Source organism: Myotis yumanensis, unplaced genomic scaffold, assembly GCF_028538775.1.
Source record: "Myotis yumanensis isolate MYYU_CA2020_CCGP unplaced genomic scaffold, mMyoYum1.0.hap1 SCAF_15, whole genome shotgun sequence".
NCBI classification, from domain to species: Eukaryota; Metazoa; Chordata; class Mammalia; order Chiroptera; family Vespertilionidae; genus Myotis; species Myotis yumanensis.
Window position 1 is genome coordinate 7,270,731 of NW_027223766.1, and position 1,153,433 is coordinate 8,424,163.

A 1,153,433-nucleotide genomic window follows, 5' to 3' on the forward strand; every position below is an offset into this window, starting at 1 on the left:
TAGTTACAGAATTTGCGGGGTCCAGTGCAAAGTGAAAATGAGAGAGCTCTTGTCCAAAAACAATTAAGAATTTCAAGACAGCAGAGCATTGAAACAAGCAGGGAGCCCTTCTAAGCACTACATGGGCCTCTATGCCACTACAAAGAACACACGCCCATAAAAAAGTCGGATGTGTGTGGGGTATGTGTGTGTGTGTGTGTATGGGTGTGTGTGTTTGAATATGTTAAATAGTATGCCTGGAAAATTAAGTCATAGAAACTTCAGGAAAATATCCACAGACAGACCAACAGCTAGCATTCAGATCTCAGACTATCAAGAGCAGTCAGAGGTGGTAAAAATAGTTCAGATAATTAAATTAGAAAATATTTTCAGGTTACCAATAATTGACTATTTTGATGGAAGACTGTAAGACATTTAAAAAGACATTGATTAACCTTCAACAACTATCTCTTTAAGTTGACTTTCATATCTTATTTACATTTTTTCTATTACATTGTACTAATCATTCTGAGAATGTTGTCTTCTTTCTTAGTATTCATGGTTATAATAATTCATGAACTTGGAGTACTGTTGGCTTTTCTGCACAACTCATTGGGGCTACAAGTAAATGGAATAGCAATCATTTCTCTAATCAAAAAACATCAGCATATAAAATTTCACAAGACATTTTATCCTTATCTTATGAAAAATAATGTTCAGCTTATCAAAATATCAGCCATTCATTTAAGATTTCCTTTTGGAATTTTTTACAAATGGTATTAATTCTCTAATAGACAGGGAATTGAAGGAATCATAAGAAAAAATAGATCAGAGATCTTGGGTTTCTTGGTTCCATCCTTTCCTACTTCTACACAAGAACCCAATTTTATCAATTAATACATAAACTAGAAGCCCGATGCATGAAATTCGTGCAAGGGGTTCAGCCCCTGCCCACCGAGGCTTTGTCTGTCTAATTAGCATATTACCTTTTTTTGTTATTATAGATAGACTCTAGCACCTCTCATGCATAATAACTTTTGGTGAGAATGTGCCCACTCTCATGCAACAACAAAAATTCCAAATCCTTTATGAATATGTTCTGAAGAGAGTGAGGAATTTACATCTCTCCTGGAGCTCTGAATAAGTTCACCTCATGCTTCCTCAAAGTTCACTGATGACAAGCCCTTATTATGCCAGGTTTTGTGGTGATTGTGCAAAAAAAAAAAAAAGGAAGATGGATTTCTTCCTGAGGAAATTATTGATAGATGATCTTTTATTTGTCCCTGAAAAGTAAAACAAAAAAGTGCAGGCTGGTGCAAGTTCTGTGCCTCAATGCCACTGTCAGGGATTTTAAGTAAATAAATAACCACCCTAGTGTGCTTGGGCACAGAATTCCCATTTAGGATTTGATCTCCACTGCTCACCTCGCTCTAGGTTCCAGTCACATGGCAACACTCAGCTTTGCCCACCCATTCCCTCTCCTGTTCTCATTGGTCTCCTCCTGTCCATCTGCCCTCACATCCTTTCTCTTCCACCCACGTTCCCATTCACATTTTCTCACTCCACAGCTGTCTCTCACTCTGTCCCTGGGCAGTGCTGTCTGAGTGCTAGATACTGTTCCCAGTGGGAGGGAGTTTGGCTGGGACAGGGGAGAAACAGGCCAGTGTGGCTGGAGCCACGGTCAGAGAGGGGCAGCAGAGCCCAGGTCACCCAGCACCTTAGGCCTGGGACAATGCCAAGGGCCAGAGGACAGTCCCAGAGGGCAGCGAGTGTAAATCAGGTCCCTGCCTCTGTGAGGAAAGGGACCATCCTGGACCGCAGGGTCTTCATGGTGTCCCCACGGACAATCCCAGAGCACACAGGCTGGGTTCGGGTTTGTTCCAGAAGCAGAGCTGACTGGACTTGCCTCTGGATTGGATGCAGGACGTGAGACTAAAAGGAATGAGGGATCCAAGTTTCAGGCTTGAACAACTCTTCTCACTCTTTCATTGTTATTCTCTCCCTCCTCCCCCTTTTCCCTCACACCTTACAGACTGGAATGCTCCTAGCCCCAGGTGAACTGCTCAGAATTCACAGCCTCCTGAGGTCGGCAGGCTGGGGCAAAGGCACACCCACAGGACGCATGGCCCTGTCCCCCTGCTGGCATCAGTTTCTAAGTTTTTTGTAAGAACTTCTAGCACAGAGTTCCACGCATGGACTCTGGAGCCAGAACGGGGCAGGCTTGTGTCCAAGTTCTGTTACCAACTAGCAAAGTGAGTTCTGCCAAGTTACTCAAATTCCCACATCTGTGAAGGGCAGGTAAGACAACCCCCTCATAGAGGATGTTGCATGAGACCACAAGTGCCTAATACTAGTACAGAGCCAGTGACGGACACATAACAGCCCTGATGCTCAGCGTTATTACAACCATTACACTACCCACCTTCACTTAAGCAGGGTTTCTGCAAAATATCAGGAACCAAACTAAAGCAGAATATACCTAAATAGTTCAGGCCTGGAAATAAAACATTAACTCCTCAGTAACAAACGGTCCAAAGGGAAAGTGCGATTTTTTAGCCAATTCAGATAAACGTGAAAGTCACGGTGATTTAACTATGATAGGCTCCACTTCCTCCGCCTAAGTTGGGCTCTGATTTCCCACGGCCACAAAGATACCGCTTCCCAGCGTAGGTGGGCCCACGGGATTCTTTTCCGTGAGGTATCACCTGGGCAGGTGCATGCACACAGACAGCGGAAAGGGGCTGATGAGGGCGATTCCAGGGACTGAGTGAGGGCATGACCCTCTCAACCCTCCTAAGTTCCTTTGATCATGAACTTGGCGTACTGTTAGCTTTTCTGCACAACTCATTGGGGCTATGAGTAAACGGAATGGCAATCATTTCTCTAATCACAGAACACCCCATATAAAGTTTCACAAGACATTGGCGTTGTCCACCACACCCACGTCAGGGGCTGCGACGCCCTCTCCGCGCTCAGCTCGCACCAGCCCAGCTTTCGCCCTACACCTGTGTCGCTTCCGCGGACGCAGTGGCAACCTATGCTTTGCGCGCCCAGTGGCCTCGATCGCGGTGGCCTGACGCTGCCAAGGCGGTGAGAGGTCATCGCCGGGAACCGCTCTTCCTCCGAAGGCCCCCTCGGTCCTCCTGAGGCGCCCTCCTCCGCCCGTGGTCACCCAGGTGCACAGGAAGCACCGGGGGGAGGACGCAGGTGCGCGGGGAAGGGGGGCGCTGGAGGCGCCGGGCGAGGAACCCCAAGCTCGAACCTGCAGACCCAGCGCGAAGTAGAAACTGAAAGTACACTGCGGCGAATCCTACGGAAGTTCTAGGAAAGGCAGAGCCCAGACCGCCGTGGCGTGTGCCGCGCCCCCTGGGATGGATGAAGCAGCGGGCGCGGCGTGGGGCAGACAAACCAGCCGCAGAGACGGCCACCCGGTCCGACTCCCGGCACCGCCGCGCACACCGGGGTCCTGGCAGTGACCATGGCCTGCGAGAGCCCGCTCGAGCTGCAACTGCGGTCATCATGACCACGCCCGCCTCCCGCAGACCATGTTCCATGGTAAGCGCTCCGCTCCCGCGCACTAGTCCGCGCGCCCTGCACGCACGCTGGGGGCTGGGGGCGCGCTGCCGGGCCCCGCGCCCCGGGCGTCCGGGAACAGCTGGGCCTTGCACTTTGGACCCGCCGGGAGCACCGGCTCTCCCACAGGCAGCGGCAGCCGCGCTGGCGTCCCTGGCCCCGAGCCACCGGCACCTGGGGCAGCCGCGCTCGGCAGGCTGTGAGAGCCGTCCCGGACCCGGCGCCGCCTCCGCGCCGTCCATCCGGCGAAGCCGGCCGCGGGGCTCCGTGGGAGCCGGGCTACGTCGGTCCCCAGGTCGGTCTCCAGCCACGCTGCCCTCGGGCCCCTCGCCCAGCTACCCCGGCCGCTCTCGGGGCGCGCCCGACGGCTACTCACGGCGCCGGCATCGGGGAGCGCTGAGCTCCTGCGGCTCCCAGCTCCCTGGAGAAGTGAAAGCGCGGTTCCCACGGGGCGCGCTTTTAAACCCTGGGGGACAGGTCTCTGGAAAGCCCCGTTTTCCTCCCTCGGCGAGGCTGGGAGTTTCCGACTGGGGCTGTACCTTGCGCCTTTTGCCGGGAACCAGGTCCTCCTGCTGGCCCTGGAAGCGGCCAGTTTGGGGTTTCTATTTCTTGCTATTTAGGGGCTCCTTAGTGGCGACAGGATTAAATGAGCAAAATTCTAAATTATAGGCTCTTGCTGAGATCGAATCTATTTTATTTGTGCCAAATGCGGACTTCAAATGGACAAGGGCAGAGGGGGGGAGCTGGGCTCCGTTGGCAGTCATGCGGCCAATGTAAAGAACCCCAAAGTTTGCTGGAAGGAGAAATGGGGCAAAGAGACGCGAGGGGAGTGGATCTGCGGAGGGGAATTGGGATACTTTCTGAGTAAAAGGAGCCGGATGGGGGAGGGCGGGGAATAGGGAGCAGCTTGCTGGTCCGTTTGATGCCTGGTTTGTGCACTTTCCTGGCTCCACCAAGGGGTCAAAAGAGCCCTTTCCCCTCTCGTAGGTATTAAAGAATCAAGAACTGACATCGCCCAGAATTACCAGATCAGTGACAAAATAAAGGGGCAGGGGTCACAGTATAGAAGACAACTGTGGAGGAGATTTATGATGGGCGTCCTCCGGAAGTTCGTGGGGAAATAGGAATTAGGTTATACACTGCCCTGGACGGTTTGGCTCAGTTGGTTGGAGCATCGTCCAGAGCATCAACGGGTCGGGGTTCAATTCCGGTTGAGGGCACGTACACAGGTGGTGGGTTTGATACTTGGTCAAGGTGTGTTCAGGAGGCAACAAATGACTCTCTGTTTCTCTCTATCTCTCTCTCTCAAATCAATTTTTAAAAAAGAACTATTTATATATTTTTTAAAAAATTAGGTCTGTCCCTGTTTTCCTTACACTGCCCACGGGTCTCCTGCAATTTCTCTGTCTGGATCCCTCCTGGTTCTGTCTACTCCTTGCATCACCTGTGACCTGAAGTGAGAGCTAAAGCAAGGAAAGGAAGCCAGGGTGTCCATCATGAACAAGGAGCCTTTATTCCCTGAAATGTATCTATAAGGATCTTGTACCATAAATTGTTATCAGCAAGCAATGCTAGAACTCTAAACTTTGAATAATGACTACAAGTGGCTTTCTGCATATTTTTCAGTAGATTTCACTAGAAGCTTAAGAATAGGGTTACTCTTTATCCTTTTTCTTTGCTACTTCTTTGGAGAGTTGAAGTTATTGAGGACCTACTATGTGGTCCTCAACTGTGCTATCTGAGGACCAAAAAATTGGAATAGTAAAAAAAACAGCAACCTGAGAAAGATTAGGAAACCTGAAAGAGCACCACATCAATGTTGAAACGTCCTAAACAAACATGGAAAAGGCCATTTTGTAGGACTAACTTATATGTCTTATTCACATGTGAGATTTTTTCCCTGGTTTCACCTCTGACACATACCCTGGTGTGCTAACAGCAAGTAAGCAGCGTCCTTCTTCCTGAGATGAGAGGATGATGCGGGGTCCAGAGCTTGGCCAGGAAGTACCTTAGTGAGTCCAGGAGGAGCAAGGTGGGGTGTTGCACATTCCCCTTGACTTCACACCACAGTTTTCCTAGGAAGCAGGTTAGCTTGCTGGCTAAAAGCTGAGTTTCTAGACTCTTCAACCTGACAAACCTGGCTTTGAAACTTGCTTCTTACCAGACACATTATGTACGAGGCAAAAAAGTTTCTTTGGGCTCCAGATTCTTCATCTGCAAAAATATTAATAATTGACATCCTATATAATAAAAGCCTAATATGCTAATTGTCCAGTCATCCGGTCGGCCATTCAACCAATCAAAGTGTAATTTGGTAATGATATGCTAAGGCCGCTCAACTGCTCGCAATGAAGTGCACTGACCACCAGGGGGCAGACACTCCAACCGGTAGGTTAGCTTGCTGCTGGGGTCCGGCTTATCAGGACTGAGTGAGACAGGCCAGACAGATGCTGGAGCCCTCTGGGGGCCTCTCCCTGGCTGGCCAACATCCCATGTCTCTCCCCAGCCCTGATTGTGCACCAGTGGGGTCCCTCGGCCTGGGCTGCACCCTCTCGTAATCTGGGCTGAGGGAACCTTCCCGCCCCCCACCCCAGTGTATGGATTTCATGCACCAGGCCTCTAGTCTACACTAATAAAAGACAAACATGCAAATTGACCATACCTTTGCTATGCCTTAAGTCACGCCCACCAGCCAGTCAGAGCGACTATATGCAAATTAACCCAACCAAGATGGCGGCCGGCAGCCACGGAGCTGGAACAAGCAGGAGGCTTGGTTGCCCCAATGATGGAGGAAGCCAAGCTTCCCGCCTGCCGAGGCCTGCTCTGAGCTCCACTCAAAGCAACAAAGTTTCAATTATAGAAGGTAAATAAACCCCAGATACCTGCTTTCAGCCTGCCATAGCCACGGAGCTGGAGCGAGCAGGAGGCTTGGGTTGCCCCTGGCGATGGAGGAAGCCAAGCTTCCCTCCTGCCCACCCTGGCCGGCTCTGAGCTCCTCTCAAGGCTACAAAGTTTCAATTATAGAAGGTAAATAAATCCCAGAATTAAGAAAAAAAGGAGAGGCTGGGAGCTTCCGTTGCCGGGGGGCGGGGGGGGGGGGGGCGGCCTTGACCAGCCTGAAAACGGCCCTCAGCCCCTCACCCAGACTGGCCACGCACCTCAGTGGGGACCCCCACCCTGAAGGGGGTGTGGCCAGCCTGCAAACAGCCATCAGCCCCTCACCCAGGCTGGCCAGACACCCCAGTGGGGATCCCCACCCTGAAGGGGGTGTGACCAGCCTGCAAACACCCATCAGTCCCTCACCCAGGCTGGCCAGGCACCCCAGCGGGACCCCCACCCTGATCCAGGACACCCTTCAGGGCAAACCAGTCGGCCCCCACCCGTGCACCAGGCTTCTATCCTATATAATAAAAGGATAATATGCAAATTGACCCTAACAACAGAACGACTGGGAATGACTGGTCACTATGACACACACTGACCACCAGGGGCCAGACACTTAATGCAGGAGCTGCCCCCTGGTGGTCAGTGTGCTCCCACAGGGGGAGCTCTGCTCAGCCACAAGCCAGGCTGACAGCTGCCAGTACAGTGGTGGTGGTGGGAGCCTCTCCCGCCTCCTCAGCAGCACTAAGGATGTCCGACTGCAGTTTAGGCCTGCTCCCCGCTGACAAGTGGACATCCCCCGAGGGCTCCCAGGCTGCCAGAGGGATGTCTGACTCCCAGCTTAGGCCCAATCCCCCAGGGAGCGGGCCTAAGCCAGCAGGTGGTCATCCCCTGAGGGGTCCCAGACTGCGAGAAGGCACAGGCCGGGCTGAGGGACACCCCCCCCCCCCACACCCCCGAGTGCACAAATTTTTGTGCACCGGGCCTCTAGTATTAGTATATAATACGTGCCTCATGAAATGGTTGTAAAATATGATATGCAATGTCATAGGTTGACTTCAGAAATGTCTAAATATTTATCATGGGATTTGTGGATAGAATTTACATTCCAGTCTGAATATACTTATAGCAGTTATTAGATTTCTTTATGTGTGCATCATCAAATTCATTTTTGTAACCTTAAAAGCTGATTTCCATACAACGTATGGCTGTTTTCTACTCTTTATTAACATTTTCTTTATTCACCCATTTGCTTGTGCCAATTGATCAGATTACTAGTAAAGTCGTATACACTCATGTCTTCCAGTCCAACCGGTATGTCTTTGGACCATTTTTTTTCAAATTCCCAGTGAAAGCAGGTCTATGCCATGTCCATAATGGACAGTCAATTAACACTTATTGGTCTTAAAGGCTGATGAAAAATTGAATTGGATGGAGTGTAGGAACTAATTTATTTATGTTCACTTTGACCTCATAACTTAAGTAGCTGAGGATTGAATGTATTATTTGGCTTACATTAAAACCATCAAGAATTTTTTAGACAGCCATCATTTTGGTTTAACCAGATTCCCCACTGAAAACAAATTCTCCAGTTTCAATCCCTTCAGGAGATCTAAAGAAAATTCCACAAGCCCCAGCTCGCCTTGCATTATTCCTCATGGTTTATCTTTTCTGTAACCTAATGAAAATGGCAAGATTGGGGGAAGTGTGGGTTTCTGTATAGTCTGAAACAAAATAAGAGTTCTTTTCTTACTGGGACGGTGTTAAAAGCAAGCTCAAACTAGGCGACATTCATATTACTATCTCCATGGTGTGGAGAAAAGACTTCAAGTCCAGACCAAAGTGCAAGTCATGAGGAGCTGTGGGTCCGAAGGCCCGGCTGTGTTTGCAGCATTGTCCAGGAGTCGATTTCAGATCTAAAGAGTTACTGCATCTCGATGGCCAGGTAGAGTATGAGAATTTCGGGTGCTTGAGAATTGTAAGGGACATGGAGGGACCATTTAGTCTAAAGTTTTCGTTTTACAAATCAGGGGAGTGACGCTTAAAAGATGTTCTGTGGTTCATTCAGGCAACAACTCAACATCACACCAAGACAAAAGCCCCATCTCCACTCCGCAAACCCTCACGCTCTGCTTTTTCCTTGTCTGTCTGGGGCTAAATTATTTAACAACAGTGGCAACAAAAGACACTCTTTACTGACAAGTCAAATTATGTTTTAAATTTTGAAATTAGTTGCGATACACAAAAGAAGACTGAATTTTCCACCAGGTCGTATTCGAAAGCATTGATCAGATGCCTTTCAATGAATAAATAGGCTGATGGGAATTGGGAAGCACCAATTACTGAAAGTTGGGGACACAACAGTTGGTGCTCTATGTAGAATATAAAACAACCTCCTTTGAAATAGCATGTATGTATAGCAGTAAAAATGCCTCTTTTCATGCTGGTTCTTCATACTTTATTGCATTTATCTCCCTTAAAGGTCATTTCAAGTTCTGTGCTCTATAACTTTCCCTTTATCATCTACTCCTCCCAGCGTGCACCACGTGGGCATCTGCAAGGTGACAGAGAAAAGGTCATCTCTCTACTATGCAGAGAAGTCTGATTACAAAGTTAGGACCTGTCAATCATTAGTTGATCATGCTTGAGAATCTTCAGCATGAAGGAACAGGAGTAGAAGAAAGCAGCAGAACTGGAGACTATTACCTGGGTTTGCATTCGGACCAGTGTGCTTGCATGTTATCAAAAGATTGTGGCCATTTCTGATCAAATCCTGGTGAGGCAGCAAGGCCAGGTTAAAATCCAGACCTGGCAGTTACTACCTACATTTCAGAAAAAGATGAACTTGCAGAACTCTTTTGGTCTTTGGAACTAGTATGTATATGATACTTAATGCTTGGCACATGGTAGGTATTCAGTGAAAGGTAACTGGTGTCATCTTTATTATTCACCTCCTAAGTGAATTATCGCTTGTCGTGTATATAGATATTTCTTGGCAGAGCAATGAACGGAAGCCATGTCTCATTTTGTTTCTCTTGCCTTGTCAAGAGTCAGTGACATAAGAGGATGAGATTCATGGAGGATTCATGTTTGTTCCCAGATCTGCTGCCCAGCCTACTGCCTGCCTCTATGTGTAAAATATGGGTCATTAATAGCACATAATTTACTGGGGAGTGCTACCGATTCTTATATGATGGACAATGATAGCATGGAGGACAATGTTATTGGAAACTTTTGTGATTTGTCTTTAGGTCTTTGTCACGATATCACTACCTTGTGCTCTTAGGGATGATATTATTTGTCATCTTAATCAGAGAAGGCACAGGTGTGAAATGTCTTGCACTCAGCAAGTGCAGTGGAAGTTCATTTGGGAAATTCACAGGAAAGATGTTGTCAACATAACCCAAGAGTTTCCAGAAAGATGCAGAGGAGATACCCTGACAGGCTTATGAAGAATTAAGTCCCTATATAAGCAAATTTTCATGCCTCAGGGAGCCACAGACTTTCTGTTCAGTCTATTACTATTGCCCCAAATGATTCATTTATAATTTCATTCAGTTTTATTAGATAACTAGAGGACTGGTGCACGAAATTCGTGCAAGAGTAGGCTTTCCACCCCCCGGCTGCCGATACTGGCTTCCCTCTGGCACCCGGGACCTGGGCTTCCCTCACAGCCCCGGCTTCATCCAGAAGGTTGTCTGGAAGGATGTCCGGTCTAATTAGCATATTATGCTTTTATTAATATAGATTCTTTTTTATTAGATAATTGCCCCCAATTAGGAAGGCTTATAAAAGACAGATAGAAATCATTAGTTAACAGGGTGTGAACTTATTTATTGGGCTTTTCTAACATATCAAGAAGCTAAACAGATCAGTGTTTGAAGAGAATAGGGGTTTGGGGTACTTAGAAACAGAAGCTACTGAAAAGATAAGGAGTCTCGAAATATAATGTCAATGTTGCCACAGTTCTGGGAAGAGTAAACCATCACTAAAAAGCAAAAATATAATCACAAAGTCGTAGCGTGGGATCAACCTGTGACGCCACCTCAGGAAGCTGCTGGACGCTTGGACAACCATCGGGTTTCCATACACAGTCACATGCCATAGATCATAAAGTGTCAAAAATGTGTAACTTTTTCACTTGTCCTTAGGTTACCTGTTCACCTATAGCTGCCTTTCCCTGTGGGGATGTTCAACATAAGTTGAAATTGGATAAACTGAATTCATACCCTGGAGTGTTTTCCAGAAGCAAAGAGACCCTGCTGGCACCCACCACTGCTCTGCACTTTCCCAAACAGTAATTGCTCAGTTAAAACAGGAAAGAAACTCAGACACTGAAAGTCTGTCCTGCTTTGGTTGTTACTTGGTATTGAGTTTCAGAGTTCCTCCCACTCTATCCAAAACTAGAGATGCATGTTTACAAGGGTTAGAAATATGTGGCCAGGCTCATTGAAAGGCCACCATCAAATCAGATCACGTGACATAACATTTACTAGCTCGTTCTTATGTACTGTTGTCTTCAGTTTCTTTCAGGTATATCTTTGGAATTCCTCCCCTGATCCTCGTTCTGTTGCCAGTCGCGTCATCTGATTGTGAGATCGAAGGTAAAAGTGGAGAAGAGTACCAGCATGTCATCATGGTCAGCCTCAATGACCTGGTAGGTGCTTCTTCTCACATTCTAACTCATTGGGAAAATGTGATAGATACTGTCGCTATGCAGTTTTATATAGTCAAGCATCCATTTGTAATTATTGAAAGTGAAATAACTAAGGGATGAAATTCAGTGAGCTACTAATTATATATTTTCATAGCTGGCAATCATTACATCCTTTAAAAATAATTCTTTCCTAGACCTTCAGACTCCCACAACTGCCCACGTCAGCCCTTCTGCCCTTCACCATCAAATTTCTCATGAGCATAATGTAACATCACTGTCTGCATTTCCTCACCTCCCATTAACAGCCAGTCTCTGTGGAACCATTATATCAGGAGAGGGAAAATAACAGAACAGAACATTGAAAAGGTATCATGGAGAGAGATACATAGCTATTTTATTTTTATCTGAATATGTGAACATATATACCAGTATAGTATGTATTTTATATAATTTGCTATGAGTAAATTTTTCTATTTACCATGGACAATTTTTTATAATAGATTTTATTTTAGAACAGTTATGAGTTTACAGGAAAGATGAGCAGGAAGTAAAGAATTCCCAGATGCCCATTGTCCCTCTGCACAAGGTTCCCCATTATTTACATCTTGTATTTGTGTGGTACATTTGTTACAATTGATTGAACCAATCTTGATACATTATTATTCATTAAAGCTGATAATTGACATTAGGTTTTGCTCCTTGTGTTGTATATCCCGTGGGTTTTCACACATGCAAAATGTCATGTGTCCACCACTACAGTGTTATACGGGATGGTTCCACTGCCCCTGACATCCCCTGTGCAGCGCTGCTTCGTCCCTCATGCCCTTCTCTTGAACCTAAGGCAACCCCGGAGCTGCTTGCGGTCTCTGTAATTTTGCCTTTCTGGAATGTCCTGTAGTTGGAGTCATGCCCTGTGTAGCTGTTTTAGATTGGATCCTTTCATTAGCAATATGTAGTTAAGGTTCCCCCATGGCTTATTGTGGCTTGATGCCTCATCCATTTTATTGTCGAATAAAATTCCATTGAATGGATGCACCTCCGTTTGTTTTTCTATTCACTGCTAGGACTTATCTTGTTTGCTCCCAATTTTTGGCTCTTATGAATAAACCTTCTATAGACATTCATGTTTAGTGCTTTGTACAGACAGACAAAGTGAGTTTTCAAATCATTTGGGTAAATAGCCAGGAGAGCAATTACTGTATTTTGTAGAAAGACCATGTGGAGCTTTGGGTAGTATAGACATTTTAATAATGTTGATTCTACTAATCCAGAAACATGGTATATTCTCTACTTGTTCCTCTATCTCCCTTTCAACATCCTGTAGTTTTCTAAGTATAAGTCTTTTACCTCCTTGGTTAAATTTATTCCTAAATACCTTAATTTTTTGTTGCAATGGTAAATGGGATTGTTTTTCAGTTTCTCTATCTGAGAGTTCATTATTGGTATGTCATCAATATCTGTGTGTTAATTTTGTATCCTGCTACATTGCCGAATACATTTATTAAATCTAGGCATTTTTTGATGGAGTGTTTAGAGTTTTCTATTTTGCAATATCAAGTCATCTGCAAATAATGAGAGTTTTACTTCCTCCCTTCCAATTTGGCTGCCTTTTATTTCTTCTTCTTGTCTGATCGCTGTGGCTAGGACTTCCAATACTATATTGAATAAGAGTGGTGAAAGCAGACAACCCTGTCTTGTTCCTGTTCTTAGGGAACATGGTTTTCATTTTTGCCCATTGAGTATGATATTGGCTGCAGGTTTGTCATATATGGCCTTTATTATGTTTAGGTATGATCTCTCTATTCCCACTTTGCTGAGAGTTGTATCAAAAAAGGGTGTTGGATTTTGTCGAATACTTTTTCTTCATTAATTGATGTGATCATGTGATTTTTGTCTTCCAATTTGTTTATGTAATGTATCACATTTATTGATTTGTGAATATTGTACCAGCCTTGCATCCTGGAATAAATCCCACTTGGTCGTGGTGTATGATCTTTTTAATGTATTGTTGGATCTGATTTGCTAATATGTTGTTGATGATTTTAGCATCTATGTTCATCAGGGATATTGGCTTATAATTCTCTTTCTTTGTAGTGTCTTTATCTGGTTTTGGAAAATTGGATAATGCTGGCCTCATAAAAGGAACTTGGAAGTGGCCCAGCTATTATGGCTCAGTGGTTGAGCATTGACCTATGAACCAGGAAGTCACAGTTTGATTCCAGTCAGGGCACATGCCCAGAGTGTGGGCTTGATCCCCAGTGTTGTGTGTGCAAGAGGCAGCCGACCAATGATTCCCTCTCATCATTGATGTTTCTATCTCTCTATCTCTCTCCCTTCCTCTCTGAAATCAATAAAAATATATTTTTTTTAAAAAAGATGGAAGTATGAAGCCATCTAACCAGGGAGGTTTTTTATTACTACTTCAATTTCATCTGTTGTGATTGGCCTATTCAAGTTTTCTGATTCTTACTGATTCAGTTTTGGAATATTGTATTTTTCTAGGAATTTGTCCATTTCATCCACATTGTCCAGTTTGTGGGCATCTAGTTGTTAATGGTATTTTCTTACAAACCTTTGTATTTCTATGAATCGGTTGTACTTCACCCATTTCATTTTTTTATTTTGTTTATTTGGATCCTCTCGCTTTGTTTCTTGATGAGTCTGGCTAAAGGTTCATCAATCTTCCTTATCTTTTCAAAGAACCAGCTCTTGGTTTCATTGATCTTTTATATATTTTTTTAGTCTCTACCTTGCAAACCCATCAGGACCTGGTGCTTTCTGCTTTGAAAGGCTTTTAATTATTGATTCTATTCATTTAGTAGACATAGGCCAATTCAGATCATCTACTTCTTCATACATGAATTTTGGTGACACATGATTCTTGAATCTTAAAATACATGTAGGTGTTACCAAAAGCAGCAGAACAGGTTGGAGAGAGGGTCCCTCATCAGGGAGAGGATGGGTCACCTTGAAAAGGAATGTAAATAAGAAGCCAATAGGTTTGGTGTGGTTGGACTGTGGGATGCAAGGTGAGAACCAAGCCCTCACAGGAAGCCCAGACCACTCAGTGCTGTGTCCACCATACAAAGGAGTCTAAGCACCAGGAAACCACGGAGGACTTTAGGGGGAAGGCATTAGATGTCAATGCCATTCTCCTAATGGCTTTTATTGATATTCCTATTACTTGGTAAAGGCTCATTATGTATTAAATATAGAATAGAAATATTTGTCCTTTGTATTCACTGCTGTACCAGGAAGGACTAGAACTCTCAATAAATAATTGATGAATGAATGAATGGAAAATGTAATAACACATCATATTTTGTTTACAACTTTTTGTCTGGCAACCATGTAGATAATTTGTGGGGTAGGATGGGAAGCAAGGAGACAGGAGGAAATACTTCATTAATTTAGGTGAACATTGTTGAAGGGTGTAAACCAAGGTAGTGATTCACAATTTTAGGTACTTCCCAATAAACTGAAAGGTTTTTCAAGATACAAGTTACTGGGACTCACCTCCAGAGATTCCTGTTTTTAAAGAATTTCAATGATGTGTGAGGCCCACTGGATAATTTCATATATGACCCTCCTTATTTGAAAATAATTTATGAATCAAAGGAAAAAATTAGAATAGTCCCCTGATTTTAGTTTAACACCTAAATTCTGCTGCATCAGATCTACAAAGCCAGACCTGTGGGTATGAGCTGATATGGGTTTCCTTATTTGTTTTTCAGTGGTCAGCTCAAACACAGTAACAAAATAGAATAAACTGGACCATAAATTCAATTAGCTTTTTCAATAAATCCTCACCTGAGGATATGTTTTACTGATTTAAGAGAGAGAAGAAGTGGGGGGTGAGGGGAGAGGAGAGAGAGAGAGAAAGAGAAGAGAGAGAGAGAGAGAGAGAGAGAGAGAGAAAAGAAAACAGAGAAGAGTGAGAATAAGAAAGAAGAGAGAAGAGAGAAACATGGATCATTTGTCTCCCAACCAGGGATCGAACCTGCAACCTTTTGGTACAGGGGACAATGCTCAACTTAGTGAGCCACCCGGCCAGGGCAATTAGCTATTATTGTTAAGATACACATTTTATTTTAGAATCCATGATAGAACATTCATTTTCAGGATAAATAAAGCAATCTTCTGCCTCATGGAAAAATATATTTTCACTGGCTCCCTCAGTTAAATTGATTTACTGTGAACCAGCATCGCAGTGCAGTGTGAGGGATCAGAAGACCTAATTTGCTACTAGCTTTGTTCTTAGCAAGCATTGTGATTTTGGATACCTCATCTAACCTCTTTGGATTCTTCAGTCCCTTATAAAATATGGAAATTGAATTATCCCGGAGATCTTTCATAGTGCTCAAATTTTTTGAGACATGCAAAAAAGTCACCTTTTCTTTTCTTCTTTTCTCCTTCTTTCCCTTCCTCTTTTTCTTTTGTCCTGATCATTTCCCTCCTTTCATAAATATTCATCAATCCCCTACTATGTGCAATGCTCTATGTCAAGTTCTTCCAAATAATAATAACAATAATATTATTAAGTGGTCTTCAATGAACATATAATCAAGGACTGAAGTGAAATTTATTCAGAAATAACTATCTTATAAAGCAACAGATAAGCCATACTTGGAAAGAAAAGACTATTCTTTACCCCATTGAATAGTATTGGTATCCTTTGACCATACATGTATGGGTTTATTTCTGGACTCTTCAATTCTATTCTAATATGTTTTTATTGCTATCAACTTGGAGTAAATTTTGAACTCAGGAAGTGAGAGTTTTTCTAGTTTGTTCCTTTTCAAACTTGTTTTGGCTATTTCAGGTCCCGTGCAATTCCATATGGATTTTAGAATCAGCTTGTCAATTTCTAAGAAGAAGTGAGTTGGGATTCTAATAGATTTTGTTGTACCTGTAGATCAATTTGGGGGGTACTGTCTTTTTGATAATGCATAATGATGGTTATGATCTATGAATACAGGATGGTTCTGGTTTTTTTTAGATCTTTAATTTCTTTCAATGAAGTTTTGTAGTTTTCAGACTGTAAGCTTTGAATTTCTTTTGTTAAAATTATTCTTAAGCATTTTATGTGTCTTTGATGCTATTGTAAGTAGGATTGCTTTCTCAATTTTATTTGAAATTTATGATTCTTAACTCTTACTCCTTGCATACTTACCTAAGTTTGTATCTTATTTTCCCATACTAGTCTATAAGTATCTCAAGGACAGTTTGTGTTTGATTCATCTTTGTATCCCACAGAATGCTCAGTGCACCACCTTGCACCTGGTATTTTTCCATATAAACAAAGATATGAATTGTAATAATATATGATAAATAATATATGAATTGTAAATCAACTTCATATGTTAATGAGAACATGGAATTTGTTTCAAATAAGTTAGGAAATCTTTTTTCTAGAACATTTGTTTCTTTGAAAACTTGTCATGAATAAATATCAGGTACTTCTTTGATATCTGGTAGCAACTAGTTTGGGATGTTATACGTTATTTTATTCATAAAAAATTATTTTGCTTAAACATGACTCATATGATTGAATTATGGAACTCTTAGCATAACTGAGTCACCAGAATTGAGGCTGGTTAAAATATGAAGACCGCTAGAGAAGGCCAAACACTTTCTCAGGATGACTCAGTATAATACACATTCATTAAGGGCTGTCCTTTGTTCTAAGTTATGAAAATTAATATCTAATGACTAATAGGTTATAATTAGCTTTTACAATTTCTAATATCTTTAACTCTATCTCTATCTCTATCTCTGTTCTAGAGGCCCTCAGAGATTCAACTTCTGTCTTCACCTCTCACATGAACTTTAGAACCATTTAGTTCAAATATCAATTATAAATCTCTGCCCTGATGTACTGTGGCACATCATACGCAATAGAGAACTAATTATCATCACTTTTATCTTGTTCCTGTTTCTGCATTCTCTGTCTTTGGTAATAGCATCTATATTTGTCCTGTCAATCAATCCTGAAATCCCAGCATTATCCTTGACACCCTTGTTCTTTCATCACCAAATCCTATAGATTAATGTATCATTGCAATGCCTGTATAAGTCATTCACTCTGTTGACTTCCACTGTTATAATCTTAGTTTAGTAGCGCATAGCCTTCCATAGGCCCCTGGGTGATCTCATTACCTCCAGTGTACATCTTCACCAGCATTTGAATTGTTTTTCCAAAATTCAAATCTAATACATAGTCTCTCTCTTTCACTCCTTTTGCAAAACTCTTTAATGCTTTAAAGTCTCTTTATCTTAAGAACATTTTAATGATGTACCTTCTCATCACTCCTGTTCAGCATCATTTGGGTAATCCTAGCTAATTCAGTATTACAAGAAAAGGAAATAAAATATATACAAATGAAATAAAATGTTTTTTGTTTACAGATGACATCATTGTCTTCATAAAAAATACAAAACAATCAACAAAAGAACTCCTGAACCTAATAAGCAATTATAGCAAGGTTGAAGGATACAAGATTAATATACAAAAGACAATTGCTTTTCTATTTTTCCAATTGGCATTTATATTAACATTAAAAAAGAGAAATGCTCAGGTATAAATATAAAAAAATATGTACAATATCTATATGTGAAAACCTACAAAAGAAATCAATGAAGAACTAAATACATAGAGAAATACTCCATGTTCAAGGATAGGAAGACTCAGTATTCAATGCAACTTGATCAATGCAATTCCAATAAAAGTCCAGAAGTTGTTCTATATATATCAACAACCTGATTTTAAAGTTTATGTGGAATGTTAAAAGACCCACAATAGCTTGCATAATATTGAAAAGCACCAGAGTACTGACATGACCCAAACTCAAGTCTTACTATAAAACTAGAGTAATCAAAATAGTATGATATTAGTGAAAGAATAGACAAGTCAATGGAACAGAATAAATAGACCAACAGTAATATAGTCAACTGATCTTTGACAAAGGATCAAAGTCAATTCAATGGACAAAGGACAGTCTTTTCAACAAATAATGCTGGAACAGCTGAACATCCACACAAAAAAAAAATACACCTTTTACCTTTCATAAGAATTGACTCAAAATGGATCCTAGACCTAAACATAAACTACAGAACTCATAGAAAAGAGCATAGTAAAAAGTGATGGAAAAAATATTTTTTAAATGGTTAAAGGCAAATTTTATGTATATATTTATCACAATTTATTTTTTTTATTTTTTTTATATATTTTATTTTATTTTTTACAGAGAGGAAGGGAGAGAGATAGAGAGCTAGAAACATCGATGAGAGAGAAACATCGATCAGCCGCCTCCTGCACATCTCCCACTGGGGATGTGCCCGTAACCCAGGTACATGCCCTTGACCGGAATTGAACCCGGGACCCCTCAGTCCGCAGGCCGACGCTCTATCCACTGAGCCAAGCTGGTTTCGGCTATATTTATCACAATTTAAAAAATTAACATAGTGTAGCAAAAACCATTGAGTCGTGCACTTTAGGTGAATTGGATGTGGATTATATTTCAGTAAAACTACAGTGGGGCCTTGACTTACGAATTTAATTCGTTCAGAGACCGAGCTCATTAAGGAGCTTGTTAAGGAGCTCGTTAACTCAAATTACTCTATCAACTCAATGCAAAAAATCGGCCGAGAGACAGCTGGTATCTCAAAAAACTCGTTAGTCGGGACACTCATAAGTCAAGGCCCCACTGTAGTAAAGAAAAAAAAATCTAAGTGACCTTGGATTTGGTGATAACTTTTTAGCTACAACACCCAGTAATACAATCCATGAAAGAAAAAAATGAGGTTGGACTTCATTAAAATTAAAACTCTGTTACAATAATAAAAAGACAAGCCACCGAATAGGGGGAAATATTTGCAAAAGATATGATAAAGGAATTGCTTTCAAAATATCCAAAGAACTGTTAAAATTCACCAATAACAAAAGAAACAATCCAATTTAAAAATGGGCAAAATACCAGAACAAACACCATACCATTCTATTCAGTGGAATGTAACTGGTGATAAAAAGAAAGGAGCTACCAAGCCACAAAGGACAGAGAGGAATCTAAATGTATATGGTGTGAAAGAATCCAGTCTTAAAGGGCTTATACTGCATGATTCCACCGATGACCTTTCAGAAATGGCAACTGTGGAGCCATTAAAGAGATCAGTGGTTGTCAGGGGTCAGAGAAGGGGGTGGGAGGAGGAAATGGGTGGTGTACAGTGTAAATTTAGAGCAATGAGATTATCTGTGACACTGTAAGGGTGAATACATGACACACACCTGTCAAAACCCAGAGAACTTTACAGCACAGTGAACCCTAATGTAAACAATGAACTTCAGTTATTAAAAATGTAACAATATTGAGTCATGAATTATAACAAAGGCACCACACATTAATGCAAGATAATGGTAGGGGAGACTGTGGATGGACAGATGTTCTTTTTTATGCAAACCTAAAAGTGTGTTAAAAATAGTCTATTTTAAAAAAGGAAAATCTATATACTGGTATATGAAAGCCTAAGCAACTGGCCAACCAGCCAACCATTCAACCGGCTGACAGGTAGCTATGACATACCCTGACCACCAGGGGGCAGACACTCAATGCAGGAGCGGAAACCACAGTCATGGAAACATGGGACAGACTGATGAATCTCAGAGGGAAGCGGGCAGGGGAGAAGGGCAGTAAGATATTAACCGAAGATCTTATATCAGCGGTTCTCAACCTGTGGGTCTCGACCCCTTTGGGGATCGAACAACCCTTTCACAGGGGTCACTTAAGACCATCGGAAAACACATATATAATTACATATTGTTTTTGTGATTAATCACCATGCTTTAATTATGTTCAATTTGTAACAATGAAATTGGGGGTCACCACAACATGAGGAACTGTATTAAAGGGTCGCGGCATTAGGAAGGTTGAGAACCACTGTCTTATATGCATACTAGGGTCCCTAGGCTTGGCCTGCAGGGATCTGGCCAAAACTGGCTCTCCGACATCCCCCGAGGGGTCCCAGATTGCAAGAAGGCACAGGCCAGGCCCAGGGACACCACCAGTGCATGAATCCGTGCACCAGGCCTCTAGTAAAATAATAAGTAACTAATTTTTTAAAAAAGAAGACCAATAGTACCTATTTTAAGACTATATAAATTCTCCACCTCCAACATCCTGTGGTATGGACAATTAGTTGCTAGGGATGAAATAATTACATTTCCATAGATATTTTCCTGGGAAGAATGACATTAAGAACCCAACCTGTTGTTTGGGTTTTTGAGATCCCATGATATTAGATTCTTTCTTTCTAATTTTTCTTTTATTTTAGAGAGGAGGAAGAGAGAGAGAGACCCAGACAGAGATCTGAGGACCCCACCACTGCAGATCTCCTTGGAGACAATGTTGGGCATATAGGAGTGAATTAAATAATTATAATTTTGGTACGTCAGGCCTGTGTATGGTTGGAGCTGGTACAACATCTGGACCAACATAAACATCCGACTATGTTGCATGGGTTTTCTGTGTTGGTAGCTTGTAGCTGCAACAGAAATCAAGAGCAGGAAGAAAAAGCATAAGCCAAAAGCTGTGGATGGATGAAATAGTCCTGTTTTTCCTATGTGGCAAATGGAAGGAAATATCTTCTGTTTGCACTGATTAAACTCTCTATATTCTCACACAATTCACACGCCTGAAAAGAAAGATTTCTGTGGATCTAGCAAGTCAGGATAGAACTAGTTTAATTGGAAAAATTGAAAAGACATGAAATTTGAGTATTCTCAATCTGCTGAGGGGTTCATACCTGCTCTGCAAAGTATGATGATCTCATTACAAAGAAATGATATAATGTAGATTCTAACCTTCATAAGGGACTTTAACAGACCAAGTTAGATGATGACACAGAGAGTCTAATGGTACATGTACCACTGTCATTCATGACTTAAAATGTGCTGCTGGGGTAAGTTGAAAGATGGAAGCACATTAAAATAAACTAAAACCTCGCAAAAGTATCAAATAGAGCATCATGCCATGGCCAGTGTGACTCAGTAGGGTGTCATCCTGTGCGCACCCTCGTTTTGAGTTCGATCCCCAGTTGTGGTGTATACGGGAAGCAACCAATCCATGCTTCTCTCTCTCCTTCTTGCTTCTTCTCTTTCTAAAAATCAATAATAAAAACCAGTTTAAAATAGCACAGCAGACTAAGGAAAAGACACTTCTTTGCACACACACACACAAAAGTCATTGAAAGTGGCAGGCTAAGAATGAAAAAAATCTTTCAAGAACCCGCATGACTGACTAGCATCCTAAAACAACACGCCTCCCAATATAGTAAAATATGATGTCCTGGGCTGAGTGGTGGCGCCCCAGGTGATATGCACATGCACCTGGAAGCTGTGAATGTGACCTGGCGTGGGGGAAGGGTCTTTGCAGATATAATTAAGACTTTTCAGGTGAGAACATACTGGATTGGGTGAGTCCTAAACCCAACAAGTGTCCTTGGAAGTGAAGAGCAGAGAAGAGCAAAGGGCCACGTGAAGGCAGAGGCAGGGGTTGGAGTTCCGCAGCCACAAGCGAAGGGACACTGAGGATTGCCAGCGCCTCCACAGGCCAGGAGAGAGACATGGGTCCCTCTCAGCATTCTGATTTCAGACTCAGCCTCCAGAACTGTGAATGAATAAAGTTTCTGTTGTTTTAAGCAGCCCGGTTTGTGGGAATTTCCTATGGAAGCCATAGAAAACGCATACAGCTGGTGACAAAGATCTCACGAATGCTTTACCTTGGAAATGTCTGCTGGGGAAAAGGGGAGCGATGTGGGCAGATGACCCCCGGAATATCACAGTCCTCCTCCAAAGCAAGGACACGTCACCGTCACCTGGAAGTGACCACTCTCTTCTCCCCAAGGAAGGCCGTTCGCCAAACCCCACAATGGACTTGGGAAAAATAAATTGTTAAACTAAGAGCACAGCCCTTGTTCCCCAACACAACTGACTATGACTGTGCCTGCTTCCCTCCCCCGCCACAGTGCCACCTCCACACCCCAGCCACCGGCCCTGTGTCCCCAGGCTTCATGAGAGCAGAAAGAATAGATAGCACCCTGGCCTCGCTGAGACAGGACAGTGAGGGGGCATGGTCCCCGCAGCTGGAGAGAAACAGAAGAGGCTTTTCTAAGCAGGGACAGCGGGATGAGAGCTGGAGCCAAGCCCAATTGCAGTCTGCGAGTGAAGGAGACCCCCTCAGCCTCCCTTTCCTAGGTGCCTCTCATTAAAGACGGGGCTCACTCAGACCTGCCGGGTTTCTCTTGACTCTGGGCATTTCCCTTTGAGGACAATGGGGTTTCTCCTACCCCCACCCTTTAATAGCTACTTTGTGAGAATTTCTATATTGATAATTTTTAAACTGGTTTTGAACCCAGCTCTGTGTCAGCATTAGATTTGGCAATATTGTAAGTTTTACAGAACTTGCCTTCTTTGCCGGGTGCATATCAAGGTCAATCTCAACCAGGTAACCAAGCAAGATGTGTGGATCTTGTAGAACGTAATGGCAACATGTGTGTGTCAGGCGTTTTCAATGAATGGTGATCGGTTATTAATTCAATGACCATCACTGGTGTTGAGGACTATGAGGTTAGAAGTGCAGTTTGTGGAGATAAAGGGTTTCTGTGCACCGTGAAGGCCACAGATATGTTTTCGTTTGACTGTAAATAATTTATAGTGAACATGCTTAGGTTATGACGCAATGGGCCCTGGGTGAATGTTTAGCCTGAGTGTGCCGCTTGGTTAGCTCTGTGACGATGAATAAATTACTTAAGCTTTTTACACTTTAGTTTCCTTATTTCTAAAAATGGGGATAGTGTAAGGATTAAATGAACTAGTAGACACAAAACTCATGAAACAATGCCTGCAATTTAGTGAGCATTCAAGAAGTGATGATTTTTATGATAATTTTCATGTTGGAAATAATATGTCTGCAATATTACCTCCTAAATTTCCCATTTCACATCCTTAAAAACAAAAGCAAATCAAAACCTATACTATTTTTGAATGGCTATACATTGCTTGATTCGTGAGAGTGAAATTATTTTTAAATGTGAACATATACAAGATGATTTTGCATTTGTAGAACTTAGAAGTAGATCATCAGTAACTGTGGATTTCAGATTTTTATCTGTGAATTTTTCCAAATAAACCCTACCCCAAACTCCAGGGAGGCCTTCGGCCTTGGCCACTCTGCATCACCTGCTGCGCATTTCTCACCGGCCCTGTGAAAACTACCGCTCCAGTTCCCTGCACTCATTTCGCAGACGGGAGATTAAGGAGAGGCTACACCCACAGCACAGTGCCACAGGGAGGTCTCCTGGTCGGGGAATGTTTGGGTCCGAATCCCAGCTTCGACACTTTGGCATGGAGGCGTTGGGCAGTCAATTAACTGCTGTCGGACCTTAAAATTCATTATTCAGAAAATTAGACTTTTCGCTCACATAATCTCAGAGGCCCATTCCTGCTGAAAAGTTATTTAATGCCAATAATGGAAATGTTAGGACACACTTACCCACACCTCTATTTCAATGTTCTTTCCATTGCACAGATGTAGGATTCCAATCTACTTAGAATACACAGAGAATGGATGCCCTGTGGGAAACTTCTGTGGAACTCTCATAACACATTCCTACACACCAAGAGGAAGATGCGCTTACTCTTTCATCTGTGGCACCATCCTGACTACAGGCGCCTGTGTTACCAGGATTCTAACTCTTAGTGTCTTTGTTTGACATGAACATTGATATTTAGGAAAATCTGCCAATTACTGAATCATGCATTTCTGGAATACCATTTCTTATCCCCATGCATATATAACCACACCTTGATTAACACAAGTGAATAAAAAACCGAGTTGTATATCTAGGGTGTGTTGGTGAAGCTGGGAAGGCCTGCCATGAATAGAAATTACATATTCACCACCAGAAAAAGGCCACCAGGTATACAGAACTTTACACAAGCTAAAGAATGGGTTGAACAGCAAGATTTAGTCATCACTTCTGTGGTATCCTCCTTCGTACTCTATTCATAACACTGTAGGTGTTTCTGATGCTTTCTGTGGATTGATCTTTTTTAAATTGAGCCTCATCAGAGAAATTCTACAGATGTCGTTTCACAAGTGGAACTTCACACTCAAAAGTTTTCCTTTCCAGCTTTTCTGCATAAAACGCATTTTGGGGTACTTTTATGATATTATTTTGAAATGCCATATTTGATAATATAGGCATTTCCAATGTTATTTCTAGACTGGTATCCTTTGTTTTATTCCTGGAGTGTTCTCTACAGTAGATGGCCATCAGTTTCAATTGTTAAAGCATTTAACTTTCTGTTTCTGCTACCGTTTGTCCAATGAAGACATGCAACATATAACATGCTATTTGATGAGTGTAAGTTGAATGAGAAACAAATTGACAATAAACTTCATTTGAACGGCTCTACTTAGGCTACTCTTGGTCATAGGAAGGACTGCGGAATTAACAGATTGGCTTTGGTAGTCACAGAGCTTTGATTAATTCATTTACATTTGGAATGGATAGTGCTACTTAGTCACCTTGGAATTTTAGCATAAAATTTAATAGGAAACATGTTTTGGCTATTAAATCACTGTATTCAATATCTCCTGTTTTTTTAAGGTCAGAGCATAATTAATATATGTTTGTTGTCATAGAAAGAATAAGTGCTAATGCCAAGAGACTTTGCCTACTCCCTCCCCCCCCCATTGTTATCCTGAAAAGTGGGGCAGTAGACGAAGGGACGGCAGGAACACAGGGTTTGATAAATAAGGACGTGCTGTCTTAGTCTTTACAAATACATGCTATCTTCTCAAAGCCTGTCCATTGATGATGAATTCTCAGTAACAAAGAAATCCAAACTGCCAGACAGGATAAGCAGAGTTGAGTGCACAAATATCTATATGAAATTTTGTATGTGTTTTCTTTCTCCTGATATTTTGGGGGGAAATTTAGAACATGATTATAAGTTTGGAGTTGATTAATTGATCATTTTTTCACAGTGACTATTCCAAAATCAAGAAGCCTACTTACCTAACTATGTAGATCTCTCCAAATTGGAGTCAGTTCCTTTACTCAGCTGGACTTGCACCAGATATACAGTTCTAAGGAGACAGAAATCTTACAAACCGCCTTCCTTCGGATTCTTCTGTATTTCTCACCTGCTCTATATCTACCTCCTCACATTGTATTTCTCCATAGTTTATGTCTACTCACCCTCTAACTTGACTCTCCAGGCAAAGCAGATAAGCATCATGGTCAGCTATACAGATGAACACTTCCCCAACATGCAGTAATCATCACAAGGCAGAGATGAAACGACGCCACATCCCTGCCCGGCAACCTTCCACAGGTTACCCCTCATTGTCTGTGGAGCGTATGACTGACACCTTCTCTGGGCATTTGGGAAGCAGAGTCTGCCTCCAGTCTGCATTTCTAGCCTGATTACCACTCTGCATTGCCCTGACCCTCCCTACGCAACCCAGCTAGACTACTTGCTATTTCTCAAATGAGCTCACATTTTGTGCCTGTGTACTTTGTTCTGTGTTCTCTCATTTTGGAGTTTTCTTTCTCCCCTGACTCCCCAAATACTCACATGCTCACAGGGGGCCCAGCTGATATTTTATGCCTAAGACCTGTCAAAGGGAATCTTTCCTTTATAGCATTTTATCTTTACTATGAAGGCAGTCATCACTCCATTTTATGCATAAAGTATGAATGTGCACATACATCCCATAAAATTTCTAAGTAGACACACCATGAATAACCAAAGAAAGGGGATTGCAAATCATGTCATGTGGACAGGGTTCAAGATTTAGAAAAGAATATATTTTACCATATTTCTTTTGTCTTGAACTTATCAACTCAACCCTTCTATTAAACTCTGTTGATTGAAATTTTTTAAATCAAATTCACATTATTAAGATGGCAAGCTTGGTATAGTAGAAAAAGCATGGGTTTTGGAACTAGGCGAACCTGTTTGCATGCTTACCATGTGTATCATTCGTTTCCCCACTTGCTCTGTTTGTGAACCTGCTTTGTCTGGGATTCTGAGATATAATGGGGGTGGTGACTATTGCTGTGTGGAGAGAGCTATTTGTTCTTTCAGTCATTCCAGGAAAAGGACATTCCTGGGATAGGTGATGTGACAGATTGTTTTTTTAAGGAAGAGAAGCTCTGTCCTCTCTTTGGAGTTGGAAATAAGTTGCTCTAAATACCTCAGTGAGGAGAGGAGCTGTTTAATGCTCAAGGCACACTTCCTCGGAGCAGGTGAGGACTGGAAGGAGGCAGCCACAGGAAATGGGTGGACCTCATTCTCAGAACGAGGGCTGTTTTCAGAGCAGCCAGGATCCAGGGCAGCGGTTATGAAATCCTCAAGAAGGGATATTAGTACACTCTCGCTTACAAATAACAGAAAACAGAACAAAATGAATGTAAACATTACAGAGAACTTTCTGGCTTATATAACTGAAAGGTCCTGCCGTTGAGTGCTTTTGGTTGTGGTTTAGGACTTCAGTTCTATTTCCTTACAACTACTTTCACTCTGCATTTCTCCGTTGTCACTTGGCTTCAGGCTGTGGCTTTCCAGTAGCAACCAGAGTTTCTTGCTTCTCTCAAATCCAGAAAAATGGCCATTGTCTTGCTTATAACTAATCACCCAAGGACCTGGCTACACTGATTGGATTACCTAGGAAATAGCCCTTATGCCAGGGGAACATCAAGGATCTGATTGCTTTAGACCTTGGTTATTTGAGCCAATTGCTCTGGTAGAGAAGATGGGCTCATCTTTACTGACTTAGTATCTAAGTATTAGACCTCAAAGCCCAACTGAGAGATGGGAGTGGAATTACTCCCATAAAGCACACCTTACTGCTAACTAATGGAGAGGGGAGGACATGTAAGATGAAAGGAACACCACACCGCCCTTTGCGACAGGAATGTTTGGAGTCCCAGTGCCCAGAAAAATGCTTTGGACTTAATAAGGGCTCTGCTCCCTCTCCACAGCCAGAGTGGGGACACGGGTGGCTGTCCCTGGGGAAACAGCTTTACTCAGGAAATGGGTGCTATCATGAAGGTCATCATCTCTAGAGACAGACTTTGACAGCAAGTTCAGCAGATCAACTGGAAGAATTTGATTTTATTGAAGAGCACACATTAGATAATGCCGTGGGGAATTTCAAAAATAAAATGGTGCTTTGAGAGGACTTCATCTCCATCAGGCAGGAAACTAAGACTTTTGAAAACGTGCAATACCTGACTATTTAGTCAGGGGCACTGGCATTTTTCCCCTTAGATTGTCAACTAAAAATATGACAACAGCCAACACAACTATAGCCATCCAGTGTGAATGCCCTTTCTCGAACCATAAATACATGGTCATATAATAGAGTTGCATCTTATTGGTCATCTTGAATAGTAAGGTTGTCTTTCATTGGTTATTTCTTGGTACCAGAAATCCTTATATACAAGGATATGTACCTGATTTTTTTTTTTTAACTGTCACTTTGGAGCAAAAAGGGTAGGTAAGCCCTGGCCGACATGCTCAGTGGTTAGAGCATTGGCCTGGGCACCGAAGGGTCACTATTTAGATTCCTGGTCAAGGGTATGAACTTTGGTTACAGGTTTGATCCACAGCCCCGTTCAGGGCACATGTGGGAGACAACCAGTGGATGTGTCTGGTCTCACATAGATGTTTCTCTCTCTTTCCCCACCCCTCGCCCTCTTTCCCTCCCTCCCATCCTCTCTTCCTCTCTCTCTAAAAAAGCAATAGAAAATAATATCCTCAGGTGAGGGTTTTTTAAATGGGGTAATTACTATTATTATTTTTGTAAGTCAATCAAAATTATACCTATTTTTTGTCAGATATATATATTTTTTGGTGTGCCACAGAATTTTGGTCATTAGTTTATGTGTGCCATGAGATGGAAAAGTTTGTAAATCACTGGCTTGTTAATGTGTGTATAAAAACGAAGAGTGGCCCGGCCAGCATGGCTCAGTGGTTGACCTTTGACCTATGAACCAGGAGGTACCAGTTTGATTCTCGGTCAGAGCACATGCCTGGGACTTGCAGGAGGCAGCCAATCAATGCATCATTCTCATCAATGATGTTTCTATCTCTCTCTCCCTCTCCCTTCTTCTATGAAATCAATAAAAATATTTTTAAATAAAAATAAATAAAAACAAAGAGTGTCCCTGGGCAGGTGGTACAGTTGGTTGGAGCATCATCCTGTACACCAAAAGGTTGTGTGCTTGATTCCCAGTCAGGGCACATACCTAGGTTGTGGGTTCAATCCCCAATTGGGGTGCATATAGGAGGCAACCAATCAATGTTTCTCTCTCACATAGATGTTTCTCTCTCTCTCTCTCTCTCTCTTTCTCTCTCTCTCTCTCTCTCCCTCTCTCTCTCTCTCTCTCCTCTTCTCTGTCTAAAATCAATAAAAACATATCCTCTGGTGAGGATTAAAAAAAATAATAAAGAAGAGCGACTTTATGCCATAACCATTATGGACATACATGTAAAGTCTCCCAAAATGAAAACAAAGACTTAATATAACTACACAACTATAAATGTTATCTTTTTACCCATCTCTATCTCTCTCTGTCTCTCCTCTCTTTCTCCCTATCTCTGTCATGCACACACATATACATACTTATTAGTCTGTGTATTTGTGTATATATACAATTAAGAGAAGGCAATTGAACCACAAACAGAACCCAGAGAGGTAATCTATGAATAATAAATGATTCTGAAGGGAAAGTAACAAATGAAACAAAAGCCAAAATTCCAGAATTGAAGAGAGATATATTTTTTTATTTAAAAAAATTAAGATTGTTGATTATGAGCCAACAATAATAACAAGAGACAAACACTGGGATAAACCAAAGAGAAAATTTTCAAACAAGCATCCTTTCTGGAAGAATAGAAAGGAAGGGTTTCCAATAAAGGAAAATGAAACTGGGCTACTCTCCAAATTTTCACCAGTTTCTACCTCCAGCTGACCATTCTCTACTGAGATTTGTGATAACAAGAATATGAATATACAATCTTAGATCTGAGCAAATTTAATTGAATGTGCAAGAAAAGTAAAGATACACAGAGCTCAGTAAGGATACAAATTCCTTATCTAAAACAATAATGAAAACATGACTCTAAGGTGAGTCCAGCTGAACAACACATTAATAAATAAATGGTGATAAAAACGATTGTTGCCTGGCCAGCAATGCTCAGTAGTTAGAGCATTGGCCCTCAAACCGAAGGGTCCCAGGTTCCATTTTGGTCAAGGCCATGCACCTGAGTTGTAGGCTCCCCACCCTGGTTGGGGTGCTCCTGGGAGGCAACCAATTGCTGTGGCTCTCTCACATCGATGTTTCTCTCCTCTCTTCCTTTCCCCCTTCCTTCCACTCTCTCTAAAAAAAAAGATAAATAAATCAATGGAAAAAATATCCTCCAGTGAGGATTAATTAAACAAACAAAAAAGGACTATTATTAGTGAACTATTTAGTGATGTCTAGATAGTTATCGAAAATATAGGAATAAATCTGTTAGGGTTGCTGAAGGAGGAACACAAGAGGCCAAAAGGGGTAAAGAATTATAAATTTACTAGAGGCCCAGTGCACAAATTTGTGCACGGGTGGGGTCCAGCTGGCCTTCCCCGAATGGGGGTCCATCAGGCTGGGTCAGTGTGGGGGATGGACCATGGGTGGTTGGCCAGCCAGCCCTGCCCCTGATCAGGGTGCTGGGGACCAATCAGGGGTAGGGCCATCCAGGGGGAGGGACCATGGTTGGTTGGCCAGCTAGCCCCTCCCCTGATCAGGGTGTTGGGGGCAGTGTGTGTCATAGCCACCAGTCATTCTGGTCATTCTACCGGTCCAGTCGCTAGGCTTTTATATATGTAGATTAAGTCATCTGGATACCAGATGGGCTGAGCCCCAAAATGGTGTCAGCACCCAAAAAAGGGGAGTCAGAGATTTTTAAAGGACTCTTGGCTGGCTTTTTCTGGGTGGAGAATTATCTGTGCAGGTCTGTGTTCTGGAAAACTCCAGAGGGGAGAGATAATGGTTTTAGCAAGTTGAATATGGTCTAAGCAAGTGGAATGTCCATTGTGAAGTGTCCTAAAGGTCAGTTACCAGGAGAGGGGGTCTCAATTCAATTATTTGATCCGACCTAACAAAACCAATAACATGTTTCACCTAAAAACTAATAATATACAAAGCAAATGGTTACAGAAGGACTGAGAGAAAGTAAATCTGATGATAAATCCCTCTTCTTATATCAAAAGGACCAATAGATATGTTTACTGTTTATTTTGAGAGAGAATGTAATTATACATTTTTGGAAAACACTTCTAAAAGAATTTTCTTTTATATGCTAAAATTTATATGCCAACCAAAATTACAAAACAAATGAAAATGAACAAAAAGAAATAATAATGAATATTTTACACTATGGATTATTTTAAACTATGAAATTAAGGAAGACTAACTGTATAAAATAGGCATTATACTAGATATATACCTGAAATAAAACATCAAAAGTTTTAAAAATTCCTAATATAAAAGGTACAAACTGATCATTAAAAGACAAATAACCTAAGAAGGTGGGTAAGAACAGGCTATGCATATAAAGAAAATGCAAATTGTCACTTAACAGGAAATGATGCTCATCCTTAGCAGTCGTGGAAATGCAAATTTAAACGATAATGGGCCACAAATTATCCTACGTGGGGATTGGAAAAAATTTAAAGGTTGTTGACATCTGGTGCTGGCAAGGATGAGACAAAAACAGGTTCCTTTATTTGTCAGTGGAAGTGTGAATTGTTTTTAAAATAAATATACAATTTTCTTCAGCAAATCTCAATTATGGGAACCAATTCTAAAGAAATACAAGCATTACTATAAAAGAAGGTTATATACATATATGTATACACACAGAGAGAGACACACTCCTATCTTGACAGTAAGTCCTCACTTATGTCAGTGATAGGTTTCTGCAACTGCAGAGAAACAACCTACTAGGAAACTGATTCTATCATAAGCACATTGATATAAACAAGAGTTAAGTGCGTAGGGTATCTCATCAATGTTATGATAAAATTACGTTATACAAGCATCTGCTATACTACCTTGTCTGGGAAAAGTTACCTCTGGGTGGAATGCTGCCTTTCAAAGACATTTAGATGCTTAAGAAATCAGTCCTTGTGCGTGCAAGGCTAATCACAGGTACAGTAATTGATAGCGTGTTAATCTGTTGATTCCCTGCCTGTCTTTGTGAACAATCTTAGGAAGCAAGTCTTAAGAAAGAGTTTAATTTGAAAACTTTGTTTTCAAAGAGATAGGTGTGTTGATAATGTATAAATAATATAGGATATGATATATGTTATAGTATGGATAGTGTTACTATACAGTATATAAATAATGTAATATAAATTACGTATATATAATACATATTACACACATACACATCTCATCTGTGTGTGTGTGTGTGTGTGTGTGTGTGTGTGTATATATATGTATATATGAATATGGGTAGTGCTACTATAATTACTATAATCAAGGGGGAAATATATATGTATGTATTTTGAAGTTTTCATTTTAATGAATTTCAGATTATCAATTACTTATTTCATGAATCGTGCCTGTGGGATTTTATTTTAAAAGCTATCACCATACCAAGGTCATCTAGGTTTTCTCCTGTAACCTTCTATAAACCTTACTGTTTTGAGTTTTAGATTTAGGACTGTGATCCGTTTTAAGTTATTTTTTGTGATGGGTGTAAGGCGTGTGCCTACATTCCTTCTTTTGCAAGTGGATTTCCAGTTGTTCCAGCACCATTTGTTGAAGGGACTATCTTTGCTCCCTTGTATTGCCTTTGCTCCTTTGTCTAAGATCAGTTGACTCTATTTATGTGTGTTTACTTCTGCGCTTCTCTTCTGTTCTATTTTCTATTTGTCTATTCTTTTGCCGTTATCACACAGTCTTGATTATTGGAATTTTACAGTAAGTCTTGAGTTGGGTAGTGTTGGTGCTCTGACTTGAGCTTCTCTTTCAATACCGAGTTGACTATTTTGGATCTTTTGCTTCTCCATGTAAATTTTACAGTCAGTTTACTGATATCCACAAAATAACTTAGTGGGATTTTTATTGAGATTGTGATAAATTTCCAGATAGATTTGGGAGAACTAACTTCTTAACAACATTGTCTTCTTATCCATGAGCATGGAATATTTCTCCATTTATTTAGTTCTCCTTAGATCTTCATCAAGTTTTATAGTTTTCCTCATAAATATCCTGTATACGTTTGGTTAGATTTATATCTAAGTATTTTTGGTGGGGGATGGTGCAATGTTACTGCAAATTGTGTTGTCTTTTTCAGTTCAAATTCCACTTGTTCATTGTTGGTCTGTAGGAAAACAATTAACTTTTTTCTACTAACTTGTATACTGCAACCTTGTTAAAATCATGTATTAGTTCCAGGAGGTTTTTAATTTATTTTTTTAATTCTTTTGGATTGTGCAAATAGCTGATCATGTCATATAGTAAAAAAAAAAAGTCAGTTTTATTTCATCCGTCTTAGTTTGTATACCTTCTATTACCTTCTCTTTTCTTTTCTTTTTCTTTTTTTTAAATTAAATCTTTATTGTTCAGATTATTACAGTTGTTCCTCTTTTTTCCCCCATAGCTCCCCTCCACCCAGTTCCCACCCCACCCTCTGCCCTTACCCCCCTCCCCACTGTCCTCATCCATAGATGTATGATTTTTGTCCAGTCTCTTCCCGCAACCCCCACACTCCTTTCCCCCTGAGAATTGTCAGTCCACTCCCTTTCTATGCCCCTGATTCTATTATATTCCCTTATATATTCTATATACTCCCTTGTAGGTAACTAACTGTTTTTCTCTTGCTGCTTTTAAGATTCTCTCTTTGTCTTTTGCCCTTGGCATTTTAATTATGATGTATCTTGGTGTGGCCCTTTTTGGATTCCTTTTGTTTGGGGTTCTTTGTGCTTCCTGGACTTGTAAGTCTATTTCTTTCACCAGGTAGGGGAAGTTTTCTGTCATTATTTCTTCAAATAGGTTTTCAATATTTTGCTCTCTCTCTTCTTCTGGCACCCCCATAATTCGGATGTTGGTACGCTTAGCTGTCACAGAGGCTCCTTACACTATCTTCATATTTTTGGATTCTTTTTTCTTTTTGTTTTTCTGGTTGGGTGTTTTTTGCTTCTTCATATTTCAAATCTTTGACTTGATTCTTGTGATCCTCTAGTCTGCCGTTGGATCTCTGTATAATATTCTTTATTTCAGTCAGTGTATGCTTAATTTCTAGTTGGTCCTTTTTCATATCCTTGAGGGTCTCACTAGATTTGTTGAGGGTCTCACTAATTTTATTGGCGGTTTCTAGAAAATTCTTGAAAAACCTTATAACCGTGGTTTTGAACTCTATATCCAGTAGTTTGCTTTCTTCCATTTCTGTCATTTGTGATCTGTTTCTTTGTCTCCACATTTTTTATGCTTCCCTGTGTTGATAGAGTGCCTTTCTGTGCTAGGTGTCCTATAGGGCCCAGTGGCTCAGCCTCCCCAATTACTTGAGGTGTACACTCTTAGTGCACCCCTTTGTGGTCTTTGTGCACAGTCTTGTTGTAATTAAGCCTTGATTGTTGTAGGTATCACTGGGAGGAATTGACCACCAGGCCAATTGGCTGTGAGAATCAGCTGTGTCTACGGTGGGAGAACTTCTGTGCTGAAGACACCCTTATGGAGCAAGACTTGCTTCAGTGGGTCCTTGGTGCTCACTGAGTCTGCCCCTTAGTGTATCCCTTAAGGGTATAAGGAGTTTTAATCTGGATGGTCCCACTCTGACCACTGGGTACACTGGCTCTTGGATCTCTAAGGAGGTGCTAATTTAGCCTTTGCCTGAGGCTACCCAGCAGGAGCTACGGAGAGATCTGAAGCTTCCTCTTCTTTGTTTGGGGTTTGGAGGTGCCCAGATGAGGCCCAGCTGTGAAGCGATGCAAGCTGCTATGGGGCCTTGGGCCTTCTTTTGGATGTTCTGGGTCTCTCTGACCCAGCTCCAGTTTGCTAGGTAATTTTAGATTGCAAAGGGCCAGGCCATTCATATGCAAAAGCCTCTGCACACAGCTTGGGTGGGGCGGGGTCTCAGGGAATCAGCAGGGTGGAGCAAACAGCTATGGCTGATCCTCAGCCATGCCCTAAGAGGCCCCAGGTCTCAGTGTCCCATGGTAATCGCTGCAAGCACCTCTGAGAGAAACCGCTCTTGAGTTCTGTCCGATGCCAGACAGTCCAGTTCTCCCCATATGAGTCTGGGTCCCCAGAGACTCACCCAGAACTGGAGTTCAGAGCTGTCGGGAGCTTGTGTCTCCCTCTGGATTGAAAAGACAACCAGGTCATCAGTTGCCAGCCCTTTCCACATGCGCCTCCATACCTCTGCACTTTACTTCCGCACCTCCTCTGAGTCTCAGTGTGCTTTTTTCTTTCCTTCTAGTTGTAGAATTTCCACTCAGCAAGCCTTCCTGTGGTTCTGGATAATGTCTGTTTTGTCTTTTAGTTGTATTTTTGAAGTGGTTGTACGAGGCAGCAATTTCAGGTGTTTACCTATGCCGCCATCTTGGTTTCTCCTACCTTCTCTTTTCTTATTGAGTCAGCCAGGACTTCCCAAACAGTGTTGAAAGCAATGGTGAGAAGGACATCCTTGCCTTGTTCCTGATCTTAGGAAAGTGTTTAAAGCATAATTTTTTGGGGTACAGAATTCTAGGTTGTTAGTTTTCTCTCTCAACACTTTAAACATTTCACTTGGCTCTCTTCTTGCTTGCATGTGTTCTGAGGATCAGTTGGTTATAATTTTTGCTCCTTTATAAGTAAGGTCCCACTGCATATCTTTTTTTCCCCATGAATGTTTCATAATCTCTGATTTTCTAAACTTTGGGTGTGATATGCATACGTATATGATTTAGGGTATTTATCCTACTTGGTAGTCCTTGAGCTTCCTTGTTCTATGGTTTTATGTGTGACATTAATTTGGAGAAAATTTTCAGTTATCATTGCTTCAAATACTGCTTCTGTTTTTTTTTCTTCTTCTCTGATATTTACACTGTGCATATATTACACACTTTTGTAGGTGTCCACAGCTCTTAGCTATTCACTTTTGTTTCTCCCCCAGTATTTTCTTCTCTTTACTTTTCAGTTTTGGAAGTTTCCATTGTCATATTTCAAGTTCAGAGATTCTTTCCTCAGCCATGTTTGTTTAATAAAGAGCCCATTATTCTATTACAGTTTTTTTAATGTGTAGAATTTATTATGCTTCTTTCTTAGCATTCTCACTTCAGTCTTACACATTTTCTATTTTTCTCTTATATTTTCTACTTTCCTTATTTAAGTCCTTGGCATGTTAATCATAGTTGTTGTTTTTTATTAGTTCCCAGAGGTTTTTAATTTATTTATTTTGCTTAATTTGTATACCTTCTGTTTCCCTTTCTTTTCTTAATGAGACAGCCAGGAGTTCAAAAACAGCATCTGATAATTCCAATATCTCTGCCATATCAAACTCTGGTTCTGATAAATGCTCTGTCTCTTCCAATTGTACTTTTATTGCCTTTTCATATGCCTGGTAACTTTTGTTGAAATGTGAACAGGTTGTACTGGGTAAAAAGATGTGTGGTAAATAGGCTTTAGTAAAGGAGTGGGAAGTGTGGGGAGAAGGGAAGCATTTTTTGGTCCCTGAGTAGGTTTTAGTCTTTTGATGAGTCTGTGCCCCTGGGCTGTAACTTGACTAGTGTTTCTCAGTACTTGCCGCCCATAGGTGAGACAGAATGGCTAGAGGGAACTAAGGTGGGTATTTTCCTTAAACAATACAGATTAGGCTGTGATAAAACCCCAGTAGGTTAGGCTCTGGTTATAGTTTCTCTTGAGAGCAGACCTTGTTAAGAAAATAATGCTCAGGAGGGTTTCCAAAATGGTGGTGGAGTAAGTGGAAGCTACACCGCTACTCTCCCAGGACCAAACTGGAAATACAACTAAAATACAGAAAAACAACCTTGAAAAATCAACTAAAGACTAACTGGAGAGAATTCTGATAACTAAGAACGTAAAGTGGAGACTGCATAGAGACTAGTAGGAGTGGCAGAGACACAAGAGGGCTGGCTGGGCTCCTACAGTTAGCAGCTGAAGTTCCAGAGGAATATCTCAGCTGTGTGAGTTGCGGACGGCATCCCCACTGAGAACTCTGGGATCTAAACTCCAAGCTGGGCTCCCCATCTCAAAGCACCAGAACTGAGAAAGGTGCCCATACAACAACTGGCTGTGAAAAGCAGCAGGGTTGCTATCTACCAAGGAAAGAAGGCTGGAAATGCAGGCACCCTCTTAAAGGGCCAATGCACAAAATTTCAAGTGCAGCCACTCTCCTTGGGCTCTGGAAGAGGGAGGGCAGAGTGGACTGGAGCTGCATGAAGAGAGTCCAAGGTTGGGAGCTGTGGGATTTGAGACCAGAGGGCAGCCACCCTGGTTTCCTGTGCTGAATCTTTCCCTCATGCTGCAGAGTTATATCTTTCTCCTGTAGACCTTTGCTATACAGGTGATTTTTGCCTGGGGAGAAGGCAGCTAGCCAACCCTGTTGGAAGACCTCTCACCCCACCCTGTGGTCAATAGCCTGAAGCTAATCCAGACTGAGTGCCAATGGGATTGCAGGCAGAGGCAGATTTCTGGAGGCATTGAGTTTTGCCTGATCTCATCCTGGGCCCACGGCTAAGAAAAGCAGACACTGTTGCACATCTTGGTCCTTTTCAAAGGTTCCCACAGCCCCAGCAGAGGGAGCCACAAGCTGTGGATTGCTGATAGCTTCAAACAGGTATTCAGGGCCAGTCACAAACAGCATCTGACATTGCCCTGCACTAGAGATTGGGAGTCATAGCATATCTACCTAATACAGAGACACTGAACCAAACAGGCAGCCAAAATGCAAAGACAAATAAAAAGCCCCAAATGAAAGAACAAGAGAATTCTCCAGAAGAAGAGATAAAAGAAATAAAGATAAGAAATTTATCAGACATAAATTTCAGAATAATGATGGCAAGGATGCTCAACAGCATGAGAAAAGATGTAGCAATTATGAAAAAAAACAGTTGGAAATAAAGAATGACATAGCATTAATAAGGAACACATTGGAAGAAATGCACAGAAGATTTGAGAAAGCTGAGAATTGGATCAGTGTATTAGAGGACAGGTAGAAAAATATCATTTAATCAGAGAACCAAAAAGAAAAAAAGAGTGAAAAAAAAACAGGAGGACAGCTTAAAGGAGCTGTGGGACAACATGAAACGTAACAATGTTCACATAATAGGCATCCAGAAAGTGAGCAAGGGATAGAGAACATGTTTGAAGAAATAATGGCAGAAAACTTTCCTAACCTGATGAAGGGAAAAGTCACACACATTCATGAGGCACAGAGAGTCCTAAGCAAGAAGAACCCAAACAAGCCCATGCCCAGACACATCATAATTTGAATGCCAAAAATTTAAGACAAAAAAAATTCTTAAAGGCAGAAAGAGAAAAATAATTTGTTACCTACAAAGAAGCTCCCATAAAGCTGTCAGCTAATTTTTCATCAGAAACTCTACAGTCCAGAAGGGAAGTATTCAAGGTAATGAAAAGCAAGAATATAAAACCAAGTTTATATGTCCAACAAGGCTATCGTTCAATATAGATGGTGAAATAAAGATCTTCCAAGAGGGAAAAAAAGGCTAAATAAGTTTATCATTACCAAACCAGCACAGTAAGAAATGCCAAAGGTACTGCTGTAATGAGAATAAGAAATAGAGAAACATAGGCATACAGAATTAAAATGGCAATAAATAAGCACCTATCAATAATAACCTTAAATGTAAATGAATTAAATGCTCCAATCAAAAGACATGGGGTAGCTGAATATATACAAAAACATGACCCAATTATATGCTGTCTACAAGAGACTCACCTCAGAACAAAAGACACACACTATGAGAAAGAAGGGATGGAAAACATTTTCCATGCAAATGGAAATTAAAAAAAAAACAGCTGGGGTGGCAATACTCATATCTGACAAAATAGACTTCAAAATGAAGGCCATAACAAGAGACAATAAAGGTCACTACATAATACTAAAAAGTCTCAATCCAACAAGAGGATATAACCCAGGTAAACATATATGCACCCAATATAGCAGTGACTACATATAAAAATTAAAAATTCAGGAGGACTTTAAGGAAAGATTTACAGCAGTACAATCATAGTAGGAGACTTTACACCCCACTGTCTTCAGTGGATAGATCTTCCAGACAAAAATTAACAAGGAAACAGAGACTCTAAATGACAACCTAGATCAGATGTATTTAATTGACATTTATAGAACATTTCACCCCAAAGCTGCAGAATATACATTCCTCTCTAGTGCACATGGGTCATTCTCAAATATAAACCACATGTTAGGGCACAAGTCTATACAAGTTCAAGAAGGTTAAAATCATATCAAGCATCTTCTCAGATCACAATGTAATAAAATTAGAAATCAACTATAGTAAAAACACTCAGACATATGGAGGCTAAATAGCATTTTATTAAGTAATGAATGGGTTACCAATAAGATCAAGAAAGAAAGCAAAAACTTCCTGGAAACAAATGAAAGTGAACACACAGCAGCCCAAAATCAATGGGACACAGTGAATGCAGTCCTGAGAGGGAAGTTTTAAGAAAAATCCTATATAATAAAGATGTAATATGCAAATGGTCATTACGCCGTGAAGCATAACGACCGATGACCAGATCAGGAGGGTGGGGCAGTGAGCTACAAGCAGGGGGCAGAGAGCTACAGGAGAGCAGCAGCGAGCTACTGGCGCACGGATTCGTGTGCAGGGCTATTAGTTAATAATAAACTACTTAACCCTACAACTTAAAAAATTAGAAATAGAATAATAAGATAAGCCCAGTGTAAGTAGAAGGAAGGAAATACTAAACAGTAGAGGAGAAATAAATGACATGGAGACAAAAAGAAAGAAAAATACAAAAGATCAATGAAACCAAGAGCTGGTTCTTTGAAAAGATAAGCAAGATTGATGAACCCTTAGCCAGACTCATCAAGAAACAAAGAGAGAGCACCCAAATAAATAAGATCAGAAACGAAAGTGTTGAAGTAACAACTAACACTACAGAAATACAAAGGATTGTAAGAAAATACTATTAACAACTAGATGCCAACAACAATGGACAAGTTCCTAGAAAAATTCAATACTGCAAAACTGAATCGGGAAGAGTCAGAAAACGTGAACAGGCCAATCACAACCGATGAAATTGAAGCAGAAAACTCCCAGCAAACAAAAGCCCTGGTCCTTGCCCTAACCCAGTGGTTCTCAACCTTCCTAATGCTGCGACCCTTTAATACAGTTCCTCATGTTGTGGTGACCCCCAACCATAAAATTATTTTCGTTGCTACTTCATAACTGTAATTTTGCTACTATAAACAATATGTAATTATATATGTGTTTTCCGATGGTCTTAGGCAACCCCTGTGAAAGGGTCGTTCGACCCCCAAAGGGGTCGAGACCCACAGGTTGAGAATCCCTGCGGCCTAACCGGTTTTACTCAGTGGATAGAGCGTCAGCCTGCAGACTGAAGGGTCCCAGGTTTGATTCCGGTCAAAGGCATGTACCTTGGTTGCGGGCACATTCCCAGTAGGGGGTGTGCAGGAGGCAGCTGATCGATGTTTCTCTCTCATCGATGTTTCTAACTTTCTATCCCTCTCCCTTCCTCTCTGTAAAAAATCAATAAAAAATATTTTTTTAAAAAAGCCCTGGTCCAGATGGATTCACAGGGGAGTTTTAACAAACATTCAAAGAAGAACTATTACCTATCCTAACCAAACTATCCCAAAAAAAATCCCAGAGGAAGGAACACTTCCAACCTTTTTTTATGAGGCCAGCATTCTCCCAATTCCAAAACCAGATAAAGACACTACAAAGAAAATTACAGGCCAATATCCCTGATGAACATAGATGCTAAAATCCTCAACAAAATATTAGCAAATCAGCTCCAGCAATATACTAAAAAGATCATACACCTTGAGCAGGTGTAATTGATTCCAGGAATGCAAGACAAGTACAATATTCGCAAATTAATAAACATTAAACATCACATAAACAAATTGAAAGACAAAAATCACATTATCATATCAATAGATTTAGAAAAAGCATTCAACAAAATCTAACACCCAATTTTTATAATATATTTTTTATTGTTTTCAGAGAGAGGAAAGGATGGGGAGAGAGAGATAGAAATTTAAATGATGATAGAATAATTGATAAGATGTCTCTTGGTCTCTTGCATGCCCCAAGCTGGGGATCAAGCCCACAACCCAGGCATTAATAAATAAATTGTATATATATATATATATATATATATATATATATATATATATATATTCCTGATGGGGAATTGAACTGTAACCTCCTGATTCAAAGGTCAAAGCTCAACCACTGAGCGATGCCGGCCAAGACCAACACCCTTTTTTTGATAAAAACTTTCAGCAAAGTGGGAATAGAGGGATCATATCTCAACATAATAAAAGCCATATGTAACAAACCTACAGCCAACATCATACTCAATGGGAAAAAACTAAAACCACTTCCCCTAACAGGAACAAGACAGTGATATCTGCTTTCACCACTCTTATTCAACATAGTACTGGAAGTCTTAGCCACAGTGATCACACAAGAAGAAGAAAAAAAAGGCATCTATATTAGAAAGAAGGAAGTAAAACTCTGATTATTCCCAGATGACATGATACTGTACATAGAAAACCCTAAAGACTCCACCAAAAAACTATTGGGTTTAATAAAGAATTTGGCAATGTAGCAGGATACAAAATTAACACCCTGAAATTGATGGCATTTTTACGCACCAATAATGAATTCTCAGAAAGAGGAACTAAACAAGCAGTCCCATTTATCATTGCAAGAAAAAATTAAGATACTTAGGAATAAACTTGAAGAAGTAAAAGACTTATACTCAGAAAACTTCCGGAAGTTGAAGAAAGCGATAGAAGAAGATATAAACAAGTGGAAGAATATACCGTGTTCTTGGATTGGTAGAATTAACATAATTAAAATGACCATACTACCCAAAGCAATCTATAGATTCAATGCAATCCCTATTAAAATACCTATTTCAAAGCAATAGCATATTTCACAGATCTAGAACAAATACTTTAAAAATTTATATGGAAGCCAAAAAGCCCCTGAATAGCTGCAGCAATCTTGAGAAAGAAGAACAAAGTTGGAGGGATCACAATAACAAATATCAAATTTTACTACAAAGCCACCGTAATCAAAACAGTCTGGTACTTTCACAAGAACAGTCAGACAGATCAATGGAACAGAACAGAGACCCCAGAAATTGACCTAAACCATTACTCTCAATTAATATTAGACAAAGGAGGCAAAAGCATACAATGGAGTCAAGACAGTCTCTTCAGTCAATGGTGTTGGGATAATTGGATGTGCAAAAAAATGAAACTAGACCACCAACTTACACCATACACAAGAATAAAATCAACATGGAAAAAAGACTTAAAATGTAAATCTTGATACTATAAAAATCTTAGAAGAAATCATAGGCAGCAAAATCTCAGATATCTCTTGTAGCAGTATGTTTGCTGATACATCTAGGGCAAAGGAAACTAAGAAGGGTATAAACAAATGTGAGTACATCAAAATAAAAAGCGCACAGCAAAAGAAACCATCAACAACATGAAAAGGGAGCCCACTGTATGGAAGAACATACTTGGCAATGATACATCTGATAAAGAGTTAATATCCAAAATATATAAGAAACTCATACAACTTAACAAAAGGAAGACAAACAATCTAATTAAAAACTGGGCAAAGGACCTAAATAGACACTTCTCCAAAGTGGACATACAGATGGCCAAGAGACATATGAAAAATTGCTCAAAGTCACTGATCATTAGAGAGATGCACATCAAAACGACAATGAGATATCACCTCACACCTGTCAGAATGATTATCATCAACAAATGACAAGTGTTGGAGAGAATGTGGAAAAAAGGGAACCCTAGTATACTGCTGGTGGGAATGCAGACTGGTGCAGCCATTATGGAAAACATATGGAGTTTCCTCAAAAAATTAATTATGGAACTGCCATTTGACCCAGTGACCCCACTTTCTAGGAATATATCTTAAGAAACCTGAAACACTAATCAGAAAGAATGTATGCACCCCTGTGTTCATAGCAGCTTTATTTACAACTAGAGGCCCGATGCACAAAAATTCATGCAAGAGTAAGCCTTCCTTCCCCTGGCTGTCGGCACTGGCTTCCCTCTGGCACACAGGACCCAGCTGCTTCCCTCCTCCGGCTGCCTGCAGACACCCGGGACCCAGGCTGGCTTCCCTTGGGCCCCGGCTTTGTCAGGAAGGACATCCAGAATGACATCCAGAAGACATCAGATCTAATTAGCATATTACCATTTTGTTATTATAGGTAGCTAAGATCTGGAAACAGCCCATGTGCCCATCAGTAGATGAGTGGATAAAAAAGCTGTGTTACATTTATACCATGGAATACTATGCAGCAGTTAAAAAAGGATCTCTCCCCCTTTGAGACAGCATGGAGAGACCTGGAGAGTATTGTGCTAAGAGAAATAAGCCTCTCAGAGAAAGACAAGTAACACATGATCTCACTCATATGTGGAATCTAATGAACCAAATAAAATGATGAACAAAATGGATACAGAGACATAGAAGATGGAACAGACTGACAAATCTCAGGGAAGACCGTTAAGGGTGGGTGGGTGAGAAGAGATCAATCAAAAAACATGTATGCATATCCATGGACACAGACAATAGGGGGTGGGCTAGAAGAGGTCAATGGAGGTGAAAAAAGGGGACATGTGAAATACTTTCAACAATAAAGATTTGGAAAAGAAAAAGAACAAAATACTCTGGCATATTTCAGAATGGTTTTCCTCCCCTCCCTCTGCCAGGAGCATAAAGCAATTTTTTCAGATATTCACTGTGAGGAATTCATAAAAATCCTGCAAGTAAAATTCAGAAAAATGCCCCCACCCCTGATAATAGGATCTTCTTAGAGTCTTTAGCTCTCAGACTTGTCCACTCTGAGCTTTCAGCAATTAATTCATCAACTATAGTTGAGGTTTCCCTGCCCCAGCACAGTTTCCCATGAGGTTTTTGCTCCTATACATTGTGATTATTGTATCCACCTGTCTGTCTCTCCAATATTTGGGGCAGCAGTTTGCCCTGTGACCTCACTTTTCTGATGGATATAAGAAGAGTTCCAGATTCTTTAGTCTGTTCAACTTCTTACTAGTTATGATGAAACTAGAGGCCAGGTACATGAAATTCATGCATTTGTGTGGGGGAGCCTTCAGCCCAGCCTGCAGCCAGTCTGGGAGCCCTCAGGAGATGTCCAGTTGACAGCTTAAGCCCGATCCCCATGGGGAGTGGGCCTAAGCCGTCAGTTAGACATCTTCAGCACTGCTGTGGAAGCAGGAGAGGCTCCCACCACCACTGCTGCACTTGCCAGCCGTGAGCGCGGCTTCTGGCTGAGCGGCGCTCCCCCTGTGGGAGCACACTGACCACCAGAGGGCAGCTCCTGCATTGAGCATCTGTCCCCTCGTGGTCAGTGTGCGTCATAGTGACTGGTCATTCTGCAGTTCAGTCAATTTGCACATTAGCCTTTTATAGAATGGTGACTCCTAGGGCACTTATGTGCCAGACTGGAAACAGGAAGTCCTCCAAACAACTCTGTTTTCAAATAATATTTCTTTGGTTTATATAGTATTTAATTAAGTGATATATAAATAAGTATGACTTAGGGTTAAGGAATTGACTTAGTAAATATGTGACTCAAATCATGAGAGTAAAAATAGATGAGTATATTAGAAACTAAACTATTCATTGAGAGTATTTAGTGTGCTATGGGCATTATTTAAGTCAAGAATTTTTACAGAAGGAATAGAGAATTGACAAACCCAGCAAGTTAGTTGAATGGAGATCAACTATGAGAAATTATACATATGTTCATGTGGCTGAACAATAATCCAATCTATTGTAGCATGCCTTCAAAAACTAACCATAAAATCAAAAAGGAACTGCTATGTATTGATACTACTAAAATAAATGAACAAATATAAATTATCAAATGAATACATAAGGAAAATGAAAAATTTAGATAACAGGTTAATTGTCCATGAGAGCAGTAGAAAATGTCAAAATTTTCTCTTAACACTTAGAAACCAAATTAAAAAGAGCTAAAAATAATATAATATCGGATGAAAGATAGAAAAAAAAGAAAGTGAGCTCTCTAGATTTTAGGGGGAGAATGGGGATTAAAATAAAAATCATAAATAAGTGTCCCATTAGGACAGGCGTATGAAAGAAATAATGGAGGAAAATGACACAAAATAGCATGTTTTAAAAATCAAAGACAAATATATAAAAGAAAAAGTGATATACAAAATCCATTGTATACATTATTATTGTTTCTGAAGAAGAAACTGTTACAACAAGAAAAAAATCAAAGATAGACTAAAACTGCTGAAATGAAAGTAGTACTTCAAAAAACTGAAAGGACATGTATTTTAGGAACAGCTGATCTAAAATAATGTTTTTTACTGGAAAATATTGAAGTTCAGAGTCAATGTGATCTTGGCCTTTCCCTTGTGATTTTCCATAGTCATAGTATATATTAATAAATCTTCAAATATGTCAAGATGCCTATAAGAAACTATTATTGGTAAAGAAATTCTACCATTTGTTAGATCAAAAGATGGGTACAGACTTCTTTCCAACTCCTTGGTTCTATCAATCTTAGTCTGTGTCATCCTTCTTATAGGGCTTCAATGAGAGTAGTTTCAGAAAGCAAATGTAACTGTACAGGTATACACTTATGTTTAGTTTATTCAAAAAAGTGCACTGAAGTCAACTAGCCAAGAATAATTGTTACTTCTATAGAAGTCAGCCTTTCCAGTGAATAGTAACATCTGTATATACTAGAGCAAACACTTGGCAAACAAATCAACTGGTATAACATTACCTTTCTGTACCTGCCCCAAATGAGTTTTGTCAAATACACAGGCTTAGGATGACTTCTCAAATATTTATGTGCCATGCCCTCAAGAAATTGGCACTAATTCTGTGTCACATTTTCATACAATATTTTTGGTAAATTGGAAAATAACAGGGATTAGCTGTACATTTGAGTTCTCTTTCTTTTAGAAAAATGGTGTAGCCAAAAAAAATGAATGCGTATTTTATCAAAGAGAAATGTATATGTGACATTCCCCTCCTTTGGACTAAATGGAAGCCAATAAGAAAATGACTTAATAGAAAAGTATTAATTCTCTACTACATTTCAGGAATGTGTATAAGGGCAGCCTGAGGATAGTTATAAAGAATACTAGTAGCCCTGCGCACGAATCCGTGTGCCAGTAGGTCGCTGCCGCCCTCCTGTAACTCCCCCCACCCCCCCGCATAGCTTGTTGCCCTGCCCTCTTCTGTAGCTCTCTGCCTCCCACTTGCTTGCTGCCCTACCCCATCCTGTAGCTCTCTGCCACCCACTTGTAGCCAGTAGGTCACTGCCACCCTCCTGTAGCTCTCTGCCCGCTGCCCCACCCTCCTGTGGTTCCTCCCACTCCCTTCCCCCTCCCCCCTTCATAGCTTGCTGCCCTGACCCTCCTGTAGCTCTCTGCAGCCCGCTTGTATCTCACTGGCCCACCCTCCTGCTGATCTGTGATCTGGTCTTGATGTGCTTGGTCATTACGCCTCAGGGCATAACAGCTAATTAGCATATTCCTCTCTTATTATATAGGACTAGAGGCCCGGTGCACAAAAATTTGTGCACTCGGTGGAGGGGGAGGGGAGTCCCCCAGCCCGGCCTGTGCCCTCTCGCAGTCTGGGACCCCTCGGGAGATAACGACCTGCTGGCTTAGGCCTGCTCCCGGGTGGCAGAGGGCAGGCCCAATCCCTAAGTGCAGCCCCTGGTCAGGCTCAGAGCAGGGCTGATTGGGGAGTTGGGGCGCCACCCCCTGTCATGCACAGAGCAGGGCGGATCGGGAGGTTGTGATGCCACCCTCAGTCATGCTCAGGGTAGGGCCGATTGGGGGGTTGGGGCACTGCCCCCTGTCACACTCAAGGCAGGGTCGATGGGGAGGTTGTGGCGCCACCCCCTGTCACTCACAGAGCAGGGCCAATCAGGGGGTTGGGGTGCTGCCCCCTGTCACTCACAGAGCAGGGCCAATCAGGGGGTTGGGGCGCTGCCCCCTGTCACTCACAGAGCAGGGCCCATCAGGGGGGTTGGGGTTCCGTACCCTGTCACACACAGAGTAGGGCCGATCAGGGGGTTGAGGAGCTCCCCCCTGTCACTCACAGAGTAGGGCTGATAGGGGAGTTGGGGCACCGCCCCCTGTCACATAGAGAGCAGGGCGGATCAAGGGGTTGGGGCGCTGCACCCTGTCACACTCAGGGCAGGGCCAATGGGGAGGTTATGGCTCTACCCTGTCACACGTAGAGCAAGGCCCATGGAGGGGGATTGGGGTGCCACCCTCTATCACCCACAGAGCAGGGCCGATCAGGGGGTTGGGGCACCGCCACTGTCACACTTGGGGCAGGACCGATGGAGAGGTTATGGCTCTACCCTGTCACACACAGAGCAGGGCCCATGGGGGGGGGAGGGGGTTGGGGCCCTGCACCCTGTCACACACAGAGCAGGGCCGATCAGGGGGTTGGTGTGCTGCACCCTGTCAAACACAGAGCCGCAGGGCAATCAGGGGATTGGGGAGCTCCCCCCTATCAGGCACAGAGCAGGGCTGATCAGGGGGTTGGGGCGCCTTTCCCTGTCACACACAGAGCTGCAGGGCGATCAGGGGGTTTGGGCGCTACCCCCTGTCACGTTGATCCCGGTGCCGGGAGGCATATTACCCTTTTACTATATAGAATAGAGGCCTGGTGCACAGGTAGGGGCCGGCTGGTTTGCCCTGAAAGGTGTCCTGGATCAGGGTGGGGGTCCCCACTGGGGTGCCTAGCCAGTCTGGGTGAGGGGCTGAGGGCTGTTTTCTGGAAGCGGGTGACTGAAGCTCCCAACCGCTCCATTTTTTCTTTCTTTTTTTTTTATTCTGGGCCAGCTTTAGCTCTGAGACCTCGCTGCTGAAAACATCGATACAATGTTGCGGCCAGGGCTGACTGGAAGCTGGTTTCTGGGGTTTTGTTTAGCTTCTTATTTGCAACATAGTACATAGTTGCTTAGAGTTGTAGCTCAGAGGCCGGCAAGTCAGGCAGGGAACGTTGGAGTCTGCAGTCCCTGGAGCAAGCAAGCCTCATGTTCGCTTCCAGCTGCCTGGCTGCCAGCCGCCATCTTGGCTGACAGTTAATTTGCATAAGGATATGCTGATTAGCCAATGGGAAGGGTAGCAGTCGTACGCTAATTACCATGTTTCTCTTTTATTAGTGTAGATATGTGTTTGCACTAGAGGTGTCTGCAGTATGACTGGGGTGGTTGGTACTAACAAATCTGTTTGCAAAAACACTTTTCCAAAGATAAGGAAAAGTGATGTAAAAATGTCCAGTGAGTACACCACCGCCATTTATATCAAACTACACAAGAAACTAGGACTGTTTTCTTATCTTTGATTCCCCAGAGGTCTTGGTAGAGGGCCTTGCACATTAGCCCCCAGTAGGTGTTGAATGTTAAGTGAATAATTATGTGCTCAGACACTGATTCCTGAAGGTACAACAGAGAGTATACTCATTTAGGGTTAGGATGAACCCAGAAACCATCTATGCTTTTCACAGGTGACAAGGGTCATGCACTTTCTAAGATGCAGAGATTAGAAGCCCATGACTAAATCCTGAAATTACTCCACTTCTTATTCTGTTTTTCGGTGACAACATACAGGCTAAGTCTGCTTGGAGTCCTGGAGGCTGATAACATAAATGGAGTTTGCCAGACAGACCTAGTCCACACTTGTGCATCAGAGAATCTAAGTCCTTACGAAATTCTTCCTAATCCTGCCACTAAGTTCTTGATTCAAGTCATCCCCACCTTCGAATACCACATTCCTTAGGAAGAAAATATGAGATTGCACCACTCCACCTTCCCACTCCTATATTACAACTAGAGGCCCGGTGCATGAAAATCGTGCACTGGTGAGGGTCCCTCAGCCCAGTCTGCGCCTCTCGCAGTCCGGAACCCCTAGAGGGATGTCTGTCTGCTGGCTTAGGCCCAATCCCTGGGGGCATTGGGCCTAAACCAGCAGACAGACATCCCTCTTGCAGTTCGGGGCTCTCACCATTCAAGACCCCAAGACCCCTCACTCCTTACCGCCCACCTGCAGCAGAGGCAGGAGAGGCTCCTGCCACCACTGCTGTACTCGCAAGCTGTGAACCCAGCTTCTGGCTAAGTGGCACTCCCCCTGTGGGAGCTCACTGACCACCAGGGGGCAGCTCCTGCATTGAGCGTCTGCCCCTAATGGTCAGTGTGAGTCATAGTGACTGGTCATTCTGCCGTTGGGTCGATTTGCATATTAGAGTTTTATTATATAGGCTAGTTACAATACACACAGATGCCATTCCATTGTTTCTTAGCAAATGTCCACCTCAACCATCCCAGACAAGTTGGATTATTAAAAATGCTGCAGAATGACTCTACTCTCACTCTCACTCTCAAGAGTTTTTCCCTTCATTCTAATGAAAATTCCCTTTTTTACTGTTTGATAGTGGCAGGAAATTGGGCCAAATAACCTCTTAAATGCATTGCAACTTTAAGATCTCAAAGTTATAATATTTTCTGTTTATAGTATAACTTCTAAAATAGGTGCTTTTATTTTCCCAAATGAGTCAGATTCTTTCAATGATTTCTGGGGTTAAACTATGGAGTCGGGAGGGAGCTCTGTGTCTGTGGGACTTTGTGTATATACTTGTTTATTCTTCAACTATAGAAACTATTTTCCATGCCTAGTCAGCTAAGCCAAGCTAAAGGTATTTCCCTGAAAATGTACATATAACTACCAAGTATTATAACATTGTTATTTTTATAATTACTCCATATTAGAAAACTCCCCAGTTTAATAATTTGATTTTATATTATTTATTACAGGACAGGATAAGAGAAAATGATAGCAATTGCCTGAATAATGAACCTAACTTTTTTAAAAAGCATTCATGTGATGATGATAAGGTAATGATAATTATTTGGAGTTTGTATGTCATTCGAGCTTGATTACATAGAAGCTTATATGCTTTTGTATCTGTTAGATAATTATATTGATTATATTAATAACTTATTCGTTTGGCTCTAAGCAGGCAGTTCCCATTGATCTATTAAGTTGTGTTGTGGTGTTCTTTTATACTCTTATTTTACAAATAGTCCTGCAGTTATTTGATAAATATGTTTACTTTAGCATTTCATTTTTCACTTATAAAATTCTAGAACAGTTGAATTCAAAGAGATACACATCTCTTATTTCTGAAATCTTTATGAAGGAAAATGCTTGTTAGGGCATAATTTAGTTGTAGGCATTTAGAAATTGTTTTCTTTTAATATTTGCTAATCTTCACACCACTACAACTTCTAGTTGGTGTAAAACTTTCAACAAATGCTCGTGTGATTTTTTTCCACAAAAACCAGTGTGGTATTCAACAGTCTTTTTAAAAAATAATAGCTGAGTTAACCTTATGGCATCTAATAGTCTATAGTCATAAGTTCTTATTTTTAAAATTTCTATAATTACAGTGTGATTTGTTTTAGGTGAATATGACTCTTCATTTTCCTATTACCAGCTACTCATCCATAGCTCAAAATGTACAACATAATAACAATAAGAAAACCACACATACCTTTCATTATCGTTGCTTCCAGAAGACCTCTCTCTTGGTTATCTTGCTTAAACTTAAATAAACTTGTTATGTGTCCACCCACAAGTGGTAAGATCATACATACATTACAGAGAAAGAGAATTTTAAAAGCTAATCATTAAACTGAGTTCCAGGCCCTTCAGGCTGTCAGCTTCTAGGCCACAGTTTCAGTCCAGTTACTTGTCAGTCATGTGATTAACTGGAAAAGAAAGCTGGGTGGAGGTGGGGTATTGCTTAGCAACAGGGTTCTGGCTTTAGGATCCTTAAGAAAGCTTTTCATTTCATAATATTTTATTTGAACCACAGCCCTTCTGATTTTTTTCTGTAATAGGAAGCTACGTTTTTAAAAACTGCTGCTCGCAAGTTGAAGCAATTTCTTAAAATGAATATCCATGAGGAATTCAAGCTCCACTTATCAATAGTTTCACAGGGCACATTAAAACTGTTGAACTGCACCAGGAAGGTAAGCTGAGGACTATTTACTTTAAACAAAAATATAAGCTACTCCCTTTATAGTTTTATTAGAGATATTATCATTCTCTAATGATCCATTATCATAGAAGTCTAAGTGCTTATAACTTAAACTTGAAATACATTTACTCAACTCTGGACGAGGAAAATCGCAACTTGAAAATACCTATTTGTCTCTTGGCTAGGGCAAATCAATAGTTTTAAAAGGGGAGTAAAAGTGAATGCATATTTCATTGCCTTAACAACTTTCAAGGAGGCTAGTGTGATAAGTGGGGTGGAGAAAAGTAAATTTTTGTCACTAAAACCTATTAATATTTTTAATCCACATATGTATAGATTTATAAAAATTCATAGCAAATAAAACAGGTAAAATGTATTTAACAAATATCTTTCTCATTAACACTGGGCATATACACTGAGTGGCCAGATTATTATGACCTCCTGATGTTTGTAGGCAAATTAGCCCTACACTGCATCGTATTGGATATGGAAGCCGAAGGCCTGTTCGAACACCTTTGCTGTCTGCTGTTACCAAGATAAAACGTCTCCAATTGACACAGGAACACAAGGATTGGACAGTCGAGCATTGGAAAAAAGTCACGTGGTCCGATGAATCACGTTTCCAGTTTCATCATGCAGATGGTAGAGTGAGAATTTGGCGGAAACAGCATGAAAGCATGCACCCCACATGCATGAGCACAACCCTTCAAGCTGGTGGGGGCAGTGTTATGGTTTGGGGCATGTTTTCCTGGCATGATTTGGGCCCTTTAATTCATGTGGAACAATGTCTGAATAGCACAACATACCTAAGTATCACTGCTGATCAAGTTCATCCTATCATGTTGATGGCGTATCCCAATGGAGATGGCTTCTTCCAACAAGACAATGCGCCATGCCACAGTGCTTGTATTGTGCCAGAGTTTCAAGAACATGAGGGAGACTTTACCTTGCTTAGGTGGCCACCACAATCACCAGATCTCAATCCAATTGAGCATTTGTGGGACGAAGTTAAAAGAGCCATCAGGCAGCTGGTTCCACAACCATCAAACTCACAGAACTGGACAGTGTTATTCCTCAGGCATGGTGTCAGATTCCTCGCATCACCTTTCAACATCTCGTGGAGTCAATGCCAAGAAGAATCGCCGCAGTATTGAAGGCAAAAGGTGGCCCAACGAAGTACTGATGGGGTGGTCATAATAATCTGGCCACTCAGTGTATATGACCAATAATTTTCTATTTATTTGTTTCAATAATTTTGATAAGTATAGGGCTAATTTTTCCCTACTGCCTGCTAGCGGTTGTTAAGCAAACAAAACAAAACAAAAATGGAAAAGATTATCTTGAGTGTAGAAAGTTTCTTAATCTATAAAATGAAGGGAAAATAATAGTATACATTATAGGCTATTGAAGATTAAATGGCATAACTCATATAAAATGCTTAGGATCAAAAGGTTTCAATAAGTGTTATATTATTATTACAATTAACCTCCTCTTCAGGAATTTTACCAGCTGCCACACAAAGCCAAAAGGTTTCTTATGATTTTTTAAAAGAAAATTTTTAGGACAGAAAAAGGGTTGTGTGTTATTTATTAATACCAGTAGTTGCCCACAGCTCAAGTGGTAAAACTGTGTTTGCGCCCTACTGGTAGTGATAACAAAGGTGACGTAAGTTGAACCAGTTCCCTTATCATGTGTTAGGTACACAATGCCAGCCAGTCTCCTCCTGGTGTCCTGGGTTTGCAAGCTTACTTCCCATTTTGTCCCCTTACTTATGTTAGTCTCTTTTCTATAATTCTGATCTGCCCTGTTCTACATCCTTCAAGGCCACACTCAAGATTCATGAAGACTTCATAGTCTAGCCTACCAGCTCTTAATCCTTATTCATAGTGATATCAAACTACTGTCTAATGCAAGAAAGTCCAATAGGTTCATTGTTGCTTACACATCCAAATGATTAGCAATGCCTGTTGGAAACACCATGTTGTGTATTAGCCTCAAGTCAAGGCTCAACTGAAAAACTGCAGACAAACTAGTGATAACACCTCTTCTCCTAGGAAGGGTAGGGGTTATGGGTATGCTACGTATTTGCAGTTCCTTCTCTCATGTGCTGAGCTTTGCATGGATCACCATGTTCCAAAATCAACTAACTGTCAAGAAGGAAAACACAAATGATTTATTCTTGAAATTTAATAAAATTATGTCACAAAACTAACTAACCTGATACAATCTGCATTTTTCTTAAAATGACAAGGTAAGATTAAATACAGTCAGCTACATTGACTTTTCTTCGTGAGTCAGGTCTGCATGAACTATTGATTATTTCATTTTGCTTCTGATAGATAAAGCACAATAAAATGTATGGTCAGGATTTCACAATTTAATGATGACTTTATTTTCATATTGATTAAAATTCTAGTGTTGTTTGTTACTATACCCTTCTGTATTAGGTTTTTCACTTTATGTATTTATGTATTTATTTATTTATTTATTTATTTAAATTTATCTTTATTGTTGAAAACATCGCAGATGTCCCCCCCCTCATATATTAGTTTTTCATGCCTCACAGCCATTAAGACAGTGCTGGGCATACCTGCAGGATCCAGGGCATTCAGAAGATAATTTCTCTTGTTTCTTCCTTTTCCCTCATCCTCATACAGGCATACCTCGGAGATTTTGTGGGTTTAGTTCCAGACCACCCCAAAAGAGCGAGTCACTGAATTATTTTTTGTTTCCTAGTGTATATAAAAGTCATGTTTACACTACATTGTAGTCTATTAAGTGTGCAATAACATTATGCCTAAAGATGTACATGCCTTAATTTAAAAATACTTTATTGCGAAAAAATGCTAAACATCATCTGAGCCTTTGTGAGTGGTAATCTTTTGCTGCTGGAGGGTCTTGTCTTGATGTTGATAGTTACTGACTGATGGGGGTGTTGCGGTAGGTTGAAGAGGCTGTAGCAATTTCTTAAAATAAGACAACAATGAAGTTTGTCACATCAACCGACTCTTCCTTTCATGAGTGATTCCTCTGTCCCATGTGATGTTGTTTGATAGAATTTTACCCACATAGAGCTTCTTACAAAATTGGAATCAGTCTTCTCAAATCTTGCTGGTGCTTTATCAACTAAGTTTATGTCATATTCTAAGTCCTTTGTTGTCATTTCAACACTCTTCACAGCATCTCCACCAGGAGTAGATTCCATTACTTAACCCTATGGAGCAACTTCTCAGCCATTAAGGCTTTGTCATGAGATGCAGCAATTCAGTCCCATCTTCAGGCTCCACTTCTAATTCTAGTTCTCGCCATTTCCACTGCATATGCAGTTCGCTCCTCCATTGAAGTCTTGAACCCCGAAAAGTCATCCATGAGGGTCAGAAACAACTTCTTCCAAATTCCTGTTAATGTCGATATTTTGACCTTGTCCCATGAGTCATGAATGCTCTTACTGGCATCTGGAATGGCGAATCCTTTTCCAGGTTTTCCATTTACTTTGCCCAGATCCATCAGAGGAATCACTATCTATGGCAGCTACAGCCTTTGACAGGTATTTCTCTTTTATAAAAAATATATTTTATTGATTTTTTACAGAGAGGAAGGGAGAGGGATAAAGAGTTAGAAACATCAATGGGAGAGAAACATCTATCAGCTGCCTCCTGCAGGAACTGGGGATGTGCCCACAACCAAGGTACATGCCCTTGACCGGAATCAAACCTGGGACCCTTCAGTCTGCAGGCCGACCCTCTATCCACTGAGCCAAACCAGTTAGGGCTTGACAGGTATTTCTTAAATAATAAGACTTGCAAGTTGAAATTACCCTTGTTCCATGGACTGCAGAATGGATGTTAACAGGTATGAAAACAACATTAAACTTGTTGTCTAGTTCCATCAGAGCTCTTGGATGGTCAGGTGCGCTGTCCATGAGCAGTAATATTTCAAAGGGAATCTTTTTTCCTGAACAGTAAGTCCTAACAATTGGCTTAAAATATTCAGCAAACCGTGTTGTGAACCGATGTGCTGTCATCCAGGCTTTGTTGCATTTAAAGAACACAGGCAGAGTAGATTGAACATAATTCTTAAGGGCCCTAGGATTTTCAGAATGGAAGCTGAGCACTGGCTTCAACTTAGTCACCAGCTACATTAGCCCCTAACAAGAGAGTCAGCCTTTGAAGCTCTGAAGCCAAGCATTGGCTTTTCCTCTCTAGCTGTGGAAGTCCTAGTTGTCATCTTCTTCCAAATGAGTGTGTTTCATCCACATTGAAATCTGTTGTTTAATGCAGCATCTTCGGTATTTATCTGACCTAGATCTTCTGCATAGCTTGCTGCAGCTTCTACACCAGCATTCGCTGCTTCACCTTGCACTTATGTTATGGAGAGGACTTCTTTCCTTAACCTCATAAACCAACCTCTGCAGCTTCAGACTTTCCTTCTGCAGCCTCCTCACCTCTCAGCCTTCATAGGATTGAAGAGTTAGGGCCTTGCTCTGGATTAGACTCTGGCTTGAGGGAATGTTGTGGCTTGACCCTCTATCCAGACCACCAAAACTTTCTCCAGATCAGCAATAAGGCTGTTTGGCTTTCTTATCATTCATCAGTTGACTGGAGTAAGCACTTTTAGTTTCCTTCAAGGACATTCCTATTGCTTTCACAATTTGGCTAACTTTGGAGCAAGAGGCCTAGCTTTCAACCTATCTTGGCTTTCGACATGCCTTCCTCCGTAAGCTTACTCATTTCTGTCTTTTGATTTAAAGTGAGATATGCAACTCTTCCTTTCACTGAACTCTTAGAGGCCATTGTAGGGTTATTAATTGTGTCTCAGGGAATGAGGAGGCCCAGGGAGAGGGAGTGAGATAGAGGAATGGCTGGTCAGGGCACAGTATTTATCAGTCAAGTTCACCATTTTATACGGGTACAGTTCATGGCGCCCCACAACAATTGCAATAGTAACATCAAAGATCACTGATAACAGATCACCATAACAAATATAATAATGGAAAAGCTTGAAATATTGAGAGAATTACCAAAGTGTGACACAGAGATACAAAGCAAACTAATGTTGGAAAAATGGCGCTGATGCAGGGTGGCCACAAACCTTCAATTTGTAAAATAAAAAAAATAAAAAACACACCATGCAATTATAAGGGGAGTGCAATAAAGTGATGCATAATAAAGCGAGGTATGCCTGTATTCTACTTCTAAATGAAATGAGTATCTGCTAACAACAAATAATTGAAAGTAGATTCTCAAAAAGATTAGATGAGCTGAGAATAATATACAAAAATTAGCAATAACATTAATGGGAGAAGCAATAAAGAATTAATATTCAATGTTGTAAATGTAACTTTGTTTTTAAGGATAAAGAAAAAAAACAACCTTCCCTGGGTGAAGTCCAACCCACTAAGAATTTGGTGAGAATAATTGTATAATTTTCTTTCTTTATCAGTTTTTTATTTAACTTAATTTCTTCATGTTTCTCTCTGAATTTTCTTTTTTATAGTTGGTTTTGAAAATATTTTATAATGTTATTAAAAGTAGCAAGAAGGTACTTCTTTGAAATTGCATCCCTTTAAACTGTTTTTTCTTTTTAAAACACTATTTTATTTTACTTTATATCATTTTTTTATTTTATTGGGTTGACATTGGTCAACATGAACATATAGGTTTCATGGTTTCATGTGTAGGGTTCTATGTTACAAAATTTGAATATGGCACCATGTGCCCACCATCCAAACCACTATTTTAAAATAAAAGAAGCTAGGGGAAATATCAGAGCATTGATTTTTTTAGAAAGCAACAAAATTGAAACCACTAGGTAATAGACAAAACATGAATAAACTATATAGGAGAAAGTAAACTAGAAAACAAGCATATGAAGAAAAAAAGCCATCCTTATTCCTTAGTAAAGAAATAAAAATTTAATATGAGAACCTATTTTATACCTATTTTATTAGTACAGAGTATACAATATATACTATAGGTGTATGTGAATATTCTACATTTATAGATCATCTTTATATTACTTATCCTATATAATAAAAGACTAATATACAAATAGACCAAACAGTGGAATGACCGGTCGCTATGACGCACACTGACCACCAGGGGGCAGACTTTCAATGCAGGAGCTGCACCCTGGTGGTCAGTGCACTCCCACAGGGGGAGCGCCACTCAGCCAGAAGCCAGGCTGACGGCTGGTGAGCACAGCAGTGGTGGCGGGAGCCTCTCCTGTCTCCATGGCAGACAGACATTCCCCCAAGGGGTCCCGGAATGCGAGAGGGCACAGGCCAGGCTGAGGGAACCCCCCTCCAGTGCACGAATGTCAAGCACCGGGCCTCTAGTATTAAATATTTATACTAACAGATACTATTGCACAAAATTATATAGCAATATAAAAATAAATATGAATGAAAAACTCAGGATAATGAAATTTGATTAAACGTTAAATTGATATCAATATTAATTAGGAAAGGACATGTAAAAATGGATGCACCTGGTTCATAAGAGTGATGGGTTCTCCTTTCATATTTCCATTATTGTTAAAATGTCATTTGAGCAATAGATACATGAGAACATGAAAATCCCTTGCTCCTTTTAGAGAAGGGGGCTAGCTTGCTTACCTGGAACTCAGGAAGCCTAGGAATCCCACTTGAACTTGCAGAGTTGAAATGAACACACGAGCAATTTAAACACACTGAGGGCTTCTGGGTAAGAACACATGGGTGGTGGGCACGCAATGCATAATAGAAACATACACTTGAAACCTACATAATCTTATTAACCAATGTCTACCCCAATAAATGTAATTTTAAAAAAAGAAAGGACATGAGAACCACACCAGACAAGAAAAACGGAAAGGTATAGGAGGGAGATACCATCTGTGTTCTTATGATTACAGAAATAAAATGGTTCTTCACTTTTGTCTTTTTAATGAATGTTCACTCTTGGTCTCTGAAGAAAAGTCATGAAATCCTCACATCCATGTATTTCACATCTGCTTGGTCACATAAACTCAAACATGTACCCTTTAAATACATCCTGGGACCCTCACTAAAAAATCTATGAGAAATTCTCCTTCATAATTATCTTTGATATCTGTTGTCTAATATTTTTAATGGATATTTCAAGGCTGTGTGTTAATGTTATTCAACACACACCTAAAACAGACCCGAATCTGTGCCTTAACTAAAAATAGAACAACTGAGCTCAAGACCCAGTCATTATACTTACTTGACATGTGACCATAGGGGCTTATTTACCCTCCTTGCGGCTGTTCCCTCATCTGTGAAAGGAGGCAAAATCAGCAATTTCATAGAGTCAAGTAGATACAATGAAATAATGTGAAGCACAACATCTGACCTATAAAATACCCAATGACTGGTTGTAATCTCAGGGAGGTTCCCTGCCCTGTCCCAGCCCCACTTCCAGGGGCTCACGGGAGTGTCAAGTATCAGCAAAGCTGCTCCCTGCTCATCTCTTCCATGGGAGGTACCTCTTTCTCCGCTTTCCGGAGGCTGTACAGGAAACTAGGATTTTCATCAACAAATGAGAGTTAGCTTATGAGGCAGGTGCAGACCGATGGTTGGGGTGGACCTTGGGGCACATGCTCACTCAGGTAGATCCTTAGTCATCATCTTTGCTAAAATATGCTGCCTGTTTTCAGTGCTAACTATTCCTTCCACACAAAATATGTTCTCCTGTATTACAAAACCTAATTGAGTAATTTACAAGTATCTTTCTCACAAAAGTTTAAATAGCATTCTTGTCCTACTGTTGTAGGCACCAGGCATCGCTCTTTAATGAATTCTAAATCTTAAACCACAACAACCTTGAATTTCCTACATATCATCCCAACTAGAGTTAGAAATCACAGGTTTAAAGTACGATGCAAGATTCTCCTTTCCCATGACACAGAATTTTCAGTAGAACCTAAGATGGTGGAAATTAAAGATTGAATATTTGAAAACATGTATTTGTATAGAAATGTGAACAAACTTTTTTTGCATATTTCTGTAGGAAGAGAAAAAATCTTCAAAGGGACAGAAAAAACAGGATGAAATGTGTTTCCTAATGATACTACTAGAAAAGATTAAAACTTGCTGGAATAAAATTTTGAGCGGCACTAAAGAACATTGAAACGTATGGCGTGACAATATAAAGACGTGAACTTTAGTTGCATCCCTCAAGAATTGATCTGCTCGTGCAATTTTCTGGGGTAGAACGCCTCCCAGAAATTACTGAATGCACCTGGTAAAAATGGGTTAGAGCAATTGAGAAATACATGCTGTGGTACTAGAAGGACACAAACAATGGAACTGAACGCTGCAATCAACGGACTATTTCCTATGTGTGTGCACATGTGTCAGCTGGTGTTAATTTGGGGCTGATTTTTGTAAGACGATCCATATAAGGCAGTGATGGCAAACCTATGACACGCGTGTCAGAGGTGACACGCGAACTCATTTTATTGGTTGATTTTTCTTTGTTAAATGGCATTTAAATATATAAAATAAATATCAAAAATATAAGTCTTTGTTTTACTATGGTTACAAATATCAAAAAATTTCTATATGTGACACGGCACCAGAGTTAAGTTAGGGTTTTTCAAAATGCCGAGCTCAAAAGTTTCGCCATCACTGATGTAAGGTATTAGCTGCAATAATCCTTTTTAGACCTGTTAAAAATGTTCAGGAGACATGTAAAATCTGTGGTGTATATAAAGGTTACAAGGATTAAAAATTAGCTTTGCTTTATTTCTTTATGGCCTACTATGCATCAGTATAATGCAATGAGTGTGGATATTGTCATCTTCTGGCAGAGTTGACAGTGAGGTATGGACAATGCCCAAGGGAACAAGTCATGTATCTTAAAGCAGAAACGTAAAGGAGTCCAAGATGCTTTAAGAGGAGTGTGACTGTGTAGCACATTGCCTCCAGTAGATGGCATAGAAAATGTCCTAAAATGAAAACAAAGAATAATTTCACAAAATAGGAAGTCACCTGTTTTAAGGCTGCTAAGCCATAGTACCGAGTTTCTTCTGTCATTTACGTGTAATAAAACTTGTCTGAATGAGTTTGCAATTTGGGAAGTATATTTTTAAGAGAATAATATATGTTGCCTTTTAATTAATGGAGTGTGTATATTTAATTTTGACACTATATCTGTATATAAAAATATTTTCATACAGTATTACGAACAAATTACTTGCTTTGGATAACATTTCTCCCTTTGATAATAAATGACCTATGTATTAACACTGTCAGATTCACTTAATCTCAACAGAACTTTTTTCCCAGTTTTATTGGGAAATATTTGACATGCATCACTGTATATGTTTAAGGTATCCGATATGATGGTTTGTTTTACATATATTGTGAAATGATTAACACGATAAGTTCAGCTAACATCCATATTCTCATATAATAAAAAGAAAAGAAAGAAAAAAAACTGTTTTCTCTTTATTTTGAGAACTTATAGGACTTACTCTTAACAATTTTCCTGTGTTGCGTACAGCAATGTTAGCTATAGTCATCATGTTGTACATCCCTGGGATTTAGTTATCTTATAACTGGACCTTTGTACCTTTTGACCACCTGCCTCCAGCGTCTCCCTCCCCCTATCCTCTGTGTTTGGTGTCTTTTTTTAAAATACATTTTTATTGATTTCAGAGAGGAAGGGAGAGGGAGAGAGAGAGATAGAAACATCAGTGATGAGAGAATCATTGATCGGCTGACTCCTGCACTGGGGATCAAGTCCACAGCCCGGGCATGTGCCCTTGACCGGAATCGAACAGGGGACCCTTTAGTCCACAGGCTGACACTCTATCGACTGAGCCAAGTCGGCTAGGGCTGTGTCTGGTGTCTTTTAATACAAGCTTTTATGTTTAGGTTCCACATGTGAGATCATACAATATTTGTCTTTCTCTGTCTGACTTATTTAACATAATGTCTTCAAAGTCCATCCATGTTGCCACAAATGGTAGGATTTCCTCATTTTTATGGCTGAATAATTCATCCACTAAAAGACACTTAGATTTTTCCCATGCCTTGGCTATTGTGAACATTGCTGCTATGAATATGGAGGTACAGTTATCATTTTGAGTTAGCGGTTTGGATATATTCCTGGAAGAGGAATTTCTGGATCATATGGTAGTGCTGTTTTTAATTTTTTAAGCTCTTCCATACTGTTTTTCATAGTGGCTGGACCGATTTACAGTCCCACTAACCGTGCACGTGGGGTACCTTTTCTCCACCTCCTCACCGGCATCTGTTACCTCTTGTCTGTTTTATGATGGCCATTCCACAGGCACCAGGTGATATCTCATTGGGATTTAAATTTGCATTTCCCTAATGACTAGTGAGCCAACAGGATTTTTTTAAGGCGAGATTTTTAATATTGCCCTACTATTTGGTCTCTTTCACTGAACACATAACCTTTAATACCTTATTACCAAGAACGTACATGGGGCCAATGATAATACTATTAAACGGGTTCTGCTAAACATTTTTCCATACTTCCAATTATTCCATCAAGAAGTATATATCTTATAAATAAAACTAGAGGCCCAGTGCACAACATTTTTGCACTTGGGGGGGAGGGGTCCCTCAGCCCAGCCTGTGCCCTCTCACAGTCCAGGACCCCTCGGGGGATGTCTGACTGACAGCTTAGTCGGACGTCCTTAGCACTGCCGCAGAGGCAGGAGAGGCTTCCACCACCACCGCTGCGCTCACCAGCCATGAGCCTGGCTTCTGGCTGAGTGGTGGGGAGCACACTGACCACCAGGGGGCAGCTCCTGTGTTGAGCATCTGCCCCCTGGTGGTCAGTGTGCATCATAGGGACCGGTCATTCTGCCGTTCGGTCAATTTGCATATTAAAGTTTTATTATATAGGATTACTAGGTTATGAAGCATGAATATTTTTAAAGCTTTTATATTAAAGTAAACTTAGTCAACTTTTAAAAATGTATTATCAATTTCTATTTCTGTCAGCATATAAGGTCTTTCATCTTCATGCCCGTGGCAGTTTTCAGTTTCTTTATAAGACTGCTGGTTTCATGAATAAAATCAGCACTTTTCTGTGGAGTACACTCAGCACTCCTGGCAACCTCCTATTCCCAGCCTCGTTGCTGCAAATTCACAATAGGATGGAAAGTGAGGTGCCTGGGCAAATAGAGAAAAGGGAGGGGAAAAGGGAAGGGTTATGTGAGATGGAGTGAACTGATGTGTCATCGGTGACTTTTATGCAAAGGCACTTTTTCTGAGTCACCGGGACACTGGAAGTCAACCGCGCTTTGCAGCTCTCGTGGACCCACCACACACGCATCCTTTCCACGGCCACTTGCCTTTCCCTCCGAAGGTGGTTAGTACAGCTCTCGCTCACAGCCCTCCGGTCTCCTCCCGAGCACTGGGACAGGGAAGAAAAACAGAAAATGGAATGGTCGGCTAACTTGTGATAAGAAAGCTGCATTTTCAACACTTCTGCAATATTTTGTTCTTGCTTTTACAATATAGAAAATTCTATTAAAATAAATCCTTGTTTGTCCCAAGTTGTAGTTGTCTGTATATCTATCAACTTCTCCAAATAAATGATCAACTTTAGGACAGAAATTAATCACATCTTATTTCTCTTAATATTTCATAGAAGGAAGACCATATATAACATATTTTAAGTGTATATGAAGCTTTAGTTTTGTGCATGTTACGTTAGGCTAAGCATTTTTACCTCCTATTTAAATTGATGTCACTGTCACATGTTAAAGTTTGGCCAGATGATTGGAAAAAAGGCCTTATTTTAAAGATTTTAAGTGCTGTACAACTAAAATAAAATATTAAATAGAACAAGGAATATTTGGTAATGTGCATGAGTAATACATTAGAGATATATAATTGCTAACAAAATTTAAGGTAAATATTAAATACTTCTATCAATTATAAGCACGCTGGTGCCCAAAATGAGCTAGACTAGGTTTCTAAGAAATCAACAGATGGGTTATGAAATCCAAAAACCTCTCTCTTACAAATCTCTGTAATTCCATGCTCCCCATCCCCACTCAGATATTCATGCCTATGTTGCTGAGGAGCTTTTAAAATAATGGAGGGCTGGTAACATTAGCCTAAAGCACCCCCTGGTGGCAAAATAAAAACCAATCCACATACAGTTTTACAGCCAGGCAAAACTGTATGTAATCAATGAGTATCGACAGTAACATTTAATTGAAAAAAAAAAAGTTAAGTGAGACTAAAAATGAGTGTGGCTATCATTAACTCCGTTTTAATGACTGTCCACTGCCCTATTAAATAATGCAGACAGTTGGAAAATCAGCCTATCTTCTATCTCAGTACTAAAAATATACCTAACCATATAAAATACCTACACCTGCAATGCAAATAGACAGTTCTATCATTTTTTTCATTCCCTGAGCCTCTCTACTCATGGTAACAATATTCACTTCTAGCCTACAGAAAACTGAGTACAAATTAAACATGTCTAATCTGATGTTTTCACGGGAGGTAACTCCTGTTATAATTTTAAGCATGATGGTCTAAATTACTTAGACTCTAAGTAAGTATTCATCACAGATGAATACGTCTGCCATTCAATTGTGTGTTACCTAATTAGAAATACTCAATGTGTTTTAACCTGGACTTCACTAAATGTTTTCAATTGCTAGATTTTATTGGCTATCAAGAGAATGTTTCAATGCCTTAATCTGTGACAAACCTTTAAGGTCAAAAACACTTCAATAAAATAGTAATAATTTCTTTGACAGCTGATGGCACACAAAAATCTGCTCATTTTTAAAACTCTGCATTTTGACTTCAAAGATTTTCTTTGTTTCTTTGTCTTCCTATCTTTCTACCTATGTCTGGCTAAAAGATAAGACATCAATGAAAACCAACTAGCAATTTTTTTGCTTCATGTCTTTATTGAATAGGTGCAAAAATGAAAACTTATTTGTAATAAAACCCATAGAATGAACAGGAGACAACAGCAATTATAATAATCTTATTTTTCAAGCTAATAACTTTAAAAATAATGTGTAAGAAATTTTTATGTTTTAATTTAAGCTTACAATCTTTTAAATTCTACCACACTGGCAAATGCGAAATGTGAAAATAAATAAAAATAAATGATGCATAGATCTAGGAAAATTTTTTAAAAACCAAACTAATGCATGACAAATCAATGTGAAAATGATATATGCAAGTAATATAAAAACGTATTTAAATATTGTCATAACATGTTTCATAATTCATGAAACTCTTTTGACCAACATAACTGAATAAAGACAACCAGAAATAAATTAATAAAAATTCAGGGTTAAAACTCTAATGTAAGTAAAATGACAATTCCCATTACATTAAGTTTATACCCCCTGCCTGAATGAAAAGAACAACTTATGAATAAAATTATAAAGTATAAGCATAAATAAATTTCAGGAAACTGTATAAGCCACGAATTTCTACATTGATCCTTATAGTTTAACAGAATCAAAAACAATAAGCTAGGAACTGCCTATAAAAGATTTGCTTATATATTTATAATAGAGTTGTTAGGCTTGATTCAACAGAAATTACTACTGAATCACTGAATATGGATACACAAGCAAAGAGATTTACTACTACATACTATGCTACACTGAGTGTGACAATGATTACATGATGTATTTTAGCCAAAGTAAAGAAGGATAATTAAATTTTTGTGAATGCTTAATTACATAAGTCAGGTATGCATTAAAGCAATGCATTTTCAGTGGCTTTTATTGTGATGTGAATGGTATTTCAACATGAAAAACTAAAAAGAAAATGTGAGTAGGAAAAATTATTCTCTTAACCTACTCATAACTACATCTAACTATACTTCAAGATACTAAAATTCAAATTCTTTTACCTGCATGCCCTCCACTGATAATTATTACCAAAATTATTACTTATTTGGTGAGGTGGTTTGTTTTAAAATCCACTACAGTAATTTATTCTACATTCCAATGCATAGAAATAAACATGAATTTGAAGAAAATTTTTGCATCTCTTATTAATTACATTTTCAAACTTTGCAAAAATTAAGTAGTAAATTAAAACTATTCCATAGCCCTAGCCAGTTTAGCGCAGTGGATAGAGCCTCAGCCTGTGGACTGAAGGGTCCCAGGTTCAATTCCAGTCAAGGGCACATGCTTCAGATGCAGGCTGCTGGCCCTGGTTGGGGTGTGCAGGAGGCAAACAACCGATGTGTCTCTCACATCAGTGTTTCTGTCTCTTCCCTCTCCCTTTCATTCCCTTAAAAAAAAAAAATCAATGGAAAAATGGGTGAGGATTAAAACATAATAATTAAAAAAAATAATAAAACTACTCATTAGACATTAGGTTATAGAAAAGAAAGAAAAGAACTGAAATTTGAAGATGCAGACACAGAGGTAAAAATTTCAGTTATAACTAGAATACGATTTGTATTTTTAGCCTGTGTCTCCAAAAAGGAAATTGCATAATTACATTTTGAGAGAATGAGTAAAAATATTTAAATTATATCATCATACACTGAGTAAAGGGTAACACAGAACTTATTTTTTCTTTTAAAAAAGTTTTATAAAATTGTTGAAGAGAACTGCAAAATGACCTCACATAACTAATTGCAACTAAAAATATTCTCAATTCCAAGCATCCCATCCAACTATAGTGGATACGTCTGAAAATAGGCACCAATAATAAAATGTTTATTCTGATTTTTTGCTCAAAGTAATGACCATCCTAAAGCTTGAAGGGCTAAGCACTAGAGTTCGAGGATTTGTACAGTATACTTAATGCGTTTTAACAACAACAGAAGAGTAATACCTAAGTTAATGATTCCACTTGAAATCATTTTCCAACAGATGAGTATTTTCTTGACTGGCACAGTTTGGAATAATAGGCATTTATTATATACAGTATATGTACACATATATACACACACACCACACACATTATATAGCAAGGGGATTATGTTCCAAAAATTGCTGGAAAAAAGTGTATCAATTTTAGCACAAAATAACTAGAGGAAGTGCTCTGGCTGGAAGCAGTAACAGTCATCAAACTCTGGACTTCGCTCTTTCATTTGGGATTTTGTTCACAGAACTATTCTTCGAATGCCACATTCACAGCAGAACTTGGCCCATTCCACAGGGTACTTAGTCCCACACTCGTGGCAGAATTTGGGTAAGTGTCCAGAGGAACTTCCTTCAAAGCCTTTCATGTTTCCACCATTGAGTGAAGATATGTAGTCGCCATCTGGCCTGGGAAGTACAGAAAAAAGTTCACATCAGCTGTTCTCAACCCCCATAACTCTTGGAAACAGGGCTAACATTAAGCATGACTAAAAACTTGCTTCATCTCACTTCCAGTTCAGATTAAGAAAACACTCTTATTTCTCTTAATTTATCTTTTTTAGAATTACAGATTTCTTTATTTGAATTATGTATCTGAGGTATCCCATTTGCCAGACAGCGTAAGTTTGATTTTGGAACTCTACTTCCTTTCTGATCTACTCTCTGAAAAACAATCTCATCTCTGAAGAAACATACTTTGTTGTGAATTTTATTACTAACAATAAAGGCTCTAGTCTTTGGAATGCACCCAGCTGTTATTTAATGATGCATGGAAAAGAATAAAACCGTAATTTGACCTTCCTTCTGCTTTTTGCCTTTACATTTCAAAATCTGTATAATCACAATGTCAAGTTTTTATTTTCTTCCTATCTTCTTACATTTTTATTTTATTTTTCAGTTACATTTAACATACAATAATATATTAGTTTCATGTGCACAACATAGTGGTTAGACATTTATGTAATTAATGTAAGTCTACTACCCATCTGACACCATAATTATTACATTACTAGAGGCCCAGTGCACGAAAATTCATTGACTGGGGAGGGGGGAGCCCTCATCCCAGCCTGCCCCCTCTCACAGTTCAGGAGCCCTAAGGGGATATCCTACTGACGGCTTAGGCCTACTCCCCGCGGGGACCGGGCCTAAGCCATAGTCTGGCCTGCCTCTGCGGGAGGCGACCAGGCCCATCAGGAGAAGGCACCACCCCCAGCCTGCCCTCAGCCTTTGCAGCCACCGTGGCTTTGTCCAGAAGGACATCTGGAAGGACGTTCAGCTGTCCGGTCTAATTAGTGTATTATGCTTTTATTATTATAGATTATTGACTACATTCTCTATGCTGTATTTTACATCCCTGCTGCTATCTTTACTAAAGTTACTTTCTCCTTTTCCCTCTCTCTTTCTCATCCTACCTACTCTCTTCAATTAAATAAGGATAGCAGGGTTCTAAATTTGCAATGTGAAATGTTCTGTTTTAGTAATATCAGTTCACAGGAATATATACATTAAATACAATTTCCTGCTTTCATATCCTCTTCTTAATCTTAATCTGATCAGTGCCCAGGAAGTAATTATTTTAGTTCTCTCACTCACTGTTGTTACTGCCTTTTGAAGAGTTTTGTGTCCCAAGCCCTGTATATATGTGGTGTAGGCACTTAAACATAATTGATTAATGTTCTTGAATCAAGGAGTTTTGCTGCTTTTGGAAAACTCTAGCATCCATTTAGGATGGTTTGAAATGGGTAGTTATGGCCATAGTGCAGCTCAGATTTCTTTTCCTTTTTTTTACTGTTGACAGTATTACAGACAGATGTTCCCTACTTACCCCCTAAGCCCCCTCTACCAAATACCCACCCCACCCCAGGCCTACTGTATGTGTCCACTGACTATGCATACATACATATATGTTCTCTGGTTATTTCTTCCCAGTCCCCCTCACTGCCCACTCCTCTGAGATCTATCAGTCAGTTCCATGCATCCTTGTCTCTGGACTTACTTTGTTCATTGATTCCACAAATAAGTGGGATCATGTGATACTTCTCTGTCCCTGATTGACTTAATTTACTTAGCATAATACTTTCCAGGTTGCTCCATGCTGTCATAAAGGGTAAGAGATCCTTTTTTCTTTACAGCTGCATAGTATTCCATGATGTGTATGTACCACAGCTTTTTTATCCACTCATCTGCTGATGGGCACTTGGGCTGTTTACAGATCTTAGCTATCTATATATAAAACCCTAATATGCAAATAGACCGAACGGTGGAACAACTGAACAACCGGTCGATATTACATGTGCTGAACACCAGGGGGGTGTGCACAGAACATGGCAGGCGTCAGCCATGGTGGGATGGTGGAGCAGGTGAATGGGGATGCCAGACCAAGGCGAAGCGCCAGTCACTGTCATAGGGGCGAGCTTCTGGTAGTTACTGAAAATTCTTTGCTCCTGTGCACCACGGTCCCGCCTGGCACTCACACCTGCGGCTGGTGCCGGCCCCGCTTGCACCCACTGCCAGCACTAGAGCCGCCACTTGCACCCTCTGCTGGCGCCCGGCGGTGGCCCCAATCACTTGGCACTGTCAGCAGGTGCGAGTGGTGGCTGCTGGCCCCTATCGCCCCTGAGGGCTTCTCCACCTCCCCCTGCTCCTGAGGGGTGATCGGGACAGCAGCTGCTGCTTGTACCCACTGCTGGCACCGACCCCAATCGCTCCAGGCCATCATTGGGTATGAGAGGGACTGGCGCCGTCAGCACGTGGGAGTGGCAGCAGTGGGAGCAGGGCTGCCAGCAGACAAGGGATCGGGGGCTGTGGTGGGAGGGTCCGGGCAGCGGCACAGAGGTTGGGTCAAGACCTGCCCCTGTGCCCACCGTAGCCTTGCGGCCCACAGTTCAAAGTGCACGAATTTGTGCACTGGGCCCCTAGTTGTAAATAAAGCTGCTATGATCATAGGGGTGCATGTATTCTTTCTGATTGGTGTTTTGGGTTTCTTAGAATATATTCCCAGAAGTGGGATTGCTAGGTCAAATGGTAGTTACATTTTTAACTTTTTTGAGGAAACTCCAAATTGTTTTCCACAGAGGCTGCACCAGTCTGCATTACAACCAGCAGTATATTAGGGTTCCTTTCCCTCCACATTCTCACCAGCACTTGATGTTTGTTGACTTATTGATGGTAGCCATTCTGGCAGGTGTGAGGTGATACCACAGTGTACTTTTAATTGACATCTCTCTGATAAATAGTGACATAGAGCATTTTTTCACAAGTCTATTGGCCAACGGTATGTCCTCATTAGAGAAGTGTATATTCCGGTCCTTTGAATTTTTAAAAAAATATATGTTTATTGATTTCAGAGAGGAAGGGAGAGAGACAGAAACAAAAACATCAGTGACAAGAGAGAATCATTGATCTGTTGCCTCCTGCAGGAGGAGAATTTAAGAGAGCTTTGGGACAACATGAAATGAAACAATGTCCACATAATAGGGGTACCAGAAGGAGAAGAAGCTGAGAAAGGAATAGAAAACCTGCTTGAAGATATAAAGACAGAAAACTTCCCTGACTTGGGGAAGAAAAAGTCACAAAAGTACAAGAAACAGAGCCCCAATAAAGATGAATCCAAAAAGACCTATACCAAGACACATCATAATTAAATTGGCAAATGTAAAAGAGAAAGAAGAATATTAAAGGCTGCATGAGAGGGACAGAAAGTTACCTACAAGAGATCTCCCATTAGACTATCAACTAATTTCTCAACAGAAACATATCAGGCCAGAAGGGAATGGAATGAAGTATACAAAGTGATGAAAAGTAAGGGACTGAATCCAAGACTACTCTATCCAGCAAGGCTATCATTCAAAATTGAAGGTGAAATCAGGAGCTAGACAGACAAAAAAGATTAAGAGAGTTTATTATCACCAAATTAGCAATACAAGGAATGCTAAAGGGACTGTTGTAAAAAGAATAGAAAGAGAAGAAGAAACACAGGCATAAAGAAAAAAATGACAACAAACAAGTACCTATCCTTTATAATAAAAAGTTAATATGCAAATCGACTGAAGCAGAACGGCCAGTCACTATGATGCACATTGACCACCAGAGGGCAGACGCTCAACACAGGAGCTGCCCCCTGGTGGTCAGTGCGCTCCCACAGGGAGAGGGCCACTCAGCCAGAAGCTGGGCTCATGGCTGGCAAATGCAGTGGTGGTGGTGGAAGCCTGTCCCGCCTCCACGGCAGTACTAAGGAGGTCTGACTGACAGCTTAGACCCGCTAGGGAGCAGGCCTAAGCCGTCAGTCAGACATCCCCTGAGGAGTCCTGGACTGCGAGAGGGCGCAGGATGGGCTGAGGGCCCTCCGCCCCCCTCAAGTGCAGAAATTTCATGCACTGGGCCTCTAGTCAATAATAACCATAAATGTAAATAGATTAAATGCTCCAATCAAAACCCATAGGGTAGCTGAATTGATAAGAAAATATGACCCATATATATGCTGTCTACAAGACACACACCTTAGAGCAAAGGACACACACAAACTAAAACTGAAAGGATGGAAAAAATTTTCCATGCTAATGAAAATGAAAAAAAGCTGGGGTAGCAGTACTTATATCTGACAAAATAGACCTCAAAGTGAAGGCCAAAGCAGGAGATAAGGAAGGCCACTTCATAATACTAAATGGATCAATACAACAAGAGGCTATAACTCTGGTACACATATATGCACCAAATATAGAAGCATCTAAATATATTAAAAAAAACTTCTGGAGGCTATCAAGGGAGAGATTGATAGCAATACAATCATAGTAGGGGACTTTAATAGCCCACTGACATCACTGGATAAATCTTCTAGACAAAAATCAATAAGGAAACAGCAATCTAAGTGACACTCTAATTGGATCTAATTGATATCTTCAGAATATTCCACCCCAAAGCTACAAAATACATATTCTTCTCAAGTGCACATGGGACAATTTCAAAGATATACCACATGATAGAACACAAGCTAAATCTCTACAAATTCAAGAAGATTGAATAATATCAAGCATCTTCTCAGACCACAATGGCATGAAATTAGAAATCAGCTACAATAAAAATGCTCAAAAACAATCAAACACATGGAGGCTAAATAGCATGCTATTAAACAATGAATGGGTTGCCAAAGAGATCAAAGAAGAAATAAAAGACACCCTAGAGACAAATGCAAATGAACACACAACAATCCAAAACCCATGGGACACAGTGAAAGCAGTCATGAGAGGGAAGTTTATAACACTACAGGCCAACCTAAAAAACAAAACAAGAAAAACTGGTAATAAGTTATCTAACACTACAACTTAAGGAATTAGAGAGAGAACAACAAGAAAAGACTAGATAAATAGAAGGAAGGAAATAATAAAGACTAGTAAGGAAATAAATGACACAGACACCAAAAAATAATACAAGAGATTAATAAACCAAGAGCTGGTTCTTGGAAAGGATTAATAAGATTCATGAACCTCTAGCCAAACTCACCAGAAAACAGAGAGAGAGGACTCAACTAAACAAAATCAGAAACATAAGAGGTGAAGTAACAACTGACCCCACATAAATACAAAGGATATTAAAATACTATGAATGACTTCATTCCAATAAATAGACAAAATGGACATATTCCTAGAAAACTACCACCTTCCAAAACTCAATCAGGAAGAATCAGAAAACTTGAATAGGCTGATAATTACTAATGAAATTGAAGCAGTAATCAAAAACCTCCCAGCAAACAAAAGCCCTGGTCCAGATGGATTCACAGGGGAGTTTTACCAAAAATTCAAAGAAGAACTAACACCTAGCCTCCTCAAACTATTCAAAAAAATTCCAAGAAGAAGGAACACTCTTGCTATGAGGCCAGCATTACCCTAATGCCAAAATAAGATAAATACATGACAAAGAAATAGAACTACAGGGCAATATCCCTGATGAACACAGACACTAAAATCCTCAATAAAATATTCTCAAATTGGATCCAACAATACATTAAAAAGATCATACAGCAGGCTTGGCTCAGTGGATAGAGCATCAGCCTGCTGACTGAAGGGTGCCAGGTTCGATTCCGACCAAGGGCACATGCCTGGGTTGCAGGCTCAATCCCCAGTAGGGGGTGTGCAGAAGGCAGCCGATCAATGATTCTCTCTCATCATTGATGTTTCTATCTCTCTCTTCTTTTCCCTTCCTCTTTGAAATCAATAAAGAAATACATATTTTAAAAATAAATTAAAATAAGATAAAAAAAATCATACATCATGACCAAGTGGAATATATTCCGGGGATGCAAAGCTGACACAATATTTGCAAATCAATAACTATGATACAGCACATAAGACAACTACAGACTACAAAACAGACTACAAGACAAAAATCATAGATCGCCCTAACCGGTTTGGCTCAGGCGATAGAGCATCAGCCTGTAGACTGAAGAGTCCCAGATTCGATTCCGGTCAAGGGCATGTACCTTGGTTGCAGGCATATCCCCAGTAGGGGATGTTCAGGAGGCAGCTGATCGATGTTTCCTCTCATCGATGTTTCTAACTCTCTATCCCTCTCCCTTCCTCTCTGTAAAAAATCAATAAAATATATTTTTAAAAAATCATAGATCATATAAATTGATGCAGAAAAAGCATTCAAAAAATTCCAACACAAGACTTTTTTATAAAAAGTCTCAGCAAAGTGGGAATACAGGGATTATACTTCAACATAATAAAGGCCACATGACAAACCTACAGAAAACATTATACTTCATGGGCAAAAACTAAAATCATTTCCCCTAAGAACAGGAACAAGACAGGGATGCCCTCTTTCACGAGTCTTGTTCAACATAGTACTAGAAGTCCTGGCCATAGCGATCAGACAAGAAGAAGAAACAAAAGGCATCTAAATTGGAAAGGAGGAAGTACAGCTCTCATTATTCACAGATGACATGGTACTGTAAATAGAAAACCCTAAAGACTCCATCAAAAAACTACTAGATTTAATAAATGAAGTTGGAAACATAGCAGGACACAAAATTAATACCCCAAAATCCATACCATTTTTATATACCACTAGAGGCCCAGTGCATGAAATTCGTACATGGGTTGGGTCCCTAGGCCTGGCCGGCGATCAGGGCCAATCTGTGGAGTGACGGGTGGGACGATCGGGGGACCCCACTAGCACCTACTTTGGCTGTCCTGGGGCCTGTGGGCTGGGGGCAGCTTCTGCGTTGAGCGTCTGCCCTCTGGTGGTCAGTGCACAGCATAGCGACCAATCGTTCCACTGGTCATTCCATCATTTGGTCGATTTGCATATTAGGCTTTTATTATATAGGATTAGTGAACTCTCAGAAAGAGAAAATTTTTTTAAAAATTCTATTTACCATTGCAACAAAAAAATTAAGATACTTAGGAATAAAGTTAGCCAAGAAGGTAGAAGACCTGTACTCCAAAAACTACAGGACGATAGAGAAAGATATAAAGAAATGGAAGAATATACCATGTTCATGGATGAATAGAATCAACATCATTAAAATGTCCGTATTACCCAAAGCAATTTACAGATTCAATGCAATCTCTATTAAAATACCAACAGCATATTTCACAGACCTCGAATAAACACTCCAAAAATTTATATGGAACCAAAAAAGACCCCAAATAGTCACAGCAATCTTGAGAAAGAAGAACAAAGTTGGAGGAATCACAATACCAGATATCAAGTTATACTACAAAGCTACTGTGCTCAAAACAGCCTAGTACTGACACAAAAACAGACATATAAATCAGTGGAACAAAACAAAGAATGCAGAAATCGACCAAGCCACTATGCTCAATTAATATTTGATGAAGAAGGCAAGAGCATACTTTGGAGTAGAGACAGTGTCTTCAAGAAATGGTGTTGGGGAAATTGGACAGGTACATGTAAAAAAATGAAACTAGACCAGGGGTGGGCAGACTTTTTGACTCGAGGGCCACAATGGGTTCTTAAACTGGACCGGAGGGCCGGAACAAAAGCATGGATGGAGTGTTTGTGTGAATTAATATAAATTCAAAGTAAACATCATTACATAAAAGGGTATGGTCTTTTTATTTTTAGTTTTATTCATTTCAAACGGGCCGGATCCGGCCCGCGGGCCGTAGTTTGCCCACGGCTGAACTAGACCATCAACTTACACCATACACAAAAACAAACTTAAAATGGATAAAAAGACTTAAATGTAAGACATGAAACCATAAAAGTCCTCGAAGAAACCATAGGCAACAAAATCTCAGACATCTCTAGTAGCACTCTGGAAAACAGCATGGGCTTTCCTCAAAAAACTAAAAATGGAACTCCCATTTGACCCAGTGATCACACTTCTAGGAATATATCCTAAGAAACCCGAAACACTCATCAGAAAGAATATATGTACCCCTATGTTCATAGCAACACAATTTACAATAGCTAAGATTTGGAAACAGCCTAAGCGCCCATCAGCAGATGAGAGGATAAAAAAACTTTGGTGCATTTACACAATGGAATTCTACACAGCAATAAAAGAGAAAACTCTTACCATTTGCAACAGCATGGATGGACCTGGAGAGTATTATGCTGAACAAAATAAGCCAGTCAGAGAAAGATAAATATCACATGATCTCACTCATATGTGGAATCTAATGAACCAAACAAACTGATGATCAAAAATAGACCCAGAGAAATAGAAGCATGAACATACTTTGAACCTTAGAGGGAAGGTAGGAAAGGGTGGGTAGGTGGGAAGAGATCAACCAATGAACTTGTATTCATATATACATAACCCATGGACACAGACAATGAGGTGGTAAGGGCCTAGTGGGGAGGACTGTAGCAGGCTGGAATAGGTTAATGGGGGGAAAGGAGGAGGACCTATGTAATATTTTCAACAATAAAGATTTAAAAAATAATAACATATTTTTATTGATTTCAGAGAGGAAGAGAGAGGGAGAGGGAGATAGAAACATCAATGATGAGAGAGAATCATTGATTGGCTGCATCCTGCATGCCCCACACTGGGGATTGAGCAAGCAACCCAGGCATGTGCCCTGACCAGGAATTGAACCATGACCTCCTGTTTCATAGGTCAACACTCAATCACTGAGCCATGCTGGCATGACAGTCCATTGAATTTTTTAATTGGTTGTTTGCCTTCCTGGTGTTGAGTTGTATAAATTTTTTATAAATTTTGAAAATTAACTCATCAGCTGTATCATTGGCAAAAATGTTCACTCATACAGTGGGTTCCCTTTTCTTTCTGTTGATGGTTTCTTTTGCTGTGCAGAAGCTACTTAGTTTGACACAGTCCCATCTATATATATAAAAGCCAAAGCGACCGAACAACTGAACAACCCGTCAACCAGTCGCTATGATGGGCACCGACAACCAGGGGGCAGACACTCAATGCAGGAGCTGCCCCCTGGTGGTCATTGCACTTCCACAGTGGGAGTGCCGCTCAGCAAGCTTACCAAGCAGTGGCGGCAGCAGGTGCAGCAGGGAAGGGAAGAGTGGAGTGGCGCGGGCTCCTCCCCGGCAGCCTGCCGCTTCGTGCGCTACTTTGGGTAGTATGGACACTTTAATGATGTTTATTCTTCCTATTCATGAACACAGTATATGCTTCCACTTGTTTGTATCTTCCTCTATTTCTTTTTTCAGTACAGGTCTTTTACCTCCTTAAGTTTATTCCTAGGTATCTTTTTGTTGTTGTTGCAATGGTATATGGAATTGTTTAGTTTCCCTTTCTGAGAGTTCATTATTGATGTATAAAAATGTCATCAATTTCTGGATGTTAATTTTGTATCCTGCTGCTTTGCCAAATTCATTTATCAAACCTAGTAGTTTTTTGGTGGAGTCTTTAAAGTGTTCTACGTACAATATATTTCTATGTATGAATAATGACATAATAATAGTTCCTCCTTTCCAATTTGGATGTCTTTTATTTTTTCTTCTTGTCATATTGCTATGGCTAGGAATTCCAGTACTATATTGTATAGGAGTGATGAAAATGAACATTCCTGTCTTTTTCCCAGTCTTAAGGGAAATACTTTTAGTTTCTGCCCATTGAAAATGATGTTGCCCAAACAGCATGCTCAGTGGTTGAGCATCAACCTATGAAACAGGAGGTCATGGTTCAATTCCCTGGTCAGGGCACATACCCTGGTTGCAGCTCAATCCCCAGTAGGGTATGTGTAGGAGGCAGTTGATCAATGATTCTCTCTCATCACTGATGTTTCTATCTCTCTCTCCCTTTTCTCTCTGAAATCAATAAAAATATATATTTTTAAAAAACTTCTAAGACATTAAAGAAAATGATGTTGGCTGTATGTTTATCAAATATGGCCTTTATTATGTTGAGCTACGATCCCTAAATTCCCAATTTACTGAGTTTTTATCATAAATGGGTGCTGAATTTTGTCCAATGCTTTTTCTGTATCTATGATCATGTGACTGTTATCCTTCATTTGTTTATGTGATCTATCACATTAATTGATTTGTGAATATTGTACCAGCCATGCATCCCCAGGATAAACCCTACTTGGTCATGATTTATGATCTTTTTAATATACTGCTGGATCCTATTTGCTAATATTTTGTTAAGGGTTTTAGCATCTGTGTTCATCAGGGATATTAGCCTGGTAATTTTATTTCTTTGTAGTGTCTTTATCTGGTTTGGGAATTAAAATAATGCTGGCATCATAAACAAAAGCTTGGAAGTCTTCCTTCCTCTTGAATTTTTTGGAGTAGTTTGAGGAAATAGGTGCTAGTTCTTTGAATGTTTGGTAAAACTTGTCTGTGAAGCCATCCGGTTTAGGACTTTTGTTTGCTAGGAGTTTTTTTTATTGTTACTGCTTCAATTTCATTAGTTGTCTACTTAGGTTTTCTGATCCTTCCTGATTTATAGAAGATTGTATGTTTTGAGGAATTTGTACATTTTGTCCAGATTGTACAGTTTGTTGGCATATAGTTGTTCATAGTATTTTCTTAAAATTCTTTGTATTTCTGTGATGTCAGTAGTTACTTTGCCTCTCTCATTTCTGATTTTATTTATTTGGGTCCTCTCTCATTGTTTCTTGATGAGACTGGCTAAAGATTCACCAATCTTGTTTACCTTTTCAATGAACCAGCACTTGGTTTCACTGATCTATTTTATTGTAGGATTTTTTTTTTTTTTTTTTAGTTTCTGTATCATCTATTTCTGCTCTGATATTTATTATTTCCTTCTACTTACTCTGGGCTTTTCTTGTTCTTTTTCTAATTATTTTTTTAATTATAGGATAAGATTGTTTATGGGAGATGTTTCTTGAGGTAGTCCTGTAATGCTATGAACTTCCCTCTCAGGACTACTTTCCCTGTGTCCCATAGATTTTGAGTTATTGTATGTTCATTTTCATTTGTTTCCAAGAACTTTTTTATTTCTTCCTTGAACTCATTGGTAACCCATTCATTGTTTAATACCATGCTATTTAGCTTCCATGTGTTTGAATGTTTTTACTATAGTGATTTGTAGTTTCATGCCATTGTGACCCAAGAAGATACTTAATATGATTTCAATCTTCTTGGACTTGTTGAGACTTATTTTGTGTTCTATCATGTGGTCTATCTTTGAGAATGTTCCATGTGCACTTGAGAAGAATGAATATTCTGTTGCTTTGTAAATATCAATTAATTCCATCTTATCTAGTGCATAGTTTAGTCAGTTTCTTTATTGATTTTTTGTCTGAAAGATCTCTCCTGTGGAGTGTTAAAGTGACTGAATTGCTATCAATCTCTCCTAAGAGTCCTTCAAGAGGTTTTTTTAATGTATTTAGGTGCTCCTATATTGGGTGTATATATGTTTATAAGGGTTATATCCTGTTGTTGGATTGTATTATGTAGTTTCCTTTAGTATTATGTAGTGCCTTTCATTGTCTCTCAATAGAGCCTTTATTTTAAAGTCTATTATCCTATATAATAAAAACGTAGTATGCAAATTGTCCCTTCGACCAGGAGGTCATCCGAGAGTTTGACCAAGGGGCGGGGCTTGCCGGGGGAAGGGAGGGAGGCCCCAGCTGGTGGTGGCGGTGGCAGCAGGCGAAGGCAGCAGGGGAAGGGAGGGAGTACCCGGCCGGCCACCAGCAGCCGCTAGGGACCCTACCAGTGCACTATTTTCATGCACTGGGCCTCTAGTGTTAGATATATAAGTATTGCTACCCCAGCTTCTTTTTTTAATTTCCATTTGCATAAAAAGTTTTTTATCCCTTCATTTTCATTCTGTGTAACTCTTTTGTTCTGAGGTGGGTCTCTTGTGGACAGTATATCTATAGGTTATGTTTTATCAATTCAGCCACCCTATGTCTTTTGGAGTACTTAACCTATTTACATTTATGGTTATTATCAATAGCTACTTATTTATTGCCATTTTTATTCCTCATGCCTATGTACCTCTCTCTATCCCCACCTCTTTCCCTCCAGACCTTCTCCTCTATCTCCTCCTCCTCCTTCTTCCAGCAACCCCTTTAACAGTTCTTGAAATGCTGGTTTGGTGGTAATAAATTTTAGCTTTTTTGGGGGGGAGGCGAAGGAGGAGGTTAGGAAGATCTTTATTTCACCTTTAATTTTGAATGATAGCCATTGTGGATAGACTAGTTTTGGTTTCAGATCCTTGCTTCTCATTACTTTGAATACCTTATGACATTCCTTTCTCACATATAATATTTCTGTTGAGAAATCAGCTGACAACCTAATGTAAAGTCCTTATAAATAACTATCTCTTGCTGCCCTTAAGATTTCTCTCTTTGTCTTTTTTTTTTTTTTTAATATATTTTATTGATTTTTTACAGAGAGAAAGGGAGAGAGATAGAGAGTTAGAAACATCGATGAGAGAGAAACATCGATTAGCTGCCTCCTGCACATCTCCCACCGGGAATGTGCCCGCAACCCAGGCACATGCCCCCGACCGGAATCGAACCTGGGACCTTTCAGTCTGCAGGCCGACGCTCTATCCACTGAGCCAAACCGGTTTTGGCATTCTCTCTTTGTCTTAACGTTTGCCATTTTAATTATGATGTGTCTTGTTGTGGGTCTCTGTGTGCTTTGGAACCTGTGTGGCTTTTACCTTCACCAGGTTCCACTAGTTTTCTGTCATTATTTCTTCTATCCCTTGTTCACTTTCTTTACTCTCTCTGGTTACCCCTAAGATGCGAGTGCTACATTTCATGTTGTCTTAAAGTTCCCATAAACTATCCTTGTGCGTTTTAATTATTTTTTTCTTTTTGCTGCTGATTGTTTTTCCTACCTTGTCTTCTAATTCACTGATTGAATCCTCCAAGTTCTTCAACTTGTTGTTTATTCTTTCCAGTGTATTTTTATTTCAGCTATGTCATTCTTCATTTCCAACTGGTTGTTTTTCATGGTTTCTATGTCCTTTTCCATGTTGTTGAGTATTCTTATAACCATTACTTTGAACTCTTTCTAATAAATTGCTTGCCTCCATTTCATTTAGCACTTTTTCTGGAGATTCCTACTATTCTTTCGTTTGGGGCCTGTTTCTTTGTTTCCCCATTTTTGCTGTTTCTTTGTGTTTGTTTCCATGCATTAAAGACTACTGCTATGATTCACAGTCCTGGTGAGATTTTGCTCTGATGCTGTCCAAATCTGGCCTCTTGGTGTTCCAGTCCAGGGCCTCCCAGAAGGTTCTGCGGTGCAAGTCAATGACAGTCGCTGTCCCTTCCTGGCCCTCAGCAATCTGACTGAAGCATGGCAGGACAGAGCCCCAAGTAGTCCCATGGGCGGAGGCTCCATAGCCCAGAGGCTGGGTCTGCCTCCGGTCTCACACCTTGAATGTCTCTGTTCACAGCTGCTCTCCCTTCCCCCATAGAACTGGTGTCTGTGGGGTATCCTGGACCTGGCCAGGGTGGTTTAAACACACTTGCATTGGGGTTGGTGCCCACAGTCTGTAGGGTGGGGCAGATACTTCCTCTCCTTCCAAGGACTGCACTGGCTGAACTCACCCGGGAGACAGGGTTACAATACCTCGTCTATGCCTGGCTCCCTGGCACCCTGTCCCGCCACACCAAGTAGGAGGGCATAGAATAAAATCAACCCAGCTCGGCACTCCAATCTTTCAGCACATCCAGCCCCCACTGGTTGGGGACTCCACCCATGTTCCTACCAGGCCAAATGTCCAAGTCCTCTGTGCCATCAGACAGCCATAGCCATAGAGGTGCAGAATCCAGGATGGGGAACACCAGGCTGTTTTGCAGGTGGGGGGAGGGTGACTGCCTGTCAGCTCGAGTTGGGCTAGATCAATTCTCTTTCCCACACCACACTGTCCAGCCCTCTTCTGGCTCTCTCCCCAAAGTTCTTCCAGAGAATAAAGGGCTCCTCAGATTCACTTCTGGGTGTACCAATCAGACCCCTCTGCTGGCCCAGGTCTTTGCCACATGGCCCTTCCCACAGACACAGATCTAAGTGGACTTCCCAGGCTGGTGTCGTAACAAAGAAATCACTCTTTGTCTGGGATGGTGCGGTCTGAAATTCCCAGGTAGACTGAATCCCCACTGATTCCCACTGCCTGATGCTACACAGGCTCCCCTTCCCTTCTCTGTTGCTCTGGATTGAGGAATCCCTTCCTGGGGCTGAGACCCCACACTCCCAGGGGCCGGAGGCTCCAAAGCTACACTTTTCCTCAGGCTTCCCTGCCATGCAGGTGCACAAGTTGGCTCACCCTCTATGTGTCTCCTGTCCTTTCTCCACATTCCCTGCCTACAATACTTCAGATCATCTACACTTCAGCTGATTTTCAAGCTGAACACTCTGCAGTTTATCCACAAATCCAGTGTGGGGTTTGGAACAAGTGGATGAAGCCTCCAGCTACTCTGCAGCATCTGAGAATCCCGATCTCTTTTAGTAAATATTGAAATTTTAAATGTTTTCTTTGGCATTGTATTTGTCCCAAGATAATGTCTTTGAATCTATCCTCTAATTCACTTCTCTCTTCCTTCGCTGTGACTTATCTACAATTTAAACCATCTTTTGAGTCTAATTTTTTTCCTCATGTTGAGTTCTATTTAGTTCTTTTGCATAGATGTTCAGTATGTGACAGTATATTGCCATTGTTAATGATTCCAATGCCCTCTCTTATTTCTTTTTTTTTTTTAATTTTGTTTTATTGCTTAAAATATTACAAAGAGTAGTACATATTTACATACTTTAAGCAGACTTATTTTATAAGTCAATGGTTGATGATTTCACTATTTTAAGTAATAGGTACTTATACTTATTAATTTTTTCCTCACTGGTGACTGATTGCTAGTTTGTACAATTTGGAATTTCTCTGTATGTCTTGTAAGTCAGAACTGTGTGCTTATGTTTGTTTACCTGTGAGAACCAGAAAGCCTGGGTAAAGAGCATTTCATACCAGATAATTTGCCTTTGCTTTTACAGGCTCTGAGCTACTAAACCAAACTAAGTTATTTTTCTAGTTAAGAATTTCTTAGAACTTCCTTTATATTTTTGTCCCTGTTTTTGTGAGAGCTAAGTACCTTACTCTTATGGTACCTTTATGTACCTTGCCTTACAATTTTTTGGAATAAGTTGGGATGTCTATTAAAAAATATCTATAATTGAGACAAAGAAAATATCTATAATTGGGACAGATTAGAAAGGGAAGTAGGTGAATAATCACAACCTCAGCGGAGGAGTTTAAATGTATTAAAATGCTGCTGAAAATTACAACAGCAGTGGTTTAAACAGTCTATTATTCACTTTGTGGAGATAAAAATAACCATGTTGCAGTTAAAAACAAAGACATGAAAAACACAAATTAATCCAGTGGAACCAAACAAACTATTCTTCAACATTTATAACAATAATTCTAACTACAAAGTATAGGTCAATATTATTTATGTCCAAACTATTTCTTTAGCATACAAATTAAAAGCCAGATTAAATAAAAAACAAAGGAAAAAAATCAGATTTTCTATCAAAGCCTGGTACATATTTTTGTATATGGTCCTTGGAAAACTACACATTTCATTTTTTATTCTGGTTATTAAAATACCAGGGCTAAACATACCTGGCTATGGAATTCTCACCATATGTTTTTCTCTTGCTTGTAAGGACACCTGAGGCAGGATTTCGTGCCAAACTAGGTGGTGTGGAATTTCGAGGTTTGATGTTAGCGCTAGAAAAGGGAAAAGGTGTCAATGAAACAGTATTGAATAATAATCACTTACTTCTCAAATTACTATTTGTATGATTAGAAAAATAATTAGAAACTGTAGACAGGTTAAGTCAAAAGATTAAAATTCAAATAATTATTTTTAAATAGAAAACAATAGTAGTTAAAACTAAAGATAAGCCAAAGCATTTTGCATTTACTAACATTCTCTTGATGGTATATAAAATCAATTAAAATATGTATATATGCTTTACATGAAATGTTTAAGTTAATCATTCTGAAAATCTTCAAGTTATCTACAGCTTAATATCGACATTTCCCTCAAAATAAAGATGTGGTTTGTTAAATGCCTACAAATAATTTTTAAATAATATGTTAAGCATATGAGATGTGATAAAAAAAAAAAAACAGCTACCCACTTTAAACATTAGCTAGCTATTTTAAAAAGTAATATTCAAAATCTGTTGTGAGGAATATCAACTCAAATAAATGGGTTAATACAATTTTCCCTTTAAAAACTTAATTTCACTAACTACACAGTCTGGGCTATCACTGTCAGTAGTGGGAAAGTTCTGGTGAGGACATCCCTGATTCCCTTTCTGAGACTTCAGGGATCCAAGGAAAATAAGGTGGTCGTATGACAGTTAATGGTGAAAGGACAGATTCTGAGATGCAGATGAATCTGCATTCAAATCCCAACTGCTACAACCAACTCTGTTAAGGTGGTCAACCTCTCGGAGACCAAAATCCCTAATTTGTAAAATAGGACCATCCTCACTTATCTTATAGAATGTTACATGATTTAAATTGCAATTTATATGAGCATTTAGCAATGCTGCTGCTGATAATACTATTATTATTACTATGGCTACTGCTGCTACTACAAATTCACATTTATGCCATGGTGCGTACTATATTTGGTATTGCCATATTTCTAATTATCTTCTTATAAATAAGCTTATTTATATATACCTTACATATAAACTTATTTAATCCTCAGAATACCCCTATGATGTAGGTAGAATTAATAACTGCACTTTACAAATGTGACGAAGAGTGGCTAAGTAACTTACCAAAGTGGCACGGCCAAGTGCATTGCTGAAGTAGCGGCTAGATGTTCAGTAAAGTATTAGTTTCTGCCCCCTCTTTAGAGATTTACTCGAATCTTTTCATTTCAGAGATAAGCAATGTTGTGATTTATAAACAAGCAAAATGCTTTCCAAATTTCCTTTACATAGAAAGTTCTTAAACTTTGGCTAAAATTCTTTTTTGTCTACTTATACAGTAAAGTTGAATAGAATTTCCTAAAATTTCAAATAGCTACCATGAAAATAATGTAGGCAACACATCTACTATTTCTCAAATAACACTATATGCTAAATATGATACATATGTAACTTTAATATTCACAAAAATTTCCAAAGATATTATTCCCATTTTAAAATTAAAGAAACTCATAGGCAGAGAGATTAAATAATTTGCACAATGATTACATGATTAACTTGAATTTAGGTTTTACAAACCTTATGTTTAATATGCAATGCTATCATTCAGGGAGAGGCTGCTTTGAATAGTTACTTTAAATTATTTCTAAACTTCAACAAAAATCATCTTTCACCTTGGTACACAGATGACATCAAATGGCCCTCAAATAGTCACTGCAAGTCCATCTATGAGGTGTATTCTACTCTGCTATTAGATAGCCCCTCTAAGGATGTTGCAGAACTGCTACTGTGACTTTTTAGGAATTTAATTTCTAAAAAAATAATTGCCAATAAATGGCAATTCCTCCAGTTGAAAGTCATAAGAGAAACAGAAAGGACTCATTTCTTATATTTTAGCTCTAGAAATAAGTCTTGTTAGAAATTCTATCACTTCCATACAATGTATGCATAAGATATACAGGTAATACAAATACAACCATGTGCGCGCGCACACACACACACACAATTTCACCATATCAATAATTTACAGTTGTTTTAATAATTAGGAAAAAATAAGATTATAAATAATAGCCGCCATATTAAATGCCGATCACGTAATTTGGTAACATCTTCTAAAAGGCAGAATCTGAATGTTAAGAACCATTCTTAGATTCTGGGAAGAACTATCTTCATCAGCACTTGACACATGTTGCCCAGCCTCACATGGTCGAATCTTCCCACTATATACAGTTCCAGCAGTTATGAAAGAAGGTTTAATTTTGGAATTGCACTTAATCTAGCCTACTGCTAGTCAGTGTTTCTTTTAGATCTGCTTCAGACAGCAGTAGTACAAAGAAAACTGGCTTAGGGCACAGATTCTTCCTTCTAGGGTTTATCATTAACTGCTTAAAAATAATTCAGGGCTGCTGGCTGCTAATATCTTCAAGACATTCTCCATCTTTATTTAATTGTATATCTAAATTTACTACTTTTCATACATGGTAAGAGAATATACAATAGTAGACCTTGGTTTAAAAGTTACCTAAGTGAACTCTAATAACATATTTTTCACCTTTAATAAGTAACTTAATTTATTAGGCCCTAATTTCATAATGTTAAAATGAGAGGGCTAGACCTGTATTGGAGCCCACACTAGTAACCCTTGAAGTCTCACGTGAAAGAGTTCCAAAGTGGCTTTCACATCCTTTTCCTGTTTTACATGGAATTCATAACCATCTAACAAAAAGATTGAGGTCCCTACATGAAATGTTTTCTAAAATCGTTTTTTCAGGCCTTAGCTGGTTTGGCTCAGTGGATAGAGCATCTGTCTGTGGACTGAAGGGTCCTGGGTTCGATTCCAGTCAAGGGCACATGCCTGGTTGCAGGCTCAATCCCCAGTAGAGGGCGTGCAGGAGGCAGCTGATCAATGATTCTCTCTCATTGTTGATGTTTCTATCTCTCTCTCCCTCTCCATTCCTCTCTGAAATCAATAAAAATATATTTTAAAAATAAAGTAATAGAATTGTTTTTTCTGCCTTTTTATATCAATTCATCATCAACTTAACTAAAAGATAATCTAGTAATATATTATATACATGGCATAATATTCCCTATATTCTTCTTTTCAAAAATACTACTCCTACAAAAAAAATAACAATTATTGAAGGTGACTGCTTTTTCAACCTCTAAAAATTAAAATTGAATGGAATAAAATGTATGCTCTAAAAACAGCTTTAGAACAATAGAAATGTTCACCAAAAATCAAGCCGTTTTAAGTCCTAAAAGATTATTTAGCACTTTGTGGCTTAAAAATCATTAAAGTAAGATTTTTTTTTTAAGTATAGGTATGTACAAGTTTATAGTATTCAGTATATAAAGCTTTTAAGGAAATATCTGAAATAGATTAACCAAACTGAGTTACAAATACTTACTTGTAAATGGGTAATAACTCATGTCTTTTGATGGCACTGTCTGATTTTGTGTCACTGCCATACAACCTTTGCACATGTCTTCCAGTTCGAAGTGGAGGGCCTAATTTGTCCATTTTACTATTAAAATATATAAAGGTGTACCCATAAGGAGATTGCTATGTTTGTTTCTTTATATAAATTTTTTTAAAGGCATTATTCTGGTTCATCAGAAATCCAACCCCCAAGCTCTTAGTTATCTGACTGCCAGGTAAGGATTAATGTGACATCTTCAGATAGATCGCACAATGTCCATTAGTAGATATAAAAATTCTGACCATGCAGGTCACCTGGCCAGTTTTGATGACGAGCCAAAGAAATGCCACATTGGTGCACAGCAGGGCAATGAAATTAATGAAGACGCTTAAGACAACAACTGTTTCAAGTAAAATTTGTGAAGTTAGATGGGAACTGAAAGTTATTATTCTAATAAATAAGACAGATCTGATGCTTATTTTTATGGAGCTCCCAAATAATCTCACTTTTTACCTTCCCTAAATTCATAGAACCTTTCTCTTGTTTTCTTCTTTATTATTTTATTTTATCATTTCCCCTGCATTTAAAAATTACAACTATAAACTAAAAAATCAAATAAGTATGCATATCTTTATCCAATTTGACTTTCTAACAAAGAATGACTATTTTAGAAATTTAGCCAGAGAAAAGTAAAAATGAACCTATGTGAAAACAGTGGGTAGCAATTGAAAAATCACATGTGAAAACGTGAAGTGGCCTGGCCAATGTGGCTCTGTGGTTGAGCGTCGACCTATGACCCGGGAGGTCACAGATTGATCCCCAGTAGGAGGCGGCCGATCAATGGTTGTCTCTCATCAATGATGTTTCTATCTCTCTCTTCCTTTCTTAAATAAATATATATTTTTTAAAAAGAAGTAGCCACGCCAGAAGTGTAAAGGATCCCCATCTAGAGGGCAGTAGAGGAATTGCTGGTTTGTAAATAATTCATTGTTTTATATCAACCAAATAACCAAATCGTGTACTATCACCAACCAATATGCATCATCGTAGGGAACAGGGGAAATTAAATTATGAAATTAGGAGAACTACCTTAAAAGCCCACTGAATAACACCTCACTGCTTATTAACTTTGGAATGCTTGTTTGCTCATTCATTCTTTCATATATTCACTGACAGTACAAATCCTGAGCACCTATATGTGTCAGGCACTGTGCTACATTCTGGGGATATCATGGTAAGTAAGAGAGATTTGATGCTTGTTCTTATGGAGTTTCATGTCTAAAAAAAAGAATCTCTTCATTTTTCTAGATTATAAGGGTCTCTAAGGAGAGACAGATTTCATCCATTTTTATGTTCTTTTATATCCTGTACATGGCAGGCATTTTGTTGTAAAGGTTGATATTAATACTCTGCAGGTGGTGATGTTTACATCACTTAAAACATTTTAAAGGTTTTTTTTTTTAAAAAAAAAATGCCTTCATTAAATATATATTAAACAAGATTTCTAAAATATCAGAGATTAATTTTGAAGGTTAATTTTATTTGTGAAAGATAATTGGAAAAGTTACCTATTTGGAATTTAAACTAACAAATCAGAATTTTCTTTGAATTGTTTAACAATGATCAAAACATTAGTGTTCCAACTGTTATTTTAACAAACTGTATCTGAATTTAGAATAAGGAATGAAAGATTTTATTTTCTTTCTCAGAATAAAGTTAATAAAAATTAAAATGTAGAAAAATTTAAATTGCATTTTTAAGTCAGATTCTTTTAATATAAAAACTACTCAGATCTTACATATGATACAACCAAGTTCATTTTCAGAAAGGAGATGTATAGAATCTAATAAAAACCTAGCGTAATTAATGGAAATATTCCTTATATTTCTTATATAAGATAATTGCCAGTATTTTAAGAGCGATCAGTTGGATTGAAGTCTTTCAATTCCTTTTGATAATATCACCACTTTTGCATATATAAGATGATTGCCTAATAGAAATGCAGGTTCTGATAATGATTTATCATGCCATATACCTGTTTTAAATTCAAGTCAATTGATTTATTTATCTACCTATACAAATATATATATATGTATATGTATGTATATACATAAACACACACAATTAAAATGTTACTTAGGCTAAATGTAAGTAAATGTTAGTCTTAAACGAAAAATCATGTAAACTTACATTCTGCTATAATTTGCTACTTTCCACTATGTTCATATCAAGGTATAACCAGACAAAAACTAAATTTATAAATTTCAATAATATAATCAAAATATTACCTACATAAAAATGTATACATATAAATACATTATATGTAATTTACATTTACAATAATTATATATAAATATCCTATCTAATAAAAGAGAAACATGCAAATTGACCGTAACCTCGACACCCTTCCCATGGGCTAATCAGCAGGATATGCAAATTAACTGCCAACCAAGATGGCGGCCGGCAGCCAGGCAGCTGAAGCGAACATGAGGCTTGCTTGCTCCAGTGATGGAGGAAGCCAAGGTTCCCCGCCTGCAGCAGCCCAGCTCTGAGCTCCAGATGCAACAATGTTGCAATTATAGAACCTAAACAAACCCCAGGTACCTGCTTTCAGCCAGCGCGGCCTCAGAGCTTAGAGCGGCCAGTGATGGCAACAGAGTTTCAATTATAGAATCTAAACAAACCCAGATACCTGCTTTCAGCTGGCAACAGCCTCAGAGCTGGAGCCAGCTCTCAGCTCCAGTGACAGCCATAGAAGGTAAATAAATCCCAGAATAAAAAAAGAAAAGAAAAAAGGAGAGGCTGGGAGCTTCAGTCGCCCACCAGCCTGAAAACAGCCCTCAGCCCTCACCCAGACTGGCCAGGCACCCCAGTGGGGACCCCCACCCTGAAGGGGGTATGACCAGCTACAAACAGCCATCATCCCATCATCCAGGTTGGCCAGGCACCCCAGTGGGGACCCCCACCCTGAAGGGGGTATGACCAGCTACAAACAGCCATCATCCCATCATCCAGGTTGGCCAGGCACCCCAGTGGGGACCCTGACCCTGAAGGGGGTGTGACCAGCTGCAAACAGCCATCATCCCCTCATCCAGGCTGGCCAGGTACCCAAGCGGGACCCCCACCCTGATCCGGGACACCCTTCACTGCAAACCAGCCGGCCCCCACCCGTGCACCAGGCCTCTATCTTATATAGTAAAAGGGTAATATGCAAACTGACCCTAACAGCAGAATGACTGGGAATGACTGGTCACTATGACACACACTGACCACCAGGGGGCAGACGTTCAATGCAAAAGCTGCCCTCTGGTGGTCAGGGCGCTCTCACATGGGAGGAGCTCTGCTCAGCCACAAGCCAGGCTGATGGCTGCCATTATAGCGGTGGTGGTGGGAGCCTCTCCTGCCTCCTCAGCAGCGCTAAGGATGTCCGACTGCAGTTTAGGCCTGCTCCCTGCTGGCAAGTGGACATCCCCTGAGGGCTGCCGGGCCAGAGGGATGTCTGATTGCCATCTTAGGCCCAATCCCCCGGGGAGTGGGCCTAAGCCAGCAGGTGGTCATCCCCTGAGGGGTCCCAGACTGTGAGAGGGCACAGGCCGGGCTGAGGGACCTCCCCCCACCCCCCGAGTGCACAAATTTTTGTGCACCGGGCCTCTGGTCTATAATAAAAGCGTAAAATGCTAATTAGACTGGATGTCCTTCCGGACAACCTTCCAGATGAAGCCGGGGCTGCGAGGGAAGCCCAGGTCCCAGGTCCCGGGTGCCAGAGGGAAGCTGGTGCCAGCAGCCAGGGGAAGGAAGGCCTACTCTTGTACAAATTTCATGCATCGGGCCTCTAGTATACATATAAAATCTTATTTACACATATATTTTAAAATACTATGTAATAAAAGTCAATATTGGAGTAATTAATAAATTTTTTAAATATTAGTTTATAAAAGAACTTTCAAATACTTAAATCTTTCCCTAAAGTACCCAGACTTAGGATATAACAGATATTTCTCATATGCCATCTTCATATTTATTTTGGTGTAAACACTTCCGTACTCCTACTCAGTCAAAACTTTTTTATCAAACCTCCTATTTCTGTGCCTCTACCTCCAGTAGCACTGGAGTTGTCAAAGTAGCAACAAGATAAAGGGAATTTGAAAAGAAATAGAAATCTTTGCAAAAGTGATGATATTATCAAAAGGAATTTAAAGACTTCAAACCAACTGATCGCTCTTTGGTGGAAGTTTTCTCTGTCTTTCTTGGTCTTGCAAACCATCAGTTAAGGCAGCAAATAACATGAGTATAGAAACCAGGAAGTCTGTATCTACTACATGTTTTCCCTTGACCTCAAGGGCCTTAGATGTTTCAAGTTATGAAAAAAAATACCTTTGCTGATTTTCATATTGAATTTATACATCATCTATTTCTGAGGTTACTTTGAGAATTAATAAATGTTGGGAAAATACAATGACAAGTCTACTTTATGGTGTATTTTTTAATTATTTACAAAGTTTGAGGAATATAATTTCAATCATCAGCTAGTACCCCATTATGGAACTAACAATCTAAATGTTTTTAGAGTGCTTCAATGCCATTTTTGTTTAAAGGCTCCAATTCAGTAGTGGCAATTATTTTACAGCCAAAGTCTGCAAGAAACTAAGGCAGGAATAAACAAATCCATTCGGCAGTAAAAGCAGTCTTGCTGCTGCTAAGGAAACAAAGGAGGATTTTGAAGCCAACGAAGCACTCCCACGTAGCAGACATTTTGGCAATTTGATCATGTAACAACATAGAATTTCAATCTCATATGACATGTCCTTAAATTGGCATCTAGATTTAGTCAGAGTCAATATGAAAGTATATTTTCAATCCATCATTGTTCTTCCTATTCAACCATCAAAAAGTGTTGGATTAATAAAAGTTTAAAAACAGTTTGGTGTTTGATATATAGAATCCTAATCTATAGCCAAAGTTCCTGGAGAGTACAAATGACTTAAAAAAATAACAGTTCCATCTTTGGGTATAAATGAAGAATACTTAAAAACACCTACCTTCAAATTTTAAGTATCTAATGCCTACAAACATTTACTTATTCTAAGCTTCAAATTATAAATACCTAATGCCTACATTTACTTATTCTAACCTTCAAATTATAAATACCTAATGCCTACAATAACTTATTCTAACATTCAAATTATAAATACCTAATGCCTACAATAACTTATTCTAACATTCAAATTATAAATACCTAATGCTACAATCATTTACTTATTCTAAACAGTGGTCGGCAAACTGCGGCTCACAAGCCACATGCGGCTCTTTGGCCCTTTGAGTGTGGCTCTTCCACAAAATACCGACTTTTGCTCATGGGCCACGAAGTTTCAATCGCACTGTACATGCGCGCCCGCACGTGGTATTTTGTGGAAGAGCCACACTCAAGGGGCCAAAGAGCCGCATGTGACTCACGAGCCGCAGTTTGCCGACCACTGTTCTATGATAAGGAGTGGCTAACTTTTCCTGAAAAGGGTCAGACAGTCAATAAGTTAGGTTTTGCGGGTTAGACTGTCTCTGCCACAAATGCTCCACTGTGCCACCGGAGCAGGAAGGCAGTCACAGGCAATGCAAAATGTACTTAAAAACTAGACATTTATTTCTTACTATTGTCAATATAAAGTATGAAAATCCAAATTCAATTTTTGTATTAAGAAATGTTCCTTACATGCATTCTGTTGTTTCAGGGTAAACTTCTGTTTTGAAATTTGATATTTTAGCTATTGAAAATTATCAGATAAACATCTACTTAAGCTGGTAATTAACCATTAAGAAAACACAATTCTCAAGGCAAGACTGTGAACTCTGTGACAGAATTCAAATGTGGCAATATTTATTTAAAAGCCCTGCATTTCATAATACTTCTCACATTTCTAAAAATTAAAGATAGTCATCTTCTAGATTAGGGAAAAATTTTCTTTGGGTGTATGCTTTGCTTAAAAAAACTGTTAAAATTGGTTGACCCAAAGGTTGTCGAGAAGTTAATTAGCAAACAAAGAATTTGTCTGTGGTTTGATTCCAATATACGCTAAATATTACAGATCATTGGTATGCATAAAAAGCTGAACAGAACAAACTCTGTGTATATACGTAGGCTTAAAATAATTCCAAGTCACTGAAACTATTTTACTAACCTCAAAAGATGCCCAATTTCTGGAACATTTCAGTTAACCAGGTGTCTTAATTCCTTTAACTCTGTCCTTAATCACCTCTGTCACTGGAAATAATAGTTGCCATACAAACTTCATGTATGTATTTCATCAGGACCGGCACCATGATTCTGTGATGTGCCAACAGGTTGACAAATGAGGGATCTAATTTATGAATTCATTACTCTTTTTATTTACTTGTCAAAACTTTATTGTGTGCCTATATGTCAGGCATTATACAATACTTTATAGTTATAACTGCAAGCAATGCACACACACAGAGCTTTGTGATCACAGAGGTTATAATCTAGCACAAACAGATCGTTACCTCAGTAATCCTAAAAAGGAATGAAGCCTGCCACTAAACCGCGGCCATGAATGGTTCTGTGTAATATATGTAATACGGTTATGTTCCAGTTAATATAGTAATATATTAGCCAGAAGCAAACACCACCGCTCTCTTCCCAGTATCTAAAATCACTCCGGTAACATGTAAGTATCATATGTAAATGGACAAATGGAATTTGAATAGTTATGCTTGACAGTTTTATAAGATGTGAGAGAACCAGAAATTTTAACTCTTCATCATATTGTAAGCAGTACATAACATAAAATGTGTGCTCACAATCTTTGCTTGTTAGTAAAAACATTTTCTCCAGGGGATGATGTAAATGTTGATCAGACTTTCTTAGGTCAGTTGTCATGATCTAAGCAGAGTCACAGATGAGGTCCGAGTGAGACAGAAAGGAGAGAGGCACAAATCAAAGTCATAAAGCTATTTAGTAACGAAGTTGGGCCCAGAAGCCTCATTTTCTAATTCAAAGTCAGCGCCCCTTTTGATGTTACCAGCCAGCTTCACTCGCCCTATTTAAGAATACAGGGTGTCAGTGCAACTCACTATTGCCAAATGATTAAATTACCAGCATGATAGGAGAGGTCCTAAAAATACCAGCTTTTAATTCATAATCACACGCAAAGGAAACTATAAATAACACTAGAAACAAAAACTATAAACTAACATGGAAGGTAATTCTTTGTGATATGGTTAGAAAGGCTTTGTAAATTAAAACACATATGGCTATGTCTTTACTTCAGTTATTAAAATAAAATCAGTAGAGAAGCAAGAAAAGAATCCGTTTTAGCACTGGAAGCTGAGAACCTTTTACTTTTCAACCAACTGTTCTACTGATAACCTCTCTCTTTCTTAAGGATAGCCTGTCTCTTCTTTTTGGAAGCACAACAAAAAGAAAAAAAAACATTTAACTAATCAGATGTTGTTGGTTGATTGTTCTTCTTTTTCTCCAAAAGAAATTAAATTCCTTTTAGTTCTTGTACTTTCTACATAATCCAAATTAGGACACAAAAGGCAATTATTCTCATTTTATATTTACCCTAATATACTAGTATATTTCTTACATAAAAACTGAAGTGATAAGCTATATCTGAAAGTAATATGGGCTATATTTCCTATACCAACCTTATCGGCATTTCTAAAGATGTAGACATCAACCTGCATTCTAATGACCACATGGTAATCCTTCATTTTCTGACATCAAAATGGAAGAGAAATTGAGTTTAGTGGACTACCAGGCCTTCTATGAAAATCTCTAGTGTAATCAATAATTCCCCCACAGTAACATAATTATTGAAAGCTTACTTATGCTACTTTACTGAAAACCATGTTTATAAAACTGTAGAAAAATAAAAAGTACTTAATATTAAATAAATGGAAAAGAATCACCCATTTTTACTATTTCAGCATATTTGGTCTTTTTTTGTCCACATCTATTTTTCTATCATAGCAAACATGGCGTTTGTACCCTACATTTCACTCGTGTTATAGCAGAATCAGCTTATTAAGATTTATATATCTGTTTATGGTTGCAAAATATCCCTTTGTAAACTTTCAACATCTGCTCTTCAAACAAAGCTAGACACATTTAGGTGGTTTTATATTTTTTACATTGTAATAAAAACATGAAAAGAGACCAATGTTTAGAGCTAAAGAGACCCTGATCTGTACCCTGCTTCTAACTTTTAACAGTTATGCAGCTTTGAACAAATTACTTTGCTTCTCGGACCCTCTCACGATACAGTAGTAGGGTGATTTTAATAAAAATGTGTGTAAAATGTCTAGCACAGTGCCTGATACATAACGCTTACTAAATCATGGTTACTACAAAAATCTTCAGTATTTCAAATGATTTCCTTAGCTTGATTCCCCGAGTAAAATTATTCAATCAAAAATAGGAATACTTTAAGCCTCTTAATAAATGTTATGCAGACTTCCTTCCAAAGTGAGTAGACTAATTTAGAGCCTCGCCAGCAATGAGTGTGGTCCTGAGCAGCAATATTAATAGACAAGTGAACTTAGAAGAAAATTAAGGTTAATGAAAAAGCCAATTATCTAAACAAAATAAACCTTAGTGTTACTTATACATCTATATGTCACTAATGAATTAGGTTCAATGTTAACCTACCCTACATGAGGGGCCGCTATCCCTTTATGCGAGGGAGATAAGGTCTGAAGTTTGTTTCCCAACGAGCTGCTAACTGAAGGCATTCTACCTGAAGAGACACCTTACAATAAAAAGGTATTAGTTTTAATGAAACTCTGAAAAAGAAATCACATAAATTAGCATCTGACAAGGAAAATAATGGATTACTGGCAATAAATCTAAACTCATTATAAACTAAGAATTATTTTTCTTAAAAAAATAAAATTTCCAGGGAACATCTAGTATCCTTCATTTCTAATTTCCACATTTCTTATAATTTACATACAAATAAAAGTAAACTTCAGTAGTCAATACTGTCTTCTAACCATTAAACATTTGTCTTTTAAGAACAATTATCAAGTTCAGAGCAGTATAGGTTGAAATGAGGGGAAAATAGTCAAAGAATCAAGAAAAGAACTTGGTTGACTATTCTGAACAAATGCTGTATCATTAACAACATCAAGGATAATCACTGAAGCTTAAAAAAGGACTTTAAAACATCTAAAGCAGTGGTTCTCAACCTGTGGGTCTCGACCCCTTTGGGGGTCGAACGACCCTTTCACAGGGGTAGCCTAAGACCATCGGAAAACACATATATAATTACATATTGGTTTTGTGATTGATCACTATGCTTTAATTATGTTCAATTTGTAACAATGAAATTGGGCGTCACCACAACAATAGAAACTGTATTAAAGGGTCGCGGCATTAGGAAGGTTGAGAACCACTGATATAAAGTAAAAGCTACTGAAAGTAACTTTATTTTTACCCTCCCTATCTCGTAACTAATTATAAATCTATTTTAATGATCCGAATACAACACTATCTTCATTTTCTTCTCTACCAACACTATAAATAATAACAGAATGGAAGCGAATTATTTCATGGCTCTCATTACCTACAACAGTTTTGCTGGTGCCACTTGGCTGTGGTAATCGTGAAGATCCCGATGACAGGGTCCCAGGAGAATTGGACTTTTTAAGAGCAGGCGGCTTATACTAAAATAATGAAAATAAATTATTTCATCGTCATTTTTAATTTTAATTGTAAACTTGTTTCACAACTATTATTTTATTCCCTTCAATGAGCAATCCTTTTATTCCTTACTGTTGCCCAAAGTAAGAAAGTGCAGATTAGAAAGTGTCCCCTCAGAAAGAGGTTTCCCAAAATGTTCCTTCTCAAAACTGCTGGACTGAAAGTTTGGCTAAGATGTTCCATTTCTAAAATAAACAAAGAGCAACTTTCCCAGTTCACAGGGGAAAGGCTTAGTGGGAAATATTTCCTCAATGTTAGATTCAAAACACCAAGCAAGTATTAACAGAAAAACTTAGAGGGAGACACCCAATGCTTCTCACTGGGTGGAGCGACTTCTTTTAACGGTCAGGATATAACATGCTCCTGGGTGTGGTTTTATATTTCATATGTACGTATACTCCAGCCACATTTCCCGATCAAAATGCCTAAGATTACACATCAGCCCAGACAGGTTTACAAGAGCCGCCTTCGGGATGCCCCAATGTGAAGGGACAGCCAAGTCTGGCTTCCCGTCCCACCAGACCACATCGGAGGGGTGGGATGTGGGTTAAGAAAGAACAGGGCACATCAGCTTATGTTATTTTTATTTGTGCTCCACTCTCTCAAGGGATATCACTATTAATTTTATTTCACTGTCTCTTGTGATCCAAATTTTGCACATTTACTAAATACAAAAATATCTTATCAACCACCTGATCTGATATAAAGAAATGCACTTGCCCAGGTTTATACTCCAACTTAACAACAGAACGGAAATGAAGACTAAGGCCAGCTCAGTGCCAGCAATGCTTCACTATAAGGTGATTACTGCATTGCGTGTGTACTTGAGCTAGCCTAAGGCAGTAGACTGCTTAGGACTTTTTCTGAAAATGGGTTTTAAACCTGATTTTCAAAAGTCAAATCATATTTTATAATATAGTAGCACTACTAAAATGTTGCTAAACACAAATTTTAAAGTCAAACATTATAACTCTCTGAAATTCAGTATATGACCTTAAAAAAAATCTTGATAAAAGGGTCTCATACACACACACTCAAATACCATGCACATTGGGAACTATTATGCCAGACTCTAAAATTTCTTGAGCACTTGGCAAATAGAAGACCTTCAATAACTATCAGATGAACAAATGACTGGAAGACCTTGGAGATAAGCCTTAGACCAGTGGTTCTCAACCTGTGGGTCTCGACCCCTTTGGGGGTCGAACGACCCTTTCACAGGGATCGCCTAAGACCATCGGAAAACACATATATAATTACATATTGTTTTTGTGATTAATCACTATGCTTTAATTATGTTCAATTTGTAACAATGAAAATACATCCTGCATATCAGATATTTATTTACGATTCATAACAGTAGCAAAATTACGGTTATGAAGTAGCAACAAAAATAATTTTATGGTTGGGGGTCACCACAACATGAGGAACTGTATTAAAAGGTCGCGGCATTAGGAAGGTTGAGAACCACTGCCTTAGGCAGTTTCTTTAAAAACCTGAGAAGTCTTTCTGGTTTGTTTGGGTTTTTTGTTTTTGTTTTTGTTTTGTTTTTTATATATTTTATTGACTTTTTACAGAGAGGAAGGGAGAGGGATAGAAAGTTAGAAAAATCGATGAGAGAGAAACATCGATCAGCTGCCTCCTGCACACTCCCCACCGGGGATGTGCCCGCAACCAAGGTACATGCCCTTGACCAGAATCGAACCTGGGACCCTTGAGTCGGCAGGCTGACGCTCTATCCACTGAACCAAACCGGTTAGGGCTTGTTCGGGTTTTTTTAACTGATTTTTAGAGAGAGAGAGGAAGCAGTGAGAAACATCAATTTGTTGTTCCACTTACTTACGCATTCACTGGTTGATTCATGGATGTGCCTCGACTGGAAATCAAACCTGCAACATTGGCATTTGGGACAACACTCTAACCAACTGAGCAACCTGGCAGGGCTGAGGTGTTTCTGGTTTAAAAGGGCATCTGTGTGCCTCAGCTGGTTGGGCGTTATCCCATGCACCCCGAGGTTGCCGGTTGGATTCCAAGTCAGGGCACATACCTGGGCTGCTGGCTCACTCCCCCAGTAAGGGGCGTACAGGAGGCAGCCAATCGATGTTTCCCTCTCATAAATGTTTCTTTCTCTTCCTCTCCCTTCTTCTCTCTAAAAAGTCAATAAAAATATTTTTTTAAAAAAATAAAAAAATAAAAGGGCATCTGTTCGAATGTCTCCCACTAAAATACCAATGAAGATATTAGAAAAGATTTTAAAATAAATATGGAAAACAACATGTAAAAAAAATTTGTCAAAATACCAGAGACATGTCTACTAAAAACAGGGCCCATAAAACTGAATTAAGAAACAGAATTGGTGATCCCCTCATGAGCTGCATACACGAAGGGGGGCACATTGCATAGTGAGGTCAAGCTTTCAGGTTGAGTACAGGCAGGAAGGGCCTGGTAAAACTACCTATCGAGCACTACAGATTTTTACGTACACTTCAGAATTTATTAACTTAACGGATTAGAAACTGAAAAAGGCAGAATATGCCTTTCAAATGGTGCTTTGCTTTTCTGCTCTCTATATTGGGCCTTCTACAATTTTACTCAATTTTATTGCTTCCTGAGGTCCCTAGAACATAGCCCAACCTTATCTATCTCCTCTAATAGCTCCTGTTACTTTCAACAAGAGTCGGGTTAGTTTCCTTTGTGAATCCTCCTACTACTCTGAGTGCCTTTTGTTTAAAGCATATTCACCTGCCTCTCAGTAGGTTGCTGTTCCCCTGCCCTAGATAATGGGACCCTTTCCTCACTGAGCTGCATTTTATCTATCCCACAACATCTAGCCGGATTCTACCAGCGTCAGAAAGGCTTTCAGGATGACTAGCTATCAACAATTTTGTATAAGTTCATTCAAAAGAACAAAATAATTGTCTTTTAATACAATTATAGTCAATATATTATTTCTTTCATTCATTAAGTATTTGGTAGGTGCTGATTATTTCATGTTTTTTTATGCTGATCACAACTCAAGTAAATTTCCTTAGCAAAATATTTATATTTACGAAGACTTTCTTGAATGGAAAAGCTTGAAGAACATGGAAGACATTAATCCTATATAATAAAAGTCTAATATGCAAATAGACCGAATGACGGAACAACCGGTCACTATAGGATAGTGGAGCAGGTGAGCAGGGATGCCAGACCAAGGCAGGCGCCAGTCGCTGCCAGCACCAGAGCCGCCGCTCACACCCACTGCCAGTGCCTGGTGCCAGTTCCAATCACTTAGCACCATCAGCAGGTGCAAGCGGCGGCTGCCGGCCCTGATGACCCCTGAGGGCTTCTCCACCTCCCCCTGCTCCTGAGGGGCGATCAGGGCAGCAGCTACCACTCGCACCCACTGCTGGCGCCGGCCCCAATTGCTCCACACCATAAGTGGGTTCGAATGGGGCCGGCGCCGTCAGCATGTGGGAGCGGTGGCAGCAGGAGCAGGGCTGCAGGCAGACAAGGGACCGGAGGCCGTGGCAAAAGGGGCCATGCGGGGGCCCAGAGGATGGGCTGAGACCAGACCCTGTGCCTACCACAGCCTCGTGGCCCACAGTTCCTTTCAAGGTGCATGAATTCATGCACTGGGCCGCTAGTTTCTTATAAAATGGCAGAAGGTACTATTTGGAACGATTTTTCAAGTAAGCACTAAAAATGCTCAGGACTGATAATACTGCATGCTGATGAAAATACAGCTGCTAAATATGACAAGGATGCATCTAAACCTCTTTAGAAAAAGTATTGTATTTAGTCTACTAATATACACTCAGTACTTGCTACAGTGTCTGACTCGAACAGGGTATTCAATAAAAACTTGTTGAATGAATAGAAATAAAAAATATGGCCCAGCCGGCGTGGCTCAGTGGCTGAACGTCAACCTATGAACCAGGAGGTCATGGTTCGATTCCAGTCAGGGCACATGCCCGGATTTCAGGCTCAATCCCCAGTGGGGGGTGTGCAGGAGACAGCCGACCCATGATTCTCTCTCATCATTGATGTTTCTCTCTCTCCCTCTCCCTTCCTCTCTGAAATCAATAAAAATATATATTTTTAAAAAGAAAGAAAATATGTGGTTAAACTAAAATGAACATACACAACTGGGCATGGAATTAACACTGATTTAAGGTGAGAAAATCAACTACTTGGATTTCACATTTATCAATCATTTGGAACAAAGTTGTTGCCATATACACATTCTATTGTATTTCCTTTGCTCTGCTGATTATTTTATTCTTGAAACAAAACAAAAAAATCGTATTACAGTCTTAACTGTTTACATGTAAGATATGCGTTTGACGTCTATTTGGGAAATCATTCAAAATGAGTCACTGTTCTTTCCCCACAGTGACAGTAATAATGATGTGCTCTACTTCCAATAATATTAACAAAAATTCAATGAAAAAATTCTCTCAAGAAGACCCCAATTGTAATGAAGTCTTTTAATTCAATATTTTATTTGTAAGTAACAAGAGAAATGGATTTATTACCTGCTAGATTTATAGTACTAAAAAAATTATTTACAAATGAAAGCTTTATAAAAAAAATGAAATTTGCTTGGAAGTATGACATTTTCATACTTCCAATATGCTTAAAGAAAACCAATAGTACTGTAAAAAATCAATTTCATATAACGAAATCATTCTATGGTTAATAGTGTGCCAATGCTTTCACATACATTATTCCATCTGCTTCTCACAATACTCATGGAAATCACCACTGCACAAATGAAGAAATAAAGGCTAAAATTAGCAATTTGGATTTGACCCTACATTCACTCCCTCATGAGCATTACTCATACGTAACATGGAAACATTACTCATACGTAACATGGAAACATTCAGTTCTTACATGATTTTTTTTAAATAATTGATTTTAGAGAAGGAGAAAGGGAGTTGAAGGGGAGAGGGAAGGGGCTGGAGAGGGGGGGAGAGAGAGAAACATTGATTCGTTGCCTCCTGTACATGCCCGGACTAGAGACCGAACCCACAACCTAGGCTTGTGCCCTGACCAGGACTCTAACAAGCCACCTTCCAGTACACAGACCTTCCAGTACACAGACCTTCCAGTACACAGGATGACGCTCCGACAAACTGACCCACACCAGCCAGAGCAACACTTACATGATTTTCAATGAGGAATTGACTGGCATTTTCTTATTCCTCTATCACCTCTGGTTTCCTCTGCATCTGCTTCACCAATTTTTAACTTATTTTCTTACGTATTTCCTAATACCTCTTCAAAATCTGTATACTTACAAGTCTCTACTAACGCAAGTCCATTTCAAATTGATTAATTGTAATTATCTGTTTTCAATTTACCATTCAAATTTATTACTAAATCCCTGAACAGTAATACATAAATTTTAGCAGGTCAGAAAATGATACTTAAATGTTCTATAAAACATAAACATAAAACAGTTAACTTGAAAAAGTCATTTTCTCATTTGTTTGTAGACATGATTAAGTAGCGCACTTCACCTGTGTCCGAGAAGTCGCTTTGCCTTTGGCATCAGTGGAAAATTTGCTTTTATTACTAATACGTGCTGCCTGTTCTTTACAGAAATTTATATGTCTATCAGCTGCATTTTCATTAAATCTCCTCTGGCAATATGGACATTGAATATAATCTAAAGCAAAAAAAAAAAGAAGCAATTAATAACACAATACTTTAAATAGGACATATGAATTATAAGTTTATATGAAGACATAAGCATAAATAATAACATTTAATAAACAAAATCTCTCATTTCCTTATAACCACTCAACCTGACTTATTCAAACTTAGTATAAAAATGTTTAAGCAAAAAGTGTGCTAGTCTATAATAATAAAAGCATATTATGCTAATTAGACCAGACATCCTTTCAGATGTCCTTCCGGACAAAGCCTTGGCGGGCGGGGGCCAAGGCAGAGGTGGCCGCCACGGCGGTGGGGGCCAAAGCCCTTGCATGAATTTCGTGCATCGGGCCTCTGGTATATGATAAAGTCCAATGTTCTCCCAGCTTAGAATCAAATTTGAAGGGGAAAAAAAAGATAAATCCTCGATACAAATATGAAGTGGAGGAAAAATGTTATTTCTTTTTACCTCTTATAATGCCATGTTTTTATCATATATACATATTTTTACGTTAGACTAATTTAGCAGTAATAGCACATTACATTCAAAATATATTTTAAAATTTAGGATCATCTATTAAAATAATGTATTTCAATTTGAGGAAAACTGTCATAAAATAGTTTATCAACTCTGTATTTATTTTCTTTTAGAGGTCCCAACAGATGGAAGAAGTAAAGCAATATATCTCAACATAATTAATTCAGCCCAATGGCATGATTCCATGGTTGAACATCCATTCAAATTTAAGAGCAAATGCTTCCATGATAAAATATTCTAAAATGCAATGTATACTATAAATAAAATTTATTTTAAAATTAAATCTCCAAATTATCCCAAGCTGAACTAAATTTTGTAGTACTATAAAAGATCTCCACTGAAACACTGAAAAGACATGAATGTAAAAATTTAGCGGTGTCAAAAAAAAGTTTACTTTTCTATAGGAGTTTACCTTTAAATTTATACTCATTTGAAGCTCAGAAATTTGTCCTGCTAATTAGTGAGTAGGTCTAAAATTTCTAATAACAAAGAAGTTGTTTTGTCAAAACTAAGAGATTTTAAAATTTCTATAGCAAATCATGCTGAACTACTGAAAGTCTTGCTCTCTTACTTATGTAAACATGAGAAATATAGCTATGTTGAATAAGACGTGATACACAAATTCCTCCAAAACAGAGAAAATTCAACTTCATGGGGAAAATTTAGGGAGAATTAAGAGACCCAAACCTAGTTGGGTCATCCCAGAAACACACCTAACATTAAAGTTAATTACTCTACAACAGAGGCTGGCAAACTAGGGCCCCTAGGCCAAATCCATTCTGCCAGTTGCCTGTTCTGATAAATAAAGTTTTATTAGAAGACAGCTACACCCATTTACTTACATATTGTCTGTGGTTGATTTCTTGTAGTAGGGGCAACAGAGCTGAGTGTTGCCTGCAAAGCCTAAGATATTTACTATCTGGCCCTTATAGAAATAGTTTGCCAACTTCTTTTCTATAATAAAACATTAAAAATGATCATATCTAGATTTTCTAAAGAAATTTATCTTTACAAAGAAATAAATCCAAATCTAGAATACTAACACAATTTTCATGCAGTTAACTTATTACATTAAAATAACTAGCTCTTCAGGCTACTGTAATCATCAATATCAAAATGTCAGCTGTGCTGTTTTAAACCTTTTGGTATCGTAACAACTCAAATGGGGTGGCCAGCATCCTGCCTTGTTTTTGTTTGTTTTTTATAACAATAACAAGCAACTTTTACCCACTCAATGAAAAAATGTAATGCATGAGTTTAGGGCATATTTAGGTATATCGGTTTATATGGTCATTTCCTCACACGAACTGTATATTTTTGAAGCAATATTATGGTTTTCTTCCTTCCCAGATGAGAAGATTCCAAAGAACTAAGCAACATCACTGTGTGAATTTTACTGAATGACTACATTTCAATTCAGAGTGAGCATGATTAAAATATTTCCTGGAATATTAAAATTTAGTAGTTACTACAATAGTTTTAAAAATGATATTATAATGTTTAAATAGAAGTACTGAGATGAAAAGATAATGCATTTCTATGTTCAACACTGATGTATATTAATAAGCCTAAATGCTTGTTATCAACATTACTTTGAGGCAAAACTTTTAAAGATTATGCTTCAACAGGTTCCATTATTACGGATTAAGTTTAATAACAACTTAAAATTTATAAAAATTCTACCAATATGTTATCCCCACATGAGCAGAACTGTCAACAACAGGCATATACCAGGATCGTACGAAGGTGGAGGAGGAGGAGGAAGCTTGCCCCCCTCTTTAAGGGCCTGGTCCAGGCCTTTAGCTGCTCTTATGGTGGCAATGAATTCCTCATGTTTTCTTCTCCAATTAGATGGTTTCTTTGGCGGTTCAGGCTATAAAAAAAACACACAATCAATTTTAGAACATTTTTTTACACTAAACTGAGATAAAACTTGAGGAAATGCCGTATCACTTTAAATATTCTCTTACCAGGAATTCTTAAATGATTTCCTTCCCAAATTTACAATTACAAAAAGAGAACTTAATGCAACTACGTTATATGTAATTTTTGAAATGCAATTTTAATTGTAATAGACACTAAATTGACTTCTCTAGGTGTCACATTGCATTTAAGTTCCCACTAAGATATTTTCTTGTTTTCCATAGTTCCTCCAATTGATTATGTTATCACACTTTTTGGGTTTTAATTGATTAGAGGTAAAAGGTAGTCCTCTCTGTGGTTCTCACTGGCTTTTCTCTTATAATGAGTAAGAGTGAGCATCTTTTCATGTAACTAAGAATCATTAGTATTGCCTTTCTGTGAACTGTTTATATGCCTGGTCAACTTATCTACTAGATGATTCGTCTTTTTTCTTTTTTTTCTTAAACAGTTTCCAGTAACTCTCTAAAGGAGACTAACCCCAACCCTCCCTAATAATCATGTCTGTATTTTTATCCTTTCAAAGAGTCTTCTGATGTGAAGAATTATTTTGTAAATGTAGTTTAATTTACAAATCTTTTCTTTATGATCTCTGGATTTGTAGTTACAGTTAACAAGGCCCAATCTTACCCCAAAGTAAAATGGGAATTCTCCATGTTTCCACCCAGAGCTTTCATGGTTTCATTTAAAATTTTAAATCTCTTACTCATTTGGAATTTATCCTGATGGGTGGTGTGACATATGGATTTCACTTTATTTTGTGTTTGTTAACATAGCTATGTAGCTGTCTCACCATTCTTTATTGACTTTTCTTCCCACTGAACTGGGACAATACTTTTACCATATTCTCTTTTGTATTTGAGCTTATTCTGAACTTTCCCTTTTGTTCCATTATTATGACTATCCTTGTGTCAATACTTGTTTTAAATATTGAGATTTTATGATATTTTAATATCTGGTAGGGTAGCTTACTTCATTCTGCTTCTTTTACTATCTTTTCTGGTTATCCTTGCATGATATTTTTTCATATGAACTTTAAAATTAGCTTGTCTGATTTTTTTAAAAAAGACTATTATAATTGTAAAAATGAAACATTATATTCATAATCAACTTAAGGAACTTAAAATCTTAATATGCTAAGTCTAACTATCCAAGAATATGAGATATATTTCCATTTGAAGAAGTGTTCATTTGTCTTTCAGTAGTATTTTAAATTATTCTTTGTGGAACTCATCCCTCTATTATCTTAAGGTTTATTGCTAAATATTTTATATTTGGTGTTTCTCTTTTATAAAGGGTATTTTCTTCATTTTTATGTTGAAATATAAAACCTAGTAGTTTCTGTATACTAATATTATATTTCATTACTTCACTGATTTCTCTTATTATTGGTAGTAATTTATCAGTTGATTCTTTTGGGTTTTCATCTCTTAATAATGGCAGTTTTCCAGTCCCTACACATCTAATTTCTTGTTATTTTCTATCAGCTAGTACCACACTGGTTAGAGATTAATCTTGTTCCTGACATTAATGGAATTACTTCTAAGTATCTTTCCATTAAACATGATGCTGGCTCTTGTGCTACCAGAGATTTATTTTGTCATATTATTGAAATTTCAACTATTCCTATTATGTCTTTATTTTTTAAATCAAGAATATAAGTTGAATCAACAAAGTCAAAACATGGTTCTTTAAAAACACTAATAAGGCAAAACTAATCAAAGAGAGAGAGAAACAGTGAAAGAGAATCAAATTACCAAGAATGCAAAATAGTACATGATCCAGTTCTTACAAACAAGAGAAAGAAAACATTATAAAAAAAACTTTGTGTTAAAAAATTTGATAGCCCTAACCGGTTTGGCTCAGTGGATAGAGCGTCGGACTGCGGACTGAAGGGTCCCGGGTTCGATTCCAGTCAAGGGCATGTACCTTGGTTGGGGGAACATCCTCGGTGGGGAGTGTGCAGGAGGCAGCTGAATCGATGTTTCTCTCTCATCGTTGTTTCTAACTCTCTCTCCCTCTGTAAAATATCAATAAAATATATTTTAAAAAAAATTTTTGATAATTAAGATGAATTGAACAATATCCTCAGCAAATACTACAAAACAGATACAAGAAACAGAAAATCACAATAGTTTTAAATATTTTTTAAATGAATCTATTATTTTAAAAAATCCACAAAGAAAACTCCTGGCCCAGATGTCTTCCCTACTGAATTCTTGCAGATATTTAAGAAAAATAACATCCAATCTTTTAAAAACTCTTTAAAAATATAGAAAACAAAAGAACAACTTTCTTACTAGTCTTACAAGAGCAAAACTCTGATTAAAAGAATAATTATAGTTCCACTTCTCTCATAAATATATATGTAAAATCTTAACTAAAGATACAAACATTTCCACGTTTGAGATGAGCGACTCTGACGTTTCGCACTTGATACTGAAATGTCTGATCACAACTCCAACGGGCCCCACAGTGAGCATCGCTCACCTACTGGTCAGGCTTGCTGCCCCCTTCTCCCTTTTTCACACAGTGTCTGTATCAGTGCTGAGCTAGTAGTTTTTTATTGCTCGACGTGAGTTAGGGTTTCTTCTGTTCAGCTATTTATAAGAGGTTTTAGGGAGGAGAGGCCCAGGGTAGCCTTCCAGGCTAAACATACCAATAGCTCCCTTCTCTGTTGGCATCAGATACAGATGCAAATAAGGCCTCAAAGTGCGATTAGACATCCCCCTTCTGCTTCTCTAAAACAATGTGGGTCAAGAGGATTCCTGCTGCCAGCCACACTCCCTCACACAGGACACAGCCCTGAGTGGGCGCCGCGCCCTCAGAAAGGGTATTTTCCTTTTCTAGTGCTTTCTCAGAGTCTCTGCCACTAGTGGGGCCTCTTAACACTCTGCTTCTTCTCCCACCTCCTCCCTCCTGGCTTTTGTCCATTTCAGCCAGGCTCATTCCAGTCCCTGGCTACCCAATCCCCTGCAGCTCAGCCCAGTTCCTGCCAGCTGTAGTAAACAGGGATATAAACTTCCTGATATGCCCCTTAGCATCAAGGAGTCACCTGGAAGATGCCAGGTTGCCAGGTTCTGGGCCCTCGGCCCCCCAGCACTTCCTGCACTTCCTTTCTGGGGAGCTTCTCCTGGACCTCAGGTGCTTTGGGCAGTCCTTGCATTTGGTGGTCTATGGATTATACCTGCCTTTACTTTCCCCAAAAATGGATTTTGTATTTGCTTTGCTCCACTCTGCTTGTGATTTTGTAGGATTTCCTTAATACAGATAAAGATACTGAGAATTAAGCTACAATTTTCAAAATCTTCTAACATACTACTTCTCAAACTTTAATATGTGTATGACTCAAACATGGATTGGATTAAAATGCAGGTGCTGAATGAGTATGCATGAGTGGGACCTGAAACTCTGCATTTCTAACAAGTTCCAAAATGGTGCTGATATTATTGCTCTATGGACCACCATTTAAGTAGCAAGAATGTAAACTACTTAATGTAAATCAATGGCTGTACTTGCTTTTTTCTGAAGATTAAATTTTTAAGTATATAAACCCATATGAAAGACATAGGATAAAGATAACACTTAAGAGACTAGAGGCCCAATGCACAAAGACTCATGCAAGAATGGGCCTTCTTCCCCTGGCTGCCGGCACCGCCTTTTCTCCGGCCCGGAGCCCGCCGGCCCAGAGCCGCCTTTCTGCCTTGGTGACAACACAAGCGTTCCGCCTCACCCCAGCCGCTTGGCGCCTGCATATGCAAATTAACCCACCATCTTTGTTGGGTTAATTTGCATACTCACTCCTGATTGGCTAGTGGACATCATGAAGGTATGGTCAATTTGCATCTTTCTCTTTTATTAGTGTAGATTGCCATGGATAAATTTATGTAATCCCTATAATAATCCCATGAGATGGATGCTACAACTCCTATTACCATTTTACAGATAAATAGAAGTATGGATTAAGTAACTCACTCAACACAACATGCTAAATAACAGAACAGGGTTAAAATCAGGCAGTCTAACTCTTGGGCCTTTTTTACACCCACTATGTTATACTGCTCCCAGAGATTTCAGTAGTTTTTCTTCAAAGCTAATCAAAGCGAATACAATCATATATCTGGAAGGTGACTATGAAAAACTTCAAATAATGGTTTACCTTATTCAAAATTCACCAATATTCCCTTGAATAAATAGACAAAAATACAAAAATGAACATTCCATTTTTTCTATTACCCAAATGATTTTATCAGTAAGATTAATTGGCCCACAGGGAAATGTTTTGTTTCATTTTAAATCTTTATTGTTGAAAGTGTTACATAAGTTCCCTTTTTCCCACCCATTGATCCCCTCCAACCTGCTCCCAATCCCCACCCCAGATCTTCACCATCCTATTGTCTGTGTCCATGGTTTATGCATATATGCATACAAAGTCTTTGGTTGATTATCTCCCACCCACCCATCCTCCCCCACCTTCCCTCTGAGATTCCAAAATGTTTTTTGTACCACTGGGAGAAGTTATTACCACTGAAAGCAAGGTTGTTTCAAAGACCTATTCGATGAGATATTCAAATTTTGACTATTTCACTGAAATAATTCTTTAAAACTTTGTCAGACAAAGTATTTATGTGACTTATTCTTAGCAATATAAACTATCACAGTGATATTAAAGAGACATTATCATAGGAGATTCATTGCTTTGATAACAAGAAAGAAAAGAAGCTGTCAATGGCTATGTGAGGACAGTTGAGCAACTGATCAAAGTTTTTCCCAAAAGCATAATAAGATCACAAATACTGACAATCTATCAATCAAAATAATCAATCTCTATTATGCTAACATGTCTATAAATTATACCTTTACCTTTGTATACAGGGATTGCTCTACTGGTAAGAGAGACTTTAACACATTAAAGCATAGCCGAGGTAATTAACAGTGACTTAAAAGGAACATGGAGGTGGGCTTTTAATTATTTCCAGCCTACAGCTAAGCAAGTGACCCTCCAATGTTGAATAGCCTCACTGTAATAGTTGGAGTTGAGAGAGTAGTTTGGCCTCCCTCTTTCCGAAATCTAAAATAAATAAGTTTGTGATCATTTCTAAACTGAGAACACTACACAAAATTTTAGTTATTATTCAATACTAGAGGCCCGATCCACGAAATTCGTGCATTGGGGGAGGGGTGTCCCTCAGCCTGGCCTGTACCCTCTCGCAATCCGGGACCCCTTGGGGAATGTCCAACTACCAGTTTAGGCCCGATACCAGGGATCAGGCCTAAACCAGCAGTCGGACATCCCTCTTGCAATCTGGGACTGCTGGCTCCTAACCACTCACCTGCCTGCCTGTCTGATTGCCCCTAACCACCCTGCCTGCCTGCCTGATTACCCCTAACCATCCTGCCTGCCTGCCTGATCGCCCCTAACCGCTCACCTGCCTGCCTCATCATCCCTAACTGCTCGCCTGCCTACCTGATTGCCCCTGACCACCTCTGCTTCGGCCCCCGCCATAGCGGCTTCATCCAGAAGGTCATTCAGCTATCCAGTCTAATTAGCATATTAAGTTTTTATTATTATAGATTAGTATAACACATAATGATAATTTTTTCAATACATATACATAGCAGCAAGGCTCATACTATTCAAAGGTTATACAATTACCCTAGGTTTAAGAGGTTTTACTGTTGGAATATCAGTTCCTTCAGCTCTTTGTCTGCTTGAATCAAAAGTCTTCCGTTTTTTAGTGGCAGTTTTCTGGCAAATGGGTCCATGTTTTTTCTGTTAAGGTAAAGAAACACAATATATCATTTTCATTTCTACAGAAGGGAAGACTTTGAATTGTCAGTTTAAAAACCTAAGATGAAATAAGCAATAAATAATACATAAATAAATAAGACATACCTTGCTTTGACTAAAATTGTTATAAAGCATATATAATGCATGCTATTAGTTATCTTTCTTACCATAAAAGGTATAGATAAAAACCCTTTCAAAATTTTGAGTTATTTAATATTCTCCCAGGTTCACATTGCTAAGAATAAGGGTAATAATGTCACTAAGTCAAAGCTATTTGAGTGGGGGAAAAGTTATTTTCATCATTAAACACCTAAAAATAAATACTAAAAAAAAAGTGTATGTGGAGAATGCATTTGTATTAGGATTACAAAATTGCTATAATCGAGGTAGTTCAGATTACTAAAGCTAACATGAAATAATAGGACAAAGTGGTCAGATTTGTGTCCCTGTGTCCTTCCTCCACAATTTCCCTTCTGGAACTCACATTTTCTGCCATTCCTTACCCAGGATTTTTCTTGAGCCTTCTAGTGCTCCACTCATACCGATATTTTTCTTAACATGATTGCCAACTCATTCATTCAATTATTCACATATTTATTCATTTTAAGAGCATTACAATAGAAGCTCTGTTAACTGACCTCCAATTAATCTACTGGATAAATAATCCCTCTGCGAAATAAAACATGTGGACTGATGACATCAGTGCATTAAATGCACTTTTTTCCTTTTTATATTTTGATAAACACTAACTGAACAGCTTAAACTGTTCAATAAGAGGAAACCTCCAAACTGGTTGGCTCAGTGTCCTGGAGCCTCTTATATTTTTCAATACACAATTAGTAATCTATTGTTGTACATACTTCTTTTCATTTGACAAACAAGCACTGTAATTATAGCTATTAGAATAAAATCTTTTAAGTATTAAGAAATATGGCTAGCAGGCAACTTAAACGTCTTTCGCATGTCAAAAGTATGTAGTGGTTGTCCCCAAAACTGAGGTATATGCCAGTTGTAGCTGTTACAGTGATCACATCATCTAATTAAATCTACTACATAAATAAATGAGGGCAAAAAAAGAACTTTTTTCCTATGGAAACTCAGGTGAATGCTTTGAAAATGATATGAAAAATAGTGAACTGATTTTTAAGAATCACTGAATTAAGTGTGGGAAAGCCAATTTTATACACACACACACACACACACACATACATACACTTTTTTTTTATTGATTTCAGAGAGGGAGGGGGAGAGAGAGAAACATCAAATGATGAGAGGGAATCACTGATCGGCTGCTTCCTACATGCCCCCCACTGGGGATCGAGCCTGCAACTCAGGCATGTGCCCTTGACGGGAATCGAACCTGGGACCTTTCAGTCCGCAGGCCGAAGCCCTATCCACTGAACCAAACCAGCTAGGGCAGGAAAGCCAATTTTAAAGAATTAAGAAGAGTTGTCATGTAAGAGGAGTCTGTAGTCAGACTGACATTTATGGATCATTAATTCCTCACTTTGCTTAAAAGAAACAAATTAAAAATATTAAGAGGATGAAAAATACTATATGGTAGAATTCTAATCAGACCCATATTCAAAGAAAAGTCTTTATATCAAAATATTAATAGATGTATATTTATATTTGAAAGTACAATAAAATATGTAATGTACATAGGCATTTTTTTCTTATTCTCTATTTAGATGGCTATTTTATAGTAAAATCAGTTAAAATTGCTTTTATTTGTATGTACTAAGTATCTAAAGAATGTGTAATATATTTTAGGTACACTTTTAATTGAAAACAATTTTTCTTTGGACTATTTCAAACGTCCATAACCACTGAGAAAATAGTGTAATGAACTCCCTTTTACTCATCACCCTGCTTCAACAATTACAAACCCTTTAGCTATCTTGTTCCATTTATCCCAGCTTTTTTCTGAAGCCAAACACTGTATCATTCTATACCTTTAAATACATTATTATACATTTCTAAGAGTTTTCTGTTTTATTTTTGTTAATATCCCCACAATGAGAGGAACACTTCAACACTTTAACAGAGAAGTTCTGAAGACCAATCAAACTCTGAAGGGATGAGAAGACATGGAAGGGAGACATGGATGGAACTGCTACTCTTGGACAAAGAACACCAGCCAGTATTTCTTCCAATTATTCCACAGAAGTTGTTTCTAGGAGAGTTGTCCAAAAGTATTGAATGACTACTGATCTATCACATCCCAAAGGAAGAAGGTACTCACTAATGCCACTGGAAAAAATGTTCTTCCACAAATCTTGCAAGGTAATAATTCTCCAACTTGAACACTTCCATTTTCTAAAACAGAAAAGAATTTACTCAATAGTATTGTATGTTCAAATTGTGAAGCTTCCAAGTTTTAATATCTTCTCTTAGCTTCTTATGTGTTATCAGTTCTTGTAAAAAATGTCGTTTCCTTTTAAATAAGCAACATCATCAATTAAAATGAACACCAGACTTAAGAGTTTATCAGTGGTCAACAAGGCCATGCCAAGTCCTGATTTAAAGATTACCAAATTGATATGTCAGAGGTATCTGGTTTACTTTTAACCAAATCAATTTATCATATTCTCTTAATTTATAGGATAGCTCCATTGTAAATTACTCAACTTTAAAATCAAATTTATTTGAAGGTTAATATTACATAGTATTAATCTTCAAAGCATTCAGAAACAACATTGGTGATCAATGAGCTGGTTTCCTGAGATAATCTCAGATAAAAAGAAACTTGTTGCCGAAACCGGTTTGGCTCAGTGGATGGAGCGTCAGCCTGCGGACTGAAGGGTCCCAGGTTCGATTCCGGTCAGAGGCATGTACCTGGGTTGCGGGCACATCCCCAGTGGGAGATGTGTAGGAGGCAGCTGATCGATGTTTCTCTGTCATCGATGTTTCTAACTCTCTATCTCTCTTACTTCCTCTCTGTAAAAAATCAATAAAATATATTTAAAAAAAAAAAAAAAAAGAAACTTGTTCTGTTTAACACCCTATAAAATAGGAAGTATAACGCTTTAAGGCAGTGGTTCTCAACCTTCCTAATGCCACGACCCTTTAATACAGTTCCTCATGTTGTGGTGACCCCCAACAATAAATTATTTTCGTTGCTACTTCATAACTGTAATTTTGCTACTGTTATGAATCATAATGTAAATATCTGATATGCAGGATGTATTTTCATTGTTACAAATTGAACATAATTAAAGCATAGTGATTAATCACAAAAACAATATGTAATTGAACCATAATCCGGGGAGACCAAGATGGCGGCGTAGGTAAACACCGGAGACCGCTGCCGCAAACAACCATTTCAAAAATACAACTAAAAGACTGAACGGACATCACCCAGAACCACAGGAAGGCTGGCTGAAGAGAGACTCTACAACTAGAAGGAAAGAGAACAGCAAATCGAGGCTCAGAGGCGGCGCAGTGTGGAAAATACAAAGGTACCGAGGTGCGCGCGCAAAGCGGGCTGGTGGCTGAGGGCTCGGTTGTCGTTTTCTGTCGGGAGTGAGTCTCAGACTCTGGGCTCCAGATCCGGGCGAGTCTCTAGGGACCCAGACTCAAACGGGAGAAGCGGGATTATCCGGCATCAGTTGGAACCTGAGGGCAACTTTCTCTCCGAGGTTTGCAGCGGCTGCCGGGGTTCTGAGAAGCAGAGCCTCTGGGAACGGGACTGAGCGTGGCCATAACTGCTCCCTCCGCCCGCCCTGTTGATCCCGCCCCGCCCAAACCCTGCGCACAGCCATTTGCCGATCGCCTCAGGCAAAGGCTGGATTAGCGCCTCCCCAGAAGGCAGACGTTTTCCGTACAGCTGATTCCTATAGCCAGCCGGCCTGGGGGTCAAATCCCTCTAGTGTTAACTACAACAATTAAGGCTTGGCTAGAACAAGACTGCGCACAGAGACCACAAGGGGGTGCACCAAGAAAGCATAAAAGATGCGGAGACAAAGAAACATGACAGAAATGGAGGATATGGAGCTAAGAATCGCAATTTTGAGGGCTTGCCATAAATTTGTGCAGAGCCTCACGAAAACTAATGAGACCCTCGATGCTACGATAAAGAAATTAGAAAGTAAGCATACACGGACTGAAATAAAGAATATTATACCCAATAGCAGACCAGAGGAGTACAATAATCAAACCAAAGATTCGACAAAAAACACCCAATTGGAAAAGCAAAATGAAAAAAGAATCCGAAAGTGTGAAGATAGTGTAAGGAGCCTCTGGGACAGCTTTAAGCGGACTAATATCAGAGTCATTGGAGTGCCAGAAGATGAGAGACAGCAAGATATTGAAAACCTATTTCAAGAAATAATGGCAGAAAACTTCCCCCACCTGGAGAAAGAAATGGACTTACAGGTCCAAGAAGCGCAGAGAACCCCAAACAAAAGGAATCCAAAGAGGACCACACCAAGATACATCATCATTAAAATGCCAAGAGCAAAAGACAAAGAGAAAATCTTAAAAGCAGCAAGAGAAAGAGGCTTAATTACCTACAAGGGAATACCCATACGACTGTCAGCTGATTTCTCAACAGAAACTTTGCAGGCCAGAAGGGAATGGCAAGAAATATTCCAAGTGCTGAATACCAAGAACCTACAACCAAGATTACTTTATCCAGCAAAGCTATCATTCAGAATTGAAGGTCAGATAAAGAGCTTCACAGATAAGGAAAAGCTAAAGGAGTTCATCACCGCCAAACCAGTATTATATGAAATGCTGAAAGGTATCCTTTAAGAAGAGGAAGAAGAAGAAAAAGGTAAAGATACAAATTATGAACAACAAACATGCATCTATCAACAAATGAATCTAAGAATCAAGTGAATAAATAACCTGATGTACAGAATGAACTGGTGATTATAATAGAATCAGGGACATAGAAAGGGAATAGACTGACTATTCTTGGGGGAAAAAGGGGTGTGGGAGATGCGGGAAGTGACTGGACAAAAATCATGCACCTATGGATGAACACAGTGGGTGGGGAGTGAGGGTGGAGGGTGGGGTGGGAGCTGGAAGGAGGGGAGTTATGGGGGGAAAAAAGAGGAACAAATGTAATAATCTGAACAATAAAGATTTAATTAAAAAAAAAAAAAAAACAATATGTAATTATACATGTGTTTTCCTATTGTCTTAGGCGACCCCTGTGAAAGGGTCGTTCGACCCCCAAAGGGGTCGCGACCCACAGGTTGAGAACTGCTGCTTTAAGGAAAAGATCACCTACTTACTATGCAAATTAGGCATATTATGTGAATTTTTCATTATTTTATACATATATTAAAATTCAATGGTCAAACAAGTTGAGATATTCTGACCTTACGGGCATAAACTGATTAAGACAGAAGTTGCTGCAACTTGTACTCAATCAAAAATTAATACAGCCCTGGCTGGGTGGCTCAGTTGGTTGGAGTGTTGTCCCATTCCATACACCAAAAGGCTGTGGGTTTGATTACCAGTCAGGGCACGTACCTGGGTTGCAGTTAGATCCCCCATCGGGGCACATGCTGGAGGCAACCAATCGAAGTTTCTCTCACACGTCAATTTTCTCACTCTCTCTCCTTTCCTCTCCCTCTAAAGTCAATTAAAAAAAAACAAAAACATTCCCTCAGGTGAGGATTTAAAAAAATTAATACATATATCATGTACTTTCATGCAACAAATTTTGTTATGAGAATGATAATAGAAACTACATTCTTTGGGATTCTACATAACTGAGTCAATTTGTCATTTTTATTATCTTTCAATATATCAAACCTAAATTTATTTCCATACCTGTAATTTTCTAAAAATTATACTTAAATGTATATCTTTACCATATTTTCTGCTGAATATTTCACTAATTATTACAATTCTTTTATCTACATCTATAAAAGGTTAATATGCTAAGTGTCCATCCAGGTAATGACATAACATAGCAACACCCGGCTTCCTCTCCCTAGCAACTACCCTCCTTGGAGTTTCTTCAGCCCAGGAATATGACTTGCTTTATAGCCAGGTGGAAACATTTTACACTGTAACCAAGTGTCTGTGAAGCATTTTCCCATGCCTCATCTCATTTGATCCTCACAGAAGTCCTGGAGTAGGTAGCTAGGAGTCTCTGCAGAATCCTATTTTCTTTTCATTAGCTGGGAAAACAGAGATTTAAAAAGCTTAGAAACTTGACCCAACTGAAAAGAAGTAAGAAATGGTGGACCTTGAAAATGACTTCAGGTTTTCTCACTGCGCAGAATATAGTCAAACACTGCTGCAATTAAATATTTTACCCTTTGTTCTCCCTGCGTGATCTACAATAATCATCTGCTTAGTGTTGATATTTATTGCTGTTATGCTGACAATTACCTGAAAGAGAAGTTGGGGTGCTTCACTGGGCTGGAAAAAGTTTAGTTAAATCAGAAAGCAGGTCTAATTAAGCAAGTTTATTCTGTATCTATAAAAGGCTAAGTTGACTCGCACATGCACGATGCATATAAAGCTCTCACTGGCCTATTGCACGCATGTGTTTTGATCTGTCATTGTTGATTGTGAATTTGGTTGACACTTCTATTATAGAGAAAGGGTGAATAGCAATATTAAAATATTTCTTCTAATTAATTTCCTTTCAATGTGCACGAATTCATGCACTGGGCCACTAGTCATATGTAAGACAAAGAAGTAACATAAATAAACTCATGCATAAAGTACAATTATGATCTCATATAATTTTTTCTTCATATATTTAGTGGGTTCACAAAAATGAATCAGAAGAATCAAGAGACATTGTTGGGAATACAATCAAACAGCAACAGAGGAACTGGTTTGTTCTCTCTTCTCCTAACAGTCCACTGCCCTATTTTAGTAGTTGATAGTGACTATTTGTCACCTCAGATGGAGGCAATGTCTATGTTGGCAGTTAAGCAGTGGACAATACAAAAGCAAAGCTAAGATCTGCCTGATTTGTCCTTCTCCAATACCAGAAGCCAGGTTATTTAGGGCGAGCAATTCCATTTATCTGGATCACTTAATTCAGGTTGCCAGATAAAATACACTAGGTACATTAAAATAAAAATGTCTTCACAATGATGGTCAAAATGATACCACATGCTGCATAATCTCTTTAGCTTGCTTATTTATAGTTTTCATGTATTCCTTTAAGTTCTAAGTAATCACTTTAAAAATTCATCAACCCTAAATGTTAAAAAGTATCATATATTTTACTTGCTTCAAAGTGCATTTTAGTATCTGCTTGTTGAATAAATGACAAAGCAAAATCTTATAAAAACTAATTCAACTCCTGGGATTAATTCCTACAAATTATCAAACATGTTCAAATTGTCTTTAAAGAAAAAGAAAATTATTATCACTAAGACATTTTTTAAAAAGCATTAAAGAAAAAGAACTTAAAACAATTATCTCAAAAAAGAAAAAAATATAATTACTTCATTCAAAATAAAGATATATAAATTTATAATTTCTTTTATTAGCTGGTCTTAGGGAATAGCCTTTAAGGGATGATTAATCATATAGGCAGCCTCCATTTAATTAGGATATAATACCTATTCAATCTACCTTAAAATTTAAAGAGGATCAACTGAGATGTTACATATAAAAATGCTTCACAACCAATGAAATAAAAAAATACTACTCTCCAGGGCATGCAGGCAAACTCCACTACTCCCTCCTGAATAGCAAAAGCTAGCAGATTTTGCAGCTTATAAAAATACAGTAGAGATAACATTCAGGGGATGATTATTACAGCAAAGAGCAAACAGTGTGCAAGGAAGCACTCAAACTAATGGACAGAACCAAGCATATAAAGTACTTTAATATTCTAAAACACTCAAGAAGCCAACCTCGCCTTACAAAATTGATCCTACACACATTACTGATTCTGTTATGAGTTGCTGTATTTAGCAACTTCAAAACCTGCATGATAATAAGGTTTGAAATGATATCTTTACATAATACTATTATATAGGTGATGTGAAATAATATGCTAACTAAAATAGTTATCAAATTCTAAAATGTATACATTTTAAAACCAGGAGAGAGCATTTTCAAGAGAAAAGAAGTCCTGGAAACGAAGAACAGTGCGGGTCTCTGTGTGGCATGTCTGCCTCTTCACCATCTGAATCCAGCCTTTAAAACTCAACAAGCCTCCCCGCTTTTGAGGCCATGGCATCTGTTATATCAACTTTCTTGATACAACCCTCTGTATTACTTCCAGTTTGACAATCTTTACTGTCTCACAGGATTTCCCTTTTCCAGCTCATCCTAGATTTCAACGTTCACACTTAACCTACTCAACACATAACCTTCACCTCCATTCCACTTCCAGCAAAAGCACCAAGGGTCCTCCTCTGGACTCTCAAAATACACAAGCTCCCTCCAATCACAAACCTTCTACTGCTCTCTAAAACACTCTCCATCTCAGAGTAACTTACATGTTCTTGATAACCTGACTCCGGCTGCATGTCCCTTTCTACCTAGTCTGAACCTGACTAGTCATTTCCACTACTTTGACCAATCATCCTCATATTCTTTGCTCCATAGTCTAATGTTTGGAAAATTCTAGATGAAACAAATGGGTTTTCTTAGAACAGAACTTTCTCAGTCTTAAAAAAAGGATTTAGTATGCTGTTATTTCCCCAACAGAAACCATTTTTTCCCCTCTCCTCCCAGAGATATTGAGGACCAATGTCCAGAGTAGCACATTTCTGGAAACACATTTACTGACTAGTTCCTCCTTACTATCTCTCATTCACTCCCTAACTACACTGCAGGCAAATTTTATTAGGTCTAATCACTGTATTAAAATGGATCCACTTGTTGATTCAACAAGGACATACTTAATGTCTATTCTAACCCATGTTTTTTCCGATCTGAAGCTAAGCAGAGTTTGAGCTGGTCAGTACTTAGACCTCGAGGAGTATCAGGGGTCACAGGCTTTTTTCTGGCACATAATGAGTATTAGTTTCTCCCCTATTGCCCTTTCTTGACAATGTTTAAACCTCTCCAATTTCCCTTCCTGCTCAAACCTATAGCATCTGTTCTGCCCAAGTTTCTTTCTTCATCTCGTTAAATATAGCTTTCCCGGGTGAATGCATCCATTTGCTATCTTTGCTATGCAGATGACTACTAAACTAAAAACTCCAGAGAGATACTTCCAAATACCTATGAGACTTTTCCACCAGATATCCCCAAAGTATTGCACAAATACATCTGGAAAGCCACAAACTCATTACCTCATCTTCCAAACTTGGCCTTCTTCTTGGTTAAAGACATTAATACTACTTCTTAGTCCAAGCTAGAAAGCTGCTTTTGCTTTATCTTTGATTCCTGTTCCCTCTCACATCCAGCAGTCATATCTCATCTTTCCAGCTCAGAAATGTCTTCTAATCTATCATTTTTAATTCCTGCTTTTTTCTTAGTTCAAATTCTCATCATATATGTATTTTCAGCCTCTCCCTTCTCCTACTATCCTCCTGCTATGGTTATCTAGTGGGATTGCCCCCAGTCACTTCTAAGCACCCTGTTATATCTATACTGAACTACTCTTAACACACTCCTGTGGTTTTACCCACCCAATAAACAAGTACTGAGGGGGCCTATGTAGTAGGCACTTCGCTAAACGCTTTATATATATTATGTCATTTAATAATATACGTCAGGCAGATTGGCTTTTAATAACTCCATTTTTTATAGCTGAGGAAACTGAGGTTCAGGTACAAATCATAGAGCTGGAAAGAAACAAAGCTAGGATCCAAGCACAGGCCTCTCCAACACATTGGTTATTAAAATACCTAGCGTCCAACTGAGCACCAAAAAACAATGAATGCCAGCTATGTTAATAAAGGTAAGAATAAGTCAGTAAACTAATATGTGTTTAGACTAGGGAGAAACAAAACAAAAAAGAACTCTGATGAGACAGGATGGCTGCAGATGAAAAGCTTATGAGAGACTGGAACTGTCCTGAGTCTAGAACTACCTCTATTGCCCTTAGATACACCTACTGGTGACAAGATTTAGGTGAAGAGGAAGTAAAGGCTTTGCTCTAATTATCCACACAATTCAAAAGTGCTCAGATATAGTTTATAAAAAAATCATGAGAAAGCATTGGTATTGAAATACATCGGTTTTGAAACACAGTGTTCATAATAGCTCATCTCTTGACACTCCCAGAAACATAAAGGTCCAGGAAAACAAAAAATAATATAAGTGATATAAGATGCACATGCAAAAAAAGTTACAAGAGTACGACAACGAAATTTTTCAGGGGTCCATATATTTTCTGGTTTTACCATCGAGATTAGCCTGATAACTGATTTCAACTAGAAACACTGGTCTAATGCCAACAGTGCAATATTTGCTCAATTACTATGATGTGTTAAGCAAACTCCTAAAATGTTCTACTGGATACAGCAATATAATGCTTATTAGACAACTCCAAGATACTAGACATTAACTTTCAATAGAGCAAAAAAAATTATCTGTCATTGTATCAATATTTATTAAATGAAGACATAGATGAAATTACTGAGTGGTAACCTTAAGACTCAAAGTTTTGATCTTGGCAAAGTGTAACTTAAAAGGGACTGATTTTTTTTAAAAGAAGAAAAAAAAGGCACTGTCCTAACTTCAACAAGACTCTCAGCTTTTATTAGTATAAACCATTTGAAATAATGAGTATTCAATTGTTTTGCCCTATGAAAAGAACAAAAACATCAAATGAGGAGTAAAGAGCAAATAATGTTTAATATGTTGCATCAAACCTGAGCCCATAACATACTATACATATAACATCAGAATTCATGCATTTCTCCACCCATGTAAGTGAGTATTATAATAGGTTTTCATTATATTTTAAAAGCATTCTTAGTAAGATTTCAATAGTAATGTCTTGGCACTGCTAAAATATAAAGTTTGCCCAGCTGGTGTGCTCAGTGATTAAGCATCAACCTATGAACCAGGAGGTCATGGTTTGATTCCCAGTCAGGGCACATGCCTGGGTTTCAGCTCCATCACCAGTGGGAAGCATGCAGGAGGCAGCTGATTAATGATTCTCTCTCATCAATGATGTTTCTATCTCTCTTCCCTCTCCCTTCCCCTCTGAAATCAAAAAAAACATATCTTTAAAAAATGAATATATATATATATATATTTTTTTTTTTTTTCACTAAAATGTAGGCTCAATGAGAGCAGGATTTTGACTTTTTTTTTTTTTTTTTTGGCTTCATCTCAGGGTCTAAAATAGTGCCTATCATAGACACTTATCTAACAAGTATTTATTGACTCTGTCTTAGGTGCTTAGCATATATGTGAAAAATCAAATGAAGATCTTTGCCTGTATTACAAATGTTATTCAACATAAATGTTATTCAAAATAAAAATCTGCAGAGAAACTGTTCTAGGCACTTTTACGTGTATTATGATAACCTTGTGAGAATTCCAGAACCCAAGATCCTACTGTGCTATAATATTACCTACCACCTTTTAACGTTCATTAAAAAAAAAAATCTGCCTCCAGGAGTCCTCTAAACAAAAGTATCTTGAAAGTAAGTATTGTCACTATAATTTTTATTTCATAGAAACTTGAATGATCTGCCCAAAATGACTTAAATAAGCAAAGAACAAGACCTTCATCTGTTATATACTGCAGCTGCCCACAAACAGGCATTTATCAGAATTCTTGGTTCTTATCCTTCAGGTGTTTCCTATGCATCTTCCAATTCCCAGGCTATCCTTCATCAGAAGGATTAACCACAATTTGAAAAGGAATCTTGAAACTGTTGTTGCCAATGCTAGTTGGGTGTTTTCCTCCTTTGTTGTTTTTAGGCAAATGCTATATTACAGAAGATAAAATGGGTAAAAAGAATAGAGGGGGGGGGAAAGGGAAAGAAGTGGAAACAAAGGACAATCCGGAATCATGGTTACAGCACAAAGATAAACCCAAGATAAGGCATCAATGTGGGCTCTTCTGCACGAGTGGAGTCGTCGCGAATAAGCCCCGGACGCCTCCTGGTCATCTATTGTCCCGGCTCTCAAGCTGGCCGGGGCCACTTCCTTGGAAGATGCTCTTGGCATCCTTCCCTGAAGATGCTGTGGAGACGGACAAGCGGTCACCTAGGACCACTGGCCCGGGGAAGTGTCAGCAGCTCGCGGAGGGAGACACACCCAGGGCCCCCGGCAAGCGCCGGCGGTGGCGAGGCTGTGGACACTCGCGGCGGGTCCACTTTGCAAGGAAAATGAAATCGGGCCGGAGGCTGTGATCCCCAGTAGGGCAGCAGGAGTCCGGCAAGCCCAGAAAATGGTCGGAAGGGACTCGCAGGCGTGCGCCAGCGGCAAATCAGGCTCCGGGTGGAAACCTCGGCTGAAGACCACACCAGGGGGGAGCCTGAAGGTCATCAGCCCCACAGCGTCCGGGCTGTCGGCTCCCGCCTGCCCGCCTAGGCCTGCGGAGGCACCAAGGGGTCCGCTCCAGACCTGACCTCGCCTCGTCAGTACCAGCGTCCAGGAACCCGCAACTGTCCCGGGCCCGCTCCAGCGGCCCGGCCCGCACCCCCTCCCCCTCACCTTCCAGTCCCTCCATCGCGCCGCCGCCTCGGGCTCCGGGACACTCCTCGGGCAGCGCCCGCCGCCGCCCAGCTCCCCAGCTCTCGCTGTAGCAACGCGGCCGCGCCTCCCACCCGCTAACATCCCGGGCTCCCATTGGCTGGCACTGGGGGCGGGGCTTAGCGGAGGCGGGGCTTGGGGCGCACCTCCAGCAGCCGCCGCCGCCGAGCTGCTTCCCGCCGGCTGGCGTCCTGGCGATCGGGCCGTAAACCTAACCCCGTGGGGGGCCTTCGCCGCCCAGCTCTGCCTTTGTTCCTCTCCAGCCTCGTTGCCCGCACAACTTGACCTCCTGTTCACACGATCTCGGCACCGCATGGGCTCCGCGGCGCCCGCGCCTCGAGCAGTCCGTGCAGTTCTGTGTTCCCGCCGCCCCCCTGAGGTCTGTTTCAGCCCACAAGCTAACCGGGCGCACGTCCTGCACGTGGCACACTCTCCATTTTCCGCCTTGTGGGCGCAGGGTTTGCCCGGAGAGCATTCCCTAGTCGCTATCGCACAGCCTTCTGAGCTGAGCCACCTCTTCCTCAGGTCCCCTTTTCTGTCCGGAATGCAGAGCTGAGATTTAGGGAGCACCTGAAAGCAGCTCCCTCACCTGCACTTCCTCTCGGCCACCCGGCCCTCCACCTTATCTCCCTTGAGCTCAGGAAGCCTGCTGGCCGCACCACTAATGGGGCAGCACGCACACTAAGTTAAAGGGGCCACTGATTTGCACCTGACGAATGAGGCCTGTGGCTATCGATCATAACCAACTGGGAATGAAGGTGTCGACCCCCTAGAAGGGCTGGGCCTGCCAAAATGGACTCCTTGTGGTTCACTGGGCCCAATTGGAACAATCAGACCTAGCAGGCATAGTTTGCAGAGAGCTCTCCTAAGGTGCATCTTCAACCCTAGCTGCACAGCAGTGTCCTCATATTTGCATCTTCACTGGCCACTCAGAGTGGCTCCGGAAAGACCAATCATGATGTGCAGTTCTGACCAATCAGGACAGTGCTCCCTGGACCAATCAAGCTGCAAATCTAGACTTCATTTGCATAAAAGTGGACCAATTAGGGACCAGGGCGCAGAGCCCACTTTCCAGGGTTTCCACCTGAAGCTGGGATTCCCCGGGAAAGCGCAGAACTGCATTTCCCAATGTGGAGGCTGTGTTTCCCTAGTTTGCACACTGTGCGTGCCAGACTGGGGACACCTGTTGGCACTGGGTTGGTGCAGCTAACTTGTTGACAAAGGGAACTTCAAATCTAGCTAAGACCTTTGCTTAACAGTTTAACACATATCACCAGAACTACATTTCTGAGAAAATTTGATGTGGCAGAGATAAATCATATTGCTTGTTAACTTTAGTATATCTACTGTGAAGTTATGTTTTAATATTATTTTCACAACAAATCGTACATTGATTTTTCTCATTAATCTATTTCATTGGAAATTTTTGACATTACATCTAACTTTGTTTGCTGTGAAAAGTGTGTAACTTACAAATAGTATGGATCTTAAGTAGCCTTTAGGAAGCAAAAGTCCTATTGTACTTGTACATTCAAATGAAAGTATTATAAACACACACTTGAGGGGGACATCGGCTTTTACTGGGAAGGTGCTCTAAGTGCATTTGAATGTGGTCTGGTCCATCTCTTACCTGCAGTCACATAAGGGAAACTTCAGCCATGCCTGTCTAGACTCCTGCTCTTCCCCAGGTCCTGCTCCCATTCTCCTGCTCCTCTGAAATCTGAGATCCTGGCCTTAGTTGGCCAAACCGCAATCATGCTGGCCACTTAACACCCCTCCCTATCCATACCCCCACCCCCAACTTAGTGTGGAAAGGCCCCTTTCTCGGTGCTGCTAAGACAAAGTTAGAATTGGGGGAGTGGTAACCTTAAAATTAGCACTAACGAAGAAAAAAAGCACACATAGAAGAAAAGACAAAGATAAAGAGGCAGTTTACAAATTACAAGTTCTTGGACTGATGTCAAGACAGAGTTTGAATTAGTTGACTCACACCTTATTGGGCATAAAAGCTATAGTAACAACAAAACAATAATAATGATGACAATTTTAAAAATCACATTAGGCATGTTTTACGTCTTTTTCGTATATTTACTTATTTCATCTTAAAAATAGTTCTACAAATAGGCACAGTAAACCCTTGATTTAGCGAACCTCGATTTCACAGACTTTGGATTTCATGGACAACATTTCTGGCCCATATTTCATATGTGAAAATTAACACCCTGTTAATTTTAAAATGCTTTTAAGCAAGATTGCTTATAATTAAATTAACAGGTTGTTTTTGTTATTATTTTGTTATAAATGAACTGTTACTTTGAACAACTTTTAGAAAATATTGCTTATCTACAACCATAGTCTACATTTTTTTTTTTAAATACATTTTATTGATTTTTTACAGAGAGGAAGGGAGAGAGATAGAGAGTTAGAAACATCGATGAGAGAGAAACATCCATCAGCTGCCTCCTGCACATCGCCTACTGGGGATGTGCCTGCAACCCAGGTACATGCCCTTGACCGGAATCGAACCTGGGACCTTTCAGTCCGCAGGCCGACGCTCTATCCACTGAGCCAAACTGGTTTCGGCCATAGTCTACATATTTAAATCCAAGTGTCACTGCTTGTAAACAATGTTCTGGGAATGATTAGTACCTGATCACACTGCATCTGGAGTAGTAATTGGTTCTGCTGTCCCATGGCCTGGCTTTCTGCAGCAGCATTAACCCAAAGGCCAATGTTCCCACATGTGCTAAGCCACACCCCACTCTGTGCATTTGTTTACTCCCAGGGACTGGTGAATGCATGCATTTACTAGACTTATTCACTGTAAATTTAAAATTACTGCAATACATCTAGAAAACTTTGTGAAATTAATCTTTTCATACATACTTAATTTAATTACACAAACATGTGTGCATAAGTGAAAACAGGTAATCTAATTTGTCAAATTTTTAACATTTGCATTTGGAAAACCTACTTTATTATATAACTAGAGGCCCAGTGCACAAAAATTTTTGCACTTGGGGGGGGGGGGCGGCATCCCTCAGCCCAGCCTATGCCCTCTTGCAGTCTGGGACCCCTCGGAGGATGTCCACCTGCTGGCTTAGGCCCGCTCCCTGGGGGATCAGGCCCAAGCTGGCAGTCAGACATCCCTCTGGCAGCCCGGCAGCCCTCGGGGGATGTCCACTTGCCAACAGGGAGCAGACCTAAGCTGCAGTCGGACATCCTTAGTGCTGCTGAGGAGACAGGAGAGGCTTCCGCCACCACCACTGTGCTGGCAGCCATCAGCCTGGCTTGTGGCTGAGCAGAGCTCCCCCTGTGGGAGCGCACTGACCACCAGGGGGCAGCTCCTGCATTGAGCTTCTGCCCCCTGGTGGTCTGTGAGTGTCATAGTGGCCAGTCATTCCCAGTCGTTCTGCTGTTAGGGTCAATTTGCATATTACCCTTTTATTATATAGAATAGAGGCCTGGTGCACGGGTGGGGGCCAACTGGTTTGCCCTGAAGGGTGTCCTGGATCAGGGTGGGGATCCCGCTGGGGTGCCTGGCCAGCCTGGGTGAGGGGCTGATGGCTGTTTTCAGACTGACCAAGCCCCCCGGCGACCGAAGCTCCCAGCCTTTCCTTTTTTTGTTGTTTTTTTTAATTCGCTCCAGCTCCGTGGCCATGGCGACTGGAAGCAGGTATCTGGGGTTTATTTACCTTGTATAATTGAAACTTTGTTGCCTTGAGAGGAGTCAGCAGCCGGCCAGGAAGCTTGGCTTCTTCCATCATTGGGGCAACCAAGTCTCCTGCTTGCTCCAGCTCCGTGGCTACCGGCCGCCATCTTGGTTGGGTCAATTTGCATATAGTCGCTCTGATTGGCTGGTGGGCATGGCTTAAGGCGTAGCAAAAGTACGGTCAATTTGCATGTTTGTCTATTAGGTAAGATGGTCTTTAGGCTTTAACAGACACCCCCTACCTGAATTATTAGTCTGTGATATCAAGGTTTTACTGTAATTTTCATTGTTTTTAGAATGAAAGTCTTCATTTTCTAGATATCTCGGAGAGATTACATTTTTTCGCTGCTGTTTATACTACTGAATGTTAGCTTGTATTTAAACTCTGGTCTGGCTGATTCTACCTTATGACAATTTCATGGGATTCCTCACCTCCTTCCTCATCTTGCATTCTAGCTGCCTTGAATGTAAAGCCAAATGTTCAGATATGCTATTTAGGTACTATTTGGGTAGTCATTACTCCTGTGGATCTTAATTCTCTAAACCATGCCTGCTAATTTCCTTTGCAGGATTGGGCTCCCAGCACTTCAATGCTACAACTACCCTGGCTGCTGCACCTTTTCTCTGGCCTGGATCCTGGGTGCAGAGGACAATATCCTATCTGCTGTCCTGAGTTCCTTCCTCTGCTTCCTACGGGCGTGGTCTGAGAGTCTTTCTCGTCTTAGTGTTTTCTTCTGAGTTTACATCTCCTCTGATTCGTTCCATTTTTCTGATGTATTCATTCAACAAATATTTGTTGAGCACCAATAATGTTTTAGGCCCTTTTGTTACTAGCCAGTTACAAAAATGAATGAAGCTCAGTTTCTTCTCTTATGTTCCTAAGTTCTTTCCTGTTCATATTTTTAGCTGCCAAGTTATCTTTGTAATTGATAATAACATTCCTAGATGAATATGTATTAAAGATCTTCCCACATCCTTCTACAAAAAAAGGAAGCAAAGGTTCAGAGATAGTTACTGACTCAACCCAGATCCCAAGACTAGCAAGTAGCTGAAATAGATATTATAACCTTTTCTTATTATACTAGAGGCCCGATGCACAAAATTCATACAAGGGGTTTGGCCCCCCCGCTGCTGCCATGGCAGCCTCTACCTCTGCCCCCGCCCGCCGCAACTTTGGTCCGGAAGGATGTCCGGAAGGAGGTCCAGGCTAATTGGCGTATTACGCTTTTATTATTATAGATCATTCATCCCACTTTGCCTTCTTTTCCATTCAATCACCATTCCCTGGAGCCAGTCCACATCTTTACTTCACCTTCCAAAGGGCTGAGCAAGCTACATATATCTTCTGTTTCAAAGCTCCAGCCTCCTGTTGTTCTTACACAAAGATCAATTTCCCTTTCAGAGACAACCTTTGGCTCTCATTCAAATTGCGAAACACAGCTAAATGAGATTTTCAATCTCAGTGAGAATCTTATGGAAGTTTATCAACTCTGCTACGTGCTGTGTCTCTTCCTTCCACAGCCTATAGAGGAATAACCCATCACAATTTAGTATGTAAAAATGAGTTCATACATTTAATAATCATAACAAGATGATAATTTTTATCAAAAATAAAAGAAACATATTTCCCTTAAAGGTGGGGAGAATGAGCTGTTTAATAGTGATTGAGGAAGCACCTTGAGTTGGCTCTTAGCTTTATTTTGTAGATTGAAGTAAAAACAAAATTCTTTGAGTGTTCAGGGAAATTTTAGTGATAGTCCTGAAGAAGAAAACAGCAAGAGAAGAAAAAATAGAGGAACCTAAAGCAAAGTTCATCTCCTTCATTGGTTGGAGGGCTACTCCACTCACAGTGTGATAGATGATCCTGTCTTTCTCCAGGAGGAACCCTCGTCCTCCTCAAAACTAATCTCCAGCTGCAAAAGGAGACATTTTATCGGCCTTCAGGTATGATCCCACCCCCCATACCTTGCCACCACAATTCCAAATCTCAACTGAAAATCTATGAATCCAAATACTTACTGAGATCCTCCTATGTACACAACAATGTTCTTCTCTCACAGGAAGCTCCAAATATGTTTCTCTGGTCCCTAGGAAGTTAACAACTAGTAGTGAAAGCCCGGGGAGAAGACATAATAAGGAGCAATAGGGAACAATGTATTTGATATATTATTAAGACTTAGAGCAATTGGTTTCAGAAAGACATTTACATCAGTGGAACAGTTCAAAATGTTTTATAGATATGTAGAACTTAAATTGTGTCTTGAAGGGTGTTATTGGATAGGTATAGATTCCTGAGGATGATAGAATGATGGTCTAAGTCTCCTTAAAAAATAATGCAAGCCTGTCACGTTCTGGGACAGTCAGTAAAGAAACAAGGAGACTATTAATATATTTTTTTGTTTATTTTTTTTCCTGGTTTAAATTACAAAGTGCAAGCATAGTTATATAACTTATAGTTTTTCAATCTCAGATGCAGGTTGTTAAATTAATAATACTTTCTAGGATATAGCACATACATTAACTGTCCATGCAAACACATCTCCTTTTTTTTCATTTCATTACTTTTCCTTTCATCCTTCATTTTAACTCTATTTATCAGCCTCCTCACTACTAGCACCATTATATTGTGTTTAAGCTCTAAGCTCACAGATATATGTGGTTCCTTGAAACATGTATAGTACTATTTTATATATGCATTGCTTTTTAATTTATATACATGACAGTTTTACTACAGCCTTCATTCAGTTTGTATTCTTAAATAAATATTCATTTAGGGATTCACTCATGCTGCTCCATGTAACACTAGCTTATTGTCTCTGAATGCTCGACTGTATTTTACCCACCACATTTTATTTACCTATTTCTGCAGTGATGGGTACTCAGCTGCCTCTACCTGCTACCACAATGAACATCTTTGTGCCTATCCCCTTATGAACCTGGGCTCGAGTTTCTCTGGGATGCATCCCTGGAACGGATTACTGGATCACGTTCGCTTCCAGTAAGTATGCCCAGATGGCTCTCTACAATGGCTGTGCTAGTGTGTACTCCCATCAGCGATGTGCAAGAGGGCCCATCTTCCTGTCTCACCAATAGCTGGCTTACTGCTAATTTTTACCAATCGGTCGAAAGTCAAGAGTTGGGAATCCCTTCATATACTTGCTCATTCAGATTTGGCTTTCAATGAATTGCTTAGTTTTATCCATATTTTATATTAAGATTCTCATCTTTTTTTATGGATTTATACATCTCTTATATGTCCTAGATATTAGCCTCTTGCTAATTGTGATTAAACATTTTTTCCAGTTTGTCAAATGTTTGATCACTTTGTTTATGATGCCTTTCATTGAACAGAAATCCTTAACTTTAATTCTATTGTCCATCAATATATTTTCTTTAAAAATTGTGCATTTGAGTTTTTATTAAAGTTTTCTTCACCTCAAGATAATAAGGGTATTTGCTTACACATTTTCCTATTACTATAGCCAAACTTGATCCTAAGAAAACAGAGACAATTTAGACACAAGCCCAAAATCACAATAAAAATATTTTACTTTTGTTATTGAGTAACTCTAAAAATTCAGATAGATTCCCATGCCCAGACTGTTTGAGAAGTTGTGAATTTTTAGCTTTATTGAGGAAAGCCAAGTACTTTCAGCTGCTCCTTTTCCCACCTGGAGGAAGAGATGCAGAAAAAAAGACAAAATATCAAGAATCCTTCCCCTTTCCCCCCTTTACTCCTTGTTATTAATCATAGCAGCTTCCTGGGGCCTTTTTTAAAATATATTTATATTGATTCCAGAGAGGAAGGGAGAGGGAGAGATAGAAACATCAATGATGAGAGACAATCATTGATCTGCTGCCTCCTGCACCACCACCACCACCACCACCACCACCCAGACACCCCCTGGGGATCAAGCAGGCAACCAACCCCACAACCTAGGCATGTGCCCTGACCAGGAACTGAACCATGACTCCCTGGTTCATAGGTCAAAGCTCAACCATGGACCCACACCAGCCGGGCTTCCCACGCCTTTAAAAGAGTTTCCTTAAAATGTTGTATTGCAAATAAGTATTATATAATGTTAGTGATGTCAGGGTATTTATACTAAGGACAAAGAAAGAAAATTCTCCTATTATAAATCGCCTTAATGAATATCTTCACACTTCTTTACAATTTTAAAGCTTTATGGCTCTGTTTGTAAAAACAATTAAATATTATCCGTTCTGCAGTTACCTTTTAATGGAAATGGCAGTGAGAATTCACCCTATGAACACCTGCTAATTACTAGTATAATTGATTACTTGGTTTTGCCTTATGAACAAACAAGAAAAAGTGGAAAATCAAAGCTCTAATTTTCATTGTAGATACACATGTATTTAGAATTACCTGCCTAGGGCAAAGCCCTGGCCAGGTGGCTCAGTTGGTTGGAGTGTCATCCCACACACCAATAGAATTACCTGCCATTAACTATACAAAAGCCCACTTTTGCAGACCTGTCTTTCCAGAAAAATTCCTTGCTTGCAGTTTTACATTGAAAGTATAAGATTCTAGTTGCTCCCTTCTTACTTAGAATGTATACCAGAATTATAAATTTGGTAAATTGTCAATCTTATCATATGAATCCAACAATTGCTTGCTGTTTCCAATAAACATAGAGTTGCGGAAGCCTATGTACATTTCTGTTTCTTAGCAGCTAACAGACCATCAACAAAACAGAAATAGGAGTCTCCTCTGGCTCTGTTTTCAAACACAATAAAGTTTATATTTCTGTAAGAAAGAGGAATTTCAGATAATAAAATATGAATATTCCTAAGAACTTAGTTTACCTATAATTCAAGAAGCACCAGTTTTCCAAGAATTTGAATACTATGAAAGATTATAGTGGATGTCAGTCAGTCCTTCTTTGAAAATTCAGAGAGCTCTCACCACCTTTGCAGAAGCTGTTATTGTTATTTAGTCATTGATGTTGTCGATTGCATCAATAGCAGGCAGTTATTGCCGTCTCTAATTGCCTTTTCTGGAAGGTGCAACCAGCCTTGGCTAATGAGAATGTTGGCTGATAACCCACAGCTACTCCATTCCCTAAAGAACTGCCCTTCTTATAAACAGTGCTGCCATCCTGAGAGTTGCGGCCTCATCATCAGGAGGGCAGCTCATAGCCAATGACTGACTGACCCCGGGACATGGCAGGCCAGCCTTTGACTCAAGGTGGGCTGACACTTGCCTTTCTTCTCTGCTGCCCTAACCTGCTTCCCTCACTCAGAGGAGCCACCTCTAACAGTCTCTCTCACAAGAAGCCCCCTCTGCAATCTCTGCTTCCAGGGAACGTGACCTAAGCCCACGTTATAGATGCATAGTCATGCCCATCTAATGACCTCGTGCTGCTATCCAAAGCGATTCCAGCCTGTGCCCAGCTGTGCTTGAGTTGATAACAACTACATTGGATAGCATGATTTATTCAGTGCTTTTGAGAATTTCTCTACATTTTCATAGGGCATTGACCGTTTTGAGAAAGTTTAACACTTCGCCAATGATGTTCAAAAAATACTTGCTAAATTACTGAATAGATATGAGTGAATGGTGTGGTATTCACAGTTCTTTTCCGTGGGCAGAGAGGTTTTATTTAACACATATGTCTATGATTAATATGTTACTATGCATACCGTTTCCCATATAGTCTTATGTGGTTGGTTGGCTAAAGGACTTCTGCTGGCCCTTTGCCCTTCAGGCTGTAATTATGTCTCGTTATTTGCAAATTTTTACATAGTTTAGCCCTAGACATTATAAGCATAAAATCCTGTGACCTCAGAGAACTTTAAATCTATTGAACTGAGCAACAACATGTGAAGAATATAATAATACATGACAAATAGCAAATAAATAGCATAATTAAGGGGCAAATGAAAGCTATATGAAATAAGTACTAAATATTCATGATAGAGAGATTATTGGAGACTGAGTTTCTAGGGAAGGACTAATAGAGAAGACTGGGTACAGAGAATGGAAGACCTACTAGTACAGAGTTTTATGATCTAGATAGGATAATAGGATATAAAAAATACTAGGGATACATGTCATACACACAATGCACACAACGCTAGGATGAAGAGTTCAGGTCAAAAGAAGCAGGGGAGTTCTAGGGAAAACTGTTCATGTGGTTTGGAATTGGGGAAGTTTCTTATAGGAAATGGATTTTGTATTTTTTTCTTTTAGAATGTGTACGATTATGACAGGTATTTTAGGTAGGGGGTTGATCTCAGGAGAAATGAAGGTTAAAAAAAGCAGGAATGATAATGGCAAATTCTGAGGACAATGAGAATATGTTGAAGACGGAACACTAATTATGCAAGTGTCTACTGAGCATGTATTACATGTGAAAAATAAAAATTAGGCCCAAGTTACAGAGGATCATGAGTGTTGGGCTTTCAAATTAAAATTTATTTTATAGACAATGGAGGATCTTCAGCCTTGATGATTTGGGGCCGGGTGAGACATTTTTTAAAAGGATAATTTAAGGTGACTCTCTGGTAGAGACAGTGAGCAGGGTGATATTGTGGATGGACATGAAATGACCCAAACCTAGCATGATGATGGTCTGACCTATTGTTGGGGACAGTTTGGTAAATGCAAGTGTGTGGTTTTATCAAACAGCAGGTCCTCAAATAACATTGTTTTATTCAATATCATTTCATTATAATGTTGATGGGAAAACAAAGTCAATTGCCAGCCCAGGCCCTATCTGTGTGGGGTTTGCATGTTCTTCTCACGTCTACATGGGTTTTCTCCACATACCAAGGTGAATTGGATGTCTACATTGTCCTCATCTGTGTGAGTGTGGGGGGGTGTGAGTGTAGGTGTGTGTGAGTGTGGGTGTGTGTGAGTGTGGGGGTGTGAGTGTGGGGGTGTGTGTGTGGGGGTGTGAGTGTGGGAGTGTGAGTATGGGGTGTGTGAGTGTGGGTATGTGTGAGTGTGGGTGTGTGTGAGTGGGGGGGGTGTGAGTGTGGGGGTGTGAGTGTGGGGGTGTGAGTGTGGGTGTATGTGAGTGTGGATGTGTGTGAGTGTGGGTATGTGTGAGTGTGGGTATGTGTGAGTGTGGGGGGGTGTGAGTGTGGGGGTGTGAGTGTGGGTGTATGTGAGTGTGGATGTGTGTGAGTGTGGGTATGTGTGAGTGTGGGGGTATGTGAGTGTGGGGGTGTGTGAGTGTGGGGGTGTGAGTGTGGGTGTGTGTGAGTGTGGGTGTGTGTGAGTGTGGGGGTGTGAGTGTGGGGGTGTGAGTGTGGGAGTGTGAGTATGGGGTGTGTGAGTGTGGGTATGTGTGAGTGTGGGTGTGTGAGTGTGGGGGTGTGAGTGTGGGTGTATGTGAGTGTGGATGTGTGTGAGTGTGGGTGTGTGTGAGTGTGGGGGTGTGAGTGTGGGGGTGTGAGTATGGGGTGTGTGAGTGTGGGTATGTGTGAGTGTGGGTGTGTGTGAGTGTGGATGTGTGTGAGTGTGGGTGTGTGTGAGTGTGGGGGTGTGAGTGTGGGGGTGTGAGTATGGGGTGTGTGAGTGTGGGTATGTGTGAGTGTGGGTGTGTGTGAGTGTGGATGTGTGTGAGTGTGGGTGTGTGTGAGTGGGGGGGTGTGAGTGTGGGGGTGTGAGTGTGGGTGTGTGTGAGTGTGGGGGGGTCTGAGTGTGGGGGTGTGAGTGTGGGTGTATGTAAGTGTGGATGTGTGTGAGTGTGGGTGTGTGTGAGTGTGGGGGTGTGAGTGTGGGCGTGTGTGTGTGTGGGGGTGTAAATATGGGTGTGTATGAGTGTGGGTGTGTGTGGGGTGTGTGTGTGTGAGTGTGGGGGGTGTGAGTGTAGGGGGTGTGAATGTGGGGGGGTGAGTGTGGGGGGGTGAGTGTGGGTGTGTGTGGGGGGGGTGTGAGTGTGGGTGTGTGTGAGTGTGGGAGGGTGTGAGTGTGGGTGTGTGTGTGGGGGGTGTGAGTGTGGGTGTGTGTGAGTGTGGGGGTGTGTGAGTGTGGGGGTGTGTTAGTGTGTGTGAGTGTGGGGGGGTGTGTGTGCGTGTGTAGGGGGGGTATATGTGAGTGTATGGGGGGTGTGAGTGTAGGGGGTGTGAATGTGGGGGGGTGAGTGTGGGGGTGTGTGAGTGTGGGTGTGTGTGAGTGTGGGTGTGTGTGAGTGTGGATGTGTGTGAGTGTGGGGGGGTGTGAGTGTGGGGGTGTGAGTGTGGGTGTATGTGAGTGTGGATGTGTGTGAGTGTGGATGTGTGTGAGTGTGGGGGGGTGTGAGTGTGGGGGTGTGGATGTGTGTGAGTGTGGGTGTGTGTGAGTGTGGGGGTGTGTGAGTGTGGGGGTGTGTGAGTGTGGGTGTGTGTGAGTGTGGGGGGGTGTGAGTGTCGGGGGGTGTGGGGGTGTGAGTGTGGGGGCGTGTGAGTGTGGGTGTGTGTGGAGATGTTTGTGTGAGTGTGGGTGTGTGTGTGGGTATGTATAAGTGTGGAGGTGTCTAAGTGTGGTTATGTGTGAGTGTGGGGGTGTTTGAGTGTGGGGTTGTATGAGTGTGGGGGTGTGTGGGGGGGGTGTGAGTATGGGTGTGTGTGTGAGTGTAGGGGGTGTGAATGTGGGGGGGGGGTGTGAGTGTGTGGGGGGGTATAGTGGCCCTGTAGTGAGAGAAAAGGCATCTTTTCTAGGGTGGGGTCCCACCTTGTGCCCTGAGCTGCTGGGAGAGGCTCTGGCCACCAGTGATCCTGAACTGGAATATGCAGGTTGAAAAAGAATTGTCTTTCTTGTTTTTATTAATCTTTCTTACAAGTAAGTGTATGCATAACACATTTATTTCAATGTTGAATATTAGAAGTGTTTTGGATCTTTATTTAGGAGTTTGGTGATGTGCCTAGTAGGAACTTTACTCCTGTTTATATCAATTAGCCTGTGGTGAAATTGGTTTTATTATATGACGATTCACTTAAAGTCCGTTTTCCAGAACCTATTGACAATGTTAAACTGTATTTGATATTATCATTCTCCAGGACACAAGTACAGTTGACCCTTGTTCAAAGCAGGAATTAGGGGTACCCACCCGTGGGCAGTAGAAAATCTACCTATAACTTAGATTGGCCCTCCCCATACACAGATTCCCATGGTGTGTTGAATCTGCAGATGTGAAACCTATGATAGGGAGGGCCAACTGTGTATTTATTATTTAAAATGTGCATGTAAGTGGATCCACATAGTTAAAACTTGTTGTTCAAGGGTCAACTATATACAAATCGTCCTTTCCCGATACTCCAGTCACCCGTGGGGTGCCCTACATAGAGTATCCATGTGAAAATAGTAGCAACATGTGAAACCAAGTGCCAATATGGGCTGCGATGACATAATACCACAGCCTGGGGGCTCGAACAACAGAAGTGTATTTTCTCCCGGTTCTGGAGGCTGGAGGGCGGAGCTCTGGGTGGCAGTAGAGCCCACTCCTGGTGCTGACACTCCTGGTGCTGGCACTACTGGTGCTGACACTCCTGGTGCTGACACTTCTCGGGGCTGACACAGGGCCAGCTTCTTGCTGTGCTTTTAAGAGGTGGAAAGAGAAAGACCTCCTCTTCTCTTATACAGCCGCCAATCTTACTGGAAGGGAGCCCCACCCCTATGACTTCATTTAACCTTAATTGCCTCCCACAGGCCCTATGTAAATACAGTCACACAGGAAGTTAGGGCTTGGACCTGTGAACTGGGGGGAGGGCACAATCCAGTCCATAGGGACATTGACATAGACATGCTACTGGGTTAAAAAGTGACATACAATGTGTATGGCACTGTAATTTCCAATGACTTCTCACTATGAAACGTCCCCCCAAAAGAGTGTGTGTGCAAAAGATGACATAGGAGGCAGGGTACCCTCCTGTGAGATAACTGCATGAGTCAAAAAGGGTAAAATAAATATTTCAAAGAAGGAATTCGCAGGACTTGTCATGGATCAGATGAGTATTTTCTTCATTTTGTCTTTATGCAAGCACATACTTCCAGGAATATTGAAGGCAGCTTCTAATAACACCATTAAAATATAATCTCGCCCAGTTGGTTGAGAGTCACGGCTTGGATTTCCAGTTAGGTGCACAAGCCCAGGTGGCGGGTTCAGTCCCAGTTGGGATGTGTGAAGGGGACAACTGGTCGATGTTCCTCTCTCATCCTTTTCTCTCTTTGAAAAAAAAAAAAAAATCAATAATAATATTAAAAATATACATATAATCTTACTATGAAAACCACAAATACAGAAATATAATTATAATAAAACCTGCATTTAATAAACCACATTTAATACATGCTCAATAGATATTTGTTGAATAGATATCTGCCATTTTACCCAAACTAGGATAAACTGACCGCAGTGATTGAGGATTAACCATTACTTCGTGGCTTCCTGGCAGTTCCAGCTCCAGCTGAGAAGAGAGAAACTGAGCCACAAAATCTGTCTATGGGATATTAGGAAGTATTCTGACTCTTTGGGAAACTTACTCTTCAAACTGGGCTATAGAACAGTTTACGGTAGAGGATGAGAATTAAAGGCAAATTAGAAAGTTAAGATGATGTGTGGATGGGTAAAAAATTGGAAATTCTAATGTGTAAATTAGGGCAATTGGCAAAGAAGTTTATTTGAAACAAAGATACATATTTGGCAATTTATAATAATGAGAAATTTTTAAAAATGAAAAATAAAGCCAAATAGGTATTTTCAATATTATGGGAGATGTATTTGTTAAAGAAAAACTTGGCCTGACCAGTGTAAGCTCAGTGGTTGAGTGGCAACCTATGAACCAGGAGGTCATGGTTCAATTCCCAGTCAGGGCACATGCCATGTGGGCCTGATCCACAGTAGGGGGGCGTGCAGGAGGCAGCTGATCAATGATTCTCTCTCATCAATGATGTTTCTTTCTCCCTCTCTCTTCCTCTCTGAAATCAATAAAAATATTTTTTTTTAAAAAAAGAAAAGAAAAACTTGGATTGCATTGCTCTTTAGAAATGAATTGTTAAAGCCATGGATTTTACAGACATTTCTGTAGCAAGATATTAAGAACTAAAAGTTTTGATGATTACAAGTCAAACCATTTATATGTGGGAAATTACAGAACAATGATAATGAGTTAATGATCACCAAATTGATGGGTGATCAATTTCACTACATAGGATTCCACATTAAGTGAACAGGCATACATTTCCAAAACAAATGTTGTTTACCATAACAGTCATTGCCTCAGAGTTCTAAGCAAGAATGTCTTAGAACTACAAACAATATTTTCGCTGTTTTATGAAAACAGATAAAAATTAAATGGTGAATGAACAGATTAAAATTTTACGGTAAAAAGATACAGATTAAAATAGATATGACCTTAAGTTTTTGATTGGGAATTATAAATATCCAATAAACCTTTTATTTTCTCCAATAACATTTATGGCAGTACTTTCTCATTCTTCCAAGATTTGTCATTAAATTCCTAACTGAAGCTTGTAGATTCTGTCTTCAGATATATTTTTGCACCCAGAGTTGAAATAATTACTATGGTGCTCATAATTTCTATTTTGACATAGTCAAAAAGTAAACATGATTGGTTTTATATCAGGGTAGATAGCATACACACATGAAATCTAAATGTTAGGGGTTTTATATACCCTTTTTACTATTGTCATTTCCAAAGACAACCTAGTAGTACCAATGAAGCCAAGAAGCTTAAAGTAAAGTAAAATTCATGAGGTTGAAATGATTTATCCTTTACAAATGGACCCTAAAGATGCAAAAATGGAAAGTCTATGTTTTTGTTGGAATCTTGTTTGTTTCCTTTACACAGAGTGGAAGCCGCTTCATCATAAACACTTTAAAGTTCTTCCTCAGAGTCAACAACAGAAATCAATTACAAAATTACCTCTTGTGTTCCAAAGGAATGCTGAGCGCTGTGCTGTGCCCAGTGACCTGTGATGTGTGGCTGAAAATCAGCGTGGTGGCAGCTTTGACATAAACCCGGAACAGAACTGACGCATCTGAGGTCCATCTGTCCTGTGGGACTGTATTTAAACTGAACACTCTTTTCTGTGGCAAGTCTAGCCAGTTCATAGAATTTATATTCTCTTGGTCACATCTGACTCCTGGTCCTGCTGAATTATCAACTTTATCCACATGGTTGGTCTCAGTGACGCTGATGTGGAAGTGAGATTCTTTTATTTAATTCCCTAAATGTCATTCCCATAAACATCTGCATGACTATCCACTTTGTGAAAAGTTATCTTAAGAATAATATGCTGAAATCAGAAATTTTGATCATGATGCTAAAACTAAAATATTAAAGATATACCAGGCCCAGCCAGTGTTGCTCAGCAATTGAGTGTTGATCTATGAACCAGGAGGTCACGGTTCCATTCCCAGTCAGGGCACATGCCGGGGTTGCGGGCTCAATCTCCAGTGCGGGGCATGCAGGAGGCAGCCGATCAATAATTCTCTCTCATCATTGATGTTTCTATCTCTCTTCCTCCCTCTTCCTTCCTCTCATTAAAGTCAATAACAAAAAAAGATTTTTTTAAAAAAATATACAGGAAGTGTCTTCTACAAGCCTCTGCAATTTTTATGTAAAGTAGCTATTAAGATTTGGTTTTAAATAACAATTTTAACAAACTTGCTACACAGTTGAAATTAAAAGCAAATATCAGAGTCAGATCATAAATGAATAGCATTGTTTTAATCGTTGGAAATTTCTATTTTAAATTACATAAATTACACTCCTTTATCTGATTAAAAATATGAAAAGATAAATATCTCCTCTCTATTGCTTTAGATGTATTTCCAGATAGAACTTTCAAAATATCCAAATGATTTGAAGGACTTTTCACATCTCAGTCCAGTAGTTCACTCCCAAACAGTGGTACCACCTGGCCACGAAGTTCACCCTAACTTGTGGAGATGTGCATATAAAATCTAATTAAATCTAATGTCATGTTTTCCAAATAAGAGAGTAAACATGGAACAAAACAGACTAATATGGTAAATTTTAATGTATTTTATGAATCCTAGGACACTAAAAATCTATAGATAGATAAAATTAGATATAAACACCATATTATGGAAATAATAGGATTTAGAAAAACTAAATCAAAAATTGATGTTTCATGCTTTTTTTTTATCAAAAATAATGTTTCATGCTTTTTTCCTCCCTAGGAAAAGAAATATTGAATTCACATTTTTATAGTCCCCATAACTATTTTTATTATAATAATTAGGAGGAGTACAGTTCATAACAAAAGTATCACAGATCACAGCACATACTCTTATAAACATTTAAAAGTTAATTTTAATTAAAAGATTGGTCATTTTTAAGTGTAATGTTTGATGTGACCAACATTCCTAGGTCAGCACAACCAAATGATGGAAAACAATTGGATCACACTGTATATGTCCTACAAAAAAAAGTATATAGTTTAATTTGAATGACTATTCCCAATTAGGAATTCTAGGCTCTATTTTAGCTGAGCCACACTGTATAGGAATTTAGAACCTAACTTTTATAGGTTATCAATACCATTGCCACCATTGCACAATTTTATCCTAATATATAAAGAAATCTTGTGAGGCATGTTAAATTGCACAAGTTTATCTCATTTGTATTCCAGTGATTTCCTTTTCTTCTAGCCATTTTTCCCTACCTAATAATAAATATTCAGTTTTTTGTAGGCAATAAAAGCTGTTATTTACATTTGTCAAAAAGTATAATTTTTTATAATTATATATTAATGATTTTTAAAACCTATCAGTTACTATAAAACTGAATCTATATTTAATAAATTCTGTGTTAATATTGGGTAGCATGAAATCTGCCTTGATAAATTAAAAAGCATATAACTGGTAGCTGTGAATTCCTTTAGAAAAATAAATATTATTTCTTTCTAAAGATGTAATCATATCAGTTCTTAAAACATAGTCATAACTAGATTAATACTTATTATAGTTTAATAGATTTAAGTGTATGTGTGGGATGATGCTAGGTAACTTAGATGAATTTAGGAAAAACAAAGTTATTGCTTGCAGAAATGTCAATTACAGGGTTCCCTCCCCATAGAGCTAAATGAGTTATGTAATACTTTATCCAAAAGTTTCCCATTCCACTGTCTTGTGTTTCATATTGAAATACTTTTACATTTTTACTTTGAGTGCCAATTTTTTACTAGTACTATTTCTTTTTTTTTTAACATATTTTATTGATTTTTTACAGAGAAGAAGGGAGAGGAATAGAGAGTTAGAAACATCGATGAGAGAGATCGACCAGCTGCCTCCTGCACGCCCCCCAGTGGGGATGTGCCCGCAACCAAGGTACATGCCCTTGACTGGAATCGAACCTGGGACCCTTGAGTCCGCAGGCCGACGCTCTATCCACTGAGCCAAACCGGTTCGGCACTAGTACTATTTCTTAATGGAGTATGTTTACCAGGAATCTATTTCAACTATTTTTGTATAGTGTAAATGGAAACATGCACATTTTTAATTCACTTTTGTTTCTCTTCTCCAAATTGTCTTTACTATCCCAGTCCCTCAATTCCCTTTATCATTCCTCGTTTTCTTATTTATTTTATTTTAAAACTTTTGATTAATTCATAATCTCAGAGGGAATAAAAAATTCACTTCTGTTTGCATAAACAATTCATAGTTCACATTTGATCTTTATTCAGATTTAAGGGGATTATAACTGCTTAATCAAATGCCGTAAACAAAATATGAGAGTTACAAGTACTTAAACTTTTTGTGACTAATTTGTATTGGATTCAATTTTGTTCAAACATTTCTAGTAACTTGAAAATCATCAGTAGTACCAAAGAATTAAGTTATAGTAGAACATTTATGCAATGTTCATTTTATCTAAATAATATTAGTAATTAGAGCAAGACATGAAACAGAAATTATGCTTGGTTGCCCCCTGGTGGTGTTTTTTTAGGAATAAACAAGGAGGAGCTGCACTAGAATGAGAACCACAAAAAGAAAATATATCTGTAGTTACACGTAGATGTGAACATGTATGTAAATTATGTGTATGTGAAATGGTTACAGTTATCAGGGCTGTTTGATTACATTAAATCTGCATCGTATCCTAAGATGTCAGTAAATCACTGTAGATATAGAGAATAAGAACCTAAAAAGACTTTCTCAGAAAGTAAACTTAAATTTTACTTTTGGAAGATGAAACATTGAACAGCTGCTCCTGGAAATGCCATAATCTTGCTCTAAACCTACAATTACCATGTTAGAATACGTTTATTTTATTTTTCTTATTATCAATGAATATATTTAGATATTATCTGTTTATATTTTAGTAATATAACTAGAATTGATAGTGTAATTATTTATCGAATCTACTGATTTTACATGTTACTTTCTTATGCATAAATAACTTTTAGTGTCATTTTACACATGTATAAAATTTGAATTTTACACATTTTTCTTATTTTTTAAATTATCTTTATTGTTGAAAGTATTACATATGTCCCCTTCATTTTGTTTTCCCCCTTTGACCCTCTCCACCTCACATCCACCCCTCCCAAGTCTTCACCACCGTGTCCTCTGTGTCCATGGGCGATGCATATATGCATGTAAGTTCCCTGATTACTCTCTCCCCCCATCCCCATCCCCACACCTGCCTTCCCTCTGATATTCATCAGTCTGTTCCATGATTCTAAGTCACTGGGTCTGTTTTGTTCATGAGTATATTTTATTTGGCCACCATTTTCTCCCCTGTAGTCCTGAGACTTGACACTGCTTTATTCACAGCAAGTCCCCTATTATCCTCTCCTGATGTGTTGTCCAGTCTTCTTCAGACCTGTCACCAGTCCCTCATGCTTTCTCTGTGGGCTTCTGCAGAGGGAGGGCAGAGTGGACTAGAGCTGTGTGAGCAGAATCCTGGGGGCCGGGGGTTCTGAGGTTAGAGCTTGGAAGGTAGCCACCCTGGTTTCCTGGGCGGAGTCACTCCCTCACACTGCAGAGGACTCTTTCTCTGGCAGACCTTTCCCATCCAATCTGCTTTCTCCTCAGGGGGAAGCAATTCCACATATTTTCCATCCCATGTTTCTGTTCAAGATATAAAACATGACTAAAATAAATTTTTAGTTTCTGAAAATGAAGTAAAAATCATAGGTTGGAACATGTGTGTACATATTATAATTACTGTTACCGTCGTATCAATGGGTAGTCCTGTAGTCTTACTGAATAAAATTAGGTCAGTAAGTATTAAAAATGTCATGCATATGTATATCTATTACACAGATACATGTACACACATACATACAGCAAGCCTTTGTTAAGAGTTTTTTTCCAGGAGAGAGAATACAGAATTAGACATTATAGTTGCTGCGTTCAGGGAAACTTACCGATTGGAGGATGGATGGATGCACAGAGGACTAAGCACATGCTGACCGAGGGAAGCGGAGGAAGAGATGAGGGCTTTGCTGTGGTGTCTTTTCATAGTATGCTGAAGATTGTCAACGCAAGATGTACCGGTATCTATTACAAAATATGAATTGTTCATGAACAAGAAATAGATTGTGAACTGTATTTCATGTCACTGTCCTATGTGCCAACATTATTGCTCTATTATGTCATGGTTAAGTGTCCTCTAAGGACCGCTTGTTAAGGGGCCCAAGTCTGTTATAGAGACAGAGTGGGGTCACCGAATAGAAGAAATGAAGTAACAGTTGTTTCCTAATATGCACCTGATGCTTATTATACCAAGGGGAGGGGTAACTTTTTAATTCCTGTCTGTGGAGCATGTACAATAATATTTCTAACAAAATGAACTGAATTTTAATGTTCAATAGGCCATTCATTGTTGATAGTTTTTTTAAAAAGAACTGATTTTTTATACATCTTAGCCTTCTTCTAGATTCAGCACTCAAGGCTGCTATGAGGACCAAGTGTAGAGTCGGACTCTCCCCTGCTTCCTGACTTTTAACATACAGATCTTCTCTCGTTTGTAACACACTTATTTTCTTAAAGTTGTCCTTGATATGTCATATTAGCCTAATTTTATCTGCATAATGGTAGGAGCTAAGAAAGTGAACATACCCCATAATTGGCTTAGCAGCCCCCAGTGGATGGCTCTCTCTCTAGTCAAACTGTATAGCCCACAGAACTTGCAAAATGTTTATTCTGTGACAATTTCAGAGCTGTGGGATAGCTACATTCAACCACATTTGAAATCAAAGTAACGGCCTCAGACCTTTAAGATTATTTTATCCCATGTCCTCAAGATAGTAAATCTTTTGAGGTAATTGCAGATAAGAGTTTATTTCCTAGGAGGACCACTCTCTGTGGATTTGTAGCAGCAACTTCACTACTAAACATTATATTGTTCTCAACCATGAGGATGGTGTTTTTTTTTAATTTATGAAATAAATGTGGTCATTTTCAACCAAAATTAGGAAAGAATAATCTGTTATTCTTTGAATTAAGCTGCTTTCCATTTCCAAAGCAAATAGCCTCACAAAATGGGCAAACTGGGACACAAATGGGCCATGTGGTGTCTTGCCTAACAGACAAAGACAACTGCAGGAGAGCCAGAGACAAATTTACGTTCTGTTAAGAATAGCAGGAAGTATTTTGGTTCTCAGCAGCCAGCACCATTTGCGGTTTGTTGGGAACACCAGACAAGTCAGCTCAAGCCTGTGGATTTTGGGGTGAATGGAAACAAGTCCCTTCTGTTCTTTTCTTCGCCGGAATGCTGACGCGAGCAGTCCTTGAAAATTCAGATCATTGTATGGGAGCCAGCCAGAGTTGACCTCGGCACTTAGAAGAAGAAACTATTTCAGTGGTTCAGCAGTGGTCCAGTGTCCCTTTTCATGTTAGCAGAGGGTATATAATCATAGTCAGAGATGTGAGAGTTCCTGGCTTTGTTGCTCTCAAGGTGATGTGAGTAGGTGAGAAATGGTGTTGGTTATATTTCTTCAACCTCGCAAAAGTGGTAGGTGAGAGCAATCAAGAAATACTATTTTTTGTATTAAACTTACAGGATGTAGGTCAAGAAATACTATCTCTTGTGTTAAAATTATAAAATGAATCTTAGATTAAAATTCTTCATACACTTCACTAGTTCATCACAAATTTGAACTGTCCCAGGGTGGTTTGCTCTCTCAAGTGCTGATGGGTTGTATTTCTATTGGCTACCATGAGCACAAATGTGGCCCCGTGAAAAATCAAGTGGAAAATGAAGGCATAATTGATGGTAGGAGGTTATGGTCAATGGTAGTCACTAAGGAGAACTGTGAACTCTAGAATGTTATTAGGGAAAAAGTTGTTTAAATGTTGGTCAGAGGACTGGTGGTAGTGGTAAGAGTGGTCCCTTGAGTTCCATGAATCTATTTGGTTCTGTATGTCCAGTTTTGTTTTATTGTTGTCATATAGGGTAGGTCATTTACCTTTTTCTTTAGTTGTGATAATGCTGCTGTGATAATGTATAAAACAGTGTTTATCTTTTAGAGCTACAAACTAAAATACTTAAAGGTAAAATGATCTGATCTGGGCCTTCCTCACAATAATCCAGTTGGGTTGGGGATTGTGGGCGTGTGAATGACACAAGATTCCCTAAGAATTGATAATGCTGAAGCTGGGTAATGATTGCAAAGGAGTTCATTAGGCTATTTTTTAAGTTGCTACATGTTTAAAATTTTCTTTTAATAAATGTTTAAAGTTAAAATTCATATTAGAGAGCTGTCATGAGTAAATGAATGCTTTGGTAGGCAAATATATTATTTCTTCTCATGAACTCATTGCTTCTACAATTGTTTAAGACGGCATTCTCCTGTGATAACTCAACCCTTTTATAGTCTCAAAACAATAGCAAAAACATTCTGGTACAGTTTAACAAAGAAATTGAAATACAGGTATGTTCATTGAATTGGGTTCAAGTAACTTGTCTGTTATGTGTATTACTTATATTAAAACAGAGGCAAGGTGCATGAAATTTGTGCACTTGTGGGAGGGGGATCCCTCAGTCCAGTCTATGCCCTCTCACAGTCCGAGAGCCCGGGCCTAAGTTATCAGTTAGATATCCTTAGCACTGCAGTGGAGGTGGGAGAGACTCCCACCACCGCCGTTGTTCTCGCCAAATGTGAGCCTGGCTTCTGGCTGAGCAGCGCTCCCCCTATAGGAGTTTACTGACCACCACCGGCCAGCTCCTGTGTTGAGCGTCTGCTTCCTAGTGGTCAGTGTGTGTCATAGTGACTCGTCATTCTGCCATCGGGCTGCAACCGGCTCTCTGACATCCCCTGAGGGGTCCCAGATTGCAAGAGGGTGCAGGCCAGGCCGAGGGAACCCACCAGTGCATGATTAGGGCCCGGGAGAGACATAGGAGGTTGGCTAGCCCGAGGAGGACCACAGGAGGGCTCCAGGGTGTGTCCGGCCGTCTCACTCAATCCTGATAGGCTGGACCCCAGCAGCAAGCTAATCTACTGGTCGGATCATCTGCCCCCTGGTGGTCAGTGCATGCCATAGCGAGCAGTTGGGCAGCCTTAGCATATCATTAGCATATTATGCTCTGATTGGTTGAACGGCCAACTGGACGACTGGACACTTAGCATATTAGGCTTTTATTATATAGGATAATAGCCATTCAATCCTATTCCTCCTTCAGACCAACTATAATCAAAAGAGTATGGTGTGATATGTGGAAGAAATCATAAATATTTCCCATGTTACCAATATTATTTCCCATTGCCAATATTATTTACCAATATTTACAAAAATGCAGGCTAGAAAATAGAAATATAGAAAAGTCTAGAGGCATAGAAAAATATGAAGGTGTTTTTGTTGGTTTTTTATTTTGTTTTTTGGGGGGTTTTCTTGGTAATCCTCACCCAAGGATATTTTTTCATTGATTTTTATGGAGAATGGAAGAGAGAGATTTAATTTCCAATTAAATCCAATGTTGCAATCAAAAGTGATTCAAATACTTAGCCTTGAGTTGATTCATTTAAAAACTTCCAAATTACAGATTTTTACAAATTAATCTTAGCTGCTAAGATTGTATATTGAAATATGTGCTTTCTATTTAAAAATGATTCTGTATCATAAAGTGTTTAAGTATTTAAGTTAAATGTTTATTAGTGATATGGTATACACCATATTTTACTATATTTCTACTGAGGCAACACTTCAAAATCTGTTTCGGAATTTAATCATAGTTTTAAAAATGGCCTCTGCTGAAATAATGATTTTTGACAAAGTTTTCTGCATTTCTAACATGGAGTTTTAGTAGGCATTGCTTAGTTCCTGTCAATGGATGATACTTCCCAAAAGACTGTATTCCCATTGCCAAGTAAAGACACTTAACCAAACAAAGAAGCATCTATTTCTTGGGCCATATCTGACTGACACAGGGACCTAACATCAGGAGGATATATGTGAAGAGCATTCCATTTGGCTAAAGGCAGTAAAGGCAAACTGTACTGTGCCTTCAGACTTTGGGGCTTAAAGGAAGATATTTGTAATAAAGGTATTAGAATCACCAGGCAAACATTTTCATTTTATTAAACTGGTTTTCCTGAGGACTCTCCGGAGATTGTGTGCATATATTTATGACTTACAGGCCAGTTGCGTGAAAGGGGGAAGTGTGCTGTCCCAGTATCCTTGAGCTCTCAGTCGGGGGCCACTGCCGACTTCCTTCCTTCTAGTACCAAGCCGACCTACCACTGCTTTTCAGAGTGAGCAGCTTTCTAAACAAAATCCGGAAATAAAATCTCTTTGCTGTGTTAGAAGAGACACAGGACATCTTTTTATTTTTTAAGAACTGTATATCCACCAGGAGGCTGATATCTTTTACTTATTTACTTATTATTTACCAATATTTACAAAAATGCAGGCTAGAAAATAGAAATATAGAAAAGTCTAGAGGCATAGAAAAATATGAAGGTGTTTTTGTTGTTTTTTTATTTTGTTTTTTGGGGGGTTTTCTTGGTAATCCTCACCCAAGGATATTTTTTCATTGATTTTTATGGAGAATGGAAGAGAGAGGGACAGACAGAGAGAAACATCAATGTGAGAGAAACACATTGATTGGTTACTTCCTGCACATGCCCCGACCAGGGCTCGAGCCAGAGAGGAGCCTGCAACTGAGGTAGTTGCCCTTGACCAGAATCAAACAAAGACCCTTTGGTCCGCAGGTCGATGCTCTATCCACTGAGCCAAACTGGCAAGGGCTGAAGGTGTATTTTTATTTTTCATTTGAGATATATGAAACACTGGATTAATTATTATTAAATTACTTGGTTTTCCTATCAGATTGAGAGATGTGCTTTATTTAACACAGAAATATTTATTCAAGGAAAATTATAGTAAATATTTTATTGACCAGAACATCTATTCGATAAAATTTGCTTAGTATTAAGAGGAAAATGCTTTTTATTTTAAAATTATTATGTTATTTTATTTATTTTTTATTGAATTTATTAGCATAACACTGGTTAACAAAATTATATGGGTTTCAGATGCACAATTACACAACATATCATCTGTATGCTGTATTGTGTATTCACCACTCTCAAGGCAAGTCTCCTTCCCTCACCAGTTATTCTCCTTACAGTCCCTCCCCCACCCCATGTTTTCTGGCTTAGTAAATAGACTGATAAACATGTAACCTCTGTATATGCTGGTTGAAATGATAAGAGTTTGAGGATGATTTTAAAATATATATCTAAATATATATCAATAAGAAAATTCTTTTTTAGTATATATGAAAAAATGTGTGAGTATTATATTAATCATATAAATAATATTGTATGCTGGACATTGATACTTATTTAAAGATGGCTTTCATGAAGCATCTAACTAATGGAAGAGGAGTCTCTTAGTCTAGAAACTAGGATAGGAGGAAAAGTCTATGGATGAAAAGGGGGGATTTTCTGGATAGTGTCTCATCTCCATTTGGAGGATCTTATAATGGGTAGGCCTGGAGCTCCTAGACTGACATTAACTAGATTAAAACTGAGAAACCTTCCTTTGGTCATCCAAACAACCTGTTCTCTCTCTCTCTTTTTCCTCCTTTTGGCCACTTTGGTGTGTACCAGACTCTCCCTGGCCTCAGTTTTACTAAGGGGAACCCAACAGTGAGATTCTGTATGTACTTGAGTCAGAAGACTAAAAAGAAAAAGCGCTCAGAGGTGCCAAGTAAGAGATGACAGAGGAAATCAATGTCATCAAATGACTGAGCCTGTCCAGTGGTCGTCCCTGTCCTTCCAGGGCCAATCCTATTCATTTTGAGAACTTCTATCCCCTTCTACTATCTACTGGCATTGTGGACGTGCAAAGGTAACAGTTGTAAGAAAAAGTTAGAGACAGACTTGAATTTACTCTAAGACAGTCCTGAAGTACTTTCACTCTCTCCTCCTCTTCCTCATTTTACTCCTCAAAATTTGGCTTTTGTACAATAGACTGAAGGAAATGCTCTAAGGATATCATTTACTAGGATTCGACTAAACCAGGTTTTACTACTTTGTGAGCTTCACATCTTGGAGATCATCCCTATGGTGAAACCATTGTGTAGTTCACAAAGTATCTGACAAGTAGAAGGAACTCATTCACATTTGTTCGCAAGTGAATAGATAAAATCTCTGTGCCACTGGGAGGCACCACTAATCAAGAGTTAAGAGCCATATGACTATGCTTTCTGAGTGATCTAAGACTATAAATACACATCTCACATAAGAACACAACAACCGCAGTAATGTTACTAGTCAATATTTATCCCTAGTGCCAGGCACTGAGAACAGTGCTTTACATGTATTAACTAATCTCAACCTTTTCATATTCTCTTACCTACTGTTATTCAACATTCTTAAGAGATATCATTCCTCTTACAGATAGGAAACTGAAACCCAACGTGGTTAAATAAATTTGGCAAAATCATACTTTTATTTAGTAAGGTGTCTGGGTTCTGAGCCTCTGCTCTTAAAAATCAGTCTCTCCTAAATATGTTTTCCAAGTGTTTCCTACAATTATCAATCATTCAGAATTTCACTGAAAAGACAGATGAAAAATCAAGTTGTCTCTCTGACATTTGGGGAACTTACAACAGTTCTGACTTTTGATGCTGGTGACAATGGTGGCACTGAGTAGCCTCTGCCCCTCTCCCATAGTTGAAACGTGACTCAGTGGAATTCTATAGTGATCGAGGTGAAATTACTCTTACCACCAGTATTTTGTATGCATTCTTCCCCTTCACTTTCTCTTAGGCCTCTCTTCCCGCCAATATCCAGGGGTTATTTCCATACTTCTGCCAACTTCGGATTGATCTGAGAAGCTCAGGTATGGCTCTCCTTTCCTTTTTTGTTTTCCCCCTCCTACATAAAGTTAGGTTGTGGCTGAGCAGAGTGAAGAAAGTCCTAGGCAGAGGGATTGAGGGAGAAACACGGAGTTAGGACCGTGGTCGGTGGCTCACGAGCCACATGCGGCTCTTTGGCCCCTCGAGTGTGGCTCTTCCTAAGCCTTAGGTGTACCCTAATTAAGTTAATAACAATATACCTACCTATATAGTTTAAGTTTAAAAAATTTGGCTCTCAAAAGAAATTTCAATCGTTGTACTGTTGATATTTGGCTCTGTTGACTAATGAGTTTGCCGACCACTGGGTTAGGGGATGGAGAATGGAAAGCAATTGAGTGGGTATCCTTGAGGGTTAAAAGGATCATGAAGCGATCAAATGGAGGGAAGTAGTGATATGTAGGAGGGGAGGAATCAAAGGAACTGAAGACGCTCAAGTGGGAAATGAGGAACAAGACAGCCCAGTAGGATGGAGTCGAGGAGACAGCTGTGTTAGGATATTGTCACATTGAACCGTGAAGGGAGAGCACTGATGGCCGTGTTTTCCTTCTTCCAACTGCAAGTGCTGTCTTTGCAGTCAGACTTATTCAAGTATTCTTGTCTAGGCTGTAAGTACAATACGACATTGTTCTGGGAACGGGAGAAAAACATTGTGAAGCAATCGCAATTCCACAAATGGCAGGCTAAATATTGCTTGGTATTTAATACACAGAGGAGTTCTTTATTCCTCAGGACTCATTGTAGCATGGGGCTCAAAGATTCGGTCTACTTTTCTGTCGAACAGGTTGGCCGGAGTTAGGAAATGTTTAAATTGATGATTTTCCCCCTTTGTAATTCAATGAGGGGACATCTGTTGAAGACATCTATTTGAATTTTCTTAGAGTATTTTAAATCACTCACATCTGAGGAAGGTAAATGACCAACAGGAAGAAAAAATGCTATTTCCAACGAATTGAATTTAGAGGATCAGAGGATCAGAGTGGTAATGGGAAGGGCTGAAACAAACGGTTGGGGAATTAAGTACCAAGGAAAAGCTGTAAGCCTGGGATTTATATAAAAGCCTGCTCAGCAGGAAGTTGGAATCTGTGTTACTGACTGTGCAAATTTGTTACTTATTTGATCTGCGGATACTGAGGGAGGTAAAACTCAAGTGAGAAAATTGGTAGATAGTTGAGGGAAGGAGGGAGAAGACCTACTTCCTAGGATCATGCAGCCAAGAAGGAGATGGAGCCAGCTTGGAGGTCCAGGGCTGAATGGAGGTCAGACCTGCATGGACCAGGGGACATGGAGGTTTGAAAGACCTGTGTTTTCTTGAGTAGAGAGCCACTGGAAGACAGATGGATTGGCATGTGTTTATTATTTCTGGGACTATAAGTTGACCTAAGAAACTCGAGAACAGAACTCTGCAGAAGAGCAATCTGCAATGGGTATTAACGTATTAGGTGTCAGTTCTGGGCTGACCTCCAGGGCCTGCTCTGGAAGAACAGATGGGGATCCACCACTTCACCTTGGCAGGGGGTGGTGACTGGAAGAGAACCTGGCAGGGGCTTCAAGGGGTTGGAATATTCTGATTCTACATCTGGATGCTGATGACCCAGGTCTATTCATTTTATGAAAATCCAGAAAACTGCACATTCACGTGCACTTTTAAATACTTATTACACTTCAATGAAGTTTAAAAAACACTGATGCCTGGGCCTTGTTGTATAATAAAATGAAAATCTGTAGAGATGGGGCTCAGTTCTTAAGGGTATGTTTGAAAAGTTTTCCAGGTGATGCTGACAGGCAGCCTGAGTTGAGAATCACTGACAAAGAACTGTACACCCACATGCACACTTTGTACCCCCATCCCCCAAAAGTGAGTCATTTCTCTGCTGAATACTTGGTAACCCAGTTCAATGTGCTAACCAGAGCACGTGAAAGGTAGCTAGCCTGATTTATGTATGAAATAAACACTGGATTTTGAAGAATTGATACTCTCAAATGTGTAATGTTCATATTGATTATATATTCAATGGCAATATTTTATATATACATGGGGTCATTTCACTACTTTCTTTTTATATCAATGTGGCTACTAGAAACCATAAAGTGTCATGTTTGGCTTGCGTTGTGGTTTGATTGGACAGCTCTGGTGTGATGAAAGAGCATGGGAATTGTCACCTGAGAAGGTGGATGTCGGTTTCAGTCCTGGCTTTGCAACTTGCACACCGCAAGGTCTTGGACAAGCGCTTGAGCACCCTGAGCCGTAGCACTTATAAGGGGATACGTGTGCTCATGTTTCAGAGGAATTGTGAGGAATGGGGGTAATATATTCAAGCATCCAAATGTGTTCAGAACCTGACAGTTATTGTTACCCTGAGAAAAGATCAAGGAGTCTTTGACCCCCCTTCCTGTGGAGCTGTATGAAAGATATATATGTTGTCAGCAGGGACGTGTGGTGCCTGTAAAACCGAGGAGTGCGTCTGCGCACCAGTAGCAAGCGTGGGTAAAGGACAGCGGCAGCTGCTTTGACAGGGAGGGTCCTGTGTGCACAAGCTGCCTGCATCTCCACTGCTGCTCACATTCCCTCGGACATTGGGGGTTTTAGCTCCTGGAGTCTTAACCTTGAACTAAGTCCTTGTGTGGCCTTTCATCGCAAAGCCCTTAGCCCATCTTCAAACACTTCTCTCTCACTTTCAGAATTCTTTCATTTCTATGTAAGCTCCTTGGCAGGGACCTCAGGACTTTGCCCGATGCCCATAGTCTTCACCGGGAGTGAGCTCTTGGAGCTGCTCTGCCCACTGTGGCTGGGTTATTGGGCACAGTCTTGAGTCCTCAGTGACCTTCATCAGCTGCCGAGGCTCCCAGATCCTCCTTAGGATCTCAGGTTTCTACACCTCCACCTGCTCCAGCGGTGGACTTAGCACTCATATAGGGTGCTCTAGCCAACTTGCATTATTTGAAAAATATATGACCCCATGTTTTTCTACCTGTGTACCTCAAGTTATGCCATTTTCTTTTTTTTTTTAATATATTTTTTATTTTTTTATTTTTTTTTTTAGGAGGAACTGAAAATTTATGGTTTTAATTGTCCAAAATGTCTTTCAATTAAACCTAATGTTCATTCTTTTTTTTTCAATTATATTTTTTTATTCTTTTTTAAAAAAATATTATAAGTATTACAAAGGGTATTACATATGTGTCCTTCCCCCAAGTTATGCCATTTTCTTAATGCAGAATGTCTAACCTCTGTTTCTTCAATGAAATAAACATCTCATGACATCATTCCAGTGTATCCTTCTCCATGATCGTTCTTGTTGAGCAATATTTCTCTCCCAGAATCTGCATGCCATGTTCCATGTTCATCTGTTATTGCTCATCAGAGTCAGACCTTTATCATATATAAGGTGTCCCAAAAATGTATATACACTTTGAATAATTATTAATTCTAATGGATTAAATCTGAAAAGAACTATACACCAATTGAGCTATCAGAAAAAAGTTTGTATACATTTTTTGGTACATCCTGTATATGTATGTACTTGCCTTACCATTACTATTAAATTAATATACGGTAATAAACCTGAGGGTGTCACATGGCCCTGTCTTTGTATGGAACCACATTCAAAAGTCTCACGTATGCATATATCTCTAAGAATGTTAAAGAAGGTCTAGTTCATACCCTATAAAAATACTCTTTTCTCTCCTCAATTATCTTTGACTATTTTTTTCATTGAAATCTCTTACTTGTCAACCCTCCCAAACTTTCTTTTAGAAACCTCAGGTTCATTGCTTTTCTCACCCTCTAATTTTTTGCCCTTTTATTATGTGAATACAGTTCACTTGCAAAAAAATTTTTGTTTAATCTGCTTGAACAATTACTTCGTTTGTCCTTAATGAAGAACAACTCTGATACTGATTCTTCATAAAAAATCTTTTTCTCTTATCACTCTGACCTGTGTCTAGATCTCTTTTCCCAGTTCTGTGTTACAAAGGCCTGGGAATCATCTGAGTAAAAAGTCAGAATAGTCATATCGTCCTACTCAGTGAAATGTGTACAGTGACTCACAGAAGCCCAAGTGCAAACTTGTGTTCTATTGGGAGAACCTCCATCATGAACTTGAACATTCTTATTTCTTAGTTTCAGAGTCAAAATGCACACAATGCTTCTTTAGTCCTGTTAGATTTCCAGTGTTATTTCCGTTGCCACTATTTTTTTTTTCCTATAGATGCAATATTCAGGACAAAGATTTTCAGGTTCTATACATATATGTTAGTATCCTTTCTTGAATATAGAAAAATACATTTCTTAGTCTCTTCATATTATTTTCCCCATGGATTCCTGCCATTTTGAAGTTCATCATATTCTATCAGAACTCCCATTTCTTTAGGTTATTCAAGTAAATTAGGGTGTATTTCTGTAAAGCATATTCTTAGTAACTCCACTATCCTCTTGTTCAATAACCACAAAAGTCTCCACAATCTTTTTGTCTGGCTAATGTGTTACTTAGGCCAGGGGACTAAGATACAATCTCCTTCTTTTAGCTGTTTTCAAGTCCAGCAAACTGAAGGGAATTCGTACTACCGAATGCTAAGAAATACCTTTATCAGGCTTGCATTGACTGGCTCATTTATTTATACATTATCCTATTGGACATCTCATCAATATAAGTCATATCAAATCTCTGTGTGTATGTGTAAACATGCAGCATACAATTTGAGAATCAAATTTAAAAATAATGACTCTATGGCATATACTATATAAGAGTGATAGAAATCAAGTTGCCTTTCATAGTGCAATATTATACAGTCTTCACTATTTTCAACTATCAACTTTATCTCTGAATTGCATTTTCTCTTAATTTGTGTGTGATTTCTGTCTCGTAGCTATATTGTGAGCTTCAGTTGGACAGGCATTCATTTACAAATATTTATTGAGTATTAATAGACAATGAAGATACAAAGAGCTTATTCTAAGTTGGAGACGCACAGATGTAAACAAATAGATGTGATCTAGCAAATATTAGGGGAGCAAGGAGTATAGAACAGCTAATTTCTTAGGGTGGGGCTTGGGAGTGGGAATATAATTCAGAAAGGCTCCAAAGAAAAAGGTAAAACATATTCTAAAAGGATCAATGAGAATTTTCCAATAAGCATAAAGATGTTATGAACAGGAAAATAGCTAACACAGAGCACAAAGTTACATAAATATAAAATGTGACACATATTAAAAAATTTTGTCTGGCTAAATTGAAGGATTTTTTTAAATAGAGGAGTGAAATCATCACTTATGCATTAGAAAGATACATCTGGTTGCAAGATAGATAGAAAGTGTGCCAAATGAGGTAAGCCCTGACGAGCAGGCCATTGTATTATATTAGCTAAGTGATGATTTAAAAGTTTGAAGTGTAGACAAAAAGAAGTGGGCTGTTTCAAGAAGTAGCTAAGACTTAGAATTGATGGACTGGGGAAAAAAAGTGGAGGAAGAAGAGTTAAGAAAACTCAGAATGTTGAGTTGAGGTTGCTGGGAAAGCAGTGCTGCCGTTATATGAACCCTGTAGCATATGAAGAAACACATATGAAGAATGGCATCGTTTACTGGATTTAGTGTCAGAGTGTTTAATATTAAGATAATTTTGGGAAATCCATGTTGATCTATCCAGTAGGTCAGATGGTCAGAAGTGAGCTTTGGGTTGGAGATGAAGATGTGGATTGATCATGTAAATAGGGTGACCGATGGTGTTGGAGTGGAAGAGGTCATCTGAAGAGTGGGATTGGAGAATAGAAATAAGAATGGAACCCCAGGGAAGGAACCACAGTAGTTAGTGGGGAGGTAGAAAAGGAGGACCTAGTCAAGAAGAGTAGGAAACTGCCCAAGAGAAAGGAACAACAACAAACTTATCTTGGGGCGGGGGAGGGGGGATAGGAAGGCAAATGAAGCATCTCAAAAAAAGGTCCCGTGGTTAACAAAATTACATGCCACAGGGTAGGCTACTAAACGTATATAAACTCTCTAATATATTGGGCCATTGGGATTGCTATGCTTGTTTAGATCTCATTCAGAAACTGGAGTGGGACTGGGGCCAGGAAGTTGGGTGTTTTTGCTTGTACGTGGCTGCTGTTGAGAGGAACTAGTGATGTATCGCTGGCAGTTATCCCAGAGTTTAACAGAACACAGAACTCAAAAACACCAGGGGAGAACGGGCCCATCTTTAGATGCCCGGCATCCCGGTTAGAGCCTGTACACATGGCAACCGCCCCATGAAGAGATGAGCACCGCAAGATCTGAGGCTGTAGCCACCTAACATGGGGAGAATGTGGGCAAAGGGAAAGGACACATCCACATTTGATGGAAGATGTGAGCTTGGAGGAGCAAATGGACTTTTTCTTGGGACATGTAGATAGATTCCTTCCTTAAGAAGACTTTGTTATTTAGCTCTATCCAGTCACGCAGCTATCAATTAAAATGATAAAAATTATTAAATTTTATTCTAGTTGAAGCTTGAGTCCTCTGTACCATCATCTCTTTTTCATTTCCATAGTGGCCAGGACGTCAATGAAAATTACTGAGAGTCTGGGCGTTACCGCAGATGTCGTTCATAATGAGAACATTTTAATTGGAAGTCAAAATGCAGAAAGATGAGAAATAAGGAGGACAAGCATGAAGACAGAACGCACAGGTTACTATTTTGAGAAATACAAGTGGTGAAGGAAAGAGGGGAACTTGAGAACTTGAGTACATATTTGTGGAAAAGGGCAAAGTCAGTGAAGAGTGAAGGATAACTAACAGAACTACTAAGGTCAGAAAGAAAATATGATTTTAAAACCTCAGGTGAGGTTTTAAATCTTAGGCAGGATATGGGATGCGTCCACAGTTAACCAGTTGTAGTCAGATAGTTTTGTTCTTTTTGGCTTAACAATGAGAGCTGGCCAGGATCCCAAATCCCCATGTCCTGGACCAGACAGATGCAAAAATATATACAAGAGAAGAGACACTGGAGCGGGTGCAGACTCGCTGCACGGTTGCAGTTTGCCCCACGGCCCTATGTAGTGTTTTATCCTGTGCCCTCAGTAAGATGAACTGAAAGATCTACAGTTATACCTGCCCTGTTTGGCTCAAGACTTCCCCTGGACTCGGGCTGAGTGATGAGTGATGCTGGCTTTCTCCAGAGTCCATCCCACTTTAGTCTCTGCTCAGTCTTTACTGCCTGCATGTGGGGGAAATGATGAAAAGAGAGCAACAGCAAGATAAAAGAAGTTAAATTCTCTTTGCTCCTCTATGCCAAGACTTTACTTCTAATATAGTAAGGCCCTGGGTGTCTGTGAGCACTGTATTTTAAAGCTTTTCGGTGGAGTGAACAGGGCAGGTGCATCTGGGAAACTTGAACTTCTTCTAGATCTCTGGTTCTCAAGTTGCTGGGAGTGAGGGTGGGAGGAGAGATAGCAAAGTTGCATAGGACCGTGTTCAAGGGAAGAGAGTGTTGTGAGTGAATGAATCCACATGTGAGCTGGTGGAGGAGGGAGTGTTCTAAAAACTTTCAGGAGATTCTGGTAAACACCCGTCTTTCTTCTGTTATTAAATTACTGCCTTCAGATGAGCAAGTAAGAATCACAGGAGTGATGTTGGGGCTTAGGATGTAAGAGTTGGCTCTGGTAGATGATAAATCCAGGCAGCAGGCTCCCTTGGTGGAATGGAGGCAAAAATAATTGCAGTAAAGGCCGGGAAAAGGTGAGGCTGGAATGGGGGTGTGCCCACCACTGGATGGCTGAGGCTTTGTGTTTCTCCTTTATCACCCTCGGCACTTTCTCAAGCACCTGGCGTGCGTGCGTTCAATAAATACTCTTCGTAGGCTGTACGTTTCAGAAAAATGTATTACGTTTAATAGCAATTATGTGAGCATGCAACATTGCTAAATACAAAAGTCATACAAGCTCACAAATGACTTCAGAGGCTGCCACTTGTAATTAAAGTACAATTGAGGGCCTATGGAGACACCATAAATCATAGATCCTTTCCTGTTTTCACTCAATGACTATACATTTTCTCCCTATTACTACAGGTGTCACAAAGCATTGCTATCCGCAGGCAGTTACATTTCTTGACCTTTTATTGCTCCTCTGAAGAGAAATAGCAGTGTCATTCCTGCTCTAAAACGATGCATTTCCACTGGGTCTGAGGAAGACGCGAGGGTAGGACACTGCCATGTGCAGCTCTTGGGGTATTGCCCCCAAATCGAAGGATACCTGTTATCTATTGGTAAAATATGTCAATGAATTATGATAACTACATGCTGGCATAGGAGGCTCACAATCGATAAAAGTTGAATTTAGTAGGTTCACACTTGTTGCAAATGAATCGAAAAACTGAAATTGTCATATTTCTAAGTAAGCCAAATGGGTAGCATGGGACATAAAAAATATGTGACCCATGCTAAATTTATAGACTAAATGCCAGAAAAATAACTTTTGGGAAGTATAACACACACAAAAATAAATGCTAATTGAATTTATTTCTTTAAAAAGTACACTTTCCATGATTTAGACACATCTCTGTCATTACATAGATCACCTTGAGGAAAACAATTCCCCTTCCTGGAACTCGGTTTCCTTTTCTAACATGTGGAGGTCAACTCGCCCATCTCTAAACGTTCCTGCCTGGCTTTGTTTTATGACTGCAGGAGAAAGCTCCTTCTAGACAGACAAAGATAGGTGCAGATCTTAATCTCATCATCTATAGCCTCTTAAGCTTTGAAAAGTTATATCTCATTCCCCCTTATTTTGCTAATCTGTGAAATGGGATAACACTACCTCTTCAATTGAATTGTATGAGGATTAAATGGGAGAATATGTGCTGGGAAGCATGTTGGTTAGTTAATGGGCATTCACTGTGTATTATCAACCAGTGCCTTTGTTTTCTACCCTTTCCTTCTCTCCTTAAAAATGCAGTTCCTTGTGTATTATTGATTTGCACATCAAAGATATTATAATAAAATCTTGAAGATATTGTGAACTTTTGCTGAGTAACATGTGTAAAGGAGATGTATTGGGAAGTGGATTTTTATCTTTCATCTTGGGAATGCCTCTGGGTTTGAATACAGCAGACAAAGTGGCAGTAAGAGGTCAAAATAATTCAAAAGCTCCATATGACTTCACGGTTTAGCACTATTATATATTCAAAGACAGGCAGGACACCACATGCATTAATCATAGTGTATCACATAGGAATATCAACCCTCCATAAATACTCAGCACTAGTCCTACACTTTACAAAATCACACAAAATCAGTGTGGAATCCCACAACTTGAGGGGTGAAGAGAACCTAACCTAGAGTCACAAGAAAACCAGGAGGATAGTAAATGAGGATATTGAAAAGGGGGTTTTATGGGTTGGGTGTTTTAAATGGACTACCAATGACTGTCTAAAATAGCCTCTTTCCCACTTAAGTCCATTCACAGGTAGATTTGTTTGAATTTTAAGAGGACATTTTGGACCCTAATGGTTTAGATAGAAGAAAGTCCTCTGGAAGCTCATTGTTCTATTTTCTGAGTGATTCACACTATTAACATTTTTTCTAGGAATCTATGATTGAGGACCAAACAATACCCATGCCTTTATCCCTCATCTTTGAAAAGTACTGTTAGGGGGTGGGGGTGGGGGGGGTAAGGACAGGCTTAACCTCTCATCCTGCTTGCAAATATAAAGGAAGGCTGAGTTCCTGGTATATCCATAGAGTTACCTGTTGCAATGCTGTTTAGCCCTCTTCATAGGGGACTGTACTGAGACCTCGAGGACAGTTAAGTGGGCTCTTTGTCATAAAAGGTCTCCCTGTTGTCCAGTAACTCATGAGCCAATGGCATATTACTGGGTCCTTATTTATTACCACTGACAAATGACTTCCTAATACTGACCAGAGGGATTACACTGCTCACAGAAACTTTCTAAGTAAGAACCATGATGTCAAAACATAGCTGAGGCCATCAACAGTATTAATGAGGATTTTGTTAGCTTCTAATGATGATAATGATGATTATATCAGAATTCAATTCACCCTAGTTATTAGTAAAAGTTTAGAAACATTAAAAAGTGCATAATAACATCTGGATCTGGTAGGGCTGAGAAAAGACAAGGAAAACACAACATGAGGGCTTTACTTTTGTGATTGGTGTCCACGTAATTGCAAGGAGATCATTTTCTCCATCTTTCTCATCTCCCTGGAGAAAAGCTGTCTTCAATATTTGAACAGTAGCATACAGCATTGTGAGAAAGTTGATTCCATAAGAATATAACATTTCCAGTTGTTAGTATTATCCTGGCTTCTCTTTCCCACCTTCCTCATTCTCCAAAATCCTTATAATTGTAAATAAAAGTATTAGTTGGGAAAAGTTCTGCACTTGGGAATAAAACAAAATTTGCAGATTGAATTCTGGACTGTGCAGACACCAAACAAATTGAATTCAGGTAATATTCACATTAATGGATATTTCCAAATTCTGGCCTCATAAAAGCAAAGGCGTCCTGATAAATCTGTTAGTCTTTGTTGATTCCTCAGCCATGAATCAAGGGAAAAGACTAATTTTAAAAAGAAAGTGTGCTCTATCCTGTATACACCACCACACTATGGAGAAGAAAAGATGGCAGCCCTTATAAAAATGAGTGGTATAAAAATTCACAGTAACATACATTGTTTTTGTTTTTCATGAGCAATCAAAGAAGGGGGCAGTGCCGAGCATCTATATTATACAATACAAAACAGTGTAAGTCACACAGCAGGAACACACGGACACAAGATGCTAAAAACAGTGCTTTCTGGGTAGTTCTCTTACTGGGTGAATACTTGGGCCAGAGACACTTAAACTCTGGGATCAACCAACCCTTTGCAATTAGACACAATTAAATCCTCTGACACTGAGGGGCCATATGCTACGGGGAGAATCATCACGTAGGTTGCTGCTACCGTCTACAAGCATTTCGTCATGTGGTCAAGTGCACGGATCCGTACAAGGTGACATCCAGACACAAGCCACGTGACTTCAGCCATTGCTAAGGACAGAGGTGGAGAAAGGTCTGTCTGCCGCCAGAGCCTCTGCCCCCACGTCCAACGGGACAGCGAGCAGATTCCTGCCGGGCGGCACAGCCATTTCCTTTCTCCCCTTGTCCCTCGTGGACACAAATGCTTTCCAGCCAGGCCCGGAGACCTGAGACATCGTCAGGCCGAGGAAGATCAACGCGGGGTGTTGTTAGCTTTGGGGTTTGGCTGCTTCCCCTTCAGCTTCCCCACTCTGTTCTGTCGAACTCCGCTGTGCATCCTTTTCACCTTCTGTAAGAGACAACGGAACACAGGATGAAGGCAAAATAAAAGCCACCGCTGATGTCTACCCGCTCTCGGCCGAGGCATATCACACTGGAAATTTAAGGAATATTCCCGAAGTCTGAACCCCTCACAGGAAAAGTGTGTTTTCTTGGTAATTAATTATCCATCAAGAAAATAGCTTAAGTGGGCTGGCTAATTCTGGATCTGTGACCTTGGAACAGCCTGGCTCAAAAATAAAACAATAGCTGCATTTTCACAGTGGTTAGTGATCTTGTGCGCCTTTGGTAAGAAACTAGGAAATCTCACACCCAGGTCCTGGCGCTCATTTTTAGAAGGCTTATGGGGGCCAGAAATCACAAGTTCTTTAGGCCGAAATCAGAAGTGGGGAGCAAGCTTCCCTTTTTATTCCTGACTTTCTTAATTTAAGACTTTTTTATGCATTTTACATCATTTAGAGCACTTGATGATAACCCCAGCTGATTTCTCAGCGGTTTCATTACTTTACATTAAAAGCAACCGTGGCAGAGAAAGGACATTATGCCAGCTGGTCAGTCTCTTGTCACACAAGAGGGATGGCGCGGCCTGCCCTTGGAGAACACGCACAGAACTCCAATAAAACCACCCTCCTCGCTGCACCCTCTGCAGCAATTCCAGCTAGTGATGCTGCAAACTCTGAAATTAAACGATGCTTTCTCTCCACATAGGTCACTTCACCTGAGGGCAAGCGGTGGGCAATCCTTTACTCAAAGATACATATATTTGCTTGTGGTAGTTCATTACTAAGCAACCAATATGACTTCATGGACAAAATATTTGGGGATGTTGCAATCATGTAAATTATAACAATGTTTTCTAAGAGTTTGCTATCATAATTCAAATGATTAGAGGTAAGCGGGCTGGTCCATTCTTTAGGTGGGAATGTTGAAAAGTAAATTATCCTGTAGTCTTAAAAAGTACTCACAAAACATCTCACCATATACCATACTTCAGGGAAATTAAAAGTAGTTCTTTTACATTAAAAAGTAATTCCGTTCTAAAGGGGTCCCAAGAACATTATACATCATTCTCATACACTACTTTCCTCATGAAGCAATAACTAAGTGCCCAAGATGTGCAGATGTCCTGGAACTAAGATGTGTAGATTAGCGTGCAACAAGAACTGAATAAAAAGGAGAGGTTCTTAGTAACCAAAGGAATGAAGTCAGATTAAGGCAGGTGCAAGGGAGTAAAATATTTAAAGATGAAACTTGTTGCATAAATACAAGATGAAGAATTTGACCCCCATGGTGTTTGGGACTTCCTACGTGACTTTTCTAGAGTTTCTGGGGACAATTCTCTGGGTTTAGCACAATGCTATAAATGGCTAAATAGGTGATTATTAACAAGTTAAGGTAAACATGGGATAGCAATATTGTTGAGTATAAACTAAAAGAAGCTGAAATACTCAAGAATTACAATTCTTAGCTAGTGATATTTTGTTTGCCAGTATATAGTTGTTATTATTGTAGAGCATTTGAGTGGGAAACCCTGTAAAGAGAAGTCATTGAAAATGGAGTGGGAATAAGAGATCATTCCCTGACTTTTATCCTGTGTTAGACTGTTTATAACTCTATAGACTACTTTTGAAGATGGATTGTCATGCCTTAATCCGACTTGGTGAAATGCTGACATCATTCTATGTTCATAGAGAGATGCATATCAAACAACTCACCTGCCTTGTTAATATCAAGTCCTGCTAATTTCAAGGCTAATTCATTGCTGTTACCACTTGCAGAGGAAACCAGGATATCATGTATTGCATTTCTTCTACCTGTTCTTCCCGAAGCAATAAAATCTGCATATGTAGTTTCCACATCAGTCATTGCTAACAAATATCCACATAGCAGGAACTAAAAAACAAAAACAAAATCACACACACATAAATTAGCAGGTAATATAATGTTGCAAGACACTTGGTAAATTATGGCCCTATAATATGAATGTGAAATAACTGTTTTTGCTTACATGGCCACAAAGGAAGCAATGCTTTGCTTCTGGATCAAGGGTCAGGGAATGTTTTTGTAAATGGCCTGATAGTAAATACTTTAGGCTTTGAGGGACAAATGGTCTCTGTCCCAGCTACTCAACTCTGTGGTTGTGCAAAAGCAGTCGAAGATAAAATGTCAAACAAATACAATAAACGAACTGTATTTACAAAAATAAGCATAGGGCCAGAATTGGTTTGCAAGCCATAGACAGTGGCCACTTGGTTTAGATCATAAAATTCTTCTCTGATGCCATTTTAGTCAGCCTTCAACTCCAGAGAAGAGAACTTGAGGTCAGTTGTATACCAAGGCAAGGGGGTTGGGGAGAGATGGAAGTGTTCCATCCTAGAGGTAGTAAGTAAGCTAGTGCCTCATCTGCAGAAAGTCTAAGAACAATAATAAAACTGAGAAAAATCCAGTTTTCTTTTTATCATCAGCATGAACCAGCAATTCTAAACAATGTCAGGAATCAAATACTGCCCCCAGTGAGGGAGGACAGTTCCCATGTGGCCCCTTGGGAAGCCATTGCTTGAGAGGAATAACAATCCTCCTTGACTGAATCTTTGAAATAAAATTTCAGCTTTACAAAGGAGTCAAAGTGAATTTTCCAGAACAAACTTGGTGATACACATCCTTAATGAAAGACATAATGAAAAGAATGGCAACAAATAAGTACCTATCGATAATAACCTTAAATGTAAGTGGCTTAAATGCGCCAATCAAAAGACATACTGTAGTTTAGTGGTTAAGAAAACATGACCCATATATGTACTGTCTACAAGAGACCCACCTCAGAAAAAGGACTCACAGAGAATGAAAGTGAAGAGATGAAAAAAAAATTCCAGGCAAATGAAAATGAAAAAAAAAGATGGAAAGGCAATACTCATATCTGACAAAATAAACTTTAAAGTGAAAGCCATAATAAGAGATCATGAAGGATACTTCACAATAGTAAAAGGATCGACACAACAAGATAATATAACCCTGGTAAACATATATGCACCCAATACAGGAGTGTCCAAATATATTTAAAATTTTCTGGAGGATTTGAAGGGAGAGATTGACAGCAATACAATAATAGTAGGGGACTTTAATACTCCACTGAAATCACTGGATACATCTAGACAAAAAATAAACAAGGAACCAGTGATCCTAAATGAAACACTAGATCAGATGGAATTAATCAACATTTTCAGAACATTTCACCCTAAAGCTACAGAATATACATTCTTCTCAAGTGCACATGGGATATTTTCAAAGATATTCTACATGTTAGGACATAAAACAAGTTTCTACAAGTTCAAAAAGATTGAAATCATATCAAGCATCTTCTCAGATCATAATGGCATGAAATTAGAAACACTCAGGAGCATTCACACATGGAGGCTAAAGCATGTTATTAAACAATGAATGGGTTACCACAGAGATCAAGAAAGAAAGAAAAAACATCCTGGAAATAAATAAAAATTAACACACAACAACCCAAAATCTACTGGACACAGTGAAAGCAGTTCTGAGAGTTCATAGCATCACAGGCCTACCTCCAAAAAACAAGAAAAACTTTTAATAAGCTACCTAACCCTACAACTTAATGAACTACAAAAAGAACAAAACCCAGAGCTGGTTCATCAAACAAGATTGATGAACCTCTAGGCAGACTCATCAACAAACAAAGACAGAGGACCCAAATAAACAAAATCAGAAATAACACAGGTGAAGTAACAACTGACCTCACAGAAATGCAAAGGATTATAAAAAAAAAATATTGTGAACGACTATACTCCAATAAACTGGACAACCTGGATGAAATGGACATATTCCTAGAAAAATACAATCTTCCAAAATTCAATCAGGAAGAAACAGAAACGGAATAGGCCAATAACTACTGATAAAATTGAAGCAGTAATTAAAAATCTCCCAGCAAACAAAAGCCCTGGTCTGGATGGCTTCACAGGGGAGTTTTACAAAACATTCAAAGAAGAACTAACACCTATCCTCCTCAAACTATTACAAAAAAAAATAAATTCAAGAAGAAGGAATACTTCCAAATTCTTTTTATGAGTCCAGCATTATCCTAATCCAAACCAGATAAAGACATTACTAAGAAAGAAAATTGTAGGCCAATATCCCTGATGAACATAGATGCTAAAATCCTCAACAAAATATTAGCAAATTGGATCCAGCAATACATTAAAAAATCATACACCATGACCAAGTGGGATTTATCCCAGGGATGCAAGGCTGATACAATATTTGCAAACAAATAAATGTGATATATCACATAAATAGATTAGAAGACAAAAATCATGTGATCATATCAATTGATGCAGAAAAAGCATTAGACAAAATCCAACACCTATTTTTGATAAAAAACTCTCAGCAAAGTGGGAATAAAGCAATCATACCTCAACAAAATTAAAGCCATATATGACAAACCTACAGCCAACATCGTACAATGGGCAAAAACTAAAAACATTTCCCCTAAGAACAGGAACAAGACAGGGATGTCCGATTTCACCACCCTTACTCCACATAGTTCTGGAAGTCCTAGCCACAATGAAGAATACATAAAAGGCATCCAAATCGGAAAGGAGGAATTAAAACTATCATTATTCACAGATGACATGATACTGTACATAGAAAACCCTTAAGGCTCCATAAAAAAAGCCACTAGATTTAATAAATGAATTCAACAACATAGCAGGATACAGAATTAACACCCAGAAATCAGTGGCATCTTTATATACCAATAATGAACTCTCAGAATGAGAAACTAAACAAAAATAATAATACCATTTACCATTGCAACAAAAAATAAGATACTTAGAAATAAACTTAACCAAAGAAGTAAAAAGATTTGTTCTCAGAAAACTACAGGATGTTGAGAAAAGAGATAGAAGATATAAACAAGTGGAAGAATATACCATGTTCATGGATTGGTAGAATCAACATCATTAAAATGTCTGTAATAACCAAAGCACTCTAGAGTCAATGCAATTCCTATTAAAATATCAATGGCGCCCTAGCTGATTTAGCTCAGTGGATAGAGCATTGGCCTGCAGACTGAAGGGTCCCAGTTTTGATTCTGGTTTAGGGCACATGCTCAGGTTGTGGGCTTGCTCCCCAGTGGGGGGGCATGCAGGAGGCAGCCAATCAGTGATTCTCTCTCATCATTGATATTTCTATCTATCTCTCTTCCTCTCCCTTCCTCTCTGAAAGCAATAAAAATATTTTTAAAAATAATAAATAAATAAATTACCTTTAATAAAAATAAAATAAATAAAATGAAATATCAACGGCACATTTCACATACCTAGAACAAACTGTCCAAAAATGTATATGGAGATAGTTGCAGCAATCTTTAGAAAGAAGAACAAAGTTGGAGGGATCACAATACCAGATATCAAGTAATACTGCAAAGCCACTGTTCTCAAAACTACCTGGTACTGACACAAGAACAGAACAGAGACCCCAGAAATTGACCCACACCATTATGCTCAATTAATATTTGACAAAGGAGGCAAGAGCATACAATGGACTCAAGACAGTCTCTTTAATAAATGGTGTTGGGAAAACTGAACAGATACATGCAAAAAAAAAAAATGAAACTAGACCACCAACTTACACCATACACAAGAATAAACTCAACATGGATAAAAGATCTAAAAGTGAAACCATAAAAATCTTAGAAGAAACCATAGGCAGCAACCTCTCAGACATCTCTTGTAGCAGTCTGCTGGTAGGAGTGCAGACTGGTGCAGCTACTGTGGAAAAAAGGATGGAGTTTCCTCAAAAAATTAAAAATGTAACTGCCATTTGGCCCAAAAATCCCACTTCTAGGACTATATGGTAAGAAACCCAAAACACCGATTAGAAAGAACGTATGCACCCCTATGTTCATAGCAGCACAAGTGCTCATCAGTAAATGAGCGGGGGGGGGAAAAGCTTTGGTACATTTACAGAATGGAATACTATGCAGCTATATAAAAGAAGGATCTCTTACCCTTTGAGATAACATGGATGGACCTGGAGAATATTGTGCTAAGCAAAATAAGCCAGTCAGAGAAAGATAAGCATCACATGATCTCACTCATATGTGGAATGTAATGAACAAAATAAACTGATGAACAAAATAGACCCAGAGACATAGAAGCATGGAACAGACTGGCAAATCTCAGAAGGAAGGGAAGGGAAAGGTGGAGAGTTGGGGGCAGCAATTAACCAGGGAACTTACATGGATATATGCATAGCCCATGAACACAGACAATAAATTGGTGAAGGCTGGGAGAGGAGTATGTGGGGGGAAGGTGTTCAATAGAAAAACAAAATCAAAAAACAAAGGGGCCATCAGTAATACTTTCAACAAAAAAGAAAATGAAAGACATAATGAAGAAAAATACTTTCAATGTAAAATGAGACACGTGTGCTTGCAAAAATACCAACTGCAAATCTTTCATTTCTTTTTCTATGTTTAAATTTATATCCTTCCCTGGAGGTCAAAAGAGGCATAGATACTAAGGTGAAATAATGAATTTCTGTTGGGTTAACTTGTTTAAACAGAACTTTAAAATAGCACACTTTTCTTCACTCTTATACGTACCAGTTAATTTACTATAGTTTAAGATTAAATACTCATAGCACTAATCAAGAGAAAGGAATATTTTCAAAACATAACAAGTGGGGAGGACGCAAACATAGTGAACCCCATGCGTCATGGACATACCCCCTGTCACTCTGAAATGACTTGATGCCATTAAAGTGCAACTGAGGTTGGCAGCCCATTCCTGCAGGCTGCGTTCTTCTCCCAATGCACATGGAGGGAGCTGCTAATTCAACCTGCAGAAAACTTTATATTTTCTCTTCTTTAAGGGGAAGCTGGAACAGGAGAGCAGGAGGAATAGTATAATACAATTTTGAAATAAGAACTATGTGTTTACTACATGCTTTACTGAGACTGTGCTATGGATAACACCGGTTTCCATTCCCTCGACTATATCCACCATTCTTTTTTGTGGGAATATGATTTAATAGTTGTTATAATTTTATTTAAAATTAGTCCTGGTTCTTCCACTGGGTCATGGAGTGACTTTCAGAAAATCACTCAACCTCATGGCCTTCCATTTTCTCCTAAGGAAAGGGAGACAGCTGGATGGCATGCTCATTATGGCACCTCATGAAGTTGTAAAAGCAATGATCATTCAGTACCTCATTTTTAAAATCTTGAATTTGGAATTCCCCTTCTGTGGCCATAACCACATATTCTTTTTCTTTTCCTCTTACTCCTAGTGAGTTAGTTCCTATCTTTAATTATTTTAACTCTTTTTATTTTAGTTTCCTAGCTCCAGGCTGGATCAATTGCCCAACATCTCATGTAGCTTCTAATTAGCACCAAGAAGTCCCTCTGGCCCTGGCCGGGTGGCTCAGTTGGTTGGAGCATCGTCCCATACACCAAGTTTGCAGGTTCAATTCCTGCTCAGGGCACATACTAGGTTGCGGGTTTGTTCCCTGGTTGTGGCGTGTATGGGAGGCAACCTATTGATATTTTTCTCTCGAATTGTTGCTTTTCTTCCTCCTCCCTTCCCCCCTCTCTAAAAATCAATAAAAATATATCCTTGGGTGAGGATTTAAAAACAGAAGTCCCTCTGTGACCTCAACCTTCCTAAGTCTCACCTGGGAAAACAGCGAGGTGCCTTTCCTCTGATCTTATTACTGGGAAGCTGGTGTTACCAGAAAAAGTCACAAAATTGTGCCAATTGGCTCAACTAGAAACTTGTGACACTATTATTAGTAAACACTCTGAGTTGTTGGGAAATTCTTTTGTTCACCTCTAGTTGACTCTTCCTTATGCTTGTCTTCGTGGGAAGGATTCCAAACCCTTTCTGTCCACACAACCAGACACTACCTGCCTTAAGAGATGACTTAGATCTTCCTTTCCTGAGAAGATACAGGACATCTGTTGCAAATTCTCTTAAATCTCTTCCTCTCTCCAACACATTTCTCCGTGATCACTAGTCTCTCTTTCCTAGACGAACTACCTCTTTCTTTCGGAAGCATGCTGCCAATTCTATTTCCTATCATCTACCATAGCACCTTGCTTCGTCCATTTTTTTTTTTCCTCAGTAGTTTGAGTCTCCTTTCTCCTTTGGATTTCTCCCTAAGTTTATATGCATGTTCATGTCTTCTTTAACTAAAACACTTGGACGAACCATTCAAACAAATACCCTTTCCTCAGCCTTCACTCACCTTTGCACTAACTAATCTTTTTCCTTCATTAAAATTCTCTGAAGGATTCAACTATTTTTATTTTCCGTTTCTTTCAATGAATCTTTATACTTTTTGTATTTCATTGGCCTTTATGTAGTATATTTTATGTAGACTACTTTCTTATAGATCACTGCAGTGATCTTTATTAATATTAGGAACAGCTTAATGTTAACGATTCTTGTGAGGGTTGGTCCTGTTTGAGTTCTCTGCAATGCATGAGGCTGCCAGCTACGTTCTGTTTGCAACTCTCCCCTCGAATATACAGCAAGTAATGAGGCCCATTTACTATTCTAGGAGTCAGACCTATCTGTATTTGAACCTTGACTTTCCATTAACTTGTTCTGTATTCAGTTCTTCAACTATAAATAGTGATAACTATACTTAGTCAAGGTGGCTATGAGAATTTATTTGGATTATGTATCCAAAGAGGCTAACACAATGTTTGGCACATGGTGGGAGGTGCTGATAAAAATACCAACTGTCACTTTCTTAGCTTCCACGATATCTTACTATTCTGGCTCCATCCTATTTGTATTCTTCACATTTCTCTAGGGTCACCTGTTGAAATAAGGGCACATTTTGTAGGAATTAAGGACCAATCCTGACCTTCTTCATTTCCTCACTTGAATAAGTCATCTAATCCCAAGGCATCGAATTCTTCACTATGGCTAATGCAGAAATGTGCAACTTCTACTGAGACTATTCTCACAAGCTCGCACACACCAGGGAAATTGCTGAATAAGTATTTCCACTTGGTTTTGCACAAGCATTTCAAATTCAATAAAGCAAAACAAGACAACAACAAAACACACAAATAGAGAAAACTGGCCTCAGGATACATTATGTTGGAGCATCTTTTACTCATTTCTCTCACTTGATATCCATATTTAATCACTTCCCCAGGTTGTCTTGGTTTTTATTTGATGACTCATATTTACCTTGTGAAAAATAGGAAAAGCTCATACCAGGATTATTGCTATCTGAAAAGAACCCACTTTTGCTGTTTAACTTCAACCACTCAGTTGAATAGAATGAAAGATAATAATGGCGATTGTGAGAAGAGCTAATTCCTATAGACATCCCCTTCCCTTAAGCATTTATGAAATATATTTGCTAGACTTATGTGCACCCAATTTTAAACCTTCAAGGGAACATGGAAACTAAGTCCTGGGTATTCAATTATAGTAGTGATTATAATTATTATAGTTATTATTGTAGGAGTATTTAATTTTTATTACATTTTCTTTCTCCAGGCAATAGACTTAATATTCAGTAAAAAAAAAAAAAAATAACTGACAAATAGCACATGTAGAAATATGAGAATGAAGGAATACAATTATATTTTCATATAAAATATGTAGATGCTGTGAACTCAATATATTTTTTCTCTCTCCATGTTATAATTCTTTTAGTGAATTCTGATTATGTGCTCAAAAACAGTTATTTTTACATGCATGGCAGCTATGTTATTTTTTCTTTGAGTTAATAAATATGTAGACAGAGCTCTTCAGTTACACCACATATGCCACTGTATAACGACCTGGAGTTTTGCTTAGAAATTCTGGGGAAACTGTTGCCAGGTGATGTTTTCTGACAGATATTCACAAAAAAATTATAAAAGTCACCAAAATTCTAATAAATGTCAGCAGCTGGCAGAGGCTTAAAGAGAAGTAATTAGCAAACAGTCTGGCTTTATAAAAATAAGCAAGTCGGAATAAAGCCTGGACAATTTACCAAAAGTGGGCTTTGAATCTTCACTAGCGTTTCCCTGTTTATGTTGCTATAATTAGAATTTTCTAGACATGACAAAACGGTAGTATTAGGTATAAACAAGATAACATGCTGCTATTTTTTTGTATCCAGTTTTACAAAAGAGCCAATTGTACTAATATTTAACGTCTGATTAGAGAGGAGAAAAGACACTTTATTACTTAAGTACTGTATTATTTAAAGGTAGATTAAAATTTAAAGCATAAATCTGTAATATTTATATCTATCTGAAAGTTCAATCAAAATCCACGCCTAAGAAATAAGCTTGCTCTTTCTTCTCCCCCTTAAAAAAGTTCCCCTGCCTCACTCTTTAACAAAAGGAGGTGCGCTGGTAGTCTAAAGAGTCTTCCCTTGTATAAAGGCTTTCTAAACTGAGATTCATGATCCGTGCTGGGCTTTTCCTTGTTTGTAACTTTTACCTTTTGAAATATCATATACACAAAGTACTTAAGAAAATAAACCAGAAGATTTTACTCTAGTAGAATTTACAGATTTAGATAGAGTGCAAGAGGCGAGGGAAGGTATGTACTTACACGTCCTGTATTACACAAATTGAAGAGTTCCACATAGATGTACCCTAGAAGAAGTTGGGCCTGTGAAGCTGCTAAAATGATTTTTATAGTGACATTGAGTCATGAGCCAAATGGTGACTGGATGTCATGCTAATTTTACTCCTGCAAATGGGGACACATGAAATGAGACGCACTGACTTGGAAGAAAGAATGGAGAGAATGCCATCAGCATGCACTGGGGACGTCTTTCTCTCTAATGTGAATGACATGACTTAAGTTTAAAAGAGAAGGAAAAATCTTCCGGTCCCATTATTACAAAAGCAATTCTTTAACGTCCCAACTGTTACTTTATGAAATCACGGGGAATATTAAAAGCCCTTGAGTATATTACTATGTTCTTAGGGCGTGGCCTACATTAGTGTTTCGGAAGTATTTTGACTCAGATTTTCATAACTTTCTAAAAAATTATTGAGAACTCCAGTGAGCTTTTGTTTCTGTGGTTATATCTGCCAATATTTACCACGTGACAAATTGAATTAAATATTTATTAATTACTTAAAATATAGATAATAAACCATTAAATGTTCCCATAAATATTTCTAATAAAATAAAATATATTTTCCAAAGCAAAAAAAAAAAGTGACAAGAATGGCATTGCTTTAAATTTTGTAATTCTCTGGCTTAAATTTGCAAATGTCTGGCTTAATGAAAGACATCTGGTCTCTCAGATCTGCTTCTGCAATCAATCTGTCTCAATCTGTTGTTTTAGTTGAAGTATGTGAAGAAAATCTGGCCTCACACAGATTTTTTTTTTTTTTTGGTAGGAAAAGTGAGGCGAATTGCAATAGCCTTTTGGGATAACTGCAGATTTTTTAAATTTTTGAAATGTGTAATCTAAAGCCATATTAATATGCTTTCCAGATTCTGTTTTATTAAAACCTGTTGTATACCTAGTGCTTTAAATGGCTCTTTTTGCCTACGCATATTTTTAAAAATATCAGGCATTCGTCATTTGGTAAATACTGGTTTCTTGGGTTATATAAAATTTCCAAATTCTATCATATTTCACTATATAGTATTAAATTTATTATTATAGCCAGCTCTCTCATCAAAAAAGTCTTTTAGACGTGAAAAACTAACAAGTCCCCAGGAACAGATAAGTTTTCCAAAATGGTAATTTTTGTCTCAACGCTCAGATTTTTTCACTGGCAACAGATTCAGTTGGATTTTTGGATCCCTTAAAGTGACAGGCTCACTTTGTTCATTTTCAAGAAAACTCCGCCAAATACCCAAATTTGAGAAACCACAGTTTGCCTGTCAGTTGTTCTTTCGTGTAAAAATAGTGATTCATGGGAAAGGTGCTCATTCTGCCGCAGTCAAGCAGTTACTTAGATGGCCATGCCCTTGGTACACGGCAGAAGTGCCTGGGGAGCCCCCAACATCACACAGAATATTAAAAAGACCCACACTTAAAGGGCGAGATTTGACAAAATATTGTTTTTACTGTCCCACCAAGTACATTCTTAGGTAAATTTGCATGTAAAAAAGTATTAACTGTGAGTGTGGGTGGTGAGGAATCCCAGGGCTGCTAGGAGTGTTTGGTGCCACGGATTTGACCAGTGCTGAGGTGCAGCATTTCCCCACCACTTCTGCGCCAGCGGTGCAAATGGCAGACAAGCAAACAAGGCAGACAGCATTGGGGTTACTATGGGAATTCTTTTATACTTGAGAACCTACTGAAGGTGTCTCTGGGAATGACTGAAAGGGCTGGGAGGACATGCAGGAATTCAGGGGCCAAACTTTGAGAACCATTGATGTACATAGTAAGAGGAAGCTATTGATGAACACTATGGACTAGAGGAGGAAACCCTTTTGTAAAGAATGTAAGCAAATAATTAATTCCTAGAATGCTCCAGTGGTAGGCAAACTGCGGCTCAGCAAACCGCGGCTCGCGAGCCACATGCAGCTCTTTGGCCCTTGAGTGTGGCTCTTTCACAAAATACCGGCTCTTCCACAAAATACCGACTTCTGCGCATGGGCCACGAAGTTTCAATCGCACTGTACCAGCGCGCCCGCACATGGTATTTTGTGGAAGAGCCACACTCAAGGGGCCAGAGAGCCGCATGTGGCTCGCGAGCCGCGGTTTGCCGACCACGGCGAAGTAGCAGCTGATCTATTACCATGCTAAGTATTATCCATCTTTTTCTCTTTTATTTTGCTGTCTTAGGATATTACTTGTCTAATTCCATCTTAAAAACAATCTAGTAGCTTATTTCCAAAAGAGCCACTTAATCCCACAAGCCACAGGGTGTCAAACCAAGTCTCAGGAACTCTGGACAGGGTTCCGGGACTTGATACTACTTCAATTCTCTTTTCCCTTGAATTGGTCTATCATCTAGTCACACTTTGGAATGAATGACATCAAGGGAAAAAAATCAAGAACCACAACCCTATTAATAGCAACAAGTTGATTTGAAAATGTCCACACAAGCCTCCTCTGTGAAGGCATAATTATATTCCCCGCAGCGGACCGGCCTTACATGCTCCCATATTGCCCTTTAGAGGAGTTTGGATCATGTTCTAGCAAAACCACACTTAAAAAGGTGACCTCACATACTGAGTTGTATCACAGATACATGCCAACATCTATTAACTAGGTCAAGCCAAATCATGTGTGTGTGTTTATTCTAAATCCACAACATTGACCTTTTATCACAAAACATTGCTAGAATAAAATATGAGAAAAATAGACTGTCTTTTAATGATTTTCACAATGAGCTTTTGACTAATACTATTAGAGATAACATCCCAACTCCTCAGTTGGAGGAAAGTCTCCACCTCTTCCCTGATTGCCACCATGTAGTAAAAATTCTCATTTAAAAAGTTCCAATATTTGATACTATTGATCATTCCTCTCAATTGTATTCCTATTCATCAATTTATTTCTGATGTGATCATTGTGACCCTTATGCCTTTAAATCTGTCATCTATCTATCTATCAATACATGAGCATATTTTCATATTTTTGTAATTTATAACATACCTAGTCAATTATATCATTAATTTCTTCTTCAGAAACTTTCTTTAGCCAAGATTCAAATCCTGTTTTTTCTTTACACAATGCTTAACAAATCAAAACTTCATAATGAGAAATCTAAGCCTGTAAATTTTATGAAGCCAGAGGCACAGCTGTCTTCCTTGAGGAAATAAACAACAGGTGACCTTATAGCTACTCATAAATCCCTTTGCTCATTTCTAGCTATCTCTTTCACCACACTAACAATAGCAATTTTTTATTTTTCTGTGCTTCTTCAGTCTTTTTTCAATTACAGTTCACTTTCACTATTATTCTGTATAAGTTCAGATGTACAGCATAGTGGTTAGACAATCATGTACTTTATAGAATGGTCCCCCTAATATTTCAAGTACCCAACTGGCCCCATAATAGTTATCATGATATTATTGACTACTAGAGGCCCGGTGCACAAAAATTTGTGCACTTGGGGGGGGGGGGGGGTTCCCTCAGCCTGGCCTGTGCCCTCTTGCAGCCTGGGACCCCTTGGGGGATGTCCACCTGCTGGCTTAGGCTCGCTCCCCGGGGGATTGGGCCTAAGCTGGCAGTTAGACATCCCTCTGGCAGCCCAGGAGCCTTCAGGGGATGTCCACTTGCCAGCGGGGACCAGGCCTAAGCTGCAGTCGGACATCCTTAGTGCTGCTGAGGAGGCGGGAGAGGCTCCTGCCATCACTGCTGTGCTGGCAGCTGCCAGCCTGGCTTGTAGCTGAGCAGAGCTCCCCCTGTGGGAGCGCACTGACCACCAGGGGACAGCTCCTGCATTAAGCGTCTGCCCCTTGGTGGTCAGTGTGTGTCATAGTGACCAGTCATTCCCAGTCGCTCTGCTGTTAGGGTCAATTTGCATATTAACCTTTTATTATATGCCTGGTGCATGGGTGGGGGCCGGCTGGTTTGCAGTGAAGGGTGTCCCGGATCAGGGTGGGGGTCCCGCTGGGGTGCCTGGCCACCCTGGGTGAGGGGCTGAGGGCCGTTTTCAGACTAGCCACAACCCCTTCAGGGTGGGGGTCCCTGCTGGAGTACCTAGCCAGCCTGAGTGAGGGGCTGAGGGCCATTTTCAGGTTAGCCACACCCCCTTCAGGGAGAGGGGTCCTGCTGGGGTGCCTGGCCAGCCTGGGTGAGTGACTGATGGCTGTTTGCAGGCTGGCCACAGCCTCTTCGGGGGGGGGGGGGGGGTCCCTGCTGGGGTGCCTGGCCAGCCTGGGTGAGGGGCTGAGGGCTGTTTGCAGGCTGGTCAAGCCCCCCAGCAGGGACCCTCACCCCTTGAGGGTGTGGCCAGCCTGGGTGAGGGGCTGATGGCTGTTTTCAGTCTGCCAAGCCCCCCAGTGGGGACCCTCACCCCATGAGGGTGTGGCCAGCCTGGGTGAGGGGCTGATGGCTGTTTGCAGGCTGGCCACGGCCCCCAGCCATCCAAGCTCCCAGTGGAGGCTGGCTGGAAGCAGGTATCTGGGATTTATTTATCTTCTATAATTGAAACTTTGTTGCCTTTAGCAAAGGCCACAGCCGGCCAGGGCAGGCAGGAAGCTTGGCTTCCTCCATCGCTGGGGCAACCAAGCCCCCTGCTTGCTCCAGCTCTGTGGCTGCCAGCCACCATCTTGGTTAGGTTAATTTGCATATAGCTGCTCTGATTGGCTGGTGGGTGTGGCTTTGGGCATAGTGAAGGTACAGTCAATTTGCATGTTTCTCTTTTATTAGATTAGATACTACCAATGTGGTACTTTACATCCACACGATTATTCTGTAACAACCAACCTGTACTTCTCAATCCCTTCACCTTTTTCAGTTTTATTTATATTTCATTTTCCTACTCTTCACAGAACATCTTGCCTATTGACTTTATGACAAGACTTGTCTTACATGAATTTCATCAATTCCCCTCTATTATCACATCAAAAGGTGTCTTTCTCTCCTCATTCAAAAATCCTTTTGCCCAACATCAACACTGCCTGGTACTAATTCCATCTTCTCTTCCATTGCCGCTCTTCAAGTCTGTCTTGTGTTTTTGCAGTCTCATTTTCCCTACTTCCCCAATGCCTATAAAATTGCTTGCATTTTCCCTGTTGTAAAATAATTCCTTCTTTTAACTTGGTATGTGTGGCATGTTCTTTAATATAATCACCTGTTTATTTTCATTTACTGCCAGACTTACAGGAATAGAGGTGGATGCTGATTGTCCCTATTTCCTCTATATAATTTTACTTTTTTAAAATATATTTTATTGATTTTTTACAGAGAGGAAGGGAGAGGGGTAGACAGTTAGAAACATCCATGAGAGAGAAACATCAGATCAGCTGCCTCCTGCACACTCCCTACTGGGTATATGCCTGCAACCAAGGTACATGCCCTTGATCAGAATCAAACCTGGGACCCTTGAGTCTGCAAGCCAACACTCTATCCACTGAGCCAAACCGGTCAGGGCTATTTTACTTTTAATTCCTTTGCCATTTGACTTTCATAGCTATCAATTTACCATTGTTTTCTCAAAGAAAGACTATTACAGATTAATCACAAAATTCAATAGGTTTTTTACAATAATCATCTATAACAACTGTACACAGCAGTTCACATTGTTACTCCTCTCTTCTTTTTCTTTAATTTAAATTCTTTATTGTTGAAAGTATTACATATGTCTCCTTTTTCCCCCATTGACCTCTCCCTGCCCACTCCCACCTCCCAGCACAGACCCTCACCCCCCTACTCTCTGTGTCCATTGGTTATGCCTAGATGCATGTATACAAGTCCTTTTTTCTCCCTGGTCTGCTACAGATACTGTACTTTCAGTTCCTCCATATATTTCTCATATTTCTTCTTGCTCTTTCCTCCACTTACCTCTTAAAGAATCTTTATTCTCTTCTTTGTTCTTTAAGTTCTGTTTGGTAATTCTTAAGTACCAGCTGTATGTATGTGACTATCAAATCTATAAATTTGTGGCCTGGTAGTTTGAGAGCTTTTACTGCCTAGTGGGTATTCCACCATTGATGTCCTTGAAAACTCACATTTAGTAAGTTCAAAATGGAACTTTTTGTTTTATCTTCACCTGCACCCTCAAAACTATTCATTCCCCTCATACTGAAGTGTATAGTAGCATTATTTTCTCAGGTGCCTAAGATAGATAAATTAGAATTGTCTTCAATTACTCCATCTCACTAATTCCTCACATTCAATCATTTCATAAAACTCATGTTTTAACTCTACCCATTCAATGTGACTTTAGTATTCTTCATTTCCATTCTTTATCTGGTCATTACCTTCGTCATCTCTTTTTTGACTATTGCAACTGTGGGCCAACTACTTACTTACCTAAACCTATTCTTCTCCAATTTACCCTAGTGATAATAATAATGTTTATTACGGTGTTTATTTAATTCGCCACTATGCAATAATTATTTTCATGTTACTTTAATAGGGATGTATTATGTTTTCCTTGAGATCTGGCTCTTTGATTTTGGAGTCCCCTACAATGCTTGGCACAGAATTTTGTATGTTGATGTTACATCTACAAAAATTATTTCATAGATCTGTTTTTAATTATCTTACACAATATCCTTCTTGGTTAAGTACATTTGTCAAGGTTATACCATTGTCAATAGTGAAAGTAAGCCGAGAAAGCAGGTGTCCTTACTTCTACTTAGTTCTTTTTCCTGTCTCGTAAGACTTGTTGTTGTTAATACTTGCCCAAGGATATTTTTTTCATTGATTTTAGGGAGAGTAGGAGAGAGGGGGAAAGACAGAGAGAAACACTGATGTGAGAGAAACACATCAATTGGTTGCCTCTTTCACAAGCCCAGATCAGGGCCCAGGCCAGGGAAGAGCCTGCAACTAAGGTAATTGCCCTTGCCCAGATGAACCAAAACCCTTTGGTCTGCAGGCCAATGCTTTATCCACTGAGCAAACCGGCTAGGGCTCGTAAGAGTTTTAATACAAGGAGATGAAGTGTAATCATTCCCACTAATACACATTTTCGTCTGTATACTCTTAATTTTTTTTTTTTTATTGCTTAAAGCATTACAAAGGGTATTACATATGTGTCCTTTTTCCCCCCCACCCTTGACATGTATACTCTTAATTATAACAACTAATTTTAAAAGATAACAGCAATCAAAAGCACTCTAGAATTCCTAGTAATCTATCCTATTTTCACTTTATTGAGGACTACCTCTTTTTAAGTTTTTTTTTTACAAAATATATACGACTAAAGTAGCAAATTACTGCATGGAATGATTTGTTCTGTCCTTTGTTAGGGCTTTTTACATCATTTATTTAATATTGCAAATAATTTATAAATCATTTATAAACCCTTTGTAGCATCCCTGCTGAGAGTCAATTAGCTGGAGAAGCACCCAGGGTTGTCAAGTGACAAGTAATATTATTTGTACATTACAGATGAAGCAACTAAAGCAGAGAGGGGTTAACCAACTGGACTGTGTCTCACTCAGTCAGTGGTGGTACTGATGTCAGACTGAGAACCTGGGGTTATTCACATCGAAATCACAGAAGCATGAAGAGCCTGAGGCTGGTGCTGTTCGTTGTTATATAATGCAGTACTTTCTAAATCGCTGTCTTATATTCTTCTTTTCTGGCTCTGGGGGAGTCCAAGGAGGAAAGATACTGTTAAAATATATACCTTTTCATTAAACTAAGACTGTTTTTTTTCTACCTCAAATAAATATTTAGCTTTTAAAAGGATGTTTGAACAATGACACATTTCTTCTCAAAATAACTCATTATTAACATTTCCATCTTTAAAATTATAATGAAAAGTCACATCAAGCCGAGTAGTATTTTTTTCTTCTATTCCAAGTTGTAACAATGACCGCAAGAATCATGAAACCGCTTTTGTTTACTAGTGCATTATCCTATGCTAGTGACCCAGCGCACGAAATCACATAAAACCTGGGACCCCGCCCACGCCGTGGGGCTGCCCAAGTCCCAGAGTCCCGCCCTGCAGGGCTGGTGTGCTGCACAATGGCCCCGAGTCCCGGAGTCCCACCCTGCGGCCAGCACCGAAGCACTCCCATGATGCACCTCCTAGTCAAGTCCCCACTGGTGTTCGCGGGGACGCAGCGTCAAGACCCTGCCTACCCACGTGCACCTGCCGCACACACAGCCTCCTGCTGATCGGTTGTTACGGTGAAAGGGCATCATGACAACAGGCTTTTTATATAGAGAGATGATAAAAGGCTAAATTAACTGAATGGCAGAACGACCGGTCACTATGAGATGCACTGACCACCAGGAGGCAGATGCTCAACGCAGGAGCTGCCCCTGGTGGTCAGTGAACTCCCACAGGGGGAGCACCACTCAGCCAAAGCTGGGCTCACTGCTGGTGAGCGCAGAGGCAGTGGCATGGTGGCAGGAGCCTCTCCTGCCTCCAAAGCAGTTCTATGGATGTCTGACTGCCAGCTTAGGAAGGGAGGAGGCCTAAGTCATCAGTTGGACATGCCCTGAGGGCTCCAGGACTGTGAGAGGGTGCAGGCAAGGCTGAGGGATGCGCCCCACCCACCCCCCGACCCCCAAGTGCAGGAATTTCGGTGCACCGAGCCTCTAGTCAATAATAATAACAAAAATACCACATATTTGCCAGATATAACATTAAGAAGTTTATGTGAGTTATATAAGTTCAGTATTGCAACAATTCTATCAAATAGGTACTCTCATTATCTCCATTTTAAAGATGAAATAACAAAGGTTTAGAAGCATTAAGTCTTGAAACCGAGAGATGATTTGACCACTTACTAAACCAGTTGCTATTTTCAATATTTGTTTTCACAGTATATTAAACTTTATTTTATGTTTTTGAGACATTACTCTATAAGGTGATATTTTATTGACATCCCTACAAATTCTGCTTTTTAAAACCACCATCTGATACACATAATATTAATTGACACTACAGGCTCTTCCTTGATTTTTTTACTTGTTCTATAAACACTTTACATTCCAACTCCCGGGTATCTGGTCTTCTTGTCCATGTGACGGCCCTCATCTCAGACACCTCACTGATAGGAAAAGCACACTTCCACGGACCTTGAGTTTGAGAGGGAGTTACAAAATTATTTAACACCAGAAAAAATAATTCTATAGTGTGAAAAACCTGCAAAACTGAGATAGAGAACTACTTAATTAATATTTTATCACTATATTAGTACATCTCATCAACTGCAGGGTCACTCAGCTCTCCTATAGTTAGTTATCTATAAATTATATTGAATCTTTAATTTGGGCACATTTTAATACATTTAATATGTTGTGTGTGGAGCTTCCAAAAGTGCCATTGCCTAGGACAGTGGTCGGCAAACCGTGGCTCGCGAGCCACATGCGGCTCTTTGGCCCCTTGAGTGTGGCTCTTCCACAAAATACCACGTGCGGGCACGCACATACAGTGCGAAGTTGACTTAAAACTTTAAGTAAAGTTTATTAAGTTAATTTTAGGGAACGTTGTGGAGTGAAAGAAGATGTACTGTCGAGAATTGAGAAAGGTATGTTGGGATGGTTTGGACATATAGAGAGGATGAACGAAAGGAGATAGACGAAACAAGTATACAAGACGAGTGTGGATGGGAGAGTTGGAAGGGGTCGACCTCAGCAAACGTACCTCAATCAGATTGAGGACGTTTTTAGCAAAGGCCAGCTTAGGAGTACCCTAATTAAGTGAATAACAATGTACCTACCTATATAGTTTAAGTTTAAAAAAATTGGCTCTCAAAAGACATTTCAATCGTTGTACTGTTGATATTTGGCTCTGTTGACTAATGAGTTTGCCGACCACTGGCCTAGGATGAGGGACATTGAAAGGTGGCCTGCTCACAAGAGTAGAAGTGGGTCAGTGGGAAGCTGTGGCCTGGAGAGTGACCGAACAATGTACACTGGTGAGAGCTATCTGCTATCGGAGAGCCGGGAATCCGTGGCTTACTGGATGGAGAGCAGGAAGGTAGGGGACCTACAATGAGGACCCTGGGATTGCTTCCAAGTTTCTGGCTTGGATGAATGAAGGATGGTACCCTTTGGGGAATGCCAGAGGAACAGTAACAGAGGCAAAAGTCTAAGAATGGCACTTTAACATATCCCAATGCCACGTTTAAAGTAAAAATGGCCTTCTTTTCCTTCCTGAATGAGTAAAAATGCATTCATTAAGCACACACATTCCCACATATGCTAACATCTGCTCTTCTGCAATCAAGTATTTTCTGTGTAGTGTCTAACTAGCTATTCCAATTTCAATAGTGCTTAAACACTCCAATATGCCTCTTTGCAGCCAGAAAGAAAAACAGTTGCTATGACTATGTTTGAACGCATTTTAAATAATGTATAATCTTTGTCACTTTATCTGCTTTGCAATACTAGTTTCCTAAATAGTATTTAATATCTCCCTTTACTAAAAATGTCATTGTTCAGTATTATCATTAACGGTTTTCATCCTTATTATATGTCTGAATGTTAGAATTATTATTAATTGCTGGAGTCCAATCCCAGCGGGTCCAGGGGTCCCCAAAGGTGTGGACGGAGTCGGCGAAGAAGGAATGACACGAAGACAGCCTTCAGTTGATCAGCAGCCTAGTCAGGACCTATAGCCAGGATTTCCAGCCAAAGTTCTGGTTGGAGCTCTGGTTAGGAACTGATGAGGTTCTGATGTTTATTGTCTTGTTACATTCGTATTTATACCAGCCGATTTTAATCCTGTCAATTCTATTACAAAGGTTAGGGCGTTTCTTATCTCCATTCCAGGGAGTAAAGATTATGTAGCTTAACTACCCGCCTGGCACTTAATTAAGGGGTTGTATCCCCTCCCTAACCTCAGGGAAAGATCCCCACCTGGGGAAACAACCTTTCTCCGAGAGGTGACCTTGGTTAAAACACATGGCGCTAAAGAGAGCAAACATATGAAGAACAATATGCTATATATGCCAGGTCCCTTGAAACATATGCTGTGCAGATGTTTCTTTCCTGCAGCGACTGTGTCAAGCAGCAAGGATGGACCGGCTTCCGGCAATTAATCTTTTTATAAAAGTGATGATCTTCAGCACAAAGTTTAATAGCCTTCTTTGAAACTATCACTATATGTTATTTAAAGCATTGTCCATCCATTCACTTTAAATGGGGCTTTCTGACTTTGCAAGCTTTTGAAGTCAGTAGGATAGACTCCAGAGAGAAAGGGAATGCTGAAGAACAGCAGTAGGAATTAAACAAATCTGAGCAACTAAGCATTAATCTAGCCATTAAGAAATATATGCTAATATTTACCTAATACATAATATATAGTTATCTCATTTTAAAATGAGATAATGCACTGAACAAAGTATCTTAAAATATGAATTAAAAGATGTGGTAAAATCATTATATTAGTGAAATTAAAAAATTTTTGTAAAGTGAGGGATTAATAATAAGTACATTTTGATCCAGGAGACAGATTATCTGGAAACATTATGGCATTTTTTACTTTATAAAAATCACTTTACTATCAATATAGATTGTCTCCATTACCAACTCTATTATCAGTACTGGAAATTACCATATGACTATATTTTATTATCAGAAACATTCAACAAACTAAGTACTGAATACTGGTTTTAACAAACAAAAAACAACTTATCTGATGAAGAATTACAATGGATTCAGAAATTAAATATCTCCAAGTGGAAACTTTTCACTGACTGCAGGAAAAACTGCTTGAGTATGAAGATTTTCTATTTTTTTAGTTTGTGCTCCAAATTTCAGGAAAAGGGGCTCTATGCACATTGCAGGGAGTGAGGTAAATACTTAACACATAGGAACCCTTGAATTCATCGTTTCCAAGCAGACAGGTCATGTTCAGCCATCAACAGTGAAAGGTCATAAACTCAGGCAGAGACATTTCGAGAAGGAAGAAGCATGCTTCTACATATTTTTAACAGAAACAGCATTTCACAGTTAGTTACAAAAAGCGAATATTTAAACATTTAATTATGGCTAAAGTTTGCAAATAATGTTATCATCCTCCATAAAGAAGCACGAGGGATGAGGCATAGTGGGAATGCGGTGTTGTGGACAATGAAAGTGAGCAGCTACTGCAATGTGTTCTATGCCACGCTACAGGGATTTCGGAGCCAGATTTGAGTGCCACCATTGTTACTTTCCCTTCGATGTTTGCCATTCGATGCTGGGCAAAATATGGAACTTCCTTGAGTTTCAGTTTTCATGCCTCCAAAATGTGGATTCCCAGACTAAGGAAAATATTTCAAATCTTTCCAAGGTCTAAGAATCACTGGCCTGCGTGTTTTTATGCCCTTTATAGAGGCCAAGTCTTCAGAGAAGACAGCATTTTTCTACAAGCCTTTAGAGCGAGGAAAAGCTATACATAGGAAGTCCATTCAGGTCCGGGGGGGTTCCCAAGTCTGACAGCTATTTATAGCCAGGGGTAGGTCCATCGGGCAGCACATTTGCTGTAACTAATAACTGCCCAGGTTTCTCGCAGTTAAAGGCAAGGTTTTCCTTTCTCTAAGTGCTGATTTAAGAAACCGTTGAAAACAATAATTATTTTAATTTACTTATTGGATTGCAAGGAACGTGATTTTAAAGGTTGCTCAATGAGCACTAGCTAGGAGTCAGGAGCTAACACCTGAGGATATAGTAATGAATGAGATGAATAGGCCCTGATTTTTTTTTTTTTTTATATTTTATTGATTTTTTACAGAGAGGAAGGGAGAGAGATAGAGAGCCAGAAACATCGATGAGAGAGAAACATCGATCAGCTGCCTCCTGCACATCTCCCACTGGGGATGTGCCCGCAACCCAGGCACATGCCCTTGACCGGAATCGAACCTGGGACCTTTCAGTCCGCAGGCCGATGCTCTATCCACCGAGCCAAACCGGTTTTGGCAAATAGGCCCTGATCTTTCTTCTTGGGATATCTTCGTTATTCCCTTTATCTCAAATTGCTAATGAAGATAAAATTGTTGGTGTGGTTTTGACATACATAGGTACGTTAAAACAGACCTCCCCCTTCCCCAGTCCCCTTCTGCTCCCTCCCATGCTGAGAGTAAGACTAGATGTACCCCACACGAAACAAGCCAGTTTCCTCACACCATTAACTGGGCTGCTCCCCACTTAGGAGAGTTGAGGCCATCATGGCACTTAATTTTGATAAGCAGCTAGATCATGGAGATACTTATGAAAATGACTTGTCTCAGGAAAAAATACCAAAAGAGTTAATCTGTTCTCCACATACCTAAACTCTAGGGATTAAACCACAGGCACTGAGATCACCAAGTGTACTGGCAACAATGAGCTAAAAATGGGAAAAAAACATCATACTGTTATTGTAGCCCTTTTCCTCCAAGGTATTCTCTGGTAAACACCACAACCTCCAAGGGACTTGCACACAGTTTCCTTGTAGGGCAGGTTACATACCCATCTTTTCCCAAGCAGACACATCAGGCCCAGCCATCAGCACACTTTATTTAAGGTGGTTGAAGGTGTGATATGAAGTGTTCCTACCTGAATGGAAACCTTCTTGTCCTTAATTCATTGGCTACGCTGGATTTTTTTTTTTTCTTGGATCAGACCTTCAGTCTTCTACCAGAAATCGCTCCTTTGGGAAACCAGGCCTTCCCAGAAATTCAGGAAACTGAAATGGAGACAGCAGGAGAAAGGGGAGTTAATTATACATATAGATCTCAATTTTTAAAGTTTTAAGTTAATGTTCAAGCACACATCTTCTAAATAGCTTACTAATAACTTAAGGGCAATTCACGGTTTGTAAGTCTGAATACTCACAAAGGGAACACATGACCAGAGTCCAGGGGGCATTGGGGCCTTCCAGTCAAGCAAAGACTTCCCAGGTATCCTTTGTTCATTAAGCACAAAGCCAGGACAAAAAGGCAAGTTTTCCAAGTCTTTTTTTTTTTATTATTTACTTCCTTTCTTTAGTTTTCACCTAGATTTTTCAGGAAATTATTAATTTGACTAAACTTAATTATTCATAAAAATAAACAAGGCGAACTTGCAAAGAATATTTCACAGAGATCTTTAATGAACAATATCCATCGCATACATGCACTGTGAGCTTGTCTGTTCAAGGGCTGTCACACACAAAAGTGTGCATGTGCATGTGTGTGTGTGTGCACAGGAGCGCCTGTGGGCCTCTTTTTGTGATGGTGTTGCGGAGAGAGAATAAATCTGTTGACTGCCAATCAGTGATTTAGAAAGCCAGATATTAAGGTAAAGGAAAAGGCTACAACAGGTGAAGCAATAAAGTCCTATGGTTGTGCTTCCAAAGTAATAATCACAGTTTTCTGAGCAACTAAGGGAGCAAGCAGTCTCCTCAAATTATAGTCACACCTGTTCCAGACCATCTGCCCATAAATTCCACACCATCATTCACGGAAAACAAGTGGCAGTGTCTCTTCTTCCCTTTACCCATTGGCCAGTCTCAAATACATTATTTTTCTCTCCAAGGTTATGCTCTTTCCTACCCATTTAGACACATTAGGATCTAGGAGAGACACATCCATGCTCTGTCTTGGTGCTTGTCCCAGTGATGACCCTGAAAGGAGGACTGGACTGGTAGGGGGCCATAAATTGTTTGGGATTATGTGCCTGCATTTCTTGCTGAATATGTAACTGTTCTTTACCTTCATTGATATTGATGTTGGGGGGAAAACTCCATAACTCTGAAAGGATTTGTAACTTCAATTCAAAAAGCAATAATTCCTGGTACCACCTTTTTGGAAGAAACCACTGAATAAATCAGAGCAAATCGTCTTTAGATGCTGAATTTCCTTTCAGTGATTACTCCCTTATAGGACTAATGTGTACTACGGGCATGATTCCACTTCCGAGGGAGGAGATGATCATAAACATTGATTGTTGGCAATGTCTGAAGTACAAGGAAATACTAATGCAAGATGCCAAGACAACTTTAGTTAATGCTTTTATGTTATCAAAGTGACGTATTGTTATTTCGGCCTACAAAGGCATCACTTTGACACATTTCATTCCCACCTTTTCCCAAAACCTCACAATTAAGTAATACCATCATTTCATTATGTTCATCAATTTAAATTGGAGTTTGTTGACACTTGTGATTGCCAATGATACTGGATGCACTTCTACAAATCCCTCCCATGGCAAAATCTGATCTTCCCAGGGGAAACCTGACACAGCAGGGCCTGACAGCCATTACGAGAGACAGCTGTGTAGCCAGATTACCACACATTTCACTTCGAGGCATGACAGAAAGCTGAACAGGCCATGCTCTCCCTGTCTCTGCTGTTCAGAAGTCACTCATTACTTTTCATCAGCCAACTCAGAAATGTTCCATAGATTTAGACTACATAGTATTATTATTTAATGTCTGTAATACGGCTCTAATCCTATCTTATTTTTTATTGGTGCCAAACAAGGAAGTCCTCAGGGGATGTTTGTGCTGAACTCTTAAAAAATAATTAAAATAAGTTATTCAACATGTTTTCCTTTGTGTTTTTATAAACAGAGCAGTTCTTCCTAGGCTGACTCTGGGCACACACAGTTGGCTTTTTTTTTTTTTTTGGATTCTTTACTCATCTGTTCCACCAACTCATGTTTGTTCTACCTTCTCAAAAAGTAGCATTAAATCATTCATCCATGCACTTATTTATTCATTGTTTATTAAATGATTCTTTATTGAGAAACTACATAAGGCAAAGGGAAAAGGCAGAAAACTAATCAAGGTTGCCTCAGAAGTCATGAACTCGGTTAAAATCTTTCCTGATAACAAGTGTTACTCAATTTATTGGAAATTGCATTTCATGATGGAGACTCACCAATTCAGGGAAAACCAAGGCCTAAATCATAATAAACTAATAAAAATACTAGCCATATATTGAGTGTCTGCTTTATACCTGATTCTGTGAAAAAAGTCTCTAAAATCATTAGTAATGCTTTGAGGATTGTCTGACGTCATTGGAAGCTCCCCTTTGCAGATGAAAATAAGAAGGCTGAGTTATTACGTGACTTGCCTAAAGTGAAATGGCCCAGAAATGGCAAGACCAGAATCAGCACCTGGGACTTCATAATGCCAGACTCTGTGCTCTTAGTACAGTGTGTGTGTGTGTGTGTGTGTGTGTCTGTGAGAGAGAGAGAGAGAGAGAGAGAATTAGTTTGATAGAGAACTTCTGAGAAATCCCATCGACCAATAACTTAGAAGCTCCAAACTATGCAAATAACTGTTAACCACATGGCTGAACTAAAGATCTCTCACTTCGGAACTGAGAAAGCAAAAGGCTTCCAGAAGTTGAATCCAAATTTTACTTTTACATAAGGTATTTATTAGAGAAGACCAAAGATAAACTCAATAACGGGAGTGCTCTGAAGAGACAGGAAGCATTCATACCAGCACGGTTCATGCTGTGGGTAACAGGGGACATAGAAATTGGCAGTGCACCTGCAGATTCATTTGTTCTCATTTCTGTGAAGGGAACATTAAATCAATAAACATGAGAAAAGTGGAAGAGAATGGCTAGCAATTTGGGTAGTTTGCTTAATCTCTATACTAAGAAAGATTAAGCAAAAGAAAAAAATCTTTAAATGATATTTTTAAAGCACTTACAAATGCATATGGTCTATTTTATACCAAATAACTTGGAAGTATGAACTGTCAAATCTTCTAATCTTCTTGATGATGGAATCATTGACTTTATTTGAAAGTATGGAGTATAACAATGTAATAATAACAAAGTCTTAAGAAAAGGGTTAGAAAAGAACTCCTTCACTAATCCTCTTAAAAGCAAAATTATAAAATGAAATACTGTATGTTAAAGAGTATTTTGAAACAAATAAAAAACTTCCATTACTGTTACAGAGCTTTTAAATTTTTATTTTGGTTTAATTTTAATAAATATTCACATGTTTGCATAGTTGTCAAAAGGTAAACAGTATTTTAAAATCAGCTTTCTTCATTCTTCATTAAGAATAATTCCATTTGCTATACAGTCTTGTAATTATAATAGGATAATGAGATTTCTAGTAAGTGGATATACTACTTTACTAAAACATTTTTGTGTTGTTGACTATTAAAGGTGGTTCCAATTTTTTGTTATTAGAATTGACATGCCAATGAACACCTTTATTTATATAACAATTTTATAAATAAAAATTATTTATTGGAGTAAGTTTCTAGAGCTAGAATTAATGTGTAATAACTATGAACATTTTTATCTTGCTGGAGATTTCCAAATTACTTTTCAAAAGATCAAACCAAATTATATTGCAAAAAATTTTGCCAACATAAAAAATATATAATTGTTTATTTTGCTAAGCTAAACTGAAACCTCATGTTCCATTTCTTTGAATTTTTATAACTGTTGAAGTTGAACTGCACACATATTATATGTATAGTACTAATTGTATTTTTTCTTGTTCATCATCTATCACTCTTTTCTGCTTTTTTGTAACTTATATCCAGATAGCTGGAGAAAAATCATGAGTCAGGGCAAATTGAAATTCTAATAAATTAATAATTACCAACTTCAAATGAGTTTTCTAGGCTGGAAATACTGTCTGACTTACCAGTAAGCTCCTTCTAATTCTCCTTAATGACTATTTTTTTAAAAGCCTTCCCCACTCTCCTCAAATTTCCCTCTACCCTCTCTACTTCCCTTGCTCTCAGCTGATGAGTTGCCTCATATCTTATTAAGAATATAGAAGCCAGTAAATAGCCCATTGTCCAGTTCATTAATTCATTAGTATTCACACTAATCTTTGTATTCCCTTTTATTGTAAGAGTTCAAGTTAAAAGGCCATTTGCACTACATATGGTAGGTATTCCATTTTCTCTCATGTCCTCTCAGTGGTTCTCAACCTTCTGGCCCTTTAAATACAATTCCTCATGTTGTGACCCAACCATAAAATTATTTTCGTTGCTACTTCATAACTGTAATGTTGCTACTGTTATGAATCGTAATGTAAATATCTGATATGCAGGATGGTCTTAGGCGGCCCCTGTGAAAGGGTCGTTCGACCGCCAAAGGGGTCGCGACCCACAGGTTGAGAACCGCTGCCTCAAGTACTTCACAGCACTGCATTTTCTACAACCCATCTATTCCATATGAATTATTCCCCTCAAAATTCAAACTTATTCTAGACTAGTAACTCCTATTTTAAAAGTATACATATAACATGAAACCCTCCCTTGATTCCTGCCTATCTGCTTTATCCACTTCATGACTGAGCTTCTCAAAATTCTCTTCATCCATCCTTTCCATTTCAAGTCCCATTCACTGTAAGCTGCTCCCATTGGGCTTCTTTCACCTCAACTCCTTTCCCACTGCCCTGAACTATTCCTGGTAAAGTTGCTGGTGATCTCCTTGTCAGCACAGCCTATCAATAGTTTTTGTGTCCTATTTCTAGGCCCTTACTTCTTTAAAAAGCAAACAAAAAAAAAACTATTTGATTTTATGCTTCTATGCTGCTACAGTCTCATAATCTTCTACCAGAATCTATTTAACTGGCTCCCCTTCTTTATTCTGATTTCTAAATATTCTATTAGTTTCATTTATCATCGGTGGTGTATGCAACTACAGGAAGGATTAGTCTCAAATTTTTGGTCTCATCATAGCAATATTAGTCGCAGCAGTCAGTACCTCTGTGAGGCTTACTGTGTGCCAGACACTATTATAGGACACTCTTTTACATATATGAGTTCATGCTCCTCATAAACCTGTGAGATAAGCCTTATTATTATTCCCATAGTGCGAGAGAGGAAACTGAGGCACTGACAGGTTAGGTATCATTTCCCCAAAGTCACGTGATCAGTAATTTGTGATGCCCCTGGCCGAGTTAATGCTGGAACTTTAGAGTAGGCAAGTTAAATAATGTCTTACCAATTGGCCTTAAGTGAGCAAAATTTAATTAACACCTTGTAAAGTAGCAGGAAGCAATGGAACATTCTGTATTGACTGGGAACAAGTAAGTCAAGCATCAATGACTAGGTATAATTGATTCTGATTGAATGAAATTTCTTATTACTCTGTCCTTTTGAAAGAGAAATAGTCTTGCTTTAGTGTTTTACATTTTTCCCTCATTCACATATTTACTCGTTTATTCCACACACATTTCCTGAGCACCTTCTATTACCTGTCTCTGTTGAAAGTCTTGGAAGTTTCAGTGATGAACAAGAAAACACAAAGTCCTTATTCTTAGGCAAATACCCCAGAGAAGAGGGGAGATGAGTAAACATGGAAACAGATTTCACAGAGTGAATGAGATGCAACTGGATAATGGGGGAGAGAGGCACTGAGGAGGCAGGTGTCTGTGGTTAGGATAGTAGTGATGGCATTTTAACCGAGACCTTACTGATCGGAGGGAAATTGGATGAGGTAGAAGAATCAGCAAATGCAAAGCTGTGAGACAACAACAATCCAAGCCTGTTGCATTTGAAGGCTGGAGAAAGGCTCATGTACCCAGAACCAGATGAAGGTCGGGGAAAGACACAGGAAGTGGCCAGTGCACTTGGTGCCTGTAAGCCTTGTTAGGTGGTGTATAGTTGAGTATCTTCATGCTAGATTGATTGCTTTTAAAGATTAGAAGCAGGCCAAGGATATGATCTGATTTTTAAAGATTATCTTGACTGTTGAATCTCCCATAAAAACAAAATAGCTGTGCCTCTATGAAGTGTGGATAATAAATCTTAAGAAGCCCAGCGAGCTCTTAAATAGCTGGTTCACTAATTATCATCATTAGTCTCAACTAGACTGAATTAATATGTGCTTGGTGACCCTGAGGTCCTGGGGCATATTAGATTAGGGAAACCCAACTATTTTAAAATTATTGCTTTGAAAATTTCTCAAACCTGTTGAGGTTCAGGAATATTATTTTATTCCTGGGGGCTAAACGAAAGGGTTACAGTAAGAAAAGAGGACATGATAGGTGGGTTCTTCTCTCTGGTCTCCCTTTCTGTGGGAGAAGTAATGGGTGACAATTGCTTAAATTTCAGAACTAGTTCAATCCTGTAAGTATTTGCTACAAAACTGTGTTAAGAACTGAGCTGAAACTGGGAATGCACAGTCAATAATTAATATTGAGCAGCTATCTATAATAAAAGCCGTAATATGCTTATTAGACCAGACAGCCGAATGATCTTCCAGATGACCTTCCAGACACAGCTGGGGCTGTGAGGCCCGAGCCCCTTGAACAAATAATAAGAGACAAGCACTATTACATTATTTACACACTAACCCTATGGGCTGGGTACATTTATTATCCCATTTTCCAGATGAGAAATCTGATGCTTTTAACAGGCTCAGGTGATTTCTCCAAGGTTGCACAGCTAGTCAGGGGTATAGACAGTATTTGGACTCAGGAGAGCTGATATCAGTGCCAACTCTCTTAAACACCATGCTCCACTGTCTGCCAGGACCCCTGAAGTTCAAGTGTGGAGATAGAGATATGTAAAACTGACTCTGAGACTGCCTGGCACCAACGATCTGCTTGAGAAGGCCTGCGTGTATGTAAGATGCACTTGGGGTAGAGAAGACTGTGAGTGAGGTCACAAAACATGCTGTCTGTACCAAGGGGCAGCAGGAGTGAGGAGGAACTAGCCCAGGGCAGAGGGGCGGGGGGGCTGCCAGCATGATGGGGAGGTCCAAGAGCGATGTATCTCTATTTCTTCATAATTATTAAGTTACGTCTACTCCACAATATCCAAAAGAAGTCGTGGTGTAATGGACAGTCTGTGGATACATCTTAGCTTGAACCATGGCAGATGTCAAAGAGGACAACAGTGGCATCCAAGCAGCTTTATGAGCTGTATAATTTAGGGAAGTCTTCAGAGAACATATTGAAAGCACACTATCTCAGAGGAAAGCAGTTTCACAAAGATCTACCAGCAGAAGCTAGTCCAATCACAGCAATCGGTTAGTGAGATTTGCACTGAAATATCATCACTCATGCTGTGTGTGTTTTTAAAGCATTCTTCTAGATCTAGAAGAAGGCTCGTAGGGTCCATCAATTCGCAAAGCGATGAAGACCGCACTGATGTGGCAGAAAGAGCTTTGCTCTAGAATTGGATCCGTTTAGGTTTTGCTACTTACCCTCTTTCTGCGCATGTTTCCTATCTGCAAACAGGGATAACACTATTACAGAGGATGTGGTTAAACTGAATGACACATGTAAGCGCTATAGCCTTCCAGACCGTAAGGACACGCCCAGTAAATGTCAAGTGATCTGCAAATACTCTGCTTCCTTGAAATGGGTGAAACCTGTTCTCACGTCCTTCTCGCTGTTTCTTAGCCAATGGTCTAAACATCAAGGCAATATTTAGTTAAAAAGTATTCTTGTCCTTTCACTGTCCACTTGTATTTGCAACATATTCTCTTTGATGAACCAGGTGTCAATATTATATTTATCACTTAAGCCATTACTGTTCATATGTTTAAGATAGTTCAATGTGAGCCCTGGCTGGTGTGGCTCAGGTGGTTGGTCGTTGTCCTGTGCACTGAGAGGTTGCTGGTTTGATTTCCAGTCAGGGCACATGCCCAGTTGTAGGCTCGATCCCCAGTAGGGAGTATGCCGGGGCAGCCGATCAATGGTTCTCTTCTCTCGTTGATGTTTCTCTCCCTCTCCCTTCTTTCCTCTCCCTCAAATCAATAAAAACATATTTTTAAAAAGGATATTTCCATGTGAGGTCAATCGTTACACACAGGGACAGCTCTGCTGGCTCTGTGAGGTTTCAATGAGATATAAAATACATGCTAATCAGAATTAACTTTCAAATGAGAGGGCAGCAACGGCTTAAGATGTTGATAGGAATACCTTTCCTTTTTGTACAAATGTTATTTTACTTTGCTTGGGGCGGGGGGGGGGGACTCTAGGGGAAGGTAAGTGTGTTTTATTTAATTAATAATGCATATTTCCAAATACCCTCTTCTGAAAGTGCCAAAGGGAAGCACTGCTTGAAACCCTGGCAGACAATGAAGTATAACCTATAGTTGAAGAGCCTCAGATACCATCTGACAAGAACATTGTGAAGATTGAGTAAGAGCACAAATTAAACTCTCTTGGCACCAATAGCCAAGTACCCCATCTTTTCCCCTTTCATTTCTCTTTTCCCTTTTTCTTCCCACATTTCCTTCCCTGCCCCGAGTTCTCATTGTTTCATGTCCCACAATGCAGAAGTCACTGAAACGCTACCACTCAGTCTCCTATAACTTCTAGCAAAATACACAGAGAAAGCCTAAGAAGTTATTGAGGTAAACAGTGCATTATTAGTTCATTCCAATAACCTGGTTTGTCCAGAAATGTAACTGTTTATTCTTCTTTACTGCTAGCTGCTTGTCACCCATGGGCACACACTGGGTGTGTATCAAACATATTAAATCCTGGAAAATTATCTCTGGTGCTCATCTGGGTTCTATTTATGTACTACAGCCGTCCTAAAACTATATGATTATTATTTCTAGCCCTCTTCTGTTTTAACACCCTCAAAACTTCTAATTAATTGCCATTGCATTCATTCTTCTTTGCTTCCTCTCTGATCATAACAAGTATCATCTGACTCCTAAGTTAAGGAAATGGGCTTTCTGAGTATGAGGAAGGTCAAGGTGGCGGGGGTAGGGGGAGTATAGGATGCATATGGTAAGACAGAGATAGTGGAAACTTTACCAGTAATAAAACGAGTGACATTTGAGTTCATTAGTTAGTAGTCAGGAAAACTTTGTCATGTGTTGCCATTAATTGGCCAACTAGAGTAATTAGGCTCACACGCCATAAAAAAGCAAAGGGTAGAAAATCTATTGTTCCTATAAGCTTCTTCTGCTTGTCATCAGAGCAATTTGCTCCTAGTTTATGCAACAATAACAATTTTAGTGATCAAGTTTAAATATCGCCAGTGTAAGTTATGTGAGCCTACAATACTTTCTTCACAAATTTAGTATTACAGCGATGTAAGTTCCACAGGAAAAATATGAATTAGATAAAGGCAAATTTATGCAAAGTACAATACGGTTTTAAGCTCTGGAAAATTAAAAGAGCTTGCTCACTATCTCTTGGCACACCCCTCGTTGTGTTCAGTCGGCTTTCCTTATCAAGGGCTACTGTGCTATAGAGAAAGCCTCTATCAGCGTCAGAATCATCAGGCAAAGCAAGAAGCTCACTTGCTTAGAATTAGTGCTTTTTCTTCCCTTCTTAGCAAAGGACAGAACATCTGATAAGAACAATAAAATCCAACTTTTGTTTTTTTTAAAGGAAATAGTAAATTAGCCCAGCCAATGTGGCTGAATGGTTGAGTATCAAACTATGGACCAGGAGGTCACAGTTGGATTCCTGGTCAGGGCACATGCCTGGGCTCAATCCCCAGTGGGGGTTGTGCAGGAGGCAGCTGGTCAGTGATTCTCTCTCATCATTGATGTTTCTATTTGTCTCTCCCTCTCCTTTCCTCTCTAAAATCAATTTTAAAAAAATGCTTTTTAAATAGTAAATTAAAGGTTATGGGTTCAAATCCTGGTCAGAGCGTGTGCTTAGGTTGCAAGTTCGATCCCTGGTCTGGTCATGATAGATGTTTTCTCTCTCACACTGAAGTTTCTCTCTCCCTTCCTCTCTCTCTCTGTAAAATCAGTAAACATATCCTCGGGTGTGGACAAAAAAATAGTAACTAAAGGAATGTTAGAAAATTAATTGTTTACTAACTGTGGATAATGGTCAATAACTACTAAATACTGGCCCATGTAAACGAAACAGAGTTTCTAATGTGAAATGCATTCATGCTCAGGAATCGTTTCAAAGCAAATTTTTAGGTACTTGAATAACTTTAAGGAGTAGCAATACCAGTTTGTTTTAGTTTACATAACTGCTAAATATAAAATAATACAATTCAGACTTTTTTACTTTCTCTTATTAACTTTGCATATGAGACCAAGAAAATGGTGCTTTCTGTCATATTTTATTTAGTTTTTGCTCAATGACTACTGTCCAAATCCTTGACAGCCAGTATTTCCTGTTTGTGTCTCTTTGGAACAAATCCCTTGCCTATCATGCCACACAAAGAATCAGCAGCCGTAGGAGGCTTTTCAAGGAAGTCATTGCTATTAATTCATCCCTCAAATGTGACCCAATTTAGCAATGAAATGATGTTGAAGTTCCTAGTTTCTTCTTAGTGCATTAATAACTTGGGTGGGTTTGTCTTTTTTGAGATGACAGCCTGGCATCTACACAAACACACATGAACACACACGTCCTCTTGACATCCACTTTGCATCTGCAGCGCCCACTGAAGTTCCCCTGCCACTCGCCAACACCAACACCACGGCTGCTTTATCCACCTCCTTTTCCCTGTTAGCTGGTTTTGGTTCAGGAAATAGGAAGCAACTTTCGTGTCCTCTTTAGTAAACCTATATCCAATTGATGAACTAAGAAGGAAAGATTTTTTATTTCTGCTTCCTGGAATCTTGAACCATTCATACAATTGCTTCTCTCCAACTCTATGGCTCGCGGGACTAGTCGTATGGGTGGAGATGCAGAACAGTTCTGATGTCTAAAGATGTCTCCCCATCCTACTCACTGATGCTTGACAGCCAACGCTAATCCCTTTATCTCTGAACCTCATCCCACTGAAATCCAAATACCACCACACTTTAAGATCTTAGTCATTTTTCCTCAGCCTGAATGATCCAAAAGCAAGTGCTAATGACGTATAGGAAGGAAGAGAACCGGGGCCTAAGCTTTCTGCAGAGGGCAGTAGGTCACACAGAGGACAGAGGGATAACTAGACTCACAGGGAAAGAAGCTCAAAAGTGGAGCTCGATGAAGCAAGCAAACAGCACCGTTTTGCCCAAGGTCTATTCTACTTAGTTAGAAAGGAAAGGTCTGAGGATGCCTGCTATCCTTGTGTAAAGGTTTGCCTGAGAAGCGTAACATGAATGCCCTGTGCCTCCTGCATATTACAGAATGTGTAATAGGATTCGAGGGGAAGGCCCACACAGATTCCCACGTGGCCTCAGCCATGCACCATTTTAAAGCCTGCCCACTTTGAGCTTCAGAAACTGGAGTGTAGAAATCTGATTCATCTGATTTTAAACTTCTTGTTTCCCAAATCTGAAGCAATCTTTATTTTAAAGCTGGCTCTATGAAAAGACCACACAAAGGCTGTAAAATTGCACGGCCAGTGTTGCTCAATGGTTGAGCACGGATCCACGAACCAGGAGGACATGGTTCAATTCCCAGTCAGGGCACATGCCCCAGGAGGGGGCGCGCAGGAGGCAGCCCATCAATGATTCTCTCTCATCATTGATATTTCTCTCTCTCTCTCTCCCTCTCCTTTCCTCTCTCTGAAATCAATAAAACCATATTTTTAAAAAAGACTGTAAAATTATTCACTGCAAAGAACCTAACACTTACTACTGTAATATATTATGTGCAATTTATTGACTGTTTCTCATAAGTATTTATGTATCCCATAATCTAAAATGTATATATGATTTTGGTGTCAACTATAAAATCCTCTTTTACAAATTCAGTGAAATTCTTTGCTACAAAAATATGTTTCTGCCTTAAGTCATTGTTTCCATATTGGTGGCATCCACATTCCCCAACAGGTTAATTTTCACTCTGCAGAACTTCCAGTAAGCTACTTCCTTAAACCCTGGATAAAATATACAAACTGCAGAGAATTCTCCACTTCTATTCATAATTTTAAAATGTTTGACTAAAAGTGCAAAGTCTCCATCAGTGATTTCTGTAGCTCACTCTCTTCCTAAACCAACTTCCTTCTTCTGTCAATAATACGCTTCTGAATTTAAATATCTGTGATTCTCCTCCAATGTGTTTTCGGGTAAAGAATTCTCCCATTAGCATTCTTAGTAGGAGAAGTGGTATTTCTGTGGGAAGAGGAGCGTTTTCCCTGCTACTTAGCTGCCAGTACTTGAGTATACATCCTCGGATGCATAATCAAAACCCTGGCCTGATATCAATAGTGGGATTAAAGCCCACTTTTCACTTCACTGCGATTAAAATATTTACATCACTTTCTCTTGGTTTTAGAGATGGCATGTACTAGTAGAACCCAGTGCAGATGAGCCCACAATTCTGCCTCTGACTCATGACCTTAGACTCCCTGCTTCCGGCCTCTTTGTAAATGCACCCTCACCTGTTACTGGCGCCAGGTTTTTTCCTGCCGCTAGTTCCCAACAACTCAATATTATGAAGCATGAAGTTATTCCTTCGCTATGTCTATAAGCTATTTCTCTCCCCTCCCCTCAACCCACTCAGGTTCTGCACCTATTTCATTAATATCTGTAACTAGCCCATTGGGTTTGTTTTGTCGGTGGACTGGCTGTTGCCCAAGATTTTGTTGTTGATCTTGTGTGTTTGAGGATGAGCTTTTGGTGATGTTATAAAACTTCTCACGAAAGGGAAAACAGATGTGCTCACATAACCCTCTTCTAAGGACTATACAGACAAGCCAGCTGTTTTAAAACAGAACAGCTTGATAGAAAGCACATTACATCTGCACCTGCCTGTTTCCCGCTTCCAGAACTAACAGTCAGCTCTGCAGCACATCAAACAAAATCAAAAAGAAGCCAGGAATGAAATTTTTCTGCTGGGTACTTGAGCAGTATTAGTATACAGACCTGCTACTTCTAACATTCACCTAGAGATAGTGGCCAAGTAACCAACTCAATAAAACAACCAACTCTTCTGTGTGAAAAAAAAGAATGATGCCAGTGAGAGTGCCGACATGGACATGGAGTATCAGGCCTGGGAAGAAAGTTGGAAGTCTCCATTTAAAAGGAGGAATACACTGTCTACAATGGGTATTGACTTGTTAAACCAGAAACAGGACTAGGACCAGAGCAGGGGCTGCCTGCCTCCCATCCAGTTCCTGAGCTTAGTCTTTGAATTTGTTGAGTGCTTACGTATTACACCAAGAGACCACATGGACTGGAATTGTTTCCATTATCACTAATAGAAGCAAGCCAGTGCTCTTACAGGTATTGTAGTGTAAAATCAGCCCATGTAGTCAAACTCATCAAAAATCAGTTAATCTAGTATTCCCAAAGACACAGAGCTTTGAAGGCTTTTTTTAAAAAAAACAAAAAACAAAAAAAAAACACTGGAAATAGCAATTAGATAGATAATGCATATATATTTCAAATTCAAAAGATAAGAATACAGTTTTTAAGTTTTGAGTTTTTATTTCCCAATTATATATGATGACATCAAAGTAGAACATTTGTAGTTAATCAGATATCCTATATAATAAAGAGGTAATATGCAAATTAACCCTCACACCCTCACAAAATGGCTGTCTACAACCGGGCCGGCAGGGGGGTTAGTGAGGGATGACCAAATGACTGAACAGCAGGCTGTGTGGGGCGACCAGGCCAGCAAATGGGTCATGAGGGGCAACCAGGCTGGGGGGGGAGGCAGTTGGGGGCAACCAGAACATAAGGGGGGGGCAGTTGGGGGCGACCAGGCCAGCAGAAGGGGGCAGTTAGGGGTGATCAGGCCAGCACACAGAGGCAGTGAGGGGCGATCAGGCCAGCGGGGGGGGGCGGGGTGGGGGAGGCAGTTAGGGGCAACCACGCAGGCAGGGGAGGCAGTTAGGAGCGACCAGGAAGGCAGGCAGGTGAGTGATTAGGAGCCAGCAGTCCAGGATTGTGAGAGAAATGTCCAAGGGGTCCTGGATTGGAGAGGGTACAGGCTGGGCTGAGGGGACTACCCTCCCCCCCCCCCCCCCGCATGAATTTCATACACCGGGCCTCTAGTATTTGTAACATTTACTTATTTTTGTAAGTATCTTCCTGTATATGTCTCTAGAATTTTAAAGATAATAAATGGGCATAGAACTATTAGGAATTTCCAAGCCAACCCTGATAAATACTCCTCTTTAAGTGCCCTAAATTATGTAAAAACTAAAAGTCCCATTGTTCTATCTATTCTATGGAAAGTGGTTCAGGTTTAGCCATGAAGTAAGGGTCCACCCTTCTCAGACACTATTCTTAGTGAAAAACTCATTTTCCCAGGATGTGTTGTCTTGTCACAAAGATTTATCTCAAAGAATTGGCTTTTTTAAGGTTTTGATTACTTTCCACCATTGTTCCCATGCATGTTCGTGTTAAGGGTGCCGGATTCTGTTGCCAAGCAACCCTGTAGTCTCCATGGGGCATGATGATGAACTAATGATTATTGTAAATATGCCTGTTTGTATGTGGTTCCTTTAGGAATATTCTTGTGCTTTTGTCGAAGAGGCTTTTGTGTAAGAGGCTGTGTGAGCGGGTTCTCCCGTTCAATTCACAGTTCTTTAGGATGTAAGTGGTAGAATGGGTTTTCCAGGAGAGCTGGAGGAATGCCAACAGTGCCCTGGGAAGCACAGGCCTCACTTCCTCCCAGTAGGTGTTTTGTTTTGGAAAAGGGTAAAGTCAATCAGATGACAAATCAAAGAATTCACCAAAGGATTTCATAGGAATGTAAGGAACAAAATTACTCCTTTAGTTGGCTAGATTCTATTTTATTTCTTCCCACCACAAATTCTTAAGAAAAATTGTCATCCTGTTATTTTGAAAAATAAGTTTCATATAAGCCTAATAGGGGTATTTGAATTTTATCAGGCTTTCAGATAAACTAAATTGTTCATTCAATTCTTCCCACTCTGCTTGCTCTTGTCCCAGACATCCCTCCCCCATTCAGAAATATCCTCCTCCTTTGAACAGTTTCTTTAACCAGAAGGGCTGGCACCAGGGACTTAAGGGGATTACCGGCACATCTCTAGCACGTAGAATTAATAAATAGCATTCCCAAACTGCATCTGAAAAAAACAAAAAGATTGATCTTTGAAGCAATCCTTTTCAGTGATACTGGGATCAAACATACAATGATAATTCATTACAAGAATCACAGAGAATGTCCTAAGTTGTGGAGAAGAGCCCTACTAATGTCACTCAGAGTCCATCCAATGCACAGCTGACGGTGCTGGCAAGAGACAGTGTCTTTGTGGTGATACCACAGTCAAAAGTTTTGGAAGGTACCCCAAAACATCACCTGCCTGCTTATAACATCCTTGTTTCTAGCATTGTATCGAGTTATATATCTTTTGAGAATGATCTCTTCTTAGAGGTATCATCTAATATGCAAAGTTAATATTTTTCCCTTTCTCTAAAACTATTACAATTTAAGTTTAAGGCAGCCCATTTAATGGCTTCATAACTTGTGACCAGAAAGGTGAGGGCTAAATATTGGCTCGCAGTTTATAGCTATATGGCCACTGTAAGGGTCAGCTTCCTTACTTACAAAGTGTGGTTTGCCATGCTTTCCTCCCAGATAAAGGATTAAATCTCGCATGTTAACATGGTGTCTACCGCCCAGCATACATTAAATGTGAGCCCCTTCCCTATCTTCACTGGTGCATGCCACTTCTCATGTTCTAGGATTTACTAGAAAAGTGAGTGCCTTCTAGGAATACCTGGCCTCAGATCAATTCCTTTGCAACCTTCATTTTACCAAACTAAAGGCTCAAAATTCTTTTGTAATTCTCATATTCTTATTTCCCATGTCAGATACCTATCTCTGAGATTTTTTGAATTCAGTTGACCTTAGCCGACATTGATTGAGGTACTATGAGGGGAGGGACATTGCAGTAGGTGCTGAGGTTAAAATGTAAGCAGGATGGCTGTCCTTGTGAAGCTTGTAGACTAGTGTCCAAAAATTGCAATTTGATCTAATAAGTTCTGTGATATTGGCAAGCCTGGGCCACCCTGAGGACACATAAGTGAAATATCTAAATCAGATTCGGGAGGAGGGGAGATTCAGGGGCTTCCTATTCTCCTGGGCTTTTCTCTAGCACTGGCAAGTAGATCTGCACCTGTGTTCCAGGGTTGGGTTGACCAAGATGGCCTTAAACTTCATTCTCCCTGCCAATAAGCCCTGGAACTCCCCTCACTTACAGCATTTACTTTAGAAACCTTGCAGTTGTAAATTCTTTCTCTGCCCCTTTGACATGTCAATCCTCTTCCAGCCTTTAGCCAGTAAGGGATGTCTTTCTAAGAGCCTGGGAGCCATCTTTTTGAAATGCAATCATCAGGGAAGATAGAACTCCCATTCTCTGTGGGAAGGTAAGAGCCCAACTTCAATAAGTGCCAGTAATTATCAAACTCAGGTGGCAGCATCACACTGACCAATCCCCACTCCAAGACTATTTCACTAGCTCACCCCAGGGATGAAACACTCCTCCAGCTTTTGTTTCAGCAGAATTGAGTCCAGTCTCTCTCCCCTCTTGCAATCGTCTTAAATAAACCTTCCGTGGCCTGCTTAATCCTCCTCTTGAACAGGATGCACCCAGGTTTCCTACAAGGGGGAAACTGACTTTTGCCCAGTATTGCTGCCTAGCACTTGGCCAACCTTTGGCATTGCTGGTTAAAATAGGCCCATCATGTCAATGTCTAGAGGGATATGTTTTCAATGACTCTGAACTCTTTCACCAGCAATAAATAAAACCTCAAACTTCATTCAGTATCATGTAATTGTAACTAGAATTATTCTTTCAAAAATATTTTTTTTCTTTTTTTTTCTATATATATTTTAATATATTTTATTGATTTTTTACAGAGAGGAATGGAGAGAGACAGAGAGTTAGAAACATCGATGAGAGAGAAACATCGATCAGCTGCCTCCTGCACATCTCCTACTGGGGATATGCCCACAACCAAGGTACATGCCCCTTACCGGAATCGAACCCAGGACCTCTCAGTCCACAGGCTGACGCTCTATCCACTGAGCCAAACCGGCTTCGGCTCAAAAATATTTCTTTACACTTACACACTCAGTGTGCCTTTCCCTCAAAGAGACTGTGAGTAGGCCAAAGTAGTCACTCTTCCTGGTAAGTGCAGGCTCATTTCTTTTTTTTTTTTTTTTTTTTTTTTGCATTTCAATGATGTCAAGGGTTCAGAATCCTGAACAAACTTGGGAGCTGCTCCTCATATTCACCATCTTTAAGTTACTCAACCAGAACTCTCCCCGCTGTGCTCCCCATGAAGTTCCGTACAGGATGAGCTCAGGCCTCCTGGGTGGTAACAATTAAGAGAAGATTTTGCCTAATTGATGGTTTTAGCTAAAATTGAATTCTAAAAATGGATGGAAATTTCTAAAACATTATAATAAATTATAAATTATCTTCAAGAAAGGCCTGACCGGCTGTACCTGGTGTGGCTCCGTGGATAGAGCATCAGCCTGCAAACTGAAGGGTCCCAGGTTCCATTCCGGCCAAGGGCACATGCCTGGGGGTGTGGGCTCAATCCCCAGTATGGGGGCATGCAGGAGGCAGCCAATCAATGATTCTCTCTCATCATTGATGTTTTCTATCTCTCTCTCTCCTTCTTCCTTCCTCTCTGAAATCAATAAAAATATTTTCTAAAGCCCTAAAGGTAACATTTAATTTTTTTTAAAAATTATCTTTAAGAAAGATGGCATAATAAAACTTTCTAAAGATTGCTGTAGGAATTAAGCTTACATTCAAATTTAATTCTAAGGTAAATAAAAATATTTATTTCATTTTGATACCTTTTTTCATTATAAAATTTATAAACCATAATTTTTCTTCTAACATGCACATCTGCGGTACCAGCTTTTTCCCATTCCAAAAAAAGTTTTAATAACATAAGGACATATCGTACAACATATGGCACCTTATTTTAAAGAAATATGGGAGAGTGATTTTAATTACCTCCTCATGCAACATGGAAATTCATTACTTCAAACTTTCTTGGACAGTTTTTTAAATGGTGCCAGTCATCTAATTCACACAAACAGCCATATACATGCATCTTTCTTTCTGGAGAACAGATTTATATTGATGAAAATAAGTGGTAATCAAGGTTAGTGTGTTAATTTTATGTAGTTGTAATTTAAGATATAGTAGAAATGTGGTTTTAATATAAAATATGTACTTTTTTCAAACATACTTGACACTCAGACAACCATCTCACAGTGCCTACATTTGTCCATTATATGAGGCTTAGAATATACTTTACTACTTCAATGAGTTGAATATGATATTTTATAATTACACCTTTGCTTTTATCATATGTTGTGGATGCAGAGTCTTTGATCAGAAACATATCCCCTGCATTGTAATGTATCATTATTGGAAAATGCAGCCTGGCCAGTGTAGCTCAGTGGTTGAGCATCAACCCATGAATCAAGAGGTCACCAATTTGATTCCCGGTCAGGGCACATGCCAGGGTTGTGAGCTCGACCCCAGTAGGGGCATGCAGAAGGCAGCCAATCGATGTTTCTATCTCTCTCCCCCTCTCCCTTCCTCTCTCTGATATCAATAAAAACATTTTTTAAAAGAAGATGCAATATTCTTTTAATATAAAATTTAACATGACTCTAGGACAGGTTTTTGGCAAAAGAAGGGAATTGCATGTATTTGGCTTCTGCTGGCCAGAGTGTTTCTCCTTGTTAATTATCCCGTCTTTACATGCACTTAACAGTTTACTGCTCTTAAGGAAATCCAGCTTTCTTTGCTCTTATTGTTTCTCCCCACAAAATACTTGGCAAACACAAAGCTATTAGTTCCATATGAACTGCTTGTCTGTATCAAAATTTCTTCACAAGCCCACTTAACCCAGGTACTGAGTCATTTGTCAGGCTCCAAACTAATCAGTTGAAGAGCTAAGTGTGCAAAAAATCCCTAAACACACTAGATTCCAATGAGCTGCATTTTTTATTAACTTCATATCACCTAGAAAGTTCAGACTGGGTCTTTATGTTGAGTTTCTTTAAATAACAATGCTTAAGAGTATACTTTAAATGCAGTTATATTATGAAACTGTGATAAGAAGTGCAATAGGAATATTGGCAAAGAAAGACAGTTAGTCACATGTGCCCCGATTGTTTTCTGATGAAGAGAGCATCTCAACTCTATAATGAGGTTATTAATATATTACATGTTTCTAATAGTAAGTTCTTATCTTTTGAGAGAAAGCATTAAACATTATGTCTTTGCTGTTTAATCCTTTTTAACTTGAGATATACCTTTAGAAATAATACTTTTTTGCTATAATAGTTTGAGAAATTTCAGCTTTTTCATAGCTATTTATCTCAATATTCTTATGAGATAATTATGAAGGCATTTATTAATAATTTTATGAAAACACTTTAATAACAATTTAGTCTTCAAATTTTAGAAAAGAAATAGATCAATTAAGGTACTTATCCTGGTTCAAATTATACAAATGAAAATTCTGAAGTTAAGTACTAGTAAATTGAACAAAATATGTTGTTTAGTAAGTTAAAAAAAATTCTTTCCTCACATTTTAAATCTATTCAGATTAATCTGGAAAATTTCATCAGGAGATTTACTAATATTTAAAGGTAGAGAATTTTTTAAATCCTCACCCAAGGATATGTTTTACTTATATATAAGAGAGAGAGAGAGAGAGAGAGAGAGAGAGAGAGAGAGAGAGAGAGAAGGGCTATATAAATATATAAATCAAGTTAGTGTCAACAACATCCTGGCTAGTTCACCTTGGTCACTTTCCTAAATTTCAAGGTTATTAATTACTCACCTTATCTTTCATCTTCAATTTAGAAAGCCTCAAATTAACAAGAGTTTTCAAAGCAGTAGGGGTTTTACAGAATGATTTTGCTAGATTAATTTGTTCCTCAATTGAAACATAGATGATTAAGATAGATATTAATTTATCATAGAGAAGTCATAAACAGGGTGGGTCAAAAGTAGGTTTACACTTGTGGGTACATGAAACATTGTTTACTTTTTATTATTATTTATTAATTTTGTATTATTTTCAATACAAACAACTCTAAACCTACTTTTGCCCCACCTGTATTTTTCAATGTAAGTCTTCTCTTCTGTGCTCCCTTGGCTATTTGTGTGAAAAATGTAACAAATACTGGTTCAACTATTTTTTTCTGATTCTAATATTTCAGTAGGAGTGATGATTAGATGATGACTAAGTAGACAGAAGTTCCTCAAACATTTTTTAACCCACGAGCACAGTCTTGTATAGGAAGCACCAGCTCAGTAAGTGTTGAATGAATGGACAGATCCAAGTCCCACATTATCATGATGACTGCATTCTTCTTTAAGAATCTGAGGATGAATGTTGTAGTTAAATGCTACAAAATGAAAATAGAATTCAATACTTCCATTTTATTGATAACATGACCACTGTCCGCAGAAGAGGGCTTCAGAAAACATATACAGGTTAGAAAAATACACAGGTCAGAAAAACCAAGATATTTAGGGTAAATATATTTCATTGGTTTGAGAGCTGAGTGAAATAGGTATTATTTGTAAGGACAACCAGGTTCCAGACCCAGTGATATAGCCTTAACTGCATGGGCTTCAAACATGGTCCATGCCTTGTTAATTCTGGCTTATTTCATAATGCTTCTCGATGCTGCCACACCACCCCTTATTGTGAGGTAATAGATGATGTGACTGCATGTGTGTGTGTGTGTGTGTGTGTGTGAGTGTGTGTGTGTGTGTGTGTGTGTGTGTGTATTGATGTTGAATAGGAGACTAGACACACCAAGGCACCAGAGTCAAAGGTTAGTATGAGGTATGAGAAATGTGATACTTTGGGTATATTGCTATTTATGATAAACTCAGAGTTACATAAGTTAACCTCAAACTAAAAAATTATGCTACTTAGAATTTTCTCCTTAAGTGGAATTACTGACAATCTCTTCCTCCTTAGCCATATGGTCCTCTATCTAAGCTGTTTATTGGTGCAAGATAACAAAGTTGTGACCACCAGACTACGCCATCGTCTTGGTGGATTTTCCAAGTGAAGTCATGAAACCACTCATGTTTTAGCATGGCCATAAAATTAGCAGTTTTAGTGTATTAGTTGCTAATTAGACAACAAGGATTTTGGTCGCTATTCAGGAAAACTTCATTGTATATAGAGAATCACAGCATGGCCAGCGGGGTGGACCAGCTTTTGCAAACTATAGTAAGCCTGGCTCATAAAATAACACTAGAGGCATTCTTAATCTAAACTAGAACAGAATGGGGTTAGACACATAAATCCTTGCAGTAAGGTCAGACACTGAACTGATTTGTCACTTAGGCTGGAAATTCAGCTTAACAAATGAGGCACTGAAACTGCTGGAATATGCCCTTTCTGAGAAGAAGTTATAATGATTTCTATTGACACTACTGGTATTTCCACAGGCCTACAGTTGCAAAGACTATATATTGTATCACAGAAGAACACTGAAAACACATAATTGAATCTTTATGAAGAATCAGAAAAAATATATTAAATCTCTCTTGACAAGGCAAACTGAGCTCTTTTATTAAGAATAATCATTATTATCATAATAGAATTAATTATACTACTAATAACATTTTATTAAGTAATCATCAAACACAGTGAAGGCGGGTTGGCATCCCATCAGTGTTATGTCACTAAAAGCTAATCAGTGCACAGAGTGTGCTGAGCCTAGACGATGGATTCTCAACCCTGATCTTAAGATTATGCTAGTTTGTCCCAATTTAACAGTTTATCAAACATATTGTATCTCATCCCTCACTATATCAGAACTATTTCAAAAGGGGTGTTGTTAGTCATCTCCATGAAAAAATCCAAGCCATGCCTTTTCTATGAAATCTTTGGAGGTTGCTATGACAATGGTATTTCTAGCTCAGCCCACAAGTCATATTCTTCAGCTCTTACCCAAAGTAACCTGGGTCTGCTTGCTAGAATTCATCTTCTAAGATTACAAAAGATATTCCCAAAGTTTTCTCCAGAGACAGGGATTGGAAACAGTAGCATTATTAAATGCTGAATTTTAAAAATCAGATTTCTCCTATTTAAAAGTCCTCATGGACTGCTCAGCGAGGCAAAAGTCCATCCCGGACTGCTTAGTGAGGCAAAAGCCAGTGGGACCCCAAGCGCCTGCAGCTGACACCTGCAGGACCAGCTCCCTGGGGAAGGGAGTACAGCTCAGAGCAGGGATAATCAAGGTATGAGACTCAAGGCAGACCCAGCCTCTGTACTAAGGAGTCCCAAACCACTGGACTACTAGGGGATTCAACCTCTGGGACTGCAATCAGGTTGCCCAGGGCCAGAAAGGGACAGTGACTCACATTCACCTAACTAGAGAAGCTCCTAGGAGGCCCAGGATAGACTCCTCAAGGCACCAGATTCAACAACACCAGAGAAAAATCCAGTAAGCCCCACAAATAGCAGACCCAAAGCACCTGTACAACAGCTGACATGGCAACATTGGGATTGAATCTCACTGGCAGCAAGTTCGGAGGGGAGATTCCTCCCATGAACGGGACATCAACAATCAAGTCCCAGTTATAATAGGAGAACCCCAAAAACACACATAAGGGGCATTCCTAGAGCATCCAGCTCAAGTGAACAAAGACTACAACAATGGACCCCTCAAGAAACTTTCTAAATAAGGCCAGCCCACAAAGACTGGGAGGCACAGCAGTTCTATCTAATACATAGGAGCAAATACAAAAAGACAGCTAAAATGGGGAGACAAAGAAACAACCCCCAAATGAGAGAAAAGAGGGAATCTCTAGAAAAAGAACTAAATGAGATGGAGGCAAGCAACCTATCAGACATAGAGTTCAAAGCAATGGTTATGAAAATGCTTAAGGAATTTAGTGCAAATTATAACAGCATGAAAAGAGAAATAGAGGCCAAGAACCAGACAGAAATGAAAAATGATATATTTGACATCAAGAACACACTGGAAGGTATTAACACTACGGTGTCGGATGAATTTCCCGCCAAAATATAAGATGGCGGTTCGCATACGCAGGTAGGTATCTTTGTGAACAGCAAACAAACAAATATTTGGTAATACGCAGTTACAATCGGCCCGAGTTTACACGTTTCCCGCACTCCACCGCAAATCTATATGAACGGAGTTAAGACGGCTCCCGCGGAGTACGCGCAATTCACGCGAGCCGACTTAACTCGTTTCCCGCAATCCAAGTGTTAAAAGTAAATTGGATGAAGTAGAGGATCAAATCAGCGATTTGGAAAACAAGGTAGAAATAAATACCCATTTAGAGCAGCCAATAGAAAAAAGAATTAAAAAGCAGGAAGACAGCTTAAGGGAGCACTAGGACACCATGAAATGTACCAACATCTGCATTATAGGAATACCAGAAGGGAAAGAGAGTGGGCAAGTGACAGAGTACCTGTTTAAAGAAATAATGACAGCCCTGACCGGTTTGGCTCAGTGGATACAGCATCAGTCTGCTGACTGAAGGGTCCTGGGTTCGATTCCAGTTAAGGGCATGTACCTTGGTTGCAGGCGCATCCCCAGTAGGGGGTGTGCAGTGGAAGCTGATCGATATTTCTAACTCCCTATATCTCTCTCTTCCTCTCTGTAAAAAATCGGTAAAATACATTTTAAAAAAAAAGAAGAAAGAATGGCAGAAAATGTCCCCAACCTGGTGAAGAAAAATGTCACATGAGTTCAGGAAGCACAGAAAGTCCCAATCAAGATGAAACCAAAGAGACCCACACAAAGACACATCATAATTAAAATGGCAAATGTTAAAGACAAAGAAAGAATCTTAAAGGCAGCAAGAGAGAGATAGAAAATTACCTACAAAGGAGTATCCATTAGACTGTCAGCTGACTTCTCAATAGAAACACTTCAGGCCAGAAGGGAGTGGCATGAAGTACTCTAAGTAATGAAGAGCAAGGGCCTACATCCAAGACTACTGTGTCCAGTGAGGTTATCATTTATAATTGAAGGTGAAATAAAAAGCTTTCCAGACACACAAAAAAAAAAGCTTAAAGGAATACATTCCCACCAAACCAGCAATACAAAAAATGTTAAAGGTACTGCTTTAAGAAGAAGAAAAGGAGAGAGAGGGAGAGGATCATAGGCATAATAAAGAAAATAAAAATGGAAATAAATAAATACCTATCAATAATAACCGTAAATGTAAATGGATTAAATGCTCCAGTCAAAAGACATAGGATGACTGAATAGATAAGAAAACATCACCCATGTATATGCTGTCTATGAGACCCACCTCAGAACAAAAGATACACACAGACTAAGAGTGAAAGGATAGAAAAATATATTCCATGAAAATGGAAAGGAAAAAAGATGGGATAGCAATACTCATATTAGACAAAATAAACTTCAAAACAAAGTCCATAAAAAGAGACAAAGAAGGCCACTTCATAATACTAAATGGAATGATTCAACTAAGAAAATATAACACTTGTAAAATATATGCACCCAATATAGGAGCACCCAAGTACATTAAAAAAAAACTCTTGATGGACTTCAAGGGAGAGATGTACAGCAATACAGTCATAATAGAGGGCTTTAACACCCCGCTGACATCACTGGATAGATCTTCCAGACAAAAACAAAAACAAGAAAACAGAGGCCTTAAATGATACACTAGATCAGATGGATCTAATCGATATTTACAGAACAACTTCACCACAAAGTAACAGAATATACTTTCTCCTCAAGTGCACATGGGACATTCTCTAAGATAGACCACATGTTAGGGCACAAAACAAGTCTATACAAATTTAAGAAGATTGATATAATACCAAGCATCTTCTCGGATCACAATGGCATGAAGTTAGAAATCAACAGCAATAAAAAAACAACAACTCAAAAACACTCAAATACATGGAGACTAAATAACATGTTATTAAACATTGAATGGTTACCAATGAAATCAAGCAAGAAATTAAAAACTTCCTGGAAACAAATTAAAATGAACACACAACCACCCAAAACCTATGGGACACAGCGAAAGCAGTCCTGAGAGGGAAATTCATAGCACTACAGGCCTACCTCAAGAAACAAGAAAAAGAACTAATAAGCTATCTAACCCTACAACTCAATAAATTAGAAAGAGAACAGAAAAAAAAAAAAGGCCCAGAGGAAGTAGAAAAAAAGAAAATAATAAAGATCAGAGTGGAAATAAATGACATAGAGACTAAAAACAAGTACAAAAGATCAACAAATCCAAGAGCTGGTACTATGAAAAGATAAACAAGAGTGATGAACCCCTAGCTAGACTCATCAAGAAACAGAGAGGATCCAAATAAATAAAACCCGAAATGAAAGAGGCAATATAGCAATGAACACCACAAAAATACAAAGGGTTGTAAGCAAATACTATGAACAACAAACTGGACAACCTAGGTGAAATGGACAAATTTCTAGAAACATACAATCTTCCAAAGCTCAATCAGGAAGAATCAGAAAACCCTAGTAGGTAAATTGAAGCAGTAATTTTAAAACTTCCAGCAAACAAAAGTCCTGGACTGGATGAATTTACCGGTGAATTTTACCAAACATTCAAAGATCTAACACCTATGCTCCTCAAACTATTCCAGAAAATTCAAGAGGAAGGAACACTTCCAAGCTCTTTTTATGAGGCTAGCATTATCCTAATTCCAAAACCAGATGAAGACCATAAAAAGAAAAAAGTTACAGGCTGAATATAGATGCTAAAATCCTCAACAAAATATTAGCAAATCGGATCCAGCAATACATTAAAAAGATGGTACACCATAATCAAGTGGGACTTATTATGGGAATGCAAGGCTGGTACAATATTTGCAAATCAATAAACATGATACATCACATAAACAAACTGAAAGATAAAAAACCACATGATCATTTCAATAGATGCCGAAAAAGCATTCGACAAAATCCAGCACACTTTTTTGATAAAAACTGTCAGTAGAGTGGGAATAGAGGGATCATACCTCAACATAATAAAGGCCTCATATAAAAATCCTACAGCCAACAGCATACTCAATAGGCAAAAACTAAAAGTGTTCCTTAAGAACAGGAACAAGACAAGAATATCTGCTTTTACCACTCTTATCAATAAAGTACTGGAAGTCCTAGCCACAGCAATCAGATAAGATGAGATCAAAGGAATCCAAATTGGAAAGGAGGAAGTAAAACTGTCATTATTCGAAGATGACATGATATTGTACAGAAAACCCTAAACACTCCACCAGAAAACTACTAGACTTAATAAATGAATTTGGCAAGGTAGCAGGATACAAAATCAAGATCCAGAAATCAATGGCATTTTTATACACCAATAATGAACTCTCAGAAATAAAAACTAAAAAAGCAATCCCATTTACCATTGCAACAACAAAATAAGATACCTAGAAATAAACTTAACCAAGAAAGTATAAGACCTGTACTTGGAAAAGATAGGACATTGAAAAAAGAAATAGAGGAAGATACAAACAAATGAAAGTGTATATCAAGTTCATGGACTGGAAGAACTAACATTATTAAAATGTCTATACTACCCAAAGCAATCTATAGATTCAACACAATCCCTATTAAAATACCAAAGGCATACCTCACAGAACTAGAACAAATACTCCAAAAATTTAATATAGAACCAAAAAAGATCCTAAATAGCTGCAGGAATCTTGAGAAAGAAGAATGAAGTAGGAGGGATCACAATACTGGATATCAAACTATACTACAAAGCCATTATAACCAAAACAGCCTGGCACAAGAACAGACATATAGACCAATGGATCAGAATAGAGACTCCAGAAATTGGCCCACACCGATGTCAATGAATATTTGACAAAGGAGGCAAGAACATACAATGGAGTTAAGACAGTCTGCAACAAATGGTGCTGGGAAAACTAGACAGACACATGCAAAAAGATGAAACTAGACCATCAACTTACACCATACACAGGAATAAACTGAAGATGGATGAAAGACTTAAATGTAAGGCATGAAACCTTAGAAATCTTAGAGGAGAACATAGGCAGTAAAATCTGACATCTCACGTATCAATATGTTTATGGATACATCACCTAGGACAAAAGAAACTAAGGAGAAAATAAACAAATGGGACTACATCAAAATAAAAACTTCTGCGCAGCAAAAGAAACCACCATCAAAATGAAAACGGAACTCACTGTATGAGAGAACATATTTGCCAATGATAACATTAGATAAGGGGTTAATATTAAAATATATAAAGTACTTATACAACTCAACAAAAGGAAGACAAAGTCTCTCTTGTTCTTTGAGAATTATTCTCGTTAGTTTTGTGACTGTGACTTGCTTGATCTTCAAACTGGTTATTGTCGTAAGTGTCTATTCTCTTGACTTTTAGAATCAATCCTTATTATGCTTATATCCTCCAGGGCAATTTTCAAAGTGTAGAGCAATGAAGAGTAGCTTATCATGATGAGAAAAAAATAAAGTGAATTGGTGTTCACTTATTCAACATTTACGAGTAGTTGCCATGTGCCAGGCACTCCGTCTTTGTGTTTTTGATGCCAGAAACAGTGAACAATGGACAGAATGGTGTAGAGAACCGGTTAGCCCTGGCTGGTTTGGCTCAGTAGGTAGAGTGTCAGCTTGCGGACTGAGGGGTCAGGGTTCAATTCTTGTCAAGGGCACATGCCCGGGTTGTGGGCTCGATCCCCACTAGGGGGCGTGCAGGAGGCAGCCGATCAATGATTCTCTCATCATTGATGTTTCTATCTCTCCTCCCACTTTCTCTCTGAAATCAATAAAAAAAAAAATATTTTTTTAAAAAGAATGGGTTAACTGAAATCTCTCATGAAATACTTTGCAGAACAGGACACCTGATTTGTGTTTTGACAAAAGCACAGGAGTGTAAAAGACAGCAAAACATTTTTAGGAAAGAACATTCTAGGCAGAAGCATAATGAGCAATGGGGTTCTCAAGAACTGCCGATAGTCAGGAATGACTAGAGTGCAAGATGCCAAGGGTAAAAGTGTGCATCTGCATGTGCCACAGTTCTTCTCATAGGATGACATGGCCTCACTGATGAGGTGACATTTGACCACAGACTTGACGGCACTCTAATCCCCTCAATTATCATGCCCACTATTTTAATATTCTGTTGGTATGAATATGGATTACTTTTCTAGAACATTTCCAGCAGATGAAATTGTAAATGCACGGGCCCTGGGATGGGGTAGTGCTGTGTACTGAAAGCATAGTAGGGAGACGCTGTTGCTGGTTGTGGAAGGAGTGGGGAGAACTGTGGATAAAGTAGAGCTGGTGATGGTGGATGGGGTGCAGATAGTGCTTTTTAGAGTCTCATTAAGTACTTGTTCCCAGGAGGCTCCCCCCTTTAAGGGCCAGGAAGTGGCAGACCCCAGGCAGTAGAGGACAATTACTGGGTATTTTTTAGCTACATTGTTAAGATTAACATTCATGGAGAGAGAGAGTTTGCTACGTTTTTGTAGCTCTTCTTTGCTATATCAGAGTAAATCCAAAGAAATTTTTATGTAGGATTTGTGTGTGTGTTTAATAACAGAGAAGAGAAATCACCATTACTATTTTGAATCCGAGAAAGACTGAAGCAGAGAGGTTAAATGATTCATTAATGGGAACCGGGGCTTAAGAGTGGGAAGAGTGGAAAGTGTTCTGCTGATGCCTGTCTAGGCCAGTCACTCCCTCAGAGGACCATGTACTTTCAATGGGCCCTCGGGGGCAGCAGTGATTACTTTTCCAATAGCTTGGGCAGCTCTGGGAGCAAGATCAGAGAGGGCCTGGCTTCAGCTTTCCATAGCTCTTTCGTTCCAGTTTCCAAATCCCCCAAACATTTCACTTAAGCAGTGGTTCATCAAATGTGTACCAGCAGCAAAAATATGCAGATGTCAAGGTGCAAATCATTATTGTTTTGACCAGCCTTCTGATTCACACTAAAGCTTGAGACCCATTGCTCTCCTGATGAGAGAGAAAGAAAGAGAGAAGAATAAAATCAATGAGAGAGAGCCATAGCTGGTTTGGCTCAGTGGATAGAGTGTTGGCCTGTGGACTGAAGGTTCGATTCTGGTCAAGGGCACATGTCCAGGTTGGGGGCTCGATAACCAATGTGGAGCGTGCAGGAGGCAGCCAATTAATGATCTCTCTCATCACTGAAGAATCTATCTCTCTGTCCCTCTCCCTCCCTCTCTGAAATCAATAAAAAATAAGTTTTAAAAAATCAAGGAGAGAGAATGCCCAGGAAATTATACTGGAAAGTAAATTCAAATAGATTTTTTATTGGGTTTTTAACATGGGGTTTTACAAATGATTGGAAACAACCACAAATTGAAACACGTAGTTACTTTAAGGTCTCTTTAGCAGGAAGCAATCAGATGTCATGGCAGTTCTCCCATGTGCTGTTCTGTGGCTTGTTAAATGGGTCATTTCCTCATAGGGATGACTAAAGAGAATCAACAGAAATGCACTTTATATTTAAACAACACTTTCTGTTCCAAGATGTCAAAATGCTTGACAGGTAGTCAAAATGAAGCTCACTCATTTTTTCCCGACCCTGTGGCAGTAAGTAGTCCACATATACCATCTCTGCTGTTTTCTGGTGATTTCTTGGCAGGGAAAGTTGAATTGCCTTGGCTATGTTTGTTGAATGTCAATGACGGAAAGGAAAAATATTCATTTTGATTCCCATGGGGTTGTAGTTGATGAATTACTCACTGACTTCTATTATTACATCTCAAGAATAGGTAACGATGCTCATCAAGGAAAAGCCCAAAGAACATTCTTGCGCTTTTTCTGATAATACTTGACTTTTGAAAAATCGTCTGGGCCCATGTACATTTAATTATGGGCTTTAAACACTTGAAGACAGAAATGAATTCTGATTGCATAAGAACGTGTGAATAATCCAGAGTAGACGTTAACTATAAGAACAAACTTCTTGTGAAGATACAGAACACATCTGAGATTTGGAATGACTTCCTGATAACCCTGAGTTCAGAGCCGGGGTAAAGGCTAATTTGGGCATGTTACCATTTTCTGAGAATGTACTGAAGGAAGAAGTTGGCCAGGGAGCATGCAAGATTTTCCAGGCTCCAACTGGAGTCTGACTCATCTTCATGGAAGGGGTCAGTGAAAGATGGAAGGCCCATTGCTCTGGTGGTTAAAGCCCACCCTGGTGCATAGAGTGGAAGAGAGAGGAGTCTGAGTTCTAGGCTTCTTTGACCTGCACTCCCTTACCTGCTCTGAATCAGGTAATGGGCAAGAAAGAACGTGGGCACCACTGCTGTGTACCTTTAAATACACAGTGACCCTGGGTAATCCTAAAATGTGGCTGTGTGCTTGTTCAATTAAATCTAACCAATCAGCATAATTCCTCCCTTCTTGCTGAAGCAGCTCTGGTGGAAATGGACAGAGGTGGGCCTGCGGGGAGGAGTACCTCCCTTCTGCTACAGACTCTACATTTTCTTCCAGTTTTCCAATGGTTTAAATCCAATGGTTTAACTTAAAACCTTACTAACATGAATGGGTTTGTTTTGTTTTTAAGAGTTGGTACTAACATTAAATAAGCAGAGAGTGTCAAGGGTGGGGGGGAAAATCTGATAATGATTTTAAGAAATGATAGAATTATCGCTGTGAAAATAACCAAAACTGTTTTTGTTCCAAACACAAGATTGTTATAGCATTTCAATTATGAGAATAATTCAATAGAAATTCACTTGCTGTCTCCAGCCAGTAATATTTCCAGGGACTTTACTTGGGGAAATTTAAAAGTATTTGTTCTGTTGTAATCTCTAGAAGTCCTTAAATTGAACTTCATTGCAAGTTACAATGCACAGTAGTGTCAATAGCTGGCAGAATTCCGACATCTCTCCTGCCTCCCCCTCTTCCTCCTTTTCTCTCCCTCCCCCTCTCTCTTCTCCTTTTCTTTCCACAAAGCAAGTAAACGGGCATAAAACAAACAGGGATCCAGACCCTTATGTTCATTATAGGGGTGAGGAATGTAGACTCTTACAATAACAAACGACCAGTTTTAAATACTATTATCTGCGCCTTACCAGCTGTGTAGCCAGAGGTAATTCACTCAGTCATTCTATGTCGCAGTGTGCCCATCTGTAAAATAGGAAACAGAAGTGCCTGCCTCTTATGGTTGTTGGGGGGAGATGGGGGGAGAACCATTTGGCTTTAGGACAGCATTAACACAGAATGAGCACAGTTCATATTATTTTTCATTTCTCTGAATATGCAAAATGTTTAGCATTTAGATCCATAGTCTCAAAATCTAACATTCATTGATGTGAATAGCTGATTGGCTAAATGGAGAAGAAAATGCTATAGTAATTATTGCCTTGGTTTCTCATTTTATTTTTTTAACTGAAAACCTGAATCACCATTTCCTGGCATTATCTGTCATCAAACAGTCCAAAGCAATAGTACTATTTTGAGAAGGCACTGAATATTTGAAATGAAAATGAAACTAAGAAATAGTAGAAAATCAACTTTTTGATTTTACTAGTCCAAAGTGAAAGGTGATATATGTGAAAAATACAGAAAAGTCATACAAAAAGAACCTCAAATACTTGCATATTTGAAATTCAAATGGCAGACAATGACTAATTCTTAAATCAAGAATCTTCCACTAAAATTAAAAACAGAAACGCTTTCTTTTACTTGCTTTCTTGTAGGAGGTGAAGGAGTGCTCGGTGGGTGTCAGACTATTTTAAAAAGTAGGTAATAGTGGTGATATTTCAGAAGCACAAATATTCTAAGGCAGGTTTCACAAGTAACCTTTTAAATAATTTTATACATAAGAAACTTCATAGAAGTGCCTTATAATTGTCCAATGTAGCTAAAGGAGAGAGTTTTCTGTGAATTTTGGCTATAACCTTTTAAATTGACTAATGGTCAGCTATTCTAATCAGGTTGCAAATTATGCCAGCAATATTCTAGTTTGAAGCAAACTTACTACTTAAGTTAGACTTTGTAAATGTGTGTGTTTGTCTAAATAAAATGATATAATCTCATGAGTGTCAGCATTATGTCAATGTAATCTAGATTGGTATATTACTTAACTTGGGTAAGCCATCAGCATTGTCAATTTTTTTTTATTAAGCAATGCAATCCTTTAGGTAGGAGGCATGGTTTTCTGGAGAAGTTGATAGACACCAGATACACAAACTGAAATATGGTAAAAAAAAAAAAAAAGACAATCTAGATTTTATTTTTAAGCCTAAGAACTTGTTTAATGTGTCCATCTCTATTGTGTTGAGGCAAGTAATTAACATAGATTGTCCTGGTTCAGGCTCCAGTGAAAACCAAAAGCAAATTTGTAACTAGAGGCAGAGCCAGACCTGTTTCCATTCTTGTGATTACCTCTTAGACCTGTCCAGTTCCCATAGCATAGTCCAAGATTTTCAGCTGGTGTGCTGAAAGAATTTTTAAAACACGCAATACTTAACTATTTAGTCAGGGGTACTGACCTCTTTTTCCCTATCAGTGGTTCTCAACCTTTCTAATGCCGCGACCCTTTAATACAGTTCCTCATGTTGTGGTGACCCCCAACCATAAAATTATTCTCGTTGCTACTTCATAACTGTAATTTTGCTCCTGTTATGAATCGTCATGTAAATATCTGATATGCAGGATGTATTTTCATTGTTACCAATTGAACATAATTAAAGCATAGTGATTAATCACAAAAACAATATGTAATTATATATGTGTTTTCCTATTGTCTTAGGCGACCCCTGTGAAAGGGTCGTTCGACCCCCAAAGGGGTCTCGACCCACAGGTTGAGAACCACTGCCTTAGATTGTCTAATAAAAGAAAAAAAATGGCAACGGCCAACACAACATTAGCCGTCTGGTATGAATAAATCAAAATTATACCTAAGTTTTTGTCAGATGGGCACAATTTTATAACTGGTTCATGTGTGCCATGAGCTGAAGAAGGTTGAAAATCGCTGGCACAAGGAAAGATTGGCCAGGGCCAGAAACAGGCCTGGATTCTGCCGCTGCTACTGGTAACGGCATGCATGCGGACGCGGGCAAACTGGGAACCTCACTTTCCCCTCTGCAAAATGAGGGTGACCTTGCTCCACCGGCTTTAGAGTTAGCATGGTCCAGTGAGGTGATAGATATAAAATCGCTTTGAAAAGCATATAGTGTTTTAAAAATAATATTTATTTTAAAATAAATAAATAAAAATATGTATCATTGTGATTTCAGGATCAAGGAAAACTCCCTTTCTTTCAATATATTCAGTATTTTTATGGCCAGCCTTGGTCTTCCAGAAATCTACAAAAAAACTGAACGTTTTAACAACACTCAGCACTGCTTACATGTTAAAACACACATCCAAGCTACACATTTCTTCAACAGCAACACATACACACCCCGATGGATCTGGAAATACAGAGTGAGATCAAAGGACATAAAGGTCACCCTGACTCTCTACATCTTTTTGTTGTTGTTGTTAATCCTCACCAGAGGATATTTTTTTTTCTATTGCTTTTTTCAAAGAGAGTGGAGGTGGGGGAAGGAGGAAGGGAGGGAGGGAGGGAGGGAGGGAGGGAGGGAAGGGAAGGAGAAATATCAATGTGAGAGAGACACATCGACTGGTTGCCTCCAGCACATACCCCAACCAGGGGAGGGAACCCACAATGGAGGTACAGTTACCCTTGACGGGGAATCGAACCCGAGACTCTTCTGTGCATAGGCTGACACTGTAATCACTGAGCCACACCAGCCAGGGCTATGCTACTTGAGTTAACCATGGAGAATTGATTTTTACACATTCTTTGGGTCTTTTTCCTCTATGTATGTGATATTCAAAACCAAGTTGCAAATATGCTTTATTAATTATTTAACCTTCTTCTCTTTTCACTTAACATTTCACAAAAAGGAAATTTTAGTTATTAGTTTCTATTTTGTTTCCTACTCTAAGCATCTTAACATACTTAATTGCAAAGATTACCTGTGAGTTATTATGTAAATGAATGAAGTTAAGCATAGATAACCTTAAAATATTAGAAATTCATAGGCTACAAAGGATATCCCTGCTCCCTCTCTCTAAAAAATCAACAAACTATTTTTAAAAAAGAAATATAAATTACACTTGAGTTTACATAAAAATCTGAACAAATACTATAGAACTATTGGCTAGTCAATATTCTGTTAATAATTTGTAATAGCATATCATGGAGAATGACTGAATATTGATAGTCATCTGTCAGTTATTAAGATCACACTTGTGTATAATGAATTTGCAAAAGTGGAGTATCAAGAATGTCTTATAGTTAAAGGTTGCCTGTCAACTCGCAAGTCATTTCATAGGCTGTGCTCTAAATTATATCATTGTGCTGATATCCAAGAGAAATCTTAGTATGTGATTAATAGGGCAGAAACTCTAAGGCAGCGAGTTTTATCTTTATAATGCATTTATTTAGGATAGCAATTATTAGAAACAAGAATAATAACACCAATTAGTAAGCATTAAATTAATTTTGAAACTATAGTTGTAGTAATTTCAACAGAAGTTAGCATATTTATATACCAAATCAAAATTCCTAAACTAGTATTGCAGTTGATTCAGTTTGTATGAAATATTACATGATACTTCAATAACTTAATAAAATGAAAACAATAAAGAAATAGTATGAATATGCTTGTCTTAGAAAGGATTTAGAGGGACTTTCTGGTAGTATAAGGTAATACATGCTTGTCCCAGCTGGTTTAGTTTAGTAGCTAGAGCACGGTGTAGCCTGAAGGGTCTCTGGTTCTATTCGGGCCAACAACACATATCTCAAGTGGTTGCAAGCTCAATCCACAGCCCTGGTTGGAGCGTGTGCAGGAGGCAACTAATTGATGTGTCTCTCTCACATTGATGTTTCTCTCTCCTTGTCTCTCCCCCTTCCTTCCACTCTCTCTAAAAATCAATGGGAAAATGTCATCAGGTGAGGATTAACATATATATAGTGCACTGGGGGGGGGGGAGGTGTCCCTCAGCCCAGCCTGTGCCCTCTCACAGTCTGGGACCCCTCGGGGGGATGACCACCTGCTGGCTTAGGCCTGCTCCTCGGGGGATTGGGCCTAAAAGTGTATTGGGCTGAAAGTGTATTCTAGAATTAATTTTCAAAACACTGCTTGTATTGTGCTTATATTCCTAATTTTTAAAAAAGAGAGAGAGGTCTGGCCATTAAGCATTTATGATCATAGCACTACTGCTGATCAGTTATGAAGCAGGAACCCGACAATCCCACTCATGACATTTGTTACTGTCCACCTCTGAAACTAAGTTAAAATGAAGCAGAACCAAAAATAGACATCATTAACAAACAACGGCTGCTTTAAAAATCGAGTTAATAGAACACTACCTGTGCTAGGGTGGTGAGGAAGCCTGAAATAAATGCCAGGCCACCTTTGGTTCTCTCACTTGAAAAAAATTATCGTATATTGGGTCTATGTCCTAACTGGAGGCTAGGTAACCACCACGCTCACATTTCTAGTGTTACTATGAAAGTGCATTTTTTAAAAGTACAAACGTAGAAAAGGAACTGGAATATTCCTTAATACAAACAGTTTCCTTCCCCTTTTCTCTGCTCATTCTGCAACAGAAAAAGTGAGAAATGCCTAGGGAACAGATGTGATGATTCACACAGGGACCAGCCTATGCGGAAACACTATTCAAATGAGAGCAGTTCACATCAGGATTCTGTGGGACACTGGGAAATATTAACATGACCTGCAGATATAGAAGAATATTTCTTAGGCATTGCCAAATGTATTCCTCAGAGCAGAAAAGCTATGGAAGGCCAGGACCTGAATGGATAAAGTGTAATCACATAAACAGGGGCATGTTCCAAGCTGAAAGGCAATTATCCCACTCTTCTCCCAGAACTGGATAGTAGATATAGCCCAGTAAGATCAAGTTAAAAAATACACATATATTAGTATACATATATGTACATATATGCACACATATAACATACATAACATGTGTAGCAATCTGAAATAGATACATATTCATGATTTTAAAAATCACTTTGAAATTTAAATTTTTTTAACTTTTGAAAAAGAAACAGGCAGTGAAAAAAAAATGTTTTCTTTGCAAAATCTGACTCTGAAAACAAGGATTTTTTATTGATAATATAATCAAATATTTAAAATAGAAGGAAAATTTTTATGAAATAGACATATATACATGCACATATATGTACATATAGTCACACAGATAGCTGTTTAAATATAATCAATATATAAAACACATAAAATATGTGAATATATTTATATGTGTATACATGTATGTATATGTATATTTAAAACAGGTATTTTCATTGTTTACCACATCTCATCTTAGAATCAGACTATGCCCAAAATCTATGCCTCAAGCCTTCAGTGAATAGATAATGAATTCAGGGTTGAAACAAGAATTAACATTATAGGCTTGGAAATTTAGGATAATTTACTCCTATTAATGATTTGTACTTTTTACTTGAAAGAATAGTTATGTGCACATGAAAGACTTTACCAATCGAAATAAATTATTTCAAATTTGGCTGAAGATTGATCACAAAATTCTCAGTTTTTGACAACTGCAGCTTACGTATTAGGTGTGAGGCAGCTTTTATACTTGTTTCCTTAAACCAAAACATTAAACCAAAAGAGCCCATATCAATAATAAAAATCCATATAAAGAAAAATGTATAAGTATGTGCTTTTCAAGACCAACAGAAATTGTCATCATACTAAAGCATGTGTGCATGCTAATAATGCAGGTTTTATGGGCAGCTGTTTCTGCTACTAAAGTTTCACATTAATTCAAGTTCTATTTTTTATTTCAATTTAAAGGTGAAGTCAATTCAGTAGCACCTAGTAATGAACAAGGGCCTGAATATTATGATGCTTACATGTTCTTTCTAAAATTTTTAAGCTTCAGTAAAAGAGAAAGATAACATCTACCAAAGAGTCCTTTGTATATGATATATTGTGGAGTAACAGATTAATTTCCCTGTTGGACAATTTAATGATATTAACAGTAAGAAACTTCTTCAATAGTTACACAATCAAACATCTATTTGGGTATAAGGCAGATAATCAGCAGGATATTCAAAGTTTTTGTTAGAGGAAGTGTTCACAACTCTTTATAAATCAGTGCTGCCTCTCCAAGAACTTCAACATTGTATTATGAAAAAAAGTCACCTGCTGCTTTTAAGTAAGGGAGCATTCCCATTTTATGTGACTCTCGCTTCTGGAATGAGCACCCTTATTCAACAACCTTAATATCATTTCTGATCATGTCAGTGAGAAGAGTGATTAGACATATGACACAATTCGGAAAGAAAATAAGTTGCAGAATTAAGAGCCAACTGACTTTTCCCGGGCCATCCAATCAACTACTTGCAGAGTTAAAAATAGAAGCCAAGTCCAATTCCCATAGCCGTGGCCAGATCAGAGCCTGACAACAACTGTGGTAGCCTCAGCCTCTCCCCTCCCTGCCATCACCTGCATTTAGACATCTTCCCATGAGGTTGAGTCATTTCAAGGCTTCACTTAACTAGTGTGGAGAGAGACGTAGGAAAACATGTTCATAAACATTTGGTAATGAGATCTGGTTGCAAATTGCCCATGACCAATTAAAACGATAAAAATTGAAAGCATTTATTAACCCTTACTATGCTCCAGATACTACACCAAGGTCTTTTTTATGTTATCTTCAATCTTCACAACACTGTGATGTTCCTGTCTTAAATATCAAGAAACAACTCATGGAAGTAATTTTCCCTAAGTCACAGAACGAGAAAACGGTACAGGCGGGGCTCACACCAGGTGGATGTGAGGCCCAGATTCACCTCCTGAAAGATGTGATTTGGTTATAAATGGTAGCCAACACTTCAAAAGTAAAGAAAAATTAGATAAAAGGAAAGAGAGCTCTAGTGATCAGCATAGTTTGACCTTAATGTTTAGAGCTCTTTGATTGATCTTGAAAATGACCAAAAGTTGTCTAGAGCTCTAAGAAAATTATCACACTGAACCAAAAACATTGACTTTATGGTTAGACACTTCGAGATCAACCCAATCGCTTTGCTTTCATAACATTGTACTGCCATTCTATGCCCTTTTCCATTTTATTTTTTAAGTAGGAATTTAACCACTTAAGTATTGTGCCTGAACAGGATAGTGATTTTTTCCCCTAAATGATGATGACCAAGATGCCGACCCTCCTCCCCTTGCTCAAGAGACTGTTCAGTGTGAGATCATTTTAGTGTCTTATTTAATTTTTGTGGTGAAACAGTGACTTCACGAAGCACTATGGTAATATTACCAGTACACTATCTCAAACCTACGTGCAGGTAGAAACATTTTCAATGGACCATGATTTTGCTTACTCTCTGATGGTATTCTTCACAATAAATGAGGTTGAAAAGACACAGAGATGAGATAACTGCTGATTAATATATTATTAAAATCTATATCTTGATTTTAAATGATCTAAAAGTCCAAATCCGTGATAGTTGAAGAAAGCAGGGTCAGCTATGTTTGCCTGACCTGGGTCCTTGACCTGCGCTTGGTTGAGTAGCTTGAGCTGCTGACAAGCTATATCTCCAACTTTAATATGCATCACCTCTAATTCCCACTTTACCAAAACCTCAGTGGGAAGAGAGTGTGGTTTGGCAAGAAACAGGAGAAAGGATAGTCCCATCTTTAATTCATCCCCACCACACCTATGAAAACAATCACAATGAACTTGCGTAGAATACCAGTTATTTTGTATTGGAAGGCAGCTTTTAATACTAAATGGTATTGATTCATTTTGTTCTTAAACAAATATTTTTTAAAAGCCTATGAATAAAAGCAAGTACAGAACTGACCATTTGTGGTGCAGAAATATTTATGGTCTTGATACGTTACCCTTTTAAAATAACAGTTTACATTTATTGAGGGCTTACCATAGTATATGATACCAACCAGCTCCCTAGACATCTAAACTTTTATAAAACATAGCTAGTGCCTTCTTTGTAATACTGGGTTATTCTCTAATATGGAGATGATATAGGAAATGTGATTTAGATTTCTCTTCTAGAAGATCACCCCATGTCGCAACTAACTTTTATCAGTGGAGAGTCTCAGTAGGTACATATTTATCTATATAAATAAAGCCCTATTATGCAAATAGACCAAACTGCGGAACAACCGAACAACCAGTCGCTATGACGTGCGCAGACCACCAGGGGGCACACATGAAACATGGCAGGCATTGGTAGCAGGCAGCAGAGCACGGAACACAGTGGGCATCACCCACAGCAGGATGGTGCAGTAGATGAGCAGGGACACCAGACCAAGGCAGGGAGCTTGTGGTTACTGAAAATTCTTTGCTCCCACATGCCACTGTCCCAGTAGGCACTTGCACTTGCTGCCGGCGCTGGCCCCATTCACACCAGCTGCCAGCGCCAGCCCCGATCACTCAGCCCCGTCAGTGGGTGCAAGCGGCAGCTGCCAACCCCAATCACCCCTCAGGGCTTCTCCACCTCCCCCTGCTCCTGAGGGGCAATTGGGGTCCGTAGCCACCTCTCGCACCTGCTGCCAGCGATGGCCCCGCTTGCACCCGCAGCTGGCGCCAGAGCCACCACTTGCACTCACTGCTGGCGCCAGCCCCGCTCGCACCCACAGCCAGCGCTGGAGCCGCCGGTCATACCTGCTGCCTGCCGACACAGAGCAATTGGGGCCAGCGCCAGCAGTGGGTGCGAGCAGGGCCAGTGCATCAGTGGGTGTGAGTGGTGGCTGCTGGCCCCCATCGCCCCTGAGGGCTTCTCCACCTCCCCCTGCTCCTGAGGGGCGATCAGGGCAGCAGCCACCGCTCTTACCCGCTGACAGTGCCAACCCTACTCTCACCTGCTGCTGGCTCTGGCACAGATCGTTCCACACCATCAGCGGTGTGGGAGCGGCAGCAGCAGGAACGGGGCTGCTGGCAGACAGGGGACAGGGGGGTGGAGGTGGGGCACCCCACAATGGGAGGGGCCGGGTAGGGGCATGGAGGATGGGCCGAGACCTGCCCCTGTGCCCACCACAGCCTCACAGCCCACAGTTCCTTTCAAGTTGCACGAATTCATGCACCAGGCCCCTAGTTTCTTATAAAACCATTCTGTGCTGATCATTGGGTAATTCTAGTAAGTGTGAGTGGGCTGCAATAGGTCAGAATGCCAGCCCATTTCACTTCAGCTTCTTCCACACATTCAATGACGGCAGTTTCCCCAAAAACAACTCACTTCCTGGAGGGGAGAGATGAGCTTGGGTGAACAATAATTTGTCACAATTTATTTTTAAGGGCAGTGGTTTTATTTTTTAAAATGTGCTAATGCAGCCTTTTCAGAATGAATCCTTCTAAAAATACACCCTTCTTCTGTGTACATACCTTATCATTAAAAACCCATATATATAACTTTACTTTCCTAAAATGTTTACATATTACCATACATAGAAAATATCAAAATCCTTAAATCTTTACAATCTTTAACATTTGATAACCTTTAAGTCTGAATTTGGATTTGGTGAGTCTGACCGATTATTGTTAGTGAACCCATTACCCAATGGGATCAACCACCAATTTAGATTCAACATATTTTCGAATCCTGGCAAGATTAGGTTTGTGAGTGGATAGAGGTGTTAACAGCCTGGTTGTTTCTCACTGCATTTCAATGAGCAGAGGACCTGAGCATGAAAGAGCATGGAGGAGAGTAAGAAATGGCATGACTGGCCCCCCCAGGTTGATGCAGTGCGATTCTGAGCACATTTACTGCAGAAGCACAGAGCAGGTTACGTGGTTGCTACTATTGCAAGGACCAAAACACCAGCACTGCTACCCTGAGGCTCAGAGTCACAGCAGTGCCCTGTTGAAAATGTGGGCTTCTTGTTGCTTATTCAGGCAAAAAATCGGAATGTTTATTGGTTTAACGTCTGCTTTTTAATGAGGGTTTGATGAAACAGCAATAAAGACAAAAGTAAATAATAGGAGAAATGTTTATTAATCGGTCCCTCCAGCCCCATCAAACGAAGAAAAGCCATACCTTACAATACTGTTGTGAGTGTCTGGGGTGTGTTTATGTTCTTGCCACCTTTCAGTTTTAGGGAGCTTTGCCCTTTTAGCTTGTTAATGTCTGATTCGTGTAAAACATGATGCAATCCCCAGCAAGCTCCCTGTTTCTCTTCTGTGGGACAATGCAAATCCTGACAGTCTCCATCTGAGGGTAGTTAAAACTCTTGCCAATTCTGTTTATACCTCAGATCTCCCACTATTGTACAATTTACCTATATAAGACACTCCCATCAGTGGGCTTTAATTATTCTGTTTCAGGATAAGTTAAAAAGAATGCACCGAAGAGAAAGTAAGGGAAATCCAGCAAAGTAAAAGATTTACCATAATGCAGGTTTATATATTTGAACCAAAAAATAGATCAAATTTAAGGTTAGGCTGGATACAAATGAACCATTGCTGGAGCTTAAAAACAAAACAAGCCCTGACCCGTTTGGCTCAGTGGATAGAGCGTCAGCCTGCGGACTGAAGGGTCCCAGGTTTGATTCTGGTCAAGGGCATGTACCTTGGTTTCGGGCACATCCCCAGTAGGGGGTGTGCAGGAGGCAACTGATCGATGTTTCTCTCTCATCGATATTTCGAACTCTCTATCCCTCTCCCTTCCTCTCTGTAAAAAATCAATAAAATTTAAAAAAACTAACTATAGATGTGTCTAGTTTCCTACATTGTTTCTAGAAGCCTCTGCTGACATCTGCAATGCACATGTAATATTTCTGAAATAATGCAATGGATGATTGAGAAACTTGAAATCTGTCAATACTTGTGAGTGGTACATTTTTTCCATGAACTAAAAGTGAAAAAAGTGAGAATATTTCCTTGTTCAATCATGTCAAATAGATTCCCTTATATTACACTCATTCATTTTAAAGATAGAAATGATTACAGATAATACAGAAATACTATCTGTTGAAGAAGTTTAAGATTTTTACTAGAGGCCTCACAGCCCCGGCTTTGTCTGGAACAGTGGTTGGCAAAATCATTAGTCAACAGAGCCAAATATCAACAGTACAACGATTGAAATTTCCTTTGAGAGCCAAATTTTTTAAACTTAAACTATATAGGTAGGCACATTGTTATTAACTTAATTAGGGTACTCCTAAGCTGGCCTTTGCTAAAAAACGTCCTCAATCTGATTGAGGTACGTTCGCTGAGGTAAACCCCTTCCAACTCTCTCATCCACACTTGTCTTGTATACTTGTTTCAGATAGACAAGCATGGATGGGAGAGTTGGAAGGGGTCAATCTCAGCAAGCGTACCTCAAAACAATGTACCTCCCCCGCGCTGCGTCTCCCGTTGCTGGACCAACACCCCCCACTTCTTCTAACGCCACTTCTTCAAAATAGACTCGCCCAGGCCGAAAACTGACTTCTGCGCATGGGCCACGAAGTTTCAATCGCCTGCGCGTGGTATTTTGTGGAAGAGCCACATTCAAGGCGCTAAAGAGTCGCATGTGGCTCGAGAGCCGCGGTTTGCCGACCACTCGTCTGGAAGGACGTGCAGACTAATTAGCATATTACACTTTTATTATTATAGATTGTCACTATACATATTCAAATTACAAATGTGCATAATCTCTGACCCAATCATACCACTCCAAGAATCCAAGAATTTTTCCATCAGAACTAAAAGCACCAATATATAAAGGCATGTACCTCTATGTCCATTACCATTTGAAATCATAAAATAATTTGGAAATTAATAAATGCTTATCATTTGTTTTTGGTCAAATAAAATTATGGTACACCCATGATACACATTATTAGGCATCTGCTAAGGTAATATGGTAGTGTTATATATTAGGTAACATTAATATAATAGAAAGACAGTATGCTGAAAGTGTTTTGTAACTAGATATTATTATATACAGTTTATATACTAGTATAATTAAATCTCGTTCAGCCTTAAAAAATAATGAAATTCTAATACGTGCCACAATATGGATGAACCTTGAGGACATTATGCTAAGTGAAAGAAGTCAGGCATAAAAGGACAAATATTGCATTATTCCACTTATATGAGGAACCTAGAATAGGCGAATTCATAGACATAGAAAATAGAATTTACCGGAGGCTGAGGGGACAGAAGACTGAGAAGTTATTGTTCATTGGGTACAAAGTGTCTATTTGGGGTGAAGTGAAAGTTCTGGAAATGGAGAGTGGAGATGGATTCTCAACTTTGTGAATTACCAGTGAAGACCAGTGAATTACATACTTAAAAATGGTAAAATGTTGTTATTTATATTTTATCACAATAAAAATCTACTATCAAAGTACAGATGTGCCTCATATGAGGCATATTGTGATGAAGCTTCCATAAAATTGCACTCATTTTAGGAACCTCTATGTGCAGTTATTTCATAGTTTGGGGAACATAAAGAAAGCAGCAGCTTACATTGTCCTCGAGTTTTCACTCTCCACTCTCCATCTTTGCTTTTTCTAGATCGATGTGGTTCTTTTCACACCTCTCTGAACACCAGCATTAGCAGGAACCACACAAGCTAGCACTCCTCAAGTATAAGCTCATAATTTTGATGCATTTTTATGCTGGCAATCGTTTTAGAAACTAGCAGGGCTCGACAACCTTGTCATTCTTTCCTTAACTTGGCAAAAGCAAATATACTACTGCAGACAGCGTTACCAAAAAGAAACAGTAACTTTGAGGCAGACACACGTCCATCCTAAGAAACTGAATATATTTCAAAGTAGAACTCACCGCTCAACTGCCAGGGAAGCTCTTCTGCGTATTTGGTGGTGTGGTCATTCTAAGTCCGGGAACTATTTCCCTTTTGTGAAAATGGTTTGGGTAGGAAAAACCTAAATAAGTCACGTGGAATGTGTAACATTCAGAGCTCCTTCTGGGATTCTGTTTTCCTGACTTGAGGTGCTTTGGCTGTTCTCACAGGCACCTGCTTCTTGGTATGTCGGCTGCCTTGGAGCCAGTGCTAGTACAGAGCTCCCTTCGGTCCTAAAGTGGGGAGGACAATAGAATGAGGAGCAGAAATGTCTGGGCTAAGCAAGGACACGGGTGTTGTCAAAGTGAGCCCAGAGTGGATGTCCTCAAACAGTTCTCTAAGGAGGGCTTTGTTGGGGCCTCACACACCCACAATGTATGCAAAATTGTGCTTGATACACCTGCAATGTATGCAGAATTGTGTATGTGTGTGTTTCGAACACCCACAATGTATGCAGAATTCTATGAGTGTGTGTTTCACACACCTGCAAGGTATGGAGAATTCTACGTGTGTGTGTTTGAAGCATATTATTTAAATGTGCACCCCTAGTTAGCAACAGGAACGGGCATTGGGGTCAGCGGCAGGGCTTTGCAGGAAACCCCTAGGACAAGTGGTCAGCACCCCTTATGGAGAGGCTAACTTTAAGGGAATTAGTGGGAAACTAGACAATGCGGTATCACAGTGTCCGATACATATAACTCAGTCATAACTTTTAAACACAAGTATTTAAAAAATAACAAAAAAAATATACACAGTGACCTGGGTGAAGTTACAGGAAACTGGCAATCAAGAGGCTATGAGAACTTTCAAGATAGTATTTTTCTACCCATTCTCAGTAGGGGGCCTGGTTAAATAGGAAGGACCTTTCTTCTTCAGCTTCATTATTCCTACTTTTTTTTCTTTCCCATTTCTCAAAATCTCAAGATAAGCTTCTGGTACTCATGCAGCACCAGAAATGTCTTTGTTCTGAGAGGGAACTGGGACTCCGACGTTTGTACTAAGTTCCTTATAGCGCCCACCGCCCCCAGATTGGATGCTTGGTAGGGGGTTGGAAAGCCTCAGATTGACTCCAGTTCCATCCTGACAAACCTACAGAAGCGCCTCAGTTCACTTAGCATCCACTAGTGCACGTCATCCTATTTTCATTTCTCCATTTCTGAACACCAGGCAATTAACTTCTCCTTTTCCTTGGAGACGGCGAAAGAAAAGAAAATAAAGTCATAAAGCCAGTTTTAGTCATGAAATCATTCGGAGATTTCTTTTCGGGGCTCTGAATTTAGACACTCTCCTCAGAGAATAACCCCTTAAATGCAAGTATCTTTCTCAGTTGCACAGAATTGAAAAATCACATTATCTAACTTGTTCTCTTTCGTCCTGAAAGGCTCCCCCAATCCCTGACTTCTCCCGTACAAAACATAGTGGCTTCTTCTCACTTGTAAGATCACTAGCAGGGATGATGCCAGCTTAAGCAGCAACAGTCCACTAATCTTGAGCCATTTCTTGCCAAAGATTTCAGTTTCTTCCAAAACCAAACAATAGACATTTTTCTTTTCTGTCAGTAGGATGTTCTCATGCACTATTCTTCACCAGAAAGATGCCTCTTAAAATTACAGAAATCTGGGTTGCACTTAAGATCAGTCGCACTCTTCTGTAGCTCACAGGCCTTGGGCTAACTTCTTCAAAATGAATTGTTGTATTAATATTTGTGACCACTTCATGTTCAGAATAATCATTTATATAGTTAAATATTTCAGGATTAGGAGAGAAAGGTGATAAAATAAAGGGTTTTGTTGTTCTTGTTCTTTGTTCCCTCTGCTAGTTGGTGTGCGTGAGTTAAAATTCTAGGATCTTGAAAATGTTATATTTCATACCCAGCCCACATTCAACATATACCAAGAACAACAAGCCCAAAATGAAATGGGCCCTGAGGTGTTGATGATCCCAGGGAACAGTTTGGGGGGGGGGGGGGGCGCCACTTGGTGTGGGATTTGCCCACCCCCTCCACTCCCTCTGCCTCATGTACTGAAGGTGGAGACAAAGAAACCAACTCAAGTCTTTCTAAAGGGTATTTTTTAAAAAAGAGAACGTGTCATCAGAAAAGCAATAATAGTATATAATGGAATTAACATAAATTTTTAGAACCAGTGTATTTTTGTCTAAAAGCAACAGTCAAAAATGAAGGTAAGCAGGGGTAAATGTCTAGCTATAAACCCTGCCCCTCTTTTTCATTGATCTGTTTTAATTTGCTAAAATGAAACTACACGGCAGTTGAGTCAGAATGTCTCTCTCATGTCAAGTTTAAGGATAACAGATCTCCTTTTGAATAGAATTTTGGCACACAGACTCCCCACAGTCTGGCTCCTTGCAACTGTTCTCGTTGGTGGAGTGGCACATGGGGATCCCCGTCACAGCCATCCTCACCATTTCACGGCATATTATTTAAATGTGCGTCCCTAGGTGGCCACGGGGACAGGCATTTGGGCTCAGCGGCAGGGCTTTGCGGGGAACCCCTGGGACAAATGGTCAGCACCCCTTGTGGGGAGGCTAACTTGAAGCTCAGATAACCCGAGGCTCAGACCGGCCAGCTCCACTGGCTTCCTGAGTGCCATGGGGAAGCCTCTCTGGAAACCCCTTTGAGGTCACTGGGGAGCCTGAGGACAAGGCGCTGCTTGTTTTCGGGGGAGGATTTGCCCAAATCCCACAGCTAGATGGCTCTCAACCCACCCGGGCGAAAAAGGCTCCAGGAGTAACAGGACAGGCTGACATTCACATCTCTAACCCCACCCCCACCCCCACCCCATGCCTGTGCACAGGGGCCAGCTGTCTAGGCATGGCCTCCTCTCTCCCCCGCAGATTCTGCTTTCCTGGAAACCCTCCTGGTAGCGTAGGGACGACGGTGGAGGGAGTTGCCGCAAACCAGGCTGGTATTGGGCTAAAAGCAGAATTTCTGATGTCATGTATTTGAGGGAGGGGGACAGGTAGCAAGAGAGCGAATAGGGTAGGGTACCGTCCTTTCTGGGACCTTGACAGCATCAGTCCTGGAACAGAGGTGGTGGGTACGAGCTGGCAAGGCTGGCCTGTGAATGAGCACAGCATCCTCCTCTTCCCCTCCCTCCCCAATCCATGGAATGACTTAGAGAAGGTTGTAAGTGAAGGGAGAAGCGCAGGCAGGTGCTGCTGAACGGCGCTGAACTGCAAATGAGAGAAGTTTCTCCTCTGATGGGAGACTTCCCAAGGGCTCTGTACTGGCGTGGGCGCTGGGCATTGACATCTGCACAGACCCATCTCACAGCTGGGAAGGCAGAGGCCGGAGTCGGGGAGGAGAGGAAGGGTCCTGATGGCTTCCCCAGGCTGATGCCCAGGACCGGCGGCTCCCCAAGCCAGAAAAGACCCAAGTGAAGGCTGCAGGTGCGAGGGTGGAAGTACAACTCCAATTATCGTGCATTTGGAAGCCCCTTCCCTGTGTAAGGAGTCTGGCCCCGACGTGGGCGACGGTGGTTAAGCACACGGCGGCCGTGGACCCCTTTGTCTGCCCCCCAATCTCCTCCCATCTCGGGCTCGGGCTGATTCCCACTGCAACCCCAGCGGCTGCTCCCGTTCCCCAGCAGAGTGCCGCAGAGGCAGTCCCCTCCTCGGGGTTGCAAACCCCAGGATCCGCCGAGCGGAAAGCACTGCTCGGCGTGGCCAAGGCTCCTCGCAGCCGGGCAGCTTACCTTCTCGGGATCCCGTCCGCGCACGTCCCGGCGCCCGCAGCCCGGCCGCAGAGCCTCCGCCCGCCAGCGTGCGGTCACCGGTGCCCGCGGCCCGCACCCCACCTGCCGGCTGCAGCAGCTGCTCGGCGGCCCGCGCGCATGAAGTCATCCTGCCCGGGCGGATCGCCACATTCCGCGCCCGCCGCGGGGGGAGAGGGACCGCCCCCGGCCGCGGGGATGGGCGCCTGGGACGCTCGGCCCACCGCCGCTACCCCTCCGGGGGGTCGGGTTATTTCCTATGAAAATGCTTTTACGGGGGGAGCGTCGCAGGATGGTGGCCCGAGAGAGAAGAGTCGGGGTGACTGTCTCTGCGAAGCGCCTTCCTCCGCGCGCGCCCCTGTCACTCGGGCTGCATGGACAGCTCCATTCCTTCGTGCGGGTTTCCCCACCCTGTTCGTCCTCCCGGTCGGTATTGTTCATTTCGCTGAATTCGAGGCCGGCTTGTGTTTTAAGCTGAACATTCAAAGGATCCGGGATGTTTTAAATTGGCCACCCATTTCTCGAAGCCCCTGGGGCGCGCCCCACCCTCCCCCGGCGCGTACGCACGGCCGGGTCGCTCACGATTGTGGAAGCTGGGACCTCGGGCCCCCTCGCCGACGTCATGGAAGGGAAACTCCCGCCGCAGCGGAGAGCGAGCGGCCAGAGGAAGCAGAGCGGGGTCGCCCCAGGATAGGTGGCTGCTCAGTGGGGCACTTAGGGGACAGATGTTCCCTCTGACTACCCCGTCTCCCCTTCCCCCCTCCCGCCGCTCGGGCTGGCTGCTCTGCTGACAGCTGTAACATTTGGGAAGGAAGGAGCAGAGCCCACATGAACAGATGGCTTTATTCTTTCGTTCCCGACGGATTTAACAGACTTGGCCTTGGGAACAAGAAGAGCGTGCAAGCATATAAGCACTCTCCTTCCCTCGCCCCGCCCCGATCTTTCTCCCACCTCCTTCTCTGCTGACCAGATCAGCAGTTGGGGGTTTAAGGTGGGGGGTGGGGGTGGGGAGCCAAGGATTGCTGTCTGACAGCCAAGCCACGGTTCCTTATCATTGCGAAGACACTCCCTCCGGGGCAGGGAGGGTCCTTGACTCTAGAGTTCGCTCATTGAACTTATCTTGCTTTTGAACCTGTCACCAGGACCAGGCCAGCCTTCAAATGCGGGTTTGACCTGGGACCTGACCCGTGCATTGCACAGGCCAGGAAGCACCTTTGCCCTATAAAGTGTTCCCATCCTAGTTTACCAAATTGGGAGGTAGAGTAGCCAACGGGGTTCCAACAAAACTCAGTAAGGATTCTTGGCCCTAGAATGTATGTTTTATGAAAGTTAGAGCAAGCTAATTCATGTCTCTGAGCCCCACACTCATAACATTAGGCCATTACTGTCAACAAATTAGGGGATTCCTAATTTGTATCTAAGGAGTAGGTGAGATCTGGATGGAAATATGACATCTTTCATTTCACTAACCTCAAACTGAAATTTAGCATTTCCTGTAAATATACATGCAGAGAACAAACCACAATAATATTAAGAACACAGTGGAAGTCACAGATAATTTTTATTGCACTTTTTATAGATGCCTCAGCATATCATTACTCTGGTGTTCAAATCAAACCATCACTACCTTTTTTGTTCTATTTAGTAAACTATATTTTAGAATAGTTTTAGAATTTAATACAGAAAAATTAAGGAGATAGTGTAAAGCTCCCATTCCCACTTTCCTCCATTATTAACACATTGTACTTTTGTTACAACTCATGAACTCGTATTCATACGTTAATGTTAACCAAACTCAGAGCTTTATTCGGATTTTCTTGGGGTTCACCTAATGTCCTTAATTCTGTTCCAGGCTCCCCTCCAGGACACCCCATCCCATTTAATTGTCATGACGCTTTAGGCTTCTCTGGGCTGTGATAATTCCTCAGCCTTTTCTTGTGTTTGATGACCTTAACAGGTTTGAGGAGTACTGGTCAAGTCTCTTGTAGCATACCTCATTACTGTAATCTCTGTCTGATGTTTTTCTCATGATAACTCTGGGTTATGGTTTATTGGGAGAACAACCACAGAGCTAAAGCACCATTTTCATAACAGCCTATTAAAGGGTTACACTATCGACGTGGTTTATGCCTGTTGTTGACCTTGATTGCCTGGCTGAGGTAGCGTCCCAGATTTCTCCCCTGGGAAGTTACTCCTCTGCCCCTTTGGTCTGTACCTGTTGGAAGTAAGTCACTATGTAGAGCCCACACCTAAGGAGTAAAGAGTTATATCCACCTCTATGTGTATGTGCATAAAGTGTTTGGAATTCTTCTGCAGTAGTATTTGTCTATTTTCCCCCCCAAATATTAATTTATTCAATTACTTATGTCAGTATAAACACATGGATATTTATTTTATAGTTTGGGTTTTAATGCAATACTGCATTGTTTCATTGTTCTAAATGTTCCAGCCTTGGCCATTGGAGCTCTTTCTATTGGCTCTTTTGGCATACTCCCTTTGGGGTGTGTGTGTGTGTGTGTGCGTGTGCGCGCTTGTGTGTGAACACTTTTTTACTTTCTGGCACTACAAGATGCTCCAAGTTTTTCTTATATTATTTCCTGCCCCTGTCCTAAAATCAGCCATTTCTTCAAGAAGCCCTAATTCCTTTTATTGAATAGAAACCAAGATTTGGGCTCTATGTGTGCTGATTGCTAATGAGGCATCATTTGTTTCCAGCGGTTCTCAACCTGTGGGTCGCGACCCCTTTGGCGGTCGAACGACCCCTTCACAGGGGTCACCTAAGACCATCCTGCATATCAGATATTTACATGACGATTCATAACAGTAGCAACATTACGGTTATGAAGTAGCAACGAAAATAATTTTATGGTTGGGTCACAACATGAGGAACTGTATTTAAAGGGCCAGAAGGTTGAGAACCACTGGTTAGGCTCTCTTAACGGAGCAAAGAAATATTATATTTACTAACCCATGTATGTGCACACATCTAAAAATGTTTTTATATTTATCTAAATGCGTGCATAATGATTTCTCCAACTCTAATCCATTAATACATGGATCATTGTAGCTTCCACCCTTTGCTTATCTGTGAATTCCTTCTCTAATAGTGAGAAATGTTGTTCCCACCATTCGTCATCCATTTACTTAATTTTCAATTCTAGTCCACATGTATAGAGTTAACCCATTCCCCCGACATCACTATTTTTAAATATAGTAGTTAATAGAGCCACTTGTTATTTAATGAGTTTAAATATTTCATTTAATTCATTTATTTGTAAGTCACAAATTTGCATTTTAAAATTGGTCATTAGGCCCTAACTGGTTTGGCTCAGTGGATAGAGCATTGGCCTGCGGACTGAAGGGTCCCAGGTTTGATTCCTGTCAAGGGCATGTACCTTGGTTGCTGGCACATCCCCAGTAGGGGGTGTGCAGAAGGCAGCTGATCAATGTTTCTCTCTCATCCATGTTTCGAACTCTCTATCCCTCTCCCTTCCTCTCTGTAAAAAATCAATAAAATATATATTTTTTAAAATTGGTCATTAGTTTCCTTTCAAATTCTCTTACTACAGTTTATGAATTTAAAAGTGTTATTTTAAGAAGAGTTACATAGGCTACCCCAGATTATCAAAATGATCAGAGGCAAGTAAAAAGGTTAAGATCCCAACCATTGTGAGTTTATAGTGAGATGGTGTGAAATTGCCTGGTGCCAACAATAGGGGGGGCTCGTGCTTGATAAACGTTATCCTTGCCTATGTGGGCAGGCTTCCATCTCTTTTTAAAAGTTCTAACTAAGTACCTTGGAAGAGAGGATATGCTAAACCTTATGGTTAATAATTTATCGTTTAGCTGGAGGATTAAGTAGATATCAGGTGTTGGAGGTAAAAGGTTCTATGAAGTGAAGGGGATAGAAGATGAGAAGGTGAAGGAAGCGGGAAGACAGATGTCTGAGTTCAGGGCTTTTGTAAGTGAACACATCTGGGCTTGGATTCTTCCATCCCCAGACTGACTTTGTCTCATTTTTGAAGTAAGGACAACAAATACTATTACAAAGCTTTGCCCTTAAGAGTGACAGTGGATGTTTTAGCTTTTTCTTCAATTGGGCTGAGGCCCTGGGGATTATGTGTGGTGACTTGGGACAGTCCCAGACATACCTTAGTGTCCCTCCTGGTGTGGTTTCCATTCTGTAAAGCCAGACTCACTGGAGGCATAGACAGTTTCTCAGGATAACTGAGGCTCCTTCACCCATCAAACGACTCTTGCCGGGGGCGTTTTATATATGGGAGAGAATTAGTGTTGCTGGTGCTGAGAAAAAGACAAAAATGAAGTATGTTAAATGTCAGGAGCTAATTATCTTAGAATCTCTGGGCAGCTATAGTATCATGACTAAAGGCATGAGGGAGCTAGAAAGGAAAAGATAGAGACACGAAAGATGTCTTATAACAACACACAGAGTTGGAGCGTATCTTCTTGGGCCTGGACACACACCAGGATGCCAGATGACTTAATCAGCAGAGGCAGCATGAGGTGAAAGAAATCAATGTCTTACTCTATGGCTTTCCACTGCATGCTCCTTTATAGAAACCAGTCTTTGGCTTGTGACTCTGAGGTCTGTCATGCTTCCTTCCTGACAGTCTGGAATTAGGGATCAATGGCCTAATGAGATCATGAGTCTCAGCAAAGGACCATGTGAAACCCAAGCCAGAGGCCCTGAGTTGTGTGCCTGGAGCTGCCAGCCAGCAGTGGAACCACCCTTTGGGTTAGGAGTCCTTCCAGAAGAGGCTCATTTAAATGCAAATACACTATCAGGAGGGGTAACCAAGTATTGAGCATCTCATTAGAAAGCTATTCACCATCTAGCAGAGATTAGCTTCTCAGATTTATCCTGGACAGGAGCTGTCTGGGTGATTTGGCCCAAGCATATGTCACCAGTGACTGCCAGGCCTCCTCTTCTCATCACTCCTTAGGAGTCTGCTGGAAGCTGGGCACTTGTTCCACTAGGAAAGAGCTGGGCACTTAGTACACTACAGTTAATATTGTTTTATATAATTTTGACTTATGAGAAAGGGTAGGAGGAGAATTTCAATAATAATAGTGTGGTGTGGTGTGTGTGTGTGTGTGTGTGTGTGTGCGTGTGTGTGTGTGTGTGTGTGTGTGTGTGTGTTGGCCTGTTGACTGGGGTTGATTCATTATGCTCTATCAAAATCTTACAATTTTATGACAAATGTATACTCTTTCACTGAGCTCAGAAAATATATCATGTAAAATACATACAAATGCAATTCAGGTACAGCAAGCCTATGGTAATAGAAGTAGAGTTGCATTCAAGTAACTATAGATAGGCTAAGACTTTTCTGCATTAATATGAAAGCACTGATACAAGAAGATACACACTCGAATAAAGATTGGTATTAGGCATTGAATAGTATCAGCAGATATAACAAATCGGACAGTGAAAGAAGGGGAAGTGACTAAAAGCAGAATAGAAACTGTTTCTGTGGTCACTGCTGAGAATTCCCCTTGTTTCAGTAAGGAGTTGACATATATATAACAGATCTACATAACAGAGGTAATATTCTGTAATTGGAACTCCATATTTATTGTGAAATGCTTGGTAAATGGCATATGATACAGTCAATAGTGTGGTGTAGGTGATTCTCAGATAAACTTTTTAATCATCATTATGAAGTCATGAGGTAAAACAATCTATTTAGGTTATACTCAATATTTTTTTTAACCTCAAGTGTTTTAAAGAATCTGACCAGACCAATAAATCTTTTCTGCAGAAAAGCACCCTTTAATGAAAACTTTTCTTTTGAAATGAACAGATTATTAAATAGTATTTATAGAGAATTGTGTCTTTATAATTCTTCATTTTTAATGAAAAAAAAAAAAGAGTACTCAATTGCCCAAATCTAATTTAGGCTAATAAAACAAGGACATTTAAATTTGATTAAAAAATAAGTCGCAATGAACTGTGTTTCGTTGGTATCATTCATTCAGTAGATATTGATGGAGTATTCTAGGCACTGGAGATAGGAGTGAACAAAGAAATCTCTTCCTCATGACTCGTATTGAAACAGGAATTTTAGGGGTAAAATAGGACAGGTTTAGGAAATTTTAGAATTTTGGGAATTAAGGGGACCAGGGAGGAAGCACAGGGCTGCAGAGCAACAGAAGGTATATTTCCATAGAATAGGGGAGCTGAAAAGCTGCAACAGGTACATTTCCATAGAATGAGGGAGCTGGGAACAGCTAAAGGTTTATATTTACAAAATAAAGAGAAGGAAGCCCTTCATCTAGAACAGCAGTTCTCAACCTGTGGGTCGCGACCCCTTTGGGGGTCGAACAACCCTTTCACAGGGGTCGCCTAAGACCATCCAAAAACACATATTGAATATATAATTATATATTGTTTTTGTGATTAATCACTATGCTTTAATTATGTTCAATTTGTAACAATGAAAATACATCCTGCATATCAGATGTTTACATTACGATTCATAACAGTAGCAAAATTACAGTTATGAAGTAGCAACGAAAATAATTTTATGGTTGGGGGTCATCACAACATGAGGAACTGTATTAAAGGGTCGCGGCATTAGGAAGGTTGAGAGCCACTGATCTAGAAGAAGAAGAAAGCCCAAAGGGAATAGGAAACAATAAGGAAGGGGGCAGGGGAGAACCTCACATGTTCGCCCTTTGAGCCCAGGAGTTACTATAGTAACCAGTCCAAGCAAATAGTGACCAATCAGAGGGGATATCAAGGCACAAGGATCTGTAGTCTTTATAAGCCATAGGGAAAAGGCACTCAGTGGGACTCTTCCCCCTCCCCACGTGGGAGCCTGTACTTGTTCTTTAATAAATTTCCACCTTTGCTATACCACCTTCTGTCCCTGGACTCATTCTTCGACTCTGGTGAACAAAGAATCTGGGACATCCTGACCAGTCCAAAAATTCTGCTTCAGTATGTTCCAGTGGAAGGAGATGACCATATGCAGAAATATGGCATGGTAGCCAGTGGAAAGGGCTGTGAAGGAGAGTGTCACAGTGCAGGGTGGGGGCAATTACATAGGACAGTCAAGGGACATCTGAGCAGAAATGTGAAAGGAGCAAACCATATGAGTACAGTGAGAAAGAGGTTTGGCATATTCAGGTAGGTGGGCTTATACTTTATGTGTTCCAGAGGCTGGAAGGTTTGTTTGTAGGGAAATGATCAAAGGGGGAAAGTGTTAGAAGAGGAGGTAAGAAAGGTAGGTGCATTGGTCAAGAGACAGCTTTAGGTGTTTGCATTTGGACATGCTAAGCTTGTAATGCTTGTCAGTCTTAGTAGAGATGTAAACAGACAACTGATATACCAGTCTGAAATTCAGGAGAGAGAGATGGCATGGCTGTAGATGAAATGTGTGAGTCGCCATCATGGTATTTACAATCTTTAAACCAGACCAAGTCACTTTGGAAGTAAGTGGAGGCAGAGAATAGATGATGTTAGAGCACTGAGTCGTGGGCGACTCCATTGTCCAGAGGATCTGACCAAAGGTGTATGAAGAAGTGAGTGGGGAGATGAGAAGAATTGTGTCAGAAGCCAAGTGGAAAGGTGTTAGGAGAAAAGGGAGGGAGTCATTGTTAGTCCTATGTGTCCAGCAGATTAAGATGAAAACTGATAATTTAGTGTAGGATTTGGCACCATAGAGATAATCTTGAAAAGAGTAGTGTCTGTGCAGTGGAGAGGATCAAAATAGGTAAGTGAGAGGAAAGGAAGTGAAAACATCAGGTAGGGCTACCCTTTTTGAATAGTTTTACTCAAGTAAAGAGGAGCCGAGCAATGGGACAGTAATGAGAATGGGATATGGGGACAAAGAAAGGAGTTTTTCCCATTGAAATGGGAGGTATAACATCTTTGCATGCTGATGGGAACATCTAGTAAGAGAGCAAATAATTGATGGTGCAGGAAGTCAGAGACACAAGAGAAGAGAAATCCTTGGTTAGCCAAGAGGGGAGGGACCTGTGCAAAGTCTCTGTATTAAAGAACAAGTACAGGCTCCCACGTGGGGAGGGGGGAGAGTCCCACTGAGTGCCTTTTCCCGATGGCTTATAAAGACTACAGATCCTTGTGCCTTGATATCCCCTCTGATTGGTCACTATTTGCTTGGCCTGACTGACAATGGTATGTTAGGAGCAAGCACACTAAGAACCCCCGGAGCTCGCTCTGTTACACGGGAATCCTGCATGTGTCTTTCAGCTGAATTCCTACCTGCAGTTCTTGACTCTCAAATCAATAACATCATCTGAAGTGAGGGAGGCATTTTTGATAGCCTTTCAGAAATGTATTTTACAAAACCACTTTTTAATTTTAAAGTTGTTAGAATAATAAGTATAACAGAGCTTGCAGTATGTTTTCTAGTGCTTTGTTTATCTCTAGAGACATTGCCTGACTGTTACAGCTGTCTGTCTTTCAGGTGTACTTCCTCGGCATTGAAAATAGGTAAAGCTTCCAGACGAAGCCAGGGCTGCGAGGGAAGCCCGGGTCCAGGTGCCTGCCAGCGGCCAGAGGGAAGCCCAGGTCCGGGTGCCAGAGGGAAGCCGGTGCCGCCAACGGGGATGGGAAAGCTGACAGTCATGCCTGCAGGGCTGATATTTGCATCTATAAGGTGCATGCAGCCAAAGCAGAGGAATCCAAAAAGCAGCTAATGAAACCAGAGCAGCTCGCCATATAGACTTCACCACCGCTTCAATCCAAATATGTTGAAGAGCAGCCTGGTCATTTACAAAATGGACACAGTTCAATTTGGAAAGATGCGTATGTTTATCTGAAGAATCCACCACGAGATTTTCTTCTGAAAATTGGAGTGATTAGCAGGCTTGGTTTCAGCAAGAAAAGGTTCTAGGTTTAAGAAAGTTGCTTATCCATTGGGACTGACTTTAGGAGCAACTGTTTGTTACCCAGTTCAGTTCATAATAGTTGCAAAGGTCACCAGGAAAAAGGCATATGCTACAAGTCATAAAATTTATAAAGCAGTTATATCATTGTAGACAAAAAACAACAAAAAAGAGTCACTTCTTGAACCTAAAGAAAAAATTAAGCTAGAAAGCTCTGCTGAATAGAAATACCTGCAAAAACAGCTCACAACCCAAAGCACTGAGTGGGTTTGCCAACAGAACTCAGATCTGAAATGAAGACAAAAATCAGAATTCACCTCAGGTGCTACAGTTTATGCCTGACCCCAAGCTCATGGATCCTGGGAAGTCCCATCTAGAAGATGTAGATATGTACAGCACTAGAAGCTGAAATAGTCTACGTAGAGAATTACAAGATGTGTGAAGTTCAAAATGATAATAAAACAAATCATGTAATGGGTAATTATGACACATAGAGCATAATTTAAAGCAAATTTATCCCACACATCTTCTAATGTATAGTTTGACCAACCAAGTAAGTGATTAAAACACAAACAGCAAATACAATCCAAACAATTCTATATAATAAAGAGGTAATATGCAAATTAACCCTCACACCCTCACAAGATGGCTGCCTACGACCAGGCTGGCAGGGGGTGTTAGTGAGGGACGACCAAACGACTGAACAGCAGGCTAGGTGAGGCGACCAGGCCGGTTGGAGGGGGGAGGGGGGAGGGGGCTTGAGGGCAACCAGGCCAGCAGAGGGGGACAGTTGGGGGCGACCAGGCCATCAGGGGGAGGCAGTTAGGGATGACCAGGCCGGCAGGGGGAGTGCAGTTGGGGGTGACCAGGCCAGCAGGGGGGGCAGTTAGGAGTGATTAGGCTGGCGGTGGGGCAGTGAGGGGCAACTAGGCCAGCAGGGGGGGCAGTTAGGAGTGATTAGGCTGGCGGGGGGGCAGTGAGGGGCAACTAGGCCAGCAGAGGGGGACAGTTGGGGTGACAAGACCAGCAGGGAGGGCAGTTGGGGGCGATTAGGCTGTCAGGGGAGGCAGTGAGAGGTGACTAGGCTGGTGGGGGGGCAGTTAGGAGTGACCAGGCAGGCAGGGAGGGGGTAGTTGGGGTGACCTGGCCAGCAGGGGGGCACAGTTAGGGGCAGGCAGGCAGGCAGGTGAGCAATTAGGAGCCAGCAATCCAGGATTGTGAGAGGGATGTCCGACTGCCAGCCCAGGAATCGGGCTTAAACTGGCAGTCGGACGTCCCCCAAAGGGTCCTGGATTGGAAAGGGTGCAGGCTGGACCGAGGGGATCCCCCCCCCCCTGCACGAATTTCGTGCACCGGGCCTCTAGTATTAAATGGTTGGTGAAGAGGCAGAGGTAGTAATATTAAGATGCATTTGATGACTTAAGGGTGTTTATAAACAAAAAATAGAGTAAATATGTGAACAATTATGAGACTAAGATCTGAAAAAAATATGTATGTACTTATGCAAACATATATTTGCTTTAGCTTTTTCTCACTATCAATTCCCAACTTGTGACATTAATGTCAGCTAAATTAGAATGGTTTGTGGAAGGATATATTCTCTATCCTTCTCTTTTTTCATTTCCCAGAGCAAGAATAAAATATCTGTATTTTATGACACTTAAAAAAAAGAAAATAGGAATAAAAAGCAAAGACTAAACATCTTATCTTCAAAGAGCTATGGAACACAGTTCTGTTTTTTTCTAATATGGGCCAAATTGTGCTACTGACTCCACTTTCATTTTTTTCCTCCAATGTAACTAGTTTATTGCTTCTAATTTTCCCTTCATTGTGTATGTGAGCCATGGTTGCCCCCTTGTGGATAATTCTGGAACTGTTTGCATGAATTCTTTTTGTTTTAAGTAGGAAAAAAAGACTGAAAATTAAGGTATTGTGGTCAATGGGCATTCTTTTTAAAGAAATGTTGAGACTGACCAAAAAAGGTTGAAATTTCCAGACATTTCACCCTCTTCTATATTAGTTTCAAAATTTGGAATTATGGTAGCAACCACACTTTAAATCTGAAGGAGATGATAGTCAAAGAAGTAAAAAAAATTTGCCATTCTTTTTAAATATGAGGATACAGAATTATAAAAGAAAGCTAGTCTCACCATTATTTAAATAGTAAAACCCTTAATATTTACTGAGAGTGGGGCCAAGGGGCTATATGGCTTTCCTTAAGTTAGTTTAAGTTTACATAAATACAAATAAAGGAAAGCCAGCCATTTGATTGATCTTCACTTGCTACCTATGGAATTACACCAGTTCTGAGAAAATCCAATCTTAAGACTGTGTACACATCCATGAAGCTGACCTTTCTTTAAGGGTTTTCTGTAACATACTAGTAAAAATAACTTCAATGTGCTTAACTAAGCATTTGTGACTGGTTCCTAGGGAGCAGAGTATCTTGTAACAATCATTCCTTCTTCTACTCGTGACTTCATTTATTAAACAAAAACAACTACTGCCCTGACTGGTTTGGCTCAGTGGATAGAGCGTCGGCCTGCAGACTGAAGAGTCCCAGGTTCAATTCCAGTCAAGGGCATGTACCTTGGTTGCAGGCACATCCCCAGTAGGGGGTGTGCAGGAGGCAGCTGATCGATGTTTCTCTCTCATCAATGTTTCTAATTCTCTATCCCTCTCCCTTCCTCTCTGTAAAAAATTAATAAAATATATTTTAAAAAAAAAGAAAATACAAAAACAACTACCAAGCACTTACTGTGTGTGGGGGCCACTGTTTTAGGTTGTGGGACTAAGACCCTTCTTTCCTCAAAAGAGTTGCAATCTGATATAGAGACAAAAATTGCAATAAAGCATTATACATTTCACTGCGGAAGTTTGCTCATGGTGCAAATGCAAGCAACATATTTTAAGTTCATTTCAGAGGAGCAGTTCAGAAAAGCTCCATAAAAGAGAGGACCTGAGATGTCTTGGGAGTCTTTAAACAGAAGAGAAATGGGAACAAAGCAGTCTGGTCTTAGAAAGCTCATGTGCACAGACATGGTCTTGTTCTCATTCACCCATTCTTGGAGGCCTCAAAGGACACCAACTGATAACTTCCTCCTCCTCCTCCTCCTCCTCCTCCTCATCATCATCATCATCATCACCATCATCATCATGTTAACAAGGAAAGAACAAATTTTTATTGCCAGGTAGTAAAATAAATGTTTTCTTCCATATACCTTAGGAGTTCAATATTATAATTATTCTCATTTTACACATACAAAAACGAAGACTCAGCCCTGGCCAATTTTCTCAGTGGTTAGAGTGTCAGCCCCTACACCTAAGGGTTGAGGTTTCAATTCCCAGTCAAGGGCACCTACCTGGGTTGTGGGTTTACTCCACTGGTTGGGGGGGGGGGGGGGGGGGGTGGGAGGCAGCCAGTTGATATGTCTCTCTCACAGGTATGTTTCTCTCTCTCTCCCACCCTTTTCCTTTCTCCCTTCCACTCTTTCTGAAAAAGCAATGGAAAAAATATTCTCAGGTGGGGATAACAAAACAAAAGAGATGGCTCAGACAGAGTAAATAACCAGCTAAAATCTGGGTGTGTGCACTTCCACCTCTATCCCTTAAACCTCTGGGCTTTACTGGCTGGCACGGTTTGCCCATACTAAGAGCTCAAATATTGGTTGTTAAGTACAATAACTTCATAAAAGATAAAGTGAAGTGGTTGACTTTGATGTTTATGATGCTGTTCAATGAATGCACATTAAGTGCCCATAGATGAATAATAAAAGTGAGAAATACTCCAAGAGTAGAGAATAAAAATTTGTGTTATGTATGTCTATTGGGAACAAAGAATCCTTTTGAATGTCTGACTTCTGACTACATAGCAGGAAGTCACACGCATATGTCATTGCTGGGCAGCATCAGGGGAGCCCCTCACCACCCCAACCCCCCAGGCAATGCACAGTAGAGAGAAGTACATGCTGTGATCACTCTTTAAGGTTGAAACAGTTGGGGACTTTTATTTTACAAATCATCTGGTATATGTGAATTATATTAGTCAAATAAGAAATTATTGGTTGGTTGAAAATTTTATGTTTGAATTTTTTACAAATAACAGTAAGCAACTCCTTTCAGGTTTAAAATACCACATTCAACAAATGAGTTACTATGCTGAAGAAAGTAATCAATATAGGAAAGCATTTGGAATCTAAAATATAAGTATCTGGGATGGCGGCGTAGGTAAACACCAGAGACCGCTGCCGCAAACAACCATTTCAAAAATACAACTAAAAGACGGAACGGACATCACCCAGAACCACAGGAAAGCTGGCTGAAGAGAGACTCTACAACTAGAAGGAAAGAGAACAGCAAACTGAGGCTCAGAGGCGGCGCAGTGTGGAAAATACAAAGGTACCGAGGTGCGCGCGCAAAGCGGGCTGGGTTGTCGTTTTCGGTCGGGAGTGAGTCTCAGACTCTGGGCTCCAGATCCGGGCGAGTCTCTAGGGACCCAGACTCAAACGGGAGAAGCGGGATTATCCGGCATCAGTTGGAACCTGAGGGCAGCTTTCTCTCCGAGGTTTGCAGCGGCTGCCGGGGTTCTGAGAAGCAGAGCCTCTGGGAACGGGACTGAGAGCGGCCATAACTGCTCCCTCCGCCCGCCCTGTGGATCCCGCCCCGCCCAAAGCCTGCGCACAGCCATTTGCCGATCGCCTCAGGCAAAGGCTGGATTAGCGCCTCCCCAGAAGGCAGACGTTTTCCACACAGCTGTTTCCTGCAGCCAGTCGGCCTGGTGGTCAAATCCCTCTAGTGTTAACTACAACAATTAAGGCTTGGCTAGAACAAGACTGTGAACAAAGACCACAAGGGGGTGCACCAAGAAAGCATAAAAGATGCGGAGACAAAAAAACATGACAGAAATGGAGGATATGGAGCTAAGAATCGCAATTTTGAGGGCTTGCCATAAATTTGTGCAGAGCCTCACGAAAACTAATGAGACCCTCGATGCTACGATAAAGAAATTAGAAAGTAAGCATACACGGACTGAAATAAAGAATATTATACCCAATAGCAGACCAGAGGAGCACAAGAATCAAACCAAAGATTTGACAAAAAACACCCAACTGGAAAAGCAAAATGAAAAAAGAATCCGAAAGTGTGAAGATAGTGTAAGGAGCCTCTGGGACAGTTTCAAGCGTACCAACATCAGAATAATAGGGGTGCCAGAAGATGAAAGACAGCAAGATATTGAAAACCTATTTCAAGAAATAATGGCAGAAAACTTCCCCCACCTGGTGAAAGAAATGGACTTACAGGTCCAAGAAGCGCAGAGAACCCCAAACAAAAGGAATCCAAAGAGGACCACACCAAGACACATCATCATTAAAATGCCAAGAGCAAAAGACAAAGAGAGAATCTTAAAAGCAGCAAGAGAAAGAGACTCAATTACCTACAAGGGAATACCCATACGACTGTCAGCTGATTTCTCAACAGAAACTTTGCAGGCCAGAAGGGAATGGCAAGAAATATTCAAAGTGCTGAATACCAAGAACCTACAACCAAGATTACTTTATCCAGCAAAGCTATCATTCAGAACTGAAGGTCAGATAAAGAGCTTCACAGACAAGGAAAAGCTAAAGGAGTTCATCACCACTAAACCAGTATTATACAAAATACTGAAAGGTATCCTTTAAGAAGAGGAAGAAGAAAAAGGTAAAGATACAAATTGTGAACAACAAACATGCATCTATCAACAAGTGAATCTAAGAATCAAGTGAATAAATAATCTGATGTACAGAATGAACTGGTGATTATAATGAATCAGGGACATAGAAAGGGAATGGACTGACTATTTTTGGGGGGGTAAGGGGAATGGGAGATTCGGGAAGAGACTGGACAAAAATCGTGCACCTATGGATGAGGACAGTGGGTGGGGAGTGAGGGCGGAGGGTGGGGCGGGAACTGGAAGGAGGGGAGTTATGGGGGGGGAAGAGGAACAAATGTAATCTGAACAATAAAAATTTAATTAAAAAAAATATATATATAAGTATCTGGAGGAACTGGGACTAGATGAGACCAGATAAGACTAGAAGGGAATGAGAAGGTGGCTCTATGAAAATACAGCACATTTTAAATCTACTCGGCTGATTCAGAACAAAAGGAAAGTGATAATTGTCGTGGAGACTTGGCCTCCATGTGCTTACAGTTTGCAAGAATACACACTTGGTCCTGGACTTTTTGTATGTTGTACTTTCATATTCATAAACACATGCATTCATACACAGATATAGTTGGTATTGTTCCTTTAGTCTTTGTTTTCCTTCCCACCATAGCATGAGAATATTAGGAAACAAAATCAAACCAAAAACATGAAGTTTTAAAAATAAATGGGAATAGCATCGTTTCCCTCCAGAACATTCCTCTGCAGTAGTGTTATTATTCATGGCAACACAGGCCAGTTTTTTCCTTGGACATGAAGGCATGGTGAAGGAGTCTCAGTGGAGATGGAATAAGCTTCAAAGACAAGTTCCCCCTCGGCCTTCTGCAGTGTGTGGTAGTGGTCAAGGCATGGAGACAGAATCAGAGATCTGGGTTGAGTCTAAACTTGTTGCCCTCAAGATTTGTGTCTTCAGCAAGTCATTTATCTCTCTAGGTCTCACTTTTTCATTTATAAATGGAGATGTTAAAAGTGTTGATATTCAGGTCAATGAAAAAATGCATGTAAATACTTCATCAGGCACTTTAAAAAGTGATCAGTTAACATTGTCTCTGCGTATAAGCACTTTTTGTTGATTTTCTAATTGTAAAGTATGAAAGTACGTTTTACCTTAAAGGTGAGTTTTAAGATTAATTGTCTAATATTAATTAGGCAATTTAAAAAATGTCTGAACATTATTTGACTTTAATTGCCTATCACAAATATATGCCTTATATTCACTATCATGAATAAAAACCTCTTAGTAAAGATGTTGACTGAGTCACCAAAACATTTTTGTTTGCTGCCTTTCATGGAACCCTAAGTCCTAAGAAGGCTTTTTGATGTAGTGAGGGATCAAAGTTTTATACTGGTTAGGAAGTAAGGCTGTTCCATTTTTATGCTTAAAGATGAACTGTTCCTATTTTCTTCCTAATGTACAATTTTTGAATGGTCTGGAATCAGACAAATTATCCTCTGGGCTGAAAAGGGCCTCCATGCTGATGAAAGGAAAAGACAAAGAAAAGGGAACACTGGATTCGTTGCTCTTTCAAAAGAGAGGCAAGATACTAGAGCTTTCCATAGGGAACCTGAAACACACCTTCCTTTCTGAGATCTGAAAGAAAGAGGTGCCCTACATTTAGATTTCCAGAGTGTAACTTCCATTAAAAGTGACCCCAGCTAATCATCCGAGGAGGAAGAAAAGAGTAAAATAGCTGTGAACAAATCCTTCTGTGGTGTTAATGAAACTGATTCAAATGACTGTCTGTGACTTTAAGAACACCCCTTGGAAAAAGTGGCCCGTTTTTTACAAAAAAAAAAAGAGTAGAGTCCACGTGAGTTATTTTCACAGAGGAGAGCAGCTCTACTAACTGCCTAAATTATACTCATTTAAAGGTCCCGATCAAAGTCTGTCATAATTTTTATAATCTATGCAATTATATAAATGTAGTACATAGTTATATATGTATATAACATCGACAAGAAATCCTATCTACGGTTCTTTGCTAGGCTCTCCGTAGTAAAATGCTGGTCCTTCTTTTCCCAGCTGCTGACTGGTGATAGTTATTTTTAAGTGAAGGGGGAAATTGTGAATACAGTGGAGCCTTGACTTATGAGTTTAATTCGTTCCAAGACCGAACTCGTTAAGGAGCTCGTTAACTCAAATTACTCTATCAACTCAATGCAAAAAATTGGCCAAGAGACAGCTGGTATCTCAAAAAACTCGTTAGTCGGGACACTCATAAGTCAAGGCCCCACTGTATCACAATACTCTTGAGGTGCTTAGGTGAATATGAGAAAATCAAATTTAGGATTATGATTGCTCATTGACTTTCTTCATAAAGTCACTAGCATTACTTACTACTAAAACTCATATTGTCTACTGGGTTCCTATGGCTGTCAACTAGATTATATTAACAATTTTATAACTTTAAGAATTAGAGGTTGCTGCTCTTTCCCCTTATTGGCAACTGTTTATTTTTTTAAATGCTCTAATAAAAATAGTTTTATTTAAATATATGGATGTTTTGAAATTATATTTTGAGTAAATGCCATCAGGTTTGAGGACTGACCTATTTTTTTTTGCCAATTTTGTTAGTGCTGTTTGTTCCAGGTCATCCCCATTGTGTTAAAAAGCATGGACTCTCTCTTCTATTCTTGAGTGTGGACCATTTCCGTGGGATTGATGGGCATTCTCTGAACAACAAGGAGCCTAGGGACCCATTTTTATGAGGAGCATTTCTCATCCCTGTCACTCAGGGCCGGTTGCTCCCTCCTTGAAGCACTTACTATCTATGGCTTCTGTGCCACCACCCTCTTCTGGGTTTTCCCCGAACCATTAATCAATGTATCTCGGCCCCTGTGTTGGACATTCCTCCTCTTCTGGACATAGACCTCTTCTCTCCACCCAGAGGCCCTGCCCTATGTAACCAATGCAGTTTCCTAGGCATAGGAAGTTAAAAAGTGGAACTAGGCTGTGTCTCATGCAAGGCCAGAACCACCGTACTAGTCTTGAAATGTCTACATTGAAATGCTTGTTAGAGATTTTTTTAAAGTCTGTCTTTAGAGACAAGATTATTTGAGTCTGTTCCCTGCAGCCTGGCCTGCTTGCTAACACCGCTGAAGACTCGGGACTGCCCAGGGCTCCTGAAGAGCTCTCTGGGGTGGGCTTTCTCGGGGAGAGATCCTCACTGCTGAGAGCACTGTAGGGAGAGCCACCCTTAACCCTGTGAGCATTGTCACGTCTGGGTGATGCCTGGAACTGATCTTGTCATCTTGCTGCAGCCTAAGGACAAAGTCACCATTGAAGTGGACTATATCAGACAGTGTCAGGCAGGAAAATGGAAGCATTCAGACAGAGGAGGAATTAAAGCAGGAAAGTGGCTACAAAGTCACTAGTAGGGATGAAAGAAAGAAAGGGGCAAGGTTGGGGAGTAAGGGGGAGAAGAGAATGGGAGCACATGTCAGAAGGCTGCGCCCAAGCTTGGGCTGAAACCCTTGACCTTGAACTGGCCAGCCAGCACTTTGCTGAAGGCAGTGCAGGTGCCACAGGGCAAACTCAAGAGCCTGCACTACTGACCTTGCAGCTGAAAACCCCACAAATGCCAGCAGAGCCTGAAATTCTCTGCACGGGCTGCTGTCTTCCCATGGTCCCCACCAGTGTTGCCACTGCATAAGCATCACCAGAAAATCAAAAGCCTTTCTCGTCTTCCCATCTTCCAGTTTCCCACCCGGGTCTCCGTTGACATGGGAACCTTGTCTATGCAGTTGGAAGTTTTGAGACCTTTTGACGTGGAAGTCAATACAGAAGTGAAAGTGGAGCTGCAAGTCAACAGACCAATCAATGTCTGAGTGTCAGCGTGAGCAGATGGGAAGAACTACATTCTCTGCGGGGCACAATCACTCATTATTTTCATCATTCATTCATATACTTATTTATCAAATCACAGGTGTTTGGCCTGGCCAGAGTGGCTCAGGTTGAGCGTTACCTATGAACCAGGAGGTCATGGTTCAATTCTGGATCAGGGCACATGCCTGGGTTGCAGGCTCAATCCCCCCGGGTGGGGTGTGCAGGAGGCAACCGATCAGTGATTCTCTCTCATCATTGATGCTTCTATCTCTCCCTCTTCTTTCCTCTCTGAAATCAATAAAAAAATAAAAAATTTAAAAAAGAATGAGTAACTGTGAATTCCTGTTTCATTAACGGAATGGAACATGAACTCCCATCAGTTGACTACATTAGTCATCTACTTTATGCACATCACATATTTTAACCACCTATCTTTTAAGGTTGGAATGATTATAACCATTGTATGGATGATGAAAATGAGGTTAAACAAGTTTATGCCCCCTCCCCCCCAACAAATGCTTAACAACATGAGCATAATGGATTAAAATGAATGTTTATTCAATTCTCAATAATCATTCTTTTTTTCTGTATCAAAAAAACTCTGCATGATTACATTTGTACAATGGTAAATTTATATGATTTGTATATCATACTTCATATTATGATATATATAATTTATATTATCATACTGGGGTTTTATATTAGGATTGTCTCCTTATATTGACTTGCTTTTTAACTAGTACTAAAACACATTTCTATTCAATATGAAACTATTAAAAGAAAATAAATCTCAGTATTATTGTCGACAAATAATCTTTACCATCTTTCATCTATCTTTTCTTTATTATACTACTAGAGGCCCGGTGCACGAAATTGGTGCAGGGGGGTAGAGGGACCCCTCAGCCCAGACTGCACCCTCTCCAATCCGGGACCCCTTGGGGGATGTCCAACGGCCAGTTTAGGCCTTATCCCCAGGACGTCGGACATCCCTCTCACAATCCGGGACCACTGGCTCCTAACTGCTCACCTGCCTGCCTGCCTGATCACCCCTAACTGCCCCCCCTGCTGGCCTGGTCACCCCCAACTGCCCTGCCCAGCCAGCCTGGTTGCCCTAACTGCACCCCCCGCTGACCTGGTCACCCCTTACTGCCCCCACTGCTGGACTGGTCGCTCCCAACTGCCCCCCCTCTGCTGGACTGGTCGCCCCCAACTGCCCCCCCTCTGCTGGCCTGGTTGCCCCCAACTGCCCCCCCTCTGCTGGCCTGGTTGCCCCTAACTGCCTCCCTGCTGGCCTGGTCGCCCCATGCAGCCTGTTCGGTCGTCCATTCGGTTGCAATGGTCACTTAGGCTTTTGTATATATAGATTTCCTTTATTATACTATTTCTATACATAATTATTTATATAAATATAATATATTTGATTTAATTGTGAATATCTGAATTTAATATTATATTTTCTTTCTACTTATTCAATGGGCAGCCACAATATTGTTCTGATGGATATGTGCTCATATCTTAAACAAGTTGAAAATAAATTTAACCTGATACAGCTTAGTTGTCTTTGTCAAATCAAAATATAAATTTTGCCGAAACCGGTTTGGCTCAGTGGATAGAGCGTTGGCCTGCGGACTGAAGGGTCCCGGGTTCAATTCCGGTCAAGGGCATGTACCTGGGTTGCGGGCACATCCCCAGTAGATGTGCAAGAGGCAGCTGATCGATGTTTCTCTCCCATCGATGTTTCTAACTCTCTATCTCTCTCCTTCCTCTCTGTAAAAAATCAATAAAATATATTTTAAAAAATATATATATATAAATTTTACCAGTAGAGACCAATTCTTACTATGTTTAAAAGTCATCAATAGAGCAGAAAAACATACACTTAGTTGTCAATGAATCCTTCACAGACCACATGCTTTACACCCTGTAGCAATAAGGGAACTCATTACTGTCTTGAAAAATAGATGAATAAAATCTCTTGTTTATTGTTTCTCTGCCAAATTCACTGGACCAGCAAAGTAAAAAACTACAAAGAAGCAGTTGCACAAATCTTGGTTGATTCAAAAAAAAAATAGAGTTTACATTTTTTATTAAACTTCTTATGAAGCCCTTTGATTATTAATAGTTTTATTAAACTTCTTATTAAGCCTTTTGATTATCATAATGTAAATAGTTCTTGATGACCTGTAAAATAGATTTGCAAAATTATATTGTCTCTATTATAAATGAGAGTCTTTTAAAGACACATAGAGGAAAGTATGGTAATATATCTACAAAGATTAAGATATTCAGTAATAGTATGATTTTGCTGATATTGATTTTCCTCAAGTATGTTATAGTTAAAAGATACAATGTATTTAATGTTTAGCTACAACTTTTTTTCAAGGCTAATATTTAAAATGTATATATTTCACAAATATTAAATATATTTCTAGCTGCATAGCTCAGTCGGTTGTGGCGTCATCCCCAGTCAGGGCACATTCAAGAATCAACCAACGAATGCATAAATAAGTGGAACAACAAATTGATGTTTCCCTCTCTCTCTCTCTCTTTCTCTCTCTCTCCCTCTCTCTCTCCCTCCCTTTCTCCCTTTCAAATCAATAAAGAAGAAAAAGAGGAAAACAATGGGAAAAATTAAGGAGACATAGGCACTGAAAAAAAAAATTTTAGTTACATTAGAAATTTCAGTATATAGAGACCTATTGTTATCTATATTTATTTATAGTTTACTGTAAAAGAATAAAAGGTAACCTACATTTGTGAATTTCTTACAAGTTCCATTTTTGGAAGTGTTTAAGAGATTAATCTGATTATAGTTTTTATAATATTATTTCAAAATGAACATCTGCATATTAATGTATTTTAAAAGGAAGAACAGCCCTAGCCAGTTTGGTTCAGTGGATAGAGCATCAGCCTACAGATTGAAGGGTCCCAGGTTCGATTCCGGCCAAGGGCATATGCCCAGGTTGCGGGCTTGATCCCTAGTAGGGGGCGTGCAGGAGGCAGCCAATCAATGATTCTCTCTCATCATTGATGTTTCTATCTCTCTCTCCCTCTCCCTTCCTCTCTGAGGTCAATAAAGATATATTTTAAAAAGAAAGAAAGAAGAAAGAAAGAAAGAAAGAAAGAAAGAAAGAAAGAAAGAAAGAAAGAACAATACTGAACCTTGGAATAATTGTTTTAGTGTCTTGACACCTTTAAGGCTTTGTTATTGTTCAAGTTCTCAGAAACCTAGATGCCTTCCAGCTATTAGGCTGTCAGGCTCCACTGGGTAGGCAGTTCTGTTTGTTGTGCTGTTTGCATCTTTCAAGTATTTCTATGTGATGGTTAATTTGATTGGTCTAAGGATGCTCAGGTAGCTGGTAAAATATTATTTCTGGGTATGTCTGTGAGGCTGTTTTCATCCTTTAAATTGGTAGACAGAGTAGATTGCCCTCACCGTTACAAGTGGGCATAGTACAATCCACCGAGGGCCTGGATAGAACAAAAGAGCAGGGAAAGCATAAATTAGCTCTATTTCTTGAGCTGGGACATTCATTTTCTCCAGCCCTCAGATATTAATGTTCTTGGTTCTCAGGCCTTTGGACTCAGATTGGGACTCACATCCTTGCTTCTCTGGTTCTACGGCCTTCGGTTGGACTGGAGCTAGCCTCCTCCACACTTTTATCCCCCACTCCACATCCCTTCCACCGCCCGCCGCCCCCCCCGCCCCCCCCCCCCCCCCCCCCGCCGCCCCCCGCAGCTTTCCTGGGCCTCTACTTGCAGACTGCAGTTCCTGGGATCCTTCAGCCTCCACAGTCATGTGAGCCAATCCCTTACAAGTCTCTTTATATATCTCTCAACCAATGTTTTATTGGTTCTATTCCCCCAGAGAACCCTGACTAATACTGATTTTGGTGCCAAGAGTGTTTCTAGAAGAACACATTTTAAGGATAAAGTTTTTGAATTGGTTCTGGATTTTCTGGAATTAGCCCTCTAATCTAATTAGATTTAAAGATTCTAATGATTCTATCTCCAGCAGTAAAGAGGGCCCAATAGCCTATGGCTTGAACTGTTTATAGAGATATGCAAAATATCTGCATTGGTTACTCCTCATCAACACTTAGCAAGGAGCTGTGTAACTCCGTATGCAACACTGTTGAACGTTTTGGAGCACTAAGAAATATGACATTGACCCCTCCGGCCTCTGGACAAAGTGATAAAATAACAGGATGAGCTCAGGTATTTGAATTCCCAGCTTGAGCTAGGAGCTTCCCTCCTGGAACCACAGGGCTGACTCTTGAGAAAACCCAGTGCAGGATCTCATCCTGTGATTGGCTGAATTAAAATGCAAGCTGAGCTCCCAGCACCCTAAGGTGACTGTGTTAAAGGGAGGGCATTCATGGGGGGGTGGGAAATGGGGTTCTTTAAGTTGCACTGGGGATGTGTGGGAGGATCCTGCTGAACCTGGGGCCATTGAGTCCTAAATTATGCATCTTCTTTGCAAGGAGGTCTCCTGAACCTCAGGAGTAGGGGCCCTTCCATTTCTGTCTGAGAAGCTCATTCTGCTTTGCCAGAGGAAACAGTCATGGACTCTCCTGAGATAGTTGCTATGAAAACAATGGGGTGATCCTCAAAACCCACCCCCACCACCCCTCTGTGCTTCCAGACCTTTACTAGACTTAAGTCCCACAGGACCCTAAGGTGAGGTAGAAAGTGTGACTCACGAAGTGAGCTACACCCCAAAAGAACTACTTGAGTTTCCTACTTTATACAAACAGAAATCAGTGGAACACCTGTGGGAATGTGGGTAAGGGTAGGGGCCACCTCTGTCTTGCTTCCTGTTCAGTTGTGGTGCTGTCTCCAGCACATAGAAAGTACTCAATTTCTGGAATAATTGAGTGATTGCTAAAAATAAAATAGATTTTTCTTGCTGACATTTTAATATATGTATTATATATCCACATATATATGGCTTTCTTACCTGCTTGCCCAGAAGTGGGGTCTAAAGGGAAGAGGAAGTGGTAGGTCTTTTAAAAGCTGTCAGCAATCAACATCAAAACTGGAGTCAGACTCTTTATTACATCTATTTATTTTTATTATAATTATTTTAGAATCCATGTGTTTTCCTCACTTGACCGACAACACTACAGCTTCTCTGCTTCTGTCTGAATACTAGCTCCAATTTTGATAGGTAGCATGGAATAGGTTCTCAACACTGTCAAATTAATGAATAAAACAACTATGTAATAGCCAGAGGCATACACATTCTAATAGCAGAAATGGCTCTGGAGCAGTTTTAGGGAAGTTATTTCAAGGGTAGGAAATAAGATAATTCCATGGCAAGTGAAGCTTTTTATCATAGAAGTGGAATCTGTTGTGAATGCATGAAAAATGTAACCACCGGCAAGAAACACACACACACACACACACACTGATAGGTTGTTAAAGAGGTTTTTATGGGAGAGGAATCCCAGAGAAGTAAAATGTGGGGGCTTGGAAACTGAAAGACGGAAGATCTGATTCCATTTCTGTCACCAATTGTTTAGCAGAACTAAGTCACTCACTCAATTTCTTGGTTACTGTTTACTTATTTATGAAAGAAAAGGGCCGGAATGAATGAGTTCTGAAATGTGTTGGAATTCTCATTTCCTGTGAAGTCGTCTGACTCCTGGGTTTCCCCCTCACTTATATTGGAAGAAGTAGAAAGGCCTCGCAACATTCAGGGCCAGTAGAAAGGTTTTTGCTGCTTTTAGGTCTAAGTGGTTCTTATCACTGACCCATGTTGAGGCTGCCTCCTGGGGCAGAGAGGCTATGATAGCTGATAAACTTGTCCTGTCTGGGAAGATTTATTACTGCGTATTTTATTGATTTTTCAATTCAGAAAACTCGATAACCCAAGTTATTGCCTACTTAGAATTGGATGAACTAAAAAAAAAAATCACAGATTGAAGAGAGACTGAAAGTAATGTAAAGTTACAATGAAGAAGCCAAAACTTAATGGCAAAGAGACAAGCTTGATTTCAAAAAAGCAAAAAGCAAATGCTTACTTCAAAATTCTCGTCACACTAAAAAAAAAAAGAAATTGAATATATATATATATACACACACACACCCACACATAGATATGTATACGCACAAATTATAAAGTACAGCTCAAAAAAATGTCACAGAATATTATCGGGACCCCAGAAACTTGTTGTGTTTCCTTAAAGTCACTTTGCTCTAAAACATAACTAACGTCTTTGCCAATGCATCTATATTGAAGATCAATTTACCTTCATTAACATAGTTTTAAATTGTTCACTTTTCTAAAAATAATGGCATACTTAGCAGGTCCCTACATTTTCATTTCCTGAATTACCTTATTGAGTTTGTGTTTTATTAGTTTCTCATCCTCACAATCATTTAACGTGATTTGTACAGATTTTACTACCCGGTTCCCCACTCACATCTACAGCATAGTGGAAATTATAAATTTTAGAATCAATAAAAATAAGGCAAATTTCTAGCCTCTGTTTCTGGATCCCAGTACCAAAGACTATCCTCTCGTCCCTGTCTGATATAATCCTTAGTGACCGCAATAGGACACTTTACATTTCCAGAAAGGTGACAGGTTATTTTTTAAGGACCTACTCTTAAAATTAAAACTTAATATGGGAAGACAACACAATAACCTAAAGTCAAGCTTCATTTAATTGGTCTAATTTCTTTGACTTGTTTTATTCAGAGGCACAACCAGTAATTTTTTGATAAGTCATGTGCACATTGCCCTGGCTGCTGTGGCTCAGTTGGCTGGGCGTTGTCCTCTGCATGGAAAGGTTGCCAGTTCGATTCCCAGTCGGGGCATATGCCCAGGCTGAGGGCTCAATCCCTGGTAGGGGTGTACAGGAGGTAGCCAATTAATGTTCTGCTCTCACATCAATGTTCCCCTCTCTCTTCCTTCCTCTATCTCTAAAAAGAAAAGAAAAGAAGAGAAGAGAAGAGAAGAGAAGAGAAGAGAAGAGAAGAGAAGAGAAGTGAGAAGAGAAACACACACACAAACACACACAAAAAAAAAACAATAAAAAAATAATTAAGGGAAAAAAAGGCACATGCATATTGCCAAACCTTATATACAGGCCTGCCACTGGCCACAGGTGAAGGCTCAGAGGTGCACTATGGTGAGGTCCCTCTGAAGCAGTGAGATACAGGAGGGAGGGCAATGCTTAGTTGGCAGTGGTTCTGAAAAATATAATGCAGGTAAAGAAAATAGATTGAAAAGGCAAGAAAAGGAAAGTTCACATCTGGTTCAATTTATCTATGATCCATCACAGAGTGTAGTGACCTTAAAACTCAATAGTATATACAACAGATCTATAGCAGCCCTTCCCTGAGCTCAGAGCAGGGGCTCAGTAAAGAAGACACAATGGTGGGGAATTTCTCTTTGTCCATCGAAGGTTTGCTATTGTCTTGGTGTCTGGAATTCAAGCCCTTACTGCCTATCCTGAGAGCACAGAAAATGTGTGTCTGGAATGTACTAAAGGAAATGGAGAAACAGTGAGGAACAAACAGAAACGGGAGAAATGAGGTTTGGAGGTTACAGTAATGGGTCAGTAGGGAAACAAGGAAATAAGCAAGGACAGCTGAATGACTGTTGCTGTCTTGGGAGAAAATGCGTACACGCTGAAGATCTTGTGGGGCTTTTGCAATTCCAGGGGAAGGAAGCGCTAGAGTCGGGTAGGCCCTGGGAAGTAGCGTGTGTCCTCGCTGTCACCTTAATTCTCAGCTTGCAGGATGAGGACTCTTTAGCAGTGTGGGCTGAAAACTGGTGACACTGGAATTTCTATTCCCCACCCCCAACCTTCCACTGGGAAGATCTATGTGAATAACCATCTGCTCGGGAAAAGGTCTTCGCACGCACCACCATTGCAGGGGAGGGATTACAGCACCCGGTGAATCACAGAAATGAGAAAAGACGCCTTGCAAAGGAAGGGTCCATTCACACCACACACCCATCACCCCTCCCCCAAGCCCCAGCAGCCCAGGAGGAGAGAGACACCCTCCCCTTGGGGGGCCAGTGAAGGGCATGTCAACCTCATTGGGGACCCCAGAGCCAGTCTTTCTAGCACCAGGCTGACTCCCCGCCTTGGGATCCATCAGTTCCACTTCTGGGTATTTATCTGAAGAAAACACTATTTTGAAGATACATTTGCAGCCCAGTGTTCACTGCAGCATTTTTCACCATAGCTAACACATGCAAGCTACCTAAGTGCCACCCATGATGAATGGATGAAGAAAGTGTAATATATTTGTATACACACTGGAATATTTTCCAGCCATAAAAAGAAGGAAATCCTGCCCTTTACACCAGCAGGGATGATCTTGAGAGTATGTGAGGGAAAATAACTCAGACAGAGAAAGATAAATACTACTGTATGATCTCACTTATATGCAGAATCTAAAAAAGCCAAAGTCAGAAAGAAATAGAGAGTATAAAATAGTGGTTGCCAGGGGCTGTGGGTGTGTGGGGGAAATGGGGAGAGGCTGGTCAAAGGGTACAAACTTTCAACTATTAGAGAAATAATTTCTGGGGGGGGTCTAATTACAGCATGGTGACTATAATTAACAGTGCTGTATTACTATATACTTGAAAGTTGTTGAGAGAGTAGATTATAGATGATATGCTAACACACAGCGGTAATAATGTGAGGGGATAAAGGTGAACTAACCCTGTGGTAATCATTTTGCAGTACATATGTGTATCACGTCATCTCTTATTTAAGCTAAGATTTAGGGGTACACATTAGCCAACAAGTACTCTGTCGTGATGTCAATGCTGGTGCGCACTGCTTATCATTACACATACCGACCAACTAAACAGTTTTTACAAAGTATTTACGTCCAGACTCTCCTTCCAGATATTTAATTTTTAAATTTTTAATTTTTTAACACTTAGTTTAGTTTCCCCCCAGATATTTTAAATCAGTTGACCAAGAGTGAGGCCCAAGCAGTTTCCAGCAAGCCACAGACTGTCTGCATCTCAAGAGTGGGTCCGCAAGACAACTGCAGCCACGGGGGAACCTGGATTGACCTGGAATACAAACCAGTCTTTTCTGGGGAAGCTCCAAAGAAATATGATGCCCAGACTTTAGCCAGGAAGAGAGAACTCATTTATCCAAGACCAAGCGGAGATGTCGTGAAAGGTCTGAACTTCTTAGGAGGCTGACCAGGTGCATGTTCAAGAGATAACTCCCATCCTGACAATATGGTCAGGCACAGGCAGCAGGAGACCTGGGAGAAGCCCCAGCAGATCTGTGCCTGCAGGAGATGCGGGGTCTCCAGGCCTGCAGCCCTGAGGGAGAACTTTTAAGTACTTCCGATGTCACAGGTACCATGAAGAGAATTGTACCGGGAAGTGTGGGTGAATCCCTAGGCCCCGCTGGTCCTGGGTCTTTACACACCAGTCCCGAGCCCACCACTGCACAGTTTTTAAACTGGGCAGAGATGATCCCAGGAGCAGGTCTCTGTGGCCCACAGCTTCTCTGCAGACAACCAGTTCCCCGTGGAGATACCCAGAGACAGACTCTGAAAGTGAAAAAAGCAAGAGAGAGACAGGCTGTGGCTTTGAGGCCAGACAGGCTGGCCAGGGAGGCGGAGAGAGGAGCCAAGAAGAATGTTGTAAAAACCGAAGGAAAATTAGGAGAGAGTTGTGCTGAAAAAGTCCAGCAATACGGCTTTGGGGAGTTCACTGAGAACCCCTCAGCATACTTGTTTCCTTTCATGTCAATGCTGTTTCTTGCTCTGGACTCTGATGCTCTGTTGTATCAAAACTGCGTGTTATTAAACTTTTGAAGGATGAAAAAAAATAAAAAAAAGTGAAGCCCAGATTTGAGCATTTTTGAAAAGTCCTTAGAGATTATGTGCGCAACCAGGATCAAGATGTTTTAATTCAGTTTATGAAACTTATATCTTACCCATCATGCTGAAGACGTTGTCTGAATAAACAAGGACCCATCCTGAATTTGAAGGAAAGAAATTGAGGTAGACAATCACTTAGACATAAAATTATGGCAGTATATATATATTTTAGAAAGGAAGGGAGAGGGAGAGAGAGATAGAAACATCAATGATGAGAGAGAATCATTGATTGGCTGTCTCCTGCACATCCTTTACTAGGGATTGAGCCCAAGATCTGGGCATGTGCCCTTGACCAGAATCGAACCCAGGACCTTTCAGTCCACAGGCTGATTCTCTATCTACTCAGCAAACCGGCTAGGGCCAGAAACATTTCTAATATTAAGTAAGCAGTGTATTCATGGTGGCCAAGACATGGAAAGAACCGTGTCCTTCAGGAGAGCATTGGATAAAGATGTGGTACACGTATACTATGGAATATTACTCAGCATAAGAACAGATGAAATACTGCTATTTGTGACAACATGGATGGACTTTGAGAATATTCTGCTAAGTGAAATAAGTCAGAAAAAGCTAAGACCATATGATTTCACTCATATGTGGGATATAAAACTGAGACTCACCGATACAGACAACTGTATGGTAGTTACCAGAAGGAATGGGGTGGGCAGTAGTAAAAGGTAAAGAGAGCCAAATATATGGTGATAGAAGATTATTTAACTTGGGGTGGTGGACACACAATGCAAGATACAGCTCATGTATCATGGAAATGTACACTCAAAACCTATATGATCCTATTAACCAATGTCATCCTAATGAATGTAATAAAAATGTCTCTTCCTATCTCTTCTTTTAATGTTGGCCATCATGAGGGTCCTTTGCTTTTGAATCAGTATGGAAGCATTTATGTTTCAAATGAGGAAGAGATATTCTCATGTACCTAATCAGTTGTTTCTGAAGGCAATTACTATTAGAAAGAACTATACTACATATTACCCGTAAACTGATAACGATTGACATGGTTCAGCTTTAAGGTGGGAAAATGGGATAAAAACTCAAATCTCTCTTACTGCTATTTTATCAGTTTGCATAAAACGAATAATATGAGCCTGGCCAGCGAGCTAAGTGGTTAGCGTCTGCCTATGACCCTGGAGGTTATGGTTCAATTCCTGGTCAGGGTACATGCCCAGGTAGCAGGCCCAATTCCTGGCAGGGGGCAGCCAATCAGTGTTGCGCTCTCCCATGGATGTTTCTGTCTCTCTAAAAATCAGTAAAAAATCTTTTAAAAAATAAAATTGATCACCATCATATTTACAATCATTTACTCTCTTAACATATAGTAAGCCTTGCTAAACAGGCACAGTTTTTCTCAGGTATCTTATGTGCTGTTTATAATTTGAAAGAGAATATGTGAATTTTGGCCTAGAAAGCCATGTTGAGTATTTTGCTGTTTCATTTTTTTGTTTCCTCAATTTTCAGATTTTGAATAGGATTGATGAAAGTTCTATTCAAAAAAAATATGTAAGCATGAGAAAGAGAGAGGGAGACAGATTGAGAGAGAATAAAGTTTCCAAAGCTCCTAGCTGCCAGCTAAGTGTCCCCACCTCGTCGGTGGTCCCGATGCGAACCAGCCAGCTCACAATGGCGCCCTGTAGTAGGGCACTACTTGCCAGTGGCCACTTTTATAACCTCCAAAGAAAAGAGGTGGACCAGTTGGCTGGGTTGGTTCAGCGTGGGCAAAACCATGGATTGGGGGTTGGGGGGTGGAGGTAAGTGGGGACCAGGCAAAGGGAATGACCACAGACGCAAGCATGCAGTGGGGAGTGGAAGGCAGTCTAGAGGCGCAGGGTGGGTAGTCATACTAGCACTTGTCTTTTTTTTTCACACATCATCTACAATAATAGAAGCATAATATGCTAATTAGACCAGATGACCTTGCAGACGACCTTCTGGACGACCTTCTAGATGCCCTCTGGACTAAGCCGCTGCACTGTAGGGGCTGAGGCAGCCATGGCAGTGGTGGGGGCTGAGCCCCTTGCAAGAATTTTGTGCATCAGGCCTCTAGTCTCTATATATAAAGCCTAAGTGATCTGTTGACCTGACAACTGAATGACCGGTCGACCGGTTGCTATGATGCGCACTGACCACTAAGGGGCAGACACTCAAAGCCTCCTGGTGGTCAGTGGGCTCTCACAGCAGGAGTGCAGCTCAGCTAACCGACAGGTGCCAAACGCTGGGCTCACGGCTGGTGCCTCTGCAGAGGCAGGAGCCTCTCCCCATCTGGACTGACTGAGCGTGAGCATGCGGCAGGAGCAATGGGGCAGGATGAGTGGAAGCAGGGTGACGCCAGGCCTGGGCTCGGGCTCCTCCCCGGCCTCCTGCCACTTGGAGCACTACTACATCCCCTGAGGGGTCCTGGATTGCGATAGGGCACAGGCCAGGCTGAGGGACCCGTGCACCAGGCCTCTGGTTTATAAATAACACATAGCAGTACCTGAAACAGAAACTTCTTTCAACAGACATGAAAAATGCAGGTTGCATCACTTTTACAATATTGACTCCTGTGTCCTGTGGAAATGGAGACACACGAATAAGCCATTCCGACCTCTGTGGTCCTGGTTAAACACATGCATTCTCCCCATCCTGGGAGGGTATTAGGTGGACTGAAGTGAAGGAAGGAGGGGTTCCTGGCTGGAGCCACAAACACACTTCTGGTGGCCATGAACCCCGCGGGCGGGCCCGAAAGTCCTGATCAGGATGGACCTGAAGGCCTCCCTCTTATTTTTGCCGCGCCCCCCCCCCCCCCCCGCCCCCAGAACACCCCGCCCAGACAATCCCCAAACTTGGATCCAACAGGAGAAAAGGCAATATGCTCCCCCTCATCGGATATGTCAGAGGCCCCTCCTCTTCTCGGCTGCCAGCCCCAATTCCCCAGCCACAGCTCAACACCATAAAACTTCCTTCCACTACTCCCCTGGCCTCTGGTTTGAGTCTCTGCCAATTGCAAGTGCAGGGCGCCAGGCGGCCCAGTACTGAGGCTTACAATCAAGCAGTAGTTCTCGTTCTCCTGTGGTGACCTTCCTTTCACTTCACACAGGTTGTGTGTGTGTGTGTGTGTGTAGTGTTGGAGGGAAAAGAAATTAAAAACATTCAGAATAATACCCATGCCCAGTGTCATTCACTAACTAGGTTCTTTGGCATTCTCTCTTCCCCTGCTTCCCTCCCTCCCTCACACCCCCACCTCACCCCACCCACCGCACTCCACTCCTCACCACCCCATCCCACCCCACCTCACCCTACTGCCATTCCACAAGAGTGGACATTTATTTTTGTGGATTCTGTGCCTCTACCAGAGCTAGCCTGGCTGTACTTTTTCCAACCCTTTGCCAATGTAAATTCTTTCAGACAGCTTGCATCTTTCTCCTCCTTTCACCTGCTTGATGTATAGAAATGCTTGCAAACTCCTACACAATGGACATATTGTCTTTCATGTTCTTTTATGTTCTTTCTTTTTGGCTAGCGTTTTTGGCTCAATAAAAAGTTTTTCCCCCTATATTTGTATTTATTAATTTAAGAGAGGAAGGGAGGAGAGAGAGATAGAAATATCAACGATGAGAGAGAATCATGCTCACTGGGGATCAAGCCCATAACCCAGGCGTGTGCTCTGACCAGAAATAGAACGGTGACCTCCTGGTTCTTAGGTGGATGCTCAACCCCTGAGCCCCGCAGGCCAGGCTCAATAAAAGCTTTCTTAAAGACTTGCAGCCTAGGGGGTTCAAATGTTTGTTTAACCATCCCTTAAGTATTCATTTTGAATTCGTACCCTACTTCGGGTTTTCATTTTATTTTAATTTAATGTCAAATGATGCCTGACAAAATAGACCACCAATGAGCTTTCTTGGAAAACAACCCTTGGAGGCTGACACCAGCCCAGCAATTCCCCCACCAGGAGCCTGACGGTCAGCGGTGTGGTCCGCTCAGAGTGCGCTCAGAACCCCGAGCCCAGCGAGGAGGCTGGACTGGCCGCACAGCACCCCTTAAGTCGGTACGCACCCTCCCGCCCAGGTTCACAGCCCAGCCGGGAGCCCATTCATGCCCAGAAAACGCGGGGGTGGCAGAGAAACCCGCCCCACACCCGAGTGCTCTCCAATCACAGCGCGCGGTACGACGCACAGGCTGGTTGGGCGGTGCGTCCAGAGAATCCCCGCCCCTCGCCCTCTCGCCAGCCAATTGCGGCGCGCGGTGCGGCGCGCTGTAGCGGGGCGCGGCGCGGCGCGGCGCGGGGAGGCTGGGCGCGGGGCGGCGTGTGCGGAGATGCCTGGCCACCGGGGCTCGCGCGGCCCGAAGGTAAGCCGAGGTCGCCGGGGAACTCCGTGCGCATCCGCTCGGGTTCCTCCCCGGGACTGGCCCGGCCTGGTAGCGGCGAGGCGTGGGTGCGGTGTTGGTGGGGGTCCGGGCAAAGCTGCGGCTCCCGAGGCCGCCCCCTGTCCGAGTGCGGGCTGAGGAAGCCGCACCTCCCGGCGCGGGCGGAGGTCCGGGGAGGGGTTGCGCGGGGCGAGGCAGGGGTCCAGCCAGGGGGGACGGAAGCGAGGCGCTGCACGGTGTTGGGTTTGGAACCAGCTTGTGAGCCACAGTTGCCCTCGCTGGTGTTGGTGGTTCTTTATTTTCCTTTTTTTTGACTCGTGTAACTCACCAAGACAGCGGCGTGTGTACTCGAATGGCTCTGCTGTCGTTTCCACCCGCCCCCCTTATCCCCCAAATCTCTGTTGCCGCACTCTCCATTCTGCCCCTAACTTTTCCCGAATCTTTCTCTTCCTGCTTCTGTGGGACGGGAGTCTGAGGTTCAGTGCGGCCGGGCTGTTATACCCGCGTCTGCCGGGGTCTGGCCACGGGGAACGTGCACAGACAGTATTGCATGGGTGACATTAACATACTGCGCTGGGTGGCACACCAGCTATTGCATGGGTGACATTAACACACTGCGCTGGGTGGCACATCAGCTATTGCATGGGTGACATTAACATACTGCGCTGGGTGGCACACCAGCTATTGCATGGGTGACATTAACACACTGCGCTGGGTGGCACACCAGCTATTGCATCGGTGACATTAACATACTATGCTGGGTGGCACACCAGCTATTGCATGGGTGACATTAACACACTCGCTGGGTGGCACACCAGCTATTGCATGGGTGACATTAACATACTGCTCTGGGTGGCACACCAGCTATTGCATGGGTGACATTTACTGTGCTGGGTGGCACACCAGCTATTGCATCGGTGACATTAACATACTGCGCTGGGTGGCACACCAGCTATTGCAGGGGTGACATTAACATACTATGCTGGGTGGCACACCAGCTATTGCATGGGTGACATTAACACACTGCGCTGGGTGGCACACCAGCTATTGCATGGGTGACATTAACACACTGCGCTGGGTGGCACACCAGCTATTGCATGGGTGACATTAACATACTGCGCTGGGTGGCACACCAGCTATTGCATGGGTGACATTTACTGTGCTGGGTGGCACACCAGCTATTGCATCGGTGACATTAACATACTGCGCTGGGTGGCACACCTGCTATTGCATGGGTGACATTAACATACTGCGCTGGGTGGCACACCAGCTATTGCATGGGTGACATTAACATACTGTGCTGGGTGGCACACCAGCTATTGCATGGGTGACATTTACTGTGCTGGGTGGCACACCAGCTATTGCATGGGTGACATTAACATACTGTGCTGGGTGGCACACCTGCTATTGCATGGGTGACATTAACATACTGTGCTGGGTGGCACACCAGCTATTGCATGGGTGACATTAACATACTGTGCTGGGTGGCACACCAGCGTGCACGGTGCAGCTGAAAATCGCTGCTCTAGGGCAGCTGTGGTTGGAAAGCAGAGGATTTGATGTTTCCTGGGCGGGATCTCTGAAAGAGATATAAATCTCAAGACATCCATGAAACCAGCTTTAGCGGGTTTCCTTTCATGTTACATAGCTTTCACAGTCAAGGGGGGAGCCGAGGAATGCAAAGCCACTGGGAAAAGCCTCGTGGGCATTGGGCTAAGCTGCCCTGGTGTGGCACTGGCGGCTGCATTCATTCACAGCACGTGTTGTAGGGACAAGTCACCCTTGCCCCCCATGCAAGCAAAGCAGAGAGCTAGAACAGTGCAGAGAAAGGGTGACTATTCAGGCACATATGTGAATGCCACTGTGACTTAGATGATGATATTTTTATTTTTAAGGAGAGGTTTTGTTTTCTTGAGTTTGCTGTTCCATTACTATTGCAGTGTATGTAGGTGCTAGCTCGCATTTCAACACTGCAGTAGTTTCTCTTAAGGTTCAAAAATTATGATTTGCTTTTATTTACTATCCTTCTTAATAGGTGTTACTCACACACGAAGGAAAACTCCACATATTTTCACCAGTCTTTGATGGGAGAGGTATTACTGAGGCAATTTGGAGAGAGATCTTAAAAGATGTCAAGTAGCCCAGCCACCATGGCTCAGTGGTTGAGTGTCGATCTGTGAATCAGGAGGTCATGGTTGGATTCCTGGTCAGGGCACTGTTAGGGTTGCTGAAGGAGGAACGCACAAGGCCAGAATGGTGACGGATTACGAATTTATTCCATCATCCACACACCAGGTGACTGAGCCCCAGATGGCTCCAGCACCCCAGTGACAGGAGTCAGCGGTTTTTAAAGGACTTTTGGTGGGCTTCTTCTGGGCAGAGAATTCTCTGTGCAGGTCCGGATTCTGGGAAGTTGGGGAGGGGGGCGGGAGGGGGGGAGATAGGGGGGTCGATAATGGTCTTAGCAAGTGGGATGTGGTCTAAGCAAGTGGAATGTCCATTGTGAAGTGGTCTGAAGGTCAGTTCCCAGGGGAGGGGGTATCGATTCAATTCTTGGACCAGACCTAACAGGCACTTGATGGGGTTGTGGGCTGGATCCCCAGTAGGGGGCTTGCAGGAGGCAACCGATCAATGATTCTCTGTCATCATTGATGTTTCTGTCTCTCCCCCTCTCCCTTCCTTTCTGAAATCAATAAAAATATATTTAAAAACAAAAGATGTCAAGCAAATACAGGTGAATTTTAATACATGTTGTGCATTGACATTTTTAATACAGCAACAGAGTGACTCTTGTATAACAGGAGGAATTATATTAGATTTTGGCTATGGCGACAGGATTTCTTGCTTATTGGCTGAAAAAATAAATGAAAGTCATTAAAACACTATTAACATTATTAACCATGCCTTCCATAATTAAACACCTCATTTAAAAATAGAAGTTACACAATCTAACTCTTACTTCAATTTTGACTTTTAGCACAACACTAGTGGCCCGGTGCACAAAATGCGTGCACATTAAAAGGGAGTTAGAGGAAATATTTTAATATTGCTATTTGCCCTTTCTCTATAATAAAAGTGTCAGAGATGAAAGAAAATTAGTAAAATGCATATGAAAATCTGCCTCCTGTCAAAGTCTGGGGCATGCTGTGGGACCCAGAGTCAAGTCTCTGCCCACCACCTGCACTCGCTTTGAAAATGCAGGAGACCCAGAACCGGCCGACCCCACCCTCATTGGGTGAGACCCAGACCCAGCCAGCCCCACCACCGTCAAGCCCCTCCAGGTGGGGGGTGCAGCCTCGGGTCCCCCGGCCCGGCGCTGGGTGGGGGGGCGCAGCCTCAGGTTCCCCGGCCCGGCAGTGGGGCCGGGGGCATGGCCTGAGGTACCCTGTCAAGCCCCGCCAGATAGGGTTGCGGCTTGAGGTCCCCCAGCCTGGCACCAGGGTGGGAGGTGCGGCCTGAAGTCCCCTGTCAAGCTCTACCAGGCAGGGGGGCGCCACCATGCAGCCTCAGGTGCCTGCGGATTGCTTGTTAAGGCTCGTTAAGGCTCGTTACGGGAACTGGGCCTCCACTGTGGACTACCAGCAGTTCTCTCCTCAGTATTGGGCCCTTTTGGGGGAAGTGGTCCCAGCTGACTGGTTGTTTGCGTACCCAGACTGCCCCACCCCTTCGGATCTTGGTTGGGACCTTGTTCCCACCCCTTTGCAGATTCCGTTCTCAGGTCGCCTGCTCCACTTTGTAGTGAACACCGGTTGTCTTTGTGCACAGGCCCTTCGTTGCTTCTCTCAGCTTCTTGCCTTTCGGATATGATGCCATGCATGAGTTTGGAGGATGGATTGTTTATTCTGACCCATTTGTATTTTGGACTTTGTTGACAAGTTGTAATTGTTGTCTCTGTACTTTTGGTTTTGCTGTCACATTACTCCTTCACATGGGGATTCAGAGACATTTAAAAATATGCCTTCACCATTGCCATTCTGGGTTTCCATGTTGTTAATTGTCAACTTAGTGAAGTTGATTATTTTTTCTTTAAAAATTATCACTACAGAGAAAAAGAAACCGGGATCTTGTGGAATACCCCTCCTTTCCGGGAGAGTGTCCGCCGCAGGCCAGCAGAGCAGGCCTCAGGGCAGTGGGGGCCACTGCCTCCCTCGCAGAAGCATGGCTCAGGTGTGAAGAAGGATTTCAGGATTCTCCTGGGACTCGGGTAAAGTACTAATTCGGGCGAGGGGTGTCCTTTAAGCTGCAAGTTCATTATATAATAAAGTAGGGTTTTCGAATGTGCATGTTAAAAAATTGACAAATTAGTTTACCTGATTTTACTTATGTAGACATGTTTGTTTAATTAAAGTTCGTATGAAAAGTTTAATTTCACAGAAAAGTTTTTTGTACGTATTACTATAATTTTGAATTTATACTGAATAGGTCTAGTAAATGCATGCATTTACCAATCATCACCAGCAAACAAATGCACACGGCTGGGGCATGGCTTAGCACGCCTCAGGACATTGGCTGGCACACGTTAAAACTGCTCCAGAAAGTCACACCACACAACAACAAGCAGTGTACAATGTGGCGTGATCCCATGCTAATCACTCGCCAAGCATTGCTTATAAGTGGTGACTCTTGGATTTAAATATCCTGTATAATAAAACCCTAATGTGCAAATTGACCAAACTGTGGAACAACTGGTCACTGTGATGCACACTGACCATCAGGGGGCAGATGCTCAACGAAGGAGCTGCCCCTGGTGGTCAGTGCGCTCCCACAGGGGGAGTGCCACTCAGCCAGAAGCCAGGCTCTCAGTTGGCGAGCTCAGCAGCGGTGGCGGGAACCTCTCCTGTCTCCGCTGCAGGCGGGCTGTAAGGAGTGAGGGGTCCCGGACTGCAAGAGGGTGCAGGCCAGGCTGAGGCACACCCCCTCCACCCCCCCCAGTGCACAAAATTTTGAGCACCGGTCCTCTAGTGTAGACTGTATTTGTAGATAATGTAGTCTTTATTTGTGTTGGCAAAATTACTATAGTGTTTTTTCCCCCAAATATAGCCTGTTCACTAAAATTTGTTAAAAATAATAGTGAATTAAAAAAACAACAACGGTTAATTTAATTATAAGCAAATGTTGGTTAAAAGCAGTTTGAAATTAACAGGGTGTTTTAAAACAACATCCAGACCGGAAGTTTTGTTCATTAAATACAAATTCTGTTAAATTGAAGACTGCAACCTTGAGGGTTTACTATAGTAAAATTGTTTAGATCTGAGTGTTCAGGCCACTGTACTTTTATTTCTTTGGAGTTCCCTTTCCTATTTTCTTTGAAAATACTGTCATGATATAGTAGGGAACCATATTACATTTTCTTCTCATCCTTGAATTCCTTTAATAGTTATGGCATGTTAGTATTCACCTCTTTATGCCATGCAAAACCTTTATACTTTTTTTTTTATATATGAAGGATACCTACTGAGAATTTTCTGAGAAGAACAGTTTCAGAAGAGCACTGAGTATCCTTTTTACAAGAAGTATAATTATGCAATGCTTATATATTCAGATATATAATGAGATATTCAGGTTATTTTTTGTAAATGTAACTTTGAAATACAATATTATAAACTAAATGTTAGACAGTTTTCTGTTTAGATTCAGGAAAAATATAAAAATACATTTATAAGTATATGAAGAGTATGTACTTTGGGAATAATTATTGGTAAATATAAATAAAGGAAAACAGAGAGGAATATGTTAAGGAGGATGTAGTTAAGGTTTTGAATATTTTACAAAATATTGTTGGTTTTTAGCCCTTGTTACATAAATTACTACATTGTTGTTGTTAATTTTATTTTTATTTTTATCTGCCTACAGACATTAACAGCTGAAAAGAAGACTGTTACAGAGAAGCACCTTGAATTGTTTGCTAGTCCCAAAAAAGGTAATATTTTGTTGATTTCTTGACAGAAAAATATAAGGATAATATATTCTTCCTAGATTTATTTTCTTTCTTTTAAAACATTATTTACATAGTTTGAATAGACTATATATTCATGCTTTAAAAACATCCCAGCAATGTAATCAGGTGTTTTTTGAGAAATCTGTCTTTCACCTTTGTCACTATCTGCCCCATTTGTCCTGCCTCCTATAGGTAATCATTAAAATTTTTTGTGTGCCCTTTCTGGGTTTACTCATTGACAGAGCCCAGTAGGTTAGCTCAGACTCATAGCTCCAAGGTTTTAAACAATGTCTGATTTGTGAAATAAAATTATGACCTACTTCAGGCAATGAAATTCTTTTTTTTTTTTAAATATATTTTATTGGTTTTTTACAGAGAGGAAGGGAGAGGGATAGAGAGTCAGAAACATCGATGAGAGAGAAACACCGATCAGCTGCCTCCTGTACACTCCCCACTGGGGATGTGCCTGCAACCAAGGCACATGCCCTCGACCGGAATCAAACCCGGGACCGGGTCTGCAGGCCGATGCTCTATCCACTGAGCCAAACCGGTTGTGGCGGCAATGAAATTCTTACTTGACAAATTAGTTAGGGAAGGCTTTCAGTTACAAATAGTAGGGAACTATATTAGAGTGTTTGAAGAAATGGGGTTGAATTTATCTTCTGTCACAAGAAGTCCAGGGAGCCAGGCTCTTTCTGAATTCTGTAGCATTAGTGTGGGGTTGTTCTTGTGGTTAAGAGGTAGAAGCTGAATTCTCCAGGCCCAATTCTTGGGGAATAATGTAGGGTCTGAGGATTTTCTCCAAGGGAAATTTTCATCTGGGAAGGAATTCCCTCTCCAGGACCTCCAGGTTTGGCCATAACCTATTACATACAGGCACCTCCCCTAAAGAGACTTCAGTGAAATTAAGGATTTTTAAACATGTATGTTGCTACTCAAATAAAATTGGGGTTTTGTTAGTAAGGAAGAAGAGGGGTTGGGTATCAGGTAGGTCATTGGCTGTGCTGCCACACTCAGTTATACTGTGGGTGGGCAGGGAGAGTGGGGATCTCCTCTGGCCCATGGTATTCTGACTGTCCTGACTGTGATCTTGGGAAAGCAAGCGAAACATGCTGAGCCTTAGTTTCTGCATCTGGAAAATGGGAACAAGAATGTGTGCCTCATTGGATTATTGTGAGCTACAAAAACAAGTGCTTAGCTCAAACGCATCAATGGCAGCAATTGCTATTATGTCTGATGGCCAAATTAATGATATGAAAGTCTGTTCAGAATTCTGCAGAGTGGGAAAACTGAATAAGAGACTAAACACTTTAAGTGATATTATTATTTCATTAAAATTTATGCAAATGAAAATAAAATTTCTCAAATTTCAAAAAATTCCTAAAATTCTATATTATAAAATAAAACTGGCACACATCTTTTTGTAATACCATAATCTTCTATAGGATCTCTAGAATTTAACTTTTCTTGTTAGTGCCAAAGGCTATGATATTCAAAGATCAATTAATTCTGACTTCTAAACTATCATAATATATTTTGTATGGAGAAAATAGTATTTTATAGATGTGGCTTATATCTTTCTGTGAACATTTTAAGTATAGTTAAACTTTGAGAAAGAAATATTAAATAAGCTGCTACCTTTTATCTAATTATAAAAGTATGTTTTATAATGATTTCCCCACATCAGTATATATTTGACTTACTCTGCTATACATTCTATATTGTAGAATACTTAATACATTCTTAAAGGCTTAAAGATCTTTTATCAATATACTAGAGGCCCAGTGCACGAAATTCGTGCACCGGGGGAAAGGGGTGAGGAAGGGGGTGGGTCCCTCAGCCTGGCCTGCACCCTCTCCAATTCGGGACCCTTTGAGGGATGTCTGACTGCCTCTCACAATCTGGGACTGCTGGCTCCTAACTGCTCGCCTGCCTGCCTGCCTGATTGCTCCTAACCACCTCTGCCTGCCTACCTGATCACCCCTAACTGTTCCCCTACCAGCTTGATTGCCCCTGATTGCTCCCCTGCTGGCCTTATCGCTTCTAACCGCCTCTGCCTTGCCTCGTACCTGGGACCCAGGATTCCCTCCTCCGGCTGGTCGCAGGCACCCGGGACCTGGGCTTCCCTCCCTCTGGCAGGCCTTAGGCACCCAGGACCCGGGCCAGCTTCATCCGGGCCGGCCACAGCCACAGGGAACCATGAGCGGGCGGCTTCACCTGAGCCGCAGCCACAGGTGCTGGTGCCTGGCACCGTGGCGGGGGTGGCTTGTCCCTCTCCTGGGCCGCAGCCTGGCTCAGGTGCGGCCGCTGGCACCCGGGACTGCGGGGCGTGCGGTTTGTCCGTGGGGCGGGCTGCTTGTCCCTCTCCCAGGCCGCAGCCTGGCTGGTCCCCATTCTTCTCTTGCTAGCTCATTTGTGCCTGGCTGGTCCCCATTCCTCTCTCCCCAGTGTTGAGTATCTGAGCCGTTACTACGTGATGGTGTGAGGGCATGACAACCATTTGCATATTAGCTCTTTATTATATAGGATAATTACTTTACTTCCAGCATATAAGAAGCTTATTAAAGCAAGAAAGTAGTGATAATTTAACAAAAGAAATTGATAAAACAGACTCAAGGTATTTCTTAGAACTGGCTCATTTTAAAAATAGCATCTAAAGTATTAAAGACAAGCTATTAACAGAAATTTTAGGGTGTGGAAGCAATATTTTTATCAGAGCTGGGGAGTAGAAGTGGGAGAACATACTTTTGCAAAGTGTGCAAAAAAGAAAGACAATGGGAACCAGAGAAAACTAAAACAGTAGGAAGTGAAGAAGATGGGAAGGTGAGAGAAGAAAGCATATGAATATTTACTGACTATTAAATTATGTATAGTGGTTTTACTTATATAAATGTTATAGTTAAATGTCTATAATTCATAGGCTTATGAATTTCATGAATTTGTTATATAATCACATGAATAGTGATAACTTCCTGTCTTAGTCTATTCAGGCTACTAACAACAAAAAAAAACACACCCATAGAACCGGTAGTTTATAAACAGCAGAAATATTATTTCTCATAGTTTGGAGGCTGGAAGTTCAGTGCATTTGGTGTCAGGTAGATACTCACTTCCTGGTACATACACACCATCATGTTGTGTCCTCATATGGCATATATTTAGGATGCAGGAGCTCAAATAAGACTGTCAGCTGATTTCTTAACAGAAACATTTTCAGGCCAGAAGGGATTGACACAAATTATTCAAAGTGGTGAAAAGCAAGGACCTACAACTGAGACTACTGTACCCAGGAAGGCTATCATTTAAAATTGAATGAGAAATAAAGAGCTTTCCTGACAAGAAAAAGCTAAAGGAGCTCATCATCACCAAACCAGTATCATAAGAAATGTTAAAGGGACTTCTTTAAGAAGAAAGAAAAAAGAGAGGAACATATGAATAACAAAATGGCAACAACTGCATATCTGTCCTATATAATAAGAGGCTAATAATGCAAATCGACCGAACGGCGGAATGACCGGTTGCTATGACGCGCACTGACCATCAGGGGGCAGACGCTCAATGCAGGAGCTGCCCCCTGGTGATCAGTGCGCTCCCCCAGGGGCAGCGCCACTCAGCCAGAAGCCAGGCTCATGGCTGACGAGCACAGTGGTGGTGGTGGGAGCCTCTCCCGCCTCCACAGCAGAAATAAGGATGTCCAACTGCTGGAGGGAGCAGGGCCTAAGCTGTCAGTTGGACATCCTCCAAGGGCTCCCGGACTGTGAGAATGTGCAGGCTGGGCTGAGGGACCCTCCTGAGTGCACAAATTTCGTGCACCGGGCCTCTAGTCTATATATTTAAAAGGCTAATATGCAAAGTGTCCCCGCGGAAGTTCGAACAGGAGACTGGGCGTTTGATTGCTTGCTATGACATGTGCTGACCACCAGGGAGCAGCCTGGAATGAAGGAAGGCCCTGGCTAGCAGCCAGGGAAGAGAGGCACCAGCTGGCAGCCAGGAAAGGGAGTCCCTGGCTGGCAGCTGGAAGGCCCCAATTGACCCTGATTGTACACTGGGCCTCTAGTCAATAATAATCACTTTAAATGTAAATGGATTAAGTGCTCCAATCAAAAGACATAGGGTAGCTGAGTGGATAAGAAAACGAGACCCATACATATGCTGTTTACAGCAGACTCACTTCAGATCGAAAGACACATAGACTGAAAACAAAGTGATGGTAAATAATATTTCATGCACATGGTAACAAAAAAATAGAAGCTGGGTTTGAATTTATATAGAAAAAAACACAAAAACCATAAAAAAACATAAAAATGAAGGCTATAATAAGAGACAAAGTAGGACAGTACATAATGATAAAGGAATGTTGAGTATCCATCCAACAAGAGAATATAACCCTTATAAACATTTATGCACCCAACATAGGAGCACCTAAATATATAAAGCAAATATTGGTGGATATAAAGGGAGAGACAGTAATATAGCCATAGTAGGTGACAGTAACATCTCATTGACATCAATGGATAGATTTTCCAGGCAGAAAATCAATCAGGAAACAGCGACCTTAGAGAACACATAGACCAGATGGACTTAATTGATATTTTTAGAATATCTGCCACCCCAAGGCAGCAGAATATACATTCTTTTCAAGTGCACATGGAACATTTTCCAGGATAGACCTTGTTAGACTACAAAACAAGTCTCTATAAAATAAAGATCGAAATCTTCTGATAAGGGGTTAATATCCAAGATTTATAAAGAAGACAGACAACACCATAAAACCCCCCAAAACAGTTAAAAAATGGTCAGAGAACCTGCATAGACACTTCTGCAAAGAAGACATACAGATGGCCAGTAGACAGGAAAAAATGCTCAATGTCATTTAATCATAATCATTTAATGCAGATTAAAACTACAATGAAATATCACCTCATACCTGTCAGAATAGGAATCAATAAATCAACAAACAGCAAGTGTTGGTGAGAATGTGGAGAAAAGAAAACCCTTGTGCACTGTTCATGAGAATGTAAAATAGATGCCACACAGTGCACTATGAAAAAGAGTATGGAAGTTCCTGAAAAAAGTTAAAGGTGAACTACATCATGATCCGGCAATTTCACTTCTGAGTATATATCTAAACCCCCAAACCACAAATTTGAAAGTAAATATATACCCCTGTGTTTTTTGCAGTGTTATTTATAAAAGCGATGATATAGAATCAACCTAAGTCCCTATCAAGAGAAGAGTGAATAAAGTAGATGAGGTACTTACATGCAATGCCCTATTTCTCGTCTATGAAAAAGAATGAAATCCTCTCATTTGCGACAACATGGATGGAGCTAGAAGGTGTTAAGTGAAACAAATCCAACTGAGAAAGACAAATACTATATTATTTCACTTGTATGTGGAGTCAAAGGAGGAAATAAGTGAACAAACAAACAAAACAGAAATGAATACAGTGGTGCAGAGAGAGACAACCTGTTGCTTGCCAGATGGAAGGGGAAATGGGACCCTGGGTGAAAAAGGTGAAGGTATTAGGAAGTACAAGTTGGCAGTAATACAATAGTCATGGGAAATTAAGTACATTGTAGAGTATCTATATATATATAAAAGGCTAATATGCAAATAGACTGGAACCGAACAACCGTTCACTATGACGTGCACTGACCACAAGGGGGCACGCGCGGATCATGGCAGGCATTGGCAGCAGGCGGCAGAGCGCGGAACATGGTGGGCATCAGGTGCGGCCGGATGGTGGAGCAGGTGAGCAGGGGCACCAGACCAAGGCGGGGTGCTGGTCGCTGTCATCAGAGCGAGCCTCTGGTGGTTACTGAAAATTCTTTGCTCCCGCGTGCTGTGGTCTCGCCAGGTGCTCGCACCTGCTGCTGGTGCCAGCCCTGCTTACACCCGCTGCCAGAGCCGCCGCTCGCACCTGCTGCTGGCGCCCAGCGCCAGCTCCAGTCGCTCGGCGCTATCAATGGGTGTGAGCAGCGGCTACTGGCCCCGATCGCCCGTCAGGGCTTCTCCACCTCCCCCTGCTCCTGAGGGGCGATCGGGGCCGGCAGCCACTTCTTGCACCTGTTGCTGGCAATGGCCCCACTCGCACTCGAGCTGGCGCCAGAGCCGCCACTCGCACCTGCTGCTTCTCAATTGCTCCTGAGTTTTTCTCCACGCCCCCCTGCTCCTGAGGGGTGATAGAGGCAACAGCCGCTGCTGGCACCTGCTGACCGCCCCAATCGCTTTGCACTGTCAGCAGGTGTGAGCAGGACCAGCACTGTCAGCATGTGGGAGTGGCGGCAGCGAGAGCAGGGCTGCCCGCAGACGGGACCGGGTGCCACAGCAGGAGGGGCTGTGCAGGGGCATGGAGGATGGGCTAAGACCCACCCCTGTGCCCACCGCAGCCTCGCGGCCCACAGTTCCTTTCAAGATGTATGAATTTATGCACTGGGCCCCTAGTATAGTCAATAATATTGAAGTAAATATATAGGGGGCCAGGTGGGTACCTGAATTATTTGGAGGATCACCTCATCCTATATAATAAAAGACTAATATGCAAATTGTCCCCTCGACCGGGAGTTCGACCAGTGGGTGGGGCTGGCCAACTGCTTGTGGCCCCTCCCCCAGTGGCCCTGCCCCTGATAGCCGCCCCCACACACCCTGATGGGGGGCCAGGCCGACCAACCGCCTGCAGTCCCTCCCTCCAGCCATCCAGCTTGATCAGCCCGATCGGGGCAGGCCAGCAGACCCCACCTATGCATGAATTTGTGCACCAGGCCCCTAGTAAATTATATAATTGTGTAACCACTATTCTGTACACTTAAAACTAATATAGAAAAATATTGAATGTAAACAGTATTTGAAAAATAAAATCTAAAAAAAAAATGTAGGTAGCTCGTCCCTGGCTAAACCCTTGATCCTGTCCCCAAGGCCCCCTATTCTCTGACTCTCCAGTGAGTTGACAGCACCCTTGCCTTGCTCACTTCATTCTGATAACACTTCTAGAGAGCCAAAGCAGCCCCTCCTAGTCTCTCTACTGCAAGCACTTCCCTGTTTCACTGTCCCCAGCTTTAATAAACGTACTCAAAATAAACCGCATTCGTATTTTGAAACCTTTCCTGCATGAAGTCAAAAACCCATGAACCTACATGCTTCAGCCTGCTCCTGGCACAGTCCCCTTAGGTAACATTCTCTGGTAATCCAGATATTTATTTCCTACTCCAAAACAGTCCAGCTGGCTCACTTCTACTACCTCTGTAACTTTCACCTTCGTGGGTTACAAGTGGTGCCATTTTGTCATTAACATCACTGGTAACATAGGGTGGTGCGACTCAGATCACCTTATCACCCTTCTCCGACACATAAAGCCAGTTTCCAATCGTGGTTTTATCAACCAGGACTGACTGGAATGTTGTGATGGAGAGAGTCATGCCGGGACTCTGGATGTCACCAGTCAGCTTTAGGGATTTAAGATTGACTTTGAATCTGACCAGAGCCCCTTGGAGAAATAGCCTGGTACCCTTGGAGAAATAGCCTGGTACCTTGCTTATTCACATGGTCATGGCACTCTTTCCAGGTCGCACTTTGGGAGCCCATGTGCATCACCACCTCCCGAAATGAGACTCGGCAATTGAACTGAACAGACTTATTTTCAGGACAACATAATTGAGTCAGTGAAATATGAAGCAATCTACCAATTTCGATTCTGGAATGATAAAACAATTCCATATCAAGATGATGATGCTTTGGGGATTCCAGCCTTTCCTGCTTTGGAAGAATCAGCTAACAGCCTCTCTGTTCCAGTCTCGGATCCCACTCCCTTGCCCCTTAGCTCAGGCCGAGAGACTTCCATCCCCTACACAGGCAGGGACCACAGCCCTGTCAGGAAGCAGTTAATGGATACACACTGTCCTCCCTTATCACCCCTAAAAGATTTCAGGATGGAAGTCTCTCTGGGGAATGAGACAGACAGCAGCCAGACCAAGTGGAATAAGGAAACTGAGACGTGTCGTTAAATGGCCAAGAAGTTTATAGCCATCTAGTAAATGCAAAGTCCTATTTTCTGTAACCAAAGACTCTTAAGAGAAATGGTTCACACTTCTCCCCAATCAGAGGGTAAAAAGCTTAAAATCACCCTACTCATGAAGATAGGTAGCAGAAATCCAGTTTGTACCATTTGTGCCAAACACACCAATGACAGATGAAGTTAAGGGAATAAATCTCATTTTGGCACATTAGCATAAGTAACTGGGGAAGGAATACAGAGTTTTCTTTATTATCCTCCTACATAATAAAAGGCTAATATTCAAATTGTCCCCACGGGAGGGAGTTCACCTGACCAGGAGTTAGACGTGTGCTGACCACCAGGGGGTGGCGCAGAACATGGCAGGAGTAGGCGATGTGGTGCTGCCTGCCCCGATGGCTCCTGACGAGAGCGGGACTGTGGTGGGATGGTGGAGCAGGTAAGCAGGCAGCGCCAGGCCAAGGTGGGCGTGAGTGGGGGCACCAGTTGCCCCACTGGTCACCATGGTGGGGGACGGGGCCAGTGAGCTGGAGGAGCCAGGCCAAGGCGGGTGTGAGCTGGGGCCTCGATTGCCCCGCAGGTCACCCCACAGATGGCGACCAGTAGTGGTGCTGGGGGGTGCGGCCAGCTAGTGGGTGGCACCAGGACAAGGTGGGTGCGAGTGGGGGCCCCGATCGCCCTGCCAGTCACCCCACCGATTTCCCTGATCACTGGTAAGGCCTAGGGTCCCTACCCATGCACGAATTTTATGCACTGGCCTCTAGTTTATTATAACTGTACTGGAGGCCCAGTGCCCAAAATCATGCATCTTGAAAAGAACTAGGCTGCGAGGCTGCGGTGGGCACAGGGGCGGGTCTCGGTCCATCCTCCGCGCCCCCGCCTAGTCCTTCCCACTGCAGCCCCCGGTCCCCTGTCTGCTCGCAGCCCCGCTCCTGCCACCACCACTCCGATGCACTGACGGCGCCACCCTTGCTCTCACCCGCTGACAGCGTGGAGCAATTGGGGCCAGCGCCAGCAGTGGGTGTGAGCAGGGCCAGCACCATCAGCAGATGCACGGGGGCCACTGCCCTGATCTCCTATCAGGAGCAGGGGGCAGTGGAGAAGCTCTCAGGGGCGATTGGGGCTGGCAGCTGCTGCTCGTATCCACTGACAGTACTGAGCAATTGGGGCTGGTACCGGGCGCGAGCGGCGGCTCCGGTGCCAAGAGTGGGTGCGAGCAGGATTGGCACTGGCAGCAGGTGTGAGCTCTGAGTGGGCCCGCAGCACGTGGGAGCAAAGAATTTTCAGTAACCGCCAGAGGCTCGTCCCAATGACAGTGACCGGCTCCCCACCTTGGTCTGGCGCCCCCGCTCACCTGCTCCACCATCCCGCCGTGGCCAACGCCCACCATATTTCGCGCTCTGCTGCCTGCTGCTGACGCCCGCCATGTTCCACGACCACCCCCTGGTGATTAGTGCACATCACAGTAACCAGTTGTTCGGCTGTTCGGTTGTTCGGTTGTGCGGTTGTTTCTATTTCAGTCTATTTGCATTTTAGGGTTTTATATATATAGATGTTAATTTAGTGTTATTTCAAAATAACAAGTTTAATTGAAAAGAATTGCTGTTAAGTGTTTTAAGCACACTGGTGCTACCAGGGCTCTTAGTATGGCAAAGGAGGCACACAGACACATTTCTATTATACATAAGTTTTGATTTTGTAGTTTCTGATTTGTGTTTTTGTTGTTGTTTAATGAAATACTCTAGGAAGGAAATCATATAATCCATAATTATTTCAAGGTTATTTTTTTTGAATTTGTATTTGTGCTCCAGTCATTTTTCTTGTCTTTTGTAACTTATTTCAATCATTTCTACTTCTTTTTCTTCTTGTAATATGACTTTACTTTAGAGAAGTTTAACCCAGGTTGCACATGGAACAGTAGGCAGGAAGATATGACATGAGACGTTATCCCCGCTAGCATCAGAATTTTGTGCATTTATAACTTCGTCAAAGGAACATGCATTAAATCTCATTCTGATAACTCTATGAGGTGATTGCTTTTTATGTATTTTCTTTTTCTTTAACAGAAACTACCATACCTAAGAGTGCCAGTGGGCTTACAGATATAACTTGGAGCTCCAGTGGAAGTGATCAGTCAGATGAAGGTAACTACTTTATAAGTCAGAGAGAGGGAATGGACATGGTTCTAGAATAGACAGGTTTTGTAATGGGAATATTTTATGTTCTGAATGTGGAGCCAGTGAAGGTAAATTGATAATTTTGTAAGAAATCTAGTTTCTATTAACTGTTGGGTTCAATCTTGGAAAAAAGTTACATTCCTTTTCTAATACTTAGCATTGATTATGTGTGATCTCACTGAGTCCCAACGTCTAGGCTAAGCCCTTTAGAAATATTTTTTTCATTTACTATTTCTCATAATAGCTCTAAGAGATAGGTATTACCACTAGAATTTCTACAGTTAACAACTTAGGCTTGAACATGTGAGAATTGGTTTGGATTCCACTTTGGCATTCTTTAACAGCAAAGCCAGTACTCTCAACTAACTACTTAATGCTACACCCATATTGCCTCCCTGCTAACCTGTTTTGGATAAATACAATGGCAACTAATGTGTGGTGGAAATATAACTACTACTAAGACTGTTCTGATGGCATTTTACATTATATCCTGCTTTTCACAGTTAAAACGGGGTTTCTCATTCTTTGCATGTTGCCAATTGGAGCGAGGGAGTTATTTGTTTGGGACGGGAGCTTTCCTGTGCATTGTGGGTATTTAGCGGCATCTCTGGTTTCTGTCCATTAGGTGACAGCAGCTTTCCCAGGCTCAGTGGCGACAGCCAAGAATGTCTCTAGATGTCAGATGTCCCCTAACGCAGCAGTCGCCAACCTTTCGGACCTCACGGACCACCAGTGGTCCACGAGCCACCGGTTGGCGACCGCTGCCCTAAAGTACAGTTCAACCCCAGTTGGGAACCACAGACTTAAGATTATGGAAATCATGATACTTTCCATATTTGAAAATATATAGCTCTTCTAAGAGTAGATAAAAGTTTTAATGCTTTCAACATAAGCTTTGACTTCTTTTTCACTGTTATTTTGACAGTCCACGTTATTTAGCTACTGAGTCAAGGTTCTGCTTGTATAGACAGCTCCTGCGGAAGCTGACTATGCTCTTTTGGCCACTGTGTATGACATCTTGGTAACTATCATTTGACATTTCAGTAATAGCCAGATAAAGTGGTATTTTAAGGTTATACTTAAACTCAGAATTGCTATTTCAGCCATGTTAAGTGAAACTCATTGTCATATAACTCTTGGTTTGTCTTTATGCATCTCAGAACATAATTTCATCATTAAAAACTGTATGTTTTTATGAATGAATAGTGAGGTATGTGAATGATATCTTAGTAAAACTAGTATTTAAAAAACTGTATCTGTCCTGTTGTATGCAAAGATCTTTTATATTAATACTCAGTAGTTTCCAAAACTGTTAAATAATGGGAGGATGCTTTGAGCTAATTGCTTTAAAATGAGTCAGGAAGTTGTTGACTTCAATAAGTTGACCATTAGCTAACAAGTAAATGATCCCTTGGAGATTGTCTATTCATGTGTATAACTGCTTGATTAGCTTTTTCTTCTCCCCTCTTTTTCTCTTCTCCCTTTCTTCCTTTGTCCTTTTTACCTTTAATTACCATTCATCAAGGTATTGTTTATCTGAGACACTTGGCTGGATATTATGCTATCTTCTTTGATATCTGCTAGATCCTGTGATCTAAGTATCCTTATTTTACAGAAGAAAATTGAACTTAGAGAAGTCAAGTCCCTTGCCCAGAGTCACATCCTATCTGATAAAGAGGGAATATACTAATTGACCCTCACACCATTGCAAAGATGGCAGTGCCCACATCCAATAAGGAGGGAATATGCTAATTGCCCCACCCTCAAAGATGGAGGTGCCCACAGCCAATAAGCAGGGAATATGCTAATTGACTGCCCCATCCTCAAAGATGGCAGCACCCTCAGCCAATAAGAGGGAATATGCTAATTTCCTAGCCCTCAAAGATGACAGCACCCACAGCCAATAAGGAGGGAATATGCTAATTGACTGCCATACCCTCAGAGATGGCAGCGCCCACAGCCACAAGATGGCTGGGAGGGGAGGGCAGTTGGGGGTGACCAGACCTGCAGGGGAGGGCAGTTGGGGGTGACCAGGCCTGCAGGGGAGGGCAGTTAGGGGCGACTGGGCCTGCAGGGAAGGGAGGGCAGTTGGGGGGGACCAGGCCTGCAGGGGAGGGCAGTTAGGGGTGACCTGGCTGGCAGGGGAGGGCAGTTGGGGACAATTGGGCCAGCAGGGGAGCAGTTAGGCGTCAGTCAGGCTGGCAGGGGAGCGGTTAGGGGGCTGTCAGGCTGGTAGGCAGAAGCGTTTAGGGGCAATCAGGCAGGCAGGCGAGTGGTTGGGAGCCAGCAGTCCCGGATTGTGAGAGGGATGTCTGACTGCCGGCCTGATTTTATTATTTATTATTTTGACAATTTTAACTCAGGGTTCTTCTCTGCCCTCTCAATCACAATTCTGGGCCATAAAGCCCAGAGACTCTAATTTAAATAAAATTATTGTGTACATTTGTGCAGTTGGGGGGGATCCCCTCAGCCCAGCCTGCAAGCCCTTTCCAATCTGGGACCCCTTCGGGGATGTCCGACTGCCAGTTTTGGCCCGATCCCAGGGATCGGGCCTAAACTGGCAGTCAGACATCCCTCTCACAATCCTGGTCCGCTGGCTCCTAATCGCTTACCTGCCTGCCTGCCTGGTCACCCCTAACTGCCCCCCTGTGCCAGCCTGATTGCCCCTCACTGCCTCTGTCTGCTGGCCTGGTTGCTCCTAACTGCCCCCCTCCCACCGGCCTGGTCACCCCTTACTATCCCCCTTGCCGGCCTGGTCACCTCTTACTGCACACCCCCCTGCCAGCCTAGTTGCCCCTCATGGCACCCCCACCAGACTGGTCACCCCATGCAGCCTGCTGTTCAGTCATTTGGTCATCCCTCACTAACACCCCTGCTGGCCTGGTTGTAGGTAGCCATCTTGTGAAGGTGTGATGGTCAAGTTGCATATTACCTCTTTATTATATAGGATGGGTCATTTATGCAATGGAATACCATCCTATATAATAAAAGACTAATATGCAAAGCAATTGAATGGCAGAACGACCAGTGGAATGACCCGTCGCTATGACGCGCACTGACCACCACGTGGCAGATGCTCAATGCAGGAGCTGCCCCTAGCCTGCAGGCCCCAGACCAGCCAAGGCTGGTGCCAGCGGGGGCCCCCCTATCGCCTTGCCGGTCGCCCCACAGAGGGAGGCAACCAGCAGTGATGGCAATGGTGGGGGGCCGGGCCAGCAAGCGGGTGGCACTAGGCCTGCCAAGATGGGTGCCAGTGGGGCCCCCCTGATTGCCCCGCTGGTCACCCCACTGATTGGCTGGCCAGGCCTAGGGATCCTACCCATACACAAATTTTATGCATCCAGCCTCTAGTCTTTATATAAAAAGCCTAAACCACCGTTCAACTGGTAGCTATGACGTGCAATGACCACCGGGGGGCAGACACTCAATGCACAGGCATAGAAACGTGGAACAGACTGATGAATATCAGAGACAAGAGGGGAGGGAGGAGGGCAGGAAGAGATTAACCAAAGATCTTATAGGCATACTAGAGGCCTGATGTATGGATTCATGCACCGGTGGGGTCCCTCAGCATGGCCTGCGGGGATCAGGCCGAAAGCGGCAATCCAACATCCCCTGAGGGATCCTGGATTGCAAGAGGGTGCAGGCCAGGCCGACGGACCCTACTGGTGCATGAATCCATTCACTGGACCTCTAGTATTATACAAAGGAATTGGGATGGCTCTCTATTTACTGCTATGGAAAAACCTGCACATCATTTAAGTTAAAAACAGATCATAGTATACCAGAAAGGAGAAAATTGACTATATTTTATTTGCTTTAATGTGCTGGAGAAACCGTAGAAGGATACAGAAACTACTAATAAAAGTAGATACCTGAGAATTGGAGTGGGAATAAGAGTTAGGAGAAACATGATAGCTAGAGAGAAGTATAGGAATATACTTTTCACTGTCTTTTAATCCTTTGCGGTCCAATTTTATTTTTGGAATTCAAACAGTCTGGTCCAAATTAATTGACGGGATTGAATGTTGAACCAGTTTGCGGTCGATGTTGGACCTGCTCCAGCGCCTGGTCTGTCGAGTCAGCCTCCACGTTGGACCGAAAAGGGTTAATATATATTTAAATTAATGAGCAACATGGATCTTTTTTTTAAAAATATATTTTATTGATTTTTTTACAGAGAGGAAGGGAGAAGGATAGAGAGTTAGAAACATCAATGAGAGAGAAACATCGATCAGCTGCCTCCTGCACACCCCCTACTGGTGATGTGTTCGCAACCAAGGTACATGCCCCTGACCGCAATTGAACCTGGGACCTTTCAGTCCGCAGGCCAACACTCTATCCACTCAGCCAAACCGGTTAGGGCCACATGGATCTTTTTTAACTGTTTCGAATAAAAAATAAATTTAAAAAAAGAAAATTGAGTTTAAAGTTGTAGTTAACATATAAAATTGAGTTTAAAATTATTTTCTAGATGAACTGCAGTTTGTTGACTGGGAGAGGGACAGTGACAGGGAAGATACTAATGATGAGAATGAATTTGAAGACAGTGAGAGTGCTGTGGAAGATGGTGAGAGTGCTGTGGAAATATCAGACTGTGCTTCTTGTGCAAGCAGTCATTCTTTGACAAGTGAAGACAGAGTATCTGAGCTTCCTAAGGTAAGAATGAATTGTTGCAAAAATTTTTATTCTATTTATGGCATTTCCTAATTATATCCTTCCTCAAGGGTAGCAACTTTTAACTCCTCGTGGATTCTTTTGCACTTTACCTCTTTATCTCTAAATAACATGCTTGTAATGTATTTCTAAACATAGATAAATATTTTTTATGATAATGTTACATGCAATAAACACCAATTATTCCAGAAAAATGATCTTACATATAATAATATTACATGCAGTAAACATTAATATTTCAAGAATAAGAGGATTTTAAGTATAATAACATTACCAAAACTGTACTAACATAGTATGATATCACAAAAGTTGTAGGTAATATTAAAAATCTGCAAATAACAGGATTACTTATATTCTATAATATTTTTCCCCCTCTGGCTCTATTTTTGTTCATCAGTTTATGTTGTTCATTATATTCCACAAATGAGTGAGATCATGTGATATTTATCTTTCTCTGACTGGCTTACTTTGCTTAGCATGATGCTTTTAAAGTCTATTTTGTTGGATCTGAGTATTGCTACTCTAGTTTTTTTCTTTTCAATTTGCATGGAAAATTTTTTCCCATCCCTTCACTTTCATCCTGTATGTGTCTTTTGTTTTGAGGTGGGTCTCCTATAGACAGCATATAGTTGAGTCTTGTTTTTGTATCCATTCAGCTACCCTACACCTTTTGATTGGAGCATTTATTCCATTTACATTTAGGGTTATTATTGAGAGGTACTTATTTATAGCCATTTTAATTCTGCATGGCTAGGTTTCTCTCTCTGTTTCTTCTTCTCAGCAATCCCTTACAGCAATCCCTTTAGCATTTCTTATAATGCTGGCTTGGTGGTGATGAACTCCTTTAGCCTTTTTTTTGGTCTGGGAAGCTCTTTATTAGACTGTTTATTTTGAATGATAGCCTTGCATTTGGGGGTTGTTTCTTTGTTTCCTCATTATGGTTGTCTGTTTAGGTTTGTAACTATGTATTAGGTGGATCCTCTACATCTCTCAATCTGTAGTGCAGGACAGTGTTAAAGCCTGTTTCTGACTAATTGGATTAGATCCCAGAGTTCTGAGTGGCTCCCCCCACAGCTGAGATACCTCTCCAGGACTTCAGTTGCCATCTGTGACTGTCCGGCCAGCACTTTCGCACCTCCACCCCTCCTATCAGTCTCTATGCGGTCTCCACCTTCGGTCCTTGGGTATCAGGGTTCTCTCCTGTGAGTTTTACATTCATTATTCAGGAAGCCTTTCTGCGTTTCAGTTGTAATTTCAGCTTGTTTCTGGGAGCATGTCCATGCAGCATCCTCCTACTCTGCTGCCATTTTTAATCTTCTTAAAAACATAGATAAATACTGAGTTCTCTTTTCCTCACCCACTTTTCACCACCCACTGAATATTTCCCATCCCTCCATTTTTTAAGAACATATATATCATGTTTTGATTAGATTAATATTAAGCATTACATATTTGTAACAAAGGCAAATATTAATTATGATTACTTTTCCTTCACACCTTTTTATTTTCTTTAGTTAATTATTTTGGGGTTTTGTTTTCCTAGTTTTACTTATCATTAATAAAACTTTAATTTTTTTACCATTGTATTTGTTTTAGTGGAGAATTTTTCCCCCACAACCTTCTCGCTGCTCTAATTTGAACTCAGCAGCCTCTCCGCTTTGTGACCATTACTACGTAGGTCTCCCTTCATGCTCTTTCTTGGAATTCCTTTTATCTCCTCTTATTTGGAGCAACTTAATCCTGGATTCTGTGTATGCCTCTTTCTTGGTTTTCACTCTCATTTTCATTGAGCATATCTTATAGGACCTTTCAAGAAAAGATTTGTGAAAGATAATTTTTTGAGACTTGGCAAATCAGAAGATGCATTTATCACCTTTGATATGTGAGTGAAAATTTATATACAATTTTAGGTTGAAAATAATTTATCTTCATAATTTTGAAGGCTTCATTGTTTTCTATTTCCATAGTTACTGTCAAGAAGCCTGAGTTATTCTCATTCTTTTTCTTTTAAATATTTTTAATGATTTCAGAGAGGAAGGGAGAGGAAGAGAGAGATAGAAACATCAATGATGAGAGAGAATCACTGGACAGCTGCCTCCTGCATGGCCCACACTGGGATCGAGCCTGCAACCTGGGCATGTGTCCTGACCAGGAATAGAACCGTGGTCTCCTAGTTCATAGGTAGATGCTCAACCACAGCCATGCTGGCTGGGCTCAACTACTTTTTAAAAAAATAGTTTTCCTGCCCCTTTACCTCTTATATTTCTTGGTGATAAACTCCTTTAGCCTTTTTTTGTTTGGGAAGCTCTTTATTTCACTATCTATTTTGAATGATAGCCTTGCCAGATACAGTAATCTTGGTTTCAGGTCTTTGCTTTTCATTACCTTGAATACTTTATGCCATTCCCTTCTGGCCCATAGAGTTTCTGATGAAAAATCAGCTGATCGCCTTATGGGAGCTCCTTTGTAGGTAGCAAATTGCTTTTCTCTTGCTGCCTTTAAGAATCTCTCTTTGTCTTTAATTTTTGGCATTTTAATTATGATGTGTCTAGGTGTGGGTCTGTTTAGGTTCTTCTTGCTTGGGACTTTGTGCCTCCTGAACTTGAACTTATGTGACTTTTTACTTCACCAGGTTAGAGAACTTTTCTGCCATTATTTCTTCAAACAGGTTCTCTATCCCTTGCTCACTTTCTTCATCTTCTGTTACTCCTATGATGAAAATATTGTATGTTTCCTGTTGTCCCACAGCTCCCTTAAGTTGTCCTCCTGTTTTTTCTTTTTGGTTCTCTGAGTGATTTTTTTTATAGCGGATGCTATCTTGGCAGCTGCCTCTCAGGAGATTCCAACTGATATACCTGCATACCCTCTGCCCAGGATCGTGTAGTCACATCAGCACTTACTTCCTAATACTTCCTTATATTAATACCTAAAACCATTCTCTTCCATTTATTTGATATTTCAAGTAGGTTGAAAGAAGTAAAGTATGTGCAGTTTTTGTAGACTTGCCTCTATTCGTTGTTTATTGTTTGCCTTTGAATTTCTCAGGCAGAAGCATGCCCTGAGAACATCTCCTGGTAGTGAAGTGGGCATGTGAGCCAGGAAGGAATAGTAGCCAATCAAGGGGTCATTATCAAGCAAGTTACTGTTGTGGGCGCCTGGAGCTTAATACTGCTCTTAGACTCTGTGAGCCATAGAATTATCCCATCAGAGGGGCCCTGAGGCAAAGAAATGGAGGAGCTGGAAGCTGGATAATAGGGCAAGCAAACATCACTGAAGACATAGGGGAGGAGATATGAGTAGGGTGTTGACAGAGTCAGCTACAATGTGTTAATGAGCTATGTACATTAAATAACAGTGGAGGGGGGAAGATTTATACTATACTTAGGAGTTTTGTACCTATTAATTGGCTCTCCAGAAACAAAATCTCTTATATAATTTATAAGGCTATTTTTGCCTCACATACTAGTATGCTTGTAGAAATGAAACATACATATGGTGGGTGGATACTTACTGTACAAGACATGTTCTACTTTAATTCATTGGGAAGCACTGATTATAATTCGGGTCTGTCGTGAATCCCTCGTCCAGGGATGTGATCGATTTGCCTATATATGTGATTCAACCAGTTCCCTGGAGCAAAGGCAATTGCATTCAAAGCACCAGCAGCTAATACACGTGCTTCCTTGTTGTGGGTCACTCTCCTGAGTGCTTTGCTACATACATTAGCGTATTTAAACCTCACAAAAACTCTGTGAGAATGGAGCTGTTTTATCATCCCTTCTTTCCAGATAAGGATTCTGAGGCACAGAAAGATTAAGTAATACCTGTGGTTATAAAGTAGTAAGTGATTGAGCCAGCATTCTAACTCAGACACTCTAGCTTCTGGGGTGTGGTCCTGACCATTTTGTTACAGTGTCATAGTGATTGCAATAACATTAAAACACAGTAACCCTGAGTTCTTACAGTGTGTCAGTACTTTGCTAAGTTCTGATCATGTGAGGTAGATGTGATTATTGTTATAACCCTATTTTATAGATGAGGATATGAAGATACAGTTAATAAATGGCAAAATGAGATTCTAATTCATGTCCCAAATTCTCTTAATTACTTACGTTGTATTCCTTGGAATACAGATTAACTACATACTCAACTACTTGAAAGAAAAGCATGATAGAAATTAAAGACCACAGCAATAAATTGTCTTTGTAATGTTGTCTTTTAGGACATTTAACAAGTGTAGTTGATCACTGATGTGACTTTCCATGTTGGTTAGTATTGCTGTTTGGATTTTCATAATTTATTTTACCATTGTCTTCCAAGACATATTTCTGTAGAGGTCAGCAGATACATAATAGTGAAGTCTCTTTATAACCTACATTTTTCAGGAAGTGTGAAGGAAATGGGAATTAGGTGAGTTGTGTTATGCAGTTCTCATGTACGTTATGTAGTGATTGCAGTGAAATACAGGTGTGACTGAGAGACAGGTAAGCACCTTCCCATGTCACTGAGACCTTAGTAAGCATGCTTTCAAACTGCCTTTGTCCAGTCCCTTCCCTCATGGGTCAGTGGGGGACAGATTTGGAGAGTGTTAAATTAACTAGCAAAGCTGTATAAATGGCATGCCTATATTTTCTAGTTTTTCCTTTACTCCTTTTCTGTTAAATAATAACCAGATTATTACAATGGTATTATTACTAACAGCTACTGTCAGAAATGAGGGCAGGGTGGAGAACTTTGCCCTTAACTGTTTTAGGGCAGTTAATATCAGAAAAGAGCAGTACACCCAGTTGGTGTTACAATAGCTGGAGTTGAAATAATGTCCTGCTAAACAACTTTTCCCTGACATATATACATGCATCATTCAATTCTCACTGTAAGTCAATGAGGTAGTACAGTATTCTCTTTATAGCTATAAGATTTATGTTCTTAACCCTTTGTGGTGCAATTTTATTTTTGGAATTCAAACTGTCTGGTCCAAATTAATTGACGGGATTGAATGTTGAACCGGTTTGCGGTGTCGACCTCAGCCTCGACGTTGGACCTGCTCCTAGCGCCTGGTCTGTCGAGTCAGCCTCCACGTTGGACCGAAAAGAGTTAAAGAGCCCTCATAGTAGAAGAATTTTTAAGTAACAAAACCTTTGTGAAAAATAATACTTGCGTGACTTTGATTGCAATTTGGGGCTTTTGAGATACATAGACATATATTTTTTTGCTTCTTTCAAGAACCTTGAAACTAAATACATGAAATACTTTATACATTTAAATTAGTAATACTGTGTTATGTAATGCTAAGTTCTACTTACTATCCTGTTTCCAAAACTTTTCTCAGTTTAAAAGTTTTATATTATTGCAGGTAATTTTTATACAAAACAGAATTTTATTTTTCTACACCTTAATTGTCATTCCTGGTTTGTTGTTTAAATTTTAAATTGTTGACATACATTCTCTTTGTCTTAGAGTTCCTAGAGCCTCTAGTATCTTTTGTCCCTCATGGGTACAACTTAAGGGAATGTTCCTATGTACATCCAGGAATATTTTCCAAATTCCTTTCCTAAAGCTTGATTGCACAGCATATGTAGATAATACCAGTATGTCTCACCTGGCTTTATCAGCAGTTCCTACCTGACTCTTTTACTCTCCAAGCCCTAGCAACCTTACCCACCCCCTGCTCCCACCCAGGGTCCAGCCTGCTGTCGTGCCAAAATGACACAGGAACTTGTTTCTTGAAGGCAGGTATGCTTAGCTTTAGCTCCCTTTGTAATTTCCCAAGTAGTATTACTGATATGTTTATTGCAACTCTGCTTCTATCTTATCTTTTTATATCTCTCTTTATTCATATTACTAGTGATCTTGAAAAGGATATTTTACATGAAATGTTGTATTTAGGGAAACTGTTATAGAAGTCTAACTATTTGTACTAGAATTTAGCCTATGTAAGGGAGATTTGCCTCCTTTGGGAGGTGTTCCTATATTCTTATTTTCAGATAGAATCATTGGCATCTTAAAGACATGAAAACCCTAGGGCATAGCTTGATAAGTGGAGGAATCATCTGTACAGAGAGGAGGTTCGGGCGTAGAAACAGATGGGACCTCACTGCTTTCCTCTCTATAGAGTTTCTGCCATATATTATCTAGTTACATGGAAACACAAGTTAGTTCTTCTTTCTCATATTTCTGATTTATGCTCTATTGTGTTTTGAAATAAGTCCTGATTTTATATATTAATCTTCACTGGAGGATATGTTTATATTGATTTTTAGAGAGAGAGAAAGAGAGAGAAACATTGATGTGAGAGATAACATTGAGATTAGTTCCCTTTTGAATACACACCCCTCCCACCCACTGCCCCCCCTCCCTCCTCCAGGATAGAAGATGCAACCTAGGTATGTGCCTTGACTGGGAATCAAACCTGTAACCTTTTGGTGCACAGGACATTCCAGCCAAATGAGCCACCTGGCCAGGGCCAGATTTTACATTTTCAAAGCTAGCTTTTGGTATATATTGTAAACTCCCTTTCTTATGACCGCTGGTATTTCATTATTTACTATCTTTAGTGCAGATATCTAATCTACCTTGGCTGATTTTCCTTTCTGCTCTTAGTCTATACTGTGCTAACATAGTCATTGTGGACATATTCGCTGCATGTTCTTAAAGCCAGACTGGTCACATTTTTTACCAGATCTTTCAGAATACATAGGTAATTTGTAAAATAACATTTCTCATTTTTATCTAAGGTTCTGTTGGATTGGACATTGGGGTAAGATATACACACTCCAAGATCATTACCTAGCTGTCTTAACTTTATTGTACTAGTAAATTTATATTATGTCTAATTAAGTGGATGCTATATTATCCATGTTAACTTTTTACCTAGGGAAAATTTTGAAGATTGTTGCCTTGTTTTGTTCATTGTTTAGTTTGGTCTTTGCTTCCCCCCCCCCCCCCCCCCCACCCCTCCAGCTTAAAAATTACTTAATGCTAGTATTTGAGGCTATGGAGTAACTTTACATTGGTTTTTGGTATAAAAATTTGATGACGGTATTAAAATTAAAGAAGCAAAGAAGCAAATAGGAAAATAAAGGTTGTCTTTTTATCTCTACTGTTTTTGGCTCAAGTATTCTGAGAGTTGCATTTTCTTAGTCTGAGCTTTGATTTATCATTTCCAATACTTATCACAGAGGTTGGCATGTGGTAAATACTCACTAGATATTGCAGTGATGGCGAACCTTTTGAGCTCGGCGTGCCAGCATTTTGAAAAACCCTAACTTAACTCTGGTGCCGTGTCACATATAGACATTTTTTGATATTTGCAACCATAGTAAAACAAAGACTTATATTTTTGATACTTATTTTATACTAGAGGCCTGGTGCACAAAAATTTGTGCACTCTGGGGGGGGGGGGGGGGGGGGTTCCTCAGCCCGGCCTTTGCCCTCTCCCAGTCTGGGACCCCTCGGGAGATAACGACCTGCAGGCTTAGGCCTGCTCCCAGGTGGCAGAGGGCAGGTCCAATCCCTAGGTGCAGCCCCTGGTCGGGCTCAGAGCAGGGCTGCTTGGGGGGTTGGGGCACCGCCTCCTGTCACACTCAAGGCAGGGTCGATGGGGAGGTTGCAGCGCCACCCCCTGTCACGCACAGAGCAGGGCCAATCAAGGGGTTGGGGCGCTGCCTTCTATCACCCACAGAGCAGGGCCGATCAGGGGGTTGGGGCGCCGCCACTGTCACACTCAGGGCAGGGCCGATGGGGAGGTTATGGCTCTACCCTGTCACACACAGAGCCGCAGGGCGATCAGGGGGTTTGGGCGCTGCCCCCTGTCACGCTGATCCGGTGCCAGGAGCCCTCGAGGCTCCACTGATCCCGGTGCTGGGAGGCATATTACCCTTTTACTATATAGAATAGAGGCCTGGGGGCCGGCTGGTTTGCCCTGAAGGGTGTCCTGGATCAGGGTGGGGGTCCCCACTGGGGTGCCTGTCTAGCCTGGATGAGGGGATGATGGCTGTTTGCAGCTGGTCACACACCCTTCAGGATGGGGGTCCCCACTGGGGTGCCTGGCCAGTCTGGGTGAGGGGCTGAGGGCTGTCTTAAGGCTGGCGATTGACTGAAGCTCCCAACCGCTCCTTTTATCTTTTTCTTTTTTTTTATTCTGGGCCAGCTTTAGCTCTGGCTCTAGCTCTGAGGCCTCGGCTGCTGAAAGCTGGTATCTGGTTTGTTTGCCGTTCTATAATGGAAACAATGTATAACTCCAGCTCTGAGATCTCTGCGGTTTTGTTTAGCTTCTATATTTGTTACAAAGTTTCAAACTGCCAGCTCAGAGGCCGGCAAGTCAGGCGGGGAACGTTGGAGTCCTCCTTCACTGAAGCAAGCAAGCCGCATGTTCGCTTCCAGCTGCCTGGCTGCCGGCCGCCATCTTGGCTGACAGTTAATTTGCATATACTCACTGATTAGCCAATGAAAAGGGTAGCGGTCGTACGCTAATTACCATGTTTCTCTTTTATTAGTGTAGATATTTAAATGCCATTTAACAAAGAAAAATCAACCAAAAAAATGAGTTCGCGTGTCACCTCTGACACACGTGTCATAGGTTCGCCATCACTGAAATATTGACTGAATCAATGAATTAATGACATGGAAGGAAAAAGAAAATGTAGGACATTTCTTATGTATTTAACCTGTCACAGACACTCTAGTAAGGTCATTTCATGTATATTGTTTGTTTTTTTCTTAATAACAATCCAGTAACTTTGCTGTTATCTCCATCATAAATAATAAAATTTGTATGAAGAAAGGTAAATAAATTATAACAGATAATTTACAGATTTCCTAAGAAGAAACTGAGCTGAAAAGGGTTACTTATCTAAATATTTCACAGTTTGATGGCTGAGATTGGTGGTTCTAAATCTTTTTTTTTTACTCATTTGCCACATATGAAGGATTACATTTAATATAATTTGTGTCATATTCTCAGGGTTATGTGCATTTCTGGTACTAGCTAATAATTCACTCCTGACTTTGCTACTGAGAAAGTGTGATGTGAATCTGCTCTAGTTTCTAAAGGGACAGATGTAAAGCTTGCAACTGTATTATTAATGACTGTATCTTAACATTTTTTTTACTACTGTTAACCACGTCCCACATCATATGGTTGAGGATTGCTTGCTTAAATGAAAGTTTAAATTTGAAAGCAGTATTGTAACATTTGATAAACAACTTTCGTGTGATATATTTGTTCTTTTATTATTAAAAGCAATGTGAAGAAAATTAGGCGAGTTCAGAGAGGAAATTGAGTTGGATTTTGAAAGCTGAGTAATATTTCATAAAATAGGAAAGAGATAGGATGAAAGAGGTATGTTTAAGAATCATTGTAAGCTGGAATACAGGACTCTAGTGTGGAGAAGATCGGAAGTGACAGTATACAGGTGGCTGGGGGCAAAATTGTGAAGGGATGTGAGGATGCTGATTTCAGTGTTTGGTGCACCAAACTCAGGTGGCTCTACAGATCAGGCGGGTAACCTGAATATGTGAAGCCACACTGGTAAAGATAATTTGGAGTGGTAGGGGCTGTGATATGGAGAGAATATGTTCATGTACAAGTAACAATAGTTCTAACCAGTTGTTGCCTTAAAGGAATGTTAGTACAGAGTTATCTAAACTTCTGATTCTCCATGAGAAAGTAGGAATTTAGATTCACATGTGTGGTGCTCCAATTTGTAAAATATACCTGCTACTACATACCTATTAGAATGACCAAAAAACAACAAAAACTTGACAACATTGATTACTGCTGAGAATGAGGAGTAACTGGAAAGCTCAAACATTGCTTTTGGGAATGCAAAATGGAAGGCGGACTCTGGAAAACAGTTTGGTAGTTCTTAGAGAGTTAAGGATTACTGATGATTGGTGTCAGCACCAAAGCTGCAGAAGCCGTCCTTCTTTCTCTTGCCTTTTTAAAACAAGTAACTAGATATTGATTGATTCATGAATAAAAATGCCTCCAGCACCCTAAACAAGGGACGGGGAAGTTTTCTAGTACACCTGTGTATCTGAAAATAAACAAGACTGCAGATCCATCGCAGTGGTTGGCAAACTGCGGCTCGGCAAACCGCGGCTCACGAGCCACATGCGGCTCTTTGGCCCCTTGAGTGTGGCTCTTCCACAAAATACCAGCTTCTGTGCATGGGCCACGAAGTTTCAGTCACACTGTACATATGCGCCCGCACGTGGTGTTTTGTGGAAGAGCCACACTCAAGGGGCCAAAGAGCCGCATGTGGCTCTCGAGCCACTGTTTGCCGAACACGGATCTAAGGGAGTCATGAACAGGCCTCACTCTCAATTGCCCTATTAGGGAAAAACACCTGGTGAGTGTTGACCTGGGCAGATACTCACAGGTGAGAAGAATTCGTAGAAGTTTCATGTTTGAGGGAACATTACAGCACAGCATCTGAGTGGTATAGAGACAAGTTTGGATGCAGAGAGTAGGGACTCTACCCTCCCCCTTCCCCAGTGACACTGCGTGGAGGAAGCTCTCTGGCAACAGCAGTGGTGACCTCCCCCATGAAGTGGAAAACAGTGCGTGCCTGGCTATCCCAGTTGTGCATGGAGTGGCTGGAGAAACACATTTCTCTACATCAGCACCCTGATTTCTGAGGTGTGACCTTCATGACTAGGGGTAGGGAGAAGAGAGGGAAGGAACCACGTTGGAATATCAGAGCACATAAAGGAATGTGGTCCTTGCTGTCTGCTTGAGGACTTCAGCAGGAATTCTGTCCACAGCTCTGTGAAGACTCTGCATGAGGATGTCCCCTCCAAGTCGCAGACTCCCAATGTCCCAAGTGGCATTGCTCCCAATAACCCCGCCCCCCCAACACACACACAATCTGTGGCTGACTCCATTTGTTTACCAGGATCTGTGGGAAAGGAAGAAACCACAAACTTGAGCTACTGACTGCCTTCTGGAAAACAAGAGTTTTCTTGTAGCTAATATGTGAGCTACAAGAGCAGGAGAAAACACAAAGGTTAAGATTTCTGCCACAAGAGGGAGCAAGAAGAGTGGAGCATGATCTGTAATAATACATAATAATCCCTGATCCATGATAATCTAGAAAACCCCGGAGAAGCAACACCTAGGACAGTGATGGTGAACCTTTTGAGCTCGGCATGTCAGCATTTTGAAAAACCCTAACTTAACTCTGGGGCCGTGTCACATATAGAAATTTTTTGATATTTGCAACCATAGTAAAACAAAGACTTATATTTTTGATATTTATTTTATATATTTAAATGCCATTTAACAAAGAAAAACAAATGAGTTTGCGTGTCACCTCTGACACGCGTGTCATAGGTTCGCCATCACTGCCCTTGGAGCTGTTCCCCATCTGAACCAGTAAGTATACTTCAGATGTGAAAGCAGCAATACAAAAATACAAGGAACTTTTAAAAAATCAAGGAAATATGCCATTACCAAAAGATATCAATGATTCTCCAACTGAGCCCAAAGACAGACAGTACTACAGTCTGGCTGATAAAGAATGCAAAATAGCTGTATTGAAGAAATTCAGTGAGCGACAAGAAAACACAGAAAGGCAGTTCAGTGAGATTAAGAAAAACATATATGAACAGAATGAACTCTTTATATAGTAGCAACCATAAAAATGAACCAAGTAGAAATTCTGGAGGAGAAGAAGTCAATGAATGAGATAAAGAATGCAATAAAAACCATTTGTAGTAGAGTAGAGCAGGTGAAAGGTTGAATAAGTGAGTTAGAGAATAAGAATTTATAGTAACACAGAATAGAACAAAGAGAAGGGAATGAAAGTGAGTGAAGAAGCCTATATGACAATGGGACTCATTCAAAAGGGAAACCATCTGAATAATCAGGGTTCCTCAAGGAAAAGAAGAGGAGACGGGGCAGGGAATTAAAGAAAGAATAATAGCTGAAAACTTCCCAAGCTGGGGAGAAGACTTAGACATTCAAGTTCAAGAAATTAAAAGTTAAACCTATCTCAATGCCAAAAGATCTCTCCTGGCTGGTAGAGCTGAGTGTCAATCCATGAATCAAGTGGTCACTGGTTTGATTCCTGGCCAGAGCACATGCCTGGGTTACAGGCTTGATCTCCAGTAAGAGGTGTACTGTAGGAGGCAGTAGATTGATGTTTCTCATCAATGTTTCTATCTCTCTACCCCTCTCCCTTTCTCTCTCTCAAATCAATAAAAAAAAATATTTTTTAAAAAGATCTTCTCCAAGACATATCATAATAAAACTATCAAAAATAAAACATTAGGAGGAATATTAAAGGCAGCCAGGAGATGCAAAAAGAATGGAACCTACAAGGAATCCCTATTAGGCTTTTAGCTGATATCTCAGCAGAAACCCCGCAGCCCCAGAGAGAGTGGAGTGACAAAGTGCTGGAAGATAAAAACTGACTACTGAATACATTATCCTTTAGATATGAAAGAGAAATAAAGACCTTCCCCGACAAATTAAAACTGAGACTTGCCTTGCAAGGAATGCTGAAAGTTCTTCAAGCAGAATCAGAAAGTCACTCATCAACATGAACACATACTAAAGTATACAATCCCCTGATATAGGTGAAAAAGACCGTCAGCTTTAGAAAACTCCAATTCTATTGTAGCATAGCGGTAGAATTGCTAAAAATAACTATAGGTACAATAATTTGTTAACAAATACAGCATAAAAAGCGGTAAATTGTGACATCAAAAATATAAAAGGGAGGAGTAAAAGATTGGAGCCTCTATTGGTGAATTAAGTTGCGATAAGCATAAAATGAGTGTCTTATCTGTGACATGTTTTATGTAAGCCTCATGCTAACCAAAAGCAAAAATCTAGAGTAGATTAATGAAGATTTAAAAAAAGCAGGAACCAAGATGGCGGCGTAGGGAGCGGACCTGTGTGTGCTGCTCTCTCACAGCGTCATTGAAACTATCAACTATGAAGTAAACAACCGCCACTCAGAACCATGGGGAAGTTGGCCCAGTGGGAGATCTACAACTGGAGGAAAAGAAAGAAGCGCAGTGAGACTGAGTGGGAGCTACGGAGGCACCAAAACCAGAGGTACGCAGTCACACGCCACGCGGGCTGCAAATGGATTCTCGGTTTTTTACGAACCCTCGAATCCTCGGGGCGGGTCTCTGAGGCCCCAGATCCCACAGGGAGAGGCGGCCACGGTCTTGCAGTGGTCGGAGAGCGAGGGAAGCTCTGACACGCAGCTGCTCGCCGGCACCGAGGGACAAGAAGTCCTGGTGTCCCGGGGAGGCGAGGGGCGCGGAGACGCTGCCATCGCTATTTCCTCCACGCTGGCGAATCCCTGTGACCCCGCCCTACCCTCAGGGCTGTGCCAGAGGCACAAGAGGGAATGACTGTGCTTTTACAAACTCTCAAATCCACTGAGCTGGTTCGGGCGGGTCTCTGAGGCCCCAGGCCCCAAGGCGAGAGACGGCACGGCCTTCCAGCGGCCAGAAAGCGAGGGAGGCTCTGGCGCTCGGCTGCTCGCCGGCACTGGGGGACGCAAAGTCCTGGAGTCCTGGATAGGCAAGGGGCTGCTGAGTCTCCGCCCCGGCGACTCCCTGTGACCCCGCCCTACGCAATTTACATTTCCATCTGGGCTGTGCCAGACTCACAAGTAGAAAAGCCTTTGCTTCTGCAAACTTTCGAATCCACTGAGCTGGTTCAGGCGGGATCATGAGGCACCAGACCCTACGGGGAGAGGCAGCACGGCCTTGCAGCCATCAGAAAGCGAGGGAGACTCTGTTGCACAGCTGCTCGCCGGCACTGGGGGACACAAAGCCCTGGCAGAGAGTCAAGGGGCCGCGGAGACTCAGCCAGTGCTATTTGCTCCGCCATGGCGACTCCCTGAGTCTCAGCCCTAATCAATTTACATCCCCATCCAAGCTGTGCCAGGTGCACAAAAAGACCCACCTGCGCTTTTGCAGCCTATCCCAACAAATTGCAGACTTCAACTGCTCGCAGCCATGAGAGACACACTCAAGAAGCAGACCCAGGAGAACCAGGATGGCGGCATAAGGAAGAGACCTGTGCGTGCTACCTCACACAACAACATCGAAACTACCAAATATCAGACAAACACCTATCATATAGAACCATGGGAAAGTTGGCCCAGTGGAAGCTCTACAACTGGAAGGAGAGAAAGAACATTGAGACTGAGTAGGATGTGACACCAAGTACAGAGCCCAACCCAACAAACTGCAGATTTCAACTCCTCGCATAGAAAGAAGCGCATTGAGACTGAGTAGGATGTGCAGAGGCACCAAGTACAGAGCCCATCCCAGCAGGCTGCAGATTTCAGCTCCTTGCATCTGGGAGGGACGCAATCGGGGGGCAGAGTCGGGTCCGGGGCCGGCCAGGGCTGGGCCTGACTCCGCCGGCACTGTGGAACTGCTGTACCAGCAAGCGCACAAACATGCCCACTGGTCCCAGTCTCTTGTGGGGCGCTGGGGGACAGCAGACAGGCAGTCTGTGCACTTGGTGGAGGGCAGGAGTGCTGGATGTTCAACCACCAGGAACTCCTGGAGATTTTGTCTAGTGGGGAGCCGCCGGAAGGGGACAGAGGGCCAAACTTCCTGTTTCCCCGGTAAGGCTGGGATGGCCTTGGTGAGGTCGGGATGGCCCCGGTGAGGTTGAAACGGTCCCGGTGTGGTAGGGACGACCCCGGTCAGGTCGAAACGGCCCCGGTGTGGTAGAGACGACCCCGGTGAGGTTGAAACAGCCCCCGTGAGTTAGGGACGACCCCAGTCAGGTCGAAACGGCCCCGGTGTGGTAGGGACAACCCCAGTCAGGTTGAAACAGCCCCGGTGTGGTAGGGACAACCCTGGTCAGGTTGAAACAGCCCCGGTGTGGTAGGGACAACCCCGGTCAGGTTGAAACGGCCTCCGTGAGGTAGGGACGACCCCGGTGAGGTTGAAACGGCCCCCGTGAGGTAGGGACGACCTTGGTCAGGTTGAAACGGCCCCGGTGTGGTAGGGACAACCCCGGTCAGGTTGAAACAGCCCCGGTGTGGTAGGGACAACCCCGGTGAGGTTGAAACGGCCCCCGTGAGGTAGGGACGACCCCAGTCAGGTCGAAACGGCCCCAGTGTGGTAGGGACGACCCCGGTGAGGTTGAAACGGCCCCCGTGAGGTAGGGACGACCCTGGTCAGGTCGAAACGGCCCCAGTGTGGTAGAGACGACCCCGGTGAGGTTGAAACAGCCCCCGTGAGGTAGGGACGACCCCAGTCAGGTCGAAACGGCCCCGGTGTGGTAGGGACGACCCCGGTGAGGTTGAAACGGCCCCCGTGAGGTAGGGACGACCCTGGTCAGGTCGAAACGGCCCCGGTGTGGTAGGGACAACCCCGGTCAGGTTGAAACGGCCCCCGGTGTGGTAGGGACGACCCCGGTGAGGTTGAAACGGCCCCCGTGAGGTAGGGACGACCCTGGTCAGGTCGAAACGGCCCCCGTGAGGTAGGGACGACCTTGGTCAGGTCGAAACGGCCCCGGTGTGGTAGGGACAACCCCGGTCAGGTTGAAACAGCCCCGGTGTGGTAGGGACAACCCCGGTGAGGTTGAAACGGCCCCCGTGAGGTAGGGACGACCCCAGTCAGGTCGAAACGGCCCCAGTGTGGTAGGGACGACCCCGGTGAGGTTGAAACGGCCCCCGTGAGGTAGGGACGACCCTGGTCAGGTCGAAACGGCCCCAGTGTGGTAGAGACGACCCCGGTGAGGTTGAAACAGCCCCCGTGAGGTAGGGACGACCCCAGTCAGGTCGAAACGGCCCCGGTGTGGTAGGGACGACCCCGGTGAGGTTGAAACGGCCCCCATGAGGTAGGGACGACCCTGGTCAGGTCGAAACGGCCCCGGTGTGGTAGGGACAACCCCGGTCAGGTTGAAACGGCCCCCGGTGTGGTAGGGACGACCCCGGTGAGGTTGAAACGGCCCCCGTGAGGTAGGGACGACCCTGGTCAGGTCGAAACGGCCCCGGTGTGGTAGGGACGACCCCGGTGAGGTTGAAACAGCCCCCGTGAGGTAGGGACGACCCCAGTCAGGTCGAAACGGCCCCGGTGTGGTAGGGACGACCCCGGTGAGGTTGAAACAGCCCCCGTGAGGTAGGGACGACCCCAGTCAGGTCGAAACGGCCCCGGTGTGGTAGGAACGACCCCGGTGAGGTTGAAACGGCCCCCGTGAGGTAGGGACGACCCTGGTCAGGTCGAAACGGCCCCGGTGTGGTAGGGACAACCCGGTCAGTTTGAAACGGCCCCCGTGAGGTAGGGACGACCCCGGTGAGGTTGAAACAGCCCCCGTGAGGTAGGGACGACCCTGGTCAGGTCGAAACAGCCCCGGTGTGGTAGGAACGACCCCGGTCAGGTTGAAACAGCCCCGGTGTGGTAGGGACAACCCCGGTGAGGTTGAAACGGCCCCCGTGAGGTAGGGACGACCCCAGTCAGGTCGAAACGGCCCCAGTGTGGTAGGGACGACCCCGGTGAGGTTGAAACGGCCCCCGTGAGGTAGGGACGACCCTGGTCAGGTCGAAACGGCCCCAGTGTGGTAGGGACGACCCCGGTGAGGTTGAAACGGCCCCCGTGAGGTAGGGACGACCCTGGTCAGGTCGAAACGGCCCCAGTGTGGTAGGGACAACCCCGGTCAGGTTGAAACGGGCCCCCGGTGTGGTAGGGACGACCCCGGTGAGGTTGAAACAGCCCCCGTGAGGTAGGGACGACCCCAGTCAGGTCGAAACGGCCCCGGTGTGGTAGGAACGACCCCGGTGAGGTTGAAACGGCCCCCGTGAGGTAGGGACGACCCTGGTCAGGTCGAAACGGCCCCGGTGTGGTAGGGACAACCCCGGTCAGGTTGAAACAGCCCCCGTGAGGTAGGGACGACCCCGGTCAGGTCGAAACGGCCCCGGTGTGGTAGGGACGACCCCGGTGAGGTTGAAACAGCCCCCGTGAGGTAGGGACGACCCTGGTCAGGTCGAAACGGCCCCGGTGTGGTAGGGACGACCCCGGTGAGGTTGAAACAGCCCCGGTGAGGTAGGGACGACCCCAGTCAGGTCGAAACGGCCCCGGTGTGGTAGGGACAACCCCGGTCAGGTTGAAACGGCCCCGGTGTGGTAGGGACAACCCCGGTCAGGTTGAAACGGCCCCGGTGTGGTAGGGACGACCCCGGTGAGGTTGAAACAGCCCCCGTGAGGTAGGGACGACCCGAGTCAGGTCGAAACGGCCCCGGTGTGGTAGGGACGACCCCGGTGAGGTTGAAACGGCCCCCGTGAGGTAGGGACGACCCTGGTCAGGTCGAAACGGCCCCGGTGTGGTAGGGACAACCCCGGTCAGGTTGAAACGGCCCCCGGTGTGGTAGGGACGACCCCGGTGAGGTTGAAACAGCCCCCGTGAGGTAGGGACGACCCCAGTCAGGTCGAAACGGCCCCGGTGTGGTAGGAACGACCCCGGTGAGGTTGAAACGGCCCCCGTGAGGTAGGGACGACCCTGGTCAGGTCGAAACGGCCCCGGTGTGGTAGGGACAACCCCGGTCAGGTTGAAACAGCCCCCGTGAGGTAGGGACGACCCCGGTCAGGTCGAAACGGCCCCGGTGTGGTAGGGACGACCCCGGTGAGGTTGAAACAGCCCCCGTGAGGTAGGGACGACCCTGGTCAGGTCGAAACGGCCCCGGTGTGGTAGGGACGACCCCGGTGAGGTTGAAACAGCCCCGGTGAGGTAGGGACGACCCCAGTCAGGTCGAAACGGCCCCGGTGTGGTAGGGACAACCCCGGTCAGGTTGAAACGGCCCCGGTGTGGTAGGGACAACCCCGGTCAGGTTGAAACGGCCCCGGTGTGGTAGGGACGACCCCGGTGAGGTTGAAACGGCCCCCGTGAGGTAGGGACGACCCCGGTGAGGTTGAAACGGCCCTGGTGAGGCTCAGACGGCCCTGGTGAGGTTGAGACTACTCCAGTGAGGTTGGAACAAATAAAGGGGACCAGTATGGACTGATGAACAGGGGTAGATACAGAAGCAGAGCAACATTGAACAGAATGTTAAACTACAGTGGGAAGCCTGGGGAGGGTTGGGGGGGGGGATTAAGAGACCAACTGAAGGACTTATATGCATGCATATAAGATTAACCAATGGACACAAGACACGGGGCGGGGGGGGGGCGGGGGGTAGGGGCCGGGGGAATGTCAAGGGGGGGAAAAAAGGAGACATATGTAATACTCTTTGTAATACTTTAAGAAATAAAAATTATTAAAATAAAAAAAATAAATAAATAAAAAAAAAAAGCAGGGACAGGGGGGTGTTTGTTTCGAGGGAGACAGAATATACTAAAACCGCGGTTTACAAAGGGAGGCAGAAATAGGGAGGGGGGAATGGCAGTACCAAACAACTCATGCCAAGTCCACTGGCAGTGAGGGTTGTAGGTCCTGGCAAAGCCAGTCATTGAGCAGCCAAGGCCGCTGCCAGGACCTTGGAGCCTCCCTTGGACAGAGAGTGAGGCTGAGGAGGAGAGTGACTTGGACACGTTCCCCCTCTCTCCCCGGTGCCCACAACTGCTGGGGGGCGGCACCCAGATGTGTAGCCATGGATTTGAAGTGGGTTGCCAGAAACAAAGTTCGTGAAGAGCTCTGTGCCGTGCACATGGAATCTCATTAAAACTCAGACTTAGCACTACATGGCTCTGAGTTCTTGGATCAGGAACATGCCAAAGCACCAACAGCCTATCAGAACCGAGACAGCAGGAGAACGGGTACAAAAGAGAGGTTCTAGGACGGGGAATGTGTCTGTGGGATGCGTAGGTCATTAGTAAGGTTGTTTTTAATGTTTTATTAAGATAAATGAAAAGAGACATAAGATGAAGATAAATCAGAATTGTTTATGCAGAAATATGAGCAAAAAATCAGACACTTTGGTATGTTGAATTGATGGGATGATAAAGATTTTTGTCTGACCATTCAGACCTTGTATTTGTAGAAACTGCTAAATATTTCATTTTATGGTGTTTTTATCTGGAACCTTAACAGAATGAAGTTCTTGTGGAACAAATAGCGCACCAAGCTCTTTTAATGCAGCTTATTATGGAAATGGCCAAAAACTGTAATATGGATTCCAGAGGGTGTTTTTATTTATTTTTCCAGAAGGCCAAAAAAGATTCTTTTGAAGCGTTCAAAAATGCACTTGAAGCTTTCAAGTCAAGAGTCAGATTTTATTCCCAAACACCAAGTTTTCACCTATGAAGTACAGAACCATGTTCCTCATTTTGGTGGTGGGTCTATAGGCTATAGTATTTTATCAATACAGCTCTCTTCAGTTTAAATTCAGTAGTACATAAAGATGATGGTTAAGACTGCTGAGTCCAAGTGCTATTTTGTTATAAGAAAGGAATAATAAGATAAAGAATAAGAATGGCTATTTTCTTGCCATATTTATGGGTGCTACACTTTATTTTTGTTTGTTTTTTTATGGGAAAGGAGAAAAGAATGCTGAAACATTTTGTAAAAGTTTTTTATGTGCTGCTAGGTTTTTTTGTTCAACATTGCAAGAAGACAAACTGGACTTTTTTTTTACTTCTAAATTTGCATTTAATCTTATTGTTCTCAGTTTTAGAATCCAAGTATAAAAATCTACACAAATGGAATATGGACATCTGCTCCAGTCTCTGTTTATATAGCTATGTACATACCCTACTCCACAAAATGATTAAAGATAAAAATGTATTTGTAAACAAAACAACAGAAAACAAAATTGTAAAAAAACACAAACCAGAAAGCAAACAGTAAGATAGCAGTAGTAAGGCCTTACATATCAGCAATCACTCTAAATGTAAATAGATTAAATTTACCAGTTAGATGAAGCAGAGTAGCTGGATGGATAAAAAAGAACTATATTTGTTGCCTTCAAGAGATGCATTTCAGCTCTAAAGAAACACACGGGCTCAAAGTGAAGGGATAGAAAAAGATACTCCATGCAAATAGGAATAAAGAGAAAGTTGACTAGTCATCTGTGTATCAGGCAAAACAGGACTATTACATAACAAAAAAGATAACCTAGAAGAAATTGATAAATTCCTAGGAACACACAGCCTACCTAGACTGAATCAGGAAGAAATAGAAAATCTGAATAGACCAATAACAAGTAAGATTCGGTCAATAATAAAAAACTAACCAATCCCCAAAACCCCAGGGCCAGATGGCTTCACTGGTTAATTCAGCCAAATATTAATTAGTGCAGCGGTTCTCAACCTGTGGTTCGAGACCCCTTTGGCGGTCGAACGACCCTTTCACAGGGGTCACCTAAGACCATCCTGCGTATCAGATATTTACGTTACGATTCATAACAGTAGCAACATTACAGTTATGAAGTAGTAACGAAAATAATTTTATGGTTGGGTCACAACATAAGGAACTGTATTTAAAGGACCAGAAGGTTGAGAACCGCTGAATTAGTGTTTGGTAGAATTAGGGCCAAACCTTCTTAAACTCTTGCTAGATTTTGTAGAGGAAGGAATACTTCCACGCACACGAGATCAGCATTACCTTGATACCACGCCAGATAAGGACACTATAAGGAAAAGAAATTATAAACCAGTCTCTCATAAGCATAGATGCAAAAATTCTCAACCAAATATTAAGAAACCAAATTGAAGAACACATTAAAAGGATTATATACCATGAGCAAGTTGGATTTATTCCTGGGATGGAAGGGTGGTTTGACATACACAAATGAGTAAATGTGATACATTACACTAATAGAATGAAGGACAAAAATCACCTGGTCATTTTAATAGTTGAAAAAAAAAACTTTTCACTAAATACAATATTTTTTCATGATGAAAACCCTCAAAAGGAACATACTTCAACATCATAAAGGCTATATACGACAAACCCACAGCTAATATTGTATAGTCAAAAATGGAAAGCTTTTCTTCTAAAATTAGGAAAAAGACAAAACACCCACTGTTACCAATGTTATTCGATGTGATATTGGAAGTCTTAGCTAGAGTAATTAGGCAAGGCAAGAAAATAAAAGGTATCCAAATCGAAATGGAAGAAGTGAAATTCTCATTATTTGCAGATGATAGGATTTTGTATATAGAAATTCACAAAGACTCCATTAAAAAAATTGTAACTGATCAACAAATTCAGTAAAGTTGGTTCAGTAAGGGATATAAAATCAACATACGGAAGTCAGTTGAATTTCTATACACTAATAATAAAACACCTTCAAAAGAAATAAAACCATCTCATTTAAAACAGCATCAAAAACAATAAAAGATGTAGGAATAAATTGAGCCAAGGGAATGAAAGAACTGTACAACAAAAAATGACAGGACTTTGTTCAAAGAAATCAACAAAGGCACAAACAAATGGAAGGATATCGCAAGTTCAGGAATCAGAAAAATTAATATTGTGAAAATGTCAATACTACCCAAAGCCATTTATGGATGCAACACAACCCCTATCAAATGTGTATTGGCATTCTTCACAGAAATAGAAAAAAAAATCCTGAAATTTTGATGAACCACTAGAGATCTCAAATAGTCAAAGCAGTCCTAATATGGAAGAACAAAGCCAGAGGTGCCACACTTCATGATTTCAAACTGTACAGTGATTATATAGTGCTTAAAACACTATATTAGCATAAAAATAGGCAGACACCAATAAAACAGAATAGAAAGCCCAGAAATAAATTCCCACTTATACAGTCAACTAATATTCAACAATGGAGCCAAGAACACCTTTTGGAAAAGGATTGTCTATTTCACAAATGGTGCTGGGGAAAGTGGGTAACCACATGCAAAAACATGAAATTGGACCCATAACTTATGCCACTCACAAAAATGAATGCAGAATGGATCAAAGACCCAATACCATAAAACTTCTTGAAGAAAACATAGGGAAGAAGGTTCTCAACATTGATCCTGGCAATTATTTTTTGGATAAAACAACCTAACATAGAAGTGCTGTTGCTACAGTGGCAATTATATGACAATTTATAAATACTAGAGGCCCAGTGTGCAAAATTGTGCGAGGTACCCTGCCTTGTTCACAGCCCACCCACGCGGTGCTGTTGCCGCGTTTGCTGCCCACCTGCCTGCTGCCCCGCCATGCTCACAGCACCGCCCAGCCGCCCACTGCTGCTTGCCCCGCCCACCTGCCGCCTGCCTTGCTGCGATTGGAGCCTGTGGGCCACGGGGGAGGGACTGAGAGGTGCTCAATGCACCTCATGGTGACCAGTCATTTGGTCTTCCTGGTCATCACAGACACTGGCTTTTTATATATATAGATAGCAAAGTAACGTGTATTTTAAATTTATACAATGTTATATGTTAAATATATTTCAATAAAATAAACATACACACAAGTGTTAAGGACATACTTAACCGTACAATCCAACAGTCTCAATTCTAAGTACTTAGCCAGGTAAACTGAAAATGTAGGTTCTCATAAAAACTTGAGCTTGAGATTTCATAGCAGCCTTGCTCATAGCCTCCCCAAACCGGAATTAACCCAGATGTCCTTCAGCTGTTGAATGGATGTATTCACACAATGAAATACTCTCAGTACATAACAAAAAGAAAACACACTCCATGCCACAATGTGGATAAATCTTAAATTCCTTTTGCTAAGTGAAAGAAGACAGGACCAAGTATGTTACAATTCTGTCATGATGGTAAAACAGTGGTTGACAATGGTTGGGCTACAGGATTAACTACAAAGGGGCGATGTGAGTTTTTAGGATAAGGGAGCTCTGTATTGTGGCAATGGAGACACAACTTTTTGCATTTGTTGCAACGTATAGAACTGTACCCCCAAAGAGTGAATCTTACTCTGTACACATTTAAATAAATCAGGTGGTTGGAGGAACCCAAGTTGGAATACAGAATGTGGTAAACGATACTACTTTATGGAAGGGTTTGAAGAAAAGGTGCTGACTCAAGTAACTGGAAAAGTGGCTGAGGACCGTAAGGCTAAAGAGAAAAACTGTTTCAGCGAATGGTGAGGATGGACTAATGTTATACCAAGGATGGCATTTTGGAGTAGAATAAAAGGAGGATGGCAAAAACGAAAGCAAAAGACTAATACTTTCTCTGAAAAAAATTGTATAGACCAGGGGTGGGCAAACTTTTTGACTCGAGGGCCACAATGGGTTCTTAAACTCGACTGGAGGGCCGGAACAAAAGCATGGATGGAGTGTTTGTGTGAACTAATATAAATTCAAAGTAAACATCATTACACAAAAGGGTACGGTCTTTTTTTTTTTAGTTTTATTCATTTCAAACGGGCCGGATTCAGCCCGGGCTGTAGTTTGCCCACGGCTGGTATAGACTCTTGGCCAAATTCCCTCTTACCTGCCTTCTTGTTTGCATTTTACTTTGCAGATTAATTAACATAACCTGTGTGGCTAGTGATGTAAATTTACTACCTTTTACCTGTTCTTACTGCATTGCCTGAGAGAACTGAGCTGTGGCCCCTGTTTTCCTCCATGGCTTCCTATGGAAGTGAGTCGGTACATTATTTCTGGCTTTACTTGCTGTCTCTAAAATGCCAGCTCAGGGTGTTCTGGAATTTCTCGGGTATATCGTTAGAGGAGGAGGTACAGGAGAATGGCCAGAGCCTGGATTCATTGTATTTGGGGAAGGGTTCCAGTGATTGTTCAGGAAGTATTGAAAGGGACCCAACTGGACTCTATTTGCAGTAAGGATTAATGAAAATTATCTGAAATAAATATACCAAACACTAAAAATCACTTATCATATGTAAGTATCTTTTATCATTACATTTAAAAATGGATTTAAGATGTAAGCTGAGATTTTTTTAGTGTAGATTTCAACACCTTTTTTGTGCTTGTGCCAAGAACACAGTGTTCTGTTAAGTCATTCGGTGACGAAGATTGCTGGCTTCCTGCCAACCAGGGTCAAGCTCATTCGGATAAGTTTCAGTGTGGATTCTGAACAGAGTGGGGAATGCTCCTCTTGTCTGTGTGTTAGGTGGGTCTGGAGAATTAGTTGTTTTAAAAGAAGATTATTGATACTTTTAAGGCTTCACATACAAACAATGCTTTAATACTGATATCACCTTTCTTTCTGTTAACTGACTTTCCATTATTGAGTTGGTGAATTCCCACAGCTCTCCTAACCATGCCAGATGAGTGTATAAGTAGGCACCACATGGCCTCTGCAGTCTCATTTAAGATAGTACTCTGTACTGCTAAAGGAAACACATATTCAGTACTTTTCTCAGTCAGGTATGTAAATTAAAAATTGCAAAATGTGGCTTTAAAGTAAGAAAAACACAGTGTTAGAAGGATATAGACCTATATATACCTGTCTCCATCTTTAAATATTGTATTCATTCCTTTTTTCATTGGAATGAATGGTTCTTTCTTGGTCTCATTTTTCTTTTTTACCATCTTTCTTTCTCAGTCACAGAAATGCATTGACTCTGTTTATTCAAAATGCAGTAAGTACACAGAAAGCTAAGGTTCACACCAGTTTCGCCTGAATATTATACATAAACAACTTTTTCTAAAAAATATTTAATTTGCATATGTGTGAGTGAACAAATGTATCTTACCTTCTAACTAACTAGATGACTAGACCCCCAAGAAATAACCTTTTGTTTCTTATGCAGTGCAGTATGTAACCAAGGTGATTAAGTTTGTGTTCTAATGATGAAGGTTTTAAAAAGGCTTGCCTTAGTGTCTCTTGGAATATGTGATTTAGGCTAATGTCTGGTACTGTTTACTTTTCATGATTAATCACTGTATTTCTTATTCATTTATGCCTTTCTAGAATCTGGCAGGATGCCTTGGTCTTAGCTGCTCAGCATGTTCTTACAACCTGATCAATTAAATGGGTAATAGTCACAGGTCAGATTTCTGGGGATGGAGCATTTAGATCTGTGAACCTGTTTTATATCATAAAAAATAAATAAAACAAATAAATCACAAACATATGTTTTTATAGATGCTTATATAAAAAAGCTATAATGTAAACTTCCTTTGGGGCATTTTTCTCTGTGTTTTACTTTGGCTGGGCTTGAAACAAAGTTTGCATGGAAAAAACTTTTTTTTTAATCCCTTAAATCTTCCTTTGGCAAAAATACTCATTTATTGCACTTCCAAGGACCTCTAAACAATATTACATATTTTTAATATAGATTGAATATGCATGAATTTCTCAGAAAACCTTAGAATGTTAAACGCTGGAAGGAGTATACTTCTGCTTTTCTCTTTCCTCAAGAGGCATATTTTAATTGTTAGTTGAAAGTTGGATTTTGGGTGTTATGTCATCATAGCACTCTCTGCTTCCATAGTGCTCTTTGTCATATCTCCCAGTAATCATTGCCTTATATGCCTTTCTCCCCAACGAGACTGCAGATTTCTTCAGGGCCAGGATTATTATGAATGTGCGAGTGAATGAATGAATGAGTAAAGTAGAGACAACACATGCAGATGGATAGTGGCGGGGATTTTTTAAAAAACTGGTGGCAAAAACTCATCTACTCATGAATTAAATACCTTTATGTATGGTGAAAGCATAATCGAATATAACTAAACATTCAATTGTCATGAAAATAGAACTGGTGAAATTATATTTTTGATTCTATGTTTATTTCCTTAAATTTCTCAACTTTTATCAGACAGTTTGACACCTGTAATGTGGGTGACAGGACAAAGTTAAGGGATCAAAATTGCTGTTGTGGGAGCTTAACTTCAGTGACAGCTTCCTCAGAGTGTCCGTCTGGACTGAAGCTTTCACTTAAGTGGTTGAGAACACTTAACAAAATATGCATCATGATATAATCAAAAATTTCAACTGAGAAAAATCAAGTGGAGAAAGATTCTTTACTAAGAAATGAGTATGTAATAAGCATTCATGATCACATGAATTGGTCATTTGAAAACCTATTACCAGGATTTTATATGATAGTGAAATTTTAATTCGACTGCTCACTAACAAAGCTAATGTGTCCCTTGGGTTGAATATATGGGTATGATCTATATAATGTATATTTTCAGAAAATATTTTAATGAAAAACATTGAACAGACAACACATTTGTAGTGGGCAGAGGCAGGGAGGGGTTGCATATGATACCTAAAGTAAGACCAATAAAGGTTATTAATTATTGCATTATTTTCCACGAGAACAACAGTAAACCTACTTTTATATACATAAAGCCCTAGAAAAGTTTGGATGCTAAACTTCAGTTTTTAGTACAGTAATGACAGCTGCTATTTTGTGGGTTCCTACCTAATACGTGGGAGTGCTACAGAACGCATTTTCTCTTTCAGTTTCCACAGTGACCCTGTTGAAATGGGTATTACTGTCTTTATGTGGCCTATGGATAACTTGTCTGTTTTTCAAATTAAAAACCTGCCCAGCATTATTCCGCTGGTAAAGGGTAGATGAGGACATCGAATGGAATCTTTGAATTAGTTCATAAGAGAAGAAGAATTTTCTTGTATTCTGCTTGTCAGTTTGAGTACTCATGCAAAAAGTTTCAATTCTTGAATAAGTAGGAAATTAAGGACTAGGGGAAAGAGTGTTAATTTATTAACTAGGCTTATAAAGGAACACATTAAACTTTCTGTGCTAGCTTGCTTCTTGTTCATCTTTTCTTAGATTATTCCATCCAAATTTCTGGGCCTGGAGCATTTTGGTATTTGGATCTGAGGGAGAGAAAATGATTTCCCCATATTTCTACTTCTTAACGCCCACTCCCTAGCTACCTGTTAGAACTTGATGTGTTTATCTTGCCTCTGGGAGAGTCTGTTAGCATTCTGATCTGCTCAGTGTATATCTTGTAGTGTTTCAAGATACCCCATTAGGCCAAAGGATATCTACCTGAAAAAAGGACAGAGTGGAGAGGTGTAGGAAGGCTATGGAAGGAGGAAATTTACTTAAGTCAAACCTCTTTTATTTATCTTATTTTTACTTCCTTATTTTGCTTTGGATATGGGTTGCTTTTTAAAAAAAAAAATGTGGTATGATGGAACAAGATAGCATTTATTTTCCTTACCATTAAAATTTCTGGTTCTTTTTATTGAGCTGAAACTTTTATGAGGAAAGCTGAATGAATCTCAAACTAATTTTCATAAATATTTGCTTTAGTTTTTTGTTTTGTTTTTTTACTTATAAGAAAAATTCAAAGTCTAGAATTTGGAGTTCTGAAAAAAAGTGGAAGAGAAAAAATTAAGGAGAAAAGAAGGAAAGGAGATCTCTTCTGTCTTGATCATGTTGTATTTTAAAGCTTCATGCAGGTCAGTAAATTATATTAGAGAGTATTAAATATGCAAATGCTTTTATTCACGATGTCTAAGACATGGAGCAATTGAAGTGTCCCTTGATACATGATTGGATGAAGATGACATTTATACATAGAATACTACTCAGCTATAAGAAAAGATGAAATACTACTATTTGTGACAACATGGATGGATCTTGAGAATATCATGCTAAGTGAAATAAGTCAGACAGAAAAAGACAAGAACCATATATTTCACTCATGTGGGATATAAAACTGAAAGCAACAAACCCAAATAAGATAAATAAACAAAAAGTAATAGATACAAATAAGAGTATGGTGGTTGTTACCAGAGGGAAAGAGGAGTGGGGGAGGTAGTAAAGGGAAAAGGAGTCAAATATAAGGTGATGAAAGGAGATTTGACTTTGGGTGGTGAACACACAACGCAATACACAGATGATATATTATAGAATTGTACACTTGAAACCCATATAACTTTAATCAATGTCACCCAGTATATTTAATAAAATTCTAAAATATAGCCTGGCCAGTGTGGCTTAGAGGTTGAGCATAGGCTTATGAACCAGGAGGTCACATGCCTGGGATTTGGGCTCGATCCTCAGTAGGGGGTGGTCAGGAGGCAGCCAATCAATGATTCTCATTATTGGTGTTTCTATCTCTCCCTTCTTCTCTGAAATCAATAAAAAATAATACGTGTGTGTGTGTGTGTGTGTGTGTGTGAATATATATATACACACACACATATACATATAGTGGAACCTCAGTTCTTGCACTTAATTTGTTCTAGAAGGCTGTTTAAGAAGCGATTTGTTCGAAAATGCAATCATTTTTCCCCATTAGAAATAATGTAAATTGAATTAATCTGTTCCAGACCCCTGTGTTGTTCTCACAACTTTCTTTTTCATCTCGCTAACCTTCTTAGGACCCGTGGTAACTTGCTGTACGTATTTAATAATGAGCAGCAATAGACCTCCTCATGGGGCCACCGACCTGATGCCACATCCAGCCCCTCTGACAGAGGAGGGGTGGGATGGGGCCAGCAGGCCCTGCCAAAGGGGCAGGAGGGCCTTGCACAGGGTGGGTGTGGGTGCTGGGAGTCCCTCTGGGGTGTGGGTGTGGGGAGAAGTCACGGGGAGTGGGGTAAAATAAATAAATAGCAGCAACAGAAGCAAAATAGGAAAATATTCACAGCACAATTTCCTGAGATGTTAACAACATGAGGTTTATCGTAAACCGACTCATATACTCGAACATTGTCTCCTTGTCCCCTGAGAGATGCGTGACTGTCATACAGGTATCAGCATGAAAGGCTGGTCAGGTCAAGAACTGAAGTTTTGTTCGACAACCAAGACATGTTTTCTGTGAACAACTTGGTTGAGAACTGAATTGTTCAAGATGGGAGACGTTCTAGAACTGAGGTTTGAAAACACACACACACACACACACACATCTATCTATCTAGATCAGTGGTTCTCAACCTTTCTAATGCCGCGACCCTTTAATACAGTTCCTCATGTTGTGATGACCTTCAACCATAAAATTATTTTCGTTGCTACTTCATAACTGTGATTTTGCTACTGTTATGAATCGTAATGTAAGTATCTGATATGCAGGATGTATTTTCATTGTCACAAATTGAACATAATTAAAGCATAGTGATTAATCACAAAAACAATATGTAATTATATATGTGTTTTCCGATGGTCTTCGGCAACCCCTGTGAAAGGGTAATTCGATCCCCAAAGGGGTCGTGACCCACAGGTTGAGAACCGCTGATCTAGATAGATATATTTAACTGTAGTTTTAGGGGATTTATGAGTAGTTAGTCATTAAAATACCAGAGGCTTACACATATTTTATTCTGACAGTCTTTGTTCTCTAACCTATTAAGAGTTGCCATCATTATGAAATCCACTAACAGTAAATTGGACTTCGGCAGACCATTTTATTCTTTTAATTTTAAATAAAATATTGAGAATCTATTCAACCCCCTCCACCCACCCCCCCAAATAACTGTATGCCAAAAGTGACAGGTTTACAATGTATACTCACTCCTGAATTTGTGTTATTTTCATATGTGGCAGGAGACAGGACCTAACATAGATTTTCTCAATTTAAAATTAAGACGTGAGGCTAAGCTCTCCCTATACCTACCCCATACTAGTCTTATGAATAGAAAAATGATTAAATAAGTTCACATCTTTTAGTAGTTGTTGCTAAACATGGAATGGCATTCATTGGCTTAGATTGTTTAACAAGAATTTGTTTCTCAGTTCAAGAGCGCTATCTGACCCTTAATATTACGTTAGTGGGAAAAATCTAAAGGTTTTGTTTTCATAGAACATGTTTCTTTTTATGTGTTTCAGTCCTGCCCATGGATATTTACATTGAAGAAGTTAAAATGTAGGATACATATACACCCACAGCCATACACACATATCTTACAGAATTTTCTCTGCAGTGTTAAGTCAGTCACAATAAAATTTCTGTTTAGCTGGAGGTAATTAGAGTTAACATTTTTATATAATTTATTTTCATTTTAAGAAACTAACTATAGTGTGACTGGGATTTCATAGACATATGTGATGAGAATGAGTCATAGAAGTCTCAGACCCTTTTACTTTTACAAATTTTTAGTACATTTCTATTTTATATTATTCACTTTTTTTTTTTTAATATATTTTATTGATTTTTTTACAGAGAGGAAGGGAGAGGGATAGAGAGTCAGAAACATCGATGAGAGAGAGACATCGATCAGCCGCCTCCTGCACACTCCTCACTGGGGATGTGCCCGCAACCAAGGTACATGCCCTTGACTGGAATCGAACCTGGGACCCTTGAGTCCGCAGGCCGACGCTCTATCCACTGAGCCAAACCAGCCCCGGCTTATATTATTCACTCTTCCTCTTCCTCTCCTCTCTCTTCCACTCTCTCTCTAAAAGTCAATAAACAAATATTTAGCACTGGTCATTGTATTGTGATTGTAATAAAAAGCCCCTGTCTTTTAGGGAAAAAAATCTCTGTAGGGCCAAAAATAAAAACAAAAACTTGTCCCCTGGTTGCCACGCTGTATCCTGTGCTTTTAAGGATCAGAATTGTTTTTGGAATTGCAAACAGTAGCTTTGGTGCTGTTCGCATTCATGATAGGTTAAGACTCTGATTCAACCAACATTGATTTAGTGTTTATAGTGATCACATTATTTCACGTATTTGCTTAAATGCTATCGTACTTTTTAATATTAAAAATAAGTGATAATAAAAAAATAAAATAAAAAATAAGCGATAAATGATACTGATGAAACATAAAAATATACAACTGATAAATGTATTAATTACATAAAAGGAGGTACCCAAAATACTAGTATTGTAACCTCGAGTAGGTTCTTAAGCTCTCTGACTTCAGTTTTTCATTCCTAAAATGGAGAGAGTAGTATCTATTACAGTTTGTTGTCAAGTTCAAGTACGACCATGTGAGGATGAAAGTTTTTTGTAAATGGTAAAGTACTGTATGAATTTGTCATGTCAATAAATCATCTACACTAATAAAAGAGAAACATGGTAATTGGCATACGACCGCTACCCTTTTCATTGGCTAATCAGTGAGTATATGCAAATTAACTGTCAGCCAAGATGGCAGCCGGCAGCCAGGCACTGAAGCGAGCATGAGGCTTGCTTGCTGCGGACTCCAACGTTCCCTGCCTCACTTGCAGGCCTCTCAGTTGCAACTCTCAGCAACTATGTACTATGTTGCAAATAAGAAGGTAAACAAAAGCCCAGAAACCAGCTGGACTGAAATCCAGCCGGACCGAAACATTGTATCAATGTTTTCAGCAGCAAGGCCTCAGAGCTAAAGCTGGCCCGGAATAAAAAAAAAAAAAGAAAAGAAAACAAGGAGCGGTTCGGAGCTTCAGTCACTCACTTCAGGAAAACAGCCCTCAGCCCCTCACCCAGACTGGCCAGGCACCCCAGTGGGGACCCCCACCCTGATCCAGGACACCCTTCAGGGCAAACCAGCCAGCCCCCACCTGTGCACCAGGCCTCTATTCTATGTAGTAAAAGGATAATATGCCTCCCAGCACCGAGATCAGCGGAGCAGCGAGGCTCCTGGCACCTGGATCAGTGTGACAGGGGGCAGCGCCCAAACCCCCCCTGATCGCCCTGCGGCTCTGTGTGTGACGGGGGGGGCGGAGGGCACAACCTCCCTATCTGCCCTGCTCTGTTTGTGACAGGGGAAGGCGCCCCAACCCCCTGATCAGCCCTGCTCTGTGCCTGATAGGGGGGAGCTCCCCAATCCCTAATTGCCCTGTGGCTCTGTGTTTGACAGGGTGCAGCACGCCAACCTCCTGATCGGCCCTGCTCTGTGTGTGACAGGGTGCGGCGCCCCAACCCCCCCACCCCCCCCACGGGCCCTGCTCTGTGTGTGAAAGGGTAGAGCCATAACCTCTCCATCGGCCCTGCCCCGAGTGTGACAGTGGTGGCGCCCCAACCCCCTGATCGGTTCTGCTCTGTGGGTGATAGAGGGTGGTGCCCCAACCCCCCTCCATGGGCCTTGCTCTGTGTGTGACAGGGTAGAGCCATAACCTCCCCATTGGCCCTGCCCTGAGTGTGACAGGGTGCAGCGCCCCAACCCCCTGATCCACCCTGCTCTGTGCATGACGGGGCGGCGCCCCAACTCCCCAATCGACCCTGCTCTGAGCCTGACCAGGGGCTGCACTTAGGGATTGGGCCTGCCCTCTGCCACCCGGGAGCAGGCCTAAGCCAGCAGGTTGTTATCTCCCAAGGGGTCCCAAACTGTGAGAGGGCACAGGTCAGGCTGGGAGACCCCCCTACCCCCCTCCAAGTGCACAAATTTTTGTGCACCTGGCCTCTAGTCCTACATAATAAAGAGGTAATATGCAAATTAATCCTCATGCCCTCACAAGATGGCTGAGATGTTAACAACCAGGCCGATAGGGGGGTTAGTGCGGGATGACCAAATGATTGAACAAGCAGGCTGGGTGGGGCGACCAGGCCAGCGGGGGGGGGGGGGGGGGGGGGCAGTTGGGGGTGACCAGGCCAGCAGAGGTGGTCAGTTGGGGCAACCAGGCCAGGGGGGGGGGGGCAGTTAGGGGAGACCAGGCCAGCAGAGGAGGTCAGTTGGGGGTGACCAGGTCGGCAGGGGGACAGTAAGGGGTGATCAGGCCAGTGGGGGGGGGGGCAGTTAGGAGCAACCAGGTCAGCAGGGAGGGGGCAGTTAGGGGCGATCAGGCCGGCACGCAGAGGCAGTGAGGGGCGATCAGGCCGGCAGGGGGACAGTTAGGGGCAACCAGGCAGGCAGGCAGGTGAGCAATTAGGAGCCAGCGGTCCAGGATCGTGAGAGGGATGTCTGACTGCCGGTTTAGGTCCAATCCCCAGGATCGGGCCTAAACCGGCAGTCAGATATCCCCCGAGGGATCCCGGATTGGAGAGGGTGCAGGCTGGGCTGAGGGGACCCCCCTTCCCGTGCACAAATTTCATGCATTGGGCCTCTAATTTTATTAATAATTGAGCTTGGTGTGTAGTGCGTTCCTTCCATCCATCTATTAGTAAGGAGGAAACAAGATGAGCGTACCTTGATCGTGGTTTTTGGATCTGATGAACATACTCTGGATCCCAGAATGGGCCTGCTTACAGTCCCCTGTCCTTATTTGGGGAGGCTGTTATCCCAGGAGAGGTTATAAGTTTGAACTGGATAAGTCTGTGTTAGGCCGACAGGAATCAAAGCTTAATATTCAGATGTGAGTTCTACACAGAGCAGTGATTCTCCAAGGGAGGTTCCTTGGAGAAGGGATCAATCAGAAATAGTAGCACTTCCTGGGAACTTGTTAGAAATGCAAGTTCTTGGGCCTGCTGCAGACCTCCAAATCAAACTCTGGAGGTGGGGCCAAGTCATCCTTGTTTTAATAAGCTCTGCAGGTGATTCTGTGATTTGAGAGTTGTTGAGATAGCGAATGATACTGAGGAGCAGGAATGTCTAGGAGAGTGGCCTTGGAGCTGCATGTTAGGGGCTGATTAGGACCTCAGAGCCCGTGAGCTCAGGTAAGGGCAGGAACACTAGCCTGAGGCCAGGTTTTATTTAATTGCCTTAACATGGTCAGAGAGAGCAGGAATCCTCAGTCATCAGGGACACAGCTGCTCCTAGACTGCCCTTTGGTGCAGTTGCCTAGCCATAAGTGCTACATGCCTCACAGGCTTCTCGACAATCTCAGGTCAAGGTCTTGGAGTAGCCAGAGTGAATTGACGAGCATGTTGGCCGGTGTAGCAGTGTGAGCATAGCTACTAAGCCCAATAGATGTGGAAGTTGAGTGCTGTGGGGGCAGTGCAGGATGAGTGTGTGCATGTGTGTGTGTGCATGTATGTTCACACAGCAGGGCAGGTAGTAGTGCATGCTCCCATGAGGTTGGCATGGTAGAGGCCTGTGGGGCTGTGCCTGAGAGGCTCTGAGGTGAGCTGGCCTGCCTGTCTTGTATGGTGCTGACGATCACTTGTATCATTTTTAAAGACCCAGGGTGATCTTGATGTGCAGTCAAAACCACCCGTTACCATGGGAGTCTGATTGCTAGGTCTTCCTCTGTGCCCTGTGGTCTGCAAGGCTGCCTGGAGCACATCTCACTCTGCATAGTGCAGAGGCTTAACCCCATCACAAGCATTTCCTCCCATTGCTCTTTGACCGCACATCTTTCCATGTCAGTCATATCAGATTTCTACTACTTCTAGAATATACTTTCTGTGTTTCTCTCTCTCTTTTTTTTAAGTGAAATAAATTAGGTATACAAAAATGTAAAGAAAAATTAATATACACCCATAAATCTATACAGCCTGAAAAATAAAACAGTACTGGGAGAATTCAGGCCCTTTCCACCATTTTCGTCTGTGTTCTCTTTTTCTGGCCAGGATCACTCATATGCTAGATTAAAGCTCTTAACAAAATCCTGTTCCACCTTCAGGTTTACATATCCCCTTCTGTCAAGTGATCTGACAAAGCAGTGCGTTTGTGAGGGGTGTGGCTAATTCATGTGGCAAAAATATCTCTGAAGGGATTCAGAGGCATAGAAATGATAGTTGTTGTCGTTTATTTAGGTAGAAGAATATTTCAGATTCTTCCATTTCTTGGTTTCCCTTCTTTTCACATCCACTGCTCCAGCCTCCGGTAGTGAACTCTGAAGGAAGAAGCTACTTTCCATGCTCATGTTTGGAAGCATAATAGACATGTATGTTACTGAAATGATACTTTAAAAGCACAACCACTTTCAGAAGAGCAGAAACATGCCCTGTGCTGCATTTCAGTGTAGGGGTCACAGAGCTCATGTTTAGTCAAGAGGGCTTGGCAGCACCCTGCCAGCTTGCTTTCTAGGCGGTCATTCTCTCTCCTCTCCCTCCCCACCCCCAGTTTCTTGTTTCTTCCCCCTCCCCCTCCCTCTCCCTCCCATCCCGCTTTCTTGCTCTAGTGAGTGAAAGGAAAATCACTCTCTTCCAACAAAGTTCTGCAAGCTATTTTGGGGACATAAAGGAAGACCGCTGATGTGCCTGTAAAGTCTACTGCATTCATTTGAAGTTAGGAATCTGTTTTAAATACACTTGGATCATTGTTTCAAAAGAGAACATGGAGAAGGGGGAATAAGCTCTCTGTGTTCAGTTATTGCCCCTATACTGGTAAAAGTATTATTCTTCAGTTAATCTATAATAATAAAGGCATAATATGCTAATTAGACCGGACAGCTGAATGACCTTCCGGATGTCATTCCAGATGTCCTTCTGGATGAAGCCGCTGTGGCGGGGGCAAGGCAAAGACGGTTAGGGGTGATCAGGTAGGCAGGTGAGCAGTTAGGGGTGATCAGGCAGGTAGGCAGAGTGGTTAGGGGCAATCAGGCAGGCAGGCGAGTGGTTAGGGGTGAGCAGGCAGGAAGGCGAGTGGTTAGGGGTGATCAGGCAGGCAAGCAGAGTGGTTAAGGATGATGAGGCAGGCAGGTGAGCAGTTAAGGGTGATGAGGCAGGCAAGCAGAGGCGGTTAGGGGCAAGATAAGGATAACATCAGGTGGTATTGGTACAGAGGACCTTGAAGCAGATTGTGGGATGAGAGTGAATAGAAAAACCTTTGTGGAGCTTGACCATTCAAGGCTAGGGTGTGTGTGACTGAGAGAGCAGCTCAGCAGAGGCCCAAGGCTGGGACTGGAAAGGTGAGGTGCCTAAATAGCTGATAGTGTGGCATTGTTAGTGGCAGTGTTAGACCTCGGTTCTTGTATTTGGCTGAGAAAGAACTCAGAACCAGGAAGAAGTTTATTTAGCCTTTGGGAAAAAAAAGCCACAAAGGCTAAAGAAGTGAGCCAACTGGGCTGCATGGACTAAAGAAACAAGTTACAGAGGCAGAAGAAGGGCCGTGGGAGCTTAAGAGAAAGCAAGCAAAGGATATTCTCCTACGGAAAGAAGGCAGGGACAGGGCCATTGTGCTCTGGAGAGAGAGCTGGTCCACTGGGTCCTGTGCCTTAAGGATTTTTTAATCTGTTTTCTGAAGAGGTCCCGGGAGGATCTTAATATAATATTCATCAGCTTCCAGATGTAGTCTTTCAGAGTCGTGGTCTCTGCTGATTGGTTGATGCTAGGGTAGGGAGTCATTAGTCTTTGCATTTGGTCCTGATGTCCGCCATGGAGTGGCTTCATCTGGTTTTGCTGCTTTTCTGGGCCTGCAGCTGAAACAACTAAGGCTAGATGTTATCTCTAGTTTGAGGGAAATTATCTCTGTGGTCAGCAAACCTGAGACTTTGTTCCTAAGATTATGCTGATCAAACCCTATTGTCCTGAGGGCTTAATGCTCCAGGGAGTGGTTGTGCAAGGGAGAGATAGGGGTGTGTCAGGGTTCTGGGTGGGGCCAGTTTGAATCAGCTGTCTGTCTCAGTTTCTCCATTCCATTTGTCAGGGAATGTTCCCGACTTCTTACTCTCCTGCCTCAGTGTGGAATTGAATGATGGGGTTTGAAGTATGAGTGTGGGGCCCAGGGAAGAGCTGAGTGTTGGCCTTGAGTGCTGGGGTGAGGAGTTCGGATATCAGTGACCGAGTGCAGTATTGGTGTTTATTGGTAGGCATGTGAGGGATGGGGCTAGTGTGCGCATGGACAGAAAGAAGAAAGTGGCAGGCAGGTCAGGTGAGGACACCAGTTGTTTCTAATGATCCTGTTCTAGACACAAAGTATGCTGGAGAATGAAGAGGAGGGTGAGTTAAGATTTATTGATATTTCAGTTTGATGTCAAAGAGATCATAGAGGTAAAAATAAAATAATCATGCTAAAGCTGAGATTCTGGAGTGCTGACTGCCTGGTGATTCGAGAAAGGGATACCTCTGAAGGTGAATGTCATTAGTTCAGTTGTATCATGTGAGGTTGAGTGAGCTATTCAAATCTAAATGTGTTTTAGTCATTTGTAAAAATGAGTAGATTAAGGATAAAAGGGCGGGAGGCATAAATTTGAGAGTAGTCTGAAATTTTTTGGTTATTGCAATGTCAGGATTGAAAAATAAAATTCTTATATAGAGAAAACCCAAGTGCCCTATTTGTAATTAATGCCATAAAATTCTTTCTTGATGCCAAGTATTATTTTTGCTATCAGAGAAATGTGTGGATGGTCTTTCTCCGTTGCTAGTGGGAGTGGGGTCCTTATATCTCGAGAAAAAGAGTTTTCTGAGACTCGCATGGGAGGATGAGTGATCTTTATTTGTGTGGAATTACATCTCCACGTTTGCAAAGTCACATTTTACTTAATCCAGTCCTGGAAGATGTGCAACTGGGTCTGGTTTAGCATTGTGTGTGGGGCCCACATGGCTCTGGGCCAAGTGGGTGAATGCAGGAATGTGAGAGCTCTGCAAGCCAGGAGTCAAGCCCAAGTAAATAAGAGAGCCTAGAGCAGGGGTGGGCAACCCCTGGCACGCCAGTAACTTTTGCTGGCACGCAAAACCCTCTCTTATAATCTTCCATTTACAGTTTTTTCTTAATATCGACTTTTTTATTTTTCAGATAAATTCAGTGTAGGTGCATCTTAGATAAATAAATAATTTTACATAACAAGTTATCTTAAAGACCATAGACATGGATTGATGAGAGAGGGGAAGAGCAATTTCTATGCCTCTGCCTTAACTCTCCCTGCCTTCCTAGATCCGACCAGTGTTTTGGTTTCATCCATATACGCTTGTGAATCTTTGTTCTCAGTGATGAATTTTGTTAAGTCTCGTAATAGGAGTAGCCTGACGGATGAAAGTAGTAGCTCATGCGTATCTCTGAAGGTCACGAAATATAAACCTGATATAAAATCTGTCATCAGTGACGCAGCAGCAAAAGTCCCACTGATAATATCAAGCGGAGTCATAAAGTTTTCTGTCGGACTATCAGTGTACATGTATACATTAAAAAAATAAATGTATTTTCATCATCATATACTGTGTTTTTGTTGCTGGAATGGATTTTATTATTTCTTCAAGGTTCTTCACGTATGTACACCTTAAGAGATATCAAGTAGGCGTAACATGTTCTCAAAAAATTAGGGTTGGCACGCAGAAGAATTTTGAGTCAGAGATTTTGCTGGTTTTGGCACGCGCTCACAAAAAGGTTGCCCACCCCTGGCCTAGAGTGAGAGTGCCTTTGTTTAGGAGATTAAATATCTCAAATTCCGCGCCTTCGCAGTGGCTACGCCTATTCTGGCCAATGACCTGTTTCTAGATGTGACTGACTGGCAAGAACCTTCCCTATTTCACCTAGACCTTACTGGGCATGGGTTTCTTCTCTCCCTGTCTGGTGGCTTTCTGGGGAATGTTAAAATGCAGCTTCCTGGCAAAGCTGCACAAATGGCATGCCTATACTATTTGACTTTCCCTTTGCTCCTTTCCAGTTACTCATAACTAGGTTAAATTACAGGTATCATTTTGATGCCAAGTTTTTTTGTTTTCTGTATCAATTGTGGTAGATGAAATTCTAAATTGACCCCCAACATCCTTACTCCCTGTTGTACCTGCATAATACCTGAAACTGCCACCGATGGAGTTTATTCCTATGATTAGGTTTTGTTATATAGCACAGTGGACTTTCAGCAGAGTTGACCCTCAATAGGCCTGACCTATCCATATGCCCTTTAAATTTATATCTAGAGTTCAGGGCCTGAGGAAGTCAGAGTTGGAACAAGAGAAGGATTTATGTGCTGTTGCTGGTTTAAAGTTGGAAGGGGTCACAGAGCAAGGAATATGGTGCATGTGGGAGCTCAAAACAGATTCTGTCCAACAGCCAGCAAGGAACTGGAGACCTCAGTCATTAAATCTCAGGAACTGAGTTCTGCCAGCGAGAAGAATGAGCTTATCATCGGATTTTTCTCCAGAGCCTCTAGAGAACTGAGCTCAGCGAATACCTTGATTTCAGCTTTGTGATACCCTGAGCAGAGGATTCAGTTAAAATGTGCAAGCCTTCCAGCCTATGGAACTAGGTATGAGCTATTAAATGAGTATGGCTATAAGCCACTGAGTTTGTGGTATTTGTTACACAGCAATAGAAAACTAATACAAAGTTTGTGAACAGCAAGCAGTTGAAGGGTACAGTAGAGTATCTTTTCATAGCACTTAGTGTACTGTGTTGTAACAGATTATTCGCTTACCATAAGTAGCCTGAATCTTACTTCATGTTGTAGTGGCATCATCAACAGAGTACTTGGTATTCAGCAACTATTTGTTCAGTGAAGGAAGGTAAGGATTTATGAAGTGCTAGTTGGTGAAAAAAAGGCAGCTGAAGAAAAACAGGGAAGGACAGAAGATGCAGATCATAACACAGTAACTCAAAAGCCAAATTAGAAATCGTAGGATGATGGATATTAGTGGTTGTTAACAGAGTCAGGAGTTGAAAAGTCAAAATGAAGATTTTGCCAGGGAAATCCCACTCCTGAGGGCAGATTGTTAAGAGTAAAATAGTGACCATTAAGACAAGATTTGAGTAATGAAAAACAGATCCTGGTGCCTCACATTGTCTTGCAAAAGTTAACATGCTGTGTGTCTTAATATAATGAGAAAAGTGGTTTCCATACACCAAGAAGAATTGTTAATATTCTCCTTTTTGTTTATACCACTGTTAAACATATACAAAGCCTACTATTGACTAAAAACATATATGCAGTACTCGGTTTCCTGTTTAATGGTCGAAAAGGCCTGTTCTGTGAATATTTGTAAGCATTAGGGAAAGAATTCTGGGCATGATAAAAAAATTAAAAAGGTGGGATCATAAATTCCTATTAAGTTTCTAATGTCATTAGATGAAGGTGATAGAAACAACTTCTACCAGAGATTCCTTAGGCCTTATTATGAAAGTTGCATTAAACTAAAAATGATAGCTTGGGCTATATCATGTAATGCCAGAGAACTGACTGATTATGTGTTTTCTTTAACTAGAATATATTTTGTGGGCATGGAAATAAGCAAACTTTAGAAGTTAGCCATTTATTATATAGAGACTTGAAACTTGTTGGGGGATGGATTTGTATATGAATCCATCCCCCATAAAGGACATTGCAGGGCATCATAAAATTAAGACAGATTTGACCACGATTCTATAGGATGTAGGAAGTTACATATGAGTGATAGTGTTTTTTCTCTACCCCTTTAAATTGATGCCACTATTAGATATTTTGCAAAAAAAAAAGGTTTCTGCAAGGAATAGAGGAGAGAGGCAGCCCCTAACGGAAGGACTGTTGACATGATTTGACTTTGGTGTGTGAGCTTCTACCCCAGCCTGCATTGGCAAAGTTTCAAATTTATAATCAGTGCTAACCTAAATACTACTTAATGTTTTAACTATATTTGAGACTATTCAGTATTTCTCAAGTTTTAAGACACCTAATTCTCTCTCTTGACTTCCTCTTCATCTTAGAAACTGCAATTTCCTTTGCAGGAACAACTTCCTGCTGAGTGCCGCTCTCTTCGGCCACTTCTGTATTGGATGCCCTGGGTTTTTACCTAAAGCCATAAATTCATTGCAACATTGGGCCATTTCATCACCCTATGAATTGAGAAAGTCTAGCAGGAAATCACAAGTGGACTGTTCCAGACACAAGCCTCATGTTTCTTGGTTGCTGTGTCATGATAGGCAGTTGGTGTTCATAATGGCAGTTATGAAGAGGACACTTTGTAGAAAAAACTTCTTCTGTAGGGATATATTCGAGTCTAATAATCTGGAGAACAAGGTACATGTAGAAAAAATATTTTCACGATAGTCTGAAAAGGACCCTATCAGCCAGTACTGTTTTTCCTTATGGTCATATTAAGTTCATTAATTTCCAACAGTGACTTTTTTGGTTTGTCTGTTTGTTTTTGTTTTTTAAAATGTTTTGTGTTCTGGTCCCCCGTCACTCCATTTAACAGAATGGAAAGAAATCTCCATTTGTTTTTCCTTCCAGTCTCTCCCGCGTTCTGCTCTGCAAATCTGTTATATACTGCTAAACTCATCTTTTCTGTTCAAGAACAGATATCATGATCATTATTTCCTGAAAAGATGGCTTCCTAGACATAACAATAGGTCAGAACCTATCACGTCAATAGTATCTATAAATTTTTGTTGTCTCCAGGAGGGTCTTTTTATGTGTGTGACATCTAATGCAGACAGAAATCTGTCTGCTCTCCTCGCAAAACAGAAGGAACATTTTGGTTTCCTCCTCTATCAACTGTAGTAGTGGTGCAAAGTGCATGTCCCCTTTGTGGCTGTTTAGATGAAGCAGTTGCCCCTAGGGCTCCCATCATATAAAGGAAAGGTATATTGGGGAACATTATTTTTCTGCTATTGTTTTTTAAGATCACGTAAAGAGAAGTTTTCATAAGAAATATGTTTAGAATTTATTTACTTCATATTCTCCCTTACAGTAAATTTGTTTATGCCAATCTATATTCTTAGAGCCATGCATACATAAACCAATTGAAGCTTTCAAGGCGTTCACAGTCTCAAAGAATGGATAGACAGATATACAAATAGTTGTAGTACATAGAAATTCAATAATAGAAATGGGTACAATATCTGCTGGTGACAAGAAGAAAAGCCCTCTTTAACATCTAGTAGATATATGGTAAAGCAAGTATAGGAAAATATTAAGTGGTAGAATCTAGATAGTGGATATAGGGGTGCTTGCTGTAAAATTCACTCATAATAAAATGTTGGGTGTGAAAAGGAAGTCTTTATAGATGTAGGATGTTTGAACAAAGTCTTCAACACTGAATATGAGTTTGCCAAGTAGGCAAGAAGAAGGAAGGGCATTTTAGGAAAAGAAATAGTGTGTAAAAAGAAAAAACAAAAAAGAAAGAAAAACCAACATTTTGGGAAAAATTTAATAATTTGGTATAGCTGAGTTAGTCTTTTAGGAAAGACTTCTATGGAAGAACAATAGGTACTGCGATTGGAGAATTAAGATCATGAGGGACTTGAATGTCAAACTCTTTGCTTTTTATTTATTCTTACAAAAAATAGGGAGAGTTCTCCCATATTAAATAAAATAAAACTTACATCTTTCTTGACTACACTTACACTGCAGCTTCTGCCTTATCTATTCCCCAGCCTGTGTGAAGCAGAATTCCTCGAGACACATCCTTAACCAGTTAATGCCACGCGTCCAAAACAGAAACCATCCCCACTGTGTCTATAGACGCTAATGGCCTACAAAGGGTTAAGTCTCTACTGTCTCTCTCCCATCTCCAGTCCAACGTCTGCCACTCTCCTCCCATGGGTGCTGCTCTCCAAGGCCACAAACGACCTACAGGCAAACTCTCCGTCTCTATTCTACATGGCTGATCAGCAGCACTGGCACTACTGGTCATGTGTTCCTCCTTAAAAATAGCAATCAGACTTTTTTTTTAAGGGAAGAGAATGAAAATCATGCTGCGTCATGGAACTGTTTTATTTCAATTATAGACCTGTGAGTATTGCTGGGTGAAATCGTGATCAAAGAAGTTTGAAAACTGTGATAACATATGGGTTCAGATGGGCCAGGTTGGAGTCCCAGCCGTCATTATTTTGTACTTGGGAACAAATTACTTAACCTTCTCAGGCTTTCTGTATGAAGTGAGTATAAAAATACCTATCTAGCCCTGACCAGTTTGGCTCAGTGGATAGAGCGTCGGCCTGCAGACTGAAGGGTCCCAGGTTCGATTCCCGTCAAGGGCATGTACCTTGGTTGCGGGCACATACCCAGTGGGGAGTGTGCAGGAGGCAGCTGATTGATGTTTCTCTCTCATCGATGTTTCCAACTCTATTCCTCTCCCTTCCTCTCTGTAAAAAATCAATAAAATATATTTTTAAAAAACCACCTATCTTGTAGGGCTATAGTAACAATTAAAAGGCATCATGAAAATAAAGCCTCTCGTACACAGTAGCTTGCTTAAAAAAAAAAAGCTAGGGAGAACTTACTAAAAACTAGAGGCCTGGTGCATGTATTCATGCACCAGTGGGGTCCCTAGTCTTGGCCTGCGGGGATCGGGCCAAAACCGGCTCTCCAACATCCCCCAAGAGGTCCCGGATTGCAAGAGGGTGCAGGCCAGGCCGAGGGGCCCTGCCAGTGCACGATTGGGGCTGGGGAGGGACCCCAAGAGGGCCCCAGGGCATGTCTGGCTTGTCTCACCCAATCCCGATCAGCCAGACCCCAGCAGCAAGTTAATCTACCAATCAGAGCATCTGCCCCTGGTGGTCAGTGTGTGTCACAGAAACTGGTCGAATGGTTGGACACTTAGCATATTAGGCTTTTATTATATAGGATGGCTAGGTCCTACCGGGTGGTTGGAAATCCTCAGCCTGGAACTCTGGGATGTGGTAGTGACCTTTTTATCCTGACTGCTGGTATCATTTGCCTTCTAGCTCTGCCATACTGACTACATCACAGCTCCTTAAACAGAGCAGGATCTTTATTTCTTCATATTTTTGTCCTGGTTGTTGCCTTTGCTTAGAGTGCCCTCTTCTCAACCTCTGTCCCACTTGTGAAATACCGACTTATTTTCAAGTCACCCATTCTAGGGAGACTTTTTCATCAATGTACCTTGTCCATAACCTTGGCCCTTGTATCCCTATGAATCCTCCCATGCCCCACATATATTCCTTCTATATTGTAACAATGTGTGTGTGTGTGTGTGGTTTTCTGATTTCCCCTTATTCTTTTGGTTGGCATTATTTTCTGGACAGAGCCTGGAATAGTGTGTGGAGAATGCTATGTAAGTAGTGTGGCTTGCTGAGATTATCCCTGTTGTGTGACTCTGGACCACTGTATTTAAATCATTTAATCTTCCTCTGTATCAGTTTATCTAGTTTGTCTTCATTTATCTTTTTTTTTAAAAATATATTTTTATTGATTTCAGAGAGGAAAGGAGAGGGAGAGAGAGACAGAAACATCAGTGATGAGAATCATTGATCGGTTGCCTCCTGCACGCCCCCCACTGGGGATCGAGCCTGCAACCTGGGCATGTGCCCTTGACTGGAATTGAACCTGGGACCCTTCAGTCCACAGGCCGACGCTCTAGCCACTGAGGCAAACCAGAGAGGGCATTGCCTTCATTTATCTTAAAGAAATTTTGTGAGGATTTTTAAAAGGGTTAGGGTTGTCTTCTGGTGTTGAGCTGTATGAGTTCTTCATATATTTTGGAAATTACCCTTTATCAGATGTATCATTGGCAAATATGTTCTCCTATACAATGGGTCCCCTTTTGGTTTTGTTGATGGTTTCTTTTTCTGGGTAGAAGCTTTTTAGTTTGATGTTTTCCCATTTGGTTATTTTAATCTTTCTTCCTCTTGCCCTAATAGTGGTCGGCAAACTGTGGCTCGCAAGCCACATGCGGCTCTTTGGTCCCTTGAGTGTGGCTCTTCCACAAAATACCGACTTCTGCGCATGGGTCATGAAGTTTCAGTCGTACTGTACATGTGCGCCCGCATGTGGTATTTTGTGGAAGAGCCACACTGAAGGGGCCAAAGAGCCGCATGTGGCTCACAAGCCGCAGTTTGCCGACCACAGCCCTAGGAGATGTACCAGCAAAAGTACTGCTATGTGAGATGTGTGGAATTTTACTTGCCAATATGTTCTAGGATTTTTATTATTTTGTGACTTCAGTTTAAGTCTTTAATTCATTTTGAGTTTATTCTTGTGTGTGATGTAAGTTAGTAATCTAGTTTAATTTTTCTGCATGTACCTGTCCAATTTTCCTAGCACCATTTACTGCTCTTGCCTCCTTTGTCAAATATTAATTGACCGTAAAGGCATGCGTTGGTTTCTGGGCTCTCTGTTGTGTTCCATTGGTCTGTATGCCTGTTCTTATACCAGTACCAGCTTGGCCTCTGGCCAATCTGCTCTTCTCCACAGGGCTCAGCGCTGCTTGGTGAACTTTGACCCAGGAGGTTCCTTTTTGAGCCTTGTCATTTCTCTTTTTTCCCTTTCTCTTAAGATGCCTTTGCCATGCTGTTTTTTATTTTCTCCTGGGGCTTTGGACGTTATGTGGTGAAGTGGTGCTTCGTGAACCCACATTGATAGAACTTGAGTTCTGTTGTTCTCATCAGGCTGGAATTTGAGGTTGGAAACATATTTAGTTCAGGAAAGACAAGCCATGTGGTTTGCAGAGGTGTACCCATGGGTGTAGCTTGTTAAACCTGTTTACCTCAGGAAAGATGGGTGTTTTTTTCTTCTTTTCATTGTGTGAGAAAATCTATAGCTTTTGTTTTCCCTCTCTATCTGATTTTCATGAATAAAGTTTCAGTTACAACACGCACACCAAATAGACAGGGAGAGTATATCTCCTGTCAGTAGTTTAAGACTCTCTGTTGCCTAGAATTGTGTTGCTTTTATTGATTTTTAATCCCAATAGAAAATAAAGTTCTGTTAGTAATGGGGAGTCTGAGGTCCTCTTGTGGTCTTGCTGTTCTTTTTCATACAATCTGGGCAGTTCTTGATAAATCGCCAGAGACTAATCCACATATTTAAGGTGTGTGTGTGTGTGTGTGTGTGTGTGTGAGAGAGAGAGAGAGAGAGAGAGAGAGAGAGAGAGAGAGAGATATGATTCCGCTGGAATTTAAAGACTGCATAAATAATTATTTTGGTGTCCTCCCCTCCCACTGCATCCATTGTAGCCAGAGTGATTCTTGATACTTACATAGCAGGCCCTCAATTGATTTGTAAGAAATTTCATTTTAAAACTGGAGTGGAAATGAAAGCATTTGCTAACTGAATTTGCTGGTTTATCAGCCTCTAGCACTCTTTCAATTCCCCTGATTTTTAAGAGCTGTCTTGGTTTTGGTGATTTGACTTGCCACAGCTACCATGGCGTATCTTCTGTAGGATTTTTGCTATTGTCCCCACCTTGCAACTCTTTGGATTTACAAGTTTCTAAGCAGGCAGGGCCTTATAATTCTCATTTTCTTTTCTTAAAATGCTACTGACTGTTCTCATTAGTAGTGTGACTTTCAGAAAGGGAGGTTGAACCCAGAATTAACATGGTGAATTCAGCTTGGCTCTCAGTGATCTCATAAGATTCTCTATAAGGCAAGTCTGGGCCTAGTCGGTATTGGATGGGAAGCCTCAGAGAGCAGAAACCAGTGTGCTGCAGGATGTGGCCTGGCTCTGTGAGTCAGGGCACAGCCAGCACCTGCCCCATGGCAGCAGGTGCATAAGGTGTCTTCACTGAAGCAACCACTCATACCTTCTCGCCTAGGCTTAAACCAAGGTCTTGAGACTTTGGTTTTTGCATGAAATATAAGTCAGGTGAGCTGTTCTTTGTTTTATAATTGGTTATTTCAAGGAATAATTTTAGTTTAGTTACTTTTTTTTACCAGCTGGGTGAAAAAGTATTTAGCTACAAAGGTGTCATTTAAAAATAAGGAAGTGATCATTTATTACTGATACTCCACTGTTGCTCTTTGTGTGACTTATTTATAAATTTTAGAATGAAAAGCTGTAATTTCTGAGAGAGCAGTGATTCATCTGGCTAATTTGTTTCAATTGTTATGGAGGTAGCTTTACCACAGAGGCATTGCAGTTAGACTGACTGGTTTTTTACTTTGTTAGTAGACACAGTTTTTATCTAAGTGGACTCTGCACATATAAACTTTCATACATAGAATTGGGTTAAGATTTGATTTATAGGAAATGGGACTCTTTAATTATTTAAATGCTACATTTACTTACAAAATTCTTTTCTGGACAATCAATTCCCCATTTTTGATGGGTGTGATGATTTATCTTGATGTAAGAGAACGTGTGTGCTCTCTCTGCCCCGATCTGGAGGATTACAGGGTGTGGCAAAGTAGGTTTACAGTTGTGGGTATGCAAAACAGAGTTTATTCTTGTATTATTATTTATGAATTATTGTATTATTTTCCACAGGAACAACTGTAAACCTCTTTTGCCCCACCCTATAGTGTTTGTATTATTGTCTCTTGCTTCCTGTAAACTCTAAACTTTCATTTGTCTGGATTTGTCTGTGTATCTCAAGTATCCACTGTACTTTCCTGCCTTATATGCTTTGTTCTCTCTGTTCTCATCTTCATCTGTTAAGAATTTTCCAATCCTTTGAAACCCAGTAGAGGTTTTATTTCTTCCAGTTGTGTCTGCTAATTTCATATTAGTCAGAAATAAAAGCTTCATTGTTTGCCCATTCAAAACATTTAGTGTGGGCCATATTTATAATATCTCCTTTATTTGATTTCAAGCTCTTTATGGAACTGTGTCTCATTAAATCTTCTATCTTGCATTAGCCTTATACTTAGTGCATACTGTATTAATATTTGTTTAATGGAACATTTTCCCTATTTGAAAATATTTATCAGATAGTTAAGCCTCTTGGTTGCAAGTAACAGAAAACAAATCTACCTAGTTTAAGAGGAAGAGGAAATTTACTGGATTTGTGCTAATGTATTCTGAGGAATCCTAATATATAAAAACCCACGATCCGTAACATCCAAAGCGACCAAAGGCCCGACCGACCAGAAGTCAGTCCTGCAGTCAATGCTGGGTTGCCATGGCGACCCAGCACTGATGGCTGCCAGTGTGGGGATGGTGACCCAGCACTGATTGCTGAGGGGGCTGTGGATCAGGCCCAAAGAGAGGCCTGGAGAGAGAAGCAGGGTCTGATCCGTAGCCTTAATGGCAGCTGTTGATCAGCCCTTGCCTCTCTCTTTCTCTTGGGGCCTGGCTAGCAGCCAAAGCCTCTCTTTCTCTCAGGCCTCTGCTGGGGCTGCTGATCAGCCCGCCTCTCTGATCAAGCCCATTGATAGGCCTGGAGATGCTGACTGGCATAGAAACCGACCCATCAGAACCAAATCTGGGTGAAATGCGAGGAGCCAATAGCTGCCTAGGAGGCGGAGCTTTTGACGCTGATTGGCATAGAAACTGACCAATCAGAACTTAATCTGGGTGAACTACAAAGGTGGGGCCTGAGGTGGGGCCTTAGGAGGGGTTTTAAGGGCAATAGCTGTTTGGTGTAAGGTGAAAGAAAGCGGTTCAATTTTTTAATAACCAGTTTGGCAGTATAGTGCATAGGGCTGGCTATCAGTCCAGATATAGAGATTATGTATTTTTGTCTGCCAAGAGCATCTCCTGATGAAAAAGTTTTCCCTCCCACCCCCATTTAAGCAATCCTATCCTATATAATCTGCCTATACTACTAAAAGGGTAATATGCTAATTAAACCGGGTCAACAGGCCATCTTCCAGACGTCTGACTTCCTTCCAGACAAAGCCATAATGGTGGGGGCCAAGGCAGAGACCGTTAGGGTCTATCAGCCGGCAAGGGAGGGCAGTTGGGGGCGAGATCAGGCTAGCAGGGAAGGGCAATTGGGGGCAACCAGGCCAGCAGGGGTGGGAAGTTGGGGGCAGGATCAGGCCAGCAGGGGAGGGCAGTTAGGGGTGATCAGGCAGGCAGGCAAAGCCAGTTAGGGGCGATCAAGCAGGCAGGCAGAAGGGTTAGGGGCAATCAGGCAGGCAGGCAGGTGAGCAGTTAGGAGCAGCAGAGTCCCAGATTGCGAGGGGGATGTCCGACCACCTGTGGGATCGGGCCTAAACTGGCGGTTGGACATCTCCCATGGGGTCTCCGATTGGAGAGGGTGCAGGCTGGGCTGAGGGACGTGTCTCCCCCCCCCTCCTCCCCCCCGTGCATGAATTTCATACACCAGGCCACCAGTCCTATATAATAAAAGCCTAATACGCTATGTGTCCAGTCGTCCATTCAAACAATCAAAGTATAATATGCTAATGATATGCTAAGGCTGCTCAACCGCTCGCCATGATCTGCACTGACCACAAGGGGGCAGACAGTCAGCTGGTCGACCAGTCGCAATGACGTGCACTGACCACCAGGGGGGCAGACTCCGACTGGTAGGGTAGCTTGCTGCTGGGGTCTGGCGAATCGGGACTGAGTGAGACGGGTCAGACACACCCTGGAGACCTCCCACGGTCCCTTTCTGGCTGGCCAACCTCCTGCATCCCTCCCTGACCCCAATTGTGCACCGGTGGAGTCCCTCGGCCTGGCCTACCGCTCAGGGGATGTTAGAGAGCTGGTTTTGGCCTGATCCCACAGTGGGAGCACCACTCAGCCAGAAGCCGGGCTCACTGAGGCCCACCCACTAATCCTCCCCATTGTCCCTAACTCCTGTCCTAGGCTGAGGAGCCTGGGAAGAGTGGAAGGACCACTCTTCTTCCTTCCACTGGGGCTCAGTCCCATAGATAGAAGCTGGCTCAGGTAGGGTCAGTGGCAGCTGGGGATGGTCACAGCGTGAGTGTCCAGTGTCAGGGATCGAGGAATGTAGCTGGGCCTGAGGCCAGGAATGTGAGGCTGTGGCCTATGGTCCTAAAGTTCTCCTGATGTGGGATTAGGGGGTTGGAAAGTGGGAAGGGCAGAGACAGGGAGTGTGGAGGGGCCCAGTGCTTAGAGTTTGTGGGGGTTCACCCACTTGTCAGTGCCCCTGTACAGGAAGCCCACTCTTATTCAGAAAAATGGCAACAGTGCTGAGGTTGTGAAACGCTGTTCTAGGATGAAATGCAAAACTTTAGGGAACTAAATGAAAAGACATTTCAGAACAAGAAGATGAATTTAAATTTGGAGTTATCAAGTAATATCTAAAGTTTTTAGTGCGAAGGATCTTAATTTTCAAACAAAATTATTCTTTTTTATGGCTTATTGTTAATTTTTATTGAGAAGCTGTGTTATAGGGGAAACATGTGACCACAGGGCTTATTTATGGATTAGCAGCTGCCTACAGTAATTTAGGCATGTAACTGAGATTGTGAAAAGGGTAGAGGAACTAAGCTATTAATTTGAGGTTTTTTTACTTACTTTTTCTTCTTTTAAATGTTCCTAGTAACAGGTGACTACCTAAGCAGTTTTTTCAAAGAGATATGGGGATTGGTGATATCATTTTTAGCTCTTAAAAAAGATGTAACTATAAAATCCTCTAAAAGGCCAAATGTGATCAACCTTCTGTCTTATGTAGATTAGCAAATGGTGAAAATTCTAGTGCTACCCTCCACGCACCAATGCACATGCGTACACATATACCCACAGATAATAATCCTTATATGTACCGTGGCCTCTTCACTCTCTTTAGCCAGGTGCCTATTTCAGTGCCAGTGACACAATCCATGTTGATCCATCAAAATAGAGCCCTTCCCGAGGGACCCCTACTACACTATGAAATTATATTGGCACAGAAGATCCATTTAACTAAATATACAATTTACATTTAGTAAATTTCAAATGTATAGGTATTAAATTAAAAGGGGCTACTAATATACTGAAAAATTAGTGTTGAAGGATGAATTGTTGCTGACAGTAGAACAACATGGGACTGACTTGCAAAACCAAGTGATGGGAAAATAAAATTCATACCAGATTTAAGAATTTAAGTGGGCAAAGACAGAGAACATCACAGAAGAAAGTTTTGATTTCCCTCTCCAGTTAGGCTATGTGATGTGAGTTTCTATTTGTAATCCAGTTTTCAAAATATTATTTTGGTAGTTTAGAAATTTGAGTCGGGGGAAGAAGAAGTATTTTAGGAAATGTTATGAAAAAGAGGCAGTGACTTAATATTCTTATGTAGTTCCTGATGATATTAGCAATTTAAAACCAGTCTCTGGAAAATATTATATTGAATTTGTGCTGGAAAGTCTAGTTTTCATCTTTACCCTTGGAGACTCTTTTGGTAAATTAAGTAGTTTACACATGAAGAAGCAATTTTCTTTGGTTCATAAGAAATATTGAATATTATTTACCTCACATTAAATTTCAAAATTCAAAAAAATTTACCTGTTTTCCAATAGGTGTTAGGTTGTAGTGACTTTCATCAGCCATTTAGGTTGGTGTTACTAGTTCAGTTTTCAAAACTGACTACAGTGGGGCCTTGACTTATGAGTTTAATTTGTTCCAAGACTGAGCTCGTTAACTCAAGTTACTCTATCAACTCAATGCAAAAAAATCGGCTGAGAGACAGCTGGTATCTCAAAAAACTCGTTAGTCGGGACACTCCTAAGTCAAGGCCCCGCTGTATCTGGCACATTTCTGTTAGTCTACTGAAGGAAGTTTGAATATTTGTACCTAATTTGGTGGATTCTATGAGAGAATATCTTGTTTACAGTTGGTTTAATCCCATCTTAACTTTGGTTATATGGCCTGATACTTTGGATTTCATGTCAAAATAGAAGTTTAAGCTACTGTATGTACACAGTTTAAGATACTGTATGTTTAAAGTTATTTACTAATTATAATTTTAAGGGAATAGAATAATAGACATGTATAAATAAGTACTTGAATAAAGAATTCTTCAAATTTAATTGCATATTTCTTAATTTTTTCAGACAAGTTCTACAGAAATTTTGGAGTATTCATCAGATAGTGAAAGCAAAGATAACTCAGAGAATGGCTTCTTCATTGAGTCCGAATCCTCTCACAAACACCCCGTGGAGTTTGGATCAGATGGAGGAAAAGTTGTGGAGAGGCGGGTAATCCCAAGGGTGAAACCTACAGACAGCATTTTGTACACCCCCCAGAAACAGATGAAGTTGCCTAGGACTCCTGAAAAATCAGCAAATAAGAAGCAGCTTTCAAGGTGAAATTACACCTTTTAAAATGTTTTTTAAAGCTTTTCTCTTTCTTTAACAACCCACATATCTAAAAAGGTAATTTAAAAATGCTTACCCGTTTACTTGGGAAGGAAAACTGTGAGAATAGAATTGTAATTTCTATAAGTAATTATGGAAGTCTTAAGTTTTTGAGATGATGTATGGAGTAGCTCACCCAAGCTGAGCATTCCCTTTAGTCATACCCAGCTTAGGTGACTGCTTTCTTTAATGGAGCTTGGCTGTTTGGGTTTATCAAATTTTATTGAGCATCAGTGTTTCAGGTGATGTCTTAGACAATTAAGACAAGTAAATGCCTATTTTCAAGTAATTTATAGTCTACAGAGGGAAATAGAAATACATATGTACTATTCAGATTACTTTAATGAGTATGGTTACGGATATTGACTAGGGAAACACTTGGAAATACAAAGATGCACGAGAGAGCAAAGACTCATGGACAGGAAACGGGCTGGTGTGCATGTCAGAGGTGTACCATTGAGGACATGTTCCAACACTGTGTAATCCATTGTCTCTTTGTGTTTTAAACTAGAACAAAACAATAAAACCAAAAACCCAATGGAAATGAGAAGGCAAGTTTGTGGAAAGCAGTGTTTCAAGGAAAAATGATTTCCAATAGGAAGAATCAGTGTAGCTATGAAGAGCACAGGTTTTGGATCTGTTTAGGATATGTCTGCATCAAGACATGGCAAGAAGGGTGATGCACACTGAGACTCCAGTAATGTTTGTGGGCTAGTAGGAAAGAAGCCAGGGACTAGGGATCCAGGAGTGCCCAGAACTCAAGGAGTGGAGATAGTTTTGTGACTCCTCCGGTAGGAGGAGGGATTCAAGGTAGGAAAGTGGGGAGATTACTGCTAGTAGCTTGAAAGGAATCCAGTGTCTAAAGAGATTTCAGAGTAAAGGAGATACAGATTTAGACAAATGTTCAGGATAATTGCTCTGTCAGTGTCCCAAGAAAGGAAGCAGGGGAGCAAGGCCTGGGGCGGAGAGGCCTGTCTTGAGCATAGGAGTGGAGGGAAGAGTATAAGGATATGACTGAGTCTGGTGGGATAGATGAAGTATGTTGAGTCAGTTCATGCCTGTTTACTATATACTGTATATGTCATTTTACTTATTTATTTGTTTGTTTTTAACATAAAATATGACAGAAGCCCTTATGCTCAGAGTTTGGAAGTTATAGCCTCAAAAGAGAATGGTGATCGTTTGTAGTAGACTCAGGAGAGAACAGGAAAAGAAGCCAATTAAAGTGATTCCAATGTCCTTGTTGAAATCAATTGTGTGCAATTATAGCCAGTGATGTTCCCAATCCCATTAAGGCAGTGGTTCTCAACTTGTGGGTCGCCAGCCTGTGGGTCACGACCCCTTTGGGGATCGAACGACCCTTTCACAGGGGTCGCCTAAGACCATTGGAAAACACATATATAATTACATATTGTTTTTGTGATTAATTGCTATGCTTTAATTATGTTCAATTTGTAACAATGAAAATACATCCTGCATATCAGATGTTTACATTACAATTCATAACAGTTATGAACAATATTACAGTTATGTAGTAGCAACGAAAATAATTTTGTGGTTGGGGGTCACCACAACATGAGGAACTGTATTAAAGGATTGCGGCATTAGGAAGGTTGAGAACCACTGTAATTATATACGTGTTTTCCGATGGTCTTAGGTGACCCCTGTGAAAGGGTTGTTCAACCCCCAAAGGGGTCTCGACCCACAGGTTGGCGACCCACAGGTTGAGAACCGCTGCATTAAGGCCAATACTATGTGGTGAAAGTGGGCATCCCTGTCTTGTTCCTGTTCTTAGGGGAAATGGTTTTAATTTTTGTCCATTGAGTATGATGTTGGCTGTAGGTTTGTTATATATGGCCTTTATTATGTTGAGGTATGATCTCTCCATTCCCACTTTGCTGAAAGTTTTTATCAAAAAACGGTGTTGGATTTTGTCAAATGCTTTTTCTACATAAATTGATATGATCAGGTGATTTTTGTCTTGCAATCTATAAATGTGCTGTATCACATTTATTGATTTGCGGATATTGTACCAGTCTTGTATCCACAGAATAAATCCCACTTGGTCATGGTGTATGATCTTTTTAATGTATTGCTGGATTCGATTTATTAAAATTTTGTTGAGGATTTTAGCATCAATGTTTATCGGGGATATTGGCCTGTATTCTCTTTCTTTGCAGTGTCTTTATCTGGTTTTGGGATTAGGGTAATACTGGTCTCATATAAAGAGCTTGGAAGTGTTCCTTTCTCTTGAATTTTTTGAATAGTTTGAGGAGGATAGGTGGTAGTTATTCTTTGAATGTTTGATAAAGCTCTCCGGTGAAGCCATCTGGATCAGGGCTTTTGTTTGCTAAAAGTTGTTGTGTGTTTTTTAAAATACTGCTTCAATTTTATCAGTAGTTATCACCCTATTCAGGTTTTCTGATTCTTTCTGATTGAGTTTAGAAGATTGTATTTTTCTAGGAATTTGTCTGTTTCATCAAGGTTGTCCAGTTTGTTGGAATAGAATTGTTCATAGTATTTTTTTACGATCCTTTGTATTTCTGTGGGGTCAGTTGTTAACTTCAACTCTTTCTATTCTGATTTTGTTTATTTGGGTCCTTTCTCTTTGTTTCTTGGTCTGGTTTGAGGTTCATCAATCTTGTTTATTCTTTTAAAGAATCAGCTCTTGGTTTTATTGATCTTTTGTATTTTTTTGGTTTCTATGTCATTTATTTCCACTCTGATCTTTATTATTTTCTTCCTTCCACTTACTATGGTCTTCTCTTTTTGCTCCCATTCTAATTCTTTAAGTTGTAGGGTAGATAAGTTATTACAACTTTTTCTTCTTTTTTGAAGTAGGCCTGTAGTACTATGAATTTCCCTCTCAGAATTGCTTTCACTGTGCCCCATAGATTTTTGGATTGTTTTGTTTTCATTGTCATTTGTTTCCATGATGTTTTTTATTTATTCTTTGATCTCTTTGGTAACCCATTCATTGTTTAATAGCATACTATTTAGCTTCCATGTGTTTGATTGTTTTTGAAATTTTTTTTGTAGTTGATTTCTAACTTTATGTCATTGTGATCTGAGAAGATGCTTGATATGATTTCAATCTTCTTGAATTTGTAGAGACTTAGGCTGTGTCCTAACATGTGGTCTGTCTTTGAAAATATCCCATATACACTTGAGAAGAATGTATATTCCGTAGCTTTGGGGTGAAATGTTCTGAAGATGTCAATTAGTTCCATCTGATCTAGTGAGTCGTTTAGAACTGCTTTTTCCTTGTTGATTTTTTTGTCTAGAAGATTTATCCAGTGATGTCAATGGGGTATTAAAGTCCACTACTATGATTATATTGCTGTCGATCTCTCCCTTTATATCTTCCAGAAATTTTTTTATGTATTTGTGTGCTCCTGTATTGGGTGAATATATGTTTAGAGGAGTTATATGCTCTTGTATAGATTCCTTTAGTATTATGAAGTCGCCTTCCTTATCTCTTGTTATGGTATTCACTTTGAGGTCTATTTTTTCAGATATAAGTACTGCTACCCCAACTTTTTTTTCCTCTCCATTTGCTTGACCAATTTCTTTCCATCCCTTCACTTTTAGTCTGTGTGAGTCCTTTGTTCTGAGATGGGTCCCTTATAGGCAGCATATAGATGGGTCATGTTTTCTTATCCATTCAGCTATCCTATATCTTTTGATTGGAGCATTTAAACCATTTACGTTTAAGGTTATTATTGATGGGTACTTGTTTGTTGCAATTTTTATTCATTATGCCTGTGTTTCTCCCTCTCTTTCTATTCCTTCTTTTTACAAAAAGTCACTTTAGGATTTCTTGCATTGCTGGTTTGGTGGTGATAAACTCCTTTAGTCTTTTTTTTTTTTAATCTTTGAAGCTCCTGATTTCACCTTCAATTTTGAATGATAGCCTTGCTGGATAGAGTAGTCTTGGATTCAGTCCCTTTCTTTTCATTACTTTGTATATGTCATGCCACTCTCTTCTGGCTGAATGTGTTTCTGTTGAGAAATCAGTTGATAGTCTAATGCAGCGGTTCTCAACTTGTGGGTCGAGATCACTTTAGGGGTCGAGCAACCCTTTCACAGGGGTCGCCTAAATACATCCTGCATATCAGATATTTACATTATAATTCATAACAGTAGCAAAATTACAGTTATGAAGTAGCTATGAAAATAATTTTATGGTTGGGGGTTACCACAACATGAGGAACTGTATTAAAGGGTCGCAGCATTAGGAAAGTTGAGAACCACTGGTCTAATGGGAGATCCCTTGTAGGTAACTTTCTGTCTTTCTCTTGTAGCCTTTAAGATTCTTTGTCTTTAACGTTTCCTATTTTAATTATGATGTGTCTTGGTGTGAGTCTTTTTGGGTTCATCTTGTTTGGGATTCTCTGTGCTTCCTGGACTTGTGTGACTTTTTTCTTCCCCAAGTCAGGGAAGTTTTCTGTCATTATTTTTTTTTTTAAAAAATATATTTTATTGATTTTTTTACAGAGAGGAAGGGAGAGGGGTAGAGAGTTAGAAACATCAATGAGAGAGAAACATTGATCAGCTGCCTGGGGATGTGCCTGCAACCAAGGCACATGCCCTTGACTGGAATCAAACCTGGGACCCTTCAGTCCGCAGGCCGACGCTCTATCCACTGAGCCAAACCAGTCAGGGCATGTCATTATTTTTTTAAACAGGTTTTCTATTCATTGCTTAGCTTCTTCTTCTTCTGGCACCCCTATTATGCAGATGTTGTTTCGTTTTCATGTTGTCCCAAAGCTCCTTTATACTCCCCTCCTGCTTTTTAATTCTTTTTCCCAATTGCTGCTCTGATTGGGTGTTGTTGTTTTTTACCCTGTCTTCTAACTCGCTGAAATGTTGAAACCCTCCCAGCTGTCCTTTATTATAGCTATGCCATTCTTCATTTCCTCTTGATTTTTATCTATGTTGGTGTATTTCTTATACAGCTGCTTATAATTCTCATTGAGTTGCTTGTAATTCTCAGCCAGATGTTTGAGCATTACTTTGAATTCTTTATCTGATAAATTACTTGCCTCCATTTCATTTAGTTCATTGTCTTTCCTTTGGGAATTGTTTCTTTGTCTCCCCATTTTTGCTGTCCCTTTGTATTTGTTTCTATGTCTTAGATCAAACTACTATGCCACCCAGATTTTGGGGTTAGTCCTATGTAGTAGGTGTTTTGTGGGACCCAGTGGTGTAGTCTCTCAGATCTTCTTAGCTGGGTGTTCTAGGAAAGCCTTCTACTTGAGTTATTTGGGTTCTCCTGATATATTTGGGTCTTGAATTTTATTGTCCTTTCATGAATGGAATCTCCTCACAGGTTGTCTGACTATGTGGCTCACCCCCAACGTCGTTGTGCAAGCTGTTGTGGATGTGTTTGGGTTCCGGGCTCTTGTGGTGGGGATCATCTGCAAGGTCTCACTGGTGTGCAACTTACCTTGTGGTCCCACAGCCCACAGCAGGGGTGGTGTGCGACTCGGTGACTCACCGCAGGGTTCTGAAGACCATGGTGGGGGTGATGTGCAAGTATGCGACTCACTGTGTGGGGTCCCCAAATCCTTCAGGGGGGGTCCCTTGTGAGGTTCTGCTGGTTTGTGGCTCACTGCGTGGGTCTGTGGTGGTGTCCAAGGCCAGTCTGGATGGTGGTGAGGCTCTGCCCCAACCTGCTGCTGTTCCGCCCCTTCAAGATGGCATGGTTTCTGTGTCTTGTTGAGTCTTTTTAAAGCTTTTTCAATTTTGTTTATCTTTTCAACCAGTTGTTGGTTTCATTGACCTTTTCTATTATTTTTTTAGACTCTTTGGGCTTTCTTTGTTGTTCTTTTTCTAGTTCCTTTAAGTGTAAAGTTAGATTGTTGGAGATTTTTCTTGTTTCTAGAAATAGCCCTGTAATTCTATGACTTTCCTTCTTAGAACTACTTTCATTATATCATATAGATTTTGGGTTGTTGTGTTCTCATTTTCATTTGTTTCAAGATATCTTTTGGCTTCTTCCTTGATCTCATTGTTAACCCATTCATTGTTTAATAGCATTTTATTTAATTTCCGTATCTTGAGTTTTTGGTGTGTTTTTCTTAGTTTTTTTCTTTTGGTTAATTTCTAGTTTCATAATAGTATGGTCAGACAAAATGTTTGATATGTTTTCACTCTTCTTAAGTTTATTGAAACCTGTTTTGTGTCCTAATATGTGGTCTATCCTAGAAAATGTTCCCTGTATACTTAAAAAGAATCTTTGGAGTGAGATGCTCTGAAGATATCAATTAAATCCATTTATCTAGTGTGTCATTTAAGGACGTTATTTCTTGTTGATTATCAGCCTGGAACATCTAGTCATTGAGGTTTTAAAATTTTCTACTGTGCCTGTTTTACTGATGTTCTCTTATTAAATGCCCATCAATATATGCTTTATATATTTAGGTGCTCCTCTTTTGGGTACAAAAATATTTTCAAAGGTTATATCCACTTGTTGGATTGTTCCCTTTATCCTTTTGTACTGTCCTTCTTTGTTTCTTAGTATAGGCTTAGTTTAGAAGTCTATTTTGTCAAATATAAGTGTTGCTCCACAGCTTTTTTTTTTTTCATTTTTAGTCTGTGTGGATCTTTCCTTCCAAGATTTGTCTCTTTATCCATTCAGCTACCATATGACTTTTGATTACAGCATTTAAACCATTTACAATTAAAATGATAATTGATAGGTATATATTTATTACCATTTTAGTCTTTTAATTATGTTCATCATTATTCTTCTCCTTTTCCTCCTCCCCCTCCTCCTCCTCTTTCTCCTCCTTTTCTCCTTCTTCACCTTCTCTTTCTCCTTCATCTTTGTCTTGTCTTTTTAATTTTTTCTTCTTTCTTCAACCTTATATCTTTAATAGTGGTTTGGTGGTAAAGAACTTCTTTAGCTTTCTTTTTCTGGGAAGGCATTATTTTTATTTTTTAAATGTGGAACACTTCAGGAATCTACATGTCATCCTTGCTCAGGGGGCATGCTAATCTTTGTCTCTTTCCAGTTTCAGTACACGTGCCCTCAAAGTGAGCACTCTCCTTCCGGTTTAAATTATAGCCTTGCTGGGTATATAGTTCTGGTTGTAGGTTCTTGCTTTTCATCACTTTCAATATTTCAAACCAATTACTTCTGGCCTAAAATGTTTTTGTTGATACAGCATATATATATAGGTCTTGCTCTCTTTTCCTTCTCCCTTCCTCTCTTTGAAATCAATAAAAACATATTTTTAAATAAATAAACCAGTCAGAAATGAAGAATACGGTATCTGAGGAAGCAAGATAATCTTAAAAGAAGCAAGAGGATGAAACACCAATCAGAAAGAATGTATGCACCCCTATGTTCATAGCAGCATAATTTACAATAGCAAAGATCTGGGAACAACCCAAGTGCCCACTAGTAGATGAATGGATAAAAAAGCTGTGGTACATTTATACCATGGAATATTATGCAGCAGTAAAAAAGAATCTCTTACCTTTTGAGACAGCACAGAGGGACCTGGAAAGTATCATGCTAAGTGAAATAAATCATTCAGGGAAAGACAAGTATTACAGGATCACACTCATATGTGGAATCTAAGTAACAAAATAAACTGATGAATGGAGTGGAAACATGGAACAGAGAGCAGAATTATGGAGGGAAGGAGGGTCAAGGTGCATGGGAGGTAATCAACCAAAGACCTTGTATTGCATATATCCATAACCCATGGACATAATCAATAGGATGCTGAAGGCCTGGGGTTGGGGACTGGAGTGGGCAGGAAGCGGCCAATGGGGGGAAAAGAGGGCCATATGTAATACTTTCAACAATAAAGAATTATTTTTTTTAAAAAGCAAGAGAAAAGCAAATAGTTACCTAGAATAAAGCTTCCCCAGTCTTATGGGAAGTTTGTTGTTTTTTTTTGTAGGTAGCTAATTGCTTTCTTCTTGCCTCTTTTAAGATTCTCTCTTTGTCTTTAACTTTTGGCATTTTAATTGTGATGTGTGTTGGTGTTGGCCTCTTTCACTTCATCTTGATTGGGACTCTGCATTTCCTGGATTTGTGTATCATTTTCTTTCACCAGGTTAGGGAAGTTTTCTGTCATTACTTCTTCAAAAAGATTCTTGATCCCTTGCTCTTTCTCACCTCCTTCTGGTAACCCTGTGATGTGGATGTGGTCATGTTTCATGTTTTTTCCAAAGGTACCTTAATCTATCTATCTAGCTATCTATCTTTATTTATTTATTTATTTATTTATTTATATTTTTAATTAATTTATTTTTAAAAATATGTTTATTAATTACAGAGAGGGAGGGAGAGAGATAGAGAGATGGAGACATCAATGATGAGAGAGAATGATTGATTGGCTGCCTCCTGTAAGCCCCCTATCGAGAATCGAGCCTGCAACCCTGGCACATACTCTAACTGGGAATCAAACATGACCTCTTGGATCATAAGTCAACCCTCTACCACTGAGCACACTGGCCAGGATATCCTCATTTTTTAAAATTCATTTTTTATTTTTCTGCTTTGATTGTATGTTTTCTGCTACCTTGTCTTCCAAATCACTGATTCGAACTTCTGCTTTATCCAACCTGCTGTTTGTGTTTTCTAGCATATTCTTCACCGCAGATATTGTATTCTTCATTTCTTATTGCTTCATTTTTGTGGTTTCCATGTCCTTTTTTATGCTTGCTATCTCTGTGTTGAACTTTAACTAATTTCCTTGTATATCATTATAACCATTTTTTCAAACTCTATATCTTGATAAATTCTTTGCTTCCATTTCATTTAGCTCTTTTTTTCTTGGGAATTCCCCTGTTCTTTTAATTGGGGCATGTTTCTTTGTCTCCCTATTTTGGTTACCTGTTTATGTTTGTTTCTATGCATTATGTAGATCTGCTATGGCTCTCACTCTTTATAGGATAGCTTTATATAGTAGATTTACTCTGGGACCCACTGGAACAGTTTTCTTGATCCTTTGAAATGAGTGCTCAAGGAATGTCTCTTGTGTGTGTTATGTGGATCCTTCTGTTGTAATTGAGTCTTGATTGCTATTGGCCAGTTCTGTGGGGTCGACCCTCAGGTTGCTGAGTGTGAGGATTGACCCCAACTACAGTGTATGAGCTGTTTTGTAGATGCTGACCACACGAAGCAGAATTCACCTCAGCAGGGTCTGATGCCTGCCAAGATCTTTCTTTGGTTATGCTGCTTGTGAAGTTAGTTGGATCCTGCTCTGATGTTGTTTGATGCTGGCTACTGGGTTTGTTGATTCTTGGACCTCTTGGTAGGTACTCTGATGCAGGTCAATTTCAGACTCTGACTGTGACTGGCCCTGGGAACCTGTTTGGAGCTACAAAGTAATCCACACTTTGTGGATTACTGTCTCTGCTGTGTCTGGGTGTGCAAACTGCTTTTACCAGCACTTGGCACAGGGACAGGTCAGCAAAAGTCATAAGGCACCCTGACATCTGCCTCCACTTGACAGCTGGGTCAGTCACTGAAAGACCCTCTGGTGTTGCTAGAGTTGAATGAGGTAGTTTCTCAGTGAGTCACCAGAATGATAAAGCTTCAAACTCAGTGTCCGTGCTAGGTCTGAGGCCATTCAGCAAATGTCCCAGGATATATCAAGTCTGGCTTCTACCTGCACAGTGTCCGCTGACCTTTGTAGTGGGCCGGGGGTCTCAGGGTGTTGTCAGAGTGAGGCCAGCAGAGTTTATCAGGCCAAAACAGACCAAGATTTGGCTGCATGAATGGAGGGCTCTGCACTGGTCGGGCATGTGTGGGAAACATGGCCCCCAACCTAGAGCAACACAACTTAATCTGTGCAAGATTCTGCCAGGAGCTTGAGCTCAACAGGACAAGGCTGCCCAGAGTCAGAAGGGTGAGGCCAGTGGATCTCCCATGAGGGGGAAGTGCTGATCATGCTTGAGGGAAGGTAGGAGGACTGGCCCCTGCCCCAGAGCCACACAGCTCAGTCTGTCCGAGCTTCTGCCCAGACCTAGTCAGTGAGAGAGTGGGGCTACCTGGAGCCCAGAACACGGGGCTGTAGGATCTCCCATGAGAGGTAGTCACCAGTCAGATCCAGGGTTAAGTGGAGTAAATGACCTCTGTCCCAAAGCCACACCACTCAGTTACTGACACCCCCTGAGTCGGCCCAGATCTCTATACCCCGGCCCTGGCAGCTGACTCCTCAGCAGGGCATGAGCTTTGCAGCTTGGGGTGATTTGGAGGTTAGAGGGTTGGGTTATTATTTTCCCCCAGGATGATGCCACACAGAAGGAAGGGGTCTGTGGTGTGAGAGAATAACTCAGCACAGAAGTCTTGGCTGCTGTCCGCACTTCTCTCCCCAGAGCCACCAACCCCAGTCCCTGCTCACACATCTCCAGTCTGTCCCACCCTGCCTCCTCCAGAGCCCAGGGTGAGTGCAAATGAGATTTTGTGCGTTGGTCCTTTAGGAGGGTGCCTATGTCTTTTGCAGACTCCCGTCTCTCTCTGGCAGACAGAATCACTGACTTTCACAGCCAGGTATCTGGTGCAATAGGCTGTGGAGCTTGGCCTGAGGTTGAGATCCCATGCTCCTCAGGGAGAACCTTTGCAACTGTCATAACTCACCAGAATCTCAGCCACCGCCTGTGGGAGCGCGGCCAGCCCTTTCCATGTATTGCTCTTTCTACCAGCCTCAATGTGGCTCCTCCTGTAAATCCTTGGTTATAAGACTTCTAGTCAGCTAGTCTTCAGTTGTTATTCAGGTTGACTGTTCTATATTTTATTTGTAATTCCATGTTGGTTTGGGAGGAGGTGAGTGTAACATCCACTTGGTCTGCCTCTGTCTTGGATCTCCTGACATTTTTTTTTTTAATGCTAAGAGATTTTTATTAGAAAGATGATTGTTGAGTAGAAATCATGGTGTTTACATTCTTAAGTTCTGGTGCATCTGATCGGAACTTTCTGCAGGAATTCTCTGGGCAGATTGGAGCAGAGGTATTGTGTGAGGCACCAGTGTAGCCCCTAATGACTAAAACCAAGTGTAAAATGCTGATTCTATCTTAGCGCTCCAGATAATTCCACATGTAGAGGACTGTTCTTCATTTTTTTACCTTTTGCCTTACAGCCCCTACAGTTTATTCATGGGATAGGGGACTTGACTTTAACCATATCCTTTCAGATTATATTTTGTCTTCTTATCTCTTAAGTCATTGGTTTGAAAAAAACATTTGAAAAATAATTATCTAGATCATTGTGCAAAGAATACAATGTTTTGTTTATTATATTAAGAACATCTTTTTAAGTAGTTCTTTTTGAGATAGTAGGTATATCATTGAGGCTAAGTTTGTGAACTCTAGAGTCAGCTGCCTGTTTGTGCATATAGCTCTGCTGCACATCAGATGCCTCATCTTGTGCTGGTGTTTAATACCCAGTGCCTCAGTTTATCATCTGTAGAATGAGGATGACAGTAGTACCTACTTTCATAGTATTGTTTAGAGCAGGAGTATACATGAGTTACTTCACATAAACAGAATTATATGTAGAAGAGTTTACATATATTAGGTAGAGGTAGACATATGTAAAGTAGAGGTCCTTTAGCATGTTTTTATGAGAATTTTTAAAAAATTTAACACACACATTCAGAAATAATTGGTGCTTATAGGAAAACTAGAAACCTGGTGCACAAAAATTTGTGCACTGGCGGGGGAGGGGGGGTCCCTCAGCCCAACCTGTGCCCTCTCACAGTCTGGGACCCCTCGTGAGATAACCACCTGCTGGCTTAGGCTCGCTCCCCTGGTGGCAGATGGCATGCCCAATCCCGCGGTGCCTGCCCCGTCTCCCCCAGTCGCAGATGGCAGTCCTGGGTCCCACGCTGGGTCGCGTGGCGGCTCAGGATCACGCTGCTGCCCGCCCCCCCCCCGCCCCGAGCCGCACATGGCAGGCCCGGATCCCGCGCTGGGGCAGGCGGCGGCTTGGGATCACACTGCTGCCCGTGGCCCTGCCCCGGACTGCACACGGCAGGCCCAGATCCCACGCTGGGGCGGGCAGCAGCTGGGGATCTCACTGCCGCCCGCCCCACCTGTCCCGCCCCGCACACGGCAGGCCCGGATCCTGTGTTAGGGCGGGCGGCGGCTGGGGATATCGATGCTGCCCGCCCCGCCCCACACACGGCGGGCCTGGATCCCACGCTGGGGTGGGCCTGCCGCCTGCCCCAGGTGGGGCAGCGCAGCAGGATCTGCCTGCAGTATGCAAATTTAATGGCCATCTTTGTTGGGTTAATTTGCATATGCTTCTGATTGGCTGATGAGTGTAGCGAAGGTACGGTCAATTAGCATCTTTGTCTTTTATTAGTGTGGGTAAGTGCCTATGGGAAAACAAAGTAGGTAGTAATGATAATATATATAATATATAACGTATTAAAATGATATTTAAATCATTGTAGAAAGAGTATAGGGTGGAAATAGAAATCATTTTTAAAAATTAGTAACACTAATGAATAACATATTTTGAATGCCAGGCAATGTGGTAAGTCCTTTCTGGTTTCAACAACTATTTCCTTATCTGGCTAGTTCTATAATATTGGTGAATTTCATTATCCTCTCTTTCAACTCTGATATATCATGTATGAGGTAGATATTGATATCTGTTCTTTTTACATTGAAGGGATATTATTAAAATAAAATGAGATAATTTAGTGAGATGATCACCAAACTGGTGAACTGGTTCATAATCATATAAGACAAAACATTGATAAATTATGTTGCATGAAGTCATAATAGTAATCTTGATTTGTCTTGAGATCATAGCTGTGTTAAGAACTGCTGACTTCTCTGAATCAAAAAAATATATATAATATATGCTTATATGTATTTGAAAATATATTAATGTATACTTAGTATTAATTGATAGGTAAGGGCTTTTGTGAAGTGCCTGTATGTTCATTGTTACCAGTCATCTGCCTGCAATACATGAAAATTTTCCTGTTTTTGAAATGTTGCTATTCTTGCTATGTGTTTGTGATTAATATTCAATTATCTCTTTTCTCCAAATAATGAGCCCATACCTAAATTCTCTCATAGAAAGTATTACACCTATCAGGTTTTATTAGTGACTACAATTCTGAACCAACTTTACATTTAATTGTTTCCCACTGTCTGCTGAACAGATTATAAGTCCCTCTCTACCCCAATGGCATAGCTCATTGCCTTTTTTGTATCCCTTGCACCTAGCACTTTGCTATGTAGAACAAGAGTAATTGGTACATATTTACGGAATAAGTAAACTAAGAAAGAAGTCAAACTGATCTTAGGGTAGCCCATATTTCTGTGAATCAGAAAACTGAGTTTCCAAGATATCTTTAAGAAGTGGGTTACTGACCTAGGAGGAAAAGAATGTAATGTCAGATAAGTTAAAACTTGAATGTTTTATGTATTTGTCTCTGGTTGGAGGGTAAAAAATGTAGATGTTGCAACAATTCTGGAGCTTTTCTTTCAGGTAAACTTAATATATTGTAATTTATTAAACAGAGGCGGGCTAGCAGAAAGACTACATGGACTGCAGAATCGAGAGAGATCTGCCATTTCCTTGTGGAGACATCAGTGTGTTTCTTACCAAAAGACACTTTCAGGTAAGGATTGCACTGGCATCTGAGATCATGGGTAAAAAAATATGGCATAAAAAATGTGAAATAAATTTGCGTGGTATATATGTTCTTTAAGACCACTGTTTCCTTGTTGAGTTTCTGTCTGGATCTCTCCATTGATGTCTATGGAGTGTTAAAGTCACCTACTATGACTGTATACTGTGACCCTCTCCCTTTATGTGCATCAATATTTGCTTTATATATTTAGGTGCTCCTATGTTGGGTGCATAAGTGTTTATAAGAGTTATATCCTTTTTTTGCATTTATACCTTTATTATTATGTAATTTCTTTATTTATAGCCTTTCTTTTAAAGTCTTTTTTTTAAATAATTATTGCTACCCCAGATTTTTTTTCTTTTGCATTACTATCTTTTTCCTTTTCTTTACTTTGAGTCAGTCTGTGTCTTTTGATCTGATGTAGGTCTCTGTAGACAGTATATGTATGGGTTTTGTTTTCTTATTCATTCAACTACCTTATATCTTTTGATTAGAGCATTTAATTAATTTACATTTAAAGTGATTATTCATAGGTATATAGTTATTGCGATTTTGTTACTTATATTTATGATACCCCCCCCTTATTTCTTAAAATATTTTTTATTGATTTCTTAGAAAGAGAGGAAGGGAGAGGGAGAGAGAGAGAAACATCGATGTGAGAGTGTAACATCGATTGATTGCTTCCTCTGTGCCCCATAACAGGGATTGAGCCCACATCTGGGCATGAGTCCTGATTGCGAATCAAACCATCCACCTTTTGGTGCACAGGATAACACCCTACCAACTGAGCCACACCACTGTGGCTCCCCCTTATTCTTGAAGAAGCCTCTTTAACTATTCTTATAATACTGATTTGGTGGTGATGAACTCCTTTAGCTTTTTCTTGCTTGGGAACATCTTTATTTCTTCTTCAATTATAAATGACTAGAGGCCTGTTGCACGAAGAGATTCGTGCAATAGGCCTTCCCTTCCCCTGGCTGCCGGCACCGGTTTTCCTCCAGCACCCGGGACTTCAGTCTTCGCAGCTCCAGACAGAGCCTTCAGTCTTCACGGCTCCGGACGGAGCCTTCAGTCTTCGCTCAGCCGCTTCGCCCCTAAGTATGCAAATTAACCGCCATCTTTGTTGGGTTAATTTGCATACTCTCTTGATTGGCTGGTGAGCATAGAGGAGGGACAGTTAATTTGCATGTTTGTCTATTATTAGATAAGATTACCTTGCTGGGTAGAATAATCTCAGTTTTAGGTTCTTTTCATCACTTTGAATATTATGTGCCAGTTGGTTGCCTCCGTTATGCGGTTATGTATCCCAACCAGGGATGGAACCCACAACATAAGTATATTCTCTGACCAGGAATCTAACCTGCAACTTTTTGGTGTACAGGGCAACACTCCAACCAACTGACCCACCTGGCCAGGACGGTCCTCATTTTCTTTTTTTCTTGTTTTCTACTTTGATTGCTTATCTTCCCAATTGCTATTTTGATCCTCTGCTTCATCGAATCTGTTGTTGATTCCTTTTAGTGTATTCTTCATTTTAGTTGCTGGTTCTTCTTATGGTTTCTATGTCCTCTTTTATGCTGTTGACTTTCTCACTAATTTTTTGAGCACCTTTAAAACCATTGTTTTGAACTCTGTATCTGGTAGTTTGCCCACTTCCATTTCATTTAGGTTTTTTTTTTTCTGGAGATTTTTATTGTTATTTCATTTGTGACTTTTTAAGTCCCATACTTCAATAATAATAATTTAAAAAAAAAACAAAATGGAAAACAGGGGGGCAGGGAAGAGGCCCCTAAGCGAAGGGCACAGGGAGCCCTGCTCATGCCACCAGGCCTGGCCGCAGAGCCCCTTGGTATTGCTGTTGCTACGAGGTCAGGGGCAGCGATTGTCCTGTGAGAGCCACCTTTCACCTGGATTGAGGACCCTTACTTCTGGGGTGTGCTCAGCTTCTGCATGCCCCAGATCTTGTCCAGCAGGCCAGAGATGAAGGCCTCAGTGGGTTTGATAACAGTCAACCAGCAGCTCCTTGACCCTGGCAGCCCGGGTATCATCACTCTCCATGTCCAGGAGTTTGTCCACATCAATCTCCAGCTCCAGAATCTCCTCTTCCTGGCAGTCGTAGAGGCGAGTGAGCTGTTTCAGGATCCATTCCTCCAGGTTGAGGAGCTTCTGTAACTCCTTGTGGTCATACTTGACCATGACCTTCTCTTGGCACCTCACTGGGCCATCGTTGTCCACGCTCCCCGGGCCCTCGCCTGCAGCATCAGTGGGGGCTCTGAAAGTAGGCGCGGGGCCCTGGGCCACCACCTCCCAGCCCAGGAGCGGGGCGGCCAACACTATGCCCCCCGCGGTGCCGCTGTACGCCATGGCGGCTGCCGAGGCCACTTGTCTGCGTCCAGCCCCTCCCTGCACCGCTGCCTCCTGGACACCCACCTGATGGCTGCGGGCCATTGGCTCGAGTTAGCTGGTGGGCTCAACTCCGCAAGACTGCCGTGAGGGCACCCAGGGCAGCTGCTGCATGCGGCGCCCCGGCCCGGCTTGGCCGTGCCCCACTCCCTCCCGGCCAGTCGGTCCGCCTTTTGTCCCAAGCAGCCACCGCCTGGGGACTTTGTTTTAATCATTGTCTCCCATTTTGGTTGCGTCTCTGTGGGTGTTCATATGTATTAGGTAGATCCGCTATGTCTCTAGTTTTGATATCGTGGCCATATGTACTTTCTGTCCTGTGTGGCCCAGGTGCACTGTCTCCCTTATTCCCTGAGCTGGGTGCTCCAGGAATGTTCCTTGTGTGCATTGTGTGTGCCCTCCTGTTGTAGTTGAACCTTTATTGCTGTTTGCATATTTGTGGGTGTAGCTTACCCTTATGCTGGCTGGTGTGAGGACTGGCCACACCATTATTTATGAGTGCTGTGTGGGAGCTGACCCCACGAAGCAGAATTTGCCCCAGCAGAATCGGGTTCCTGTTGAGTCCTCCCTTTGGGTGTGCTGCCTGTAGAGGTAATCAGGTCCTGCTTTCTTGTGCTCTGAAGTCAGCTGCCCGGTTTGTTGGTTGTGCTGCCTCTTAGAAGGGAGCTTAGTGCAGGTCAATGTCACATGTTTCCTGTGACCACCCCTGGGCAACCTGTTAGGAGCTACAAAGTGATCCACTGGTTGCGGGTGGGAGGGGCTATGATGCATTCTGAGGCCAGCTGCCACCATTACCTGGCTTGGGGCCCAAGGAACTCTGAGCTTTCTGCCAACTGCTGGCGGTCCATTCGGTTCAGCCACTGAAGTAGACTTTGGGCATTACGTGAATTGCATGAGGCAAGAACCCAGGGAGTCACCAGGAAAGGGTGAATGTAGTTGCCACCAAGGCTGGGTCTGAGGCCGCTCAACAGAAGTGTCAGAGTACTTTGAGGCCAGCTGTCACCTGCCAGGGCCTGGGGACCTTTGCATTGTGGTGGGGACTAAGGCATTGTCAGGGGGGAGCCAGTAGAGTTCATCCGGCTAAAACAGATCATGATTTTGCCATGTCGAGGGAGGGCTCTGCACAGGAGCAGTCATACCTGTTGTGTGCGGGAAGGCAGGCCTTGCCCTAAAGCTACTCAACTCTGTTTCTTTCTGTGTGTGTCTCTGGCACCCCTTCCCCCACTCCCACCCCATCCCCCACCCCCCAAGCTTGCTTGATTCTTGGAGAGATTTTTAAGAAACACTGCAATATGGCCCCTAGGCTAGTTGCTACTGGCAGAACTTATACTTGAGTGAGTAGGGTTGGGGGGCCCTCGGAGTTGGAGGGGGGTGGCTAGTGTAGCTCACTAGGCTAATGCTCTGAGGGGATAGTGCTTGGCCCAGGAAAGAAGGCATCCTTGAGTGGTATAGGAGAGGGATTCCTCTAGCCCTTTCCCCGAAGCCACACGGCTGACTCTCTTCCTGCATAACTGGCACCCTCCAAGCCAGTGCCTGTTTCCAGAGTCCAGTATGAGTGCCTGTGAGCCAGTGTGCGTGCACAGTCTTTAACAGGACGCCCGGATTTCCAGCAGCCTTCCTCTCACCAGGGCAGAATCTCTGCTGGCTTTCACAGCCAAGTGTTGTGTGGGCTCTTCTTCCCAGCATGAGGTTGAGACCCTTCACTTCTCTGGGGGCCCTTTGCCGCTGAGAAATTCCTCTATTCTCAGCTGCCCACGTGTGGGTGCAGGGTCAGCTTGTTTCTTGTTTCTGCTCCTCTTACCAGTCTCAACATGGGTTCTTCTCTATATCCTTAGCTATAAGCTTTCTGTTCAGCTAGTTTTCAGGTGGTTCTCCAGGCTGATTGTGCTGTAATGTAGTTGTAGTTTTGATGCGGTAATGGGAGGAGGTGAATGCAACCTCCACCTACTCTGCCATCTTGGACTGAATCCTGCTTTCCTTAAATTACTGTTTTGTTTTAAAATATGATACAAAAGAGAGAGTACAGAAAGCATAGATATGCAGCTTAACAAGTACTTATAAAGCAAGTACCCCTATAACACCAGGTTCAAATAATAGAAATACATTTTCTATTAAGTTTAGTATTTTTTAACTCACTAGGGAAATGCAGTAAATTGGCACATATCCCTTTTTATTTTTTTCGAAGTAATATTTTAATTTGTGTTTTACTTCGTTGTTTATTTCTTTTGTCGACATAAGAACATCCAAACCTGTAGAGACTTTTTATAAGAGTTTATTTGAGCCAAACAGACAACATATGTCAGGGAGCAAGATCTCAAATGCTCCATAGAATAATAATTTTGCTGCTTCTTTTCTGCATTTGTGATTAAGGAATTTTGCATGAGGATGAGAGAAAGCAAGGTGGGGCTCTGATTATAGGATACTTAACAAGGTTGCATATTTTGTTAAGGGTGGCTATACCTTAGAGGGATATTACTTCTGACAAAGGTATGTTAACTCATATGTATAAGAACAATGGAAAGGGCTTCCTTAAATACCTCTCTCTTTTTTAAGAAAAATATTTTTATTGATTTTAGAGAGGAAACGAGAGGGAGAGAAAGATAGAAACATCAATGATGAGAGAGAATCATTGATCGGTTGCCTCCTGCACGCCCCACACTGGGGATTGAGCCCACAACCCAGGCCTGTGCCCTGACCAGAATCGAACTGTGACCTCCTGGTTCATAGGTTGATGCTCAACCACCGAGCCATGCTGGCCGGCCTAAAAACCTCTCTCTTCAGTAAATTATAGACTTGGGACGTGGCTACCACCATGACCTGCCCATTGAGAAATTTATGATCAGATCACCCTGAGAGTTTACATACTATAGAATCTCCCTTTTTTATCCATATTTTCATTCATTCAAAATTCTGATAAGCAACAAATATGGACTTATCACTGATAGAACTAACCCTATCAGAAATTATAATTTAATTCTTTTTGCTTTCTTACTTAAAATAGTAAAACTTTATTCTTTAGAAGGAAACAAAACAGTATTTTACACTTGAGGATGTTTTAATAATGCCTATTAAATTTTACTTATGGAATACTGTTTGGAAAATCAGACAAGAAACAAAGCCAGAAGAAATAAAGCATTTACTCCTCAGGAATTATAAAGGAGAATGATTGCAATTAATTATTCCTCGAAGACAATTTTATTGTACATGCCCCAAAGCACTTAACTCAAGCTTTTAGGCTTTCTTCACACTATATAATAGTTTGGAAGTATTTGCGAATATTGTAAAATAAATTGTTGAGAACTGTTAACACAGATCATCACTGGAGAAGTTGTTGGGACAGAGTTTCTTTTTAAATATCCTATATAATAAAAGGCTAATATGCAAATAGACCAAACGACAGAACAACCGAACAACCAGTTGCTTTGATGTGTGTGGACCACCAGGGGGTGCACGCGGAACATGGCAGGTGTCAGCAGCAGCGGGAATGGTAGAGTAGGTGAGTGGGGGCGCCAGACCAAGACGGGGCGCCAGTTGCTGTCATCGGGGCAAGCCTCTGGTGGTTACTGAAAATTCTTTGCTTCTGCCTGGTGCTCGCACCTACTGCTGGCGCCGGCCCCGCTCTCACTGGCTGCCAGTGCCCAGTGCCGGTCTCGATCGTTTGGTGCTGTCAGCGGGTGCAAACGGCGACTGCGGGCCCCGATTGCACCTGAGGGCTTATCCATCTCCCCCTGCTCCTGAGGGGCAATCGAGGCAGCAGCCACCACTTGGACCCACTGACGGTGCCCGCCCCACTTGGACCCACTGCTGGCACCAGCTCCAATTGCTCTGAGCCATTAGCAGGTGCGAGCGGGGCTGGCGCTGTTAGCGCGTGGGAGCGGGAGCGGGCTGCCAGCAGACAGAGGACCCAGGACCTCAGTTGGAGGGGCCAAGTGGGGGTGCGGAAGATGGACTGAGACCCAACCCTATACCCACCGCAGCCTTGCAGCCCACAGTTTCTTTCAAAGTGCACGAATTGGTGCACTGGGCCCCTAGTTCCTTTTATAAAAGAAGTACTAGTAATTTGTCAAGATCAAATATATATTCTTACAATTAAGACGGGAGGGAAATATGAAGTGGTAGAGAATTCTCCCTTGAATTTTACTTATAAAGTACTAAGATGTATACCTTTGTGTGAGGAAGTGAAAACTTCACTAAGGAGACTGGTTTTTCAGCGAGGCAATTTTTTAGAATGCAGAGTTCTCAGTCCTTGAGCATGGTTAGCTGTGGACACACTCCGAGACGTGGTTTTGACATCTCCTGCACCACCAAGGTTCCCAGCAGGCACTCCTGCAGCTCTCCTTGTTCCCAGCGTGAACCTTACATGTACGTTTCTATGCTCCTGATACTGAGAGCTGAGCCTGTGAGAACACTGCCTCAGTACCCGCCTGGCCCACCCAGGAGCAGTGGCTGTGGCGCCCATTGAGGGGTCCCTGGCACCTGCCTCTTTCTCACTGTTTTCAAGGGGCTCGTTTGAGGCTGGGGAGCTCCTAAAATGGAGCCATGTTCCAGACTTGCCACTTAGGTGTCAAGAGAGGAAGAAGGAATGTCAGGGCCAGCATTTTCTATACAGAAACATGGGTATGAGCAGGAAGGAGAGCCAGGAATTCTCTGTAGGTACATATGTATCTAAAAGATTTACCTGCTTTCCTTGATGCACTATCCTATCTAATAAAAGAGAAACATGGTAATTAGCTGTACGGCCGCTACCCTTCCCATTGGCTAATCAGTGAGATATGCAAATTAACTGCCAACCAAGATGGCGGCCGGCAGCCAGGCAGCTGATGCGAACAGGGAGGCTTGCTTGCTTCAGTGACGGAGGAAGCCAAGCTTCCCCGCCTGCCTTGCCAGCCTCTCAGCTGCACCCTAAGCAACATTGTAACAAATATAGAAGCTAAACAAAACCCTGGGCTTCAGCCAGCAGGACCACAACATTGTTTCAAATACAGAAGGTAAACAAAGGCCAGAAACCTGCTTTCAGCAGCGGAGGTCTCATAGCTGGAGCCAAGCCTCAGAGCTAAAGCTGGCCCAGAATTTAAAAAAAAGAAAAAAAGGAGTGGTTGGGAGCTTCAGTCACCCGCCAGCCTGAAAACGGCCCTCAGCCCCTCAGCCAGACTGGCCAGGCACCCCAGTGGGGACCCCCACCCTAAAGGGGGTGTGACCAGATGCAAACAGCCATCATCCCCTCACCCAGGCTGGCCAGGCACCCCAGTGGGGACCCCCACCCTGATCCAGGACACCCTTCAGGGCAAACCAGCTGGCCCCCACCCATGCACCAGGCTTCTATCCTATATAGTAAAAGGGTAATATGCCTCCTGGCACCGGGATCAGCGTGACAGGGGGCAGCGACCAGACCCCCTGATCGCCCTGCGGCTCTGTGTGTGACAGGGGGCGGGGCCACAACCCCCCCCCCCCCATCAGCCCTGCCCTGAGTGTGACAGTGGTGGCGCCTCAACCCCCTGATCCGCCCTGCTCTGTGTGTGACAGGGGGGAGCTCCCCAACCCCCTGATGGGCCCTGCTCTGTGCGTGACAGGGGGGAGCTCCTCAACCCCCTGATCGGCCCTGCTCTGTGTGTGACAAGGTACGGAGCCCCAACCCCCCTGATCGGCCCTGCTCTGTGCGTGACAGAGGGTGGCGCCGCAACCTCCCTATCAACCCTGCCTTGAGTGTGACAGGGGGCAGTGCCCCAACCCCCCAATCGGCCCTACCCTGAGCGTGACTAGTGGTGGCATCGCAACCTCCCGATCCGCCCTGCTCTGTGCATGACAGGGGGCAGCGCCCCAACTCCCCAATCGGCCCTGCTCTGAGCCCGACCAGGGGCTGCACCTAGGGATTGGGCCTGCCCTCTGCCACCCGGGAGCAGGCCTAAGCCAGCAGGTCGTTATCTCCCAAGGGGTCCCAGACTGCGAGAGGGCACAGGCCGGGCTGAGAGACCCTCCCCCCCCCCTCCCCCCCCGAGTGCACAAATTTTTGTGCACTGGGCCTCTAGTTTTCTCATAATTAAAGAGTAACTTGAGGTAAAAAAAATGTCAGGGTGATTATTTCTACCAAAGGAAGTTGGTTGATAAGTAAGAGTCCTTAATTGAAAATTAATTATTTGAAAATGCATATCTTTAACCAGAGTCTCTTAATATTGTATATTTAAAGCTAGGAGAGAGGTATAGTATGATCTCTACATTTAATTTGGCCTATTTTTGGCAATGTTTTATGCCTTTTAAAATCTTTCGTGTCTGTGGGCACATAGGGGATTTTTGACATAACATGACATGTTTTTAAAATATGTATGTTTATTTAAGTTTACAAAATAAGAATGACATGGACTGAAGAAAGTTTGTTAGTTTTGTAGTTGCCAAGTCTTTAAGAAGTCATTTAAATTTCCCTTAAACCAGTGGTTCTCAACCTTCTGGCCCTTTAAATACAGTTGTTCCTCATGTTGTGACTCAACCATAAAATTATTTTCTTTGCTACTTCATAACTGTAATGTTGCTACTGTTATGAATCATAATGTAAATATCTGATACGTAGGATGGTCTTAGGCAACCCCTGTGAAAGGGTCATTCGACCGCCAAAGGGGTCGCTACCCACAGGTTGAGAACCGCTGCCTTAAACTCTTTGATTTACCTTAATTTATTACCCTTTGTTTTCATGGAGGGACTCTGTTTGTTAGCTCTGATTGGCTGGAGATGTCCTGCTGCAGTTCTTTTTCTTAACTTCCCCTTCCTCTGGGGTTAGGGAGCTGTCTCTGGATTACCTCCAGGTTCCCTCTACCCTGTAAAACCAGAAAGCCAACACAGCGCTTGAGCTTTATTTATTAAAATATGTTTTATTGATTTTTTTTATAGAGAGGAAGGGAGAGGGATAGAGAGCTAGAAACATTGATGAGGGAGAAACATCGATCCCCCTGTTGGGGATGTGCCCACAACCAAGGTACATGCCCTTGACCGGAATCAAACCCGGGGCCCTTCAGTCCGCAGGCCGATGCTCTATCCACTGAGCCAAACTGGTCAGGGCTTGGGCTTATTTTGTTGTTTCTTTTATATCCATAGCCACATTTCAGTGTGACAGTGGTATTTAATATGATTCTTTGTAGTCATGGGCGAAAAGAATTCACATGCATATTCGTGGCTGAGTTATTCAAGTCAGGAAGCAAACTGTGATATTATTTTGTCTACTGTTTGAGCTATGATTTCATGTCCTAAATGACAATAGTTTCCAGTGATCATTTTAAGTGGAAGTTAACCAAAGAGTAAAGAGTTCATACTTGACTTTCCAAATGCCAAGTTATTTTATAATTCTATTGAAAATAATGATAGGACCTGAGAAATAGAGGAAGGGATACTAAATACCAAACTCAACTCTCTGGCTAATGTATCTGTCACACCTTAGCTGATTTTGTCCACCTTTTCACCTTCATTCCTAGAAATAAGTTATTTCTTGTGATTTTTTCTACATAAAAATCTATGAAATGAGGTTTGGCAGTACAGCAGAATTAAATGATGCCTTTTCCATTTCTTTTTTACCTGAAATGAAAAATAGCCATTGCATAGTTTTAAGATTAATAGGCCTGAGGTTTAAAGGGATTTTTATGTTATTTTTAACATTTACTTTTATTGTTGAGAGTATTACAGATGTCCCCCATTTTATCCCCTTTGCCTCCATCCACCCAGATCCCACCCACCCCAGATCTTCTTTATGTATGTTTTCTATTGTAGATGATCCAAAAATAAGACTGAAAAGTTAGCCTGTTCCAAATGAATTATGAAGTGGGTAAAACATATTTCCTGTTGAATTCCACATGTGGGTTGATAAATAACAATTCATTCATAGTGTTAAATTGGAACCTTATTAATGATGAAAATTATCTGTGTGTCAGAAACTCTGTTTTTGACCTTTAGAAAAGTATTGGTATTGATAAGGCAGCATTGTTTTTGGCTTGCTCAACCAATTGTCATTTTTACCCTGTAGCCTGGTTCAGCTTCATACTGGCATTTGTCCATGCTATGAAATCTTGTGCATGTCATCTTAACCTTTCCACCAATCTAGTTTTCCAAACTTCTTTGGCTCATTTTTATTTTCAAAGGAGTGATAGGTTTTCCATTTGGGATTCTGTTGCCTAGAGAAACCTATTTTAAAGTACATGCCCACACTTTTCCTCATCTTTCAGGAAAGATCACCAAGGGACAGTGAGTTGACAGGCTAGGTGGCCCTGCTCTGGTAGTCCATGTAGCACAAATCTAAGAGTGGGTTGTTGCTTATCCATCATACAATACAGTTTCTCTTTCCTAACAGATGCAGTGGTAAACTTTTATGTTACAAAATAGGAAACTTTTTAGCCTCAAATAGGATAAGTTCTTGGATTAATAAAATACCTGGTAAAGTTGGAAAAAAGTGAAAGCATTGCTTTTGTCTTGTTACAGTGATTTCGAAGAGTAGCCTGAGACCTACTTTCACACCCCGTTCCATCCCGTGTGACGGCCTCATTTCCACCAGTGCCCTAACTGCCGTCCTCTTACAGCTCTCACGCAGCTGGGCCCTTTCTTCAAGGACAGTACCTCCTCCCGGGTCGCCTTTTCCCATGTTCATTTTCCTTCTCGGTTCTTTGCTGTCCCCTCCTTTAGTGTGCGGCTTCAACAGATGTTCCTGGGGCTTCTGTCCTGGCCCTCTTCTTGTTCTGTGTGCTCTTCCTGGGTAATTAGGGATCTTTGTGTTGCCTCCCCCAGGACCTCTGGGTGGTCAGGTAATTCTGTGTCCCACTGGCTTTCCTGGCCCAGCCCCCGCCACACCTGCATCTAAGCATCCTACAGGCCTTGGTACTTGCCTTTCCCTGACCCATTAACCTAGCAATCTTCTATTGGGTTTTCTTGTACATTTTTTTCAGTATATCTGTCACCTCAAAACTCCCATGTGCCTAGATTTTTGTGTCAGTCTCCATCCGGTCTCCCTGCCACTGACCTTTCCTAGTTTTTCACCTATCCAGGTTATCCTCCAAAGAGTTAAATCTTATACTGTCACTCTTCTGCTTTAAAACATTTCTATTGCCCTGGCTGGTTTGGCAAGGTGGATAGAGCCTCAGCCTGCAGACTGAGGGGTCCCGGGTTTGATTCCGGTCAAGGGCATGTACCTTGGTTGCGGGCACATCCCCAGTGTGGGGGGGCTTGTAGGAGGCAGCTGATCGATGTTTCTCTCTCATTGATGTTTCCAACTCTATCCCTCTCCCTTTCTCTCTGTAAAAAAAAATTAATAAAAAATGTTAAAACATTTCTATTGACTGCCTCTTGTCCTTGGAATAAATGTTCATCACTCTTAGACTCTCAAGTGTGACATTTTTGGTTTCTGTGCCTACCTGATGCAGTCTCATTTCCTACTGCTTCCTTTCTGTGCCACCTTACTCGTGTGCACAACACTGAATGCCTCCTTCCTGTGGAAAGCTGTGTCTTTCATCACATAAGCCTGACTACTAGGCCTAATGTAATTTTCTCTCTTTGTCTGTAATTATACTTCCCAGATCCTGTTGTAATTATACAAAGTATAAGTAAATAATAACTGTAAAGTGCTACAAAGATATATTGTGCTTACCAGGAACCCTGAGCAGTGCCTGGTAACTCAGGAAGTGTTTATGAAGTACGTAGATAAATGTCAGTGGCAAATTTTAAAATATTTCATGACACTGGGGTGCACCAGTGATCCTAGTCAGTAGAGGTCAGTTCTGGTCCCAACTCTGCTAGAGCTCAAGGCCTACGTGGGTCACTTGATCTGTGCCTCGGTTTCTTTACTGAGAAAAGTTGGCTTGTAAAGCTTTAGGGTATTTCTACTTTTAAATTTCTGTGTTGCTCTTTTACCTTGCCATATATATGGTTCCCAGGTAAAATCATTCTCTGAGCGTTTTTCACTTCATAGTCCCTATCTGTGTTTTACTTTCATTTTTTCCATGATTAGAATTCCCAGACCTCTCACTGCATGCCTTTCAAGAGAGGCACTTTTTTCACATCATTTCATTTTAATCCCTTAACTAATTTTTCTTTTCCTTTCCCCTCTCTTCATTATTACTGTTTGTTACAGTGTTGTTGGAAGGAAATAGCACCCAAGATTAAAATTTGCAGAGCTCCTATTGACATTGATTGCTCTAATTGTAGATTTTGCCTATTTTGACCCAATTTAATATGACTTAATTAGTGAAATAGAAGTTGTTCATTAGAATATTTTTTATTAATAGTTGCTACAAAGGGGGAGGGGGTGGAAGGTTGATATTCAAGCAACTATCAAAAATAACATGGCACTAGGGATACCCTGGATACTGAATGCACATCAGTAAGTGTATTTTTAGCTGTTTGCTACACAGATTTACAGCGTGTCAATCTTTCTGTGGGTATGATGTTTGATGCACGTGTACATGCAATTCTAGCCTTCTTCAAGATTGTTTAGAGCAGTGGTCGCCAACCTTTCGGACCTCACGGACCACCAGTGGTCCACAGACCACCGGGTGGCGACCACTGGTTTAGAGAAGGGTGAGTATGAGCCTCAAAACTCTAGAGCAGCAGTTCCATTTTCAACCTTTTTCATCTCATGGCACACATACACTAATTACTAAAATCCTGCAGCACATATATTTTGGCTGATCTGACAAAAAATAGGTGTACTTTTCTGATTCACTCACATTGGACAGCTATTGTTGTGTTTTTATTTGACAACCTAAGGGAAAAGAGGTCGGTGCCCCTGACTAAGTAGTCAGGTATTGCATGTTTGGAGATTCTTGTGGCACACCTGTTGAAAATCACTGCTCTAGAGTACTCTTTCACAATTAGTCATTTTTTTAATTTTCATGATTATGTTTCTGAAATTTTTCTCAACGCCTTTATTTATTTTTCAGTTGATGTTATATTTATAAAAAATAGAGATATTTAAGTATTTCTGAATTTTCTCTTTAGTTAGCTATATGACCTTTTAAAAGTTGTTTTTAGTGTGATTTTTGGACACCTTTTAATCCTGTATCTTGAGCCAAAAACATGACCTACAGTACTCTCAAATAAGGTGTTTTAAGTGAGGAAAATTTGTACAAAGAAGACCTTACCCTTTGGGTACTCAGAGTGGAAGGGGCCAATACGCATACCAGGTGGTCCTAGATGCATCACCCCTTGGAAAGCCTCCTATCGCTGTCACTTTAGGCTGTCATAACGAGGCATCACAGACTGAGTGCTTTGAACAACAGCCATTTATTTCTCACGTTTCTAGAGGCTAGAATCCTGAGTCAGGTTGCCAGCATGATCCAGTTCTGGAGAGAACTCTTCCTGACTTGTGGACAGCTACCACCCAGCTGCGTGCTCACATGACCTCTGTGCACATGAAGAGAGAATGATCTCTGGTGTCTATTCATATAACGACATTAACCCTCTTGTCGCCATCCTTATGACCTCGTTTAATCTTCACTCCTTCCTTGGAAGCCCCATCTCTAAACACAGCTCCACTGGGCTTCAGGGCTTCAATATATGAATTTTGGGGACACATACATTTAGTCTATAACATTCCACCCCTGGCCCAAAATTCAAGTCTTTTTCACATTCTTACATTCATTCTGTCACAACAGCCTCAGAAGTCTTAAATACTTCTGGCATCAACTCTAAAGTGTAAATTTCAAAATCTTATCCAAATATCATCAAAATCAGGTATTGGTGAGACTCTAGGTACTATTCATCCTGTGGCAAAATTTCTCAACACCTGTGAGCTTGTGAAACCAGACAAATTACATGCTTCCAAATACAATGCTGGGACAGGTACTGAATAGACATTCCCTTATAGAAATAGAAAGGAAGAAATAGAAAGGAAGGGGTGAGGAATCTCAAGCAAGTACAAAAACTACCAAAGCAAATTGCCTTGAATTATGAGGCTCAAGAAAAATTCTATTTGGTTCCATGCTCAGTGCTCCAGGTCCACCAGGGGTGGCGCTGTCAGCCCCATGGCTCTTTTGGGCCTCTCACCCTTCTGGCTGTGTGGGAAGGCTCAAACCCTGAGGCAGGGAGGGGCTATGTTGGCTCACCTAAATAATGAGGTGGCCCCATCCTTTGAAACCCAGGAGAAATATTCAGCCCTGCCCCCTGGACCTGTGGTGAGAGTGGCAGACCTGATGACCTCTATGGTAATTTTCCTTGGGGTCACTCTTCCCTTTTGAAGAATGATGCTTTCATCATCCCTGTAGAATGTCAGAAGTCCAACAAGTCTTCTTCAACTCAAACCAACAGTGCTGCCCTAGCCAGTTTGGCTTAGTGGATGGAGTGTCGGCCTGTGGACTGAAGGGTCCTGGGTTCGATTCTAGTCATGGGCATGTACCTACCATAACAAAATACTAGTACAGTATGCTGGTGACTTAAACCACAGATATATTTTCTCACAATTCTAGAGTCTGGCATCCCAAGATCAGGGTGCCACCATGACTGATGTCCAGGGCAAACCCTCCTTCCGGCTTCTAGGCAATAACCTGGCTGTGTCTTTCCTCTGTGCTCAGCAGAGAGAGGGGTGTCTCTGGTGTCTGCTATAAGGACACTAACCTTATCAGATCAGGGCCTCACCCTTATGACCTCATTCAGCCTAAATTTCTTGGAGGCCCTCTCTCTAAATATAGTCACACTGAGGGTTTGAGCTTCAACATATGATTTTGAGGGCACACAAACAGTCCAGAGTACTCCTTCTTATCTGGTTTTATATAAATTTTGTCTTTCTGATGCCTTTGTATGTTTTCCTTACTTGGAAATTCTTAAAACATGGGACCTTCTAGTGCCATTCACCCTTTACAAAGCAGGAAGGCTACCCTGCAGAATATTTCACAGTGACATGCCTGGTCGCAGCACTGACACTGATCCCAGGTAGCTAGCATGCTGCAGTAATTTCTAATTGTTCTCATTTCTGTGGACGATGATAAACATTCCTGGTCAGTATTGTCTAGTCCTTTTTTATTTTTAAGGGTTGGGTTTCAAATTTTTGTTTCGTGCTTAGAATTATTGTGGCTTTTGGCAAAGAATATTTTAAACTGGGTGAAAGGCAAGAAAAAATGTGGATTCAAGAAGTGAAAGCACAATTGTTTACAGTTCAGTAAGCAGTTGTGGTTAAGAAATGTGTCTGCTCATCATTACCAGATGACTTAAAATTTTATGGGGGAGCATACGTTTTAAACAAAAAGTAATTATGCTTTTTACAGGGTAAAGAAGTGTATTCTTCATAATTTAGTTTTTATGTGTTATAATCTAGACCAATAGTTAGAGATTTATGAATTTTACTAGTATTGTGACATTATCTATGAAATGAATCTAATGGCAGCTTAAAACATTTACTCATAAATTTTAGAAACTAGAATTTTGATTTACCAAGCATTAATAATAATACAATAATACGATTAATTAGACTCACTTATTGAATATTCACTGGAACATAATAGGGAATATTGCTAGGTATTTGGGAATCATTGCTAAAACTAGGCATAGTTGTAACTTCTCAAAAGAAAAGATAGTATAAATATGTACAAATAAATACAATTCACCTTTCAGCGCAGGTTAAAAAAAACAGTTATACAAACGGTGAATAGATAAAACATCATTTGGATTTGATTTAGGAATGTATTGTTTGTTTATTTTTCTTTTTGGAGCATCAGGTGCCTCACATTTAATTTGCATTTTCTGGGTACCTATCTAGTCCAGTTGAGGTAAGGGGAGGTAGGTAAAAACCATCTTGATTTGGCAGTAAAATCAAGACTAGCAAAATAGTCCTCGAAGTTCTTCAAGTCAGTTGGTATTAGAGTTCATCAGCGCATACAAATTTATTGTTACTGATACAGGTACAGCACAGTGACCATAGTGAAATTATTTATTCTTTGTGTTAAAATTTTTATAAATAAAAGGTATAGTGATGACATGAGGGAGAGTAATAATCTCTGCTGGATGGAAAAGGAGAGTTTGTGTGTTCAGAGAGCTCACCAGGGAGATGGTGATGAAACCCTTTTGTAAATTATGGTCTATTTTTCATCTCATTATAGAAATAGTTTCAATTTACTTGAGTGGAGCTGTAGATTTGAGTTTAGAGCAGCAAGAAGTAACAGGTAACAAAGCAATTTGTATACAATGCAAAGTAGTTTGGATTTTATCCAGTGGATAGCCATTCAAGGGTTCAAGTACCAGGGTGGCTGTCATTAAATTTACACCTAAAAAGATAAATCTGGTGGGCCTTATGAACACTAGGTCAAAATGGTGAGATATTGGAGTGGGGAGGTAAGTTAGGGCCAGACTGTTATAATAATTAAGATACATGTTAATTTTAATATATCTAAAACTGATGTCTTGGTATCAATATTTTCCCCTGCCACCAGCCCCCCTCCACATACACAAAGAAATCTACTCATCTAGAAATTTTCTCTATCTCAGTAAACATTAACTCTATTGTTCTACTTGCTCAGGTCAAAAATATTGGAGTCATTCTTTTGTTTTCTTATCTTTAAAAAATATATATATTTGTATTTATTTCAGAGAGGAAGGGAAAGGGAGAGAGAGAGAGATTGAAATATCAATGGTGAGAGAGAATCATTGATTGGCTGCCTCCTGCATGGCCCCTACTGCAGGTGGAGCCCACACCCCGGGCATATGTCCTTGACCGGAATTGAACCTGGGACCCTTCAATCCACAGACTGGTGCTCAATCCACTTAGCCAAACCGGCTAGGGCTGGAGTCATTCTTGACTACCTTTTCTTATCTCCTACTTACAGTCCATCAACAAGTATTGTTGGCTCTATCTTAAAAGTATATCTAGTTTCCAACATTTCTCACCATCTCTGTCTCTACTCTCCAGGTCCATGCTATTACCATCTCTCCTGAATTGCTACAGTAGTTGTCTAACTGGTCTCTCTACTTCTTACCTTGAGCTTTCCACCTGTTCTCAACAATGCAGATCATATGCCTTTGCCATTGTCTTTTTATTACACTCAGAAGAAATATGCCACCCACACAATAGTATAAGACCTGTCTTCTCCCAGCTTTAACTCATTCTGACCTGATCTCCTATCCCCTGCCACCCAGACTCAGGCATGGTATATAAGCCCTTTATTATTTTACAAAACTAAGAGTTCCTAGATAATTGTCAGAAGTTAATAGAATACAACATAGAGTTGGTTAAAGATATTATTTAAAATTTCACAAGTAACTAATAGAATGACCCAAAATAAGACCATTCGGTACTGGATATATATACTAGTATATATATATTATTTTTTGGGGGGGAGGTAGGGTGAGGGGGAGCTATAAAACACCTTTTTCAGGGCTAAGGGAGTTTATCACCACCAAGCCAGCCATGCAAGAAATGCTAAAGGGACTGGTGTAAAAAGAAGAAATATCAAGCTCAGAAAGAAAACAGCCACACACACACACACAAAAAGAAATGGCTACAAACAAATACCTTTCAATAATAACTTTAAATGTAAATGGACTAAATGCTCCAACCAAAAGACATCGAGTGGCTGAATGGATAAAAAAACATGACCCATACATCTGCTGTCTACAAGAGACCCACCTCATTAGAAGGGACTCACACAGACTGAAAGTGAAGGGATGGAAAAATATCTTTCACGCAAATGGAAAGGAAAAGAAAGCTGGGGTAGCAATACTTATATCTGACAAAGTACATCTCAAAGTGAAGGCCATAACCAGAGATAAGGAAGGCCACTTCATAATACTAAAGGGATCAATACAACAAGAAGATATAACCCTGGTAAACATATATGCACCCAATGCAGGAGCACCCACATACATAAGAAAACTTCTGGAAGATATCAGGGGAGAGATCGACAACAATACAATCATAGTAGGGGACTTTAATACACCACTGACATCACTGGATAAATCCGCTAGACAAAAACTCAGCAAAGAAACAGCAATCCTAAATGACTCACTAGATCAGATGGACTTAATTGACATCTTCAGAACACTTCACCCCACAGCTGCGGAATATACATTCCTCTCAGGTGCTCATGGGACATATTCAAAAATAGACCACATATTGGGTCACAAGCAAAGTCTCCACAAATTCAAGAAGATTGAAATCATAAAAAGCTTCTTCACAGACCACGATGGCATAATGTTAGAAATAAACTACAATAAAAACAACCCAAAATACTCAAACACTTGGAAGCTGAATAGCATGTTATTAAATATTGATTGGGTTACCGATGACATCAAAGAAGAAATTAAAAACATCCTGGACACTAATGACAATGAAAACACAACAATCCAAAACCTCTGGGACACAATGAAAGCAGTCCTGAGAGGGAAGTTTATAGCTCTACAGGCCTATCTCAAAAAACAAGAAAAAATGGTAGTCAATCATCTAACTCTACAACTCAAAGAATTAGAAAGAGAGCAACAAGAAAACCCCAGAGTGAGCAGAAGGAAGGAGATAATAAAGATTAGAGCAGAAATCAATGAAATAGAGACCAAAAAAACAATACAGAAAATCAATGAAACCAAGAGCTGGTTCTTTGAAAGGATAAACAAGATTGACAAACCCCTAGCCAGGCTCACCAAGAAGCAAAGAGAGAGGTCCCAAATAAACCAAATCAGAAATGATAGAGGCGAAATAACAACAGACCCCACAGAAATACAAATGATTGTTAAACAATACTACGAGCAACTCTACTCCAACAAACTGGACAACCTGGAGGAAATGGACAAATTCCTAGAAAAATACAACATTCCAAAACTCAATCAGGAAGAATCTAAAAACCTCAATAGGCCAATAACTATGGAAGAAATTGAAGCAGTCATCAGAAAGCTTCCAGCAAACAAAAGCCCAGGGCCAGACGGCTTCACAGGGGAGTTCTACCAAACATTCAAGGAAGAACTAAAACCTACCCTCCTCAGACTACTACAAAAAATTCAAGAGGAAGGAACGCTTCCAAGCTCATTCTATGAAGCCAGCATCACCCTAATACCAAAACCAGGTAAAGACATCACAATGAAAGAGAATTACAGGCCAATATCCCTCATGAACATAGATGCCAAAATCCTCAACAAAATCTTAGCAAATCGGATCCAGCAGTACATCAGAAGGATCATACACCATGACCAAGTAGGATTCATCCCAGAGATGCAAGGATGGTACAACATCCGTAAATCAATAAATGTGATACATCACATAAACAAATTGAAAGAAAAAAACCACATGGTCATATCAATTGATGCAGAAAAAGCATTCGACAAAATCCAACACCCATTTTTGATAAAAACTCTCAGAAAGGTGGGAATAGAAGGATCATACCTCAACATAATAAAAGCCATATATGACAGGCCCACAGCCAACATCATACTCAATGGACAAAAACTAACACCATTTCCCCTAAGAACAGGAACAAGACAGGGATGCCCACTCTCACCACTCCTGTTCAACATAGTACTGGAAGTATTAGCCATTGCAATTAGGCAAGAAGAAGGAATAAAAGGCATCCAAATTGGAAAAGAGGAAGTAAAACTGTCCTTATTTGCAGATGACATGATATTATACATACAAAACCCTAGAGACTCCATCAAAAAGCTACTAGACTTAATACATGAATTTGGCAATGTAGCAGGATACAAAATTAACCCCAAGAAATCTGAGGCATTTCTATACACCAACAGTGAACTTTCAGAAAGGGAGATCAGAAAAACAATCCCATTTACCATCGCACCAAAAAAATTAAGATACCTAGGAATAAACTTAACTAAAGAGGTTAAAGACCTCTACTCAGAAAACTACAGGACGTTGAAAAAAGAGATAGAGGAAGACATAAACAGATGGAAGAACATACCATGTTCTTGGATTGGTAGAATCAACATCATTAAAATGTCCATACTACCCAAAGCAATCTATACATTCAACGCACTTCCCATTAAAATACCAATGGCCTTCTTCAAAGATCTAGAACGAACTCTCCAAAAATTCATCTGGAATAAAAAAAGACCCCGAATAGCTGCAACGATCCTGAGAAAGAACAAAGTAGGTGGGATCTCAATGCCAGATATCAAGCTGTATTACAAAGCCACTGTTCTCAAAACTGCCTGGTACTGGCACAAGAACAGACATATAGATCAGTGGAATAGAATAGAGAGTCCAGAAATTAGCCCGAACCAATATGCTCAATTAATTTTTGACAAAGGAGGCATGAACATACAATGGAGCCAAGATAGTCTCTTCAATAAATGGTGTTGGGAAAATTGGACAGACATATGCAAGAAAATGAAACTAGACCACCAACTTACACCATACACAAGAATAAACTCAAAATGGATAAAGGACTTAAATGTATGACAGGAAACCATAAAAATTCTAGAAGAATACAAAGGCAACAAAATCTCAGACATATGCCAAAACAATTTCTTCACTGATACAGCTCCTAGGGCAGTTGAAACTAAAGAGAAACTGAACAAATGGGACTACATCAAAATAAAAAGCTTCTGCACAGCAAAAGAAACCATCAACAAAACAACAAGAAAACCCACCTCGTGGGAAAACATATTTGCCAACGTCATATCTGATAAGGGCTTAATCTCCAAAATTTATAGGGAACTCATACAACTTAACAAAAAGAAGATAAACAATCCAATCAAAAAATGGGCAAAGGATCTAAATAGACACCTTTCAAAAGAGGACATTCAGAAAGCCAAGAGACATATGAAAACATGCTCAAAGTCACTAATCATCCGAGAGATGCAAATCAAAACAACAATGAGGTACCATCTCACACCTGTCAGAATGGCCATCATCAACAAATCAACAAACGACAAGTGCTGGAGAGGATGTGGAGAAAAAGGAACACTTGTGCACTGCTGGTGGGAATGCAGACTGGTGCAGCCACTATGGAAGGCAGTATGGAGGTTCCTCAAAAAATTGGAAATGGAACTCCCATTTGACCCTGTGATCCCACTACTAGGAATATATCCCAAGAAACCAGAAACACCTATCAGAAAGGATATATGCACCCAGATGTTCATAGCAGCACAATTCACCATAGCTAAGATCTGGAAACAGCCTAAGTGCCCATCAGTAGATGAATGGATTAGAAAACTGTGGTACATCTACACGATGGAATACTATGCTGCTGTTAAAAAGAAGGAACTCCTACCATTTGCAACATCATGGATGGAACTGGAGAGCATTATGCTAAGTGAAACAAGCCAGTCAATGAAGGAAAAATACCACATGATCTCACTCATTCATGGATAATAAAGACCATTACAAACTTTTGAACAATAATAGATACAGAGGCAGAGCTGCCTCAAACTGATTGTCAAACTGCAGTGGGAAGGCCAGAGAGAGTTGGGGGGCAGGAGGGAGGGGAGTAAGAGATCAACCGAAGGACTTGTATGCATGCATATAAGCATAACTAATGGACATAAGACACTGGGGGGTAAGGGAGGGTAGTGGTTTGTCAAGGGCGGGGGGGGGGGGGGGGAAAGGATACTTATGTAATACCCTTTGTAATACTTTAAGAGGAAAATAAAAAAAAAACAAAAAAAAAAAAAAAAACACCTTTTTCAAAAGAGTACAATGTGCAGTGATTATACCATGTTAATTTGGAATGAGCACAACAAGTATTAAGGACAGAGGTTCTATTTGCATGGGAAGCAAGTGAACTTTAAAATCCTCTGATGCCTGTCCCTGACCTTTGCTGTGATGTCTTGCCTCCCTTCTCCCCATCTGTGTTTATGTGTCTTTGCCTCTGTGCCTCCATGTACGTGATGGGTGAGGACTGAGGAAAAAAGGAATGGTGAGCACTTGATGGTTTGGCCTTAATGAGAGAAAACAGTACCAGTAGGACATATATTTTAAAGTAAGACAATGGATGAGCTTTTTGGGATATCTATGAAGATAAAGAGAGACATTGTAATAATATAGAGGGGAAAATCCCAAATTGCTATGTGGTTAACATTTGGATAATTAAATGGACCAACTTAACGTTAGCGCAATAGTATATTATGAAGTTTCTCTCCTCTATATCTCGCCCCACATACTAATTTGCTTCACTTGGTACTTTCCCGTACAGCTTTCATTCATTTCTTGTATTGTATTTTTTGTATAAGTATTCATGAAATTTGTCCTCACACTATGTTTTAATTCATCAACATAACCCACTTAGGAGGATTTCAGTTGACATATATATGATTGGACCTTAACTACCTATGTATTTAAAATAAGTTATTTAACCCACTAGTCACAAATATATTTTGTTCTTACATCATTTACTCAATTCTTTTGTGGCTGCTTAGTCCTTTAAAACCAAAGACATTTTAAGAGCAGTTAGCTGGTAATAATAAATCATTCACTTATACATTAATTCAGCAATAAGTTAAATATTTCTTATTTTTAACTAAACTTTTTTTATCTGCTAGGCCTATGCTTGGATAGAAATTACTAGATCATGTGGTATATTTTCTTTATCTGATTCTTAATCATTGAAAGTTTTTGTTGTTATAAATTAACATGTATGCTCTCCGTTTGATCTTTGTGGCCCTGTCTCTTTAGTGTTTAGTACTATGACAGGCTGTTCTTTTCTTTTTCAGTGTTGAAACCCTCATCATGTCCTCCACAACAAGAGCCTCCCTGGAGTTCACTTCTCAGCTAATGTGCTTTCTTTGCATTTTAAACAACTCCTATCTGTTTGCATAATAAATTAGGGGGAAAGCATCATTCACAGTTTCCAATCTTTAACTGGCATTTACTTAAGAGGCATTTTGATTCTTGACTAATAATGATACTCAATTTGTAGGATTAGACCTGCCAATAATGCTCTCGGACCTTAAAAAGGTCTTGGAACAACTAAGTTTATCAGTTTCCCTACCTGTCAAACACCCTGCTGCATAGGGTATTGTGAATCAAGTACAATAATAGATTTGAAAATGCCTTGAAAAGTTAATAATAATGACAATGACCTGATGACAGTGGCTGCCATTATTGCACATGGCTCAGGCCCTGCGCTATGGGCTTTCTGTGTTGTCTCTCTTGATGTTTGCACTGTTCTTGAGGATAGTTAACTTCCTCCATTAAAAAATGACTGTTGGTTGTCAGAGGGGAAGTGGGGGACTGAGTGAACAAACTGTGAAGGGGTTAAGAACTACAAATTGGTAGTCACAAAATGACCCTGGGAATGTAAAGTACAGCAAAGGACTGTAGTCAGTAATATTAACTATGTACCCAGGTAGGGTATCTGAAATATTGGGGGGACTACTTTGTAAAGTATATGATTTTTTAACCACTGTGCTCTATACCTGTAAGTAATTCTATATAATAAAGAGCTAATATGCTAATTAGACCAGACGGCAGAATGACCTTCCAGAACGACCTTCCGGAATGACCAGTGGGCGGGGGGTGGGGCGGCAGGGCCGCGAGGCAGCTGGGGTCATGAGGGTCAAAGCAGCCAGGGCCACGAGGATTGAGGCAGCTGGGGCCTCAATGGCCTACCCTTGCACGAATTTCGTGCATTTGGCCTCTAGTCTATAATAACAAAAGGGTAATATGCTAATTAGACCAGGCATTCTTCTGGATGAACCCAGGGTCGGAGGGAAGCCGCCCAGGTCCCGGGTGGCGGAGGGAAGCCAGTGCCTACAGCTGGGGGGAAGGAAGGCCTACTCTTGCACGAATTTTCATGCATCGGGCCTCTAGTACAAAATAATATCGAATATACACTAATTGAAAAGTAAATTTCTTTAAAATTATAAGGTATTTGAGGAAGAATAGTTGCTTCTGGCTGGTTCAGGAAACACTTCCTAGAGAGGTGACATTTTGGCTGTCATACAGCGTTTATGGAAAATGCTGTCCCACTGGCACACAAATGGCCTGAATCTAATTGCAAACAGTCTAATTGTAAAGCCAGTATCTTGTGCTCAGATTGAAAGCTTGCCTTAAATGTGTGATTTGTCCTCGGTTGCCTCATGCTTTTTCCTCCCGCAAAGGGGACATTATTTTCTTAGGGAAGGCAGGCCACTGCTTCCTCCTTAAGGCTGGGTCTGAGGAGCTGCAGGAGAGACTTTGGAGTGCTTGGTGGAGAGCCTAGTGCTGTTCCGAGCCCTCTGGTGAGGTGTGATACTGCTCATCTTTCGTTTTGAAACCTGTTTAGTCGCCAGGCATGCTGCAGTTCAGTGTTGCTCAGTATCATCAAGTGCGTTTATTCTACAAGTTATTTGGTGCTACAGACCTTGAACAGAATTTATAGTTATTGCACTATTGTCAGGATTTATAATAAAAATCTTCAAAAAAAACTCTAGTCAGTAGCACTATGATTCATCTTAATAATATAGGTTTTTCTTCTGTAACACTACTTATGTGTTTCTGCAGTATCTTGCCTCTAATAAAATCTGGCAGGGTCTATGGGAATTGTAGGGTTGGGGAAGACCACTGAAAACCTGTATCACTTTTTCATCAGAGCCGCAAAAAGCAATAAATAGAACCTGAAGTGAGAATTTGTGCTGCTTAGGCAGGCAGCTGAGCATCGCTGGAGGCTGCCACAGCCAGGAGTGTAGCCGCACATACCAAGAGCATGTGCTCAGCTGCAGCACTTGGTCTTGAGCAGGATAGCACGTAGCCCTGAAGCTCTGGACAGCAGCTGCTGCCAGTGGTTGATTGGTGAGGCGGCGAGCCTGGTGCACACTGCTGAGGATGAGGCCTGAGTACAGATACAAGTTTTAAAAATTCTTAAGATATGTCCAAAAATGCTCCTGTGGCTAATGCAGTGCACAAACCTAGGGCTTTTTCCCTTTGCTGCTGAAGACCCTAATTTTCCACCACGGCTCTGGCTGCCTTGTCAGGATAAATGGTGTATGTACCAAAGTGACCTCATGCTGTCCTGACTTCTTTTCCTAGTCACCAATTGAAGAGGAGCTGCTTTTCCTTAAAGAAACACCTGTTGTGGGAGAGCACATTCAATATTCAGCACCTAGTCATGGCCTTTCTTTAATACTTGTTTTTAGCCCCACTCTCCTCCCAGTCAGTGTAACATTGTGCGGGTTCATATTCTTCCCCCCTTCCATTTCCTTCTTTATCTTAAGACTAGAGGCCCGGTGCATGAAATTTGTTCATGGGAGAGGGTGGTCCCTCAACCCGGCCTGCACCCTCTCCAATCTGGGACCCCTCGGGGGATGACCCGCTCCCACTCCCCAACCTGGAACCGGGATTGAGCCTGCAACCGAAGTATGTCCCCATGACCGAAATTGAACCCATGACCCTTTAGTTCGTGGGCCTTATGCTCTAACCACTGAGCAAAAGCAGCTAGGGCTTCTTCTACTTCTTAAAGCAGTCCTTTAACATTTCTTGTAATGGTTTGGTGGTAACAAACTCCTTTATCTTTTCTTTTCTGGGAAGCTCTTTATTTCTCCTTCACTTTTAAATGATAGTCTTGCTTGGTAAAGTGGTTTTGGTTGTAGGTTCTTCCTTTTCATCACTTTAAATATTTCATGCCAACCCTATCTGGCCTGAGATATTTCTGTTAAGAAATCAACTGACAGACTTAAGAGAGCTGCCTTGTAGGTAACTGTCTTTAATATTTTCCATTTTAATTATGATGTGTCTTGTTGTGGGCCTGTTTGGTTCCATTGTGTTTGGGATTCTCTGTGATTCCTGGACTTCTGTGTCTTTTTTTCGTCACTAGATTAGGCAAGTTTTCTGTCATTATTTTCTCAAATAGGTTTTTGGTCCCTTGCTCTCCTTTTTCTGGTATCCCTATGGTGCAGATGTTTTTACACTTCATGTTGTGCCAAAGTTCTCTTAAACTATCATCATTAAAAAAAATTATTTTTTGCTATGTTTAGTTGTGTGTTTTTTTATCCCTTGTCTTCCATATCATTGATTTGATCCTCTGCTTTATTCTACCAAGTGTTTATTCCTTCCAGTGTGTTCTTCATTTTAGATATGTATTATTTATTTCTGACTCTCCTTTTTTAGGGTTTCTTTGTCTTTTTTCTTGCTGCTGAGTTAAGCATCCTTGTAATCATTACTTTGAACGATATGTCTGATAAATTCCTTGGCTTCATTTCATTTAACTCTTTCTGGATATTTCTCTTATTCTTTCATTTGTAGCTTGTTTCACTTTTCTCCCCATTTTGGCTGCCTCTTTGTGTTTATTTCTATGTATTTGATGGATCTGCTATAACTCCAAGTCTTTGTGGGATTTCCTTACTTAGTAGGGTTCCGTTTTTCAGTCTCCTTGATCGCTTGAGCTGGGTGCTCCAGAAATGTCCCCTGTGTGGGTTATGTGGGGCCCCCTGTTCTAATTGAGTCTTGAGTGCTATTGGGTAATCGTGCGTGGTATCGACCCTCAGGTTGACTGACTGTGAGGCTGCACCCTGACCACTGCATGTGAACTGCTATGCAGGTGTTGACCCCACAAAGTGGAGTTCACCTCAGTAGGGTTTGTTGCTGCTGAGATCTCCCTTTGAATATGCTGCTTGTGAAGCTTATTGGATCCTGCTCTGATATCTGAATCTTGCCACTGGGTGTGTTGGTTCTCAGCTGCCTGGGTGGGACTGTGGTGGAGGCCAATGTAAGATACTGCCTGTGACGGGCCCCCAGCAACTTGTTTGGAACAGTCTCGATGGGGCTTCTTCTGTAAACCCTTTGTTATAAGACTTTTGCTCAGCTAGTCTTCAGTTGGTTATTCAGAATGAGTGTTCTGTCATTTAGTTGGAATTCCTGTTTGGTCCTGGGGAGGAGGCAAGTGTAGCTTTCACCTCTTCCGTTGCCATTTTGGATCTCTAATTCATTTCTTTAAATTAGAAAACAGAGTAATAGAAAAGCGTAAGTGTATTTACCACTAAGAATTCATAACACGTTTTAATATTTTCTTATTTTTGATTTGCATATTTTATAACAGAAACAGTATGACAGATAAGTTGGGAGTTTCCTTTCCTAATCACATTCCTCTTTCTCTCTGTTTAGAATGAATTGTTATCATGAGTTTTCTATGTATCCTACTAGTCCATATTTATGCACTTTTATTATATATGTATTCATAACTATACAGGGTAGGGCAAAAGTAAGTTACAGTTATTTGTATGGAAAACAGTACAAAGATTAATAAATAATAATACAAGAATAAAATCTGTGTTTCATGTATTCCCAACTGTAAACCTACTATTGCCCCACCTTGTATGGGTTTCTGTGTTTTAAAAAAATAACATCATGTCATACTCTACAATCTTGTGTACCCCATCTTCTTTTTTATATCTCTCTATGCTGATACATGTAGCTCTGGCTCACTTACATTAATTTCTGTATAGTTTCTGTTGTATGAACACACAACAGTTTACCCATCCTCCTGTTGGTAAGTGCTGAGTCCAGTTTTCTGCTCTTACAAACACCTCTGAGATGTGCTTCCTTGTTTAGGTCTCCTAGTGCATGTGACAAGAGTTTCAGAATATATATCTAGGATTTCTGAGTTATAGGACTGTCAACTTCATTTATCTCATTTAATTTTTAAATATATTAATTGAGGCTATTGGCATGATTCCCATTTTACACATGAGAAAACTGAGGTGTTGAAATGCTATATAATGTGTCTAGCTGGATAATACACCTAGTACTTGAATCCAAATAGAATTTTACCCCCATTAAATCCAGACCCCTAACACCTAGCAGTCCACATGCATTTGCCACTTTTAACCTTTATGATCATTAGAACAGTTGCAGCCAACCAGTCATACTGCATCATTTGAAAGTAGAAGAATCAAAGCAGGTAATGAGATAGAGGGAGTATATAAGAAAGAAGGGTCAATTAGGTGCCCATACTTCCTTTGATAGGTGAAATAGTGAGTCTCTGTTTTCCATACACACAAGACTGTTTCTTTATGATAGACATCTGTACTTTGTATTTCTTAAATGCAATATGTAGACTGTTTTGGACTTTAAAAACAGAGGAGCATGTTAGAGTCTGTTTTTATTCTGCAAAGTGTACTGACCATTTTTTTCCAGGGGAAGGAAACTATCCGAGCATGATTCTTTTGTTCATGTCCCTTTATTCATACTTGAGCCATGTCTTTCAGACTTTCTTTTTCCTTCTGTTTTTTCTTTCCCTTCCAGGTCGCAGATCTGGTGTATTAACTGTGAAAATCCTAGAGCTGCATGAAGAATGCACCATCCACGTCGCCATGTGCGAGCAGTTAGTGGGACTGCAGGCTGGCGGCTCTTCTCAAGGTGAAGCCTCTGGGCCTGGCCTGAAGGTTCTCTTCACCAAGGAGACTGCACACCATCTCAGGGGGCAGCCCCAAGACATCATCCACATCTACCCTCCCTGGTGAGTGCTGGGACCTGACTCCAGGAGCCACCAACTGTGAGTTTGTCCCTAAGGCATTTGTCTCAGAAATGTTGCCAGGAACATTTTTGTCGCTTTATTATAGAGACGTGCCAGGGGAAGGAGCCAGGATTTTATGGAACAGAAGCACTGATTTGTCTCTGGTGGCTTGTTCGTAGGGTTTAATCTAAAGAGCATAGATGGTCACCCATGGGTTAGAAAAATTATTTTTAGGATACCATTTTTGCTCTCTTCTGCATGGAATATTAATTTTTACCACAAGAAGAAGAAAATATTGCCATTTTGAGGGAGAGATTCAGCAGCCTCATTTAAAAAACTATTAACTTTATCAGCAATTTTTAAAGTTTCTTTTGTCTTTTTACTGTGTCTGTAGCAAGTGATCATGCGGCTCTAGTTAAATTCTTTCATTAAGGCTGAAGATATCAGGATAACTTGCTTTAGTTTAATTTTTATTGAACATTATAAGATATATGCAGGACCTTACACAGAGCATAAATATACATTTCAATGAATAATCACAGAGGGAATAGTAATTCCTATCCAATCAAGAAGTAGACTGCAGTTTGTACCTGCGACCACCCTATCCCCTTCCATTTCCTCCCTCCCTCTGCTCCTCCAGGTGACCATGATTCTGACTTCTGATGCAGTAGAGTCCTTTGAATGTTTGAGAACTTTATATTGATAGAATCATATGGTAGTCATACAGTGTGTATTCTCTTTCATTGGACTACTTTCTCTTAATATTATGCTTGTGAGATTCATCAGTTTTGTTGCATGTTGCTATATGTTCATTTTCATTGCTATACAGTTTTCTATTATATTAGTTTATGCAATTAATTCATCTGTTCTTCTGTTGGCATAACTAGAATATTGTGGTTAATGCTGTACTGACCAACTGTCATTCTGTGTAGCTTACTCAAGAAATACAGCACTATTAATTCTCTTCTCTGAAATTCCCCATCATCCTACAGTCATGCATCATTTTTCTATCATTTAAAAATTATTTAAAAATTTTTTCTTGACCATATGTCCTCTTCCTCTTGGTATAGTCTTCTTCTTTACTTATAACAACATGCCTTGGGGAGTTGTTGAACCACTGTGTCCAAATTGTCCCGTCCATCCTTTCCTGAGCCCATTTCATTCAGGCTTTGGCCCGCACCCCCCACCTCTCACTCCGCGTTGTGCACGTTGCTTCTCCAGTGCGCATTTGTGAGAGAGCCGTGTTTCCTTGTGCAGTGCTTGCTCCTGGTTTGCTTCCCTGTTTCCCCTGTGCTCCTCCTCACACCTTCCCTGGCTTCTCAGTACTGAACTGCTGCCAGGCTCCGTCCTAGACCTCTGTTCTACTCACCTCACCACCTGGTGATTTCATCTCTTCCTATCCATGGGAACCTCCTCACAGCTCCGCTTCCAAATCCATACAAAGTCCAGCATTTCTTTTTACTTTTAGGCCATGATCTTTTCAGGTAATCACTTTTGGGGGGGATTATTGCAACAGTCCCTTAAATTTTCCCTCTGCCTCTTTCCTTACCCTCCGCCTGTTTCTGCTCAAGATGACTAGAGGAGCAAAGCTATGAATATGTAAGCCATCATACTGGTTTTTGGCTCCATGCTCCACCTCATGCAGAGTCAAAGCCCCTCCTGACCTCTGGAATCTCATATGTTCCTCTCAGCTTCCCCAGTTCCATTTTGGTCACCGTGGACTCCACCCTGGTCCTCAAATTCCATGCCATTCTCTACTCTTACTTCGGGGCCCGGGTTTTTGCTGCTCCTTGTGCTGGGGTGCTTTGTCCTACCACCTCCACCTGCCTGCATGGGTTGCTGTTATAACTTCTAGACATTTACTCAGCTGTTACCTTCTAAAGAGGCCCTGAGTCACATAGCTAATGTTGGAAACTACCCTCTTCTTCACCTTTATTCTCCTTTTTTTTTCACAATCACATATATTACAGTTTATCACTTTTTGTTTCCTCATTTGCTTATTGTGTGTCTCCTGCTGCTAGATTTTTAATGTCTCCTTTACTTCTTAGGGCCTGAGGACACTCAACAGAATTTTGATGTGGAATGAATGAGCAGTTTTCTCCTTGTCCTAACAGTGCTCCTCCCATTCAGGATCTTGTTACTATAATTCCTTCTGTTCTTTCAGCTGCTTTATTCAGCTCTTTAAAGTTATTGGAAGCCCTTACTGGAAATTTATGGTTAAATCCAGTAATATTGGCAGTATTTGATTTTGCAGTGTGTCCTAGTTTCATCTTCTTTATGAACATACAACAGCTGTTTATGATTAGTTTAATATTTATATAAATACTAGAGGCCCGGTGCACAAAAATTTGTGCACTGGGTGGGGGGCAGCCCGACCTGTGCCCTCTCGCAGTCTGGGACTCCTCGGGAGATAACAACCTGCTGGCTTAGGCCTGCTCCCAGGTGGCAGAGGGCAGGCCCAATCCCTAAGTGCAACCCCTGGTCAGGCTCAGAGCAGGGCCGACTGGGGAGTTGAGGCGCCGCCCCGTCATGCACAGAGCAGGGCGGATCGGGAGGTTGCGATGCCACCCTCAGTCACGCTCAGGGTAGGGCCGATTGGGGGGTTGGGGCACCACCCCCTGTCACACTCAAGGCAGGGTCGATGGGGAGGTTGCGGCACCACCCCGTCATGCACAGAGCAGGGCCGATCAGGGGGTTGGGGCGTTGCCCCCTGTCATGCACAGAGCAGGGCCGATCAGGGGGTTGGGGCATTGCCCCCTGTCATGCACAGAGCAGGGCCGATCAGGGGGTTGAGGAGCTGCCCCCTGTCACGCACAGAGCAGGGCCCATCAGGGATTTGGTGCGCTACACCCTGTCAAACACAGAGCCGCAGGGCAATCAGGGGATTGGGAAGCTCCCCCCTATCAGGCACTGTTGTGTGTGTATGTGTGTGTGGGGGGTGGGGGAGGTTATATCTTTTCTTTAAATAAGCAGGTCAAGTTGAACTTCTAGAATTATTATGTAGATCCCTATAGCATCATAATTCCTCTAGATTATCTAAGATCAATAGTCCAAGAGAAGAAAAGTCAATAGTCCCCAACAAGTATTTTTTAGAAAATAAAATACAAATGGTTCTAAACACAGGGAAAGATACCTACATCCATATGATAGTAAAAGAATTGCAAATTAACCCTACCAGACCACTGTACTGATTTTTCGGTAATTTCCACACAAAGGTGGAATATTGGCGCTAGATGAAAGGTAGATGAAAAGTAGACCTATTTTCTACAATGTCTCCAAGTTCCTTCTTACTCTAACCACTTGTTTGCATGTAACTAACATTTTTCTATGTCATGTTGGTTTTTTTCTCTTTAATGCTCAGGAGCCCAGGTATAGGGGACAGTTAGGTTCAGGGCCTCAGGTCTGGTAGGATTAAGATGATAAATACCATTTTTTAGTTTTCAGTTTGCTCAATATCAATACAGAGGGTTGGTAAAGGAAGCAAACAGGGACTTAATGCACTGTTAGTGGGAATGTAAACTGGTGCCACATTACAGTGTGTGCTAAAATTCAAGTATTTATAGAAATTTATCTTATAGCTCTTCCTCACAAATATAGAAAATGATGTATCCACTGCATTAATATCTGAAGTAACCTATTTGTACCTCCCAAGGGGCTGATTCACTAATAATGGTATCTCTGCATTAGAAGTCAATGAAAATAATGTAGCAATATTTACATACTAATGTACTCTTGCGAAATGATCTGCAAGACATTTTTCTAAAATAGAAAAGCATGGTACACAGAGTGTCAGGGTTAGCCTCCTAGAGGTGGAGATTCTCTAAAGCTTTGAAGGCTAAGTTGAAAAGAACCATGAAGGGACTGTAAAGGCATTTGAAATAGAGGAGACTGAATGAGCAGAGACCAAGAAGCCAGAAGGGCCTGATGAAGGGTGTATGCTGGGATATATGGACGGAGTGGAAATTCTGCACCAGGAGCAGCAGCAGGTGAGGATGGAGAACCTGTGCACAATGTTAGAAGAGTTGGTATTAAACACTCCCTACTGCCTAGGGAAGAAGACATGTGATCCGATTCACAGTTTGAAGTTTGTGGGGGATAACTATGTGTCGGAGGCCAGAGTAAAGGCATCTCAGAGGCTTTGGGGGGTAGCTCAAGTGTAAGGGAAGATGATGATTTCAACTCGAATAGTAAACAGTGGGTTCAGAATATATTTTGGAGTTAAGAGGCAACATGATTTGCTGACGGGTTTGATAGGGTATGTGAAGGAAAGACAAGGAAGACTCCTCTAAGTTTTGGCTTGAGTTATGACGCTGAGTAGTAAAATGGGGAGACATAAGGCATATTTTGAGGGCATAGTCAACAGTATCTTCTTAACACTGGCAATAGTTAGAGCCCTGGGTAAACATGAGAGAAACCATGATGCCAGAAGAGAAACTCGCCCATCTGAGTTTTTAGTGCACGCATGTGTGGTAGTGCCAGCGGACCAAAGCTCTGTTTGTTCCTGCTTCCTATTTGCTGCCTGGGATTCTTTGAAATGAAGAAATTTCTGGCTCTTGTTGCTAGACATAAAACAATGCTAAAGTTAGAACTTTGTTTGCTATGTGGGATTATCTTTCTGTTGTGACAGCCAAAAAGCCAAATTTTCTCTCCAAAATGACAGGGTGTTTTGAGAGGAAATAAATAGAAAACTAATACACTGTGAACAGGACAAAATATACCATGATGATGATCTGGACAGACGAAAACATTGGAGGAGAGGAGAAAAGGAAATCAAGCTTTCATGCTTATATGAGGAAGAAGGAAAGCAGGCTTTCAGCTGGTGACCACAGAACACTTTTCCATGAGGTCTTCATTGGGATAAGACCAAAAGCTCCTGTGCTCAGATAACTTCGGGAAAGCCTGGTAAAATGTGGATCAGTTTCTGGACTGTAGGGGTTCTCAAAGGTCTCTAACTTGTGATGTGCATTACAATTTACAATAGAGGGAATCAGAAACAGAGGCGAACCTATAAACAAAACATTAGCAAACAGCCTGGCCCATGTTGCTCAGTGGTTGAGCATCGACCCGTGAACCAAGAGGTCACCGGTCGATTCTCAGTCAGGGCATATGCCTAGGTTGCAGGCTCGATCCCCAGCAGGGGGCTAGGAGGAGACAGCTGATCCATGATGTTTCTCCCTCGTCAAAGTTTCTATCTCTCTATCCCTCTCCCTTCCTCTTTCTCTAAAAATGAATTAAAATCATATTTTTTAAAATGTTAGCAAACATTTTTATCTAAGAGTGGGGTCAAGAAAACTAAGGGGAGTAATATCTCTAAAGAAGGCAGAGAAAGAAGTTCCAGAAGTCCATACCTCATCTAAAGCACTCCTGCACTGGCAGGAACTGTCTGTTTTAGAACTATTCTAGAACTCTGGAGTCTAGTTGAACACTTGCAGTGTGGGGAAGACCTTGATTAAGAGTAAGTTTGGGGGAATTTCAGCCTTTAAAGTGATAGCACCTATATTCCCACATCCCCCAGCCCCACAATCCTGGTTCAGAATGCTGGAGCTGGAGCTAGGGTGGGTGATATATTAGGGTTGTGTATTGATTCCTCAGTGCTGCTTTTGAGCACTGGGGGGACTAATGCAGAGGCTAGTGGACATTTTCAAACTCCCACAGGCTTAAGTGGTTTCCAGGAGACTTGAATAAATAATACTTATAGACCTTCCCACTTTTGGGAGCCAAGCATTTAAGAAAATTTTTATCAGTTGACCACAGAGACAATGAAGTAGAAATGTCAATCACCACATATGAGAGGGAACACACACCTTGAAAAAAATAGCATGAAAAAGTCATAAATGGATTAATTCAGCCTTTAATAAAATAAGTCAATCCCTGAGGAATAGAAGAATTAAATTTCTAGAGTTAACACAAAACAATACTCAAATATCCAATTCTCAGCAAAAATTATAAAATATACATATATAGAAGAAAAATGGCCTATTCACAGGAAAAAAATAATAATTTGATAAAAACAATCACAGAGGCAGCCCAGACATTGGAATTATTTGTTAAAGATATGAAATCAACTGTCTTAAACATGTACAATGAGTGAAAGGAAAATATACATAAAAAAATGAAAGGAAATCAGGAACAATTAATGAGAAAAATGAAAATGTAAGTAAACATAGAGAAATCATAAAGAGAAATTTTGGAGTTAAAAAGTACAATAATTTAAAACTCAATAAGAGATTACAAAGGAGATTTGAACAAGTGAAACAAAGGATCAGTGTTATGGTAATACTAGGAAACGAATACACAGAATCTTAAATTTAAAAAGTTTTACTACAAAATACCTCTTATATTCTCAATGGAATAAAACTGGAAATTACAAACAAAAGGAAAACTAGAAAATGCATAATATGGAAATTAAGAATGTATTCTTAAACAACCAATGGGTTGAAGAAGAAATACAAGGGAAAATAGAAAATAACATGAGACAAATAAAAATGAAAACAAAACACCCCTAAACTTACTATATAAAAGTAGTGCAGCATTGGAAATTTATAGATGCAAACATATACATTAAAAAAGAAGAAAGACTGCAAATCAATAACTTATATTTACACCCTAAGGTACTAGAAAAAAAAAAGAAGGGCAAACCAAATCCAATGCCAGCAGGATAGAGATAATAAAAATTAGAGAGGAGATAAATGAAATATAGAGAGTACTATATAGAAAAACATTAGAGAAAGTCAATTAAACTCAACGTTGTCTCTTTGAAAAGAGCAACAAAGCTGACAAACACTTATTTAGGCTGCCCCCCCCAAAGTGAGAAGACTCAAATTATTACAATCAAAAATGAAAACGGAGACGTAATTATTGATTTTACAGAAATAAACAGGATTATAAAAGCATAGGATAAACAGTTGAATGGGAAGAAATTTGATAACTTAAGTAAAATGGGCAATTTCTTAGAAACACACAGTCTCCCAGACTTATTCATGAAGAAATAGAAAATCTGAAGAGACCTATAACTAGTGAGGAGATTAATTCAGTAAGAAAAAGTCTTTCAACAAAGAAAAGTCAATGACCAGTGAATTCTTCCAAATATAGAAAGGAGAATTAGTACCAGTCCTCAAACTCTTCCCAAAAATTGAAAAGGAAAGAATGCTTGCTAATTTATTCTATGAGGCCAGCATTACTCTGGTACCAAAACTAGACAAAGATTATAACCCCCACCCCCAAAATAAAAACTGGAGACCAGTATCCCTTATTAATATTGATTCAAAAATCCCCCACAGAATATTAGCAAACTGATTTTTTTTAATGTTTTTTAAAATTTATCTTTATTATTGAAAGTATTACAGATGTTCTCTTTTTTCCCCCATTGATCCCCTCCACCCTACTCCTACCCCCTCCCCAGGTCTTCACCACACTATTGTCTATGTCCATGGGTTATGCATATATGCATATAAAAGTTCTTAGCAGCATATCAAAAAGGATTATACACCATGTCCAAGTGGAATTTATTCCCAGAATACAGGAATGGTTCAGCATTGGAAATAGATCAATGATTAATGAAGGAAAAAACTAAGATCATCTCAGTTGAAAAACGGTCAACAAACTAGGAACAGAAAAGAACCTCCTCAACTGGATGTGGGACATTCATGAAAAGCCAACAGCCTAATACCACACTCGATGAAAAACTGGAAGTTCTTTTTTTAAGCTCAGAAACAAGACAAGGATGCCTGCCTTTTACAATTACGTTCAACATAATGAAAATTCTAAATAGGGCAGTTAGGCAAGTAAAACAAAGCAAAGATATTCAGTTTGGAGAAATGAAATTGCTTCTGTGTATAGATGACATGATCTTATATGGAGAAAACCCTAAAAATCACATGTAGTTTAAATTAATAAATTCAACAAAATTGCACGAGATAAATCAATATGCAAAATCAGTTGTATTTCTGTGTACTAGTAATGAATAATACAAAAAAATTTGGAAACAATTTCACTTACAATATATCAGAAAGAAAAAAATTAGCAATAAATTTAACCAAGAATACAGTAAAAATTTGCTAAAACAAATAAATGAAAAGACTTCCCATGTTCCTGAATTAGAATTCTTAATATTTTTCAGATGATAATAGTTCCCAAAGCAATCTACAGAGGGACTGTAATCCCTATAAAATTTAAACACTATTTCTTCTAGAAGGAGAAAACCCATCCTAAATTCATATGGAATATCAAGGAATTCCAAATAGCCAACACAATCTTGGAAAAGAGCAGTAAAGTTGGAGGACTCACACTTCCTGATTTCAAAACATTATACACTAATTAAAACAGTATGGGCCCTGGCCAGTTTTGCTTAATGGTTAGAACATGGGCCTGTGGATGGAAGGATCGTGCATTCGATCCCTGGTCAAGGGCACATACCTCATTTGCAGGTTCGATCCCCAGCCCCGGTTGTGGGAACATGTGTGAGGCAACCAGTTGATGTGTCTCTCTCACATTGATGTTTCTCTCTCTCTCTTTCTCTCTGTCTCTTCTCTCCTCTCCTCTCCTCTCCTCTCCTCTCTGCTTTCTACCGTCTTTCTAAAGATCAATGGGAAAAATATCCTCGGGTGAGGATTTAAATAAAGAAAAACCCCAAAATAAAACCCAAAAACAAAACAGTATGGTACTGGCATTAGGACAGATATAGAACAATGGAAGAGAATAGAGAGCCCCCAAATAAACTCTTATACATATAGTGAAATAGATGATTGGAAATTGGATAGCCACATGCAAAAGAGTAATGTTAGTCCATATACAAAAATTACCAATCCACTGAAGAAGACCTAAACTTAAGAGCTAAAACTATAAAATAGAGAAAAATATAAAGGGAAATCTTTATAACATTTGATTTGGCAATTATTTCTTAGATGTGGCACCAAAAGCATAGGCCAATTAAAAATAAATTTAATACGTTGAACTTCATAAAAAACTGAAAACATTTTTGAAACAAAGGTCAGTATCAAGAGAGTGAAAAGACAACCCATAGAAAGTGAAAAAATATTTGCAAATCATAGGGCCAAAGAGTAATATTGATTCCTTATATTTGAGGGACCTTGGTTGAAAGAGTATTGAGCTCGCACCGGCCAGAATTTAAGATCCAACACTGCATTTCTAATCATTTCGTTGAGCCTCATTTTGTTCATTTGTAACATGGCAGGTGAGATCTGCTGTGCCTTTTCACAGGTTACTGAGTATAAGTAATGAATAAAATAGTCCACCATGAAACTGATTGCTTCAACATCTGTTTCTCTGTGACATAGAAACATAATTATAACTGTGTTTCAGAGGCTTCAACTTCACACAGTTATTGAATATGAAAATCATGTAAAAGTCAGGTGAAAACTCCATAGAGTATTGTGAAATAATGTAACATATTATTATAGGTTCCAAAGGATCACATACAGTATTGCTTCCTCTGATCACACATGTTAAGGTAAATTAAGTAAAGTGCCTGAATGAGTGTGATTTATTAGGGCCAGAGAACACTGTCTAGAGAGCAAGGTTTATTTACATCAGAGAAGCTAGACATCACTGGTTTCAAAATGAAAATTTTGATCTAACAAAATTTAGTGGTTACTTGAAGCCAGTTTTGATCTAGCTTTGAATCCCTGTTAAGAGCATTACAGTTAAAGCAATAAATTTATGGTTAAACATTAAACATTATTGAGTGAATAGAATGCTGCATATCTAATGCAGCCTCCCTATTGGCCCACCTGTACTCCTTATCACAAAAGTAAAGATTGGAAAGGCAAACAAAAGTTCCACTGTTTAAAAATTTTCTTTCCGGCCATGGCCTCCCAGGCATGGGTCGGGAGCACAGCCCCTGCATTGCTGGCCGCCAGGTGCTGCCTCTGAGCTCATGGAGAGAGAAGGTATTAAAGGTGTCACTGCATTGGCCTCCCAGTATCTCTCTTTAAGGACATTCCACTTAGCCACCCTCATTCTTTCAGATACAATAACACATTGTGACCCATCAGGTTAAATGATACATGTGAACACAAATGTTATATTTCATAAATTAATACAGGCTTATTTTTGCTTAAAAAGTCTTAGGATCAGTCATGTTCTTCATCTCCTGGAGGTTTGCATCAGCTAGGATAAAGAAAATTTTCCTCAGTTTTTTCTCCTGTTGTTTTTTTTTTTTTTTTAAATATTTTATTGATTTTTTATAGAGAAGAAGGGAGAGGGATAGAGAGTTAGAAACATCACATCGATGAGAGAGATCGATCAGCTGCCTCCTGCACGCCCCCTACTGGGGATGTGCCCGCAACCAAGGTACATGCCCTTGACCGGAATCAAACCTGGGACCCTTCAGTCCGCAGGCCGACGCTCTATCCACTGAGCCAAACCGGTTCGGCTCTCCTGTTGTTTTTAACATAACAACAATCAAGACAAAAGTCAAATCAGAGATGGCCTTACGCTGGTCTTGTTCTCGAAATGATAATGGCTTACGATGGTCACTGAGGGCTCACACTGTGTTTTCTCCTCTTGTGGAGAAAGACACTTCTTCCTGGAGTGTCTCTGCACACCGCCCTGGTCCACATACAGAATTTGTACTTCTCCTGCTCCTTCTATGTTTACCTTTCTTGCCATCTTCTGCCTAGTTCCAGGCAAGCTTGTTGCTCTCTCTTATGTGGCACACTAGTGCCTTCATCTGCCTCTGTTAGAGCACATCCATCAGAAAAGTCACCACAGTTACACTCTGTTCTTTCCTCCCGCACTGTGAACTGCTCGAGTTCAGGGCTAGTATGATTGTGTCATGAATGGAAATTGGCTTTGCAAGAGCAGTGTGATCAGATGGTCTTCATATTTTCCAGGAAGGTCTTGAAACGAGATAATCAGCTCATTTTTAGGAATCAGACATTAGGGTAAGAATATGTATGCTCTTATTTGCAGCTATAAAAGCACATAGTTTACCTATCTTTCAACCCCAACAAAGATAAAACTGCTTGGGAAGTTTTCACTGTCCACAATCTTATAGGACAGAGGGCTGACAGTAGCAGAGACAGGTAGTGTTCACTTAACAGTAGTGCTATCCTATTAAATTAATGCCACACTGACAAATAAAATACTATGAGCATAATCACTGCGTTTCAGTTGTTTTCCCATGGGACATATTCTCTCTCATAGGCTAGCATGGTGATGCTGGAGATTCCCTTCAGCATTCCTATTGGGTGAAGAAAAATAACCAGAAGAAAAAAAATCACACTGGTTTTTTATGTACAAGAGCTGAGTGTTTGAAACCGAGTGTATTGAAACCGAGTTGGTACTGTTTAACCTAGGTTGTTATAAGTTTAAGATGTTACATTTCATCCTTTTTTTAGATGGATAATTTTTGTTCCATATTATTTCCTCTAGTAGGTTTATAAATTATTTCATTTTGTATTGCTTAAGTGGTTATTCTTATGTTTTTAGCATGCCTAATTAAACATGTATTAATATATGAATTTCTAAAATTAATTAATGCTGCCTCACTAAAAAGGCAAAATCTTAGCACACTATTATTTTCCCCCCAACTCACTCCCATTCATTCCCTCACCCACTAGTATCTGTGTCCATTGGTTATGCTTATATGCATGCATACAAGTCCTTGGGTTGATCTCTCTCTCTTATCCCCACTTTCTCCTACCTTCCCTCTGAGGTTTGAGCCTCTGATCAATGCTTATCTGTCTCTGGATCTGTTTTTGTTCATCAGTTTATGTTGTTCATTATAATCTACAAATGAGTGAGATCATGTGATATTTACCTTTCTCTGACTGACTTATTTCGCTTAGCGTAATGCTGTCCAGTTCCATCCATGCTGTTGCAAATGGTAGGAGTTCCTTCCTTTTTATAACAGCATAGTATTCCATTGTGTACCACAGTTTTTTAGTCCACTCATCTGCTGATGGGCACTTAGGCTGTTTCCAAATCTTAGCTATTGTAAATTGTGCTGCTATGAACATAGGGGTGCATATATCCTTTCTAATTGGTGTTTCTAGTTTCTTGGGATATATTCCTAGAAGTGGGATCACTGGGTCAAATGGGAGTTCCATTTTTAGTTTTTTGAGGAAACTCCATACTGTTCTCCACAGTGGCTGCACCAGTCTGCATTCCCACCAGCAGTGCACAAGGGTTTCTTTTTCTCTGCATCCTCTCCAGAACTTGTCGTTTGTTGATTTGTTGATGATAGCCATTCTGACAGGTGTGAGATGGTACCTCATTGTTGTTTTGATTTGCATCTCTCGGCTGATTAGTGACTTTGAGCATGTTTTCATATGTCTCTTGGCCTTCCTTATGTCCGCTTTAGAAAAGTATCTTTTTATGTCCATTGCCCATTTTTTAATTGAGTTGTTTATCTTCCTTTTGTTAAGTTGTATGAGTTCCCTGTAAATGTTGGAGATTAAACCCTTATCGGTGATAACATTGGCAAATATGTTCTCCCATGCAGTGGGCTTTCTTGTTGTTTTGTTGATGGTTTCTTTTGCTGTGCAGAAGCTTTTTATTTTGATATAGTCCTATTTGTTTATTTTCTCTTTAGTTCCCATTGCCTTAGGAGCTGTATCAGTGAAGGAATTGCTTTGGCATATGTCTGAGATTTTGCTACCTGTGGATTCCTCTAGTATTTTTATGGTTTCCCATCTTATGTTTAAGTCCTTTATCCATTTTGAGTTTATTTTGTGTATGGTGTAAGTTGGTGGTCTAGTTTCATTTTTTTGCATGTATCTATCCAATTTTTCCAGCACCATTTATTGAAGAGACTGTCTTGACTCCATTGTATGTTCTTGCCTCCTTTGTCAAATGTTAATTGAGCATAGTGGTTTGGGTCCATTTCTGGGTTCTCTATTCCATTGGTCTATATGTCTGTTCTTGTGCCAGTACCAGGCAGTTTTGAGAACAGTGGCTTTGTAATACAGCTTGATACCTGGTATTGAGATTTCTCCTACCCTGTTCTTCTTTCTCAGGATTGCTGCAGCTTTATTCGGGGTCTTTTTAAATTTTACATGAATTTTTGGAGAGTTCATTCTAGGTCTGTGAAATATTCCATTAGTATTTTAATGGGGAGTGCATTGAATCTATACTAGTAGATTGCTTTGGGTAGAATGGGCATTTTAATTATGTTAATTCTACCAATCCATGAACACGGTATGTTCTTCCATTTGTTTATGTCTTCCTCTATCTCTTTTTTCAACGTCCTGTAGTTTTCTGAGTACAGGTCTTTTACCTCCTTAGTTAAGTTTATTCCTAGGTATCTTAATTTTTTGTGTGCAATGGTAAATGGGATATATATATATTATGAGCTATAAATATATATATATATATATATATATATATATATATATATATAGCGTAATGTCCAGGAAGGTCATGGTGTCCCGCCACCTGTGAGGAGTAAGCCCAAGTTGCTGTTGGATGTGTTATACACAGAGGAGCCATTTTCCAGGCACTCTGCTCTCTCCACATCCAAATGGGATTGTTTTTTAATCTCTCTTTAAGTTCACTATGGGTCTATAAAAATGCTATAGATTTCTTGGCATTAAATTTGTATCCTGCTACATTGCCGAATTCATTTATCAAGTCTAATAATTTTTTGATGGAGTCTTAAGGGTTTTCTATGTACAGTATCATGTCATCTGCGAATAATAACAATAATAACAATTTTACTTCTTCTTTTCCAATTTGGATGCCATTTATTTCTGTGTCTAGCACTTCCAGTACTATGTTTAACAGGAGTGGTGAAAGCAGGCATCCCTGTTTATTCCTGTTCTTAGGGGAAATGGTTCTAGTTTTTGCCCATTGAGTAGTATGTTGGCTGTAAGTTTGTCATATAAGGCTTTTATTATGTTGAGGTATGATCCTTCTATTCCCACTTTGCTGAGCATTGACTTGTTTAATTTTTTAACAGATTTTTTTGTACCTTTAGATCTTTGACCAGTTATTTCTTTTAAAGTAAGTCTTTTTTTGTTTTGTTTTGTGCTGTGTTGTTTTACCTGTTAAAATCCTTATACAGTGGGGCCTTGACTTATGTTTAATTCGTGCTGAGACCGAGCTCGTTAAGGAGCTCATTAACACAGATTACTCTATCAGCTCAATGCAAAAAATCGGCCGAGAGACAGCTGGTATCTCAAAAAACTCGTTAGTCGGGAAACTCGTTAGTCAGGACACTCGTAAGTCAAGACCCCACTGTAGTTTATATCATCTAGCTTACATTAACTTTACCACTTTTACTTCCTCCCATTCAACAGTTGATAGAAAATAGCAGCATAAGAAATAAGCTATGAAGCCAATCCATACTGCAAACAGAGCACGCACATTGCTTTTGATTGTAATGAGCCCTGAATAAAACTTTGTTAGTACCAAGTAGTTTCTCTCTGCTGGCCCTTGGGGATAATTGCCATCCCCAAAACAGCTAGCTCAGAGGAACAGACGGACCATTTAAGATAGGTGGCTGCACAGATTATTAACCAAGGAGGGAAGTGAGAAACTGAACTCCAAAGACAAGGGAACTGAGGAACTGAACCGTTTGGTCTCTAGAATAGGGATTATGTGAACTGTATCTGTTTCTTTTTCTGGGAGAGGGTTTCCTTATATCCAGTTGTCCCAATTGTTGATGACCCAAAATAAAACAAACACTTGCCTCTGTGAGGTCATTGAGGCATAATATAATCATGATCTAAAACCCTCAGTCTCCTTCCCATCAAGTGGCTCATATGCATTCTTAGAAGCATGTTTAGGACAATGTTGGTGTAGAGATGGGGTGGAGTTGGAGTTATACCTAGAGAGTGCTCTCAAATTACCAAATAGAGGCTCCCACTACAAATGTCAGTTCCTCCTTATCAGCTTAGCAAACTGTTTCTGGGATTGTCATTTTGATTGAACTGGTTTTCAAGAATGAATTTCTGTAGTTGGGGTTAAAAGAGTTTACCACAAGGAAAGAGACTGAATGCCTGGTATATGACCTGACACAAAGAAGTCACTAAATAAAGTTGTCAAATGAGTGAACGGACATTGAAGTTCTGCTGTGATAGATAACGGTCATTTTTTGTGAGATCTTTCTTGCCGTGTAAGTTCTTTATGTACATTGACAATTTGAGGTCAAATAAGTCAGTCCCCCTATAGCACTCAGTCTGGGGAGGCTGTTTTGTTACTGCTTCCTGGAGCAGCTGTGAATTTGTTGATAAGACTAAACCAGATGACCCAGATTACCTACGGTGGGCTCAGCTGTTTCTGCCTGTCGTGGGGGAACCCCGTAGTCCTGGGTGTAGTTCTCCCTTGAAGGAAGGTAAATCCATCACCAGCTTTGTCCTTCCATTAGAGCAGAACATTGGGGAGGGAGGTAGTGACGCTGGCCCTTTGTTCTTCTGTGTAGTACCTCCTACTGTTGAGTCACCCCAGGTTCAATTGCCCTGGAGAGGTATTGCTATGAGAGTCTTATAGTTCTGGACATGTAAAAGCAAAAGAATCAAAACCATGTATTAAAAAGCTGGTACTGGACACAGTTGTGATTCTGGATTTTAAAAAAGAATTGCTGTAAAGGAAACCATTGGGATAGTTGGTTAAAAAAAAAATGAAAAGATATACTCCATCCATATCATATCTTTAGGGAAAAGCAAATGCAGCGATGAAATAGTGCTACCCATTTATTACAATGGCCAGAATCAGGAACACTGACAACACCAAATGCTGGCAAGAATGTGGAGCAACAGGAATTCCCACTGCTGTGGGAATGCAAAATGGTTTAGCTACTATGGACAGTTTGGCAGTTTCCTACAAAACTAAATATATTCTTACCATACAATCCCGCAAGTATGCTCCTTAGTATTTACCCAGGTAGTTGAAAACTTAGGTCTACACAACAGACACCTGCACAGGGATGTTTATAGCAGCTTTATTGATAATTGCCCAAACTTGGAAGCAACCAAGATGTCCTTCAGTAGACAAATAGATAAATAAAACTAGTACATCTAGAAAATTGAATATTACTCAATTTTTTTAAAAAATATATTTTATTGATTTTTTACAGAGAGGAAGGGAGAGAGACAGAGAGCCAGAAACATCGACCAGCCGCCTCCTGCACATCTCCCACTGGGGACGCGCCCGCAACCCAGGTACATGCCCTTGACCGGAATCGAACCCGGGACCCTTCAGTCCGCAGGCCGACGCTCTATCCACTGAGCCAAACCGGTTTCGGCGAATATTACTCAATTTTAAAATAAAGTAAGCTAGCCCTAGCTGGTTTGCTTCAGTGATTAGAGCATCAGCCTGCAGACTGAAGGGTCCCAGGTTTGATTCCGGTCAAGGGCACGTATCTTGGTTGCAGGCTCAATCCCTGGCTCTGGTTGGGGCCCTGTGTGGGAGGCAACCAATCCATATGTCTCTCTCACATCAGTGTTTCCATTTCTCTGTCTCTCCCCCTCCCTTCCACTCTCTCAAAAAAAAAAAAAAAAAAATCAATGGAAGAATATCCTAGGGTGATGATTAACAAAAAAAATAAATAAATAAAATAAAGCAAGCTATCGAGCTATGAAAAGAGATAGAAGAACCTTAAATGTATCTTACTAAGTGAAAAAAGCTAGTCTGAAAAGGCTACACACTGTGTGATTTCAACTACGTAGCACTTTGAAAAAGATAAAACTATGGAGACAGTAAAATGATCATTGGTTGCCAGGGATTGTGAAGGGATCTCGAGATAAGTAGGAGGAACACAGAATATTTAGGGCAGTGAAAATACTCTGTATCATTATACAGTTTTCTAAACTTATAGAATATACAGCACCAAGAGTGAAGCATATTGTAAGCTATAGACTGTAGGTGATTATGATGTATTAATATCGGTTCATCAATTATAACAAATGTACCATTGTGTTAAGGGGATATTGATAATGGGGGAGGCTATGCATGTGTAGGGACAGGGGACACGTGGAAAACCTTTGTACTATCCCCTCAATTTTGCTATAACCAAAAACTGCTCTGAAAAATGTAAAGTCTTAATTTTAAAAAATAAATGACAGTAATATCTGCAGTTTACTCTGTATGGTTCACCAAGAGAATAATAATAGTAACAAACAACCGGAGCCACAGTAATATGTATGTGCATTGTATTTGGAGAGGGTGACAAAGCAAATGTAATTTAAGGTTCACCCTTCACAAATCCAGGTCAAGAGTACAGGAGCATTCTTGCCTATTTTCTGTAAGTCTGAAAATATTTAAAAATAAAATATTGAGGCAGAGACTCTATTTCAGGAAGCCACAAAACCTTAGGAAGCCACAAAAACCTGTTTCCAAGAGCAAAGAAAATGGACTTAAATGGAGCATGGAGGCCAGGGGCAACAGCTTAGAGCAGTTGTCCTCGGCTGTTTGTCTTGGTGCTTTGGAAGGGTATGGGATATGGGCATGCAGAGATTTAAATTGGCCCAGAATTGAGCCTTTTATTTTTAAAGTAATTTCATATCAAGGTCTCTAAGCACACTACAATCTGCAAAGAGATGGAAAGAAACCAGGCCACAGAAGACCGGACAGTGTAGGAGGAGTCAAGGCCATGACCCCTGCATAGTTCCAAGGATCCTTCAAGCCAGGAGCGCTTGCTGCCTAACTGACACGTGAAGCCTGGATAACTAAACCCCGGTGCATCAGAGCTGCCCCTTCCTCAGGCCGCGTGTGACTGAACAGGACTTGATGTGGTGACAGTGGCCTATGCTGCCCACACACCTAATTTTATTCTTCCCACGGGGTAAAACCAACATCTTCCAAATTAGACAGGCTTCTCACAGGCTCTCCTCTGCCACAGGGTTGATTTCAAACATCTGTCAGCTCTCTCATCGCTGAGAAACAGGTCAGCCACGGGGTATTTTAGCCCTAATGAATTCACCTCTGGCACCTAGCGATTGGCTAACTCAGTGGTTATCATGGAATACCAAATCACAAGTGACAAGTCAGTGCTTAAGTATTCACTGGCTGTCCCTGCAGAATGGCTCTAGTTGTTTCCTCTTCTATTTTCACTGCTGTACATTTCATTCCTTGCCCGAGCCACTGCAGCGACTTCCAGCTGGTTACCTACCCACTTCTGGGATCTTCTTTTTTCAAGCCCTTTTGTGTCCTGCTGGTTTTGCCACAGTCCTGACATAAATTTTGGAAGCCTGGTTTGGGCCTGCTGCTCATTTACTCAAAAATATTAGGTAGTTCCTTGTAGTGTATTACAATAGAGACTGCTTGTCAGTGTACAAGTTATGATTCCCTCATACAACTTTTCCAAGTTTGTTTTCTGTTGCTCTGTTATTCTGTGGGCCAGCTAATGAACCAATTTAATATTCCTGGTATTTCCCCCCTCACTCTGCCTCGCATGTCTTCATTTAAGACATCTCAAATTCCATTTTCTCATCAAGTCTGTCCTAATTCTTTCCAGCTGTATGGGCTCTCTCCAGTGTTTGAACCCTTGTCGCTTTTTGTTTGTTTTTTTAAACTAGTGTTTCTCATGCAGTACTTGTCATATTCTCCTTAATGGGAGAGCTGTTCCATGGGTTTCTCCTATCTTCATGCTTTGCAGATGGCTAGTTCTTTAAGAGTGGTGACTATGGATATGGCAAAGAAGAGACCTGCAGTTATAAAATGTGCTGTAATTTGCAGTGACAATATAGAAACACATTTAATAAACAACTTTAAACCTATAACCAATAAGAAAATCTAAGTTAATGCCACAAATACCACTATTAGCTATTTTAATAAATTGTTTAATCAGATTTTTTAAATGTATTCACTGAAAAACATCTAAGAAAGAAAATTAATGCTATGGGAGTCCAACAATAGGTTATTCTTTTAAGTATTAGACTTTATTTTTAAAACTTCAGCATCAAATAGAAAAATATTAAATGTGGGCCATTTCTTAATAGTCATTTTAAGATGCCTTGTGTCTCATACTGTGAAATAAAAGGTGAAAACTATGATAGTAGTCCTGGGAGCAGAGGCCTGGGACCTGGTAGAGGCCAGCAGGCCCAGCAGTCTGTCCAGTCCGTACAGGGGTGGCAGGGGGTCTACTCCCTGTGCTCAGCTGGTGAGGAAATCTTACTGTTTCTTTCCTCATTGTATCATTGGATTTTAAAATGGTCCATCTAGTGACAACTCCTTAAGAATACCTTTTCATCTAGGAATTAATATTTTAAGATTTGGGTGTTTTTATATTATTACTAGAGGCCTGTTGCATGAATTCGTGCACAGGTGGTGTCCCTCGGCCTGGCTGGTAATCTAGGCCGGCTTTGGGGGAGGGGCCGTGGGAGGTTGGCTGTGGGAGCGCACTGACCACCAGGGGCAACTCCTATGTTGAGCGTCTGCCTCCTGGTGGTCAGTGTGCATCATAGCGACTGGTGTTCCGGTCATTCCGGTTGCTTATGCTTTTATATATATTGATTATGGTATGATTTTGGTCCTTTAGTAGCTAGATATTTACAATCCAAATAAATAAAAAGCAGAGAACTGTCATGTGTGTGAGATATATATATATATATATGTCTTGCAGTCAGCTTTTAGGCAATTCTTACCTATCAGCATCTTCAGCTTTGAGAATGATTTTTTCCAGGTTCTTTTAGGCTGGCTGTAATTTTCCCTTCTCCTCTGACTTGGTATTTTCTTTCTGCTCTGCAATTTCCCACTGAGGGAGGACCACATGGGACATGCATGGTACCTGCACTGGAAGCATGGCCCTCTTGTGGCTCTTCATGGATGCTTCGGTGGTGTTCTCCTTTATTATTTTGCCACCCACAGTACCAGGTGAATCAGGAGAATAAGATTCTGGGCACACGTGTTTCTCAAGACCAGCTGTTTGGATATTGTGGTTTAGTTTTAGGTAGTATTTGCTATTTTCATTGGCTTTTCCTTTGTCTTTCGTATTTTAGTTTTTTAAATGAATTCAAATGTGCTCTGGCTTTTGCACTTCCTTTTTTAAAAAATTTTTTGGTGAAAAACTCTCCAAAAGTCTCCTACGAAAAAAAGGAAAAGAATGATAAATTATTAAGTATTTGTTTGCTATTTTTCTCTTTTCAGATATTTTTAGTAATAAGTTAAATTTACTTTTTAAATATGTTTTTTTAAATTCGCTCTTTTAGTGAGTACTCCATTAAAAAATAGGCTTTATTTTTCAGAGCAGTTTTAGGTTCACAGCAAAATTGCTTAGAAGATCAGAGATTTCCCATATACCTCCTGTCCCCACACATGCATAGAGTCACTCTTATCAACATCCCCCATCAGAATGTTCCATTTATTAAAATTGATGAACCTACATTAATGCTTCATTATCATCCGAAGTCCATATTTTACATTAGGATCCATTCTTGGTGTTGTACATGCTATAGATTCGGACAAATTTATAAACTTATAAAAATGTGTAAATTTATATATATCCATATTTTTAAGGTGGTGTTTTATGCAAACTTAGTAGGATCTAACCTATCACAAAATGTCTTGTTTAATGTTTGGACTATTGGTGAAGAGTTTATGGCCTAGTCAACATTTCCTGTTAGGTTTATATTTCATAGAAATACTTACTTATTTAATTTAATATATGCTAATTAAAATACTAATATTTTGAAGTTACATTTTTAAAGACTTATGAAGTAGTGAAAAATCTTCTTCCAAATACAATAAGTTATATATGGGGCCTATCCAGGATACTAAGAGATGTTTTGAATTTTCAATTAATTTAATTAACTTGTGATGAAATCTACATTTTATAAGTAGAATTTTTAAATACAGTATATTGGTGAATATATAAATAAATATTAATATAAAGAATTTTTTTGAATTACATTGAAACTGAAAATGTTGTTTATACTGTCAGATTTCATGCTGAATTTACAGATCGCAATTGACTATCTAATTTGATCATTACATTCCACAGGGCTTGTGTGATGATCGAATGATACTATGAGCTTGAAAATCTTTCACAAATTGTAGAGCACAAGTATTTCTATTAGGTGGCATGCCATGTATATGGATCTTACAATGGCTGTTAGGGCACGAGATTCATTGAGACCTCCTTCCTTCATATGGGCATGTAGGACTTCCCAAATCCATGGATTTCTTTCACTGTCACTTGACAGGAATTTGCTTGCCCTGCTAGTGTTTAGGATTGAAGTGAAATGCTTCTTGGTTTTTAGTACACCTATCAAAAAAATTTGCGTCTTTTAATAGGGTGTTCATTTTCATGATCTGGCCGTGATTTACATTTCACTCCAGTGAAGGGGAAATGGCTTAGGGATACGGGTGGTTCTTGTAACTTTCTCCATGACGAGATGGAGCCATTCCAGTAAACCTTTTGGGTTGTTGTAACCAACTGTATTGCAGTAACAAATATTTTCTCATGTTACTGTTTGGAATCGTATCTTGTATGCTTATTGTAGAGGATCTGATCAAAATAACATGGTAGTAACACCACCACCAAACCACTGTGCTTTTTAGAGCTTATATAACTACAAGCATCCTTATAAATGCCTGTTTGGAACTTTACTAAATAAGTATTTTATTATATTGCATCCAGAGCAGTTGGAACTTAGTATGTTGGGACTTTCACCTCATTTCCTTTCCCTGTCCTCTTTGATCATATAGACGTCATCTAAAGGCATTCAAGTAAAACAGGTATAATCCATACAGAGGTATATGAGAACTTTTTTTCAGATTAAAATATAATTAACATACCATATAATTCACCATTTAAAAGTGTACAATGGTTTTTTAATCTACTAGAGGCCCAGTGCACGAATTCGTGCATGGGTGGGGTCCGGCCAGCCCAGCCCCTATCGGGGTGGATCAGGGCCAGGCCTGTGGGGAGGAGGAGACAGTGGGAGGTTGGCTGGCTGACCCACCCCCGATCGGGGCTCAATCAGGGCCAGGCAGGCTGGGGGGAGGGGCCACGGGTGATTCACTGGTGGGCCCCACCCACATTTGGGGTGGGGGTGCGATTAGGGGAGGGGCCAGCCTGGGAAAGTGGCTTTGGGCCGATCAGGTTAGTGGGGGTTCATAGGGGGTGGGAGTGGCCAGGAGGAGGGGCTATGGGGTGCAATCAGGGCGGGCTGGCTGGGGGAAGGGGCTGCGGGCCTATCATGGTGAGGCAGGACTGGCCGGTGGGAAGGTAGGTGGTGTTTGGCCTGCCGCCCCGCTCTTGATCAGAGTGGGAATGTCTGATCAGGGGCAGGCCAGCAGGGGGGGAGGCGCCTCGAGGTTGGCCAGCCAGCCCCACCCCCTGATCAGGCAGGTTCACTGGCCACAGTGGATGTCATAGCAACCAGTTGTTAAGGTCATTATGGCCCTTACAGTCACTTTTTATATATATAGATAATAATAAAAGCATAATATGCTAATTAGACCGGACAGCCAAACAACCTTCTGGACATCATGCCCTCCCCTCCCGGCCCTATCGCTCCCAACTGCCCTCCCCTGCCGGCCTGGTTGCCCCCAACTGCCCTCCCCTATGGGCCTATAGATCAATGGAACACAACAGAGAGCCTAGAAATCAACCCACACCTTTATGGTCAATTAATATTTGACAAAGGAGGCAAGGGCATACAATGAAGTAAAGAAAGTCTCTTCAATTAATGTTGTTAGGAAAATTGGACGGGTACATACTAAAAAATGCAACTAGACAACCAACTTACATCATACACAAGAATCAATTCAAAATGGATAAAAGACTTAGATGTAAGTTGTAAAACCATAAAAATCCTAGAAGAAAACATAGGTAGTAAAATCTTAGACACCTCTTAGAGCAATATTTTTGCTGCTATCTGAGGGAAAGGGAAATACAGGAAAAACTAATCAAAAGTGATTATTCCAAACTAAAGAGCTTCTACACAACAAAAGAAATCACTAACAAAATGAAAAGTGAACCCACTGCATGGAAGAACATATTCGCCAATAATGCATCTGATAAAAAATTAATCTCCAAAATATATAAAGAACTTATACAACTCAACATTAGGAAGACAATCCAATTTAAAAAAGGGCAAAGGACATGAATAGACATTTCTCCAAGTAGGACATACAGATGGCTAATAGACATATGAAAAAATGCTTAATTTTTTTAAAGAAATAAAACATTGTAAAAATTCAGATATGCTTCATGTGAAAACTGTCCATTTATTAAGCAATCACAGTTCCGAGCATTATATAAAACATTAAAACACTTGTCCAAGCTCCATAAGTGCCTATTCTGTTGCACTCTGTTTGTGTGACATTGACATCTGAGTGCCATGTCATGCAGTAACCGGTTCTTCAAGACTTGCTCAAGAAACAAATTTCTGATCCACAGAAGTAGACCACACAGGTTAACGCTTAAGATGCAAATTAAAATGACAATGAGGTATTACCTCACACCTGTCAGAATGGCTCTCTGTTGTGTTCCATTGTCTATATGCCTGTTCTTATGCCAGTACCAGTCTATTTTGAAATCAATGGCCTTGTAGTATAGCTTGATATCCGGTATTGTAATACCTCCAACTATGTTCTTCTTTCTCAAGATTGCTAATGCTATTCCGGGTCTTTTTTGATTCCATATATATTTTTGGAATATTTTTTCTAGCTCTATGAAATATACTATTGGTATTTTAGTGGGAATTGCATTGAATGTATAGTTTAGATTGTTTTGAGTAGAATGAACATTTTAATGATATTAATTCTTCCAATCCAGGAACATAGTATCTGCTTCCACTTATTTGTATATTCCTTAATTTCTTTCTTCAGTGTCATATAGTTCTATGAGTACAGGTCTTTTACCTCCTTGGTTAAATTTATTTCTAGATACCTTATATCTTTCTGTTGCAATATTAAATGGGGTTGTTTTCGTAGTTTCACTTTCTGATAGCTCATTATTGGTGTATAAAAATGCCACCAATTTCTGGATGCTGATTTTCTATCCTGCAACTTTGCTCAATTTATTTTTTAGATCTAGTAGTTTGTAGGTGGTCTTTAGAGTTTTCTATATACAATATTATGTCATATGCAAATAATGACAGTTTTATTTCCTCCTTTCCAATTTGGATGCCTTTTATTTCTTCTTCTAGTCTGGTAGCATGGCTAGAACTTCCTGTACTATGCTAAATAAGAGTGGTGAAAGCAGACATCCCTGTCTTATTCCTGATCTTAAGGCAACGCTTGTGGTTTTGACCCACTAGTATGTTGACTGTAGGTTTGTCATTATGTTGAAGTCTGCTCCCTCCATTTCCACTTTACTGAGAGTTTTTATCATCGGTGGGTGTTAGACTCCAACTCTTGTTCCCCCTTCAGTTACCCTGGGCTGAGAGGTATTGATCAAAAGAGTCTCCAGATTTACAGTAAAATACTGCCCAATCAACTTGGACAGGTTGAGAATGTTACTGTCCCAGTCCACAGGAGGGGGCTAAGCACTTCCTCCTGGTCCCAGACTTGGAATGTCCAGCGCTGAGCAGCTCTGCATTCCCCCACAGAACTGCGCTGGGGTCGGCGGGGGGCGGGGGGGGGCCCTGGACTCCACAAGGTGATGTGTACAGCCTGTAGGAGGGGAAGAGGGCTGTCCCTCTCCTTCCTGAGCTGCCTGGTGGAGCTCACTAGGAGCGTGGATCAGCCTCTCCACAATGCAGTCCCAAAGGCCAGCACTCACCCATCTGTATCCCTGATAGATGCCTCCCTGGGGGATACAGTCCCTGAGATAAAATCCCAGCTCTGCACAGAACCGCGCCTTCGCCGCCAGTCCAAGCAGGAGGGGTTAGAAATCAGCCCCACACAGGACTCAGATCTCTCCAAAGGGCCGAGATTCCCAGCTCCACTCATGCTCTCAATTCTTCTCAGTGTGGGCCACAAATCCCTCACCTACCTGGCTCCCTGTGCTGCTATCCCCACAGGGCGAGCAGTCCTGGAGGCTCTGCAAGTAGGGGGAGGGGAGGTGGGAGAATCCTTTCCCCTTTCCCCAAGCCTAACAGTTTAGTCACTAACTGGGGCTCTCTGCACAGTGCCTACAAGAAAGTAGAACTTTCCAGAGGCCCCTCTGCTGGACCCAAACACCACAGCGCAGCCTTTCCAGTCCTCAGAGCCTGAAGCAAACTTCTAGGCCTGGGGCTGCTAACAATAGGAGCACTCCTGCACTGGGAGGTGCTCCCGGTCTCCCAGGCACACAGAATCCCCCTGGTTCCCTCTGCCCAATGCTGTGTGGGCTCTGCTTCCTGTCTCTGCTGCTTGGGTTTGGGATCCCTGTGTAGGGCGGAGACCCTCACTCCCAGGGGGAGGGAATTTTGCAGCTGATAACCCTCCGGCCTCTCAGCCACCCCACCTTCTCAAGAGGGTCCTCCCCATTTCCGTGACTCTCCTCCTCTTACCAGCCTCTACGTTGTTTCTTCACTGCACCTTAGGTATATTTCCAGTCAGCTATACTAGTACTTCATTTGGTTTTTCATGTTGATTGCACAGTATTTTAGTTATAAATCTGGTCCCTGGTTTGGATCAAGGGCATGTAGCCTCTGGCTACTCTGCAGCCTTCTTGTCTCTCTCCCATTTCATTTATTTTAAGAATTCTGACATATAAATTAAATTCTTTTACAGTAGAGTAATTGTGTCAAATTTTAAATTTCTTATTTTGTATGGAGAAAAGTAGAATTTTGAAGTAAAAAGGAAAATTCAATGTTTATGTTTAGGGAGGTGCTTTGTGTTCTGATGAAATGATTGAGTTTCTGTAGGGTCACATTTAGGTGGTATGTGTCTGCTCACCTTGTAGAGTGAGTTAGGAAGTCTTCTCTCTCTTACTTTTTGGCAGAGTTTGTAAATGGTTGGTAGAATCTCTATCAGTGAAACCATCTGGGCTGGGGCTTTTGTTTATTAGAAGTGTTTAATTTACTGACTTAGTCTCTTTATTTATTATAGATCTATTCTGAAAGGTTAATGTGGGGAGGGGGGTGCTCTGGAAGGCTAAATAGCCATCTCAGATGGTGTATAAAGAAAAATTGAATTTATTTAAGGAAAAGGGGGTGGAAGATGGGGATATCCAAAGGGAAGGGCTATATAGCTCTTAGCTAAAGGATACTGGGTTCATGATGGCAGCAAAAATATACTTAGGGAGAGAAACCAAGATGGCGGCATAGGTAAACACCTGAAATTGCTGCCTCGCACAACCACTTCAAAACTGCAACTAAAAGACAAAATGGACATCATCCAGAACCACAGGAAGGCTGGCTGAGTGGAAATTCTACAACTAGAAGGAAAGAGAAAAGCACACTGAGACTCAGAGTAGGTGCAGAAGTAAAGTGCAGAGGTACGGAGGCGCGCACGGAAAGGGCTGGGAACTGAGGACGCGGTTGTCTTTTTCAATTAGGAGGGAGACACAAGCTCCTGACTGCTCTGAACTCCAGTTCTGGGTGAGTCTCTGGGGAAAACTGGACTGTCTGGCATCGGGCGAAACTTGAGGGCGGCTTTCTCTCAGAGGTGCTTGCAGCGATTAACGCGGGACACTGAGACTCGGGGCCTCTTAGGACAGGGCTGAGGATCAGCCGTAGCTGTTTGCTCCACGCTGTTGATTCCGAGACCCCACCCCACCCAAGCTGTGCACAGAGGCTTTTGCATATGAATGACCTGGCCCTTTGCAATCTACAATTACCTAACAAACTGCAGCTGGGTCACAGAGACCCAGAACATCCAAAAGAAGGCCCAAGACCCCACAGCAGCTTGCATTGCTTCACAGCTGGGCCTCATCTTGGCACCTCCAAACCCCAAACAAGGAAGAGGAATCTCCAGATCTCTCCATAGCTCCTGCTTGGTAGCCTCAGGCAGAGGCTAAATTAGCACCTCCTTAGAGATCCAAGAGCCAGTGTACCCAGTGGTCAGATTGGGACCATCCAGATTACAACTCCTCAGATCCATAAAGGACACACTCAGGGGGAAGACTCAGTGAGCACCAAAGCCCCACTGAAGCAAGTCTTGCCCTAGAAGAACTTCCAGCACATAAGTTCTCCCACCGTAGACACAGCTGATTCTCACAGCCAGTGATACCAACAACAATCAAGGCTTAGCTACAACAAGACTGTGCACAAAGCCCACAAAGGGGTGCACCAAGAGTGTCCACCTCAGGTAATTGGGGAGGCTGAGCCACTGGGCCCTATAGGACACCTAGCAAAGAAAGCCACTCTATCAACACAGAGAAGCAGCCAAAATGCGGAGACAAAGAAACAGGTCACAAACGACAGAAATGGAGGAAAGCAAACTACTGGATATAGAGTTCAAAACCACGGTTATAAGGTTTTTCAAGAATTTTCTAGAAACTGCCGATAAATTTAGTGAGACCCTCAAGGATATGAAAAAGGACCAACTAGAAATTAAGCATATACTGACTGAAATAAAGAATAATATACAGAGATCCAACAGCAGACTAGAGGAGCGCAAGAATCAAGTCAAAGATTTGAAATACGAAGAAGTAAAGAACACGCAACTGGAAAAGCAAAAAGAAAAAAGAATCCAAAAATATGAAGATAGTGTAAGGATCCTCTGGGACAACTTCAAGCATACCAACATCCGAATTATGGGGATGCCAGAAGGAGAGAGAGAGCAAGATATTGAAAACCTATTTGAAGAAATAATGACAGAAAACTTCCCCTACCTGGTAAAAGAAATAGACTTACAAGTCCAGGAAGCACAGAGAACCCCAAACAAAAGGAATCCAAAGAGGACCACACCAAGACACATCATAATTAAAATGCCAAGGGCTAAAGACAAAGAGAGAATCTTAAAACCAGCAAGAGAAAAACAGTTAGTTACCTACAAGGGAGTAGCCATACGACTGTCAGCTGATTTCTCAACAGAAACTATGCAGGCCAGAAGGGAGTGGCAAGAAATATTCAAAGTGATGAATAGCAAGAATCTACAACCAAGATTACTTTACCCAGCAAAGCTATCATTCAGAATTGAAGGTCAGATAAAGAGCTTCACAGATAAGGAAAAGCTAAAGGAGTTCATCACCACCAAACCAGTATATGAAATGCTGAAAGGTATTCTTTAAGAAGAGGAAGAAGAAGAAAAAGGTAAAGATAAAAATTATGAACAACAAATACATATCTATCAACATGTGAATCTAAAAATCAAGTGAATAAATAATCTGATGAACAGAATAAACTGGTGAATATAATAGAATCAGGGGCATAGAAAGGGAGTGGACTGACTATTCTCGGGAGGTGTTGGGGGGTGCGGGAAGAGACTGGACAAAAATCGTACACCTATGGATGAGGACAGTGGGGTGGGGGTAAGGGCAGAGAGTGAGGTGGAAACCGGGTGGAGGGGAGCTATGGGGGAAAAAAGGAACAACTGTAATAATCTGGACAATAAAGATTTATTTTTAAAAAGAGAAAGAAAGAAACAAAAAATATGCTTAGGACAGTGAAGCAAGGAAGGGCATAGAAGAAGCAACAGGAGAGCCTAAGCTGGACTGCTTTGGCTCACTGAGAAGTCAGAGAAAGGGGGACCTAGGAGACAGGTTCAGGGAGTTAGCCTGGGACATGCTGCTGCTTCCCATTGCTCCCCTGGTTGCAAGTCTCATGGATCCCTTAGAGTTTGGGGAATGTGTGCCTGTGGGCGAATGGTGTGGACATGCTCCAGAGGGAGAGCACACACTGGGTCCTTTGTCCTGAGCGTATTTATCTGTTTTTTGTGGGTGGAAATCTTAGGGGAGATTTCAGGATGGGGTCTTAATAGAATCTGCATCAGCTTTCCAGGTGTGCTCTTTCAGGGTTGTAGTCTCCACTGATTGGTTGGTGCCAGGGTAGGGGGTCATTAGTCACTATCGATGGTCCTGAGGTAGCCATGGTGTCACTTGTCAGGTTTGCTGCTTTTCTGGGCCTGGAACTAAAACACAACTAGAGGCCTAGATGTTATCCCTAGGGAGATCCAGAGTCCACACTGCATGACCAGTGATATGCTAGGGAAGGATAGGTTACCCTGGGGGTGACGTTCTTGTTTTCCCAATTTGCCCCTCCCTAGGTATCTGAGGCTTTCTGCCCTGGTGAGTTTCTGTATCTGGCCCATTGTCCTTACTCTGATATTCAAATTCTCTATTTTTACCTATCAGTTTTGGTAGTTTGTGTCTTTCTAGGACTTTGTCCATTTTATTTCCTTTATCTAATAATTGGCATATAGTTGTTCGTATTATTCCCTTAAAGTATTTCATATAACATCACTGATTTCTGTAAGGTTGGTAGTGCTTCCTCTCTTTCCTTCCTGATTTTTGCCATTTTAATTTTCTTTCATTTTTTTCATGGTTAGTCTAGCTAATGGTTTATAAATTTTGATGATCTATTTAATGAACCTTCTTTTAGTTTTGTTAATTTTGTTTTTTTGTTTTTCTGTTCTCCATTTCAGTTATTTCTGCTTAATCTTTGTCATTTTCTTCCTTTTCCTTGCTTTAAGTTTAGTTTGCTCATATTTTTCTGCTTTTTTATAATAAGGAAGGTGAGATTGATTTGTGACCTTTCTTTTTTAATATTGGCATCCACAACTGTAAATATTCCTCTGAACACTTCTTTATCTCTATCTCATAAGTTTTACTATGCTGTATTTTCCATTTCATTCCTTTCAAAATATTTACTAATTTTCTTTGTGATTTGTTAATTGATCTCTTTATTATTCAGGATCGTGTTGTTTAATTTTCACTTATTTGTGAATTTCCCAAATTTAATTTCCTTATTCTATTGATTTCTAATTTTAACTCATTGTGGTCAAAGAAAATAGCTTGTATGATTTCAGTCTTTTTAAATTTACTGACCATATGGTCTGTACTGGAGAATGGATATGTGCACTTGCAAAAAACATGTATTCTGATATGAAAGTTCTTTACAATTTCTCGTTTAGCGTAATTACAGCTTTTAATTGCTTGATCTTTGATAAGGCTTGATAAGATTATTACTTCTGCAAGTGTAAAGGGATCAGTGTAGATGTTATATGTAAATACTAGTGGCCCGGTGCACGAAATTCCTGCACATTAAAAGGGAATTATTTTTGCCCTTTCTCTATAATAGAAGTGTGAGAGATGAAAGGAAATTAGTAAAATGTATATGAAAATGATATATAAACTTATTAATAAATAAACAGTACAAAAGGATATAGCAACAGAGGCATGATATAAAAACAATAAAAACATGATATGAAAACAACAAAAACATGATATAAAAACAACAAAAAACATGATATAAAAACAACAGTGATGCAAGCAATGACTGATAAAGTGATTAAACTTATTCTAATATCTCCCTGTACACCACATTAAGAGTGAAAACACTTTCAGAGTGCTTGACTAATTTCCCTAGTGATGAAGTATTTAGAACTTGAACTTTAACATCCATGCTCTTCAAACTCGAGAGAAAGCAACATATAACTGACCATGTGCAAAAACAGGTTCAGGTAGGAATATTCCTACTCTGTCTAGAGTTCGTCCTTGTGATTTATTAATAGTCATCACAAATGCTGGCATCATGGGAAACTGTCGTTGAATCAATTTAAATGGGAGGCCTGTGTCAGATGGGGACAAATTAATTCTTGGAATCAGAACAACCTCTCCCTCTGCAGATCCTGTTAATACTTCAGCTTCGGTAATGTTAGGTTGTAATCTTTTCATAATAAATCTGATACCATTACAAAGACCCCGTTTACTATTAAGATTTCTCAATAGCATTATGATTACACCCACTTTCAATTTTAATTTATGATATGGCATTCCCAAAGGAGTAATACTGTTAAGAAAATCAATGGCAAAATTTTCCTTTTCAGCATCATCTGTTGAATCAATGGAATCATCACTCAAATATGTGTGAAAATCTCCATCGAGTATATCCCAAATTTCTTCATTTAATTTTTGAACATGCTCATATTTTGGACAAAGAATTGCACATTTAGATATATTTTTAATATTATCTATAGATATAGTACTTCCAAAGGTAGCTTCAATAATCGATCCATTACAAATCATTTCACAGGGGATTTCAATAATATTCATTTCTAAATGAAAACTGCTATCAACTTTGCCATCTCCAAGTTTTACTAACCATTCACTACAAGCAGAATCCCCTAATCTCATATTTGTTGTAAGAGACAACTTTCTGAAACATCCCCAAACATTACAGTACTTTAATCCTACCAGACTTGAGGCCCTGAACCTAACTGTCCCCTATACCTGGGCTCCTGAGCATTAAAGAGAAAAAACCAACATGATATAGAAAAATGTTAGTTACATGCAAACTAGTGGTTAGAATAAGATGGAACTTGGAGACATTGTAGAAAATAGGTCTACCTTTCATCTACCTTTCATCTAGCGCCAATATTCCACCTTTGTGTGGAAATTACCTAAAAATTGGTACAGCGGTCTGGTAGGGTTAAACTCGTTTGTACTATGGCCGATTGCATAGCATGCAGTACAATACTGAGACATTGTCAAAAATCCCCTCCAGAAAGGAGAACTTTCCCACCAAATACAACATTCAAATTCATAATTTCTCTTAGTAATCTGTCTATGGCATTTATAGCATGACTGGATGCCATGATGCATTGATCAATAATGAGAGGTTGGGCCTTTTTAATAGTTTCAGCAACTTCACTGTTTATATCAAGTCTAGAAATTGAAGTTTTATTTAATGGAATCAGTAGTTTGTATTGGGAATGAAAGGTGCTTCTGCCGAGAAGTAAATTTGCAGCAATTCCTGTAGAAGCTGTGGGTAAAACAGTACCACCACGACCTCTAATATAATGTATTAAAACTTTATACAGATATGCAGGTGAATAGGATTCCTAGCTGGCAGGCCCCTGACAGCAAGCTGGCCACCTGTCGATTCCATGAGGAATGGGGCTCCCTCCTTTCTCCTGTCAGGGTCTGGGGTACAGGTGAATGGGGTTCCTGGCTGGCAGGCCACTGTCAGCAAGCTATCCAACAGTGGATTCTGTGAGGAATGGGGCTCCCTCCTCCCTACTGTCAGGGTCTGGTTTGAAGGCCGGCCACGCCCCCTGTTGGGCCAGACCCAGAGTTCTACCACGCTGTGGCCTCCGCCTCAGCAACCCAGGACTGACTGTTGTTGGGTGCTCCTGGCTCTCCGAGGGTGAGTTCTTCCCTCAGGCCTCGCGGGAAACAGCTCAGGGAGGGTGCAGTCCTTGGCAAGGCGACCCAGGACTCAGTGAGTCCACGCTCCGAGGGCTGGTTCCTGCCTCAAACCTCGCCCGAAACAGCTCAGGGAGGGCACAGCTGTTGCCAAGACGACCCCTGCAGGTCTGACTTCCTTCCAGTTGTTTGAGCCTTGGACGTGACGCATTACACCCAGGGTTTTTATATAAATAGATAGCATTTTATGGGTCCTTGAGTATCTTTCTTACAGTCAGTCTGATGACTAGCCACCTGTGGTTCAGGCATTGCTCCAAAAGACAGCCTACTAAAGAAACTACACAAGGCCCAGTTTCATTTGTAGAGCCTGTTTATTATGTTAACAAAGTGAAATGTGCTAATAACATCTGTGCTTCCTCGCTGAAAGAGGACTACATTTGTGTAACAGGATAATTTAGAGATACTCAATGGAGAGTGAACAAGCAAAGTGGGTACTGTTTTCCTTTGTGAATTGACTGTAATGTCAATATGTAGATGCTATCATAGTGTCAGGAATTAACTGTGTGTGACTCTCAATGTTGAAACAGTGAGGACAGCTGTTGCTTTGTTATGTGTTTTCTCACCACATCTGGAGGAAGGATCTCTTTCTCTCCCCCCTCCCCTTTCTCATAGTGACAGGCCAAAGGAGAAGCATGTTGTTGGCCAGCTGATGGATGTGGCACTTCTTTTGCATCATTCTACTAATGAACAACAAACAGTCATTGGCATGCATTCCATCTTGAATAATTGGGGTCGGTATTTTCTTTATCAACGCAATCTGGATTAACAATATTCTCCTATGATTAACACATTACCATATTCAAATTATAAATAAAGGCAAACCGGAACATAATTGAAAACTAACTTTTTTTTTTAATCCTCACCCAAGGATCTGCTTTTATTGATTTTAGAGAGGGAGGAAGGGCCTCGAGAGAGAGAGAAACATCAATCGGTTGCCTCCCGTATGTGCCTTGACCAGGGATCGAACCTGCAACCTGGGTATGTGCCCTGACCTGGAACCCAATCTGTGACCCTTTGGTGCATAGGATGTCACTCCAACCAACTGAGCCACACCAGCCAGAGTGAAAACTAGCTTTAAGAAATAATAATAATGCAAAACAATGCCTAAGTTGTGGATATTAATAAATACTTCAGTATTTATAAATCTTTTCATACAGTTTTTAGGAAGATTTCCATATTCTGAGTATTAAAATAAGACTAAATTATTTGAATATCCTAGAAAGTTTCTACTAGTTTCTGGGCTTTTCATTGCAGCCACAAAGAGAGTAGCATGTCTACGAGGTCAAGACTTGTCACCAGTCCAAAATGTGTGACCTACTCTATTAACTTCTCCTTAAGAAAGAGGCCCAGCCCTAACCGGTTTGGCTCAGACGATAGAGCGTCGGCCTGCGGACTGAAGGATTCCAGGTTCGATTCCGGTCAAGGGCATGTACCTTGGTTGCAGGCACATCCCCAGTAAGGAGTGTGCAGGAGGCAGCTGATTGATGTTTCTCTCTCGTCGATGTTTCTATCTCTCTATCCCTCGCCCTTCCTCTCTGTAAAAAATCAATAAAATACATTTTTTTTAAAAAAAAATAAGGAAAGAGGCCCAATAATAAGAATATATTTTATATCTATACTTGAATAATTGCCATGTTTTTACCTAGCTTGTTTATTCAGTCCCAATGTGTTTGTTTAGTATTTTAATTGTTACAGAATGATTTCTAAATGTGAACCTCATCTAACTTATTAAAGAAAATATTTGTATTGACCACTACTAGATTTTTAGAAAAGAAGACAACTGTATTCCTTTAGTAACTTCCAATATCAGAAATTCTGGCTATTTTATAAAGAAAAAACAAACAAGGCATTTAAAGTGGAACAGACACACACACACACACACACACACAACCCGTGGACACAGGCAATTGGATGGAAAAGGCCAGGAGGAGGGAGGGGATGGGAGCAGGCTGGACGTAGTTAATAGGGGAAGGCGGGACCTATGTAATACTTTCAACAATAAGATAAATAAATAAAGTGGAGCAGTAAGCACCTTAGAGCCTGGGAGGTATTCAAAACTGCCTGTCAACCGAGAGAAGTTTGTTTCAGTAAAACTAAGCACAGGAAATATGAAGAATACGTAACATATTGTTTGCCTGGTGCAAGTATTCATGGACCCACTACATTGGTATATAACTAAGGATGGAAGCTCTTACAAAGTTTGTGACCATCATATTATTTCTAGACAATAGTTTGATACATCTATATGACAAGGAATATATTTGCACTTAGAGTTGGCTAAGAAAGTGTTTTATAGTTTTTGAGTTGCCTCTTAAAGATTGTGCCACCTGGACTTACTCTTTCTCCTGTTGAGCAGACTCAAGCCCCTGTGTTGGTTCTGGAATCCCTCGGTGGGTCACTGACTAGCTGTCTGTCTGAACACACTTGGAAAGTGAACAGCTGCCATTGGCTTTGTTTCCTACCTAAGGAAATGTGCATGTTACCAGAGGTGTGTTTATGTGGCTTTTATTGCCTGTTTTTTCTAGTCTGTCAAATGGCTGATTTGACAAATTTTGGTAAGAAAATAGCACTGATTAGCCAAGAAAACATACAGTGTTCTATGACAGCAGGCATTACCCCAACTTCCGATAATTGTATGTTGGTGCTGGAGACTGAGGAAATGTAGATGGGTCAATGAAAAATTAAAACATTTATTGTAAAATAGAATTAAAACATTGAATTACTAGTGGAGAATTGAGTACCATGGTTTTTAGACCTAGAGAACATTAAATGACATAACAATATTTCAAATACATGGATTTGCCATGTGTAAATGAAAAACAATAATTAAAACCCAGTTTTCCCAGCTGACAATATTAGCATTTATTCTCTCTAAACCTTCAACTCTTGTGAATTCCTTTTTTCACTCGCTATTTGACCTATATGTACTTAGCCTGTATCTTGTACATTATATCAATGTATTTAGTTCATATTATTGTTCAGTGTTACCTTCCTAACTCTTCTAAATGTGTCTTCTGATTCATACCTCAATTTTAAACTATAAATTGGAGAATTATACCTTACATATGGTTTTTGTACTTTATTTCTTAAACCATTTTTACATATATTATCTCATTTAATTTTCATAGGACCACTGGCTGTCAGCAGGGTTCAGGTGTAGACTACAGAATCAGTCTAGGTGATATAAGCTGGAAGAGCATTATTTGGAGGCCACTCATCTGGAAGTGACAAAGACAGGAAAGAAGCCAAGAAACAGTTTTAACACAAATGCTGCTGTTACACTGCATGACACCAACAAGCATGACTATTCCATAGCAACACACCCCCTCTAACATTTTCAAACAACAGAAGCAGTAACATGTTGACACTTGTCACATTATAGCTCTTCCTTATAGAAATAAGAAAGGTCTTTCTTTTTCCCTAAACAGAGTATCTAAAATCTCCTCATGCTATTAGCTCCACTAATACAGCTCTCCCACTCATGATTAGGTACTGTTCTGCCTTGGAATTGTGGAATTCTGTAACTTCTGGAGTAGATTGCATGGCTAATATCACCAACAAACCCTATATAATAAAAGGCTAATATGCAAATTGACTGAACGGCAGAACGACCTGGTTGCTATGACGCACACTACCCACCAGGGGGCAGATGCTCAACGCAGGAGCTGCCCCCTGGTGGTCAGTGAGCTCCCACAGGGGGAGCGCCGCTCAGCCAGAAGCCGGGCTCACGGCTGGCAAGTGCAGCGGCAGTGGTGGGAGCCTGTCCCGCCTCCGCGGCAGCGCTAAGGATGTTCATCTGACGGGGAGTGGGCCTAAGCCATCAGTCAGATATCCCCCAAGGGCTCCTGGACTGTGAGAGGACACAGGCCGGGTTGAGGGGACCCCCCCCCCCCCCCCGCAAGTGCATGAATTTCGTGCACTGGGCCTCTAGTTCTATATAAAATAGGGCAAAAGGAGACAGAAAATTATTTAACACACATAAATATGTATTACACAGTTGGCAAAGGAGAAATATGCATAGCTATTATAGTTCTCATTTCTACAAGTGGTTACTACCCCCTGTATGGTTCATTTGCCCTAATAGAGCCAAAGTTTATTACCTGGTGCATTTAACTATATGTTCAGTATTGCTGGCAAAGCATGGCAGATGGGGAAAGCAAAACCAAACCTGAGTAAATGTATATTTTAGTGAGGATAAATTGTTGTCTTGTCCTGATAGAAGGGGTTCAATGTAATTAGCCTGCTACTGTGTGGCAGGGTTTTCCCTCAGAATTGATTGTTGTACTTGGCAAGTTGGGTACTCAGTAGTGTTAGTAGACAGGTTAGCAGTGGTAAGAGGCAGTCTCAACTGGTAAAAGCTGCCTCTGCCATCATGATCACTTCGTTTATGATCCCATTGAACAAACTCTAGATTACTGTGGAAAGAAACAAACTAGCAATTATAGGGTGATTTACAATGTCCTCCTGGTTTTTTAGAGTCTCCTCTTCTCCAGTAAGAATTCAGATGGGACACAAATGTTTTTTTTCATTCTTTATTTAAGCGATTCATCCACATACATTTTGCCCAACCATTTTGTTGCTAGTTCTTGTCTTCTTCCGTCTACATTTGGCATCAATTTAAAATTTGGTTCTTCATCTATCAGTTGGCTTACACTGAAAGTTGTCTTTACTCCTGGGTCAAGTGGACCATGAGATGTGCCCTCAAAAAGTAGTCCCCACCATCCAGCTAAACAGTTACGGTGGTCCATGAGTCAGTATGACCCATATCTCATGCCATCTCTCCTGGGCAAATTGGACATAAGGGCGCCACACAAGGCCCTGCTTTACCTATCAGGGCCTTCTCTGAAAGCTGTAATCGTCTATTTCTAGCTACAACCTGTATCATATCAGCTCATTTGAAAACCAGGCTTGACCTTTTCTCCTGATTACTTGTTATACAGACTTTCCCATGAGGCCATAGGGTGGGCTGAGGGAAGGATGGCAGGTGCAGCAGGAATAGGTAAAGCAAGAGTCTGAGCTTCCTCATTTTGAAATTTACTTAATTTCAGGTACTCTTCACACCTGACTATACTACATGTATAAGTTTAACTTGAGAACATAGTATTCCTGGACATGTCCATCTTTGTGACCAGTTGAATCAGTCAGTGGCCACTTCATGATGGGTTCCATGGCTATCTAGTATCCCATGGTGGAGGTTTTGAGGTTATCTAAAATAGTCAGGTGTTCAGTTTGCACTATGACCCAGTAGCAACAGTTACGTGCTGAATAAGAGCATGGCTTAGCCCCCAACCCTTAGGTCCTTCCACTATTCTATTTTGGTTCCAAGTATCCCAGTCAGGCATAGGTGCTTCCATTAGTCACAAGGGCCAAGGATACAGTTGCTTGCATTTTATACTGGACCACACAGAGAGCTTTCTCTCAGCTTCACGTAACACTGACAGCTTTATCGGTCACTCAGTAAATAGACCGGAGTAGTACACAAAATAGATTGGCATGTGTTGCTTCCAAAGTCCAGTGAGATCTAAGCAGTATTTATCATCTACCCTCTGGCACATGCATGTCTTACCAGGGTATCCTAGGGTACCTGTGACTTCGTGCCTTCTTGTCCTGTGGGACTGTAAGATGATGAAGATTACTGCAGACTGGTTACAGCATGGAACCAGAGTTGACAGGGCACTAATGCAGCGTGAACGTATCCCGCTGCCCCGCCAAGTAGCTTTCTGTTTTCTTTTCTATTGAGAGAGAAACACACATGTACACAGACACACACACACACACACACACACACACAGGTCAAATCAGTAGCTGCACACCAAATCTAGTAGAATCCACATCTGTATCAACAACTGCAACTAGAATTGCTCCCTAATTTAAGTCCGTGATACTGAATACTGTCAACCTCAAATATTGACCTTCATTATAGGCTTGCCACACAAAAAGAGAGATGATAGGAATCACCACGTTGCATCTTTCAAGTTTCTGATGGTGACATTAATCTTTGTGATTCCCTCAAAAGATGCAGTATTTCTTTTACTTTGATATTTTGGCAGGCAAGAAAAGCCTAGGAGTTTCTTTTTAGCTCTTCTAATCACAGTAGTTCTTATTACATGGATCAAAGTGAAAATTTTGGAATTTTGCCTATTTCTGAATATATATTCCATTTATAAACTCAGAATCTGGACAAGTAATCATAAGACAAACTCCATTTGTGTTTGTCACCCATAAAGCCTTCAACTTGACTGGTCGAACACAGAGGTATTTACTCCTTGGGGATCAACATTAGTTCAGGGACAATGTCCAATAAATCCTGAAAGGTTTGGTTAGTTCACTTTCTCCAATGCACAGTTGTCCTCAAAAGCAGATACAGATCCTTTGGGAAAGTGTAGAAGTAAGAGCTAAATTACATGATTATGATTACTAGGGGCCTGATGCACGAAATCGTGCAAGAGTAGGCCTTCCTTCCCCCAGCTGTGGACACCGGCTTCCCTCTGGCACCCGGAATCCAGGCTTCCTTCTGGCACCAGAGACCCGGGCTTCCCTCCAGGACCCGGGCTTCCCTCTGGCCGCTGGCAGGCACCCAGGACCCGGGCTTCCCTCGCAGCCCCGACTTCGTCCAGAAGGACTTCCAGTCTAATGAGCATATTACTCTTTTATTATTATAGATTGATATTATTGAAGGGTTCTTCCTTAAAAACCCAACCTCTCCCTTAATTAGGGGATTTAAGATGGCTTCCTATCTCGGGCTGGGACCTAGAAGAGAGACCCTGGATATTGCTGATCAGACAAGGCCTGTCACTTGACTTACAGATCAGATAGGAGTTTCTTGGTCTTCTCAGCTGCTTTAGTCCTAGAAACCCCTCATTAATCATCCACCACCAAAAATTCCTATAGTTTAAACCATTACTTTGGTCCTCCTTCTTATGTCCACTATGTCTATCTTACCTGTGGACACTTAGCTCTGCTGCCTCAGCATTTGCTTATCCTCATTGAAAGCATCCCATTTCAAAGGCAGCACCTACAATACTCACCTTCCTCTCCATGACTTCCTGGAGGTATGTTAAGAGTTGGATAAGCAAGATACGTGGTCAATCTCCCTAAGTCTTTATATTCCAACCTCTGTATTTCACTGAGACATTTTTGCCATCTAGATACTCTATTTCTATTCCAGGCATTATTATATCATGCAGCAGACAGAAAGTTACTTTGAGTTACTTTGTTTTAGGGCCTAGGAGAATGCCATTTACAAACATTTTGGCAACTTTGATAAATTCCAAGTTTTATAATTTGGATACATTTATTAGTAATCTATAATAATAAAAGCGTAATATGCTCATTAGACCAGACAGCCGAACGACCTTCCAAACGTCATTCCAGACGAAGCCTCGGTGAGCAGGGACCCAAGGCAGAGGCGGTTAGGAGCGATCAGGCAGGCAGGTGAGCAGTTAGGGGCGATCAGACAGGCAGGCAGAATGGTTAGAGGCAATCAAGCAGGCAGGTGAGTGGTTAGGGGCAATCAGGCAGGCAGGCAGAGTGGTTAGGAGTGATCAGGCAGGCAGGCAAGTAGTTAGGGGTGATCAGGCAGGCAGAGTGGTTATGGGCGATAAGGCAGTCAGGTGAGCAGTTGAGGGTGATAAGGCAGGCAGGCAGAGGCGGTTAGAGGTGATGAGGCAGGCAGGTGAGTGGTTAGGGGCGATGAGGCAGAGTGGTTAGGGGCAATCAGGTAGGCAGGCAGGTGAGCAGTTAGGAGTCAGCAGTCCCAGATTGCAAGAGGGATGTCCGGCAGTCAGACATCCCCCAAGGGGTCCTGGATTGCGGGAGGGTGCAGGCCGGGCTGAGGGACCCCCGGAGTGCACAAATTTGCACTGGGCCTCTAGTTTATAATAATACCTAAAAACAGAAGCTAGTCAAGTAACTCCTCAGAGTACTTTCATGTCTATTTTCTTATTTCCTCTTAGATAAACTTGTGGGGGAAGTAGGACTAGATTCTTACAGATGAGGCAACAGATTCAGAAAAGGTAATTAACTTCTCCAGAGGCAGAACTAGGCCTAGAGCATATTTGTCTTGTGCTCCTTCTTCACCACATAGTATCTGAGTGGCATGTAGATTTATGCACAGGTATCTGCGCACACATACAGTGAACCCTGCACACACGCCAGGCCTCTATCCAGGAATGACAACTATAGTCATGTTATTGTTCCTAATAGCAGCATATCTTAAGAAACTCAAAAACAATATTTTTGTTGTTCGGATGAATATAAAATCGATTTTTTATAATAGCTACTGTAATTGCTACTTATGGTTGTAATATTTCTTTTCTAAAAACTCTTACCTCAAAAATTGCCCAAAATATAACTCTCGAAGGAATTTTCAGCCTCATTTTTAATCAGGAAAATATAAGTTAAAGAATCTTTGACAGATTACTATTTTTCAACTATGTGTGCACTTATCTGTGCATACCCATATATGAATGCTGACAAGGTTTACAGTATAATAGATACATAGAAACTTTATAATCCCACATAATAAAAGCCTAGGTGGCATCACGCGCACCGTCATCACAAGATGGCTGGCAGGGGAGGGCAGTTGGGGGCGAGATCAGGCCAACAGGGGAGGGCAGTTGGGGGAAAGATCAGGCCGGCAGGGGAGGGCAGTTGGGGGCAAACAGGCCAGCAGGGTAGGGCAGTCGGGGGCGATCAGGCCAGCAGGGGAGCAGTTAGGTGTCAATCAAGCCAGCAGGGGAGCAGTTAGGGGGTGATCAGGCTGACAGGCAGAAGCAGTTAGGGGCAATCAGGCAGGCAGGCAGGTGAGTGGTTAGGAGCCAGCGGTCTCCGATTGTGAGAGGGATGTCCGATGGGATCAGGCCTAAACCGGCAGTTGGACATCCCCCGGGGGGTCCCAGATTGAAGAGGTTGCAGGCCAGGCTGAGGGACACCCCCCCCCCCCCCCGCAAGAATTTCGTGCACTGGGCCTCTAGTTGTCTTATAATTAAGCAATGTTTTTTAGAAATCAATATGGCAATATGTAGCAAATTTGGCAGTTGTAAGAAATTATATACTCAATTTAGTTACCCATGCCTGCAAGTTTATTCCAAGGATATTGTTTAGCAAAAATACAAAAAAAAATTATGCGCATTAAAACATTTTTGTAAGAGACCCCCTCCTCCCTTCTCCCCAAGAAACATTTTACAATTTTAGAGTTTCATAAAATATAGATGATCATAATCAGCATGGGAAAGTGTTTGATATATGCAAAAGACAGTGTACAAAATATATGTTAAATATGCTTGTTGAGGTCTCTAGGAAGTTACAAATGAAAGTTGCATATAACAGGATTATGCATATAAACGTTTGTATTTTCTTTGTAATATTTGTACCATTTAGTTTGTATCTCTTTACAATATTTCCCTTTAGAGAAAAGGCTTTTACTGCTGTCTGAACGTGTCTATGCCTTCTTTTTTTAAAAAAATATATTGATTTTTTACTGAGAAGAAGGGAAAGAGATAGTTAGAAACATCAATGAGAGAGAATCATCGATCAGCTGCCTCCTGCACACCTCCTACTGGAGATGTGCCCACAACCAAGGTACATGCCCTTGACCGGAATCGAACCTGGGACCTTTCAGTCCTCAGGCCGACGCTCTATCCACTGAGCCAAACCGGTTACGGCATGTCTGTGCCTTCTTGAGTGGGACTTTTCGTCTTTTTCTCCTGGAAAGGGGTTTGGAGACTGGGTTGTTGGGTTTGTTTAATTGAGGAAGTTCTGCTGGTTGAGGCCCAAACTAATCTGTTGTTCATCTTACCCTATTTACACACTAATGCCTAAGGCAACTATTTTCAAGCTTTTTCATCTTATGGCACACATAAAGTAATTACTAAAATTCTAGGGCACACCAAAAAAATGTATTTTTTGCCAATTTGACAAAAAATAGGTGTGATTTTGACTCATTCACACCAGACAGCTGTTGTTGTGTTGGCTGTTGTCATTGTTTTATTTTACAAATCTAAGGGCAAAGAGCTCAGTGCCCCGGACTAAATAGTCAGGTATTGCATGTTTTAAAAAGTCTTGCAGCACCCTGGTTGAAAATCACTGCCCAAAGGGATTGATTGGTATGCTGATGACTGTTGGTAAATCATTTTTCCTTGTTTTCCCTCCACGTAGCAAACAAAAAAGCACTTTTGAAGATTAACAGTAAATATGCCTTAAAAAGCCAGCTCTGTTCCTGCCCTCCCTCCTTTTTATAAAAAATATCCATCTTTAAAGCATAACATTGGGAAGTTCTCACTGTGATTTAGTGCAGGCTCAGCTGTTATCTCAGCTGAAGGGTTCGCTAGAGGCTGGAGTTTCCCCACAGTCCTGACCGCGGAGAGTGGAATGTGGTACTGACGTCACAGCCGCTCCTGGGAATGTTTTGCATTCTTCTTCCTGGCAGTGGTCAGGTGGCTTCCAGCAAGAGTGAAGGACAACAGCTTCCAAAAAAGAAAAAAAGAGAGGAGGAAAAGAACAGTTTATAATCAGACTATTGTGGAGGAGGCACTTTTATACTGAGCCAGAATTGAAATTAGAATCAGATGTCTTGCATTCTGATACTGCACGAATGTTAAATGCATTGATTAATGACTGTAATAGCTGAGCTGTTTGGTCTTTTTACTGAACTTAATTTCTGAAACTCTCTTTAAGGATTATGGGAAAACAACTTCTTGTAGCTGACATTTTAACTATGCAAAGCAGCTTTCTGAGTGTAAAATGAAGAAAAGGCACACTTATTCAAAGATGTTTTCAAGGTCTGTTAATCTTCTAAAAATTCGCTTCTGTAACCTAAAATCTCTGTTAAGCTGTTAATGTATTTTGTGCTAGTCAACCATTAATTGAGGGGGAAGTTACATTTCAATTAAAGGCATATGCAGATTGAAATATCTGCTGTGAAGTTCTTTTTCCAAAAATGCTTACATTTTCATTGTTATTTCTGTATATTACATTATTGGCCAAGCCAAATAATCTAAACAAAACTTAGCAGCTTCTTAATATAATAAACAGAGGTTTTGCCAAAGGCGTGCAACTCTGTAATAATGTGTGCAACAGAAAGTTGGGCAGTAATTGAATTACATTTTAAATTATTTTGTGTTTTTCTTCTAGCCACTGAAGTACCTTTATTCAAATTTACTAGAGGCCCGGTGCACAAAAATTTGTGCACTGGGGGGGGAGAGGGGGTCCCTCAGCCCGGTCTGTGCCCTCTTGCAGTCTGGGACCCCTCAGGAGATAACGACCTGCTGGCTTAGGCCTGCTCCCGGGTGGCAGAGGGCAGGCCCAATCCCTAGGTGCAGCCCCTGGTCGGGCTCAGAGCAGGGCCGATTGGGGAGTTGGGGCGCCACCCCCTGTCATGCACAGAGCAGGGCGGATGGGGAGGTTGCAATGCCACCCCTAGTCACGCTCAGGGTGGGGCCGATTGGGGGGTTGGGGCACCGCCCCCTGTCACACTCAAGGCAGGGTCGATAGGGAAGTTGTGGCGCCACCCCCTGCCACGCACAGAGCAGGGCCGATCAGGGGGTTGGGGCTCCATACCCTGTCACGCACAGAGCAGGGCCGATCAGGGGGTTGGGGAGCTCCCCCCTGTCATGCACAGAGCAGGGTCAATCAGGGGTTTTGGGAGCTCCCCCCCGTCACGCACAGGGGGGGAGGAGGAGCTCCCCCCATCACGCACAGAGCAGGGCCGATCAGGGGGTTGAGGAGCTGCACCCTGTCACGCAAAGAGTAGGGCCAATAGGGGAGGTGGGGCACCGCCCCCTGTCACATACAGAGCAGGGCCCGTGGGAGGGGGGGAAGTTGGGGCGCCACACCCTGTCACACACAGAGCAGGGCTGATCAGGGGGTTGGGGCGCCGCCACTGTCACACTCAGGGCAGGGCCGATGGGGAGGTATGGCTCTACCCCGTCTCACTTAGAGCAGGGCCCGTGGAGGGGGTTGGGGCGCCTTCCCTTATCACCCACAGAGCAGGGCCAATCAGGGGGTTGGGGAGCTCCCCCCTATCAGGCACAGAGCAGGGCCGATCAGGGGGTTGTGGCCCAGCCCCCTGTCACACACAGAGCCGCAGGGCAATCAGGGGGTTTGGGCGCTGCCCCCTGTCACGCTGATCCTGGTGCCGGGAGGCCTCATGGCTCTGCTGATCCCGCCCGGCAGGGTCACAGATCCGGGTCCCAGACCGCAGACAGCCTTGCCTGCTGCCACCTGCCTTCAGTATGCAAATTAGCCGCCATCTTGTTGCTTCAGGGTGGGGGTCCCCACTGGGGTGCCTGGCCAGTCTGGGTGAGGGGCTGAGGGCCGTTTTCAGGCTGGTGAGCGACTGGAGCTCCAAACCTCTCCTTTTTTTCTTTTTTTTTATTCTGGCATTTATTTACCTTCTATGGCTGTCTCTGGAGCTGAGAGCCGGCTTTCTCTCTGAGGCTCGGCTGAAAGCAGGTTTCTGGCCTTTGTTTTCTGTATTCGAAACAATGTTGCGACTCCAGCTCTGAGATCCTGGCTGACTGACAGGAGGTTTCTGGAGTTTTGTTTATCTTCTGTAAATGTTACTATGTTTCCAACTGAAGCTCAGAGGCCTGCAAGGCAGGCGGGGGAACGTTGGAGTCCTCTGTCACTGAAGGAAGCAAGCCTCCTGTTAGCTTCCAGCTGCCTGGCTGCCGGCCGCCATCTTGGCTGACAGTTAATTTGCATATACTCACTGATTAGCCAATGGGAAGGGTAGCGGTCATACGCCAATTACCATATTTCTCTTTTATTAGTGTAGATTATACTTGTTTACCAAATGACAATTTGTATGTTTGTGTATTTTTAAATAAAGTACATTATTCCTTTTTCTTAACCAATGCCTTTCCATAGATTTTTACTTATTTTGATGAAACAGCAGTTAGATTAACAGCAGTTCTCCAGTTTAAGTGAATTGTGTTTGAATACTTTCTGTTGTACATTGAAATGGAAAGTTGGCTTCATGTTGTAGGTCATGTTGCTGGTAAGGAATTTCCAGAAATGTAGAAAAGTGCCGACTCATAGTATACAATGGACTCATCCAGCTACACAGAAGGGCTTGAGGGGGTTTCCTGAGCTCTTGGCTGCAGCAAACAAAATATGCCACTGTTATGTACTATTTTATTTTAGACTAGAGGCCCGGTGCACAAAAATTCGTGCACTTTGGGGGGGGTCTCTCAGCCCAGCCTGCACGCTCTCACAATTCGGGACCCCTCGGGTAGGGTCCAGTCCCATCGCAGCATGGCTCTGGTACCCCAGGCCAGAGGGGAGGGACCAAGAGGCCAGTCTGATGGCAGCTAAATTTACTAAATTTACTTAAAACTTTAAATGTTGGCTGATGGGAATTATGAGAAAAACTAGGATTTGTTGCCTTTAATTTACCTGCTCTGTTCAGGTTCCCCGGAGCCTGCAGGCCCATGGAGGGACCACGACTCCCAGATCGCAGCATGGCTCGGGTTCCCCAAAGCCTGCGGGCAGGGGGGAGGGACCACGAGGCCAGTCCAGTTGCAGCATGGCTCGATTCCCGCAGCTCCCTACTGTCGCCACGCCATGGGCTGCCGGGGCCCACAGCTCCCTACTGTCGCCACGCCATGGGCGGCCGGGGCCCACAACTCCCTCTCACCGCCACACCACGGGCAGCTGGGGCCCACACCGGGGCCCACAACTCCCTATTGTCGCCACACCACGGGTGGCCAGGCCCCAGGACTGACTCCCACCGCGGACCCAAGACTGACTTCCGCTGCGCTGGCCGGGACCCTAGCCTGGTGTTCATTCGTCTGTCTGGACATTTAGGTCGTGACGGACCCTGGCTCTTTATATATTAGGATGTAGGGCTGGGGTGGAGGAGGGGCTATTATAGTGCATGGGATAAGATCCTTGATAATAGTTTCCAAAATGGTAAAAGTTCCAGAGTTGGGAGGGGGTCGACGTGTGTGTTTTTCTGCAGTCTGTTAGAATTTGGGAAGCAGGTGGTTTTTGTGATAGTCACCTACTGTTCTCTTCTGCTTCTTGCCCCACTGGTGGGCCCTATGCAATGGGGTGAGCTCTGTAATATGTCAGTCATAGTGGTGCTTTATTTTTTAGGAGAATTGGTCCAGGAAAAGGCCTATGGTATTATATCTATTGTGTCTGTGACTAGAAGTCACTGGATCTAATAACAATTTACTAAAAACTTTAAATATTGGCTGATGGGAATTAAGAGAAAAACTAGGATTTGTTGTCTTTAACTTGCCTGCACTGTCCTGGATATTTTACATTTGTTAAAGTCTCTGAATCTGAAGTTACTAATTGAGATTTCTTTTTCATTCATTTGGTATGGAAATGATTGCAAGGTTTGGAGGAGAGGGGCTTTCTACAACAAAAATTCACCTTTCAAACACATTTCCGGTCCCACAGTTAATATATTCCAGTGTGTTCATCCATCAGTTTCACAACCATTTACTGAATATCTGCTCTGTGGCAGGCCAGTGCTGGTGCTATTCTACTGACGACCAGAGCCAGGAGTATATGTCCACAAATATGGAAAGCATCCCTTTAAGGTTGCTATGGTAGAAATCTAAGGCTAGAACACTATTTTAAAACTATTTTCTGATTTTCTTAAAAGTAGACAAAAGGAAGAAATATGTGCTTTTGAACACAGCCCCACACAGAGGGGACTGCTGTAGAGACTTAGCCTGCACCTTAGAAAGGCACTGGCCATAGCCGTCTAGTGTGCGCCCAACAATACGCACAAAGTTAGTTCGCTTTTTTTTTTTTTTAATATATTTTATTGATTTTTTACAGAGAGGAAGGGAGAGAGATAGAGAGTTAGAAACATCGATGAGAGAGAAACATCGATCAGCCTCCTCCTGCACATCTCCCACCGGGGATGTGCCCGTAACCCAGGTACATGCCCTTGACCGGAATCGAACCTGGGACCTCTCAGTCCGCAGGCCGACGCTCTATCCACTGAGCCAAACCGGTTTCGGCAAGTCAGTTCGCTTTTATGTCTATCAGTGTTGTCTTTTCTAAAAGATGGAGGAGAAATCATTGACCTATTTTATAGATTGTTCATGAGGGATTATTAATAGAATAAATATCTCCAATATTCATCGTATCTCATATTTCCAAATGTGAGGTATCATTCTCTATCTTTTTAAGTGTATGTTCTCTAAACAGTAGCAAAGAAGGATCTTGTTAACATTTGGCTGATATTCTGTATGAGAACCAAGTGAATATCAATGGGTGGTAGACATCAGCTCTGATGCAACTCAGATAAGACAGTGTTGTGGGGGCACCCTGGCCAGTGTGGCACAGTTGATTGGGCATCATTCTGTGCACCAAAAGGTTGCTGGTCCCATTTCCTCTCAGGGCCCATGCCCGGCTTGTGGTCTCAATCCTCAGTAGGGGGCTTGCAGGACACAGCCGATCAATGTTGTGCTCTCTATAAATCTGCATATTCTCGGTAACTCACATAAGTGGAGACATACAGTATCGATGTTTCTTTCTTCTCCCTTCTTAAAAAAAAAAAAGAAAGTGATGAAGGGGCACTTAGGGCCTGTCACACTGTCCCTAAAGGCTCCTTGGGAAGACTCCTGATCCCTTTGGGCACGTAATCTACAAAGCTCAGGGCCAGAATAATCACATACGTGTTTCTTTAATAATTATAGGACTTTAATGATATATATTTATGTGATTTCTGTCTATTTTTGTCAATTATGAAATTCTAGGATTACATTGCCTAAACTGTCTATACATATCTTGTAAGTATATATTTAATGTTTGTTGACTAAATAAATGAGGTTGCTCTACTTTTCGGCAAAATTACATTCTTTACTCTGTAGTCTCTCATGTATATACACACACATAGTCCATGGTATGCTTTTTAAATTGTGGTAAAATATTCATAACAAAATTTATCATTTAAACTTTCAGTGTATTCAGTGGCATGAAGGGCATTCATAAGGTAGTGCAAGCACCACCATTGTCCATTTCCAGAACTTTTTCATCGTTCCCAAACAGAGACTACCCAGCCGTGGGCAAACTACGGCCCGCGGGCCCGTTTGAAATGAATAAAACTAAAAAAAAAAAAAAGACCGTACCCTTTTATGTAATGATGTTTACTTTGAATTTATATTAGTTCACACAAACACTCCATCCATGCTTTGGTTCCGGCCCTCCGGTCCAGTTTAAGAACCCACTGTGGCCCTCGAGTCAAAAAGTTTGCCCACCCCTGGAATAGACCCATTTAAAAAAATTCCCAGCCTCACTCCACACCTTCCCCCCAGCTCCTGGTCACCTCTGTTATGCTTTCTATATCTATAAATCTGCATATTCTCGGTAACTCACATAAGTGGAGACATACAGTATTTGTCTTTTTGTGTCTGTCTTGTTTCACTAGGAGTACTGTCCTCAAGTTTCATCCATGTTATGGCATGTGTCAGAATGTCATTCCTTTTTAAGGCTGAATAAATATGCCGTTGGACATCTATACACCACGTTTTGTTTATCCCTTCATCTGTTGGTGGGCATTTGGGTTGTTTCCACCTTCTCACTATTGTGAATGATGCTACTACGAACATTGGTATACAGGCATCTGTCTGAGTCCCTGCTTTCAGCTTCTTTGGGTGTATACCTAGGAGTGAAAATGCTAAATCATATGATAATTCTATGCTTAATGTTCTGAGGAACCGTTATACTGTTTTCCATACCAGCTGTACCACTTTACATTCCCACCAGCAACACACAAGGATTTCAGTTTCTCAACATCTTCACTAACACTTGTTATTTCCCCATTTTTTTAAACAGCCATTCTGAGTAGCGTGAAGTGGTATTTCATCGTGGCTTTGATTTGCATTTTCTTATGGACTGGTGATGTTGATCACATGATACACTTTTAAATTCTGAAATACCTCCCTGTAAGCAGACATTACTATCTGCAAAATAAAAGTTTGCAACAAAGATACGAAGAGTTCCTCATCGACCCTTCCTTACTCCAATACCAGTGCTTCTCTTGGTGGCTTGATGTGATTTGCATGTCTGTGGCCACAGGCCACCCTTAGATGGCCACTGCTCTCAGAGTTCAGAGAAAGAGTAGGTTTTCCTCTAGTCAGCTCATCCTCCTACAACCTATTCTTTTGCTATATCTGTATCAAATTCAGTAGGTATCCAGAGGATTATGTTTACTTACACAGATCTTAGTTTTAGAAAAACCAAGCTTTTAACCTAGAGCTGTAATATATAGGCATTAAATAATTGGAAAAGAAAATGTTGTGAAATTAGTACTATACTGTAAGGACATCTTGAAATCATGAAATCGATGAAATGTTTGCTTATTTATCTACTAGTAATTTTATGGTCTTATTATTTATATTTAATGTTTAATACATTTGAAATGTGTTTTGGTGTATAATATGAGATAGGGATCAACTTTAATGTTTTTCCAAATAATTTAATCAGCTTGACTTCCTAAGTAATTTTTCCTCACTGATTTTGTTGTTGTTGTTAATCCTCACCCGAGGATATTTTTCCATTGATTTTTTGAGAGAGTGGAAAAGAGGGGGAGAGACAGAGAGAGAGAAGCATCGATGTGAGAGAGACGCATTACTTGATTGTCTTTCACACACACCCTGACCAGGGCCGGGGATCAAGCCTATAACTGAGGTACATGCCCTTGACCAGAATTGAACCCAGGATCCTTCAGTCCTAGGGCTGACACTCTGTCCACTGAGCCAAACCCACATGGACTCTCCCACTGATTTTAAATGGGCCTGCTGGCCACGAGTTTGACATTCTTGCTCTATTTCATTATATGACAGTCTGTAAACCTTGCCCTAAATTAGTACCCTACTGGTGTATATGAATAATTTATAAATAAATATGCTTGATTGGGGAATATGATCTTAACACAAAGTCTGGCATATTTTTAAATTTTACTTCTTGCTATTGTATTGCCTCTTGCACTCCTCATTATAACAGATTCATCTTGAATCCTGGGGGAGGGAGGAGGGTTAGCTACCAAAGTATAACTTGAATTTTGCTACAGATAACATAGTCTCCTTGCATGGACTTTGAATATGGAGCATCTATTACTTAATTCTGTTAGTTTTCTTTGTTTCTCAGTTTTCCTGAGGAATTCTAAAAAGAAGTTTTAGGATAATATGCCTCTAATAACAGAGAGACTAATGTTTTATACATACTATATTAATCAATGATCTGCTAGCTTGCTATTGATCAGTTTAACATTTATTTCCTATTGAAACAGGTACAGATATGGAGTGCTTAATATGAATTGAACAAAACTTGAACTTTTGAATTTTATGCTTGTATCATCAAGCTCCAAGAAGTCTGGCTCAAGAATGTTTGGTTTGTTTATTTTAAAATTTAAGATCCAGGATATTTGTATCCTGGATTTTTTATTTTATTTAATTTTTCATTTTTTTCCCCTCAAACTTTTTTTATTAGTTAAGGTATTACAAATGTGTCCTCATCCCCCCCATTAGCCTCCAACCTCCCCGCCCCCTCCCCCCCACACACACACACACTCATGCACCCATCCCCCTGTTGTCCATGTCCATTGGTTTGGCTTATATGCATGTATACAAGTCCTTCGGTTGATCTCTTCCCCTTACCCCCGCCCTCCCCTACTTTCCTTCTGGGGATTGATAGCCTGATCGCTGTTTCTCAGTCTTTGGATCTGTCCCTTTTCATCAGTCTATGTTCTCTATAATCCACATTAGAAAACTGGTACATCAACACAATGGAATACTATGCTGTGGTAATAAAAAAAAAAAAAAAAAGGGAGCTCTTGCCTTTTGCAACAGCATGGATGGAACTGGAGAGCATTATGCTAAGTGAAATAAGCCAGTCAGAGAAAGATAAATACCACATGATCTCACTCATTTGTATCCTGGATTTTTTAAATCTTGGTCTCTTAGCTGATTCCTACCTCTCTCAGTCTAACCCAGCGGTTCTCAACCTGTGGGTCGCGACCCCTTTGGCGGTCGAACGAACCTTTCACAGGTCACCTAAGACCATCCTGCATATCAGATATTTACATTATGATTCATAACAGTAGCAACATTACAGTCATGAAGTAGCAACGAAAATAATGTTATGGTTGGGTCACAACATGAGGAACTGTATTTAAAGGGCCAGAAGGTTGAGAACCACTGGTCTAACCTTTGGCAGCTCAAGACAGTGTGTTAAAGATAGCATGAAAATTCCTAACTTGTTTCCTTAAAAAGAAGATAATCATACTTAATGCTTTGTGTAGGTTATTTCCTTTAATCCCTAACACAAGCATAAGAGAGGCATTCTTATCTTAAATTTAGCTAGGGAAACTGAAGTCAGGGAGATTTAATAATTTGCTAAATATCCCACCCTTAGTAGGATCACAAAGCTGTGTGACACTGGGCATGTCTGACTCCAGAATGATATTCCAGTTAACTGGCCTCAGAAAAGCATCCTAGCTTTGTCATAGACTGGCTTTAGTGTTTAGAGTACAGGTGAGTTGGGAATGTCAAGTTTTCTTGACTCTATCGTATCATAGTCTGTTGATGATCCTGAGGAAATTTAAACAAATTGGATGAGGCTCAAAGAATTTCCTTGAGACATGGCTGCAGAACTGTGGCTTTACCTTGCTCTTCAGTGCAATACAGCTTCCAGGTGAAGGTGGACATGGTCTGCGCTTCTTCAGAGGAAAATGCATGTGTAGCATTTTAAGAATGAATATTGGACCCAAGTTTCCTGCCAGCAGAGAGTGGGGTGTCTAATCGGAGGCAAACCAGATCGGACCCACGTAGGCATCGGAAGCCGGACTGGTATCTAGAAGGACGGCTCCAAGGGGAAGTTGAGGATGACATTACTCCATGTTACTGTAGAGATTGGAGTGAAGTTGCTTTGACTAATAAACTAATAATAACTGTTTCCCATATCTTTATTTCCTTACTCCTTTCACCCTAAGAGTAAATAATTAAAACCAAAAAATTTATGTCTTGAGTATTATGGAATGTGCGTTGCTCTAAATGGAGAAAAGGAGGATTTTAGGGAAAAAAAATCCAGACGATTCTGTTCTTAAAGAAGAGAGATCCGTTTCCTATTTGGAAGCATGCCAGTCATTTTTGTAGATGGAAATCTAATCGAATCAGCAAGATATGGCAGTATTTTGTGCCAGTGAAGGATGTTCCTAGTTCTTAGAAATATCTGAGCAGCAAAACAAGAATTGAGTGCTAAGGGGTCTTCCTGTTCCCTCTGCAGTCCCTCATTTTGGATTGTTTACTTTTGCTCTGTGGTTTCTGCAGCATCCGTGTTATGTGACTGTATTTACTCACATGTACTTCCCCTTGCGCGGTATCTTTCCTCACATTTGTATAGAAAGTATTTTAAAGCTCATTTATATTCCCCATTTGGTTGTCAGCAGCAGGAAAAGCTGCTGAAGGTGGGGTCAGAGCCAGCGTGAAAATGAGGGCCTGTGAGCTTGAAAGGAAAGAGTGAGTTTCTGCTGTCCCTGCTGCCAGAGTGACCTCAGGCCGACACCTTCCCCTCTGCCATTTGCAGAAGTTGGGCAGGATACAAATGTGTTACTCTCAAAAATTACAAAATACCACTATGTTGTATGTACAATATTCTATTGCTTGCTCTTTTTAAAAAGACAAGAGAAGAAAATATTTGCCAAATTTTTAAAATGTGGTTTTAAGATCTATCTTTACATTTTAATCTTAAAAAGTGTTTTATTTACTGGATGTTCTTATTTTGGGTATTTTTTTCCCCCTGCAGTTAGTAATATTCTGTTGCTGAGAAAGCTCTCTATTCAGTATTATTTGTGAAATCTGTAGAAACCTAATGATGTTTCTGCCATATTGTTTTTAAAACATTTAAAATAAAGATTTTGAGCTTTTTAAAAGCAAGTTTTTCTTTCAGAATTTAAACCTTCGTACCACTGTATTTTCACCTAAATTCCATTGTGTGCGTCGTCTGGTATTTTATTAAAAACCTATTCCATCCTGTTTGACCCTAACCAGACCAGGAAGACTGAGGCATTGCACAGAGGTGGTCTTTCGTAGGACTGTAGCCACAAATGTCAGTTCTGTGACCAAGTAATCACCACTGTGGATTGGGAGCCTGACTTGGGAGCAAGGCACATTCCCACTGTTCATGGAGTGTAAAGACTGTGTGTGCTTTAGGGGAAAAGACCAACTGAATACAGAGGTTTATGAACCCTGACCTGTGAACCAAGGTCAGGGTTCATTCCTCAGTCAGGGCCTGTGTCCAGGTTTCGGACTCGACAGGGGGCATGCAGGAGGCAGCAAGTCAATGATTCTCTCTCATCATTGATGTTTCCCTCTCACTTCCTCTCTCTGAAATCAATAAAAATCTTTTTTTAAGTGTAACTTTAATACTTGAGCTGTTTAGAAATTACTTCAATTTAAATAATGTGGAATTTCGATCAGTACCAGTTGCAGACCGAGGGGCTGTTGTCCTTTTGACTTCAGTGCTGACTTTCCATGTTAGTTAGTGGTACCGGTTCCATTTGCTCTATGATGTAGATCCGATTGCATCTAGGCGTGCCTCTCTTTCTCTGTATTACATGGTGCTGTGTGAGGATGCCTCTCAGATTTTTCTTTTAATAATAACAACAGCACGAGCAGACATAGTCTTCTCAGTAAGTGCTAACTTCCTCGGGAAAACAGAAGTGCGGTGTACATCGTTACATAACCTAGTTGCTCTGGTGTTAAAATTTTAGCATTTGAGAGCTATTGGGAAGTCTTTGCACAGAACTGTGGGCCCTTGTGTTTTCCTGTCTTTGGGTAGAGATGGATCTTTGTCCACATCCCCATAAGAAAGCACAGTGACAGCTGGACTGTGTCATGAAGTTTCAGGCATGGCTCACTGGTGTTGGTTTGACTCAGTCCTGACTCCCAGCACAGAAGGTTGTCTTATGGATCAGTTCATTGCATTGACACCTGCATACAATTACCAAATAAAATAGAGAGCACCCAAGTAAATGTGAATTTTAGGTAAACTAGGGTGTAAACTTACACTAAAAAGTTACTCATCATTCATCTGAAATTCACATTTAACTGGCCATCCTATATTTTATTTGGTAAATCTGTCAACTGTATGCCTAATAATTTATATAAAGTAATGTCATTGTGGAGATGAGCAGTATTTCTCCTTCTGTGGGAATCCCCTAAACCTTTAAGGTTGGGAAGTCTTTTCTTCGTAATTACTTCTTCAATGCTCTCCTCCCATACATCCAAATGAAAATGTATATGGCATGTAGCTCATTGTTTCACATTCCTGACAGCAATCCCTGTGGGCTTCTATAATCATAGTATCATTTTGGTAAGGCTCAGGCACGGGCAGCAGGTGGGTAAGATCCTGACTTCTGACACCCTTTCCCCATGCCACATACAATCCCTTCACCCCCACACTCACCTACCCCCCAAACTGCAACCATAGATTCAGGATTAGCATTTGTCCCTTCCCAGAGTGATGTTCCTGGCCAGCTACAGGCGAATAAACCTTCTGGCATATTTCTGGGGGTGCTTGGGCCAAAGTATGTGACTTTTCTCATTCTCTCAGGATCTCAGAGAGTTCTTATATTAAATTATTCAAGTGGCCCAGAGAACAAGAGGGGAGTTGATGGTGCATGATGTAAGAGAGGGGTCAGAGGTTGGAAGGGAGCAGAGAGAATTAAGTATTTTTAGTACCTTCTAAGACTTTAACAATCAGTGTCCAAAGGAGAAAGAGCAGAGCTAACAATTCCTACCAAGGGTGCAGGTTGTGGGAATTCAGACATTTCTTCCACAGGATTGCTAATATTATTTGATAGCAAAATTTAGTCTTTTTTGTAGACTTTTTACAGAAGGAAGCGTTTATTTCTACAGGACTTCATTAATTAAGGAAGACACACCCTATTTTGAATTGGATTTCCTGCTAGTTCTGATCGGAGGCATTCTTCCCGGACCAGGGTGAATTCGGTCCCAGTGTTTGCTTGTAAAACTGAATCCAGTCATTGTATTTGCAGCTTGGCTTCCTGCCTGGTATAAAAGTACAGAGCAAACTTCAGCTAGTTACTCCCTGTGATTCTATGTCCTCCATAAAGAGCAGGGAAAGGAGAGGGGAAAACCCAGAGGGTGACTGAGTTCATTTACTTACCACTGCAGAGGGCAGCTGTGTGCTGCCTTGTCATCACATGATTCTTTGGAGAATCCTGATATTCCAGTTACCGGAATAGGAGACAGCCTTAAAAAAAAAAGCCAACATAAATAAATAAATAAATAAGACTGGTTCTCTCTTTATGGCTCGAGCATTAGCATTAGCTGCTGAGTAAACCCACTTTGCTACCAAGTACAAGTTAAAAACAGGAGATTTTATGTTTCTCCCTCTTTTCAAAGTTTTGTGTGTAAAGAAAGAACTTATGTAAGGAGCGATCACAAGGCAGGAATGTGGCACTGGTGGCTGGTCCAACCTGACTGTGCCCACTGATTCGTCCTGGACGGAGCCCCAGGTGCTGCAGGCTGCCTTCTGGATTTGTGGGTAAGATCTGCCCTTCTCTCTGGAGTAACAGAAAATATGACTCATGTGCTCATTGTAACTCCAGGCACCCCCGTGACGATACCTGACAAAACTTAGCAGATTGTGGATCAGAAAGGATCGTTTCTTCATTAAATGTGAGGGGATCTAGATGAATACAATGGCACCAGCCTGAGTACCCTTAGGAGAATGGATTTATTGTGATTCCCCAAAATTAAACTTAGCGCCCCAATTTTATTATTTAATTCTAATCTGGCCCATTGGATTAGAGCCAAGTTACCTTTACTTAAGACTTAGTTTTATATCAGTGGAAGAAATTTGAATGTTTAATTGAATAAATATCAATAAATTTGAGTTTATTTTAACAACCAGAAGCCCGATGCATGAAATTTGTGCAAGAGTAGGCCTTCCTTTCCCCGGCTGCCGGCACCAGATTCCCTCTGGCACCCGGGACCTGGGCTTCTCTTGCAGCTCCGGCTTCGTCCGGAGGGTCGTCCGATCTAATTAGCATAATATGCTTTTATTATTATAGATGAACAAGGAGTCTGCTACCTTACTACTACTTTGCTAGGTACTAAAAGAAAAATATGAACATTTAAGACACAGATTATGGGGAAATCATATACTTCCTTTAGATACAAACCTTAAAAACCAGCAAATTGTCATATAGCAACAGAACATGAACAAAATAAAATTAGGTACCTGCTTGCATGTTTTATGGAGATGATACCTTCAGCTGCCTCATGTTCAGAGGAATCAAATGTGCAGAAATGAAGAAATGGTTGACAAGATTCCCAAAGCTGACCATAGGGTGCAGCAGGGATGGTTGCAACTGAACATCCAGGGATGAACATGGCAGTGCTTAAAGGGCCCAGAATGAAGCAATCACAAGTTCTGACTTCCAGTTTCTGGACTGACATTATAAGGAACTTGGAAGTCATCACTCCTGTTTTCACAACAAGAAAAAAAGCAGAACAAACAAAATCAGCAAATCTTTTCGATCCAACTGAATTTTGAGATCACCACTCTCAAAATTGGAGAGACAGACAAGAGGATTCAGAGAGTCACAGCTTCCCAGAGCAGAAGCCGAGGAGCAAGAACATCCACTGGAATCAGTTCCAGGGTGGAAAACCTCCCATGGCTGGAGGCTGAGCGTGGACAAGCTGAGGAGTTAAAAACTACAAGGGGCTCCAGTCTTGGGAGGTAGGAGGGGCTGTACTTTTGTGAGCTTTACTTCCAGGAGCCCTGCCAGGTCCTCATGGTGAAGACTGGAGAAAAATGCCCTCATGATTCTAACTGGGGGAAGGGAAAGTAGCCATTTTGAAATATGCCACAGCATTCTGTTCTTAAGAAGGCCTACTCTCAAGAAAAACTAACCAGACCCTAACTTGAGGTTTTATCAGTGCCCGGCTGACCTGAGGGGAAGGGAATACCCAACTCCACATGGCTCTCATCTTCCTGTCTCAGGAAGGAGGGACAGGCAGAGAAGCAGTTGAGAAGGTTGCAGTCCGGAGGCAAAAGCCTGAAAGCTAATCGTAGGGCTGAAGAACATGTCCCCTCTCACCACAGCCTTACCACCGCACCCACAGGGCTCCTGAATAGTAGCAGAGGAATACAAATGAGAGAGCCACGTGTCTCAGACTTTAGCTAAGTGGATGCCTCTAGGGACGTGCAAAGAAAACAGGAGAGACAAAAACACAAACACCAGAGAAAATTTTTTGCTCTGACAACTACAGTTAAAACAGACAGTAAAGACGGAGTAACTCCTGGCCTGATAAACATAAAACCTCATGCCAAAAGCCTATATACCTTAGTTCCTTTGACCCAGTGTATCACAGCTGGCTCTTAACAAAAAATTACAAGGCATTGTAAAAGCCAAAAGTTATAGTTTGAAGAAAAACAGTGCAGGCATTAGAACCAGACTTAGTTATTGCAGAGATGTTGGAATTAATCAGACTGGGAATTTAAGACAACTATGATTAAAATGCTAGGGATGCTAAAGGAAAAAGTGGAGAACATGCAAAACAGATGGGCTCATCAAGAGAGTGGACATAGCCAAGTAAAGAATTAGTGAGCTTGTAAAAATGTCAATACAAACTTCCAAAGAGGAAAAAAGGAAACATAATATCTAAAAATTGTGGGACAATTACAAATGATATAACATATACATATGGGAATACCAGAGAAAAAAGAAAGGAAAGAAAGAAATATTTAAAGCAATGTAATGATTGAGAATTTTCCAAAATTAATGATAGGCAGTAAACTACAGGTTAGGAAACTCAGAGAACAACAAGCAGAATTAATAAAACAAAATCTATACCTAGGCATGTCTTATTCAAATGCAGAAAATCAAAGAAAAAGAAAAGCATGTATATCCTACAACTTTACTGTATTTGTTTATTATTTCTAATAGTTGTTTGGGTTTTTTTGTGGAGTCTTCAGGGTTTTCTATATAAAAAATGATGTTATCTGCAAAACGTGATGATTCTGCTTCTTTATTCCCAAGTTGGATGCCATTACTTATTGCTCTTACCCGATTACTCTGCCTGGGACTTCCAGCGCTATGTTGAATAACAGTGGTGAGGGTGGACATCCTTGTCTTCTTTCTGATCTTAGAGAAAAAGCTTTCAGGTTTTCACCACTGAGCATGATATTAGTTGAGGGTTTGTCATATATGGCCGTTATTATGCTGAGGTATTTTCTGCTATATATACTAACAATGAAATTTTAGAAAAAAAATTACTTTTACAATGCAACAAAAAGAATGAAATACTTAGGAATAAACTTAAAGGATGTGAAGGACCTATATGCTGGAAACTATAAGATTGTTAAAAGAGATTAAAAAAAAGATACAAAGAAATAGAAAGTAATATTTTGTGTTCATGGGTTGGATTAATCATCATAGTTAAAATGACCATGTTATTCAAAGTGATATACAGATTTAATGCAAAGTCCATCAAAATCCCAATGGCAAATTTTAAAGAAATAGAACAAAAAATTATCAGATTGGTATGGAGCCATAAAACACCTCAAAGAGCCAAAGCAATCCTGAGAAAAAGGAAGGAAGGTAGAGGTATCAAACTCCTTAACTTCAAACTATACTACAAAGTGACAATAATCAAAACAGCATGGTATTGACAAGAAGCAGACACACAGACCAATGGGACAAAATGGAGGCCCGGGAATAAATCCACATGAATGTGGGCAAATAATCTTCAACAAAGGAGCCAAAGCAAACAATGGAGAAAAGGAAGCATCTTCACTAAATGTGCTGAGAAAATTGCAGAACCTTTTTTTTTTAATTATCCTGAAGCACAGGTTTCAGAAGTTGTATATTTACTCTTAGGAAAAAAATTAGAAAATATGTTAGAAATGAATCTAGCAATTGCATTTCATTATGTACAATAACCATTCCAGAATAAGAAAAACTTTCTGAAGGAAACTGAGAAAAATTTATTCCACCACGTATGTATTGGTGCCTACCAAATTCTTAATTTGGTACATACCATACAAGGTAAACAAAAATAGAAGATGGTTTTTTCAGCTTTCGGCTGGAGGAGGCTTAGGTGCAACTTTCTTCCGTTGTCTGGAATCCAGTTCATCTGACATCAGCAGCCTGCACCATGATGCTGAAGTTCAACGCAGTAAGATCAAAGTCATATACCTGAGGTGCACTGATGGGGAAACCTGTGCCACATCTGCCCCAGCCCCCTGGGCCTGTCTCCCAGAAAGGTTGGTGATGACATCGCCAAAGCAACGGGTGCTTGGGAGGGCCTGAGGATTATAGTGAAACTGACGATTCAGAACAGACAGACCCAGATTGAGGTAGTGCGTTCTGCCTCTGCCCTGATCATCAAAGCCCGCAAAGACAGAGAGAAGAGAAAAACTCTCAGCACAGTGGAAATGCCGCTTTTGATGAGGTTGTTAGCTAGAGAATTCTGGGCTACCCTGTCTGTGGGCTGCCACCCTCATGACGTCATAGATGACATCAGCAATGGTGCAGTGGAATGCCCGCTTAGTTAAGAACTACAAAGGAGTATTTCCATTAATGTTTCAATTAAAGATCATTTGACAACATATATATATAATGTAATTCCAGTCCCTCACATCACTAAAATCTCACTGAGTCAATAGGTGCATTCTACAGAAGGAACTGGGGAGATAGACATTGGCCTATATTGATGTGGTCTAATAACTTTTCATTTGGTCCATCAACAATTTAGTAACCTGATAAGAATTTGTTTTTTTTTTTACTTTTGTATTGTTGCAAGTTAGAGGATCATTGGACTCAGATTTCTTCCTGCAGACACTGCATTTAACGGAGGTGATAATGTTTGGGATTGGTTGTCAGGGCATGTTTGTTCTTTGGATTATGTGATGTGGCTTCCCCCAAGAAGGGAGACTGGTTTTCTGTATGTCGCAGTGATTTTCAACCTTTTCCATCTCATGGCACATGTAAACTAATTACTAAATTTCTGTGGTACACCAAAAAATATATTGTATTTTTTGCTAAACTGACAAAAAAAAAAAAAAAAAGTATAATTTTGATTCATTCCCACCAGATAGCAATTGTTGTGTTGGCTGTTGTCATTTTTTTACTTGGCAATCAAAGGGAAAAGAGGTCATAGTCCCTGACTAAATAGCCAGGTATTTATATTTTAAAAATTCCGTGGCACGCCTGTTGAAAATCGCTGGTATATAGCCTTTCTCCCCTCAGTGCACAGTGAGTGAGGCAGTCTTGAGGAATTGGGTATTAAGGCACTTTGTATCTGAGTTTTTACTGCATCTGGTAAAAATCCCAGTGGCGTGACAAGAACATGACAGTGTCATAGCAAAACAATCATGGACAGTTCTCATCTATTAAGAATGTTAACAGTATCCTATCTACCTGACAGGGTTTGTCATGAGAGCTGAATAAAATAACAGAAGCAAAATTCTCACCCAAGTAGAGATGGCTCCAGCTTTATGAGTTTTTATGTGACCCTACACTAGCGCCCAGTTCCCAAAGCTCCCTGGAGACCCATATTCACTCCTATTACATTGCCTATTGTCAGCCAGGAAGAATCTTCTATCTCTGTTGTGCCAAAGAGAAGACAGCTAATGGAAACGAATCTGTAGCCTAGTGACCTCAAGCACAGAGCCATGTGATATGAAGGCAGGATGACCTCAGATGGGTGTGTGCTTTCTGAGTCACTGGGTTAGCGTGCATGGTGATTGTCGCACATTGATTCCCAGCCTGCCTCCACCTGCTCTGCCCACTCCCTTAGCTTCATTCTTCTGGGGAGATGGTGGCTGTGATCTTGTGCTCTCACTGCAGGAGGAGCAGCACCTCCGAAGCCTGAAATGTCATCAGGGACCTAGATATCCAGGCTGAAAAATTCCTGCTTTTTCTTTTCTGGAACTCGTGTGTTATAGTAACACATCTAGCCTTTATAGTACTTGAAGGGAGACCTGTGGTTTGCTATAAACATGTAATGCCCAAACTACATGTTATAATTTAAACTTACAGGTGAATGTTTAGGACTAAAAGTTGTCACAGGTAATATAGTGGTAGGAATAGAGCTTAGTAACTTTAGATTATCTGCATGTCCCCAACCTTGCTACTTTTTACTTTTAAAAAAATTTTCATTGTTGAAGCATTATCTATATCCCACTGTTTCCCCCATTGACACCCACCAGCCCTTCCCCTCTCCCCCAGTCTCCCACCCCAGGCCTTCACCACCCTATTGCCTGTGTCCATGTGTTATGCGTTAATGCATACAAGGTCTTTGGTTAATTACCTCTCACCCACCCACCCTCCGAGATTCTGCACTCAGTTCCATGCTTCCATGTGTCTGGATCCATTCTGCTCATTACTTTATTTTGTTTAGATTCCACATATGAGTGAGATCATGTGATACTTGTCTTTCTCTAACTGACTTATTTCACTTAGCATGATACTCTCCAGGTCCCTCCATGCTGTCTCAAGGGTAAGAGATTCTTCTATTTTACTGCTGCATAGCATTTCATGGTATAAATGTACCAAAGCTTTTTTATTCATTCATCTACTGCTAGGCACTTGGGCTGTTTCCTGATCTTAGCTATTGTAGATTGTGCTGCTATGAACAGGGGTGCATACATTCATTCTGTTTGTTGTTTTGGGTTTCTTAGGATATATTCCTAGACGTGGGGTCACTGGGTCAAATATCAGGTCCACTTTTAATTTTTTGAGGACACTCCATACTGTTTTCCATAATGGCTACACCAGTCTACATTCCCACCAGTAGTGTACTAGGGCTCCCTTTCCTCCACATCCTCACCAGCACTTGTCATTTGTTTATTTGTTAATGTTAGCCATTCTGACAGGTTTGTGGTGATAACTCATTGTCGTTTTAATTTGCATCTTTCGGATGAACAGTGACTTTGTGCATAGTATTTTCTTACAGTCCTTTGTATTTCTGTGGTCTCAGTGTTTACTTCTCCACTTTCATTTCTGTTTTTATTTATTCGAGTCCTCTTTCTTTGTTTCTTGATTAGTCTGGCTAATGGTTCATCAATCTTGTTTATCCTTTCAAAGAACCAGCTCTTGGTTTCCTAGATTTTTTGTATTGTGTTTTTAGTCTCTATGTCATTTATTTCTGCTTTAATCTTTATTATTTCCTTTCAAAAAACTCCCAGCAAAAAACTTACTCTGGGCTTTTCTTATTGTTTGCTTTCTAATTCTTTAAATTGTACATTTAAATCGTTTATCATTAATTTTTCTTGTGTTTTGAAGTAGGCTGGTAGTGCTATGAACTTCCTTCTCAGGACTGCTTTTGCTGTGTTCGAGAGATTCTCTGTTGTTGTGTGTCCACTTTTATTTGTTTCCAGGAAGATGTCATTTCTTTCTTAATCTCATTGGTAACCCATTCATTGTTTAATAACATGCTTTAGCCTCCATGTGTTTGAATGTTTTGGGGTGTTTTTACTGTAGTTGATTTCTAATTTCATTCCGTTGTGATCCGAGAAGATGCTTGATACGATTTCTATCTTCTTGAACTTGTAGAGACTTGTTTTGTGTCCTAATATGTGTTCTATCTTTGTGAATGACCCATGTGCACTTGAGAAGAATGTATATCCTACAGCCTTGGTATGAGATGTTCTATAAATGTTAATTGAATCTATCTGATGCAGTGTGTCCTTTAGAATCACCGTTTCCTTGTTAATTTTTGTCTGGAAGATATATCTAGTTATGTCAATGGGGTATTAAAGTTCCCTACTATGACTGTATTGTTGTTCATCTTTCCCTTAAACTCCTCTAGACTTTTTTTTATATATTTAGGTGCTCCTATATTGGGTACATATATGTTTACCAGGGTTATATCCTCTTGTTGGATTGGTCCCTTTAGTATTATGTGATGACCTTTATTGTCTCTTGTGATGGCCTTCATTTTGATGCCTATTTTTTCAGATATGAGTATTGTACCCCAGTTTTTTTTCTTTTCCCTTTGCATGGAAAATTTTTTTTCAGCCCTTCACTCTCATTCTGTGTGAGTCTTGTTCTAAAGTGTCTCTCTTGTAGACAGCATATAGTTGGGTCATCTTTTTGTGTTCATTCAGCCACCCTATGTCTTTTGATTGGAGCATTTAATCCATTTACATTTAAGGCTATTATTGATAGGTACTTATTTATTGCCATTTTAATCCTGTATGCCTAGGTTTCTCTCTCTTTTTCTTCTCATTACTGTAGTTCCTTTAGCATTTCTTATAATGCTGGCTTGGTGGTGATGTATTCCTTTAGACTTTTTTGGCGGGGGAGGGGGGGGGGTCTGGGAAGTTGTTTATTTCACAGTCTATCTTGAATGATAGTCTTGCTGGATATAGTAATCTTGGTTTCAGATCCTTGCTTTTCATTATCTTGAGTACTTCATGCCATTCCCTTCTGGCCTATAGAGTTTCTGATGAGAAATCATATGACAACCTTATGGGAGCTCCTTTATAGGTAACAGTTTGCTTTTCTTTTGCTCCCTTTAAGATTCTCTCTTTGTCTTTAATTTTTGGCATTTTAATTAGGATGTGACTGGGTGTGGGCCTGTTAGGGTTCTTCCTGCTGGGCACTCTCTGTACCTCCTGGACTTGTGTGACTTTTTCCTTTACCAGGTTAGGTATGTTTTCTGCCACTATTTCTTCAAACACATTCTCTATCCCTTAATCCCTTTCTACCTCTTCTGACACACATACTATGTGAATATTGTTATGTTTCATGTTGTCCCACAGCTCCTTAAGCTGTCCTCCTGTTTTTTAATTTCTTTTTGGTTCTCTGATTGAGTAGTTTTTTTATACTCTGTCTTCTAATTCACTGATCCAATCCTCAGCTTCCCCTAATCTGCTATGTATTCCTTCCAGTGTGTTTTTATTTTTGTTATGCTATTCTTTATTTCCAACTGTTCTTTTTTCATAGTTACTATCTTTTCACATGCTGTTGAGCATCTATACCATCATTAATCTGAACACTATATCAGATAAATTTCTTATCTCCATTTCATTTAGCTCTTTTCTGGAGAATTCTCTTGTTTTTCATGTGGGGGTTGTTTTTTTGTCTCCTCATTTTGGTTGCCTGTTTGGGTTTGTGACTGTATTATGTCTGCTACGCCTCTCAATCTCTAGTTCAGGACAGTGTCAAATGCTGTTTCAGTAGATCAGGCAAAGACTCAAAGCCTCCAGAGACTGCCTCTGCCTGCAGACTGATTCGATTTAGTCTTGAGTAGCCCTCAGGCAATGGTCCACAGATGTAATGAGAGTTTTTCCAACAGGGCAATTGCTTCTGCCTGGAGGCTAATTGTTATTCTCAATCCCTTAATGGACCTCAGAAACTCCACACTATGGGGCTAGGTATGTTCCAATAGGGTGGGTCAACTGTCTTCCCCCCAGGCAAAACCATTGGATAGCAAATGTCTGTGTAAGATAGATGACTTGTGCCCTAACCAGTTTGGCTCAGTGGATAGAGCATCAGCCTGCAGACTCAAGGGTCCCAGGTTCGATTCCGGTCAAGGGCATGTACCTTGGTTGCCGGCACATCCCCAGTAGGGAGTGTGCAGGAGGCAGCTGATCGATGTTTCTCTCTCATTGATGTTTCTAACTCTCTAGCCCTCTCCCTTCCTCTCTGTAAAATATCAATAAAATATATCTTTTTTAAAATAATAATAATAAAAAAGAAAGATGACCTCTGCAGCATGAGGGAATGACTCCGTACAGGAAACTGGGGTGTCTGCTATCTGAGCTCTAACCCCAGAGCTCCCAACCCTGACTTCTGCTTACACAGCTCTAGTTTATTCTGCCTTCCCTCTGCCAGAGCACAAGGTGAGTGGCTGCACAGGGAAGTTTGTTCATTGGCCCTTTAAGAGGGTGCCTGCATTTCCAGTTTTCTTTCCCTAGCAGACAGCAACCCTGCTGCTTTTCACAGCCAGATGTTATGTGGGCACCCTTCTCAGTTCTGGTGCTCTCTGCTGGGGAGCCCAGCTTGAGGATTAGGTCCCACAGTTCTCAGTCACAACCCCCCACAGCTGAGATATCTCTCCGGAACTTCAGTTGCTGTCTGTGGGAGCCTGGCCAGCCCTTTCGCACCTCCGCCCTTCCTACCAGTCTATGTGGGGTCTCCACTTTCCATCCTTGGTTATCAGGGTTCTCTCCAGCTAGTCTTCAGTTGATTATTCAGGAAGTTTTTCTATATTTAATTGTAATTCCAGTTTGGTCCTGGGAGCATGCCTGTGTAACATCCACTTACTCTGCCACCATTTTTAATCTCCCTAGTGTAACCTGTTGCTATAGAAATTTTGAAACCAGGCAACCAATGGGTCCAAACTGCCTGTCAGTACTTGAGCCAATTCAGCAGAAACAAGGTTGAATCATATATGAGCATTATTCCAGTAATGCCGGCATTATGAGAGAGCAGCAGTTTGTCTATGAAAATCTGCTCTCAGTACTTTTTACTTTCTCACCCTAAAGTACACACTCCTAAACCATGAATAGGTTCTTTCCCAAAAGTTCCTTTCTTAGACTTAAATTGCACTTTCCTTAAGAACAGTGATAGAAATCAGTGCTCCAATCAGGTTGGCTTCCAAAAGTCTGCTCCACACTAATGCATTCTAGCAGTTTACTGATAATGGAACTTCAGCTTCCCTTCACCACTTTGAATGCAAGTCCAGATACTATGGACATATGTATGTCCCCCTGGAGTGGGGAAGATCAGAGGGAGAGGATAAAGGAGAGAACTCTAGGTATTTTGGGTACAGGATATCTCAGTGAAATTGGAAACACAGTCCTGAACACCGAAACCTGTCTTTATTGTTTTCTTAGAGAAGATACCTATCCAAGCTAGCCACTGCTCTAAAGTTGGCAACAAAAGTTAGTCACAGGAAGATTATATATGGCAGACAGTAAAGGATAGGTTCTTTCACGCTAATCTCTACAGGTGTTTGGTTATTTCCTAAATTGGAGGCAAGTGGAAAACTGGTTATATACTCTTTGATGTATACATTTCTCATTTTTCAAAACATATTAAGCTGCCTCATTGTTACTGTGCTAAATTGTAAATAACCAATGGACAGAAACTAGAGTTGGTCTACTCTTTCTGTATAACCTGAATGCCACTCTACATGGCTGTGTTATAAATTCTTAATTTATGTTTTTGGCCAACATTTTATATAGAATCATCTCAGTTTGAATTTGATGAATCTCTGGTGTATTACTGAAGATGCCTAAGATCTTTTCAGATATGTAACAAACTTTTGAGTCATGTAATTGGTTTAAGAAAATTGGTTCTGTTGCAGAAAAGTGCTGTTGTGCATGCAATTCTAATATTCTTAAGAACAGATAGAGAGGGAAAAATCCCTACCTGGGAAAACAACCTTTCTCAGAGAGGTGACCTTGGTTAAAACACATAGCGCCAAGAAGGTGAGCAAACATATTAAGAACAGTATGCCATATACGCCAGGTCCCTTGAAACATATGCTGTGCAGATGTTTCTTCTCTGCAGCGACTGTGTCAAGCAGCAAGGATGGACCGGCTTCCGGCAGATTACATTCCCAGGAACACATTTTGGTGCTGAAACCCGGATAGCTGAGGGAGCCCGTGGGGACCCCCACTCCTGGTTGCAGGCTTCTCCAGACCACACCGGCCATTTGAATTTCTGTTGCATTTTCTTGAAAGTAAGAGTATGTTTAAAGTGTGTTCATAAATATCAATCGAAGGAATACTGGTTATTGTTAGGTCGGAGAGAGCCCAGGATCAGATGCATGCAGATGCATGACGAGATAATGGACCCTCCCTGGAATTTCTAACAGATCAGCGTGGAATCCACACGACCCCCCCACACAGATACTGGCTCCTCCCTGGAATCCACACGACCCCCACACAGATACTGACTCCTTCCTGAATACCCTGCCGACCCCCTGTAGCGGGAGCTTCCTCAGCTCATGTCCCCGCCCCTCACCCAACCGCAGTATAAAATAGAGCGCCTCCCTCCCTGTTGGCGCGAATTCAATGGCCTCACCTTTGGGCTGGTGGGTTTCGCCTGAATGCAGAATAAAACTTTCTCCTTTCCTATTCTCTGAAAAAAAAAAAAAAAAAAAAAAAAAAAGAACAGATAGAGTACTTTTCCACAACGTTAATACAAATGTTTATATCATGCAAATGTATACAGTGTGCCATGAGCCTACATAGCTGCAATTAAACGCAAGATATTTTCCCCCAAAGAGGAAGTGTCCTGCAATGTCTTAATTCCAGTAAGATACCAGTAGATAATGGGCAAATGAAGGTTACACTCAGAATTTCTGGAGGATTATTATCTTTAGAAACCCAGTTTGAGTTCCATGTTAACCTTCTAACAACCAAGTGAAATATGCACTGGTGTCTTGTGCAGTATCTGACCCTTATCTATAGATTTTATTATCTTTTGTGGTTGCTGCTGACGTGGTTTGATTGAGTCTTTGAGGAATGTTTGCTCTTGTTTATTTCTGTAGTTTGTCACTAGTTTACCATGGAGTATTCCTTTAAACAGTTAGCTCTGTAGAACAAAAGAGAAATAAAAGCAGTTTGGGTGCAAGGAGGCGAAGATTCTTAGGCCCCAGCACTTTTTCTGGAAGTCCTCAAGTTTGCTGCGTCCAGTTCCACTCTTGTGTCTTTAGGTGCCAGGCAACCGAGCTCATTCTTTTTCTCTCCAACTTGCTGCTGCCTCTTACATCTAGCAGCTCCCTTAGGATTCCCAGTTTCCTGAAAAGCCTCAGTTTTAGCCAAGTAGTTCAAGCTATATAGGCAATTTGCCAAAAATTTCCTGGATTTGCTCAGGGACTAAAGTCCAAGAAACCCAATGGAATTGCTTTTACATATTGCACCAGAATTACACCAACATGTTCATTGTGGCTGCATGCGTACTTCTGATATTTTTTTCTACTTTTCTGATTTTCACTAATTATCTATAATGGCCATTTATGACTTCCATAGTCAGAGAAAACTTCATTTTTCTTTGCTGCACTCCTGTCCTCCCCTTTATGTATCTCGGAGTGATCAATCTGTTCTTAAATCCACAGCTACTCCCACTTTTTACCGCTTTAAAAGTTACTATTTGCATGTGTTTTTCTCCAAAGAAATAATTAACATTTCACTTAAAAGTCCCTCTACACTCATTGTTGTAAAGTAAAACTGAGTACAATTTTTTGTGCCTAGAGGTGTCCTTTCTAGGTAACATATTAGATCATTTAAGGCAGAGTTAGATCAAACCCAGCGTTTCTACTCCTGGCTTCATAATCTTGGTAAATAACTCTGTCTCCACTTCAGTTTCCTTAACTTTAAACTTGTGAACTAACAGCACCGACTTGGTAATATGGGCATAATGGAGCACTGAGGTAAGGCATCCAGGGCATCTAGCAGGATGCCTGGCCTGGGGCAGGTGCTTCATAAAATCTTTGCTATGGTTAATGATGGCTTGAGTAATACATGCACTCAAATCAAACTCGAGGTATGTCCCCAGGGTACACTACAGTCATGGGCACTCAAGGACGGGGATATGTTCTGAGAAATGCATTGTTAGGTGTTTTTGTCATTGTGTGAACATCATAAAGCGCCCTTATACAAACCTAGATGGTACACACCTAAGCTATATGGTAGCCTCTTGCTCCTAGGCTACAAACCTGTGCAACATGTTACTCTAGTAAATACTGTAGGCAATTTTAACACAATGGTAATTATATTTATGTATCTAATATCCAAACATACAGTCAAGTATGGTATAAAATATATTTTAAAATGGTTCGCCTGTATAGCGCTTACCATGAATGAAACTGGCAGGACTGGAAGGTGCTCTGGGTGAGTCAGTGAGTGAGTGGTGAGTGAATGCGAAGGCCAGGACATGACTGCTCACTACTGTAGACTTTGAGAACATGTACACTTAAGCTACACTAAATCTATTAAAAATACCTCTCTTCAATAATAAGTTAGCCTTAGCTTACTGTAACTGTATATAACTCTCACTTTATATAATTTTTTAACTTTTCAACTCTTTTGTAATAACACTTAGCTTAAAATACAAAACATTGTATATCTATACAAAAATATTATCTTTATATCCATATTCTATGAGGTCGTTGTTTATTTTTTGTTTTTGTTTTTTTACTTTTTAAACTTTTTTGTTAAAAATGAATACACAAACATACACATTAGTCTGGGCCTATACAGGGTCAGGATCATCAATGTCACTGTCTCACCTCCACCCCTTGTCCCACTGGAAGGTCCTCAGGGGCAGTAACAGTCAGGAGCTATCAGTCCTATGCTAACGATCAATACCTCCTGAGGGACCCTCCTGAGGCTCTTCTTGAGGAGGAGGCACTAAGCAATAGTTTTTTTCCTCCATTATAATCTTACGGGACCACCTTCATTTATCTGGCCCATCAGTGACTGAAATGGTGTTATTCAGGTGTGACTGTGCTAGGGCCTGTGACGTGCTGGTCATATCTATGTGGTAGTATATCAAATGTGTGTTTCCCAACTCGAGTATTGTATTTACTTTAGAATTTTCACATGGCGCATCCAAGCAAGATTGCTCTAACATCCTGATTTTTAATCCCCAAACTTCCTCATGTAATCCCAAAGCTTCCTATCACGTACCTTGAGGCCTTCCCTCGGACCAGCTCCCTCTGAGCCATGGCTTCCTCGGGCTGTGCCTCATAACTCTCCTCCCCTCAGCGACCTGAAAAATCAGTCAGCGGCCTCTCTTCCCAGGGGCACACTTTACATTGTTTCCAGCCACTGCGGTTGATCTTCCGCTGCCCTTCTCTTCTGAGATTGCTCACTCAGTAGTAAGTTCCTGACCAACTGACTTTTCATTTCCTTGGCTTTTACTGTCCTGGCGACAGCCCTTCATCTTTGTCTCTCCCTTGCCTCTGCTCCTGCCTTACCCCTGCCCCTTTTCTGCCTTCCTGAAGCTCGCTCACCCCATCTCTCTTCCGTGGATTCCTCATATTGCCTCGTCCAGTGGCTACTTGTCTCCTGCCCATTCCATATGTAAGAGTTCCTGTGTGTTAGCATGGAGCCTTATAAACAATGGTTGACACATATTTATTTTATTATATTAAGTATGTTAATATAAAGAAATGCTTATCTAATAACATTGAGAAGTGGAATACTGAATTTTCGCTGTGAGGCATGATTACAACTGTGACATATACTCATAGAAAGACATAAAGGAATTATACCAAAGTATTCATTGCAGTCTGCTTAATGAATTTTTTCTCATTTTTATTTTTCTAGCTTTTCCAAGTTTTGTATAATGGTCATGTATTACTTTTATAACCAGGAAAAGATTTTTTTATTTTTTTCTATCCTCCCCTAAATGTATGTTGGAATGATCACATCCATGAAAGTATGGTTTCACCCAGTATGACTATAGTCTTAGACATGTTCTCTTCTCCTTGTATTTTCTATTATATAATATAGATTTCCCCATTCTTCTGAGTGGTATTTGTGACCATCTTAATAATGTCATAATAACATTGGTTTTAAAGATAATCAATTTTAAATAACCTGTTTATATTATTATTACCTATGTAATAGATGATGGTAGGGATTTGAATTCTCAGTTTCAACACTGAGGTCATCTTACACTTAATTTCCTGAAGGGGCAAAATGAAAACAATTCACAGGAGTGCCCGGAGAACGGACAGTCTCTGGGGAGAGGCTCTCTCCACTCTGTACCTTCCCCCAGCTGAGACAAGGTGAAGTGGTTGGGCCAAATATGCAGGGCTCTCCACCTCAGGAGAAGGCCCCGGTCAGCAAGGAAAAACGCTGACAAATGCACTGTCACCTGAGGTGGCTGCTGGGGATCAGAAGACCGCAGACAGTGTGCAGTCCACAACTAGCTTGACAATGGGGTGCCACTTTTCAATCTTGAGGGGAAAGGATCTGTTTTTCCCACTCATGACTTGGTAAAGGTTTATTTAAAGAAAACAATGTTAAGACAGTTTTTTCCTTTAATGTTTTGTCTTTGTTAAACAAGGCACACCTGTTTTTAGGACTTAGTCATAGGCATGGGGGGAGTATTTATTCATACTCCTTGTTATATATCGTACTATCTTCCACCCCTCCCAAACCTACCTCTCTGACTTTCCTCTTACCATCCACTCAAAATGCACTCCAGGTCTAGTCTTTGTTCACTTTATTAGGGAAGTTTCCGACTGCAGTCTAGAGAGAATTTCTTAGGTCTGTTTTGATTTTTGACAGTTCTTTTTAGCAAGTATGCTTCCTGGTATTTAGAATCATTGAGCTAATGAGAAACAGTACTTTTCTGCTGTTTCTTCTTTATCTGTGAAGACAGAAATGAGCTAATACTCATCAATGACGACTGCATGTTTTGTTCTTTTACACACATAATTAGATTAAATTCTTACAAAACCCAGGGAGAGATGCAGGCCAGGCTCACCCAGGCCTTCTTGAAGCCCAAGTCTATCTGATTCCAAGGTCCATCTTCTCTCTCCCAGACCACAGCACTTGTCATTCTGCTTCCAGGTACCACGCGGCCTTTGGGCTCCTGTTTGTCCACAGTAAAGCAGGATTAGCACATGCTCAGGGTAGCCTGTCTCGGTGGTAGTGGGGTGTGAAAACAAGATTTGGGATTGGCAAAGACCCAAATCTTTAGCGTTCAGGCTATTTTGCAATAACACTCCTAAAGATAGAAAAGCTCATTGTCTCTAAGTTGATCTCTTTTTCCTCATTCTCTAAGAGAATGGAATGTTTACAATATATTTTTATTAAATTTATTGGGATGGCATTGCTTAATAAAATTATATAGGTTTTAAGTGTACAATTCTATGATACATCACGTCAGGTATTTTCACATAATGTTTTAGTTGCTCGTATTGGAACTAAGAGGGAGAGAATACCTATTTAACATGACCTCTGACTAGTCTTGCATCTACCTGATTACTTTCCTATTCAGTCTAAAGTCGATATTTTTTTGTGTAATAAAATCCTTAAAGTGTGAAGAACTTGTCTGATTCTTCTAATAATAAGCACTGTTTAATCCCTTTAGGAAATCACATTCAAATATTTACTTTTATAGGGTTTTAGTTAAATATATTTTTATAGTTCATGGTGTATATGTGCTTTTCTTAAATGCAAAAACTATTTTTAAAAATGAAAAGGTTTGGCATATATACATATGAGATTATTATTTATTTATTTCTCAAATAAACTTACAAAACGTTTTTCCTGACTCAGCTTAAGCTATTCTTTTTTTTTTTTTTTTTTTTTTTTTGGTAATTCCTTGTTAGTATTTGGAATGTTAAGTAAAATTGGGTATATATTTCTTTTATTTTAGGTTTATTACCTTTGTGCAAAAGAAATTGAATAACCAAGTCTAATTTGCTCTTTGGGTGATTTGCATACTTTAGGGAGTAAAATGAAAAGACATCCTAATATGTAAAAACCCTGGGTCAGTCACAACAGGAGGCCGACCAACCGGAAGTCAGTCCTGCAGTCAGTGCTGCGTTGCTATGGCGACCTAGCGCTGACTGCTGCTGCTGCAGGCACGGTGACCAAGGCCTGACTGCTGAGGGGGCTGCAAATCAGGCCCGGAGAGAGCCTGAAGAGAGAAGCAGGGTCTGATCTGTAGCCTCTGTGGCAGCTGTTGATCAGCACTTGCCTCTCTCTTTCTCTCCAGCAGCCGCACCTCCATTTCTCTCCAGGCCTCCACCAGCGCTGCTGACCAGCCCCGCCTTTCTGATCAGGCCCTGTTGATAGACCCAGAGACACTGACTGTCATAGAAACCAACCAATCAGAACCAAATCTGGGTGAAGTGTGAGGAGTCAATGGCTGCCTAGGAGGCAGAGCTTTTGACGCTGGCTGGCATAGAAACTGACCAATCAGAACCAAATTGGCCAGCAGAGGAGGGCAGTTGTGGTGATATCAGGCCGCAGGGGAGGGCAGTTAGGGGCGATCAGGCCAGCAGGGGAGGGCAGTTGGGGGCAACCAGGCTGGCAGGGGAGGGCATTTGGGGGCGATCAGGCTGGCAGGAGAGGGCCGTTGGGGAGGAGATCAGGTCAGCAGGGGAGGGCAGTTGGGGGCAAGATCAGGTCGGCAGGGGAGGGCAGTTGGGGGCGATTGGGCTGGTAGAAGAGCAGTTAGGTGTTAATCAGGCCATCAAGGGAGTGGTTAGGGGGTGATCAGGCTGGCAGGCAGAAGCAGTTAGGGGCAATCAGGCAGGCAGGCGAGCGGTTAGGAGCCAGCAGTCCTGGATTGTGAGAGGGATGTCCGACTAAACCGGCAGTCGGACATCCTCCGAGGGGTCCCAGATTGGAGAGGGTGCAGGCTGGGCAAGCCCCCCCCCCACCCCCTCCCCCACCCCCAGTGCACGAATTTCGTGCACTGGGCCTCTAGTTAAGTTATAATATAGAGTAATGTTTGCAATAAGTTCCTAAAGTATATGTTTGGGAAATACTGTGTTTTTTCCTTCTTTTAAAGGTGAAAATAAAGATCTTTGTTGCATCATTCTAGTGTTTTAGAAACATTATTAAATGGGTTATTGCAAATTTTATTTCTGTTGAATTTTTTATTGAAGTATAATTGACATAACATTAGTGTCAGGTGTACAACATAATGATTTGCTACTTGTATAAATTACAAAATGATCACCTCAGTAAGTATAGTTAACATCTGTCAACCATGCATAGTTACAACTTTTTTTTCTTGTGATAAGGACCTTTAAGATCTACTCTCTTAGCAACTTTCAGCTATGCAATACAGTGTTATTAAATACTAGAGGCCCGGTGCACAAATATGTGCATGAGTGGAGTCCCTTGACCTGGCTGGCGATTGGGGCCGTCTCGCCCAGTCCCGATCGGGGCCAGCCGGCCAGGGGGAGGGACCACAGGAGGTTGGCTGTGGGAGCGCACTGACCACCAGGGGACAGCTCCGGCAGTTGGACATCCCCCAAGGGGTCCCGGATTGGAGAGGGTGCAGGCCAAGCTGAGGGGATTTCCACCCCCCCCCCCATGTGCACGAATTTCATGCACTGGGCCTCTAGTTGTAAATAATGCTGCAGTGTACATGGGTGCATATATCTTTTCAAATTAGTATTTTGGACTTCTTTGGATAAATACCCAGAAGTGGAATTGCTGTGTCATAAGGTAGTTCTATTTTAATTTTTTGAGGAACCTCCATACTGTTTCACATAGTGGCCTCCATACTGCAATTCCACCAACATTGCACAAGGGTTCCCTTTTCTCTACATCCTTGTCAACACTTGTTTGTTGATTTATTGATGGTAGCCATTCTGATAGGTGTGAGGTGACACCTCATTGTAGTTTTAATTTGCATCTCTCTGATGATTAGTGATGTTGAACATTTTTGCATATGTCTATTGACCATCTGTATGTCCGCTTTGGAGCAGTGTATATTCAGGTCCTCTGCCTATGTTTTAATCAGATTGTTTTTTTGGTGTTATATTGTATGAGTTTTTTTAAAAAAAATTTATATTAGTCCCTTATCAGATATATAATTGATGAAAATCTTATCTTAATTGGTAGGTTGTTTTTTTAATTTTGTTGATAGTTTCCTTTGCTGTGCAAAAACTTTTTAGTTTGATGCAGTAACATTTGTTTATTTTGGAGTGGTGGTAGTTTCTTTGTTTGAGGAGATATATCAGAAAAAAATACTACTAACAGCAATGTCAGAGTTTACTGTCTATGTTTTCTTTAGAAGTTCTATGGTTTCATGTCTTACATTTAAGTCTTTAATCCATTTTGAGTTTTTCCTTGTAGATGATGGAAAAGGTAATGTAATTTCATCTTTTGGTGTTTATCCAGTTTACGCAACTCAGTCTATTGAAATAAACTGGCTTAACCCCATTGTATGTTCTTGCCTCCTTTGTTATATATCAATTGACCATATAGGTGTGAATTTATTTCTGGGCTCTCTATTTTGTTCCATTGATCTCTATTATTTAATAATCTCTAGGTCTGTTTTATGCCAGTACCGTACTGTTTTCATTACTATAGCCTTGTAGTATAGTCTGATATCAGGTAGAATGATACCTCCAAATTAGTCTTTCTCAAGATTGCTGTAGCTTTTTGTTGTTGTTGTAGTTTCTTATAAATTTTATAATTATTTGTTTTATTTCTGTAAACAATGCCATTTGTATTTTGATAGGAATTGCATTGAATCTATAGATTGTGTTGGATGGTTTGGAAATGTTAATGATGTTCATTCTTTCTATCTGTGGTACTTCCATTTATTTGTTTCTCTTTAGTTTGTTTCTTCAATGTCTTATGCTTTTCTGAGTACTTGTCTTTTACCTCCTTGTTCAAGTTTATTCCTAGGTTAGTTTTTTTTATGCAATTGTAAATGGATTGTTTTCTTAAGTTCTCTTTCTGATAGTTTGTTATTGGTGTATAAAAATGCAACTGATTTCTGCATATTAATTTTGTATCCTGCTGCTTTACCAAATTCATTTATCAGTTCTAATAGTGTTTGGGTGAAATTTTTAGATTCTCTATATATAGTATTATGTCATGTGCAAATAATGACTATTTTAGTTCTCTTCATTTGTTAAAATCTTTGAGTTATTTCATCAATGTTTTTTAGTTTCAGAATACAAGTCATGTGCATGTTGTGTTAGATTTATATCAAAAGTTTTTTGTTTTTTGCAATTATAAATTATTTAGATTTTTAGTTTTGGTGTCCACCTGTTCATTGATAGTACATAGAAACACAAATTAGTTTTGTGTTATGCTGTGATCTTGCTGAACTCACTTATTAGTTTTAGGAATTATTTTATTGATTATTTGAACTTTCTATGTGAGCAGTTGTAACCTGCTGATACTCTATTTAGTTGTTCTGTTAAATAATGAGAAAGGGGTGTTCTAGTCTCCCCCTTTAATTAGGGTTTGCTGATTTTTCCTCCCAGTTTCATTAGTTTTTGCTTTATGTATTCTGAATCTGTGGTGTTTGGTGCACACACATTTAAGATTGCTATGTCTTCTTGGTGGACTGACCCTTTCATCATTATTTAATATCTCTCTCTGTCTCTGATAATTCTTTTTGCTCTTAAGCCTGCTTCATGTGGTAATAGTATTCCTTCGCACTATATTTGTATTAGTGTTAAATGATATATTTTTTCCATCCTTTTAGTTTCATCCTATCTATATCTTTTTTCTTTTTTAGAGAGAGAGAGAAACATTGATTTGTGGTCCCACCTATTTATGCATTCATTGGTTGATTCTTGTATGTGCCCTGAACGGGGATTGAACCTGTAACCTTGGTGTATCAGAATGACACTCTAATCAACTAAGCTACCCAACCAGGGCTGGTAATATATATTTTAATTGGTTTAATTAAACCATTTATAGTTAATGCAATTATTGATATATTAGGACTAAATCTACCTTTTGTTTTCTTTGTCTTATTCTCTGTTTGTTCCTTTCTCTGCTTTCCTTTTCCTGGCTTCATGTGGGTTACTTAAACATTATTTAGAATTTTGTCTTAATTTTTTTATGTTTTTGTATATATCTCTTTTTATAGCTATTTTATTGGTTGCTCTAGTGACCAGTGATGGCGAACCTATGACACGCGTGTCGGAGGTGACACGCGAACTCATTTTTTTGGTTGATTTTTCTTTGTTAAATGGCATTTAAATATATAAAATAAATATAAAAAATATAAGTCTTTGTTTTACTATGGTTGCAAATATCAAAAAATTTCTATATGTGACACAGCACCAGAGTTAAGTTAGGGTTTTTCAAAATGCTGACACGCCGAGCTCAAAAGGTTCACCATCACTGCAAGTCTAGTCATTACATTATATATATACTTATCACAGTCTACTGGGTCAACAATTTGCCATTCTGTGTGACGTGTAGAAATCTTATTTCTTATATCCCTATATTGTCCTCATTTATATTATCATTGTCTTAATATTTCCTGTGCATATATTTAGAACCATATCAGACAGTGTTATGATTTTGCATCAAATCCAAATAAATTTTCGAAAACAACAGGAGTAGAAAAGCCTGTTATACTTACCTATATTTTCCCACTTGTATTTCTTTGCACAGATCTAGAGGTTCTGCTCATTGTTTTTTCAGTCTGTGTTTTCTTTGTTGTTCATATTGGTTAAAGTCTATTATTTTATCTTCAAGTTTACTTATTCTTCTCTCTGGTCCCTCCATTCTGCTGTTGAACCCATTTATTGAGGGTTTTTTTAATTATTGTATTTCATAGTTTTGAAATTTCATTAAAAATATTTCTTTGCCAAGACTGTATATTTGTTTGCTGAAACTTTCTATTTTTGTCTTGTTTGCATTTATAAGTGTTCATTGAAGCATGCTTATGACTGCCTTAATATCTTTGTCAGATAATTCTAACATCTGTTTCATCTCAGCATTATCATTTAGTAATTGCCTTTTTTTATTCAAGGTGAGATTTTTTTCCTCCCTTGTTTTAGTATAACAAGTGACTTTTTATGGCAACCTGTCCATTTGGGGTATTTGACATCTGGACCTTATTTAAGTCTATGTATGTGGCTTTGTCTGGTACTGCTCTGAGACAAGAAGTGGGAGCTGCTTATTACTGCCAGGTGGAAGTCAAAGTTCAGATTCCCACTTGACCTCCATTGGTATCTGAAGGGGAAAGGACTCCTTGATACTGCTGGGCAGCATGAGTTCCATCTTCCTCCTAGGCTTCCACTGACATCAACCTGGCTGGGAGGGAGCTTTGTTACTGCTCCCACCTGGCTTCCACTGATAACACTGGAAAAGGTTGGAGGGTGGAAGATGGCCTCAGTAATGCTGGGCAGTGGTTGAAGTCCTGACATTCTGCCAGGCCTGGTTCATTCTGTGCCAGGGGGGTGAGGAGGGATGTTTGAATACTAGTGTCAGGTGTGGGTGGAAGTCCAGGTGGGCTCCACTGTTACTAGTATAGTGTGTATGTGGGGAAACTCTTTACAAGCCTGCAGGGATGAAAGCCCCTATCCCGCCTTCTCACACCACCACCACGGGCTATGCCATGGTCGGCAAACTGTGGCTCGCGAGCCACATGCGGATCTTTGGCCCCTTGAGTGTGGCTCTTCCTAAGCCTTAGGAGTACCCTAATTAAGTATATAACAATGTACCTACCTATATAGTTTAAATTTAAAAAATTTGGCTCTCAAAAGAAATTTCAATCGTTGTACTGTTGATACTTGGCTCTGTTGACTAATGAGCTTGCTGACCACTGGTATGGAGACCCCTATTACAAGCTGATGAGGGTGGAAGACTGGGTTCCCCCTGACCCTTTGCTGGTGTGCGTGAAGGTGGGTAACAGTTTTTCTGTGATGTTTGCCTAGAGGAGAGCAGTTGTTTTCTGAAAGCTTTCTGTTTCACTAGGCTGCCCCTTCCCTAGTCCTTTGGTTGAAGAGATTAAGCTTCTGTGGAGGCTTTTCCTATCTGTACCCATTACTGTTTCCAGATTTTCAGGTTCCTCCGTTCCAAGTCTGAAATATAAGAGGCAAAAAGAAAACCCAGGAACTTGTTGTCCTCCTCCTCTCCACCTTTCAGTGTTTTCTTATATTTATTTATGTCTAATGTCAGGCACTTTAGTTGTACTTAATGAGAGAAATAGGAGGACATATGTCTAGTCCATCTTCCCAGAAGTGGAAGTCATAATTCTTTCCGAATGCTAAGCAGCATTGTGTTTTGAGGCATAAGTGTTAGGGTCTTCTCAAATCAGATGTCTGAAAGGAACCAGGAGAATGTCTCTTATATTCCCAAACTTCTCTACTTAAATATGAGGCATGTCTGTGACTATGGTCCATTTGGGTGTATTCCTTTGATATTTGATGTCGAGTTACCATATTTTTCCAGTATAAGACGCTGTGTGTTTTGTTTTTAAATATATTTTATTGATTTTTTACAGAGAGGAAGGGAGAAGGATAGAGAGTTAGAAACATCGATGAGAGAGGAACATCAATGAGCTGCCTCCTGCACACCCCCTACCGGGGATGTGCCCGCAACCAAGGTACATGCCCTTGACCGGAATCGAACCCGGGACCCTTCAGTCCTCAGGCTGACGCTCTATCCACTGAGCCAAACAGGTCAGGGCTAAGACGCTGGTTTTTTTTTCTCTAAAATCGTTAGACTGAAGTTAGCTGAGGAGGGAGCTGTGAGGGTGCTTAGCTGCCCATACCTTGTCAAACAGGCTTCCTCCAATCACGAGCCTTATTGTTACTGACGTCAGCTGATGCTGTAATTGGAGGTGGAGGGGGAGAGTGCACAGATGCAATAGGGACTGGGGTGTTCTGAGCCCATAAAGATGTTAAAAAATAAAAAGATAAATACCAGTAAGTGATTGTCTTACTCTGCAAAATTCAAACTGAATCCAATCAGCTATGCAAAAGAGCATGGAAATAGAGCTGCAGAGAGACAATTTGGACCTCCTCCCACTAAGGGTATGATCAGAGAGTGGAAAAAACAGAAAGAACAACTCCTTAAGATGCCAAAAAAAGAAGAAGACCTTAAGGGGAAAACCAGCAATATGTTTAAAATATTGATTTCCTTTTTTTAAAATATATTTTTATTGATTTCAGAGAGGAAGGGAGAGGGAGAGAGAGATAGAAACATCAATGATGAGAGAGAATCATTGATTGGCTGCCTCCTGCATGGCCCCTACTAGGGATTCAGCCTACATCCTGGGCATGTGCCCTTGACCAGAATCAAACCCTGGACCCTTCGGTCCACAGGCCAACGCTCTATCCACTAAGCCAAACTGGCTAGGGCAAAAAATATTGATTTCTTAATTTTGGGTTGGAAACGGGGTTTGGGGTGGGAGCATCTTATACACAGAAAAATACAGTATTTGAAAGATTAGACCTGTCAGAATGTATGAAGGTGTTATTTGTAAATAGCATTTATTATTTATTTTTAATGTTTAAATTTTTTTGTTGAAAGTATTACACCTGCCCCCTCCCAAGGCCATCACCACACTATTGCCTGTGCCCCTGGGCTATTCAAATTTGCGTATAAGTTCTTTGGTTAAGAGATTAATAGCATTTATTTTAATGGCTAATTCTTTGAGCTTGTTGATAGTCTTTGCTCACTCCCTGCATTTCTCCCTGAGGAATCCTAAGGCCATCTTCTACCAGAGTAGGAGGATCTGAGAAAAGCCCAGGCACTAGCCCAGGGGTGGGCAAACTTTTTGACTTGAGGGCCACAGTGGGTTCTTAAACTGGACCGGAGGGCCGGAACAAAAGCATGGATGGAGTGTTTGTGTGAACTAATATAAATTCAAAGTAAACATCATTACATAAAAGGGTACGGTCTTTTTTTTTTTTTTAGTTTTATTCATTTCAAATGGCCCGCGGGCCGTAGTTTGCCCACGGCTGCACTAGCCCCTCTCCTGACACAGAACTTTCACTGGAAAAGTAAAAGTAGACCCATTGGCAGTCATTCTTGAGTATGTGAGGGCAGCTTTTATCTGTAGAAGCAGGCAAGTCATTGTTCTTTGTGTTCCTGATTTGCAAGAACATAAGGAGAATCCAGGTTTGCAAATAAACTGTTGTATTTTTTCCCCTTTCCAGGCAAAAGCTTATTATCCCAAATGGAAGTTGCCCTGTTATTCTGAATACTTATTTCTGTAAGAAAGTTGTTGCCAAAGATTCAAGAACAACACATGAAGTGCGCTTTGGGGACACACCCCTTCCAAGAAGAAACATCACCTTATCCCAGATGTTTAGATTTAAGAGTCTAACAAATAATTCACCTGAAAGCAAGGTAACTCTCTTTGGCTTGGACGTTTTATGCTTTGTAGTAATATTTGAAAGGATTATAAGGGAAGATGTTTACTTTTGGTCTTACTTCAAATATTCAGCTAATATATATGCTAGAACATCTTGTATTATTGCTGTGCCTAAAGAAATTATAGTTCAGTTCAGTATTTAGTTGTGATATTTTATAGTATTTTATGTAATTTTAATATTTATTCTAATTTATTAATAGAGGCCCAATGCACGAAATTCGTACACAGGTAGGGTCCCTAGGCCTGACCAGCTAGCTATCAGGGCCGATGGGGCCTTCCTTTGCCTGCTGCCCACCGGGGCCTTCCTTCGTTCCGCATCACTCCCCGGTGGTCAGCACACGTCATAGCGAGCTATTGAACTCCCAGTCTCCTGGTCAAACTCCTGAGGGGACATTTTGCATATTAGCCTTTTATATATATACATATAAGTGTTGATTTTTTTCTGTTCTCATTTTATAATTACCTAAGATTTTTGTTTAAGCCTTCTTTCCTTATTAAAATGCATTTTTCTTTTTCACAATATCTGTATCACTTGGGATAAAAAGAGCTGCATAAACTTGAGATTATAAACTGGAGGTTGTTTTGGGCACTTTATTGGCCCTGAGCCATGATCATCTGCCAAGATGAGTTTAGGGAACCACCAACCTTCCCTTGCTGTAGGCATGAAGTGCACTCCTGGGACCCCTCCAAGCTCTGTGTCTCCCAGTGCACCTGCCTCGAGTCGCCATGTTACTTGATTCAGCACTGAATGGAATGCTGGGAGTGACAGACAGCATGAGAGAATATAAGAAAGATAGAAAAGCAGACAGATTTTCACCCTGTTTTGTATAAGTGCAATCAAGCAGAATCTCCCTTGGCTTGGTTGGAGCATCCTTCCATACACCAAAAGGTGGCAGGTTCGATTCTGGTCAGGGCACATGCAGGAGGCAACTAATTGATGTTTCTTAATATCTTTCTCTTTCTCTCTTCCTCTATCTAAAATCAATTTTTTAAACAATATAGGTGATAAACTTTTTAAAAAATGAGTGTTTGGAGGGAATTATATGAAAAAGAGAACTCTCTAATCAATTTAAAATATGGCTCAAAGTGTATTACTGCTTCAACTTCATGAAGTATGTTTTCAGCAACAGTGATAATGAAGCTGTAGTATAGCCTAGTGGTTAAGAGTATGGACTTTGGAGACAGGTGTTCTGGTTCAGTCCTGCCTTGGCCACTTTCTTCTAAGTAACCTTGGGCGTTTTTCCTTTAGTGTCTGCATTTACATCATGGGATTACCTAGGAATATCATTATTTGTTAGTGTGTGCCATCATGAGTCAGAATGAAATCTTCCCTTGCATGTCTTGGCCAGGTTCTGTGCAGTCTCCCCACCCTGAGGCCAGACTGGACCCACAGGCCCTGCTCATCTCAAGCGCCCCTGAGCGACTCACTCCTGGACACAGTAGAAAGCCAAGGAGCTGCCACGTGGTCGGGAGTTGGAGTCCCAGTGGTGGTGCAGAGAGTTTACTTTCTTCCCTGCAGGTGTCAGCAGGGAGGCGGCTCCGCCGCTCCACCCAGCTCAGACGCCCCAAGCTTCCGGTGAGTGACAACACAGGCATGGGGGTACCTAGAGTTACTTAGAGAAAGGAGAGGTCTTTCAGGAGCAGTTTCTTGGCTACACTCACCATATAAATGGGTTGTTTTTGTTTGTTTGTTTTCTTGCATCAACATTTGGGACCAGGGTATGACAAAGGATTCTGTCTATTTATTTATATAAAAAGTCCTACTGAAATAATTTAATTTGTACCATTTACTTTTACCTTTAATGAGTCATGTTATTGCAAGTAATACAAATACAAGCTATACTAGAATTGTAGAAAAGCCAAGATGTGGTTACCCTTGCCCTAGCCAGTTTGGCTGAGTGGATAGAGTGCGGCCTGCGGACTGAAGGGTCCCAGGTAAAAAGATGTGGTTTCCCTACCTAAAAAGACCACGCACTGTATTACCTATCAAATTTTACATCTCTTAAAAACCTGAGTGAATGACAGTTAGTAGATCTGTAATCTAGCCTTTCAGAGACACTGTTTTAATCTACACAGCACTACTTACCAGAGCTTTCTGCAATGATGTAAACGTGGTGTATCTGCGCTACCCAGTGAGGTAGCCACTGACTGCATGTGGTTATTGAGCACTCGGCTAGTGGGACTGGGGAACTCAATTTTAAATTTTACTTAATTTTAATTAACTTATTTTAAGTAGTTCCATGTGTTTAATGGCCACCTTGTTGGACAGTGCTGCTAGATGAATACATACATAAACAAGGCCAAACGTGATTCAGAACCACTTTTGCTCATATGAACAGAGAGAATGATGTCTTCTTCTCAGATGTAGGCTCTTCCTGGCTTTACATTTTTTCAAATTGCTATAGACCCATTGTTGACTGAAGAGTTAATTTCTTTATGTCGGATCCTTGGAATAACCTTTGAGGTTGTCTTTCTTCTATGGTAAGCTGCCCTTGGAGCAGTAATATGGATTTACAGTAGAAGAGAACTTAAAAGTAGAGATGCAAGTTCGTCATCATTTTTTCTATCTACTCTTAATAAGAAAACATATTATAGAAATAATAATCATTCTGTTTTAATGGTGCCTTCTGATGCTATTCAAAAGGACCAACAAGGAACACTTCTGTATTAATTAAGAATTCTCTTCAAGTGTATGGCCTTTGAATTGAAAGTACTATGAATTTCAAAATGTCTCCTTTAGGTATGGAGTTAGAGAATATTTCTTTTGGATTATAGAAAAAAAAATTTATTTGTGTGAAATACATAAACATTCTATCAGTTTTAAGGTTTTTACTATGACTTGTACTATTGACCAGTCTTGTACTCTTTGATTTAATTCTGTGGTAAATCCAAATAGAATTATCTAAGATAGTTAAGATTGGACAGGTTTCGTTTTGCTTTGCTTTTTATGGCATATACCCAGTGTTAGGTTTCGGAGGAGGTAATACTGAGTAAGCTAGGCAGTTAGGAGCTCGGTAAAGCTTTCCCAGACCAGCACCAAACCACATACTTTGAGGAGATGGGGACAGCAGGGACTGAGTCACAATGATGAGAAGACAAGATAAAACTGACAGTAAGGTTGCTTCCTTGTGAATAATCACAAACAGCATGCGCCTCGGAGGTGGAGTCCCTGCAGCTCCTTCGGTAGTACTTGTTTTACGTGTTGAGCAAGTTGGAAGCTAGAGTGTGACGAATTGCTGTCAGTGGTCCAGAACATGGATTTTTTTGGATTTGTACCTTAGAACACACACTGGGACATGGGATGTGACTTGTGGAAGACTGAAAGAAAGCCAGGCATAAACCTTAAAAAACAAGAAAACAGTTATTTAGATGCGATGAAATGCTTTTTGCATGGTATGTTTCTTGTAGTGCACATGCGGTTGTATAATGCTGAGGCTAGAGTTCCATTTTACAGCTGAGGAAACTGAGCCTCAGAGAAGTTCCTATTTACTGACAATTATATTGGTGGACAAAAAACAAACATAATAAACTATAGAATCCCAAAATGACAGGGTTGTAGAGAATGTTGATGCCAAAAAGGGAGAAAATTGAGTTAGAACCAAGCTGTGCTTAGGTCGAGGCTGACTCAGAAATCAAGTCATCCTGGGGCAGCAGGAGTGCAAGTGCCCAGCCACGGGGAGAATCACATGGACTGTGTGGGGAAAATGGGCTTTGGGACAGAAGGCCATAGCATTTGACCATGGGTTTGAGGACAAGGCATCTGAGATATTTTTTGAGTACAAACAGTCCTATTGTATAACTGATAGCTAATATTTTCTGGCTTCATTTGCTACTATAATAATCAGACTCTCCAGTTTACAAATCAAATTAATATTGAAGGAAAATTATACTTAATCCTCTACTAATTCTTTGCTAATCTATACTAATAAAAGCATGATATGCTAATTAGACCGGACAGCCAAACAACATCCCGGACGTCCTTCCGGACTAAGCTGCGGTGGCGGGGGCTGAGGCAGAGGCAGTTAGGGGCGATCAGGCAGACAGAGGAGCGGTTAGGGGCATCAGGCAGGCAGGCAGGCAGAGGCAGTTAGAAGCAGTCAGGCAGGCAGACAGAGTGATTAGGGGAAATCAGGCAGGCAGGGGAGTAGTTAGGGGCATCAGGCAGGCAGGCAGAGTGGTTAGGGGTGATCAGGCAGGCAAGCGGAGTGGTTAGGGGCTATCAGGCAGGCAGGGAAGCAGTTAGGGGCATGAGGCAGGCAGAGGCAGTGGCGATCAGGCAGGCAGGCAGAGGTGGTTAGGGGTGATGGGGCAGGCAGGGGAACATTTAGGGGCATCTGGCAGGCAAAGGCGGTTAGGGGTGATCAGGCAGTCAGGGGAGCAGTTAGGGGCATCAGGCAGGCAGGCAGAGTGGTTAGGGGAGATCAGGCAGGCAGGCGAATGGTTAGGAGCCAGTGGTCCCAGATGAGAGGGATGTCCGACTGCTGGTTTAGGCCCAATCCCTGCGGGATCCCTCCCCCCGCTCCCCACATGAATTTCATTCACCAGGCCTCTAGAGTGTATATAAAGAAAACATTAAATTATCTGCCTTTGAGAATTATTTAACAATGTTTTCTAATGTAGACTTTTTTTATGCATACGCATGTACCATGTATATAAGAGAAAATGTTATTAGAAGTCTTAGGTATATACCTTGGAAGATCCTTTTATTTTCTGCTTGCAATTTCTACTCATAACTTCTTGATCATGGATAAATTTGAGTGACACTCTGTGTAGCACATTTGTGTTAAGCTTGCTAGAGGCCCAAGTACAACAGACATGGAGACATTTCAGTGTGACCCCTTACCACCGAAAACAGCTCTAAGTCTGCTCTCTTGTCATAATCTTCTGTACCCTAAAGATCTTTCTATCAGTGAACTGAAAGACAACTTTGATAACTATATGTTTTCTACAAAATATCAGAAATTACCACGTCAGAAGAAATTTAGGACTGTGAAAACCAAAACAACTCTGCGTTATGGTATATACTTTTTGCCACACTCATTCTCCCTTCCCTGCTCAACCGGGTCAGATGATTCCCGGTGAAATACTAGGATGAGTTTTATTATAACTACTTAGCATCTTGACTGTAGGAATCAATCTCGATCTGTTCCCAGTGCTTTAGCAATACCACTTTTCTGAGATCAGTGAGGGCTTATCTTCTGATGGCAGACAGCACAATGTTTGCCACCTTTGAAATTAAAGGAAACTTATTTCAAGCCAGCTGGTCCCGAACACAGTCAGATAAATTCAGTCAAAAGGCTCATGTCCTCTGAGCTGTGAAACATTAGCAAACATATACTTTAGATTTCAGAAACATAATATGTGAGAGTCTTCTGTCCATGTTCTTGGCGACTTCTTTTAACTCATGCTGTTAAAACATTTCTACCAGGTTTCTCAATGTGTTATGTCAGAGTAACCAACAGTAATTTAAGTTTTATAAATCACTAAAATCAAAGGTAGTAAAAAACCAATCCAGAAGCACTCCGTAATCATTAAGCTAGGGGGTCAGGTTTAGAGCCACAAAACACCTTTATCTAGATCAGCCGTGGGCCGTATCCGGCCCGTTTGAAATGAATAAAACTAAAAAAAAAAAAAAAAAGACCGTACCCTTTTATGTAATGATGTTTACTTTGAATTTATATTAGTTCACACAAACACTCCATCCATGCTTTTGTTCTGGCCCTCCGGTTCAGTTTAAGAACCCACTATGGCCCTCGAGTCAAAAAGTTTGCCCACCCCTGATCTAGATCCACTGCATGTTGATTGAATATTAAATAAATGCGTGACTAATAAAACCATAGGCTTTTTTTTTTTTTTTTAGCAGAGAGAGGAACTTAGATCTTGGAGATAATCTATAGTGGAGGAACCTGAGGTAAAGAAAAAGTACATGACTATCTTAGTGAGTCCCTTCCTCACTGGTATAGTAGAATCTAGACCAGTGGCATTCAACCTTTTTCATCTCATGGCACACATAAACTAAATTACTAAAATTCTACAACACACCAAAAAATATATTTTTTGCCAGTCTGACAAAAAACAAAAAATAGATGTGATTTTGATTCATTCACACCAGACAGCTCTTGTGCTGGCTGTTGTCATTGTTTTAATTGACAATCTAAGAGGAGAGAGGTCAGTGCCCCTGACTAAATAGGTATTGCATGCTTTAAAAATTCTTGCGGCTCACCAGTGTGTCTCTTGCAGCCCACCAGTTGAAAATTGCTGATCTAAACGAAATTACTTTGCTCCCAGTCCTTGGGAATTGCCATTAAACACTGCTTTCCTTTCTCCCTTTCTGGAACATTCACTTCCTTTGTCCTTGAGACATTTAACTTAGAGACAAATATAATTTAACTTTATCCCTTAGAGATGCGTGATCTTTCTTGCACGTCACTGCAGAAATGTTTTCAGTGAGGACACAGAGCTTGCTCAGTGCCCGTGCATTTGGACAGAAAGCCAGAAGGACAGAACCTTCTAGCGTAGCAGTTTAATCGAAATTCGTTGAGCTGAACTCAGGAAGCACATTTTCCTTTTTCTGTACCTTGATGTTTTAGTCTCTGTTTTAATCTTTTGACCCTTCCTTTAGTCTCTTGTCTTATATTTCTTCCTCTTTTTCACTAAGAAAAAGTATCCCCCGTTTTCCTGGACCATGTTCTGGTTCTGCAGTGATTAACAAGACATAATCCTCGCCACCCAGGGAGTCCCACACAAAAAATTAAAAACAGATAATGTTTATGATTATATAAGTTGTGATAAGTGCTCTAGTAAGAAAAAGTGGAACACCATGAGAAAGACCAGTGGAAAAGGGACAGAATTTAGTTTGGAGGATTCAAGGACAGGTGTTCTGAGGCAGTATTATTTAAAATGACACTTACATATAAGTGGATGTTAGGTAAAAAGAGAACTTCGTGCAGAAGAGAGAATACCTCCAGGACTTCCTAGGCAGGAGGGAGAAGGCATGTGGCCAGGTGCACGGCCAGCAGGCGAGCCCAGAAAGGCAGGCCAGCCACAGCGGGCGGGCACTGAGTGTTTGCCATGGCTGCTCACCGACCCAAAATAAGGCTTATAAGTTTGAAAGGCAGCTTAAACTGTTGGATGGAAAATGGTTAGGGAAGATGGGGAACATGGAGCAGGGTCCCAGTGGAAGCAGAGACCCAGGAATAGGCAGAGACCCGTCTCATGTGGCAGCACTGGGAAATACAGCTGGGGCTGTCGCGTGTGAGATTCCTACGAGACATCCAAGAACAGATGTCAGATGAAAAAGTTAGATACACAGATCTCACATTCAGAGGATTTTGAGTTGGAGATAAATATTTGGGGGTTTTCTGCCTGCAACTGGTCAGTGTGCATATTTGTATGTGCATTTATTTGAGTAGGTTGTATTTGTCCATGGTACTAAGCTCCAGAGGCACTAGAGCAGTGGTTCTCAACCTTCCTAATGCCACGACCCTTTAATACAGTTCCTCGTGTTGTGGTGACCCCCAACCATAAAATTATTTTCGTTGCTACTTCATAGCTGTTATTTTGCTACTGTTATGAATTGTAATATAAATATCTGATATGCAGGATGTATTTTCATTGTTACCAATTGAACATAATTAAAGCATAGTGATTAATCACAAAAACAATATGTAATTATATATGTGTTTTGCGATGGTCTTAGGCGACCCCTGTGAAAGGGTTGGTCGACCCCCAAAGGGGTCGCGACCCACAGGTTGAGAACCGCTGCACTAGAGGGTATGCAGTGAAAGGCAGATGCCCCCAGCTTTCCGCATCATAGATGGAACCCCCCACTCCTCCCCTCTGCAACCCCTTCCAGAGGTGTTCTGTCACAACTAGGAACTATCTAAAGCCAGGACAATGGACAAGGTCACATTCGGGGAAAGGTAGACACAAACTGAAGAAGAGACTAAAGGGGAAGGGCTAGTGATACAAGAGAAAAACCCAAGTGTGTTGTGGCAGGCACTCAGGATGGGGGACATTTCATGTGTGGGAGTGGGCAGCTAAGTGTGGTGCTGCAAAGAAGCCTAATAAAATAAGGACTGAAAACACGCAGTGAATTGCCAAAGAATTCCCGGGTGACTTTATAAACAAAAGGTGCAGGGAAATGGTGAGGATGGGAGTGAGCTCGCAGAGAGATGGACATGAGTGGGAGGCCGGCAGGAGGGACAGGTTTGATAGCAAATGTTTTGTTGATGCACACGGGAGTGAGGATGTCTAGCGTTTAAACAAAACTATAGTGAGAGCATTTCTGTCTCTTGTTTCCAGTATAAGTACCATTTTTCTTTAAAAAATGCATTTAGGTGGAAGCAGGATGTTAATAGAGCAGAAGAAGGTTTAGGATCAGACTGGTTTGGATTCAGATGTTGACTTCACACTTAGCAGAGAGACTGGGGGCAAAGTACATTTCTTTATTTGTGAAATTGGAATTGTACTTATTATACTTCTCATAATACAGGTTCGTGAGCTGGGCAACGGAGATTAAAGGGTTTATTTAAGACACGTGAATACAGAGCTGATGATTAAAAGGTGATTTAGCAAGGGTAAGGAGATTATGTTTGCAAAGAGTTTAGCATAATGCTTCCCTTATAATAAACACTTAAAAGAGAATGGCTCGCTAGCTCTTTAAAAGCAAGTGGGACTACTTAAAAATTGTAAAATACTGATGAAGAACATGTTACAATTATAGAAACCTAAAATAAGGTAAGAAAGACAAACTACAAATAGTCATCTGTATCAGCATTGAGTTAGTTGTCTGGTTGCAGGAGAAGTTTGAGTGATACTGGTTTTTACTTCTATGCTTCTGACCACCCTCGCTCTCGCCCTCATCCCACTCATCAATAAGCAGTTTGGTGCTCATTTACTTTAGAAATCAAACATTTATGTAAATTTGTGTGTGAAATGTGACCACTGCCTTCTAAATGATGGAGGTATTGATGCCCTCTGCTATAAACACACTGCAAAACACTGCCCTAATGCTGGGTCCAGTATTGAATGTGCTGGTAATTATTACTGATGTATTTTTATCTTTGTCTAGAGCAGTGGTTCTCAACCTTCCTAATGCCGCCACCCTTTAATACAGTTCCTCATGTTGTGGTGACCCCCAACCATAAAATTATTTTCGTTGCTACTTCATAACTGTAATTTTGCTACTGTTATGAATCGTAATATAAATATCTGATATGCGGGATGTATTTTCATTGTTACCAATTGAACATAATTAAAGCATAGTGATTAATCACAAAAACAATATGTAATTATATATGTGTTTTCTGATGGTCTTAGGCGACCCCTGTGAAAGGGTCATTCCACCCCCAAAGGGATCGCAACTCACAGGTTGAGAACTGCTGGTCTAGAGCATTAAAGACATCCCAGACTCCTGATGTTGAAAATGGCGCAGTGTTCAAGTAGAATGAGGAAGGTGAACTAGTAGATAGTGGATGTGATGACAGAGGCCTTTGTCATGATTAGCCTTTGTTTGTGTTGGGATAGTAGACTCTAGTATGTAGCTTGCTAGGTACAGACCACCACATCCTACCAGTCTGGGATGATTTCGATGGACCTACTGAAGACCACATTTTCAGAAGTTCTTTATTGTTACTCTTACTTTATTTTTGAAATTTCTTTTCTTCATGTTGTAAAGAAGTTGGAATTACTCTTTTTCCATGATTTGATTCTGTTTGTTGTGATGCAAAGATGTTATGAGAGCAGGACATCACATTTTTAATATGTCCTCATAAATGATGCCAGAGCCCATTTTCAGAATTTCCTTACCCTTGCTCTCTCAGTGAATTCCAACCACCTTTTAATCATTAGCTCTGTGTTCCTGTGTCTTAAACCCTTTAATCTCCGTTGCCCAGCTCTTAACTTCTACTTATTTCCTCTCCAAAACAGCTCTTGGTGGTCCTTACGATATCCCAGCGTCCTTAGGCCCTATTTTCTTCTCAGTCCTGTCTTACTACTGGTAACCCTACTAATTAACATCCAGATCTTTCCATTCTTCGCCATTCTTCCTGTTCACATTCTGACTTATTGTGAAGGGTAAATAGTATCAGAGTCCATGGGATTACAGGCCTAATACTTACTGGTTTTTAATAAGTACGCAGAGAGATCTAGAAATTGGAACTTAACTGAAAAGAAACTGGAAATATATCTTATTTCTTCCCCCCTTTTAAAAGAGCTTTATTGATAGGTGATTCATATGCCATAAAATTCACCTATTTAAAGCATATAATTCAACAGTTTTTATTATATTTACAGAGTTGTGCAATCGTAACCATAATCTAACATTAAAACATTTTTGTGACCTCAGAAAGAAAACCCATACCAACTGACTGCTAACCCCTCCTTCCCCCCAGTCTGTGACAATCACTAATCTATTTTCTGTCTCTAAGGCAGGGGTAGGCAAACTTTTTGACTCGAGGGCCACAATGGGTTCTTAAACTGGAGGGCCCGAACAAAAGCATGGATGGAGTGTTTGTGTGAACTAATATAAATTCAAAGTAAACATCATTACATAAAAGGGTACGGTCTTTTTTTTTTTTTAGTTTTATTCATTTCAAATGGGCCGGATCCGGCCCGCGGGCCATAGTTTGCCCACGGCTGCTCTAAGGATTTGCTTGTTTTGGACATTTGATATAAATGGAACCATACTGGCTTCTGTAACTTGGCATAATATTTTCAAGGTTGATATATGTTGTGACCATGTATCAGTATTTCATTCCTTTTTAATGCCAAATAATATTCCGTTGTGTGGATATATAATATTTAGCTTATCTATTTATCAACTGATAAGCATCTAGGTTGTTTCTACTTTTGAATAATATCAATAGTGCTGCTATGAACATCTTGTACAAGTTTTTCTGTGGATGTATGTTTTCAGTTCTCTTGAGTATATACCTGGGAGTAGTATAGCTGGATAATAGATCTATATTTCATTATTTGAAGAATTAAACTGTTTTCCAAGGAAACTTCACCACTTAACATTCTCACCAGGAATGTATGAAAGCTCCTATTTCTCCACATCCTCACCAATATTTGTGATTGTCTATTGTTGTTTTAGTATAGCCATCCAAGTGGATGAGGAGTGGTATCTCACTATGGCTTGATTTACATTTCCTTAAGGATTAATGATGTTGAGCATCTTTTCATGTGCTTCTTGGCCATTTGTACATTTCTTCGAAGAAATGCCTGTTCGAGTCCTTTGTCTTTTTTCTTAATTGGGTTGTTATTTGTCCTTTTTGTTGATGTTAAATTGTAAAAGTTCTTTATTCCCGATACAAGCCCCATATATATATTTTCTCCCATTCTTTGGATTCATTTGTTTGTTGGTTACACTTTTTTTATAGTATCCGTTGAAATAAAAATAGTTTTTAATTTTGATGATGTCTAATTTATATCTATTTTTCTTTATTTCCTTTTTTTGTCATTTATGGCTTTGATGTTATATATAAGAAACCATTACCCAATCCAAGCTATAAAGATTTACTCAGATGTTTTCTTCTAAGAGTTTTATAGTTTTTACTCTTACATTTAGGTCTGTGATCCATTTGAGTTAATATTTGTGTGTGGTGTGAGGCAGGGGCTCAACTTCATTCTTCTACATGTGTATATCCAGTTGGCCTAGCACCTTTGCTAAAACGACTATTATTTCTTTCTTTTTTTAATATATTTTTATTGATTTCAGAGAGGAAGGGAGAGGGAGAAGATAGAAACATCAATGTTGAGAGAGAATCATTGATTGGCTGCCTCCTGCACACCCCCCCACTGGGGATCGAGCCCGCAACCTGGAATCGAACCAGTGACCTCTTGGTTCCTGGGTCGACGCTCAACCACTGAGCTACACTCGGCTGGGCACGACTATTATTTCTCTATGGAATTTTCTTGGCACCCTTGTCAAAAATCAATTGATCATAATATAAGAGTTTATTTCTGAATTTTCAGTTCTCTGGTACTAATCTGTATGTCTGTCTTTATGCCAGGATCATAATGATCTTAACTACTATAACTTTATGTTTTCAAGATCGTGTTGGGAATTTTGAGTCTCTTATGTTTACATATAAATTTAGAATCAGCTTGTCAATTTTGCAATAAATCAACTGCGTTTTTGATAGGGATGATATATTGACCTCAGATTATATTATGCCACTTTGGGGGTAGGAAATACTAAGTTAGGATGAATGTCATTTCTCTGTTAGAACATGCGTATACACTCTTGGTGCTAAGATGGGGATTAGTGGTTGAAGTACGTCAGACATACACAGTGGTCTCAGGTCAGCTGCAAGGGTGTTAAGTGGCATCTTCGGGGTACTTGATGTCCTAAAAGATTTCCTTTAGGCCACAGTGTATCTCTCATGTCACCAAGTAAGCAGTAAAGGTTAGAGTGTTGGATTAAAATCTCTGAAGTCAAGAGATCACTGCAGAGCTAACTGGCTTCATCTTTGACTTGTGGTTTGTGTTTGAATAAGAATCCTTCCCATATGTAATGCCTCGTTGATTTGTCCATCTGGGCTGTTTGTTTTTATTGTTGACACTTTTGAGATGCCCACCTGTTTCCTCCCCTTTGCCCACCTCCACACAGCCCCCGCCTTCCCTTGCCCTCACCACACTATTCTCTGAGTCCCTTCACTGTCTATTATCCAGTCCCCCACCTCCCTCCCCTCTGACATCTGTCAGTCTGTTCCATGTATTCATGCCTCTAGTTCTACTTTGTTTGTCAGTTTATTTTGTTCATTTGATTCCACTTATTAGTGATATCATACGGTATTTGCCTTTCTCAGACTGGCTTATTTCACTTAGCATAATAATCTCTAGGTCCGGTCTTGCTCATGCAAAAAGGTAAGAGTTCCTTCTTTTTTACAGCTGCAAAGTATTCCGTGGTGTAAATGTGTACTGTAACTTTTTTATCCACTCATCTACTGAGGGGCAAGTTTCCAGATCTTGGTTATTGTAAATAAAATAACACTGCTATGAACATAGGGGTGCATATATTCTTTCTGATTAGTGTTTTGGGATTCTTAGGATATATACCCAGAAATGGGATTGCTGGTTCAAAAGGCAGTTGCATTTTTAATCTTTTCTTGTTCTCATTCTAATTCTTTTGGTGGTAGGGTTAGATCATTTATTTGAGCTATTTCTTGTCTCTTGAGGTAGGCCTGTAATGCTATGAACTTCCCTATCAGGACTGCTTTTGCTGTGTTCCATAGATTTGGGGTTATTGTGTGTTCATTTTTATTAATTACCAGGTAATTTTTTTATTTCTTTTTTATCTCCTTGGTAACCCATTCATTGTTTAATAACATGCTATTTAGCCTCCATGTGTTTGAGGTTTTTTTAGATTGTAGTTTATTTCTAGTTTCATGCCATTGTGATCCTAGATGAGGCTTTATATGATTTTAATCTTCTTGAATTTGTTAAGACTTATTTCGTGTCCTAATTTGTGGTCGGTCTTTGAGAATGTTCCATGTGCACTTGGGAAGAATGTATATTCTGCAGCTTTGGGGTGAAATGTTCTATAAATATCAATTAAATCCATCTGATCCAGTGTGTATAAGGTCACTGTTTCCTTGTTGATTTTTCATCTGGAAGATCTATTCAGTGATGATAGTGGGGTATCAAAGTCCCCTACTATGACTGTATTACTGCCAATCTCTTTCTTAAAGTCCACCAAGAGTGGGGGGGGGAGGGGGGCAGGTTGCGGGGGACAGTCAGCAAACATCCACCTCCACCTGCCTCTGCCTCCCGGCCACGTGACCAGCTCAGTCATTGGAAAGGCTGTTTCTAAATGGGCTTTTGGCGGAATCTGGGAGGATCTGACCTCTGGATCTCCCATGAGGGGGATGCCATTCAGACTTCAGGAAATGGTGGGTGTGTATCCCGTCCCAGAACCACACATCTGAGTCTGTCCCAGGATATTTCCCTGACCTGGGCAGGGCCGAGGCCCTCGTGGACAGGCCAGTGGGGTCTGCTGGAAGCCCGGAGCTTCTGTCAGCTCTCCCATGAGGGGAAAGCACCAGTCACTTCCCTGCACAGTCAGGAAAGTGGGGACAAATGGCTGCTGCAATATGGGGAAGTGGGGGGGGGGGGGGTCGCAGCACAGGTATCCCCGCAGCAGCTTCCCAGTGCCTCCCACCCAGAATCTCCTCAGGCAACTCCAATTTGTACCGTCCTTCCTCCACCTAGATCCCCCTCCACCCAGACCCCCTCCTCCACCCGGCCCCCTCCCTCCACCTGGCCCCTTCCTCTACCAGGCCCCCTCCCTCTACCCACCCCCCACCCCCCACCCGGCCCCTTCCTCCACAAGCCCAGGGTAAGTGGCTGCCAATGAAAGGCCTGCTCTCTGGCCCTTTATTTAAAAATTGGCACCCTGCCGCCTTTCAACACTGGATGCTATGAGACCTCTGGCACTCTGGACTGGGGAGCCCAGCCTGGGGGCCAGGGCCAGGCGTCACTCCTCTTAGGTGGGAATTCGCCCCCTCATCCCCTCCCACCCCCACCTGCAGCCAGGATGTCCCTCCACAGCCTTTGCCTGCGCCTGTGGGAGCTGGGCCAGCCCCTCCCGTGACCCTGCCCTTCCTTGTTTAAAGGTTGCCTCTTCAGCTGTTCTTCAGTTGGTAATTCAGGGTGAATGCTCCCCAATTTAGTTTTATTGCCAGTTGGACTCTGCGAGGAGGTGCAAGAAAGAGCCACCTACTCTGCTGCCATCTTGAAACTCCTCTGCTCTAATTGTTATTGTTTCTTTTCTTCTGTTTACTTTGGATTTAGTTTGATCTTTTGTTTCTTAAGGTGGGAACTTAAATTACTGATTTTAGGTTATTCTCTTATAATATACGCATTCGATAGTATACATTTCCCTCTAAGGCAAGCATGGCAAACTTGAGGCCCATAACGAATATTTTTGTGGCCCAGCCAATATAATGGTATGTAAGAAACATTTTAATAAAAATTTCATAACTTAATTTTTACAATATCCTGTTATACATAATTATTAATAATGAGCTACAACGTTTGCTGATGACTGATTACTATAGTCATGTTGCATTCATTTCCCTTACGCACAGGCGCACCATTTCTCTTCACTAATACTGGCAGTGAATATTTTAGCAGCTAATTGCCACGTCATTAGTCTTGGACTGACTTGTTTGGTGTGTGCAACTGGCAATACTTCGCTTTTGGAGAACAAGAAAAAGAGGTTTATTTGTGTTGAGCTTATTAATTTGTGCAGTTATTCAGTGTCTGGTAAATTAATGTTCAAGAAAAATTATTAATTTTTATTTAAATGTTCTATTATTTTATGTTAACGATTACTCATTTATTTCAGCCCTTTGTATTCAGCATGTCTCTATCAAAATAAACCTACATTTCTATGAAAATTGAAGCTTTTGTTTTTTGCAGCCCACATAAACTTAAACCTTGATTATTTGGCCCATGTTAGCCTTTGAGTTTGACATGCTTGCTCTAAGGACTGTTTTTGCTGAATTGCACACTTATTGGTAAGTTGTGTTTCCCCTTTTGTTTATTTTAAAAATACTTTTATTTCTCTTCAGATTTCCTCTATGACCCAGGTATTCTTTTGAAGTTTGTTCTTTAATCTTGTATTTGGGGATTTTCCAGTTACCTTTTTCTTATTGAATTCTACTTTAATTCCACTAAAAGCAAACATTGTATAGTTTCTGTTCTTTTAAATTTGTTAAGATGTGTTTTATGGTCCAGACTTTGGTCTATTTTGGTAAATGTTCCATGTGAGCTTGAGAAGAATGTGTAGGCAGCCCTTGTTGGTCTATAGTTATCAGTTATATTCATTTGATTGATAGTGTGTGTAGTTGAGTTCAACTGTGTTCTTGCTGATTTTCTGCCTGCTGGATCTGTTCATTTCTGGAAAAAGGGGTGTTGAGTCTCCAACGATGATAGTGGACTTACCTATTTTTCTTTACCGTACTATCTGTTTTTGTGTCACGTAATTTGATGCTCTGTTGTTAAGCAGATACACATTAAGAATAGTTATGTCTTCTTAGAGAATTAACCCCTTTATCATTATGTAATATCTTTCTTTATCCCTGATAACTTTCCTTACTTTAAAGGATGCACCAGGGGGGTCCCTCAGCCTGGCCTACTGGGATTGGGCCGAAACTGGCCTAGTGCATGGATTCATGCACCGGTGGGGTCCCTTGGCCTGGCCTGCGAGGATTGGGCTGAAACTGTCTCTCTGACATCCCCTGAGAGGTCCCAAATTGCGAGAGGGCGCAGGCCAGGCTGAGGGATCCCACCGGTGCATGAATCCCTGCACCGGGCCTCTAATGCTATTATAACCATTATTAGGTTAGCATGGATCAATAGTTCCCTCTTATCAGCAGAGGATACATCCTAAGAACCCCAGTAGATGCCTGAAGTTGAAGCCAGATAGCACCAAATTATACATATACTAGAGGCCCAGTGCATGAAATTCATTCACGGGTAGGGTCCCTAGGCCTGGCCGGCGATCAGGGCCAGTCGGGGCCTTCCAGCTGCTGGCTGGGGCCTCCCTTCCCCGGCTGCCGGTCAGGGTCTTCCTTCTTTCTTCACCGCCCCCTGGTGGTCAGTGCATGTCATAGCGAGCGATCAAACTCTCCCGGTGGAACTACCGTGGGGAAACTTTGCATATTATCCTTTTATATATATAGATAGATAGATAGATAGATAGATGTCTCCCACCAACAAATTGAATGCCTTTGCCATCTTAACTAATCATGCACTGTGGCTGTAACTTTTAGAGTTTGAGGTGCAACAGCAAAACTAATACATTTTTTTCTTCTTTACAATTTCACAGCTATAGAAGATTCATCTTTACTATAGACCTTAGCAATCTCACCATATGATTTTTTTCCTTACTTGGGTGAGAACCTTCACCTTTTCACTTAAAGGAAGAATGTTACGGCTTTTCTTTGGCATATTCAAATTGGGGCTATTACTAAGTAAAATAAGGGTTACTTGACTCTAGACAAAGGGAGGATTCATGACCTGGCCTGGCCAGAGCAGGCTGGTGCAAGATCATCACACAGTTTAAAACTTATGAACCCAGGCCAGTGTGGCTCAGTTGGTGGAGTATCGTCCTATGCACTGAAAGGTCACCGGTTTGATTCCCAGTCAGGACACATGCCCAAGTTGTGGATTCAATCCCCCATCAGGGTACATACAGGAGGCAACCTATCGATGTTTCTCTCTCATATCAATGTTTCTCTCCCTCCCTCCCCCTTCTTCTCTCTAAAAAATCATTTTAAAAAACATATTTAAAACTTATGAGTTATTTCCAGAATTTTGTTTCATATTTCTGAACCGAGGTTAACCACAGGTAACCAAAACCACAGAAAGTGAAACAGTGTATAAGGGGGAACTACCTATATTTTCTCCATCCTTTTACTTTTAATATATAGTATGTGCCTTTATATTTAAAGTGGATTTCTTATAAATGGCATATAGTTGGGTTGTCTTTTTTTATCTACTCTTGACAGTCTCTATCTTTTCATTGGTGCATTTAGACCATTGACATTAAAAGTGATTAGCAATATTTGGATTAGCAATATCTACCACATTCATTATTGTCTTCTATTGTTGCCCTTCTTCTATGTTTCTTTTTTGTCCTCCACTCTTTTTCTGCCTTTTATAGTTTAATTGAACATTTTATTTGGTTCAGTTTTCTCTCTTTTCTTAACATATCATTTGTACTTATTAAACTTTTTTAGTGATTGCCCCAGAATTTGCAATATATATTTATAATTAATCCAAGTTCACTTTCAGATAACACTGGCCACTTCACAAGCAGTATGAGTACCTTAAACAAAATAATTCTAATTCCTTTCCCCATCCCTTATATCATACCGGTCATTCATTTCACTTACATATAAGCACACATATGAACATATTTACACACACATATGAACATATTTACACACACATATGTAAGATATATATACATAAGGAGACAATCTGACCTATTTTATTTTCTTCTCTCTGAAGAGCTTCTTTTTACCATTTCTTGCAAAGCAGTTCTACTGGTAACAAAGTCCCCAAATTTTTGTTTGTCTGAGAAAGTCTTTATTTCTTTTTCACTTTTGAAGGAAATTTCACCAAGTACAGACTACTAGGTTGGTGGATTTTTCCTCTCAACACTTAAAATTTTCGCTCCACTTTCTTCTTGTGTACATGGTTTTTGAGAAGTCAAATGTAATTCATAGCTGCATTCCTTTATAGGTAAGGTAGTTTATTTTCCTCTGGCTTCTTTCAGTATTTTTCTTTAATCTTTCTTTCCTTTTTTTTTTTTAATTTTGAAAATTATATATCTACATGTGGGTTTTTTTGTTTTGTTTTTGTTGTTTTCATTTTTCCTCCTTGATATTCTCTGAGCTTCCTGGATCTGTGGTTTGGTGTCTGACATGACATTAATTCAAATGTTGTGCCCCAACTGACTGTGGAGATACAGATACCCTGGTGCATTCTTTGTTGCACAGGCAGATGGAAGTTCAAGACTGGAGTCCCTGGAAGTAGTGGTGATGACATAGGAATTACCACCTGCACTTCAGGTCAGTGTCTTAGGCACTGAGTGTCAGCACCGCACGTCCCAGGCAAAAACCCTTTCATATAGCCGAATAGCTCACTACTGAATAGCACTTTCAACCTATTTAATAACATGGAAAAAATGCCAGAGTAAGTCCCTAAATTTTTAGTTGATGCCACAAGTAACTTTATACATTAACAGGCTGAGTGAGATTAAAACCCATGATATTATGAAATAACCCAGGCACTCTGTTCATTTTATTCTTGGTCATGTTCATTTAGCCACGTCTCGCACAAGATGAAGTAGAGAAACAGTTGTGGGCCCCAGGACACAGGTGCTTTATGCCACTAGGAAGTGTGGTCTGAGGCAGGCTAAGGATTCTCGGAGCGTCAGAGTATTAATTTGTGAGATGAAAAGATGGGAGAATCACCACAGTCTCTTCTAGCAGTAACAGTCTGCCCTTTTTTATGGCTGTGTAAAGAATTAGAATCGTGATCATTTCTTCCTCAGAGGATTGCATCATCTTAGAAAGTAAATCACTCAGTAAGAAGTTATTTACAGTCACTTAAGAGTTTAGAATATCTGAATGTATTTTTTGCAAATGTAATGATATTCATAACAGAATCCTAAGTACTCAAAGTGTCTCTGTGTGCGCATGTGTGTGTGCTTAAGAAATTGCTGAAAGTATTCTAGCCCTGCTCTTGAAAATTTTTTAATTTTCCCTATTTGTTAGAGAACTAAATCCAAGATCGTCTGGAAAGTTGGCTTTGTGCACTGATAGATCATGTGATTCCTGCCCTCTCCCCCGCCCCCTTGCTCAGCGAGTCCCTGCACACACTGTTCAGTAAACAACTTCAGAGAACCAGGCCCCCAGTTCATTCACAGAGTATTTGGAAAGGGCTGTCTTTGTGTGGCTTTACTTACTGGCTGGAGTGAAATGGAGAGTTAGCATTTGTGTTTTCATTAGCTCTTTTTATAGCGTTGAACCAGCTGTAGCTGGTTAACATTAGCCTGGGTCGCCATTAGTGTACAGGTCTCTTATGCGGGATAAAGGGCCTCTGATGAAAGTAGATTTTGTTGCTCATGATACCTCTGACTGTGTTAACCTGAACGGTCTGTTACGGGATCTGATTTAGAATGGCTCTGTAAAATACAGGAACTTCCTACGTGCTCGTCAGTCCATCCTTGAAAATAAACAGGGACTCAAAAATAAAATATAGGTAGCTTTCTTTATCACACTAGCCATCCTTAAACAAGAAGGAAAACAACTAGCCATCCTTCCCAGATCACACTTCCTTAAATGACTCTTAAAGAGAGCTATGATAGTTTCCTATCTATACTTTCAAAATTAGGAGGAGAAAGTTGTTTTACCTGTAGCCACAGCAAGGAATCATCTCATAGGTCAGTAATTTTTCAACCAGTGTGCCACAAAATTTCTTAAAACATGCAATACCTGACTATTTAGTCAGGTACACTGACCTCTCTTCCCTTAGATTGTAAAAAAAAAAAAAAGCGAACACCCAACAAATAACTGTCCTGTGTGAATAAAAATTATACCCTTTTTTTTTTGTCAGATCAGCAATAATATATTCTTTGGTGTGCTGCACCAAAGAATATGCATAGTAATTAGTTTACGTGCACCAGGAGATGAAAAAGGTTGAAAATCACTGTTATAAGGGGTAGAAAATAATTTACCCAACCGTTTATGAATAAGTTAAACAGAACTGTTTATATTGCTATAGCATTTCGTGGGTTGAACTCTGACTGAAGGCAAACTTAACTTCTTAAGAATCATTAATAGCTAGGTAGAAATGAATGTATGTAAGAGATTAACCAAAGAACTTTTATGCATAACCCCTGGACACAGACAATAGTGTGGAGAAGGCCTGGGGAGGGCTCAGGAATAGGAAGGAGGGAGTCAGTGGAGGGAAAAGGGGAACATCTGTAGTACTTTTAACAATAAAGATAAAACAAACAAAAAAATGTATGTATTAGAAAAATGGAAATGGGAAATGAAAAACATTTTAATTCATGGTTAGTGCTGTGTGTTCCCTATTATACCACACAAGGATCCACTTAATATCCAATGGTCCATTTGTACTATGTTTTTTATTTTTATTTTTTGTACTGTGTTTTTGATAAACTGATATTTATTGAAGTCTTATCAAGGCATTTAGATGTCATTGGCCTGTTACATCCATTATAAATTTCTCATCAAAATATTCATTTAAGTTTTGATATAAATATTGCATAGATAATTATTTTATTAGAGGTTACATAAGAGTGATTTCAAATTTTCCTTATGGAATTTTTTTCCTCTTACGGTAAAAATCTTCGTTTCTTTGAAATACATACTGGGCGGAACTGGTACAGAACTGGTGGCATCCATATTGGGCTTAGAAGAAGATTTAATGATATTTTTCTTTATGTTATATGCTGTGATAACAAGTTCAAAATATTAGGTGATGCATTAAATATTGAATTTTTAAAACTTCTCGATAAAATATTATAAAATTTTTTAAAAAGCATTTTAAGTGGAGAATGTTTATTTGATTCTTTTGTGGCCTGTTTGGGGATTAAAAGGTAAACCAATTTAGCAAGTATTTTGATGTAGCCAAGAATCTATAGGACTCAGCTACTTCCTGGATCAGTCTCATCAGAAATTGAAAAATATATCCTCCTTTTAAACTTAACTTATTTGCAAAAGTCAGTGTAGGCCTTTGAAAGTGCTAAATGATTAAGTTATGAAAGTATAAGAGGATTAAGATTCTTCCTTTAACAGCCATCTTTCACAGGATCCCAGCCTAGGTAGGTCCCTTGAGGAAAAACTGTCCTTGATTCCTAGTGACACTCTTTTTCCCCAGAATAGGGGATGATAGTATTAGATATTCAGTAAATTCGTGCGTTAGGATGGCAATATGGACTCAACTGTCATCCACCTCACAGGATTGCTTAGGGAATTAAATGAGGTAATAAAGATGAGATTCCTGGCACACAGTAGATCTTAATTTTTTTCATTTTTACAGACCAGCGGTTGGCAAACACAACATTATAGGCTTGATAGACCATACCACAGTTTCTGTTGCAGTTACTCAACTCAGCTATTGCAGAGTGGAAGTAGCCACAGACAGTAATATATACATAGATGAGTGTGGCTGTGTTCTAATAAAACTTACTTACAAAGACAGTTGGCAGGCAGAATTTGACCCAAAGGCCATAATTTGACAACTTGTGTTCTATACAAGTAGGTAAATTTCTTTATGTCTTATATTTCTTTTGAAGGATAAAAGATAATTTTCATCTATTTATTACAGTTCCAACTTCCCACATTACCCACTTAAAGGTATAAGTATGTGCTTATGCATTTTTTACCTGCATACAGAAAAGCATGTGCAAAAAAATTACTGTGCTTAATGTATTATATATCAACTTTCAGATAAAATAGCTCCTGTCACATGTGGTAAAAAGGTGTAAAATTTAGAAATGTTGGGATTTCCTGCATGCTCTCTCTCAAATAGGTTGAATTACAAAATGATATACATTTTGAACCAAAGTAAGGTAAAAATAAAAAATCTTTATCCAGAATTTATTGTTCATAAGTGAGAGCATAGACACTGGGGAAATAGAAAGCACATAATGAAAAAGTGAAAAGAGCATAAGAGTATGGATGACAGTAAGGCTTATTGTAAATGCTGAGAAAAGCAGTAGAGGTGTGTGGGACATAATCCAGGATTTTTCATTTGCATCTTGATTCTGGTGCCAGCTCTCGTACTGCACAGTGTTATGACCTCGGGAAACCACTGCTCTTGGGCTTTCGTTCCCTCAGTATTATGTAGAGAGCTAATATACTTCACACATTGCTTATAGTGTTACAGAGGTATAAAGTGCTTTGAGAGCTTTAGGTTGCTATGAAATATCATTATTGATAGTACATCTGACAGACACACTTACCTTGATCCAAGGGCAATTTGAAGCTGCCTTCTGATGAGTGTATGCTGGCCTTTTCCAAAGCAGTAGAACTTAAGGACATGTAGCTTCTCTTGCACATTAATGTTGGCCTACATATTCAACCTGTGGAGGTACATATTTAGGCTAAATGTTCTAAAGAAGAAATTACTAATTTCTTATTTAACAAATGTCACTTAACCTATAACCCTTCTGCTTTGGATGCACCTGTGTGGCTGATCTGACATGACTGGTCCTTATTCACATGTGATGTACATTATTTATTATTTCCCGTAGACGCAAAGAAAGTTAAACAGCTATAACCACTGAAAGGAAGTCACAGTGCCAGTGTCATACTGAATCCAAGGCCTTTGTAAGGGTGACCTACAGACTATTAGAGCAAGGATCTGGTCGACCCCGGGGCATTCTAATGGAAGGGGACAATAGGGGAAGGAATGGGGGAGTCAATAGGAAAGAAGGGAACGGAGCACTAAAGAAACTAAGGTGTACCCCAAAGAGGGCGCCCAAATTTCCAACCACTCACCAACTGCAGAAGCTCCTGTAGGCACAGGATGTAGAGGGGCAGTGTGAGCCCCATTCTTCCCAGTCTCTGCTCTTCTCTGGGGCTTACTCTGCCTACAGCAGCGGTTCTCAACCTGTGGGTCACGACCCCTTTGGGGGTTGAACGACCCTTTCACAGGGGTTGCCTAAGACCATCGGAAAACACATATAATTACATATTGTTTTTGTGATTAATCACTATGCTTTAATGATGTTCAATTTGTAACAGTGAAATTGGGGGTCACCACAACATGAGGAACTGTATTAAAGGGTCGCGGCATTAGGAAGGTTGAGAACCACTGGCCTACAGGGACAAGGGCTATCTGGACCTGGCCTGTGACTGTTCCAAGGTCTTATAACAATGGGGAGAATAAAAGTCATAGTCTTTGGCTTAAGAAAAATCTGTATTAGTCACCAACTTACACCATACACAAGAATAAACTCAAAATGGATAAAAGACTTAAATGTAAGTCATGAAACCATAAAATTCCTAGAAGAAAACATAGGTAGTGCAATCTCAGACATCTCACATAGCAGAATTTTCACCAGTACATCTCCGAGGGCAGTGGTCGGCAAACTGTGGCTTGCGAGGCACATGCGGCTCTTTGGCCCCTTGAGTGTGGCTCTTCCACAAAATACCACGTGCGGGCGCGCATGTACAGTGTGATTGAAACTTTGTGGCCCATGCGCAGAAGTCGGCATTTTGTGGAAGAGCCACACTCAAGGGGCCAAAGAGCCGCATGTGGCTCACGAGCTGCAGTTTGCCGACCACTGTCCTAGGGCAAGAAAAACAAAGGAAAAAATAAAACTAAAAAGCTTCTGCCTAGCAAAAGAAACCATCATCAAAATGAAAAGGGAACCTACTGTATAAGAGAACATATTCATGCCCAATGATAAGGAGTTAACTTCCAAAATACATAAAAAACTCATACATGTCAACAAAAGGAAGACAAATAACCCAATTAAAAAATGGGCACAGGACCTGAATAGGCACTTTTCCAAAGAGGACATACAGATGGCCAAGAGACATATGAAAAAATGTTTAATGTCACTAATCAGAGAGATGAAAATTAAAATAACGAAGAGTATTACCTCACACATGCCAGAATGGCTATATCAATAAATCAACAAACAGCTCTAGCTGGTTTGGCTCAATGGATAGAGTGTCGACCTATGGACTGAAGAGTCTGGGGTTCAATTCCAGTAAAGGGCATGTACCTCAGTTGCAGGCTCGATCCCCAGCCCTGGTTGTGGCATGTGTGGGAGACAGACAGTTGATGTGTCTCTCTCAGATTGATGTTTCTCTTCTCAATCTCTGTCTCCCCCCATCCCTTTCACTCTCTAAAAAGAAAAAAATCAATGGAAAAATATCCTCAGGTGAGGATTAACCAAATAAATCTATATAATAAAGAGCCAGGGTCATAACAACTGATGGCTCGACCAGACCGGAAGTCTGTGGGCGCCCCGACCCAGCACTGACTGCCTATGGGGCTGCAGATCAGGCCCAGAGAGAGGCCTGCAGAGAGAGAGGCAGGGTCTGATCCGTAGCCTCTGTGGCAGCCATTGATCAGAACTTGCCTCTTTTTCTCTCCCGGCCTGGCCAACAGCCACGCCTCCATTTCTCTCCAGGCCTCCACTGGGACTGCTGATCAGCCCCACCTTTCTAATCAGGCCCTGTTAATAGGCCCAGAGAAGCTGACTGGCATAGAAACTGACCAATCAGAACCAAATCTGGGTCAACTGTGAGGAGCCAATGGCTACCTAGAAGGCGGAGCTTTTGACACTAGCATAGAAACTGACCAATCAGAACCAAATTGGCCAACAGAGGAGGGCAGTTGGGGGCAAGATCAGGCCTGCAGGGGAAGGTAGTTGGGACCGAGACAAGGCTGGCAGGTGAGGGCAGTTAAGGGCGATCAGGCAGGCAGAGGCAGTTAGGGGCGATCAGGCCAGCAGAAGAGAGCAGTTGGTGAGATCAGGATGGCAGGAGAGGGCAGCTGGAGGCAAGATCAGGCCAGCAAGGGAGGGCAGTTAGGGGTGATCAGGCAGGCAGAGGCTGGCAGGGGAGGGCAGTTAGGAGCTATCAAGCAGGCAGGCAGGCAGAGGCAGTTAGGGGCTATCAGGCAGGCAGAGAGGTTAGGGGCGATCAGGCAGGCAGGCAGAGTGGTTAGGGGCAATCAGGCAGGCAGGCAGAGCGGTTAGGGGCAATCAGGCAGGCAGGCAGGTGAGTGGTTAGGAGCCAGTAGTCCCAGATTGTGAGATGGGTGTCCGATTGGCGTGGGTGCAGGCTGGGCTGAGGGAACGCCCTCCCTCCCACCCCCCCCACCCCCCCAGTGCACAGATTTCATGCACTGGGCCTCTAGTAAATAAATAAGTAAGTGCTGGTGAGGATGTCAAGAAAAGGGAACTCTAGTACACTGCTGATGGGAATGAAGATTGGTGTGGCCACTGTGGAAAACAGTATGGAGTTTCCTCCAAAAAATTAAAAATGGGACTACCTTTGGACCCAGTGATCCCATCCTAGAAGCCCAAAACACCAATCAGAAAAATATATGCACCCCTATGTTCATAGCAGTGTTATTTACTATAGCTAAGATCTGGAAACAGCCCAAGTGGATGAGTGGGTAAAAAAAACTGTGGTATATGTACACGATGAAATACTATGCAGCAATAAAAAAGAAGGAACTCTTACACTTTTCGATAGCATAGAGGGACCTGGAGAGTATTATGCTGAGTGAGATAAGCCAGTCAGAGAAAGATAAATATCACATGATTTCACTTACAAATGGAATCTAATGAACATAATAAACTGACAAACAAAATAGGTTCAGAGGCATGAAAGCAAGGATCAAACTGACAGATCTCAGAGGGATGGGCGTGCGGGTAGGGGGAGACGTGAAGAGATTAACCAAAGGACTCATATACACCTATGCATAACCAATGTACACAGGCAATAGTGTGGTGAAGGCCTGGGGTGGGGCAGAAGCTGGAAGGGAGTGGGGGGTTGGGGGGCATCTATAATACTGTCAACAACAAAAAAGAAAAGAAAAATCTATTAGGGTCAATTTACAAACAGTTCTTGAAAATAAGAATTTAAGCTTTTGTTTGCAGTCACATGGGTCTTAATTCCTGATCATTGCATATTTCATGTATTAGTGAATTTTAAAAAACACACAAATATTACTGCATATTTTTAAACTAAAAAGAAAGGTACTGGATTCATTAATCACCACAAGTTAGTATCTGAAAAACATTTAGATTTTATTTGTTTAAAACATATAGTAGAAGGAATGAAGAGTTATGAATAATCCTTCTTTGACTTTTCAGAGTTCACTGTTCAGAGAATCAACATACAGTTTTTATTTATAATGGTAATTTATTTTCTGAAAGGCCAGTTAAATACAGTTCCTTGATTTATATGAAATTTACACCATGACAAACCAAGTCTTTCTAATTAAAGTCCAGAATTCCGCCATTACCTTGTGATGATCTGACCAAAATTGAAGGGCCAAATGTTTTATTGTTTTAGATTAGTTAAGTGACGATAACCACGAGCATTTACAGTATTATTTTTAAATTAGCCCTGTGAGATTTTAAGACAGAACTAAATGTACTGCCAGCTATTTTTGCAGGAATCACAGATGTGAAAGAGAATTTTATACACACACACCCTCCGCAGCACCCAAATGGAACATATTTCGAGTTAAACCCTTTGGAATGGACTACTTTTTTTAATGGAATGGACTACTTTTTTTTTAATGGCAAAGGGTAGGAAACATTTTTTCACAACTTCTTTTATTACATACCATAGAGTATTTACATTTTAATTTAATTGTGACATGTCCTTTACTGTGATTGACTCTACTGATAGTGAAATACCAAATTGAATGACCATCTCATCTTTTTCAAACAAACAGCAAAGTTTTGCCTACTTTAAAATTTGAGAGTTAACACGTGGTACCCAGGCCTGGTCTAGGCTTGGCAAAACTCAATACAAGCAGCATTGCTCAACAGTACACTCTTCCACTGTTTGTTCTCACAGCTCATCTTGTGCATGAAATAGTGTGACCATTTAAGTGACAGCCTGCTCCATTAATGTTGTTAGTATAATTTTAAGTGATAATAACAATATAGTGACATCTATAGAAAGTTTCAAAATTTGCACATATACAAAATGTATTCTAATTCCACTCCATATATAATCATTTTCTATACTACCTTCTAGATTTTTTAATAATATTTTCTTGTAAGTTGAAATCATGAAACATTTTGTTCTTAGCCTAGAGAATATCCCCAAACTATAACAAGCTTTACTCCCTCTGTACACAGTCTCCATTTGGCTTGGGGAGGGGAGGAAGGGACTTGGTGGGAAACCTACGATATGCCAAGTGTTCGTGTTTTCTATTCGTTTGAGATTTAATGAATTCAGGCTTCCATGCAGCACCTGCTGGTGGCACTCTGCACAGCAGTCAAGGACAAGGCCAGCACCTGGAAGAGGTGGTTGTGAGCTTTCTCATTGCCCCGAGCAGTCTGTGAGATGGCAGGGGGCTGAGCTTCATCTCGGGCTGAGCTGGAAACTCAAACCGGGTGTGTCTGACTCTCAGCATTTAAAGCCAACAAGGCAATTGGCTTTGATAAATGTTAGTGGCCAAGTTATTTCACTTTCTGTAGCTCAATAGAACAATGACCATTGGACGCAGTGGTCATAGTACAAGAATGGTTATTCTCATTCATTAATGGAAACCTGCACTGGTACAGATAATGGAAAAGGTACAAGTAATGTTTTCATTGGAAGTGTGAGCAGTTAGCTTCACCTGTAAAGAACCCAGCTGTCAAAACAGGTGTCTATATTCAGGTGTTTGAAAAATTAACATTAATAACATTATATTATAAGATGTCTGTAATTGCTTGGACTCTTTGATGAAGAAAGTAAACATTACTGAGCATTTCATTATCACCTCTTTTTCTGGCTGCGTGGGTAGCGATGAAAGGACTATAATTTATTTATTTTTAATGAAGGGGATAACAGAACCGACAGGCCATGTAAGCGAGAAGACTGTTAGACCTCCATGCCATGCTAACTGATGTATATAAGATGATGTGGAAAGTTTTTTTGTTTGTTTTTTAAGACTAGACAAAGAAATTATTATTAAAAAACAGATATAAGCATGTCAACAAGTAGGTCCCAAACATGAAGTAAGGAAGAAGCGTAAAAAAGAGAAGGGAGAAAGATCGCTTCCTGTACGACATCACTATGGAACTATTATTCATATATTTTTATTTCTTTAATATATTTTTATTGTTGATAGTATTACAGATATCTCCCATTTTTCTCTCTTTCCCTCCTCCCCCAACCCCTGCCCATTCCCCAGGTCTTCACTACCCTACTGCCCGTGTCCATGGGCTGTGCATATAAGTATATAAGTTCTTTGGTTTATCTCTTTTCATCCCCCCAACCCCACATCGAGGTGTGTCAGTCTGTTCCATGCCTTCCTGCTTCGGGTCTTATTTTGTTGGTCAATTCATTTTGTTAATTAGATCCCACAAATAAGTGAGATCATGTGATATTTGGCTTTCTCAGTTTGGCTTATTTCACTTAGCATAATATTTTCCATATTCATATATTTTTTAAGTAATGTGTTACCACTTACATCAAACCCAAAACAGGGAAGGTGTATCCCTTGGAGTGAGTCTCTGTATGTCCTTTTTTACCTCAGACATGTGACACATCTCCTTGACCTTCCCGAGCAGTGAGTGGAAGCAGTTCACACGGTGCCCAGGAGGGTGTGGCAGGACGTGCCATCTCTTGTTTGTGGTGGACCAGCATCTTCTGGTTCTAAGTCTCTGTTACATCACAGATGTTTCCATTTGCTTTACTACCAAATCAAAAGTTGGGATCAGAAAGTGCTAATTAGATAAATGCTCACTTTGAATCTCACTATTTCTTGTGCCTTGTTGGTAGGTATAGTTATGATAGAAACAATAGTAGTTTTAATTGCTGTCCAACACAGAGCCCACAGGTATATTTAGGTAATGAAGGCTATGCTATAATTGTACTCAGTGAGGTTGTAAACGTGTGTTACTTTTGGTGGGTTTTTGTCTTTTTTTAATTAAAAAATGGTTGAGGTCATTGTAGAGTCACATGTAGTTATAAGAAATAGCACCAAGAGAGCACATGTACATCCTTTACCCAGTCTCCCCCAATGGTGACATTTTGTAAAACTAGTACAAGATCACAGTCAGTATATTACATTGATACAAGTGACCTGTCTTGTTCAGATTTCCCCCGCTTTACGTGTGTGTGTGCGCGTGTGTTTAGTTTTATGCAATTTTACTACATATATAGGTTCATGTATGGACTACTACAGTCAAGATACTGACCATTCACAACACCACAATAATCTCTCCTGCTGCCCTTTTATAATCACACCAATTTCCCTCCTGCCCCACATCCCTCCAAAAGCATTTCCCCCTACCCACCTTCCTGCCCGAGCTGCTGGCACTCACTGATCTGTTCTCCATTTCTCTAATTGTCTCCTTTCAGGAGTATCATGTAAAGTATATAAATAGACAGCATAACCTTTTGAGATTGATTTTTTTGACTCAGCACAATTCCCTGGAGATTCATGAAAATTGTTGCATGTATCAACAATTGTATTGCTTTTTAATTGCTCAGTAGTATTCCATGGTATGGATAGACCACAGTTTGACCTAACATTTCACTTTCGGAGGACATCTGGATTTCATTTTGGGCTACTGTGAGTAAAGCTGCTCTGAACATTCGTGTACAGGTTTTTTGTGAACGTAAGTTTTTATTTCTCTGGGACAAATGCCCAAGAGTACGTGCTCAGTTTAAAACAAACTGCCAAACTGTTTCCGGAGTGGCTGTCCCATTTTACATTCTCACCAGCAATGCAGGAGTGACCCTGCTACCTCAACAGTACTTGGTGTTTCCAGTATCTTTCATTTAGCCACTCTGGTATCTGTATATTGAATTTTAATCTAAAAGTTTTAAATTTTTAGTAGCTTTTCACTTTTTCCCACTTTAGGGCATATCCCACGAGCTTGCCAATGTAAGAAACTTCCAAACCCATAGAGAATTTTTATAAGAGTTTATTTGAGCCTAAACCAGGGGTGGGCAAACTTTTTGACTCGAGGGCCACAATGGGTTCTTAAACTGGACCGGAGGGCCGGAACAAAAGCATGGATGGAGTGTTTGTGTGAACTAATATAAATTCAAAGTAAACATCATTACATAAAAGGGTACGGTCTTTTTTTTTTAGTTTTATTCATTTCAAACGGGCCGGATACGCCCCGGGACGTAGTTTGCCCACGGCTGGCCTAAACAGACAATTTTGGGGATGCAAGACCTAAAATGCTCCAGAGAAAACCAGTTCTTCAGTTTCTTTTATGTATTTGAAATTAAGGAGGGAATGTTAGAAAGATTAATCACATGATGGTGGGAGAAAGCAAGTCGGGGACTGGATTACAAGATTATGTGCTTTCTTGGGGGTGGTTACTTTTTAAAGGGATATTACTTTTGGCGTTTTCAAAGTGTGTTAACCTCGATGCACAGGAATGGACAGGGTTTGCTTAAAAACCTTCCACTAAAGCATTATAGGCTGGGGTATGACTACCCACTGTGACCTGAGCAGGTAGGAATTTATGGTTTATTACAGCACCCCTTTTTTAATACACAAGCTATCGGTTAAGAGAACTGTAGGAAAACTGTAATCAACCATCAAATATTTAAAAACCTAAGAAGAGGTTGTTTAGGTGAAGGGACTGCTGACCTTTGGGAAGAATAGGAAGCCGGGGTGCTCACCTGCTACCCATCCCAGTGGGTGAAAATTGGGTGGACATACTTGCCTTTCTGTGCAGCTTTGGGCAAGACAATTCACCCACAAAGGAGCTATTTCCCTGTGTGTGAAGAAACTTAGTCAGAAAATTGTTCTAAGCAATTGGTGAATGGCTATACTAAGAAATTAGATCAAATTTAAAATTGTAGCAATATGGAAACATTAGTGACAAAATAGTAAAATCGTCATTCTAATAAAGAAAAGTATTATCCCATTATGTCGTACATTTTAAACTTACACAGTGTCAATTATATCTCAGTAAAACTAAACAAATAAATAAAATAGAAAAGTGTTATTCCTTCCAAGTGTATTGATTGCCAACTCTCTACTGGGCGTCCCAGCTTGAGAGCTAGGCATCCTGAAATCTACATACATTTATCATTATCCACATAGACCGAAATAATGCCTGACACAGGTAGGTACTACTTTTTGGAAGTATGTAGATGTGATTTTTTTAACTGACAGAAGTTCTTTATTCACATTTCCTTAGATTTCTACCTGATGTAATTATTCTTTCCAGGACCCCATCCAGACTAGCACATTGCGTTGAGTAGGCACGCCTTCTTAGTCACCTCTTGGCTGTGACAGTTTCTCAGATTTCCCTAGTTTTTGATGACCTTGACAGTTTTGATAATCTCTGGTGAGGTATTTTGTAGCATCTCCTTCTTTGGAATTTATCTGATTGATTACTCATGATTAGACTGGGGTTATGGGTTCTTGGAAGGAAGATCACAGAGATAAAGTGCGATTTTCATCACATTAGATCAACATGACCTATCGCTGTTGATATTGGCCTTGGTCGTCTGGCTGAGGTAGTTTGTGTCAAGTTTCCACTGTAAAGTTACACTTTTTCCCTCTTTCCATCCTGAAATCTTTGGAAGGAAGTCACTACGTATAACCCGTACCTAAGAATTGAGGAGAGTTTTTTTGTTTTGTTTTACATTTTTTTATTGATTTACTAGAGGCCCGGTGCACAAAAATTTGTGCACTCGGGGGAGGGGGGGTCCCCCAGCCCAGCCTGTGCCCTCTCACAGTCTGGGACCCCTCGGGAGATAACGACCTGCTGGCTTAGGCCTGCTCCTGGGTGGCAGAGGGCAGGCCCAATCCCTAGGTGCAGCCCCTGGTCAGGCTCAGAGCAGGGCCGATTGGGGAGTTGGGGCGCCGCCCCATCATGCACAGAGCAGGGCGGATCGGGAGGTTGCAATGCCACCCTCAGTCACGCTCAGGATAGACTGATTGTCCCCTGTTACACTCAAGGCAGGGTCAATGGGGAGGTTGCGGCGCCACCCCCTGTCATGCACAGAGCAGGGCCGATCAGGGGGTTGGGGCGCTGCCCCCTGTCGCTCACAGAGCAGGGCCCATCAGGGGGTTGAGGAGCTCCCCGCTGTCACTCACAGAGTAGGGCCGATAGGGGAGCTGGGACACCGCCCCCTGTCACACACAGAGCAGGGCGGATCAGGGGGTTGGGACGCTGCACCCTGTCACACTCAGGGCAGGGCCAATGGGGAGGTTATGCCTCTACCCTGTCACACACACAGCAAGGCCCGTGGAGGGGGATTGGTGCGCTGCCCTCTATTACCCACAGAACAGGGCCGATCAGGGGGTTGGGGCGCCACCACTGTCACTCAGGGCAGGGCCGATGGAGAGGTTATGGCTCTACCCTGTCACACACAGAGCAGGGCCCGTGAGGGTGGGGGGTTGGGGCGCCTCACCCTGTCACACACAGAGCCGCAGGGCAATCGGGGGATTGGGGAGCTCCCCCCTATCAGGCACAGAGCAGGGCTGATCAGGGGGTTTGGGCGCTGCCCCCTGTCACGCTGATCCCAGTGCCGGGAGCCTCACTGCTCCGCTGATCCCGGTGCCGGGAGGCATATTACCCTTTTACTATATAGAATAGAGGCCTGGTGCAAGGGTGGGGCCGGCTGGTTTGCCCTGAAGGGTGTCCTGGATCAGGGTGAGGGTCCCCACTGGGGTGCCTGGCCAGGCTGGCTGAGGGGCTGAGGGCTGTTTTCCCCGCTGGCAGTTGACAAAAAGCTCCCAACTGCTCCTTGTTTTCTTTTTTTTTTTTTTTATTCTGGGCCAGCTTTAGCTCTGAGGCCTCGCTGCTGAAAACATGGATACAATGTTGCGGTCCAGGGCTGACTGACAGCCGGTTTTGTTTAGCTTCTTATTTGCAACATAGTAATAGTTGCTTAGAGTTGCAGTTGAGAGGCCGGCAAGTGAGGCGGGGAATGTTGGAGCCCGCAGTTCCTGGAGGAAGCAAGCCTCCCTGCTCACTTCAGTGCATGGCTGCCGGCCGCCATCTTGGCTGACAGTTAATTTGCATAAGGATACGCTGATTAGCCAATGGGAAGGGTAGCGGTCGTATGCCAATTACCATGTTTCTCTTTTATTAGTGTAGATTTTTAGAGAGAGGGGGGAAGGGGTGGTGGAGAGAAAGAGATCAACTTGAGGTTCCACTTATTCATGCATTCATTGGTTGACTCGCATATGTGACCAGGGATTGAACCTGCAACATTGGCGTATTGAGACAGCACTCTAACCAACCGAGTTACCTGGCCAGGGCCTAGAAGTGAGGAGTTCTGATCCCTCTCTATGACAGTGGAGTAATTACTTGGAATTCTAATGCATGGGAGACTTATTTCTTCTCCCCCCACTTATTTACTCAAAAAAATATATTTATTCATATATATATATATATATATCAGTATGGACTCATGAATATTTAATTTGTACTTAGGTTTAAAGTCCAGTGCTATTTTATTTATTTTGTTGCTCAAACTGTTTCAGCTTTTGCCTTTGAAGCGCTTTCAGTTGACTCCCTTTTCTCTTTGACATAGTCCCATCATTGGGTTTTTGGTTTTGTTTTAAGTACTTTCTTACTTTTTGGCACTAAAAGATGTTCCAGTCTCATCTTATGTATTTCCTACCCCACTCCTAGAAATAACCGTTTCTGCAAGGAACTCGGGTTCCTTTTATCAGAGAATGGTTTTAGATACTGAGAAATAAAAGAAGATTAAGAAAATACAAGTTCATTTTAAAGCATTATAGAGTTCATAACGGCTTCAGTGACCATGGTCAGATAGAGGCTTTAAGTAAGAATGCTCTATTTTGCAATGTTTAATATGTAGCTCCAATCACTGGGAGGAATTTTCTGCTGCCCAAGGAAAAGATCCTTCTAAAATTGTTCCAAAGATAGAGCTTTCTTTAGGTATTGTACTAATTTAGTATTTCTTGTCACTCAGACATTTTTCATTGTCGCCCCTGACCTAACTCTCTTTCCTGGGATGACACTTTTATCATTTACTGTCATTATGAAGCATTTCTGCAGCAGGTAGTGTAAGAATTTCTTCTGTCAGCCTCAGCGACTCTCTGGGCCATTCCAGGTCCCTGGGTGGGTTTCTCTCCTCCTCCATCTCCTCTACTGGTTCCGACCTACCTGCCGACTAGCACTTCAGCTCTCCACCAGCTCTAGAACCACAGCTAGCAAGTTCCTGCATGATCAACACGTTGTTGCTGCTACTACCAGCTCTAGAATCACTCTGTGTGGGCGACCAGCTGAATCAGCAAACTGGGTGCCTCATTCCTGCCATTTGATGCATCTAAGCAACTGGTCAGACCCTGACATATTTGTTGATGTTCTGCTTGCTAGAAGTAGCAAAATCAGGCCCTGCCTTGGCAACACTTCTGCCTTTGATTGACAGGTTCTAAGTTACAAAGAAACCCAAGACGCATAGGGTTTAGTTCCCACCTCAGGGAGTTTAGGACAACCCATTCAAAGCAATTGAAATCCTTCATATTCACCAATAGAGCTGGAAAGAACTCAATAGGAAGAGAGAAATAAAAAATGTATGAAAGAAGTGGAGGATAACAGCATAGCCACATAATCCTAAAATTTCATTTTGGAATGAAATAATAATATCTGTGCATGTAGGATGTACAAAAACACATTTTTATCTTTTAAGTTAATGTTCTATCTTTTAAAAGAATTCAAAGTCCCCAAATTCCTGGATATATTACTTGATAATAAGTATTAGAACTATAAAATGTTATGCTATAGACTACAACTATTGAGCTCCGATTTAAAAGGGAAATTTCATTAGTAGATGCTGAAAAGTGGTTATGTATGGTTGAGGTGCACTTTAAAGAGTTTTGAAATCTTAGTGCAGGTATATATTCCATACATCAACAAGTTAAATAAATAAAACTAATCAGGTTTTACTTTTTTCTGTGCTATTGGCTTCTCTAGTGCATAAAGTTGTGTTATTTCTGAATATTTTTATTTCTATGATGTTACATAGTTTTTCATAGATTCATTTCTGCTTTATATTTGAAACAATATTCAACAGATTTACTTGAGTGCCTATGCTAGATGGACATTTTTAGAGGATAACCATTGCAAATAAATGCTCATGGGCAGTGGGATTATTAAACAGTAAGTGTTTAAGAATGATAGTAATAAGGACTTAATAGTTCTTGAAACGTAAATAAAAAATGGTTGTACTAATGCCAGCACATACGGATGCTATATGTGGTTATGAGCTTCTGTGCAGCATTCAGACTCTAAGAGGCTGTGGACAAATTCTCAAGCGAGGATGGGCCAAGTGAAGTCTGGGTACTCCACCACCACCCATCACAAAAGCCCTACTGACTGTCTCAGCTACTCCCAACCTGGCACATTTAAGGGCTGGGTTAGAAGATAATGAGTTCCCCAAATAGCTTCTTGCTCAGTGGTGAATGAAATAGAATATTTGCTCGGGGGCGAGGGGGGTGTGTGTGGAGAACCAGCACTTTGGGGAGATCTAATCCAACCTAGTTATGAATGCTAGGGCCTAAGAGCAATGGCAGATCTGTTTGGCAGTGGCCGGCCTTGGTGTGGTGCCTATGCTAGAGTGGTCCCTGGTGTGCAAGGATTAGCATTCACAGCCTTGGCTGAGAAAGGCCCTGAAGGCCTTGCACAGTGTGTGGTGAATGGAGACTTTGCGGGGTAAGAAATTGCCTTGTGCTTGCTGGATGCAGCTCACACCATCACTACGCGGCATGTCAAGGCAACTTCATCATTGTGAGATCTCCCATAAACAATAACTCTTGTAAAGTGTTAATGTTTTTCTTATTTTATTTTATTAATATATTTTTATTGATTTCAGAGAGGAAGGGAAAGGGAGAAAGAGAGAAACATCAATGATGAGAGAGACTCACTGATCAGCTGTCTCCTGCACAGCCCCACACTGGGGATCAAGCCCACAACCTGGGCATGTGCCCTGACCAGGAATCGAACCCTGACCTCCTGGTTCCCAAGTCGATGCTCAACCACTGAGCCATGCCTGCCGGGCTGTTTTTCTTATTTTAAAAAGGTCATTAATAATATCTTAATGAATTTCAGGGAAGATTGAAAAAGCAGCTTTGAATTACTTGAGTTTCTTCATGGAAAACGCAACAAAAATGTGATTTGGTGGAAGGCAAGGACATGTGCAGATATTTCCAATCTTTATAAATTTGGGAAATTTAAAGGTCTTATATGGATCTTATTCATACATGAGGATTTTGGCATATTGAATCTTATGTTTTGAATGCAGAATACATTCATCTATTCTACTTTGTACTACTGCAGTGAAAACCATTGATAGTGTATTGGTTTTCTTGGCCAATTATCTTATGCATATTGAGGTTTATAAAGGCCTGAAAACATGAATACTACATACAGAAACTGGGGGATGTTTCTCTTAAGTGCAATGTCTTTGAAGCGAATTTCAGCCCATCTACTTAATTGTGATAGAAAATACTAATATTCAGGTGATTAATAGATACAGTATTTTTTATTTTTTCTGTTCTGCATTATGTGGTACTCATCTTCAGACTTCAAGAACTGTGATCTTCTGTTTCAGTAATTAAATGTTTCTTATATATTATACACAAAATGAAGTATTTGCAATGAAAAAACTTTGAACTGTATATTCAGACGCATTAATATGAACAGTATTGTTCCTGTTCCAAACAGAATAGCAGCTCAGCTATATGATATCATGACCTTGCAATACCTAACACATTCTTTCAATTAATTGAAGGTTGGTTTTTTTCCATGGTTTTATTCAACTCTATGAACTTTTTGAGGTCATTCATCATAGTGTAAACACTTTTTAAGTGCACTATTTAAACTCTAAGCACATTGTCAACAGAGGCTTAGGGGGTAGTGTTTACATTCTGGAGGGCTCCACCCTCAGTCTGTCTAGCTACACTAAGGGTAGAATACTGGTGGCTGCTCCTTAGCAAAGATTGCTGCTCACACAAAAGCTGAATCACATGGCCAAGCCAGTACTGTGGGGATTTCCAATGCGGAAGACCCTGGGGGTTATAGCCTCCCCTGTGGACCTTCCCACCCACCTCCTAACTTGCACACCTGGCAGGGTAGGGGAAATAGCATAAATGCGAATAGAGACTGGAATTGCCTCTCTCTCCTCCTTATTAAAGTGTTCAAAAAATGTTTGCTATCATTATGAGAAATAATATTGTTCTGTGATATGAAGTGATGTGGGTGAGGGTATCAAGGTTACCTTGGAGTGACTAGTCAGGGAAAGCCTAGGAAGGAGCCTGTTGGGATAGGGCCTAAGTGGAAAGATGGAGCCAGCCATGAAAAGTTCTGGAAGACACAATTTCCAGGCAAAGAGATGAACTATTGTAAAGAAAAGGATGAATTTGGTGTGTTCCAACAGCAGAAAGGAAGGTGGCATGGCCGGGGCCTGTGAACCCAGGAGCCAAGATAGAAGCTGAGTACAGAGAGGAGGCAAGCAGCTTCATTCTAATACGATGAGAAGCCTTCGAGGTTTCAAGCATGGGATGGATGTGAGCTGATCTGTAAAGATCCCTCAGGCTACTCTAGAGCAAATGAAATGAGGCATAAGAGTAGGAACAGGAAATGAGTTAGAAGACCATTTCAGGAATCCAGACAGGTAAGACTGGTGACCTGGGTCAGAGTGCTATTGAGGAAGTGGTCAAAAGTAGGAAGAGTCAAGATCTTTTTTAAAGATAGAGGTCACACTACTTGCTAATGACTGGATGTGGGATGATAGAAAGAGGGGAATCAAGGATGATTATGAGGTTGTTGGTTTGATGGTCGTGTCAGTTACTGAGGCGGGGAGACTTGGAGGTTTAGCAGTGGAAGTCTGGAGTTCCAGTATGCCCTTGTTGAGGTAGAGGTGCCCATTAAACACTGAGCTGGAGAAATCAGATTGGATATGAGCTTACAGAGGATGAGAGAGATCAGAACAAGAAAGCCAGGTACTGGCCCCGAAAGGAGTTATCTTCTTTACACAAAACCACCATAAGATAGGCAACATCCAGCTGTTAGAAGTACAAAATAATGAAAGTCACTTTTTAAAATTAAAGTTATTTCACTTAATGTAATAGGTAAGCCCGTGGAACAGAAAAGAAAACCCCAAGTGTATACAGGAACTTAGTAAATAATGTATATATTTCAAAACAGTAGAGAAAGATTAACCACACAATAAATGGTGTGAGGGCAAACCGGCTAGCGCAGTGTAGCCTTCATTTCTGACTGGTTCTTTTTTATGCTGTTGAGGTCCGCACTAAGTTCCTTGATATCCTTATAACCAGTGTTTATTTCTTTTTCCTGAGTTTTATTCTGGTCGTTCATTTGGGACATGTTTTTTTGGTCTCTTCATTCTGGCAGCCTCCCTGTGTTTGTTTCTATGTATTAAGTAGAGCTGCTACATCTCCCAGGCTTGGTGGAGTGGGTATCCTGTAGGGTCCAGTGGCACAGCCTCCCCTATCATCCCAGCTGGGTATTCAAGATGCGCCCCCCCATGTGGGCTGTACACCCTCCTGTTGAGTTGAGTCTTGATGGCTGTTGGCACTTCAATGAGAGGGATTTACCCAGGCCCATCAGCTACAGGGATTGGCTGTGACCACGAACACCGATCTCCCACCACCTTGGAGGACCAGCCATGCAGGGGCTCACCACATATAGCAGGACTTACTTCAGCTGGACACTGGTGCATCCTGATTCTGCCTCTTAAGTGTGTTGCTTGTGGAGGTGGTTGGGTGGTGGTGCTTTGACTTGTTCTGGAGCTGTCCACTGGGTGCGCTGGCTCCAGGGCCTCCTGGGAGGTGCAAGCCAAGGTCAGCCACTGCCTGTGTTCTGCCTGGGGCCACCAGGCATAGCTACAAAGTGTTCTGCCGATAGCTGCTGCTTGTGCGGGGCCTGGGGCCACTTAGTGAGAGGTATGGGGCTTGCTGCAGCAGATGCTGCTTGATTGAGAGATTTTAGGACAATCTGAAGCATGAACCAAGACAGCCACAGCTTGGGTGGACCCAAAAGTTGGGTGGGACGGGGTCTCAGGTAATCACTAGGATGGGGCAAACAGCATTAGCCAGGTTGATGCAGTCTCCGGTATGGAGCCCCTCTGCTGGCTCTGTTGGGGGACGGCTCATCAAAGGAACAATAGCTTCTGCCAGCACTTCTGTCTGGAAGAAAGCTGCCCCTCCAGCTCTCGTCTTGATGCCAAACAGTTGAGAGTGGACAGATGTAGGATAGATGATAATCATTGTAAAACAAAGACCTATAGGCAGCAAGTTCCCTGTATGTCCTGACCAAGTGGGAAGATGAGGCTGGGTAAGAAGCTGGGAAGAATGTCAGCTGGTGTGGCATGCATTCCTACGGACTGAGGTAGGTGGGCTGGAAATGGAGCAAATGCATCCCTGAGAACCTTCTATCTGATAAAGAGGTGTCTTCTGAAGGTGATCCCTGAAGGTTTAGTCTCATCTGGAATAAAAAAAAAAAGACTCCGAGTAGCTGCAGTGATCCTGAGAAAGAAGAACAAAGTAGGAGGGATCTCAATACCAGATATCACGCTGTATTTCAAAGCCACTATTCTCAAAACTGCCTGGTACTGGCACAAGAACAGACATATAGACCAATGGAATAGAATAGAGAACCCAGAAATGGACCCAAACCACTATGCTCAATATCTGACAAAGGAGGCAAGAGCATACAATGGAGTCAAGACAGTCTCTTCAATAAATGGTGCTGGGAAAATTGGACAGATACATGCAAAAAAATGAAACTAGACCACAAACTTACACCGTACACAAGAATAAACTCAAAATGGATAAAGGACTTAAATGTAAGACGGGAAACCATAAAAATCTTAGAGGAAACCACAGACTGCAAAATCTCAGACATGCCGAAGCAATATCTTCACCGATAACAGCTCCTATGGCAGTGGAAACTAAGGAGAAAAACAAATGGGACTACATCAAAATGGAATGACTTCATTTTAAAATATCTTAAAACAATTTAATATTTCTCAATGATATTGTTTCTAGAACTGGTATTCTTAGGATTGCAGAAGAATTTACAAAATTACCATTGATACTTAGAAAAGAAAAAAGCCTTGTGTACCTATGCCTTTTGCCGAGGTAGTTTGTGTTTTAGAATATACGCCTGTACTTTACAAATCCAAATGATATAAGCATTGCATTAGACAGGACTGGTTTCTAGGCCAGTTAGTCAGCTTGGAGTGTGAAACCCTGATTCAGAAGGAAGTCATCTAAGAATGATTAAACAAGCCCTGTTTCTTGTTGGGTCAGTAGGCCCAATACAGTAGTGCCTTTACCCATGTGTTCATTTACTCTAAACTGCTTCCTCATTGGAACTGCAGAAGCCTGAAGATTATGTGAGTGCCTGTCCTCTCAATCCTCCCAAGATCGTATATACCTAATGCCATTCTAGATGCACAGGTGGGTTCTTATCCATTACGTCCATTACAGCCTTAGAGTTTGGGTGTTTAATTCCTTCATGAAATCCTGGTTGAGAAAGGCTGTGATGACTCCGGTTTGTCCAACGTACTATTTGGTGATGCCGAGGAAGCCATGGGACACTGTAACTTACCTATGGCACTTCCAACATGCGTCCCCCATGGTTGGTGCCTTGCTCCTTACTCTGCACTCAGTTACAGACACTGTCTCTTCAGGTTTCACTAATGAGTAGGCATAGAAAAATGGGAATACCAAATCATTTGAGGGTAAGTTGGGGAATAAATTAGAGGAAATAAGACCACATTCTGGCCAGGGCTCCTGACTTGATTTGACACAATCTGAGCAATTTTTTTAGCTAAGATTACTCTCTCCCACCCTCTCTCCCTCCGATCCTTCATTTATTTTTTTCTAATTTGGAACTTCACTAGCATGCTAATATTTTCTTCCTACTCCTACATTGTACAATTCAGAGGTGTCACTTTGTGAATTACCTATGTAAAGCATTTTTTTGAATGTATCTTTATTGTTGGAAGTATTACATATGTCCCCTTTGTGTTTTTTTCCCCATTGACCCCCTGCACCCTGCCCCCACCCCTCCCAGGCCTTCACCACACTATTGTCTGTGTCTGTGGGCTATGCATATAAGTTCTCAGGTTAATTTCTTCTGAAATTCATCAGTCTGTTCCATGCTTCTATGTCTCTGGATCTGTTTTGTTCATTCGTTTATTTTGTTCATTAGAGTCCACATGAGTGAGACCATGTGATACTTACCTTTCTCTTACTGGCTTATCTGGCTTATTTTACTTAGCATAATACTCTCCAAATCCATCCATGCTGTTGCAAATGGTAAGAGTTTCTTCTTTTTTACAGCTGAGTAGTATCCCATTGTGCAAATATACCACAGCTTTTTTATCCACTCATCTGCTGATGGGCACTTAAGGTTGTTTGGCTGTTGGGTCTAATTAGCATATTATGCTTTTATTATTATAGATAATTTATATACTGTAAAAATCACCTTTTTTATTGTGGCAAAATACACATATCATAAAATTTACCATTTTAACCATTTTAAGGGTATCGATTCACATGCAAAAGAACTTAGTTGACCCCCACTGTTACCAAACAGGGACCGGCCTGGAGTGGGATTTCCTATAGTGTGTGGGTTCTTGACTCCGTGTAGGAAAGATTTCACGTGATTTTGAGAATATGAGCAAGAGTCCACGTGATTTTGAGAATAAGTTTATTAAACCTGGGGACAGTGAAACAAAGAAAGGACTTAGGGTAGAGCAGTAAAGGACAGCGAGGCGGTGCTCTGCTTTGGCTCGCTAGAAATGTTATAGGAAAGAAGTGAGCCTAGGCAGGGCTGCTCTCAGCTCACTGGGAAGTCAGAGAAAAAGGGGGTCTTAGAGACAGGATCAGGGGATAAACCTGGATGAGCTGCTGCTGCCAATTGCTCCCCTGGTTGCAAGTCTCATAGGGACCCTTAGAGTTTAGAACAGGGGTCCTCAAACTATGGCCCGCAGGCTACATGCGGCCCTCCAGCCCGCCGGGTGTTTTTGCCGCCGCTGCCTGTTGCTTAGCAGCCGACTCGTCCCGGGCCCGCAGTGCGCATGTGTGGAATGTGCACGGAACTCTCCGACTCCCCTCCTTCTCTCTGTCTCTCGACTCCTCCTCTCAGTCTCAGGTGTGATCAGACGAGTCACGAGCTTGCCTGTGCAGAGCCTGCTGCTGCCTGAGGACTGAGGTAAGAACAAGTTAGGATTTATTTTTTTTTGAAGTTAGGAGGTCTGTTTTTTTATTTTATTTTGCAGTTAGTAGGGCCTTTTTTTTTTTAAGTTAGGAGAGCCTTTTTTTTTGAAGTTTTGTTTTTTTACTTCAAAATAAGATATGTGCAGTGTGCATAGGAATTTGTTCATAGTTTTTTTTTAAACTATAGTCCGGCCCTCCAATGGTCTGAGGGACAGTGAACTGGCCCCCTGTTTAAAAAGTTTGAGGACCCCTGGTTTAGAAGGAAGTAAAAAGTTAATGCCTAGACGGGCATAGGCGTGCTCTAGAACAGCGGTTGCCAACCAGTGGTCCGTGGACCACTGATGGTCCGTGGACCACTGATGGTCCGTGAGGTCTGAAAGGTTGGCAGCCGCTGCTCTAGAAAGAGCCCACACTGGTGGTCTGTGAGGTCCGAAAGGTTGGCAACCACTGCTCTAGAAAGAGCCCACACTGGGTCTTTGTCTTTGGGGATTTTTTTTTTCTGTAGATGAGAATCTAAGGGAGGGTTTCAGCAGAATATTCATCAGCTTTCCAGGTGTGTTTTTAATGTGCTGGTACATCAAAATGATGTATAGGGAAGTTTGGGATTATTTTTTGATCTGCTTTACTATTTTACTTTTATCTTGGGTCTGTCTGGCTTTAATAGGTTTTTGTTATTTGTTCCCCTGACTGCATCTGTTCTTGAGTTTGGCTGGCACAAATGGCTTTAACTGGGTCTCTGTCCTCTATCTCCCGGCCAGGGTGATTTAAGCTCTGTATTCTGTGGTAAGGGGGTGAGGTGTATAAACTATTTGCCCTCAAGTGTCCTTGCTTAGGGAAGATAAGATCTTGCAACTCACTCGCTGGGAGTAAGTTGTTCAAATTGTTTGATTTGTTTAATTTTCTTGTGTCAGTTTCCCTACTCCACTTGCCTAGGAATTTTCCTCACTTCTTACTGTCCTGCCACACTACCTCACAATATACACAAAAATTACCTCAAAACTAATCATACTCCTAAATGTAAGAACCAAAACTCTCAGAAGACAACAGGAATATATCTTCATAACTTTATGTATTAGGCAGTGGTTCCTTACATATAACAACAAAAAGCATGACACAACAAAAGAAAAATACATAAATGGGACTTCATCAAAATTAAAACCTTTTGCACTTCAAAGGACATCATCAAGAAAGTAAAAAGACAACCCTGGGAATAGAGATTTATTTGGAAATCACATATCTGATAGGAAATTCATATTCAGAATATATAAAGAACTCATACAAGTCAACATAAAAGAATAACTTAAATAAATGGTCAAAGGATTTGAATAGACATTTCTCCAAAGAAGATATACGAATGACCAAGAAGCACATGATAATCAACATCATCGGTCATTAGGGAAATGCAGACAAACCCACAGTGGGATACCACTTCACACCCACTAGGATGGCTATAATAAAAAAGACAGAAAACAAATGTTCACAAGGATATGGAGAAATTGGAATCCTCATACTCAGCTAGTGGGAATGTAAAATAGTGCAGCCACTTTGGAAAAGAAGTTTAGCAGTTTCTCAAAAGGTTAAGCATAGTTACCATACAACCCAGCATTTGCATTCCTAGGAATATACTCATAAGAATTGGAAACATGTTCACAAAGCTTCCACACAGATGTTCATAGCAGCATTATTCATACAAGCAAAAAAAGTAGAAACAATTCAAATGTGCTTCCGCTAATAGATGGGTAACTAAAATGTGATATATCCATATAATGGAATATTATTCAGCAGCAAAAGGGAGTAAAAGTACTGACACATGCAAAAACATGGATAAACCTTGAAAACATGCTAAGTGAAAGCAGCCAGACACAGAAAGCCACACATTATACGATTCCATTTATGTGACATATGCAGAATATGCAAGTCCATAGAGAAAGAAAGATTAATTGCTTCCAGAAACTCAGGGGAGGAAGATTGAGGAGGCTGATAGACAATAGGGCAGTGAAGGACTGGGGCTGGTGGTGACGCCTGGCTAGAAAGGGTCAGTGGGGGGGAAAAGGAGACATATGTAATACTTTCAACAATAAATATTTTTTAAAAATAGATAAGGTTTTTGGGGGGAGGTGATGAAAATATTCTGGAACTAGATAGTGCTGATGACTACAGAACATTGTGAATTTACTTAATGCCACTGAATTGATACCCTTAAAATGGTTAAAATGGTAAATTTTGTGATATGTGTATTTTGCCACTATAAAAAAGGTGATTTTTACAGTAAATAAATTATCTATAAGAATAAAAGCATAATATGCTAATTAGACCCAACAACCAAACAACCTTCCAGGCATCATTTCGGACGTCCTTCCAGACGAAGCCGTGGCAGTGGGGGCTGAGGTAGACACGGTTGGGAGTGATCAGGCAGGCAGGCGAGCAGTTAGGGGTGATCAGACAGGCAAGCAGAATGGTTAGGGGTGATCAAGCAAGCAGGCAAGCAGTTAGGGGCGATCAGGCAAGAGAGTGGTTAGGGGCGATGAGGCAGGAGAGTGGTTAGGGGCGATGAAGCAGGCAGGCAAGTGGTTAGGGGTGATCAGGCAGGCAGGTAGGCGAGCGGTTAGGAGCCAGCAGTCCTGTATTGTGAGAGGGATGTCCGACTACCAGTTTAGGCCTGATCCCACATGGGCCTAAACCAGCAGTCCAACATCCCCCAAGGGGTCCCGGATTGCGAGAGGGTTCAGGCTGAGGGGCCCCCCTCCACTCCACCCCCACAGTGCACAAATTTCGTGCACTGGGCCTGTAGTGTCTCAGTAAAGCTGTTATTAAAATAAAAGGCATAATAGCATGGATTAATTACCAACAAACTGTACTGAAGAGGAAAAGCCAATCCCAAAGGTTGTATACTGGAAAAATCCATTTTTACAACATTTGAAATGACATAATTGTAGAAATGGAGGACAGACTAGTGGTTTCTAGATGTTTGGTATGGGGGTTGGGGAGATGGAAGGAGGTGGATTGTAAAAAAGTAGCAGGAGGGATCCTTTTGCTGATGGAACCCTTCAGTATCTAGACTGCAATGGTGGCTATAGGACAGCAATTTTCAACCTTTTTCATTTAATGGCAGATAAACTAATTACTACAATCATGAGGCACACCAAAAAATTGTATTTTTTGCTGATCTGACAAAAAAAATGGTATAATTTCGATTCATTTACACCAGGTGGCTATTGTTGGCTGTTGTATTTTTCTATTTGACAGTCTAAGGAAAAGAGGTCAGTGCTCCTGACTAAGTAGTCAGGTATCGAATGTTTAAAAACTCTTGCAGCGTAGCCAGTGTGGCTCAGTGATTGAGCATCAACCAAGAGGTTGCCAGTTCAATTCCAAGTCAGGCTACATGCCTGGGTTGCGACTCGATTCCCACACACGCACGTGAAATTGGTGAAATCTGAAAAATATTGGTGGGCTGTATCAATATCAATATGCTGGTTGTGAAACTGTACTGTTTGCTAGAATAAAGTACAGTATTGGGGGGAAATGGGCAACGTGTACACAGGGTCTCTCTAATATATCTTACAACTGCGCATGAATCTCAGATATTGTAATTACCTGTTTTCTCAATTGATATTTCAGTTAATAAAAATGTGTAATAATAACTATCTTCGAAAACTTGTTCTCTACATGTAAAATGCACTCTTCCTGCTCTTGATGGGCACAGTGGTCGTGTTATCTTCATGAGCAATAACCAGAACCAAAGTCCAGGATGGCACGTAGGCCAGCACTTTCACTTGTATCTTCCTTAAAGATGGAGCCTGCAGCAGGTGGTTTGTTTCGCTTTGGTTTGGTTCCCTACAGCAATGCAATATTTTCCCAAAAGAGAGAGAATGTATGGGGTAGAAAAGGCCCGTCTCGGACTTTTTGGAATCCTTTTGGTTAAGTCACTTTTAAGCAAAGTAAGATTTTTATTTCTTTCTGTTCTCTGATATTACAAAGTGTACATGTCACACTCTTATTTTTAGCAAAGAGAAAATACAACTTTTAAAAGAATAAGAACCACATTTCTGGGTAGTAGAAACGTTCCTGTTAACATCCCATCAAGTGAAAAAGATAAACAGCAGGATTAACTGTTTACTTTAGGAGCTCCTCTGGTTGTTTTTCAGGAGAGGAACACAATGTCCCGCGGATCAGTTTCCTGTCTGCCCTGTGGGTGGGTGGAGCTGGGAAAGGCCCTCCGCCCACTCCACTCTCTGCCTTCTCTCCTCCTCTTCTTCCTCTCCCTCCCTCTTTCCAGAGAATCTTTCCTCTCTCATGTTCACGTTCAAACTCCCCTCTTCCCCCCATTCTCCCTTTCCCTTTTTCTCTCTCGCTTTTCCCCCCTCACTTCATCTAATTTCTTCCTTAAATTGAGGCTTAGTAAGATTTTATAAACATGGAGCAAGGCTGCTTAAGCTGACACTGACCTAGAATAAAATAGTGGGACTGACCATGATTCCGGGAATTCTTGGTGGACTGCTAAGAACTGCTCTCTTAGCTCATGTAAACATCCCACGTGTTCACTTAAATCACTTAAATCTCCTCTTCTCCCATGTGTGCGTGCGCACACACACACATCCACACATTTGCTGTTTCTCTTTTCTTATGTATCTATGAAATTGAGTTAGTGGTTGAAAAGGGGAAATGAGTATTTTTTGGAAAGTTGGGGAGGAGCTTTTAAAACTTCAAAGAGATTAAATTATACCCTCACTCAAACTCCCTCTACAAATCAACAGTTTTACTTTTCTTAATCCTTGTGCTTTGTTCTGTTGCTTTTACAGATTAACAATACATGTAATTTTAGAATTTTTTAAAGTATTCTGTGATTAGCATGATGTGATAGTAAGCTGGTAAGAGAAGAAAAAACATTCTTAAAGACAAATATTAACTCCATAATGGACTTTTATACTTCCAACACGATAAGACGGTGACTGAATGGTGAACCTCTTATCTGTATTATTTTATGTGCTGGGAATGTGCTGTGGAACGTAGTTTCATTTGGCACTGACTTTAGCCAGCTCTTCCAACATGGTGCAGGCCTCGCCCTCATGGCTCAGAAATGCATAGAATCAAAGTCCCGCAGAATGGTTCCTAATGGCTAAAACAGAGGAGATTCTGCTATAATGCTGTGCCCTTGAATTGCTTTTTGTCTGCTGCCTTATTTTCCCAGCTGGGATGGGTAGGGCATGGCTGGCTGGGAGGAGGGGCAAGCTGAAGACACTGTATTTTAATGATTACTCACCGCTTTACCTACCAAACAAAATCGCAGTAGCTGAATGAGGAAGGCAACATGGAAAGGCCAACCACAGGCTGGTTTCATGTACCAGGCAGTTTCATTTCTGTGAGGGATGGCTTGCTTTCGGCACCTTTCTCTAAGCCCCTTCACACAAGAAGATTGCCCCTGTTATAAAGTGCATACACATTACGGACGCAAGCGAGCTGGCACACGAGGGAAAATCATCTCCTTGTCAATTAATTCCATTTGTAACAAAGCAATTCAAAGTGCTCTGGCTTGTACAGTCTCCGGGTCGCCAGGAGCCTACATCCCTCAGCAGCAGAGCCCAAAGCAGAGCCTCTCCTGCCGACTGCCTTTCCCTGCACCAGATGCCTAAAATCAGGAAAAGGGGAGGGGGTTTAATTTGGATGAGGGTGTGTGTTGTAGGCAGGCATGCAACATTGATCTTAAAGAAGTGGCATTCACTTGCCAAACTGTTATTCCAAGAATTTTGAATGGCAAACTCTGTCTCATGGAGTGAATGCAGTTATGAGGCTCTTACTCTAACCACTGACATCTACTTCCTCTCAAGAGGACATTTCTCGTTGCTGTTCTAGCGTTTATCTAAGCGAATCACGTCTAAAAGCAGCAGCGTGCCTCCCACACGAGGCACAGGGTCCCACCAACAGTGCTCGGTGCTGCAGGGAGTTTGGAACACCGCCTGCAGCCTAAGTCCTAACTTGCCTGTCACTGGCAGTGGAGAGTTTGCTATTAACCGAATGTACATTTCACCTTGTCCAATGGCTATTCTGCTTTCCAAAGTGGGAGCTTAATTTTATGAACACTGACTCATCACATAACTTTAAAATGCCAATTCTAGCCTTCACGTGGCTTGGCTAGCAGCTGAGTTCACAATATTTCCAAGTTTTTTAAAGACAATGCTTGTTTGAAATGGTTGTCCTGCTGAGCATGGCCACAGTGCTGTTACACTGTCTGCTCAGGGACCTCTAGTGTCTGAATTCCAGCCTCCTGTATAGATAGGTGATTATCTAATCTTCCTTAGATTAGAATAATGGAAAAGGCCTCCAGAGAATCGTGCAGGAGAGAGGAGTGTCGGCCAGAGCTGCCGCAGTTTGTCCGTGGTGGCAGCCGGGCTGGATACCGGCCTCTCCACACCTACGTCGTTTCTGCCACCTGCTTTGAGTCCCATCCTCCGCTGACCAGCTTGGACTTCCATGTTCCATGTTAATCACCTCCGTCTTCACCTGCTTCCCGGCTCAAGTCGCTTGACCAGCCTTTGGATTCCACGGCTTCTGTGGTCTCTGAAATGAGATCCACATCTGGGCTTCCTGCCCTCAAGCTCTTCTTGATTCTCCACTGCCATGTAGTTCCTTAGAAATCTTAGGCCAGCATGGACTCTTCCTGTCCCTCATGCGTCATCCATGACCATGTTCTTCCGTCGTGCCTTGAAATGTTTCCGACGCATGTGTGCATGCCAACAAAAATAAAAGTTAAATTAAGAAATTAATTAAGAAATCCCCAAATATTAGTCCTTTATCTTACTACCATTTTTCCTACCTTATCTAACCTTTCAATTTCTCAAACATGGAAGAGCTTTTTCCTATCACAGGGTTTCTCTGTTGTAAATGCTTTTTCTCAACCGTTTGCTTAATAATTGGCTTCTCTTTCTTTAGGACTCAACTTAAAGGTCACCCTCTTTTAAGAAAACTTCCCTGACCACCCTGGATAGACTATCCCACCCCAGTGTTGTTTCTCAAGGCACTCTGCTTATTTCCTTCCTCACACCACCACGACTTGTGATTGCATATTTATCTGTGTTCATTCTTTTCCTGTAGAGGTACAGAGGGCTGGATTGCTCATTAGCACATACCTAGACCTCGCTGAAGGCCTACGCAAGTGGCAGTTCTACTGTACTTAACACATAATAGATGGATCGTAGATTCACTAGACACACCCAAAAGGCCAGGGTACTGCTTTAGAGCACAGTGACAAATCCATAAGTGCCATTGTTATTAAGAATCTTGTGAAACTTATCTCATGGCTCTGCAACCTTCTATGCTATGCCTCCCTACCTCTATTACACTTCTTTGTTCTTTCCCACTTGGGTCTCTGATTAAATTATACAGTCTTTGCTTATTTTGTATGAAAAGTTTATAGGCCAATTAAATTGTTTTCAAGGGACATTAAAAGCCTATTTTTTTTATAATTTAGCATAAATCACTTACATTCTGACCTTATTACTCTGATATGATTCTTGTTGAACATTTAAAAGTATCTTTTGAAAGTTATAGAGTGGGTGAAGTTCTTCTAGATAAGTGGCCTCGTTATTGACTATTTACAATTTACATATAACTATATTTTAAACTGGAGGCCCGATGCATGAAATTCGTGTAAGGGTAGGCCCTCGTAGCCCCAGCTGCCTCGGCCCTTACGGTCCCAGCTGCCGCGTGGCCCCGCTCCCCACCCATTGGCTGTTCCAGAAGGTCGTTCCGCTGTCCAGTCTAATTAGCATATTAGCTCTTTATTATATAGGACATGAGGCCCAGTGCATGAAATTCAGGCACTTGGGGGAGGTCTAGCCTGGCCTGCGCCCTCTCACAGTTCTGGAGCCCTTGGAGGATGTCCAACTGATGGCTTAGAGGAGCAGCCTAAACCATCAGTTGGACATCCGTAGTGCTGCCACAGAGGTGGGAAAGGTTTCCGCCACCACCGAGCTCAACAGCCATGAGCCCGGCTTCTGGCTGAGCGGTGCTCTCCCTGTGGGAGCACACTGACCACCAGGGGGCAGCTCCTGCATTGAGCGTCTACCCCTGGTGGTCAGTGTGCATCATAGCGACCGGTCGTTCCACTGTTTGGTTGATTTACATATTAGCCTTTTATCATAGGATAGTTTGGCCTAGTGCTGGAACAAGTCCTGACCTCTCTGTAGATTAGATTTCGATATTCGGATTTTATGGTCATTATGCAGTTTGCCGTTGGTTCGTTCCTTGTTGCCACTTGGTGCTTCTCTTGGAGACTGGAATGCTTCTTGCTCTGGGGTGTTCTCTCAGGTTCCACTAGGCTAAACTGGTCACTCTTCTGCATCTTTGTAACTTGTTACTGTAATGTGATGCTATGGCACCAAAAAATGTCAAAATCAGGGGCCTGCAGTTTAAGACCGGATTTTGCGACCTGCTTACTGTCTTGGCTAGTCATTTAACACACTGACCCTCACTTTCCTCATCTACCAAATGGAGGTGATAATGCCCACTTTCCTCAGCTGAAGAATTAAATAGACAATATATGAGACTGCTCTAATTATCCATAATACGTGGGCAACAGTAATATGTTTGATTTGAAAGGATGACCTTCTTCGTGTGCTTTTAAACCTCATTCTGCTTAGAATTTAGTTTTATGCCAAAAGCGAATTCTGTCTCTATAGTTTATGAACAGTGATCAAACGCCTGCGTGTACAAATCTAGAAAGTGCATGTTTGAATTCAACTTCATTTGTCCTGATCTCTGTGTTGAATCAATGGCTGTTCCAGGAAAGAACAACTGTGAATGCTTTTTTGTAGAGTCTGCCTCCTCGTGCAGGATGCCTACGGAATGTTCGGCGAAGTGCACTCAGAGGGCACCATCTTTAAGGACAGACGGTTGGAGGGGCAGTCCTGCCGCCTGGCGGGCATGAAGGTGCTGCAGAAGGCCATCCGAGGAAGGTGAGGACGCACTGGAACAGCATCCAGCTTGCCACAATGACTGGTTCTTTTATTCGTATTTTATCTCTAATTTTATTTTTAAAGACAATAAACTCTAGGACAGTGGTTCTCAACCTTCCTAATGCCACGACCCTTTAATACAGTCCCTCATGTTGTGGTGACCCCCAATTTCATTGTTACAAATTGAACATAATTAAAGCATAGTGATTAATCACAAAAACAATATGTAATTATATATGTGTTTTCCGATGGTCTTAGGCGACCCCTGTGAAAGGGTCGTTTGACCCCCAAAAGGGTCGTGACCCACAGGTTGAGAACTGCTGCTCTAGGATCTTGGAATTTGCCTGTAAAACAAGACAGAGGTTGAGTGGAACCTATGAAGTACCTGCGGGGAAAATGGTAATGACAGCAAGAACAGATATGCAGGTGTAGCAATTCATAATTTTGTGAAGATTAAGAAGATTTAGAAATGTTAAGTATGTGTATTTAAAAAAAATTTTTTTTAATTTTTTTTTAAGTATGTGTATTTTAATTCTAAAGATTTTTCGTATGTTGTCCTAGCTCTAACAAGTCAGCTTTATATGAGTCTGTTTATGAAATGAAATTTTGTGAAGAGGCATCTTAACAGCTTTAAGTTAAACTCTTAAGTTGTCACATAATTTGCTCCCATAGTAAGAAAGTTTTGTTATCCTCCAAGGTTCAAGGTTCACCCTGAAAGGTGGTTTTGGATAGGCAGAGGTGGAATGGTACATAAAGCTGGCCCAGACTGTGCTCCCACATCTCCAATTACCTTCTTAGTCCATGGTTTCGGGAAGAGGAGAAATGTTTTTAATGGAACTATTCAGGCATATAGAGAATTAGTGTAAACCCTGAAGTGGGTTTTCTCAATCTTATTGTGTAACCTCTCTTTCCTCAAATAGTGTCTTATTTTAACTCTATTTTTGTTAACGTTGTGTTTAATTATGGTGACATCTGAGCTTATAGCAGTGTCTGAGGGAGGGAAAAAACATTATGAGTATCTGGTATTCTGATTTTGAAGCAGGTGTGGATAACGTCTTGTAGTGGTTTGTATAATGACCCTTCCAGCCATCGTTCTGAATTGTGAGCATTTACCGAGCAATACGGACTGACCCCTATAGTCAGGCAGCTTTCTCACAGGCCTCAACTCTGTCCCCGCCTTTCATATGCGCTTGCGGATGACTGATGGCTCTACCCAAGAGCTTGTTTTTCTGAAAGATGTATATTTTATAGACAGATCTCCTGTAAGCTCTGGCTAGATACAACAATAGTTTATTGATCCATGTAGATTTGTCTTATGATAAATGCTTCTTTTGTTTAGAAAAGGATAGCTGTACTATAATGTAATTGCCGTATAGGTTGGGGCAGGGTGGAAGGGGCGGTGCCCAGATATTTGGAAAGCATGCTAGACGTTGGGTCATGTGAACCTTATGCTTCCTAAGGCTGGACCTCATTTTAGTCCTTGGAATCTCAAGCATCTGAAAAGACTAAGTGTGGTCCTGTTAACAGTTATCACTGCCTTGGCACTGACCTGACATCAACCCCATCAGGGCCATTTAGGAAGTTCTCTTCCTTGGTATGAACTCTGCAGGCAAGCCTTCCACCTGAGCACACAGGGTCACCAGCAGGCTCTCGGGGTGGGACAGCCTTGCCATGGGCAGGTCTCCTGCTCCACTCCGGGAGACGCTCTTTCTGCTGGAGACAGTGGGACATGGCTTCCTGTGGAAGTACCGCAGCCAGGACTGGAACCCAGGGGTCTCTGACTCTGTGAAGTTCATGTTCTTCTATCATGTGTACCTGGTAACATTTAATGGAGTGTTTGTGGGTAACACTGAAAGCTTTACTACTAACTACAACATTGCCATGGGAGACCTTTTTTCCATGGGAAATGCACTGTGTATTTCAAATAATTCATTTACAAACTTTTGAAAGCCATTCCTTTTATAGTTGGTGAGTAAATATCTGATGCCCTTTTTTAACTTGGGATTAATTTCTTTATCTTATATGTTTAACGTTATTTTGGTATGCGGCCATCCAAATATTTTTTTAGATTTTCTTTTCTTTTGGAAGCTATATTGCTTCAAAACAATTTTATTAAATAGTTTTGGAATGCTGGGTGTTATAATTGTGATATTATCCATTGTCAGTCAGTCATCTATCTGTAGCCCAGTAAACACAAATTGTCTGTCTTTCTCCCCCCGCCCCCCAAAGTACTGTATTTCTTAGCAACTCACATAAACTATAACAAAATATACTTCTCATAAACCTAATACACTTACTTCCAAAAACTCAAGCAAAAATTATTAGTTATAATTATATAATTTCAATATCTAATACAGAAAATAACTCTTTGCCAGTCGGAAGATAGTTGTATGTTTAGGCTAATCATGGAGTCTTTTAGATTTTGGCCAGCAGATTTCATCTGGTCTGTGATTATAGTGATGGAAACCACTATTCCACACATTGGGTTTGAAGTGGACTGGTGACCTCAGAGCTGCTCATTCAGACAGAGCTGTTGGACCACTATGCAGGGAGCATTGCTCTGTGACCTGCTGCATTTGGGATGGCTTGCAGAAAAACAGCCATCATATCTTTTGTGTTTCTCTGACATATTTGTGGAGGTGAGTGTTTATACTGACTGGGTAAAATACGAAGAGTCAGAAAAATAGTCTGGGTCTTCAGGAAAAAACTGCCATTTTCCAAACAACCCTGAAGCATGCTTGCTAAGCAGGACGTGGACCTCTGCCTGTGCTTTCCTTCTCTCTAGGGCATCCCCGCTGTTTGTTCAGTGACTTCTCTAAGGTGCACCCCTGACCTTTGCCCTCCCAAGTGGCTGTGCAGCAGTTTAGTAGGTCAGACAAGCTGAAAAGTCACCTTATTTTGGAGTCATTCTGTGTATGAACTTTATCTTTTTATTGCGAATTATTCTTTTCTTTTGCTATGATAAGGCAACAGTGGGGGGGGGGGGCAAATTTCCTGAAATATGTTAATCCTATAGACATGGAAACTATAGCTAGCAAAATTTTTGTGGGGAAGGTAACCTCTTTAAATTCAAAATCCTTGCCAAAACCGGTTTGGCTCAGTGGATAGAGAGTCAGCCTGCGGACTGAAAGGTCCCAGGTTCGATTCCGGTCAAGGGCATGTACCTGGGTTGTGTGCACATCCCCAGTGGGAGATGTGCAGGAGGCAGCTGATCGATGTTTCTCTCTCATCGATGTTTCTAACTCTCTATCTCTCTCCCTTCCTCTCTGTAAAAAATCAATAAAATATATTTTTTAAAAAAAATCCTAGTAGTATATATGTTTCAAATTATTAAACAAAACTACTAATCTCTGTGTCTAAAGCATTAATTTATAGTTATTGTTTTATTTAAAGCTCATGAATGCCCTTTAAGAGTAATGCATCGGAGGGACTCTACTACAGCGCTTAGTCAGGATTCACTGTACACAGAGGGCTCTCCCTGAGGGCTGAGAATGACAAGGAGGCAGTAGATACCATCTTTGGCCTTGAATAGCATCCCCTAGCACAGAAAACTAGATAAGCTCAAGTATTTGAGCAGTTGCTGCTTTAAATGACTAGATTTTAACTGGCTCATCTCAGAAGATTTCATGAAAGAAGTGAGTGAGAACAAATGCCTTAAACATGTCCATCTGGCAGGAGACACTTTCTTCAAACTGGTGAAATGTTACCTTTGGAGACATAAAAGTAGGACTAGGAAAGATATATGCAAAAGAGAAAGAAAGAGGGTTATTGAAACGGCAATTCAGTCATTTATTCTAGAATACTTGGTAGCTCTGGGTGCTGTGCCCCTGGATAGCTACTGCAGCATTGAGCTATATGCTAGATTTGGTGGCTTTATCCTAGACCAGAACATACTGAGGTATAAAGTCAGCTAGATAAAGCCAGTAAAGTCTTAAGTCCTATTAGGGTCATTATGAGTTTTTTTGAGAGAAGAAAAGAGGTAATGAAAATGAAGTTAAGATTATCCTACTATTTTAGCTGTAATAGATTTGACATAAAGGGAGAGATTGGAGCAGGGCTACCAGTTTGGAAACTTCTGCCGCAATTGAAGGAAGAACAAAGAACCAGTGACCAGTGGATTTTGAATGCATGGCTCCTCCGGGGAGCTGCGGTAGGAGCTGTGGCAGATGCCAAGAGTATAAAATAGGCCACTTCCTCCAAGAGCTCATAGACCAGCAGGAGAGCCCAGGAGGAAACCCAGAAAGACACCAACTGGCAAGTGCCTCATACAAAGAACTGTGGGCAGGTGGCCACCTTTAAGAGAGGTTTAGAGGGCGGGTTAAGATTTAGGAACCCTGCAGAGAACTGGAAAGGCCTGGGACTAGGACTAGAAAGAGGAAGGGAGGAAGGACAGCCTCTATTGTCTAAACATCCATTTGCCTCTCTTAAGAAAGTATTAAGTTAAGATAGCACTGGTGTCTGGTCAGTTTTAATGATCGAGTAAGGGGTTGGGCACTTGGGAGGAGGTTACTTTCTAGAGCAGTGGTTCTCAACCTTCCTAATGCCGTGACCCTTTAATATAGTTCCTCATGTTGTGGTGACCCCCAGCCATAAAATTATTTTCGTTGCTACTTCATAACTGTAATTTTGCAACTGTAATGAATCGTAATGTAATTATATATGTGTTTTCCGATGGTCTTAGGCGACCCCTGTGAAAGGGTCCTTTGACCCCCAAAGGGGTCGCGACCCACAGGTTGAGAACCGCTGTTTTAGAGATTGATCCAATAAATAGTTATTGTTTAAATATCAGCTTTCGTTTTCAAGGTAACCCATGAAATACTGATAAATTTTATACTAGAAGCCAAGCTTAGTCAACATGCCCAAACACTAACCCAATGGTCAGGGAATAAAAGTCCCTTAGACGTCCTCCTCCCAGTCCCCAACCACTGTACTTGTGGCCTTTGCATGACGTAGACAATCAATCAATAAATATTGACGTCAATGAGAATGACTAGTGGCCAGTATTTCAGCCTGGCCTGCCAATTATTAATTAGGCTCTTGAGGGCAGGAGCTGTTTCTTGCTCACCATCGTATTTCTTGTTTGCAGACTCTGTTCTCACCCTCTTCCAGAAGTGGGCCTGAAACAGAGATGAGGGTGATTGATTACCTAAGAGTCACACAGCTGGCTAGGGTTCAAGCTCTGGTGTGACTCTGGGCTGCGGGTTCAGTCTCCTGTGGAGACTCACCTTCGCTTCAGCTGCGTGTGACCCCGAGTGCACAGAAGTGCAGTAGAAGGGAATCGTTAGGAATTGTTCAACGCAAGTTGACGGGGCTGGGTCAGGGTTATCATTTCACATGCTCCTTTAACAGGAAATACATAGTGGTGAGGCTCTCCTTGAGTAAAGAACTTCAGTAGTAAGTTCCTTTCTTTTGTTTTTCTCAAAAGACCAGCCTTTCAAAGAGCCACACACTTCCCTTGGAGTTTGAAGTACAGAATCTCTTTGCTCATTGATCTGGTTGGAAACCCTCTTTTATAGCATGGTGCTTCTTTAGGGGAACTGCCTTTTGCCTCATTGCACATCCTTGGTTTCAAGATTTAGTACATTCTCTTTCAGTGACATTTTATTCTCCTTGCAGAAAATTGGGTGAACCCACCAGAAACAATTTTATGATTTGAAATCATAAAGGAATTCTTAAGAATGTCAATTTTAATTCAAGCCCTTAATCAGTTAGTAAGTACAGGTAGTTTGTGAGCAGGAAAGGTTTCACAGCAGGAGTTCTTTGGAGTTTAGGAGATGGGTGCCTGTGGGGGAAGAAGGAGAAGGAGATGGGGAATAGGATGGTGGGGGCGGGGGGGAGTGCTCCCCAGAGGGAGAGTGCATGCTGGGTCCTTTGTTTTGAGGCTTGCATCTCTCTTTTGCAGGCAGGAATCTTAGAGGAGGGTTTCAGCAGAACATTCATCAGCTTTTCTAGGTGTGCTCTTTCTGGGTCGTGGTCTCTACTGATTGGTCAGCGTCATGGTGGGGAGGGGGTCCTTACTCATTGCAGCTGATCCTGTCATTGCCCGCCCGTTTTAGCTGCTTTTCTGGGCCTGGAGCTGAAATACAACTGAGGCCTACCTAGATGTTATCTCTAAGGAGGTGACCTGTGTCTGCTGTAAATTGCTTGGCCAGTTGGTTTACCTGTCTGTCTGTCTCAGTTTCCCTATTCCACTTGTCCTGGCTTACTGGCTTATCTCACTTTAACAGTAGAGTTTTGGGGGGGTTTCGGTCTCTTTAACAATTGTACATAGAAACAAACAACAGTAAAAGAGTACATGAAGTAGATTAGAAATGGCGGCAGAGTAAGTGGATGCTGCATGGACATGCTTCCAGGACCAAACTGGAATTACAACTAAAATACAGAAAAGCTCTTGAATACTCAATGGAAGACTCATTGGAGAGAACCCTGATAACCGAGGACCGAAAGTGGAGATGGCATAGAGACTGGTTAGGAGGGTCTGAGGCACGAAAGGGCTGGCCAGGCTCCCACAGACAGCAACTGACGTTCCAGAGAGATATCTCAGCTGGGGAGGCGGGAGGGGGGTGGGGCGCAGGGCGGGTTGCCACTGAGATCTCTGGGGTCTAATTCCCAAGCTGGGCCCCCAGTAGAGAGCACCAGGACTGAGAAGGGTACCCATATAACATCTGGATGTGAAAAGCAGTGGGGTTGCTGTCTGCCAGGGAGACATGGCTGGAAGCTGGCACCCACTTAAAGGGCCAATGCACAAACTTCCCTGTGCAGCCACTCACCCTGTGCTCCAGCAGAAGGAGGGCAGAGTGGACTGGAGCTGTGTGAGCCAAAGCCAGGATCGGGGGCTCTGGGGTTAGAGCTCAGAAGGCAGACACCCCAGTTTCCTGTGGTGAGTCATTCTCTCACACTTCGGAAGTCATCTTTCTTACACAGACATTTGCTATACAGATGGCTTTGCTTGGGGGGGGAAGACAGTTGACCCACCCTATTGGAAAACACCTTAATGTGGAGTTGCTAAGGCCCATTAAGAGACAGAGAATAACAATTACCCTCCAGGCAGAAGCAATTGCCCCATCCTATTGAAAAAAACTCTGACCACACCTGTGAACAGTTGCCTGAGGGCTATTCAAGCCTAAATCCAATCAGTCTGCAAGCAGAGACGGTCTCTGGAGGCTGTAAGTCTTTGCCTGATCTCATTAGTCAGAAACAGCGTTTGACACTGTTCTGCTCTAGAGATTGAGAGGCATAGCAGATCTACCTAAATCATAGTCACAAACCAAACAGGCAGCCAAAATGAGAAGACAAAAAACAACCCCCCAATGAAAGAACAAGAGAATTCTCCAGAAGAAGAGATAAATGAAATGGAGATAAGAAGTTTATCTAATATAGAATTCAGAATAATGTTGGTAAAGATGCTCAACAGCATGAGTAAAGTAAACTACGAAGACAGAAGTAAAGAACGACATAGCACAAACAAAGAACACATTGTAAGGAATACACAGCAGATTAGGGGAAGCCAAGGATGGAATTAGTGAATTAGAAGATAGGGTAGAAAAAAATCACTCAATCCTAGATGCACAGAAGCAGTGGAGGAGAGCTTGCTTAAGACAAAGATGAACCTTTCACTAAAAAGTTATATGCCTGGGGCAGGATACCCACCATGACCTTCCCAGTTAGGAATTTATGACCAGATCACCCTCTGGGGTTGCTTTCCATTGAACCCCTTATTTTTCTGTCCACAACACGATTGAAGTATCTCCTTGTAAGTCCTTCCAATAAAATAATGGGTTCTAATCATCTAGATTGCGACTTTTTCACGTAGGGCATTTTGGAAGGTAAAATAAGTTCTATGAAATTTTTCTTTGGAATAATTACATTTTAAGAGAATGGAGTCTTGCCGAAGCCGGTTTGGCTCAATGGATAGAGCGTCGGCCTGCGGACTGAAGGGTCCCAGGTTCAATTCCGGTCAAGGGCATGTACCTGGGTTGCGGGCACATCCCCAGTGGGGAGATGTGCAGGAGGCAGCTGGTCGATGTTTCTCTTTCATCGATGTTTCTAACTCTCTATCCCTCTCCCTTCTTCTCTGTAAAAAATCAATAAAAATATATTTAAAAAAAAAAAAAAAAAAAGAGAATGGAGTCTATTTTCCTACTTATTGTTTGCTTAATCCATTTATTTTTTAGTGTTTTTGTTGTTACTGTGAACTGACAGTTACTTATATTAGTGATTCTAATAAAAGATTAATAGAGATCATAATTTTTATTTTTATTTTAGAGGAAAGGTATTTTTTGAAATTTGAGGTCTTCGTCCCAAATCACACAAATCATGATTATAATGTATAGTTCAAGACTTCAACTGCTTATTCAATTCCATACATATTTGGTTGATTAGCTTCAGATCTGCTTACTGGTAAATGAGATCAACTGGGGCACCAAGGAAAACAGGAAAATGCAAAAGAAGTTAAGTGGGTGGAGCTACCATTTATCAAATGCCAGACACCATGCTGGGTGTACATGTGTGTAATCCTCAAAATAACCTCTCAAGGCAAATACTGTTTCATTCATTTCACAGATGAAGAACTAAAGCTCATCAGCAGTAAATATTTTACTCTAAACCCACTTTTAAATGGCTCTAAAGCAAATTCTGCTTCTATTATGCCATCGTGAAGCATAGTCTACCTTGACTGTATGTGAGGCGGGGTTGGGAGGTTTGGCGTAGGTGGTTCATGCCCAGTGCCTGATTAAGAAATAAGCCCTACCCCTTCCTTTCTGTCAGTCTGTGTGACTGGGACAGCATGGGGGCGGGGGAAGGCATGAGAACCTCCCCACTGTGGGCTGCTGCTCCAATGAGACGTATGCTCAGAAATGCCGGGTTCAGAACTGGGTGCCACCCTGGCTTCCTGCCCAGGTAGTGGGTGGGAAAGGTCTTCCCGTCACCATGGCTTTCTCCCTGAAGACATCCAGTTAGCCGTGCAGGTTGATTTGTTATTTAGGTTGGAGCCAGTCACTAAGTAAAGGGTGTTTTGTGGTTTATTCTTCATTATTTGACATGCCAATGTAATTTATTGAGATAGGACTAACCAGTTCAGTCTTTGAAAAAGTATATATAGGGAGGCTTCTTGATATGTAAATCTACACTAATAAAAGAGAAACATGGTAATTAGCGTACGACCACTACCCTTCCCATTGGCTAATCAGCATATCCTTATGCAAATTAACTGTCAGCCAAGATGGCGGCCGGCAGCCAGGCACTGAAGCGAGCATGAGGCTTGCTGCAGTGACTGCGGACTCCAATGTTCCCCGCCTCACTTGCCGGCCTCTGAGCTACAACTCTAAGCAACTATGTACTATGTTGCAAATAAGAAGATAAACAAAACCCCAGAAACCGGCTTTCATTCAGCCGGGCTTCAGCAACATTGTATGATGTTTTCAGTGGCGAGGCCTCAGAGCTAAAGCTGGCCCAGAGTAAAAAAAAAGAAAAGAAGACAAGGAGCGGTTGGGAGCTTCAGTCACTCACCACCCGGAAAACAGTCCTCAGCCCCTCACCCAGACTAGCCTGGCACCCCAGTGGGGACCCCCACCCTGATCCAGGACACCCTTCAGGGCATAAAAGCCGCCCCCACCCGTGCACCAGGCCTCTATCCTATATAGTAAAAGGGTAATATGCCTCCCGGCACCGGGATCAGCGTGACAGGGGGCAGCGCCCAAACCCCCTGATCGCCCTGCGGCTCTGTGTGTGACAGGGGGCAGGGCCACAACCTCCCTATCCGCCCTGCTCTGTTCCTGACAGGGGAAGGCACCCCAACCCCCTGATCAGCCCTGCTCTGTGCCTGATAGGGGGGAGCTCCCCAATCCCCTGATCGCCCTGAGGCTCTGTGTGTGACAGAGGGCAGGGCCACAACCTCCCTATCTGCCCTGCTCTGTGCCTGATACGGGGGAGCTCCCCAATCCCCTGATTGCCCTGCGGCTCTGTGTGTGACAGGGTGCAGCGCCCCAACCCCCCCACCCCCACAGGCCCTGCTCTGTGTGTGACAGGGTAGAGCCATAACCTCCCCATTGGCCCTGCCCTGAGTGTGACAGGGTGCAGCGCCCCAACCCCCTTATGCGCCCTGCTCTGTGTGTGACGGGGGGCGGTGCCCCAACTCCCCTATCGGCCCTACTCTGTGAGTGACAGGGGGGAGCTCCTCAACCCCCTGATCGGCCCTGCTCTGTGCGTGACAGGGGGTGGCGCCGCAACCTCCCCATCGACCCTGCCTTGAGTGTGACAGGGGGCGGTGCCCCAACCCCCCAATCGGCCCTACCCTGAGCGTGACTGAGGGTGGCATCACAACCTCCCGATCCGCCCTGCTCTGTGCATGACGGGGCAGCATCCCAACTCCCCAGTCGGCCCTGCTCTGAGCCTGACCAGGGGCTGCACCTAGGGATTGGGCCTGCCCTCTGCCACCCAGAAGCAGGCCTAAGCCAGCAGGTCGTTATCTCCCGAGGGGTCCCAGGCTGCGAGAGGGCACAGGCCGGGCTGGGGGACCCCCCCCCCCCCCCCCAGTGCACAAATTTTTGTGCACTGGGCCTCTAGTTTGTAATAGTAGAATATATTGTAAGGAGGCAAGTTTTTTTGTTTTGTTTTTTAAGTATCACAGCATACTTATACTGATGTTTGGTAAACATTTGAATTGCTCCTTCTCGGACAACATGGTGCTGTCCACATTGCTCTTGAGAGTGTAAAGACCAGAACTATGCGTGGTGAATGGACACCACATTTTACAGAAAACACAGTGTTTCCAAGGGGGTCTGGGAGGAATTGCAAAGCCCACATCTTTAGTAAGGATAGGAACTTGTTTGCCTGGGGCAACAGAGAAAAAATAAATATCATCAATGGCAACAGACCTTTGACCTCCCAAAGGCAGTTTGCCTTGAGTTCTTGCCAAAAACCACTGTCCTACCAAAGTGGCAGTCATGCACTGCTTCAAAGATGTCACAGTGGGGAAGCCAGCCTACAGCTTGATGATGGAAAATGAGACGTTTAAAATCTTTCATCCAGAAAAAAATGCAAAATTGGTATCCATCCCAGTCAAAAGTTGAAACTGTTTCTGCCCAAAATGTTAACAGTGAAGTTCACTTCTTCGAAAACAACAATTTCAACACAATTGCAAATAAATTGCATTTACAAAAAATGGATTTTGTGTTATTACCTGGACCATACAAGGTGGTTGTCATGTTGGGGGTAAGGGTACATCTTCGTTTGTTACATCCTATCAGTAGGCTAACTTTGGTGGACCTCGTGCAGCTTCAGCCATAAAGGCTTCTCTAAGGTGGATGAGGGTGCAGTGCTGTGGCGTAGAAAGGCTGCTGCTGAGTAGGCGCAAGCATAGGGAGCTGCCTGTGCTGAGGACCAAAGGCCGAGATACATTGAAACAAATGCAGAATGTGCTGCAGTGCGGTTACCAGAAGCGGCCTCATTGGTGATGTAGCTTGGAATTCTGGTTGTGCTGAGTTTTGTGCTGCTTGGGGTCTTACGCCTGCCAAAGCAACAACCTTCAACTTGAAATGGGATCCTGTGTCTGACTTCAGAACTCTTCCTCAGAATGCAGCCGACTCTAGTCCTCCTGGACGTAGGTTAGTGTCCCTGGGTGTGGGAATCTGACCAGACAGATGGAAGTGTGGGATGTTAAAAACTACAAATTTATTTCTAAACCTGCGGCCTCTGATTCTACATATTTTGCTTGGTTCCCAGGCAGTAAGCATATTTTAACAATCACTTTCGCTCCCAGGTTATGTGTTAATAATGGGTACATTTTTGGTGCATTATACTGGCTCTGTCTTGCACAAGTGTTATGTGCCATCAAATGCAAAATTATGGCAGGTTTCTTGGCAGTCATTTTTAGATGGAGTATTACCAGCACAAAAAGGAACTTACCAAATAGTTCCAAGTGATGTACCCAGGACAGAACCAAAAGCTGCAACAACGTGCAGACCCCCAGCTTTAAGAAGTAAACCAGTCGCCAATTCCTAACTTGCGTGAGGAGGAACCCTTTCAGAATATGAAACCACAACCAGGAAATGATAAGCCTTATCAAAAACAGCCCTTAAAAATCAAAGGAAGCCTGAAGCTAAGAGAGCTGCAAAGCAGGAAGCAAGAAGTGACACGAGTACAGATTTGGCGCCTCTTCCTGCCCCTGTTCCTGCAGACCTCAGCACACAATACTCCCAGTCACCTTCTGGGGAACCCGAGATAGACCCAAAATCAGGAGCTTAAAGAGGAAACAAAAACAATCAATCGACTGAAAGAACAAGTAGAAGCTGGAAAACAGCTAAAAAAAATCAGTTGGAGAAAATTCAAAAAGAAAAAGCCCTTCTCCAGGGGCTGGAAGATTTGGAATTGGGTGTTTAAAGATCAACAGAAAGCAAGTTAGTTACCAGAAAGCACTGCAAACACATCTGTTAAGTTTGTTGCTGTATGTGGAATATCGTCTGCCCACATTTAATTTTCATCTCTAATTTTAACCATTTGCCCAAGGTTCTGCGTATGTGTGAAATTATTTCATAATGCTTATTGATTTGATTTTTGCATCCTGCATTCTAGATCATATCAATATCTACACTAATAAAAGAGAAACATGATAATTAGCGTACGACCGCTACCCTTCCCATTGGCTAATCAGCATATCCTTATGCAAATTAACTGTCAGCCAAGATGGCGGCCGGCAGCCATGCACTGAAGCGAACAGGGAGGCTTGCTTGCTCCAGTGATGGCGGACTCCAACGTTCCCGCCTGTCTTGCCAGCCCCTCAGCTGCAACTCTAAGCAACTATGTTGCAAATATAGGAGCTAAACAAAACCCTAGAAACCGGCTTTCAGTCAGCCAGGCTTCAGCCAGCTGGACCGCAACATTGTATCAAATACAGAAGGTAAAGGCCAGAAACCTGCTTTCAGCAGCGAGGCCTCAGAGCTAAAGTTGGCACAGAATAGAAAAAAAGAAAAAAGAAAAAAAGGAGCAGTTGGGAGCTTCAGTCACCCGCCAGCCTGAAAACGGCCCTCAGCCCCTCTTCCAGACTGGCCAGGCACCCCAGTGGGGACCCCCACCCTGATCCAGGACACCCTTCAGGGCAAACCAGCCAGCCCCCAAAGGGTAATATGCCCCCCAGCACCGGGATCAGCATGACAGGGGACAGCGCCCAAAGCCCCTGATTGCCCTGCTGCTCTGTGTGTGACAGGGGGCGGGGCCACAACCTCCCTATCTGCCCTGCTCTGTTCATGACAGGGGAAGGCACCCCAACCCCCTGATCAGCCCTGCTGTGCCTGATAGGGGGGAGCTCCCCAAACCCCTGATCACCCTGCGGCTGTGTGTGTGACAGGGTGCGGCGCCCCAACCCCCTGATCGGCCCTGCTCTGTGTGTGACTGGGTGCGGCGCCCCAACCCCCCACGGGCCCTGCTCTGTGTGTGACGGGGTAGAGCCATAACCTCCCCATCGGCCCTGCCCTGAGTGTGACAGGGTGCAGCGCCACAACCCCCCTCCACGGGCCTTGCTCTGGGTGTAACGGGGTAGCGCCATAACCTCCCCATTGGCCCTGCCCTGAGTGTGACAGGGTGCAGCGCCCCAACCCCCTTATGCGCCCTGCTCTGTGTGTGACAGGGGGAGGTGCCCCAACTCCCCTATCGGCCCTACTCTGTGAGTGACAGGGGGGAGCTCCTCAACCCCCTGATGGGCCCTGCTCTGTGTGTGACAGGGGGGAGCTCCCCAACGCCCTGATTGACCCTGCTCTGTGTGTGACAGGGTACGGAGCCCCAACCCCCCTGATGGGCCCTGCTCTGTGAGTGACAGGGGGCAGCGCCCCAACCCCCTGATCGGCCCTGCGCTGTGAGTGACAGGGGGCAGCGCCCCAACCCCCTGATTGGCCCTGCTCTGTGCGTGACAGAAGGTGGCGCCGCAACCTCCCCATCAACCCTGCCTTGAGTGTGACAGGGGGCGGTGCCCCAACCCCCCAATCGGCCCTACCCTGAGCGTGACTGAGGGTGGCATCGCAACCTCCCGATTCGCCCTGCTCTGTGCATGACAGGGGGCGGCGCTCCAACTCCCCAATCGGCCCTGCTCTGAGCCTGACCAGGGGCTACACCTAGGGATTGGGCCTGCCCTCTGCCAGCAGGTCGTTATCTCCCGAGGGGTCCCAGACTGGGAGAGGGCACAGGCCAGGCTGGGGGGCCCCCCCTTCCCCCCCGAGTGCACAAATTTTTGTGCACCGGGCCTCTAGTATGATTATAAAAACACACGTGAATTGTCTAGCTAAGATGGAAAGGCAAATGTCTTTTTTTTAAGTAGGGGACGGTATTTGCCATATAAATGAATAGAGACATTTTACATTAATAAAAAGCTGTTTCACAATATATATTCTGTTGTTTTGCAATATCTTGCATCATCACAATAGAAGATTTAAGTCTGAAATCGTTTCTCGAAATGCAGCCGTCAGTCAGGACAGCCTGCTCTGGAAACTCCTCATCTTGACGCTCGCTCGGGTGAGGGGTGTGTCTCTCCTAGTATTCTAACCCGCGTTCTCCCTGCTTCCACAAACTCTGTGAGCACTCCGTCTCTTGGTCTCTGCGAAGAGCTCTCGTGCAGGGCCAGCCTGTCCAGAGCCAGACCTCACTCCCATGGGTCAACAGAGGCGGCTCAGTCAGCAGCCTCCTGCCCCCCTCACCCCCGGGCATGGGGGCACCCAGGAGGGACATGGGCCTGGTGCCCACATGACTTAGGAAAAGGAAGGAGGCGCAGGCATCCCGGAAGAAAGGTGCTGAGCATTGCCTGGCTTTTCCCGGCCTCTCTGCACCTTTCTCCCAGCCTTCGCACTGCCTGCTGGGTCCTGGGGTAGCTTTCCAGGAAAGACGACAGCATTGCTATTTGATTTTAAAGTCCCCAGCGTTTTGTTTCCCGGAAGCTTTTGAGGTGCATTTGGGGGAGAGCTGCGAGGAAAGGGAAGAAAGATGATGTTTGTAGCAAAGTCGTTGAGCAGAGCTGAGGAAAGATCAGGGTTAGATATCTCCTTGCTGGAAACCACTGTCATTTCTTTTAAGAACAACTTTACTGAGATGTAATTTACATCCCATAAAATTTGCCCTTTTAAAAGTATACAACTCATTGGTTTTATTCATGAAGTTGTGCAACCATCATCACCATCTGATTCCAGAACACTTTTATGACCCCATAAAGAAACCCCCTACCCATTAGCCCCTGACAAACACAGCTCTGCTTTCTGGCTCATGGGTCTGAGTATACTAAACATTTCACGTATAGAAAAACATACAGCCTGCGGCTTTCTGTGCTTGGCTTCTTTCACTTAGCGTCGTTTTCGGGGTTCTTCCGTGCTGTGGCATGTCAGTATTTCCTTCCTCTTTATGGCTGCCTGACACTCCGTTACACCCGATTCACTTATCCGTTCACGGGTGGTAGACATTCGGCTTGTTTGCGCTCTCTGATTATCATGAGTAATTCTGCTGTGAACAGTCATATACAGGTTTTGTATGGACCGTAACTTCTTCGTTTTCTTGGGTGGCATTGCTGGGTTTCTGCCAAACTTTTCCAAAGTGACTGCCCCATTTGCCACCTCACCAGCATAATACATTTTAATCATTGGTTACCTAATCCTGTTAGGGTCTCATGGTTTCCATGTCTCCTATTCATTTGCTAATGATCTCCTAGGACTGTGGTCTCAAGCCACATGTGGCTCTTTGGCCCCTTAGTGTGGCTCTTCCTAAGCCTTAGGAGTACCCTAATTAAGTTAATAACAATGTACCTACCTATATAGTTTAAGTTTAAGAGATTTGGCTCTCAAAAGAAATGTCAGTTGTTGTACTGTTGATATTTGGCTCTGCTGACTAATGAGCTTGCCGACCACTGCCCTAGGGCATTCGGTGATGCCTACTCTGGCAGACCAAAATGCATTTCAGTATTAAGGCAAATGTTTGTTTAATTCATTCAGGGTTGTCTCTTGTGTATATGAGGGTGACATAAAGGTTTAAAAGGATAAGCTACCTGCTGGAAAACATTCTTTTTTCTTCTTAAATTATGTCTAACCATATTTTCACCTAGTAGCATAATATCTGATACTAGATTAATTAAGTGAACAAGTGAGATTAGGCGAAATACATTTTGTTAGAAGCCATGGGTTTCCTAAAAGAAAAATCAAGGCTTATGAAAAATTCTCAAATGGAAACATGGAGGGACAGCCTGCCGTGTCTGACAGGTGCCAGTGTGGTGTGGCCTTCACTGAGCGCAGGCGCGAGACTGGGAAGGAGTCGGTGGCCCTGTGAGCACAGGCCACACCCTGCACCCTTCCTCCCGGGGTTCGGCACCACAGGCACCAGACTCTCCATGGAGCAGCCACAGAGCCTGCTCTCAAGAGGCTGGCCTTCTTGTGAGAACAACAGCGACGGTAGCCAGGCACGCTGACTGGGGGCTTCTAGGTCAGCAGCAGCTACGTCAGACGGCCAGCACAGACCTTCTCTTCAACCCCCAGACTTAGCCTGTGGTCCTGCAGGGATGCAGTCCCACACGTGCGCATCTCACGGTTCCGAGTGGATTCCAAGACAGTGCTGTGAGCTAGCCCTCCCCCGGCCCCACCCCAGCAGCAGGCTGACCTCATGAATAAAGCGCCTAGGAAATGGTGAAAGCACTGTCACCCTGACGATACTTGACATCCCTCCGAGGAGAAAAGACTGGGAAAGTGAGGTGGTAAATCCTTTACACTGCATTCATTTTGCATCTAGATGTGTAGCAGTGGCTTAATATTTCCTTCTTCTCTTTGAGCGTTTTCACCTTTTGCCAAATAAAAGTCCTGATGAGAAAGGTGAACTGTGCCCTGTGACTTACACTCTCGCCTTTCTTTCAAGAGAGGGGCTAGATTAGTGCAGGCTCCTGCCCCCTGTCACATAATAACTCATTCTATTCCTGTTGGCTTTTCTCTCTTCTTTAGTTACTTTTAAACTTTTCTATGATTTCTTTGACTCTCTAGTTTCACTTTTTTTCTCTCCAGACCTCCCCTCTGCCTAATGGAGAAACAGTTTGGGGATGAGACCATTGTCCCCAAGCACATCTGCAAACCCCCTCCCAGCCCCCCCTTTCCAGCACCACCGTTTCAGGGCAAACCCAGGGCTCAGGCCGGAGGGTGTGCCCAGCTGCCCTGCAGCCCAGCTCCCCAGGGCTCCCCATCACCATTCTCACTTTCAGGCCCCCCAGGATGGTGCAGTGCCCCAGTAGGAAGCAAGAGGCCACTGTAACGCGGATGATGTTGTCTTGAGAAAGTCTTAAAGTGTCGCCAGGTCCTGGTGGGGTGGTTTGGTCTGGAGTTGGCTTCAGCCTGTTGCTCCAGGTAGTAGCCCCTAGAACCGCTGTGCTGTCCAGTGCCGTGGTGTGTGCGTGGCGTGTACATGGCATGTGCGTGGCATGGACACTTCCTAGGGAAGGTGGGGACACTGCAGAGCAGTGAGCCAACCTTGCCATGGCAGCGGAGGGCTCTGAAGAAATACTTTCTTTTTATCTCTGAGTTTAAACTACTTTTTGTTGCTGGAAAGTGTAACCTTGAGCAAGTCAGTTAACTTGCTATAATTTTTATTTACACAAATAAAAATGAAACTTAAACATGATACATGTACTATGCTTAAAACAGGCCTTGGCCCATAATAAAGTAATAAAGTAGCTGTTATTATGGATGTCAGTGCCTTCCTATAAAAGAGGATTTTGTGCTTTTCTAGGGTAATTTTGAACACACATAAATATCTTTTTTTTTTTTAATTTTTACTTTTTGATTGATTTTAGAGAGAAAAGAAGGGAGGGAGAGAATGGGGGGGGGGGGGGAGGGAGAGGGAAAGAGAAAGATTGATTTGTTGTTACACTTATTCATGCATTTATTGTTTGATTCTTGTATGTTCCCTGACCAGGGATTAAACCCACAACCTTATCTTTTCGGGACAATGCCCTAACCAACTGGTCCAGGGCTACATAAACGTCTTTCCATTCTTAAATACTTTTTATATAACCATTTCAATGGCTGTATATTACATTGTGCCAATGTATAATTTTTTAAAAATCTTTATTGTTGAAAGTATTACATAGGTCCTTCTTTTCCCCCCATTATCCTCTTCCAGCCCGCTCCCACCCCACCCCCTCAGCCCTCACCACCCCACTCTCTGTGTCTGTGAGTTATGCGTGTACACATAACTTCCCCTGCCTTCCCGCTGAGGTTTGACAGTCTGTTCAATGTTTCTATGTCTCTGGATCTATTTTTGATCATCAGTTTATGTTGTCCATTGAATTCCACTTATGAGTGAGATCATGTGATACTTACCTTTCTCTGACTGGCTTATTTTGCTCAGCATAATACTCTCCAGGTCCATCCATGCTGCTGCAAATGGTAAGAGTTCTTTCTTTTTTATTGCCACATGGTGTTCCATTGTGTAGATGTACCACAGTTTTTTTATCCACTCATCTGCTGATGGGCACTTAGGCTGTTTGCAAATCTTAGTTATTATAAATTGCACTGCTGTGAACATAGGGGTTCATATATTTTTTCTGATGAGTGTTTTGGGTTTCTTAGGATATATTCCTAGAAATGGGATCACTGGGTGAAATGGGAGTTTCATTTTTAATATTTTGAGGAAACTCCATACTGTCTTCCATAGTGGCTGCACCAGTCTGCATTCCCACCAGCAGTGCACGAGTGTTCCTTTTTCTCCACAACCTCACCAGCACTTGTCATTTGTTGATTTGTTGATGATAGCCATTCTGACAGGTGTGAGATGATATCTCATTGGTGTTTTGATTTGCATCTCTCGGATGATTAGTGACTGAGCATGTTTTCATATGTCTCTTGGCCATTTGTATGTCCACTTTAGGGAAGTGTCTATTTAGGTCCTTTGCCCATTTTTTAATTGGATTGCTTGTCTTCCTTTTATTAAGTTCTATGAGTTCCCTATATATTTTGGAGATTAACCCCTTATTAGATGTATCATTAGCAAATATGTTCTCCCATGTAGTGGGCTCTCTTGTTATTTTGCTGATGGTTTCTTTTACAGTGCAGAAGCTTTTTATTTTAATGTAGTCCCATTTGTTTATTTTCTCCTTAGTTTCCATTGTCCTAGGACAGTGGTCGGCAAACTGCGGCTTGCAAGCCACATGCGGCTCTTTGGCCCCTTGAGTGTGGCTCTTCCCCAAAATACCAACTTTTGTGCATGGGCCACAAAGTTTCAATCGCACTGTACATGCGTGCCCGCACATGGTATTTTGTGTAAGAGCCACACTCAAGGGGCCAAAGAGCCGCATGTGTCTTGTGAGTCGCAGTTTGCCGACCACTGTCCTAGGAGATGTATTGGTAAACATATTGCTACAAGAGATGTCTGAGATTTTGATGCCTATGGTTTCTTCTAGGATTTTTACGGTTTCACATCTTACATTTAAGTCTTTCTTTTTAGTTTATTTTTGTGTTTGGTATAAGTTGGTCTAGTTTCATTGTTTTTACATATGCCTGTCCAATTTTCCCAACACCTTTTATTGAACAGACTGTCTCTGCTCCAATGTATACCCTTGCCTTCTTTGTCAAATATTAACTGAGCATAGTGGTATGGGTTGATTTCTGGGTTCTCTGTTCTGTTCCATTGGTCTATATGCCTGTTCTTATGCTAGTTCCTGGCTGTTTTGAACACAATTGCTTTGTAGTACAACTTGATATCTGGTATTGTGATTCCTCCAACTTTGTTCTTCTTTCTCAAGATTCCTGCAGCTATTTGGGATCTCTTTTGGCTCCATATAAATTTTTGGAGTGTTCTAGGTCTTTGAAATATGCCCTTGGTATTTTAATAGTGATTGCATTGAATCTGTAGATTGCTTTGGGTAATGTGGACATTTTAATGATGTTGATTCTACCCATCCATGAACATGGTATATTCTTTCACTTTATACCTTGAACTATCTCTTTTTTCAACGTCCTGTAGTTTTCAGGGTACAGGTCTTTTACCTCCTTGGTTAAGTTTATTTCTAAGTATCTTAATTTTTTTGTTACAGTGGTAAATGGGATAATTTTTTTTTAATATATCTTTATTGATTTCAGAGAGGAAGGGAGAGGGAAAGAGAGATAGAAACATCAATGATGAGGGAGAGGGAGAGAGAGGTAGAAACATCAATAATGAGAGAGAATCATTGATTGCCTGCCTCCTGCATGTCCCCCACTGGGATCAAGCCCACAACTCAGGCATGTGCCTGGGATAATTTTTTAAATTTCTCTTTCTGAGAATTCACTATTGGTACATAAAAATGCCATGGATTTTGGGTTGCTAATTTTGTGTACTGCTACATTGCCAAATTCTTTATTAAATTTAGTAGGTTTTTTATGGAGTCTTTAGGGTTTTCTATGTACAGTATCATGTCATCTGTGAATAAAAGTATCAGAAAACCTGAATAGGCCGATAACTACTGATGAAATTGAAGCAGTAATTAAAAAACTCCCAGCAAACAAAAACCCTGGTCCAGGTGTATTCACAGGGGAGTTTTACCAAATATTCAAAGAACTAACACTTACTCTCCTCAAACTATTCCAAAAAATTCAAGAGGAAGGAAAACTTCCAAAGTCTTTCTATAAGGCCAGCATTATCTTAATTCCAAAATCAGATAATGACACAACAAAGACAGAGAACTACAGGCCAATGAACATAGACACTAAAATCCTCAACAAAATTTTAGCAAATCGGGTCCAGTAATACATTAAAAAGATCATACACAGTGACCAGCTGGGATTTATACCAGGGATGCAAGGCTGGTTTTATTTATTCGCAAACCAATAAATGTAATACATCACCTAAACCTATTGCAAGACAAAAATCACATGATCATATTAATTGATGCAGAAAAAGCTTTGGATAAAATCCAACACCCTTTTTTGATAAAAAAAACAAAAAACAAAAAAAAAACCTTCAGCAAAGTGGGAATAGAGGGATCAGACCTCAACATAATAAAGACCATATATGACAATCCTACAGCCAACATCATACTCAATTGGCAAAAGCTAAAACCATTTGCCCTAAGAACAGGAACAAAACAGGGAGGCCCCCTTCTACCACTCTTGTTCAGCATAGTACTGGAAGTCCTAGCCATAGCGATCAGATAAGAAGAAATCAGAGGCCTCCAAACTGGAAAGGAAGATGTGTGATAATTTAATGACCAGTCTCTGTCCTGTTCTGGTGCAGTCAGTTTGAAGGTCTGTTTGTCTCCGTGTGCCGCTGTCTTTTCCATCTGAATCGCCACTTACCCTGAATGCTGGGCCCTTGGCATTAGGGGTGGTGTCTGCTAAGCAGATCTGTGTATGACCAGCTCCTGGGCCAGGTGCTTAGGAAGTGATGCTTAATGATGAACACCTTTGACAGGTCTCTTCTTTTTCCAGGACAGCAGGGCTCTTCAGTTTGATTGACACTCTGTGGCCTCCAGTGGTGCCTCTAAAAGCACCTGGCCACGGCCAGGCCTGTGAAGAGGTAAGCTCAGCATCTGAGGGAGTCCTCCCCCGGTCGCCACCTGCTCTGTGCCAGGTGCTGCGCCAAGCGCTGCCTCCACAGCCCACAGCCCCGAGAAGCCCAGGGCCAGTGAGCATGAGCCAGGACAGAGAGTCAGACCCACTCACATCCTTGCAAAGCCCAAGCTCCGGTTGCTTTCCTTCCGCGCTTCAGTATATTCTTCTTGAGGTTAATTTGATGGTGTTTTTAAACCACAGTTGTTAGGGTCATCCCATTAGGGTCAAAGTGAGGGTCTTAGCCTCATGCTAAACAAGACACAGAGCACCCCCCTCTCCTTCCAGTCACCAGTAGAACCAACACTCAGTTACCAATTAGAGCAGAAACTCATAAAACCCAATAAATAAAATCCATGGGTATTCGTACAGCCAACAAGTTAGCCAGGAATTTCCATTTTCCTGCCTCATCATATTATTTACGGTAGTTGCTCACAGGCAGAAAAATTGACTGATTAAAATGTGTCCCCTTTTATCTACCCTGAGCATTCTCCACTAGGCTGGCCAGCACTGCTTTGGGCTATAGTTCCCAACGCTGAAAACTGGGGTGGTCTTGTTTGTGTGGTAGCTGACTTCTTAGCAAAGTGCTAAGAATATGACTCTGGACTGTGCTGGACCAGCAAAATTACTGTCAAAAATTCCCATTTCCAATTTTTAAAAAAAGGTGGTACATGTACACAATGGAATACTACTCAGCTATAAAAAGGAAGGAAATCTTACCCTTTGCAACAGCATGGATGGACCTGGAGAGCATTATGCTAAGTGAAATAAGCAGTCAGAGAAGGACAATACTGTGTGATTTCACTCATATGTGGAATCTAATGAACAAAGTAATCTAACAAACAAGATAGAAACAGACTCATTGAGAACAGGCTGACAGCTGTCAGAGGGCAGGGGGGGTGCGGGGCTGGGTGAAGAAGGAGAAGGGATTAAGAAAACAAAAACTCATAGACACAGACAACAGTGTGGTGGTTGCCAGAGGGAAGGAGAGTAGGGGAGGTAGAAGAGGGTTTTGGGGGGATAAATGGTGATGGAAGGAAACTTGACTTGGGGTGGTGAACACACATCACAATATACACATGATGTATTATAGAATTGTGTACCTAAAACCTATATAATTTTGTGTGCCAATGTCACCCCAATACATTCAGTTTAAAAAATGCTCATTTCTAGATTATTTGAGAGAATGTTCTAAATTGTGTTTTAAATATACTTTGAAGAATAAATTTCTAAAGTGAAATCTGAGTCAGTAATAAATTCAAAAGTACAAATTTTTATACTTGGTCCCAGAGATAAACAACATAATCTATTTATTATATAGATATTTTTATCAGCCTTTCAGAGACAGTATTCACCTGTGAATAAAAATGTATAAAGACTACATTTCATATTTGAGTCTTTAACGATGCATTCACGTTCTTCTTCTGCCCTGTTTCAAATAGGCAAACACTCCTCTGCCTCCTCGCTTCTGTTATGTCCTCGCTGCTCACCCCACACTGGGACAGATTGATATCATTGAAGACCCTGTCTCTAAGCTTTACCAGCCCCCAGCCCCTTGCTCCCTACGAGAAATTCTCCAGGTAATGCTTTATTTCTAACAAGGCCTTTAGTTACTTTGTTTTTTAATTTGTGTGCTTTGTGTGATGTTACAAATCTTTTTCGATGCCTTTTCAGACTGGTGATCTTGGTACCCGTTGCAGTTTCTATGCCAGAGTGATTTATCAAAGACCATTGGTAATCTCTCTCTCTCTCTTTTTCCCCTCATAACGTGTTATAAAGCATAAGGTGTTATATAGTTTATTAAAGGATCATTCATCCCCCTTAGAAATTAATGGAGCATCAAGATAGAAAAGCATTTTTGAAATTGAGTTACGCATGCTTGGTGCTGAAGAGGTCATCGCCACTCCTTGAGTAGGTGTGCACTGCTGGCCACTGTGTTAAGTACTGAGGCATAAAAGTCAGGGGTACCTGCCCGGGAAGATTCTCAGCCCGGTGACCATAGTTCCTTTCTGACACATGGGCAGGTTGTAGAAAAGAAAGAGAAGCTGAAACTTCAGTCTTGGAGTGAAAGTAGGAATCTCAGGATTGAGTTCTCGGAACTAACTCTTCAGTATCTGCAAGCTGGACAGTTGCGGGAGCCCTGCAGGCCCTCAGCCGTGGGCAGTTCTCGGGAGGGGCAGCCTAGAGGGGCTCGTTGTCCGCTTCGCAAGTCAGTTAAGAGTAGACAAGTAAAGAGATGCTTTTGGCACATTCAACCCATGATGTACGTTTCACAAGAAACCCCTGCTAGGCCGTGACTAAGAGGAACATGCATCTCAGTCCCCTGAGAGGTAGAGAGCATCCCATTGCTTTTCTCTCTCTGTCCACCCTTCAGTCATGTGACAGTGAATCAGTGCCCCTGAGGAGTAAGATGGCGGCTGCCATCACTCACGCAGCAGTGCTCCTGGTGAGCCGTCCTGCGTCTGGCTCAGCGGCAGGCACAGGCCTCCAGGGAGGACACGGCCTGCTCACCTGATGTCTCTGACTTTGAGTCTGAGGCAGCCGAACCTGGCTGTGCACTCCTCTGCCCAGCATCTGCAGTGCTCACCTGGCACCTGGCGCATTCCTGTTATTCCAGAGCGCATTTAGGTGGTGGGATGTGGCCTCGGGCAGGGCCTCGCTGCGCAGCTGCTGGTTGCTGCAGGCAGAATGCTGTCCTGGGGCAGGAACGTCAGTTTCCTGGCTGCTACCCCATGTGCTCCTGCCCACGGAGCTGGTCTGCCCACAGCCTTGCAGCTGAGACCAGAAGTGGAAGGTAAAGAAGGCAGGGTCAGATGCTCACACCATCGCCAGCTCTCACCCACCCACCCACTGGGAGCCCTAGAGCAGAGAGAGACACACTGCAGGCCATCTGGTCCCTCCTGTTCTGAGTTTTCTGCCAAGAAATAGGCTCCCATCGGCTCACGTACATCCTGCCTGCAAGCAGGCCTTTCAGTGGGTGTGAACCGAGGAATCGCTGGTATGTGGGAAACAGTCAAAGACTCAGAACCCAACCGAGCACTGAACTTCCTCAGTTCACTAAGCTTCTGTCTTTTGCTTTTGTGGGAAAGTGAATCACCAAAACCAACTTCCCTGGAGAGGAATTGAAATGCTAAGTCCTGGGCCCGCTATATGGCTAAGCCGACACATGCTCAGTGACAGCTGACGTAGCATTTGCACAGTGAGTCACTGGGGGACCTGAGCTGTCCGAGGAGACTCCATTGTAGTAACACTGTGCTAGTGGTTCGCTCAGGAAAGGGAAAGGTATTCTTTTGTATTTAACTTTTGTTTTGAATATTCAAAATGTTTAGATTCACAGTAATTATAGATTCACAATAGATTGCAAAGAAGTTTATAAGGATTTCCTATGCACCCTCATGCCATCATCCCATACCCACAGTAACCACAGTATAGTATCACAACCAAGAAACTGACACTGGCACACTCCACAGAGCTGGTTCATATCTCACCCGTCATACATGTATGCACATGTGTATGTACATGTATGCGTACTTTCATGCTGTTTTGTCACATGTGTGGCCTTGCATAACCTCCACCACAATCAATGTTCCTATTATAGCCCCACCCATCCTGTTCCCCATCCCCAGACATCAGTTCTGTTCTCATCATTAAAATTCTGTTACTTTATGATGGTTACATACATAGAAACATGCAGTGTACAGGGACGGGTAAAAGTAGGTTTACAGTTATAATACAAATAAATAATACAATAATTAGTAAATGATTATATAAGAATAAACTCTGCGTTTCGTGGACTCACAGCTATAAACCACTTTGCCCACTCCTATATATTTATATTAGTTTCCTAGGCCTAATGTGCAAAACGCCAAAAAACTAGATGGCTTAAAATAGCAGAAATGTCCCTGGTCAGGTAGCTCAGTTGGTTAGAGTGTCATCCCAATGCACCAAGGTTGTGAGTTCAATCCCTGGTCAAGGCACATACAAGAATCAAGAATGCATAAGTGTAACAACAAATCAGTGTTTCTCTCCCTTCCTCTCTCCTTTCTCAGCTCTCTAAAACCCATAAATTTAAACCAATAAGCCCTGGCCAGGTGGCTCATTTGGTTAGAGCATCACCTCGTGCACCAAGGAGTTGTAGGTTCAATTCCTGGTTAGGGCACATACCTGGGTTGTGGGTTCGATCCCTGGTCTGGGCGCATACAGGAGGCAACCAATCAGTGTTTCTCAATGTTTGTCTCTCATATTGATATTTTTCTTCCTCCCTCTCTCTCTCTCTCTCTCTCTCTCTTTCTCTTCCTCTCTCTCTCTCTCTTTCTCTTCCTCTCTCTCTAAAATCAGTAGAAACATACCTTTGGGTAAGGATTAAATAGTTATGTATAGAAATGTATTGTCTCGTGCCTCAGGAGGCTGGAAGTCTGAAATGAAGGCTTAGCAGGGCCATGTTTCCTCTGGCAGCTCTGGAGGAGATTCCTCCCTTTTCTCTGCCAGCTTCTGCTCTTTGCTGCAATCCTTGGCCTTCCTGGGCTTGTAGATGCATCACTCCGGTCACATGCCATCTTCACCCTATGTGTCATCACAGGTCCTTCCCTCTGTGTCCAAATTTGCCCCCTCCTTTTTTAGTATTCTTTTTTTTAATTGTTGTTGGTATTATGTCCACCATTTCTCCCTTTTTGCCCCCTTCCACTTAATCCCTGCTTAGGAAACGTGCATCTAGCAGGACGGGAGAATGTGTGCGTGCTAAATGTAAGACAGTGTGGTCATTAGCATCGTAGGTGTACAAACATGGGGTCAGGAGGCAGAGTACAACGAGCTCTTCCTGAGCAGGTCAGAGGACACGGAGAGCGGTGCCGGGAGAGGGCAGATGGGATCAGAGCTAAGGTGCCCTTTACAGGTGCCCGGTTGGGGCTCACAGGGCACAGCCATGTCAATGGACCAGAACATGACAAGTCCTGGATGTTTTTAAATATGTTGAAGTGATGTTAATGTAAACATGTAATAATGTTCATATAAATGATGTTCATGTCAAGAACAGTCATCTAACATTGCTTTAAAAATTACTTTGATGTCAGAGTAGCTATCAAGTTCATAGTCTTGACTGTGTCTCGTAGCTAAGCAGTTTGCTTCTTCTGGAGCAAAGGGAGATCTGGCTGACAGTGACCGACGTCACCCTGCAAGTGCAGGATGAAAACCCCTCTGGCTTCCCCAGAACCCTGCCGGTCTGCGTGACCTCCTCGTGTGTGCTGGGCCAGGAGGTCCTGGAAGAACTCGCCAAGGCTGCCCCCCACAGCTTCTTCTTCAGAGACGCTCTCCGAGACCAGGGTGAGCTTTCTTCCTGACGGCTGTGAGCCAGTGGTGCTGTGCAGATTCCAGACCTTGGCTTTGGGCTTCCAGGTCCTGCTCAGACACTGCGGGGCCACCACTAAGCCCTCCGCAGACAAGGCGTGTGGAGTGCAGAGGCCCCTGGTGCCGCCCAGGCTCTCACTGACCATGTCATGGCCGCCTGGACAGAACCAGAACCCCTTGCAGTACGGGCAAATGGTGTCAGAGCTGCCAGTGGTCACTCTAGGACTGTCTGTTGGTGGCAAGCTTACAGGTGCAAGAGCCACTTAAGCCATTGCCTGGGACATCATTTTTTTAAAACAAATTAAAAGCTACAAGTTGTAAACATGTACACTTCGTCGAGGAATCAAAGTAGGAGCCTTCCTCAAAAATTAGTCTTGAGGTATAATTTTCATACCATAAGATTCACCTTTTGAGTTGAAAATGAATGTGGTATTTGTGTGTTTTTCAGCTTAGCATGCTGGCGGCTTGGGGCTTCCTTTCTGCACAGTGCGAGTGTCACCCCGCAGCCGTGCCCCCTGTCCCACACGGCTCTAGGGATCTAGCAAAGGACACCGCCTTTCCTGGCAGAGCTCCCTCTTCCTTCAGTGCTTCCGTCTGAAATGTCTCTCCTGACAGGTCGGATTGTCTGTGGTGAGCGCACTGTCCTCTCGCTTCCAAAGCCCGTTCTGGATGTGGCCTCGGGCACTCACTCCTGTGAGCTGACCGGCCCTGTGAGGCTCGATGGCCTGGATTCCGTCACTCAGGTCAACTGCATCTGCAGCGTTCAAGGTGGGTAGTCGATCTTATGGAAACAGTATTTCTATTTTCTTGAATATCACACTTGTCAGCAAGTAGTTGTTGAGTACCTGACATGTTCCAGACGTTGGATATACAGGAGCAACATCAGAAGAGGTTCTCGCTTCTCGGTGTGTAGTCTGTGTAGGAGGACATGTCAGATATGCACACCGCGCCTCAGCATCCCCGGGGTCCAGGGCTGCTCCGCGCCACCTCCCCTGGTCAGGGCGGTCACTGGAGTTTTCCAGGGCAGGATGGAGCTCATGAGGTGAAGGGGGGAGGTCGGGAAGAATAGCTGGTGGGGAGAAAGCAGGCTTACAGAGGCTGCTGGAAGGATAGAGTGGGTAAGCCCCGAGTCTGGAAGGAGGCCAAAAGGCACCTGCATAGAGCGAGTGACCTGAGTCAAAGCAAGATGGCCGGCTTGTGCAGGCCAGTGGGCTCGCTGTCAGGACCTCCCAGAGAGACAGCCTGGTCCAGTTCCCATCTCTGCAGAACGGAGTGGAGGGGCTGGGCCTGGGGTAGCCGCCAGTAGGAGGACGAGCACCGTCTAAAGGGTGAGTGAATCCAGGAGTAGATTTCGTTAAGAGGGATTGGCAGGCCGGGTAATGAATTTGGGACAGAGGGAGCAAGGCGTATGCGGAGGAGAGAACGTGTGTGATGACCCCTAAGATTCGGGCTTAGGTGACCAACCGGCAGTGGTAGCGCTCTTCAATGAAGTGGAACGTGCCGATTCTAGGTTTGTTGCCTTCCATATGAACTTTAAAATCAGTTTGTTGGTATCTACAAAATAACTTGCTGGGATTTTAAGTGGGATGGTCTTGAATATCTACCTATTAATTTTAGATCTCTAAGTTCTTTTATGTAGTTCTGTAGTTTTTCTCATCTGGATCATGTAGATATTTTGTTATAGTTTTACCTAAGTATCTTCTTTATTTTAGCATTAATGTAAATGGTGGTGTGTTTTTTATTTCAAATTCCACTTGTTCATTGCTAATATATAGGAAAGCAATTTACTTTTGTATTTTAACCTTGTATCCTACAATCATACTAAAATTATTTTGTAGTTTTAATTTTTTTTTGTTGATTCTTTGGGATAGTTAACATAGAAAACTAGGTCACCAGGACACAAGGACCGTTTATTCTTCCTTTCCAATCTTTATACCTTTTATTTCCTTTTTTAAATTTTTTATCTTACTGTATTAGCTAGTACTTCCAGTACTGTTTTTAATATAAGTGGTGGTAGGGGACCCTCTTGCTCTCTTCCTAATCTTAAATAGAAAGTATCTACTTTCTCACCATTAAGTATGATGTGAGCTGTAAGGATTTTGTATCTTACTGTATTAGCTAGTACTTCCAGTACTGTTTTTAATATAAGTGGTGGTAGGGGACCCTCTTGCTCTCTTCCTAATCTTAAATAGAAAGTATCTACTTTCTCACCATTAAGTATGATGTGAGCTGTAAGGATTTTGTAAATTTGTTTGCTTCTTGTTTTATCAGTTAAACATGGTATCTCTTTATTCCTTGCTTTGTAGGAAGTGAATGTTAGCTCTCTGGCCCTGCTTTTACTGCTGTCTTTGTACCACCACCATACAGCTGTTTCTGTATATTGTTGCATGATAATTTATTCCATAATCATAATTAAGCCTTGCACACTTGGTCTACAGATTTACTTTCAAAGATGAAAATCAATAAATGGTATTTTTATTATGATGATGATATATTTTTTGACAAATGGCATGAATGGAAAGATACCAGTGTTAGATAATAAATCAAATGTACCGAAAGTAACCATAGAAGATGATCTTGTTGTAAATTCTTAACTGTACAATTCACTCCACTCTTCACTCCTCTCTTCTCCTCTTCACTCCTCTCTTCTCCTCTTCACTCCTCTCTTCTCCTCTTCACTCCTCTCTTCTCCTCTTCACTCCACTCCACTCCACCTCACTTCACTTGGGTCACCAGGCCTTCTCATCACTCCCCAAACACCAACTCCCAGCGTATGCAGGCACTTCCTTCCAGTTTATTTTCTGGGGTGAAAAAGTTTTGCATCATTGATTTTCTCTTCTTTGTATTGCTCACCACTTCTGTATACATTCATTGCTGGTTCGTGTATAATGCTCTTACTTGCCATGGTCGCAATGGATGCAGCAAGCACACTCTGTCTCCTTGGAAAGTGGTGGCAAAGTCTTGGCCTTGGCCTCTAACTAGAAGGTTACTTTCGGTACATTTGATTTATTATATAACACTGGTATGTTTCCATTCATGCCATTTGTCTGAGCCCCAACTTCTTTCTGTCAGAAAAGTGGGAGTAGTGTGGCAGAGAGTTCAAAGTATCTGAAGAACATTTTAAACCAGGCTGACAGTGCCAGGAAAACCCGGACTGTCCAGAGCACGTAGTTGTTGTGTGCCCCGAAAGGAAAAAAGGGTTGAAGCACTTCCAATAGGACCTTTTTAAAGGACCTTTAAAAAAAGATGTTTTAATAAATATGTGATATGCCTTTCCCAAACCTAATTATAAGAGAGTTCTGTAAACAAGATAAGGACAGTAAAGGCTTTTAATAGCAAATTGCAGTTAAGTGATGAGTGTGGCGTCACACTTATCAAACTCTAACAAAAATTGTTTTTTTTCTGATGCTCGCTTAAGTGAATGTTCTAGATACTAACAGGTTAATACACTTCCCAGGCATCCCTTGGAATTCACTCATGTCTGCAGAAGGGATTTCCAAGGGTGTATAGATCCCAAATGAAATACGTTTCCTCAACTCTTGTCCTAATTGGATGGAAGTAACTTAATTCCATATAAATGTAAATGCTGTTAACACCCAAAGGTATCCTAGGATCACAAGGAACTTTGATTGGTAGCAGTCCCCTTTTTATTAATCCATTTAGCAGACACCAACTACTGCTGTGAGCCAGGCTCTCTGCTGGGCACGGGGCCTGGGGAGGGAGCCACTCCCTTTGCCTCACACCTTTGCCTGTTGCGAATTAGTCAGCACTCCTTTCTGGCTATGTTATAAGCTCTCATTGACTATGATTCCTATCCCTTTAACTTGATAGTCATTAGATTTGCAAGGACAATGAAATTAGCGGGGCAGCCTTTTCAAAATCAAGGTGTGTTATTTTCATTTTTAGAAAGTCATTCAGGTATGTATCACATGAATGTATTTTAATAAATCAAACCTACTTAGTTCTCATAAATCTGTTTTGTCCTCTACAGATCAATTTTTTTCTAATGCTTGTTCTAGTGGGAATGCAATTCTTCCCCACCACAGAGGGTGGGAAGGATGACTGGAAATGCAGGTCCCGTCTTACTGTTATTCAAACGTCTCATTTCACTTTCTACAGGATGGTCTGTGACTTAACAGAATATCTACCATGCTTCACACTCCAGGAAAATTGGACCATCTCAATCTCTGTCTAAAATTTCTTACTGGCTTCTCATCCTTCCACAGTCAAGTCTAAAAGCCCCAGCAAGCCCGGCCAGCGTGGCCCAGTGATTTGAGTGTCGACCTATGAACTAGGATGTCCCGGTTCAATTCTTGGTCCCCGGTGGGGGGCATGCAGGAGGCAGCCAATTGATATTCTCCCTCATCATTGATGTTTCTATCTTTCTCTCTCCCTCTCTTTTTCTTTCTGATAGTAGTAAAAATATATTTTTAAAAAATAAAATCCTCAGCAAGACCCTGAGTAATCATAGTCTGTTAACTCTACAGCCACTTTACCTGCCTTTCCTTTATGCCTGTTTGGCCTCAGGCCTCGCCCCAGGAAGCAGTGTGGCCTGTGCCCCACCCCACCTGCATCCCTATCTCAGTTCCCTTCTTTTATGAAGCCTTCCCTGACCCCCAAGCCCGCCTAATGGGCCTCTATTCTGCACCTCTGAAGGGTCTGTTCCATTTCTTTCTCTTTTTTTAATATATTTTATTGGTTTTTTTTACAGAGAGGAAGGGAGAGGGATAGAGAGTTAGAAACATGGATGAGAGAGAAACATCAATCAGCTGCCTCCTGCACACTCCCTACTGGGGATGTGCTCTTGACCGGAATCGAACCTGGAACCCTTGAGTCTGCAGGCTGACGCTCTATCCACTGAGCCAAACCAGTTAGGGCCATTTCTTAATTTAGCATTTATTTTATGGTAGTGTTAGGTGTACCGCAAAATTAAGCAGGAGGTACAGAGATTCCCTTATTCTCCCTGCGCCCCCCGCCTCACACACACACACACACACACACACACACAGTCTCTGCCACTGTCAGCATCCCCCATCAGCATGGTACATGTGCTACAGTTGGACACATGCTAGTCACCCAAAGGCCATAGCTTATGTTAAGGTCACTGTTGGTATCGTCCTTTATTTGGGCTTAGACAACTGTATGACATGTGTCCATCATTACAGTATCCCTCGGAATAGCTTCACTGGTATAAAAATCCTCTCCACGCCACCTGTTCATTTCTCCCGCCCCAGTGACACTTGGCAGCCACTGATCCTCTTACTGGTTGTATCGTTTTGCTTTTTCCAGAATGTCTATGTGTAGTTGGAATCATTAGCTTTTTAAAACTGGCTTCTTTAACCAAGCAATATGCACTTACGTTTCCTCCATGTCTTTGCATGGCTTCATCGCTTATTTTTAGCATGAATAATATTCCGTTGTCTGGATGGGCCACAGTTTGTCTATCCATTCACCTCCTGAAGGACATCACCGTTGCTTCCCAGTTTTGCCAGTAGTGACCAAAACTGCTGCAAACATCTGTATTTGGGTGCTTGCGTGGACTGAGCTTTCAGCTCCTTTGGGTAAATACCAAGGAGTCTGATTGCTGGATTGTGTGGTAAAGGTGTGTTTAGTTTTATCAGAAACCACCAAACTACCTTCCACAGTCGCTGCACCGTTTCGCATTCCCCCAGCGGTGAGAGAGGGTTCCTGTTGCTCCCCGTCCTCACTGGCCTCTGGTGGTGTCACGTTCTGGACTTGGGCCTTTCTAATAGGGGTGCAGTTTGGCATTTAATTGTTTTAATTGCATTTCTCTGATGATATATTAGACATCTTTTCATATGCTTATTTGTCATCAGTATATCTCCTTTGGTGAGATGTCTGTTAAGGTCTTTGACCCATTTCTTAATCAGGTGTTTGTGTTCTTACTCTTGAGTTTTAAAAGTTTATTTTTATACTAGAGGCCCGGTGCATGAAATTCCTGCACTGGGGGGAGGGGGAGCCTCAGCCCGGACTGCGCCCTCTCACAGTCCGGGAGCCCCACGATGGATCACCCCTGCAGAGGGAGGCCCCACACACCTGCCACAGCACTGCCGCATGGTAGCCTGGGCCTCCCTCTTTGGGTGATCATGGAGCCCCCCAAGTTTATCACCATGCCAGCCAGGGACCTGGGCCTCCCTCTGCGGGGCGATCATGGGGTGATGGCCGAGCCCCCGACTAATCACATCACATCACACCCGCCTTGGCTGGCCTGGCGCCAATGGGTGTCATAGTGTGGTCCCGGACAGTCATTCTGCTGTTCGGCTGTTCAGTCTATTTGCATATTATGCTTTTATTATTATAGATTGTGGATATTAGTCTTTTATCAGATATGTCCTTTGCAAACATTTTCTCCCATATTTCGTGGTATTTTTACTCATTATTTGTTTATCTGGATTGCAGCATTCATCTTTATGTTTTTAGTGCTACACATGTATCCCACACTAAAGAGCATTGTATACATGTTTGTTGAAAAAAATAAATCACAAATGTGGGAGTAAAAAGAAATAGGAAGCCAGAGAAATCACTGAATAAGAGATACTAACAAACCCATAGAATATTTATTTTTCCTTATCAGAGGAGTGGAAACCAAGATAAGGAATTCCGTTGTGCTGTTCAGGAGGCAAACACTGAAAGTGGTTTCCACACTCAGTGCCATGAGACCGCGCTCTGCGAGGGGAGGGGACGGGGTCAGAGACCTTGTGGGAAGCACCTCCTAGAGGCGTTTCTATCACTGCTGCTCACAGTAGCTCTGCTTCTCGGAATCCATCCTAGGGAAGGGGTCTCGGCACAGAAAGGGCCTCAGCAGGAAGACACCCACTGCTTAACCGCCAAGGAATTCGGAGACCCAGATGTCCAAGTTGGAGAGTGGCTGGGGGAACTATGACACATCACCTAGATGGGTATCAGTAAGACAGATAAAACAATTCTTAGTAGTTACTTAGCCGCCTAAAAGGAGGGTGGGACATGGCACCGATGATGTGCTTGTAATGACTCCAACACATGTGCATCTGGAGAAAGACCAGAGAGATCGGGCACAAATGAAAACACTTGATTAGGTAGTAATGTGGGCAGGTTTTAAAACTTACCTTTTACTGTTATAATGCTGTCCGATACATGGACATTATAAAAATCTCAGGAACATTTATATAAACTCACAAGTGAGAGAAAAATCCGAGGCCCTTAATTACCCTCTGCGTCCTGAGGAGCACAGAGAGGCTGGAGGGCAGACCCTGAGCTGGCCCTGCTCTCCCTCGGCCTAGGCACTGTGGTCGCTGTGGATGAGAGCACGGCCTTCTCCTGGCCTGTGTGTGACCGGTGTGGCAGCCAGAGATTGGAACAGAGCCCAGAAGACAGGTAAGGGGCAGCGACTGGCCTGAAAGACCCCGGGGTGCAGCGGCCCAGTCCCAGGACCCCTCCTGCCTCCCTGCCCGGGGCAGCTCCCCCCCAGGGCCCAGGGTTGGGCAGGAGCTCCGCAGCAAAGCCCGCCTGCTGCGCTGCAAGGCAGAGGCTGCAGTCACGGTCTTCTCCTCACGTGGGGGTTTTCTCCATGTTCCTGCAGCTCGTATTTTGTAAAAGAGAAGCCAGGTTTGTCCTCAGTTGGTTTGTTATTAGGGGAAAAGCGAAAAGCCAGGGTTCACATGAATAAAGAAGACTAACCTGGTGACTGACAGCTTGTCCTCCATGGGGCCCAGGCTTCCCAGAGACCAGGGGACAGGTGCCCGGCTGTGCCCACAGGGGCCCAGCACCCACTCCATCGCCCTGGGGAGGGTCTTTCTCCAGTCAGTTCTCTGGCCTCCCATGTGGACTCTGTCACGTGACAGATAGAAAGGGGCTCCTTACTTTCCTGCTTCGTAAGAAGCCCAGGGCAGATGTCTCCTTGGCACCTCCTGGCTGGATGGCATCGTGTGTGAACGAGTGGTTGCTGGATCGTGCCTAAGAGACGAGCAGAGTGGGAACCACAGGTGGACTTGGCAGCAGGAAGGCGCGTAGATGCTGACGACGGAAAGCAGGTTTCCCGTCCAGCGGAGAGGAGGCCTGCCTTCCTCTCACCAGGCACAGGGCTTCCCTTTGCTCGCGGGATGTTTGCTGTCCTCGTGCTCAGCTGGATCAGCTGGATGAGGCATCCTGCTGAGTGCCCTGCCCTGGTTAATGCCCACATGCATCAGCCAGAGGGGGGAAGCTGACCTTTGTCCCTCAGCACAGGCCGAGCCCGGCTGCTGCGGCCTATTTCAGGAACTTGGTTTTGGAAAGTAAATCCCCTGCTATCTCAGCACTCATTCCTGTCCAGGAAAATGCCTGTCCACTGCTAGACGCTCATCCGCTTGTGTTCTGGCCCTGTCTTCCCTGTGTGCTTCCCAGCGACAGAGGCGCCTTTTCCTGTGCGGACTGCTCCCGCGTGGTCACCTCTCCTGTCCTCCGACGGCACCTGCAGGTCTTCCTGGCCTGCCCCGCGCGGCCCCAGTGCACAGTGAGGGTCAAGGTAGGAGCGTGCGCCCTCCGTCCCTCTCGGAGCTGCTCTGGCTCCTGCCCTGGGGTAGACTCGCATCCACTACTCTTTCCCTGGGAAAAGGTGAAGGACTCACCCTCAGGAACACAGTCTTTCCATGTCTGTGGCCTGACAAGCCACGTTTGACTTAAGGCTTTGAGATCCGAGCTACTAAGAGAAGGCAGTGGTTCCTGTCTAACATGTTCGTCTCCAGGCATGAGTGTCAGCACCAGCGCTCTCGCAGCCGGGAGCCCTAACCCAGCCATGTGACTGTCATTGCAGCTGATGCAGAGCAGTATCTCCTCGCTCCTGAGGTTCGCCGCCGGTGAGGATGGGGTAAGTGCCCGGATGTGTGTTCTGTGCCCGAAGCCCCCAGCTAGCAGATCTTCCCCAGATAAAGACCCCGTGCCATGTGCTTCCCGCTCCGGCAGCCCTGCAGCATACCTGCACGTGCTGAGTGCGAGACTGCACCTCGGCCTGGCCCTCCGACGGCTCTCATCGCCGGCAGATGCCCACGTCTGCTAACAGGTCTTTCCTTTCTGGGATCGGGGTTATTCCTGCTCAGCCTTACAGTACAGTCATGAATCTGACCCCCAGGCCTTGGATGATAGAACAGGATTGAGATTTCAAGTCCCACTGCCGTGGTTTCACATTAAGAGAACAGGATTGACTGAGATACACACCTTTGTGTCCCGTTTGAGTATTTGGTAACGAGCATTAGTTCAGAGAGTCACTACAGTGTGACTTAGCAAGAAAACCACCTGAAAAACCACCACCTGAATATACCTTAGGGCCCAAGAGTTCTCTTCTTCCCGAGAGCGGCCTCACACAAGCAGGCTGTCCTGGAGGCGCCGCCTCTGGCCGCAGCCGTGGACAAGCACCACAGTGGCCAGGGAGTTGCTGAGCCCAGAGGAGGGCACCGGGCTGACCACTGAGTGCTGCCAGGCACAGCCCCTGGCCGGGGCCGGGGTCCACATCGAGGGGCCGACGGCCAGCTCAGGAGGTTACGGGGCCAGGAGACCGATCGTGCAGAACTTCCTGACGGGCTCTCCCGGCCGAACTCCAGCTCTGATTCCAGCAGAATCAGGCTGATTTGGTCCATCCCGTGGAGGCTGCCCTCGCCCGCCACCTGCTGCCCCCCCCTCCTGCCCTCAGAGGGGCGGGCGGCACCAGGAGGCGGAGCAGCGTCACGTTCTTGCATCTAAACTCTGAGTTTGGATTACATTGGAATGTGGATCAGTCCCGAACAGAACCTTAAAGAATCACTGGTCTGACTACGGTTCCCGCGCGGATTTCAGGGTAGAGTCGCCTGTGGAGCTATAAAAGGGTTTCTGGCTCCCTCCCCAGGATAAGCCCACCAGCCTGGGCCTGTCTCTTTAAAACAACTCGGTGACACCCCCTCACCGCCCCCTTACCCCTGCGCTAAACAAGGGGTTGCAGTGCCAATAGGGGTTGGTGTTTAGACCAGGCTGCAGGAGGGCTTATAAACAAGTAGAGTGTAAGTAAGTAATTACAGTGGCCCAGGAACGGCTGTTGCTTTTCTCACGTTGCCTATTTCGTCTCCCTAACCACCCAGGGGGCAGGGCAGGCTCCACACTTGACTGCAAGGGAAGCAAAGGGTTGCAGGGCTCACAGCCACTGTTTTGTCGGAGGCAGAGAGGGAGGCAGAGAGAGAGGCCTCGATAGCCCCACCAGTGACCACTTAGCCGAGGCAGTCGCCAGCCCAGACTGGGGAGTGGGGTCGGGGAAATGGGCTCATCTGTGTGTCTGTTCTTAGTGAAGTCTGTGTTTAATGGGTGATGAGTTAGCAGCACCTCGTTGCCTCATCTCTCAGCGCTTGGGGGAGAGGAGAGAGGAAGAGAGAAGGGCGTAGTCCCGGGCCAGGGATGGGAGGTTTCTAAGGCGGGGTTTTCAGTGGGCGCTAAAGAGAACAGAGCTGGGTTATCAGGGAAGTGGAGAGGGTTGGGGGAAGTGTTGGTAACACTCCTGCTTAAGGAGAACACATAGGAAAATGAACCAAACCCACAACCTAAACAAACCAAACCAGCAGCACTTGGGAGTGCTGCACAGCTCACCTGCTGTTCCACCCAGACAGGCCCAGGTTCGCCTGCATTCTCCAGGCGGCCTCCGCGAGGCCTGCCTCCCACTCGGTCCTGCAGCTCCCCACCCAGTGGCCTGCCTCCTCCAGGCGGCCTCCAGGGATGGACGGCCACTCTCCGCAGGAGCGGGGAACAGGGGAGGCCTGTAGGAATGCCCTTCTCCATTGATTTCCTTCTGATGGTACCTCCCACACATCAAACTCCGCAATCGCAATGCTCTCTCATGTAAAATCCCAAAAGAGCTCAAAAGAGCATGTGTGTGTACTTGAGTGTTCATGTGTTTGTCTCGTACAGCTGTGTGTGCTCGTGTACATGTGTGTGCTAGAGTGTGTGCATCGGATGAGGGGCGCCGGTTGTGATAGCTTCAGGGGCCAACGTTGCAGGTACTCAGAGCTGACACCAGGAAATAAGGCAAATGCCCAGCCTGAGGGGCATTTCAGTGAACTCCTCGGCCCTACCCCCAGCGCTACCCACAGGGGGATCAGCGCTTTACACCTGACCCGGAAAGCAGCTGGAGGATGGGTGATAAAGGGACTGTGTGCCTGGCTGGTGTGGCTCAGGTGGTTGGAGCATCCGACTCCTGGTCAGGGCACACACCTGGCTTGCAGGTTTGATCCCCAGTCAGGGGGCTTATGGGAGGCAACAGGTCCGTCTCTCTCTCTCCCTCCCTCCCCCCTCCCCCACCCCCCCTCCTCCCTCTCTCCGTCTCTCTCTCTCTCCCTCCCCCCTCCTCCCTCCCTCCTCCCTCCTCCCTCTCTCCCCCCCTCCCCCACCCCCCCTCCTCCCTCCTCCCTCCTCCCTCTCTCCCCCCCTCCCCCACCCCCCCTCCTCCCTCTCTCCGTCTCTCTCTCCCTCCCCCCTCCCCCACCCCCCCGCCTCCCTCCCTCCTCTCTCTCTCTCTCCCTCCCCCCTCCCCCACCCCCCCCTCCTCCCTCTCTCCGTCTCCCTCCCTCCCTCCCCCACCCCCCCTCCTCCCTCTCTCCGTCTCCCTCCCTCCCTCCCCCCACCCCCCCTCCTCCCTCTCTCCGTCTCCCTCCCTCCCTCCCCCACCCCCCCTCCTCCCTCTCTCCCTCCCCCCTCCTCCCTCCCTCCTCTCTCTCTCTCTCCCTCCCCCCTCCTCCCTCCCTCCTCTCTCTCTCTCTCCCTCCCCCCCTCCCCCACCCCCCCTCCTCCCTCTCTCCGTCTCTCTCTCTCTCCCTCCCCCCTCCTCCCTCCCTCCTCTCTCTCTCTCTCCCTCCCCCCTCCCCCACCCCCCCTCCTCCCTCTCTCCGTCTCTCTCTCTCTCCCTCCCCCCCTCCTCCCTCCCTCCTCTCTCTCTCTCTCCCTCCCCCCCTCCCCCACCCCCCCTCCTCCCTCCCTCCGTCTCTCTCCCTCGTCCTATCTCTCTAAAATCAATAAACATATCCTCAGGTGCCGAAACTGGTTTGGCTCAGTGGATGGAGCGTCGGCCTGTGGACTGAAGGGTCCCGGGTTCGATTCCGGTCAAGGGCATGTACCTGGGTTGCGGGCGCATCCCCAGTGGGAGATGTGCAGGAGGCGGCTGATCGATGTTTCTCTCTCATCGATGTTTCTAGCTCTCTATCTCTCTCCCTTCCTCTCTGTAAAAAATCAATAAAATATATTTAAAAAAAAAAAAAAAAAACATATCCTCAGGTGAGGATTTTTTTTTAATTTTTTTTTTTTAAAGGACTTACGTGTAGACATCAGCCGTGCGTTTTCCAGTCTGGATTCTATCTGTTTTCTGTGTGAAGGCACATTTGCCAAAATCCAGAGAATCACATAGGACTGTCTATGGAACCCTAACTCCATGCTCTGGAATGAAGGCACTGCCTCTGGGTAGGATACATGAGTGTACGTGTTCCGCCCTCGCTTCAATGGGGCCCAGCTACAGGAGTGAGAGCAATGGGATTGCTGTCCTTGTACATGTCAGTGCATTCACTGTAACACTGCAGTGACATGAAACTTGGACTTCCTTTCCTTAGCTTTCAGAAAAAGAAAAGTTAAAGGAAAATATATTGTACCTTTTAAAAATAGAGACACATTTTACACATACGCACACGTGCGTTTATATGAGAGTACAGATGCATTTGTTGCTGTGTGTGATTTTTACCTACCTGTATTAATTGCCAGCAAATATAAAGTACGTGTAATTTAATCTTTGTTTATAAATGATAGTTGTGATTGAAGACGGTAGCTGCCAAACCTGACATTTTTTGAAGTGATTTTTTGCTGACTTTTTTCAAGTCAGAATTCCGTACTTTTACCCCAAGTAAAAGTGGAGGGATGCCTGGGCGTCTGTGTCACACACACACACATGCAAGGCGATTAAATGGCCAACAGAGAAGTGGCTGCTGTCGTCTCCCTGCCCAGCCCGGGGTGGTGGCGGCCTCTGCACACCCTGTGCTCGCTGTCCGGACCGGCAGCCTGGCTGCTCCCGGTCACTGCCATCTCAGTGGCAGGCCCTTCGTGGCCTCGCAGTGGCCCTCGATGAGTGACCAGGGATGGACTTAAAGTTGACGTCTGTGTCACATATGATCCCAAGTGCAGACAGACCTTTGCCACCATTGTTGTCAGATATTTTAGCTCCATCACTTCCCAGCAGCTCTCCCTCCCCCGTCACTCCATTCGACCACTCTGTTGACCTTACACGAACTTTTACTGAGCAATGAAAACTCTTTACAGATCGCACTAGTATGTTAGGCATTGCCACCATGCCCGCCTCCTAGCAGAAGGAAGGGATCACACCCAGACTGATCCTGATATTTCCTGCTTCACAACAAACCATCTCACAGCTCAGTGGCCTCCACACTTACCTGTGCACAGGCCTGTGGGCAGGACGGGGTTCTGCCAGGACAGCTCATCTCGCTCCAGTGGGCGTCAGCTGGTGGCCAGAGGCTGGGCTGGAGCCCCAGAAGGCCTTCGGTCCCCCGCTGGCTTTTGTGCTCCAATTGGCTGGGACCTGCCCGGGCTCTGGCCAGATACCCACACAGCACGGGTCTGGGTCCCAAGAGAGGCGGGCAGAGAGCGCCGGGCACCTTTCCTGGCCACGCTTGGGACAAATTCAGTGCCCTGTCCACTGCTCTCTGTTCCAGAAAAGCGTCCCTGAGCCCAGCTTAGAGCCGATGAGGGCAGTGATGCTCACCTTCGATGGGAGGGCGCCGAGAACACAGACATGTGCCTGCTTTGTAAAACATGCGGAGCAAAGCCACTGTAGGGATCTGTCAAGGGTCTGGCTCAGTGAAGTGAGAGATACTCCTGATGTTACTCTGCAGGTGGCAGCAAAGGAGCTTCCGAAAGAACACGCTACTCCTAGGGCTTCCGTCTCCAAGGCCAGAGATGCGTGTATCCCAATGTATTTAGCCCACCTCGGCCCCAGAGAGAAATGTTCTGAGGTTTGATCTAGAGCAAGCATGTTAAACTCGCAGGCCGCATGGCTTGTTTATTTGGCCCGTGTTAGCCTCTGAGTTCGACATGCTTGATCTAGAGACTAATGAGAGCATACCACACCTTCCTAGTCTGTTTTCATCAAGAGATGAAACTTGGCCAAGATTAACTGACCACCATAAGATGTTCATCAAACAGAACCTGGATAAAAAGCTTCTTACAACACTCAGTGTGAGTCTAGAAGAAATAATATCCCATTGAAGAGGGAAGTTTAGTGGCAAAATACCAGAGAATCCTTTGACCAGAAGTGTTGCTAGATTGGGGAAGTGTCCCAAAGGAAGTGGGAGGCAGCTGCACGATGCGCGCCAGCCCCAGCCCAGCCCAGCCCCAGCCCCAGCCCCAGCCCAGCACTCGCAGCTAATAAACAGGGCTTGTCCCGTGCAAGTCCTCCGCTCCTCTCCCAGGGCAGCCAGCTGGGAGAGGCTTATCGTTGCACCCACGAACAAACATCAGTAACATTTTAAATGTTCTTGTGTGAAAACACGATTCAGTTTTCAGAAAAAAATTCGTTCCTTCACTTGGCATAATAAATCACTGCCCTTTTTTTTCTTTTTTCCTTCTTACCAATGTTGTTCTCAACTATTTGAAGTCGTGTTCTGTGTTCTTGGGAGCAAAACATGCGAGGCTATTTGCTGTAACCAGCATGCCTTTTATCCCTGCAGGGTTATGAAGTGAACAGCGTCATCGGAAAGGAGGTGGGGTGGCTAAATTGTTTTGTCCAGTCCATAACCACCCACCCGACCAGCTGCCTGGGATTGGAGGAAATCGAGCTTCTGCCTGCAGAAAGGGCCTCTTCAGGCACCACTGGTTCTCCTGGGCGTCGGTGAAGGCCGGTGTGGCTGCCAGGGTGCTGCTGGTGGTTTGGTAGCTGTTAACTATGGGCAAAGTGAATGTATTTTATGATCTTGAAATGGAACTTACAATTTTTCTGGGGCACATGACAGTAAAATGGTTTTGTAAACTATAAATCAAAATACTTTTTTTTCTACTATATATTTTTATTACCTTCCTGCAAACTTAGGGACATAACTGTTAATAAAGCTTATGTAAGCTTGAGGTCTTCGTTTTGTATTTACCTTAAGCAATAATATTAATGTAGCAGGAGGAACTGTTCAATTGCAATTTTAAAGTTTTTAAATTTTACCGATTCAACGTTTTTCTTGTAGTTTTTGTCTTAACATTGCCCCAAAGCATACGCTGCAAAGTTTAACCCTTTGTCCTACATTGTTATATTACTGTTCTGCTACAATAAATGTCCAATCTAAGCATTTTGCACTTAAAGGGTTTTTGTTTCTGTTTGCCTTTCAGTATTTGGGGGAAATATTTTAGAGAACTTTATCAGAGGTACAAAAACGTCCACAAAGTGTGAATAAGTTAACAAGTGTGATTATAGGGACACTGAACAGAGTGTGTAGTTGGCTCACACGCTAGCCAAGATCGGACTGAAGAGGGGTGGGTTGTTAACATTGCGTTGTTGGGAGAGATTTAAATTAACACCATGAATTTATTAGCTGTGGACACTAAGGGTCTTGTTTTCTCCCTTATGACGATACGGTCATGACGGGCCATAGTTAATTACATAATATAGACGCAGTGCCTAGTCCCGCTTTCACTGGGGGAAGGCAAAGGGCTTTATTTATTTGTCCAGATGAAGCTCTGGGACATAGCACTGTGGCTGTCCTTTCATCTACGTTACTATTGTGCATTCACGCGCACGTTGAAAACCTACATGCAACTGTCCAGGAGACGGAGGAAAGTGAAAGCAGACCCAGGAGGGCCAAGGAGAACTCAGGCTTTCAGAATACCCCGAGCCTCCCTCTTCCTCCCCCCACCCCCCTCCAGCAGCCCACTCCGCTCAGGGAGCCCCCGGGCCAGCGGGAAGGGGGCCGGTCCGTCCCCTCCCCAATCTGGTCCTGCGTTTGCAGCACCTTCCCCAGAACGTGCTAGCTTAACGCGAGTTCAGTCGCGCTTCGCTGAGCCTGGGCAGGTTCGACAAAACAGTCGGACGTGGACTTCGGCGTGTTTCCCAAGCAAAGCCGACCCTCTCCCTCTCGGACGAGCTCAGCGCCCTCGGGTGACACACCTGGGTCCGCGCGGCCTTCCCGGCGCCGCGCTGCGCACCTGGGGCTGGAGCGCGCCTTCCCCCGCGGGTCCTGGGGCCCCCGCGAGCAGGCGTCGCCGCGAACACAGGAAGCAGGGGTGGTTTCAAATACTTCTTTATTCTTACCAATACTGTAAAAATTAATATAAAAAAGTGAGCGTGCTCAGTCTTTTCCTCTTATCTACAATACAAAGGATTGTCTTTAAAGTCTTTTTCTTTAAAAAAAAAAAGTACCGTAGCTGCATCAACAGGAGTAAGATGTAGAAAAAGCTACCATATAAAAATAACTTAAGGGAAAATAAACAAGAATAGCTTCTCTCCAGGGTCAGTGGTGGCAAGTCCAGGCCGCAGCTCCCTTCCCCTCGCGTCCCCGAAACGGCGGCGCCGGCGGCTGCGGCGGGCAGGGCGCGCCGGGCTCCGCGCGGCGGGTCTGAGGTGTCGCCGGCGTCTCCCCGCGCCCCCGCCGGCCACGCGTCACCGGCCGTCGGCGGCCCCGGCCGGCAGGAAGGACGAGCCGGGCAGCTGCTTGAAGAACTGCCGGAGGCCGGCCAGGTCCCGCGTGAGCTGCTCCACGCGCTGGTGCAGCTTCTCGTTCTCGGCCGACAGCTCCACCAGCTTCTGCTGCATCTCCTGGTTGCGCCGCTTGGCCTTGTCGCGGCTCTTGCGCACCGCGATGTTGTTGCGCTCGCGCCGCTGCCGGTACTCGGGGCTGCCGCGGTCCGGGCCCCGCTTGCCGGCGCCCTTCTCCCGGGCCGGGCCGGGCGCGGGACTCGGCCCCGGGCTGGCCCGCGGCGGCTCGGGCGACGTGGGGGGCGTGGGCTGCGCGGCGGCCGCCAGGCTCACCACGGTCTGCGCGCAGACGGCCACCTGCGCGGGCAGCAGGGAGCCCGCGTCGCCGTCGCCCCAGTCGGGCTCGCGCTTGAGCGGGCGCGGGGCGGCGGGGCCCGGGCCGGCGGGGCGCGCGGGGTGGCCGGGCGGCTGCTCCGGGGCGCCCGCCGCGCCCGCCTTGTGGTTGCTGTTGAAGAGGTCGGCGAAGAGCTCGTCGTGGCACAGCTCCAGCGTGGGCACGGCGGCCATGGAGTCGATGTAGGCGCTGAAGTCGATGGCGCTCTCGTCGTCGTACATGGCGGGGGCCGCGGCGCCGGGCTCGCTGGCGCGGGCGGGCTTGCAGGTCCGGCCCGGCTCGTAGAAGGGCGCCGGCTCCGCGGGCCAGGGCGCGCCGCGCGCCGGGCCGTCCAGGCTGAAGAGGGCGGCGCTCATGGCGGCGTCGGCTGGGCTCCGAGGGCGAGCGCGGCTGTCACCCGGGGGCCGGCCGCCGCCTTTTCTAGCCGCGCGGACGCGCAGGCCCCGCCCCGGCTCCAGGCCGCGGGGCGCCCGGGGGCGCGGGGCGGGGAGCGGCGGGCGGCGGCCGGGGAGCCACCCCCGGAGCCGCCCCTTGAACCTTCGCCCGCCGCCGCCTCGCGGCCCCGCTCCCCCCGCGCGGCGCTTCCTCCGCCCCCGCCCGGACCGGCCCGGGCCGTCCTGCTGGGAATGGCCCTCCCTCCGCCCGCGCGGGGCGCTCCCCGCTTCCTGTGGGTGGACGGGCGCTCCGCGTCCTTCCGAGCCCGCGTGGGGTCAGCTCCAGGCCCGGCCGTGGCGCGCGTCCCGGGCCGGTTCCCGTCGTCAGAGGCGGGAGGGGGCGGGCGGCCCGGGCCCGAGGGCCGAGCAGGGACCCTGCAGGCGCGGGCGTCGCTCGGCCCCGCCGCTGCTGCTCCCCGGCCGCGGGGAGCGGGACGCAGCGCCGGCCGCCCCGTCGGCTGCAGCGCGAGGCCGGGCCGGGACCGGTCGGCTCCGGGCCCCACGAAGCCGCGAGGACCCGCGTTGCGGGCGCTCCCCATTCCAGGCCGCGCACGGCCGCTTCCCTGCACTGAAGCAGTGCCATCTTGTGGCTCGTCTTCCTTCAGCCCTGATTTTATTTCAGCTTTTCTCTCTGTTCAGGTTCAGAAAGAAGCAGCTGGTCCCCGTTAGCAGAGAGAAGGTTGCACTGGTATCTGGCGGGTGGTGAGTCCGTAGCTCTTCACATTGGCAGGTGCCTGAGAAGACGGTATGGATTGTCTTTGTTCGCCGAGTTTCCTGCAATTGGGGGCAGGCAGTTTTTGTCGATTCCTTTTCTTAAATCACTGCCCCTCTCAGACCTGGGCTCCATCGCACACCTGCTCTGGGCTTAGGCTTCTCTTTCACCAGACGGTGGGTCCAAACACCAAGAGACTCGCACACTGCTGCCAGAGCTCCTGCGTTCATCCCAGAGGTGAATTCTAATGACACTGTGGGATGTTTGATAGTTTCTAGAAGAACAAACATATTGCTTTAGAGTTACTCAGAGGGGGTACACAATGTGAGGCCATTAATCGCCTATTAAGGGTAGAGACCATGAATGCATATAATGTGGGTTCATGCCCACCCAGGGAAGCGGCCTAGGACAAATTTCTTAGTTCTGTTTATGTAGGAAGCCCTAAAAACACTATAAAGCCTTCTCCAATTAATTAGGAAATGAAAAATTTATGTGGCAGAACCATATTCTCAGAAATAACTCAGTGAGATGATTAGTACGTTCAGATATCAAAGTAAATACAAGTATTTTTGCTAAGATGAAGTTGAGCTTACAAGGAAATGCTATTGAAGAAAAACTGTTAGAATGCCCTTTGACATTTTGGGATTGAGCTTGAAAAAGATGCTAAGCCTACATTTTCGTAATATATTAACCAGTAATTAAGAATTTTCTTCCCACCCAAACACTAATTTGAAAGAATATATGCACCCCTGTGTTTATTGCAGCATTATTTACAATAGCCAAGATACGGAAGCAACTCAAGTGAATGAAAAAGTTGTGGTACACATGTACAGTGGACTATTACTCAGCCATGTATAGATCTAGAATATTATTCTAACTGAAATAAGTTAGAATAAGAAAAATACCATATGATTTCACTATCTGTGGAATCTAAAGAACAGAACAAAAAACCAAAATTGAAGCAGACTCATAGATACAGAGAACAGGCTGATGGTAGCCAGAGAGGAGGGGGTTGGGGGAGAGGTAGGAAGGTGAAGGGATTAAGAATACAAATTGGGCCGAAACCGGTTTGGCTCAGTGGATAGAGCGTCGGCCTGCGGACTGAAGGGTCCCAGGTTCGATTCCGGTCAGGGGCATGTACCTGGGTTGCGGGCACATCCCCAGTAGGAGATGTGCAGGAGGCAGCTGATCGATGTTTCTCTCTCATCGATGTTTCTAACTCTCTATCTCCCTTCCTCTCTGTAAAAAATCAATAAAATATATATATTAAAAAAAAAAAGAATACAAATTGGTTGTTAAAAAATAGTCACTGGGCCTTGGCTGGTGTTCTCAGTGGTTAGAGCGTTGCCCATACACCAAAGGGTTGCCGGTTCCATCCCAGGCACCTGTGCGGCTCTGGTGCGGGAGGCGACCAATCGACCCTCTCTCTCCCTATCACTCTCTCTAAAAACCAATAGAACAAATATCCTCGGGTGAGGATTAACAGGAAGAAGTCATGTGGATGTAAAGCACAGCATAACGAATATAGTCAATAACATTTTAGTAAATATGGCGCCAGAACTGCCAGGGAGAACTCGTTGGAAAGTATATGATTATCTAACCACATGCTGTACACTGACACTAAAACAAAACAGCATTGAATGTAGACTGTAATTGAAAAATAAAATTTAAAAAACAAGTAATTCCATTTAATATAAAGAATTTTCTTGCCTTTTCCAAAAAAGGAGGGAGGAGAGATTATAGATCCACAATAATGGATTTGTTATGACATTTGAGGGCAAATTAAAGACTTTTTAAAAAAAATAATAAAGAGTAGTTTAAAGTTTAGTTTCTGTGACAGTAGTTCATAGTCACTTCTTTGAATGTCTCCACTAATAACTTATTCAAGATAAAGACAAAGTTGCTCTTGAACATTTCTCATTGGAAGAGATCTGTTTCCAGTAATTATTTGACCCTTCTCTGGGCTCTGGTGTTCTGAGTGGAACCGTCACAAGGAGGAATCGGGTGAGAAAGCATTCCAGGTGGAAGCTTTGGATTTCCCTGTGTTTACAAGGACATTCCTATGCTGAGCTCAGCTGAGTTTCTAAACACACCAGTCGTTAGAAGTTCAAGCGGCTCAAAATGCTTAGAATGTGCTCTACTATCACTAAGCGCCCTCAGGGCTAGAAGAGACAACTCGGTCTCCTGCTCATTCATAACATGGTGACCACAACACAGCTCTGATGTGGGATCATTCTGGGTGCTCTATGTGGAGCAAGATCCTGGGCAAGAACCATCGTTCGAATCAAAGTCTCAAACGATGAAAATGGTTTTGGAGCCGTGCTATCGAAAACAAAATGAAGTTTCAGGAAGAAAACTGTTGCCTTTAGCACCCTCTTCCCAACTATCAGATTAGATACTTTCGTTAAACTTCTGCTTGGGGCTAATTTTAACTTTATGGTATATTTCCATGTGTCTGTGTCAGACGATACAAATGCAGTCTTTTTTAATAAAACTCATTCCTAATGTCTGAGTTTGAATAAAAGAAGACAAAGGTCAAAAATAATGACCCCAGTGGGTGTTGGGGTCACGCATCCTTTGCACTGTGAGAGCCTGTGTGTTTTATTAAAAACTGGGTGTACGTTTCTGCACTTAACTCCAGCCTCTGAATCGAAGAGGCTGAGCCCCCAGACTACAAAGCAACCGGAGCTGAACACAGGTACTTGATTCTGTGGGCCAGGTGTCCAGCTTCCATATTCTTGCTCACCTTCCCATGAATAAAACACAAAGGAGAAGCAATTGTCTTTCTAGCCCATATTCTTGTCAAGTGGATTCCTCCTTCCCTTAGCTCACACCTGTCAGCCCTGCCTCCACCTCCTGCCACAGCCCAGGCACTTCCTGGGTGGCACTTGTCACACCTGTTCCCCCAGGAAGGGCACAGCAGGCTTGCACGCACGAGTTCCCCCACCCAATCCATTCTCCAGGTGGCTGCCAAGAGCTCTTTGAAGAGGAAGGTTCTGTCACTCTGTTCCATAAAATACTTGAGAGGTTCTTGGCCAAGAGAATAGGGTTTCAGTTTTTAAGTGTGAGCCCTCGACTGCCCACTTCTTTACGAGTAAATCTGTTTCCTACCACAAGCAACAGATGCCTGGCTCAACTCTGGATCCCCCCCCAGACCTACCTGGCCCCCGTTTGTGATGGCGATGGTCCGGGTGAGAGGTCTTCCTCCCCTCTCCTATGTGGCTGGCAGGACCTTCCATCGGCCAGAGCCTTCATGAAATAGCACCTCTCTGTTGCCTTCCGTGACTTCAGCCACATGAATCATTTCCATATCGGGTTTCTCAGGATAATTCACCTCACATATTGCCAAATATCAAATGCACATTTTTTCATATTTTGTTGAAATTTGGATGCAATATTGGGATGCATATGCCAATCACCATTGGCCACGGTGTCAATTACAACATTTGGACTTGCCTGCATATGGGTGTAAGTGGGTAGGAGTGAAACCCTAGGGATAATAGTGGGGAGCTCTCTTTTAAGAAATTCTGCATCACCAACTCTCTTGATCAAAAAGCAGTATTGGGTATAAAACCCAAATATCAACAACTCTGAATTTAAAAGTGATTCAGAGGAGGGAGCCTCAAGATGGCAGCAGAGTAGGTGGAAGCTACACTCACCTCCTTTCAGGACTAAACTGGAATTACAACTAAAATAAAGAACAATCATCCTGAATAACCTACTGAAGACAGTTGAGGAGAAGCCTTGTAACCATGGATTTACAGAAGTGGCCGCATCGAGGCTACTAGGAAGGGTGACGATGCAAAGAGGACTGGCTCTGCTCCCACAGGTGGTGGATGAGGTTCCAGAGAGGCCTGGGGCCGAAACCCCAAGCCAGGTTCCCCAGCCTAGAGCACCAGAGCCTGTGGAGGTGTCCACCTAACACCCGGCTGTGAAAAGCAGCAGGGTTTCTGTCCACCAGGGAGAGACTGAGTCTGGGAGTCTGTGGGAGACAGGGGCACCCTCTTAAAGGGCCAATGCACACAATTTTGTACACAGCCACTCACACTGGGCTCTAGCAGAGAGAGGGCAAGGGGGACTAGAATCACCTAGGGAAAGTCTAGGAATTGTTGCTCTGGGGAGGGAGCTGTGCTGAGTCATTCTCCCATATCAAAGGTGCCATCTCTCTTGGGTGGAGTGTCCTTGTGGCATCAGCCTGAAGGAGAGCAATAGCCACACCCTCTGGACTCCATCTGCCCCCCCCCCCCCGCCCCCATGTGGAGCTTGTGCCCTGCTGAGGAGTTAGCTGCTTTGGCCAGGCTGTCGGAGTCAGGGAGACGCACAGGGTGCCGGGACTGAATGGTCTGACTTTGGGGCAGAGGCCATTACCCGCTTTTCCTGCGAACCTGACTGGCACTTCCTCACCATGAAATCCAATAGAACCACCAGCCCAGTTTCCCACAGATCCAACCAGCAGACTCCGGAGGCCCCGCCTGCCTAAATCCTCGCGGCTTCACCTGCCAAAGTCAGGACAAAACTCAGGAAGACTGAGTCCAGTCACTCTGGAGTGAGGTCCACACCCACCACCACCCCTGAAGCCAGGCCAGCACCTCCCCTGGCAGGAAACCACTGGCCCCGTTCCCCCAAGTCTGCCAGGGGTTCTTTCAGTGACTGGGCCTAGCAGGCTGCCAACAGGTGGAGGTGGTCTCAGGATGACTTGGGACTTTTGCTGACCTGCCCCTGGAACCAGTACTGGGGAAAAAAGCTGACCGTGGTGTGCAGTTAGGTCCTTCCCATGTGCACCCAAGACCACAGAGACAGCCACAAACTATGGGTCACGTGTAGCTCCGAACAGATTGTTCAGGGCCAGCCACAGACAGCATCTGACATTGGCCTGCACCAGTCCCTCCCCAGAGGGCCAGAACCCACACCGCCCGTGGCCAGCTTCACACAACATGAGAGCAGGACCTAATAAGCCTCACAAACAGCACATCCAACGGGAGGTCTCAGCAGCACCAGAACCTGCCGAGGCAAATTCTGCTTCATGTGGTCACATCTGCACAGCAGCTCGCACACCGTGGCCAGGGCTGAGCCTCACAGTCAGCCAGCCTGAGGGTCAATAAAAATCAACAAACAACAAGTGTTGGAAAGAATAGGGAGAAAAGGGAACAACTCCCGTGCGCTGTTGGTGGGGATGCAGATGGGTACAGTCACTATGGAAGACAATATGGAGTTACCTCAAAAAAATGAAAATGGAACTGTCTTATGACCCAGGAATTCCACATCTGGGAATACATCTGAAGACACCAGTAACACTAATTCAAAAGAATATGTGCACCCCTATGTTCACTGCAGTGTTCTTTAAAATAGCCAAGATTTGGAAGCAGCCCAAGTGTCCGTCAGTCGATGAGTGAATGAAAAAACTCTGGTACATTTACACGATGGAATATTCGCCGTTGAAGGAAATTTTACCACTTGAGACAGCATGGATGAACCTGTATGCTGCTAAGTGAAATAAGCCAATTAGAGGAAGACAAGTACCATATGATTTCACTGATATGTGGAATCTAATGAGCAAAATAAACTAGTAACGTGGAGACAGTCTAGATCAGTGGTTGGCAAACTGCGGCTCGCGAGCCACATGCGGCTCTTTGGCCCCTTGAGTGTGGCTCTTCCACAAAATACCGACTTCTGCACATGGGCTATGAAGTTTCAATTGCACTGTGCATGCGCGTCCGCACGTGGTATTGGCACACACAGTCATCTGGTAACACTGAATTTTAAAAAAATATATAAATTATTATTTAAAGTATTACAAGTCACCCCCCCCCCCCATTGACCTCTCCCCGGCCATTCCCATCCCCCCACCCCGCCCCAGCACATGCCCTCACGCCCCCTACTGTCTGTCCATGGGTTATGCTCAGATGCATGCATACAAGTTTTTTGGTTGATCTCTTACGCCCTCAACCCCCACCTCCGCTCATAGGATGGACAGTCTGTTCGATGCTTCTATGTCTCTGGATCTGTTTTTGTTCATCAGTTTATGTTATTCATTATTTTCCACAAATGAGTGAGATCATGTGATATTTATCTTTCTCTGACTGGCTTATTTTGCTTAGCATAATGCTCTCCAGGTCAATCCATGCTGTTGTGAATGGTAAGAGTTCCCTCTGTTTTTATAGCAGCGTAGTATTCCATTGTGTAGATGTACCACAGGTTTTTAATCCACTCATCTGCTGATGGGCACTTAGGCTGCTTCTAAATATAAATGTTTTAAAAAAACAATAATAAAAAGCTCAAGCCAATCTGAAACAGTCTCAGGTGCGTGGAGGTGTTAGCAGAGGCTGAGACTGAGTGGAAAGCCATTTTTGGATTTCACAATGTGATCTTGCTGTTCTAAAATGCATGTGTCCTCTCCAAATGAGGAGTCCATTTCTTATAGGGACTTGTTTTCTTGGAATTGCAATGCTTAGTGCTATCCCTGTACCCAGACCTGGGATTGCTGACGTTAACCTGAGTCTACCTTTCTTCCCACTGTGGAGCAGGGTGCCAAAAGTGAGTGCTGAGACGAAGGTTTTTAAAAATACTTTTTTATTGATTTTAGAAAGAGAGGAGGGAGAGCGATAGAGAGATGGAAACATTGATGAGAGAGAAACATCAAATGCAATCCCTTCTAAATATAATAAGCCACAGCTTTACCTGCTATTGTTCCTGTACCGGTAATATAAGGTAACACATCAGCCATGCCGTTGGCTTTACGCTCAGGCTCAGTGATGAGGCTTCTGGGTGTTGTTTCCAATACGCCATAATTACCAAGGAGACACTGAGTGGAATTTCACACGATGCCATTTATTAAGATAGCTGCTTTGTCTAAGTCACAGCACTTGTAATGTGCTATAATCTTTATACGTGTATGAGCCTGGATATACATTTTTTTTTATTAAATGTCTATGATAACCTTAACCCAATCATTCATTCAATATTCACTTATTCAGCATGATCTTTTCTTCTCTTTAGTGCTTCAGGAAAATGGGCTCATTTCAGGCTTAAACGCTTTCACATTTTTTACCTGCTGACTCCCCGAGCCCTCACATCCAGGGCTCCCACCCTTCCCAAGTTCTGCCAAGGATGTTGGGGTCTGTTGCCTGGTCAATCAAGCACTTCACTTGAGCCTCTTCCGAAAGTCCACGCTCTGGTTCTTGGGCACGAACGTTGTGATCCTTGTTTCCTCGTGCGACAGCAACAAAGTCATCAAAGGCAGGTACCTTCTCATGGCCCAGAAGCAGCTCATCACTGAAGAAATAGTAAACAGATACAAAAGCATAAACCACTCACTATTTTCCCTTTGTTGCCTGCATTCCTAGCAATCAAGCATTCCCTTTCATCACTTATAGAACGTTTCTGTTGCTCATAACCTTGAAGTCAAGAGACTCAATTTGTAGAAAAATAGAACATGGATAATGTTGCTATTAATGTTTGTCTACAAGCTTTTGTGCTGGTACGTGCTTTCATTTCTCTCGGGTGAATACTGAAGAGACAAACTGAAGCCTCAAACGGCAATTCTATGTTTAAATTTTTGATTAACTGCCAACTGCATTTTCCACAGCGGTTGCACCATTTTACCTTCCTACCAGCAACATACGAGGGCTTCAATTTCTCCACATCCTCGCCACCACTAGTTGCATGTCATTACTTTTTATTAGTGGGTGTGAAGTGGTATCTCTGATGACTAATGACGTTGAGCATTCATTGGTAAAATGAGGATATAGGGCTCATATCACAGGCTACATGTAACGTTCTTAGCACTTCCTACAGTAGGTAGTAATTCTTCAGGAAATGCTAGCAGATGGTGTTTTCTTTGGTTTTTTTCCCCCACAAATGATAATCTTACCAAGTAATAACTGCTGGATTGCCACCTGTTAACTTTCTCTTAGCATAATATATTTTCTGCCGGGGATACCAATTTTTTTCTGTTACATTTATTTCTCGAATCCACGATCCTCCTTTTTTCAGCATTTTCTGTTCAAAATTCTAAAGGAAAAGAACATGATTTTCTTTGCTTACTATAACAGTACATTTGATCACATCCAAACAGATAAAACAAGTCATGATCTTAAACTAAACAATTCTGTAACTGGGAGGAGCTCTATAGCTTTTTATGCAGATTCTAATGGTAGTAACACAATATTGACAATGATCTTGAGGAATCATAGTCAGGCTTCAAACATCATTCCTGCCCTGGCCGGTCTGGCTCAGTGGATAGAGTGTTGGCCTGTGGACTGAAGAGTCCCGGGTTCGATTCTGGTCAAGGGTACATGCCCGGGTTGTAGGCTCGATCCCTGGTGGGGGGTGTGCAGGAAGCAGCCAATCAATGATTCTCTCTCATCATTGATGTTTCTCTCTCTCTCCCTTCCTTCCTCTCTGAAATCAATAAAAAAATATATATTTTTTTAAAAATCACTCCCTATGTAAAGGGTGTCATTGCTAAGCTTCATTCTTTGGGGCTGTGTTGTAAAGAACCCTTGAGATTTAAGAAAGTGCTGTTTGTCTTTATGATCAAGGAAGACCTCATATGGAGCAGATTTTAAAATAAAAGTTGTCTCCAAGAGAAATCGAACCCACCATTAATGGGTTCATGCTTCCTCTCCTAGTTAGAAAGACACTCAATTGAAACAATAGCTTTGTCCAAATAAAGGTTATGTTTCTTATCTTATTTTCAAGCCAAATGATTTCCAACTGTTATTTTCGTGAAATGCTCTATAAAATCATGTAAATATTTCAGGGAAACATTTTGATGCATTTCCATCGTATCAATTACTAGCACATTATAATACAAGTGGAAGTGCATATAAACCACCCTACTTTCCAGTCGAAGGAAGGTTCCTTTACAAACACGTCCATGGTGGTCGTGAGCAGGTCGGGGTGCGAGCGGAAGGCTCTCAGTGCGTGCACCATGACACTGTACATAACTCCTGTTTCTTTCATTGGTAACATCAGATTGATAAATTGGCGAGTTAGACGAAAAGGCATCAGCTCAGGGACTGGCAGAAACTAAAGAGAAGAACATACACACAAGAAACAGGATATATTCACTAGAAATCTCCAAGTAACAGGCACAAACAAAGCATCTTCCCGTTGTTACTATTCACATTTAATGAGAACATGAACTCCACTTTTCTCAAAATCAGATCCACAGAGAGGAATGCACTGTGCCCACGAGTAACCAACAGTCATCCCTGCGATGCCACCCCCTCCGTGCACAGAACCACGCAGCCTGCAGACTCAGAAGTGCGACTTCAGTGTCAGAGAAAACACTGGCATCAGATCCTACACAAGACATGCCGACTCTGCAGCTTCATAAAACTCCCTTAGAGTCTTCCCTTTTTATAGGAGCACATTTTATTCTTAGTTCTGATCGCAGTTTGTCTTCACACCTTGAATAACCTGTCTGACCCAGGCTGAGAAGATCCCTTTCTGCAAGAAAGTTAAATGAATGTTCATGACAAAGCTGACCCCACTGACCCAAAGCTGTCACTTATTCTTTGAAAACTGTCCATTGCCAGAGGGCGTTACAAGGGCCTAAAACAACTGTAAATTAGCCAAGAACAAAGAGAGCGCGAGGAGCACACCTGCGTAGCTGATCCGAAGGCATGTCCGAAGTCAATTCCGATCATGCCACCCGTCTCCATGTTCACCATGAAATTGTTCAGATGTCTGTCTCCGATGCCCAGAATCCAGTGGCTGATGCACAGCAGAGCATGAGAGCTGGCAAAGTGGGAGCGGAGCGCCAGGAAGGCCTCCGGGCCGGCGCTCATCTTCAGAAAGGCACGCCTGGGAGAGGGGACACAGCTGGGGTCTCTGCTGTGCTACCAGGCCTGGGAGAGGGGACACCGCTGGGGTCCCTGCTGTGCTAACAGGCCTGGGAGAGGGGACACCGCTGGGGTCCCTGCTGTGCTAACAGGCCTGGGAGAGGGGACACCGCTGGGGTCCTCACTGTGCTACCAGGCCTGGGAGAGGGGACACCGCTGGGGTCCTCACTGTGCTACCAGGCCTGGGAGAGGGGACACAGCTGGGATCCTCACTGTGCTACCAGGCCTGGGAGAGGGGACACCGCTGGGGTCCTCACTGTGCTAACAGGCCTGGGAGAGGGGACACCGCTGGGGTCCCTGCTGTGCTAACAGGCCTGGGAGAGGGGGCACCGCTGGGATCCTCACTGTGCTACCAGGCCTGGGAGAGGGGACAGAGCTGGGGTCTCTGCTGTGCTAACAGGCCTGGGAGAGGGGACACAGCTGGGGTCCTCACTGTGCTAACAGGCCTGGGAGAGGGGACACCGCTGGGTCCCTGCTGTGCTACCAGGCCTGGGAGAGGGGACACCGCTGGGATCCTCACTGTGCTAACAGGCCTGGGAGAGGGGACACCGCTGGGGTCCCTGCTGTGCTACCAGGCCTGGGAGAGGGGACACCGCTGGGGTCCTCACTGTGCTAACAGGCCTGGGAGAGGGGACACCGCTGGGGTCCTCACTGTGCTAACAGGCCTGGGAGAGGGGACACCGCTGGGGTCCCTGCTGTGCTACCAGGCCTGGGAGAGGGGACACCGCTGGGATCCTCACTGTGCTAACAGGCCTGGGAGAGGGGACACCGCTGGGGTCCTCACTGTGCTAACAGGCCTGGGAGAGGGGACACCGCTGGGGTCCCCACTGTGCTAACAGGCCTGGGAGAGGGGACACAGCTGGGGTCTCTGCTGTGCTACCAGGCCTGGGAGAGGGGACACAGCTGGGGTCCTCACTGTGCTACCAGGCCTGGGAGAGGGGACACCGCTGGGGTCCCTGCTGTGCTAACAGGCCTGGGAGAGGGGGCACCGCTGGGGTCCCCGCTGTGCTACCAGCTGGGGGTACAGTCGGAAGGATACTTACTTCAAGAGATCAGCTGGTACTTTACTTTCTCTTTTTCTGAAAGATGTGACTGCTTCAGTACGACTAGCTCTCCTACGATTTAACAATAGAAAATGTCTGATTAGAACGAACTTCTCATGACGGGAAATTTAAAATTCTTTGTTTACATTGAAGCTCAGATATCAAGTAACTAGATTTTGATCATTTCTCTGAGGTAAAACTTTCTAAGAAAAAAGTATATATGCAACTTTGAGAAGCACAAACTAGTTACAAAAAGGAAAATCAAAACACACTCACTTATACATCAGCATATAAGCGCCAGGGCCTTGCTTTCCCGACTTCGACGTCTTTGCCAGCCAGTCTCTATATTCAAATGGTGGGGCTCGGGGATCACTAGCAAAGAGGAAAAGGGAGTCAGCACTGGGGAGATATTCAGCATTACATGCTTTTGGAGGCAAAGACCACCATGAATTCATTGAAAAACAGTGAAGAGGCAGGGAAAATAAATGTGATTTTTAATCATCTACACTAATAAAAGAGAAATATGCAAACTGATTGTACCTTCCCAACACCCATCAGCCAATCAGGAGTGGGTATGCAAATTAACCCAACAAAACTGGCAGGTTAATTTGCATACACAGGTGCCGAGCAGCCAGGGGCAGGGCAGGATGCTTGCCGTGGCGACGAGGCAGGCGTTCCACACCGCCCCAGCCAGTCCGGGCCTCTGGGCAGCGTGGGAAGGTGGAAAGGAGGCTCTGGGCCGGAGCAAAGATGGTACCGGCAGCCAGGGGAAGGAAGGCCCATTCTTGCACAAATCTTCGTGCATCGGGCCTCTAGTATTTTATATTAACACAATCCATGTTACTCTGGATCTAGAATTTCAATATATCATTATTCATCCTTAATTTCTGAAGAACCAAAGGTATTTCCTGTGTAAAAGTTTAGGCACAAAACAAAGAAATACAATCATTTTTCCACTTCATACAGAGAGAAAAAAGATGACCTCAACATAAGTGTCTATGACCTTGGCATGTGGCTCTAGAAGTCCTGTCCTGGGAAAGCAACAACAGGGTGATGGGACTACACGCAACTGATCTAAAACAGGCAGCCATGGACACTGCACACACAACGCCACACATCATTTGAAGACAGGTGAAGTCTGTTCTTGTCATTATTTAAAACCTTGCCTTACTCTTTCCCCTTTTCCAGTTTGCAGATACATATGAAATCCGTACTAAGAAAAAAGTATTTTCTTAGAAGACAATGGATGTGAATTGAATTGAATTTGAAAAGCTGTTTTCAATGCTTCTTAGGCAAAAGGCAGCATCTGGGCAGCTGGAAACAATGGGATGTTTGTATGTTTAGCCACTTCCGGGTTTGTGTCAAAAGTTTTAACAAGTTTTCCTAAAAAAACACCTAAAGATAGAATGACTTTGCAACATATTACTTAATAGTTCGATCACTTAAGTTGAATCTTTTCTGAATTGCTACTAAGTTAACTTCATAAATGGATACTCCATTTTCAACTAAATTCTCTCCTAGTTTCAACTGGGGTGAAAATCTTTAGTTTGGAAAAACTGTTATATGTAAAGAAAAGAGAGCAATGATGTTTAGTAATGGGGGTTGGAAGTGCCTTGTTTTAAAAAGGTAGAGGAAAGTAGTCTACATAATTTCATATTGAAAAGCACTTTGAACTCTGCTGATACCTATGTTTGCCTTATGCACTTTACATCACTGCCCCCTCTTACAAAGGAGGCGTGGGAAGAGGGAACGGTGAGTCCGAAACACTGCCCGGCAGTACCAGAGCCGCTGCGGAATTTCGGACTCTGGGAAGTACTGTTCGTCAGCTTTCCTGTCGTCAAGGCAGAGACAATTCCAGACGAAGGACTCAAATGATGGGAATTAAAAGCTGATAATCACTGTCCTATGTAGCAACTGTTACCCACAGGTAAGAGTTTGATCAAAATGATTAATTTTACAAAAACTGTTCCATACTTTCAGGAAAGAATGAGAGTACAATGAAGAAAAATAGGCCTGTTTCTTCTTCCCCCATTCTATAGCTTGTCCTCAAAGCTAGTTAACTCCTACTTCAAAATGTGTTTCAATATTGTCCTTATTTTTCTTTACAGAAACAAAAAACAAAGAAAAAACCCTTCTGATTAGCTATACCACTTACATTCTGGGTAACCTAGGACAAGTACTTAACCTTTCTGCGCCTCAGCTTCCTCATCTGAACAGAGCTAGTGACACTCACCTTGCAGGTTTTTGTGAAAAAATAAATGACTTCATATATATTAAGAGCTGAGAATAGTGCCTAGCACACAGAAGACGTTTAATGAAATGTCAGCTGCTATTCTTATGTATTGTTTTACTTCTTTCAAGATTTTCCCTTTTTTCCCAAAGCTAACACTTTTTTTTTTTTTTTTTGCGTTATTGTGGTAAAATATATGCAACTACTGTTTAGACTCCTCTACTCCATTTAGGGTATTCACCTAACCAGAAGCAGATTAAAGACTAGGCCAGGGTCGGCTAACAGTACCAATAGAAAGGGGCCCTAAAATGTGACTAGAAACATGGGCTGGAGGAAACGGAATTTGAAACAACTCTACTCAGGGAGAATGTCACGTCCGGGGCGCAGCAGCTGGCTGGGGTGGACCAGGGCAGGGCTGGAGACTCCACGTTACCTTGTATAAGCTGCTTTCTCCTCTTGTGACATGTTACTCAAAAGAAGTTCCTTTAAGGTAAATGTATTTTCAATCCATTCAATTAATCCTAATCTGAAAAGGAGAATAAAAGGTTTATGAATACAAACCCAAACTGCTCTTTCTTTACTAGAAAAAAGTTCTGTAGAATTAAAGCAAAACAGATTTTTTTTTCATGTCAATTCTTCACTTACTTTTCCCACATCAAGATAAAAATCATATGTTTAGAGGTGTTTATTAATTCTGGCTAGGTTTCTGTCTTTGTGAAATCGAAAACACTAAATTGTCAAGTGACCTCCAACCCCATCTCAGCCAAATGAAACAAGGATTCGGCCCCGTGCTGAAGTTTCCATTTACATAAATCTGCTCTAGAATGACAACGCCCAGGCGCTCATACCTGGAGGTCATGGGGATGACGTGGTACGTCTGTAACTGCATGTTTCTCTGACTGCAGGCGGCGTCTCGGGAGAGGATGACGTTCATGACCTCAAAGAGCTGCTCGACGCGCTGGTCCTGCCGCAGATCTTCGCCCCCTTTCACCAGGAAAGGGTAGTCTCGCTCATCATGGCCTCGGATGATGATGCGCTTCGGTTTTCTGATAGAAGCCATTGTTTTCACCTTTAAAAATTAAGAAAATATTTTTAGGTGCAGTCTAAACACTGAGGGACCAGCACATCATATCACCATCAAAAGGGGGAAAGTGCCCAGCTGGTGTGGCTCATGGCTGAATATCAACCCATGAACCAGGAGGTCAGGGTTAAATTCCTGGTCAGGGCACATGCCTGGGGTTGCGGGCTCAATCCTCAGTAGGGGGTGTGCAGGAGGCAGTCAATCAATGATTCTCTCTCATCATTGATGTTTCTATCTCTCTTTTCCTCTCCCTTCCTCTCTGAAATCAATAAAAAATATATTTTAAAAAAGGAGGGGTGGGGAAAGTAAGGCTGGTTGGCACACATTGCTCAAAGAGAGGTCTCTCTTTGAAGACAGGTGATATAGAGGAAAAAAGAGATAATCAAGGGTCAGTGAGATATTTCTGTTACCTGTTCACACCATACTATTGTACCCACATAATTTCATATTCCTGGTTAAAATAATTGCTAATAAATGTGGATGTCCTTAGCAACCAGCAATATACAACTTTCTACAATTACTTAAATTACCTATGTTTTGTAATGGATACACATATATAGTTTACCCTTCAAGTTTATTATGTCCTTAAATATGATTGATATTAAAACATTGGAAACATTAAGAAATCCAGTAAAGAATAGGATCATAAAACTACATACATTTTAGACCAACATAGGAAGTTAATTGTCTTTTCTTGGGTACACAAATATTCTCAAATGTGAAGAACTAAATGCCACAGACTAACAATCCTAACTCTGGTTCTGGGGTCACAAACACCGGCACCTACCCGCTCATCAAACCCCGCGATCCGTGCGTGGTATTCTGGCATTGGCTTTCCTTTGCCATCATACTGACCTAAGACAAAACAGAAAAGCCTTATTTAGATAGAGCTTGTTACAGATCCCTGTATTTTAAAACAGCTGCTGCCCTGGCCAGTGTGGCTCAGTAGTTGAGCATCGTCCCATGCACTAAAAGGTTGCCAGTTTGATCCCTGGTCAGCGTACATGCCCAGGTTTCGGGCTTGATACCTGGTAGGGGGTGTGCAGGAGACAGTCAATCTCTGTCTTGCTCTCACATCGGTGTTTCTCTCTCTTCCTTTCCCTTCCTCTCTCTCTAAAAATCAATTTAAAAAAACTTGAAAAATAGTTAACAAAATTTTTACTAAAAGTTTTTATTTAAAGAAAATACATCTTAAAAAATCTATTACAGAGTTAAACAAAAGTAGGTTTACAGTTGTGCAGTATGCAGTTTATTTTGTGTTATTATTTATTAATTATTGTATTATTTACTTATATTACAACTAGAAACCTACTTTTGCCCAACCCTGCATTTCTGAATTTGACTAAGGGAAGAACTTCAAACAGGAAAAATAATGCATGGGATAGAACACTGTTGTATTTCAAGGAGAATCAAGCTGAATATTAGGAGGCTTACGTTTCAAATAATTTTCTTGAAACTGCCTGCGTGTAATACATAGCTGCTAATAATAACAAAGAAAAGTATTTCTCCAAATGTTTTTTATATCCAATGGATATAACCATATTAAAACATTTTTTTTGGTCTGTTGAATTCCAGGGTAAAGAACATGAAATGTAAAAAAATTATCTTTGAAAAATGCTGTGTTCACATCTGACCGACTTGTCTTTATCCTCAATGTCACAATTCTTTTTCTCAAAGGTAAGTTGTTTATCATTATCTTGTCACTTTGAATGGGTCCAGCATGTACATCCCAAGAAGTGATTTGCATTTATACCTATATTATATTTCTGAGGGAAAGGTATTCAGAAGCAAAGCATGGGGATGTTTAGAAGAAATTACATTATCATTATTATTAGATAGAAATCTGAACACTTGTCATAATCAGGAATATAAGAAAACTATAATCTAATTGGACATTGGATAAAGTATACCGATTCATAGTAATGATAAAAAATATGACAAGAATTTAAAATAAAAATAACTGTCAAAATCCTGACATTATTTTAGAAATCAAAAGTTCTTGCTACAGCACTATTCTCCTTAAAGTAGCTTTGCCACTTCTGAAGGTTCACTCACCAGGAATCTCCAGCTCATTTCTTAGGAATTCCACTCTGAAGTCACTCATCCAGGGTGAGCATTCTTTCAGGTTCCCAGGTGGCTTTGAGTCTTCGCGCATTTTTGAAAGCAGTGTGTTGGTAATGTCATTGAAGTCATGAGGCTTCATTCCAGGTAGCTTAGAACCTTGTCTCCCAAAGTGTTTATCAAATTCTTTTCCAAAAGCCTGAAATTAATAATAACTTATCTTAAATATTAATGTTTAAGGTAAATTTGAACATTGGAGACAGGACAGTTAGTGCATCTGCACAGCGGAGGCAGCAGGGAGAGAAAACCTGGATACACAGAGAAAGCACAGACCATTCTATAGGTGACGATTTTCATCTGCTCCCAAATGCCAGGAACTCACAGAACGTTATCATTGCTTTTACCGAGAGCCCATGTGGGGCCTGAGTTAGCCTTCATTCACTGGCTGGAACAGGGATTAGGGATCTGGTAGAAAAACACCCTGCTTCTGATTTTCAAAAAAGGTAAGATTATAAACCTCTGTATTTCATTGAATGACCTATATTACTAGGCTCCACACCATATCAAATCCTCCTCTGTCTCACAGGACTGCACTAACTGTCCCTGTTACTCTATGGTTTTATAACCTAGCACGGCATGCTTTCAATTTATAATGCTCCAAGAACAGCTGAAAAGATCTGAATTTAATTCTTCAAACCTTGAGTGCCTACTATTTTCGCTGGGCATATTGCCTACTATTCGCTGGGCAGAGATTCTGCTGGTTCGGAGATACATGAATGCTGCTATAGAGGTGAGTTTTCCTCCCAAGTGGCAGGAGGGTGTTTGCTGGGGATTAAGAGAACCAGTTTCTCCTCTGCTTCTACCACCTGGGGTAGGAATGGAACTCGGGCCCTGAGAACAGATGCTGTGTCTCTTCTGACAGGTGCTGCCATAGAAGAACCAAAAGCATTTTCTGAACAGCTGAGGAATTTGTCCACAATCCACACAGCGATGTGTCTCCAAGGAGCTCTAGGTCATGTGGCCAGTGTATGAGATCTTAACTGAAGTTCTCATGAAGGTCACTACATTGTACCCCTGGACACTGGGCGACGTGCAGAAGTACACACAGGAAAATGGCCGTCCCACCTCTGCCTGCGCCGTCACACTCACCAGCTCGCTCCAAGGTGGAGTGAGGGAGACGTTAGCTGTCACATGACTGACCACTGTGTTCACACACTGAACTTGGCTGGACAGGCTGGCCAGTGCCACAGAGAAGAAGTGGGAGGCCCTGATTTTCAGGGTGGCCTTGACGGTGAGGATTACAAGGGAGTCCTGCTTATTAAATGTGACTTTTCTCACTGATGCCGTCGTCGTCCATAAGGACTGAATTTGGAAATAGGAAGAAAATCACTAACCCAAATGCCAGGAGACAGAGCAGGACAGACAGGAGGCCATACTGCTTGGCTCTCCGAGCGCACAATCTCTGGTCACTGTGGGATCAAAGCCACCAGCTCATTTACTTGCTCTGTCGGATGTAGCCTGTCCCTGGGCAGGAGAGGCAGGGGATGCTGTCCCGCCCAGTGAACTCCACGTGTGGGAACTGGGCAGTGGCATCTTCCTGCTCCCGTTCACCCAGCACATCCTCTGTCAGCTTTCACTTGCTTGTAGGAAGGAGGGTGAGCAGAGTCGGATGCTGGGACCCATCGCCGGGATGTGCCACCTGTCACGTTCTGCCCCTTGGGTCCTCGGAGCGGCCCACTCAGTGCGCATGCATGATTTTATCTTGGCTTTTAGGATTTAAACCCCTTGTCACATGTAGCAATGACCGTCCTGTATATTCTTACATTTATTCATACCTTTAACTAAAACTACCCTAAGGAATGACCCGCCAAAATCCATCTCTACTTATCAAAACTATACCATTCATGCATCTATTTAAAGATGCCTATTTCACACCCAACGGTAGTATAGGTAGTGAAAAGAAAAGATGAATAAGATGAAAATCTCTGTCCACAAGTCTAATTTGGGAGGCATAAATTAAAGAATTAAAGATAAATATGGCCCTAGCCGGTTTGGCTCAGTGGATAGAGTGCCAGCCTGTGCAATGAAGGGTCCCAGGTTCAATTCTGGTCAAGGACACATACCTGGGTTATGGGCTCAATCCCTAGTAGAGGGGCGTGCAGGAGGCAGCCAATCAATGGTTCTCTCTTGTAATTGATGTTTCTGTCTCTCTCTCCCCCTCTACTTTCCTTTCTGAAATCAATTTAAAAAAATACATTTTTTTAAAAAGATAAATATGGTTTTCTATTCCTGAGGATTTTGCCAAAAGAACCTGTACACTGATGTTCACAGCAGCACTATTCATAAGAACTAAGAAGTGGAAAAAAAAACAAATATCCATCAATTGATGAAAGAATAAACAAAACGTGACAAAAAGTGGAATAATATTCAGCAATAAAACGGAGTGAAGTATTGCCCAGCTCGTTTGGCTCAATGGATAGAGCATCAGCCTGTGGACTGAAGGGTCCCGGGTTACGGGCTTGATCCCGAGTAGGAGTGTGCAGGAGGCAGCCAATCATTGATTCTCTCTCATCATTGATGTTTCTAGCTCTCTCTCCCTTTCCCTTCCTCTCTGAAATCAATAAAAAAAAATAAAGTAAAAAAGGAGTGAAGTGCTGACACATGCTGCAACATGGATGATGCTAAGAGATGTGCATGTAGGTGCTTCAGGCAGCAGAGAGGAAGGAACACCTAACTCCTGGGGACAGCGAGGAGAAGGAGGTTCAGAGACGGGCTCTGAAGGAGAAATGATGCAAAGACACATCTGCCAGGGTGAGCTATCCAGCTGGACGGGGCCAGCAGAGAAACTCATGCAGAGGGAGCAGCGAGCACAGGCATGTGGTGTGGAATCTGGACACGGCAAGGCTCTTTGATCTCCACTTGTCCTAAGAGGATTTTTCTGATTCACTCCAAACTGAGGTGAGAAGATTCTCTTTCTTTCAACTCGAAAACATCTTTGAAAATAGGTCTCACATATCACATTTGTCCTCAGGCTACAGTTCTTTACATACAGTATCTACCAACAATTCTTTGAATTCGGAAACTGGGTCAATCTTCTCTTTGTATCTCCTATAGCACCCAGTAGAGTGCCTTGAACAGAGGTAAGTGCTCACCAATAGTTAACCTATATAAAATACAAATATTTATTGATCCAATATTCAAACCATTCTGAGAATTAAAAAGATTAAACTACATGTAACCTTCATATCTAAGAATCTGAGCATGAAGAACACAATATAATAAAACCCCCAAGATTTTACCTATTGACCCCCTTTGTTCTTTATGACCTAGAAACATGCCATTAATATTTCAGAGAAAGCATCAGATCTAAAGACAGTTTACAAATTCAACAGACATTTTAAAACCAGAATTGCCAACAAACCAGCAACCATAAGTATTGGTCTTCACAATGATTCTATCATAAAGGCAGGCTACCATTACCCATACCTGAATAAACTTCCTTCTAAAAGCCCCAAGGCCTGGAGCCTTTGAGTCTCCCAAGGCTGCATACATTCTTTCATACATCTTTTCAATGGTTTTTTTATTTACGGGGTTTTTTGTTAATTCAACTTTGATATCCTCAGTCCAGTCCTGTGCAGGGGGGAAAAAAAGAGAGAAAAATCAAGCTAGATTGTAAGTAGATTTTATCTAAGTTCTATGTTTTATGTGTTAGAAGATGTAATATTACCTTAAAGATCATTTCTGGATTAGAGAGTTGTTCTAGGGCATTAATAAAATCTTGAACCACTCCTCCTTGATCCAACTTAATTTTAATCCTATAAAAAATTACCAAGTTTAGGTAATCAAACATCTTCCATAGATCAAGGCCTATAATTTATAATTATTTTTACTTATATATAAAACTTTATATAACTAGAGAAGAAGCAATTTACACATTCTATCTAATATTAGATAAAGAACAAAGTCCCCTCTTATCCACAATTTCTGTGGTATCAGTTACTGGGGGTTAACAGTGGTCCAAAAATATTAAGTGGGAAAATGCAGAAACAAACAAATCATACGTTTTACATTGCATGGCATTCTAGTGGTGATGAAATCTGGTGCTGTCCCACCTGGAACATGAATCATCTGTTTGTCCAGCATATTCACCTCACTTCATCTCATCACTTAGGCACTGTATCATCTCACATCATCACCAGAAAGGTGAATACAGTACAATAACATATTTGTGAGAGAGACCACGTTCACATAACATTTGTTACAGTGTGTTATTATAATTGTTGTTTCATTATTATTGTTGTCAATCACTTACTGCACCTAATTTCTAAATTAAACTTTATTATAGGTATGTATCTATAGGACAAAACAAAGCATACACAGGGTTTGGCATAATTGCAATTTCAGGCATCCACTGAGGGTCTTGGAACATATCCCTCGTGAATAAAGGAGGACTCCTGCATTCTATAAAGAGGTGAGATTCTTAGATAAGGTAAAATTAAATTTTCTCGCAAATAATGTCAACATTTTGATGTATACAATTTGATACATACAATTCTGTCTGAAGTTATGTTATGAAAGAAAAGGCCACTTTCTCGACAAATTTTTAAAACTTTTTCCTTTCTTTCTTTTAAAATCGTTAATCATGTTGCAGCTGACTCTGCTGAGAGACCATGGGGTGGGGCACCAGCAGTGGCAGGTGGTGTGTGCAGAGCTAACCCATTGACAAACCGTGATAAAAGCTATGCCTAACTCTATTGTCTTCTCAGAAACAAAACACTAAATAATATAGTAGATCAGCTCCTAACAAAAAAGACATCCCCTTTTTGACAGGGAATTTCTACTAAGATACCATGCTTTATAACGTATTCTTGCAAAAGCATTACACCATTGCTAGTTGTATCTCCACTTAAAATCAACTGAAGAAGCGAAAGGAATGACACTTCAGACAGCCTACTGAGACCTAATTAAGAAGCGGGGCTTCCTGGATATTTTCAATTAAAGAAGAATTTCAAGAACTAATTTCAAAAAGCATTTCATCTAGCCTGTTTCAACCAACAGATTGCTATTAGCATAAGGGTAGAATGTTCCATGAATAGTATTCTAAAAGGAAATGTATTTTTAAAAATATATTCTAACAAACAGCATACTCAGGGTAGATACATTTAACAAAGATACCTAGGATGTTCTAGTCTTCAGTGAAAGCTCTAATTAATTTGAAGACAAATATAAGCTTCCATGTATTTGCTTTTACCATACACATTGTTTATAAACTGTAATATTTAACTACAGCAGAAATCAACCCAAGTTCTCTGCAATGTCACCTTGTCACAAACTCCTTATTCTTATGACCAGCAGAAGTATCTTTGAAGGAATAGCTTTCACTGCTTATTATGAACGGGTAGACGATGGCCTGGGGGTAGTGGTCAGCGATCTCTTCCACCGTGTGCTGGATGGCCACGGCCTCCTCCTTGTCCAGTAAGGCAAGCATGTGGCTGATCCAGCCGATGAACTGCCAGCAAGGAATGGAAGAAATCTAAAACACAGAGAGCTGTAACTTAATAATCAATAAAAATTAAACGTTTCGTTATAAAAGCAATGTGTCCAATATAAAAAGTACATATATTTATAATCAGAAGTATCAAAACAGACCAATATAAAATACAGTCTTCTCTCCCTCAGCTCTCTTAATTCCTGTTCCACTGTGAACCATGCAATTCTTCCAGGCATTTTCTAGGTATGTACACACATATCCTTTCCTTACAAGACTGGAATCAGACTAGGCATACTGTTGCTGGTTTTTCTTAGACAAATTTACCTCATTCCTTCTAATGGCACCATAGTATTCCATTTCATTTAACTACTGCCCTAAAATGAATTTTTAGGGTATTTTCTAATTTTTGCTATTACAGATAATGCTACAGTGGACATCCCTATTGTATGTGTGCTATACACCAATGGGATAAATTCCTAGAAGTAAAATTACTGTGTGAACGTTAACAACTGTAAAAAACATTGCGAGCTCTCCAAAAAGACTTTTCCAATCTGCACTTCTGAAAGTGAATTCTGCCAGTGCCATGCTGTTTTGATCACTATGGCCCAGGTGGGGACTGAAAATATCAGGGGGAACACTTTGTAAAGTATCTGATTGTCTAACCACTATGCTGTACACCTGGAACTAACATAAAATATTACTGAATGTAAACTGCACTAAAAAAACTTTGGACACAACCAATTTTTTAAAAATTCATTATCAATCTAAGAAGGGAAAATCTAATTTTAATTTTCATGTTTTATTATTAATGAGGCAAATCAGCTCGTAACAACAAAAAAGCTTTTACGTAAACAGCCTGTTTATGTGTGCTGCCTACAGTAATCACGTGTGCTTTCCCCTTAACCATCCCGACTGGCCTATTTGTCGTGTAGAGTGCAGACCTCAACCCTGTCTCTAATATGCACTGAAAATGTTTTTCTCCCAGTTTTTTAAACTTTGTATATGGAATATTTTCTTTTCCTGCGTAGAAGTATCAAATTATTTTTCTTTATGGCTTCTGGTTTTTGTTTTTTTACACCAAGACTATTTTCAAAATTTATTCAAAATTAAAATGCTTTTTAAGGTGTTAATTTTAAGATAAAATCTGACATACTTGGCAGATTGGCATGAGGAGTGACTATGGGCAAGCTTCCTACCTTTACCCATAAATGAGGGGAGAGCAGGGTGTGTGAGCATAAAATGTATCAGAATACACAGCCACAGGGAGCACACAGTAGAGGTGAGCTGCCCCATCTCAAGTGTTTCCCCCAGTGTCATAACATTGATTATTTTCTCAAAAAGTGAAAATGCTATCTTCATTAAATATATAAATAAAATAATTTAAAAATGAAATTATTACTTATTTCTCCCCTTGTCTTTAGGAAAAGCACACCTGTAGTGCATTTCTAAAGTTAATCTGCTGTTTAAGACCTACGGAAACAACCCCACCGCTCCTAATTCACAGGATCAGGGTCAGAGGAGTGGGAAAGCCCTGGCAGGCCCTGCGTCTCAGCTCAGAGACCTGCATTGTGTGAAAACTTGCTCAGATCGCTCGTATTGTATCACTGTTTTTGAACTACTATTACGTTATCAACTCAAAGGTTCCCTATTTTCAGTTAAACATCTATAAAAGTCAGTAAGGAGCCCTCCTTTTACAGACGTGCCTAACAGACAGGAAGGCAGCAGGATGACGAAGCCCAGTGTAGGGCGAAGACTGCAGGGACATACAAGCTGGTGAACAGAACATGTGTGGGACTGCAGGCTGCTTCTGTGCGCCCACACACTCGAGCTGCACACCGTGAGTTCGGATGCCCCAGGGTCCCTCCGCACACGGTGCTGCTGCAGGCACGACAGGCACTGGGGGTGGGATGCCAGCTGAAATGTACTTCTTTCTCCCTGGACTAAGTAATGCACTGAGCACAGGCATCAACAGGTGCTAAGACCACAGCTTTGTCTTTATGGACAGTAAGCTGTACTACAGAAAATTCCCATCTCTGTCCCAGATATACCTCCTCCTCTGTTCCTTGGGGTCCTTGTTCAGACAGAGTTATCAACATCCACTAAGGAAAATGGGTAAATGTGAACACTCCTTTATACAGTTTTAAATTACACATGTTCTTGAAATCTAGTAAAATTATATGCTTGTTAGGACAAACTAAAATATGTGCATTATACACATTAATGTGCTTGGATAGAAATAGGAATATGTCTTCAAGTTCCACAGATACAGACACTCACCTCTTTTGTCATTAGGCTCAGGGTCTCCTCTGGGTACTGCTCTATAATCTGCAGCAGCCTGGGAAACTTCAGCCTGGCTTCACTGGAGTGTAATTTTAAAGCTTTCAACATTTTGTCCACCACAAGGGCAGGATATGTCTGTAGTTCTACGGACTCGGTAACTAACATGGACAGGGATAAAAACAGCCATGGTCAATAGTAGTATATCCACTTACACATAAATTATAAATGTAACATGTAATTCTAGTTTCCCTTTTGGCTTATATTTTGTAGTATGTCATTTTTCCTCCCTAACAACTTCTTTAAAACACCAGAAGCAATTTTGGACTACACATACAAGTTTCTATCTCGAAACTGAATGTTCTATGACATTACCCATTCTGCATGAAGCACGGTTTGCTTCCTGGGCTGGGAACATCAAGGGCAGCCACTGGTTCCTGAATTAATTCCAGGAACAAGAGTCAGGACACATAAGGCCAATAATACCAAACAAGCAAAACATAAAAGTGGAAGTTAAGTAAATGGAAAGCTGGAAGACAGCTTGACTCCAGGATAGAAGATAAGCAGGTCATGCTGCTTGGAGATGTCATTCCTTCTTAAAAAGGCAAGACTTTTCTCATTTAAAGCAAACACAAATAGGAAACCAAAAGTACGTACAAAGTTCTTAGACTTTACAGTAACCTAATGTGACACAATTTTCTTTTCTTTTGCAAGTCACCTGATGCAGTCTCTTCCTCCTCCTGGAGCCGTTGGTCACAGAAATCCACCAGTGCCATATAAGCATCTACCACCCCAGCTGTGGGCTGCGGGCACTGGCCGGAAGGGGCTTCCTCCTCAGCTGTCCTCGTGGCCTCGGAAAGGTGATGAAATGCTCTCTGGTGCAGCGCTGTGACCACCTAGAATTCACAGAGGTCTCAGAAAACCTGCCAGTGGGACTGAAGTTTTGTGGACAAACTCTACTTGTGAGGATAAAGGTAGAATACTTGTAATTCATTAGTCATCAATCCTATATAATAAAAGCCTAATATGCTAAGTGTCCGGTCGTCCGGTTGCCTGTTCAACCAAAGCGTAATATGCTAATGATATGCTAAGGCAGCTCAACTGCTCGCTATGACGTGCACTGACCACCAGGGGGCAGATGCTCCAACTGGTAGGTTAGCTTGCTGCTGGGGTCCTGCCGATCGGGACTGAGCGAGAGGGGCCGGACATGCCCTGGAATCCTCCTGTGGTCCCTCCCCGGCTGGCCAACCTCCCACGTCCCTCCCCAACCCCAATCATGCACTGGTGGGGTCCCTCGGCCTGGCCTTTGCCCTCTCACAATCCAGGACCCCTTGGGGGATGTCGGAGAGCCGGTTTCGGCCCGATCCTGCAAGCCAGGCTGAGGGACCCCACTGGTGCACGAATTTGTGCACCAGGCCTCTAGTATATATATAAAAACCTAAGCAACCATACGACTGGATGACTGGCTGGTAGCCATGACGCACATTGACCACCAGGGGGCAGATGCTCAATGCAGGAGCTGTTCCCTGGTGGTCAGTGTGCTCCCATAGCCAACCTCCTGCAGCTGGCCAACCTCCTGCGGTTCCTCCCCCCTGCTGGCCAACCTCCCACAGTCCCTCCCCCTGGCCAGCCAACCTCCTGTGGTCCTTCCCGCTGGCCGGCCGGCCCCGATTGACCCCAATTGCCGGCCAGGCCAAGGGACTCCACCCGTGCACAAATTCATGCACCAGGCCTCTAATGAAATAATAAATAGAGAAAGCTGGCTAAATGGAAAAGGGAGAGTCTGCCCTGATAGTGAAAGAGTAAGCAATTCCAGTAAGATCCTGAGCATATAAAATACAAACAAACAAAAAGAATAGACCACGTGTGGGCCAGATAGTCCCCTAGTCACACAGAGTGGGCACCAAAAGTCCATGTGGATCACACAGCCCGTCAGGAATTTGAAGAGCTGGAAGTTGGCTCCCTGTGCCAATGTCCTGCACAGATGTCAGTAACATTGTGAAAAGAAGAAGCAAGGCTACACAACTAAAATGAGGTGGCTCCTGGTGAGATGAGGAGAGGCTGGTAACTATGAAAATACAAAATGATTTTAAAAAGCAGGCACTAAATAAAAAAGTGAAAAGGGCTGGTCTGTCCCACAAACTAGTGGGAAACCTGAGTGGAGACAGATGGTGAAAACTCCATTAACAAAAGTCATGCAAGAACCATCCACATCATTTCAACACAAACTTCCTATTTTTAATGTTGAAAAAAGTGAATCATTTAAATAAACAGGAAAAACATGGAATATATCCATTTTCCACATAATAAATTTGGCTGGGCATAACTGTCAAATATATTATAAAAACGCAAAGTAATGCTCATTATTTATTTACTAGAGGCCCAATGCACGATATTTGTGCAAGAGTAGGCCTTCCTTCCCCCGGCTGCCGGCACCGGCTTCCCTCTGGCACCCGGGACCCGGGCTTCCCTCCAGCCGCCAGCAGGCACCTGGGACCCAGGCTTCCCTAGCAGCCCCGGCTTCATCCAGAAGGACATATGATCTAATTAGCATATTACGCTTTTATTATTATAGATTTTCTCTACTTATTCCTTTTTAGTTTTTAAGGTCCAGGTTAAAACTAACCCTACCTAGGATCCTGAAATAATGGCTCTCTCATCTCAGCTATCAAAAAGCATTTAACCGCCAAAACCGGTTTGGCTCAGTGGATAGAGCGTCGGCCTGTGGACTGAAGGGTCCCAGGTTCGATTCCGGTCAAGGGCATGCACCTGGGTTGCGGGCACATTCCCAGTAGGAGATGTGCAGGAGGCAGCTGATCGATGTTTCTCTCTCATTGATGTTTCTAACTCTCTATCCCTCTCCCTTCCTCTCTGTAAAAAATCAATAAAATATATATTTTTAAAAAAGGCATTTAACCTAATTCCTAAAGATTGGGAGTGAATTTCCATAATTCATTCTTTTGAAAACTGGTATATGATTATTCAAATAACATACTGTTTTTTAAAACTGTCTAATAAATCTTCATTTTAAGTAGTAGTTGAAAAGCAATAAAATGGAACAAAGTAGAATAAAGAAATTTCAGAGCTCTATATTTTGCCCCAAAGCTGTAGTATCTCTTTCTTGTTTTGTGCTTCACTTAATAGATAGATAATCCACTGGCAATCAGATTCCCCCTTGGAATCAGCAAAACGGACAACTATTGAGAATTCCCATTGACTGAAGTTACTGGAAGTATATCACAAAACCTTAAAGATTAAGAATTTAAGCCCAACCAGTGTTGCTCAGTGGTTGAGCGTCGATCTATGAACCAGGAGATCACGTTTCAATTCCCAGTCAAGGCACATGCCTGAGTTGCAGGTTTGGTACCCAGTGCGGGGTGCGCAGGAGGCAGCCAATCAATGATTCTCTCTCATCATTGATGTTTCTATCTCTCCCTCTTCCTTCCTCTCTGAAATTAATTTAAAAATATATTTTAAAAAAACAACACAAAATCTTATTGTGGTTTTAATTTGCATTTCCCTGATGACTAATGATGGGCATCTTTTCATTAAGTCTATTGGCCATCTTTGGAGAAGTGTTTATTCAGGTCCTCTGCCCATTTTTTAATTATTTTTTTTTTTTTGTGCTGAGTTGTATGTGTTCTTTATAAAGTTTGGATATTAACCTATCAGATGTATCATTGGCAAGTATCTTCTACCATTCAGTAGGTGGTCTTTCTGTTTTGTTAATGGTTTCCTTTGCAGTGTAAAAGCTTTTTAGTCCATTGTAGTCCCATTTGTTTATTTTTGCTTTTGATGTATTTGCCATAGGAGACATATATCGAAAAAAATATTGCTAAGACCAATATAAAATAGATTATTGACTATGTTTTCTTCTAAGAATTTTATGGTTTCAATTCTTAAATTTAAGTCTACAGTCCATTTTATTTTTTTATATGGTGTAAAAACTGGTCTCATTTCTTTCTTTCTTTGCATTTATCTGTCCACTTTTCCAACACCATCTATTGAAAAGATTATCTTTATTGTCACACTGGATATTGTCTCCTTGGTATAGCTTAATTGATCACATAGGTCTGATTTTCTGGGCTCTCTATTCTGCTCCATTGATGTATCTCTGTTTTTATGCCAGTATCATGTTGTTTTGATTACTATAACCTTGTTGAAGTCCAGCTGATGTGGCTCAGTGGTTGAGCGTTGACCTATGAACCAGAAGGTCATGGTTCAATTCCCAGTCAGGGCACATGCCCAGGTTGCAGGCTCAATCCCCAGTAGGGGGCGTGCACGAGGCAGTAGATCAATGATTCTCTCTCATCATTGATGTTTCTATCTCTCCATCTTCCTTCCTCTCTGAAATTAATTTAAAAATAGATTTTAAAAAACAAAACAAAATCTTATTGTATAGTTTGATATCAGGTACTGTGATACTTATTTTTCTTTCTCAAGATTGCTCTGGCAATCTTTTGGGACTCAATTAATATATTAGGATTATTTCTTCTAGTTTTATGCAAAATGCCATGGTATTTTGATCAAGATTACATTGAATCTGTATTTTCCTTCCAGTGTTATGGCCATTTAAATGATATTAATTCTTCCATACAATGAGCATGGTATATGTATCTTTTCATTTATTTGTATCTTCTCCAATGTATTTCTTCAATGTCCTATCGTTTTCCAAGTAATAGTCTTAACCCTTTGGTTAAAAATTTATCCCTTGGTATTTTATTCTTTTTGGTGCAATTGTAAATGGGACTTTCTTAATTTCTCTGATAGTATGTTATTGGTATATGAAAGTGCAATTATTTCTAAATATTAATTTTATATCTTGCTACTTTATGGACTTCATTAATTAGTTTTAATGCTTTCTTAGTGAAGGCTTTAGGGTTCTCTCTAGATAATATCAGGTCATGTGAAAATAATGACAGTTTTACTTCTTCCTTTCCAATTCAAATAATTTCACTACTTTTTCTTGTCTGATTGCTGTAGCTGGGACTTCCAATACTGTGTTGAATGAAAGTAGTGAAAGTGGACATCCTTTTCTTGTTCCTGATACTAAGGAAAAAACTTCCAGCTTTTCACCATAGAGTATGATGTGAGCTGTGGGTTTGTCATATATGGCCTTTATTATCCTGTGGTATGTTCCCTCTGTCCCTGCTTTTCTGAGAGTTTTTATCCTTCTGTTTATGTGGAGCATCACCTTAATTTGCAGATATTAAACAAACCTTGCACCTCTGGAATAAATCCCACTTGATCAAAGTATATGATCTTTTTAATACATTGCTAAATTTGAATTGCTAATAATTTGATTAGAATTTTTGCGTGTCTGTTCATCAGGGATATTGATCAGTAATTTTCCTTTTATTTTATTTTTTAATCTCTGTCTAGTTTTGGTATCGGGGTAATGCTGGCTTTGTAAAATGAGTTTGGGAATATTTTCTTCTTTAATTTTTTGGAATAATTAGAGAGTAGGCCTTAATTTTACTTTGAATATTGGTAGAATTCAGCCATCTGGTCAAAAACTTTTACTTAGTGGGTGTTTTATGATAACTGATTCAATTTCATTACCAGTTATCATTCTGTTCAAATTTTCTTTCTTCCCGATTTGTATAATTTGTTGTCACTTCTCCCCTTTCATTACTGATTTATTTGGGTCCTCTCTTTTTTACTTGGTGAGTCTGCCAGTAATTAAAGATTTGTCAATTTTGTCTTTTCAAAGAGCCAGCTCTTGTTTTCATTGACCTTTTCTGGTTTTTTTTTAAGACTCTCATTTATTTCTGCTATGATCTTTATTATTTCCTTCTTTCTACTCACTTTGGGCTTTGTTTGCTCTTCTTTTTCCAGTTCCTTTAGGTATTAATTTTAGATTGTTTGAGATTTTTCTTGTTTCTTAAGGCAGGCCTGTATTGCTATAGATTTCCCTCTTAGAAATGCTTTGATTATTCTCATACTTTGGGTCATTGTTTTCATTTTCATTTGTCTCAACGTATCTTGATTCCTCCTTGATCTCATAGTTAACCCATTTATTAATTAGTAGCATGTTGTTTATCTTCCATGTGTTTGTATGTTTCCCAGTTTTCTACTTGAATTTCATTTCTAATTTCATACCATTGTGATCACAGAACATGCTTGATATGATTTCATCCCCTTACATTTATTGAGTCTTGTTTCGTGGCTTAGCATGTGGTCTAATCTGGAAAATGTCTCATGTGCCCATGTATATTCTGCCTTTTTGGGGTGAAATGTCTAAAAATATCAATTAAATCCACCTGCTATAATGTGTCATTCAATGCCATGGTTTCCTTGTTGATTTTCTGTCTCCCTCTTCTCCCCCACATGTTTTTGTCATTATATTTTACCTCTTTGTGTGTGTGTATTCCTTACTATTGTATTTACACATAAATTCATACTTTTGACTTTTTTATTGATTCACTGTTCTTACTATTTGCCTTTGTGAGATTTTTTTCTGTTCTACATTTTATTTTAATTTTTTCTATTTTTCTACTTGAAGAAGTCCCGTCAAGATTTCATGTACTGCTAATTTAGTAGTGACTGATTCCTTCATCTTTTGTTTGCCTGGGAAAATATCTTTCCTACAATTCTAAAAGATAACCTTGCTGGATAGAATAATCTTGGTTATAAGTTTTATCTTTTATCACTTTTAATAGAACATGTAATTGACCTTTGGGCCAGCAAAGCTTCTGTTGAAAAATCATCTGATGGTCTTATAAGAAATCCCTTGCATGTAAGTTGATGATTTTCGCATGATACTTTTAGTATTCTCTTTGTCTTTAATCTTAGGCATTTTAGTTGTAGGTCTCTTTGGGTTCATTTTTCTTCCCCCTCACCTAGGATATGTTTTCCATTGCTTTTTCAGAGAGAGTGGAAGAGAGGGAGGGAGATGGGGGGAGGGGCAGAGAGACAGAGAGTAAAACATCAATGAGAGAGAGACACATCAACTGGCTGTGTCCTGCTCGCTCACTAACTGGGGGAAGGGAGCGAAGCACAACCCAGGCATGTACTCTTGAGCAAGAATTGAACCCGCAATCCTTAGGTGCGTGGGTGAACGCTCTAACCATTGAGAAACACCAGCCAGGGCTAGGGCTCTTTAGGTTCATCTTATTTAGGACTCTCTACACTTCTTGTACCTGGAAGTGTATTTCCGTCAAGAGTTTAGGAAATTTTTCAGTCATTATTTCTTCAAATAGAATTTGAATCTCTGTCTTTATCTCTTCTCTGATTGGGACCGCTAAAATGTAAATGTTGGTGCCATTAATATTGTCCCCACATGTCCCTTAAACTATCCTCATTATTTAAATTATTTTTTCTTTTTAGCTGTTCTGATTTGGTGTTTTCTGCTACCTTGTCTTCCAAATCGCTGATTCGATTCTCTGCTTTATTTAATCTGCATATTCTTTATTCAGTTTTGTAGCCTTAAACGCTGACTGGTTCTTTATAATATTTTCCATCTCTTTAAGTTCTCCTTGAGTTCTTCTGTTCTTCTCCCATGTTCACTGAGCATATTATAACCAGTGCTTTGAACTCTTTACCTAGTAGATTGTTTGTCTCTGTTTCATTTATATTTTTTTCCTGAAGTTTTGTTCTGTTTTATAGTTTGGGACCTGTTCCTTTGTCTCCTCATTTTTGCTGACTCTCTGTGTTTGTTTCCATATACTAGATATATCTGTTCCATCTCTTATTCTTGAAAGACTGGCCTTACGTAGGAGGTGTCCTGTGGGATCCAGTGGCAGTCTTCCTTGTCTCCTGAGCCAGGTGCTAGTGGTATCTGTGTGGGGGTTATATGTGCCGTCCTGATGTAGTTGGGCCTCAATTGCTGCTGGAATGCCAGTGGGAGGGGCTGGCACTCAGGGTGACTGGCTGTGAGAGTCACATGTGACTTCAGTGGATGAGCTCTTGAGCAGGGGCTGATTCCACAAAGTGGGAGTTGCTTTATGGGGCTCTGGTGCCAGCTGAGACTGTCCAATGGGTGTGCTGTGTCTGGATCCTCTTGAGAGGGGCTTTGGTATGGGTTAGGGTCAGCACAGCTTGTGCCTGGTTTGTGGTCACTTGGTAGGAGCTACAAATTGATCTGCAGTTGGTAGCTGCTTGTGTTGGGCTTCGAAGTGCATGAAAGAGCCAAGCCAGCTGTTGCTTGTGCTGGGCTTGTGGCTGCTCAGTTGGATCTAAGATTGGCCAACACTTACTCAAAGTTTGGGGCCACCTAGTGGGAAATACAATGTAAGCTAAAGCCGGTGGCTATTGTGTTGGGGCCACCTGGCAGGAGCTACAATGCACATTGATGCTGGCTACCGCTTGTGTGAAGCCGTGGACTTCTGAGAGTCTGATGCATGAGCCAAAGCTAGACAACACTCTTGTGAGGTTTGTGGATTTTTGGAGAGTTTGCAATATAAGCTAGGCAGGCTGCTCGTGGATACAGGCAGATGAGAGAGGCAAGGGAGGGCCCAGTGATCAAGGGCTCGGGTTATCAGGGAAATATGGGGTAGGGCAAATGTTAGCCAGGTTCATGGGGAGCACAGATGTAGTGCCCACCTGTGCTGGCCCAGTTGGGTGGGAAAAAGAGCTCAACGAAGGAAATGGCATGCCTACTAGTGTTTCCCTTCCCTGAGAGGGTTACCCTGTTCCCTAGCCCTGCAGCCCTCTCTCTGAAGTTATTCAATAGTTCCTCTCCATGTATCTCAGGCTTAGAGCCAGTGAATTTCTGCATGGGCCCTTTAGAAGTGGCATTTCAGTCTCACAGAGCCATTTGCCTCTCAACATCATCTCTGTTGGTGTTCAAAGCCAGATGTATGGGGACTCCTCTGTCCAGCACAGGTACCCTGGGCTAGGGAGGCTGGTGTGGGGCTGAGACCCCCTTGCTCCTCAGAGGGGCCTACAAAGCCAATCCATTCCTCTCATTTCTTAATTGCCACACTGTGGATGGAAGACCTACTGGTCTGCAATCGGACCCCCGCTACCTGTCTTGATGTGGTTTTTTCCTTATATCTTTAGTTATAGGCATTCTGCTCAGCAAAGGTTCAGGTGGTTCGTTCTATCACTGAGTTGTAATTATGATGTGATCTCAGGAGGTGGCAAGTTCAGTTGACCTACTCCATTCCAGTTGATCTTGACTCTGCCCTCTACCCATTATTTCTTTCATGCAGCCAAAAGGTCGCACATTAAAGACATACAACATGCAAACACGAAAAGTTCACTCTCGTAATAAACATTACCTTTTCTACATTCTCTGAAGTGGATCCAGAAAGTTCCAAGATTCTTCTAGCCTTGCTTTCCTCAATTTCAGCAAGGCAGCTTGGCTCACTGCTGAGAGCATTAGCTATGATCCGGTAAGTTGTACCCAAGAGAACATTATGGTCACGGAAAGCCAAAATATTTTTGCTTAAGTAGCTTGATGTGTTCTCACCTATTGGATTAAACACACACACACATACAAACTCACACAGGAGTTCTTTCAGAAGTAAATGAATACCATAAGGTAAAAAAAAAGTTTATAGTATATAAAAGTTGTCTTCTACTAAGAAATTAACTAAAATAAATCTTGATGTTATAAGAAACTAACTTCACACACTGGTTAGGTAGTCTTGAACTAATATTAATGAAAAATGTTCTTTGTTAGCAGTGACCATATCTAAGTACACAGAGGCTAAGCAAATAAAATACTAACTTTTATTCAAGTATCATTCTGCATTTTGTCACAGCACCTAATTCTATCTGTTACAAAGAATAAGAAATGGATTTATGCATAGCCATGAATAACCCATAGTTTTTTTGTGTGTGTGTTTTTCCTTTCTTTTTTTAAAATATATTTTTATTGATTTCAGAGAGGAAGGGAGAGGGAGAGATGGAAACATCAATGATGAGAGAGAATCATCTATTGGCTGCCTCCTGCACGACCCGCACTGGGGATTGAGCCCACAACCCAGGCATGTGCCCTTGACCAGAATCGAATCTAGGACCCTTCACAGGCCAACTTTCTTTCCACTGAGCCAAACCCGGTGGGGAACCCAGAGTTTTTTAATTGATACTATTACCTGTTGCTGATAAAACAACAGAGACTAGAGACTGCCATAAAGGTCTGATTCTTCCCGTTTAAAAAAAAAGCTGAAGGAGCTCATCACCATCAAAACAGTATTACAATAAACTGTAAAGGGACCTTTTTAAGAAGAAAATATGAATAAGAAAATATTGCAAAGAAAAAATTCTGACAAAAGCAAACATAATAAAATCAGTGAATCAATGAACACTAAAGCTAGTATAAAGGTTAAAAGGCAAAAGTAGGAAGATCATGAGTAAATACAACTGTAAATTAAGAGATACACACAAACACACGCATAAAAGAAATGGAAAAATGATGACAAAAACATAAACGTGAAGGGGGTAAGTAAAAATAGTAGTTTATTATGTCTTAAAACTTAAGCAACCATCAACTTAAAATACACTGCCATAAACACAGCTTGGTATATATGAAGTACAAGGTAACCACAAAGCAAAAATGTACAAGAAATATACAGGAAATAAAGAGAAAGAAATCCGAATACAATACTACAGAAAGTTATCAACACATGAGAGAAGAGAATAAGAGAATAAGAAAGGAACAGAGAAGAACTACAGAAACATTAATAAAACGGCTATAACTTCATACTATTACTACTTATTTTAAATGTAAATGGATTAAATACAAAAATCAAAAGACAAAAGGATAGGAGCTTTCCAAGATGGCTGCAGAGTAGCTGGAAGCTGTGCACACCTGCTCCCAGCCCCAAACCGGATTTACAGTGCAATTACAGAGCAATCAAGTTGGAAAACCAAGTGAGATACGGAACCATGATGGTGGCATAGGTAAACACCTGAAATTGCTGCCTCGCACAACCACTTCAAAAATACAACTAAAAGACAAAACGGACATCATCCAGAACCACAGGAAGGCTGGCTGAGTGGAAATTCTACAACTAGAAGGAAAGAGAAAAGCACACTGAGACTCAGAGGAGGTGCGGAAGTAAAGTGCAGAGGTACGGAGGCGCACTCGGAAAGGGCTGGCAACTGAGGACGCGGCTGTCTTTTTGAATTGGGAGGGAGACACAAGCTCCCGAATGCTCTGAACTCCAGTTCCGGGCGAGTCTCTGGGGACCCACACTCATACGGGGAGAAACTGGACTGTCTGGCATTGGTCAGAACTCAGGGCGGCTTTCTCTCAGAGGTACTTGCAGTGATTACCATGGGACAGAGACTCGGGGCCTCTTAGGGCAGGGCTGAGGATCAGCCATAGCTGTTTGCTCCACCCTGTTGATTCCCTGAGACCCCGCCCCACCCAAGCTGCGTGCAGAGGCTTTTGCATATGAATGCCCTGGCCCTTTGCAATCTAAAATTACCTAACAAACTGCAGCTGGGTCACAGAGTCCCAGAACATCCAAAAGAAGGCCCAACCTGAACCTGCAGTGAGACCACCTAGGGGGCAGCTAGAGTTGGAGTCTCGGGCAGAGACGGAGGGATTTGACTTTGAAGCCAGGACTACTTTCCCTTCATTGCATGCCTGACTGCGTGATCCCCAAGTAGGGGACCCACTAGGCCCATCTCAGCTAACTGGGTTCATCCTAGTCTCTCTTCAGAAGGCGGGGGAGGATGACCAGGAACCTCAAGGGAAAGGCGGAGAAGCCGACAGGCAGGCAGACCTCAGGGAACCTGGGTCTTATCACAGATTCGCTCCCAGCTCGAAGCTGGAAGAAGCCGACCCTTTTACAGATTAGCCCCTCTCACGTACACACAGGTCCAGTCAACACCGACACACACAGTGAACAGCACTGTAGCTTCAGAGAGGTAGCCCAAGGCTGGTCACACACAATGTCTGACAGCAGCCTGCACCTGAACCCCATCCAAATGGACCCAGAACCAACACAACCAGTAACGAGCTTCAGACCACACTAGAGCTCAACCAAACTAGCTACACAAGCAGCACACCCAAGGGTGGATCCTGGCAGGCACCAGGCCATGCTGGGAGCAACCCCTGCTCAGGGAACAGCCCCCGCACAGTAAATGGTAACCATCTGTAGTCACCGAGCCTGAAGGGTTAATCCACCCACAAAGGGCCAACAGCAATCAAGCCTCAACTACAAACAACAAGGGGGTTGGGGGATTGGGGGTGACACACACATACTTCACAAGAGACTTTCCTGGAGCATGGAGCTCAGACGATCTGGAAGACTGCCACAGCCCAAAAAGAACCGCCAGACTGCACCTATACAGCAGCTTGCACACCATGGTTGGGATGGAGCCCCACAGCCAGCCAGCCTGAGGCGAGATCCCACCCACAAATGGGCCAACGGCAATCAAGACTCAAATACAAAAGGAGGGCCCACATAACCCACACAAGAGACCTTCCTAGAGCATCCAGCTCAGGCGATCAAGGAGCTGCTCCACTGGGCCCCATAGGACACACTCCATAGGCAACCCCATGAACACTGGGAGCCACAGCAGTTCTATCTAATAAATAGTAACCAACACAAAGAGACAGCCAAAATGGGGCACAAAGAAACAGGTCCCAAATGAAAACACAGAGGAATCTCCAGAAAAAGAGCTAAATTAAATGGAGACAAGTAAAATATCAGATATATAATTCAAAGTAATGGTTCTAAAGATGCTCAAGGAACTTAGTAAGAGCTACAATAGCATGAAAAAAACATAAACTCATGAAAAATAACAGTCGGAAATCAAGAGTACCATATCTGGCATCAAATACACTGGAAGGAATGAAAGTAGGTTAGATAAAGCAGAGGATTGAATCAGTGATTTGAGCGACAAGGGAGAATAAAACACAAACCAGAGTAGCAAAAGGAAAAAAGAATTAAAAAGAATAAGGATAGCCCTAGCCAGCTTGGCTCAGTGGATAGAGCGTCAGCCAGCAGACTAAAGGGTCCTGGGTTCGATTCTGACCAAGGGCACATGCCCGGGTTGCAAGCCAATCAATGCTCCCCTATAGGGAGTGTGCAGGAGGCAGCCAATCAATGATTCTCTCTCATCATCAATGTTTCTACATATCTCTCCCTTCTCTGAAATCAATAAAAATACATTACAAAAAAAGAATGAGGATAGTTTGAAAGAACTTTGGAACAATATGAAAACCTAACAATAGCTGCATCATAGGGGTACTGAGGAGAAGAGAAGTGGGTTAACTGGATGAAGGAAGGTGAAGAGATTAGTCAAAGAAGGTATCTGCATCGCCTATGGACACAGACAACAGTGTGGTGAAGGCGTGGGGGGCAGCACACGAGGGCTGGGTGGAGGTGGGGGGATATCTCTAACAGTGGCAACAATAAAAATAAAGAAAAAAAAAGACAAAATGATAAAGACGATGTGGTACATATATACCATGATTATTCAGCTGTGAAAAATAATGAAATCATACCATTTGCAACAGCAGAGATGAACCTAGAGGATAGTGTGCTAAGAGAAGTCAGACAAAGACAAATACTATATGATTTCACATATATGTGGAATCTGAAGAACAAAATAAACGAACTAAGAAAACAAAAACAAACTCATAAATAATAAAACAAACTGATGCTTGCCCGATGGAAGGAGGGTTGAGGCTAACTGAAAAAATGAAGGAATTAAGAAGTACAAAGTGGCAGTTACAAAACAGCCATGGAGATATAAGGTATAGAGAATATAGTTAATAATATTATAATAACTATATATGGTGCCAGATGGTGCAAGATTCACCAAGGGAATCGCTTTGTAAATTATTTAACTATCTCACCACTATACTGTACACCTGAAACTAGTATAACATTGAAAGTCAATTGTAGTTAAAAAAATTTTTAAAGTAAAGGTCTGGTTTTTCATGTTACTGTGTGGCTCTAGGAAAGATGATCCAGCCTTGAATAATCTTGCAGCGATGTGGAAGGTGGTGTGAGAGATGTGAGAGATGTGAGAAGGCAGTGTGAAAGAGAAAGGGTGCTCTCTCAGCAAAGGCCATCAACCACACCACCTGCTCATCCATGGGATGACCATCCTCTGACTGATTCGTCTCACATACACGACCATAACCACTGGCTCTGCTTATTTCACAAGGCTGATTCAAAGTCAGCCAAACCATAACTACTAAATCAGTAAAATTATTTTTATAAGTACCAACTTTTATCTTCATATCAGCACACTCCTCCTATCCCTCCATCCCCCTCAAAGAAAAAACAACAACAACCCATTAAATATTTAAACCATTGTAAGGATGATTTTATGATCCTGGGACCAATATAGAAAGACTGTTTTTCTTGTCTGCATATTTACTGAGGCAGATACTCTGATATGATACCCTGTCCTGCTGAAGAGTCAAATTTGGAAATATAATTGGGAGCATGTTCCATAATGGTGCTCCTATGTACCTTTGGATATATGGTAACAGAGCTAGCATACCAGGTCCAAAAAATAATTAAGAGGAAGGTTTTCTCCCCTGAGTCTTAACAGGTATATTGTTATGAAAAGAGAAGATCTGAAGAAGAAAAAAGCTTTTTAATGTCTTATTTTACAAAGTAATTCTTATATGTAAACATTAAGATTCATAATTTAACTAAATATGAAAGAGGCTTTTACTTTCAATTCCATTTTATAGATACAGAAATAAAAGCTCCAAATGCCGTATGCACTAGCAATACTAAACTATAAAGTACCTTGGCTCCAAATATTTAATAAAATTATAAATACTTAATTGCCAATGTCAGACAAATCAACACAAATAATAGTTTTAGAAGACTACAGAGATGTAATATAGAATAGCATTCTTAAACTTGTATAGATAGAGCAGTTTCATACCCAACAAAGAGACTGTTTTCAACACGGAAAGAATCTGCTCCGGACGATTCTGGGTCTGGCTCTGGCTGTGTCTGAGCCGACAGTAGCTATGCACCCATCTCACCAGCCACTCATCTCTTGTTTTTGATTCTTTATGCAGGTCCTTCAATAGTTTCAAGGCAAGTGAGAAATTGTTCTATGTAATAGAAGAGAGAAAGGAGTACAATGACATAAATGTAAATTTAGAAATAAAAGCATTTTACAAAAGAAGTTTTTTGTTAATTGGCCTGGTTCCCTTATGGATGACAATTCACCTTAGAGCAGCTAATCCATCTCCTTAGCTTACATTAAATGTCTTTTTATTTATCACGTGGATATAATTCACATTTACAGTATGCAATTCAGTGTCTTTTAATATATTCAAAAGCTGGGTAATCATCACCACTGTCTCATTCAAAACATGTTCATCAACCCCAAAGAAACCTTTGATGTCAGAGGAATCGTGGCACGAGAGGTCCCCTTGATCTCTCCCTTGAAGTGACAACAATTTGAACAGTTACAAGTTTAAGAATGAATATGCTGCTCAACACAGAAACACGTATGAGAGATCCGTGTATTGAAACACTGTAAGGTGAGTGGGAAGGGAGCACTACTGAGAGGGTGCCAGGGAGGCAGCCGGGAGGTCACTGCTGGTCTCAGCCGGGGAAGAATCAGGTTGCCACTGGCACTCCCTTCAGCCAGGACCAGGAGAGGGATGCAGTGAGCATTCCTGTGGGAGTGGTTGCTATGCATTGCAGCTAAACCCAGTGACCTGGGCAGGGATGAAGGACCAAGGTGCAGCCACAGCTGTCTGGCAACTGCCAATGCCAGGCAAAAAAACAAAGCCACCAAGCCTGGCCATCTCCCCTCAGGCTCCAGGAGCTAGCAGGGGACCGCAGAAGAAGCTGTAGCAGTGAGTGCTGGGACAGAACACAAACCTTCTCTCCTATGCACCAAATCCCTGCTATCATAACTTCATAATCTACTTAAGACCTGCCTTCTTTCTGCTTTTACTTCCTTCCATGTCCAACTAAGCAAACCCATCATCCCCACCATTCTCTTAGTGATACTCTCAGATCATTAGCCTTTAGGTGTCATTTGCCAGGTGTCACCCCTATCTGGCAAAACCACACTCTGTGTTCATCAAAATGCAAGCCTTTTCTGCTCTTACACGTACAACGTCACTGCAGGCAACACTAGCCGGTTCAGTGCTGTCTAAAAATCCGAGTGTGGTCGACTTTCCCCACACAGTCCAGAGTCATCTTTAAAACCTCCTCACTTTCCTCAATTCTCCTACCTGCTCACTCGCTGCAGTTGACTTCACCTCCTACTTCTCAGAGAACACAGATGAGCTCTCTCACTCTTCCTCACGTGGAAGCGCATTCTTCCTTCCCGCCCTCCATTCTGATAGCAGACTCACCTTTGCCCCGAGTCCTGTCCCCACCAGCCTCCACAAGGAATCTTATTTTACCAGTGACTCCTCCTCTGTATGTCCAATCCCTCCTGATGAGTTCCTTCCATTAGGATTTAAACATCTCCGGTCTCTTTTATCTTAGAATTCCTCCTGACCTCCCTTGCTTCTTGTCATGGCTTCTTTAGGAGCAGCCTGTGCTCACTGTCTATGTTCTCTCCTCCAGCTTTTACCCAGTCCACCATCCACTATAATCTGACTTCTGTTACTCCAGTGAACTAGTTCTCACCAAACTCAGCAGCAACCTCCTTATGTTACATGCAAGGGCACTTTCAATCTTGAAAACTTCACTCTCTTTGGTAACTGACACTGATAATTTCTGGTTCTTACCCTGTGGTCTCACAGTGCCTTCGTAGGCTCCTCCTCCTGTGTTCACCCCAAAACTGTTGGTCTGTTTTGGGGACTGATCCTGGTTATCTTATCTACTTCCATGGTTTCAATGACTATCCACATGCTAATCGCATTGAGACCTCTATTGCTAGCATAACTCTTTTTCTCCAGAGCTTCAAATTTCTTATGTACAACTTAGTGAAGGGAAATTACAACTTGTTTGTCTTCAAGGCCTTGCAAATTCAACATGTCTCAAACTGAAGATATCATCTGCCCCAAAAACTACTCTTCCTTCTTTATCCCCATCCACCCAGCTTCTCAGGTTAAAAACCTGGTTATCATCCTTCCTCCTCACAAACACAATTAGTCATCATGTCTCATTTGAGCAAACCCTCTCAATTTTCTTAAATCTGCCCACTCACCTCCATTTCCATGACCTCTAACCTAGATATGGCCACCATCATCTCTCACATGGATTAATATAAAAGCTTGCTAATCCTTTGCCCTTTCTTAGATCATTTCTTCTCACTACATCAAAAATGCATTTTAAAATTGCACATCTGATCACCTTGATCGCAGAGCTTTCTTGCACAAAGTTGCACAGCCATTCAGTAGGCGCTGAAATTTAACCTCTGCCCCACTCAGGAAACCAAGTGCTCAGCGTCACTCCTGGGTCTTATGTGTTATTCCTGCTACCCCATTTCATCCTTGAGTTCCCAACTTAGACATCACCTTCTACTCCAAGCTTCCTTTGTTTCCATAAGACTGTCAGGTGTCCTTCTCATGAGGTTTTTAATATTATGTATTATAATTGTCCACTTGTCTCTATTTTTTTCAACATGGTATCTCTAGCACCTAGTGAAATGCTTGGTAATAAAAAAAGGCAAAACTCAAATTTCACTTCTGCTACTTTTGACATTTTGAAGAGTATGAGAAGGTAAAATAAACTGAAGGTGTTTTTTTTCTCTTTTTTAGAAAAAATTTTTAAATTAAATCTTTATTGTTCAGATTATTACATTGGTTCCTCTTTTTTCCCACCATAACTCCCCTCCACCCAGTTCCCACCCCTCCCTCCGCCCTCACTCCCCACCCACTGTCCTCTTCCATAGGGGCACAATTATTGTCCAATCTCTTCCCGCATCCCCCACACCCCTTTCCCCCGCAAGAATAGTCAGTCCATTCTCTTTCTATGTCCCTGATTCTATTATAATCACCAGTTCATACTGTTCATCAAATTATTTATTCACTTGATTTTTAGATTCACTTGTTGATAGATGTGTATTTGTTGTTCAAAATTTGTATCTTTACCTTTTTCTTCTTCTTCCTCTTCTTAAAGGATACCTTTCAGCATTTCATATAATACTGGTTTGGTGGTGATGAACTCCTTTAGTTTTTCCTTATCTGTGAAGCTCTTTATCTGACCTTCAATTCTGAATGATAGCTTTGCTGGATAAAGTAATCTTGGTTGTAGGTTCTTGCTGTTCATCACTTTGAATATTTCTTGCCACTCCCTTCTGGCCTGCAAAGTTTCTGTTGAGAAATCAGCTGACAGTCGTATGGGTACTCCCTTGTAGGTAACTGACTTTCTTTTCTTTGCTGCTTTTAGGATACTCTCTTTGTCTTTTGCTCTTGGCATTTTCAATTATGATGTGTCTTGGTGTGGTCCTCTTTGGATTCCTTTTGTTTGGGGTTCTATGCGCTTCCTGGACTTGTAAGTCTATTTCTTTCACCAGGTAGGGGAAGTTTTCTGTCATTATTTCTTCAAATAGGTTTTCAATATCTTGCTCTCTCTCTTCTTCTGGCACCCCTATAATTCGGATGTTGGTACGCTTCAAGCTGTCCCAGAGGCTCCTTACACTATCTTCGTATTTTTGGATTCTTTTTTCCTTTTGCTTTTCAGGTTGGGTGTTTTTTGCTTCTTCATATTTCAAATCTTTGACTTGATTCTTGCGATCCTCTGGTCTGCTGTTGATATCATCTGATGACTTAAATTATTCCTTTTCTCTCCATCTCCAACATTACTGGTATTGATAACTAACTCTATTTACCCCATTTTTTATGTGTGAATATTGCAGAAAAATTCTGAAAAGCTAACGTGTCACATGAAAGATATTTGGTATTTTGGTGATTTTCACATATTTCCAACTAATATATTTATGATCCGTTTCTTTCCTCCTCTTTTCTCGTCATGCTCCCCTCTCTCCCCTCAGGTGGGGAACTCTGAGCAGCAGTGCAGCAGTGGAGAGCGTTCTTTGTCTCTCCATCTGGGATGAATACCCTGACTTCTCACTAAGAAGCTACATGCACCCCCTCCTCAGCCATGTGTCATGGATGGCCTCTCCTGCTTGTAATCGAGCTAAAGTAGTGGGAGACAATGGCTGGTGCTTCCTGGAAAAAAAACCCAAACATGCTTTTTGTGTTTGGTTTCATTTCTGCCAAGAAATAAGAGAAAAACCATTTCCAGGAAGATGTGGTATGGAAGAAGTAAGGTATAAAACATTCACAGCTATTTCCAACCACAAAGGGTGAGCTGGAGCTGCCAGAGTGCTGCTATGTAGAGTCTGAGCACTGAACCACTATGGTGGAAGGGAGAACCCACAGAGAGAAAGCAGGTCCTAGTCTTGGAAAGCTAGCTCTTCTAGACTTTGCATTTATGGGTACTAACAACTTTCCTTTATCCACTTGGGCTGCTTTGGGTTGGGTTTTCTGTTATTTGTAATATAAAGATTCCTAAATGATATAACATCTATCTCAGAGAAAAATCTATAAGTGAACACAAACTTACAAAACAGAAATATTTATTACTTCTACTAGAAGTAGAAAGCAACATTCTTTGTTTTATAATACCAATCAATTTAGGGTTATTAAAAAAAACAAGCTCTCCCAGTCTGTTCAAATATGATTTGATACACTTAAATAGTTTATATGCAACTTTTAAGTAAAGCATGATTATATGTTAATAAAGGGTCGAATTATCAAATGATAGAATTCTACAAACTAAATCTAAATATAATTTGTAACTAACTGGCAAGCATTAATTTTGCTAAAGCTCAAACCTGATATTAAGCTTATTTCCTTTTTCAATAACAGAAAATAATTATTTTGGTGGTTGTTTTTTTAATCCTCACCCGAGGATATTTTTCCATTTATTTTTAGAGAGTGGAAGAGAGAGGGAAAGATAGAGATATATCGATGTGAGAGAAACACATCAATTGTTTGCCTCATGCACGCACCCTGACCAGGGCCCAGGAGGAGCCTGCAACCGAGGGACATAAATCTGAGTACCTACCTGCTTCCTTGCGCTCTCTATCATCTTCATCTTCATGGAAAACTTACAGCTCTTGATCAGAGAGCAAATGTCTTCTTCCTGCTCCCGCCCTTCCATCCTGTCACAGGAATCTGCATCCCCATCTATGTCCATACTGTGATCATCTGGAAGAGTAAGTTTCTCCTCTATTTTGCTGAGAAAGAAACATCTACACAAAACAAAGAAAAATGAGAATTTACGCCTCATGAAAGAAATCTTTGACATATAGGACACACTACTGGATAGCATTTACAGACAAAAATTTTATATTTATTAAAATTTTGCTCATTTTCTGGACTGTATATGTACACTCTAGGTACTGGATTTAATCTCCATCTTAATTAACTCTTTAAACATCACCAAGGATATTTCACAGAATTTTCCAGATATCATTCATCGTCTCTACCTCCACAAAAATAAAGCATTTAAACTCACAATTTTCTCTCTTAAAGGACAATATGCTAGTACCCTGTGTTGAGCCAAAAATCATTTTTCTCCTTATATCTCCCAATCTAAACTTCTACTCTCAAAGGTGAAAAATATAAAGCAGCAAACAGGTTATAGTCACTGAAAATATTAAAAGATAACACTGTATTGCTATAAAATTATTTTTATTTGTACCACAATTTACATATTTGACTTTGTTCTAGTGATTTTATTTTCATTGTTAGCAATACTGGCAAACGTACAAAAGTCACCACTGCTGAAATATCAACTAATTTCCTCTTCATCTAGGAACTAATTTCAATTTTCTTAGAAAAACTGTGGCCAGATAAACTAGTATGTCTCATATATACCTTTCTTTTGTTTCTGTGGTTATTCCAAAGACACAAGCTTCTCTAGTAATCTACCTGCTTCTGTGCTCCTTGCCCCCTCACCCAATACAAGGGCATTCCCTCCCTCCTAAGAGCTGCTACTATTTTTTTAAGTTTCGAATTTTTAATTATAAGAATAAGCAAGTACAAGTAATGGAAGAATCCCACTGGTGCAATCCAATAACAACACCATCTACAAAAACTCTCTTCCGCTGGTTCACAGATGTAAATGTAAGAACTACCTAAAACTGCAACATTTCTAGAAGGAGAAAAGACACAGGGGAATAATTCTGCACGATTTGCCTGGAATATCAGCTTGAAGGGGCACTTGCTACTCAATTGTGAGACAATTTAAACATGAAATAATTAAGGACAATAATGGATTACACTCCATTAAATAAAACTGGAGTCCATGATTCTATATTGATAATTAAAATTTAAGTAAACAAATAAATGAACAGATGGGGAGAAGGGAGGGCTCTTCCTTACAACAGGACGTAGACTGATAAACATGGAACAAGTAGTGGGAAATTATCACCTTGCAACTAATATTGTCAAGATTGGCTTGAGCTAAGAGTAATGCACAGGTATGAAAAGCAGAGTGTTCCAATGAGAAGCAGGATATATGCAAGTCTCAAAGTATCTCCCACATTGCTTATAAGCTGCAAAGGAAATAAACAGGCATTTACACTGGAGAGACAGGACAATATTTTAACTAGGGAATCAAAATTACTATAATCAGTAAAAGGCAGATGGATACTCTGCGCTTCCAGATGTGATAGCCTGAGAAGAATACTTCACTTCAGTGGTATTCTGGCTAGGGATGCATCATCTGAATGCAGCTAACCATAAGGATATATAGACAAACAAACTGAGGAACCTTCCACAAAAGTATCAATGGCATGAAAAAAGTCTGAGGAACTGTTCCAAATTAAAGGAGACTAAAAGAGATACCAACTAAATGCAGTATATAACTCTGGACTGGATCCTGTCTTAGAAGGGGAGAAAATGCTTTAAAAGGCTTTAATGTGACAATTGACAAAACTGAAATTGAGGCTGTAGCTTAAAAATAAAAACTGTAAAGTTATTCTTGCACTGTGATTACTCTTTGAAAGAATACTTTTTGTAGGAAATGTACACTGGTAAGTAAAGAGGTAAGGGTTCTTATGTATACAACTTACCCTCAAATGGTTCAGAAAATAAATGTGTATGTGGAGAGAGAATTAAAAAGCTAATCTGGCAACATGTTAAAAAACAGTGAAGCTGGGTAAAAGGTACACAGAAGAGTTTTATTTTTCTTGCAACCATTCAATAGATAAGAACTTATCCCAAAATAAAAAGTAAAAGAAGTATACAAAATTAAAAGTATAAAAAGTAAATTAAAATATAATGGCAAGACTATCACATGAGGGGTCAGGGTCCTTGAATCCTACTGACTGTATATATTTGTGCATATGATTAATAACTGCCTTCTGGATTACCCAGGGTTGTTAAGGTTGAGGAAAAGAAAATGATCTCAGGCCGGGGAAGGTGATATATACATACACACACACACACACACACACACACACATATTTATGTATGTGTGTGTGTGTGTGTGTGTGTGTGTGTATATATATCTCATATCCTATATAATAAAAGGGTAATATGTAAATTGACCGGTTGCTATGACGCACACTGACCACCAGGGGGCAGACGCTCAACGCAGGAGCTGCCCCCTGGTGGTCAATGTGCTCCCACAGTGGGAACGCTGCTCAGCCACAAGCTGGGCTGGTGAGCGCAGCGGTGGTGGTGGGAGCCTCTCCTGCCTCCACAGCAGCACTAAGAAAATCTGACTGAGGAAGTTCCTCCGCCCTCTCCCCAACCCCCTCCTCCCCCCCCACCCCCCGCCGGCTCCCAGCCAGGAGTGGGCCTAAGCCACAGTTGGACATCCCCCAAGGGCTCCTGGACTGCTAAAGGGTGCAGGCCCGGCTGAGGGGAGCCCCCGACCCCCCTGCAGTGCATGAATGTCATGCACCAGGCCTCTATTATATATATATATATAAAATTATGTAATAGAGTTGGTAGGCAGGAGGCAAGAAAGTTATGAAAACAGAATAATAAAAAATCATTAAGCAGCATTCTCTTTATTGCCATATCACTACCTAATATTTAGCCCTGAAACAGAAGCACATGGACCACTGCCCTGCTGCTCCCTGGCCCTCTCTCATTGCCAGAGATGGTGCTTATAACCAACCACCTGGTACAAGATGAATTCAAAGTGAGCGGGCAGCAATTCCCCCACAGGGGACAAATGGGGACAAAGGACATATTGCCAACATGGAGAGTTTTGTTAGAACAACTTAAATGGAAAATTGAAAGATGACAGATATCTACACTAGACTCAAACCCCACATTTTTCTAAACTACAGTCTTAGAGAAAAATAGTTCTGGCAATTTCAGAAAATAATCCATATTCAACTCAAAAGGATCATATCTTACCGATTTGTGATTATGTCATCCCAGATGTTCATTGGGTCCATCTTAGCATCTGGATATCTGCTTGTCCAGGTTTTTAGAAGTCTCTTAAGGGGAACTTGAGAAGATAAATTACCTAAAAATAATATTATAGGATGATTATATCCACAGCTCAATGACAAGACAAACTTACAATGTAGGTAGAAACTTAATACAAATTTATTGTCCCAATTAAAAAATTTTGTCTCTTCTTTCACAACAGGAACACAAAGTTACCATATAAAATCTAATATGTTCTGACATTAAAACTCAACTTCTTAAGAATATAGAATAAAGTGGGAAAATAAATTTAGTGAAGTTCTACTTCATCCACAATTCCAAAATCAAAAAAGCTCTGAAAGTTAAAAAGGTTTTCACGAGGTTGCAGCCAATTGTCTTGGCAAAATCCGATCTGAATTGGCGTAGGGCTACTTATAGGTCTTTGTTTATGCCGTTCATTTGAATATTTACCACTTACGGTAGATATTCATGGTTGTATTTAATTATGGAATACTGCCCCCAGCTCTGGTGTGTGCAGAAGGTTACATAATAATAATATCTGAAACCACCTGGTTTCAAGGTGTGGCAAGATAGTCCAAGATGCTAGGAAAATTCCTGGTCAAATGGAATGGGGAAAGTGAAATGAGAAAATTAAACAAGGCCAAACAGTTTGGGCAGCTTGCAGCCAGCTTGTGAATCGCAAGACCTATTTTCACCAAAGACACTTGAAAGTAAATGGTTTATACCTCTCCTTCCTAACCAGAGAATACATAGCTTAAATCACCCTGGCCTGGTTAAATAGAGAACAAAGACACAATTAGTGTCATTTGTGCCAGCTAAAGCCAAGACAAATAAAGTCTGGGGGACATACAACAAAACCCCAAAAGGATTTTGATGGTATTTCTTGGGGGATGTTAGGCAGGAAAGATAACTGCTAGGACAGGAAAGAGGAGAGGGGGAATTAAGGAGGAATTTTATCTCACCCACTAAACAAAGAAGTTAGCCACCTTAGGACTTGCCAAACAAGATGACCAGATGTATATACAAGCATTCTGAGATAAGTCACAATAATGTAGAAGGGGACTTTGAAACCTAGTCTGCTATCCAAGATACTCGGCAGGGGAACTTTGAAACCTGTAGAGGGAAGGGTATAAAACTCCTTGAACCCCCATTAGGCAGTGTGCTCAGACTACCTGAGTTGCCCACTTGTGTTTTATGTCTAGTGTATTCTTAATAAATCTGCTTACTTTGCTTCAACACTGCTGTCTGTCACTCATCTGAAATCTTTCTTGCAAGACTGACAAGAACTGAGGAACGGAGAGCTATACCCTCTGATTCAGGGGACTGCCCAGTAACAAAGGATTTTGGAAAAGGGATTCATAATAATTATCATAAAATTGAAATTTCACATTGCTAATGTTTAAAGCTTTCATTTTCTTTCTTTCTGTTGGTGGAAAGTAGTGGTTAAGAACACAAGCTTAAATCAGACAATTCTGGGTTCAAAATCTGGATCTTTCACTTTAATAGTGTGGGAAATTTTAATCTTTAAGCCTCTATAAAAAGAGGAGATAGAATCTTCATCTCATAAAACTATTATAAAAACTAGATAATACAGAAAAAAGAGATTAATAGCTCCTGGAAAATACAAAGCATTTCATGTATCATTAGTACTCTGAAAAGTTTCTTTCATATTATTTTTAATTATTTAGGACAAAAATTAAAATTTAGATTTACAAAGAAGTACTGCGGGTGGCCTCCTATCGGCACCAGGATATAATCCCCTTGGTGGTGGCGAAGGCCACTGTCTGAGCCTGCAGTCTCCCTCTCTCAGGCCAGGGCACCTGGCAGCCAGTCACAGAACCTCCTGCACCTGGGGCGCTGCAGGCTTCTGTCAGGCAGGCAGTCAGCAAAGCCCCTTTCCACCTCCAAAGTGAGTTCAGGCCCGTCCCCCAGGAGCCTTGTGCGCTCCTCAGGCCAGGGCAGTTCTGCCATCTAGTTTCCCATGCCCGCCTCCGCCTCAGCAGGTATCACATCATATTGAAATTACCCCACTATTTTGAATGCTCTTCAAGCTGGGCAATCTGTTTCCTTTGGTTTTATACCCCCAATGTCTAGAATAGTGTTTGAACATTTTATACATTCATTTTAATATCAAAATATGTATATTTGTAGAATGAACTTAAAATAGTTTCTAACCCGTATATTAAAAATATATACTTCCAGTAACCAAAAAAAAGAAATCAGATAATAAAATTCTTCCATAATTATAAAAAATAATGGTAGATTAAAAAAATTACCTTGTTTGCTTATAAAGCTGATGAATTCCTGAATTTCAATTAAAGTTTGTACAGATTGCAATTTGGTAAGTCTACTTCTGTGTAAAAGCACATCAATACTAGAATAGTTCTAGAAAAAAAGGCATTTAACATTGTTTACAAATCAATTTAAGACTTTAAACTTTAATACAGTTCTATAAAATGTAAAATACAGCAACTACCATACAAATATATCACACAGTGTGTCTCACTGTGGTTAATAATGAGGTCATACAAGAAATTAACAGATAATATAATTTTTGAAAATATTTTAGGTTGAAAACCCCTTTTGGTTCATTGAAATCAATAAAAACAATACAAATGACCTATCATTGCCTCTACTTGCCAACACTTTTTAAAAATCACAACCTGTCCTGGCCAGTGATGCTCACTGGTTAGAGTGTTGGCCCACGCACCGAAGGGTCAAGGATTCGATTCCCAGTCAAGGGCAGGTACCTGGGCTGTAAGATCGATCCCCGGCCCTGGTCCGGGCATGTATGAGAGGCAGTCAATTGATGTGTCTCTCACATTAATGTTTCTCTCTCCCCCTTCCCTTCCTTTCTTCCACTCTCTCTAGAGATCAACGGAGAAAATATCCTCAGGTGAGGATTAACAACAAAAAATCACAACATCCGCGCAGGCAGCATGGCTCAGTGGTTGAGCACGGACCTATGAACCAGGAGGTCTCAGTTCGATTCCCAGTCAGGGCACATGCCTGGGTTGCAGGCTCAATCCCCAGTAGGGGTCGTTCAGGAGGCAACCAATTGATGATTGTCTTTCCTATCACTCTCTCCCTCTTTGAAATCAATAAAAATATATTTTTAAAAATCACAAAATCTTCTAATGTAAATAGCTAAGTATAGAAGCCAATTCTTACTTCAATAAACTTTCTTGAGTGTATTAATCAACTTTTAAAGTTTAAAAATAAAAGACAATTGCTCTGGCCGGTTGGTTGGGTGTCATGCCACGCACTGAAAGGTTGCGAGCTCGATCCCCAGTAGTAGTTGTGCAGGAGGCAGCCAATTGATGTTTCACTTTCACATCAATGCTTCTCTCTCTCCCTCTCCCTTCCTCACTCGAAAAAATCAATTAAAAATATTTTTTAAAACTCAGAAAAAAATAAGTGACTTTGCTTCTAATGATCATTGTGTGCCAATGATTAATGTTGTTAATAGACTCTATACAAGACAGTGAATTTAAAATTAAACAAACATCAGAGGAAGATTCTCCAACAAGCAAAAAGGAAAAATGGCAGAAAATAAACAGGGAAGATTCATATTCTTTCCCAACCAGCAACCAAACTTCTATTCACTTACTCCAAATGTAAAAGTCGACTCTCAAGTGTTTCTTTTTTTAGCAGTGTGAGAAAAATAAAAACTTAAGGTAAAACAAAAATTAGAACTTCTATAACAGGGAAAAACTTTTTAAAGGCATTAAGACAAAAAAAAAAACAGAGTAAAGAGAGCTATCAGAAGAAAATAGTAGAAAATGGGCGGTATTAAATAGTAAATTAAAATGTTTTATTATTTTTTTATTCACTAGTTTACTAACTTTAAAAATACCACAGCCCTAGCCTATTTTGCTCAGTGGTTAGAGCATCAGCCCTGGGACTGAAGAGTCCCGGGTTCAATTCCCGTCAAGGCATGTACCTTGTGGCAGGCTCCATCTCCACCTGAACTAGGGCATGTGCGGGAGGCAACCAATCAATGTGTCTCTTTCATATCGATGTTGCTCCCTGTCTCTCCCCTTCCCTTCCACTCTCAAAAAATCAGTGGAGAAGCAGCAGCCCTGTAAGTTGCTTGGTGGGAAAAAAATAAATCAGTGGAAAGAATATCCTCAGGTGAGAATTAACAAAAATAAATAACTAAATCACAGAAATAGCACATTTCAGATCGGTGTATCTGTATTACCTGTATAAAAATTTGAATGCATTTTTCAATATAATACTTGGCTCTGTCAATATCATTTTGTAAGATATAAAGAAGACTCAATTCCTGACTATAATTGAGCTCTATAATGGACTTTTGGAGCTCCTTATTTACAGCCTCATCGATAAATGTCAGCAGGGACTGGTCATTCTCTCCTTGAAGCAGTAACTTCAGCTTGCTGCGGATCATATAAGGTAGATAGGTCTCCTACGGAACATCAGAAAGACAATGTGAGGATGCCTAATCATTTTATTACTATAATATAATTTAGTATAATTTTATATTTCAAGATTTAGAGACAAAGTGATTATGCTCGATACTTCAAACCTGAAAACTATAATTTTTAAGACATGCTCAAGTAAACTTGCTCATTATGTAACCACAAAATATGTAGGAACATGTCCTGTAGAAAGTAGGAACTGCGCACTGTTAGCTGAAATACAGCGGATGTCACATACACAGTGAGGAATCTTTAAGCACAGCCAGGACAGCAGCATTGTGAGAGAGGCCAGGAGAGCAGCCTTGTTCAAGAGTTGGGGTGACCCTGTGAGGGGAGCCATCTTGCTCTGGGAATTGGAGCATGTCCATATGTTGCCTGTGACCCAGTGCAAAGAGAACAGAAAATATTCTTCCATGTCATACCAGGGATGTTATGTTAATATTTATTTTTATTATTAGTTTTTAATATATTTTTTATTGATTTCAGAGAGTAAGGGAAAGGGAGAGAGAGATAGAAACATCAATGATGAGAGTTAATTATTGATTGGCTGCCTCCTGCACGGCCCCTACTGGGGATAAAGCCCGCAACTGGGGCATGTGCTCTTGTTTGGAGCCTTTAGTCGGCAGGCCTGCACTCTATCCACTGAGCGAACCAGCTAAGGCAATATTTATTTTTAAACACATGCCACTTATTTTAAAGGAGTTAGCTAAAAGTGGTAAGAGATTTAACAATACTATGGAGTTTATGGGGGGGAATCAGGATATATAACTATCCTAATGCTTCACAACTACTACTGTATTTTTTAAAAGTTTTAAGCAACTTAATTACTTAGAGAACACCTGACCATGTACATTATTTATTTCAGCAACTTCTAAAATGATTCTACCCACCTGATAAAATGGGTCACTCCACATTTTATTGAGGTCTGGAGGGCTCTCACTGTCGACACTCACTATAGAACAATATGCCAATGACTTCCACTCAGCCAGTTGGTTATAACAATCAAGGGATGCAAGTTCCCAAAAATCCTTCTCGGCTTCTGTAGGCTCACCATCCACCCACTCTTGTTTATTGAGAGCCTGGCAAAGAAAAGTTCCTAAGATTATGTTACAATGTTCAAAGAATACAAATGAAATAATGTAGGTAGTATAACATTCATTTTCAGGTTTATGATAAAGGGAAAGAAAAAGGAAAATAAAGTAACACTGAATGGGAGAATAAAACAAACAAAAGGAATGTTATAGTAACAAATTAATATAAAAACCCTAACCAAGAGAAAAGCCATTTTTCTGAGAAACTTACCAATGAAGGCAATTAATAAAATGAAGACTTTAAGTGACCCATAACTAGATTTAAGTCAATACTGTGGGTTATTTACTAGTTATAAAGTTCTTAGAATGAAAATTATAATAGGACATTTACAGAAAATTGCAGAGAATTTTACAACCTGAATTGATCATTTAAGAGTCACACAGGTCACAGGCCCTGAATTTCAAATATCTGCTGGACATCTACACTTGGGATAGCCACTGGCAACTCAAAACAGAAAATATTAAAATAAAATTAAAGTCATTTTCCCAAAACCAATCTCACTTACCTATTCATATATTTTTTTCTTGCCAAAGAAAAGGAATCTATTACATAGAAATGAAATATTCTAGCAGATATTGAAGTAACTTACAGTTTTATAGTATTTGGTAATTTATGAAATGCTTTATCTGTTATTCAATGATGTTTTCTTAAAAAGAGTAAGAGAAACAGCAATATTTTGGTTATTATAAAACAATTCTCTGGAATTTGTGTAAAAATCTAAGGCATAAAGCTGAAACATTATGAAGCTCTCAAATTTAAAACTAACAGTTTTTCCATCCAGAAAACAAAAGTGTTTAATCTACTGACATTTGCTAGAGATCAATTTTACCTCATTATACTGCTTAGCAGCTGCAGAATAGTCACTTCTGGCTTCTTCTAATAGTGCATTCTGCGTGACTTGCTTTGTTCCGATCTCACTGCTAAAAATGCCACGGAGGACATCATACTCTCCAATTGATCTGTACAATCTATAAGGCAAACCAAAGGGGGAAACGTCCACATTAATGAATGCCCCAATATTTTAAAGTATTTATCATAATAAAATATTAAATCAAGATGTCACATATTAACCAAAATCTTACTTTTGTTTTATAAAATCTTTAAAATTTTGAAGTTACCATTAAATTTTGAAGTGACTACTTTAATCATAGAGAAGACAGAAATTATTCTAAGGTGCATTTGAAGTAAAATATGAAAATGTAGGTTAACAATATGTTAATTATGTCATTCAATAAACTTCTTCCATGTTAATGGTACCATTACAGTACCACTGCACATATCTGTGGGTGACCTATTTAGAATCCTTGTCTTGCTCTAAAATTTGGAAGGTAGTCAAGAGCCCAGAAGTGAGTAAAAATTAATCCAGGTTTTACTGGTGCCATGCTTTAATTTGAGTTCTATGGACAATCTCAATGTTATTTCAAAGTAATTTCTTACAGCCTTAATATTTGCTTGAGCATTCTTTATCTTTGCAACACATTAGCACAAATCTGCTTGATCCCACCAACCAAGCTTCCACTTTTAAGATATTCTCAGGCAGTGGTTCTCAACCTTGGCTGCACATTAGAATCACCTGAGAATCTTTTTAAAATCCTGATTTCTGGGCCTCATCCTCCAGAAATTCTGTTTCTTTGTTATGGGGTGGGGTCACAACGTTAGTAACAAAGAAACAGAATTTCCGGAGGATGAGGCCCAGAAAACAGGATTTTAAAAAGATTCTCAGGTGATTCTAATGTGCAGCCAAGGTTGAGAACCACTGTTCTAAGGTAAATGTTTAGTAAGCTTGTTCCCTTCCCCCTATAATTTTTCCCCCATCTTTTAAGTCTTAACACAAATGTCACTCTTCCTGAATCTGCAGTCACCTGACCAGCCAGGCAAGGATGGCTTCCTCCTTGGTTTTCCTCCAGTTTAGTCCCTTCACAGGTATGAAATCTCATGTATGTACATAAAAGAGCCCATGAGCTCTCTCTCTCAGAGCCTACTGTTACAAATTTAGATTAAAACTTTACACATATGGCTCTCTTATTTCCACATCCAAAGATGGTTAAAGGTACAAAAAAAAGTAAAGGTAAACTTTAAACGTTAATAGCTCATGGCCCAAGAGCCCAAAAGGAGATGAAGCTACAAGCATTTTTCAGGAACTCAGAAAAGAGACTACCCTACACTGGCCCCAAGATCCCTGGATGATGTATACTACAACATGCGCAAAACCATGACTGTGACATATCAAGAAAAGGTAAATTATATTCTCAAAAGTGTTTGAAAGAAATGCAAAAATATTACATATAACAGTATGAGAAAGTATTAAAAAAAATTACAAAAAGTGTTTAAAAGCGCTTCATTTACCCAGTATATGCACATTAGATGAGTTCTCACTCCCTGAAAATACTAAATGCACAAAGTGTTAATTATTGTTCCTATACAGGGTGAGGCAAAATTAGGTTTACAGTTTGTATGGAAAATAATACAATAATCCTATATAATAAAAGCCTAATATGCAAATCAACTGAACAGCAGAATGACCTGTCGGTGGGGGGCAGGGCCAGTAAGCTGGCAGCACCAGGCCAGCCAAGGCAGGTGCCAGTAGGCAGAGGGAGGGGACGGCGACCAGCAGTGGCGGGGCAGCGCCATCCCCCAATCAACCCGCTGGTCGCCTCCTGCAGAGGGAGGCCACTGGTGGCAGCAGTGGGGTGATGGGGGGCAGGGCCATCCCCTAATCTGCCTGCTGGTTGCCTCCCGCTCCCTGGAGCAGGCTTAAGCCATCAGTTGGACATCCCCTGAGGGCTCCCAGACTGTGAGAGGATGCAGGCTGGGCTGAGGGACCCCTCCCTGAGTGCACAAATTTTCGTGCACCAGGCCTCTAGTTAATAATAATAATACAAGAATAAACTGTGATTCACATACTCAGAACAGTAAACCTACTTTTGCCCCACCCTGTACATCTGAAAGAAGATAAAAAAAGCCTAGGTGCACTCTTTGAACTGACCCAGGATGTGGATGGACTTGCCACTTAGAAAACTCATCACCTCCTACTTCATATTATGGTTAGTCATGTATATAAGTACATATGACTAGTTTTGTGAGCCTGTGAGAAATGTCTAATTCGTATTTTAATTTTCTCAGCACCTGAGAATGCCTTACTCACTCAGAGTCTGAATTAAGAAAGATAAAAATGACTATAAAATAGTGAAAAGGTAAGGAATCTGCACCCTTACTTTTACTTTCTTTTACCCTAGAACTTGAAGATCTAAAAATCAGTGCTATAAAATAGAAGTTCAAATTAAAATTCAACTTAAACCAGGAGACGTCTCAGAATCACTGGCTCTCTTATGATAAAACCACAACTAATGAAAGAAACAGACATAACACAAAACAGAATAACTACACAACAAAATTCCGCCCCCCCCCAAATAAACAAAATAATTGGATTTAATTGTTCGTAAAAAATGTGAATCCTGCTGAAAATAATAAATCACCCTCTGTTCAGTATAGCAAAGCAGCAAACACATTCAAAATACTAGGAACTGTAAGTTACAGCCACACTTATAGGAAACAAAACTTAGTGCATAAATATCCCAAGTCCAAAAAGATTGTATAGTGAAAGAAATTATCAGGTTTAATGAATCTCTTTCCCTGGGCAAGATATTCCTTGTCATCTCATGGAATGGTACTCTACCTGAAAGGTTTTTCAAAAATGTTTATAACAGTGTTACTATCAACTTTACTTGTTCATTTTCTGCCAAAATGAAATTCACTGTTCTCTCAACAGCGTCTGGATCACAGAGCTTACTTAGCAAGTTCCATCCAGCGGAGAACATCAGGGGGAAGGCGGGGCCTCCCCCGAACCCGCTTGGGAGGTGGCTCTTGAGGTGCCAAGTGGAGCAAGGCCTCCTCGAGCAGGCGGATGCCCACAGGCTGCTGAAGGCTGGCCAGGCAGCCAGCACCGACAGAAGCTGGGTCCAGGCTCAGCAAGTCCGTGTGTTGGCAACTGATTTCCTGTGAAACCACAAACATACAGAGCTGTTTAGCTTGTGGTATGTTGACCAGACCTTCACAAGTGAATAATTCATTCTAGCAGACATTAAGAAAAGTTTTGATGTAAGTAGTGATATAACTAAAACTTTCTCTGCATAATTCTATTAAATTTTCCTCAACATTCAGTTTGCTCAGAGGAGGAAATGACCTTTTATTTCTACATTTACTTTTTAATTTAACGCAGAAAATAACACCCACTAGAAAAATAGAAGAATATATATATATATATGCCATAGAGACAAATAACAATTGCAGTTGTGAGGAATATTTAGCCTGAATTGATGAGAAAAGCAGCTAAGTCCTGGCCAGGTGGCTCAGTTGATTGGAGTATTATACTGTACACCAAAAGGCTGTGGGTTTGATTCCCTGTCGGCCCATACCTAAGTCTTGAGTTCCATCCCCAGTCAGCGCCTATGGGAGGCAACCATTCGATGTTTCTCTCACATCGATGTCTTTCTCTCTCTCTCAATTTCTCTTTTTTTTTTTTTTAATATATTTTATTGATTTTTTACAGAGAGGAAGGGAGAGAGATAGTCAGAAACATCGATGAGAGAGAAACATCGATCAGCCGCCTCCTGCACACCCCCCACCAGGGATGTGCCCGCAACCAAGGTATATGCCCTTGACCGGAATCGAACCTGGGACCCCTCAGTCCGCAGGCCGACGCTCTATCCACTGAGCCAAACCGGTTTCGGCCTCTCAATTTCTCTAAGAAATAAAAACCAAACAAACATATCCTCGGGTGAGGCTTAAAATTTTTTTTTAAAGCAGCTGAAACATAGATTTCATACCTGATCACCAAAAAGTAGGTACACTCAGCTCCAATATTCTTTTTAAAACCTCCCCGCCCCCATCTTTTTCACTCATGAATTATTATATTGACCTTTACTTTGTAACTCTCAATTTGAGAGTCCTATATACACCAAAATCATGAGAAATAAATCCTAAATCAATATAAAGGACAATATGAACAGTTCCTCCCCATCCACACCAGCCTCTTCCCAACTCCCTCATGGCTGTGCCAGGCCTGGACCACTTGCTAAGTCTGACGGAGTTTCCACCAAGCCAACATGAGCTCTATGTTAGGGGTCTTGGAATACAGATTCAAACAAGCAATGAATAGCATAAATGTAGGGTACCAAATTAATGTCTGTTTGCCGGTCACTGACTACGGCATGTGAAAATGGCCAAATGGATTTTTCTTTCGGTTTGAAGGATGTTGTTAAGCAACATCACAGATAAACTCATTGTGGGAAGTTCTGGTGAGGCAGTAGCACTTCAAAGAGACAGTCATCCTGCTAGAAAAGAACGCTATGCCAAATGTACTATGTACTATGATTCCATGGAGAGAAAAAACAAATCATAGTTTTGGATATGAACCACAAAGAAAAAGTCGTAACAGCAAATGCTGCAAACCGCAGGCACTGCCTTCCATTTGTGCTGCTTTTTTCATGGTCAATGTCAAGCAGTAATCAAAGTTATTTATTTACGTAATGGCAGTTAATGACTCTCCTAAATGACAATGAAAAAAACTAGTTTTTTAGACAAATATAGAAACAAAACTAAAAATTCAGATTTTAAAAATCACTTCAGAATATAATGTGAAGAGAAAGTTACTTTGAAATACTGACTGATTCAATACAATTACTCAAACTTTATCTCTAATGTGGCCAGGAGAAAAACAATAAAGAAATTCTACTTGGAAATTATAAACCAACAATATTAGAACTAATATACTAAAAAACGATATTAACAGTTTTATGCTACATCAAAAAGAACAAAACAGAAGAACCAAGTACTTCATCTCAGGGAATTATTACCCAATTAGTTTGCAAACCAAAGCTACTAATAAATAATATTAAAGAATATAATTTTTAAATTATTCTAGGGAGGTTACTGAAAATACTAAAACAAAAAGATTTTCTATAACAGACTGATTAATGACCCATGTTTTGAGTGGCAAAGAAAACATTTCTTACATAAAAAGTAGTCTTCCAATAAGTCTGTTTTAGTAAGAACTGCAAGTACGTCTACATTAAGTTCTCTGCTCAAACCGCCTTAGGCCTTTTCTGACGCTCCATCTAAGAAGTACCTATAGTAGCACACACACCCCACCCTGATCAAAGGCTCTTACTCACCTGCCTCGTTCCTACCCTGCATTACTTTAGCTAACGTATATACTACTCAGGTTCTATGCTACCTTCTGCTACCTCATGTTATCTTCTGTATTTGCCCGTTTACTATCTGTCACCCATCTAGAATGTTCTTGGAGGGCAGAAATTTGTGTCTCGTCATCCCTGTGTCCCCACCACTTAGAACAAAGTCAATCAACATCTCCTGAAGGCAGTCAGGAAGCAGGAAAAATTTAGTGAAATGCTACCTAAGGAAGTGGGCAACCAAAACCTGAAGGGCATGGCTCATTACAAACCAAAGCACTTTTATACCAAGTTTAATTTTGGACTTTCCTGTCACATATATTATTTCTAAGTACAAATAAGTTACATCTACCCATCTGTAAGAGGCAACCAAACCAGAGTCCATTTCCTCTCTTAAATGTCTTGTGTTTGAACCTGGGAAACAAATGAAGTTTTGTTTTTCTAATTTATATTTTTTATTGTTGACACTATTGCAGATACCCCCACCCCTCCCCCAGCAAAAGAAGTCTTATGGCATAGTCATGCAAAGGCCAAGTAGATAATGCATCTTATGAAGTGTGTGTAGACTTTTACCTGGATGCAGGCGACAAAAGGTGGAAAGAAAGAGTAAGTGGTGGCGAGAAAATGATTGAAGTCCTGGAGCAACTTTTGAGTAATGTTGTTTTTCTCAGACACGGTCTTGTATTTGTCCATCTCCTTAATAATTGCAGAAAACAAGCTGCCAAAAAGTTGCTTTGCCATTATTGGGTCTCTCTGTAAAATATTCAAAAGGAAAAGAAATTAGGAACTGAAGTAAAAATTCTTCAATTTACCAACTATCAAAGCTTTATTTGAAAATACAAACTGTTGCAAACATATCTACTAAAGATCTCATTTCTATTTAGAAACTTTTAACAGACATTGACAAGGGGAGAATTTGGAGTTTAACCAAAGATAACTGCTTGACATGTGCCTTCTGAAAGCATGACAGCACAGATTTTGGACCCAGAGATACGAATTTAAAAGTTGGAAACACATATCTTAACTCCTGTGTGAGTCTGGGCCTTCAGATTCCTCATAATTAAAATGGGGATAACAGGACACATCTCATAGGGTTTTGGTAAGATTAGCCAAGATAATGTATGTCAAGTGCTCAGTGTGGTAACTGATAAAATCTTGGAGAAAATTAAACTTCCAGGTATTATCTTCACATGAACATCATTGTAAAGCTTAAAATAACTAACCAATGAGCTAAAATAAAATGCCAATTTTAATTTTCAAGGTGCCATCAAACTATTAAAACCATTAGTAGCTGTTTATGTGTCATTCGAGTTTGGGCTATTTATCTCTAATGGCTTTAACCCTCATACTCCATGACCACGGGAACATTATTATCCTTTATTTGTGTCTATAACACCAATACTCAGAATAACTTCTGGCATGCTGTGTCTATATTTTTTAAATGAAGGCTTGAGTGTATGAATAAATAAAAATTTTAAATTATTTTGTTTGATAAAAGCTGTGTCTGAAGAAAAAGTACAATGTGACTTATACTTTGCTTATTAATTTAAGTAATGTATTTATCTTATAAAAAGTAATAATAGTTGCAATGTAAGATTTTAGAAAATATGGATTAGGAAAAAAGAAAATAAACATCACCCATATTATACTACATCTAGTTACTGTCAGGGCTGCTCTTGTACTGACACGCACATGCTTGTTTGGTGACCTGCTTTTTTCTCTTAACATGTAGAGTCAGCTTTCCATATCTACAAGGCACTGGTTCTTGTGTACAAATTCCTTTATTTTCCAAGGAGTCCCACATGCTCATTCTGTCACAGTAACTGCAACAGTAATTAAGACAATAGTGTCTCCAGAGCAACAGATGCTGCTGCTGGGCATGGACGGCTGGCTGACATGCTCCTTGTTAGCTCTGTCCACACGTGAGGCCCCTAAGGCAGAGCGGCAGGGCCAGGACAGCCACGGAGGCCTCTGTTACCCACCACTGCATCCAGTGCTTAGAACAGGCCCTGGCATACAGGCGGTGTCACTCCGTATATTAACATTTGTTGAATAAAGTATTAGAATTTGAAGAATTAACAAAAATATAAGTAAGTAAATTCCTCCCTAAAAAAATAAAAAAAATAGTCCTGCTTTTTCAAAACAATATTTACCATCTTTATTTTTTTCCAAGCACAAATGAGATGAACTTATTTGGACATGGGTGTCTCAACAGTTCCAGGCTTGCTAACCTACTACCATCATTACATATCACGTACCTCTCCAGTGTGGAGAGAAGCAAATCATGCCTAGGAGAGCAGGAGTCAACATCATTTTTGAGGCAGTGCTGTGAGCACATGTACGCGAGGCGCTAGAAAAACTGGGAACTAGTGGCAACATAGAAAACGCACTGGACCAGTCATCAAACAGGGAGAGCATTGTCCTGACGCTCCAACCAGGGAGGCAGACAGCTTTAACCATACCACCCATTCTTTCCTAACCTTCAAGTCTTCATCTGTAAATGTATCTAGTCATTGCTTCAAGGTCACAAAATTACTGTGAGAATCTAATGAGAGAAATGTGAAAGCACTCCCTGATAACCAAGAGCTACTGCGAGGGTAACTACCTGGATCTATACATGGGAAAAAAATGCACAGAACTTCTCACACACACACACACACACACACACACACACACACACACCAATGAAGAGGAAAATGATGAAAATGAACAAAGTCTGAAGTCTAGTTGATACTACTGTAACAATGTCAATTTATAGGTCTTAATAATGTACACATTATATAAGGAACACTATTGAGGGTAGCTAGATGAAGGGTACACAGGACTATGTACTAGTTTTACAAATTCCTGTCAAACTATCATTATTTAGATTCAATAAAAAGCTTAAAAGACAGTAAGGGGCTGTGCAGATATAACCTATTATTATAATCTGGAAACTTAAGTACAATAAAATATAAGGCATTATATTTCACTAACTAGTATACTATATACTCTAAGCTCTTTAATATTTATTTCAATAAAAGTCAAAGGAATCATATCAGGCTTTGGGGGGATAAATATCCCATTTTTGTCAAAGACTGCAGATAGGAAATTTCCACTCTGACATCCTGACGACTTAGAAAAACATGTCCAGTCCCCTGCCATCAAGAGAATTAACAGAGAAGGAAGAACACTGATCCCACCGATACACGATAATCTCCCGATTCCCCGCCTCCTGCAAAGGATTGTAGATAAGCAATTATTTAAATGGCTTAGTGCCTTGAAGTTTACAATGATTTTTTGCACATTACTGCAGTCTAACGTTGTTGGTAAGAAAATTAGGTATCACTCTCTGATGTCATGGATGAAAACATGACTCAGAGCACTGAGTGTCTTGACAAGGACTCCAACTGCAGGGATACCTTCCAGATGACAAGCCAGAGTCGCACCATGTGAGAAGTTTCAGCCTCAGGAAATGGCAGAGCCGACACTTGGATCAAGGTCTTTTAATCAAGTCCATTGTTTAGGACAAATCAGCACCTCATTTATGATACAGTGTAGCCTCGAACATTTTTCTTGAACAGGGTAGACCCCTGGAATTGTTATACCAGTGTTTATGTATCCACAGAAAACACAGTGCTCAAGGACCAACCTGGGCCACAGCTTGCAAGGGGGTGATCAGGCTGCTGTATTTAATCTGAATGTCGGGAAGGTCTCCTTGACGGTAACTTCTGTACAAAATGACTTGGGCATCGTGCTTCATTTTGAACTCACTCTTGATCTCCTATAATCATAAGAACCAAAGAAGATTTGAAATTTGAATTGTGATTAAGAAAATCAGTAGTACATGAGCTATGAAACTGAGAGTACCCATCTTCAACATAAAGGTGAATCAGTGACAATTTGTATCCAAAATGGTTTAGTCACTATCTGTTACCAGTGGATGATAGATGATAAATCCAAAAGAAAAATCACTATGGTGAAAAGATTATTTAAATGTTTACTACAAGTAATCTGAATATTTGTAAAATCCGAGAACTTGATTGAAAAACGTCTTAAAGCCATAAATCAGAGAGCTGTATTTCCTTAATTACTCTGAGAATAAACCGTGGCTATAAAGCCCAGGGTGATCACTACAGCCCCTCCTGTCATCTCCCAGGTCCTCCAGACCCTGCTCACCCACAAAGGCCAGTTTGGGCCTTCCAATGAATCCTTAATCACCCCCAACCCCAACTCTTCCCCATGCAGGGTCGTGGGTCTCTGCTCCTCTCTTTGCCTAGAATGTCTTTCTGTAGCTTTTCACTCATCGTTTGGCTGTCATCTCAGACACCACCTTTTCCAAAAGGCTCCCCTCACTACCTCTCTCCCAGACACGCTCATTCCTTGGTTAATGTCCGACATCACACGCTACACGCACCTCTGTGCCACCGGCATTGAGTAGAGCCAGATATTGAGCACAGTCCTCCAACAAGCAAATGACCACAAGTGCATGGCTCTCACATGCCTGACTTTTTCCATGCCGTCCTTAGTGAGTGGTTGTCCACTTCAGATTAGACACCTAGATCAGAGGCACGCATGGCCTCACACAGCAGGCCATTCTATGCTTCCTAATTACTAAAAAGACCTTTTTCTCGGGCCAAAATACCTCCCTGTAATTTACCCAACCATCTGGTTTTCTCTCTTCCTTCTGCTGTCTAGATATTGTACTTCCTGCAGGCATGCCTTGTGAGGTTTCACGTTTCATTAGGAGCCCGGAGCCACTTCTGTGAGTGGGCAAAATAAAAGGCCCTCCAGCTGTGATGGGGCCAGTGAGAAGGAGCATGAGATAAACCCTAGTCCTCAAAAGAATAGTTGCAGTTACAGAGACAGGAGGAAGATGAAAAGTACATTTACTTTCCACAGAAGATACAGTGAAACCATTCAACCACTTCATACTCAGATGTGCAAGTTAATTAAGTGATTAAGGGTTTAAGCTGAGTTAGAACAAAGATGGAATTTTTTTATTCATAATCTTAAAAATTTTATCATAACTACTGATTTATAAGATTAAAGCTATGGCTAAAAAAACAATTTCATTATTTTCACATTTTGAGAAATGTTTACCTCTTAACTCATGTCACACTGATGCCTCAAATCACTACTTTCCGCAGAGAGCTCTGACCTGTCTGCCTAGCCCTGCCCACCCCTTCCTCTGGGCCCACCATTCCCTCCCCATCCATGCAACTCCAGGAGAGTAGCTGGCTGTAACGTGGCCTCACCCCCGAGCTCCTGGCCATAGATTAGTGGTCCCCAAATGGCCCCCGACTCGAGGTGGGTCAAGACTCTGGCCTTGAGGCAGAGAGTGGGGCAATCCCTTCTCAGCAGCTACAGTCACAATAAGTAAAACTCAGGAGTACTTGGTGGCCATGGTTCTACCACATAGAGAAGGTCAGTCTGTTCAGAGAACAAATCAAGCTGAAGAGAGGCTGAAAGAAGGGGCAGCGATGGGGCCCTCCAGGGCCTGTGAGCCAGGACACACCACAGGTTCAGGGGACGACCCACACGTTTCATTCCGAGATACCACAACTCACCAGTGAGTCATGAATGCCCTTTCATGTCCAATAGTCAGAGGAGACTTTCATTCACAAATAACTTCAAGTCCTATACTGCTGCTCCTCTGATTTTGGTTTATAGACCAATAATAGAACCAATATCTGGCAGGAAGCTTGTCTCCTTAGTACACATATATAAAACAGGTATTTCAAACCAATCAAATTCTTGAGAAAAGATACAAACCTTCTTTCGTTTTTGCTCAGCAATACCTTTTTTCGCATAAATCAAGTGGATCTTTTCTTGGTCCTTTAAAAATCGTCTGCGTAATCTTAATATATCTACCCGACTGTCTGTACCTGAAGAGTAAAAAGCCGGTTGGTTATAATTGACCACTTCAACACTTGCCTCATCCCCAGAATCTCCTAAAATAAACGTGAGGTTGTTTGCTTACCTCCATTTTTTATTTTATTTAGTTTTTCTTTTCTTTCTTTCTCTCTCTCTCTCTTTTTTAAAACAATACAAACCTATGCAAAGAAGATGATGAACCAGTTTTGGAAGCTACAGAACAGAAAATTTAAGTAACTCAGTCCTAGTGCTGCAGTAGAACAATGATGGTGGAAAGGACTTGGAAGACTTGGCCCTGGCAGCACCAGGCCCTCCAGGGAAGGGAGGAAAGTGCGGCTGAAGCAGGAGGTGTGCTGTGAAAGCACAGCCCTCGTGGTGGGGGTGTGGAGCCTGGGGAATGGACATAGTCTCTGAGTGAAAAGGGCCAGCCTGCTGGAAGCAGAGGAAACAGTGACCAGTAAGACACAGGAATAGCCTGAAGGTAAGACATTGGAGATTCTGCCCCTGGATAACCAACCAACACAAAAGAGCAGAGATATCGACATGTCTCAAGGGCCCCGTCCAGACTGACCTTGCTGAGTGAAGACCACAGTCTGCATGCACACCCTTTCGTAAGCTATTTCACATGCCTCTTTAGTGCCCTACTTGGGACACATTAAAAAGTAAAACATCGCCAAAACCGGTTTGGCTCAGTGGATAGAGCGTTGGCCTGTGGACTGAAAGGTCCCAGGTTCGATTCCGGTCAAGGGCATGTACCTGGGTTGCGGGCACATCCCCCGTGGGAGATGTGCAGGAGGCAGCTGATCGATGTTTCTCTCCCATCGATGTTTCTAACTCTCTATCCCTCTCCCTTCCTCTCTGTAAAAAATCAATAAAATATATTAAAAAAAAAAAAAAAGTAAAACATCATCGAGTATTTTGAGCAAAGCTTGAAATATGAAAGACAGAAACCAAAATAAAAAGGGATGAGCAGTTGCTGAAATCAGATCATTCAGGAAAAACTTTTCAAAAATTATCATTTATCATCAAGGTAAGAATAGATATTGCATCCATGGGTCAAAGACTTAAGGGATGTTCAGGGGACAAAAATAGCTTATGGAAATTAAAAATATGGTATCATAACATAAAAGCAAGGGTTAGATGATAGAAGAAATTTCTCAGAATATAGAGCATAAAGGACAAAACAACAAGAAGAAAATTAGAAGGATAATCCATAAGATCTGACACACAAACGACAGGATTTCAAAAAGAGAAAACTGAGATGAGGAAATCATCAACAAAATCGCCTAAGAATATTCCAGAACTAGAATATATGAGTTAGCAGCCTGACAGGGCCTAGAAAATTAAACTAAAATAGACCAAAGAACACTCTGTGAAATTTCCTAAAACTGGTTGAAAAGAGAAAGATCCATAAGTGTCCACAGAGAAAAGATCAAGTTCTTACAAAGGCTCAGCAAAGAGCTGACATCAGGTTTCTCAACCACAGCCCCGTGTGAACTGACGAGTTCATACTCCAAATTCTAGAGCTAAATCACCCATTAGGTGTGAGTATTACCAAAAGCAATGTATGGCATTCGAAGTACCAACAAGAAGCATACTGCTTCTGACCCCCTTTCTCAGGAAGCTTCTTGAGGAGGCATTGAACCAAAAGAAGGAACTAAACCCAGGAAGGAGGATCAGGAAAGGCGAACAGACCCTCAGGCTGTGGGGGTGGTCTCTAGACAACCGCTAAGCAGAAACCCCACCCAGGCAGCTCAGAGGCTCCCGGAGAGGTTTCTTTAAGAATCTGAGACATTTATATGTTGGGATACAATAAAACTATACAACTCAGAGGAAATTTGGTGATAAATATGTAGAAATCTGAGCATCTCAAACAAAATAATTATGAATGCCCAGGAAAAATTATTGTTTGAAAAGGAATCATGGAATCACTCATGGTTCAGCCACAAATACTATTTATGTAGTCAAAATAAAAGGAAATTGAATGTCGATGAAACAAAGATTAAGACATAATTATATCAGAAGATGAAGGCACAGGAAAAATTCATCGTGTGTGGTGTGTGGTGTGTGTGTGTGTGTGTGTGTTTGTGTGATACATGGGGGTGAGGAACAAGAGGAAGACAAATTCTAACATCTGTAACATGAAGTCAAAACCCTGACTAATACTGAAAAAAAGAAAGGTGGCAATATAAAAAAGACTGTTTGGAGAGATGGAAGCAAATAGCAAAAACTTGACTAAAAGGGTGTAAGTGGTTGCATCTGTCACTTCTTATAACAAGCTGTGGAAAAGTATTTGACTCTTTAAACTATAGCATATATTGCTCTGATACAAATAACTAAAGGAAACTAAAACAAAAAAGTAAATAAAATGATTGAAAAGTGATATTTTAATTAGATTACAACTTCAAGTTTTTAAACTGCATTCCCTTTTAATGATAATAAACAGTAACATATAAGCACTAATTCACTGTATATTATGAACCTCCAAATGTTCCTCTTTTGGCAAAAAAAAAAAAAAATACATATACTGCGAAGAAGGCAAGATATGAAATATTTGAAATTGACAAAGGCACATGGAGAGATTCAAGTATATTAATTACTATTAGCATGTATTTACCTACTCAGTTCTATGAGTTTTTTCAAACCCATATATAAATGTCTATGGGAAATAGTTTAAAAATTAGGTTTCACCTCTTACCTTTATTATTTTATATACATGGATCCCCAATTCTACCTATATCAGCCATGACATATTTTCACTCTAAAAATGTAGAAAGGGGAAAACTGTGCAACAATTTGAATTGTGGACAGTAACTCCTATCATCCCCATTCAATAAAGAAACTAGTCCAGCTGGTCACCAGCAGTCACCACACATTAACTGAACTGCAGACTGTCCCAAAGGCACACCAACTTTCCGCAATTCTACAGAAAGCTGCGCATGCCCATGGGCTGAAGATAAGAAATCATAAAGGGTCAGAGAGACAAGTTACAAGCAATGGGAAGGTGATAGTCACTTTGGAAGTTCATTTTAACTTTGGGGCTTTTCACAATCAAAGTGTCAGGAAGGACAGAGAGCCATGCACTCTTGCTGGATCTTATACTGGTTTGATGGAAAAACAGAAGAGGAAAAAGACTAAGTAAAAAAGGCTGGTTGGCAGTGGTCAAGTGTGAAGGAAAAGACAGAGGAATGGGTTCATTGGCCCTCTGTCAAATTCACAGTTATGAACAGAAAGAAGGCTGGATAGATTCACCTTTCTATATAACATTTAGAGAAGGGCCCATAGCCACAAATGTGCTACATGAAAGTGTGAAAAAGAGCAGTTGGGAGTAAGGAAAGTAAGTTGTGAATTTTTACGTTCCTACTATTAAATAAAAAGAAATTTAACTTTGCTAATTATACTTCTATTTATCTAAATCCATATGTTGGCATTTTCCCAGGGTTCTGTCTTGGGACCTTTTTCTCTTCATATTTTCTTCCTCTGGGTTTTCACTCACTCCCAGCACTACAGTTCTCGTAAGGAGCTAACTTCCTAATTGACCTCTCTCAGCCCTCTCAGCGCCGGGTCTGTGAGCCCTGCCAGCATTTTCTTCTTGGCTGTCTTAGCATCACCCGTGGGCTCACCCAGTCTCTCCAACCCCACCCTCTTCCTTTTTGAATCGGAGACTTGGCTTATTAGTCCAGGTCAATGTGTGGCGGCCTTTGACCTCCACCTCTCAGTCCTCCTCAGGCACTCCACATGCGGTTCCACACCAACCACCCCAAGAGGTCATTCGGAGACCCTGTGCCTATCTCTGCTTGGTTCACTACCTGAAGCTGTGTGGTTCATTCCTAAAGCCACACCCCACACTCGCAAGCCTGCTTTCTCAGCATTCTTTACTTCACTCCCAGTGTACTGAAGCATCTGCCTAACTGGATGCTACAGTGCAGGCTGGAGTGGGCTCTCACGCAATGTTCACCGAGCTGATGTGAGTCTCTCCCACCACCCAACACATTCCCTACTTCTCCCTCTCTACCCCCATCCTCTCCCTCCCAGTATCTCGATCCCCAAGGCTAGTCTCAAAGGCCACCTCCTCCACCAGCCTTTCCTGGATTTAAATTGGAGACTGAGCTTACTAATCCTGCCTCAACTCTTGATCGCCCACCTATTGCCTCACCCAACCCTATTGTTCTGGAAAGTCACAAAATAAATCGATTGAGTTCAATTTATCCAACAGCTTTTCTGGAACACATGAAACTGTAATTTCAACATGGTAAATGCCCAGACAACATTCACTCAACTAAATTATAATGGTATTGATTACAGGTTATAAGGATATGTGAATACAATCAGAAATGTCCTTTCTTTACCTAAGCCTCTGCATTGACTTAGAGGGCAGGCCATTTTAAACACATTTCAATAATCTTACTTTACCTTTTGCTCTGTTATCCACCGTGTCCCCTGGAAGGGCCAGCCTTTTTTTCCCAAAATCAGGTCCCACTGACTTCAAGGGTGCTATCTTTAATTTCTCACTCCTCTTGTGAGCAAACAGTAAGGAGGAAGACAAGGAATCAGATGATGAAGAAACAGTATAATCCACCAGCGGGTCAATACTGCTTCCAGTCAGCCAGTTAAAGGAGCTTCTTCCATCTGCAAAAGGCACGACCAGAGCATTTCACAGCAGCTCAGAACGGCACGCCCTGCCAGCCTACCCCACCCCACTGCACCGGGCAGCTCCAACGCCACAACACACCGGGGAGATGATGGGGGATTGTCCTGGTGGCACCTGGGGCCTCCGCGTGCTCACCTGCGACAGTGACTGGGAACAGCCTCTCCAGGGATACAGTCATGTCACAGGAGGAGACATGGCGTGGAAGCTCCGGGAGGTCACGCGTGGACAACCCAGGGCAGCTCAGGCGGCTGAGCTGTGTCCTCACTTAAGTATTGAACTTATCACCTGTTCTTTCAAGCCGCTGTGACCATTCCAGGAATCATGTTTTGTATCTACTATAAAGTACTAAGATCCTTAATTTCTAATATCAGTGTCATAAAATTTCCATTGTAATTATTCAACTTAGTCCTATTTCTAGAACCAATAGAATGTGAAAAAATTTATATAAAGGAAAAATGTTAAAATGTTTCTATGAAGTAGTTTAGATATTTTACTCTAAACTTGTGCTTTGATTACCAAAAAAACCAGTTGAACTATTTAAGAAAAAGAAGTTTAATATACAATAAACATCCTATATAATAAAAGCCTAATATGCTAAGTGTCCGGTTGTCCAGTTGGCCATTCAACCAATCAAAGCGTAATATGCTAATGATATGCTAAGGCCACTCAGCTGCTTGCCATGACGTGCACTGACCACCAGGGGGCAGACAGTCGACTGGTCAACCAGTTGCTATGACTGCACTGACCACCAGGGGGCAGATGCTCCAAACGGTAGGTTAGCTTGATGCTGGGGTCCGGCCAATCAGGACTGAGCAAGATGGGCAGGACACACCCTGGAGCCCTCCCACGCCCTTCCCCAGCTGGCCAACCTCCTGCATCCCTCCCCAGCCCGGATCGTGCACTGGTGGAGTCTCTTGGCCTGGCCTGCGCCCTCTCACAATCTGGGACCCCTCGGGGGATGTCGGAAAGCTGGTTTCGGCCCGAAGGTGAAACGACCGGTTGCTATGACGTGCACTAACCACCAGGGGGCAGACACTCAACTCAGGAGCTGCCCCCTGGTGGTCAGTGCACTCCCACAGGGGGAATACTGCTCAACCAGAAGCCAGGCTCAAGCCAGGCTCACGGCTGGTGAGCGCGTGGCAGTGGCAGGAGCCTCTCTCACCTCCATGGCAGCGCTAAGAATGTCTGACTGCCAACCTGGGGAGCGGGCCTAAGCCATCAGTTGGACATCCCTCAAGGGCTCCAGGACTGCGAGAGGGCGCAAGCCAGGCTGAGGTACCCTTCACCCCGAGTGCACAAAATTCATGCACCGGGCCTCTAGTAGTAAATAAACTTGGTTTGCCTCTACTTTACTTCTGAGATATGGGGTTTTAAATTTGATGCACTAAACAGATTTTTCTGGGGGAAAACAAAACAGAACATAATATACTAAAACTTTTCCTCTTTTTTCCAGTCAGAAATAATCCTTTTCCCCTTTTTAAAAATATTGTCGTAAAATATTTATAACATCAAATAGACTATTTTAACCATGTTTAAGTCTGAAGTTCTATGGCACCAAGTACATTTACCTGGTTGGGCAACCATCACACCATCCACTCTCACCACTGTCTCCATTATTTCAAACTGAAGCACCACACCCATTAAACACTAACTCCCCATTATCCCCACCCCAGGCCCTGGAAACCACCATTCTACGCTCTGTATCTAAGAACTTGACTACTCTAGGGACTTCAGTCCTTTTCTCCTTTAACGGACATCTTTTTTTGTGGTTCTCATCACTTTTTCCTATTTTCTTTTCACTTCTCACAAATGGTCAGTGTTCTTACATTAGAGGCTGTTTCCAAAGTAACAGTGCCTGGCGCACAAGAGGTAGGTATTCAGATTGAAGGTTACCTGTGTTTTGTGTCGGTGTGAAATCATACTGCTGTTGGGTGGCCCGTATCTGCCGAGCCATAGCTCCTTGAACAGAAAGGGATCCTTCCTGCGACCAGGTCTGGAGAGCGCTCTGAGAAGTCTGAGTCTCAATGAACATAGGAGTGAGGACGGTACTTCGAAAACGCCAGTCAGAATCAATGGTGTATTCCTGCATGTAAGAGAACGTCAAATACAATGATGGTCCTTCTTTAGCAACTTCGACATATTTTTATTTAAAACCCAATGGTACTATCAGCAAATATGTACTATAACTTCATATCTCTGTGGGAAGCAACTGGAGATTCTTTTCTGATCTAAAATTTTTTTAACTAAATAATCATTTGCCAACTAGAAAAACTAATTGGTACTTGGGGAGAAAAACCATTTTTCTACTCTTTAACATTCAATGCCATACTCGATAATATCAAAACACAACTGCAACAAGATAAATGACTCAACTCCTTCCTAAATACTCACTGTGTGCCCAGCACTGGGCATGATACTGGGAATACAAGCACGAGTAGATCAGATCAGGCTCTGCTGCCCAGGAGCTTGGGCAGAGATGAAGTGAACTCTTTGTTTAATGTGTAAATCATAGTTTTTAAGGCTGCCAGGAGATGGCATAAACTCGACATGTACAGGGTGGACAGGAGGAGTGATGGAAGGGAGAGAAAGCATTATGGAGAAAGGAAAATGTAAGTGGAGACTGAAAGAATGAGAAGAGTGAGCTGTGTGCAGGGAGTGTAGACAGAGGTGAGTAGAGTAAATGTGTTTCAGAAAGGAATGTGTGAGTGTTCCAAGTTTAAAAAAAACCAACATCATTAATCATCAGGGAAATGCAAACCAAAACCACAAGATATCCCAAATGTTAGAATGGCTAGTATCAGGAAGACACACAAGAAGTCTTGGCAGAACTGTGGAGAAAAGGGAACCCTTGTGCACTGTTGGTAGTAATGTAAATTGGAGCAGCCACTATGGAAAACAGTGAGGCAATTCCTCAAAAAATTAGAAATAGATCTACCATATTACCCAGCAATCCCACTTCTAGGTATTTTTCTGAAGGAAACAAAAACACTAAGTTAAAAAAATATTGCATCCCCACAGTCATTGTAGCATTATTTATAACTAGAGGTCCGGTGCACAAATTCGTGCACGGGTGGGGTCCCTCGGCCTGGCCAGCGATAAGGACCAATCAGGGCCATCTCACCCAGTCCCAATCCAGATGATCGGGACCGGCCAGGGGGTAAAGGGGGACCATGTGAGGTTGGCCAGCCAGCCCTGCAGGAGGTTGGCTGGCTGGCCGGTTGGCTGGCAGTGGGAGGTTGACTGTGGGACTGTACTGACCACCAGGGGGCAGCTCCTGCAATGAGCCTCTATCCCCTGGTGGTCAGTACATGTCATAGCGACCAGTCAACTGGTTGTTCGGTCGTTTGGTTGCTTAGGCTTTTATATATATAGATAGCTAAGACATGGAAGCAACCTAAGTGTCCACTGATAAAGCACATATGGTGTATATATGTACAATGGAATATTATTCACCCATAAAAAGAAAATCTTGCCATCTGCAACAACATGGATGAACCTTAAGGACATTATGCTAAATGTAGGAAGTCAGACAGAGGAAGACACATATGATCACTTAGATGATGGAATCTAAACAAAAAAAACCCCAACAAAACAAAACAAAAAAATTGAACTGATAAAGAGAGCAGGTTGGAGGTTGCCAGGTGGGGGTGAAGGATGGGCAAAATGGGTCAAGGGGGTCAAAAGGCACAAATTCCAGTTATAAAATAAATAAGTCTGAAAAGTAGTGTACAACATTGTTACGATCAATATATATAAAAGCCTAAGCAACCGTTACAACCGAACGACCAGAATGATCGCTTAACTGGTCGCTATGACGTGCACTGACCACCAGGGGGCAGGTGTTCAATGCAGGAGCTGCCCCCTGGTGGTCAGTGTGCTCCCACAGCCAACCTCCTCCAGCCCCCCCCCTCCAGTCGGCCAACCTCCCACAGTCCCTCCCCGTTTCTCCCCACTGCCGGCAGGCCCCGATCAACCCAGCCCCAATTGGGACTGGGCGTGACGGCCCCGATCAGCTCTGATCGCCGGCCAGTCCTAAGAACTCCACCCATGCACGAATTCATGCACCAGGCCTCTAGTAGTTTTATGTACTGTATCAATTTGAGAGTTGCTAAGAGAGTAGATCTTAAAAGGTCTCAAGAAAAAAATTTGTATTGTGATGGATGTTAACTAGACTTAGTATGATCATTTTGCAATATATACTAATATCAAATCATTATGTTGTATGCCTAAAACTAATATGTTACATGCCAATTATCTATATAAATAAAGCCCTGATATGCAAATAGACCGAACGGCAGAACAACCGAAAAACTGAACAAGAGGTTGCTATGATGTATGCTGACCACCAGGGGGCGTGTGCAAAACATGGCAGGTATCTGCCACAGCTGGATGGTGGAGCAGGTGAGCAAGGACCCCAGACAAAAGCAGGGCACCGGTTGCTGTCATTGGGGTGAGCCTCTGGTGGTTACTGAAAATTCTTTGCTCCGTGTGCTGTGGTCCCACCCCAATCGCTCGGCACCATCAGCAGGTGCAAGTGGTGGCTACGGGCCCCAATGGCCCCTCAGGGCTTCTCCACCTCCCCATTCCTGAGGGGCGATTGGGGCCAGCAGCCACCGCCCGCACCCGCTGCCGGCGACGGCCCTGCTCGCACATCAACGAGTGGCAGTGGCGTCAGGAGCGGGGGTGCCAGCAGAGAGGGGACCAGAAGCCACGGCGGGAGGGGCCGGGTGGGGGCATGGAGGATGGGCTGAGACCTGCCCCTGTGCCCACTGCAGCCTTGCAGCCCACAGTTCCTTTCAAGGTGCACAAATTCGTGCAGTGGGCCACTAGTATCTCCATTAAAAAGAAAGCCAAGTTAACACTATTAGAAACATTGTTGTCTAACAGACAAGGAAAGCTTATAATATTTATTATTACAGAGACAAGCACTTCACCTGAAATTTGCATTCTGACAGAGGATGCTCAAACATAGGGTTTAGATAATCTGGACTCATGCTGGTCATTTCAAGGAGAAAATCTGTTGCTAAACTTAAAAAGTGCATTTCTATCTTAGGAGTATATAAAGAATTTAGTGCCAATAACCGGTCCAAGGTATTTGAAGGTAATCTAGTTTCATGGCTCCAAAAATTACGAATAATTAACCTGAAAAGCAGAGAAGAAAAAAAGGCATATTGCTCAGATTATTGGCAAATGAAAAGGAATGCTCTACACATAGTGCTATGTGGAGAAGGCACAGTTTTTCATTTAAATAAAGCTTAACATAGAGGGAAACCACATTCAAAATTATATAAACAGTATAATCTGAGTTAAAAAAAAATAATATGCATGAAAGGAAGAAAATATTCTAAAAGTTTAGCATATTTAACCAAAGAAACTGGGTGATATTATTCTTATCTCTATAACCTGGGAAGATTTTAATGATAAGTATTATAATATTAACTATTTTGAAACTGAGAAAACATCTTAAGAAATTACATATAATTCTTTACTGCCTTGCTAAAACAAATGGCTCCAAAAATTAGTGCCATAAAATATTCAACATTTAAACTAGTTAAACACAAGTTTAGGCTTTATAATTTATAAATGCTTACAAAATACAAATACAATTTTTAAAGGCTTAATGAACTTAAATTGCATCAGAATAGAAAATTAACTGATATGTAGAATCATAAAAAAAGTTTACATTCCTTTTTATATAACTAGTACTTGACAAAACACTCATATAACTGACATAGGTAGGCATTTTAGAGAAGAATAATCATCACTCATATTTCCATGTATAATTAATATTATAGTTTCCTCTTATCTCTAAGGTCTCAAACATTTCATTCGATATTAATATGCATTGTGTGATCGCAATGATTGGAGTTAAATGGAAAACATAGTAATTGTCCCTAGATTTCTCTTTCATTTTGAAATGTTTTAATTCACTGACAGCAGAGACAGCTGTATCACACCACTTTTTCAAGAGTTTTATATTGAAATAATTTGTCGAAATTTTTTTAAGTCTCATGTGATTTAAAATACACTTTTATTTAACATTATGAATGCAAGAGGTAGAGAAAATGCTAATATTGCAAACAAAAAATGCTGAAAACTACACTATGCTCGTCTAGAAAAAAATACCCTGAAATTTTTTTGTCCTCGCCCAATTATTCAGGAGGAGCACATACTGAAGCCCGTGGTTCTCATCGATTAATCCCTGAATCAATACATCTTTTGCCAACTTAAATATTTCCCGGGAGTCATCATCTGCTTGGCTTTCTGGATCTCTGAGAAAAATAGCAAAATGACAAAACATTAATACTCTCTTGTATCACTTTTGTTCAAACACAGTAACATTGTCCAGAATCAAAGTTAAAAAAAAAGATCTGGCTTTTCCCATGGAACTTAAATTCCAAAATAACAGGAGAACCTATCCCCATGCCTTATAACCAACTTCCTCCTTTGGTGCCTCTGGGAGCCCCTTCAAGTGGCTCCCCTCTCTCAAGTGCAGGAGAAGAGGGGTTGGTGGCAGGAGCAGGGCTCCGGAGGGCTCCCTGGGATGCTAAGAGGTGGCCCAAGTCCCCTGGGAAGGGATGTGTGGTACTCCTGAAGGATGAAGACATCTCAGTGGAGTTCATTTCCTTTATCTTCTCAGATCTTAAAGGGATAACTATGAAAACAAATTACACTTTTACCCCCCAAAAAAGAGAAAGAGCTCATGGACATGGATGACAGTGTGGTGACCGGGTGGGGAGGGCCTGAGGTAGAAGAGGGTATATGGAAGATAAATGATGATGGAAAAAAATAATAAAAAATAAAAACAAATTACACTTTTAACTCAACCAACAATTTCATGCACCAAATATTTCCCACAGATACATAATATGAGTTAAAATAAGAATACATTTCAATATACAAAAATAAACTTGTTTTATTAATCGTATGTTTAAAATGTTTTTATATTTATTATAATCTGTTCCAGATTACTAAAGGCACCCAAATTCTCCCTTAAGAAATGTCATACAAAATGTCAATGTAGAGCTTACCGATAATTGTCATGAATCCACATAAGAATATTATACATTTGTTCCCTACACACCGGAGAAGGATGAGAAATGAATTCTACAACAGGATTCAGAAGTTCTCGAAGTTCTACTGGCTTCAATTTTGCCATCATCTTATAAATTATGTCTAAACACACTTTTTGTCTTTCATCATCTCTATAAAAAGGGAGATTTTTAAAAACACAAATTTAATAGTTTTTAATATTGTACTTTCAGATATAACAGGTTAACTTTTTTGTGCTGTTCTGTATTTCAAAATTTGTTACATTAGACAATACTATACTTATATAAAAATTACATTATTTTTTAAATAAAATGTTTATTTTCTTAAATCCAATGCATTCACAGAGTGTTAACACTTTAAATGTTTATCTTTTCCACCAACTGCAGCATTATCTAAGTAAACCAAAATAAACACTTTATCATAGACAGGTAGTTTAATTATTTATTTCAGTTCTAGATGATTTTAAAAAATAGTGTGTAGAAATGATTCTTCTTACTTAAATGCATTATGTTATCAACCCACCAAATCAAAATCAAAAGCATTTGCCAAGCTGAATAAGTTACAAAGAAATAATAACTCTGGCTTGTACAGAAATGTGCAGTGTTTTCAAAGCTCTGAAAAGTTACCTACTAATACAAATCTCCACAGCTTAACATAGAGTTGGAAGATGAGTTTCACAGTAACGTAATTTTAACCTTCATATACATTCATTTTAATATATTACTAAGATGTAAAAAAAAATATATATATATATATATATATATTACTAAGATGTGTACTCTATATCACAATGGTGCTTTCCAGTGTTCACAACTTAGTTTCAATTTACACAAGTCATTCACTAACATAAGGGACAGTTATTAATGCTACAAACTATCCCTAAAAAAACAAAACCCCACCTTACATGGAACTCTGAAAATTATATGACTTAAAACAGGTTAATTCAACATGATTCTTAATATTTTAGCCATCTTCTAAACACCAGCATGTTAACTTGCCTACTTATATGAGAGCTACAACTTGATTCACTGAGATATTATGTAATAATGTTCTTTAACTATCTTTCTCACCTTAACTCAAAAATCTCCTGACTTGCTGGCTCTGTTTCTGTGAATTCCAAACTGCATTATTTTATTTTATTTTAATTTTTTGGAGAAAGGGAAGGAAGGCAGGATATGATAAATACACTGTAAACAGAAAAAGCTGCCCCCAAATTAAGCCTTTAAAAATTATTTTTACTTCTACACTATTATACACTTTAAGAGTCAATTACAATGCTTCATCTTTAACACTAACACTAGTAAATTACAGTCTGCTCTACCATTCTGGGATCTAAACTTCTAAATACATGAGCAGAAGAGTAAAATACTTCACTTTCAGTTCAGAAATTTAGAATAGTTATATGATTTGACTAGACTGCTCAAGGTGGTTAGAAACACAATTATGTAAGTGGTTGGTTAATTTGCTTCTGGGGGGTGGTAGTCAAAGAACAGAGAGTAGCGAATGAAGTAAGACAAAAAAATTATTTCCTATTTGGGGAGAAAGGGGAATTCACAGGCCAGTTTAAACCTCTGAAGGCCTTTTGACCGACCTACTCAGATCTAAGACAGATCTTTCCATTATCTGAATAACCCCCATTCTTCCCATGAGTATCAAACTGATTGGTAGTCACAGCTCCAAGTACAATCAAAAGTTTGTTGAATGAAATATTAGTAAGATAAAAAGGAGACTACATATCAAACTGGAAAAATAATCTACTCAAGTACATATTACACTTAGTTTTCAAATCATTTACTAACAACACAACAGATTTGTACACACACACACCAAAACAGGCAACCCAGCCACTGATCTGCTTTGCAACACAAGGCCATAAAGGCAGAAATGGCATTCTCTAAGGCAAACTTTAAATCGATTTTAAAAAGTAATTTCTGCCCTAACTGGTTTGGCTCAGTGGATAGAGCGTCGGCCTGCGGACTGAAAGGTCCCAGGTTTGATTCTGGTCAAAGGCATGTACCTTGGCTGCAGGCACATCCCCAGTAGGGGGTGTGCAGGAGGCAGCTGATCGATGTTTCTCTCTCATCGATGCTTCTAACTCTCTATCCCTCTCCCATCCTCTCTGTTAAATATCAATAAAATATATTTTAAAATAATAATAATAAAAATAAAAATAAATAAATAAAGTAATTTCTAATTTTACAGAAATGCTTCTTCAAAAAATATTTTCTCATTGTTTAATAAGATTTTATTTCACTAAAGGCCTTTAGACTAATCTAAAGTTTATTTAAAATCTGTTCTGGCCCTAGCTGGTTTGGCTCACTGGATAGAGAGTCGGCCTGGGGACTGAAAAATCCCAGGTTCGATTCTAGTCAAGGGCATGTACCTTGGTTGCGGGCACATCCCCAGTGGGCGGGGGGGGCGGGGGGGGGGGTGCAGGAGGCAGCTGATCGATGCTTCGCTCTCATCCATATTTCTAACTCTCTATCCCTCTCCCTTCCTCTCTGTAAAAAGTCAATAAAATACTTAAAAAAAAAAATTTCTCGCACTCCCTCATCTCCTATACTGAAGGATATGTAATATGTTTTTTCCCCAAGCTAAATCTGAACCCTCAAAATTGATTCCAGGTAGATCTCTGAAATTAAAAGAAAAAAGAAAAATAGAAAAATTATATTTTTATATATGTACACATCCTATATAATAAAAGGGTAATAAGCAAATTGACCAAACAGCAGAACGACCAGTCACTATAATGCGCCCTGACCACAAGGGGGCAGATGTTCAACACAGGAGCTGCCCCCTGGTGGTTACTGCACTCCTACAGGGGGAGCACCACTCAGCCAGAAGCCGGCTGACAGCTGGCGAGCACAGCGGGCTAAGGATGTCCAACTGCCAGCCTAGGTCAGCTCCCCATGGGAAGCGGGCCTAAGCCATCAGTTGGACATCCCCCAAGGGCTCCTGGACTGCAATAGGGCACAGGCCAGGCTGAGGGACACCGCCCCCCCCCCCCGCAGTGCACGAATGCTGTGCACAAGGCCTCTAGTGTGTGATTATACACACACACACACACACACACACACACACACACACACACACTGATTGGAATCCTCCAGCATTTTAAAATCACTTTAGAGATGAATTTTGGGATTCTACTACTCACAACTCCAAAATCTGTAATGATTTAAAGATATACTTCCTCTCTTTTTTCCTTCCTGGTTACTCTCCCCCCTCCATAACAGTTCAATATAGCCATGGCTCAAGTTTAATGGGAAGAGAGAGAAGTTTTTGAGTAGTTTTTGTTTGTTTTACTTTGGTGATCTGGATGGCACATATTGCTCTTTGCCACTACATTGAGTCACTCCCTGAGGTATAGCCCTGTCGCCAAACTGGCATCTCCGTTCCCTGATTTTTCCAGCTGCTCCCCTGGGAATGGTATTGCCTCGGAAGCCAGAATAATCCTTACTAGCCCTTGCTTCTGGCTTCTCATGTGGTTTCTCAATGGACTTCTCCAGAGCTCCGTTCTCTTCATTTTCGGTGGGAGACGCTACATTGGAGCGAAGTTCTCGTAGCGGCTATACAGGAATTGGACATGGCTCTTTAGGGGGCTTCTGGCACACTTCAGCATCACTTGGCTTTCGGTGTTCCTGCAGGGCCACGGTTACAGCTACATTTATGTTACTATCACATGGTGAGGCAGTATTTGTCCTTGATGGCTTTGCAGCATTTGGGGAAGAAACTGATATAGTTGTTGGGTTGAGAACATCCTTCTGAACAGTGGAATCCTCCGCCAGATCCTTTTCTATCTGAGTTGTACTCAATGCAGGAGGCTCAGCTGTGCATGAAGGACCGGTACTTGTAGTGAGTAGCTGGGCAGCGGTGCAGTCGGTCTGTTCATCCTCTGCAGGCACTGGGCAACTACCCCCTTGTCTTAACTCTTATCCTTTTCTTTGCAGACACCTTTAACATCAGACATCCTACTCTCCAAAACAAGTTCACCTGGTGTCCTTGATGAACTTCCAGGTAAAGGAGGAAAATTTGAGGCTAGTAAGTCAAACTTTGGTGTTGGTGCCTTTGCTTCAGCTGTCAAGGTTGGGGTCTTGGGATTCTGTCTTCTTGTCATCTTCAACCTCTGAAGAGAGTTCTCCTGCCCCTACCATAATCCCCGCTGTGTTCAGTCTGCAAAGTTGGAGTCTCTTTTGGAAGGTAGCTTTGCTCCTGATGCCCTGGCGCTGTAGGGTTACGCTGTTCAGTTGAAAAGTTCCTTGAACCAGATCTGTTTACTGGTCCATCCCCCAGTGACACAGATCTCTCTGTTGCGTGTTCTGAACCACTTGATGACCTAAAATGAGGCTTCACACAATTTTTTTGGAATGGTCGACCCATATTCACAGCAGCAGCAGTTGTTTTATAAAATACTGGAGAATTAAAGCCATTCATAAAACTACTATTTGGAAAGGGAGCCAGTGGTGTTTCAAAGTAAGGTGCAGGATTTAGAGACCAGACTGAGGCACAATACTATAGATGAAGTACTGTTGGTGAGGACTATATGCAGGCTGCATAAAGACTGCTGAGGCACACTGTGCTTCAGTTTGAATGGGCTGACTATACATACTAGAATCCATTAATCGATAAACATTCTTAGCAAAAAACGTATTGATGGTGTTTACCCTTGCCATGATTGGCTTGCCCTGAAATGTTTTAACTTCTTCTTTCAAATATTTAAAAGCCTGTTGTGCACCTGTGTCTCATTGGAAAGTGATATACCAATTGCTATTGTGTGCAAACTCACAGCTTATCACCTTGGGGCAGTTTTCATTCTTGAACAAAGCTTTCACTTCCTCTATTGGTGTTGTTTCAGGAATCTCTCTAAGAATCAGTTACATGCTTATGAGTTGGTCTCACTTTCTCACCCTTCTCATCCACTCGTACTATGGGAGATCTCCGTACTTCAAGAATTAGATTGGGGTCTGGGGTTGGTTTTTTATTTCTTCCATGTTGGCAACTGTCCAAATTGGAATGAATTGATCACTGTCTATTTGAAATATCTGGTAAAGATCCTTTGACAAACTTTCTTGTGAGAAACAGAATTCTAATTGTTTCTTCAGGCATTCTTGTAGGTCTTCTGTAGAAATTGCTGAATTACTTTGTCTGGAAACGTCATATATTTGGTAACTAAAATCTTCATATTCCTTACACATATCATCTGAAAGCTCTGTATTACCCTCAAGATGAGACCCTGAAGTGGCTGCTGTTTCATGCCAAGAGCTTTCAGTTCCATGAGTTACTGGTGTGGCATCAGTATTTCCATGAGGAAGTTCTTGCCACACTTTGGCATTAGGATTTAAACTAGTTCTTTTATGTTACCTGCTCCAAAGCCATGGCTCAAAGTGTCTTCCCTATCTGGAAAGCCTTCATTAATCAACCAACCTTCTCCCTCCATAAGGTTTTCCCAAAGACTATGCTCCCCACAGATCTCATCTTCATGTCTCTTGTTAGCACTCGAATATTCTAAAAATTACATTCTTAAAAATAATTACTGGTATCATGGACTAGATTATTAAAAATAAATTAATTCAATGTGGAATCTTGGACTAGATCCTGGAATAGAAAAATTAATGGAATCCAAATAAAGTCTAGTTTAGTTACTAGTAATGCGCTAATGTTCATTTCTTAGTTTTCACAAATGTACCACAATTATGTAAGATGGAAAAATTGAGTAAAGGGTATATGGGAACTATGTGTACTATCTTTTAACTTTTCTGTAAATATAAGGTTATTCCTAAATTAAAAGTTCATTAAAAAAATAAACATGAAAAAGTCAAGCAAAATAAGCTAAGTATAAAAAATTTCATGATTTGAAAAATTTATTTCAAGTGTTAGATCACCTGCCATGTCATACAGCAGGATTAAGTGTAGTCTGGGTCCCAGATAAGGTGTATCATTTCCTCCTTAAAGTGCTTTACACACAAAGGTACTCAGCAAATGTTTAATGATATTAGAACACAATGATACACTCTTTCTTGCTGGCACAGCACACATTTATCAATAATTTGTCACCATGCAAAGATAGGAACACATACAAGACAGGAAAAGAGTACAGGCAAATAAGAATATGTTAAGTCACCAACAGCATTCTCTTTTAACATTTACAGGGAGATTACAATTTTGAAAATAAATGAACAATTTTAACAAACAAATTTAAAAAAAACACCTCTTACCTGGCAAAATAGGTACAAAAACTCAACGCCATGCATTTCACATTGGAAAAGAGCCTGAGACAGTGCCTCAGTGTGGCCTCCACAAGGTGCCAGCGAGAGGAGGCAGGATGACCAGGCCCACCAACCTTTCTTCTCAGATTCAAATGTAACAATAATATTTCATGGAAACTACAAGCTCTTTCTGAGCTGAAGGAAATAGCTGGACAAAACATTTTATGAGCCTGCTGCACCAGGAACATGAGGCTGGTTTCCCACTCACCTGTGTCTCATGACTTGAATGAAATCCTTGCTCTTCAACTGCAAGTACAGATCTGTTATTGCCTCTGAACGACATAGCACCACCTCTAGACAGAGAGTCTTCATCACACCATGAAATTTTGGCAGCAGGAAGAACACGGTGTTCATGAACCTAACCAGTGGACATGGCCAGTGAGTGGCAGGGCAGTCTCAACCATCCCCGCCATAGGACATTCACCACTTCAGCATCTTACCTATCGGCCAGTGGAGGGAAGTTTTTCACAGCTTTGTTCAAGCACACGATAAATTTGTCCTCCATTGTATTCTGATGCTGCTTCAGCTGCTTTACAATCAGTTCACACACAGACTCCTCCAGTATCTGAAAAATCAAGTCTCTTTTCCAATACACACAAGTGGAAACTTATGCTACATTTCTGAAAATAGTTTTATCTTGAATAGTTGAGAGTCGGTGTTATCATCTCCAGTGTTCACCAGGTGAAGCCAGGAGCACTCGTGGGCTTACACTGACCACTGAGTACCAGCAGAGGCTCTGGAGCCGTGAGTTTGGGTGAGCCAGGCTGCGTCCCCGCGCTTGTGCTGCAAGCACTGGCAGGGTCAGCTCATGTCATATGTCAGATCAATAAAAAAGATTAGTGCTGCCCTAGTCAGTTTAGCTCACTGGATAGAGTGTTGGCCTGTGGACTGAAGGGTCTGGGGTTTGATTCCAGTCAAGGCACATGCACAGGTTGCAGGCTCAATCCCCAGTAGGGGGCGTGCAGGAGGCAGCCGATCAATAATTCTCTCTCATCATTGATGTTTCTATCTCTCTCTCCCTCCCCCTTCCTCTCTGAAATCATTAAAAATAAATTAAACAAATAAAAAAGAAAAAGTCAAAAAAAAAAAAAAGAACTGGGCAAAGTAATTGAAAAGACTTTAAAAAAAAGATTAGTGCTTCTTCTGACAATGAAACACTGCCAACAAGTCATTTAAGAAGCAGAACTAAAATTCTTGATTAAATAAGTTTAAGACACATTTTATGGTCATGTTTCTGGTCGAATATTCACACAAACCACAGTTTTTAAGCAACTCTATCTCAACTATCACTGTCTATCTTCCTATACCTTGCTTTTTCATGATCACTTCTACCTACTATGATAGATGCGTCTGTGAATTATCTGTCTCCCCTCACCACATGCCAGCTCCCTGAGGGGGGACTTGCCCTGTCCTGTTCCCAGCTGCATAAAAGAGCCTAGAGCCAACCTAACATACAGAGGTGGGCAAAAGTAGGTTTTCAGTTCTGAGTATGCGAAACTCAGTTTATTCTTGTATTTTTATTTATTAATTTTTGTATTATTTATTTGTATTACAACTGTAAACCTACTTTTGCTCATTCCTATATATAAGTGACCAACATGTAAGTGCCAAAGTTATAAAACAATGTGAACCTAACAATATGGGTAAAACAGTAGAAGACAAGATTGGAGTCTACATCTCAGGTGCCAAGAGTAGCTTAGTAGTTAGAATATGAGTGACTCTTACTTTTTTTTCCTTTTTTTACTTACTTCTTTATGTTATACTAGTTCCCAAATTTCTACACAAAAATCAATGTCATTTTATATTTAGGAAAAAAACTATGTAAAACAAAAGTATTTCTCATTCCTATTATGTGAAATATAAGTCAAGAGTGATTGAACCTGGGATCTGCTATCATTTGCTCCATCTGAGGTAAATATTAAGCATTTTGTATAAACTGCTACCAAACATTTAGGGACATTAGAATCATATCTTAAGGTATTTCTGAATTTTTAAAATTGTTTCTTTTACTAAAATAGCTGGGTATCCTTAAATAAATAAGTTTGATTTTCCCAAAGGGGTCTATTTCCTTTTAGCTTAATGTTATTTTATTTTAAATCCAAGTGAATGCCTAATTGGTAAATGGGCAGGGGGCCCAATCTGCTATTTGGGGATACCCTGGGTATCTGGAGGACCTCCTGACTTTCCCAGAGGTTCTTCTCATCCTGACTGACAAAGCATGTAGCCCAGACTCCACTTGACCTTTTCTTTCAGGAGAGGGGATGGACTAGAGGTACAAATTTGGGAATCATGAACATAGAGGCAGTTTTTAAAGCCATGAGGCTGTATAATCAGCAGGGAAGCAGTAAAACAGAAGAAGACCAAAATCAGAGCTGTGGAGGTGGCCCAGGAAACACGCAGCTAAGAAAGGGAGAAGCAGCTGCCAAGGAAGTAGCGAGACAGCCAAGAGTGTCCCAGAACCAGTGACAGAGGGAAATGAAGGAGGATCAACTGTGCTGCTGTGGACAGGCTGAAACAGAGCGGCCTGGTATGAGCATCTTATGACAATGAGTGACACTGCTTTTGGAGGCTCCGAGAACAGGCAGCACCTCACTCTACTGGCATGTAGGAGGAGAGCAATGTAGCAGTAAGCATCACCCCGCTACACTATTTTCAAGTAAGTTATAGCATGTAATTTTGATGCAGTTATACCTATATGTCTTCAATAATTATATTTATTGAAAATTATAGTACTCTGAATGTGTGCTATGCTTAAAAATGCAACAAGGCTCTTCTTACAATACAGTCAAGTGGGCAGGCACGTAAGACTGGGAAAGGCTCCCGAGGAAGCGCTGTCTCCTGTGCAATGGTTGTATGATGTCAAAAAATGTAGGCGAGGATTTTAATAGCTTAATAGCCTAACGTTAGCAGGTATCTACCTGGATAATTTTCTCCAAAAGGATATCCTGAGACCAAGGTCGAGGAATGAAAGCTGGTTAAATACTCATATCCTGACTTTTATAATAAAGAGTAAGTTGCCAATCTTTAAATATTTAACAAATTTCCAAGTGTTTTTAAAAAAAATCACGTCCTCTTTAAAAAAAAACTGAGTTTTTTTTTAAGTAGGAAAGAGTAAAATATTAACAAATGCAGAATGTCCACTTTGGTTTCTTACAGTATAGAGGATATAAGTATCAAGTGTCATGACAAATCAAAATTGAAAAAGCATTTATTTAAAATTGCATAACACACTCACATTTTCTCTCTCAGTAATATATTGAAGAACAAGTCCCAGAACTTCTGCTGCTGCTGCATACACCTCTTTATATTTTACAAAGGACATATTATTGACCAAAGCTTGAAAGTATCTGTAACAAATATAGAAGATAAATATACATAAAATAATCCATTCTGATGACATAAAATTATAATGATTTTACTCTTTGTACCATATTAATAGCACAAATTGAGAAACTATGAAGCCTACAACATGATCCAAATTATTGATGTGAAGACATATATGAAGATGTCTTTGAGGCTCTGACATCATCACAGCAGGGAGGCACATTAAAGTTGGTTCAATTACACTGAACCTGCTATAGTCAAAGTAAAACAATGCTGGAGAGGGGAGCTGACTCCAGCTGAAGAGGAGCAGGCGGAATGAGGGTCCTGAGGGTTCCCAGGCACTGATTTACTCCTTTAGCTCAACTGCCGGAACCCAGTGGCTGAGAAATAGAAACTTCCAGGCAGACAATGACCTCTGGCGCTACGTCTGGGAGGCACTGTCTACAGCCGGAATTGCTTGGCTGGGCTTCCGAGACTAAGAAGCCTGCAGGGTCTGAGGGACTTGAACAAGCATCAATAAATGTGCTGGCTTCTTGGGGAACCCCTCCCCAAAAAACCCCATAATGCTGGACACTATAGATACAGAGGCAGAGCTGCCTTGAACAGACTGTCAAACTACAGCGGGAAGGCCGGGGAGGGTTGGGGGGCAGGAGGGAGGGTAAGAGGTCAACCAAAGGACTTGTATGCATGCATATAAGCATAACCAATGGACATAAGACACTGGGGGGTAGGGGAGGCAAGGGGATTGTCAAAGGTGGGGGGGGGGGGAGGAGACATATGTAATACTCTTTGTAATACTTTAAGCAATAAAAAAAAAGAAAAAAAACTATAGTGAAAAAAAAAGCTATTATTTAAGATTGTGATTTACTGACATCCTGTTAAAACCATCTACTATGACAGAGAAGGTCAATAAAATAATGAGAAAAAGAGTGAGTGTGAATACAGTGCCCCCAGACTTCACGGGCAAAGGGGCTTTTAATTGTCAGCCCAACATTGGCTCTGTAAAGTTGTCACTGGAGAAAACCAAAGCTCAAAAAAAAACAACACTACTAACTTGTCTAAAAGTAAGCTATTTCCTGTTAAATCTGTGTTGAGCAACATATTTGTAGAGGACCAACTAGACAGAGTGAGACACTTCCAAAGAAATGACAAAAGCAGGAAAGGCAGCTCAGCTGGTGTGGTTCAGTAGTTGAACCAAGAGGTCACTGGTTCGATTCCCTGTCAGGGCACATATTCTCTTTGAAAAAACTGAGATTTTTTAAGTAGGAAAGAGTAAAATATTAACAAATGCAGAATGTCCACTTTGGTTTCTTACAATACAGAGGATATAAGTATCAAGTGTCATGACAAATCAAATTGAAAAGCATTTATGTTTTTCAACATAATCAGGTTGCAGGCTCAATCCCAGGTAAGGGGTGTGCAGGAGGCATTGGTTCACTGTTTCTCTCTCATCAATGTTTCTATCTCTCTAGCCCTCTCCCTTCCTCTCTCTAAAATCAATAAAGACATATTTTTTAAAAAAAAGCATGGAAGGGACATGCTGAAATCTATAATGTAATCATGATATGAGCACTGACTTTAAGCCCCTCCACGGCATATGTTGGGCAATGCCCACCCCCACCATGAAGGGTCTCGATGGGAGGGGAGCAGTGTGGCTGCAACTATGCCAAAAGGCACAGAGAGAGGGCAGGCAGCACGAGGTCAGCGGTACCCTTCATGGTCATCCTCTTATTTTTAATTGTTCACAGAGCTCATGTTGCTTTCAAGGGTAAATGCTAAAAATGTCACTTTAGAAAATAAGGGAAAAAAAACTTAATACCTCTTATTTGACAAAATGTACATGAAAATTACATGAATTTTAAAAAACTTACCTTCCTCATTTACTTCATTAACACATTCTTCTCTCAAATGGCCTCTAAAGGCAACTATTTAAATTAAGGGAGAAATATTTAACATGTGTTCTAGCCCTTAAACTTATCAAAATTAAGCCAGTCTATTTCCAATTCAGGAATATTTTAACCTAAAAAAAAATGAAAGCAAAACTATGATACTTACTTTATACTCTCTATGCCACATTTTGGGTCATAGGGAGGGAAGTTATTGGCCATTACAATGCCTAATAATTGAATTCCTACTGAATTGTCTTTAGAATTAGGATCTTTCCTGGAAAACTTTTCGAATATTAACCTGAAACAGAAGTATAAAAGTATAGATTATCATATAAATAAGAAGGAAGACAAGTATAAAATTTTCTAAGGAGAATACTCAGGGTAAGAAATACTCCCCCCACACCCCTACATCTAACACCGTTCTTGCTAATACCCTCTTTGTTCACATCCAGGTTATTCTAGCTTCGGAATACAGGCTTTTATATCGTCCTATAATTGCTTGCCCTTTTGAAAGTGTTAGCTTACCTCAGGCAGTGCTAAAAGGAATCAAAGCAAAGTCCTAGTCTTCTACCCTGGGCTGTTACAGGGAAGAGCAGAGTGCTCTAGTGTCAACTTTGGAAGTTGTGGTTTTGTGAGTAGCAATATCATATCCTTATACATGGATTCTAATTCAAACTACAGTACTCCTATCACTTCAAGTAATTAAATTTCAGTATAATCACTATTTGAGACATCCTACATTTTTTAAATTTCTAAACAACATTGCAAAATCTAGTAAATTAATACCTGTAAGGGATGGATAAACAATCCTTCCAGCATTCAACAAGAGTTTTTATAATTTCAAGGTTGTGACTAAACACGGCTCTTTTTTGATGAAAAACATGCTTCATTAGGAAATTAAGCAATCGATTGGCTAACACTTCATCTTTGGGAACCCCCTGAAATGGTATAAAAATTATATATGAATATGTAGCATTCCTTTCTGAAAAAGCATTTTTTAACCCAAAAATCCACTTATAAAAGAAATGTGGCATTCTACTGGCTCCTAGTTAAAAACCTATGTGTGATTTTTCAGGTCCAACCACAGCAATTACAAAGGCTTTCCCAGATAGGCCTCCAGGGGGAGTGCTGCCAGCCCTGCACCAGGCTTGTAGCACAGCAGATAGACTGTAGTCTCAAAGGGCAGCTGCAGTCAGACCCTGAGGCCCATGTCTACTCATGCTCTTTCACATATGTGCATTCCTGGCCCTGGTGCCTTCACTCCTAGTCTCTATCTCCTGTAAACGCCTCAGCTGGAACCTCCTTCTGGAGGGAGGAAGGGAAAACTTGAAGACACTCTGACTCAGCACTCAGTGCTTTCCAACTCCTAGTCCTTCTCCCTCACTTTCCTCCCAACTCCAGGGCCCTACAAAACCTCAAAAGGAAAATGACCTCCAGATCAGTATTGAGCCACCTGACCCTTGACTAATATGCTGGCTCCAGGGGGTAAAATGGAACAAGAGAGTCAGGGCTTCCTCTAGTTTTAGCCTTTTGCATATACTATTGCAATGAGGTTTTTTTATAAAAGGCTTCACTGTAACTTTCAATTTGGCTCCCTGTTGCTTTTATCAGTATTCTGACACCTACACAATTCAGCTCTTTCAAGATTAGCTGAGCTCCTAATAGTTAAATCAATCTTTTCCAATGGTTTAAGTTAAAATAAATATTCACTTAATTTTTTCATGTTAGTAAGCAGACTATAAGTTATTTCATCATATTAAAGATAGGAAATCTAAAATTTAGTTTACTTTGAAATGAGAGAGGCACATCTAAATACATGTGTAAGCTCTATATACATTATTATATTTAATAAGTGTTGTTTCCAGGATATCCTTACATGAAAACTCTTATACATTATTAGTGCCAATGTTTTCAAATGAATGGGCAGAGCTCCAGCACCCACAAATCTGGTGAACGCCACAGGCTGCAGTATAAAACTGCCACTCATCTCACAGTCACTTGTTGAGCAATCTCAGCCATTATAGGTCACAGTCAACACTCTGGAAGCAGATAGACTGGCAAAACAAGTGCCAAAAAATTCAGGGACTTTCATCACAGAAGAAGTCTACAACATTTATTTCTCATACTTTTAATAAACCAATGATCTAGTTTCCAAACTCCTTGCGGGTAAAAGCAACACAAAATACAAACATCTGATAGCTTAAAAATAAAAGATCAGGGGAATATCAGAAGTAGACAAAAGAAAGAGAACGAAAGCAGGGTGAGGCCGTTTAGTATAGCAGTACAAAAATTAATGCTAAAAATGATGACTCTAAGTCATTAAGGGGAGCTTGAATTACTTATTATATGCTCTATTTAAGATATCAACAAAGAACTGATATATTACTACTAGTACATAAAAGATGTATCCATTCTTACTAGAGGAGTAGCTATTCCTGTCCATGAAAGAACTGTAACCACTATTTCAACCACCATATAGTGAATTCCTTCTCCTCCGTTATTTTCAGAAACAACCAGCTGCAGCAAGGGGCTGAGCCAGTACTTCGCATAAGGGCGAAAGACCTAAAAGAGAATTTAAAAGCCATATATCAAAGGATTGTTTTCAATAACCAAAATATTAATCCAGAAACATATACTCCATCAGTTAAAATTATATATTATGACTTGACTTAAATCCAAAACAGATGTAAATTCCAACAATTATCCTGCTTAATAGGTCAGATTCTCTGCTGAATTCTCTCGTCACCCCGCAAAACCACAATTCAATGGAAGTCAATTTGCTATTGATGTCTTCTTTGCTTCAAACCTTTCTGATATAACTATGCTGAGATAAATCAAAATGAACGTATTCTGTATCAACCTTGTCGTATCTGAATAATATTCAGCTCTAGAGAATTATAATTTTATTTTATGCCAATGCATAGGGTATATGGAAAATGAGATTATGCAGATTAGTTACATGTGTATGGCTATTTTTTCCCCATTTCATCCTATATTATGGAAGACTTCATATACTCAAGACTCAAATCTAAATAAAATGTATCTCTATACTAAATTCTATTTATTTTAGAAATTGCAAGAGAATGCTATTTGGATGCAAAATAACAGATTAAAGTATGATTCAAGCTATCTATCTTGACCTTTGCCACCTTCTTTTTTTAAAAAGTGTTTTCTTGCCCTAGCCGGCTTGGCTCAGTGGATAGAGCGTCAGCCTGTGGACTGAAGGGTCCCAGGTTCGATTCCGGCCAAGGGCACATGTCCGGGTTGCAGGCTCGATCCCCAGTAGGGGGTGTGGAGGAGGCAGCCAATCAATGATTCTCTCTCATCATTGATGTTTCTATCTCTCTCTCCTTCTCCCTTCCTCTCTGAAATCAATAAAGAAATATATTAAAAAAAATATATATATATATTTAAAGTGTTTTCTCAAAAATTCCTCACCTACTCTCACAGCTTAAATCTATGCAGTCTCAAGTCTTTTTTATTTATGCACCCCCATTTATACAAAAAGTTTGAACACTTTCTATGTATGCCTACTGGTTTATTTGTAAATTATAAATACAAAGTTCTTCACTCTATTATTAAAATATAACTAATAGCTAAATTTCAAGGTTGAAATTTTTTAAAATGTAAATACAAGTTCTAATCTTTCTTCCATAAGACAATAGACTGTCTTGAACATCTCCTGAAAACCACTGCCCGGATAATTCCTGAACTTCAGATTCATATGACACTCTGGGAAATCACCCAGTGATATCTCAGAGGTACCTCATATCCACACGTGTGAACAAATTCAGCAGGTTTGCTCGTCAAACCATGCACCCACACCCAGCCTCCCAAGAAATCATTCAAAACACCAGTTCCTTGTTTGCTAGACATCAAGTCAGCACTTACAGGAATGGGAGCTAGAAATCATGTGACCTGAGTGTGATGGGGTTGAACTCAGTCCCCAGAAAGAATGTTGCAGTCCTAATTCCCAGCACCTCTAAGTGTGGCCTTACTTAGAAATAGGATCTTTGAAGATTATCCAATGTCAGTGTCCTTACTGAAAGGGTAAATGGGTACACAAGAAACAGACACAGAGAGGGGACAATTTGAAAACCCACAGAGAACACCGTCTACATCCTGAGAAATACCGGGGGCCACTGGACGCCGGGAGAGACCCCTGAAACAGTTTGTTTTTCACAACTTTCAGAAAGAACCAACCCAGTAACTCTGAACTGCTTCATGGAAAGGAAGAAAAAGTCAACCAAGGAAGTCATCAACTAAAAAAGAAAATATAGAACATCCTACCACCTCAACAACTGATTCTGATTCATCTGTACCAGTTAAAGTACTAGAAATAGACAGCTGTGGTTCAGCTGAATACCTGCAACAGTCTCTTGATGTGTCCCAAACGTTATTTGGAAAATCTTAGCAACCTGAGTCAAAAATGGAACCTGAATTTGTAAAAGAAAAAGGTGCTGTTTACTCAAATGAGGAGAAAGATCATTTAAAAGAACCAGTAATAACTGAAGAGGAAAAATTAACAGTTCAGAATACACCTGGTTTTGATAACATAAAAGAAACCAATATACAGGATGGTAGTGTGCCGATTATTAAATATTAAAGATCATGCGACTCAGTGTGCATTCAGTTTTCAGAATTCTTTGCTGTATGACTTGGATTAAGTCTATATAACTTCAGAATTTAAAGGTTAAGAGCAGAACATTTTTGGACTTAAATTCTATTTCTGTAAACTACTACCTTAAAACCAAAGATATTTAAGAAAGTATATTTTGGATTTAAAATAGGTTTTCCATTTACTCTCTAAAAACTATTCAAGAAATTAAAATTTGCAATTTTGATTCTAATGGGGAAACTGGAGATATCTTTTTGCATGTAGAGTTTATACAGCTTCCTTAATTAGGGAGATAAGTTTTGTGATTCCTCTGAGAGATTTCGTTCTGAGAGTTAAACATTTAGTTTTAATATAACCTGTATATACTTACTTCTCTGTTGTTTTTGGCTTATTTTATTTATCATTACACTTTAATAAGGTTTCAAGATACTAAGTTATGTCTGTCACAAAAAGAACTCTCAAGAATCTAACTAGAAATATGAGCTGCATTTGTAAGGGGGACAAAATCTCAAAACTGTTTAGAAATATCACTAAAAAAGGTGTATTTATGCTTGAAATAGAGATTCTAAGAGATGAAAGAACTTTACTAAGCAAAATTAGTAATTCAAATAATTATAATACAAATACACTGAATGAAATTTAGTATTTTTGCTTCAACTCTATTTTACTGTTCTCATCTATCATAGAAAAAAATATATATATTTAAGACAGGTTATTTAGTAATGACTTTAAGAAGGCAGCAGGTAATGAATCTGTGGCTGTTATTAATTTTGTGGAACAGTATTTGTATCTGAGGTCAGAAGAAAATCCTAATAGATTTTTTCTCACAAAAATGTTTAGGACAGCATGAAAGGAAACATAGAAAGGAAAATATCTGCTGACCTCATCTCTGACCCCAAAGACCATGAGCTGATGCATCTGTTCCAAAAACAGCTACCAATTTAAACTTCTGGCCTTAACTTAGACCTGGAAATTACCTAATATCTTTAGTCCTTTGAACTGAGGAGGTCAGATCAGAGCACCAAAAGCTGGTACTCTTTACATTTATAATCCTGATGAAGTCTGGAAGAGACTGGGCTGAGGACAGTATAAATGTAGCTAGATCACAAAACAAGAGAACTATTTGCCCCAACTTAGATGACCAGGTGCATTTTTCAATTCTAACATGAATTTTGATTTGAGTCAATAACTTTGAAAATGTCCACTTAATATACAATTTTCGTAGATTGAAATGACTAACTGTAATAGCTACACAGAAATTAGTCTATAATTTTGGGTTGAATGGAATCGTATACTGTTAAGGGAAACTTCTACATTAAAAATGGGAGTAAATTTTAAGCCTGTTTCCTATTATCTACTGTATCTGTCCTTTTAAAAATTATGATTTCAGTTAAAATAAAGCTGGCGCTGGAACATGAAATATCTTATTATAAAAAAAGAAAAAAGAATCAGCCCTACCAACACTCTGATCGTGAACTCTGGCTTCAGTTTCTGTTGTTTAAGCCATCGTTTTGTGGTACCTGTTGTAGTAGCCGCAGGAGCTAGGAATTAAGCACGACCCTGAGGAACAGGCTCTGCGCAGTCTCAGGTCAGCCTTCTCAACCACCTCCTTAGAGCCCCATGGCCCTCACATCTGCAGTGCTGACTAGAAGGACTTTCTGTGGGGCCAAGTGGACCAAGTCAGCCTACTTAGCACCCTTCAGTGGCTCCCTACCGCTCAACGAATGAGCGAGGTCCTTGTATGGACCCGAAGGCCTGGCTCAGCTTGCCTGCCGCTCAGACGTGTAACCATGCCACTCATACTGTCTGTCCCATGTGCCCCTGGTCTGTGCGTCAGAGCAGGCATGCTTGGCTCTCTCAGGGGCTATCTCTGCTCATACTGCTGCTTCTAAGCAGAATGTAAACTCCCACTGCTACTTTACAACACGTAACTCACGGGCTCTCTTAAAAATCTCACCTAACTCCACTGGTGGAAGATGCTCCTCCCTAACACAGTGCTACCTGGAGACCAAATGACAAATTCAGCAACTATCTAAGAGACTCAGTTGTTTTTCGCATAGAGTTAACAGGAGTAATTTTACCACCTTCTTTGCTACTACAACAAAGAAGGCTGGCAGCCATCAGAAAGTTGTCCACACACATACTTATAAAAAGATCACTTCTATCTCAATAGAAGTTAACTTACATGTTTAAAAAGAAAATGATAAAAGAATGATGTTGAGCAAATAAATAAATATGGTTGGTTAATTTATTCAGAGAACATCTTTCTTTGTTGAGGGATTTTTAAAAATTTTTGTTTTTTAAAATGTTTTTTATTTATTTTTAGAAAGAGAGGAAGGGAAAGGGAGCAATAGAAACATCAATGAGAGAGAAACATACATTGGCAGCCTCCGCACACCCCCTACTGGGGACTAGGAGTGGAGCCTAGAACTTGGGTATGTGCCCTGATGGGGATTTAAACCAGGGACCTCTTGGTACATGGGTCAATGCTCAACCACTGAGCTACACCGGCTGGGCTGGTATGGGCTTTTTATTTTTATTATTTTATTTTTATATATATGTGACCTGAATACATATATATATATATATATATAGATATATAGATATAGATATAGATATATATATATATCTATATATATATATGTATATATTATTGATTTCATAGGAAAGGGAGAGGGAGAGAGATAGAAACATCAACGATGAGAGAGATTGGCTGCCTCCTGCACAACCCCACCAGGGATCAACCCCACAACCTGGGCATATGCCCTGACCAGAATCAAACCACAATCTCCCGGTTCATAGGTTATGCTGAACCACTGAGCCAAGCCAGCCGGGCTGTTGTGGGCTTTTTAAAGAAGAGGCATATAATTGCAAAGAATATTTAAAGAAATAATAAATGACTTACTTCTTCTGTATTAATAATAAGCTTAGCTAAGAAGAGACGAATATTCAATGATACCAATGGATTTCCTAGTTTATCATGAAGAAATTTCATCCAAGGAGGAAGATGTGTTGGCACTGAACCCTGAAATGATACATTCAAAATTACCTTCAAAAGTAGACTAAAATAACTTCATATTTTGATATTATGAGATAACAATGACAAAGTAAAAGATGAACGGCAAAAATCATGTTTATTTGATATGGAATTTGGTTTTAGTCTGTGATATTAAATGTTTTTTTGTGTGTTGTTTTTTTTTTACTTTTCACCTGAGGACATGCTTTTACGGATTTTAGAGAGGAAAGGAGGAGAAGGAGGAAGAGAGAGAAACATTGCTGTGAGAGAGAAACTTCAATTGGTTGCCTCTCTTACCCACCCCAACCAGGGATCAAACCCACAACCTGGGTATGCACCCTGACCGGGAATCAAACCCGTAACCTTTCAGTGTACAGGACGACATCCAACCAACCAAGCCACACTGGCCAGGGCTAAATGTCCATTCTTATGTGACATCAATGAATATAATGAAGTGAGACAATGTAAGATACTGAAGAAAGACAGACCTCTTCTCCTTTAGGTAGGATCTGATTTCTCTGCATGTGCTTAATCAGGGCTGTCATAGTTGCCATGCATTCATGTTGATTGAGTTCATCCATCTCTAACTCCAGGATATCATCTTGGATCATGGGGTCTTTATGCTCCTACAGAAAGGTAAGACTCCGATTATGTAGAGCACACTGTTAAAATTTCAGTGTACAAGACATTCTGACTTTTTGGGCAATATCATGAAATACACACTTAGGTAACAATGATAATTTGGTAATAATATCAAATACACTTGGTATGTTTTCTTATTAAACAACTAAAAAATAAACAGAACCTCATGTCTTCCTTACATTCTATTTCCCCTCTATGCCTTGCCTATGTGGTCACTCCCTTGAGGTCACACTCAGGTCACAGCGTATATACAGACATATGCTGCTTTGTAGAAACACTAAGATTTTTACAAATCTGTGTGTATTCAAGGCCTCAGAACCCTCACCACCTTGAGAGCAATAGTCTCATGATTAAGTGTCACTTTATGGAGAAAGTGAAGCTATTAAATATTAAAGTATCATTAAGATAATGTTTACCTATTTTTTCTCAATAATCTGAAAAAAAATTTTTCTCTGAAAATCTTTGTAAAGTCCTTAATTTGCCTTAAAATTGTAATCAATAGAACAAAACTTTTAAACCATTCTTTTTTTCTTTTAATCCTCACCCAAGGATATATTTTTTATTGACTTTAGAGAGAGGAAGGGAAAGAGAGAGAGAGAAACATCGATCGGTTGCCTCCCATACATGCACTGACCAGGAATCAAACCTGGAACCTAGGTATGTGCTCTGACCAGGCATAGAACCAGCAAACTTTTGGTGTATGGGACAATGCTCCTACCAACCAAGCCCCCTAGCTGGGGCTTATGCAATTCTTGATCATAAAATCTCTGAGAAAATACAGCAGTGATAATCATTTTTTACATGTAATGATGAATTGAGGTTTGACATACACATTCAGTAAATTTCATTCATACATACATACACGTACATGTGCGTGCACGTGTACACACACACACACACACACACACACACACACACGGAGGCTAAACAATCTGTCTGGGATGTTTTCCAGCACAGATCACTTCCAGGAAAAAAAGACTTGAGAAATCCTGAGAGGACATTTTTGGACAGCTAAAAGTCAGCTTGGGGCTACCAAGTGCTTACAGAGATTGAGTAGAAAGAGGAATAAAAATGGCCCTAGACAAATGTAATGCTGTCTGTCCTAGTGGCAGGAACTATCCCAGAAGGTCACTTTCCAAGATGGAGAGTATTTGAAAATGTGCTCCCTTACAACCATTGAGTCCACTATCTACTCCTTCCCAAAGATAATGGATATTTTCTGTAAATTGAGGTTTTAGAAATGACCGGGAGTAGTATTGTATTTCAGTAACAGGAGTAAATAACATTGTAACAGAAAATTTTATACACAACTAGAGGCCCGATGCACGAAATTCGTGCAAGGGGCTTGGCCCTCGCAGCCCCGGCTTCATCTGGAAGGTTGTCCAGAAGGTCGTCCGGAAGGTCGTTTGGCTGTCTGCACTAATTAGCATATTACACTTTTATTATTATAGATTGGAGTTACATGAAACAAGAAAAAAACACTGTTCAGTAAGCCATAAAATCAATCACAGAAATCTCAATGTCCCTCTTTCCACAGACCTGGTAAGATGTCAAAGGAGTTAATCATGACATTTGACTGTATTCAGATCTAATCAACAATGATTTTTACTCAGAATAATTCTATCTCAACATGCTGCTCACAAGGGCTGGATAGATCTAAAACTAAAGACTCAGGTCTTTCGATCAGACAGAAGGCATGAGGAGTGAACCCAAGATGCTCTGATGTAAGTGACAATGAAGCCATAATAGAGAGAGGAAGGAAGAGGGAAAGGTATAGAGAGAAACATAGACTGGCTGCCTACTGCATGTGTCCCAACTGGGGATCAAACCCGCAACCCAGACATGTTCCCTAACCAGGAATCAAGCCAATGACGTTTCAGTGCATGGGATGCCCACCTGAGCCACAACAGCCAGAGCAAAGTCACACTTTTTTATTGCCCAACCACAGATGTATGGCATTATCTTGGTGAAAGAACTAATGAATGGCTTCCCCTTTGAAGTATTCATTAAAAAAAAAAAGAAACCAACCCTAGGGTGCAACATAAAACACAAACTCAACTTTAAAAACACATCACTGCTCCCTCCCTCCTTCTCAGGCAAAAAACCACGGGCAGATCAGAGTAGGGAAAAAGTTGCTGGCAATATCTAGGGAGACAGGGGAGGAGGAGAGTGGGGTATCCACCTTGTAGTTCAAGGCCCACTCCAGGTATGCGTCAGTGTATGGAAGAGGACTTAGGGGTCAAGGGGAAGAGGGAGTGAAGTAGTGCATGTCAGAGGAACTGGAATGGACAAAAATTTGAAGGAACCCTGGATGAGAACCAGGTGGGAGCGTATGATATGCATGTGTGTGCCTATTACGTGCACAGGTGTGTGACATGGTTCCTATCTCTGCCCATGAGAAGACTTGTAAGCAGTTTTCTGCTGTTCTCCACCCACAGGAACCAGGCTCCCTAGAGAGACAGCCCACTCCAAGGCTGAGGCAGGGGAAGAATTAGACCACCTGTGAACATTTCCTATGCCAGCAAGTAAGGAGGTGACCAAAGAATGACAAAGAAGCCAGCAGGAGGTACTCCCATTGGCCAACCTTGGGACAATTCGGCATCAAGGTAAATTATAACCCACTGAACAAGGTAAGAATGCAGATCATGCTGATAAAAATTAAAACAAAATAAATGGGGAGAAGAGAAAGCTCTTCACTGTGGTAGAAGGCCAACTAATAAATATGGAAGAAGAAAATAACCATTTTGTAACCAGCATAGCAATAACTGATTCAGGGAAGATACATCAATGACTGCTAAAAACTAGTGGGTGAAAAGTAGGATTAGGAATGATAGCCACCCCCTCCCCCAAACGATAACACAGCAATGCTCTGTCATATCCCTGCCAAAGTTCCTAGTCTACTTGTGAGGAAGTGTTGGACAAACACTAAGTGAGGGGCATTGTACTACAGGGGAGCTACCGGCTGGTCCTGGTCTGGATCCTTCTGACACAAGGCAGATCCTGAGGGATGTCTCTGTGTTGTAACTATTACCTATGCTAAAAATGGTTTCAAACTCAAAAGCAGCATGTCACTTTAAAAAGTAAAGGATAATAAGAAAGATGGACAAAGGGCACACACAGGTGATGTACTGCCTGCCTGCAATATCCAAACAGATCATTTTCAGGAAGGCTAGCACAGTCATAAAGGAATGTTGAAGAATGAGTTCCGATCGGGATGTAGACAGGAATGTCATAGATCAAGGGTGGGGAACCTTTTTTCCTGCCAAGGGCCATTTGGATATTTATAACATCATTCTCGGGCCATATAAAATTATCAACTTAAAAAGTTAGCCTGTTGTGTTTGGTCAAACATTTAATTAACTCACCCCTTCACTGGCCTTGTACGACCTGCAGGCCGGATGTTCCCCCACCCCTGCGATAGATGATAAAATAAAACTTTGGAACATACACAGACTCTGAAAGTCTGGTAAAGAAAATTAATAGGTGAGAGTACAGAGAGAGAAAGAAACAGGTGAGGGGCAGAGGAGGGGAAATAAACACATGGTATGTCTTCTCTTTGAATGAATGGAAAAGAGTGAGATTATAGCCATTCTGACAGGTGTGAGATGGTACCGCATTGTTGTTTTGATTTGCATCTCTCGGATGATTAGTGACTTTGAGCATGTTTTCATATGTCTCTTGGCTTTCTGAAAGTCCTCTTTTGAAAGGTGTCTATTTAGGTCCTTTGCCCATTTTTTGGTTGGATTGTTTATCTTCCTTTTGTTGAGTTGTATGAGTTCCCTATCAATATTGGAGATTAAACCCTTATCAGTGATAACATTGGCAAATATGTTCTCCCATGTAGTGGGCTTTCTTGTTGTTTTGTTGATGGTTTCTTTTGCTGTGCAGAAGCTTTTTATTTTGATGTAGTCCCATTTGTTTATTTTCTCTTTAGTTTCCAATGCCCTAGGATCTGTATCGGAGAAGAAGTTGCTTCGGCATATGTCTGAGATTTTGTTAACTTTGGATTCTTCTGGTATTTTTATTGTTTCCCGTCATATATTTAAGTCCTTTAACCATTTTGAGTTTATTATTGTGTATGGTGTAAGTTGGTGGTCTAGTTTCATTTTCTTGCATGTATCTGTCCAATTTTCCCAACACCATTTATTGAAGAGACTATCTTGACTCCAATGTATGTTCTTGCCTCCTTTGTCAAATATTAATTGAGCATATTGGTTTGGGCCGATTTCGGGGCTCTCTATTCTATTCCATTGATCTATATATCTGTTCTTGTGCCAGTACCAGGCAGTTTTGAGAACAGTGGCTTTGTAATACAGCTTGATATCTGGTATTGAGATCCCACCTACTTTGTTCTTTCTCAGGATCGCTGCAGCTATTCGGGGTCTTTTTTTTATTCCAGATGAATTTTTGGAGAGTTCGTTCTAGGTCTGTGAAATATGCTGTTGGTATTTTAATGGGAAGTGCGTTGAATTTATAGATTGCTTTGGGTAGTTTGGACATTTTAATGATGTTGATTCTACCAATCCAAGAACATGGTATGTTCTTCCATCTCTTTATGTCTTCCTCTATCTCTTTTTTCTACGTCCTGTAGTTTTCTGAGTAGAGGTCTTTTACCTCTTTAGTTAAGTTTATTCCTAGGTAGCTTAATTTTTTTGGTGCGATGGTAAATGGGATTGTTTTTTTAGCCTCTCTTTCTGCAAGTTCACTATTGGTGTATAGAAATGCCTCAGATTTCTTGGGGTTAATTTTGTATCCTGCTACTTTGCCAAATTCATGTATTAAGTCTAGTAGTTTCTTGATGGAGTCTCTAGGGTTTTGTATGTATAATATCATGTCGTCTGCAAATAAAGACAGTTTTACTTCTTCTTTTCCAATTTGGATGCCTTTTATTTCTTCTTCTTGTCTAATTGCAATGGCTAATACTTCCAGTACTATGTCGAACAGGAGTGGTGAGAGTGGGCATCCCTGTCTTGTTCCTGTTCTTAGGGGAAACGGTGTTAGTTTTTGTCCATTGAGTATGATGTTGGCTGTGGGTTTGTCATATATGGCTTTTATTATGTTGAGGTATGATCCTTCTATTCCCACCTTGCTGAGAGTTTTTATCAAAAATGGGTGTTAAATTTTGTCAAACGCTTTTTCTGCATCAATTGATATGACTATGTGGTTTTTTTCTTTCAATTTGTTTATGTGGTGTATCACGTTTATTGATTTGCAAATATTGTACCATCCTTGCATCCCTGGGATAAATCCTACTTGGTCATGGTGTATGATCTTTCTGATGTACTGCTGGATCTGATTTGCTAAGATTTTATTGAGGATTTTGGCATCTATGTTCATGAGGGATATTGGCCTGTAATTCTCTTTCATTGTGTTGTCTTTACCTGGTTTTGGTATTAGAGTGATGCTGGTTTCATAGAATGAACTTGGAAGTGTTCCTTCCTCTTGAATTTTTTGTAGTAGTCTGAGGAGGACAGGTTTTAGTTCTTCCTTGGATGTTTGGTAAAACTCCCCTGTGAAGCCATCTGGTCCTGGGCTTTTGTTTGCTGGAAGCTTTTTGATGACTGCTTCAATTTCTTCCATAGTTATTGGCCTATTGAGATTTTTAGATTCTTCCTGATTGAGTTTTGGAATGTTGCATTTTTCTAGGAATTTGTCCATTTCCTCCAGGTTGTCTAGTTTGTTGGAGTAGAGCTGTCCATAGTATTTTTTAACAATCATTTGTATTTCTGTGGGGTCTGTTGTTATTTCGCCTCTATCGTTTCTGATTTGGTTTATTTGGGTCCTCTCTCTTTGCTTCTTGGTGAGTCTGGCTAGAGGTTTGTCAGAATGGCTATCATCAACAAATCAACAAAGGACAAGTGCTGGAGAGGATGTGGAGAAAAAGGAACACTCGTGCACTGCTGGTGGGAATGCAGACTGGTGCAGCCACTATGGAAGACAGTACGGAGTTTCCTCAAAAAACTAAAAATGGAACTCCCATTTGACCCTGTGATCCCACTTCTAGGAATATATCCCAAGAAACCAGAAACACCAATCAGAAAGGATCTATGCATCCCTATGTTCATAGCAGCACAATTCACCATAGCTAAGATCTGGAAACAGCCTAAGTGCCCATCAGTAGATGAATGGATTAGAAAACTGTGGTACATCTACACGATGGAATACTATGCTGCTGTAAAAAAGAAGGAACTCTTACCATTTGCAACAGCATGGATGGAATTGGAGAGCATTATGCTAAGTGAAATAAGCCAGTCAAAGAAGGAAAAATACCACATGATCTCACTCATTTATGGACAATAAAGACCATAATAAACTTTTGAACAAAAATATATACAGAGGCAGAGCTGCCTCGAACAGACTGTCGAACTACAGCGGGAAGGCCGGGGAGGGTTGGGGGGCAGGAGAGGGGGTAAGAGATCAACCGAAGGGCTTGTATGCATGCATATAAGCATAACCAATGGACATAAGACACTGGGGGGGTAGGGGAGGCCAGGGGATTGTCAAGGGCCGGGGGGGGGGGGGGGGCGGGGGAGGAGACATATGTAATACTCTTTGTAATACTTTAAGCAATAAAATAAAAAAAAAGAATGCTGGCAATATGTTAGATGTTTAGAGCAAGTCTGAAAAAAAACTAGAGGAAATTTTAGGAGATATTAAAAAATGAGTTAATTCTAGACAAAATAGAAACTATGCTAAAATCCCTTGAAATTAGCCCAATTTTCCTGGCATAAAAAATAAATAATAATATAGCCAATAATATAAAAAAAAAAAAAAAGAGTGAGATTAATCCAAGCTAAGAAAAACAAAACAAAAACAACACCAACTTGAGGTGTAGGAAATACTTAGTAAATGAGGATGTGAAGGAAACTGTTATAAGTTGCTGGGACCAACACAGGAAAAAAACTGAATTCTGCTTCTAAAAAATAATAATCAAAATCATTCCATATTCTATGCCCTTGTCACCAAGAATTTACTCTTTAAGAATTAAGCTACCACTTGTGAATATCAGTGCATTCAGTTATCTCTGTTTGGTAACAGTAAATATTGGAAGAGCTTCTTCAATCTCTCCAAAGAGATGGCAACAGTCCTATCAGTGTGAACATTTGAGTCTCGATGGCAGTTATCTTTCTCACTGGAAATCCTTAAATGCGGTTCTCACTTGAAGCATTAGCCTCAGAGGCTGGCTAAGGTGAGTAAGCCTGGGAGAGAGCCTTCCTTGCTGTGGTGATGGAATCAAATTGCTGTGTCTGCAGGAAGACAGGCTGGGCTTAGAAAATTCTCCAAACTAATACTAGTCTCTGAAGCCTACTGATGGAGAGCGGCTTCCTACGTTAACAACACAGCCTCTCTTCCTTTACAAATGCTAACAATATTCTTTAATATATAAAATGTGATCACCTGTCTTCGAAAATGACCAATGGTAGACTTAGGGTCTCGGGAACTGTATGAGTAGCTCTGAACTCCAGTTGAGAAGTCAAATTGACTCATTTCCTCACTCAGACTACTGTCTGCCAAGTATGACAAGGAAGATATGTAATGAGGAACACCTGAAATATAAGTAAAAAGAAAACATATTATTCAAGTATAGTAAGAAATGCATCTTTTGAAGCTCAGTTAATATTAAGGGATACCGTCAACTAAGGCTTTCATCACCCCTATGATTCTCAACTCATTATCCAGATTAACAAAGCAAAAAGGAAATGGGGCAAAGATCCCTTCTGCTTTTCTCATTATTGACTAGTTATCTTCTGTCATGGACAAAGAAATTAAGTTAAACTAGATCCAATTTTTAGCTATATTAAGATTATTTGCATTTAAAATTTTAACAATGTACATTTTGCCCATGAAAGGAAGTATAAATGTGGGAAAAGATACTAATGAAAAATAACTAATCCTAAATATGTAAGGAATTTGGGAAACTGATCCAAATTTTATCCTCAAGTCAAGAAAGCAAAGCTATGCAGGAAAATTAAGCAGAAAATCAAAACAAAGTGTATGTGGAGAGAGGGTTCATCTTACATAGGGAGGCCAGGGAGAACTTCCTTCAGGAGTTGGCATTAAACAAAAGGTCATAATCCAGGTAGATATCTGGGGCCAAGGTTATTTCAGGCTGAGGGAACATACATGCAAATGCCCGGAGGCAAAAGTGAGCCCAGTGCCTACAGGCACAGGCAGGGGGCCAGGCTGCTAGAGAGGAATGAGCAGAAAGTAGAGTGACGGGGAAGTCAGGGCCTCGGACAGCTCTGTCCTGAGGGCGGTGGGAGCTAATGTGAGGTGTAGCAGGATGGAAGTTGTATTTTACACAGAGATTTCTAAATATATCTAAATAATATAATCCATATTCAAACAAATAAATATCAAGCCAATCTTGCACTAAAGTGTACCTATCTGAGCCTCCTGAGGCCACTTAGAGATCTTCTATGCAGTTAAAGTTTAGTTTAATTGCATTTATTTCAAGATAGAATTCCACTCACCACTTAAAATTTTTTCAAACTGAATTTCAATGTTTTGGGGTATTTAAGGTATTTTTCTATTATGTAACAAATATCAACCATTATAATCTTTCTCCTTATTTTGAAAACATCCTACCTGAATCCCCATTTGCTGCTTCCCTGGCTTCTTTCCTAATTTCAATGTACTTTTTCTTTCTTTCCATAGGAACCTATTAGGCAAATCAAATACACAATTTAAGACTTTTTAGAAACATGGCCACCTGTTTTCTATGTTAGTAGCAATCTAGCAAAAAAGTAATTTTTAAACAAAACTTTTATCAAATTTAAAATTATTAAACAATATCCACAAAAAAAGACAGGTGAGTACCCCTTCAGAAAAGCTCTTTCCACAGATTCCCAGAGCCCCGGAGAAGCACATGCCTTCTGGGCTCTGGGACAGTATTTGCTAAGCTCTTATAGCCACAAGCCTGGATTACCAATAGTCTGTACTTGACCTGTGAGCCCGTTTCCTCAATGGTTCTGATACGTCATAGCACCTTACAGTGCGGTTGTCAAGTTCAGAAGTCATACACAGCAGGCGCTTGCTTAATAAACTACTGCTGTTATTTTTTGTTTTAGTTCTTGGAACGTATGTCTAGAAAGAAGTTTCCAGTCTTATTCCAAAAGGGCACAAGGCAGGAAGCAACCACTTATGTGAACTCGTGAACCCTAAGACATGGTTGCGGTCAGCAGCTGTGAAGAGACGCGAATGACAGCTCCTGGCACAGCTCTGTCCGTTAGCACGCGGTGCATGAGCTTTGGTTCTCTGCCAACGTCATTTTTCCACAGGGCTGGGAAAGACTGCAGGCACCACCTTTCCATCAACTGCTTAAGGGGGTGTATCAAACTGAGCTTGGCTAAAATCAAGCTGGTCACATTTGCCAGAGCAAATTTTGCAATTATCCCCATGACTTCTCATGGCACCCTCATTACCCTGCCAAATAAACACAAGCAGGGCCAGAGGGTCATAATTCTGTATCCAAATGGATCTCAATTTCATTGACCAGAGGAATTTACTCAGAAAACAACTTCTGGGATATGTCCTAACAGCTTCTTTTATTGGCACTGTCTTTCTTTTACCAGCCGAGAAAGGGAAAAGTAAGTTTGATGAATTTCGTTGCAGTTGCCTGAGATTGTACCTCAGGTGGAACTACTTGAAAGTGCCAGTGTTTGTAGTTCCAAGCAGATCTGAATACTGCAATTTAATATGTTCAGCATAATACATATTTTCCTGTATAAGCACTTGGTAAGTTTTTTAACTTAGAAACACCATTGAAAAATTTCACTTACCTCCACTTCCACGGGAAATGTATAGCAGCGGTTCAGGTCTATCAGATTTTCAAAGATAAGCAAGTTCTGTGAATTCAAAGGATCGCAGAAAAATATCTGAGTGGTGGAGATCCTTACTACTGATGTTACTACAAAATTAGTAATTCATGGAGAAGCACTTCAGCTTTATACATATGAGGAACTCAAAGAACTACATCTACAGCTTTATAGGAAGGTGCAAATTATGATATAACTTTAATTGATGTAATCTAACTTTTGAAATCCTATAATGATAGCAGTATTAAACACATCAGGAAAGGCCTACCTTTTCTGGTTTTTCACTAAACAGAAAACCTTGGTAAAATTTTAATTCATTAAAGACACAGCAGATAAGAGAAATGGCACAGTTGTAGGCAGCACAATGGTACAGTCTTCTCCTTTCCAGCAATTGATTCTCACCAGCCATGTTCTCTGTAAACGCATCATAGCACAGTCTGCAGAAGAGATCCAGGTTAAAAATTAATTCGTGTGATAAGGAAATCGCTGCTCAAGTCCAACAATGCCAGACAACAGGACTTCAATTCAGTTCAGGTTTGTGCCCAGCTGAGTACTAGGCCCTGGGACTAGAAGACGAGCAAGTCACTGTCCCGGGATTTCACCACACTGCAATAAGCAGAGAGCAACAAGCACAGTAAGGTAAGAAATGGAAGTAAGGAGGACAGAAAGCAGTCCAGCAAAAGAAGCCAAGAAGAAATGTTTTAAGAGAAAATATATGAGTTTCAAATTATAAATTAGCCAAAGGGAAATATACACAGGCAGCAGAAGCAGAGAGAAGAGGGTCGCTTATAACAAGGGATAAAGTGCACGGTGTGTTCCTAGGACAGAATGTAAAACAGTGGCTAGCAGCAAGTGAAAGGTGCATTCCCGGAAGAGCTCACCGCCATAAGGAGCTTTACTGGAACACAGCCATGCCCATTAGTTTACATGCTATTTATGGTTGATTTGGGGTAGCAGCTGCAACTGATGGTCCGCAAAGCAAAAATAGTTACTATCAGGCCCTTTGCAAAAAAAGTTCGTCAACCCCGCTACTGAAGATGAGGTTCCTGAAAAGGGTGTTAGGCAGGGAAGTTAAACAATCAGAGTTGAGAGAGACAATCCTAGGAGCAGGGAGAATAATTTTGAAGGAGACTACTAGCGTGTTCACCGAAGAACAGCAGACCCCACAAGGCTGCGCGAAGGGGAATGAAATAAAGGCAGTGGTTTCGGGAATACTGAGGAGATAAAAATCCACTGGTGACTGATAGGATGTAGGTGAAGGAAGAATAAACTACAACTCCCAAGTCTTGGTTTTGCAAATGAGACTTGGATGGGCCTGTCATAGACTGAGAAGATAAAGTAAGGATGCTATGCTTGTTTTGATTATGCAAAATTGGACATGTCAATCAATGTGTGTGTTCAGTATTTACTAAGAAGTAACTTCAGTAGAAGACTGTTTTTGAAGAAAATGTATTTGATTACTTTGTGTTTTGTAAAATGTCTGCTTAAAAAATAGTTTAACACTCCTTTAATTTCAAATAATAGAAAATAATAAAATATACCAAATTCCTTCTTACTGTATGTGATATCACTAAAAAGATATAAAGCTATTGAGGTTTAAATTGAAAGGAAAAAAGAGTTAAAAAAAAGATTTTTGTTCTTTATAAAACATAAGTATGTTACTCAATAACAAACTAAAGTCCATTTAAGAAGGTTGAAAATAAGAAAACTATAAAATTCAGTATTTAACAAACTTAAAAAATTTATTCATATTATGTATATGAATAAAAATATATATCAAAAATATTATATCAAATACAACATAAAAGTAACTAAAACCTTACTTAATAAGTGTCTTTGTAAGTTCACTTCCTTCTGTTACACCGGAGCCATGAAAAACTTGATTAATTTTGGATTCCTTAGAGTGAACATCATCTTTTGGAAGACGAGAATACATCACCTCTAATATTTTATAATAGCCCATCTTCTTGGTGATTTGAGTATCAAAGGTAGATTCGTTTAGCTAAGAAAAGGAAACAAATAATTATCTTTGATCTTATCAAACATGAAAAATACTTTACAGACTATATCAAATTTAATACTTAATGCCCTTTATATAGAAAGTAATTCCAGCAAAGATGTTAAATCACTTCAATGAGAGACAGCCCAGGGACTAAAAAACATGGATATAAATATTGATGTGTTATATTCAGTGCAGCATAAAATAATGCAAAATGTCCAAATACTGAGCTTAGAGTATGACTATACAAGTTTTGCATAAAATCTTATTGAAGGTATAATGATAGCAGCAGAAAATTCAATTATTTGAAAACAGAATTTTCAACTATGTATATTAACAATTTGCCATTTGGGTATTTACAACATTCCCAACAGTATTCTGCAAACTCTAAATGTCTCCCACCCCCAAAAGTTATCCACACTCCAATCCCTGAAATATGTGAATAAAACCTCATAAGGCAAAAAAAAAAAAAATGAGTTTGCAAATGTGATTAAGTTAAGGATCTTAACATGGGGATATAATTCTGGATTTTTCATGTGGACCCCAAATAAAACCACATGTAGTAAGAGGGATATAGAAGGAGATAAGATAGGCAAGAAAATCAAAGTGACAATAGAGGCAGAGACTAGAGTAGTGCAGTCACAAGTCAAGCTGGAAGTGGCAAGGAATGAGTACTCAGAGCTGCTGGGGCAAGTGTGGCCCTTTCCACACCTTGACTTTGATTCAGTGAAACTGATTTGGGACTTCTGGCCTCCAAAACTGTGAGACAATAAATTCCTGTTGTTCTAAGCCTCCAAGTTTATGGTAATTTGCTACAGCAGATTCACAAAACTAAAACACATTTTGGAACTAAGAGTTGGGGGCTGCTGACAGAAAAAGCCTAGATTGACTTGTAGAGATTGTTGGTAGAAATATCGACATTAAAGGCATTAGTGGTAAGGGCTCAAAAGGGAATGAAGAGATGGGAAAGAAAGCCAATATTGTCTTAGGGAATATCTCAGTCATGATAAACATATTTTTGGTAGAAATACGGACATTAAGTAGTTGCTGGTGAGGTCTCAAAAGGAAATAAGAAACATATTTTTGCTAACTGAAGGAAACGAGATCCTGGTTAAATAGTGTCAGAAAACTTAGTCAAATACTAGTCTATAGCTGTGCAGAAAGCAGAACTTATAAGCTATGCAACTGAATATTTAACACATTGCGGACCAGTAGTTTTATTGCTAGCGTTACCCAATGGCCAGATAAGTTTCTACTGAACGAGTACAAAAAACATTTTACATAAATGTTAAAGGCACGCTTTAGAATTAAATACCCATTGCATTTTGAAGTTATTTATTACATTTTCTTACGAACTAATATCTTCTCTTTTTTTTGCATTTTGAATAATTTTTTTTAACTTTTTTTTTATTGCTTAAAATATTACAAAGAGTAGTACATTTGTCTCCTTTTTCCCCCCCTTGACCTTCCCCCAGCCTCCCCTACCCCCCAGTGTCTGTGTCCATTGGTTATGCTTATATGCATGCATACAAGTCCTTTGATCTCTTACCCCACCCCCCAACCCCGCAATATCATGATTGGCCACAAGCCTTAGGAACAGAAAACACGAGAATTCTCAAGATCCGTCTGCAATGTGTTAACTAAGAAGCTTTACAAACAAATTTGTTGAAGGTGCTGCCTGGTTCCTTCTTTATGCTTCTAATAAAATGTGAGGTACAGACATAAATTGAGGTCAGAACTGTTAAGCAAAAAGAACCAGAACTTGATAACTTGGGAAATTCTCTGCCTGTCCAGATTGTGAAAGACGCTAACCATAGAAGATTCACTGTTAGGAAAGTGTGCGCTGGAGAAAAGGCTAAGGACATCTTTGACTAAAGCTGAAAAAATCAAGCATGTGACTCATGGACCAGAAACAGAGATGAGACTATCCTGCAAATATCTGTGGAGTAAATCTCCAGACATGTAAGATGGCCATAGGTTTTTGAGTGCATACCAGAGGAAACACTGAGATGGAATGAGAAAAAAAAATCTACAGGCAAGAACACACATTGATAAAACTACTCAGCTGCGAGAATATGCTACCCTTCAAGGAAAAAAAAACAACTCTAAGATGGAGACTTTGGTCCAGAGGGAAGAGCGTCAGGCCACAGAGCATGATTTCTGGTCTTGAAACCTAATAGCATCTGGCTTGCTGACTTCTGAGATTGCTTTCAAACACTAACTCCTTTCTTTCGTCCATTTTCTGTTCTTGGAATATGAATATCCATAATTATCATCCTATGCCAGTCCCACCACTGTATTATGGAAACAAACTGTTTTCTAGTTTCACAGATCCACAGATAGAATTTTGCCCCAACGGGGATCATACCCAGAATCCCACCCATACCTGATTTATATGATGAGGTTTTGAACTTTGAGCTGATAATATTTAAATGAGATTTTGCACTAAAGAGTTGATGCTGTAATGCGTTTAGACTTTGGGGGATGTTGGGATGGAATAAACTTATTTGGCAAGTGGAAACATTTGGGCAGGTGTATAGTGTTAGGGTGAATAACAGGCCCTAAAAGACATCCATGTTCCATCCCTAGAATCTGTACTTTACAGAAGTAAAAAAGGATTATACAGATGAAATTAAGTAAAGGACCCTGATATTAGGAGATTATGTAATTGGGCCCTAAATGCAATGATATATTTATAAGATGGAGGCAGAGAGAGAGAGAGTTTAGACAAAAAGGAGGAGGCAATGTGACCATATAAGCAGAGATAGGAGTAATGCAGCCACAAGCCAAAGATTGCTAAAAGCCTCAGGAATCTGGAAGAGGCAAGGAATAGATTTTCTAAAGCAAGCACAGCCCAGGCCAGACCTTGATTTCAGCCCAATAAAACTGATTTCTTGTTTATGGCTTCCAAAACTAAGAGAATAAGTTCTGTTGTTCTAAGCCACGTTTGTGGTAATTTGTTACCACAGGAAACAAACAGAGATCCGATTTAACCACAGGTTGTTATCTAAATGCAAAAATAATGCTCCTTGAGCAAGAGAAACCCTTTGACTGAACACATGGCAGTTTTTTAAAATAGTATTTTCTTTTTCAATTACACTTGATGTGCAATATTATATTAGTTCCAGGTATACAAGCCAGTGAATTAGATATTTATATAACTTATGAAGTGACCACTCCAATAAATCTAGTACCCATCTGACACCATACATACTTATCACAATGTTACTGACTAAATTGCCTTGGCTATACTTTACATCCCCATGACTAGTCTCTAACGACCAATTTGTACTTCTTAACCCCATCTCCTTTTCACCCATCCTCTAACCCCTCTCCTATCTGGCAACAATCAAAAGTGTTCTGTATCGCCCTGGCTGGTTTGGCTCAGTGGATAGAGCATCCGCCTGTGGACTGAAGGGTCCCAGGTTCGATTCCAGTTGGGGGCAAGTGCTGGGGTTGCCGGCTTGATCCCTCCCAGGGGGGGCGTGCAGGAGGCAGCCAATCAATGATTCTTATCATTGATGTTTCTATCTCTCTATCCCTCTCCCTTCCTCTCTGAAATCAATAAAAATATACATTTTAAAAAAAGCGCTCTGTATCTGAGTCTGTTTCTGGTCTGCTTGTTTATTTTGTGTGTTTTTTTGGATTCCACATAAAAGTGAAATCATATGGTATTTTTCCCTGTCTGACTTATTTCACTCAACACAATACCCTCTAGGTCCATCCATGTTGTTGAATAGGGCAAGATTTCTTTCTTTTGTATGGCTGAGTCATATTCCACTGTATATATGCACCACTTCGTCTTTATCCATTCGTTTATTGATGAACACTCAATGTGGCTGTTCTGTAGTTTAGTTGTAATTTTGATGTAGTTGTGGGAGGATGCAAGGACCACATTTATCTATGTCACCATCTTGATCAGAAGCCCCCACATGGCAGTTTCTAATGACATTGATCAGGGCGACCTGTGAATTCTTATTAACATTTCATGAATAATAGATGTATGATACCTTTGTAAATCTGGACTTCAACACATCAGTGGCATCCACCACAATTTTGCAAAAAAATTCTCTCAAAGCATCCTGGCTACAGTGCCATAGTAGAGTGAGAAGAGAACGGTCTACAAATGCTTGGCGAGTGTTACTTGAAAGTAGGTCCTCCTTCCTGAACATTTTGTATACACTTTCCAGAAGGCTGGATTGTGTGGCACATGAACTCCTGAGGAAAAAAGAAAATTATATAAGCAGGTATGCTTTGAACAAATACTTAAGGAGTGCCTACTACACAATAAGCAAATTGCCAATGATTACAAATTAGAAAAAAACATTTAAATATCATATATATTTTTAAAAAGTAATAAAAAAGCATTTGTACATAAATCATATAATTTTACTCATACCAAGAAATCTTCATGACAAATTTAGGCATTAGGAAAAAGAATTTTTTTCATTTCCTCTCAAATCTGGTCTTTGGAGAACATCTAAAAGAATTTGAGCCCTGCCCTGACTGTTTTGGCTCAGTGGATAGAGCGTCGGCCTGCAGACTGGAGGGTCCCGGGTTCGATTCCGGTCGGGGGCATGTACCTTGGTTGTGGGCACATCCCCGGTGTGGGGTGTGCGGGAGGCAGCTGATTGATGTTTCTCTCTCATCGATGTTTCTAGCCCTCTGTCCCTCTCCCTTCCTCTCTGTAAAAAATCAATAAAAAAAATTTTTTTAAAAAAAGAATTTGAGCCCTACCCGATGTTTCTATCTCTCTCTCTCCCTTCCTCTCTATAAAAAAACCAATAAAATATATATATATTTTTTAAAAATTTGAGAAAATCTAGACCTAAAGATGATCACATTTACAGAATCTAAAACTCATGAATTATTATTTTAAAATTCTAGTCTCTTCCTCATAATGAAATACCATTCCTATTTGCTATATAGAGATATATTTAGCTGGCCCTTTATTTTCTAATGTTGGAAATCAGATATTTGAATGATCTCCTATAAGGATTTATCTATAAATCTATAAAATTAAGACTACGGAGTTAGTTTCTTCACCTATAAAAATAAGAGGTTAGGAGTAAACAAACATTACAATCCTTTCCAATCCTAAAATCCCAATGCTCAGAAGTTAGATATAAATCAGAGCAAAAATATTAGATTCAGAAGGCAATTCAATCATAAAATTTTAAGGTTGCAGGACACTACTAGTTGCAACATGGGATTTTGTTATATTCATTTGGTCACTGTCTTAGACTTAAATTCTCTTGAGGCTCTTCCTATATACAGCACAGTAGAGATGAACAGCCCTAAAACATCCAAGTCATACAAATAAAAAATTTGATTTAAAAATTTGGGTGTTTTTTGCTTCTTCGTATTTCAAATCTTTGACTTGATTCTTGGGGGTCTCTAGTCTGCTGTTGGATCTCTGTATATTATTCTTTATTTCAGTAAGTGTATGCTTAATTTCTAATTGGTCCTTTTTCATATCCTTAAGGGTCTCACTAAATTTCTCGGAGGTTTCTAGAAGATTCTTGGGTAACCTTATAACCGTGGTTTTGAACTCTATATCCAGTAGTTTGCTTTCCTCCATTTCTTTCATTCGTGACATGTTTCTTTGTCTCCGTATTTTGGCTGCTTCCTTGTGTTGATAGAGTGGCTTTGTGTGCTAGGTGTCCTATAGGGCCCAGTGGCTCAGCCTCCCTAATTACCTGAGGTGGACACTCTTTTTTTTTTTTAAATATGTTTTATTGATTTTTTACAGAGAGGAAGGGGAAGGGATAGAGAGTTAGAAACATCGATGAGAGAGAAACATCGATTAGCTGCCTCCTGCACACCCCCTACTGGGGATGTGCCCGCAACCAAGGTACATGCCCTTGACCGGAATCGAACCTGGGACCTTTCAGTCTGCAGGCTGACGCTCTATCTACTGAGCCAAACCAGTTAGGGCGAGGTGGACACTCTTGGTGCACCCCTTTGTGGGCTATGTGCACAGTCTTGTAGTTAAGTCTTTGATTGCTATTGGTATCACTGGAAGGAATTGACCACCAGGCCAATTGGCTGTGAGGACCAGCTGTGTTTACAACGGGAGAACTTCTGTGCTGGAGACACCCTTATGGAGCAGGACTTGCTTCAGTGGGGCTTTGGTGCTCACTGAGTCTGCCCCTTGAGTGTGTCACTTATGGATGTGAAGAGCTGTACTCTGGTATGGTCCCACTCTGACCACTGGGTACACTGGCTCTTGGATCTCCAAGGAGGTGCAAAGTCAGCCACTGCCTGAGGCCACTCAGCAGGAGCTACAGAGAGATCTGCAGATTCCTCCTCTTTGTTTGGGGTTTGGAAATGTCCAGATAAGGCCCAGCTGTGAAGCAATGCAGGCTGCTGTCTAGGGCTTCTTTTGGAAGCTTTGGCGCTCTTTGACCCAGCTGCAGTTTGTTAGGGTTTAGATTGCAAAAGAACAGGCCATTCATATGTAAAAGCCTCTGCTCACAGCTTCAGTGGGGTTGTAAATTGGGTAGGGCAGGGTCTCAAGGAATCATCAGAGCAGAGCAAACCGTAATAGCTACCAGTCTGCTCTGTCTCGGAGAGGTCCCGGGGTCTCTGTGTCCTGTGGCCCTGTGCAGGAACAATAATCGCTGCAAGCACCTCTGCGAGAAAGCCACCCTCGTGTTCCGGCCCGATGCCAAACAGTCCAGTTTCTCCCCGTATGAGTCTGGGTCCCCAGAGTCTCACCCGGAACTGGATTTCAGAGCAATTGGGAGGTGTATCTCCCTCCCAATTAAAAAAGACAACAGCGTGCCCAGTTGCCAGCCCATTTCCATGCGTGCCTCTGTACCCCTGCACTTCTGCACCTCTGCACCTCCTTCCAGTTTCAATGTGCTTTTCTCTTTCTTTCTAGTTGTAGAATTTCCACTCAGCCAGCCTTCCCATGGTTCTGGATGATGTCCGTTTTGTCTTTTAGTTGTAGTTTTGATGTGGTTGTGCGAGGCAGCAAGTACAAGTGTGTACCTATGCCGCCATCTTGCTTTCTCTCCCCTACTTGTAGTTAATCCCTATACCTCTTCATGCAGTCCTCCAAACCCCCACACTCTGTGGCAAACATCAGTCTGTTTCCTGTATATCTATAAGTCCGTTTCAATTTTGTTAGCTTATTTTGCTCTTTAGATTCCACATATAAGTGAAATCACATGGTATTGGTCTTTATCTGTCTAACTTATTTCACTTACTATAATACCTTCCAGGTCCATCCATGTTGTTGCAAATAGTAATATTTCATTTTTTATGGCTCAGTAATATTTCACTGATATTCTATTGATAGGCACTTGGGTTGTGTCTATATCATGGTTAATGTAAATAATGCTGCTATGAACATAGGGGTGTATATATGCTATGAACATAAGGATGTATATATTCTATCAAATTAATGTTTTTGGTTTCTTCAGATATATACACAAAAGTGGAATCGCTGGGTCATAAGGCAGTTCCATTTTTAAATTCTGATGAACTTCCACACTGTTGTCCATAGTGGATGCACAAATTTGCATTCCTACCAAAAATGCATGAGGGTTTGCTTTTCTCTACATACTTGCTAACACTTGTTTGTTGATTTGTTGATTATAGCAATTCTGACAGGTGTAAAGTGAAATCTCACTGTGGAGTGAATTTGCATTTTTTTTATTAGTGACATTTAGCATGTTTTCATGTCTATTGGCCATCTGTATGTCCTCTTTGGAGAAATGTCTATTCGTGTCCTCTGCCCATTTTTAAATTAGACTGTTTTGGGGTTTTTTTGGAGTTCAGTTGTACGCATTCTTTATAAAATTTAGATACTAACTTCTTATGAGATGCATCATTGGTGAGTCTCTTCTGCCATTCAGTAGGTTGTCATTTTGTTTTGTTGATGGTTTCCTTTGCTGTGCAAAAACTTTTTAGTTTGATGGAGTCCCAGTTGTTTATGGTATCCTTATTACCATTATTTTGACCTCTGTATCTAGTAGTTCAGTTCTTTTTCTGAAGATTTGTCCTATTCTTTCATTAGATACAAATTTCTATCTCTTCATTTTGAGCCGAGTCCATGACTATTTCTATTTTTTGGTAGTTCTGCTATGTCTCCCATTCTTGACAAAGGGGCCTTATGGAGAGGATGTCTTGTGAGGCCAAGTAGTGCATTCTCCCTGGTCACCTGCCAGATGCTCTAGGGATGTCTGCTATGTGGGTCTGTTTCCTCCTGTTGTAGTTGAGCCTCAATTGCCGTTGGCACATCAGTAAGTTGGGTTGAACCTCAGGGTGACCACGTTCAGGGCTGGTTGTAACTAGAGCAGATGAGCAGTTGTCTGGAGACTGACCCAACAGAATAGCAATGGCTTTAGCCGTGCTCTGGTGCCATCAAGTCTGCCTTTCGGGTATGTCATTGGTAAAGCTGGTTGGGTGGCGCCCTGGTGTGGTCTGAAGAGGGTCACTGCATGTGCTCATTCTAGAGCCTCTTGGGAGGTGCTTCAGTGCAGGCCAAGGTCACCCACTGCTTGAGCCTTTGGTAGGAGCTACAGAGTCATCTGCAGTTGGTTGCTGCTCTTCCTTGTCTTGGAAGTGCCTGTGGAGGCTACTCAGGCAACCCAGATCGCTGTCGCTTGTGCTGGGCTTAGGCCCTTTTGATGGGCACCATGATGTGAGTGGAGGCCAGCTGCCACTTGAGCCAGGCTTGTGGCTGCTTTGCTGAAACTTTGTTCCTGACCCAGACTGGCTGTTGCTTATGCCAGGGTTGGGGCCACGTGATGAGAGTTACAATGCAAACTGAGGGCGACTGCTCCTTGTGCTGGGCTTTGGCTGCTTAGCAAGTTACAATGCCAGTGGATGCCTGTTTGGGTTTTTTGACCGTGAGATTTAGGGGAAGTGTGCAGAGATAAGGCAGGCCACTTGTGTGAAGGAGACGGTGGAAAAGGCTCAGGCCAGGCGAACAATATGGGCTGGGCAGGGTGTCAGGAAATCACCGGGGCAGGGTGAACAGTGTTAGCAAGGTTAATGGAGAGCTGAGATTTAGTGCCTGCCTGTACCAGCACAGCTGGGTGGGAGGATAGCTCTCCAAAGAAACAATGGCGCCAATGCTTTTGTCCCCAGAGAGAACTGCTCTTACCCCTCCCTCTCCAGCCCTCACCCTGAAATTAGTTAATTTAGTACCTCCAGAAATACTCCCACCACTCTGCACAGTCTCCTTGAGACCTACGTCTTAGCCTCCCACAAGTCCTTAGTCTTTCTTGAATGCAATCCCACTGGTTTTCACAGCCAGATATTATGGGGACTCCTCAGCAATGACACCCTGGGTTGGAGAACTGAGTGTGGGGCTGGAACCCCCACTCAGGGGGACTTCCTCAGCAGAGATACCCCTCCTGTTTCTTAACCATCACACCATTGGTGTGGGACCTGCCCATTTCATATCTCCCTCCCACCTACCAGTCTCAACATGGCTTCTTTTTTATATCCTTAATAACAGAAATTCTGTTTAGTCTTCAAGTGGTTCTCAGTGATGACTGTTTCGTTTCAAAGAACAATTATTAGTTTCATTATTTTTCTTCACCATTTCTCTGATTTCAATTTCATTAATTTTCACTCTAATCTTTTTTTTTAAATATATTTTATTGATTTTTTACAGAGAGGAAGGGAGAGAGATAGAGAGTCAGAAACATCAATGAGAGAGAAACATCGACCAGTTGCCTCCTGCACACCCCCTACTGGGGATGTGCCCGAAACCAAGGTACATGCCCTTGACTGGAATCGAACCCGGGAGCCTTCAGTCTGCAGGCCGACGCTCTATCCACTGAGCCAAACCGGTCAGAGCCACTCTAATCTTTATTATTCTTTTCCTTCAGTTTGCCTTCATTTTAAGTTTTATTTTTAGATTTTAATGTGAAAGTTTAGTTTGTGAATTCAGGATCTTTCTTATTTTTTCATATAGGCATTAAGAGACATAAATTCTCCTTTAAGCCCTGCTTTCGCTGCATTGCAGATATTTGGATATGCTTTATCTATTCAGATCAAAATATGATTTGATTTCCCTTATTTCTTTTTTGATGCAAAGGTTATTTAGAAATGCCATTTAATTTTTTTTTAAGCCAATAAAAAGAAATAAGTTACTAATTCATGCTACATCATGGATGAATCTCAGAAACATGCTGGATAAAGAACCCAGGCGTGATGAAGCTAGGAAATGCTGATGCTTGTTTAATATGAAGAATCATTCATAGTGTTACTTTCAACTCTGAGTATGTTTGAAACTGTCAAGATAAAAATCTTTCTATTTCTTACGAAAAACAAAATAAAATTTAGTTGTAAGAGTTGAGTGTAATTGTCACTCAACTTTTTTTTGAAACAGAGAAGATAAATTTTCCTCAGAAACATAATGTATATGGTTCCTGGCATCCCAGACTATAATAAAATGACTTACTTTCTGGCAATCTTTTTGAAAGTGGATTGAAATAAATCTTCCATAATATGTTGTTGTTCTCGACAAAGAAGTTCTGTCATCAACTGCAATAATGTAGGACTTTGAGATAATTCCAATGCATCTAAAAACTGCAAAAAAAAAAAAAAAGTCAAAATACATAACAATAATGATAATGATAATTTTGTTGGATTTTCGTTTTTGTTTTGTATTTAACAGTTCTAATAAAATATAGAGAAATTATAACAGAATTTCACAGAGAATTAAGAAATACTTCCTGGCCAGCATGGCTCTGTAGTGAACATCCACCTGCACCAGGAGGTCAGGTTCAACTCCCAGTTAGAGCACATGTCCGGGTTGTGGGCTCGATCTCCAATGTGGGGCGTGCAGGAGGCAGCCAGTCTCATTCGTTACTGATTTCTCTCTCTCTCTCTTCCTCTCTCTCTCTCTCTATCCCTCTCTCTCTCCCTTCCTCTCTGAAATAAATAAAAAAAATATTTTTAAAAAAGAAACACACTGCCCTGGCTGGCTTGGCTCAGTGGATAGAACGTCAGCCTGTGGACTGAAGGGTCCCAGGTTCGATTCCGGCCAAGGGCACATGCCTGGGTTGTGGGCTCAATCCCCAGTAGGGGGTGTGCAGAAGGCAGCCTAACAATGATTCTCTCTCATCATTGATGTTTCTCTCTCTCTCTCCTTCTCCCTTCTTCTCTGAAATCAATAAAGAAATATATACTTTTTAAAAAAAGAAACACTAATATTTTAGTCATTTTTGCAGATATAATAAATGTTACACATAAAATAATTTTGTTAAATGTTTGAGTTTTGATTTTGGGGGTTTTGCAGACATTTTTCCCTCTAACAACTTTTAGGATTTTCTCCTTATCCTCAGGTTCTAAAATTCCATAATTATGGGCCTTCACTGAGGTTATTTCCCTTCACCATTCTAGGTACTCTGGGGTGTGGAGTCTTTTATTCTGGAGATGTTTGTCTTTCAACACCATCGTACATTTACAGATGTCTAGGCTGCTCATATAACATTCTGCTCTTTACTCTCCCAACTTCCATCTCAATGTCTATTTGTTCTTCTTTCGAAGGGATATACTCAATTTTACCTTGTGTTCAATAGAGAACTGAGGCAGTCACCACCTACACCAGGCCACAAGACTTGAGGCAACTAACAATGGGACAGTGACACGATTGGCCTCCTGATGTGCTGCTGTTGCCAAAACGATTAGCCTGAATCTCATGACCAATCTTTAGGCCTCACTCCAGTTTAGAGGAAATGCAGAGGATTAGGGACAAGTTAAAGAACACCCCAAGGAAACAATAAAACAAAGATGGGCCAACATCCAAGAGTAATACTCTGGTGTCTTCCAAAAATTCAATGTCATGAAAAATTAAAGAAATAGGGTGAAGTAGTTCTAAATTAAATGATATGAGAGACATGACAATTCAATTCAATCATTAATTAGATCCCGGTTAGAAAAAACACAGCTCAACATGGGGCATCTAAAGAAATGTGAATATGGACTACATAACACATGATATTAGAGGAGCGTGAATTTGCTTAGGTATGATAACAGTATTGTGGCTTATTCATAGGACATGCATGCTGAAGTATTTAGGAATGAAGTATCATGATGTCTGAAACCAACTTGCAAATGTTTCAGCCAACACACACACACACACACACACACACACTCTCTCTCTCTCTTTCTCAACAAAACAAAGCAAATATGACAGAATGCTAACTATTCAATATAGAAGATGGTAATATGAATGGCTTGTTTCACTATTCTTTCCATTTTTCTGTATGCTTGGAAAACAGTATATAAAAAGAATGGGGAAGAGAGAATCTATGTGGGTGGTGGTATTTGTACACTGGTCTTTCCATGAGGCTACTTGGCTTTCTTACACAATGGAGACTGGGTCCCACAGAGAAGGGCCCCAGGAAGTAATGTTGGAAGTCACACAGCATTACTTCCACTGCATTCTTTTGTTGAGTCTTTAAGGCCAACCCATCCACAATGGAAAAGCCACATAAAATATTTCACAATTTAAAATTAGGGAAGAAAGTGAATTCCAAAGGATTTAGATATGCATCTGCCTCCACAGTTACCCAGCTTTCAAAATGAATTAAATTGGATTCTTAAAGTTAGAACACTTTTCTAACTCTGAATATTTCTCTTACTTTTCTTATCACAAAATGTAATAGAAAAAAACAAATAAAAATTAATGTTTTGATTTTACTTGGTGCTACTAAAACTAACCTTTTTCATGAAGTCCACATAATTATTGTACTGCAGAGTTCCTGGGGCAAATTCTTCAGACTTCATAGGGAAATTAGAAATGATGATCTTTTCAAGAACATGCTTAAGGTTCTCAAGACTGCCTCCAGTAAGATTGGTGAAGAATGGAAGAAGAATTATAGCTTGACCCTGTGGAGCAATGCAGATACGAAATTGCACTAGTTGTGGCTTACAGATTCTACAAAATAAATAAAATTACTGCTTCTAAAGAGTTTGCAAATAAAACGTTATATAGATTCAAAAAAAGACTTCAGAATACCTTCTAGATTACATAAAACAACCTGAACGCAATGCTGTATCATGGCTTCTACTCTAGAGGGAGTGAGCCAACTCAGGGCTATATACATGCAAATAGAAAGGACATTGTATGATGATTCTCTATGTTATTTCTCCTAAAAATATAGACTCCAATAGAAATATACTAGATAAATTTTTAGTGGAACGAACATCTTGAATAACCTATGGGGTAATTTACAAATATTCCTTGCAGAACTCACTCCAAACTTCATACCAAGCTTCAAAGAAACTAGGATGTGTTTCCTACATCCCTTGTATGAAGGTAAGTTCGCAGACTCCTACTGAGAAATGAGAAACTTGATTAATCACATAAACAGGAATATTCCAAGGAAATCTTCATGATCCAGTAAAAAAAAAAAAAAAGATTTTCAAAAAGGAAAAAAAAAAGATGGTTTTCATTAAGGCCACATTTTATTAGAGTGTAAAATATAATTATTAAAGAACTTTAAAATTAAAATATGTTCTTGACACTAAAAATTACCAAGATATTTTATATTACTTAACACATTGTGGACCAGTAGTTTTATTGCTAGCTTACCCAGTGGCCAGATAAGCTTCTATTGAACAAGTACAAAAAACATTTTACATAAATGTTAAAGGCATGCTTTAAAATTAAATACCCATTGCATTTTGAAGTTATTTATCACATGTTCTTACAAGCTAAAATCTTTTTAAAGAATTCCCGTGATTGGCCACAAGCCTTAGAACAAAAAAACAAGAATTCTCGTGATCCATCCGTAATGTATTAATAGAAAAATGATTAACGATAAATTCTGTCATTCATTAATTAATATAGCAATTCTCAGAAAGGCCCATTTGAATCATCTACATGCAAAGACAAATGTTAATTCTTCTAAGTATGGTAATTTTTTTCTGGTTAAACTTTTATGTTTTTGGGGATCAGATAACATGACGCCAGGGGGTTCCTTCAAGGTGACGGGTAGGAGTGACTGTGCAGTTGAAACAAGCAAGCCCACAGACAGATGGCTATTGAGATTGGATAATAAGTACATGGGGGCTTATTGTGCTAGCCTCCTGGCTTTTGAATGTTTAAAATTTTTTCATTATAAAACGTAGTAAACATAAATAAGCACAAATGGAAAAATAATGAAGAATGTAATCTGAAAAAACATCGTTTTACTACTTCTTTTTAAATTTTTTATTGTTGAAAGTATTACATATATCCCCCTTTTTCTCTTTACTACTTACCTTTAAATGTAGACCCAACTTCGAATCAGCAAGTATACTAGTATATGTTGTAAAGACTTCAGGGAATGCACTGTGACTTGTATTAAAAGACACCGATGAATCAATCTAAAGGAGAGAAAATAAAAACATGATACATTACTATATCATGTCTCCAATTTCCTTAACACAGTTTTTAAATGTTTTAATTTCAGAAATGACCTATAAATTTGTTCCTGGGCTTCAATAATATGTCAGCAATTCTTGTTCTAAAATACTTTAAAACTATCTGATAAGACAATGCATGGGAAGGTACACTAAAAACATAAAGTATAAGAAATGATAATGAAGTAAAATAATAGAAGTGTAACGAGTAAGATATTTATCAACTGTCCAGTTAAAACACTTTTTATTTATCAAACCTCCATCACATTTTTAAAAATACAAATTGGATCCAAAACAACAAACACAATTGTATTTTTAAGGTCTCTCAAAATACCTGCAGAATTTTTGCCAGCAAGGTCAGCACTGCCATTTTACTTTCAGGAGCAGAGTCTTTGGCCCACCACAAATCACACTTCTTCCAGTTTTGCAGAATGACAGTCACAAGTTTCAGTCCTTGGTCTTTCTGACTGGCCCTATCCCTGAAGCTCTGGTCTAACATTCCATTCAAAACAGTGCTCACCTAAAACAATTGTGTGGTGATTGAAAACAAATTCTTAACATTAAGACCGACATATACAACAAAATTTACTTTCATTTCAAAGCTATTCTGGGGAAATAAAGATGTTAATTTTATAATAGCTGTTCACTTCACAACTCTTCAAATTTGAGAACAGGGCTTTAACATATAAATTTTCCCATAAAAGTATAAGGTGTCTCATTTACGAAATCATGTTCACACTGCTATTTCCTATGTCTTAGTTAGGGGCATTCTCGATGGGCAGAGGAGTAGCTTTCTTCTGTCGCCATCACCACCACACACCTGCACGTGTACACTCCCATCCACACTCCTGCACATGAGTACACATGCACACAGGATTGCACGCACACATTTCCTTTCCCATCACCTAATCAACAGTGTTTTCTACTGGGCTGGAAAAATATCCACTATTTCTATCGTTATGACAATGTAAACATTTTCACAAATGATCCAAGTCATATACTACCAATACTTTTCCTTTCTTGCACATTTTGATGTCACTGAAGTTAATACTTGCTTACTTTCTTTGTTGTTTTCCATGTGCCTACCATTATTCGTCATCAAATTCTCTCAATTTAATCTCCACAAGACAGTTAAACGTATCAAGAAGTCCATCAGGTCCACCTCTGGGGAGCCAGCGCTCACTCTGGAAATGCTGGTGACCACTGCCCTCTGGGTCTCACTAGGAGACCCTCTGCGAGGCCCGTGAACTTCCCTGATCCAGCATCATCCTCTTTCTTGGCTGACTGCCTTGCTTAGTGAAGTCCTTCCTCCAGCAGCCCCTGAGAGAAGCGCACAGAAAATACTTTCGTTTGAGAAACGGCACACCTGAGACGTGCACTTGACCTTCACACATAACTGACCATCCGGCGGATTCAGAACTCCAAGTTGGAAATCTTCTTTCCTGAACTGTGAGGGAAATTTGGCACAGTCTTCCAGCGTCCACTTTGCTGCTACAGAGATAAAAGCAACCCAATTTCCTGATCCTTTTAACGTAATCAGGCTTTCTCCCATCGTCCCTTGTCGGGATCTTTCCTAACAGTGAAACCCCAGGCTGCTGAACTCCCAGAAATACACAGCTGTTCTCACACACTGTGCTGGACACTCAATGGCCTTCTTCGGTCTGGACACTCAAGGTCTTCATTTCTGGGAAATTCTCTTCAGCTGTGCAAGTCTGTCTTCCCTCTGAGGCAGAGGCCCTGCTACTAGACCTTGTACATTGATCCCAAGTTTCCTCATCTTTCTCTCCTGTTTACTGTTTTGTCTTTTTTCCTCTACTCTTTTTTTTTAAATATATTTTATTGATTTTCCACAGAGAGGAAGGGAGAGGGACAGAGAGCCAGAAACATCGATGAGAGAGAAACATCGATCAGCTGCCTCCTGCACACCTCCCACTGGGGATGTGCCTGCAACCCAGGTACATGCCCTTGACCGGAACCGAACCCGGGACCCCTCAGTCCACAGGCTGACGCTCCATCCACTGAGCCAAACCGGTTTCGGCTTTCCTCTACTCTTTGTGAGAGTCCCTGAATTTTATCTTCCAGCCACATTTTGTTTTTAATTTCTTTTTTTTTTTTATTGATTTTTTTACAGAGAGGAAGGAGAGGGATAGAGAGCTAGAAACATCGATGAGAGAGAAACATCGATCAGCTGCCTCCTGCACACCTCCCACTGGGGATGTGCCTGCAACCCAGGTACATGCCCTTGACCGGAACCGAACCCGGGACCCCTCAGTCCACAGGCTGACGCTCCATCCACTGAGCCAAACCGGTTTCGGCTTTCCTCTACTCTTTGTGAGAGTCCCTGAATTTTATCTTCCAGCCACATTTTGTTTTTAATTTCTTTTTTTTTTTTTATTGATTTTTTTACAGAGAGGAAGGAGAGGGATAGAGAGCTAGAAACATCGATGAGAGAGAAACATCGATCAGCTGCCTCCTGCATGCCCCCCACTGGGGATGTGCCCGCAACCAAGACACATGCCCCTGACCGGAATCGAACCCGGGACCCTTGAGTCCGCAGGCCGACGCTCTATCCACTGAGCCAAACCAGTTCTGGCTATTTTTAATTTCTGATGCTTATGCTTAATTCTCCCCAATTTCGTTTATTCTCTGATGTTTCTTTTCAGCAGCAAGTCTTGTTCCATGGATACACTATCTTCTCTCATCTTTCTGACGTTTTTTTTTCTTTTTACATTTCCATCTCACTGAATAGTCTCTGCTTCAAGTGTCTTGTTCCTTGCCTGTCCCTTTTAGAATCCCCTTCCTCGGGTGCTTGGTATTATTTTGCTGTTGGTACACGTCAAGGGACTGATCAGAAACACTATCCAGTGGGCAGGGCTCACTGGCCATGGTGGTCACTGGAAATTGATCTGGCTGGGCAGTGAGTATATATAGTAGCTTTGTTTTCTCTAAGTCTTGTTAAAATATTCTGATATCCTGCCTGAGAGCAGAGTCCTAGCAGACTGTATTCTGGAAGCCAAACTGGGGGGAAACACCTCAGCCCTAAAGACCAGAACCGGACCACTTTCTGAGTTCTGCAGCACAACTGGCTGCCCATCTTCACACTGCTATGGTCGGTCACACTGCAGCTTTCTTGGACTCCCAAGTCTGTTAACGACAATGTGTGCTTTTGCCTTCCAGCCTCCAAAGTGTTGTCACTCTTGACCTTTTTCTTTTCCTCTGTGTCCTTTAACATTGTACTTTTTTTTTAAACCCTGTTCCTGTCATTTTAGAGGTATTTGAGGTGGAGGTAAAGGCATATGATTTTTATCCATCATCATCAACAGAAGTCTGAATGGTTTAATAGCTCAAATTGTTATATTTTCTGAGTCTACTATATTTTTATTTCTAACTTTAAAAAATACAAATCCCTAGTGCAATCTATCACAAAATATTCCCCTAAAATAGATAATAAGCACTGTTTGGAATAAAAGCTTAACTCAGTAGGGAATTATACACTCTCCCCTTAAAAGGGTCACTCTAGCAGTGAACAGTTTCTGATTGTCTGCAAACCAGGTTAAATTTTAAAATGTTATAAGTTTAGCAAACCAGAGTCAACTGAATATGAAGTAGTGATCTCCAAAGGTTCAATGCGAGGGGACATGTGGGCTACAGCAGGAACGTGCAGGAAATGATCCCTGAACGAACAGGACCAGCGAGGGGCTGGAGGAGAAACAAAGGCAGGCTTGGCCTCAGGACAGGCTTATGAGCTCCAATGCCAAAGCCTGACAAAAAGTCATTATCTACATAGCTGTGCCTTACAAAATTAGGCCTAGAGAGATTAGGGGCAAAAACCAATGTTTCAACAACCATTATTAACTATTCATTAAGGTGCTGTTGTTTTTTTCCCTTTGGTTTTGTTGGTAAGCATTAGCAAGAGCTTTAAACCTTCCAGGAAGAAATCTTGTTTTGTTTTAGTAATATATTTCAGGAATACAAACATTATATAAGAAAATAAACTTTACTTAAAGTAAAATTTCATTACCATCTTGGGATTATCCACAGATGATTTCATAAGCTCCAGTACAGCAAGATCTAGATTTTTCAACAATTCAGTGTTGACGGTGTCTGAGAACAAGCTGTAGAAATACTCTCCGTGGTAGAAGCTGACGATGTTCCTCTGGGACCCTCCTGAGGCCGGCATGGACAGCTCTGCTGTGTCCAGGAGAAGCCTCACCAGGCACTCACACTGAGAAGATAAGGGAAGGGCGGTGACAGCAATACACGTCTTAAATGTTACAGAAAGACTCCTTGGGTAGCTAATAACTTTGAAAGTGGAAAATAGCACAAGAGCCTGGTATTTAAAGGCCAGGGTTCAAATTTAAATTAGATACATTTTAATGAGTCTCCAATTTCTAAGTTTCAATTTGGGAAAGAGATCTTCCCTGACTCATGTTTCTCCCAAATTTCTAGACATCTTACTGTTGCTCTGAGGGGAGAGTCTAGTAAAGGAGTCTTTTTAGACAAAGCATGTAATGTGTTTACATGAAGTAGACAAAGGAGCAGAGACTTCCACTACAGGAGAAAGACAGGCACAGTGAGTGGATGCCCAGAACTGGCTGCAGGTCTGCTCTGCAGCAGAGGCTGAGGCCAGCCCTACAGTTTCAATAGAATGAAGACATTTTTGTGGTAACTCAGTTATCCTTCGGGGGCTCTCCCGAGTCAGCCCCTTGAAGAATTACCAAGGAGAGGGGAAGGAGGGGTCACTGTGCCAACACAGTGCAGCTGTACATTCACAAAATGTTCTCTGCCTAAAGTCCTCCTGGGAACAAAGAGCGAGAGACAAAACCTCAATTTAAAAGAATGCTGTTCTATTTCTTTCATTAAAAAAAACAACACCAAAAACCTTCTAGAAAGTCAGTTCATGTAAATTAATTCAAGTACTTGTGCAGCTAAGAACTTATCCAATAAATTACTGTTTTTAAAGACACAATAGCATGTGAGTTACATAGTCACATTATTAGGAGAGCATAGCATGTGGCTGTTTTTCCTACCAATCCTCCAAAAGCAAAGGCCAACTCCAGAAGTCCACTGGCCAATCGCTTACAACTGGGGTCAAGTGAAGGGAGGCACTGTCGTTCGTGTCCAGGAGCGATGCTTTTATAAACCAGGGAAAGAAGCTGTGTGCCAATATAATGATGCTGATCTATAGACTAAAATAAAATCAACAATAAAGTATTAAAAACACACAATTTCACACCTTTTGTCAATTAAAAATTCCATGTTAGCTAACACTGACAACTGCCTTCCAACTGAAAGGAAATGTTTCACTCAACTTTGCTTTCTACGCTGTTTTTCACTGCCGCTGCCCAGCCACCAAGGCACAGGAGCAGTTAGTCCCTAAAGTTCTTCAGAAGGCACTGGAAGTACTCAAATAGCCTTTGTTCTACTTTCATTTGACATTAATTTTTATATTTACTTTTATATTTATATTCCTGGTAACACCTACATGTCTGGAAGCAAGTATTTCTATAATTCCCATTTCAGCACCCATAAAGGATGTTCAAAAGAGAATATAAATAAATCGACTAGTTAGCTCATTGAAGCTACGAAACATGTAAAAACAAAATGTGGTTACCTGAGATGGCAATACATCATGCAAGACCCCAGCTCGATGAAGATGTTTACAAGCTGACACGAAAGAAGACAACTTGGCCCTGTCCACGTAAGCCTCAGGGCCATACAGGTCAATGCCACAGAGCTCCTCAAAGCTGGCCACAGGAGAAAAGCAAAAAGAAAACGGCATGAGTGCCGATCTCATTACATTATGAGGATATACTGAAAAATGTGTGCATTCTGTTATGAATGTATTACTAACTAAATACCCAGCACTCAAATAGCTTACACAGCCCTGGAAAACAAACATGGCTAACACAAACCCAGGGGCCCGTGCACTAAGCCAGCCACGGAAATCAACAAAGGCTAAGCCACATGCAAGACTTGCGTTCAAGGGGCAGGGAAGGCATTTGCTAAACAGATGATTTTCAAACAACTGATGCGATCCTCTGCACCCAATACCCCATTGATGAGATTCCTCACCTGAAAAAATGGAGCTAGGGCGGACCGGCACACAGCTCTAGAGCACGGTGCAATCTTTAAGTCCTCCACAACCCTGACTCTGAGCATGACCCGAATGCCCACACGGCTCCACAGCACGGTGCAACCTTAAACCCCCAACCCTGACCCTGAGCATGACCTGAATGCCCACCTCTGTGCTGTTATTTTTTCCTTGAGGTTCCTCTCTAGAATGTCTTTGTATGGAGACTTCTTCAGTGCTTTCATCAGGTTCACACAAACATCAGGAAGGTGATTCATAATGTGGACATCGCTGATATTGAAACCTATGCTCGCGGGCTCACATAAGGTTTTCACCAAGAGTTTCATAAGGTTTGTGTTACATAAATACTTTTCAAGAAGCTGTAAAAGACAGATTTGAGTAAGAACACATCTATTAGTCAGAATTAGATTTTCACTATAGTGTAAGGTCCATGAAGTTGGGAAATTTTGCCTGGATAGGGCAAGGATTGGCAAACTTTCTCTGTAAAGCGTTGAACAATAAATGTGTTTAGCTTTATGGCCCATACAGTCTCTGCTGCAGCTACTTAAATGCTATTCTAGTGGGAAAGCCGCCATGAACAATATGTGAACAAATGAACCTGGATGTGTTCCAATAAAACCTTCTTTGTAAAAAATTTTCATTTGACTTGAGGGGGGGGGGGTGGGGGGGATCAATTTGTTGTTCCACTTATTCATGCATTCATTGGTACTTCCTGTATATGCCCTGACCAGGGACTGAACTCTCAACCTTGGCCTATTGGACGACGCTCTAATCAACTGAGCTACCTGGCCAGGGTTAAAGCCTTCTTTACAAGAGCAGGTAGCAGGTGGTATCTGACCTAGGGCCCATAGTTTCCCAGCCCCTGGGTCAGGTCAATGCTGTATCTACAGGACAGAACCTAGCATACAGTAGGCACTTAGTATATATTAATTAGATGAATTGACTGGAATTTGTTTATGTAATAAGCCTGACAGATACACTTATAAATATTTGATAATTCATGTTTCCTAAGGTAGATATTTGATTATAATATGAAAATGCAGTCCTATATAATAAAAGGCTAATATGCAAATTGCCCCCTCATGAGTTCGACAGCTCGCTATGATGTGCACTGACTACCAGGGGGAGGCGTGGAACAAAGGAAGGCCCTGGCCAGCAGCCAGCAGCCGGCAACCAGGGGAAGGAAGGCCCCAATGGGCCCTGATCACCAGCCAGGCCTAGGGACCTTACCCGTGCACAAATTTCATGCACCGGGCCCCTAGTATCTAATAAAAATTCAGAAAAACTTTTGTATTTTATTCTCACAATGAGATCTGAAGTACGTGCAGTTTTATTATTTTCAAAAATAGGTAACTCCTACAGCAATGAAAAGTTCTAAGACAGCCCAAACCACTCCTAATAGGCACTTTATATGTATTTTTCCAGTGCCAAGCATTGTCCTCAAATAGAGCAGCAGGAGTGACCCTACCTTCCAGCCTTCTGGGTAGAGTCTGAGCAGTGTTGTGGTAAATTCCATAATCCGAACGACAATTGTGCATTTGCTGTAATTATATCTTTCTTCCTCTTGTGGGCTGAGTCTGTTATCTGTTATCCCAGGGCCAAAGCTCTTTGTAGCTGCCATGGTATCATGCATAGCAATGCTTTCTAAAAAGAACGTCACCGCTTTCCAAAGTGAAGACTGTGTTTCAGTACCTGGAAAAAATTGCATTAAAATATCAACATTTGTTTTCTCTAACTCCAATGAGATTAATGTGAAACCTCTTCTTTAAATATAGTCATGATGTAGTCAAAATTCAAATGTAAAACAAGACGTTCAATAAAAGCTGAATAAAATGGCACTATTTCTTCTCATTTCAGAATTTCAGAATTAAGACCACCCAAACAGAATTCAACTTTAAACTCAGAGTAAGAACACATCTACTGAAGATTAGGTCTTGCTTTTCAAACACTAGCTGTGGGAATATAAATTAATGTGATCTTTTTAAACGGCAATTTGGCAAATCATACCAAAAGCTTTAAAAAAGTGTGTATGCCAATTTCTGTTAAATGTTGAGAGACTCATATGATTTGATCCAGCACTGAAATTTCATTCTACTGAAATAGTTGCAAGATATGTTTATAGGGATGTTCATTTTAGCACTGTTCTTAATAATAGAAAATAGAAACAACCTAAATGTCCTTCAAAGGGGTGACAGAGAGACCAATTATAGCAGTCATCTTCAAACAAGTATATCATAAAATCAATTTCATATCAACCAAATGAACTTTTCCACAAAACTCATCTATCTGAAAATATGATTGTGCTCCTTACTCATCTCCACCCCTTTCACAGTTGCCTTTCTCCTGCATAACAAAAGAAACACAGTCCTAGCCGGTTGCTCAGTGGTTAGAGCATCGGCCCGTGGACTGAAGGGTCTCAGGTTCGATTCCAGTGAAAGGCATGTACCTCGGTTGCAGGCTCGATCCCCAGCGCTAGTCGGGGCACATGCAGGAGGCAACCAATGTCGCTCTCACATCGATGTTTCTCTCTAAAACTCTCCCCCTCCCTGTCACTCTCTCTAAAAATCAATGGAAAAAATAACCTTGGGTGAGGATAAAAAAAAGGAAGGAAGGAAGGAAGGGAGGGAAGGAGGGAGGGAGGAAAGGAGGGAGGGAGGGAGGGAGGGAGATAGATACACTTTTCTCCTCTCCTCAAATTAACTGTAGACCTTTGAAGCCCCAAAGAGACAATTTAAAATAATGATACATGTGTTGAAAAAATAAGTAAAGGTAATGACTGAATGACAAATCCTTTTATAAGTCTAATGGTGTCCAATTCTTGTTTTCATAAAATTTAAGGAAAATAAATTATACTGTCAAATCATTAAAAAATAATTTTGATGACAGGTCACTATGTATTCAAAGAAGTGAGAGAAAATACATTAAGAATTACATTCTCAAATACCAACTATTCTTGATTACACAGACTATGAGCTATGACACATTCCAACCATAGATATGTTAAATGTGGGAACAAAGTCTATTTTAGAATTATTCAAAAATGGCACTTGTTTATTGTGAACAAGTTGTTTTAGTACTAAAATCTAAACGAACAAAAAATATTATTATAACCATACAATCTTACTTTTATATATAACTAGAGGCCCAATGCACGAAATTTGTGCAAGAGTAGGCCTTCCTTCCCCCGGATGCCGGCACTGGCTTCCCTCTGGCACCGGGGACCTGGGCTTCCCTCGCAGCCCTGGCTTCATCCGGAAGGTCGTCTGGTCTAATTAGCATATTATGCTTTTATTATTATAGATAATTATAAAAATGTTTATTATGTTTATGTTGTGGTGGTAATGAGTGTAATGTGCCCTAATAACAAATGTAATAACACAGAAGAAACCTTTATATAAACACACCCTCTGTTTCAAAGACATAGGTAGAATTATACATAAAAATATAAGCATAAAAGCATAATACTTTAAGATTAAAAAATGTAAGGAGAATGGAGTAGTAATAATAAGACAGGGATTCTGCAAAATTTCCAGTAAAGAAACTGTATTTTAAAGCTGATGATGCTGACTATAAAACTTCTATCGTATTTAGGTTCCATTGAGTACACTGTTAAGTTTCTTTTTAAAAAAACAAATTACAGTAAAGCATGTATAATCATCCATTAACTAAAAAATGAAAATTTAAAAAATATATATTAAAAATTTAGAAAAGTAAACACTAAACTGTTATAATGTTTATCATTAGGAAATGTGATTAGGAAAGAGGTTTTGCATATTTTTATGCCTTTTTTCCTTGCTCAAACTTTCAAAATGAGGATATATGAGAGCTCTTAAAACAATATATTTAAGGTACTATTGGCATCTGCACAGCTACTTTTACTATTTTTAGAGTTTCACAACTTTTTAATCTATCACTTTGAGAATCTCATGCTAGAATCACACAGAATCCCATGCTAAAGAATCAGACTTCGCCGAAACCGGTTTGGCTCAGTGGATAGAGCGTCAGCCTGCGGACTGAGGGGTCCCGGGTTCGATTCCGGTCAAGGGCATGTACCTGGGTTGCGGGCACATCTCCAGTGGGAGATGTGCAGGAGGCAGCTGGTCGATGTTTCTCTCTCATCGATGTTTCTGGCTCTCTATCTCTCTCCCTTCCTCTCTGTTAAAAAATCAATAAAATATATTAAAAAAAAAAAAAAAAAAGAATCAGACTTCCCCAGAATGGTATAAAATCTGTTTTCTTGAACCCTCGCGTGTGTGCATACACGTCCATTAAACACTCCCCACGCTGCCTGGTTCTACCATCCTAGGAAGGAAAATAACCTGGTTCTTCTCTCCCAAATTCCCAAATATGAACTTCACCTCTGACAAAATTAGAGAATGGTAGTTCCCTTAGTCAGCTGCCGCCGCTGCCAACACCACCACCACCACCACCACCACCACCAGAGTAATTCTCCACCTAAATTAAAAATCATTTAAATAACAGAACATGTTCTGAGTAGCAAGTCTGAGGTTCTCTTGAGAGGATTTAATTGAAATCTCTGATGACTAACATATGCTGCTCAGAGAACCAGGAAGCAGAGAACACGCCTACAGCCAATAGTCAGCTCCAAGTGCTCTGTCCTTGGAGAGATGTACCTCCCACAGCCCTCTCCTGCCCTGACAGGTCCTATGAAGTCACTAAAGGATGGAGCCTGCCCACCTTCTCCTGCCCAGCATGGGCTAAGGAACACTCTGCCTTTCGGCAAACAACAGAAACACTTGCAGAATATAAAATAAGAAAAGCAAAGATGCATTATACAGAAACAGGAACACGATCTTAAAGTCTCAGATCAGGAAGAAACCTTTTAATGTACTTTCTGGAAACAAAAACCCCAAAAGGTTATTTTTATAAAAGGGTCAAGAACCTATGGACAGGGCAAAAAGAACAGGTTTCTTTAGCCTCAGTTGTGGCATCTATACTCACACCCTCATTGTGAGATTAAGTAAGAATGCAGGTAAAGTTCTTTGCACAGTACTAAATAAATGCTATGTTATCACCATTGTTATTATTTTGTGACAGCAGCAAAATGTCGAATCAAAAACCCCACTGATCCTTTCCCAGAAAGACTCCCGGCAGAGCTGAACGACACTAACTCAAGGGTAAGTCCACCTACCCAGGACCTCGGATGCCTCCAAGGTTCTCTCTTCGATGAAGGTGTTGTAGCACTCCAGCGCCGCCAGCAGCATGTCCATCCACTGCAGGGCGGCTCTCAGGCTGAACGGCCCTTGCACATGGCAGAGGGTGGGCTGAGCCAGGATGCCTGACTGCCCATTGCAGCCCCCTCCTCCCCCCTCAAATGTGTTGATGAGAAAGGAAGCGTCGTTTCTCTTGATAACGTCTTTCAGCCATAAAGAAGGAGTTGTGTTGCCTGAAAAAAGAAACAAAATTAAACGCACATGTAAATAACTATCACATAATTAAAATTATTTCGTCCAATCACTGTTCCTAATTAGAAATAGCATCCCCCGATAATAAAAAAAATGAAAATAAGTCTTTCAAGTTAAGAAATGTAATCAGAACAGAACAAGACTGGCACTACACAATATTTCAAGTATAGCTTTCCATTAAAATCCCACATAAACTATCTATCAGAACAGCAAAATTTCACAATGATCCAGGGTAATCTTTTCTTTTCTATCACACTCACAACCTGTTTCACTATACTTACTGCCAAGAAGCATTTCCACCAAAAGCCATTCTTTCCTGTTTCTTTAAACGTTATAAAAATAGTTGGATACCATTTTAATAGCTTTAAACTTCATGCCTTTTCTTTTGCCCTTTTTCTTTAATATTATTATTCCTTTTTAATAGAATAATTTGAGGAATGGGCACACAAAAACACTGTGATTCTTATATTCCTGTCTTGGTTGTGCTACCTCTCAGCTTTAGAGACCTGGCCTCACATATCTGAGTTTACTTAACCTTAAATGAGAATCATAACAGTATCTACTTCTGAGGTTATTTCAAAGATTAACTGAATTAAAGTAGTTAATACTTTTTAAAGTGCTTAGAATGGAGTCTTCCATACAGTAAGTATTGTTTGTTAAATAAGAGACAAATGACTTGCTTGCTAAAAGATATTTTTCTTTTAAGTATTAATCATTTCTAAATTAAAGAAAAAAATAAAATTATATTTTGTATTCTCTGAGAGGCTCTGAAAGGTCAAATCATTTTCAGTCTAACGACGTTCGTGAAAAATCCAAAACAGTAATGTAATTCTGATGTATTCAGAAGAAACAGTTTTTCTTTTGTGTCAAAAACTACCTACCACAAGTTGTAAAAGTAAAAGATTAATATCATGTTTTCAGGTTTTGCTTTAGAAAGAAGTATTAAAGCATTCTATTATTTTCACTAAGAAAAGACAGAAAATAAAACTATAATAATGAGTGAAAATGAGATATTTAAATTTTACATTCAGTGCTAGCTGAAAGTGATAAAAATGTATAGAAATAAAGGACACAAAAAAATAGAAGAGAAAGAAGACAAGAGAACATGAGAAAAGAGAGACAAGCTGAGAAAAACAGGAAAGCACATTTGGAAACTTCCCAGCTCTCTTCCCTTTTCACTATCCTCCTCACGACAGTATGTGTCTGTCACGCTGGCTTCCTTTTCACTATTCTCCTCATGACAGTGTGTGTCTGTCACACTGGTTTCCTTTTCACCATCCTCCTCATGACAGTGTGTGTCTGTCACGCTGGCTTCCCTTTCACCATCCTCCTCACGACAGTGTGTGTCTGTCACGCTGGCTTCCTTTTCACCATCCTCCTCATCACAGTGGTTGTCTGTCACGCTGGCCTCCTTTTCACCATCCTCCTCACGACAGTGTGTGTCTGTCACGCTGGCTTCCCTTATACCATCCTCCTCACGACAGTGTGTGTCTGTCACGCTGGCTTCCTTTTCACCATCCTCCTCACGACAGTGTGTGTCTGTCACACTGGCTTCCATTTCACCATCCTCCTCACGACAGTGTGTGTCTGTCACGCTGGCTTCCTTTTCACCATCCTCCTCACGACAGTGTGTGTCTGTCACACTGGCTTCCCTTTCACCATCCTCCTCACGACAGTGTGTGTCTGTCACGCTGGCTTCCCTTTCACCATCCTCCTCACGACAGTGTGTGTCTGTCACGCTGGCTTCCTTTTCACCATCCTCCTCACGACAGTGTGTGTCTGTCACGCTGGTTTCCTTTTCACCATCCTCCTCACAACAGTGTGTGTCTGTCACGCTGGCTTCCCTTTCACCATCCTCCTCACGACAGTGGTTGTCTGTCACGCTGGCTTCCTTTTCACCATCCTCCTCACGACAGTGTGTGTCTGTCACGCTGGCTTCCTTTTCACCATCCTCCTCACGACAGTGTGTGTCTGTCACGCTGGCTTCCTTTTCACCATCCTCCTCACGACAGTGGTTGTCCATCACACTGGCTTCCTTTTCACCATCCTCACAACAGTGGTTGTCTGTCACGCTGGTTTCCTTTTCACCATCCTCCTCATGACAGTGGTTGTCTGTCACACTGGCCTCCTTTTCACCATCCTCCTCACGACAGTGTGTGTCTGTCACGCTGGCTTCCTTTTCACCATCCTCCTCACGACAGTGTGTGTGTCTGTCACGCTGGCTTCCCTTTCACTATCCTCCTCACGACAGTGGTTGTCCATCACACTGGCTTCCCTTTCACCATCCTCACAACAGTGGTTGTCTGTCACGCTGGTTTCCTTTTCACCATCCTCCTCACAACAGTGGTTGTCTGTCACGCTGGTTTCCTTTTCACCATCCTCCTCACGACAGTGTGTGTCTGTCACGCTGGCTTCCCTTTCACCATCCTCCTCACAACAGTGTGTGTCTGTCACGCTGGCTTCCCTTTCACCATCCTCCTCACGACAGTGGTTGTCTGTCACGCTGGTTTCCTTTTCACCATCCTCCTCATGACAGTGGTTGTCTGTCACGCTGGCTTCCTTTTCACCATCCTCCTCACGACAGTGTGTGTCTGTCACGCTGGCTTCCCTTTCACCATCCTCCTCACGACAGTGGTTGTCTGTCACGCTGGTTTCCTTTTCACCATCCTCCTCATGACAGTGGTTGTCTGTCACGCTGGCTTCCTTTTCACCATCCTCCTCACGACAGTGTGTGTCTGTCACGCTGGCTTCCCTTTCACCATCCTCCTCACGACAGTGTGTGTCTGTCACGCTGGCTTCCTTTTCACCATCCTCCTCACAACAGTGTGTGTGTCTGTCACGCTGGCTTCCCTTTCACTATCCTCCTCACGACAGTGGCTGTCCATCACACTGGCTTCCTTTTCACCATCCTCCTCACGACAGTGTGTGTCTGTCACGCTGGCTTCCTTTTCACCATCCTCCTCACAACAGTGTGTGTCTGTCACGCTGGCCTCCTTTTCACCATCCTCCTCACAACAGTGGTTGTCTGTCACGCTGGTTTCCTTTTCACCATCCTCCTCACGACAGTGTGTGTCTTTCATGCTGGCTTCCCTTTCACCATCCTCCTCACAACAGTGTGTGTCTGTCACGCTGGCTTCCCTTTCACCATCCTCCTCACAACAGTGGTTGTCTGTCACGCTGGCTTCCTTTTCACCATCCTCCTCACGACAGTGTGTGTCTGTCACGCTGGCTTCCTTTTCACCATCCTCCTCACGACAGTGTGTGTCTGTCACGCTGGCTTTCTTTTCACCATCCTCCTCACGACAGTGTGTGTCTGTCACGCTGGCTTTCAGTGTAACAGGCTCCCATTCACTGAATCTCAGCACTCAGAGGCTCCTGACACAGCTCACAGGAACATACCTGCACCTGTTACTACGTCCCCTGATCTGGGTGTTGATGTGTCCAGCACCCCTCATGGTGCTGGGCCTCAGGACACAGGACCTCTGATCTAAAGAGATGCCTAACGCTGTCCCTTAAAAACCAATCGTGGAAAAGATGAAGGAGAGAGAGGCATAGGCACCATGGGAGGAGACATTGGAGGTAAGTCACGGAATGTTTATTAATTTTATAAAAACTGTATTTTGGTAGCAGGGCTAGGTTCACATACTTCGCATCCTTAGTTTAACAAACACAATTCTAAGAGGTAGAGCTCATTTATTTCATTGAAAATATATGCAGTCCCTATTAGAGGAAATTGAGCAGAACAGCAACAGAAATGTCTGGGATCAGTCAGGTTGGCATCACTAGATATCATGTGGGCGAGAGAGAGCCAGACACCCAAATATGAAGTAGGGTTTGCCAACGAGTAGTTCTACCTATGTAATATCTGGGCCTCAGTTTCCTTTAAAAATAATGAACACATGCCCACCCCTCTACCCATTCACCCTTCACTGCTGTTTTAGATTTGGTATAAGAATAATTTAACATATAAAACAAACTTTAACTAAAAGCTGTAAGCAAATATGAAATAATAAACATTCTCTAAATTTAAAATATAAGCATACATTTCTACAATATAAATAAAATTCTAGTATGTATAGTAAAATTATAGTATGTATATTATATGTATGCCACATATAATATGTAGTATGAATACAATTATAATATACAGTATATAAAATATAGTATATAATGTTATATTTCATAATATAAAAAAACATAATTCACCATAGCTAAGATCTGGAAACAGCCTAAGTGCCCATCAGTAGATGAATGGATTAGAAAACTGTGGTACATCTACACAATGGAATACTATGCTGCTGTAAAAAAGAAGGAACTCTTACCATTTGCAACAGCATGGATGGAACTGGAGAGCATTATGCTAAGTGAAATAAGCCAGTCAATGAAGGAAAAATACCACATGATCTCACTCATTCATGGATAATAAAGACCATTATAAACTTTTGAACAATAATAGATACAGAGGCAGAGCTGCCTCAAACTGATTGTCAAACTGCAGCGGGAAGGCCAGGGAGGGTTGGGTGGCAGGAGGGAGGGGGGTAAGAGATCAACCGAAGGACTTGTATGCATGCATATAAGCATAACCAATGGACATAAGACACTGGGGGGTAGGGGGGGCCAGGGGATTGTCAAGGGCGGGGAAGAAAAAAAAAGGACACATATGTAATACCCTTTGTAATACTTTAAGCAATAAAAAAATAATAAATAAATAAAAAATAAAAATAAAAACATAGAATCCTTCTAAGCTTCAGAATTACATGAATTTTTATCTCTTCACCCATGAAGAAAAAGCCCCAAAGTAGTACTCCACCCCACTTTCTAAAGACAACTGCCTCTCTATTATGATTCGTAGTGCACTGTCAGTAATTATCTTAAGTGTGTAAGTACAGTTTACTGGTGTAGTACATTCATTATTGAAAGGCACAGGTTCACTTCTTTCCTTTAATATCACAATGATCTGAGATCATTCAGACTTAGGAGACTATCAGTTTCTTATTAATTACATACTGAAATAAAACAACTACATTATTTCATTAACATTAATACTATTTTTAAATCTTAATTGATATCATGTTAACAACTGCAATGATAATCCAACTCTTCTTTATTTCTTTTAAATGGGATAGAAAAGCAAAAATGTAGTCGAATAAAAAAAGATGCTGGAGAATTCTAAATGTACTTCCTCTGTACCATTTGACTAACATCAAAATAGCATTTTTTCTTTCCTTCTCTAAAACTTTGAGAAATGTACACGCATAATTTATCATTTGTCATACAAGTGATTTGTAATGATTACTAAACATACTTAATGTTATGTTTATTAGAAACATATTATTTGTAATATTCATCTAAATAGTGTAAAGAATACATTTCAAATAAGTACACATCTCTAAACTACTGGTAAAGCAAAACCCAAAATTTATAGGACATGAAGATCATCATACCTGGCAATAAAGGAACAAATTTATAAAACAGTTCTATGGATTTGTGTCGACATTCTGTCTGGGGCCTCCCACAATTGGCTAAAAGCCACTGGACCACATCCAACAAACACAATGATGCCGCAGGTGGAAATCCTCTATATGGAGATAACACAAGGTATATGATATACAACCCAATATTTAGTGTTTAAGTGACCCAAGAGTCTAGAAGTCAAAAACTCAAATTTGCCACAGTGATACATGTAGAAATCTCATTAAAAGGCATTCAATTTATTTTTCATGTATTATCATTAGAATACAATAAAAATGGCATGTTAAATAGTCCCTAAATGCTACTTGCCTTCTTCCCGCACCCCCAGGGAAACTTATAAAACATTTATTTAAAAATATAGCACCAAGTATTTTTATGTTTCCTGTACACTGCTCTTGAAAGCAAAAGAGCATTTATGATCAAAAGCAATGCTCCTCAAGCTGTGATCCCTGGACCAAGCTGCCTCAATATTACCTGTAAATGTGGCAGAAATGCAAATTCATGGCCCCACCCTAGACCTACTAAAACAGATTCTGAGGGCAGGGTCCAGTGACCTATGTTTTAACTAAACCTCCAACTAATCCTGATGCATGCTCAAGCTTGAGAACCCATGGTTTAAAGAGATATAAGTTAATGAGAATGTGGAAGAATAAATTTTAAAAGAGGACATACTAATATCCAGTCTATATAAGCCAATGCTTTTACAGAGCAGCAGCCATCAGCAGACACCAGAGTTTCCTGCACAGGGGTTAATGCATGGCACACCCCCATCCTGTCTGAGAATGAGGCCTGCTGGGATGAAAATGAGAGCAAAGACTAGAAACGACTCAATAACCCAACCTTGGCTGTGAGCAGCTTCATCTCATCTATCTATACTAATAAAAGGGTAATATGCTAATTAGACCAGGAGACCTTCCGGATGCCCTTCCGGACAAAGCCATGGGGCGGGGCTGAGGCAGAGGTGGTTAGGGGCGATCAGGCCAGGAGGGGAGGGCAGTTGGGGGCGATCAGGCCAGCAAGGGGGGGCAACTGGGGGCAAGAAGACTGGCGGGGGGGGGAAATTGGGGGAGAGCAGGCTGGCAGGCAAAATGGTTAGGAGCGATCAGGCAGGCAGGCAGGTGAGAAGTTAGGAGCCAGCAGTCCTGGGTTGCGAGAGGGATGTCTGACTGCCGGTTTAGGCCCGATCCCGCAAGGATCGGGCCTAAACTGGCAGTCAGACATCCCCCGAGGGGTCCCAGATTGAAGAGGGTGAAGGCCGGGCTGAGGGACACCCCCCCCCCCCCGTGCACGAATTTCGTGCACCAGGCCACTAGTAAGTCTATAATTCCATGTCTGTCAAAATCCTTCTATTTCAATATTTTAGTTCTTATATTTCAAATTTACTCCAAAATAGTTCACACATATTCTAGGCAAATAATTCCACATCAAATTGGTATTCAAATTAGTGCAGGTAAAATAAATTGTTACAAACGAATTTTCAAATTATATCCACTGTCCCAACCAAGATCAAATTAATACCTTAAGCCAAGCAATTTCAAAGATAAAGCTTTTTAATGTCTTTGGAAAACTGACTCTTCATACTTCCACACATTCCTTGTTTAGAAAACTAATTCTGGCCTGGCGGGTGTGGCTCAGTGGTTGAGTGTCAACCTATGAACCAGGAGGTCATGGTCTGATTACTGGTCAGAGCATATACCCAGGTTGTGGGGCATACAGGAGGCAGCCAATCAATGATACTCTCGTCATTAACGTTTCTATCGCTCCCTCCTTCTCCCTTCCTCTCTGAAATCAATAAAAATATTTTTTTAAACTAATTCTGCATATTTCCACACATTCCTCCCAAATTCTCCTTCATTAACTAAGAATTCACTTTATGTTGGGGAAAAATTGAAGGAATATCACCTACCGTGGGCAACGTCGTTTTTTTGCTTCATTTAAAGAAACATGCTTCTTTTCAATGATACGCCTTAGGTGATCAATGGCATCATGACATTGTTGAAGTGTACCTGTTCTCAAGTACAAAGATATAAGTCCAAAGAAGATATATGCTGGTTATTAATAAACTAGAGGCCCGATGCACGAAATTCGTGCAAGGGGCTCGGCTCTCGCAGCCCTGGCCGGCCCTCGCAGCCCCTGCTTCGTCCCGAAGGTCGTCCGGAAGGACATCTGGAAGGTCGTTAGGCTGTCCGGTCTAATTAGCATATTAGCTCTTTATTATATAGGATAAATTAGTATTATAGCTTTATTAGTGTAGTTTTCAATTAGAGGTAAATTTACAGTAGTTAGTATCTTTAAATCCCTCAGAATTTAAACTTTAAATAAATGATTTACATTGCATATCCAAAACCAAAACCCATATGTAAGAATGCAAGGCAGCCCTAGCCGGTTTGGCTCAGTGGATAGAGCGTCAACCTGCAGACCAAAGAGTCCTGGGGGTTTGATTCCGGTCAAGGGCACATATCTCGGTTGCAGGATCCTCCTAGGCCCAGGCCCTGATCAGGGCGCGTGCAGGAGGCAACCAATCGATGTGTTTCTCTCACATTGATATTTCTCTCCGTCTTTCCCTCTTTCTTCCACTCTAAGAAATCAATGGAAAAATATCCTTGGGTGAGGATTGAAAAAAAAAAATTGCAAGATAGTTATGGAGTACACTCACACATACAGCATACCACACCTATTTAGAAACTGCCCCACCAGCCCTCTGGCCAGCCAAAGCACAGACTCATGTAATGGATTTAAGATGGAAGAAACTTTGAATATATTATAAAACCCACATACCACACAAGAGCCTGTGTATCTCAATTTAAGGCTTTTATTTAAGGGGCATAACTTGACCTCCCCTTCTTCTTATGTAGGTTAAACTATATTATAGCTTACTAGAGGCCCAGTGCACAACATTCTTGCACTGGGAGGGGGGTGTCCCCTCAGCCTGGCCTGTGCTCTTTAGCAGTCCTAGCAGTCCGGGAGCCCTCGGGGGATATCCGACTGCCTAAGCCGTCAGTAGGACATCCTTAGTACTGTCGCAGAGGCAGGAGGGGCTCCCACCACCACCACTGTGCTTGCCAGCCGTCAGCCCAGCTTGTGGCTGAGTGGCGCGCCCCCTGTGGGAGTGCACTGACCACCAGTGGGCAGCTCCTACATTGAGCATCTGCCCCTGGTGGTCAGTGCATGTCATAGCGACCGGTCGTTCTGCCATTCGGTCGATTTGCATATTACCCTTTTATTACATAGGCTAATACGACGACTATAGAAGAACAGAACCAGAATAGTAAAATGGTTATTTAGGTAAAGAGCCTTATAAAACTTATTTTAACCTGTTAACAAGAAAAAGTCTCCTGTTTATACTTTTTAAACATAGCAGTGATTTTTAAAAGAGTTTAAAAGTTTCATGTTTTGAAAAAAACAACATAAGATATAAAGGTAAAGAAAGCAATAGTAAACTATTTATGGCAAGGACTAAATTTTAAGCATTTTTGCCCATAGCAGGCTATCAACTTGAAGGATAATAGAGTTTAACGTGTCTTTTTAAAAAATAAACAGAAAACAAAATCTGGATAGATGAAAGAGAAATTCTGCCACCATGCAGCTATGTGACCTAGTTCGCTGCTTACATTCTCTGGGCACCTGGGCCCTGACCAGTGTGGAAATTGAATGGGGAAATCTCTAACGAGTCTTCCAGCTCCAATACTCATGATGTTCCTAACAGCTTCTGTCTAGAATTTATTCTTCTCTTAGCTACTTTAGCCTATTCCTGACTTAACTTTATTTCTTAATTATAGTCAAAAGAGCTTTCTCACAATCTTGTAATGAGACTTATGTTCTACTTTCTAAGTTATCATTAGTGAGCTCAGGAACACTGACCACATCTCAGTGGTTATCACATCCAGCTTTCTTTACATTGTACAATCGGTACACTTTCACATTTTATGTCATCATAGCAACTGGTTGGCTTCACTGAACTCAAAATAAAATTGTCCCATCTGCCCTGCAGGATCTCTGAGCAATCAACGGTCAACCTCAGTGGCCACCAGGCTACATGGTGACTCTTAGAGAAGAAGGGCATGGCAAACGCTTTTACAAACTGGAATTGAGGCACTGGAGGGGTATATATCCCCTTCACATGTATCACCCTAAATGGGAGATGTAAGAACACCACTTTGTGACAGAAGTAGCTGAGGCTTAATTCCTGAGTGAAAAGCCCTTAAAATTTATCAGGCAAACAGAATCGGCATGCACAGAGAAGCTCGGATGAGACCTACCTAAGGATTTCTCATCCATATGTGCTAAGGCCAGACTTTCCATATATGTAACCAAGGTTTCAAACACGAACTGTTCTACCAGAGACTCTTCTTCCCTGTAAAATAAAGAATACGATCCTCACATAAGAAAACAATAAAGCAGAAATGACAAGGACAATAAGTAATGTTAGTAAACAATACATACATTAATTAAATTTATTCTTAAAAATGACTCAAGTGTTTTACAATATAAAACAACCTGTCGTGGCCAAGTGGCTCAGTTGTTTGGAGCATGGGTTCGATTCTGGGACAGGGCACATACCTAGGTTGCGGGCTGGAGCACGTATGGGAGGCAACCAATCAATATTTCTCTCACATTGCTGTTTCTCTCTCTCCATGAGGATTAATGAAACAAAACAAAAACATAGAACAACCTAAAACACTTGTGAAAGAAGAAAACTTCCCAAATACTACATAAACCAAAAAAGGAAGCACTGGCTTTTTCTCTGTACATGTATCCTCCTCCCCTTATAACTGCAGTTGCTCATAGCACGTAACCTGAGAACTGCTTTCTGACCACACTTCCACACACATCATTAAAATTAAATGTAGTACAAAAGAAGATCAGGTACCACATTTACATTCTTTTAAAGTAAAGAAATTTTAAAAGCTTTCAACCTATCCAAAATCAAGTCAACACCAAGAGTTAACTCTAAGCCTTTTAAAAGCATATCAAGTACATGTAAATAATTAATTCCATCAGCAATATCTGTGGACCACCTACCTATACATAAACTCATGGGTTGGTTAAAGATAGAAGCCATATCTCTCACTGAAAAATATGTTCCTTAATAACACTGGACAGGTCTAGGCACTAAGTCTCATAGGAGTACAGAGAAAACTAAGAATAAAAAGTTCTAGTTGTGGAAGCAGTGCTGAGTCCCTGTACACCTACTGGGAAGGAGTACTTTCCTGGAACAAAAAAACCCAAGAGTGGGATTCATCATCACCAGAGTTGACCTATGTTTCTTAACTGGACAAAGACTCGTGGCTGGCCTAACAACACTCTCTTCTAAGCTTCAAACTCCTCAATCAATACAAATATAAAATATCTTTATCTCCTTGTGTACCATCCTATTTCATATCTGAATTTCTCTAGCTGATCCCCATTCATCCTTTAAGTCTCATTTCAAGTATAAATGTGATAGGAAGCCTTCCCTAACCTACTCAAGCTGGGTTGGACACGTGTCTTCTGATGCTCCAAAGGACCTTGCAGTGCCTTCTGCTGTATTTATAAGACTGCTGGAGTATGTGTGATGCATTTCTCAGCAGTTCCTGAGCTTCTTGACTACAAACAGCACTTTAATTCAATTTTTTGATCCCTAGAAACTAGAACAGCACCCAGCACACACGTATTAAATACTTGATATATGAATACATGAACACATAAACACTAAGTCACTTTTCCAAATCACTACAGAGAATTTAAAGAACTTGTTTTACACTCTCTCCGATCATGTGGTTTACTAACCTGAATTCCCTGTAGATATTATTAAAAGCAAGTGATGCTCCTAGCCGCTTGAAAGCATTGGGGTGAAGTGCAAAGCTGTACAGTCGCTTGAAAAGTGATTTGGTGTTTACTGAACTTTTCTCCTGCTGCTGTGGTGTTGTCTGTTTAATGGACCACCTGAGGAATTCTCGGATACACCGACCACAAAAGTCTCTCAAAGTACTATCAATGGGGTCCACAATTCCATCCTAAAACAAAGCATAAAATGACAATTGAATAACCTGTCTTCCTCTGAGCATAACTAGAGTATGTTATAAAAATTAATTTACAGCACTATTCAAGAAAAAAAACACCAATAATACCAATCTGTCTAGAATCTAGACTCTAATAATTTCCAACTGACATAATAACAATACTTTCTTTAAACAAATCCAGAAACTGAAAAATCCTTTTAAAAAAAGGAATGCTTTAATTAGTAACAACAAGCAGTCTTTCCCTGAAGAAACACAATGGCCACTTGCTAGGAATTTTTGTTGTTGACCTGACCCTATAACAGAATCTGAGATGCTTTATGTATTGATGTTAAAGAGAATAAGACCCTTGCAAGTTCCAAAAAAATTGTACTGCTACATAAACAAAAATCACATGGAGATGTGGTTCTAGAAATGTAACTTTCCGTAAGAGTGATCTCCATAAAGACACAATCTCTAAATATCTGAAAAAACAGCTATGGAAATTTGAATGTTTTTGTCTCCCTCTAGGCATTATTTCCTCTAGATCTATATAGAAAAAGTTTAACTTGAAAAAGTACACTGAACAATGAAATAAGGGAGTACTTCTGCCTAATATCCCCAGTTTTTTGCTATTTGTGAAATCTTTGATTATAGCGTTAATGAGAATTCAATAAGGTAGTAATCTATGGAAATGGAAGAAGTTATTAACCACTTCTCAGAGCAGAGGTATATACTGTTTGTGTTCACATAAGGAAATTAGCAATTCTTATTAGAAGACTGACAGAAGCCCTTTTACTTGAGTGCTGTACTACCAACTTCACATTTCCTCCTTTACCTTTTCTTTCTTCAACTATCTCTTTTACATTTTCATTATCTGACCCGAATGCTTTCTGAAGCTCTCATTTAAGTTAATTTCAAGGTTCAAAGGGGGAAAAGAAATAGCTAAAATAAAAACTTCAGAATAAAAACATTAGAATAAGTTGATGTGAATGCAAACAAGCCAGAAATGTAATTTAATTTAATGTGCTTACATGAAGTTCAATATAGACAAAGCTAATCTATGATGATGAAAGCCAGAGTGGTAACCTCTAGGTTGAAGATAGTCTATATTGAACTTCATGTAAATGGAATCATTCTGTACCTACTCTTTTGTGTCTGACTTCCTTTAATCAACTTAATGTTTTTGAGACTAATCCAGGTATTACATGTGTCACTAGTTTATTTTTTTAATATTGTAGTACAATATGAATATTACACAGTTTATGTATCCATTACCCTGTTATATTCAGTTCTGGGCTTATTAAGAATAAAGCTGTGTTAAACTTTTAAAAATAATTTAATGTATTTATTATAGGCAGGATTCACTGGTACATAGTGCAGAGAAATGAAGCATAGATATAATTATGTCACCATGTGAATAAGAACGTTCAGTAACTCTCCACTCCCCACAACATGGCATCTATCTAATTAGGGTCACTCTGAGAGTGAAAGGAGTGCTCTTAATAGTTACATACACAACAGGCATATCCAGGACTGTCCTGGGAAAACCAGAATGTATGGTCAACCTACCTACAATATTCTGCTATTCTGACCCAACACACCTTCCTAGCCCCACCTTCTCAGCACAATGCTCCAATGCAAGCAAAACTCAAAACAGATCTAATTCTTAAAAACACACCAAGCACCTAATGCCTTTATCTCCTTTGTCTGGATGCCCTTGTCAAATCTCCTATTTCCTCTGGCTTATTTCAAACAAAAGCAACAAACAGATTTAAATTGGAATCAATCTGCAAAAGATGCAATGATAGGACTTTGTTTGGACAAACTTTCTATATGTTTAACTGGGACTTTTGATTCCAAAGTCAGTATATGGCAAAAGAAAAATTATAGGTAAATAATAGGTAAAATCAAATCAAATAACATTCAATGGGTCAAATGTAAAGTTATTTGTACAAGTTCAGAAAATTATAATAAAACAATTTTCAAAAGACAATAAGGTTTTAGCTGACCTCATTTTCTCTGCCTTTAGTGAACATGTGACCAAATCTTAATGATTCTACCTCTAAGGTCAGAATAGTATTACATAAATGCTAAGCTATTGTTCTAGGGCCCTTTAGTTGTTGAATCTGAATGCAGGAGGAAACTGGATAAGTTAAAAATAATCCTTAATTATTGCACTAGAGATATTTTTTAAAATAGGTACTGCTAAAAGGGTTCTGATAAATAAACAATTTTATTCACGCCTTCCACCCACAACCCCCCACAACAGTCTTAATATAGATCAAGTTTGTCACATTTATGACCATTCTCCCCAAAATCAGAAAACTAATTAAAATGTGAATATTTGCTTGCAGGTATTTAAAAGTATCACTTAAACAAATAAATATGGCATCCTGATTATTAAAATGGCATGTCACCAATTCTCTAAAACAAAAGAAAAAATATGATCTAGCTAAATGCTATATTTTGTTATCTTGACAGATAACGTTTCTTGAAGTGCTAAAAACATACCAAATATAAGTAGAAAAATAGGAACAGCAGAAAAAAAGTCAACCCTTACTCACCAATATCGTTTCTAGTAAGGCAACAGTATCCTGGCTTTCAAATTTCTTATTGTTAGTGAACCAGTGAATCAGCTGCATAACCAGTGGCTCAAACAGTTGCCTTGTCACCTGAAGAGAAAATACCAAGAGAGTTTATTTTCTTCGTGTTGAAGTAACTTTATGTTGGAAAAGAGTCCATTTAAATGGCAGAAGCAAAATTAAGTGATAATACTGTCATGGTTTTGTTTGTTTCCTTTTCTAGTTAAATTCTATAATGAACAAGTTCTTCCCAATATACACACTAAAACTCATTGTTCTTCTAATCAAGAGGGCAATTGAGGATGAATATTATTGGTTCTGTAGTACTCATCTTTATTAACTTGATCCTGAATGTGCACTTGAGGTATTGTGGGTCAGAAACATTATCATTATTCAACTAACAAGTAAATAATGACAAAGAGAAAGCCGGACTTAAGACTTGTATCACTGGAGAAGACAGCTTCCTCCCCCTTGCTGCCAAATGAAAGAAAATCTCGACTCCTTGGAGACGTTAAGGACCCTGAGTTCTCACTCTTATAAATTTCCAGAATGTAAATAAAGTCTCTCCAGGGGCCAGACAGCCTTGTGGGTCTCTGGCTTTTACAATTCAGGGTGTCTTCCAGGCCTGGGTTCCCCCCTGTAAAAGGAAATACCCAAGGAAACAGTGCCCACCTTTCTGAAACCTTGGGAGCTTAACCGAGTGGCCTAGGTGTAACCCTGTGATCATCTTGGAGAGGGAAGTGAAGTTTTATTATCCTTTTGGATCAGAGCACTTACCTAGACAAATGGTTGCAGACCCAATCCTCATTACATGGAGAGTAAAATGTTTGTAGCAAAGTGAAGGGGAGCACTCCCTTTCTTTGTACCTTACACACTTCTGGGCCTCATGCATTCCCTATCCTTGTACCTTACACACTTCTGGGCCTCATGAGGCTAGGGCGCCTACTGGAGACAAATCCCAGAGAGTTTTGTTTCCCAACTGACTCTGAGTTCAAGAATGAAGCACCTTGACATGAACACCGCCACTCAAAAACCCTGTAAAAACCGTCCATGCCTCGGGATGCAGAACAAACAACACAGAGACCTCTTGCAGCTGGATATTTTTCTATAAAATATATCTTTCTATCCTTCCTTTGAAGCAATTTTTAGGATTAATCAAAATAAAGGTCTTACCTTATAGTCTGAACTGGTCTTAAAGCATCACTTTCTTCTTCAAAAGAATTACACTGTTTTATTCTTAGTATATAAGGTATATATGTATGTCTACACACAGAAAACACATGCATGCACACATATACACACACACCACTTATAGAAATTATAGAAAATATAGAAAACCATCCACCTACAATCCTATCTCCGTAAGGCAACCACTGTTAACATTTAAAATTGCTGTTAACTTCCAAAATATTTTATTTACACACATTTAAATATATGTGTATACATGTATATACACATACATGTGTAAAAATACTTTTTATAAGCACTTTTCCTCTTAATTTTGAATATTTTCCATATAAATACATAATCTGTGTCAGTATGTTTATTAGTTAGCCCAGTACCTCACATATGGATATACCATGATCCAATTACCCAAATCCTGTTATTAGAACTGCAGGTATATCTAATGTGTGACTAACAAGAAGTCGCAATGAAAAGTCCTGTACACACTGCTTCTGAGTACATCGGCAGGAATGAAACTGCTGGACTAGGGCTGCAGGTCACCAAGCCTTTTGCTCTGCCTGCAGAGAGCCTGTGCGAATCCACACTCTCAGCAGACAGAAGTCGCAGGGCCCTTTTCCTACATGCTGGCAATATCAACACTGTCCCCTTTTAAAATATTTGACAAAAGCTGCAAACAGTAACATTTTAACTTCCTTTTCTTTATTAAAAATGTTACTATTTTCAAATAGTTCACTGGCCATATATACTTCTTTGTTTGAGTTGTCTATTTTTGTTCTTTATCCATTTGCCGATTTTTAGATCTACATCTTCAGTAGAATGTAGCAAAAAAATTCCTACATTACATATATATTAAAATTGTGGTTTTTGTGCCATTCAGTAGTTTTAAACATTTGTAAAGTCAAATTATCACTACATTAGCACATTTCTTATGTCTTCAATATCTTATAGGAAAATCTCCCCTCCTATACAAACTTTAGGAAAAGACAATTTTTTGAACATCTTTAATGTGATAATAAAATCCATCCAAATCAAATTTCATAAACAAAAGAAAGCATTTTTTAATGCTATCATCCTACATTTTACAAATAAAATGAAATACTTATGCATGTTTGTAAAATGTGTTTTTACAAAGATCTGGGAGTATATTTTTTGCTAAGATAAAGTGGCTTTTCCTGAGGAATAAGAGTGGGAAAGACAATATGGAGTTTTACTTTCAGTTTCATATGTTCCTATATTAATTAATATATTTTATCAATGAAAAAACGATCCCAATCCAAATATACGGACAGGTACTATAAATTCATTATATTTTTCTTTTTTTTAATATGGAACACTTCACGAATTTGCATGTCATCCTTGTGCAGGGGCCATGATAATCTTCTCCATATCACTCCAATTTTAATATACATACTGCTGAAACGAGCACTACATTTTTCCCTAATATAGTTAGTTTCTGTTTTTCCTTCTAAATCCTTTTGAGATTAATTTCTCATATGTTAGTCAGTTGGCCTAATATGATTTAGTAAATGATCCATTTCTCACTAATTTATAATATACTAGAGGCCCAGTGCACGAAATTCGTGCATGGGGAGGAGGGGTGTCCCTCAGCCCAGCCTGCACCCTCTCCAATCTGGGACCCCTCAAGGAATGTCTGACTGCCCATTTAGGCCCGATCCTGGTGGGATGAGATCAGGCCTAAACAGGCAGTCAGACATCTCTCTCACAATCCAGGACTGCTGGGTCCCAACTGCTCGCCTGCCTGCCTGCCTGATTGCCCCTAACAGCTTCTGCCTGCCACCCTGATCACCCCCTAACCACTCCCCTGCCAGCCTGATCAACGCCTAACTGCTCCCCTGCCGGCCCAATTGCCCCTAACTGCCCTTCCCTGCTGGCCCGGTCACCCCTAGCTGTCCTCCCTTGGCAGCCTGGTCACCCCCACCTGCCTTCCCCTGCAGGCCTGGTCCCCCTCAACTGCCCTCCCCTGCTGGCCCAGTCACCCCTAACTTCCCTCCCTTACCAGCCTGGTCGCCCATAACTACCCTCTCCTACCGGCCCAATTGACCCAAACTGCCCTCCCCTGCAGGCCTGATCGCCCCCAACTGCCCTCCCTTTCAGGCCTGGTCCCTCCTGTTACCCTCCCCTGCTGGCCTGATCGTCCACAACCACCCTCCCCTGCTGGCCATCTTGTGTCCACATGGGGACAACCATCTTTGACCACATGGGGGCGACCATCTTGTGTGTTGCAGTGATGGTCAATTTGCATATTACTCTTTTATTATATAGGATATTCTCCCAAATACATAATTTTTTGTTGTTGTTAATCCTCACCCGAGGATATTTCTCCATTGATTTTTATTTTATTTTATTTATTTTTAAAATATATATATTTTATTGATTTTTTACAGAGAGGAAGGGAGAGGGATAGAGAGCCAGAAACATCGATGAGAGAGAAACATCAATCAGCTGCCTCATGCACGCCCCCCACTGGGGATGTGCCCGCAACCAAGGTACATGCCCTTGACCGGAATCGAACCCGGGACCCTTGAGTCCGCAGGCCGATGCTCTATCCACTGAGCCAAACCGGTTCTGGCTTCATTGATTTTTAGAGAGTAGAAGGGAGAGGAGAGACAGAGAGAGAGGGAAACATTGATGTGAGAAAGATACATCGATTGGTCGCCTCCCAAACAAACCCCGACCAGGGCAGGAGATCAAGCTTGCAACCAAATGTATGTGCCCTTGATTGGAATCGAACCCACAACTCTTCAATCCTCGGGCCAACACTCTATCCACTGAGCCAAACCAGCTAAGGCTACTAAATATATAATTCTTATGTACATATGAGTCCCCTCCCCAACTACCAGACACTTCCACTGAACTACCTGTTATAACATAGGTAGCTTCATTTGAACATCTGTTAGGGCAAGACCCCAGCACTACACCCTTTCAAAATTTTTCTTGGTTAAGTTCAAGCAATTATTCTTTCAGATTACTTTTTAGGTTCAAACTGAACTTAATTGTGAGCTTTTTGCTGGAATGCTACCAAACACTATCTGATTTGAAAATAACTGGCATTTTTTTCAATATTGATTCTTCTAACTCAGGTACATAACATATTAATTTCATGTTCATAAAAAAATGTTTGTGTGGCATATTGAAATTTATTGCTAGGCATTATCTACCAGTATATATACAATATATATATATATTGATGCTATTACGAATGGGATGTTGTAAACATTTTTCAATGGTCAATACTAATATATGACATATATGAGGATACTGATATACAAAAATTCATCAGCTTCCTCCTTTATTAATGCTTAGAATTTATCAGTTGATACCTTTGACGTTTCTAGATTTTTAAAAAACTATATTCCAAATAATAATCCTTTCTCCTTCCTTTCTAATGTCCCTGCCCTCCGGAAACTCACAGCCTGAATTACAGGCCCAGATACTAACCACTATAAATAACTAACTAAATACAAGTGAAGCCATACTGAGCAACCAACAACTCCAAGCCACAAGTGCTGTTCCAGGTAGGACCTAGAGGCACCTATGAACAGGCCAAAGTCACTTCTCACAAATGGGTTCTGTTCAGGCCAAAGCACAAGGAAGCATTGGTGCTTCATGACTGGGATGATTTGTCCCTGACATTCAGGGAGACATTCTTTATCATATTAAGATGATATTAAACTATCCCCAGTTTACCAGGAGCTAACAAATGCCCTTTAGGCTTCTATGATGAGGATCACTGCTTTTGAAATCAATGTCTGTGGTAAATTTCCAGTTTTAACCAAAAATCCTATTTAACCATGGTGCATCTCAATATTGCTGGATTGTATTCATTCAGATATCCTATATAATAAAAGGCTAATATGCAAATCGACCGAATGGCGGAATAACCAGTCGCTATGACACGTACTGACCACCAGGGGGCAAACGCTCAATGCCGGGCTCACGGCTGGCGAGTGCAGCAGCCATGGCGGGAACCTCTCCCACCTCTGTGGCAGCACTAAGGATATCCTACTGCCAGCCTAAGCTGTCAGTCAGACATCCCCCAAGGGCTCCCGGACTGTGAGAGGGTGCAGGCTGGGCTGAGGGACCCCCAAGTGCACAATTTCATGCACCGGGCCTCTAGTATTGAATAATTTTCCATTTATACTTATGAGTTTTTCATTTTCTTCTTTCATGTGTGCACCTGATATCAGGATTATGTGAGCTCCATAAAATGAACTGAGAATTCCATTCTTTTCTGCTTCATTACAGCAGTAAGACTTTGTGCATATCAGCAGTAACAGGCCATTTGTCAACATTTCCCGTCTCTTTCATGATTGCTATGTGAGTCCCTACATGTGAGGGGCAATAGTTAACTCAGCTTTTAGATGCCTAGACTCTCAGTAACCCTAACCAGACAGTGATTCCCAAACTTTATGGCACATGAAAAATCACCAGGCCAGTTTTTAAAAGTCACGATCCCAGGTCAGATCCCTGAGGGATTAAGTAAGAGTCTGCAGATAGCAGCCAGGTAGCAGTATTTTTTTTTAAGATCCCCAGGTGATTCTAATGTGAAGCAAAATTTGATGATCACTGAACTAGACAGAACTTTAAAAAATTTTTTGCAACTATTTCAGATTCAAAAGCAATCACTTACCTGATCTACATCACATGCAAGTTGAAGTAGCACAGGAAAAGTTCGCTTATAGAGTTGGTACATAGGTGGGGAACCCTGACCACCTTCAGGTATTTGAGTGGCTTTGCCCAACATAAACATAACCATGCTATGTAAAAGTTCACAAGCTGCAACCTAAAATAGGCCAGGAGTTCAAAAAAGTTTAACTTTTCATGTTAACAAGAGAAGAATATTTATAAATGATACTCAATTTAGAAAAAAACTATCATGCCCAAATTATAAGTTAGCTGGAAGAAGCACTTCTTACTGTATAAAATTAATGCTTTTCTGTTCACTTTGATCTTTAACCAAGAGTTAAGAATTGAAATTTAAAAACTTTAGGCAATGGGACTAATTCATTTATAAGAAACATACTTCAATGCTGCCATATTGTGGAACTTTGCTTCATTTGTTAGCACATTTTCAATTATCACTACTACAGTGAATATCTGAAGCATTCTGAAAACGAACAAGTTACTAGAAAAACTTGGGATTATATGTTTCTAATCTCCCAGCTTGAGAAGATGATCGAGCACATGAAAAATCGCTGTTAAATGCCCTTTGTACTATATTTTCTAATATAAAGTTTCTGGTATATTAATGTTTTGCCAGGTTATTATCTATTAAGATGATTTATGTTTAGCTTTCATTTATCAATGATATCTTCTGATAATTAAATCATTTTTCTAATTATTATATTACAGAAAACATAAAATTAATAATATTAAAATGGCTGAAATATATTATCTATTCCCTAAAAAATATATGTCTTAAAACCAATAGACTCTAAATAATAGTGAAATGAAAAATAAAAGTACTTTAGTTTGTCTGTCACTGGCTGAAAGAGCTAGTTCCGTAACCCGAGGCAGAAATATATCCAGATAAATGACAGGCTTCATATCCATAAATGGTACTGAAAAACTGAGTCTTTTTTCTCTATCCCATGCTACATATTTCTTCATCATTTCATCTGAGGATGCAGCTGTTAAAAAATATTAAGAAGAGCGTTCTTTTTTTCATTCAAAGCATTCTCATACTAACTGCTTACAATTCATTAGTGAAACCAGAGTATTTTGTTATACTTTTAAGTTAAGCACTTTATTCATTATTCCTCTTTTACTTCACACATGTAACTACAACATTAGAAATCACTGATATACTATTTTTGAATTTAATTTAAAGTAATATTATTTTTAAATAAGTCTAATAATCTGGGGTGTTGAATTTTCACTTTCAGCAAAGACTTAAGGTAATCTGTGGAAAAATCACAAGTAAATAATAGTCTTATTAAAAATCTCTTTAAAACACTTATTTTCCCAATATAGGCTATTTTTTCCTAAATAACCAAAAGTCACTAGTATATTTAATATAAAATTTCAAATGTAAAAATAGATGAATTTTTGCTACACGAAATGTTAATTTTCATTAAAAACACTCTAAAAATATCCAAAATTAAGAATATCATGTTTAAAAAATATTGAATTCCTGAAACACTTAATATAAAAAAGAATGTCAAATTAGATTGTTTCAAAATGAAAAATATGTTTAATAACCAAACTAGAACATTTTCCCTGTTACTGTAAAAAAAAATTATTCAGATTGCATGGTACAATCAAAGCACTTCATTAGGCAATTATTCTTTGTAATCTTATTTGAAAATATGTAAATCACATATAGGATAAATATGAGAATATACCATGATCTGTATACATCTAAATTAAAGGACAAATACATCTCTAGAGGTTAATTTATTTTAATTAAAAGTTCATTTACCTATTACAAGATTTTTGCTTACTTGTCCTCCTAGAGTGCCAAGCATTTGTACTACTCTAATCCTTACTTCTTCTAAGGACAGTGCTTCATTCTGCAATGGAACAATCGCATTACATGTGATGATAACTGAGTTAAAAATTAAAAAGATTTATGAGAGGAAAGAAAAACAATTCTACAACTCTCTTTATTGTTCATGTTTCCCAGTGGTCCACTGTATCCTACACAGTACTACTGTTAATTTTATTGCAAATTCATGAAAAGAAGAAACATCCCTTCTAAATATTCCAGTTACATGTCCATTTCCTAGGCCAGCGATTCCAAAGTTTCAGCAGAACCTGTCACACCCTTAAAAGCTACTAAGGATTCCCCAAAGAGCTATAACGTTAGTCATATTTGTCAATATTTATCATATTAGAAGTTAAATCTTAGAAATTATTTATTTATTTATTTATTTATTTTTTAAATATATTTTATTGATTTCTCACAGAGAGGAAGGGAGAGGGATAGAGAGTTAGAAACATCGATCAGCTGCCTCCTGCACATCTCCCACCGGGGATGTGTCCGCAACCCAGGCACATGCCCCCGACCGGAATCGAACCTGGGACCCTTCAGTCTGCAGGCCGACGCTCCATCCACTGAGCCAAACCGGTCTCGGCCCTTAGAAATTATTTAAATAATTATTTTATTTTAAAAAACTAAACCCATTACATGTTAACAAATGACATGTTTTTAGAAAAAGTAACTATACAGGATGGGCAAAATAGGTGCACAGTTGTGAGTATGCAAAACAGTTTGTTCTTGTATTATTATGTATTAATTATTGTATTATTTTCCATATAAACAACTGTAAACCTACTTTTGCCCCACCCTGTATTTTCCAAATAAACAAACAAAAACCTTAGGAAGCGGCACTGTTTCACATTTGTGCAAATTATTTTCTGGCTTGCTAGAAGACAGCTCTTATGACATGTTAGGGCTACAGTTGGAAGCTATAGAAGGAGGGAGTAGTATTTTGTTGTTCCTTTCAGATAGCTATGATTATTCTTTGATAGTACACCAACACTAACAAGTGCTAGTTCCTTAAAGATTAGTTAAAATGAGGAACCAGAAACTTTATCAATAAATTTTATGCACTCTATTACATTAAAATCCATTGGTTTATCTTGCACTTTGAGTGGATTTTTTACCCTTGCATGATTTGGTAACATAATATATTGTTCATCTGAAGTTACTGGTTCACTGGGATATTGATATCTACCAAATATTGAAACATTTGATTATATATGAAAAAAATCACTTGTTAATATTACCACAAATGTCATCAGAACATTGCCAGGAGCGCTTCCTTTTGTTGTTGTTGTTGCCAGTACTACAGATGCCCCCAAATTTTGCCCTTCATCAAACCCCTCCCCAGGCCTTCCCCACACTATTGTCTGTGTCCATGGGTTATATATATATATGCATACATGTTCTTGGGTTAATCTCTCCCTGTCCCCTGCATCACCCTCCCCACTGAGGTCTGTTATTCTATCCCATACATCCATGCCTCTGGACCTGTTTTGTTCATCAGTTTATTTTGTTCAGTAGATTCCACATATAAGCGAGATCTTGTGATGTTTGTCTTTCTCTAACTGGCTCATTTCACTTAGCATAATAGTCTCAAGGTCCATCCATGCTGTCACATTCCATTGTGTAAATGTAGCACAGCTTTTTTATCTACTCATCTACCGATGGGCACTTGGGCTGTTTTCGAATATTAGCTATTGTAAATAATGCTGTTATGAACATAAGGGTGCATATATTTTTTCTGATTGGTGTCTTGGAATTCTTAGGATATATTCTCAGAAGTGGGATCGCTGGGTCAAACGGCAGTTCCGTTTTTTAATTTTTTGAGGAAACTCCATACTGTTTTCCACAGTGGCTGCACCAGTCTGCACTCCCACCAGCAGTGTACTAGGGTTCCCTGTTCTCCGTATCCCTGTCAGCACTACTGCTTGTTGATGTATTGATGGTAGCTATTCTGGCAGGTGTGAGGTGATATCTCATTGTAGTTTTAATTTGCTGATCTATCTGATGATTAGTGACTTTGAGCATTTTTGCATATGTCTTTTTGGCCATCTGTACTCTTTGGAGAAATGTCTATTCAGGTCCTTTGCCCTTTATTTAATTGGATTGAGAAAAATCCTTTAAGTATTGAAGAGCTGTCAAGTTCATGGTGATGGTTGTAAGTTTTCCAAAATTTTAACTTTCTTCTTTTTTAAATATATTTTTCTTGATTTTGGAGAGGGAGGGAGAGGGAGAACGAGATAGAAATATCAGTGATGAGAGAGAATCATTGATTGGCTGCCTCCTGCATGCCCCACACTGGGGATGGATACAGCAACCCAGGCATGTGCCCCGCAGGAATTGAACCATGACCTCCTGGTTCATAGGTCGACACTCAACCACTGAGCTACATCAACTGGTATGTCTGTCATTCGTTCTTTCAAATAAATATGGTGTTCTTGAAAAAAAGTGGCTACATTAGTTCAAAGCTCAAAGAAAGCATCACACAAGTGCTTTTCCTAAAGACAACTGTCACACTTCACTATGCAGCAGATTGCTTTAGGCAGACTCCCTGTTTCATCACACAGAATATTTAAAAAATGTATACTCAAGGGTCAAAACTTAATAAAGTGCTAAGGAACCAATAGTGTTACCCATCATTACACCACAGTGAAAACATCAAGTAACAGTAGTGTGGCCTAGCAATGAAATCACCTGGGGTGCTAGGGAGCAGAGATTGTGTATCTACAAAGAGATTTTATTTGCAAAACTGGAGATAAGCTCAAATACTTTCATCTTGTTTTATCAATATGTAATCAAATAATTTTTAAAAATTAGACAACCATTTCTAAGATCATTCAAGTCTCTCAATCAAAAGCTATCAAAAATAATAAGGTAGGAGGAGTTTACCCTGGAGTATGCATTATCAATTCTAGACAGTAATATTTTTCAAAATTTTATACTACTAAGCAACAATAATCAAAAAAACATTATATTGACAGAAAAACAGACACACAGACCAATGGAACAGAATTGAGAGCCCAGACATAAATCACATGTATATGGGCAAATAACTGTTTATCAAATAAATAAACTAGAGAGAGAAGGAGGAAAAGGGAGGGGAGAGAGAGAGATTATTCCATTTATTTATGCATTCATTGGCTAACTCTTACATGAGACCTGACCGAGCATCAAACCCACAACGTTGGTGTATAGGGACGACGCTCTAACCAACTAAGCTATCCAGCCAGAGCCTGGACAAATAATTTTGGGCAAAGGAGCCAAAACATGCAATGAAGAAAAGAAAGACTCTTCAGTAAATGGTGCTGGAAAAATGGAAAAGCCACGTGAAAAAGAATAAAACTAGACTGCTATCACCATACACAAAAATTAACTCAAAATGTATCAAAGATCTAATTATAAGACCTGAAACGATAAAAAACATAGAAGAAAACATAGATAGTAAAGTTATGGATCTTGGTCTTAAAGAGGGTTTTATGAACTTGCCATCAAAGGCCAGGAAAATAAAGGCAAAAGTAAATGAATGAGACTACATCAAACTAAAAAGCAGAAAAACCATCAACAAAACAAAAAGGGAACCAACCAAATGAGAGAAGATATTTGCAAACAATACCTCTGGTAAGGGGTTAATATCCAAAATATATAAACAACTCAACAATAAAAAACAAGAAATCCAATTAAAAAATGGGCAGAGGAGAAGAGTCACTTCTCTCAAGACATACACTGGCCAACAGACATGTGGAAAGATCCTCACCCTCACTAGCTATTAGGGAAATGCAAATCAAAACTACCATGAGAGCCCAGCCAGTGTTGCTCAGTGCTGGAGCATCAACCAATGAACCAAGAAGTTGCTTGTTCGTATCCCAGTCAGGGCACATGCCCGGGCTATCGGCTCAATTCCCAGTATGGGGTGTTGCAAGAGGCAGCCAATCAATGTTTCTCATCAATGTTTCTATATCTCCATCCCTCTCCCTTCCTCTCTCTTTCAAATTAATAAAAACACATTTTAAAAAAATACTACCATGAGATACCACCTCACACCTGTTACAATGGCTATCATCAACAAAACAAGTAATAACAAGTGTTGGAGAGACTGTAGGGAACAAGGAATCCCTATATTGATGATGGGGATATACTAGTAAACTGATACAGCCACTATTGAAAACAGTATAGAACAGAGGTTGCCAACAGGTGGTCCGTGAGGTCCAAAAGGCTGGCGACCGCTAGTATAGAGGTTCCTCAAAAAAGTATGGAGTTACCATATGACTGGGTGTCTACCTGAAAAACTTGAAAACATTCATTCATAAAGATACATGCACCCCTATGTTCATTGCAGCATTATTCACGGTGGCCAGGATGTGTAAACAACCAAAATGTCCTTCAATAACTGACTGGATAAAGAAGATGTGGTATGCACATACAATAAATAATCTTCAGCCGTAGAAAACGTGAAATACTGCCATCTGCAACAACATGGATGGACCTTGAGAATATCATGCTAAGTGAAATAAGTCAGACAGAAAAAGTCAAGAACCATATGATTTCACTCATATGAAGGATATAAAATTGAAAACAACAAATAAACAAATACGACCAATAGACAAACAAAAACTCATAGATAACAGGCAACAGTATGGTGGTTACCAGAGGGAAATGGAATGGAAGGAAGGTAGCAAAGGATAAAGAGGGTCAAATATATGGTGATGAAAAGAGAGTTCACTTTGAGTGGTAAACACACAATGCAAAATACAGATGATGTATTATAGAATTCTATACCGGAAACACATATGATTTTATTAACCCATGTCACCACAATAAATTTAATTTTAAAATATTTTCTAAGTTTTCCAAATTTTAATTTTCACTTTATACCTATATACTAATCCAATTTTCTCTATTTACATCATTTTTTCCAATTATATTACAAGCCACATCTGAAAAATGCTATCAATAAATTAACATGATAAAAAAATACTGACATGACTTGAACTTCACAACATTATATACTTAACACATTGCAGACAGATCATGAGAATTCTTGTGTTTTCTGTTCTAAAGTGTGTGGCCAATCACAAAAATTCTTTAAAAAGATATTAGCTTGTAAGAACATGTAATAAATAACTTCAAAATGCAATGGGTATTTAATTTTAAAGCGTACCTCTAACATTTATGTAAAATGTTTTTTGTACTCGTTCAATAGAACTTATCTGGCCACTGAGTAAAGCTAGCAATAAAACTACTGGTCCACAATGTGTTAAGATCCAATCAGCAAATAAATCAATCGTTCATAATATCAGTATTCCCACTGTTTACTGATTTTGAACTAATTACTTTTTATTATCCACTAACTATACTTAAAGATGGAGACAAGCAGGAAAACAAGATCAAGACAGTAAACTAAATAATTTAGCTACATTTTTATTGCTAAAAATATATTGAGATTATTTCTATGCCGTATTCTAATTTATATATAACACTAAGATTTTAAATAAAGATTTTTACTTTTCAGAAGCATTGGAATCTGATCTTTGCATTATTTAAGGTAAAGAAAATACAAAGGATTTCTTACTGATAAGATGTTCTTTGTGTTTTTCAGATGCTTCAACACAACTTTATTAAATCCTTTCTGGGCAGCCCGAGAAAGTGCTGACACTTCCCAGTTATTCTTGTTCTCACCTATCAACAGAAAACAAAAATGAATTTTAAATAGCAATCATTCATTGACTTGATTAATATTAGGGTGAACATACTATATTACCAAATCGAGACATTAAAATCCTAATTTTAAATATGATTAAAAATTACTGCCGAACCGGTTTGGCTCAGTGGATAGAGCGTCGGCCTGTGGACTGAAAGGTCCCAGGTTCGATTTCGGTCAAGGGCATGTACCTGGGTTGCGGGCACATCCCCAGTGGGAGATGTGCAGAAGGCAGCTGATCGATGTTTCTCTCTCATCAATGTTTCTAACTCTCTATCTCTCTCCCTTCCTCTCTGTAAAAAATCAATAAAATATATTATAAAAAAAAACGTGTTTCTCTACATAACCACATAACTATCCAATTAAGGCCACAGTCCTTGAGACATTGCCCATATTTAATCCTTAGCCCCATTCAGGTTCTAGCATTGATCCCAAGTTCAGAACCATATTACATTTTGTTGTTTGCTTCTTTAGGATCTTTTAAACTGAAACAGCTCTTCAGTCTTTCCTTGCATTTAACGATTTAAACATTTTTAAAATTATATGCCAGTAATTTTGTACACTGTCCCTCTATTTGAGTTTTCTAATGTATTCTCAGGACTAGATTCAGGTTATAGAAACCAGCCATAACATCCTACTAATTCCTTTAATTAGCTATTGAGTTAAATAAAATCTTTGATATGTGTTCATTTATATCAGCACAGTCATAATTGCATAGCTATAAAGTTATCTTTCACTGGTTCTGGAGAAGCCTAGATTTGCTGACAGAGCCAGGTAAACTGCATTGCTGAAGGATACACACCTCACAGATTTAACCCCAGCCTATCTTCTTGGCTCCTAGAAATGAATCCCAAATGACAATAGAACCTTGCCCAGCTTTCTGCTAACCTAGTTCCTGCCTTTACATGATTTCATGCTTTTGGTTTGCTTATGCCCAATAAGCTGGTTCCCACGGATGGGAGTAATGTCTGAGAATTTGGGTTTATGGTCTACTGACCATTTGGTAAACTTCTGTGGATAGATTTTAGAGATTTCTTCTCTATTGGGCCAGAGATGAAAAAGAGCATTTGTTTTTCAGTGTCTTTTTATTATTATTATTTTGTAGCTCAAATTAGTTAATTTTGTACACTGGGAAAAACAACTCTTTAATATTTGAACTGCTCAGTGTTTTGTTGGTGTCTTGTGTCTTTTGAGCTATGATCCAAATTGCAGAATTAAAGCTATAAGCTCTCCATTTGCCTGTGTTTCTATTAGCCTGATTTGAGAAAGGCTTTTACTTCATTCCTTATGTGTATAATGTTCTCCTATATTTGGAGGGTATTGATACATTAGATTATAAAGTCTCTTAAATTTAAAATCTGTTCTGACTTATTTTTACAAATTAATAAATTTACATAAAGTGAATCTTCCTACATTTTTCTGAAAATAAGGACACTGTGCTTATAATGTTGTAAATGAGCCAGAGTTTTTAAAAAATCTTACAGAAACTAGCTCCAAAGCATTTTAGGAATCCATGTTCACATAATTTAGGTACATCTTTGGTACATGAGGCAAGTTTAAAAATCTGCGTTTAAAAAAACAAATATATTCTTTCTACCACAATTCAGCATAATACAGTATACATTTTATTCTACTTGAGTCTTTTTTTGCTATACTAATTCAGGCTTACTACGCCAGGAAGTTAACATACTTCTCATAAGCTTCTATTGTGGTATAAAACGTATTAACGTAAGATGAATTCTTGTAACTATTTTAAGTATACAATTAAATGGCATTGACAACAGTCACAATGTTGTGCTCACCATTATCCATCTCCAGAATTTCTCATCATCACAAACAGTCCTACATAAGTTTTAAGTTTATGAAAAGTGTTATAAGTTTATGTTCAAATAAACTGAATCTTTATTTGGGCAAATTTTTTATTTCCCCAGTAATTATGTTTTACAGCATTTCAGCTAAAAGACAATTTCTAAGATTTGCAGGTAACTTGAAAACTGGACTGAATGAGTTAATTAATGGGTAATCTATACCAGTGATGGCGAACCAATGACACATGTGTCAGAGGTGACACGCGAACTCATTTTTTTGGTTGATTTTTCTTTGTTAAATGGCATTTAAATATATAAAATAAATATCAAAAATATGTCTTTGTTTTACTATGGTTGCAAATATCAAAAAAATTTCTGTATGTGACACGGCACCAGAGTTAAGTTAGGGTTTTTCAAAATGCTGACACACTGAGCTCAAAAGGTTTGCCATCACTGATCTATACTAATACAAGAGTAATATGCTAATTAGACCGGATAAACCGGACGTCTTCCAGATGTCCTTCCGGACAAAACCATGGTGGGGGGGGCCGAGGCAGAGGCGGTTAGGGGAGATCAGGTCAGCAGGGGAGAGCAGTTAGGGGCGATCAGGACAGCAGGGGAGAGCAGTTAGGGGCAATCAGGACAGCAGGGGAGAGCAGTTAGGAGCGATCAGGCTGGCAGGCAGAGGCAGTTAGGGGTGATCAGGCAGGCAGGCAGAGGCAGTTAGAGGCAATCAGGCTGGCAGGCAGAGAGGTTAGGGGCAATCAGGCAGACGGGGAGAACAGTGAGGGATAATCAGTCAGGCAGGCAGAGAAGTTAGGGGCAATCAGGCAGGCAGGCAGAGAGGTTAGGGGCAATTAGGCAGGCAGGCAGAGAAGTTAGGGGCGATCAGGTTAGGGGCAATCAGGCAGGCAGGCAGGCAGGCAGAGGCAGTTAGAGGTGATCAGGCCGGCAGGAGAGAGCAGTTAGGGGCAATCAGGCTGGCAGGCAGAGTTTAGGGGCAATCAGGCAGGCAGGCAGAGAGGTTAGGGGCAATCAGGCAGACAGAGGAGCAGTTAGGGGCAATCAGGCAGGCAGGCAGAGTGGTTACAGATGATTAGGCAGGCAAGCAGAGGTGTTTAGGGGCGATCAGGCAGACAGAGGAGCAGTTAGGGGCGATCAGGCAGGCAGGCAGAGTGGTTGGGGTGATCAGGCAGGCAGGCAGGTGAGCAGTTAGGAGCCAGCGGTCCTGGATTGCAAGAGGGATATCCGACTGCCGGTTGAGGCCCGGATTGGAGAGGGTGCAGGCTGGGCTGAGGGGACCCCCCCCCCCCATGCACAAATTTCGTGCACCAAGCCTATAGTCTATAACAGTGATTCCCAAAGTGGGCGCTACCGCCCCCTGGTGGGCGCTGCAGCGATCCAGGGGGGCGGTGATGGCCACAGGTGCATTTGTTTTAACTTTTTTTGTACTACCTTTCTATTCTGAGTTCAATAAATAGTTTCATAATTTCAAACTTCAATGTTTCTAATTTACACCTTTCTTTACTATATTTTACGAAAAAGGCAGAAACATTAATACATATATCTTTCTGTTTAATTGCTATTAAAATTTAAAAAGAATTAATTTCCAGGGGGCGCTGCGTAATATTTTTTCTGGAAAGGGGGCAGTAGGCCAAATAAGTCTGGGAACCTTTGGTCTATAATAAAAGCATAATATGCTAATTAGACCAGACAGCCAAACAACCTTCCCGATGTCCTTCTGAACGACCTTCCAGACGAAGCTGCAGCTGTAAGGACCGAGGCAAGATGCTGCAGCTGCAAGGGCTGAGGCAAGCCGCGTAGGCTGTGAGGGCCAAGCCCCTTGCACGAATTTCGTGCATCAGGCCTCTGGTTTTTTATAAGGCAGTGAACCAAAAGCTATAAGGAGTTCAAGGTATTTATGATAAGTTCTTGCCCTTGAAGATGTTATAAAGCTTAGCAGAATATAAGTAAATAAAATGAACAATAAGTCTAATGCCTCAGTTATATTTCCCATGTCCCAATTATACTGAAATGAATTGGAGAGATTACAAAAATACCAATCAAACATATTTTGAATACGTTGGGTTCATATTTCAGAAACTGCAAAACTACAAATAGTAGTCCTATTATAATTATTACATTGCCCTCTTAGTTGATACACATAATTCTTTTAAACCTTACCTGATAAGGCTGAAGTTTTCAAATACCCATCAAGACTAGGGAGGATGTCCTTATAATAGGGCTGAATTACTTGTTTACTGATGTGAGCCGACCATTCTTCTAGGGCACGCAAGCCTGCTTCTGCCAGTGGGGGATAGCTCAGGCCCAGTTTAAAAGCCATCTATATGTTAATACAAACATGGTAAACTGAGACGCAGTAATTTAAGATTTAAAGAAAAAAACACCACCAATTAATTATGGTTTCTAATAAATAAGCCTTTCTACAGCCAGAATGCGAGACCCTGCTAGAGGTAAGTGGGTGCATCCCAGGTTATTAGAAAACCCAGCACCACTAGTCTATATGGTTGGTGACATGCTGCAGACTTTCAACACATCCATCTATAAGGGAAGCTCAGAGAGGACAAGACAAGTGTCCCAAGTCCCAAAACTACTAAGTAGCAGAAGTAGAACTTAAACCAGGGTGTCTGATTAGCAAGCATCTACTGTGACTGCTATGAAAAGACCTTCATATTTCAGAAATTGCATATTTCAGATATTTCCATGTTTTCTAGGAATTCATGTATATATGAAATTGATTTTCTCAAGACAATGCATTTACCTGTAATGCAGGAACGTAGGCTCTAACATCAAGTTCAATGATGTCATGTGGCAGGGATAGAATAAAGGTCAAACAGGAGGCCAAAAGTTCATCTTTGTATTGCTTCATTTTAACTGATACCTAAAAAAGAAAGAAGAGAAAAACCTCAGAGGGAAGACAGAGGAGAGTGGGTGGAAAGAGATTAACCAATGAACTTGTAATCATATATGCATAACCCATGGACACAGAGAATGGGGCTATGCATATATGGGTCTGGGGAGGTGGGGGGTGGGAGAGGGCTGGAGGAAGTTAATGGGGGGAAAAGGAGAAGCTATGTAATACTTTCAACAATAAAGAGTTTTTTAAAAAATCTGAATAGCGCCTATGCTTTGAAATCAACTAAAAAGTAGTTACCTATTCTCAAATATGAAAAATGATAATGCAGCCTTTATTTGACATGGCCATGTTCATTTTCAAATAAAGACTGACCTCTAGGAAAAGTTTATTTGAAGTAATTAAATCCCATTATATGGAAAAGCTAAAGAACCTATTAATTTTGAGTTTCCATCACACAAATTATTTTAAGAAAACTCAAGGGACTTTTGAAGCATAATGGTTTGCCCTGTTAGTGTTTCTTAATCCTTTAATCTGGATCTGGATAAAACAAACCAGTTTTTAAGTAATTAGATCATTTATGAACACAAACATTTTTTTAACATACATTCATTTTTTAAAAGCCCATTTTTTAAAAACCCACTGGATAAATCATTTTAAAATTACCTCTTTACCAAATTTTGCAAATAAAGCGAAGCAAGAATACTTTTCTGGGTTCTCAGGTGACTGTTTCTGACTCTTAGGACCAACTCCCTGTTGAATAAAATAGTAAATTAGTACAGTGACAAATAACCAGATATTTCTGTGTCCTAAGCCCAGTAATCCCCCTCCTTTCTTCTGAGAGGTGAACTCATACTCATTTGCCAAGGTTTCATGCAGATGAGCAGGCAGAGGCCAGTGAGAAACGGCATGCATGGGAGGTGGATGGCTGGTCAAGAGCCACAGGCTTAGCTAAGTCCTCTCCCCTCCCCCCATCTTCCAATACATACACTTATGAGCAATGAGACCTGCTCATCCTATAATTAACCAGTCAGAATACTCATGAGTGACGTAAGCCTTAGGTGCACTAATCCAATTATGCTCGAACTTCACTAACCACTTGAGTGGCCACCTGAGTGGCCTGTTAGCACAAACTGCTGAGCGCTGCCCCGAGAGCTTCCCATAAGCCTGGAGAGGGCATGAGATGTCCCAAGTAACACTGGGCTGCTGGCGTAGGCCCGCACGTTAAGAACCTCTGTTATAGCCCAGCTGGTGTGGCTTGGAGGTTGAGCGTTGACCCATGAATCTGGAGCTCGCAGTTTGATTCCAGATCAGGGCACATGCCTGGACTTTGGGCTCGATTCCCAGCCCAAGAAGTGTGCAGGAGGCAGCTGATCAATGATTCTCTCTCATCACTGATGTTCCTCTCTCTTTCCCTCTCCCTTCCTCTCTGAAATCTATAAAAATATACTAAAAAAGAAGAACCTCTGTTATGCCCTAGCCCGTGTGGCTCAATTGGTTAAGTGCCTGCCCAAAAGCTCACTAATTGATTCCCGGTCAGGGTACATGCCCAGGTTTCGGGTTCAATCCCCAGTCAGGGTGTGTGCAGGAAACAACCAATTGATGTTTCTCTCTCACATCCATGTGTTTTATTTTTCTCCCTCTCTTCATTTCTCTCTTTAAAAAACAAACAAAAAAACCCACAAAATATTAAAATAAAATTTAAAAATCTTCATAAAAAGAACCTCTGTTAATCTAACACAATTAGCCAGGTGCTTGTAAATCAGAACAGAAAATACTATTAGTTAACTTTTTTAAGTGTCATCCAATTGCCACTCACATTATCAGTTTCTAAAAATACAGATAATAAAATTAGACTTTAAAGTGCAATAAGCTACAATCTCATATTTTTATAATATTTATACAGACACATGCAATCTAAAAAAAAAACAGGCATCAATGTCCTGCAAAAACACTTACCTCAAAATATTTTATTTTCTTGGCATTACTCACAGCAATAGAAAGCAATTTGTAGAAACCACTAATGAGTGGCAACCGTATACACTGACATATTAATTCATATGCAAATGAGTATAACCAGGGCTCAAAAAATTCTACATGTTTCTCAGGAAGAATCTCTCTGTAAAAACAAATTAAAAGCTTAATGTAGAAATTTTTATCACATTATTTTTATTCCGCTTTGAAATTATACGGCACATAATTAAAAGGTCTACGATTCCATTATATAATATTTTTAGGTATATCTATAATCCTTTTTGTTTCCTACTTGAGGATCTTTTAAATATAAAGATAATAGTACATTTAAAATATTTTAACAATTCATAGAAGCAATTTAGATTTTTAAGTCTTTTGCTATTTTATTTCTTATAGCTATATAATTTTTCCTATATTATAGCCAATGACTGACAATCTTCTCTCTTAAATAATAAGAATTAAAAAAAAAAAAATACCTGCAAAATTCCACCAGGTTAATGAAAGCTGAAAAATCTTTTGGTTTAGCAGGATATAAATTAGCAGCTGGATCTGAAGTCGGGATCACCCAAACACCAGTGGGTTCATTTTCATCCTTAAAAATTGTACCAAAACAAACATTATACCAATCAATCACACATTCATTCAACATATAACTGACCAACTGACTTCACAGCCAAGGTCTGATGTTATAAGGAAGGAATGCAAAGGTGAGAAAAGTACAGATGAGTCCTCAAAGCTTACAATTTGAGAAAAATGATAGAACTCACAGAAAACACTAAATCTTTTCTTTTAAAAGGATATATGGGAAGTGGTAAAATAAAGTGATAAAAAATGATATGGATACAAAAATACAAAGGGAGCAGTATCATTTGTTAAAGGCGCTAGCAATGATGCCATGACAGAGGAAGAATTTCCAAACTTAAAGTTTATAGAAAGCATCAATAATAATGGACTTGGAAGTTTCAAACTAAGAAACAGGAATAATTAACAGTATTAAGTAATAGTAACTGACTATTAAGTTACACACTGACTTTGTGTTATAAAATTCAGGCTAAAATTATTTCATACATACACAAAGCACAAAAAGCAATAAAACACACACTGGTGTTCCCATCAACCAGCACTAAAATTTCAACATTACAAGCACTATTAAGTCAATGTGACAAATGGCCTTTTCTGTTTTATTATCCTCTGCATATCCTCCCCATTATCTCTTACCTAACTTTGCAGCATCACACATATGCATTAACTCTAACAAGCATAATCTAGTTTAAAAAAAAAAATCAGTGGGCCCACCATAGTGTTTTGTTGCTAAAACTCCTCAAGTAAGAGCAGAGCAACTCCCAGCTAGCACTCTAAAGCCATGAAAACTGGGTACAGACAACAGTCCTTTCCTGACTATGGTCTATATTCTACTATCTTAGGAACACATTTAATACTGTGCATCTGTATTGGGAGTTTCCTTAGCTATAAAGAAGAGGAATACCAGGTTTCCTTATCCTACTGCAAAGTCACCTCTGCACAAAATAGGACTTGACATTTTACTATTGCTAAGGAACAAATAATAAAAGAAGCCAAGTATATAACTTTTCACACAAAAATTCTTTTAACATTATTAAACACATAAATTACTTACTTTTGAAAAATCTAGTGATAACATTTGCTACACATTAGGCCAGTGGTCGGCAAACTCATTAGTCAACAGAGCCAAATATCAACAGTACAACGATTAAAATTTCTTTTGAGAGCCAAATTGTTTAAACTTAAACTATATAGGTAGGTACATTATTATTAACTTAAGTAGAGGCCCAGTGCACAAAAATTTATGCACGGGGGGGGGGGGGGGGGGGCGGTCCCGCAGCCCGGCCTGTGCCCTCTCGCAGTCTGGGACCCCTCGGGAGATAATGACCTGCTGGCTTAGGCCTGCTCCCAGGTGGCAGAGAGCACGCCCAATCCCTAGGTGCAGCCCCTGGTCAGGCTCAGAGCAGGGCTGATTGGGGAGTTGGGGCGCCGCCCTGTCATGCACAGAGCAGGCTGATCGGGAGGTTGCGATGCCTCCCTCAGTTACGCTCAGGGTAGGGCCGACTGGGGGGTTGGGGCACCACCCCCTGTCACACTCAAGGCAGGGTCGATGGGGAGGTTGTGGCGCCACCCCCTGTCACACACAGAGCAGGGCCGATCAGGGGGTTGGGGCGCTGCCCCTGTCACTCACAGAGCAGGGCCGATCAGGGGGTTGGGGCACTGCCCACTGTCACTCACAGAGCAGGGCCCATCAGGAGGGTTGGGGCTCCGTACCCTGTCACACACAGAGCAGGGTCAATCAGGGGGTTGGGGAGCTCCCCCCTGTCACGCACAGAGCAGGGCCCATCAGGGGGTTGAGGAGCTCCCCCCTGTCACTCACAGACTAGGGCCGATAGGGGAGTTGGGGCACCGCCCCCTGTCACACACAGAGCAAGACCGATCAGGGGGTTGGGGCGCCGCCACTGTCACACTCAGGGCAGGGCCGATGGAGAGGTTATGGCTCTACCCTGTCACACACAGAGCAGGGCCGATCAGGGGGTTGGGGCGCCGCACCCTGTCAAACACAGAGCTGCAGGGCAATCAGGGGATTGGGGAGCTCCCCCCTATCAGGCACAGAGCAGGGCTGATCAGGGGGTTGGGGCGTCTTCCCCTGTCACGAACAGAGCAGGGCAGATAGGGAGGTTGTGGCCCCGCCCCCTGTCACACACAGAGTAGGGCCGATCAGGGGGTTGGGGAGCTCCCTCCTGTCACACACAGAGCTGCAGGGCGATCAGGGGATTGGGGAGCTCCCCCCTATCAGGCACAGAGCAGGGCTGATCAGGGGCGCCTTCCCCTGTCACGAACAGAGCAGGGCAGATAGGGAGGTTGTGGCCCTGCCCCCTGTCACTCACAGAGCCGCAGGGCGATCAGGGGGTTTGGGCGCTGCCCCCTGTCACGCTGATCCCGGTGCCGGGAGCCTCGCTGCTTCGCTGATCCCGGTGCTGGGAGGCATATTACCCTTTTACTATATAGAATAGAGGCCTGGTGCATGGGTGGGGGCCGGCTGGTTTGCCCTGAAGGGTGTCCTGGATCAGGGTGGGGGTCCCCACTGGGGTGCCTGGCCAGGCTGGGTGAGGGGCTGAGGGCCGTTTTCAGGCTGGCAGGTGACTGAAGCTCCCAACTGCTCCTTTTTTTCTTTTTTCTTTTTCTTTTCTGGGCCAGCTTTAGCTCTGAGGCTGCTGAAAGCAGGTTTCTGGCCTTTACCTTCTGTATTTAATACAATGTTGCGGTCCGGCTCCCTGAAGCCCGGCTGACTGAAAGCTGGTTTCTAGGATTTTGTTTAGCTTCTATATTTGCAACATAGTTGCTTAGAGTTGCAGCTGAGAGGCCGGCAATTCAAGCGGGGAACGTTGGAGTCCGCAGTCACTGGAGCAAGCAAGCCTCCCTGTTCGCTTCAGTGCATGGCTGCCGGCCGCCATCTTGGCTGACAGTTAATTTGCATAAGGATATGCCGATTAGCCAATGGGAAGGGTAGCGGTCGTACACTAATTACCATGTTTCTCTTTTATTAGTGTAGATTAGGGTACTCCTAAGCTGGCCTTTTGCTAAAAACGGTATGTTCGCTGACGTCGACCCCTTCCAACTCTCCCATCCACACTCGTCTTGTACACTTGTTTTGTCTATCAGATAGAAAACTGTGGCTCGCGAGCCACATGCGGCTCTGTGGCCCCTTGAGTGTGACTCTTCCACAAAATACCGACTTCTGCACGTGGGCCACGAAGTTTCAATCGCACTGTACGTGCGCACTGTATGTGGTATTTTGTGGAAGAGCCACACTCAAGGGGCCAAAGAGCCGTATGTGGCTCGCAAGCCGCAGTTTGCCGACCACTGCATTAGGCTATTACAAAAGTATCAACAATATATATTAATGTGGAAGAAACCAATTTTCTACACACTCTACAAATGTGCTAGACCTACAAAGAGAGTTGGTATAAAAACGATGCGAAATTTTTAGTGACAAAAATTCTAACCTCTTGTTCTCCAACATTCTGTTTTTTTAGTGTAAGATCCAATTTGTCAACAATCTTCAAAACAGATTTTACAAATTCATCATATAGCAAGCGATTCAGTCTTTGAAGGGAGGAATTCACAAAGAAAAATGCTTCATCTGCTAAAACAGAATCCTTTAAAAAAATCATAAACAAAATTTTGTCCCTAAAAGTATCAAAATTAGTATTAAATATGCATTAAAATATATACAGATGTACATGCATATTTAGGTATTATAAAAATGCTGTATGAACTGTAACAGACTTATCTGGAAGTTTACAAGCTCAAATTGTAGACACCTTCCTAAATTATTAGGACAATATCATTTTGGTCAGATAATATTATTATCCAGTCATGTAGCAAATACTAGGTACATAGTAATAAATAAGAAGATTCAGGCCAATCCTTATCAAAGCATTTCCCCCAATTAATTTGTGTGTTTGTGTGTATACACTTGCATACCATACAATTTGTGTGTTTGTGTGTATACACACATACCATATGCACATACACACATACATGTATCTAGATCAGGGGTCCTCAAACTACGGCCCACGGGACACATGCAAATACAAATATTGTATTTGTTCCCATTTTGTTTTTTTACTTCAAAATAAGATATATGCAGTGTGCATAGGAATTTGTTCATAGTTCTTTTTTAAACTATAGTCTGGCCCTCCAACGGTCTGAGGGACAGTGAACTGGCCTCCTGTTTAAAAGGTTTGAGGACCCCTGATCTAGATAAATATATATCTATCCTCAGAATGGATTTAAAAGCATCATCTATCATTTCTCTAAAAGTGAAACTATTTTACCATTTCAAAAATATAGGCCAATTACTGAGTAAAGACTCAGTCAAATATTCTATGGAACTTAAGCTCAAAATATAGGGCTATTTAACATCATATAAGAAAAAAATGTTTTAGGTAAAATTACTAACACTACTATTTTACCTCAATAAGAAAACAACTAAAAACTCCTGAGATTTGTCACAGAATAGAAATCATCTACTGCCAAAAATTGTTTTTTCTAGTCTGTTAATGCTTTGTCAGTCTGTTAAAATGGTGGCCAGAACCTGGCTTTAAAACATCTGCTTAGAAACATATTAGGCAGGAGGCATTACTCTAATCATAGATGATATAAATAATAGCTGTGCACCAATCTCCTTCATACCTATTAAGTCAATTGGATTTATCTTCATCTTTAACAAATAAAAAAAGAATAGCTCTATTATATTTTTGGTTGGATCTATTAGAAAGAAAAACAGCACCAACTATATTACACTAATACTTAAAGCTAAAACATGAACTCAGTAATTAATTTTAAATGAGTTCTCTATAATTTAGCTCCTTATTTTTTTTTAGAGGAGGAAAGCCCGGTTTTATTCTCTAACAGCTTCAGCTTCCAGGCAATCCTGCTGTGGTGGTGGTGGCAATGGCAGTGGTGGCTAACCAGGCACCCAAAACTCCAAAGGAGAGCCCTATCTCACCAGAGAAACTATGCGGGAATAGTCACATTGGGTTTTTTCCTCTCTCGATCCTCTTACTACTCGACCCTGGAAGCAAAGGTAGCTAGCCCATTTCTTCCTTTGGCCTTTAATTTGCAGAGAGATTAAAAGCTTCTGATCACTTTTTTTTTCTGAAATATTCTTCCACTGCACTGACCAATAATTTTGTTCCTTTTAATTTACTTTTTTCTAGTTTCATTTTATCCTAACTTACACTGTTTTGATTTCTTATTACTTGTAGTACTTTCTAAATAAATGACTAAAAGTCAGAAAAATATAATTCTGAAATAAATAATTCTTAAGTGTATAAACTATGCGCATAATACAGAGGAACAAGGGTATTTTATGACTTTAAAGTTGTCATTTTTACCATTATCTGGTCACAGCTCAGAAGATTTCTAAAAAGATCCAAATAGTCTTTGTATGTGGGTACTTTCCATTTGCCAGTTCTAACTTCCCCTGATGCACGATGGTCTTCCAATTCAGACTCAGCACCCTGGAGAGGAAGACATCACACCAATATTTACTAATGAAGTCACAAAGTAGGCATTGCTGCCAGAACTTCCTGATTTTCAGAATTTTCTAAGCTACATCAGCTACCAGTAGGAGACTATAGTATGATTGAAGAAGATAATACATTATGAAAGCATAATAAAAAGGCAAGCTGAAAACAGGATTCTTCTCACTGGGACTAAAAGAGTGATGTGCTAATATTTCAAAAACAATATCCATGGGATGTGTTATAAGGCATTTACCTCACCTTCTTATACAGGCCTATCTCTCATCTCATCCTGTAACTTCAAGTTAAGTAAGATGTGTTCCATAATACACCTAAGTATTTTGTCCTAAAATTTGAAGAGAAAAAAATATTCCCTATTTGTAAAAAGTTGTATATAACAGTAAATATGTTTAAGGATATTTCATAACTTAGGAGTTTATTCACCTGAAAAAAAATATAGAGCTATTAATCCTAACTTTCCAAATTGTACAGCATGGCTAATAACTAAAAAGGCCATTTTTTAAAAAAAATATATATTTTATTGATTTTTTACAGAGAGGAAGGGAGAGGGATAGAGAGTTAGAAACATCGATGAGAGAGAAACATCGGTCAGCTGCCTCCTGCTGATCCAAGGTACATGCCCTTGACCGGAATCGAACCTGGGACCTTTCAGTCCGCAGGCCGACGCTCTATCCACTGAGCCAAACCGGTTTTGGCAAAAAAGGCCACTTTTATATATTACAGACTACAAAGTCCAGAAACATTTCTAACTTTCAGAGACAAAGTTCTAATTTTCAAAACATTAGATTCAGAATTTACCTTTTGGAGGATCACTGCTTTAGAACATATTCTGATTAAACTCTGATGCACTGAAAAAAAGAAAACAAAAACAAAAATGAAGTAAACAATGAAAAATACAACCAAACAACAAAAATGATAGTCATTCTTTTTATTAACATAACTTTACTTCTCAATTTTTTTCTCTAAGTTTGTTAAAATCTTTAATTTAACAAACTTAGAGTTTGTTAAATCTGTACTATTCAGATTCAGAAGCACAAGGAAGAGGAAAAAAAAGATTCAAAAAAAGCATAGGAAAAAGAGATTTTGGTCCACCAAAATATATAGAGTTCTCCAAGAGACATCAAAAGATACAAAAGAATTTGGCAACCTGATGTTCTTCATCTATATCATAAAACATGTTAAGTGTTCATTATTCATTATGAAAACAAAAGTGTATTCCAAACTTACCCACAGTATTAATGCAATTCCAGAGAACTGGTCCTTTTTCTGCTAAGGCTAGGAAAACTTTCACTATGGCTTTACAACATACCAACTGCATTTTTGGACTATACTGTGGGAAACTGTCTATCTGTATCACCATGAGATGTTCCAGAACTGAAGTATACACCTCAGGGACCTATTAGAAATGGAGAGCAAACTAAAAGTTAGGGAAGGAAATGAATAAATATGGGAATAACACAAATATTCAAATTAATTACAACCCATTAGACACTATTAGATCAATAAAAAACCTGGTTTGTTATCTACATCTACTAATAAATTTAACATTTATTATTGTGATTACATTTTTAAAAATCAGAGAAAAACTGTCTGAATGATACTTAAAATGAAATTCTATCCCAAGCAGCGATCTTAATTAACCTTTAGAAAGGCAGAAAGAGTAACAAATAACTTTTCCTGCTGTGGGTAACAAAAAGTCAGGTTTCATGACTATAATTCTACTGACACAAAATACTAATTAAAAATGTCACCCTGATCATAATGGGGCCTGTACTGAGTGCATACTGTTCATACAATTCCATCAAGTTATTGAAGAACTGAGATTAAATAAGTTATGCTCAGTTTAAGCAATTATTCCACTTACTGTATCCAGGTAAAGCAAGACACTTGCAATAGACTGGAGGAAGCTTGGCATCTGGTAAATGTGGTCATCAATAGTGTCCATCTGGGTGAGGAACAGCTGCTTGCAGCGTTGAATGAGCTCTACATACATGAAGTCAACATCTTTTGCATTTATGACCTTGCAAGGCTTTAGGAAAGGTAAATAGAAACCTTTATCAATCTTATCAATATCAAAATAATGCTATTTAAGGTGTCTTATTACACCATGATTATAAATTAAATATTAAAAAGGTTTGTAATGGAGAATAGAGATATAAAATACAGTATATCTTACAAAAATGTTTTAAATAATCTGTAAATACATTCTAAATAAGTTTTCATACACAAAGCATCTAGATTTTCAACTATAATCTAGACCAGTGATGGCGAACCTTTTGAGCCCGGCGTGTCAGCATTTTGAAAAACCCTAACTTAACTCTGGTGCTGTGTCACATATAGAAATTTTTTGATATTTGCAACCATAGTAAAACAAAGATTTATATTTTTGATATTTATTTTATATATTTAAATGCCATTTAACAAAGAAAAATCAATCAAAAAAATGAGTTCGCGTGTCACCTCTGACACGCGTGTCATAGGTTCGCCATCACTGTTCTAGACACTATTTCGATAGTAGGTATCAAAGACAAAAAAGATGCAGTCCCAGTCCCCATGAGGCCAGTCACCTAGAAGAGACTGACAACTACATTCAAATTTGGAATACACAACTATTCCACACCGAACACTGTAAGCCATCTTTGTAACTCACAGATCTGATAATGCTACTACCCAGCTTCAGATTTTCCAAAGGCTTCTTTAGCCTTCAGATCTAGCCCAGACTCCTTAAGGATCTGACTAGTTTCTCCTTTAGAGCCCTCTCTCCTGCCTTCCTTGTCTATCATGCTCTAGTTACACTGTGAACACATCTAACTACATTGAACAAGTTGAAGTTGGTTAGACCACAGTGTATGAAGTTCAGTTCAAAATTCCATGCTCTCATTTACCGCTGAGGCGTCTTATATATTGTTTCTTCTGCCCTAAGTATTTTAAAGGAGCTAACAGAGACAAATAGAAGCAAATGAGGAAGTATCAGGATGAAATGAATAGTGATAGTGGAAGGCTGAAAAAGGACCTCTCGTTCTCTGAAACAAGGGAGTAGACACTGAAGATTAATCTGTAGAAAGAGAGGTAGCAAGTGATTTTCTCCATAAAAGAGAAGTCACAGAGATCCACTAAGAGGGAAATAACTATGGCTATTCTCATTATTCTTATATATAGCTCCTTCTGTCATTAGAATTTCTATTTTTAAAATGTTGAGTACCATCAACTACAATTTTACTTCATAAATAAGAGGCAGCATAGCACAGTGGAAAAACACATGCTGTTTCTAGTCTTCACACCTAAATTTATGTCTTGGTTTTGTCAATTATCAACTGTATATCCTTTAGTAAGTTACTCAATTCCTCTAGGGCTGTTTCTCATCTGTAAAGTGAAATAATACTCCTAAAGCTTGGAGGGGAGTTATGAGGATTTGAGATAACACATACAGAATCTTTGTACATAGTAGGTACTGAAAAAACAAGTTACTAGTGCCCGGCCTGCATGGCTCCGTGGTTGAGCAGTGACCTATGGACCAGAGAGTCATGGTTTGATTCCTGGTGAGGGCACATGCCCAGGTTGTGGGCTCAATCCCTAATCTCAGGTGTGCAGGAGGTGTGATTCTCTCAATTCATTGATGTCTCTATTTCTCTCTCTCCCTTTCTCTCTAAAATCAATAAAAAAAAAAATTTTAAGTTAACAGTAAAGCAAATAACAACAAAATTATCTCAAGTATGACATACTTTAAAATGCAATAAATTATATCTCTTTAAATACTCCCAATAAAACTAAAACGTTAAGAGAAAATTAATGATCCATACTCCTGCAAAAAGTCCATATCCACGAATCGCAATGGATAAATCCTTGCTGTTTGAATCCATGTTCCTGATGATTCCATAGAATTGTTCCATAAAGTACTGCAGCTTACTTTTATGCATTTCTGCATCTTTCGCCACCAGAAAAGAAACCTGCAATTGCATAATATTTACTTTTTAAAAATATAAAATGGCAAAGCAATCTATACAAATGAGAAAGGCTAGAATTGGTTAAGTAGAAATCATTAGTGTGTTTTATAGTTCCATACAATCAATTTTACTCATAAAGAATCACTGATTCAATTTGCTTAGTCTCCATCAAGTTCAGAAAAGACACTCCCTTAAACAAGGCTTTATTATATGTGATGTATTTTTCCTAGAGAATGGAACTGAAAGACACCAAAGAAATGCTGGAAGACCTATGTACAAAAGAAAAAAAGGTTTTGAATTAAGGCTTTCTGATGAAGCAGAAATCATGTTTAGAGCTCATCTGTGGCACACAAGACAATTGACACAGAGTTGTGCACTCCCAATGGCCAGCAAGTTCAGAAATCAGCAACCTAGGGGAGGCCAGGGGATTGTCAAGGGTGGGGAAAAAAATAAGGACACATATGTAATACCCTTTGTAATACTTTAAGCAATAAAAAAATTTAAAAATTAAAATAAAATAAAAATTTTAAATAAAAATTAAAAAAATAATAATAAAAAAATAAAAAAGAAATCAGCAACCGACTGGGAGCCTCATTAGCAACTCAAAATGAAGTTCAGAGCTAATAATCACAAAGACAAGGCATCTCATTTTTCCAAAAAAATAAGCCCTAGCCAGTTTGGCTGAGTGGATAGAGTGTCTGTCTGTGGCCCAAAGGGTCCCGGGTTCAATTCCAGTCAAGGGCACATACCTCAGTTGCAGGCTCCTCCTCAGCCTGGGGCCCTGGTTAGGGCTTGTGCAGGAGGCAACCAATCAATGTGTTTCTCTCACATCAATATTTCTCTCTGTCTTTCCCTCTCTCTTCCACTCTCTCTAAAAACCAATGGAAAAATATCTTCATGCCCGCTGGCGTGGCTCATTGTTTGAGCACTGACCTATGAACCAGGAGGTCATGGGTTCAATTCTCAGTCAGGGCACATGCCCAGGTTACAGGCTTGATCCCCAGTGTGGAGTGTACAGGACGCAGCTGATTACTAGTAATGATTCTCATCATTGATGTTTCTACCTCTCTCTTCCCCTCCCTTCCTCTCTTGAAATCAATAAAAAATATGTATTTTTTGCCTTAGCCGGTCTGGTTCAGTGGATAGAGCATCAGCCTGTGGACCAGAGTCCCAGGTTCGATTCCGGTCAAGGGCACGTACCTTGGTTGCAAGCTCCTGCCCAGCCTAGCCCTGGTCAGGGCTTGCGCAGGAGGCAACCAATCGACGTGTTTCCCTCACATCAATGTTTCTGTCTTTCCCTCTATTCCACTCTCCCTAAAACTCAATGGAAAAATATCCTCAAGTGATGATTAACAACAACAACAACAAAAATATATATGTATATATTTTTTTAAAGCCACACACTAAGGCTTAAATAAGTTAGGTGAGGCAAAAGAAAAATGTACTTTGAGAAGTAAGTACATCACTATCTAACAAACTGACAACAGTCTAAATGCAAGACCATAAGTGTTCAAAAAAGCATTCTAATTTCAGCACAAAGACTTCCAAGACAAGAATGAAAAGACTCTAGACAACTATCAAAGGCAGAAAAAGGATATCCACCTTTCATTTCCATGCCCCAATCCCACACAAAGGTCTTAGCATATGTCCTTCCAGGCACTTTACTCCCTATTTATTTTAGAAGAAAGGTATAGCACACATACTGCTTCTTAATTTCTTTTTCCATAAACATATCATGAATATGTTCCTCAAAAAGTAAACAAATACCACCTTTTGTTTTTCAAATATATTTTTATTGATTTCAGAGAGGAAGGGAGAGGGAGAGAGAGATAGAAACATCAATGATGAGAGAGATTCACCGATCGGATGCCTCCTACACGCCCCCTAGTGGGGATCAAGCCCACAACCCTTGACAGGAATCCACAGGCTGATACTCTACGCACTGAGCCAAACCAGCTAGGGCCAAATACCATCTTACTTAATAACTGAATAAAGTATCACATGATCTCACTCATATGTGGAATCTAATGAACAAAATAAACTGATGAACAAAATAGATCGAGACATAGAAGCATAAAACAGAATGCGGAATCTCAGAAGGAAGGCGGGAGTGGGTGGGAAGAGATCAACCAAAGAACTTGTATGCATATATGCATAACCCATGGACACAGACAATGGGGTGGTAAAGGCCTGGGGCAGAGGGCAGGCTAGAAGAGGTCAATGGAGGGAAAAAGGGACACATGTAATACTTCCAACAACAAAGATTTAATTTAAAAAATAAAAGATAAAAGCATGATATGCCAATAAAAAATCCTTTTTCACTTTATGAATATACTATGTTTATGAATTTTAAATTTTTCTAATTTTTTTGTACTTTCAACAAACATACTTCTTATGCATTTTTATCCAAAAGTTTTATTTATAGTAGCAAAAACTTTGGAATAATTATCAAATAGTAGAGAATAGGTAAAAATATTTTGGCTCATATATATAATCCTATATAATAAAGAGCTAATATGCAAATGGTCGTCACACCCTCACATTGTCACACCATCACGCCGTAACTGCTCAGACACTCAACACTGGGGAGAGAGGAATGGGGACCAGCCAGACACAAATGAGCTCGCAAGAGAGGAATGGGGACCAGCCAGGCACAAATGACCTCTCGAAAGAAGAATGGGGACCAGCCAGGCTACGGTCCAGGAGAGGGACAAGCCGCCCGCCCCGTAGTCTCGGGAGCCAGTGGCTGCACCTGCGCCTGAGGCCCGGGAGAGGGACAAGCCACCCACCCCGTGGTCCCAGGTGCCAATGGCTGCACCTGTGCCTGTGGCCTGGGAGAGGGACAAACTGCCCACCCCGCGGTCCCAGGCGCCAGTGCTTGCTGGTGCGGCTAGCCCAGGTGAAGCCGGCCCGGGTCCTGGGTGCCTGTGACCAGCCAGAGGGAATCCTGGATCCCGGGTGCGGGGTGAGGCAGAGGCGGTTAGGGGCGATCAGGCAGGCAGGTGAGCGGTTAGGAGCCAGCAGTCCCGGATTGCGAGAGGCAGTCGGACATCCCCCAAGGGGTCCCAGATTGGAGAGGGTGCAGGCCGGGCTGAGAAACCCCTGCTCCCCACACCCCCATGCACAAATTTCGTGCCCCAGGCCTCTAGTCTATAATAATAAAAGCGTAATATGCTAATTAGACCGAATGTCCTTCCAGACGAAGCCTGGGCTGCAGCTGCAGGATGGAGGCAGCCACAAGGGAGGGATCCAGACAGCCGGCCTGCAGCTGCAAGGGACAGATCCAGGCAGCCGGCCCGTGGCTGCGAGGGATGGACCCAGGCAGCCGCCGCGGCTGTGAAGGCCTACTCTTGCACCAATTTCATGCATCGGGCCTCCAGTGATATATAACAACTATGTTGCCATTAAAAATTAATCAACCAGAGTGGCTCAGTTGGTTGAGCATCATCCTTTGCACCAAAGGGTTGCCTATTCAATACCTGGTCAGGGCACACACTGGGTTACATGTTCAAGCACTTACGGAAGGCAACCAATAGATGTTTCTCATATCGATGTTTCCCTCCCCTCCCCTCTCTCTCTCTCTCTCTCTTCCTCAATCTAAGCACATCCTCGGTGAGAACTAAAAAACAAAAATTAATCATGTAGACCTTAAAGTGCTATCAGGAAAACCTATTCAACAGAATGGAAAATCATAAGGCTATAAAAATTACAAATAATATTCCTTTACGTCTCTTCCTCCCTCCTCATTCCTTCCTTGTGGGGATGAAGAGAGCAAAAGGGGGATAAGAGGGAGAGAGGGACAGAGAAAGGGAGGGGGAGGTCTAAAAGCAACACCACAAAAATGGTGATTTTTTTTTCCCCTTGGTGGTAAAATTTCAGAAGATTGTAACAGTCTCCTTTGTACTCTTCTATATATTTTTAATTATATGCAACTAACCTGAAAATGTTTTTCATAAAAACTATGTAAAAAGGTATTGGATAAAAAAAATTCTTCAGGAGTAATGTTTAAAATTTTTAAATGCAGGACATATAGTAGTCAAGACAATATTAGAAAAGAAAAAATTGCCCTAACCGGTTTGGCTCAGTGGATAGAGCATCGGCCTCCGGACTCAAGGGTCCCGGGTTCGATTCCGGTCAAGGGCATGTGCCTTGGTTGCGGGCACAACCCCAGTGGGGAGTGTGCAGGAGGCAGCTGATCGATGTTTCTCTCTCATCGATGTTTCTAACTCTCTATCCCTCTCCCTCTCCCTTCCTCTCTGTAAAAGGTAAATTAAACATATTTAAAAAAAAAAAAAGAAAAGAAAAAATTAAAGTTGGAGGATATCCACTACTTTATTTCAAGACTTACTATAAAGGCAGAGTAATCAAGACAATGAGGTAGTGATATAAAAATAGACAAAAAGATGAATGGAACAAAATAGAGAGTACACAAATAAACCCACACATATTTGCTCTACTGGTTTTTAACAAAGGTACCAAGGAAAGTCAATGAGAAAAAAAGAGACTTTTCAGCAAGTGGTGCTCAAACCAAAAAAGTGAGGGGGGGAAATAACTCCAACCCTTACTTAACACTCTACACAAAAGTAATTAAAAATAGATTACAGACCTAAACGTAAACGCTAAAAACTATAAACTGCAAAGCATCTTGAAGAAAAATAAAAGAAAATCTCTGCACTCATGGAATAAACAAATATTTTCTACATAGGATATAGAAAGGAGGAACTAGTTGGAAAATTGGTAAAATGCATTTCGTCGAACTTTTAAAACTTCTGCTCATTGAAAGATACTGTTAGGCAAATGAAAAGGCGAGCATCACGGCAGTGTATGACTGCCTCTTTGTATCTCTCCTTAACTCTACAACTAGTCAAACACCTATAATCCCACAAACATTCCTCTGCTCAACACATTAGGATACCTAAGAGATCCACACATCAGTACATTAGTACATTAGAAGGTGGGCATATTATAAGACGTACGGAGGCAGGCTGGGGGGGTAGAACAGAGACAGTGCCTATACCTGCTCTTCCCTGGCCACCATGGGTAAGCTGTGGCCGCAGTGAACAGAGTAGCAGTGGAGGAGACAGGGTATGACCTCTCACAACACAGACCATGATAGAGGAGAGGCAGCAGCAGTGTCAGCTCCCTCCCCCAAGCACAGTGGTGCACTCGCCACCAGAAAGGCTGGTAGCAGCAGTAGACACATCTCCAGCCTCCCACACACAGTGCAGCAGTGCCAGCTGCCCAAGGAGCCAGGTAGCAGCATGATTAGCTAATGAATGGGGTCTCCTCTCATCTGCCACCTCCCCCCAATGATGGTGGTGCCCTGAGACACAGGCAACCTGAATACGGCGAGGGCACCACACCAGTCACCCAGGCAGCGACTCCCACAACCATAGCAATGTCCCCACCTACTGTGACCTGAGAGGCACAAGCAGCTCATGTTAGAGAAAACAAAAACTTGCACTATTGCACCCTCTACTGAAAAACTAAAGAAAGACCTTTATTATCAACATGTTGAATTGTTAAAATCAAAACAGTACCTAATTAAGTGTTCACTATTCTAATGCACTGGCAGAAGAAACCATCAAGTACCATGAACAACCAAGATAACAAGGTATCACAGAAAAAATGAAATTCTCTAGAAACCCAACTCAAAGTCATAGTGAACTAAATGATAAGAGAATTCAAAATAGCAATCTTAAAGAGACTCAATAACATACAAGAACACTCAGAAAGGCAGTTTGATGCACTCAAGAATAAAATAAATGAACAAAAGTCATACTGTACAAAGAGATTTAAACTAGAAAAAAGAACCAAACAAATTCTGGAAGTGAAGAACTAAAATGAAATGAAGAATGTATTACAAAGCACTGGAAATAGAGAAGACCATATGGAAGAAAGAATTAGTGAGCTTGGAGATAGAAATTGTTCAGATGGAAGAGGATAACTAAGATATCTTTAAAATGAAAGAACTCTACGAGAACTGTCTGATTCCATTAAAAAGAGCAACATAAGGATGCTGGGTATCCCAGAAGGAAAAGAGATGAAGAATGAAACAGAGAACCTATTCAAATAAATTATCGATGAGACCTTCCCAAGCCTAGGGAAGAAACCGAACACACAAGCATAAGAAGCTAGCAGAACGCCTAACTTTCTCAATGCAAAAAGAACTTCTCTCCAAGATACATAGTATTAAAACTGTCAAAGGTTCATAATAAAGAAAGAATTTTCAAGGCAGTGGGGGGGAGGGAAAAGTAACCTATAAAGGAAAAACCAACAGATTATCATCAGATTTTTCAGCAGAAACTCTACAGGAGAGAATAGAACAATATATTCAAAATATCAAAAGATGGTAATAGCAAGACAATCATACTCCATATAACAAAGTTATCCATTAGATATGAAGGAGAAATAAAGGCTTTCAAACGAAAACTGAGGGAACTGACCACCAAAAGACCTGCACTACAAGGAATGTTGAAAGGAGCTCTTCTACCTGAAACAAAAAGAGAAAAGTACATGAAACAGAGTAAAGTGAAACACACAGACAGAATAAGAGAAAATGCAACTACATTTCAGAAGAGGGTACTAAACATATAATTATAATATAAAGTTTAAAGGGGGAAAAAGCAGTGAAAACAACTATAGCTACTTCTATTTCTTCACAAACACACAATATAAAAAAAGATAATTTGTGCTAATCCAAATATAAATAGGATGAGGTAACTGGTGGAACCGGTATAGGCAAATGAAGATAACATGCTATCAGAAGAAACGACTATTTTTTCAAACTGATATATATACTTTTTTTCACTTTGAAAGAAATATATTTATCTCACCTTTTCCTGAACAAGTAAATGGCTTTGGTCATTTGTACAAAGATTCTAAAAACTGGCTTTCAGCCAAATGAACGTTACCATGACAAGCTTGAGCTCTGACTCAATCCCTGTGAAGTCTGCTCCGATGGCCTAGGCTGGACATCTAAGCCTGGAAGATGCCTCTGGCAGCTCCACGCTTTCCTCCCCTCCCCTCCTCAAATTCATATTTTAAACCATCCCTATGGTAACCACAAAACAGAAATGCAGAGCTCAGACGTGAAACACTAAAAAGAACGAAGTGAAGAAAAACATTATAGAAAACCACCAAACTAAAACAACACACAAAAACACAAGGTAAAAGAAACAATGGAGCAATCAGAAAATATATATAAAATGGTAATAGTAAGCCCTCATTCTATCTAATAATAGACAAACATGGTAATTGACCATACCTCCACTACGCTTCCCATTGGCTAATCAGCAGGATATGCAAATTAACTGCCAACAAAGATGGCGGCTGGCAGCCACGAAGCTGAAGCGAACATGAGGCTTGCTTGCTCCAGTAATGGAGGAAGCCAAGGTTCCCCACCTGCCCCGGCCCAGCTCTAAGCTCTGGAAGCAACAATGTTTCAATTATAGAAGCCAAACAAACCCCAGATACCTGCTTTCAGCTGGCCATGGCCTCAGAGCTTAGAGCACCAGTGATGGCAACAGAGTCTCAATTATAGAAGCTAAACAAACCCAGATACCTGCTTTCAGCCAGCTGCAGCCTCAGAGCTGGAGCCGGCCTCAGAGCTGGAGCCGGCTCTCAGCTTCAGTAACAGCTATAGAAGGTAAATAAATCCCAGAATTTAAAAAAAAGGAAAAAAAAAAAAGGCTGGGAGCTTCAGTCACCTGCCAGCCTGAAAACAGCCCTCAGCCTCTCACCCAGACTGGCCAGGCACCCCAGTGGGGACCCCCACCCTAAAGGGGTGTGGCCAGCTGCAAACAGCCATTAGCCCGTCATCCAGGCTGGCCAGGCACCCAAGCGGGACCCCCACCCTGATCCGGATCACCCTTCAGGGCAAACCAGCCGGCCCCCACCCATGCACCAGGCCTCTATCCTATATAGTAAAAGGGTAATATGCAAACTGACCCTAACAGCAGAAAGACTGGGAGTGACTGGTCACTATGACACACACTGACCACCAGGGGGCAGACGCTCAATGCAGGAGCTGCCCTCTGGTGGTCAGTGCGCTCTCACAGGGGGGAGCTCTGCTCAGCCACAAGCCAGGCTGATGGCTGCCAGTACAGCAGTGCTGGTGGGAGCCTCTCCTGCCTCCTCAGCAGCGCTAAGGATGTCTGACTGCAGCATAGGTCTGCTCCCCGCTGGCAAATGGACATCCCCCGAGGGCTGCCAGGCTGCCAGAGGGATGTCTGATTGCCATCTTAGGCCCAATCCCCCGGGGAGCAGGCCTAAGCCAGCAAGTGGTCACCCCCGAGGGGTTCCACACTGCGAGAGGGCACAGGCCGGGCTGAGGGACCCCCCTCCCCCCGAGTGCACAAATTTTTGTGCACCCGGCCTCTAGTATATTAATAATCAACCTAAATGGAAATAGAAACCAAAAGACCAAAAGCAGCTGGATGAATTTTTAAAACAAGACCCAACTATATGCTGCCTTCAAGAGACTCATCTCAGCTCCAAAGACATAGACTCAAAGTGAAGGGGTAGAAGCTGATATTCCAAGCAAATTGCATCCAGAGAAATGTGGGGTAACCATACTTATATCACACAAAATAGATTTCAAGAAAAAATTGGTAAAAATTTAAAAATGATAAAGGGATAATAATCCACCAAAACGACACATCATTTAATATACTAGAGGCCCAGTGCACAAATTCATGCACAGGTGAGGTCCAGCCAGCCCGGCCCCAATTGGGGCCAGGCCTATTGGGAAGAGTAGATGGTGGATGATTGGCTGGTGGGTCCTGCTTCCAATTAGGGTTGGGGGCTCAACTGGGGGTGGGGCAGCCATGGGGAGGGGTTGTGGGTGGTGGGCCATCTGGCCCCGCCCCTGAATGGGGTGTGGAGGGGCCGATTAAGGGTCAGTGGCTGGGGTAGGGGCTGTGGGAGGTTGGCCAGCCAGCCCCTCCCCTGATTGGTGGGGGGGAGCCAATTGGGGGTGGAGCTGGCTGGGGGAAGAGGCCGAGGGCCGATCGGGTTGGTGGGGGCTGATCAGGGGTGGAGCCAGCCATGGGGAGGGGCTGTGGGCCGTGGGCTGGCCGGCCCAGCCCCCAAATGGGGTGGGGGGGAGCCCGATCGGGTGCCAGTGGCCTGGGGGAGGAGCCATGGGTGGCTGGCCACCGGCCCTGCCCCTGATTGGAGAGGGGGGCCAATCAAGGGCAGAGCTGGCTGGGGGGAGGGGCTGCAGGTTGGCTGGCCGGCCCCACCACCTATTGGGGTGGGAGGGGGGCAATCAGGGGCAGGCCCAGCCAGGGGGTAGGAGCTTCAGACCAATTGGGATGGTGGGGTCCCACTGAGGGCAGAGCGGGCCAGGGGGAGGGGCCTAAGCCATAGTCCAACATCCTTAGCACTGTTGCGGAGGAAGGAGAGGCTCCCACCACCACCACTGCGTTTGCCAGCCATCAGCCCCGCTTGTGGCTGAACAGCGCTCCCCCTGTGGGAGTGCACTGGCCACTACGGGGCAGCTCCTGCATTGAGCGTCTGCCCCCTGATGGTCAGTGCACATCATAGTGACCAGTTGTTCTGCCATTCAGTCAATTTGCATATTACCCTTTTATTATATAAGATATGCATAGCCCATGGACACAGACAATAGTGCGGTGAAGGCCTGGGGTGGGGCAAAGGGGAAAAAGTGGAAGACATATGTAATACCCTGAACAATAAAATTTTTTTAAAAAGGGCTAAAATTAAAAAGACCTACAATACCAGATGTTTATAAGGATGTGGGGTGACTGAAACTATCATGCATTGCTGGTGAGAATGTAAAATGGTGCAACCAGCTTGGAGAAGAGTTCAGCAGTTTCTTATAAAGTTTATAAGAAAAACCATGTGACACAGCAATTCCATTTGTAGGTTTTTACTCAAGAGATAAAAAAGTGTGTCCACAAAAATACTTGGTCACAAATGTTCTTCGCTATTTCATTTAAAATAGCTCCAAACTGGAAACCATGTAATGTCCATAAACAAATCATGATATATCCCTACAATGGCAAACTATCTGTGTCAAAGTTCAAATTGGTCTTCATGTGAATTTAACTACCACTTATAACATTGCTCCAAACAAAACTTTTATTGTGACCCTTCACTTTTCCTTCAAAGCCAACCTAAGAAATCTAATTCTGTAACAGCCAGGCTGAACAGCAGGTATTTCCAGACTCCTTCCGATGCTCTAAACCAGCAGTCGCCAATCAGTGGTCCGAGGACCACTGCTGGTCCGTGAGGTCCGAAAGGTTGGCGACCGTTGCTCTAAACCACAATCCCAAGCACATTCTCTTTAGCCAACTGAGACATGTTTCCAAACTTGCAGGTTCAACCACATTCTATCTCAGCTGTGGGCAAACTACGGCCCTCAGGCCAGATCCGGCCCGTTTGAAATGAATAAAACTAAAAAAAAAAAAGACCGTACGCTTTTATGTAATGATGTTTACTTTGAATTTATATTAGTTCACACAAACACTCCATCCATGCTTTTGTTCCGGCCCTCCGGTCCAGTTTAAGAACCCATTGTGGCCCTCGAGTCAAAAAGTTTGCCCACCCCTGTTCTATCTAGATGGAAAACGCCAGCCCAGCTGGTGTGGCTCAGTGGCTGAACATCAAACCAACCAGGAGGTTGCTGGTTCAATTCCCGGTCAGGGCACATGCCCAAGTTGTGGGTTCAATCCCTAGTAGGGTGCATGCAGGAGACAGCTGATCAATGTTTCTCCCTTGTGGATGTTTCTATCTCTCCCTCTCTCTGAAATCAATAGGCAGGAAACACCCAAGAGCAAATGGGCTCTCCCTGTTCTTGAAGTAACATAAACACAAGCACCTTATTTAACAGCTGACCCTCACCTCTAGGAAGATGTGTTTCCTCATCCCCACCTGGATCTCTCTGGCTCAAAGAAGGCCAGACATCCTAGCCATTCTTTCCTTCCCCTCCTCATTACAACTTCTGAAGACTCTTAACTCCGAGGCCCTGATCACATCTGCTTCTTCCTAGCTTTCTTTCAATCCTGCTGCTATCCAGACGACTGATTAATAACCAAGCTTTTTACCTTTAAATACTACAGAAGCTAATGAATCAACCTGTACTTATTTTTCAAATGCGTTATGCACAAGATTGGAATTTACTTTTTTTGCATGGAAAAAATATTTTTAAGTGTTAGTTAAATTTTAGTACCTGTTTCAGAAAAGAGTCCAGAGCTGAATGTGCAGCTTTTTTCATTTCTATGTTTGTGTGGCTGCACCATTTTGACATGACTTCAAATAAAGAAACGTAGTTGTCCAGAAGGCAGGTGCTAAATTGAGATGCGTGCAGGGTAAATAAGTATAAGCCAGCTGCAAATGCAAATATCATTGTATTTAAAATAGGACCACAAAATGCACAACAAAGAACCAAGAAGGCTTCAGTACATGTCAAAATTAAAACTACTCATGAAGACCCGGCATCATTGCACTATAATGCCCTAAGATCCTGATCAGAGTTCAAATGCCGCTATCCTCCACTTGAATCAACAGGTCCATGATTTCGCCAATTACCCCCAAAGCTCAGAAGTAGGAGCAAACCATCTGTATGCCCTAAATTATGCTCTAATTTTTTTAAATCATGTAATCTAGGTGTGACCATGTCAACCAAAATGTGTACTAAACACAAAGTCCCCCAAAACCTCCCCTCCTTCTCCTGTCCTAACCTACTTTACCTTCTCCTTCTCTGCCCTCTCCTCTTTCTCTCCTCTCCTCTCTTTTCCCTTAGACCCGTGGTTGGCAAACCTCGGCTTGCAAGCCACATGCGGCTCTTTGGCCCCTTGAGTGTGGTTCTTCCACAAAATACCAGGTGCGGGCCGCACGTACAGTGCGATTGAAACTTCGTGGCCCATGCACAGAAGTCGGTATTTTGTGGAAGAGCCACACTCAAGGGGCCAAAGAGCCACATGTGGCTCGCAAGCCATGGTTTGCCGAGCCGCAGCTTGCCGACCACTGCCTTAGACCAGTGGTCGGCAAACTCATTAGTCAACATACAATGATTGAAATGTCTTTTGAGAGCCAAATTTTTTAAACTTAAGCTATATAGGTAGGTACATTGTTATTAACTTAATTAGGATACTCCTAAGCTGGCCTTTGCTAAAAACGTCCTCAATTTGATTGAGGTACGTTCGCCGAGGTCGACCCCTTCCAACTCTCCCATCCACACTCTTCTTGTACACTTGTTTTGTCTATCTCCTTTCATTCATCCTCTCTATTTGTCCAAACCATCTCAACATACCTTTCTCAATCCTCGACACTACATCTTCTTTCACTCCACAACGTTCCCTAAAATTAACTTAATAAACTTTACTTAAAGTTTTAAGTCAACTTCGCACTGTTCGTGCGCACCCGAACGTGGTATTTTGTGGAAGAACCACACTCAAAGGGCCAAAGAGCTGCATGTGGCTCGCGAGCCGCGGTTTGCCGACCACTGCCTTAGACCAACTGCTTATGGCATGTCAGCCTCAGTTCAGGGCATGAATCAGCCCTAGAGCCACATTTACTTTCATTTGTAGTTTAAGTAAAAGTTTACTAAAGACATTAATTTAATAACAAATTATTCTACTTCATTAAATATAGAATCTTACCTAAGGGCACTGCATATCTCTTCAGATCAATCTATTTAAAAAAAAAATTACCATCAATGTTTGACAATCACAAGTCTCAACTGTAAAAGAATTCAAATAATATTAATTCACCTGAGGATGAATTGCCTTTAATGCAAAATCAAAAATCTCCCTTGAAGTCTGGGGATCTGGGGAAAGAAAAGAAGCTCTGTTATAAATCATAACATTATCATCTGACAAACCTCACAAATGACTTTACAAGTAACAACTTTATTTCAGACAGCTTGACCTCTATATTAACCCCAACAGTCTCTTGTAAATTCAGGAATAACAACTTCTATCATTAAATTCAGCTAGAGAGCTGCAAATTATTATTACTGCTGCACAATTGTTATTTCAGTAAAGTAAGAAGAAAACCTGGAATAATAAAGACATAAGTTTATATTTCAACTTACTTACAAACTGTTAGATAATCTCTGAGCCTCAGTGTTCTTATCTGTAAAAGGGGGCACTAAATATTTTATTTTAGAGATGTTTGGAGAATTAAAGAGGGCCAAACACATTATTATTTTCCCAATATGCCCAAGCATTTATTCTACACATAGTAAAAGCCAACTAATTATGGGAATTACAATAATGAAAATATGATCGGAGATCGAAGATGGCGGCATAGGTAAACACCGGAGATTGCCGCCGTAAACAACCACTTCAAAAATACAACTAAAAGTCGGAACGGACATCAACCAGAACCACAGGAAGGCTGGCTGAGGAGAGACTCTTCAACTAGAAGCAAAAACAACAGCATTCCGACGCTCAGAGGAGGCGTAGTGTGGAAAATTTAAAGGTACGGTGGTGCGGTGGTGAGGTGGTGCGCGCGCAAAGCGGGCTGGCGGCTGAGGGCGCGGTTGTCGTTTTCAATCAGGAGTGAGTGTCAGACTCTGGGCTACAGATCCGGGCGAGTCTCTAGGGACCCAGACTCAAACGGGAGAAGCGGGACTGTCTGGCTACGGCCCCTCCGAGGTTTGCAGCGGTTGCTGGGACAGAGAGGCAGAACCCCTGGGGACGGACTGAGAGCGGCCATAGCGGCTCCCTCCCCCCGCCCTGTTGATCCCGCCCGCCCAAGCCCTGCGCACAGCCATTTGCCGATCGCCTCAGGCAAAGGCTGGATTAGCGCCTCCCCAGAAGACAGACGTTTTCCGCACAGCTGATTCCTACAGCCAGTCGGCCTGGTGGTCAAATCCCTCTAGTGTTAACTACAACAATTAAGGCTTGGCTAGAACAAGACTGCGCACAGAGACCACAAGGGGGTGCACCAAGAAAGCATAAAAGATGCGGAGACAAAAAAACATGACAGAAATGGAGGATATGGAGCTAAGAATCGCAATTTTGAGGGCTTGCCATAAATTTGTGCAGAGCCTCACGAAAACTAATGAGACCCTCGATGCTACGATAAAGAAATTAGAAAGTAAGCATACACGGACTGAAATAAAGAATATTATACCCAATAGCAGACCAGAGGAGCTCAAGAATCAAACCAAAGATTCGACAAAAAACACCCAATTGGAAAAGCAAAATGAAAAAAGAATCCGAAAGTGTGAAGATAGTGTAAGGAGCCTCTGGGACAGCTTTAAGCGGTCTAATATCAGAATTATTGGAGTGCCAGAAGATGAGAGACAGCAAGATATTGAAAACCTATTTCAAGAAATAATGGCAGAAAACTTCCCCCACCTGGAGAAAGAAATGGACTTACAGGTTCAAGAAGCGCAGAGAACCCCAAACAAAAGGAATCCAAAGAGGACCACACCAAGACACATCATCATTAAAATGCCAAGAGCAAAAGACAAAGAGAAAATCTTAAAAGCAGCAAGAGAAAGAGGCTCAAATACCTACAAGGGAATACCCATACGACTGTCAGCTGATTTCTCAACAGAAACTTTGCAGGCCAGAAGGGAATGGCAAGAAATATTCAAAGTGCTAAATACCAAGAACCTACAACCAAGATTACTTTATCCAGCAAAGCTATCATTCAGAATTGAAGGTCAGATAAAGAGCTTCACAGATAAGGAAAAGCTAAAGGAGTTCACCACCGCCAAACCAGTATTATATGAAATGCTGAAAGGTATCCTTTAAGAAGAGGAAGAAGAAGAAAAAGGTAAAGATACAAATTATGAACAACAAATATGCATCTATCAACAAATGAATCTAAGAATCAAGTGAATAAATAACCTGATGTACAGAATGAACTGGTGATTATAATAGAATCAGGGACATAGAAAGGGAATGGACTAACTATTCTTGGGGGGAAAAGGGGTGTGGGAGATGCGGGAAGTGACTGGACAAAAATCATGCACCTATGGATGAACACAGTGGGTGGGGAGTGAGGGTGGAGGGTGGGGTGGGAGCTGGAAGGAGGGGAGTTATGGGGGGAAAAAAGAGGAACAAATGTAATAATCTGAACAATAAAGATTAAAAAAAAAAAAAGAACAATGGAAAAAAAAAAAAAAGAAAATATGATCTTTAACCTTATTACATATTATCTAAAAGGGGAGATAAAACAGGCAACCAATTATACTCTGAGGCTCTAATCCTGGCCTGATTGACATCACAGTTATTTGTATAACTGTCTCCCAAGAGGAGTCACTGCAGCTGTGCAGAAATCATACTTTATTCATCACTGAGTTCTCTGCTCCTGTAACAGTGAATTGCAAACAGCAAAGGTTCAAGAATTGTGTGCTTTGATTGCCAGGATTGATATATTTGAAAACACAGCCCAGATGTGATAGAGGGTGAAGGGGTCAGAGAGAAACACTGTCATGTTTGGAGGATAACGCCATGAAAGACATACCAAAAAAAAGCTACTTTGGCATACAAAACAAGGAAAGATTTCTTCCGGCAATGAAGACAGGCTTTATAGGCAAGGTAAGCACCTGAGTTGGACCTAAAAGAATAGGTACACCAGTTGGGAAAAAGGTCATTCGATAGAAAGTGACAATGTACACAGAAGTGTGCAGACACAGGGCACCAGGCACTTTTGGTCTAGAATGAGTGAGCTTTGTGAACATAGTGGAGCCCAGGGATTCAAGGGCCTGAGTGCTCAGCAGTGGGAATGAACGCCTTCTCAGCCTCCATGCCTTCTCCCAGGCTTTGCTTCCCCTGTCCACTCTCCTGTGCCATCTCTCCTTCCCATGAACTGCTTCCTCTACAAGCATACTCAACTGAAGCGGCCCTTGTTGAGCTGGACCCACTCTGCCACTCTGGTTTCTTTGCATTCAGACACCTCCCAGAGTAAGGCAGTACCACACTCCCTCGTCCAGATTCTCCTTATATCCTTGCCTTAGTCTCTCTGCTCTTTCTCTCTAGCTAATCTTGCTCACACTCATAGCTTTACATATTATCTCTATATTGAAGACTTCCTAATTTGTACCTTGAAGTCTAATTTCTCTTGCAAGATCCAGTTTTACACATGCAACTGCACAGTAAACATCTAAGCTTGGATGTTCCATAGGTTCTAGGTTTTTGCCTGAAATCTGGTCCTTTCCCATCCCACCCAGCTTAAAAACCAGATTCAGGCAGTCCCTCTTAAAAGGCAGGCAAACTAATTTACATGGTACTGCTCCCTTTGAGCTCCAGCAATTGGCAGGGGCATTGGGGAAGCCAAGGACATCCGACGAGGAACTGGACTGTCTGGCATTGGGGCAAGAACTCGGGGGCAGCTTTCTCCCAGACAGAGGTGCTCACAGGGGTCATTGTTCCCATACTGAGACCTCCCCCACCACAGAGTGGACTGGTAGCCATATCTGAGTTTCCATCAGCCTGGCCCACACTGTTTGCTCTGCCCTGGTGATTCCCTGAGACTCCACCCCAGCCAACTTGCAGCCCTGCCCAAGCAGTTTGCAGATGCTTTTCCATATGAATAGCCTGTCCTGACTCAGAGCTCAGACCTTCCTAAAATCTCTTAAACAAGCAGCATCTAGCACAGCCGTGGGCAAACTACGGCCCGCGGGCCGGATCCGGCCCGTTTGAAATGAATAAAACTAAAAAAAAAAAGACCGTACCCTTTTATGTAATGATGTTTACTTTGAATTTATATTAGTTCACACAAACACTCCATCCATGCTTTTGTTCCGGCCCTCCGGTCCAGTTTAAGAACCCATTGTGGCCCTCGAGTCAAAAAGTTTGCCCACCCCTGATCTAGCATCAGCATGCCCCATACGTATCAATAAGAGGCCCAAGGCCCAGCACTAGCACCAGCCTGCCTTGCTTCACAGCTTGGCCTCACCTGGGCACCTCCAAGCCCAATACAAGTATCAGCCATCTGCAGATTGCTTGGTAGCTCCTGCCAGGTGGTCCCAGGCAGTGGCCGACTTTGCACCTCTCTGGAAGCCCTAGAGCCAGTGCACACGCTGGACAGCTTCAGACCATAACAGATTACAACTCTACACATCCACAAGCACCACACTCAAGGGGCAGACTCAGTGAACACGAAAGCCTCCCTAAAGCAAGTCCTGCTCCATAGAGGTGCATAGCAGCTCTTCCACTGTAGTCACAGCTGTTCCTCACAGCCAATTGGACTGGAAGTCAACCCCTCCAGTGAGGCCAACAGCAATCAAAGCTCAACTACAAGACTGTGCACACAGCCCACACAGGGGCGCACCTAGAGTGCCCAGCTCAAGGGTCTGGGGAGGCTGAGCCACTGGGCCTAACAGGACACCTATTAGACAAGGCCAGGAGACATAGCAGCTCTACCTAATACAGAGAAACAAACATAGGGAAGCAGCCAAAATGAGGAGACAAACAAACATGTCACAGATGAAAAAACAGAAGAAATCTATGGAAGCAAGCAAATTACTGGATACAGAGTTCAAAACAATGTTTCTAACGTTGCTCAATAATCTTTTTTTTCCCACTTTTTTTAAAATTTTATTTTATTATTGCTCAAGAATCTTAATGAGAGCTTCTAGGGACTCAAAAAGATCCTCAAGGGACTTAGGAGACATTCAAGGATCTCAGTGAGAAATTCAAAGACATGAAAAAGGACCAGTCAAAACTTAAGCATACACTAACTGAAATAAAGAATAATTTACAGGAATTCAACAATAGAGTAGAGGATTCTGAGAATCAAATCAACAATTTGCAATATGAGGAAGCAAAAAACACCTAATCAGAAGAGCAAAAAAGAATCCAAAAATATGAAGACAGTGTAAGGAGCCTCTCTAGAACAACCTCAGGCATACCAACATTCGCATTATGGGGGTGCCGGAAGGCCAAGAGAGAAAGGTACTGAAAAATTTGAAGAAATTATGAGAGAAAATTTTTCCTGCCTGGCGAAAGAAATGGACTTACAAGTCCAGGAAGCACAGAAGGTCCCAAATAAGAGGAACCCAAAGAGGCCCACACCAAGACACATCATAATTAAAATGCCAAGGATTAAGGACAAAGAGAGAATCTGAAAAGCAGCAAGAGAAAAGCAGTTAGTTACCTACAAGGGAACACCCATACGACTATTATATGCCCTGACCGGAAATTGAACTGTGACTTCCAGGTTCTTAGGCCAATGCTCAACCAGTGAGCCATGCTGGCTGGGCTCAAAATACTTTTTATAAGGATGTGCAACGAACTCAGTGAGAACTTTAACAGCTAAAAAAGGAGATAGAAAACACAAGGTAAGTTAAAAATGAAGAATCTAATAAGTGAAATGAAGAATACATTAGATGAAATTGATAGATTAGATGGTATAGAGCAGCGATGATGAACCTTTTGAACTCGGCGTGTCAGCATTTTGAAAAACCCTAACTTAACTCTGGTGCCGTGTCACATATAGAAATTTTTTGATATTTGCAACCATAGTAAAACAAAGATTTATACTTTTGATCTTTATTTTAGATATTTCAATGCCATTTAACAAAGAAAAATCAACCAAAAAAATGAGTTCGCGTGTCACCTCTGACATGCGTGTCATAGGTTCGCCATCACTGGTATAGAGTATGGAATGAGAAATTTGGAAACAAGGTAACAGAAAATGCCCAATCAGAACAGCAAAAGGAAAAAGAACCTTAAAAAATAAAAGTAGTTTAAGTGACCTCTGGGAAAATATCAAGCATAACAACATTGGAATCACAGGAGTGCCAGAAGGAGGAGAGAGATAACAAGGAACTGAAAACCTATTTGAAGAAATAATGACAGGCCCTAGTCCATTTGGCTCAGTGGATAGAGCATCGACCTAAGGACTGAAGGGTCCCAGGTTCAATTCTGGTCAAGGGCACATGCCCGGTTGCAGGCTGGATCCCCAGTAGGATGTGTGCAAGAGGCAGCCAATCAATGATTCTCATCATTGATGTTTCTCTCTCTCCCTCTCTGAAATCAATAAAAATATATTAAAAAAAAAAAAAAAGAAACAATGACAGAATACTTCCCTAACCTGGTGAAGGAAATAGACATACAAGATAAACCCAAAGAGGTCCACACCAAGACACATCATAAGTATAATGCCAAAGGTTAAAGAAAAAGAGAGAATCTTAAAAGACAGTTACCTGCAAGGGAACTCCCATAAGACTGTTATTTGATTTCTCAACAGAAACTTTGCAGGGCAGAAGGAATTGGCACAAAATACTTAAAGTGATGAAAAACAAGGACTTACAACCATATTTGCTGTCATTTACAATCGAAGCACAGATAAAGAACTTCCCATATGGGGTGGTGGGGGCTTGCCCAGGGTGCGGGGGGCAGGGGAGTCAACCAGGGAAAAAGGAGACATATGTAAAGCTTTAGACAATAAAAAAAAAAAAAGAACTTCCCATACAAGAAAAAGGTAAAGGAGTTCATCACCAGCAAACTAGTAGAACAAGAAATGTTAAAGGGACATCTTTAACAAGGAGAAAAAAAAGATTAAAAAAAATATGAAGAAAAAAATGGTAATAACTACATACCTATCAATAAACCCTTTAATATACATGGATTAAACGCTGCAAGCAAAAGATATAGGGTGCCTGAATAGATAAAAAAAAACAAGACCCATACATATGCTGGGTCCAAGAGACCCTCTTCAAGATCGAAAGACACACACACTGAACGTAAAGGAACTGAAATAGATATCACCTGCAAATAGAAACAGAAACAAAAAAAGCTGTGGTAGCAATACTTACATCATCAAAATAGACTTTAAATCAAAGGCTATAACAAGACACAAAGAAAGACCCAACAATTCCACTTCTGGGTATTTATCCAAAGAAACTCAGAACACAATTTCAAAAAGACTTATACACTGTATATCACTATCTTCACTGCAGCATTACCTACAATAGCCAAGATATGGAAACAACCTAAGTGGCCATCGATAGACTAATGAATAAAGTAGAGATGGTACAGACACACAATGGAATAGTCATAAAAAAGAATGAAATCTTGCCTTGGCCAATGCAGCTCAGTGGTTAGAGTGTCAGCCTACACACCAGAGGGTCACGGGTTTGATTTCTGGTTAAGGCCACATACCTGGATTCCAGGTTCAAATCCCACCCTCAGTCAGGGTATGTGCAGGAGGCAAACAATCAATGTGTCTCTCTCACATGAATGTTTCTTTCTCTCTCTCTCTCCCCCTTGCCCTCCCTTCTACTCTCTCTAGAAATCAATGAAAAAATATCCATGCCCAGCCAGCAAGGCTCATTGGTTGAGGGTCGACCTATGAACCAGGAGGTCACAGTTTGATCACTGGTTAGGGCACATGCCCAGGTTTTGGGCTCGATCCCCAGTGGAGGCTGTGCAGGAGGCAGCTGATCAATAATTTTCTCTCATCATTAATGTTTCTATCACTCCCTCTCCCTTTCTCTCTGAAATCAATAAAAAAATATTTTAAAAATGAAAGCAATAAAACAATAAAAAATAAATAAATAAATAAATAAAAATGAAAGCAGGTTCTCCAACAGATATCTGCACACCCATTTTCCAGCAGCATTACTCACAACTAGAGGCCAGTGCATGAGATTTGTGCACTCGGGGGGTCCCTTAGCCCGGCCTGTGCTCTCTCGCAGTCCGGGAGCCCATGGGGGATGTCCAACTGCGGCTTAGCGCTGTCAGTCGGACATCCTTAGCATTGCCGCGAAGGCAGGAGAGGCTCCCGCCACTGCCGCTGCGCTCGCCAGCCATGAGTCCAGCTTCTGGCTGAGCAGCGCTCCCCTTATGGGAGCACACTGACCACCAGGGGGCTGCTCCTGCGTTGAGTGTCTGCCCCCTGGTGGGCAGTGTGCATCATAGCGACTGGTTGTTCCACCATTTGTTCTATTTGCATATTAACCTTTTATTATATAGGACTAGAGGCCCAGTGCACAAATTCGTGCACAGGTGGGGCCCCTCAGCCTGGCCGGCAATCGGGGCTGGCCAGGGGGAGGCACCCCAAGAGTTTGGCCGGCTGCAGGAGGTTGGTTGTGGGAGCGCACTGACCACCAGGGGGCAGCTACTGTGTTGAGCGTCTTTCCCCTGGTGGTCAGTGCATGTCATAGCGACTGGTTGACAGGTCGTTCCGGTTGTTCTGGTCGCTTGGTCATAACAGTCACTTAGGCTTTTATATATAGACTAGAGGCCCGATGCACAAAGATTTGTGCAAGAATGGGCCTTCCTTCCCCTGGCTGCCGGCCCCACCTTTGCTCCAGCCGGAGGTACCTTTCTGCCTTCCCACGCTGCCCATAGGCCCAGAGTGGCTGGGGACTGTGTGGAATGCCTGCGTCGTTGCCATGGTGACAATGCAAGCATCCTGCCCCCAGCCACTCAGCACCTGCATATGCAAATTACTCGCCATCTTTGTTGGGTTGATTTGCATGCTCACTCCTGATTGGCTGGTGGGCATCGTGAAGGTATGGCCAATTTGCATCTTTCTCTTTTATTAGTGTAGATAGATAGTGAAAGTGTAGTAGCAATCCCAGTGTCCACTGATGTATAAATAGGTTAAAAAATGTAGTATATATACTCATAAAATTGAGTATTAGCATTAAAAAGGAAATTCTGATACATATTACAACATGGATGAACCTTGAAGACATTATGCTAAGTGAAATAAGCCAGCCACAAAAGTTACATATCATGAGTGCATTTATATAACCTTGAAATAACAAAATTCAAGATGAAGATAGATCAGATGTGGTTACAGTAGGAAGGGGGAAGAAGGAGAGGTGAATGTGGCTATAAAAGGTTAGCAGGGAGGATCCTTGTGGTGATGGACTGGTTAGTATCTTGACTGTGGGGGTGCATACAAAAATCTACACATGATAAAACTGCCCAGAACTAAATCCAGATACAAAAGTATATGCACATAAAACTAGTGAAACCTGAATAAGGTCGGTAGATTTTTTTCAAAGTCAATTATGTTGGTTGTGCTATTATACTATATCATTTGCCAAAACTGGGTGAAGAATAAACATAATCTCTCTGTATTATTTTTCACAACTGCATGTGAATCCAAGAATAAACATAATCTCTCTGTATTATTTTTCACAACTGCATGTGAATCCAAAATTGTTTTAAAAGTTCAAAAAATAAATGGGCAATTTATTTTAGACCTACAATTTTTGAATAAAGAATCAAGTGAAGTCAAGCAATACCTTCTTCCATGGATTTAGTGAAATTGCACATAAGTGATGACAATCCCTTCAAACATCCTGCTACAACAGGTAGTTTGGGCTCTCTTACTGTTGACGTCATCTAAAAGGAAAGTTTTAAGAAGATACCATTAAAAAAGAAAAATACAACCAAATCTATGGAAGCAGAATATCATAAAGTTTACATACCTGGGTCTTAAGCTCACCCAGAAAAGCCCGGAACAGTTTTTCTGAATTATTTATCATCTCACTAGGATGAACTTCCCCTAATACTCCTAAGAGCTCATATATTTTTTCTATAACTGAAAAATAAATTTTAGGTAAATAAAGATCTAAAATAACATTTAAAAATACAGCTACTGTTAACAATTCAATGTAATTACTTCCAGAATACAATAAAAATATGTAAATTTAACTAAAATATAAACTTAAAAAGAGCTCAAAAAAATAAAATAACATTTAGATAAATAACAAAAATTTACAAATAAGAAAATGAGAGGATGTTTAGTTCAAAGCAAAACATACAAAAATCTAGTTTTATGTACTAGAATATTTCCTGATAAGTTTTATGCAAATCTAATAACATAAACAAATTACATTTGACATGTTTTGTGAGATTTATATTTAAATAAATCCATTTATAAAGATTAAAATTTTTATAAGCAGAAGTCTTTACACATTGTTTTTGTAGGTTTCCATTTTGGTTTATTTTCAGCAAAAAAGGATTCATCTATAAAACATGTAAGTACCTTGACAGAGACAAACCTAAGTTTTATACTAATAATTTTTAATGTTAACTTGTTAAAATATTTTAAAATACCATTTAAATGCATCTCACCTGTATCTGGTATTTTTGTTTTCAATGCAAGTTCTCCATAGAATTTGCTAAATAATTCCCCAACTCTAAATTCATCCATGAGTCTAGAACTTCTCAAAGTCTGAAGTAACTAAAGAAATACAAATAAGCATTGGCTCAAGAGGAAAATAATGAAAAGGCATCAACTACCTAAGTAAGTATGTATACAGCAAAGTTCCAGAATCATGTGTCTCCAGGGGACTTATGCTTGGTCTCTCAGACTATTTGATAGGTAGGGGCTAAGGTGGCGATATAAGAACAGAGGGGAGATACAAAGGGGAATAGGGTGTAAACTTAATTTTACTTTGCAAGAAACCAGGAACATGAACAAAACCATTCTCTTGGAGGCACTTAAGAACCAACAAGACCCGAAGGAATTCTAAAATAGAGATGCAAAAAGAGAGATCCATCTAAGAGAGAGATACAAGTGAGAGTCCCAATGACTACTGAAATACAATATACAGACCCATTCTCATGGTAAGGTTCTAGGAAAAAACTCAGAGATACAATGAGATATATTTTGGCAATTCTTAATTTTAAGAGAAAGGGTAATGAAAGTAGTGGAGGAGCAGTAAATGTCTTAGTTATTTTCCCCCTTCATTCTCCTCAAAACGCAAATACTTCTTTTGCTACCCAGAAGAGACTGAGAACAAAAATACCAAAGTATAGTTAGATGATGATTGGGAAACGTGCATTTTATTCACACAGAAATGTCATTCGAGCCTATCCTCCAATATTTCTAACCCAAAATTCCAATTTTCAGTTTTTTAAGTTATATGTTTAATATAGAATGCATGTATTTAGAAATATAAAATTACCTTAATAAGAAGTTCAAGGGCTGGAATCTTACATTTAGCAGCTTTATCTTTTGTATAAACACTGGTACAAGTATTCTAGATTTTAAAAGGAGACATACCAAAAAATCAATGATATCTAAAACTACATCTCTGAGAAGAGTAATACCAATATGTGCCATAACACAATTTATTATTTAGCTGTTAAAAATAACATCAGAGTATATAAATATACAGAATTAAAATTACTGAAAACATTGATGCAAAATGCAATGGGAATAATATTAATAACCAAAGTAACAAAGTCAATGGAGACCTCAGCAGGATAGAAAAAAAGTTAAAGTTATTCCTCTTTCTGTATTTCCCACAGCACTTGTTGCCATATATCAAGAAAGAAAGAATGAAAAGCAAAAAAGGTAACTAATGCAATTTGGAGAAGAATGGCTGGGACTCTACAGTGCAGTGCAATGAAAGCAGCAGGAGCTTTGGAAGAAGGCAACCTAGTGCCAAGACTGGGGTGGGTTTCTTAACTTGTAAACTAGAGAGATGAAGTATAACAAAGATTTGCTAAATATTAAGGGGCAAACTACACATTAAAGAACTTTGTAAACTATGAAATACTCTATAACTGTCACTCCTACCCTTGAGACAATGTTTTTAAATATTAAGATTCCAATCGAGAAAGATTAGAAGTCAAAAGAGAATAAAATCAAAATCTGCTAAAAAAAAAAAAAAAAAAAGACTGATAAATCATTAAAAACATTTTCTATATTAGAGCTACTTATAATTTACTAGAGGCCCAGTGCACGGAATTCAAGCACTGGTGGGGGGTGGAGGGAGTGTGGCCTGCAGGTATGGGCCCACTATGGGAGCGCTGCTCATACTGGTCAGCCAAGCAGTGCTCCCACTGTGGGAGTGCACTGACTACCAGGGGGCAGCTCCTACATTGAGCGTCTGCCCCCTGGTGGTCAGTGCGTGTCGTAGCAACTGGTCGACCTGTCATTCTGCTGTTCGGTTGCTGGGCTTTTATTATGTAGGATAAGATAACTTCTTATAAATTACCATAAACTAGATACATACTTCTTCATCAACACTGAGCATCCAAGAACAAGAAGCAAATTTGGACAAATAAAAACAACTTACTTCAAGATGTGGCACTTGTTGAAAGCATAAATAAGTCTAATAAACAACAACTTAATTCATGACTACTAGTTCCTTAGTAAGTTATGAGAAAACCTTAGGGAAGGCATGTTGAAAGAGAATGGGGGGCATAAAACAGGCAAATTTTTCAGATTGTTGTCAAAGAGAACATGAACTATAAGAAATATGAATCGCCCTAACCGGTTTGGCTCAGTGGATAGAGCATCGGCCTGCGGACTGAAAGGTCCCAGGTTTGATTCCGGTCAAGGGCATGTACCTTGGTTGTGGGCACATCCCCAGTAGGGGATGTGCAGGAGGCAGCTGATCGATGTTTCTAACTCTCTATCCCTCTCCCTTCCTCTGTGTAAAAAATCAGTAAAATATTTTTTTAAAAAGAAACTAGATTTAAAAAAAGAAAAGAAATATGAATCTTACCCTTGGGAAAAATTCTTTAAAATTTAAAGTGTTCTGAAATCTCCCCACAATTCAAAAATATAACTTATTTTGGCTTTTTATAAAACCATTACTGATCCTATGTAAAAAAAAGTTATCAAATAGTTTTTGACAATGGCCTTAGCTTATTAAATCTAAAAAAAAAGAATAGTCCACTTTATTTCTAACACAATCAAGCAGAAATAAAAAGACAGAAATTAGCCAAAACCGGTTTGGCTCAATGGATAGAGCGTTGGCCTGCGGACTGAAAGGTCCCGGGTTCAATTCCAGTCAAGGGCATGTACCTGGGTTGCGGGCACATCCCCAGTAGATGTGCAGGAGGCAGCTAATCGATGTTTCTCTCTCATCGATATTTCTAACTCTCTATCTCTCTCCCTTCCTCTCTGTAAAAAATAAATAAAATATATTTTTTAAAAAAAGAAATTAAATAAAAACCCAAGTTGAACTCACACCATAAATTAAAATGAAAATTGATAAAACTATGTTTTCTCCTCCTTACCTTAATATCAAGAGAATAAGGTGTGATCTTCTGGCCAATTTTTTCTAAGAAAATACATAAAAATTTTAGGATTTCTTCTCGACAATCACGAAACTATAAAAAAAGAAATACACATTGTAGTAATATGAGTAAGATTAAGAGTCACTTCAACATAAAGGAATATGCAAGAAAAAAAAATGAAAATGTTCAACTTACTTCATCAATGCTAAGTGATTTCCGAACAAACACAAGCAAACCGAAATCTTTGGAAAAGACTAAGGAAGTCTGTAATGCTGGACAAAAAAAAAAAGAGGTAAGAGAGCTACTGAGGAGCACTCCATCAACCCACCCTGAAGGGATTGCATGGCTCTCAATCCACCTTTTTAAGTTATAATATGCTGACCAAAGGCTGATGCATGTAGGCAAGGAAAACAAAATTCTAGATGTTCTACCGGGATGGGTGGATATGTCACACCTGTAAATTTACTAACTTTACAGGGGGAAAGGAAATTAAGGTTGTAAATGGATTTAAGGGTGTTAATCAGCTGACCTTAAAATGGGCAGACAATCCTGGATTACCTGGTGGACCCAATGTAATCACATGAGAGAGCCCTCACCCGTGGAGGGAGGAAGAGTAGACACGGGAAGACAGAAGAGCAGGAGAGATTCCTAGCATGAGAGTTACTTGACCCCCTACTACTGGCTGTAAAGGTGGAGGAAGGGGGCCAGAGACAGAAGAGATGTAGGTGGCTTCTAGAAGCAAGGAATGTCAACAAGAAAAAAGGGACCTCGGGACTACAATGGCAAGGACCTGAATTCTGCTTAAAAACCTGAATGAGCCCTAGCTGGTTTGGCTCAGTGGATTGAGCGGCAGCCTGTAGACAGAAGGGTCCCAGGTTCGATTCCAGTCACGGGCACATGCCGGGGTGGGTTTCAGGCTCAATCCCCAGTGGGGGGCGTGCAGGAAGCAGCCGATCAATGATTCTCTCTCATCATTGATATTTCTATCTCTCCCTCCCTCTCCCTTCCTCTCTGAAATCAATAAAAAATATATTAAGAAAAAAACGTGAATGAAAAATAAAACGAATTCTCCCCAAAAGCCTTCAAAAAGTAAAGTGGCTCTGCCTGGTACCTTTGCTTTAGCTTGGCGAGACCCGTGTTGGCTTCTGATTACAGAACTGTAATATTAATAAACCTGTGTTGCTTTAAGCAGCGATAGAAAACGAATGCACTGCTCTATAATCTCTCAAGTGAAAGGACATGCATTGAATATTAGGAGTAAACTTGGAAGATTTTTTACATAATTCTGATAGTTGTTAAATTTTTCCCCATTAATATATCCTTGACAATATACAGATACTATTGTAGCATCTTGTTTAAGGTATTGTTTATTTCTCCACTACATTTATTTTATATTTTATTGATTTTTTACAGAGAGGAAGGGAGAAGAATAGAGAGTTAGAAACATCGATGAGAGAGAAACATGGATCAGCTGCCTCCTGCACACCTCCTACTGGGGATGTGCCCACAACCAAGGCACATGCCCTTGACCAGAATCGAACCCGGGACCCTTCAGTCCGCAGGCCGATGCTCTATCCACTGAGCCAAACTGGTCAGGGCTATTTCTCCACTACATTTAGCAACGACCTCTTATGAAGAAAATCTCACCTATCTTTCAATTAAGAAGACACACCAAAGAGAAGTTCTGCTTTTTTTTTAAGGGGTATCATAGACGTTTCCAAGCAGTAATGTATTTTTAAGTGCTTTAAAAAAGCAATTTTACTACAAAAAAATACGTTCTCGTCCAGGCATTGCTAAAAAGTTAAAAGAACAGCATGACTTTTCAGTTATACTTCTGTAATGTTCCTCAAAAAGTAGGAACAACAAATGTAAAAGTTTGGAAACTGGTGAGTGTAGGCCAAATTACGGTGAAAGAAAACACTTGACTCTCGTTCTTTCTCCCCACTTTGACAGCAATGGTTGGCAAATTTAGGGCATTTTCACCAACTTTCTTTTTAAAATGCTTCTCTGGTGTTAAAAGCATTTGCCTAATGGCCTTTTATACCTAGCTACCGAATGTATGAGGACCCACAGCCAAACATCTGGACTTCTAAACTCCGTGGGAGAGACGGGGGACTGGGAACCTGCAGCCCCGCGGAACCCCGGCATCACCCCCGCCCCGGCACCGGGCGCCCCACGGTACCCACCCAGCACGGCGGGCCCGGCGCTCAGCACGCACTCCTGCCCCAGGCCCCGAATCAGCTGGTGACTGGCCAACGCGGCGCCGCAACGGTCAGCAGCGGACAAGGACTCCTGCAGCTGCAGCAGGGAGCCCTGCACGCCACCTGCAGGGTCGGCCATGACGCCAGCCTCGACCCGCCGAGAGCGCGCCCCCAGCCCCGCCGGAAATGTAGCGGCGCAGGGAGGCGGGCTCCGGGGCGGGGGCGGGGGCGGGGTTTCCCAGAGCGGGGCGGGGCTGGGGGCGGGGCTAGCGGGGCGCAGTTCCTAGAGCGGGGGCGGGGCTGGCGGGGCCGGAGGCCTTCCCTGTAGGAATGGCCCGCTTAGCGGTGAACTGCTTAGAGTTCTGACAGACGGAGGAGTGCGTGGCATACGGCACACTCAGCGCGCGTTCACTGAAGCTTAGGGAGAAACAGGAATCCCACGGCGCGCCTAAAGCTGGGGTCTTTGGCCGGGATCTACAGCTTATCCCCTGATAAAGAGTGAAAATGCATTTGGAGCGTCTTTAGAAATGAAATGCTTAAGGGATAAACAAGTACATTTTCCTTGGACAACGACCGGGTGCAGACCAGCCCCAGCATGAACAAGGTCGGGGGGCGGGGGGCAGGAAGTCCCGGATTTCCCGCGAAACTGCCGCCCGGCACTGGGTCAGACCATCTGAAAGGAGGGGGGGCACCGCGCGAGGCCTGCGCCCGCCTTCTGCGAGGCGACGCGGACAGAGCTCCGTCCCCCCTGTTTGTGAGCAGTGGCGCCTCTCGGAGGCGGAGCCACGCGGAAGCGCCGCTGTGATTGGTGAGGCGCCGCGGGAGGCGGGGACGACGGTGACGACTGCGCGGCTGGCGGGAAACCTGGTGCCAGGCTCGTGAGCTGTGGGAGCGCGGCCTCGGAGCGCAGCCCACCGAGTGCGGCCCGGGACCCTCGTGCGTCGGAGCAGCGGGTTCTTCCCGGTAACCCCGCGACGCGGGCAGCGCGCTGCGAGGGGGTCTGTGCGGCGGCGGAGCAGCCAGAAGCGGGCGCGGCGTGACCCCGAGTGTGTCGCGGAGGTCCTCTGCGCGCCATGTCGTCCCCGGCGTCGACCCCCAGCCGCCGCGGCAGCCGCCGCAGGGCCACCCCCGCGCAGACGCGTAAGTCTCCCCCGCGAGTGGGGTTGGCCGCGCGCCCCCCGCCCGCCTCTCCCTGCTCCGCCCTCCGGCCCTTTCCCGCCACCTCTGAGGGCCTTGGCCGTGGGCCCGGGGCGCTGTTCGCTCAGGGCCTGCTGGCTGCAGGGGGCAGAGACTCTCGCGAGGCGGACTACGCTGGACGCCCGTTTTCCTCCCTTTCGGGAGTTTTTCTCACACCGGCCGGTTGCACATGCCGTTCTCACTCTTCCTTCTGCTGGGCCCGTGCTGGTGCCGTAAGGAGCTATACCTCCCGGGAGCAGCGCACGCCCGGGAAGACCGGCCGCGAGAACTGACGGCCACCCTTTCTGTCTTGTATGTCACCAGCCCGGAGCGAGGATGCCAGGTCGCCCCCGTCGCAGAGACGCAGGGGCGAGGACTCGACCTCCACGGGCGAGCTGCAGCCCCTGCCCACGTCGCCCGGAGCCGACCTGCAGAGCCCGGCCGCCCCGGACGCGCTGTTCTCCAGCCCGCCTCCCATGCCGGCTGCAGGTGGGTGCCTGGCCCGCAGCCATCCCGAGGCTAACGCACCGGTGACGCTTCCCGTGGGATGGTACCCGATAGGGCTCAGTGAGCAGAGACATAAAAAATTATGTATTTTTTTTATTGATTCCAGAGAGGTAGAAACATCAGTGATGAGAGGGAATCATTGATCGGCTGCCTCCTGCACTTTGGACCGAGCCGGCAACCCACGCATGTGCCCTGGACGGAATCGAACCTGGGACCCTTAGGTCTGCAGGCCCAGGCTCTGTCCAGTGAGCCACACGGCCAGGGCGGAGCGTGGTGCTTTTTATAGGACATTCAGTAGATGTCGGAATCTTCACCAGGAGAGGTTGCAATAAGCAACCAGTGTGCTATTGCATTTAGGTGGCTTAGAGCAGTGGTTCTCAACCTTCCTAATGCCGCGACCCTTTAAGACAGTTCCTGATGTTGTGGTGACCCCCAATGTCATTGTTACAAATTGAACATAAGTAAGTTATAGTGATTAATCACAAAAACAATATGTAATTACAGTGGGGCCTTGACTTACGAGTGTCCCGACTAACGAGTTTTTTGAGATACCAGCTGTCTCTCCCCCGATTTTTTTCATTGAGTTGACAGAGTAATTTGAATTAACGAGCTCCTTATCGAGCTCGGTCTCTGAACGAATTAAACTCGTAAGTCAAGGCCCCTCTGTATATATGTGTTTTCCGATGGTCTTAGGCAACCCCTGTGAAAGGGTGGTTTGACACCCAAAGGGTCACGACCCACAGGTTGAGAACCTCTGGCTTAGAGCAACAGCGAACATGATGTGTTGCCTGGTTTGATGTGCTACCAGGCTTTCGTTATGAACATCCACATTTTGTTTTTATAGCTATTCCCCTTGACTTTGACGTTAGTTCACCACTGACATATGGCACCCCCAGCTCTCGAGTGGAGGGAACCCCAAGGAGTGGTGTGAGGGGCACACCCCTGAGGCAGAGGCCCGACCTGGGGTCTGCGAGGAAGGGACTGCAGGTGGATTTGCATTCCGATGGGGTGAGTACACAGCACAGTCTTCTGGTAGCTTGGTTTGGGGGCATAACATGGTTCATTAACGTGCTTCTGTCGTATTTTTCTGTGTAGCCAGCAGCAGATGATGTAGTAGCAAGTGAGCAGTCTCTAGGCCAAAAACTTGTGATTTGGGGAACAGATGTAAATGTGGCAACATGCAAAGAAAATTTTCAGGTGAGCTACGTGTTCAAATTCATACTCTTAAGGCTGAAAATGCTGGGGGAAAGTGTTAATGACCTATATTTAAATAGCCATAATACCTAGTGGTAGATTTTTTAAAATATATTTTTATTAATTTCGGAGAAAAGGGGAGAGGGAGAGAATCATGGATCGGCTGCCTCCTGCCCGCCCCCTGCCCGCCTGCCCCTCCCCCCACTGGGGATTGAGCCATGAACTTCTGGTTCACCAGTCGATGCTCAACCACTGAGCCACTGGTGCCAGGCCCTACTGGTAGATTTTTATGCAGCTTAGAATTGTTGCTATTTTCTTGCTTTGTAATATTGACATACTCATAACTTTGTATTTTGAATACTTGCTTATTCCTCAGTGCATTAAACTTAATATTTTTCTCCCCACATCAAGAGATTTCTTCAGCGTTTTATTGACCCTCTGGCTAAAGAAGAAGAAAATGTTGGTATTGATATTACTGAACCTCTGTACATGCAACGACTTGGGGAGGTAATTATATATTCTTACTTACAAATTCAAATTATGCATTTCAAAACAATCAGACTATAACTTGTTCATTTGATCTTGTAGATTAATGTTATTGGGGAGCCATTTTTAAATGTAAACTGTGAACACATAAAATCATTTGACAAAAATCTATACAGACAGCTCATCTGCTACCCACAGGTAAGAATTTGTCTTTGACATTGATGAATTCCATAAATATCTAGAATATCTTAAGAGTTTCTGAATAGCAGAATTTCCTCGGTATAACAGATAGAATATGCCTGCAAGGCAAAAGAACTTGCCTTAGAAAGCCATGTTTAATCTCCTTTAAGATAAGCCCTTTTCACACTTTAACATTTCTAAAATTGGGATGTGTGTTACTGTCAGTGACACATTATCGTTTAATTGGCACTATGTCAACTATATTGATTGTAGCTATAGACTTTGGAGGCAAGCAGACTCAGTTTTAAATATTGATGTTTTCTGCTTAATAGCTATGTAACCTGGGTCAAGTTGCTTAGCTCCCCGGCCCCAAAAGGCTATTTCCTCATCTACAGAATGGGGAACAAGTGTTGACAAATTTGAATAAAATAATTATGATTTAACTTATTGGTATTATTTCACTGTGAATAAAGTAAGACATAAAAGTATGTGCTCAAAATTTATTTTGTTACTGATTAAGAGCCTAAAATATGCCAGTATATACTGAAGGCACTATTTATATATAACCACATTTAATCCCAATGAGAGCATGCGGCCGTAAGATAATTGAGTGAACCCACGATTTATAAATGGTATGTGTGTGACTAAAATAATGCTTTTGGATTATGCCATGTGTTTTTGTTTTCACCCTTTACTAATATGAAATGCTTTATGTTTAACCGTAAGATGGAAATGCAAACACAGCTTGGTGTCCTCTCATTTTTTATAGGAGGTTATCCCAACTTTTGATATGGCTGTCAATGAGATCTTTTTTGACCGTTATCCTGACTCAATCTTAGAACATCAGATTCAAGTAAGACCATTCAATGCATTGAAGACTAAGAATATGAGGAACCTGAATCCAGAAGGTAATTTTTTTAATTGATTTTAGAGAAAGAGCGAAAAATGTTATTTATGCATTTTTTTTTTTATATTTTATTGATTTTTTACAGAGAGGAAGGGAGAGAGATAGAGAGTTAGAAACATCGATGAGAGAGAAACATCGATCAGCTGCCTCCTGCACATCTCCCACTGGGGATGTGCCCGCAACCAAGGTACATGCCCTTGACCGGAATCGAACCTGGGACCTTTCAGTCCGCAGGCTGACGCTCTATCCACTGAGCCAAACCGGTTTTGGCATTTATGCATTTATTGGATGACTTCTGTATGCTCTGACTGGAGATGGAACCTGCAACCTTAGTGTATCAGGATAATACTCTAACCAACTGAGCTTCCCAGCCAGGGCCAGAAGGTAATATTTTTAATAGGAAAATACCTTACATGAAAATAAGCAAAACCTTATTTTATCAAGGAACTTTACTTTTTTTAATATATTTATTGATTTTGTACAGAGAGGAAGGATGAGGGATAGAGAGTTAGAAACATTGACGAGAGAGAAACATCGATTAGCTGCCTCCTGCACACTCCCCACTGGGTATGTGCCCGCGATCAAGGTACATGCTCCTGACCGGAATTGAACCTGGGACCTTTGAGTCCACAGGTCCAAGCTCTACCCACTGAACCAAACCAGTCAGGGCAAGGAACTTTAAAATAATTGGAGGTGGTAGGTTGCAAATTGATAAAATAATATCAGATTCAGCTAACCTGTATGATTATGAACCCACGAAGCCTTTTTAAACTTAACTGAAATTATATAAAAGAGTATATAACTGTTCTCTATCTTAAGGTGAACTTATCCAAATACTATAATTTTACACTTTCTCAGAATCACTGTAGAAAACAAGTACAAATATGATCTCTGCCCTAGAGCTTAAAAAATCAAGTTGGGAAAGTAAATGAAAGAAGAGGTAGAATAACTGAAGAACAATGCGGGAGATGTCTCACCCAGGAAGAGAAGGAAAGCACTGGGCTCAAGTGGGAAGAACTCATGGTGAAATAGAAATTGGGATTATAGCAAGGATTTGGAAAGCAGACATGACGAAATTCTCTCTAGACAGCAGAATGTAGCCAGACACAATGAAGCAAGACAGAGCTATGTGTGCACAGTGAGTGATGGCTGAAGCAGGGAGTTTGGCTTGCAATGTTTGCATGGAGGTTGGAAAGCTTAGGTTCTAAAGAGCTTTGAATTCCAACTTAACTGAGATTTTTATTCCAAAGACTATAGGGAGCCATTGAGGAGAAAGATTGACCACTCTTGAGAAGTTCATGGTTGGTCCAATGTGCAAAGTATGTTGAGGTTCAATTGGGAGATTAACAATAGCTCAAATGTTGTAGGGCAACAGGATCCTAAGCTGGACGGTGGCCATCAGAGTAAAAAAAACAGGACAAACATATTTGCCATGTATAAAGATTGAGGTATAAAAGCTATTGGCAATTAATGAACACTGCTTTAGGTAAAAGTATAAAAGACATAAATTTCAGTCAAAGAAAATAAGACAGCCAATAAACATGAGCAAGTGTTGGACTTCACTATTTATTGAAGAATTGTAATTTTTTTTTTTTTTTTTCATTTTATGAAATCAGCACCTGGAATCATCTCTGATAGGAATTCTGGTGGGGACATTGGAAGTGCTTAAAGGATGGAACAATCTATAAGGCCAGCAATAGCTGGCTACGCTGTTTTGTTGACTAGAAATGACAGCGTAACTCGTTTAGAACCAGCAGTGGGAATTAGTTGAGGGAAAAGTTGTTGGGGAAGGTCCAAATTGTAGAGTGGGAAGTAGTCTCTAGGGGGCCTTATATGATGAAGATTGGCTAAGTTATATAGTGCTTATCTCTGTCGGGTACTGTTCCTTTGGCTTGTATTATATAAACTGACTCTTAATCCTCAACAACTCTGAGGTGTATGTGTCCCCAAGGTCCAGGCCGGGTGGCTCTAGAGTCCATGCTTTGTGCATACACTGGGACAGCAGGACTTCCATGTGGCACAATGAGTGAGGTGGAAGGCCATGGGACAAAATAGGCAAAAGCATAGAGTTTCTCATCTGAAACTGGAAAGTGGAGCCAGACAGGAGGCAGCTGAGAAAAAAAGGTGGTAAGATGCCTGTTGGATAGGGGACTCAGGAAGAAAGAGCCAGAGGTTCGTTGGAGTTGAGAGGAAGGCAGACTGGACACAGGAAGGGCATTCTAGGCCAGACCTGAAGGTAGCCAGTGAGATGTTCATGCCCTGGCCACAGTGCCTACCTGTTACCCCCGCCATCACCAGGTACCTCTGCGCCTCCAGGATGCCTCCAGCAGACCCAGACCTGCCTTGGCAGGAATCCAGCCCAGGGAGATACCACAGCTGACGGAGCTAAGGGCAGTGGCTTATGGGCAAGCTGACCTCTCTCTTCTTGCAGACATCGACCAACTCATCGCCATCAGTGGCATGGTAATCAGAACATCCCAGCTCATTCCAGAGATGCAGGAGGCCTTCTTCCAGTGTCAGGTGTGCGCCCACACAGCCCAGGTGGAGATGGACCGCGGCCGCATCGCCGAGCCCTGTGTATGTGAGCGCTGCCACACCACCCACAGCATGGCACTGATCCACAACCGTTCTGTGTTTTCCGACAAGCAGATGGTACGTGGCCTTCCTGGGTGCGCTGGGTGGCCCTCCCTTTGGCATGTTTGCCTTTTTGTTCTGGTTTGATCTGGATCCTCAACAAGCCTAAAAAAACTTCTCCACTTGTGAAGCCTTAAAACCCTGCTTCCTAAATGGTGTTCAGCTACTTCATTCCTTCTCTCTAACTGGACGATTTGTTACGGGGTTGTGGGCTGGATACTTGGGGCACGGTTAAGGCTTCTACTTTGGGATGCCAGTGTCCCTGCTTTATTGCCAGTGAGCACTAGTTCATTACATATTTCACATTCTCATGGCATAAAATACTTTATAAAAGGAGATAGAGTGCATTCTTCCACTATACACATCTTAAGTTTAATGGTTGACAGATCAAATTAGTCTCTTTGATTTATTAAATATAACATGAGATGTTTCTATGGGAACTATTAAAGATTATTTAAAAATTTTAGTGTTTTCAATAAGATTATATAAAATATTTAAGATTAGTAAAAATTATTTGGTTAAAAACTCATTTTTGCAAGTGTTCCACTGGTTAAAAAAAAATGGGTTGAGAAGTTTTTCTAAAGTTCTTCTCACAGATTTCATTGTATAAGAAGTTTGACCTTTTACCTCTCTAATCATGAAATTTTTAAAGTGAAGTTCTTAATATGACAGAAATAAGTGGGGAAAATGCGGAAAAATTATTTATTGTAATGGTGCAAAAGTATGCACAAGGACTTATTAAGTTTTATTTTGTTGCAATGTTTAAATAATTTTAGTGTTAAGTAAGGAGAATGTGTTCAAAATACTACAAAAGGTAATTCCCCTTATTGGGAGTCCATAAGAAAAATATTAACAAATGTGAAAAATAATTACCAAGTAATTGAAGATTAAGTTAAGATGTAAATTGTATCTAATATTGGTACAAATTATTGGAGCAAATGTACGTCAACTCACGCCAGCATGGTGTTAAGAGCTGGAGATACAAAGGTGGAACTCCTGCTCCCAAAGAGCTTTAGTATGTATTCGTAGAATGCTTCAAAGACTCCCAAACAAAGTTAGAATAAAACCTAATGTCTTTCAGAGAAGCATCAATCAGATGGACAAACATCAGAGGGAAGGTAGGGGAGGGTGGGGGTAAGGGGCAGAGATCAACCAAAGGACTTGTATACATGCATATAAGCGTAATCAGTGAACACAGACGTAAGGGGGCGGGGGGGGGGGGGGGGGGGGATAAGGACACATATGTAATACCTTAATCAATAAAGAAAAGAAAAGAAAAAAACCTAATGTCTTAAACTCATATCCAAGACTATATGGCCCATCATCGGCCACAACACACCTTTGTACCCACAGACCTCATCGATGAATTTCTCAACTATTCCTTTATACCTAGATCATCAATGAAGCTCAAGCCTGCTGTAAAACCTTTGCACTTGCTGCTCTTTTTTTTTTTTTTTTCTTTAACATGTTTTTATTGAATTTCGAGAAAGGAAAGAAGAGAAGGAAACATCAATCAGCTGCCTCCTGCACACCCCCTACTGGGGATTGAGGCATACAAACTGGCGACCTCTAGGTGCATGGGACGATGCTCAACAAACTGAGCCACAACTGCCATGGCTGAACTTGCTGTTCGTTACATTGAGAGCACATATTTCCTCCCTAATATCCTTAAACCTCTTTCAAGAGGTCACCTGATTTGAGAAAGGCCTTTCCATCCAGGAAATCTAGAAGCAGCTTCTAAAATAGAAATGTAGACAAACATTTATACAAAGAGATACCCACTAAACCTTAAAATGGCAAAAAATAATCACCTAAATTGCTGCCTCCCTGTTCCCCCAAATAGGGGAATATTTAAGTAAATAACATTCTCACAAAAAGTGTTCATGTCACATTAAAAGCTTTGTTAAAAACCTAACTACCTAGAGAATAAAATAAAGAACAGTGTTTTAAAAAGTAAAGATGCTTTACTTTTTAAAGAACTTCTTAAGTGGTACAAAGACTTGCTGTTCTCGTTATGCTTTCTTCATTTGCTGACTCTCTTTTCACTGCTCTCTTCAGATCAAGCTTCAAGAGTCTCCTGAAGACATGCCTGCAGGCCAGACTCCTCACACTGTCATCCTTTTTGCTCACAATGATCTTGTTGACAAGGTTCAACCTGGGGACAGAGTGAACGTTACAGGTAGGAATGTAGGTTGTATTAATGCAATAAGCCTGTCTTGGCTTTTTTTTCTTTTTCCATTGACTTATTTGTTGTTTTTTGTTATCCTCGCCTGGGGATATTTTTTTCATTGTTTTTCAGAACGAGAGAGTGGGAGGGAGGAAAAGGGGAGAGAGAGAAAAACATCAATGTGAGCGAGAGACATCCATTAGTTGCCTCCTGTACTCTCCCTTAACAGGGGGGGCGGGGGGCCACTACCCAGGTACATGCCATTGGCCATTGACCACGAATCGAACCCAAGACCCCTTTGGTGCGACAGCTGATGCTCTAATCACTTAGCCACGCCAGCCAGGGCTCAATTGATTTGTTTTTAGAGAGAGAGGGAAAGAGAAACATCATTGATTGGCTGCCTCCTGCACAGATCAAGTCTCCAACCTGGGCATATACTTTTAGGAGGAATTAAACCAGCAATCTTTTGGTGCACAGGACAACGCCCAGCCAGCTGAGCCACTCTGCCAGGGCTGTCTTACTTTTAACCACACTTTTCAGTCAGTCCTTTGACTTGGTCATGAATTGGCATGGGGCTTGGTCCTGCCTCCAGCTGTCATTCAGACCTTGAGATGGGTGTACTGCTTTAGTCACTTTCTTCTTAACCCGGCAGGACAGAACCTATCAGTGCATTGTCCTTACAGTCACTTGCTTCCTGCTGTTGCAGTAACCCAGAGCTACGCAAGTATCTTGAATGATAGTGTTGGTATCTTGACAAAACAACTTCAGACACTGGCAAGATTTGAGCTATGCCAGCAGCTCCAGGAAGTAGGTCTCACCAACTCTGGAATTTTAAATAATTCTACTTATTTCCTAAATGCAAAGTTAAGGGTTAAAATTTATTATAGAAAAAAAAATGGATCAGAGCACCCTGCTTCCATTCTGGGAGTTACATTATGGTATTTTTAGAGATGGGGAACCTGAGACTCAGAGAAGTATTGATCAGTGTAGCTAAAATCCTAAGTAATTTGTGAAACTAGGACTCATACTCTATTACTGCCAAGAGAGTACTCCACTGCACCAAATGAAGATGTCAGTTTCTTTTGATGCTTCATAGCAGTGTGGGCACTTGGCTTCTCGGGGGTGGGAGGTATTTGTGTTATGGCAGGCGTAGTTCTTGAATGAAGGCAGTGTGGAAATTGCGTCCAAGGAGCAGCTAAGGGTCCTGGACAGTCAGTCCATCTGTTCCATTCAGTGAGTCTGGACTTCTCATCCTGTGTCTTCCCCAGTATGAAGTTTAGCAGTTGTCACTAGCAATCTTAAGTTTGTAAAGTACGTGTAGTGTTAAAAATTGAAAGAATGTGTCATCTTTAGTGAAAAGGATAGGTAATCCTAGTTCTGCCCCCCTACCGCTCTGAAACCCTTGATGTTATATTTTATTAAGGTACTTTTATGTTAATAAGAGTATATTAAGTACTTTATCAAGTATTTAATCAAATATGTTTTTAATATGTTTTTATTGATTTCAGAGAGGAAGGGAGAGGGAAAGAGAGATAGAAACATCAGTGATAAGAGAGAATCATTGATTGGCTGCCTCCTGCACGCCCCCTACTGGGGAACAAGCCCACAACCCGGGCATGCGCGCTGACAGGAATCGAACCAAGACCTCCTGGTTCATAGGTTGATGCTCAACCACTGAGCAACACCAGCCGAGCTCCAGTATTTTAAATTGGAAATTGGAATTAATGTGATGATACACGTTAAAGTATTTGGGAGGAGGAGGCTGTGGAAAATGCTGTTGACATGTCAAATAAGTATTATCATTGCTGTTCTGTAAAGATGAATCATTATAGACATCAATAAAGATAACTGAATTGCTGTAAAAATAGTAAACATAAACATAATAAATGTAGTCATCCATCCCTAATCTATCTTTGTGTGAAAAGTAATGTGTATTTTAAGACTGTTACATATAAACTGATTTTTATGTTAAAAGATTAACATTGACCTGTTAAATAAACAAAGGACAGGTGATCTTTGTTGTGAAAGCTGTGAGGGAGAGATTAGATATTTTCTCCTCAAAAAGCAGCAAGAAAGTAAGTTGTCCTGGAGTTCAAGGATTTTAGTCTGAAATTTTAAAAAGATAAACATCAGATTTGGGAAATTTTTGTTCTTGGAGAATGGATGAACTAGTATGGTTGAAGAGTTGATTGTTCATCTACTTCTTTTAATGTCCATAAGTTGTATTCTTTAGAAAGCAGGCTGGGGCACAACCATTTACCTAGGAATATGTCCTATTATGAACAAAATACAGTTATTTTTTTAAATCGTATTTTACTCAGTAGATTGTCTTACTGTCTGAAATAATTTGTGGGTGATTTTTTTTAAATACATTTTATTGATTTTTTTTTTTTTTACAGAGAGGAAGGGAGAGGGATAGGGAGTTAGAAACATCAATGAGAGGGAAACATTGATCGGCTGCCTCCTGCACACTCCCTACTGGGTATGTGCCCGCAACCAAGGTACATGCCCCTGCCCGGAATTGAACCTGGGACCCTTGAGTCCGCAGGCTGACGCTCTATCCACTGAGCCAAACCGGTTAGAGCTTTGTGGGTGATTTTTAAGACTTGAACTTCCTTTCCAAATTTTTGGTATAGGATTTTAGTAGTATTTAGTTCTGTTCAAATAATTACTAAGCAGATTGTCCACTTAAGGGAAATGAAAATACTATTTATTGAACACAGCCATGAGCCAAGCATTGTTCTAGAAACAAAGTAATTTCATTTAAACGTAAGAATGATTATATGTAGTGTAGTTATGCTCATATAGGTGCCCAAGGTCACAGAGCTAACAAGTGGTGACAGATGAAACCCATTTTCAGAAACCTGTGTTCTTTCCAACATGATCCTGTCCCCTTTGGCGGAGAGCTTTACAGTGTAATCTGGAACCTACACCCAGGAGGCCCAGGGAGGCAGAGTGCTGGGAAGCTCACCTCTCTGGTGCCAGCTGTCTGCACTGCTTACCTGAGCCCGGTAGTGGAAGGTAAAAGTATGTATGTCTCCTGGTTGTGCCCTCAGGCATCTATCGAGCTGTGCCTATTCGAGTCAATCCAAGAGTGAGTAATGTGAAGTCTGTCTACAAAACCCACATTGATGTCATTCATTATCGAAAAACTGATGCAAAACGTCTGCATGGCCTTGATGAAGAAGCAGAGCAGAAACTTTTTTCAGAAAAGCGTGTGGAATTGCTTAAGGAACTTTCCAGAAAACCAGACATTTATGAGAGACTTGCTTCAGCCTTGGCACCAAGCATTTATGAACATGAAGATATAAAGAAGGTAACAATGGAGTGTGTATATGTATGCATGTGTGTGTGTGTGTGTGTGTGTCTGTGTGTATGTATGTATATATATATATATGTATATATATATATATTTGGATACTTAGATAAAAGAGAGGGGGGGAGGAGAGAGAGAAATACCAATATGAGAGCAGAATAGCGATTGACTGCCTCTTTCACACCCTTTACCAGGGACCAAGCCCACAACCCTGGCATGTACCCTGACTGGGAATCGAAGCAGTCTTTTGGCACATGGGACAATGCCCACCTGAGCCACATTGGCCAGGGCAGTGATGGTGGATTTTTAATTTGTGGTTGAGAAAAAGTTCTTTGTGATCAAATAGTGTAAAGCAAGCATGTCAAACATGCCGGCCACGACTTTGACATGCTTGTGTAAACATCCATCTCTTCCCCCGGGACCACCACCCCTCCCCACCATAAAGAATAAGAGCTGCTGCCTATTGGACAGAGCAAGGAGCTTAACCTGACCTCCACACCAAACTTACATGTTACCATATCTAAGAAAAGGCACATAGTCATAAGAGGGATTTACACGACCACCATTCTGACATGGTGTGTGCTAATGTATAAATTGGTTAGTGATAACTTAAGGCAGTGTCACGTTCATTTTTCTATACCTTTATTCAAATTTCTTAGTTATAATCCATAGAGTAGAAAAGTACCTCTAACATTTAAACTATATCTCAGTTATTCTACAGTAAATGAATGTTGAGACGTGTTTCTTTGTTTAGGGGATCTTGCTTCAGCTCTTTGGTGGAACAAGAAAGGATTTTAGTCACACAGGAAGGGGCAAATTTCGTGCTGAGATCAACATTCTCCTGTGCGGTGATCCTGGGACCAGCAAGTCCCAGCTACTGCAGTATGTGTACAACCTGGTCCCCAGGGGCCAGTACACATCTGGAAAGGGTTCCAGTGCTGTTGGTCTCACTGCATACGTAATGAAAGACCCCGAGACAAGGCAGCTTGTGCTGCAGACTGGTGCCCTTGTCCTCAGTGATAACGGTATCTGCTGTATTGATGAGTTTGACAAGATGAATGAAAGTACAAGATCAGTATTGCATGAAGTCATGGAACAGCAGACCCTTTCCATTGCAAAGGTACGTCACATTCTCCACCCATAAATGTGGACACATTTGAAATCTGTAGGGAACTGTTAAATACTTTTAATATTAGATTGCAGCTAAATCTCTTGAGTATTTTTTACAGGATCCTCTTTATGAAATAATGTATTTTTGCTGTACTTACCCATTAATAATTTTGTCCTAAAGCTCATGCAAAGGATTTAGTTTTGGAGAAAGTTGCAGTTGTAGCATATACAGTTACCTAAAACTCAGTGCTTTACATGAATCCAAGGACAGGGTGTTGTCCCAAATGGGACCACTGAAGTCACCTTTACAAGGTGGCGTGGCTCTTGGTGACATTGGAGACATGGTAGAGGCCATGCCAGGAAAAGATGTCTCTCACAGTTCCAGCCATCATTCAGGTGAGACATCTAACTGCACTGTTTTCTCTGATAGGCTGGGATTATTTGTCAGCTTAATGCACGCACTTCTATCCTGGCAGCAGCAAATCCTATTGAGTCTCAATGGAATCCTAAAAAAACTACCATTGAAAATATCCAGCTACCTCACACGTTATTATCAAGGTATGAAAACATTTTTATTTAAGAGATGTTTGTTCTTTGCTTATTTGTAGAATTTTCAGGGTGGGATTAAGGAAAGGCAATACTAATATTCAACAACTGCTAATATCACAAACTCTTGAATGCAAAAATTTTCAAATTTGGTTGGTGAAGGTTTTCATTGCAAGGACTGTGTTTCTTTACTCAGCTATGGGCAGCACCTTAATATTCATTTGTTTTTGAAGCAATTAGGACATTTCACCTTGGCATCTATTTCAGAAGCCCTTCACCCACTACTCTTATCTCATTCCTAAAGCCACTATTGAGAATCAACCATTATACTCTGTTCTACAGAGAATAGCTTCACGTAGTAGATAACTTTCTGAAAAGTTAAATTTTTTAAAGCATAATCATATAATTTGCACTTTTGCTCAATCCACTACTACAAGTATTCATGTGTTTCATAAAATTATTTTGCATTTTAATTGACTTTTTAACCAAATAGTTATTTTTTCTCTAAGCAGTTGAATGTGTTTTTATTTGTATATTCCAGTCTTTACAATTATAGTAACATTTCCCTCAGGGAAATCTTTAATTCTTTGAATCAGCTGTTTCTGGCCAGGCAAACAGTCACTTGGGTGGGAACAGAGCAGGGTGAATTGGATTGATCTAAAGGCTCAGTAGGCGACCTGGATAGAAGGGGCTTGGGGAGAACCCTCAGACGCCTGAGTAAATGCCGTGTTCACTGTACATGCCTAGGTAGCCCAAGAGCGATTTTTAAATTATGCTTGTAGATATGTTGGTGTCCTGACTATGAACACGTTGCTTTTACAATATTTTCTCAGGTTTGATTTGATCTTCCTCATGCTGGACCCTCAGGATGAAGCCTACGACAGGCGTCTGGCTCACCACCTTGTCGCTCTCTACTACCAGAGCGAGGAGCAAATGGAGGAGGAGTTCATGGACATGGCAGTGCTAAAGGATTACATTGCTTACGCTCACAGCATGGTCATGCCTCGGCTGAGCCAGGAAGCCAGCCAAGCTCTCATCGAGGTAACACATGTTCATGTTTAAAGCCTGAAAAAATGTCTCTCTACAACTATTTTTTTTCTCCTTTGTTGCAAAATGATTTTTCCAAATATAAAAAGGGAGAAAGGGTTAATTTATGTAGGCTGTACACACACTTTTTACATTTAAATACTAAGTATAGTGGATTTAAGATCAGAATATAGGAGTTGAAGTATAGGTATTCCACTTGTGACTTTGTAACTCTGGACAAGTAATCCAGCTTCTCTGAGCTTCCATTTTCTTATTTCTAAAAAATAAAATATCTTATGTTCACTTTTCAGTATTGCTTACATAGGCAGCAGTGCATGATGACACATTAGGTTACTCAAATATTGTCATAGGAAGAGGATTTTTATGGGCTTTGCATCCTAATGAAGCTCCCCAAATACTCAAAAGTTGAAGATAATACTAATTTTCCATTTGTATTATTCTTGTTTGTTTGTTTGTTGTTGTTGTTGTTGTTGTTGTTAATCCTCACCTGAGGATATTTTTCCATTGATTTTTAGAGAGAGTGGAAAGGAAGGGGAGAGACAGACACATCAATTGGTTGCCTCTTGCATGCTCCCTGACCAGGGCTGGGCATCAAGCCGCAGCCGGTACATGCCCTTGACTAGAATCGAATCTGGGACCCTTCAGTCCGTAGGCTGATGCTCTATCCCCTAAGACAGACCAGCTAGGGCCTGTTCGTATTATTCTTGAGAGTTGCTCAAAAAGAAATAAAATTATGTCATCTGTATATAAGTTTAATACAACTTACCTTTGTAGCATTATCCCAGTAACCTTTTGTGTGCCTTATTAAATGGGTCCTCAGCAAGGATATAAATTGGAGTCAGTGCCTGAGGAGCTTTTACAGATAGGCATCCTGATTGTCTTCTGCTCTGACTGCAGCCTGCCCCTTAGTCCTTTGAGTACTGGGCCTCGTACTTTCACTCCCATTCTCCAAAATCACATCCGATACCACCTTCTTGTGCTTGGAGGCACAAAGCTTGATCTCACTTTTCATTCCCCTCAATACCTGCACACGGCAGCCTGGCAGTAGTTTCTTTTATTTAATAGAATCCTAAATGTTTAAAGCTCAACCACGAAACTAAGGTTATTGTTAACAAGGAATTTGGGCGTTTTTTTCTGTCTACCCTAGGCTTATGTAGACATGAGGAAGATTGGGAGTAGCCGAGGAATGGTCTCTGCGTACCCTCGACAGCTGGAATCTTTGATTCGCTTAGCAGAAGCCCATGCTAAAGTACGGTTTTCAAACAAAGTTGAAGCAATTGATGTGGAAGAGGCAAAGCGCCTGCATCGCGAGGCTCTAAAGCAGTCTGCCACTGACCCCCGGACCGGCATTGTGGACATATCTATTCTTACTACAGGTTCGTTATTTGCATTAAACATAAAAGCACATGAAAATTATGTAATTGATATTAAACGTAATTGATATTATTTTACCATTCAGCCACTAACCTTAAAGGAAATTTGAGACATTTCACTTTCTAATAGAAGAAATATTTTCATTAATTTTTTTAAAATTAGGAATGAGTGCCACTTCTCGTAAACGGAAAGAAGAATTAGCTGAAGCATTGAGAAAACTTATTTTATCTAAAGGGAAAACACCAGCTCTAAAATACCAGCAACTTTTTGAAGATATTCGAGGACAATCTGACATAGTAAGTGTTCATATGTATTTTATGTGTAATAGAGTTTTTTTATCTTATTATTGACTTTCAGTTCTTTTTCTCATTTTTTCCTTCATTTATTAAGTAGTAAATGTTAAGGATAATGGAGAAAAGTAATATCACCCATAAACCCATCATCAAGAAATAATCACAATTAAAATTTTATTTGCTGCTTTTATAATTTTTCCATGTGTATATATTCACATGTGGTCTTTTTTAAAAATGAACATAGTTGATTATATTTATGCTGCTTTGTAACTTGCTGTTTCTTTTTAATTAACAAATTAATATTAACACCATCTGTGAAGGCAAATAGATTTCATAATATTAATCATACTGGTTGGTATCATTCTTTTGCATGCACATTTCATCATTTACTTAATCAGTTGTTGCACAGTCAGGATGTTTGCAGTTTTTTGCTATTTTAAGTAGTAATAACTATCAAATTTATTTTGAGTTGTTTAGTGAAAAAAACTCTGATGGCCAAAACCAGCCTTTGCCTGCTATAATAATACCCCCCTTGACTTATGTATTTATTATCTGTGGCTGCACTGCTAGTTGGGGGCACAGTTGAGTAGTTAATGACAGATGCCAAGGTCTCTCTATAACAGGTAAAGGAGTACTTGATATGTGTAAAATACGTGTTTCTCTCCTTTTTCCCAAAGGCAATTACCAAAGATATGTTTGAAGAAGCATTGCGTGCCTTGGCTGATGATGACTTCTTGACAGTAACTGGAAAAACTGTTCGTTTGCTCTGAAGTCTTTGTGAGCAGTGCTGTGTTTCTGCTTGTCTGCACTTGCTTGCATATGTGTGTGGCATATGGGCCAGTCAACTGCCACTGCTGCCATTACTGCAAATAGACTCGTAAAGTCATTATTTGGCTCCATAACATTTTTCTAACCTGGGTTCAATTTTTGTAGAGAAATGTGTTTTCATTTTTTCTAACACTTTTAAGTGAAAAATACTCTGCCAGGTTGCAATAGAGATTATTTACTTAAACTGCCGTCTTTTAAAGATGGCAGTCTGGGTCATGGTTTTGATGCTAGACATTGTAAAAGGCAGTCATCCACATGCTTAAGGTTTTTATAGTATGAGATAAGATTTAGCCGGGGCATATCATTCTGAGTGAGGTAATAAAAGATCAGAGCCTTGCCCTAGCCGGTTTGGCTCAGTGGATGGAGCGTCGGCCTGCAGACTGGGGGATCCCAGGTTCGATTCCGGTCAGGGGCATGTACCTTGGTTGTGGGCACATACCCAGTGGGGAGTGTGCAGGAGGCGCTGATCGATGTTTCTTTCTCGTTGATGTTTCTAACTCCCTATCCCTCTCCCTTCCTCTCTAAGAAATCAATAAAATATATTTAAAAAAAAAAAAAAGAATTAGGTTCTTGGTTAACTTCTTTACTACTTTATCCTAATGTGTAAAAGTTTTTCCTAAATAAATGATAGACTTAAGTAATAACTGTTTATCTGGCATTATTTTTAACTAAGAAAAAAAGCTTTAATAAATACTACATTCAGCCCAGCTGGCGTGACTCAGTGGTTGAGCGTCAGCCTATGAACCAGGAGATCATGGTTTGATTCCTGGTCAGGACACATGCCTGGAATGCGGGCTCGATCCCCAGTGTGGGGCATGCAAGAGGCAGCCAATCAATGATTCTCTCTCATCATTGATGTTTCTATCTCTCCCTCTCTCTTCCTCTCTAAAATCAATAAAGTATATATATATATATATGTATAAATAAATACTACATTCATGAAAATTCATGATGGTAAGTACTTTATAAATCGTCAAAGAAACTGATATGAATTTTACTCAAAAATTAATTCCAGCCCTGGCTGGTTTGGCTCAGTGGATAGAGCATCAGCCTGTGGACTGAAGGGTCCCGGGTTCGATTCCAGCCCAAGGGCATGTGCCTTGGTTGCGGGTACATCCCCAGTAGGAGGTGAGCAAGAGGCAGCTGATCGATGTTTCTCTCTCGTCGATGTTTCTAACTCTCTATCCCTCTCTCTTCCTCTCTGTAAAAAATCAATAAAATATATATTTTTTTAAAAAAATTAATTCCAGCAGTCATTAGTCTTATAAAACTATCATAATCTGAAATCTTACATGGAAATACTGCTATAATGAATAATCCCTGAAACATTTAAGACATTTTATGAGTTAGGCCTATTTAAATAGACTCAAAATTCCTTAATAAGCTATTCATAGAAATTATATATCTAATTGAATATTTAAACAGCATTAAAATGTTAATATTGGAATGAGAGAGCCCATCTGACCAAACTTTGATTTTTATGAATCATCATTCTTTGCTGTCCTTGATAGGTTTGCAAAAACATCTTATAGTTTGGAGGAGGCAATAGTTAGGTTGGTGTATCATCAAAGGATGCAAGGCAGACAGCCCACCAAGTGGCTTTATCAAGGAGATTTCCTCAGTGAACTCACTGATAGGAGATGCTTTTACACATAATCCTCAGCCACTCTGTAGGACCAATTCTCTATAGATGGAGGAGGCAAGAAGTTTCATCTCTTGCCTGAAGACCCAAGAGCAAGAGAGAAAGCTGAAATTAAACCAGTTGTGTCTTCTGACTTTAGAACAACCATGCTGTGCTCAGGCTACAACTCAGGTTTTAAACTGTTCATTCTTTTGGACACACTGTTTACACTTCCAAAATCATGCAAAGAAGGTTCCCTGGTACTTGTTACATGGTGGGTATTTTGTAAAGGTTCCATTGAGTAGAGAAGTCTTAATTTGTTGAACTGTGTTCTTGTGATCACATGGTTTTCAGACATGAAATAAGTTTTATTCACATCTGTAATACTCAACAGTATAGATTTAAAGAAAAAACAAAAATCACTGCCTTGGACTAGAGCAGTGGTCGGCAAACTCAGTCAACAGAGCCGAATATCAACAGTACTTCAAAATAGACTCGCCCAGGCCGAAAACCAACTTCTGCGCATGGGCCACGAAGTTTCAATCGCACTACGTGCGTGCCCGTGTGTGGTATTTTGTGGAAGAACCTCACTCAAGGGGCCAAAGCTGCATGTGGCTCGCGAGCCCCAGTTTGCTGACCACTGGACTAGAGCATCTTACCCACTTGTACAAGGTGGCATATGTTTTGAAGAGCATAGGTGTGGGCTGCCCAGGTTCAAATCATGGCTCACCATTTATTCTCAGCATGCAATGCTTTTTTAAAAACATTTCTTCATTGATTTCAGAGAGGAAGGGAGAAAGAGAGATAGAAATATCAATTATGAAAGGATCATTGATTGGCTGCCTCCTGCACACCCCCTACTGGGGATCGAGCCTGCAACCCAGGCATGTGCCCTTGGCCAGAATCAAACCTGGGACCCTTCAGTCTGCAGGCTAATACTCTATCCACTGAGCCAAGCAGGCTAGGGCAGCATGCAATGCTTATTGATAAGTGCTCAATGTTGTTACTATTAACAAAGAGAATAGGTAGGACAATATAATTTCAGCTTAATTCCTATGAATATAGTTTTTAAAACACTGTAATGTAATTTCATTTGAACTTTTCTCTCTGACACTGACCCTGAAAGATACTCAGAGTTGCTAATTAGAGTGACTTTATTTGATTTACATAAATATCCATGTGCCATTCTCCTTCCAGCATCCATCATAAATGTAACCAACTTCATGCAAAGGAGTAAAAATTTATCTAGAATGAAGAAATGGAGAACTTAATAACACTTAGCACACAGGTTAGGAAATACTAACTTAAAGACAGTGCTGTTACTTATTAAATCTAAGGCAATTTCTTAAAATACCACTGTTATTCAATTTTTAAACTTTTTGAAATAAATTTTAAACTTACAAGAAAAGTTGTAATAGTATAAATCCCCGTCACTCAAATTCCTTTAATGTTAACATTTTCTAAAATGTTTTTTTAATCATTTGAGAGTAAGTTAAGATGCCCCATTACTGGTAAGTACTTCCTAAAAACTGTATATCCTAAAAACAACACACAACCATAACAAGTTCATCACATAATAAAAAAAATTCAATGTACATTCAATTGTCTCAATGTTCTTTAGCAAAAATAAAAATACATATTTTTCTGTTTCAGGATCACAGGTTGCATTTAGTTTTCATGTCCTCATTCTCCTTCAATCTGGAACATTCCTCAGTCTTTTCTCATCTTTTCATGACCTTAACATTTTTAAAGGCCAGTAGGTTTTCGTGAACTGTCCCTGATTTAGATTTGTCTGATGTCTCTATGATTAGGTTCTGGATATCTGTTTTTGGCAAAAACACCACAGAAGTGATGTGTCCTCCGTGCATCACTATATCAGGAGGGTCAGTACACCTGAACTTTTACTGGGAAGTTTAACCTTGATCATCTGAGTTAAGTGGTATTTGTCAGGGTTCTTGTTTGTTTTGGGTTTTTGTTTTGTTTTGTTTTTGGGTGGGGGTGGAGGGGTGGTTGGCACCAGAAGCAAGAGCCCGTCAGGGCTTAAAATATTTTTATTGATTCTAGAGAGAGGAAATGAGGGGGATAGAGAGACACATTGATGAGAGAAACACATTGATCGGCTGCCTCCTGCACACCCTGAACTGGGGATCAAGCCCAAAACGTGGGCATGTTTCCTGAACAGGAATTGAACCCAGGACCTCTTGGTACATGGTTCAGTTCTGAACTACTGAGCCACACTGGCCAGGCAGGTTTCTTAATTTTAAATTACTATTTACTATTTTTTCTTTTGTAGTTTTAAGTATCTTGTGGGGAGATAATCTGGGGCTATGTAAATATTCTATTTCTCACCAAATAAGTGATTTGCACACACAATTTCCTTTATGCCTAAACACTAGAATTGGTCTTTTTGTCGTTACAGCTTTTTTTTTTTTTTTTTGGTTTGCAACCCATAAGCAGCACACTTCAGCCCCCTACCCAATGTCCCTAGAAATTTTTTCAGACTCTGCAAATCTCATAAAATTAAAATTGACATAGGAAATCATGCCTCAAAGGCCCAAAACAGCCCTCATTAATACTCTTACAGATATATAATTAATAGGAAGACAAGTTGCAAGTACTTACAGAAATGAGAAGATTTAACTAGAACTGATAGCAACTTTAGATGGCCAAGATAGAGCTCTATTGACACCTAACTTAATTTTTAGCATTCACAATTGGAAAATGCCAACTCTAAAATTAAACTGAATAAATGGGAAGCTTATCTTGATTGGAAATTAGAAGCTTCTTTCTACGAGAAGTTAATAACATTTAGAGCCTGTCTGAACTAAGGAAGACTTCTGAAGCCGCTCAATGCCAATGCCCCACTTGTCCTCCTTCTCCAACTGCTCTGCTCTACCTTACTTCATTGGCTGGACTTACTCTGCTTCCCTCCTTCCTCTTCTCTTTCCCTTCCTACCTCCTCCATCACAGCTCCCAAATGATCTCAGGGACACTCAGAATAAAAAAGCAGACTTGAAAAAACCACCCAGAAATTCTGGTAGCTCCCTTTGGAGAAAAGCCAATCTCAGGCAGAGGGAAAACAGCGATTTTATACATTCCTTGGACTAGAACAAAATTAAGGTATCTACCTAAAAATTTTCTCTGGGACCCTGATGAGTTCACAAAGAAATTTAACTGGCCGGAACCGGTTTGGCTCAGTGGATAGAGCGTCGGCCTGCGGACTGAAAGGTCCCAGGTTCGATTCCGGTCAAGGGCATGTACCTGGGTTGCGGGCACATCCCCAGTGGGGGATGTGCAGGAGGCAGCTGATCGATGTTTCTCTCTCATCGATGTTTCTAACTCTCTATCTCTCTCCCTTCCTCTCTGTAAAAAAATCAATAAAATATATTAAAAAAAAAAAAAGAAATTTAACTGTTAGAACATGACCCTGGCTATTCTGACCTATTCCAATTAATACACCTACTGGTTTCTGGGAGCAAAGCAACAGAATAACTAAACAGGGTTTGCTGGGAAACTCTTGTAGAGGAGTCTGTTTTTATTATAGAAAGCCAGGTCACACTAAGAAAGGTTATAGAAAACTGAAATGGATTTAGAAAAAGAAAAGAGCCTTAGCCAGTTTGGCTCAGTGGATAAGGGGTCGGCTTGTGGACTGAAGGGTCCCACGTTCAATTCCTGTTAAGCGTATATGCCTGAGTTGCAGGCTCGATCCCCAGTGTGGGGCATGCAGGAGGCACCCAATCAATGATTCTCAGAATTGATGTTTCTATCTCTCCCTCTCCCTTCCTCTCTGAAATTAGTAAAAATATATTTTTCAAAAATTGGAGCAGAATTGAATGAAATAAAGAACAAAAAGACTGCCAAAACCGGTTTGGCTCAGTGGATAGAGCGTCGGCCTGCGGACTGAAAGGTCCCGGGTTCGATTCCGGTCAAGGGCATGTACCTGGGTTGCGGGCACATCCCCCGTGGGAGATGTGTAGGAGGCAGCTGGTCGATGTTTCTCTCCCATCAATGTTTCTAACTACCTATCTCTCTCCCTTCCTCTCTGTAAAAAATCAATAAAATATATTTAAAAATAAAATAAAATAAAATATGAATTAAAAACTAAAAAGTTTAAAAAAAAAAAAAAAGAACAAAAAGACTGTACAAAAAATTAATACAATAAAGAGCTGGTTCTTTGAAAAGATTAGTAAAGTTGACAAACCCTTGGCTAGATTCACTAAGGAAAAAAGGGAAACCCATATAAACAAAATCAGAAATGAAAGAGAGGTCACCACAGACATCACAGATATACAAAGGTGTGGGGGGCTGTTTCTATCTTTTCCATGTCCCGCATGGAAAAGGAAACAGTCCATTTGCTGAGTGGAGGAGCTGGGGATTAAGAAATTAAAGAAAGACCAAGAGCCGAAACTGGTTTGGCTCAGTGGATAGAGCATCGACCTGCGGACTGAAAGGTCCCAGGTTTGATTCCGGTCAAGGGCATGTACCTGGATTGCGGGCACATCCCCAGTAGGAGATGTGCAGGAGGCAGCTGATCGATGTTTCTCTCTAATCGATGTTTCTAACTCTCTATCTCTCTCCCTTCCTCTCTGTAAAAAATCAATAAAATATATATTAAAAAAAAAAGAAAGAAAGAAAGACCAAGATGCAGAAATAGATTTTAAGCTGGGGCCAGGTGGGTGCCATCCTCTCTGATGGAGAGGCAGCAAAAGCAGGCTGAGCCACACAGCAGGTTTATTTTAAAGGCCTAGATTTACATATCTAGTTCCGCCCCTGCCTGGTTAACATGTCCAGCCTTATTGGGGAAGCATGTTCCCAGGGCGTGGCTCTGCCTATGCTCTGAGTTCAGCTGACAATAATTATAAGAAAACTAGAGGCCCAGTGCACAAAAATTTGTGCACTCGGCTGGGGCGGAGGGAGGGGGTGTCCCTCAGCCCGGCCTGTGCCCAATTGCAGTCCAGGACCCCTTGGGGGATGTCCACCTGTTGATTTAGGCCCACTGCCTGGGGGATCAGGCCTAAGCTTGCAGTCAGACATCCTTCTGGCAGCCAGGGAGCCCTCGGGGGATGTCCGACTAAAGGCTTAGGCCCCCAAGGGATGGGGCCTAAACTGTTAGTTGGACATTCTTAGTGCTGCCACGGAGGTGGGAGAGGCTCCTGCCACCACCTCTGCGCTGGCCAGCCATGAGCCAGCTTCTGGCTGAGTGGCACTCCCCATATGGAAGTGCACTGACCACCAGGGGGCAGCTCCTGCATTGAGCAACTGCCCGGTGCATGACATTCGTGCACTGGAGTCTGGGAGCCCTCGTAGGATGTCCAACTGAGGGCTTAGGCCCACTCCCCACAGTGAGCCTGGCTTGTGGCTGAGCGACACTCCCCGTGTGAGAGCACACTGACCACCAGGGGGCAGCTCCTGTGATGAGCGTCTGCCCCCTGGTGGTCAGTACACATCATAGCAACCCATCACTCTGCTGTTCAGTCAATTTGCATATTAGCATTTTATTATATAGGATGCCTAGGTGCCTCCCAGGCGGCCCTCTACACAAAGGATCATACTAGAATACCATGAAGGACTATATGCCACCAAATTCAATAACCTGGAAGAGAAATGGATATGTTCCAAGAAATATATACCCTTCCTAGACTAAATGATGAAGAATTGAAAAATCTAAATAGACTGATGAGCAGAGAGGAAATTGGAACAGCCACCAAAAACCTCCTCCCCACAAAAGTCTAGGACTAGATGGCTTCACCAGTGAACTACACCAAACACTCAAAGAAGATTTAAAACCCATCTTTCTGAAACACATTAAAAAAAAATTAAAGAAGAGGCAGTACTTCCTAATACATTTTATGAGACAAACATAATCCTGATACCAAAATCTGGCAAGGATAACACCAAAAAAGAAAACTACAGCCTGGCGGGCATGGTTCAGTAGTTGAGCAACAACCTATGAACCAGGAGGTCACAGTTCTATTGCCAGTCAAGGCACATGCCCGGGTTGCAGGCTGGATCACCAGTGTGGGGCATGCAGGAGGCAACGGATCAATAATTCTCTTTCATCATTGATGTTTCTAGCTCTCTCTTCCTTTCCCTTCCTCTCCAAAATCAATAAAAATATATTTTTTAAAAAAGAAAACTACAGATCAACATCTCTGATGAATACAGATGCAAGAATCCTAAACAAAATACTAGCAAATAGAATACAACAATACATACAAAAAATAATACATCATGATCAAGTGGGGTTCATTCCAGGGGCACAATGATGGCTCAACATGCAAATCAATCAATGTAATATACCATATTAACAAAAGAAAGGATAAAATCACATGATCTTATCAATAGATGCAGAAAAAACTTTTTGGTAAGACACAACACCCATTTGTGGTTAAAACACTCTAATAAAATAGGAATAGAAGGAAAATGCCCCAACATAATAAAGGTGATAGATAACAAACCCTGTCAATATTATAATGAATGGAAAAAAACTGAAACCTTTTCCTTTAAAATCAGGAACAAGACAAGAATGCCTAGTCTCACTACTTTTATTCAGTATAGTTCAGGGAATGCTAGCCAGAGCAATAAAGCAAGAGAAAGAAATCAAATGCATCCAAATCAGGAAGGAAGAAGTAAAAGTGTCACTGCCGATGCCATGATTCTGTACATAAAAAAGTAAACCTGAAGACTCCACAAAAAAACTATTAGAAAAAATAAATACAATAAAGTTACAGAATAGAAAACCAATGCACAAAAGCCCACTGCCTTCCACTATGCTAACAACAAAACTCAGAGAAAGAAATGGGAAAAACAACAACAATGCCTTTTACAATTGTAACTAAAAGAATAAAATAGCTAGGAAGAAACTAAACAAAAAATGTCAAAGATGGGGATACTGAAAATTACAAAGCATTATTAAGAGAGACCGAAAAAGACAACAAAGTGGGAAAATATCCCGTGTTCATGGATTTGAAGAATCAACATGGTTAAAATGGCTATATTACCCAAAACAATATATAGATTTAATGCAGTCCCCATCAAAATCCCTATGTCATTTTTTTTAGTTATTAGAGAGATGTTTTGAATATTTATTACCCTTGTTCTTTAATAATTTAATTGTAAAGTTACATAATTTAATTTTTTTAAAATATATTTTATTGATTTTTTTATAGAGAGGAAGGGAGAGAGATAGAGAGTTAGAAACATCGATGAGAGAGAAACATCGATCAGCTGCCTCCTGCACATCTCCCACTGGGGATGTGCCCGCAACCAAGGTACATGCCCTTGACCGGAATCGAACCTGGGACCTTTCAGTCTGCAGGCTGACGCTCTATCCACTGAGCCAAACCAGTTTCGGCGCATAATTTAATTTTTAATAATGGCTGCGTTTAACAACTGGCTTGCAACAAAACTCCTGAAAATTGAATAACTGGCTCTCCTGAGCCAGTATAAGCCAGCTCCAACACAACACTGCCCCTGAGCCTCTAGGAGCCTCAGAATTATAGTGTCCACCTTATGACCGAAGGGAGACAGTCTTGGAGGTGCTGCTGGCTTAAATGGGATGTTTGGGTAAAAGCAGGAAAGGAATCTTTAGGCATACTGCCACCAAGGACTGCTGTCCTCGCTTAAAATTCAGCTAGGCCCTGGTCTCCTTTCTTTCCTACTTGCACATTCCATGGAGGCTGTGAGCTTGAAGGTTTACTTGAAGGATCAGAGAGGAAAAAAAGATGTGGGGAAGACTTCAATGCAGAAGGAGCAGGGCCCCAGCCCTAGAGAGTGACAGGGAGAAGCTCAGGTAGAGATAGCCTCTGCCTCTCTGTTCTCATCCATCGGCTCAAGAAAAGCAAACTTAGCAGAGTGGCACAGATGCCTTTTATTGGTCTGACCAGCATGACTAGTAGGGGGCATGGGCAGAGCTCCCCTACCTGTCCTGGCTCCCATCTCTCCTCTCCTGGGAGTTCAGGACTCACCCCCAGGGGAGAAGAGTGTATTAGGCAGAGATGGCAGGCAGAGCCAGGATAAAAAATAAGGGCTTGGGATTTGAAAGGGGCTCAGGGTGATGTAGAAAACATAGGGTTACCAGGCCATCCGGATAAAACGTCCATCAGGTACAGCAGACGCTATTTCCCTACACAAGCCCCTTGTCCTTGCCAGGAATGGGAGGGGTCAGGAGGGAAAGCTTCCCTAGAGGCTTCCTACTGTGCCCTTCGTGCCATCAGCATCTCCCAGATGTTGTCCGCAGCTTCCTTCAAGCTGCGCTCCAGGTAGGATTTTTTCTGTTCCAATTCTTTAATTTTTTCCTCTGCTATTTTCTGTTTCTCTGACAGCTGATTGTGAATTACCTCCTTGGACTGAAGAATAAACATTCTTCCTACACCTTCATGCATGTTAGTCTCATCTACCAAAGTCATAATCTCTGTATTGAAAGGGCGAGGGCTAGGCCCTCCACCTTGCCCCAGGGTAAGGGCTACGCCCTCCACCTTGCCCCAGGGTAAGTGCTCCATCTTACCTTGGCCACATGCTTGGCAAGGAGCTTCTTCCCGGAAGTCTAAGCCTCTGCTAGCCACACCCAGGAACAAGACACAGACTTGTGCCTGGCCAATCGGCAGAGCACAGTCCTTTCTCCTCCCCTTCCTCCAACTCCCCCTATATAACCGGTCTCCACACAGAGTTATCTCTCTCTCTGCTTCCTGTCGCTGCGTCGGCAAGGTGGGGGAGCCGAGCTAGCTCGAATAAAGACTCTTATGCTTTTGCATCGGACTGGCTGGCTCCCTGATGTGGTTTCTTGGGGATCCTGAAATATGGGCATAACATGTATCTGTAAGATGGGCGTGCTTTTTCGTCCTGTCTAGCTGTTCAATCTGTATGTCTGCAAGCTTCACCTTCTGTTGAGTGTCAATAACTTTAGCTTGAAGCTCTGTGAAGGCCTTCCTCAACTCCAGATCCACGGGTGCCGCCATCTTGGCTCACTCTCTGCGCCTGCCCCTATGTCATTTTCTAAAAAATAGAAAAAATCCTGAAGTTTGTATGAAACCACAAAAAACGCTACAAATAGTCAAAGCAATCCTGAGAAAAAAGAATTAAGCCAGAGGTATCACTACCTGACTTCAAATTATACCACAGACTATAATAATCAAAACAGCATGTTATAAGCAGAAAAACAGACACACAAATCAATAGAACAGAATTGAGAGCCCAGGTAAAAAAAATCCCATGTAGATGGGCAGATTGTTTTTTACAAAAGAGCCAGAAACACACAAATACAATAAAATTTTTGTTCAGTTTTCTTTGTCTGCTAATGCTAATAATATTAGTCATAATAATTATACTTGTTCTTTGGGTTTTTCTTAAACCTTGTGTATATAGCACAACTGTTAATAATTGCTAAAGGTGTTTACAATAACTTTTGCATTATCAATAATGCATTTTTTATGGTTTCTCTTTTGAAATATAGAAGGAATGTTATTGCAAAAGGAAGGAAAGGGATGTGTGTGTTTTTAAGAGAAGTTAAAAGGAAATAATTTGTTCTAATAATTTGATTATTTCTGAATTAGTAAAAGGAGACAAATTAAGAAGAACAATAGGAGTTGTAGAAGGTTAGTGAAAAAGAAATATTGAGAAATGTTATGTATAAACTAGAGGCCTGGTGCATAAAAATTTGTGCACTTGGGCAGGGGAGGGGCAGCCCCTCAGCCATTGTGTTCTTACAGCCTTGGCTTCAATTAAACCTTGAGGTTATAGCTTCCAATTGCACAGCTAGCAGAAGTGAGATTAATAATGGTGCTTGAGCCGAAACCGGTTTGGCTCAGTGGATAGAGCATCGGCCTTCGGACTGAAAGGTCCCAGGTTCGATTCCGGTCAAGGGCATGTACCTGGGTTGCGGGCACATCCCCAGTAGGGGTGTGTGCAGGAGGCAGCTGATCCATGTTTCTCTCTCATCGATGTTTCAAACTCTCTATCTCCCTTCCTCTCTGTAAAAAATCAATAAAATATATATATTTTAAAAAAAAAATAATAATGGTGCTTGAGCCCTAGCCGGTGGTTCAGTGGTCAGAGCATCAGCCTACAGATTGAAGGGCCTTGCAGCCAGGGGTCCAGGAGCTGCAGTTAGTCACAGAGGGGGCAGTTGACTGCCCAGCCCTGGACCCTGCTGGGACTGCAGATTGGATGGAAAGAGAGTAAACTGTGGCTAGGCCACTAAGCCAGGAGCTGATTGCAGGCGGGGAGAGGGGGTGTGGTGAGCAAAGCCACAGAAGTCTAAGGCTGAGACTCATTGGGAGGAGCATGGCAAGCAACCCACCAGCATCCCACCTGGGAAGTTAGCCCCGGTCTGATTCTGTGGGAGGGTGCCACCCATTGGACCTCAGGTCAGTGGAGGGGTCCTACAGGTACTCTGATCAGTGATTGTAAGGGACCCTTTACTCTCTAGAGCAGCGGTTCTCAACCTGTGGGTCGCGACCCCTTTGGAGGTCAAACGACCCTTTCACAGGGGTCGCCTAAGACCATCGGAAAACACATACATAATTACATATTGTTTTTGTGATTAATCACTATGCTTTAATTATGTTAATTTGTGACAATGAAAATACATCTTGCATATCAGATATTTACATTATGATTCATAACAGTAGCAAAATTACAGTTATGAAGTAGCAACGAAAATAATTTTATGATTGGGGGTCACCACAACATGAGGAACTGTATTAAAGGGTTTCGGCATTAGGAAGGTTGAGAACCACTGCCCTAGGGGAGCTTTCGTAAAGAGCCAGCTGGGGACTGAACAGTGAGGCCCACCTCAAGAGCAGGGGAGGCCTTTCCACGCCCTATGGGATGGCTGGTTCTACCTGACCCTGCAGTGACTTGAGGCAAAGGGGAAGGCTCTGGGCTGGAAATCTGCACCCCTGCCCCTCGTTCTGCAAGTGCGAGGGATCTGACATTTGGCCGGTCAGAGCCTGGGAGGAGGCCCCACCCAGTGGGGGTCACCAGCACTGAAAGAGTGGCGTGCCAAGAGAGGCTTTTTTATTTTTATTTTTTTATTATTATTTATTTTTTGGTTAATCCTCACCCGAGGATATTTTTTCCATTGATTTTTATTTTTTTAAACTTTTCATTTTAATTAAATATTCAGATTAAATTTTGATTAAATAAGTTTGCAGTTAAATATTTAGGAACAACTAATGTTCTAAATTAATAAGTTTTACTTTATTAGTTATGCACACAATATAAATATTTAAGAGTGTTGGTTAGCCCTCACTGGCTTGGCTCAGTGGATAGAGCGTTGGCCTGTGGACTCAAGGGTCCCAGGTTTGATTCTGGTCAAGGGCATGTACCTTGGCTGCGGGCACATCCCCAGTAGGGGGCGTGCAGGAGGCAGCTGATTGATGTTTCTCGATCATCGATGTTTCTAACTCTCTATCCCTCTCCCTTCCTCTCTGTAAAAAATCAATAAAATATTTTTTTTTAAAAAAAAGAGTGTTGGTTAATGGTAAAAGAATGTCAATTGCCCAATAAATGTGAAAGGGGAATGAACAGGACCTTATAATTAATTGTGGATAATCTTCCCCACACACAGAATCTCCCTTGACATTAATGAGTTCATCCACTGACTTAACCGTGGTCGGCAAACCGCGGCTCGCAAACCACATGCGGCTCTTTGGCCACTTCAGTGTGGCTCTTCCAAAAAATACCACGTGCGGGCGCGCACGTACAGTGTGATTGAAACTTCGTGGCCCATGCGCAGAAGTCGATATTTTGTGGAAGAGCCGGTATTTTGTGGAAGAGCCACACTGAAGGGGCCAAAGAGCCGCATGTGGCCCGAGAGCCGTGGTTTGCCGAGGCGCAGTTTGCCGACCACTGGACTAATAGATGGGCTTTCCATTTCCTGACACCCTGGCCAACAACCCTCAAAACATTATGTTTCCACCAACACCAGCAAAGACCCTCAGGACACAAGTCCTCGCTCCCAGCTGGGAATCCACTCTGGGGAATAAGGTAAACAGATGCCACGCAGCTGAGCCGGTCTGGCTCTAGTCCAGGGGTGGGCAAACTTTTTGACTTGAGGGCCACAATGGGTTCTTAAACTGGACCGGAGGGCCGAAACCAAAGCATGGATGGAGTGTTTGTGTGAACTAATATAAATTCAAAGTAAACATCATTACATAAAAGGGTACGGTCTTTTTTTTTTTTTTTTTTAGTTTTATTAATTTCAAACGGGCCGGATCCAGCCCTCGGGCCGTAGTTTGCCCACAGCTGCCTAGTCCTTCCAGCGGTGTCCACACTGCGCATTGCAGCACTTGTAGAAGGTGGTCATGGGCTCGTCTGCAGCGCGGGTCTGAAGTTGCATGAAACAGGCACAAGGATGTTCACATTTGGGACATGGCTCTGCAGTAGAGTCCACGTTCTCCCAGGCAGCTGCTCCACCAAGCAAGTCATCCACTTCTTTCTGCTTTGGATACTTCCAATTTGTCACCTTACCAGCGATGTTGTGCACATACGGGCAGGTGTTGCAGGCAAAACAGTGGCAGGGCTGTCCCTCCTCCACAATGAGCCCATTCCCACAGCCCTGGCAAAAGAGCAGCATGAAGGCCGGCTCCCGCAGCCCCTGTGGCCCACCCCGCTCTGGCCTCCATTGATTTTTAGAAAGAGTGGAAGGGAGGGGGAGAGACCAAGAGAAACATTGATGTGGGAGAGAGACATCAATTGGTTACCTCCCGTTTGTGCCCAGACTGTGGGCTGGGAATTGAACCTGCAACCAAGGTACCTGCCCTTGACTGGAATTGAACCCATGACTATCATTGGTCATAGCGGGTATGGCCACTACAAGCCTGTGAAAATTTGGGAATACGTAATCCCTAAGACAAAGGAGCTTGCTCTCTTGGCTCTTGGCATTCCTGTGTCTCTCTTGTTTCTCTTTTCCTCCTATCTGGGTTGCCTCCGCAGACATATGGCCCTGCTGATCCCACACCCAATGGACTGATGGCCTGCAGCTGTGACACAAACTCACCTAGCATGATGCTGGATTGGACTGTGCTCCAACATGCAACAGAAACTGGGCAATGGCTTTAATCCTAGCCCTACTGAAGGCCTGGCTGGGCTTCTTTTTTTGGGTGGGCGTGGGACGGAGGGAAATGGGACTTGGAAACACAGGGATTTAACTCCATGCAAATAAATGTCACTCATTCTCCTGTGCAAATCTCAGAATTTGTTTTTTTCTCGTGACATTACAAGAATACCACTCCCATCCTAACTGGTGTGGCTCAGTGGATAGAGTGTCAGCCTGCGGACTGAAGGGTCCAAGGTTTGATTCTGGTCAAGGGCACATGCCTGGGTTGCAGGCTCCATCCCCAGTAGGGGGCAGGAGGCAGCTGATCAATGATTCTCTCTCATTGTTTCTATCTCTCCCTCTCCCTTCCTCTCTCTGAAATCAATAATTATATATATAAAGAATGCCACTCCCACCAGCAATAGGTGGGGACCTGGAGAGCTCCCCACTGCTAACACAATCTCAGAGCTTTTCCCACGCTGCTTTCTCCTGCCTCCCTAATCTATCACCAGTGGATTTCACGTAACCCCCTAATGTCTTCTTCTTTGATTCTGAAGTATAAAATAAATTGTAATACTACAGCTTCCTGGAGCATGTTTTCCATCTGTTGAGATTTTGCTTCCCAGCAATTGTCACTTTGGCTCAAGTAAACTCATAAAAATTTTCTACAGGTTTGGATGTTCTTGCATCTACAATGACACCATTTCTACTGTGTTGCTAGAGCGAAAACTAACATCAACATAAGAAACATTTAAACCTATAGAGAATTTTTGTGAGTTTATTTGAGCTAAACTGTTGACAATTGCCTGGAATCAAAATCTCAACAGATTGAGATAATGCTCCAGAGAATATCAGTTTTGCACCTTATTTTATACACTAGTGGCCCGTTGCATGAAGATTTGCGCAATAGGCCTTCCTTCCCCTGGCTGCTGGCATCGGTTTTCCTCCGGCATCCAGGACCCAGGCCTTTGGTCCGGCCATAGCAGTGAGGCTTGGCTTCTCCGCTCTGGCTGCTCCCAGCCCCTCCTTTTTTTTCCAGTTCCTTGAGCGGAGGCCAGGGCTGGCTGGAAGCCGGGGTCACCCCTGGTAACCCAGGCCCCCAGCCCCTCCTTTAGCAGAGCCCAGGGCAGGCCAGGGGCAACCCAGGCCCCCAGCCACTCCTTGAGCGGAGTCCAGGGCTGGCAGGAAGATTGGCTTCCTCCGTCGCCGGGAGTAACCCAAGCCTCCTGCTCGCTCCAGCTCTGTGACCACCGCCATCTTCAGTCGTCTTCAGTCTTCACTCTGCGCCTGTGTATGCAAATTAGCTGCCATCTTTGTTAGGTTAATTTGCATAGTCGCTCTGATTGTTTGGTGGGTGTGGTGGGGTGAAGGAATGATGGTTAATTCGCATGTTTCTCTTTTATTATATAGGACTAGAGGCCCGGTGCACAAAAATTTGTGCACTCGGCGGGGGGGGGGGGGCGGGGGGCGGGTGGTCCCCCAGCCCTGCCTGTGCCCTCTCACAGTCTGGGACCCCTCGGGAGATAACGACCTGCTGGCTTAGGCCTGCTCCTGGGTGGCGGAGGGCAGGCCCCAATCCCTAAGTGCAGCCCCTGGTCAGGCTCAGAGCAGGGCTGATTGGGGAGTTGGGGCGCCGCCCCATCATGCACAGAGCAGGGCGGATCGGGAGGTTGCAATGCCACCCTCAGTCATGCTCAGGATAGACTGATTGGGGGGTTGGGGCACCACCCCCTGTTACACTCAAGGCAGGGTCAATGGGGAGGTTGCGGCGCCACCCCCTGTCATGCACAGAGCAGGGCCAATCAGGGGGTTGGGGCGCTGCCCCCTGTCACTCACAGAGCAGGGCCAATCAGGGGGTTGAGGTGCTGCCCCCTGTCACTCACAGAGCAGGGCCAATCAGGGGGTTGGGGCACTGCCCCCTGTCACTCACAGAGCAGGGCCAATCAGGGGGTTGGGGCACTGCCCCCTGTCACTCACAGAGCAGGGCCGATCAGGGGGTTGGGGCACTGCCCCCTGTCACTCACAGAGCAGGGCCGATCAGGGGGTTGGGGCACTGCCCCCTGTCACTCACAGAGCAGGGCCGATCAGGGGGTTGGGGCGCTGCCCCTTGTCACTCACAGAGCAGGGCCAATCAGGGGGTTGAGGTGCTGCCCCCTGTCACTCACAGAGCAGGGTCCATCAGGGGGGTTGGGGCGCTGCCCCCTGTCACTCACAGAGCAGGGTCCATCAGGGGGTTGAGGTGCTGCTCCCTGTCACTCACAGAGCAGGGCCAATCAGGGGGTTGAGGTGCTGCCCCCTGTCATTCACAGAGCAGGGTCCATCAGGGGGGTTGGGGCGCTGCCCCCTGTCACTCACAGAGCAGGGTCCATCAGGGGGTTGAGGTGCTGCTCCCTGTCACTCACAGAGCAGGGCTGATAGGGGAGCTGGGGCACCGCCCCCTGTCACACACAGAGCAGGGTGGATCAAGGGATTGGGGCACTGCACCCTGTCACACTCAGGGCAGGGCCAATGGGGAGGTTATGGCTCTACCCTGTCACGCACAGAGCAAGGCCCGTGGAGGGGGATTGGGGCGCCACCCTCTATTACCCACAGAACAGGGCTGATCAGGGGGTTGGGGCGCCACCACTGTCACACTCGGGGCAGGGCCGATGGAGAGGTTATGGTTCTACCCTGTCACACACAGAGCAGGGCACGTGGGGGCGGGGGGTTGGGGCGCCGCACCCTGTCACACACAGAGCAGAGCCGATCAGGGGGTTGGTGCACTGCACCCTGTCACACACAGAGCCGCAGGGCAATTGGGGGATTGGGGAGCTCCCCCCCTATCAGGCACAGAACAGGGCTGATCAGGAGGTTTGGGCGCTGCCCCCTGTCACGCTGATCCTGGTGCCGGGAGCCTCGCTGCTCCGCTGATCCCAGTGCTAGGAGGCATATTACCCTTTTACTATATAGGATAGAGGCCTGGTGAACGGGTGGGGGCCGGCTGGTTTGCCCTGAAGGGTGTCCTGGATCAGTGTGGGGGTCCCCACTGGGGTGCCTGGCCAGGCTGGCTGAGGGGCTGAGGGCTGTTTTCCCGCTGGCAGTTGACTAAAAACTCCCAACCGCTCCTTGTTTTCTTTTTTTTTTTTTTTTTTATTCTGGGCCAGCTTTAGCTCTGAGGCCTCGCTGCTGAAAACATCGATACAATGTTGCGGTCCAGGGTTTTGTTTAGCTTCTTATTTGCAACATAGTAATAGTTGCTTAGAGTTGCAGTTGAGAGTCCGGCAAGTGAGGCGGGGAACGGGGAACGTTGGAGTCTGCAGTTTCTGGAGGAAGCAAGTCTCCCTGCTCGCTTCAGTGCATGGCTGCCAGCTGCCATCTTGGCTGACAGTTAATTTGCATAAGGATACGCTGATTAGCCAATGGGAAGGGTAGCGGTCGTACGCCAATTACCATGTTTCTCTTTTATTAGTGTAGACTAGAGGCCCGGTGCACAAAAATTTGTGCATTCGGGGGGCGGTCCCCCAGCCCGGCCTGTGCCCTCTCATAGTCTGGGACCCCTCGGGAGATAACTACATGCTAGCTTAGGCCTGCTCCCAGGTGGCAGAGGGCACGCCCAATCCCTAGGTGCAGCCCCTGGTCGGGCTCAGAGCAGGGCCGATTGGGGAGTTGGGGCGCCGCCCCCTGTCATGCACAGAGTAGGGCGGATCGGGAGGTTGCGATGCCACCCTCAGTCACGCTCAGGGTAGGGCTGATTGGGGGGTTGGGGCACCGCCCCGTCACACTCAAGGCAGGGTTGATGGGGAGGTTGCAGCGCCACCCCCTGTCACGCACAGAGCAGGGCCAATCAGGGGGTTGGGGTGCTGCCCCCTGTCACTCACAGAGCAGGGCCCATCAAGGGGGTTGGGGCTCCGTACCCTGTCACACACAGAGCAGGGCGGATCAGGGGATTGGGGCACTGCCCCCTGTCATGCACAGAGCAGGGCGGATCAGGAGGTTGGGGCGCTGCACCCTGTCACACTCAGGGCAGGGCCAATGGAGAGGTTATGGCTCTACCCTGTCACACATAGAGCAGGGCCCGTGGGGGGGGGGTTTGGGGTGCCGGACCCTGTCACACACAGAGCAGGGCCGATCAGGGGGTTGGAGCGCCACACCCTGTCACACACAGAGCCGCAGGGCGATCAGGGGGTTTGGGCGCAGCTGCCTGTCACGCTGATCCCAGTGCCGGGAGGCCTCGCGGCTCCGCTGATGCCGGTGCCGGGAGGCATATTACCCTTTTACTATATAAGATAGAGGCCTGGTGCATGGGTAGGGGCTGGCTGGTTTGCCCTGAAGGGTGTCCTGGATCAGGGTGGGGTCCCCACTGGGGTGCCTGGCCAGTCTTGGTGAGGGGCTGAGGGTCGTTTTCCGGTTGGCAGGTGACTGAAGCTCCCAACCACTCCTTTTTTTCTTTTTTTTTTTTTTATTCTGGGCCAGCTTTAGCTCTGAGGCCTCGCTGCTGAAAACATTGATACAATGTTTCGGTCTGGCTGGCTGAAGCCTGGCTGACTGAAAGCCGGTTTCTGGGGTTTTGTTTAGCTTCTATATTTGCAACATAGTTGCTTATACTTGCAGCTGAGAGGGTGGCAAGTCAGGTGGGGAACGTTGGAGTCCGCAGTCACTGGAGCAAGCAAGCCTCCCTGTTTGTTCCAGTGCATGGCTGCCGGCCGCCATCTTTGCTGACAGTTAATTTGCATAAGGATATGCTGATTAGCCAATGGGAAGGGTACCGGTCGTACGCTAATTACCATGTTTCTCTTTTACTAGTGTAGATTACAATCAAAAGAGAAGACCTAAGTGGGTTACTTGAAATCCTTTCGTGATATATTAGGGAGGTGGAAGAAAGCAAATTGGGGAAACCTCTGGGATTGGATGAAAAGTAACATGATAGATACATACATCTTCTACAGAGCTGGGTACAGGGTAGTTAACAGCCAACAATTAACATGATAACAACAAGGAGGGGATTGATGGTTTTCTGCCCTGGTGCATTGGTTGTGCCCTGAGAGGTCTGGAGAAAGGGGAATTACCCTGACATTCCTGAGGAATGTCATCATAAATGCAAAAGGCAATAGACAAACTTAGTTAAGGTAAAGATTGACTTTTGTCAGGGAAGATTGCCTATCTGCCAGGAATTGATTTTCGTTAAAAAGTTACAATTTCAGACCATCCTTTGTGGTTACTTTAGGTCTCTGTGTTTGCATGTCCACCACACAGGCTTTCCTTAAGCTTGTCAGGTTAGCATGTGGCCACTTTTTGTCCACACCAAGGAAGTAAAATGTTTGCTTTTTGAATACATAATTCTTCCAATTACTTAGAATTTTTGTTTTATACTCTTTTGCTGGAAGCCAATTCCAGCATGTCAGCAAGGGCTGAATCATCTGAAGTGGCAAGGGCATTTCCCAAACCTGAAAAGGGATGATTGCTTGCTGCCAGACAGCTTAGGGCATCTTAATCTAGTTGATGTTATTGCCTCCTACTGGCCAAACACCTGAGCAGCCATAGGCAATTCCTCATTCTAACAATGGACTCTGTATACGAAACAGGAAACCTGACCCTTTGATGTGTATATCTCTGCTTCGCCTTAGGACAAATTGTGTTAATAAAAAGCAAGGGGTCCTGAGATGAGGAGATCTCAGTTTCATTAGCTAGGCTCCTCTGACCCCTGAATGCCTTTCAAAATTATGCTTCGTCTCTGGACTCTTTATTAAGTTACACACAGTCCTTCTCCAGATTGCTGAACCCTTCTTGATGTTGGAACAAGAACCCCAGCACTCTTTGAAACAACTTTTTAGACCTACATGTAGATTTTATTCATTTCATTATTATGAAAATGGTGGTCCCAAAATTCACACAAGATTTGAATTTTGCGTGAGCATTAACAACAACAAAAAATAAAAGCCTAATTTTACTTGGTTTATTGAATCAGATTTTATTATCTGTTGCCCTTTGATTTCAATCCCTTCAATTTGATAAGCATTACCAAGTACCAATTATGGCCCAGGAGCAGGGACAATGAAGACCAATGAAGATCACGGCTTTGCATATGTGGCAGCAAAGCCCTGGAGGTCATTTACCCGATGTGCTATTCCATACATAACCCTATACTGTATACTTTATGAATCAATAAAAAATTTAGAATTTTTAATTATAAACCTGTGTTTTCTATCAAAATTACTTCTTGCATGAATTTTGGGACACCCTTATATATCAAAAGTAAAATATGAATAAGTCAGTTTAATTCTTAGGGCTCCTTGAAATTTTTGTTCAATTTTTTTCAATCATTTTTCAACACAGAGTTGTCAATGCCCATATTTTGTCATAACTTTTATCTTAATAATGTACTTTTGGATCAAAAGGGGTCACATATTAAACTTGACAAGCGCAGAGAAGGCCTGCATGGTGATCTTACAAATTCGGAGACCTAAAGCAATCAGATAGGTTTATGGTGGGCAGTTAGACAGACATGAGCAGAGCAAGGATGAAGGGCCAGGTTCAGAAGGTCATCAGGATGGAAAGCCCCAGGAGCCTAGCAACAATCAATTGTAGGGGGGCCATCACCCCCAGGGTGACTGTTCTTCTCCTAGTATATTCCTGGTAGATTTGCACCTCCTCTTGTTTCTTCCTTAGAGATAACATCTATACTTCAGTTGTATTTCAGCTCCAGGCCCCCAAAAAGCAGCAAAACCAGACTGGTGACCCCATAGTTGTCTTCAGGACCAGCTGCATTGAATAATCACCCCCTGCCCTGGCATTGACTGATTAATCAGTGGAGACCACACCCTGAAAGGACACACCTGGAAAGCTGCTGAATATTCTATTGAGATCTGCTGGGGCCTCCCTAAAATCTCCATCCTTAAGACCCTAAGGATGGAGGACCAATGAGATCTCCCTCCCAGGAGCACCCTCCGTGCCCCCACTCTCCCTTTCCGTTCTCCGTCCTTGCCCCAGGCATGCTGCCATTAGCTTCCTCACTCCCAAGCTCCTAGGGCCCCTCCTTTACCTCTATAACTCCTTTCCTCTTCTACGAATTACTTTTTCTACCTCTGTGATTTACCAAATAAATGTTCTCTTACAGTTTGGTTCTTGCCTCTGAATTCTTTCCTAGCCAGAATACCAAGGTTGCTGAACCCAGGTTTGGTCTGATCCCAGGTGCAGTTCCCACCACCTACAATAGGTTGGTCTGACATTAAGACTTTCTAGCTAAAGGCTGGCCATGGTGGGCAGTCACGTTTTAGACTAGAATCTTCCCTGACAAAAGTCAATATTTATCTTAACTGAGCCTGTCTAATGTTTTATGTTTTTTTTAAAAATACATTCTTATTGATTTCAGAGAGGAAGGGAGAGGGAGAGAGAGATAGAAACATCAATGATGAATGAGAATCATTGATTGGCTACCTCCTGCATGCCCCCTCCTGGGGATGGAGCCTACAACCCAGGCATGTGCCCTGACGGGAATCGAACCATGACCTCCTGGTTCATAGGTTGATGCTCAACCACTGAGCCAAGAGCCTGGGCCTGTCTAATATTTTTTGCATCAACAATAATATACCTTTGGGCCCTGGCTGGTTTGGCTCAGTGGATAGAGGGTCGGCCTGCGGACTAAAGGGTCCCGGGTTTGGTTCCGGTCAAGGGCATGTACCTTGGTTGCGGGCACATTCCCAGTGGGGGGTGTGCAGGAGGCAGCTGATCGACGTTTCTCTCTCATCGATGTTTCTAACTCTCTATCCCTCTCCCTTTCTCTCTGTAAAAAAATCAATAAAATATATTAAAAAAAAAATATACCTTTGGAATGTCAAGGTAACTTCCCTTTTTCTGGACCCCTCTGGGCACACCTACCACACCAGACCAGAGACCATGAGTGTCTTCATTGTTATTGTTATCATGTTAATTGTTGACTGTTAACTATCCTGCACCCACATACTTAAAGGATGTAAATGTCTATCATTTTACTTTTTATCCAATCCCAGAGGCTCGCGCCCCCCCCTCCCCATTTTGCTTTCTCTCACCGCCCTAATCTATCACCAATGGGTTTCATGTAACCCACTTAGGTCTTCTATTTTGATTGTATAACAGGTGCAAAACTGCCAGTCTCTGGAGTATTGTCTCAATCTGTTGAGATTTTGCTCCCTGGCAAGTGTCGATAGTTTGGCTCAAATAAACTTACAAATTCTCTACAGGTGTGAACGTTCCTTATATTGACATTCTTTAATATTTAAAAATATTTTCATACTAATACTTAATCTATATAAAACATTCTTTTGTTATTGTTTCCCTTTAAAGTTTATTTTTAACTTTTTATTGAATTTGTTGTAGTGACATTGGTTAATAAAATTAGATAGGTTTCAAGCATATAATTCTATAATACATCTGTATATTGAATTGTGTTCACCAACCAAAGTCAAGTCTCATCCTGTCACCATTTATCCCCTCCTACCTCCTCCCATCCCTCTTTCCTTCTGGTAATTATCATACTGTTGTCTGTGTCTATGAGTTTTTTTTTTTTTTTTTTTTTTTGCTTAATCCCTTCACCTTTTTCATACAGCCCCCAAACTCCCCTACCCTGACAGCTGTCGGTCTATTCTCTGTATTTATAGGTCTGTTTCTTTTTAGTTTACTTACTTTGTTCATTAGATTCCACATATCAGTAAAATCCCATGGTATTTATCTTTCTCTGAGAGGTTTGACTTAGCATAATACTCTCAGGTTCACCTCTGCTGTCCCAAAACATAAGGTTTCCTTCTTTTTTATGGCTGAGTAGTATGCAAATGGAAAGAAAACATTTAAAAAATTATATATGTGTGTGTATATATATTACATATATATTATTGATTTCAGAGAGGAAGGGAGAGGGAGAAACATCGTCCGCAGGCACTCGCGCTTTCCACTGAGCCAAACCAGCCAGGGCTGAAAGATTCTTTTTTTTTTTTTTTTAATATATTTTATTGATTTTTTACAGAGAGGAAGGGAGAGAGATAGAGAGCCAGAAACATCGATGAGAGAGAAACATCGATCAGCTGCCTCCTGCACATCTCCCACTGGGGATGTGCCCACAACCCAGGCACATGCCCTTGACCGGAATCGAACCTGGGACCTTTCAGTCCGCAGGCCGACGCTCTATCCACTGAGCCAAACCGGTTTCGGCTGAAAGATTCTTAATAAGACACTTTATCCATATATAAAAGTTTAAATCCACTAAGCGTTTGAAAGCAGCGCGCGTTCTTCCTCACAGCACTTCTCTAGGCTCGCTCTCCTGGCTTATGCAGCTGCACGTGTCCATTAAAGATCCTTTCTCTCTTTTGCTCTGCATGATGGTGATTGACTCAGCTGTGTCTCCCAGTCCTCCCAATACACATTTCCTTTCACGCTGCACTTGGAATTAATTAGAGTCTCGGAAAGCTGCCCAGACAGCAGCGAAGCCCCGACTCCCTTCCCCCACGTGGCCCGAGCCCCCGCCGCAGAGGGCGGAGTCCACGGTGACGCGCGAGAAGAGAAGCTGTGCGGCGGGCTGGTCCGCGCGCTCCCGAAAGTGACGCAGGACGTCGGCGTGCGTGCGTGCGTGCGTGCGTGCAGACGGCCGCGTCGGGGTGCAGAAGAAGATGGCGGTCTCCACAGGTCGGTTCTCGGGCCGGGCTGTAGGCTTTCGCACTTGGAACCCGGCTCTGCCACTCCGTCTGCTGCTGGCAGCTGGGCGCGACCATGTGGGTGAAGCCGGAGCGCGCCTTCTCGGACGCCGGGCTCCTGGCGGAGCGAAGCCCGCACAGGGGGAGGTCCGGGCGGGACCTGCGCCCCGGGCCCGGGGCGGCCGTCGGGGGCGACGGGTGGTGCTCGCGCGGCGGCCGCACGCTCGCGGGCTGGGGCGGGGTGGCGCCGGCGCGGGCGCACTCTTGGGGTCCGCGGGCGCCTGTCGGGGTGTGGAGCGCGGGCGGGGTGGGCGCGGGGAGAGGAGCTCTGGGTGGGCGGGTGTCCACCTCCGGCGAGCGCGGCGGCGTCCGGCGGCGGAGTGTCCCGGTGGCGGGGGGCCCAGTTCTGGACTCTCCCGGACATGGGGAGAGGAGAGGCTCCATGAGAAGGGGACTGTTGCTTTTTTGTAATAGCAGAAAGGCGACCCTTCCTACCTCATTGGGTCCGAGTTCTCTTCTTTCATTCAGTGGGAAACTGCAGTGCAAACTGCATAACAGCTCAGAAGGAGAGGAAAGCTAATGGGAGAGAAAGTGGTTTCTGAGATAAGCTGCTCAGCTCCTGTCGCCTGGAATGCAATGTTTGGTTTCCTATGAGCACAGACTTTGAAATTAAGTTTTAAAGATAAGGTTTTACAAATTTGACCATTTAAAAAGGTGTTAAATTGCCGAAACCTGTTTGGCTCAGTGGATAGAGCATCGGCCTGCGGACTGAAGGGTCCCAGGTTCGATTCCGGTCAAGGGCATGTACCTGGGTTGCGGGCACATCCCCAGTAGGAGGCATGCAGGAGGCAGCTGATCGATGTTTCTCTCTCATCGATGTTTCTAACTCTCTATCTCTCTCCCTTCCTCTCTGTAAAGAATCAATAAAATATATTAAAAAAAAATAAAAAGGTGTTAAATCAAAAAGATGTTAAGTTTTATTACTTAAGGATGTTAAGTGGATATGATCTTTTGAAACCAGATTCTAGGACAGTGTTGATTTACTATTTCATGCCTTCATTGCATAATAAATAGAATTTTCAGATTATGTGCTGAAAGGGAAGGCTTCAGTGTATTGTGATTGGTACTTTTACGGTCATACTTCAAGATACGTGCTACCTATATTTTAACGAAAAATTGTCTCTTAATTCTCATCTTTATTATGTACAGGTGTCATAGATGATCAGATTTTAACGATTTTAGAGTTGGGGAAATATTTCAGTATATTTTGGGTCAGAGCTAACTAATAAAGCAAGAATTATTTAAAAAGTGACGTTTTAGTGTTACAATTTTAATGTACTTGATATTTGAACTTGAGTGTGCTTGTGAATGGAGCCGTATCTTTTAAAGAATTGTACTTAGTACTTATAGGTTCTTGAAAACTTAGTAATAAAATGGTGCATTTTTATTTGGTTGATAGTTTTCATTTTATGGATTGTTTATTTAAACATGATTAAAAAAAAAATACATTGATTTTTTACCGAGAGGAAGGGAGAGAGAGAGTTAGAAATATGGATCAGCTGCCTCCTGCACACCCCCTACTGGGGATGTGCCTGCAACCAGGGTACATGCTCTTGACTGGAATCGAACCTGGGACCCTTCAGTCCACAGGCTGATGCTCTATCCACTGAACCAAACCAGCCAGGGCTAACCATGATTTTTATCTAACATAATTCATATGAGAGATAGAAAATACTTTGAAAAGACCAAATATTAGATGATACCAATAGCAGATACTTTTTGTTAATCGTGGTTAGTAATTTTTGGAAATCAAACATAAATTGGGGCCCCTGAAACTGGCATGGCAGAGTATCTCTTTGACAAGCACGGCCTGGGAGACCGATGAGAGCTAAGCCTTAGCTAAGCCTTCCCGTAGCCACGGGTGACTTCCTGGTTACCAAAGCAATACTGCATGTTGGAGTTAACCCTTATCTTTTCTGTAACTTGTACCAAATCATCCACTTACGTCTTTTCATTTGTACCATTCCTTCAAATAAAGTAATTTTGTATCCCCATCCCCAAGTATATATGTAAATTCTAAAGTTGCTGATTATTAGCACGTTATACATAGGAAGCCTGCATTTTAAAGTTTATATTTACCCTAATTGTGGCAGTTTCATTCTGCTTTTTAGATTTATGAAATTTGAAACTTAGAATAATAAAAAAAGAAGGTATTTTTGGTAGTTGAGTTTTTTTTTTTTTAACTGAAATTAGTTTTGAAAGTGTTGCTAAAAACTTGGCATGGTCAAGTTTTTAATATTATTTTATTTATCCATTTTTTGTGCTTTATCACTTGAAAGTATTGGTAGAGAGATGAGTGCAAAGAAAGCTTTGGACTATGTTTTGAAACTTTTTAAGTTTTAAGCTATATATATATATATATATATTTTTTTTTTAAATATTTTATTTATTTTTTACAGAGAGGAAGGGAGAGGGAAAGGGAGTTAGAAACATTGATGAGAGAGAAACATCGACCAGGTGCCTCCTGCACACTCCCTACTGGGTATGTGCCCGTAACCAAGGTACATGCCCTTGACCGGAATCGAACCTGGGACCCTTGAGTCCGCAGGTCGACTCTCTATCCACTGAGCCAAACCGGTCAGGCTTAAGCTATATTTTGTTTTGTTTGCTTTTTGGTAGCAAGAGAAGTAAATAGTACCTCTGTATTTGTGAAATAAAAGTAACATAGCATGAAATTTAAAATTAGATTTTGATGGATGTAAAATACATTTTTTATTTAAGTCAAAATAGTCTTTTAATGATTGATTTTAGAGAGAAGAAGGAAGGAAGGGAGAGAGAGAGGAACATCTATTTGTTGTTACACTTATGCATTCAGTGGTTGTTTCTATGTATGTGCCCTAACTGGCAATGGAACCCACAACCCTGGTGTATCGGGATAACACTCTAACCAACTGAGCTACCCAGCCATGGTCTAAGTAAAAATAATCTTGATAAAGATAGTTGTTTGATAATAGGCCAAAAAGAAAAATAAAAGGACCTGACAAATATTGTTTCATTTTTATTAAAGCACTAGAGGCTCAGTGCATGAAATCGTGCACAGTTGGGGTCTGGCCGGCCCATCCTGATCAGAACAGATGGGGGCCCAGCCTGCCCGGGGGAGGGGCCTCGGGTGGTTGGTGGGCCGACTCCACCCCTGATCAGGGTTAGGGAGTGATTGGGGGTGGGGCCACCCAGGGGGAGAGGCCATTGGCTGGCCGGCCCCACCCCCGGTCAAACTCCTGGTTGAGGGGACAATTTGCAGATAAGCCTTTTATTATATAGGATTACATATGTATATTTTAATCCCCCCTATGGTATGTTTTATTGATTTTAGAGAGGTGGGGAAAAAGAGAGTGTGAGAGAGAGGGAGAGAGAGAGGGAGAGAGAGCGCGCACTGAGCGAGCTTTGTGAAATGTTAATGTGAGAAACACTGATCTATTACCTTTGGCATGCATCCTGACTGGGGATTGAACCCGCAACCTAGGTATATGCCCTGACCAGAATCGAACCCGTACTCTTTTTGGTGTACCAGGGGCTGCTCCAGCCAACTGAGCCACCCTTCTGGGGCAAGCATTATATTTTAATGTGTATTATCTAAATCATCTATTTTACCATTCTCATAGTTGAAGAAACATTTTGGAAAGAAATTCTAATTGGACTGAGACCTTTAAGCTGAAACATACTTTTCCATACCAGTTGGTCTTCTTATTTTGCAGATGAATAAACAGAGGCTTAATGAAATACAAGGTTTTACATTGTTGGTTGCTAATAATTCAAGATTAAAATCCAGGTTTTGTTTTATCCTCAGTCTAGTGTTCTTTCTGTTATGAGGAACTACTGAATATTCCTCAAATCATGCATCTTACTTCCCTTTAAACTAGAAAGTGGCTTTCACACTTTCCTTCCTAGCACATTCCACAGGACATACATAACTTAAGGAATACTACTCTAGGGAATAGAATTTAGTGCCTGTGATTCAAAAATTTCATTATATCTCAGTAATAAATTAGTGTTAGGTAAAAAAGTATGTGCAATACTTTTTTTAAAAATATATTTTATTGATTTTTTACAGAGAGGAAGGGAGAGGGATAGAGAGTTAGAAACATCGATGAGCGAGAAACATCAACCAGCTGCCTCCTGCACGCCCTCCAATGGGGATGTGCCCGCAGCCAAGGTACATGCCCTTGACTGGAATCGAACCTGAGACCCTTGAGTCCGCAGGCCGATGCTCCATCCACTGAGCCAAACCGGTTAGGGCAATACTTTTTTTTTTAAGTAGATTTTTATTAATTTCAGGGAGGAAGGGAGAGCGGGAGAGAGAGACATCAATGATGATAGAGAATCATTGATCGGCTGCCTCCTGCATGTTCCCTACTGGGATTCAAGGCCACAATCCGAGCATGTTCCCTTCAGTCCACAGGCCGACTATCCACTGAGCCAACTTTATTCTACAAGAGTTTTAGATTTACGGAAAAGTGAATATGGTACAGAATTCCCTTATATTTCATAATTAGTTTTATATTATCTTATGTTAGTGTGGTACATTTGCTGTTTCCAATATTTTATCCTTTGTGCTTTCAGTGTAAGGAAATCTCAGAGTTTATTCTGAAGTTTTTTTTACTTCCTCTGGGACATTGTCATCCTTTCTTCAGCGTCACTTTTCTCATTTACATAATAAACTCAACTTTACAAAGTTCTGGCTGCTCCTCTAGAGTCTACAACATTCATGTGGTGGGGTATTGCTTCTATAACTATTTATATTTGATTCAGATTGCACTTCCAATGTTACTAGTTTTTGTTTCTTTGCTGCACTTTCATCTTTGTGGGCTAATTTTCTTTTTCGACTATTTTTATAGAACGTCACATGGGTTTACTTACCACTGGTAGACAAGGAGGCAACACTGCTACATGCTTTGCTGAAGTGAACTGAGTGACAAATGTGCAGTGACCCATCACCAACAGACTTTGAAAGATGTGAAGTGATTGGCCACTGATAGGATGCTCAACTCTTATTTACATAGAGATTTGTGGACTGAAGAACTAACTAGCAGCAAAGTTTGTACTTTATGCGATTACTCATAGTTAATATACTGTGTTAACTGAAGTCTGAACTGTGTTGATGAGAGACTACTTATTTAACTAAACCATGGTAACGGAAGCCATGCATATGGGAACTGTGGAAAGCAAAGATTGCCCATATGTGGAAACATCCACTTAACAGTTATTTGGGGAGCTCTTTGATATAAACCTTCAAAGGATTGGATATGATGCATGTAGATTGGAATAAATAGAATAAAATTTAACGTTCAAAGTTTGTTTAAAAGTAGTTGACTTTTTAAAGAGCAAATGTACTTATAAGTTAATCTTTGGGACTTCATGACTAGGTTTGGGAATGATTTATTCTTGTTTACAAAGTCTTAGCTGATTTGTGTAAGAATAGGTTATTTACAGTTTCAGTTGGAACTCAGCTAAGTTTCAAACCACAGGAGGAGAGCAATCCTATGGCCTCATATTAGGTCTTTACATATGTTGAAATAGTAGTTCTAATGGAAAGTACATTATGGATCATCTAGGTTATAGGCCAAGTTTATTTTATATATGGGCAATGGAAGTATAGATATGTAGTGACTTTCACAAGATTTTTTAGCTAGATGTTGAGTCCAGGGATAGTGTCTCAATTTCAGGTTCTTTGATTCTCCTTCTGTATCACACTGTATTCTGTAAAATTTTTGGTTGCTTTCATTTAGTGGGAACCCAGTAATGTTATTTCATAAGTAAATGCCATTAAGAATCAAGAGAAGACACTTGTTAGAGTCTAATGGCATTATAAGTAAATAAAACTACATGTTCTTTTAAGGAGTGAGTGATAGTGTTGAATTACAAAAACTTTTGGAAAACTGGTTTTAGTGGCTAAATATTATTACATATTTACACATTGGGATAGAAGTCTAAGCTCCATGTAAGTATGAGGTTTAACCTTATATTAAAAACTGCTGGACTGTTTTCCAAAGAGAAACTATATTCCCACCAGCAATTTATCTGCAATACAAATTTGGTATTGCAGGCAAATATACACACAGTAATTGATCCCTTAGTGGTTCTTTTAAATCTGAGGTTTTCCCTCTGAGTTTATTTTGGGGAGGGTAAGTTATTAGGAATAAGGGGTTCATAGAAACTCATCTCTGTATCAGAAGTAGGAATCACAGCCTGATGAGTTATCTTCAACATTTCCAGTATTGATTCCTTCCTGCTCCCTATTCTTCCTCTTACCTACTTTCCCAAATAGGGTGCCGCTGGACATGATTGTGTATGTTTATCAGGTAGGGAAAACTTTGTTCCAAGATTTGTGGGACTAGGTAATAGCTGTGTAACCTGGCCGCCTCCTCTCCAGGGGTTTTGAAATGGTTACTAAAATCCAGGATCCTGTGGAAAAAGGCCAGCCTTCTCTATAAGGTCCTTGATAACACTTTCGAGTGATGGGTCATAAGAAATCTGAAGCCTCTGGGAGATGGAGCTATAAATGAATATTGAGTTTGGTTTCAAGAAGTTAATTTTATATTTTTAAAAACACCTTTATTGTGATATGGTTTGCATACCATATAGTTCATCTGTTAAAAGTGTACAATCTACGTAGTTTTAATCAAGTAGCATGTGTTAATACCTCATCCATTTTTATGACTAAATAATATTCCATTGTTTGGATCTACCACATTTTATTCATTGATTTGTTGATTTGGGTTGTTTTCACTTTTTGGCTATTATGAATAATGCTCCCATAAACATTTGTGTACAAGTTTATGTATGGATATATATTTTCATTTTTCTGGCTATATACTTAGGTGTGGAATTACTGGATTATATGGTAATTATGTCTAGTTGTTTGAGGAACTGCCAGGCTGTTTTCCAAAGAGAAACTATATTATATTCTCTCCAGCAATGAAAAGGAGCCTTGTGATTTCTTCACATCCTCACAAACACTGCCTGACTTTTTGATTCTAGCTATTCTAATGGTGTGACATAGTATTTCATTGTGGCTTTGATTTGCATTTCCCTAATGACTAATGATTTTGAACTTCTTTTCATGGGCTTTCTCTATATCTTATATGGAGACATGTCTATTCAGACCCTTTGCTCATTTTTTAATTGGGTTGTTTGTCTTTTTATTGTTTAGTTGTAAGAGTTCTTCATATATTTCAGATGCAAGTCCCTTATCAGATATATGGTTTGTACATATTTTCCAATTTCTGTAGGTTTTTCTTTTTCTTGGTGGTATTTGAAATGCAAAAGTTTTAAATTTTGATAAACTCCAAATCCAATTTTTTTCTACTTTATTAGAATGCAAAGTCTTGATTCTGGTATGTAGTTAGTTGGTTTTTGTTTTAAAAACATGTTGACATTATATAAATTCTAATTAATGATCTGGTTATGGTTATTTTACATGATTTCCATGTGACAGAGGGGTAGAAGTCTGAGTTCCACCTGGGTATGAGGTTTAACCTTACATTAAAAAAAAGTTATATAGCCAGACACCAGGCATACTCCAAACAGATTATTCTTTGTAAGTACTATAATTATGCCGTATATTTTTCAATCTAGTGAAATGTACAAGCAATGCATAACTTGGTGTACTATTTTATTTGTTATTCATGCTGGTGTCATCTACCCAAATGATCAGTTTTGGTTTGCTCAACAGTAGTGATGTAAGTAGTTATTTCCTAAGAGGAAATACTTAAATTATTGAAAAGTCTTTAATTTTCTGAAAATGTTTACTCTATAAGCAGTGATTTGGAGGGAAAATATTGACTTATTTTGTTTAATATGACTTTCTAACTTTGGAAGCTTACTGCAACTTCCAAGACTTAGAGGAGAGCAGTTCCACTTATTTAAGTTGACTGTCAGAAGACCTCACATCTTGTCGAGTGTATGCCACTCCTAATTTTACTTAGAAATTCATATTAGAGAGGAACCAGAGTATATTGTAGCTTGCTTAATTTTTGTCCATTCCCTAGTTTGTTTGAAGGGAATTGTCCCTTCCTAGTTCTGAAATAAACATTGTTAGCTGCTTTTCTGGAGAATGTTCAATAACGTCTGTATTCTCCCTTGATCAATGAAGTATAGTGTACCTGAGCAAAATCTTCGGCAGCAATTTATTGTATTGTATTGGAATATATCTGCTTACATTGTCTTCACTCCACTGGAGTGTAAGACCTTGGGGAAAGAATTTCTTTATGTTTGAAATCAGCAAAACCTGCTACAGGACTGGTGCATAAATATTGAAAGTTGAAAGTAGCATCTGCCATAAATTCACCAAATGTTTATTGAGTGCCTCTTGTATTGTCATTACTTTATTATTATACTGTTTCTATGTAACTGACTTAATGAGAAAATAAATAGCTCAAGTAAAACCTAGCTTTTCCCTTTGTATAATGTTTACTTACAAACTTTGTTTTTAGTTTCCTTTTCTGAAGTGAAACAGTGCTAAAAATATTTTATGTTCAAATATATTCATTGACTAAACACTAGCTGAATTAGTATACAGCTCATAGACTTCTGAATGAATTATTCATATAGTTGTAGACATTTTTGGGAGTAGCTGGGGGCAGAGTAATTTCGGTTGTAACTTAAAAGAGTACCAATAGCATGATTCATGGTATCCTAAACATAATGCACCCCCCATACTACAGAATTGAGGTACTTTTCAAATCCTCTAGTCCAGAGGTTTTTCCACTTATGTTTGAAGTGTAATACAGATGCTTCACATGTACAATTTTTATTGTTGATTTTAGAGAGGGGGGGGGAGAGAGAAACATTTGTTTTTCCGCTTATTTATGCATTCATTGTTTTTTTGTTTTGTTTTTTAATTTCATTGTTTGATTCTTGTATGAACCCACAGCTTTGGTATATTGGGATAACACTCTAACCAACTAAGCTACCCAGCCAGGGCCCTGATGTACAGCGTTTGATTTAAATTTTGTGTGTGTGTGTGTGTGTGTGTATATATATATATATATATATATATATATTTTTTTTTTTTTTTAAATATATTTTACTGATTTTTTACAGAGAGGAAGGAAGAGGGATAGAGAATTAGAAACATCAATGAGAGAGAAACATCGATCAGCTGCCTCCTGCACACTCCCCACTGGGGATGTGCCCACAAACAGGTACATGCCCTTGACCGGAATCGAACCTGGAACCCTTGAGTCCGCATGCCAATGCTCTATCTACCCACTGAGCTAAACCGGTTAGGGCTTCAGATATATTTCTATCTACCATGTTTCATCATTTCTAAGACAATTTAATACCTGAAATGGGTATTTGTTATATACCCAGTTTAATTGGTAGTATTTTTAAAAAATATGTTTTTATTGATTTCAGAGAGGAAGGACAGACGGAGAGAGATGGAAACATCAATGATGAAAGGGAATCATTGATTGGAGGCCTCCTGCACGCCCCCCACTGAGCCTGCAACTTGGGCATGTGCCCTGACCAGGAACTGAACCGTGACCTCCTGGTTCATAGGTCAATGCTCAACTACTGAGCCATGATGGTGGGGTAGTAGTATTTTTTAATTTCTTAAAATAATGGTCTGTCATATAGTTGATGCCATTAAAGAGATTTGATTAAAGACAGTATTTACAAATGTGTTAAAATACTCACTAAGGTGAATATATAATAGACATAATGTGTTTTCCCTCCTAAATAATTCACTGTACTTACTGAAAACCAGGACATTCTCTTACATTACAATAATATAATTATCAAAATCAGGAAATTAACATTGATGCAGACTTTTATCTATAGGCCCTATTCAAATTCCTCCAATTTTCTGACTGATGTCCTTTAAAGCAAAATACTAATAAATTTTTTTTTCTAATACATGCACCATGGTTGCATTTGATTGTCCTGTTTTTCTAGTCTCCTTTAATTTGGATTCCTGTTGACTTTTAAATGACTTTATTAAATACTAGAGGCCCGATGAATAAAATTTGTCCAAGAGTAGGCCTTCCTTCCCCTGGCTGCCGGCACTGGCTTCTCTGGCACCCGGGCTTCCCTCTGGCCGCTGGCCCCTGCTGCAGCCCGCCGGTCGGTGGCCTGGGCCTCCCTCTGTAGGACGACTGTAGAGCCCCCCGATTGATCGCCCTGCCGGCTGGTGGCCTGGGCTTCCCTCTGTGGGGCGATCATGGTGTGATGGCCAGGCCCCCGACCAATCACATCACACCCGCCTTGGCTGGCCTGGTGCCAGTGGGTGTCATAGAGTAGTCTCAGATGGTCGTTCCGCTGTTTAGCCGTTTGATCGATTTGCATAATATGCTTTTATTATATAGGACTAGAGGCCCAGTGCTTGAAATTTGTGCACTCGGTGGGGGAGGTGTCTCTCAGCCCTGCCTGCGCCCTCTCGCAATCTGGGAGCCCTCGGGGGATGTCAGGCCTAAGCTGGCAGTTGGACATCCTTAGCGCTGCTGCCGCTGCACTCACCAGCTGTGAGCCCGGCTTCTGGCTGAGCAGAGCTCCCCCTGTGGGAGCGTACTGACCACCAGGGGCAGCTCCTGCATTGAGCGTTTGCCCCCTGGTGGTCAGTGTGCGTCATAGCGACCCATCGTTCGTTCAGCTGTTCAGTTGATTTGCATATTAGCCTTTTATTATATATGATTCTGTTTTCATATATGCATTTATCTGTTTTTTTTATTAGTCTGTTGATTCCTGAACTGATTTCACATTATCTTTTTTTAATATATATATTTTTATTTCAGAGAGGGAGAGAGATCAAAATATTAATGATGAGAGAGAATCATTGATCAGCTCCCTCCTGCATGCCCACACTGGGGATTAAGCCCGCAACCTGGACATATGCCCTGACTGGGAATTGAACTGTGATGTGGCTCAGAGGTCGAGGCTCAACCACTGAGCTATGCTGGCTGGGCTGATTTCACATTATCCTAATTAATTTCTTTGACTGGTGATGATGATATCTAGGGAGTATCCCCTCTCTATTTTCTTTTTCTTTAACATTTTCTCCAAACTCTTGCCTCTTAGAAGACGTCTTCCCTAAGAATATTAGTCAAGTTCCAGGAATTTCAGTTTAAAATGGAAGAATCTGTACATTAATTTGTAGAGAACTTAACATCTTTGCAGTGTTTGGTAGCTAGAATGCCCTATTCATTTTATTTTTGATGTTCTCCCTGATGTCTTACATATTTTCACCCACGGTTTAACTAGATGGTTTCTGTTCTCTGTGGTGCTTCTGGAGAATTTCTTCTTCAAGGAGACCTTATTGTCCCTTCTCTTGAAGTGAGTTCTTTCTAGGTGCTCCCGTAATACTTTTCACATTCTATTGTGCAGTAGTATTGTCCTCTCTTAGATTGTAAACTTCTTGAAGGTAAACAAAGGTTCTAGTCCTCTTGGTAGTAAATGCCTAGTATAGTAATTGCTTCTAATAGTAGTCAAATGTTTATGGAGCAGAGGAATGAATGAATGAATGTAAAAGTGAATGGGTGATAAAATATAGGTCTCCCTATACTTTGCTGCTTAATATGTGTTCCTCTACATTGTGGTATTTACATAAATTTCTCAGGAAAATAATCAGGAATTTGGAAATATATTCAAATAAAACAAAAATGTTTGAATATCGAATTTCTGAATAATTAGGAAAATATTACCTATGGAGAGCTCTTATATTACTAGGGGCCCAGTGCTTGAATTTGTGCACCTTGAAAAGAACTGTGGGCTACGAGGCTGCGGTGGGCATAGGGGTGGGTCTCGGTCCATTCTCCGTGTCCCCGCCCAGCTCCTCCCGCCACAGCCCCTGCTCCCCTGTCTGCTGGCAGCCCTGCTGCCGCCGCTCCCACACACTGACGGTGCCAGCCCTGCTCACACCTGATGGCGCAGAGTGATTGGGTTCGGCGCCAGCACCGGGTGCGAGTGGGGCCGGTGCCAGCAGTGGGTGCGAGTGGCAGCTGCTGCCTCAACCTCCCCTTAGGAGCAGGGGGAGGTGGAGAAGCCATATTAGGGGCGATTGGGGCCGCAGCTGCCACTTGCACCCGCTGATGGTGCTGAGTGATCGGGACTGGCGCTGGGCGCTGGCAGTGGGTGCGAGTGCTGGGCGGGACCACAGCACGCGGGAGCAAAGACTTTTCAGTAACCACCAGAGGCTCGCCCTGATGACAGCGACTGGTGCCCTGCCTTGGTCTGGCACCCCCACTCACTTGCTCCACCATCCCACCACGGCTGATACCCGCCATGTTCCATGCCCTGCTGCCGATGCCCAACATGTTCCGCGTGTGCCCCCTGGTGGTCAGCGCACATCATAGCCTCCAGTTGTTTGGTTGTTCTGCCGTTCGGTTTATTTGCATATTAGCCTTTTATTATATAGAATATTAATGTGAGTTTAAGTACTGCAAAAGCATCAAGTAAGTCCCTATTTCTGGGACTTAAATTTTAAAACTTTATAGTGTTTTTGTTTATAAAGCAGATTTCAACAGTGAATATTTCTTGAAAAATATGTACTGTATTTTAAGTTGTACATATTATATTCTCCCTAATCCCTCTCTACCCCTATAAGTTATAAGGTGAGATATAGTATACAGTTCAGAAAGAGTGTTACATACCATGTTGGGAAATTTGGTTTTAGTTTTGCCCTGGCTTCCTACTAGTTTGCTGTGATCTTGATTGAGTTACTTTATGTCTTTGGTCTTTGGAAAATGTGGATATATCTGTTCATACCTCAAAAGATTTTTCTTGTAGTCAGATGGATGGCTATAGGAGAAAGTACTTTGAAAAAATATAAAATGATATTTATATTATTTCCTTGGATAGGAATATTTTGCTTTGAACACAACCAGTATGTGATATATGAAAAGCTTCTTCTTAAGAGAATTCAGAACAGGATTTATTTTGTCACAGTTGTTCCCACAGTTGGTCAGAATGTATTTCTCATCCACATCAGATTTGCAGGGATTGGAGACGATTTAGCAGGAGCTAGTAGGGAAGTAAAGTGGTTTCATGTGGAGGCAGTGGAGAATAATGACTAACAGATTGGGCTTTGAAATGTCAACCCTGACTCCCTACTCATTCTCCCTTATTAGATTGAACCTTATGAAATTACTATTTCTGTTAGTTAAAAAGATGTCTGAATATCAGCAGTTTCATTCCTAAGATTTAACCTGGTAATTTAAGCCTTAATTTTCTTACTTTGTGAAATGGTGATGTTAATAAGTTATAAGGGCCCTAGTTGGTTTGGCTTAGTGGATACAGTGTCGGCCTGTGGACTGAAAGGTCCCAGGTTTGATTCTGATCAAGGGCACATGCCCAGGTTGCGGACTCCATCGCCAGTAGGGGGTGTGCATGAGGCAGCCGATCAATGATATTCTCATCATTGATGTTTCTATCTCTCTCTCCCTCTCCCTTCCTCTCTGAAATAAATAAAAATATCTATACTAATAAAAGGGTAATATGCTAATTAGACTGGGAGACCTTCCGGACGTCCTTCTGGACAAAGCCATGGTGGTGGGGCTGAGGCAGAGGCAGTTAGGGGCGATCAGGCCAAGAGGGGAGGGCAGTTGGGGGCGAGCAGGCTGGTGGGGGGACAGTTGGGGGCGAGCAGGCCGGTAGGCAGAGTGGTTAGGGGTGATCAAGCAGGCAGGCGAGCGGTTAGGAGCCAGCGGTCCCGGATTGCGAGAGGGATGTCCAACTGCTGGTTTAGGCCCAATCCCACCAGCAGTCAGACATCCCCCGAGGGGTCCCAGATTGGAGAGGGCTCAGGCTGGACTGAGGGTGTCCTCCCCCCCCACCCCCCGTGCATGAATTTTGTGCACTGGGCCACTAGTGTTTAAATAATAAAACAAAAAATAAGTTATAATGTGAGATTGAATGAAATACTTTTACTTGTAAAGCTCACAGAAAATGTCTGTCATAGAGGTGTTTAATAAATATGTTACTTTAACTAAGTAAGCTTGTTGGGGGTTTGACTGGAACTCGGTACTCCCAGAGTGGCGCAGGAACCAGAGAACTAAAATCACAGATGGGATTTTTCTCGAGTTCTATCTTAACAGCCTAACCCAGCAGGTTTGTTGAACAGTGACAGAAACCCCTGTGCCTGAGAGAACTCTGCAGGGGGCAGGTAAGCTAGGCCCCCCCCCCCCCCCCCCCCCGCCCCGTAAGCCTGGTATGAACCTGGAAGAGCCAGTTGTGTCATTGTACTGCATAGGTGCCCCAGACACTCTCTTCCTTAACTCGTCAGACACTTTGGGCATTTCGTTGAGGGGGAAGGAACCTGTAGCTGACCTCTGTTCATGAGGACCAGCTAAAGTAGGGTTGGAAAGCAAGTAAGACAAAAAATGTATTCCATTGCTGCTATAGCTATTTTCCATTAATGTTTGAGTAGGTGATGAATTCACCTGGTTAAGGTATATAGGAGTACAATACCCGTCTCCCAATAAGGCTAATATTAGTCACAGGGAGCATTTTAAATGATACTCACTTATGGTTGACATAGAAATACGTTCATAAGTGGGGAAAAGGAATTAATAAAATTATGAGTTACATGATTTCACTTTGGGGAAAAACACAGAAACTATTGTGATATATGGAAAATAGTCTGAAAAGAAATACACTAAAATGTTAACCATAATTATTTCTGAATTTTTTGAGCTTTATACATCCAGACTGTTAACTGGGATCCACATTTCAAAACTATACTATAAGTTAAAATTGGAAAATTCTTATTTGTAATGAATACAGCATGGCAAGATTCACTTTAGTATTTATTTGGCAGTCTTTATTTCTGATTTAATGGAATTAAAGGCAGATGATATCCTTCAGATTAAAAAGGAAGCATGTTTTCTAGGTGGCTTGCATTCAGTTTTGCTTGAGTGATTACTTTTGGTCTTATCTCTTATGAGTGGCGCTTCATTGTAATGTAAAGAGGAGACAGGGTGTTAGTGGGAAGCCTGGAGACTTGGGTTTTGGCTTTGGCAACTAGCTAGTAGATAAGTGTCTGGAATTATCACCTAACTTCTGGTGAAAATTTTCTTCCAAAGTGTTTGGTGTCTGGATGATCTCTGAGATTTTTCTGAACTTAAAAATAAATAGAATTAAAGGATTTCAGCTAGAAAGGGGTGGGTATATGGGCTATTTTCTTCCCTTTTAATGATGACCCGAGATTAAGGGATTAAAATATTTAATAGTATTAAAAAATAACACCTATATACACAGAAAAAGGACTAGCATGACTATAAAAAAAATGCTCATAGGTCCAAGAAATCTAGAGAGCAGCTAAGGTATACACTGCAATTTTAATTGAGTAACATCCCTATTTTGTGTTTTTTCCTTCTTCACAGGCATTAGTGGTTGGTTGAAATAAAACCAGAATGTTCTAGCCTTGAACTTTAAAAATATAGTTCACTATTGGTTTTTGGTTTTGTCCTATACTTTTATTTTTTTAAATGTTTTTAATTTTATTTTTTTTTGTCCTATACTTTTAAAACAAGTCTTAGGTGCTATAACTTTTTAAATGCTAACATTGCCAATAATTTATCCATTAATCTTAGAACTATTTTCCCAAAATGCTATATAGAAAGATGATGAAAAATTTAACAGTAACTAGGTTTATTCTGTGGCACTTAAGTAAAGAGAAGCAGTAATTATACATTGTTTACTTTGTAGTTTTGGATGCTCATAACAGCAGTGGCAGACGGGGCTTGGATGTGCAGAAGGGCCACTCTAGCTAGGGCCACTGCCACCTAGGTTGGGGACTGTGTGTCCTGCTCTCAGAACAATGAGGCTTGTGCAAGGTAGCTGGGCCCTATTTGTTGTGGGGACACTATTGGTGCTAGCACTGTTGAAAGCTGCCAGATACAGGAAATGAAGTAGCCCATATACCCACCCCTTTCTAGCTGGGGTGAGGGGGGATCTTCAAGCAGAAATCCTTCCACACTTCTGGAAAGCTCCACTACTAAACCAACAAGGAATACCCCATATGTGCCTTTCAGCCTTGCAAGTGAATCTGCCAAAAGAAACCCATCTACAACTACAGTTTCCCCAGTCTCAAAAAATGTTACCTGTCACCACCTTGAAACCCATAGCAACATCTAAAATGACAACACCAGGGGTCTCAACAAATAAGACTTCCACCACCTTAAAGTCATACCCAAAATAAATGTTTCACAAAACACATCCCAACATGTCAACATCCAAGATGACCACAATCCATAATAGTTCCGTGACATCTGTTTCTTCATCCATAACAATCACAGCAACTATAAATTTTAAAGAAAATAAAGGATCAAAATTTGATGTTGGCAGCTCTGTTGGTGGTATTGCATTAACTCTGGGAATTTTCTTCTTTACATTGGATACAAGTGTATTATTCAAGAAGAGGCATTTGGTATAGAACCAAATGATGTGATCCCATCATTTAAGGAAATCCAAGGACCCATTGCAAGAAGATTGATGCAACTCTATTAGTTTAAAACAGTATTTTCTATTTGAAATACTAAAATTAGGCCATGCATATACTGGTAATGTACAATATTATATAAATACTAGAGGCTCGGTGCAACAATTTGTGCACGGGTGGGGTCCCTTGGCCTGGCAGGCTATCAGGGCTTATCCAGGCCATCACTCAGTCCCAGTTGGACTGATCGGGGCAGCTGGCTGGGAGTGGGGGGGCGGGGGGGAGAAGGACCGTGGGAGGTTGGCTTGGGAGCGCACTGACCACTAGGGGGCAGCTCCTGCATTGAGCGTCTGCCCCTGGTGGTCAGTGCGCGTCATAGCTACTGGCCGATCGTTCGGTAGTAAAGGTTGCTGAGGCTTTTATATTTACAGATATTAAGAGTCCTCCTAATTACTAATGGTAAAAAGGGTTTGGTTTAGGTTTTTAATAAATATTTGGAGCATATAGTTAATGCAATGGTTATATTCATTTTTAGAACATACATAGTAAGACAAGTCCTGTCTTATTTTCTTGTGGCAGTGGTTACAGAGGGTCAATAATTGGAAGACATCATTAAAGGGCTAGATGCCTCAGGATGTTTTTTAAAAAAAAATATATTTATTGATTTCAGAGAGGAAGGGAGAAAAAGAGAGAGAGAGAGAGAAACATCAATGATGAGAGAGAATCATTGATAGGCTGCCTTCTGCACACCCCCTACTGGGGATAGAGTCTGCAACCCAGGCATGTGCCCTTGGCAGGAATCGAACCCGGGACCCTTCAGTCCACAGGCCAACGCTCTATCCACTGAGCCAAGCCGGCCAGGGCAGCACTCAGGATATTGATTGTGTTTGTTGTTCACACAGAGAACTTCAGTGCTATTCACAGCTGGATATATCCTAATTAGTAATGCCACACGGCAAAAATTTTATGAGTAAAAAAAAAAAAAAATTTATGAGTAAACCAGGTCTTACTCATAATTTTAGTTTAAGCATCATTTCAGAGAGCATCAGTGTTTTTTTTTAATTTCTTTATTGATTAAGTTATTACATATGTGTCCTTATCCCCACATTAGAGCATCAGTGTTTTATGTTTTAAAGTTTACTACTTGGTTTAAAAACAAAATGTATGCCACCCTTCCCCTCCAGTCAAATAAATCCAGTAACAATACCTGGACTTAGTCCTATTAGAGAGCCATTGGAGAGCCTGTATTTTTATTAATTTTTTAAAAAAATAATTCTTGTTGAAAGTATTGCATATATCTCCCTATTTCCCCCATTGACCTCCTCCAGGCTGCTCCCCTATCCCCCGCCCTACAGTCCATACCACCCTGCTGTCTGTGTCCATGGGCCATGCAAATATGCATACAAGGTCCTTGGTTGATTACCTCCCACCCACCCACCCTCAGAGATTCTACACTCTGTTTAATGTTTCCATGTCTCTGGATCCACTCTTTCATCAGTTGTCACTTAGATTGCACATTTGAGTGCGATCATGTGAAATTTGTCTTTCTCTGTCTGACTTATTCAGGTCCCTTCATGCTGTCTCAGAGGGTAAGATATTATTCTTTTTTACTACTACATAGTATTCCCTGGTATAAATGTACCACAGCTTTTTTATCCACTCATCTCCTGATGGGCAATTGGGCTGTTTCCAGATCTTAGCTATTATAAATAGTGCTGCTATGAACATAGGGGTGCATACATTCTTTGTGATTGGTATTTTGGGTTTCTAGGATATATTCCTAGAAGTGGGATCACTGGGTCAAATGGCAGTTCCATATTTAATTTTTTTGAGGACATTCCATACTGTTTTCCACAGTGGCCGCACCAGTCTGTGTTCCCACCAGCAGTGTACTAGGGTTCCCTTTTCTCCACATTCTTGCCAGCACTTGTCATTCGTTGATTTGTTGATGGTAGCCATTCTGACAGATGTGAGGTGATACCTTATTGTCATTTTAATTTGCATCTCTCAGATGATTAGTGACTTTGAGCATTTTTTCATGTCTCTTGGCCATTGTTTGTCCACTTTGGAGAAGTGTCTTATTTAGGTCCTTCGCCCATTTTTTAATTGGATTGTTTGTCTTCCTTCTGTTAAGTTGTATGAGTTCTTTATATATTTTGGACATTAATTCTTTATCAGATGTATCATTGCCAAATATGTTCTCCCATACAGTGGGCTCCCAATTTCGTTTTGTTGATGGTTTCTTTTGCTGTGCAGAAGCTTTTTATTTTGATGTAGTTCATTTGTTTATTTTCTCCTTAGTTTCCTTTGCCCTAGGAGATGTATCTATAAACATATTGCTATGAGAGATGTCTGAGATTTTGCTACCTATGGTTTCTTCGAGGATTTTTATGGTTTCTCGACTTAAATTTAAGTCTTTTATCCATTTTGAGTTTATTTTTGAGTATGGTGTAAGTTGGTGGTCTAATTTAATTTTTTTGCATGTATTTGTCCAATTTTCCCAATACCATTTATTGAAAAGACTGTCTTGACTCCATTATATGCTCTTGCCTCCTTTGTCAAATACTAATTGAGCATAATGGCTTGGATTGATTTCTGGTGTCTCTGTTCTGTTCCATTGATCTATATGCCTATTCTTGCACCAGTACCAGGCTGTTTTGATTATGGTGGCTTTGTAGTATAACATGGTCTCTGGCATTGTGATTCCTCCAACTTTGTTCTTTTTTCCAAGATTGCTGCAGCTATTTGGGGTCTTTTTTGGTTCCATATAAATTTTTGGAGTATTTGTTCTAGATCTCGGAAATATGCTGTTGGTATTTTAATAGGGATTGCATTGAGTCTGTGAATTTCTTTGGGTAGTATGGACATTTTAATGATATTGATTCATTGATGTTGATTTTACCAATTCATGAACACAGTATATTCTTCCACTTGTTTATATCTCCTTCTGTCTCTTTTTTTTTTTCAGTGTCCTGTAATTTTCCGAATAAAGGTCTTTTGCCTCCTTGGTTAAGTTTATTCCTAAGTACTTTAATTTTTTTGTTGCAATGGTCAATGGGATTGCTTGTTTAGTTTCTCTTTCTGAGAATTCATTATTGGTATATAAAAAAGCCATCGATTTTTGGGTTTTGATTTTGTATCCTGCTACATTGCCAAATTCATTTATTAAATCTAGTAGTTTTTTGGTGGAGTGTTTAGGGTTTTCTATTTACAATATGTCATCTGCGAATAATGAGAGTTTTACTTCCTCCTTTCTAATTTGGATTCCTTTTATTTCTTCTTGTCTGATTGCTGTGGCTGGGACTTTTAGTGCTTTGTTGAATAAGAGTGGTGAAAGCAGACATCCCTGTCTCTTTCCTCTTCTTAGGGGAGATGGTTTTAGTTTTTTCCATTGAGTATGATATTTACTGTAGGTTTGTCATATATGGCCTTTATTATGTTGAGATGTGCTCCCTCTATTCCCACTTTGCTGAAAGTTTTCATCAAAAATGGGTGTTGGATTTTGTCGTACGCTTTTTCTATGTCTGTTGATATGATATGATTTTTGTCTTCCACTTTGTTTATGTGATGTATCACGTTTATTGATTTGCAAATATTATAGCAGCCTTGCATCCCTGAAATAAGTCCCACTTGGTCATGGTGTATGATCCTTTTAATATATTGCTGGATCTGATTTGCTAATATTTATTAATAACTTTTTTTAAGCTTTCAATAGTTGATATGGTTATATTTCCCTCCTGTGTAACTACAGTAAATTGCAATGTGTAATATCATAATGTTTTAAAGACTTAGTTGTTAGTTGTTAGTATTAAAGAAGTAGTTCTATTTTTGATACTGTGAGACCATTGTCACTACTGGAAATTGCTTTATTTCATATTCAGCTATTTTATATTTAGTGAGTATTATGAAGAGATGTGGAGCAGCTTTTAATATCTAGAAATGTTTAATGTAGTGTTAACACACCTAAAAAAAGTCTCTTTTGATTCCTAGAGCAGCATTTAGAATTCTGTAGTCAGGACCATAGATTAATACTTGATCAACCAAAGGATTGTGGAGCTCCCCTCAACTACTTAACCTATAGGATAAAAATGCTGCATTTTTCTGCATTGTTGATTTTACTCAAAAAATTTGGAAAACAGCATTTTTATGCTAAAACACCCTTTTGTAATAACTTCTTAGGAAGTTTTAAAACAGGAATTTTTAACAAAGTAAATTCCCTGCTTTCTTGTTTGGGTATCTTTAGTCCATGCTACTTCCTCCTTGCTGAAGAGGAGGCACTTGCAGATATACTATGTTAATGGAGAGAAAAGAGACAATATTATAGGGCCACCAAGATTACCTGACATATTTTAGAGTGTTTTCAATCTTACAATTTATATTCCAGCAGTCACAATTAAGAGTCAGCTTTTCACAAAAGAGATATTTAGTCACAGTAGATAGTATTTCTTTTATTTTTCAACTATAGGCCCGATGCATGAAATTCTTGCATAGGTAGGGTCCCTAGGCCTGGCCGGCAATCAGGGCCGATCTGTAGGGTGACGGGCGGGGAGATGAGGGCAGCTCCTGCTGGCACCGCCTTGGCTGGCCTGGGGCCTGCGGGCTGGGGACCGCTCCTGTGTTGTGTGTCTGCCCCCTGGTGGTCAATGCACGTCACAGCAGTCGGTGGTTCCACTAGTCACCCTGCCATTCGGTCAATTTGCATATTAGGCTTTTATATAGGATTACTGTTTACAGTCAGTACTATTTTTTATTAATTTCAGATGTACAGTGTAGTGGTTAGACCAGTGGTCAGTAGACTCATTAGTCAACAGAGCCAAATATCAACAGTACAATGATTGAAATTTCTTTTGAGAGCCAAATTTTTTAAACTCAAACTATATAGGTAGGTACATTGTTATTAACTTAATTAGGGTACTCCTAAGGCTTAGGAAGAGCCACACTCAAGGGGCCAAAGAGCCGCATGTGGCTTGTGAGCCACAGTTTGCCGACCATGGGGTTAGACAGTCATATACTTTACAAATGGTCTTCCCACTGTATTTCCTGTACTTACCTGGCAACATACATCCTATATAATAAAAGGCTAATATGAAAATTGTCCCCTCAACTGGGAGTTCGACCAGGGGGCGGTGCTGGCTGTCCAACCATCTGGGGCTTCTTCCCCCTGCTGGCCCCACTCCTGATTGGCCCTCTCCACCCTGATCAGGGGTGGGGCCATCCATCCATCCACCCATGGCCCCTCCCCTGGCCAGCCCTACCCCAATCATCCCTGATCAGGCAGGCCAGCTGGACCCCATCTGTGCACAAATATCACTAGAGACCTGATGCATGAAATTCATGCAAGAGTAGGCCTTCCTTCCCCCGGCTGCTAGCACCAGCTTCCCTCCAGGACCTGGGCTTCCTTCCGGCCGCTGGGACCCAGGACCCGGACTTCCCTTGCTGAGGAGGCCCAGGCCGTAGCCCACAGTTGGTGGCCTGGGCCTCCCTCTTTGGGTGATCATGGAGCCCCCCGATTAATTGTCCCCCCCCCCAGCCGGTGGCCTGGACCTCCCTCTGAAGGGTGATGGCTGGGCCCCCGACCAATCGCATCGCACCCTCCTATGGCACCAGTGGGTGTCATAGCGTGGTCCCGGATGGTCGTCCGGATGGTCATCCCACTATTTGGCCGTTCAGTCGATTTGCATATTATGCTTTTATTATATAGGATAGGATTGATTATATTCCCTATGCTGTACTTTCCATCCTGTTACTATTTTGTAAGTACCAATTTGTACTTCTTAATCCCTTTACCTTTTCCACCAAGTCTTTCAACACCTATCTACTCTGGCAACCACCAGTCTGTCCTCTGTAGCTATAAGTCTGTTTCAGTTTTGTTTGTTTGTTTATTTTGGTCATTAGATTCCACAGTTAAGTGAAATATGGTATTTTTTTTCTCTGACTGACTTCCCTTAGCATAATACACTCTAGGTCAAGCATGTCATACGCCCAGTCCACAACAAATATTTTTGTTGCCCAGCCAATAACGGTATGTAAGAAACATTTTAATAAAAATTTCATAACTAGCCCTAACCCGTTTGGCCCAGTGGATAGAGCATCGGCCTGTGGACTGAAGGGTTCAATTCTGGTCAAGGGCATGTACATCACCAGTTGGGAGTGTGCAGGAGGCAGCTGATCGATGTTTCTCTCTCATCGATGTTTCTAACTCTTGATTCCTCTCCCTTCCTCTCTGTAAAAAAATCAATAAAATATATTAAAAAAAATTTTGTAACTTAATTTTTACATTATCCTGTTATACATAATTATTAATAACAAGCTATAGTGTTCGCTAATGACTGATTATTATAATCGTGTTGAATTTATTTCCCTTATGTGCCTAACCATTTCTCTCCACTAATACTAGTAGCGAATATTTTAGCAGCCAATTGCCACATCATTAGTCTTGTACTGACTTGTTTGGTGTGCGCAACAGGAAATATTTCGCTTTACGAGAGCAAGAAAAATAGGTTTATTTGCATTACACTTATTTGTGCAGTTATTCAGTGTCTGGTAACTTAATGTTCAAGAAAACATATTAGTTTTTATTAAAATGTTCTATTATTTTATGTTAACAATGACTCATTTAGGTCAGCCCTTTTTATTCAGCATATCTCTATCAAAATAAACCTACGTTTCTATGAAAATTGAAGCTTTTGTTTTTTTGTGGCCCACATAAACTTAAACCTTGTTTATTTGGCCTATGTTAGCCTTTGAGTTTGACATGCTTGCTCTAGGTCCATCCATGCTGTCACACATGATAAGATTTCATTCTTTTCTATGCCAAGTAATATTCCATTGTGTGTATATATATGTACCACAGCCTTTTTTTTAGTTTATTTTTTATTGTGACAGTATTACAGTGTCCCCAATTATCCCCACACTGCCCCACTCCATCCAGCTCCTGTCCACCCCAGGCCATCGTAACACTATTGTCTGTGCCCATGGGCATATATGCATATGAGTTCTTTGTTTAAACTCTTCCTGTCTCCCCCACTCCTTCCCCTCTGAGATCTGTGAGTCTGTTCCATGCATCCATGCCTATGGACCTATTTTGTTTGTATTTCTGTGGTATCAGTTGTTAATTTTCCTCTTTCATTCCTGATTTTATTTATTTGTGTCCTCTATTTTTTCTTGATGAGTCTGGTTACAGATTTATAAATCTTGTTTATCTTTTCAAAAAACCAGCTCTTAATTCTATTAATATTATGTATTTTTTTAGAGTCTGTTTTGTTTATTTTTGCTCTGGTTTTCATTATTTTGTTCCTTCTCATCTTGGGCTTAGTTTGGTATTTTTTTTCTTTTTCATTTAGGTGTAAGGTTAGGTGGTTCATTTTAGTGTTTTGTTGTTTCTTGAGGCAGGCCTGCATTCCTATTAATTTTCCTCTTAGGACTGCTTTCTCTGTGTCCCATAGATTTTGGGTTGTTGTATTTTTATTTTCATTTGTCTCAGGGTTTCTCTTGCTTTCTTCCTGATCTCATTGTTAACCATTCATTGTTACTAATGTTACTTAGCCTACATGTGTTTGTGTGTTTTTCAGTATTTTTCCTAGAAATCGATTTCTCATTTCATATCATTGTGGTTGGAGATGATGCATGATATGATTTCAGTATTTTCAAATTTATTGAGACTTGGTTTGTGGTCTAATATGTGGTCTGTCCTGGAAAGTGTTCCATGTACATTTGAAAAATGAATATTCTTCTGCTTTGGGTGAAATGCTCTGAAGATATCAATTAAATTTATATGATCCAGTGTGTCCTCTAAGGCTGCTGTGTACTTGTTGATTTTCTGTTTGGAAGATCTATCCATTGATGTTAATGGGTTATTAAAATCTGCTTCTATGACTGTGTTAATGTCAATTTCTCCCTTTAGGTTCATCAATATTTGCTTTACATATTTAGGTGCTACTATATTGAGTGCATAAATGTTTACAAGGTTTATATTCTCTAGTTGGAATGATACCTTTATCTTAGAAATGTCCTTCATTGTCTCTTATTATTATTGCCTCTGTTTTAAAGTCTATTTTGTCTGATATAAGTATTGCTACCCCAGCTTTCTTTAAATTTATTTTTATTTGCATGAAATATCTTGTTTTTTTATCCCTTTACTTTTCATCTGTGTGTGTCTTTTGTTCTAGGTGGGCCTCTTGTACACAGTCTTATTTATTTATTTTGTAAAATTTTCTTTGTTTATATTTTACTAGAGGCCCGGTGCACAAAAATTTGTGCACTGGGGCGGGGGGGGGGGGAAGTCCCCCAGTCAGGCCTGTGCCCTCTCACAGTCTGGGACCCCTTGGGAGATAACGACCTGCTGGCTTAGGCCTGCTCCCGGGTGGCAGAGGGCAGGCCCAATTCCTAAGTGCAGCCCCTGGTCAGGCTCAGAGCAGGGCCGATTGGGGAGTTGGGGCGCCGCCCCGTCATACACAGAGCAGGGCAGATCGGGAGGTTGCAATGCCACCCTCAGTCACGCTCAGGGTAGACTGATTGGGGGGTTGGGGCACTGCCACTGTCACACTCAGGGCAGGGCCGATGGAGAGGTTATGGTTCTACCCTGTCACACACAGAGCCGCAGGGCAATCGGGGGATTGGGGAGCTCCCCCCCTATCAGGCACAGAGCAGGGCTGATCAGGGGGTTTGGGCGCTGCCCCCTGTCATGCTGATCCCAGTGCCAGGAGGCATATTACCCTTTTACTATATAGGATAGAGGCCTGGTACACAGGTAGGGGCTGGCTGGTTTGCCCTGAAGGGTGTCCTGGATCAGGGTGGGGGTCCCCACTGGGGTACCTGGCCAGTCTGGGTGAGGGTCTGAGGGCTGTTTTCCCGCTGGCAGTTGACTAAAAGCTCCCAACCGCTCCTTGTTTTCTTTTCTTTTTTTTTTTATTCTGAGTCAGCTTTAGCTCTGAGGCCTCGCTGCTGAAAACATGGATACAATGTTGCGATCCGGGGCTGACTGACAGCCGGTTTTGTTTAGCTTCTTATTTGCAACATAGTAATAGTTGCTTAGAGTTGCAGTTGAGAGTCCAGCAAGTGAGGCGGGGAACGTTGGAGTCTGCAGTTCCTGGAGGAAGCAAACCTCCCTGCTCGCTTCAGTGCATGGCTGCCGGCCGCCATCTTGGCTGACAGTTAATTTGCATAAGGACACGCTGATTAGCCAATGGGAAGGGTAGTGGTCGTACGCCAATTACCATGTTTCTCTTTTATTAGTGTAGATATTTACTTTTTTTTACTTTTTTGTTTTTAGTCTTGTTTATTTTATTCATTCAGCTTCCCTATATCTTATTTTTTCATTGGAGCACTTAACCCATTTACTTTTAAAGTGATTATTGATAGCTCTAGCTGGTTTGGCTCAGTGGATAGAGCGTCGGCCTTTGGACTGAAGGGTCCCAGGTTTGATTCTGGTCAAGGGCATGTACCTTGGTTGCAGGCACATCCCCAGTGAGGGTGTGCAGGAGGCGGCTGGTCGATGTTTCTTTCTCATCGATGTTTCTAGCTCTCTATCCCTCTCCCTTTCTCTCTGTAAAAAACCAATAAAATATATATTAAAAAAAGTGATTATTGATAGGTCCCTAGTTATTGACATTTTATTATTTGCTTTTTTATTATTTTGTTTGCTTTTAAAAAAATATATTTTTATTTCAGAGAGGAAGGGAGAGGGAGAGAGAAATAGAAACATCAACGATGAGAGAGTATCATTGATCAGCTGCCTCCTGCATACCCCCTGCTGGGGATCAAGCCCGAAATCTGGGCATGTGCCCTTGACTGGAATCAAACCTGGGACCCTTCAGTCCACAGGCCAACACTCTATCCACTGAGCGAAATCAGCCAGGGCTGCTTTTTTTTTTTTAATCCCTCATCTTAGGATAATTTTTCCATTGATTTCTAGTGAGAGTGGAAGGGGCAGGAGGAGGGAGAGAGAGAAACACCCATGTGAGAGAGACACATCGATTGGTTGCCTCCTGAATGCAGCCCTACTGGTGTTGGGAACCTGCAACCAAGATACATGCCCTTGACGGGAATTGAACTTGTGACCCTTTGGTCCACAGGATGATACTCTAACCAGGAGCACAAAGCCAGGGCTATGTTTACATTTCTTTATTCTTCATCTTAAATTAGTTTCTTTTATATTTTATGTAATACTGGCTTGGTGGTGGTGGCCTTTAGCTTTTTGTGAATTTATTTTTATTTATTTTTTCTTCCATTTTAAATGGTTGCCTGGCTGGGTAGAGTAGTCTTTGTTGTAGGGCCTTGCTTTTCATTACTTTGAATATTTCTTGCCAAACTTTTCTGGTCTGAAATGTTTCTGATGACAAATGAGCTGATGGTCTTATGGGGAACCTCTTGTAGATAACTGTCTTTCTGTTGCTACTTAAAAAAAAATTTTTAAAATTGATTTCAGAGAGAAAGCGAAAGAGAGAGATAGAAACATTAATTATGAGACAGAATCATTGATCGGCTGCTTCCCACACTCCCCCCACCGGGGATCAAGCCTGAAACCTGGGCATGTGCCCTGACGGAATCGAATCGTGACCTCCTGGTTCATGGGTCGTTGCTCAACCACTGAGCAATACTGGCCAGGCTGTTGCTGCTTTTAAGATTCTCTCTTTGTCTTTAACATTTAGTATTTTAATTATGATGTGTTTTGGTGTAGCCCTCTTGTTTGGGACTGTCTTTGCTTTCTGGACTGTGTGTCTTTTTCCTTTGCCAGGTTAGAGAAGTTGTCAGTCATTATTTCTTCAAATAGGTTCTCAGTCCCTAGCTGTTTCTTTTCTTCTGTTACCCCTATGACATGGATGTTGTTGTGCTTGATGTTGTCACAGAGGTCCTTTAAAAAATAACTGATCTTAGAGAAAAAAGGGGGAGGGTAGAGAGAGAGAGGGAGGGGGAGAGAGAGACAGAGAGACAGAGAGACATTGAATGTGAGAGAGAAACATTGATCAGTTGCCTAGGTATGTGTCCTGACTAGGAATCAAACCTGTAACCTTGCAGTGTATGGGACCATGCTCCAACCAACTAAGCCACACTGGCCTGGCTACTAGAGGTCCTTTAAACCAGTGGTCGCGGCGAACCACTGATGATCCGTGAGGTCCGAAAGGTTGGTGACCGCTGGTTTAAGGAGACCTTTGGAGCAGTGGTCACCAACCAGTGGTCGGTGAGGTCTGAAAGATTGGTGACTGCTGCTTTAAACTCTCCTTGTTTTAAAAAAAATCTTTTTCTTTCTACTGCTCTGATTGGTGTTTTCTGCTACTTTGTCTTCTAAATTGCTGATTCAAATCTAAGCTTCATCTAACTTGGTGCTGATTCCTTGTAGTGTATTCTTCATTTCTGACTAGTTCTTTCTTACAGTTTTTATGTCCTTTATTTTGCTTACTGTTTCTTTGTGTCAGTTCTCACTGAGTTTATTCATTCTCCCCTAGGTTCCTTAAGTATCCCTGTAACCATTGGTTTGAACTCTCTATTTGGTAGGTTGCTTATCTTCATTTTATTTAACGTTTTCTGCAGATTTCTGCTGTCCTTTCATTTGGGGAATGTTTCTTTGTCTCTCCATTTTGACTACCTGTCTGTATTTAGATCTGTCTCCTAGTTTTGGAATGGTTGCCTTATGTAGTAGCTGTCTTGTGGGCTCATTAGTGCAGTCTCTTTTATCACCTGACCTAGGTGATCCAGGAATATCTCCTGTGTGGGTTTATGAGCCTTTTTTTTTTTTTTAAGAGAGAGGAAGAAGGAGAGAGAGAAAGAAACATTGATGTGAGAGAAAAACATCAATCAGTTGCCTCCTGTGTGCATCCTGACCAGGGATTAGACTGCAACCTGGCTATGTGCCCTGACCAAAAATCAAGTCCTCCACACCTTGGTGTACAGGACAATGCTCCAAACAAATGAGCCCCACCTGCTGGGGCTGTAGTTGAGTCCTTTAAAAAAATATTTTTTATTAGTCTTCCGATCTGGGCACAATGAAAGAAAATTAATTAGAAGAAATACTTTAATATTGCTATTTGCTCTTTCTCTATAATAGAAGTGTCAACCAAATTCACAGTCGACAACGACAGATTGAAACACGCGTGCGATTGGCACCAGCGAGAGCTTTATATGTATCACGCATGTGCGAGTCAACATAGCCAATAAACTTGCTTAATTAGACCTGCTTTCTGATTTAGCTAAATTTTTTCCCGCTCAGTGAAGCACTCCAACTTCTCTCTCAGGTAATTGTCAGCAACACAGCAGTAAATATCAACACGAAGCAGATTATTATTGTAGATCACAAAGCAGATTATTATTGTAGATCACGTAGGGATAACAAAGGGTAAAATAGTTAACTGTAGCAGTGTTTGACTAAATTCTGTGCAGTGAGAAAACCTGAAGTCATTTTCAAGGTCCACCATTTCTTCTTTTCAGTCGGGTCAAATTTCTAAGCTTTCTAAATCTGTTTTCTGGCTAATGAAAAGAAAATAGGATTCTACCGAGTCTCCTATCTACCTACTCCAGGACTTCTGTGAGGATCAAATGAGATGAGGCACATGAAAACGCTTCACAAACGTTTGGTTAAATTGTAAAATGTTTGCATCTGGCTATAAAGCAAGTTGGGTTCCTGGGCTGAAGAAACTCCAAGGAGGCTAGTTGCTAGGGAGAGGAAGCTGGGTGTTGCTATGTGACGTCATTACCTGGCACCTACACCAGTTCTGGGTCTGAGTCCACTCAGCAGAAATCTCTGTGCTCCAAGCCCAGTCACCACCCGCCATGTGCTTGCAGACTTTTGTTGTGGGTTCTCATCTCACGGATTCGTTAGGGTGGGACCAATGACTGTATTACGGCCAATTGATGTGGTGGAGTTCATCAGGTCAAAACAGACCAAGATTTCACTGTGAGTAGGGAGGACTGTGCATTGGAGGACTCCGCTATCTTTGGGCGTGCAAGAGAAAAATAGCCCCTACCCCAGAGCCACGTAAGTCAGTCTCTGACACCTCCTGTATATGCCCAGACTTTGTCAAGATCCCTTCTGGAAAGTGCACCCCAGGTTCAGGCAGCTGACTCCTCTGTAGTAAGCATGGTAGAGTGAGCAACAGGTAGGAGGGTGGAGCCAATGAATCCCCCCAAGCTGATGCTGTATTAAAGGGAGTGATCGACCCAGGAAATATGGTATCTGTGGGCTTGTGGTGAGGGACTCCCTGGAGCTACACAACTCAGTCTCTCCTCTCGACCTCAATCTGCTTTGAGCCATTCTTTGACACAGCCCAGGGTGAGTGGCTGTGAGTGAGATTTTGTGCACTGGCCATCTAAGGGGGCCTGCCTGGGTTTCTAGCAGAGTCCCATTTCTCCCTGGCACACAGAATTTCTGATTTTCACAGCCAGATATTGTGTGGGCTCCTTTTCCGGCTCTGGTGCCCTTGGTTGGGGAGCCCAGCATGGGGTTGAGACCTCTTGCTTCTCTCAGGGGACCTTTTTAGCTGAACTATCCCTCCAGGTTCTCAACTGCTACATGCGGGTGCAGGTCCAGCCCTTGTCTCTTCACCCTTCCTGCTAGTCTCGATGTGGCTTCTTGTGAAAATCCTTGGTTATAAGACTCCTGTTTAGTCCTCAGTTGGTTACTCAGGTTGACTGTTTTATAATTTAGTTGTAATTCCTGGGAGGAGGTATGTGTAACTTCCACTTACTCCACCGCCATCTTGGATGCCCTGACAGTATTTCTGTCTTGGATTTGTCAAAATAAATCACACCAATTTTTTTAGTATGAAGATGTCCTAATAAACATGCAACTACAATTAATAGGTTAATAAGTTACATTTAATTATGTAACTTTTGTGATCAGTTTTTGGTTTACAGAGAATATCATATATCAAGAATTTTGATACAAAAAGATAATTTCTCACCTTAAGCCCCTAAAAAAAAAAAAAGATAATTTCTACTTACTGTATTATGGCCAATTGATGTGATCAATATGGGCAATCCAGATGTATATTAGGCAGAATCCAGTGAATGATTTAAAAATTTCCTTGGATAATTCATAAAATCAATAATTAAAATACAGATAAATGAGAGTTGTAATATATGATAGAGATGATGTACTTTTCAGAAAAAAATACCTCTCTCTTTATTATAATGACCTGCTTTTGGTATTTCATTATTACTGAGATCTATTTTTTTTTTTTTTAAATATATTTTATTGATTTTTTTACAGAGAGGAAGGGAGAGGGATAGAGAGTTAGAAACATGGATGAGAGAGAAACATCGATCAGCCGACTCCTGCACACCCCCTACTGGGGATGTGCCTTCAACCAAGGTACATGCCCTTGACTGGAATCGAACCTGGGACCCTTCAGTCCGCAGGCTGATGCTCTATCCACTGAGCCAAACCAGTTAGGGCGAGATCTATTTTTAGAATAAAATTTTGTCCTCTATGAAAATAAGAAATTAGAATTATTCTTGGGTAATGACTTCATAATGGTAAGTGTAATCAAGCTTGTTTAAGATTACTTTAAAAAGCATTTTAGTAGCAATACGTTGTGAAGATCATAACTATAGCTATGGGAAAACAGCAGTTGTCTCTATTATGTTATTAGAAACTTAGAGGTTAGGGTAAAATTATCTAGGGGTCACCCTACAGGCTTGTACAAAAAGCTTTTACTCTCGCACAATTTATATGGAGTTAAGTAGAAGTTATATGTAATTCTACCTAGTATGGACACTAAAATAACCGTAGCCTAGGGGGTAACGTGGGGATAAGGACACATATGTAATAACTTAGTCAATAAAAAAATAATAAAATGACCGTAGCCATGATTTATTGCTTCAAGTGGATTACCTCATTTAAATTTCACAATGACTCTGTGAGGTAGGAACTGTTGTTATCTCACTTTTATAGATGAGATAACTGCTGAGGTCACTTGTCAAGTGGGCAGAAGAACTGGGAGCCGGACCCGGGCTGTCTGACTCCTAGATCGGTGCCATGATATGCTGCTTGTGTAGCTTGTAGTACAATGTAACTTAAGGGCTAAAAGAGTGACTGTGGTCTAGAAACTGGCAGGTCATATAACTTCTTTTTTTTTAAATTTTATTTTTTAAAAATATATTTTATTGATTTTTTTACAGAGAGGAAGGGAGAGGGACAGAGAGTTAGAAACATCGATGAGAGAGAAACATCGATCAGCTGCCTCCTGCACACCTCCTACTGGGGATGTGCCCGCAACCAAGGCACATGCCCTTGACTGGAATCGAACCTGGGACGTTTCAGTCCACAGGCCGATGCTCTATCCACTGAGCCAAACCGGTTAGGGCTATTTTATTTTTAAATTTCTTTATTAAGGTATTACTTATGTGTCCTTATTCCCCCATTGTCCCTCTATACCCCCACTCATGCCTTCATCCCCCTCCCCCTTGTCTGTGTCCATTGGTTAGGCTTATAATCAGTGGTTCTCAACCTTCTGGCCCTTTATTTATTTATTTATTTATTTATTTATTTATTTTTAAATATATTTTATTGATTTTTTACAGAGAGGAAGAGAGAGATTTAGAGAGTTAGAAACATCGATGGGAGAGAAACATCGATCAGCTGCCTCCTGCACACCTCCCACTGGGGATGTGCCCGCAACCCAGGTAGATGCCCTTGACCGGAATCGAACCTGGGACCTTTCAGTCTGCAGGCCGACGCTCTATCCACTGAGCCAAACCGGTTTCGGCCTGGCCCTTTAAATACAGTTCCTCATGTTGTGACCCAACCATAAAATTATTTTCGTTGCTACTTCATAACTGTAATGTTGCTACTGTTATGAATTGTAATATAAATATATGATATGCAGGATGGTCTTAGACGACCCCTGTGAAAGGGTCGTTCGACCGCCAAAGGGGTCCCGACCCACAGGTTGAGAACCACTGGCTTATATGCATGCATACAAGTCCTTTGGTTGATCTCTCCTCCTTACCCCACCCTCCCCTACCTTCCCTCTGAGGTTTGATGGTCTGATCGCTGCTTCTCTGTCACATAACTTCTTTAAACTTGAGTTTCTGCAACTGTAGAATGGATGCTTTTAGTAGTAAATGGGATACTTTATTTAAAATATCATACAGTATATGCTAAACAAATGGTTATTAATAATCACAGTAGTTATAATAATGATTACTTTTGTTTTTGTGATTTATCACAGCTCCATATCTCTGTGGCCCAAGGTTTTCAAGCATTTTTTATGAAGCACAAAACATAAAGTGGCTAGTGTTTTTAAGTTACAATACTTACCAGCTTTTTGTTATATGTCGAAGTATTACTATGAATTAGTAAGAGAAAGATATTTTGATTTCAGCAAGAGACAGAAGTTATACAAAATCACTTCTTTCTTTGTGCTTCATAATTGCTTGTATGTGTGTGCATGAGAGAGTGAGAGTGTGTGAGTTTGTGCTCCTGCCTGAGCCATAGAAAAGATTTCTTCAGGACTTGTGCAATGGGGCTGGAGGGTGTTTCATGTTAGATGCTGTTGTGAACAGAGAAAACCATAGGGTCCATTTTTTTTGGAGGGGTTAGGCCAGTACTCCTAGGAAAGTTTGTGATAAATTGGAAGAATCAAGTTTTGATTCCAGGGATTAGAAGTTATGATGGCAAAGACCAGGTTTAGTGAAAATGAGGGAGTGGGAAACTGAAAGGCTAGGAGAGTCTCAGCGGTTCTCAACCTGTGGGTCTCGAACAATGAAAATACATCCTGCATATCAGATATTTACATTACGATTCATAACAGTAGCAAAATTACAGTTATGAAGTACCAACGAAAATAATTTTATGGTTGAGAGTCACCACAACAAGAGGAACTGTATTAAAGGGTCGTGTCATTAGGAAGGTTGAGAACCACTGGAGGTAGAGAGGAAGATATTTGTGTTAAGATTTCAGAAATTTGTAAGGAGTGATGGAATTAAAGGCTAGAGAACTGGAGGTATGAGAAAGGTTTGTAGATTGTGTAAATTTGCCAGGGTTTGGGCAAAGAGGTGAAGGGCATGTCGTAGGAAATTGCTATGTCCATAAGGAAATGAGCTGGGAGAATAGGACCCATTGATTAGGGATGAGAACAGGAAAGAGACTAACTGGAGACCATGGGTGGGGCTGCTTTAGCATTCTAGAAAACAGTACCTCTTAGTACATTTTAAAAGATGGACATTATTCTTTAAAAGTCATTAGAGAAGAATCTATATTAATTAAATCAAACTTTTGTGAACTTTCTGGTCTTGTCCATTTTCTTGGCTAGGAACAAAAACTCAATTTATAATGATTTTTGATGATTAATTTATGTCAGTATGAAATTGATTAATTAGGAATTTATATACATGTTCTGTACTATTAATATTGGTACAGTACTTTCTTTAGCGTTTTCATTTTGCGAGGTTATTAGATTCAAAATTTTCTGGAGCAGAATGTGTTTTCAGAGGAAATTTTGCTTTTTGGGGAAATAATTTATTAAAGTTAATTTGGAAAATGCTGAAATTGAATATGTGTAGCTCTTATAATTGTGAACTTTTTGCATTTACATTGACATTCTTTTGTATAGGAGTTAAAGTTCCTCGTAATTTTCGCTTGTTGGAAGAACTTGAAGAAGGACAAAAAGGAGTAGGCGATGGTACGGTTAGCTGGGGCCTTGAAGATGATGAAGATATGACACTTACAAGGTGGACAGGCATGATTATTGGGCCACCAAGGGTCAGTGCTATAAATTATATATTTTTATTGATATTTATATCCACTTTACAATAAGCATTTTATTTTACAATATAATTAAAATAAATAATTATGATAAATTCTAACTGAAACAGTTACTCCCTTTTTATTTTCTATACATTTACTGATGCTACTACCATTGTGCACAATATGATACTTGATTTTCTGGAGAATTGGGGGGAAAAGATTGATATAGTCATTGCCAGCAAAGTGTTTGCAGTTTAGTAGAGAAGAAAAAATAAATGTAAATGACAGACTCTAAATATGGCAGAGAAAGATCACTATGGGACTTTAGAATATGTTTCTTCTAGCTGGAATAATTGAGGAAGGCTGAACAGTGGAGGAAGTTGCCTTTGGAATGAGCCTTAAAGAACTGACTAGTAGGATTTCAGAAGGTGGTGATGGGGATGGAGAACATTCCAGATAGAGAGGAGAAAAGGTGAGGAAATGGAGGGGTTATTTGGGAAGAGCAAACACTGTGTTTTGACATAATATATTACTAACTCACTATGTGTAACCAATAATTTCTAAATTGGTTTCTTTTGAGAGCACATTGCTATTTGCTTTGTGATATTTGACTTGCCATGTAAATGCTGTAGGCCTCAGTTTCTTCATTTATAAAATATATTGAAAAGTCTATGATTCTTGAATACTTTCTTGCGATGTTGGAAGCAGGCCCATTGTTTTTTATTCTTGGGTCTTTCTAAAGTTTGTGAAGTTTTATTTTTACTCAAAATATTTTCAGATTGGGAATTTTTTTTCTACTTTGCGTTTCTTACTCAAAGGTCCTATTTATTGCACTCCCTGCAGTGAATCTTTGAAATATGTATTGTATAATGTTTTGACTTGCTGGAAAAAACACAAATTTGAAAGTTTTTTTTCTCACTCTGGTTTTGTATAATGTTTGCTACCTTGTTAACTGAACATTTCACCTATTTTCCTGTTGGGTAGAATTTAAATTTCCTGTTGATTATTGTAAAAGAAAAATGGATCAGGTAATTAGCAATGTTAAATTTAAAGAATTAATGAATGTTTTATATTTTCTGGTATTCTTTTGAAAAATTTATATATACTACTAAACTAACAAATCCCCCCCCCCCCCCCCCCCCCATGCTCTGATTTTTTCCATAAGACTTTTGAAGAAGGAAATATAATACTGGTGATTAGAATTTTTTATGTGTTTTATAACTTGGTATTTATAATGAAAACTTTGATTTCCACTGCCTGTGAACATTATTACCATGGTCTGTCTAGTAAAAAAAAAAAAAAGAGTTACTTAATGAATAGTTTGAGATGGTCTGAACTTGATGGAGTATAAATTTCAAAAAAATTTTTTGTCTGTTTATCCTCACCTGAGGATATTTTTCCATTGATTTTTAGAGAGAGTGGCAGGGAAGGGGAGAGACTGGAAGAGGGTAACATCGATGTGAGAGAGACACATTGATTGGTTGCTTCCCACATGCACCCCCCACCAGGGCTGGGGATCGAGCCTACAGCTGAGGTATGTGCCCTTGACTGGAATGGAATCCGGGCCTCTTCAGTCTGTGAGCTGACGCTCTATCCACTGAGCCACTACCTCCAGTGAACTTTAAACTTGAAGAATGTTTTGGAGCTTATGTATAAGTTCCTCAACAATTTTTGTGGGCTGTTTCAAAGCATAGTTAGCAAATGTGGAGGAACAGCTCCTGCCTGATCTCTGTGGCCACCAGCAGGACTCTCCAAGTTGGTGTCATAGAACTGCAGGAAACGTCCATGTCTAGGCTGTGCCCAGTGCGGGGAGGGAGGGCAAACACTTTTCTAGCTTGTGGGGAGGGTAGAGCCTGCTCAGCAAGTGGGGGGCACATTGACCAATGCTGCTGACTGCCAGGCCAGGCTTCTTGTCCAGTGAGTCCTCTGCTTTCAATTAGTCTGTGAGCACCCTCTCACTCTTTGGTGGCAGGAAGAGGGTGGAGGGGAGGACCTTGCAATGGCACCGTACTCCTCCTAAGCCAGACTATTCACCACACAATGATTTTCTGCCTTGCATCCTCTTTCAAGTTATCTCCCCCACTGAGGCACTTGGGACTGGGTGAAGGTGAGTGGTCACAGCACTCATTTGCCATTTAATAAAACCTGCTGAGATTGGTGTCTCATCTTAATTTTCTGTTTAGAAGGTGCCATATTTAGAGCAATTTTGTCCGCAGCTTTAGCTATCCACATTGAGCCAGGGTAATAGGAAAATTCTTACCTCAACATACTGTAACTTGGTCAGCTGTTTTTTTTTTTGTTTGTTTGTTTTTTGCTACTGCTTAAGATTACTGTTTTGTTTTTTTGTTTGTTTGTTTTTTGTGTGTGTGTTACTCCAGTATCTGGATTTATATGATTAGCAACTTTGTTTTTCGATATATGTGTGTGTCAGTTTTCTGAAGCAATATTTTTTAGCTTTAGAGGTTTACTTTTCCTTATATGTATGTTTCTTTATATGTAAATGGAAGTACTATATTCATCTTTTCGATATGAATCAATGAATTAATAGACAATAGAATATCTGACTATAGTACATTCTTTTTAAAAAAATATTTTTATTGATTTCAGAGAGAGAGAAATATTAATGAGGAGAAAGAATCATTGATTGGCTGCCTCCTGCACCCCCTCCACTGGGGATCGAGCCAGCAACCTGGGCATGTGCTCTGACCGGGAATCGAACCATGACCTCCTGGATCATAGATGGATGCTCAGTCACTGAGCCATGCCTGCCAGGCATTCTTAATAATTATTAGTTCCTTTTATTACTCTCCTCTGTTTTATTTCATTCTTTTGTTAGATAATAGAAAGGTTTGGTTGTTAATTTAAAAGAAATTAATTGAAAAAGAAAAATTAGCCCAAGGTATCAAAAGTTAGTATGATGTTTACTCTGAGCACTGAATTAGATTAATAGTTTTTGATTTAAAAAAAATTTGAGGTGTAATGTACATATAGTAAAATGCATACCATTAGTTTTGACAAAGATACCTTGTTACCCACATGCTTATCGAGATAGAGAACAGTTCTATTACCCCAGAAAGTTCTCTGTGTCCCTTCCCATCCTCATCCCCACCCTGCTTTGTGCGCCCTAGAGTAGTTTTGACTGTTGTAGAACTTGGTATAAGTGAAATCATGCAATGTGTTCACTTACCAATTTGCTTCTTTTGATTTGGTATAATAATGTCTCAGAGAGTCATCTGTGTTGTTCCATGTAGTAGTAGTGTTTTTTTTATTACTGAGTACTATTTTTCTTTATTGATATACCATAGTATGTTTATCAGTTCTCCTATTCATGGGTATTTGGATTTTATCTACTTTCTGGCTATTACAAATAAAACTACTATGAGCATTCTTTACATGTCTTTTTGTAAACATATCTTTGTCTTCATTTCTCTTGGTTAAAATGCCTAGGTATGGAATTGCTAACTCATAGGATAGGTGTATGCTTATCTTTATAAGAAAATGCCAACTTGTTTACAAAATGGTTATGATTTTTGACACCCAGCAGTATGAGAGTTCTGGTTGTTTCCATATACCTTGAGATCTTTAACATTTTGAATTTGGGGGGTGTATGTGGCTATTATTATTATCATCATTATTTTTAAAATGCAAGTTTTTAGAGAGCTGATGTGCATCCAGATTGGAGAACCATAGACTAGATGATTTCCTTGAGATCTATCTGGCCCTTTGTATACATATCAAAAGTGCTGGTCATATTAATATATTTACCATTAAACTGCGATGATGTTTTTTATTATTATTATTAATAAATCTTTATTGTTCAGATTATTACAGATGTTCCTCTTTTTTCCCCCCATATCTCCCCTCCACCTGGTTCCCACCCCACTCCATGCCCTTACCCCCTGCCACTGTCCTCATCCATAGGTGTAAGATTTTTGTCCAGTCTCTTCCCGCACCCCCACACCTCCTTCCCCCCAAGAATTGTCAGTCCACTCCTTTCTATGCCTCTGCTTCTATTACATTCACCAGTTTATTCTGACTTAATTTTTAGGTTCACTTGTTGATAGATATTTATTTGTTGTCACTTTGTTGTTCATAATTTTTATCTTTACCTTTTTCTTCTTCTTCCTCTTCTTAAAGAATATCCTTCAGCATTTCATATAATCCTGGTTTGGTGTTGATAACTCCTTTAGCTTTTCCTTATCTGTGAAGCTCTTTATCTGACCTTCAATTCTGAATGATAGTTTTGCTGGGTAAAGTAATCTTGGTTGTAGGTTCTTACTATTCATCACTTTGAATATTTCTTGCCACTCCCTTCTGGCCTGCGTGGTTTCTGTTGAGAAATCAGCTGACAGTCTATGGGTACTCCCTTGTAGGTAGCTAACTACTTTTCTCTTGCTGCTTTTAAGATTCTCTCTTTGTCTTTAGCCCTTGGCATTTTAATTATGATGTGTCTTGGTGTGGTTCTCTTTGGATTCCTCTTATTTGGGGTTCTCTGCGCTTCCTGGACTTGTAAGTCTATTTCTTTCACCAGGTGGGTGAAGTTTTCTGTCATGATTTCTTCTAATAGGCTTTCAGTATCTTGTTCTCTCTCTTCTTCTGGCACCCCGATAATTCGGATGTTGGTACGTTTGAAGTTGTTCCAGAGGCTCCTTACACTATCTTCGTATTTTTGGATTCTTTTTTCATTTTGCTTTTCTGGTTGGGTGTTTTTTGCTTCTTCGCATTTCAAATCTTTGACTTGATTCTTGGGATCCTCTAGTCTGCTGTTGGATCTCTGTATAATATTTTTAATTTCAGTCAGTGTATGTTTAATTTCTGACTGGTCCTTTTCCATTTTTTTTGGCATTCTCATTAAGATCCTTGAAGGTCTCACTAAGTTCCTCGGAGGTTCATAGAAGGTTCTTGAGTAGCCTTATAACTGTGGTTTTGAACTCTATGTCCTCCATTAGTTTGCTTTCCTCCATTTCTTTCATTTGTGATATGTTTCTTTGTCTCTGCATTTTTGGCTGACTGCGAGGACCCTTTGTGTCTACAGTGGAAGAACTGCTGTGCTGGAGACACCCTTAGGGGTAGGACTTGCTTCAGTGGGGCTTTGGTGCTCACTGAGTCTGCTTCTTGAGTGTGTCCCTTATGGGTGTGAGTTGTTGAAATCTGGTATCTGGCCAGGGGTACTCTGGCTGCTGGATCTCCAAGTCAACCACTGTGTGAGTCCACCCAGCAGGAGCTATAGCGATATCAGCAAATTTCTCCTCTTTGTTTGGGGTTTGGAAATTTTGGAGCTCTCTGACCCAGCTGCAGTTTGATAGGTTTGGCTGCAAAAGCGCAGGTGGTTCCTCTGCGGCTGCTGAGCACAGCTTGGATGGGGATGTAAATTGAGTGGGGTGGGGTCCCAGAGAATCACCAGGGTGGAGCAAATAGCAATGGCTCCGCGTGCCCCAGTCCCTCTGCGTCCCCACAGCAACAGTGATCTCTGCGAGCGGCACTGCGAGAAAGCCACCCTCGCTTTCCGATCCGCTGCAAGACAGTCCAGTTTCTCCCTGTAGGAGTGTGGGACCCCAGAGTCTCGCCATAAATGAGTTCAGTGCATTCAAGAGCTTGTATTCCCTTCCGATTGAAAAACGCTGCGCACCCAGATGCAGCCCGGTTGGCACGCGCCTCTATACCTCTGTTCTTGGCGCCTCTGCACCTCCTACCCGGTCTCAATGCGCTTCTTTTTTTCCTTCTAGTTGTAGAACTTCCACTCGGCCAGCTTTCCCGTGGTTCTGGATGATAGCTGCTTTGTCTTACAGTTGTAATTTTAATGTTGTGGGAGGCAGCACGTACAGGTTTATACCTTATGCCGCCATCTTGGTTCTCTGCGATGAGTTTTATACAGCTGTTTCTTTTGTAAAATACGGAAGTATTTAACATATATACAAGAATGTTGCATCCATTTTAAACTACAGTAGCTTAATATCCAAGATCTGACCTCCACTTGGGAGTAAGTATCTTTTACTTAAGGAAAAGGAAGTTTTGGTAAGTGAAATCTATAGACGGATGGTTAGCTGCTCCCCTCTCCCCCAGGTTTATTGTAGAAACCAACAGGCATTACATTTGTCTCTTTCACTTATTTTTCACTTTTATATTTTAATTGTATACCAATTAGTTAACCAAGTGAACAAGTCATAAGGATAAATAAGAGTTAATTATAGGTATGAAATATCAGCCAGGAATAATGTAGAACCATTACGTCTGGTAGCTTTAAAATGGCTTTTTTATAGTATGGTTATGTTAAATGTCTCAGTTAAGAACTGGTATTTTAAAATGATGTGGAAACAAAGTTTGCTCTAACTAATGAGGCATGAAATACTGTTTTCTTGCTGTAACATGCTATAATAAAGTGTTTTTTCTTTTGCTAGAAGTTACTGATTGCCCTATAAGTGGGATAACCATACAATTTATTGTCCAACCAGATTCTTTTGAGGATGAAAAGAAGCACTATTAATATTAATACTAGAACAATAGGAATAAACAGAATTGTCCGCGACAAACGGGAACTTTTATATGTGCGTGACATAGTCAGGTAGTCTCTCCTCCACAATGTAAACTTTTTAGTAAAGCCTGAATTTAAGTGGTTTGTTTTTTGCTCTAATTTTATTACAGGCATTGCCTGTATCACAAAACGTGAGTTCTGATCATTTTGATATAACTGTATAGAATTATTTTATAAAATCTCTGCTTTTTCTCTACTTTTAAATATACTTGCTGCAGTTTATTCTACCAATAGGTTAAATGAATGTAGAAAAGTAAATTCTTGATCACATACACAATAATATCAAGTACTTTTCCAACTCTTTATTAGCACTTGAACATTATTTTTATTATTTTTTTGCCTTCCAGACAAATTATGAAAACAGAATATATAGCCTGAAAGTAGAATGTGGACCTAAATACCCAGAAGCTCCTCCATCAGTTAGATTTGTAACCAAAATTAATATGAATGGAATAAATAATTCCAGTGGAATGGTAAGTTAAAGTACTCATTTTATTCTTATATAACTTATAATATATACTCAGGAGAAAGTAAAAAAAAAAAAAAGACCTTTGTTTAGATAAAAATCTAAAGAAGTTTATTTTATGTTGTTTTTCTTTTATGACTCAACCCATCCTTAACGACCTTCAGGTACTAGCCTATATAGATGGGATAGCAACACTTCTTAGGGTTTTAGTTATTGCTTCAGTAGTCATATTTCATTGAGTTCTTACTTGGTGAAAAGATGACCATTTAAAAAAAAATGTTATTTTTTTTTAGGGTTAAGTTATATTTGGTGAGCTTAAAATGATGAATATTTATGAAGAGGAGGTTTTTCTTTGAGGAACCAAGTATGTCTGTATTGGAATAAGTAGTCATAGTTGAACACTGTTTATTTAAAGCAAATAAACCAAAATGACACACTCTACCTGACTCACATAAGAAAGTTAGTGAAGATAGCGGAATTTCTAATATAAGTAGATTGTTAGGTTTAGACTTCAAAGTTTAGGCTCTTGACGTGCCGTGTTGAGATCACACTGATATGCAAAATGCATGTTAGGAATCACAATAACACAATAATAATAAATGAACTTCATCCATCTTAGGAAATAGAGTGTTAGCAATATTCTTAACTTCTGTGTGCTCCTCCTTATCTCATCCCTATGTTCTCTTTCTCCACCAATGGTAATTAATATCTTGAAAAATTTTTTTATATTTACTTATTTTTCTTTATAGTTTTACCTAATGTACTACATTATTCTTCCTCCCTCTTTCCTTCCTATCTATCTATCTATCTATCTACCTACCTACCTACCTACCTACCTATCTTATCTATCACGTACCTACCTACCTACCTACCTACCTATCTAAAATCATGAATTTATACCTGTACCTCTAAGTCTATTCCAAAACTATAGGGTTTATTACAGATTTCATTTTTTCCATGTTTGTAATTCTCTCCTCCAACAGTGAGAAACCTGGCTTTCATTATCCTTAGTCCAGGGTTGGGCAAAAGTAGGTTTATAATTGTGAGTATGCAAAACACAGAGTTTCTTCTTGTATTATCATTTATTAATTACTAGAGGCCTGGTGCACAAAATTTGTGCATGGGTAGGGTCCCTAGGCCTGGCTGGCGATCAGGGTCGATCTGATTGGGGAACCCCCGCTGGCACCCTCCTTGGCTGGCTAGGTGCCGACCATTCGCTGGCCCCGCCTCCCCACTGCCTGTCGCCTCCCTCTACGGGGCAACCGGTGGGGCAATCGGGGGGCCCACCCACTCACGCTTGCCTTGGCTGGCTTGGGACCTGTGGGCTGAGGGCAGCTCCTGCATTGAGCATCTGCCCCCTGGTGGTCAGTGCATGTCATTGCCACCGGTCAACTGGTCGTTTGGTTGCTTAGGCTTTTATATATATAGATAGGATTGTATTATTTTCAGTTGTAAACCTACTTTTACCACACCTTTATATTTACTTAAATTTGCTCAGTGCTCCCTGTATTGTAACTACACTTTTGGCAACAGGTTTAGCCCTGGACACACAGCTAGCTCTTCACCCTCCACCCCCAGCCTAGTATGCAGGTCCAATGGTGGGTCTCATATAGGCTCATACCCTTCTGCTGGGTGCACTGGCCAAAAGCCTGACCCTGACAGAGGAAAAAGGTACAAAGGTCATTAGAAATCCCAGCTCAGGACCTGCCAAGTCACTCCCAGATCTCCCTATCTGGTATGAGCCAACTCAAAGGAGCATTTAGTCCATTTACATTTAATGTACAATAATTATTGATGTGTTCAAGTTTAAATAATTCATCTTATTTTGTGAATTTTATTTCCCCATGTGTTTCTTTTATCTTACCTACTTTTGAACTGGTCCTTTCAACCTTTTTTATTCTGTTATTCCAGTGGCTATTCTAGAAATTACAGTGTAAATACTTAATACTATTATGTTAACTAGTATTAAGAGATGTGATGGAAGCAGGATTAAGAAACATTTTAAATTTACAGAAGGATATTGTTTAGGGAACTTCTTTTATGAAGGGTGATATCTTTGCTTTTATGAGGGTGATATCTTTTTTAAAAATATATTTTTATTGATTCCAGAGAGGAAAGGAGAGGGAGAGATAGATAGAAACATCAATGATGAGATAATCATTGATTGGCTGCCTCCTGTACACCCCCCACTGGGGATTGAGCCCGAAACCTGGGCATGTGCCCTGAGCGGAATCGAACCCCTACCTGATTCTTAGGTCGATGCTCAACCACTGAGCCACATTGGCCAGGTGAGGGTGATTTCTTTAATTAAATTTCTCTGCCAGGCCCTACCAGTGGTCGGCAAACTCATTAGTCAACAGAGCCAAATATCAACAGTACAACGATTGAAATTTCTTTTGAGAGCCAAATTTTTTAAACTTAAACTATATAGGTAGGTACTTTGTTATTAACTTAAATTAGGGTACTCCTAAGGCTTAGGAAGAGCCACACTCAAGGGGCCAAAGAGCTGCATGTGGCTCTCGAGCTGCAGTTTGCCGACCACGGCCCTAGCCAATTTAACTTAGTGGATAGAGTATCGGCTTGTGGACTAAAAGGTTCCAGGTTCAATTCCTGTCAAATCTTGTACCTTGGTTGTAGGCTCCTCCCAGGCCTGGGCCCTGGTTGGGGAGTGTGCAGGAGGCAACCAATTGATGTGTTTCTCTCACATTGCTGTTTCTCTCTGTCTTTCCCTCTTTCTTCCACTCTCTCTAAAAATCAGTGGAAAAATATCCCTAGGTGAGGAATAACAACAACAATTTCTCTGCCAGGAATAGCTTTTCTTCTCAACTGATGGTTTGTTTTCATATTATAGACTCTGTCAATTTAAGTAATTAATGGTTGATTCTGCACTATTGTGGGAACTAGTAAATTCAGGATTCAGTTTCAAACTGACCTTAAATAATCTCTACCAATCTTTTTAATGATCTTTATCTGATCTAAAAGGGACTGTTATATACCTTTTGACATTTTTACTTCCTTCCTATTTGTTTTTCCTCAACCTGTCTATCAAGTCCTGTCAATCTTCGTTGAAAAATTTACATTGCCAGCACATGAATATTGTCTAATATCTCTTGTCTGGGCTCTTCAACAACTGCTCTGATTCTATTTATTTACCCCTTCCAATCTTTACAAAGCAAGCTGTCGAAGGGATTTTTCTAAAACACCAATTGTGTCACATCACTTTTGTGCTTAGAATTCTTTAATAGCTTCAGCCACAATGTGCATGCTTCTTGCTATGGGTCATCAGCTCACAGAGTTCACACAGCTCTGCACACCTTTCATTTGGTATTAGGAGCTTTGCACTTTTTGTTCTTCCTGTCTGGACATCTCCTTCACTCTGGCTAATCCTTACAGATTCTGAATTTAAATGTCACTTTCTTAGAGAAATCTTCTTCCATGATTTCCCAATCTTAATTAGATATCTTGTTGCTTTATTCTGGTCACATTGTTATTATTTTCCTTTGTAGCAGTTACTGTAAATTTTTTATCACTTTTATTTTAATTTTTGATGTTTTTAAAAGAAATATTTCTAACACGCAGACAGTTTTAGAGAATATGACCAACATCCTCCATCTATCTTTGTCAGATCTTAATATTTTTGTCTTATTTGTAACATCTTTTTTAAAGACTGCATAATAAATAGTTAACTCCTGGTTTCCCCTTTCCATCATTCCCTAGAGGTGGTCCTGTTTTGAATTTGCTGTTATAATTTCTGCGCATGATTGTTGTGCTTTTACTATGCCCGTGTGTGTGTGTTCCTCTATATTGTGTGATTTTGTGTGGAAACATGTCAGTGTTTTTTTTTTAGATTTATTCATGTTGTGTCATGCATATTAGATTGTTTCTTTTTATTGTTTAATCCATTTTTTACTTGCTGGGCATTTACGTTTTTTCTCACTTTGCTTAGAAAAAATTGTACAAGTGTTTTTGTATCTTAAGGCAGTACAGTACTTCTTTGGAACTAGTATTTATTGGTTCTAATATTGTAGAGAAAAACTTTTGTAAAATATTATAAAATTGAATACTAGAAATTAAAAAGACTAAATACAAGCTCTGATTTTTAAAAAAATAAAATTTCTCTGTCAAATTGCTGTAGAACTCTCTAAACACCTACTCTCAATCCCTATGTTAATCTTGTCATGGACTAGTAAAAATCAGTTTAAGGCCTGCCACTTTGAGGAGCTCTTTTTCCAGTGCATATACCTAGAAGTGGAATGTCTCCTGAGGTGTGGCTTTTCTTCAGCTTCATTGAATATTGCCAAGTTTCTTTCCACAGGGCTGTGTCCATGTCTGTCCCACTCGACCCTGTGAACGTACATTATTCCCACCAATTCATAATGTCAAGCTGGAGTGGGGATTTGAAAACAGTAAAATAAATATTGATTTTAATTATTGGAGTGTAGGTGTGTGTATAGAATGTTGAGGTAGGGTGAAAATATTGGGCATGCGTTTTTCTCTTGATTGATATCTAAGAACTTAAATTTATAACTAGTAAATAGTAGGGAATTTCACATTGACCATTAATGATTGTGCTAGGCTAATTTTATATATTTTGAGGTTATTTATGTACCAGATGAATTATGGGTGTTGCTTTAGTCATTTTGGTTTAAATTTACTTAACACAACTAGTTAAAATTATTTCTTATGGGTGGTCGGCACTGCAAAGTATAAATTACAGTACTTTAATCTGTGAGGTCTCAAGTTTTGGAGGCTATTGTATATTATAGACTGATGAGGTGCAGATTTTTTCTGACATGATATTTATTTTCCCATGCCCTTTTCTCCCTCCTCCCTTTTCATTAATTTTTGTCCCCAAATTTTTATGCATTCTGTTGGTATTTTACAGGATTTGCAATCACTTAATGTTTATTTAACTATCTTTTAACTTTACAGCTGGAAGTGTTTGTTTCTGCTTTGGAAAGAACTTGGTATTCTCTTGATTTATTTTATAAACTTGTTCACTGATGAAGTCTATTTATGTAGGCTAATGGAGTTGCTACTCTTAAAGCATTAGAGGAAGCATTTTAAATATTTCTTAACATTGTTTCAATTACTTATCAGAAATTATACAAATTATTTTTCTTTTCTATTTTTTTATAAATATGTTTTAATTGATTTTTAGAGAGAGAGGAAGGCAGAAGGAGAGAGAGATAGAATTATCGATCAGAGAAGAACATCATCAATCAGCTGCCTCCTGCATGGCTTCTCCTGGGGATGAGCCTGAAACCCAGGCATGTGCTCTTACTGGGAATCGAACTGGAAGCCTCTTGGTTCCTGGGTCGATGCTCAACTGCTGAGCCACACTGGCCAGGCTCTTTCCTATTTTTAAAGAGTTTTATTGTTATATAATTCACATGCCATACAATTCAGTCATTGAAAGAATAATTTAATGTTTTTTATAGTCCACAGGGTTGTGGACCTATTACCAAAATCCAATTTTAGAACATTTTTGTCATTCTCAAAGCAAATCCTTTACCCGTTAGTTGTCACTTTCCACCTCACCTCCTCCACACTAAACAACCACTAAATTACTTTCTTTGTAGATTTGCTTATTCTGAGCTTTGTGTATAAATGGAATTATAAAATACACTGTCTTTTTTTTTTCTTTATTGTTTAAAGTATTACAAATAGTAGTACATATGTCTCCTTTTTTCCCCCATCGACCTTCCCCCGGCCTCCCCTACTCCCTGGCACATACCCCCCCCCCCCCCCCCCAAGTGTCTTGTGTCCATTGGTTATGCTTATATGCATGCATACAAGTCCTTTGGTTGATCTCTTACCCCCCGCCCGCCCCCCCTACACACACTTCCCAGCCTTCCTGCTGTAATTTGACAGTCTGTTCGATGCTTCTCTGCCTCTGTATCTATCTTTTTGTTCATCAGGTTATAATGTTCTTTATTATTCATAAATGAGTGAGATCATGTGGTATTTCTCTTTCACTGTCTGGCTTATTTCACTAGCATAATGCTCTCCAGTTCCATCCATGCTGCTACAAATGGTAAGGATTCCTTCTTTTTTATAGCAGTGTAGTATTCCATTGTGTAGATATGCTACAGGTTTTTTATCTACTCATCTACTGATGGGCACGTAGGCTGTTTCCAAATCTTAGCTATTGTAAATTGTGCTGCTATGAACAGGGGTGCATATATTCTTTTTGATTGGTGTTTCTGATTTTTTGGGATATATTCCTAGAAGTGGGATTACTGGGTCAAATGGGAGTTCCATTTTTAATTTTTGAGGAAACTCCATACTGTTTTCCATAGTGGCTGCACCTATCTGCATTCTCCACATCCTCGCCAGCACTTGTCCTTTGTTGATTTGTTGGTGTTAGGCATTCTAACAGGTTGACATGGTACCTCATTGTTGTTTTGATTTGCATCTCTTGGGTGATTAGTGACTTTGAACATTTTTTCATATGCCTCTGGGCCTTCTGTATGTCCACTTTTGAAAGTGTCTATTTAGGTCCTGTGCCCGGTTTTTGATTGGATTGTTTATCTTCATTTTGTTAAGTTGTATGAGTTCCCTATAAGTTTTAGAGATTAAACCTTTATCAGATGTAACATTGGCAAATATATTCTCCCATGCAGTGGGCTCTCTTGTTGTTTTGTTGATGGTTTCTTTTGCTGTGCAGAAGCTTTTTATTTTGATGTAGTCCAGTTTGTTTATTACCTCCTTAGTTTCCTTTGCCCTAGGAAATGTATCTATAAACATATTGCTACATGAGATATCTGAGATTTTACTGCCTATGTTTTCTTCTAAGATTTTTATGGTTTCATGCTTTACATTAAAGTCATTTATCCACCTTGAGTTTATTCTTGAGGGTGGTTTAAGTTGGTGGTCTAGTTTTATTTATTTATTTATTTATTTATTTATTTATTTATTTATTTATTTATTTCATATGTAAGAGACTGTCTTGACTCCATTGTATGCTCTTGCCTCCTTTGTCAAATATTAATTGAGCATAAAGGCTTGGGTTGATTTCCTGGTTCTTTGTTTTCTTCCATTGGTCTATATCCTGTTCTTCTGCCAGTACCAGGCTGTTTTGGTTATAATGGCTTTGTAATATAGTTCAATATCTGGTATTGTGATCCCTCCTACTTCGTTCTTCTGTCTTAAGATTGCTGCAGCTATTCGGGGTCTTTCATGGTTCCATATAAATTTTTGGAGTATTTGTTCTAGCTTTGTGAAATATGCCATTGGTATTTTAATAGGGATTGCATTGCATCTGTAGATTGCTTTGGGTAGTATAGACATTTTAATGATGTTAATTCTTCCAATCCATGAACATGGTATATGCTTCCATTTGTTTGTATCTTCCTATATTCTTTTTGCAATGCCCTATAATTTTCTAAGTACAGGTCTTTTACCTCCTTGGTTAAGTTTATTTCAAGGTATCATATTTTTTTTGTTGCAATGATAAATGGGATTGCTTTTTTAGTTTCTCTTTCTGAGTGTCTTATTATTGGTATATAAAAATGCCATTGGTTTGTGGATGTTGATTTTGTATCCTGTTACCTTGCTGAATTCATTTATTAAGTCTAGTAGTTTTTTGGTAGAGTCTTTAGGGTTTTCTATGTACCAATATCATGTCATCTGTGAATAATGACAGTTTTACTTTCTCCTTTCCAATTTTGGATGCCTTTTATCTCTTCTTATTTGATGGCTAAGACTTCCAGTACTATCTATCTATATATATAAAAGCCTAAGCGACTGTCCAACCATTCGACCAGTAGCTATGATGTGCACTGACCACTGGGGGCAGACGCTCAACACACAGGCATGGAAACATGGAACAGACTGATGAATCTCAGAGAGAAGGGGGAAGGGGGAGGACGGGAAGTGATTAACCAAAGATCTTATATGCATACTAGAGGCCCGGTGTGCGGATCCTTGCACTGGTGGGGTCCCTTGGTCTGGCCTGCAGGGATCTGGCTGAAACCGGCAGTCCGACATCCCGAGAAGTCCCTCATGCATCGGGCTTCATCAGTTGTGGCCTACTCAAGTTTTCTGGTTCTTCCTGATTGAGTTTTTTTTGTTTTGTTTTGTTTGTTTTTTAGCTTTAATATCAAATTTTATTTTTTAATTAAATATTTATTGTTCAGATTATTACATTTGTTCCTCTTTTTTTCCCCCATAACTCCCCTCCTTCCAGCTCCCACCCCACCCTCCGCCCTCACTCCCCACCCACTGTCCTCATCCATAGGTGCACGATTTTTGTCCAGTCGCTTCCCGCATCCCCCACACCCCTTCCCCCCACCAAGAGTAGTCAGTCCATTCCCTTTCTATGTCCATGATTCTATTATAATCAACAGTTCATTCTGTTCATCAGATTATTCACTTGATTCTTAGATTCATTTGTTGATAGATGCATATTTGTTGTTCATAATTTGTATCTTTACCTTTTTCTTCTTCTTCCTCTTCTTAAAGGATACCTTTCAGCATTTCATATAATACTGGTTTGGTGGTGATGAATTCCTTTAGCTTTTCCTTATCTGTGAAGCTCTTTATCTGACCTTCAATTCTGAATGATAGCTTTGCTGGATAAAGTAATCTTGGTTGTAGGTTCTTGGCATTCATCACTTTGAATATTTCTTGCCATTCCCTTCTGGCCTGCAAAGTTTCTGTTGAGAAATCAGCTGACAGTCATATGGGTACTTCCTTGAAGGTAACTGACTTTTTTTCTCTTGCTGCTTTTAAGATTCTCTCTTTGTCTTTTGCTCTTGGCATTTTAATGATGATGTGTCTTGGTGTGGTCCTCTTTGGATTCCTTTTGTTTGGGGTTCTCTGCGCTTCCTGGACCTGTAAGTCTATTTCTTTCACCAGGTAGGGGAAGTTTTCTGTCATTATTTCTTCAAATAGGTTTTCAATATCTTGCTGTCTCTCATCTTCTGGCACCCCTATAATTCGGATGTTGGTACGCTTGAAGCTGTCCCAGAGGCTCCTTACACTATTTTCGTATTTTTGGATTCTTTTTTCCTTTTGCTTTTCCGGTTGGGTGTTTTTTGCTACTTCGTATTTCAAATCTTTGACTTGATCCTTGTGACCCTCTGGTCTGCTGTTGGGAGTCTGTATAATATTCTTTATTTCAGTCAGTGTATGCTTAATTTCTAGTTGGTTCTTTATCACAGCATCGAGGGTCTCATTAGATTTCTTGTAGATCTCAATAAGTTTATCGGCAGTCTCACCAGTCTTTTCGAGGGCCTTACTAAATTTATCGGTGGCTTCTAGACAGTTCTTGAGAGACCTTAAAATTGTGGTTCTGAATTCAATATCCTCTCTTGATAGTTTTGTCCTGTTTCTTTGTCTCCGCATTTTTTATGCTTTCTTGGTGCACCCCATAGTGGTCTTTGTGCGCAGTCTTGTAGTTAAGCCTTGATTGTTGTAGTTAATACTAGAGGGATTTGACCTCCAGGCCGACTGGCTGTGAGAATCAGCTGTGTCTGCAGTGGGAAAACTTCTGTCCTCTGGAGACTTGCTAATCTAGCCTTTGCCTGAGGCTATCCGGCAAAAGGCTCTGCGCAGGGCTTGGGCGGGGCGGGGCAGGTCGCACGGGATCGACAGGGAGGGAGCAATTATGGCTGCCTTCAGTCCCGTTCCCAGAGGCTCTGCTTCTCAGAACCCCAGCAACTGCTGCAGACCTCGGAGAGAAAGCTGCCCTCGCGTTCCCACCGATGCCAGACAGTCCCGCTTCTCCCGTTTGAGTCTGGGTCCCTAGAGACTCGCCCGGAACTGGAGCTCAGAGTCTGTGACTCCCTCCCGATTGAAAACGACAACCGCGCGTGCACCTCCGCACCTTTAAATTTTCCACACTGTGCCTCCTCTGAGCCTCGGTATGCTGTTCTCTTTCCTTCTAGTTGAAGAATCTCTCCTCAGCCAGCCTTCCTGTGATTCCGGGTGATGTCCGTTCAGTCTTTTAGTTGTATTTTTGAAGTGGTTGTTTGAGGCGGCAAACTCCGGTGTTTACCTATGCCGCCATCTTGGTTTTTCCCCTGATTCTGCTTCTTGAGTGTGTCCCTTATGGATGCGAGGAGTTGAAATCTGCAGTTTGTTGGGTTAGGCTGCAAAAGCGCAGGTGGTTCCTTTTGTGTCACTGGCACAGCTTGGGTGGGGATGTAAATTGAGTAGGGTGGGGTCTCAGAATCACCAGGGCGTGGCAAACAGCAATGGTTGTCGTCAGCGACTCCGGGTCTCCGTGTCCCCGAGTGCTGGCGAGCAGCTCCGTGAGAAAGCCACCCTCGCTCTCCGACCCGCTGCAAGGCAGTCCCGCCTCTCCTTGTAGGGGTCTGAGACCTCAGAATCCTGCCCCAAACAAGCTCAGTGGATTCGAGAGCTTGTATCCCCTTCCGATTGAAAAAAACCACGCACCCAGTTGGAGCCCGCCTGGCACGCTCCTCCGTACCTCTGTTCTTGGCACCTCTGCACCTCCTACTCAGTCTCAATGTGCTTCTTTCTTTCCTTTCAGTTGTAGGACTTCCACTGGGCCAGCTTTCCCGTGGTTCTGGATGATAGCTGTTTTGTCTTATAGTTGGTAGTTTCAATGTTGTTGTGGGAGGCAGCACGCACAGGTCTATACCTTATGCCGCCATCTTGGTTCTCTGTAATATTCTTAAAGGAATATTTGTCAATCCATTACAAAGGAATACAGAGAATATATATATATAGTATAATTTATGTTATACTACATATATATATACATATATACATCTACATATATATACACACACACATATATATTTTACCGCTTATATTATACTAGAGGCCCAGCACTGGCCAAAGTGTTGTGTCCGCTGGGGTGGGGGCAGGTGCTCCTGTGTGTTGTGTCTCTCTGATTGACTTTTAAACTATTGAACCAATCTTGCATTTCTGGGGTGAATCCCACTTGGTTATGGTACATAAACTTTTTTTGTATATTGCTCAAGGTCAGATCTTTCATGAGCCTGTGCACAGCCTTACACGTGTGTGGTCTTCTAGATTTACAGGCATATGTTAGGACTTTTCAAACTCCCTATGGGTATCAGTAGATACCCTGTGAAGCATTTTGGTCACCTTCCTTTTTGCCCTGTTACTGCCTCTCCAGGCAGTAGAGATGTTAAACAATTGGCACTACTTTCAATGCCAGGCATAAGGGTGGCAGTGGGTTGGTGGCAGAATAGGCAGTACCCAGTGGGTGAGTTCTGAGGTCAGATAGAGGAAAGTCCTGTGACTGGCATTCCAGGGGAACTGTCAAGTGATGGCAGTTACTTGGGAATGAGACTTGGAAGGCGCTCCAACCCCATTCTGTCAGTCTTGCATAGTGGAAGATTAGTCAGGTTCACAGTTCTTTCCTAAATCCCAGTGGAGATAATTGCCCAGATTTCGGGTAGCAGTGTTGGAAATGGAGAGGAACCTTCTCACCTTATTTCATCAAGAAGGAATTGCCAAATATATTTACAGTGTAGCTATTTAATACAACATTTTAAAAATTTCTGACAACTAAAGTTCACTACATGTTTATTTGTAAAATATAGAAAAGCACAAATACATAAAAGACATCAATTACTTGGAAACACCTGTTAAAGAAGGAATATTTTCCCTAAATATTACATTAAAATAATATTAACTTTTGTGAAAATAGAGCCATGATATGAATTTTTAAATGGACTTATTTAAATAGTTAATAAATTGATGCCATACTACTTTAAACTGGTAATGGATTTTATTCTTTTTTCTTCTTTCCAGGTAGATGCACGGAGCATACCAGTATTAGCAAAATGGCAAAATTCATATAGCATTAAAGTTGTACTTCAAGAACTAAGACGTCTAATGATGTCCAAAGAAAATATGAAGCTTCCACAGCCCCCAGAAGGACAAACATACAACAATTAATTTTAGTGGATCTCAAACTTGTCTTAAATCAACAATCTTCTACTCATGTTAATGTCTTGATTAAATATCACAATGCAAAATACCCACACATTAAGTAAAAGAATGCCAGCTGGTAAATATGACCTGGACAGTTGTAAGAATATATTTAATATATGTATACACATTATGTTTTCAGGTAACAGGAGAAAAAATGCAGCACAATTTTTTTTAAAGCACTGTCATTTAAACATAAATCTGGAGTATTCAAAACAGAATTCAGGTTTACAAGACGAAAGTATGGTGATTTTTACTGAAAAGTAAAAATCCCAAGAAGGAAAAAGAAATGGCATGCTTTCTCCATCTTGCTTAGTGAAAGAGCTTCAATTTAAATTGTCTAAAGTAGCAGGTACAATGAATATTGTCTCAAATTGTTTTAATTTTTGAAGTGGTGTGGGTGCTGACTACCAGTAGTATAAAAAATATGTTCAGGATTGTTTTCATATCTGTATTTATAATAAAAAAATGTCATGGGGAAGGTCAATGAATTTCTGTTAAAAGCTGTTTCTGTGTGTTACATGTAAAAGACATGGTAAATATTTGTTTACAGTCTTTGTTTGACAAACCATGCATTTAAGTTGAAATGAAATCAACAAAAAGGAAATAGGTGAATGGATATGTGATTTTTGAGATTAAAGTTAGTCTTAAAATGTAAATAAAATGTGGATTGTGTTCTCAGAAACTGTGCCATTTCTATTATATTGATGTGGTATATGGACAGTACCTTGCTGAGGTAGCAAAGATTGGAATTGTAGGTTTTCATCCATATAAAAGTTTTTATTGTTTATCATGTTTTGTATGCTTCTTGTAAATTGGAATTTGCAGAGTATTTTAGAGAACAAATTACTTGATTAATTTAATTTCTTCTTTGCAGAAGGAGGAATCCCAAGTATTATATTTTGACTTTGATTTCACCAGAAATATATTTAAAAGATGCTTGAATTTTAGCAATTTTTATAGAATTATAGATTGTAATTTTCCAAAATATACATTCTATTTTTGATTCATAACTTTTTTTTTGTGACATTTTTTCTCCCAATGCTTTTATTACTGACTGGGATTAATTTATCCATTCCAGTTGTCTTTCACTTTGGCATCTGTGTAATTCTGAACTGATGTTCTGCTTTTACCAAAGTGAGAGGTTTTAAGTAATTGTTTTTCATTTCAAAGCACTAGGTATACTACTTTGTTGAAAATACTCTTTTCTTATGGGTTCACTGTACAAAATAGAAAGGTGGTCTGGTAACAAGGACAGATTTCTTAAATAGGCCCTGACATGTTTTTGTCAGGTTCATTCATATCTAAAGCTTTGAGCTACTTTTCTTAGTCATTAATAATAGTTTGTCTAAACTTTTAATTTCAACATGGCTGTTCTATTTTAATTATCAAAGATGTTTAAAGTGACATAGAGAATATATAGATACAAATTAGTGCACGTGTAATTTATTAAAATAGGTTTGAAATGAACTATTACCTTGGAATACATTCTGAAAACTTTTAAATTGTTAAGGGAGATTAAGTTGAATTACACTGATATACACAGGAGTCTGATGGTTATTGATGGTCTAAGTCATTCTCTTTAAAAACTTCTTTTCCACTTCGAAAATGTGTCTTATCATACATGGGTGCTGAATGCTGTTAAATTATTCATACATTGGTGGGCTGAGAATCTGAGTACCTTGATCTTGTCCTCTTTTCTTTCCCCATATCCACTAATTGTGAAGGTTTTTCTGTTTTCCCCCCTCAAGTATATGTTTGAGTTGGCCCTGTAATGTTTGTTTCCCCTTTTTGTTTTGGGACTGTGGATCTCTGCTGAAATCTGCATGCAAAAGCAAGATCCATTTTGCATGTCACAATCAAGATGTACGTGGCAATCTAAGACACACTAGTTGATTATAGAAGTTAATGCTGAACCACTCTTAATTGTAGTAACATTTCTAAGACAACAGTTTTGAAGCTATTTTTCCTTTGTTTTGTAAAGGGGCTAAGGTTGTAGGAGTGTGTGGTATTAAATGAACTGTAAAATTGCCTTTGAAATTTGTTTAAAAAACTAGCAGATGAGCCCTAGGGGATGATCTTATATTAATAAAGATTACAAAAATAAAGTTCTTGTCCTGTTAGGTCAGTGTTATGCTTTAATTACTTTCTAATTTTCAGAATTTTTTTTAGTATTTTAAAGTAATGGCAGTTGTTATGGAGTTTTTAGAATTTTGAAACACACATTTATAAGGATAGTCAATGGTTTTTAAGTCTTTTACGTGTAAAATGCCCAAATTTATAATTTTAAATTATCCTTTTAAAATAATTTTTCACACTTCAGATTTGGGTAAATAATTGTAGAGTTATTTAGTTTGAATATCATATAATTTATAGTCTAGATTGCTTAGTACCAATTTATTTGAGCATTTCCCACTAAATATATATTGCTATTGATATATATGTACAAAATTCATTTTCTTTTGTGGGAAATTTAGACACAGCTGGAAAATAATGCATTTTCCTTAATAGATTTGGTGTGTATGGCTTTGGGTGGTGCTGGTAGACATATGATGAAATAAAAGACTTTCGTCACAACTATGTTAACTTTTTAAAAAAAATTTTTGACTTGAGAAAGAGAGATATCTCTTTGTTATTTCACTTATTTATGCATTTATTGGTTGATTCTGGTGTGTACCCTGTCCAGGGATTGAACCCACAACCTTATCTGGCATATCTGGACAATGCTCTAACCAACTGAGCTTCCCAGCCTGAGCAAAAAACTATGTTGGTTCTTAATAAGCACATAACTGTGTTTTTACATACATTTTATTTTATTTTATTTTTTATTATTTTTTAAAAATATATTTTTTATTTATTTTTTACAGAGAGGAAGGGAGAATGATAGAGAGTTAGAAACATCGATGAGAGAGAAACATCGATCAGCTGCCTCCTGCACACCCCCTGCTGGGGATGTGCCTGAAACCAAGGTACATGTCCTTGACCGGAATCGAACCTGGGACCCTTCAGTCCGCAGGCCAATGCTCTATCCACTGAGCCAAACCAGTTAGGGCTTCATACATTTTAAAGAGTGTAAGTACTAATGAGAAATTGTAGTATCATGAATAATTGGATTTTTGGAGGTATTTAAGGAATTTTTTCCCCAGATTTCCTTTAAGTGTATTTTTTGACATGTGTGTGGAATCATTGTATCATTAGGCACTGGTTTTACTTTTTTGGTAAGTGTCAATATAATTTTCCAGTGCCAATTTGATTGATTTTTGGTTATTTTCACAAAAAGATTCCAACTCTCAATATTTTGGTAAGTGTATATATTTGTTTATGTAATGGAAACATTAAAAAAGGGAATGGGTGTACTGAGCATCGGAGTTGATTAGAGCATTAGCATTAAATTCCCATCCAGTATTGTGTTTATTAAAAAGCAGGACATGCATGGGAATAGAATATCTTTTATGCTAAAATTAATGTGCCTTACAGAAGTTATAAAGAGTAGATGGAAATTGTATGGTTCATACTGAAAATGTTGGCTATTTAAAAAGTATTGTGGAGCATTGAAAGTAAAAGAGCACTTTCTGAAGAGAAAATTAATGAAGGCATTTGGTACTGAAAATAAATGACAAGTCAAAACCATCATTTTGTCAGTAAAGGAGTTTGGGGAACTCATGGAGTGAGTTCATGATAAAGAAAACAATTGGATATGAAAAGGTTGCCATGTTATTTAAATTTGTAGTAGGGTGTTCTCACCCAGAAAAATTCCTAAGTGTTGGCTCTATTTCATTTTTAGATGTAGTCCATAAGATCAATTCAAAAATTTTTTGGCAAGTTCATTTATGAAATTAATGATAAAAGCCAGATAGATTTCACTTTCGTAAGTTAGAAAGGTTCCAGGAATTATCCTTTCTCAAATGAATAACTGACCAAATACTTTGTAAGGATTGTGCAGTGGTCCATTTGCTGCCAAATGTAGACCTGTGTGAATTCTTGTATGTTGTCCGTGTTCAATGAGCAGCTACTTTAAAGTTACCTAGAAATTTTGGCAGTTGAAAGATTATATGAAAGTAAATAGTCTATCTCAAAAGGAGGACTAATAGTTGGCACTAAGAAACCAACAGTAATGAGAAACCTGTGATTAGTAAAAAAGCAAATCATAGAACTGATTGAGAGTGAAAACTTTTAGTTGTTCAGTGCAGTAGTTGACTAAAAAATATATTACTCAAAGACAAGGGCCTAGCTGGTGTGGCGCTTAGTGGTTGAGAGTTGACCTATGAACCAGGAGGTCACAGTTCAGTTTCTGGCCGGGGCATGTGTGGCTGGATCCCCAGTGGGGTGTGCAGGAGGCAGCCGATGAATGATTCTCATCATTGATGTTCCTATTTCTCTCCCTTCGTCTCTGAAATCAATAAAAATATATTACAAAATAAAGACTATAAGAAAGCACTGTTTATTTTAAAAATAATTCTTCATTGTTGAAAGTATTATCTATGTCCCCTTATCCCCCACACTGACCTCGAGCCCCCTCCCCCCGCCCCCCCCGCCCCAGGCCTTCGCCACCCTATTTTCTGTGTCCATGGGTTATGCATACATGCATACAAGGTCTTCGGTTGATTACCTCTCACCCACTCACCCTCACCTGCCTTCCCTCCGAGATTCCGCACTCTATTCCATGCTTCCAAGTCTTTGGATCCACTTGTTCATTAGTTTATTGTGTTACTTAGATTCCACATATGAGTGAGATCATGTGATACTTGTCTTTCTCTGACTGACTTATTTCACTTAGCATGATACTCTCCAGGTCCCTCTATGCTGTCTCAAAGGGTAAAAGATTCTTTGTGTTTACAAGAGTTATATTTTCTTGTTGAATCATTCCCTTTAGTATTGTGATGTGCCCTTCTTTGTCTTTTGTCATGGCCATTGTTTTGAAGTCTTTTTTGTCTGATTTGAGTATTGCTACTTCAGCTTTTTTTACCCTTTCCATTTGCACGGAATATATTTTTCTATCCCTTCACTCTCAGTCTGTATATATCTTTTGTTCTGAGGTGGGACTCTTGTAGACAGCATATAGATGGGTCATGTTTTCTTATCCATTTAGCTACCCTATGTCTTTTGACTGGAGCATTTAATCCATTTACATTTAAGGTTATTCCTGATAGGTATATATTTATTGCCAGTTTTATATTCTTTACGGCTATGATCTTCCCTCCTTTTCTTCTCCGAGCAATCCCTTTAACATTTCTTGCTTTGCTGGTTTGGTTATAATACACTCCTTTAACCTTTTTTGTCTGGGAACCTTTATATTTCACCTTCAATTTAAAATGATAGCCTCAGGAGTGGATACAGGAGTCTTGGGTTTATGCCCTTGCTTTTCATTGCCCTTGCTTTTCATTACTTCAGGTACTTCATGCCACTCCCTTCTGGCCTGAAGTGTTTCTCTTGACAAGTCAGTTGACATCCTAATGGGAACTCCTTTATCTGTAATTTGTTCTCTCTTGCTGCCTTTAAGATTGTTTTTTTTTTGTCTTTAACATTTTCCATTTTAATTATGATGTGTCTAGGTGTGGGTTTATCTTGATTGGGACTCTCTGTGCCTTCTGAACTTGTGTGACATTTTTCTTCACCAGCTTGGGGAAGTTTTCTGTCATTTTTAAAAATAGGTTCTCTGTTCCTTGCTCATCCTCTGCCCCTTCTGGTATTCCTGTAATGCAGATGTTGTAACATTTCATGTTGTCCCAGAGCTCCGTTAAGCTATCTTCCTGCTTTTTAATTCTTTTTTTCTATTGGCTGCTCTAATTGGGCATTTATTTCTACCTTGTCTTCCATCCTCTGCTTCATCCAGTCTACTTTTAACCCCTTCCAGTGTGTACTTCATGTCAGAAATATTCTTCATTTCTGTCTGGTTTTTGTTAATGGCCTCAATTTCCCTTTTCATGCTGTTGTAATTTGCACTATGTTCTTTAAGCATTTTTATAACCATTGCTTTGAACTCTGATAGATTGCTTGCCTTCATCTCATTTAGTTCTTTTTCTGGAGTTTCCTTCTTTGCTCTCATTGGGGGGTTGTTTCTTTGTCTCCCCATTTTAGCTGTCTCTTTGGATTTGCTTCTATGTATTAGAACTGTTGTGCCTCCCAGTCTCTGTGGGATGGCCTTATGGAGAAAGTGTCTTGAGGGGTCCAGTGGTGTAGTCTCTTCAGCTGTGCTGGATGCACTAGGAATGCCCCTTGTGTGTGGTTTGGGCTCTCCTGTTATAATTGGGACTTGATTGTTGATGTTGCATTTGTCCGGCTTGCTGCCAGTGAGGTCAGCCCCAGTGTCGTCAGGCCAGCTGTCCAGTGGTCAGGGACTCCTCAGCCCGGAGGCTGGGTCTGCCTTGAGCCTCATGCCTTGATTGTCTCTGAGTTGTAGTACCTTCCCCCATGGATCTGGTCCAGCAGGTTTCAGCTGCAGATGCTCGGGGTCTGCAGTGGTCTGGGCATAGTCCCTCTGGTATACAACTCCCTGTGAGGTTATGGATTCTGCTAGCATGTGACTCACTGCGGCATCCTTGCTCCTGTGGTGAGGATCACCTGTGAGGTCCCTCTAGTGCAGTGGTTCTCAACCTTCCTAATGCCGCGACGCTTTAATACAGTTCCTCATGTTGTGGTGACCCCTAACCATAAAATTATTTTTGTTGCTACTTCATAACTAATTTTGCTACTGTTATGAATTGTAATGTAAATATCTGATATGCAGGATGTATTTAGGCGACCCCTGTGAAAGGGTCATTCAACCCCCAAAGGGGTCGCAACCCACAGGTTGAGAACCACTGCTCTAGTGTGCCACTCACTGTGTGGTCCCTGAGCCCATGGTGGGGGGTTGTATGCAACTCTCTGCAAGGGTCCCTTGTGTGGTACCACTGGCATGTGGCTCACTGGTTGGGTATGGGGTGGTATCCAAGGCTAGGTGGATGGTGGAAAGGCTGTGCTTCTAGGCGCTGCTGCTCCCCCCCTCAAGATGGTGTGGTTTCCATGCCAGAGAGGTAGCAGGGGCTCTTTGTCCAGGAGAGCCTGATCCACTAGCCCCCGAGACTCTGCAAGATCTAACTGTCCCTACCTCCCACACACACATCACGCACATCCACATACACCCCTCTCACTCCCTTCACACTCTCCCTCACTCCCATCCTGCTTGCTGCCATGTTGAATCCAAAAATTTTGAATGAATTTTTGTACATTGGGACATACTGTAGTCTAGTGTTTTTTTCATTTCTCTTAAGTTTTATTATACAGGAAGGCAGTGGATTTTTATTTATTGATTTTCTGTTGTAACTTTACAGTATTTGTTTCTTTCTCATAAGTTTTTAATGGAGTTTTTAGGTTTTCTACGTATGTACAGAATCATGTCTTCTGCAAAAAGTGACACTTGTACTACTTCCTTCCTGATTGGATGTCTTATTTCTCTGGCCTCCTTGTTCTGGCTAGCACTTGAACTATGTTGAATACGAGTGATGAAAGTGAGCATCCTTGTCTTGTTCCTGGTTTTAGAGGAAAAGCTTTCAGGTTTTCATCATTGAGTGTCATATTGACTGAGGGTTTGTCATATATGGCCTTTATTATGTTGAGGTACATTCCTTCTATTACTATGTTATTGAGTGTCTTAATTATAAATGGGTACTGTGTCTTAGCAAATGTTTTTTTCTGCAGCTATTGATAAGATTATTTGATTTAAAAAAATTCTTTATTGTTGAAAGTATTACATGTGTCCTCCCTCCCCCCATTGTAGATTATATGGTTTTTATTCTTTGTTTTGTTAATGTGGTATATTACATTAATTGATTTGTATATGTTGAGCCATCCTTGTGCCCCTGGAATGAATCCTACTTTATCGTGATGTATTATTTTTTTAATGTACTGTTGTATTCAATTTGCCTATATTTTGTCTAGGATTTTTGCATCTGTATTCATCAGAGATATTGGTCTGTAATTTTTGTGTGTGTTTGTTTTATCCCTGCCAGATTTTGTTATCAGGGTCATGCTGTGTTAGGAAGTGTTGCCTCTTCTTTAATTTTTTTTGCAAGAGTCTGAGAAGGATAGATTTTAAATATTCTTTGAATGGTTGGTAGAATTCACTGGTGAAGCCATCTGGTTCTGGACATTTTTGGGGAGATGGTTTAAAAAATTTTTTTTTTGTTGTTGTTGTTAAGCCTCACCCGAGGATATTTTTCCATTGATTTTTAGGGAGAGTGAAAGAGAGAAGTAAAGACAGAGAGAAACATCAATGTGAGAGACACATCGATTGGTTGCCTCCTGCACGAGCCCTGACCAGGGCCCGGGCTGGGGAGGAGCCTGCAACCAAGGTATATGCCCTTTACTGGAATTGAACCTGGGACCCTTTGTTACACAAGCGGATACTCTATCCACTGAACCAAACCGGGTAGGGCTGGGTGTGTGGGGGGGGTGGTTTTTGATGTTTGTTTCAATTTCCTTACCGCTGATTGGTTTATTAAGATTTTCTAGTTTTTCATAATTTAGTCTAGGAAGCTTATATATTTCTTGGAACCTATCCCTTTCTTCCAGGTTATTGCATTTGGTGGCAAATAGTCCTTCATAGTATTCTAGTACGACCCTTTGTATGTCTGATGTCTCTGATGACTTCTCTCATTTTGGCTTTTGATTATATGGATTTTTTCTCTTTTTTCCTTAGTCTAACCATGGGTTTGTAAATTTTATTTTTTTTTCAAAGAACTATTTGTTGTATTAATTTTTTGTATAGTTTTTTCTCTATTTCATTCAATTCTCTAATTTTTATTATTCCCTTTCTTCTGACTTTGGGTTTTGTTCTCCTTTTTCTAGTACTTTAAAATGTAATGTGAGGTTGTTTACTTGGGATTACGCTTGTTTCTGGAGATAAGCCTGTAATGATATAAAGTGCCCTCTTATTACTGCTTTCACTGCATCCCAGAATTTTTGAGACGACGTATTATCATTCTCATTTGTCTGTACATCTTTTGATTTCACCTTTTATTTCTTCTTTGACCCAGTCATGTTTTAGTAGTATGTTGCTTAATCACGTACTTATGGGTTTCTTTACTCTCTTTTTGCATTTGATTTTTAATTTCAAGGCATCGTGATCAGAGAATATGCTTGGTACAGTTTTAATCTTGAATTTGTTGATGTTACTTTGTGACCCAACATACGGTTAATCTTTGAGAATGTTCCATGTGCACTGGAGAAGAATGTATAAGCTGATGTTCTGGGATTAAAGGGTCTGTAAATGTCAATTTGGTCTAGTGTGTCATTAAGGCTGATATTTCTTTATTGATTTTCTGTTTGGATGATTTAGCTAGAGCTGTCAGTGGAGTATTAAGGTCCCCAACTGTGATTGTGTTTTGACCTGTTTCTCCCTTTAGTTTTGTGACTAGTTGTTTTATACGTTTCAGTGCTCCCTGATTGGGTGCATATGTATTAAGAAGTGTTATGTCTTCTTGATATAGTGTCCCCTTTATCATTATAAAATGTCCATCTTTCTCTCTTGTTACCTTTGTTATCTTGAAATTTATTTTGTCAGATATATGTATGGCTTCACCTGCTTTTATGTGGATGTTATTTGCTTGGAGAGTCATTTTTATTTTTCACCCTTTCCCTTTTTTTAATGTGTGTGTGTGTGTGTGTGTGTGTGTGTGTGTGTGTGTATTTTTCAGAGAGAGTGGAAGGGAGGGAGATAGATAGAAATAGAGAGAAAGAGAGAGAGAGAAACAGTTTGAGAGAGACACTGGTTTCCATCGACTGGTTGCCTTCCTCACACCTCTGACTCCGGGCGGGAGTGAACCCGCAACCGAGGTATGTGTCCTTGACTGGGATTTGAACCTGTGACCCTTCATTGTGCTGGCTGAAGCTCTAATCACTGAGCTACACCTGCCTGGGCTCACCCTTTCACTTTGAATCTACTTTTGTCTTTGGACCTAAGATGTGTCTCTTGAAGGCAGCATATGGTTGGGTTTTGTTTTTTGATCCAATGTGCTAATCTGTGTCTCTTTATTGGTGAGTTCAGTCGATTTATATTTAGAGTAATTACTGATGTATGAGGATTTCCTATAGCCATTTCATCCTTTGTGTGTGTGTGTGTGTGTGTGTGTGTGCGCGCGCGCCTCTGCTGTATCTGGATGTGTTTGGCAAGGATCCAACTGCACATCAAGGCTGGCTTTTACCAACACCAGGCCCTGGGGCAGGTCATCAAAAGTCCCAAGGAACCCTGAGATCTACCTTTGCCTGCCTCCGCCTTTTGGCTGCCTGATGGGCTCAGTCACTGAAGGAGCCTCTGGTAGTACTTGAGTAGCATGAGATGGGTTCTCAGTGGTCAGTGGGTAGGGACAGGTGGTGTTCACCAGATTGATACAGGTTCAAAGTTGGTGCCAGTGCTGGGCCTAAGACTACCTAGCAAATGTTCCAGGGTTTACCAAGTCTGTCTTCTCCCTGGTAGGTGCTCACATACCTTTGTTGTGGGGCAGGGTCTTATGGAGTCTTCAGAGTAAGGCCAGCAGAGTTTATCAGGTCCTAAGAGAGTAAGATTTGGCTGTGTGGAGGTAAGGCTCTGTACCAGTTGGGTGTTCGAGGGGAAAATTTCTCCCGTTCTAGAACTGCACAACTCAAGACTGTCCCAAAGTCTTCCAGGAGTCAGAGTTCAGGAGGTCAAGGCTTGCAGGAAGGTGGGGTGTGTGTCCCTCTCTCCGTAGCCCCATGACTCAGTCTGTCCCAGATTATGCCCAGTCCTTGACAGGGTGGCATAGAACAGGTGGGGCCGTGGAGCCCCCAGGGTGGGGCTAATGGATCTCCCATTAGGTGGAGGCACCAGTCAGGTTTATAGGAAAGTGGGGGGGATGACCCCAACTCCAAAGCCACACAACTCAGTCACTGACACTCTTGCATCTGCCCAGACCTCTACATTGGTCTAGCAGCTGGACTCTTCTGCAGTTCATGAGCTCTGCAAGGTAGGGTGACAGGGAGTCCAGAGGGTGGGGCTATTGCTTTCCCCCAGGCTGATGTCATAGGACGGTGTGAGCCCCACCCAAGAAAGACGACATTTGTGGTACAGGAGGGTGACTCAACATAGGGCAGTGATGGCAAACCTTTTGAGCTCGGTGTGTCAGCATTTTGAAAAACCCCAACTTAACTCTAGTGCCGTGTCACATAAAGAAATTTTTTGATATTTGCAACCATAGTAAAACAAAGACATATTTTTGATATTTATTTTATATATTTAAATGCCATTTAACAAAGAAAAATCAACCAAAAAAATGAGTTCGCGTGTCACCTCTGACACGCGTGTCATAGGTTCGCCATCACTGACATAGGGGGTCCCAGCGGCTGTCCCCTGAGCTCCCTCCCCACAGCCACAAACCAGACTGCAGACTCTCTTGCATGATTCTAGTCTGCTCTGTGCTCTCTGTACCAGAGTCCAAGCTGAGTGGCTGTGAATAAGATTTTGTTTGTTGGCCTTTTAATAGGGTACCTGTGTCCCTAGCAGATTCTGTCTCTCCCACAGTGAACAAAATCCCGCTGGTTTTTGCAGCAGATATTATGTGGGTGTCTCTTCTTAGCTCTAGTGCTTTGGGCTGGAGAGCCTGCTGTGGGGTTGGAGGCCTATGTTTCTCAGGGGCTATCCCTCACAGCTGAGACAGCCCCTGGGAATCTCAGCAATGGCCTGTAAGAGCAGGGCCAGCCCTTTTTGAATGTCTACACTTCCTACCTATCTCAATGTGGCTTCTGTAAATCTTTTGTATATATAAGACTTTTCTTCAGCTAGTCTTCAGTTGGTTATTCAGGTTGGTTACTTTATGTTTTAGTTATAATTCCACTTTGGTCCTGGGAGGAGGTGAGTGTAGCTTCTACCTATTCTGCCACCATTTTGGAATCCCTTGACATTTTCATGTTTTTTTGAGGTAAGCCTATCCTATCTAATAATAAACAAACATGGTAATTAATCATACCTCTGCTATGCTTCCCATTGGCTAATCAGGGTGATAGGCAAATTAACTGCCAACCAAGATGGTGGCCGGCAGCCAGGCAGCTGAAGCGAACAGGAGGCATGCTTGCTACAGTGATGGAGGAAGCCAAGGTTTCTTTCCCGCCTGCGCGGCTGGGCTCTGAGCTGCACTCTAAGAAACAATGTTGCAATTATAGAAGCTAAACAAACCCAGAAACCTGTTTTCAGTCAGCCGGCCTCGGAGCTGGAGCCGCAACAAAGTTTTAATTAAAGAAGGTAAATAAATCCCAGAATTAAAAAAAAAAAAAAAGGAGAGACTGGGAGCTTCAATTGCAGGCTTGGCCAGCCTGAAAACAGCCCTCAGCTCCTCATCCAGGTTGGCCAGGCACCCCAGTGGGGACCCCCACTCTGAGGGGGTGCAGGCAGCCTGAAAGCCCTCAGCCCCTCATCCAGGCTGGCCACGCACCCCAGTGGGGACCCCCACCCTGATCCGGGACACCCTTCAGGGCAAACCAGCCGGCCCCTATCTGTGCACCAGGCCTCTATCCTATATAGTAAAAGGGTAATATGCAAACTGACCCTAACAGCAGAAAGACTGGGAATGACTCGTCACTATGACACACACAGACCACCAGGGGACAGACGCTCAATGCAGGAGCTGCCCTCTGGTGGTCAGTGTGCTCCCACATGGGTGAGCTCTGCTCAGCCACAAGCCAGGCTGATGGCTACCAGTACAGCGGTGGTGGTGGGAGCCTCTCCTGCCTCCTCAGCAGCACTAAAGATGCCCGACTGCAGCTTAGGTCTGCTCCCTGCTGGCAAGTGGACATCCCCCGAGGGCTGCCGGGTTGCCAGAGGGATGTCTGATTGCCAGCTTAGGCCCAATCCCCCCAGGGAGCAGGCCTAAGCCAGCAGGTGGTCATCCCCCAAGGGTCCCAGACTGCGAGAGGGCACAGGGACCCCCCCCCCCCCCCCCCAGTGCACAAATTTTTGTGCACTGGGCCTCTAATAATGTCATAAACTTCCCTCTTATTATTTTTACATTATCGCCCACATTTTGATATGCTGTATTTTTATCTCTGTGTATCTTTTAATTTTTTTACATTCTTTCTTTGATCTAATATATTTTTTAGTAACATTAATCACCACATATTTTTGGTTTTTCCATCTTTCTTGTGGTTGATTTCCACTTTCATGCCATTGTGGAAGGAAGAAAAATATGCTTGGTGTGATTTCACTCTTCTTGAATTTATTGAAAGTAGTTTGTGCCCCAGCAGATGGTCTAGTTTTGAGACTGTTTCATGTGCACTTTTGAAAAATGTGCATTCTATAGTTTTGGATGGAAAGTTCTATAAATATCAATGAAGTTCATTTGGTCTAAAGTGTCAGTTAAGGCTATTTCCTTATTGACATTGTCTAGATAATCTGTCCATTCTAACAGCAGTACTCAAATTCCTGACTTTTTCTCCCTTTAAATCTGTTAATAATTGTTTTGTATATTTTTGTGCTACCAGGTTGAGTACATTTATATTAATAAGCAATATGTCTTCTTGATGAGTTGTTCACTTTGTCATTATAAAATGTCCATCTTTGTCTCTTGGTACCTTTTTTGTCTTGAAATCTGTTTTGTCTGAGATAAGTATGGGCCTACACTCACTTTTCTCTCAATGCCCTTTGCTTGGAGTATCATCTTACACCCCTTCACTTTGAACCTATATTTCTGTTTGGTTCTTTCTTATCATCTCAATATCGTTGGTAAAATATTCGTTTTGCTTGTTAATTTTATTCCTGAGCTCATATAAGTGACTTTGAGGTTTCTTGTATTTCATTGATTTTTTTTTCACAACTGTAATCCTGAATTCTTTGTCATTTATTTTTTTAAAATTTATTGATATTTATAGAGAGAGGGAGGGAGAGGGAGAGAGAGGAACATCCATGCGAGAGCGAAACATCAGTCAGTTGCCTCCTGCATGTCCCACTGTCTTGGATTGAGCCCGCAACCCAGACATGTGCCCTGATCAGAATCAAACTGGCAACCTTTCAGTGCATGGGAGACGATGCCCAACCAACTGAGCCTCAAGGGCCAGGGCACTGACTCCTTTGTCATTTAAATCACATCTTTCATGTCTTTTGAGTTTGATTTCTGGAGATTTTAATTTCTCCCTTTTTTTTTCCTATTTTCGTCTTTGGGAGACTTTGATTTCTTACTGTGCTATCTTCTTACCTTGGTTGTTTTATTGGTATTTGACAGATTGTTTCTCTGCACAACTAAGGTAGTAAACTTTCAATTTTTTTTAGGTACCATTTGCTCTTCCCTTGTTTTCCAGTAGATGGTGCTATAGCACAAGTTTGTTTGTTTATTTCCTTTGCTCTACTGGACCCTCTGGGATATTGGGGCTATGTTGCTTCATGGAAAATGCTCTGGGGTGGTGAGCCTCCTCCTGTGTCTGGGTAACCAGTTTCAGGAGACCACCCCCATGGTTGAGTGTGGTGGGAAATAGGGCTCTGGGCAGGCGAACCCCTGGTGTTGCCTCTTAGTTACCAATAAAGGCCATCCATGCTGTGCTCTTCAAGGCATCTTGCTGCCTCTACCAAATTCCACTGCAATGGTGGGCAAGGGGAGACACCTTCGTGAACCTGTGGCTTTGCCTCTGTCAGTAATGGTTGCCTTGAGTCCAAAGCTTTCTCTTTATCAGTAACGTTCACCAAGAGTCTGAAGCTTTGCCTCCTTGCTAGTAAAGGTCACCTTGAGACAGTGACTGCCAGACCACTGCCACTGGGCTTTGCTGCAATGGAAGCCTGCTTTTTAAGCAGGGATGTGGCTTTGTCTCCTCCTACCCTCTGCGCCATAATGTAAGGCCCACAGCATGACACCTCCACTGCTACCTTGTCAGCTGGGGTCGTGGTAGTTGCCAAACTGAACTGCATCTGTGGCTACCATCACACCTCCCCCATCATCCCAATACAGTCACCTTCTGGTATACCAGTGTGTGGATGGATCTGTCGTACGTGTTTGTGTGTTGAGCAGAGGATCCTCTGTTGAATTCTAGTTGTCCAAGTTGTCACTTTAAGGGGAGATACAAAAGGGTCTTCTCAATCCACCATGATGCTCACATTATCTTTTGCAGTTATAATTTTTTCTGAGTCCAATATCCCTAGATCATTTTCCTTCTTTTTTTAAATGATTTTTTTTTGGCAGATCTAAATTCTACCATGTGCAGTTTATAGCCATGGTCAGGTTTTATATCAATTATTTTTAGCAATAACATTTATTAGGATAAAATATTGACAGTTGTTTTCATTCTTAACTATCCTAGGGCGTATATTCTTTCTTTTTTGGCTATTCACTATTTTATTTTACTTTATTTTTATTGTTGACAATATTACAGATGTTCCCATTTCCCCTCTCTTTGTCCACCTCAACCCAACCCCCACCCTCCTCTTCCCTCTATCACCATACTGTTGTCTGTGTCTATGGGTTATGCATATACAGCATGTTCTTTGGCTAACCCACATTCTTTCATCCAATCCTTCCCTCTCCCTTCCCCTCTGACAGCTGTCAGTCTTTTTAAGGAGTACATTCTTGAATTGCTCTATTATCTAGAATTGGTCTAAGTGATTGTCATATATATATATATATATTGATTTCAGAGAGGAAGGGAGAGGGAGAGACAGAAACATCAACGATGAGAGAGAATCATGGATCGGCTGCCTCCTGCATGCCCCACACTGGGGATGGAGCCCGCAACCTGGACACATGCCCCCACCAGGAATCAAACCTTGACCTCCTGGTTCATAGGTTGACGTTCTACCAATGAGCCATGCTGGCTGAGCGGTCTAAGTGATTTTTGTTCCTTTAATTCCTCATTATGCTTCTGGGCACTATATATCAACTTTCCATGTATTTGGAGTAAATAACTGTGGAGATCAAATTGTTCTAGTAGTTCAAAGAGATTACCCATCTCTTCCATAATAGTAGAACAAGACTGTATTTCATAATTGTTTTACTCACATTCTTCCTATGATCTCAGGATCCCAAATCCAGTGAGAAATCAAGTCACTGAAAATTAACATTTTTCTAGGGTAAGGGAGTGAGGAAATAGTCATGAATATAATATTCCCCTGCTTTCATTCTGGTCCTTATTACATTTACATTAATATCAATATATAGGACTTAGACATTAAGCTCTTAGTGATCTGGCCTAGTGTTATTTTTTGAAACGCCATGTTAAATTTACATACTAAAATCAGGATCTTGGAGCCTTAGGGCTGGCGAGGGTTTATAGGGGGGAAGAAAGGGGGTTCTTCCAGGAGCCACAAGAGAAAATTATCAGTCCTGTCCTTGATGAGAAGGGTGATTAGCACTTTGAAAACCTCAGGTGTCATTGGTCCCTACAGTCTGCTGTGAGTCAGCTGAACCATTTACATCAGGGGTGGGGAACCTTTTTTCTGCCAAGGGCCATTTGGATATTTCTAACATCATTCTTGGGTCCATATAAAATTATCGACTTACAAATTAGCCTGCTATATTTGGTCAAACATTTAGTGAACTCACCCCTAATGCCTTGGCAGGGCCAGACCAAATAAGGCCCATGGGCTGGACACTCCCCACCCCTAATTTACATTTTAGGACAGCTAGGTATGGACCCCTCAAGGGGAACTTGTTCCAGGAGGGGTGGTGGAAGAGCTAAGTTTTTATAAACATGGGTGAAATTCTGAAGGCTGCATGCCATGACTTCACTAACGTGATACAAACCACTGTTACTGGCTAACATAAATGACTTCGATCATTTATATATTCAGTCAATAAAATCTGTAAACCGTATTTCAAGTGTAGTTTTCCAGCTAAAGCTGCTTTCCAGGTTATGGCTTTGCCCAAAGGAGGCAGTGTTGAAATTGAAGCACTACCCGTCCAAAGACCTCTCACAACAGCAGGCATATAAGCAGGCCCAGTGTTACTTAGTATGACATTTTCATAATCTTTTAAAATTAACATTCAGTTTTCACAAGTGATGTTGCAAAGTGTAACTTTGACTAAATTGTCTGAAGTTATTATGGAAATACCATATAGTAAGGGGAATTTAACATGAATTGAAGATTAGGTGATTGAGTCCAGTCATTGATGTTATCAATTAAATCATGCATATGCATATTATTGAATTTGGGAAAAACACTCATTAAATATTTATGCAAACAAAAAAGTAAAGGAAAGTAATATGTAGACAGATGAGTTACTATTTCTGAGAAATACTATAGAGTGAAGTTATACTGTGTGTGTGTGATTATATATTCAGTATAGCACTGTGAATTAATAAAACAAGCACTGAAAATTTTATTTTATTTTTATCTTTTAAAAATATATTTTATTGATTTTTTACAGAGAGGAAGGGAGAGAGAGAGAGAGTCAGAAACATCGATCAGCTGCCTCCTGCACACCCCCCACTGGGGATGTGCCTGCAACTAAGGTACATGCCCTTGACTGGAATCGAACCCGGGACCTTTCAGTCCGCAGGCTGAAGCTCTATCCACAGAGCCTAATTTTCGGTTAGGGCGAAAATTTTATTTTTTACATTTACATTTATTTTTCACTTTTAGTGTGCTCACAGAAAATTAGAACACTGTACGCAGGAGTTTAATAGCAATTTTTGTAAGCAAAGTTACATTCCATCTCTAAGTCAAATTGGTCAAGGCTTCTCCGGTATTTATAAAACACGACAGAAGAAGATGCTACATAAAACCATTGCATCTGAAGATTTTTTCCCCTTTATTCTCAAAGACAACTGGAAAAGAAAGCATTGTCTGCTGTAATAAAAAACATGCCACAATATAAACAGCCGTTCCACTGATCACAGCTTCGTTGAGTTAAAATTTGTGTTTAAAAGGTCCAAGATGACTGAAGCTTTACAAAAATGAGCAGGGTGGAAAGTTGCAAACTTCATGTGCTTCTGGGTATCAAGATTTGTTATTAGCTCTAGCCAGTTTGCTCAATGGATAGAGCCTCGGCCTGCCCATGGAAGGGTCCTGGGTTCGATTCAGGTCAAGGGCAGGTGACTCGGTTGCAGGCTCCTCCCTAGTAGGGGCTTCTGCAGGAGGCAACCAATGGCTGTATTTCTCTCACATTGGTATTTCTCGCTGTCTCTCCCCCTCCCTTCCACTCTAAAAATCAATAGAAAAATACCTTCTGGTGAGGATTAAGAAATAAAAAATAAAGATTTGTTTTTATACAATAGTCACAGTTAAAAACACCCTGCTGGTAATACATAATTACACCCCATTAAGGTCATAAACCAGCAATAAACAATACGTCTATACAACTTCTAGTTCATCTTAACCACTGGTACAGCTAACATGAGATAAGTGAAAAGTCCCAATGGTGTACGTGAACTCCTAAGACGATAATCTTTTTTTTTTTTTTTAATTTTTTAATTGATTTTTTACAGAGAGGAAGGGAGAGGGATAGAGAGGAACATCGATGAGAGAGAAACATCGATCAGCTGCCTCCTGCACACCCCCCACTGGGGATGTGCCTGCAACCAAGGTACATGCCCTTGACCGGAATCGAACCTGGGACCCTTTAGCCCGCAGGCCGACGCTCTATCCACTGAGCCAAACGAGTCAGGGCAAGGCGATAATCTTTAAAAAAAAAATCTGGGTGTTGTTGTTTTCTCTTTCCTTAGTCAAGACTTGTAGTGTTGTAAACCTGCCTCACAAAATACATCCTAATAACTTCTAAAAAAAAAAAAAAGTAAGCCTCCCACCATCACTGTGGCCCAGTACCTTGGCAATGCCAGGCACCACTGACATTTACCTACCGTCCTGACCACTTCATCGGGTTCCTATCCCTTTTGACCCGCCCAGCTCTTTCCTATATGGGCGTGTCCATAGATGGTGACAAAGTTTACATGTTTGAATAAAGATGCAAACTACGCAAAAGACATTAATACTGATGCAAAAAATAAAAACAAAAGAGAAACAAGGTAGAGGAAGGTGTTTAAGGCTTCCTCGACCTGCTGGGAGGGTGGTAATGATTTGAGATGGGTCTGTGGGAGGGGAGAAAAAATTTGCTGCTTAAAAAAGGAAGGAAAAAAAAGACATCTCCATAATCAGTCCCTGGTTATCAGCAAGTCCTCCAAATCCAGCAGCTGGCACCGCTCCAACACGCAACCCGGAGAGAAGGTCTCCCATCATCGCAGGAAATCTCCCTCTTTACCCTGCGCCTCTGCCTGGGCCTCCCGCGCGGGGCCACCCCAGCCTCGGAGGGTTGCGGGATGAGGTGGGGGGCGGCCGGCTCCCCCTCTGGGCCGCGGCCTCGGGCCAGCGTCGCCGTTTACCGGCCTCCTCGCGGCCGAGCTCCCGCGTTGGCAGTGACAGTGATTCAGACATTTTACACGAAGCAGGACATGCAGGGTCGAGGGCATGAGCTCTAGGACCAGGCTACCGAGTCACATCCCGTCCCACCACTTGTTAGCTTTGTCACCTTCCCTAAACTACCTCAATAAAATGTTTCCTCCGCTTCATCTAAAACGGGTATATCACCAGTGCCTGCCTTACAGAGGTGTTACAAGGATTGAATCAATGAACATGTAGGAAGCACTTGGAATAATGCTGGGCACATGGCCACTATGGTGATGGTGATGGTGATGGGGATGGTGACGGGCATGGTGACGGGGATGGAAGAAGAGGAGGAAGAAGATAGAAGCCTTCTCCTCCAGTGGAATACTGTTCAGTACTAAGAAGAAACGAGTCATCAAGCTACAAAGTCATGGAAGAACCTTAAATGCATGTTGCCAGGAGAAAGAAGTCATCCTGAAAGGCTACACACCATATGATCCCAACTACATGGAATTTTGGAAAAATCCAACAGTAAAAAGATTAGTAGTTGCCAGGGGTTTGGGGAAAGGTGGGGGAGGTAGAGGAGGGAGGACGAGGTGGAGCAGGGGATTTTTAGGACAGTGTGGTACTGTCATGAAAGATACATGCCCTGATGCATTTGTAACACCTACAGAATGTGCAACCCAGAGTGAACCCAAATATAATCTAAAGATTTTAATAATAATGTGCTAATATTGGTTCATCAACAAACAAATGTACCACACCAAAGCAAGAAGTTATTGGGGAAACCATGTGCAGGGGGCAGAGGGAGTATATGGTGTTTTGTTCTGTTTTTTGTTTGTTTGTTTGTTTTTTTAACATAAAAATGCCCTAACATTTTAAAAATATATTTTTATTGATTTCAAAGAGGAAGGTAGAGGGAGAGAGAGATGGAAACATCAATGATGAGAAAGAATCATTGATCGGCTGCCTCCTGCATGCCCCCTACTGGGGATGTGCCCGCAACCAACGTACATGCCCTTGACCGGAATCGAACCTGGGACCTTTCAGTCCGCAGGCCGACGCACTATCCACTGAGCTAAACCGGTTTTGGCATATTCCTTGTTTTTACGCATCATATCTTCTTTATCCAATCATCCATCAGAGGACACTGGGGTTTTTTCCATGTCTTGGCTACGGTAAATAATGCTGCAAAGAACATAGGAGTACATATATCTTTGCAAATAAATGTTTTCTTTCTTTTTTGTTGGTAGATACCCAGAACAGTGGTTGCTGGGTCATGTGTTAAACTCTATTCTTTATTTTTTATTGATTTTATAGAGAGAGCAAGGGAGAGAGAAAGAGAGAGAGGGAGACTGACTTCAGTTTGTTCTACTCATTATACATTCATTGGTTAATTTTAAAAAAAATAAAATCCTTATTGTTCAGATTATTACAGTTGTTTCTCTTTTTCCCCCATAGCTCCCCTCCACCCAGCTCCCACCCCACCCCCTGCCCTAACCCCCCCCCCCCCACTGTCCTAGTCCATAGGTGTACGATTTTTGTCCAGTCTCTTCCCACACTCCCACACCCCCTTCCCCCTGAGAATTATCAGTCCACTCCCTTTCTATGCCCCTGATTCTATTCTATTCACCAGTTTATTCTGTTTGTCGGATTTTTTATTCACTTGTTGATAGATATGTATTTGTTGTCACTTTATTGTTCATAATTTTTATCTTTACCTTTTTCTTCTTCTTCCTCTTCTTAAAGAATACCCTTCAGCATTACATATAATACTGGTTTGGCGGTGATGAACTCCTTTAGCTTTTTCTTATCTGTGAAGCTCTTTATCTGACCTTTAATTCTGAATGATAGCTTTGCTGGGTAAAGTAATCTCAGTTGTAGGTTCTTGCTATTCATCACTTTGAATATTTCTTGCCACTCCCTTCTGGCCTGCATAGTTTCTGTTGAGAAATCAGCTGACAGTCGTATGGGTACTCCCTTGTAGGTAACTGACTTTCTTTCTCTTGCTGCTTTTAGGATACTCTCTTTGTCTTTTGCTCTTGGCATTTTTAATTATGATGTGTCTTGGTGTGGTCCTCTTTGGATTCCTTTTGTTTGGGGTTCTCTGTGCTTCCTGGACTTGTAAGTCTATTTCTTCCATCAGGTAGGGAAAGTTTTCTGTCATAATTTCTTCTAATATATTTTCAATATCTTGCTCTCTCTCTTCTTCTGGCACACCCATAATTTGGATGTTGGTACGTTTGAAGTTGTTCCAGAGGCTCCTTGCACTATCTTCATATTTTTGTATTCTTTTTTCCTTTTGCTTTTCTGGTTGGGTGTTTTTTGCTTCTTCATATTTCAAATCTTTGACTTGATTCTTGGGGGTCTCTAGTCTGCTGTTGGATCTCTGTATATTATTCTTTATTTCAGTCAGTGTATGCTTAATTTCTAATTGGTCCTTTTTCATATCCTTGAGGGTCTCACTATATTTCTCAGAGGTTTCTAGAAGATTCTTGAGTAACCTTATAACCATGGTTTTGTACTCTATATCCAGTGGTTTGCTTTCCTCCATTTCTGTCATTTGTGACCTGTTTCTTTGTCTCTGCATTTTGGCTGTTTCCCTGTGTTGATAGGGTGGCATTCTGTGCTAGGTGTCCTATAGGGCCCAGTAGCTCAGCTTCCCCAATTTCCTGAGGTGGACACTCTTGGTGCACCCCTTTGTGGGCTGTGTGCACAGTCTTGTTGTAGTTAAGCCTTGATTGTGTTGGTATCACTGGGAGAAATTGACCTCCAGGCCAATTGTCTATGAGGACCAGTTGTGTCTACAATGGGAGAGCTTCTGTGCTGGAGACACCCTTATGGGGCAGGACTTGCTTCATTGAGGCTTTGGTGCTCACTGAGTCTGCCCCTTGAGTGTGTCTCTTATGGATGTGAAGAGTTGTAATCTGGATGGTCTCACTCTGACCACTGGGTACACTGGCTCTTGGATCTCCAAGGAGGTGCAAAGTCAGCTACTGCCTGAGGCTGCCCAGTAGGAGCTACAGAGAGATCTGCAGATTCCTCCTCTTTGTTTGGGGTTTGGAGATGCCCAGATGAGGCGCAGCCGTGAAGCAATGCAGGCTGCTGACAAGCCTTAGGCCTTCTTTTGGAAGCTCTGGGGTTCTCTGACCCAGCTACAGTTTGACAGGTTTTTAGGCGGAGAAAGGCCAGGCCATTCATATGCAAAAGCCTCTGCGCATAGCTTAGGTGGGGTTGTAAATTGGGTGGGGCGGGGTCTCAGGGAATCACCAGGGCAGAGCAAACTGCAATGGCTGCCAGTCTGCTCTGCCTCAGAGAGGTCCAGGGGTCTGTGTCCTGTGGCCTCGTGCAGGAACAAAGAATGCTGCAAGCACCTCTGCAAGAAAGCCGCCCTCACGTTCTGGCCCAATGCCAGACAGTCCAGTTTCTCTCCATATGAGTCTGGGTCTCCAAATTCTCGCCCGGAACTGGAGTTCAGAGCAGTCAGGAGCTTGTATCTCCCTCCTGATTGAAAAAGACAACAGCGTACCCAGCTGCCAGCCCCTTTCGAGCACGCCTCTGTACCTTGACACTTCTGCACCTCTGCACCTCCTACCGGATTCAAAGCACTTTTCTCTTTCCTTTTAGTTGTAGAATTTCCACTCAGCCAGCCTTCCAGTGGTTCTGGATGATATTTTTTTTTTGGTCTTTTAGTTGTAGTTTTAATGTGGTTGTGTGCACCAGCAAGTTTAGGTGTTTACCTATGCCGCCATCTTGGTTGTCCCTCACTGGTTGATTTTTGTATGTGCCCTGATTGGGGTTTAAACCCACAACCTTGGCATATCAGGATGATACTCTAACCAACTGAACTAATTGGCCAGGGTGATTATTCTTAATTTTTTGAGGAACCTCCATACTTTTTTCCATAGTGACTGTACCAGTTTGCATTCCCACCAACAGTGAATGAGGTTTCCAGTTTCTCCACTTCCTCTCCAGCACTTGTTATTTCTTGTTGATAATAGCCATTCTAACAGGTGTGAGGTGGTATCTCAATGTAGTTTTGATTCTCATTTCCCTTATAGCTAATGAAGTTGTGTTTGTGTTACCATCTACACTAATAAAAGAGAAACATGGTAATTGGCGTACAACCGCTACCCTTCCCATTGGCTAATTAGCGAGTTATGCAAATTAACCACCAGCCAAGATGGCGGCTAATTTGCATACTGGGGGGGGGCCGACAGTGCCAACCGCCAGCTCCCCTCCATCCAGGGCTGGCGGCAGAGGTCCCTGCCCTCATCCGGGCCTCCCGCAGGGAACCCGGGGCTGGCGGGTGGGACCTCGATGTTCTGCACCCGCTCCGACCTCATCCGGGCCTCCCGCGGGGGACCCGGGGCTGGCGGGTGGGACCGAACCCGCTCCACCTTCATCCGGGCCTCCTGCAGGGAACCCGGGGCTGGCGGGTGGGACCGAACCGCTCCACCCTCATCCGGGCCTCCTGCGGGGAACCCAGGGCTGGCGGGTGGGACCGAACCCGCTCTGAACTCATCCGGGCCTCCCGCGGGGGACCTGGGGCTGGCAGGTGGGACCAGGGTGTTCGGCACCTGCTCCGCCCTCATCTGGGCCTCCCGCCGGGTCCTGGGGTTGGCGGTGGGGCTGCAGCTATCGGGTACCCACCCGGGTATCCGCTGTGCTACGGGCCGGGGCGGCAGCAGTGATCTGCCCGCTGGCGCATCCCATGTGCTACCCAACTGGGGCGGGCAGGTCAGGGGCATGCCTGGCAGCCTCAGTCAGTGCCTCAAGCCCCAGCAGCAGCAGCAGCAGCAGCAGCAGCAGCAGCGGCAGTGGCAACAGCAGTGGCGGCAGTGCCCCCGACCTGCCCGTCCAGGTTTGAGCGGCCCCAAGCGGGCAGTGCTTTCCATCAGCCGATGGTTGGAGAACACTCATGCAGGTGAAATCACCAGCGCCTGCTTTCCCACAGGCCTGAGCCCCTCAGGCCTGTGGGAAAGCAGGCGCCCTGAGCTGGTGATCCCAAAGGCCTGATAGCGGGGCAGTGGAGGCCGTGTTGGGACTGGGGAGCGGTGAGCAGGCAGAACATGGCCCTGATTGGGCCAGTCGCTATGACGCCCACTGTAGCCAGCACACCGCCTGATCAGGGGGCCAGCAGCCAACCTTGCAGCCCCTCCCCCCTGCAGGCCTTCCACTGATCAGACTCTCCCATCCACATGGAGAGCAGGGTGCTCAGAGCCTGGACCCTTCCTGGCAGCCCCGAGTCCCTGGGATTAAGAATTCTGATGGCCCTGCCCAGAGAGTAGAGGTGCCTGAGGGGCAGGGACAGGGACCACAGGCCTCCAGGGAGCACCGCAGAGTTGGCAATGAGAGGAGAGGGCCTGTGAAGGGGGAGAAGGTGAAGCCAGTGGACATCAGCCCAGAATCCAGCTCTTCCCCTCCAGAGGCAGCAGGACCTAAACCCCAAACCCCAGCCAAAATTGGAAGAGCCTGGGGGAGCTTCAGGAAACTCTACGAAAAGCTGCACATTGAGAATGAGAGATTTCGTGAGGCCCTGACCCAGACCATGCTGCGGCTGGAGCAGCTCAAGGTGGAGCTGGAGTGCACCATGCAGAGGCAAGAGCACTTTGCAGAGAGGCGGGCCAGAGCAGGCAAGATTTGAGTGCAGGGCCCTGGAGTGCAAGGCCGCTGAGCTGGAAGAGGAGCTGAAGGGCCTGTCCAATCTCCGAGCTGACAACCAGCGCCTCAAGGATGAAAATGTGGCCCTGATCTGCGTCATCAGCAAACTGTCCAAGTGACCCCGGAGGACTTGCTCCTGCACCCGCATTTATACAGCTGCTTTTGCCACATGCACCCCTTCCCTGTGTGAACATGAGTGATAGGGCTGTCGAGGAGTCTCTGAGAAGCCATAACCTTCCTTGAGATCTCCAGGTTAGGAGGGGAGGACAGAGCCCCCAGGAGCCAAGGGGGCCATCTGAGGCCAGGTAGGGGGACCAAGGCTGCAGGCAGGACCAGAAAGGAACTGGGGACCAGGAAGTGCCAAGACCAGTAGCCGGGTCCAGAGTGGTCACCCAGAGGTCCCCTCTCACGTGTGCTGCCACCAGTCACCCCTCCAGGCCCTGAGCAGGGATCCTAGAATGTGCCAAGCATCCCGCCGGCCTGGGCCAGGTGAGCATGTATATAGGGTCTGTGTGCAATAGGGAGGGATGTCTTCTATTTTTTGCTGCCCCCTCCCCATCGCTCTCCTGGGCAGGGGAAGAAGGTCTTTTTCAGACATAGCATAGGCACCACAAATTAAAATTGTGGAGTTGCCAAAAAAAAAAAAAAGAGCAGGCCGGCTGGCCAAATACCCCCTCTCTTCCCACCCCCCCAACACCCCCCCCCCCTCCCCGCCAGCCACATCCTTGACCAACCTGCCCCACCACAATAGGCCCACAGCCCCTCCCCGAGGCTATCTGCCCCTGATTGCACCCCCCCATCCCAAGAGGGGGCAGGGCTGGGCGGCCAATGTCCTGCAGCCCCTCCCCAGGTTGGCCCCACCCTTGATCCCCCCACTCCAATAGGGGGCAGGGCTGGCCAGCCAATCTCCTGCAGCCTCTCCCCTTGCCCAGCCCCACCCCAGATTGCCCCCCTACCCCCACCGCAATCAGGGGCAGGGCTGGCTGGCCAACCACCCATGGCTCTTCCCCCAGGCCACTGGCCCTGATTGCCACCCCCCCAACCCATTTGGGGGGGTGGTTGCCCAACCCACCAACCACAGCCCCTCCCCATGGCCAGCCCCACCCCCAATCGGCCCCCCAACCCCAATCAGGCTGGTAAGGGAGGGGCAGTTGGGAGCAATCAGGCTGGTGGCAGGGGGTAGTTGGGGGCAAACAGGCTGGCAGGGGAGGCAGTTGGGGGTGATCAGGCCAGCAGTTGGGGGTGATCAGGCTGGCAAACAGAGTGGTTAGGGGCAATCAGGCAGGCACGCAGGCAAGTAAGTGGTTAAGAGCCAGCGGTCCTGAGTTGCGAGAGGGATGTCCGGCTGCTGGTAAAGGATTGGGCCTAAACAGGCAGTCTGACATCCCCTAAGGAGTCCCAAATTGGAGAGGGTGCAGGCCAGGCTGAGGGGCCCCCTCCCCCCAGTGCACGAATTTCGTGCACCGGGCCTCTAGTCTTTCTATAACCAGAAGCTTGTGGCAGAATTGTCCCAGCTACCTCTAACAGGCTGTGCCATGATGATTGGGGGATGGTTGGGTGGGGGAATGTGGATTCATGAGTCTATAGTTTTGCTTTTCCTTGTGGGTTTAGCCACAGTGAATATAGACCACTTAGGTTAGAAGAGTGTTGTTTTTTCCCTCAGCCCTTTTGTGATCTGCTGAGTGAGGATTTTGCTGCCTAGTGATTCTTAGGGGGTAAGGTAGGCAGCTTCCTGCATTTGTGGAATCATTTGTGTGGTGCTGTTGGGCTGCAGTATTTTTAGATTATGTGTCTGCTCCTGGCCCTGGGTCCAGTGTCAATGTGTGCCAGCCATTTAGGCTCATTTGCTGTCTCTGCCCTCTTGTCTGGACTGCCCAGTGGGTGCTGTATCCAAGCCTTTCACTGTGGTTGTGTTTAAAGGGCCACGAGGTGTGTTGTGGTGTGCTTGGTTTCTGTCTCTGCACTTCTCCATCTTTGTCTTTTTTCCACTACTTGCTGAGATAAGCCCACCTTAAGATGTTTCAGTGCGTGATGGCTCAGGCATGTTTGTCCATTGCAGTGGTTCTCAACCTTCCTAATGCCGCGACCCTTTAATACAGTTCCTCATGTTGTGGTGACCCCCAACCATAAAATTATTTTTGTTGCTACTTCATAACTGTAATTTTGCTACTGTTATGAATCATAATGTAAATATCTGATATGCTATATGTGTTTTCCTATGGTCGCGACCCACAGGTTGAGAACTGCTGGTCCGTTGCATAGGAAATCTTTTGTCCAATTTGTTGTAATTTCAAGGGGAGAGACTGGATGTCTTCTCATACTGTCACATTGCTGACATCAATTTTGTGTGTTTTCATTTTTAAATGAGTGGGGTGAGCTTTCTAAGTCACAGAGTGGAGCAGATCTGCATCCTTGGCCATCCTGGCAATTCATGTGCAGTGAGCCAGTCACATTTGCACAATCTGAGGCAACAGCCAGGGGTCAGAGGTCCTCCACACTCTCCTCAATTTTATTTTATTTTATTTTATTTTTTTATAATATGTTTTATTGATTTTTTACAGAGAGGAAGGGGCAGGGATAGAGAGTTAGAAACATCGATGAGAGAGAAACATCAATCAGCTGCCTCCTACACACCTCCCACTGGGGATGTGCCCACAACCAAGGCACATGCCCTTGACCGGAATCGAACCAGAATCGAACCTGGGACCTTTCAGTCCACAGGCCGATGCTCTATCCACTGAGCCAAACCGGTCAGGGCTCTCCTCAATTTTATATCATTAACTGGCCCAAGTCAGGAATCCCATGTAAGAACTGACCTTCTCAATTGGCAGGATGCAGAGAAAGAATATGAGGTTATTTTTAGAATTTGATTTGTTTAGAATTGGGAAGTAGCAGAGACATCTGAAAGTTGAGCTAAATGAAAAAACCTGAATAAGGTAGAAAGTCTGAATATATTCTATCATTACTAGAAGCCCGGTGCACAAAATTTGTGCACTTTGGCGGGGGGGTCCCTCAGTCCAGCCTGCACCTTCTCGCAGTCTGGGAGCCCTCAGGGGATGTCCGACTGACGGGGCCTAAGCTGTCAGCCAGACATCCTTAGTGCTGCCGCGGAGGTGGGAGAAATTCCTGCCACTGCAGCTGTGCTCGCCAGGTGTGAGCCTGGCTTCTGGCTGAGTGGCGCTCCACCTGTGGGAGCACACTGACCACCAGGGGGCAGCTCCTGCATTGAACATCTGTCCCCTGGTGGTTAATGCGCGTCATAACGACCGGTCATTCCACTGTTCGGTCGATTTGCATATTAGCCTTTTATTATATAGGACTAGAGGCCCGGTGCACAAAAATTTGTGCACTCGGTGGGGAGGGAGGGTCCCTCAGCGCAGCCTGTGCCCTCTCACAGTCTGGGACCCCTCGGGAGATAATGATCTGCTGGCTTAGGCCTGCTCCTGGGTGGCAGAGGGCAGGCCCAATCCCTAGGTGCAGCCCCTGGTCGGGCTCAGAGCAGGGCTGATTGGGGAGTTGGGGCGCCACCCCCTGTCATGCACAGAGCAGGGCGGATTGGGAGGTTGCGATGCCACCCTCAGTCACACTCAGGGTAGGGCCGATTGGGGGGTTGGAGCACCGCCCCCTGTCATACTCAAGACAGGGTCGATGAGGAGGTTGCAGCACCACCCCCTGTCATGCACAGAGCAGGGCCAATCAGGGGGTTGGGGCGCTGGCCCCTGTCACTCACAGAGCAGGGCCCATTGGGGGGTTGGGGCTCCGTACCCTGCCACACACAGAGCAGGGTCGGTCAGGGGGTTGGGGAGCTCCCCCCTGTCACTCACAGAGTAGGGCTGATAGGGGAGTTGGGGCACCGCCCCCTGTCACACACAGAGCAGGGCTGATCAGGGGGTTGGGGCACCTCACCCTGTCACACTCAGGGCAGGGCTGATGGGGAGGTTATGACTCTACCCCGTCACACACAGAGCAGGGCCCATGGGGTGGGGGTTGGGGCGCCGCCCTCTATCACCCACAGAGCAGGGCCGATCAGGGGGTTGGGGCGCCACACCCTGTCACACACAGAGCCACAGGGCGATCAGGGGGTTGGGTAGCTCCCCCTATCAGGCACAGAGCAGGGCTGATCAGGGGGTTGGGGCGCCTTCCCCTGTCATGAATAGAGCAGGGTGGATAGGGAGGTTGTGGCCCTGCCCCCTGTCACACACAGAGCTGCAGGGCGATCAGGGGGTTTGGGCGCTGCCCCCTGTTACCCTGATCCCGGCTGCCGGGAGGCCTTGCGGCTCCGCTGATCCCGGTGTTGGGAGGCATATTACCCTTTTACTATATAGAATAGAGGCCTGGTGCACGGGTGGGGGCCGGCTGGTTTGCCCTGAAGGGTGTCCTGGATCAGGGTGGGGGTCCCCACTGTGGTGCCTGGCCAGCCTGGATGAGGGGATGATGGCTGTTTGCATCTGGTTACACCCCTTCAGGGTGGGGGTCCCCACTGGGGTGCCTGGCCAGTCTGGGTGAAGGGCTGAGGGCCGTTTTCAGGCTGGCGGGTGACTGAAGCTCCCAACCACTCCTTTTTTTCTTTTTTTTTTTTTTAATTCTGGGCCAGCTTTAGCTCTGAGGCTTGGCTCCAGCTATGAGACCTCCGCTGCTGAAAGCAGGGATCTGGCCTTTGTTTACCTTCTGTATTTGAAACTTTGTTGCGACTCCAGCTCTGAGATCTCGGCTGACTGAAAACAGGTTTCTGGGGTTTGGTTTAGCTTCTATATTTGTTACAATGTTTCATAGAGTTGCAGCTGAGAGGCCGGCAAGGCAGGCGGGGAACATTGGAGTCCTCCGTCACTGAAGCAAGCAAGCCTCCCTGTTCGCTTCAAGCTGCCTGGCTGCCGGCCGCCATCTTGGCTGACAGTTAATTTGCATATTGCCCTGATTAGCCAATGGGAAGTGTAGTGGAGGTTCTGCTAATTACCATGTTTCTCTTTTATTAGATAGGATGGTTAATGGCTGGGAAGTTCCAATGAAACAGTATTAATTGGAATGAAATATGGTATAACTTGACAGTGCTCAGGATAAAGGATTATTCTGAAAATCCTTTCTGTTTCTTCTGTCCTGTTGGTGAATGTAATAGCAGAAAATGGCCAATCTGACTTGAAGATAAGCAGGCGCAGCAGGACAGCCACCTGGGGAAATCTACCAGGACTGATGCAAGACTGACAGAGAGAAAGGAGCTTTACATAACCCATTTTCATGGATTACTTTCCAGGAAAGCTTTCTCTGTGATTTACAGGCACAAGTATTGTCTTGGCCCCTTTGAGAGCAAAAATTCATGTTTTGCTAAAAGGTGCTTCCTTCAGAGTAACAGGGCATTTTTTGCAAAGACCAGAGTTGCTCATATCAGAAATTTTGTAGTTGTAAACATGTGTGGATGCGTTTTACTGCAATTATCTGTCATTATATAATACAATAGAAGTCAGGGCAGCCCACAGGGTTCGGCGCTGCGTCCAGTGAAGGAAGTCTAGATTGGGAGAAGCAAATGTGTGCACAGGAAGCAAAGCGTCCTGAAAAGAAACAAATTAGAAGTCAGACTCACGTCCTCAGCGCATTCAGATGCTTTTTTTTCCTGACTCTTCTGAGGGATTTCCTTTTATGTCATACTGTAAGCGCATAAGTAAAACCTCAGGGCTCTGAAGCCCTCTTTTCCTCTCTGGCTCAGCAACCTCGGTTACCTCGGATGTGACTCACTTCCCCGTCTTTTTGAGTTTGCTGGTGATTTGAGGTTATGGGTTCAGCCTGGCTGTGGGTGTTAGAGAAAGGCGTGCTCAGCAGTCAGAGGGGAGCATTGCTCCTCCTTTTATTGAAATACTACTAATGTATGTGGCAACTGTGCTCTAAGAAACCATAAATGGTGTTTCCTCAGTTGATCCTGGCAGTTTTAAAAATAAAACCTGTTATAAATAGACACTGATCTTTTTTATGAGCAAAGAATGTGCCCAGTAGTTATGAAGGGAAGTAAAAACTGTTGGTTACTATTCAGAGATTGGTTAAGAAAACTAACTGCTAGCAGAGCTCTTATCTACTTTCTGATTGAATTTCTAATATTTCTAGTATTGAATTTGAACCAATATTTTTCTTTAAGGCCCCCAATTATTACTTTATAGATGCTGGCACATTATTTGGTTATGTTTTAATATAGACTTGGCTATGGTCAAATGTACAGGATTTTTTTTTTTTTTTAACAAGAAGTTTATTTAAACAACATGACACTTGACTTGAAGGGAAAATTATCTAGGATTCATTTTTTTAGAGTATTTTATCCCTACTTAAAGACAGGTTGCCCTACATGTAACAGCTACGTACAAAAAAGTTATAAAGTTGTCCTTGGTTTTACAATAATAAATGAAAAGCATTAAAATTCTCCAATCAAACAAGGTATGCAAGAATTTTTATGTTCTTTTTTTTATTAAACAGTGAAAGCAAAATCAGAGCTGAATGAGCATGCCACTATTGGAGAGAGGGGGTGTTTTCACAGAACCAGTATTTTTCCCCATTCCATCTCCATTTGATGTCAATCAAAACATACCATTGGCTATTTAGTTAAAAAAATGCAAACACTTGTGCACGTACATCAGTTACTTTATGTACAAGAAAGGAATGGGGAAGGGCAAATGAAAGAATAACCTGTACTCTAGTAGTCAGATGCGTGGAAACCAAATTGCAGTTTTCTAACTGAGGATGTGGGAACAGAGCCTGGAGTACAGTAGCAGGTTCCCTTTTTGGCAGACACCTGCTGTCTGCTGCTGGAACACATCAGTTGTATCTTCATCCTCCCCGTCCAACTGTGCAGGTGTGTCTGTTTCATTGATGGGCTGCCCGTCAAATCGGAATCTGATCTGCCTCCTTGACAAGCCCTGTGGTTCACAATGGGCTTTCCTTAGTTTACTAAGGGGTGTGCGCCTCTGAATCTTCACCTGCACCCCAGAACCATCCTGCCTCGCCACCTTCAAATTAATATGATCATTGTTCTCAGTCTTGACTCCTTCCGGGCAGCTGTGGCCTGAGGCAGGGTTCCCAGAGGCCCGCACTGCTCTTCCCTGTTGGGGAGTCGGGACCAAGGGAACTCCCCGCCCCCACGGAGGCGGCAACATCCTCATCAGCTCCGCACAGGGTCAGCGGAGGGTGGGGACCCCGCGCCCTATCACCCCTCCTCACACGCGCCCACGTGAGGGGCCGGGGAAGGTGTGGGGAGCCCGCGGAAATGTACAGGATTTAAAAAATATATATAAAAATTGCTTAATCAAGAATGATAAAATTATTAGAGAATTGCAGTAAATCTAATTGCTGGGATACCTTCATTCATTCACTTGATAAACTGAGTAGAGATATAGATTAATAATTTCATAAATATGGCATCTATAAAAAAGAAAGTACAAGAAAGACACATAACTGAGTCATCTTTTTGTTTCAGGCCTTTCAAATAACCTGAAATATGCTTTCAAGGGCTTGTTTTTATTTTTTGGTAATTTCTGGCAGGGAAATTTTATGCCATTGTGATCTGAGAAGATGCTTGATATGATTTCAGTCTTCTTGAATTTGTAGAGACTTAGCCTGTGCCCTCACATGTGTCTATCTTTGAAAATGTCCCATGTGCACTTGCGAAGAATGTATATTCCGTAGCTTTGTGTTGTAATGTTCTGCAGATGTCACTTCCATCTGATCTAGTGAGTCATTTAGGATTGCTGTTTCCTGGTCGACTTTTTGTCAGCAGGATATTAAAGTCCCCTACTATGATTGTACCGCTGTCTATCTCTCCCTTGATATCCTCCAGAAGTTTTTTTTTAATGTATTTGGATGCTCCCATATTGGGTGCATGTATGTTTACCAGAGTTATAGTCTCTTGTTGTATTGATCCCTTTAGTGTTACAAAGAAGCCTTCATTATTTCTTTTGATGGCCTTCATTTTGAGGTCTATTTCGTCAGATATACGAATTACTACCCCACCTTTTTTTCATTTCCATTTGCCTGAAAAAAACTTTTTCCATCCCTTCACTTTTAGTCTGTGTGAGTACTTTGTTCTGAGGTAGATCTCTTTTTAAAAAAAAAATATTTTATTGATTTTTTACAGAGAGGAAGGGAGAGGGATAAAGAATTAGAAACATCGATGAGAGAGAAACATCTATCAGCTGCTTCCTACACACTCCCTACTGGGGATATGCCTGCAACCAAGGTACATGCCCTTGACCAGAATTGAACCTGAGACCTTTCAGTCTGCAGGCTGACGCTCTATCCATTGAGCCAAACCAGTTAGGGCTGAGGTAGATCTCTTTTTATTTATTTATTTATTTATTTATTTATTTATTTATTTATAAATTGTTTTATTATTTAAAGTATTACAAAGAGTATTATATATGTCTCCTTTTTTTCCCCCCTTGACCTTCCCCTAGCCTCCCATACCCCCCAGTGTATTGTGTTCATTGGTTATGCTCATATGCATGCATACAAGTCCTTCGGTTGATCTCTTACCGCCCCCCCCCCCCCCCCCCCACCCGCCAAACCCTCCCCGGCCTTTCTGCTGTAGTTTGACAGTCTGTTCGATGTTGCTCTGCCTCTGTATCTATTTTTGTTCATCAGTTTGAGGTAGATCTCTTGTAGACAGCATGAATGGGTCATGTTTCCTTATCCATTCAACTACCCTATGTCTTTTGATTGGAACATTTAATCAATTTACTTTTAAGGTTATTATTGACTAGAGGCTCAATGCACGAAATTTGTGCACAGGGTGGCGGGGAAGGTTCTCAGCCTGGATTGCGCCCTCTCGAAATCCAGGACCCCTCGCTCCTAACTGCCCTCCTGCTCGCTCCTTACCACTTGGCTTATAGCTCCTTAGCGCTGCCACGGAGGCAAGAGAGGCTCCCACCACTGCTACTGTGCTCGCCAGCCGTGAGGCTGGCTTCTGGCTGAGCGGTGCTCCTGCTGTGGGAGCGCACTTACCATCTGCCCCCTGGTTGTCAGTGTGTGTCATAGCAACATGTCGTTCTGGTCGTTCTGCTGTAACTGTTGCTGGGCTTTTATGCACCAGTGGGGTCCCTCAACCTGGCCTGTGGGATTGGGCCAAAACTGGCTCTCCGACATCCCCCGAGGAGTTCTGGATTGCGAGAGGGTGCAGGCCAGGGCGAGGGACCCCACCAGTGCATGATCGGGCCGGGGAGGGATGCAGGAGGTTGGCCAGCCTGGGAGGGACTATGGGAGGGCACCAGGACATGTCTGGCCTGTCTCATTCAGTCCTGATTGGCCGGACCCCAGCAGTAAGCTAACCTACGGATCGGAGCGTCTGCCCCCTGGTGGTCAGTGCACGTCATACAACTGGTTGACTGATCAACTGTCTGCCCGCTGGTTGTCAGTACATGTCATAGCGAGCAGTTGAGAGGCCTTAGCATATCATTAGCATATTACGCTTTGATTGGTTGAATGGCCAACCAGATGACCAGACACTTAGCATATTAGGCTTTTATTGTATAGGATAGATAGGTACTTGTTTGTTGCCTTTTTTATTCTTTATGCCTGTGTCCCTTTCTATTTCTTCTTTTTACAACAGTCCCTTTAGCATTTTTTGCATTGCCAGTGTGGTGGTAATAAACTCTCTTAGCCTTCTTTTGCTAAGAAGCTCCTGATTTCACCTTTAGTTTTGAATGATAGCCTTGCTGGATAGAGTATTCTTGGATTTAGTCCCTTGCTTTTCATCACTTTGTATACTTCATGCCATTCCCTTCTGGCCTGATGTGTTTCTTTCTTTTTTAAAATAATTCTTTATTGTTGAAAGTGTTACATATGTCCCCTTTTTGCCCCATTAACCTCCTCCAGCCCACCGTGCACCTGCCCCAGGCCCTCACTGCCCTATTGTCTGTGTCCAAAGGCCGTGCTATGCATACAAAGTCATTGGTTGATTACCCCCCCATTCCCCCCCCCCCGCCCCCCCCCCCGCCTCCCCTCTGAGATTCCGCATTCTGCTCCATGCTTCTGCATCTCTGGATCCACACCATTCATCAGTTTATTTTGTTACTTAGATTCCACATATGAGTGAGATCATGTGATACTTGTCTTTCTCTGACTGAGTTATTTCACTTAGCATCATACTCTCCAGGTCCCTCATGTTGTCTCAAAGGAGAAGAGATTCTTCTTTTCTACTGCTGCCTAGTATTCCCTGGTGTAAATGTACCACAGCTTTTTTATCCACTCATCTCCTGATGGGCACTTGGGCTGTTTCCAGATCTTAGCTATTGTAAATTGTGCTGTTATGAACATAGGGGTGCATACATTCTTTCTGATTGATTGATATTTTGGGTTTCTTAGGATATATTCCTAGAAGCCTGATGACTGGGTCAAATGGCAGTTCCATATTTAATTTTTTGAGGAAACTCCATACTGTTTTCCATTATGGCTGCACCAGTCTGCATTCCCACCAGCAGTGTATTAGGGTTCCCTTTTCTCCACATCCTTGCCAGCACTTGTCATTTGTTAATTTTTGATGGTAGCCATTCTCACAGGTGTGAGTGATAACTCATTGTTGTCTTAATTTGCATATCTCTGATGATCAGTGAGTTTGACCATTTTTTCATAATGTCTCTTGGCCATCTGTATGTCCTTTTTGGAGAAGTATCTATTTAGGTCCCTTGCCCATTTTTTAACTGGATTGTTTGTCTTCCTTCTGTTAAGTTGTATGAGTTTCTTATATAGTTTGGATATTAACCTTTTATCAGATGTATCATTGCCAAATATGTTCTCCCATAGAGTGGGCTCCCTTTTCGTTTTGATGATGGTTTCTTTTGCTGTGCAGAATCTTTTTTTTTGATGTAATCCCGTTTGTTTATTTTCTCCTTAATTTCCATTGTCCTAGGACAGTGGTCGGCAAACTCATTAATCAACAGAGCCAAATATCAACAGTATAACGATTGAAATTTCTTTTGAGAGCCAAATTTTTTAAACTTAAACTATATAGGTAGGTACGTTGTTATTAACTTAATTAGGGTACTCCTAAGGCTTAGGAAGAGCCACACTCAAGGGGCCAAAGAGCTGCATGTGGCTCGCAAGCCGCAGTTTGCCGACCACGGTCCTAGGAGAGTATCTGTAAACATATTGCTACGAGAGATGTCTGAGATTTTGCTGCCTGTGGTTTCTTCTAAGACTTTTATGGTTTCATGTCTTACATTTAAGTCTTTCATCCATTTTGAGTTCATTCTTGTGTATGGTGTAAGTTGGTGGTCTAGTTTCATTCTTTTGTATGTTTCTGCTCAATTTTCCTAACACCATTTATTGAAGAGACTGTCTTGACTCCAATGTATGCTCTTGCCTCCTTTGTCAAATATTAATTGAATGTAATGGCTTGGTTTGATTTCTGGGGTCTCTGTTCTGTTCCATTGACTTATATGCCTGTTCTTGTGCCAGTACTAGGCTGTTCTGATTACGGTGGCTTTGCAGTATAACTTGAAATCTGGTATTGTGACTCCTCCAACCTTGTTCTTCTTTCTCAAGATTGCTGTGACTATTCGGGGTCTTTTTGGCTTCATTTAAATTTTTGTAGTATTTGTTCTAGATCTGTGAAATATGCTGTTGGTATTTTAATATGGATTGCTTATTTGAACTCTATACCTAGTGGGAGATGAAGTCCTGCCAATTCTTCATTAGTAATATCTCATGAGCCTGGTCTATTCTGTGTTTTCAAAATCACATCGTGTCACATTTCTTGACTATTATATAATGACAAATGTCATGAGAAAAGAAGAGGGCAATACAACAACAACAACAACAAAATGTAGATTAAGGAGGAAGATGCCACTTCAGGCAGGAGGTCAGAGAGATTCCGTTGACGAGGTGACACTTGAACGAAGCCCAGGGCAGGTAAATTTTGGAGCAGAGCAGTCTAAGTAGGAAGGAGCAGCACTGAGTGAGATGATGGAAGGTGTAATCTCACAATGCTTTTGGGCACATGTGAGAGAATCCCAAACTCAGATTGACTCACACCATAAGAACATTTATGATCTACTACCTTAGGAAGCCATAAAAGAGGTGGGCTCTGAAGTCGTGTGATTGAGGGACACTTATCAAGGATCCAGAACCTTTTCATCTTTCTGCATTGTGCTTATGTCTTTGGTGATGGCTTTGTTATAAGACAAGAAACAAGATGAACACCACAGCTCCCAAGGGTCAACTCAAGGCATGACAATATCCAGAGACAAAAGAGAGAATTTCTCTTTTTAGGATACCTCTCCTGTGGAAACTCTTTCTCAAAAATCCCTGTAGACTTCCCCGTAAGCCTCACTTCCTATATGCTATGGTCTAAACCAGGGGTCCTCAAACTTTTTAAACAGGGGGCCAGTTCACTGTCCCTCAGACCGTTGGAGGGCCGGACTATAGTTTAAAAAAAACTATGAACAAATTCCTATGCACACTGCACATATCTTATTTTGAAGTAAAAAAACAAAACGGGAACAAATACAATATTTGTATTTGCATGTGGCCCGAGGGCCGTAGTTTGAGGACCCCTGGTCTAAATACTGGGTTGAAATATTGTGTTGAACAGATTTATATGTTGAAACCCTAATGCCCTGTACGATGCTACTAGGAGGTGGGCCTTTGGAAGGCTCTGCCCTCATGAATCAGATTAGTGCTCTTATAACAGTGAGCCCTTATGCCGCGTGAGGATACAATAAGTCTGTGATCTGGAAGGGGCTCCTCGCCTGACCATGCTGACATCTATAGCTCAGACTTCCAGCTCCAGAACTGTGATAAATAAATTTATCTTACTTATAGGGCACCCAGCCTCTGGTATTTTGTTATTGCAGACCTAACAGACTGCTCTCATTAAACTTAAAATAAAAGCCTTTCAAAGTGAGAGCCAGCAAGAATTTATTTGAGATCAATAATAGCTATTTGGGATGCACTGACTCAGATGTAATGCCAAATAGTGTTCCATTAGGACACAAAGGCAATGGGTATTTATTAGAAGGGGAAGGGGAACAATTTTATCAACAGAAGGAAGGCATTTCTATTGGTGTTTTTAATTTTCAGTCCAGTAGTCATCAATCTAGTTGTCATAATAACTGCTTTTTAAAAAAATATATTTTTTATTGATATCAGAGAGGAAGGGAGAGGGAGAGAGAGATAGAAACATCAATGATGAGAGAGAATCATTGATCTGCTGCCTCCTGCATGCCCCCTACTGGGGATTGAGCCTGCAACCTGGGCATGCGCCCTTGACTGATATCGAACCCGGGACACTTTAGTTTGCAGGCTGATGCTCTAACTGAGCCAAACTGGCTAGGGCAGTGATGGCGAACCTTTTGAGCTCGGCGTGTCAGCATTTTGAAACTTAACTCTGGTGCCGTGTCACATATAGAAATTTTTTGATATTTGCAACCATAGTAAAACAAAGACTTATATATATATTTTTTTAATTTTAATAATTTTTATTTCTTAAAGTATTACAAAGAGTATTACATATGTCTCCTTTTTTCCCCCCCTTGACATTCCCCCGGCCCCTGCCCCCCGCCCCCCCCCGCCCCGTGTCTTGTGTCCATTGGTTAATCTTATATGCATGCATATAAGTCCTTCAGTTGGTCTCTTAATCCCCCCCCCCCCCCCCAACCCTCCCCAGGCTTCCCACTGTAGTTTAACATTCTGTTCAATGTTGCTCTGCTTCTGTATCTACCTCTGTTCATCAGTCCATACTGGTCCCCTTTATTTGTCCCAACCTCACTGGAGTAGTCTCAACCTCACCAGGGCCGTCTGAGCCTCACCAGGGCCGTTTCAACCTCACCGGGGCCGTCCCTACCTCACGGGGGCCGTTTCAACCTGACCGGGGTTGTCCCTACCACACGGGGGCCGTTTCGACCTGACTGGGGTCGTCCCTACCTCACGGGGGCCGTTTCAACCTCACCGGGGTTGTCCCTACCACACTGGGGCTGTTTCAACCTGACCAGGGTTGTCCCTACCACACCGGGGCCGTTTCGACCTGACTGGGGTCGTCCCTACCACACCGGGGCCGTTTCGACCTGACTGGGGTTGTCCCTACCTCACGGGGGCCGTTTCAACCTCACCGGGGTCGTCACTACCTCACGGGGGCCGTTTCAACCTCACCGGGGTTGTCCCTACCACACCGGGGCCGTTTCGACCTGACCAGGGTCGTCCCTACCTCACGGGGGCCGTTTCAACCTCACCGGGGTCGTCACTACCTCACGGGGGCTGTTTCAACCTCACTGGGGTTGTCCCTACCACACCGGGGCTGTTTCAACCTGACTGGGGTTGTCCCTACCACACCGGGGCCGTTTCGACCTGACTGGGGTCGTCCCTACCTCACGGGGGCTGTTTCAACCTCACCGGGGTCGTCCCTACCACACCAGGGCCGTTTCGACCTGACCGGGGTTGTCCCTACCACACCGGGGCTGTTTCAACCTGTCCGGGGTTGTCCCTATCACACCGGGGCTGTTTCAACCTGACTGGGGTTGTCCCTACCTCACGGGGGCTGTTTCAACCTCACCGGGGTCGTCCCTACCACACCGGGGCCGTTTCGACCTGACTGGGGTCGTCCCTACCTCAGGGGGGCTGTTTCAACCTCACCGGGGTCGTCCCTACCACACCGGGGCCGTTTCGACCTGACTGGGGTCGTCCCTACCTCAGGGGGGCTGTTTCAACCTCACCGGGGTCGTCCCTACCACACCGGGGCCGTTTCGACCTGACTGGGGTCGTCCCTACCTCAGGGGGGCTGTTTCAACCTCACCGGGGTCGTCCCTACCACACCGGGGCCGTTTCGACCTGACCTGGGTCATCCCTACCACACCGGGACCGTTTCAACCTCACCGGGGCCATCCCGACCTCACCGGGGCCATCCCAGCCTTACCGGGGAAACAGGAAGTTTGGCCCTCTGTCCCCTGCCGGCGGCTCCCCACCAGACAAAATCTCCAGGCGTTCCTGGTGGTTGAACATCCAGCACTCCTGCCCTCCACCAAGTGCACAGACTGCCTGTCTGCTGTCCCCCAGCGCCCCACAAGAGACTGGGACCAGTGGGCATGTTTGTGCGCTTGCTGGTACAGCAGTTCCACAGTGCCGGCTGAGTCAGGCCCAGCCCTGGCCGGCCCCGGACCCGACTCTGCCCCCCGATTGCGTCCCTCCCAGATGCAAGGAGCTGAAATCTGCAGCCTGCTGGGATGGGCTCTGTACTTGGTGCCTCTGCACATCCTACTCAGTCTCAATGCGCTTCTTTCTATGCGAGGAGTTGAAATCTGCAGTTTGTTGGGTTGGGCTCTGTACTTGGTGTCACATCCTACTCAGTCTCAATGTTCTTTCTCTCCTTCCAGTTGTAGAGCTTCCACTGGGCCAACTTTCCCATGGTTCTGTATGATAGGTGTTTGTCTGATATTTGGTAGTTTCGATGTTGTTGTGTGAGGTAGCACGCACAGGTCTCTTCCTTATGCCGCCATCCTGGTTCTCCTGGGTCTGCTTCTTGAGTGTGTCTCTCATGGCTGCGAGCAGTTGAAGTCTGCAATTTGTTGGGATAGGCTGCAAAAGCGCAGGTGGGTCTTTTTGTGCACCTGGCACAGCTTGGATGGGGATGTAAATTGATTAGGGCTGAGACTCAGGGAGTCGCCATGGCGGAGCAAATAGCACTGGCTGAGTCTCCGCGGCCCCTTGACTCTCTGCCAGGGCTTTGTGTCCCCCAGTGCCGGCGAGCAGCTGTGCAACAGAGTCTCCCTCGCTTTCTGATGGCTGCAAGGCCGTGCTGCCTCTCCCCGTAGGGTCTGGTGCTTCATGATCCCGCCTGAACCAGCTCAGTGGATTTGAAAGTTTGCAAAAGCAAAGGCGTTTCTACTTGTGAGTCTGGCACAGCCCAGATGGGAATGTAAATTGCGTAGGGCGGGGTCACAGGGAGTCGCCGGGGCGGAGACTCAGCGGCCCCTTGCCTATCCAGGACTCCAGGACTTTGCGTCCCCCAGTGCCGGCGAGCAGCCGAGCGCCAGAGCCTCCCTCGCTTTCTGACCGCTGGAAGGCCGTGCCGTCTCTCGCCTTGGGGCCTGGGGCCTCAGAGACCCACCCGAACCAGCTCAGTGGATTTGAGAGTTTCTAAAAGCACAGTCATTCCCTCTTGTGCCTCTGGCACAGCCCTGAGGGTAGGGCGGGGTCACAGGGAGTCGCCAGCGTGGAGGAAATAGCGATGGCGGCGTCTCCGCGCCCCTCGCCTCCCCGGGACACCAGGACTTCTTGTCCCTCGGTGCCGGCGAGCAGCCGCGTGTCAGAGCTTCCCTCGCTCTCCGACCACTGCAAGGCCGTGGCCGCCTCTCCCTGTGGGATCTGGGGCCTCAGAGACCCGCCCCGAGCAAGCCCAGAGGATTCGAGGGTTCGTAAAAAACCGAGAATCCATTTGCAGCCTGCGTGGCGTGTGACTGCGTACCTTTGGTTTTGGTGCCTCCGTAGCTCCCACTCAGTCTCACTGCGCTTCTTTCTTTTCCTCCAGTTGTAGATCTCCCACTGGGCCAACTTCCCCATGGTTCTGAGTGGCGGTTGTTTACTTCATAGTTGATAGTTTCAATGATGCTGTGAGAGAGCAGCACACACAGGTCCGCTCCCTACGCCGCCATCTTGGTTCCTATATTCAAGACTTATATTTTTGATATTTATTTTATATATTTAAATGCCATTTAACAAAGAAAATCAACCAAAAAAATGAGTGCGCATGTCACCTCTGACACGCGTGTCATAGGTTCGCTATCACTGGGTTAGGGCATAATTGCTTTCTTGTTATCTTTGCAGTTCTTCGGGAAACAAGGTTGCTTAAGCGCAGTCCAGAGGTCATTTTGCCCTGTTTTATTATTCAAAGATTTGAGACATAAGATGTGCGAGGCAGTATCTTTGGCAGCTCCAGCTCCATCTTAAAGTGGCTTTATGTATATTGTTGTTTACATGCTCTTGCGGAGCCATCAGGAAGGGAAACTGGCACACACCAGGACCCGTGTGAGCTGGCTGTTTTGCTGACAACCACGATACTCATGGGAGGAAATGAGGTCAGGGTGTAGGTGAGGCATGGTTCCCATGGGACCATTAACTTTGGTAACTGCAGATGGAAGCATTTGGAAGTTTGAACAGATAGTTCAATACTCTCACTGCTGTATGGAGGCTGGCTAGAGGTGAGAGTGGGCAGGAAGCCCCTTTAGGTTAGGCATAGGAAGATGGTATAATAGTCTAGAGAAAAGAGGAAGATACGGGTTAGTATGGAAGTAACAGATGTGGAGAGGAGTTCTACTTAGGATATTTTTGAGGTGGACTTTATAGGACAGTGGGGTGAGGAAAGAGAAGAATAAAAAAATCTTCCAGAGTTCTGGCCTGAGCGACTGGATGATAATCACCTAGATGTGGGGAACTGGTAGAGGGCAGGTTTTGGGGGCAGGGGAGTAGCTCAGTTTTTGACTGGTTGGTTCAAGTGCCTATTAGGCATCAGCCAGGAGGCATCAGGAAGGTGGTCCCGGATTTGTCTAGGAGTTCAGTTGAGAGATGGGGATGAGAGAGGTTGGGTGGTCCCAGCAGTGGCAACATTTATAGCCCCAACTCTGGGTGAGGTTGGCTGAAGAGAGAGTGTGTTGACAGAGAAGGGACAAAAAGCAAGAATCAAGCCTCGGGACACACAAAAAATTAAAGGTTAGGAAGAGGAAGGCATCACATCAAAATATATACAAAAGTAGGAGCCGGGGGAGAATGAGAGAAAACAGTCTTTCAAGAATGAGGCAGTCATCCACTGTTTCAAAGGATGATGAAGCAACAGTTGTACAAAACAAATAAGAAACCATAGGATTTGGAAGTTTAAGGTTACAGGTGACCTTGACAAGCTTTTTTGTTTTTATGTTTTTGTTTTGTTTTGTTTTTTGTTAATCCTCACCAGAGGATATTTTCCCAAGATTTTTAGGGAGAGTGAAAAAGAGAGGGAAAGACAGAGAGAGAAACATTGAAGTGAGAGAAACACATCGATTGGTTGCCTCCTGCACAAGCCCAGACCAGGGCCCAGGCCAGGGAGGAGCCTGCAACCAAGTATATTCCCTTGACCAGAATTGAACCCAGGACCCTTTGGTCCGCAGGCTGATGCTCTATCCACTGAGCCAAACTGGCTAGGGCAAACTTTTTTAATGGAGAGATGGAAACAGAGTTCTTATTGCAGAGTGTTGGGGAGAAAGGCGGTAAGAGGTTACATACAATTTGTATCAGTCAGGGTTTGATCAAGGATGCAGCACCACCATCATGATGTGGAATGAAAACTTCATTGTAGGGAATGCCTTGCACACTGGAAGAGAGGCGGGGAAGTGAAGGTCTGGGTGTCTCGGAAGATCAGAGAAATGTCGCTAACCACAGGCCACAGCCAGGAGCTGCTGAGAGCTCTGGATGGCTGTTGCCTCTGGGTCTAGTCATGGCCCAGCAGTCAGGAAAAATGTTCCATTCACTGAAGTTTCCATCTCCCCATCCCTCTTTGCTTGATTGCTTTCTAATCATCCTTTAAAATTCCACTCAGGCATTGCTTCCCCGAGAAGCCTTTCTGGATCCTTATGCAATTTCATTGAGCTGTGTTGACCATTTTGTGTGTGGTTTCTTAATGCCCTGTCACAGCATCTAACCTGTGGGCATCCCCTGGCACAGCGCCAGGCAATTAGTAGGTGCCCTTAAGTGTGTGAACAATGGACTGGAACCATGTTTCTTCTGAGATCATGAACTTATTGAGGGCCGGGACTATGCTAACTCTGAAAACATGCACTGTAACTGACTGAATACATGGATTGGGTAGATAAATGCATGAATAGAAACAGCAATCTCCAATCTGGAACTTTATGTGTTATGTATTTATTATCCACTAATCCTTTTATTTATGCTAAATCTTCCCACGTGATGCTCACAGTGTGCCCCTCTTCCCGGAAATTCTGGGACTTGGTGAACATGTTCCCATTTGGCTCCTGTTAACCTTTGTGTTGTTACATATTTTGATCATTTGTGCTCTGTAATGTCATCTTTTTTCTAAATTAGTCTCATATTGATGTCCCTCCCAACACTTTAATTGACCTCCTTGACATTGTCCTAGTTTTATTTTTTCATTAGAGGTCCGGTGCATGACATTTGTGCACTCAGTGGTGAGCGGGAGTTGGGGAGGGGGGATCTCTCAGCCCGGCCTGAGCCCTTTCGCAGTCCGGGAGCCCTTGGGGGATGTCCGACTGACGGCTTAGGCCTGCTCCCCACGGACCTGGCTTCTGGCTGAGCAGCACTCTCCCTGTGGGAGCGCACTCACCACCAGGGAGCACTCCTGTGTTGAGTGTCTTCCCCCTGGTGGTCAGTGCACATCATAATGACTGGTCTTTCTGCTGTTTGGTCGATTTGCATATTACCCTTTTATTAAATAGGATGTGCAGTGATATAGAATGACTTGGCATTAGAGATAGAAATTGTACACAAGTTTGAGATTTTGTATTGGGTAAATTATAGTGAGACTTTTAAATTAATTATGTTAAGTGTAGCCCTATCTGGTTTGGCTCAGTGAATAGAGCGTTGGCCTGTGGACTGAAGGGTCCCGGGTTTGATTCCGATCAAGGGCACATGTCTGGTTGCGGGCTCGATCCCCAGTAGGGGGCATGCAGGAGGCAGCCGATCAATGATTCTCTCTCATCATTGATGTTTTTATCTCTTTTTCCCACTCCCTTCCTCTCTGAAATCAATAAAAATACATTAAAAATTATGTTAAGTGTATATATTTAACAAAAACAAAGTGCCACTCTAATCCTGCCGGAAGCAGAGGTGCATCCTCAGGCTCTGCTCTTCTAAGATTCCCTAAAGCTTGCTTTCTGCACCCAGAGTTTCCCAAAGTCACGGAGGAAACAAAGGCCTTTTCTGTGATCCTGAGGTGCCAGTTTGGCCAGGCAAAGACAAAGGGCCATTTAAATGAAGTCTCCAGACATTTACTTAGACCCAAAATTACTTCTCCATGTTTGCACATTTTGCAACACTGCCGATCTTCAAATGTGTTTCTGTAACTGGCTCCAATATGCCTATGTTGTAACTTTTCTTTTTGTCATGGGGAGGGAGCTGGGAAGGGAATATTAGTCCTCTTTCCCCCCTTCCAGAGACCTGCCAAAATAATTGTGACCTGAAATAAGTTTTAAAATTGTGGTTCTCCAGAGGTTTGTCTGGAAGAAGACACAAGCAATTCTGAGAAACCAGCTGTAGGGGCTGCCAAGATGCTCCATTTCCCTGGCTGCGGCTTCTGCTTCCTTGCATCGGGGTCAGTGTGGGAACAACACCACAGTCTGTGAGGGTGGAAGGGGCTCATTCAAACATGTGTTCTGTCCCCCTGAAAGCCGCCTGCCTCGCTCAGCATCACCACTGGAGTCTAAATGCATTCCAGATTTTAGAGTTTGCCCAGTGGTCTGGCTCTCACCGCTTTCTGCTCTTTCTCAGGGTGAGCCATTTCTTCTGTTTGGGTGGCACCGGGGAAAGTTAGGATGCACACTGGGCTCAGGCTATTTTTGCACATGTGCTGTGTCCAGGGAATTGGCGTTTGCTATACCATAATGCAACATCTTTCCACCTGGGGGTTTGAGATAGACGGGAAAACAGTGTGGCGAAGGGCTGGTAAGAAATATTCAGAGGTTGTACAAGAACCATAGAATGTCAGAGCTGCAAGGCACTTCTGGACAGAGTTGCAGAGTAGAAGGAGCTGAGGTAACTAGATGGGGCTGACCTGGGGCCCAGGCAGTTCACACAGTGTGTGCCAACTGAAGACACCTGCACTCAGCCTTTTCTTCCTCTCGGGAGGACGGGGAAAGTGACAATTTTGAAATGGAACATGATTGATATTCAGAAAGGAGGCATGAGGTACAGCACTGTGGGGCCACATTCCTAATAATCACTGCTTTACCAGTTCCAGAGGCTACACATACTTAAACTCCAAGTCCCAGTGAAAGGGGGTTGTTTGGGGAAAAATGAGATAATTCATTGAAAGTGCCTGGATGTGGCAGATGGCTTTGGTAAGTGAATGCATTATGACCGTCATCCAATAGAATAACTTTACTTGAGAGGTAAACACACCAAAGCCCAGAGAAGCTGGGTCATTTGCCCAACAGCACACAGCATTTGATTGGCAGCGCCGAGGAACAGACCCCTCTCCTGACATTCCGAGGAGTGCTTTTCCCATTTCACCACACTGCCGTTCAAGCCTTTTGGATAACTCCTCATGAAAGGATAAATTGAAATGTTTGATGACAAGTTTTTATGATTGTCTTTTGGATATAAAAAAGATTTTAATGTGAAAATGAGATTTTTCGGGTCTGCCTCTGCAGGCTGCTGCCAGGTTCTGACGTCATGGGGGCACTGTCCTTGTGAAAATCTTTTATGAGGATTGCTCTGCGCAAGTCCCTTAAACTTGTGCTGGAAACGAAGGATGAAAATCACTGTCCTTGTCCGAAACTTGTTCATTGCTTCCTGGGGGAGGCAGCTTAGGAAAGAAATCTTGATATACTCTGTGACATAACTTAATAAACTCCGTGACTGATAGCAGCCCAGGTGTATGTAGTTAGGGTTGTCGGGAGCCATTAGCCCACCATTGAGTGTAGAAGGTTGAGGCAGAGTTGGTAAAGGAGGGTGGGGCCAGGTTGAGCTTGGCAGACGGAGAGGGAGGAGTATGGAGGCAGCGTTGAGAGAACAGTGTGTGCACCAAGAGAAGCTGGGTATGGTGATATGTGGGGCCCCTGAGCAAATGATGAGAGATTAGGCTAGAGGGGCCAGGAGGAAGTAAGGCCTGAGCTATTGTGAGGAATATGGATTGAATCTTAAAAGAAGATGGAGGGTTTTAATTAGTGTGCATGTATTTGTGAAGTTCAGATGTCCATTTTAGGGTTATCACTGGCCCCTACTGAGGTGATAAACGGGCAGAGAGCAGGATTAGAGTTGAAGAACCTGAAAGTTATAGGACTCCAAACGTAGAAGCAATAGGAAGGCAGAAAGAGAAGGGGGCTTACGGCATGCTTTGCTTAGGTCTGTGTGTGGTGAGACAGGAGGCTGCGCTGGCCTGCAGCTTGGTGGTTTGGACCTCCAAGGCTCTGTGATTTTCCACACGGAGCCACAGGACTCAGGGTAGATACAGGACCCCTCTCTCAGAAAGAACCCATGTGCCTAATTGTCACTGTCTTGAAATTGTTAATAATTTTATCTCTGAACTTGAGTATTCTAAGTGAAGTTCGATGGAATGATGAAGCATGCTGTGAGCAGAGGAGATCTGGGCTCTTTCTTGCAGTCCCATTGACATAAGTATAGACTCTCAGTGGTTATAATCAAAGTGAGGACCAGGTAGTGGTTATAACTGTGACAACTCCGAGAGGCCACCCTTCCAGTCTGAGAAGGCAGAAAGAAGGCAAAGGCATGCTAGGAAACATGAGTAACAAACAAACTCTGTTATATCAGTTTTGCTCATGTTCTCGCCTCTATTTGCTGAAAATGATGGCATTGAAGGAAAGGGCGAGTTCTTCCTGTTCATCAGTAAGCCAAAGACAGAGGATGGGTAGATGTGCACATGTCAAGGAGCAAAATTAAAAACAGCCCAGCTTGTTTTGTGTTGTATTTCCACCGTTTTGGTGAGAACAAAATACATGTGTATGTATGAGCTACAAAGTGGGAATTGTGTGATTTCTGTGAGTCCACAAATGAGTTTAATGCTCCTGTATTTATATTTAAACTGGTATTCCATAATATGAGAATGAACCATAAAATTCACCCCTACAATTAAAATTGTAATTTTTGTTTGCCCAGAAAAACGTTAAATAGCAAATAAACACCGTGACAAGCTGAGAAAGAGAGAGATCCTAGAGGAAGGGGAAAAGCTGTATATTTTAGTTCCATAATCCGTTTCCTCGGCGCTCTCACTCTTTCCTGGTGCTGCAAATTGTGTAGCTGACCCTGAATAGACAGGGTTGGGGGAGGAAAGATGTAGCATTTAAGTTTTGTTTGTGGACATGTTGGTTTTGAATTTGGTCTGGATTTTAGGACAAAATATCTAAATTTGGGAGCCAGCAGCAAAGTAGTTGGCAGTTGGAACCATGGGATGAACATTTTAAAACATATGTCAAACCTCAGAGGGAAGGCAGAGGGTGGGTGGGTGGGTGGGAAGAGATCAACCAATGAACTTGTGTGCATATATGCATAACCCATGGACACAGACTGTAGGGTGGCGAAGGCCTGGGGTGGGGTTGGGGGTGGGCTGGGAGAGGTGAATGAGGGAAAAAGCGGACATATGTAATACTTTCAACAATAAAGATTTAAAAAAACTCTACAAAAGAAAGGGAAATGTATGGTTTATGTTATCTCTGGAATAACAAACACAAGGGCTATACCACACTTTGGATAATAAAAACAAAACATGGCATTTAATGAATGTTTATTCTATGCCAGGTATTTCACTAAGTGTTTTACATACTTTTTAAAATTATCTCCATAATGGACGTCTTAGGTAGGTACTATTATTATTATTACTATTTTTTAATTGAAAATTTAATATTTATTTTTCTTTTCAATTGCAATTGACATTCAATATTATACTAGTTTCCGCTGTACAACATCGTAGTTTAGTTAGACATTTGTAATTTACAGAGTGATCCCCAATAAGTTTAGTACCCACCAGGCACCATACAGAGTTATTACAATGTTATTGACTATATTTCCTCTGCTGAACTTTACATCCCCATGATTATCTTGTGACGGCCAATTTGTACTTCTTTTTTTTTAAATTTTTAAATTTTTTTATTGATTAAGTTATTACATATGTATCCTTATCCCCACGAATTTGTGCTTCTTAATCCCTTCACCTTTTCCACACAGCCCACCAAACCAACTCCTACCTGGCAACCATTAGTTTGTTCTCTGGTTCTAAAAGTTTGTTTCCATTTTGTTTGTTCTGTTGTTTTTTAGATTTCACATATAAGTGAAATCATATTTTTTCTTTTGTCTTTCTCTGACTTATTGCACTTAGCATAATACTTTCTAGATCCATCCATGTTTTCACAAATGATATAATTGCATTATTTTTATGGCTGAGTAATATTCCCTTGTATATATGTACCACATCTTTTATATCCAATTATATATTGATTCTGGTTGCTTCCATATCATGGCCACTGTAAATAAATTCTATTTTTTGAGGAACTTTCATACTGTCTTCCATCATGGCTGCACCAATTTGCAATCCCACCAATAATTCACAAGTGTTTCCTTTTCTCCACATTCTTTTTTAAAAAAATATATTTTATTTTTTTTTTACAGAGAGGAAGGGAGATGGATACAGAGTTAGAAACATCGATGAGAGAGAAACATCGATCAGCTGCCTTCCGCACACTCCCTACTGGGGATGTGCCCTCAACCAAGGTACATGCCCTTGACCTGAATTGAACTTGGGACCTTTCAGTCTGCAGGCCAATGCTCTATCCACTGAGCCAAACTGGTCAGGGCTCCTTTTCTCCACATTCTTGTCAACACTTGTTGATTTATTGATGATAGCCATTCTGACAGGTTGAGGTGATATATTATTATGGTTTTAATTTGCATGTCTCTGATTATTGACATTGAACATCTTTCATAGTTCTATTGGCGACCAGTCTGTCCTCTTTGAAGAAATGTCTTTCCAGGTTCTCTGCCCACTTTTTTTTTTTTTTTTGAAATATGTTTTATTGATTTTCTACAGAGAGGAAGGGAGAGGGATAGAAAGTCAGAAACATCGATGAGAGAGAAACACCCATCAGCTGCCTCCTGCACGCCCCCCACTGGGGATGTGCCCGAAACCAAGGCACATGCCCTTGACTGGAATCGAACCCAGAACCCTTGAGTCCGCAGGCCAACGTTCTATCCACTGAGCCAAACCGGTTCTGGCTCTCTGCCCACTTTTTAATTGGATTATTTGGTGGGGGTTTTTGGTGTTAAGTTGTGAGTTTTTAATAAACTTTAGTTATTAACCCCTTATTGGATGTAACTTTGGAAAATATCTCCTTCCATTCAGTAGGTTCTTTTTCATTTTTGTTGAAATTTTTTAAAGTGTGTAAAAACTATCTAGTTTGAAGCAATCCCCTTTGTTTATTTTTTCTTTAATTTCCCTTACCCAATAGAAATATTGGAAAAAATATTACTAAGAACAATGTCTTAGAGTTTATTACCTATGTTTTTTTCCTAGGAGTTTTATGGTTTCTGGTCTTACATTGAAGTCTTTAGTTCATTAAAAGAAATTTTTTTATTAAAACATATTTTAATGTTGATATTATTGCAGGAGTCCCAAACCCACTTTGCCGACCCCCACCCTCCCCTGCCTACACCTTCCTTGGCCTTTACCAAGTTATTGTCTGTGTCCATGGTATATGCATATATATTCTTTATTTCCTTCAGCTTCTATATTCAGTCACTCCCAAGACTGAGTTCATTTTGAGTTATTTTTATATATGGTCTAAGAAAGTGGTCCAGCTTCATTATTTGCATGTATTTAATTTTTTTCCAATTGATTCTTTTTCAATGTTTCAACCTCTCTTTTCAAGTTGGTAGCTCTCATTTAGTCCCTTATAATTCTCATGAAGTTGTTTATACTTCTCCTGAATTGTTTTAGTATGCTTGTTACCATTAGTTCCTTATAATTCTCATTAAGTTGCTTGTAGTTCTCACTGGATTGTTTTAGTGCGCTTATTACCATTACTCTGAATTCTTTACCTGACAAAGTGCTTGCCCCCATTTCATTTAGTTCCTTTTCTGGTGTTTCCTACCTTTCTTTCATTTGGGGGTTGTTTCTTTTTCTCTTTTTTTTTTTTTTTGTTGCTATGCCTTTGTTTTTGTTTCTGTGTATTAGATCAAGCTGCTATAGCACCTAGACTTTGTATGGTGGTCTTATGTAGTAGGTGTTTTGTGGGACCTAGTGGTGCAGTCTTTTAGATATTCTGATCTGGGTATTCTAGGAAAGCCCCTTACTTGATTTATTTGGGTTCTCCTGTTGTAGTTGGTTTTTGAATGTTATTGTTCCCTTTGTGGATGGAGTCTCCTCTCAGGCTGGCTGACTATGTCGCTCACCCCAACTACGTCGTTCAAGCTGTTGTGGAGGTGCTGACTGAACAGAACAAACTACAACACAACAAAACACAAAACAAAAGGAACAAAACAAAAACATACACAATACCCCCACAGCACCAACAAAAGCAACCACTGGCGAAGAGAGAATTAGGAGAGAGAATAGAGAGCAAGAATGATAGAAAAATATAGAAAGTAAAAATAGAAAACAAAACAAATTTAAAAAAGCACAAACAAAAAACAACAAAAAAGTGGTGGAAAGGAATATGTAGATGCAGAGCTGAAATAAAAAAATAGGAATAAGGAATTAGGGGAATAAGGGAAGGGAAACAGTTGAAAATAAAGGAGGACAAAAAGCAGAAAAACAAAAACAAAAAAGCACAGAAAAGAAAAGGAAGCAAAAAATTTTGAAAAGGAAAATAGATAAGTCAGATAGACCTAAAATAAGAAAAGGAAAAAAGATGGGAAAGTAGGAGAAAAAAAAAACAGAGAAAGAAAAGGGAAAGAAAAAAAAAATTCAGTAGTGAAAAAAAGAAAAAAAATTAAATAGGAAAAGGGAAGAGGAAAATTATATATATAAATGAAACAAAAGAGACTAGAATATTAGTAAATCAATAAACCAGATAGATAAAAACTATAATTTAAAAACAGAAGAAAGATAGAAAAGAGAAAAAATTAAAAAAGAAGAAAAAATGGAAGAAAAATAGAAAAGAAAAAGTGAGAAAAAAGTGAAGTGGCGTTCATTTCAGCAGTTTAGTGTGGGATCTCCCTGTGGGTCCTGCTCTTCTGTTCTCTCTGCCAATTCTGGGCTTCCTGTGAGGTACGCAGGTGCTAACCACTGTCAGGAACTGTCCTCCTTTGGGTTTTAGCAACCTGCTTGAAGCTCCGAGCAATCCAACTATCCACCGTTTGTGCCTGTCTCTACAGGCCTTGGCTGCAAGCAGGAGGGGCCAATCTGCCCTCTAACCTAGGCTTGCTAGCAGCATGGGGCCATCGCTGGGTCAGCAAACTTCCTCTGGTTCCCCGGGCTTCACCTCTGCCTGCCTTTGTCTGTTAGCCAGCTGTCAATTTTAATCACGGAAAAGTGTTTCTGAAAGGACTTTAGGTGGGGGGATGGGGGGGGGGGGGTGCTGTTTGGCTCTTGGGGAATGTGGTGGGTGTGCTTCCCTGTACCAGAGCTACCCCTCTGAGATTGGCCCAAAATATTATTCTGCCTTTGGCTGGACAGAGATCCTTATAGGAGACCAGGGTGGTCAGCTGGAAACCTGGAGTTTCTATCAGCTCTTCTGCATGGAAAGTACCAGTCTGGTTCCCAGGATAGAGGGGCAGATGGCCCCTCCCCCAATCCAGTCACTGACACTCCTGAGCAGGGGTCCTCAAACTACGGCCCGCGGGCCACATGCAAATACAAATATTGTATTTGTTCCCGTTTTGTTTTTTTACTTCAAAATAAGATATGTGCAGTGTGCATAGGAATTTGTTCATAGTTTTTTTTTTAAACTATAGTCCGGCCCTCCAACGGTCTGAGGGACAGTGAACTGGCCCCCTGTTTAAAAAGTTTGAGGACCCCTGCTCCTGAGACTGTTTAAACCAGTTGGCTTAGCCTCTGCCTTGGTTTCCTCTGAAAAGGTCCCATGCAGGTGTGGCAGGCAGGGCTCCGGAGTGTGGGACAGGCTGTATCACCTAGGGTGGGTTTTTTTCTTTTTTCTTTTCCTGCCCTGAGCCTACTGGGAGCGGCCAGCTCCTCTCAGGAGAAATGACTGTTTCCATTTGGGGGCCTAAGACCAAATGCGCCTGGCTGCTGCTTTTCCACATCTCCTTGCAATGCTTCCCACCCCAGCCTCTCCTTAGGCACCTTGGCTCTGCATCCCCCTCCCTGCACCAAAGCCTTGGGTGAGAGGCTGCAAATGAAAACTCCTGTGCTCTGGGTTTAAAAAACACACAAAAACCAAAAGAGCCCTAGCCTGTTTGGCTCAGTGGATAGAACATCAGCCTGTGGACTGAAGGGTCCTGGGTTCGATTCCAGTCAAGGGCACATGCCAGGGTTGTGGGTTCAATCCCCAGTAGGGGGTGTGCAGGAAGCAGCCAATCAATGATTCTCTCTCATCATTGATGTTTCTAACTCTCTCCCTCTTCTATCCTCTCTGAAAGCAATAAAAATATATTAAAAACACACACAAAAAAACCCAAAAGAAATCCCCCCAAACAAAACTGCACTTTCTCTCTGACTGGCACTGGTCTACCGGCTCCAGACACCACCGGGGCCAGCAGTCCTGCTGCCCTTCATGTCTGGATGTTACATGGGCCACTGGTCTTGGCTCTGGTGCTCTAGGCTGTGGGGCCCAGCCTGGGTTCTGGACCTCCATATTCTGAGGGAACAGACCCTCCCATAGCTGAGAACTCTCTCCTCCCCTAGGCCTGCCAGCCTGCTGCCCCTGTGCCGGGGTTCTTGTCCGGCATCAAGAAGGGTTCAGGAATCTGGAAAAGGCTGTGCATAGAAGACATAGGAATCCAGAGACTAATAAAGAGTCCGGAGACAAGATATAATTTTGAAAGGCATTGGGGGTCAGAGGACCTTCAGCTAAAGGAACTGAAGGCTCCCTCCTTGTCTAGGACCCTTGCTTTTATTAACACAATTTGCCCTAAGGCAAGGTGGAGATAATACACTTCAAAGGGTAAGGTTTCAAAGGGTACAGAAGCATTGCCAGTTTGGGGAATAGCCTACGGCTGTTCAGGTGTTTAGCCAGTAGGAGGCAATAACATGTAGATTAAGATGCCCTTTAACTGGCAGCCACAATCAGTTTCCTGTTCAGGTTTGGGGAAATGCCTCTAGCCATTCCCAACAGGTGACTACATGTGTGACTCATCAACTTTTTGATGAAACTCTTTATGACATGCTGGAATTGGTTCCCGGCACCCCTGAAAGCTTGGTCAGATCCTCTCTTGACATTGCCCTTTCTACCGGTCTCCAGGTGTTTTCTGTCCTTATTTGATATGTCTCCTCCTCAGCTGGACCTCAGTTGGTAATTCCAGGTGAATGTTCTCCAACTTAGTTGTATTTCCAGTCTGGCCCTGGGACGAGGTGCATGACAGGTCTGCCTATTAGGCCGACATTTTTTCCCCCCCTTTCTTTATGGTTTTTTGAAATATTCTTTTTATTTTGTTTGACTTTCTATTTTTGTTTATAGGAATTAAACAAAACAACTCTCTCTCCCAACCTTGAAAAAATGGCCTTTTGCAGAAGTGATCTCTGTACAGACGGTGTGTAGGGCAGTTCTGGCAGGCCAGTAGAAGCTGGGTGAGTGACGAAGGCATGGGGCACTGGCCTACTGAGTGAGAGTGTTCCAGGCGGGAAGGCCAGTTGCTGGTAATGGTGCCTGGTTAATCCTGTTTCTCCCTTTGGGGCAAAAATAGACTCAGGCAATGTATCCAGGGACATGCTACAGCAACCTTGGCAGGTAGGCCAGAGCCTCGCCTCGCCTTATGAAGATGGAAGGGAACATAAACAATGGTACTCACCAGCATCGCTTGACCCCAGAGAATTTCTGCAGTCCCTGGAGCGTTCTCATGTCTCCCTGACCTCAGTACAATCTCTCTTGTTTGTTGTACAGAAAGTGGTCTTGTGCGGAAGCAACCTCTGCATAGTCTTTATGTGCTGGTTAGTTTGGGGAGCTGGTTTGAGCTGGCAGTTGATGAAGGTACTAGCGCATTAACTTGCCGGGCTGGAGTGGCTCCCAGCAGGGAGACCAGGTGCTTGTGGTGACACCCGTTGTTCTTGCTTCCCTTGTCTGGAGGCAAAAAACTCCTGGCAATGTATTGGGAATGCCCCGCGGTGATCTTACAGGCAGGCCAGAGCACCTGAGTAGAACTCCGGCTATTGAAATGGAGGGGAACATAAGCGGTGGCTCTGATGGGCACAGAGAATTCCCGCAGCTCCTGCAGTTTTTCATCTAGTCAGTCTTTTTCTCTTGCTTGTTATTCGGGAGTCACTCATTTAGCCCTCATGACTCTCACAGGAATAATTTCTCTCTCTATCTGCGTATATTTGAATTTGCTCATGGAAGGGGCAAGTTCAGCATCCTTTTACACTGCTGCCATCTTAGATCTCCCCCAGTCTATGCCTTTCATGGACCTACTCAGTTGCATGCTCAGTCTCACCTAATTTTTGAGTTGACCTGAAAATGCCTGCAGGGTGTTAGGAGCTCTACACCTGCCACAAGGTGGGGACAGTGTTTGTCTTGCTGCCTTAAGCTCTGTTCAGGCCACTAGGATGGGGCACTTGGCGAGGCACACCTCTAAGCATGCCTAGTGACAGTTGCCTCTCTGGTTACTTAATGGTCTCTTTCCCTCTCCCCTTCCCCGCAAAGTCTTGGATCTTCTATGCCGCCCAGCCCATTGGGCTGCATGCTGATCACTTTGTCAGCTCCCCGCTGCCGGCTCCTACCATGTCGCCAGAGGTCGCAGCCCGTTTTTCTCAAAGCTCCCATTTCAAACGGATGACCTTTCTTGTTACTACTTGTTCCACTGGAAGCTTTGCCACTATAAAGAGAGCCGATGCCATCTAGTCAGCAGAGATGATCTTTGGTTGCTGAAACTGGCCTGGCTAGAGCCGAATTTCCCACAACAAACTCTCCGATCATGCTGCAACTCTCGCTTTGGGGGACAAAGTTAGTTAATGCCCTCGCTGAGATCCCACCTGCCTCCTCTTTCCCACATGATGTATGGCAGTGACTTTGTTCCTACAACCCATGGGCCGGATTTGGCCACCACCTCTTGTTCTTGTCTGGCCTGCAGTCTAAGGATTGAGGCCACATTTTGATGATTGTATATCATTTGATGTTTCAAAAGACCAAATTGGTGACAAATAAAAATTACAGAGTTACCCTTCCAGTATGTGTGAGCCAATGTTGTACTGGAGCACAGCCATACTCATTCATTCGTGTGTCATCAGCTTCCACAATACAGTGGCAGAGGTGAGTAGTTGCAGCAGAGACCAAAGGACTCATTAGCCATACAGCTTTCGCAGTGGTTCTTTACAAAACACACTTGACAAATACTGGTATCCGCAATTATGTTTATACAAATTATGTTGAATTTATTTTACTCCACTTTTTGTTCCTTCTGTGTCTCCGTCCTTTTCAAGTCTCTTTATTATTTCAAATAGTTAAAAATCCCCAACTCCCATATTTTGTCACCTGTAACTTTGAATACCGATTTAATAAAATTTTTATTGCTGCAAAATATTTTCTTATCCCAGATTACACATTAAAAATCCTTCTTCCATGCTGAACCGGTTTGGCTCAGTGGATAGAGCGTCGGCCTGCAGACTCAAGGGTCCCAGGTTTGATTCCGGTCAAGGGCATGTACCTTGGTTGCGGGCACATACCCAGTAGGGAGTGTGCAGGAGGCAGCTGGTCGACCTCTCTCATCGATGTTTCTAACTCTCTGTCCCTCTCCTTTCTACTCTGTAAAAAATCAATAAAATATTTTTTAAAAAAATCCTTCTTCCTTCCTTCCTTACCCATTCTTTTTTGTTGTATATGCCTCCATGTGAATTTAGCATAATTTTAAGCTTAAGATTTGAGCTACTATTCTATGGAAATGTTCCATGAATGGTTTCTATGGTTGCTTAGCTTCAAGCATATTGTTTAGAAATTACTCCCAGCTCTGTAATCTGATGTGTCACAAAGAAGCAATGCTCTGAATTTATTAGGAGCACTAAAGATCCAAATGATGATAAAACAGTTTTCCATAAAATTGCAATTACCTAATTATTTGCCATTGCACACGTTTCTCAGACGCTAGAAAGAATGAAGACATTTGAATAGTGAAGGCCAGTCTGGAAGATTTGAGAGCATTTAATTTCTGTAGGAATCAAATAGAATGCCAGGATGTGTGCATTATCAGTTTTGTGTATTGACAATTCTAGTGCACTTTCAGTCCAGTTAAGTCTTACTAATGAAAAATTGATTGCTAGAGAACATTTTGTACTTACTGTTATGCCCAGATTTCAAGATCCCCACAGACCAACAGGGAGCCATGTTCGATGCAAAAGCAAAGGATCCTTTATTATTAGTAGTACAGACCCGGTCTGGCTTCCAGCCCCCTCTGACCCAACGGCCAGAAGTGGGGAGTCCCCGCAGTGAGAAAAACCAGGGTTTTAATAGGGGGTGGAGTGAGGGGACTGTGGGCCCTGCTGATTGGCCAGGCGCAAGCCGGGTCTTGTTACATAGGATGCGGTAATTCTTATGGCGCGCACATCCCTCAACTGTCATTGGTTAGTTTAAAGAAATCCAAGGCGTGGCCAGCAGAGGCCTGGGCTTCCGGGAAGAAGGGGGTCTGAGCACATGGCTCCTACCCCAACATGGAGGATATGGGGCAAGATGGAGGGCATAGCCCTCACCCTTTCACTTACCAATAGTTCATGGTCAGGCTAGGTCAGTGGTTGGCAAACCGTGGCTCGCGAGCCACATGCGGCTCTTTGGCCCTTTAAGTGTGGCTCTTCCACAAAATACCACGTGGGGGCGCGCACATACTGTGCGATTGAAACTTCGTGGCCCATGGGCAGAAGTCAGTTTTCGGCCTGGGCGAGTCTATTTTGAAGAAGTGGCGTTAGAAGAAGTGGGGGGTGTCGGTCGGCGGGCGACGGGGAGATGCGGTGCAGGCGGGCCAGGATACGCAGCACGGGGGGGAGGCAGGCAGGATTCATGCACGAGTTGAGGATGGGAGAATTGGAAGGTGTCGACCTCAGCGAACGTACCTCAATCAGATTGAGGACGTTTTTAGCAAAGGCCAGCTTAGGAGTACCCTAATTAAGTTATTAACAATGTACCTACCCATATAGTTTAAGTTTAAAAAATTTGGCTCTCAAAAGAAATTTCAATTGTTGTACTGTTGATATTTGGCTCTGTTGACTAATGAGTTTGCCGACCACTGGTCTAGGTCACCTGAAGCACTTTACTCCAAGCAAGTTAAGTCAAATAAGTATGTGCATGACAAAAAAAGCTGACGGACAACTGAGGACTAAATTTTCATGTAATGAATAATATAAATGACTGCATGGCATCGACATGCTGTTGACTCTTAAAAAAAATTATTGATTGATTTTAGAGAGAGATGAAGGGAGAGAGATATATCAATTTGTTGTACCACTTACTTATGCGTTCATTGGTTGCTTCTTGTATGTGCTGTGACTGGGAATAGAACCCTCAGCCTTGATGTATTGGATGACACACTAACTGAGCTATTCAGCCAGGGCTAAGATGCTATTGACTTACCCCCACCGCCCGCCCCCCCCCAAAAAAAAACAACCCAAAAAACAAGCTTCAGAAGCATAGAGGGCCCTTTGCTTTTCTTCATTTTTCGGTTTGCCTTTGTCTTGTTAAGCAGCCATGAAACCATCAGATTTCCTTACTGTGGTAAGAATGTTGGTCAATCCACTACCCACAGGATATTTGCTTTGGAAGCCATCTGATTTTATTTGGGCTTCCTGTAAGTGACTGTTTCATGATCTCTAGCAGCTCTTGTGTTTTACATAAATAATTCTTGAGAGTGTATGTTGGATTTGACTTGTATTTGTAATGACTGATCATCCTAGATGAAGATAATGTGCTTGTACAGGTAATTCAGTTGCATTTCTGTAAGACCCCTGAAACGTTAGTAATCTCCTGCCCTTTGGTGGCTTATGTTTATAGCTTCCTTTCTTATAGTTTGTATAGCTCAGCTAAATTATTTTTTTATGGCTTTCTCTTTGTGGTTATTTGAATAGTAAGTTGCCTATTACAGCAAAATTAAGATGTGCTTAAATGTTCGCTAAGCAGATTATTCTGGAAAGTTGGGTTATTAGAAATTTTCTGTTTCTTTATGTAATTCAAGATTTTTCAGGCTACATGATGTTGGGATAGAAATAGTCACAAACAGAGAAGCTCAAGAGTATTCTTTGTGCATATGTTTTTGTATATATTTCTCCACACTTTCTTGGAACTTTAGTTTAACCTTAAATTTCCCAAGCTGGTTTTGGGCGTCTCTAAAGGTCGTCTCCCATGCACTGGGGTAACGATTCTCTGAAGCTTCTTTATGTCTGCCATTTTCCAATTTTCTACTCTGGCTTTAGGGAGGAATTCTCCCATAGCTGCCAGAGAAGTTTTGATACTGTTGTAATAACCTGGTTACTAAACAGGAAAGGAATAAAGGGGAGGCTAGATAATACAGGCACGCCATTTACACAGCTTTGCCAGAAAGCTGCAGTTAACATTCTCCTAATCTGTTCCCCACAGACCCCCGTGGGGGGTGGGGGGGCGCGCACAGCCAGTGGGATCCACACAAAGGACTGAATCAGCCTGAGGCTGCCTTGGACCCGGCTCAGCCAGACACTTTCGAGCTGGCCCTGCTTTTTGCTCTGCTGGAGCCCCAGCTCCATATTTTCCAGGACTGGTTTAAGGACAGTGGGACTTTGCAACCTGAGACATATAATTCCACGCCAATAAAAGCCATTCACTCTCCCACGTGAGCCTTAGAAAATTCATTTCCTAAAGATATCGTAAGAACCCCACTCTCACTAGCAACGGAGGAATCCCACCAACTGATCCTCCAGCAACAGTCTGAGGCCTGATGTCTTGTTGCTTAAGTCTCTGAATCCCTCCACCCACACTTCCCCTAACAAGTGTGGCTTACTAGTGCATGTGTACGAGTTAAATAATAAATCAAGTAACAAACTCTTAACAAATGTACACATTCTATTATTGTATCTTGATAAATGTCTTCATAGACACAAAATAAAAATATATGTAAAGCTACAATTTTTATATAACTGAAAGTAAAATATCAAAGATGAACTTAAGCATTCTACATATCTGGGTGTTCAATAGATGCTTGAAGGAATAATGCAATAAAACATACACAATTAATATACTTTTATTACAAAATTTATTATAACTTGCCTTAATTTCTGGTAAATCAGTTATTATATAAAAGTAATAAAGATTTTTATATAATTTATATTCAATTGACAATAATGATCTAAATGATTAAAATAGACCTATTTTTACAAAATATAAATAAAAGCATTTAAAATTCTTAAAAGGTTATTTTTTAACACTTTATGATTTTGAAAACATATTTTTTCCTGAAATATTAAAAATTAAAATACAAAACTCACATTTCATAAAATAAATATAAAAATTTAAATTATTGAAATAAAACTGAAATTTTAAATTTAAAAATATCTTGTATCTCACAAAATTTTTATTATATACATTTTTCTTTTGAAAAATATACTTTTATTGATTTCAGAGAGGAAGGGAGAGGGAGAGAGAGACAGAAACACCAATGATGAGAGAGAATCATTGATCGACTGCCTCCTGCACATCTCCCTCTGGGGATCGAGTCTGCAACCCGGGTATGTGCCCTTGGTCAGAATTGAACCCGGAACCCTTCAGTTTGCAGACTGATGCTCTATCCACTGAGCCAAACTGGCTAGTGTTGGGGTCCAACCCCATTGGGTCCAGGGATCCCCAAAGGTGTGGACGGAGTCGGCGAAGAAGGAATGGCACGGGGTCAGCGTTCAGTTGATCAGCATAGCGAGGTTCTCCCTTCAGGATCTCAAGCCAGGAACTCCAGCCGAGTTCTGGTCAGGATCTTCAGCGAAGTTCTGGTCTCCAGCGAAGTTCTGGTTAGGATCCAGCCAAGTTCTGGTCAGGATCTCCAGCCAGGTTCTGTAGCCATGTTCTCTTGCTAGGTTCTCCATCCAGCTTCTCCAGCCAGGTTCTGTGTCCATGTTCTCTCGCTAGGTTCTCCAGCCAGGTTCTCCAGGTTCTCCAGCCAGGTTCTAGCCCGGATCTCCAGTCAGGTTCTGTTGCCAGGTTCTATCCAGGTTCTTTTGCCATGTTCTGTCTAGGTTCTCCAGTGAAGTTCTGTAGCCAGGTTCTGTCCAGGATCTTTTGCCATGTTCTCTGGCTAGGTTCTGGTTAGGATCTGATGAGGAGCTGATGAGGAGCTGATGAGGAGCTGATGAGGAGCTGATGAGGAGCTGATGAGGAGCTGATGATTATTTTCTTGTTACATCCGTATTTATACCAGCCGATTTTAATCCTGTCAATTTCTATTACAAAGGTTAGGGCGTTTCTTATCTCCATTCCAGGGAGTAAAGATTATGTAGCTTAACTACCCGCCTGGCACTTAATTAAGGGGTTGTATCCCCTCCCTAACCTCAGGGAAAAATCCCCACCTGGGGAAACAACCTTTCTCAGAGAGGTGACCTTGGCTAAAACACATGGTGCCAAGAAGGGGAGCAAACATATTAAGAACAGTATGCCATATATGCCAGGTCTCTTGAAACAGCAAAGATGGACCGGCTCCCGGCAGGCTAGGGCATATATTTATATTTTTATAAACATAAAATGATTTGTAGTTCTAGCATTCAATGTCCATCTAGTTGTCAATGTGAAGAATTGGTATTATGCTTTATTCATGTTATGTCTAGAATAAGTTGTTTAATGTTGCAAAATATTTCTCAGTAATCATGTGGTTTTGTTAGTGTAGGTAGCTAGTTACTAATATAAGGAAGAAAGCGAATGGGAACCAAATAATAAACTTAAACTGGGAAGCTGAAGCAGGTAGTAGGGCAGCATCCCATGTAGCTTGCTGGGAAACTATAGCATAAACAGGCTCACTCACACACTCTAGGGGGCTACATCCTCAGCACAGACAGGAACATCTCCCCAGGGATGCTGCAGGTACTGAGTTCCCAGAGGAAGAAGGAGGGGAAGTTCTCCTGCTGGGCACTGGGCAGTAGAACCCAGAGGATGTAACAGAACTTTTGGACTTGTGCAGTGAGAGCCAGGGTGCGGACAGAGAGGGCAGAGCCAAGCCTGGGAAGAACTGGAAAGAGAATCAGATGAAGAGAGGGTGTGGACGTCCTATGGAGAGGAGGAGGGCCTTACCCAGGCCCAGGACAATTCAGAGAGTCGGTTTGGATAGTTTGAATGGTGCTATATTCTTTACGTGAACCAAGAAAATATATGGAGGATTAACAAAAGCTTTGTGGCAGCGCTTTATTTATTTATTTATTTATTTATTTATTTATTCATTCATTTATTATTTATGGCAGTGCTTTCAGAGCCTGCCCACCCTCTACATCCCTGAGGTTGTATTAATTCCCTTAAATCAAAATAAAATCTTGCTGTCACATTTAAACTTCTCCACGTGTGTGCCTTTAAAATTCTTTTCTCACAAAACAACTCATTCTTACCTGGAACAGTTTCTCAGCAATTGTGGTGAATACTGTGCTGATATGTAGCTCCTACCGAAACCATAAACAGGCACAGCAAGAAAGCAAGAAAATGGACCCTCAGTAAATTGAAAGCCACTGCAAATCAATATTTTGTTATGCAAGATTGTGTTGTAGTCAGATGAAGGAAGACTTGTAAAGGTAAATTAACTTTTTAAATTATGTGTGCAAACTATATGTCCTTTCTCATACATAAGCATTCTTCTTATCAATTCCTCCCTGCATGCATACCATCTGTGTGTGGTAATGCAACTCACACACTTGCATAGCATTTGGACACCTTTTGTGTGGTGAACATTGGGTAAGAGATGAAGAGAAGTGATGTCTGGGCCTGGGTGGTGCCAAATCTTGAGGGGAATCATCCTTTGCCAGCATGGCACCAGTTGTAGGTAACAGCTATGCCTACAGTGTTGCAGTATTTTAGTCTGTTGTGGTGTGCCCCCGTTCCCTAGTTTAGCTCCTTAACTGTGGATCTTACATTGTCCCAAAGTGGGAGAGAATTTCTCTCTTTGACTTGTGTTTCATTATGTTATCTCAAGTATAAGACAGCATGGATTTGTGTCCCTTTATGTTCTGAGGAAGTCAAGTAAAAAGTATTTTATTTCTACTTGCTGTTCATTGTATTCCTCTCTCTCTAAGAGTCAGGCATGAGCAAAGGGAACTGGATGGAGGACAATCTGAGAGCACATATCACTGTGGTACATTCAAAGAAAACCTTACCCTTTGACTTGTACTAATTTGACTGGGCAACATGCATAGATTTTTACTCTCTCTTATAAGTAAATTTATACTAAGAAAAATTTTACCCCTCATGTAAATATCTCTCTAATGGGCTCCCCCATTTGTCAGTCATAAATATCCTACTTGATACGTTACATCATATTAAATCATGTCATAGAATTCGGAAATTAGAAAGCATATAAACCAATACTTTGGCATCCATGTAATACCTCTTTAATAAAATTAGTTAGAACTAATAGTTTTAGGGAAAAGGTCTAGATTATGTTATTATTTTTTAGAGACTAGGACTTTTTATTTATTTATTTATTTAAAATATATATTGTATTGATTTTTTTATAGACAGGAAGGGAGAGAGATAGAGAGTTAGAAACATGGATGAGAGAGAAACATCCATCAGCTGCCTCCTGCACACTCCCCACTGGGGATGTGCCGGCAACCAAGGCACATGCCCTTGACCGGAATCGAACCTGGGACCCTTGAGTCCGCAGGCCGACGCTCTATCCACTGAGCCAAACCGGTTAGGGCAAGGACTTTTTATTTAGTGTTAAAACTTTATATGTGCTATTTTATTTAATTTTTATGGTATCCCTGCAAGAAGTTGTTGTTTTCTCCGTTTTCCCCCCAAATGAAATAGTTTTTTAGAAGTTGAGTAATTTGCTTAATTAGTAAATTTCAACATCAGTATTTGAATACTGGCCTATTTGATTTTAAAGCTTTTACTTTTTTTCTGATGAACTAACTGTAGTTTTTATTGCTACAAGTAAAATTCCATTTAAAAATTTAAATGGGAAATAAAATTATTTTTTTTGTAATGGAATTTGGGGGGGATGAAAGAATCTGTCACTTAAAAGCCATCAATAATGAACTCCTTTGACATTTAGTGCTTTTGAATTCGGCAGGACTGCTAGATATCTATTGACTGCTGGGGAGATTTCATGGCTTGGAAACCTTATTTTAGAAATCACTTCTAACCAAAATAATTATAATAAACTTATTATCAGAGAAATGTGTGGGTGGTCTCTCTTTGTTGCTAGTGGGAATGGGATTCTTGGGGTACCACCGGAATAAGCATTTCTAGAGCCCCCCCTGAGAGAATGAGATGTGGTAGAAAGCTTTATTTTCATGGAATTACAGCCTTTGGTTTACAAAATCCCTTTTTCTTTAATCCAGTCCTGGAAGATGTACAGTTGGGGATTCAGTAGAGCTAGAAGCAAAGCCAGTGACCCGTTTCCTTTCCATGGTGGAGCTGGGCCGGCTTAGTACTAGGCTGGTGGTAGTTCATTAGTCCATTGTGTGGGGTCCTCTTGGCTGTGAGCCATATGGCAAAATGTAGGAGCATGAGAGCCTCTGAGAAACCAGGAGTACAAGAGCCCACGAGCCCAAGAGAGCAAAGCCCTTTGTAGGAGATGAAATACTTCAAACCTTCCCATGTTTGCAATGACCATGCCTACTCTGGCCAATGACCTGTTCCCAGGGGTCACTGATAGACAAATACCTTCCCTCTTGCACCCAGATTTTATTGGTCATGCATCTATTCTCCACCTGTCCGTTCGCTCTCCCAGAGATCCATGGGGAACAGACCCGTGGCACCCTGGGGAGTGTTCAATTGCAGCTTCCTAACGAAGTTACACAAATGGCATGCCTATACTTCTTGGGCTTCCCTTTGCTCCTTTCACAACTAGGTTTATTACGATGGCATCACACTGCTCTGATTATTGGATAGATGTTGATGAGAGCATTAAGAAGAACAGAAGACCTGGAGAGCATTACATTGATGACGCTATTCTTTGAAACTTTAAAGAGAGAACTGGACAACAGCAAAGGATTCGCTTATTGGCTTGTAGATGACAAGAAGCTGGTAGAGATACAGAACATGTTGGGTGAGATCATCTGAAAACTAGAGTCATGAAAATCCAATAGGCTGAAATAATATTTTAAAATTGGCAAATTTCTAAAGATTAAAAAAAGAATCGAGAGAAGGATTTATTTTAGCGAATTGGTGGCCTAAGGAAGCTCCCAGCTCTAGTTCCCTTGTAGAAACACGAAAGATGATAGCTCCATCGCCACCAACAAAACACAGAAACTGTCTCAACCACCTTTGTCAGAGCTCTAAACAGCAAGCAGTTTCACAGCCACCAAGCTTACACCCAATTAAGAAAAGACCATCTTCAGAATGATCAGAAAGTTTTGCAGTATTTTTACTCACTCTTACCCAACCTCTTTCCTGGCATAGTGGCTGTCTTGGTCTTGAAGCAGCAGCAGCAAGAGTCCAGTTTCCAGTTTTCTTCTTTTAACTGGAAGGGATAGAGCATACTTTATTGGAAAATTATTGTATATTTCTATTCTGAATTATTTGGGTGATGAAGACTAATGCAAGGTGTTCATCTCTATTTTGTCTAATCAGAATTCAGGAGGAAAATCTATGGGCAGTGCTTATAACAGCTATAAGGTCACTCACAGATGCCTAGGGTAAGAGATTGTGGGGGTGGTGGTGAGACATAAAGTAGACAATCTAAAGGTTGGGATAGAAGTTTGGATACAACACTTAGGAAATTAGGGCATTCATAAGCAGCTGTCTACAGGGGACATTAGAAAGCCAAATGCAAGCATGGGAAAGACACATGCCCAGAAAAATTACAAGAAGACTTTAAACTGTCACATTGGATTCATTCTTAGGCTCAAAGAAAGCCTAACTAAGTGTTAAAAGAGTCCATAGCACAGAGCCAAGTGGCAAAGACTGGAGAGCTCTTGAAATTCAAGGACATCTCTGTCACAAAATATTAGCTAAACATACCTAAAAGGACATGACTTTAGTGAACACACAGAAGGACTAGTATTTGCAAAAATTGTTTGGAAAAGTCTCAAAACGAATGGACTACTACAGTCTTTAACAATCAAAACAGAAAACAACTCCCGGAGAAGGAGGATTCTGGCTTTAACAAATATCACATTGTGACATTTAAAGGCCCAATTTTCATGAAATAAAAAACACAGGGCACATGAAGAAACAAAAATGTGCCCTGACGGGTTTGGCTCAGTGGATAGAGCGTCGGCCTGCGGACTGAAGGGTCCTAGGTTCGATTTCGGTCAGGGGCATGTGCCTTGGTTGCCGGCACATCCCCAGATGTTTCTAATTCTCTATCCCTCTCCCTTCCTCTCTGTAAAAAATCAATAAAAATATATATTTTAAAGAAACAAAAATGTGACATATTTAAAGGAAAAAAATATTATAGAAACAATCCCTAAGCAAGCTCAAACATTAGATTTATTAAATAAAGACTTCAGAAACAGTTGTCCTAAATTTGCCCCAGAACCAAAAGAAAAATGGACAAAGCACTAAACAAAATCAGGAAAATGATACGTGGATGAAAAGGGGCCCCATAGCCAGCCTGACAAGCTCAGGGGAGGCCTGCGTGGTGGCCTTACAAATTAAGAGACCAAAAGTAAACACATAGGATGGTTTGAAATTAACATCTCCTAACTAAATGCAGTTCATTGTGGGTAGTCATGTCCTAGGGCAGTATTTTTCAAACAAAGATCAATCTTCACCTTAATTGAGCCTGTGGGTCTTTTTGCATCTGGTACAACATACCTGCTAAACAATGCCTTTGCAGGAACCAAGATGGCGGCGTAGGGAGCGGACCTGTGTGTGCTGCTCTCTCACAGCATCATTGAAACTATCAACTATGAAGTAGACAGCCGCCACTCAGAACCATGGGGAAGTTGGCCCAGTGGGAGATCTACAACTGGAGGAAAAGAGAGAAGCGCAGTGAGACTGAGTGGGAGCTACGGAGGCACCAAAACCAGAGGTACGCAGTCACACGCCACGCGGGCTGCAAATGGATTCTCGGTTTTTTACGAACCCTCGAATCCTCTGGGCTTGCTCGGGGCGGGTCTCTGAGGCCCCAGATCCCGCAGGGAGAGGCGGCCACGGCCTTGCAGTGGTCGGAGAGCGAGGGAAGCTCTGATACGCGGCTGCTCGCCGGCACCGAGGGACAAGAAGTCCTGGTGTCCCGGAGAGGCGAGGGGCGCGGAGACGCCGCCATCGCTATTTCCTCCACGCTGGTGACTCCCTGTGACCCCGCCCTACCCTCAGGGCTGTGCCAGAGGCACAAGAGGGAATGACTGTGCTTTTACAAACTCTCAAATCCACTGAGCTGGTTCGGGCGGGTCTCTGAGGCCCCAGGCCCCAAGGCGAGAGACGGCACGGCCTTCCAGCGGTCAGGAAGCGAGGGAGGCTCTGGCGCTCGGCTGCTCGCCGGCACTGGGGGACGCAAAGCCCTGGTGTCCTGGATAGGCAAGGGGCCACTGAGTCTCCACCCCGGCGACTCCCTGTGATCCCGCCCTACGCAATTTACATTCCCATCTGGGGTGTGCCAGACCCACAAGTAGAAGCGCCTTCTTCTGCAAACTTTCAAATCCACTGAGCTGGTTCAGGCGGGATCATGAAGCACCAGACCCTACGGGGAGAGGCAGCACGGCCTTGCAGCCATCAGAAAGCGAGGGAGACTCTGTTGCACAGCTGCTCACCGGCACTGGGGGACACAAAGCCCTGGCAGAGAGTCAAGGGGCCGCGGAGACTCAGCCAGTGCTATTTGCTCCGCCATGGCGACTCCCTGAGACTCAGCCCTAATCAATTTACATCCCCATCCAAGCTGTGCCAGGTGCACAAAAAGACCCACCTGCGCTTTTGCAGCCTATCCCAACAAATTGCAGACTTCAACTGCTCGCAGCCATGAGAGACACACTCAAGAAGCAGACCCAGGAGAACCAGGATGGCGGCATAAGGAAGAGACCTGTGCGTGCTACCTCACACAACAACATCGAAACTACCAAATATCAGACAAACACCTATCATACAGAACCATGGGAAACTTGGCCCAGTGGAAGCTCTACAACTGGAAGGAGAGAAAGAACATTGAGACTGAGTAGGATGTGACACCAAGTACAGAGCCCAACCCAACAAACTGCAGATTTCAACTCCTCGCATAGAAAGAAGCGCATAGAGACTGAGTAGGATGTGCTGAAGCACCAAGTACAGAGCCCATCCCAGCAGGCTGCAGATTTCAGCTCCTTGCATCTGGGAGGGACGCAATCGGGGGGCAGAGTCGGGTCCGGGGCCGGCCAGGGCTGGGCTTGACTCGGCCGGCACTGTGGAACTGCTGTACCAGCAAGCGCACAAACATGCCCACTGGTCCCAGTCTCTGGTGGGGCGCTGCGGGACAGCAGACAAGCAGTCTGTGCACTTGGTGGAGGGCAGGAGCGCTGGATGTGCAACCACCAGGAACGCCTGGAGATTTTGTCTGGTGGGGAGCCGCCGGCAGGGGACAGAAGGCCAGACTTCCTGTTTCCCCGGTAAGGCTGGGATGGCCCCGGTGAGGTTGAAACAGCCCCCGTGGGGTAGGGACGACCCCAGTCGGGTCGAGGCAGCCCCGGTGTGGTAGGGACAACCCCGGTGAGGTTGAAACGGCCCCCGTGAGGTAGGGACGACCCCAGTCAGGTCGAAACGGCCCCGGCGTGGTAGGGACAACCCCAGTCAGGTTGAGGCGGCCCCCGTGAGGTAGGGACGACCCCGGTGAGGTTGAAACAGCCCCCGTGAGGTAGGGACGACCCCAGTCAGGTCGAAACGGCCCCGGCGTGGTAGGGACAACCCCGGTCAGGTTGAAACGGCCCCGGTGTGGTAGGGACAACCCCGGTGAGGTTGAAACAGCCCCCGTGAGGTAGGGACGACCCCAGTCAGGTCGAAACGGCCCCGGTGTGGTAGGGACGACCCCGGTGAGGTTGAAACAGCCCCCGTGAGGTAGGGACGACCCCAGTCAGGTCGAAACGGCCCCGGTGTGGTAGGGACGACCCCGGTGAGGTTGAAACAGCCCCCGTGAGGTAGGGACGACCCCAGTCAGGTCGAAACGGCCCCGGTGTGGTAGGGACGACCCCGGTGAGGTTGAGGCAGCCCCCGTGAGGTAGGGACGACCCCAGTCAGGTCGAAACGGCCCCGGTGTGGTAGGGACGACCCCGGTGAGGTTGAAACAGCCCCCGTGAGGTAGGGACGACCCCAGTCAGGTCGAAACGGCCCCGGTGTGGTAGGGACAACCCCAGTCAGGTTGAAACGGCCCCCGTGAGGTAGGGACGACCCCGGTGAGGTTGAAACAGCCCCCGTGAGGTAGGGACGACCCCAGTCAGGTCGAAGCGGCCCCGGCGTGGTAGGGACAACCCCGGTCAGGTTGAAACAGCCCCGGTGTGGTAGGGACAACCCCGGTGAGGTTGAAACAGCCCCCGTGAGGTAGGGACGACCCCAGTCAGGTCGAAACGGCCCCGGCGTGGTAGGGACAACCCCAGTCAGGTCGAAACGGCCCCGGTGTGGTAGGGACGACCCCGGTGAGGTTGAAACAGCCCCCGTGAGGTAGGGACGACCCCAGTCAGGTCGAAACGGCCCCGGTGTGGTAGGGACAACCCCAGTCAGGTTGAAACGGCCCCCGTGAGGTAGGGACGACCCCGGTGAGGTTGAAACAGCCCCCGTGAGGTAGGGACGACCCCAGTCAGGTCGAAACGGCCCCGGCGTGGTAGGGACAACCCCGGTCAGGTTGAAACAGCCCCGGTGTGGTAGGGACAACCCCGGTGAGGTTGAAACAGCCCCCGTGAGGTAGGGACGACCCCAGTCAGGTCGAAACGGCCCCGGCGTGGTAGGGACAACCCCAGTCAGGTTGAAACGGCCCCCGTGAGGTAGGGACGACCCCGGTGAGGTTGAAACAGCCCCCGTGAGGTAGGGACGACCCCAGTCAGGTCGAAACGGCCCCGGCGTGGTAGGGACAACCCCGGTCAGGTTGAAACAGCCCCGGTGTGGTAGGGACAACCCCGGTGAGGTTGAAACAGCCCCCGTGAGGTAGGGACGACCCCAGTCAGGTCGAAACGGCCCCGGTGTGGTAGGGACGACCCCGGTGAGGTTGAAACAGCCCCCGTGAGGTAGGGACGACCCCAGTCAGGTCGAAACGGCCCCGGTGTGGTAGGGACGACCCCGGTGAGGTTGAAACAGCCCCCGTGAGGTAGGGACGACCCCAGTCAGGTCGAAACGGCCCCGGTGTGGTAGGGACGACCCCGGTGAGGTTGAAACAGCCCCCGTGAGGTAGGGACGACCCCAGTCAGGTCGAAACGGCCCCGGCGTGGTAGGGACAACCCCGGTGAGGTTGAAACGGCCCCCGTGAGGTAGGGACGACCCCAGTCAGGTCGAAACGGCCCCGGTGTGGTAGGGACGACCCCGGTGAGGTTGAAACAGCCCCCGTGAGGTAGGGACGACCCCAGTCAGGTCGAAACGGCCCCGGCGTGGTAGGGACAACCCCAGTCAGGTTGAAACGGCCCCCGTGAGGTAGGGACAACCCCAGTCAGGTTGAAATGGCCCCGGTGTGGTAGGGACAACTCCGGTCAGGTTGAAACAGCCCCGGTGTGGTAGGGACAACCCCGGTCAGGTTGAAACGGCCCCCGTGAGGTAGGGACGACCCCAGTCAGGTCGAAACGGCCCCGGCGTGGTAGGGACAACCCCGGTCAGGATGAAACGGCCCCCGTGAGGTAGGGACGACCCCAGTCAGGTCGAAACAGCCCCGGTGTGGTAGGGACAACCCCGGTGATGTTGAAACGGCCCCCGTGAGGTAGGGACGACCCCAGTCAGGTTGAAACGGCCCCGGTGTGGTAGGGACGACCCCGGTGAGGTTGAAACAGCCCCCGTGAGGTAGGGACGACCCCAGTCAGGTCGAAACGGCCCCGGCGTGGTAGGGACAACCCCAGTCAGGTTGAAACGGCCCCCGTGAGGTAGGGACGACCCCGGTGAGGTTGAAACAGCCCCCGTGAGGTAGGGACGACCCCAGTCAGGTCGAAACGGCCCCGGCGTGGTAGGGACAACCCCGGTCAGGTTGAAACGGCCCCGGTGTGGTAGAGACAACCCCAGTCAGGTTGAAACAGCCCCGGTGTGGTAGGGACAACCCCGGTGAGGTTGAAACAGCCCCCGTGAGGTAGGGACGACCCCAGTCAGGTCGAAACGGCCCCGGCGTGGTAGGGACGACCCCGGTGAGGTTGAAACGGCCCCCGTGAGGTAGGGACGACCCCAGTCAGGTCGAAACGGCCCCGGTGTGGTAGGGACGACCCCGGTGAGGTTGAAACGGCCCCCGTGAGGTAGGGACGACCCCAGTCAGGTCGAAACGGCCCCGGCGTGGTAGGGACAACCCCAGTCAGGTTGAAACGGCCCCCGTGAGGTAGGGACGACCCCGGTCAGGTTGAAACGGCCCCGGTGTGGTAGGGACAACTCCAGTCAGGTTGTAACAGCCCCGGTGTGGTAGGGACAACCCCGGTGAGGTTGAAACGGCCCCCGTGAGGTAGGGACGACCCCAGTCAGGTCGAAACGGCCCCGGCGTGGTAGGGACAACCCCGGTCAGGTTGAAACGGCCCCCGTGAGGTAGGGACGACCCCGGTGAGGTTGAAACGGCCCTGGTGAGGCTCAGACGGCCCTGGTGAGGTTGAGACTGCTCCAGTGAGGCTGGGACAAATAAAGGGGACCAGTATGGACTGATGAACAGGTGTAGATACAGAAGCAGAGCAACATTGAACAGAATGTTAAACTACAATGGGGAGCCTGGGGAGGGTTGGGGGGGGGATTAAGAGACCAACTGAAGGACCTATATGCATGCATATAAGATTAACCAATGGACACAAGACACGGGACGGGGGGGGGCGGGGGGGTAGGGGCCGAGGGAATGTCATGGGGGGGAAAAAGGAGACATATGTAACACTCTTTGTAATACTTTAAGAAATAAAAATTATTATAAAAAAAAAAAAAAAAAAAAAAAAAAAAAAAACAATGCCTTTGCAATAACAAAGTAATTTCCTTTTTTCTGGACCTCTCAAAGCTCAACCTCTACACCAGAGTGGACACTAAAAATCCCCTCCTAGCTAGGAAAGATTAAAAATGGCTGTGAGTAAGTGGATGCTGCACAGACATGCTCCCAGGACCAAACTGGCATTACAACTAAAATACAGAAAACTTCCCGAATAATCAATGGAAGACTCACTGGAGAGAACCCTGATAACAAGATAGAAAGTGGAGACCACATAGAGCAGTGGTTCTCAACCTTCCTAATGCCGCGACCCTTTAATACAGTTCCTCATGTTGTGGTGACCCCCAACCATAAAATTATTTTCGTTGCTACTTCATAACTGTCATTTTGCTACTGTTATGAATCGTCATGTAAATATATGATATCCAGGATGTATTTTCATTGTTACAAATTGAACATAATTAAAGCATAGCGATTACTCACAAAAACAATATGTAATTATATATGTGTCTTAGGCGACCCCTGTGAAAGGGTCGTTCGACCCCCAAAGGGGTCGCGACCCACAGGCTGAGAACCGCTGGCATAGAGACTGGTAGGAGGGGCTGAGGCTCGAAAGGGCTGGCTGAGCTCTCACAGACTGCAACTGAAGTTCCCGGAAGATATCTCAGCTGTGGGGGGTTGCCACTGAGAACTCTGGGGTCTAATCCCCAATCTGGACCCCCCAGCAGAGAGCACCAGGATTGAGAAAGGTACCCACATAACATCTGGCTGTGAAAAGCAGCAGGGTTGCTGTCTGCCAGGGAGAGAAGGCTGGAAATTCAGGTGCCCTCTTAAAGGGCCAATGCACAAAATTCCCTGTGGAGCCACTCACCTTGTGCTCCAGCAGAGGGAGGGCAGAATGGACTGAAGCTGTATGAGCAGAAGCCAGGATCAGGAGCTCTGGGGTTAGAGGTCAGAGGGCAGACACCCTGGTTTCCTGTGCTGGGTCATTCCCTTGTGCTGGGAGGTCATCTTTCTCCTGCAGACATTTGCTATACAAGCAGTTTTGCCTGGGGGGAAGACAGTTGACCCCCCCTATTGTAAAATGTTCTCTACAAACAAGGTCCATAGTTTGGTACTTATATTTTCTTCTATGTAACTTATTGTTTCGGGTCTTATATTTAGGTCTTTGATGCATTTAAAAAAATATTTTTATTGATTTCAGAGAGGAAGGGAGAGGGGGAGAGATAGAAACATCAACGATGAGAGAGAATCATTGATCGGTTGCCTCCTGCATGCCCCTACTGGAGATTGAGCCCACAACCCTGGCAAGTACCCTTTCCGGAATTGAACCTGGGACCCTTCAGTCTGCAGGCCGACGCTCTATCTACTGAGCCAAACCGGCTTAGGGCTCTTTGATCCATTTTGAATTAATTTCTGTACGTGGGGACAAACTGTAATCCAGTTATATTCATTTGCATGTGGATTTCCAGTTTTCCCAGCACCATTTATTGGAGAGGCTATCTTTATTCCATTGTGTGTTTCTGGCTCCATTACCATGCTGTTTTGATTATTGTAGCTCTGTAGCATAATTTGAAGTCAGGTAATGTGATACCTCCACCTTGGTTCTTTTTTTTTCCAGGATTGCTTTGGATAGTCAGGGTCTTTTGTGGTTCCATACAAATCTGATGATTTCTCATTCTATTTCTTTAAAAAATGACATTGGGATTTTGATGGGAACTGTATTAAATCTGTATGTTGCTTTGGGTAATATGGGCCTTTCAATCCATGAGCATGGGCTATTTTTCCATTTTGTTGTGTCTTTTTCGATCTTTTTTTGCACTTTTCAGTATATAGGTCTTTCACCTTCTTTGTTAAGTTCATGTCTAGGTATTTTATTCTTTTGGTTTCAATTGCAAAAGGAATTGTTTTGTCATTTCTTTTTCTGAAATTTTGCTGTTAGTATACAGCAGGGGTGGGCAACCCATGGCACGCCAGTAATTTTTGCTGGCACGCAAAACCCTCTCTTATATTCTTCCATTTACAATTGTGAATCTTTGTTCTCAGTGATGAATTTTTTAAGTCTCATAATAGGAGTAGCCTGATGGATGAAAGTAGTATTTCGTGCATATCTCTGAAGGTCACGAAATATAAACCTGATGTAAAATCTCTGTCATCAGTGATGCAGCAGCAAAAGTCCCACTGATAATATTAAATGGAGTCATAAAGTTTTCTGTTGGACTATCAGTGTACATGTATACATTAAAAAATAAATGTATTTTTCATCATCATATACTGTGTTTTTGTTGTTCGAATGAATTTTATTATTTCTTCAAGGTTCTTCACATACATACACCTTAAGAGATATCAAGTAGGCGTAACATGTTCTCAAAAAATTAGGGTTGGCATGCAGAAGAATTTTGAGTCAGAGATTTTGCTGGTTTTGGCACGCACTCACAAAAAGGTTGCCCACCCCTGGTATACAGGAACGCAATGGATTTTTGCACATTGATTTTGTATCCTAAAACTTGACTGTATTTATTTATTGTTTCTAATAGTTTTTTGGTGGAGGCTTTAGGGTTTTCTATATACAGAATCATGTAATCTGCAAAAAGTGGCAGTTTGACTTCTTCCTTCCCTATTTAAATGTCTTTTATTTCTTTCTCTTGCCTTGTTGCTCTGGCTAGGACTTCCAGCACTATCCTATAACATAAAAGAGGAATATGCTAATTAGCCATTACGCCCTGAGGCATAACGACCAAGCACATCGCTAACAGATCAGGGATCAGCAGGAGGGTGGGCCAGTGAGGTACAAGTGGGCTGCGGAGAGCTACAGGAGGGGGCAGGGCAGCAAGCTATGAAGGGGGGGAGGGGGGAGGAGGGGTGCTACAGGAGGGCGGGGCAGTGAACGGAGAGCTACAGGAGGGTGGCAGCAACCTACTGGTGCATGGATTCATGCGCAGGGCTACTAGTGTTGAATAAAAGTGGTGAGAGTGGACATCCTTGTCTTGTTCCTGATCTTAGAGGATAAGCTTTCAGCTTTTCACCATTGAAAAGCTGAGGGTTTATCATATATGGCCTTTAGTACGTTGAATGACTTTCCTTTTATTCCAATTTTGTTGAGTGTTTTAATCATAAGTCGATATTGTATCTTATAAAATGATTTTGTTTGCATATTGATAAGATCATATGATTTTTGTCCTTTCTTTTGTCAATGTGGTGTACTACATTGTTTGTGTATGGTGAACCATCCTTGTGCCCCTGGAATGAAGCCCACTTGAGCATGATGTATTAGTTTTTGATTTATTATTGTATTCCATTTGCTAGTCTTTTGTTTAGGATTTTTGCATCTGTATTCATCAGAGATATTGGTCTGTAGTTTTTTTAATTTGTGGTATCCTTGCCAGGTTTTGGTATCACGGTTATATTGACCTCACAGAATGTGTTAGGAAGTATTACTTCTTCATTTTTTTTTGGAAGAGTTTTAGAATAAGTTTTAAATCTTCTTTTAACATTTGGTTAATTCATTGGTGAAGGCATCTGGTCTTGGACTTTTATTTTTTGGGGAGGTTTTTGATGGTTATTTCAATTTTCTCACTGCTGATTGGTCTATTTAGATTTTTCAATTTTTCATGATTCAGTCTAGGAAGGAAATACATTGCTAGGAACTTATACATTTCTTCTAGGCTATTGAATTTGGTGGCAAATAGTCTTTCATAATATTCTAGTATGATCCTTTGAATATCTGTGATGACTTTTCCTCTCTGATTTGGTTTATATGGGTCTTTTCCCTTTTTTCCTTAGTGATTCTAGGTTTGTCAAATGTATTAATCTTTTGAAGGAACCAGCTCTTTGTTTCATTATTTTTTTTGTATAATCTATTTGTTCTCTATTTCATTCAATTCTGCTCTAATTTCTATTATTTCCTTTCTTCTGCTGACGTTGGGTTGCCTTTGTTCTTCTCTTTCTAATTCTTTAAGATCGATGTTAGGTTGTTTACTTGGGATTTTTCTTGTTTCTTAATGTAGGCCTGTAATGATATAAACCTCCCTCTTATTACAGCTTTCGCTGCATCCCAGAAGTTTTGTTATGTTGAGTTGTCATTCTCATTGTCTCTATATCTTTTATTCCTTCTTTGACCCAGTCATTTTTTAGTAGAATGTTGTTTAATCTCCACCTATTTGTGGGTTTCTTTATTTCCTTTTTGCAGTTTATCTCATTTCAATGCATCTTGTTCAGAGAATATACTTGGTATAATGTCAATCTTTTTGAATTTGTTGAGGCTAGTTTTGTGAGCCAACATATGGTCAATTCTTGAGAATGGTCTATGTGTGCTGGCAAAGAATGTATAACCTGATGTTCTTGGATGAAAGGTACTGTGATTGTCAATTATGTCCATTTGGTCTAGTGTTTCATTTAAGGCTGACATTTCTTTATTTATTTCCTGTTTGGTTGATCTGTCTAGAGCTGTCAATAGAGTATTAAGGTCCTCAGCTATGATTGTGTTTTGGTTTGTTTCTTCCTTTAGTTCTGTGAGTAGTTTTATGTATATTTTGTTGCTTCCTGGTTTGGTGCGTATATACTAAGAAGTGTTATGTTTTCTTGATGTAGTGTCCTTTTCATCATTATAAAGTGTTCATCTTTGTCTCCTGTTATCTTGAAATCTATTTATAAAATGTAAAATAGATACACCTGCTTTTCTGTGGATATTATTTGCTTGGAGAATCGTTTTCCACCCTTCATTTTGAATCTACCTTTGTCTTTGCAGCTTAGATGTGTCTCTTGAAGGCAGCCTATGGTTGGGTTTTGTATTTTGATCCACTCTCCTACTCTGTGCCTCTTTCTTGGTGAATTCAGGCCATTTACATTTAGGGTAATTATTGATGTATGAGGATTTTATATAGCCATTTTATCCTTTGCTTTCTGGTAGTCTGTGCCTTAATAGATTTTTCTTATGTGTTTTTGTCTTTTGTTTTTGTTTTGTGGTATTCCATACGTTTTCCCTCTGATTCCTCTTTTCTTTAAAGCGATGTGTCCTGGTTTTGGGATTTTTGTGTGTGGTTACCATTAGATTTATTAAAAAATCAAACTGCATATATATCGTAGTTGTTTTTTTTTAGTGCATCTGATCTTCATCCTCCTTTGCCAGTTCAGACCTTTAACCTTTTATGTTTTTGTTGTCAGAACTTATCCCTGTTTATGTGGTAAGTTTTTTAGATAATCTTACTCATAGTGTTGTGACCTTTTGTTCTTTGTTTCAGGTAGAAAAACTCCCATGAGTATTTCCTGAAATGGAGGTTTTCTGGTGCTATGTCCCTCAGCCTCTGTATGTCTGGCAACATCTTTATTTTTCCTTCATATTTAAAGGATAATTTTGCTGGAAATATTTTTGTGGCTGGTAATTTCTCTCTTTCAGACATTTGTGTATTTGGTTCCACTCTCATCTTGCTTGTAAAGTTTCTGCTGAGAAGTTGGAAGAAATTCTGATAGGTTTTCCTTTGTAGATCACGTCCTTCTTTTCCATGGCTGCTTTGAGAATTTTTTCTTTGTCATTAATTTTTAACAGTTTTAATACCAAGTACCTTGGAGTGGGCCTCTGTGGATTGAAGTAACTAGGTGTTCTGTTTGCTTCTTGGATTCAAGGATCTAGTTCTTTCCATAGGCTTGGGAAGTTCTCATCCACTATTTGTGTAAATAGACTCTTGGTTCCATTCTCCCTCTCCTCCTCCTTTGGAATGCCTGTATTTCTAACATTGCTTTTACTGATGAAGTCAGATAGCTCTCGCAGGGCTCTTTTACTTTTCTTTACATCTAGTTCTCTCTCGTCTTCCTCCTGCATCATTTTTAGATTCCTATCTTCAATATCACTAATTCTTTTCTCCATCTGGTTGATTCTGTTTTCTCTGCTCAGTAGTTCACCCTTAATCTCCTTAATTGCATTCTTCATTTCCAGGATTTCTGATTGGTTCTTTTGAAAATTTCAATCTCTTTGATAAAGAACTTGTTTTGTTCTTTGATTTGTTTTCTGAGTGCATTGAATTGCTGGTATGTATTTTCCCACATCTTGTTGAGTATTTTCAGAACTGCAACCTTGAAAACTCTGTCATGTTCACCACATATTTCCATGTGTTCCAGCTTGATTTTTGGGGATTTTTCATTTTCTTTTTGGTCATCCTCATTACTATGGTTATTTATGGTATTTGCTGTTCTCCTTTGCCTACTCATTTATCTTCCGATACGTATGTCTGATAGAAGTTTTATCTGAAGAAGTATTTCTATCATTTTCCAGTAGATGGCACTGAATTGCAAGATTTTTTAGCTCTGTGATCTCCCAGTCTTGAACCCCCATGGCTTCTGTAAGACAACACAGCTGCATTGCTGGGGTTTGTTTTGCCCTCACCATAATGGTGACCCCTGACCTCCATGTGGTTCTGCCTCAAGCACCCCTCTTTGGGTCTCAGTAACCGAGGGAAATAGCAGTCTACTGCAACAGCTCTTGGTTTAGCGATAACATACTCCTGGCTCCAACTCTAAGGGTAACAGGAGGCGAGTTTTGGGAGTTGTGATTATGGTTTTTGAAACACCACCATAGGGCCACAAGGGAGAACCCTATGCTCTGTCAGGGGTCTGCTGACTCAGACACTCTGTTCCTCCTGGGCTATGTCTGTACTTTCCTCCCTTCTTGTCTCCCCATTTATTCTGGTTGCCCACCTTTAGATGTTTCAATGTGTGGGTCTCTCAGGCATACATCTGTGATAGCAGTGATTTCTTTGTTGAATTATCGTTGGTTAACTTATTGATATTTCAGGGCATGAGGACAAGGTGTGTTCTCACACCACCATTCCTCTGACATCATTCTATAAACAATATTTTTAAAACTATTGACTCTTTTGTAAAAACATTTAGCTTAAAACACAAACACATACAAGTACAAAAATATTTTAAAAAATATATTTTATTGATTTTTTTACAGAGAGGAATAGAGAGTTAGAAACATCGATGAGAGAGAAACATCAATCAGCTGCCTCCTGCACACTCCCTACTGGGGATGTGCCCGCAACCAAGGTACATGCCCTTGACCAGAATCAAACCTGGAACCCTTGAGTCCGCAGGCTGATGCTCTAGCCACTGAGCCAAACCAGTCAGGGCAATATTTTCTTTCTTTCTTTTTTTTTTTTTTAATATATTTTATTGATTTTTTACAGAGAGGAAGGGAGAGAGATAGAGAGTTAGAAACATCGATGAGAGAGAAACATCGACCAGCTGCCTCCTGCACATCCCCCACTGGGGATGTGCCCGCAACCCAGGTACACGCCCTTGACCGGAATCGAAACTGGGATCTTTCAGTCCGCAGGCTGACACTCTATCCACTGAGCCAAACCGGTTTCGGCTATTTTCTTTCTTTATATCCTTATTCTATAAGCTCTTTTTCTATTTAAAAATTTAAAAATATTTTTACTTAGTTTTTGTTGTTGTTAAAAACTAACACAAACATATTGATGATCACGTGTAAGGTCAGAATCATCAATATCACTGTCTTCCACCTCCACAACTTGTCCCACTAGAGCAGTGGTTCTCAACCTTCCTAATGCCACGACCCTTTAATACAGTTTCTCATGTTGTGGTGACCCCCAGTGTCATTGTTACAAATTGAACATAATTAAAGCATAGTGATTAATCACAAAAACAATATGTAATTATATATGTGTTTTCTGATGGTCTTAGGCGACCCCTGTGAAAAGGTCGTTCGACCCCCAAAGGGGTCACGGCCCACAGGTTGAGAACCGCTGCACTAGAAGGTCTTCAAGGGCAGTAACACAGTTGGAGCAGTGATCTCCTATGGTAACCATGTCTTCTTTTGGAATACCTCCTGAATGACTTGCTTGAGGCTCTTAAGGAGTTGTCAATGTTTTCAGAAATATGTCCCTGGTGGTTTGCTTCTTTAAAAAAAATTATAGATTTACTTGTAAACAGATAATGCACCATGAACATTCTTCTCCAGTAATTAAAACCTTTTCGTACTGGAATCCATAGTTTCAAAACATTTAAGGAGCTTGTTGAGGTTTTCAAAAGCTTCTGCTAAATCCTTCTCTGTGAATTTCCTTGGAATGGGGTTCTTATTTTTTCTATCCCTCAGTTTCATTTTCTCTTGCCTCTTTTTTTGCCAAGTGTTCCTGTTCCCGTTCCAACAACTCCTTATTAGTCAATTCCTCGGGAACCACCTCTTAATGTTATTCTCATGCACACCCATGTTAAAGTTGTTTGTCATCTCAACCACAGCCTTGTTGATTTTTGCAACCTGCCTCATCCTTGGCAAATCTTTTGATGTTTGGATGAACCTCTTGAGTGTCTTTTTCCAGATGCCATTTGTATACTTTTTGGTGGCATCACCCGAAGTCTAAGAAAGGTTCTTGATGCAGTCACAGATGTTTCAATTCTCCCAGAATTGCAGTAGTGTCTTCAGTTGCAGCAATAGTCTGGGAAAAAGTTTTTTTAGAGGGCAAAACATCACTTTGATATTAGGATAGAGATCACCAATAAAAGGAGGATGTCCCTGCATTATCAACAATAAGCAAAGTCTTGAAAGATACGTTGTTCTCCAAACAGTACTTCTCAATTTTGCTGGCACAGCAATTTAGGAGGGCATCTTGAAGGAGTTTGTTCATTTATGTCTTGTTGGAAAAGTGTCTACTTAGGTCCTTTGCCCATTTTTAAAGGCCTTGGGTTCCTCAATTGTCGCATTTCACAAAGGGTTTCAATTTGTAGCCTGCAACATTGCTCTCAAACAAGACTGTTATTTTGTCCTTAAAAGCCTTGAAACCTGGCGATGACTTGGCCTTCTTATAGGTAAAGGTTCTTTCAGGCATCTGTTTCTAGAATAGAGAGGTTTTGTACATATTGAATATTTTCTCTGGCAAGTATTTTTTTCTTTACAATCAGCTTATGCAGAACATTCCAAAAATTTTTAGTTGCCTTCACATCAGCACTCAAAGACTCTCTGTTCACTTTCACATTAATGAATTATGATTCTTAAATTTTTTAAACCAGTAAGAAGTAGCAGTAAATTTAGCATCATAGTTGGTTTTAGTGCCCCCCCGCCAACATTGCAAATAATATTTTGTCTTGGCAATGATCTTCATGGTTCTGAGAGGAATATGTTTCTATGCCTGGTCTATAATCCAGATCATTAGATGTTTCTCTATGTCTGACATAGGCCCTACTAAAATATTTGTTAGTCTTTTTAAAAAAATTATTGTTGGAAGTATTGCATGGGTTCTCCTTTTCTCCCCATTAACTCAATCCAGCCTGCTCCTGTCCTCCCCCCACACCCTCCCAGGCCCTCACCACCCGTTGTCTGGGTCCACAGGTTATCCATATATGCATACATGTTAATTGGTTGATCTCTTCCCACCCATCCTCTCCTGCCTTTCCTCTGAGGTTCAACAGTCTGCTTGCTTCTATGACTCTGAGTGTATTTTTTGATAATCAGTTTATTTGGTTTATTAGATTTCACATATGAGTGAGATCAATGTGACTGATTTATTTTGCTCAGCATAATACTCTCCAGGTCCATCGATGCTGTTGCAAATGATAAGAGTTCTTTCTTTTTTATTGCCATGTGGTATTCTATTGTTTAAATGTACCACAGTTTTTTCATACACTCATCTGCTGATGGGCACTTAGGCTGTTTCCATGTCTTAGCTATTGTAAATTGCTCTGCTATGAACATAGGGGTGCATATATTCTTTCTAATGAGTATTTTAGGTTTCATAGGGTATATTCCTACAAGTGGGATGACTGGGTCAAATGGGAGTTCCATTTTTAATTTTTTGAGGAAACACCATACTATTTTCCACAGTGGCTGCACCAGTCTGCATTGCCACCAGCAGGGTATTACGGTTCCCTTTTCTTCATCATCTTGCCAACACTTGTCATAGGTTGATTTGTTGATGATAGCCATTCTGATAGCTGTGAGGTGATATATCATTGTCGTTTTGATCTGCATCTCTTGGATGATTAGTGACTTTGAGCATTTTTTTATATGTCTCTTGGCTTTCTGTATGTCCACTTTGGAGAACTGTCTATTTAAGTCATTTGCCCATTTTTTAATTGGATTGTTTGTCTCCCTTCTGTTAAGTTGTATGAGCTCCCTATATATTTTGGATATTAATCCCTTATCAGATGTATCATTGGCAAATATGTTTTCCCAAGTAGTGGGCTCTCTTGTTATTTTGATGATGGATTCTTTTGCTGTGCAGAAGCATTTTATTTTCATGTAGTCCCATTTGTTTATTTTCTCCTTAATTTCCATTGTCCAAGGAGATATATCGGTAAACATAAACCTATGAGAGATATCTGAGATTTTGCTGCCTGTGGTTTCTTCTAGGACTTTTATGGTTTCACATCTTACATTTAAGTCTTTTATCCATTTTGAGTTTATTCTTGTGTATGGTATGGTGTAAGTTGGTGGTCTAGTTTCACTTTTTCTTGCAGCACCATTTATTGAAGAGACTGTTTCTGTTCCAATGTATACTCTTGCTTCCTTTATCAAATATTAATTGAGCATAGTGGCCTGGGTCGATTTCTGGGTTCTCTGCTCTGTTCTATTGATCTATATGCCTGTTTTTGTGCTAGTATCAGGCTGTTTTGAGTTTAGTGGCTCTGTAGTATAACTTGAAATCTGGTATTGTGATTTCTCCAACTTTGTTCTTCTTCCTTAAGATTGCTGCAGCTATTCAGGGTCTCTTTTGGTTCCATATAAATGTTTAGAGTATTTGTTCTAGGTCTGTGTAATATGTTGTTGGTATTTTAATAGCAATTGCATTGAATCTATAGATTGCTTTGGGTAGTATTTCTTTGGGACATTTTAATGATGTTGATTCTACCAATCCATGAACATGGTATATTCTTCCACTTGTGTATATCTTCCTCTATATCTTTTTTCAATGTCCTGTACTTTTCAGTGTACAGGTCTTTTACTTCCTTGGTTAATTTTATTCCTAAGTATCTTAATTTTTTTTTGGTTGCAATGGTAAATGGATTGTTTTTTAGTTTCTCTTTTTGAGAGTTCACTATTGGTGCATAAAAATGCTATGGATTTTTGGGTGTTAATTTTATATCCTGCTACATTGCTGAATTAATTTATTAAATCTAATAGTTTTTTGATGGAGTCTTTAGGGTTTTCTATGTATAGTATCATGTCAACCTCAAATAATGCCTTTTATTTATTCTTCTTGTCTGATCACTGTGGCTAGGACTTTCAGTACTATGTTGAAGAAGAGTGGTGAAAGAGAGCATCCCTGTCTTGTTCCTGTTCTTAGGGGGAATGGTTTTTGTTTTTGTCCATTGGGTATGATGTTGGCTGTAGGTTTGTCATATATGGCCTTTATTATGTTGGGGTATATTCCCTCGATTCCCACTTTGCTGAGAATTTTTATCAAAAAAGGGTGTTGGATTTTGTTGAATGCTTTTTCTGCATCTATTTATATGAGTATGTGATTTTTGTCTGACAATCTGATTTTGTGTTGTATCACATTTATTAATTTGTGAATATTGTATCAGCCTTGCATCCCCAGAATAAATCTCATGTGGTCATGAAGTATGATCTTTTTAATGTACTGCTGGATCCAGTTTGCTAAAATTTTGTTGAGGATTTTAGCATCTATGTTCATCAGGATATTGGTCTGTAGTTCTCTTTTTTTTGTTGTGTTTTAACTGGTTTTGGAATTAGGGTAATTCTAGCCTCATAGAGTTTGGAAGTGTTCCTTCCTCTTGAATTTTTTGGAATAGTTTGAGGAGAATAGGTGTTTGTTCTTCTTTGAATATTTGGTAAAACTCTCAAGAATCTGTATGTACTGGGGCTTTGGTTTGCTGGGAGTTTTTTAAAATTACTGCTTCAATTTCATCAGTAGTTATCTGCCTATTCAGGTTTTCTGATTCTTCCTGATTGAGTTTTATTTTATTTTTTTAAATTAAATCTTTATTGTTCAGATTATTACAGTTGTTCCTCTTTTTCCCCCATAGCTCCCCTCTACCCAGTTCCCACCCCACCCTCTACTCTTACCGCCCCCCCACTGTCCTCATCCATAGGTGTACAATTTTTTTCCAGTCTCTTCCCACACCCCCCACACCCCATTCCCCCTGAGAATTGTCAGTCCACTCCCTTTCTATGCCCCTGATTCTATTATAATCACCAGTTTATTCTGTTCATCAGATTATTTATTCACTTGATTTTTAGATTCACTTGTTGATAGATGTGTATTTGTTGTTCATAATTTGTATCTTTACCTTTTTCTTCTTCTTCCTCTTCTTAAAGGATACCTTTCAACATTTCATATAATACTGGTTTGGTAGTGGTGAACTCCTTTAGCTTTTTCTTATCTGTGAAGCTCTTTATCTGACCTTCAATTCTGAATGATAGCTTTGCTGGGTAAAGTAATCTTGGTTGTAGGTTCTTGGCATTCATCACTTTGAATATTTCTTGCCACTCCCTTCTGGCCTGCACAGTTTCTGTTGAGAAATCAGCTGACAATCGTATGGGTACTCCCTTGTAGGTAACTGACTTTCTTTCTCTTGCTGCTTTTAGGATACTCTCTTTGTCTTTTGCTCTTGGCATTTTAATTATGATGTGTCTTGGTGTGGTCCTCTTTGGATTCCTTTTGTTCGGGGTTCTCTGTGCTTCCTGGACTTGTAAGTCTATTTCTTTCACCAGGTAGGGGAAGTTTTCTGTCATTATTTCTTCAAATAGGTTTTCAATATCTTTTTTTAAAAAAAATATATTTTATTGATTTTTTACACAGAGGAAGGGAGAGAGATAGAGAGTTAGAAACATCGATGAGAGAGAAACATCGATCAGCTGCCTCCTGCACATCTCCCACTGGGGATGTGCCCGCAACCCAGGTACATGCCCTTGATCGGAATTGAACCTGGGACCTTTCAGTCCGCAGGCTGATGCTCTATCCACTGAGCCAAACCCGTTTTGGCAGTTTTCAATATCTTGAAAATCTGCCCTCTTTGCCTGTCTGCCAGCTGTCAATCTAATCACTCAAGTGTCTGTTTCTGACGGGACTTGAGGTGGTGTTGGTGCTGTTTCGCTTTCAGGGAATAAGAGGGTTTTCCTGACCCAGAGCTACTCCTCCATGAGTGGTACAAAGTATTACTCTTTCCTTGGTTGGCTAGAGGCCCTTGTATGGAGACCAATGGGATCAGCTGGGACCCTGGAATTTTTATCAGTCTGGTTCCAAGAACAGTGGGGCAGATGTCCCCTCCTCCAATCCAGTCACTGCGGGCTCCTTGAGACTATTCATACCTGTAAGCTTGGCCTCTGCCTTTGTTTCCTCTATAAAGGTCAAAATGTAAGGTGTGGCAGGCTGCATCTCCTGCCCTGGGGCTAGCTCCTCTGGGGAGAAATGGTCATTTAGGTTTGGAAGCCTAAGTACATCCCAATGTAGGACTCCTGGCCCTGGCTCCTTGCCCTGCTTTCTTCCCAGCCTGTACTCAGGTACCTCCAATCTGTACCTCCCTCCCTGCGCCAACACCTCGGGTGAGTGATTGCAATGGAAAAGTCCTGTGTTCTGGGTTTAGAGAATAAAAACAAAGGCAAAACAAAACAAATAAAAAACAACAACAAAACCTCCGTTTACCTCTCCCCCCCTCCCCCACACCGCTTTCCCCTCACGGGGCAGCCTTTAGCATCTGTGGTCTCAGGTCCAGACTCCCCGGCAACCAGCAGCCCTGCGGCTTTTCCTTTCACAGTTGGAAGCTATGCCTGCTACCAAGGGATGTAGCTTTGGGGCTCAGCCTGGGCTGGGCTTCTATTTTTCTGAGGGAACTGATACTTCCTCTCCCTCTTGGCCTGCCGGCCTGCCACCCCTCTGGAGCCCTGTCACCCTTCCTACCTGTTTCCAGGCATTTTCTGCTCTTTCTTATTGTAAGACTAGAGGCCCAGTGCACGAATTCATGCATGGGTGGGGTCCCTTGGCCTGCAGCGATCGGGCCTATCTGGGCCATCTTGCCCAATCCTGATCTGGGCCTATTAGGGCACGCCGGCCAGGGGGAGGGACTGCGGGAGGTTGGCCAGCTGCAGGAGGTTGGCCGTGTGAATGCACTGACCACAAGGGGGCAGCTCCTGCGTCGAGCGTCTGCCCCCTTGGTGGTCAGTGCATGTCACAGTGATCAGTCAACTGGTCATTCAGTTGACTTGTCGTAATGGTTGCTTGGGCTTTTATTTATTTTTATTTTTTTAAATTTTAATTAAACCTTTATTGTTCAGATTATTACATTAGTTACTCTTTTTTTCCCACCATAACTCCCCTCCACCCAGTTCCCACCCCACCTTCCGCCCTCACTCCCCACCCACTGTCCTCATCCATAGGTGCACCCCCACAACCCCTTTCCCCTCCTAAGAATAGTCAGTCCATTCCCTTTCTATGTCCCTGATTCTATTACAATCACCAGTTCAAACTGTTCATCAGATTATTTATTCACTTGATTCTTAGATTCACTTGTTGATAGACGTGTATTTGTTGTTCATAATTTGTATCTTTATCTTCTTCTTCCTCTTCTTAAAGGATACCTTTCAGCATTTCATATAATACTGGTTTGGTGGTGATGAACTCCTTTAGCTTTTTCTTATCTGTGAAGCTCTTTATCTGACCTTCACTTCTGAATGATAGCTTTGCTGGGTAAAGTAATCTTGGTTGTAGGTTCTTGGTATTCATCACTTTGAATATTTCTTGCCACTCCCTTCTGACCTGCAAAGTTTCTGTTGAGAAATCAGCTGACAGTCGTATGGGTATTCCCTTGTAGGTAACTGATTCTCTCTCTCTTGCTGCTTTTAAGATTTTCTCTTTGTCTTTTGCTCTTGGCATTTTAATTATGATGTGTCTTGGTGTGGTCCTCTTTGGATTCCTTTTGTTTGGGTTCTCTGCGTTTCCTGGACTTGTAAGTCTATTTCTTTCACCAGGTAGGGGAAGTTTTCTGTCATTATTTCTTCAAATAGGTTTTCAATGTCTTGCTCTCTCTCATCTTCTGGCACCCCTATAATTCGGATGTTGGTACGCTTGAAGCTGTTCCAGAGGCTCCTTACAATATCTTCGTATTTTTGGATTCTTTTTTCATTTTGCTTTTCTGATTGGGTGTTTTTTGCTTCTTCGTATTTCAAATCTTTGACTTGATTCTTGCGCTCCTCTGGTCTGCTATTGGGAGTCTGTATAATATTCTTTATTTCAGTCAGCGTATGCTTAATTTCTAGTTGGTTCTTTATCACAACATCGAGGGTCTCATTAGATTTCTTGAGGATCTCACTACATTTATCGGCAGTCTCACCAGTCTTCTTGAAGATCTCACTACATTTATCGGCGGACTCACGAGTCTTTTCAAGGGCCTTATTAAATTTATCGGTGGCTTCTAGACAGTTCTTTAAAGACCTTAAAAATGTGGTTTTGAACTCTATATCCAACAGTTTGCTTTCCTCCAATTCTGTCGTTTGTGTCCTGTTTCTATGTCTTGGCATTTTTTATGCTTCGCTGTGTTGATAGAGTGCCTTTCTGTGCTAAGTGTCCCAATTACCTGAGGTAGACACTCTTGGTACACCCCCTTGTGGGCTTTGTGCACAGTCTTGTTGTAGTTAAGCCTTGATTGTTGTAGGTATCACTGGGAGGAGTTGACCTCCAGGCCAATTGGCTGTGAGAATCAGCTGTGTCTGCAGTGGGAGAACTTCTGTGCTGGAGACATCCCTCTGGGGCTAGACTTGCTTTGATGGGGCTTTGGTGCTCACTGAGTCTGCCCCCTGAGTGTGTCTTTTATGGTTCCATGGAGCTGCAAACTGGATGGTCCCATTCTGACCTCTGGGCTTCCTGGCTCCTGGATCTCTAGGGAGGTGCTAATCTAGCCTTTGCCTGAGGCTATCCAGCAAAAGCCTCCCTTCAGGGCTTGGGCGGGGCGGATCCCACGGGATCAACAGGGCGGGGTTAGCAATTATGGCTGTTCTCAGTCTTGCCCTCAGAGGCTCTGCTTCTCAATGTCCCGGTAATTGCTGCAAGCCCCACGGGAGAAAGCTGCCCTAGGGTTCTGACCGATGCCAGACAGTCCCGCTTCTCCTGTATGAGTCTGGGTCCCTAGAGACTCGCCCCGAACTGGAGCTCAGAGTCTGAGACTCTTTCCCGATTGAAAACGGCACCCGCGCCATCAGCCGCCAGCCCGCTCCGCGTGCACTCCACACCTTAGTATTTCACTTCAGCACTGTGCCTCCTCTGAGTCACGGTATGCTTTTCTCTTTCCTCCTAATTGTAGAACTTCCACTCAGCCAGCCTTCCTGTGGTTCTGGATGATGTCCATTCCATCTTTTAGCTGTATTTTTGAAGTGGTTGTTCGAGGCAGCAAACTCTGGTGTTTACCTATGCCACCATCTTGGTTTCTCCTCAATAAAAATTGCTTGGGCTTTTATATACTATACTAGAAGCCCGGTGCACAAAAATTTGTGCACTGGGGGGGGGGTCCCCCAGCCTGGCCTGTGCCCTCTCGAAGTCTGGGACCCCTTGGGAGATAACGACCTGCTGGCTTAGGCCTGCTCCCAGGTGGCAGAGGGCAGGCCCAATCCCTAGGTGCAGCCCCTGGTCAGGCTCAGAACAGGGCCGATTGGGGAGTTGGGGTGCCGCTCCGTCATGCACAGAGCAGGGTGGATCGGGAGGTTGCGATGCCACCCTCAGTCACGCTCAGGGTAGGGCCGATTGGGGAGTTGGGGCACCGCCCCCTGTCACACTCCAGGCAGGGTCGATGGGGAGGTTGTGGCGCCACCCCCTGTCACGCACAGAGCAGGGCCGATCAGGGGGTTGAGGCACTGCCCCTGTCACTCACAGAGCAGGGCCAATCAGGGGGTTGGGGCGCTGCCCCCTGTCACTCACAGAGCAGGGCCCATCAGGGAGGTTGGGGCTCCGTACCCTGTTACACACAGAGCAGGGTCGATCAGAGGGTTGGGGAGCTCCCCCCTGTCACACACAGAGCAGGGCGGATCAGGGGGTTGGGGCGCTGCACCCTGTCACACTCGGGGCAGGGCCGATGGAGAGGTTATGGCTCTACCCTTTCACACATAGAGCAGGGCCTGTGTGTGTGTGGGGGGGTGTTGGAGCGCCACACCCTGTCACACACAGAGCAGAGCCGATCAGGGGGTTGGTGCGCCGCACCCTGTCAAACACAGAGCCGCAGGGCAATCAGGGGATTGGGGAGCTCCCCCCTATCAGGCACAGAGCAGGGCTGATCAGGGGGTTTGGGCGCTGCCCCCTGTCATGCTGATCCCGGTGCCGGGAGCCTCGCTGCTCCTCTGATCCCGGTGCCGGGAGGCATATTACCCTTTTACTATATAGGATAGAGGCTTGGTGCATGGGTAGGGGCTGGCTGGTTTGCCCTGAAGGGTGTCCTGGATCAGGGTGGGGGTCCCCACTGGGGTACCTGGCCTGTCTGGGTGAGGGGCTGAGGGCGGTTTTCTGGAAGCGGGTGACTGAAGCTCCCAACCGTTCCTTTTTTTCTTTTCTTTTTTTTATTCTGGGCCAGCTTTAGCTCTGAGGCCTCGCTGCTGAAAACATCGATACAATGTTGTGGTCCGGCTGGCTGAAGCCTGGCTGAATGAAAGCCCGTTTCTGGGGTTTTGTTTAGCTTCTTATTTGCAACATAGTACATAGTTGCTTAGAGTTGCAGCTGAGAGGCCAGCAGCGGCAGGTGGGGAACGTTGGAGTTCGCCGTCACTGGAGCAAGCAAGCCTCCCTGTTTGCTTCAGTGCATGGCTGCCGGCTGCCATCTTGGCTGACAGTTAATTTGCATAAGGATATGCTGATTAGCCAATGGGAAGGGTAGTGGTCGTATGCTAATTACCATGTTTCTCTTTTATTAGTGTAGATATATGCCTCCTTAACTGTGCCTAAGTGGTTAATTCTGGGTGGATGTTCTCCAATTTAGGTGTATTTCCAGTCTGGCCCCAGAAATACAACTAAATTGTTTACACTACAAGTCTGCCTATTCAGCTGCCATTTTTTCTTCCTTTTTGTTAGTCTTATCGCCTTCAACAAAGCATGTCCTTTAGTAGCTTCTATCTTTATATATATATATATATATACACACATATATATCTTTATATATATATATATATATATACACACATATATTTTATTGATTTTACTAGTAGAGACAAAAGGAGAGGGAGATATAAATATCAATGATGAGAATCATTGATTAGCTACCTCCTGCATACCCCCACAGGGGATCTGCCCTTTTTGGGAATTGAACTGTGACCTCCTAGTTCATAGGTTGATGCTCAGCCACTGAGCCACACCACTGGACTATCATTTGTTCAAGATCATAGCTATGGTGGAATGGGACATAAATGAATGGCAAGCAATAAACATCACCGATTTTCCTACTTTGTAGTCCTAATCACTTTTAATTCCATTTTCAGGTCAATCATTTGACATGGACTCTTACTGACAAAATTAGCAGTAGATTTTGTGTGCTGAGGGAAAATGCTGAACAAGACAACTGAAGATTAGATTAAGCAGAATAAATGATACAATCAAGAGTTAAGCACAAGATGTATGAAACTGTTGCTGGCATAACAGCATACTATTTCACAAAAACCTTTTTATAAGTAAAAAGCATACACTTTAAAATAAAAATAAAATAATAATGAAATATAGAGTATAATCAACAAGTAAACCAGAAACTAGTAGTTTATCATTATCAATTATTATGTTCTATAAATAATTGTATGTGATATGTTTTTATACAACTGGTGACACAGTAGGTTTGTGTACACCAACATCACCACAAACTTGTGAATGATGTCAAGTACATACACATTGAATATTGGAACACCTAAAAATATTAAGCAAGTACTAACAAATTCAAAAAGGAGAAATGGACATCAATATAATCATAGTAGGGGACTTCTGTATCTCACTCTCAGCAATGGGTAGATTATCTAGACAGAATATCAACATAAACCATACTTTAGACCAAATCGATTTAACAAACATGTATAAAAAGTTCTATCCAATGATAGCAGAATATACATTCTTCTCAAGTGTACATAAAATATTTTTCTGATAAATCATATACTAAGGCACAAAACAAATCTTAGAAAATTTAAGATTAAAATAATGATCTTTTCTGATTACAATAATATAAAGGTAGAAATCAACAAGAAGAAAGCTATAAAATATTCAAGTAGATGAAAACTAACACACTTCTGAATAACCAATGCTAGTTGGAATTGCATTAGACTGAAGCAACAAAAATTTAACCAATCATGCTAAAATAGCATCCTTTTTCTTTTTTTCCCCAAGGCGTTGAGAGAGATGTAGATGCTAAGAATCCTTTACGCTTTAAAGTTTCCTGCTCAACCCTTACCAGTTTGTGTTTTTAATCTTTCTGATTCCAAGGATACTAGAACCCAGACATTGCTTCTGTATTGTAGGCAAGACAAAATAGCAGGAGCAAATGTCCAAACATGTCTACCGTTTGTCTCTTCTCTTTTATTAAGAAAACAATAGCTTTATTAGACTTGCCACTGAGTAGAATTCAATTTCATCTCATTGACCAGGTCATGGTTGTCCTACCTACAAAATTTTATTCATTTGTAAGGAAGGAGAGAAAGAATATTAAAATTGAGTCCAGTAAGGATACATGCCATACTCTTGTTTAAATGAGAAAGTTAATTTAGGAGTTGGCTATCTACATAATTTAATATGTTATCCTATATAATAAAAGCCTAATATGCAAATCAACCGAATGGCGGAACGACTGGTGGAATGACTGGTTGCTATGATCTGCACTGACCACCAGGGGGCAGATGCTCAATGCAGGAGCTGCCCCCAGCCCGCAGGCCCTGGGTCAGCCAAGGCGGGTGCCAGCAGGAGGCCCCAATCGCCCCACTGGTCACCCTGCAGAGGGAGGCAACTGGCGACAGTGGCGGGGGGTGGGTCCGTCCCCCACCCCCATCGTAGAGGGAGGTGACTGGTGGCGAAGGTGGGGCTGGCGAGTGGGCGGTACCAGGCCAGCCAAGGCGGGCGCCAGAAGGGCCCCCCAATCGCCCCATCAGTCGCCCCACAGATCAGCCCTGATTGCTGGCCAGGCCTAGGGACCCTACCCATGCATGAATTTTGTGCATTGGGCCTCTAGTCTATAATAATAACAGCGTAATATGCTACTTAGACCGGACGGCTGAACAGCAGAAAAACCTTCCAGATGAAGCCAGGGCTGCAAGGGCCAAGGTAGCCGCTGGGGCAGGGCTGTGAGGGCCGAGCCCCTTGCACAAATTTCATGCATCAGGCCTCTAGTATTTATATAATTAGATACATATATCAATTATATATATTTTTATTTTTTCTGTGAGAATCTCCTAAGTACTAATGACTGAAAATCTTTGTGAGACCTCCACCCAAGGGAGGAAGGGCAGAAAATGCACCTTGGGAATCCAGGGCTTGTTCTGGACTTGTCCATAATGAAGAGGCAGTGCATGGCCTGCTGCCATTTGCAGAGATATACGTGAGGTATGTCCCTGGTCTACTAAGAAAGGGAGGTAGATATCTACAGCTAAAAATGGTGAATTATTTATGAGGCTCTAAATAATACAAAATGTAGCTATAAAATAATTTGTTTTTTATTAGCACATTATGAAGATGAATTTTATAATTTAAAGTGATATTCTTGCATGGCCTTTCGATTTTCCAGGTGATACTGTGTTAATGTCTCTATTTAATGCATAGGAAGATTGAGATGGTGTAGTTTCATTTTTTTAAATGTATCTTTCCAACTTTCTCAACATCATTTTTCCATGACTTTACTTTCAGTCTGTGTGTGTCTTTTGTTCTGAGGTGGGTCTCCTGTAGACAGTACATATATTGATCTTGTTTTTGTTTTTCTTTTCATTCAGCTACCCTATGTCTTTTGTTTGAAAAATTAATTCATTTGCATTTAAAGTGATTATTGATAGGTATGTATTTATTGTCATTATATTATTTATAATTATGTTTCTTTTCTGTCTCTTTCTTCTTCTTAAAGAAATCTCTTTAACATTTCTTGTGAAACTGCTTTGGTTGTAATGAACTCCTTTCGTTTTTTCTTGTCTGTGAAGTTCTTTATTTATCTTTCAATTTTAAATGATAGCCTTGCTGTGGGTGGAGTAGTCTGAGCTGTAGTTCTTTGCTTTTTTTCACCTGAATATTTTGTGCAAATGTCTTCTGACCTGAAATATTTCTGTGGAGAAATCAGTTGACTGTTATTGTAAGCTCTTTTATAGGTAACTAACTGTCTTTTTCTTGCTGCTTTTAAGATTCTCTTTGTGTTTAACCTTTGCTATTTTAATTATGACGTGTTTTGTTGTGGGCATCTTTGAGTTCATTTTCTTTGGGACTCTGCACTTTCTGGACTTGAGTGTGTTTAAAAAAAATATTTTATTGATTTTTTACAGAGAGGAAGGGAGAGGGATAGAGAGTTAGAAACATCGATGAGAGAGAAACATCGATCAGCTGCCTCCTGCACATTCCCCACTGGGTATGTGCCCACAACCAAAGTACATGCCCTTGACCAGAATTGAACCTGGAACCCTTGAGTCTGCAGGCCGACACTCTATCCACTGAGCCAAACCGGTCAGGGCTTGAGTGTCTTTTTTACTCACCAGGTTAAAAAAATTTTCAGTCATTATTTCTTCAAGAGGTTCTCAATCCCCAGCTCTCTCTCTTCTCCTTCTGGTATCCCCATAATGCAGATGATGTTATGCTTGATGTTGTTTTCCAAATCACTGATTTAATCCTCTGCTTCATCTAATCTTTTGATCTAATGTATTTGTTATTTCTGATATTTTATATTCTTCAATTTGGAGTGTTTTTTAATGTTTTCTATGTCCTTTTCTTATGCTTAGTAGCTCTTTGTTTAAGTTCTTACTGAGTTCATCCCCTAAGTTCCTTGAGCATCCTTATAACCATTGTTTTGAACTCTGTATCAGGTAGATCGCTTTCCTCTATTTCATTTAGTTTTTTATCTAAAGTTTTGTTCTATTTTCTACTTGGGGCATGTTTCTTTGTTACCCTGTTTTGGCTATTCTCTGTATTTGTTTCTCTGTGCTAAGTAGACCTGCTATATTTCCCAGTCTTGATAAGATGGCCTCACACTGTAGGTGTCTTGTGGGGCTCAGTGGCAGAGTCTTCCTGATCACCTGAGCTAGGTGCTCCAGGAATCTCCTTTGTGTGAATGATGTGAGTGCTCCTGCTCCAGTTGCGTCTTGATTGCTGTTGCCCTGCACATTTGTAGGGTTGATTATCAGGGTGGCTGACTTGGAGGATTGATCCTGACCACAGTGTATATGCTGTTGTTCAGGGGCTGACTCTCCACCAAGAGGAATTTGTCCCAGCAGGGTCAGATCTCCCTTTGTGTACGCTGCTGTGGAGCTAACTGGGTCATGTTCTGATGTGGTCTGAAGTCCGAAACCAAGTATGTAGCCTCTGAGGATTCTTCAGAGAGATTCTGGTTCAGGTCAATGTCAAATGCTGCCTGTGACTGGCCCTGGGTACATATTTGGAGCTATTTGACTCCCTCTGCTGAGCCTGTGTGTGTGTTGAGGGTCCAAGGTACATACCAAGGCCAGATTTCACCGACGGGGCAGGTCACAAAATGGCCCAAGGCACCCCCAGATCTGCCTTTGCCTGATGACTGCCTTTTAGGGTCAGTAACTGGAAGATCCTCTAGTGGTACACGAATTGCATGAGGTAGGTTCTCAGTGAGTTACCAGGTAGGAGTGAATGGTGTTCACAAGGTTGATATAGATTCAAACTTGGCACCAGTGCTGGGTCTGTGGACATTCAACAAAAGTTTCAGTGTACACCAAAGGCAGCTGTTACCTGCCTGGGGCCTGCAAACCTTTGTGATATTGTGGGGTCCCAAGGAGCTGTCAGGGTAAGGGCAGCTGTGTTCATCAGGCTAAAACGGATGAGGTTTTGACCATGTTGAAAGAGGTCTCTGTATAGAAACGGTAGTGCCTGTTAGGGGTGTGAGAGAAAAAGCATCTTGCTCTAGAGCAGGGGTGGGCAACCCCTGGCACACGTGCCAAACATGGCACGCCAGTAACTTGCTGGCACACAGAACCCTCTCTTATAATCTTCCATTTACAATTTTTTTCTTAATATTGACTTTTTTATTTTTCAGATAAATTCAGTGTAGGTGCATCTTAGATAAATAATTTTACACATCAAGTTATCTTAAAGACCATAGACATGGATTGATGAGAGAGGGGAAGAGCAATTTCTATGCCTCTGCCTTAACTCTCCCTGCCTTCCTAGATCCGACCAGTGTTTTGGTTTCATCCACATATGCTTGTGAATCTGTTCTCAGTGACGAATCTTGTTAAGCCTCATAATAGGAGTAGCCTGATGGATGAAAGTAGTAGCTCGTGCGTATCTCTGAAGGTCACGAAATATAAACCTGATGTAAAATCTCTGTCATCAGTGATGCAGCAGCAAAAGTCCCATGATAATATCAAACGGAGTCATAAAGTTTTCTGTCGGACTATCAGTGTACATGTATACATTAAAAAATAAATGTATTTTTCATCATCATATGCTGTGTTTTTGTCGCTCAAATGCATTTTATTATTTCTTCAAGGTTCTTCACATATGTACACCTTAAGAGATATCAAGTAGGCGTAACATGTTCTCAAAAAATGAGGGTTGGCATGCAGAAGAATTTTGAGTCAGAGATTTTGCTGGTTTTGGCACGCACTCACAAAAAGGTTGCCCATCCCTGCTCTAGAGCCACACAACTCAGTCTCTCCCTATGCATTTCTGCCTCTCCCATGCCCCCACCCCATGTATCTCAGTTGCCTCCCATTCTATCTAATTTAGTATATTCTTGCCCTTGATCTCTGTTTAATCCTTCAGAATTGAAAAATGGGAGCAGTTTCTTTTCTATGTTGAGAGGGAAAACTGTAAAGATAATGAAATTTATTAACTGCTCAGAGTTTATTCTGAGGAGCAGCCACAAAAAGAAGTGGACCCCTTCCCTGTGTAGCTGTAGTTCTCCTGCTTTGCCCAGAATCACTTCACCTGGGCTGTGCTGCTGCGTTGGGAGCCTTCCCACTCTCAGGGGCAGGGTCTTCTCCGCTGGGCTCCATGGCCAGCTGGGAGCCCCAGGTGCCTGCCTGAGTCCTTCTCGGGGCTGCTCGCCCATCCCCCTGCTGCCTTTGTGTTTACATGTTTTTATTCCTTTTGAAAAATATTCATTATTTTAAAAATGATATCTCTTCATTATGAAATTTATATATTTTATGTGCATTACATATTTTATATCTATCTAGAGAGAAGTTCAAATAAAGAAATCAGAGTTAGACAAGGTCTCATTTTTTAGAAATAATCACTGTTAATATGTTGGTTTAACACTATTCTAGAATCCCCCAGTGTATATATACAAATATGCAAATATAGGTAAATAGGTATTTATCATTTTACATACAGTAAATTAGGATATATTTTATATGTGGTCATGTTACATAGTTTTTCATAAATAACATGTCATGGATCTCTATCCATTCCAATAAACTAACTTTATATCATTATTTTTAAATGGTCAGAAGAATTCCTTTGCATATGTATACCATAACTTACTTATCTAGACTTCTGTTAATGGATACAAAAGAAAAGAGATAAAAAGCTAGGTGGGTATGGCAGGCGACATGCCAGGGATCTCAATATGGGAGGTACTGGCACAGATTCCAAAATGCTGAGCCTTTTCTAATCTTGCAAGTGTCTGTGCAATGCTTTGGTTTCTAGCCAAGCTGATAAGATCAGGGTGAGAGTACAGAGGGAACATCAACTATCTGGAACCCATCTCCATGACCCATCAGCTAGGTTTATCTCCTGCTCATGTCCAGAAACCCACAAGTGGATAATTTACTGCTCCCTCGGGCACTTTTCCCCGGCCTAGAACACTCTTCTTGTGAGAATATGTGGTGTCTGCAAAGTAGGGCTAGTGCAGGAAACGGTCCAGAGCCCTAATGACCCTTCCTTGATGTTTATTGAGTCCCCACAGTGTTCGGAGGCGGCATTCCCTCTCCCACCTCCTACAGAATCACAGTCTCCGTAGGTAGGCACAGGCAGGTGGCAAGACCATCTCCACACAGTACATCCTGGGCTTCCTTGCCTGCTGAGCCACACGGCTCATTGCTCAGGACTAGTTTTCCTTATACTTGATCCTGGGTTCACTTGGGAATGGATCCCACCAGATCCTGATTTGTCCTGTGGCTGGTCTTTTATCCCAGTGGCGTGGATCCACCTCGCTAACTTACGAACTGGGACAATAAATTGTGGTTCACAAATGGAGGAGGGCAGAGCAGCTGTTACCAGTAACAATAATGACATGATTGCTGAAACAAACATTTTCATGGTGATGCATGGGAACACTAAATCCAAACCACATTGTTTAGCTTTCACTCCAGAAAGGGGAATGCCACATCCCCTAAAGTAAATGGAAGAAATCATAGTTTAGAAAATATGACAGCGTTGAAAACTTAAAGCTGTATCACACAGTAACATCCTTTCGAAGAAAACAATGTATACAAGGGAGTGTATATGTATTTTCATGGCATTTGGAGTTTTTCCCTCGTCCCCAAATGGAGCCCAGTGGCCATGAGTCAGGAGTGCCTCCCGCAGGCAGTGCAGGGAGATAGCGACACTTTAATGGTCACTGTTGGGAAAGGGACACATGTTGACAGACTTGAAGTAGCATCAGACCCTAATTCCACTTTCCTGTGTGTGCTTCCATTCCGTGTTTGTTTCACAATGACATCAGCTACTCTGCATGGGGCTGTGCAGCCCTGGTATTTAAATGCTCTGGTTCCCAGTTCTTATGGACTGAAAAGTCATTAGGAGTTTGTAAACACAGAGGCTTGGGAAGGACCTGGGGTCAGTTCAGCTCATGACCAGACGAGTGGGCAGGAGCGCCCAGCGAGGCCTGGCCTCGCCTCACGACCAGAAAGAGTGGGACAAAGGGCACCTTGGAGGCGAGGCGCTGCTGCCGCCTCCCCTAGCTGTAGAGCATGAAGTTAATGATGGAGCTAAGGAATCGCAAAGTGTAGCCCCCTCATACCCCTTGCTGGGGTGGGTGAGAGAGTCTAGGAGTGGTGTTCTGGGCAGAGAGAGGAAGCCAGGTGGCTGGCTGTCAGCAAGCATTGCTATGTAAGCATTTCTAGTCAATAAGAGAGCTTTCAGGGGAAAGGATCTGAACCCCCCCAAAGCTCACTGAATTTCTTTTTTTCATCTGGTGAAGTTTTAGAATAGTGAACATGTATTCTTCTCCCTAAAGAAGAGCCCCTACTTGCATAATAGAACCTGGAGCCTAGCAATCCACTCTTTGGCGAGTGGATTTTGACTAGTGTCACCCTTAACATGTGTGCAATCAGACGGGCCGGTTCCAGACAGCCCTGAGTGCCCCCCGTGTCTCACCTGCTCTCCGGCATTGCAGGTTATCCAGCAGGTTGTTTGCAGCCTGTGGGTAGCAGCCAAAGTTCGCAGGATGAGATGAGCTCTCAGAAGTCTCCTCCTAAGTCTTGCCAGGTGTGTTCCGTTCTGGTGAAGCATTCGCTTAGGAAAGGAAAGCTGAAAATGAAGAGATGGAGTGCCCTTGGGTGCTTCCCGCCGAGCGGGTCAGAGTCCTGGCACTCAGGCTGTGGGCAGCCACTGAGTGAGCACGAGGCGGTGGGATGGGAGGACAACCTCTAGTCCTGGACTTCCCATTTGGAAACAACCTGTGGTAACTGACAATGAGGGAAGGCTGACACAGGACAGAGGGAAGTGAGGGCTCACCAGCTGTTAGAATTTGAAGAACCTGAGATGGCATCTAATTCAGTTTCTAATTTTACAGATCAGAAAAGAGATCTGGAGAGATGTATGACTAGCCCCAGGTGGAGGTGGCTGTGAGCACAATTGATGGGGGCCCTGCAGAAGGGGCAAGTGTTGGGCAATGAAGGTCAACACAGTGTGGCTCTATGAAAGGCCATGGCTCCATGAGAGCAAGCAATGTGGCATTTGTGGATTGAAAAACTTTGTCTGGCAAGCAAGGGTGTGATGACGGGCATGCAGACTGTGGAACCCCAACTGGGGCAGGTTGGTGACGTGGCAGACCTTCCTGTGGTGCATTGCCAGGTGGCAAGTGGGTACTCTGAGAGCAAGGGTAACATGGGCCATGTGTGTGGGCACAGCTGTCTCAGGTCTTAGCTTGTTTCTTTCTGCCTTATGAGCGCCCAGAGGGCTGTGTTAACTCCTGTCCTGCCTTCCTCTGTGTGTGGTGCTGGCCCCTGGCAGTCACAGTGGGGAAACAGGAGCAGGAGCTTGGTTCTGCCAGCATTTGGCCTGGGAAGCTGCTCACAAGACTCTTTCATGACAGCTTTCACAAGGCTGCTCAGATGGCTCACACTTTTCCACTTTTGCCAACAGTAAATGAAGAAACCCTGCAGTCTGGTTCTCCGGTAGGACCGAACACCAGGCAGCACAGATCTCCCAGAAAGAGGACATGAATGCTTTTGTTTTATTTCATAACTAGAGGCCCAGTGCACCAATTCGTGCACTCGGGGGGGAGGGAGTCCCTCAGCCCAGATTGCGAGAGGGCGCAGGCCAGGCCGAGGGACCCCACCAGTGCAGGATCGGGGCCAGGGAGGAATGTGGGAGGTTGGCCAGCCAGGGAGGAGGGACCGCAGGAGGGATCTAGGGTGTGTCTGGACCTTCTTGCTCAGTCCCCATCAGCCAGACCCCAGCAGCAAGCTAACCTACAGGTTGGAGTGTCTGCCCCCTGGTGGTCAGTGCACATCATAGCAAGCAGTTGAGGGGCCTTAGCATATCATTAGCATATTATGCTTTGATTGGTTGAATGGCTGACCAGACACTTAGCATATTAGGCTTTTATTACATAGGACTAGAGGCCCGGTGCACAAAAATTTGTGCACTCAGGGCGAGGGGTCCCTCAGCCCGGCCTGTGCCCTCTCACAGTCTGGGACCCCTTGGGGGTGACCACTTGCTGGGTTAGGCCTGCTCCCCAGGAGTTTGGGCCTAAGCTGGCAATCAGACATCCCTCTGGCAGCCCGGCAGCTCTTGGGGGATGCCCACTTGCCAGCAAGGAGCAGACCTAAGCTGCAGTCAGACATCCTTAGTGCTGCTGAGGAGGCAGGAGAGGCTCCCACCACCACTGCTGTACTGGCAGCCATCAGCCTGGCTTGTGGCTGAGCAGAGCTCCCCGCTGTGAGAGCGACTGACCACCAGAGGGCAGCTCCTGCATTGAGCGTCTGCCCCCTGGTGGTCAGTGTGTGTCATAGTGACCAGTCATTCCCAGTCTTTCTGCTGTTAGGGTCAGTTTGCATATTACCCTTTTACTATATAGTATAGAGGCCTGGTGCACAGATGGGGGCCAGCTGGTTTGCCCTGAAGGGTGATCCAGATCAGGGTGGGGGTCCTGCTTGGGTGCCTGGCCAGCCTGGATGACGGGCTGATGTCTGTTTGCAGCTGGTCACACCCCCTTCAGGGTGGGGGTCCCCACTGGGGTGCCTGGCTAGCCTGGGTGAGGGGCTGAGGGTCGTTTTCAGGCTGGCGGGCGACTGAAGCTCCCAGCTTCTTTTTTTTTTCTTTTTTAAAATTTATTCTGGGATTTACTTACCTTCTATAGCTGTCACTGGAGCTGAGAGCCAGCTCCAGCTCTGAGGCTGTGGCTGGCTGAAAGCAGATATCTGGGTTTGTTTAGCTTCTATAATTGCAACATTGTTGCATCTGGAGCTCAGAGCTGGGCTGCGGCAGGCGGGGAACCTTGGCTTCCTCCGTCACCGGAGCAAACAAGCCTCCTGTTTGCTTCAGCTGTGTGGCTGCCGGCCGCCATCTTGGTTGGCAGTTAATTTGCATATCTCGCTGATTAGCCAATGGGAAAGGTAGCGAAGTTACGGTTAATTACCATGTTTCTCTATTATTAGATAGGATTCTTGGTCCCTGTTCAAAGGATTAGCAAGCTAGAGAAACCTCGCAGGGAAGCAGTGGCTCTGCTGGCAGTGGCCCTGGGCACTCCTCCCTGCAGGCCAGCACCACAAGCCTCTTAAGCTCCTTGACCAGACGGCCCCACGGGGTGGTGCATCCCTGCTCCTCAAGGCCCTGGCTTGGGGGCCTCATCTGGAGAAGCACCATTCCATGCTCTGAGACTTGTATGTGAGGAACAAGGAGCCATCTTAGATGGCTTCCTGGGAGATGACTTCATGTGATGCCTCAAGGAGTGGTGTGATGGGCAGGGTGCTTGCCTGAGGACAGGGCCTCCGAAGGATGGGGCGTCATGCTCACACACCTGGAGCTGCTTTCAGAACCCAGCAGGGGGTGCTCACTGGGGCATTTACCTGTGCCCTTCCAGGCCTGTGGCACTTCATGGGTTTTAGCTTGTGTTTTACAAGAACACTGACCAAACTCAAGGCTGGCAACACAGGAGAATCACCAGGATGTGTTATAATGAGGGTGCTTGGCTCCACCCACAGAGGCTCTAATACAGTGGTTCTCAACCTTCCTAATGCCGCGACCCTTTAATACAGTTCCTCATGCTGTGGTGACCCCCAATTTCATTGTTACAAATTGAACACAAGTAAAGCATAGTGATTAATCACAAAAGCAATATGTAATTATATATGTGTTTTCTGATGGTCTTAGATGAGCCCTGTGAAAGGGTCGTTCGACCCCCAAAGAGACCCACAGGTTGAGAACCGCTGCTCTAATAGGTTTGGATAGATTCAGGAAATGAGCAGTTTTAAAACTGCCACTGACTAGATCCCTGCTTCTGACTGGGTCACTGCCTCTGACTGTATCCCTGCCTCCCCTGGATCACTATCTCAGCCTGGATCACTACTTCAGACTACATATCTGCTTTAGACTAGACCACTGCCACAGACTGGTCGATGATTCTTGACTTTGACACAACATTGGGCTCACTGAGGAAGCATCACCAGCCCCACCGTACCAGACTGGGAAGAAGAGAGCGAATGGTCAGTGCATGTGTCTGCCTCTCTGGAAAGGAAGTCCATGTCCCACATAGAGCACCGGTATCCTGTATGGGCCACACTCCATCATCCCACGCGCCACCTCATTGTGCTGCACAAGGGCCTCCCCAGGTCAGCAGCAGAGGGGAGCAGAAAAGTGTTTGTACTAGTGCCTCAGCAGATCACTGGGTTCTTCAAAGAACCATCCTACAAACTTCAAAACCAAAGTTAAGGTTTGAGACTAATCAAGCAGTTGTCACCAGTAACGACTAGAAATATAAAGCGCAAGGGCTCTCGGGTGCCTTCTAGGTGGGGCAGCCTGAGGACAGGCTTCACAAGGTTGGACCTGCTTGGACCCCTGCTTTAAGGCCCTTGGTCTGAAAAGGAAGGACCTAAGGAGACACAGACTTCTGTTGCTTCAGGAAATGGTTTAGTTACTAAATTGAAAAAAAAAAAAAGTAAACAAACCCCACAAAAACGCAGTTTGATTTGAGTTACATTTTGTGCCTCAAACATATATATATATATTTTTTAATTTTTATTTTTCGCTAAAAGTATTACAAAGGGTATTACATAAGTGTCCTTTCCCCCCCCCCCCCCGCCCTTAACAAGCCCCTGCCCTCCCTTACCCCCCAGTGTCTTGTGTCCATTAGTTATGGTTATATGGATGCATACAAATCCTTCGGTTGATCTCTTACTCCCCTCCCTCCAGTCCCCCAACCCTCCCTGGTCTTCCCACTGCAGTCCGACAATCAGTTTGAGGCAGCTCTGCCTCTGTATTTATTATTGTTCAAAAGTTTGTAATGGTCTTAATTATCCATGAAAGAGTGAGATCATGTGGTATTTTTCCTTCATTGACTGGCTTGTTTCACTTAGCATAATGCTCTCCAGTTCCATCCATGCTGTTGCAAATGGTAAGAGTTCCTTCTTTTTAACAGCAGCATAGTATTCCATCGTGTAGATATACCACAATTTTCTAATCCATTCATCTACTGATGGGCACTTAGGCTGTTTCCAGATCTTAGCTATTGTGAATTGTGCTGCTATGAACATCGGGGTGCATATATCCTTTCTGATTGGTGTTTCCTCAAACATATTTTAAACATGTGCTTATGCCACAATAACATATTTTTTTAAAGACAGAAAATTCATTTCTCCTTTAAAAAAGACATGATGTTCCTTGTAGGTTTCTATCATACTCTAAGAATGATTCATGTACTTAGTGAATTTGCTTAAGTTTGAAAAAATAAAAGCCAGTATTTTGGGACCCCCCCCTACCGATCCCACCTTTTAAAATAATCTTTATTGTTGAAAGTATTACATAAGTCCTCCTTTCTCCTCCATAACCTCCTCCAGCCTGCTCCCATGTCTTACCCCCGCTCACAGGCCCTCACCACCCCATTGTGTCCACGGCTTATGCATATATGCATACAAGTTCTTTGGTTGATCTCTTCCCACCCACCCTCCCTTGCCTTCTCTCTGAGGTTCAACAGTCTGTTCATGCTTCTTTGTCTCTGGGTCTATTTTGGATTACCAGTTTATTTGGTTCATTAGAGTCCACATTTGAATGAGATTATGTGATACTTACCTTTCTCTGACTGGCTTATTTTGCTCAGCACAATATCTCCAGGTCCATCCATGCTGCTGCAAATGTAAGAGTTCTTTCTTTTTTATTGCCGCGTAGTATTCCATTGTGTAAATGTATCACAGCTTTTTTATTCACTCATCTGCTGATGGGCACTTAGGCTGGTTCCAAATCATAGCTATTACAAATTGCACTGCTATGAGCATAGGGGTGCATATATTGTTTCTGATGAGTGTTTTGGGTTTCTTCGGATATATTCCTAGAAGTGGGATGACTGGGTGAAATGGGAGATCCACTTTTAATTTTTTGAGGAAACGCCATATTGTTTTCCACAGTGGCTGCACCAGTCTGCATTGCCACCAGCAGTGTACTAGGGTTTCCTTTTCACCACATCCTTTTCACCACATCATTTGTTGATGATAACCATTCTGACAGGTGTGAGGTGATATCTCATTGTCGTTTTGATCTGCATCTCTCAGATAATTAGTGATTGTGAGCATTTTTTTCATATGTCTCTTGGCCTTCTGTATGTCCACTTTGGAGAAGTGTCTATTTAGGTTTTTTGGCCATTTTTTAATTGGATTGTTTGTCTTCTTTTTGTTAAGTTGTATGAGTTCCCTATATATTGAAGATTAACCCCTTATCGGATGCATTATTGGCAAATATGTTTTCCCATGCAGTGGGCTCTCTTGTTATTTTGTTGATGGTTTCTTTTGCAGTGCAGGAGCTTTTTATTTTAATGTAGTCCCATTTGTTTATTTTCTCATTTTCCATTGTCCTAGGAAATGTATGGGTAAACATATTGCTAAGAGGGATGTCTGAGATTTTGGTGCCTATGGTTTCTTCTAGGACTTTTATGGTTTCATGACTTATGTTTAAGTCTTTTATTCATTTTGAGTTTATTCTTGTGTATAGTGTAGGATGGTGGTCTAGTTTCAAATTTTTATTGCATGTATCTGCCCAATTATTCCAATACTATTTATTGTTTGAGGTCTGTGAATATGCTGTTGGCCTTTTAATAGAAATTGCATTGAATCTATAGATTGTTTTGGGTAGATTGGACAGTTTAATGATGTTGATTCTACCAATCCATGAATATGGTATATTATTCCACTTGTTTATATCTTCCTCTATCTCTTTTTTTCAATTTCCTGTAATTTTTAGAGCACAGGTCTTTTACCTCCTTGGTTAAGTTTATTCCTAAGTATGTTAATTTTTTTGTTGCAATGGTAAATGGGATTGTTTATTTAGTTTATCTTTCTGAGATTTCATTATTGGTGTATAAAAATGCTATGAATTATTGGCTGTTAATTTTGTATCCTGCTACACTTCCGAATTCATTTATTAAATCTAGTAGTTTTTTTTTTTATGAAATCTTTAGGGTTTTCTATTTACAGTATCATGTCATCTGAAAATGAGAGTTTTACTTCCTCCTTTCCAATTTGGATGCTTTTTATTTCTTCTTATCTGATCACTATGTCCAGGACTTCCAGTACTATGTTGAACAAAGAGTGGTGAAAGAGGGTATTCCTGTCTTGTTCCTATTAGGGGAAATGGTTTTTAGATTTTGCCCAATGAGTATGATGTTGGCTGTAGGTTTGTCATATATGGCCTTTATTATGTTGAGGCATGATCCATATATTTCCACTTTGCTGAGAGTTTTTATCAAAAAAGAGTGTTGGGTTTTGTCAAATGCTTTTTCTTCATCAATTGATATGATCAGATGATTTTTGTCTTGCAATCTGTTAATGTGCTGTGTCACATTTACTGAATTTTTTGGAATAGTTTGAGAAGAGGTGTTAGTCCTTTTTGTATATTTGGTAAAACTCCTCTGTGAATCCGTATGGACTTTTGTTTGCTTTTTAAAAAAATTATTGCTTCAGTTTCATCAGTAGTTATCATCCTATTCAGCTTTTTTGATTCTTCCTGATTGAATTTTGGAAGGCTGTATTCTTCTAGGAATATGTCTATTTCATCCAGGTTGTCCCGTTTGTTGGAATAAAATCGTTTAGATTATTTTTTTAATGATCCTTTGTATTTCTGTGGGGTCAGTTGTTACTTCACCACTTTCATTTCTGATTTTGTTTATTTGTTTATTCATTTCTCTTTGTTTCCTGGTGAGTCTAGCTAGAGGTTCATCAATCTTGTTTATCCTTTCAAAGAACCAGCTCTTGGTTTTATTAATCTTTTGTATTTTTTTTTTGGTCTCTATGTCATTTATTTCCTTTGACCTTTATTCCTTCCTTCTACTTATTCTGGGACTTTATTGTTCTCTTTCTAATTTTTTAAATTACAGTATCAGATCTGCCAGTTTTTCTTGTTTTTGAGGTAGGTCTCTACTGCTATGAACTTCCCTCTCAGGTCTGCTTTCACTGTGTCCCATAAATTTTGGATTGTTGTTCATTTTCATTTGTTTCTAGGATGTTTTTTATTTCTCTTCTGCCAGTCTTCAGTTGGTTATTCAGATTTTTGGTTATTATGATTTTTTTCTATAAATTAGTTGTATTTCCTGGGAGGACATAAGTATAGCTTCAACCTATGCCATTGCCATCTTGGATTCTCTGTATCACTATTTCTTGAGAACATACCTTTCAGGACTCAGCAGTGGGTTATAGAGATGAATAAGACTACTGCTGTATGATGTTCTTCTTTTCTCTGTTGATGTTGCTAACCCTATAAGATGTTTCTCTGACATATTCATACAATCACAATGAAATACATGGGACATATCCTTTATTTTCATGCTCCAGAGCATTCCAATGTGTCATATTTCCTGGAGAATATGCTCAGTATATTTAATTTTCAAAAATGTTATCACGTTGTGTGCTGTGCCCCCTATGATCCTGCAGTAGAACCTTAAAAATAAAGATGAATTCCATACATTCATGGCAATGCTATTTACAATTGCCAAGATATGGAAGCAGCCTAAGTGTCCATCAATAGATTAATGGATAAAGAAGTAGTGGTGCATGTATACAATGGAATATGACTCAGCCATAAAATTATTGAAATCATGCCATCTGCAACAGCATAGATGGACCTAGAGGGTATTATGATGTGCAGATAGAGAAAGACCAATGCCATATGATTTCACTTGTATATGGAATCTATAAAACAAAATAAACAAGCAAGTAGAGCAGAAACAGATTCATAGTTACGGAGAACATTTTGGCCGTTGCCAGATGGAAAGAAAGTTTGGGGGGATGGTTAAAAAAAGTGAAGAGATTGAGTTACAAATTGGGAGTTATGGAATAGTCATGGGGATGTAGAGTAGAGCATAGGGAATATTGTCAATAATATTATAAAAACTGTGTATGGTGTCAGATGGGTACTAGATTTATCAGGGTGATCACTTTGTATGTTATATAAATGTCTTAATTATTGGGTTGTACACCTAAACTAATATAATATTGTACATCAATTGTAATCGAAAAATTAAAAAATATTTTAAAAAATAAGGTTGCTTTAGTAAGTAATGAAGACTATATTCTCATGGCTTCACCAAACATTTGAACCTCTGCAAAAAAGGGGACATTTAAATGTTCATACATTTTCTTTGGCTTGGGAAATGAAGAGTGAGGTGAAATTACAAAATCTGTTATTTACTTTTTAGGTAGGTATCTCTGAACATGGGAATTGTTTTCACTTGTCTTTTCTATTGTGGCAAAAACAAACAAACAAACAAACAAACAAACCCAACAAACACTTTACTTTGTGTATTTCAGCTTAGTACAGTTTATACTTTTCTTGTTCTATTTGTCTTCCTTTTTTTGTGCCAGCTTCAAAAATCTAGACTGTTACTATGAGTCTCATTAATAGTCACAGATTCCCCCTTTTTAAAAAAATTACAATTTAAATGCTTCACTCATCCATCCATCCATCCATCCAACGTCCACTCATTGGTCCTAGGTCTTCTGTAGTTTCTAGAATTCCCCACATAAATACAACAGTCTGTCACCCTTCTGTGTCCACTAGTCGTCATGTTCTAGATAAGGAGGGTTTTATAGCATGAGTTGGTTGAAAGGATGTTCATGGGCCACGAACCTTAAAAATGGAGTTGGTTACTATATTTAGGGAGGTTTTGTTGAGGCTTCATTCTATAGATCAGAATAAAGTGATTATGAAAACTTATTGGCTTCGCTAAATGCATAGCCCTATGCCTTGAATACTGGATTTTTAATAAATACTCAAACAGTTGAAGCTTGTTGTTGAAGAGTCTGCATATGAAATGAAAAATGTGAGTACAGTTTTAGATTCAAGGTAAAATAGCTCATTGGACATTATTGCACTTGTTCTGTGTGTAGAATTTTATTTTTTAATATATATTTTTATTGTCAACAGTATTACAGATGTCCTCCATTTCTCCCCTCCCCCTTTTACCACCCGCTTCTCAGACTCTACGCCCCAGGCCTTCACCACACTGTTGTCTGTGTCCACTAGTTATGCATATAAGTACATAAGGTTTTTGGTTTATCTCTTCTTGTTCTCCTCAGACCCCAAGATATGTTAGTCTGTTCCATGCCTCCATGCCTCAGGTCTTTTGTTGGTCAATTAATTTTGTTCATTAGATTACACAAATAAGTGAGATCATGTGGTATTTGTCTTTCTCTGATTGGCTTATTTCACTTAACATAATTGTCTACAGGTCTGTCTATGCTGTCTCAAGTGGAAAGAGTCCTTCTTTTTTAAAGTTGCATAGTATCCCATCGGGTAAATGTACCAGTTTTTTCATCCATTCATCTACTGACAAGCACTTGGGCTGTTCTCAAATCTTAGCTATTATAAATAATGCTTCTATGAACACAGGAGTGCATATATGTTTTCTGATTGGTGTTCTGAGGTTTTTAGGATATATTCCAAGAAGTGGGACCACTGGGTCAAAGAGTAGTTACATTTTAAAATTTTTGAGGAAACTCCATACTGTTTTCCGTAGTGGCTGCCCCAGTCTGCATTCCCACTCTCAGTGAACTAGTGTTTTCTTTTTTCCACATCCTCACCAGCACTTGTCATTGTTGACTTATTGGTGATAGCTATTCTGACAAGTGTGAAGTGATATGTCATTGTGGTTTTAATTTGCATTTTTCTGATGATTAGTGACTTTGAGCATTTTTTTTCATGTATCTATTGACCATCTGTATGTCCTCTTAGAAGTATCTATTTAGGTCCTGTGCCCATTTTTAAATTGGATTATTTGTCTTCTATTGAGTTGTTTGAGTATTTTATATATTTTGGAGATTAAACCTTTATCAGATGTATCACTAGCAAATATGTTATCCCTTCTCATTTTGATGATGGTTTCTTTTGCTGTTCAGAAGCATTTTATTTTGATGTAGTCCCATTTGTTTATATTTTTTCCATTGTTTCTCTTGCCCTGTGAGATGTATTGGTGAAGATTCTATGTCAGATGTCTATTTTACTGCCTTTGTTTTATTCTAGGATTTTTATGGTTTCATGACTTACATTTAAGTTTTTTAACCATTTTGAGTTTATTCTTGTGTATGGTGTAAGTTTCATCTTTTTGAATGTGTCTTTCCAGTTTTCCCAACACCATTTGTTCAAGAGACTGTCTTTACTTAAGTATACGTCCTTGTTTCCTTTGTCAAATATTAATTAAATAAAATGGTGTGGGTCAATTTCTGGGGTCTCTGTTCTGGCTTATTGTTCTATATGCTTGTTCTTGTGCCAGTACCAGGCTGCTTTGATTAAAATAAAATTGAAGTATAGTTTGATATCCATATTGTGATTCCCCCGACTTTGTTTTTCTTTCTCAAGATTACTATAACTATTTGGGGGTATTTTTGGTTCCACAAATGTTTGGAGTATTTGTTCTAGCTCTGTGAAGTATGCCATTGATATTTTAATAGAGATTGTGTTGAATCTATAGATTGCTTTGGCTAGTATAGACATTTTAATGATGTTAATGCTTCTAATCCATGAACATGGTATACACTTCCATTTGTTTTTATCTTCCTCTGTTTCTTTTTTTCAATGGTTGACAGTTTTCTAAGTACAGGTCTTTTACCTTCTTGATTAAGTTTTTTCCTAGGTATTATATTTTTTTGTGTTGCAATGGTAAATAGGATTTTTTTTTAAAGTTTCTCTTTTTGAGAGTTCATTATTGGTGTATTAAAATGCCATTGATTTCTGGATTTTGTATCCTGCTATGCTGCCTAATTCATTTATTAAACCTAGTAGTTTCCTGGGGGAGTCTTTGGTGTTTTCTATGTACAATATCATGTCATCTATGAATAATGATAATTTTACTACCTCTTATGCCTTTTATGTTTTCTTCTTGTCTGATCACTGTGGCCAGGACTTCCAGTACTATGTTGAATAAGAGTGGTAAGAACTAACTTCCTTGTCTTGTTCCTGATCTTAAGAGAAACACTTTTAGTTTTTGCCTTTTGAGTATGATGTTGGCTGTAAGTTTGTCATATATGGCCTTTATTATGTTGAGGTGTGATCCCTCTATTCCCATTTTCTGAGAGTTTTTATCATTTTGAATACTTCATGCTACTGCCTTCTGGCATGAATGGTGTCTATTGAGAAATCAGCTAACATTCTAATTGGAACTCCAATGTTGGTAATTTTCTATCACTTTCTTTCTGCCTTTAAGATTCTTTCCTTTATGCAAGAAGCAAGAAGAAACAGATGAAAAAATGAATAACTTATGTAAGACCCCAGAAGAAATGAAGAGCGATATAGCTGCAATAAAAAACACCATTGGAAATATCAACAGTAGACTAGGAGAAGCAGAGGAGAAAAGACTTAGTGGGGATATAAAGAAATGGGATAAATAAGGAAAAAAAGAGAGAATATGGACACAAGAAGGAAGCTAAAAGAACTAGAATAAAAATAACAGAGAAAAAGAAACAGAGAATAAAGGAAATAATAATAATGAATTTAAAATATAATAATAATGGATATATACGATATAAATAGAAAAAGTAAAACAGGATGATAAAAGAAAAAAAGTGAAAATAAAATGAAATAAGAAAAAATTATGATAACAATAAAAAAAAGAAAAGAGGAAGAGAAAAAGAACAGAAAAAAGGAAAAAGAGTCTGGCTGGCGTGGCTCAGTGGTTGAGTGTCGACCTGTGAACCAGGAGGTCACTGGTTCAATCCTCGGTCAGGGCACATGCCTAGGTTGTGGGCTCAATCCCCAGTAGGGGACTTGCAGGAGGCAGCTGATCCATGATTCTCTCTCATCATTTATGTTTCTATCTCTCTCTCTCCTTTCCTCTCTCTGAAATCAATAAAAACATATATATTTTAAAAAAGGAAAAATAAATTAGAGATATGCAAGAAAAAGAGAAAGAAGATTTAAAAAGGAGGGAACAAGCAAACAAATAAAAGAAAAAACAAACAAAGAAAACTTTTGGGTCCCCTATTTGTGAAGCTCGCTCAATTTTGTTCTGATGTTGTTGAATCTGGTCACTTGGTGTGACTAACCTGGGTCTCCCGGGAGCTTCTCTGATGCCAGCAATGTGAGTCACTGTCTCTTCCTGGCCCTGGGCAACCTGACTGAGGCCTGATAGGTTGGAATCCCAAGTAGTCCAGCAGGTAGGGCCTCCTTAGCCCAGAGGCAGGGTCTGCCTCCTGTCTTGCACCTTGAATGTCACTGTTCTGAGCTGTTCTCCCTTCCCCCATGGAGCTGTGCACTGCAAGGGGTATCCTGGTCTCAAGTTTAATTTCACCACAGCTCCAATCCTATGCTTCAGAAGATTAGCTCACTGCCCACCGAGTGGGATTTTTAGGCATTTTGGTACAACCCTCTGCTGAGTACTCCTCCAATCAGAGAGTAGGTATTCATTCATTAGGTATCATTCTTTTGGTTCACTTCTTGGTTAAAATAAAAATTTATTTATAATGGAGGCATCTTAACTTGACAGCTCACGTTGAGGTCACATTGCTGTTCAAAAAAGAAGTTTGGATGAAGGTGGGTGGAGCGAGTGGAGGGAACAGGTCTATGCTGGCTAGGGAAAGAAGGCAGCCTTAAAACAGAAACTTAAAGACAAACTCCCTTCACAGCGACCCTTAACATGGGGCCACCTGGCAGTTCTCAGTGCTGCTCCTGAGTGCAGACAGGCCTGAATTATTTGCAAGTGCTGTCTATTCTCATTTTGCCTATTGGCCTTCATGGGAGTTCAAACTATAGAGCAGTGGTTCTCAACCTTCCTAATGCCGCGACCCTTTAATACAGTTCCTCATGTTGTGGTGACCCCCAGCCATAAAATTATTTTCATTGCTACTTCATAACTGTAATTTTGCTACTGTTATGAATCGTCATGTAAATATCTGATATGCAGGATGTATTTAGGCGACCCCTGTGAAAGGGTCGTTTGACCCCCAAAGGGTTCTCGACGCACAGGTTGAGAACCGCTGCTATAGAGCCTTCAGGACAAATCAATGGCTCTTATATACAGTGGGGCCTTGACTTATGAGTGTCCCGACTAACGAGTTTTTTGAGATACCAGCTGTCTCTCCGCCGATTTTTTGCATTGAGTTGATAGAGTAATTTGAGTTAACGAGCTCCTTAACGAGCTCGGTCTCGGAACGAATTAAACTCGTAAGTCAAGGCTCCACTGTATTTATTGATGTAGAGTCTGTGGGACATAGTGCTTTGGGGGAGAACTGGTCTTCTTAAAGGATTGTGTAAGGGAGATGTCTGGGACACACTGGGAACTCAGGGGTAGGAATCAGCCTCTAGGACTCATTTAATCTATCCCTTTTATTATTTAGATAAATTGGAGATTCCAAGAAGATTAATGGGTTATCTGCCAGTACTTTAGGCTCCTGACTCCTAGCCCATTAGCCCAGCAGACTGAGCACTGTTTTCTGCACTGGTGGGTTCTCTTTTGCCTAGATTTCCCCACGTCTGAATAGAGAAAAAGGCTATCCACGATGGAGCTAGAAGGCAGTCTGTGTGCCATCTGTAGTGGCTGGGTCCCTCTTCCCTGCCCAGCTGTAGGAAGAGGCAGGAGCACAAGGAATGGGCTTAAGGGAGAAAGGTGGAAGAGTATATCAAAGTTGGAGAAACTTGATGCAATAAGTATAGGTCAAAGCCTCAGCTGTAGATGGTAGTGTTGGCAGACTCTGATTTGTGGCAGTGGTCAGTCCAGGCCTGTTAGGCAAGACTGTGAGTTCATCGAGGAAGTAGGTTCCAGCTAATTCTCCTGGGCATCCCAGTGCCAGCAGAATGTAAAATGTACATCCAGGGGAGAGATGCTCATTGAATAATTATATTAAGGCAATGTGCTACAATTTCAGCTTAGTCTGTATTGTGCTAGGGTGTAGTATGGTACAGTACAATGCAGCTTAAAACAGCACAGTATACTATAGCACAGCACAGCATAGCATAGCGTAAATACAGTATAATATAGATAGTATAGCATAGTGCACAGTACTAGTATAGTGCAGTACAGTATAGTATAGTGCAGTCCAGTATAATACAGTACAATGTAGTATATCTCTGCATAGTACAGTAAAATGCTGCATAGTACGATATAGTATAATGCAGTATACTATAGTATAGTAGAGTGTGGTACAGTATAATATATACTATAATCCAGTATAGTCCAACATACTATAATATAGTGCAATATAGTACAATATAATACAGTACAGTATAGTATAGTATAGAACAGTGTGATATAGTAAAGCACAGTATAGGATACAATATCATGCAATATGGTACTATACAGTATACGTAGTTTAGTATAATATAGTACTTGTACAGTATAGAGCAGTGTATCACAGTACAGTATAGCATACAGTATAACAGAATACAGTACAGTATAGAACATTACAGCAAAGAATAGAAAAGTGTGATACAGTACAGTATAGCAAGAGCAATACAATGCAATGCAGTACAGTATAGTACAAGATGATAAAGTACAGTGTAGTACAGTATAGCATTCAGTATAGTCTAGTACAGTATAGTACTTTCAGTCCAAAATGGTAGAGCATAGCATAGTACAGTCTAGTATATAGGGTGCCCCCCAAAATGTTTACACACACTTTGAATAATTATAAAGGTAGTGTTTATTAAAATACATTTCATTTTAAAAATTGAGCTATTAGCTGTTAAAGTGTATATACATTTTTGGGGACACCCTGTAGCATATTAGAATACAGTACAGTACATCAAAATATAGTATATACAGTGTAATAGAATATAATACAGTAGCTGTGTGGTATAATATAGTACAGTATTCTAAGTATAATACAGTACAATATAGTACAGTACTGCATAGTAAAGCACAATACACCACAATATTGAGGAGTAAGTACAGTACAATAGTATTTTAAAGCCTCATGCTTTTTTTACAGCTATGTGGTATAGCATGGTTTGGATATATTGGCATCTGTTTAATCAGTACCCTAATGTTAGACTTGTACATGACTCCCGGCCTTCTGTGTGTATAAACAGTGCTGCTACGAACCGCACCCTACGTATGTGTCTTTGCACATGTGTGTGATTTCCTTCCTGTCCTTATTTTCTGAACCAGAATTAGGACCTAGGGTCAGAAGAGCCTTGCTGAAACCTTTCCCATTCTACTAGGAAGTGCCATGGGATGGTGTGCAGTTGGCTGAGGTCCTGGAGCTGTCGAGTCTACCCACGTGGATGTGTGGTTCCGCCCTGGCTTGCTAGTGGAAGTGACCTGGTATACAGTGCAGCACAGATTTATAATATTAACAACTCTTCATCAATCTGGCGAGACCAAAGCCAACTCTCAAAACAAACATTTCCTGCGTGAACAGTGTGTTTGTTATGTTTTCCTCATTTGTTTATGATGGCTGTGTCAGCCACACTGATTTACATAAACACTGCCAATCTTTAGATGTTACACTCTCAACAAAAGTAGCTGAGTACTAACAGCATTCCTCAGTTTTAATTCATATTTTCTAAACATTGAAGATGTTGATAAAATGAGCCAACAAGAAAATGCAACAAAGGAGACCATTTCACGGGGCGATTTTGATGAAGACGCGTTCCAGATTGACAAAATGTTACAATATTAATGAAGTGAATCATTTAATGTCATATTTGGCTCCTACAGAACCATAAAGCAAGCTAGACTCAAACTTTTGCAGATTCCAGACCATACATGTACAAGATGACTATATATGCATTTGTAATTGAACCAGTTAAATTGTTCTTGCTTCTCCATCACTTACTTAGCTGTTTATTTCTGCAAATGCTGTGCTGCTGCTGTGTTGCAGCCATAATCCTGGACTTTGTTGCGTTGGAGACACATAACTCTGGCAGAGGGTGCCCTTTGCCCTTCCTATGAGCCATGTTGGTCCATGGGACAGGGACCCCAGTGCCCAGCGCTGGGACATAGTCTTACCCCAATGGGCCAAATGACTAATTTGGAACCTCTCACTAACATGATTCTGGGAATCAGGGTTTATACTAGTAGTTCAAGGAGGTGTGATTGCAAATAAGGAGATAACAGTAGACAGGATTTGATCAATTCCTTACACTTTATATCGGATACCAGGGTACGGGCAAAATCTTGCCATTGAGTCATTTAAAATCAGATTAGAGTGAGCAGTAGGGTTAGAGAACCTTCCATAGTAAGAGATGGTGTAATCTACTTTGAATGTTAACAGTGAGACTGATTATTATGGGTCACAGAAAGAAATAAAATGGAAAATGACATTTTGTACTTTAAATGAATACTTGGATTCCAAGAGCTTTGGAGTGAGCTGTGGGGGCCATGGGCTGTGACTGGGCTGGCGCTCCTGGCGGTGGGAGACCCACCTCGTGCAGTTCATGTCCTTCCTAGGCTGCCTCGCATCCCTGGGATGTTTTGGTCCAAGAGCTATCTGTAACTGGAGCAGAACCTCAGTGCACGCACAGTGAGCGGGAACGCCGCCAGTCTTTAGTGGGTTCAGGGCAGGTGGTCAGGAATTCGAGAAGGGCCTCTGCTCCCTGGAGTTGCTACCTTTTCATTCTATGTTCAGACATGGCTTCCTGCTGGAAGTAGGCTGCCACTTTGTGTATCTATGTGTAGATTTGAAATGGGAATATTTGTATTCATTACATTAGATTGCTTTCAAAAATTGAACTCTCTAAAGCTCTTAAAACAGAGCTTATCCTAAACCGAAAACCCTGTAAATGGGAGCTATTATTATTGCTGCTGCATTTGTTTTTGTTTTTAGCTCATCAGTTCCATTTCTCACAAAAAGTCATTTACATTGACTTTTGTCAGGATGTTGGAATCAGTCCCAGCACATGTCTGAAGTCTTTCCACCTGACAGGGGAAGTGGGCTCAGTCTAGGGCCAGAGACCATCATTTAGGTTTGGAATCTTTGACATAAGGAGAAGGGAAAAGGAAACAGAACACATTACTTCTTTGACTCATTAAGAAGAGGCACGGGACAGGTTAGTATTTCTTTGTAGATGTATAATATGTTAATGCTCTAGAATTTGGTATTTAGGTCCATTTTGTAGGCGAAGAAATAAAAAACAAGGAGGCTAAGTGATTCATCTTAGGTCACCCAGATTTTGGAGATAGCTCCAAACTCAACGCCAAACACTGTGTTTTTCAGTCAGACTTTATATGAACTCTCTAAAACATGGAGCCCATTTTACTGCAGAGAGGAGCGAATATGGTATACAATATCCAAGTAGGTAGTTTGTTCAATAGCTTTGCCGAATGTTCACAAAAGATAAACATTTTCCTGATGCAGAAAAGAATAGGTAGAAAGCATTAAAAATGACAAAAACATCTTTTCCATCCTGTATTCTAATTAGGTTTTGGGTACCAATGCATTGTCATTAACTTTTTAAAAAAACCTTTTTATTTTGAGATAATTGTATGTTCACATGCAGTTGTAAAAATAATACAGAAAGATCTCATGTAAACTTTATCTGATTTTCTCAGTGGTAACATATTGAAAAATTATAGTACAACTAGAGGCCCGGTGTACAAATTCATGCACCAGTGAGGTCCCTGGGTCTGGCCTGTGGGATTGGGCCGAAACCATCTCTCCAACATCCCCTGAGGGGTCCTGGATTGGGAGAGTGCGCAGGCCAGACTGAGGGACCCCACTGGTGCATGATCGGGACTGGGAAGGGACATGGGAGGTTGGCCATCCAGGGAGGCACCACAGGAGGGCTCCAGGGTGTGTCTGGCCCATCTCGCTCAGTCCCAATCTGCTGGACCCCAGCAGCAAGCTAACCTACAGGTTTGAGCATCTGCCCCCTGGTGGTCAGTGCACATCATAGCGAGCAGTTGCGTGGCCTTAGTGTATCATTTGCATATTACGCTTTGATTGGTTGAACGGATGACCAGACGACCGGACACTTAGCATATTAGGCTTTTATTATATAGGATATCAGAACTTGGATATTGACTTTGATACAAAGTACACTTTTCCATCACTACAAAGATCCTTCCATTTTCCCTTTTATAGCCATACCTACTACCTTTTCCTGTGCAACTACCTGAAAGAGGTCCACCACTCATCTGTTCTCTATTTTTGTAATTTTGTTATTTCAAGAATGTTATATAAATGGAATCATATGGTGTGTAACAGTTATTTACTCAGAATAATTCTCTGGAGATTCATATAGGTTGTTGTATATATCAATAGTTAATTCCTTTTTATTACTTAGTATTATTTCATGGTATGAATGTACCACAGTTTATTTAACCATTCACCCAATGAAGGACATCAGATTTATTTCTAGTTTCGGCTATTATAAAGTTGTACATTTTATATACATGTCTTTTTTTGTGTGGACATAAATTCCCATTACTCTACAATAAATGCCCAGGAGTGCAATTGCTAAGTTGTATGGTAGTTGCATGTTTAGTTTTTTATTGTAAAGCTGTTTTCCAGAGTGACTGTTATTTTACATTCTCACCAACAACGTATGAGTGATCCCATCTCGTGGCATCCTTGCCAGCGTTCTATGCTATCACTATTTCTAAAAAATCAGCCATCCTGATACGATGCGATGATATTTTATAGTCTTATTTTGCATTTTCCTACTGGCTAATGATGCTGAACATTTTTTTCATGTGCTTATTTGTCATCTGTATATTTTCTTCAGTGAAAAATCTGTTTATGTCTTTTGCCCATGTTCTAATGGATTTTTCCTTTTTACTGCTAATTTTTGAGAGTTCTATAATATGTTCTCTATTATTTATACATCCTTTGTCAGTTATATGGCTTAAAAATATTTTCTCCCAGTCTGTAGCTTGTCTTTTCATCCTCTTATCAGTGTCTTTTTTTAGGCAAAAGTTTTTAATTTTGATGAAGTCCAGTTTTCAAATTTTCCTTTTATTGATTGTGCTTTTGCTATCAAGTTTTAAGAACTCTGAGCTGAATACTAGATCATAAGTACTTTTCTTTGTGCTTTTCTTTAAAGTTTTATAGTTTACACTTTAAATTTAAGTTCATGACTTATTTTGAGACAACTTTTGTGTTAGGTGTGAAACTTAGGTTTATGTTCATTTCTTTCCTTTTTTCTTTGTTTGTCTTTGGATATCCATTTTTTCAGCACCATTTATTGAGAAGCTATCTTTATACCATTAACTTGCTTTTGCAGCTTTATCAGAAATCAGTTGTACCCAGGCCCATAAGTTTGGTACCTATATTTCCTTCTATGTAACTTATTGCTTCGGGTCTTATATTTAAGTCTTTGATCCATTTTGAATTAATTTGTTTTACATGGGACAAACTATAATCCAGCTTCATTTGTTTGCATGTGGCTTTCCAGTTTTCCCAGCACCATTTATTGAAGAGACTAACTTTACTCCATTGTGTGTTTCTGGCTTCTTTGTTGAAAATTATCTGTTCATATACATGTGCTTTTATAGCTGGGCTCTCTATTATGCACCATTGATCTGAGTGTCTGTTTCTCTGCCAATACCATGCTCTTTTGATTATTGTAGCCCCGTATTGCAATTTAAAGACAGGTAGCATGATACCTCCATCTTGGTCCTTTTCTCTCAGGATTGCTTTAGCTATTCGGAGTCTTTTGTGGTTCCATACAAATCTGATGATTTTTCATTCTATTTCATTAAAAAATGACATTGGGATTTCAATGGGGATTGCATTAAATCTGTATATTGCTTTGGGTAATATGGCCCCTTTAACTATGTTGATTCTTCCAATCCATGAACACGGGATATTTTTCCATTTTGTTGTATCCTTTCCCATCTCTTTTGATAATGATTTGTAATTTTCAGTATATAGGTCTTTCACATGCTTTGTTATTTTCATATTTTATTCTTTTGGTTTTAATTGCAAAAAGAATTGTTTGATCATTTCTTTTTCTGGAGTTTTGCTGTTAGTATACAGGAAGGCAATGGATTTTTGTACATTGATTTTATATCCTGCAACTTGACTGTATTTATTTATTGTTTCTAATAGTTTTTTGGTGGTGTCTTTAGGGTTTCTATATACAGAATCATGTCATCTGCAAAAAGTGACAGTTTGACTTCTTCCTTCCCTATTTGAATGTCTTTTATTTCTTTCTCTTGCCTTGTTGGTCTGGCTAGGACTTCCAGCACTATGTGGAATAGGAGTGGTGAGAGTAGACATCCTTGTCTTGTTCCTGGTCTTAGAGGAAAAGCTTTCAGTTTTTCATCATTGAGTATGATATTAGCTGAGCGTTTATCTTATATGGCCGTTAGTACATTGAATTACTTTCCTTCTATCCCCATTTTATTGGGTGTTTTAATCATAAATGGATATTGTATCTTACAAAATGATTTTTCTGCATATTGATAAGATCATATGATTTTTATCCTTTCTTTTGTTCATGTGGTATATTACATTGATTGTTTGTGTATGTTGAACCATCCTTGTGCCCCTGGAATGAACCCCACTTGATCATGATGTATTAGTTTTTGATTTACTATTGTATTCTATTTGCTAGTCTTTTGTTTAGGATTTTTGCATCTGTATTCATCAGAGATGTTGGTCTGTAGTGTTCTTTATTTGTGTTATCCTTGCCAGGCTTTGGTTATATTGGCCTCATAAAATGTGTTGGGAAGTATTACTTTTTTTGGAAGAGTTTGTGAAGGATAGCTTTTAAATATTTTTAAAAAATGTTTGTTATAATTCACTGGTGAAGGCATCTGGTCTTGGACTTTTATTTTTGAGGGAGGTTTTTGATGGTTATTTCAATTTCCTCACTGCTGATTGGTCTATTTAGATTTTCCAAATTCTTCATGATCAGTCTAGGAAGGGTATATATTTCTAGGAATTTATCCATTTCTTTTAGGCTGTTGAATTTGGTGACATATAATCTTTCATAATATTCTATTATGATCCTTTGAATATCTGTGATATCTGTGATGTCTGTGATGACTTCTCCCCTCTCATTTCTGATTTGGTTTACATGGGTCTTTCCTGCTTTTTCCTTAGTGATTATAGCCACAGGTTTGTCAAATTTATTAATCTTTTGAAGGAACCAGCTCTTGTTTCATTATTTTTTTTGTATAGTCTATTTGTTCTCCATTACATTCAATTCTGCTCTAATTTCTATTATTTCCTTTCTTCTGCTGACTTTGGGTTGCTTTTGTTCTTTTTCTAATTTTTTAAGATGTGATGTTAGGTTGTTTACTTGGGATTTTTCTTGTTTCTTAATGTAGGCCTGTAATGATATAAACCTCCCTCTTATTACAGCTTTCGCTGCATCCCAGAAGTTTTGTTATGTTGAATTGTCATTCTCATTTGTCTCTGTATCTTTCATTCCTTCTTTGACCCAGTCATTTTTTAGCAGTATGTTGTTTAATCGCCACTTATTTGTGGGTTTCTTTATTTCCTTTTTGCAGTTTATTCTCATTCCAAGGCATCGTGTTCAGAGAATACACTTGGTATAATGTCAATCTTTTTGAATTTGTTGAGGAGGCTAGTTTTGTGACCCAACATATGATCAATCCTTGAGAATGGTCCATGTGTGCTGGAGAAGAATGTATAATCTGATGTTCTTGGATGAAAGGTTCTGTGATTGTCAATTATTTCCATTTGATCTACTGTTTCATTTATGGCTGATAGTTCTTTTATTTATCATTTTTTTAGAAAAATATTTATTGTTGAAAGTATTACATATGTCCCTTCCTCCCCCTCCCTCCACCCCATTGACCTCTTATAGCCAGGCCTTCACCACCCTATTGTCTGTGTCCATGTGTTATGCATATATGAATACACGGTCTTTGGTTGATAACCTCCCACCAACCTTCCCCTACCTTCCCTCTGAGATTCCACACTCTGTTCCATGCTTCCATGCCTCTGGATCTACTCTGTTTATTAGTTTAATTTGTTCATTAGATTCCACATATGAGTGAGATCATGTGATACTTGTCTTCCTCTGACTGGCTTATTTCACTTAGCATGATCCTCTCTAGGTCCCTCCATGCTGTCTCAAAGGGTAAGAGATTCTTCTTTTTCACTGCTGCATAGTATTCCATGGTATAAATGTACCACAGCTTTTTTATCCACTCATCTACTCCTGGCACTTGGGCTGTTTCCAGATCTTAACTATTGTAAATTGTGCTGCTCTGAACATAGGGGTGCATACATTCTTTCTGATTGGTGTTTTGGTTTTCTTTTTTTTCTTTTTTAAATATATTTTATTGATTTTTACAGGGAGGAAGGGAGAGGGATAGAGAGTTAGAAACATTGATGAGAGAGAAACATCGACCAGCTGCCTCCTGCACACCCCCTACTGGGAATGTGTCCTCAACCAAGGTACATGCCCTTCAGTCCGGAGTCCGACGCTCTATCCACTGAGCCAAACTGGTTAGGGCTATTTTGGGTTTCATCAAATAGGTTTTCAATATCTTGTTCTCTCTCTTCTCCTTCTGGCAAATGTTGGTGTGTTTGAAGTTATCCCAGAGACTCCTTACACTATCTTCATATTTTTCAATTCTTTTTTTTTCTCTTCTGATTGGGTGTTTTGTTTCTTCATATTCCAAATCATTTATTTGACTCTTATAGTCCTCTACTCTACTGTTGAACCCCTGTAAATTATTCTTTATTTCAGCTAGTCAATGCTTAATTTTTGACTGGTCCTTTTTCATGTCTTTGACATTCTTTTTATTTTTTTAAAAATATATTTTATTGATTTTTTACAGAGAGGAAAGGAGAGGGATAGAGTTAGAAACATTGATGAGAGAGAAACATCGATCAGCTGCTTCCTGCACACCTCCTACTGGGGATGTGCCTGCAACCAAGGTATATGCCCTTGACCGGAATCGAACTTGGGACCTTTCAGTACACAGGCTGATGCTCTATCCACTGAGCCAAACCAGTTAGGGCATGTCTTTGACATTCTTATTAAGATCCTTGAGAGTCTCACTAAGTCCTTTGACACTCTCATTAATTTCCTTGAAGCTCTCATTAAGTCCTTTAAAGCTCTCATTAAGATCCTTGAGTAACCTTATAACCATTGTTTTGAACTCTGTATCCAGTAGTTTGCTTGATTCTATTTTTCTTTTTTAACATGTTTATTTGTCTCTGCATTTTAGCTGCTTCCCTGTGTTTGTTTCTATGTATTAGGTAGAGCTGTTAGGTCTCCTGGAATTGGTAGAGTGGCCTTCTGTAGTAGGTGTCCTGTAGGGCCCCGTGGCTCAACCTCCTCAATCACCTGAACTGGGTAATCACAGTCTGGTTGGGGTTAGGGTTAGGGTTAGGGTTAGGGTTAGGGTTGATTGCTGTTGGTGAGCCTTGATTGCTGTTGGTGTCACTGGCCAATTGGCTGTGAGGACAAGCTGTGTCTACAATGGAAGAGCTGCTGTGCAGGAGACACCCCTATGGAGCAGGACTTTCTTCAGTAGGGCTTTGGTGTTCACGTGTGTCACCTGTGGATGTGTAGAGCTGTAATCTGGTATAGTCTGAAGCTGTCCACCAGGTGTAATGGCTCTGGGGCTTCCCTGGAAGTGCAAAGTCAGCCACTGCTTGGGGACATCCAGCAGGAGCTACAGAGAGATTTGCAGATGGTTGCTACTTGTATTGGCCTAGGAAGTGCCCAGGGGAGGCTCAGCTGTGAGACAAGGCAGGCTGGTGGTAATGCCAGGTCTTGGTCCTGTTATTTATAGGTTTTTATTCTCTTTCTAATTCTTTAAGTTGTAGGGTTACATAGTTTTTAGAAAATTTTCTTGGTTTTTGAGGTAGACCTGTATTGTTATGAACTTTCCTCTCAGGAATGTTTTTGCTATGTCCAATATATTTTTGGTTGTTTTGTGTTCATTTTCATGTTTCCAGGAAGTTTTTGATTTCTTCTTTGATCTCATTGGTAACCCATTCATTGTTTAATAACATGTTATCTAGCCTCCATGTGTTTGAATGCTTTTGAATTTTCTATTGTATTTGATGTCTGGTTTCATGCCATTGTGATATATGAAGATGTTCGATATGATTTAAGTCCTCTTGAATTTGTAGAGAATTTATGTCCTCACATGTGGTCTATCTTTGAGAACGACTCATGTGCACTTGATAAGAATGTGCATTCTGTAGCTTTGGGGTGAAATGTCCTGTAAATGTCAATTAATTCCATCTAATCTAGTGTGTCCTTTAGCGTCACTGCTTCCTTGTTGATTTTTTTTGTCTAGAATATCTATCCAGTGATGTCAGTGGAGTGTTAAAGTCCCTTACTATTATTGTATTGCTGTCCATCTCTCCCTTAAAGCCCTCCAGATGTTTTCTCTATATTTAGGTGCTTCTATATGGGGTGCATATATGTTTACAAGTGCATACCCTCTTGTTGTATTGATCCTTTTAGTATTATGTAGTGATCTTCATTGTCTCTTGTTATGGCCTTCATTTTGAAGTCTATTTTGTCAGATATGAGTATTGCTACCCCAGCTTCTTTTTCATTCCCATAAATTTTTTTTCCATCCCTTCACTTTCATCTTGTGTGACTCTTTTGTTCTGTGGTGGGCCTCTTATAGACAGTACAGATATGAGTCATGTTTTCTTATCCATTCCGCTACTCTATGGTCTTTTGATTGGAGCATTTACATTTAAGGTCATTATTAATAGGTATTTATGTATTTCAATTTCATTTCTTATGTCAGTGTTCCTCTTTTTCTCTCTATTTCTTCTTCTTACTCCACTCCCTTTAGCATTTTTTGCAGTGGTGGTTTAGTGGTGATAAACTTATTTAGCCTTTTTTTTTTATATCTCTGAAGCTATTTATTTCACCTTCAATTTTGAATGATAGCCTTGCTAGACAGAGTATTTTTGGATTTAGTTCCTTGCTTTTCATTACTTTGAATACTTCATGCCAATCTCTTGTAGCTTGAAGTATTCTTATTGAGAAGCAACTGACAGTCTAATGAGAGTTTCCTTGTAGGTAACTTTCTATCTCTCTCTTGTAGCCTTTAAGAGTCTTTCCTTGTCTTTAATGTTTTCCATTTTAATTATTATGTGCCCATGGATCTTTTGTGGTTCATTTTGATTGGGACTCTGTTTCCTGAACTTGAATGACTTTTCACTTCATCAGGTTAAGGAAGTTTTCTGTTATTATTTCTTCAAACATGTTCTCTATTTTTTGCTCTGATTCTTCTCCTTCTGGTATACCTACAATGCAGATATTGTTACATTTCATGTTGTCCCAAAACTTCCTTAAACTATTCTCCTGCTTTTTCATTTTTTTTTTTACACTGTTGCTTTGATTGGGTGTTTTTCTACCTTGTCTACTAATTCGCTCATTCAGTCCTCAGCTTCTTCTAATCTACTGCTGTTTTCTTCCAAGGTATTCTTCATTTTAGCTATGTCATTCTTCATTTCCAATAGATTCTTATTTATTTTTTCTATATCATTTTTCATGCTGATATAGTTTCCACTAAATTCCCTATAGTTCTCATTGAGTTCTTTGAGTATTCTTATAACCATTTGTTTAAACTCTATATCTTATTAATTGGTCTCCTCCATTACATTTATTTCTTTTTTCTGAACATTCCTCCTGTTTTTTTCACTTGGAGCCTGCTTTGTTGTTTCCCCATTTTTCTGTTTCTTTGTGTTTGTTTCTGTGTGTCAGGAAATACTGCTGTGTCTTCCTGTCTTGGTGGGGTGGTCTTCTTGTCGGACTCTGTAGTAGTCTTTTTGACATTCTGAGCTGGGTGCTCTAGGAATGACCCCTGTGTGGGTTATGTTGCTTATCCTTTTGAATTTGATCTTGATTGCTGTTGTTCCATTTCTGGATGAGCTCAGTTCTCAGGCTTGTTAACTGTGAGTCTCAACCCTGACCACATCATGTCAACTGTTATACAGGTTCTGACAGAACAAAAAAAGACAATACCAGACCAAACAAAAAAGAACATGATGGAAAAAAAACAACAAAATAAAAAAGCAAACAAACAATTAAAAACAAAACAAAACACCAACAATAATAAAAACAACAGCCTCAACCAAGAGACTAAAAAGAAACAAAAACAAACAAAAAACAAAAAAACTTGTTACTCAGACACACAAAAAGAGTGCTTGAAGGAGGAAAGAAAAAAACTAAAATAAATAAATAAAAGAGAATATGAAAGCAAAGAAGGAAGAGACCAGAAATAAGGTAAGTATAAAAATAAATGATGGACCATAATGAATAAATAATAATAATAATTTTAAAAAGTAATAATACTAATTAAAATAAAATATAGAATGGAAAAAAAAGAGGAAAGAAAAGAAGCAAAAAACTATAACATATAAAAGCCTAAGTGACCCAATGACTGAACAACCGAACGACCGGTCAACCGGTCACTATGATGTGCACTGACCACCAGGGGGCAGACGCTCAATGCAGGAGCTTCCCTCTGGTGGTCAGTGCGCTCCCATAGCCAACCTCCTGTGGTCCCTCCCCCTGCTTGGCTGGCCGGCCCGATGGCCCTGATCGCCAGCCAGGCTGAGGGACTCCACCCATGCACAAATTCGTGCCCCAGGCCACTAGTTCACTAGTTGAATTATAAATGGTAATTAACAAAAAGTGTAGAGAATGAGAAAGAAAGAAATTGGGCTAAAATAAAAGATAGCAATTAGAGAATATGGAAAAATGAGAAAAGAGAAAGAAAATCCAAACTAGAGAAAGATAAGCTAATTAAAAAAAAAAAAGGAAAACAATGATACCCCCCCCGCCCCCCCCCCCCCCCCCCCCCCAGATCAAAAATGTTTTGGCTCTGCTATTTGTGGAGCTTGCTGAATTTTGCTTCCATGCTATGTTTCTAACCCCTTGGTGTATGGGTCCTGGGCCTCCCAGGCAGTTCTTTGGTGCAGGCCAACATGAATCATCTCTGCTTGGCCCTTGGCAGCCTGGCTAAAGCCCTGCTGGGTGGGTCCCCAAGTATTCTGGTGGGCGGGGCCTTCCTAGCCCAGAGGCTGGGTCTGCTTGGTCTCACCCTTGGGCTGTTTTCCCTTTCTGAGCTCTGCAGGGTATCTGGCCCCAGGCAAGATGGTTTCAATAGATTTGCATTGTGAGTGGTTCCTGTAGGAGGCCCTTGTAGTCGCTTCGTCTCCTCAGCTCTGCCTGGGTCGCTGGCACCTCCTTGTCACAACCTTTAACAGTGGGGGATTTAGGCAAAGCATACACACAGAAAACAACAGCAACGAAATAACCCCTGCCCCACTTGGCTCTCTAATCTTTCAGCGCAGCTGGCTCTCACTGGTCAGAGCTTATGCTCAGGCTCCCACCCGTCCAGCTGTCAGAGTCCCCTCACCACCAGGACCAGCCACTGGGATGCAGATTTCCAGCCCAGAGCCATTCCACAGGCGGGAGATTGGGCACTTCCTCTTCACTTGAGGTGGGGGGGATCATGCCTCTTTCCCAGGACACTCAGACGGACCCCTGTCCTGCTCTCTGCCAACAGTTCTGTCAGAGAATAATCGATCCTCAGATTCACTGCTGGGTGGTCTGCTCAGACCCTTCTGGGGATCCGGAGTTCTGCTGAGCAGCCCCTCCTGCAGACACTGATCCGGGTGAGCTTCCCAGGCTGGTATTGTAACTCAGCACTCCCTTTTTGCCTGGGATAAGGCAGTCTGACCTCCCCTGGTGGACTGAATTCCCACTCATTCCCACTGTCTCATGCTGCATGGGCTCCCCTTCCCTTCTCTGTTGCTTTGGCCTGGCGATACCTGCATGTGGCTGAGACTCCACACACCCAGCGGGGCAGTAACTGTATTGCCACACCTTACCTCCGGCTTCCCAGCCGAGGTGCGCAGCTGTGGGCTGTTGGCTCACTGCATCTTCTGTTCTCTCTCCACACGCTATGCTCGCAGTATTTCCAATCAGTTTTTTTCAGCTCGTTTTTCAAGTTGAATTTTCTGCATATTCCCCAAAGGTCTGATCCTTTGTTGGGAGCAAGCGGACAGAACTTCCTTATTGCAACCATTTTTTTTAACCTATTCCTTGAGCATTCTTATAAAAGTGTTTTGAACTCTGTATCTGATAGATTTTTTAAAAAATATATTTTATTGATTTTTACAGAGAGGAAGGGAGAGAGATAGAGAGTTAGAAACATTGATGAGAGAGAAACATCAATCAGCTGCCTCCTGCACACCCCCTACTGGGGATGTGCCTGCAACCAAGGTACATGCCCTTGACCGGAATCGAACCTGAGACCTTTCAGTCTGCAGGCCGACGCTCTGTCCACTGAGCCAAACTGGTCAGGGCTGATAGATTTCTTGCCTCCATTTCATTTATATCTTTTTCTGGAGATTTCTTCTCTTCTTTCATTTGTGGTGTTTCTTTGTCTCCTCATTTTGACTACTTCTGTGTTTGTTTCTATGTATTAGGTTGATCTGCTGTATCTTCCGGTCTTGGCAGGGTGGTGTAGTTGGTGTCCTGTGAGACCCAGTGGCACAGCCTCCTTGATAACTTACGCCAGGTGCTCCAGGAGTGTCCCTGTGTGGGTTGTGTGGGCACTCCTCTTGTATTGCTCCTTGATTACTGTTGGCAGGTCAGTGGGAGGGATTGACCCTCAGGCTGACTGGCTGTGAAGATTCACCTTGTACACAGCGTAAGTGTTGGTGTATGGGGTCGACGCCATTTAATGGGACTTACCCCAGCAGGGCCCTGGTGCCTGCCGAGACCATCCTTTTGGTGTTCTGCTTTTGGACTTACTTGGGTGGTCCTCTGTTGTGGTTGAAGCCACTCATTGGGTATGCTGTTTCTGGGGCCTATTTGGAGGAGCCAAGGTCAGCCACTGCCTGTGACAAGCCTGGGGCTACCTGGTGAGAGCTACTAAGTGACCCACAGTTGGTCGCTGCCTGTGCTGGATCTTAAGGAGCATGGTAGAGGCCATGCTGCAAACAGAGACCATCTGCCACCAGTGCTAAGCTGGGGCATTTCAGAAAATGGCACAAAGCCTGCTGCCATTTGCTAGCTGTCCATATGGCGCAGTTGCTAAAAGAGCCTTGGGAATTCTAGAGTTGAGTGAGGAGGGGTCTCAGGGTGTCCCATGGTGGGGAAAATGGTTAATCCAGATTCAGATTTTATACCAGTGCTGAGCCTGTGTCCATTCAGTGAAAGGTACATGGTACACTGAAGCCAGCAGCCACCCTCCTGGAGCCTTTGGGCCTTTGACAGTTTTATAAGAAAAACTGCATCATGGCCCAAGTCACTGCCAGCCCCCTAAATAGCCTCTGGTGGTGTGCGAGTTGGGTAGGGTGAGGTCTCAGAGAATCATCAAGGTGGAGCAAGTGGTGTTTACCAGATAATGCAGATTCAGATTTGTCCCTGTGGAGGAGGGTTCAACACAGGGACAATGGCAGCTGTCCCTCGAGCCCTCAGCCTGATGCCACACAACTCATTTCCTTTCTGTATGTCTTGGTGCCTCCCAAGCCACTGTCCCTCTGCCAGAGCCTAGGGTAAGTGTCTGTGAGTGACTGTGTGTGGGCCCTTTAAGAGGACACCTGGCTTTCCAGCAGCCATCTGTTTAATTCAGATGGAATCCCTGCTAATTTTCACAGCCAGCTGTTGTGGAGGCTCCTCTTCCCAGCCTTGAGCCCTGAGCTGGGAGTCCAGTGTGGGACTGAGACCCCTCACTCCTCAAGGTGGACCTCTGTAGCCAAGATATCCCTCTCAATTTTCAACCACCACATGGGGATGTGGGGCCAACCTGTTCCCCACCTTCACCTCTCCTACCAGTCTCCAAATAGTTTCTTCTGTATATCCTTTAGGTACAGGACTTCTGTTCAGCTAGTCTCCCGATGGTTCTCTCGGTTGATTGTTCTGTAATTTGGTTGTAATTCTGAAGTGGTCATGGGAGTGGGCAAGCACAGCATTTACCTACTCTGCCATCTTGGTCAGAACTTGTTTTTCATAATTCTTTTGACTCCAGTGAAGACAACCTTTTCCCAGTTGTGTGCTTTGAAAAACAAGCATCCTGAGAATTGTAGCAGGTTGGCAAATGACCGAGAAAGGCAACAATTACCTGATGGTTGAATTTGTGGACAAGACACATTCACAAAACACGAAGAAATGCGGACTCTGACAAGTCAGAGTCTCAGACATTAGGTTAGGATCATTGAAGAAGAAGACTTTGATGTGTGAAGCATGAGCAGGCTACGGGAATAAAATAATTGCAGAATGATAGGGGACACTTTGCTGTGCAGGCTTTCCTAGCCAAAAGGCTCAGAACTGCCTAATTGTCATAGTGCCTTTACCTTTCTCTTCCCAAGAAATAATTGCAAGAGCAAACGGTTCTCTAATAAAAGTGAAATAGTTACTTCTGTATAATTCTTTAAAAAATAAGATCAGACATGTTTGTATTATTCTATTTTTATCTTACTAGCTCATTAAAAAAATATATATTTTTATTAATTTCAGAGAGGAAGGGAGAGGGAGAGAGATAAAAACATCAGTGATGAGAGAGAATCATTGATTGGCTGCCTGCTGCACGCCCCCTTACTGGGGATCGAGCCCGCAACCCAGGCATGTGCCCTTGACCAGAATCGAACCTGGGACCCTTCAGTCCGAAGGCCAATGCTCTATCCACTGAGCCAAACTGGCTAGGGTACCAGCTCATTTTTTTCAATGTCCAAACACTCTCAGGGAAGTATTAGAAGCAGACAAGATGTCAGATGACCAGGCCAGCCCCTCCTGCGCTCCACAGAGAGCACCTGTCAACTGCAATGCTATTATAAATCAGGGCCAGTGTAAAGAGAGCAGAGACAGCAATAGTATAAAACCCTTGTTGAACTTCCAAAGGGAAGCTACAGGAGGAAAACAAAGGTTTTTCACAGAAAATGAACTTATTTACCATAAATTTTATTGCAGAATCATATTACAAAATATACATTGAAGGCAGATAAATGGATGGTGTGCTGTGTATGTGAGCCCCAAAGCTGTTTTCTGGAGGTGTTAGAAGTAAAAGTTTTGTAGCAATATGAGTTTGGGAGATGATGGGTTAAGCAGGTTAAATAAATCATTTACTGCATGATTTCTCAGAATACCATTATTCTAATGTGCATTGTGAGTCTCCAGGAGAGGGATACGGTATACAGTGTTTCCTGCATCCATGTAATTGTGGGACCTTGTTTTCCCCTTTCCCATCGGAGGTGGCTCAGTGTAATGGATACGCATGCAGTGTCTGGAATCAGCTGGTCTGCTCCAATCAGGATCTTCCATCTATGAGCTGTGTGGTATTACCCCATTTATTTAACCTCTTTAAGCTCCAATTCCTCATCTATAAAAGCAGCATAAGCATAGCACTTACTTTATACATATAAAGCTGTGGGAAATAGATCAGATAGCTCATATAAAGTATTGAATTTTTCCACAGCCTCAGAGGTCGTTAAATCTTAGCATGCTCTCAATCTAAAGCCTCCTGCAGTATGAGTGTTGCAAAACATCAGTGCGGTGGACACTGGAGCTGCTTAGCATTGGTCAAATCCTTCTGGCAAAAATGACTGGTTAGTTATTCTAATGAGAAGGATGTTCAAGAACATTCCTGGATAGATGGGAAGAGAATCTCCCTTTGAAGATGCATGATTGGTCTGTGGGTGTGGATGAGACTGCTGTGGGCATCCTATCTAATAATAGAGAAACATGGTAATTAGCCGTACCTCCGCTACCCTTCCCATTGGCTAATCAGGGCGATATGCAAATTAACTGCCATCCAAGATGGCGGCCGGCAGCCAGGCAGCTTGAAGCGGAATAGGAGGCTTGCTTGCTTCAGTGACGGAGGACTCCAACGTTCCCTGCCTGCGACTGCCGGCCTCTGAGCTTGCAGTTTGAAACATTGTAACAAATATAGAAGCTAAACAAAACCCCAGAAACCTGTTTTAGTCAGCCGGGCTTCAGCCAGCCGGACCGCAACATTGTATCAAATACAGAAGGTAAACAAAGGCCAGAAACCTGTTTTCAGCAGCCGAGGTCTAAGAGCTGGAGCCGAGCCTCAGAGAGAAAGCCGGCTCTCAGCTCCAGTGACAGCCATAGAAGGTAAATAAATGCCAGAATAAAAAAAAAAAAAGAAAAAAAGGAGAGGTTTGGAGCTTCAGTCGTCCACCAGCCTGAAAACGGCCCTCAGCCCCTCAACCAGACTGGTCAGGCACCCCAGTGGGAACCCCCACCCTGAAGCAACAAGATGGCGGCTAATTTGCATACTGAAGGCAGGCGGCAGCAGGCAAGGCTGTCTGCGGTCTGGAACCCGGATCTGTGACTCTGCCGGGTGGGGGCAGTGCTTGAGGCTGTCCGTGGTCCCGGGACCCGGATCTGTGACCCTGCTGGGCGGGGGCAGTGCTTGAGGCTGTCCGCAGTCTGGGACCTGGATCCACGTCCTCATGAGCAGGGCGGCAGTGCTTGAGGCTGTCCGAGGTCCCAGGATCTGGATCTGTGACCCTGCCGGGCAGCGGTCAGTGCTTGAGGCTGTCGACGGGACCAAGACACAGATCTGTGACCCTGCCGGGTGGGGGGCAGCACTTGAGGCTGTGCATGGTCCCGGGACTCGGATCCGTGACCCTTCACGGCGGGGAGGCAGCCATCAGCGCCCAGGAGTGACTGCGCAAGATCCGCCTCCTGGCCCAGAAGGTGCAGGATCACAGGGACAGCCACCGTGCGGGCCAGACTGACGTCCTCCTGGCCACACCATGGGGGTTTGCAGATCTGCAAAGCCAGAGGCCTCCGGTGTGCACATACCCCCCTGGCGTGCGAACATCCCCCAGCACACTGTCACCCTCCCACGCCTCCAACAGTTGCAAACCAAGGCGTGCACAAGTTCCCCCCGCCTCTCCACCGCACTTCCATCAACCCGGCATTCCTAACACCCCCACAGGATGTGCACACATCCCCTCTGATGCGCTCACGTCCTTTGGAGAGTGTCTGGGTGTTCTGGGTGCTGAGGTTGGGCGCCTGTGAGATGACAGTGAGAGGGCGGAGTGGTGATGCCCTGTTCCCACGGAGGCCAGTGCAGCTACGAGATCACCTCTGAGGGGTTAATGCAGGTGGTGAGGCAGGAGCAGGTGCAGACAGACACACCTGGTGGGCACGGGCGGCCCTCTCTGAGGTGCCTTCGGTCAGCGTTCAAGATCAAGAACCCAGAGGCAGAGAGGAATTCTGTCCTCTCAGTGAAACAGTGGGATAGTCGGGGCGACTGTAGAGGAGGAATGTGTACTTTGGGTGCCAGCACCCATGAGTGAAGGCTGCCCTGACTGAGCCTTGCTTGCTTGGGGCCTAGAGCACTCCTGCTGGGCAACGGGTGACAGGACGTGCCTTTCCGAATTAATGAGAGAAAACATTGATTCTCCTGCTGCCCACGAAGGTGGAAAGTGAAGTGGGGAGACATGTGGGGAGTGAGCGAGATTCCCTGTCTGGGGGTTCCAAATCTGCTGTTGGTTTATTTCACCGCTGACTAGAGATATACAGGGTGTCCCCCCAAAATGTATACACACTTTGAATACCTACTAATTCCAATGGTTTTAAGCATAAGAAAGGAACAACAATGGAGCTGTTATCTGTTATAAGTGTGGGCACAAACAGATAGTTGGACATTCCCTGAGGGGTCTCAGATTGGAGAGGGTGAAGGCCAGACTGAGGGGCCCCTTTCCACCCCCCCTACCCCAGTGCACGAATTTCATGCACCGGGCTACTAGTTTTATTATAATGCAGCGGGTGAGCCAGAGTAGGAAGCATACTCCCAGAGGCCCTTCCTATAACTGACCCTCCCCTGGGCTTTTCAGCCAGGAGAGGTACACATTCCTTGCAGCTTAAGTCTGAGCAAAGGCTTTTGGTGTTGCTGCCTATGTCAGCCTCTGAGCGGATGGAGTGGTGAGTTTGACTAAAGACTCAGCGTGGTGCGCCGGGCACAGCTCTGAAGCCAAATACGCCGGCTTTTTGGGGATGGGCTAAACGATTTCCATTTCTCACTTGACCACTCTCACCTTAGTTACCTCACGAATAAAAGGAAAAATCAATATCTTTTATACCCAAACTTCACAGTCAAAGTGAGTATAAAGGGGAGAAGGTGTGTGGAAACACTTTGCTGACAATCCAGTGTTCTATAAGTGCAGTGCAGAAATATTTATCGCAATAGTGAAAACTCGGCCACTTCTTGATTTAAAGCTGTTACACTCTGGTGGTACAACATTTTTGGCTATTGCTAAAATAAGAACATAAAATCCAGCTGTCAAAATATTATAATTGGTTTCTGACTAACCCTAAGCTTTAAATTCTGTGATGCTATAAGTTTAAGGGCTTATCTGTGGATTTCTGCCATTCTATAACTCTCCATTTCATTTAAAATTTTGAAGTTCTGAATACTTCAAAAGAGACTCCAGAAGTTATTAATATATAAACAAGAAACTTTATCTCTATAATTTTATTTTATTTTTTAAATTTCCAAAATTTGTAAAATATTAGTCCTTATCTAGTATAATTCAACCAAATGAACCAAGTATTATTTGATAAAAGGTAGTGAAGTTTTTACTTCTAGTTTTAGAGAGTAATAAAAAGTTTTAACTAACAAACGGTAGAAACTTTAAAAAAGAAAATCATCTAAAATACACAATAAGAAAGATATTGTGCAAAGACTTTAATGAAACTGAAACTTTAAATTATTGACGATACTATCTGGTCTTTAATGGGGAAGACAGTTTGCCATGGGTTTTTGCACTTCTACGAGTCTTGCTGAGTATTCCAAGAATGTAAGGCACTGACTGTTCTTTAGTTGGGTCTCAGGATTGTGTTTGTAGTGAGTACCTTTGAGCAACAGGGTAAGTTCCCCTCCAAGACAAAGGGTGGGTTTGCTTACTGCTCCCTGTAACAAAGGTGGACCCCGAAGCTCAATGTTCCTGGATTTGACACAAATACCCTGCAAGTAAAACACCCATTGGGGCCCCTCCATGTCAGCTTGTAGGACCCGGGGAGAAAAGTCACTGACGTTCACGTGCTGATGCTCCTGGTGCGTGTGTCCCTGACCCAGAGGTCTCCTGTCTTCTCTCAGCATTCATGAGACAGAAACAGGCTCATTGATTAGCAGATAAGGAGGGTAAAAGCAGGTCCCAGACACTTCACAGGTCTTGACGCTCTTGGTGATGTCATATTTGGTTGATTTTCGTCAAAGTTTTTTGTCAAGGATATACTTCTAGGGTACTGTGTTCTTTGTGGGCACCTGGCATCTTCATTAACCAGCAGAGGGAGCTCACACTAATTAATTAGCTTGCGTTTGCTTTCCTTGCTAATTGATTAGCTTAGGCATGCTAGAGCAGCTCACAAAGGAATGCACTTATAATTATGTTGCTGCTGATAACACATAGGGAAAAGTGTGAGACATGAAGCACATGGGCTTCATTTACTTAGGCTTCAGGGCATAAAAGGTAAAACTACTATATTTTCTTAGGGAATCTCTCAGGAATGAAGAAGTTAGGGAAGGTACCAAGCCAGAAGCACTGAAAGTAGTATTTTCTCAAAAAAGGGTTATTCCAAAGTTGATAGCTGTGGACTTTGTGAAAGGAAAGGTCCTGAATATAATATTTATCTTTGGAACTATAGAACTTGCTCTTTCCTTTACACCATGTATTAAGAAAGATAAATATCACATGATCTCACTCATTTGTGGAATATAATGAACAACATAAACTAATGAACAAAAACAGATCCAGAGACAGAGAAGCATCAATCAGACCATCAAAACTCAGAGGGAAGGTAGGGGAGGGTGGGGGTAAGAGGGAGAGATCAACCAAAGGACTTATATGCTAGCATATAGGCCTAACCAATGGACACAGACAACAGGGGGGTGAGGGCATGAGTGGGGGGGTTGGGGATGGAGGGTAATGTGGGGATAAGGACACATATGTAATAACTTAATCAATAAAAAAATTTAAAAAAAGAAATAAGGTCCTAACTGGGAAATTATCTGACACTTACTATAACTAAAACATTTTACAAGTAAAGTACACAAATGAGTGCACATGCAAGGCTTTTGCACTTTGCTTTGACATCTTCACATTTGTACTTTCACTCATCAAAATTTTAGGTGCACCTGGGCAAGTCTAGAGCTGCCCGGGGCTAGGTTAATTTCCCTGGACAAGTTTCAGCATCAGCACCTGACAACCTCAGAACCTTCTGTTTGTTTGGAAAGGAAAGCTTCTCTGGGTAGAAGCACAAAAGAAATATATTTATTTATTTATTTATTTTTAATTTTTTTTTTAATTTTTTTTTATTTTTCGCTAAAAGTATTACAAAGTGTATTACATAAGTGTCCTTTTTTCCCCCCCGCCCTTGACAGACCCCTGCCCTCCCTTACCCCCCAGTGTCTTATGTCCATTAGTTATGGTTATATGGATGCATACCAGTCCTTCGGTTGATCTCTTAATCCCCTCCCTCCTCCCCCCCAACCCTCCCTGGCCTTCCCACTGCAGTTTGACAATCAGTTTGAGGCAGTTCTGCCTCTGTATCTATTATTGTTCAAAAGTTTGTAATGGTCTTTATTATCCATGAATGAGTGAGATCATGTGGTATTTTTCCTTCATTGACTGGCTTATTTCACTTAGCATAATGCTCTCCAGTTCCATCCATGCTGTTGCAAATGGTAAGAATTCCTTCTTTTTTACAGCAGCATAGTATTCCATCGTGTAGATGTACCACAGCTTTCTAATCCATTCATCTACTGATGGGCACTTAGGCTGTTTCCAGATCTTAGCTATGGTGAATTGTGCTGCTATGAACATCGGGGTGCATATATCCTTTCTGATTGGTGTTTCTGGTTTCTTGGGATATATTCCTAGAAGTGGGATCACAGGGTCAAATGGGAGTTCCATTTCCAATTTTTTGAGGAACCTCCATACTGCCTTCCATAGTGGCTGCACCAGTCTGCATTCCCACCAGCAGTGCACAAGTGTTCCTTTTTCTCCACATCCTCTCCAGCACTTGTCGTTTGTTGATTTGTTGATGATGGCCATTCTGACAGGTGTGAGATGGTACCTCATTGTTGTTTTGATTTGCATCTCTCGGATGATTAGTGACTTTGAGCATGTTTTCATATGTCTCTTGGCTTTCTGAATGTCCTCTTTTGAAAGGTGTCTATTTAGATCCTTGGCCCATTTTTTGATTGGATTGTTTATCTTCTTTTTGTTAAGTTGTATGAGTTCCCTATAAATTTTGGAGATTAAGCCCTTATCAGATATGACGTTGGCAAATATGTTTTCCCACGAGGTGGGTTTTCTTGTTGTTTTGTTGATGGTTTCTTTTGCTGTGCAGAAGCTTTTTATTTTGATGTAGTCCCATTTGTTCAGTTTCTCTTTAGTTTCAACTGCCCTAGGAGCTGTATCAGTGAAGAAATTGTTTTGGCATATGTCTGAGATTTTGCTGCCTTTGTATTCTTCTAGAATTTTTATGGTTTCCTGTCGTACATTTAAGTCCTTTATCCATTTTGAGTTTATTCTTGTGTATGGTGTAAGTTGGTGGTCTAGTTTCATTTTCTTGCATATATCTGTCCAATTTTCCCAACACCATTTATTGAAGAGACTATCTTGGCTCCATTGTGTGTTCATGCCTCCTTTGTCAAAAATTAATTGAGCATATTGGTTCGGGCTAATTTCTGGACTCTCTATTCTATTCCACTGATCTATATGTCTGTTCTTGTGCCAGTACCAGGCAGTTTTGAGAACAGTGGCTTTGTAATACAGCTTGATATCTGGCATTGAGATCCCACCTACTTTGTTTTTTCTCAGGATCGCTGCAGCTATTCGGGGTCTTTTTTTATTCCAGATGAATTTTTGGAGAGTTCGTTCTAGATCCTTGAAGAAGGCCATTGGTATTTTAATGGGAAGTGCGTTGAATGTATAGATTGCTTTGGGTAATATGGACATTTTAATGATGTTGATTCTACCAATCCAAGAACATGGTATGTTCTTCCATCTGTTTATGTCTTCCTCTATCTCTTTTTTCAACGTCCTATAGTTTTCTGAGTAGAGGTCTTTTACCTCTTTAGTTAAGTTTATTCCTAGGTATCTTAATTTTTGGGGTGCGATGGTAAATGGGATTGTTTTTATAATCTCTCTTTCTGAAAGTTCACTATTGGTATATAGAAATGCCTCGGATTTCTTGGGGTTAATTTTGTATCCTGCTACATTGCCAAATTCATGTATTAAGTCTAGTAGTTTTTTGATGGAGTCTCTAGGGTTCTGTATGTATAATATCATGTCATCTGCAAATAAGGACAGTTTTACTTCCTCTTTTCCAATTTGGATGCCTTTTATTTCTTCTTCTTGTCTAATTGCAATGGCTAATACTTCCAGGACTATGTTGAACAGGAGTGGAGAGAGTGGACATCCCTGTCTTGTTCCTGTTCTTAGGGGAAATGGTGTTAGTTTTTGTCCATTGAGTATGATGTTGGCTGTGGGCCTGTCATATATGGCTTTTATTATGTTGAGGTATGATCCTTCTATTCCCACCTTGCTGAGAGTTTTTATCAAAAATGGGTGTTGGATTTTGTCAAATGCTTTTTCTGCATCAATTGATATGACCATGTGGTTTTTTTCTTTCAATTTGTTTATGTGATGTATCACGTTTATTGATTTACGGATGTTGTACCATCCTTGCATCCCTGGGATAAATCCTACCTGGTCATGGTGTATGATCCTTCTGATGTACTGCTGGATCTGATTTGCTAAGATTTTGTTGAGGATTTTGGCATCTATGTTCATGAGGGATATTGGCCTGTAATTCTCTTTCATTGTGTTGTCTTTACCTGGTTTTGGTATTAGGGTGATGCTAGCTTCATAAAATGTGTTTGGAAGTGTTCCATCCTCTTGGACTTTTTGTAGTAATCTGAGGAGGATAGGTTTCAGTTCTTCCTTAAAAGTTTGGTAAAACTCCCCTGAGAAGCCGTCTGGTCCTGGGCTTTTGTTTGCTGGAAGCTTTTTGATGACTGCTTCAATTTCTTCCATCGTTATTGGCCTATTGAGATTTTTAGATTCTTCCTGATTGAGTTTTGGAATGTTGTATTTTTCTAGGAATTTGTCCATTTCCTCCAGGTTGTCTAGTTTGTTGGAGTAGAGTTGTCCGTAGTATTGTTTAACAATCATTTGTATTTCTTTGGGGTCTGTTGTTATTTCGCCTCTATCATTTCTGATTTGGTTTATTTGGGACCTCTCTCTTTGCTTCTTGGTGAGCCTGGCTAGGGGTTTGTCAATCTTGTTTATCCTTTCAAAGAACCAGCTCTTGGTTTCATTGATTTTCTGTATTGTTTTTTTGGTCTCTATTTCATTGATTTCTGCTCTAATCTTTATTATCTCCTTCCTTCTGCTCACTCTGGGCTTTTCTTGTTGCTCTCTTTCTAATTCTTTGAGTTGTAGAGTTAGATGATTAACTACCATTTTTTCTTGTTTTTTGAGGTAGGCCTGTAGAGCTATAAACTTCCCTCTCAGGACTGCTTTCATTGTGTCCCAGAGGTTTTGGATTGTTGTGTTTTCATTGTCATTAGTGTCCAGGATGTTTTTAATTTCTTCTTTGATGTCATCAGTAACCCAATCAATATTTAATAACATGCTATTCAGCTTCCAAGTGTTTGAGTATTTTGGGTTGTTTTTATTGTGGTTTATTTCTAACATTATGCCATCGTGGTCTGAGAAGATGCTTTTTATGATTTCAATCTTCTTGAATTTGTGGAGACTTTGCTTGTGACCCAATATGTGGTCTATTTTTGAATATGTCCCATGAGCACCTGAGAGGAATGTATATTCCGCAGCTGTGGGGTGAAGTGTTCTGAAGATGTCAATTAAGTCCATCTGATCTAGTGAGTCATTTAGGATTGCTGTTTCTTTGCTGAGTTTTTGTCTAGCGGATTTATCCAGTGATGTTAGTGGTGTATTAAAGTCCCCTACTATGATTGTATTGTTGTCGATCTCTCCCCTGATACCTTCCAGGAGTTTTCTTATGTATGTGGGTGCTCCTGCATTGGGTGCATATATGTTTATCAGGGTTATATCCTCTTGTTGTATTGATCCCTTTAGTATTATGAAGTGGCCTTCCTTATCTCTGGTTATGGCCTTCACTTTGAGGTCTATTTTGTCGGATATAAGTATTGCTACCCCAGCTTTTTTTTCATTTCCATTTGCCTGAAAGATATTTTTCCATCCCTTCACTTTCAGTCTGTGTGAGTCCCTTCTAATGAGGTGGGTCTCTTGTAGACAGCAAATGTATGGGTCATGTTTTTTTTATCCATTCAGCCACTTGATATCTTTTGATTGGACCATTTAGTCCATTTACAGTTAAAGTTATTATTGAAAGGTACTTGTTTGTAGCCATTTCTATTTTTTTGTGGCTGCTTTCTTTCTGGGCTTTTTATTTCTTCTTTTTACACCAGTCCCTTTAGCATTTCTTGCATTGCTGGCTTGGTGGTGATGAACTCCCTTAGCCTTTTTTTGTCTGTGAAGCTTCTTATTTCCCCTTCAATTTTGAATGATAGCCTTGCTGGATAGAGTATTCTTGGATTCAGTCCTTTGCTTTGCATCACTTTGTAGATTTCCGTCCATTCTTTTCTGGCCTGATGTGTTTCTGTTGAGAAATCGTTTGATAATCTGATGGGGGACCCTTTGTAGGTAACTCTCTGTTTCTCTCTTGCAGCCTTTAAGATTCTCTCTTTGTCTTGTACATTTGCCATCGTTATTATGACGTGTCTTGGTGTCGGTCTTTTGGGGTTCATCTTGCCTGGGACTCTCTGTATTTGTGTAACTTTTTTCTTCCCCATATCTGGGAAGTTTTCTGTCATTATTTCTTCAAATAGATTTTCTAATCCTTGCTGCTCTTCTTGTCCTTCTTGCAGCCCTATTATGCGTATGTTACTTCGTTTCATGTTGTCCTGAAGCTCCCTTAGGCTCTCCTCCTGTTTTTTAATTCTTTTCTCCAGTTGCTGTTCAGATTGAGCTTGTTTCTCTGCCTTATCTTCTAACTCACTAATTCGGTCTTCTGCTTCTTCTAGTCTGCTGTTGAAACTTTCCATGGTGTTTTTGATTGTAGCTATATCACTTTTCATTTCTTCCTGATTCTTGCATAGGTTGTTGATTTTCTCATCCATCCGGTGAATGAATTGTACAACCATCATTCTGAATTCTTTTTCTGTCATGTTGCACGCTTCAGCTTCATTAATTTCCTTTCTTGGTGATTCTTCATTGTCTTTCCTCTGGGTATTGTGTCGTCTCTTCATTCTGATTATCTCGGATCTGCAGCAGGGATCTCCGAACTTTCCGTGTCTGCAGGTCTGTAGCTGTGGTCACAGGTCTCTGTCCCCAGTGGCTGCAGGGTCCTGGTATGCGTCTGAGATCAGACTGGGTGGTGCTGAGGCCAGGATCCTAGTCTCAAGCAGCTCTGTTTCCCAAGATGGCGTGGTCGCTGTGCCTCTGCTGGCCGCCCAGGAGTGTCCGCCCCTCCGTGGAGGGGCGCAGGCCTCCTCTGGGCTCCCGCAGTCGCGCCGCCCGCAAGTCGCCGCCTCCGGGTTAGTAGCCGCTGGGTTAGTAGCCGATCTCTGGATGCCGGTAGGTAACCGCTTCCCAAGATGGCGTGGTCTCGCCGCTGCGCTGGCACCCAGGGGGAAGTTTCAGCCTCAATCTCTAACCATCCGCATTTTTCAGGAGTTCTCTGTCTTTCCTGGCTGCAGACTGTCTCTCAGCTGAACCTCCCCAGCTTGATCGGGCTGGTTGTTACCCGTTTCAGCTGCTCGCCCCTATCTGCTCCGGGACGAAGGACCAACACGTCCGTCTAAGCCTCCGCCATTTTTTTCTCCAGAAATATATTTATTAAAATAAAGGAAAAAATATTAAGAATAATTTAAAATTGTATTTAAAAATTATCACAAGAAGGGATACCAAACAGAAGATTATTAATGACAAGGATGGTGACAATGACAAATATTCAAATAGTGTCTGTTGTTACTTGATTTTTATTCTGAAACAAAATGAGTGTAATGTAGATTGTAAAGTGATGTTATTTAACCTCCGAATCCGGCTTTTTAAATTCTGTCTCACAGTGACATGACTCAGTGGATTTGACAAAATAGTCTCTTTACCTGTGTGTGTTTTCATTAGCTTTAATTTTTAAATTTTATACTTATCACTATCTTACTTAAAAATACTCTAGAGGATTTAAATGTTAGGAGAACAAGAGTAGTGAAGAAAAGAAATGGTCAGTTTTCAAACATAGCAGTCTTTAAGGCATATTTGGAATATTTGTTTTTTTAAAATCCTTACCCGAGGATATTTTTTTATTGATTTTTAGACAGATTGGAAGGGAAGGGAGAGAGACAGAGAGAAATATCAACGTAAGAGAAACACACCGATTGATTGGTTCCCTGTTGCACGAGCTCCGACCAGGGCCAGGCCAGGGAGGAGCCTGCAACTGAGGTACATGCTCTTGACCTGAATCGAACCTGGGACCCTTCAGTCCACAGGCCAATGCTCTATCCACTAAGTCAAACGAGGTAGGGCCATATTTGAAATATTTGCAAGAGGAATTAATGCAAGTCAAATCTAATTTTTCCATACAAACTAGTTATGAGTAAAAGCTTATTTTTCTTTCTTTTTCCTTTTTTTGTTTTTTTCAAAGAAAGGCAGACTGCCACGTGCAGTGCCTCATTTGGATGTGTCTGGAGTCTTGGAAGCTTGACTACCCTACGTTCTCCTACAAATGGACCTTGAGAGCTTGTTTGGAGGTTCTAGCAGGGGAGCACAGCTACGCCTATACCCTTGACAGAAGACCGGTCCTCTCCTCGGGGGGGAAGGTCGTCCTCTTCCACCAAGTGGGCAGCTTGGGGAGGGACGCACATGGATCAGTGAGGGAGGAGGGGGACTCCCGCCTAGCCAGGCAGATCAGCCGAATCAACCCTGGCGATCAATAGGGTGACAGATGTCGCAGCCAGACGGCCCTCACATCTAAGGCTTGTTTTTCTAAGAAAGGACTTATACCTAAAACTTAAAGGAATTTTTTCAGAGTTAACACCTTTTTATCATAGCAAAATACACACAGCGTGAATTTACTAATTTAACCATTTTAACTGTACAATTCGATGTCATTTAATACATTCACAGTGCTGTGCAGCCATTACCACTGTGTAGCGCCAGACCATCTCCACTACCCCAAAAGGAAACCCCTACCCATAAGCAGTTAGTCCCCCATCTCCCCTCCTCTAGCCCCTGCCTATCACTAGTCTGCTTTTTGTCACCATGGACTTGCCTATTTCAGATATTTTATATAAATAGAATCATATAGTATGTGCTTTATTGTGTCTGGCTTTCTTTTTTTTAAAAATATATATTTTATTGATATTTTTACATAGAGGAAGGGAGAGGGATAGAGAGTTAGAAACATTGATGAGAGAGAAACATTGATCAGCTGCCTCCTGCACACTCCCCACTGGGTATGTGCCCACAACCCCCAGGGTACATGCCCTTGACCAGAATCGAACCTGGGACTCTTGAGTCCATAGGCCAACACCCTATCCATTGAGCCAAACCGGTTAGGGATATGTCTGGCTTTCTTTTCTTAGCATAATGTCTTCAAGATTCACCTATCTGGTAGCATTCCTTTATATGGCGTAATAATACTCTATTGTAGGGATATACCACGTTTGGTTTACCCATCATCAGTTTGTAGACAGTTGGATTGTTCCCACCTTTTGGCTAATATGAATAATGCTGCTATGAACATTTGTGTACAAATGTTTGTTGGAACACCTGTTTTTAATTTTTTTGAGTATATACCTAGGAATGGAATTGTTGAAATATATGATATTTATATTTATAACTTTTTATGGAATCACCACACTGCTTTCCACTGTGGTGGTTGGTACTATGCCACATTCCAATCAGCTATGTAGGAGGGTACCAATTTCTCTATATCCTCCCACAGATTTGTCATTTTCTGTTTGCTTTTTATTTATTTATTTATATTTTTGGTGGGAATTTATTTATCTTATTTTATTTTGTTTTTTAAAATAAATCTTTATTGTTGAAAATATTATACATTTCCCTTTTTCCCTCCCACTGACCCCCTCCAGCCCACCCTCCACCACTCCCACCCCAGATCTTCACCACCCTATTGTCTGTGTCCATGGGTTATGCATATATGCATACAAGGTCTTTGGTTGATTACTTCCCACCCATCCACCCTCCCCCACCTTCCCTCTGAGACTCTGCACTCTGTTCCATGCTTCCATGTCTCTGGATCTACTTTGTTCGTCAGTTTATTTTGTTAATTAGATTCCACATATGAGTGAGATCATGTGATACTTGGCTTTCTCTGACTTATTTCACTTAGCATGATCCTCTCTAGGTCCCTCCATGCTGTCTCAAAGGGTAAGATATTCTTCTTTTTTTTACTGCTGCATAGTATTCCATGGTATAAATGCACCACAGCTTTTTTTTAATCCACTCATCTACTGCTAGGCACTTGGGCTGTTTCCAGATCTTAGCTATTATAAATTGTGCTGCTCCGAACATAGGGGTGCATACATTCTTTCTGATTGGTGTTTTGGGTTTCTTAAGATATATTCCTAGAAGTGGGATCACTGGCTCCAATAGCAGTTCCATATTTAATTTTTTGAGGAAACTCCATACTGTTTTCCATAATGGCTACACCAGTCTGCATTCCCATCAGCAGTGTACTAGGGTTCCTTTTTCTCCACATCCTCACCAGCACTTGTCATCTGTTGACTTGTTGACGGTAGCCATTTTGACAGGTGTGAGGTGATAGTTAATTGTCATTTTAATTTGCATCTCGCTGATGATCAGTGACTTTGACCATTTTTTCATATGTCTCTTGGCCACTCTCATCCTGTGTGAGTCTTTTGTTCTGAGGTGGGTCTCTTGTAGACAGCATATAGTTGGATCATGTTTTTGTATCCATCAGCTACCCTGTGCCTTTTGATTGGAGCATTTAATCCATTTACAGGTAAGGTTATTATTGATAGGTAGTTATTTGTTGCCATTTTAATTCTATATGCCTAGGTTTCTCTCTCTGTTTCTTCTTTTCATTGCACCAGTTCCTTTAGCATTTCTTGTAAATGGCTGTGGGACAACATGAAACATAACAATATTCACATAGCAGGTGTGCCAGAAGAGGCAGAAATGGCAACCCCTCTCAGCTGAGATATCTCTCTGGAACTTCAGTTGCTGTCTGTGGGAGCCCGGCCAGCCCTTTCACACGTCAGCCCCTCCTACCAGTCTCTATGCAGTCTCCATTTTCAGTCCTTGGTTATCAGGGTTCTCTCCAGTGAGTCTTTTGTTGATTATTCAGGAAGTTTTTCTGTATTTTAGTTGTAATTCCAGTTTGGTTCTGGGAGCGTGTCTGTGCAGCATCCACTTACTCCGCTGCCATTTTAAATCTCCTGTTTGTTTGCTTTTATTATAGACTTCCTAGTAGGTATGAAGTAATATCTCATTGTGGTTTTGATTTGCATTTTCTTTTATGGTTGATTATTATGAGAATTTTTTATGAGCTTATTGGCCATGTGTATATCTTCTTTGAAAAATGTCTTCAAATTTTTTGCCTGCTTTTTAAATCAATTTTTGTTGTTAGGCAATGAGTTCTTTATATATTCTGGAAACCAAACTAAATTAAAATCTAAAACAAAATCCCTTGAAACTTGTTTTCTGTTAACTCTTCCACCATCAGGTACCTTCTGATTTGTTAGCGTATATAGCTAAATATTAATAAGGGAAAGGAGTAAAAGGCATCAGACATCAAGCCCAATAAACCAGGGAACTGAATTGGAAAAATAAGCCTGCTTGCTTCACTAGAAAGTTACAGCTTCATACACTCCCCAGGGCATCCTCTGCCCTTGGGACCAAATCCCCCTGAAGCTCACAGGAAGCATCATTACTGGGGGGAGGTATAAGAACAGCAGACATTCCTCTACTTTGTACAGTCCTAGTAGAAGCCAAGATGGCACACTGAGAGATAAGCACATGTGCAGTAAGAGTCAAGAGGACAACTATAAGGCCTGTCTAGCCTGGGTAAAGGACCAGATTGAATAAGGGACACCCAGGAAAATCTAGGAAATAGTTTGGTTAGGGAGTGGACCCATCATAAGCCTGTGAATGATTGGGAAGTTGATTGGTTAGTTTGAAAGGGAGCCTAGTCCTTTCCAAGCCTGAGTTAATATCATATAATCCACGCTTAACCAAGAGTTCACTCTCTCTTTCTCACTTGGTAAGCCATGCTCGCCCCATTCATTCACACATTCTCTTGCTATAGCAGCCATGTGTCCCTAGCAGCCACACTGCTGGCAGCCTCCAAGCATGAGCCTGGGTACAACAGCACAGCACCAACAGCAGGGCATCTTGTAACCCAGACTAAGCTGGCCTGATGAGGTCAAGGACTGAACTGGACTGAAAGAATGGCACAGGATTTTTGCACACTGGCCTTTGTCCTGGGCTTGATGAAGACAAGGTTGGGCTTTTTCCATGGCAGGATGGACCAAGATGAAAGACTGGAGCTATACCCCAGACAGTGTTTTGCGTTTGATTCCATTTCAATAAATCTTACCATGAAACCTCAACCTCCTATACAACCTCCCATACAACCTCCCATACAACCTCCCATACAACCTCCCATACCTGAGTCTCCCAAAATGCTTTTTTCATGACTCCGTGAAAGGACTCTATTTCCACTGACAACAATTTTACCTTGAAATGTGCTGGGCTGCATATCTAGTGCTTCGGCCAGGCGGGGCACGCTGTGCTCTCTGTTCCTAGAACACATAAATAGGAAGGTGGTCACTGTACTGATGCTGTACTGTGTCGGGAATAAATTGTGTAAACAAGGCTTTGTAACTAACTTTGTGGGTTTTGCAAATAAAAACGCTGTAACTCCTGTAGTTGGCACTGCAGTTCAGCCTTTGTTTCGGCAGGGTGCTGTAACTGTAGTCGCTGCCCAGCTTAATAAAGGCTCCTAAATCTTGATCTGAGTCCCTGGTGGTCGTCTCCGCGGGTTGCCCCATTACAGAACCAGGGCTATTCTTGTGTTTTCCACATCAGTATCTCACTGGTAGAAATCTTGAAACCTGGGACTTTCCTAACTGTTCCAACAACAGCATTCCTTTGTTTTGAATTTGAACCTCAGCCTCTCTTGTCAGTGCTCCTCTGGTTAAAATTCAGCCTGGGTGTAGGTTAACTCTTCCACAATAATTGCCCCTATGGTCTTTTATTTTATCCTCTCTTTGCCCTCTTCCACCTCCTCCCACCCCCCTTTCCCTCTGGCAATCACCATACTGCTGTCTGTGTCTGTCCCCCACCCCCCCTTATTCCTTCACTTAAAAGAATGCTTTAAATACTCTATGGATTCAACTGCAAATGTAACCTGTAGAGTTTTCTGAGGCACATGCAAGTCAGTGACATCTGTGAAGGAGGGTAATTCTGAAGCTGGTTGCATATTTTTAATTTATTTAATTTATGCAGGTAAGGCTGGAGGCTCTCTGGGAGAGTATCTGGTTTCAATCTACAAAACCTAGGAAACACTTGGGCAAGGTTGAAGGCCTACTTAGTCAAGAAATGAGGGGTATGGCCACCAACAGAGTAATGGGGTGTCATGATTCCTGGGCTGCTCAACAATGGGCAGAGTTAGGAGTGAATTATTTGAAAGTCCTGAGAGGCTGATATTGGTTTCATAAGGAGCACCCAGAGAGAGTCCAGCTGAGATGTGAAGGCCAATAGGGCAGGGAGTCACCTCTCTCAGGGCTTGAGAATCCTCTCAAAAACTCTCTCTCTCTCTCTCTTCACTGTGGTAGTTTTATTTTATTTATTTCAAGAAAAATAATTTTAAATATAATAATGTTACATGCAAAAAACATTAATATTTCAAGAAAAATGATTTTAAGTATAATAATTAATAAACATTAATATTTCAAGAAAAAGATTTTAAATATAATAATATTACCAAAACTGTACTAACAGTATAGTAACACAAAAGTTGTAGGAAATATTAAAAATCTGCAAATAACAGGATTACTTCTATTGTGTTCTAAAATATTTTTTTTCTCTGGCTCTATTTTGGTTCATCAGTTTATGTTGTTCATTATATTCCACAAATGAGTGAGATCATGTGATATTTATCTTTCTCTGACTGGCTTATTTCACTTAGCATAATGCTCTCCAGGTACATCCATATTGCAAATGGTAGGAGTTCCTTATTTTTTACAGCAGTGTAGTATTCCATTGTGTAGATGTACCACAGTTTTTTAATCCACTCATCTGCTGATGGGCACTTAGGCTGTTCCCAGATCTTAGCTATGGTGAATTGTGCTGCTATGAACATAAAGGTGCACATATCTTTTCTGATTGGCGTTTCTAGTTTCTTGGGATATATTCCTAGAAGTGGGATCACAGGGTCAAATGGGAGTTTCATTTTTAATTTTTTGAGGAAACTCCATACTGTTTTCCACAGAGGCTGCCCCAGTCTGCATTCCCACCAGCAGAGTACTAGGGTTCCCTTTTATACACAACCTCATCAGCACTTGTCGTTTGTTGATTTGTTGATGATAGCCATTCTGACAGGTGTGAGATGGTACCTCATTGTCACTTTGATTTGCATCTCTCAGATGATTAGTGACTTTGAGCATGTTTTCATATGTCTCTCGGCCTTCCTTATGTCTTCTTTCGATAAGTGTCTATTTAGGTCCCTTTCAAAAACTGTTGATTGGGACAGTGAGGAGGATAACAAAGTGTTCTGCAAACACAGTAAGTGACGACCATGATGACTGTGCTTTACTAGGTGCTCTTCCACCTCAGGTTAAAGAGGAAGGTGGCTGCCCTTCTGGACTTGCAACTCAGTGTATACAGCTCCATACAACCCCTGCGCACCATGGACTAACCATTTCCTTTTGGGCACTCTTGGTGAGTGAGTTAAAGTTATTTGAGGTTAGATTTTTTTTCTCTCCACCTCTTTGCCTTAATAATTTTTGACATTTTTCACTCTTCCTATTTTGTTATCCACCCCCCCCCCCCCCAAAATAAGTTTCCTTGAAAGCAGTAGCTATGTATCAGAAATTGGCGTTTGTATTTTATCCCTAGTTACTTTCCATGAAACACATACACAAAATGTTGCGACATTCAGCAAAATGGAAGTGAGAGCAAATTAAATCATTTTAAATTGCACTACAATTAGGGACCAAGAAAAATTTCCCCCCAGACTGTACATCAAGACCGGCTCTTGAAGCAGTTATATAACTCATCATGGCAAGTCTGAGTTTCTGCGTTGGCACTTTAAAATCTGAATTGGGTTGGTTCAGAGACGGGAGGGCCAACTGGCTACCATGGTGCATGCTGGGGAGGGTCTTGGAAGGCCTCTCAGTGTGGACTCAGCCACCATGACTGTGCTGACCCGTAAACAACATGTCAGGTCCCACAGAGTCCTATTCATGAGCCCGTGTTTTTGGAAGCAAGGTCCAGAGTCTCTAAAAATGAGCAGCGAGACAGTGACATCATAATGGTATTTATTATTTCAGGTTAGACTGTCACCTACTAAATCACTAAGGCCACAGGTAGGTTTTTCCACTTGAGGGCAGTCTTCTTTTTCCATCTAAAGCTGGATTGCTGGCAGGCATGAAACACGCACGTTCCCCAGGAGTGCTTGTGTGGGTGAAAGAAAGGCTCAAATAACTCTCCTTTCATTTTATGTTCACACATTACCCTCCCTAAAACTTGAGTGAATTAATTTTATAGGACACAGACTGGGTCAGGCTCACACACAGGCCTTCCCCACGGCTGCCTCCACAGCATGGTCTTAATGTGAGGAACGTCTCATGCCATCCTGTCCTCAAATGCCTCCTTTGGGCCAGATATTCCCATTTTAGTCAAGTCTTTGCGTTCAAGCTTTCAAGAACTCTATTAACACGTATTATTGATTTATTTGAGATACATGATAAGCAAAATTATTAACCTGTTAACATAGATTAATTGATCACATTCGCCTACCCTGGTAGGGTCTGAGAAAATGCATTGGGTAAATTTCAGTGGGGAGGAAGGGAGGTAGAAAAGAGAAAGTATCCAATGTGTTAACTGATAGAATGTGTGCACATATCTCTGTGTGCATGTGCCTGTGGTGTGCATGTATGCATGTATATGAGCATACATGTGCACATATGTATGTGGCGCATGTGTGCATACAGAGTAGTTGCATCAGGGTGGGAGTTGATGGGGGGTGGAAGTTGTACCAGGCTACAAAATGGTTGAGATGCATAATATATGTTAGGACTTGAAAAATTTAAAAATATATTTGTATATATGAGATTATACATATATATTTACTTAAACAAAATGCAGAAAGTATATAGTGGTTAAGAGAGTAATGTTAGTGATCATGTGATTGTATCTTAGATATGGAGAAATTCCAAAGGCTTTAGGCCTTGATAAACCTTTATTTTTTCCCACAGAGTGAAGGTTGGGCATGGTTTGGGTGATGCCAGAGAAACACAGCTTCCTACGGCTCTGTGACTCAGCCGGGCCTGCCTGTCTTGGGGAGTCTCTTTCTTTCTCTGGGCCTGTGGTTTTCCCCGAATCCATAGTTTCTTTTCCTGTCTTGCGGCAGCTGCATCATTAAACTAACCTGGCGCCTGAAAAGAAAGATAAATCTATGTGGAGATTAATGATAATGCACTTAAATTTACATAACACGTCAATTCCAGAAGGATTCCAAAGTATCGCGTAAACTTTCCAGGACAACTGACTTCTGTTTACTAGCGGTGGGAGCTACGGCAGCTCGGCTTCAGATCATGGTAAAGAAGAAGAAAACGCTTGACAGACTTCTTTGTTGTGGTTAAGCCTTTACAACACTCCAGTGGAGCAACTTAGAAGACATTGGTTTACCTCAGTTTTGCAGATAAGGATGCGAGGCCTGACCTCCCACAGCAGGGGGCTGCAGATGTTTCTGGCCAAGCCCGCTGGCCACCCTGAGCTGCTGCACAGACATGGGATGGAGAGGAGAAGCTGGCAGGGGACCCGCCTCATGCTGCCGCCCCTCACTCCTTTACTGCAGGTGCATGAGTTTTTCCAACTCACGTCTAGCCCGCCCTAGGAGGTTGCATTCTGTTCTCTGTCTGGAATTGTTCCTGCCCCAGAGCTTGCTCCCTCAGTTCACCCAGGTCACTGGCCAAATGTTAGCTCAACAAGGGAGGACTTCCCTGGCCCCCCAGCCCCCATCACAGCTTCTGCCTCCAGGCACTAAGTCTTTTCTACCTCCCTTCTTCCCCACGGAAGCTTACCGGTCCCATTTTCTCAGACCCTTCTAGGGTAGGCTAGTGAGATAAATTAATCTATGCTATAATGTCAGTAATTTTGTTTGTCGTGTATCTCAAATAAATTGATAATGTATGTTAATAGAGTTCTTTTATCTGTCCCAATTTTTTTTATAGCATGGAGCTATCTAAAATCGTATTATGTTTTTACTTGTGTACTGTTTTTGTCTGTCTCTCCAACTAGAATATGAGTCAGGGCTTTTGTTCCATTTCCTGCTGCATCCCAGCGCCTACAGCAGGGTCTGAGACATAGTTAGTGATCGGTACAGATCCTTTGGATGGAAAATATGTGAGATGGTTGTAACCCTTACATCATTCTTCTGCAGGGCTAGGTGGAGAGCCTTGGGAATGTGTCCAGATGTGGTCACGTGGCACTGAGTCCAGTGCCTTCTGTAGAGGTGACATTTTGTTGAATTAAATTGAATTTGTCACTGAAACCGGTTTGGCTCAGTGGATAGAGCGTCGGCCTGCGGATTGAGGGGTCCCGGGTTTGATTCCGGTCAAGAGCATGTACCTGGGTTGCGGGCACATCCCCAGTGGGAGATGTGCAGGAGGCAGCTGATCGATGTTTCTCTCCCATCGATGTTTCTGGCTATCTATCTCTCTCCCTTCCTCTCTGTAAAAAATCAATAAAATATATTTTAAAAAAATTGAATTTGTCTTGGAGAGAGGCGTAATTTAGGGCATTTTTTGATGTTGGACCCTAGGGAGGTGGAAGCTCTCCTTTCCCTTTCCCATTGAGAAGGGGCTTTGTGTGGCTGGGCTAGGATAGATTGAAGCAGCTCCCTCTCTCCGGCATTTTCCACCGGAAGAAAGTGAAAAGTCGACTGAATTGGAGTAGCTATTCCCTGGATCCCCCCTGTTTGAAACTCACTCACCCCTCAAAATGGAGTCAGAGCTGCCCTTGCTTTCAAGAACCCCATGAACTTTGGACAACAGATCTAACAACCAGCGGACACAGTATAACCACATATGTAAGATGCCCGATGGGACTATGCAATAGGAGGGTCTTGGGACAGTAGGATTTTCATTGGTGGGATGAAGGGGAAGAGGCAGAGGGAACAACGGAGTTGATGCAGGAATCTAATAGCATGTGGGGGTGGAGCGGGAGGAGTTATGGGTCACTGTAGATAGACAGGTGGTGACACTGATCCATTCCCTGGGAGATGATCTCATTAGTTAAGCAGGGCCAGGTCTGGCCACGATTATAACGAAGACCTCCCAGGAAATCCCATGGATTGAAGCTGGTGATTCATCCAGTGGTAAACCCTTTTTCTGAGTTATTCCTGAAACAGCGTTGCAATATAATGTGTGTGTGTGTGTGTGTGTGTGTGTGTGTGTGTGTGTGTTTGCTTGTGAGTATGTGATTATGAGAGTATGTGTGTGTTAAAGGGGATGGCTCACTCTTCTGGATAAGCAGAGAACTGAGTCTCTCACATCCTCAGAGGGGGTCTGATGGATAACACCCTCCTGAAGTCTGAGCTGGGGGACTTTCCTTCTGCTCATCGGCTTCCCTCTGGCACGATTAGGTCAGTTGCCTGCTTCCCTTAAAGTGACCTCTGGGACTCCTTTGTTCTGAGGTAATGCTGGCTGTTTTTATATCAACTGGAAATGTGTGTGCATATATTTCTCTGCTGTAGGATACTTTTTAGAGGGTTGGGGTCAAATGCAGTGGGATTCTCCTCTACAAATAAAACTTCTGAATAAAGTGAAGGTGTCCAGCTGTCCACAGGAGGACCTTCAGGATCCGGGCTCCAGGGATTCCCATGAGACTATGGGCCTTTCCCCGAGGAGGAGGTTACCTGGAGGGGAGGCAGTGGGAAGTGCCTGTGGGGTGTGATGGCTGCTCTAAAGCATTCTTTGTCTCCTGTACCATTTCTGCCTCTGTTAACCCTGGATCTGATCTGAAGCACATTGTAGGAGTGCACCCCCTTTCTTAAATAAAGGCATTTCTTAGTTACTTTGGTGAAAGTGATAATGGTTGCATTAATAAACTGTTCTCTCCTCTGGGCTTAGCTGCCATGATTTCTATTCTGGACAAACAGAGCCTGGTAGGAAGTGTGTGAACTCACCGCCCACACAGGCGATAAGCCTGCTTACTAATTTGTTATCAGCAATAGGGTGACTGGGTAAGAATGGCACGAGATGTGTAAGAAGTTGATCAAAAAAGCAACAGGTAGCCATCCAGCCAGTGTGGCACAGTGGTTGAGCACTGACCCATATACCAAGAGGTCACCAGTTCCATTCTTGGTCAGGGCACATGCTCGGGTTGTGGGCTGGGCTCGATCCTCAGTGGAGGGCATGCAGGAGGCAGCCAATCGATGCTTCTCTCTCATTGATGTTTCTATCTCTCTCTCTTTCTCTCTCTCTAAAAAAAAATCAATAAAATAAAATAAAAAGAAACACAAGAAAAGAAAACAATGAGTATATTTTGTTCTCTTTATTCATTGATAATTTTGGAGTAGGGATTTAAATGGGATTTTTTAATTGGTCCTCTCTTCAGTCAGCTAGGTTTTCTTCAATTATTTTGGTCTTTTTTCTCCCTTAAATAGGACATAGCCTTGATATTTAATTATAAAATAGTTTGATGTGCTTATTACTGGTAGACTTATAATTAAGACACACAGGCCAGCAGTAATTTTTACAGTGATTAAAACATAATGTTAGGTAGCTGGATGTAGGATGCTGTGGATCATGGGGTAAATATAAGAATGTGGCATGGTTGTCAGGGTGACTCTCTCTTTCATTCTTTAGGATCAACAACCCTTAAAATTGAGGTCAAGAAAACTCAAGGCTTCAGAATACTATTTATATTCAAGTATAAATAAGTCAGTTCATAGATGTAAATATAAGCTTTTCCTGTGACATTACTTGGCTGTGCATGGATATAAGAATTTTATTGTTCACTACATAATTTTCACTCTTATTTTAATTTGCCAAGTATACATACATCACATTAGTGAGTTGGTAATAAAAAATGAGTTTTCTACATTTCTTGAATTTTGTATATTTGAATTATAAACTATGTAGCGAGTATTCTTATCCACATGCATAAATATCAAGGATTCTCCATGAGCTAACTGGCCATATGTATCTAATGTTTCTGGCACACTCAAGTACTAAATCTCTTTGGAAAATTAGATTGCATGAAACTGTACTTAAGGTTCCAATTGTATTTCTGCATTTCTACTCAATCTTGGACTTTGTCCTGGCTGAAGGTACACCTTCCTTATCTCTGCCTATTCCTGGCAATTGCAATTGCATTAGGAAATGCTGGTCACTATGGGAGGCATATCCTTAATTACAAAAGCTAGTGCTTGTCCTTTAAGGAAAATGAAGCCTCCTCATGCCCACCAGCGACCTGATGACTGATCTCTAATCATGCCCATACTATTTTTATTTATTTATTTAATTTTTTTTTTTTTTTAGAATAGACTCCATCCTGTGTGGTTGTCTCTGACACGCCCACTCCTGTGTATTAACTCTTAGCCCAGGGACCTTCTCCTGAGCTGACACTCCTCTGCTGTAGCCGGAGGTTCACTGCCTCCTGGGGAACTAGTTTGAAAAGTGGAGAGTTGGAGGAAAATGCCAAACCAAACCAGCAAGAAAGGCAAAAAAATGCCCCCAGCAAGAAAATGCCCCCAGCAAGAAGGGCAAAAGCAAGGACAGATATGGCCTCTCAGTGCCTTTTTCTTACTACGTTTAATTTGCTGAGATGCATGTAGTGTGTTTTCTAAAATTCCTCCCCTACATCCTCTTCTGGAGCCACTAGGTGTCACTACCTTCAATCTGTTCTGCTTCCTGCGCTTGCTGAGTTGTCCAGGAGCCCGCGGGTGTTTCAGTGGGAGAGGAGCCGACCTTGGAGGGTTCTGCAGAGGACTCCCGGCAGGGCGGGGGCTAGGAGCGCTCCTCCGATGATCCTGGGCGAGGCTGAGCAGCAGGGGTCCGCAGAAAGTGGACGGGCGCTCCCTCCGCGGTGCCTGGTGCGGGAGCAGGTGCACGCCTTCGAGTCCCCACATGCGCTGGCCTATGGCTGCTTGCCCATCACCCATCAGGCCCCTCTGCCTGTTTCCACTTTACAGGACAGGAAACAGAATGAGGGGGTCAGTAACAGGCATGGGAACTTGTTCCCCACGTCAGATCAGGGAGCAGTAGTCACTGTGCCCCTGGGCGGGGCCCCACCTGGCTGTGGATGGGGAATGGGTGCAAGTGGAACAGGGAGCTCTGGACCACATAACTCACGTCACTAACCACAGGAGGCACTTGGTGCACAGGGAGAGCCTTAGAAGGAGTAACCTGGGGGCAAAGATCACACTTTAAGGGAAAAGTTCTGTTTTTCGAGTCTGTTGCAAGGGTAGCATGGCCAGGGCTTCGATTCATTTTCTGCTAATATTTTTATATTTTGTGATGAAATCATTCATTTTCTTTTTGCAGTGCTGCACAATTTTCATATTCATTTCTACATGCAGAAACAAACTCATATGCAGATCATAGCAGAATGACAATCTGTATGTTGATAACAACCCAAATTAGTCCGTGACCATCCAGCTACCGCTAGAAGGCTTACAGTATTCTAGAAGAAAGAGGATAACAAAATAGCAAGTTCTGCGTTTTTATTCATATGGGTACATTTAGAAGCACCTGTTACTGAGGCAGACTCCCCCTGTGTTTGGGATCTGAGGGTGCTGATTTCCTCTTTCTGACCTTCAGACGGTGAGGACATGCCTGTGAGCCTGGTAAGGGGCAGAGATGATCACTTTCTTCTGCCAGCCGGCTAGAAAAGCAGCCCCCGGGCTAGTGAGAATTCTTTCTTCCATGAGCACATTTGGACAGATTCCATTTTTTTCCTGTTCCCGCTTGAGGGAATTAGTTGCTAGACAGGATTCGAAGGTTTCATCCACAGCAGGTGTTTGGGCTGTGGCTGAGATGGCTGTAGTGGAACAGGGTAGAGGACCACACAGGTGTAAAGGGAGACCTCAGCAGGGGCTCCGGCCTGGAACAAGGTTGCTGCAGCACACTGTGCTGAAGTATTTCATAAAATAGGGAGGAGCCCAAAGAGGAAAAGGCAGGAAAAATAAAATGACTGTTTCCCAGATACTCAAACTAAATCTGGGGTTCATTTGATTAGTAAATGTGGAGCATTGACCATATGCCATATGCTGCTTTAGGCTGGGGGTACATCCATGACTAAAACAAACAAAAGTCACACGCTTCTAGGGAATGTGTCTTCTTGTGGGAAGATACACAATTTAAATGAGAGAAACCGATTACATGGTATGTGAATACAATAAGAAGTGCCAAGGAGAAAATGAAGCAGAGAAGGGGGTTGGGAGTGTAGGGTGGGATGGTGAGGGAAGTTCTCCCTGAGAAGGTGACTTTTGAGCAAATGTTTGCAGGATGTGCAGGAGTTAGTGATAGAGATGGCAGTGCCCATATCCTGAGGCAGAGCCTGCAGGTGTCTTGAGGAATAGCCGGTAGCCGGGAGGACATGCTGAGATGGGTAAGAGGGGTCAGGACCAGATTGTTGTGAGCTTGTAGGTCAGTGAAAGCAAAGGTGTGCCATGCTCTGACTTCTATTTTTAATGCTTAAAGATGTATTGAGAATAGACAAAAGGAGGGAAAGGCTGAAAGAAGACTAATGAAATGGCTGTTGCAATGATCCAGGTAAGAGATGGTTAAACCGAAGAGGTAGTGGCTGATACTGAGAAATAGTCATTATCAGGATATATTTGGATTGAATGTGGCATGAGATACAGCTCTGTGCCGGACTGGCTAGAACTGTTGAATATTCAGGAACCGAGTCACCTGATGGTTAAGCCATTGGTAGCTTGAAATGGACCATGGTGGGAGCATTTACACTGTATTAACGTCCAAATGCTACAAATTGAGGCTCTTTTCTTTTGAATACCAAATTCTCAGCACATCACAGATGCAGAAGACAGGTAGGATGGCTTGCCCGGGTAAGGTTGTACTACTCAGAGGGCTGGGGTTTTTGCTCAATTTCTGCTTAGCTATTTTATCCACTTTGTGTCTCTTCAGGAGGAAGTAGGTATGCAAAGTACCCAAGGATTAAAAGTTACCACATACTTAACTCCACATTCTTTCTTCTTAAAATGATGAGAGCTGGGTAATAGTTCTATACAGTCATGTCAGAGGAGCCAGAATCCATTGGTCCTCTGGGGGATATTTCTATGAGCTGTTTTGGATAAAATACATGTGCATTGAATCTCCTTTTTTATGGCTGAATAGTATAACATTGTGTAAATTTACTACAGCTTTTTTATCCACTCATCTACGGATGGACACTTGGCTACTTCAAAATCTTGGCAATTACAAATAATGCTGCAATGAACATAGGGGGGCATGTATTCTTTCAAATTAGGATTTCAGGTTTCTTTGAATATATTCCCAGAAGTGAAGTCACTGGGTCATAAGTCAGTTCCATTTTAATTTTTTGAGGTAACTCCATACTGCTTTCCACAGTGGCTGTACCAATCAGCATTCCCACAAACAGAGCACCAGGATTCCCTTTTCTTTACATCTTTGTTAATACTTCTTGTTTGTTGATTGATGACTAGAGGCCCGGTGCATGAAATTCGTGCATGGGTAGGGTCCCTAGACCTGGCCAGTGATCAGGGCCGATCTGTGGGGCAACCGGCAGGGCGATCGGGAGGCCCCTGCTGGCACCCACCTTGGCTGGCCTGGGGCCTGCGGGCTGGGGGCAGCTCCTGCATTGAGCATTTGCCCCCTGGTGGTCAGTGCATATCATAGCGACCATTCATTCTGCCTTTCTGTCGATTTGCACATTAGGCTTTTATTATATAGGATAGTCATTCTGACAGGTGAGAGGTGATATCTCATTGTGGTGTTAATTTGCATCTCTCTGATGATTAGTGATGATGAGAAGTGTCTATTCAGGTCCTTTGCTCATTTCTTAATTGAATTGTTTGTTTTTGAGTTTTATGTTCCTTATAAATTTTGGATATTAACACCTTACCAGATGTATCAGTAAGTATGTTTTCCCATTCAGTGGGTTGTCTTTTCATTTTGTTGATGGTTTCCTTTGTTGTGCAAAAACTCTTTAGTTAGATGTAGTCCTATTTGTTTATTTTTTCTTTTGTTTTCCTCGCCAGAGGTGATATATCAGATAAAAATATTGCTACAAGAAATACTCGAGATTTTATTGCTTATGTTTTCTTCTAGGACTTTTATGATTTCAAGTCTAACATTTAGGTCTGTAATCCATTTTGAGTTTATTCTTGTGTGTGGTGTAACAATGTGGTCTAGTTTCATTTTTTTGCATCTATCTGTCCAATTTTTCCAACATCTTTTATTGAATAAACTGTTTTACCTCATTATATGTTTTGAGTCCTTTGTCAAATATTATTTGACTATAAAAGCATGTTTTTTTTTTTTCTGGGCTCTTTATTTTGTTCCATTGATCTATATGTCTGTTTTTATGCCAATACCATGCTGTTTTGATTACTAGAGTCTTGTAGTGTAGTTTGATCTAAGGTAGTATGATTCCTCCAACTTTGTTCTTCTTTCTTAAGATTGCCATGGCTATTCAGAGTCTTTTGTGATTTCATATACATTTTTTGAATATTGGTTCTAGTTATGTAAAATACTCATTGAACCTTCTTCTCCTGGCATATTATCAAACTGCCCATCTTTCCTCCCAAAGCTGTACCTCCTGAGGACATCAATGAACTAGTAACCAGTGTGTTTCCTAACATTTTGAAAAATACAATAGAGTTCACCTCAGAGTTCAATAAGAATTATTTTGGTGTTATCTGTGATTTTGATCCATTTGGTTTTATCAATATATCCTCTTTGTTGTGGGGGACATCTGAAGTTAAATTTTAGTAAGAATTTAGCCCTGGCTTAGATTATATATGATGGGCACTCTTTAGCATCTGGAACTAGAGCAATTCAAAGCACAAAGATCTCCCTTTTGGGGCTTACAAAAACACACTGGAAATTTTACAAAAACTGACTTTTCTGTAAAGTTTCCAGAACTTTCACCTACTATGTAGTCTGGCACTGATGGCCCATGTCCATCAGTATGAATGGTTCCAGCTGGGAGCAGGGAGCCCAGAGGTGCAAATCTGAAGTGAGGGCTGTGGTGGGCCAGGCATTCAGGCTGGAGCCATGAAGTCCGGCACCATTTCCATCTGGTCTTGACTCACTCTTTTGGATGAGAAAAACCACAATGGTCTCAGCCTCTCTAAGGATGTTGTGAGGATCTGGTACTGTGGGCCCATACACTGCCTTTGCAGGGAGCTATGGCTGCTCATCCTCTTCCCATGAGAAGTGTCTGGGAATACTCTTGATTTTCCTGAAGTCTGGGGAGTGTTACTGTCATTAAGAAGTGGGCCCAGGAGGCAAACTTGCCCTGCTCAAAATGCCAATATGCCCCAGGGGTGATGCGAGGTAGTACCTGCTACTGCATTCAGCAGGAGTTAAGGCTACTGTGGGAAGGTACAAAAGACATATGAGGGTGCCAATGGGGGAAAAAAAGGGACATCTGTAATACTTTCAACAATTATGATACTTAAAAAAAAAAAAGGCATAAAATCTCTGATTTATGCACTGAATGTAGCTATGATGCTATCACAGAAGAATGGAACTGAAGAGGGGCTGGAAACCTCACAGAGTTCACAGCAGTGCATTTTTGGACAGAGCTTTTGAGTGGGAGTGGGGGGCGGTGTTTAGATCGGGTCTCATTAGTTCTCTGAGTGATCGTGGCTAAGTTGCTTACCCTCTCTAGGCCTCCATATCTTTTGTAAAACCAAGTGGTAGACAGAGATGATCCTGAGGCCTAGGCCACTGTGGTTTCTGAGTGGAGACAGGATACAGGTTAAAAAATTCCTCTCAGTGGGACAGGCGGGCAGATGTCACTTCCTGAGGAGTTGAACTGAGTGAGTTTTAAGGGGAGCGTGCTTTCCAGGTGGGAATCAGCCATGAGAATGGTGACGGTTCCTCCATGCAGTTGGTTGCCAGGTGGTGTTGACAGTAGCCCCAGCATTCTCATGCAGAGATTCTCAGCTCATATACATGGAAATGTAAGCTCTATAAGGAAATTTGCTCATGGTCTCACTGGCTTGGGCTCTGCCATAGACGTTGGTTCCTCTGATGGTTCATTGAAGGGTTGAGAAAACTGGATTTCACCAAAGGAAAGTTGTGAACCCTGTGCTCCTTCTGAGCAGCGCTTCTGCTTGTCATGCACACAAAGTGTGATGGTTAATTTTATGTGTCAACGTGACTGGGACATGGGGGTGTCCAAACATTTGATATTCTGGGTGTTCCTGTGAGGGTGTTTTTGGATGAGATTAAAATTTTAATCCTTTGACTGAGTAAAGCAGATAGTCCTCCCTAATTAAGGTGGGCCCTTTCCAATTAGTAGAAGCCCTGAATAAAATAAAAGGCAAACCTACCCCAAGAAAGAGAGAATTCTCTGGCATGGTGGCCTGCAAACTGGGGATTCAGATCTTCCTAGGTCTACATAAGTTTCTGGCCTTCAGACTTGAACTGGACATCAGTTATTGGCTATGAAGATTTTGGACTTTGTCAGACTTTATAATTACATGAGCTAATTCCTTATAATAAATCTATCTATCTATCTATCTATCTATCTATCATCTATCTATCTATCTATCTATCTATCATCTATCTATCTATTATCTATATCTATCATCTATCTATATCTATGTATCAGCTATCCACAATGATGTATATCTATCTCTGTGAAGCAGTGTATCTGGAAAGGTCAGGAAATGTTTTCAGGCTTTTGCTAAGGAGATGAGCTATGAAAAGAAGTGATTGCATGAGTTAAAACCAGGAGTTTGAACTATACAGTGGAAATGCTGATATATTCTGGACATGCTGTGATGCTGCACAGATTCAAAATTCTATTCTCCTCAAACTATTCCAAAAAATCTAAGAGGAGGGAAAACTCCGAGCTCTTTTTACAAGGTCAGCATTATCCTAATCCCCAAACCAAATAAAGACGCCACAAAGAAAGAAAATTGTAGGCCAATATCCCTGATGAACATAGAAAAATATTAGCAAATCAGATCCAGCAACACATTTAAAAGATTATATACCACGATCAAGTGGGATTTATTCCTGGGATGCAGGGTTGGTATAATATTCACAAATCAATAAATGTGATACATCACATAAACAAAATGAAGGATAAAAGTTACACATTCATATCAGTAGACATAGAAAAGGCATTTGACAAAATCCAGCACCCATTTTTGATAAAAACTCTAAGCAAAGTGGGAATAGAGGGAACATATCTCAACATAATAAAGGTCATTTATGACAAACCTACAGCTAACATCATACTCAATAGGCAAAAACTAAAAGTGTTTCCCTTAAGATCAGGAACAAGACAGGCTTGTCACTTTCACCATTCTTATTCAACATAGTACTGGAAGTCCTAGCCACAGCAATCAGACAAGAAAAAAACAACAATAAAAGGCATCCAAATTGGAAAGGAGGAAGTAAAATTGTCATTATTTTCAGATAACATGATATTGTACATAGAAAGCCTAAAGACTCCACCAAAAAATACTATATTTAATAAATGAATTCAGCAAAGTAGCAGCATACAAAATGAACATCTGAAAATTGATAGCATTTTTCTATACCAATAATGAACCCTCAGAAAAAGAAACTAAAAAAATCAATCCCATTTACCATTGCAACAACAACAAAAAAAGATACCTAAGAATAAACTTAATTAAGGAGTCAAAAGACCTGTACTTGGAAAACTATTGGACATTGAAAAATGAAATAGAGGAAGATACAAACAAGTGGAGGCATATACCATGTTCATGGATTGGAAGAATTAATGTCATTAAAATGTTCAGACTATCCAAAGCAATCTATAGATTCAATGCAACTCCTATTAAAACACTATTGGCATACAAAAATTTATATGGACCCAAAAGGGAACCTGAATAGCCTTAGAAATCTTGAGAAAGAAGAACAAAGTTGGAGGTATCACAATACCAGATATCAAACTATAGTACAAAGCCATTGTAATAAAAATAACCTGGTAATGGCCCAAGAACAGGCATATAGATCAATGGAACAGAAGAGAGATCCCAGAAATTGACCCACATTATGGTCAATTAATATTTGACAAAGGAGGCAAGAGCATACAATGGAGAAAGAAAGTCTTTTCAATAAATGTGTTGGGAAAATTGGATAGATACCTGCGAAATTTTCTCCTCCTTCACAGAGATTAGTGGAGAGTGCACAAGGCCATCAATTCACATCCCCGCCCCCCATTATTCACACTGAGTTTTCAGATAAACAGGCCCTTGGATGTTGTGAGGATAAGAAAGCTAACCTATGTGTATATTCTCAATGTTTTTTGGGGAAAAAAAGGAATTGGAGAAATATTTAGTATTATTACCATTATTATTTCTGGACTTCATTCTACCTATCCTATATAATAAAAGGCTAATATGCAAATCAACCGAAAAGCAGAATGACAAGTCGCTATGATGCATACTGACCACCAGGGGGCAGACGCTCAATGCAGGAGCTGCCCCCTGGTGGTCAGTGCACTCCCACAGGGGGAGTGCCACTCAGCCACAAGCTGGGCTCATGACTGGCAAGCACAGCGGCGGTGGCAGGAGCCTCTCCTGCCTCCACAGCAGACCTAAGGATGTCTGACAGTGGGCCTAAGCCATCAGTAAGACATCCCCCGAGGGCTCCTGGACTGTGAGAGGGCGCAGGCGAGCTGAGTGACCCCCCAAGTGCACAAATTTTGTGCACTGGGCCTCTAGTCTATCTATAAAAGGCTAATATGCAAAATGTCCCCTTGAGAGTTTGTGAGGTCAGGAGTGCGATCGCTTGCTATGACATGTGCTGACCACCAGGGGGCTGTGCGGAACATGGTGGGAGACCAGGGAGCTGAGGGAGTGAGGGAAGGAGAGGGCAGGGAGGTGGGGAACCTGATCGGCCCTGATCCCTGGCCAGGCCTAGGGACCCTACTCATGCGCTAATTTCATGCACAGGCCTCTAGTATTTAAATAAACTGAGGAATAGGATTCAATGTTTTATTTTTTTTTGCAAAAGCATTTAAAATTTCCCCCTAGATCAAATGGAAAAAATAATCTTTTTTTTTTTCAATCCTCACACGAGGATATTTTTCCATTGATTTTTAGTGGAAGGGAGAGGGAAAGTCAGAGATAGAGATAGAGATAGAGATAGAGATAGAGATAGAGATAGATAGATAGAGAGAGACATAGATGTGAGAAAGACACATTCATCGGTTGCCTTCTGCACGCACCTGCAACCGAGATACATGCCCTTAACTAGAATCAAACCTACCCGGGGCACTTCAGCCCACAGGCTAACACTCTATCCACCAAGCCAAACCAGCTAAGGCGAAAAAATAATCTTTCATAATTCCTAGGTCAGACATATGAGTATTTTAAACAAAAACTCATTAGTTCAGCCACTCCACCATCTATTGAGTTGAAACTGGCTAATTCAGAGCTTGACACAGTTAAATAAAAAAGTTAGGTTGGAACTGTTAACACCTTGCAATAACACCTTGAACTTATATAGAACCTTTTGTGCTAAAGGATTGCAAAATGCTATGCAGACCGTGTATAAATAGAAACACCTTTCCTCACCACCAAGGGCAGCCTTTTTACAGATACAATGTGTGTGACCAAAACACCATCCTACAGTCTTTTTGTTTAAGGAGAATACTGAGGACTATTTTCTCCATTTCAAACTGAGAGGACTTTTCCTCACATCAATCAATTTTCTAGTTCTTTGACACCAACTGGGTGTCCAACAATTCAATTCTGACACTGACTCCTGGAGTGAGCACAGACCTCACAGGTTAAGGGCTCAGTCCCACAAGACTGCCCCCATGTCAGACACCAGCTTCAAATGTGGTGGCCAAGCTACCCACTTTTCTGTCTGTCTGATTACAAATTTGGGGGTACCCACTCCCTCTCCCCGGTTCAATCACTCATTAGAATGACCCACAAACTCAGAAAAGCACTTAACTTACTATTACTAGTTTATTAAAAAGAATAAAACTTAAGAACAGCCAAATAGCTGAGACCGGTTTGGCTCAGTGGATGGAGCGTTGGCCTGCGGACTGGAGGGTCCTGGGTTCGATTCCGGTCAAGGGCATGTACCTGGGTTGCGGGCACATCCCCAGTGGGGGGTGTGCAGGAGGCAGCTGATCGATGTTTCTGGCTCTCTATCTCTCTCCCTTCCTCTCTGTAAAAAATCAATAAAATATATTTAAAAAAAAAAAAAAAAAAAGAACAGCCAAATGGAAGAGATATTTAGGGCACTGTATGGGGGAGGGGCCTATGGAGCTTCCATGCTCTCCTGAGGTGTACCTCCCAGCATCTCCATGTATTCACCAACTTGGAGGTCTCTGAACCATATCTTTAAAAAAAATATATATATTTTATTGACTTTTTTTATTTGAGAGAGGAAGGGAGAGGGATAGAGGGTTAGGAACAGTGATGAGAAAGAAATATTGACCAGCTGCCCCCTGCACATCCCCCACTGGGGATTGAGCCTGCAACCAAGGTACATGTCCTTAACCAGAATCGAACCTGGGACCCTTCAGTCTGCAGGCCGACGCTCTATCCACTGAGCCAAACCGATTAGGGCTGAACCATATCCTTTAGGCCGCAGTGGTTCTCAACCTTCCTAATGTCACGACCCTTTAATACAGTTCCTCATGTTGTGGTGACCCCCAACCATAAAATTATTTTCGTTGCTACTTCATAACTGTAATTTTGATACTGTTATGAATCGTAATGTAAATATCTGATATGCAGGATGTATTTTCATTGTTTGCGACCCACAGGTTGAGAATCGCTGCTTTAAGGACTTTTATGGAGGTTTCATTACAGAGGCATGATTGATGAAATCATTGGCCATTGGTGATTGGACTCAATTGCCAGCTCCTCTTCCCTCCCCAGAGGTTGTGAGGAGGGTGGGGCTGAGTGTTCCAACCCATTAACCATGCCTTGTTTTTTTCTGGTGACCAGCTTGTCTTTAAAACTATCTAGGGACTCACAAGAGTCACCTCATTAGCCAAATGTACCGATAGGTAAGGTCTAAAGGTGCTTGTTATGAACAACACATGATGTTCCTATCACTTAGGAAATTCTAAGGGTCTTAGGAGCTCCATGCCAGGAACCAGGGACACCAAATATATAGCTCCCATTATACCACATAAATGACAGTTTTCCTTGACCAGTACTGGTCACTTTGAAATGAAGCCAGAGTACTGATATGATCGTGTCACTGCTCATGGAAGGAGTTCTGAGAACCCTAAGTGACTTTCTCACATTTTCTTGTCTCACAGAACATATCTTCTATATCAGCACTAACTAATAACATTTCTGTGATGACGAAACATTTCTATATGGTGATCACTAGTCACATGTGGCTATTGAGCACTTGGCATGTGGCTAGTGTACTGCAATGTTATTATTTATTATCATGATTACTGTATTTAATTCTAATCAGTTCAAGTTTACTGAGCCTCTATGGATGTGGTTGTGTTGTGCAAAGCTCTACAGCACAAACCCTCAGGAAATGACTGATGACTTCAAGGGGAGAAGGCAGCTCCTGCTGAGTCGGGAGAAGCCATCTGCCCCTCATTTCTTACCCTTTTCCTTGGAATTGTAACCCAAGTAAGACACTGGCATCTCCATAAATGTTTAAATTGGACTTATCTATTTATCCATACATCCATCCATCCATCCATCCATCCATCCATCCATCCATCCATCCATCTATTCATACATCCATTTATACTTTGAACAAATATTTCTTGAGCATATTTAACACTTGGTCATATTCAATGCTTTTCTAGGTAAATGGAGGTTTTGAATTTAGTCATCTAGCAATTCTTGGTATAGATGCAGAATCAAGTTTTAAACAAAAACAAAGTTAATTACAAAAATTATGCCTCAAAGTGCTCCTCCACAGAGAGACAGCAGATTGAAGGGTTGATTCCAAGCCATTCCCTGGGAGGACAGGTAGGTGTGAAACAGTGGGAAGTGATGACTCCAGGCATTACATATTTAAAGGGTTCCCCCTGAATGAGATGATAGCTATGTTTAACATGGGCATGTGCTTTTAGTATGTACAAATGTGGTACTTCTTTTTTTGGGGGGTGGGGTGGGGGGTGGGGGTGGGTAAATATTCTACCACCATTTATCCCCTCTATACCCTCTTCCACCTCCACCCACCCACCTCGCCCTGCCCCCTACAATCAACACATTGTTGTCCATGTCCATGAATTCTCTCTCTTTTTTTCTCATTATGCTCAATCCCTCCAGCACCCCAATACCCCATCCCCCAACACCAGAGCTGTCTGCCTTCTCTCTATCTATGAGTCTGTCTCTATTTTGCGTGGTAGTTCAGCTTAAGGAGAGTAATTGGTGAGTCTTGCAATAAAGAAGGCATTAGTGACAGTGGGAAGCTGAACAGCATGGAGGGCAGCATTTTAAGAAGCTAAGTTATGTTACCTCAAGTAAAACGGTGGGTTAGAAAGAGAAAAGGGAAAGCAAGAGTCATTGAAGCAGAATTTAGGAGATGGAACGAAACACTATTCCAGAGAAACTGTAAGAGCAATGATAAATGTGGACAGAAAGAAGCAATCAGAGAAAACTGGAGTCGGGAACAGTGCAAAGTGAGCAAGTCAGGCAGCCTTGTGTCCTCAAGCAACAGAAGCTGGTCGGAGTTTCTCTGAGGGAGAAGCAGACTCAGAGGTCAGAGAATGCTGGGCTCAGGTCTGGGAGGGCTCCGAGGGAAGACTTGAAGAAAGAGCTAAACCAGAGGGTAAAGCCTGAGGCAGGGTGGGCTCTCTGGAGAAGTGGCTCCAAGGATTGCCTGGAAGAGGCACTTACTCTGGCCCTGAAGTGAGAGAGTCTACCACAATAGGCTTGTGCCCTCCCTTATGTGACAGTGAAATTAGGTCTCTGCTGGGGGCAGGAACAGATTTTTCTCAAGAGAGAAAGCCAGGTAGAAGATATACGAGGCAAGGTTTGGGTACATATCTTATTCTGTATGCAATGGACAGCATTGGCTGAGCTGGCTTGCTCCGTCTTACGCTTGTCTAAAAGTTTCATGAGAAGGCACTTGGCTAGGGCCCTTTACGTGTATCTTAGTCTGTTCATAGTTATAACAAAGTATCATATACTGGTGACTCATAAACAACATAAATTTATTTCTCACAGTTTGGAGGCTGAAAGTCTGAGATCAGGGTGCAAGCATGGTCTGGTGAGGGCCTCTTCCAAGTCAAAGACTTCTTGTATCCTCACATGGTGCAAGTACATGTAAATAAGTATAGATAAATAACTATATGACATATACTTCATCCCAAACAAGTTATCTCCAAGCAAAATGTATATGTATGTATGCATGCACATGTATATGTATATGATTGTGTGTGTGTGTGTGTGTGTATATATATATATATATATATATATATATATATTTGTAGATATGTGGAAAGGTTTTATTTACATAAATCACCAATCACTTGGTCTGATTTTTCTAAACCCTTATGAGTTTACATAAGTAATTTTAATCTAATTACTTTAAAGGACTACTGTTACCAGCGTTCCCACAACTCAAGATCCTAATTCCACAGTCCAGTTCGCTATGCATTTGAATGTAAAAGAGAGAACCTCACACTGAGGAAATCACTTCATTTCTTGACCATATTTTGGACAAAACTTAGGGAAATTGATGCTGATGCCAGCCTCGGGGGGCAGAGATGTGTCGGTGATGCTGGCCTCAGAGACCCGGGATTAGGTTGTAGCAAGACAGTCCAGTTTAAGTGTTGAGATTTGGAATGTGGACTGCAAAGGCTGGCTCCGTGGGGGAGGCTGTGTGACAGAGGTTGGCTGAGAGCAGACATTGACCTGGAGGCATTCAGAGGACTTGCCGGTGGATAGCAGGTTTGCAGACATTATTCCTGATTTGTGCGGGGGCCCAGCTCTTAGGGGTTGAAGGTGATGGATGAGAGTACAGCAATGACGGATATTCCAGGGGAAGTCTGCCTAGGCCTCCGCACCATCTTTCTTGGGAGTGTCAACTTTCCAGACTCAGAACCCTGACTTTGTTTCAAAATTATACAATTGTTTCATAGAAAGCTCTTATAATTTGACTTCTATCCAAGAGAGAATGAAAGCAATTAATGGTAATTTAGTAAAATGTTTAATTTATTGTATGGAAGTTGAATTTTCATGCCAAAGTTTCACATTGGTGTTGGGGGTGTTTGATTCTGCCTCTCCCACTCCACACAGACAGTTCTGACCAGCACATAAATGTTTTCAGAATGAAACTTACACTCCATTGATAGGAACTGGAGGAAAACTGCTTGGCTCTTCAGGAAAGTTTATTTGGGGTCTCCTTGACTCCTTTCCAGCAAATGGGGAAATGGTCTAGTGAGGTGTGGCAGCGCGTCCCTTAAACGGAGGCCCAGGAGGCTGAATCCAGGTGAGCTAGCTGAGGTTAGGGTCCAGGCCCTCTGCCAACACTGACAGGGGAGGGGGGAGTTCCAGAGGCTCCAAAGAAAATGACAAGCTTGCTTTATCAGCATCTGCTTGTGAGTAGCTATTGCTTTTGATGCTATGTTCGTGCATAGCCTCTTCCACCAGAAGATTATCCTACCCACAGCCAAACCCAATGTGGATGTAAGAAAGCCCCACGGCCCAGAAGAGCGGTAAGCCCGCAGGGCCGGCCCATGGCCGAAACAACCCCTGGTGCCCCTGATCAATGACATGGAGACATGCCTTACCTGGGACACGGCAGGAGGAGTCTTGCCCCGTGCCTGGCCTGGGTGCGCTGTTCTGGGGAGGGCTACCCGCGGGGCATACTTAGGTTTCTTTCTGCCTGTGGCCAGCTCTCCTTTCTTGAGATGCTTCTTGGACCACCTGGAAGGGCACGAGCTGAGCTCTACGTCCAGTGGGTACAACGGCTGCCAGAAAAATGGGTGATTCTGCAGCTCCGAGGAAAGGGGCTTCAAAGTTGAGGTCTTCCTCCCACTTGGCCACTGGGGTCTGAAATTTCTTTAACAGGGAAAGAATTCTTCCAAAGGAGCCAAGTTTAAGTCCTCCTAATTCTTTTGGCAATTTATGAAGAATCTGTAATAGGGATGGCCTACTCAGGGATTTTGAGTGTTGATGAAAATATTTTAGTGTCAACCTTAAAATTATTTTTAAAAAATCACTAATTATGTTTTAGAAAAATAAATTTTCACAATGAAGAGGCTTTTAGAAACATATTTAGCTGCAAAATCATAGAAAACTCTAAAGACTCCACTAAGAATCTATTAGAAACAATAAACAAATATAGTAAAGTTTCAGGACACAAAATCAATGTTCAAAAATTCATTGTGTTCCTATACACTACCAAAGAAATTTCAGGAAAAGAAATGAGAAAAAAACACACTTCCAATTGCAATTGCAACCAAAGGAATAAAATACTTAGGAATAAACTTAACAAAGAATGTGAAGGACCTATACACTGAAAAGAATAAGACATTGTTAAAAGAAACTGAAGAAGACAAAGAAATGAGAAGATATTGTGTTAGTAGATCAAAAGAATCAACATAGTTAAAATGGCCATATTACTCAATTCAATATACAGATTTATTTTCTTTTTGCAACATACAGATTAAATGTAATCCCCATCAAAATCCCATTGGCATTTTTTAAAGAAATACAACAAAAAATTCTGAAATTTGTATGGAACCACCAAAGATCCTGAATAGCAAAAGCAATCCTGAGACAAAATAACAAAGCCAAAGGTATCACTTTCCTTGACTTCAAATTATGCTACAAAACAGCATGATATCGATGAAAAAACAGACACACAGACTAATGGAACAGAACTGAAAGCCCAGAAATAAACCCACATATATATGGGAAAATAATTTTCCACATAGGAGCCAAAAACATACACTGGAGGAAAGAAAACCTTTTCAATAAATGGTGCTGGAAAATTGGAAAACCACATGCAAAAGAATGATACTAGACAGCTATCTGACACCATATGCAAAAATTAATTAAAAATGGATTACAGAGAACCAAGATGGCGGCATAGGTAAACACCTGAAATTGCTGCCTCGCACAACCACTTCAAAACTACAACTAAAAAACAAAACGGACATCATCCAGATCCACAGGAAGGCTGGCTGAGTGGAAATTCTACAACTAGAAGGAAAGAGAAAAGCACACTGAGACTCAGAGGAGGTGCGGAAGTAAAGTGCAGAGGTACGGAGGTGCACGCGGCAAGGGAGGACAACTGAGGACACGGCTATCTTTTTCAATCGGGAGGGAGTCACAAGCTGCCGGCTGCTCTGAACTCCGGTTCCGGGAGAGTCTCTGGGGACCCAGACTCATACGGGGAGAAACTGGACTGTCTGGCAGTGGGCGGAACTCGAGGGCGGCTTTCTCTCAGAGTGCTTGCAGCATTACCGGGACACTGAGACTCGGGACCTCTTAGGACAGGACTGAGGATCAGCCATAGCTGTTTGCTCCGCCCTGTTGATTCCCTGAGACCCCGCCCCACCCAAGCTGCTAGCAGAAGCTTTTGCATATGAATAGGCTGGCCCTTTGAGATCTAAAATTACCTAACAAACTGCAGCTGGGTCAGCGAGACCCAGAACATCCAAAAGAAGGCCCAAGGCCCCACAGCAGCTTGCATTGCTTCACAGCTGGGCCTCATCTGGGCACCTCCAACCCCAAACAATGAAGAGGAGCTCCTGCTGAGTAGCCTCAGGCAGAGGCTAAATTAGCACCTCCTTAGAGATCCAAGAGCCTGTGTACCCAGTGGTCAGATTGGGACCATCCAGATTACAACTCCTCAGACCCATAAGGGACACACCCAGAGGGCAGACTCAGTGAGCACCAAAGCCCCACTGAAGCAAGTCTTGTCTCATAAGGGTGTCTTCAGCACAGAAGTTCTCCCACTGTAGACACAGCTGATTCTCACAGCCAATTGGCCTGGAGGTCAATTCCTCCCAGTGATACCAACAACAATCAAGGCTTAACTACAACAAGACTGTGCACAAAGCCCACAAAGGGGTGAACCAAGAGTGTCCACCTCAGGTAATTGGGGAGGCTGAGCCACTGGGCCCTATAGGACACCTAGCACACAAAGCCACTCTATCAACACAGGGAAGCAGCCAAAATGTGGAGACAAAGAAACAGAAATGGAGGAAAGCAAACTACTGGATATAGAGTTCAAAACCACGGTTATAAGATTTTTCAAGAATTTTCTAGAAACCGCCGATAAATTTAGTGAGACCCTGGAGGATATGAAAAAAGACCAACTAGAAATTAAGCATACACTGACTGAAATAAAGAATAATATACAGAGATCCAACAGCAGACAAGAGGATCCCAAGAATCAAGTCAAAGATTTGAAATACGAAGAAGCAAAAAATACCCAACCGGAAAAGCAAAAAGAAAAAAGAATCCAAAAATATGAAGATAGTGTCAGGAGCCTCGGGGACAACTTCAAGCATACCAATATCCGAATTATAGGGGTGTCAGAAGAAGAGTGAGAGCAAGATATTGAAAACCTATTTGAAGAAATAATGGCAGAAAATTTCCCCTACCTGGTGAAAGAAATAGACTTACAAGTCCAGGAAGCGCAGAGAACCCCAAACAAAAGGAATCCAAAGAGGACCACACCAAGACACATCATAATTAAAATGCCAAGGGCAAAAGACAAAGAGAAAATCTTAAAAGCAGCAAGAGAGAGAGAATCAGTTACCTACAAGGGAATACCCATACGACTGTCAGCTGATTTCTCAACAGAAACTTTGCAGGTCAGAAGGGAGTGGCAAGAAATATTCAAAGTGATGAATACCAAGAACCTACAACCAAGATTACTTTATCCAGCAAAGCTATCATTCAGAATTGAAGGTCAGATAAAGAGCTTCCCAGATAATAAAAAGCTAAAGGAGTTCATCACCGCTAAACCAGTATTATATGAAATGCTGAAAGGTATTTAAGAAGAGGAAGAAGAAGAAAAAGGTAAAGATAAAAATTATGAACAACAAATACATATCTATCAAGTGAATCTAAAAATCAAGTGAATAAAAAATCTGATGAACAGAGTAAACTAGTGAATATAATAGAATCAGGGGCATAGAAAGGGAGTGGACTGACAATTCTCAGGAGAGGAAAGGGGTGTAGGGGGTGTGGGAAGAGATTGGACAAAAATCGTGCACCTATGGATGAGGACAGTGCGGGGGGCGGTGAGGGCAGAGGGTGGGTTGGGACCTGGGTGGAGGGGAGCTATGGGGGGAAAAAAGAGGAACAACTGTAATAATCTGACAAATAAAGATTTATTTAAAAAAATGGATTACAGACTTAAAATTAAGACCTGAAGCAATAAAATACATAAAAATATAGGTACTAAACTAATGGGCCTTGATCTTAGAAAGGATTTTATGAGTTTGATCCTTAAAGCAAGGAAAGTAAAAGCAAAAATAAATGAAGGAGACTATATCAAACTAAAACCTTCTGCACAGCAAAATATATATATATAAAGCCAGCAACCACAATGCTGTAATGACTGGAACGACCAGTTGCTATGATGCCCACTGCGGCCAGCGAACGGCCCGCTTGGGGGGGTTAGGCCAGCCGGCCAACCTCCCACGGCCCCACCCCCTGGCCAGTCCCACCCCTGATCAGCCTCTCCCACCCCAATTGAGGGCGGGGTGGCCAGCCAACCCCCCTGTAACCCTTCCCCTTGGCGGGCCCTGCCCCTGATTGCCCCCCATCTCAATAGGGGATGGGGTGGGCTGGCCAACCTCCTGTCGCTCTTTCCCTTGGCCAGCCCAGCCCCTGATGGGCCCCCCACCACCTCAATCGGCCTGCGGCCCCTCCCCCAGCCAGTTACACCCCCGATCTGCCCCCCCCACTCCGATCAGGGCCAGGGCTGGCTGGCCAACCTCCCATGGCCCTCCCCAGACCATTGGCCCCCAAAAGGACCCCCACTCAATACAGGGGCGGGGACAGCCAGCCCACCACCCACAGCTCCTTCCCACTGCTGGCCTCACCCCTGATCAGCCCCCACCACCCCAATCAGCTCTCGGCCCCTCCCCCCAGCTAGCTTCGCCCCCTTTTGGCCCTCCCCCCACACCAATTGAGGGTGGAGCTAGCTGGCCAACCTCCCACGGTCCCTCCTCACAGCCAGCCCCACCCCCAATCAGCTCCCCCACCCTAATCTGGGGCGGGGGCCTGCCGGCCAATCGCCCATGGCACCCTCCTCCCAGCCACCCAGCCCTGATTGGGTCCTGATCAGGATGGGCTGGCCGGTCAACCTCCCGCTGTCTCCTCCTCCCTACAGGCCCAGCCCCGATCTGCCGATTGGGGCCAGGCCAGCCAGACCCCACCCATGCAAGAATTCATGCTCTGGGCCTCTAGTATATAAATAAGAAAGAGAAAATTAGAAAACCAATTCAATGGGAGAAGATATTGGCAAATAATACCTCCAAATGGGGGCTAATATCTAAAAGATATAAGAATCTGATACAACTCAACAACAAATACCAAAAAATGCTCCAATTAAATAATGGACAGGGCATCTGAACACACACTTCTCCCAAGAGGAGATACAAATCGCCAACAGATATACGAAAATATGTTCAATTTCACTAGCGATAAGGAAATGCAAATCAAAACCACAAGGAGATACCACCTCATACCTGTTAGAATGAGGTATCTACCCACAAATTTGAAAACATTTATTTGTAAAGATATATGTACCCCTGTCTTGCAGCATTGTTCACAGTGGCTAAGCCATGGAAACAACTGAAGTATCCTTCAATGGATGATTAGATAATGGAGATGTGTACATATATACAATGGAATACTACTCAGCCATAAGAAAAGATGAAATACTGCATTTGCAACAACATGGATGAATCTTGAGAATATCATGCTAAGTGAAATAAATCAGAAAAAACAAAAACTATATGGTTTTACTCATATGTAAAATATAAAACAGAAAGCAATGAACAAACAGACAACACAAAAGACAAAGAACTCATAAACACAGCCAACAAACAATATGGAGGTTACCAGAGGGGACGTGAGGAAGGGGGAGTAAAAAGAGGGGAAAGGGTTAAATATATGGTGAAGGGAGGAGATTTGACTTTGAGTGGTGAGCACACAATTCGATATACAGATGATGTGTAATAAAATTGTACGCTTGAAACTTAAATAATCTTACTAACCAATGTCACCCCAATAAACTTAATAAAAATTTTTACAAAGAGGAAACAATCTATGATTGGCATAATAACTCTTTGAGAAACTACTTCGTTTTTTAAAAATTATTTTGGCTGTGAAATTTGCATGGATTTTTTTTTAAATCCTCAGCTGAGGACTTGTTTTATTGCTTTTTAGAGAGATAGGAAAGAAGAGAGAGAGAAACATCAATGTGAGAGAGAACATTAATTGGTGCCCTGACCTGGGATTGAACCCACAACCTAGTATATGCCCTGACCAATAAGCAAATCCACAACCCAGTATGGTAAATGGGATGATGGTCCAACCAACTGAACCATACCAGCCAAGGCTGAAATTTGCATGGATTTTACAAAAGCATTACATTTTTTAAAAATAATAATATTATGTATTTTCAGAGTGACTTATATAGTTCTTTAAGGTTTAAAAAAGATTCTGTTTAAGGGTGACCTCCGTTGGCTTTATGGTCTTAAATGTTTCTGGTTTAAATATAGTTCGAAAAAACAACAGTCTGTCAAATCTTTTGATGCCCTTTCAATGACTTCATCCCCTGTGCATGGGAGTCATGGAAGACCCTTTGCCATCCCTCTCTTCAAGCCAGCAGGCCAGCTGGCCTAGAACCTTCCTGAGGGTCAGAGCTCCTCACAGCTCTTTGCCTCCCTTGAAGGCCAGCAGCTCAGGCATCTGTGGCATTGCCTTCTTCCCCTGGCCCTGGGAGTCTCTCTTGGTGTAGGGGTCACAGAGGAGTGGAGTAAAGGCTGGCTATGATTTTTTTTCTTCTATTCTCTGGTTCTCCTCTAGAGCTACTTCCTGTTGATTAATACTTTGCAAATGTGCAGAATAATTTAATTATTACACACTGCTTGTTTTAAAATAAGGAAATGAAGTTGCATAGGTTAAAAGTCACATACAAAAGGTCACTAAAATTAGAATAAAGAGCCTTGGCTGGGTGGCTTAATTGGTTGGAGCACCATCCAAAAGGTTGTGGGTTTGATTCCAGGTCAGGGTACATACCTAGGTTGCAGGTTTGATCCCCTGAGGGGGATTAGGAGAGGCAACTGATTGATGTTTCGCTCTCACATCGATGTTTCTTTCTCTCTCTCTCCCTTCCTCTCTCTCTATAATCAATAAAAAAAATATCCTCAGGTAAGGATTAAAATAAATAAAATATCCACTCATCTACTGATGGGCACTTGGGCTGTTTCCAGATCTTAGCTATTGTAAATTGTGCTGCTATGAACATAGGGGTGCATATATTCTTTCTGATTGGTGTTTCAGGCTTCTTAGGATATATTCCTAGAAGTGGGGTCACTGGGTCAAATGGCAGAAAACTGTGGTACATTTACACAATGGAATACTATGCAGCTATAAAAAAGAAGGATCTCTTATCCTTTGAGACCAAATGGAGGGATCTGGAAGAGTATTATGCTAAGTGAAACAAGTCAGAGAAAGACAAGTATCACATGATCTTACTTATATGTGAAATCTAATGAACAAAATAAACTGACAGACAAAATAGAGTTAGAGACATAGAACCATGCAACAGACTGAGGATTCTTAGAGGAAAGTGGGAGGGAAGATTAACCAAAGAACTTATATGCATATATGCATAGACAATAGTGAGGAGGGGGGTCAATGGGAGGAAAAATGGAAACATCTGTAAAACTTTAAACAATAAATATAAATTAAAATAAGTAAATAAAATAAATAAATAATAAAAACTAAAAGATAGAAAGGAGGATATAGTCATAATGTAGACATACTTGGTGCTCTCAGCCTTACTCAACTTTGAAACTGCTGGCAACCTGGGGAGATGATATTTAGAGATAAAAATTACACAAAACACTATGAATTATATGGTCTCCATTGTGAATAGCAGTAGACCAGTTTGAATATTGACTTAATTGTTTTGCTCTCAACTCAGAGGAATATATTATGTGTGTCTTTATGTAAGAGATATTGACCAAGTAGTAGGTAAGTCTTCAATACAAATGGTACAAGAATTTCAGGGACTTTATTGCTCATATCTCTTTTAGATTTTCTCTTATCTATCACATTGAGAGGAGATATATGTAATTCTACTCTAAAATGTAAGGAGAGTCCAGCATAATGAGGGCCTTAAAAGGAAATTCTGTTGAATTGCTAATGAGGAAGCTACATAGAACTGAGCTGCAGTCCTGTTAACCATGATGCTTTTACCTGCCTGACTTCCAGTATCTCTTATTACTGAGTTCTCCCCTCCAGATTGGACCTACTCCATCTTGACTCCAAGATAGAAGGGAAAGGAAGAACAAGTCAATATAATGATGTAGAGATAGGTAGGGGCCACCCACACATAGTTCCTGTTAATAGTTTTTTCTTTATTATAAGAGCAACAGAAAGCCATTGAAAGTTTTGTTTTTATTTAATTTTGTTATTATTATTAATAGCGTGGAAGACACATGCTGGGTATGGATTTTGAAACTATTATTCTGTGTGTGTACAGATCAGTAGCAGGACAGGGATGTCCGTGGAGGATTACATATGAAGACAACCAAACAGATTAGATGACAGATGAAGGTGTTGTCATGAGATAGGATCTGATGGTGGCAGTGGAAATGGACACAGGTAGGTGGACTTGTGGGAAAGTGGGTGTGGGTTGGGTGATGAGGGAGAGTGCGAGACAGAATTTAAAGAAGAAAAAAAGCAGCGAGAGACGCCTTAATTCTCCCAGCCAGGTAGGCGTAGTACATGCTGTGCTCTCCAAAATTCTTAAATCTATTCTCTAAAGTGTAAAAATAGTTCCTGGCCTCTTCCGTTTAATGTGTTTGGTGCTGTTTGCTCCATTGCTTAAAAGAGCACATTTCAGATCAGCTAATACCTCTGAACAAAGGTCCTGTTTTTGTCTTTGAACATACCCTGTGCCATAATAGAGACAGTTGGAACTCTTCCCCCCCTCCCTCTTGTCCTCTCCAAATAATCCCCAGAAATGCAACCCATCAGGCTACACCTCGTGGCGAGCCCCAGCCAGGGCCCAGGCAGCCAGAAAGCCGGCAGTGCCAGCTTTGGACAACATGCTCTGCCTCGGCAAAAGGAAAGGGAAAAAGCTCCAGAAATGCAGGCGTGGGAAGGGTTTGTGCCTGGGAAAGGGATAAAGTGTGAGGCGTCTGTTTGCCAAGTACCTCACTTAGCCATGTTTTCCAGTGTTGGTGCCTACTGGAGGTGGGATGAGAAAACACTCAGCGTGTTTCTCTTCCCGAGACCAAGAAGGTTCACTTTCTCAAAAAACACACCAAAAACTGTGATCTATGAGATTTTAGATTTCAGAAGTTAACTGTGTATTGTGCATTCACATGTGGTGTGTTTATTTTATTTTATTTTATTTTATTTTATTTTATTTTATTTTATTTTATTTTATTTTATACAACCAAAAACATTCTCTACTTCCTAGGGATCTGGCCATCAAATCCAGGCAAGCAAATAGTTTGCTTAGAATAATTAAAAAATAAAATTTACATATTGTAAGTATGTGTATGGGCATAGGGATGGCCTTCCTTCTCTGTGGCTAATTGCTCATCTTCTTCCCTAAAGCTAGTGAAGTTGAGCATATTTTCACATATCTGTTGATAATTAGAATACACATTCTTAAATTAGCATAGGATAGCCTCTAGGATAGACCACATGCTAGGCCATAAAACACACTTCACTAAATTTAAAAGGTTTGACATTGTGCAAAATACATTCGTTGATTACAGTGGAGTAAAATATGGAATTAATAACAAAGAAACTTGAAAAATTCACAAATATGTGAAAGTTAAATAACAGCACTAAAATAAACAATGAGTCAAAGAAGAAATCACAGGGAAATGAAAAAAAATACATAGAGATAAATGAAAATTAAAATACAACACTTATGGAATGCAGCTGAAGCAATGCTTACAGGTGTAAATGCCTACATTCAAAAAGAAGAAAGATCTCAAATCAATAACCTAACCTTCCAACTTAAGACACCCAAAGGAAGAGAAAACTGGATCCCAAACAAAAGAATCTAAGTGTTCAATTAGGACAACAAGCCAAACAGAAGCAGTAAGCCTTTATTTACTTACAGTTCAGATAAGAGGCAAAAGAGAAAGGTGCTGGCTTTCCAATGTTTTGTATTCCCCAAGGAGCTGTATTGAGTGAGGATCAGGGAACAAATTGGCAGAATAGTTTCACTGCCTCCCTCTCCCCACCTCCACCCCCCCCCCCCCCCCGCCCCCGTCCCCACAAAAGTCTTCTTTTTGTCCTTTTGTGGACCTGGGGGTCTAAAAAGATGAAGGTGAAGGGCTGGGAGTGGAAAGTACCAGTTAGAGAAAAAAACAAACGCCTCTGAACCCCCCCCCCCCCATCCCGCCCCCCCCCCCCCCCGCGAAATTGCAACATCCTGGCTATGCCCCAAGGCATCTCCCCCCTATGACCCTGCAGGTAAAGTCTTCCACTGGTTTGAAAACTCACACATTAGATTTTTGACCTGGATTGCTCAGAATAAAGAAAATAATATTGATTACAGTGCAAATTAATGCAATAGGAAACAGTAAAACTAGAGGTAAAATCAACAAAACCAAAAGTTGGTTCTTTAAAAAATCTACAAAACTGACATACCTTTAGTTAGATCGACCAAGAAAAAGAGAGAGAACTAAACCCACTAAAATCACTGGCAATATCTGTGCCTGCAGCTGAGGACTGGGGCTGGCTTGGCCTGACGGGATCTCTGGTGTCTTGTCCTGGGCGTTGTCTCCCTGTAGGAGGAGAGCTCTCCTCTTTTGGGTTCCTCTCTTGTGCTTCAGAAGGCCACACACCTTTCACCGTATAGTCTCTCTTTTTCCTCAATTGACTGTATGACTAAAGGCTCTGGAAAAACTGTTTATCCCTGCCCTAGCCGGTTTTGCTCAGTGAATAGAGCATTGGCCCACGACCTGAAGGGTCCCAGGTTTGGTTCCGGTCAATGGCATGTACCGAGGTTGCAGGCTCGATCCCAGATCCCCAGCCCTGGCAACCAGGAGGCATCAATGTTTCTCTCTCTCTCTGTCTCTCCCTCTCCCTACTACTCTCTCTAAAAAGCTCAGTGGAAAAAATATCCTCAAGTAAGGGTTAACAAAAAACAAAACTGTTTATCCCTTGTCTATTTCAATTTGCCTAAAACTTACTCCTTAGTTGATTATAAGGATTCATTTTACCTTGGGTATAGGTTACTTCTGCCCCCTACTACTCTCAATATTAGACTATTGACCTCTATGAATATCACTTTTCTTCCAGAAGTTTGTCATGGACATAAGGCCCTCCTACAGTTCACAGAGGACTTCTCTCTTTTGCTGTTCAAAGTCTATGCCCCGAAAGACAGAACGGACATCATCCAGAACCACAGGAAGGCTGGCTGAGTGGAAGTTCTACAACTAGGAGGAACCGAGAATCAGAGGAGGCGCAGTGCTGAAGTAAAATCCTAAGGTGCGGAATGTGCGCGGCGCGGGCTGGTGGCTGAGGGCACCGTTGTCGTTTTCAATCCGGAGGGAGCCTCAGACTCAGAGCTCCAGATCCGGGCGAGTCTCTAGGGACCCAGACTCAAACGGGAGAAGCGGGACTGTCTGGCTTCGGTCCCTCCGAGGTTTGCAGCGGTTGCTGGGACAGAGAGGCAGAGCCCCTGGGGACAGACTGAGAGCAACCATAACTGCTCCCTCCTCCACCCTGTTGATCCTGTGGGACTTGCCCCACCCAAGCCCAGCACAGAGCCATTTGCCGGATAGCCTCAGGCAAAGGCTAGATTAGCACCTCCCTAGAGGACAGAAGTTCTCCCACTGCAAACACAGCTGATTCTCACAGCCGGCTGGCCTGGAGGTCAAGTAGTAATTACCTACAGCAATCAAGGCTTGACTACAAGACTGCTCACAGAGACCACAAGGGGGTGCACCAAGAGTGTCTACCTCAGGTAATTGGGACACTTAACATGGAAAGCCACTCTATCGACACAGGGAAGCATAAAAAAATGCTAAGACAAAGAAACAGGCCACAAAGGACAGAACCGGAGGAAAGCAGGCTACTGGATATAGAATTCAAAACCACACTTTTGAGGTCTCTCAAGAGGCTTCTAGAGGCTGTCAATAAACTTGATGAGATGTACAGGAAATCTAATGAGACCCTCGATGGTGTGATAAAGGACCGACTAGAAAGTAAGCATACACTGACTGAAATAAAGAATATTATACAGACTCCCAACAGCAGACCAGAGGAGCGCAAGAATCAAGTCAAAGATTTGAAATACGAGGAAGCAAAAAACACCCAACCGGAAAAGCAAAATGAAAAAAGAATCCGAAAGTGTGAAGATAGTGTAAGGAGCCTCTGGGACAGCTATAAGCGTACCAACATCAGAATAATAGGGGTGTCAGAAGATGAGAGAGAGCAAGATATTGAAAACCTATTTGAAGAAATAATGGCAGAAAACTTCCCCTACTTGGTGAAAGAAATAGATTTACAAGTCCAGGAAGCGCAGAGAACCCCAAACAAAAGGAATCCAAAGAGGACCACACCAAGACACATCATAATTAAAATGCCAAGAGCAAAAGACAAAGAGAAAATCTTAAAAGAAGCAAGAGAAAGAAACTCAGTTACCTACAAGGGAATACCCATACGACTGTCAGCTGATTTCTCAACAGAAACTTTGCAGGCCAGAAGGGAGTGGCAAGAAATATTCAAAGTGATGAATAGCAAGAACCTACAACCAAGATTACTTTATCCAGCAAAACTATCATTCAGAATTGAAGGTCAGATAAAGAGCTTCACAGATAAGGAAAAGCTAAAGGAGTTCATCACCACCAAACCAGTATTATATGAAATGCTGAAAGGTATCCTTTAAGAAGAGGAAGAAGAAGAAAAAGGTAAAGATACAAATTATGAACAACAAATACGCATCTATCAAGAAGTGAATCTAAGAATCAAGTGAATAAATAATCTGATGCACAGAATGAACTGGTGATTATAATAGAATCAGGGACATAGAAAGGGAATGGACTGACTATGCTTGCGGGGGGGGGGGGGGGGGAGGGGTGTGGGAAATGCGGGAAGAGACTGGACAAAAATCATGCACCTGTGGATGAGGACAGTGGGTGGGGAGTGAGGGCGGAGGGTGGGGTGGGAACTGGGAGGAGAGGAGTTATGGGGGGAAAAAAGAGGAACAAATGTAATAATCTGAACAATAAAGATTTAATTATTAAAAAAAACAGTCTATGCCCCTTTGAAACTTCTAGGAAGATTGGTTTTTGTAGGGTGATGGTGGCTGGGGGCTATAGTTCACAGATCATCAGTTAAGCAGAGATGAATACTATACGCTGAGCCTCATTAAGTCTCGGACTTTCCCAACTCAGTTTGAGGTTTAATCTCTTTCTCCAAGTTATTTTACCTGACTCCTCTTAGTCACACTCTTTCTACCTAGAGAGCAGTCATCCATAACTTAGAGCTACTGAATGAAAAAAGTTTTAACAACAGAACTAACAACAAGGACTCCCTCAAGAGAAGGCTGTCTATGCTAAGTGTTTGAGTGGACCATTAGTAAAAGGTAGTTAGGTGGAGAACAGTTCTGCTCTTCATATATTTGATACCAGAAGATTGTAATAAGTTATGGATACATAATATGATAGATATGTATGAGATATGTATATATATTGTGATACCCAGAATAGTCAATAAAAGAATTATAGAAACAAATATACCCCAAACCACTTCAGATAAATCAAAATAGAGAGCTAACAATGTTCAAGTAATCTACTGGAAGACAGAAAAATAGAGAAATGAAAAACAGAGAAAAAATAGAAAACAAATAAATGGCACACTTAAGCTCTACCATATTAATAATTATTTCAAGTGTTTATGGTTTAAATATATGAATAAAAACATAAAAATTGGTAGAGTGGATAAAAATATCTTTTTAAAAAATATATATTTTATTGATTTTTTTACAGAGAGGAAGGGAGAGGGATAGAGAGTTAGAAACATCGATGAGAGAGAAACATCGATCAGCTGCCTCCTGCACCCCCCCCAACTAGGGATGTGCCTGCAATCAAGGTACATGCCCCCGACTGGAATCGAACCCGAGACCCTCAAGTCCGCATGCCGACACTGTATCCACTGAGCCAAACCGGTTAGGGCTGGATAAAAATATCTTGACCAAACTATATTGTGTGCATAAGAAACTAACTTTCAATTCAATGACATATGTAGTTTGGGAGCTAAATGATGGAAAAAATATGCCATGCAAACATTAATAAAAGAAAGCAAAGAAACTTACCATGGAAAAAGAGGAATGTTACATAATGATAAAAGGATTAATCAATCATGAAGACATAGTCATTCTAAATGCATAAAAAAACAAAAATGAAAGAAGTTGAAGCAAAAACTGACAGTACAGAGAGGAAATATAGAGCACTTCTAATTAAAATTGGAGACTTCAATACCCCATATTCAGCAATATCTCATACTCAGTAGTTCTATCTAGAACTACTAGACAGAAAATCAACAAGATCTAGTATGCAACAGCACCATCAACCAACAGGATCTAATTGATATTTGCAGAATATTCCATTCAACAACAGTAGAGTACACATTATTTTCAGGTATCCATGGAGCATTCACCCAAACAGACCAAAATCTGGGTCATAAAGAAACTACAAAGTTATAAAGTTATAGACCAATATCCCAGATGAACATAGAGGCTAAAATCCTCAATAAAATATAAGCAAATCATATCCAGTAATATATGAAAAAGATCATACATCTGACCAAGTTGGATATATTCTAGGGATACAAGGCTGGTACAATATTCACAAATCAATAAATGTGATATATCACATAAAACAAACGAATGACAAAAATCACATGATCATATCAATAGATACAGAAAAAGCCTTCAACAAAATACAGCACTCATTTATGATTAAAAACTTTCAGCAAAGTGGGAATGAAGGGACCATACCTCAACATAATAAAGGCCATGTGTGAAAAACCTACAGCCAGCATTATACTCAATGGTCAAAAACTAAAAACATTTCCTTTAAGATCAGGAACAAGAAAGGGATATCCACTTTCACCAATCATTCAATATAGTACTGGGAGTCCTAGCCACAGTGATCAGACACGAAGAAATAAAAGGCATCCAAATTGGAAAAGAGGAAGTAAAATTTTCGTTATTCACAGATGACATAATATTATATATAGAAAACCTTAAGGACTCCACTAAAAAAACTACTATACTTAAATGAATTCAGTATTGTAACAGCATACAAAATTAACATCCAGAAATCAATGGAATTTTTACTAGTATACACCAATAATGAACTCTCAGAAAGAGAAACTAAAAAAATCAATCCATTTACCATTGCAATGACAACAACAAAAAGATACCTAGGAATAAACTTAACCAAGGAGGTAAAAGACCTATACTCAGAAAACTACAGGACATTGGAACAAGAAATAGAAGAAGATACAAATAAGTGAAGAATATACCATGTTCATGAATTGGAAAAATTAACATCATTAAAACATCTATACTACCCAAAGTAATCTATAGATTTAATGTAATCTCTATAAAAATACCAATGCCATATTTCACAGATTTCAAAATTCCAAAATTTTATATGGAACCAAAAAACACCGCATAGTTCCACAATCTTTTGAAAAAAGAACAAAGTTGGAGGGATCACAATACTGGATATCAAACTATACTACAAAGCCATCATAATCAAAACAGCCTGGTACTGGCTTATTTTGCTTAATAATCTCCAGATCCCTCATGCTGTCTCAAAGGGGAGCAGATCCTTCTTTTTTATTGCCACATAGTATTCCATGGTGTAAATGTACCACAGCTTTTTATCCACTCATCTACTGATGGGCACTTGGGCTGTTTCCAGATCTTAGCTTTTGTAAATAATGCTGCTGTGAACCTTGGGGTGCATATATTCTTTCTGGTCGGTGTTTCCAGATTCTTAGAATATATTCCTAGAAGTGGGATCACTGGGTCAAATGGCAGTTCCATTTTTAATTTTTTGACTATTTGTAATCTTGATGAAAAAGGGGTGATGGACGTTGCCAGAACAGGACCAGGATTGCTAGAGTAGGTGGTCGTCTGTGAACAGATGTCATCTCCTCCCATCCTGAGTTATCAGCTACCCTTATTTAGGGTTGATGATTGACATTTATAATCTGAGGGGTTTATTTTCTGAAGTGTGCATTGCTTGTGAAAATGGAACCTCCCCAGAGGGAAGTGCCAAACTCCTTAACCACCAGTGATTTTTTAAGGATGGTTAGTCCATCACATGGTTTCAGAAGATTAGACGCCAGAGGGAACTAAGAGAGGGGCCAGAGGGGATGGGATGCCTGAAGACAGAAACTCAGAAATGGCTGAAGACAGACAAAACACAAATTCTGGCCATTTCATACTGTTGCTTCTGACCGGCCTTTAGAGGGGCAACCCCATATTAACTCTTTCAACAATAACTTTATTATCAAAAGACTATCAATGTTGAAAACATTCACCAGGAGTAGTTAGATACACACCTCCCTATAGGATCCTTGTTTTTAAAGAATGTAGTTTTTATTCTAATTGAAAAGGATCCTTGACTTACTAGAGTCACACCTCTCTGTGTATCACAGAAAAGCAGAATGGAATATTACTGGCAAAAAAAGAGGAATTTGCTTTCCAAAAGATGTCTAACCACCAGTACCTCCAACAGCTTCTATAGTTTCTTTCTTATAAACGTATATGAAGCTTTATTGTTCAGAACAACATCCTAAGGCATTGCATGATCTTAATTTATTAAAGCAAAGTTAAGTCATGCTCACAATACTGTGCCTGGGGAGAGAGAGCTGACCGTTACAGAACACCTACTTTAAGGTGGGAGTTTTGCCTAAAATCTTTAATTAAACTCACTCTATTAGCTGGGCTGCTAGAACAAAATACCACAGACTGGGTAGCTTAAACAATAGGCATTTATTTCTCACTTCTGGGGGTTGGAAGTCCAAGATGAAGGAGCTGGTGAATTGAATTTCTGGCGAGGGCTCTCGGCCTGGCCTTCCGACAGCTGACTTCTCACCATGTCCTCACACAGCCTTTCCTCAGTGCCTCTGAAGGCAGAACTCTCTCTCTCCTCCTCTTCTGCTAAGGTTACCAATCCTATCAGTGGAGGGCCCGACCTGTGTGACTTTATTTAACCTCAATTCCCTCCTAAAAACCTATCTTCAAGTACAGTCACATTGCAGACTGGGGCTTCAGAACTTACACTTTTGGGCATACAATTCAGTCCATGGCACTCACATTGACTCAAGGTCAAGTACGTTTAAAATGAAACAATATTTACAGAAGGGGATACTGAGGTCGAAGAGGAGGAGTACAGTATAAAGCAGCAGCTCACTGACGCTGGAGCACTGGCTGGTCAGCCGCAGAGCACGGTGAGCTCTGAGAAGGTCCAGGTGCTGGGCTTGGTTTAGAAGGATGGGTGGGGTGAGGGCTCCATCCAGTCTGTCACTTAACTTTGCTCTGAGGACACTTGGATGGGGCGTGGACAGCAAAGATGCCTAGTACAGGGCGGGCACATGGTGCTTTTCCTCTGTAGGTGTTTGGTAAGTTGAAAAGGAAAATTAAAAAAACACTGATCATTCTCTCTGATACTTAAGGCCCAGTGTGGACTCCATCCCTTATCTAGTTTGGCTCTTTCAATACCCTCCATAGAAGAGAGGCTCTAAAACACTCACTAGACACCCAGCAACAACACATTCCCATTGAAATGGGTAGATAGGGCCAGTGAGGAAAGCACGTAATTCCTTTGGCATTAGTGTTTACAAAGTTTTTTCTTTAACTTATTTAATCCTCTCATGAATTCTCTGAGGTAATTAATATCTCCATATTTCTGGGTTAAAATTGGAGGCTCCACCCTAGCCAGTTTGGCTTAGTAAATAGAGAGTTGGCCTGTGGACTGAAAGGTCCTGGGTTCGATTCTGGTCAAGGGCACATGCCCAGGTTGTGGGCTCAATTCCCAGTAGGGGCTGTGCAGGAGGCAGCTGGTCAATGATTCTCTCTCACCATTGATGTTTCTCTCTCTTCCTCTCTGAAATTAATAAAAATTCATTTAAAAAAGAAATTACAGACTATACCTGTGCTAAAAAATTATTTCAATTAAAAAAAATGGAGGCTCCAAGAGATGAATGATGTGGGCAAAGTAGTAAGAACTTGTGATGGAACCAGGGTGCCAATTCAGGGAACTGTCTAGACCACTCTCACCTGCGGTAAGTTATTCTTTATCCTACCTGTGCTCAGGGGTGTCATGGCAGAGCTGTGAAAACCTCACCTACACTGATTCTACCTTTATTGTCAGCCATTCCTTAACCTCCACTTACTAAATATTGGTTAATACCCACCGTGTGTAGCGCTTTCTGGGCACTGGAGAGAAGGAGGTGAGAACAAAGCTCCGGTCTAATGGTCAGGACTTGATTTCCTTTCCAGGAGGCCGGAAGGGCAGGGGCCTGGCCACTTGAGGCTTCAGGACAGGCCTAGGATTGTTTATCCCTCATTTTATTTTATTTTATTTTTTCATTTCATTTCACTTAATTTAGGACAAATGCATAAAACCATGCTGCCAGAGTAGTTAGTGCCACAGAAGAAACTAATTATAAGGACCAAGTGGCCATACATTTGCAGGATTTGCCACTGTAATAAAAAGTTAATCTGACACCCATTTCATGATATACACAGCCATTATTGTGCTGCATGATAATTATAAGTCTAATCAGTATGACTTTTACACAGATGAGTCACCTTCTTAATGTTTTCTCTTATGAGGTCTAGCATGCAGAGCTGGTGTCAGTTTAGCTTTCCTGATACAGTGCATAGCTGTCACTTCCAGTCTGCAAAGACAGAGCTCTTCATCTCATGCTCCATCAGCTGGTCCTTCTTGGGCTCAACTGACCCTACCAGGGCCCCTCTCTACCTCCCCACATGTACCAGAATTCCCCACCTCCTCCTCTCATTCTACCTCAGCACCTTCATGTCCCTGTGCTGAGATCAATGCTGTAGGAAGAGTCGGGATTGTCAAAGTAGCTCAGCAGGGATGAGGTCTCCCAAGGGGCTGGCCAATGAGGGGAGGGAGAGAGGAGGTTCCTCCACCCCCACTGGAGGGTCCTAGGTGGAGGAATGGAAGAGAGGTTGGGAGCCAGGGCAAGAGAGTGTGGGCAGGCAGAAGGGCCCCAGCCCCAGTGCCTATAGCTCATTTAGATCCAGCCATGTGAGACTCTTAGGATTTGAGGTGTAAGGAGGATTTATTCAAAAATCCTCCCCTCAAACCAGACATTCCTTTAACAAGATCCAAAGCTTCCATTTTATGATTGGAGATAAAAACCTGAACACGCAAATGCTTGGAGAATTTTACCCTGACTTGAAAGAGTTTTGAGTTCCAGGATAAATATGTTCCTTTAGAGAGGACTTAGGAAATGGGAAGCCCCGAGAGCCAGGAGAGGAAGGAGGGAGATGCCTTTCAGAAGAGAAGGAGGAAAATGCGATCGGACCCAAAGACAGTTCCAGTTTTGCCTCAGGTCTCTGCTTTTGTGGATCTGTTCTAGGCCAATGGGAATTGTTGGGGAAACGCCTGTGACTTTGGTTATGTGATGCTGGGCCACCTCCATGACTGAGGCCTTATACCAGCCAGTTTGGCCTCTTTGCCTTAGAAGGCTCCCTGAAAAATGATCCTCAGAAGGAAAAGATCGCACACATTAATAAAGTGAGGTTAGATTGCAAGGAAGCCTCCAACATGTTGAACATCGCATTTCAGGGCAATTACTCTGTGTTTTAGGTGGGGTTCTAGGCATAGGAAGAAAGGATGAATGACTTTAAGCCCCCCGAGTAGAGTGATTCTTGCTGTGAAATGGATGGCCTGGAGTGTGGAAGTGGTTGGGTGGCTGGAAGGCATGGGGGCAGCTTCCCTGGGGAAAGGCAGCTGGCTGAGCCACGCACAGCCTTGTAGGGGAAGATGGCAATGAAGGGATTGGAGAGAGCATAGGAGACCAGCATGAGAGCAGACACTGCTCTCTCTGTGCCTGGAGCATCCCGGTGGTTCCAGAGGGGAGTCTGTACCCAGCCAGGCCCACCCCAGGTAACCTGCACTGAACATGCTAGGAGCATGGGGGTGGGGGTGGGGACGAGAGCCACATTATAAGTTTCGAAGGAGCCCAGGGAAACAAACATAGATTCCCAATGTACTTTCCTCTAATCAGGGCCCTTCAGGGCCCTATCAGTGCAACAGAATTACTGATTTTGGGATTAGGCTGATTACTGTGGGTGGCACCCCCCACCCCCCAAAATCTAAAGACAGATGGCTCACTCTGAATCATATTTTTCTCAGACAATAGTTAATGTCAAAGCAAGAATAGAAAATAATTACGACCCAGATAGTCTGATATAGCACATTCTCTTGTCATGATTGTTTTGGTTTCTTAGATTTCACTTGGGAGGTTGTTCTTATTTGGAACAGGATACTAAATGCTGTCATTTAAGGCACATTTCACAAGAAAGCACTGTTCCTGATCTCAAGGGGAAACACTGGTTTCACTGGAAAGCTTAAGTTCTTAGAACCATCTTCTCCAACTTCTCCCATCACAGAATAACATGTGTTTCTCATAGTTTTACATATTTATAAAATACGTTTATTAAAAATACCAGATTCATTTATGTAGTATATGAATATATGTCAAATATTTTGCATCTGATAGAGAACTTTTCTCTACCAGAAAGAGGCGGATGCTGGTCCACACACCAGGACCCTCCATCTGGAGTGGAGAATTCCATTCTTGGCCCAGACACAGATGAGGGACTTGGCCTGCCAATTCCTGGCTCTCTTTCTTAGTGGGCAGAGAGGTACCCAATCAGAGGAGCTTGGAAGCGCATCTCATCCATGTTTTTTCCACGCGGTCCTTGAGTAGTCTGGGCATACATAGCTATCAGGTTGTGGAGGGGGTGGGCATGTGTTTTCTGAAGCAGCCTTCATCCCCACCCCAAGGGTATGCACACCTCTTACTTGTTGGATGGCTGAAAATACTGCTTGAAATGAATGATCACCAGGTCTAGCTGACAGTCCCCTTTACTTATGAAACCATCCCTGACCGACTCTCCCAATGTGAGCTTCCTTAGCAGCGCAATCAGTTCAACATCCTCTAACTTACATCTCAGAGTGAAACAGTAATGAACTCTTATGTAGTATTCACAACATGCCACTTACTGTTCCAAATGCTTTTCAAATGTTAACTCATTCCATGTGCACAAAACTTTACAAAGGGACCCTGGTATCACCTTCTGTTTGCAAATAAGGGAAGTGAGGCCCCAGAGGTCACTGGTTTCTGCAGGGCGCACAGCTTTTCAAAACCGGAAAACAAAGCCGTGCACTCAGCCACCTGGTCCGGCCTCTCCCTGCGGCCACCAAATCAAGGGGCAGCTTCTGCAGGGAAGCCCAAGAGGAAGGACACCCCTGCCGGTGGCTCCTGCGCAGTGTCCAGTGGTCTGGGGAGCCTTTACAATAAAGGGTCTTGGGCTTCACGCTCAGAGTCTGTGGTTTAGGGCTTTTGAGAGTGAAGCCAAGCATGGGGACTGTATTTCCTGCAGCATGATCTTAGGTGCACAGTAGGTGTCTCAGGAGCGTGTGTATGTGTTTGTGTGCACGCGTGTGTACAAATTGCCTAGCAGAGGCCTCCATATCAGAAGTCTCAGACGCATGTGAGTGTGTAGTTCGAATGCCAAGCTGAGAGCTGCTGCTGATCTTATCCTATATGGAAAACTCTGGCAATGGTGGGTGACTAATTTTAGGAGGATTTACTGTCATTTAAAATCAAAACTTCTAGCTGGAAGACACATTTCTTCCAAATCGTATGCTTCCAGTTTGGTCAGTTCCTTAATTATTGATCTCCAGTTGCCGGTCAGAATGTGCCCACACTGCAGAGGGACGATACCGGTGCTCAGAGCTGGGGAAGGAGGGCTGGTCACTGTCCCTTGGAGGAGACGTGGCCTCAGTTTCAATGAAATCAGTTGCTTCACTGTGTACCAAAGTCGGTTTCACACACTTTGTAGAAAGCACACCACCTTGTTCACGGCCCTGTGTTGACTGGTGTTCTGTTTGGTCCGTCAGATGGACAGTCCTCTCCACAGGACTGGCCTTGGCCTTCCTCACCTGCTTCCCCTCTGTGAGAACTGAAGGAAGACATTTTAATAGAAATTCCTGCTCACTGCAACTTTCCAAAGTTCACAGCCTTCTCTCTACATCAGAGCAGGAAACAAAAAAATAAAAAAAATCCCAATGTAGCAGCTATTCAGGATTCCTTTTCCTTTTCTTCTGGCCCCGCTCTCCTCCTCTAAGGGTTAAGTATGTGGAGGAAAGAACTGCTAGACTTTCTGTCTGTTCTTGGTGGGAACTATTAAATTACGGCTGGATGTTTTTGATTATACCACACATCGGTGCCTGAGCGCCGCGGCCCTGGGAGTCACATGCGCCTCACCGGCCTGGCCCGAGTCTGTGCCCACTCCCCTCCCCCAGCCCCAGGCCTGTGGAGGCCCCTCTGCGGCATCTGAACAGGCTGAGGATGGGAGCCGGTGCTGGCTAAGCGAAAGGAAACGGGAAATAAAACCGAGAGCTGAGCCGCTTACTGGAGCCAGGACTCTGGGGTCTGCGTAATTGCTCTGAAATGAAAAAGATTCAGGGTTTTTCATGAAATCCCACAGGTACACTTGCCAAGCCTCAAATATTAGATTGAATTACAGTTTCTAATCCCTCCCCTCTCCCCCAGGCCACGTCTTATTTCTTCTGGAGGTTTGTCCAGAGCTTCGGGCCTGGGAAGAGAGAGGTTAACAGGAGCGGTGGCCAGGCTCTCTGAGGTCTTACCAACCACACAGAGGCATTCTCAGAGCTACTCCCTTGCTGGGCATCAGGCATCCACCAGTGCCCAGTGCCCCAGAAATAGCTAGAACAAAGGTGCTTCTCCTGAGCCCCAGAAATGGGGGGTACTCTGAGGCTGACCAAGATGAAAGCATATGAACATTTCTCTGGGGGCAGAATCAGTATCTTTTGTCAGTCTCAAAGGAGTCTTAAAAAAATGAAGAAGCACTAATAGAGAATATAGAAGTATGCTAACAGGGATTTTCCTGGGGGGTGAAGGTAATTTTAAGGAATGATTGAAGGAAGCATTGGGAAAGTGGACAAGGCTGCTGGAAGCCAGAGGGTGGTGTGATAGGAGGCATCCAAATGAGAGGGGTGGGGGAAGGGATGAAGTTTCCCATCTGATCTCATTCACTGGGAGTGTCTCACTGAGTCATGGAGGGAAGGAAACCTGGCTCGGGGGCCAGAGGATGTAGCAGGAAAACCAGCCCAGATGAGTCAGGCAAGATGAACACCAGCTTGTAAGTGTGATGCTTTGTTAGAGGGAGAAGCAAAGAGCACAGCGGGGGATGGGCAGGACATAAGAGCCGGCGCATGCTCCGGAGGGGTAAGCTGTGCTGAGGGTGTTGCCAGTTGTCCCTCAGTTCACACTGGCTTCACACTGTCCAGACACAGCCCAGAGGGGCGGGGCAGTGTGATCGCTCAGAATGAGCTCAGAGGGGAGAACCCTTTCTTCACAGGGTTTATCTTCTCTGGGGTTTCAGTTAATGAATTTTGTTTGTCCCACACATTTGGGCTCATTTGCATGCCTCTTGGAACAAATGCAGTGGGATTGTTCTGGAAGGCACAGGTTTCTGTCGGGGGCAGGCTCCAGAAGGAGCTTTCCTTCTGGGCGAGGAAAACTCTCAAAAATTTCAAAGCATTCTTAGAAAAAAAATCAGACACAGATCTCTTTAGAGCAGCGGTTCTCAACCTGTGGGTCGTGACCCCTTTGGCGGTCAAACGACCCTTTCACAGGGGTCGCCTAAGACCATCCTGCATATCAGATATTTACATGACGATTCATAACAGTGGCAACATTACAGTTATGAAGTAGCAACGAAAATAATTTTATGGCTGGGTCACAACATGAGGAACTGTATTTAAAGGGCCGAAAGGTTGAGAACCACTGATAGAGAAAATCTGCAAGAAAAGTAATAGGAAGACTGTGAGAACAGCAGGGACATGGTGTGAAATCGAGGGAACGTTGGAAGCCATCCAGGTTGATACAGAAGGAAAACAAGGCAAGTTCATGTGAGTGTTTTTGTCATCATCATCATGAATGAAGAGATACTTGTGATTCTAGTTCCAAGTTTACTGAGCACATGGTTTAACATGAAATGAATTTCCCCCCCACTAACCAAGTCCTTAGTCTCACCTGTGGCAGGATATTTACTACTCCTTAGAGGTGGAGCGGCTCTGACAAGTGTGCCATTGCAGTCAATGACAGTCATCCATTTCCTGACTCTATTTCTTCCTGACTTTCTGAGGTCTTAGTTGGTATCTTGTGCTCCACTTATGTTTCTAATTGCATATCATGGATTTTTCCGAATCAACTCTGTGTGGTCTTTTTTTGTGGTTTTGTTGGTAGGGGTTGCTGCTGTGACCACATGGCTCCTAAAAGGTATAGTCCAGACCTTAAGTGTCTGCTGTCCCCCAAAGAACATTGGAGGCCTTCCCCTTGCTTCCGTGGCAGACACAGGAAACTGAGATCTTGTGACACACAATCTTCATAGCATTACTTGCTCCCAAGGCACAGTCTGGTCTTCGAGGTAAGAACAGCAGCTAGACCTCAGGGTGAGGGAAAGCACTGTGGCAGAGAGACAGACGAAGCACAGAAGGAGAATTCAAGTGACGTTTTCAACTTCCCCAGCCCATGGAGAGATGAACTATCCAAATGCCCCTGTGTCACCCTGTGAGGAAGCTGCATCCCACTCAGCTCCTGCTGGGGGACCACCGGCTTGTGGCTGCTCTTCAGAGCCATGGCACCCATGGGTGGACCTCGTGGAGCGTGGGCCTCATTCATGCCCAATAGGGGTCTCTGTGACCTCCCTCTGCAGCGGATAAAGGATCAGAGAAATGATGCTGACTCTTACAGTCACAGTGTGGGCCCTTTCACATGCACCATCTGATTTAAACTCCCAGAAACTTTCCTAGATGCTAATTACTATTCTCATTCTATTAAATGACAAAGCTAACTCTTGTAACAAATACACCCTCAAAAGGTTTAAAAATGACTAAGGGTTATTTTTCATTCATTTAAATCCCAAATACTAGTAGGTGTTCCTTCTAAAGTGGAGTTCCCCCTTCAGGTGACACTTCAGAGATGTGACCCAATTGGGACTTGTCATTGTCTATTCTTTCACAGTCCTTTGGCTCCTATGGTGAGATTAATATTAGATTTGGTGAGAATGGCATTTTAGAACAAGAATGATCATAGCAATAAATAGTCCAAACTTCATATTTTATTAGATTAAGAAACTCAGACTCAAGGAGATGGAGGGATTGGCCAAGGTCTCAAAATCAGGTCATATAAAAATCAAAGAAACCATAATTCAATTCAGCTCTTATGTGAAGACATAAAGGGGTTCTAGAAACCCTTGGTAGGAATATTTTGGCAAGGAAAAAGTAATACACGTAGTTATAGGCGGCAGTGCCTTTCAAGGGAGATAGCAGTAGGTGCTTTCCCTCCACCCCCCACTTAAATTTTCACCTATCTTCCAAAATATTTGTTCCCAATAGGTGACAAGTGAGATTTCCTGATTAAACATCAAAAGGGCAAATCTGATTATGTTTTATTTTTGGTGTTCCCTATATTCCCCATGAACATGCAATGTGCAGCAGAGTAAGAAAGGTAGAAAGCAGCCTGGCCAGTGTGGCTCAGTGGTTGAGTGTCTGACCTATGAACCAGGAAGTCACGATTCAATTCTGGTCAGGGCTCATGCCCCCGTTGTGGGCTCGATCCCAGTAGGGGGCGCAGGAGGCAGCCAATCAATGATTCTTTCTCATCATTGAGTTTCTATCTCTCCCTTCCTCTCTGAAACCAATAAAAATATTTAAAAAAAGAAAGAAAGGGAGAAAGCAAAGGCTTCACAGATCTTTATCAGGTTTCCCAGGGTAGCAGGAGGTGACTCAACTGTAAGATTAGGATGCAAAGACTGGATAGAGAGGAAACAGTATTTCTAAACAGAAAACAACCAAACAAGATGAGTCAAGGTAGTGCTGGTGCAAAACATACAAGGAGGGGATGAAGTGATAGGCTCAATTCCGTCATTTGATTCACTTCTATCTAGAGCAGTGGTTCTCAACCTTCCTAATGCCGTGACCCTTTAGTACAGTTCCTCATGTTGTGGTGACCCCCAATTTCATTGTTACAAATTAAACATAAAGCATAGTGATTAATCACAAAAACAATATGTAATTATATATGTGTTTTCTGATGGTCTTGGGCGACCCCTGTGTACCCACAGGTTGAGAACTGCTGATCTAGAGACACAGAATGAATTCATTTGTTTCCTTAGGAGATTAAAATCCATTCTTGCTGTCTTTACCTCAGAATATCTGCTTCTCTAATTAACTGGATTTCCATATGTGGCATGGGGTGACATAGACTGTGAAGGGCCAGGAGGCTGTCCAGAGCAAGATCAGATTGTAATCTCCAAGCATTAATTATTTTTTGTCCACAGGCTCGACATCTACTTCCTACTATGAAATAAAAGGTACAAAAGAAGAACATCAACATAAAACCTCCACACAGTCTGTAATATTCAATAAAACCCTGAAACTGTTCATCTGCTCTTATAAATACATTTAGGACTAAAATCCACATTACTCATTCCTGCTTGGCTGTGAGAGTACACAGGATAGCCCTAATGAAATCGTTAACATCGGGGTCAGGAGAAACATACACAATGTGTTAAGAAGATCACCAAAATAAAATGTATGCTTATTTTACTTTTATATACAATAAGTCTAGGTTTGCATAGCGATTTTTTTTAAGTGAGAAAAATAATTTGAAGAGCGCAAGTGGCTTTGAACACTGTATTTTGTCCCTGTTTGGTTATTTGTGGCGCTCAACCTTCAAAAGTGCAAAACTTTAAAAGCACCCTTGTTAAAATCTCATGGAAAATGTACAATCTTCCAGAAATCTCCCTGTGTTTTTCTCTAAGTTAAACAATAAATGGAGAGAAGGGGTTTGTTGTCTTAGAACATGTGGTAGCAGAAGTGGAGTAAGTCTGAAATTGGAGGCATTGATTCTTATCAATTGTGTAGAGCAAAAGGAAAACAAATTACACCGATTTCAAGTAGATTGTTTTCTAAGCTCTTTGGAATCCTTAGTGATTTTAGTAGTGAAATTCTGATGCTCTCCAACACCAACAAAGGCAAAATCACACAAAAAACATGGCTAAGATTGGAGAAGTCTCAAGTACAATGACATTTTTAGACATCTCTTTAAAAAATTTTTTTTAACAAATTAAGACAACAAACATTTATTATTTCACAGTTTCTGTGGGTCAGCATAGGAGCAGCTTTATTTTTATACACCAACAATGAACTATCAGAGAGGGAAACTGAAAAAAAAAATCCCATTCACAATTGCTTCAAAAAAAATATCTAGGAAGAAATTTAACCGAAGATGTAAAAAATCTGTACTCATAAAATTATAAGACACTGAAGAAAGAAACTGAGGGAGATACAAAATAAGTGGAAGCATATACTGTGTTCATAGATAGGAACACTTAATATCATTAAAATATCCATACTACCCAAAGCAATCTACAGATTCAACGCAATTCCTATCAAGATACCAATGGTGTATTTCACAGAACTAGAAAAAATACTTCAAAAATTTATATATACAGAACTGCAAAAGACCCTGAATAGCAACAATTTTGAGAAAGAAGAACAAAGTTGGAGGAATTACACTACAATATACTACAAGGCCATAGTAATCAAAACAGTATGGTACTAGCATAAAAACAGACATAGAGCCCTAGCCAGTTCGATACAGTGGATGGAGCTTTGGCCTGTGGACTAAAGGGTCCTGGGTTTGATTCCAGTCAAGGGCATGCATGTACCTAGTGTTAGGTCAGAGAGAGCCCAGGATCGAATACATGCAGACGTGTGATGAGATAATGGACTCCCCCTGGCATTTCTAACAGATCAGCGTGCCAGACACAGATACCGGCTTCTTCTCCCTGAATCAACACGACCCCCACACAGATACTGACTCCTTCCTGAATGCCCTTCTGACCCTCTGCAGTGGAAACTTCCTCAGCTGAATGAATACCTCAGCTCATGTCCCCGCCCCTCACCCAACCGCAGTATAAAAAAAGCGCCCCCCTCCATGTTGGCGCGGATCCATGTGTCCTGTCTTTGGGTTTCATGGGTCGCCCAGGGACGCAATAAACCTTTCCTTTTCTTTCTTTTCTGACTCACTCGACTCTTTATTTCCTACGCCGCCTCCTGAGCCACCTAACCTAACACCTAGGTTGCAGGCTCAATCCATGGCCCTGGTCAGGGAGTATACGGGAGGCAATGAATTGATGTGTCTCTCTCCCATCCATGTTTCTCTTTCTCTGTCTCTCCCCCTCCATTCCACTCTCTAAAAATCAATGGAAAAATATCTTTTGGTAAGTTTTAACAAACAAACAAACAAACAAACAAAAAACAAACAGAAAAATAGACATATGGATCAATGGAACAGAATAGAGAGCCCAGAAATAAATCCATGCCTTTATAGTCAATAAATATTTGATAAAAGAAGCAAAAACATACACTGGACTAAAGATAATCTAAATGGTGTTGAGAAAATTACCAATATGTGCAAAAAAATGAAACCAGACCACCTTCTTACACTGCACACAAGAATAAACTTAAAATTAATTAAGCACTTAAATGTTAGAATCAAAATAATAAAAATACTAGAAGAAAACATAGGCAGTATAATATCGTACATTGCTCATAGCAATATTTTTTTTTCTGATATGTCTCCTCAGGCAAGGAAAACAAAAGAAAAAGAAACAAATGGGACTACATTAATCTAAAGAGTTTTTTCACAGCAAAGAAAACCATGAACAAAATGAAAAGGCAACCCACTGAATGGGGGAACATATTTGCAAATGGTACATCTGATAAGGAGTTAATATCTAAAATTTATAAAGAACTTATAAAACTCAACACCAAAAAACAATCCAATTAAAAAATCGGCAAAGGATCTAAAAAGACACTTCTCCAAAGAGGACATACAGATGACCAGTAGGCATATGAAAAGATGCTCAATGTCACTAATCATCTGAGAAATGCAAATGAAAACCACAATGAGGCTTCACCTCACACCTGTCAGAATGACTTATCAACAAACAATAAGTGTTGGGGAGGATGTGAATAAAAGGGAACCCTTGTGCACTGTTGGTGGGAACGCAGATTGGTGCAGCCACTGTGGAAAGCAGTATGTAGTTATCTTGAAAAATAAAAAATGGAACTGCCTTATGATTCAGTGATTCCACTTCTGGGAATTTATCTGAAGAAACTCGAAACACTGATTAAAAGAAGATATGTACCCCTATGTTCATGGCAGCATTATTTATAATAGCCAAGATTTGAAAGCAGCTCAAGTGTCCATCAGTAGATGGATGGAATACTACTCTTCAGTAAAAAGGCAGAAAATTTTACCTTTTGTAATAGCATGGATGAAACTGGATAGCATTATGCTAAGTGAAATAAGCCAGTCAGAGAAAGATAAGTACCATATGATTTTAGTCATATGTGGAATTTAATGAACAAATTGAACTTCTAAGCAAAATAGAGGAGACTTATAGAGAGCAGGCAGACAGCTCTGGTGGGGGATGGAGAATTGGGGTAGAATGGAGGGATTGAGTAAAAAAGAAAAAAGAGAGAGAGAATTCATGGACATGACAGCAGTGTCATGATTGCAGAGGGGGTTGGAGGTGGAAGAGGGCATAGTGGGAATAAATGGTGATGGAAAAAATTAAATTAAATTAAAAATGAAATTAGAAAAGTATGAGACTAGGGCCTAGTCACTAGGCTATGTGCCTTCACAAGAGTAACTTAAAAATAAATCATATTATCCTTAAGAAAGATTTTATACAACAGAACATACTTATTCTTTTAGGGATAGAGACTCTTAGATTTGGATGGCTTACAATAATAATACTAATTCATTTCATAAATATTTGGATCTCTATAATTGATATTGTTGTAATTAACTTAGTAATTAATAACAGGAAAGGAGCAAAGGGAAGGCCAAATACTATAGGCATCTCATTTGAGCAGCTTCTCCAGGAAGCTAAGCTTTACACTTCCCAGGGAGCCACTGGTCTATTCCCAGCAGATCACTGGAGGAAGGGACTGGACAGGGGGAGTTGTATGCCTAGTGAAGTTGTGGAGAAGTGGGGGGTGTGGGGTGGGGGGAGGACTAAGGAAGGTACTTGTCTGTCGGTCGCACCTGTGGACAGATCATTGACCAGAATAGGCATGGCCCCTGCGAGGGGTGAAATTTGGGATACTAATTCCCTGAACAGAGGAACTTGCTCTCTTGTACTCCTGGTTCCTCTTGTGCTCTTGGCATGTTGTGCTCTCTTGCATTCGCTCACATGGCTCACAGCCGTGTGGACCCCAGACACAATGGACTAATGGCCTGCAACTAGTCTGATGCTGAACTGGACCCAGCCACAGCATGGAATGGAAACCCTGGACATTGGCTTGGCTTTCAGTTCTACTGAAACCCCAACTACACTTCTTTCAGGACTAGATTAAGGGACATGGGACTTGGGAAACCCAGGGATGTAATTCCACGCAAATACATCCTCCCGTGCGAGTCTCAGAAAATTCTTTTTCTCAAGATATTGTAAGGACTCCACCCCCTGCACTCAGTGGGGAAAGGGAAATCTCAACTTCCCTGATAACACAATGTCATTCTGAAAAAAATTATTCCTCAGAGTTCCAAATAAAGGTTTGTTAAATGTCAAACAAACAAATAAACAAAAAACAGATAATCTTGCTATGCTGGTTTTTTGTATAAAAACATTTTTATATTAAAAAAAATTTTCTCTAATAAAAATAAGTTACATATTTTCTCCGATACTGCAAACAAGTAGCTTAGGTGCTAGAAATATTAACATTAACAAAACCATATTTGTTGTAAGAACTTAAAAAATTCTTTAATTGCTTGCACTTTTTCTTCCACCTCTCTCCAGTTCTCATTTTGTCTTATTAGAAGGATACCCATAATGTCCTCTGGGACATGTTTCTTAAAAAAAAGATCAGATCATTTCACCTTACTATTAGTTTTTGACCCTCTGAAATTTTATAAGAGGCGTCAAGTTTAGCTGATCCAGACTTTTCACGTGAACAGAAATAGAAACGTGCAGAGGAAAAGCCATGCCAAATGCTAAGGATGTCGGACTCATAAATAGAACTACAATAAAATATTTTAAATGATCTTGTTAAAAGCAATATAGCTCCTCAGAGTTCTTTTACTTTAAATTTGCTGTGGCTGTCTTATTTAATTAAAAATTTAAAAGCCTGAAATGAGTTTCTATTTATTAATTTAATGCTTTAACCAACATTACTTTTTTTTTCTTTTGTTCATCTCCTCTGTTATCAGTTGTTATTCATTCATTCATTCAATTCTTAATGAGTGCCTATCATATTTCTATGGGGGAAAAAGAAGGTAAATAAGACACAAATCCTACCTGCAAGGAATACAATATATAAATTTTGTCCTTTTAAAATTCCAATGAAATGATCAGGTGTTATTTATATGCTGTATCTTTGTGTATTCTGCAAATGCAACTTGGTATTTTATGGCAAACACAAGGTACTCTTTGTAGGGGCATTTGCTATTTATGATTTTGCTCATAGAACTCTATTGGTCTTAAGAGTTTGCTCGCAATGATCCTTGGCCATTTCTAGCAGTGAGCCTGGCATCTTGGTGAGAGCAGAGGTGTAAAGACATGCCTGCTTCTCCTTGGAGTCTGTGCAGTAGACTGTGAGGCTGCTCATGGAAACAGAAGACTTCCATTCGTGCTACAGGAACTCATACTGCATTGCAAACAAAAACACGGAAGGCAGTCCGTGGGATGTGACAAGTTCTCTAATAAAGGCTCATACCAAGTGCTATGGGAGCATAACTGGTAGGACTTTGAGAAAGGGGATGGTTGCAATCCATGCCATAGGTAGCCTGGGAAACTTCAGCAAGAGATGACACAGAAAGGAATGGCACAGAGGGCAGGGAGGAATGGAGCAACCCACTGGATGGTTTTGTTGGAGAGCAGGTGGAGCCAGGGGCTGGTGTTCCTCTAGCCCAGCGGTTCTCAACCTGTGGGTCGCGACCCCTTTGGCGGTCGAACGACCCTTTCACAGGGGTCGCCTAAGACCATCCTGCATATCAGATATTTACATTACGATTCATAACAGTAGCAACACGACAGTTATGAAGTAGCAACGAAAATAATTTTATGGTTGGGTTACAACATGAGGAACTGTATTTAAAGGGCCAGAAGGTTGAGAACCACTGCCTAGCCAGAGTTGCCTCTGCAGCAGACCCAATATGTTTATTCTTCACCAAATCCAGTCTCAAGAAATGGCTATGGCTCTCTGATACACATGCCTGTGTAAATCAGTCTAGGCGAATCCAGTGGTGGTAAGAGCCATTCACTTGGAGATACTCTGAGATTTTCAGAGAACAGTTGCGAATAGAAAGAATATCAGAGGCTCCTGTCAGAGTTGGCTACCACTGGGAGCTGTCAGGGTAGGTGTCACCAACCATTACTGGGCAGGCTAAGAGGGACCTTGTAGGCTGCCTATGTGCCCAGGTCAACCTGCATTGTGAACTGGAGCACAATTATAGAAAACTCAGCCCTTCCCCAACTGAGTTCAGATGTTCCATTCTAAATCCTCAGAGTTACACCAAGTTAGTACAAATATAATTTTGTTTACCTGACCTAGTTACACAGCTTGTTTTTTTTTTAAAACAAGAAACCAAATTCATAGCCTTTTTCACCCTGTAATTATTGCACACGAGAACTGGAATGGAGACTTCTAGTTCTCAATGACTTCATTCTGTGGAGGAGTCATGTACTGTAGAGGCCAAAGCACAGGCTTTGGAGGCCTACAGACCCAAGTTCTGATTCTCGGGTCATCACTGTGTGAGGCACAGAAGCCTTTGACATCTCAGTTTCTTCCTTTCTAAAAAGGGCACAGTACCACGTACCCCATGGTTGCTCTAAGGATTACATGAGGTGGCCGTGTGGAGGGCATGGTGCTGTTACCATCGCTATTGGTATCAGTAGCCTACGTAAGTCCACAGCTCTGTCTGTGTTTAGAGAAACAGTGCAGATCCAAGGCAGAGCAAGTGGCCTGTGTCCCCAGCCCCAACCCTGGTCACTGCGCTGTGTGCCCTGGAATATGCCCTGTGCTTATATGGCGCACCACTGATGGTCATGTTCTTACTATTGTAATGAAAGCAGAGCAAGGACATTAGCTGCATTCTTTTCTATTTTATATTCTGGGATATACAGGGGAAGAAAGCAAGCTTAAAAATAAAAAACCACAATATCTGACTGCATTTTAGAGCTGGGCTCTACCATGTCCCGTGAGACCTTAATTTCTCTACATCTGTTTCTTCATCTGTAAAATGGGTATAACAACGGAGCCTCAGCCATGGGATGATTGGGAGGAGCAAACAATCTCTGGAGGTGCTTCCACAGCAGCTGGCAATAGCCGTGCTCCCAACATGGAGCTGTGGCTACTTCTGGCAGTAACCTTATCACTAGGATGAGTGCTGTGAGGAAACTGAGATCATTGTCCTTTTCCATTTGAGCTGGGAGAGCACCTGGCTCCTGGGGGTGTCTCAGCACCCTCCTTCCAGGACCTCCACAAAGTCCCAATCTCTAATTAGATGGTCATCTGTGAGTCACTGCACTTCATGCCCCTCTCCCTGCTCCATAGGGAGGCCTGGCTGCTCTGCTAGGCAGGGATCCAATCTGTTTGCTTTTCCTGCTTGGGTCCTAGCTCCTGACTCCGGTACACGGTAGGTGCTCAATAAATACTTGATGAATGAACGAATACAGAGGGATGACATATTCCTGCTGCCTTTCTGGACATCACCTTCTGGGATGGTGTAGCCTCCAGATGTAGTTTTGGGTTCAAATCACACCCCCTGACTGGCTAGCCTTGGCTGCACTGCTGCCCCTCCTGCCGGGGGTCCTCAGGTGTGAGGTGCGGGACTCATAACCACACCTCACCCATAGAGTGTTTCTGAACATCCAAGGAAGCAGTGAAGGAAAAGTCCTGCAGTCTTCCCGTCACATTAAAACATTTTATGGGAATTGAACTAGCATGGTTATAGATTCCTTAATCACCAGATCATAATTTTAATACCTTTTTCAAAGAGAGAATTTCTGTTTTTCACTGACTGTGTCTGTATAAACATGTATGTTGGACATACATGCACTAAAGTTAAATCTGGTTTTTAAAAACGTATAAAAACTAAATGATGCCAGTCGCCCAATTTGGCCTTGTGTTCAGCCTTTCAGGATTGCCGTGGGTCCGTAAAGGCACGACTGGGTTCTCCCCGAGGCACGGAGGGTGTCTGTCTCCCAGATCTGGGGTCTGCCCTTGTGCTGCTGGACAGCTTGTCTCTCTCACTGTTATGTTTTTGCAGTTTATTTGTTGGACTAATTCTGATTGTATCTTCCTGTGATTCTTGGACACACAGAGAATGAGAACACCTTACTCAAGAAGGTATGTTTAAAAATCTTCTCACAGGACGGCTCTTTCTGGGAAGAACCCTCTCTTAATCCCAGGATCCCAGGAAGGCCACCCCAAAACACTTTGCCATCACTTGGGTCTCCTCCCCCACCTGGTAAAAAAAAGGGTTTTATTCCATCCCACTTCTCTTTTTTGTTATTGTTGTTAATCGTCAGGGGAAGATATTTTTTTTTCCATTGAGTTTTTTAGAAATGTTGAAGGGAGGAAGGTGGAGGAGAGGGAGGGTGAGAGAGACACATACACACAACCATTGGTTGCCTCCCACACGCACGACCTCTGGAGCCAGGGATGAACCTGGGACCCAGGTACGTGCCCTTGACTAGGAATTGAACCCATGACCCTTCATGTGCAGGCTGGCACTCTAACCCCTGAGCAACTCGGCCAGGGCCATGCCATTTCTCTACAATGTAGATGTCACCTGGCACCGGGCACCCAGGGCCCTTGTGCAGGACAAGGGTTAGGAGGCCCACCCTGAGCAGGCCAGGCTTATGTGCTCTCACCTAACTTCTCTACATGCAAATAGAAGATAATGGTCCTGGGCACCAGCTGCAGAGATGACATGTGAAAGAGTTTGTGGTAAAATGCTCCAACCTTTCTACTGGTGGAAACAAGGAGTATGTACCCCACAGGGTAGATTTTGAATGCCTTCCTTGCCGGGACTCTCCCTGGGGAGCCGCCCCAGAAGTCTCTGCACCCCATAGTCTGAGCAGGCCTGTCACCCAGCCTTACTGGTAAGGCAGTCCCCACACCCCTGCCCCCCCCCCCTCCTTTTCCTCTTGCTTCTTTCTTCTTTAGGCACTGGCCTCACTGCCATCAAGGCCCACCACCTTTACTCGGGAGGCACCGGCCTCAGAGGGCGGCTGTCAGTAGGTTCACCTGTGTAAGAACCACAGCACACCCCCTGCTTAGGGTGCTGGTGCTTCCCGCACCGCCTCCCCCTGCCCCGGGTCCCTGGGTGCGGCCCCCACCAATTCCCCCCAGTCTCCACCCTCCCACCCCAGGCCGCCCACCTCCCCACCCTGTCCTGTCCTCCTGCCCCAGACGACACCCCACCGACGGCCCCTCCTCCGCGCTTTGCTGGCGCCAATGCCGGATAGGTCTTGCACTTTGATTATTTGTGTTAACAGTTAATTTAGCACCTTGGCCACGTGTGCCAAAGTTGCCTCCACTTCCTCCTGCCTCCCAACAAATGGCACTTTTATGAGATCCTTTCCGAGTGGCTCCCAGGCCGGCTCCTGCCTCCGTGGCTTAGGCCTCCCTGTTCACAGACTCCGTCTCTCTCGCCCTCCATCCTCCCCCCGAGCACCCACCCTCACGGGCCATATCGCAGCTGCGATCTTGAGACCTTTGCAGGAAAGGAGCTGTTTGTGGCCACTCTGTCGCTCCCCACGCCTCTGTCAGGCCGAATGGAAATTTATGGAGCCGGCCCTGAGCACGCCTCAGCGCTTTCCTGCTTTCCTGTCCGCCGGGAGCACCTGGGAATTAGAAAATTTGTGGTGTCATAGCAGATGGCTGGCAGCTAGAGTGACGTGCTTGGCAGTCCTTTTTTTTTTTTAAAATGTCCACAATAATTTCAGTAAGATGTGAAAACACTCCGGATACTTAGGATCCTTTTCAACGCATCTAACAAGCCATTCCTTCCTCAGATCTGATTTCTCTCAACCTCTTCTCTGTGCTAACACTGCCCTGGATGTCATGCAGTGTGTTTTGCCTTTTAATCTCTTAAATTCTTTTTCCTAACCAATGTGCAATTTTCTGCAACTAAGAGAGGGCTATGGCTCTCCCAAAGTATTACAAAGAGGATATTCATTCATTTGTTTGTTGAGAGCCTAGTAGTCTATGTTTTGGTGTTGGGGACACAGGAGGAGGGGGAACAGTCCAGTCTGCCCCGATGGGGGTGAGAACCTACCAGGAGCAAAGTTCCAAGCACCCAGGACTGCCATGCTTGCTCCTCAGCAAACGCTTAGCATCGGTTTAAGTTTCCTTTCCACGTTTAATTTTTTCATTTAATGAAAGCCCCTTGCTTCTTTTTCACAATTTCTTTCTAATCCATCTTCCCCTTTTTGTTCTCCTTCATCATTCTCCATGGTTCTGAATTTCGAACTACTTCTACATTCTTCAGATCTGCCATCATTGTCACTGTGATACACTCTCTCCCTGCTGCTGGATTACATTGCATACAGTAGAGATTGGATCAATCTAAGTATTCATTCAACAAACATGTATTGAGAGCCTGCCGTATGCCACACACAGGGATAAGTGCTGAGATTGCAGAGGAAAAAGAGGCAGCCTAGAGGTCCTTATGGATCTCACAATCTACTTCAAATGCCAACTTAATAAACAGTGTGTTCACTGCTATGATAGAAATATGATTCCCTATCATCCACTGGATTACATTTATTTTTCTACGTTGGATCCCAAACTGCCCACCACTTGGGCCGCACCTGGCTTCCTAGCTTCCTTTAATGTGCTTCCTGTCCTCAAGGCCACACTCCACTAACGCCTCGTCCGGAGCACCCTCCACCTGTCCCGCCTTCCTGCTTTTCCCCTGGCCTTTCTTTTTGTCTACCACACCATACCTTACCACCATCACTCTCAATTCAAAGTCTCTCTAGCCTCTAAAACCGAGCTTAAATTCCATGTTTTAGAAGCAGCTTTTATTCAGAATCCCCCCAACTGAAAATCTTATCTCTCCCAAAAAATTGTTTAGCATTTTATTTGGATCTCTCCCATGACAGCAACTGATACTGTCTCATGTTGAAGTTATTTTTATCCTGGACCCCCTGCTGTACTGCAAGTCCCCCAAGTGCAGAGACCCCTACTCTGTACCTTGTTAGACTCTGCAGTGGTGACATAGCATATCCATCTACAGAAGGAAACTTGTTTGGGGCTTTAGGAGGGGCATCGTTTCCAGGGTTATTGATGTGAAGAACAAAGGGTCCCTCCTGAGAAGAGAGGAAGTTATAAAGGGAATGGGACAGAACCCAAGGCAGAGAGAAAGCAGCAACAGCATGGTTGGAACAGGGGCGTCTGAGTTGGAGAGGCTGTATCTTCAAATGAGTATTCAATAGAATTCAAGTCTGATTGTGTCTGGGACTCCCACATGGGGAAGGCCTTAGTTTAAGTGAATTAAAGGAAATGACTCAACTCTGGTCTCTAGAACAGACCAGCCCAGAAGTATGGTGACTCCAAGGATTAAAGGGAAATAATGACTAGAGACTTCCAGAAGTTAGCTGAATTCTTTTAACCAGTTAACTAAGTAATGTAATTTTTTCTTTTGCAATCTCTACTGGACATAATTTGTACCCCTGATTTTTCTTCCTGATCTTGGAGAGAGATGTGTTAGAAGACTGGATCCCAGGGGTCCCATTTTCTATGGAAAAACCATAGAGACGGACATTTGAAAAGATGAAGGACCATAGGAATCCTGGAAGCATGGAGATGACCTCCTCCTATTGTGGATGGGGAAACGAGGCACTCGGTAATGCATTAGTGGCAGAACTAGGGCTAAAGTCCTTTATGGTCTATTCACCAATGTGGACCTTTTAGGATGCATTTAGTTTCAAGTAGTTGAAAGCCCACTGCAAAGTGATTTGCACAGTAAAGAAAGGCATTTCTCCTGTGTCTGAAAGGCCAAAACGAAGGCAAGCTCCAGGATGGTGCTCCATTTCCTTATGGTTCACCCCACATGGCAGCAACACTGGGGGCAACAGCTTTCTCAGTGGAACTTCCCATCCACTTGGAAGCTGAGGCTGACCAGCTGCAGGTGGAATTCCAGAATCACTGACCAGGGAGATGAGGATTTGAACTTGGCCTAGATGACTCAGGACTTGCTCCCAGAGGAAAGCATGGTGTCAGATTCCCCCAAACCCCATGGTCTGCCCGGGTGGCTTCTTGCAAAAGATTATGGGATGGTTGGAAGGCATCAAGAATGTCAAGGGAAGTGGAGGGCAGCTCTTCACAGTGCCTCATACACATCATGCTTGGGAGCTACACAACATTCAACAACTTACCAAAAATGTTGGTTGAGTTTTAAATACCTTAAGGAAAGAGATTTCACTTTTAAAAAGCCACCCATGCTGCATTCGACCGCACTGATTCCCAGGGGAGTGTTGAGTATGTGTAGTCTGCTGGTCCCTCTGGTCACACCCCTCCCCACGTGCCTGCCTCCATCCCATGTTTCCTTGAGTCCCCCCTGCCTCATTTATCTGCCTGCTCTCTTTCTGGATGTTCTGTCATCCTTTCTCTCTCTTTTTTTCATCAGCTACTTCTTTTCCTTCCATAGACACAAGACTAGCATTACTAAAGTAGCATTTTAATTCTGAATTGAAGCAGATAGAAAAATTAGGGGAAGTACATGAAACCTTTTTCATTTCTATGCTCTTTTAGTACTAGTTACTCTTTATTCTGGGATTTTTGCTGGACACTGTACATAATAGCTCATCAAAGTCTGACAACAGCTCTATGAAGGGCTATTGAGTGACTTGCCTAAAATCATATCATTTGTCAGAGTGTGGCTTCAAACCTAAAGTTTTTATCTTTTACAATATTCTGCCAAAGCCTATTTCACTGAGGGAAATTTAATATTGCTTAGTTTCTCATCACCAGCACCTGTATCCCACCAAAGAGGCGTTGGTGTGTTCTGCCTACTCCCCTGTTAAAGACTTAGGCAGTTTGTCCTAGAACAGTGCACTCTATAGAGTGGAGCAAGTTGATTAATTCCTTCCTGGTACAGATGTGGGTACATCAGGGGCCAGTTGTCCCTCTTACGAATTTCTACATCACATGGTTAGAAGTGCCGTAGCCTGTGCAGATGGAGGCTAGCTTCTTCAAGCCTGAGCATCCTGTGCCTGGAGGCCACCATCACGGAGTGATCTCATGGTGCCAAGGCCTTTGTGGCTAGTGAGAAAGCAGGGAAGAGACAGATGGCTGGCCTCGAGCAGTCGCTTTACTTTTTCAGGGTTTGTGATTTGTAATCAAGGCTCTTGCACATGCTGATGTTGCATGTGCTATGTATGTACACTGCATAGGCCAAGAGCTTTGCTTTTGAAAAGACATGTCCAGGTATGTGAAGAACAAGCTGCTGTCTCCTCACGATAAAGATCCCAGGAAAAGCTTCACTTGCTTCCTGATTTAGGCTATAATTAGCAACATGATTTAATTAACCAAGATACCTTGAGCCCTGCTTCCTATTTTCCCTAGGTTTTATGAGCTACAGCATATCTTTTTAATAAATTGCTATTTATGTTACTGAACGAGAGCTTGCTGCCCAATGTACATAGAAACCGATACAATGGTACTGGTTTTTGAGGGGGAAAAAGCTTCTATTGCGAGATCGACCGGCAAGGAGAAAGGACACAAGGCTCCCATCTGTCTCCCCAGGGTTTAGGGCAAGTTTTAAAGGGGTTTTGGCACCAGGCCTTCTTGGACAATGAAACCTTCATTTCTGAAAGGGTTCTGACATTCGGCTTCAGTGTGGTCTAAGACAGCATCTCCCGGTCTTTTGATTCCTTGGGGGTTCACAAGTGTTACTCATGAGTGCTGTTCCCAAGTGTTACTTGTAAGCTTTGGTTCCAGGTTTTGTTAGAAACAGGATAGGACCAGTTCGAGCTGGTTCTGTGGATACATTTACTTTAGGTCAGCCAAGTAGGTTTCTTTTGATTGCAGTCAAAGAGGACTCACTGAAGTCACACTGACATGACAGGTAGATGATGGTTTAGAAAGCACAGAAATATGACTCACCACTTGGTTGTCACAAACAAATAATTCCAACCTGGCATCCCAGCCTGTGTCTATGAAGAAGCCATTTGGAGGATCTGATTTAACATTTCAGGAATACAAGGTTTAAATTAATGACCGTGAGAGGAAGGCCTAGTGGAGACAGCTTGCAATACTATATCCAGAATGATCTATTGGGCCTTTCTTACTTCCTTAACCAGGATCTGTGCCCCAGTTTCCACCTGGATCTATGATATATGCCTGATTGCCTGCTGTAAACTATCTCTGAGCCTTAAATACCTGGGCCAAGCTATAGTTATAAAGACAAAGGGAAAAACAAAAATAGAGGTAATAGTTTTTGAATGAGGGATGGAATTTAGAGCAAAAATTTGTCTCCAAAGGGTGTCTGTAGCTATTTTAATCCCCTCATTCCTCTATTGAAAGGATTTCTGTATATTAGTACAACAGACCTTAATCTCCAGGCTGGCCAAGGGAAATTTGTGCAGGCATGGTGGCTGTTTGTCAAGCAGAACAGTGTTTTCCCAGACACTGGAGCTGGCAGGACCCTCAGAGATCATGCAACACCCACTCCTCACATAGTAGGTGGAGATTCTGAAGTCCAGACAGGTGATTCTGAGGCGAAGCAACCCCTGGAGCTGGCCACCTCCACCAGGGCTCCGGCCAGCTCATCTGGTGCATTAGCCCTTATGGTGGTCACAGCCCAGAGCTGTGTCCTTGGTACAAGATTCATTGAGCCAGGTAGACACAGACACCCAGAAATAAACACAGCTGAGGAAAGACATAATGGCACAAAAGAAAGATGCACATACCAATGGCTATGTCCTCCACTCTTCTGACAACATGGAGCTGGATTCTGTCATGCACTCTTCCCAGAGGCTGTATCATCATATGCTGCCTAGGAATAAACAATTGTCTGAGGCTTTGGTCAGTTGGAAGTACATCACTGCACTTATTTGAGCACAAACAGACTGAAGGAGGTTATGGATGAATAAATGTAACTTGATTATGTATTGAGCTGCATTTACAGGTGTGTACTTGTAGTAGAACAGTAGAAGTTTCAGGATTACAGTTAATGGAGTGTTTTGATGAACTGATTTTTCTTCTCAGTAGTTACAGGCTTTGCATTGCTGGGTATCATGTTGTACTTTCTTGGTTTCAATGAAAATTTCTTCCTATTTTATCTAAATTCCAATGCTAGAGTTGAATTTCTGGTGAGGAAACTACAGTCAACATTGATTGTCATTAATTAAGCTGTTGTTAACAAAGGAAAACCAAATCCAGAACCATGCCAAACTACAGACCTCCCTTAATGTGTATTGACAATAGTGCAAAACTATGTGTGAAAAGAAGAAAACCAGTCAGTTACTCATCTGGGAATAGCCACAAATTGTTCCTAAACTGGAAAATGCTTGGTGGAGGCGTGTCTTACTTTCCCTGGAGTTTCCTCAACTTACCATTCCTGACCCTGCTCCTGAGGATGAGACAAATGAGTGCTCTCTATCTTTACTGGTGCCTCCAATAACTTCCTCATGCACTGCAGGTTGCTGCATATCTGATTTCCTAATCAATCACTATTTAAAGGAAACTCTCAGATGGATTTTTCATGCTGCTATTGGTGTTTTTACTTGGTTTGTGAAATGATATTGTTTAAATCATTTCCTATGTTAACTTCAAACACTGTTAGAATCACAACCATGGGGAGTTATCTGATCTGGTTGTAATATATAAAGGATTAGCATTTTCTAGCAAAGAAAAAAAATTCGTTCCTAGATCTTATGCTGAGCACCCCAGAGAAAGTCTTTCTCACAAAAAATGTACATGGGGCATATGTTCTTACTGGGAATTTTAAGATGCTTTGACTTTTTAAAGGTAATTCGTTCTTTTTTCTTTTTGTGGGTGAACTTCCTTATCCTCTCTGCCCCCTGCTTAACTTAAGAACCCCTATGCAGAATTCTGAAGTTTATAAGGTTTTGACTCTTAAAATCTTCTAGCTTTGAAGTTAAAAGTGCCAAACGGATGGAATGAAAATACTGACAATGCTGTGTATCACAGCCAACCATTTTATTGTTCATTTAAAGAGACAAATGTGCTGCCTATGGTCAGTGAAAGAAGATTCAAACCAATCCTGGGAGGGTGCTATGAGCTAATGGCTCCTGAGCTCAGAACACAGGGCCCTAGACTTGGGGTCAAGCTCTTCAAGATGGAACAGAGTCTAATGTCACATTAAAATATTATAATATATTGAAGTTTTTCCATTAGGCTATGTAATTTACATGTAGAGAAAGCCATATTGCTTCTTGTTAAACCTGTATGAAAGAAACAAGATTTCCTAGAAACCCTCATAAGGGGTGGATGGAGTGAGAGAGCCTGTGATCAGCTGGAAATGTGTTCATGGACATGCATCCATGAAGCTGGCTGTGCACATGAGCTCCTGCTGGGAATCAGAGTGTGCATCTTCTCTTGCAGGCACCACACTCTCACAGGGGCACCGGGCCCTTGTTCAGGGCACCCAGGCCTCACTCCTGCAGCTAATACAGCTCCACATGCTGAATGTGAAACACTGAACAGTTCTCCTTGGATGCCTTGCGTTTCCCTGCTGTGCACGAAGGTCTTCTGTGTCCCCTGGGTGGAGGCACCGTCACTTGTTCTCTGTCATTTCTGCCCACTGCAGCTATGAGGGAACCCGGAGAATGATAGATCTGTATTAGAGAACACAGGTTCTCAGGGTCAACTGGAGCCTTTTCACTTTCCACTTACTGAGCCACCTCCTATGCCCACATGTTACACTAGGGCTGGCGAACTGGTGCGTGAGCCACATGCGGTTCTTTGGCCCTTGAGTGTGGCTCTTCCTAAGCCTTAGGAGTACCCTAATTAAGTTAATAACAATGTACCTACCTAAATAGTTTAAGTTTAAAAAATTTGGCTCTCAAAAGAAATTTCAATGGTTGTACTGTTGATATTTGGCTCTGTTGACTAATGAGTTTACCGACCACTGGTGACTAGGACACTGTCATGAATCACTGCATTTCATCCTCACAGCACTCTTGTAAGGCATAGGGTGTTTTCTCTACCTGATCGATAAGGCAACTGAGGCACAGAGAGGCCATGGAACCTAACCAGAAATTTAAAACTAGGGAGCGGTGAGGAGAGGATTTAAATGAAGGTCTATTTTGGCTGAACTTTGTGCTCTTTCTCCCAAAGTGCACTATTTGCCACAGGTGGAATAAAGAGGATGTAGAAGTGGGGCTAAAATGGCAAAGTGTCTTCTATGTAAGGGCTATGTTTTCTCAATACTATGCCTGATGATCATGATATCAACATTGTTAGTGTGCAACATCAGTGAAATAGGATATGACTATTGTGAGTAAAGCCATTGTGGTGTCTACATGACTCATTTGTATTCTGCCATGACACCAGGTGGTTTTGTGCAGGAACTGGAACATATTACTCATTCTCTAAGTTGGTGCATACAGCTGGCCCTTGAAGTCTTCTGTGCAGGTGCTTCTCAATTAGTAGCGATCAAGTGGAAAGCAGCTGTAACAAGCCTAGGAGTTGCGTGGCCCAGGACCTGCTGTGCGCTCTGTCTGTGCTTGTGTGTGGGTAATTCCGGCTCCCCAGCTTAGTTCCAAGGCCTTGCTTGGCCAGAAGGCACCCCAAATATTTCACTCTCCAGCTGTTGGAGAGCCTGTTGCAGACACGGAAACCTAACTTACTTGAGAAGCTTGAACCTGGGTTCCATTTTCCTCATAGCAAAATCTCTTCTATGTTCTTCTCATCCAGGCCAGATAAGCCCTCATGTCTCCTTATTGCAAAAATGATTCTTTGCTCTTCTCAGTTAGGGTCCTCACACTTTGTCATTCCCAAAGAAATGATCTAGGAAGAAGAAAACAGTTACTTTGAGAAAACAGCATACTGTGATGTAGAAAAACTTGAATCCCCTTTCAAAATGGAATTTTCTACAGATAAAGCAAGGAAAGAAGAGAAAGGATAATTTCCCTCTTTCTCCTGATCCCCCCTCTCTCCTCCTCACACACATATAAACACCCCCCCTCCTCCACATGACTACAAGCACCAGTGGGACTGCTCCCTGTTGCAAGCAAAGCTGCTGAGAAAGCACATGGAAGCCACGGGGGTGAAGTCATGCAAATGCTATGCTCCCAAAGGCCACAGGAATTGTGGAAAGATTTGTCTAAATATCTCATGCATTCTTGTAATCTAAGGTTTATGGAAATACAAACCACAATTGAAAAACCAACACCACATTTATTACTCCTTTTTCCTTTTCTCCTTTAGAATAAATTCATAGAACATTTTATGAAGCAGTCAAGAAAAGAAATGATTTCAATTTTATTACCAAAAAGACATCAACCACGTGTACAGCAAGTACTAACCAGGTTCAACAGGATCGACTTGGGAAGAAGACAAGCATACTCAGCTGGGTGTCCCCTGCTGTTCTGCGAGCTAGAGCTCTGAGATGGGGGGGGGGGGGGGGGCGGGAGGGGGGGGGGACAAGGGTCGCTCCCTCATTCCACCCGCTTCCAGATGGTATTTGTAGAGTTATGGATACAAAGTTGGTTCCAGCCTTATCTTACTCCAGTGAACTTCAAGCGTCCTTTTCTCACCTCTCCTTTTCACATTTTGTGTTGAGTATTAGAGCTGGCGCATATACTCAGAGCACATTTGCTGAAGCTTCCCTGGCACTAAGTTTAAAGAAACCAAGGAGCACATGGTTTCCCACACACTCCCTGGGCCAGGGCGCACCCTCCCCAGGCTCCCAGCACTCCCAGCACCAGAACCTTGAGCCTGGGTCCTCTCCAAGAGTCCTCTCTGCTTTGGTCATTTCATAGGCCTGAGAATGAAGAGGGGCTTTCTCTGGAGGGGAGCCTGGGGTCCCATGGGCTGATGCTTACACTCTTCCCACACACCTTGCATAACCAGGCAGGGAAGGCAGTGCTGGGAGAACACAATTCAACTCTAAGTTTTTAATGCATTTGCATGTGATGCTAAAATTTCAATTTAATTTTTTGCACCCAATTCTTTTTGTTCGTTTTATAAAATAGGGCAACGGGTTAAGTCTGTTTGAATCTGATTTCCTGCTTTCCCCTGCCCTTCTTTTTCTGCCACTCATCTTCTAATTATGTGTCATCCGTATATTGAATTAACTTGGCTTGGAAACATACAAAGCAGGAAATAGCACTGTTTTTAATTAATCCAGTTGAAGCTTCCTTCATTGTCCTTGGATGAGATCTTGAGCAGAGCGCATAGCTTTCTTGTTCACTTTCGGGTATTAAAAGTTCAGCTTAAGTTAAATAAAAACTTTAATCTCTCATCAACTTTGAAGTATGTCCCATTCCCTGCCCTAACACCATCTCAGTCATGATCCAGGCTTGGGACCAGGCATTGGGGAAGGAGAGCATTTATCTATTCATTCCTCCTCCTCTGGAGCTATGGCTAGAAAAGGGGGAGAATTTGTGTTAGGGAGATTTTGTTTGCCTAGTGTAGCTTTTATTTGACTTTGGTTCCCTCTCTAGGTGCCCAGATGTTGGCTTTTTCTTTAAATAAATGCTCCAGTGGATTCTTTAGAAAACATTCATTTTAAAGGGGAACTTAAGACTTAGGATGTTTCCTGACACACTTATATGGTTGAGCTGACCACTTTGGTTTCCTCTTGATCTCTGCTCCAATAGTACACCCCACCTACACTCTTTCTGGTGGTTTGCCTTTCTCTTTAGTTCTCTTAGGTTAGGAACTTTCCAAGAGAGCTTAAGCTCAGCTACCTCTGCACTGTAGAATCTGGCTCATGGTGACATGGGCTAGGACCTGTGGGAATGCAACTCCTGCGGCAACTTGCTCTCCTTGCTCTGCCATTAGGGCAGCTTATGTAGCCCCTCGTGGTTAGACTTTGCCAATAAAAAGCAGGCAGGCCCATTCAGTTCCTAACCTCCATGACAGGCCCTGTGGATATCACTGGGCTGGTGCAACAACTTCGTCTGGCTTGATGAACATGTGTCTTGGGAAGTGGATGGAATATCATAGCACCTCCTCTCCCACTAGGTGAAAAACGCTCTTATAAAAAATTTCTCCTTTTGGCAGGAAAAGTCAGCAAAATGGCCCAGTAGGCAGCTATTGTCCTTTTATAGAACTGTGAGAAAATGAGCGAACTGTCAGAACCAACTTTTTCAGAACTCTAAAACAGTCAGAAGTTCACAGAAACCACAAAACTGCTGAGTTAAGGAAAATTTGACTTCGAAATGGTATTTAATCTTTGTGGCATTATTTTGTAGCCTTATCCCACCCCTTTACAGTTGGCAGTGATTTTAAAGAAGGCAGCCTAAACTCCTAGAGTGGAACCCTGGTCCCTGACTATAGGGCCTTATTTGCAAATTATAGTGTTTGACTCTTCTCACTTTTTGGGGGTTACCTAAAGGACTGACACTAGGTACTTGTCTCTGATTCACCTAACTCAGAAATCATCGAGGTTGGAAAAGTGGTGGGCATTTCTTGAAGACATTGTAAGGCAAACAAGTAATCTACAGCCTCCTGAGCAAAAGATTGTGGTTGAGACATACAATAACCTACCTAAATGCTTTGAGGGAAAGCCAGAGAGAGTTTCTTTGTCAAATTAGGGCATTTAAAAGTACCGTATGTACTAGGGAATTTATAAAGCAGCATGCAAAGTCAGGGCAAGACATATGTACAGAAAATATCTGAGAAAACCTCAGGCTTTCATCTCTGGATGATCTGCAGGCTTAGTTCAAGCACAAAATAAAGGCTAAAGCAGTACTGTTAAAGTATCTGCTAACTGTTAAAGGAATGCCCAGCAAATTGTCAACCTTAAAATATTAATAGACTTTTTGTGTGTGTGTGTGTGTGTTTTTAACTCCTGGCATTCAAGGAAACCTGCAAGCAAGCTAAAGAAACAAAGCCTTCAGTGACCACACATGTCAAGGAATATAGCCTTTGAAAATTAGTATGGTAAAGTCACTACACAAACGGATGACTGTACTCTTCAAATCAAAAACAGCGAATCTTGAGGAAGAGAATATGATTTCCAGAGTAGCCACATTATAATATTTAAACATCCAATTTTAAACAAGAAATCACAAACATACAAAAATATAGGAAAGTGTGGCTCATTGAAAGGAACAAAATAAATGGACATAAATCTTCCTGAGAAAGCTTAGACATTCATGTTATTAGACAAAAATTTAAGTCATCTGTTTTAAATATGTTTAAAGGACTGGTGGAAACCATGGTCAAAGAACTTAAGTAAAACAGATAGAAATTATTAAAAAGGAACTACATAGAAGTAATAAAAATTCTGGAGCTAAAGATAGTATAATAACTGAAATGAAAAACTCATATTGGAGGATTTCAATTTAAGATTTGAACAGACAGAAGAAAGATTCAGAAAAATTTAAGGAAGGATAATTCAATGATATATTCCATGAGTTAAAAGAAGAAAGGTAAATAGAGCCTAAGGGACTTTTGAAATAATATTAAACCAATGTATGTATTATGGAACTCCCAGAAAGAGAAGAGAACTAGGACAAGGGGGTAAAAGGAATGTTTGAAAAATAATGGCTGAAAATTTCCCAAATAGAAGGAAAGAGATGGATTTAGAAAATCAAAAAGCTTTACAAACTTTAAGTAAGAAAAATTCAAAGAGATCCACACTGAGACATTACATAATTGTTAAAAGCCAAAGACAATGAAAGAATCTTGAAAGCAGAAGAGAGGTGACTCATCACATAGAAGCAATCCTTAATTATATTAACAACCCATTTATCATCAGAAACCATGGAGGACAGAGGCAGTGGGATGGTGTATTTAAAACATGAAAGAAAACATGGTCAACCAGGAATTCTATATCTGGGAAGACTATCCTTCAAAAAATGTGGTTAAAATTATGACATTCCCAAATAAACAAAAGCTGAGGAAATTTGTTACCAGACTTGCCCTACAAAAAATAACAAAGGGAATGAAATAAAAGGAGACTAGACAATAACTTGAAGCCATATGAATAAGTGAAGATTGCCAGGAAAATTAACTATATAGGCAAGTATAAAAGCCAATATTACTGCATTTTTGGTTTTTAACTCCACTTTTTATTTACTACATGATTTCAAAGACAAATGCACAAAAATAATTACAAATATGTTATTGGGCACACAATGTGTACAAATGTAATTTGTGGCAACAACAACACAAATGGATGGGGACAGAGTTATATAGGAGCAGAGTGTTTAAGATAAGAAGGGAACCAAAATGGTTCATTACAAAAAAATCAACTAAATATAAAAGAACACAGTAGTGGAAGAAATGAGGAACAAAAATGTAAAGAAAAACAAATAGGAAAATGTCATAAAGATGTTCTTTCTTGTCAATTAGTCTTGCCTTCCCTACATTTAACTGCATTAAATGCAAATGGATTTGACTCTTCATTTCAAAAGGCTGATATTAACAAAATGAATAAAGCACACAATTCAACATTCTTTCAGGATAAATATCCTCAGCAAAATAGGAATGTATGGAAACTTCTTCAGCGTTATAAAGAACATTTATGAAAAACCCGCAGCTAGCATCACACTCAATGGTGAAAAACTGAAAGCTTTCCCCTTAAGATTAAGAACAGTACAATGATGTACATTTTTGTCACTGCTATTTAACATAGTTTTGGAAATTCTAGCCAGAGCAATTAGGCAAAAATTAAAGATGATCACATTAAAGAGGAAGAAGTAAAACTATCCCTATTTGCATATAACATGAATATATATATATATATATATATATATATATATATATATATACATATATATATGCCTATGTTCTCCTTTAAATGTGGGCTGGACCAGGCTTTCATCTCTGGATGATCTGTAGGCATCTTAAAGAGACAGAGACTTTTGAGGATTTTTCCAGCAGGCACATATCCCCGTTTCTATCCTTTTGCAGATGGAGAAACTGTGGCCCAGGCATATTAAAAATTTGCCTAGAGTCTATAGAGACAGAAAGTAGATTAGTGGCTGCCTAGGGCAGGAGTAGTTGGCTGAAAATGGGAATGGCTGCTAATGGGCACCAGTTTTCTTCTGGAGCGATGAAAAGTATTCTAAAATAGGTTGCAGTTCTGGTCACATGACTCTATGAATATACTAAAAATTATTAAACTGTGTACTTTAAATGGGTGAATTATATGGTATGTAAATTACATCTCAATATATATACAGGAACCTCGGTTCTTGAACTTAATTTGTTCCAGAAGGCTGTTCAAAGACTGAATCTTTTTTCTCATTAGAAATAATGTAAATTGAATTAATCCATTCCAGACCCCCAAATGATTCCCTATTTTAACCTTTCTTATATCCAGTACATGTCTAATGTACTATTAATCTATAAATAAACACTTTAAAACAAAAAAGACATGAAATGTAAATGAAAATCTAACAAGAAGAAAATAAAATGTACAGTAAGACATGAAAATATTCACAGCACAATTTCCTGAGATGTTAATGTGAGGTTTAGCAGTAAACTGACTCATCCTCTCCTTGGTTTGTCATCTGAAAGAATGCGACTGATCATACAGGTATCAGCACGAAATGGCTGTCAGTTGAGGAGTAAATTGTTTGAGATGGGAGACATCCCAGAACTGAAGTCTGATTACATATATGTATTTTGCTTGTACTCATACATGGCTACATAGTGGCAGGGAAACCCTCCAATTCTCTTACCATGATAATTAGCTATCACTATCAATCTCAAATGATCTTCTGTCCCAATTTCTGTGTCTTTTGCCAGACTGCTGTGGATAACTGCATAAATCACTTGCTCATGTGACAGCTTCATTTATCTACTTCTGTAAGACAGGTCAGATGGTCCATGCTCTACTGGATTTCATATTCAACATGGCCAATATTATGGCTAGACTTTGGAATAAAGATAGATGTACATTGAGGGAACAAACTCTTCCAAGGAAGCATTAATGAGTTGTTCAGTTTCTAAAGATCTCCTGATGCAATGGCCCCTGTTGGGAAATCCCTTCTGGCCATCCTGTAGAAGAGGGTCAAGTAAGATAAAATAGGAGAGAATTCACCCAACGAGGAGGCTTACTCCACTTCTGAAAACACCTAGGTATAAACCACATGAGGGTGGCACAAAACTCTCTGGCAGTTACAGTTCTAAGCCCTCTCGGTAGTTGGTAAATGCATTCAAGAAACATTCAATGAATTACTGCTGGCAAAAATGCTTTTGTATAAATATTGAACTCAAAGCATCCTACTGGCCCAAAGTTTGTGTGTGTGTGTTTTTTAAACACAATTACTCTGTAGCCATCGAGCTGACCTGAAAGTGAGTGGGAAATGGCTCAGGTCTTCTGAGTGAGGCTGATATATCTGAGGTTGCTCTGACTGGGGGTTTGGCCTACAGATGACAAAGCCAAATGTAAACTTGGCGAGTGACTCACTCAGTGAGGAAATCCACTGAGAGGAGACAGTGGTGTGCATCATCTAGAAGCACCCAGCCTTCTGTCAGGGATCTGCACGAAGAAACCAGAGAGCTCTCTTCTACAGGCTTGGGGATTCCGCACCATAAAGGATTTGGTCAGTCTGTTCATGAAGATGCTACCTTGTATGAAGAAAGAAGCCATATTGGGTTTAAGACAATGTTCCCCAAAATAGCTGATTTCTTATACATGTCTCTGCCATACTTCCTTCTTTATCTGCTCTCAGTTCTGGGGGAAAGGCTGCTGTGCAATCCTGACCTGAGTTCAATAGTCTATTGCTTATTTTTTCTCCCCAAACAAAACAAATTTCTCTGCGTTATGTCCCGTTTCCTATAAATTAGAATCTTTTATTTTACTTGCTGCCTTGTCAGCTTCCAAGAATTTTCCTTCTTGAGACTTGTTGAGACACACAGATTTCAGTGGTCTGCAGCCCAGCTCTGGTCCAAGGTTGAGGATTCCCTCCTTTTCCTTTCCAGTATTCTCTGGCATTCTCCCTGGTCACATGAGTAGGACAGTATGGGCCTGGCATAGGTATCCTCCTGTAGTCTCCGAGCGTAGCAGAGTCTCCATCATGCCTCACCATGGGTGTATATTTTCCAACTCTCTACTGAGGAGGAAACAAGAAGCTTTGAAAGAACAGGTTCTTTGTGATTCTTGGTTTTCTACCTTTTTCAGCAAGAATAGGTTGGAGAGCCTCAGAAGAGATAGCTCCCTTATGTAGTCAACTCCAGCACCCTGTAATGTCGCCTATATTGCATGTGTCATCTGCCAGATGGGGAACTTTACCTATATTTTAAGAGGATGCTAAGGAAGATACCCTTCAATATTAGCACCTCAGAAGGATGCTGCTTAATGGATCCCTATATATGAACATAGAGTATAGGTGGGGACATAAACTACAGTATTTTGATGTTCAACTTATATGTAAGTAGGTAAGCTCCTCTTTAAACTCTAAAATCACTTAAGAGAATTATCTCTTTTATTTTGAGTGAATTCCTTTGTTCAGATAATGAAATCGCTCTTCACTTAAGACAGTTTAAATCATTTGCTCTGAGAGAATGGAGCAACGGGGGTAATTTAGGAGCTGGAGTCATTTTATGGGAAGAAAGGCCTGACACATCGCTCCTCACTGTGATCCCAAATCCTTTCATCTTCAGGGCAGCAAAGCCAGGCATGCATGTATTGTGCAGAGAATTAAATGGATTTAAATGGAGGTTGAGGGTGAAGGAGGTGTCCAGAATGACTCCCAAAGACTGTATCATTTCTGAGGTAGAAAACATAAAGGGGACGAGTGAACAGTGGAAAGGCAATGAGGTCCAGGTGAGGATGTTGAGTTGAGGAGCATTTTATTTATCTAAAGAGGCAAAAATGGGTCTGGAACTCAGGAGAGAAACCTAGTAGAAAACCACAAATTTATATAGTAGTTGAAACCTTGAGACTGGATTTGTTCACTCAGGATAGAGTGTAGGGGTTGGCAAATGCAGGCCCAGAGGCCAAATCTAGCCAGCCACCTGCTTCTGCAAATAAAGATTTATTGGAACACTGTCATGCTTGTGAGTTTACAAACCTTCCCTGGCTGCTTTTGTGCTACATTGGCTGAGTTCAACAGCTGTAACATTAACCCTATAGTCTACAAAGCTTACAATATTAGCTATCGGACTTTTAAAGCTTTGTTGACCTCTGGCGCATAAAGTGAGAGAAAAAGTGGACCTGGGGCTATCCTTCAAGAAATCCCACATTTTGAAGCATGAGCTTCAAAGAGTCAAGTGTGGGGTTGGCAGAGAGTGATGAGGCACACAAGCCAGGAGAAAATAGGAAGCTTTGGAAGGTCAAAGGGGGATGAGGGAGAGAACTACCATCCATTGAACTCAGTGCTGGGCGTCACTGGAGAGCTTGATGGGATTTGTTGCACCAGAAGGATGAGAGAGGTACTTGGTGTTGAGGGTTGAAGGAGAACAGAGAAGAGAGAATCGGGGGTACAACAGAAGAAGAAACTGAACCACATGGCCCAGTGGCAGAAGGAACATAACAAACACATGCAACTAAAGTAAAATTTAAAGTTTTGCATTGATTCTCCATGAGCCCCCATCCACAGCTCTCAATTCCTCAATAAAACCTTATGTCACTGCTGTGAGTATGTACTAGCACATGTGTAAAGCAAGGAAAGACTTAGCTGATGTAATATGTGTAGAAAAGAATTCAGAGAAGGTAGGAAATAGGAGGCAGAGATAAACTTGAGAAGTAAGCTCCTGAAAATTGGTTTGCAAAAAAAATTTGAGAGGTCACTGGATTTTCTCCACAGGGCTCAGAAAAGAGGTGGACAATAATATTGTCCCGATCTCAAGGAGCTGGGAGTCCTCAGATAACATCTGGGTCACCATAGCTGTGTTTTGTTTTTTCTGTGGGGGGAGGGATAATATATTATGGAATTATTATTGTCACCATCGTTTCCCACTAGGGCAGTGTCAGAGGTGACACTCCAACTCATTTTTTTGGTTGATTTTTCTTTGTTAAATGGCATTTAAATATACAAAATAAATATCAAAAATATAAGTCTTTGTTTTACTATGGTTGCAAATATCAAAAAATTTCTATATGTGACACGGCACCAGAGTTAAGTCAGGGTTTTTCAAAATGCTGACACGCCGAGCTCCAAAGGTTTGCCATCACTGCACTAGGGTATAAGCTTCCTGATAATAGAAATCAGGTCCGACTTGCTCATTGCTGAATTTCCTTATACCCAGAGCAGTGCCTGGAACAAAATATAAGTGAGTCCTCTGAACAAAGAGAAGTAGAGATTGTTCTTGTTACCATTTTATGGATAATCAAACCAGGATTTAGAGAGCCAAGTGTGTAAGTAATGGATCTAGAGTTTTAATTTCTAGTTTATATATAATTTATTTATCCTTAATCCTTATGCTACATGACTCAGGGGGATGCCACTGTCTGGGGTGTCTCCTTGTACTGCTATGTTCCTCTGCACTGCAAAGTTCCCTTCTATGGTCCTAGCTGGATTGGCTCAGCAGATAGAGCATCGGCCTGTGGACTAAAGGGTCCCGGGTTCGATTCCAGTCAAGGGCACACGCCTGGGTTGCAGGCTCGATCCCCAGTACGGGGCATGGAGGTGGCAACCATCAATGATTCTCTCTCATCAATGATGTTTCTATCTCTTTTTCCCTCTCCCTCTCCCTTCCTCTCTGAAATCAATAAAAAATATATATTTTTTAAAGTTCCCTTCTATGATGTTGATAGTAGGTTAAGAGGGAGCCCCAGGAGGGATGCCTTCTGACCTCCTGTTTTATAGTGGCTCCTATTACAGCATCTACGTAGGAGACTTCACCTCTGTCTAGAACTTTCCCCCTCACTCTCTTCCCTGACTCCACCCTTCATCCTCGATTAAGTTCCCCACTCAATCTATAGTTATAAGTGTACACTCAATTATGTGAGTACAGGTTACAACAACATAGACTGAATGTCACACCAGTGTGGTGAAATCCTCTAATCCTTGCCTCAACTATACTTTCTTATTAGAAAATTACATTTGACATGTGTTTTTTAAAGTCTCATAAGCTTCCAAGTATGAGGAGAGTGTGTGGGGAGTATGGGACAGAGAACTTCATCTCTGAGGTTTGACCTTTTTGGTCAATTCTAATTTTGAATAGTTTTTTGGATAAGAAGAAAGGTATTGCCTAAGTATTATTTGGAATATGAAAGTTAGGATCCTTTTCCTTCTTTAAGAATGTTGTTAAAATCCTTCAATGGCTCCACTATTCAGAAAGTGAAGTCTAAATTTGAATCTGGTTTGCGAGCTCAGCTTTTTTCCAACCTAATTTCTTACCACAGCTTCCTCCTCGTGGGAACCCTCACGCACTGATGGTGGGTGTGCAAGCTGGACAGCCATTCTGGACAGAACCTGGGCCCCTTGATCTAGTATGGGATGGCCTGTTACCAGCTATGGGCTCCTTGGAAATCCCAAGGTGGGTCATTGAAGTGACAGTGTGAAGATGTTCATTGTAGCTTGGTATGTGGGGGTAGGGAGCTAGAATAACCTGGGAGTACATGGGAAGTGGTGCAGGTTAGGAGCTGGACTTGGTGTGTGTGTAGTGATATGGACTGTCTGTAAAACAGTACTTGGTTAAAAAGACAGGAAATGTAATAAGATAAATTACAATATCCGTTTACATAAAATGGAATACATGCGCATAAGACTACAAAATACCCTTTGTAAGAACACCTTGAATAAGAAGAAATACATTTAAATAAATTGCCTTTTGAAAGGGAAGCTAATAGGGTGGGATATTGGAGTCAATAAAATGTAATGATTTTAGGGGCTAATGATTAGAATGGAGAATATGGTTAATCCAACCCTCTGCATTGGAAGTTTAAAAAAATATTTCAAAGATTCTATTTTGGTAAGTCTAATTCTTATAACAGGTGCTGGTGGTGTGAAGCAATTGGAATACTTGTACACTGTTGGTGAGAATGTAAAGTGATGCAGCTGCAATGGAACATAGTATGGCTGTTTCTCAAAAAGTTAAAAATGAATTACCATATGACCCAGGTATCACACTTCTGCATATATACCTAAGAAAATGAAAGCACAGTCTAGAAGAGATATTTGTGCACCCATGTTTATAGCAGCAGATTCACAATATCTAAAAAGGTGAAGCAACTCAAGTGTCAGACACAGATAAATGAATAAACAAAATGTGATGTATACTAGTACATGCAATGACGTAATTATTCAAATTTAAAAAGGAAAGGTATCCTGACATATGCCACAACATGGTTGAACCTTGGAGATGTAACGTTAAGTGAAGCAAATACTGTATGTTATGACTCCAATTACATGAAGTACTTAATGTAGTCAAGTCACAAAGACAGAAAGTAGATGAGTGCGTGGCCGTGGTTGGGGGGCGGGGTGTGGGGAGCTGTTGTTTAATGGGTATAGAGGTTCTGCTTTGCAGGATGAAAAGAGTTCTGGAAATAAATGTTGGTGACAGTTGCACAACAATATGAATGTACCTGACACCTATGAACTGTACACTTAAAATGTTTAAAATAGTAGAGGTTATATTATGTGTATTCTACCACAGTAAAAAATTAAAAAAAGAAGTCTCCTTAACATGGCTTACTAGTTTGGTTAGCAGTTTGTCACTGCTCGCTTCTGCAGACTACACTCTCTCCCAGCATCCTCCTCTTCCACCTCCCACTCTCTCTCTGTACCAGGCCCTAGAAAATGACTGGCAGATCCCTTTGCCTACTATACTGTTCAGCCCTGGCCAGGTAGCTCAGTTGTTTAGAGCTTCCTCAGATATACAAGGTTTCGGGTTTGATCCCTGCTCAGGGCACAAACGAGAATCAACCAATGAATGCATAGGTAAGTAGAACAACAAATTGATGTTTCTCTCCCTTCCTCTCTGTCTCTCTAAAGTCAATATATTAAAAATAATTGTACTTTAAAATATAAGCATTACCTGGGTAATTCATTCAGATCTCAGTCTAGAGTGTGCTTCCACTGTGAGCTTGCCTTGTTCTCTAAACTTGAGCAGATTCCTCTTCTTGGCTCTTTGAACCCCCCTGACCCCGGGGACTGTGCAGCTGACCTCTGCCCTCTCCACTGTGGACAGACCCCAAAGCAGGACTCATAGTAGGAGCCAGTCGGTGTCCTTTATCAAAAGAACAGTTTGTTTCCTGAGGAAGCCCCAACTTTCGGCTGCTGAGGATAATCATCATCTTGTTTTCTGATAAATTATCAGGGGGGAGAAATAATGTGGTCTATGTCTTTCTCACTTGGAACTTTCTTGAAAACTCGCCTCTCTAGCGGGGCTTGCTGCTCTGTTTGCTCGTACACCTCTCTGTGGATGAGAAGCATGTTCTATCTGTCACGGTCTGTGCTGTTTTCTCCTGGGGCGGGAGATTGATGGGCAGCCCCCAGCCCTCGGGGCTCTCCCCCACAGGAGTCTCCATGGGAGCAAGGCCTGTTCTCCCAGCAAACCACAAGCACAGCAAACATCAGCTGGTTCCCGTCACCCCAGCCCCTCACTGCAGATCTGGAGCGAGCCCTAAATGAGGACGGTCCTTGAAAGAAAAACAAAGAGAGTTAAAAGGAAAACAAGATCTGAATTAAGCAAATGCCCCATCTGGCACCCCTTATCTCTGGTCGCTGCCTTTGGCCCTGCATGTATGTGGGGCCTGGGGGAGGGAGGAGGATGGACACCAGGGACAGGAGGCCGGGCCTCACCTGTGCTTGGAGGGCTCCTGGTTTTGGTGACTCTGCTTTGACGTTCATGTGTCCAGGCTGGGTATTAACTAAGCTTCTCTGGGGGCATTTGTGCCCAAGTCCATATCTCTGGGTGAATTTTCAGACATGCATGCTTTTCTTCAGTCGGGCTGGTGGGGGCGCCACTGGGAAAGCTTTGATGTCACTGTCCTTTGCTTTCTGGTGACATGTCAGGCTGCATCCAGCTGTTGCCTGTGTTCTCCTTCCCAGCCACCTTGGGCCATGTCTGAGAGGTGAGAACAGATGCTGCTGCCTGCTCTGCCTGGTGACCTTTGGGCGGCCACCTGGTGGCCCTGGAAATCCATAAGCCAGACACAGGTTCTGGACTAGAACTTGGATTTGCCTCAGGGGTGAGGGCAGGCAGGGTCTAGACAGGGACCCTCCTCTACTCCACTACATTTCTGTAGCCAAACGGAGCTGTGAAGGGCCCTGTCCACCCTGGGAAGGTCTTCGGCCTCAATCTCAGCTCATTTGTGTCCTTTTCTGAACACACGTCGCTGGGCCTGGCAGTTTTTGAAAGAAGACTTTCTTTCCATCTTGGCAATTTGTCTCTTTAAAGACACTGCATTCTTTTTATTGGATGGGAAATAATTTCACAAATAACACATTTACTTTAGTAATAAGACCCCACCTCGCTTTCCTACCATCTCCCTCTCAATGGACTTTTTCTCTTATCTATTTTTTTCCCTTGGCCTCTGGTGTTAATTGTCATAAGGTCAAAGTATAAGCTCTCCAGGGGATCCCAGCGTTGTAAGGATTTGAGTGAAGATCAGAAACAAATTGCAGTGAAGTAAAAACATCAGGGCCACAGCGCCAAAAGCTGTGAACTTCCCTAACGGCTGCCATCTGGGCCGCGCCGGGCCTCCAGTTGGCGCCGGAGTCAGCTTGGTTTGGCAGTCTTTTCTTCAATGTCTGTTTTCCTTGGGGGCTGGAGGAGGGTGGGAGGAAGGTAGAGGGTGAATCAGGGAAGGCGGGAGGAGAGAGCTGAGGGAGTTAAGTTGCCCTTTTGCCTCATGATTTATATTTGGTGAGAGTGGCCCTGTTCCGTTTTCTTCTAGCTGGAATGTGTCTTGGACATGTTGTTTCAATATGAGGCAGTCAGCTGGGCCCTTTGTGGAATGTCCCTGGAGACTGGAAACGACTTCCCAATAGGGTCATTTGTTCAGCAGAATTCGAAGTCAACTTCTCCAACATCTGCGTTTTATTAATACCTTCAGAATATTTCCATGCGATTTGTGAAATCAGAAGATGCCTTGCGAGATGTTCGGCACCAAATTCTGCGGGATTTTCAGTTCTCCTTTGTGATCATGTTGTGTTTCGTGGGAACGGCCTTTACCCGTCCCTTTTCATTTACCGCCACGCAGGTGGATGTTCACATGCAGCCAGTAAAGCCCCAGGGTGGGTGGAAGTGTGCTGGGCGGACTGCTTTAGTCTAAGCTGGCCCACAATAGAAGGTAAACTTACATGCACAGGAAGAGAGGGATGCAGGCAGAGCAAGAACCGACATGCTGACTGCAGCTGCTGGAAGCGAGGGAAAAGAAAGGCCACCCTGTAAGAGGCTCTGGGGCAACGGCACAGAAATAATTTCCAAGTTCACATGGGGCCTCACCCGGGATGGCCTGCCCTGTCCTGTCCTTTAGGAGCACAGGGTGTGGAAGGAAGGAAGAAAGGAAGGTCGGAAGGAAGGAAGGAAGAAAAGTTTTGAAGAAAGGGGTGCCACGAAGTCATGGAAGTACGGAAAAGTTTCTTTAAAGAAAAACTAGTTGTAACATCTAGATCAAACGGAAATGAAACTTACATGAGTGCAAAGCACGCTCCATGAGCGTGGGGTCTCTGAGATGAGGCTTGAGTTGGAGACACAGCTGCCGCCTAGTAGGAAGGAGGCCTCCAGCACTTGGTCTCCTAAGGAACTGCATACACAGGAGATGTCAGGAAGGTCACGAGGGGGAGGGTTCCTTGGTTGGAAAGAAGAGGGAGAAAAGGGTGAACTTGCAAATCCCCTCAAGGTAAATTCCATTCATTTAATGGAGCATTTGATGAATATTCCCTCAGTGCAAGCGGAGTGTCTCCATTGTAAAGCAGGCTTTGCGTGGAGAGGAAATGTGATCAGAAAGAGACCTGACACCCTGGAGACAGGCTCCAGTGAGGCAACGAGGAGACACAGCTTCCCCAGCTCTCTCTCCCCTCGGGGGAAGGGCAGAGTGTGGGCTCTGGGCTAGCTGAGCCCATCTGGGAGAGCCCGGCCAGGCACCTGTTGAGGGCAAAGACGCACCTGTCTGGGTGTACAGCTCATCACCCAAACCTGCATCACACCAGCTGCCAAAATGGTGTCTCCAAAAATCCATTTCATAACTGCCTTCAAAGGATTCAGGAAGAAGTTTCTGCCTCTAAAAAGTACTGAAAACATATTTTACCCAAGATGTACTTCATTGTTTAAAATTCTAATGGGCAGGGTTAGATGCATTAATTCTAAATCTTGGTGAAAAACACACACACACACACACACACACACACACACACACACACATCAAAAACAACCAACAATGATGGAGTTTTCTTGGAAATTCAGAGAAATGCCAGACTCTGATAAGGCCTCTGATAACGATAAATTGCTTCCTGGCTAGATGACTCTGGGAGAACTCCTCTTCACTGGCCCCGAGGAGGCTGATGCAATAGAAAAACACACCCTTGGCCTGAGGGACCATCCATGGGCCAGCTCCCCCATGTGCCTGCTGACCAGCTCCCTCTGCCAGCAGGAAGGGCTGGCAGGCACCCCTGCCGCTGCCTGTGCTCTGCTGGCCCACACGGCCCATCCTGAGTTCCAGGGACCCCTCTGCCCAGTGTCACATGAGAGCTCTGCGAGAAAAAGCTTAGGAACACAATCATATACATTTTGGGTTTATGTCGTTTTTCTCTTGGTTAAAATTAAGCAAGATCACTGCGGGAGAAATAAACCGATAGACAAATAACTGGAGTCAGAGCTTTGGCTCAGGATAGTCTCCAGCTCACGTGTCTGCTCGGAAGAGGTTCCCACAGCCTCGCCGTTATTTTTTATCTATCCCCACAGGATATACTCCTACACTCGCTCTTCCAGGGTCCTTCGCTTCCTGTCCACATTCCCACAGCTGCTGAGGGTGACAGCTCTGGTTTGCACTTGGAGGCGTGTGAGTTTAGGTTCCTTGCTGTCGGCTTGAGCTGGTGGGTCGGCACAAAAGTGTGACAGATGTTCGGCATCAGAGTCAAAACCAAGCTTTTACACCACGCGACACATTCTCCCTCCCAGTCCTGTTCATTTCCTCTCAGCAGGATATGGAACAACTTCCCTCATCTGTTGCTCACTCAGTGGGTTTGGGATTTTACAATAATACTTAGATTCCTCCCAAATCTCTTCCAAGAAGTTAAAAAAGAAGCGTTCATTCAACCACAGACTCTTTCTAGTGGAGGAGGAACTGGTTGTGTGGGATATGCAGGTGACATCCAGGAGGAGATGAAGGAAACCAAGTGTCTCATGGGGTTTCCTGAGACTTGGCATTCAACGAATGCCCTTTGACGAACTCAGGGGTCCTTTAAATCATGGAGAAAACATGGCAAATCTGCAAGATTAAAGGAAAAAGCACAAGGCATGTATGTTCATTTGGAAACTGGAGAAATTCTAAGCAGAATTACTCCAATATTGTGTTGGCATAGAAGACATTCTGGCGGGAGAAGGGAAGTGGGGCACTGTTTCTCACAATATACCCAATATGTGACCAGTGTCCAGTGACACCATTTGGAAATATGCCCACTGCGACGGTTTCCCTCTGGATTCCCAGGCTCTGTAAGTTCCCTTGGCTTACACTCTGTGTTTTTCTCTTGCATTAGCAACTGGGAAGGCAAACTAACATTTGCAGTAACTCACTAGGGACCAGTCACTTTGGACGTTATCCCATTGGATTCTCACAACACTGAAACGAGGAGTGTTGTGCCTATTTTACTGAGGAGTAAACTGAGGCTCAAAAAGATGATGCCATTGTCTCAAAGGTCACCTGGTAGCAGGTACAGGTGGTATTCAAAATAAGATCTAAGATGACTAAGCTGTGCTCTTTACTACACTGAATTGGTTTGATTGTGTATCTGTAGTTTTCCAAAGCACTGGCTAAGAAAGGAAATCACACACTAGGAATTCACATGTTTATTTTTGCATTTTACCACTGAAGAGAAATGGGTAGTTTTTCAAGCACTCTCATTTTTACTGCCTGGTTTTCTCTTTGTCCCACTAGGACCTTGGGTTTCACAGATGCTGTCCCATACGAGCATGGTTCATCCACTGTGTTGACCTACTAGGTGTCAGTAAATGTTGATGAAGGGAACTGAAGCATTCACTCACACTATTTGTTCAAAGGCAGAATTGGATCAGAAAGCTTCTAAATCACCATCTTTGCGCCTTGTCTAGGATTTGAGCCTGGAGAGTTTGGTTCAGAATCCCTCATGGGGAGTGGCTATTAATTACTAATTTAAGTGAACCATTTTACTAGCTCTAAGGTTCCAGGGTGTGTATGTCCTTCTGGTCCTTTAAAAATCACTGTCTCTGATAAACTGTAGTGGATTCTTTTATCTTGGCTACTCCCATAAGCTTTCAGTTTTTGGTTTATTTCAAATAGCCACAGACCAGCTCATAGCTGTTTGGCCATAGACTAAGGATTGAAACAGGATTGCTGACTTTTTTTTTTTTTTGTATTACTAAGGCAAGTCAATGAAATGATTTTCTTTCCATGCCCTGCTTAGTTCTGTTTCTCACCTCCTGTGAATGCTGCTGGGCGAGGCTCGGTGCCTCGCAGCCTATTTCAGCATGGCAGCATTCCTGCGGGAGCCTATTAATAGCCTCCATTTCCAGTATGTGCCCTATAAAGTCAGGCTTCATTTTTAGTAGCTTTCTGTTACTCACAATTCTAGGAAAAGTTCCCTTTGAATGTCTTCCTGCCAGAGGACTGTTCAACTCCCTTTGCCTGCTCAGGGACCGGAGAAAAGGAGCCCAGGGATATATAGTGGGTGGTACAGTCCTTATCCCATCCCCTCCTACAGACAGGACTGTCTTTGTCTGGAGAGTTACCTTGATAAACCTCCTGGGGGAGGAGAGTGAGATGCTGAGTGGGTGAGGTTGTGGCTGCCCAAAGCTGAAGTCATGCTTGACTCATCTCTTCCTCTCATGCCACACATCCAGTTCATCACACATTTTGTTGGCTTCACCTTCAAGATACTTAAAAAAACCCCAGCCCTTTCTCACTGTTACTCACGCTGCCTGATTGCTCAAGCTGCCTCATTTTTCACCAGGCTCTCTGCAAAGCCACCTGCCTGGTTTCCTCCTCCTCCATAGCTCCCACAGTCTATCATCCACCTATATTGAAAGTGGACTCTTAAACAATAAATCAGATTGATTAAGTCACATTCAGCTCAACAGCATCTAGTGGCTTGCTGTCTCATACAGAGCAAAAATTGGAGTTTTCAAGTGACCTGTAAGACTTGCATGACCCAGACTGTCCTCATCTATCACACGCTTCTTCCCTTCTGTACCCAACAACACTGTCTCTTGTTATTGCTGCTGTTCTTGCCTCAGTGTTTTGCACATGCTTTTCCCTCCTACTGGAATGTTCTTACTCCATATAATTGCATTCTTCCTGGTCTCTGATCAAATGCTCCCTTCTCAGGGCAGCACTCCGGGACCACCTTAACCAAAATAATCACCCTCAGCCCTGGCAACACCTGTGCACATCCTTCGTTTGACTTCCCTGCTTTGCCTCTTGCTGTCTGATGTGCTGTCTGTTTTCTTGCTGCTGGTCTCCCACCACTGGAAGATAAGCCCCATGAGGGCAAACATATGGTTCCACTGTACCGCCAGAACACAGAACAATGCGTGTTCAGTAAATATTTGATGAAGGAAGAGTTGTGGAGCAAAGGTGACATGACATAGCCAAACTGCTTTGCATGACTGGCCATATACTGGAATGTGCTACTGAGGGAGAGAGAGGAGCCAATGCCTGTGAAGGGGTCATGACAGAGGGGTAGACATGATGCCGGCCTTCAGAAACAGGACTCTCCAAGGCAGAGCCTTCCGATGTTGACTCTTACTGATGTGACATCCTCCACTCCTCATCTGTATGTTTTTGGTTTTTGTCTTGATGGTCACTAATTAAAGGAAAGGACTGGGTCTCACAGTAAGCTAATCTATACTAATAAAAGCATAATATGCTAATTAGACCAGACAGCCAGATGACCTTCCAGACGTCTTTCTGGACGACCTTCAGGACAAAGCTGGGGCTGCGAGGGCTGAGCCCCTTGCATGAAATTTTGTGCATCGGGCCTCTAGTTATAAATAGTTCACACATTTGGAGCCAGAGGGCACAAGAATGAAGCAGTCAGCCTCCAGGGACTCTCTGAAATCTTACTGAAGGCATCAGTCATTCACAAAACATAGAGGCAGATCAATCTTAGTAAATGTTAGGGGCTGGGGACCCTGGTGTACATCTAAATATTTTTTTTGGTGCTTAGGTTACTTTTTGCTAGAAAAGCCACAGTTGACTCTCAGGCTGACAGAAGGACAGAAGGAAATGTAGAGTCAATAACTTGATGCTACTGATGTAGGAATATCAGATAATGAGGCAGCCATGTTTCTGATCAGCATCATTAACTGCCAAACCATAGGATTTGAAATGGAAGGAAACCTAAACATTATTTTGCTACCTCCTCCTCTAGCTTGAGCTCCAGGAAGCTGGAATCATGACTACCTCTCTGTATTTGTCTGGTCCTTATCAGATTTATGGAACCTCCATATTCTTCTCTGGATGAAAGGTGAGGGAGACCAATGGAATTAGTGAATTAATCTTCTCTATAACAAAGTAACTTAGTTTCTTGTTAAACATTCCTAAGAAGATAAGTGATTTTGTAACTGAACAAACAATGGGTCCATGCAGCCTGTCACTATTTGAGCCAATTAAGCAGAGACAGGGTTGAATCACATTTGAGCATTTATTCCAATACTGCCGGCAGTATGGGAGAGCAGCAGGTCATCCATAAAAATCTGCTCTGAACCCCACCATAAGCCGATGCTTATATTGGGTAGACGTACAAAGATTACATGGGGAAGTAGCCAAAGGGTATGCCAAATGGGCAGTTAACAGGTAAGCAGGTTGGAGATTTGCAAAGGCCTGCAGGTATGAAAAGGGCTGGCTGTCTTCAAAGGGCTAGTGAAGTGCAAAGGGCTGGGGATCTTCAAAGGGCTGGCGATTCTGTTTCTGCAGCAAAGTTGTTAATCTTTCCATGATAACAGGCAGCTCCAAATGGGGAGGATGGGCTGCATTTCCAGGTGAGTTCCAAGGTCCCACAGGCAACTTGAAGCCAGGTTAGAATGTGCCTTCTTTATTTTTATTTAAAAAAAATATTTTATTGATTGTTTTTTACAGAGAGGAAGGGAGATGGATAGAGAGTTAGAAACATTGATGAGAGAGAAACATCGATCAGCTGCCTCCTGCAGATCCATGCCTGCCACTGGGGATGTGCCCACAACCAAGGTACATCCTCTTGACCAGAATCGAACCTGGGGCCCTTCAGTCCACAGGCCAATGCTCTATCCACTGAGCCAAACTGGTTAGGGCAGAATGTGCCTTCTTTAATCAGAATAAAAGAATCACAGTTAACAGAACATGATTAATATTTCTTACAATTCTAACTGTTCCCCAACATTCCATTTCTGCCCCTATCAATTTCTCTACCAATACACCAGTTTCTCCTTTGAAGCAACTGAAAATTATCAACATTAGAAATTCTTAAAAAACTACCAAATCAAAATCTTCAATCTTCTACTCACTATTTCTGTTTTTCTTTTCAGGTTAGTGAAGAACATGCTTCCTCTCCCCTTTACTAATATTTTGTTGAAAATTTTTTGGGCCAGTTTCAAATTATTTTTGTCAGTAGGGCATATTACTATTATATTATAAGAATAAATATCAAGAAATCTATAGTGAGAGGGTATGACACCCTGTGTGCCAGCATGACATTCGCCATGTTTAAGATTGGCCCCTTCTACAGTTGGCTCCACGTCAGCAGGAGAAGTCTCTGAGGCTGCCCAATGTGGTTAGCCCAACTTAGAAGGGCACCAGTCTGGGGGAAGTAACTGAGCACTGTCCAAGCACAAGACAGCCCCAAACATGGAAGAAGGAAGCCTTCCCGGCCAAATGCAGTGTGGGTAGTGGAATGGCATTGGACCAGACGTCTGGGAGGCTGGCATTATTTTTCTTATTTTTTAAAATATATTTTATTGATTTTTTTACAGAGAGGAAGGGAGAGGGATAGAGAGTTGGAAACATCGATCAGCTGCCTCCTGCACACTCCCTACTGGGGATGTGCCCGCAACCAAGGTACATGCCCTTGACCGGAATCGAACCTGGGACCCTTGAGTCCGCAGGCTGACGCTCTATCCACTGAGCCAAACCGGTTAGGGCAAGGCTGGCATTCTTGTCTCCACTTACATCTTATCTGCCTGAAAGCCACGTGATGATGAAAAGCCACCTCAGCTTCTTTGTGAGAGAATCAATGCTAGTGGCCCTGGCACAGAGTCCAGGAAAGGCCTTTGTCTCCCAGGCGGTGCCATGTCATCCTTGGCTTCTTCTGCATTGCCCGACTGTGTTGAGACACCAAAGAGTTTTGCACTAATTCTGATCCACCTCTGCCTTTATCTCCATTTGACTCCAGCAATGGTGATCATGCCCTCAAAGGTAAGCCTCATCAATGTTAGTAGCTCAACGGTCTCTGCGTTGCCTTGGGGACAGACGTGCCTGGAGCCCTGGGGGATTATGGCCTCTTTCCCAGATCCCAGGGACTTCCTGGCTGGATTGTCATTAATTTAGCAGTGAAATAATGAGTTTCACATGGTAAAGAACAATAGAAAGAAGGCCATTCAATGCCCCTCTTTCAATTCCTTCTCCCCCCTTTTTTCCTCCCTCCTTTCCAGAAACAAACAAAAACTAGAAATAGCTGAAAGCCCAAATTTAAATTCCTGTAGGAGCAGCTCCTTAGGCTGAAACTGCATCTTCACAGGGGAGTTCCAGAGAGCGATGGAGTCCTGTGTGCAAAGGTTTGATGAAAAGGGTCTGTGCTCCTGACTTGTGCGTTTTTCCCCTCCCAGGAGCACACCGCTTCTGTGGACACGTCTGCAATGGTGCCCAGAGCTCAAAACAACCTACCACTGAGATCTCTGAGACCCCTGGCCTGAACATTGAGGCTTCTCTAATCCCAATGGCTCTTGCTACAAGCTGAGTTTGAGCATTCATCGTTGATGTGATGACTTCTGTCTACCAGTTGCATTGCCACAGAGCCTCCTCACATGGAAATTCATGGTCTGAATTCTGCCTGGTGAAACTTCCAAGTTCTGTTGAGACATTAAGTTAAGTCTTTACCTGACTTAACAGGAGACCTAAAGTGAAGTCAACCAGTTGAGTGCTTCTTGCTTTCCCCTGCTGTCAATTTTCTGATTTTAGGATGAAATGAGAGAGGTGTCTCCTGGAAAATGCTGTTCTTTACTGAAGGTGTAACCGGACAATCAATGGGAACATGCCAATTAATTAAGCAGAGACAGGATTGAAGTATATAGGAGTGTTTATTGCAATACTGCCGGCAGCCGGGGAGAGCAGCAGGTCATCCACAAAAATCTGCTCTGCCCCCCACCATAAGCCAGCTGCTTATATTTGATAGAAGGACAAAGATTACATGGGGAATAGGCAAAAGGGTATGCCAAATGGGCAGTTCACAGGTAATTCGGGCTGAGATTTGCAAAGGGCTGCTGGTATGCAAAGGGCTTGGGGTCTTCATTGGGCTTCGGTATGCAAAGGGCTGGGGGATCTTCAAAGGGCTGGTGGCTCTGGTTTTTGCAACAATGTTGTCAATCTTTTCATGATAAAAATGCAGCTCCCTGATGGGGAGGGTGGGCTGCATTTCCCGGTGAGCTCCCAGGTCCCACATGCAACTCCCAGCCAGGTTAGAATGTGCCTTCTTTAATCAGCACAAAACAATCAGAGTTAACAGCATGATTAATATTTCTTACAATTATAGTTGGTCCCCAATATTCTATTTCTGCCCCTATCAAAGGGACCCGAAGCTGTTGCTAGAATCAGGCTCAGGTTACAATGGCTGCTGTTAACACTGCTTTAAATGAATGTCTAAATACCAGCTGAGAAAAAAATTGCTTAGGGTTTCGTACTGTAGCCAACTTGCCTTTCTCGTCAGAGCCAATTCCTTTATAGGCTATCTAAGCCCAGTGTTTTGCTTTCTTCTCTCTTGCACTTTCTTCTAGCTGTTGAATACTTGGCCCTGGAGCCCAACCAGCATGGCTTTGGATCCTGACATAGTGCTTGTTTGGCTTCGAATCACTTAATTAACCTCTCTGAGCCTCAGTTTCCTCATTAATCACTTGGGAGCAAGACCACCACTCCCTCTGCCCTCATGGTGTGGCCCTGAGGACTGTGAGCTAATTCCTATAAAATGTTTAGCATAGTCCAGGCACATGGTAAGTATTCAGCTAATGTTGGCTCTAGTCTATTTTTGGGACCTGAACCTAAAAATCCACTTTGAAAAGTCTTAGAAATGATAGAGAAGTTTTGGGGTCCAAAGAAAAAAATCATAGTTAGAATTTATCAGAGTTCTTCCTCGTTGTAGAAAAAATAAAGAAGTTGCCAAATAAAGTGCCAGATAAAATCACAATGAATAAACCCTTTTAGAAAAGCGATCCTTTTAGACGGTAGAAATTTGAATCCTTTATTATTTAAATTTGAACAGTTTTTGGGGTGACACTTATTTTGAAATATACTACCCAATTTCCTGCCTTCGCACACAAAGTTTCCAGGACATAAGTTATCAGTTTCCTTCTGCTCTGCATTGCCATCATCAACATCAATTTTATGGGACCGTGTTTCAGATGGTGATGCTGTGGAAGGCAGGGTTTGCTATAAGCTTGACTTATCTCCCTGCTTTCCTGTGCAGTGAAGGCCCCCCATCCTGCCCGAAGCGGGGTGGCTTGTGGCTGTGCCTTCATTCCCCTCTCACTCTTCTTTTGAAAGAGGTAGATGTGCCCCTAGCCTGCTTCCTACATCGGTGACACACACAGAGACAGGAAACCTATTTAGGTCTCCTGGAGTCCTTGTTTTGGGCCTGGGAATATTGCAGACATTGGGGGATATGAGAACACAGGTCTGTGGTCACTGAGGTTGTACTTTCTTTGCTTGCCGCATTGTTAAATTTGTGTTTCCCAATCTCATTTTATTTTTTATCTTTCTTCACAAACACTTTGGTAGGACTAAACCTCCACTAAATGTTCTCTGTTCTGAGTGGATCTTAGTGTCTTTATTGATGATGAGGATTGTTTGCCCTTAAGAAGGGCACACTGCAAGTGGAGAAATAAGGTCACAATTTAATGTTTCTCTGTATCCAATGTCCCAATTGTTCATGACAGTAGGCCTCTAAGTAGGAAAAGCAATTATTTTGTCTCATCTGCCCTACCATTTGCCCAAAGGGCAGCAGCCCCAAGAATATCAGATTCTCCTCCAAATACACACAGAGAGGTAAAACCAGTGTGGACCGAGTTGGCCCTTTCCTTGTCCAGGGGTCATTCTACTTTCCACATTTTTCAAACTCAAGGTTGTTTCTCCCCCCGCCTCCTCCCCAAAATCATAAGAATAGTATCAGCTTTGAACATAAAATGAGATTAGACATATAATTATTGCAGAGTTTCTGCATATATTTGATTTTCTATCCCTCAAATTGGCTAAATACTAAGTTTTAATTAAATATAAAATTCTAAATATTTGAAACATGTGTAAACTGCACAGATACAAATACAAATGAGAAACTTGGCCAGAAAGTTCTCTCTCTCTCTCTCACTCTCTCCCCCTGCCCCTTAAATATCCCTATATATTGCAGTTAGAATAATATATAATACTAGAGGCCCAGTGCACAAAAATTTGTGCACACGGGGGGGCGGGGGGAGCGGGGGTCCCTCAGCCCGGCCTGTGCCCTCTCGCAGTCTGGGACCCCTCAGGAGATAACGACCTGCTGGCTTAGGCCTGCTCCTTGGTGGCAGAGGGCAGGCCCAATCCCTAGGTGCAGCCCCTGGTCGGGCTCAGAGCAGGGCTGACTGGGAGTTGGGGCGCCGTCGCCTGTCATGCACAGAGCAGGGCGGATGGGGAGGTTGCGATGCCACCCTCAGTCACGCTCAGGGTAGGGCCGATTGGGGGGTTGGGGCACCGCCCCGTCACACTCAAGGCAGGGTCGATGGGGAGGTTGCGGCGCCACCCCCTGTCACCCACAGAGCAGGGCCCATCAGGGGGGTTGGGGCTCCGTACCCTGTCACACACAGAGCAGGGCCAATCAGGGGGTTGGGGCACTGCCCCCTGTCATGCACAGAGCAGGGCCCATCAGGGGGTTGGGGAGCCCCCCCCCCCCTTGTCATGCACAGAGCAGGGCCAATCAGGGGGTTGAGGAGCTCCCCCCTGTCAAGCAAAGAGCAGGGCCCATCAGGGGGTTGGGGAGCTCCCCCCTGTCACGCACAGAGTAGGGCTGATAGGGGAGTTAGGGCACCGCCCCCTGTCACACACAGAGCAGGGCGGATCAGGGGGTTGGGGGCGCCACCCTCTATCACCCACAGAGCAGGGCCAATCAGGGGGTTGGGGCACCGCCACTGTCACACTCAGGGCAGGGCTGATGGGGAGGTTATGGCTCTACCCTGTCACACACAGAGCAGGGCCTGTGGGGGGGACGGGGGTTGGGGCGCCGCACCATCACACACAGAGCTGCAGGGCGATCAGGGGGTTTGGGTGCTGCCCCCTGTCATGCTGATCCGATGCCAGGAGGCCTCTCGGCTCCGCTTATCCCGGTGCTGGGAGGCATATTACCCTTTTACTATATAGGATAGAGGCCTGGGGGCTGGCTGGTTTGCCCTGAAGGGTGTCCTGGATCAGGGTGGGGGTCCCCACTGGGGTGCCTGGCCAGCCTGGATGAGGGGATGATGGCTGTTTGCAGCTGGTCACACCCCCTTCAGGGTGGGGGTCCCCACTGGGGTGCCTGGCCAGTCTGGGTGAGGGGCTGAGGGCTGCTTTCAGGCTGGCGGTTGTTGACTGAAGCTCCCAACCGCTCCTTTTTTTCTTTTTTTTTTCTTTTTTATTCTGGGCCAGCTTTAGCTCTGGCTCTAGCTCTGAGGCTTCTGCTGCTGATTGTGTTCTATAATCGAAACAATGTATAACTCCAGCTCTGAGATCCTGGCCAGCTGAAAGCTGGTTTCTGGGGTTTTGTTTAGCTTCTATATTTGTTACAAAGTTTCTTAGAGTTGCAGCTCAGAGGCCGGCAAGTCAGGTGGGGAACGTTGGAGTCTGCAGTCACTGGAGCAAGCAAGCCTCATGTTCGCTTCCAGCTGCCTGGCTGCCGGCCGCCATCTTGGCTGACAGTTAATTTGCATAAGGATATGCTGATTAGCCAATGGGAAGGGTAGCGGTCGTACGCTAATTACCATGTTTCTCTTTTATTAGTGTAGATAAGCCACAAGCTGGGCTGTTGGATTCCAGCAGCAGTCCACAACAGGATATACAGGACATACATATATAAACAATAATAAAAACTCATTCTATTTCCATTTTGCTTTAAAAAACACAGCACACAAGCTTTTTTTTCAAAATTTGACTGGAGAAAGGGCACGTTTACCACCAGAGACATCTGGAATGATTGTCTGGAGTAACTTAGAAGAAAACATGTCACATATTAAGGGTTTGGTACCTCTTTTGAGACAACTCAGAATTTCTTTATAAAGTCTGCACTCAGCCATAACTTGCTTCATTGTGATACCTAACAATACAAAGCATCATATCATAGAGGAGAATGGAAACATCTTGTTTCATTCTCTATAAATAGGTTAATAATATCAACCTCCTCAGGCTATGAGGATAAATTGTATTAATTAACACATGTAAAGCATTTAGACTTGTCAGTTACACAGTTAAACCCAATAAATGTTACCTTTTTTTTTTTTCAGTAACAGCACTTTATTGATAGACACTAAAATTTAAGTATTTGTGATTTTCACTTACTATGAAATTTTATTCTATTGGATCATTAACAATTTATTATTATTTTTAAAATTTATCTTTATTGTTGAAAGTATTACAGGTGTCCCCTCAATTTGTGTTTTTTTTTTTCTCCATTGACCCCCTCCATTCTGTACCTGCCCCTCTAGGCCTTCATCACTCTTTTGTCTGTGTCCATGGGTTATGCATATCTATAATAATAAAAGGGTACTATGCTAATTAGACCAGACATCCTCCAGGATGTATTTCTGATGAAGCTGGGGCCAGAGGGAAGCCAGCCCGGGTCCCAGGTGCCTGCTGGTGGCCAGAGGGAAGCCTGAGTCCTGGGTGCCAGAGGGAAGCTGGTGCCGGCAGCCAGGAGAAGGAAGGCCTACTCTTGCATGAATTTTCACGCATCGGGCCTCTAGTATGCATATAAGTCCCCTGGTTAATCACTCCCCTCCTACTCATCTTCCCCCGCCCCGCCATGTTCCCTCTGAAATTCGTCAGTCTGTTCCATGCTTCTATGTCTCTGGTTCTATTTTATTTATCAGTTTATTTTGTTCATTAGTTTCCACATATCAGTGAGATAAGAAGATAGTTATCTTTCTTGGACTGGCTTATTTCGCTTAGCACAATACTCTCCAGGTCCATCCATGCTGTTGCAAATGGTAAGACTTCTTTACTTTTTACAGCTGAGTAGTATCCCATTGTGCAAATATACCAGTTTTTTTTATCCACTCATCTACTGATGGGTACTTGGGCTGTTTCCAAATCTTAGCTATTATAACTTGTGCTGCTATGAACATAAAGGTGCATAGATTTTTTTTTCTGATTGGTGTTTTGAGTTCCTTAGGATATATTCCTAAAAGTGGGACTGCTGGGTCAAATGGGAGTTCCATTTTAATTTTTTTGGGTAAACCCATACTATTTTTCACAGAGGCTATACCAGTCTGCATTCCCACCAGCAAAGTACTAGGGTTCCCTTTTCTCCACATCCTTGTCAACACTTGTTGTTTATTGATTTGTTAATGATGTTCATTCTGACAGGTCTCAGGTGATACCTCATTGTCATTTTTATTTGCATATCTTGGATGATTAGTGACTTTGAGCAATTTTTCATATGTCTCGTGGCCTGTATGCCCACTTTGGAGAAGTGTATATTTAGGTCTTTTGCCCATTTTTTTTTTTTTTAATTAAATCTTTATTGTTCAGATTATTACATTTGTTCCTCTTTTTTCCCCCCATAACTCCCCTCCTTCCAGCTCCCACCCCACCCTCCACCCTCACTCCCCACCCACTGTGTTCATCCATAGGTGCATGATTTTTGTCCAGTCACTTCCCGCATCTCCCACACCCCTTTTTCCCCCAAGAATAGTCAGTCTATTCCCTTTCTATGTCCCTGATTCTATTATAATCACCAGTTCATTCTGTACATCAGGTTATTTATTCACTTGATTCTTAGATTCATTTGTTGATAGATGCATATTTGTTGTTCATAATTTGTATCTTTACCTTTTTCTTCTTCTTCCTCTTCTTAAAGGATACCTTTCAGCATTTCATATAATACTGGTTTGGCGGTGGTGAACTCCTTTAGCTTTTCCTTATCTGTGAAGCTCTTTATCTGACCTTCAATTCTGAATGATAGCTTTGCTGGATAAAGTAATCTTGGTTGTAGGTTCTTGGTATTCAGCACTTTGAATATTTCTTGCCATTCCCTTCTGGCCTGCAAAGTTTCTGTTGAGAAATCAGCTGACAGTCGTATGGGTATTCCCTTGTAGGTAATTAAGCCTCTTTCTCTTGCTGCTTTTAAGATTTTCTCTTTGTCTTTTGCTCTTGGCATTTTAATGATGATGTGTCTTGGTGTGGTCCTCTTTGGATTCCTTTTGTTTGGGGTTCTCTGCGCTTCTTGGACCTGTAAGTCCATTTCTTTCTCCAGGTGGGGGAAGTTTTCTGCCATTATTTCTTGAAATAGGTTTTCAATATCTTGCTGTCTCTCATCTTCTGGCACTCCAATGACTCTGATATTAGACCGCTTAAAGCTGTCCCAGAGGCTCCTTACACTATCTTCACACTTTCGGATTCTTTTTTCATTTTGCTTTTCCAATTGGGTGTTTTTTGTCGAATCTTTGGTTTGATTATTGTACTCCTCTGGTCTGCTATTGGGTATAATATTCTTTATTTCAGTCCGTGTATGCTTACTTTCTAATTTCTTTATCGTAGCATCAAGGGTCTCATTAGTTTTCGTGAGGCTCTGCACAAATTTATGGCAAGCCCTCAAAATTGCGATTCTTAGCTCCACATCCTCCATTTCTGTCATGTTTCTTTGTCTCCGCATCTTTTATGCTTTCTTGGTGCACCCCCTTGTGGTCTCTGTGCGCAGTCTTGTTCTAGCCAAGCCTTAATTGTTGTAGTTAACACTAGAGGGATTTGACCCCCAGGCCGGCTGGCTATAGGAATCAGCTGTACGGAAAACGTCTGCCTTCTGGGGAGGTGCTAATCCAGCCTTTGCCTGAGGCGATCGGCAAATGGCTGTGCGCAGGCTTTGGGCGGGGCGGGCTCAACAGGGCGGGCGGAGGGAGCAGTTATGGCCACGCTCAGTCCCGTTCCCAGAGGCTCTGCTTCTCAGAACCCCGGCAGCTGCTGCAAACCTCGGAGAGAAAGTTGCCCTCAGGTTCCAACTGATGCCGGATAATCCCGCTTCTCCCGTTTGAGTCTGGGTCCCTAGAGACTCGCCCGGATCTGGAGCCCAGAGTCTGAGACTCACTCCCGACAGAAAACGACAACCGCGCCCTCAGCCACCAGCCTGCTTTGCGCGCGCACCTCGGTACCTTTGTATTTTCCACACTGCGCCGCCTCTGAGCCTCGATTTGCTGTTCTCTTTCCTTCTAGTTGTAGAGTCTCTCTTCAGCCAGCCTTCCTGTGGTTCTGGGTGATGTCTGTTCAGTCTTTTAGTTGTATTTTTGAAATGGTTGTTTGCGGCAGCGGTCTCCGGTGTTTACCTACGCCGCCATCTTGGTCCCATTCTCTGCCCATTTTTTAATTGGATTGTTTGCCTTCCTTTTGTTAAGTTGTATGAGTTTCCTATATATGTCGGAAATTAACCTGTTATTGATGGTATCATTGGCAAATATGTTCTCCATGCAGTGGGCTCTCTTTTCATTTTGTTGATAATTTCTTTTGTTGTGCAGAAGCTTTGTATTTTGATGTAGTCCCATTTGTTTATTTTATCCTTTATATCCTTTTCCCTAGGAGATATATCCATAAACATATTGATAAGAGAGATGTCTGAGATTTGGTGCCTATGGTTTCTTCTAAGATTTCTATGGTTTCACAACTTACATTTAAGTCTTTTATCCATTTTGAGTTTATTCTTATGTATGGTGTAAGTTGGTGGTCTACTATTTTTCTGGTGTTTTTTTTTTTCATGTACTTGTCCAGTTTCCCCAACACCACTTATTGAAGAGACTGTCTTAACTCCATTGTATACTCTCACTTTCTTTGTCAAGTATTAATTGAGCATAATGGCTTGGGTTGATTTCTGGGGTCTATGTTTTGTTCCATTGATCATATGTCTGTTCTTGTGCCAGTACCAGGCTATTTTGAGTATAACTTGATATCTGGTATTGTGATTCCTCCAACTTTGTTATTCTTTCTCAAGATTGTTGCAGCTGTTTAGGGTCTTTTTTGGTTCCATATAAGATTTTGGAGTGTTTGTTCTAGATCTGTGAAATATGCCACTGGTATTTTAAAAGGGATTGGAGTGAATCTGTAAATTGCTTTGGGTAGTATGGACATTTTTAATGATGTTGATTCTACCAATCCATGAACATGGTATTTATTCTACTTGTTTAAATATTCCTCCATATCTTTTTTCAATGTCCTGTAGTTTTCCAAGTACAGGTCTTTTATCTCCTTGGTTAAGTTTATTTAGAAGTATCTTAATTTTTTTGTTGAAATTGTTAGTGGAATTGTTTTTTTTAGTTTCTATTTCTGAGAGTTCATTATTGGTGTATAAAGATGCCATAAATTGCTGGGTGTTAATTTTATATCCTACTACATTGCCAGGTTCATTTATTAAAGCTAGTAGTTTTTTGATGGAGTCTTTAGGGTTTTCTATGTACATATCACAACATCTGAGAATAATGACAGTTTTACTTCCTCCTTTCCATTTTGGATGCCTTTTACTTTTTCTTCTTTTCTGATTGCTATGATTAGGACATCCAGTAATATGTTGAACAACAGTGGGGAAAGCGGACATTTTAGGGAAAATGGTTTTAGTTTTTGTCTATTGAGTATGATGCTGGTTGTAGGTTTATTACATATGGCTATTATTATGTTGAGGTATGATCTTTTTATTCCTGCTTTGCTTAGAATTTATATAAAAAATGGGTGCTGAATTTTGTTGAATGCTTTTTCTGCATCAATTGATGTGATCATGTGATTTTTGTCTTGCAATCTGTTTATGTGATACATCACATTTACTGATTTCTGAATAGTGTATCAGCCTTGCATCACAGGAATAAATCCCATTTGGCCATGGTGTATGATCTTTTTAATGTATTGCTGTATCCTATTTGCTAATATTTTGTTGTGGATTTTAGCATATATGTTCTTCAAGGATATTAGCCTGTAATTCTCTTTTTTTTGTAGTGTCTTTATCTGCTTTTGGGATTAGTTAATGCTGGCTTCATAGAAAGAGCTTGGAAGTGTTCTTTCCTCTTGAATTTTTTGAAATAGTTAATAAAGCATAGGTGTTAGTTCTTTGAATGTTTGGTAAAATTCGTCTGAACCGTGAATCCATCTGAATCAGGGCTTTTGTCTGCTGAAAGTATTTTTTATTACTGCTTCAATTTCATCAGTAGTTATTGGTCTATTCAAGTTTTCATATTCTTCCTGATTGAGTTTTGGAAGATTGTATTTTTCTAGAAATATATTTGTTTCATCCAGATTGTCCAGTTTGTTGAAATATAGTCATTCCTAGTATTCTATTATGATCCTTTGTATTTCTGTGGGGTTGGTTGTAACTTCACCTTTTTCATTTCTGATTTTGTTTATTTGGGTCCTCTCTCTTTGCTTCTTGGTGAGTTTGGCTAGAGGTTCATCAATCCTGTTTATCTTTTCAAAGAACCAGCTCTTCGTTTTATTGATCTTTTGTTTTGTTTTTTAGTCTCTACTAAAAGTTTATTTTCACTCTGAACTTTATTATTTCCTTCCTTCTACTTACTCTGGTTAGATAACTAATTAGAAGTTTTTCTTGTTTTTGTTTGTTTGTTTGTTTTTGTTTTTAGGTAGGCCTGTAGTGCTATGAACTTTCCTCTAGGGACTGCTTTCACCATGTCCCATAGATTTTGGGGTGTTGTGTGTTCATTTTCATTTGTTTCTCAGATGTTATTCATTTCATCTTTGATCTCTTTGGTAACCTATTTATTGTTTAATAGCATGTCATTTAGCCTTCATGTGTGAATGTTTTTGACTGTTTTTACTGTAGCTGATTTCTAATTTCATGCCATTGTGATCTAAGAAGATGTTTGATATGATTTCAATCTTCTTGAATTTGTAGAGACTTAGCATGTAGTCTATCTTTGAAAATGTCCCATGTGCACTTCAGAAGAATGTATATTCTGTAGCTTTGGGGTGAAATGTTCTGAAAATGTCATCTGATCTAGTGTACAGATAGGATCACTGTTTCCTTGTTGATTTTTTGTCTAGAAGATCTATCCCGTGATGCCAGTGGGGTGTTAGAGTCCCCTACTATGATTGTATTGATGTTGATCTCTTCCTTAAAATCCTTCAGAAGTTTTTTTATATATCTGGATGCTCCTGTATTGGGTGCATATATGTTTACCAGAGTTATATCTTTGTCTTGTTTTGTTCCCTTTAGTATTATGAAGTGGCCTTCCTTATCTCTTGTTATGACCTTCACTTCGAAGTCATTTTTCAGATATGAGTATTGCTACCCTAGCTTTTTTTCATTTTCATTTGCTTGGAAATTTTTTTCTACCCCTTTACTTTCAGTCTGCATGAGTCCTTTGTTCTGTTGTGGGTCTTTTGTAGGCAGCATATATATGGATCATGCTTTCTTATCCATTCAGCTATTCAGCTACCCTATGTCTTTTGATTAGAGAATTTAAGCCATTTAAATTTAAGGTTAATATTGACAGGTACTTATTTATTGCCATTCTTATTCTTTATGCCTATGTTCTCTTTCTCTCTATTTCTTCTTCTCACAACAGTCCCTAAACATTCCTTGCAGTGCTGCTTTGGTGGCAATAAACTATTTTTTTTTTTGTCTGTGAAGCTCTTTATTTCACCTTCAGTTTTTAATAATAGCCTTACTGGATATAGTAGTCTTGGGTTCAGTCCCTTGGTTTTCATTTCTTTGTATACTTCATTCCATTCCCTCTGGCCTGAAATGTTTCTATTGAGAAGTCAGCCAAAAGTCTAATGGGATCTCCCTTGTAGGTTACTTTCTGTCTCTCTCTTGCAGCCTTTTTTAATGTTTGCAATTTTAATTAATATGTATCAATTAATTAATATGTGAGTCTGTTAGGGTTCATCTTGACTGGGACTCTGTGTTTCCTGAATTTGAGTGACTTTTTCCTTCACTAGGTTAGTGAAATTTTCTGCCATTATTTCTTCAAACAGGTTCTCTATTCCTTTATCAGATTCTGTTTCTATTATGTGAATATTGTTACATTTCATGTTGTCCCAAAGCTCTGTTAGTCTCTCCTCCTTCTTTTAATTTTTTTTCCTATTTGCTGCTCTGAATGGGTGTTTTTTCTTTTTGTTTTTTTATACCTTGTCTTCTAATTTGCTGATTCAGTCTCAGCTTCTTCTAATCTACTGCTGAATCCTTCCAGGATGATCTTTGTTTCAGCTATCTCATTCCTCCTTTCCAATTGATTCTTAGTTATTGTTTCAAGCTCTCTTTTCATGTCGGTGTAGCTCTCATTAAGAACCTTATAATTCACATTAAGTTGCTTGTAGTTCTCACTGAATTGTTTGAGCGCCCTTATTACCAATATTCTGAATTCATTATCTGACAAATTGTTTACCCCATCTCATTTAGTTCCTTTTCTGGGGATTCTTTTTTTTATTTTTTATTTGGGGCTTATTTCTTTGACTCCCCATTTTTCTGTCCCTTTGTTTTCTTTTCTATGTATTATATCAAACTGCTATGCCACCCAGATTTTGTGGGGTGGTCTTATTATGTAGGAGGTGTTTTGTGGGAGCCAGTGGTGCAGTCTTTTAAATCTCCTAAGCTGGGTGTTCTAAGAAAGCCCCTTACATGAGTTATTTGGGTTCTCCTGTTGTAGGTGGGTCTTGGTTGTTATTGTCCCACTCATGGATGGAGTCTCCTCTCTGGTTGGCTATGTGGCTCACCCCAGACCACAAGCTGTTGTGGAGGTGCTGGCCGAACAGAACAAAATACAGCACAACAAAACATGAGCAAAAGAAACTAAATCAAAACATACACAAGACCCCCTAAAACACCAATAAAAGCAGTCAGCAGGGAAGAGAGAATTAGGAAAGAGAAAAGAGAACAAGAACGATAGGATAAAAACAAAGAAAAAATTCAAGGAGAAAACAAAACAAAACAAGACAAACAAACAAAAAAGCACAAACAAAAAAAATGGGGGAAGGAATATGTAGATGCAGAGCTGAAATAAAGAAAATAATTGAGAATTAGGGGAATAAATGAAAGAAAATGGTTTAAAATAAAGGAGGAAGAAAAATATTTGAAAAGGAAAATAGTGAAGAAAGCAGAAAGACCTAAAATAAGAAAATGAAAAAAGATGAGAAAGCAGGAGTAAATGAAAAAAGAACAAAAATTGAGTAGGAAAAGGGAAGAGAAAAATTAGATATATGAATGAAACAAGAGACTAGTATAATAACAAATCAATAGACCAGATTGATAAAGAATATAAATTTAAAAAGGGAAAAAACAAAGGCAAGATAAAATGTAAAGAAAGAAAAGAAAAAGGGGAATAAATAAGAGAAAAGAAAAAAAAAGAAAAAAAAGTGAAGTGGCGCTCAGTGCCCTGAGGGGTTTCCCTTTGGATCCTACTCTTCTCTGTGCCAATTCTGGGCTTCCTGTGAGGTTCTCAGGTGCTAACCACTGTCAGGAACTGTCCTCCTTTGGCTTTCAGTGACCTGCTTGAAGCTTTGAACAATCCACTGATCCATGGTTTGTGTTTATCTCCGAAGACCTTGGCCGCAAGCAGGAGGGGCCAATCTGCCCTCTAAAGTAGGTTTGTTAGCAGCATTGGGCCCCCAGGCTGGGTCAGTGACCTTCCCCTGTTCCTCAGGCTCTGCCTTTGCCCACCTTTGCCTGCTAGCCAGCTGTCAATCTTAATCACTCAAAAGTCTGTTTCTGAAAGGGCTTTAGGTAGGGGAGGTGCTGTTTAGCTTTCAGGGAATGTGGTGGGTGTGTGAAAAATGACATTGGAATTTTGAGAGGGATTGCATTGAATCTATAGATCTCTTTGGGTAATATGAACACTTTAACAATACCAATTCTTTCTATTTATGAACATGGAATATCTTTCCATTTCTTTGTTTCTTTTTCAATTTCTTTAATCAATGTCTTACAGTTTTCAGTCTTTCATTTCCTTCATTAAATTTATGCCTAACTAGTTTATTTTTTAATTTTTTTGGTGCTATTATAGATGGAATTGTTTTCTTAATTTCTCTTTCTGATAGTTGATAGCATATAGAAATGCAACTAACTTGTATATTGAGTTTGTATCTTGCAATTTATTTATTAGTTCTAACAGGTTTTGTTGTTTTTTTTTTGGTGCAGTCTTTAATGTTTTCTATGTATATCATGTCATCTGCAAACAGAGACAATTTTACTTCTTCATTTCTAATTTGAATTTATTTATTTATTTATTTATTTATTTATTATTTACCTAATTGCTCTGAGTAGAACTTACAGTTCTATGTTGAATGAAAGTGGCAAGTGTGGGCATCCTTGTCTTGTTTCTGATCTTTGAGGAAAAGTTTCAGGTTTTCACTTTTGAGTATGATGTCAGTGGTGGGCTTTTCATATATGACCTTCATTATGTTGAGGTACATTACCTCCATATCAAATTTGTTGAGGGTTTTTCTTTCAGAAAAAAAATTAAATTTGGTCAAATGCTTTTTATGCATTTACTGAGATGATAATATGATTTTTATCCTCTATTATATTACTGTGATGTGTCACACTGATGGATTTGTGGATGTTGAATCACCTTTGTATCCATGAAATACATCCCACTTGGTATTGCTATATGATCCTTTTAAATTTGGTTTTTGAGAATTTATGTATCTATATAATTTCCTTTTTTTCTTAGTGTCTGTTTGGTTTTGCTGTCAGGGTAATGGTAGCCTTGTAAAATGAGTTTGGAAATACTTTCTCCTCTTCTATATTTTGGAGGAATTTGGGGAGGATTGATATTAGGTTTTCAAATGTTTGATAGAATTCGCCAGTGAAGCCATTATTTAGTCCTGGGCTTTTGTTTGTTGGGATGTTTTTGATTATGGATTCAATTTCTTAACTAGTAATCAGTCTGTTCAGATTTTTATTTCTTCATAATTCAGTCTTTTAAAAAATATATTTTTATTGATTACAGAGAGCAAGGGAGAGAGAGAGAGAAAAAAAACCATCAATGATGAGAGAGAATAATTGATCAGCTGCTTCTTGCATGCCCCCTACTGGCGATCAAGCCTGCAACCCAGGCATGTGCACTGACAGAGACTCAAACTATGACCTCCTAGTTCATAGGTTTATGCTCAACCACTGAGCAACACCAGCCAGGCCATAATTCAGTCGTGATAGGGTGTACCTGATATTATGCTGATTTTCAGCCCTACTGAATACCAAAGTCCATTGGTTTTCCAAAGGGTCTTTTTGCATTAATATGCCAACTGCTGTTTGCTTTAGCCTCTGGCATGTATGTTTCTAAGAATTTAACCTTTTCTTCTAGGTTGCTCAATTTGTTGGATTTGTTGTTTATAGTAGTTTCTTATGATCTTTTAATTTGTGTGCTATCATTGTAACTTTTCTATTATTTATAATTTTATTTGAGTCCTCTCTTATTTGTGATAATTCTAGGTAAAGGTTTGTCTACTTTGTTTTTTAAATCTCTTAACATTATTTATATTTTCCCCTGCCTTTTTAGCCCATATTTCATTTTTTTTTACTTTGATCTTTGTTATTTCCTTCCTTTTATTAACTTTGGTCTTAGTTTGTTCTTTTTCTCCTAGTGTTTCTGGAGTATAATGTTAGTTTGCTTATATGAGATATTATTTGTGTCTTGATGTAGGCATTTATTGTTATAAACTTCCCTCTTAGAACTGTTTGTGCTAAACCGCTAGTTTTTTCATGTGTTATTTCATTTTTATCTCTCTCCAGATAGTTTTTCTTTTTCTTTCGATTTATTCTTTGACACATTGGTTGCTCAGAAGCACGATGTTTAATCTTCACATATGTATAAGTTTCACTGTTTTCTTCTAGAAATTAATTTGTAATATCATGCCATTATGGTCAGAAAAGGTGCTTGATATGATTTCAATCTTCTTGAATTTATTAAGGCCTAAAATATGATGTATCCAGAAGAATGTGTATTCTGCTAATGATGGATGCAATGTTTTGCAAATGTCTGTTAGGTTCATCTGAACTAACATATAGTTTAAGTCTTATGTTCCCATACTGGTTTTCTATCTGGATGCTTTAGTCATTCTTTTTTTACAGCAGCATAGTATTCATTGTGTAGATGTACCACAGTTTTTAAATCCATTCATCTGCTGATGGGATTAAAAATACTTAGGTTGTTTCCAAATCTTTGCTATAGTAAATTGTGCTGCTATGAACATAGGGGTGCATATATCCTTTCTGATTGGTGTTTCTGTTTTCTTGGGATATATTCCTAGAAGTGGGATCACTGGGTCAAATGGGAGTTACATTTTTAACTTTTTGAGGAAACTCCATACTGTCTTTCATAGTAGCTGCACCAGTCTGCATTTCCACCAGCAGTGCATGAGTGTTCTTTTTTCTTGTCCATGTTTTCTTTTTTTTTTTTTTTCTGAGAGATAGAGTGGACAGGAGGGAGAGGGAGAGAGAGAGAGATAGAGAGAGAAACAGCGATGTGAAAGAGACACATTGTTTGATTGCCTTCTGCATGTGCCCTGACCAGGGCTGAGTTTCTTACCTGCAACCCAGTTATATGTCCTTGACCAGGAATTAAATCCATGACCCTTCGAAGCATGGGCCAATATTCTAATCATTGAGCAACATCAGCCAGTGTGGGATATGGGTATTTTTGTCTACTTCCTCTGCACTTAGCCCTGCAGAGAAAGTGCAACAAGTGCTCACACTCCTGTTAATAGCTTTTTTTTCTGGTTGCCACAGTGCTAAGACTAAAAGTAAAGGGATGGCCCTGACCAGTTTGGCTCAGTGGATGGAACGTCGGCCTGCGGACTGAAGGGTCCGAGGTTCGATTCCAGTCAGGGGCATGTGCCTTGGTTGCGGGCACATCCCCAGTCGGAGGTATGCAGGAGGCAGCTGATCCATGTTTCTCTCTCATCAATGTTTCTGGCTCTCTATCCCTCTCCTTTCCTCTCTGTTAAATATAATTAAAAAAAATAATTAAAAAAAAAATAAAAGTAAAGGGATGAAAAGATATATTATGTGCAAATAGAAACAAAAAAAGCAGGGGTACCTATACTTCAAGTCAGACAAAACAGATTTTAAAACCAAAGACTGTACAAAGGGACAAAGAAGGGCATTATATAACTATCAGGGGTCAATTCATCAAGAGGATTTAACTTTAGTAAATATTTAAGAATCCAACATAAAAAGCCTCATTGGCTTTTAGAGCTAGGTGTTTTGGGAGCCATCTCCTGGGTGAGTGTCTTAAAGGCTTGAGTCCTAAATGTGAAGTTCCAGCCTTTCATTCTTTAGAGAAAAGCTTAGGGGAGTTCCCTACTGTTATGGGGTGGGGTTTATAGAGAGAGTGTATCTCAGCCTTTCTTCCCCGTTTGATTTGGATATGTTTTTATTTGGCTGATGTGTAGGAGTCACTCAGCTAGAGACTGTATTTCTTTCATTGGAAATTGATCTATAGGTAACTTTACATTTGCTGGGTCTATGGGAACAGGGGAGTTCAGGACCCTCCTATGTAGTTATCTTGGCCAACCCCCTTAAAATCTTAATAATAAAGGTTACCTCTTCCTCCCAGGAGATCACTTCTAGAGCTATTGCATAAGAATTACATTTTAAGCTTTGAGAACATCTGAATTATGTGGGTGAGCCCAATGATTCAGGCTGGGACCTATGGCCAGCTGCTTGGGGCTAAATTCTGGTTCTGCCACTTGCATTTTGTGGGACCTTGAGAAAATTACTCTGTGTTTTTGTGTTTCCACCTGTAAAATGGGGATAATGACAGTAATCATCTATATATACAAAAGCCTAAGTGACTGTTATGACCAGTTGACTGGACGACCAGCCAGACGCTCAACACAGGAGCCCCTCCCCCCGGCCGGCCAGACAGATTGGCCCCAATTGAACCTCTGCGGTCCCTCCCCCTAGCTGGCCAACCTCTCATGGTCCCTCCTCATGGCCCTGATTGGGACTGGGCAAAATGGCTCTGATTGGCTGGGAGGGACCCCCCACCCCCGCAAAGAGCCTGTCCTTCTATAAGTCCAAAAGCCTGATGCTCTATTTCCCAAGTTCCCAAACTCCGCCTATTGTTGGAAACCATGCAAGCCCTATTGATAATTTCTCCACTTCCTGTCTGAGGATCACTCTGTCTTTGTTATCTCAATCCTGTATCGAGGTCAGTCTATTTCCCTTTTCCTGGTGCTCTTGAGTCCTACTCAGCATGTTATAGTGAATTCATGAATGAGTGATGCTTGGACCATGTTAATGTCACCACAGTCTCTCATGAACCAGGAGCTACCTGAAAGCTATGCTGCTTGCCCTGACTCCCATGGGGGCTGCCTGCTCTGTGAGCTAGATGACTAAGTCCTATATGTGGAATGATTTCTTGTGTGTTTTATGGAGGGACTCGTTCTCTCTGCATTGGAGTAGTTTTAAAGAAACATAAGCCTTATGGGCCCTTTCCATTTCCATAATACAAGCAGCTGAGAAAGAAGAACGGCAGCTGAGAAGCAGCAGATTAAAACTTACAAACACAAAGTGGAATAAATGGCCAAGAGCTTTTTTATAATTTCCCAAGTTAAGTAATGAAGGAAAGATAAGCAAATAGTGGTACAAATAGTGAAAACCAAATTAGATTTGAGGTTTCTTCCCCCTCTGATTTAATAATAAGTAATCCAAATAGTTATCATTTGGGGGAGCAAGGAAGTGATACTGTAAAAATAAATGCCTTTCTTCGGCCGGTGTCCTCTGTCCCTGTGTGTTATTGCAGCGAGAGGAGGGCTTGCTACCCGAGGCTCCCACTGCAGGGCTTGGCATGCGCTGTGAGATGACTCCCTGAGAAGCAAGGAAAGCATTAGTTCTATGAGAAAGGAGAGAGTTTCAGTCCCAGTGGCCCCTGTGAGGAAGGAGAACGGGAAGTGGACGATACTCTGTGTTCCTAGAAGCTGAGTATCTGTGTCCAAAACCGCCCCAGGTCTTTTATTTATTTATTTTAGCTCTTTTGAAAGTGAAAAATAAATTTGGTTTTCACTTATCTTTTTTTTTTTTTTTGCCTATGGAAAAGACTTTTTAAGATGAAGATTCTGTGTTAGTTATGAGTCAAATTCCATGCCATGGCATGTCATTAGTAAACCCACAGGAGAGAACCAATGTGACTCAGGCAGTTTCAAAAAGTGAAAAGACTTTGGATTCAGGTTTTGTTTTCATCTCTCTGTGTCCTGCTCCTTAGCTCAGCGTCCAGGCCAGGAAATAGCTTCAATGGCTCCTCAGGCCGTCATGCCAGACAGCAGCCCTGGGAATTCAGCTTAGCCTTCCAGAATAACTGGACCCGCATGGAGGCTCAGTGGTGTTCATCCAATGCAGTTTGGCCTGTCCGCAGTAACAGAAGAAAAAGTGAATGGATTTTGTTTCCCAATGGTTTCTCCAAAGCAGTCCTGGGAAAATGAAACACTGACCATTCTCACCTTGAGAAATGATTATCTCTGCTTCTCAACAATAACATACAATCCCCACAATTGTACTGTTAGGATTGTGGTTAAATAAATAGTTTATATCTAAAACCTCTTAAAACCTGTTTCTTCTTTATATGCCTTTTCCCCTGTGGCATGGCACAGTGCTATGGCTTTAATTTTTCTCAATAAGGACAATTGATTAAACTAATTAAGCGAATTTGATTAAGGACAGTAGACATAATTTGCCAATGACATTAACAAATACTATTTATTTATTTTATTTTTTATTTTTCTTGTTTTTATCATTTTTCTTTTTTTAATATTTTATTTTATTTTATTTTATTTTATTTTATTTTATTATTATTATTACTAGAGGCCCGGTGCACGGATTCATGTACTGGTGGGGTCCCTCAGCCTGGCTTGTACCCTCTCGCAATCTGGGACCTCTTGAGGATGTCAGACTGCCAGTTTTGAGGGATGTAGTAGTGTACGAAGCGGCAGGCAGCCGGAGAGGAGCCCAAGCCCTGGCCAGTCCTGCTTATTTTGGCCCCACTGCGCCTGCTGCCACTGCTCAGTAAACTTGCTGAGTGGTGCTCCCACTGTGGGAGTGCACTGACCACCAGGGGGCAGCTCCTGCATTGAGCGTCTGTCCCCTGGTGGTCAGTGGCATCATAGCGACTGGTCAAATGGTCCACCGGTCAAACAGTTGATTTGTCACTTAGGGTTTTATATATATAGATAATTCGTGCATAGGGGGAATGGGGCCCCCCGAGCCCGGCCTGCGTCTTCTCGCAATCCGGGACTCCTTAGGGGATGTCAGGCCTAAACCTGCAGTTGGACATCCCTCTTGCAATCTGGGACGCTGCATGCACCAGGGACCACACTTTTCATACAGGTGAAAGACATCTTGCTGTTGTATGGGCAGCTACAGTTTTTTGCTCTGATTATAAAAAATAGTACACATCATGATCCTTCTGAGGAAGTAGTACCAGTTTCCCCATCTTATGGGTGGAAAACTGAAGCAGAGAGAAGTTAAGTAGTTGGCTTTGTCACACAGTTATAAGTGTCAGAATCAGGGCTGACCATAAAATGTGCAAGCCAGAGTCCATGCATGTCATTGCTGCATCATCCTGTTTTTTCAGTGTTAGAGTAGCCTTGCCAGGTTTTAATTTTTAAATCCAAGAGACTGTTCCTATCATATAGGGTAGGGTCCCTAGGCCTGCCTGGCTGGCGATCAGGGCCATCTGTGGGTGACCAGCAGGAGGAGTGATTGGGAGGCCCCCCCACTAGCATCTGCCTTGGCTGGTGGCCTGGCGCTGCCTGCTGGCTGGCCCTGCCCCCCACTGCTGCCGCTGGTGGCCTCCTTCTGGGGACAGACACTCCTGCGTTGAGCATCTGCCCCCTGGTGGTCAGTGTGCATCATAGTGACTGGTTGTTCCGCCAGTCGTTCTGTCATTCGGTTGATATGCATATTAGGGATTTATTATAAAGGATATAGGATAATTATTTTTTAAATTAAATTGACTGAACCTTTACATACAAAACCTCTGTCTTTATATGTTATCCACAGTTTACAGACAGAAACTGAGATTCAGACAGAGCTACCAAATTAGGAAGCAGCAGGTTCAAATCCCAACTCTGCTCCAGCTGAAGCCTGTTGCTTATTCACTCTGCCATGCAGCACCCCTTTACTTAGCCATCATTTTAGAGACAGTCACAGAGAAATGTTGTTCTTCATTCTTACCATGTGTTTCTGCCTTATAACATTTGTTAACATTCAATGAGTCTTTGAATCACAATGATAGAGTTCCTGTTGGATATTTTTATTTATTTTTTTAAAATTTTTTTCCTTTATTGATTGAGGTATTACATATGTGTCCTTATTCCCCCATTGCCCCCCACTCCTCCACTCATGCCCTCACCCCCCTGGTGTCTGTGTCCATGGGTTAGGTTTATATGCATGCATACAAGTCCTTTGGTTGATCTCTCCCCCCTTACGCCCACCCTCCCCTACCTTCCCTCTGAGGTTTGATGGTCTGATTGATGCTTCTCTGTCTCTGGATCTGTTTTTGTTTATCAGTTTTTGTTTATTATATTTACTTTCAAGGTTGCTCTTAAGCTCTGAAGAATTACTAGTATATGTGGACTCTTGACTAAACCATTTCCTCTGATCTTCCATGACCGAGAGGTTATATTTGCCACGTGGCTGACTGAAATGAGCACATAATCATGAAGTTTGGAATTTTGAATAGACAATTGGGCCATATTTTCATTTGAATAGATTCATTTGAAGTTCAGATAGAGTTGTGGGTTCCTCAGACTCCTACTTTGGGCCTCTGAGTTGGTACTGGATACCTGGATAATTATGTGTGAATGTTCATGTTGACTTGTATGAGTTGTCTAAATTCTCTCTTTTTTTAAAAAAAATATATTTTATTGATTTTTTACAGAGAGGAAGGGAGAGGGACAGAGAGTCAGAAACATTGATGAGAGAGAAACATCGATCAGCTGCCTCCTGCACACCTCTTACTGGGGATGTGCCCACAACCAAGGTACATGCCCTTGACCGTAATCGAACCTGGGACCTTTCAGTCCGCAGGCCGACGCTCTATCCACTGAGCCAAACCAGTTAGGGCTAAATTCTCTTCTTTGCTTAATGGAATTCCAGTCTTATTGTGAGTGGCAATTAGCTCAGTTAAACAAAACTACATTTCCAGGCAGGACTTCCTGAAAGGTGGTCGCAGGACAGTTCTGCCCGTCAGATGTGGCAGAAGTCCACTGGTTGGGTTTGGGAAAGCCCCTTCAGAGGAGGCAGAAGCTGGAACATGCTGTGCCCCTCCTCTCTCCCTTCTTTACTGAAATGTGGAGTCACAGCTTCTTAAGACCGATGGTAGGATGGAAGCCAGCCTGCTCCTGTGGAGAAGAGAATGATCTCTTAGGACGACTGAGCAGAAGACTGAAAATACCTGAGACACTTTGATGCTGCAAGCTGCTGTCCTGGCCCTGGAGTTTTGTAACTGCAGTCTGATTATTGTGTGGAAAGACATGCTCTTTAGGTTAAGTGGTCTTACTTAAGTCACCTCATGTGTAGCTGAAAGTCATCTCTAAATGATATGCCATGTCTTGTAAATGTTACATAATTTTTATGTGACCACATTAAACTTTCTGTTGAAGTTCCTGTTGAAACAGTTGAGTTCTAAGGAGTGGTCACGGGCCATCTCCTAGAGAGGAGCACACTGCACCCTTCACCCGCGCAGTTTTACTCTGCAGGCCTTTCAGAGTGCCACAGCTTTCCCAGCTCCAGTTCGCCTAGCACAGCCCCAAATCAGTAGCTATAGACGGTACCATTTCTCAGGTTTAGGAAATGAACCTAACAGCCATATAAACAAAGGCAAAGCACTGGAGTAGAGAAAACGGTGGTCATATTTTGTGAAATAAGGACATGCATCCCGGGCTCACATTGGGTACATGACTGTACATGGCACCTTGACTTTGTGAGAAAGGGCTGGAGGGGCAGGGGCACAGGCTCCGCTTGTCTACAGCTGACATTTGTGGTGATGTGTCAGACACCTGGGAATGCACGAAGTATAGAGAGAGCGAGTCAGGACCCAGTGACTTTCTTAGCACCTCTCCAGGCTTGTTTACCGACATACCTCGTCCTGTTTTCTTTCATGTCAGAAGCCTTCTGGGACAGAAGATATATATCTAAGATACATTTTTTATTTTATTTTTAAATGTTATTTATTTATTCATTTTTATTGTTGATACTATTATACATGTCCCTCTCCCCCCCTTGGCCCATTTCCACCCAGCCCCCACCACCACTCCCCTGGCCTGCACCACACTGTTGTCTGTGCCCATGGACTATGCATATGTGCTCTTTGGCTATTCTCTTCACCTTCATTTATTCAGTCTGAGATCTGCTGCTGATATGGCTTTCCCCGAGATGCTGCTTCTTTGACATGATAATTTAAATGTCTATCAGCCACAATAATGAGTAGCAGAATGATCACAAGTCAGAAAATAGCCTAAGAGTTGTGGAATTGAACATGTTTCTACTTCCTTTTGGACTTTACGAACTATAAAAAGAGGCACGTATAGCACTTTAGAGAGGATTTCTAAGTTATGCCCGATGCCTATATTCTTTTAAGTGAGCTATGTGGAATGCACAGAGATTTACACAGTGTGATTTGTACCCAAACTCTGCTTCCCTCTGCCCAGGGTCAACCGTGGACAGCACAGCCAACACTCAACCCTCTCCAAGATAAAACCACAAATGGGCTAAAAAGTATCATGACAATGAAAAGGATGCATCCATTCCTTTCCTAATTCATAAAATATCTTTAGCCTCTTTTTAAAAATATTTACTCATATCTAAGAGGCTATTGACCTAAAATAGTGAACTAAAATTCAGCATGTTTTACTTCTTTCTTCAGCATCTTTCTGTCACTCATGCAGGTGTTTATTTAATAAATGCTTATTGCATACGGAATATATGCCGGGCACTGTGCTATGCATGAGGGACAAGAGGGGGACAAAACCATGTAGTGGTTGGATATGAAGGCCTGGTGAGAGGGTGTAGGGCGTATGCAGAGCTGCAAACAAGGGCTGGGTCAGCAGTAACAGGAGGGGGAGAAGGGAGTGGACTTATGGAGGACTGCACTTAACTACCCTGAGGCTGCAGGGCCGGCAGTAGATGATGTGGGTGACAGGAGACACCTGGGAGTCCACTGCAGGGACGGAGGCACTGAAGCCTGGGCTAGTGTGGGCTTGTATTGGAGGCCCATCTATGAAGTTTTGGTGACAGATTGGATGTGGGAGGTGAGGGTCAGGAGACATGGAGGGCTCTTAACCTCTGACTCCTGATGCCAGGGAATCCTGGAGGGAGATGTCAGGGAATTCTTTGGAAGGGGAGAAACGGAAAGGGCTGAGGCAAGTCTGAGGTGCGTGTGGGACAGCTAAGTGTCCAATAAACAGCTGTATACGTGGTCCCGAATCTCTGCGTTCAGATTCAAGTTATGGTCTTACATTTGGGAGTTCTCAATCTGTGGGTGGTCAATAAAATCAGGAGCAGGTAAGAATGTTTAGTTGGCGAGGACAGTTTTCTTCTTTTTAATTAAAATCTTCATTCGTGCACTTACAATGGTGACACGTGCCAATGCCGTCTCTCTCTGTGCCATGTGATCAGGGCCGTCCACCTGTGCTGTGTTTGTGCTGCTACCAATGCAGGAGGTGCTTTTATTGCTGCTAAGATCTCTGCTGGAGACAACATGAGAAGTCATATTTTGTCTTGTGCTCGAACTTTAACATCATATGAACTCTGCCCGTTTCAAGTCCCTAGATTCCCGTTCAAGAACAATGGTAACCTTGTGTGTGTTTTCTCAACCACCATACAGTACGCCTCCGGCTCTTACAGGGAATCTGCACACAGAGATGAAGCAAGCCCTCCATGCCTGCAGTGTCTGACCTGTGACATCTGAGTCTGCTTTAAAACCGAGCGACAGTGAGAAACAAAACAACGCCTGGCAGCAAATGTTCACCTGGACTTAAAGCGAACAGGGAAGGAAACAGAGAAGGCGATCTGGCCAAGTTTGGCCTCCGCAGCACACCCCGCCGGGAGGCAGGTTGGTCCTGGCGCCGGAGCAGGCCCCTTCTCTGGGCCTGGTCCTCGGGGAGCGCCTTTCCCGGCTCACTCCCCGGTGGAAGGAGCACGCAGGGAACCGCTTGGCAGAAGCGGGATCCAGGGATCGGGTGGGGTGGCCTCATCAAGGAGCGTCCCTGTTCATCTGCCTTTGCCATGCGATAAACGGCCTTTTGTTCAGATGCAGGGGCGTGAATGTTGTTTAAAGGTGCTTTATGAGAAATTAATTTTTGGTTTTCTTTCGAATGTTTGTCCACTCACAGGGTTTGCTCCGTTGCACAGAGGAGGGCTCTGAGGAACACATCACAGTCACAGCCACGAAAATGAGCTGAACTTGGGTCAAGAGAAGTAAATAAATATCCGGGACCATGAACTAGACCCAACCCTGAAATGACTGAGTTACACATAAAGGCTTCATTGAAGCCTTTCAAAGTGCGATTGCAAAACCTTGCAGTTTGCCGAGCAGCTAAGGGAGTCGGGTAAACAAGTCCGAGGAAGAACCGTGGGCCCCGCTTCAACCCGCTTCCCAATCACTGCTCTCCGTTTGTTCACCATCAACATCCAGGACTTAGAACAAGGTGTTTTGGAGAAGAATAAAAACTATTGATTATAATAATATTGGGATCACAAACCCCTTTTTCAAGGGGAGGCTAACGTGCTGTACTGTTACTTGCTGTGGTCAGATATCTGTGTAGGAGTCACTCAGAGGGAAATGCTGCTCACGTGGCCTGGCCTGAGGCCCAGGGAATGTCCAATTGTCCAGCCATTCACTGATCCACAGTCGTCAGAGGCCCCAGGTTGGGAGCCCGGACATTCATGTCCATCACTGATCAGCTGTGGTCTTTGGTTTACCATTCCCCTCTAAGATGTCACCCAGTTGAGATGCTTGGCTGGAGAGATTCCTTCTTTACAAGCCACCCCTCTGACCACCCTTGACTGTTTTATTCACCATACAACAGGCCTCTGACAGATTCCTACAGACGTTGGGTAAACATAAAAATGAGGAGCAGAAATTCAAGGATTTGGCTAGCAGAAAAGAGTAAAAATGAAGATTTGCAAAGTATCTTTATAAAGTAGTGAGGCTTAGAGTACTTTGGGTCACATTCTTTACTCCTTTTGTTCCTTCAAGTTAATCATAAGAATAATTAAAATGATTTGTTTGTTTACCAAAATGTTCTGAGGTGTTGGTCAGGATTAAATGTCCCAGAAATTATTTTCTTTAAAAGGTTGACAGGGTAGGGAAGACATGGCTCTGAAAAAAAAAAAAAAAGATTTATAAATGATTCTGGAACAGGACATAAAATATGTATGTGATTCATCTAGGAATGTGCAGGGAACCCTACTGGGTCCTGATCCACTTCGGTGGCCTCTTTGTGAAATTTAGGTTCCAAGCTCACCTACAAAAGCCTCCCCGTGCAGCCCCAAGAGCCAGAAGGACACCAGGACACCAGGACACCAGGACACCTAGTGGCGTGGGACTGCAGCTCGGCCTTCAAGCACGTGACCTTAAAGCATCTCAGAAACCAGATCAACTCTCTGGGGGAGCAGAAGGGCGTTAGAGAGCTGGCAACATCAACAGCTGAGGATTACAGCCTTAAAATGACATTAGTAAGGGAACTAAGGATTTTCTGATACATTTGTTTAAATTAAAGATTATCTTCTTAATTTAATCTTTTTAAATTAAAGATGAAATTAAACCTTACTGTTGTTTATTGGGAGTTACTTTTCTTAAAGGTTGCAACTCAGATTTTGGAGTGCTATATTGGAGATAGAAATTAAATGGATGTAAAGTATGGAAGAGTTTGTATCTGTGTCCAAAGATTTTTGAGGTTCTTACATAGAAGTTATACCTGAAAGTTGTTGTATATGTGTTTCTGATGTCATGTACATACATATGTAACTGAAATTTAAGACATTATCCATCTATTGATTTATTGATCTGTCATCTATCTGTCTATCTCATGTGTACATTCAAACACATCTGTGAGGTATAATTTTTATATATTTAAATTTTAAAAAGGTTATCAGTCAAAGGCAAAAATGAAAAGGAACAAAATATTTTTTAAATAAACTTTGAATTTATAAAAAATCTGAATTTACAGAAATATTGCAAGAATAGTACCAAAACTCTATTCAAATTTCTTCAGTTGTCATAATAATAAACTTTACAGGAAAAGGATTTAATGAAGATCCACACATTAGTTCCTCTTGTCATATTTTTTAGCCTTTTTTTGATCTGGAACAGTTCCTCTGTGTTTCCTGGACTTTCATGACTTTGATGTTTAAAAACATTTATTGATTAATAATTTTGTAGAATATCCTTCTATTTGGGATGATACAAAATTTCCTCATGATTAGATCTTGTTTATACATATTTTGACCAGAATATCATAGAAATGATATTCTGCTATTCTCATGGCATCTTTATTTTCAATTACAGTTTACATTCAATATTATTTTGTATTAGTTTCAGGTGAACAGTATAATGGTTAGACAATTGGATACTTTACAAAGTGTTCCCCCCAATATTTCATTGCATCTTAGCAGTTGGCAAATTGATGTTGATTTTTTTCATTACTTGTGACTTTAAATTTGATTTCATGATTAAGATACTATATGCTAGGTTTCTCCACTATCAAGGTACCATTCATTCTCTTTGTAATCAATAAGTATTTGGTGTGGAGATAACTTTGGAACTATTTAAATCTTATTTCCTCCCAATTGATGTTTCTTGCCAAAAGAATAGATTACTGCCAAAAAGTGATTTTTTAAAATGCTTTCTGCATTTATTAGTTGGCATTATACTATAAGGAAAAGCTTTCTCTTTTATGTATGTATGCATGTATTTTTATTATTAAAAAGAGTTCTCATAGAATTCTGTCTTAGTCAATGGATTATAATTCATTGCTATTACTATTTGTTTTGATGTTCAAATTGTCCTACATTTGGCTATGAGAGTCCCTACAATGTAGTTTCTGTGGCCTTTTGACATGTCCCCATTTTTTCTCAAGCACATTTTTATTTCCTGCACTGTAAGATGTTTCAGGCTCATCTTATACTTTCCCTGCCTTTGCCCTGAATCTGACATTTACCAAAATGTCCCTGTTTCGAAGTGGGGGGAGATAGGGGCAGGAAGAGATTAACCAAAGAACTTATATGCATTTATGCATAACACATGAACACCACCAACAATGGTGCAGTGACGGCCTGGCGGTGAGGTGGAGTTGCAGGAACAGCATGGAGGAAGCCAATGGGGTGAAAAAGAAGATATCTGTAATACTTTCAACAATAAAGATAAAAAATATATTTGGAAGTCAAGATTTAGGAGTTGGATGTATTACTTTTGTGGACAGCATTAGGAGATATATGTTATATATCTATACTAGAGGCCTGGTGCACAAAAATTTGTGCACTCGGGGGGGGGGGGGGTCCCTCAGCCTGGCCTATGCCCTCTTGCAGTCTGGGACCCCTCGGAGGATGTCCACCTGCTGGCTTAGGCCCCCTCCCTGGGGGATCAGGCCCAAGCTTGCAGTCAGACATCCCTCTGGCAGCCCAGGAGCCCTCGGGGGATGTCCACTTGCCAGCGGGGAGCAGGCCTAAGCTGCAGTCAGACATCCTTAGCGCTGCTGAGGAGGTGGGAGAGGCTCCCACCACCACTGCTGTACTGGCAGCCATCAGCCTGGCTTGTGGTTGAGCAGAGCTCCCCCTATAGGAGCGCACTGACCACCAGGGGGCAGCTCCTGCATTGAGCGTCTGCCCCCTGGTGGTCAGCATGTGTCATAGTGACCAGTCATTCCCAGTCGTTCTGCTGTTAGGGTCAGTTTGCATATTACCCTTTTATTATATAGGATAGAGGCCTGGTGCATGGGTGGGGGCCGGCTGGTTTGCCCTGAAGGGTGTCCTGGATCAGAGTGGGGGTCCTGCTTGGGTGCCTGGCCAGCCTGGATGAGGGGATGATGGCTGTTTGCAGCTGGTCACTCCCCCTTTAGGGTGGGGGGTCCCCACTGGGGTGCTGGGCCAGTCTGGGTGAGGGGCTGAGGGCCGTTTTCAGGCTGGCCAAACCCCCCTGTGACGGAAGCTCCCAGCCTCTCCTTTTTTAATTTTTTATTCTGGGATTTATTTACATTCTATAATTGAAACTTTGTAGCCTTGAGAGGAGCTCAGAGCCAGCCAGGGCGGGCGGGAGGGAAGCCTCCTGCTCTCTCCAGCTCCGTGGCCATGGCCAGCTGAAAGCAGGTATCTGGGGTTTATTTACCTTCTATAATTGAAACTTTGTTGCTTTGAGTGGAGTTCAGAGCCCGCTGCGGCAAGCGGGAGGCTTGGCTTCCTCCATCATTGGGGCAAACAAGCCTCCTGCTTGCTCCAGCTCCATGGCTGCTGGCCGCCATCTTGGTTGGGTCTATTTGCATATAGTCGCTCTGATTGGCTGGTAGGTGTGGCTTAAGGTGTAGCAAAGGTACAGTCAATTTGCATGTTTGTCTTTTATTAGTGTAGATATCTACATTATACATATATGCATACATATATACACATTTACATCTATACTTTTTATATTTATAAATTTATATTAAAACCATAAAAATCACTGATATGTCACATTTCAGGCTTATACGATGCATTTGTTCTAACCTTCCCCTTTTCTGTATTTGTCAGTAGTTGCTGAACAGTGGAAAACCTGGCTCCCTTATCTTCAGTATATGTATTATTTACTTCTATGTAGCTAAACTTCCTACCCTGCTTGTTATCCATCTGCTCAGACCCCCTGTGTCTGGCCTAGGACTCTGCAGGGATGCCTCACACCCTTGTTCTCTACTTTCTTTTGTCCTTTTTTTTCTTTAATGTGCAAACTATGTACTATAAGAAATAGGAAATATTTCAACAGGAAAAGAAATATTTTTCAGCATCATAAAACCTCAAAAAGACAGAATGAGAATGTCAGGAACAGAATATTAAGTAAGAAGGAAGATAAATCTGAAAAATAAGAAAGTATTTGTATTTCTCTATCAAAAATGCATAATACACCTGCACCCTATAGAATTCAGTAGTTAACTGTGCCACATAGAATGATTCTCAGGTCCCATTTTATGCTCTGTATTATAGTTTAAAGAGTGATATTTATGCTTTGTACAAATAGTTCCATTAGCAAACTCAGATTAATGCTAGTTCTGTCCTAAATCTTATGAATTCTTTGTTTAATTGATGGTTGCTGAACCCACTGGGATCTGGTAGCAATTAAAATAGCATTTATTTGTTGAGTTAAATAAAAGTAATATATTGTGTTTATTTTAATTCATTGTTGTCCTCATTTATTACCTTGTAAAACACAATTCCACTGTGTTTGGAAGACAGTCTAGGGGTCTAAGTTGGGGTTGCTGTGTTCTTGGGGATCTAAGATTCTTCTCTTGGGAAGCTTCCCTGGTCTGGGCTCTGGTGGAAACTGGTGCTTAAACATCTGCCTTGGAAGACAACACACAGGATACTCTTTTTAAGTACAGCAGGGAAGCCTAGAATAATGTCTAACATCTATTGTCCCTCAGAGGAAGAAGGGAAACCAGATGAATGGCAGCAAGGCATCTGAAGTCTACCCTTCAGGCACTCCTACTGAATTGCTCCACTGGTCAGAGTCTCCCTAAGTTGCCTCAGCACAGCCTTTCCTGTCTTCATCTTGCAGGGAAGGCTGGCTCAAGCCAGCTGCAGTCTTTTACGTCGGAATGTGGCCAGGCTTAAACACTGACAGCAGAGGCTCCCACTGAGAATCAAATGAGTGTCTTGCAGCTTTACAATTTAGAGACTTTTCAAAGCAGGCCTGAAATGGAGGCGTGACATGCAGAGCCGGTGGCTTTGGGTTGCGGGGCTTGTTTGAGCTGTCTGGCCTTTGGTAACCATAGCTAGAGGCCTTCCAAGCCCAGCTCCTGCGGTGCTGGCACCAGCTTGCTGTAGGCCTGGTGAGCTTCTGGGAGCACATATGTGTCCAGAAGCATCAGGGGACATGTGTCCTTGTCACAGCTCTGACACTTGGCTGACATCTCAATCAGCAGGTGGAAGCCAGTAGATTACCTGGGTGCGAAATTGTTGCCTCAGTTCAGCATTTGAAGTTGCTGCTCAGGGGACACTGCTTGTGGGTTTTGGCTCTGGGGATTCTCACGTGACAAGAGGTGAGAAGACAGATGCCTTTGGGTTTTCTGACCCATTGAAGCAAGCTGCTTGAAAGTTCACCATGGATTCGTTGGCGCTCATTTAAAGAGAATTAAGACTCACATGCCGAACCGGTTTGGCTCAGTGGATAGAGCGTCGGCCTGCGGACTGAGGGGTCCTGGGTTCGGTTCCGGTCAAGGGCATGTACCTGGGTTGCGGGCACATCCCCGGTGGGGGGTGTGCAGGAGGCAGCTGATTGATGTTTCTCTCTCATCGATGTTTCTGACTCTCTGTCTCTCTCCCTTCCTCTCTGTAAAAAATCAATAAAATATATTTAAAAAAAAAAAAAAGACTCACAATGCTGTTCAATAGAAATATAAAGCAAGCCACAGATATAATTTTAAATTTTCTGGTAGTTATGTAAAAACAGTAGCAGGTGAAACTAATTTTAAAGGTATATTTTAATTATCCCCATATATTCAGATTATTAGCCATCAATATATAATCAATATAAAATTATTAAGGAGACATTCTACATTCTTTTTCTCATATAATGTTTTTGAAATCTAGTGTGTGTTGTGCACTTATAGCACCTCCTGGCTCACACCAGCCACATTCCAAGGGCTTGAGAACCATGTGGCCAGTATACCAGTCCCCAGGGGTCAACTGGACTCTGCATTTTGGAATCAGACTAAAAAGCAAGAGACGGCCTTGGGAGCCTATGTATGTCCAAAACGGGGGACCAAACCCTGGACATACTAAAGAACCTGGGAAACTGGTCATCAGAAAATATTGTTTGAAAGAAATATTGTTTGCCAATCAACAAAACTATTAAACCACAATACTAGAGCACCTTCCTGTGTGACACTCTGCTGGACCGTGTGTGTGTGTGTGTGTGTGTGTGTGTGCGCGCGTGCGCGTAGGATGTGCAATAATAAAATTTTGGCTGTGATAAAAGATCTTAGATTGAACTAAAATGTGTTGACTAAAATCTGTGACTAGGTTTACAAACTGTGTCTACATTCATAAACTGTTTCAATAAGAACACTGCACAATGTGATGAAAAACTTTTCAACCAGTGAAGCAACCCTGTCATGGGACGAGAAGGTTACAGAGGGGGAATTTCATAGCATTATTTTTCTCATATCTTTAATATTATGTAAATATAAAGCCCTTGATATTGTTGTGACAAACAAAATGCATTGGACAATTGTGGAGGTGACTGCAGTAGGAAGAAGGTTCATTTGTGAGGGACATCTTAGAAAAGGAAGAGAGTGATTTTTGTAGAAGCAGTTAGACTAACGAGTAGGGTCAGAATCTGATAACATACAAGATGCTGTAGTTTTATATTGGGATACAAAATTTCTCTATACAGGCACCCTCTTTTGATTTAAGAGAATATCAAAGAAAGATTATTCTTAATCACATGATAAGGCTGATTTCATTATATTTGGCCTGCTTATTTACATAGGTGCTGCAAGAGTGTTGATTTATACATAGACCTTCTGAAGTTCGGTGTGTTGGAGTTTTTCATTAGGAATCTCAGATTGAATTTTTAAAAGCCTCTTGAATGTAGGAAGCCAATAATTCACTACCATATTTCAACTGCAATACCTACACATTTGGATGAATCCTTCTCTTCTTAAGGTCTCCCAAAATACCTTAAAACTCATTGGCTCTTCCTTACTCACCTGTAAGGTTGATCACCTGTAAGCTAAGTAACTACACAGGTTTTCTGGGAGAGTTTTATAAGCACTGGCTCCATAAAGTCAATCTTAGTCCTTAAAAGTGTGTGGTTACTTATTATCTGGCTAAATAACCATCGTTCTCAAATATGACATTTCAGATAAAGCCTGGTTGTATAACCAACTTCTGATTATGCCTATTACATAAAGGACAAAGTCTTATAGAACCTAGACAAATAATTACATTGCCATGAAAAGTAAGAATACCCTCTAAGAGTTTCTAAATTCTGGAGGGCTCAGGCAGGAAGAATAAGATGTCACTTACAAAAGTTTTATTTCAGCTTACAAAAACAAAGCCCACTGAATTGTTGTGATTTACAGACAACTTAAGAGGAAAGCAAAAAGACTTCCCTTATCTATAATAGAAGCATAATATGCTAATTAGCCTGGATGACCTTCTGGATGAAGCCAGGGCTGGGAGGCAAGCCTGGGTCCTGGGTGTTTGCCAGCAGCTGGAGGGAAGCCCGGGTCCCAGAGGGAAGCCAGGGTCCCAGGTGCCTGCTGGCAGCTGGAGGTAAGCCCCGGTCCTGGGTGCCAGAGTTAAGCTGGTGCTGGCAGCAGAATTTCGTGCATCAGGCCTCTAGTATATCCAGAAAACAGAACATTAAAATATCAACAATGTCCCAAACAAAAACCATAATCGACCCTGAAGATAAGTTCATTCAGCTCTATGCAATTGGTTCTCTTTTGGCTGGATCTTGGGTTTGTAGCTTCATTAACCCATCTACTTCTTGACTAGAATTCTGGAAATCTGACTCACTTCATAGGTGTGGTTGAGGCAGCATCATCGGAGACCTGCACCCAAAGGTGCCTGGCAGTCCTCTCCCAGGGCTCTCTGACAGTCCTTTGTCAAAGATGCAGCACTCTAGCCCATAGCTGATTACAGAGCTTTCTGAGGGAAGCATCAGAGCAAAACAAGAAATTATCTGTATATGACAAAAAGCCTTAACATAACTGTAGTTAACTCATTACTGATAATTTTCAAAAGTGAGAGGTCTGATGAGAGCTCATAATAAGAATAGTGCAACTGACGAAACCGGTTTGGCTCAGTGGATAGAGCGTCGGCCTGCGGACTGGAAGGTCCCAGGTTCGATTCCCATGTACCTTGGTTGCGGGCACATCCCCAGTAGGAGATGTATAGGAGGCAGCTGATCGATGTTTCTCTCTCATCGATGTTTCTAACTATCTCTCTCTCTTCCTCTCTGTAAAATATCAATAAAATATATATATAAAAAAAGAATAGTGCAACTGACAAGGAAATTTGGTTGTTACTATGGCATGTAAAACAAGGTAAGAAAATCAACCCCAAAAACCTGAATGAAATACCTATAAACACGATTAACCCTATTTTCAAGAAAGAATGGTTATTACAGCCGAAACTGGTTTGGCTCAGTGGATAGAGTGTCGGCCTGCGGACTGAAAGGTCCCAGGTTCGATTCCGGTCAAGGGCATGTACCTGGGTTGCGGGCACATCCCCAGTAGGAGATGTGCAGGAGACAGCTGGCCGATGTTTCTCTCTCATCAATGTTTCTAACTCTCTATCTCTCTCCCTTCCTCTCTGTAAAAAATCAACAAAATATATTTAAAAAAAAAAAAAGAATGGTTATTACATATAATATATTAGGATGGATGAACATGATCTGTATAAAAATATCTTCAGATATAACAAAAATTCTGACATAAGATAAAATGAATATATAGTTAAAATACATCAAGGAAATATCAAACACATGAGTTTATTCATTAATATTAATAAAAATAGAATCTGAAAATTAAATAAAATTGAAGCTAATGTGTATCTCTTTGACTCTGAAAGCCACAAACCACAAATTGAAAACACAGACACTGAGTGTAAGATGAAGGCTAATATACATATATAATATATATATATTCAGGCACAACAAGCAAGGAGAGTGATGAAGGCTAGAGGTAGTCCTAGGTATCTGTACACTAATAAAACCTCACAGGTAAGTAATGTGAATATCCATTTGAAAACCACTGGTGGAGAAGATAATGGTTCAAATTAAAGAAGTAAAGTTGTGATCAAGTTGACAAAGAAAAAATACCTGAAATTATGGCTGATAATTTTACTAGCCTATTGTTGAATGACATCAGCAAAGTAGCATCAGGACTTTACTTTGGTAGAAAACATATGGGCAGCAAGGATATGGGCAAATCTCTAGGGCCTTCCTGTAGAGGATACGGTCTCTGCAGTTTTTATGCAGATACCAGAGGCCCATGAGAATTTAACCTAGGGAAGGTGCAGCCTCTCTTTCAATGTGATAACACTTCCTATATAACTCAATAGTTATATATCAAATAAACCTAGTTATTTCTAGAAACTTCTATTTGTAAGGTAAAAAACACATCTTTTGTGATTTTCCAAGGGATTTCTGAGAGATCTCAAAGACAGTTTTAGCTGCAAAACATATAATTTAAGATTTGATTTGGGCTGCCAAACTATCAAAAGTTGTAAGATTTGAATCCTTGAGATATAATCATGGATTACTGAGAAACAGTACTTTGCTATCTACTTAACCAAAATGACAATAAAAGGGTTTAAAAGAAATAGGGGTAATATGACAGTAAAGATCCTTAGCTCTTTCCAAAGTGAAAACTCTTGGTATCTTAATAAATAATCAAGGACATGAGAAAGTAAACATAAAGCAAAATAAATTCTGGCAAGACACAGAACCTTTGCCTTGTAAGCAGATTACTCAGAAAGTAACGGACAACCTTTCTACAAACTTTTAGTGAGAGTAATGCAAACAAAGCTCCTTTTGGAAATCTTATAAGTAAACCCATTAAAACTTTGCCAGCTTTGACCACTGCAAATAAAACTCCCTCTCTGAGAACCTTCTGTAGCTTTCTATATCCATTCAGATTTTGCTCTTCACTTTCCTCTTCCTCATCCTGAAATAACCAGTCATTTTAGTTCAGGACAAAAGTACCATCATTGTCTCTTAAAAAAATATATATATATATGTCCTGCATAGCTTGCATACATAGTTGTTCCTTCAGCTCTATGGAGTCCTCTGCCTTATTGCTTCTGGTAGGGTCTCATTCATGTATGCTGATTATAACTTTTAAGCAAAGTAACCTCTTTTTTTTAATTTAAAATTTTTATTGTTTAAAGTGTTAAGCAAAGTAACTTCTACTTCACAGAGAAAGCTAGGAAATAGATCACTGTGAAGTGTCTGCCACCCCCTTGATTTTGCAACAGACTAGCAGAGCTCACGAATATACCTCTCACAACTTTCTATGGCTGCTCATATTTTTTTACAGTGTAACGTCCCAAAATGGCAAAAATGACCATATTTATTTATACACCCAAATATATATAGCCTCTCTGTATATATGAACTTAAGAGCAAAAATTATGTAAACTTAAAATTATGCTTAGTAAGTAATGTTTCAGCATTCTCTTTCCTAGAAATGATGTAGGTATCTAATGAAAATTCATTGGTTAGTTTAGGATCAGTTTGAAGTTACTAAAGATTTTGGAAACTATCTTCACGCTGACATGCTACAAAATATATAAAAACATTTACTGTTAAAATAAAATTTGTCAAAATAATGATTCAAGTATAATAAACACAAATGACATTTTTTCTTTTTTATTGAATTTGTTTGGGTGACACTGGGTAACAAAGTTGAGTAGGTTTTAGGTGCACAATTCTACAACATATCCTCTGTACACTTTATTGTGTGTTCTCCACCCCAAGTAAAGTGTCCATCCATCACCCTCTGTTTATCCCCTCTGTTTATCTCCTCTTGTTCATTTTTTTAATTTTCAGATTCCACCTATAAGTAAAATCACATGGAATTTGTCTTTCTCTGTCTGACTTATTTCACTTAATACAACACCCTCTACAACCATCCATGTTGAACCAAATGGTAAGATTCAATTTCTTTTGAATTCAATTTCTTAAGAAACATCAAACCTACAGAGAATTTTTTGTGAGTTTATTTGAGCCAAACTCTGTACAATTGCTGGGAATCAGAATCTCAATGGATTGAGATAATGCTCTGGAGAAGGGGAGTCTTTAACCTTATTTTAAACATTACATTCAAAAGAGGAGCCATAAGTGGATTACATGTAATCCATTGGTGATAGATTAGGGAGGCAGGAGAAAGGAAAGTGGGGTGGGGCGGAATGGGAGAAACCTCTGGGATTGGATAAAAGTAAAATGATAGACACATGCTTCTTTTACTTAGGTGGGTACTGGATAGTTAACATTGGACAGTTAACACAATAACAGTAACAATGAAGGAATTTGTGGTCCCCACCCTGGTGCATTGATTGTGCCCTGAGGGGTCCGTAAAAAGGGAAGTTACCCTGACATTCTAAAGGTACCTTATGTAGATGCAAAAAGACAATAGGTTCGGTTAAGGTCAAAGTTGATCTTTGTCAGGGAAGATACCAGCCTAGGGCATGACTACCCACCATAGACTGCGTTTTAATATAAAAGGTTTAATTTCAGATCATCCTTTGTGGTTACTTTAGGTCTTTGAGTTTGCAAGTGTTAACATAAAAACATTCAAACCTGTAAAGAATTTTTGTGAGTTTACTAGTATTTAAGCCAAACTGTCAACAATTGCCGGGAAGCAGAACCACAATGAATTGAGATAATGCTCCGGAGAATGGCGGGTTACATCTACATTTATACATTGCAATCAAAGGAAGGGACGTAGGTGGGTTACATGAAATCCATTGGTGATAGACTAGAGAGGCGGGAGAAAGCAAAGCAGGGGTGGTGGTGGGGGGAGAACCCCTGGGACTGGATAAAAAGTAAAATGATAGACACATGCTTAGGTGGGTGCAGGAACAATTAACATGATAACAATGAAGGAATTTGTGGAATCTGTCCTGGCACCCAGGCACATTTGGTTGTGTCCCAAAGGGTCCAGAAAAAGGGAAGTTACAAGTTACTGAGACATTTCAAGGGTATGTTATTATAGATGCAAAAAGACAGATAGGCTCAGTGAAGGTAAAAGTTGACCTTGTCAGTGTAGATACCGGCCTAGGATACTACCCACCATAATTGCTTTTAGTTGAAGTTCAATTTCAGACCATCCTTTGTGGTGACTCTAGGTCTCTGAGTTTGCAAAACTGCCATGCAGGCCTCCCCTGAGCTTGTCAGGTTAGCATGTGGCCCCTTTTCATCCACACCCCTATACCATTCTCCACCTCCCCCCAAACCCTTTTGCCCAAACAATCACCACACTTTTGTCCCTGTTTTTCCTCTTTTATTTTTGCACAAATTGCATTTTTCATTATCTTAAATATTCAGTAGAAATAATGCTAACTTATTTCATAGCACTGAAGAGAGTTTTATTAAACAGGTAATATCAAATTAGTCTTATTTGTCAACAATCACCTAAATTATGTGAGCTTGAACTAGTAACACATTTGAATTATGTGAGCTTGAACTAGTAACACATTATGAGAAGACATTTTATTTTTTTAATTTGTATTTTTAAAAATTTATTTGTAAATTACAGTTGATATTCAATGTTTTATTAGTTTCACATGTACAGCATAGTGGATAGGCATTTATACAACTTATGAAGTGATTTCCCCTATAAATCTTGCACCCACCTGACACCATATATAGTTATCTATAATAATAAAAGCATAATATGCAAATTGGCCGAATGGCCGAACAGCAGAACAATCATCCTGATGACCACGCTATGACACCCACTGGCGCCAGGCCAGTCAAAGTGGGTGTGATGTGATTGGTCAGGGGCCCGGCTATTGCCCCATGATCGCCCTGAAGAGGGAGGCCCAGGCCACTAACTGGCGGGGCAATTGATCAATCAGGGGGGCTCCACAATCTCCTCAAAGAAGGAGGCCCAGGCCACCAACTGGTGGGCTGCAGCCAGTGGGCAGGGCCTAACTCTTTGGGGCAATTGATTGCGGGGCTCCCTGACCGTGAGAGGGCACAGGTTGGGCTGAGGAACCCCCCCCCCCCCCCCCCCCAGTGCAGGAATTTCATGCACCAGGCCTTTAGTTACAATATAATTGATTATATTCCTTAAGCTGATTTTTACATCTACACTAATAAAAGAGAAACATGGTAATTGGCTACCCTTCCCATTGGCTAATCAGCGTATCCTTATGCAAATTAACTGTCAGCCAAGATGGCGGCCGGCAGCCATGCACTGAAGCGAGCAGGGAGGCTTGCTTCCTCCAGGAACTGCAGACTCCAACGTTCCTCCCCTCACTTGCCGGACTCTCAACTGCAACTCTAAGCAACTATTACTATGTTGCAAATAAGAAGCTAAACAAAACCGGCTTTCAGTCAGCCCCAGACCGCAACATTATATCCATGTTTTCAGCAGCGAGGCCTCAGAGCTAAAGCTGGCCCAGAATAAAAAAAAAAAAAAAAAATAAGAAAACAAGGAGCGGTTGGGAGCTTTTAGTCAACTGCCAGCGGGAAAACAGCCCTCAGCCCCTCAGCCAGCCTGGCCAGGCATCCCAGTGGGGACCCCCACCCTGATCCAGGACACCCTTCAGGGCAAACCAGCCAGCCCCTACCCATGCACCAGGCCTCTATCCTATATAGTAAAAGGGTAATATGCCTCCCAGCACGGGGATCAGCATGGCAGGGGGCAGCGCCCAAACCCCCTGATCAGCCCTGCTCTGTGCTTGATAGGGGGGGAGCTCCCCAATCCCCCGATTGCCCTGCGGCTCTGTGTGTGACAGGGTGCAGCGCACCAACCCCCTGATCGGCCCTGCTCTGTGTGTGACAGGGTAGAACCATAACCTCTCCATCGGCCCTGCCCTGAGTGTGACAGTGGCGGTGCCCCAACCCCCTGATCGGCCCTGCTTTGTGGGTGATAGAGGGTGACACCCCAACCCCCCTCCACGGGCCTTGCTCTGTGTGTGACAGGGTAGAGCCATAACCTCCCCATTGGCCCTGCCCTGAGTGTGACAGGGGGGAGCTCCCCAAACCCCTGATCCGCCCTGCTCTGTGTGTGACAGGGGGCGGTGCCCCAACTCCCCTATCGGCCCTACTCTGTGAGTGACAGGGGGGAGCTCCTCAACCCCCTGATGGGCCCTGCTCTGTGAGTGACAGGGGGCAGCGCCCCAACCCCCTGATTGGCCCTGCTCTGTGTGTGACAGGGTAGAACCATAACCTCTCCATCGGCCCTGCCCTGAGTGTGACAGTGGCGGTGCCCCAACCCCCTGATCGGCCCTGCTTTGTGGGTGATAGAGGGTGACACCCCAACCCCCCTCCACGGGCCTTGCTCTGTGTGTGACAGGGTAGAGCCATAACCTCCCCATTGGCCCTGCCCTGAGTGTGACAGGGTACAGCGCCCCAACCCCCTGATCCGCCCTGCTCTGTGTGTGACAGGGGGCGGTGCCTCAACTCCCCTATCGGCCCTACTCTGTGAGTGACAGGGGGGAGCTCCTCAACCCCCTGATGGGCCCTGCTCTGTGAGTGACAGGGGGCAGCGCCCCAACCCCCTGATTGGCCCTGCTCTGTGCGTGACGGGGGTGGCACCGCAACCTCCCCATTGACCCTGCCTTGAGTGTAACAGGGGGCGGTGCCCCAACCCCCCAATCAGTCTACCCTGAGCGTGACTGAGGGTGGCATTGCAACCTCCCGATCCGCCCTGCTCTGTGCATGATGGGACAGCGACCCAACTCCCCAATCAGCCCTGCTCTGAGCCCGACCAGGGGCTGCACTTAGGGATTGGGCCTGCCCTCTGCCACCCGGGAGCAGGCCTAAGCCAGCAGGTCGTTATCTCCCGAGGGGTCCCAGACTGCGAGAGGGCACAGGCCGGGCTGGGTGACGCCCCCCCCCCCCCCCCCCCCCCGAGTGCACAAATTTTTGTGCACCGGGCCTCTAGTCTATTTTATTTTATTTTTTATTTTTTTATTTTTTTGTGTGATGACACGAAGTTCAAAATCATTAACATTTATTGATGCAAGACTCTTTGCAGTATTTTCATCCTCTGATTTAATTGGTTTACCTCTGGTTTACTAAACCCTCTAGTCTATTTTATAATTGTCAATATGTACTTCAATCCTTCACCTAGCCCTTAACACCTCTCCCATCTGGCAACCATCAGTTTGTTCTCTGTATCTGTGAAGTTGGTTTTTTTTTTGTTTGTTCATTTTTTTTAATTTTCAGATTCCACCTATAAATAAAATCATATGGAATTTGTCTTTCTCTGTCTGATTTAGTTCACTTAATACAACACCCTCTACAACCATCCATGTTGAACCAAATGGTAAGATTCAATTTCTCTTATGGTTTGAAATATTCCATTTTACATGTGTATCACACCTTCTTTATCCATTCATCTTTTATTATTATTTATTATTTTTTTCTTTTTCTTTTTTTATTGTCTAAAGTTTTACATATGTCTCCTTTTTCCCCTGGTTGACCCCCCCTCTCCCCCAAGCCATTCTCACCCCGGGCAAGCCCCCACTGCCCCAGTGTCTGTGTCCATTGATTATGCTAATGTGTATTCATTCATATTTTGATGGAATCATTTAATCCATTTATATTTAATGTAATTATTGATAGATATGTAGTTATTGCTATTTATTTAATTGTTTTCTGATGGTTTTTATTGTTCTCTGCTCTTTTCTTATTCTCTTGCTCTCTTGTATGTTGATAATTTTCTGTAGTGTTGTGATTAGATTTCATTCTCTTATTTGTTTCTTGTATATCTCTTTTAGATTTTTTGGTTTGTGTGTATGATGTACTTCATATGTACCAAGCAATATTTATAGCAGTCTATTTTCAGTTGATGGTTGCTTAAGTTTGAACACATTGTAGAATCACATCCTTTTTACTTACCCCCTCCACACCTCCACATTTATGTTTTTGTCATTTTTAATTTCTTTTGTGTTTGTGTATATTCCTTAATTTACTGTTGTAATTACACATGATATTCCTATCTTTGTCTTTAACCTTTGTATAGCTTTAATGTTAGTTGATGCACTGTCTTAATACATTTGCCTTTGTCAGTAAGAATATTTTTTTGTGTGATATATATATATATATATATATATATATATATATATATATATACTTTTAAAGAAGTTCCTTTAACACTTCTTGTACTGGTTTGGTGGTGACAAACTCCTTTTGCTTTTTCTTGTCTGTGAAGCTATTTATCTGTCCTTTGATTCAAATTTATAGTCTTGCTCAGTAGAATAATCTTGGTTGTAGGTCCTTGCTTTTCATCACTTTAAATATTTTGTGCCAATCCCTTCTGGTCTGTAAAGTTTCTGTCATGAAATTGCAATCTGATGGAAGCTCCCACATAGGAAACTGATTTTCTCTTGATGCTTTTAAGACTCTCTCTTTGTCTTTAAACTTTGGCATTTTTACTATGATGTGTCTTGGTGTAGGCATCTCTGGGTTCATCTTGTTTGGGACTCTCTGTGCTTCCTGGGTGCTCGAGTAGTGTCCCTTGTGTGGGTTGTGTGTGGTATCCTGTTGCAGTTGAGCCTTGATTGCTGTTGGCACATCAGTGGGTGGGACTGACCCTCAGGTTTACTGGCTGGCTATGAGTACTGACCGTGACAAGCAGTTGTGAAAGGCCTGACCTTACTGAGTGGATTTCATTTTAGAGGGGCTCTGGTGACTTCCGCGTCCACCCTTTGAGTGTGTCTAGCTGCTTGAGTGGTATGCAACTTGTCATCTGGTGTGTTGGTTTTGGGACCTCTTGGGAGGCACTCCAGTACAGGCCAAGGTCAGCTGCTGTCTGTGTTCACTCAGGGCCACCTGGGAGAAACTACAAGGTGATCTGCAGTTGGGAGCAGCCTGTGCTGGGCTTGGAGGCACCTGGTAGTGATTATTCTGTGAACCAAGCTCAGCTGCCACTAGTGCCGGGCATGGAGCTGCTTAGGAAGGGCACCCTAAGGGCATCTTCTGCTTGTTTGGGCTTGGTAGACATTTGAAAGATTTTTAGGAAACTCTGCAGCATTGGCAGAGGTCAGGTCTTGTGAGGAACAGCTACTAAAGGAGGGTCAGCCCGTCCGCGAGTGGGGTGGGGTAAGTTCTCAGAGAATAACCAGGGTGGGGCGAGAACAGTGTTAGCCAGATTAATGGAGACGCTGATTGGGTGCCTGCCTGTGCTTACAGGCTATGTGGGGGAGGCTCAACCAAGGAACCATGGTGCCTGCTGGCACGTTTAGTCTCAGAGAGTGCAGTCCCTCCAGGCCTCTTCCTGAAGCCAGCAATTTAGTTTTCCCCCATATGTCCCTGGCACTTTTCGAGCTGTTGTACCTTCTCTGGATCTTAGCATGAGTGTTTTTTGAGCATGAGTCTGTTCTCAGGCCCTTTAAGAGAGTGTGTGGGTTTCCAGCAGCCATCCTTCTTACCAGGACTGAGTGCTAGACCAGACTGCTTTGTGTGTCCACTCCTTCTACCGGTCTCAACATGTCTTCCTTGTCATATCCTTAGTTATAGGAGTTCTGTTCAGCTAGTGTTCAGTTCTCAAGAGTGGCTGTTCCATAATTTAGTTGTAATTTTGATGTGGTCGTGGAAGGAGGGGAGCATAGCATTTATCTACTCCACCATCTTGACCAGAAAACTGAGAATACTTTTTACAAAATATCTTGAAAGTATTAGAAGCCCAATTTTCTTAATTTCTGAAAATTTTAGAAATATGCAATGTATGTAAGCACTTATTTATCTCTAAGCCAACCAGAATAGAGTTTCTATAATTTAAGGGATTTTATAAACGAATTTGCTAATACCATATGGAGCCAGTAAAATATTACATTCTCATACAATGAGAGGTAAAGGCCTTTCTTAATTATAGGCATAAAAACATACAACATACAGAGAGAAAGAGAGCTTATAGTTTTAATTCAAAATTAAGTTTTGAATCAAGAGTAAACATAAAATAAAAAAGACCACTGGCAAATATTAAGGAGCTGTTCTCTTCCCAGTGGGTGTGAATCCTTACTGTGCTACCTTGAGTATGGATTGGGAGCTAAACCAACTTTGGACTCATTGGACCACTAGTCAGGGATGGAGCACAAAGAACCCTGAGAGCCTCGTTATCTGGGGGGGGGGGGGGAGTGAATGGGGTTTCAAGGCAAAGTCTGGTCATATCCAAGTGACAGCACCCAAACTGTGAAAGATGAAATGCACTGGAGAATTAAGGATGTGATTTTATTCAGGCTAGTGCAACAGCGGGGAGTTTACTAATGAGAGACATCTCAAAGAAATTCAAGGCGGCCTGCGCATTCGCAGAGGCAGGTAGGCAAGGCAATCATTCACAGTCTTTGGGAGTGATGAGGAAGGGGAGCTGGGTCTTACTTGAGTCACTGAGAAAGACAGGAGGAAAATCTTAGCTCAGGATATGAAAGGGTAGGAGATCCTTTGTGGTTATTTATTTCTTGAAACACAAAAGTGGCCTGAAGGGGGTGATGGCCAAGACCCTCAACTATCTTGGAAGGCCAACTGTAATGGACACTTCCTATTTTTCCTTTTAATGTACCTTTCTTAATGTTACTTTCCATTTAGATTCTTCATTTTTTAAAAAATTTTCTCTTATCTTTCTAACTTTTAACAATGCAGTCTTCCTTTGCCCAATGCTCTTTACAGAGGAAGGCCAGGAAGACAGCAAGTTCGTATCACCAAATCTCGAATTCTGGAGAATTTCATTTCCTTCCTTTCCTAAGAATTTCATAAGAAAAAAGTAATGCGCCGGTTTTGGTAAAGGCTGTCATAGTTTTCTGTTTGATGGAACTGTGGGGAGAAGGGCTGCAGAGGAGAATGTTTTGTTAGTAACTGAGAGTCAGGGTTAAAGAGCTGAATTGATCTCAAGGAAATCTAACTTTATTTTCTCTGTTTCTCTCCACCCCCCACGAAGAGTTTATTCATTATAAAACTTCTTTGTAAAGTGATCTTTGTGTTCTTTTGAGCTTGAAATTATACTCAAATGTTCTGGAATGTTTTCATTTTCCTTTAAAATAATAAATTTGTTGACTCTCTGGAGCTAAATTAAATTAGGCAACATGGCCAGGAAGGAGGGAGAGAAGCTGGACATCACTGCGACTCTAGGGTTATTGCTAGTGATAACGACTCATGCTCTGGCCAGTGTGGCCTTGGATAAGCTGCAGTTTGCTTTCCGAATGCACTCCCATGCCGTTCCTTGCCAGCTGTGATCTTGGGCAAGTGCCTTTACCTCTTGAAGCGTTAGCATTTTTAATCAGTGAAATGGGGATAATAATAATAATAATATCTGATCCACAGGGTTTTCAGGAAGTTTAAATGGGAAAACATACAATAAACGCCTGGAATATGAGTGCTCAAAAGTCTTGGCCATTATTATTACCATGAAGAGGCTCCGTTCATGTGGAAGGAAAACGTGTCTGCTGGGATACATTCCATTTCATTAATATGCTGTTTCCAGAAGGCCCAGATCTAGGTCAGGTGAGGTCTTAGGTTAGGGGAAGGTAGAAGACAACCAGGGTCTGGGACTTGGCTTGTGAGTGAAGGGAGGCACTGCCTTCAAAATACCATGTCACTTATAGGGTCACTCTCGACAGCCAGGCTGGCCAGAGAGAATTCACACATCCCACTGGGTAAACCCAGGCATCCTAACTCACTCCTGCAGCCCGGGGTTGGAGTTAGGCGGCAGGGCGGAGTGTGTCCACGCCTGAGTTGCTGTGGCCAGGGCTGACCTGAGGTCCTTTTGTCTGTGGATGAAGTGTTGAGCGTCCTTAACAAGGTACTTTGGGTGAACTGGGAACTCCAGTTTGCTGTGTCACTAACTGAGTTGTCCATAGGTTAGAGGGTAAGGGATGAATCGATTTTCATTCACCCTTTAGTGTGTCTAAGGAAGAGTGAATAGTGCACAGAACATACACACTTTTCAGCTAAAATAGGTTTTAACATTTAGAATATTTGTCATGAAAATGAGGATATGGAGTATTAAGGAAGTAAATGTTAAAAATCTTTATCAGCTTCTGTGGACCTTTGCAAATAAAGTATTGTGACAAGCTAATAGACTTTACAGCTGCTCCTACGTTCTATGCATCACCTCTGGATAATATCTCTGTACATTATAAAAGTATCATTTTCCTTGGGACTAGGTGTTCTTTGGATGGCTTATTCATTCACTAGACTAGCTCTTGGATCACTGTGATATAATTTATGTCGCGTCCTCAGGATCTTACAGCCTAATTGAGATGACAAGTAAGTAAACCTAGGTGACAAAAGAGTATGTTAAGTGGCAGAATATAGGCAATTTGTCATTTCTCCTGGGTTGGGGAAATGATAAAAATCATAAAGAGGATGTCACCAGGGGGATGGAGGTGTTTGGGGTGGAGAAGATAGCAGGTGAAGGAACTGGAGGTGTTTGTTCAGCTTTCTGTTTACATCTCTGACATCTTTCTGCTTCACTTGCATGAAACACTGTTCAATAACCTGTTAACACACATGCCCAGGACATGGGAAGGGACCCTGTCAGGGGCATTATCCCTCTCCTGCTACCTTGTTATTCATGACTGTGCTGCACAGCTCTGACGCCGACCAGCTGTCTTGTCAAGGGCAGACGCCCAGTCCTGCCACCACTCCCTGGGCTGCGTGAAAAAGCCATGCTTTGGTTTCCTCTTCTAGGAAATGGGTGCAATGTTTCCTGTTGGAGGATTAAACGACGTCACATATGTTAAGTTCTCAAGACTATACTGGTACACCCATCACCTGTCATCAATACAGTGGGGCCTTGACTTACGAGTTTAATTTGTTCCGTGACGGAGCTCGTAACTCAAATTACTCGTATGTTAAATCAAAAGTGAACAAGTGAGACACGTGATGCTGGGCTGATATTGTGGCATTCACTGTGACATTCGCTGTGCCAACTAGCAGTGGGGTATCTGAAGCTGGCTCGTAACCCGAATTTTAGCTCGCAACTTGTATCTCGAAAAACTCGTTAGTCGGGACACTCATAAGTCAAGGCCCCACTGTATAGTTAAATACATAAGTGGTCACATTCCTGACTTCAGCGATCACAGTAATGCCTCATCAACATGGAAACCCTGTTGCATGAATGGATAACATTTCATATTTCCCCAGAGTTCCAGAGAAATTGGCAGATGTTAGCTAGTACTAATCTAACTTTTCGAAGAGTTGTTTCCCAGAATAAGTCACTGTGACTTCACCAAGGACCTTATATGGTGGGAAAGAAAGTCCTGATTTCATTCTTAAAGCTGCTAGCCTTTGCTGGCTCATTGCAAATTGAGCAACAACGATGAATCCACAAGTCAAACATAGCCGAACATCAACGCCTGAGATTTTTTTTCCTGTGAGAATCTCTAGCTTGTCTGTTGATGATTAAAGGATGCTCCAACCACTGCCGTGGCAAACCCTTGTTCCTGGTACTTTCTTGACCTCAGGGTTTCAGCACAGCCTGAACAGGAAGTGCGGCTGCTCTTAGTCTGCTGGGGCCTGAAAAGAGAGTGGGGCGGGCTTTGCCAAAGTCTGGCTAGAGCCAAAGCTCAGCTCTAGGAAAAGTCAGCACTGGGGCAGAGTTGGGTAAGCAAGGGGGCTGCTTTTCGCTTCATGTTTTACTGAGTAGTGAGGAATTTACTGCGCAAAATGCACATGTCCTTGGAATGTGATACACGTGGACGACAGGCATAAAGTTATGAAAAGAGGAGTCTGCTGAATTGGAAGACTTATTTTGTCTTTCAAGTGTTAACATTTCACACAGTCTTTCTCTACTCCAGTCCCCAGAGTTCTCCATGGGATGTGTTAGAGGGAGAAAGAGAAGGCTAAGAGAAAAGAATGCTGCAGAGATGGGCCCTGGAAGACAATAGCAAAGGCTCCAGGCTAGGGCTGGAGATGCAGTGTGTCCCGGATGAGCAGCTTGGGCAAGGCTTCCTCACCTCTAAACGTAGTAGAATAGACACCAGAATTCAAGGTCCTAGGTGCGCCCGCAAAGAAGCTCCAGTGCTTTTTTGGGCACTTCTGGTTTTACAAAGCCACCATCCGAGACAAACTATTGACCAGCGGCCGGAAGGAAGGGCAGGTGTGTGTGGGCCCCTGGGGTCAGGGTGCGTTTACAGAGGGCCTCAGGCATGTGGCTGTTACCTAGAGACTAAACTGCTCTTTCTCTGGAGGAAATGGATAACGTAAGAGTAACACACGCTGATTTCTACTTTCCTACCCTGTTGCAAACCACTTCAGTGTCCAGCGCTCATTCTCAGAAGCCCCGAGCCAGCAGCTCCAGCATGAGAGCTGCCAGATTTGACAAATACAAATACTGAACATTAGCCCCATTGGAATTTCAGATAAACAACAAATGATATGTTTAATATAACTCTGTCCCAAATATTACACGGGGCATTCTTATATCCAAAAATCGTCCCTGTTAATGTTATTCTAAAATTCTAATTTAACTGGACCTCCTGTGCTTTCTCTTGCCACCCTATTCATGATGACTATTTATGCTAATTACTTCACTAGTTGTTTTTTTTTTTGCTCAGTATATCTTTTTCTAGTTTTTATAGTCAATCTTCTTTTGTGATTGCAATTTAGATATATGTATCTCATGTAAATAGCATGGTGCCTGATGTAAGAATCTCTCTTTTTTTAATGGGAAAACTGAAATAAATTGCCCTATGCATATGCATTATATGTTACTACCAACTTATTTTCCACATCCCATCTAATGTGCTTCCTCTATTCTTTTTCTCTTTTTTAGTGGATACCTTGTTTCCTTTATATCTTTTCCCTTTTCCACGGGAAACAAGTGACATAATTTTGCTTATTTTTAATGTTACAAGAGTAACATATGTATTTTAATTAACAAAGATTATAAAGTGAATATCTCTAGCATTCTCTCTACTGACAGAACATTGAACAAATGTAATGCTGGCAATCACTTTTCATCTTCCATATTATCTGTTGGTCTTTTAATTCCACCAAATTGTTTTACCTGGTTATTATTCTTATGTTTATGTTATAGTCAGTATTTATTGCTATTTACCAAGACGTTTAGCAAAATTCTTTGCTCATTATTGCTCCTTTCCATCCTTGGAGTCAGTTGTCTGCTAAGCAAAGTGAATTATTTAATAGTTTTGGTAGGCAAAAGGATGACCCCAATGTTGTGCACATCTTAATGTCCAGAACCTGGAAATATGTTGCATGTCAGAGGGGACTTAGAGTGCGGATTCAGGTAGTAGAATTAAAGCTACAGCCAACTGACCTTCAGGTGGGACATTAACCTGGTTTACCCAGGTGGACCCAGTGTGACCACAGGGTCCTTTACAGTGGAAATGGGAGGCAGAAAAGGATGTTGGAATCAGGGTGAGATTTGCAGATGCTGCTCTGCTGGCTTTGAGGATGGGGAAGGGGACATGAGCTGAGGAATACGGAGCCTTTAGAAAGTGAAAAAGGAGCAGCCCTGCTGAGACCTCGAGTTTAGCCCAGTGAGACCCATTTTGAACTTCTGACCTCCCACATGGTTAGGGAATAAATATGTCTTATTTTAAGCCACAAAGTTTGTGGTGATTTCTTGCATGAGAAATGAAAATTAATGTGGAAGACCTGTCATGGAAAACCAGAGAGTGGTAACTTTTCAGTGTGTGTTTTGCCCTCACTTAGTGAACTTGGGAAACCATTTACTATCTCTGAATTCCCTGCTTCCTCATCAGCAAAATAGGCATCATAGTCATCACAGCTCATCTCCGGCCTACTCAGCAGAACTGAGGGAGGCAAAGAGATAAGGTTTATCTGAGCTCTTTGAAGATGATCAATCACATACACCATGAGTGATTGTTCCCTCTTTCATATTTCTGGGAACCTTACCAACCCCTAACCATCTTCCAGGCTTTGTGCTTAAGCCTCACTCACATCCCAAAGCCCTAAAGGGACAGTGTTTTAAGTATTACGATCTCTATTTGCAGGGGAGGCACGTGGAGCTTGAAGCCACTGGCCATGCAGGGGAAGGTCACTCTGCCATGAGCAGCAGAGCAGAACTTCAGCACTTTCATCCCAAGCCCCTGCCTTCACCGCAAGCGCCCTTTTCTCAAAGTCCACTCATCTAAATGTCAATCAAATCTAAAAAACACACATTCACAACAATATCTAGACCAGCTGTGGGCAAACTATGGCCCGCGGACCGGATCCGGCCCGTTTGAAATGAATAAAACTAAAAAAAAAAAAAAAAAGACCGTACCTTTTTATGTAATGATGTTTACTTTGAATTTATATTAGTTCACACAAACACTCCATCCATGCTTTTGTTCCGGCCCTCCAGTCCAGTTTAAGAACCCATTGTAGCCCTCGAGTCAAAAAGTTTGCCCACTCCTGATCTAGACTGATATTTGACCAAACAGCTGACACCATAGCCTGGCCAAGTTAATACATAAAAGGAAAAATCATTATGTATGTTCCCAACATACTGAGCATTTGGTCTCTGTTTCATTTCCTAGGGCTGCTATTACAAATGGCCACAGACTTGGTGGCTTCCAACAATAGGAAGTTATCCTTTCGCACTTTGGAAGACCCGAAGTCCAAAAGCAGGTGTTGGCAGGGCCATGCTCCCTCTGGGGGCTCCAGGGAAGAGCCTTTCCTTGTCTCTTTCTCCCAGTAACCCTTGGCATTCGTTGGCTTGTAGCTATATCCATCTAAACTCTGTCTACCTCCATCATTATGTGATACTAGAGGCCCGATGCATGAAATTTGTGAAAGGGCCTTGGCCCTCGAAGCCGCAGTGGCTGCTTCGGCCCTTGCAGCCATGGTGGCTGCCTCAGAGCCCCAGCTTTGTCTGTGAGGTCGTCTGGAAGGACGTCAGGAAGGTCTTTCGGTGCCGGGAGCCGGTCCATCCTTGCTGCTTGACACAGTCGCTGCAGGGAAGAAACATCTGCACAGCATATGTTTCAAGGGACCTGGCGTATATGGCATAGTGTTCTTAATATGTTTGCTCCCCTTCTTGGTGCTATGTGTTTTAACCAAGGTCACCTCTCCAAGAAAGGTTGTTTCCCCAGGTGGGAATGGTTCCCTGAAGTTAGGGAGGGAATAAAACCCCTTAACTAAGTGCCAGGTGGGTAGTTAATCACTTTAACTAAGAACAATCACGCTTAAGCTACATAATCTTTACTCCCTGGAATGGAGATAAGAAACCCCTAACCTTTGGAATAGAAACTGATAGGATTAAAATCAACTGGTATAAATACAGATGTAACAAGACAACAGAACACAGAACCTAGACACAGAACCTAGAGACAGAACCTAGCAAGAGAACATGGCAAAAGATCCTGGACAGAACATGGCTACAGAACTTGGCTGGAGAACCTGACTAGAACCTGGTGACAGAACCTAGAACCTAGAGACAGGACTTGGCTGGAGATCCTACACAGAACCTAGAAACAGAACCTAGCGAGAGAACCTTCCTGAAGAAACTAGAGACAGAACCTAGAAACAGAACCTGGACAGAACATGGCTACCAAACCTGGCTGGAGAACCTAGCAAGAGAACCTGTACACAGAACTTGGCTGGAGATCTTGGACAGAACCTGGCTGGAGATCCTGGAGGGAGAACCTCGCTATGCTGATGAACTGAACCCAGTCTCCATGTCATTCCTTCTTCGCTGACTCCGTCCACAGCTGTCTGGTCTAATTAGCATATTATGCTTTTATTATTATAGATTCTCTCCTGTATTCCTGTGTCCTCTTCTTATAAGGACAATTGTCATTGGCCCACCTAATGCAGCAAGTCTTAATCTTAGCTAATTCCATCTGTAAAGACCCAATCTCAAAATAAGGTCACATTCTGAAGTCCCAAGTACACAGGAGTTTGGGGAGAGCACCTTTTATCCCAGTGTAGTTTCCATTTGTAGCTGATTGCACTTCTATTTGCAATTAAATACGTATTCCTTTAATCCCTCTCTCCTTTGCTTTTCACATGAAGGTGCTCAAGACATGTTTCACAAATGGACACATTTAATTACTGAATGGTCCATATTTTCTTACATTAACTTGTATACTCTTGCATATTCCTAGGAACTAAAGACAATCCATTTATTTATTCATTCATTCTTTCTTTCCTCTTATAGTGAGAATTAGTTTTAAATTGAAGGTCAATAATGTTGTTCACAGATACAAATACTTTGCCCTCTGTTTTGAGTTGCAGAACTCAGACTCCTACAAGGTTTCACATTCACTACAGCCCTGCCACCATTAGGTGTTCCCCACCTTTTTCCTACTTTGGGTGAGACATACTTGCTAAGGCCCCAGACCTTACCTGTCAACACATCCTTCTGCCATTTCCTGGCCATGGCCCTGTCTTTGTGGTTAGTGTCCAGTGGACATGTGCTTACACCTGAGAAACAGGCTCTGAATGGGAAGCTACCTGAGTGGTGAGAGCAGATGACAGTGGGGTCTTCCTGCGGCAATGCAGGACTGGGCAGCAGTGGGAATGGTGTGAGGAGGGAAGAAGAGGGGAAGGAACACCTACGCGGGCTCTTCAGGTGCAGCTCCACCATGGAGAGGACCGGTCTGGGACTCGGCACAAAGTGGGTGGGCTGAGCTGAGCAGCAGGCGCTGGAGGCCAGTGGAAAGCCATTGAAGATATGTAGTGGAAAGGGACAAGAGTAGGTTCACATTGAAACCCCCTGCCCCTCCAGCCTCGGGCCTCTTCTACTCCAGTTCTCAGACTGTTCAGGAGCCCGCCTGTCCTGAATTGTATGTGACAATGAATTGCTTTTTCATTCCTTGGGAGCAGCTTTCCTCTCACTTGTGTTTTTACCTCAGTCCCACCCTCCTCCCTCCTTTCAGTTCTTGGAATATGCCGTCTTGTCACTTGCTCTGTGACCACATGCGAGGCCCTCCAAGAAGCATGTGTCCTCTGTTCTGTGTCCACCATTGAGGAAATGGTAAGTGCAGAGACAGGGGTGGCATGTCCTTGTTCATCACTGTACCCAAGCAGAACAACTCACACTAGTACATACTAAAAGCTCAGAAAGTTTTGTTTCTCAAATGAATATGCAAATGAATTGGTGCATTGGGAAGAACCTGGCCTATCAGGCCAGGCTCGTGACAGCTGCCATCCTAAGAGCCTCATGAGGTAAAGGGTTTATGGCAACAGTCTGGTCTTACACAATGGTGGGAGGAGTTGGGGGTCCCAGTGAGAGTCGGAGATTAGGGAGGCATCAGCACACCCTCAGACTGAGAAGGTCAGCTTATCCAGCCATCAAAGTGGGAAAGTAGAGAAGGCAGTGGGGAAGGTTCACATTGTCTCTGTGTAGCTGCTGCCTTGTGGATCCCACAATTTCTGTGGTGGGGTTGGGGCCACTATTTGTAAGTGGGGTCAGAGGTCAAGACAGATAGCTAGATTGGGTAGGACAGCTTAATCCTCCCTAATATTTCATATCTGTCCTTCACCACATCTAATCTGGAAGAAAACCTTTGGAGAATAATGATAACTCAGCTTCTGCTTTCTAAATCTAGCATAAATTCTTCTTTTGGTCAGCCTAAACTGGAACATTCAAGAAAGGGAATTCTGGGGAATGAAGTTCTCAGCTTTACAGGACACAGTCAACCATACCTGGTACCAGGTGAAAAGCCGGCATCAAATTTATTACAGAAACTCAAATAATAATAACATTTATTATCATTATAATTACAATAGTTAACATTCATATAGCACTTCTGATGTGTCATATACTGTCCAAGGACTTAACACATAGTAAATAATGTGAGCCCAATTTTTTAGTCACATTTAAATAAAGGATCCTGATAGGTTTTCATGGTATTTTTCTTAATTATCCCTGTTGGCTTATCAAAATCTAGAATATTTAAAAATAATAACTGTATCTTATCTAATAAAAGAGAAACATGCAAATTGACCACACCTCTGCAACACTCACAAGCCACAACTACAAGCCATGCCCACAAGCCAATCAGGAGCTAGAATGCAAATAAACCCAACCAAGATGGTGGCAGCCACAGAGCTGGAGCGAACAGGAGGCTTGGGTTGCCCCTGGTGATGGAGGAAGCCAAGCTTCCCGCCTGCCCTGGCCGGCTGTGGGCTCCGCTCAAGGCTACAAAGTTTCAATTATAGAAGATAAATAAATCCCAGATACCTGCTTCCAGCCGCTGTGGCCTCCACTCAATGAGGGACTGGGAGCCTGGGTTGCCAGGGGCAGTGGCCAGCCTGCAAACAGCCATCAGCCCCTCACCCAGGCTGGCCACGCCCCCCAGTGGAGACCCCTACCCTGAAGGGGGTGTGGCCAGCATGCAAACAGCCATCAACCCCTCACCCAGGCTGGCCAGGCAACCCAGCGGGGACCTCCACCCTGAAGGGGGTGTGGCCAGCTTGAAAACAGCCCTCAGCCCTTCACCCAGTCTGGCCATGCCCCCCTAGCGGGGACCCTCACCCCATGGGGGCATGGCCAGCCTGCAAACCACCACAGGACCCTCGCCCAGGCTGCCCTATGCCCCAAGGAAATCCCCACCCTGATCCGGGACACCCTTCAGGGAAAACCCAGCCAGCCTCCACCTGTGCACCAGGCTTCTATCTATACTAATAAAAGGGTAATATGCTAATTAGACTGGGAGAGCTTCCAAGAGACCTTCTGGACGTTCTTCTGGAGTAAGCCATGGTGGCGGGGCTGAGGTAGAGGTGGTTAGAGGCCAAGAGGAGTGGGCAATTGTGGGTGATCAGGCTGGTGAGGGGCGGGGCCATTGGGGGTAAGCAGACCAGCAGGGGGGCCTGTTGGGGGCAGGCAGGCCATCAGTGGGGGTCAGTTGGAGGAGATCAGGACAGCAGGGGGGCAGTTGGGGGCGAGCAGGCCAGTGGGGAGGGGAGGTGGGGGTGAGCAGGCCAGCAGGGGGGGCAGTTGGTGTGATCAGGCTGGCAGGGGGGGCATTTGGGGGCAAGCAGGCCGGAGTTGAGGGGCAGTTGGGGGCGAGCAGGCCGGCAGGCAGAGTGGTTAGGGGCAATCAGGCAGGCAGGCAGGCAGGTAAGCGGTTAGGAGCCAGCCATCCCGGATTGCAAGAGGGATGTCCGACTGCTGGTTTAGGCCTGATCCCTGTAAACCAGCAGTAGGACATCCTTCAAGGGGTCCCAGATTGGAGAGGGTGCAGGCCGGGCTGAGGAACACCCCCTCCCCCCGTGCATGAATTTCGTGCACCAGGCCACTAGTATAGATATAATTCACATACCATAAAATTTACCCTTTCAAGTTATACAATTCAGTGGCTTTTAGTATATTCACAGAGTTGTGCAAACATTACCACTACCTAATTTTAGAAGATTTTCATCACCCCAAAAGAAACCCATCCCATTCCCCCAGACTCTGGAAACCACTAATCTACTTTCTATCTCTGTAATTTGTCTATTCTGGGTATATGTCATCATGCTATTGGCCTCACTTCTAAGACACAGACATCACAAGGAAAGAAAGGCACCACATGCCTGACCCAAGGTCATGAAGATTTACTCCTATGCATTATTCTAAGAATTTTGTAGTTTTACATTCACATATTAGTTTATGATCCATTTTGAGATAATTTTTTATACATTGTGAGGTAGAGATGCAAGTTCATTTCTTGCATGTGCATATCCAATCCCATAAGCATTTGTTGAAAAGACTGTTCATTCCTCCATTGAACTGTCTTGGCATCCTTGTCAAAAATTAATTGACCATAGATGTATGAGTTAAATTCTGGACTCTCAATTCTATTCCATTGGGTTATATGTCTGTTCTTATGCCAATACTACAGACTTTTGATTATGGTTGCTTTTTAGTAAGTTTTAAAGTCAGGGAGTGTGAGTCTTCTAACTTTGTTCTTAGTTAATATTGTTTTTTTTTCTTGTTTATTTTAATTAAATCTTTATTGTTCAGATTACATTTGTTCCTCTTTTTTCCCCCCATAACTCCCCTCCTCCCAGTTCCCGCCCCACCCTCCCCTCTCACGCCCCACCCACTGTCCTCATCCATAGGTGCACGATTTTTGTCCAGTCTCTTCCCGCATCTCCCACTCTCCTTTTCCCCCCAAGGATAGTCAGTCCATTCCCTTTCTATGTCCCTGATTCATTATAATCACCAGTTCATTCTGTACATCAGATTATTTATTCACTTGATTCTTAGATTCACTTGTTGATAGATGCATGTTTGTTGTTCATAATTTGTATCTTTACCTTTTTCTTCTTCTTCCTCTTCTTAAAAGATACCTTTCAGCATTTCGTATAATACTGGTTTAGTGGTGATGAACTCCTTTAGCTTTTCCTTATCTGTGAAGCTCTTTATCTGACCTTCAATTCTGAATGATAGCTTTGCTGGATAAAGTAATCTTGGTTGTAGGTTCTTGGTATTCATCACTTTGAATATTTCTTGCCATTCCCTTCTGGCCTGCAAAGTTTCTGTTGAGAAATCAGCTGACAGTCGTATGGGTATTCCCTTGTAAGTAACTGAGTTTCTTTCTCTTGCTGCTTTTAAGATTCTCTCTTTGTCTTTTGCTCTTGGCATTTTAATGATGATGTGTCGTGGTGTGGTCCTCTTTGGATTCCTTTTGTTTGGGGTTCTCTGCGCTCCTTGGACCTGTAAGTCCATTTCTTTCACCAGATGGGGGAAGTTTTCTGTCATTATTTCTTCAAATAGGTTTTCAATATCTTGCTCTTTCTCATCTTCTGGCACCCCTATAATTCTGATATTTGTACGCTTGAAGCTGTCCCAGAGGCTCCTTACACTATCTTCGTATTTTCGGATTCTTTTTTCATTTTGCTTTTCCAGTTGGGTGTTTTTTGCTTCTTCGCATTTCAAATCTTTGACTTGATTCTTGCGCTCCTCTGTTCTGCTGTTGGGTGTCTGTATAATATTCTTTATTTCAGTCAGCGTATGCTTAATTTCTAGTTGGTTCTTTATCACAACATCGAGGGTCTCAGTAGATTTCTTGAGGCTCTCATCAAGTTTATCGGCAGTTTCTAGCAAATTATTGCAAGCCCTCAAAATTGCGTTTTTTAGCTCCATATCCTCCATTTCTGTCATGTTTTTTTGTCTCCGCATTTTTTATGCTTTCTTGGTGCACCCCCTTGTGGTCTTTGTGTGCAGTCTTGTTCTAGTTAAGCCTTGATTGTTGTAGTTAATACTAGAGGGATTTGACCACCAGGCCGACTGGCTGTGAGAATCAGCTGTGGGAAAATTTCTGTCCTCTGGGGAGGTGCTAATCTAGCCTTTGCCTGAGGCTATCTGGCAAATGGCTCTGCGCAGGGCTTGGGTGGGTCGGGTCGCAGGGGATCAACAGGGCGGGTGGAAGGAACAGTTATGGCTGCTCTCAGTCCTGTTCCCAGAGGCTCTGCTTCTCAGAACCCCAGCAACTGCTGCAAACCTCGGAGAGAAAGCTGCCCTCATGTTCCGACTGATGCCAGACACTCCTGCTTCTCCCTTCTCCCGTTTGAGTCTGAGTCCCTAGAGACTCGCCCGGATCTGGAGCTCAGAGTCTGAGACTCCCTCCTGATTGAAAATGACAACCGCGCCCTCAGCCACCAGCCGGCTCCACGCGCACCTCCGTACCTTTGTATTTTCTACACTGCGCCTCCTCTGAGCCTCGGTATGCTGTTCTCTTTCCTTCTAGTTGAAGAATCGCTCTTCAGCCAGCCTTCCTGTGGTTCTGGGTGATGTCCGTTCTGTCTTTTAGTTGTATTTTTGAAGTGGTTGTTTGCGGCAGCAATCTCCGGTGTTTACTTATGCCACCATCTTGGTTTCCCGCCTGTTAATATTGTTTTGTCTATTTTGGGTCCCTTAAATTTATACATAAGTTTTATGATGAACCCTGTCAATTTCTTTTAAAAAGCAAGATGGGATTCTGTTAATGATTGTAACGAATCTATATGCCAACTTAGGGAGTATTACCAGCTTACCAATATTGAGCTTCCATGAGATTCTTTTCCCCATTTAGCTCTTCTTTAATTTTTTTCAGTATACAAATTTTGGACTTCTTTCATTAAATTTATTCCTAAATTTATTTTATTCTTTTTGATGCTATTATAATGGAATTGTTTTATTATTTTCATATTTGGATTGTTCATTGCTATTATATATAAATAAAAATAAGTTTTGTTTATTGTCTTATACTCTGAAATGTTACTCAGTTCTCATATTTTTTTCTTAGGATTTGTGCTGTATAAGCTCATGTCATCTGTGAATGTGAATAGTTTTGCATCTTTTCAAATCTATGTGACATGTATATATATTTTTTCTTGCTTAATTTCCCTGGCTAGAACCTCTAGTACAACACTAAGTGGAAGAAATGACAGTGGACATCCTCATGTTGTTTTTTATCTTAAGGAGAAGGCATTCTGTCATTAACTATTGAGTATAATCCTAGCTGTGAGTTCTTCATGGTAGCCATTTGTTTGAAAAAATTCCCTTTGATTACTAATTTGTTGAGGATTTTTATCATAAGATTGTTTTGGATTTTTCAAATGCTCCTTCCACATCTATTGAACCAATTATATAATTTTTATCCTTTATTTTATTAATATAGTGCATTGCACTGATATATTTTGAATGTTAAACCCTTGCATTCCTAGGATAACTCTGACTTGGCCATGGTGCATAATAGTTTTTATATGTTTAAATTGGATTTGGTTTGCTGGTACTTTCTTGAGCATTGTGTCTAATTTTATGAGGGAAATTGACCTGTAGTTTTCTTTTCTTGTCTGGCTTTAGTATAAGGGTAACAGTTTTACCTCCTCATGTAGTTTTGAAAGAGTTTATAAAGTATTGGTACAAATTATTTTTTAAATAATTGGTGGAATTCACCAGTGAAGTCATCAGATTTTCTTTGTGGAAAGTTTTAAAATATAATCCTATAATGCATTCTCTTTACTTGATATATATATATATATATATATATATATATATATATAGAGAGAGAGAGAGAGAGAGAGAGAGAGAGAGAGAGAGAGGAAAATGTGTATACACACACACACACACACACACTCTGATTATTTCTTCTTGAGTCAATTTTGGCAAATTGTGTCTGTCTAGAAATTTGACCTATATTATCTAATTTGTTGTCATAAAGTTGTTCATAGTATTTTTTATAGCCTTTTTAAAAATTTCTGTAATATTGGTAGTGATGTCTCTCTTCATTTTCGACTTCAGTAATTGGAGTCTTCTGTCCTTTGTTCTAGATCAGTCTATCTAAGGATATGTCAATTTGTTAATCTTTATTTATTTACTAATAATTTGTAATTCTCTTGATATTCCTTAATTGGTGAGATGACAATCTCATATTTTCTTTCAATACTTTAAAAATGTTTTTATTATTGAGAGTATTATAGATGTCCTCCTATTTTCTTCTTTAAAAAACACACAAAAAACCCTTCAACATTTCATATAATACTGGTATGGTGGTGGTGGTGAACTCCTGTAGTTTTTTTCTTGTGACACTCTTTATCTGACCTTCAATTCTAAATTATAGCTTTGCTGGGTAGAGTATTCTTTGTTGTAGGTCCTTACTATTTATCATTTTTAATATTTCTTGCCACTTTCTGGCCTGCAAAGTCTCTGTTGAGAAGCCAGCTGACAGTTACATGGGTGCTCCCTTTTAGATAACAAACTGATTTTCTCTTGCTGCTTTGAAGATTCTCTTTTTGTCTTTAAGCTTTGGCATTTCAATTATGATGTGTCTTGGTTTGGGCCTCTTTGGGTTCCTCTTGTTTGGGACTCTCTGGGCTTCCTGGACTTGTAAGTCTATTTCTTTCACTAGGTAGGGGAAGTTTTATGTCATTATATCTTCAAATAGGTATCCAGTATCTTGCTCTCTCTCCTCCTTTCAGTACCCTCCATAATGTGAATGTTGATATGCTTGAAGTTGTCTCAGAGGCTCCTTACACTATCTTCATATTTTTGGATTCTTTTTTCCTTTTGCTCTTCTGATTGGGTGTTTTTTACTTCCTCATATTTGAAATTGCTGATTTTATTCTCGGTGTCCTCCACTCTACTGTTGATTCCCTATGAATTATTCTTTATTTCAGTTAGTGTATCCTTCATTTCTGACTGATCCTTTTTCATGTCTTTGAAATTCTCACTAAGGTTCTTGAAAGTCTAAGTCCCTCGAAGCTCTCATTAAGTTCCTTGAACATTCTTATAACCATTGTTTTGAACTCTGTATCTAGTAGTTTGTTTGCTTCCATTTCTTCTGTTCTTTCATTTGTTTCTTTGTTTGCACATCTTGGCTGCTTCCATGTGTTTGTTTCTATGTATTAGGTAGAGCTACTATGTCCTCTGGAATTGGTAGAGTGGCCTTATGTAGTAGGTGTCCTGTAGGGCCCAGTGGCTCAACCTCCCCAGAGACCTGAGCTGGGCACTCTAGGTGCACCCCTGTGTGGGCTGTATGCACTGTCCTGTTATAGTTGAGCCTTGATTGCTGTCGGTGTCACTGGGAGGAATTGACCTCCAGGCTAATTGGCTGGGAGCACTAATTGTAACTACAGTGGAAGAGCTGTTGTGCAAGAGACACCCCTGTGGAGAAGGACTTACTTCAGTGGGGCTTTGGTGCTCACCAAGTCTGCCTCTTGAGTGTGTCACTTGTGAATATGTAGAGTTGTAATCTGGCATGGTCTGAAACTGTCCACCAAAGTCAGCCACTGCCTGCAGCCACCGAGAACAAGCTACAGAGTGATATGCAGATGTCTGCTACTTGTATTGGACTTGGAGGTGCCCAGGAGAGGTCAAACTGTGAAACAAGACAGGCTGCTGCTAGTGCCAAGCCTGTGACTGCTTATTGAGAGGTATGGGGCATTCTGAGTCTAGCTGTTACTTGTTTGAGAGATTTTAGGAAACTCTGAAGCCTGAGTCAGGACAGGCCTTTCATATGGAAAAACCACTGCAAACAGCTTGGGTGGGGCTGCAAGCTGGGATGGGGTGGCATCTCAGAGAATCACCACTGTGGGGCTAACAGTGTGAGCCAGGTTGATGGCGGTTCAGATATGGCACCTGCCAGTCAGTTTTGTGGCAGGAGAAGTTTCAGCTGGGAGAAATTTCAGCTGAGTTCTTGTCCTGATGCCAAAAAATGTAGTTCCTCCCTCTATGTCCCTGGACCCTTTCAAGCTGCTGCCCCAGTGCTAGAGCTCAGAGGGAGGGGGTCTGAGTAAGTCTGCACTGGCCCTTTAAAAGGCTATGTCTGGGTCTCCAGCAGGCTCTGGTGTCACTCAGCCCGAAGTTATGGGGAATTTTCTTCCCAGCTCTGGAACCCTGGGCTGAGGGGTCTGGTGTGGGGCTGGGACCCCTTACTCCTCATGCAAGGCCTCCACAGCCAAGATATCCCTCCCGATTAAACACACATAGGTGTTGGACCAGCCTGTTCTGCACCTCCACCCCACTACCAGTCTTGTTGTGCTTTCTTCTTTAATTTTCTAATTGTAGGACTTCCATTCAGCCAGAATTCAGGGGGTTCTGAATGATGGTTTTTCTGTATTTTAGTTGTAATTTTGATGTGGTTGTGAGAAGATGTGATGCAGGTATTTACCTTCAGTGCCATCTTGGTTTCTCTTTCCTTTTAATTCTTTAAATATGGTTTCCTTCAGTCTTTAGTATATACTGGATGGTGGAAAACTAGATTTACACTTGTCCATATGGAAAATAATACAATAATTAATAAATAAGAACACAAGAAAACAGTGTTTTGTGTACTCACAACGGAAATATATTTGTATATATATTTATAGTGTGGTTAAATTCTTTTATTACCTTGTTGAAATCCTGTCTGATGTATATTTATATATTTTTTAAACTTTTTTCTTTGAAATCCAACAACTGGGCTTTGTGAGAGGAAAGTTTCTATTGGCACATTTTCTCGTTCTTGTTTTTGAGTTATACTTTTCTGTTTCTTTGTGTGTCTGGTGTTATTTTGCTGTTGAAAAGTGCAGATTTTTTATATAATGTGGCAACCCTGGAAATCAGAATCCCCTTTCCTTCTTTTCACCCCAGGATTTCTTGTTGCTGTGTAGTTACTTTCCTGAAACAATTGTGTAAATTCTGTATTTTTTGTCATGTATGGCCACTGAAGTCTGCTCGTTTAGCTTAGTGGTCAGCTCATGATTGGACATAGATTTTCTTAAATGCCTTAAGCCAGTAAGCTCTTCCTATTTGCTGAGAGGGTCTGTGTGGATATTGGTGTATACTTTAAATACTCTGACAGGTTACAATTCTGCTTGAATCTTCACTTCCTACTTGCACAGGCCTTTAGGTAATCCAGAGTTTAGAGATTAGGGCCTGCTCATGTCTTTCCTGAGCATTCACACAGCCTTGCACATGCACAGAGCTTTCTCATTCCCAGCAATATGTTAAAATGTTTCAAAACTGCTTATAGACATCTCACTCCTCAGCTATTTCTTTTAAGGTTTATGGTTAATCTGTTGTTTGCCCCTATTGGTACTACTGTCAGGAAGCTACGATGTTCAATAATTGCTATTGTTTATTTTCTACAAATAACAGGCATGTTTGCATGGAGTGAGTACTATGTCAGGTGAAATAAAGACAAGCACCGGGAATGGAGTTTTTCAAAGAACTGCCAGATGGGTTAAATAGTGACCTAATTGCTGAAGGAGCTTTAAGAACTCCAAACCCATTTCCCCTCTTCCTGTGGCTATTAAGCTGTTAACTTTCAGGGTTCAAGTCCCTGTTCGGGTGCCAATTGCTGGGGTGCAGCCCCA

The 1,153,433-nt window shown here is 41.7% G+C and overlaps 8 protein-coding genes, 1 long non-coding RNA gene, 3 other non-coding genes and 9 pseudogenes across 22 annotated transcripts; 8 read left to right on the forward strand and 13 right to left on the reverse strand.

The window, feature by feature from the left end:
* Positions 1-3,001: 3,001 nt before the first annotated feature.
* Positions 3,002-59,933, forward strand: IL7 (interleukin 7). Of its 3 annotated transcripts, XM_070391960.1 has the most exons (6): positions 3,005-3,534; positions 10,959-11,092; positions 49,298-49,378; positions 50,387-50,518; positions 55,880-55,933; positions 58,539-59,933. In XM_070391960.1, the coding sequence occupies exons 1-6, from the start codon at positions 3,525-3,527 to the stop codon at positions 58,656-58,658; spliced, it is 531 nt and encodes a 176-aa protein (XP_070248061.1). In that variant the 5' UTR covers positions 3,005-3,524; the 3' UTR covers positions 58,659-59,933. The 3 variants fall into 3 exon arrangements, with proteins under 3 accessions (XP_070248064.1, XP_070248063.1, XP_070248061.1); XM_070391963.1 differs by lacking the exon at positions 50,387-50,518 and having other exon boundaries at positions 3,002-3,534; XM_070391962.1 differs by lacking the exon at positions 49,298-49,378 and having other exon boundaries at positions 3,003-3,534.
* Positions 59,934-63,511: 3,578 nt separating this feature from the next.
* On the reverse strand, positions 63,512-121,190 carry ZC2HC1A (zinc finger C2HC-type containing 1A). Of its 2 annotated transcripts, XM_070392119.1 has the most exons (10): positions 121,089-121,190; positions 110,770-110,843; positions 108,390-108,506; positions 102,545-102,686; positions 100,140-100,288; positions 94,496-94,595; positions 93,580-93,679; positions 84,900-85,016; positions 81,440-81,547; positions 63,512-65,787 (listed from the first exon to the last, which is right to left on the reverse strand). In XM_070392119.1, exons 1-10 carry the CDS (start codon positions 121,102-121,104, stop codon positions 65,622-65,624), a joined length of 1,089 nt encoding a protein of 362 aa, XP_070248220.1. In that variant the 5' UTR covers positions 121,105-121,190; the 3' UTR covers positions 63,512-65,621. The 2 variants fall into 2 exon arrangements, with proteins under 2 accessions (XP_070248220.1, XP_070248221.1); XM_070392120.1 differs by lacking the exon at positions 84,900-85,016 and having other exon boundaries at positions 63,514-65,787.
* Positions 121,191-155,989: 34,799 nt separating this feature from the next.
* PKIA (cAMP-dependent protein kinase inhibitor alpha) lies at positions 155,990-231,445 on the reverse strand. 2 transcript variants are annotated; one of them, XM_070391910.1, is made up of 4 exons: positions 231,344-231,445; positions 183,557-183,686; positions 161,155-161,332; positions 155,990-159,449 (listed from the first exon to the last, which is right to left on the reverse strand). In XM_070391910.1, the coding sequence occupies exons 3-4, from the start codon at positions 161,303-161,305 to the stop codon at positions 159,370-159,372; spliced, it is 231 nt and encodes a 76-aa protein (XP_070248011.1). In that variant the 5' UTR covers positions 161,306-161,332; positions 183,557-183,686; positions 231,344-231,445; the 3' UTR covers positions 155,990-159,369. The 2 variants fall into 2 exon arrangements, with proteins under 2 accessions (XP_070248011.1, XP_070248012.1); XM_070391911.1 differs by lacking the exons at positions 183,557-183,686; positions 231,344-231,445 and adding an exon at positions 170,035-170,083.
* An 8,514-nt stretch (positions 231,446-239,959) lies between these two features.
* Positions 239,960-240,651, forward strand: LOC138993167 (MICOS complex subunit MIC27 pseudogene; annotated as a pseudogene).
* A 23,280-nt stretch (positions 240,652-263,931) lies between these two features.
* SPIDR (scaffold protein involved in DNA repair) lies at positions 263,932-553,092 on the forward strand. 3 transcript variants are annotated; one of them, XM_070391894.1, is made up of 20 exons: positions 263,932-263,988; positions 268,052-268,210; positions 269,860-269,926; positions 280,022-280,099; positions 284,607-284,791; positions 335,902-336,152; positions 349,711-349,811; positions 378,331-378,544; positions 459,278-459,470; positions 460,845-461,071; positions 510,756-510,896; positions 532,304-532,391; positions 533,866-534,003; positions 534,098-534,157; positions 537,532-537,742; positions 538,382-538,534; positions 545,047-545,140; positions 546,146-546,266; positions 546,555-546,608; positions 552,478-553,092. In XM_070391894.1, the coding sequence occupies exons 1-20, from the start codon at positions 263,956-263,958 to the stop codon at positions 552,640-552,642; spliced, it is 2,733 nt and encodes a 910-aa protein (XP_070247995.1). In that variant the 5' UTR covers positions 263,932-263,955; the 3' UTR covers positions 552,643-553,092. The 3 variants fall into 3 exon arrangements, with proteins under 3 accessions (XP_070247995.1, XP_070247996.1, XP_070247997.1); XM_070391895.1 differs by having other exon boundaries at positions 546,152-546,266; XM_070391896.1 differs by lacking the exons at positions 263,932-263,988; positions 268,052-268,210; positions 269,860-269,926; positions 280,022-280,099; positions 284,607-284,791 and adding an exon at positions 308,256-308,298.
* On the forward strand, positions 296,255-304,112 carry LOC138993408 (hsp90 co-chaperone Cdc37-like 1; annotated as a pseudogene).
* LOC138993606 (U6 spliceosomal RNA) lies at positions 343,150-343,253 on the reverse strand. The gene has a single exon (XR_011468321.1). It is a non-coding gene; the product is annotated as a U6 spliceosomal RNA (small nuclear RNA).
* Positions 351,746-352,187, reverse strand: LOC138993271 (protein phosphatase 1 regulatory subunit 14B pseudogene; annotated as a pseudogene).
* On the reverse strand, positions 391,898-392,023 carry LOC138993570 (small nucleolar RNA SNORA11). Its single transcript, XR_011468294.1, has one exon. It is a non-coding gene; the product is annotated as a small nucleolar RNA SNORA11 (small nucleolar RNA).
* Positions 425,497-435,178, reverse strand: LOC138992955 (uncharacterized). Its single transcript, XR_011468209.1, has 3 exons — positions 434,925-435,178; positions 433,845-433,931; positions 425,497-426,199 (listed from the first exon to the last, which is right to left on the reverse strand). It is a non-coding gene; the product is annotated as an uncharacterized lncRNA (long non-coding RNA).
* Positions 521,620-523,274, forward strand: LOC138993409 (eukaryotic translation initiation factor 2A pseudogene; annotated as a pseudogene).
* Positions 553,093-554,015: 923 nt separating the features above from the next.
* On the reverse strand, positions 554,016-555,306 carry CEBPD (CCAAT enhancer binding protein delta). The gene has a single exon (XM_070391881.1). The coding sequence runs from the start codon at positions 555,174-555,176 to the stop codon at positions 554,391-554,393; it is 786 nt and encodes a 261-aa protein (XP_070247982.1). The 5' UTR covers positions 555,177-555,306; the 3' UTR covers positions 554,016-554,390.
* Positions 555,307-562,519: 7,213 nt separating this feature from the next.
* On the reverse strand, positions 562,520-762,406 carry PRKDC (protein kinase, DNA-activated, catalytic subunit). The gene is made up of 86 exons (XM_070392843.1): positions 762,253-762,406; positions 760,262-760,338; positions 760,067-760,159; positions 757,999-758,073; positions 757,163-757,271; positions 756,514-756,626; positions 756,328-756,427; positions 746,873-746,928; positions 746,762-746,792; positions 745,330-745,487; positions 733,989-734,135; positions 732,053-732,217; positions 731,416-731,584; positions 730,987-731,036; positions 730,039-730,164; positions 728,143-728,295; positions 724,588-724,703; positions 724,097-724,256; positions 722,804-722,890; positions 722,045-722,164; positions 721,447-721,606; positions 717,326-717,432; positions 711,691-711,781; positions 710,736-710,899; positions 709,900-710,052; positions 704,046-704,153; positions 701,270-701,496; positions 699,760-699,854; positions 697,407-697,506; positions 695,473-695,606; positions 689,755-690,009; positions 686,071-686,294; positions 684,753-684,961; positions 684,123-684,255; positions 683,539-683,697; positions 682,530-682,733; positions 678,843-679,028; positions 678,368-678,472; positions 676,823-676,990; positions 674,556-674,683; positions 668,140-668,347; positions 663,954-664,132; positions 662,399-662,567; positions 662,095-662,160; positions 660,902-660,974; positions 659,711-659,859; positions 652,159-652,296; positions 651,560-651,679; positions 646,455-646,598; positions 644,823-644,974; positions 644,203-644,334; positions 642,059-642,170; positions 639,264-639,388; positions 639,032-639,181; positions 632,536-632,709; positions 631,678-631,776; positions 630,439-630,646; positions 627,398-627,587; positions 625,267-625,482; positions 620,752-620,864; positions 618,629-618,760; positions 615,571-615,750; positions 612,597-612,802; positions 609,636-609,774; positions 608,605-608,793; positions 607,477-607,701; positions 605,549-605,657; positions 603,237-603,348; positions 599,923-600,109; positions 594,815-594,989; positions 589,222-589,412; positions 580,716-580,893; positions 579,998-580,158; positions 577,551-577,762; positions 575,957-576,044; positions 575,716-575,859; positions 572,224-572,428; positions 570,956-571,023; positions 569,936-570,156; positions 569,521-569,613; positions 567,134-567,229; positions 566,858-566,929; positions 565,575-565,776; positions 564,808-564,996; positions 563,837-563,976; positions 562,520-563,238 (listed from the first exon to the last, which is right to left on the reverse strand). Exons 1-86 carry the CDS (start codon positions 762,404-762,406, stop codon positions 563,034-563,036), a joined length of 12,405 nt encoding a protein of 4,134 aa, XP_070248944.1. The 3' UTR covers positions 562,520-563,033.
* On the reverse strand, positions 572,578-574,107 carry LOC138993410 (transmembrane protein 106C pseudogene; annotated as a pseudogene).
* LOC138993411 (la-related protein 4 pseudogene) lies at positions 635,860-638,804 on the reverse strand (annotated as a pseudogene).
* Positions 646,966-648,703, forward strand: LOC138993412 (protein kintoun-like; annotated as a pseudogene).
* LOC138993602 (U6 spliceosomal RNA) lies at positions 706,568-706,674 on the reverse strand. Its single transcript, XR_011468317.1, has one exon. It is a non-coding gene; the product is annotated as a U6 spliceosomal RNA (small nuclear RNA).
* Positions 762,407-763,035: 629 nt separating the features above from the next.
* On the forward strand, positions 763,036-780,879 carry MCM4 (minichromosome maintenance complex component 4). The gene is made up of 16 exons (XM_070392174.1): positions 763,036-763,407; positions 763,768-763,932; positions 764,795-764,958; positions 765,046-765,147; positions 765,556-765,651; positions 765,733-765,828; positions 766,580-766,718; positions 769,149-769,369; positions 771,410-771,530; positions 774,575-774,834; positions 775,589-775,954; positions 776,375-776,502; positions 777,324-777,531; positions 778,685-778,913; positions 779,074-779,207; positions 779,882-780,879. The coding sequence occupies exons 1-16, from the start codon at positions 763,341-763,343 to the stop codon at positions 779,972-779,974; spliced, it is 2,589 nt and encodes an 862-aa protein (XP_070248275.1). The 5' UTR covers positions 763,036-763,340; the 3' UTR covers positions 779,975-780,879.
* Positions 780,880-789,845: 8,966 nt separating this feature from the next.
* Positions 789,846-790,610, reverse strand: LOC138993471 (prefoldin subunit 1 pseudogene; annotated as a pseudogene).
* Positions 790,611-793,903: 3,293 nt separating this feature from the next.
* On the reverse strand, positions 793,904-794,230 carry LOC138993383 (DNA-directed RNA polymerase III subunit RPC10 pseudogene; annotated as a pseudogene).
* Positions 794,231-804,282: 10,052 nt separating this feature from the next.
* UBE2V2 (ubiquitin conjugating enzyme E2 V2) lies at positions 804,283-859,503 on the forward strand. 5 transcript variants are annotated; one of them, XM_070392802.1, is made up of 5 exons: positions 804,292-804,322; positions 832,207-832,251; positions 838,312-838,460; positions 845,325-845,450; positions 857,201-859,503. In XM_070392802.1, exons 1-5 carry the CDS (start codon positions 804,307-804,309, stop codon positions 857,345-857,347), a joined length of 483 nt encoding a protein of 160 aa, XP_070248903.1. In that variant the 5' UTR covers positions 804,292-804,306; the 3' UTR covers positions 857,348-859,503. The 5 variants fall into 5 exon arrangements, with proteins under 5 accessions (XP_070248904.1, XP_070248903.1, XP_070248905.1 ...); XM_070392803.1 differs by lacking the exon at positions 832,207-832,251 and having other exon boundaries at positions 804,283-804,322; XM_070392804.1 differs by lacking the exon at positions 845,325-845,450.
* The last annotated feature ends 293,930 nt before the right edge of the window (positions 859,504-1,153,433 follow it).

Bases quoted from the DNA above. Each gene is read 5' to 3' on its own strand.
- IL7 (XM_070391960.1), top strand. The intron at 11,093-49,297 runs GTAGGTGCTTCT...TATTTATTACAG, and splicing joins TGGTCAGCCTCAATGACCTG to GACAGGATAAGAGAAAATGA. The intron at 50,519-55,879 runs GTAAGCTGAGGA...TTTGTTTTTAAG, and splicing joins TGTTGAACTGCACCAGGAAG to GATAAAGAAAAAAAACAACC.
- ZC2HC1A (XM_070392119.1), bottom strand. The intron at 108,507-110,769 runs GTGAGTACCTTC...TTACCTTAACAG, and splicing joins CATTTTTTCCAGTGGCATTA to AAAAAACATGGACCCATTTG. The intron at 65,788-81,439 runs GTATGTTTAGCC...TGTACTTCCCAG, and splicing joins GGTGAGAATTCCATAGCCAG to GCCAGATGGCGACTACATAT.
- PKIA (XM_070391910.1), bottom strand. From the start codon at position 161,305: ATGACTGATGTGGAAACTACATATGCAGATTTTATTGCTTCGGGAAGA. The intron at 159,450-161,154 runs GTGAGTTGTTTG...TGTCTCTTACAG, and splicing joins ACTTGATATTAACAAGGCAG to AAGGTGAAAAGGATGCACAG.
- SPIDR (XM_070391894.1), top strand. From the start codon at position 263,956: ATGCCTGGCCACCGGGGCTCGCGCGGCCCGAAG. The intron at 459,471-460,844 runs GTAACTCTCTTT...TGTCTTGGCCAG, and splicing joins ATAATTCACCTGAAAGCAAG to GTTCTGTGCAGTCTCCCCAC. The intron at 510,897-532,303 runs GTGAGGACGCAC...TTCTTTTTCCAG, and splicing joins CAGAAGGCCATCCGAGGAAG to GACAGCAGGGCTCTTCAGTT.
- CEBPD (XM_070391881.1), bottom strand. From the start codon at position 555,176: ATGAGCGCCGCCCTCTTCAGCCTGGACGGCCCGGCGCGCGGCGCGCCC.
- PRKDC (XM_070392843.1), bottom strand. From the start codon at position 762,406: ATGGCCGACCCTGCAGGTGGCGTGCAGGGCTCCCTGCTGCAGCTGCAG. The intron at 757,272-757,998 runs GTAATTTTATAT...GTATTTCTTTAG, and splicing joins CCCTTGAACTTCTTATTAAG to TTACTTCAGACTTTGAGAAG. The intron at 630,647-631,677 runs GTATGTGCTCCT...TCTGCTTTTCAG, and splicing joins GATGAGAACCACGGGCTTCA to GTTAATTATTCGTAATTTTT.
- MCM4 (XM_070392174.1), top strand. From the start codon at position 763,341: ATGTCGTCCCCGGCGTCGACCCCCAGCCGCCGCGGCAGCCGCCGCAGG. The intron at 764,959-765,045 runs GTGAGTACACAG...TTTTCTGTGTAG, and splicing joins TGGATTTGCATTCCGATGGG to CCAGCAGCAGATGATGTAGT. The intron at 765,652-765,732 runs GTAATTATATAT...TTGATCTTGTAG, and splicing joins ACATGCAACGACTTGGGGAG to ATTAATGTTATTGGGGAGCC.
- UBE2V2 (XM_070392802.1), top strand. The intron at 832,252-838,311 runs GTAGGTTGCTTA...TCTTTTGTATAG, and splicing joins TGGTTTGAACTCTCTATTTG to GAGTTAAAGTTCCTCGTAAT. The intron at 845,451-857,200 runs GTAAGTTAAAGT...TCTTCTTTCCAG, and splicing joins TAAATAATTCCAGTGGAATG to GTAGATGCACGGAGCATACC.